The sequence below is a fragment of the Rhyacophila brunnea genome, unplaced genomic scaffold, assembly GCF_057557595.1.
Source record: "Rhyacophila brunnea isolate RB1 unplaced genomic scaffold, BYU_Rbru_1.0 scaffold_7, whole genome shotgun sequence".
Taxonomy (NCBI): Eukaryota; Metazoa; Arthropoda; class Insecta; order Trichoptera; family Rhyacophilidae; genus Rhyacophila; species Rhyacophila brunnea.
In genome coordinates this window covers 32,393,842-33,547,274 of record NW_028233339.1, presented here as the reverse complement: position 1 = coordinate 33,547,274, position 1,153,433 = coordinate 32,393,842, and the positions used below count along the sequence as shown (strand labels likewise).

Below are 1,153,433 nucleotides of genomic sequence, written 5' to 3'. Positions count from 1 at the left end.
ATTTTTTTAAGTTTGGGAAAAGGAAAAAATCACTGGGGGCTAAATCTGGCGAATACGGTGGGTGGTCGACCAATTCGAACTTCAATTCTACAATTTTAGCCATTGATCGTAAACATGTGTGAACACGGGCATTGTCCTGATGAAAGAGGATTTTTTTCCTGTTTAAATGAGGCCGTTTTTCTTCAATTTTGTTTTTTAGCTGGTCCAATAAAGATGCATAATAATCCCCTGTTATTGTTTTTCCTTTTTCCAAATAGTCAACGAAAATAATTCCACGTGCATCCCAAAATACAGTAGCCATAACCTTACCAGCTGATTTTACGGTTTTCGCCTTCTTTGGACATGGTTCGCCTTTCGCAATCCACTGCTTTGACTGTTTTTTCGTCTCGGGAGTATAGTGGTGTATCCATGTTTCATCTACAGTCACAAAGCGACGAAAAAATTCATCCGGATTGCGTTGCATGAGCGACAACAGGGCTTTAGAGGCCACCACCCTATTGCGTTTATTGTCAACTGTGAGCAAACGCGGCACCCATCTTGCAGAAATTTTTTTCATGCCCAATTTGTCATGTAAAATAGAAATGACGCTACCTTTTGAGATCCCTGTAACCTCAATTATCTCACTCAACTTTAATCTTCGGTCACTTAACACCATATCGTGGATTTTATTGATCATTTCTGGTGTAGTCACCTCTACAGGACGTCCTGAGCGTGGTTCATCCTTTGTTGATGTACGACCACGTTTAAATTCATTTAACCAGTTATAAATAGTTGCAAGTGAAGGAGCAGATATGCCGTGAACTAAATCTAACTCATTTTTTATTTCCTTTGCTGTTAACCCTTTTATATTAAAATGTTTAATAACAGCTCTAAACTCAATTTTCTCCATTTTTGTAAACAAGCAAATTTTTTTTTAAATGTACAAGAAACACACAACAACCCGACCAATCTGATTGAAACTTCGCAGCATACTGAATCGGTAGTGCCGCTGCATGAAAACAAACCGCTTACAGTACTAGTCGCGCCACCTGTCGGCTTTTCTAAGGACTTATTGACCCACCTCGTAACATAAATATAAAGAAATTACATAAGAAAATTATATGAGAAAAATGACGAAGAATATATAGAATATAAGAAGAGTCAACAAAACCATTGATAATTATTATAAAGAGAAAATATTGATCAGATATAGAACGTCGACTTTCCATAAAAGTTGCAGTGGTCGAAATAGAATTAGATAAATCATAACAGTAAGCTTTAAAATTGACGTGCTTACAAAATTGGTTTTGTACCGCTTCGAAACGGTTTATGTACGTAAGGTACTCGTACTGTGGATTCCACACGACAGAAGCAAACTCAACTATGGATCGAACATAATATGAGAAATAAAGTACCTTCAGAACATCAGGTGATCTGAAAGAGATCCGAAGAATCAAACCTAAAAACCTAGTAATTTGAATGCTAGGTATATTGATAGTGTCATTGATATGTGCGTTAAAAGTCATCTTATTATCCATTATGACACCCAGGTCACGTATTTTTGAGCTGCATTTCAAAGGTTCGACTCCTAGTTCTTATTCTGTGTTGATGGGATCCATACTTCTCGAGAATGTTATTGACGAGCATTTGTTGACATTTAGAAGAAAGGTGATTCAATTGACAGTATCCATACAGTCTATCTAAGTCAGATTGTAACTCATTACAATCATCGACTTAAGAGATAGTTTTATATATTTTTGTGTCATCTGCATACATGGAAAATTGTGAGTTAATAAAACAGGTGCTCATATAATTAATCTATATGATGAATAATAAGGAACCAAGGTGGGACCCCTGCAGTACTCCAGATGGAATGTGTATAAAACTAGAAACGAATCCTTTAATTGCAACAGCTTGCGACCGATTTCAGATGTATGAAGAAATCCAATATATACAATATACAAAATAGTATGTCTTGTTCCTTCCGAATCACCCGTGAAGTCTGCGGCAGGCGACCACCGACTCTCGGAGCCATTCGTGGTCCCAGTGGAGCAATAGAGTCTGACGCAGAATGCGTCAAGAAGATTTGGAAGAATCATTTCTGCGGAGTGCTGAACCGCCCACCCCCCTTGGATCCCTTTGACATATCTGCGGAAGCTTTACTTTTGGACATTCCCCGAGCGACCGACATTTCCGATTGCCCGCCCACGCACACCGAGATAAAATCGGCTGTGAAAAGGCTCAAGAACGGAAAGGCACCGGGGGGAGACGGGATTCATCCTGAATTCCTCAAGTACAGCTTGAGCGCAATCCTGCACCCTATGTTTCATCTGATGACAAAGGTGTGGGAAGAAGAGCGCTGCCCAAGGGACTGGGTGAACGGTGAAATCATCACACTTCTTAAAAAAGGTGACCCTCTAAGCTGCGACAATTACCGAGGCATTACGCTACTCAGTGTTCCGGGAAAGATTTTGGCAAACATCATTTTGATGAGAATAAGGGACCCAATAATGCACGTCCTCAGGAAAAACCAAGCCGGGTTTCTACCTGGTCGAGCGTGTGCAGACCAAATCCACAACCTTCGATGTCTTCTCCAGCAGAGCCATGAGTTGAACAGTCCGATGGCCTGCTGTTTTGTGGATTATGAGAAGGCTTTCGACAGTCCGCACCGCCCCTCCCTCTGGATGATACTGGGAGCATACGGGATCCCTCCCAAGATCATTGCCATAATCAAAAGCCTGCACGAGAATAGCGAATGCTGTGTCAGAATTGGAGACACTGTCACGGAATGGTTCGGGGTCACGACCGGAGTCAGACAGGGTTGTGTCCTTGCACCGTTTCTCTTTATCATTCTCTTTGACTTCATACTACGGAAGTCAATACCACCCGACCGAGGCATACCTGTTACCCCCACGGTGAAGCTATGCGACCTGGAATACGCCGATGATGCTGTCCTATTCGACAACTCAATCGAGGGCATTCAAGAGACAATCGACAGGTTGCATAACAACTCCTCTCGCGTTGGTTTGAAAATCAACGCGAAGAAAACCAACGTCTTGTGCAATAGCACCTGTCCTGATCCAGATTTCCCTCTGATTAGCGATGGACAGAGCATCGAGAGCGTCGACAGCTTCAAGTACCTGGGGGTACACATCACGGGAGATGGCATTTTGCAGAAAGAGCTCGCTATCCGAATGGGAATGGCTGGAGCAACATTCAACTCGATGCGAAATGTCTGGGACTCACGATTGTACTCGGTCAAAACCAAATGCCGCCTATTCGACGCTTGCATTCTGACGGTGCTGCTTTACGGTAGCGAATCATGGCACCTTACGAAGGCTCAGAGCAACCGTATACTGAGCTTCGAAAACAGATGTTTGCGACGAATACTGGGTGTGCGGTGGTATGACTTTAGGAGCAACGAGGAGATAAGAGAACGTACCAAGCAGCCTCTCATCACGCTGAAAGTGAAGAGGCGACGTTGGACCTGGCTCGGCCACGTGCTGCGGATGCCAGAAGAGAACTTTAACCTGGCTTGCCTGTTCTTCAAGCCGACCGGATTCCGGCGTCCTGGAAGGCCGCTAAATACAATCTACAGAGTGTATACGGCGGAGCTACGGGATGCTGGTTTGACCTGGAACGAAGCAAGAAGACTGGCGAGCGACAGGGATTCTTGGAGGCGCCACGTGGTGTCCATATGCTCCAGTTAAGGGGCGGATATGGGCAAAGAAGAAGAAGTTCCTTATTTAATGTAGCGTAAACATTTTTCCACGAATCTGGCAGGCAGTGAATTTACGAACTACTTTGACATTTTCTATCGGTCAAATGGAATGTCAAGTACCTACATAAAAAGTAGTAAATCACCATCCATAAAATTAAAATAAAGAAATAACAACTAAAATAGTATTACCAAAGTTCGTGTATATCTCTCCGCCCTCCATATCAACTCCGATCCAGACAATGTTATTTTTGGCAATCTTCATGATGTTCGATTTTTCTTCGAGTGTTTCCCAGTATGCCAGACTGGCCTTCTCTTCGACACATATTTGTTCAGCATTGTCATATGTCGTTTCTTCAGTGTGTAATTTATAATACTGCTTCACATCTTCATAAAACGTATAATCTTCACGAAACATCGGTATATATTTGCCTGAAAATTATTTCAATTGCTTTAATAATACGTAGAAGCAGGGCTGTTTGTCCGGTGGTTGTTTGTCCAGTACAAATCTTGCAATCGATTTTTAACTAACTTCACGACTAGCTAAACATTTGACACCGTTAGAATATATCAGAACACGATGCCAATGCATTCTTTTAATACTTTTAGCCATCTTTAAGCAGAGTTGAATTCATTTTCAGTTAATTCTGTTTTGTATGGAAAGTTATTTCAGAAAATCCGTAAAAAGTAAAAGACTATTATTGGTTGCTAAGGGGGTGGTCCTAGCAACTAAATTATTAATATATACGTGCGTTACTATGGAAAACAAAATGAAATGTCAAAAATACATTTCAGTATTCTATATTTGTTTGTTTGTTTTTTATTTACTTCATATCAATTACAAGTTTGAGCATAATGAGCAGAATAATTCAACAGAAAATTTAAAAACGTTGTATATGAAAAGTTATTTTTACCTTGTAATTATTGGTATTCAAATGCTTCTGAAGAACAAGGCGCTCTCAAGGAAAACTAAAAAACCTTATATAAAACCGTCCTGCGCCCAGTATTAACAGATGCATCAAAATTCTCAGCATATAGTGTGAGATAAATATGGATATCTTTGAGAGGAAAGTTTCGAGAAAAATCTTTGGGGCTGTTCAAGAAATCGCAATTTAGAGGTATACCTATAATGATTAGCTTTATACACTCTATTGGGGCAAAGAGATCACGTAGCGTATAAAAATGCAGAGACTGCGCTGGACCAGCCACGTGCATAGAATGTCGGAGGATATACCAGCAAAACAGGCTATGTACGCAACCCCTGAGGGCAAGAGAATACCTGGACGGCCGAAACTGAGATGGCTGGACAGCGCCACACGAGATTTAAGAATACTCAGTCAAACCAACTGGAGAGTGTCGGTGATATATTTTACAGAAAGGAGGAAGTTTTTAAAGGAGGCCAAGACCTGCAAAGGGTTGTAGTGCCATAAATGATGATAATGATATTTTATGTGATCATGAAATGTTAATTCACATGATTCATAAAACAAATCATCTTAAATCATATAAGTATATAATAATAAAATTTCTTTGACGTATACGGCACGCGGGCCCTTAATAATACCCACATGAAACGTGGCACGATAATTTTTTTAGCGCTGACAATATCTTATTTAATTTTAATAAAATACCCTAAAATAATACCTGTGGGTCTATTCTATGCTTATCAACCGCTAAAGTCATAAAGTGATAAATATTATCAAACTTAGGGTAGGTTTGTATCAAAATATTAGCACTTATTGTAACAATTACACGAAGCTGGTTTTTATTGTTGCAATAAGTGCGATATTTTAACAGCAGCAAGATAGGTGCTGTTAAAATATAGCACTTATTGCAACAATAAAAACCAGCTTCGTGTAATTGTTACAATAAGTGCTAATATTTTGATACAAACCTACCCTAAGTTTGATACTATTTATCAATTTAGTGTTCCATAAGTATAGAATAGACCCACTGGTGCCGCATTTGCCGTTAAACTACAATATAAGAAAAATGTTAGAATAAAAATTATCATTTTATCCATCGTTGTTTATGAGGAGCGTTCAAAATAGTTTACGTAACGGCACTTAACTTCAACTAAATGATAGTTTTGCGGATGGGTTATTTATTAACTTTGTACATAACGCACTTCCTTTAAAAACTGGTGAATAATGATTAACTTTATCTATTTTCATGCATGACCATAAAACACTTGATAACATGCTCTGAGATGTGTCAACAGGGTCGTAATAGGAATAGACGGATGACATTTTTTTTATATTTATAAAGATCAACCAACTTGACCATATAGATTATAGACCATAGTACAGAATAGTGATGAATAGAACACACGAATGAATTGATATAAATACAGTTATAGTTATTAAGACACACTTGAATTACAGTAGAGAGAAATGATTTCATATAATGAACCAAAAACAAATTGATGGTCAATATGGGAACGACAAAAAAATATGGAGTACCTGCATCAAAAATGGTAAAAAAACATACGCTTTTTCACATTGTCGCTGCACATGAGCTTATAAACTATAATAACAAGTGTTGTAGAAATTCAGTTGTTAGTTAGTAGTGAAAACATTTTTTTTTAAATATTTATATAAACTTCAAAAACTTTTTTTGAAGTTATACTTCTTTTGGCGCGTTTGGGAAAACAGATCAGAGTGTATTTTTGGCGTGTGACGAAGTTACACATAATTTATTATTATGACTATATTCATTTGTCATTTAGTTAGTCGTTCAATACAACCAAGTAAAGAGCACGTGTTGTAAACATAAGCAATATTGTGTCATAATAAATATATATATATATATATATATATATAACAAATTTCTGGAGACTACCATTCCACACTGTTAATTTATATCCATAAACTTTATTTATATTGGAGTGTATATTTATTTTTCATTGTAAAGATTGTGTATCAAGATTTGAGGCTATATTTATGTAAGTATTATTTATGAGTAAAATTATATATCAATAAATAAATAAATTTAGTGAATGTTGAGTTGGTAAATAATTCAAAAAATATAATGTACTTCTGAATCGATTATAACCGCTGTATGGCAAAGATGAGTTTTGATCAAATACAATAATTAAATTACGATTATCATGTGCTATATGCGACACAGATGAATCGCGTACGTTTTCATCAACCTAATTCACTGTAATATTAATAGACTCAGGTACCTAACGGCTTATTTTGTTGTGGTACGCCAAAGAAGCTCATCGATTTTTTTTAATGAAGGTCAACCAGAAATTTTAAAATATTACAAAAAAAACAAAATAAAATAACAAATAAAAATACAATAATTATAAAAAAAAATATATATATATGAGAGGACAGACAATATGAGAAAAAAGTTAACAATACAGTTATCCAGTTAAAATGAATGGTAACTTTTGGAGTACCTTAATTTTTGAAAGATGCAAGAAAATAAAACAAGCAATGTCAAACCCACCATACCATACCAGATAATAGTACCTGAGATTGACTCTCCGCTCTATGTTTGAATGTCTAGAAGTGAAAATATGTGAGGATGAATATTGAATTTATGTTAAACTTACTTTTGGATAGTAATTGTGGGTTACCTAAGTGATTACTAATGGTTAGATTTCAAAATATTTTATTTGAGAAGAATAATAAGGCAAGTTAATGTGAAGGTTTTGATCAATTAGAGATCAAGAGATGATTTAGAAAACGTTTTTGGAATCATTCCCATCTACTCGTATGTCGTGTACTTTGTACCAGATTTACTAATAATTATTATCACAATTATTGTGAGTATATTGTAAATAGTAAATACCAATATGTATAAAAATTATGAGCCAAGATCACTGTGTAACTTCAAATACTAGTAGGTTTTCTGTGAAATAAAATTTGATTTGCAAATGAACTCATACATAAAAAATTAGTCTACTACCCGATATGAATAGACGATTAAAAAGTCTCAAGCATTGATTTATCATATAGTCTAGACTTATAGCTAAATTCTTTTAAGACAATCAAGGGATTCATTGATCAGCATATTGGTATTAGGCTGTATATAGCCAATCCAGTGTCGTATCATTGGTATGGAACGGCTTACAAGCAATAGGGTTTTATATTAGTAAAGTACAGCCAAATACAGTGTCTCCATTACCCTTTTTAGATCAAGATCACCAATTAAATATAATTATATTTTGTCTTCCACATAATCTTGGCATAATTTTTGACTCTTTATTATTTTTTCCCTCGCACATCACCTGTACAGTTATATGACCAATTAATATTCTATGATTCACCACGCGATAAGCTGAACCATTCAAGAATATCAATATGTGTATTTTTCGTATTATTCTTGAATATGGATCAAATATCTGGACTCCATATGAAGTTTCCCACAAGCTTTTCAATTGCTTCGATATCATTATTTTAACATATTATACTTACTACTCCACTGTCACTTTCCTGAAGCTCGTATGTCATTTCTGTTCTTAAGATATTTTTTTCTGAACTCACGAGGGATGGTTTCCAATCCTGACGTTCTAAAAAAATAATGTATAATATGCGCCCGTCAATTACCTACGTGCTCACAACCATGATCTGAACTGTTTCCTCCTGTAATCAAGATAATCAACCCGCTCCTTGAAGACATACAAATTTTCAGTGATATGTTGTTTATTGTATTGTTTAAATTTAATTTTACTATTTTACATTGTTTATGCTTTTTTTCTCTCTTATCTTTAATTTGCTTTGTATTTTTATTTAACGTATTTGGCTAGAATCAGTTCTTTTTCAATTAAAATCTCATGCTGTCAACATTCTGGATTCTGATTCGTTATTTTCACAATCTTTTGTTTTTAAATAAATAAATATCATAAATCAATGATGTTCATTTTTAATAAAATAAAAATCAATCTGACGAATAATGAGAGTTATAATAAAATTTGATAATGTCACTTAATTTTTTCCTACCGTTTTTTGAATAATCGTTCTAATGCTCAATGTCTTTCTATTTGATTGTATGTAATAGGATTAACGGTGATGATTCGTTTCCTGTTCGTTACAATCTGTCTTGTATATGGTTGTTGATTTTGGTTGCTATGGTTTTCTATTCTTTATATTTTCCGCCTGTCTCTGGTATTGCCATCTCTGCTGCCACACATAACGCATAACACAGAAAAGCACGATGTCTACATTAAATATATAATTGGACACCCTATTTTTTTTATTTTTTCCCTTTAAATCGCAACGTCTCTAGCTCATTTCAGAATCACCCGATTGACCCGATCAATGGTAGAATAATCTCTAGAGCTAAAGTATGCGCTTTTGTCTTCAATCCATTTACTCTCTTCAATATAAATTCTGCAATGAATTCAAAATAACGGAATCAGTGCGTAAATAATACACAACTAATCACCTGCTACGAAGTCCCAATATTGAAGGATTCATAGATATGGTCAAACTCATTTTACAACGTTTTTCTTAGCTCGTATTCTTATTTGTCCGGTGGTTCTTTGTCCGGTAAAAATCTTGCAATCGATTTTTAACTAGCTTCCCGACTAGCTAGATATCTGAAACTTTTAGAATACATCAGAACACGATGCCTATGCATTTTTTTAATACTTTTAGTCATCTTTAAGTAGAATTGAATTCATTTTCAGTTAATTCTGTTTTATATGAAAAGTTATTTCGACACCATTATTGGTTGCAAGGGGTCTGGGGCCCTAGCAACTAAATTATTAATATATACCTACGTGAGTTAATATGGAAATCAATATGACATGTCAAGTTAAAAATTTTTTGGTCATTTAAGCTAGTCAAGTCAAGTTTATAATATGGTTCAACAGTATTTAAAAACGTTGTATAATTATAAAAAGTTGTATAATTATAAAAACAGAATACCGGTTGCTTTTTTCAAATATATATCTTACCCAAGTAAAAAGAGCGTGAAATTCCTATAGATGGCCATTCAAATCGAAAAAAAAAGTTATCGAAAATGTATAATGCAATTAACACCATGTACCTAAGTACAATCTGGTGACGCAAATTTACAGCTGTAAAAATACTCAACATTGTAGTGTTCTTTAAATCATTTTTTTTACTAATTAAACTACAAATTTTCATTAAAATATTTTCATTTTCCGTTCTAAGTAGAGTTTTTAATTCACGGTTTATTAATTTTGTGATTATAATTTCCAGGCTTACCTCTATTTGCTAATCTTATGCATGATTGGACAAACGTCTCGCGGACTAACCTTTTAAGTGTATGCTATGAAACTGACAAGTGCAATGATTTACGAAAGTATTACCAATTAATATGTAAAATGAAAACCGAATTATTACCAACATAAATAGTTTGATATTATTATTAAAAAATACGATAACCACTTTTATTTCTTTAATAATATGTCGACGCAAAGTTTTGATATCTTATTTTTTGGCATGACTTTTAAATTACTTCTGAATATTTGATAACTAAAAAAAACCTTAAAAATAGTGTAATTGTTACATTTTAACTCCTATATTCATATTTTTTAGTAATTCGATACAGACAAACGACCCGCAATTACTTGCGTTTCACTATTATTTCCTTTGAATACGAAACGAGACATCTCTACCTGGTTTCCGGTGATCTAACAATGGGTTTCATAAACGTATATACTTAACTATATTATAATACCATCTACGTAGAAAGTATTTGAGTGTATTGAATACACATCTAACTAAACTCGTACCTAGGTCTCTGTCTAGTAGAAGGTAACCCTGTTTAAATATTTAATTAATTGTTTCAGTTGAAAATAGAAAATATTATATCCTGCATGGTTCCCTTCGTATTTAAAGAGAAATAGGCCATATCTGTTTTTGAAAATGTTGTCATTTGAAATCTTTTTAGGAACAATTAATTAAAACATGAATTAATGATAAATGTATGTAAGTACGTCGTTAAGTTTTTTGCAACTGAAATACTTTGATAGTATAGTAAGTTCAGCATCATTTACTTTCTATGTGAAGGTATACATATTATGAACAAACTATTTTGTATAAAATCACCAATAAAATATTATAAATAAAGGTAGATGTAAGTACAGCTTGACATAATAATAATATGTAGGTACATACATAGACTCTTCGGATGCTAAACTACGCAGGTTGTTAATTATATTAATATATATACATATATATATACTATATAACAACATAAACCTTTCATATATTATATTCTAAATTCAAATTACATCTCGTACTTCAATAATTGTGAAACAATATTTAAATATTTTTGGTCTTGACATTTTATGTTCATAAATAGTTAGGAAGCCAGGCAGATAATGCAGGAAAGGATGATTGTGGTTCATTTTATCGCACTCAGACGTCCGTTAAGCGCCTAGAATATTTGTATAAGAGTATGGGTACAGCAAATCACCATTTGACGGATGCATGGCAGATGAAATAAGACAATGATAATGCAAAACAATGTATCACATTATTATAAATAAAATTGAATGACCTTATAAAAAAAAGATCTAACTCACAATTCATTACAAACGTTTCTAAGTTTACGTATACGTATAATAGAGAATTTATCACAAACAATCTTCGCATATGGAAGACTTCTCAGTGACGTACCTGTCATGGCGGCAACGCGTGGCACTCTTTTTAGATGCGACTCCTTTTCTTATTCGCAATAAACCAAAGGTTTACTAATAATAATTTGAATATCACTCCTTATCGTTTTATATATAGTTTTATTATAAAAAGCACCAAATTACGTAAACTGATAGATCCGTACTCCACGAAAGCGTAAAATGAAAGTGGCGTTCCTTATTTGCAACGAAGTACGATTAAATGCATAGGAGGAACTTGTTAGTCCACAGTTTTAACATGTAGACAAGAAGTTCTTGTTCGATAATTACTTCTACGTAATTTCCATGTGCCTTTCTCTTTTTGGCACTTTGCATTAAAATAAACTCATTAAACTCAGTCAGAGCTCACTTTGAGCGTAGCAACCTAAGTCTTGGGCATCTTCTTCCAGGACACTCCCAGTCCAATTATTTCAGATGCTTCACATCACCAATTGTAGGGCCCCGCGATACTCTCGATTAAGACCGAGTGTGGCTCGAGGCGGGTTTTGATGGAGGCTTAACTTCAATGTTCAATGTTTGACACTGTTCTAATCCAAAAATATTCAAAATCTAAAAAGATTTCTTAAGTTAAAAAAAATCATATTTAAAACAGAACTTTCACTTGCAAGTACCACCAAAATGCTACATAATACCTATATCTTTTTTCAAGTTAACCAAATTCCCACATCCAGCAAGGCTGCTTAATGCCATTTACAAAATATATTACGGGTTACTGGGAAGATGTGAGACACACTACGTGATATCTTTATGCTATGGCTGAAGAGAGGATATGAAAGAAGAAGAAGAATAGTGTCCTATAAATATTGAACCGCGACTTTGGCGAGATGTTTATTGAGTCAAAGATATGTTTCGATTTTTGTATTCGCTCTACAATCTGGTGTCTAGCTGCTTGTGGAAGAGGTTTCGCGATGGATATTTTATGAGAAAAGGTTTTTTTGCCATTTTTTCTGTGCGCTAAATATAAATTATTGGATTAAAAAGAGTAATGTATGGTATAATAGGCATCTACGTATTAGCCTTAATTCCAATACGCATTAATCTTCTACGTTTGCATGTATCATCCTCTGATAACTAATGTGATCGGCTGAACAAATCTCTTAAAGTATAGGTATTTTGGCTAATAATGGTTTGTTGAGGACGGGAATAGGTCGTTCAATCACAAGAACAGCTCAGAGTGTATCGAGAATGGCATGGTTTATTTCATATAGTCGTAGTACAATAAAGCGTTGTTTATTTTATTTTACAACGTTTTTATTAACTCGTATTCTTATCTGTCCGGTGGTTGTTTATCCAGTACAAATCTTGCAATCGATTTTTAACTAACTTCCCGACTAGCTAGACATTTAAAACTTTTAGAATATATCAGAACACGATGCTAATGCATTCTTTTAATACTTTTATCCATCTTTAAATAGAATTGAATTCATTGTCAGTTAATTATATTTTGTATGAAAAGTTATTTCGGAAGAAATCCGTAATCCAATCCACTATTATTGATTGCTAAGTGGGTGGTCCTAGCAACAAAATTATTAATATATACGTGCATTACTATGGAAATCAAAACGACATTTCAGTATTCCATATTTGTTTGTTTGTTTTTTATTTACTTCATATCAAGTACAAGTTTGAGCATATTGAGCATAATAATTGAACAGAAAATTTAAAAACGTTTTATATAAAAAGTTCTTTTTATCTTGTAATTATTTTTGAGACCGACATACCTATAATATTTATTTTATTTTTAATAATTTTGGAGTTACCAATCACGTATATTTTAGAATAGCCCTGGAGGACTCCTTAAGATTCTGAGGTAATTATATCCTTATGGAATAACACTTCTCTGCGGTGCCAAAAAATTGAGAATATCAGTTATTTCTTTTATATATTAAAGTGCACCTAGACGGACCAATAATTTAACATTGTTTTACAAATTATTTACATAATATTAACTTACTCAATATCTATTTTTTATTGTGTAGGTACGTTATATAATATAACAAATTTTCTTAAATTTCTGTCGATATATTTTTGTAAACACTGCCAGCTGATTATAAAGTATCTGCATTAACAATTAATAATATATATATATATATATATATATATATTTATAATATTAGGTATATTGACTTCCACTACCTACCTAGTTATCATGAAATATATTTTCAAATACATTGTCGCATTATCAAGCAATATACATCCGTTTGTCGATTGAAACAAAAAAACATATATAACAGCTAACTTACTGATTATTTAATAAGTCAACGGTGATAGGACATTTAGTATAATATATTTTAGGAATTCACAATCAAATTTTATTTATAGTTCAATAACCAGTCAACACAGCCATTTCAGTATAAAATTGAAATGACGACTAATCTCAGAAAAGGTCATTCTATTTGCATAATTAAGTTTTTTTTTTGCAGAATTAAAAGGAGAAGACCTATCTATCAAGGGCGGATCTTATATTAGAGAAAAGGGTGCACTGATCTCCCAGATTATTATGTAATAATATGTACGTGTTCAAATACCTATATATTGTATTAATTAATTAATTATTGTAAAATATTTTTCATTTGTCGCCCGTCCTCTACGCGCATGGACAGCGTAATTTATGGCGTATTTTTGATCGGCCGCTAAGCCTGTGTGTATACGACCTACACTATACATGTACGTCTTTCATATTATCATCTGAATGTCTTTCAAATCGGTCCTATTTGGAGTGCAATTCTGAAGTTGAGGTGTACAAAAGTAGTAGCAAATTTTTAACAGATAGTAACAAGACGTGATCTCATTGGATGATCCATAGTATTTATCAAAATGATACAGCGCGTATATGAGAAGAATGTGTGATGAAAAGAGCAAAAGGGTAATGTAATGGCCACGACTCGCGTACCTACTACATATCAGGGTTACACAAATGAGGAGTTTGCGGATTGATCAGTTACGATTTATGGAAGTTAGGAGTTACAAACGTGGAAACTATGTCAGCACATAAAATATAATTAGGTACAATAAAAATCGAAAAGAGTGTGGACCTATGCCTTTTGCGTCACATTTATCATACCAGAGGCTTGAACTTTGTAACTTTGGCAAAAAAATAATGCTGTTCGTGAATGTAAGCGTCGTTTTATTTGTCAACCCCCAAGATGTATTATATATTTTATATTTTAAGTTAAAGCCTACCTCCACCATGAAGGCTATTGCCGATTATTTTTCAATACCACGAAAAGAAAAATGCATGTCTTTATTTGCACTTCCTAACTTTTTTATCACCGGCCGCCACTGCTATCTACATTGAATGGCATTTTTAGCTCAAACGCTTGTAATTATTGTGTGTTGTTTTCATATAATAAAATTATACTCGTACAATAAATACAGTCCCTGGCCACTTCATTAGACGCAATGAGCATTTCGATTTAAATTTTAGTTTAAAATTCATGAAATACCTGTTTTGATGTAAAATTTATATTTTAACATGGAACATGTTTTATTCATGATCTCCGACGCAAAAGCGTTACGAAAAATAGACGTAAAATAACTTACTACGCACGCCGATTATTCATTTTACGTTAAGTAGCCTACATTCTGTGCGACGTATTGTTCGTCTGTTATTTTTACTTCTTTATTTTTATTATTATAATTACATAATTTTCAGAAAAGGAAAATTGTTGGAATCTTTTGCATTCTACTACTTTGACAAATAAATTTTCATTCGAATTTGGACAACCAGCATTCAGAGAATCAGTAAGCAAAGCATGCTCCATGTTTAATAATTTTAGCCGTCAGGGTTTTTTATGTTATTATACCTGTTACACATTTACTTTTATAATTGAAATAAATAGGACACCATAAAGTACATGTAGTTTGACATAAATTCATTACTGCGTTTAAATTTATTATTGTGACACTTTGGCTTACGGTACTGTACGGGAATGGCAGGAAACTGGACGTAGTGACGATTTGAGAGGTACCTAAATAATTGGCAACGGACACTTCATTTGCGGTCAGGTTCAACTAAACATGTTTATTTTGATACTAATTTACATAGAAACACATTTATATTAAATTATGATAATTATTCGCCGTTGTGGAATTAATTTTGAATTATTGGATGAGATCGCAATATGATCTATCGGACCGAAAGAAACAACCTCGGCCAATTACATTTTTGAATCGACTACTTGTTAACTAATATTATTTCGGGTACCTATCTGAAATCAAAGCACTTAAGTTACGGTTTTCGCAAAAAGAAAACTCATATTATTAAAAACGCGCCAATTTTAAACGAAATCAAACTGGATCTGCTTTGGCCAATCACTCACAATTGCCAATTACAATATTATATCGATTCACATGTGAGAAATATATTTTGTTACGATAGTAACAATATTATTTAAAAGCTAACTACTCCATTTGAAATATTTTAATTCATGCCTGAAACATGTCAGTATGAGAAGTTTCTACAACATAATAATAATATGTGATTCTCATTATTTTTTTACTTACATTAGATAATATTATCAATAAAAAGTGTTTTATAATTAAACATTATTGCTGAAATAAAGTATTAATGTCGTTTAATAAACACATTACTTATTATATTCAATAAACTATTTTTTTTAATAATTCATAAGATTTAAGAATGTAATATTCTAAGTATTTAACATACATAATTTTGAAAACACTTCGATACACAGTCGATAGCCAATCGTAGCTCAATATTAAAAGCGCTTCAGAGAGTATTATAAGAGCCAATAGTTAATATTTGTCGTTATTAGTATGACAGCTTTAGCATAGTGGTATATGCGCGGCGGGCGCGATACCCGAGAGAGACAGGTTCGATTGCTGCGCGGTGTCTTACTTTTTTCAAAAAGATTTTTTCTATTGGTTATAATACATTTTCTCAGAAGTGTTTTCAAAAATTATGTATGATTCAATAGTTATAATTTGATATTTCTATCTTCTCAATATTGAATAAAGACGTTTTACAGACTCGTGAAGTTGGGCATTCTTCGATCGTAGTATCCTCGATAATTTCTTTTTCGCATATAAATTTTGCAATGGTATCACTGGCCATTGTTTTGAACGTTCCTTTATCATCCATCGCACCACAGTGTTTGTTATCATCGCCCGTCAGGTTTTCGCCACCAAATTTGAGGTTATCATCTGTGAACAGAAAAACTATATATATATAGAAACGTCTAGAAATTACTATTGAGTCAAGTTACATTTTACCCATTCATTTTGTTTACTAAAGATGCGAATTGATTCAACAGTTTTAGAAAATTTAGGAAATTCCAGTTGGTTGGGCCATTTATGTTCCCATTCCACTCCTTATCTCCTCACCCACCTCTTAATCACCAGTGTTATTGTTACCAGACATTCAATAAGTAATTAGGGGTCATGAGAGACGGTGTTACAAAGAACATTCAGTTGGATCTCGACAGCGGACGCGTGCGGGCTTCTAATAGCTTTCCGTCGCTCAAGTGATTGACTCAATAGATACAGACTCATTTATAATCTATCATCATTTATACACCCTCACATATAATCCATAAAAATGTGTCACAAAGTGCGGGAGTGTACGAACCGGGTGGCCCAAAACAACTATACCGCGCGTGCGAAAGTTGAAATCAGACCACGGAGCCATCTTCTTAAAAATAATTACAGTCCACTTAAAAAGCTCAACTACCAATTTATCAGCGAGTCCCAAATATATATTGTTGCTAAATATTAGCAATATTTAATATGTTTAATGCAATCGTGAAGTACAAGTGTATAGATTAGATTTTAAAAACCAAAATGAAATTATTGAATGAAATCACATGGAATATTTTTTTGCGCCCCACAGTGTTGTATTTGTTACATGTTATCATCATAGGAGCAGTCAATGCTCTAATAGGATTTTATATCAATAAAATAAAACAACTTGTGTCAAACATAAATAATAATGAAGTGTGAAGTGAAGATACCTAAAATTTCTTAGTAATGTGTTTTTCAATGTTTTGTTTGACCTTCGTTTAAAGTCGACAAAAACAAGGAATATGGATGCACCAAATCAAGAGTTCCATATGGCTTTTCTACTGATACGGGCTCTGAATGCCGCTGTAATACTATGTCGAGAGGGGTTGAGCCGTGCCGCGAATAACGCTGCAGCCTGATAGGCAAATTATCTAGGTCATAATCCATAACAATAAAAATGATGTTATCAAATAATAGCATGACAGAAGTTAACGTGCGTACTTATATCATAAAATCAAGCACGAACGAGAGTGCGCGCACGCGGTGCCTTTTAGATACCAAGGTAGGTGGGCAAGGAGTGGAATTCACGATCACTTTGGGGCTGGTACCATAACTTTTCGTCCATAATATCGTTTCATTGTGACGAATTACAATATATAATGCGTCTCTCATAATTATAGTCCATTTGAAACCGAGGTGTGCGCACGGTGCCTTTGAAATGCCAAGTTACGGAGGTGAGACCACTTTCGGGGATACCATTATGACTTTTCGTGTACACTTTAGTTGAGGTAAACGAATCATAAAAGAAACTGAGTTTCTTATATTATTTATACTCAAGTCTACTGTCTACCCGGTAGAAAGATCCAGAGTCTAGACAAACGTGTATGCCTTTCGAAAAATCTTATATAAAAAATACATCAATAGTTGAATTTCAAATCATTTTTAATTTAAAAACACTGATACCAACAAAAGAAAGTTTTTTAGACATGTCAATATGCAAAACTGTAGGTTCGTACTAGTCCCTATATTATAATAGTTCAATCCATTTGGTAATTACCTATCACAGTTATGAATTCTCCTTTTGTGAAGTAGTCATGGTATCCAAGCCAAATTGTGTCATTTTGCAAATAAGGCATGAAATTTTCAGGTACGTTGATCAATTTAACCAAGAAATTCAATTCTGCTGCATCATCGATGATTGCCAAGTGAGCGCCTTCAGCCTCGCATATCGTGCGTGCGAGTGGCCAACTTTCACCATTCAAGTGGAGTTTATAAACGCTCGTGATTTTCGGTCTTTTGGAAAAATCTGCATCGAAAGCGAAATAACACTGTTAGAAATATATATTAATACAAATAGGAAAAGTAAACTCCGCATTTGATACGGACATAGAAAAAATTAGAGTGATAAAAAAAATTTCAGCTGAGACTACGGTAAACGTGTCTCATATACGTACATGTTGATTGAACAAACATATATAGTGTATTTCAAAGCAAAACAAAAAATAACGCATTTGAACATGTCTTTAAAATTCATCTCCCAAAAAATTACAGACATGTTTCCCAAATTACCCCCATAATATTATAATTATCTTAATATTTGCAAGTTGGGTATCAAATTATATGTTTTGGGAATGTTGAATTCAAATAAATACCTACTACTAGGTATCTAAGATGGCGGCTAAAAAATCCATCGTGTAAAAATATTACATAAAAATATTAATGTGATGCTGTTTTGTGATTATATTTCTATTTACGTATTTTATAACAATTATTTTATATGTTTTATACATTTTAAGCAAGATATGGATTCTAATGAGAGGGTGCAGTAAATGCGATGGCGACCATTTTAATAGAAAACCACATTTTTTAATAAATGTTTTAAAATAACATTACTATACAGTTAAAATAAGCAATTCAAAAAATAATATATTCTCTCATAATATTATCTATAATCAGTATGATCATATTCTGAGCTTCTTTTTCCGTGAAAGAAAGACAGGCTTGTGCAATGGAAAGAATCTTTGACTTTGGGGTATTTGTAACAAACTCTCACAGTGAACAATCACTTTTACAGGTTGTTCACGCAATTTGATAAACATTTTATGGTCATAATTATATATTATGCCCGTAGTTTTATTGGTAAATCATATTGTCGCGAATCTAGTGGTTACAGGTTCAAGTTCCGTCAAGCGTCGTATTTAAAAAAAATCTAGTAGGTATAAGTGGTATCTGAGGTGTTTTCATATACGTATAAATATACATAAAACAAAATTTTCGTATAGGAGAAAAATAAAATAAATTTTACTATTATGGGAATCCTCTAAACTTGCATAACCCCAATTATGAGGTTGTCCAGTCATCCACTCGAATTTATTTGATCGCACGAAAGGATATCCTGAAAATATAAGAATACAGGTTATTGATTAGACTAGTAGCTTGGATAATCCTTGATCTAGCAGTGGTTTGGTTCAGGCTTATGATGATATAATATAACCAATTTTAGTCGATATAGCAATGCAATGCGTAGGACCGAGAAGAATCAAATCAGCATATCACCAATTATTAAATGGCATCCCTTTAAACGACTGTGATAGATTATGTATTTTGATCGATCATCCAATATTGAACCAATTGTAACGTAAAGCCTTTCGCATAACCTGTCAATTGTTTTAGTTAATATTAAACAATTCTAAGATATGAATTAAATTTTATTTTACAGTTTCCAAAATATTTAGAAGACTTTCAATAACATAAAAAATAAATTGGAGTATTATAATATAGTCAATAGAAATTGGTGGTACTATATATATATATCTATAATATAAAAAACAATATTTTTGTTTGTTTGTTCGTGTTTTATGCGCTGCCATACCGTTCATCCGATTGCGATAAACCTTTGTCAACTTACTGCTTGCACTTGCGCGAAGAGTATAGGCTATATATTATATATAAAAATGAATGTCTGTATGTCTGTTTGTCTCGTATGCGGTTCTATACCATTCATCCGATTGCGATGAAATTTTGGTAAGTGGTTGTATGCATACCACGAAGGTTTCTGAATTAAAAAAATCATCATCTTCTTCTTCTTCATTCTATTTTCTTTTATTCGTATGGTTCCTATACCATTCATCCGATTGCGATGAAACCTTCGTCAGTTGTTGTGGTAACACCCACAAAGGTTTCTGAATTAGTACAACCATCTTCTTCTTCTTCTTCTTCATTATATATTCTTCTATTCGTATACGTTCCTATACCATTCATCCGATTGCAATGAAATTTTGATGAAGTGCTGTGCTCACGCCCGCAAAGGTTTCTGAATTGATACAGCCATTTCTTCTTATTTTTCTTCTATTCTCTCTTCTTCTATTCGTATGCGTTCTTATACCATTCATCCGATTGCGATGAAAAATTGACCAATTGTGCGCACGCCCTTGAAGGTTTCTGAATTAGTACAACCATCTTCTTCTTCTTCTATTCGTGTGCATTCCTATACTATTCATCCGATTGCGATGAAACTTATGTCAGTTGTTGTGCGTACACCTGCGAAGGTTTCTGAATTAGTAAAACCATCTTCTTTTTCATTCTATCTTCTTTTATTCGTATGGTCCCAATACCATTGATCCGATTGCGATGAAACCTTCGTCAGTTGTTGTGGTAACACCCATAAAGTTTTCTGGATTAGTACAACCATCTTCTTCTTCTTCATTATATATTCTTCTTTGTATACGTTCCTATACCATTCATCCGATTGCAATGAAATTTTGATCAAGTGCTGTGTTCACGCCCGCAAAGGTTTCTGAATTGATACAACCATTTCTTCTTATTTTTCTTCTATTCTATCTTCTTCTATTCGTATGCGTTCTTATACTATTCATCCGATTGCGATGAAAAATTGACCAATTGTGCGCACGCCCGTGAAAGTTTCTGAATTAGTACAACCATCTTCTTCTTCTTTTATTCGTGTGCATTCCTACACTATTCATCCGATTGCGATGAAACTTATGTCAGTTGTTGTGCGCACACCTGCGAAGGTTTCTGAATGAGAAAAATCATCTTCTTCTTCTTCTTCATTTTAAATTTTTTTATTCGTATGGTTCCTATACTATTCATCCAATTACGACGAAACTTTCGTTAGTTGTTGTGCGCACACCCGGGAAGGTTTCTGAATTAGATAAATTATCATCATCTTCTTCATTATAACTTCTTTTATTCGTATGGTTCCTAAAACGTTCATCCGATTGCGATAAAACCTTCGTCAGTTGGTGTAGTAACACCCGAAAAGGTTTCTGAATTAGTACAACAATCTTCTTCTTTTTTTTTCATTATATCTTTTTTTATTCGTATGGTTCCTATACCATTTATCCGATTGCGATTAAACTTTCGTCAGTTGTCCTGGTAATACCCGCAGAGGTTTCTGAATTAGTACAACCATCTTCTTCTTTGTCATTCTATCTTCTTATATTCGTATGATTCCTATACCATTCATCCGATTACAATGAAATTTTTGTCAGTGGTTGTGCCAACACATGCAAAGGTTTCTGAATGTATACAACCATCTTCTTTTTCTTCTATTCGTATGCGTCCCTATACCATTCGTCTGATTGCAATGAAATTTTGATCAAGTGTTGTTCTCACGCCCGCAAAGGTTTTTGAATTGATACAACCATTTTCTTCTTCTTTTTCTTCTATTCTATTTTCTTCTATTCGTTTGCGTTCTTATACCATTCATCCAATTGCGATGAAATTTTGACCAGTTGTTGTGCGCATGCCCGTAAAGATTTCTGAATTAGTAAAACCATCTTCTTCTTCTTCTATTCGCATGCATTCCTATACCATTCATCTGATCGCAATGAAACTTTGGTGAGTTGTCGAGCGCATCCCCGCAAAGATTTCTGAATTATAAAATCATCATCGTCTTCTATTCGTATGAGTTCCTATAACAATCATCCGATTGCGATGAACCTTTTGTCAGTTGTTGTGCGCACACCTGCGAAGGTTTCTAAATCAGTATTAAACAAAATACAAAGTTTGTTGTTTGTTTGTTCCATCCAATTTTGAATTTGTTTCTACATATTAAGGGGGGACATGCTCGGCGTAGGTCAAAATGGAGCTTTTATTGCATTTTCAAACCATGATCCTGGACATTCCTTAAACGTTGTAGATAATCTATTTATATAATTTTGAAGCCATATTATCTTTTATATTTATTTTAAACATTTGATGACTGCATAAAGTATTTTTATTACATAAAATAGTATTCTTTTAAACCTCTCGCTCTAATGTTTTAGAATATAGTCATATTTCGGTACATGAATGTGCAGTGGTGTTAAGATTTTTTACATTCATTAATTTTCAAACGCATTTATAAAACCATTAGTATAATTTATGACGAGATAATTTTAGTAAAATATTCACGATAAAAAATATATTGATAATCTCTGTGATCCCAAATTTGATAAGAATTAGGCATTTTATTATTCAAAAAATGGGCAAGATTAACACATTTGGAGATAATTCTAAAGATACTCATTATAAGCTATGTCTTTGACCATTCAAGTGTGATAAACATCCTACGAATAATGATTGCTTTATAATAATTATTGACCTAAGAATAAGGTAGTGTTTTTTTGAAATACGCCATTTCTTTTGGCATTCCCCAGTGGTTAAGCTACAACATATGGCCGTAGCCATAAATTGACAAACTATAATTGAAGTAGGGAGTAAAATTATGTTAACGCGCGTGGGTTAAGACATTTTGAAAATGTTTTTTTTTACCACTGAGTTTGAAGAATTCTGAAAAAAATCTTCTCTGGCACACAAATGTTAGTTCTGATGCGCAAGTTATATCGTTTAAACCCTTTTTGACAGCTCCATACCACATTGAACCACATCTTTCATGCGGATGGTTTGGTTCACCATCACCAAATTTATGAAACACGTGTTGAAGTGGTAACCCTAAAACATAAAAAAGCCCGTTTTACAAAACTTACAAAACAATATTATTATTACTAATACCTACAAAAATTACACACAAATCCCGATGCCCACCAGTCGTCTGTCCCAATCAACAATCACCATGATAAAAATATCAGTTGCGAAATTTATTACATACTTACATAATTATTGTACCCGTATATATATATACCTACCTATATAGATATATATTATATAATATTAAAATATTTTCTATTCTACCGTTATTCAGTCGGTGAATAATAAATTGATTGAGGAATTACCAAAAAATGCCGTGAATATACTGAAATTAGCAAAAAATGGTTATGTCTGCATTTTTCAATGCATTTTAGTTTGTACCAGTATTAATATAATTATTATCCTTTTATGAGCACACACCGTGGTATGAGAGGACATGCTTGGAAGTTTCTAAATGTGATTTCGGAAGGATGCTTATACCTATAGTTATTTAATTTGCAATTAGAAACCTACATAGGTAGGAGTCTTATGTTCGCACAGATAGTTTGTTCATCGATAAAAAAGTATCATAAGTATACAATAATAATTCATAGAATGAGGAATAATATTTAGTTACTAACTGGGAGCATTCATATTTTTAACTGTTATTTATTTTCGAAGTTATACTTTTTTTGGCGCGTTTGGGAAATCAGATCAGAGTGTATTTTTGGCGTGTGACAAAATTGCGTGCTTCGATGTACGAGTAACATATAATTATTTTTTTTCACACGAAAAAAAAACGCACTCGAGTATATTCGAACCACCGATTGTTCGGTTATCAGCCGAACGAACTACCTTTGCGCCACGGTATGGTACTGCAATAGTGACGATTATACAGTATAACATTATAATAACTGCGAATTTCCCAACTGGGAATAAGTTATGAAATTATTAAAGTATTTTCTAACGCAATAATAATTATATTATTTATATTTTATATTAGTATTTATGTGTTTTATTTTATTATTAATATATATTTCAATAAAATAAGCAATAAAATAATTTTAAACCAGTGGCGCTCAAATAATGGCCTATTTCTGACTGTGTAATTTGACAAGATAATTAAAATAGTAATATTAAATAATATTATAATTACGGAATGAAGCAATAAAATAATTTTAAACCAGCGGCACTCTATTTCAACTTCCTACCAATAAGAAAAACAAATAATTTGGATAGTTCGATGGACCAAAAAACACTTTTATTTTTAAGTTAAGAAAGTTTTTTTTTATTGATTCCATTATTTGAGTTTGTAAATAAATGTTAATGCCACAGAAGCTTATGCAACGAAAAAAAGTATCAAGTGACACCTTTTTTCATTTTTCTATATGCCAAGGGGCTCAAACACAATATTTTTGTTTTTTTTTATATTATATTAGATATTTTTCATTAAATATTATTGCAAAGAATACTTTGATTTTATAAAGTTTGCTTTGTTTAGAAAATAAATGTTCATATTTTCAACATTCAAGTTTAAAATTAAAAAAATAAATTAATTGAAAACTTGTCGGACATTTTGTAACACTTTTGTTAAATGGCGCTTGAGCTCCTTTGGCTCTCGGCGCCTCATATAGGAGTGTATAGAAATAAACCAACGGCGCTCCAATAAGCGGCCCCTTTTATTGAGTGTGTAATATAACAAGATACTTAAGATTTCGTTTTTGTTTTGTTACGCCAAGGAAGTCTCCTAACGCGCGTACATAAGTACACACACCGGTTTTTTTGCCTTACGTACTGCACCACGAGAGCCGCCGCCATGGACCACATTACCACCATTAAAAAAAACATATACATATTATGTAGAATTTAAGTGATTGTTTACCTGTTATCGTCACGTACTCTTCCAGTCTAAAGAGATTATGAAAGCCTAAGAGTACAAAAAAAGCTGATACTGGATTTGTTCCGTAATGCTTATTTATAACATTTACTAATGCTTCCATTTCTTCATAGTTTGAAGGCATGGCAAGAGTTGCCATTTCACTTCTGCATGTCTTTGCTGCTTCAGCCCAGGTTTTTCCAGTTTCATAATATTTATAGGACATTTGCGCATGATAATCCACTTCATAGGCTGGAAAAATATTTGTATATAATTAGTTTAATCAAATTCATAGTCTAAAAATAAACAAAAAATATAAAACTGTGATAAGTAAAATATAATTTTTTGAAAAGTATGATGCTCCCGCTCCTGGAGTGTGGTCTACCTAGTGAAAACTGTTAAAAATCTTAAACAAAGTCAGTCTGAATGCTAGATTATTTAAGTACCTATTGAAATATTAATATCGTAAAATATATAAATGATTTGGTTTTATTTAGTTATTATGAATTTAAGATTAATAAGACAAAAAGGGCCCATTGATATTTTGAAAACATTGTTACTTAATAAATTATGGAAACCACAGACGGTTATCGACGTTAGTTTATCATATGTATGTATTGAGGTATTATAATTGTTACAATAAGTTAGCTGTCGAAACTGTCTATCTCGCTCTAAAAGTTAACACATCCAAGGGCCGTATGTATGAGATTCCCAAATTCTTTATAAGCTATTCAACAGATTTGCCATCATAATAATATAGCGTTGAACGACTGTTTGTTACGTATGCAATCTGACGTCACACGTCAATCAAAATGGCTGCTTTATATGTCATTTTAATAAAGCATCCATTACAACAAACGTTTGCTTGAGGCTCTCGTTCATTTTGTAGACTTTGTAAAACATGTGCGAACTTCAAAAACAGTTCCTACTCGTGCTGTTTACAAAATATGCATAATTTTGATCCATTAGTCTATAATCTAGTTAGAAGGCAGATACAATGCTCTCGTATTTCACTTACATCAAAAAACGCAGTATTTTTCATGGAGAGATAAGATGAATTTACGTAAGATTACGATAAAATACTTCCGCTAAACGACCGCAAAGATGCTGTATCTGGCATTAAAATATGCAATTGGAAGAATTGGAAACATTCTGCATTCTGTCAAAATATTATGGTACGGTATAACTGTAATAAATAAGGCAAAAATCTCAAACACACTGGTAACATCAATAGTGTTATACGGTGATTGGTATAAATGACAATATTATACAGACATCATTACATATTATTATGTAAATCCATTTTCATTTCCGTCATTTATTCTTATGTCGTTTTGACATCTCATAATAGAAGTAGTGAAATTAGTCATAATAAAACTGTATTTATTGCCACAAAATGCCATATGGAAATGTTTACTGGGAATACTCTATCCTTTTGTACAGTAGAATTATAAAATAAATGTAATAAAATAACTGATAAATTATTTAAAGTTCATAATAATTATTCATTTATAATTATTAAATTTATATGGTACCGTTCGCACACTTTCAGACACATTTACAATTTCAAAATTTTAAATTAATGATCTGGGGAATTGATTATCTATACATTTAATAATAGTTTCAGTTAGACCCTTTCATTACTAGCCGGTTATGAAGGGAACAGAATCAGTATAAAAAGGGTCACAGAGATAATTAATTAAAAATAATTGGTCTAAATAAGTAAACATTTTTTTTCGGATTCAAAAATGAAAGAATAAATATTCCATTATCTATAATATTATTAATAACATGGCATAAGGTGATGTCTTTACTCAGCTTGTCTACCAGAGGAACCTAGTGGAGAAATATGAAGCTTGCAATTTGAGACATTTTTTTATAATTTACAATTTCAACTGTTTTAATTAATAAATATATATCTGAAAACATTAAAAAGATTAATTGTTAAATATTAATAATATAATATTATTATAATAATATAATTAATAAATATTGAAGATAAGCCTACAATTTAAGAAACATGTTATAAAATGTGAATTTTGTTTACGTCCCCATCTTAATATATATCTTATGGATATATGTATTATTAAAATTTAGTTTATTCAGTTTTTAAACATTTTTAAAAGATTTTTGACTAATTTATTGTTTTAATATTTTTTACATTAATTTTAAAAAACATAGATTTTTATAAAAATATAAATTTGAAATTTGAAGTTATTAATATTCTAATAATGTAGATATCCACAGATTGCAGATAATTTTAAGAGACTCTTACAAGGAATGGTTATCAGAAGTTCTCTGAACTCATTTTGTCCACGATATTGAATATTATGATCCAACAACCGTACTAAATTGTCAACGAAAAAATATTTGTAAAGTATTATGATTTTTTTTAAATAGAGATTATTGTGTCAAAGTATATCTAGTCACACTATACATTATTCAATTCATTCGCATAACATCCACAATCACTCATATAGGTACCTACTACAAATTATAACAGTCTCTATATAGAAATATACCTTAAACACATGTAGTATTTTCAAAGCATGCGTCACCTCTGCTAAACCACATTACACGTCAATAAATGGATGATGCAAATGAAAAATATATTTAAGGTTGATAATTAATTTTAATAGTTTTGATGTTATGGCGAGTGAACCTTTCAACACGTGTAACCTTCATATCACTTTTCACTTACTAAATTTCCTCTATTTTTACTATCCGACTTAACAAAACATCACGCGTTAAAATTTCATTTTTCAACAATGTAATTCATATCGCAATCAATCTTAGGATAATATATAAATTGTTTTATCACATTACCACTCATCGTTTGCCTCGTTTTAAGACTATCAAATAAAAAATGATGTTATTAGAAATAATAGAATGAAAGAATTGTTAGTTATTATTAAATTGCTACCATTTCGATTGGTAAATAATTTAGAATTTTTTGGACCTCAGAGGACTTCAACATATCCTTTGCAAAATTAACAATATTAACATTATTCCATTATTCTTCTATAATCTTTTATGAATTATCATGTTCCTATGACACTGAATTTCAAACAGAGTGGTACGTAAATAACATCAGATAAATTATTAAATAATATCGTTAATTATTTAATAAAAAAAAGCATATCAAATTTTGAAAACAAGTTGAGTAGGTACACAGCAAAAAATATGTATTGCAGTGCTTGAGTGCCTGAACGGTAGTATTAAACATGTCAATGGAAGAACTATTCGAAAGAGAATGAATCCTTAGTATTGTTAAAAGAGTTATATTTTTTTTATCTGCCTAGTATATACATGAATTTGGATCATACTCAACATTTCTTTACATGTTTCATCCACATGTGTAACGCACAGTCAGCGGGCCGAATCATGCTATTTCCAATATTAATCGAATTCGTTTCTTACCACGTCCTGTCTCCAAAGAAGCCGCCAAATCTATGAAGAAGACCACCACAAAGATTCCAATAGGGAACTTCATCTTCGAAAATTAGCAGTACCTACTCAACTCTAACAATCTAATAACAGTTGCTTTTTATACTAAGGTATTCTGGTATGAGACTCTTTATCTCAGGTCTAAGTTCAGTTTTTAATTGATAATAAATTTGTTACGTAATAATGAAAGCAATTGCAAACATTTGGCCATTCGAAACTTAAAAGACAGCATATTATTATTTATACCGCACATCACCTATCCTATACTAGTTTTTAAATTAGATTACCAATATAAGGTATTTTTAACTTTTATCGAACTTGAAATTATAAAAAATAACTTTTTATAATAATTATTTAGGGCGACTTTTTCGAGCACTGCTGGCCGTACATTACAAATAACACGAACAATGTTGAAATATGTTAAATACATCAGGTAATTAACGAGTGTTTTCTTAAAAAATGTAATCTTTTAACAACCGGTGAGGACACACTATATGTATGTGATCTTCTCATAGCCTGGGTGTTTGTGTTTCACTTCTATTACTAAATATATTACTGTTAAATACGACAATACTGTCATCAGGCCTCTAGGCCTGCTGTAGTGTTAAAAAGAATATATGTATAGTGGGTGTATAGGTACCTACCTGTATATAATATTATATTGGATGATCAACCGTTGGCTAGACTACATAGAAAATGCAACCACAATAATATAAGGTAGCTATTGATTATCCATTTCGCACTATCACCATGCTTAAAATAACAAAAATGTTGAAATTTTAAAAAATATAACGAAAATAGTTTATTCCAAAGTAAAGTAGGTTTATTATTATTTTCTTGACAATCCACATTTCTCAATATCTGAGGTAATTTCATCCCATCACGGATAGTTGTGATTATACTGCATGTCAACTTCATATTCATTTGATCGTAAATACGCTTAGAAAAGGTAATTTGAAAACAAGTAGTAATCAAAATTTTAATTGACAATAATTGATGAGGACAGGTTCGAATGTTTCCAAGGGATAGTTATTTTTCAATACAGCGAAGTTCTATGTTGATAAATGTGATAGAAAAATCTTAATTAATGTGATAATCCAAGATAACGTATTATTAAACAATGTAGGACCTACTGAATATGTATATATTTTAGGAATAACACACCAGCTCGATATGATTTCTTATTCAGTATCACATATAAAAATAATCTCACACCAACTAGAGATGGGTTTGTATTCCATGCTATTTATCATATTATCAAATTACAACATTATGTTATATCATTATAACTTATAAATACTAATTAAAAGAAATGGATTTCGGGTATTTTTCGAGAAAAAAACCCGAAAAAAATAAATATCACAATGTTTTGATTTAGTATGTTATTATTCCATTCGGCAGTCGAATTATTACACTCTCTCTTCTTATTATATGCCTGCGATAATCCACCGTACTCGACTATTAGCTCCTCGTTTCAATCCTTGTGACTTAAGTAGGTACCTAATATTTTTTTTCTTTTTAATAAAAGTGTTGACATATTTTCAAATTAAATCATCTAAATATTTCGCGACTCTCTGTATAATCCGTTAATCAATCATTATATAAGTGATAATGATTGTTCACTGCCTACAATATTATGATACCGCTGTGTATTAAAATAATTTAATATATATTATTATTTTAAATAAAAATAATTATTTATTATCTCACGAAGATAATATTATAATATGGTGTGTGAAATTGTATGTTTAACACTAAAATAATTTTGTCTCTTAAAACAGGGTCAGTATAATAATTATAGTAGTATGTATAGTGTACTCACAGATGTACACCAAATTTCAAAAAGTAAGTGATATGTACATCTCAAAACGGTAACTATTTTTGAGTAATAGGTATATTTATGTAATTAATCTTGATTCAATACGGAAATAAGTGACGTTAGATAAACAAATGTAACACTTATTTATAGATAAAGCTAACAAACAAGTCAGTTGCTGAAATCCATATAGATAGTATGTACCTACACACGGAAACAATGTCAGACTTTAAACCAGGCGTGGATAGGCTTCTCGTATGGTAATTTTTCCGACCATGTCCGATCTTAATAGGATCATATGGGCCTCCACAGAGTAGAGGTTTGTATTAACAGATTTTGTTTTTTACGAGAAATGGCTGTCAGCCACTTGCTCAACCTATTAGGTCCATACCCTGACTCACATACAAATTGAAAAACAATATGTGTACTTGCCAGACCCAGGATTCGAACCCGAGACCCACGGCGTGATAGTCCAACGCTTAAGCCGCGCGGCCACAGTGGGTGTCTCGTGTACATAATATGCGGAAATTCTGACAATTTATATAGGTTCTAGGGGTCACAAATATGTATAATATCGATGTTGCCAGGAAATATTAGTCGTCAATTTTTTCGATCTAATAGGTTGATAAGCCGCTAACATTAATTTTTAGCAAAAACAGTCTCTACTCCGTGGGGGATCAAATCGAGAGCATACTGCGAAAAGTGACCAAGTATTTTTTTTGCGATTTTCTTAGTAAGTCATTGTGCTAGATTTCAGCTAGAAAATATCTTTAACTAGAATAAAATATCCATGTCAAATATTCCCAAAATATTTCAAAGTAATTATAATTATAAATTGCAAAGCTAAAAATTTATATCTATCAAAAAATTTCAATTTCAATTTGCCAACAAACCACTATTTTGACTCGATCACTTCTCGCGAAATGCTCACGATATAAATGAAAATTAATTAGATTGTATTGTTTATCTACGGAGCGGAGCGCCCGATGAAGGGCAATCAGATTTTATACAAATACGAGGGTGGGTCAATAAGTCCTTAGAAAAGCCGACAGGTGGCGCGACTAGTACTGTAAGCGGTTTGTTTTCATGCAGCGGCACTACCGATTCAGTATGCTGCGAAATTTCAATCAGATTGGTCGGGTTGTTGTGTGTTTCTCGTACATTTAAAAAAAAAATTTGCTTGTGGAAAATGGAAAAATGGAGAAAATTGAGTTTAGAGCTGTTATTAAACATTTTAATATAAAAGGGTTAACAGCAAACGAAATAAAAGATGAGTTGGATTTAGTTCACGGCATATCTGCTCCTTCACTTGCAACTATTTATAACTGGTTAAATAAATTTAAACGTGGTCGTACATCAACAAAGGATGAACCACGCTCAGGACGTCCTGTAGAGGTGACTACACCAGAAATGATCAATAAAATCCACGATATGGTGTTAAGTGACCGAAGATTAAAGTTGAGTGAGATAATTGAGGTTACAGGGATCTCAAAAGGTAGCGTCATTTCTATTTTACATGACAAATTGGGCATGAAAAATATTTCTGCAAGATGGGTGCCGCGTTTGCTCACAGTCGACAATAAACGCATTAGGGTGGTGGCCTCTAAAGCCCTGTTGTCGCTCATGCAACGCAATCCGGATGAATTTTTTCGTCGCATTGTGACTGTAGATAAAACATGGATACACCACTATACTCCCGAGACAAAAGAACAGTCAAAGCAGTGGATTGCAAAAGGCGAACCATGTCCAAAGAAGGCGAAAACCGTAAAATCAGCTGGTAAGATTATGGCTACTGTATTTTGGGATGCACGTGAAATTATTTTCGTTGACTATTTGGAAAAAGGAAAAACAATAACAGGGGATTATTATGCATCTTTATTGGACCAGCTAAAAAACAAAATTGAAGAAAAACGGCCTCATTTAAACAGGAAAAAAATCCTCTTTCATCAGGACAATGCCCGTGTTCACACATGTTTACGATCAATGGCTAAAATTGAAGAATTGAAGTTCGAATTGGTCGACCACCCACCGTATTCGCCAGATTTAGCCCCCAGTGACTTTTTCCTTTTCCCAAACTTAAAAAAATGGCTAAGTGGACAACGTTTTTTTTCAAATGAAGAAGTCATCGATCGGACAAATGCTTATTTTGAGGACCTTCCGAAAACTTATTTTTCTGACGGTTTAAAAAAAATTGAGAAACGTCTAACCAAGTGTTTTGAGCTCCAAGGAGATTATGTTGAGAAATAAAAAAAAATACAAAAATAAAAACTGTTTTAATCCTTTTTTCTAAGGAATTATTGACCCACCCTCGTACTATGTATATCCGTATTAATTTATTTAAGAATACAAAACATTGCGGACCTAACAAATCTAAGTTCTAGACGTACACAACATGAGATTTACAATATAACAAATATTACCCTCACAAGAGAGAAGAAGGGAATATAGAATATAATAATAATATTAACAGAAAAAAATGAAATCAAAACATACTTATTATAAGTACAAGAATTTAATACAGAAAAATAAAATTTTGGAAACAAAAAACATACAATTTTATACAATTAAATAAAGTTTCAAAAACAAAATCATTACATCATTGTAAATATCTATGTCTTTTGGGAGCGCATTTACTAATCTAGCACCCTTTGCTAATGGTGCCTCATAGGCTTGACACGAGGAAACGGTTCCGATAAAGAATAAATCATGGCTGCGACCACGTAGGTAATTGACAGGCGCATATAAATTCAATTGATCTAAGATCTAAGACAAACATATCTAACGTGTTGTTTGACCGGTCGATCGGATAGTTCTGCACATCTCTCATCATTGATCTAGTTACGCCCAATTACATAGTGAATTCTCTTTAAAACTGCCGTCCTGTGTGATGTGTATGGTGTACCTATAGGTATTTAAAGCTGTCGACACTCTAAGGTAAAAACATGCGACTAATCAGAGGGAAATCTGGATCGGAATATGTTATATTAAACAAAAAAATAGTTTTCTTCCCGTCGATTGTAAAACCAACGCGAGAAGAATTATTATGTAGTCTGTTAATTGATTGTCTACTAATCTTGGCCCCCACAATGGGGGGGAGCTGACAGGGCCCTAGCCTGGGGGCCCGGCTTCGGGAGGGGCCTGGCGAGGCGAGTCAACCAGATAAATGAGATAGACATACATCACAAATTTGCTTCAATAATATTATTATTTAAAATTATGTGGCTGTGCCATAAAATTTTTAATTGTATATCAATACTCGACAACTCCCATAATTTAAATGGATGTATTAAAATATACGAAAAAAACACTGAATATACACATGAAGCGCCTACTTTAAAAAACGGGTAAAACGGTTTTTCGAGTATTTTGAGTTGGATATATACTTTGATAAATATATTTGTCTGGCATAGTATGGTCTGAGTTTTATTTTCAAAACTCGGATACATACGTCAATATTAGATAGTTATTAAAAATCTACCTTAGTTTCAAAATCGGCTTAAACGGTAGTAAAAGATAGATAAATTGAAATAACATATTAAGTTATTTCAATTTATCTCAAAATTGCATAAAACCGTTTTAGCCGCTTTTGAAAGTAGGCGCTTCACATTAATTTTACCGTTTGGAAAACGCTACTGTAGAGCGTCACACTACCTTTATCCTTAGCGATAGGTAAAGGGGCCGCCAAAGATCCTAGCTTGGGGCCCCTGGAGGCATGCTTCAGGATGTGGGGCTTTGCTCCTAATATACCTCAACTGAGTTGTTGAATAGAACAGCGTCATTTGGCGTACTCCAAGTCGTACAGCTTCACCATCGGGATAACAGATATATCTAATAATTGTATAATTTAGCTCACGTCGAAACATCGCGTGCAGGATTGCATTTAGACTATACTTACTCGAGGAATTCGCTGTCTCTCTCCGGTGCCTTCCCATTCTTGAGTCTTTTCTTATCAAATTTGATCTCGACGTGAAGTGTGGATTAAATAATTAGCTTTCCTTAAACCCATGTTAATATTATTCAGATAGGTGAATGAAGATCTTGAATAAAAGATTTAGTTTTAGTAGGTTAACATATTTATTAAATTTTGTTCACATAATATCGAAGGACTGTCTTGAAAACAAATGTAAATTCGATAACAGACAAGTATTATATTATATAATGCAGCAATCTATAAATTCTACATTCAAACTAGCGAAATCTTTTTTATTGTTTTATATTAATGAATTTCGTGTTCGATTACCCAATTTCGGTGAATCTAATACGGGAATATTATTTCATAATTATAGGTGTATAATAGTTAGTACAGTCTAGTTAGTTACTATATGATAGTAATATTTATAATAATATTATATTCGTGTCCTGAAAAGCGACAGATCTAATAAATAATGCAAGCTTATATTTTACAACGGTTTTCTTAGCTCGTATTCTTGTTTGTCCGGTACAAATCTTGCAATCGATTTTAACTAACTTCCTGACTAGCTAGAGATTTGAAACTTTTAGAATATATTAGAACACGATGCTAATGTATTTTATAATACTTTTAGCCATCTTTAAGTGCAATTGAATTCATTTTCACTTAATTCTGTTTTATATGAAAAGTTATTTCGGCACCATTATCGGTTGCTAAAGGGGTCTGGGGTCCAAGCAACTAAATTATTAACAAATACATGCGTTACTATGGAAATCAATATGACATGTCAAGATGACATTTCAGTATTATTTATATCAAGTACAAATTTTTTTGATCGTTGAAGCTAGTCAAGTCAAGTTTACATGATTCAACAGAAAATTTAAAAACGTATATAAAAAGTTATTTTTATATTGTAATTATTTTTATATACATTATAATATTTTTTACATAGCGCAGTGCGTTTTCGATTTCACTGCGCTGCAGTAATAAATGTAGTAATCAATCCTAACTCAAATGAAATTTTTCCAAAAAATAAAATCAGGAATTTTATAATGCATTGAATAATATTTTACACTCAATTTGTGGGAAATGGGCAACTTTGGACAAAAAAATATAATTTAATGACTTGGGACTGGTTTTAACTCTTCGGAGTCCCCCTTTCAAATTTTTTGACTAATCTGTTGCATCATCTGTATCAAAGAAACACGCCGCTGCTTAAAGAAAATGTACTTTTGCAATAGGGTATGGTTAATTTATACTAAATGCACTGTTGATAAATTTATACCAGCAGCTTGGAATAATGTTTAAGAAGAGGAATGCTCTTCAAAATGAGTGGTTCTATTATTATTATTACAATTAGGTAGGTACCTGTTAAAAATATTGATTATTTGAAATTTCTACCTCCACTTACTTACGTATACGAGAATTGTGTAAAAAACAGATATTTTTTTAAAAGCATTTAATACTATATTCTATGTATTATAGAACTAGACATAAGTAACTAAAACTATTTCGCTGTTTTATTAATTTTGTATAAAAGTGAATAAATGATGACCGATTATATTATACTTAATCGTTTAGTAAAATACGGATGAGCACCCATGCATACAGCATCCATGGACTGCATGCCACTGATCTATATAATAATATTATATAACAACGCAAAGTGAAAAAATATTTTACAAATGAATGTTATACAGGGGATCATTCTAATTATCATTTGTGCACATTGCCAATGATTACTTTTTTTTCGCAAATGAATACCGCTGGAGTTGTACAGGGGAAGTCGTTGAGTACTCCACTGCCGTGCATTGATCCACAGTTTTCGTTTCCTCCTGCATTATCTGGTTGACCACCACCCCACTGCGTGAATCCGGTAAGTTGTAATAAATCACCTGCAGAATGAGATTAAATATTTTTTTACAAAAAGTAAAGTGGGAACATAATATTATAAAACGTAGTGCTATCATCACATAAATAGTTACTAGGTATACACTGTCTTGTGAGTTTATATTATGAATGAAATTTATAGATGGTTACTTTTTATATATAATCATCATCATCAGTCCGAATCGATACATTGCTAGATACAAACCTCCCTTAGCTCCTTCTACTTTTCTCGAACTTAATGAGTTTGTCAATGCAGTGGATTTTAAGCCGTCCCTTTGGTCATTTTTTGCTCCTTGGATACCACCGTATGCTGTATGATTGCATACATCCAGCGATTGTCCACTAGCCGACATGCAACTTACCATGCCAGATTGCGCTGCTCGTACTTTTTGGATTTGTCTTACATTAACCCGGTCTTACATACAAAATCGTCTCATCTGCGATATGGCAATAAATCTAAACTGAAAGCAATGTTGCAACTCTTTTCCTCGCACACACACGATTCTATATCATTACGGTCACCTTTAAGATATATTATTATATATATATAAAAAAACACCTAATCATATCAACTAACTTCCAACCACATCCGATCATTGCAATGTATAATATATGTATATTTTATTATTAACTGGGTATTTATTACCTTCTACTGTTACGAATTGTCCTTCCTTAAATAAGTCATGGAATCCCAGCAATACGTAATCTTTATGAATTGCATAAAGGACCCTGTTGTTAGGTTCGTTGAACATTTTCAACAAAAAGTCTTTTTCTGGCACGCTGTTGATGATGGCTAGATTTCCCCCTTCAGATTCGCATATTGTATGTGCGTAGGCCCATGGCTTTATATTCATATGTAGCTTGTATGCCCTCATAAGGTGGGAATCATAAACGTAGCCTGATTAAAAAGAAAAAAAAACAGTTATTACACCAGGCACCACATACATACGTACATAGGTACCCAATAAGTGTGTCAAAAACATTACGTTTATCTGGAATTCCTCAAACACCCACGGTATTCTTCATGGTATCTACTTGGAATTTTGTATTACAGACACAACTTATATGTAAAAACGTAAGTACATGAAATTTACCATAGTATACATTTTTATGTCATGTGACGTATTTGTAAGCTCGAAGTTTAAAATATTTTTTTACAACGTTTTTCTTAGGTCGTGTTCTTATTTGCCCGGTACAAATCTTGCAATCGATGTTTATCTGACTTCCAGACTAGCTACACATTTGAAACTTTTAGAATATAACAGAACTCGATGCCAATGCATTTTTTTAAATACTTTTAGCCATCTTTAAGTCGAATTGAATTAATTTTTAATTAATTCTGTTTTGTATGAAAAGTTATTTCGATACCATTATTGGTTACTAGGGGTTTCTAGCAACTAGATTATTATACATAATAAATACATAAATAATATATACGTGCGTTACTACGAAAATCAATATGAAGTGACATTTCATTATTCAGTATTTCTATCAAGTACAATTTTTTTTGATTGCTTAAGCTAGTCAAGTCAGGTTTATAATATGATTCAACAGAAAATTTAAAAACGTTGTATATAAAAAGTTCTTTTTATCTTGTAATTATTTTTTTTACATGTGTATGCAATCTGCGTAATAATACCTTAAATAATATATTAAAAAATATCTAAAAATACAGATCGACATTATTTAAATCCAGGCGATTCATTATAGAATTTAAAGGTTATATTAAAAGACATCGATCATAACTTTACTCGTTTGTTTGTCAAAGAACTTAGGATTGCAGTACTGAATGAAAAAAATCCATACCGTTTTTCGATATTATGACACATTGGACACATGTATCAACACTACTTGTATGTGTTAAAAACTTATCAACACAATTTATTTTACTATAGGTACATTAATTTGTTTCTCAGTGTCGTTAACTTGTTCTGCACAAAATAAAATAGAATCTGTCATAGAAACGGAAACCGACAGGGTGTTTTTAGGTCTTGTCAAATTCTGTCCAAAACCAAACGCGAGAGCTTTAATTTGTATGCTGAAAAAACAAATATTCTAAAAAAAACCAAAGTCCGCCCAAAATAAATATGTGGTGCATTTTTATTATTATTTCACTTTTATCGGATCATTCAGTCATTTGAGATACTGTAGGTATTATTAAATAAACTCTCTGCTTTCTTAATACTGTTTTAATGATTCTTTTGATTGTTCTTAATGATATTTAATCACATTTGAATGGTCAAAGACATAGCTTATAATTAGTATCTTTAGAATTATCTTCAAATGTGTTAATCGTGCCAATTTTAAAAATAATAAAATGCCTAATTCTTGTCAAATTTTTGATTACAGAGATTATAAATATGCTTAATTTGTTATTGCAAATATTTCACTTTAATGTAATGTTAACATTAATTTTACTAATGATGGTTTTATAAATGCGTTTAAAAATTAATAAATCTAAAAATTTTGCACCACTGCACAATGAAATACATGAGAGGTTTAAAAGAATACTATTTTATGTAATAAAAATACTTTATGCAGTCTTCAAATGTTTAAAATAAATATAAAGGAAAGCGCTCGAAATGAAAAGGTTTACGAACCGGAGCGCTCGACAAATTTTCTGAAGATATTTACATAGTCATCAAATCGTATGTGTATTTTATAAAAATAAGTGTGTCAGATTTTTTATTCTATGGCCTATTATTTAGCTCAGACGGTCAACATATTTTTTCCACGAGACGGAGCGATAATTTTACAAATTTCACGACCCGGAACGGCGCTTCGGTGCGTTCCATTCCATTTCGAGCCCTGATAAAGGATATTAAGGCTTCAAAATTATATAAATAGATTATCTACAACGTTTAAGAATTGTCCAGGCTTATGCTCTGAATATACCATAAAATCTCCATTTTGACCTACGTGGCGCAGGCCGTTAATCTCTAAATCATTGCAAATAATAATAAGTATGTACGGTCCATATTTTGAAAATAGTTGAATAATAAAATTGCCATATCGGTGTTTATTATATAGATTATGCGTTTATTTGTTTATAATAAAATTAGCCCGATCACATTATAAAATAATTAAAAATCGGTGTGTGTATGTACGCGCGTTAGAATTATACTTCTTTGGCGTAATAATACAAAATATAATAAAACAAAATATAATTGCAGAATATACCTACTTTGGAAGAAAAAAATCTCAAAATCTGTGATCTTTGCTTAAACAGATGACTGTACGACTATTTTCGTTAACAATAATAATTTATTACAAATCAAAAGTAAAACATAGCCAATGCCCTATTTAATGGTTTAAATGAAACATGATATTGGTTTTTGTGATGAAACATAATAATTATTATTATTATCTTCAATTATTATAAACCGCTAATAAACAAATTGACATGGGATATACGACAAATATTATCCTAAACTGTAAAAATATGTATTTTTGTGTATGCAGTGTCTAAATATTGTAAATTTACAACATACCATTGTTTGAATAATTTACCAACTCAACATTTACAAAATTTATTTATTTATTGATATATAATTTTACTCATAAATAAAAGTTGCAACATTCAGTCTTTACCCAACCGGCTCAAGCCACAGCCCTCAATATCACAGCTGTAAATTACAAACCTCCAGCATTTAGAACACCTGAACGTCGCCGCGCAAAACAAATTATGTTACTTCCGTTCCACGCCAAATTAATGCGTTACATTTGCACGCGCAACTTCGTCTCACGCCAAAAATACCAAAAATGATCAGTCATTCTTAACATTTTTATAATTATCATATAATGTATGAGTTTGTTCCTTTCTTGACAATATTGACAATACCATGCAATTTATCATAATATTATTATATTATAGTATGAATCTTATCTAATTGCGACGAAATGAACTAGTAGTTTTTACATGAAATGCTTATCAAATTGTTTGGCAATCAGTGTTTGTGTTTCAAATGAAGGTATCACTTAAGTGCCTCAATTACTAACCGAAGCCTCGATCACTTGAAATTTTAGTAATATCTTACTTTCACACGAGCATAATCTTATCTTAATATCTTATTTTCTCTGGAAGGTATTTGGTAGTAGGTAGATATTTTCAAAATTATTTATATTCAATATTAAGAATGTTATATTCTCAAATCTTGTGAATTATTCGGTGAAAAAAATAAAATAGTTTATTATATTGTTAACCTTTGTCATCCGGCATACATCCGTCAGTGTGTGACATGCTGTAACCAGGGTTCACATTTTTTTGGCAAATGAAAGCTCCGGGTGCTGCACATGGAAAGTCATTTAAGAATCCAGTACGATACATGGAACCACAATCTTCATTTCCTAAATTATCTGGTTGGTTGGGTAACCATTTATGGAAATAGTATTGTATTGGGAGACCTAAAACAGTATAACATATCACCATTTTAAAATCACTCACATACATTAGCATACATATTGATAACATTGTTATTAAAATTATTTAAATATTTTCTTAACGTAAAAACAGTTGTTATTCTTTTATTGACGTTTTTGATTTTTTTTAAATTTCACAATTCATGTACTTAATTGATTATCGATTACAAGGAGTGTTCTTGGGTTATGACCATAGCCAAATAGAGTTTTTTTAACTTTAAAACTCACGGTTGAATATCTATCAAAAAAGAGCTGTCGTAAGTTTAAAGTGGAGGAAAGGTATTCTTCCAATTACTTGTGAATACAATAATCAACGAAGACGGTATTACGGACGATCCACGAAGCAGACACGGTCGTTAAAAGCAGCATATTATTATGAATGGATATGTATGAGAAATATTGGACGTGATCCCAGATTATAATTATTTAGCCGACTATAGCTAGATTTTATTTGACAAACATCTCCTGTTGTCATGAAGCCTCAACACCTTTTGTATGATTTTACACTCCAGAGAATTTTATGGAACACAAAATGTAATGGTATGGTTATGTTGCTCAAAGAAATGGTGTTAATTTATTTATTGCGTATTCTAACCTGAAACTAATCGGCTTTGGACAGACATGGATCGAGGAATATTCTGAAGGAGGCCAATACCTACAGTTTATTGTTGTAAATACCGATGTTCAGACGTAATTAAAACCCTTCTAATTAAATATTGCTTATTTTTATTCCTTCAATATGTATTTCTGCAAGAGCATCTATCCTTATCGAGACTTTCCCTTTATTAGCGATGGGAAAAATATCGAGTGTAATTGTCTATTTCGTAACTTTGCTATTAAGACCTCGTAAGTCCGATATTATGGAAAAATGAAGTTAGCTCCACAAAATTAAAACAAAAAAACTTTTTAAATCATATCAAAACCTCGGTTCTCTAGACTAGTATGCTGTCTATCTATCGACAAATTTTAAAAACTCGTAGGTCTTGTGGTTCCGAACATGGAATTAAAACTTTGTATTTCACAACCAGTGTTACCAGATTCATCAAATAGAGAGGTGTTATTATTTATTAGGCTAGAAAATATTGTTTGTATTACGTTTTTTCCTGCCCCTCAACATTCTTCTCAAACAGACTTACAAGGTTTTAATAGTAAGGTAACGATTTGTGACAGCTTCAATACCCGGAGATGCACATTACAGGAGATGGCATTTTGCAAAGAAAGTACATTATCCGAATGGGAATACCTGGAGCAACAATCAACTCGATGTGGAGTGTTTGGGACTCATGACTGTACTCGGTTTAAACCAAATGCCACCTATTCGACGCTTGCATTCAGACGGTGCTGTTTTACGGTAGCAAATCATAGCAAACTACAAAGGTTCAAACCAACCGTGAAGTGAGCTTCTAGAATTGATGTTTTCGACAGACACTATGCATGACCTTTAGAGTATTGCAAACCAAGCAGTCTCTCATCACGCTGATAGTGAAGAGGCAACGTTGGACTTGTATCGGCCACGTGCTGCGGATGCCTGAAAAGAACTTCAACTTGGCTTACCTGTTCTTCAAGCTAACAATATTTGGCGTCCTAGAAGACCACTAAATACTATCTATAGAATGACGCATGAAGATTAGCGAGCAATAAGGATTCTTGGAGGCACCGTGTGGTACCCATATACCTACTTCAGCTAAAAGGCGGATATGGCCGAAGATAAGGGTAGTCATGAACTTTTAAAATACAGCCCGTTGTCGTAAATTATAATATCTAAAAGCGCAATGTCTAAAAACGAATGAATGGATAGCAAACATCGTAATTAATTATGTAACAAAAAATACCAGTATCTACCTGTTTCGGTTATATATTCTCCTTCGATGAAAAAATCATGGAAGCCCAGAAGCAAGTAATCAGGATGAGGAGATCCAGATATCGATGTTGCTGGATTTCGATTAAAAATGCTCACTAGTGCCGCCATTTCCTTTTCATTAGCAGGCATAGCTAATATCGCATTTTCTTCACGACATATTCTTATGGCTTGATTCCATGGCTTCGCTACTGGGAAAAATTTATACAGCATGTCAGCATCATCATGTAATTCGTATCCTGCAAAATATTAATTATACAATAATCAATTTACGCCAAAATAAAATTAATTGACAAATAATGTTTTCATACTTAAATTTGTTCAATGAACCCGAACTACGAATCCATCGAACTTTATGGGTTTGTCTATCCAGTGGGTTTTAGAGCGATCCGTTTATTGCCCATTGGGTACCACTCTATAACGGCATTTGTTCATTTGCCATGCGACATGTCCAGCCCATTCTTATTTCATCTGCTTGGCGACCTCTATCACATCACATACTTTTTTTGCATCTTTTCTCGCTGTGCTCAACATATCGTCGTCCCAAAAGCAAAACGGCACTTGTGCATAAATTGAGTTTTGAGAAAAACGCATTTTAAGTGTTTTTGGAGTGAAAAAAAATCGTGTTGAGGTTATTACTTAATATTTTGAAATGAAATTTGGAACACGTATGACCTAATTACTCAAGATTGAAATGTATTTGTTTTATAATTTGTCAATTTTTAACAGGTCACATGATACCTTTTTCCTATATGCATTTATGAATAACTTTATCTTCATCTTTTGATTTGCGAGCGTCCACTTTCCGCTTATTGTGATCTTCAAAATATTTATTTGGGCCTCTTTGTCCACTGCCAAATTTTTTTTAAATCTTTCACAAATTTCACAAGTGCCCTTTTTCTGCAACGAAATTATTTTTTTTTGTACAAAGGCCCTTACTCACTTTTAAATAATTACACGTGTTACCTTTTTCCTATAGTACTTTTGTAAGCATTACACATAGTTCCTAAAATCGTGTACATGTTACCTTTTTCCTATACATTAAATGAAGATCAGTTTACAAATACACAAGTAACCTTTATTTTCTTTGCTCAATTGTGAATTCATGGGTTTTGCTTCACAAATGCCGTTTTGCCCATAATGTAGAGAAAAAAAATACGAAGAATACTGCATTCATAACTCAAAACCGTCAAAATTGCACATGTGCCCTTTTGCTTTTGGTGCTACGATATTATTGCAGCTTTTAGAATATTGTACTACCCATAATTTTTGGATTTCTTCTACATTAAGGGTCCATGTTTCATGCCCTACTTTTCTTTCTAATTATTATGTGCCAATACTAAACATCTGGGTAATTTGGTAATTTTATGTCTGGGGAAATATTAGTTATCTGTGTGATAAATTCTGTGAGTCTTGACAAAGTCGGTTTGATGACGTCTATTATATCGCGAAATGTTTCTTGTTCACTGGTTTCTTTATGGTCGTTATAAATATTATTATACCTGCCCTTGAACTTAATGAATCATCAAACTACATTCACAGAAAATATGAGACAGCATAATCACTGCTGACCTGTTAATTAATATTTAATTACCACATTTAAATAGTATGTTAATTATATCTAATGGCCAGTCGCGCCAAACGTGCTAAGTTAGTGAAAGCCTTTATAAAAGAGTGAGATGACCTCCGATGTTGATTCGATAAATATTAATATTTTACCATGGACCTACATTTTACCCAATCGTATTATTGATATATACGTAATTAAGACTATTAGTTTCAAATTGGTTTATACACTGATATATATTTTTCTTGATTCTGATTTTGTAAGGACGTTTCCATCGTATGTATACTCATAAAATATCAAATCCAGCTACGTTTGTTCATTAAATAGGTTGATTTCAAAGTCGTTTAATTAAGTTAAGTCGCCACATTTTTTTTTATTTTACGATTATCTCTAAACAAAAAATTTTATTAATTTTAATGACGTTAATGACATTTTATTTTGCTGTTTGCTTTTTTAATTGCTTACTAATAAGTTAGTAAAAAGAAATATTATATTAATTGAAGGTACCTAGTTTTAAATGTGCTTGACAGTTTTTTGCGATTATATCACAATGCTGGGATTGAAATTAATAAGAAGGTCATCCACTTTGAAACTAATAGTCTCAATTTAAATATACACGAGTATATTTTTGTTTTTATCTTTATATATTCTGAAAATAGGTGTAGGTACAGCCCGAAATAGCTAGTAATTTAAATCGATAAGTCACATGAAAGAAAATGTAATGATTACTAATTCACATGCAAACATGAGAATATTTAGTAATTATTCTTAATATCTTTTTCCATTAAGTATATTAACCTTTAGAATGCTACGCAACGATATATCGTTGTTTTTGAAATTGGCCACAACGATCGTCGTTTTGCATTTGATGCCTGAAATGTTAAGTTAATTTTGGAACATACTACTGCTCCAGCGGTATGAAACATTTTTGATATATTTAGTTTTATTGTTGTGTAATATAACTTGATTTATATATGTTTTGTGACTGGGTAGGATTAGAACTTATAACTATTGTATTTTTTTTTCATCGCATCAGCATTTTTATAATAAAAGCATTAATTTCAAATACAAATTTCAGTTTACAATATAAACAAATTTCGGTTTTTATTTGTTTACAGTAAAATTCTGCGTGGAATGACAATTTTTTATTTAATCTTATACATTTGAAACAGTGGGAAAAGTATTTTAGAACAGTGTTTCCCTAAAAATACTAAAGATTATACTAACTTAATTAATACTAACTTACTTATTTCTAATTTACTAAAGTAAAATACACGGATCGTGACTCCCTGAAGGGACCGTAGATTTTCTATTAAATTAAAGTGGATGTATACTATATAAAAACAATTTTATAAAAAAAATAATGAAATAAAAATCATTTGCAATATTTTAAATGCTCCGATAAGCAAACACTATGAAGACCTTTTTCACAACTCAAGCATATTGTACGCGATCTTTTAACGGGGCCACCATTTTTCCTACTGCAAACAATGCAAACTTTTTCTTTTCGGCCGGGTAATTTCCTAATTCCACTATTTTGTATTATCCCTCGTGTGGGATTGTTTCCAATAACTGTTAAAAATAAAAACTCGATAGTTCGTTTCGCTCGCACACGTGGTGGTCAGTATGATAGAGCGAGAAAGAAAATTTCAATTAATTTTAAAGGCAGCCGAAGTGGGGGATATCTAATAGCCTCATTATCTATTCAAAACGATAAACTAATTACAAAACGTGTTTTCATAATATTCCGATTTCGCAGAATCAATTAGAGTAGAAAGGTGTCTAAAAATAATACAATACTTTAATTTATCGACAATTATTGGTAGTAATCTTTGACCGGGTTTTGCACAGCATCGTAGCAGCCAAAGGGTTAAAAATGCATCTATATAGAAACCTATATACAAACGCGCCAAAAGAAGTATAATTTCAAAAATATATAATATCTTATGAAATTGATGTACATTGTGTTTTGCTACCAATTTCTCTGAGTATCTTTGATGAACAGCGTTTTCAAATATCCATAGTTTACTATTTTCAATTGATTCCTCACTTTAGCCAACATACTTGTGAGCATACTAAATTCACGCTAACCGAATAAAATTATGCAAATATAATCAAATAAGATTATTACAGTGGGTATATTAATCCATGATAACCTGTGGGTATCTGCTTTTATAACCAGACTTTTTGTTACTCGTTGTCGTTTTGTTTTTGTTGTTCTCTTGTGACACTTGCTCCCAACGCCAAGTACTGCTACCGAGAACAACACAATGCACCCACTGATGCCTCCATCACCTACCTTCTTAATGAATGAATTTTTTCTGATAATAATGATTATTAATCGAGCTATATTATATTAAAAATGTACCTTCATATCCGCAGGAAACAGTTGCACACAATGTAAAAATAACTGACAGAATTCCAAAATTCATCTCGACCACAACCAAGTGGGTGCTAAGATCAACTATTGAGTTTTTTATTTGAGGATTTATAATTTATAATAATTATATATATATATATATATATGATTAATCAGTAATAAAATACATCTATATATACCAATTGATATTTTATTATCAGTTACTTCTATAGGATTACCAAAATATATCAATAATAATATGATAAATTAAAAATTACTACAAAATTTTATTTCGAAATTAACAAACACAGTAGGTACACACGTTAAATACAAACACATTTTCATCATCGTCATTGGCCTGTTTGAACACACGGCCATATGAAGACTTCTTGTTCTTCCCTGCCATGTACCTTAATAATTTTTAAATCCAGCGTACGAGTACCTTAAGATGGCCTATTAATCGTCTTGAATCCTTTAAATCAGTGATGCACTGCGGCCCAAAATGTAATTAGTTGCGGCCCAAAAGTACTTCATCACCTTATTTTAATTCCCTATTTACAAGGTTCTCTCGTGTAAATACATATTATGCACGTAATGCAGATAATATTGGAGTAGCTGATATTATGTAAATATAAAAATAATGAAATGTATGTCTCATCTAGTATAATATTTCGTTATTTTTCAAAACTTTTACCCACTGCGGCCAGGGAAAAAGTAGAAAATGGATAAATTGGCACTTCTTTCAAATATGGTTACCACTGCTTTAAATGCACACACACGCACTGACACACGTCGGTTAAATACACTACTGACTTTGCTTAAAATATAGTGACGACGACTCCATATTATCCGATTATTTAAAGCTTACCTTCCAATACAAATAAAATTAAATAGGTGACCTAAAAAAATACCAAGAGAGCTATATATCTCAAAGTATTGAATTTTGAATTTACATTCACAAATATAGTATGTCCAACTTTATCAAATCTTGAAAGGCTTGGAATAATCCAAAGTTTTATTTTATTGCATTTGAACGTATTTATCCTTGAAATCTCTGAACTGTCAACTTCATCACATGAAACGACTAATTATACGTTGTGATATCAGTTCACAATTGCATATGGAAAAGAGTGCTGATTTATAAATTCGTAAAACTTTTTAGCGCAAGTTCGATTCCCAGTTGGGCATCACTTTTTTTTAATATAATATCCATTTTAATGCACATTATCTTTTTTAGTGAAATATATTTCAAGGTGAAACAAAATTCAAATCTAAGTCCCATAAACATGGCTGCCCGAGTACTTTTTGACAGTCACATATCACAGCATAATATGCTTCAATAGGCATTCTTCGTGACTGTGAGATATAATAAGGATATTTTAAAGGAATAATAAAATTACGATTCTCAATAATGACGGATACGAAGAATTTATTATGACATACACTGCTTTACAAAATATGTTAAATATAACGATTTTTTTAATTAAAGACACTTTTTAAACACGTTATTTATAAGTGTGTTTGTTGATACTTAAGTAGAAATACAATTTTATATTCCGTTAAGATAGCGTTTTATTCCAAGAACATAATATCTTTCATGCAGCGCGACAATAATTAAACATGTTTATTTTCCGCAATACTCGCTGTGAGGTGATGATAATATTTGCATTAGGTTTTCATTTTTAAATGAAACCATCACGCTATCTATAATCTCCTATATATTATTATCCTAAGAGATTTTGGAAAATTCACTAACGGCTCATTTAAGCGACATTTTATTGTTATTTTTACATCTTCACTTCGAAATGTGCGCTACCGATTCATCTACCGTTTGAATTGACCACATTTCACAAATTTTCAATGATTTCACAGGTACTTGACGTTTATATCCAATATTTTCTTACACACCGTATACGATCGCCATATTTACTGTCCACGCCTGTCAGAATGACGTCTTCGTCGCTTAAGACCTTCTAATCCTTTATTTGACAAACAAATTCGATTATTTTTATTCAAATATCGTAATGTAGGCATTGGCGCACTTTTTTCCGGTGAAAAAACCATAATCTAGCTACAATTCACTGCGTAAATAAATATCTGACAGGTGTGTCCGCCACTGTCCGTCATATCATAGATAACGTGATATTCCAAATTTGATTTTTTTAAATACTTCTTTGTGGCTGTTCACTCACTATTTTTGTTATTGAATAATTACCTAGGCTACTAATTTCCATACTAAAAAAGTTGCCATTGCAAACAATGAAAGAAATTAATACGAATTGTTATAGTTATCAAAATGTGTGATATTGTATAATATCTACCTATTTTTTTCGTCCCTATCATTATCAATCTTGACCTATACACTGCTGGATGAAGGCCTCCTCAGCCTTATTCTACTCCTTACTTACACATGAATTGTTATATTTATCAAAATCAGTGATATAATATTATTATCTACCTATCTATATATAATGCCATTATTATCACGAGCCTCAATAAATCCACTGCTGGATGAAGGCCTCTCTACGTTGATTGTATTCTTGACAGTATTGAATTTCTAATGTTATTTATCTACATATTCATATCGTCATCATAATCATCATCATCATCATCAAATAGGATCAATCCACTACTGGATGAAGGGTTCCGCAACCTGATTCTACTACTATCGGTTTAACGAATTTGTGATATTATACCTATTTCTATCATTCTTATATCATCGACCTGAACCAATCCACTGCTGGATAATGGCCTCCCTAGCCCGGTTCTACTCCTTTCTGTCATATGAATTGCTGTATTTATCAAAATCGGTGATATTATATTTAAAAACATATTCATATCGTCATCATCATCATCAACCAGGATCCATCCACTGCTTAATAAAGACCTCCCTAGCCTGATTCTACTCCTTTTGTCATATGAATGTATGTATTTATCAAAATCTGTGATATTATATTTATCTACATATTCATATGGTCATTATCATTATCATCATCATTGACCTGAACCAATCCACTGCTTAATAAAGACCTCCCTAGCCAGATTCTACTCCTTTCTGTCATATGAATTGATGTATTTATAAAAATCGGTGATATTATATTTATCTACATATTCATATCGTCCTCATCATCATCATCGACCTAAACCAATCCACTGCTTAATAAAGACCTCCCTTGTTTTATTCTACTTCTTTCTGTCATATGAATTGCTGTATTTATCAAAATCGGTGATATTATATTTATTTACATATTTATATCGTCATTATCATCATTATCATCATCATCATCATTGACCTGAAACAATCCACTGCTTAATAAAGACCTCGCTAGCCTGATTCTACTCTTTTCTGTCATATGAATTTCTGTATTTATCAAAATCGGTGATATTATATTTATTTACATTATTCATAACGTCATCATCATCATCATTGACCTAAACCAATCCACTACTTAAAGACCTCCTTAGCCTGATTCTACTCCTTTCTGTGATATGAATTTCTGTATTTATCAAAATCGGTGATATTACATTTATCTACATATTCATATCGTCATCATCATCAACCAGGATCAATTCACTGCTGGATGAAGAGTTCCGCAACCTGATTCTACTGCTATATTATACCTATTTCTATCGTCTTTATCATCATTGACCTGAACCCATCTATTGCTGGATAAAGGCCTCCCATGCCGGATTCTACTCCTTTCTGTCATTTGAATTGCTGTATTTATCAAAATCGGTGATAATATATTATATCTATTTATATTTCCATTATCATTATGAACCTGAATCAATCCACCGGTGGATGAAGGCCTCTCTAAGTTGTTTGAATTTCTGTCGGTCATATGAATTACTATATTTATCAAAATTGCTGATATTATATTTTCCCATTCATAATATCGTCAATATCATCATCAACCAAGATTAATCCACTGCTGGATGAAGGTTATCCCAACCTAATTCTACTCTTCTTGGTCATATAAACTGCAATATTTTTTTAAATTTGCGATTTTATATACCTACCCATTTATATCGTCATTATCGTCATCAACCTGTATCAATCCACTGCTGGATGAAGGCCTTTTTAAGCTGATTCCACATCTTTAGGTCTTATAAATTCCTATTCTTATCAGATATAATATGTATTACTTCATTATTTATCAACATTTGTCTCGATATGAATGTCTCGCACCGGGAAACTATATTGTTTAAGGTTAATTTTTAAAACAAAATATGATTTTTAAAATATTATTCTGTGGCTCCAAGCATTTATTTTTTATAGACAATGAAACAAAATAATGTTAAAATTTATTTCTTATGCTGCTAACCTTTTTCTATTATGTAAATGGGACCCGAAAGAGATTAATATTCGCGTTATATTGGATCGCCATTTATGATAATCACGATTGAGATGTATAACTATTTATCATTTATTTAAATGCACATACCTACACATATATTGTATTAAATTAAAATGACAGTGGTAGCAATCGGCGATTGCCAGCTGTTTTGCTAGGCTTAGCAGCCTGAAATGGTGTCAGATGATATTGAGAAGGCCAGACTCCAGAATAGACTACGCACATGACTCCAAATTTGTATTTGCAGTGACGACATGCATATCGTAAAACTGACAAATCAGTAAAATTTTCAATTGTCTGACGTGAATAAAAATCCATCCCGAAGGGAAAACTATGGCGCCGTCTATACACACTTTACAATTATTATATTAAAATCCAACACCAAGTCACTATGATGAAAAGCTGTCTGCAAGACCTAGCGAGACAGACTGGCGAGAGCCAGCTGGCTCAGCTAGTCTCCTATATATTATTATCCTAAGAGATTTTGGAAAATACACCAACAGCTCATTTAAGCGACATTTTATTGTTATTTTTACATCTTCACTTCGAAATGTGCGCTACCAATTCATCTACCGATTGAATTGAACACATTTCAGAAATTTTCCATGATTTTACATGTACGTGACGTTTATATCCGATATTTTCTTACACATCGTATGCAATCGCCATATTTACTGTTTACGACCCACAGAATGACGTCTTCGTCGCTTAAAACCTTCTAATCCTTTATTTGACAAACGAATTCGATTATTTTTATTCAAATATCGTAATGTAAGCATTGGCGCACTTTTTTCCGGTGAAAAAACCATAATCCTGGTACAATTCTCTACGTATAATATCTTTTGACAGGAGCGTGCCTTACTGTCCGCCATTTCATAGATAACATGATATTCCAAATTTGATTTTTTTAAATACTTCTTTGTGGCTGTTACGCACTTTTTTTTATTGAATAATTACCTAGGCTACTAATTTCCATAGATCACAATATAGTCATATTAAACTAACAAAGTTGCCATTGCAAACAATGAAAGAAATTAATACGAATTGTTATAGTTATCAAAATGAGTCATATTGTATAATATCTACCTATTTTTATCGTCCCTATCATCATCAATCTTGACCTATCCACTGCTGGATGAAGGCATCCTCAGCCTTATTCGACTCCTTACTTACACATGAATTGTTATATTTATCAAAATCAGTGATATTATATTATTATCTACCTATCTATATATAATGCCATTATTATCACGAGCCTCAATAAATCCACTGCTGGATGAAGGCCTCTCTACGTTGATTGTATTATTGACAGTATTGAATTTCTAATGTTATTTATCTACATATTCATATCGTCATCATAATCATCATCATCATCAACCAGGATCAATCCACTGCTGGATGAAGAGTTCCGCAACCTGATTCTACTACTATTGGTTTAACGAATTTGTGATATTATACATATTTCTATCCATCTTATCATCATCGACTTGAACCAATCCACTGCTGGATAATGTCCTCCCTAGCCCGAATCTACTCCTTTCTGTCATATGAATTGCTTTATTTATCAAAATCGGTGATACTATATTTATTTACATATTCATATTGTCATCATCATCATCATCAACCAGGATCAATCATCTGCTTAATAAAGACCTCCATAGACTGATTCTACTCCTTTTTGTCATATGAATTTCTGTATTTATCAAAATCGGTTATATTATATTTATCTACATATTCATATCGTCATCATCATCATCACATTGACCTGAACTAATACACTGCTTAATAAAGACCTCCCATGCCTGATTTTACTCCGTTATGTCATATAAATCCCTGTATTTATAAAAATCGGTGATATTATATATTTTATCTGCATATTCATATCATCATCATCATCATCATCATCATCATCATCATCAACCAAGATTAATCCACTACTTAATAAAGACCTCCCTAGCCTGATTCTACTCCTTTCTGTCATATGAATTTCTGTATTTATCAAAATCGGTGATATTATATTTATCTACATATTCATATCGTCATTATCATCATCATCATCATTGACCTGAACCAATCCACTGCTTATTAAAGACCTCCCTAGCCTGATTCTACTCCTTTCTGTCATATGAATTGCTGTATTTATCAAAATCGGTGATATTATATTTATTTACATATTCATATCGTCATCATTATCATTATCATCATCATCATCATCGACCTGAATCAATCCACTGCTTAATAAAGACCTAGCTAGCCTGATTCTACTCCTTTCTGTCATATGAATTTCTGTATTTATCAAAATCGGTGATATTATATTTATCTACATATTCATATTGTCATTATCATCTTTATCATCATCGACCTGAACCAATCCACTGCTTATTAAAGACCTCCCTAGCCTGATTCTACTCCTTTCTGTCATATGAATTGCTGTATTTATCAAAATCGGTGATATTATATTTATCTACATATTCATATCGTCATCATTATCATTATCATCATTATCATCATCGACCTGAATCAATCCACTGCTTATTAAAGACCTCCCTAGCCTGATTCTACTCCTTTCTGTCATATGAATTGCTGTATTTATCAAAATCGGTGATATTATATTTATCTACATATTCATATCGTCATCATTATCATTATCATCATTATCATCATCGACCTGAACCAATCCACTGCTTAATAAAGACCTCGCTAGCCTGATTCTACTCCTTTCTGTCATATGAATTTCTGTATTTATCAAAATCGGTGATATTATATTTAATTACATATTCATATCGTCATCATCATCATCATTGACCTGAACCAATCCACTGCTTAATAAAGACCTCCTTAACCTGATTCTACTTCTTTCTGTGATATGAATTTCTGTATTTATCAAAATCGGTGATATTACATTTATCTACATATACATATCGTCATCATCATCAACCAGGATCAATCCACTGCTGGATGAAGGGTTCTGCAACCTGATTCTACTACTATATTATACCTATTTCTATTGTCCTTATCATCATTGACCTGAACCCATCTACTGCTGGATAATGGCCTCCTAAGCCTGATTCTACTCCTTTCTGTCATTTGAATTGCTGTATTTATCAAAATCGGTGATATTATATTATATCTATTTATATTTCCATTATCATTATGAACCTGAATCAATCCACCGGTGGATGAAGGCCTCTCTAAGTTGTTTGAATTTCTGTCGGTCATATGAATTGCTATATTTATCAAAATTGCTGATATTATATTTACCCATTCATAATATCGTCATTATCATCATCAACCAAGATTAATCCACTGCTGGATGAAGGTTATCCCAACCTAATTCTACTCTTCTTGGTCATATAAACTGCAATATTTTTTTTAAATTTGTGATTTTATATACCTACCCATTTATATCGTCATTATCGTCATCAACCTGTATCAATCCACTGCTGTATGAAGGCCTCTTTAAGCTGATTCCACATCTTTAGGTCTTATAAATTCCTATTTTTATCAGATATAATACGAGTATGTATTGCTTCATTATTTATCAACATTTGTCTCGATATGAATGTCCCGCACCGGGAAACTATATTGTTTAAGGTTAATTTTTAAATCAAAATATGATTTTTAAAATAATATTCTATGGCTCCGAGCGTTTATTTTTTATAGACAATGAAACAAAATAATGTTTAAATTTATTTCTTATGCTGCTAACCTTTTTCTATTATGTAAATGGGACCCGAAAGAGATTAATATTCGCGTTATATTGGATCGCTATTTATGATAATCACGATTGAGATGTTTAATTATTTATCATATTTAAATGCACATACCTACACATATATTGTATTAAAATTAAAATGACAATGGTAGCAATCAGCAATTGCCAGCTGTTCTGCTAGGCCTAGCAGCCTGAAATGGTGTCAGACGATATTGAGAAGGCCAGACTCCAGAATAGACTACGCACATGACTCCAAATTTGTATTGGCAGTGACGACATGCAGATCGTAAAACTGACAAATCAGCTAAATTTTCAATTGTCTGACGTGAATGAAAATCCATCCCGAAGGAAAAACTATGGCGCCGTCTATACACGCTTTACAATTTTTATATTAGAATCCAACACCAAGTCACTATGACGGAAAGCTGTCTGCAAGACCTAGCGAGACAGACTGGCGAGAGCCAGCTGGCTCAGCTAGTCTAACATAAATACTATATCGCCGACTTTTATTTTCAGATATGATATCGGGTGCAAGATTGCACTCGGACTGTATTGTGAAATTAGGGATGAATGCCAACTTGCCCCTGCGCATTTTCGCTATTGAGTCTTTTCACATCCGATTTCACGATCGACGGACATTTGGAAAATAAATGACAATTGAAAGATATTTTTATCTGAGCAACTTAAAATATTATTCAAGGTCATTTAAAAAAGATTTAGTTTCAATTAACATATATTTTATTGACTTTTTACTTTAGTTTGTGGTTCATAATATTAATCAGGGCGGCTCTACCTTAAGGGTTCGTAGGGACCGTCCCCACGTCGTTATCATGTCTAAAATACACGTCCGATATTTTTAACATTGTCATACTATACCTATCTACTTAATTACATGATTAAATGAATTACGTGTTTAATTTATTTTATCTATCTAAACCCGTCACAATTTTATAAAGATATTTAATAATATTATCCAAATAAATAAAGCAGTGATTGTAAATTATGTAATAACGTAATGAAGATTACGTGGTATTAAAATAATTAATTAAATTAAATACACCATATTTCACGGTGACACCTATGTACAAATTAAGAAAATATGGTGTCTATTTTTCGCTCACTGGGTTCACTCAGTCGCAACCCGTTGCCGCAGTACAAATCCCACAAAGGATGTGAATGCATTAGCGTTAGTACCTATAGGCATACTGGGGAGCGAATCAAATGACCCATAAGTGAGTAAAATGCTCGCTGTATGTCATTGTTCAAAATTGATAATGCTAAGTCTTTAATAATAATTCAAATAATCATATTATTTATTCTGAAAAATTACTTATTTCCTAATTAATAAAATGACATTATTATATGTATAATATGGGAAAGTAGGTAGGTAAACCCCACCACCCAGAAAGTCGTCGAGCCGCCACTGAATTAATGAATATCAAAAGACTATCTCATGAGCACACAACGATTGATTGATAATTGATATTTAATATTGTTTAACGGTGAACATATTAAATAAAGCACGTTACTTGTTGACGGCTTGCAAAATAAGTAAGAAATATAAATTCAATAATAGATAAGTAAAATAATAAATCATTCATGTCTCATAGTCATAATATTTTATCATACAGTGACTTGTTTTGTATTAACGAATTTTATTTTCGATTAATCAACTCCGGTGTGTCCAATAAGTAAAATAAATTTATTATTTTTTAATTGCTATTAGCAAATACTATTCTGAAAAACGACAAGCTGAGGAAAAACAATGAATAACTAAACCAAAGTTTTAATATTTTTTAGTGAGATACATTTTTCTAAGCTTGTAATTATTTAAGTACACTGTTTTTCACATAGCGCAATTCCACTTCGATTTTCCTTACCGGTAGTAGATATTAATTTTAAGTAAAGCATAATTTTGCAAAATGCTACTGTTAATTATTAAACTAAATACACTGATGTTATATATATATATATATATATATATATATAAATAATATATACCTAACTACATTTAAAAAAATAGTTCATATAGGAATTAATTGGGAATCATTCCAATTATATATGTTGCACTGAATTAGATAAGTGTTTTACGACGGAAGTAATAAAAGGATTATCTTTTATTAAGCGTGCACATTGGTGATGGTCACTTTCTTTTCGCAGATGAATACCGCTGGAACAGAGCACGGGAAGTCATTGAGAACTCCGCTCCCATGCATTGATCCACAATTTTCGTTTCCTCCTGCATTATCTGGTTGACCAACACCCCACTGCGTGAATCCCGTTAGTTGTAATAAATCACCTTAAAAATGAGAAAAATAATAAATAAATTGCATATTGTGTGTGACAGACAGTAAATTAAGTTACATGTGTTTTCTGAAAGGCAGCAAAATCATATCCACAAATTCGACACATTGCAATAGAGACGAGTTTGTATGTACAACCCGATAAAGATCCATATTTCACATGCATACGTGAGCACTATTTATATTATTTTGATTTATGTTTTGTAGTCGTAGTATATCTATAAAACAATATATTTTACAAAATCATTGGCATGATGACCATTATATCTTAAAATCATCTAGGGCCTAGGCATTGAATACAATAATTTATAAATAATATGCTTCGACTTCAATTAACATATTATTATATATTAGAAATTCCTCGAAATATAGTAGACCAATGTAGTATATATGTATTTCTGTTCCCTAGGGGTTTGTATACTACCGTAGATAATAGCAATATAATAATGGAGGTAGATTTAAAAAAATGCATCATAGTTATAAAATAATAAATAATAAAACATATGATCTATAAAAATACAAAACTAAGTACTTTTATTGACTTTTCATTTGAGCGTAAGAGTAAGTTGTTTTAGCAAAAACTGCAATTTATTACATTTTTTACCACATTCACCGCTGACGGCACAGCTGTTGTGCCCTCATTCGGAGGCCAGTAGATATAATTATCATGTTATTTAAATATGGTGATTAAATAGTAATTAAATCCTACGTGGCGAAGCGGTAATTAACATTAACTATAAATAGGTAAAAACGCATCTGAGAACATAGAAATATGGTTTTATCTTACATTAAAAAACTTATATATATTCTAATGCGCGTTTTTTGTAAAACTCATTTTTATTAGTTCCTACATGCATCGTATTCTGTGAATATTTTTAATTAAAATATTATGTCAACAAGTACCTACTTTGAAAACAAAAACAATATTTTTGGATTTTTAATGAAACGTGTTTTTTCGATTTTTTATCTACTAATATCGAATCACGCTTTGATGTGGTCATAATAGTAAAACTCCAATTGATATAGGTACCTAACTAAAAATAATTTAATTTATATTTTCTGACAAAAAAAGATTTTTTTGTACACAAAAATCATTAAGACTATAAACTGTTTAGATTGTAATTATGATGACTTTCATAATAATATTATGAAAGTTATTGTTGTATACAATGTGATATTAAAAACCCGTCTGCCAAAATAGACACGAATTCTGTAGTTTTTTTTTCTGAAATTGAAATTGAAATTAAGTAAAAAATAATAAAAAAATAGTGTCGTTAGATACGTTTTGATTATTTTAAAAGACATTTTAACTTAACTCGGAGTTTTCAAATTCTCTTGCATTGGCAGTACGCTCACCCTTAAGATTAAAATATCTATAGGTATAAAATCATACACAATTACATGATTTCCAACCACATCCGACCATTGTAATATATATTATATACTTTATTAAATGGTTATTTTATTACCTTCAACTGTCACAAATTCTCCTTCCTTAAATATGTCATGAAATCCCAGCAATACGTAGTCTGAATGAATTGCTGCAAGGACCTTGTTATCAGGTTCGTTGAACAACTTCACCAAAAAGTCTTTTTCCGCCACGCTGTTGATGATGGCAAGATATCCTCCTTCGGATTCGCATATTGTCCGTGCATCGGCCCATGGCTTTATATTCAAATGAATCTTATATACACTTCCCAACTGAGGAGCATATGTACATCCTGACATCACAAAAAAAACAATTAACAAAATACTAGGAGTTATTAATATTGTTAATGTCGTATTATAGTATTATATATATACTTATAAACAGAAACACTGCCGGTTTTAGTATTTATTCAGGAGTCTCAGAGATTAATCAACAATAACAGAGAATACTTCAAACGGTACATGAAAACAGATTAACAAGATACTAGTAAGAAGACTCACTCGACCAAATAACAGGATAAACTTGCCAAAAGATTAGTTCAGTTCAGGTAGGTATCACATTTGACAACAAGAAACCACACTTATCATTACAAATGAATCTCGATAGTGTATGGTGCCTAGTTTCAAAATAGATGACCTGTATGATTAAAAGGGTCAGAGCTAATTAGACTAAGCTGACTGGCTGTAAGACTGTGAGATATACCAATTACGGAGTACATAGAGTAGAGTAACATAGAGTTAAATCTTAATCCATCTACATGGTGCTTGCGGCGTCCAGGCAATGGGCTGCGCCATCTATGTGTCTCTTTTCAAAGTTACGCCACTACAGTATTCAGTTTATTTAGCGATTTTACACAGTTTTCAAATTTTTGTATGAAAGAAACACCCAATATAAAATTATATAATAGAACAAATTGTATAATAATAATCTTTATAATAAAATCTTTTTGAAATAAAATGAGACTCATTATGCATTAATTTAAAATTAGGAATTTTTTAATAACTTAAATAAATGGATTTATTATGGCTTTGTTTTTTATCAATCAAATTGGTGCTATGAACACTATTTCAAAACGTACATAAATGGATTTATTTCTGACAATGAAAATAACCATATCTACGAGATAGAGCCTGAGTATATTATGTAAGTATAACTGGAAATGAAACTGATACTATTATTGTATTATTACATAGTACAAAAATAAATTAAACTTAGATATTCAATCCTTAGCACTCTACTAAAGAAGAATTTTCATTTTCATTTTCAAATATTAAACCATTCCACTCCCGGGCAGCGCCGGGTGATACTGCTGGTTATGAAATAAAATAAACTCTCTGGCATTCATACATTTTCACATAACGTTTGCGTTTGCTCCTTTCTGAATAATACCATCCAATTTATAATAATATAATATAACAGTATTATAATAAAAAACTATTAACCTTTATCATACGGTATACATCTGTCACTTTCTGATATACTGTAACCAGGGTTCACCTGTTTTTGGCATATGAAAACTCCAGGCGCTGCACACGGAAAATCATTTAAAAATCCAGTGCGATACATAGAGCCACAATCTTCATTTCCTGCATTATCTGGCTGATTGGCTAACCATTTGTGGAAAGAATATTGTATTGGGAGACCTAAAACAATTCAAAAATAATAACTTTTTATAATCACTTAATAGCTTAAACTTACGTGATCAAAACTGTCTAAATAAGTATTTACATTATTTTAATGGAGGCTTTCACGGTTGTTTCACCTTTATTGATATTTCGAATTTTTTACAAAATATATTTTTAAGATTGCATGTTTTTAATTATTGCTTATTCTAAGGTATCTAGCAGAAGTAGGTTTTTGTAAACTTTAAAACTCTCAGTTGCATATCGATCATCAAAGAAGTCAATGTCCATCGGTCATTGGTGTAAAATGGAGGGATCAAAACTTGTGGATCCAAGTATCTGTGAAAAGTAAAGTATTACGAACACAACCATCATAAGCGACTTATTATAAATAGCTCGGACCAAGATTTTTAGATTCCCCTTCCATATAAATTTTATCTTTAATAAAATGTTAAGGTAAGGTAATTGAAAACGATGCATAGAAAAGAAGATGCTAATTTATTGATGTATTATACTTATACGGATTTCGACACCCAATTAGTCGAACCGCACATTAAATATTGGTCACATGTTTTACCCTTTTTAATCTGTCTTCAATGAGTTAAAGCAGTGGTTTTCAAACCTTTTCATCTCGGGATCCCTTTTGCGTCAATATATTTTCTAATGACGCCATAAAAAACACTAATTAGTGCTATGGGTAAGCTTTCTTCTTATTACACTTATACGTAGCTTCTTTAATGTTAGAATCAAACTAGGCACAGCTATCCATGGTCTTTTTACCAAGCCATACAAACAAGGGAGGAACACATTTTTTTACTGATTCTGACTCCTGAAAAAACGTCCTGCCTACAAATGAGACATGCTGGTAAAATGCTGCCCTTAATTACCAAAAATGCCGCGCCATATTATACATATTATATTGCGTCGACTATGTGGAATCTTTTAAATTTGTTTTCGGATCCCTTAATTAATATGCTACTTACAAGCAGCGCATAACCTAAAACTCATTAAACGTTACAGCAACTAACCTCATTTCTCTAAAATCTTATTTCCACAGGAACTTATCTATACCTACATTACCTACTCTCATTCTGAAAGTATTTTTGAAACCAGTTGCTATACGGTGAGAAGATATGTGAATTAAAACAGTTTTACATCATGAGCAGAAGTATTAAAAGTCATAAACTGGTGCAAAAATGGGATATATTATCATCATGTCATGACTACTCACCATACGCGTTATATTAGGATTCTTTGGAATTATATATTTTTTTAAACAACTTGCGCACAATTTGGACACCACTGGGTTTAATTATTGGTAGCTATGAACAAATAACAAATAATAATATTTTCTACAACACCGGTATCTGTGGAAAGGAGTATTCAATGGATAGCAAACATGATTATTGATTATTAATTAGGTAAGAAAAATATCAGTATCTACCTGTCTCGGTTATGTATTCTCCTTCAATGAAAAAATCATGGAAACCCAGAAGCGAGAAATCAGGATGAGGGGATCCAACTATAGATGTTGCAGGATATCGACTGAAAACGCTCACTAGTGCCTCCATTTCCTTTGCATTAGCAGGCATAGCCAATGTAGCATTTTCTTCACGACATATTCTTATCGCCTGACTCCATAGCTTCGGTGTTGGGAAAAATTTGTATAATATGTCAACATTGTCTTGTAATTCGTATCCTGCAAAATATTAGTAATAAAAAAATTAATATAATTCAGTTGGTAATGATAAAACGTACCTATATTTAGTACCTATTTAAAAAAAATACTTCAGATCATTGGAAGTCTAAGTGAATTGATTCCATAACATATTATAAAATATATTTAATACGTCACGTAATTTGTTCAAAAAGTAAATATTATCAAATATTAGTACCAAAATCCAACGTTTGAATCTAACATATGTATTGTCAATGCTCTGTTAGAGAAGGTATTATCTATAGCAGGGGTAGTCAACCTGGTCCATACCGCCCACTAGTGAGCGTTCCAGCTTTAATGGTGGGCGGTAGGATTTTTAAAAACATTTTCATTATGGTTTTATTAAACTCCCCGAGAAAATTTAAATTTCAGAAAACATACTATTTTTATCGCCCTCGCATAAGTTTAGTTCACGTTACGTAAGTGAAATTAAATGGCGCTATAAATAGTGCGACCGCAAACAATAGCAGAAAAGAGCCTCGTCCCAGAATAGCTCGCGCATCTCTCCCTACACCACCCAGCGATAGTGGTGGATATGTAAACATATGCCAAAATATATAAAAAAAATGCCTGTCTTATATCCAAATATCTATGTGGAAAATTATATTCAGTTTATTGATACCTTTCCCTACCTCATATCATGTGGAATCATAAATATGCTTTAACTTGATGTAACTCATAAATTTTATAAAGTAACGTTACTTCCCTACTTTATAAATCACCATTACTGTGGAACCGGTGGGTGGTTAGAAAATTTTACTACTATCAGAGATACAAAAGTAGGCGGTTGATATAAAAAGGTTGACTACCCCTGATCTATAGAATAATATGAGAAAGCGACAACTGTTAAATTATTTTCAAACTACAATATTGAGGTAGATATTTTAAATTGAAAAATCATTAATACAAACGTAGAGTAAAAATTAATCAGAAAATGAATGACATGCACCGTTATTCACATAATATTTACATAAATAGTACTTTTTCATCCCCATTGATATGCACTTATTTTGATGCTCATTTGCGCATGAGTGGTATGTAATGTTTTAAATTAACTTTTATAGTGAAAAATACAGTCCGACATAATTAAAATAAAAATCTCTTCAGAAATCTGTAATAAAGTCGTACGTTGACATCTAATCGTTTTTATGAATTGCCTAATGAAATTTAATTAAAAAAAAACATTCAATACAAAAAATTTAAAGTCACTTCGAATACACGAACAAAAAAATTCTCTCTCGTATTCAGCGAATTATAAAATATAAAAAACTCGTAAACATTTTATCATTCTGTTAATCATTGGCTACATATATTACAACGCTCTGCATATTATTTATATTCAGATGCTTATTGTATTAAAAATTAATGATGCTGTTATATTATTGTGTTTATATATATCTAATTATAAAAAAGGAATGTAAAATCATATAAAATAATATAGAATCTAAAAATTCTTAAATCTTAAATATACTATAAAATTTATTTATCTATGTGTATATACTTTTTGAATTTCAAACATTTAATCGGAAAATTTTAAATTGAAATTGTAAATTAAATGAATAACAAGTAAGAAAATGCAAAAAAACACTATTATTAGTAATCAAATCCGTAAAATAAAAACATTAAATATTAAGACGGCATCAGTGAAACGGCAAATAATTTTCCACTATAGGCGCGACAAAATTTTGGACTCGCTGGCATTCGGAGAGCGAACGTCGAGGTGTCAATATGTCAATTTATTTCATGATGGCGACGGAGGAATTAATTCTTAAATCGTGTAAAGATGACTAAAAACGATACCCATTTACTTGAAAAAGAAAACATGTCAATGAATATATTATTATTGTTACTAATAGAACAATAAACAGAACATTAAACGGACGCATGTCGGATTTATATGACAAATTATATTTCGTTCGGCATGCGTCATTTGCACCCGCGATCCGCGCATCGCCTAGCCACGATCTTTTTAGACCATGCCTCAACTGAGGTATAGCCTTAATGAAAATTTCTATACGTATATGAGACTCTGTAATACTAATGACCAGCATCTTCAATTGTCCACACTCTATAGTAGTACTAGTATCTTTAATCAAAATACTTCAATCTTACTTACTTTACACATTAATCAAATCTACGTCCAACCGAATAGGACGATGAAAATGCAATAAAAAACTATATTACAGAATAATATAGGTTCTGGGACCAGCAATGAACCAACAGATCTCTTCAGCGCCCTCTTTGCGAAACGATGTTCTATTAGAAGATCTAAATTAATGCATTTACCGATATAATTATTAAACTAGCTATTTATTATATTACATTGAAAATATTAAAAAGGCAATATACCTATGTATTAAAAAATTACCTCCATATCCGCAGGAAACTGTTGCACATAATGTAAAACTAACTAAAAGTATAGCGAAATTCATCTTGATGTATCCTTGAACAACAACCAAATACTGATGGTAACTCTTGAGATGCAAATGCTATTTATAAGAATTTAAGATAATGCTACAGGTAATAAATCAGTAATAATATCCATACCCTGACATTTTATTATCGTTTACCTCTACAGGGTGACCGAAACGTATTAATATAAAAAATAAAATAACAATGTCCAAATTTTAATAACAAAATAAGTATCTACTGTTTTAAAAGAAACCATATAAGATTGGCATGTAATTTATAGCACACATAACTAGATAGCCGAGACTTTGTCCTGACAATATAATTATTTGATATTAACATCAAGCTGAAATGCTCAATTAAAAGGTACATGGGGTTATCCGTGTAGTGAACATGATTATTCCATCGTGAAGGGAAAACAATGAAAAGCATGCAGCAGCTCTTAGGCAATTTAGAATTAATCATAATATTTAAATTTGCTAGAAGAAACGTCTTTAATCCAGTGAATATCTACAAAACTAACGTCATTTTGAACACAATGGATGATATAGTGTAAGTCAGCTAGTTTCTGTCAATGAATATTTAAAATCGCATCTGGGTATATATTAAATACAGTGACGTTCAAAGTGTCAATTTTTAGCATATTCAATACGCTGCCACATTATAATCACAAATTCCAATTACCAACTACATTAGATTTTATGGTTTATTCTCCTTTAATTTTACACGACAAATGAAATCTAAATCGTCTAAAACATGGGTCCAAGAAATTCCACAATTTGTTTAAAAACCTTTAAAATTATAATATAGGTACTCGTACTTTCAATTTTAATTACCGTCACTAACCATTGTTAATAAAAACATTAAAATAAATAACTACCTACTTATTAGATTTCCAGAAATCAATAATATTTTAAGAAACCTTATTGATATTATTGAGAATTAAACGATAATAGAAGAAGAAAGATTAGTTTGATGCTTTAATATAAAATGATGAATCAACTCTCTAAAATCGTAACACAAAGACACCAAGGGTCGCCGTGGAAAAGAGAGATCGCCTACCTACAAAAATCACAGTCAGACCAACAGAAGGACGCTACGAGTTATGCAGACGGGATCGCTGAAGATATCTAATAAATATAATATTATAAATACGTTACTCGACAAGGGAGTATACAAGAACGAATAATTAATTATGAGATGTCCAATTAAAAATATGTTGAATATAACTTTACCTACTTTCTGAACACCTTATTTACAAATGTTTGTTAGTACGCATTTTAAGTAGCAATACGTTATTTTGTATTTGGCTAAGATAGATTTTTATTCCGAGAACATTTATTAAGTATTATCTTTCGTATAGCGCGACAATTATCAATGTTTATTTTCCGCAATACCCACTATGCCGTGATGATAATATTTACATAATGTTTTCTTTTTTACATCAATTCAGACGGTAATACCATAATATACCTACTAAATATAATATACAGTCCATTTTATGAATTGTCAATAAAAACTACTTTCCTGTATAATTTTCATATTTGTTTCATCACTAGTTTTTTTTTACATCATCATCATCATCATTTTATCAGAAAAAATGTAGCATTAAATTTGTGTCCATCTTCCCTAAAATAAAACATAGCCTGAAAACACATACAATATAACAGGGATGGCGAACCTTTTTGAGAAGTGGGTCAAATTTAGTTCATTATTTTGTTTAGTACTAGCTTGTGGGTTACTAAGTCACATATTTAAAAATATATCCATAGATTTTTTTTTATTAGAGAAAAAATATTTGTACCCCTCCGAATACTAAAAAACATAAAGAAATAATAATAGCATTTGTTGATATAGGAATAATGAACAATTTAAGTACCATACTTCATTTACCGATTGTTTAAAATAGTTGTGTGGAATAAAATAAATAAACGCAGATTTATCATTAAAGTCGCTTTACTAAACTTTGCCACTATTCACTTGGATACCAATTGATTAATTTAAGAATGTTCATTTAATCTAACGAATCCGGTCCTGAAATTTGATAAAATTGTTTACATGGCAAATTACACACACTGTCGTTTTATTCTTTTCAACCACACCATATTTATCGAACCATTTTGTTTGATATGGTCTGGAACTTGTATCGTTTGTTTTTATTTTTTTAACCGCCGACATAATACAGGGCTACAACTAAAAATATTTTTATTTAGAACACAATAATTTCAGAAGAAATTTCTTATTAACGTACTTGATATACACACATAATATGTAGATGAGAAACTATAATAAAAAAAGATAATAATAATGTTGAATTATTAAACACTTCTAGACGCGTACGACAAGGCTGCCATTTAGTTTAGTACTGGTACATCTCCCCGTTCTATAATGCAACGAATATGTATGCGCGTCAAGTTTATGACTAACTGTTATGAGTCATACACGCTTCGCGACAAAAGGACGAAACACGACGTTCTACGACAATGCACCTCATACATAGGTGCAGTGATACAATAGAAAATTAGCTGGCCAATGTCCACATGGAAATATTTTTTTATAAGTTCGACATCACATATTATATAAGTACTTTATGTTTTTAATATTTTTGATTGTCTGTTCTCTCTTTTATGATATAAAATATAAGTTTATAAAAATTAGCGTGTGGGTCATTTAAAAAGCTTGCGTGGGTCAATTTCTGACCCGCGGGTCATAGGTTCGCCATCCCTGCAATATAATATAACCAATAGAAAAAAAAATACAACACCCAGCAGAATTCGAACTGGCACCCACTGGTATTCGCACTCATGTGCTCTGACAAATAAGCGATGTATATCCTATCTAATTGGGACGAGGTTTACTATTAATTTTTACAATTCTTACTGAAACGCTTTCAAAGTTTTTTAGTTTTTTTGGCTGTCGGTTTTTGTATTTTAAATCAAAGTATCGTACCTACATAACTACTTTAATTATTAACCGGTGTCAGGATCTCTCCAAAATTATGTTATAACGTACTTGCAATTGCTAATAATTAGATAACTATTTTTTAATTTAACGAATAATTCATAAGATTTAAGAATCTAATATTCTTTATTTAACATACACAATCTGAAAATACGTTGGAGAAATTAGATAAGTTTTTATGTAATAATACATCATTAAGCATAAGAATTATATAGAAATGAGTAATAATATGCAATTATAAGATAATGATGCTTTGTATAATATATAATAATAATGGGAATTATTATTATATCCATCATACATATTTTATAAATTTCAAACTATTGACTGAGAGTACGTACTTGTTGTAATTTTAATTTTAATTCGATTCGATGTAAGTTCTATACTATTCCATTTGAGTAATTATTAACTATAATTATAATTTATAAATGGATATATTACATAATATATCAAAGTTATTTTATTGTAGATAACACATAACAGTAATTTAATACAAAATTACAATAATTTCTGTGTTCAATACGCCAATGAAATTTATACAATTTTTCAGAAAACATTAATGCAATCATATTTTGTTATTTCAATTTGCATAATAATGATATATTATACTTCATATTATACCTAAATTAAACTTTCGTATAACGGGAAACCCCTGATTTTGAATAATAAAAATAAATGAAAATTTATTTGGATTAATAGCCACTTACTGTCAATCCAAAGTATTCTCAATGAATTTATCATTATTGAAAATGAAACATTGTCAACTAATAAAAAATATACAATCATACAGATAATGTTTACAAACAAATTTTCAATAGGTAGGTACCAAATAATTTATTGAAGATATTAAGAATAATTAAATACAAAATTCCAAGAACTTCTGTCCTCATCGATTAGTCAATGAAATTTATCTAAAACATTAATGCAATCATGTTTGGCACTTCAATTTGCATAAATTGAATAAATGCCTAACACTTATTTGATATTATAATATAAGTTAGGTATAAGGAATTCAACGAATAACAAGAATACATTTAGGTAATATCGATTATTATCAGCAAGTCAAAACATTTTTTTTGTGAAAAGGGAAACCCCTGATTTTGAATAATAAAAAATAAGTAAAGTCATTAAAATTAATAGCCAATCCAAATTCTCAAGACAGGAGAGATATAAAAAAAAACACTTAGGTACCTACGGAGCCAATTATATTTCTAAATACATTAAATTTAAGAAGACCAATAATCATCAATGTATACATTTACAATAATAATCATATCATTTGTAAGAAACTTAGTGCACACACGAATAATGATAAATGGTAGGTTAATAAATTTATTTATTTTAAAAAGACACGTTGAGTACATAACAAATTATTAATTCAGGACGTTCACAACATGACATTTAGAATAAAAATTACAAGTAATCAGTTAGGAAAATCAGAAAAAACAAAGTGGAGGAAAAAAAGAAAGCAAAAATAGTTTTATACAAAAGAAATAAAATTTAAGAAAACAACAATGATTCAAAAAATACAAATTAAACAATAAAATAGAATTTAAAAAACAGAATATATAATGGATCGCCAAAAATATCTACATCTCTAGGGAGTGCATTGACCAACCGCACAGCCCTCGCTATTGGTGCCTGGTGAGCCTGACATGAGGAAACAGCTTTCACCCAAAATAGGTCATGGCTGCGACCACGCATGTAATTGACGGGTGTATAAAAATTTAAATTTTCTAGAATATCGGGATTGAAAATGATACCACGTGAGAGCAGGGAAAAATGCTTTAAGAGCAGAAGTGACCTACGAGCTTCAAGAGAATAAAAGGCGAGCATGCCTTGAAGAAAGTTAGTCGGAAAATACTCGTTTGAGAAGGTGTCAAAAGGAAAATAATTATAAACTTTAAAATAGAGATGACGAAGAAATTTTTTCTGAACACGCTCTAAAACAAGCTTATAGGAAACTTCATAAGGACTCCAGATGATGGAGCCATACTCAAGAATACTCCGTACTAACGACACATAGAGTGTACGTAAAACAGTTGGATTCTTGAATGACTTGGCTTGTCTCATGACGAATCCTAGAAGCTTGCTCGCACGCAATGCCGTAGAAGTGATGTGCGAGCGAAATGATAAACGTGAGTCAAACAATATGCCAAGGTCTTTAATTTCTGATTGACGGTTCAGTAATCTATTTGACATATTGTAGTTGAAAATAATTGGAGATCTTGATTTCGAAAAGCTAATACACACACATTTATCAGTATTAAATTCGAGTTTATTTTTTTTCGCCCAAATTTCAATTGAGTTGAGATTATTTTGTAATATGTGACAATCTAATTCACTGTGAATTGACGCATATAATTTTAAATCGTCTGCAAAGAGTAAAACCTGGATTCCATTTATAACATTGACAATGTCATTGATGAATATAAGAAACATAATTGGACCAAGATTTGATCCTTGGGGAACACCTGAATAAGTTTGAAAGACGTCGGATCTACACCTTGCATACTCCACATATTGACAGCGATGCGAAAAGTAAGATTTGAAAAAGTTGATAAAATTTATAGATCCACCTACTGCACTTAATTTGTTAATGAGAATATCATGATCTACCCGATCAAAAGCCTTTGACATATCTGTATAAATTGCGTCCACTTGACAATTTACGTTCATCGAATGAGATATGTACTCAGTATACGTCATAAGGTTTGTAACTGTTGACCGAGCTCATCGAAATCCATGCTGAGCGTCAGTCAGTTGACCGTCTACATGTTTATAAATATACCTATGCAAAATAGACTCAAATAACTTAGCTGGTGCAGATAGAACAGCCACCGGGCGAAAATTTATTATTTCAGAGCGCGAGCCTTTTTTGTGCACCGGACGAATACGGGTTAGGCTCCAACAATCTGGGAAGACAGAAGTACTTAGGCTGAGATTAAATAAATATAGTAGGGGGTCAGTTAACAGCTAATGACAGCCCTTTAAAATCCAAGGGGGGATACCATCAGGACCTACTGAGGATTTTGGATATAGTCGAGAGAAAGCATACACCATGTCAGTCTCATCCAGAAGACCAATATCTAGTACCGGCCAGGAAGATGAAATACTATCCGGGTGAGGTGTGGGCAATATCGAAGGAGCTTTAGAATATACAGACATAAAATATTGAGCGAAACCGTTAGCAATGGACTGGGAGCCACTCAAAACATTCCCTTCCAGAGACATAGATGATAATTGAGCAGAAGAGTCGCGCGTACTTCTAACGTAATTCCAAAATGATTTAGGATCTGACGCTAACTTCCCCCCGATACCATCAATGTATGACTTATACGTATTGACGAAAAATATTATGTTAAGAGTTCTTTAAAAGCTACAAGCCGGTGAATTTGCAATCTGCTTGTAAAGTCGCCCAGTGTCATCATCATCATAGCAAACAAGCAGATTGTAAACAATCTAACCGAAAAAAGTTGTAACCCGGGCTACTATACTCGCTACTAGGGATTCCAATCCCGGACTATTTTCGATACCTATGAATCCCGGGATTGGTAAACATAATACCAAAGCTTTCTGGATTGATTTTTTTTATCATTTTTTATGGAAAATAAAATAAAAACGAAGATATAACAGAAAAAAATACTTTTAATAACATATAACTACATTAGAAATAAACTGAGTTTGAATGAAGTTTGATTTATTACCCATGTGTTTTCAATTCATTTTATTTTTTCACATAAATTATTAAAAATGAGATAGATTGGAAAAAACAATGCTTGGCATTTTTAACAAAGTGATTCCACCATAATCTCATACGTTTTACGACAGTTTAATATTTGTCAGACTAATTAGCTTTATGAAGCGGAAAGGCCAGACACCATGATTTACTTTACTATCTTTAATCTCGCTAACCCATTCATTAAGTCTTTACTATCATAAACAGCAATCTCATATAATAAATGTAAACTCCACACACAATATTGATTCTACGAAATTTTATAAATGAAAAAGTTTAGGTTTGTAAATAGTTAAACATAGATTAAAAATTTCACATACCTAATATGTACAATTCTGGTAGCATCCGTGATATGAATTTGAGAAATAGAATAAATAAATCGATAAACATTTAGTTAGACGTTTCTACCAGAAAATGCTATTCTGGAGATCCACTGGTCACAGGGGGAATCACTGGATAATAAATAACTTGGTATTAGGTACTTCGGGCAGATTATTCAGAATAATGTCTTAATTACTTAAATCTTAAATTTTTTTATATTGTATTTATTGTCAATACAATATGTTATTATTTATTTTAATTGAACTTCTATTTGTATTTGTTATCTTTTCATAAATAAATAAAACCGTTATTTATATTACAATATTATTTACTGACCAAGATTGAACGTACACACTATAAATAATAATTATCTTAAATAGTATAAAGTTAATTATACTTACTTAATTTATTTTTGACCGATTTTATTAATTTTTTTTGTATATAGGTATAAAAAAATTATATAAACTATCGAAAAAATGTCAATCCCGGGATCGTCAAATTGTAATTCCGAAATCCCGGGATCAAAAATTTAGCTCGGGATTTGATTCCCTATTCGCTACTCGCTGGAGTGTGGGCGATCTTCGTCTGCGCAGTAGAGCGTTAGTAGCGAATATGCCGGTAAAAAAACGAACTACTCAATACGTCCTGTAAAATAGTACACAAACATAACTGTTTCAACTCGCTAGCTTGTTGGCTTCTGAGCGAGTGGAAAGTTTTGTGTGTCATCATCACAATCGTTCTAACTGACTCGCCCGCTTTTAAACTCGCCGACTAGCAGCTTGTTAAGTAGCTCAATGTCATCGACGCTTTAGTGTAAATTGCTGTAAGATTGTAAAGTTTGTGTCAGTTAATAATGTCCCATTGAAACGAACGAAATCAGTCACAGTATGTCTATTGTAAACATAAGGCGGCTATCGGCGGTAGTTTATCATATTTATGTATTGATAAGGTTAATTTTTACAATAAACTGTCAAAAAGTGCTATGTTTTACCAATCCCTCTCTTGGCTATGTTAACTTTTAGAGCGAGATAGACAGTTTTAACAGTTTAGACGGCTAACTTATTGTATCAATTATAATATGTACATCAATACGTCATAATTATGATAAACTACAGTCGATATCCGCTTTGTGTAAAGAATAGACCCAGTGATGACTATTGAACTATGTGGATACTTACATAATATTGAATTTTATTTTGGTTAATCAATCTTATAACTAACCAGCTGAAGTACCCGGTTTCGCACAGGGTCGCGTCTTCTGGAGTCTTATATTTATCTGAGATATTTAAAAAATAATAAGAGGAAATTATTTTTTTAATATTAAAATATCTGTGTAATACAATAGGTATGGCAATATTAAAATAATTCTAATAGGAGTAAGGTCAAACAAAAGAACACTAAAATAAAATCGAATCCAAAATATGCAAACGATATTAATGTTATTAATATGTAGTAAAAAAAATCAAAATTTAATGAAAAAATTAAACAACAAACTTTGTATTTTATATAATACTTACTTTTTAGAAACCTTTGCGGGCGTGCGCACGACAACTGGTCAAAATTTCATCGCAATCGGATGAATGGTATAAGAACGCATACGAATAGAAGAAGATAAAATAGAAGAAAAAGAATAAGAAGATGGTTGTATTAATTTAGAAACCTTTGGGGGCGTGCGTACAACAACTGGTCAAAATTTCATCGCAATTGGATGAATGGTATAAGAACACATACAAATAGAAGAAGATAGAATAGTAGAAAAAGAAGAAAAAAATGGTTATATCTATTTAGAAACCTTTGCGGGCGTGAGCACAACACTTTTGATCAAAATTTCATTGTAATCGTATGAATTGTATAAGAACGCATACGAATAGAAGAATATATAATATAAGAAGAAGAAGAAGGTGGTTGTACTAATTCAGAAACCTTCGCGGGTGTTGGCACAATTACTGACGAAAGTTCTATTGCAATCGGATGAATGGAATAGGAACGCATAAGAATAAAAGAATATAGAATAGAAGAAGAAGAAGAAGATGGTGGTACTAATTCAGAAACCTTTGCGGGTGTTACCACAACAACTGACGATGGTTTCATTGCAATCGGATGAATGGTATAGGAACCATACGAATAAAAGAAGATACGATGAAGAAGAAGATGGTTTTTCTAATTTAGAAAACTTACTAAAACTAAACTTACTTACTTACTAAGTATTTTATTGTTTGATTTAATTATGCTTTCTGTGGCCGTCTGTTATTGGGACTATAAATAAATTTATAATATAACTAATATTGTATTCATCTATCATTGATCTTGTTGGATGACTTAAATACATAATATATACGTAGACGAAGACGTATCAATGTACCCCACATTGATATGATTTTTTTTCGTACCATCATATTATTATCTCCCTAAATATTAATATGTTTACTAATGTGTTTCAAGTTTCAACCATTTTTTTCTTAAAAGTATTGAGTATGATTGTTCATACGCGATTTTATGAAAAATTAGCATAGTAATTTATAAATCAATTTTAAACAATATTATCCGGTGCCGAGGCACATTGATACAATAATTATAGGGGCAGATTGATACACCTAGTATAATTTGTTTTTACAAGGTTATAATTATGATAATTGTTGGGATCAGTGACTAATGTAAATGAAACAAATATTTTACATAGATGAATAACTAAATAATATATTTTAATACTTTGAAAAATATATTTATTACATTAATACTGCTTGTATTCCGGGTTACAAATTCTTTTCATCAATATTCGTTCTCTCTTTTTTTATGTAAGTTGAACGATCGTCATACAAAAAAAAACAGATATTGGCCACTGACGTTAGTAATATAATATTGTATTAATAAATTATATCTGTGATGTATTATCAATGTACCCCGCTTTTTATTGCATCAGTGTGCCCCGGCATGCCACCTTATTTTAAAAACATATTTATTCACTCTGCAAAAATATAATTTGCTAGCTTGTATCTCAAATATCGGTTACATAAATGTATTAACTTATCAAAAAACTATTAACGTCTTGGTTTTATAAAGATTTCACTGTGGAGAAAAACAAACATTTGCGAGAGAAAATAAAACTTTTAACATCACCAAAGACATATCTATGTTACAATGGCGCTGTTATTTGGTGGCAGTTAGATTTAAAACTTTTATTGTAAACTTAGTACCAGTATTTGCTTATACCTATAGTTAAAAATTTTAACCTGATAGCAAAGCCAAAACTCGATTTATAGCATGTGAATCAATGTACCCCTTCACATCCTACACTATTAATTATTTTGGACAAAACTGTAGTCATAGATAATAATATTATGCATAAAAGAAATGGAAGGTATTGCATATATTATTTTGATAGACGGGGCTGAGGTCATTTGACCGTCACGGCCTATAAAGTCCATACAAAAAATCCTAATTTCTACACAATATTCGTATAAATACAATAGTTGAAGACAGATGCCGCTGTTGCATATTTTTTAAACTTTGATATGAATTCTAAATTCAATACGTGAAGTTATTGACGACAGATGATGCTGTTTATTTTTTTTAACTTTATAATGTCTTTAATCTATTTTTCTTAGAAGGTAGGCGTTAAATAATCGCCTAGTATGGAGCCTTCGCCACTGCTATGGACCATCGAAGTTAATATTATATTGGCCTTCATCACGAAGGTTTCGGTAAAGGCAGACGAGGTGAATTGCTTTGATGTCGAGTCAGCCAACCGCGTAAATTGCTCGAATTTTACAAAAATGTCAACAATAATAAATCGTCATCATCATGCATTCAAAACATCAAAGATAAATTGAACTTCATTTGACTGTTTTGTCTTTTCATACACAAATATGTCACAAAGACTATCGAGAAGTAGGTAACTAACTTTGTGAGAATATGGAGAACTTGAAGACGGGATGATTGACCCCGTTGCCGACTCAAGTAGAAAGCCGACTAGTCTGACTTTGACAGCTGATGAATAATAGGAATGTATATTATTTATAAATAACACTGATAGTTAATATATTTGATCTGAGATTTTTTTTATAATTCAATTTGAAACGAGAAAGGACGAATCAATATTTCAAGCAATCTGAGATCTGATTTTCACTGCTGAACAGTGGACCACTCGTTGCTTGTGCAAATAGATATGCTCAGGCTTTATTAGTACGACGATCGATCACTGGAATCTTGAAGACGATCAACAGTATCATGGAGGGTACCCATCTGACACTCCTGGCGAGATCTGAGGACGTACCTTACAGGTAGACGGTTTGCCTACAAAATAGCACTCAAGACTTAGCAGTCTAGGTTTCCAGCATCCACTATTGGGCAACAACAGATGTTTTTTTATGTGTCCTCAGGGCTCGAAATGGACCGGAACGCACCGGAGCGCCGTTCCGGTTCATAAAATCCACAAAATTATCGCTCCGTCTCGTGGAAATATTAATTTGACCGTCTGAGTTAGATATTTAATATTAATAAAAAATAACACACTTATTTTTATAAATCACATTTACAATAATTAATGTAGTATAGTATGATATAGTTGATATTTTCGTAAAATTATCGAGCGCTCCGGTTCGTAAAATTTTTCATTTCGACCGCTGTGTGTCCTGCATGCTGCATATGAGACAGCTAGGACCAATACCTTGGGTAAGCCACACCGGCTACAGTACCGTCACGGCCAAGCTACGCGGTCATTCGTATTACGCATTAAATATATGATATTATGGGGACATGTGATTTTCAGTGGTAAAAAAACGATGGCATTCGGTACCAACCTGTAGTGAGACTTTTAAGGCGATGTCTTTACTAAACCTTTCTTCCAGAGGCACCTAACGGAAAAATACAATGCTTGCAATTTGAGACATTTTTTGATAATTTACAATGTCACCTATATTGATTAATAAATATGTATCTGAAAACATTAAAAAGAATAATATTTTTTTATTTTAAGTCAAAGATAATGTGAATTTGGTGCAGGATCCCATGTTATTATTACATATTATTTTATAGTCATATTTATTATTAAAATGTAATTTATTAAGTTTTCTATTTTTCAGTGTATAGATTTTTGACCAATTCATAATTTTAATATTTTTTTATATTTATGAACACACCATACATATCCACGTTTAGAGAAGTTACGCGCGACTGTCGCTAGTCGCCTATATGGGAGGTCTTCATATGCAACATCGGTACGACTTTCCTAAGAGGTTTGATTTATGACTGTGCGGCAGACGAGGCGAGCTTAGATGTGCGAGCCAGCTTAAGTAGAAATACAATATTTTCATAGGTATTTGGCTAAAATAGTGTTTTATTCCGAGAACATAATATTATCTTTCGTACTGCGCGACGATCAAAAACATATTTATTTTTCGAAACACTCGCTATGAGATAATGATAATATTTACATTAGGTTTTTATTTTTAAATTAAACCATTACTCTATAATCTAACATAATATTATATAGGAGGCCTTATTGTCAGATAAAATATCGGTTGAAGGATTGCGCTCGGACTGTATTATTTGGAGAATTAGGAATAAAGGCCATCTCCCCCGGTGCCTTTCCGTTCATGAGTCTTTTCATATCCGATTTGATTTCGGCGTGCATCGACGGGCAGTTGGAAAACGTCAATTAAAAGGTTTGTTTTACCTCAGCAACTTAAAGTATTGTTCAATTGTCAGATGTAATGCTGTATTTTGGATAGGTAAATAAATGTCATGAAAAAAGACATAGTTTTACTTAACATTTGACTTTCTATTTTAGTGCATAGTTCATAATATTACTGCATATCGAAATACTGTCTCTTGAATACAAAAGAATTGATTAAAAGTTGAAATTTATTATTGTTTAACGGCAAACTAGCAAAAAAAATCTTGCAAAAGGCGAAACAAATATTAATTCAATATCAAAATAATGCAGCATAAAGTTTCATCCATTATAGTCATACAACGACATTAATAATTATTGTTTTAAATTAACGAATTAATTATACATAATATTAATTCACGTGAATATTAGTTTTTAATTACAGATTAATTAAAAAAAACTACTAAATAATAATATGTAGTTAATTACTACAAGTTACGCACTCCTAAGCTTTTAATTATTAAAGTACATTAAACTATTTTTTATACAGCGCAATCACTCTTTGGTTTTTCCCCTACGATAATAAAAGTAGTGGATATTAATTTATCGTAAAGTTTAATTTTTCAAAAGGGTAGTGTTCATTATTATACTAAATACACTGATGCTATACATGGGATGATTCTAATTTCTAATTATTATCTTTTACGCAGATTGCTGATGATTCCTTTTTTTTCGCAGATGAATACCGCTCGAACAGAACACGGGAAGTCGTGAAGTAATCCAGTAGTGTGCATTGATCCACAATTTTCATTTGCTCCTGAATCTGGTTGACCACCACCCCACTGCGTGAATCCCGTAAGTTCCAATAAATCACCTTCAAATATTAGAATAAAATAAACAATGTATTGCATGGTGCGTTTAACAGTACGTTAAGTAACATATTATTTTGTTAAATAAAATCTGCAAAATCACAGTCGAGACGAGTTTTTCTGTGCGACCCGTCTAAAGATCTATGTTACACACGCGCATATGTTAGCACTGATAGCATACATTGGTTAAACACTATTTTTTATATTAGTTTTAAAAATAAATATCTATAAAATAATTTATATTTTACAAAAATATTGTATTATATAACACAATGACAGGTATGTCTTAAAATCAACAGTTGAATACAATCATTTCTAAGTAAGTAAGTCAAGTATTATTCGACATCAACTAACAAAAATATTTTTAAATATTCGCAATATTTATAGTGAATCGATGATTTCTATAATATACTTATATAATAATACTATGTATTTCTGTTTCCGAGAGTTTTGTTAACGTACGCAGAAAAAAGCAGTAGTATAATAATGGGGGATATATTTTTAAAAATGTATCATAGTACCAATAAAATTACAAAACTGAGTATATTTGTTTAATTAAGAGTAAGAGATGGGTAAGAGTAACATCTTTAGCAAAAATGCAACTGAACAGATTTTATTGAGAACATTAATTATAAAAAGGTAATCAAAACTCCCACAATGGTCGAGCAGCTTACGCGTTGGCTTATAATTTCGTAGGTCCCAGGCTCGAATCCTGGGTCTGGCAAATACACATATTATTTTTCAATTTGTATTTGAGTCAGAGTATACAGGTTTTACCCAACTCTACAACTGCCACGCCATTGTCTATGCTCATGTTTGGGGCATAGACAGTGGCAAAGCGAAAGTAAGAATCTGACAGTAGTCTAGAGACCTCGTTCCTGTGTGGATTCTATAAGGACGCTCCAGTATTCGCTGAATTATCAAGTTAAAAGATTCATGTTAAATCTTAGCGATATAATATAATTTTATTTAACACCATGTTATTTACCGTGTAATAACAAACAAGTTAATGTGCGTCGTAATATAAACGATATAAAATACCATTTCATGTATTATTCAACTCTGCCCAAACACTTGTCACACACACGAGCAACCTATCTGATATCAAACGAATAACGGATGTAGTTGGAACAAAGTAAGTAACGACAACATCCCTTATAAGATTATGGACCGAATAGGTTGAGCAAGTGGCTAACATCGATCACTTTGTAAAGACAAAAATCTGTTAATACAAACCATAATATATAACTATTTTTTAAATCTATATCGAATCAAGCTTTGATGCGGGTAAAATTCTAATTATTGATGTAACTAAAAATTATTTCAATTTAGAAATAAATCTAAATTGAAATCCTTTATATATTTATATTTTCTGAAAAAACGAAAGTTTTAAAATAAGAAAAAAAAGTTTAAACTTTTTAATAAAAAAACTTTCATTGTATACAATGTAGGAATAAAAATCTATCTTCCCAAATATGCAAAAAGTATGTAAGTAGTTTTATTCTGAATTTTAAGTTTTTTTTAAATTTAAAAATAATAATAAAATCTTTTTGTTTTTAGATACGTTTTGATTGTTTTAAAAGAAATTTTAAATAAAATGTATGATTTTTTAACTTTCAAATTCGCTCGCAGTGATAATACTTTTGTAGGAGGTATTGAATCATTGACACTACCTAAAATAATATCAACTGACTGCTAACCACACTCTACCATTGCAATTATTTATAATGTATGTATTTTATTATTAAGTGAGTATGTTATTACCTTCTACTGTTACGAATTGTCCTTCCTTAAACATGTCATGGAAACCTAGCAATACGAAGTCAGTATGAAATGCAAAAAGGACTCTGTTATCAGGTTCGATGAACAACTTCACCAAAAAGTCCTTTTCAGCCACGCTGTTGATGATGGCAAGGTATCCTCCTTCGGATTCGCATATTATCCGTGCCTCTGCCCATGGCTTTATATTCATATGTAGCTTATACACACTTCCCAACTGAGGAGCATATATATATCCTGATCCAAAAAATCATTAAAAACAATTTAAAAAATACCAAAAACCATTCATGTCATTAATGCCGTATATGTCAATTTATTTGGCAATTTTACACAGTCTTCAAACGAATAAATAGGTTGCTAATATAAGATTATTATATAGATCGAAAAATTAAAACTCTTTTGTATAAAATATCTATTTGAAAATAAAATGAGACTCAATAAGCATTAATTATTTAAGATTTTATTTAGATAGATTAGGATTTAGGGGTTTTTTATCAATCAAATCGGTTCAAATTAAATTGATATATTTTTTGACGGTGAAGAGAAACTTATCTACAAGATATATATATATATACATAAAAAATATACTAAATATATGAAAACATAGAAAATGGAACTGATAAAAATAAATTAAACTTGGATGCTGTTATGCAGAAAAATCACTATCAAACAAATATATAAAAAATGTAGAGTTTAATGTAATTATAATTATTATAGTGTTTATAAAAATAAATTCAAAAGCGATTAATAAAAAAATAATGATAACAATCTCCTTTTAGTGAATAACATGTAGGGTTTACAAAAAAAACATTAATCTAAACCTTAACTCACTGGTATGTAGGTACATCGAGAAATAAACTCAAATTTATTGTCTCTCATATTGAAACGGTTTACTGCACTTAAATAATAAATAACATAATATTGTTCTTCAAATATTGAAAATAATCGAATAGTAAAATTGCCATGTTTTTTATTTTATTAACTATGAGAATTTCTTTATAGTCAACTACATTATAATATAAAATAAAATTAACTCTGGTATTCCACACATTTTCACATAATATGTGCGTTTTTTCCTTTTTGAACCAGACCATGCAATCTATAATAATGTATTAAAATATAATTCAATATTACTAACCTTTATCGTCCGGTATACATCCGTCACTTTGTGGTATGCTACAACCAGAGTTCATCTGTTTTTGGCATATGAAAACTCCAGGTACTGCACATGGGTAGTCATTTAAGAATCCAGTACGATGCAAAGAGCCACAATCTTCATTGCCTCCTCCATTATTTGGATCATTGGGTAACCATTTGTGGAAAAAATATTGTATTGGGAGACCTAAAACATTACAAAAATTACAACTTATTATAATCACTTAATAACCCACGGTGGCCGCGCGGCATAAGCGTTGGACTACAAAGCCGTGGGTCCCAGGTTCGAATCCTGGGTCTGGCAAGTACAAAAATTGTTTTTCAATTTGTGTGTGTATGGACCTAATAGGTTGAGCAAGTGGCTGACATCCATTTCTCGTAAAAAACAAAATCTGTCAATACAAACCTCCACTCTGTGGTGGCCCATATGATCCTATCAGGATCGGACATGGTCGGGGAAAAAAAATCACTTAATGGCTTGAACATACGTGATTAAAATGTCTAAATAATTATTTAAATTTGATGGAGTCTTTTATTGACATTTCTATTTTTGCACAAGTTATTTTAATTATTGTCGCTAAATCTCTAAGCCCGCTAAAACACTTTTTTAATATTATGACAAAATCAATAAAAACTTTTTGAACCAAAAAGGTTTTAGAACAGTACTTTAGAACTTGTAACAGTAGTTTATAGCGGGAATTGATAGACGCATTGATTTTGTTTCATAAACGACAGTCAATCGTAGCGGATTTTGAAAGAGGTAATAACATTTTCGTGTAGAGTTTTTAATAACGAATCCATTGATATTTAATATACCTTTATTATCTTAATTATTAAAAAAATATAGCGGATTTTGAAATTTAGCGACACTGTTATGGAGGTATTTGATTATTGGTTATCCTTTGAAGTATCATGGTCCAACTGGCTTTTTTGTAAACTTTAAAACATTCGGTTGCACATCTCATTAACAAAAAACTTGGTCCCTTGGTCGTTGGTGTAAAATGAAGGAAACGGGCTCTTGCAATACTTGTGAATTGAAGTATCTGTAAATAGTAATATAACAAATAATACAACCATCATAACTCATAAGCAACGTAATATAGATAGTCAGCACAAAGATTTAAAAATAATTTCCCTTTCCATATAAATGTCTGTTAAATAATGCATATTATAAAACAAGATGTTAGTTTATTGATGTATTATATATTGATGTTGACACCTGTTTGTATGTGTCTTCAATGGATTAAAGCAAAGGTTTCCAAACGTTATCGTCTCGTGATCCCTTTTTGTGTCTAAATATTTTCTAATGACACCCTAAAAAACTACTAATTAGGGCTATGTTAAAATCAAACTAGGTACAGCTACCCATGGTCTTCTCGCCAAGCCATACAAACAATAGAGATACACATTTTCGACTGATTCTGACTTGAAAAAATCGCCCAGCCTACAAATGACACATCAAGGTAAAGTGCCACCCATAAGTACCAAAAATGCCGCATCATATTAGTTTTAGTCTCTGATATAATAGTCATAATATAGACATACTGCGTCGACTATGGGGGTTTTAAAAAAAATGTATTCATATTCCTTTCATAATTTGCTGCTTACAAGCAACGCATAACCTCTTTGCCATATGGCCTATTACTGTCATCCTGAAACTATTGTTGAAACCAGTTGGTAAAGTGAGATATTTTCTATTCAAAACAATTTAACATCGTGAGTAATAGAAGTCACAAAATAGTGCAAAAATATATCATTATGACCACTCATCATACGCGTTATATAAAGATTGCTTGGAAAAAACAACTTGCGCACAGTTTGGATACCACTGGGCTACAATATGGTAGGCTATGAACTTTTAAAATGTTACTCGTTGTCGCAAATAATAATACAGATATTTAGCTGTAGATAATTTGTAGATATTACCTACAGCAACGAAACATCTAGAAACGAATGTATGGATAGCAATGATGATTATTATTAAGTAAAAAAAATATCAGTGTTACCTGTCTCGGTTATGTATTCTCCTTCGGTGAAAATATCATGGAAACCCAAAAGCAAGAAATCAGGATGAGGGGATCCAACTATTGATGTTGCAGGATATCGATTGAAAATTCTCACTAGTGCCGCCACTTCCTCTGCATTAGCAGGCATAGCTAATGTAGCATTTTCTTCACGACATATTCTTATCGCCTGACTCCATACCTTCGGTGTTGGGAAAAATTTGTATAATATGTCAACATTGTCTTGTGTTTCGTATCCTGCAAAATATTGATAATAAAGAATAAATAGAATTCACTTGATAATGATAAAACGTACCTATATTTGGTATTTAAAAACTTTACTTCAGATCATTGGAAGTCTAAGTGAATTGATTCCATAGCATATCATATAAATTATTTAATACGTCACGTAATAATTTGTTCAAATAGTAACTATTATCAAAAATATAAGTACCAAAAGCCAACGTTTGATTCTAATAAAATTATTGTCAATGATTTGGTAGAGAACGTAAATTATCTATATAGTATAGTGTGAGAAAGCGACACCTGTTAAAATATTTTCAATCTATAATTAATAATTAACTATATATATTACAACACACAAGTCAGATGCTTATGACATTAAAAACTAATGTTTTAAAAAATTTAATATTAGTGTTTATATTTATTTATATTCAATTATAAATAAATTTGAAGACAAAATGTAAAAACAAATATAATATAAGAATCTCAATAATAGTTCCCCGAGCTTACCTGGGAAAGTCTATAATATATCTCATCTCTTAATATAGATTGTAAGTGTTTTTTTTTTATATATTTCATTTCATAAATCTATTTGAAATAGTAGAACTATTATTTTAATACAATGAAATAACCAATACGAAAAGGCACATAAATACACTAGATCATAGTTTCTTAACCGGTGGTCCGCGAAGATTTTTGGGTAGGCCGCAAAAATTGTCTGCAGTTCAAAAATAGTTAGTACCTATCCATTTTTAAAGCTTATATTAAATATCTTTCAGAACTCGTGCACCTATAGGGGTTCAGAATGAATCAACAAGTCATTTCCGGAATGAATGACACTATTGTATACAGTAATAAATCGTTTCATAGAAGGACGGGGGGGGGGTGTTTTACCTATAAACCACACATTTGAAGTGGGGTTGTATTATATTTCGACAACTACTGTTTAAAAAAGAGTGTGAATTTAAATATTTATTAGTTTATTCCAATGTTGATGGTCCGCAAATTTTTTTTTGATTTTTTTTGTAGTCTGCGGATGTAAAAAGGTTAAGAAACATTGCTCTAGATACTGACTATTATAAATTATTTTTGAAGTATAAAATGAAAAGAATTATCATGATGTTTGGCTACCAATTTCTCTATATGGGATTCTCTAACATTAATGATCAGCGTCTGTAATTGTCCACAGTCTACTATTTGTAGTATATTTACGTGTTTTATCATAATACTTGTGAGTATGTAGTGTCCAACGTGTAAGGCCAACGGAATTGGATGACGAAAATATTAAAAAAAAACTACATTACCTACAGTAAAATATAATCCAGACTAATTTGTGTTCTGGGACCAGCAATGTACTCACAGCGCCATCTTTACGAAAGAATAGTCTATATCAAAGAAATTAATACATTGGATACATTATGAAAACCGACATATTATGTATAAAAAATACCTCCGTATCCGCAGGAAACATTTTCACACAATGTAAAAATTATTACTGAAAGTATAGCGAAATTCATCATGATGTATGCTTGAACAAAAACCAAATACCGATGATAACTATTGAGATGCAAATACTATTTATAAGAATTTTAAATAACGATAAAGGTAATAAATCAGTAATAATATCCATACCCTGACATTTTATTATCGTTTACTGTATCTTTTTATAGAATAGGGTGACCGAAATGTATTAAACTAAAAAAAAAATAACTAACTTACCTACATGGACTTATGTACAAATTTTAATTACGAAATTAAGTAGGTAGGTATATACCCACATTAAAAAATTTTAAAAAAATACTACAGATTTACGCTTACTATGTTACACACGTACTATCTAGTATTCAAAACTTTGTTCTGAAAATTATTTATTTATTTAATTAATAATACAAAAAATTGTGGACATAACAAATCTAAATTCAAGACGTACACAACATGATATTTACATTATAACAAATATTACCCTCACAAGAGAGAAGAGAAAATAGCAAATAATAATAAAATAACAATAATAAACACAGAAAAATAAAATTTTGAAAACAAAAAACATACAATTTTATACAGAAAAATAAAGTTTCAAAAACAAATGGCAATGTACATCATTGAAAATGTCTATGCCTATAAGGAGTGCATTTACTGATCCCTCGCTAATGGTGCTTGATATGTTTGACACGAGGAAACAGTTTCGTTCCAAAATAAATCATGGCTGCGACCACGTTAGGTATATTGTTGTACGTAGTTAATTGACAGGCGCATGTTAATTCAAATTCATTGGGACATCAAGATTGGAAACCATCGCTCGCTATAACAGGCAAAAGTGTTTCAAGAGCAGAAGAGACCGACGAGATTCAAGAGATTGAAAAGTAAGCATGCCTTGTATAAAGGCAGTAGGAAAATAATCATATGACGAATTATCGAAAAAGGTTAAATATGAAAGAAATTTTTTCTGGACGCATTCTAAATCAAGCTTATAGGAAACCTTATAAGGATACCAGGTCCAAGATTTGATCCTTGAGGAGCACCTGAAAGAGCTTGAAAGACTTTAGATGAACACCCAGCGTACTCGACATATTAATTGACAACGATGCGAAAAATAAGATTTGAAAAAATTTACAAAATTAATCGTTCCGCCTACTGCACTAAGTTAAATATCATGATCAACTCGATCGAAAGCCTTTGTCATACCCGTATAGATTACATCAACTTTACAACAACGAGATATGTATTCAGTACATTCCATAAGGTTGGTAACTGTTGATCGAGTAGATCGAAAACCATGTTGAGCGTCAGTCAGTTGACCATCCACATGAATATATCTTCTAATATATAAAAATCAATATTTGTTTGTTTGTTCGTATTTTATGCGCTGCCATACCGTTCATCCGATTACGATAAAACTTTGTCAACTTATTGCTCGCGCGAAGAGTATAGGCTATATCTTATATATAAAAATGAATGTCTGTCTGTCTGTTTGTCTGTCTGTCTGTTTGTCTGTCTGTCTTTATGTCTGTCCCGTATGGTTCCTATACCATTCATCCGATTGCGATGAAACCTTCGTCAGTTGTTGTGGTAACACCCACAAAGGTTTCTGCATTAGTACAACCATCTTCTTTTTCTTCATTCTATCTTCTTTTATTCGTATGGTCCCTATACCATTCATCCGATCGCGATGAAATTTTGATCAAGTGTTGTGCTCACGCCCGCAAAGGTTTCTGAATTGATAAAACTTTGTCAACTTATTCCTTACACTTGCGCAAAGAGTATAGGCTATATTTTATATATAAAAATTAATGTCTGTCTATCTGTCTGTCCCGTATGCGTTCCTATACCATTCATCCGATTGCGATGAAATTTTGGTAAGTGGTTGTATGCACACCCATGAAAGTTCCTGAATTAAAAAACCCATCTTCTTCTTCTCATTATATCTACTTTTATTCGTATGGTTCTTATACCATTCATCCGATTGCGATGAAACCTTCGTCAGTTGTTGTGGTAACACCCGCAAAGGTTTCTGAATTAGTACAACCATCTTCTTCTTCTTCTTGTTCTTCCATTCTATATTCTTCTATTCGTATGCTTTTCGATTCCATTCATCCGATTGCAATAAAACTTTCGTCAGTAACATTACAGTAACGGCAGGGTTAAGAGACTGCTGAATTTTTTAGCGCCGTAGGTGAAATAAATTTAAAAAAAAATGTAAGATGTCTTCAATTACCGCCTACCAAGCAGCGTTGATAAAAATATTAAGTAGGTAACTACTTATTATATTTCCAGAAATCAATAATTATTTACGAAGTTTTATTTATATTGAGAATTAAACGTTAAAAAAAGAATAAAGATAATTTTGATGCTTTTTATATGTGGTGGTAGACCATGTCTCTAAAATCATACCATAGAAATATTCATCCTCAACCGACACACCAAGAGTCGCCATGGAAGAAGATGTAATAAGGATAGGTACTTTAAAGCAGTCACTCAACAAGTTGGTACAGGAAAACTAATAAATAATGTATTATGACATTATACAGTCCAATAAAAAATATGTAAAATATAACTAATATAACTTTTTGAGCAACTAAATGACAAGTGTTTCTTCGTACTTTTGTAGCAATATGTTTTTGTGTTTAGCTAAGATTTCGAGAATATAATTATTATTATTATCTTAATACATCGTGTCAAATAAAAAAATATTTAATATTTATAAATATTCACAATGCCGTAATTATAATATTTACACAAATTTTTATTTATAAATAAATCATCACACTTTCAATAACATAATACTAAATATAAATATAATCCATTTTATAAATTGTCTATAGAAACAACTATGCTATTTAATTTTCATATTTGTTTCATTACTAGTGGTTGAGCTTTTTGCAGTGGACTGTAATTTGGAAGGAAGATGAGGAATTCCGGATATAGGGGAAGTGGGTGATGAACCAGAATACGAGGCACTGACCTTAATGATGACTACTGGCACTGCCACGGGTCATACATACACGAACTGGTGGTTTTGGGTCACCCTGTTCGCACACTTGTTTCACAGATGGATGATAATGATATTGACGAATGATAATGATTTTTGTATGTATAATTGAACGAATGTCTATTTGATATATTTTGAGTTACTCCTGAGTTTTCCATTAACTACTACCCACGGTAAGCTGTCCGAGTCGGCTGGTTTGTCGTAACCGCCTGTCTCTTTGTAGTTACGGTAGTTTTTTGCCCGTAATTGCTCCTGTGACAACACTACTGGATTTATGAGGTGGGTGGGGAACTAAGGATGGGAATGGGAATATAAATGGCCCAACCAACTAGTTTTAACCATCTTCCGTAAAATAAAATATTATCTACTACGCAATTAATCTGAAAATACCTCACAGAAATATATCATCATTAATTATAGTGCTACAATCTTTGGCGGGTCTTGGTCAAAACACATATTGAAAAAATAACTTTTGAGTTTTTCAAATCCGGCATTCGAACCCGACATTATATGCCTATTCCTTACCGTTCGACCGTCCCGGTGACATTTCTTATTAGGTGAGTAGCTACCTAATGTTAATAAATTCTCAATACTTTACCTAATTCCATTATTAAGGCCTTAAATCAGTTGAAGCACGGTCTAAAAAGATCGTTGCTAGGCGATGCGCGGATTGCGGGTCGCGGGTGCAAATGACGCCTGTCAAACGAAACATTATTTGTCATATAAATCCACAAACTCTCGAGTAAGCCGTGCATCGTGTAGCTCCCGGGTCTTTTGCGCTTTAAAAATCGAAAAGTCATCCGATTTTGAAAAAAAAGGTTTCTCTGTTTTGGCTCGTGAATGTTAACCCGGTGATAAATTTTTTCGAGAGATTCCTCCGGAAAGCCGTAAAACCGGAAAATCTTTTTGAATGTTAGTTTTTTGATAAAGTGTCGCGAGAAAGTGTTTCAAAAAAGTCGGGTTTTGCTCCCAGGCATCGACGGGAGCCCCCTTGCATTCGAAGTCATCGGAAAATTTTCGGAAAATCTCACGGTTTTTCGTGAATCACTTTGATTTCCACTGGTTCTGCCGAACGCGTCCATCTGGAAGCGCCAGCAATCGACCACCGTCTGATCACGTTCGCCTACAGGACTGAGAGGGACCACGCGTCTCTCGCTGCACTTGTGAGCGAGTCACTGCCGAGGCGTTTCAGGACCAAGGGAACCGACTGGGTACGTTTTGACCGCGAGTTTGCTGAGGGTCTGGACAGGATGGCCTCGCGCTCTCCGCCAAAAGACATGCACGCTGCGGTTGAGGACTTCACGAATCTCATCATTGAAAAAGCGGAGGGCACTATCGGAAGGACGACCCCGAGACCGCCGAACCTCGCACCCTGGTGGAAGCCGAGACTGACAAGACTAAGAGACGCGATGAGGAGGGCCAGAAGGGCCTTACAAGCAGCGCGAAGATTGCTAGAGAGGCCACCGCAGGCGGACCATCCGCTTGCGGTCACCTACAGGACCACTAGACAAGTTCAAAAAGGCAATCAGTAAGGCTAAAAAGGTGCACTGGAGAGAGTTCGTCACTGAAATGGGTGGCAATGATCCGTGGGGCCCCCCTTCCGCGTGATGAAGCTGGGCTCACGGCCCGGAAAAGTCATGTCAGCGGTACGGCGCCTCGACGGATCGTTCACCAGTAGCTCTGAAGAGTCCGCCACAGTCCTGTTGGATGCTCTTATCCCGCAGGACAACGAGTCGCTCGACATTGACAACGACCGATTTCAGCAGCTTCGCGTCTATGCACTGCTCCCCTTAAACACTCCGCGATCCGCAGCCACTACCATGTCCGAACTAGGGATCCTGTTTGCCAGCCTCCCGGTCGGCAAAGCCCCGGGGCTTGACTGCATAGATAACGCGCTAGCGAGAAGGGCGTGGTCTCTTGCCTCACACGAGATCACGCAACTCTACAAAGAATGCATGAGTAGTGGCATATTCCCCGACTGCTGGAAGAAGGGTCACCTCACGGTGATCCCCAAAGCCGGCAGTCGCCCTCCTTGTGACCCGAAAGCATATAGACCGATTACGCTCCTTCCCGTCTTCGGGAAGATATTGAAAAGATTGATAAACAGCAGGATTGAGTATCACCTGTCGAAAAACTGTCCAATCTCGCAAAGACAATTTGGGCTTAGACCCGAAAAGTCCACCGAGGATGCGATTCGCTTTGTGATCAACTCTGTGGAGAGCTCTGGCAAGGACCTCGTTGCTGGGATTTTTCTCGACATCGCGGGCGCGTTTGATACTGCGTGGTGGCCCTTGGTCCCAGGGCTCCGTCCTGGGTCCCCTTTTGTGGAACATACTGTTTGACGATGTTCTGTCCCTGCCACTACCTCCGGGCTGCACGCTCGTTGCGTACGCCGACGACTTGCTCCTGCTTGGGGCGACGAGCCGACCAGCACTTGAGCGTGCAGCCACGGACCCCTTGGGCAGAATCCTTAATTGGGGGTTGCTGAACAAGCTGACCTTTGCCCCGAGCAAGACGGAAGCTGTCCTCCTCAGGGGTAGTTCTCGGGTCAACATAACTCGACGGCCACCCACGTTTCGTTTTGGCCAGACCTCAGTGCGTTTCTCCGAAAGAGTTACGTATCTGGGAGTAATTCTTGATGACAAGCTGTCTTTCGTTCACCATGCCAAGACGGCCGTCTCTAAGGCCAATTCGGCCTATCAGAGAATGGCCCGAATGGCAGGCAGCAATTGGGGACTTAAGCCTAGAGCCCTTAAGGTTGCATACGGCGCAATTTTCATGGGAATTACCGGTTACGCCTCCAGCATTTGGCATTCCCGAGTAAACTCCTTAACTCTCGTGAGACGCGCACTACTAAGCGGGCAGCGACTTGCGCTGATCTCGCTTACCAAAGCCTACCGCACAATTTCTACTGACGCGCTTGCCGTACTCGCGGGGGTGCTACCCATCGATCTGCACGTCCAAGTCAGAGGATCGATCACCCTCCTCTTGAGGGGGATCAGCACAACACTTGCCGGTGTCCATCTGACACCACCGCAGAGATCCGAGGACTTTCCTTACAGGAAGACTGTAAGTGACATTGTGTACAAGACCGCATTTGCGGCATAGCAGGCGAGGTGGACCACCTCCCCCAAGGGGCGGCACACTTACCGTTTAATTCCAGACGTATTCTGCAGGCACCAAACTAGAAGACTCCAACCTTCGCACTGGATTAGCCAGTTCCTCACCGGCCATGGCAAGTTTGCCGCCAGACTCCACGAGTTTGGCTTGATAGTAGATGGGCCGGGTTGTACCTGCGGGCATGACCACCAAGATGTTTAACACATCCTCTGGGATTGCCCGCTTATGGAATTCGAACGAGCGGAGCTGTTTGCCAGGGTCCGTCCTCACACGGGCCCAATTGGTCATGGAGATCTGGTAGCAACCGAGGCCAACTTTGCGGCATTTGAGAAATTTGCAGCGTCGTATGGGGAGCGGGATAGTCCCGACTCTTCTGTAGACTCATCCATTTCAATTCGTGACACTCAGTATGCGGGTACACAAAGCGCTTAACGTCAGCGGACAGCAGAGCCAGTCCAAAAAACAAAAATTTTCTTTCTTAACTTTCTTCTTTAAGCACTACGGTGCATGGTTGCAGCATCAGTCCCGTGCGGCTCCGTCTCGGGACGGAATGAGCACTTAAAATCACTTCTTTCAGACACGTTTAAAGCGTCATAGAAAGCGGCCGTGCATATCCACGGTTGAACATATATGACGGGTGGTGGTGGGCACTTTTGTTCTATTAGTAACAATAATAATATATTCATTGACATGTTTTTTTTTAAAAGTAAATGGGTAACGTTTTTAGTCATCTTTACACGATTTAAGAATTAATTGGCCCGTCGTCATCACGAAGCAAAGTGACGTGTTTCTAGCTCGACGTTCTCTCACTGAATGCGAGCGAGTCCAAAATTTCGTCGCGCCTACAATTGAAAATTATTTGCCGTTTCACTGATGCGTCACCTTAAGGAGTAATATCATCTGCTGAATTTAGGTATACGGAGTAAGTATACGTATACCAAATTTTGAACTTGTTTCGTATTAGGTACTTAATGATGTATATTAATTTGTAATATAACGAGAATGTCATCTAATATGTATAACTGTTTTATGTGTCTGTGTGCACTAGCCATTGGTGACTGACCCATGTGAAAATGAATCGAGTAGAATAGTAAAAAAACTTAAATCAATATTATTAAAATGCAAATGAATTATATTATACTATTATAGCCGTAGAATTTTGTCTCCCATGAGAATTGTTTTGGATTCAATGCAGGCTACTTCTTGGATGAAACTATTTATGTCTTCTCATTCTTAACAAATGAAAGAAGGCGGCAGGAGATAAGATCATCACCCCCCGTCTTTATTAAAAATAGTGACATTTGACCAACCCCTCCACCATACATTTTGGATGCACAGCTATTTTCACAAACAAATTTTAATTACCAAAATATTTATTGAAGATGTAAACTGTAATTAAATAAGTACAAAATTCCAAGAACTTCTGTGTATTTCGATACGCCAATTAATATAATGTAAAACATTAATGCAATCATAAATTGACACTTCAATTTGCATAAATTGATAAGGTACCTAATAATAAGTTAATATCGTAATACCTATAAACAGTTACAAGGAATTAAGCCAATTAACAAAAATGTGGGTAAGTACATTGATTAATTATCACCAAGTCATTAATAAAACATTCGTGGAATCGGAAAACACTGATTATGAATAATAAACATAAATGTAAAATGATTTAAATTAATAGCCAATTACTGTCAATCTAAATTATCAATACAAGAGATATAAAAAATAACACTTGTCTAAACTACTGTCTACAACAAGATCTCGGCGACAACAGAAAGACGCTTTAGTCTTGTGTATAAAAATTTTGTGTTGTCATTTTTTGAGAAAACCAATCTGACAAAATCGGGTTTTTAATTTATAACAATAATTCTATTCTCAGCAATTAACTCAGAAGCCCAATAATAATTTGATAATTAACAATAAAAAAATTAATGAAAATAATTTCAACTCTTATTTATTAGTAGTTAGTATGATAGTGAGGTTAATTAATATTGGGTAATTATTGAGTTTGAAGGAAATTAATCATAAACTCACATTAACTGATTATATTGTTGCAGTTAGTTAAATAATTAGGAGAACACAAATTATGACTTATTAAGTGGAAGTGAACAGTAGGTATACAATATTAAATATGGATAACAAATCACATTTTTTTACAATTTTCAAATAATGTCTTTTAATTGGTATTTTTAGTAAAGTAGTAATAAAACGCACACTGTGAAAATCATTTTTTATAAAAATATATATCTACCTACCATTATAATTGTATGGACTGCTCACATTAAAAACAATAATTTCTCGTACTTGTCTTTGTAAAGGTTTTTTGTAATACTCCGATCGAGATGGGGTATTCATTGTAAACTGTAAAAATATTTACCATTGTATCGTATAAAACAGACTTTTCACACTCGGACGCAGCGTTTACACACTTACTATATGCGCACGAATGTACGTGTGCTTCTGCGCAGGTCCGTTTCTAAGTTGTTTAGCTATAGATAGATAAATAAATGGAAGTATTAACGAAAAGAAATTTATTATAAATTGTTGTAATATTTCAAATTTTGTATTAGTTAATAATGTCCCATTGAAGCGAACGAAACATGTCCTGATGACTATTGAATTATGTGGAATAAATTATTAGCCATCATCATTAATCGGGGTCGATCCACTGCTATATGAAGGCCTCCCTTATAAGTTTTGACGAAAAGAAATTTATTATATATTGCTGTAATATTTCAAATTTTGTATAAGTTAATAATGTCCCATTGAAGCGAACGAAACATGTCCTGATGACTATTGAATTATGTGGAATAAATTATCAATCATCATCATTAATCGGGGTCGATCCACTGCTATATGAAGGCCTCCCTTAGCTCCCACCAATCTTCTCGGTCTCTAGTTCTTTGCTGCTATGTATATCCACCGTACTTTATAAGTTTGTCTATCCAGCGGACTGTAGAGCATCACTATGGGCATTTAGTGCCACTTGGATATCGCTGTATGACGGCATTTTTGTTGAGCCCATTGTTAGTTCATCTGCTTAGCGACCTATATCAAATCGAGTAGGTACTTACTCTTGTCCGCTATCTTGTCCATTTGTTTTATTTGTGATATTTACGCGTTATCCCCAACATGCACCTCCTGGATTTCTCTTACATTCACTATTGTTACATATTATTATACTTACGTTGCACATGCATAAATGAGCGTCGGCAGCACACATTGGATGAACACTTTACGCTTACGAAACAATGGCAGGTCGCTTTTTAAGATACTATTCAGACGCCCAAATGTCTCCGAGAAATCTCGTTATATATACCACTAATACCGTCAATTGGGATCTGTTACCAAGATAGACGTAATTGTTTACCCGCTCGATTTGAGTGCCATCAATTAAAATTGATGCCTTTGGAATAAATACTACATACTATTGTATTTTATTTTGGTATATCAATTGTATTAATATTATATAAGATTCTCTTGCCGCGCACTAGTATTGATATTGTATGTCAACTTATTAATTCTTTTTATATGGTATATTTTATGTTTCATTCTCTTATAAGTACTTCTTATTATGTGTTTTTCTCTTTTAATCATTTTTAATAGTTCTGTCTTATATACTATGGTAAAATATTTTATAACCAATAGAAAAATTCTTTTTTGAAAAAGTAAGACACCCGGCAGGAATCGACCTCTAACCAATGGCTCTCAATACTCTCTAAGCGCTTTCCAAATAGAGCTACTATATTGGCGATCAGCTTTTGTCAACCATGTCAACAATAACAACATATTATAAATCGTCAGTTGATAGTTATATTTAAGATAGCACTTTATAGATAAGCAATAATAAATACTAACCACTTTGATTATTTTGTTTTATAAGTACATATATTTTAACGCATATGTTACAAAGACAATACGAGCAGTAGGATGATTTACCCACGTTTTATACAATGCGAATATTATCGCGCGACCTTTTTTTGCCGACGTGATTCATTTTCCAAAAATGACAATCTGAAATGCGTACAGATCGTGGAGAAGCTAACATCTTATCTAACCATGACGGCCACCTATATGGCTAAGATAGCTTATCAGAAGATATCTTGAATGGCGATAGAAAATTGAGGACTTAGGCATACAGCCCACCAAAAAAACGTTCGGTGCACTCACTACTGAGTAGGCCCCCTCCAACCCGCGCATTACCCTTCACCTATGTAATAAGGGGCTCAAGGAGCACAAAATAATTATTATTATCAGCGTCTCTCATAACAAAGCAATAAAAATATTATTAAATTTCTCGGGGCTTGTAATTAATATCGGACACGCAATAACTAAACAAAGAGTTCACTGTTCTTAAATAATGGCTTCTCGCTCGTCTATCGACGACGCTTCGAGGAGCGTGATTTTGCTTGCCGTCTTCAATGAATGGACTACGTTGTATTTTTGTTAATTCGTATCGCTGAGAAACCAAAAACGGTGACTCATGGGGCGTCGTCAAATCCAGTGTGCGCTGGCGTATTTGATTACGTTGTATTTTCGATGATTCACATAGAAAATGCGCCAGCGCCCCGTAAGCTTGCTTTAGTGGACTTTATACCTTAGTGCTCAGGTCGCATGCGGCGCAATACTTATGGGAATTGCCGATTACTCCCCCAGCGTAAATGGCACTACAGAAAAAAGTCAGTAAATTTTGTAGTTATGAGCTTTTTAATTAGCGGACAACGATTCTTACTGACTCATTGAAAAAAATGTACTGAACGACGTCTGTGAGATAATGCTAATATTTACATTAAGTTTTCATTTTTAAATTAAACCGTTACACTATAATCTATCATAATACTATACAGTCGTCCTTTATTGTCAGATAAAACATCGGGTGCAGGATTGCGCTCAGACTGTATTATTTTTGGGGAATTAGGAATAAAGGCCATCTCCCGCCGGTGAATTTCCGTTCATGAGTCTTTTCACATCCTATATGATTTCGGCGTGCATCAACGGGCAGTTGGAAATGTTAATGGAAAGATTATTTTTACCTCAGCAACTTAAAATATTATTCAATTGTCAGATATAATTATGTAATTTGGATAGGTAAATAAAGGTCATGAAGAACAGATTTAGTTTTACTTTACATTTTAGTACATAGTTCATAATATACTGCATATCGAAAGACTGTCTCTTGAACACAAAAGAATTGATTGATAGATGAAATTTAATATTGTTTAACGGCAAACTAGCAAAAAAAGTTTTGCAAAAGAAGAAATAAATATTAATGCAATATCAAAATAATGCACCATAATGTTTCACAGTGGCGAAGGCTCCATACTAAGCGATTATTTAAAGCCTACGTTTAAGAAAACTATATCTTCAAGTATTTATTACAAATTTAAATACATTAATATAATGTGGAATATTTTAAAATCTTGAGTCATCTATGGTCAGAATTTGAATTTAGCGACTGTTTATTAGTCAAGTTTAGAAGCAACCAAAAAATTACACGCGAGTAGCGACATCTGTTTTTGTTCTTTGAATGACGATTATTGACATCATAATCAAAAATTGTTTTCTATACTTATGATGATTCATCTCTTCAGGCAAGTCAACAAATTTTGTCTCATTTGGTAAGCGGTCGAGACACCTGCCGCTTTAAGCAAATAATAAATAGAAAAGATGATTTAAAAAAAAATGTCTATTGGGTTCAATCAGATATAATTATTAATTGTTTTTAAAAAAACAAATATTTGTATCTCGTGATTATTATTTAGATTAGTTCTATGACTGACATAATTTATATCATTTTAATTCAGTCAGATTGTTGTTCCAAACACGGTGGTAGAGTTTTATTTTGTTAGACAAAATTCAGTGATTTATTGTGTTCTGAATATGAATAGATTATCTTATTTTGTACCCTAAGTCATTTGTCAGTGCTTTAAATATATAAGTATTTATTAAATGTCTAGTTTTCCGATTGATTTTCAAAATTGTTATAAGTACGACAGACCAAATTTTAAGAAGATCATTCTCGAGTTTGACGTTTGTTAAAAAATCATATATTATCAAAGCTGGAAGGTCAAGGGTTTATTTAGATTTGCACACAGCAAAAAAAACTTATATTAGATATTATCACAACAATTTATATGACAAATATTCGTTTTTAACTGGCAGTTGTAAAATGATTCAGTGTGTCGTTGTCATTTTAGTGTGCACCTATTCATCAGTAGTAATATCGTAAGTATTATCTTCTTATCTCCGTAAGTATACCTGACAAGTATGCTCTTTTTCTCTGATCTCCACAGCCTACCTCTTTCCAAAATTCACCCTTAGCTACTGATGTTTCATCCATTAAAGATGATTAAAGTCATACAACGACATCTTTAATTTATGTTTTAACCCTTTGTTGCTTGACATAAGAAATAATGAAAAAAAAAATATTTATTTTTTCGACTGTATTGTGTCAGTATGGCTAACTAGAGCTCCCTAATTTTTTTTATACCACCGTTTATGAATAAAATGGATATGTCTCTAGTAAATCGAACGCTCGCTCATTGGCCTCGGTGCATTTCAAAACTCTGAGCCGTAGACCAGTATTGTTCGGATTCGTGTCTTTTATATTAATTTTTTTGAATATTTGGAGAGAATACTATGATTTTGTCCCAGACTAGACCAAAATAATGTCACATTTATCCAAATAATATCGAACAAATAATAGTATTTGTAAAACTCGATTTGAAAAAAGAATGGTGGCAAATGCTTGACGGTACTTAAAAGTACCATCGATATTTTGGTTTGCCATTTGTATGTCATGCTGAACTTATAAATATTATATAACATACATTCCTTGATATATTTTCAACAATAAAAATCAATAAAAGTACGTTACATAGGATAAAACAAGAAAACAACACAAAATTAGAATGACAATTTCAACAGTCAAACACACCGCCAACTTCCTTTTGACAGATGATTTTTTCGAAATCAATGATACCAACCAATCTACAAAAAAATATTCGTTTATGGCTGATTTTTTTTTTATTATTATAAAGTTGAAAAACACTTTGTTCTGTGACCCAGAAGAATAATAATATATGCTTATTAAGATGCCGGTATTCATAAGTACTGTCAGTCCACAGTGGGTATTAACGAATTTCGTTTTCGATTATTTAATAAACGTGAATATTAGTTTTTAATTACAGATTTTTTTTTAAACTACTAAATAATAATATGTAGTTATTTATAACGTGAAGTAACTTCTAGGCTTAAAATTATTAAAGTACATTTAACTATTTTTTACACAGCGCAATTACTCTTTAATTTTTTCCCTTACGATAATAAAAGTAGTAGATATTAACTTATCGTAAAGTGTAATTTTGCAAAAGGGTAGTGTTAATTATTATACTAAATGGACTGATACTATAAATGGGATGATTCTAATTATCTCTTGTGGACATTGTTAACAATTATTGTTAATAAAAATATTTTTTTTTATGAATATTTCTGATGATTCCTTTTTTTCGCATATGAATACGGCTGAAACAGAACACGGGAAGTCGTGAAGTAATCCACCAGAGTGCATTGATCCACAAATTTCACCTGCTCTTGAATCTGGTTGACCACCAGCCCACTGCGTGAATCCCGTAAGTCCCAATAAATCACCTTAAAAAATAAGAATAAAATAAATAATGTATTGCATAGTGTGTTCGACAGTACATTAAGTTACATCATTGTATTAAATAAAACCAGCAAAATCACAGTCAAGACGAGTTTGTCTTTGCAATCGCCTAAGGATCTTTGGTTTACATGTACACGGTAGCACTGATAGCGCACATTGGTTAAACATTTATATTTTTTGTATTAGTTTGAAATATAAGTAGTAATCTATAAAGATAATTTATATTTTACAAAAATATTATAGTACTTCTATATATATCTATATAACACAATGACAGTTATATCTTAAAATCATCAGTTGTCATTTCTAAAGAGATTCGACTTCAAATAAAAAAAATATTTGCAATATAGTGAATCAATGATATATAATATTATACTTATAATATAATATGTGGGAAAAAAGCAGTAGTACAATATGGGGAACATATATTTTTAAAAATGTATCATAGTAGCATACAATTACAAATCTACGTATATTTGTTTACTTAAGAGTAAAAGAAGAATAAGAGTAACTTATTTGGCAAAAAGTGCAACTCAATAGATTTTATTGATAACATTAATTATTATAAATAGGTAATCAAAACGCTCACGATGGACGAGCAGCTTAAGCGTTGGTTTATAACGTAGTGTGTCCCAGGTTCAAATCCTAGGTCTGGAAAATACACATTTTGTTATTCAATTTATGTTTGAGTCAGAGTATGGACCTAATATGTTGAGCAAGTCCCATTTGTATTAAAGATCTACCATCGTAAGTTGGCAGCCGGTCGAATTTGAAACTAAAATTGTCTATCGAGGATAAATTTGTTACAAATGCCATTTAATTTTACAACATGTTTCTCGAATTATGGATTGCATAATATTTGTACAGAAATCTACTACCAATAAAAAATTATAAATTACCATTTTTTTGTTAGTTATGGTAATATTCTCAATGTCATACTAGCGCCCTCGCTGAAATGCCAATGTATGATGGTAGATCTATAGTAACATCGTATGTCATGAATATTTTGAATGAAAATGTAATTTCCCCAAGTTCTTTGAACTTAAAAAAATGTTTTTTTATCATCCATTTAATTTAAAAAAATATCGATCATTTAAGAGTAAAATGTGTATAGGTACCTATATCGAATCAAGCTTTGATGCAGTCACAATACAAAAATTCTAATTATTGATATAACTTAAAAGGATTTCAATTAAGATTTCTTTATATTTTCTACAAACAATATATTTTTAATTGAGAAAAATTACGTTTCACTTTTAAAAAAAAAGCTTTCATTATATACAAAGTAGTAATAAAAATCGGTTTTCTAAAATACGCTAAAACTATGTAGTTTTTTTGAGAATTTTAGGTTATTTTTTAAATAATAAAAAAACCTTTTGTTTATATACCTATAGGTTGGTGGGTACGTTTTGATAGTTTTGAAACAAATTTTAAATAAAATATATCTTATGTATGTGTCTTGAAATTCGCTCACCTGTGGTAAGTATTACTTTTATAGATATCGTATCATACTATCAAGTGACTATCAACCACGACACTCTACCATTGAAAATTAAAATATATTTATTATTTTATTAAGTGATGTGTTATTACCTTCTACTGTTACGAATTGTCCTTCATGAAATATGTCATGAAATCCCAGCAACACGTAGTCTGGATGAGTTGCAGGAAAGACCTTATTATCATGTTCGTTGAATAATTTCACCAAAAAGTCTTTTTCAGCCACGCTGTTGATGATGGCGAGGTATCCTCCTTCGGATTCGCATATTGTCCGTGCATCAGCCCAATTCTTCATATTCAAATGTATCTTATACAAACTTTCCAAGTGAGGAGCATATTTATATTCTGCAATCACCAAAAAATCATTGAAAACAATTTTTTAAAAATACCAAAAACCATTCATTTTATTAATGCCGTATTTGTTTATTTATTTTGGCAATTTTACACAGTATTTAAACGTTTGTATAAAATTAATTGGTAGCTAATAGGAGATTATTATATAGAGCGCAAAATGAAAACTGTCTCTTATAAAAAAATCAATTTGAAAATAAAATGGGACTCAACATGCCTTAACAAAATCACTGCTGAAATTTTAATTACATTTTGATTACCACATTTAAATAACACATTAATTACATCGAATGGCCAACTGCTCCAAACCACGCCAGTCGCGGTTTTAGCACTAAATGAGTTAATTTAAGATTATGTGTATTTTAAAACTTAAATAAATGGATTGAGGGCTTTGTTTTTTCATCAATCAAATCGGTTCAAATCAAATTTATATGAAGAAAACCTTATCTAAAGGATAAATATATATATATGAAATATATAAAAAATATTAAAATATAGTTTGAATGGAACCGATAATACAACCATACTATTTCATAGTACAAAGATAAATTAAACATGGATGCTGTTATGAAGAAAAGACATCACATGAATATATAAAAATATATAGTTTAAATTAATCATAATTATTATAGTGTTTATAAAAAGAAAATGAATAAATAAATAATTATGAAGAGTTTATTAAGTAATATTAATCTAAACCTCAGCTACTGGTAGGTACAACGAGAAACTAACTCAAAATTTATTGTCTCCGATATTGAATGTTTTCCGCCGAGAATACGATTTACTGCACTTAAATAATACATACCTAACATATTGTTGTTCTTCAAATATTGAAAATAATCGATTAGTAAAATTGCCATAACAGTTTTTATATTAAGTATGAGAATTTTTTTTTGTTCAACTACGGGCGCATTATAATATAAAATAAAATTAGCTCTGGCATTCCACACAAGTTCATTGACGTGTGCGTTTATTCCTTTTTGAATAACACCATCCATTCTATTATAATATATAATAGTATAATACAATACAGTTTTTGATATTCTGTGACAAGGGTTCACCTGTTTTTGGCACATGAAAACTCCAGGTACTCCACACGGATAATCTTTTAAGAATCCACTGCGATGCATAGAGCCACAATTGTCAATTGTTGCAAGTTTTCCATGATTGCCCATCCATTTGTGGAAAAAATATTGTACTGGGAAACCTAAATCATTAAAAAAATTACATTTTGTTCTAATCACTCAATGGCTTGAACACAATTGATTAAAGTGTCATTATAACTATTTACATTTGACGGAGACTTTTATAGTAACTTGTACTCGCTTTATTGATGTATCCATTTTATGTAAAAGCTATTTTAATATGTTATGTATTTGATTGTTGATTATCCTTTGAGGTACCATGGTCAAACTGGCTTTTTTGTAAACTTTAAAACTACATATCAATTGAAAAGGAACTCGTGGCCCTTGGTCGTTGGTGTAAAATGAAGGAAAAGGGCTCTTCCAAAACTTGTGGATCCAAGTATCTGTGAATAGTAGTATTACGAACACAACCATCATATGCGACGTAATATAGATAGTCAGCACAAAGATTTTAAAACAATTTCCCCTTCTATATACCTAATTGTCTGTTAAACACTGTATATAAAAGAAGATGTTTTTTTTCTTTTTTTACCTGTTTTCAATGGATTAAAGCAAAGGTTTACAAATGTTATCATCTCGTGATTCCCTTAGTGTCTAAGTATTTTCTAACGACACCCTAAAAAACCACTAGTTAGTGCTATGGGCGAGCTTGCTTCTTTTTACACTTATAGCTATACTTCACAAAGTTTCAAAGTGTTATAATCAAATTAGACACAGCTGCCGATTGTCGTCATGCCAAGCCATACAAACAAGAGACAACAGCTAAAAAAATCTTCGTCCTTCGACCTTCCCAGCCGCCTCCCTCCGCTGACCAGCCTACAAATGACATAAGTTGGTAAAGTGCCACCCATAAGTTCCAAAGATGTCGTGCCATATCAATTTTAGTCTCTGATATAGTAGTCATATAGACATACTGCGTCGACTATGGGGAATCTCTTAAATTTGTAATCGCATTCCTTTCTTAATTTTCTGCTTACAAGCAACGCATAACCTCTTTGCCATATGACACGTTATAGCAGCTACCCTCGTTTCTCTCAAATCTTAAATCAACATGAACTTCTCTATACTGTCATCCTGAAAGTAGTTTTGTTACCAGTTGCTATAAGGTGAAAAGATAGGTATATATCATGAGCAGAAGTATTAAAAGTCATGAACTGGTACAAAAATGGGATATATAATCATAATGACTACTCATAATACGCGTTATATTAAGATTGCTTGGAATAACTTGCTACTCTTGGATATCACTGGGTTACAATTTTTGACCCTATGAACTTTTAAAATGTTATTCGTTGTCGCAAATAATAATACATAAATATTTAGCAGTAGATAATTTATTTGTAGATATTATTATCTACAGCAACGAAATATCTAGAAACTATTGAATGGATAGCAATGTTGATGATTAATTAAGTAAGAAAAGTATTATTATTACCTGTCTCGGTTATGTATTCTCCGTCGATGAACGAATCATGGAAACCCAGAAGCATGTAATCAGGATAAGTCGCTCCTACTATAGATGTTGCAGGATATCGTTCGAAAATGCTCACTAGTGCCGCCATTTCCTCTGCATTAGCAGGCATAGCCAATGTAGCATTTTCTTCACGACATATTCTTACCGCCTGACTCCATGACTTAGGTGTTGAGAAAAATTTGTATAGCATGTCAACATTGTCTTGTAATTCGTATCCTGCAAAATATGAATAATAAAAAATAAATATAATTCACTTGATGATAAAACGTCTCTATATTTAGTATTTAGAATTTTTACTTCAGATCACTGGAAATTTAAGTGAATTGATTTCATAACATGATATATAAATTATTTAATACGTCACGTAATAGAACCAAACTCGACGTTTGAATCTAATATAATTATTGTCAACGATTTGTTAGAGAGTTTATTATCTATCTATATTATATTATAGTGTGTTTGAGGTAGATATTTTGACTGGAAAAATCAATAATACAAACGTAGAGTAAAAATTAGATTTTAAAAATCAGTGAATGAATGATATTCACCTTTGTTCTCATATTTACATAAATAGTAATTTTTCATTCCCATTGATATGAAGTAACGCATGCTTTTTAATGTTTAAATTTAACTTTTATAGTGACAAACACTTTAAAAATACTCGGCATAATTAAAATAAAAATCTACAAAAATCTCTTCAGAAATTTAAATTTCCAAGTCACTATAGGAAATATATCGTCAAAATGTATTTATCGAATAATCGATCTCTAATAAAATCGTATGTTGTCATCTAATCGTTTTTTCGAATCGCCCAATGAACTGGCATGAAATAAACGTTCAATACAAACAATTGAAAGTCTCTTCAAACACACCAAGAAACAAATTCTCTCAAATTCAAAACATAAAACACATTTATTTACATTCAATTATGAAAAAAATTGAAGATAGAATTTAAAATGACTTAGAATATAAGAATCTGAATAATAATTCCACGAACTTACCTGGGAAATTCTCTAATATATCTTAACTCTTAATATCAAATCAATGTAGATGTGTATGAATAATTTCATAAACCTAATTTACTTAGAATTTGAAATTAAAATCGTTAAACTATATTGTATTTAATACAAAAAGGAACATAAATGAGCTAGATTACTGACTATTATAATATATAATGATTATAATGAAAAGGATTATCATTGGTATTTTGCTACCAATTAATATATAGTTTTGGAATTCTCTAATATTAATGACCAGCGTCTGTAATTGTCCACATACTACTATTTGCAGTATATTCATATATTTCATTTATTTAAAATATATTCCAGACTAATTTGTGTTCTGGGACCAGCAATGTACTCACAGCGTCATCTTTACGAAACAATATTCTAAATCAACGCATTAATATATTTAAAACATTATAAAATCCGATATATTATGTATAAAAATTACCTATATATCCGCAGGAAACAGTTTCACACAATGTAAAAATTATTACTGAAAGTATAGCGAAATTCATCTTGATGTATGCTTGAACAAAAACCAAATACGAATGATAAATATTGAAATGCAAATACTATTAATAAGAATTTTAAATAACGATAAAGGTAATAAATCAGTAATAATATCTAAACCCTGACATTTTATTATCGTTTACCGTATTTTTTATCCTATAGGGTGACCGAAACGTATTAAAATGAAAAAAATTAAAATAACTAAGTACTTATGTACAAATTTTAATTACGAAATTAAGTAGGTATGTACCCACATTTAATTTTTTTTAAATACTACAGGTTTAAGCCACCATAGTATACACGTACTATCTAGTATTCAAAACTTTGTTCTGAAAATTATTTATTTCAGAATACAAAACATTGTGGACATAACAAGTTCATGAGATTTACATTACCCTCACAAGAGAGAAGAAGAGAATATAGAAAATAATAATAATAAAATAACAGAAAAAATATATTCAAAACATACATAAGTATAATTTAACACAAAAAAATAAAGTTTCAAAAACAAATGGCAAAGTATATCATTGAAAATGTATATGCATTTAGGGAGTGCATTTACTTATCCCTCGCTAATGGTGCTTGATATTCTTGACACGAGGAAATGGTTCTGATCCAAAATAAATCATGGTAATTGACAGGTGCATGTAAATTAAAATTCATAAGGACACCAAGATTGGAAACCATCCCTCGCTATAACAGGCAAAAGTATTTCAAGAGCAGAAGAGACCGACGAGATTCAAAGTAAGCATGCCTTGTATAAAGGCAGTCAGAAAATAATCATTTGACAAATTGTAGAAAAGGAAAATAGTTAAATATTGTCTTCGAAATTTCTTCTGGACGCATTCTAAAATAAGCTTATAGGAAATCTCATAAGGATACCAGATAATCGAAACATATTCATGAAAGCTACGTACTAATGAGACGTAGTAAGACATTTGGATTCTTGAATTGTTTGGATTGTCGCATGATGAATCCTAGAAGCTTACTCGCACGTAGAGCCATAGAAGTTATATGCAATTGAAAAGATCATGAAGAATCAAAAATTATCCCAAGATCTTTCGCCTCAGATTGACGCTTTAATGAACTTTTTGACATATTATAATTATATTTAATCGGGTTCTCGACCTAGAAAAAAAATTACAAACACATTTGTCAGTATTAAATCGTAATTTATTCTTTATTGACCAACTTTCAAGTGAACAACGATTTCGCTGTAATATGCAACAGTCCAACGCATTGCAAATTGGTGCATATAATTTCAAATAATCTGTGAAAAGTAAAAATCCTACTCCATCCATGGCTTTCACTATATCATTGATAAATATGAGGAACATAATTGGTCCAAGATTTGATCCTTGGGGAACACCTGAAAGAGTTTGAAATTCTTCAGATGAACACCCAGCAAACTCGACATATTATTGACAATGATGCGAAAAATAAGATTTGAAAAAATTTACAAAATTAATCGATCCGCCTACTGCACTCAGTTTAAATAAAGGAATATAATGATTTACTCGATTGCAACCTTTGTCATATCCGTATAGATTGCATCAACTTTACAACGATTGTCTAGTGAACGAGATATGTATTTAGTGTATTCCATGAGGTTGGTAACTGTTGATCGAGTATATCTAAAACCATGTTAAGCGTCAGTCAGTTGACCATCCACGTGTATATTTTTTTTTGTTTTTTTTTTTGTTTTGTGATTTTACCGAGGCTTTGACTGCGACTCGCTGTCATATCGCCTCTTCTCTTCTTGAAGGGGATCCGTCGATCAGGTTCTCACTTCTATTCTGTTACATAGCTTTATAATTATTTTGCCTAGCTCTTCCGTCTTTCTTTCTTTCTTCTTTAGACGCCAGTGTTTTATGCACCCGAATCGCTACTTCTCCGTATTCATCCCCTCTGTATTATCGATACATCGTGTAATCATTGAATTTCAGATAGTCTAATTCAGACCTCAGCCAAGTCTCTGAGATTAATGCTATTGTTATTTTTTGTCTTATTGAGTAAAACTCCATATCATTCTTTTTTTTGCTTCATACTTCTGGCATTCCATTGTGAAATCCAAATTTGTTTTTTACTATCCATTTTGTTGCAGAGCCTCCCCTAGAATTTCTCCCAAATTTCCTTCTTTGAAGTTTTTGCATACTTAGTCCACTGCTTTTATTATTAGTTGTTTAATGATCTGCTGCCAGTTTCCCCCTTTCAGTAAGACTTTCATAATTTCTCCCATCGCATTAACCTCTGTCTTCCCCTTTGCATTTTTCTTATTTTTTGTAGGCTTTACGCTACTACTTGTAGCTGTTATTGTTGAGCCTGAAGCTTCTACCACCACTTCTTCTTTCTTTTTATTTTCCTCTATTTTTTGAATTATTTTGCTTTCATCTCTTCCCACGGTTTTTTTTGTTTTAATATGTCAGCATATGTTAAGTAACAGCTATTACTTAACATTTTTTTTTGCTTCCTTGAAAGGTATGTTCATTTTTATCATTGCTTCTTTGCAATTCTTTTCTTCTTGCCACTTTGGGTATTTTTGGTTGTTTGCCGCGTGATTACCTTTGCAATTGATGCACGTAACTTCCTCATTTTTTTCGCAAGTTTTGTGGTTTTCACCGCTTTTGGGGCACGTTTCTACGTTACTGCCGCAATTTTTCGCAATCTGCCCATATTGCCAGCATTTGTAGCATTGCATTGCCCTGAATGCATACGGTTCTACAGCAAAAGAGACGCCATATATGTGAATTGTTCTCGGCAATATTTTCTCCCCAAATTTAATATTGACTGACGAGGTCTTCGTAAGCTATCCTGTATCACTTTTTCTTGTTAACCTCTTAAGGTTGGTCACTTTTGCATCACTTTTGATTTCCATCAGTTTTTGGAGGTCCATATCAATGTCGGTTTTTTTATTACTCCATAAGAGCAGGTGTCATTATCTTTAATCACAAAACTGAGATCTCTGAGTTCTCCAGCTTGTTTCACTTTATCTGCTTCTTTTTCGTCTTCTACTTGGATGTACGTCTTTAAATTTTTGTTGTAAATTTTCTGTACTTTAACTCCTGCCTTATGGAGCATCTGCGCTATTTTCAACTTTAATGGTATTTTACTTCCCGTCGCTATCATGACGATGTTTTCGTTTCTCTTTGAAGCGACCCCAGAGTCTTTTCTGGGTTTTTTTCAGAGGTCACAGTCTGCCATTTTTCTTCTTTTTCTCCAATCACTTTCTCTTCATCATCGTTTCTTTTCTCCTTCGTTTTTTTGGTTTATTCACGTCCACAGTTATGTTAACCATTTTAATATTTTTGCCTTTCACGCGGACTTGGAAATCGCGTAACAGTGTGAACAAATAACAGTGTAGACAACCCTTCGCTTCACCGCGTTTGGCGCACTAATTGCTCCCGTGCAACAATAATAATTATTCTCACTCTTAATAATATTAATAATATATTATTTGTGCAATATGTATGCACTTAATAATATATACACTGTAAATCTCGTCTGTCATTTTTCACCTAATAACCTTTCTTTCAGACTTCACTTATTTATATTAAATTCTGGTAACGACAATTTTACTTTCAATTCGACACGGGCGCTCTACTCAAATGTTCAAGTCCAACTGTGATCCACATGTATATATTATATATATATATATATTTATGTAAAATGGAATCGAATAGTTTTACCGGTGCAGATAGAACTGGTTGAAAGTTAGTTATTTCAGATACCGAGCCAATTTTATGCACCGGTCTTATACGATTTAAGCTCCAACAATCAGGGAAAGTAGATTTACTAATACATAGATTAAAAATATACAACAAAGGATCGCTTAAAAGTTTTTAACATCCTTTCAACAGCCATAGAATAATGCCATCTGGACCTACTGAGGATTTCGGATATAGTCTATAGAAAGCATATTTCATATCTGACTCATCCTGAGGACCAATATTTAGTATGGGCCAAGAAGACGAAAAGTAGGTTGAGGTTGAAGTTTTGGTGGAATCGTGGAATAAACTGACCTTAAATATTCAGCAAAACCGTCAGCGATGGATTTATAGCCATTCAATACACTATCCCCAAAAGACATAGACGATAGCTGTGCAGAAAAGTTTTTTGGATCTGAGGCTAAAATTCAAAGAAATTTTCTCAATGTACGCTTTGTGAGCAGCATCAATGGCGCGATGAACACTTCTGCGCATATCGGAGAAAGCACCATAATCATTCGGGCACTTCGAGCGCTTCCATCGTTTATGATAGATGGCTTTCAAGTCAATGGATTTAATAATGCTTTGAGTGAACCATTTAGGGTAGCTGCGCGAAGTACCCGAAGACTTCTTAAGGGGACGCTCTACAGAAATGCCCTTGAGAATTGAAAATATGATATTTTTATATGTGGTCCGAAATAGTTGGTCTACTAGTAATATTAAAAATTCGCCGCCGATGCGTGCTTCAAAAGTAATGGTCACTAAATTAAATTTAAAACAAACAAACTCACTCACAACTAAGCGAGTATGGGGTGACCAAAAAATAGTATCTTCTAATATACAATGTTATTAAATTCAATATGTTAATCAGCTGTTTGGTGGGAAATATTGCAACCAATATGGTATATATTGTGACGTTATAAAACTTAGAGTTTAATTTAGTAGTTTAGAAACTTAGAAATAGATTAATAACTTTTAAACCTGAAATTGTACGAGAACCAAACATACGAAGGATGTTGAAACACATATTATCCACATACATTTTTATTTCATGTGCTATCCAAAAAACATTATTAATGAATAGTATTTATTTTTAATGTGTAAGACCTACAGCATTATTAAAAAAAATAGGTAAGTAATATTTAATTCTAATGCATATTTTTAAAAAACGTAGAATATATCTAGTGATGTACCCGATTAGTTTAAGTTTAGTCTGACACTTTAACAAACTAGTAACGCAACTTTTTTATAATATATGTACTAGTGAAACAATAGATAGGTACCATTATTGTATTGTGTTGGTTGAGTAAAGCCAATCCACGAAATAATTTATAACGCCTAAAAATAAATATTAGGTATCGTGCAGGCACCCTATATACTTTTATTATTTTTCACATTGTTTTACATTTGGCCGGCCGGCGAACAGCACTGACGGAACCTAATAAATCATTGCAATGAATTGCTTTACTGACAATAATTATTATTATGTTTTTAAAATAAAATCTTCGATGACCAAGGATTTTGTTGTAAATTTGATTTAAAATGACGTGGTACTCGCTCTGTGTGACTTAGAAAATACACTATAAATATTTACATAGAAAACGTCCATTGCACTATTAATAGCATCGGTACTATAGAAAGCATTCCAATCAATACTCTGCATTTCATAATACATTTTTAATAGGTCACATTTGAAAAAAAATATAATTATTTGATCCATGTGTCAAGCTGGCGCAACACGCATAAGTTTTATAATGTTATCTGTTTATAGGGAACATGATTATTCTATGAAATTTTTTTTTTTTTTGTAAATTATGCAGCTCTTAAATTGATATAGAATTAATAATTATTAATTCATACTTTTGTTAGAAAAACGTCTTTAGTTCAGTGAGTATCTACGAATCCAGCGTTATTCTGAACATTAAGGATGGAATAGTTTTGTTCTGTCAATGAATTATATTCAATATCGCATTCATTTTTTGTATCAAATCCAGTGACGTCATAATTAAAACGCTTTCCATTATAACCTCAAGCTGCAATTCATTGCCTACTACATTAGTTATGGTTTATTCTCCTTTCATTTAAAACGACAACTAAAATGTTATTCTTCTAAATCATGCATCGAATGATATTAAGAGAATCCACAAATTGTTAAAAAACAAATTAAATTATATTAAACTTGTACTTTCAATTTATTACAGTCACTAAGCATTATAGTAAGAAAATCAATCTGTTTCGGTGACGTCATCTTTGGTAACCGTACGAAATTGACAATATTATTATAGTAGGTAAAAAGGAAACACTAATTCTGGCCATTAATTTTACCTACAAAATTATCAAAAAGGCATCATAACTTAATGATAATCATATGAACATTTCCATATAATCTTGCAGCCAACAAGTAGTCCGTCACAAGTTCAACTTAAATCTGACAGATATCTATCGAATTATATCTATATATTGGATAATGTCATCGACTTTGAAAATAATAACTTTTTTAATTATCATAATAATATGTAGTATAAGAGAATATAGTAAATAGAATAGCTAAGGTATGAAGATGTCATAGTGCATTTTAACTGAAATATTTGCAATCAAAGAAGCTACGTCATCAGTAACATTACAGTAACCTCTTTGTTAGCGCCGTAGGTGAAATAAATTTTAAAAAAAAATGTAATATGTCTTCAATTACCGCCCACCAAGCAGCATTAATTAAAATATTAAGTAACTACTTATTATATTTCCAGAAATCAATAATTATTTACGAATTTTTATTAATATTGGAAATTAAACGATAAAAAAAGAATAAAGATAATTTTGATGCTTTTAATATGTGGTGGTAGACCAGCTCTCTAAAATCATGCCATAGACTCATCCGACATATTATCAAGAGTCACCGTGGAAGAAGGAGGTCGCCAACCTACATGACATTCAGATCAAGAGAAGGACGGTGAAACTCAAGGATCGCCGAAGAGATGTAATAAGGATAGGTACTTTAAAGCAGTCACTCAACAAGTTGCTATACGAAAACTAATAAATAATGTATTATGACATTATACAGTCCAATAGAAACTATGTAAAATATAACGACTTTTTTATTATCATGGATTCTTCTTGAGCATCAAATGACAAGTGTTTGTTCGTACTTTTGTAACAATATATTTTTGTGTTTAGCTAAGACTTCGAGAACATAATTATTATTATTATCTTTAATACATCGTGTCAATTAAAAAAATATTAAATATTTATAAATATTCACAATGCCGTAATTATAATATTTACACAAAATATTCATTTTTAAATAAATTATCACACTTTTAATAACACAATACTAAATATAAATCCATTTTATAAACTGTCAATAGAAACAGCTATCCTATTTAATTTTCATATTTGTTTCATTACTAGTGGTTGAGCTTTTCGCAGTGGACTGTAATTTGGAAAGAAGATGAGGAATTCCGGATATAGGGGAAGGGGGTGATGAACCAGAATACGAGACACCGACAGAGATGAATGGGTGAGAGTGTGAGCTATTTAACAACCCTGTATTCAGCAGTGGATATACTCGACTCGTTAAGGATGAAGGGGTGGTCCTGTTGACCGATTGTACGTGAAATTGAATACTTGGTGATTCGTTTCCACATACCTTCAGGGTTGGGCCTTTAAATGGATTTTAATGCCAGCAGGTACAATGGTTTTCTGACCATCTGCACATGAACTGGGATGAGGTATCTAACAAGCCTGTACTCAGCAGTGGAGACACTCGACTTGTCAGAGATGAAGGGGTGAGAGTGATATGGTTATGGAGAATTTATCCATAGACGGCTGATTCAAATCCGGGTCGCATGGACCCTTTTATGGTTGAGCTTTTCGCAGTGGACTGTAATTTGGAAGGAAGATGAGGAATTCCGGATATAGGTGAAGGGGGTGATGAACCAGAATACGAGGCACTGACCTTTATGATGACTACTGGCACTGCCACGGGTCATACATACACGCACTGGTAATTTTGGGTCACCCTGTTCGCGCACTTATTTCACAGTTGGATGATTATGATTTGTATGTATAATTGAACGAATATTTATTTGATATATTTTGAGTTACTCCTGAGTTTTCAATCAACTACTACCTACGGTAAGCTGTCCGAGTCGGCTGGTTTTTCGTAACTGTCTGTCTCTTTGTAGTTACGGTAGTTTTTTGCCAGTTATTGCTCTTGTTACAACACCACTGGATTTATGAGGTGGGTGGGGAACTAAGGATGAGAATGGGAATATAAATGGCCCAACCAACTAGTTTTAACCATCTTCCGTAAAATAAAATATTATCTACTACGCACTTAATCTGAAAATACCTCACAGAAATATATCATCATTAATTATAGTACTACAATCCTTGGCGGGTGTTGGTCAAAACACATATTGAAAAAATAACTTGTGGTTTTTTCAAATCCGGCATTCGAATCCAACATTATATGCCTATACTTTACCGTTCGACCGTCCCGGTGACATTTCTTATTAGGTGAGTAGCTACCTAATTTTATTAAATTCTCAATACAAGAAATGAAAATATAATTAATATTAAATTCTACAGGTTTTTTAAAAAGGTTTGTCGATAGCTATTTCGGTTGTAACACCATTATCAAGACTATTCAAATAGGCCGTTTGCCTTTGCTTAAATACTATACGTGTATAGGTAGAGACAGAATACATTTTCTTATTCGTTCCAGCAATATTATGAATTTTTACATTATTATTAATTGTAATATTATTAATACTTTGAAAACCCTAAGTGGGTTTTTTAAAAAGGATATCGAAATTTTCAAAATTTATCAAAATTTCAGTGTTCGATGGTTATTTATTGACATTATTAATCAATTAAAATATTATTAGTATAATTATCTTAATCGTGTGTTTAGATTATATTTAATAGTGGCGACGAATACATTACCAAATTTTCATTAATTATGTGATTACTTTTGGATAATTCGCGATTAATTTCCAACTGTTCAAGTAAATTTAATTTTAGACCTTTATTACATACAAGAACTTCTGTGTATTTCGGTAAGCCAATTACTATTATGTAAAACATTAATACAATCATAGATTGACACTTCGATTTACATAAATTATTAAGGCAACTAATAAAAAGTTAATATCGTATTACCTATGATAAGTAACAAGAAATTAAGCCAATTAACAAGAATTTCGGTAGATAAATCGATTAATTATCACCAAGTCATTAATAAAACATTCGTGGAATCGGAAAACACTGATTATGAATAATAAACATAAATGTAAAATGATTTAAATTAATAGCCAATTACTGTCAATCTAAATTATCAATGCAAGAGATATAAAAAATAACACTTAGTTAGGAGCTGATTATATTTCATCGAACATTACAATAATAATATTATATATAGACCAATAGTCAATGTTTAGGTACATTTTCAATATTAATCATATCAATTGTAAGAAACTTAGCACACAAATAATGATAAGAGTTATAGTCCGAAAACATAAAACTGAACCTTTTGATATTTGGTTGTGTTCGGTTATTAATATTCGGCCAGTACACGAGCATCTAATAAGGAAAAAGCCCATATTACACGTAGAAAATCGTCAAAGTTACTTTCAATATGAATAAATTATTAAACAACTGTCTACAACAAGATCTCGGCGACAACAGAAAGTCGCTTTAGTCGTGTGTATAAAAAAATTGTGTGAAAACCAATCTGGCAAAATTAGGTTTTTAATTTATAACAATAATTCTATTCTCAGCAATTACCTCGGAAGCCCAATTATTATTTGATAATTAACAATAAAAAAAAAATTGAATAATTTCACCTCTTAATAATTATTAGTAGCATTTATGGTAGTTAGTTAATATTGGGTAATTATTAAGTTTGGAAGGAAATTTATCATTAAACCCACATTAACTGATTATATTGCTGCAGGTATGTATTAAAATTAACGTGTTAATTTTTATTTGAAATGTAATTAGTAAAAACACAATTTTGTGCGGCCCGTAAGCATTGGGTTAATTAAATAATTAGGAGATCACAAATTATGACTTAATAAGTAGAAGTGAACAGTACACAATATTAAATATATGGATAACAATTCACATTTTTTTACTTTTCAAATAATGTATTTTAATTGGTATTATTAGTAAAGTTGTAATAAAACGCACACTGTGAAAATCATTTTTTATAAAACTATATATCCACCTACCATTATAATTGTATGGACTGCTTTTTCGTCACTTAAATATTCGATCACATTATAAACAATAATTTCTCGTACTAGGTGTTTTGTAATCTCCCGATTGAGATGGGGTATTCATTGTAAACTGTAAAAATATTAACCATTGTATCGTGTAAAACAGACTTTTCACACACGGACGCAGCGTTTACACACTTACTATATGCGCACGAAAGCACGTGTGCTTCTGCGCAGGTCCGTTTCTAATTTGTTTAGCTATAGGTAGATAAATAAATGGAAGTATTAACGAAAAAATATTTATTATAAATTGCTGTAATATTTCAAATTTTGCATTAGTTAATAATGTCCCATTGAAGCAAACGAAACATGTCCTGATGACTATTGAATTATGTGGAATAAATTATCAATCATCATCATTAATCGGTGTCGATCCACTGCTGCATGAAGGCCTCCCTTAGCTCCCACCAATCTTCTCGGTCTCCAGTTCTTTGCTGCCATGTATATCCACCGTACTTTATAAGTTTGTCTATCCAGCGGGCTGTAGAGCAACCCTATGGGCGTTAAGTGCCACTTGGATATCGCTGTATGAGAGCATTTGTCGACCCCATTGCCATTTCATGTGCTTAGCGACCTCTATCAAATTGAGTAGGTACTCTTGTCTGCTACCTTATCCATTGGTTTTATTTTTGATATTTACGCGTTATCCCCAACATGCACCTTCCCATGTCATGTTGCGCTACTCATAACTTTTGGATTTCTCTTACATTAACTATTGTTACATATTATTATACTTACGTTGCACATGCATACATGAGCGTCGGTAGCACACATGGGTTGAACACTTTACGCTTAAGAAAAAATGGCAGGTCGCTTTTGAAGATACTATTCCGACGCCCAAATGTCACCGAGAAATCTCGTCATACATACCACCAATATCGTCATTTAGGATTTGTTACCAAGATAGACGTAGTTGTTGACCCACTCGATTTGAGTGCCATCGATTAAGATTGATGCCTTTGGAATAAATATTACATACTATTGTATAATATTTTGGTATATCAATTGTAATAATATATAAGAGCCTCTTGCCGCGCACAAGTGTTCATATTGTATGTCAACTTATTAATTCTTTTTATATGGTATAGTGTATGTTTCATTCTCCTATAAGTACTTCATATGTGTTTTTCTCTTTTAACCATTTTTAATAGTTCTGTCTAATATACTATTTTTTATAGATCATTTATTATATAATTTTGAAAACACTTATGAGAAAATATATTATAACCAATAGAAAAAAAACTTTTTTGAAAAAGTAAGACACCCGGCAGGAATCGAACTTTAACTAATGGCTCTTAATACTCTCTAAGCGCAAATAGAGCTACTATATTGGCGATCAACTTTTGTCAACCATGTCAACAATAACAAAATATAAATCGTCAGTTGATAGTTATATTTATTACGCAATGCTTTCTAAACATCAAATATAAGCAATAATAAATACTAACAACTTTTTGACTATTTTTTGTTTTATAGGTACATATTACATTTTAACGCATATGTCATAAAGACAATACGAGCAGTAGGATGATTTACCCACGTTTTATACACCGCGAATATTATCGCGCGACCTTTGTTTGCCAACGTGATAGGGCTTCACGTGCAACAAAAATATTATATATATTATATTTCTTTATATAATCACATATATAATTTTCATTTTCCAAAAATGACAATCTAAAATGCGGACAGGTCGTGGAGAAGCAAACACCTAATCTAACCAAGACGGCCACCTATATGGCTAAGATAGCTTATCAGAAGATGTCTTGAATGGCGAGTGAAAAATTGAGGACTAATTAGTGCTCAAGTCGCATGCGGCGCAATATTAATACTTTGGATGCTGAAGACGCACATGCGCGTAATGACCAGGCGGCCGATCGATGTAATTAACGTGCATTTTAAAGGTGCTAATTAAAAAAATCATTATCTACTCAGCAACGAATCCGTTAATGGGAATTGCCGATTACTCCTCCAGCGTAAATGGCACTACAGAACAAAGTCAGTAAATTTAAAGTCTGGAGCTTTTTAATTAGCGGACAACGATTCTTGCTGATTTCATTGAATAAATGTACAGATCGACGTCTGTGAGATAATGATAATATTTACATTAGGTTTTCATTTTTAAATTAAACCGTTACACGATAATCTATCATAATACTATATTGTCGTCCTTTTTTGTCAGATAAAACATCGAGTGCAGGATTGCGCTCAGACTGTATTATTTTTGGGGAATTAGGAATAAAGGCCATCGCACCCTGATGAATTTCCGTTCATGAATCTTTTCACATCCAATTTGATCTCGGCGTGCATCAACGGGCAGTTAATGAAATGTTAATTGAAAGATTATTTTTACCTCAGCAACTTAAAATATTATTCAATTGTCAGATATAATGATGTAATTTGGATAGGTAAATAAAGGTCATGAAGAAAAGAGTTAGTTTAACTTTGAATTTGACTTTCTATTTTAGTACATAGTTCATAATATACTGCATATCGAAAGACTGTCTCTTGAACATAAAAGAATTGATTGATAGTTGAAATTTAATATTGTTCAACGGCAAACTAGCAAAAAAAGTCTTGCAAAAGAAGAAATAAATATCAATACAATATCAAAATAATGCACCATAATGTTTCATCCATTAAATATGATTAAAGTCATACAACATCTTTAATTAATGTTTTAACCTTTTGTTGCTTGATATAAGATACGAGTATAATGAAAAAAAAAATATTTTTTTTTTCGACTGTATTGTGTCAGTATGGCTAACTAGAGCTCCCTAATTTTTTTTTATACAACCGTTTATGAATAAAATGGATGTTACTTTAATTTTAAGTACCGACAAGCAATTTGGACCACTCTTTTTCTGTAAGAATATATATTTATTTATACATATAAATTGTAGGCAAATGTGAGTAATAGATGAATAAAAATGGTACTCTATATTAGTTTATCCGCTCGAACAACTACTGGATAAACGCCTCCCCTAGCTCTCTACACTCTTCTTGGTTTCTTGTTCTTGGTAGATGCACCTGATGGACGTGGTAACAAAAAACTAGGGAACATAGAATGAGTGCATACATATATATTATGGCATCATGTATATATGTAGTATGATTCGTATCGTATGATGTATGTCTCGAGTAAATCGAGCGGTCGCTCATTGGCCTCGGTGCCTTTCAAAGCTCTGAGCCGTAGACCAGTATTGTTCGGATTCGTGTCTTTTATATATTTTTTTTTGAATATTTGGAGAGAATACTATGATTTTGTCCCAGACTAGACCAAAATAATGTCACATTTATCCAAATAATATCGAACAAATAATAGTATTTGTAAAACTCGATTTGAAAAAAGAATGGTGGCAAATGCTTGACGGTACTTAAAAGTACCATCGATATTTTGGTTTGCCATTTGTATGTCATGCTGAATTTATAAATATTATATAACATACATTCCTAGATATATTTTCAACAATAAAAATCAATAAAAGTACGTTACATAGGATAAAACAAGAAAACAACACAAAATTAGAATGACAATTTCAACAGTCAAACACACCGCCAACTTCCTTTTGACAGATGATTTTTTCGAAATCAATGATACCAATCTACAAAAAAATATTCGTTTATGGCTGATTTTTTTTTGTTTATTATAAAGTTGAAAAACACTTTGTTCTGTGACCCAAAAGAATAATATATGCTTATTAAGATGCCGGTATTCATAAGTACCGTCAGTCCACAATGGGTATTAACGAATTTCGTTTTCGATTATTTAATAAACGTGAATATTAGTTTTTAATTACAGATTTTTTTTAAACTACTAGATATTAAAATGTAGTTATTTATTACGAGAAGTAACTTGTAGGCTTTAAATTATTAAAGTACATTTAACTATTTTTTACACAGCGCAATCACTCTTTAATTTTTCCCTTACGATAATAAAAGTAGTAGATATTAATTTATCGTAAAGTATAATTTTGCAAAAGGGTAGTGTTAATTATTATACTAAATGGGCTGATGCTATACATGGGTGATTCTAATTATCTTATGTGGACATTTTTAACAAGTATTGTTAATAAAAATATATTTTTTTTTATAAACATTTCTGATGATTTCTTTTTTCGCAGATGAATACGGCTGGAACAGAACACGGGAAGTCGTGAAGTAATCCATCAACTTTCATTGATCCACAATTTTCATCTGCTGTTGAACCTGGTTGACCACTTTCCCACTGCGTGAATCCCGTAAGTTCCAATAAATCACCTTAAAAAATAATAATAAAACAAATAATATATGTATTGCACAGTGTGTTCGACAGTACATTAAGTGACATCATTGTTTTAAATAAAACCAGCAAAATCACTTTTGCTTTGCGTTGCTTAAACATTTATATTTTTATATTAGTTTTAAATATAAGTACATAGTAATCTATAAAGATAATTTATATTTTACAAAAATATTGTAGTACTTCTATATATATATATATATATATATAACACAATGACAGTTATATCTTACAATCATCAGTTGAATACAATCATTTCTAAAGAGATTCGACTTCTAATAACAAAAATATTTGAAAATGTTTGCAATATAGTGAATCAATGATATTATAATATTATACCTATAATATAATACGTGGAAAAAAGCAGTAGTATAATATGAAGAACATATGTGACGCTAAAAAACAAACGTAGCCATCTCCATCACAAGTGAAACTGAGTAAATCAACTTTTTTGTTTTTGTGGTTAATTTGAACCCGTAAGTTAATAATTTCCTAATTTATGATTATATTTTATTTAAAAGATACGATTTAAACAATGCTCAATAATCGCGAATCTTTAACAAACAAGATATTTACGATTTTATGTTGGAGATGGCTATGTTTGTTTTGTATCATCTGGATTTGACCAGGAGATGGACAGTTTTGTTTTGTATTCGATTGGTTTGTTTTGTATTCTAACCAACAGGGTTGTGTTAAAATGGGTGCCGGACGAAATCCCGAATGCTGAAATCCCGAATGCCGACATCCCGAAAGCCAAAATCCCGAATGGCCGGAATCCCGAAGGCCGAAATCCCGAAAAATAAAAAAATATAAACAGTATTAATTTTCAACCAGCGGTTCCCCAATAGGCGGCGCTTTTTCTTGGGTGTGTAATTTAACAAGATAATTAAAATAGTTATATAAAAACTGTTATTAATTATGGAATGAAGCAACAAAATAATTTTCAACCAGCGGCACCCCAAAAGGCGGCGCTTTTTCTCGATTGTATAATTTATCTAGATAATTAAAATAGTAGTATTAAAACTATTATTAATTATGGAATGAAGCAAAAAAATAATTTTCAACCAGCGGTACCCCAATAGGCGGCGCTTTTTCTTGAATGTGTAATTTAACAAGATAATTAAAATAGTTATATTAAAATCTATTCATAATTATGGAATCAAGCAACAAAATAATTTTCAACCAGCGGCACCCCAAAAGGCGGCGCTTTTTCTCGATTGTATAATTTATCTTGATAATTAAAATAGTAGTATTAAAAACTATTATTAATTATGGAATGAAGCAAAAAAATAATTTTCGGTACCCCAATAGGCGGCGCTTTTTCTTGAATGTGTAATTTAACAAGATAATTAAAATAGTTATAAAAAAACTATTCATGATTATGGAATCAAGCAACAAAATAATTTTCAACCAGCGGCACCCCAAAAGGGGACGCTTTTTCTCGATTGTATAATTTAACAAGATAATCAAAATAGTTATATAAAAACTATTATTAATTATGAAATAATGCAAAAAAATAATTTTCAACCAGCGATACCCCAATAGGCGGTTCTTTTTCTAGAGCGTGTAATTAAACAAGATAATTATTTTCTTACTTCATTCCATAATTAATAATTGTTCTTATATAACTATTTTAATTATCTTGTTTAATTATACAATCGAGGAAAAGCGCCGCCTATTGGGGTGCAGCTGGTTGAAAATTATTTTGTTGCTTCATTTCATAATTAATAACAGTTTTTATATAAGTATTTTAATTATCTTGTTAAATTACTTACTCAAGAAAAAGCGCCGCCTATTGGGGTACCGCTGGTTGAAAATTATTTTCTTGCTTCATTTCATAATTAATAATAGTTTTTAATACTACTATTTTAATTATCTAGTTAAAATATACAATCGAGAAAAAGCGCCGCCTTTTGGGGTGCCGCTGGTTGAAAATTATTTTGTTACTTTATTCCATAATTAATAATAGTTTTAAATACTACTATTTTGATTATCTAGTTAAAATATACAATCGAGAAAAAGCGCCGCCTTTTGGGGTGCCGCTGGTTGAAAATTATTTTGTTGCATCATTCCATAATTAATAATAGTTTTTATATAACTATTCTAATTATCTTGTTAAATTACACACTCTAGAAAACGCGCCGCCTATTGGGGTGCCGCTGGTTGAAAATTATTTTCTTGCTTCATTTTATAATTAATAATAGTTTTTATATAACTATTTTAATTATCTTGTTAAATTATACAATTGAGGAAAAGCGCCGCCTATTGGGGTGCCGCTGGTTGAAAATTATTACTGTTTATATTTTTTTTATTTTTCGGGATTTCGGCCTTCGGGATTTCGTCCGGCACCCGAAAAAAACAACAATATAAATGTATAACTTATTTCATATTTTTTACAACTACCACTTAATAATTTGAAAATTATAATTGGGTTTATGAATTTATTTTGAGTTTTATGATATTAGAATTAAATAGGTAACTAAGCAAACATAACAATATTTTTGAATAAAAATATATAAAAAAATATAGATGACTGAACCAGTTTACACGATATTATGCAGCTTTAAAACTGAACTTAAAATATGAACAGCCAAGGCACAGCCCTGAGGTTCTAAGATGCTAACTGTCGTAAAACGTTTGAAAATCAAAATTTACTTACCGTTTTTCAGTCTTCTTTGAACGTTTAATGGTATAATTTGATCTGGTAAACTTTCGTGCATTCTCTGGAGACACTATTTCAAACTTTATTTGGATTATTTTCCATTCTTTGACAATTATTTCGCTTAAAAACTTGAAGAGCACATCTTAATACAGAGACAACTTTTTGCTGATGGGAACCATATTGATAAAATGCCACGACATGATTGGCCATTCTGAAAAAGTGCTACGTCGTGATTGGCTAAGACGAATGTGACCACGTTTGATATAAAAAGTCAATGGAGATGACTAAGTTTGAAAAAAATCACAACTTTTATTTTGATTTTTTAAGCAGAAAATAAGGAGATAGACATGTCTGAAGTGAATATTATTATATAAAACAACACAAGCAGTCATACCAACCAAAAATCTCAAAAAAGTCAGTGACTGGAGATGGCCACGTTTGTTTTTTAACGTCACATATTATGTTTTTTTTAAATGTATCGTAGTAGCATATAATTACAAAACTAAGTATATTTGTAAAAGAAGAATAAGAGTAACTTATTTGGCAAAAAGTGCAACTCAATAGATTTTATTGATAACATTAATTATTATAAATATGTAATCAAAACGCCCACGATGGACGAGCGGCTTAAGCGTTGGCTTATAACGTAGTGTGTTCAAGGTTCGAATCTTAGGTCTGAAAAATACACATATTGTTATTCAATTTATGTTTGAGTCAGAGTATGGACCTAATATGTTGAGCAAGTCCCATTTTTATTAGTAACATCGTACGTTATGAATATTTTTAATGAAAATGTTATTTTCCCAAGTTCTTTGAACGTAAAAAAATATTTTTTGAATCATCGATAGTTTAAACATACTATTTTTTTATTTAAAAAAATATCGATCATTTAAGAGTAAAATGTGTATAACTTGATTTTTTTATCTATACCGAATCAAGTTTTGATGCAGTCACAATACAAAAATTCTAATTATTGATATAACTAAAAAGGATTTCAATTTAGATTTCTTTATATTTTCTAAAAAAAAAACATATTTTTAATTGATAAAAAATACGTTTCACTTTAAAAAAAGCTTTATAGTTATAAAAACAATATAGTTATAAAATCGGTCTTCTAAAAAGTATTTAGTTTTTTGAGAATTTTAGGTTATTTTTTTTAAAAAAATTGTTTTGTTTATAAATAGGTAGAGATGCTTTGATAGTTTTAAAACAATTTTTAAATACAATGTATGAATTTGGAGTTTTCAAATTCGCTCACAGTGGTAGGAATTACTTTTATAGATATCGTATTATAATATCAAGTGACTATCAACCACGACACTCTACCATTGAAATTTATAATATATGTATTTTTTTTATTAAGTGGATGTGTTATTACCTTCTACTGTTACGAATTGTCCTTCCTTAAATATGTCATGGAATCCCAACAACGCGTAGTTCGGATGAATTGCAGAAAGGACCTTATTATCAGGTTCGTTGAATAATTTCACCAAAAAGTCTTTTTCAGCCACGCTGTTGATGATGGCGAGGTGTCCTCCTTCGGATTCGCATATTGTCCGTGCATCGGCCCATTTCTTTATATTCAAATGTATCTTATACAAACTTCCCAAGTGAGGAGCATATTTATATTCTGCAATCACCAAAAAATCATTGAAAACGATTTAAAAAAAATACCAAGAACCATCTATCATCCTCCTTCGGATTCGCATATTATCCGTGCCTCCGCCCATGGCTTTATATTCATATTATGTAGTTTACACTGTACACTTTCCAACTAAGGAGCATCTATATATATCCTGATCCAAAAAATCATTAAAAATAATTTAAAAAATACCAAAAACCATTCATTTCATGAATGCCGTATTTTTCAATTTATTTGGAAATTTTATACAGTATTCAATCGTTGTATAAAATAAATAGATAGCTAATAAAAGTTTATTATAAACAACGAAAAAATAAAACTTTTTTGTATAAAAAAATCTAAATGAAAATAAAATGGGTCTCAATATGCATTAATTTAAGATTAAGTATATTTTAAAACTTAAATAATGGATTTAAGGCTTTTTGATCAATCAAATCGGTTCAAATCAAATTGATATAATTTTTGATGGTGAAGAAAACCTTATCTACAAGATAAATATATATATGAAATATAGTAAATATATGAAAATATAGAAAATGGAACTGATAAAGATAAATTAAGCTTGGATGCTGTTATGCAGGAAATAACTATCAAACAAATATATAAAAAATGTAGAGTTTAATTTAATCATAACTATTATAGAGTGTTTATAAAAAGAAAACCACGAAAGCAGTAAAATATACTCAAAAGCGATTATAAGCGATCTATAATAATGTATTAAAGTATAATTCAATATTACTAACCTTTATCGTTCGGTATACATTCGTTACTGTCATAAGCAGAGTTCATCTGTTTTTGGCATATGAAAACTGCAGCTACTGCACATGAGTAGTCATTTAACAATCCAGTACGATGCAAAGAGCCACAATCTTCATTGCCTCCTTCACTATTTGGTTCATTGGGTGACCATTTGTGGAAATAATATTGTATTGGGACACCTAAAACATTTGAAAAAAAATACAACTTATTATAATCACTTAATGGCTTGAACACACGTGATTAAAGCTGTCTAAATAACTATTTACATTAATTTATGGAGACTTTTACGGTTTTACTCGCTTTATTGACATTTCTAATTTTTTTTTCAAAAGTTATTTTAATTAATGTCGCTAAATTTCAAAATCCGCTAAAACACGTTTTCATTATTTTGAGAAAATTAATAAAAACTTTTTGAAATAAAAAGTTTTTAGAATGTAACAGTAGTGTTACAGCGGGAATTGATAGACGCATTGATTTTGTTTCATAAATGACAGTCAATTGTAGCGGATTTTGAAATAGGTAATAAATTTTTCGTGTAGAGATTTTAATAACGAATCAATTGATATATTTATATTGATTAAGTGTTATAGCGGGTTTTGAAATTTAGCGACACTGTTATGGAGGTAATTGATTATTGGTTATCCTTTGAGGTACCATGGTCGAACTTGCTTTTTGTAAACTTTAAAACTTTCGGTTAAATATCTATTGAAAAAGAACTCATGGCCCTTGGTCGTTGGTGTAAAATGAAGGAAAAGGGCTCTCCCAGAACTTGTGGATCCAAGTATCTGTGAATAGTAGTATTACGAATATAACCATCATAAGTGAAGTAATATAGATAGTCAGCACAAAGATTTTTAAATAATTTCCCCTTCCATATAAATGTATGTTAAAACATTGCATATAAAAGAGGATGTTAGTTTATTGATGTATTATAATTATATTGATGTTGACACCTGTGTGTACACCCGCCAAGCCATACAAACAAGGGAGAGACACATTTTTGACTGATTCTGACTCCTGAAAAAAATCATCCAGCCTACACAAATGACACATGCTGGTAAAGTGCCACCCATAAGTACAAAAAAGGCCGCACCATATTATTTTTAATCTCTGATATAAAAGGCATATACACATATTCCGTCGACTATGGGGAATATCTTAAATTTGTATTCGGATCTCTTTCTTAATTTGCTACTTACAAGCAACGCATAACCTCTTTGCCACATGGCACATTATAGCAGCTAACCTCGTTTCTCTCAAATCTTAAATCAACATGAACTTCTGTATACTGTCATCCTGAAACTATTTGGATACTGAACTTAACCAATTGGTAAAGTAAGATATTTTCAACTAAAAAACAATTTGATTATCGTGAGCAGATATAAAAGAAGTCACAAAGTGGTGGAAAAATGGGATATATTATCATTATGACCACCCATCATACACGTTATATTAGGGTGCCGGACGAAATCCCGAATGCCGAAATCCCGAATGGCCGGAATCGCGAAGGCCGAAATCCCGAAAAATAAAAAAATATAAACAGTAACAATTTTCAACCAGATTTGATATTTATTTATTTGATAATTATCTTGTTGCTTCATTCCATTATTAATAATAGTTTTTAATATTACTATTTTAATTATCTTGTTAAATTACACACTGAAGAAAAAAGGCCGCCTATTGGGGTGCCACTTAATAAAAAGGACCCCCTATTAGGATGCCGCTAGTGGAAAATTATCTTGTTGCTTCATTCCATCATTAATAATAGTTTTTAATATTACTATTTTAATTATCTTGTTAAATTACACACTCAAGCAAAAGGGCCGCCTATTGGGGTGTCGCTGGTTGAAAATTATTTTGTTGCTTCATTCCATAAATATAAATAGTTTTTATTATTACTATTCTAATTATCTTGTTAAGATATACACCCAAGAAACAAAGGCGCCTAATGGGGTGCCGCTGGTTGAAAAGAATCTTGTTGCTTCATTCCATATTTAATAATAGTTTTTAATATCACTATTTTAATTATCTTGTTAAATTACACACTCAAGAAAAAGGGCCGCCTATTGGGGTGCCGCTGGTTGAAAATTATCTTGTTGGTTCATTCCATAAATAATAATAGTTTTTAATATTATTATTTTAATTATCTTGTTAAATTACACACTAAAGAAAAGGACCGCCTATTGGGCTGCTGCTGGTTGAAAATAATTACCGTTTATATTTTTTCGGCCTTCGGGATTCTGGCTATTCGAGATTTTGGCCATTCGGGATTTCGGCTTTCGGGATTTCGGCATTCGGGATTTCGGCATTCGGGATTTCAGCATTCGTGATTTCGGCCATTCGGGATTTCAGCCATTCGAGATTTCAGCATTCGGGATTTCGGCATTCGGGATTTCGACACAAACCCGTTATATTAACATTGCTTGAGATAAACAACTAGCGCACAGTTTGGATATCACTGGGGTACAATATTAGAGGCTATGAACTTTTAAAATGTTTCTCATTATTGCAAATAGTAATATAGATATTAAGCTGTAGATAATATTATCTACAGCAATGAAATATCTAGAAACGAATGAATGGATAGCAATGATTTTAATTAATTAAGTAATAAAAAATATTATTACCTGTCTCGGTTACGAATTCTCCTTCGGCGAATAAATCATGGAAACCCAGGAGCAATAAACCAGGATTAGTGACTCCAATTATTGATGTTGCAGGATATCGACTGAAAATCCTCACTAGTGCCGCCACTTCCTCTGCATTAGCAGGCATAGCCAATGTAGCATTTTCTTCACGACATACTCTTATCGCCTGACTCCATACCTTCGGTGTTGGGAAAAATTTGTTTAATATGTCAACATTGTCTTGTGTTTCGTATCCTGCAAAATATTAATAATAAAAATAAATACAATTCACTTATATTACATACGATAATGATAAAACGTACATAATTATGCAGTATTTCAAAATTTTACTTTAGATCACTGGAAGTCTAAGTGAATTGATTCCATAACATAATTTATATAAATTGTTTAATACGTCACGTAATTTGTTCACGACAAGGAATATATCATCAAAATGATATTTTTCGAATAATCAATCTCTAGTAAAGATGTATGTTGACATCTAACCGTTTTTTTAGAATCGCCCAATGAAATATAATTTGCATTTAAAAAACCTTTCTAAGTATATAGAACTGGTATAAAATAAACTTTCAATACAAAATATTGAAAGTCACTTCAAACACACCAACAAACAAATAATTGTCTCTCAAATTCAGCAAATATAATATAAATATAAAAAACTCAATTTCCGATTATTCTGTTAATCATTGGCTATATTACAATACTCTGCATGAGTCAGATGATTATGGCATTTAAAACTAATGCCGCTGCTAAATTTAATGTTAGTGTTTATATTTATATTCAACTAGCGAGTACCCGGCATGCGTTGCAATGCCACCCAAAGAAAGAAAGTGTCTGTGTTTTAATTCTGTTTATTGAAGTGCTTATGGATACACAATATTTTATGTTTTTCCATCTGGTGCGTACACGAATAAATCAAACGATTTTCCAACGCGTGAGTATTCCACAAACAGCTGTCCATGTGAGAAGCATGGATTTTCCAAATTCGGTATAGGTACGCATACGAATAGAATAAGAAGGAGAAGATGTTGTACTAATTCAGAAACATTCGCGGGTGTGCGCACAACAACTGACGAAAGTTTCATCGCAATTGGATGAATGGTATAGGAATGCATACGGGACAGACAGACAAACAAATATTAATTTATATATAATACTAGCTGACCCGGCGAACTTCGTACCGCCTCAGAATCAATAATCTTGTGTTAACTTATTAGCTGAATTAAATTCATTTTTTTATTAAGTAAAAATGAATATTCAAAATGAATTAAGTTCAAAAAATGTGCAAAAAGCAAACCAAAATGAAATGGATTACATAGTTTTGGTTGGTTCAGATTTCGAAGCATGATGACTACCGAGCCAACCTTCAGTTGTAAATTGTGCGGTGGCAAGCCAGGAAGATCCAATGAGTTTAAAAATTCAGTTGGCTAGTTGGTTGCTTCGTCTTCGTTTGTTAGTGCAAGAACGTAGTGGTCGCGCGGGGGTGGCGCGCCGGCATCTTGCGAAACTCAAACGTATAACCGTGTGTAAAATGTTCTTAGACAGTGTCTTTTTTCGGGCATAATACACATGGCTATACGTTTGAGTTTCGCAAGACGCCGCCGCACCACGCCCGCCAAATTACTACGGCCGAGCACTTACACAGTCGATAGATTTGAAGGAATGCAGTAGACCAACGATTTGATTTTGAATTGTGAAGTTTAAGATCATAAAAATCGGTCCAGCTGTTCTCGAGTTATAAATGGTGTAACTAACCCGACTTTGTTTTATATATATAGATATAGATCAGGGATGGCCAGTGCGTAGATCGCGATCGATCGCGTTTTATTATATCGATTCTACACACCTTCCCACATTTGAAGGAGAAATATTTCCACTAAAATGCGAAGTGGTCCTGAAAGCCAGATCTTTAAGTCTTGATAATTTTTGGAGCCTAATTTGTGACAACAAAATATCCACATCTTTGGAAAGTTGCAGCATATTTAACTTGCTTTTTTGGTTCTACATAATATTATCTGTGCGAATTGGCTTTCTCTTCAATGAATGCAATCAAAGCAAAACATCGCTCATGATTGACTAATGATAATTTAACAGCGTGCTTATGTCTATCACGTACAAAACGACAAAATTGCTGAAAATATGCAATGAAAAGTTTCGGACGAAAATAAAAAAACAATTTTATGATTTCTAATATTCGATATATAAGTAAACTGTGTAGCTTTGTCGAAATTACAATACATTGTACTTAATTTTTTTTTTAGAAGTGAAATACATATTAATTATAATATTACTGTCGTTAATTCGATTTTTTGTGTCGTTATTTTTTATATGTATAAAATATCTGTTTTCAAAATACATATATTAATTATAAAAATTGGGTTTTTATCGTTCTCGCATGATATAATTATTATCATATCAGTCGATCGCCATAAATAATGTTATTAACTAGTCGATCCTTGAAAAAAAGTGTGGCCACCCCTGATATAGATTATGAAAAAATTTGAAGACAAAATGTAAAATCAAATAGAATGTAAGAATCTCAAGAATAGTTCCCCGAGTTTGCCTGGGAAATTCTATAATATATTTTAACTCCTAATATTAATTGTAAGTTTTTAATTAACTTTTTTTTATTTAACGAATAATTCTCAAGATTTAAGAATGTAGTATTAAACATATACATTATTTTGAAAATACTTCTGAGAAAATGTATTATAACCAATAGAAAAAATCTTTGGAGAAAAGATATATTTAGAATATTACATTCTTAAATCTTGTGAATTATTCTTTGAATAAAAAATAATTAATTAAAAATTATTAGCAAGTTCAAGTAAGTTAAATGTGTATGAATAATTTCATAACCCTAATTTATCTAGAATTTGAAATTGTAAAACTATTACAAATTGTAATACAATAAAATAACAAATACAAAAAGGCACATAAATACACTAGATTAGTGACTATTATAAATTATTTTTGAAATATATACCTAATGAGAAGTATAATCATGGTATTTGGTTACCAATTCCTCTATATGGGATAATATTAACTGCAATTGTCCACAGTCTATTTGTAGAATATTATGCATGTGTTTTATCATAATACTTGTAAGACTTGTCCAACCGAATTGAACGACAAAAATATGATTTAAAAAAAAAACTATATTACAGTAAAATATAATCCAGACTAACATGTGTTCTTGGACCAGCAATGCACTCACAGATCCTTTCAGCGCCATCTTTACGAATCAATATTCTAAATGAATGCATTAATTTATTGAAAACATTATAAAAGGCGATATATTATGTATAAAAAATACCTCCGTATCCGCAGGAAACAGTTTCACACAATGTAAAAATTATTACTGAAATTATAGCGAAATTCATCTTGATGTATGCTTGAACAAAAACCAAATACTGATGATAACTATTGAGATGCAAATACTATTTACAAGAATTTTAAATAACGATAAAGGTAATAAATCAGTAATAATATCCATACCCTGTCATTTTATTATCGTTTACCGTATCTTTTTATAGAATAGGGTGACCGAAATATATTAAAATGAAGAAAAAAAAATAACTAACTTACGTACATGGACTTATGTACAAAATTTAATTACGAAATTAAGTAGGTAGGTATATACCCACATTTAAAAGTTAAAAAAAAAATACTACAGATTTACGCCTAGGTACTATGTTACACGCGTACTATCTAGTATTCAAAACTTTGTTCTGAAAATTATTTATTTATTTAATTAATAATACAAAACATTGTGGACATAACAAATCTAAATTCAAGACGTACACAGCATGATATTTACACTATAACAAATATTACCCTCACAAGAGAGAAAAGAATATAGAAAATAATAATAATAAAATAACAGAATAAATTATAATTTAACACAGAAAAATAAAATAAATAAAAGTATATTTACGTGTTTTATCATAATACTATTGAGTATATAGTGACCAGACTAAATCCACGTCCAACGGAATTGAACGACGAAAATATAATAAAAAAAACTACATTACCTACAGTAAAATATAATCCAGACTAATATGAGTTTTGGGACCAGCAATAAAATCATGGATCCTTTCAGCGCCATCTTTACGAAACAATATTCTATATAAATGCATTAATATATTGAAAACATTATAAAAGGCGATATATTATGTATGAAAAATTACCTCCATTTCCGCAGAATACAGAATACACACAATGTAAAAATAATTACTGAAAGTATGGTGAAATCCATCTTGACGTATGTTTAAACAAAAACCAAATACTTATATGATAACTATTGAGATGCAATAATACTATTTATAAGGTTTTCAAATAATGAAAAGGTAATAAATCAGTAATAATATCCATACCCTGACATTTTATTATCTTTTATTCATTTTATTATTCATTTCATATTATTTTATTATCGTATAGGGTGTAGTAAAATAATAATAAGTAATTATCTTTTTAATATTAAAATATCTGTGTAATACAATATGGCAATATGAAGAGTAAAGGTCAAACAAAAGACCACTAAATTAAAATCGAATCCAAAATATGCAAACGTTATTAATGTTATTAATATATAGTAAAAAAAAAAACAAAATTGGATGGAACAAACAAACAACAAACTTTGTATGATATATAATACTAATTTAGAAACCTTTGCGGGTGTTGGCACTATTACTGACGAAAGTTTCATCGAAATCGGATGAATGGTATGGGAACGCATACTAATAGAAGAAGTAAAAGATGGTTGTACTAATTCAAAAACATTTGCGGGCGTGCACACAACAACTGGTCAAAATTTCATTGCAATCGTGTTGGCACAATTACTGACGAAAGTTTTATTGCAATCGGATGAATGGTATAAGAACGCATGCGAATAGAAGAAGAAGAAGGTGGTTGTATCAATTCAGGAACCTTCGCGGGTGTTGGCACAATTACTTTACTAAAAGTTTTATTGCAATCCGATGAATCAAATAGGAATGCATACAAATAGAAGAATATAGAATAGAAGAATAAGATGGTTGTGATCTGATTCTGATTCAGAAACCTTTGCGGGTGTTACCACAACAACTGACGAAGGTTTCATCGCAATCGGATGAATGGTATAAGAACCATACGAATAAAAGAAGATATAATGAAGAAGAAGAAGAAGATGGTTGTACTAATTCAGAAACTTTCGCGGATGTTGGCAGAACCACTGACGAAAGTTTCATCGCAATCGGATGAATGGTATAGGGACCATACGAATAAAAGAAGATATAACGAAGAAGAAGAAGAAGATAGTTGTATTTATTCAGAAACCTTTGCGGGTGTTACTACAACAACTGACGAAGGTTTCATCGCAATCTGATGAATGGTACAGGAACCATACGAATAAAAGAAGATATAATGAAGAAGAAGTAGAAAAAGTTGGTTTTTCTAATTTAGAAACCTTTGCGGGTGTGCATACAACCACTTACCAAAATTTCATCGCAATCGGATGAATGGTATAGGAACGCATACGGGACAGACAGAAAGACAGACAGACAAACAGGCATACAGACAGACAGATATTCATTTTTATAAATAAGATATAGCCTATACTCTTTCCGGAAGTGCAAGCAATAAGTTAACAAAGTTTTATTGCAATCGGATGAACGGTATGGCAGTGCATTCAATACGAACAAACAAACAAACAAATATTATTTTTTATATATTAAGAAGATATTAAGATTATCCTTTAATTTCACACAACTAAAATGTAACTCTTCTAAATCATACATCCAATGATATTCAGAGATTTCACAATTTGTTAAAAAAAAAAACCTTTAAAATTATAATAAACTTGTACATTCAATTACCGTCACTAAGCAGTACAGTAAAAAAAATCAATCCGTTCCGGTGACGTCACCATCGGTAACCGTACGAAATTGACAATATTATAGTAGGTAAAAGAAAAATACTGATTTTGGCCCTTTTTTACCTATAAAATTATCAAAACGTAATTCTAATCGTATGAATATTTCCAAATAATATTGCAAAGTGTAAGTAGTCCGGTCACAAGTCCAACTTAAATCTGACAGATATCTATCAATTATATCTATCTATATACTGGATAATTCCATCGACTTTTAAAGTAATAACTCTTTTAATTATAGTAATATGTAGTATAAGAGAACGTAGGGAATAGAATAGCTAAGGTATGAAGATGACGTATTGCATTGTAACTGAAATATTTGCAATCAAAGAGGCTACGTATCACTCATCAGTAACTCAATTTCAATTTAATTTCAATTTCAATTTATTTATTTTACATATTGTGGACATTAAAAATTATAAGTTTAAGACGTTCACAACATGACATTTAGAAACAAAGAAATATTATTAAAACAGTTTTATGTACATAACACAATGTGTAAATACAAAAAATATTAAGTATATAGGTACAAGAAAGTACACCGGATGAGTTAAGCAGACCCTATTTTAAGAAATTAAAAAACAACGTCCACCTAAATTCACCCTCACGTAAGTGGAATATACCAATATCCGAAGCGATTTCATTAAACATGGTTATTGCCCTCCCAATTGGCATTACTAATGGCAGGTTAGTTCTGCACCGTGGGAGAACAAACAACGGATGCCCTCGATTCCTAAGGTAATTATCAGAGACACACAAGCCAACACCACCAAGAATGGCAGAGTTCGCATTTACGCCGCGTATAAGTCTGAAAAAATATATAGCTAAATAAAGATCCCTTCTAAATTTTAAGCTACAGTATGTAAGCATCCCTAAGAGAAAATCAGTCGGATAGAGCCACGGATAATATCCATACAGCCGAAAGTAAAGGAGTCTCAAAAATTTCTTTTGGACTCTCTCCACCATAAGGCCGTACTTCAACTGATGCGGGGCCCAAACGACAGACCCACTCTCAAGTCTGCTTCTAACTAAGGAGTTATAGAGAATTTTTAGTACCGGAAAAGACCCGGGAAGTACGCAAGACAAAGCCCAACATCTTTAGTGCCTTTTTACAAATGGTATCTATATGACCAGTAAACGTCAGTTTACCGTCAAACGTAATTCCAAGATCTCTTACAGATGATATTCGTGAAAGAACTCTGCCATGCATCGAGTACTGGAAAAACAATACTCGCGAGGCTTTAGTAAACGATAAAACATTGCATTTATCAATATTGAAGTCCAGTTTGTTACGCCTGCCCCAATCTAATATATTATCTATATCAAGTTGGAGTTGACGACAATCGTCCAAGGTGACAACTTCCATGAAGAGTTTCAAGTCGTCAGCAAACAACAAAAACATAGCATTTTTAATTACCAATGCTATGTCATTTATGAAAATCGTGAACAGCAATGGCCCTAAGTTTGAGCCTTGGGGGACACCAGAAAATGTGTAAAAGGTCTGTGACTGATAAAGGCCGTACGAAACGTATTTTTAACGGTTCCTAAAATAACTCCCGAATAGCTTCAAAAATCGATCCGACAATCCAATAAGTTGGAGCTTTTCCATTAGAATATCGTGATCGACTTTGTCAAATGCCTTCGAGAAATCATTGTTAGAACAGTCAACCTGGCTGCCTTTATCTAGTACTGACGACACATAATCAGTGAATACCATCAGGTTGGTTTCCGTTGATCGGCCTGCTCTAAATCCATGCTGTTCATTCATTATAAATGACTCAATTTTTTGAGAAATCATGCTGTGCATGATCATCTCCAGAACTTTTGCTGGTGCAGAGAGAACAGCTACCGGCCTGTAGTTTTCTACTGACGACTCTGTACCACTCTCATAAATTGGAGTCACCTTCGACAGTAACGGCAGAGTTAAGAGACTGCAGAATTTGTTAGCGCCGTGGGTAAAATAAATTTAAAAAAAAATGTGATATGTCTTCAATTACCGCCCACCAAGCGGCGTTGATAAAAATATTAAGAAACTACTTATTATATTTCCAGAAATCAATAATTATTTACGAAATTTTATTTATATTGAGAATTAAACGATAAAAAAAGACAATTTTGACGATTTTAATATTTGTAGTGGTGGACCAACTCTCTAAAATCATTACATAGAAATACTCATCCTCAACCGACACATCAAGAGTCACCGTGGAAGAAATTATTCAGACCAGAAGGACTGAGAAATTCAAGGATTGCCGAAAGAATTTACTTAACAATTTGTTGTAGGTACGAAAGCGAATAATTTATGTAAATATGTTAAATTTAACGATTTTTTATTGTCATGGATTCTTTTTGACAAGTGTTTGTTCATACTTATCTTGCAATACATTTTTGTATTCAACTAAGATTCCGAGAACATAATTATTATTATTATCTTTAATTCATCGTGTCAATTAAAAATGTTTATTTTCCGCAATACACAACATGATAAACAGGAAATCCTAGAAATTAATAGGTATAAATTTTTGCTCAATTCTAATTTGTTAAATGATCAATTATATTTTGTGTCTTCTCCATTTTTATACCCTAGTTAATATTTGGGATTGTTATAACATATTGTTACCACCTGCAGGTAGGCGGGCGGCTACCCATAGTAAATTAATTAGTCATAAGCCGACATATAAACCTGATCTCTAACTATACGGCTTAGAAAAACACCTAACCGCCTTCCTTGTCTAAACATAATATGTAAATGTTTGTTTGTTCACAGGTTTTACGTTCCCCATTCGGTATGTAAACATATTGGACGGGGCATTAATTGATACGAACAAGGTAATGCAGAATGAAAGAATGATATATGATAAATTGCCTTGTTCTGTATATAAAACCTGTGATAATCTCTATCTCTATATATATAAAAATCTCGTGTCACGATGTTTGTGGTCGAACTCCTCCGAAATGGCTCGACCGATTTTTATGAATTTTTTTATGTATATTTGTTAGGTATGAGAATAGGTCAACAAGTATATTTCATACCGCTAGGTGATTAGGGTATCTCTATCCAGAAAAATTTTCTTTTATTTTTTTGACAATTTTTTTTTTGTATTTTTTTTATTATTTGGCATAAAAATACCTATAACCTCAAATTTTTACTTTCCTACCCCCATCCTCCCATTTTTTAATCGCGATTTTATTATTTGTGTATGAACAAATTTAACCGTCGTTCGTATTTCAAACAGAACGAAATTATTTATGTTGTTGAATGACAGATGGCACTACGTCCGAGAAGAATTCAAGAGAAGCGTCGCGTCATTTTGACATTTCATTCGGCAAATCACAACGCAGTGCGTGCAAAATTTTGTACGATTTATTTTTATTTATCTATTTTTATGTGCGTGTATTACAGTGCACAATGCCAGCAAGACGCAAGGGGGGCCATTTAGGCCGTCGAACGAATAAAGCAACAAACATGCAAAATAGTAGAGTAGAAAGAACAGATGAACAAATCCAACAAGATAACAAAAATGTGCGTGTAAGCATGTCGCAATTGCGTGCATCTCAATCACAAGAGGCACGAGCTGAACGAAATCAACAACGACAATTGGAACTGAGCCAAGCGCGCCGGTTCGTAGTTAACACACGTAGAGCAAATGACCGACAACGCCAACAAGTACATCGAACATTTACATCCGCTTCGTTCCTTCGTCTCGCATTCGAGTACGAGCCAGATATTAAATATTCCGCTCATCCGAAAGTGCTGATTGGTGCTATGGACAAAGAATGTCCCCATTGTCATGCGCTCAAATTCAAACGTGAGTCAGCCGGGATGTGTTGCGCATCAGGAAAAGTGCAACTACCAGAAATTAAGATACCACCACAACCATTGAACAGCTTGCTCATTGGCACGGTTCCAGATTCAAACCTGTTTCTGAAGTCCATTCGCACATTCAATTCATGCTTCCAAATGACTTCGTCCGGAGCAACAGAAATAGTTCACAATACTGCGGCAAATGGTCAAAAATTCCATTCTACGTTCAAAATCAAAGGTCAAGTATACCACAAAGTAGGCTCATTGCTGCTAATGCCAAACGAACCACATACATTTTTACAAATCTACTTCATGGGCGCGGCGGTGAGGACATCAATCATGTGGATGCACGTTGCGGCTACAATAGCCCCAATTCGCCTAATGCCAGGCGCATCGTCGGCGAACTGGACGCCCTCTTGAATGAGCACAATGAATTATTGAAATTCTTCAAAGCACGCATGCACGAATTGCAAAGTGACAATCACGCTATTGTCATCAATCCTGATAAAACACCAGCTGGAGAGCACGTACGTCGATTAAATGCAACAGTTGTTGACGACATTGCTGGAATCATGGTTGGCGACCGCACATCGACGCGAGAAATCGTGATACGAAGAAGAAACAATAATTTGGAGTTCATCGCTGACACACACCGTTCATACGACGCTCTCCAATATCCGCTAATTTTCTGGAAGGGACAAGACGGATATTGCATAAACATTAAACAACGAGATCCTGTCACAGGTAATTCATTCATAATGAACATCATTACTCATTTTGAATTGAGAAAGTGAATGGTTGATGTTTTTTTGTTTTTATCGGCGGTCATCGTCTACAGTGCTCTATTTCTCTTTCTGTCATAGATCCCATCCCCACACACTTACGATACATTCGTTACTTTTTATTTAACAACCAAAATATTCACTAGAAATAATTTATATGGCAGAACAACGTTTGCCTGGTCAGCTAGTTATATATAAAAATCTCCTGTCACGGTGTTTGTGGTCGCACTCCTCCAAAATGGCTCGACCGATTTTTATGAATGTTTCTATGTATGTTTGTTAGGTATGAGAATAGGTCAACAAGTATATTTCATACCGCTAGGTGATTAGGGTATCTCTATCTAGAAAAAAAATTCTTTTATTTTTTTTGCATTTTTCTTATTATTTGGCATCAAAAAATACCTAAAACCCCAAATTTTCATCCTCCTACCCCCACCCTCCCATTTTTTAATCATGATTTTATTATTTTTGTATGAAAAAATTTAACCGTCGTTCGTAATTCAAACAGAACGAAATTATTTATGTTGTTGAATGACAGATGTCACTACATCCAAGAAGAATTCAAAAGAAGCGTCGCGTCGTTTTGACATTTCATTCGGCATATCACAACGCAGTGCGTGCAAAATTTTGTACGATTTCTTTTAATTTATCTATTTTTGTGTGCGTGTATTACAGTTCACAATGACAGTAAGACGCAAGGGGGCCATTTGGGCCGTCGAACGAATAAAGCAACAAACATACAAAATAGTAGAGCAGAAAGAACAGACGAACAAATCCAACAAGATAACAAAAACTTGCGTGTGAGCATGTCGTTATTGCGTGCATCTCAATCACAAGAGGCACGAGCTGAACGAAATCAACAACGACAATTGGAACGGAGCTAAGCGCGCCGGTTCGTAGTTAACACACGCAGAGCAAATGACCAATGACGAGAACAAGTACATCCAGCATTTACATCCGCTTTGTTCCTTCGTCTCGCATTCGAGTACGAGCCAGATATTGAATATTCCGCTCATCCGAAAGTGCTGATTGGGTGCTATGGACAAAGAATGTCCCCATTGTCATGCGCTCAAATTCAAACATGAGTCAGCCGGAATGTGTTGCGCATCAGGAAAAGTGCAACTACCAGAAATTGAGATACCACCAGAACCATTGAACGGCTTGCTCATCGGCACGGTTCCAGATTCAAACCTGTTCCTGAAGTCCATGCGCACATTCAATTCATGCTTCCAAATGACTTCGTTTGGAGCAACAGAAATAGTTTACAATACTGCGTTCCATTCTACGTTCAAAATCAAAGGCCAAGTATACCTCAAAGTAGGCTCAATGCTGCCAATGCCAAACGAATCACATAAATTTTTACAAATCTACTTCATGGGCGGTGAGGACATCAATCGCGTGGATGCACGTTGCGGCTACAATAACCTTAATTCGCCTAATGCCAGGCGAATCGTCGGCGAACTGGACGCCCTATTGAATGAGCACAATAAATTATTGAAATTCTTCAAAGTACACATGCACGAATTGCAAAGTGATAATCACGCTATTGTCATCAATCCTGATAAAACACCAGCTGGAGAGCACGTGCGTCGATTCAGTGCGCCTGTTGTTGACGACATTGCTGGAATCATGGTTGGCGACCACACATTGATGCGAGAAATCGTGATTCGAAGAAGAAACAATAATTTTGAGTTCATCGATGACACACACCATTCATACGACGCTCTCCAATATCAGCTAATTTTTTGGAAGGGACAAGACGGATATTGCATAAACATTAAATAACGAGATCCTGTCACAGGCAATTCGTTCATTATGAACATCATAACTCATTTTGAATTGAGAAAATGAATGGTTGGTGGTTTTTTGTTTTTATTGGCGGTCATCGTCTACAGCGCTCCATTTCTCTTTCTGTCATAGATCCCATCCCCACACACTTACGATACATTCGTTATTTTTTATTTAACAACCAAAATATTCACTAGAAATAATTTATATGGCAGAACAACGTTTTCCGGGTCAGCTAGTATTAATATAAAATGTTAGGTATAAGTTTAAATTAATATCTAAATATGTATCCATGTACCAGTATGAAAGGAGAAGAATGATTGATAATATAAAGAGGATGGATGTAGTAGCGAGAAGATAACTATAAGCTTATAATAATAATAAAGTGTATATAAATAACTAATATGCCATGTGGAACACACTAATCGAATAATATTTCAATTCATAAATTCATTAATAGTAAATGTCAAAATAAGGAATAAATAACCCAGCGCACGGCAACATCCTTTTCTATAGCATAGCAACACCAAACCGTCAGCCAACGCGATAGTATGTGTGCGCGTCTGTATGTGTGCGGAAAATGTTGCCCGCCAAAATGGATCAGGCTCACAGGAAAAATAGATAGAATAACGTCGTAAAGTCTCTAAAATTCAACTTTCCTAAAATATTATTTGATTATTGTGTTCATAGTAATTACACCTCTCGTCTGTAATATAAATCATAAGGAAATTCGCATATTTCATAAAAAATAAAATCTTGAAAAATTCGGCGTAGAGCTCCGCCGATTTCTAACCAAATGAATTAAAATCCTGACTTTTATACAGCTGTACGGTATAGAGACAGCGGTCAAAATCGGGACAATGCGGGGACCATATCGACGATCAATATAGTCTTAGACATTGCATGCGAGACAGACAGCCCCACGCCCACATCACCTCAGCTCTCAATCACCGACGACTCTAACAACAACACAGACGAACCCACGGCCATGCCACCCTCGCCCACTCAACAACACGATGACGACCCTAGCAGTGACGAAGGGGAGGCCCTGTTCACCCCAGCAGGCTACCTTATCACGTCGCCTACCGGAACAACCCAATATCCCGAAGACACAGAAGAAATCGAGGAGTGCTACGACGTCATATTGGAACTAACTAAAAAACACGAACTCGCAATAAAACACGATCCCTCACAAGCAGAAGCCCTCACAAAACAATATCTCCAGGATGCATACGATATCTCGCACAAATGCATAACCGATCACAATCTCCAACACATCTCAACTCAAGTCAACATCTCGACCAACACTGAACCGAGCACTCCAACACGAAAAAGAAAACCAAGAAGAAGCGCAAGGACAAATTGACGATAACCAGATACAACAACAAAGCCCATGATCTCCGCTCATACCATAACTGACCACGGAAACAGACGACACACCAACCAATCCAGATTCGGATCTAGAATCAGACGCTGATCCGAATCTACACTCTGCAACCAGGAAACAAAGAAGAACGAAGAGAAGATGGACGACCGATACAGAAGAGGCCGCGAAGCAAAGAAGAAAGAAGCGAACGCGGTGGCCGAATGGATTGTCGATGTTGAGATCGCAAAAGTCGATTTTTAAACTAACTTCAATTGAAACAACAACAACACTTGACCTTGGAGGCGAGCAGCCTCTGGCCCTCTTCAAGAAGGACCACATAACATCACCACGTAGAAGCAGCCAAAATCAACAACACTTGACCTTGGAGGCGTACAACCTCTCCTGGTCCTCCTCAAGAACCGGGAAAAATTAACATCACCACGTAGAAGCAGCCAAATCCAAATCTTCCAGATATCAATTACAAGATGAAAGGGATGTGGGACTATCTCGGGTGCCCCGAATACATGGACTACCCAAAGCAAAGCAAAAGCAAGACATTCCCATCCCACTTAATTCATGTATAGTAGCACAATACGCCGACGACACTGCAATCCTAGCCAAATCCATCAACAGAAACCAAGCCACAAAAATAGTACAAGAAACAGCAGATAACATCTCACTATGGTGTAATAAATGGTGCATCAAAGTCAACGCTGAAAAAAGTGCGGCAATAGTATTCTCACATCGCACCAATGCACACAGCAGACGAGCCAAACCTCTTCACATGAACAACACTGCCATCCCTTGGACCGACACAGTAAAATATCTAGGCCTCCACTTGGACAAGCATCTTACCTTCTTTAAACACATAAACATCAAAAACAGACAAGCTAGAATAGTCAAGGAAAGGCTCAACCCAATGATAGGCAAACGAAGCAAACTATCCCTCAGAGGAAAACGTCTTTTATACACGGTAATCATAAGACCAATCATGACGTACGCCTGCCTTATCTGGGCACACGGAAGCCCCAACCTAATAAAAAAAAACTCCAGACCCCCCTGTACAAAACATAGCCCTACGCTCGATCACAGGCGCTCCCTATTTTGTCAGAGGAACGACTCTTCACAACGACCTAGAAGTAGAACCCCTAGCAGACCACATACAAAAGTTAGCAATTAAATTCTACGACTCCATAACTAACCACCCCAACCCCACAATCAGGAACCTAAACAACTATGACATTAACGAATCACTGAGTTCAACAGACCAAGAACCATACTAAGACGCAACCCCCCGCAACCACCATAAAAAAATTATAAAAATTACAGATCCTCAGGCCCGAAGCAGAAGCAGCAACAGCAGACGTCTCCATCCAGGACCCCCCAACACTTCTGCTTAATTCTTTCAGATCCCCGGCAGATACTGACGACATATCCAACCAGGAACTACCACAACTAGGACATACCAACACACCACCTCTAATACCAGAGCCAAGCAGCCCATGACGACCAACACAACCAAGGACAACCACTAATACCAATTCTTTTTCAGAAAAAATCACAGCGGTGGGGTTTTTGGCCGAGAGTATTGCACAAACCACTCTCGGAGTTTTTCACCCCATCGCGGTTCACTTTTTGATAAACGAACAGGTTTTAACTGGTTCCCTGATAAAGTATTTTCTTCTCATGGACTTCGCTCGAGCTGGTGACTGGTGCACGCCTTATCCCCGAAACTCGCAACCTTCGCAACCTTCGCAACCTTCTCAACCCGATGTCGAAGCCAATGGACTCAGATGTAACAAAAGGATCCCGGTCGGGCGGCAGGATGGTCGATACGTTGGAAACAAGAGCGGCGACGCGGTGGGTGCGGTGTGGTCCGAGGCGGTAGCTCGAGAACATGAGGATTTAAAAGAAAAAATTAAATAAAATCAATTATTAGCTTCTAAAATCAAAATCTTATAAAACAACACCCTAACATTAAAGGTATAAACCTCTCCCGGTCCTCCTCAAGAACCGGGAAAATGATATTGAAATTAAAAATAAAATCGCACACGTAAAATCATACAATCCTATAATTCAGACAATAATACAGATGAAGGGGATGTGGGAATAGCTCGGGTGCCCCAAAACCGAGGATTATCTCAAGTCAAGTCAAGCAAGTTGCCTCTATGAGGAGGTATTATTTTGCTATTTTGTGAAAATAGTAAACTATTATTTCATATTACTATAAAAGACGTAATTTTAAGTTAAATTAGTTATTACCATTAAGGGGGGACATGCTCGTCGAAGGTCAAAATTGAGTTTTTATTGTATTTTCAAACCATGATCCTGGACACTCCTTAAACGTTGTAGATAATCTATTTATATAATTTTGAAGCCTTATTATTCTTTATAGTTATTTTAAACATTTGATGACTGCATGAAGTATTTTTGTTACATAAAATAGTATTCTTTTAAACCTCTCGCTCTAATGTTTTAGAATATGGTCATATTTCGGTACAGAACTGTGCAGTGGTGTTAAGATTTTTTACATTTATTAATTTTTAAACACATTTATAAAACCATTAGTATAATTTATTACGAGATAATTTTTGTAAAATATTCACGATAAAAAATTATTTTGATAATCTCTGTAATCCCAAATTTGACAAGAATTAGGCATTTTATTATTCAAAAAATCGGCAAGATTAACACATTTGAAGATGATTCTAAAGATACTTATTATAAGCTATGTCTTTGACCATTCAAGTGTGATAAACATCTTATGAATAATGATTGCTTTATAATAATTATTGACCTAAGAATAAGGTAGTGTTTTTTTGAAATACGCCATTTCTTTTGTCATTCCCTAGTGGTTAAGCTACAACATACGGCCGTAGCCATAAAATGACAAACTATAATTAAAGTAGGAAGTAAAATTATGTTAACGCGCGTGTTTGAACATGTACCTAACGGATTTTTTTTTTATTTTTTTTTTAAACGGTACATGTTCAAATACGCGCGTCAATATCATTTTACTCCCTACTTCAATTATAGTTTGTCAATTTATGGCTACGGCCGTATGTTGTAGCTTAACCACTGGGGAATGACAAAAGAAATGGCGTATTTCAAAAAAACACTACCTTATTCTTAGGTCAATAATTATTATAAAGCAATCATTATTCATAAGATGTTTATCACACTTGAATGGTCAAAGACATAGCTTATAATAAATATCTTTAGAATTATCTTGAAATGTGTTAATCTTGCCGATTTTTTGAATAATAAAATGCCTAATTCTTGTCAAATTTGGGATCACAGAGATTATCAATATAATTTTTTATCGTGAATATTTTACAAAAATTATCTCGTAATAAATTATGCTAATGGTTTTATAAATGCGTTTAAAAATTAATAAATGTAAAAAATCTTAACACCACTGCACAGTTATGTACCGAAATATGACTATATTCTAAAACATTAGAGCGAGAGGTTTAAAAGAATACTATTTTATGTAACAAAAATACTTTATGCAGTCATCAAATGTTTAAAATAACTATAAAGGATAATAAGGCTTCAAAATTATATAAATAGATTATCTACAACGTTTAAGGAGTGTCCAGGATCATGGTTTGAATATACAATAAAAACTCAATTTTGACCTTCGACGAGCATGTCCCCCCTTAATATGTATTTGTAAAAGGTAAAGACCACAGACACGTTTACCGTCGTAAAATCACAAATATTTATGTGAAGGTCGGTGGATGTCAATTACAGGGCCTATTATTATGTCAATAGGTACCTAGTAAGTAGTTGTAAATGCATAGACTTCAAACGCTAATCAAGTCGTGTGTTTATTGCAAGAACGTAGTGGTCGCGCGGGGACGGCGCGGCGGCGTCTTGCGAAACTCAAACTTATAACCGTGTGTAAAATGTGCGTAGACAGTGTATTTTTTGAGGCATAATACACACGGTTATACGTTTGAGTTTCGCAAGACGCCACCACGCCGCGCCCGCCAAATGACTACGGCCGAGCACTTACTCTTATAAGACAATAACCGCGAGTCTATGCCGGAGACGGCTATACAAATGCCCTATATAAATTCATTTAAAATCAATCGAATTACATAGACAACATTTTATAACGTCAATACATCCATCCACGTGCACATAACATATTATCTCTTGGCACTTGGTCATTTTGACACCTCAGTAAATTCCAATTAAATAAACAAGAGATATCCCGTAGTACGAATTAACGAATAAATTAAAATCATGGGTCACCCCTTCTTACTATCTCTTTGGACGAATTAGAAACAGGGACGATCCCTTTAAATACCGCTGTATCTGGGCAATAGATCATCAGTCGGAATCAGTCTCTCGCCGACCAGCAGTCTCACTTCAGCCTTGGATCCGTTTCATCTCAGTCTCTCGTCGCTCCAGGAACTTCTCGAACCATCTTGTACCCGGAAGTACTACCCGACGAAATAATCTTATCCTGTTTACTTACGGGTGGGATTAGTTTTCGCGTATTCGTTACAAATCGAACTCGGGTCGCAATATCTACGTGTCTGGCGTCTTCACCTACAACGCTGAATCTTGTAAACTGAACTGTATACCGTATGAAGAAAATATCGAATAAAAAGAGTACGCGTAACCGCATATCGTTGAAGGGGGAGTTGTTAATAACTTTATATATTGTACATTATTTATTATTTTAATTTTTATTTATTCTTGACTCATATTTTGGTTGTGTTTGTTTTTGTATTCGATTTCATTTCAATTGACAATATTGTATATTTTATTAATTTTATAAAAAAATTATTGTAAATTTTGACTAATCATAATTATTTGTTGATATTAATGTTATTGTGAGCGTAGATTGTTTCATATTTTGTGGTTTGTTAATATTTAAAATAATTTGTTTAATGCCCCTGACGTAGTATGAAATATTAATGTCCAACCTCATTAGTTTTAAATTAATCGGCTATTGAGAAGGTATTATTGGACGGATAATTATTTATGTACCTATTGTTATATTATTTCTATCGCTTTGGATTTTGTTTGATAAATATTGTTTAAAAAAAATGTATTCAGTTGAAAATGTCCCTCTGAGGCGGACGAAACCGGTCCTAATCTCTTGATTAAAAGTGGAATAAGTACTACATAAAAATTGCGTCTTATTAAATAAAAACAACAATACACAACATGTGGTTTTTCCAGACCCGGTATTTGAACCCAATGACATTATTAATGGACAACGCACTCAATACAGTAGCTAGCAAGTAAATTCGCCCATAGCGACATTCACACATATTGTATAGGTAGACGTCACGCAATTTACATTATGCGATATCACGCATCGGGAATTTATAGCAATATCACCTTTATTGTAATGGCGTAAGAACAGTGTTTCTCTAGTGTCAATGTTCATTTGAGCGAACACGTTCGAACCGAACCATTCAGCAGACCCAATAAAAAGCTTCGGAAATTTATATCAATATCACCTTTATTGTAATGGCGTTAGAACAGATTATGCCATTCGGCAGACTCGACAAAAAAGTAAGTGTCATTTTTTTTCCAGATGCTTCTTCAAAAGTGAGTAAGTATTTAAGTAAGTACACCCACGGTGGGCGCGCGGCTTAAGCGTTGGACTATCACGCCGTGGGTCCCAGATTCGAATCCTGGATCTGGCAAGTACACATATTGTTTTTCAATTTGTGTGTGAGTCAGCATATGGACCTAATAGGTTGAGCAAGTGGCTGACATCCATTTCTCGTAAAAAACCAAAATCTGTTAATACTAACCTCTACTTTGTGGAGGCCCATATTATCCTATTAAGATCGGACATGGTCGGAAAAAAAAGTATTTAAAGTATATATTGCGGTGTTTCTATACAACTAGTTTTTTTTTTATACTTGCTTCTTTACTTAGTAATAAGGTTTCCTGTTATTTAATTATATTAATTTAATATATAACGAGAATATTAAAAAAAATTAACTGTTTCAGTGTGCATTTGCCATTGGTGAGTGACTCGTGAATTATTAGAATGCAAATGTATTATAATATTATATGAAAATAGCAGCTGTAGAATTTTGTTTTGCGTGAGAATTATCAGCAAGTCATTAAATAAAACTTTTGCAAATTGGAAAAACCTCTGATTTTGAATAATAAACATAAATGTAAAATCATTTACATTAATAGCCACTTACTGTCAATCCAAATTATCAACGCAAGAGATATAAAAAAAAACACTTAGTTACGAAGCCAATTATATTTCTTCAAACATTACAATAATAATATTATGTAGAACAATAATCAATGTATACATTTACAATAATAGCCATAATATCATAAATGGAAGTATTGAAGAAAGAAAATTTATTATAAATTGCTGTAAATAAATTATGTGTCAGTTAATAATGTCCCATTGACGCGAACGAAACCAGTCCTGATGACTATTGAACTATGTGGAATAAATCATCCTCATCAGCCTGGGTCGATCCACTGCTGTATAAAGGTATCCTATAGCTCCCTCCAATATTCTTGCTATTTATTTCTTTGCTGCCATATACATCCACCGAACTTTATAAGTCCATCTATCCAGCGGGGCTTAGTGCGTCCTTATGGGCATTTAGTGCCCTTTAAATACCATTTTATGACGGCATTTGTCCAGCCCATCGCCATTTCACCTGCTTAGCGACGTCTATCTAATTTCATACTCTTGTGTGCTTTCTTATCCATTGGTTTCATTTGTGATATTTACGCGTTATGCCCATCATGCACCTTTCCATGTCACATTGCGCTACTCATGACTTTTGGATTTCTCTTACATTAACTATTGTTACATATTATTATACTTACGTTGCACATGCATACGTGAGCGTCAGTAGCATACATTAGTTGAAGGTCGCTTTTGAAGATACTATTCAGACGCTCAAATGTCTCCACGCAATCTCGTCGCACATACCACCAATACCGTCAATTGAGATTTGTTACCAAGATAGACGTAGTTGTTGACCCGCTTGATTTGAGTACTATCGGTTAAGATTGAGGCCTTTGGAAGAAATACTAAATACTATTGTATTTTATTGTGGTACATCACTTTTATAAATAACTAGCTGAAGTACCCGGCATCGTACAGGGTCGCTTCGTGGTTATATTTATCTTAGATATTTAAAAAATAATAAGAGGTAATTATTTTTTTAATATTAAAATATCTGTGTAATACAATATGGTAATATGAAAATAATTCTAATAGGAGTAAAGGTCAAATAAAAGAACACTAAATTAAAATCAAATACAAAATATGAAAACGTTATTAATGTTATTAATTTGTAGTAAAAATATCAAAATTGGATGGAACAAACAAACAACACACTTTGTATTTTATATAATACTAATTTAAACCTTTATTTACCTTTATCTTAGAAATTTATCTTCGCAGGTGTGCGCACAGTAAAGCTCAAATTACATTGGCAGATTGCGTCTGGCTCGATCGTGTGCCACAACTGTCAAAATCTATTCTCTATGGTTTTCAAGGATCGGGAGCGATCGTGAGTAAAGTAGGATAAATTCTATTTGCCGTTGTCCCGATCGTTTTGACGTAAATTTGCGCGGGAATAATGTTCAGTGTTGCCACTATCTAACAAAGAAATAGTTTTTGGTCAACCTATATTTTTAATAATAGCAACACTATGTTTATTTTAAACCAATCAAAAACAAGGAGCAACGATGTTGAATCGTTGCGTGTAATTGCAAATAGTGTTAAAACGCTGGCCACGACGGTCGGCGTGGATCGTTGAATCGGGTTGGGTCTGCGCGTCTGCTAATGTAATTAAGCCTTGACTGACAAAAGTTTCATAGCAATCGGATGAATGGTATAGGAACGCATACGAATAGAAGAAGAAGATAGTTGTACTAATTCAGAAACCTTTGCGGGCGTGCGCACAACAACTGGTCAAAATTTTATCGCGATCGGATGAATGGTATAAGAACGCATACGAATAGAAGGAGATAGAATAGAAGAAAAAGAAGAAAATGTTGTATCAATTCCGAAACCTTTGCGGGCGTGAGCACAACACTTGATCAAAATTTCATTGCAATCAGATGAATGGTATAGGGACGCATACTAATAGAAGAAGAAGGAATAGAAGAAGAAGATGGTTGTGCTAATTCAGAAACCTTCACGGGTGTTGGCACAATTACTGACGAAAATTTTATTGCAATCAGATGAATGGAATAGGAAAGCATACGAATAGAAGAATATAGAATAAAAGAAGAAGATGGTTGTACTAATTCAGAAACCTTTGCGGGTGTTACCACAAAAACTTTTTTTGTTTGTGATATTCCTCGGATTCAGGGCACCCGAGCTAGTCCCACATCCCCTTCATCTGTACTTTTATCTGAAATATATGTTTGTATGAATTTACGTGTGCGATTTTAGTTTTGTTTTTCCCTGTTCTTGAGGAGGACCGGGAGAGGTTTATACCTCCAAATGCAAGGGTGTTGTTTTATAATAATTGATTTTATAGGTTAATTCATTTCGAATCCTCATGGTCTCGAACCACCCTCTCGGCCCACACCGCACCGACCGCGCTGCCGCTTTTGCTCCCATCGTGACGATCGTTACGCCGCCCGACCGGGCCCTTTTTGATGCATCTGGGTTCTTTTTCTTTGACATGAGGGATGAGAAGGTTGCGAGTTTTGGATTTCAGGCGTGCACCAATCACCAGCTCGAAGTGAAGACCGATGAGAAGAAAAAAAAGAAACACTTTGTCAGGTAACCAGTTAAAACTTGTTCGTTCATCAAAAAGTGAACCGCGGTGGGGTGAAAAACTCCGAGAGTGGGGTGTGCAATACTTTCGGCCAAAAACCCCACCGCTGTGATTTTTTCTGAAAAGGAATTGGTATTAGTGGTCCTTGGTTGTGTTGGTCGTCTTGGGCTGCTTGGCTCTGATAGTAGAGGTAGTGTTGTTGGTAGATCCTGGTTGTAGGTGATCCTTGGTTGGGTATGTCGTCATTGTCTGCTGAGGATCTGAAAGTATAAGAAGTGTTGGAAGGAGCTGGTTATTGGCGTCTGCTGCTACTGCTTTGGGTCTGTAGATCTGTAATTGGACAAGATTTTTAGTGGTTCGTTCTTGATTTTACGGTGGTTGTGAGGGTTGCGTCTCAGTATGGTTCATGGTCTGTTGAATTCAGTGATGCCGTTTATGTCATAGTCGTTTAGGTTCCTGATTGATGGATTGGGGTGGTTTGTCATGGAGGAGTAGAATTTTATTGTTAACTTTTGTATGTGGTCTGCTAAAGGTTCTACTTCTAGATCGTTGTGAAGGGTCGTTACTCTGACGTATCTAGGGGCGCCGGTGATCGAGCGTAAAGATACATTTTGTACTGTCTGTAATTTTTTTATTAGATTTAGGTTTCCGTGAGCCCAGATGGAACAGGCGTAAGTCATGATTGGTCTTATAATTGCCGTGTATAATAGACGTTTTCCTCTGAGGGAGAGCTTGCTGCGTTTACCTATCATTAGGTTGAGTCTTGGTCTGGCTATACTAGCTTGTTTTTCTTTTATATGGATGTGTTTGAAGAATGTAAGATGTTTATCCAAATTGAGGCCTTAGTATTTATCTGTGTCGGTCCAGGGGATGGCCATGTTGTTCATGCGCAGAGATTTGCTTGTCTGCTGTGTAGGTTAGTGCGGTATGATAATACGATTGTCGCACTTTTTTCAGCGTCGACTTTGTTGCGCCATCTCTTGCACCACGTGGAGATGTTATCTGTAGCTTCCTGTACTATTTTTGTGGCGTGGTTTCTGTTAATGGACTTGGCTAGAATTGCGGTATTGTCGGCGTATTGGACTACTATGCAGGATCTTGCTATGGAGTTGTGTGGAATGTGAATATCTCTAGTATATAAATTGTAGAGAGTTGGAGCTAGTACTGAACCTTGGAAAACTCCAGCGGTGGGAGTCCGTGTGGTTGATCTGGTACCGTGGTACTTGACCGAAAATTGTCTGTCTGTGAGGAATGAATTTAGGATTTTAATCATGGGGAGGTCGACCTCTGCTCTGGAAACAACTGACGAAGGTTTCATCGCGATCGGATGAATGGTATAGGGACCATACGAATAAAAGAAAATAGAATGAAGAAAAAGAAGATGGTTGTACTAATTCAGAAACCTTTGCGGGTGTTACCACAACAACTGACGAAGGTTTCATCGCAATCGGATGAATAGTATAAGAACCATACGGAACAGACATAAAGACAGACAAACAGACAGACAGACATTCATTTTTATGTATAAGATATAACCTATACTCTTCGCGCGAGCAATAAGTTGACAAAGTTTTATCGTAATCGGATGAACGGTACAGCAGCGCATAAAATACGAACAAACAAACAAATATTGATTTTTATATATTAGATATAAGATCCTCTTGCCGCGCACTAGTGTTGATATTGTATGTAAATTTATAAATTATTTTAATATGGTATATTTTATGTTTCATTCTCTTATCAGTACCTACTATATATTTATTGTGTTTTCCTCTTATAGTCATTTTTAATAACTTTCTCTAATATATCTGTTATAGCTGTATTTTATTGTTTGATTTAATTATGCTTTATGTGTACGTCTGTTATTGGGACCATCACTTATTCATTATTTAATTTATCTCATATTGTGATTGATTCTGTTGGTTGCACTAAATAAAAATTAAATATATTTTTTGTATATATAATATATAGTAGTCGCGAGGAGTGGAAGTACGCTGTTAATATTTGATATAAAAATAGTGCACACTAAACTTTTTCAGTTATAAACAATTGTTTTCATTGAACTAAGAATACAATTTGCGATCGATGCTGGTTAGTTTTTAAAATTCAATTGAGCCTGTTTAATCCAACTCTTCATCATAAAGGTTTCGACAAAGGCAGTCGACGTTAATTGCTTTGATTTCGAATGCGCCAACCAACCGCGTAAACATTCGACTTTTATAAAAATGTTAACAATAGTAAAATAGAAATCGTCGGTTGATAGTTATATTTAGTACACAGGGTATTAGAATCATCAAATAATATAACCAATAATAAATAATATTAACAACTTTTGACTATTTTCTCTTTTAGGTACATAGACTATACGAGCAGTCGATAACTTACTTTTTTGAGAACTGCATGATAAATCATAACCCCTATAAATCATAACCCGTTTAAAAAAAAGTTTTTTTTTCGGTTAGGTACATGTTCAAACACGCGCATTAATATGATCTTACTCCTTACTTCTGTTTCAGTTTGTCAATTTATGGCTACGGCCGTATGTTGTAGCTTAACTACTAGGGAATGCCAAAAAAAATGGCGTATTTAAAAAAACACTACCTTATTCTTAGGTCAATAATTATTATAAAACAATCATTATTCATAAGATGTTTATCACACTTGAATGGTCAAAGACATAGCTTATAATTAGTATCTTTAGAATTATCTTCAAATGTGTTAATCTTGCTCATTTTTTGAATAATAAAATGCCTAATTCTTGTCAAATTTGGGATCACAGAGATTATCGATATAATTTTTTATCGTAAATATTTCACTATAATAATGTCGACATAAATTATACTGATGGTTTTATAAATGCGGTTAAAAATTAATAAATGTAAAAAATTCTAACACCACTGCACATTTATGTACTGAAATATGACTATATTCTAAAACATTAGAGCGAGAGGTTTAAAAGAATACTATGATATGTAATAAAACTACTTTATGCAGTCATCAAATGTTTAAAATAAAATATAAAGGATAATAAGGCTTCAAAATTATATAAATAGATTATCTACAACGTTTAAGGAATGTCCAGGATCATGCTTTGAAAATAGAACAAAAGCTCCATTTTGACCTACGCTGTGCATGTCACCCCTTACAAAAAAAGTGGTTGGAAAATTTTAACATATGCACAGTGAATAATACACTCTTTTTTTAATGAAATGTGAAAATGAAATATGTCGTTAACGATTTCATTTTTTTCGCTCTAGACAAATTTGCGACACGTTTCATCAGTTTGCACGAATTTATTGTTGAATATTATTATTAGACGAAAAACGATTTCATGTACTTATCAAATATAGATACATTTTTTTATTTATAAATAAGATTTTTATAAATATTTATTCAAAAATATCATCAGTATATTATAGCGATAAGTGATAACTTACTTAAGTATACTGGAGTATTACTTCAGTAAAAACTATGTTCATAGTATTTTGCTAATCTAAAACTGCAATTTAAAAGAGGCAATGCCTACAACTCTGAAGCAGTGTAAGTCTTGTCTGAAGTAGGTCATGGATGTAAAAAAAACATCTGGTACTGGATATACCTCCGGGAGAGACTTGAAAGGAGAAGGTCTTAAACCAAAAAGCCTATAATGACTTCTCGAAAGCATTCAATAGAGTCGACCGTGACATCTTGATGGGAAAACTCTATCGGGTTGTCGGTAGAGTTGGGTATTTCCCGAGAAAATCTCAATCTCGAGATTCGGGATTTCCAAAAAGAATTCTCGAGATATCGGGGAATTTAAAAAAAAACATGTAAAAATCCTGAAATCAGTGTAAAAACAGACAAATTTGAAACAAATATTATCTGTTAGATTAGTAAGAAGGCAAACAAAATAGATGTAGGAAAACAAAAATAATTCAAAACATTACAACACAGACCCAATCGCTGCGTCTGCAATCTCGTATGCTTTTGAGACGCAAAATTCCCTGATTTTGCAAAAATTGCGCTCATTTTGAGTCGACGTTGGCTTAATAATTGTGTTAAATGCCCCGATCAGTCTTTGAACATTTTGAGTTTTCTGTCGACTTTATTGATAATTAATATAACATCGTTTTTTCAATTAATATTTGATAATAGAGAAATCCAGAATCCCGAGGAAAGATTCTCGAGATCCGGGATTTCCCGAAATGTTAAAAATTTCAATTCTTGAGATTCGGGATGAAAAATCTCGAAAATATCTCGAGAATTCCCATCGGGACATTCCCGAAACCCAACCCTAGTTGTCGGGTAGATTCCTCGAATTGTTCGGTAGTTATTTTAGGAATCGTTAGCTATACGTATCGTATGGCCTGTATCAGTCACAGATCTTTTACACATTTTCTGGTGTTCCTTAGGGCTCAAACTTAGGGTCGTTGCTGTTCACGATTTTATAAATGATATAGCATTGGTAATAAAAATGCTATGTTTTTGTTGTTCGCCGATGACTTGAAACTCTTTTTGAAAGTTGTCACCTTGGACGATTGTTGTCAGCTCCAACTTGATATAGATAATATTATATTGGAGTGCGACAGGTGTAACAAACTAGAATTATTCAATATTGATAAATGCAATCTTTTGTCGTTTACGAGACCTTCAAATCTGTTGTTTTACCAATACTCGATGCATGTCAAAGTTCTGTCACAAACATCATCTGTAGTGGACTTTGGCATCACGTTTAAGAGTAAACTAACATTTTATTAGCCATTATAGTAACCGTACCATTTGTAACAAGGCGCTTAAGATGTTGGGCTTCGGCATACGTACTTCCCGGGTATTTTCGGGTGTTACGGTATTAAAACTTTTGTAGTGCTTTTATCAGTACCTATATTATATTAAGTATTAAGTATATTGTAATGATAAAAATATCTGTAAAATAATATTTAATAATAAAACATTAACTTTTCAGTTTTTTAAATACATGTTGATTATTTAAAATAATTTAAAATGTAAATAATCAGAAAACCGTATTCAATTTGAGCTTATTTTCCTTAAGGTCGTTGCGCTCCTCTTAATAAAAATGATTCAAATAGAATAGTTTAAAGATTAAATCAATTTATTATAATTTAATTACATTCTTACCTGAAGACAAATAACTAGAAGCGTCAGTAAAAACTAAATTCATATTTGTATGCATTGTTGCAGACATCCGTACCAATCTACAGCTAATTGATAAACTGCAATTTAAAAAAGATAATGCTGACAACTCTGAAGCAGTTTCAGTCTGATCCTATTGTCCGGAGTAGGAAAATGGATCTTAAAAAACATCTGGAACTGGATATACCCCGGGGAGAGACTTGAAAGGAAAGGCCTTCACATAGTTGCTTCACAAAACCATATAGAAACTGTGTCGTAAAGACAAGGGCCAAAAAAAACAGTATATGCGCAGAAATAGAAGCACACAGAAACTAAGCAATGAACTAATACACTTTTATCATAATGACTCTGCCATCGAAAATCACTCATAAAACGTGGGTTATTGAAGATTAAGATAATGATGGCAAGATCATAACTGGCATTGACTTTATTATGGATAAATAGAAAAGGTACTGTATAAGGAATTTTCAAAATGCATGCAATAAACGTTTAGTCCAGTCAATCTGTACTTTATGGTTGCAAAAGGTCGGGTAGAAGATTTTTTTTTAATTCATATATATGGTAATGAGTGACAAGAAAACGAATTTTGCCAATTCGGATGACTTCGGCACAACTTTTGACGTGCAAAAAACCGCAAAATTTTGGGTGTCTTTTTGGTTTTTCACTTATATCTCAAAAACGGTTGGTCGTAGAAAAATATTGTTTTTCACAGAATTCAAGCTTATTAAATTTTCTAAAAATATCTATGTTACACGTTTTTTTCTATCTTTAACCGTTTATGAGATATTTGTTGTTGAAAACACGCGTTTTAGTAAAAATCAAACTTTAATGAGAAGAAATACTAATCTAAACTTAAGATCTTACAAATAAAGTATATTCATAGTTTTAGTAATGATTGCAAAACAAATGTTAATATGTACAGAATAATAATATTCACCAAACATCTTAATTTTCTAACCGTTTCTGCCGCTTTGGTGAGGTGGAGTAGACAAAGGTTTTACGTCGTCAAAGTCTTGCAATGCAGCTCCCACGTCGGAATCATTATCCTACAAAACTATATATATTCTATTAATTTGAAAAGAATGGAGAGATATTATATATATATATTAATTTCATATCATCCATTACCTGTTCATTACTGAGAAGTTCTGCTTGAGTATAAAAGTCATCTTCTTCAGCGTCCTCTTCCTCCAATCCAGAAAAATATCTGCTACATTTTCACAATTTACACCACTGCAGTTCTTGCAAATTGACGAACAGTTCATCCCTGATTTTCGACAGGTACTACGAATCCATCGCCAAGGACAGGACGACAGACGAGGAGCTCCTCCCGGAACAACCAACCCCCCCCCCCCCCAGCTCCCTGACTCCCAAATTACCATCACCACAGACGACATCCACAGCTCAGACTCCAAAGATGAGGAGGACAGCCGAACTAACTCCTCTAATTCCTCATCATTCACCCTCCAGGAGACGGTCCTCAACGACAATACTCGCCAGACACCCAAAAAACTGGAGACAATCTTGGAGGACGACTCACCCTCCCCGCTCAATCATTCCACCCCAATGTCACTCAGTAAAAAGGATCGCAAAAAAAGAGATCACAACCTGAATAGGAGCAAATCCTTGAGCTCTACAAAAAGCTCGCCTAAGGCCCCCAAAAGCCCAGCCATTGCTTCTCCTCAACTTCCTCAACATCCTCAACTGCAAATCCCCATTCCGGCCTCACCGGCAGGATTCTCTAGCGCCAGTTCCAGCGCCAACTCCAGCGCCAGCTCGCTCCCACCTAACCCCTCCCCGGCAACAGCCAATAAAACGTTAAAGGTCCCCCCCATAATCATTCATGACAAGGCCGCATACCGAAGCTTTCAAACGCACGTATTCCGTGCAGGAAAGCCGATATTGGAAGCAGTCGACACCAATAGGGGTATGAAAGTGACATTTCCGACAATGGATGAATACCGATACGCCCAAAACCACCTCCAATCAAATAAAACATCTTACAACACTTACGAGCTCCAGACGGACAAAACCTATAAAATTGTAATCAGAGGCCTAAGCACGAATTTTTCGGAGGCTGAAATTCTTGAGGAACTCCAAGTCCTCAACTACCCAGTCCTTAAAGTCCAGAGGATGAAAAAGGGCCAGAACAGAACCCCCATGCCCTTTGTGCTCTTGAATGTGGAGAAAATTGACAGAGGAAAGGAGGTATACAACCTTACCTCACTCTTCCAGGTCCGCATTCAGATGGAGCCCATAAAAAGAAAATCCTCCGCCGGGCAGTGCCACCAATGCCAAGGTTTTAACCACTCGGCCATGCACTGCCACGCTCCTCCTAAATGCGTAAAATGCGGAGGAGACCACATCTCTTCATCATGCGCGCACACTCGTGAGATGGAACCAGCGACCTGTGCAAACTGCCAGGGCCCGCATCCCGCTAATTATAAGCTCTGCCAAAGCCGTCCCGGCAGCCAGAACTTCCCCAGACGCCAACCGCCTCAACCTCTAATGAGCCGGCCGGTGCAGCGTCCAAACGCCTGGTCCGCAAGAGCGGCCTCCCAGGCATCCGACGCCACCCGTCCCCAGACCCATCCCACTGCCACAAAGGTCCCCGTGGCACAGCCCTCAACATCCACCTGCAATTTCATCACCCTCCCTCAGGATCATCCGCAGGTACAGCACATATTGATGCTGTCCCAAAGGATGCAGGCCCTGACGGAAGATGTCCATGCCTCGCTTCAGCTAATCTGCCCAACCCTCTATGGCCGGTAAAATAAAACCGACATCACTTCAGACCGCGTTCTGGAATACTCGAGGTTCACTCCTCAACGACAAACATGAAGTCCGAGACACTCTCACGAGACACTCCGTGAGCACGACATTGACATACTTCTTGTCAATGAAACATGGCTCAAACCCTCGCACCGTCTTAACATACCGAACTACACTATCCATAGAACCGACAGACTTACTAAACGTGGCGGAAGAGCCATCATCGTAAAATCACATATCGAGCACTGTTCAACACACTTACAGCCACTCGCGCGCGTCACACGTCCGGCTATAGAATCTACCTCGATATTAGTAACCACTAAGAATTACGGCTTAGTTAAATTTACAGCTATCTACTGTCCACCGCTACAGAAACCCACCAGGTCAGATTTTGATAACCTATTGGACGCAAATAATATTCCCACAGTCATAGCTGGAGACTTCAACGCCAAGCACCCTGCTTGGAACAACCGTAAGTCAACACCTCGTGGAGTATTATTATACAATTTCATTCAATCTAGCCAATCAGTGATAGTCGAACCTCTGTCGCCCACTAACTTCCCAAGCAGAGGCTTGCCTAGTATTCTCGATTTCGCCATCATCCGTAATACCAATTATATTCCCATCATTCGTACGGTAGATGAACTCAACTCAGATCATAAACCGGTCCTAATGTTTCTCGGGGACGCATTGGACCCTCTAGTTACGTCACCAGATTCCCAAAGATATAAAGTATCCTGGGAAGACTTTTTTATTCATCTGGAGGAACACCACACGATTCCATTAGATCTCTCTTCAACACTTAAGATAGATTCCGCAATAAAGGACCTGACAGCCCCTATAAACGAGGCGGTCAAGTCTGCTTCCACTTTGATCAGTCAGACTGATACCCACAGATTGGATATGCCAAAATCCACCAGACTCAAAATCACGGCAAGAAACCGCGCCAGGAAAATCTCCCAAATCCTGGGGGACCAGCCCTCCTTCCTTAAGTTTAAGAAACTAAGGAAGGAGGTTCGTCAACTAAACGCCATACACGCTAGTGAGACCTGGAACTCTAAACTCACAGAGTTACTTAAGGGCAGTGACCCCTTCTGGAAACTCTCTAAAGCCCTGAGGATAAAGAAATGTCCTATCACTCCTCTGAAAGCCTATAATAAAATGGTCTTCACGACCGAGGAGAAACTCGAGGTATTTGCGGACAGCCTCCAAAATCAATTCAGACCCAACGAGATAGACACTTCTAAAAGGTCCACCAGATGACACCTAAAATCAATTGAAGATAGAGCCAGTGCAATAATACATGATAGAATAGTTCCTCCACCATCTCCGATTACACCAACCTCCACTAAGGAAGTTGAATACGTAATCTCACGACTTAAAAATCGTTCAGCGCCAGGCAATGACGGAGTGAGCAACCTCTCCCTCAAGAATTTACCAGAGAAAGGCATCCTTGCCTTAACAGGGATCTTCAATGCCTGTCTAGGGCTGCAATACTTTCCAGATGGCTGGAAACTTGCTGACATCATTCTTCTGCCAAAACCGGGCAAGGATCACACACTCCCTGAGAGTCACCGGCCGATCAGTCTCCTCCCTACGATGAGCAAACTCTTAGAAAGACTTATAAATGCCAGACTTCAAATCATTATCTATGAGAAGAAACTCATACCAGACGTACAGCACGGGTTCAGAGCCGGTCACGCCACAAACCACCAGCTGCTGCGTGTAACAGAATACATAACAGACGGTTTCAATCACCATAAATATACAGTTGGCTTGTTCTTAGACATTGCTAAAGCTTTCGATAAAGTTTAGATCGAAGGACTCATAGTTAAACTCTCTGAGGCCGAAATCGAACAGCCAATAATTAAAATCTTACACTCGTTCATCACCGACAGACACTTCGCAGTCAAACTGTTCGGAGAAAGATCCTCAATCAGACCCGCAAGCGCCGGAGTCCCTCAAGGCTCCGTACTAGCTCCGTCTCTGTATAACCTATATACAAGAGACATTCCAATCCCCTTAGATACCCCTTCAGATTTGTGCATAATAGCACAATATGCAGACGATACAGCGATCCTCTCTCGATCGATGAATTAAGACAGAGCTACAGAATTAGTCCAAAGGTCGGCCGACCAGGTTTCCGCCTGGTGCGACAAATGGCGCAAAAAAATAAACGCAGACAAGAGTAACGCCATTTGCTTCAAGCGCAACTTTAAAAAGCGATCTAGCAAACGAGAGCGCAAATTTCCACACCTGGTAATGCATAAGACTAAAATTCCTTGGACCAATACGGTCAAATATCTTGGTCTAACGTTAGACACCGCACTCACCTTTTCTAAACATATTAGCGATAAGAGACGCCAAGCCGACATAGTCTTAGCCAAGCTCAAACCCATGATAGGACATAGGAGCAAACTTGCTTATCGCAGCAAGCTGCTATTGTACACAGCTATCGTTCGCCCCATTATGACCTACGCGTGCCCCGTCTGGGCATATGCCGGCCTAAAGTATATCAACAGACTACAAATCGCACAGAACAAAACTCTCAGAGCAATCACAAATGCTCCCTGGTTCGTCAGAAACACCACACTCCACAGCGATCTTAACTTGGAAACCCTCCAAACCCACATCCTCAAGCTCACGAAGCAATTCTACAGCTCCATCAACAACCATCCCAACATGTCAATTAAAGACTTACTACAATACGACATACACGCGCACTATCAATTTGACCGGCCAAGGAAGGTACTCCTTCAGATGCCCCCTTCCCCTAACTAACACACTGTTTTACTTTACTTTTCTCTCTTGTATCTTCATTACAGATCATTACAGATCCCTTGCGACCCTCACTACGCTGCCAAGCGATCACCCAAGACGACCAGATGACCATATACGAGTAACTTTCTCTCCCTACAGATTAAAACCACAGTGGGGGGTTTTTGGCCGGAGGTGGGCTTGCTCACCTCCGGAGTTTTTCCCCCCTCTGCGGCTCAAACACACGATAAAGATGCGATTTTGGATGCCGATCTTGCTTCTTTGGCTTTCTATCAGTCTTCCTGGGAGCACTCGACGGGATTGGAAGAAGCTGACCCCAAAGCGGGTTCGGACTGAACCAACACCTGACCCCACGGGCTGAACGCTGGACTCCGCAGAACCGGACTGAAGCGAGATGTGGGGTGGAAAGTCGATGGATGCCTGTGACGGCGGTGGTCCTTGTTGTTATGTTTGTTCACAAGAAACACTTTTTTTATACTTACTAGAGATCCTTTCTCCCAGACCTAAAACCTAGCCTCGGTTGGTCGCGAAACCGCCGAGGCCAGGTCCTTTTCACCCTCAATCATGCTTCACTCCTGATATGCACTTCATATAAAGGGGATAGGCGCTAAAAACCATCTAGGTGGCCCAAATATATAAGCACATACCCTAAGTAAGTAAGTTCGACAGGTACATGCTTTACTGCACCCCTTCTTGCATGCACAAGAAAGTACTTTCAGTATTTTTTCAGGCGCTGGATCTTTAATGATCTCCACGAGTATTAGGCCATTGCTGGTTCGCTGCCACCCCCAATCTTCTGGTTTTTTAACATTGCCAAGCCAAGTTTGTATTTGGTAGTAGGATCTCAGCGAATGGTGTCGCGCTGCGTCTCGAGTTGGTGGTAGTCTTGATAGATTAAATTTAATCTGTTTGGCCGATTTCATGAATAGCCAATAACGCAGTGTCCAGTGTTTCCTCAGGTCTACAGGCATCACTGTACAACCTCATAAGTACCTGTTCTCCTGCTACAACTATTTCATCAGTGCTGGCATCTGGATTGTTGAATACTGTGAGCACTTCCTTCAACTGAATATTCTTCTCCAAAATACCACACAATTTAATCTTTCCATGGCCAAATAGAGTGAGCCATACTGAACGCGTGTGTGAAAAGAATGGTACTTGCGTCATATTTAAACGGTTTTGTCGAGAACAACACATCTGGTTTACTTCCCTTTCCAGGTTTTCGAAAGAATAAGTTGTCCAAGAATTGTCCTCTTGCCGACATCAGTACAAGAAGGTCAATATCTTCACCTATTATTACTACGCTTTTAAATTCATTTGCTTTTGAAATGGCAGTAGTTACAATTATTAAAACATCGGCATCCTCTTCTGCCTGGTTCACTTTTATGCCAACCCGTGAGAAATTTGTTTTAAGTAGTGTTATCAAGCGATTTTTATTACTTCCGTTGCTCAAAAAAAGTTCTTGGTCCACCTGATTGACAGTGTTTCCTTGAAACATAATTTCAGTGCATGGTTTTAAATTTATACGGCGTAATCTTTATTCAAACTTTGTCCCACTGGATGCAGCATTGGATGGATATCCGTCAAATACAACTTCAATTTGTAACTTATAATGTTTTGTCAAATAATCTGAATACATCTTCGCAATGTCATCAAAGCATGAATTTCGGGGCCAAACTACTTTATGTAGGAGATGTCCTCCGTCAACTACAATAAACTGATTGTTAATGTTGGTGCTGTGAGTCTCAATGCTGGTGAAAGTAGAAATTAGAATGTGGCCCTTTCTACCACTCCCACTAATCTTCCCCCCACCCCCACGTACCATCTGGAACATTGCGCCTATTGACAATAAAGACTAGTTTGTAAACCCAAACTAATTAACTAATTAATAAACCCCAAATATTTTTTTTAATAGGTAACTAATCTTTCATTATTATATAAGTAGGTACCCTAATAATTTCAATTCTTAATAATTTTAATATTACTGACCATATTTTGAATCAGAAAGATATTCTTAAACCAATAAAAGGTAATTATAGGATAATTTTAAATAACAATAACAAAATATTTAATATCAATAGCATATTAACTGAAAAAACCCAGCAAAATTAATGGACTTTATCTAACTAGTCACTCCATTACCTGTGGCCCAAATTCCATGAATGTAATAAACCCACCATTACCTACCCAACCTATTTATTAAATGTTAAAATAAAATAATAATATTGAAATATAAGGTAATGAACTTTGTTTTTCGTCTCCAGAACATTTCACATATTGTCGCTTTAGACAATATAATCCTAGAGCGACGATATACTGTTTTCAACAGCAAGTATCTCATAAACGGTTAGAGATAGAAAAAAACGCTTTAATTTAGTATATAACAATATTTTTGCTACGACCAACCGTTTTTGAGATATAACCGAAAAACCAAAAAAACACCCAAAATTTGGCGGTTTTTTGCCCGCCAAAAGTTGTGCCGAAGTCATCCGAATTGGCAAAACTAGTTTTCTTGTCACTCATTACCATATATACAAATTTAAAAAAAAATCTTCTACCCGACCTTTTGCAACCATAACGTATTTTTCGGTCTAATTTGACTGGACTAGTTAGCTGTCTCGCACAATTAAACTCGTCTCGTCTGTAATATGTCGAAAACATCGATATGACATAATCGTTATTCACAAAACACACGTTGCCAAAAAGAGCTCTGCACATTGGTGTAATACGACATTTTAGTTTGAAAACAACATCTAGTGTTTCTAGCAACAAATCGCACGCATCTCGGGCTGCGCCGTATCCCATACATATTCGCGTTTCAAGAGGTTACGCGCAACTGTCGCTGGGCGCTTACGTGCGCGGTATTCATATGCAACACCGGTGCGACGTTCTTAGAAGGCTTGATTTATGGCTGTGCGGAAGACGAGGCTAGTTAAGACGTACGAGCCAGTTTATTCAGATATTCTGAGGAGTTAAGTTAAAAAATAATATGCCGTATTTATTTTAACTAAAAATTTGGAAATCACCAACCAGTGATGGCATACAAACCAAACTCTGTAGGTGCTTGAAGAAAACTACTAAAATAACGGTACTATGGTTTATTAGTCGGTATATTGGCCACACGATTTTACGGAGTCTGAATCCATCGAATTCATCATTACGGAGGCTCTATAAGAAAGTGTGTAAGCTACCGTACAATCTCACCGATCTCTCATGCAATTAAAAAAATATTGTACATATTATTCAACAAACCCATGACGCACTTGAATGGTTAAATTGATAAAATAAGTTTTTATTTATTTTAATAATAATTTTATCTGTGGTGATAATAGCATTTTATGTTATTTTAGATATATATACTAATTGTGTAAATGCTTTGTTTTTTTATAAAATCATCTAAACATGATTGCCAAATGCAGCTTTTGTCAGTAGGAACTTAGTCGCCGTGCTAGCGTTACTAACATCAACATGAATCTTGGAATATTCGGAGTTTTATTTACATTGTGTGCTACGGTTTCTTGTAATGGAGGTAATATTTATTTTAGTACCCCAACGCCAGAGAGCCTTAATTTAAATGTTTCCAAAAATGAGTTTAAAGATTATGTGAACATAAATTATAATATAGTATCCCAATTCACACTTTGAGTCTATTTATTGCAGAAATCCAAAATTCTTAAAACAATAAAGTAGGTAAATAAAATTAAGAGCATGCAAAATGAATTGCGTTTTCCTGAAGGTATTTGGTCTCGAATTATTATAATTATTTACTTACTACTATTACTACGTGGCTCTTAGACATAAATTTTTCCAAGACTTTCATATTAAAGTCTTCTAGAATATTTGGTTATGAAGTTTTTTTTTTACAAAAATACAAATTTTATGTAAGAAACATCATAATATACAATGATATTGGACAGTGACGTATAGATTTAGAGAAACTCATTTATTGATATTATATTGACAAATTGCTTAAATTCACTTTAAACATGTACCCATCTCCATAAATGAGTGATTTTCATTGATTGACATTCATCAAATTATCACCAATACTCTACCACCAATAAAGAATATATCGATGAACTATTATTAACAAAACAATCTATTTTAGAAGAACATTCTATGGGTTCCTGTATAGTTTATAGTGTATGTGATAGTAAATAGCGTTAATATAAATATTATAAGCAACATTGTAGTTTTTACATCGAAATGGAAATAATTGTTTTATTTTTCTATCTGACTGACTTGATAGAGATGGCTCTAGAGTTAAAGTCAATAATTATTATTGATTACCTCCAAACCATTGACTTAAAGACTTGTTTATACATTAATAATTTTATTCAAATAATTATTTTTCACTGATAATTTTTAATAATTATAACGATATGGTATTATGAATAACATCACCACGTATTTATAAAGTATTTATTTGAGTATTTTTTTTAATTTACCATACTTTTCCACAATTATAATTACACTCAACAATTTTTAATTTTTAACTGATATTAGATCCAACGAATCAATTCAAAATATATGTTGCAATGAAACTAGTCTTGAGTGTAATATTATAATGATATTGATATTGGAAAATAGGAATGATAAATTTATTAAACACTTTGAGGTAGGTATTTGTTAACAATACTGTATTATATATTATATTTTTCCATAAATTTTAGGATATGAATTATATGAAAATGTTGGTATGCTGTACAAATTTTACCCGTCGCCAAAGATATGGAATGACGCTAAAAGAATTTGCCGTGAAGAAAATGCGACATTAGCTATGCCTGCAAATGAATTTGAAGCTGAAGTAATAGAGAGAATTTTCAGTCGATATCCTGCAGCAGGTATATCTGGATCCCAGCTTCCTGACTACGTACTTCTGGGCTTCCATGATGTTTTCATTGAAGGCGAATATATCACTGAGACAGGTAGATACTTGTATTATTATTTAATATATCATGTGCGATTATCGAGTCTTAATAACATATATGTGCCAATGCGTTTGCATTCATTTCTATGTTAGATTGTCTTGTACATTTTAAAGTTTCACGACTTTGACTAGCCAACACTTAAAATTTAATATGCGGTTTGATCAACCAGGTCCATACGTTGTGATTGGCTTTTTGCACAAAAATATTTTAACGTGCTACTTACCAATTTTGCATAACAAATGAGCAAAGAACTAACTCATTAATGTAGATTTTTAGTGGTATATTGTACCAACTTTCATCTTATGAGACAATCGAGCGCTTAAATAATTAAATATTGTATTTGTCATTTTATATGTTTTTATAATAGCGATTTACGTGTATTTTAATAATATATGTAGTTTTACCAATACGAAGGTATGTGTTTTGAACTCCACCTTAAAATTTTAAAATAGTTTAAATCAATAATTATTAGAATTTAGTATGTAGCATTGTTAGTTTCGGTATTAAAAATATTAATTTAGTGTTTGATTATTTTATCAAAATTATTATCATTTTGGTTACTCTGTAGGGAAATTATCAAATTAATAATCTTATAAAGTTTGTTGTAGTGTAGATACTCCTTAAATGTGGCTGGTTTATTTCAACAGGTTTTTATAATATTATCTGAATGTTAACATAATTTCAAAATGCAGCTGTTGTCAGTAGAAACCTGGCTGTAATGCTATCGTTCTTCATAAATGACACTCAGATCAATCAGCCAACATACATGTCCATCTCGGACATCAAATGTCAATCGACAGAGTTATAAATGAAAAGATTTCCCGCAGGGTTACATGTAAATTGTACGTAAAACATTTCACCGTGGCACAGTTTGCCGTGAGCTTTCTTGACGGAAAGAGATGACCGTATACTATAAGGTCTCCGATTTTATTAGATGCTATATGAATTATAATAATTTAATTTTCATTGCTGATTTTGGAAAAATTCATGAATTCAAGGGTGAAAACTTTACTTAACCTAACCTAACAAATAATCTATTATCAAAATTTGTTTGCTGCTGGCTTTCTGTAAAGTTTAAGCCGACAAGAACCGTGTTTTATTCAGACATGAATTTTATGTCAGTACTATTCGACCGAAAGAGGTGGTGCGGTCTTTAATATACGGCCATATATTTCCGATACATTATTTCACGGTAAAGAGTGATACGGCAAAGTGCATACGTACAAATTTTCGGACACGTTTCCGCTGAACCAAACTGACATTTTCCACCTTTGGGAGTTTGAATAGTATCATCAAAATTGATCTTCGATCTATGCCTAAAACGTAAAGTACTCACGAAAGATTATGATTGCCAGTAACTAATGGATAAGAAGGCAGACAAGAGTCCGCGATGAGATAGAGGTTGTCAAGTTGATGAAATGGAAATTGGTGAGTGGACAACCACTGGAAAATGCAGTCATACAGTGGTATCTAAGGAGAAGAACACGACTAAAGAGACGTCCTAATGATATATTTCTTATTGTTTCAGGTCTTCCAATACAATACTTTTTCCACAAATGGCTGGCAAATCAACCGGATAATCATCAAAACGAAGATTGTGGGTCTTTGTATCGCACTGGATTCTTAAACGACTTCCCCTGTGGAAGTCCCGGTGTATTCATATGTCAAAAACAATTGAAGACTGACAACAGGAGATCACAATCTGACGGATGTATACCAGATGACAGGGGTTAGTAGTATTGTCCCATATATCTATACCATGGCTCCCATATCCTGTAGCGGGCTCCCGGGCCAGGATCTTTATCGGGCCCCCCTACCTATCGCTAGGGTTAAAAGCAGTGTGACGCTCTACAAAAACTTTTTCCAAATGGTGTTCCAGGTAAAATTAAGGGTACATATTCAATGTATTTTTAGCGATTTTTTATATTTTTTCAATAAATCCACTTCAATTTTCATACAATTTTTTTTACACAAATTTTCGAATATTGACATACAATAATCAAAATTTGCATCACACAATCATATATTTAAAATGTTAATACTCTTAAAGTAAAACAGCTCCGCAGGCAACTTTTTGACCATTAGAGCAAATTTGTGATGTGTGTTTATCTCATTTATATACAGTCGCGCCACGCGGGGCCCCCTCAGAACCCGAGCCCCCAGACTAGAGCCCTGTCAGCCCCCCCCCCCCCCTCCTTGTGGGGGCCATGATCTATAATATAGTTTATAGTATATCTTTTGTGTGGCGTTATTCAGAAAGCACCAACCTACAAGTTCTACGCGTTGAAATTTATAAAGCTTACGTAACATCACCTGGATAATAATTTTATGAAATGACCAGGAGAGCTCTCGTTTCATATAAAATACATCCAAAAATATTCAATTAAAAAAGGATCATTGAGAAACTTTTCAATTATCATCAAAACTAGATCAGTATTTTTACTGCAGATACTACCAAATTAAAGCAAACTTATAATTATCAAAAAAAAATTGTTTTAATAAAAATACTGACATTTTTAAACTTCTAAATTGATATAAATCTATGAATATTAATTGATACCTACTAATGTAGAAATTACTTAATATTATCAAAACATGGATATTAAAAACTGGGCATAATATTTAGGAGTGGTTTTTCTCTCCATTGGGCCATTTAACCCAATGCTTACGGGCCGCACAAAATTGTGTTTTTGCTAATTGCTTTTCAAATGAAAATTAACACGTTAATTAAAAAAATATTTAAAAGGGCCCGTAAGCATTTGGTTTTAATAATAGTATATGAATACTAAAATAAAATTATCGTTGTTTGTTAGATACTAATGAATAGATATTTCTTGTCTGTTCATGACACTCGAGTATTATCAACCACCACACTTCCGTTTAGCGTTTGATATGAATAACGTCATACATAATTAACAGTTATTTTTGCTGATAATTTAAGCCTGTCTACATTAGGAAAAAAATATGCACAACAAAATTGATATGAAACTTTTCGGTACATACTTTTTTTAAATTATTGACACCTCCAAAAGTATCATCATTTAAGGACATCTCTTCCAGAACCCTAAATAGGCCGAAATCATTATCGAGCTGACTCATAGAAATATGAGCATAGTTGACTACGAGATATAGTAATTTTCTAGCACATAAGTACATTTTGGCGTACAAAAGCTAATTAGAATCGTATTCAACCTAAAGCACCTCCCCGGCTCTCGTAAGTGATAATATAATAATATATTCACGTCCATATTTTCACATATATACAATATATCCAATAAGAATAGATCATACATAAAGAGGCTTAAGACGATACTTCAGTGAAACGGCAAATAATTTTCAACTATAGGCGTGACGAAATTTTGGACTCGCTGGCAGTCGGAGAGCGAACGTCGAGGTGTCAATACGTCAATTTGTTTCGTGATGGCGACGGAGGTATTAATTCTTAAATCCTGTAAAGATGACTAACAACGTTACCCTTTTACTTGAAAAAGAAAACATGTCAATGAATATATTATTATTATTGTTACTCATAGAACATACGTTAAAGTGCCCACCACCACCCGTCATATATGCACAACCGTGGATATGCACGGCCGCTTTCTATGACGCTTTAAACGTGTCTGAAAGAAGTGATTTTAAGTGCTCATTCCGTCCCGAGACGGAGCCGCACGAGACTGATGCTGCAACCATGCACCGTAGTGCTTAAAGAAGAAAGTTAAGAAAGAAAATGTTTGTTTTTGACTGGCTCTGCTGTCCGCTGACGTTAAGCGCTTTGTGTACCCGCATACTGAGTGTCACGAATTGAAATGGATGAGTCTACAGAAGAGTCGAGACTATCCCGCTCCCCATACGATGCTGCAAATTTCTCAAATGCCGCAAAGTTGGCCTTGGTTGCTACCAGATCTCCATGACCAATTGGGCCCGTGTGAGGACGGACCCTGGCAAACAGCTCCGCTCGTTCGAATTCCATAAGCGGGCAAGCCCAGAGGATGTGTTCAACATCTTGGTGGTCATGCCCGCAGGTACAACCCGGCCCATCTACTATCAAGCCAAACTCGTGGAGTCTGGCGGCGAAGTTGCCATGGCCGGTGAGGAACTGGCTAATCCAGTGCGAAGGTTGGAGTCTTCTAGTTTGGTGCCTGCAGAATACGTCTGGAAAAAAACGGTAAGTGTGCCGCCCCTTGGGGGAGGCGGTCCACCTCGCCTGCCATGCCGCAAATGCGGTCTTGTACACAATGTCGATTACAGTCTTTCTGTAAGGAACGTCCTCGGATCTCTGCGGTGGTGTCAGATGGACACCGGCGAGTATTGTGCTGATCCCCCTCAAGAGGAGGGTGATCGATCCTCTGACTTGGACGTGCAGATCGAGGGGTAGCACCCCCGCGAGTACAGCAAGCGCGTCAGTAGAAGTTGTGCGGTAGGCTTTGGTAAGCGAGATCAGCGCAAGTCGCTGCCCGCTTAATAGTGCGCGTCTCACGAGAGTTAAGAAGTTTACTCGGGAATGCCAAATGCTGGAGGCGTAACCGGCAATTCCCATGAAAATTGCGCCGTATGCAACCTTAAGGGCTTTAGGCTTAAGTCCCCAATTGCTGCCCGCCATTCGGGCCATTCTCTGATAAGCCGAATTGGCCTTAGAGACGGCCGTCTTGGCGTGGTGAACGAAAGACAGCTTGTCATCAAGAATTACTCCCAGATACGTAACCCTTTCGGAGAAACGCACTGAGGTCTGGCCAAAACGAACCGTGGGCGGCCGTCGAGTTATGTTGACCCGAGAACTACCCCTGAGGAGGACAGCTTCCGTCTTGCTCGGGGCAAAGGTCAGCTTGTTCAGCAACCCCCAATTAAGGATTCTGCCCAAGGCGTCCGTGGCTGCACGCTCAAGTGCCGGTCGGCTCGTCGCCCCAACAAGCAGGAGCAAGTCGACGGCGTACGCAACGAGTGTGCAGCCCGGAGGCAGTGGCAGGGAAAAAACGTCGTCAAACAGAATGTTCCACAGAAGGGGTCCCAGGACGGAGCCCTGGGGTCACCCCATGGTGGTCCTCCTGTGAATCAGGCTGGGGCCGGAGTCGTAGGTTATCTCCCTATTGCTGAAGTAGCTTTGAACTAAGGCAAAGAGGTCCCCGGGGATCTGTTTCAGCCTAAGCTTTGCCAGAACCAAGGGCCACCACGCAGTATCAAACGCGCCCGTGATGTCGATAAAAATCCCGGCAATGAGGTCCTTGCCAGAGCTCTCCACAGAATCGATCACAAAGCGAATCGCATCCTCGGTGGACTTTCCGGGTCTAAACCCAAATTGTCTCTGCGAGATTGGACAGTTTTCCGACAGGTGGGACTCAATCCTGCTGTTTATCAATCTTTCCAATATCTTCCCGAAGACGGGAAGGAGCGTAATCGGTCTATACGCTTTCGGGTCACAAGGAGGGCGACTGCCGGCTTTGGGGATCACCGTGAGATGACCCTTTTTCCAGCAGTCGGGGAATATGCCACTACTCATGCATTCTTTGTAGAGTTGCGTGATCTCGTGTGAGGCAAGAGACCACGCCCTTCTTGCTAGCACGTTATCTATGCAGTCAAGCCCCGGGGCTTTGCCAATCGAGAGGCTGGCAAACAGGATCCCTAGTTCGGACATGGTAGTGGCTGCGGATCGCGGAGTGTTTAAGGGGAGCAGCGCATAGACGCGAAGCTGCTGAAAGCGGTCGTTGTCAATGTCGAGCGACTCGTTGTCCTGCGGGATAAGAGCATCCAACAGGACTGTGGCGGACTCTTCAGAGCTATTGGTGAACGATCCGTCGGGGCGCCGTACCGCCGACATGACTTTTCCGGGCCGTAAGCCCAGCTTCATCACGCGGAAGGGGGGGCCCCACGGATCATTGCCACCCATTTCCGTGACGAACACTCTCCAGTGCACCTTCTTAGCCTTACTGATTGCCTTTTTGAAATTGAGTCTAGTGGTCCTGTAGGTGACCGCAAGCGGATGGTCCGCGTGCAGCGGCCCCTCCAGCGATCTTCGCGCTGCTTGTAAGGCCCTTCTGGCCCTCCTCATCGTGTCTCTCAGTCTTGTCAGTCTCGGCTTCTACCAGGGTGCGAGGTTCGGCGGTCTCGGGGTCGTCCTTCCGATAGTGCCCTCCGCTTTTTCAATCATGAGATTCGTGAAGTCCTCAGCCGCAGCGTGCATGTCCTTTGGCGGAGGGCGCGAGGCCATCCTGTCCAGACCCTCAGCAAACTCGCGGTCAAAACGTACCCAGTCGGTTCCCTTGGTCCTGAAACGCCTCGGCAGTGACTCGCTCACAAGTGGAGCGAGAGACGCGTGGCTCCTCTCGGTCCTGTAGGCGAACGTGATCAGACGGTGGTCGCTTGCTGACGCTTCCAAATGGACATTGAAGTTAAAGTCCCTCCACCAAACCCGCCCCGTACCACCCTCGGTCTTAATCGAGAGTATCACGGGACCCATCAATTGGTGATGTGAAGCATCTAAGAATTGGCCTGGGAGTGTCCTGGGAGAAGATGCCCAAGACTTAGATTGCTACGCTCAAAGTGAGCTCTGACTGAGTTTACTGAGTTTACTCTAATGCAAAGTGCCAGGGAGAGAAAAAGCACATGGAAATTACTAAAAAGAAAATGAACCTACTTGTTTATTAAATTAAAGAACGAAGCTAATCATACAGGCAGCAAAATTTATGTGAAGAGATCTTCACGCCCGTAGTAAGACGCCGCAAATTTTTTGAAAGCAAGATAATTGGCCTTAGTAGCAACCAGGTCGGACGGGCCGATGGGTCCAACAGCTGGTTGGACCGACCTGAGCATTTCCTCCCATTCGGAGCACATACTCAGACACTCCCATAGGATGTGGTTGGCATCCTGTATTTCCCCTCCGCATGGACATGTTGGACGGCTTACAAGTCCAAGCTCGAAGAGCTTGCCAGCGAATCCACCATGACCAGTCACAAATTGACTGGTGTAATGGTCTGGAGTCAGATATTTGGTTATCTCCATTCGCCACTGTATGTTTGGAAAAAACGTATATGTGTGCCGGCCCTTGGTCGATTCGTCCCACTTTCACTGCCAGGTCGTAATGGCCGCGTTAAGCGACATGAGTCTAATTCTGCGCCTCAATAATGCTACTCCTTCGCCAGCTAGCCGAGGGGGAGGGACGAGGTGAAAATCACCAACGTCGGCCTCCTCGCCCTTGAGGAGCAATATTGAAGCGCCGCTGACCTGAATATGCAGGTCAAGTGGGAGAATGCCGGCCAGGACCGGGAGCGCGTCAGTTGAGGTAGTACGGTAGGCCTTGGTAATGGACAGAAGCGCGATGCGCTGTCCTCTTAAAAGAGAGATTCTAAGTTTGACACTTTTGGGAATGCGCGGGCACCAAGCACTGGCGGCATAAGCCGCGATTCCCATAAAAATGGCGCCGTAGGCGATCTTGAGCGCCCTTACTTTTAAGCCCCATCCTTCACCAGCCATGCGGCCGATCCTCTGGAAGGCCACCCCAGCCTTGTGGACTTGGGTTTCGGCATGGTGTAGAAAATTTAACATTGTGTCCATTTTGACGCCTAGATAGGTGACGATCTTCGACACTTTCACTCTCGTGTCACCGAATCGGACTGTGGGTAGTCTCGAACAGCTAAGTCGTCTCGGTCCTTTAAGGACAATGGCTTCTGTCTTGGAAGGTGCGAATGATAGTCTAGTTAATCTACCCCAAGCCTCAATTGATGCTAAAGTCCAAATGGACATTGAAGTTAAAGTCCCTCCACCAAACCCGCCCCGTACCACTCTCGGTCTTAATCGAGAGTATCACGGGACCCATCAATTGGTGATGTGAAGCATCTAAGAATTGGCCTGGGAGTGTCCTGGGAGAAGATGCCCAAGACTTAGATTGCTACGCTCAAAGTGAGCTCTGACTGAGTTTACTGAGTTTACTCTAATGCAAAGTGCCAGGGAGAGAAAAAGCACATGGAAATTACTAAAAAGAAAATGAACCTACTTGTTTATTAAATTAAAGAACGAAGCTAATCATACAGGCAGCAAAATTTATGTGAAGAGATCTTCACGCCCGTAGTAAGACGCCGCAAATTTTTTGAAAGCAAGATAATTGGCCTTAGTAGCAACCAGGTCGGACGGGCCGATCGGTCCAACAGCTGGTTGGACCGACCTGAGCATTTCCTCCCGTTCGGAGCACATACTCAGACACTCCCATAGGATGTGGTTGGCATCCTGTATTTCCCCTCCGCATGGACATGTCGGACGGCTTACAAGTCCAAGCTCGAAGAGCTTGCCAGCGAATCCACCATGACCAGTCACAAATTGACTGGTGTAATGGTCTGGAGTCAGATATTTGGTTATCTCCATTCGCCACTGTATGTTTGGAAAAAACGTATATGTGTGCCGGCCCTTGGTCGATTCGTCCCACTTTCGCTGCCAGGTCGTAATGGCCGCGTTGAGCGACATGAGTCTAATTCTGCGCCTCAATAATGCTACTCCTTCGCCAGCTAGCCGAGGGCCAAATGGACAGTCCAGTTCACGACGCGTCCGGCAGAACCAGTGGATATCAAAGTGACATCAATGTGAGATTCCCCATTGTTGGTAGAGAATGTGGCTGGACTATTAGAGTTATTCAGCACCGTCAGGTCGTGAGTTGCCACGAGTTCCTCGAGGGGCGCCGGATTGTCCCGGCCAGACCGCGGCCTCCGGGGGGCCCATAGCCATGATTAAACGTTGACGTCCGCTCCCACTATAATCTGTTTGCCGCGGCATGCAAACAGAATTTTATCGAGCTGCTCGACGCATTTCAGGATGTTTACGCTGAATTTAAAGTAAAAAGAGACCACCACAATGGAGTTCCCCGATCGGTCGGAGACTTCCGCTACGGCAAAGAGTTCGCTCGACAAGTGGGCAAGGTGTAGCACCACTAGGGTAGGATTCGCAACGAAGATGCAGGCCATGGACCCCAGGCCGTGGTGCATTACCCGACCCCCACTGAAACCCAGGTTGGGGCCGTAGGAGTAAGGCTCCTGCACCAGGACCAAATCGATGTCCATTTCCCGAACCGTCTTGATCAGCTCCGCCATTATAGCCTTTCCTTTGCCCGCATTTAACTGACCGAACCGAATCATTGAATCGAATAATCCGTTCGGTTCCGCTCTTGTGCCATTGCGTACTTGCGCGCTGGGCAATCAGGGTCGATCGCTGCATGTTAGTGCGGCTTCTTGTGCCTGGCGCAAGCCGGGCACTTTCCGGGGGCCTTAATATTAGGGCATTCAGCCCTATCGTGTCCTTCCTCGGTGCAATGGCCGCATATGGCGCTTCTCGCCGAACAATTCTTTGCCATGTGGCCGTATAAGTGACACCTTGTGCACTTGACGACGCCACAAAAGTCTTTGGTTGGGAAGGATTCCCATCCCATATATATGCGCCCGTCATTGATGAGCGCTTCCCTCACCTTTGCCGGGACTGATATCACCATGTGACATTTCCCGATTCTGGGGCCTGCCCTGTGGCTCAGTTTAACATGGCGGTATGCCTCCGAGGGGAGACCCGTGACCTCTTGAGTGTTGGCCTTAATGGCTTCCTTAAGGTCGTCCTTCGTCGTCTTGACCGGCACGTTGAATACAATTATCCGTGAGAGCCTTTTTCCTGCGATTTCAGCCCGGAGACCGGCCTCCTTTAGACCGGGTGCGGCGGCTAGTCGTTTGGCCTCTTCCTCGGTTCTGGGGTGAATGATTACCCCACCTCCACGTACCATTCTCAAGCCCGTTATTTGGACTTTTAGTTCCGCGGGCACGATGGCTTTCTTGACGACTTCTTTAGTGGCCGGAGACTCCATTCCTTCTTGTGTAGGAAAAAAGAACACGCCGGGCCTTGCGGCGGTTGTTGGTGGCACAATTGGCCATTCCGGAGAAGTCTGTCTGACCGGCTTGGCGCCTTTTCGAGTGACGTCGCTCCAAGAATACTTGGTTCCTTCACTGACTGCGTCACCAGTGGCAGCGGCAACCGCGTTTATGTAGGAGGCACGATCTTCCAGTATGGCTTTGCTGGATTCAAGCTTGATTGCGAGAGATCAAGTCTCCGCTACGACTGCCTCCAGTTATATTGTTATCGCCTTAATTGTCGATGCGGGGATATTTCCGTCGCCGGAGAGTAATTCTTTCACTCTTTGGATTGCTTGAGCAACCTTAGTAGCCCCGTTTTGGGAGTCCGTCACATCCAAGTCGGCTATCCTATCCCCGGGGGGGGGGGGCAACGCTCTTTGGAACCTTGGCGTTTGGCCTCGGGATTTCCTCGGAGTCCTGTGGTATTTCCTCAGCCAGGGAACGTCTTTCCTTCCTGACCTTTTTGACCTACTTGTTGGCCTTGGTGGCTGCCGCCTCTTCCCTCTCTTTTCTTTCTGTGGCCGCTTGGCGTTCGGATGCTTTGGCTTTCACGGCAGCTTCCGCTAGAATTTTTCCGCTTTCAGATCCGCAGCCTTTCGAACAAGGATTTTCGCCTTTGTGGCAGCCTCCTCCCTAGTTCTCACCGTTTCCTTTTCGGATTTGGTGGTGTCAAGCACTGCATCTGTGTCAGAGTCCTCGGAGGAGGGGTTGGATTGCGTATTGTACCAGTCCTCGGGAACTATTGGCTTATCCCCTCCCGGGGGCGGATCGACTGCAGGTTTTCCCATGCCGTTGCTTTTCTTGTGGAGCTGCTGTGGAGAAGCTTATTATATAATATATATATATATAAGATTAGTGGCATAAGTAAATGAATAAAGTAAAAGAAAAAGTAAAAAAAAAAATATTTTTTTTTTCAAATTATTGAAAAAAATATTTAAAGAAAAAAAAAATGTTATTTAAAAAAAATATTATTAAAAATATTAAAAAACTATTTAAAAAATCCTTTTTTAGAATTATAAAAAAAAAATAAAAAATATTTCTAAAAAATATATATCAATAAAAATCTCGTGTCACGATGTTTGTGGTCGAACTCCTCCGAAATGGCTCGACCGATTTTTATGATTTTTTTTTATATATATTTGTTAGGTATGAGAATAGGTCAACAAGTATATTTCATACCGCTATGTGATTAGGGTATCTCTATCCAGAAAATTTTTCTTTTATGTTTTTGACAATTTTTTTTTGTATTTTTTTTATTATTTGGCATCAAAAAATACTTATAACCCAAAATTTTTACTGTCCTAACCCCACCCTCCCATTTTTGAATCGCGATTTTATTATTTTTGTATGAACAAATTTAACCGTCGTTCGTATTTCAAACAGAACGAAATTATTTATGTTGTTGAATGACAGAAGGTGCTACGTCCGAGAAGAATTCAAGAGAAGCGTCGCGTCATTTTGACATTTCATTCGGCATATCACAACGCAGTACGTGCAAAATTTTGTACGATTTATTTTAATTTATCTATTTTTATGTGCGTGTATTACAGTGCACAATGCCAGCAAGACGCAAGGGAGGCCAATTGGGCCATCGAATGAATAAAGCAACAAACATGCAAAATAGTAGAGCAGAAAGAACAGACGAACAAATCCAACAAGATAACAAAAACGTGCGTGTAAGCATGTCGCAATTGCGTGCATCTCAATCACAAGAGGCACGAGCTGAACGAAACCAACAACGACAGTTGGAACGGAGCCAAGCGCGCCGGTTCGTAGTTAAGGTGACGCATCAGTGAAACGCCAAATAATTTTCAACTGTACGCGCGACGAAATTTTGGACTCGCTGCCATTCAGTGGGAGAATGTTGACCCGGAAACACGTCACTTTGCTGCGTGATGGCGACGGGTCAATTAATTCTAAAATCGTGTAAAGATGACTAAAAACGTTACCCATTTACTTTAAAAAGAAAACATGTCAATGAATATATTATTATTGTTACTACTAGAACAATAAATAGAACATAAAATGGACGTATGTTGGATTTATATAACAAATAATATTTCGTTTGACAGGCGTCATTTTCACCCGCCACCCGCAATCCGCGCAACGCCTAGCAACGATCTTTTTAGACCGTGCCTCAACTAATGCATGGCCTTAACACACGCAGAGCAAATGACCGACAACGCCAACAAGTACATCGAACATTTACATCTGCTTCGTTCCTTCGTTTCGCATTCGAGTACGAGCCAGATATTGAATATTCCGCTCATCCGAAAGTGCTGACTGGTGCTATGGACAAAGAATGTCCCCATTGTCATGCGCTCAAATTCAAACATGAGTCAGCCGGGATGTGTTGCGCATCAGAAAAGTGCAACTACCAGAAATTGAGATACCACCAGAACCATTGAATGGCTTGCTCATCGGCACGGTTCCAGATTCAAACCTGTTCCTGAAGTCTATTCGCACATTCAATTCATGCTTCCAAATGACTTCGTTCGGAGCAACAGAAATAGTTCACAATACTGCGGCAAATGGTCAACAATTCCATTCTACGTTCAAAATCAAAGGCCAAGTATACAACAAAGTAGGCTCATTGCTGCCAATGCCAAACGAACTACATAAATTTTTACAAATCTACTTCATGGGCGGTGAGGACATCAATCATGTGGATGCACGTTGCGGCTACAATAGCCTCAATTCGCCTAATGCCAGGCGCATCGTCGGTGAACTGGACGCCCTGTTGAATGAGCACAATGAATTATTGAAATTCTTCAAAGCACACATGCACGAATTTCAAAGTGACAATCATGCTCTTATCATCAATCCTGATAAAACACCAGCTGGAGAGCACGTGCGTCGATTCAATGCGCCTGTTGTTGACGACATTGCTGGAATCATGGTTGGCGACCGCACATCGACGCGAGAAATCGTGATTCGAAGAAGAAATAATAATCTGAAGTTTATCGCTGACACACATCGTTCATACGACGCTCTCCAATATCCGCTAATTTTCTGGAAGGGACAAGACGGATATTGCAACAACGAGATCCTGTCACAGGTAATTCATTCATTATGAACATCATTACTCATTTTGAATTGAGAAAATGAATGGTTGATGTTTTTTTGTTTTTATCGGTGGTCATCGTCTACAGCGCTCTATTCCTCATTCTGTCATAGATCCCACCCCACACACTTACGATACATTCGTTATCTTTTATTTAACAACCAAAATATTCACTAAAATAATTTATATGGCAGAACAACGTTTGCCAGGTCAGCTAGTAAAATATATATTCTTTATTAAAGAAAACTATAAATGATAATATTCAATTCAATAAAATAATCTAAATTAAATTTAAACTTAAAATATATATGCAAGTAATATTATTAATAAAAAAGTCCCTCGAAGTTTTCGATTTCCTCCAGTAGTTTCGAGAAACTTCTAGAAGGATTTGCAGTTAAGTGTAATTGCTATGCGGACTTCAAAATTCGATTCTTCAGATCATTCGAGAAAGTTCTGGAAATCGTTCAAATCAAAACATGAATAATTTGCACGTGTTCGGGGAATGGTACAATACAAATTATGGTTTTTTGGAGCTAGAATCGGTTGGTCTGAACCGAATTTCTTCGGACAAACACCAAAACGTTGAGGGCGCATACGCCGGTATCCCACAAACAATTTATCACTATAGCCCAAAGGAGGCCTTCACAATGTCACAAATAGCACAAAAAAAGACAAAAAAAAATGGTTTTCACTCGATTCACGAAGAACCTTGAGATTTTCCGAAAACTTTCCGACGACTTCGAATGCAAGGGGGCTCCCGTCGACGCCTGGGAGCAAAGACCGACTTTTCTGAAACACTTTCTCGCGACACTTTATCAAAAAACTAACATTCAAAAAGATTTTCCGATTTTACGGCTTTCCGAGGGAATATCTCGGAAAAGTTTGGTAACACCAGGTTGACATTCACAATAAACAGAACATTAAATGGACGCATGTTGGATTTATATGAGAAATTATATTTCGTTCGGCATGCGTCATTTGCACCCGCGACCCGCAATCCGCGCATCACCTAGCCACGATCTTTTTAGACCATGCCTCAACTGAGGTATAGCCTTTAACTGATGTAGGTATATGGAATCGCTTCTCATTCCAAATGGTTTAATCTATCAGTAAAAACTTGTCAGTTAGATCGGTAATCGTTATTTATATTACATTGAGAAAACCTTCACAAAAAATTGGTAGTCTCATGAAATTTCTCAGCAGCAGCCTCAAAATGAATCTATGTTCTAGTTGGAAAGAGAGGTGATCTTCCTGCAACTCCTTCGGCGTAGGTTGAGAAAATCGCTTCCTTAACGGGTTCGGCATTACGAATGATAAATCAACACTAATCCGCAGCACCTAAAGCCCATTCCAATAATCTAGATTGACATTTTGCAATTATACATCTACTAGATTTGCCGTATGTTAGCACCATATACTGTAAAATTACTTAAATAATTAAATTTTGGAAAATACAAGATATGCAACGGATTCTAAAATGCATTTATTTAATGGCACTTTGAAAATAATCTGTATCCGCAAGCTATGTATAATGTATACAAGTATCTTTTTTGTCCATATTCAACGGAAAACCTGATAATGATTAAATTATCCATCCTTTTTTATATGGAAACGTTTAATTCAAGCGTGTTCAAGAATGCTGAAAAACGGCTACCATTGGCCAAATAAATAAATATCATTAATACCATGCTAATAGATAGATTACAATACATAATATTCAAATAGCTAAATTTCCGTTTTTTATCTCTACAGAATAATAATTAAACTCATTATTTTATTGTAGGTACTTAGTCACCCAATCATTTTGAAAATAATAAGTTGATTATACCTTAGTTTGCCGGCAACACCGTGTTGAGTCCCGTAATCAAGGCTTTCCAGCGATTAGGAATGCAGAAATTATACAGTTTAATTTTTTTTACTGCGTATTGAAAATCTGTCCTTTTAAAAATTTATCAAAATAATAGAGATACGACCATTTCAATAGTAAAGGTAAGATTTTTCCTGAAAGGCCATAGTTATATTTGAGCGTAGTTATACACAAAGCAGCCAAGCCACAATTTTGAAAAAAAATGAGTTATTGTGATTTCCATAATCTCACACGTTTGTTTTACGTTCTGCACAAATCAGCCAAGCTGCTTTTTTAATTTTAATTTTATATACATGCGTTTTAAAAATATGTCATTTTCGATCTGCATAAAGCAACCATATGATAATATTATGTACCTAATTATTAAAATTCTAATTGTTTAAGGTGTGTTTTTCTACATTCAATTAATAAACAATATTTTCTCAATTACATTATATGTTTTTCATTTTATTATATATAAAATATATAATATAATTTAACATATAGATTTTTCATGTAAAAATTAGTGCCAGGCAGCTAAATATTTATTTATAATTTACAAATTTTACGAATTATTTTCTGAATTTTGAAATTCCCATAATACTTGAGTAACTTAGAATGTTTTTTTAAAGAAAATAGTTGCAAAAATAAAGATTTTTCTTTCTAAAATAAGAGTTGGCTGCATTCCAGAATGAACATTCTAAAAAAACGGTTTTGCACAAAAAAGCCTGGACTGCTAAAACACCATAATTTCATAGATTTTATACTTTTATCTTTTGAAAAGTTACACAAATTACATATATAATATATATATCATTCAAAATATATAATGTAAAATGTAAATATAAAATGTAAAATGTGTAGTGTACACACGCTTTGTGGATTTAAAGAAACACACTTTATATAAAAGTGCTTCTATCTCTGATTGAGGTTGGTGTGGAATGGCTGCTTTGCGTATAACTACGCTCATTTATCGCTCTTCTGTTTTGTCGCTGTTCAGTTTTGCCATGTTCTGTTTTGTCACCGTTCTATTTTGTCATGTTCTGTTTTATCATGTTCTGCTTTGTCATGGAACCGTTTCATATTAAACTATATATAAATTAGGAAAATTGAATTACTTACTTAATAATCCACAAATAGAAATGCGATATTTAATTTTCCACGAAGCGGAGCGATATTCTCAGGGATCTCAAGAACCGAAATTGTGTTTGGGTGCGCTCTGGTTTATTTGGAGCTTTGAAGAAAGTCCATTATAAAACATTACTATGTTCTTGTTGTTTTTATTTAATAAAACGCAATTTTTTTGTAGTACTTATTCCACTTTTAATTAATAGATTAGGACCGGTTTCGTCCGCCTCAGAGAGACATTTTCAACTCAAAATCCCAAACTCCTAATCTATTGATTAAAAGTGGAATAAGTACTACAAAAAAATTGCGTTTGATTAAATAAAAACAACAATACAATGCAGTTCCACAATGAATTGACAGTTAACAAAATAAAAAAAATTACTATGTTCGATCCTGAAGGGATCATATGGGTCTCCGCAGAGTCGAGGTTATCATAGAGAGTTTTATTTTTACGAAAACTACATATTATACATGACCGACACGTTACCTCTCGGCTTCGTGGATATCAGATGATATACCTATCAACGTTGATGAATTCGAATGAATAAATTGGAATTTGTTTACTAAACCCTACAACTGAACACGTCATATGTATATAGATCAATTGACATATCACAAACTTTCAGTGTTTCACTAAGAAGCCGGAAAGTTTATAAACATCGAGATAGGTTGATATCCCACGTAATTATGAACATAAAATGTCCACCAAAACGCAGTTATCAAAACATGTTTTCCCCATTTGAATTGCCAATTTCTGTTCACTAAGTTGTGTCTACACCAGTGGTCTCCAACCTTTATGTTACTACGCCTCCCTTTAAAAAAAATCTAATCTTGGCGCCTCCCCCCCTTTATTTCATTAAATAATACAGACACTTTTTTAACACACAAGTTTTTACTACTTACTTATATCAAATTCATTTTTTAATTAATTTTTTTTTCATGAGACGAATGAGCTTGTTTATTACCACAATCAATTTTAAAAGAAGTCAACCAAATTCATCATCGTTCATTGACAAAAATTAATGGATTCTATCATGAGTTCCACATAGTGAATAGGGCCCACAGGCCAGGATCTTTCACCCATATATTAAAAATATTTAATAGCTTTGAAACAAAGCAGCACTATTAATAAAATTATATGAAAAATGCATTAGCAAACTAACCAAGAGCTCAGGAAATAGATTTTTGTTTGCTTCAATATATCTGGCGTAGAAATCATTTAAAAGTGGAGACATGTATTATTGTTATATTATATTAAAGAAATCACGTTAAAAACAGTTTAAAAAAAATATATCACACCCTGCCTACACGCTTCAGTTGACACTTCAGCTACGAGTGACATTTAAATTTTAGGTTATTGTTTTCATGCAACCAGCGGTCGTTTTGTGCATTACCGAAACAGAGCGTTTGCAAAAGCGCCATTTTTAAATTTCTCCGCTCCAAATATTTTTTTAATAGGATTTAAATATATGTATTATATATTTAAATAAACATTCATGCACTGAATTTTCACTGTTACGTTAAGATATGAACTTTTATTTATTTGTAGATATTATGGTATAAAAAATAATTTATTCAAAAATTTTGGCGCCTCCCAGGTTGGAAACCGCTGGTCTACACAGTAGTATGATTTTTTAAGTATGTACGCTTATTTATTAAAAAGTTATAAGCGATTCTAATATAAAAAGTTCTTTGTGTATCATTACCAAACAGTGAACAACCTATCTATATGACATAGATTGATGCTTTGCCGGTTCTACAGTAACCTGTTATATAACTAGTTCTTTGATTTTGTTTCCTAATGCATTTTTCTTGAATCTACCTCCACACCTATTAATTATTATTAATAGCTTTAACATATCACGCATCAGGTTTATAATGTCGTAGGTCCTGGATTCGAATTCAGGGTCTAGAGAATTCACATGTTGTTTTTCAATTCGTGTTTGGTCCCAGAGTATGGACCTAATAGAATGAACAAGTGGCTAAAATCAATTCCTCATAAAGTCAAAAAAATGTTAATACAACCTCCACTATATAGAGGCCCATATGATCTTGTTAGGGTCGAACATTGTTTAAAAGAACACTGTAGTGCCTGGTATAATAACTGTCCTGTTTTGTCATTTTTATCTAGGTTACATTTATGCTTCGCACTTAAAAAGTGCATACAAGCTACATTTAAATATAAAGAAATGGGCCGATGCACGCACTATATGTGAATCCGAAGGGGGATCCCTTGCTATTGTCAACAGTCAGGCGGAAATGCAGTTTTTGGTGAAGATGTTCAACAAACCTGACAACCTGATTCTCTATGCCGCTTTTAAAAATTACGCATTGCTGGGATTCCATGACTTATTCAAGAAAGGAGAATACGTGACCGTAGAAGGTAAAATTTTACCCACTGAATAACAAAAACGTTGAATGGAAGTAGTTCAATGTGATTAATGTATCTTTATTGTATCTAGTTTTATATAATAATATAATAAATTTAAAAAAAAAAAAAAGATCACAGGCTGGCTCCGGCTTTAACATCTCGCACCCCATTCACACAGTTTCGTATCAGACGACTCGGGCTTTGTCGAAACTAAACAGTTCAAAAAAATACTTAATATTATAAGCTGCTCCGTTTATTTGGCCATCAGATGATGGTTCTGGCTTGTTTTAGAAGTTATCTGAAATCTAGATAAAATCAAATGATTTTAATCAAAAACAATTACACGCCTGCACTCGCAAAAGAATAAAATCATTTATCCGCGATACTTTTAACTGTGACTAAAAAATTGATAACTTGGCTTCATTGATTTAAAAATTGTGTATCACAAATCTAGATGCTCGATAAAAGCTTCCTTTAATTATAAAAAGTTCGAAAAATGTAATATTTTAGTTTACGAAGTGCGAAAATAGCTGAAAGCTGTTCTTTTACTCGTATTTTAAATTACTGGAATTACACAGAAAAATGGTTCAAATAAGACAGTACGAATGAGATTTCTTTGCAAAAGCTGCAAAGTCGTTAGATAAGGAATCTACGTTTTTATAGTTCCGATAATAATAAAATTTAAATTATTATATTAAAACCATAAGTGGTATTTTAAGATGTTTATTTAAATGATGACAGTTTGCACCTTTTTAGATGCGTGCGTGCACTGACCTACTGACACCATACTATCTTCCCGTCAATCTTATAACAAATTAATTGTAGTATCTTCGATCGTTTAAGTATTTTATATACCTACTCGATATTCTACCGCTATATCCCCTTTTTTAATATTCCAATGAGACACTGACGTCCATTAAGTTTTAAACTTAAAAAACGTATTTTTCCGAATAATTACTTCGAAAATATAATTTAATACACTCGTAATATTATCTGTTAGACTAATAATTATGTCAGTTCATCTATTTTCTTTAAATTACATATTATATAATATCACGTAGCTCACTTTGTGTAAATGTTTTTAGGTGATTTATTACAACATACTGGATACACGCAGTGGTCGCAGGGTCAACCAGATAATTATAAAGGAAACGAACGCTGTGGATCAATGTTCATAGCTGGAGGACTCAACGACTTATCATGTGATGTTACATCGGTTTTTTTTTGCGAAAAAAAAATATTCATCAGCGATTTACACGCTGAAAATTAAGAAAAAAAAATCAATACTTTAATTAATTTTGTCATAAAAACCGAAATTTCATGAAGTATTTAATGACCTGCCGAAGCAAGTGCATTTTATGAACTCTTCTAATATCGACATCTATACAATATCAGACCAGTGTAATTAAACAAAAACACAGTAGATATACCGTAAAAAAAGGTTTTTTTTCTTGTTTCAATTTTCCATAAATAGATTTTATGAATTTTTGCAAAATTTTCGATTTAAGGCAAATTTAGAATTAACTGTGTTCATATTAATAGGGTTTTACTGTACTTAATTATTTATTTTTTGCCAATCTATGTATTGTCACGATGTGACAATACACTAAAAGACGCGAATTTAAAGATGGCATCACATAACGTGGAAATACATATTTTATAATAATTTAAGAATATAATATATTCAATTATACTTGCTTTTATTCATCAAAACTGAAGCCGTAGACATGCAGCTCGCAAACCACATTATTTCTGTAGAGAGATATGAAATCTCCTACCTACGTTTTTTCTATACAAAAACTCCACAACAGTTAGCAAACCATAAGATTTGGTCGTACGTCTCTTATCCGTAAAACTATAATATAAAATAATACGCAAACTACATTTAAAATAATTAGACAAGCACAATTTTCCATTATTTTAAATAATAATTATAGCCTAGATTTATGATAATCAAGTTCAAATTGAATTTCATTTTCCCAGCAATGACCAAATCAGAGTTATCTAGTTGTAGTATTGAGGTGATGTAATGATCATCCATAACGATCAGGTGTCTCTGAGTCAGCATGACTAGTCGTGTAATTTTACCACAAGGATGGTGGAATCTAAGTGAGAGAAAATTAAAGTAGGTACAATTTCAGGAGTAAGTTGATAATAGAATTACTATTCTCAAGTTGAGATAATATTTCACTAAATAAACATGCAATAAACCATGGTATTTCAATTGAAAATATATAAATAAATAATAACACATTTTTTTGTATAATATTATCTAAAAAAATTAAACTAAAAATGAAAGTGGGTTTGAATTTTAAACTTTCTGGTGCCAAAATTGATACATGATATAAGATATAAGTATATTCAGGTTTACATCACTGATATTTTTAAAAATATCATCTATTTAAACTTATATAATAATTTAGTACTGTCGACAGTTGAGGAAAAAAATAAGAATGTATTGTGTCACGTAAAAAAGATTTATGTCTGTATATATTTATATGAGTGACTCAGTTATAATTCTTTTCAAAAAATCTGTAAAACTTTGTATATAAGTATTTGAGAATCTTCGTCAAATTACGGCCCCTGAAATCAATGCTTTTTCCATAATCATAATTAAATCGTTATCCTAATGTATATTATAATTTTAATTTTCCTGAAATTATAGGAAAACTAAAACGGGAAAATCTATTGAGTAAAAAATACGTAAATATATAAGGATTTAAATCTGGTTTAAATGTGTGTATTATAACATTTAAATAATATTATACCATTTAGCAAAGTATTATAGCGTTATGTACACTATTTTGGATAATAAAATAGTGATAGTTTATTCATATTATGTAGGAATGTCATACCATTAATTTTTCTTATCCTACTTATAGATTTTAATAAATTTTCTAAGAAATTGATTGATATTTTATTTTACAAAACAATTAATTTGTTTATTTTCTTCTACACTGACATCTTTTGGATTTTCTTCTAATGTTTTTCTATATAACCATTTTATAGCATGATTTTTCAGATATGTATACGTAATAATAATATTATATTATGTGGACTTTATATGATAATGAATGATGAATTAAAATTATAAATAAATTGTATACCTGTGCTTTGTACAATTATTAACCTGGAGAAACTGGGAGTTTTGGGTAGCCTCCAAGGAAAGCAAAGCAGAGGAAAAGCGTCAGCTCGTTGGAGCAACCAATTGAAGCAGTTTACTGTGGACCTTCACTCTGCTGTGAGACAAGTCAAGAATCGGATGGAAAGTTTTGGTTGCACAGAATACGATGGAATCTCAAAATGGTCACGATCCTCAGCCGTGAAGGAACGACCAATAAAAAAGAAGAATATAAATCAGGGGTAGTCAACCTGGTCTATACCGCCCACTAGTAGGCGTTCCAGCTGCCATGGTGACTGGTAGGGGTTTTAAAAACATTTTCATTATGTATACAATTCCCCGTGATATCGTGATAAATATCCAGAATACCTCGCGCATCTCCTCCTGCTTTATAAATTTTATCAATTAAAGTTACTTTATAAATCACCATCGCTGTGGAACCGGTGAGCGGTTAGAAAATTTTACTACTAACAGAGATACAAAAGTGAGCGGTGGGTATAAAAAGGTTGACTACCCCTGGTATAAACAGTTATCTGCAAAAGATAATATTCCCACAAGTAAATAATAATAATAATATGAAGAAATTGACCAATAATGGATTCTATTGAATAGAATTCGACCAAATCGGGCATCGCGCTGGGGGGGGCTCCCGCTTAATGTGACTTTGGGAGACTAAATAAATTAATAAATACCAAAAGAAAAATGAAATGATAGATTAAAGTTTGTTTTTAATTCAAACCAAATATTTGAGTAAGTATAAAACATTTAAAATTCAGGGTCCTTGTGCAATAATCTCTCTCTCTCTCTAGGCTCATGAAAAATCGAAAACGATCATGTTGCCAATAAAATATATTCAAAATTATAATAAAAAAATGCAATAGGACTATTATAATAAAGGATGCCAGTATTTTTTTTTCATTTTGTAAATTTATCTGTTAAATTATTATTGCATATGCTAGTAATTAAAATTATTATGAATGAGAATATTTACCGATAAAAAATCGAGAAAAATATAATTTTCATCACAAATAGCTATGACGTAAGTAGTTTTGTTTTATTATGTAAATCAAATGTCCGGAATTTTTTAACAATATGGGTTTAATGATTTTTTTTAAATAAATAGTTTGATACACTGATAAACAAACCCCCTTTGCCGTTTTCGGATGGGAAAATAATATACCACGAGGCTTTGCGCAAATACTCCAATACATGTTTTAAAACGCTGTAGTCCGAGGTAGATCTCTAATAATTATTGACTCCTAGCCCTAACAAATCTTTTGGACACCACCAAGTCATAGAACACGTTGTCTATATACATTTCGTTTCCTTTTCGGTAGATACACTGACTCAAAATAGACGATGGAATTACTTGCTACAATGCTTTAAATTTTTTTTTTTACAGTACTTGACAATAACGTCTAGGGCCCGGATTTATATGCTAGTGCATGTTTTGTTAGGGTGTATGCACAGCTATGAGAGCTCCACAGAAATCTGTTTTGAAAGACACAGAATCCAAAAATAAATTTTTATTGTGCACATAAATGCATATTTGAGACGTTAGAGCATATTTGAGACATTAATGTATATATCATAAATAAATGCATATTTTAGAGCTTTTGAATTTATAATTTTAGCTTTTTTTAGACAGTTTAGATGCACTTGAATTTTTAATGCAATCTCCGATCTGTGAATTTATCAGACAAAGTGAAGTCAACTCGGGCACTATTGTAAAGTTTGTCCAACCATCTCTGTGGACGAGAGGTCGTTTTCCGAATATTAAAAAAATACTAACCGAAAAACAGAAAACAGTATTTAGGAATAGTTAAGTGTGTCGTTCTTGTTTTTTAAGTTATTTTCCTTTATTTTGTTAACTGTCAATTCATGGTGGAACTGCATTGTATTGTTGTTTTTATTTAATAAAACGCAATTTTTTTTATAGTACTTATTCCACTTTTAATTAATATATTAGGACCGGTTTCGTCCGCTTCAGTGGGACATTTTCGACTGAATACATTTTTTTTTTATAAAACAATATTTATCAAACAAAATTCAAAGCGATAGAAATAATATAACAATAGGTACATAATAATTATCCGTCCAATAATACCTTCCCAATAACAGACTCATTTAAAACTAATGAGGTTGGACATTAATATTTCATACTACGTCAGGGGCATTAAACAAATTATTTAAAATATTAACAAACCACAAAATATAAAACAGTCTACACTTACAATAACATTAATATCAACAAATAATTATAATTAGTCAAAATTAACAATAATTTTTTTTTTTTTTTATAAAAAAATAAAATAAAATTATCAATTGAAGTGAGATGGAATAAAAAACAAATACAACCAAAATATGAGTCAGAATTCAATAAAAATAATAAATAATGTACAATATATAAAGTTATGTTATGACAATCCCAAATATTAAATAGGGTACAATAATGGAGAAGACACAAAATATAATTGATCATTTAACAAATTAGAATTGGGCAAAAATTTATACCTATTAATTTCTAGGATTTCCTGTTTATCCAATTTTATAGATTTCTCATTCAAATGCAGGATTTTAAAATTTTTACTGATATTAAAAGAGTGATTATTTAAACTTAAATGATTTCCAAAAGCTGAAGATTCATTATCATTTTTGGCACAGGCTAAATGTTCTTTGATCCTAGTATTAAAGGATCGTCCCGTTTGTCCAACATATTTGGCATCACAAGAGTCACAACTTAATAGATAAATTCCACTTTGGTTAAGTTTATCTAATCTATCTTTAGTATTCACCAGTATTGAATTCAAATTTTGTGTGTTGTAAAATGTTACATTCAAAAGTTTTTTATCTATTTTTCTTGAAATATTTTCAGACACTCTTCCTAGGAAACATAATTACATTACAATTACATTGCATTTATTATTAAATTATTTGTACTTGTGAAAAAACTATTTTGAAAATTATAATTGATTTACTTTATATTCATTGTTTGTGTTTATTTTGTTCTGATATTGTATTATGTTAAAAAATTATTAGCTAGTTATTCGATTGTTGTCAGTAATATTGAGAAAAGTGGGTATTTACAATTTTTCCCACAAGAAATGTCAATTTTTAACTGCATATTTCTTCGGTTTTAGTGCATATTTTATTGATCTTAAGTGCATACGTCCATGCATATAGTCATGTTTTTTGTTGCATACAAATCCGCTCCCTAAACATCACCTTCATAATTTATGGTGATTAGGTATCGGTGGCGTGCGGTGACTTATGATTATAGGGATTCTGTTAAAAAATGTATGACTGTAGACATACGTATTCACTACATACCATGTCGATACTTTGGGTTTATAACTAATTACATCTTGTCGGAAGGCTAATGAAGCACTATGGTGGTAGTTCTGCAATATTATAAACTTATGTACTTACATAATAATATTTCATTTAACGTAAAAAAGATATTAATATTAAATAATAAAGAACCATTAGAATAATTCTTATTTATAATTTACCACACAATCGCTCAGTAAATACTTATATATATAAATATATTTTTATTATAATATAGTAATTTACTGAATTTGTCTGAGTATCTAATCTATCTATCTTATCTAATCTACAGCATCTATATACCGCACGCCATTATTAGGTATAGTATGTATTGTCAATTTACAATATAAACGATGGCCCCCCACAAGGCGGGGGGATTGACAGGTCTCTAGCCTGTGGGCCCGGGCTTAGGGGGAACCCGGCTCGGTAGGTCGGCCAGCTTAGTGTCATGAACAGAATAGTACAAAAACGACCATATTATAATATATTGATTTTTGTTTTATCTATAGAACTAATATTTTATTTTGTACATTACATTATCCTCTTGAATCATCATTTAAACCAATTAACCTAAGTATTCGAATTAAATTTAGACGCGGAATAAAAAATATTATGTTTTTATTTTAATTAAATAATAATTATGATATATTATATCAGATTCTTTATGAATTATTATCGGTATTCGAAAATTGATTTCCGGACAGAAAACTTTCAAACTCCTCTTTAGATATGCACTACAAAACGAAAAAAATAATATCAGTAGTACGAATAAATTGAAATCATTGATTCCCAACCCATGGGTTGTGTAATTTTTAGCGGGTAACCTACCCTTAAATTATGATTAAAAGTAACATTTTGATATACTATTGCTTAATTATAGCATGAATAGTAAGAAAATCGCAATTTAAATGTACGTATTCTACGATTTTTGATTATACTATTATCCCTAGGGTTCCGTGGAGTACCAGTTAAGAAACGCTGCGATAGAAAGAGCATTGCACTGTCCGTAGAAATTGCTAGGAGGCGCCAAAAATCCTGCCCTGGAGCCCCGTGTCAGGATATGTAGGCCATTATATAAACCCTGTAACTGTTAATCCAAAACATTCATATTTTTATTTTAATGTAGCTGTAACTGTCCGCTACATGTATGACTGATAGCGTTAATTAATTATTCTACATGGCCTAGATAAGCCATACACATCCAGCAGCCGCCATGGCTTCATACTGGTTTTCCGCGACGCAACGAACGTTATTACGTAACGTAAAGCGCGAATCAAATTGAGGTGCATGTCGCCTAGTGTCACGCTGTCACGACGACAAATTTAGTCTATAGTTTCGTCATTTTGCAGAATATTTTAAACGATCACCATCTCTGTAAATTCACTGAATAATGACACTGATGAAGAGTGCCAACTATAATGTATTAGTAATTTGAATCGTCATTAATTATTCATGCTAATTTCAATTAATGTTAACAGTTTCTACGTGTGCGTGCGTTAAAATTACATTTAACATGACATCTCCATGACCAACCCCTAAAAACAAAAAAACCTGATTTTGGCATGACAGTCAAAAAGTGTAGGCATGTAGAAGATGATAAAAACGTTCATTGAGTCATGTACATGTTGATGCAGTGCAGTTCAGCGTGAGGTGACCTCATTGTTGTTCTGGTGATTTTGGCAGATTTTGCTAACTGGCAATGTTCGTTTAAAGGTTCGAAATGTGCTACAGGATGGCAGCATAAGTCCGAGAACATTTTAAAACCAAGAAAAATGACATTACACACTCAGGCAGCTTACTGTGACGTCATGTGATAGTAGGAGACATGCACCTCAATTTTATCAGAACTTAACTGAGTAAACAAACAAAAAAACACCTTCATCTTGTTAATAGTATATACAGATTTCGCACTTTTATTGATGAGTTCATCTAGTATCTACTTAATTGTTATCAAAATCTACTCATTCGATTTTTAAAAAAAAAAAAGGTCATGAATGAATGGCAAACAGCAGAAAATTTTGCATTTTTCCAATCATGGAATGTCAGTCAAGTAACATATTATTAGGGTGGTGATGTAAATAATAAATGTAGTATTACATGGATTTTTGAAAATTTTATAATCCCAGAAAACATTGTAGGTGGCTTTTGATATTTTAGAAGGATATTCTGAAAATGTAAATAATATAAATCAGCATCGAAAGCACGATTTTTGATAATGCTGGTAAAATGTCGTGAAACTTATTGAAAAGTGTAGAAAAGTCTATTAGATATTTCTAAAAGTATATATTTCTAAATATGTTCATCTTAAGCATATTATAATCTCACAGCGCATCTATTCTATACACAAGACTGTTTTCGGCCGCTATCTAGGGTAGGAAAGTATCCAAGTATTAGCACTTATTGTAACAATTACAATAAGGTAGTTGTAATTGTTACAATAAGTGCTATGCTTTAACAGAACTTTTCTTGGCTGTGATAAATTTTAGAGTGAGATAGGTAGTTTTGATAGTTCAGATGGCTAACTTATTGTAATTGTTACAATAAGTAAAATATTTTGATACAAACCTACTCTAGTTAGCTGTCGTAAAGGCCGAAAGCAGTTTTGTGTATGGAATAGATACGCTGAAGTTTATAAATCAAAGTAAGAGTGTCTTTAAAATTATTAAAACCTCGTTTACACTGTCTCTTATCGTAATAATATATAAGATGATGGTCAAGCGTTGACGTGAAGAGACATTTTAGCTCGCTGTAAGACGCCGCAAACTTTTGGAAAGCTAAGAAATTCTCCCTCGAAGATACCGACCCGTCCAACTGATCAAAGTAACTTAAAAAGCTCACTCTTTTCAATATATACATATATATATACATATATATATATTATATGGGGATACTCCCAGAAGATATTATCCGCATCTTGCAATATTTATATTGTTTGAAGTTGCATAACATTGTGCCAAGCTGAAAGAGATTAGCAACAAAACTACCACGGCCGATTAAGTCCAATGGTCTGAATATAGTTTGACTATTAATTTTCGCTAGGTAAAATATTTTTTCTAGTGGTTATATATTTCTCTGAGGTGTTTTTAAATTATGTATATTCAATAAAGAATGTTACAATCTTAATTTTTTTGAATTAGGTATTTTACAACAAACAGTTTATTAAATTATTAACAAGTGAAAGTATATATCACAAAAATGAATGGAGATGCTGACACCGATTAGTAAATAAGGTAATTATTAAAAGTTTCATTAAAAAAAACCGATTGTCAAACAATAACGCAATTTAGAAAGGGCTTCTGTGATATTTGTAAAAACACTAGTTAAATTCGTCGTAATGAGATCGGACACAGATAGCTTAGTTAGTAGCACATGGGCGTGAGTCCCAGAGGTACGAGTTCTAACCCCGCTGGGTGTTGCATTATTTTGAAAAAGTTTTTTTCCCATGGTTAAATTTAATATTTCTTTGATGTTTAATGATGATAAGGAATGTTACATTATTAATTAAATCTTGTGAATTTTCATTGACTAAATAAATAATTAATTAAATAATATGTCAATTAATAAAATTGGTTTAGAAGCTTAGTAAAGAATTTTCCATAGCTGCTTATGAAAATGTGTTGAATCGAAAAAAAATATATTATGAAATGTAATCAAACGTAAAATTTTATTTCGAAAACTTTTAATTATTTGTGCTATTGATACTTTCTAGCTGTATTTTACCATTATACAGTTCAGTGTAAAGAAGTATTCTTTCTAATAAGGGGGAGTGGGGGAGGGGTATATTGGAATTCTGAAAGGGTTGTTTAACAATGGTCAAAAATAACGAGATAGGTACGTTACTTCCCATTAACTCTGTAAAGGGTGGTCCTGTCCTATATAACATTTTCGAGAGATTTTTCATTAAGATATATAGTTATAATACTTGGTTAAACAGAAAATATTACAAATTGCTAGGGTACCTATTGTATTAATTTATCTTACGAGTTGAAGACGGACACTGTAGGGAGTACCGTGTCATTATTACATTCCTCCATTTAATTCTTTATTTTTTTATGGGCAGTGTTAGTTATTTTTTATGTAGTGTTTATGTGCTAATTTATTGTTTAATATTTTGTGAGACTTTTGTGGGCTAATTTTGAAGTTATTTTGTCTGCATAAAGCTGCGAGAGCCCATCCCTTTTTTCTAGTATTAGGCAGTCGTTAGTGACATGTCACACCGTCACATGACTAGCAGTAATCTTCACCGATACATTTAATATAACAATCATTACATTTAATAAAACAATCATTACATTTAATATAACAATCATTACAATATCTTGTTAATATATACCTACATTAAAAGATTATTAAACTCGTTAAAAGTTAAAACTTATTCAGGTGTGAATTTAAAATAATCTTAAGGAAATGAATGACGGAAATGTCATGCCACGATTATTTTTAAAGGTGCCCTTAAAATCCATTTTGTTATCTCTCAAAATATAATAGCGAGCGAAATTTTTATTTGCTTTACATAAACTTAACTTAATATATAAAAATGTCGCCCGTGACGCAATTATGTTCGGTTTTGATTAACAGTATAGGATAAAATGATCACCCACGATGGCCACGCGGCTTAAGCGTCGACCTATAGTGTCGTGGATCCCAGGTTCAAATCATGGGTCTGGCAAGTACACATATTGTTTTTCAATTTATGTATAAAGTATGGATTTAATAGGTCAAGCAAGTGGCCGACATCCGTTTCTCGTAAAAACAAAATCTGTTAATACATACCTTCACCATGTGGAGGCCCATAAGGATCTTATCAGGATCGGACATGGTCGGAAAAAAATTAAATAATCAAAATTTATATTAACTATTTTTATATGTTTAAAATATATATTATATATTATATGTTTATATGTATCGAAGTATCTATAATGCCCAAAATAATTTGACATCACTTCGTTACATTGTTCCATGCAAACACATATTTTGAAATTACCTATTATTATATTAATGAAAATATGACTATTTTATAAATTACATCATGATCAAAAGGACCTGTTTCTGCTAGTAACGTAATATTATAATATTGGTATCTATGCTGTATCTATATAACACGTGTAGGTAGCTACCTGTAGTATGCTTTCGAACACACAGCGACAATGTAGTACTACAGCGGTTGCCATACAAATCAACATACAACGTATTTACAAAATTGACGAGGCATATCCGTTAAGATAAACATTTTCCCGCCTAGAAAATTGAAAATCAAAGTGACGCCTGGCGGCAACCGAATAACAATTTTGTTTGAATTTGGAATGGACATCCCTCAGGCGTCAGGTGCCGTAGGCGCTCTTTCCACAGTATCGCAATAGCCTCGACGGGGTAAGCACGCGCCGTTGCGTTACGCGTCTCTTGTGCCACGAGATTTTCCGAGCCCGCGGAAAACTTTTGCCTATCGAGAACTTATATCTCCCATTTTTTCGTTTATTGCGATTTGTAATACCAGAGTTGTGTATTCATCTGATTATTTACAAAGTTTCTACAGTTTTATTAATATTACATGATTGGGTAAGTCTGATTTACTTTCATCGAGTTTTCTTTTTAAATATAAAATGACAATACTGAGAAAGCCTTACCGTACCATACATAATATTGTAAAAATTTCTTTCATTGGTAGGTACTTACTATTATTTAAGTATTTTTTAATGGAATAGTATACTTGTTTTAATATTATGCGATTCAACCATTCTAATAGTTTTTTTCCGAATATTATTTATTATAAAATATTTTATTTTTATTAATAACATAAATATTAATTCCACATAAATTTAATTAGGTACAATAAGTGCACTATTATGTGAAATTTTACACATGAAAGAAAAATTTTAATATAACTATTACTTCCTACATTACGTTCTAAAGATTTTTATATGACCAAGTAATTTACTTTACTTACGTTGTTACTATTAGTTAATGAGTTATAATAGTTTTGATATTGTGATATTTCTAAATAAATATAATCCCAGTAAAGTTAAATGAAATGTTTAAATAGAATTTTAAATATTTTACATTAATAATGGATTAAATATATTTTTTTATACGCATTACATGAAATAAAATAGAGTAAAGAATTTAATATTTACCTTTATAATACCTGTGCATTATGGCATACATCTGAAGCTATAATGTAATATATAGGTACCCACTATGAATAAAATTATATATTTTCAACGATCTTGAATAAATGGAAAATAACAACAGTAAATAAATTTATAGATGAGTAAATTAATGAAATGAATCTTTATAGCTATGATTAGATATAATAGAAAAAAAAATATATATAATAATCGTAACTTAACTAAAGCTGGTAGTGAAAATTTTTCTTAGGCATATTAGATTTTTCCTAATCGATTATAACTCACGTAGGTATATATTTTTTACCATACTTCGTAAATCATACTAAAATCAGTTTATATGGTAATATTGTTTTAATAACATATTATTATTTATCTATTGTTTATTAAGAATTTATACTAACATTTTCTAATTACTGCGATATTTTGAACTGTCTACATTAATTTAAAGACATCTTATAATAAAATTATATAAATGATTCGATTGTAAACATATTATGTTAATAGATATCATTACGGTTAGTAGAAAATACTCGTAGTTATTAAAAAAAATATTCTACATAAAACATATTTTTCATAATAGTATAATAATATAATATAGCATTTTTAAATCTAACAATAATAATTAATGAGTCATTAGTTCGCAGTTCAAAATAAAGGGAAACTCTTGTTTTGATTTTCAAATATCTCAAAATGTATATAGTTAATACCCTAAATGTAACTTTTGGTATCGTAGAATAATAATTTATGGCCATTTCCACAACATGTATGTCGTTCGAAGTTAAAAGGAAAATAATTACTCTCCATTCTAACTATTTTAGTTAAATGAGTTACGCGAAATGGCTTTACCTACACGTCAGTCGGCTTAATTGCTTTATCCCCTAATAGGAAAGTTTAGATACGTTTAAAAAGGATAATTTAGGCTGACAACATGCTTACAGGTAAATTTTTCATTACGTTTATGGTCAAATGTATTCAACAGGTTGGAATAAAAATAACGCATACAATGAATACAAAAATGGTGCTTTATTTAATTGCATAATTTATTACAATGTCTCAGAGAAAAATATATTTTATGCCTAGTTATAAATAAGGTACATGATGTAAAAATAATTACGACACAATTAAGATATAAGTATTATAGTTTGTGGTTTGTAGCATAGACACATTTTTTAAATTTATTGTAAGCTCTACTGCCCTTTCAATTAATCATGTTACTGAAGACTCGACGTGGTCGATATAGCAAAATAAATAAACTCAATGCCTATTCGCTACGTTCGCTGATATTTGTTATAATAATCATTATCTTATATTGCTGTCACATTATTCCTTTTCTTTTATTCCTCATCGCTTCAGTTTAGTAATAAGTACCATTCTAAATAAGTAATGTAGTAAAGTATACTTTTGAGTATATTAAGATAACAAACGCTGCTCAAAGAAATTTGTGGACATGTTGGAAAAAATATGATTATATATTAATCAGAGTAAAGTGGAGTTAGTTATATAATAGCTAAATTGAGACCAGACGTACCAGATTGGACATTGGGTTTTGTTGAAAGAACCGGAAAGCTATAAAGTTTTGAAATGTAGCCCGTCGTTTCTATTAATAATAGGGACGACGGACTTTATTGTTGGGTTTCCGGTTAATTTCAATGGCTTCCTTTACCAAGCGTGAAAAGTACCCTTTATTCCAGTCCAGTATCCTGTAAATCTTTAGATAGACCTCTGCAACGTGCCCAAAATGTCGAGAAAGGGGAACGAAGAATACATGCCGACATGGGGTAGTTCGTAGCTTCATAAGTATCAATTGAGGTAACTTCTACATAATTTACTACGACGTATGTATTATTATATTTTATGTCGTTAAAAGGTACTATAAATTATAGCCCTCATTTCTGCCTTCATCGTCAAATTCGTTAAAGTTTGTCAGATTCATCTTACTATCGTTATCTAGCATTATCGCTTTAATACTATTTTAGTTCATCTAAGTCGGTTGCACTTTTGACGTGACGTTTTATATCATGCTTACTTTATTCTTGGTGTCAGCCTGATTTTTTTTTGTTAAAACTCTAGTAGTTGACGAGGACCCAAATTACTGTTGGTATTGAAACTATCACATAACCAGACTTAATTTAAATTAAATACTTGTACCTATATTATTTTATTTATTAAGGAAAAGAAACAGTTACATTGATTATAAATATATTATATAAAAATAGATTAGAGAGAGATATTTCAACCAGCAAAGTTTTTATAATATATAAATTTGGGGGTGTATTTTTAAGGTGAACTCTTTCCACTACTTGACGAAAATGAGTTATGAATGCCAGAATTTAAAGGATAACATTTTGAACAAGTATTTTTTATATAGAAGATAATATCATAGAATCCAATCCAGTAGAAAATCGACTTCAAAATCGGTGTTAGTTACAAAAGTAACTTATTCCAATACTAAAAACATATTTAACATCAACACCATAAATAGTTTTTTGGCGTTTGCCATAAATTTGTTGAAGTAGAATAAGTTTACTTTGAAAATACACCCCTCAATAAATTATAACATAGAAAATAACAATATATAAAGTAAGAAAAACATAAAATTGAAATAAATTACATAGGAAAAATAAAAAAAGAATATTCAATAATAAAAATTAATAATAAGATGAAAATGTAACATTTTTATAATATATTATAATATATAATGTATTTTAAGCATTATTCAAATTAATACAGATGTATTATATAAAATAAAACAGAAAAGAGAATAATAAGGAGAGAAAATAGGCATACATTTGAAATTCGATTAGTGTCAATTATACAACATTTTGAAAATAGCGCATTTTATTGAAGCAGATGAATTATTGAACGGACCAACGGTAAAGAAATAAATATCATAATTTAAAAAAGAGCGCCAAAAAAGGAAGTTTCGTGTAAAATTAGAATCAATACGACTGACATGGTAAAAAGTTTGGTTTCGCATAAATCTTGATGGACAATGGAAACTCACCCTACAGAATAGGTTTGGCAAATAAACAAAACCATTGATAATTTTTAAAATAAAATACTGGTCAGATAGAGAACATCGATTTTACAAGGATGGTACCAGAAGAGATGCAGTCTTCGTGTGATTATGATGTACATCAGTGATTATGTATTATGATATCACCGGAAATCAAAACCCGAAACTTCTGGTGTGAGAAGCCAGTAAGTACTTCACACGTTGGGCTACGAGAGCCGTCACATCTCTAATCAAAATATTTATTTAATCTTCGTATTAAATCAATTTAGAATAATGCCAAAAATATATTTTTTGTATTACCTTTTTTCGCCTTTTTTCTATATTAATTAAGTTTAGTTCATTGTTTTTCAATATATACCAATAATACTTATTTGTTACATACGCTATTTGAACCCATGAACCGCTCTCCTATCGCGGACACTATCTATAGTGATTAAAATATTATAAAATTTATAAATACTTAAGTAGTGTCTATCTGGTGAAAAAGCAATCAATATACCATCATTTTCTCATATACCTATATTACAATTTGATTAACAATAATTCTCACAATATTTTTAATGGATAGAGCGAGAAAAAAATACAGGATGTAATAGTTTCTCGCTCTGCTTAATTATGTAGACGGTATGGAAATATCAACAGTTTTTTTTTTGTTTCATGGTTATAAAAAAATCGTCTACGAATTGAAACCTCATTAAAAATGTAAATATTTGAAGCAGGTGCGATGAAAATAGAACCTAAAAACACACATTATGTATTTATCAAGTCTTAGTGCCCTCTATTCAGAGTGAATTTATGCCAGAGGAATATTCATGTTATAAATTAGATCTTTTAATTATTATCAAATGAAAATTAAATTAAAATGTTATTTAAGTCGTATAATAATTATTTGGCTGATCCATGGACAATAAGACAACATATTTATTATTAATAATATATTAATAATTTTGTATTATCTCCGGAATCATGTTATATACTCATAATATCGTTTTTTTTTGTTTTCGTCTCATATCCGTTATCGAACGTTGCTGATGAGTTCGGCCATTATCTTCCTGCCCAGCACTGGACTGATTTAGAGTCTAAATAGGGATGGAGTGTTAAGAGCATACTTCAGTGAAACGGCAAATAATTTTCAACTATAGGCGCGACGACATTTTGGACTCGCTGGCATTCGTAGAGCGAAAGTCGAGTTGTGATCACGTCAATTTGTTTCATGATGGCGACGGGGGTATTAATTCTTAAATCGTGTAAAGATGACTAAAAAACGTTACCCATTTACTTGAAAAAGAAAACATGTTAATGAATATATAATAATTGTTACTAATAGAACAATAAACAGAACATTAAATGGACGCATGTTGAATTTTTATGACAAATTATGTTTTGTTCCGCAGGCGTCGTTTGCACAATCTTCGCGTCGCGTAGTCACGATCGTTTCAGACCGTGCCCCAGCTCTTGAGCCAGTACGTTCGTTTTCTACCAGGGCCTCGCTTACCGGAGACCTTTCTTTTAATGATAAAATTCAGAATCATTACATCAAAAATCTATATAAAATTATTACTAATTCATGAATATTTTAAAAATTTGCAAATTTGACGTTTGTTGCTTGTTACTTGTCGAAATGTAATCTCTGATAGTTTCCATTTGCATTTAAAGCAAGATCATTTATGAAAAAAGACTGTTTAGAACACCAAAATGACCAATATATTATATACATTTGACAGCTGACCATGTTATATTATAAACCAATCAAATCAAGCGTCAACGCGATTGGGTTGGTAGCTAAATCGTTCTATACAATCGCTATTTAAGGGGGGACATGCTCGTCGAAGGTCAAAATTGAGTTTTTATTGTATTTTCAAACCATGATCCTGGACACTCCTTAAACGTTGTAGATAATCTATTTATATAATTTTGAAGCCTTATTATCCTTTATAGTTATTTTAAACATTTGATGACTGCATAAAGTATTTTTGTTGCATAAAATAGTATTCTTTTAAACCTCTCGCTCTAATGTTTTAGAATATAGTCATATTTGGGTACATAACTGTGCAGTGGTGTTAAGATTTTTTACATTTATTAATTTTTAAACGAATTTATAAAACCATTAGTATAATTTATTACGAGATAATTTTTGTAAAATATTCACATAAAAAAAATATATTGATAATCTCTGTGATCCCAAATTTGTCAAGAATTAGGCATTTTATTATTCAAAAAATCGGCAAGATTACCACATTTGAAGATGATTTTAAAGATACTTATTATAAGCTATGTTTTTGACCATTCAAATGTGATAAACATCTTACGAATAATGGTTGCTTTATAATAATTATTGACCTAAGAATAAGGTAGTGTTTTTTTGAAATACGCCATTTCTTTTGTCATTCCCCAGTGGTTGAGCTACAACATACGGCCGTAGCCATAAATTGACAAACTATAATTAAAGTAGGGAGTAAAATGATATTGACGCGCGTGTTTGAACATGTACCGTTTAAAAAAAAATAAAAAAAAATTCGGTTAGGTACATGTTCAAACACGCGCGTTAACATAATTTTACTCCCTATTTTAATTATAGTTTGTCAATTTATGGCTACGGCCGTATGTTGTAACTTAACCACTAGGGAATGACAAAAGAAATGGCGTATTTCAAAAAAACACTACCTTATTCTTAGGTCAATAATTATTATAAAGCAATCATTATTCATAAGATGTTTATCACACTTGAATGGTCAAAAACATAGCTTATAATAAGTATTTTAGAATCATCTTCAAATGTGTTAATCTTGCCGATTTTTTGAATAATAAAATGCCTAATTCTTGTGAAATTTGGGATCACAGAGATTATCAATATAATTTTTAATCGTGAATATTTTACAAAAATTATCTCGTAATAAATTATACAAATGGTTTAATAAATGCGTATAAAAATTAATAAATGTAAAAAATCTTAACACCACTGCACAGTTATGTACCGAAATATGACTATATTCTAAAACATTAGAGCGAGAGGTTTAAAAGAATACTATTTTATGTAATAAAAATACTTTATGCAGTCATCAAATGTTTAAAATAACTATACATGATAATAAGGCTTCAAAATTATATAAATAGATTATCTAGAACGTTTAAGGAGTGTCCAGGATCATGGTTTGAAAATACAATAAAAACTCAATTTTGACCTACGACGAGCACGTGGGCCGTTAAAGTTGAATATTGCTCACGATATTGAAGTTAATAGTCTCACAAACCCATATCCATCTTGCACCATATCCGGTCTTAATCAGGCATATCACGGGACTCTACATATCTCAAGAGCAGTTACCTAATACAGAGGTCACTATATACTCAAGTATCTTTAACTGAATTGAAAGTTAAGACTTATGGGAAAGAGGGGCACAAAAAACCAAAATTAACAATTGTAGTATATAAGAAAATCATATCGGCTTATAGCTTGGGTCGGATGATCTGATGGCCCAATAGCTGGTTGAGCAACTCTTCCTCTTCCGTGCACATTTTAGGACATCCCTAGAAGGTGGGCATGTTGAACGGATAATTGGATGGATAAAGGATTTTCCACGACAGTCGACGTGGATCGTTGGATCTGGTTGGGTCTGTGAGTTTGTTCGTATATTTGGACCTTTATTACGCCTACGTTTACATGCATCCGCGCTAGAAAAAAAACACTATTACTTATTAGGATAACGAATAAAATTTTAAATCATCATAATTTTTTTAATATTATTTTTATCGGTTTATTAAAAATGCCACAGCCTTAAAATAAACACACAGATGGTGAACAATATCTTGGAATAAAAGTATATTATCCGAGGTAAATTTTCATGAACCGATTGAACGTTTCCAGGGGTGAAAGCACATATTCGTCGGTAGGCTGTTGTCATCATCATCATCATCATCGTCATCATCATCAGCCTGAATCCATCTACTGATGGATGAAGGCCTCTTTAAGCTGCTTCCACTTCTCCACTGAATGTCTTCAGAATGCAGGAACTTGCTGAAGTAAGCAACAAAGTAGGTTTGAAAATAAATGTAACAAAGACGAAAGTCATGTTTAACTGCTTTGCGGGCCAAAAAGAGATCCTCATCAATGGCACTCAGCTTGAACTGGTGAAAAACTACATTTATCTGGGACAACAAGTGTCTATAGATGGATGTATATTTGATGAAATTGTTCGCAGAGTAAAACTAGGATGGAGTGCATTTGGCCGCCTGAATAATGTCTTCAAAAGAGACCTTCCACTGTGCCTAAACCACAAAGTGTTCCCGTAATCACATATGCGTGTGAAACATGGACCCTTAGTAAACGAGAGATCCAAAAACTTAGAGTAGCACAACGTGGTATTGAGAGGTGCATGCTGGGCATAACGCGAAAGAACAAAAAGAGGATGAGTGGATAAGGAAGCAGACAAGGGTTTGCTATGTAATAGAGTTCATTAAAACCCTCAAATGGAGATGGGCTGGACTCATAGCTCGAAGAAGAGACAATTGTTGGACAAATTTAGTCAATCAGTGGTATCCAAGAGGTACAAAACGTCCGCAAGGTAGAGTTAGAGGCCGCTGGATCGATGAAATGATACAGTTCTGCGAAAGTACGTGGCAGCGCAACGCACAGGCTGATGTAATTACATTTTTTTATACCGGAACCCCTCCAACACTTAATTTTGTTACGCAACTGCTTTAGAAATACGTCTGCTGTAAAGTATTTTGTAAATAACTTGTGCATATTTGTTTTCGCTAACGTTCCCACTTAACAAAATGGTCGATCGGTTTGCCATGAAAAACAAATAGTGTTTTATATATCGTTAAAATATTCTTAACACGAGCTCTCAGTACTAAATGGTCGTGCATTAAAACAAATAAAAAAATAGAATAGCATTAACGATGCGTTCCGAAAATAAAACTTATTTTTGCAATTTTGTTTTGTATTGACTGATCTATTATAAATACATGATGAATTCCTTTAGAAAGATAAACTCACGATTCGTAAACAAACATTTTATTTATTTTTAAATCGGAGCAATCGGAAGATATGATTTTTAACTGAATTAGCGTATGGTGAATATTTCTTAGGTTGATCACATTACCAATGGGGAGGTCATAAGTTGAACCAACTAGGCCAAGGTAATAATCATAGTATATTACGCGAAGCGCAGAAAGGCTGCATGTTTCGATTATATTATTCTGCGCTATGAGAAATATTATTTACTCCAGCACATACTTCCAAGAAAATGTCGAAGAGAAACGGAAGTATAAAATCTTTTCATTCAGACACATTTATAGCGTCATGGATGACGGCCGTGCACAAATCGCAATTGCATATTATACATGATGGATGGGGATCGGATAACTCAAACTATGTCGACGACAGATCAACAAAGCAAATGAATAAAATGATACTGTCATTCGAATTATACCTATATGAACTAAATAGTGTTACTGTCAACATAATAGTATCATCATCATCATCATTAGCCTCGCCAATTCGATAATTTTCTTCTTGTCTCGTGCATTGCGTTATCTCATACTTCCACAGAACTACACCATTTCATCGATCCAGCTACCGTAGATGACCAGATTTGTCAAGTGACTGTCCTTAATTTGAGCTATAATTTTACTTACAAGTTTCTATATTCCAGTTTTCATATAAGTACTTTTTTTTGTTTCGTTATCTATTTTTCCCGTGTGTTTACCTTGGATGTTATGTTATACCCAGCGTGTAGCTTTTTAATCCACGCTGTAGCCTCTTTTGAATTGGTGGTACATGCTTCACACGCAAATGTGATATAAGAAGCAAACAGGGCCAGGAAGGAACTATAAATATTTTTTTAGCGAGTCCGGGATCATTTTAAGGACCCAAATACTTCATTATAAACGAAACAGTAAGTTAACTAAATTATACAACTGTATTTGTAGATTTCTTCATTAGAATATTGCCAAAAATGAAAACGTTTTAAATAATACAATGTAAATGGTTCGTTTCTTGGATTCAAAATATGTTGATCCTTTAATCTCAGGATTGAATATCTGCTGGGGATTGCAATCATTTCGTAGAGTTGCTTTTTGGGTGAGTGGAAAACAAGAACGCAATATTTCCTAAGCGAATGAGATTCATGACGCAGAAGACTAAATGAAGCTTATCTACAGAAATAAATATTTTAAAGAGGCAATACGGACGCAGCTGTCTCGAGTTGCAATTAATGCCGTACTACTTTACTATTTATAAAAAGTAGATATTAGGTACCAATTGACCTATATTTCAAACGCCCTCTAAAAAATAGTCAAGACCGGTATTTAGCAGGAAAACAAGCGACATTTGCTGCAATATTCTATTTAATGTAATATTTAGTTTTATGTTTATGTTTATAATATATGTAAAAAATAGTTTAAATATTTTTTTAAAACAAACACTAAGGCACGAGCACAAGCATTTCAGCTGAGGCACGGTCTAAAACGATCGTGACTACGCAACGCATGGATTGTGCAAACGACGCTAATTTATCGTAGAAATTCAAAATGCGTGAATTTAATGTTATGTTTATTGTTATTTCATCATCATCATCATCATCAGCCGGGGTCAATCCACTGCTGGATGAAGGCCTCCCCAAGCTTTCTCCAACTCTCTCGGTCCTGTGTCGTTCGCTGCCACGTATTTCCGCCAAACTTTACCAGTTCGTCAATCCAGCGGCTTTTAGGGCGACCCTGTGGCCGTTTCGTACCCCTTGGGTACCATTGGATGACGGCATTTGTCCAGCAGCCGTCTTTTCGGCGAGCAATGTGCCCCGCCCATCTCCATTTCAGCTGTTTGGCAACGTCTATTACATCGCGTACTCTTGTCTGCTTCCTAACCCATTCGTTTCGCTTACGGTCCTTTCGCGTGATGCCCAACATGCATCTCTCCATGCCTCGCTGTGTGACTCTTAGCTTTTGGACATCTCTCGTGTTGAGGGTCCACGTCTCGCAGCCATACGTGAGCACGGGTAGCACACATTGGTTGAACACCCTACGCTTAAGACATAATGGTAGGTCACTCTTGAAGATACTATTCAGACGTCCTAAAGCACTCCATCCCAGCTTTGTTCTTCGAGCAATTTCATCGTGCATGCTTCCGTCTATGGACACCTGCTGTCCGAGATAGATGTAGCTGCTGACTTTCTCGAGTTGGGTGCCAGAAATACAGATAATCGCAGGGTCCGAAAAACAGTTCCTCATCACTTTTGTCTTTGAGACATTTATCTTTAGACCGACCGTTTGACTGACATCCGCGAGTTCTTGCATTCTACCTTGGAGGTCTTTCGGGTCTTGTGAGAGTATAACAATATCATCTGCAAAGCGCAGGTGACTGAGATGCTCTCCGTTAATTGGAACACCTTTTTCCTCCCAATCAAGTTTCCTAAATAAGTCCTCAAGAGTAGCGGTGAATAGTTTAGGTGAAATGGTATCATCTTGCCGGACACCTTTGTTAATGGGGAATTTACACGACCGTTTGTGGAGTTTCACGCATGCTGTGGCATCACTGTATATACTGTTCAATATGTTTATGTAGCGTCTGGAAATTCCTTGGTTGCTAAGGGGGTCTATAATTGAGAATTTGTTGATGGAATCAAACGCCCTTTCATAGTCTATAAAACCAAGATATAATGATTTCCCTGACGACCTGTATATTATGTTATTGTTATTTAAGTAATAATATATTCATAGACATGTTTTGTTCTTCGAGTAAATAGTAATTACGTAACATTTTTTAGTCATCTTTACACGATTTAAGAATTAATTCCTCCGACGCCAACACAAAACAAATTGACGTGCGAACAGGTCGACTATCGCTCTCCGACTGGCAACGCATGCAAAATTACGTCCCATCTATTGCTGAAAAATATTTTCCGTTTCACTGAAGTATGCTCTTAAACTACCTAGAGCGAGGCTCCTCAATTCCGAGAAGACTGCCGTTGTACGCTGGAAGTAGGGATTGCAATACCGAATGAATATATCAATACCGGTATTTCTTATTGAATACCGATATTAATACCGGTAGTTAGTTAGTTACCGGTCAAAACATATTATAGAACCAAAGAAGTACTTATGAATAAAAATATAATTGTTAAAATCTATTAAAAACATTATTGTATGGCAACTTGAAGTACCCACCTACATTTATGTAAATGTCCAAAAAATCATAATTTTTTAGAACTGATATTTTTTTTAAAACTCCGGGTACAGAAAAATCTCTCTAAAATTCAACTTCTGTTGGATGTACTATCAACGTTGGATCAATAATTATAGAATATGTAATTGGAAATATTTGCCATGAATGTTTTCTTTTTTGAAATACGAGTATATTAGGTAATTCATCGCGATAATTCTATACTTAAGTATATTTGAAGGATTTTGTTTTATTTTTATTTAATTTTTATTGGTTTCAGTCAATGAATGTATTTGCGTTTTGGCAGCACAAAACTTATTCAATTTTAATCAATTTTTAAAAAACATATACGTGTATGTTTTCTTAATACTGAAAAAATCAGTATTTTGGATTTTTGAAACCGGTATTTTGGTATCGATTAATAAAAGAATACCGGTATTGCAATCCCTAGCTATCAGCCTAGGAGCAGCTAATGCACTCAAAAAAACATCGTTATTTGAACTCAGATTAGTACCCGAGATCACCAGTACTTGAACTCTCGACCTGTATATTAATACCTGCCCGATTTTATTTCCACTGTACCACGCTGTAATCGTCTGCCCTTTTCAATGAATACCATTTAATTATTGGTACCCGCATTACTCAGCCTCCTGATAAAAATATTCTTTCTGTAATCGAATAATATTGTGTTCAAAACATCGACCCTCAGTAAAATATAGATCCATAATCTCAGTGTAGTATAGTGTGATATGGAATACTGCATGCTCTCGTTGTCCAGCCATAGTTGTTTGTATCATACCGTTTTTACAGATTTGTTTCCCGGTGAAGTCACAATACACGTTTGTAATTTGTAAAAGTCTGGGTGTGTCTGTGATTGTTTCACTGCTACTACCTCAAAGTTCACTACTACTGTAACAATTGGGTCTCCTAACGTATTTATAATGTTGTTATTTTTGTGTTTGTGTTAATTGGTGGGTAGATAAAAAAAAATATCATCGGATAAAAGACTAAACAACGATTTGTGACATAATAGAATTTACTAAATAAAAGGGTGTTTTTGTTGCTTAGATAGAAATTACGAAAGGATTAACTTTCAAACTGAGCTGTGATATTGCGCTCACTTATTGACATTCAATTTATGATCAGTATAGTCTATAATATCATCATGAATAGAGTCTCATTTGAACAATGCTACCAAATTATACAAATATACTCGTACTTTGAAAATCAGTCATCGATTCGCGCAACTTACGTAAAATTATTTTTTATTAATAATTCAGTTATGTATGAGTTAACTCATACAGCGCTGACGACACGGCTGCCGTGTCAGCATTAGATGGCCATTAGATATAATTATCATGTTATTTACATGTGGTAATTAAATATTAAAATTCTAATGGATTTAAGTTTTGTTCTATTCCATTTGAGTCGTTTTTCGCGACACGGGTTTTGCCTTTCGTTGAAAATGCCAAAATCTATTAGAATTCAAATTCAAATTCCATCAAGTACTTTCGTTCTGTAGGATTAATAGAAAATTATATAATTAGATATTCGCGTAGGTTATATACAAATTCGATTTTTTATATTATAAGTAGATAAATGTTACAAGTTAATATACTTATTCAACACTGAATTTTCAATAATATATGTATACTTTGAAATCATTCAAACACATTTAGATTCAGGCATCAAAGTGAATTGAAAAAATATTCGCTTTGTGAAAGAAAACAAGTCTCTCTAAATTAAACACCTGGGTTATATTATAATAGACTGAATAGCTTTGCAAGTACGTGCCAATGCTAAAGCCGAATTATGATCCTTGCTAGAAATTCAATAGATTCCCCTCGCCATATTTAAATATTCAAATAATTTGAATGGGATAATCAATTCAATATAAGACGTAATAATGTATACTTAAGAGCCATGAAATGCGGATTGATCGCTAAGCAACCGATTTCTAAGCCCACCACGTCCCCGTTCAAAAAGGCTGAGATAAATTATTATTTTCTCTTTGTATCAAGTAAGTAATACATAGGTAGATATTTATACGAGCTTAATTTTAATAGTACCCTGCAACTAAAATTCAATAAATAATGCATGCTGGTATATTCCATTTCTTTATTTTATAGTCATAAGTTTGTAAGGAGCAAAGATATTTAATTAAATCTACTGGAGTCTGAAATAAGGCACAAAATAACTTCTGTAGAGCTATACTAATATAATATACCAGGCATGCGGCTCTTCGTTGAGTTAAATGCGGCTCCCAATATCTCTTGATAAAAATGTAGATATCAAAGTATTATCTGAATTATTATCAAACATCCTAATTAAAAGAAAGCTGCTTGCCGATTATTTTCCATTATCAGTACAACATAATATAGTAGTTGTGAATCGTTCTACTCCTCTATGGAATTCGTAAAATCAAAATATCGTTCACAGCTAATAAACAAGCATTTTTTGACAGATTTGCTACGAATGGCTGTAACGAATTTTAGAAATTTAACTAAAAATGATAAATAAACTTTTTATTTTTATTAAATAAATTTTGAACTAATAATTTTGTGTTTTTATTCTCATTTTTTATTTTCTTATATATCTATTTTTATGCGTTATAATATAGCAATCAGTGGCGCACCCAGCATTTAATATTGGGGGGGGGGCAAGGAGGAGAATGTAAATTAGTCCCATAGGCTCTTTTTCTTCTTCACAGCCTAATTTCTTGTTTATCGGTCTTTTGTCTATTGCACTCGGTGTACCTATACCATGGTCCCCACATCCTGAAACGGACCTTCAGGCTAGGATATTTGGCGGGCCCTCTACCTACCGCTAAGATTAAAGGCAGTGTGAAACACTACATTAACGTTTTTCAAATTGTGATAACATTCTGATAATTTTCATGTTTGGGGGGTGCCAGGGCCCCTTGCCACCCCCCTGGGTGCTTCACTGATAGCAATTAATAAGATTTGTGTAGAAATGTAATTAAAATTGAAGTTGTGTATTTAATAATACGTGAGAACGTCACTATTATAGTGTGGATATGAAAATCTAAAATGTGGTTCTCGTTGACCCTTTGTATACCCATCTCTGTAATAACTCCAAAATCGATAAAAAATGATAAATATGATATTATGTCGTATTCCGAAAGTTAATTTTCCCGTGATATGGACGGTCAGGCTACCGCTTCAACTCAACACTCCATTGATACGCTTGCACGAAGGTCCACACGAGTCCGCAAGAGATACGGTTCAGACGATATGCGTATTTATTAATCATTTTTTTCTAAATAATGTACTTACATAAATTTTATATTACATTTAGTTCAAGATTTTTGAATACGACTTTATTAGATTACAGCTAACTTAGTGTGGAATACCAACACGAAAATGATCCACATCTCTTGTGTAATTGTTTCCACACCATAAATACTTGATAGGTCAAGTAAATAACACGTTTTTTTTGATACGCTACATACCATTATTTTGTGTAATCATCCACTTTATACGTTCACCCTCGGAGACGCCTTTGTCATCCACTGAGTTATATTGGAGGTACTTCATATAGTGGCGTCATGATTATGTTAACCATTTTTAATGAATTGATTTTCAAAGCATGTTTACTACGTTTTCTTGCTCTGACCTCATAAGAATAAATGAATAAGTCCGACTTTGATGACAATACACCATGCAAATGGTAAAATTATTCAATGCATTCACTTTAAACACTTTTATGTCTAGACTCTAGACCAAAAGTTATCAAAATGTGAATCGCGGTATTTTTCAATATTTTATTAATCATTTAAGGCTACACTTCAGCTGGGGCACGGTCTAAAACGATCGTGACTACGTGACGCGAAGATTGTGCACATGACGCGTGCAGAACAAAACATAATTTGTCATAAAAAGTCAACATGCGTCCATTTAATGATTATTGTTCTATTACTAATAATAATAATATATTCATTGACATGTTTTTTTTTCAAGTAAATGGGTAACGTTTTTTAAGTCATCTTTACAAGATTTAAAAATTAATTCCCCCGTCGCCATCACAAAACAAATTGTCGTGTTCACAGATCGTCTTTCGCTCTCCGATTGCCAGCCAGTCCGAAATTTCGTCGCACCTATATTTGAAAATTATTTGCCGTCTTTCTGAAGTACCGTCTTAAGCTATTGATTTGCCACAAATTACTCAAGGTACTCAGTAATCAATTGAAACAAAAAAAATATTCATGGAAGAAGGACAAGGAAAAGAATGCTGATACTTAAAATGATCCATGGCTTAGATCAGTGGTCCCTAAAGTAGAGTAAACGTATCTCAGGGGTAGTGTCATATCGAAAATTCATTTTATATTAAGAGGTAAAAATACAAAATTAATTACAAGTAATATATTCTATTATAGACATAATAATATATAACTTAGACGAATAGTTATAAGTAGGTGAAATATATCGGTGTATTGTTTGTCGTTTGACAGTTTTTCAGTGTAATTGGTTGATGGGACTAAAAACCGAGTAGGCACCTATGCTAATTTACTAAGCACAGCAACCGTTGCACTTCTACTGTTTAGATTTACCCATTTCTGTGAGGTAACATTTTCTGCAATGCCGGGTATTATTATTTTTTTAGAATTATTAATAACCACATCCTTGCTTTTTCGTACAAGTTGGTTGTTAGTAATTTTGAACAATCACAAATACCCAGGCTTTGAGAAAAACACATAAATGTTTTTGTCATGACCGGGAATCGAACCCAGAACTCTCGGGTGGAGGAAGGCCAGCGCCTTACCCACTGCACCACGAGAGCCTCCGCAATGCCGGGTATTAAAACCTGGAACTAGATTTTGTTTTACTCTTTTATCATGATTATCGTTTCTCTATATGTTTTTAATTCTCAATGTAATATATATAATCGTTTATTTGCAATAATAAAATAATAGATTTTAACCTTTTTCGAACTTAATAGTCTGTTTTGCACCTATACGTTACAATATTATAAAGTAATTTATTTTTATGTGTTTATTAACTATACTATTAATCAATCAATCATTCAATTTTTTTATTTTACGTATAGTTAACTTTACAAATTATTAAATTAAGGCGTCCACAACATGGCATTTAGAAACGAAATAATAATAGTATTAAGGTAGTAGATAGGATGCGTGTGTTTACGAGAAATACCCAGTTTATTCCCCCATAAATATAAAAAACAGTGACGTCAGATATGCTTCTATAGAAATGCTCAGAAGAGTGTTTTTGAGTGTCTATGAGTGCATTATTAATTATTGACTGAAAATTTGCTGCATGTGTTACTATTTTGCATGTTTGATTATTAGTTGCTAAATCAGGTGGGTTTTTGGTTTTTACATTCTAAATAAATATTATAATTTGCTAGATAATAGCTTTGTTTCACAAGTATTGTTTTCGCGATTTTGAACAATATATTTTATTATAGTTATGAAGTAATGGTTGTATGCCAAGTCATGCTGGATGATAGGGTATCCACTCTACAGACACACACGTAAATATTACCATGAATAGCAGAATTCTAATAAAGACTTTACGAAATCATATATCATCTATTGTTGCGAAAAGGACTTTCAAAACCTGCCAGGAATGGTTCCTACCATATTATTACCTACAAAATGTTACTCACTCTTACTGAATGTCTGGGTAGCGAGGCGAAACCGTCTGTCCGCCGTATAACCCGAGATAGTCAATCTCATAAATGTCAGTTAATTAAATATTAAGTGTATTATGAATATAAAATTAAGTTTAAAGCAGTGTTATCTAGTAGTTATCTTGGTAATTACTATGCAGCGTTACGATTATCTCAACGTAACCATGTTGAGCCTTTGGTTTCCCGACGAAGCCATTTCCAAAAAGTTAGTGGTACGAGTATTAATAGAATTTATTTGTTTCAAAAATTATATTTTAGAGATTGTGTGAGATTATTTTGATAGAGTTTATTCAGACGTTCAAAATGTACTCAATTCCAGCTTTGATCTCCGGACAATTTCTTCAGAAATATCACTTTCAATGATACGTATCAGATTAAATGTAATATAAAATAAAAATAGGAATAGAAAATATCTTACCCTTTGTCTATATCTTTTAGACATCTCTCTAAACCCCATTAACTAAATAATTAATGTATCCAAAAGTGTGACTACCTATTTCGAGAACTGCTATTCAAAAAGTAATTCATACATGAGATAGTAAACATTTGTGTTATTTAAGATTTTTAAGATTTTTAAAGAAATTTTTGCTCCCCTTTCACGGAAAAATGAATATATATATATATAATTGGGGATGCTGAGGTAGAGGAGGATAAAGTTGCTGTTGCTTAAATGTTGTGAAGAGAGAGTTTATTTATCGTTATAAGAATAAATAAATACAATGATAAAGATGACAGAGCGATGTTATGTTGTAAGAGACATTATCAACAATCAAACAAATCTTAATAGACCCTACTGCTCTAGTTATGATTGAGGAAATGAGGAAAATCGCTTCCGCACCATTGTTTTGTTTTGACAACAAAACATACATATTAAACTGTGTCACCCTTGTAATGCTGAATGGTATGATTGCTATATATATCAACTAATAATAAAAAAATATTGTGTAATATTTATGTAACTTTTACTATTTTAAAGGAAAGCAGGGAATTAAAAATATAAGCTTAGTTATTTAAATGAAGAGACAGATATGAAATCATAATAATATATAAACACACAAAATTGTTAACTATTAATAATAATAAAATCTCAGTTGTTTTTGTCCATACCCCGCTCCTCAGTTAGAGCATTTATGGACACCACACAACGCCTCCAAAATTCCTTGTCGCTCGCCAGTCTGCTATGTCATTCCAGATCAATCAGTTATATAAAAAAAATCTAATAACAACAATGAACATGCATAAACAAATTAAAATATGTGTGACCGTACTGAATTCACATTCAAATTCAATTCAATATGCTGAGGTGTGCTGGATAAATGCCTGTTTAAGTATTAACGGCCCACGTGCGCCACGTTGGTAAAGATGGAGCTTTATGGAATATTCAGAGCATAAGCCTCGACATTACTTAAACGTTGTAGATGATCTATTTATATCAATTTGAAGCCTTATTATCCTTTATATTTATTTTAAACATTTGATGACTGCATAAAGTATTTTTGTTACATAAAGTAGTATTTTTTTAAAACTCTCGATCTAATGTTTTAGAATATAGTCATATTTCATTACATACATGTGCAGTGGTGTTAGGATTTTTTAGATTTATTAATTTTTAAACGCATTTATAAAACCATTAGTAAAATTAATGTTAACATTATATAGTGAAATATTTATGACAAAAAATTATATTTACAATATCTCTGATCCTAAATTTGACAAGAATTAAGCATTTTATTAATCAAAAAATGGGCACGAAACTTACATAAATTTACATGTTTTTCGGTTAGGTGCATGTTCAAATACGCGCGTTAAAATGATCTTACTCCCTATTTCAGTTATCGTTTGTCAATTCATGGTTACGGCCATATGTTTTAGCTTAACCACTGGGAAATGCCAATAGAAATGGCGTATTTTTAGGTATTCGTAGGATGTTTTATCACATTTGAATGGTCAAAGATATAGCTTATAATCAGTATTTTTAGCATTTTCTTCAAATCGTGCCCATTTTTGAATAATAAAATGCCCACTTCTTGTCAAATTTGGGATCAAAGAGATTATAAATATAATTTCTATCGTAAATATTTCACTATATAATGTTAACATAAATTTTACTAATGGTTTTATAAATGCGTTTAAAAATTAATAAATCTAAAAAATCTTAACACCACTGCACATGGATGTACTGAAATATGACTATATTCCTAAACATTAGATATAAAGGTTTTAAAGAAGACTGTTTTATGTAATAAAAATACTTTATGCAGTCATCAAATGTTTAAAATAAATAAAAAGGATAATACGACTTCAAAATAATATAAATAGATTATCTACAACGTTTAAGGAATGTCCACTCTTATTCTCTGAAAATACCATATAATTTCCATTTTGACCTACGTGGCGCATGTGGGCCCTTAAGCGATCATTTTTTTACCGTTTCGTTATTGCCATTAATGCCCATTTCAGATCCATTCATAGTAGAAATAATACATCGTTCATGTACGAATATCTTGGTTAAAAACTACATTTCATGAATGAATGATGCTACTTCGTGAACACTCTGAAGACAAACAAGTCAAATCGTTCTCCGTGAATGCGTTCGATGAAAACTATTGTTATTCATTCATGACTATTGACTTAATATTTAATCAGTAAAAACGAGACATAAAATGTCATTGACGCGAAGAATTATGGTAAAATTTAAGTGACTCATTTCTCATGACTACTTTAGAGAACAGAAGGGGGCCAGTATCACCATCTGGGAAGTTATGGTTTAGATGATAGAAACATAGTTTGTCTTATAAGGTTGGTATGACTAATAAATCTTTTATACTTCCATTATATTATTGTTATAAGCAGCTAAATAAAGTAAAATTAATTTAATGGGCATTTAGATAAAATATAGTCTAAACATACTCGAAAAAAATGCGGTGAATTGTTTAAATTAGACTGACCGTAAATTTTACGGTGGCATTAAACCTGGAATAATAGCTTTTTCTGTCACTTTTTTTTCGTTCAATATAAATCTCATTAAATTACATTTTAAAGTAAAATATTTCCTCAGGAATTTTATCCTGATTAAACTTTATCTTCTGCGACGGATTTAAATGTAGCAATAAAGGTTTCATCCTCTTTTTACCCATTATATCGTTTGTTTCCATCTCTGGAAGCAAAATGGTTGTATTAAATACCCACAGTTGTGTGGCTCTTGCAAAATTTTCACCGGTTACAAAGTTCTATTTATGTTAAATTTTCTCACGGATATATTATTTAAATAATTACTTCAGGATGCTCAGTTAAACGATGATTCACATCACGTATTGTATTTTATGTTTTGTATTAAATTTAAACCGTGCTCCCGCTAAAAACAGACCCCGGATCGCCAAAGCAACATAAGCGTTATTGAGGTAGAAAGATGACAAATGAAGCGTACGCAATCATAGCAAAGTAATGAAAATACACATAAGACAAAACGATATGACAAAATAATAATAACTCAAGCGTAATATTACTGACAGCTTGGCGAAAAGAAGAATCTAAACTAGGTACTTAACAAAATTGAACTTGGATCATTATGTTTTATTTCAAAAACGACCACATGAATATTGATGAATGATGACACTTGGCACAGACTTCATTGTTATTACCAATTTAGTATACTTAGTTGCATTTTTTACTGGTGCTTCTCATCGTATACTACCGGTTGTTGTGTTGGACACTTCTACTTCGAATTATTCACATCAGCAAGAGATTCTGATTGATCTTTTAAAATAAATGAGTGAATCTATAGATATAATATATTATCGCACGTTAAAAAATGACTTTTCCTATGTCAAACGTTTTGAGTACGATAAAATATTCGCTGTCAAAAAATCATTTCAATGACACTTACATCTAAGGATTCCTACCCCGGGATCCCGAGCTATTTTCGATACCTATGAATCCCGGGATTGATAAACATAATCCCGAAACTTTCGGGATTGATATTTTTATCAATTTTTATGGAAAATAAAATAAAAATGAAACTGTAACAGAAAAAATACTTTTAATAATAAATAACTATATTAGAAATAAACTCATTTTAAATGAAATTTGATTTATACCCATGTGTAAGTTGCATTTTATTTTTTCACATAAATTAATAAAAATGATAAAGATTGGAAAAAGCAATGCTTCGCACTATTAACAAAGTAATTCCACCACGATCTCATACGTTTTACGGCAGTTTCATATTTGGCTGACTAATTAGATTTATGAAGCGGAAAGGCCATAAATACACCATGATTTTCTTTACTATTTTAAATCTCGCTAACCCATTCATTAAGTCTTTACTATCAGAAACAGCAATCTCATATTATTATTTATATTACAATATTATTTACACCATTAAACTTATGTATTTCCAAGATTGAACGTGTATACAATATTAACAATAAATTTAATGTCTTAAATAGTATAAATTATACTAGATTTATTTTTGACCGATTTTATCAATGTTTTTTGTAAATATATTTTTTTTATATTAACAATGGAAAAAATGTCAACTCGGGACCAATCCTGGGATCCCGGGATTGTCAAATTGTAATCCCGAAATCCCGGGATCAGAATTTTGGCTCGGGATTGGATTCCCTACTTACATCGTATTAATTATTAAAATCACTGAAAATAGTAGTATAAAATTTTATATCAGCTGAATGAAATCTAAGTATCCCTCTACTATTTAATATCACACATATATTCATATTATTATGTAATATATTAGCCCCTGTACCAGTGAATGGATTTACTGCCACCAAAAGCGTACTGGTTAAACTTTCGCGACAATAATTGCTTACACACAAAAATGCTGACTGTCTCGCCAATCTCATTTTTAAAATGTTGAGTGCTGGGTGGTGTATTTCATATATTTTGCCGGATCTATGAATTTAATGGCGCATGCGCATATTTCGCGCGAATTGCAGTTTTTGCGCGACAATTCGGAAACTGCTAAACTTTTTTGATCCATGCATGTAGTGTTGCAACTTGCATGACAATAAGTTTTCACATTTTCTTTTTGAATATTACAATAAACATAACGAATTACAGAATGCAAAGTAAAATACAATGAAAAATAAATGTTAATAATATTTCAATAAAATGTACACAGACACACAGCGAGTGAACTAAGTAGAAGGTAGTTCTGCACCTTGAGAGAACAATCAACGAATATTCCCGATTTCTAACATAGCTATCAGGGACACACAAGTCAATACTATTACGAATGGCAGTTTCCATTTACATCACGTATAAGTCAAAAAATATGTAACTAAATATTTTTTTTCTTCTACTTTTAACTACAGTATGTAAACATGCCTAAGAGAAAATCAGTAATCATAGATCCCCGGATAATATTCATTAAGCCTCAAATAATGGACTCATAAAACACTGAAACCCTCTTCACCATAATGGTCTATACAATCTCTCAAGCTTTCGTCGACTTTGGAATTATAAAAACTTGAATATCGTAACATCCAGAAAGACCCCGAAACTGCGTAAGACAGAGCCCAACATTTGTAGCGCCGCATTACAAAAAGTGGTTACCAAATGTATGGATACTGAACGTTAAACTGTAAAATGTAGTGCCAAGATCCTTATAATAATTATATCATACATCGCACACCTATAGATAGCTCCAAATACTTATTTGTGTTTGCACGCATGCAAATTAATTGATTTGAAACATTTTTTCTAGATTATATTATGTCACTAGAATAAATGACATTTTTTTCATTCGGTTTGGATTTTATTGAGAACTGTCATGTAAACATAGATTTATGAAAGTGACAGTATTTTCAACCCTTTATTTTATTAAATCTTGTATAAAATGAGAGGATATCAGAATAATGGGTTTTAAATTTGGAATGGTTATATAATAAATATTGAAACCTATATCGTAAAACACCTTTTTTACGTTAATCTCTATATATATAAAAATCTCGTGTCACGATGTTTGTGGTCGAACTCCTCCGAAATGGCTCGACCGATTTTTATGATTTTTTTTTACGTATATTTTTTAGGTATGAGAATAGGTCAACAAGTATATTTCATACCGCTAGGTGATTAGGGTATCTCTATCCAGAAAATTTTTCTTTTATTTTTTTGACAATTTTTTTTTTGTATTTTTTTTATTATTTGGCATAAAAAATACCTATAACCCCAAATTTTCACCCTTCTACTCCCACCCTCCCATTTTTTAATCGCGATTTTATTATTTTTGTATGAACAAATTTAACCGTCGTTCGTATTTCAAACAGAACGAAATTATTTATGTTGTTGAATGACAGATGGCGCTGGGTCCGAGAAGAATTCAAGAGAAGCGTCGCGTCATTTTGACATTTCATTCGGCATATCACAACGCAGTGCGTGCAAAATTTTGTACGATTTATTTTAATTTATCTATTTTTATGTGCGTGTATTACAGTGCACAATGCCAGCAAGAAGCAAGGGGGGCCATTTGGGCCGTCGAACGAATAAAGCAACAAACATGCAAAATAGTAGAGCAGAAAGAACAGACGAACAAATCCAACAAGATAACAAAAACGTGCGTGTAAGAATGTCGCAATTGCGTGCATCTCAATCACAAGAGGCACAAGCTGAACGAAATCAACAACGACAATTGGAATGGAGCCAAGCGCGCCGGTTCGTAGTTAACATACGCAGAGCAAATGACCGACAACGCCAACAAGTACATCGAACATTTACATCCGCTTCGTTCCTTCGTCTCGCATTCGAGTACGAGCCAGATATTGAATATTCCGCTCATCCTAAAGTGCTGATTGGTGCTATGGACAAAGAATGTCCCCATTGTCATGCGCTCAAATTCAAACATGAGTCAGCCGGGATGTGTTGCGCATCAGGAAAAGTGCAACTACCAGAAATTGAGATGCCACCAGAACCATTGAACGGCTTGCTCATCGGCACGGTTCCAGATTCAAACCTGTTCCTGAAGTCCATTCGCACATTCAATTCATGCTTCCAAATGACTTCGTCCGGAGCAACAGAAATAGTTCACAATACTGCGGCAAATGGTCAACAATTCCATTCTACGTTCAAAATCAAAGGCCAAGTATACCACAAAGTAGGCTCATTGCTGCCAATGCCAAACGAACCACATACATTTTTACAAATCTACTTTATGGGCGGTGAGGACATCAATCATGTGGATGCATGTTGCGGCTACAATAGCCTCAATTCGCCTAATGCCAGGCGCATCGTCGGCGAACTGGACGCCCTGGTGAATGAGCACAATGAATTATTGAAATTCTTCAAAGCACACATGCACGAATTGCAAAATGACAATCGCGCTATTGTCATCAATCCTGATAAAACACCAGCTGGAGAGCACGTACGTCGATTCAATGCGACTGTTGTTGACGACATTGCTGTAATCATGGTTGGTGACCGCACATCGACGCGAGAAATCGTGATTCGAAGAAGAAACAATAATCTGGAGTTCATCGCTGACACACACCGTTCATACGACGCTCTCCAATATCCGCTAATTTTCTGGAAGGGACAAGACGGATATTGCATAAACAGTAAACAGCGAGATCCTGTCACAGGTAATTCATTCATTATGAACATCATTACTCATTTTGAATTGAGAAAATGAATGGTTGATGTTTTTTTGTTTTTATCGGCGGTCATCGTCTACAGCACTCTATTCCTCTTTCTGTCATAGATCCCATCCCCACACACTTACGATACATTCGTTATTTTTTATTTAACAACCAAAATATTCACTAGAAATAATTTATATGGCAGAACAACGTTTGCCGGGTCAGCTAGTATTATATGTTATTAGGTGTAATAATAATTGAATAAAACATATTATTTAGTAATCTTTATGTTGTTTATTTACAAATATTTTAAGTTTTGAAAACATTTACCTATCATTCAACATACCTCAGTTGTAATTGAAACATTGTAGATCATTATGAAGTATGTAAATGCAGTGTTATATTTACCAAACATCATTTACAATTATATTTTTTCAATCTTCTTATATTTATTTGTTTAGTTACGTTAGATTTCAATTTACTTTATGAATCACATTTATGGGAGTAGGTAGGTATTAATGTAATGTGCCCTATTATTAGGTTATAAAATGGACATAATGATATTTCGGTTAAGTATAATTCTGTAGAAAATGCCACATTACATCTCTTGCTCAATTGCATGTTCCGGTATTTCCATATTAGGAGGCGTCTGTTTCCAATTTCCGCCGTTTTCATATTTCTTCAGTGACGTCCCGTGTGGGTAGGTAGATAGAGCGTCGCTTGGAGGCGGCAGTTACTCGATGGGCGGTAAATCTAGGAGAATCATTTGGTATATATAGAAATAGCTACCTAAACTTAGTAATAACGAAAATATTTTTCCATTACCTAATAAATTCAGCTCACTGGTTTTAAACAAAATGTATTAATTAATGACGTATTTTTTTTGTCACGCTCGCGATGTCTAGTTTACTTCCGTTGCCCTTCGACGTCCATAGTGACAAGAAAGGACACCGTGCACGGATGACACAAAATACTGTATAAAAAAATGGGGAGAGATTTTGGCGCTGCCCAGGGCGGCATTTTGTCTAGGGACGTCACTGTATTTCTTCCCTGATTTTTGCATTATTATTTTGTATTTTTAAGCCCGCAAAATATGGTAATTTTGTTACATTCCAATATACACCAAATCAATGAGAAAAATACTCAACAAGTCGAGGTTCATTTAAAAGTTCTCCCGGTATAAAAAAAGAGTTTGCAAATTTAAAAAGAGTATTTAGATAGGAATAAATTTTATTATCGTATTTTTTTAGCTCATTTTGTATTAAATCGTAATACGTGACTATTTTTTTTTCATAAATAAACTACTGAAGTATCAAAATGTTGAATATGGCCAGAATTATAATTATGTTCTTCTTTGCAAAAAATGATGGTGTAATTACGCAATCGGAGAGAGTCCGCCAAAATGTCTTCTCCGTTCAATAGTTTAGTTAGATTCAATACACGAAAAATGATTATTTTAAACATCGTAACGATTAGTTGAGTTCGTACATTCGTGTGTTTGTATTAGATATATCATTTTGGGACTATCCAACAATATTAACGATTATGCCTTGTTTTATATTAATCTATGCAATCATGAGATTATGGATCTTATCAATGTTTGGAAGATAGATAATTTCAACTTTCTGCCGTTATGTTTATGAAATAAACTCTGCCATATTATCTTACTTAGCTCAATGAAATTTTTCAAATATATCTTTGCAAAACCCAAAGCCCGTATCCGGGGATTTCGCTCGATTTTTTATCCGAAAATACCTGATTGAAAATGTTGGAAATCTGGAATTAGTTTTTCAATAAATTTTGAGACACTCTCTTGTCAAGTAGATACGAAGTGTTATCTAAAGAAATTTAGTACCTATAGAGTGTAAAATAAACAAAACAATCAGTACCTAAGTCATAGAATTTTTCCATTATTTTTATACCTTTTATGGGGTTACGGGATTGAAAAAATATCCATAATTTTATTATAAAATAGCGTACAATATATTATTATATATATATATTATGAACAGTGATCATTTGTCATTTAATTTATCTAGTCTTTAGTTTTTTTTATAAGAGCGAAATTACATTCTTCTCGTTGAACATAACATATTATATAAATACACTGAAAAGGAATAGTTAGATTTGAGTTGAGAACATGTAAACAAACCGAGTTTTCCACCAAATACGTAGCCCAGTAAAAGAGTCATACATGGTTTTATTTGGCGATGCTATCTTAGCATTATTATTATTCTAGATTTTATAGGCTATAAGAATGGTAGAACTTATTCTGTATAATGTTTGTACGTCAAAGTCACAATCGCGTTCCATACAATTTTTCAGAAGATTATTAACAAAATAATACATATGTTATACGGAAATTACAAAAATGTCTTCTTCTTTTTATCTAACTTCCCTTAACCGAGGTTAGCCACCATTAGGGCAATCTTTGCTTTATCATCTGGTACCCGGAACAGTTCGGTTTAACTAGAGATATGGATCAAGAAATCTTGAGAAATAATCATAAAAAGTCAATCTCGGAAATTGAATTCTCCAAAATTTCATGAATTCTCATTTCTCGAGCAATCAATGAGATTCTCGAAATTTCTGTAATTTGTCACTTGGCAAAAATAAAAATCGGAATAGTTTAAATGGACGAAAGAAAGCTGATGTTGGCAATCTGAATTTTATAAAATCGTCCTTATAAAATAGGCGAGGCATAAATCGGATTTGATTGTGAATGGAATATCATAAATTTCACCGTATTTTTTTCGATTTTGAGACACATTTTAAAATTCTCAACTCTTCTTGACATCTGGTTTTACGTCCACAATACCTAGTAAATCTAACGTCTCATTTTAAGACAGGCTCTTCTTGCCATCTCAATTCTAAGTAACAAGCAGTTTAAAACTTGGGTTCTCCTACAACAACTTCACTACAACCAAAAACACTGTCTTTTTACTTAGCAGGGCAGTATAACCGTTACACATTTAATCGGTTCGCTGTTTATAACACACCACAAAAATGACGTTAATTTTATGTGAAAAAATTGAGTTATCGCCACTGGTAAATAATCAATTAGTCGATAGTCTTCTTCACTGGTCTTCACTAGGGTTTGTCTAATCATCGGATTACAAATAATTGCATTCGCGATTGCAATCCCTAAAAGCCACCCTCATTTACAATACTAATATATAACTATAAGTTATTAATATAATATAATATTTTAACTGTAGAATACTTTGAAATTTGTTCAATTTATTGAACAATGGATTATCATAATAGTAAAAACTAATTAATCCCGTAGTATTTATTTGGTTTATATTTGATTATAGTTTTATCTAGAATTAGTACCTACATCTAATAACTTATATATTATATACCACCAAAACAATTTATTAATATAGTCTGCCTACTGAATCAAATTAAAGTATAGTTTTACCCAAACTCTTACTTTATATACATTTGTAGCCGTGAAGTTTGTAAAAGCTCATTAGAACCAAAGTAAATAAAAATAAAATCCTAGCACTCCATCTGTCGAAAGTCTAGACTCTAAACATTTTTTTATAGTATAATATTAACTCACATTAAATTATAAATAATGGTTTTTATTTAACCTTTTTGCAACATTTCAATTAAAAATTAGTTAGTGATAACCTGATAACACTGATAAAGTATTCAAGTTTTTTTATTATGAAAGTCACATTGTGTACTTAGTTTTTTTATTCTTTTAAGGGGTTACGATTTGTAGTTGTTCAAATACTTAGTTTATTTTTTACATATAAGTATAGGTACATAATTGATACATAATTGATTGATAGACATAACTGTTTATAATGGTTATTTATTGTATGCACTCTTACACTGTATTTAATTTTGAGGATGTATATATTTAGCTGACACGTCGATCGATGAATAGACAACCGCTGGACAAATGCCATCATACAGTGGTACCCATAGCCCATGGGGCACTAAATGCCCACAAGGATGCGCTAAAACTCGTTGGATAGACGAACTCATAAAGTTCGGTGGATGTACGTGGCAGTAAAGAACTGGGGCCCTATAATGGTGAAAGGAGCTAGGGGAGGTTCATCCATCAGTGGACCGACCCTAGCTGATGATGATATTTAGATAATACTATTTAGTTATATAATATGTAAATTTAGTATTTAATAGTTTTATGTCATGTTAGGACACTAATTATGCAAGGAACGATTAGTTAATTGAAAGGTAAATTTTGAATTGCTTGATTTAAAGGTTTGATATCGACTGATTAATATGATGTTTCAGTGACAAGTAGTTAATTATCATCTGAGCTTGTTAGTTACACTGAAGATATTATAGATAATACTACATATTAGAGTATATTATATTATATTACTTATAGATATTACTATAATTTATTTTAATACCTACACTATTTTGCACTATTTTTTTGGTCTTTTGTTTTGCTCTTATATTACGTAATATAAGTCACACATTTAAGACTCATTTTACCAATAAGTTTTAGTCACCGAACTATTTTATGTATTTTGTTTGCGCACCACAACCGTTCTTACTCGGGAATATTACGGGACCGTACGATTGATGTGAAGCATCGTTTTTTTATGACTGGAAATTTCTCAAGATTAAGTTCAAAGTGTCCTCAGGTGTGCTTTAATACTTTGGACACGGAAGACGCACACGGTGCGTAATGACCAGGCGGCCGATCGATGTAATTAACGTGCATTTTAAAGGGGGCAATTAAAATCTCATTATCTATTCAGCAGCGAAAGCGTTAACTGAATGTATAAAAGGAGCATGTAGATACCAAATTAAAAATTGATATAAGTATCAAAATTCTATACAAAACTCCCTATAGATCTAAGTGCATAGATCTTCACATTGGTTGTCAAATATAATATAAAACTAACTCTACCAATTATTAATGCTAGTGTTCAGCCAACTCTGATTATATTATTGATATAAAGTAGCCCGATACTAGTTCAGGACTCCTCCTGGTTCTATGGGAATTAGATCCCTAGGGGATGATACCTTTTATTGGTATCAGTACCTACCTATATGTACCTTCTTTTCTTTTACTTCAGGTATATTTTTGATGTGTCACAAATTTTATAGGTCGGTTTATTACTACTATTTTTTTATGTAAAATTCGATCATTATAACAAAAAAAAATCCCTTGATATAAATTACCCACTGCGTCTCAATTAAATGAGGATTTAAAAATATAATTATTTTATATAAAATAGCGAGTCTACGTTTTGAGATGTCAGAACGAGCAACAGAAGGAGCTTAATAAATGTATATGGCTTCAGATATACATATCTACTTTCATCTCATTTCCATTATTAATTCAGTGGACCACAACGAGAGCTACCTCTCAAACATAATCACTTTGCCATTCAAATATTTCACAAACGTAAACAAGTCTAATAATAAACCACTATTTCAGTTTTGCGGATTCCGATAAGCCTACTCTATACAAGTTGTTTCGAAAAAAATAATAATATCTAGTTATACGAGGGCAGTATGATAAGACTGGTAAAAATATTTTTTTCAGAAAAAAAAATCATTTTATTTTTCAACATTGTCCACCTTTAGCTCGATACACTTAGTCCAACGTTTTTCCAATTTTGTAATCTGTTCAAAATAATAAGATTTCTCCAACCCTTCAAAATATCCATTTTTCATTGATGACCTCGTCGTTAGTGACAAATCTTTTTCCACCAAGCCATTTCTTTGAATCTGGAAATACAAAAGAGTCGCAGGGGACTAAATCTGGAGAATAATATGGATGAATAAATAATGCATACTTAAATTCATGCAATTTCCCATAGAAAAGAAACACGTATACATCCGTTCTAGGGAATCCAATCCCGAGCCAAAATTCTGATCCCGGGATTTCGGGATTACAATTTGACAATCCCGGGATCCCGGGACTGGTCCCGGGATTGGGATTTTTTTCCATTGTTAATATAAAATTTTTATATTTACAAATAACATTGATAAAATCGGTCAAAAATAAATCTAGTATAATTTTACTATTTAAGACATTTATTGTTAATATTGTATACGTTAAATCTTGGAAATACACAAGTTTAATGGAGTAAATAATATTGTAATATAAATAATAATGTGAATTTAATATGAGATTGCTATTTCTGATAGTAAAGACATAATGAATAGATCAGCGAGATTTACAATAGTAAAGCAAATAATCATGGCGTACTTATGGCCTTTCCGCTTCATAAATCTAATTAGTCAGCCAAATATGAAACTGCCGTAAAACGTATGATATCATGGTGGAATTACTTTGTTAAAAGTGCGAAGCATTGTTTTTTTACCAATCTTTCTCATTTTTAATAATCTATGTGAAAAAATAAAATGAATCGGCAACCTACACATCAAACTTCATTCAAACTCAGTTTATTTCTAATGTAGTTATTTTGTATTAAAAGTATTTTTTCTGTTATATTTTCCATAAAAATTGATAAAAAAATCAATCCCGAAATCCCGGGATTATGTTTATCAATCCCGGGATTCATAGGTATCGAAAATAGCTCGGGATCCCGGGATCCCGGGATTCGGGATCCCGGGATTGGATTCCCTAATCCGTTCATTGTCTTGGTAGAAGGGAACTGTTTTCTTCGCAAAAAGCGATTATTTTCCCTTCAAAGCATCGTTGAAACGGTTCAATAAATTGCAGTAATATATTCCAGTGACCGTTTTTTTTTTCCTTTTTAACGTAGTTTACGTGGATTATGCCACGCTCACCTTAAAGAAAATTTCGCTATAACCTTTCCAGCCGACTTAACCACATTTGCCTTCTTCGGTGCCAATTCACCAAGAGAAATTCGCTGTTTCCACTATTCATTGATCTTTGGTGTATAGTGATAAATCCATGTTTTGTCCACAGCTATAAATTGTCCCAGAAAATTATTCAGATTACGCTTCTTAATATGCATTTAAATTTGTTAAACGTGCAATTGTTTCAACCATCTTCCGCAGAGCTTTCTCGTACCCAAATGATTATGAAAAATGTTTTGAACACGTTTAATTAGGATGCCTAGTGCCTCACCCATCTCGTGCATTTTCACCATCACAATATCGAGGATTTTCTCAACCATTTATGGTGTCGTGACCTCAATTGGGCGTTCTGAACATTCGATATCACCTGTGCTTGAGTGCTGTTATGTGAGATTTGCGATTGTCACTTAATTTTTTTTATAATTTTACCTGACTTATCATACAGCCTAAGTATTAATATAGTATTTAGGTATTGTAGGCTAACGTAATTTTATAAAATAATATCACATTTTGTATCGAAAAAAATATCATTACTGTATTCGACCAGTATTTCTTCCCAAATATACTGTAACCTCTCTTCTCTTCGGTTATGACAAGAGACCCACCAGGCAAGGATTTCAACTTGGTGCAATAATTGCAAATAATTGAAAATACAAACTTAGAGTATCTTTGTATTGAAAAACATTGTTTGGAACTTGAATCTTAATTAATATTATATTAGTAAACTCTAAATATCAATCTGTGTTATTATATTATTATAATTATTATCGCACGATAATATTCACTGCGTGTCAAACTGGGTTAAGTTCTCGTATAATAAATACTACGTATAAATTTGTTACCCGGAAACAGCATAGTCAAAATACAAGCGTTGACCAGTCGGCAGTTTGAGGAAAAAATATAAAATTGGACCTGGTTTTTTTAACTTAGTACAAATTCCTCACGAGAATGTCAATGTGGATTGTCATTTTTCAAGCTGATCGGAATCCAATAACTTCAAATACCACCTTATCAATACTGTAGCAATACTACGGACAATACAAAATGATCGGTGACAAATAATTGGAGTACCTCCGTGTGGTCACCACACAGAACTGATTAATAAGATAGAAATATGAAAGTCAGTTGCCAGAGACTACGGTTTTGTTGCCGTATTATGTATATTATTTTATGACGTTACGCCATAATACGCAAGAAATATAAGACGTGCTGTGTCCTCAACTATTACCAAAATTGAATACGCGTTTCGTTTACGCGACAAACTTTAATGACATTCCAAATTTAAAACGTGTTACAGTTTCACCCAGCGGCAATCATCTTGCCATTATTTCTGTATTCCCTTGGTATCCATATGATACATATATACACATGCAGATACAAAAATGTGGATAATTTAAAAAAGAATAATACCTACAATATTTTAGACCCCACGTACCATGTCAAATAATTCAGTATTTACATAGTCAGTTTTAAACACCTTTCACTGACGCGTGTTTAAACGGTGTTCTGATTTATTTGTGTTCGTATACATTTAGCTCTTTATTCTAAGATTCGCTAGTATTTATTCTATTTTTAAAAAAAATGTGTATTTACTGTTATAAACATTTCTTCAACTACGTGAAATATCCCAGTAATAATATGTCTCACTTGATATGCGATTGAAAGATCTCCCAATAGTTAACTGTTGCTATTTGTATTTATTTTAATTCGTTTCATCTATCAAATAATCATTAACTCATAGTGATGAGAATAATTTTTAATGTACTTATTCTTTTTATTGGCCAATAATTCATGTGATTTTAAAATCAATTCAAGTATGCTTAAGTCAAGCCATAACATTATAATATTACCTAGGACACTAGTCCGAAAACTTCATAACTCTTTGGAGACATATTATTCCTTCCATTTTGACATCCATGGAATCATTAGCATACACTGCCATGACCATACCTCAAATACATCACTCTTACGTCTTTCTTTCTCATATTTTGTGGTCCATTCTTCTATACCATAAAAAGGTAGAGAATATCAAAATCTTGACTAAATAAACTTTGGTCCATTTTATACGGCAGGGCCCTTCTATATTTTGTTCAAGCCTGTCATTGCTTCATTTGCGATGCCCATTATGCGATTAATGTAAAATTTTTATTAAAATCAACAAAATTCAATCATCTCCAGTTCAACGGACTGATTCGGTCTACCATCGATTCGTTTATCTTAAAACGTAATAGGTACTCTGCCTTCCAAATTCAGATGTTGAAATAAGTGTAGTCTTAGCTGCGTATCTAAATCTGGAGACTGTATGACTACATGTACAGCGGTTGTCCACTCATTGTGAAACGTGTCCAGCTTATTGCCATTTCATCTGCTTAGTGATCTCTATCACATGACGTAATCTTGTCAACGTCCTTATTCATTATTATTTTTGTGGTCAGTCAGCGTTCTGCCCAACATGCATCTTTCCATGCCACGTGGGCTACTTGTAAATTTCGGATTTCTCTTCCGCATTATAATATAATTAGCATAAATATGATGGCCGCGCGGCTTAAGCGTCGGACTTTCGCGTCGTGGGTCCCAGGCTCGAATCCTGGGTCTGGCAAGTATAGGTACATATTTTTTTTAAATTTGTGTATTTGATGTTGAGCAACTGGCTGACATCCATTTCTAGTAAAAACAAAATCTGTTAATACAACCCTCCCCTCTGTGGAGGCCCATATGATTTTATTAGGATCGGATATGGTCTAAAAAATATATATATATTTAAAAACATCCATGACAGTATGCACCCCCAACACCTTTTTGCACTTTGAACACATAATACATCTTCTTCTTATTGTGCCATCCCCTAGCGGAGGTTGGCCACCATCAAGGCGATCTTTTCTTTGTCGTCTGCTACCCGGAACAGTTCAGTGGAGCTACACTCTTACCAATCACGGAGGTTCTAAAGCCTCGAAATGCGGCGCCGTCCTCTGCTACACTTACCATTTATCTTTCCTTGAATGACAAGTTGGGGAATACTATACTTGTGCCCTCTCATAATGCTGCCGAGGTACTGTATTTTCCTGGTTTTGATGGTACGTAGAACTTCTCAGTCCTTACCTATTCGATTGAGAACTTCAACATTTGTTACCCAGTCATTCCAAGGAATTTTGAGGATGCATCTATACAGCCACATCTCGAAAGCTTCAAGTCTCCGTGACATCTCTTGGTTTAGCGTCCATAATTCCATACCATAGAAAAGAATTGAGAGAACATAACAACGTACCATCAATACATAATATCATTTAATTAAACGTAATAATTACAATTTAATTCATTATTTTGTCAAAAACACCAGTGGGTCTATTCTATACGTATCGACCGCTAAAGTGATAAAGTGATAAATATTATGAAACTTTAGGGTAGGTTTGTATCAAAGTATTAGCACTTATTGTAACAATTACAATAACATGTTTGTAATTGTTGCAATAAGTGCTAAATTTTAACACAAGAGAGGTCGATAAGTATAGAATAGACCCACAGGACCTTAAATAATATTTACAAAAATTGTAACAATATATTTTATATATGTAGGTAGCATATTAAAATGGATACTCATTTCACATAGTGTTTTAATAATAACTATATTATTCGTCTCCTTCTTATGCCATCTCTATAGAGGGCTATTGACTATCTTTACTTTGTCGTCTGCTACTGGATTAGTTAGTGGAACTCTACCCCCACCAATCACCAAGGTTACTATGTCAAGAAACACGTCGTATTTCTCTATTAAGAATATTTATATAATGAACTAGGTAATGCTATACTTTTTTCTCTTATAATATTGTGGTTGAAGTAATTTGGTGTTTCGTTTAACATAGTAACCCTGTCAGTCAAAGGAATTTTAAAAATACATATAGGTATAATACAGCCGAGTTTGGTTCGAAATCCCGAATGCTGATATCCCGAATGGTCGAAATCCCGAAAGCCTAAATCCTGAAAGCCGAAATACCGAAGGCACGAAGACGAAGAGACAAAAATCCATTTTTTGTAGAACAAATGGGTTTTTGTCTCTTTCTCAAAATTTTCGCAATTCAAGATAAGTGTTAAGATTGCGCATTTTTTTACAGGAGAGACAAAAACCCATTTGTTCTAAAAAAAAATGTTTTTGTTTCTCTTGTAAAAATTGCGCAATTCAGTATAAGTGATAATATTGCGCAATTATTGCTGTTTGTATTTTTTTTATTTTTCGGGATATCAGCTTTCGTGATTTAGGCTTTCGGGATTTCGGCCATTCGGGATTTCAGCATTCTGGATTTCGGCTTTCGGGATTTCGTCCGGCACCCAATATAGCCACATCTTGAACTATATCGGTAAACTGTAAATTTCGATGGTAGTACTAGTTATTACTCATACGATTGCTATATGGTAAACTGCTTGTAGTCAATTATGCTTATAGCCTATTGAAACAAATGGAAAATTTGAACAAGATATTAAGCAATCGAAAATCTTTATTTATTGCGAACAAATTACCGCATTGCATTCGAAAATAATCAATAACTAGCACTACCATCGTAATTTGCAAATAGTGATACTATCTGAATAAAGTAGGCCCTACTATATATTATGTCAATAAAACATGTCATTTTTAGAAAGGCACTGTTGGATATTCCAATTATTATTGTTTTAATTTCTTAACACTCAATATCCAATGATCATAATTATTATTTATATTGGGTTACATACAAATTCAATTAGTGTTCGTTTGTAACTACGACATCCGTATTTAGAATCGCTATTTTTGACACTGTCAATATAAGACAATATAATTAGTAGGTAAATATGCGATGTACGTCCATTATATGTCGACGATAAGTTTAGTTTGCCAAACACCATTTACGAAACAGAAATTCTGTTTTACGACATTCAATGATAACAGTAGCTATTAAATGGACATACATTAAACTCCATCGAAATGCTTTTAGTTCAAAAACATTATTTTTAAATGAAATTTTCTTTTCATTTGTTTTTAAAATAACAATAATTAATACATTATCTAATTAATTTTCTTCATTCTATATTTTTAGTAGAAGACCATAATAAACAGCAATACCATTTACATACTTAGGTACTGATGATTGAATGAGTACAAGTGCTCCGTTTAGAAGTTAAATAAGCGATTTAAAACTGTTTTCAACATTCTGTAAAAATGAAATATTTATTATCTTCAAATAATCCATCATTACTATTCAAAAAAAAACATTGGAAATTAATTTTATTTTAGTGTTCAAACTACATACGTTACTATACAAATAATAAAAGTATTTTTTTTATACAGCGGTTCATAAAATCTAATTCAATATTACGCCTAAAATTTTCATAACTTTTAAAGCAGGGGGTCCCGACAAAACTGCCCGGACATTACCGCCCAGACATTGCCTCCAAAACAATTTAGAAATGAGACAATTTTTTTTACATAATATTATATTTTAGATACACAAACAAAAAAAACATACGAATAAAGATGTATAAAAATAAAGATATAACAAAACAATAGATATTCTAGGTATTCCATTAAATTTAATTATATTAGTATTTATTATATTATATTACTTAGTATAGTAGTAGTAATTGGATAAATAATGAAAGCGAAAAATAGACGTAATGTGTTTTTCTTTATTTGATTTAGGTATAGGTAATAATAATAATATTTAGTAAGTACCTTGTTATTTAACAGTGGCGCTCATTCCTAATAATTTTCATTAAAAAAATATATATATGGTGTAGGTTGAATATGAAATTAACTCCGTTAAAATTTTCTTAATAATACGGATCATTTTCTGAAGATGTTTGTTTATATTAAATAATTCTTTGTTTTGTTTCACTGCCTACGTCAGATATGAAAAGTCTGTTGTAATCACATCTGATTTCCAAGATTTTAGGCAATAAATAGACACTTCAGTAGCAAGACCCGCTCTGAGACAAAGGGAGCTTTATGTTATACGATAATACTTCATTTCAGAATATTAAATATGATGTTATTACATAATATCATCAGCATCAGACAAAATCAATTAACTGCTAGATGAAAGCCACTTTAAGCTTATTTCATTTCTTTCGGTCTTGTGAATTGCGTTGCCGCGTAGAGGAGAGGGGGGCGCCTTTAGCCACTTTTCACAAGACTATTTTTCACAGCCTGGGAATATAATATTTTGACATAAAAATAAGTTTCTCTAGTAGTTTATACATTTACATAACTAAGAAAAAAGTTTAAATTTTTTAAGTTAAGTTCAACATAAAAATATATGCTCTGGAAAAAAGATAAACTTGCTGAAAGTGCCCCATAGCCGGGGTACTTTCAGCCATTTCATGTTTCAGGGAGGGGTAGATTCAGCCACTGTAAAATTGTAAGGTTAATTGAAAAAATAGATAAAATTAATGTCAATCTTTATTTTAAATGATTTGTGGAATATAGAAAAATATAAAATAGGACATAATATGTATGATATTATTTTATATTAAAATTAGAAAAATCATACATAAATGTGCATGATTGCATTTTTTGTGCTGTTCCATTTGTCTGTACAGGTTGCAGCAATTTCGCGACAACGTCATTGCGATTTGTAGATGCGATATCTTCTATTAATGGATATAAGAATTTGTACGAAGTTGATCCCTTACACTCTTACAGCGTAAAAATTTGATCACATAATCAGGATCCATTTTCTCAATCACTTTTCCCACAAAGTAAACACTCATAGACTTCGTCAAAAATTTGATTATCAAATTATCCTCTTTTTCGATCACTTCATCGTCCAGTATTCCCCTATATCATACAAGAGTATATCGTCCTCTTCAGCACTCGCTAGACATAATGAATCATCTGACTCAAGCATCAAGTCAGATTCAGAATCACTAGAGGAGGATGAATATTTCGGTCTTTTATTCTTTGAAGAAGCATTTGAAAAGATGTTTTTCATTATGTATTTCATTTTCTTCCCATTCTAACCATCTGAAGCAACATTAAAGTAATGTCAACACCTTTTAGGGGTAGATTCACCCATGCTGAATGTACCCCGGGTGTTATGGCTGAATGTGCCCCGCGTACTGTATTTTTTTTTAAAGTTGTCTATATACCAACAGCGAAAGGGTGAAGTTAAATTTATGATATAAAAGTATTCGTTTTTAACACTCTGTTTAATCGAATAAATAAAACAAAATATGAAACTCAAGTACAAAGCATAAATCACAATATTAGCTGCAGTGAAAATCTTACCTTTGAGTATGAAAAACACACTTTATTTTATTATATTTTTTCCAATGAAGAAAAAACTCCAGCGACAACCTCAGATGACAAACGGAAGTATTGTCAGTAATAATATATTTTTTTCCTAATTAATATTTTACAGGGATAGGAAATAACATGCATGGCTGAATGCGAACATATGCTGAAACCGCCTCCTTTCCCCTACATACACATAATTTACTATCTCATCGATTCAACTTAGTTTACCTTTCGGGTGACGTTGTATACCTCTTGGTTACCACTAGATGAATAGATTTATACATAGATTGTCTTTTTTTAATGTGTTTTATCTCTTTTTATCAATTAAAATATTTATCAAACTCTATTACTTTGCATAGGTACCTACCCCTATGATTTATATTACCAAATAATAAACATTTCCGCCTTACCCTCAATATCCACATTTCCATACCACGCTGTACTTCTATGAGTTTCTGGACGTTATGTTAACTATACGTCAATATTTAGATGTGATTACGGGTACACACTGGTTGAACACTGTATTTAAGGCCTAAATATAAGTCATTATTAAATGATTCAGGAGGCCAAGTACTTTATTCTAAAGTAATCTGAAAATATTTTCATCGAATATACAGTATACACACATATATATATATATATATTATAAAGATAATGGTGTATACGTACAGGGGCCTTATGTTGTAACTTGCGAGTTGAATGACGTCATATGACATCATTGTGACCTACTACCGGAGTGATAATAGCATTCTAGAAATTAACGCTACTCAAATTTAATCAGCGTTATTCATTGTTCTCATACACAAATAGGTGTTTCAGCATAATAATATCTATGGTGAGCCGTGTGCTTGGGCGGCTCGCCTCGATGCGTGTTTGATCTTACGTCACAATTACGTCATGTCGTCGGTAACTTCATGTCACAAGTTATAACATAAGGCCCCAGTTCACTGAATCAGAGTAAGTTCACCGCGAGCTGTATTGCATTGATATCAATATCAAAGTCTTGTCTAATTAATAAAACACTTAAAAAAAACTACCGTCATAAAGGAAAAGACAATTATTCAAAAATAGGTTAGTAAATAGGTAGGTACTCTTAAAATTCTCCACTTTATCAAAATCATTAATATAATTTATATGTAACCCCATGGTATATTATATACGAGTACTTTTTTCATCTGAGCTAAGATTATTCAATATGCCGACATCCAGCCAGGAATCAACCAAAGTAATGTCCAAATACGCTAAGGTCACGCTAAGCTGTACATAGTATACTCATTCCTTGAAATCACTTTCTATGAATAAGTCAGGCGTAATGAATGAAACCTAACCAATTTCGTATTTTCTTCAGTCATGAATTTTTCCATAATATGTCAAACTGGCTTTTTATTGATTTCAATTACTTACGTAAAAAACCAGACGAATTTGTAGAACGTCACATAAACAGACTGGGAAAATAGTTGAGAATTTTTGTTCAGTAATTTTATTCGCATTATTGTTATTCTTTGCGTAGTAGGTACAGTGTATACGTATTATTTATTACATCGCTTGTATAATTTTTGTCGCAGGATTTATTTATCCCAGGCTCCAATGGCATTCACAGCTGTGCGCTAAAATATCCCGTAACAGTTCATGACTAATAGACTTTTATGAAAAAGTTTCGCTAAGTAACACTATTACGTAGCACCGAATTTATCAACTGTGACTCCATCTTGAATTTCTTTCGTCGTTTATATTATAAGCAATCGTTCGGCGGCTGGGATAAATCTTATAAAATATACATAAAGTTTTTTTTTTAATTTTGCATAAAATTCGGCGTTGGTGGTAATTTATATAATCAATTTGAACACATTAAATAAAATACCTTGTATTATTTGTCTTGTATTACCTTCCACCTAATGAAATTTGTAGTTTTTCGTTATTTAAAAGTATTACGTCAACTACTAAGCTCGTTTAAATGAATAAGTACATACTTAATTCATTAATAAATACAGACCTGTTTTCATGTTGTTATGGCTTTATTATTTTGGTAGTTTTATGTATATTGCAGACAAACACAACATGCGAAGAACGATTATTTTATTGAGAGATTATTTGTGAACTGCTTGATTGAAAAATTTTATATCGACAGTCATTATAATCTATATACATATACGTTTGTCTAAAGCGCCGGCTAGACAGCAACGACTTGCATGCGTGGTATAGACTTTTACAGCGATTTTCGGTTTGCGCGCACTTCCGTTTTCCCATCCATAAGCACGGGTTTCCCGATACAAATCGGTTTGCGCGGGTAAGCTTATCGTAAAGCATGAGCGTCTAGTAGGCGCTTAACCTCAACTATGTAAACTGTTTCTGGGACGAGTACTTCATTATAGACTGAGATCGTTAGTTCTATTTTATGTCGATAGATGTTACTATAAATCATACTTATTTATACCAATTAACGTAACGTCGTGTCTTAAACGTATACCAGTGCTTACGTATGTGTGTGAAACATGGACTCGTAATGTAAAAGAAATCAAAAAAAATACGAGTTGTGCAACGTGGCACGGAAACGTGCATTTTGGGCATAACGCGAACAGACCACAAAGGAAACCGATGGATAAGGAAGAAGACAGATAAATATGTCGCTAAGCAGATAAAATAGTAATGGGCTGGACAGGTCGCATGGCAAGTGGTGAAGGGTATGGGTTTACGTAGGGTGTTGATTTACACTTTTCCACTTATTAAAAACACTGATTCAGGGATATTAAGTATTTATTACGTCAGTATATTTCGCTTGACAAGTAACTGAAGTAACAATTAATTATTAGCAACATTATTTTGTAAACGCACGCTTTGGCGCGAAAAGGTGGCAAGTTGTATTTTGAGAGGCGAAGTTCGAGGCTTAAGGGTACCGGGTCGAGAGTAGGTACTGACCGTACCTACTCTCGACCCTTCATCCGCCCAGAAACAGATAATGGTAACTTTCTTTTTTTTTGTTTCGCTGTGCATCCTGGTCTAGCCTTGACTCATTTACAATTACAATAATATCATTATATTCCCAACTCTGTCGATTGGAGGATTTTTGATGGGGGATTTAGGCATTATGATATTTGGTATCGGTGGATAACCAATGGACAAATGCCGTCATAGAGTGTGTACCCAAGGGACACTAAACGTACCGCAGGGGCCCTAAAATGCTCTGGATAGACAAACACATCAATTTCGGTGGATGTACATGGCAGCGAAAAATTATAGACCGAGAAGAGTGGGGGAATAAATCGACCCCCAGCTGAAGATGATGATGATGGTCAATTTGATACATTTTTAGAACAAATTTTGCCATCGCTCAGCGCTCGGAATGGAGCAGAACGCCCTGGAGCGCCATTCCGGATCGTGAATTCCTCGAGAATACCGTTCCGTCTCGTGGAATCCTCGAATATACCGTGCCTTCTCGTGGAATCCTAGAAAATAGCAAGATTTCTCGTAAAATTCTCGAGCCTCATCAGAATATTTCATATGGCGTTCCGGTTCAAAATATTTTGAAACATAATAAAATAATTATCTTTCTATTAAACAATGATTTTACTGGTTGAAAATCCCTGATTATTGTTCCTACATAATATGTCCACATATGTATATACAAATGGGTGCCACAATTAGCCAAGTTAAAATTTTGTTTTTAGAAATACATCGAGCTAGGTATATTTTTTCCCAACAATGCATTTCTAGACAACCCATGTGTTTAATAATAAAAATTAAAAAAATTTATTGAAGAAAGCACCTTTAGATGGTCTCTCTTCCGTTTTTTTAATAAGACAATATGATAATATAATCTCCTATATATTATTATCCTAAGAGATTTTGGAAAACGCACTAACAGCTCATTTAAGCGACATTTTATTGTTATTTTTACATCCTCACTTCGAAATGTGTGCTACCGATTCATCTACCGATTGAATTGAACACATTTCAGAAATTTTCCATGATTTTACATGTAAGTGACGTTTATATCCGATACTTTCTTACACACCGTATACAATCGCCATATTTACTGTTTACGCCTCACAGAATGATGTCTTCGTCGCTTACGACCTTCTAATCCTTTATTTGACAAACGAATTCGATGTATTCTTGACAGTATTGAATTTCGAATGTTATTTATCTACATATTCATATCGTCATCATAATCATCATCGTCATCAACCAGGATCAATCCACTGCTGGATGAAGATTCCGCAACCTGATTCTACTACTATTAGTTCAACGAATTTGTGATATTATACATATTTCTATCCATCTTATCATCATCGACTTGAACCAATCCACTGTTGGATAATGGCGTCCCTAGCCCGAATCTACTCCTTTCTGTCATATGAATTGCTGTATTTATCAAAATCGGTGATACTATATGTATCTACATATTCATAATGTCATCATCATCATCATCGACCTAAACCAATCCACTGCTTAATAAAGACCTCCCTAGCCTGATTCTACTCCTTTCTGTCATATGAATCCCTGCATTTATAAAAATCGGTGATATTATATTTATCTGCATATTCATATCATCATCATCATCAACCAGAATTAATCCACTGCTTAATAAAGACCTCCCTAGCCTGATTCTACTCCTTTCTGTCATATGAATTTCTGTATTTATCAAAATCGGTAATATTATATTTATTTACATAATCATATCGTCATCATCATCATCATCATCATCGACCTGAACCAATCCACTACTTAAAGACCTCCTTAGCCTGATTCTACTCCTTTCTGTCATATGAATTGCTGTATTTATCAAAATCGGTGATATTATATTTATCTACATATTCATATCGTCATCATCATCATCATCGACCTGAACCAATCCACTGCTGGATATAGGCCTCCCATAGCCTGATTATACTCCTTTCTGTCATATGAATTGCTGTATTTATCAAAATCGGTGATACTATATGTATCTACATATTCATAATGTCATCATCATCATCATCGACCTAAACCAATCCACTGCTTAATAAAGACCTCCCTAGCCTGATTCTACTCCTTTCTGTCATATGAATCCCTGCATTTATAAAAATCGGTGATATTATATTTATCTGCATATTCATACCATCATCATCATCATCATCATCATCAACCAGAATTAATCCACTGCTTAATAAAGACCTCCCTAGCCTGATTCTACTCCTTTCTGTCATATGAATTTCTGTATTTATCAAAATCGGTAATATTATATTTATTTACATAATCATATCGTCATCATCATCATCATCGACCTGAACCAATCCACTACTTAAAGACCTCCTTAGCCTGATTCTACTCCTTTCTGTCATATGAATTGCTGTATTTATCAAAATCGGTGATATTATATTTATCTACATATTCATATCGTCATCATCATCATCATCGACCTGAACCAATCCACTGCTGGATATAGGCCTCCCATAGCCTGATTATACTCCTTTCTGTCATATGAATTGCTGTATTTATCAAAATCGGTGATATTACATTTATCCACATATTCATATCGTCATCATCATCAACCAGGATCAATCCACTGCTGGATGAAGGGTTCCGCAACCTGATTCTACTACTATATTATACCTATTTCTATCTTCCTTATCATCATTGACCTGAACCCATTCACTGCTGGATAAAGGCCTCCCATGCCTGATTCTACTCTTTTCTGTCATTTGAATTGCTGTATTTATCAAAATCGGTGATATTATATTATATATATATTTATATTTCCATTATCATTATGAGCCTGAATCAATCCACCGGTGGATGAAGGCCCCTCTAAGTTGTTTGAATTTCTGTCGGTCATATGAATTGCTATATGTATCAAAATTGCTGATATTATTAAGGTTATTTTTTAATTCAAATTTTATTATATATTATTTATATATTATTCTAAGGCTGCAAGCATTTATTTTTTATAGACAATGAAAAAAATAATGTTTAAATTCATTTTTTACACTGCTAACCTTCTTCTATTATCTCAATGGGACCCGAAGGAGATTAATATCACGTTATATTGGATCGCTATATATGATAATCACATAATATATTGCTTTATATTCGAAAGATTGAGATGTATAATTATTTATCATATTTAACTGCACATACTTACATATATATTGTATTAAAATTAAAATGTCAGTGGTAGCCCATCCCGAAGGGAAAAATATGGCGCCATCTATGCATACTTCACAATTATATTAAAATCCAACACCGCCAAGCCGTCTGCAAGACCTAGCGAGACAGACTGGCGACCGCCAGCTGGCTCAGCTAGTAGTATATTATTACAACAATGTTTTTTTGCGTGCAGACAAAATCACAAAATACATCATTTATTTAGGGTACCTGGTATTATGGGTATAGATCAGGGGGGGAAAACTTTTTGGATGGAGGGCCGAATTCAAGAATTCAAAATGAGCGGCGGGCCGCAAGTAAAATACCATTTTTAGATATACATTATTTATTATCACGAAAATTAAACATTACAAAAAAATTTATGAGAAGAATGAAACTGTTGTACATTTTTTTTAAATTCAGGTGTTAATTTTGTAGTTGATATTCTCAAAACTGCTTGTAAACGGGCATCGAAGATATTTGATCGTAAAGAATTTTTATTGAGGTTCATGATCGAAAATGTTTGTTCACATATATAGGTTGATCCAAAAATAACGAACATTTTTCTTGCATAATTTTTAAGTTGGTCGAATTTGTCTGAATTAAGGGCATTGTAAAATTTGGAGATTTCTTCACGACGGTGCAATTCTCTTAAATCAGTGTCACACTGCAGATCAATAATCTCAAGTTGTAGCTCTGTCAGTACACTATCAATATCTATTGAAAATAGATCGCGTAGGTACTATTGTTAAACAAATTTTAATCTTTTGTCAATATTTTTTAAAAATTTATAAAAAAGTTATTCGTAATCGTACAATATTAATGATGGTGGGCCGCAAAAAATACCCGGCGGACCGCAGTTTTTCCCCCCTTGAAGATTATAGAAGGACGTAAGGTAGATGGTTTGTGAAATACAAAAGTATCATGATGCAATCAATCCACTTTTCGAATATTCACGTCATTCTTATAATAGTAATATATACAATGGAAAATGTATTTGGCACTCATAAAACCATTGCATGTAGGTGTATATTGGTGTATTATATTATAATCAAATTATTAATGAAAATAGTTTTATTATTATTTAAAAATTATCTTGGTTTTGGCTATGCTAATTTTCACGTTTTTAATACTAAGCTTGAAATATAATGCATACATATTTAAAAATAAAATTTTCACCTATTTATTACTAAGCTGAAAATAATGTCGATATTGCATATTTTGAAAAAAAAATGTATTAGGCTGTCATACAACCCTGCAGGTAGATTGTGTATGAAAAATGACAATGCCGTCTACAATTTTCACCTATTTTTGATTTGCTTATTTTTTTTTAAAAAATGTATTAGGCCCTCATAAACCCCTGCAGGTAGATTGTTTATGAAAAATGGCAATGCCTTCTACAATTTTCACCTATTTATTACTAAGCTTAAAATAATATCGATATTGCAAATTAAAATAAAAATTATTAGGCTCTCATAGAAGCCTGCAGGTAGATTGTTTTTGAAAAAATGTCAATGTCTTCTAGAATTTTCACTTAGCTTAAAATAATATTCATATCGCATATTTTGAAAAAAAATTATTAGGCTGTCATAAGACCCTGCAGATAGATTGTGTATGAAAAATTACAATACCTTCTACAATTTTCACATATTTTTGATTTGCCTATTTTTAAAAAAAAAATTTTAGGCTCTCATAGAACCCTGCAGGTAGATTGTTTTTGAAAAAATGTCATTGTCTTCTAGAATTTTCACCTAGCTTAAAATAATATTCAAATCGCATATTTTGAAAAAAAAATGTATTAAGCTGTCATAAGACCCTGCAGGTAGAGTGTTTATGAAAAAATGACAATGTCTTCTACAATTTTCACCTATTTATTACTACGTTTAAAATAATATTCATATCGCATATTTTGAAAAAAATGTATCAGGCTCGCATAGAACCCTGCAGGTAGATTGTTTTAAAAAAATGGCAATGTCTTCTAGAATTTTCACCTAGCTTAAAATAATATTCATATCGCATATTTAAAAAAAAATGTATTAGGCTCGCATAAGATCCTGCAGGTAGATTGTTTTAAAAAAATGGCAATGTCTTCTAGAATTTTCACCTAGCTTAAAATAATATTCATATCGCATATTTAAAAAAAATGTATTAGGCTCGCATAAGATCCTGCAGGTAGATTGTTTATGAAGAAATGACAATGCCTTCTACAATTTTCACCTATTATTACTACGCTAAAAATAATATTGATATTCCATATTAAAAAAAAATGCATTAGGCTCTCATAATATAAAGCTCATAGATAAGGTAGATTGTTTGTGAAAAAATATAAAATTATCATAATGTTCTATTTTTGAAATATTCACTACATTCTTATCGATGCACTGGAAAAAATGTATTAGGTACTCATAAACTTATGTAGGTATATTGCCTTATAATCGATTAAAGACAATTCGTTTTTGATTATTATTTAATAGTTACCATGGCAATTTCTTTTATGATTTTCGAATTCTTACTAAATTTAAATAATGTATAATGATATTTTCATACTATGCGAATGTATTAGGTTCTTGTAAAATCCCTGTAGAGTGTAGGTAGTAGATGATGGTTTATGAAATACAAAAGTAGGTTTCATGATGCTATTTACTTTAGTCTACATTCTTATAAAAGCACTGGAAAATGTCTAGGCACTCATACAACATATGTAGGTGATTATATTGTTTTTTAAGCTTTTTTTTGAAGTTATACTTCTATTGGCGCGTTTAGGAAAACAGATCAGAGTGTATTTTTTGCGTGTGACCAGCCGCGATGTAACACATAATTTTTATAATTTATATTGCATTCGGGTTGCGTAATACTTTGAAATATTTATCGTTGTGTTAGGCGGAATAAAATAATTTTAAGCCAGCGGCACTCAAATAAGAGGCCTTTTTCTGACTGTGTAATTTAACAAGATAATTAAAATAGTAATAGTAAATAATATTAATAAATACGGAATTAAGCAATAAGATAATTTTAAACCAGCGGCACTCCATTTCAATTTCCTACCAATAAGAAAAACAAATAATTTGGATAGTTCGATGAACCAAAGGAACACTCTTATTTATTTTGTGAACCTGATTCTAAATCACCACACCACAGCTAGTCAAAGAATCTAGGTCTAAGTTTGTTTAAAAGTATGCATATTTAATAAAGAATGCTACATTCGTAAAACTTGTGTATTAATTGAGTACCTAATTTTATTAAATTAATTTATTACGATGTTCATACTGTGTTCTTGATGCTTGATGCTCTTGCTTTTTCGTACATGTTGGATTTTGATTTGATTAAAAAATAGTTTTATCAAAATATTTCCAATTTATTTAAAATCAGAGCTTTGAATTAAGTAGCATGTGTCTTGTCTGTATCTATCTCAAAGACTGTTTGAGACTTTCACGGTTGTTTGTCATCGTAATTGATTTTTGGGTTTTCACCGCATGGACTTTTTCCTTCTTTCCTTGACGTTTCGGGCTAGTTGCAGTGCAGAGGCCATTATCAAGAGATATCATAATATCATAATCAAACATAATAATTATATTATAACATATCGAGGAAAGAAGGAAGAAGTACACTTGGTAAAAACCCAAAAATCAATTACGACAAGGTATCTTTACTCATGTTTCCATCTACACTTAGTTATACATTTATAATTTATTCAAACTAATGACGAAAGCAATGGGAAATTGTATTGGTTTGTCCATTATTTCATGTATTTTTATGTTTCTACTCCAATTAGATTCATATACATTTACATATTTATATTTTGTATATTAATGTTATGATTTTGTAAACGATTTCGTAAACTTACATATTATATTTTGATGTCACAAACAACTGATTCGGGCGAATGTGGTGATGAAAATGTTTTATAAAGTACATTATGTAAAACTGAGATTTTTTTTGTACTACAGTTATTATATCGAATATTGCACATATTTTTTGAAAAAATATTGAGCGTTCCGGTTCGTAAAATTTTCTATTTCAAACACTGCCATCGCTGTGATAGACTGAAATAGTAATTTTGTTCTTCCAGCCAAAGAAACAAACGATAGGTGTGATATTATTATTTTATAGTTTGATAATGTGATTTATTTAGATAGGCCGAACTAATGTTGATGTAGTATATTTCGGCCTTGATATCCATTAGTGAGGCATGCGTTACGCACATCGCATCGTCCGCCTGCTTATATTTAGAACAGCGCATCAATCCGACGTCGAAGTGTAAACACAAGCAATAAAATTTTCATACTATCGACCATTGCCTATGTACACTACGGCCTAAACTAGTTTTATTTGAGCGAGTCATCGACTTACTAATGGACGCAGCACTTGAAAAATAAATATGCATTCGTAAATGACGGAAATGAAATGAAAATGAAAAATATAAATTATAAATCTGGTGGCTTCACTTTGGCAAAGTTTTGGAATACCTACCTCCGATGACGAAGATATTAGATTTTACTCACATAAGTCATAGGTAGCCCGATAGCTCAATTGGAAAGTCGTCACCAGGACAGTAAAAAGATGTGAGATTTGAGTCTCACTTGCGTCTAATATAATATTTGTTTAAAAATGTATTTCTACAAATTTAGTTTTTTGGTCAATAGCTATTTCGGTTGTAAAACCATTATCGATATTATTTTAGTCTTATTAGAAGTCAAAAAGAATGCATGTAAATACTTTCTCAACTAATAAACTCAGCCTAAAATGCAAAAGGTCATTATTACAAATCCACTATCATATTATGTCCACAGTAGTAGGTATTATTCTATTTTTATTAACGCATCTGCATTTTATGGGAAAATACGTATTATTGTATGTATTAAATCAAATAAAAACAAACCAAAAGAATTATCATCATGACTAGTTTCATCCGCTTCAGTGGGATATTTCCGAAACCGGTCCTGATTATTGTAAAACTAGTTATATGGAATAAGTACTATTATAATGCAATATCGTTGTATGCACAATGGTTTTCCACCAAGAATTGACAGTAAAGAATTATTTTATGTAGTTGAAAAAGTAACTTGACCGAATTTATGACATGTAATAATTTTAAACATTAAAAAAATATATCACCACACGTCATGAGGCCCAATGACAGTAGTATAGTAAGTACCTAATATTTAAGTGAAATAATCGCAAACATCCAGGCTTTGAGAAAATTACTTAAATATTGTATCTTCACTGGGTCGAACCAATTTATAAAATATCAATATATAATGTGTCTATACATCACTTTGTGTTTACCACATTTTGGTAAATATCGAGTAATTTTATAAATTATTATGAATTATCAGCTATATTACAATGTTACTGCTTAATCTACAAACCATTTCGGAAAATTGTTCAGGAAATAGAAAAAACTTAATAATTTAATCATCGAGCGGAATTTAACAATACACTTGGTAACTTTTTATTTACAAATAAGCTGCACTATTATTACTTTATTTTAGCTTTCCTTTTATAATATAAAGAAAATTTATACAAAGAGGGAGTTGTTCCATTTACGATATTGGAAATTTGGCACCTGCAGTTGACTATTTTGTATGAAGAACGATAATGCATCTCTATATATATAAAAATCTCGTGTCACGATGTTTGTGGTCACACTCCTCCGAAATGGCTCGACCGATTTTTATGAATTTTTTTATGTATATTTTTTAGGTATGAGAATAGGCCAACGAGTATATTTCATACCGCTAGATAATTAGGGTATTTCTATCCAGAAAAAATTTTCTTTTAGTTTTTTGACAATTTTTTTTTGTATTTTTTTATTATTTCGCATCAAAAAATACATTTAATCCCAAATTTTCACTCTCCTAGCCTTACCCTCCCATTTTTTTATCTCGATTTTATTATTTTTGTATGAACAAATTTAACCGTCGTTCGTATTTCAAACAGAACGAAATTATTTATGTTGTTGAATGACAGATGGCGCTACGTCCGAGAAGAATTGAAGAGAAGCGTCGCGTCATTTTGACATTTCATTCGGCATATCACAACGCAGTGCGTGCAAAATTTTGTACGATTTATTTTAATTTATCTATTTTTGTGTGCGTGTATTACAGTGCACAATGCCACCAAGACGCAAGGGAGGCCATTTGGGCCGTCGAACGAATAAAGCAACAAACATGCAAAATAGTAGAGCAGAAAGAACAGACAAACAAATCCAACAAGATAACAAAAACTTGCGTGTGAGCATGTCGCAATTGCGTGCATTTCAATCACAAGAGGCACGAGCTGAACGAAATCAACAATGACAATTGGAACGGAGCCAAGAGCACCGGTTCGTAGTTAACACACGCAAAGCAAATGACCGACAACGCCAACAAGTACATTGAGCATTTACATCCGCTTCGTTCCTTCGTCTCGTATTCGAGTACGAGCTAGATATTGAATATTCCGCTCATCCGAAAGTGCTGATTGGTGATATGGGCAAAGAATATCCCCATTGTCATACGCTTAAATTCAAACATGAGTCAGCCGGGATGTTTTGCGCATCAGGAAAAGTGCAACTACCAGAAATTGAGATACCACCAGAACCATTGAGATTCAAACCTGTTCCTGAAGTCCATTCGCACATTCAATTCATGCTTCCAAATGACTTCGTTCGGAGCAACAGAAATAGTTCACAATACTGCGGCAAATGGTCAACAATTCCATTCTACGTTCAAAAACAAAGGCTAAGTATAACACAAAGTAGGCTCATTGCTGCCAATGCCAAACGAACCACATACATTTTTACAAATCTACTTCATGGGCGGTGAAGACATCAATCATATGGTGCACGTTGCGGCTACAATAACCTCAATTCGCCTAATGCCAGGCGCATCGTCCGCAAACAGGACGCCCTATTGAATAAGCACAATGAGTTATTGAAATTCTTCAAAGCACACATGCACGAATTTTAAAGTGACAATCACGCTATTGTCATCAATCCTGATAAAACACCAGCTGGAGAGCACGTGCGTCGATTCAATGCGCCTGTTGTTGATGACATTGCTGGAATCATGGTTGGCGACCGCACATCGACGCGAGAAATCGTCATTCGAAGAAGAAACTGGAAGCATCTGGAGCTCATCGCTAACACACACCGTTCATACGACGCTCTCCAATATTCGCTAATTTTCTGGAAAGGACAAGACGGATATTGCATAAACATTAAACAACGAGATCCTGTCACAGGTAATTCATTCATTATGAACATCATTATTTATTTTGAATTGAGAAAATGAATGGTTGGTGTTTTTTTGTTTTTATTGGCGGTCATCGTCTACAGCGCTCCATTCCTCTTTCTGTCATAGATCCCATCCCCACACACTTACGATATATTCGTTATTTTTTATTTAACAACCAAAATATTCACTAGAAATAATTTATATGGCAGAACAACGTTTGCCGGGTCAGCTAGTTTTTATATAGATTTAGGAGTTTGAAATTTTTTGTGAGCATAGAAAACGTCATGCTTTATAACAAAACGCCATTACAATCTCATTTTTGGTAAAAAGTGGAGTTAACTGGTTTGCAGATTAAGCAGTCGTAAGATGATAATTGAAAAATTAGCATACATTTATTTGACTTGTTCTGCTAAAACATTATTTTTTATGTAGGTTCCTACTATTGAGCTTTTGTATATGAGTGGATATTCTGATACAAATCAAAGGCGCCTGTAGATTCGACAAGGTAGGTATATAGTTGACGTCAGAGAGAATTGGCCCGAGTTGAAATATTAGTTTTCCACTATAAAATAGCTTCTAGTCAATGTCTGTAAGCACCTTGAAACTAAAATTGATTGAATAAGCCATAGGGACTAGGTACGTAATAGATTTTATACTATAATCATTAATTTAAACAATGATTTGTCAAGCTAATTTTGAGGCTAAGAACATTACACACAATGGGTAAAAGATTTAATGTCCTCATGGGAAGAAGGGATTTGCAGCTCTGCGATGAATGTGATGTTTTGGAGGACATTGTACATATAGCAGTACAATGTCCTAAATATGAACGACACAGAGTACAGTTGCGAATGCGGATATCTTTGAGAATGTCAACGAATTGAAAGATGCCCTGGCGGTGGGTAAGACGGAAGAGCTTGGCAAAATTTTAAAGTTCTTTAAGAGAATTGGAGTGAGGACCTGATCGGCGGATCCTACTCTAAGTGAGAAAAGCGATATGACAGCAAGTAGCAGTCAAAGCCTCGGTAAAATCATAAAAAAACAATGATTTATTTTAAAACAAGGGAAAAAGACGGTAGTATACCAGTAAGTCAAGAACCAAGACCGACCATATTCAGGTAATTGCGAATTACGATGGTAGTATTATTGATTATCTTCAAATCGGTAACCTGTTAGCAATAAATGAAGATTTTTGATTGCTTGTATGGTTCATAATATTTCCATTTATTACAATATCTAACTATCATTATTACCTACAAACAGTTTACCATATTGTTTTCGAATCATTAACAATAACTATCACTACCATCGGAGCTTACCGTTTCGTGTCACGGCCTAACTATAGGAGGTCTTCCCCATGAAATGGCGATTAATAATATAAAGAACAGATTCCTAACCTGGAGCAAGAACCACCAGAGGGGGTGTTTCACGAGATGTGATAATGAGGAAAGAATTCGTCGGAGAGTCGTAGTTAATTTTGTTGTAACTAGATATGACGAACATAGCATAGTTGGTAGGCACATCGGTGCGAACCCCGGAAGCGCGGGTTTGAACCCGCTAGTTAAATATTTATTTCTGTGAGGTGTTTCCAGATTATGCATGTTCAATAAAGAACGTTACATTCTTAAATCTATACATCTAACAATAAAAATAGTTCATTAAATTAATATAAGTAATATAATAATGTAGCATTCGTTACCTATCGAAGATACATAATTTTGAACACCTCGGAAACATAAATATTTAAACCGAGTGATTCTTGAACCTCAATCCATCGGATTACTAATTAAACATTCGGTATAATACTAATCACGCTGAAATTTTCCAAGATACATGTAAATTTAAATTTTAAATATATTGCCAAGATTACGGCTGTGAAAAATTATTCAAAGAATATTGGACTCAAAAAAACAGTTGTACTCTTCTGTCTTTGTTAATTCTCTTAAAACTCTTTAGTTAATTTTTGTCCCAATCTTCATCATCCTGGTCATTTCGTGTATGCTATTTACTCTTCTATGCATCAACCCATTTGATCACTAATAATTCTCATTGGTGTAGGTTGCATTGATATGGTCGGTTCCAGACATTTTAGGACAAAGTATTTTGCATAGTTCTTACAGTCATAAAATTTAAAAAAATCAAACAAATTTCAAAAATATACTCGTATATACTAATATACTTTATCTCGCTCTGATTGAATACGCTAGCAGCCATAAACGTGCGAAGCGTTGAGCAAAAATTGTATTGTTTTTAATACGAGTATCTTTATATTTTGCTGTCTATTTTGTCGATAATGTTTCATTAATTCGAGTATCTAAATAATTACTCCTTTGGAAATCTGTATTTTATTCTTTAATAATTTTAAATTAATACGTAAAGGAAGGTTTTCAAATTAAATTTAGGAAAACTTCTGTAATGTAGTCTCGCATAAATTAATATATTCTCTCATAAAATTATAAACACATATTAATATAAATTGAAAGGCATTGTGTGAATTCAATAATCAAATAAATGTTCCTAGCTAGAAACAGTACCTACATTGCTACTTCGGTGAATAATACCTCGTGTACACAAGACTATTCCAATCTTATGCTTTAATAGAATAATAAAGTTTTACATCACTGAATAGGAAAAACTAAATATCTCAGGATAATGTTAAGAAATTCAACATTTGTTTACATCTGTGTTTATTCCAACTGCTGATTTTTTCTTCTATAAACATTTATTATGCTTGACATTCCGTTTTCATGAGTTCAACATTTTTTTTTGTTTATCTCTCTGCATGATAGATTCAACCAGACCCGTATATAACATGAAATTTTAACATGAGTATAAATGTCCCAGAAAATGTTTTTGTGACTTTTCATATAACATCGAAAGTTTATCGACAACCCGCATGAATAACTCGAAAATTGTTCTTGATTGAATTTGATTCTAAATACATAGACTTTTATATAGGGATCTATATTGCCTGGGTTTTCATTTTCGTATTTTCATAATTAGATACTGCAACAATTTTCTGGTTATATAATTAATATAACGGGGACTTACGACAAAGTTTTAATTAAACCAAACACACGTGTCGCAATAAATTCAATTAATTAATATAAAACACGTGTTTATTCAATAACCATCACAACATAATATTTCGTCCACTTAAACCAGTGTCAGCCAAACTGTGTGCTGCAAATTTTTTATCAAAAGTGCAGAAGTCAGTACAAAACTTTTCTGCATTTTCCGTCGGTTGATTATCCGATTCGGCCATCAATCTTTTCGCAGGATACAACCATTCACACGTAATATTAATAATGCAAGAAAATTGAATCTACTTGAAAAACGATATTGTGCACAGAGCCAGAACCAGAGTTGTCAGCATTTTTGAGTCGATATCCTCGAGTGGCTACCAACGTTTCCTCTATTTTTTCTATTGTGTGTGCGGATCATCAACGCACCTGAGCAATGGCGTGCGTACCCGGTGCGGTAGATTTACACCCCCCCCCCCCCCATAAACAGACACTTTTTCATTAAAACTTACATTTTTATGTATTTATTAATTTCAGTGATTTTATATAATAATGACACAAATGATTATTTTTGAAGTAAATAAAAAATAGGAAATAACGAAAAAAATCGATAGTATTCGTTGATAAAATATATCAAATACTAAACTTGCAGAATTCAGTAACTCGTCAAAAAAATCTTTTACTGCATTCGACCAATTCGAACGCATAATTTTTACTTCGCCAGCTTTCGGGAATATCTGTGTATTTAGATATAATATGATCAGTGACGTCTCGTGGGGGTAGGCAGATTGAGCGTCGCTTGGGGGCGGCAGTTACTTGAAGGGCGGCAAATCGAGGAGAATCATTTGGAATATATAGAAATACCTACCTAAACTTAGCAATAACGAAAACACCTTTCCATTAAAAAAAATCAGCTCACTGGTTTTGTCGGGTTCGCGATATCTAGTTTACTTCCGTTGCCTTTCGACGCCCATGGTGACTAGAAACGACACATGCAGGTTTGCGAATATTTACAGTCTTATATTTTGTTAGTGATGTATCCATACAACACATTTCTTAGAATCTTAGATATTGGACTCATGAAAGGATGATAAAAATACTATATTAAAAATGGGGCGGCATTTTGGCGCTGCCTAGGGGCGGCATTTTATCTAGGGACGTCCCTGAATATAATTATGAATACCTTGTACAGAAAGTATAGAATCATTTATTTTTATAGCCTATAGTACATTATCAATTAACACTGACTAGATCGCAACCAGAATTTTTGCGCTCAGCGATCTCAATCCTATTCTTTCGTTCTTTGGGTGTTTCCATCATTATTTTCAAAAGTCTACCTCTTTTCAAATTTTTGAATTTCGTAACAGCATCCCGATGTACTTTTTGACTTAAATGCTTTTTTAATAGATACAACCTCCATTCAATCCACTTCTTTCCAGACGTGAATTATTCTTCATGCATAATTGCTGCGAAGCATATGATGCATTTGACAATCATCTGTTTCCGAATAAACAAATATATCACCAATTCTTACTTTTTGCTAATGCATTGAAGATGGCATTTCTGTTTTGACGATTCCAGATAGCCATTCCAATTTAAATTTATCGCAGGATTTCTTCTTAATGATCGCATTTGAAATATCACATCCGCTCCTTTTTGACATTTTTAGGGGATTTTTCTATACCTAATTAATAAGTATAATAATTGTACTATAATATACATAATTATTATGTAACTGTGCAAGCAGTCGTATTTTTCACTTGAATTGTTGCTTTCTTTTACATTATTTTTGTGTGAGGACTGTGCGGGTGATGAAAACATGTGTGCGGACACATTTTGATAGATGTGCGCGCGCACACGCGTACACCTTAGAGGTAACATTGGTGGCTACTGCAGTCAATAAATCTTGGTTGCCGTCTGAATCATCGTTTCATGAATTAGGTTTCTCAGCGTTCGTGGAAATAAAATTTAAAAAAAAACGGTAACGATTACGGAAGAGTGGCGTGTGTATTTATCTAATAATTTAAGGTGTGGATTAGTGTACCGCCAGATAAAAAAGTTTGGCAGACACTGAAACAAACATTGTTTCCATTACAAAATTTACACATTTTGCACTCATTTCTACTACCAATTTATTACTCATTGATATTTCGTGATGGTGATGTTTGTTTAGGATATTATAAACAAAATATAGAACCAGTCGACATTGTATGAACTAAGCATGACTAAACGACTGTATTATTTACGCCTTCACAAACAATGGAATACCTCCACAAAATACAAAGACACGTATTTCGTATGTTCTATTTCAAAATATTAAACTGCGAATTAAAATATCATTAGGTAAGCCACAGCATCTAAAATAAGGCTTGCTGTATACGAAAGATGGAGAAAACTGCTATGGAGTTGTTACAATCCTTAGTCATAAAGGTGATTTCAATGAAGACTCTAATTTTTTCACCGTCAGAAAATGGAGCAAGCATGGGTCACGCCTTTTCTCTCTTAATCCATTGCTATATCACGCGCTATTTCTATGGAAAACCAATAACACGTCAATTTTTCTTGTAGTATAACTATAACATGGGGGAGGGTTGCGCATGACGACGGAACCATTCAATTGTGCTATAAATCAGTGGAGTGTTATAAATACTCACTAACGGTATCTAAAATAGATGTCTTTTCAACATATAGAACCTTTTAATAATCTGATTTACCGCCAAGTACAGACACATCTGCTCTATTATTTGTGATGCGGTAGTACCAGTGTACTTACAGCTAAAATTCGGCGTAGACATTGATTTTCAAAACTCAAAAGCCTTGAGCTTTCGTCAAATGCCACGGCTCAGACTCATTCACAACAATTTATAGATACAATTAATTTATTTATCAAGAGACGAAGACTAATTACATACAACATTCCATGAATATTCTGTATTCAAAAACAATTCCATTTAATTTACCTCACCTAACAGAATTCATTAATACCTTCACGTAAATAGGTAGGTAATTCAAGTTAAACATAAATAGATACCGTTAACTATAAATCTAATTAATCTGACAACTAAATGAATCAATAAATTTGTCAAAAGTAAATAATAAATAATGAAAAAACTATTACAAAGAAAGAGAGAGAGAAGAAGAGTTTTTTATAAGATAAGATAACTACCAAGAATTTACATGTTTGTTTGTTAATCATTGTTTTTTTTTAATTTTCATATTTTTTCTATACGTGGGGGGGGTTTTATTTCGTGATTATTGATGTTAAGTGCTCGATGGAACAACATTCATCAAACGGTCTCGATGCTAATCAAAGTTTACGAAAGCTTCGATGATTTGGTCGCGTGCCAAAACTAAAATTGTTTGTTATTTAATGCCAAAGCATATCGTTTTTTTTAATATACAATGCAGAATAATATCCGCTTTCGACTCGTCGGAGCCATTTATCATAATAATTGTAAATTTTATTCATGTGCAAAAAATTAAGAGCATAGATTAAGACTGGCTTTGATATATTATTATCGTGGAAATAACGAGGAGAAAACTTGAACTTTTAAAAAAATTAATAGCTCTCCGTTTAGTTTCCGTTTTTAAGTGGTGGGAAAAGCACTGATTCATTTAGGCCATTTAGGCTATCCCAGCTAAAACAGCCATTTAAAATCGAAAAAAATAACGGAAATTTACTAAATTTTGAGCTCACATTTTGTTTAATATATATTGTAACCGAATAACTTCATGTCACATTAATTAAAAAAGCGTGATTTCTTAGAGGAATCGTGTATCGGATGGTTTTTATTTATTTATAACTTAGAAAAACTTTGGCTCACGTTGGTCGCCAATTATAATAATATTATGTTTTAGTTATAAAATAGAAACATTTCCGGTTTTAGTATGTATTCCGAGTTCACAGAGATTAATCAACAATAACAGAGAATACTTCAAACGGTACACGAAAATAGATTAACAAGTGTATATGACTCGCTCGACCAAATATCCAGATGAACTTGCCAAAAGATTTGTTCAGGTAGGTATCACATTTGACAACTAGATACTACAGTTATCACTAGAAATGAATATCGATAGTGTAAAGGGTCATTTAGATGAGTCACTGCGGATTGAATGCAGGCGTTCATTTTTTGTTTACAAGTGTCACGGAAAGTGAAATACATAATTCATCCAAAATGGCGTCGAGTGAAATTACGCTGCAGGTTGGAATACAAACAATGTGTGATTGTTTGTTATATGAACGCAGAAAATTCATCTAGAGAAAGACGTATAGGAAAAAAAAGTCGTTGGTTGATAAAACTATAGACATATATAGTAATATACATGGGTAATGCGACGTAATATCATGGGGATATGATTACAGTTCTCATGGGCGCAGTGCGCATGCGAAGGACTTTTGGAATCATCCCCAGTGAACACAAAATGATCGAAAAGTAGAACAAGTTGAACTTCATTAACTTTTGTTTCCGGATAATCACTTTCTATGATTCGTTGATGAATGTGCATTTACACGGGTCACTGGGAATGATTCCTCCGCCATAATCGTCAAAAGTGAACCATGTGAACGGGACTTAATATGCTTAGTCTCAAAATAGAGGACCTGTTTGAGTGTCAGAGCTAATTATACTAAACTGACTGACTGTAATACTGTGAGAGATCTGCGAGAGATATCAATTTCGGAGTCATCATAGAGATTCTAATCCAGAGGGGGGCAAACTGCGGCCCGCGGGCCGCATGTGGCCCGCCGGGTATTTTTTTGCGGCCCACCATCATTAACTGTACTTCTGATTACGAATAACTTTTTTATAATTAAAAAAAAATATATTGACAATAGATTAAAATTTGTTTAGCAATTGTACGCGATCCATTTTCAATAGATATTATTAGTGTCCGACAGAGCTACAGCTTGAGATTATTGATCTGCAGTGTGATACTGATTTAAGAGAATTGCATCGCCGTGAAGAAATCTCCAAATTTTACAATGCCCTTAATTCAGATAAATTCGACCAACTTAAAGATTATGCAAGAAAAATGTTCGTTATTTTTGGATCAACCTATATATAGGAATAAACATTTTCGATCATGAACCTCAATAAAAATTCTTTACGATCAAATATCTCCGATGCCCATTTACAAGCAGTTTTGAGAATATCAACTACAAAATTAACACCTGAATTTAAAAAAAATGTTAAAAAATGTACAACAGTTTCATTCTTCTCATTAATTTTTTTGTAATGTTTATTTTTCATGATAATAAATAGTGTATATCTAAAAATGGTATTTTACTTGCGGCCCGCCGCTCATTTTGAATTCTTGAATTTGGCCCTCCATCCAAAAAGTTTGCCCCCCCCTGTTCTAATCCATCTACATAGTAATTGCGAAGTCCAGTCAATGGCCAGCGCCATATATTTGGTCTCTTTTCGAAGTTACGCCGCTGTATATAGAGTTAAATCCTAATCTGTCTACATAGTGCGTTCTATGTCTAGTCAATGGGCCACGCCATCTATGGGTATCTTTTCGTAGTTATGCCTGTTATAAAACTCAATTTACCACGTGGTCCCATTTTGTCAAATATTTTAAATAATAAGTAATTTATATTTGGTATTAAACAATATAACCCAAGATACAGTTTCATACTACATCACTATAGAATAGGCGGCGGAATTAGGTAAATGTGGCCCCGTCGCCCTGCTGCAAAAAATATTTGATTACATTTTTGTAAAACATGAATTTATTTTATGGGCAGATTAGTTAATAATAATATGGCGTATTCACCCATGCTTCCGTCAAGGCTGTCATAAAAAGGTTCTCTCTCAGGTAAACAGTATCGCAGCCGGTTTCCAGGGCGATTCCGGAAATTTGCACGTATGCAGTTCGCCGTATCACACTTCACCGTGAAATGTTGTATCGGAAATATAAGGCTGTATATGAAAAACCATCCAACCTCTTTGAGTCGTATAGTACTGTCATGAAATCCATGTCTAAATAAAACACGGTCCTTATCGGTTTATACTTTACACACAGCCAGCAGCAAACAAATTTTAAAAATAGCTGACATACTGAATTATTTGTTAGGTTAGGTTTGATTAGGTTTTCATTCTTGAATTCATGAATTTTGCCAAAATCAGCCATAAAAATTGAATTAATGTTCATATTGAATCTAATAAAATCGGAGACCGTATAGTATACGGTCATCTCTTTTCGATAAGAGAGCTCACGGCGTACAATAAAATTTACATGTAACCTTTCACGGGTGACTAATAATATATCTCTTACGAATTTACGATTTTTTAAGTAAATAAATTAATCTTAGTAATTTAAGGTAATATAGAATTATTTTGACAGTAATAATGCAGAGTAATATCATAATTTTACAGTACGCAACAGTATTTATTATGTAGCCATTAAATAAAACTGATAGAAAAATATTTTTAAAACTTTCAGAAATACACGGAATATAAAAATCCTAGAAAACTAAATGAAATGCCATTGAAATCACATCTTCCACTTTCTTGTCTTATCCATTAAGTTACTGATCCAGCTATTCTTTGTTGGATTCTATAACACTAAAATATCAAGAAATATCAGAGTTTTTGTTTACACCTTACATAAGCCGAGAAAAACATTAAACAACCCTTAATTTTTTGGAAAATATAGTATTATGAGTAACAATTCAAAATGCTAAATGAATATTAAGAAATTTAGTTATTATTATATAATTATAGATACTTAATCTAAAACATTGTAATTGCCAGACTTTTTGACAGTTATTAAGTAGGTAGGTACATACCTACATATAATTTAAAAAAAACTTTCGCATTTCTATTTAATTAATCTGTGGTGCAAACGATATCCATCCTCTGGGAATGTCCAATAATGTGCTCCGAATGAAAAGAGATGCTCGAGTCGGTCCAAACAGCTGTTGGACCGATCGGGCCATCCAACTTGGTCGCCACAAAGGCCAACTTTGATGCCTTTATATTTACAGCGACTTTTTGTAGACATGAAGATCTCTTTACTTAGTTTTGAATGTCCGTATTGTTTCAGCGTCGTTTTGAATTTTATATATTGATAATTAGAATCATTAAGTTTTGTTATTTCTCCGTACTCTTCTCCTCCCGTGAGCACTTTTTTGTACTAAATTATGTCACTGTAAACTCACTCAAAGCACACTTGAGTTCGTGGTGACCTCAAAATCCGGTTTCTGCTCCTGAGACATTCACAAGCGTACTGCTGATTCTTCACATACAAACTTAGGGTTTCATGATACGCTTGATTAAGACCGAGTGTAGTGCGGAGTGGTTGGTTTGAAGATCCATGTTTGTATTTTTATGTGGTAGTGAGAATAATCTTATTAATTCTTTTAGAATTCATTAATTTTTAAGTGGGGTGCCAATGAAATTTTATTCTTTATAATAATGATAAGTCAAAGAGTAATAATTTTAAATGAATTTAATCATTTTCAATAAAATTTAATCAACAGGTCGGTTAGTTTTTCACTTCAAACGTTTTTGATAAAGACTTTTGACGTCTGATCTAAATTTACATCAGACAGATAATGGTATTTCTTTGTTTAAGGTAGATAAATATTTCTCTCATTAACGATAATAGTATTATTTATTCCCTTCTTTGGAAAAATTTTCATTGCATATTCCACTGGTATTCTATTTACATAACATTCTTTGTTTTATATGTCTGTATCGCTGCTATATTAATATTTACGTACTTAAAGATAAAATCTTTTAATTATTTTTTTGACCTTTTACATTCACACCATTTGATGTTAGAAATTAAAAATTCCATCAAACATTTATCAGCTTTTTTCATTCGGCTCCATAAACTGGTGATATTTACAAACTATTGTTGATACAATACCAACGACATATCTATTACACTTGACTATATATTTAAAAAAATCAATAATTTAACTATTTTCTTTATATTACAGATAATACTTTTAATTTGTACGTAGGTATAATTTTTTACTGAACATACATAAGTTGGAAAATCTCAAAAATTAATCCGATGCTACCACATTTATTTTCGAAAGACTATATCGTCGTGGTAAATGCAATAGGTCGTATGTCAAAAAAAAATCAATTTTGTTTTATTGCACCATAGTGACCAGCCCAGTCATCTACACCATCTCCAATAGGTCTTATGTCGTTAGACCAATAAGAAGTCGACTATCCCAACACTTGCAAAAAGACGAACCGACACGTCATTGATATTGGTCACGCCAAACAGTCGTATGTCAGAGCTCATCATAATGATAGTCATGTTTTTGTTTATTTTTATTCCTCGTTCTTGACTCTATACTAAAGAATTCGTCAAATAATACGATGTAAGTAATTTACCAATCACTGTTTTTTAAAATCTACTTTATAATTACATTATTGTTGTCAGATTTAGTAAAATTTTCAAGATTCTTTCTACAGATAATCTAACATTACTTTTTGTCTCAAACTAAAGAAAAATTCTCCGACGTATATATGGACCGATCAGGGACGGCACCAATTGGAGAAGAAGATATATTGCTGAGCTCTACGGGCTATACGAAGATTGCAGCGCAGTTCAATCAATTAAGATTGGGGGACTGCGATGGCTAGGTCATGTGCACCGTATGAATGTACGTACGTATGATGTCCGGCAATCCAATCGGGCGTAGAAGAAGAGGCAGGCCAAAGATTCGCTGGTTGGATGGAGCTGCCAATGACTGCCGTGTTCTAGGGGTACCAAATTGGAAAGCGGCCACACTGGATAGGGACAGGTGGAGGGAGCTGTTGGAGGAGGCCAAGACCCACACCGGGTTGTCGTGCCCCTGATGATGATGATGACTTTTTGTCTCATTTATTTATTGCCAAAGTAATTATTTGTTCACCAATCACGATTGACAGTTTTAATAAGACACTGTTTATTTAGTTAAAAATTATTTAGTAAAAGGCTATTAAAATGATTAATGGAAGGTGTGGGCGGTACTTGGTATCTTTAGCAGTCAGCAACATTACTTCACCGGATACTAATGGTAAGAATAAATAAGATTATGTCGCCACAAATGTGGAGTGGAGATGATATTTTGCTGAGATGCATTAACGATTATCAAATTTAAAAATGATTATTTTCTTCAGGACCTCAAATAACCTGTGAAGTCGTAAGAACCACTGACGATATGGCGTTACAAGTTGAACCTGGGAATGCAGCGGAACTCGAAATCTTAGTCTTAGAGCATCCATTTGAAATCACTTTTCAAAATATTGGTTCAGAAATAGAACTCGATTTCGCTGAGGTTAATAATACTTTGACTATCAAAACTCCAATTTTAGAACAAGCAGAATCATTGCTGAGGCAACCTTCGGACATAAAGATAGCAGAGAACATTGTATCAACACAATCATCCCTGAGATAAAATATAGATTGTGATATGACGATGACTGAACATCTAAGTGGCCCTGAACATTTACTATCTGATATCAGTAGTGACTCTGAAGCTCTGTATCAACCTGAATCGAATCAATCAAGCTCATCAGAAGACTTAGAGGAGTTTGCTATGCAGTCTGACACCCATGGTGACGAACCTACTGAGCAAGTCAATCAAAGAAAACGAAAAGGGCAAAGCAATAATTGTAAAGAGTGGAAGAGGCAAAAAAAACTCTCAACTGCTTAGACTATAGATACATCTCAACTGCTCAACTCAACTCAATCAGCTCAACTGCGATTGCTAGGCAAGTCTTATGCGGGTTTTGAGAAGCATGAAGAGTCCGGCAAGGGCGGCAAGTATAGACAGACGTCTAAAAAAGATTCTATGACCATAGGTCCACGTTGTGGTGGGCATAGTGACATGCTCAAAAGGGTGGGCCAAAAATAGCCTTTAAGTGCGATACAATCAGTGATGAACAACGCAGCTTGCTATTCACAAATTTTTGGAAGAAAACAAAATAATACTACCTACCGTTTAAATAAAAAAATTACTTTTCTAAAAAAAAGTATTCTTTTAAAACTGTTCTTTTTTCTTTTAAGTAGGTATTTACCTGCTCTGTTTTATGCAAATACATAATTAAACTATGATATTTTTAAATAAATCTTTTTAAAAATTATTGTGTGTTATTTTGAATATTAACTTTTAATCTTTTCTTTTAAACATTGAAATCGTTTTTATACAAGTGCCTAATTAAACAGAGATTTATAATAAAAAAAAACTTTTTCATTAGTTTAAGCTTACTTTTTAAACGTTTATGTACAAGTGTATAATAATATGTCTATATTAATATAATATTATATTTTGTTTCATTATAAATACCTAATTTTAGTGTTTTCAATTTAGGTATGTTTGCATAAAAATTGGACTTATGTCAACAAAAGTGGCCAACATTGACGATCAAATAGTTGTATGTCAACCTAACTTTCTTATTATTCATCTTACATCAAAATGATGATAACAGTCTTAAAAGGGAACAAATTCTACTAAGTAAATAAATTTGTGAAAAAAAATCGGTGCATTGGGGTTAAGATGGGATAGTTTTTTGTCTCTCCTGAAAAGTTTGGTATCTTTGACATACGACCTATTGCATTTACCACGACGATATATTGCTGAGGAGTATTGAATTAAGTATATTTTATTACAGAATTCTTTAACAAAATTTTTCATCATCAGCCAAGGTATATAATATATCTACTACTTCTGAAGGCTTTCACTAATATATTTAAGAAAATGTCTTGTTTTTAAATCTTCTTCAAATCTTTTTCTTTTTAAGTCAATTTTAATTTCATTCATTTATACATATTTATTTATCCGTGATACAAAATTGCAACCTAATAGCATAACATTCCATAAATCAATTCAACTATTGACATATTCCGACGATATTGGTGTCTTTTTCTAGTCACCAAAAGCCTTCAAACTTGCATTTATTTCCGTAAAGTCAGTTGCTGCGAACATGGGACTCCGGATAATCGAAAGTAAAAGCAAAATAAATATCAGTTTTCCACAATGCAACAGATGACAATAACTTTATCATTGGCGGCGATGCTTTTGAAACTGTGGATTCATTTGTTGATTTAGGGTTCTTTGTATTAATAAACTAATAACACAGGCGATGAAATAAATCGCCTCCAGCTTACTCCAGCAGCTTTTGAAGAACAAGGCACTCTCTAGTAAAACCAAAACAACCCTATATAAAACTATCATGCTCCCAGTATTAACGTATGGATCAGAATACTCATGGGCACCTTAGCAAATAAGATTAGAGAAATATGGATATCATTAAGAGGAGAGTTTTCTGAAAAATCTTTGGGGCTGTTCAAGAAAGTGGGATCTAGAGGTCAATGTATAATGAGGAGCTTTACACACTTCATAGAGGCGAAAACATCACGTGTCATATGAAAATTTAGAAATTGCGCTGGATCGGTCACGTGCATAGAATTCCGGAGAAGATACCAACAAAAATGGTTATGTACGGCACCTTTTAGGGCAGAAGTCGGCAAACTGCGGCTCTTTGGGTATTGGCGTGTGGCTCTTTGCCAAATTCCCAATTCACAATTTTTACAAAAACTTTGCAAAATTCACAATCGTTATTTTTTGTCATTGATTTGTACACTTATTATATTATATAATGACATTATCGCGAGCTTAATCCTTTCTATGCCGCAATGAGTAAATTGAGACGCTCTGGGCACTTAACCGGTTAATTTTTCCTCCGTGATGGTTGATGAAAAAAGGTATGATTATTGTTGTTTTAAATTCGTCCATTGCAAAAGTCGACAATTTTACTCCATTTGATATTGACATGAGCACTTTTGAAATACAATTTTATTGGCGGATTTAACAAGCAAAGAGTTATGGAGCTCCAAATTTGTAGGTCTTGAATAAAATGAAGGAATTGGAGAGCGAAAAATTCAATTTAATTTCACAACACAAGTGGAGCGCACTAAAAGATCTACATAAGGTAGATATTACGATTTTTAATACATGAAATAGCTTTCCGATCTCATATTCGAGTCTACATGATATGTATTTGAACAATCATTTTCAAATATGAACATTATAAATAGCATTTAGAGAAGCCAAATAACCGACGACAATTATTTGGAGTCGCGTCTGAAATTAAAAACTACAAGTTACATACCAAACACACAAAAAACAACTGAAAGGAAGATCATTGTTCACATTAGTTTTAAGGAATGCGCGAAAATTGTATGTACCTAATTCATTTTCTGTATAAAATATATTTATAATTTAAACAATAAAAACATATATTTACGTATGTTTTATTCGGGAAATCTTCTTCAATTCATAAATAAACAATTATAAAAGGTTATTAATTCATTTAAATAAATTATATTTACAAAAATATACGTATGGCTCTCGAATTTTTTTTTAACCGTTGTGCCACTCATATTTGGCTCCTTTGGTCTAAGAGTTTGCCGACTCTTGCTCTAGGGCAAGAGAAAACCTGGACCGCCGAAATTGAAATGGCTGGACTGCGCCACAGGAGATTGAAGAATGCTCGGCCAAAGCAACTGGAGAGTGTCGGCGCTGGATCGTCAAGGATGGAGGAAGTTTTTAAAGAATCAAGAATTAGTAGTGACGTACATAACGTGACATATTTATATTATTCTATAAAAAAAATATTTGCCAACATGTACTTACTTAAACTGAACTGAGAAAAATATGCAAGATTTTTCACATTGTCTTTTTTTACTTAGTGGAGAGAAAAAATACCTACAATGTCCTCCCATTGTTATAAGATTTTTCTTGTTCGGTTAAAAATCACAGGCTTGCCATCACAATTTATTTTGACATAGTAATTATTTTTGCCTGTCGCAAAGACATTTTTCACGTTTTTAATCTTTATTTTAGTTACTCACTTTATCATAATAGACTAAGGCGATCTTTTGAACTTGTACAAAAAGCAGCAAAGGTGGTGTTCCTTTGGCACACATAATACTTTGTATCTCATAAGACAGCCAAGAACCGAATCCTATACTTCTAATTTGATTGAGAGGATACTCTTAACCGAATGCTTCAAATAATCATAGAGATGTAAAAAGTTCTTTAAATAAATTAAATTTGGCTGAATTTTAAAGCATATTCTTAAACACTTGAGCGTCGTATTTCTTTTAAAAGATTTATTATAGTATATTATCTGAGGTGTTTTCAAATTATGTATAAAACCAGAATTATCTTATCTTATTGTGTGATTAATTAGCTTTAAATAAAGCTATAGTTATACACGTTTAAATCCATAAACGTTCAATGTTATGTAACAGTATTTGAAGTAAGTTTCTGGGTAGCAGAGATTTTATACTTAGCAAAGATTTAAGCTCGGTTCCGACACGGTGAATTCCGAGAGGATGAAAACCGTGTGGTCTGATCCATGTGGAGCGAATTTGTACCACACAGCTTCTATCGTTTCCGGAAATTTATATGTATACATTTCGCCGTATCATAATTTCACTGTGAAATGTTGTATAGGAAATATATGGTCGTATATTAAAGATCGTCCAACCTCTTTGTGTCGTAGGTATAATACTGAGATAAAATTCAAGTCTAAATAAAACACGGTTCTTGTCGGTTTCAGTATACCTTCATCGCTTTCCGATAAAGAAGCTTACGGCGAACTGCGCTACGATGAAATGTAATAGTACAATAATTTACATGTAACCAGCTTCTATAGTGTGAACGACTATATTATATTATAATATATTCGTTCACACTTGTCCACGCGGAATAGCACTCTGATGCCAACCGTTAAAAAATGGATCCCACTCGGAATCCTCACGGCTTTGTTTCATTAGACACAGAATTCTTTATTAATGAAATACAATTTGTGATATAAAGAGCTATTCTGTTATATTTATATCAGAAAAACGATATTCTGGTGACTCACTACCCCTTATAAGCATATGTAAGCTTATCTCTTTATATCGGGTACACCTAATACATCCTTACTCTTTATATATTTATTTTTAGTGCACCCAAAAACGTATTGCTTCTTCGACATCCATGTTAATAACACTAAAGCTCCAAGCACCATCATTTCTAAAATTATAAAACCGCACACCCATTATTCGCCGTAAACATTTATTCTCATAGATCTGTATACACTGATGCAGGTTTATTTGAGCCTTCTTAAGTTGGCACGACTCACTACCGTAATCCTCCTTTCACATTATACGGTTTTGGCCGTACGGAAAAAAAAAACGAACGGCGACATCATTTTAGTGGCGCGAAGAGCATGGCCCTTTTCAGATTACATGGCAACGATTAAGTGACCTATTAGGTGACCTAATGCACGCTTTCATAATATTATTAACCGTATAATGTTAAAGAAGCAGTATCGACAGAATGCAAAGGCGGTATTTGGTTTAAATAACAGCTATTACACCTTATTTCAATAATAATTTGTTTATTGATTTTTAATTGTTTTCATTTGTATTTTTTAGTTTATTATAATATTGTGACTGTATCCGCAAGGTAGCAACATTTAATCTCGATTAAGAAACTCAGAAACTCTATAACAGAACATTAGACGTAGATGATTGTTTATTTTCGGGCATAGTACCTAAAGTGAATGCTAGAATGCTTTTATTTTGAAAAATAGGTCGCAGCTTTGAATCTGGCAACTTGATTTAAAATCACATGTTTGTAGTTATTACGTCCATACTAAGAAATGCTATAATATGCTGCATCTAGGAAAGATTTCTTTGATGCAGAAAATCCAATCGATAACTTGCAACTGCTTCCGTAATCTGCGAAGACATCACCCGTCAGGCAGAACTTAATTAAAATCAGTGATTTTCTTCAATAATAAGTTTATGCATATCGTATATTTTCTTGAAATCTCATGCATATTAAAAAAACTACAAAACTTATACGAAGCAATGGATATATTATCCTTTGTTATTCCCAACAACAAAAGAAAGTCGTTAACATCAAACTAACTTAATTCTAATAAACTATTTTGTTTTATTCAACGAATAAGACACAGGATTTGAGAATTTTACGTTCTATATAATATTGAAAATACTTAATTTTAAAATCATTTTGTAGAAAAAAATATGACACCCGACTTGAACCTGTATCTGCTGGATTCGCACCAGTATGCTTTTCCAATAAAGCCACGGGCATCTGAGTTAATTACGACGATTTTAAACTAGTACATGAAATGCTTATCGAATTGCTTTATAATGTTGACTATTGGTTTCTGGATATTAAATTAAGGTAGGTATCAATTAATTCATAAATTACTAACCGACTTCGTGGATTACTCATTTGAAAATGAAACATTATTTATATATTGAATATACATAATTTGAAAACTTCTCATGAAATTATCTAAGATGCCCGTAACTAAATTGAAAAAGGGTACTGGCGCAAATCTAGCAGATACAGGTTCAAGTCCTGTTGGATGTCGTATTTTTTTCTAGTGTGTATATACATGAGATGTTTGCAAATTATGTATATTTAACTTAATTCATTTTAATTTTTGTCCATTTTATACACGGATAGCGCAAGGCGCAATAAAGCCTTTGAGTTAATTATTATAATATTACTAGATGGAAAACCCATGCAATGATTAATGAAAACAAATACAAATTCTTGTTATTTATTAAGAGCTTTATGCTGCGTGAAGCGTGCGCGTGGTGCACTTCGCAGGTGAGATGTGGAAACCACTACCATTTCCGGGGCTGGCATCATGACTTTTCATGCATACTATCGTTTCAGGTAGAGAAATCAGAAAATAAACTGCGTCCTTCATATTATGTAAGTATATTCTAACACACCCTCCACCTGGTCTAAATACATAATAATAATATATGCGTAAAATATTTTTATTACGGTAAAATATAGACGAACCCCGTTCTCATTTATTTTTATTTAAACAGTAGGTACATTCAAATCATGATTTTATTTTTATGAAGTAAGTACCTACATATTATATTAAATAATCTTATATAGATACATATACATTCTATAACTGGTTTTAAATGATTATACGCATGAGATACAATAGAAAAAACATTTTATTTAATCAGAATCTGGCTGTCGAAAATATGTAAAAAAGCGAGCCTTTTTCACATATTTTTTACATTTTTTTCATCTTAAATATGTTTATAAAGATACTTACTTCAATTTTCATAGCGTCACGTATAAAAATCTTCAAATCCTATTTCAAACGTGAATAATATTATATTCTCGTAAATCTATCTTTAACCATTATTACCAATGAGATTGTTTTTAAATAAAATATTGATTTAAAATGTGGGTTGATAATAATATATTATAAACACTTTAAAAGATTTTTTTCTTTGATAAAAGATTTTTATAATAAAAATCAAATCATCACTTCATAAAGGCAAAATTTATGTTTTAATAAATCACTACCTCTTCAAACAGTATTATAAAAACGTATGTACTTTATTTATCATTGGAATGTGTTTTTATTATAATAAAACTGTCATTTTTAAAATATACACATATGTAAAAGTCAACTGTAAATCTTCACTTTATTTTCATTTTCGATTTCAACGTTCTTACTCAACTCGTAAAAATATTGTGTTAAAATCAACGTCAGACCTGTGAAACAGAATTGTTGACTGTATTTTTCCTGTTATATTAAAGCCTGACAACATAAGTGTTTTCTCATATATTTTATTTTTCACCATAAATGTAAATAGCTAGCTGTGCGCTACTAACACGATATACTCATAAATTAATTAAATATCTACCTAAATACAATAAAAAATAGATACTTTACAAGAAATTAACCAATAAATCATATTAAAGCCCGTATACTCTTTTTCAAAGTACCTGTATCAGTAGGTTTTGTCTAAATATTAGGCGGATTGCACATCTAAACCCGACTCGACTGCAGTACGTCGAATGCGTCGATGTAATTTTTTTTCATATTTACAAAACAAATGCAATGTATTGTACCTCCACACACAGCTCGACAGCGACATTTAAGTTAAAATAGAAAAAAGCCTATGTTGCAAGCAATAATTTTTTCCAGAAATGGGGCACAGGTTAAAACCAAAAGGTTGCACCGGCACGTCGTGTGCAGGAGCTGCTTTTTTGTCATTTCGGCTAGACGCGTGATGTCGTGAGGCATGGCCTAGCCTATGTGCACGGAAGGAAGTTGCAACATTATGCCCAGTTTTGATTTAGGTATATCCTAGTCGAGATGATTTTCAATATCTGAGTGGGCTTCATATCAATTAAGCTGCCCGCTGACACAAACTGCCAGATCTTGTGAGTAACACCGCCGCACGCTTTTCGATCCTTCCGCCGTAGTAAAAGTGTAGAGACCAGTCAGTAGGAGGTGCTTGTGCATATAACTGGGCATAAAATAGTATAACCCAACGGCTTGTCGGTCGCTTATTTCGGCCGGCGCGCTTTATCTCCAATTATTATTTAGTGGTTGTTTAAGTGTTTCCTCAATATGTTACTCTTTTAACATTTTATTAACCATATTATTACTAAACATTAATTCGTACACTATAAAAATACAAATATACATCAAAAATAAAAATAGCATAGTTACTTATGTTGAATATAAAACCTTGCAATATATTTTCCTTAAACTGTCTATTTAGTATTTATTATTTTAAATGGTAAGATTGCCATCTTCTCTCCACAACAATTTTTGGCCGGTTGCACATACAAATTCGTCTCGACTGCAACACGTCGTATCTGTCTATGTGATTTTGTTGACATAGCGTGAATGTAACATTTTAAACAGAAATAATAAGATTAATTTAATTTTTTTCAATATCTATAGAAATCAACAAGCATTCTATTCAGATTTAATAGTACATATCGCTACCTCACAGCAACAGATAAAGTGAAAAAGGTTGATTTTGAGGTAAGTGTGCCAATCGATTGCTGAATCACTGACTTTTATTTTTAAAAATTGTAATACCCCATGTAAAACTAAAATGCCGCTGCTGCATTTATTAAAATTGTCTTGTTACTTGAAAGCAACAATGGGATAACTGGGATACTCCACTGTTAATAATGGTAAGAATAGAATAAATCCAACCTTTACAATATATTATAAACCGCAGAAAAAAGAATAATCATATGATTAAATATTTCATTTGTAAGACAAAAACATCAAATTTAAATTAAGTATTGATTGTTTTTTTATTATTATTATTATGACAACGTTTTTCTTAGGTCGTATTCTTATTTGTCCGGTGGTTGTTTATCCGGTACAAATCTTTCAATCGATTTTTAACTAACTTTCCGACTAGCTAGACATTTGAAACTTTTAGAATATATCATACACGATGCCAACACATTTTTTAATACTTTCAGCCATCTTTAAGTAGAATTGAATTCATTTTTAGTTAATTCTGGTTTGTATGAAAAGTTATTTTGATATAATTATTGGTTGCTAGGGGGTCTTAGCAACTAAATTATTAAATAATATATACGTGCATTACTATGGAAATCAATATGAAATGACATTTCATTATTTCTATCAAGTACAAATTTTTTTGATCGTTTAAGCTAGTCAAGTCAAGTTTATACGATTCGACAGAAAATTTAAAAACGTTGTGGGTATATAAAAAGTCCTTTTTATCTTGTAATTATTACTTATTCCACTGTTGGTTTCAGTTACAATATATCAATTGAGAATCTGCTTAATTAATCTGCGATGTGTTTCTGTTTTTCCGTCTGTGGCAATACATTCTTATCCATTACTCTAAACATGGGATCGTGAGGTATCCATGCAACGTCTCTTTCGATTAATTATATTATCGATCTGAACCACTTCTCTTCCGAAACCACACATCAATTTGGAGCTAAAAGAACTATTTCGTAATTGCCATGATTTGTTTCATTTACATCTAAATTATAACAATGCGATGGCATCTCCATTTTCCATCAAAATCCCCAATAGTGATCCGCAATATTTTAAATTACAGGAATAGGTTCATTGACATTATGTGTACAGATTCCACTTGCTATCTGTATGCTCACATATATCTTTGCAATTAAGTGTATTATAAATTCCCATTGGATGGAAACCACTTCATCCTAATCAGCCGATACCACATTGACTCCATACCACCGATCAATAAACGACCTTAATTGCCTTACGAACCACATCACAAACGTTAATCCCTCCAAACCAATCCACCACCTACCACACTCGATTTTAATCGAGCATATTATGACGACGATGATATTTGTGAAGCACCACCAGTTTTGTTACGCCTTAGAATGTCTCAAAAATAGATACCCAAGACTGAGGTCACCATACACTCAATTATGCTTTGACTGAGTTTATAATAAAAAGTTCTCATGGTATTGTGAACTAACAAAAATAAACGATTCTTTCAGAAATTTTGTACATCATATATGGCTACGAACAGGTGAAAAGCTACATCTATCTGGGACAACAAGTATCTATAGATGGATGTATATTTGATGAAATTGTTCGCAGAGTAAAGCTAGGCTGGAGTGCTTTTGGCCGCCTGAATAATGTCTTCAAAAGTGACCTTCCACTGTGCCTAAAGCGCAAAGTGTTCAACCAGTGTGTGCTTCCCGTGATGACATATGCGTGTGAAACATGGACCCTAAGTAAAAGAGAGATCCAGAAACTTATAGTAACACAACGTGGTATGGAGAGGTGCATGCTGGGCATAACGCGAAAGGACAAAAAGAGGAATGAGTGGATAAGGAAGCAGACAAGGGTTTGCGATGTAATAGAGTTTATTAAAAGCTTTAAATGGAGATGGGCTGGACACATAGCTCGAAGAAGAGACAATCGTTGGACAAATCTAGTCATCCAGTGGTATCCAAGAAGTACAAAACGTCCACAAGGTAGACCTAGAGGCCGCTGGATCGATGAAATGATAAAGTTCTGCGGAAGTACGTGGCAACGCAATGCACAGGACCGAGAGAAGTGGAAGCAACTTGAAGAGGCCTTCATCCAGCAGTGGATAGATTCAGGCTGATGATGATGATGATGATGATATGGCTAGGGATTGCAATACCGAATGAAAATGTCAATACCAGTTTTTCGGTATTTCTTATTGAATACCGGTATTTCTTAAACATTATAAAAACAGAAGTAGGTGCTTATCAATAAAAATATAGCTATTGAAATTTTTTTTAAATATTATTTTATAGAAAAAGCAAAAACCTACATACCCACATTTATTATTTTGACATTTAAAATATGTATTGATCATAATTGTAGAGTTAGTGATATTTTACAAATAATTTGAATATAATTATAACAAAAACCCTCAAAAGTTCATCAAGTGCAAATAAGTCCGGCTGCAGGAAAAGCTTCTTAAATTCAACGCTTGTACAGTCATCAATAATTATAGAATAATTTAACATTTTTGTCACGGATGTTTTCTATTTTGAAATAATATTATGATAATTCATCGCGACAATTACTTATTGTATTTGATGAAATTTGTTTTATTATTTTTTCACTCAATATATTTGCATTTTAGCAGCACATAACTAATACTTGAGAGTTAAACGAGTGTGCTTTCTTAATACCAAAAATTCCGGTATTTTGGATTTCTAAAACCGGTATTTCGGTATTGATAAATACTGGAAAACCGGTTTTGAAATACCGGTATTGCAATCCCTATATATGGCAAATCAACGCTTTTCTATATTCAGAGCCGCTATTAAAAGCTTAGGTATATCATATTGATAAGGCTTATCATTCTAACAAGTCTATAGTTATTCATAATTTAATAAGTATTTAATATTATTAAAAAAAGCAATTTTAAACAATCCCATTTTAAATCTATTCTTCAACAGGACCTATATAAAGATTATCTATACATATTTTTCCAATAATTCCAATAGAATGAATATCATGTCAGTGTTGGATATTATTTGAATATATACTTTTTATTAAAAAATAATATGCTTATATTATTTATATTGAAAAAAGCTTTGAAAAGAAATACCGTTTTTCAATAATAACTAGTAGAGTACGCCCCTTCTGTTTATCATTTTGTGAAAGACCGTTTTCAAAAGGATTCTATAAGAAGTCAGTAATAATATCTTTGAAGTATTTTTATATTAAATTGCTATTTATAAAAATATCTACCGATACTATACAAATCTACTGTATGTATTATGTACACTCAGGTAAGTTTCACGTTTTCTGCAACGCCCAAAAAATCTTTTCGTCTATTATTGGTATAATCAGAGACTTTAAATTCGGTACACAGGTGCTTATGTGGCGAAAATATATACTATTAGGATTTGGGGCGGTCCAGGACTCTAAAAATACGAAATCCATACTTTACAAACTGAAACGAAGATCAATCTGAAACCTTCACTAACACTTTTTTCATGGACAGCGTCTAAATTTAAATATTAAAAAAAAACACATGAAAATCGTCGGTCTACTTTTCTAGCATTACATTATTATGATCCATCAAAATAAAAAGTAGCTAATATTTTTGACAATCTAAAACCTTCACTAATAGAATTTCCATAAACGGTAAAAACGGAATGATCAGATAATAATGTAAAACATTAAATAAGTCGACATATTTTCGAGATAATTAAATACATTGCATTAGTGCGTGTGTCTCTTTGCGCGTGTATTGTAAAACGAGCAAGAGCTCTGGTAGGAGGGGTTAGAAGCGAAATTGTACTAGTATAATATAAATACTATTTAAAAACCGATGTGACAATTGATTCCAATTTATCATGTAATTTAATAGGTAATTTTAAAGTACCCAACTATTATTATTTTAAATTTTTAATATTTTTATTAATTGCGATATGTACCCAGTATTTATTTTATAAAATTCCATTTTACAAAAGCATTGTATTAAATTACAGTGTATTTAAGTTGATAGCTATGTCGGTTACACCATTATGAAAATAATAAATAGTAAATGATTTGTTTATAATGTACCTAGCTTACTTTAGGAAGACGAAATCATCCACCCTTTTATTACTACTGATGCTAAACTAAATCGCTGCCAGCATTCACTGCGACATTCCCATTTAGTATCTGGCCATTTATTTGAAACAAAACTTACTATTAAATACTCGTGGTATTACGGTAGTTACCATTCATTCAAAATTCCTTTTATTTGAACATGTATCTAACCGATATTTTTAAACGGTAGGTACATGTTCAAACACGCGCGTTACTATGATCTTACTCCCTACTTCATTTATCGTTTGTCAATTTATGGCTACGGCCGTATGTTGTAGCTTAACCACTGGGAAATGACAATAGAAATGGCGTATTTCAAAAAAATACTCCCTTATTCTTAGGTCAATAATTATTATAAAGCAAACATTATTCGTAGAATGTTTATCACATTTGAATGCTCAAAGACATAGCTTATAATCATTATCTTTAAAATTATCTTTAAATGTGTAAATCTTGCCCATTTTTTGAATAATAAAATGCCGAATTCTTGTCAAATTTGGAATCACAGAGATTATCAATATAATTTTTTTATTCTAAATATTTCACTATAATAATGTCGACATAAATTTTACTAATAGTTTTATAAATGCTTTCAAAAATTAATAAATATAAAAATCTTAACACCACTTCACATTGACGTACTGAAATATGTCTATATTCTAAAACATTAGAGCGAGAGGTTTAAAAGAATACTATTTTATGTAATAAAAATACTTTATGCAGTAATCAAATGTTTAAAATAAATATAAAGGATAATAAGGCTTCAAAATTATATCAATAGATTATCTACAACGTTTAAGGAAGGTCCAGGATCATGCTTTGAAAATAGCATAAAAGCTCCATTTTGACGTACGCTGAGACGTATGTGGGCCGTTAAGGGCCGCAGTGCTGTGTAAATGTCTACAATTAAGAATTTGGGGTATCTCTGACTAGATAATCTCTAAACTTTGTTGTTAAAACTTAATAAATGTTTTATATAATAATTATACATCAAAGTAAATAGGGAATGCAATAAGTTGTAATTCCTCTAAAACGAGTCAATTACAAGCTCTTTTAAATGAGTTGGATAAAATTGTAAGTATATAATCTCTTAATTTTGATGATATAATGCGTATGTTAACAACATAATAATTTGAAAAGGTTCTATAACCACGGATATCCGATGTAGCTACCAAATATGGTATTATTCTCAATTTTAACGACGATGTTTACAAAAATACTCTTTTATTGTATTGACATAATATTGTATGTAGTCATTAAATGTTAATGGGATGAAAAATGAAAAGATAAGGTACATAATACCATAATCATATATCCTTTTTTCCTACAAACTCTATCTAGGCTAGGCTCGTAAATATGCCCTAAATTCTTCATGTCCGACCTTTACAGGCCCTTAAAATACTCTATTGTTACTTTGAGTATACTCAATCGACCTTCGTTTTTATATTTTATTTCGTTTAAGCCGTATTGAGGACTACCAATTGTATCGATTTCCGTATCCATTATAAGATATAGAATTTAATACCGCTATTATGAACACAATAAAACCAGTTGCCTGCAATATTGCCATTGGTTGCAATGCAATTTCACTAGATTGCATCGGCTCCGGTAGATATATTCTAGAAGAGACCTAACTGCTCCCATTAACTGGAACAGTGTTTGTTTATCTCGTTTCATTCAGTGCTCAAGATTGTTCTACTTTGTAATAGATTAGTATTAAATTGAAAATACGTGTTCATAAAAGCTCGCAAGCATTTGCCGTCGAAATATTCATGGAAAACAATAACAAGCCATTTATCATTGTTGTCTTGATAGTGGTGTCAAAACCAAAACAGCTATTAATTTCACTTTAAAAATCTGTAGAGTTTAACAATACTAGCTGGAAATCTCATTCAAGGACGTAAAAAAATATTTATAAATACGTATTTACTATAGTATATTAATAGTTTCTAATGTTTGTTAGATCTAGACTAAATATTTAATCAATTAAGCGAATTGTTAATCACAATTCCTCATAAAAATTCCGTAAATTAATATAACTATATGGATTATACAGGGTTGATGAACCTTTTTACGTGCGTGTGTCAAAATTTTCCAAATATTATTTTTCGACTGTCTGACGTCCCGATCTCTTTTTAATGGGGAAAAATGAAAAAACTGTTTTTTAAGAACTCTATTTAAAACGTTTAAAAATTACAATTGAGTTCTTGAGATTCTATCTTTTACCGTGTTTCCAGCTGAGGGCATATCTTTTAATCTTTGAATACTTTTTCATTGTTTACAATTTTTTAAATATATCGTGGGAGCATTTTCTTAGATCAACGCTTCTTTCATATATGCTTAATTAATGATTGGTTTTCCATTTTTAGCGATGATGTTTGAGGCAAAATAACAAGCTGCTATTATATTTGAAGGACTGCCGATAAATTTCATTACGTTTGTTGATTAAACGTTTTAATTTTTAATTGTCCGATCAATAAATTCCTAAAGCTTAAGGACCTACCTATACAATTTTATTATATATTTACATTAAACGGTATGCTTATTCTTGAAAAGTATTTGTCTGTTATTTTATATACACAATGCGATCTGTGATTTATTCATAAATTTCGTCGTTTCCGTTACCACATCGATTGGTAAAAATAACATTTAAAACCAAAGACAATACGTATGGATATATCGTTATTATTTTGTAATATTATATCTTTATTGGTATGCTTATTTATTTATTTGTAAAAAAATTGTAAAATAAATATTTTTTAAATTATTGTAGGTCATTTTTATTTCTCTTCAAAATAAAACTTTCGCGTGCCAAGCAAAATCATCTCACGTGCCGTATGTTTGCCATCACTGTAACTATAAAATAGCTATGTACATGTTTGAATCCTGGTTCATGTATAAAGAAGTGTGCGGTGATATCAAAACTGTCCTTATTTTTTTTTAATTATACGTCACTAATACTAATTTAATCGTTAACACTTAAATTTCTGAATACATTATGATTTTCTATGTCTAAATAACGAAAAGACACAAAATATTAAGTAGGTACACAAAAACGGTTCCAAAAATTTAATATTATAATTACTTAGTAAGTAATAAATTATATCATGATATTCTTCCAGAATTATATTATGATTTTGAAAAATATGCTTAAATCAATTAAATTAATTTACATTCAACCATCTCCTTTTTCGGAAGAGAATATCTTTCAATAGTGGTGTTAAAACTGCCTACCGTGGTGCACTAACTAAAACACCGCAGAAAAAATAATAATTTCGGACAATCTCAATTTAATGCACAATTATAATTGGACGTATTTCTGCAAACAAGATCCAATCCACACGTGTAACATGTTGAGAAAATTCAATATTTGAGGGATGATTGATTTAAGAAATATGATTTGTGATTATTTAATTTAAGCATCTGATGGGATACTTTAATAAAATCAAATAATCACACATCATTTTAAATCAATCTTAACTGAAATATTGAATTTTCTCAACATATTGCACGCGTGGGTTGGATCTTGTTTGCAGAAATACGTCCAATTTATTATAATAAGCGTAGGTATAAGCAGTGGCAGCTTGTCCATATGCACTACGGAACTACAGCACCCCCAAGCAAATTGAGAAAAATGTAATATTATAATATACCTACCTAAATTTATGTATATTATATGAAAATAACAATATTATTTAAGCGTGAATTAAGCTTGTCCACGCACCGATACATCCAATAATTATCATACACCGCGGTACTGCAGTACCGTTTCCAAATGAATATGCTCAAATAGGCGAAGGAAGGGTGCGGGGAGCGGGACACGCAGCTGAAAGCTTTATCGGTACTGCCGGCCCGACAGTATTACGCGCGCGACAGTAAAGGAAAGAAATAAAGCTTTAATGATTTATTTACATTGTTAAATTTATTTCTGCAAGCAGTTTATGCAAAGTTCTTTATTTTAATTACTTATTAATATAATTAATAATTTATATTTAATTTTGATATAAATAGTAAAATATAATCCAAATAAACATTTTTCTTATTTTGAATTAACCGCAGCACCCCCAGATATCTTATCCACGGGCCGCCACTGGGTATAAGTGTACGATATACGGGAAGCTGTTTTTTTCCGGGTGATATCTGTAAACTGTTCTTCTGTGTTCATTTGTCTTTTAGTGAACAGTCATTTAGTTTTGTATCGTATCCTTCAGATTTATTTTCTTTTGAAAATTTTTCTTTATTCCAAAATCTGTTTTTTATTTTCATTTACTTTCAGGGTACCGCAAAAGAATTTTTGTATACTAAGGGCGCCGTTAAATGAAAAAGTTTGAAAACCACTGTTTAAGTACAAATTTGAAATCGAATGTAAGCTGAAGATTATATCGTAGACTTTCTATTAAATATCTAATCTGTCCAATTAAGAAAAAAATTGGAAAACCGGCATCTGGTTAATAATTTTTTTCGCGTTAAATTAAATTTAACAATTTTATTTGATACCGTTGCAAGCATAATCAGATAGGTACGTGGTGAAAATATTTTTTTCTTCATTTAAATTTCACGCAAAGGTTTCCATAACAACAATGCGAGGCTTTAGAATTTAAACATCAAAGTTTGTTGTATTATTCAATCTCACGTAAACAGGAAAATGTCAAGCCAAACTTTTCGTTTTCGAGGTAAAAATTATTTTATATAAATACGACGCCATTTGCTTCATCTTTGCTTTATATAACGTCGGTATTTGGTTGTTTATGTATCAAAAGAGTAATAATAATATTATTTCTCTTTGAAATACAATCAAAGGTACTGTTCATAGAGACTTATTGAATTTATCAATGATGTCGAAATGCTGTTCCTAATGATAAGTTGTCCCAATCCCGGTTCAGGAATCCCGGAAATCATTATATTTATACAAAAATAGTGATATACTTATATACTTAATAATAAAAAAAACAATAGTATGGAATCATTTTTATATTTTCCGTTTCAACGACTCCATTATCTGATAAACCTTTCAATATTATAACAAAAAATGCCCGTTTAATTAATAGAAAAAATTATAGTCATTATAACAAACATTCTAAAATCGAAAGTCGACATCATTTTGAAATTAGAAAGAGTTAAGTCGTAATTTTCTTAGATTCAATATATTTTTTTAGAAACTTTTACTTTCTTTAAGTCATAATAATAGTTTTTTTTTCACGAAAATAAACCTTTGATTCCGGGATTTCGAAATCAAAAAATCATACAGAATCCCGGGATTTGAAGCCCTAGCACATTACAAACACATTACGATCATGTCACGCAAGCGCACGTGAACTCATGGTAGGCTCGCGCCGTGGGCAAAAGATGTTTTACTTGGTATGTCAAATATTATCAAACTGATGTTCCCATCCCAGAGCACATTTTGAGCCGAAAACAAATAGCGTTAATAAAAAAATCTCACACCACTAACCTCATGCGTAATAGATAGTTTTTTTTTTGTATCTTATGAAATTTTATACATTTTGAGTCACGTGTTCTCACGTAACTTTTGTTTTAGAGGTTTGGGAGGGAGCAACAAATGACAGGTAACTGACAAACTGTTTTTGTAGGTTGACAATTTTTATTATTGATTGTTCTGATGGTAGTATATGACTTCACGTGACGTGATAGTAATCCAGCATTAAGACCCACTTCACTTTACATCTCTAGAATCATACATAAAAATTATCAAGCTGTTGAGGCAATGAATAATATAATTATTTATATTAAGCATATTTTATAAGTCACCTGGAAACGTAATTTTGATATTTTTGGAATTTTACATTACGTCTGCAATTTGTAAAAATAGCGATATATTATATTTCTTTTATATTATTTCCATCAGGAGCTAATCAGCTAATTATCGGGTACAGGTGTCTCATTATTCTGTTGAAATCATTAAGATCTTGAAGATACTTTTTATAAGTATTAAAAAAAATTAAAACAAAATCTTCTTATCAAAAAAACACTTGTTTTTTTTAATTCAGCCGAAAATAGAACCAACAATGTAAAATGTATGAGCTTTATGCTGTTTGCCATCGAGTAAAAGATAAAAACTTACTATATACTTCACGTGGTGGTATCAGTATTTGTACAGTACCTACATTAATTATTGTAGTATGTACAGTTTTGAATGATAGGGCTTTGTACTATTTACTACATACAAATCGTTTTATTTAACTCAAATTCCATCAAGTACCCACCCTTCGTCGATAGTATCATTTTTCACCAAGGCTTTTTAAAAATATTAAATGCTGTGTTTCACTAATAATACAACGTTTTCTCTTGTTTCAGGTACCGCGTGTCAATTATTACTTTTGAGGCGTTAAAGAAGACACAAACTTCATAAACACACAAGTGATATTATAACATAATGTTTTAATCGTTCATAATATAAATATTTATACTAAAATAAAATTATTTGTCTACTAAATTTTATCAACAGAATGATTAAAAATTGAAAAAAAATGTGAAATTTAACCTTCGATGGAAGCGGGTAGATGAAAAAAGTTTTTTTAATATACAACATTTAAAACTCAAAATTTTATTATGACGACCTTTTTATCATAATCATCGCATTCCTGAGTATTTTAAAAACTTATTAGAATGACTAAACTATTTTCAAAAATAGAGTATATAAAAAATAGTTTAATACTTTTCCATTTTTTGTTTTGATAAATTTTAAGCTCATGCAAAAACCAATAATAATAAATTAACGAATACTATTTTTTATATAACAAAAAGTCTTATAAAACTATTAACATCGTGTACAGAAAATCTAATATGAATTGTGAAATGAAATCTAACGGAAGTATATAATTAAAACAAACATGACGTATTACTGTGAAAGTACTTATTTGGTGATATTTTAGGTTTTTTTTAGTTGCAATATGGCGAGAAACTTATTTTTATACAGTGGTGTTTAAAAATATACGCTTTCATATAACTTACACAGTAATTGGTTGAAAAGATAAATAAAACCATTTTTCACGTTACCGATGTCCCTCCGTTTATTAAATACTTTTATATATTATTATAATGTGTACCTAACTAAATAAAGTGATATTTTTTTCTATCATCAGTGATAAAATTCTATCAAAATGAATGACACGGACGATGGTAATGAGACTACGGTCTATTGTGGAGCAGCGACTGATGAATTCTACATGTCATACATTCAAATACATGGATACGTCAGTATTCTCGTTTGCGTATTCGGTTCAGTGGCGAATTCTCTCAACATCGCAGTACTCACACGCCGTGAGATGATGTCACCGACAAACGCAATACTGACAGGCCTGGCGATCGCTGATTTATTCGTGATGTTAGAATACATCCCTTACGCTCTCCACCTATATTGGCCTGTAACTGTGAGATCTCGCCGGGAACAATTCAGCTATCAATGGGCTTGTTTTGTATATTTTCATTCGCTGTTTGCACAAATATGTCACACAATATCTATCTGTCTGACAGTAACATTAGCAGTGTGGCGATATATTGCGATAGCTCATCCCCAAACAAACCGCCGCTGGTGTAATATGCGAGTAACCGGAATAACAATAGCGGGCGCTTATCTGATATGTCCAATCATATGTATTCCCATAACACTGTCTATGTTTATTGGACATCAAGATGAATTACTCACCGCCGAAGGAGAATCTACCAAAGACATAGCAAATATATCGTTACTGGAACCTCCTCCTATGAATACGACTTTGTATTCTGTCCAAATGATAGAGAACGAGACGATGACGGTTGTTATGATCTGGGTGTACAGCGTGGTGATAAAACTTATCCCGTGTATTTTGCTGACTATCTTGAGCTCTCAGTTGATAATGGTGTTATTGGAGACAAAGAAACGGAGGCAGCACTTGATGGCAGCTGGAAGAGAGGGTGTTGTCACTGGAAGTGGAGCTGAAGGCGTTGCTAATAAGATGCGGAGACGTTCTGAAAGGCAGACTGATCGAACAACCAGGATGCTGCTAGCCGTTCTGCTTCTTTTCCTCATAACGGAGTTTCCTCAGGGTATCCTGGGATTGCTGAGTGCCATACTTGGCAAGGAGTTCTATCACCAATGCTACTTCAGACTGGGTAAGTGATCATTAAATATACATACATACTTATCTCAATTAATATAAAGAAATAAAAGTATTCATATCAAAAATCAATTACATAACTGATGATAAATCATCAAACTTCTAATAATAATAAGAATTTTAATAATTTAAATTATAGATACATACTATGACGCACTATAGTCAGGCCATGATGTGAAACTATACATTTCAATTGTAGTGCTAGTTATTGCTCATACCTCAAGTGCAATATGGTACACTGTAATATGATTGAATACGTCAATACAAAACTATTTGAAATGTGAAGAGATCTTTGCATCCGCAATAAGTTGCCGCAAACTTTTTAAACGCAACCAAATTGGGTTTTGTCGCAACCAGGTCGGACGGTCTGATAAACCCAGTAGCCGGTTGGACCAACTTGGGCATCTCTTCCATGACGGAGCATAATGTATGTTTACATTCCCAGAGAATATGATTTGCATCCCCTAGCTCTCCGCTACATGGACATGTAGGTCGGGTGACAAGTCCAAGCTTAAAGATCACAGCAAATCACCGTGGCCGGTCAAAAATCGCATTTACTGCTATTATCTTATTGCATTCTAAAATAATCAATAACTAGCACTAACATCGTTACTCGCTATTCAGTGCCCCGTCCTGTCTATAGTTGACCTTGATACGTACCCATCCGTATTTCATATTTAAATGAATTATTTTCAAAACTATCATTTCCGTACGATTTTTTAAAAGAGTTTTATTTAAAATTACCATTATAAGAATACATTTAATATAAATATTATAATAATATACTACTTTTGTAGTAAGATGACAAAACACGATATTTCCGTTTTTTCTAAATTTTTAGAAGACTAATTTTAATCTTCGAAAGAAGTTCAAACAATCGGCATGATATCACACATTGACACAGCTTATTTATCCCAACCTATAAGACATATCATATTTTGATATCTCGTAGATTTCACTGAGACGAGTCTGAAGTTTACATAACTCAATTTGCCAAAAATATAGAAATATCATGTTTTGCCACCTTACTACAAAATTATATTATTATTATATTATTTACATATCGACTTACCAATTCCAAGAATCATACTTTTTTTCAGGAAGCAAACATTCTTATATCAAAGAGTATGACTATTCATTATATTATTAAGAAAAACTTCCACAGAATCATGAGTTCACATTCTACTTAAGTTTTAATAACATTACTTTGGTATATCTTCGTCGAAACAATTTCAAAAATATTTTTTTTTTATTTCCACCTCAGAAGTTTTTGTAATTTTCTCGTCGATATAAAGATAATATTAACTCCAAAATGCTGACATTCATCACATACAAGTGGATATAAGTATTTGAGAGCGTACCAAACTTATAACTAAACCAATAAATCGAAATAACGAGCAAAAAATCTCATAAGAAGTCATACGAATCCATGTTCGTATATAACAAAAAATAAATGAAGTGTGAAATAACATATAATATTAATTGTTAATTAAAAGACAATTAACTCGATACTAATAATATAATATCAAATTCTTGGTCCTAATAATAAATACCATTATCGTTTACGACTAAAATATCTAATGAAGCAGGTATTCAATCAAAATTATCCAGTCTAGTTTTGACAATATACTATTTGCTTACACACAAGGTCTAAAATTGTAATATACCTACAATATATTAAACTCATTTATAAGCTAGTTTCTGAATGTATAATATAGAAATCAAATAGTAATTGAATATATCTCATAAAAAATCGTAACACAGTGGTGTCACGATTTTGTTAACATATATTTGTCAACATCATGAGCCAGGATTTGGAGGGCGACAAAATATACAGAAAAATAATTTAATAATAACAAATAATTAATATTAAACAATAATATATTCAATTCAATTACGTATGGAAACTGAATTTAATGTTGAAGTAAAAGTACCCACGTGCATTGCATACTACTGAAGAGTGACACTTCACATCACCATCCCAAAGACACACATACTACATTTACGTATACATACATATATGTATATATATTATAGTTTGTGTATTTGGGTGTATGTGTGCTTATTTGTGGATTTTTTATATAAAAAGTAGCGTGTAAATTTGTTTAACTACTATATCATTGTAAAGTCTGATAGGTATTATTGATATACCTCATTAGCTAACTCCATTCAATTTCCAATACGTTGCCACTGTTTCCCAGTATTGACGATTTTACACATCTTGAATGTAGTATTTATTGAATAGTTATTATTTAATGATCTATTATTAGGGTTTGGCGATGTATACGCCTATTGATTGTGTTATTAGTGATAGCGGTTTTATACAAAAACGTCAACTATTCATAATTTGTTTGTTATATTTTAATTGTGATCCTTGACTTAATAGATACTTTGGTGATAAAGTTTTTGCCTATTTTATTGTATTAATCTATTATATAAGTTAAAATTAATTATATTCATTATCATTGTGTATTTACCTGTTGATGAATGCACATAGTACCTGAAGATGCCGAAAGGCGAAACCCGAGTCGCAAACAACGACTCAAATAGAATAGTATAAAACTTAAAATAAATACTTAATATAAAACTTAAATCCATTAGAATTCTAATTTTTGTATTATAGAAAAAGTTAACAAGAATCTTTACATTATGAACGTTTTGTTTTTTGGCGCGATATCGAAACAAACAAACGTAAATAATTAATGTATTTATATATATTATCTCTAAATAAATGATATCCACTAAAACTAGAGCTTCTAAGCTGGGTTAAGCCGAAACCGCCTAACAGGGTAAACGTACGTTTTTTTAAATAACCGAAAACCGGGTAATTGTACTCGGCTAACCAAAGAAAATCTCAGTAGGTATTTTAATGAAAGGGGCAATTAAATAGAATATAATAAATTGATAAGAATTAATATAGTTGATAGCGAAATTACTTGTAAATAATACTTTATCTGTGCTTATTTATTATGCAGACCAATATACTAGGTCAATTAATTGTCTTGTATCTGATCTTTGCAGAGTAGTTAAATTTCTGACAATGTATTAAATAATTTAATGACTGTCCTTTTTGCCGTATACGTATAGATCAGATATATTAATTATAGATTAATTTAATAAAACGCACAAATTTATAGTACTTATTCCACTTTTATTATTTAATAAATCTGGACCTGTTTCGTCTTCCTCAAAGGGACATTTTCAACTGAATAATATTCATAAAACAGGTATTTTCTAAAACAAAATTATAAAGATATATTAACATATTTAAACAAGGCGAATTCTGAAATCGGTCGGTTTAAACGTGTTAACTGAATTCTTATTCCTAAATAAACCGAAAACCGGGTTGTACTTTTACTCAGATATTTGGATGCCCTAATTCATACGTATCATGTATTGATTTGAGTAGATAACGACCACTGTACTTCAGAATATAATCAACATTCTTCGCTTAGATAGAACAATCGTCCCTCTCCGCAATTTGACACATAGGTACCTACTTACAACGAAAACGTTCGGAATCAAATAATATTACGCATTTAATATAAAAAAGGCAATAGGTACGTCGTTTATATTCCACAGATAGAACTCAATCAGTCTCTAATAATAGTATATATTTATTGTTCAACTGCTTCATAAATTTCATTCGGTTGTAATTATTTTAAATGTTATTTGTTACTTAATATGTAATAATATTAGGTTTACTTTGGCATCAATATTTTATTGTTATCCAATTTGCTGTTTGTCAATATTTTTGTCTAAATAAGGATAATAATATCAATACCATTATCCTTATTTGGAATATTTTAATGCTGCTATGCTATATACTATGCATTATTTTAGCCATCATTTCATAGTTTTTTCGTAATTTTTGCTCCAAATTGAGCATAAGTAAATGTATTATTTTGTAATATAACCTGTTCGTTATTCGCCAATATATATTATATATAATAATTATTATGTATATCAATAAATCCACCGTTTTGAAGTTAATAATTTGACAGTTGTTTCGAGTCGATGTGTCCAAAACATGTAACTCTTGCAGTGTCATCAGTAAACACGAAGTATTTTTTTAATGCATAACAAATGAAATTTCTCATCATGAAATGAAGTGATATGAGACCAATGCGATATTTATTTTTACCTTATTAATGTTTCCATTCTAAAATTATGTTAAATATAGCTATAAATCGTTTTAGGAATTTTTTTTAATTAAGATGTATACCTACTCAATGATCGGTGTATTTTCACATGCACGATTTAAAGCTCATTAACTGAAATCAATTAGCAAATATTATAATTTTAGGCCGTTCTTAATTCAGAAAACAGAAAAAATGACTTACTTATAAAATACACGGAGCATCTTAAGAAATGCTAATTTTTTAATGAATCTCTCAGATGTATTAAGCTAATTATCATCATACGAATAACGAGACTCAAAATACATTACGAATTTAAATATTATAAACATTTCACTTAATAATTTATATATTTTATATATTTTATTCAAGTAATCACGATTTTTTAATACCTACCAAAAGAATATTTCTACCGATAGCAAACATCAGTTACTGACAACAACAACAACAAACATCATCACTACTGTTTGTGATGGTCTTACACTGGTATTCTTGAGCATCTCTGTCAAAATCGATTGAAAATTAAAAAATAAACATGACATACCATTTTCACATTTTTGTATTACAATCAATTAAAACTTTGTCTAATAAAAATATTATCCTTGGAAAATGGAACTATCTTCTTTATATATGAAAAATAAATTAATTAGTATCGAATACTTACTAAATAATTCAGCCCACCAACAAAAATATACAGAACTTCCCCTGGCAAATCATAAAATAGTGGCAATTTAAACGACGTCTATTTTTTTTGAGTAAAAATATTTCAGACTCAAATGTTAATAATTAATTAAATATTTTATTTTTGAATAGTTTGCTTTACTATTCTATGTGTAGCAATCATACCATTCAGCATTAAATGAGTGACATACTTAAATATGTATGTTTTCTTGTCGAAACAAAACAATAGAGCGATAATAATTGTCAGCATTTCCTCAATCATAACTAGATCAGTAAGGTCTGTTGTGATTGGTTAATTGCGACAATATCTTTTGAAATATATGTATTTCATTTTTGTATAAATTGGAAGGACAATGCATGAATCCTCACGTAACTCATTGAGTCCATCACTACACGCACTACTATTGTCACGAGTCCTTCACTGAGCATAGTCAACACCATTCCACTCGAATCAAGTTTCTCAGTTCATTAATATAATCATCAATCTCTTGATCCCATTGATCTCACCAGTACATCATTGTCCGCGATTACAATCTCACGTTATCATTCTTATTATTGTATTCATGTATCTATCAATAAACTCTCCTGCAAACATCCACGCAACAATGACCTTCTACCTCCTCCACCTCATCATCGCCAAATATGTTATGGTATTAACTAGTAGCATGTAAACATTATTTAGGTAGTCAGATGCTTATTATCTACAGCAGTGGTCCCCAACCCCCGGTCCGTGGATCAAATTGTACCGGGCCGCCCAAGGAACATTAAATTATTTCCATTTTATTTACTGTGGCGACCCATTTGTCAACAAACCAGGCGCATCTAGCATCTCTGTGCAAAGAGAAGATCAACTGCTGGAGATTGCAAATGACCGCTGCCTTACAACTACGTTCGAGACAACAACTCTGCTGGTGTTCTGGATTAAAGTCATGGCGGAATACCCTGAGATTGCCACCACAGCACTTAAATCCCTATTGCTATTTCTGACATCCTATCTGTGTGAAGCGGGGTTTTCTACAATGACAGCAACCAAAACAAAACAACGGAATAAACTGGACATAAGCAACACACTTCGGGTATCATAGTCTCCTATTACCACCAGATGGAACCGTCTCGTTGCAAAGAAACAAGCTCAGGGTTCTCATTGGTTTAGCGTTCTAATGAGTTAAAATGTTAAATCACTTTATATTCATTTTTGGCGTAACTGTATTAAATCATAATAATTTAAAATATAAACAATCAACGCCCCCCCCCCCCTCAGCGGGCCGCGGTAAAATTATCAAACGTTGACCGGTCCGCGGCGATAAAATAGTTGGGGACCACTGGTCTACATTGTCTCATACTAACGACACCCATAACAAAACAAACAATAATTTCTGCAGTGTATAAAAGTGCACGTACTTCTCCACCCATATTTTAAAGCCATACAATGCAATCTCATACAAAGGCATTTTATATTGGATCTTTATTCAAATTATATCACTTCTAAGTTGTCCTCTTTTCTCCTCGTAAAATACCAGATAACAGTATTTGCTCTAAAATGCATGAATTATTCTATATATGTACACACGTAATACTATTATTCTAATAATGCAATTGAGTAGGTCAAAAGCAAGATGGATTCACATTGAGATATTTGCATAAAAATAATGACATAGTTATGAGAGGTTTTTAGGTAGGTAAGTACATTATAAGGTAAGGACATTGACCTTATTTTAAATGTACCTATTTTTTCCTTTCTTACTATTCTCTTTTTCTGTTATATCTTAGATCACTCACATTATGTATAAATTTCAATAATTCTTAACATATATATTATAAATATGTATATATATTTATGTATATATAGGTATAATTACTTATATATTTTTAGAAAATTATTAAATATTCCTCCTAATTTTTCTTATGTAATTTCTTTATATTTATGTTCTTCTTATTGTTAGGCTTACTTAACTATATTATAATTTATATATAGAAGCTTTGCTGGTTGCAATAACTTTTCACTATTCTATTTTTAAACATATTTTACCACGTTTTTGTTTGTTTGTCCAGTACACATTTTTTCTTGTGTGTCCAGTCTTAGCAACTAAATTATTAATATATACGTGCTTTACTATGGAAATCAATATAAAATGTCAAAATGATATTTCAGTATTCTATATTTATTCAGTATTTCTATCAAGTACAAAAAAAAGTATTTAGTAATACATAGAATTGTCAAGTTTATATGATACAACAGAAAACTTAAAAACGTGCTACATAAAAAGTTATTTTTATCTTGTAATTATTTGTTATCAAAATCTAACTGTTTCCTTAATAAATAAAAATAACAAAAATAAATTTAACAAAATTAAGTATTCCGAATTATGTTATTTAGTCTAATTTTAACAATAATTCAGAGTGTGACTTGTCCATTTAAAAAATGGAAAGAAGCTCTTTTGGTTTAATTTACTAAAATAATAAATTATACGTGTAGTTACTAAAACAATAAGATACTAAATAATTATTGACAAAACTGATTGTTTTTTGGTCACATTTAAAAACTTGAAATATGTAATTAAAAAAGAACGTCACTCGTTTGTTTATGATTTTCTCATAATATTTATGTATGTGTTGGGAGAGAACTAAATACCAACACACAGGTGTGGCGTAAGAGTGGGAAGTAGAATCTGTCTCCCTCTTACAAACAATAGTCGGTATCTAGCAGAGTCGCACAGCGAGCGCTAGATGTCGACACATACTTCTTTATTCTTATATTATTAATTATATTATTTAATTATATCGTTATATTATTCTATTAGACGGCTATACTTCAACAATATGTTTCTGTATTTTTTATTGTTTTGTATTTATTTATAAAAATAAATAAATAGTGTATTAGCTACGTCCACGATGACCGAGCGGCTAACGCGTCGGCTTATAATATCCCAGTTAGAGTCCCAGGTTCAAATCCTAGGTCTGGCAAATACGGATATAATTTTTCATGGACCTAACAGGTTGATCAAGTGGCTAACATCCATTTCTCATAAAAACAAAAATCTGTTAATAAAAATCGCCACTCTGTGGTGGCCCATGTGACCTTCTTAGAATCGGATACAGTAATTATAGTAAAATAAATAAAACTCCCACGATGGCCGCGCGGATTAAGCGTCGGCCTATAGCTTCGTGGGTCCCAGGTTCGAATCCTGGGTCTTAGACCTTAATGTTGAGCAAGTGGCTGACATCCATTTCTCGTAAAAACAAAAATCTGTTAATACAAACCTCCACTCCGTGGAGGCCCATATGATCCTATTAGAATCGGACATGGTCGAAAGAAAAGAAAAAAGAAATAAAATATAATAGAAACAGAATATCTAAAAATAAATCGATGTTACCAATGCAAATTGCTTAGGTATTACTTACTTACTTACTTACTAAAAGCAACAGAAAAATGTGTCAATATAATATGAAGTGTTGTAAAATTGTTAAATTCAACACCTCCACAAAAAATATACTTTCCAAGTTCACCATGTGATACATAGCATCATGAAACAGTAAATCTGTTCTCCAATAGGGTATCTTGAAGTCTCGCTGAATTACGAATTAATCTAATAATTACCCGTGTATATAATATCATAACAATTCAGTTGACGCTTATACATTATCTTACATATTCCAAATTACCTTTAGAGATAGAAATTATAATACTTACGATAATAATATATTAACAAAGATAAACTTCTAAGATGTAACTTAGTGTGTTACATAATATCGTTGAATAATGTATTTATAAAGTAAATTTTGCTACTTACCAATTACTAATTTGATTTTGTTATGTAAGTAAAGTACATAATTCAATTATTATGATGTCGAACTTGTAAGAATACAACTATGTAGTATTACTAATTTGATATATTATGATATATATATTACGAATATATTATTACATACGTATTGTAGAATGTATTTAATTGTTATGGAACGGCGGACTCAACTTCATATAAACATCTTTTATATTTAAACTGGCTTTAATACAAGCTAATATAATATATTATAATATAATAGATTATATTTTAAACAATAACTTGTTAACAGTCTGTTTTGATACAGTGATTGAATGTAGTCGATGAGTCTTTCTTTAAAGTTGAATTAAAACTGAATTGAAAAGCTATTTTGATTCTATACAAAACAAACTTCATTAATATTACATATATGGCATTCTCAGACGTTTTAGTTTGTTAAGAAAAGTGGATACCTATAAAACAATATCCATTAGAGTGAAGTTTGAAATAATAAGCGATAAAGATGCATTGCACTCCAGTCGTTTAGATAGTGCAATAAAGAAAATCTTTATCAAACGCATTACCAGACAATCATTGTGCTGCTTATTAATACTTGATAAAAATACAAAAGTAGGCTCAACATTTTGGGGCTATGACATCATACAATATTATATGATGGATAACACTAAATTTCACGAGCATAATTTTTTTAATTTACAATATATATATAACAAACAATACCTCTAGCAATCGTATAATAATGCTATTTATAGCAAAGGCGAAGTTCCTCTTTCTTCCAAAAAAATATTTCAAATACTCTTCGTTGGTTTGAAATGAGTGAACATGAATCAAAGAAAATGTATGTAGGGTTTAATTGAATTTTAAAACTTACCAACACTATCTGCAATTTGTATTCTTTGTTCAATGAAAACAAATACGTATTGATTGACTGACAAACTTTAGTGCGCACAATTTATATTAGATCTTAACAGTCTACCTTCACCCTTCGCCACTGGTGCGCATAGTGATTGAAGATGCCGAAAGATGAAACGCGGGTCGTAAAAAACGAGTCGAAAGGAATAGTTCAAAACTTAAATCAATTATAATAATTAATGTAGTTGTATAATACTGTCTGATATTTTTTTTATATAAGGATATTTTAATCTGTTTTTATTATTTCTTTTATCACCACGTTGAAAAGGGGTTAATATTTATATTCAAAAGTTTTAGGGTCAACAAGGTCATTAAATAGAACGATACATCACTTTTAAACTATCTTGTCATTCACATTTTTCATATCCTAACATCATCAATCATTTTTGTAATAAAACGGAAGTTTTTATGTTTTTTCGACATTATTTACATTTCCGAACTTAGCTGCTTATACAAAAATGATTCTTATTTATTAACATAAATGTGCCTCAGAGGCAGACGACCACAATTCCATTTTTGGTAAAAATTTTCGCCAGAACTATTATCGTAAAATACTAACTATAACAATAAAAACAATAAACTTAATAATATAAGGGTGTGTAAGCAACATGCTTTTCATCGACTCGGAAATGTGTAAATTAGATTTTAAAATCTAGGCATCCAGAATCTTATTATCCAGCTTGATTCTCGATCTCGAAACACTGGGATTGAAAATACTGAATTGTTTTGTAGAAAAATAGTTATTTTTTTTCATATTATAGATACTTACTTATATAACGTTAAGAAGATGGTAGTTTCTAAATTTTATCAAAATTATAATCTATCGAATGTGCGATTAAAGCTACGTCAATATGGAAATGTGTCAAAATAACGACGACTTTATCACACTCTAATTAAGTACCTATATAAATCAGTCCTAAAGAATATTGTTTATTTTCATTAGCGTAAAAGATAACAAATATTTAATATCGTGGGGTAACTGCCAAAAGTTGGTAAGTCTCTAAATCATGTTATGAAGTAATTGCAATTTGAAAGTTTCACGTGCACTCTAATTTCAGGCATAATGCTAATTTAATTATGCTTTATGTGCATGTTCTACGTATATAAAGGATGACCTTGAATTTTTTTCTAGCATATTTATTTATAAATACAGATACATAATCCGTTATTAACTCTAAATACCTACATTATCGACTTACCATCTTTTGGCAGTAATTATAATAATTATTGTAATGAACTACGTTTTTTATTCAACGAATAATTATTTACATGAATATTATTTGATGAATGAATGAATGATTTAGGAATGTATAGTTTTATTGAACATTTTTTTTTAAATATAGTGCTTTATTAAATTATTACCAAGTGTAAATACCTTTTGACTAAAATATGCAGAGATCCTAATGTCGACTAGGACTAAAGGTACCTAGTATTAGTACCTTGATTCAAGCCACAAAAGTAGGCAATATTTACGAAATTTGAGTCATCAGTTGCATGACTACTAATTTATTCTATCATACTTAATTAGGGTACTGGTGGCCAAATTGGTAAAGTACATTGGCCGAAATGCATCTAAATGCAAGTTCAAGACTTGTCCGGTACCAAGATTTTCTATCTGAAATGTTACAAACTTATGAACTCAATATTATAATATACATATTTAAAACTAATTAGAAAGAAGATTATTTATAAGTAAGTATATCAGCAAATAAATAATGAGATCATTTATGACACGTTTATTATGTATCAATATGCCCCATGTATATCTTAATATCAATGTGACGTAATGTAAATATAATGTGTTAAGCGTATATTGTTCAAGTATGCTACCAGTTCTCACGTATGAATTGAGAACCCTTGAGAATTCCATAAATTGCCAGTAGCGCCACGTGGCATGGATGGGTGTATGTTGGAAACACCAGAAAATAAACCAACATGTAAGGAAGCCAACAAGAGTACGCGATGTCATAGAGGCCCGTGTGAGTGGAATTCCACTCAATAAATGCCGTCATACAATGGTATCCAAGGAGCACTAAAACTCTAGCGAATAGACGAACTCATAAAGTTCTGTACATGGTAGGTAAGAACTAGGGACCGAGTAGAATGGACGAAGCTATGGGATACCTTCTTCCAGCATTGAATTGATCACGGTTGATTATAATAATAATGACAGGTGAGACAAACATTATTGTTGCTCTGTACGATTACGCGCCGTATCGATACCTCTATAGCGCAGGGAAAAAATATAAAGCTCATTAATATAATATATTATATTAATAAAATATATATATAATTATTATTCCCGTTGGGGTCATATTGATGTAGAGCACCCAAGTAGTTAAAATCGCCCTTGCATTGATTAACCCATCACTGTGAAGCATTTTTCTTTACGCCATTCTCAATATCGTTATGGCATAATATGTATTATAAAGTTGGGGATTTTTTTTATTAAATTCTGAATATATAAAAAATATCACACCACGGATTTTTAAAACCTTGCACTTGAAAATTGCATCACTGACACTTTCAGACATTATTAATATTTAAATAAAAATCGTATGTGGTGTAAGTTTAGAGCACCTGACTATCCCCAATTTTTTACAATCCACCACCACATTTTTCATCCACCTGTATACTGAATTTCATCTACATAATATTATGTACACGCGAAGTAAGTGTCAAGTCCTGTAACAGTTGATTGGAAAATATATTATAATGATATTATGTATTCTAACACAGGTTGACCCATAAGTCATGCTCCACTGTCAAACATTCATATTTTTTTTTAATTTTAGAATAATTTAAAATAAATATATTTTATAATAATATTAACAATAAATTATTCAAATAAACAGAAATGGTCGAATTTTAGTTCGTAGTTCAACAGCAATTATTGTAATACAACAATCATTTTAATGTCAGAAATTATCCATCTAATATAATAATATTATTATCATCAGAGTACATAGTGTGAAATATTACAAAATTTCAGACAAAAGTGATGGAAACACTAAAAGAGTATCAAATACCTTAGATATTTCACTGATATGAGAGAAACTGCAAGAAGATGAATGTGAACGATGAATGTGAACAATGCTTACGGGCCCTTTTAATTAATTTTGTAATTACCGTGCTAATTTGCATTTGAAAAGTAATTAGCAAAAACACAACTTTGTGCGGCCCGTAAGCTATGGGTTAAAAAAAGAAGCATAATATTCTACGTTTACATTTTCAGCATACTTGCTTTTATTATGATGCTGCGAAAATGTTACTTATGCTAATTTTATGAAATGAAACGACGAAAAAAAAACTGTGAAAGCTGAAATAACAAAATCTTCAAAATTCATAATTTATATATTTTTAGTTATTACTTATAGTCCGCCGTTCCGAAGATGGCTTTACAGCCAGAAACAATAATTGTGAACGTAAATTACTCAATTAAAGCAGAATTATCAAAAATAACTTTATAATATATTTTTCAACTGAATAGTAAATTTAATAGCATACCATTTTAGTGTTGGCCAATTGTCATTTAAATTATACAGTTGACTAGCTGAAGTACCCAGCTTTGCACGAGATCACTTGTCTTGATAGATACATATTTTTCTTATCTTTTGAACTGATTTTGACATCAATGGAACAACATTAATTAACACAATTTATTATTTATATTTCACTGTTATGAGTCGATTAAAATATATTGTTTCAGAACACACAATTCCATAAATATGTTTAGCATCCACATATTTTTATGTTTCGTAATTATTTCTACAATTATATAAATAATTGATTACGTACTGTCTATATTTTATTATTTTAAACTTTTTTATTCCGACAAATAATGAGAAAACCACAACGCCTGGGTACACTTAACCAAACAAAGAAACAAACAAAAACACTTGAATATATGGATGAAATAAATCAAACAATTACCTATAGTACTATTTCTAAACTAAGAATCATTTAAATTCTGACATAATATAATTTATTCCTCCCACGTTTCTTGCAGATACCTATGCTTTGTAGCGCCGCTGGAGAAAAAATCATGAAAACTACTGTCTATAGTTGTAATTCGTAATAAATAATTGCATTCTTTCTTCATATGTTATGATTTGTCTTATGATATACTATAATTCAACCATTTCTTCACTTACCTTCCCCAACGAGATATCACTGTCGAACACGTATACACCTAGAGCGGAATGCACAATCTAAGATTTCGTTCCTAAGGATAAGTCGCCGAAAAGCATGACTTAACTATAGACAATCCTGAGTATAGAGTTAAGGAATCCTTAACCATAGACTACTTTTGTTATGAACACGCCCCCTTCTGTATTACCATTTACCACTGACAGCTGCTGTCAAAATAAATTCGCATGTCTATAACACAGTCCATACACTCAAATTCATTTAACAATGTATCTCAATATGGATATTGATAGTGTTAATTCGTTTGGCATGTACTTGCAGAGTATTATTTTATTTTTATACGCCAGCCCGCAGAAATACAAAATACCAGATGAAGAATGACACTTGATGCTAGTGTTACCATGTTTAAAAAAAATCTTGTGGTGCCTGTGGAATCACGTATAATGACTTATAACGGAAACATAAGAGTATTATAATTAAATATTATTATGTATTTATAGTTATTGCATTTATTAAATGCAGTTGTCATATTTTTGTCATCGTTTAACAATTATAAAATAATTTACCTAATTTACCTAACGAGAATTTTTAAATATGGTATTATTTTCAATAAAAATGATCTTAACTAAGGACAGTGTTTCTGCATAGTGTTTTCTGCTAAGGAAATTTTAGTTATGACAAATGTTTCTGCATTCCGCTCCTATTTAACATAGTGGCGAAAAGTGGAAGTAGGCTGTTAAGATCCGATACAAATAGTGCACACTGAACTTTATGAGTCATTTTTATTTGTTGTCATTGAAGATCATCATCAAGAGTCATATCTAAGAATACAAATTGCAGATGTTGCTGGTTAGTTTTTAAAATTGAAGTAAACCCTGCCTTCATAGCGGAGATAAGCTATTGAGATCCGACAAAAATAGTGCACACGAAACTTTGTCAGTCAATCCTTATTGTTTTCATTGAATTAAGTGAACAAATTATACATAAAGTTAGTCGTCGATAGCTATCGACAAAACCCCCCCTTTTAAAAAAAACTTGTAGAATTTAATATTATTAAATTTATATTTTCATGTCTTGTAAAATGGAATTCTACCAAGTAAATGCTAACTCAATTAATATTATGGCTTGGTTTATGCATGGTTTAATTGAAGTTTAAAAACTTACCAAAACTATCTGCAATCTGTAGTCTTAGTTCAATGAAAAGTATCCAAAATACATATGACTGACAAAGTTTAGTGTGCACTATAATATTTATTTCGGATCTTAGCAGCCTACCTCCACTTTCGTCAAAATTTTTACTGTATTGGTTAAACTCAAGACTTAAGACTAGTAGATATAATGACACATGTTCCATATAACATAATATGGTCGACTGCGCAACAATTTTCCAAGTATTTTATCCTTCAGTTTTATATCTCCATCATAATAAATTAATCCTGCTGTCCACCCATTGTCCACCACCTCTTTCAAAGATAGCTAAAAGAAGCAAATACGGAAATACTACGTAATAAAAGTTATATTCTAATATCATAGTTGGCATTGATAGATAGAAAAATACTTCAGTGCGCATTATATTATAATATCTTATATCTCAGTTCCTGTACCACTGCGCTAGATAAACGACTTCTAATGGAAATTTCATTGAGATTCTTATATGAAAAAGAAAATGAAATGTGAAAAAATAAAAGCGCTGCATGAAAGACGTCAACATTATATAATAGAATTTATGCAAAAGATTCTGTGCTACTAAAAGGTTTTACAAAATGCCAGATATCGTCTCAACTCGGCTTAGGTATAATACAAGAAGGTTTTGATATAAAGGTTTTAGGGCTTTCGCGGTTCTTATGCGTACTTCGCAAATAATATACTTTAATATAAACTATTGCCTGCGTATACCTTCTATTTTTTACGATTTTCATGCTGTTTTGTCGCTGTTATGCTGTAACATATTTCAGAGAAAAAACAGTATAAAAGTATACTTATTTTCCTGTATAGCTATAAAATGAAAATATAAAGATTTTATTTATTTATTTTATTTTATTCCACGATACCTACTCATTTTTATACGTATAATAATATTATTGTCTAATTCATCATATTACACATTGCGGTACTTTTTACTTCCAGTAAATGTCGTTACACCCCCCTAGCCTGCCACAAACTACCTCTTATATCACTAATAAATTTACCCTCTTCGTAGATTAGAACAAGACTAGTTTCTGATGATTGAAGAGTGTGTTTAACTAAAATGAACACTATTAAGTTTTATTATGAAGTCCAAATTAGCTATATCATTTAAAATATACGTTTATTTAAAACTTTCATGGTCCCAAATTCTGAGAAGTCAGACTCGATTACGAGCCGTACTGCTGATCGGCAGTCGTACCTACATAATATTGTTATTTAGTTATTTTCGGAGTGGGTCTCTTGATTTTAATTCTCAAAAATCTTTAATCATAATTTTATAAAATAATGGTGCAATCGTCATATTGTTTTAAATAAAACCGTTCTCCACCAACCTGTTGTTCATTGGGCTCTTCTCTAACTTTAATACTCCACTATAGTATCTTTACCACATTATTAACTTTCGTTACATGTTTTTTATTTTGTTATGTTGAGGAGGAGCATCTTGGTTAGTCGGGTGTCTTCCAAGCTTTGGAAATGGACTCCACAACAGAACGACAGAGGTGACCAGAGGACAATGTATTTAGTTCAAAGCTATGTCTTTCTCCGACATGTGCAATCCCCGTCGTTTACGGTTCTAAAGACCATATTATTATAGGAATGATGTAAATTGTAGACCTTTATTTTAGTTTTCTTTTAGTGGAATCTTGATAATATACCCCATCTGTAAAATGTATTTGAATTTGTTTTCCAGTGTAACTCTTCTACTAATTTTATCTTTAACAGTTATAAATAAGTAGACCAGTAGAACTTATGATTTCTCGAATTTTTTCATTTCCCGAGATTCGAGAATTCTCGAAATCAAGTCCGTTTTTTTCGTTTTTAGATCAAAGTAAAATAACTTAACTGGGAACAGAGCTTCTGTTCCAAGTCAAGTCTTTTTTTTAACGAAAGATCAAATTTTGTTGAGAAATTCCATTGAGTTATTTTTAAAAAATCCGGTAGTGGTCGACAGCTTATGATAGTGACAATTTCTCGTTTTCTCGAAATTTTAATTGATAATTTCTCGGGAAACGGGAATTCTCGACATTTTGGTCAATTTATTTCTCGAGATTCAAGATTCTAAATATTTTTTGAGAATTCTCAAGACGAGATTTTCTAATCACAACCTATAGTTATTGGTTATTCCATATTGTGAGAATTTGTCAAATTTATTAAATTCGTAGTCATCGATCATGAGCCCCGAAGAAGCCTTGCAGGCTCGATTGATCTGGTGTATGTAACACTGCTTTATTGTATAATAAATATAATATTATCCCAATTGTTTATGGTAAAATAATATTTTCCACACTATATTGAAGACGATAGATTTTTCTTTAAATAATTAATTATCCACCAAATGATTGTGATTTTGAAAAGCATCTCTCATACGTTACGCCACGGTAAACGACCGACAACGTTTGGAGATAAGGGAGTTGTTAAGTAAATAATTACTGAATAAAACAAATTAATCTTCAAACAAAAAACGATAAAAAAATTCAAGTTGGCAACAATTTGCTGATAGAGATAACCTGACATTTGGATAATGCATACTTTAATTATAAGCCCCGATAAAAAAGATTCGTTGCATAATTTAGATAACCTCTCTCTAATTATGGCTGACGTAAGCCTAAATACACAAAGTGTGTACACAATCAATAAAATGCCGCTCGTTGTAATCAAATATTTAGCCTCTAAAGCACGCGGGATAATACAACACTCGAAAAGTTAGCAATTTGTTAGATACCTCATGACATCACTTAAATATACTTTATAATAATATTTTCATTCTCAATATATATAATATAATACTTATCTCGTTCTTTATAGCAATACAGTAGGTATTAAAAATAAACCTGTAGCCTTTGAGCTGAAAATCTGGAAGTCAAATATTCAATATTTTGTAGGATAGCAGTTTTAACACAGTTAATCTAATCTAGTTAAAATACTCACTCGCTTTCGGACTAAAACGCCGTATGTTGCACTTTTGCAATTAATATTTTGCTATAGCTTAAAACAAAAATAATTACAAGATAAAAAGAACTTTTTATTTACAACTTTTTAAATTTTCTGTTGAATCATATAAACTTGACTTGACTAGCTTAAACGATCAAAAAAAATGTACTGATAGAAATAATACTGAAATGTCACTTTGACATTTCATATTGATTTCCATAGTAACGCACGTATATATTAATAATTTAGTTGCTAGGACCCCAGACCCCGAGCAACCAATAATAGTGGATTGGATTTCGGATTTCTTCCGAAATAACTTTTCATACAAAACAGAATTAACTGAAAATGAATTCAATTCTACTTAAAGATGGTTAAAAGTATTAAAAAATGCATTGGCATCGTGTTCTGATATATTCTAAAAGATTCAAATGTCTAGTTAGTCGGGAAGTTAGTTAAAAATCGACTGCAAGATTTGTACTGGATAAATAACCATTGGACAAATAAGAATACGACCTAATACAAATAATAAATAAAAGTAATGACTCAAATTGGACATCCACTCCTTCAGCTCTAAAGTATTATAATAATTGGACTACTGTTGTTTTAGAAGTAAATATTTTGAAAACTATGTGACATTGGACCCCCAAATTTCAGCACTAAGAGAACGTGAATACACATTTAAATATGCATACTTAACTCAAAAATTATATAAATATGACTTCCGCACATCAAGGTACAGAAACATAAACTGAAACACAAACCGTATGCATAAAATCCCGCATGACGATTGTGTCGAATTTGTTTGACTCTAGCGGGAATGGAAATTCTTTCCTTGAATTATCTCGGAAAGTAAATGGATGGAAAATATTATTCACATTTATATGTTGAAACTAAAATGTCAGACCACCGAACCAGAAGCACCAATATTTTTTGTTGCCAAACACAGGAACTTTGAGTGACTACGCTGACAATAACGCCTTCACCTCACCATGCTATGTGGGATTTTCATCTTAAAGCGTAACAATAAAATAAATTGCTTAAGAAAAGCGACTATCAGTATGTTTGTGCGTGTGTGTGTGTGTTATAAAAATTATAAAAAAAACAAAAATGGTTAGTTTGGTATAATGCGCAATAGTATTGAAAAATAACTATATTATTTTAAACCAACCAGCCAGCTACTATTCAAATAAATAATCATCATTTACCAAAAAATACGTTTTGCCCTTATTTTTTAGAAAAAAAATTGAGAAGCACTACACTTAACTAATTGACATTTTAATTAAATAATTACATTATATTATTCTAAGAGTATAATAACTATAATATGTTGCATTTATAAAAAAAGGCTGTTAATGTGCTGAAAGTATTTTTCTAGCTCGTCTTTGTGAAAGTTTTGTAGAATAACGTAATTATGACTTCCATTGAAGGAGATTTAAAAGTACATCATCAAAGTAATTACTACTTCAAAGTCCTGGAAAAATACACATTTATCGTTTTGTGAAATTAAATCTTTTCCTTTTTAATTTGTCTCTTCAGAAAAGTATATAGTTAAATATGCAATTACGCACATATCCGTACTACCTACTCTTTATACGTGTACCTATTACTTTATACAATGATTAAGAAACTCTCAATCCTGTAAGTAAAGATGAAACATACTTTATATTAAACATATAATATAAAAGATTTGCCCATATTAACTTATAGCCCTGAGTATTGAAATCTCACCATAGCCAATAACCGTGCGATTGATTTATTAGATTGTTATCAAATAAGAGATCTTATATATTTTACTGAACTTTTCTTTTAATTCATGTCAGCAAAAAATACTAATCACGTTTCTGTAGCCTTCTTCATTGACAGTAACTGCATTTCCATTTTCATTTTCAAAAAAATACGATCCAATTACACCTCTAGACCATAAACCACGTCAAGCTGTTAGTTTTTGTGGATATAACGGGGTTTCAATAATACCATGTTGCTATAATTGTGTATATTTATGAAGTCATTTAACCAAAAATAAGCTTCATCGCTGAAAATGATTTTTCATGAAATAATGGGTCTGTTTCAAGTTGCACTAAATCCCAATCATCAAAATTTTGACGCACCAAGTGGTCATTCGGTTTAAGTTCTTGTATTAACTGTATTTTATACGCCGTCATATGCAGATCTTTATGAAGAATATTCCATGTACCTAATGCCATAAGAAAGTCCAAATTCTTGATAACGACATGTAATTGGTTGTTCTGGATTTCCATCCACACTTTGATTCACAACATCAATTATTGTTTCAGCAACATTCGTGTACGATCACAAGCATGACCGTCTGACTCAAATTTTCTAATTAAATTACGGATAGTAAGCTCTGTAGGTCGATTATTTTGATTATACATTTCATAAAATGCCCTAAACCAGAGGTCGGCAAACCGCGGCTCGCGAGCCACACGCGGCTATTTGGGTATTGGCATGCGGCTCTTTGCCAAATTCCCAATTCACATTTTTTACAAAAAAAGTTATGATTGTTTATTATGTTTTAAATCCGCCCATTGCAAAAGTCGACAAAAAAAGCAAAGAGTTATGTAGCTCCAAATTTGTAGGTCTTGCCACCAAAATTGAGGATTTGGAGAGAGAAAAATGCAATTTAATTTCACAACACAGCGGAGCGCTCTAAAAGATTTACATAATAAGGTAGAGCCTACGATGAATAATATAAATAGCATTTAGAGAAGCCAAATAACAGATGAAAATTTGGAGTCACGCCTAAAATTGAAAACTACAAGTTACATACCAAACATACAAACACTCTCCAAATAAATGCAAGGAAGGTCATTGTTCACATTAGTTTTAAGGAATGCGTGAAAATTGTATGTTACTCATTTTCTGTAAAAAAATATATTTATAATGTTAACAATAAAAAAACTTATAGTTGCGTTAGTTTTATTCGTAAAATCTTCTTCACTTGAAAAATAAACAATAACATTCACTGAAATAAATCATATTTATAAAAATATATAATGGCTCTCGAATTTTTTTTTAACCGTTGTGATACTCATATTTGGCTCTTTTACTCCAAGAGTTTGCCGACCCCTGCCCTAAACGTAGCTCGAGTAGTTTCATTATTAAGTGTAGTAATCAAATTTATACGCTGTATGACTGTGTATCTTTCCATGATGATTTGCTAAACAATACTGAACACAAATGTCAATTTTGGTAGAAATCAGAAAAAATAGCTGCTATGATATTTTAAAAATCAAAAGTACTAATTTGATAACCCTTTACATAATATTCAAATGAAAGGTGCTTATATTCCCATACTAAAAGGAAGAGAATAGCGTATACGACATAGCCTGGGGTTGTACGACTTCTTCTAAAATGAATGTATCTCCACATTCATTGACCTTAGTAAGACTCCGGTGAGTGGACCATGTAGCAAGAATAGACAGTACTCAACCGCCGGGGACCATACTGGATAGCAGACAAAATGGTCGCAGATCGACTGAGACTCCCAAACTTCGGTAGTTGGACAATATCAACAAGTATGCTATACTACTATGGTGCTATGGTGGCTAGGGCAGATACACTCAAAACACTGATTCATAATGACAGTGATTCAAATTATGCACAAACCTCCTTTATTCGGTGCTCTTCTTTAAATTACAATATGTCTTTCTCCACCGTTGATCCTTTCAATAATACATCTGTTTCGTTTAAACGCGCTATCTCCAAAATTTTGTATAATGGATATTAACCAAATTTAAAATGTGTGTATATATTATATAATATACCTTAGACAAGTTTAGTTTCAATCAACAAGTTTATATATCTATAACATAGATATATTTAGTCTATAATTTATACCTCTTTTTTCATATGTAATTTCGTTATATTTATGCTCTTCTTACTTTCTCACTTTTTATTCTTGTTAGGCTTAACTATATTATAATTTATACATGGAAACTTTGTTGTTTGCAATATAATTTCACTATTCTTTTTTAAACATATTTTTGTATTCAAAATGTAACTGTTTGTTTCCTCAATAAATAAATAAAAAAATAGGGGGTGATGGAAGAAGCGCTTGGAGGATCCAAGGATTCACCCTTGGTTGTTGAGCCACTGGTGACGATGAATACTAACATAGAATATTAATTTTCATATGTGTTAATCATAGATAATAATGTTATCGACTTAAGTTACTTGATGGAAGTTGATTTGAAATTCTAATTGACTTAAGTTTTTACAAAAAATGCAAAAAAGTAATAAATTTTCATATGGAATAGTTGAAGAAACCTTATAATATTAAGTATTATAAGGGTAGGTGTAGGTACTTCCTTAATAAATATTATAAGGGTTCGTTGTATTCTTTGAAAGTATAACTATGGCAAAACCTGAACTCGTACCTACCTCACCACAATAGCTCATTGTACACTGATAGGGTTACGGGAAGCCGCTTATACCATTTTCAGTGTAAACAAGACCATTGCGTTGAGCAGGGTTCAGCAAGTATAGCTCACTGTGGTCTGATAGAGTTTACGGAAAGCCGTGTATATCTTTTTTAGAACCAAGCAAGACTAGTATGCTAAGTCAGGGCCAAGCTGGCCCAAGGTTCACTGATTTGTTCAAGGCCGTGTGGCGCCTTATATTACCAACCGGGCGACCCTCTCCTCGCCGGCCAGCCGAGACGCCGGCGCGCGCAGGTAGGAAACGCCTCCATGGGAAGTGCCCGTGTGGACTGTAAGCGACGGCCGCGGTGCGAGGGAGAAAGTATTCGGGGCAAGCGAGAGGTCCCGCGCTACAATCTCCCCCTCTGGATCTGATAAGCGCCCCGCTGAAGATCCAGAATCTGTCTCTTGATGTTGGTTCTTAGTTGATCTTTTCTTCGGTCTTCCACGTCTGCGTCTAGGGGAAAGCTTGAAATTGAAGCCTTCCGATGCGTTGCTGGGTGCATGTGATGCATTCAGTACGGTGTCTCCCGGGTCTGGGTCAGGGTCTGGCCTACGTTTGTGGTCGGCATATTGCTTCCTGTTATCATGCTTATTGTCATGTACTACCCTAGTGCGTCTGAGACTTCCGGTGAGTTGGAGTAGATTTGGCGTTATCTCGGGTGTAACATTCTCTGACTCCGTTATCGAGTAGTTTCTCTCTGTGTGTGTGAGTGGACAACCAGCATATTCTACCGGTTGCTCTTCCTTACCCTCCCCCTGGAGTGAAACAGCTCCTGATGCATTACTGCTTGCATCAGTTTTGAGCAGATTTGAGGTCGTTGCGTCCACTTGGCGTTGTGAAGTACCGGTTATCGGGCTCAGGAGAATGTCCGGTCCGTATACTCCAAACTCTTCACTCGGTATTGGTTTCTCTGCTGAGAGGTCGGTGAGTTGAAGTAGATTCGACGCTATCTCGGGTATAACATTCTCTGACTCCGTTATCGAGTAGTTTCTCTCTGCGTGTGTGAGACGACTAGCAGGTTCTACTGGATGCTCTTCTTTTCCCTCCCCCTGGAGTGAAACAGCTCCTGATGCATTACTGCTTGCATCAGTTTTGAGCAGATTTGAGGTCGTTGCGTCCACTTGGCGTTGTGGAGTACCGGTTATCGGGCTCAGGAGAATGTCCGGTCCGTATACTCCAAACTCTTCACTCGGTATTGGTTTCTCTGCTGAGAGGTCGGCCATCGCCATCTGAGTGTCTGCGGTTGTTGGTTGGTGACGGGCCTCGGTGTCGCATAGTCCTTGTGCATGAACTGCATAGAAACTTAGCTTTGTCGGTGGTGATGGTTTCTGTTTTTGGCAATTCGGGCAGTTGGATCTCATTACGCCAGGCTTGCCGCATCCGTAACATGCAAACATGTCGGCTATGCGTGTCGCGATGTTCTGTTCGGCTGGGTTACTGTTATGCTGTATCTTTTTCCGGCATGTATCAGCTTGATGTCCCTTCCTGTAGCACAACGAACAGAATGGAGCTGGCGTGTGGGGATTCTCATCCGGTTGCATTTTGTATGATTTTTCTCTCAGCTTGTCCTCGATCTCTCGAGCCCTTTTGATGAGATCGTCGAAACTTTTGATAGTGTTTCGCGGCATTCCATCGCGAATCTTTATGTGCAATTGACCAAATATCATGTCAATCTGCACTGATTCCGCGTGTGCCGGGGCTGGGAGTTCTGCTAACAGAGCTCTTTTCTGGTTGATGAATAGATCAGTCAGTTCGTTTGCTTTCTGACTGATCGTGCATAACTCTGTGTATACCTTGTACGCGTGCCTTTTGGGTGCAAAAGCGTGCCTAATCCCCGCCATTGCATCCTCCCAGGAAGTGATGGTATCTTTCACTCCCATCCACCATGTAGCAGCATGTTTCTCCAATAGAAGCTGTAATCCAATCAGTGAATTATACTCGTCGATGTGTTCGATCGTCCTGAACACAGTCGCAGTTGCGATGAATGCTTCCACTTGGCTGCTATTGTTGGTCCCATCATATCTTGCTGTACACTGCGCAAAACTTCCATGTTTTGCGTCTTTTGTCAGCTCTTTTATCAAATCCTTAAACTGATCGCTTGTCAGATTTACGGACGCCATTTTCATTTTTCAGCCACTAGTTGGGGCGCCAATTTATAAGGGTAGGTGTAGGTACTTCCTTAATAAATATTATAAGGGTTCGTTGTATTCTTTGAAAGTATAACTATGGCAAAACCTGAACTCGTACCTACCTCACCACAATAGCTCATTGTACACTGATAGGGTTACGGGAAGCCGCTTATACCATTTTCAGTGTAAACAAGACCATTGCGTTGAGCAGGGTTCAGCAAGTATAGCTCACTGTGGTCTGATAGAGTTTACGGAAAGCCGTGTATATCTTTTTCAGAACCAAGCAAGACTAGTATGCTAAGTCAGGGCCAAGCTGGCCCAAGGTTCACTGATTTGTTCAAGGCCGTGTGGCGCCTTATATTACCAACCGGGCGACCCTCTCCTCGCCGGCCAGCCGAGACGCCGGCGCGCGCAGGTAGGAAACGCCTCCATGGGAAGTGCCCGTGTGGACTGTAAGCGACGGCCGCGGTGCGAGGGAGAAAGTATTCGGGGCAAGCGAGAGGTCCCGCGCTACAGTATATTATTTTCTCTTCACAGTTTACATAAAAAACTTGTATACCAGGGTTCCTTTTTTGCTTCACGTTTCTCTGTAGCAGAAGGTTAATTTTACTGTAACAAGATGGAATATTATATTATTATTTAGTATTAAAACACTTAATACTATTTGACTATTTACCAACCTTTTACCCAATCATTTCAAGATATCTTGTTTCACTGTAAACCACTCAGATTTGACCACTTCGTGAACTGAACATTGCAACAGGTAATAATAATAATAATAACGGAATTTATACTGTTTCAGTCTAAAAATGTGTTGAAATAATAATAATATATATAGATGCGATTTTTCTTAAATGGGGATGATAACAATGAAGTTTGCATTAAATCTAATCGTAATGCGGAATGATTTAGAGATATTTTAAACAGTAAACTATGACTTCTATTATTTATAGCTTCGCTTTCACATAAAAGGAAATTTCTAACGTCTGTGGACTTACCACTTATATTATACTTATATTACGATATAATCGTAGATAAGTACACAATAGTGTCGTCTGGTTTCACCACCACGCCCAACATTGCTATTTTATTATATTATTATCTTGTCCAGCCATCGACAAATTTGGTATGACGTAATTACTGCAAATATTCAATACTGTGGATTAAATGGCAAACTGCGTCTGTACATGACACATATTATTATCTAATGTATTTTTCTTTTTCTTCGTTTAGTGCAGGATCCCATAGACTTTTCGTATATATAATATGCGGAACGCATTCTGACAATTGGAATAGGTTCTAGGGGTCACAAAGATATATGTTGATGTTGCCAGATGATATTAGTGGTAATTTTTTTTTATTGAGGTTTTAATTTTTTTTCTTGTTACCCACCAAAAATTGTTTTGAGTTCTTCAATAAAAACAAGACCAAATCAGGGATTGATTGAAAATGCAATAATTGTACCATGCCATCGGCATGGTCGTAGAACGGTTCGTCCTATTTGAAAAAATAAAAGTTGCGGGTAGTGCAATGTGTTCAAAATTATCGATTCGTAGGATCCTCGTTGGCTTAAATTATTTTATTTAGTAGCATTTTTTTATATAATCAACCAGATTGGTTTCTTTACTATATCTATGCATATGATATTAGTTTTAGTATTATGGTTAATCCAAAAACAGTGTAGATTGCATAATATATAGGTAGGTGAATAAATTAAATAACGATAACCACTAACCATACTAAGTACACAATTATTAAAAAAAAGAAACAACAAGTCAAGTGTGGTGGGTAACAAGAAAACAAATTAAAACCTCAATAAATAAAAATTGACCACTAATATCGCCTGGCAACATCGACATTATATATCTTTGTGACCCCTAGAACCAATTCCAATTGTCAGAATGCGTTCCGTATATTATGTATACGAAAAGTCTATGGGATCCTGCACTAATTCTAAAATATACAATATATGCCATAGTTTAGGATGAAAGCAGTACAACTCACAATACATAAGTTGTAATTGTTTGGTATTTTAATCTGGAATGATGTCCAATTAATTACAAAGTTTAATTTTATGTGGTTACATATTAATTGATTAATAAACAAAGAACTAATGAACTGTTTTAATGGTTGTTTATTGTTTCATATTATATTTTTTAATATTACATGATAGTACCAATGGTTTTATTAGTTTCCTCGTTTAATTTATATTACGGACAAACGCAGTATGCGAGGAGAGATTAATTTTGAAATGCTTAATTAAAAGATTTGATATCGACTAATCATTATAATATCTAATAAAATGTAATAATATGATAAGCTCGAGTGATGAAAACTTAATTATCGTCTTAGATAATTAGTTCTATTTCATGTTAATAGAATTCTGATGTTGGTATAAATTTAAAAAATAAATAGTTAGAAGCAGTTTGAGCGCGAAAAATAAATTGTTCAGATATGCATTACAAATATGAAAAGTTTCCAAAAACCAATTCCAAAACCTCTTATGTATAAAATATTGTCATTGTTTCCATTGAAACGTGTCTACTTTATTTGAATGATTCTAACTGAAATTTAATTTCAATCAAGTGAATACTCTACCATCCAGAATGACTTAGCAGAAAACCATTAATTTATTACTGCAATGTAACTTGCAACATAATATTGTTAAAATTGCAAAACAAGCGATTTATGTGAGTCATTCAAATTTCAACAGAAAGCCAATTTAGCAAAATAATATAATAATTCAATAATCAATAATATCGCAAATTAAGAAATTAATAATGCTATGTGATATGCACAAAAGTTGTTTGAATGAAAATCAATCTTGCTCAATTATTAAAAACTGCATAATTGTTCAAATTGAAATCAATTGTTTATAATTATTTACGAAACGAATCATGCATTCCACAATAAACCTCATAAGCATGATTATCAAAAATATTCAAGTAGTTGATAGCACCATTTTCTATTGTATCGAATCAGTATAAAATACTCAGTAGAAGAAATCAACATGGTCATTTAGTTATTTAAGATTCAACCGTAAGGTTATCGTTTCGCTTCGCCCGATCAACTCGCAATTCATCAGAACGCATACTCGTGATTTCACACATCTAAATTATAATCTGTAAACTTATCTGTAATAATTAAATTAATATTTATTTGGAAAGAGATATAAAACCAGGGTTCATTTCATTCACGCACCAAATTCTGAGTTATTCATTTGGGAGTCAAACCAACCTACCCTCCGGTTCCCTATTCCTTCTCACTTCTAAAGTACTAATAAATATGAAGATACATCAATATTTTTTGTGGAAGAGTACCTCAGAGCCAGTGTGTCTTATTTCGATTATAATTATTATAGTCCTAGTTTCCCAAAAATTAGTTAGTTAGGTACCGATTTTGTACCTAAATTTTCATATCTTTCAGAATCAGTTTTAAATAGGTATAAATTCAATGCTTACAGCCCTTTAAATTAATTTTGTAATTAACGTGTTATTTGCATTTGAAAATCAATTAGCGAAAACACAATTTTGTGTGCACAACATTGAATTAATAGCAGAAATATTAAATTAAAATCCATGAACAATCATCGCCTGAAAAATCTTGAATTGCACTTTTCCCGAAAATGCCCTTTTAGACTTCTTAAGATTCTCTGGCTATTTTTTATATACAATAAAGGCGCGCGGCTTAAGCGTCGGCCTATAGCGTCGTGGGTCCCAAGTTCAAATCCTGGGTCTGGCAAGTACACATATTGTTTTTCAATTTGTGTATGAGTCAGAGTATGGACCTAATAGGTTGAGCAAGTGGCTGACATCCATTTCTTCTAAAAACAAAAATCTGTTAATACAAACTTCCACTCTGTGGAGGCCCATTATGATCTTATTAGGATTGAACATGGTCGAAAAAAAATATAATAGTGGGTCATTTACGAAAAATATATGATTTACAGAATGTTGAAAACAGTTATGTAGATTTTAAACTCACACAATTAACTGTGAGTACCCGCGATAGCCGAGCGGTAACTTATAAAGTCGTGGATACCGGTTACAAATCACGAGTTTCGAAAATGCACTTAATGTTTTTTAATCTATTTCTCCATCTGTTGCGAAACTTTTTTATGAGGCAGCCAAAATCAATATGATTTTGTAGACAATTTAAAAAATGAAAAATTATAATTATGTAACTTTTAAGTTATTTATTCAACACGGTTACATAATATTCACTTGCATCCTTTTAATCCTGAGCTCCTCAATTATACGTACTGTATATATTTTTTTATTAATAAGCTTTGTCATGTTAACATGAATGTAGGTTTTTTGATTCATCCCATATTGTATGAAATAACGTTGTAATCTTTGCAAAGATTAAGCTGTACAGTGTTTGTATTCCAAACATTTATCCACGTTTTTTATCCAAACTGATTACTTTTAGGTCGAACTTTGCTTGGAAACTAAATAAAACGATCAATCATGGAAAATTTCTGATTTATACTCGGTAAAATAAAAATAATATAGAATGTATCTTACGTATATATATATATGTATTACCTATGTACTCGTTTTCTTGAGTTTACTCGAAAGGCGTGAAATTCAATAAACAACTTCGTATTGCGTCAAATTACATACGCAGTGAAACTATGTTCAACCAATCGTTTTCTTTTCTCAGGGTGACTGATTTTGTCAAGAGGAATTGAAAGGCTGTAGGGTTGTTAGAATATTTATATTTTATATCAGTAAATTTACGAAATTGTTGTTACCATCATTATAATACATCGGTGAGACATATATCGATACTTTATTATGAAGGGGAATAATTTGACCTAAACAATCCCGGTTAATTTTATAATTTTCTGAGTTAAGTTCGAAAAATAACCAGTAGGCTTGTTCCTGAGCGGACAGAGGCGGGTTGATTGGCTATTTGTCTGATTTTTTTAAGCTAGCCACGCGCTTATAAGTAACTTACAAAGCTCCCGCCCAGTGAAGATATATAAAACAGTGTAATCAACGTCAATTTTGTTATTCAGAGGCTATGGTGTATATTCATCCATACTCAATTACGTTTAAATAACACTAATAGCTTGTGTTTTATTTCAATTAGAAAATTAATGCTAGAAAATACATTACCACCACGTCATGCGATGTGCTATAACCATGCCCCCCACATCCTGAAGCGGGCCCCTAGGCTAGGATGTGTGGCGGGCCTCCCTACCTATCACTAAGGGTAAAGGCAGTGTGACGCGCTTAACATTAGCGTTTACTATGGTGTACGCGGTAAAATTAAGGTGAATTTTTAGCAATTTTTTGTATTTTCCCATCCATTTACATCCATTTGAATTATGGAGTTGTCGAGTATCAGCACAATTGCGTCGTAAAATCATATATTTTAATTATTGAAGCAAAATAGCGACTTTTTTACTATATTTGTGGTCTGTGTTTATCTCACTCATCTGGGCGACTCGTCACGCCGGGCTCTTCCTGAGCCCGGGCCCCTAGGCTAGAGCCCTGTCAGCCCCCCCCTCCCTCTTGTGGGGGCCATGGCTACAACCATCCATCAGAACATTCACTAATAAAATCTGACAACCTAAGAAAATGTGTCAATTACGTATTATTTGTAGCTCTCTTTCAAACCACTAAAATAATTTTAAAAAACGTGTGATCGGGTAACTCATAAATGTGTACTCACGGGCTCACCATGAGCTTACGTGCGCTCACGTGACGTAATCGTAATGTGTTTCTAGCATTAAAGTTCTGGTATAAATAAAAGATTGGCGGGATCGCGTGTCTAAAGAGGCGTATTATGATTTATCACTCTCCCTTGCAGTTAGATCCCAACTGCATATTTGTCCATTGAAAATAACCGTTAGTTACAGGGTTATATTTATAATACTACGTAACGGACGATACAGAACCATCTAAATTAACTTAGGAATAAACATCATCCAGAGCTCGACTTTGGCGTATCTTGGGCTACTACCTTTTTCCGTAGATTTACTACCTGTTTTATGACGTATTATTATGTACAGATACTGTAGGCGGTTACATGTAAATTGTAAATATTACATCTTACCGTAGCACAGTTCGCCGTGAGCTTTCTTGTCGGAAAAAGATAACCGTCATACGGTCATATCTATTTTCACAGCCGATTTTGGCAAAATACATGAATATAAGAATGAAAACCTAACCTAACCTCACAATTAATAATCCAGTACATCGGCTATTTTCAAAATTTCTTTGCCGCTGTCTTTCTGTAAACCAACAAGAACCGTGTTGTATTTAGACATGAATTTTATCTCAGTACTATACGACCTAAAGAGGTTGGACGGTCTTTAATATACGACCTTATATTTCCGATACAACATTTTACGATGAAGTGTAATAAGGCGAACTGCATACGTAAAAATTTCCGGACAAGATTGTAGGCGACAGAATCTAAGTTGCCGATATTGGCTTCTTAAAAATAGACGCATATCTTATAGACGTACGCTCCTAAGTATGGTTCTGCTAGAATATATATTGAATAGATATATAATAGAATAGAATATATATTGAATAAATATCCACTACCGTTATCCTACGTTGATTAGTTACGCTGATAGGGATGTAATTAATTTAGTGTAAGTAGATATAATAAACACAAACATGGGGTGGGGGTTATTTTGATTCAACGGCAAGAATATTTTCACAGTAACAGGCAACAGGAAAGCTCAGAATATTTTTTTAACACAAATTTTAATTAAGAACTAACATTATTATTATGAACGGCGTCATTTAAAAATATTTTCGGAAAATCGGATACCAGCTAAGTCAACAGTACTCTCTTCTCTCTGAGGACGAAACTGATATGAGACAGTAGGTAGATATTTACTGCCACAAGAGGGCACAGTAATTAAATACAATGTACCTAATTGGATGTTGATATTAGATACAATAGAAATTACCTGATCATATAGGTATATCATTGTCTGTTACAATACAAAAGTGCAATTTAAACTATCACAATTAAATTAAAATAAAAACACTTTCATAACTGTTTCTAGTAGTAGGTACCTGTTATAAGTTTGAGCTGATCAAGCGAATTCATCATGTCAAAAAATTAATTATTGTTTTGTTTAAAATTTACTTTTGAAATTATTGCAAAAAAGAGGAGTGATTTTGAATAAGAGGTAAATCACAAACGAAAACAATTTCAATTTTCACTAGATAGATAAAATCTTTTGATACAAAAATTCTCATAATAATATAATGAGTTTTTAGTTTTTGTTTTCACATTATGAGGAATATAATATATATGCACTGGTTTTATTTAAATTATAGTTACAACACAATTTTAACTAAAATGTTTCGGATTCTTGTTTTTATGAGAAACGGGTGTTAGCCACTTGCTCTATCTATTAGATCTATATAAAAACCATGAAAACGAAATAAATATAATTCAATAAATTGCCTCTGTCGCATTGTTGCACTTTAGGGCAGCACCTATTGTATCATTTTATAACGTTTTTATTAGGTCGTATTCTTATTTGTCCGGTGGTTGTTTATCCAGTACAAATCTTGCAATTGATTTTTAACTAATTTCCAAACTAGCTAGACATTTGAAACTTTTAGAATATATCAGAACACAATGCCAATGCATTTTTTAAATACCTTTAGCCATCTTTAAGTAGAATTGAATTCATTTTCAGTTAATTCTGTTTTATATGAAAAATTATTTCGGAAGAAATCCGTAATCCAATCCACTAGTATCGGTTGCTTGGGGTGGGGTCTGGAGTCTTAGCAACTAAATTATTAATATATACGTGTGTTATTATGGAAATCAAAATGATATTTCAGTATTATTTCTTTCAAGTACAAATTTTTTTGATCGTTTAAGCTAGCAATTCAAGTTTATATGATTCAACAGAAAATTTAAAGACGTTGTATATAAAAAGTTCTTCTTATCTTGTAATTATTTATGAGCAACAAATAATTCTGAAAAGATATAGACATATTAATAGTATTATGAAATATATATATTAAATAGTTACAGGTAAAAAAAAAACTATAAGAAGTTAGACGTAAACAAAAAAAAAAGATAATTTCTCGATAACTGATGAAATGGCGAGTAAATTTCCACAACCATGAGAGAGGACTGATATATATTTATTTCGTTTCCCGCACCGTATCATGTTGAATTTGGATTTACAGGATTGGGCAATAGTCAGAGTATTCTTCTGCTCTCAAGCGCTCATAACCGTCGTGATTAGATGTGATCTTCTTTCTCACTGACAGAACCAGACATTGAAAAACATGCTAGTTTACACACACACAAACGATTTACGGTCACAAAGATCATACTAAATAAAGAAAATGTAAATTTGTTACAATAAAAAACGAATATATAAATACATATGCAGTTATAATAAATATGTTAAAACTAATGTTAGGTATTAAAAATCAATTTTGTAATTTTAAATAACAGTGAATTTTTACCCCTATCTACTATAATAGGTAGGCTGAGAGCATATAAAAATATTACACTTAAAAGGGGGCACATTCCAAATAAGGTTGAGCACACTGCGTTTGTTTACCTGTTGAATTTGAATTATTTATATATTTTAACCTGTGATTGCTTCTGAATATTGTGTGAAGGTGCCTGAAAATGATTTATAAAATACATGTTTTTGTACTGAACCCACTTTTTATTTATTTAATTAATTATACCGGTTTCATCCACCACAGAGAGGCAGCACAAATGTGTTTTATTAAAATTATTAATACAATGCAATTCCACCATGAATTAGTAGTGACAGAATTCTTCTTCTTTCTTTCGACCATGTCCAATCCTAATAGGATCGTATGGGCCTCCCCATAGTGAAGGTTTCAATTAACAGATTTTATTTTTACGAGAAATGGATGTCAGCCACTTGCTCAACCTATTAGGTCCATACTCTGACTCATACACAAATTGAAAAACAATATGTGTACTTGCCAGACCCAGGATTCGAACCTGGGACCCTCGACACTATAGACCGGCGCCTAAGCCACGCGGTTATCATGTTAATAACTGCTTACCTTTTAAATACCACATTTAAATAACATGTTAATTATATGTAATGACCAATGACTCCAAACGCGCCAGTCGCGGTGTTAACACTAAATGAGTTTTAAAGAAATTAAATAAAAAATAAAACACCTAAATCAATTCGAATTTAAATTCAAATTACATCTAGTATCCTCAGTCGATAGTATAAATTAATGCACTTTAATTTTTGAATGGTATTAAAATTTAGCTGGTCATAATATATGTCGACAACCCTTATTGGTAAATCGGTTATAGATCCATCATTATCGTCACGTCGTCGGGAGATGTTTCGACAACTTTTCCCGGCGGCATAATCTATTTACCGGTAAACGTTCCTGTAAAAGTTTTTTTTTTCTTTTCAGTTATAATATGGTGCGGTGTTTAAGATCTTTCGAGAGCTTTTTACGGGAGCACTTATCCTTGTTGAGAATACTCAACAAAACATTTTTTTTATCGCAAAGCCAGTGTACACTTGACTTTTCAAAAAAGTGCTTTCGCGGTTGGCTGCGTTCACAAATGCCGCGAGTGAGTGGGACATTTGAGAATTAGCACTTACATTTTCTCTTATACGATAAGATAGCACGTTCTGCATTTTAAGCTGAGATTAACACGGGCAGTTAAATATCGTGGTAGTTAAGTATGTGTTTATTGAATTCATTAATTTGATTTATTTATTCATTAAGAAAAAAATAGTACTGTAACCTAACACCGATCGACCAATGTGACATGTAACGTAAAAGTATCTAGAATGCAATTATAATAAAATTAATATCGATTCAGGCGAATACTCAGCCTACTAAAGACACCTAGCGGGAAAATAATATGCTTTGAATTCAAGAAAATGAAGTGTTTCAATCAATCACAATGCATATAAAACATTAAAAGGGTTTTTTTAAAGATTATTGTATTACTATTTTTATCAATAAAAAATAGTTTACTAAGTATTGTTGTATAGGCATAAAAACATTTGTTAATACTAATTTATAGTTTATATACATAATTTGAAAACACTTATGAGAAATATATAATCACAAGAAAAAATCTTTTTGCAAAAAATACGACACCCACCAGGTTCGGACCTGCGCCCCTCGGAATTCGCGCCCATATGCACTAATCACTATGCTGTACGTTTCATATCTAATGGCGACAAATTTAACTTTTGGTTTCTACAATACTCACTATCGACTTTCCTTAATTAACAACCGGTGTCAGATCAATCCAATTTTTTTGTTATAACTTAATAATAATTTAAAAAACTTTTTTTTATTCAACAAATAATTGACATGATTTAAAATAATGTAACATGAGCGCGAATCCCGAGGAACGCAGGTTCTAATCCTGCTGGGTGTCGTATTTTTGCAAAAAGATTTTTTCTAGTGTTTTAAAACTATGTATCGTCACCGTTCAGGCAAAAGTCACCAACCCTGAAAATGGCAGTTTTGAGTTGAGTATGTCACCCGAAGCGTAAAATTATGTTCTTTAAGATGCAAAACTCACCACGGTACATTAGTTAGTAAAATTTTGCTAAAATCCGAATTATTTGTTTTTCACTAAATGACTTTCGAAAAAATCTTAACAAGCAAAAGTCATTTATAGGTGAATAGACATTATTGACCCTATAAAAAAATAAATCCTTCGTTATAAATATACAAGCAAAAGTCACTATACTATGGATGGTGAGTTTTATTGATCCTTCTTTTGGCTAAAATTGTTCAGATTATTAACAAGCAAAAGTCACCAAACCATAATTGAGCTACCTTGCCTCCTTCAAAACCTTCCAGATGTTTTAATTAGCATCAAAAAGTAAAATTACCTTAAAGAAATTATTAAGAAGACATGAGAAAATAATTTAATGTAGATAAAACCTTAAAAACATTAAAATCTGATTTTTCCTGCATTTTCAAACTTTCAAATTGCGATATCTCAAAACTATGTTTTTAGGGTTGGTGACTTTTGCCTGAACGGTGACGGTATATTCAATGAAAGAATGTTACATTTTTAAATCTGGATAATTATTCGTTAAATAAAGAAATTGTTTATTCATAGTTCTATTGTATTTTATAAAGTATTAAAAAAAATATCGCTGTTTCTAAATAAATCATTTTTTTATTTTTATTTACAAAACTGCACTTTATTAAATTCGTTGCTGATGGTAAAATACTACTTTTCTGTAATTATTTATTTTGTAATACATGACAAATCCTCGAAAATTTCTGTAGAGAAAAACGGAAATGTACCCACCTAACTTGTTTTAACATATTTTCATAAAAAATGTATTTTTATATACTATAATATTACTGTTATAATAATTTACTTTAGCTTACAGTTCAATTATTTCGCATATCACAATTAAGGCAATTATAATAAAAATAATAATAATTGAATATGTGAGATTTTATCGGGATTAGAGTTGACGCTGCATTGATTCTGTATACAAACCGCCTAAAGCAGGGTCACGTTAATGAAATAGGATACGGATTAACAGCTTCTTACAACTTCCATTTTCACGAAATGCTAAAAGAAAATGTCGTCACATTATTAGAAGCTTAGTCATCATTTTTTTGTAAGAATAGCTTGATTATTATCGCTACATTTATCTAGATTACAATTATTTGACATTTCGTCGTTATTGTGAAGGAATCGCGTGTTCTACTATCTTTTGCTGGTGTAATAAAGCTTTCACAGGCAGTTAACTTATTACTTAGGTACGTGATGTAAGTAAACTTCCATGTTAACTTTCATGCAGGTGATTATTATTTCATCATTAAATATACTAAAAAGAAAATGAATGTGAGCTTAATTAGTAGTCTCAATAAACATCGCGCGTATAGGTATATATTATGCTTCTCTTCTTATTGTGCCATCCCCTATCGGAGGTTGGCCACCATCAAGGCGATATTATCTTTGTCATCTGCTACCCGGAACAGTTCAGTGGAGCTGCACTCGTACCAATCACGGAGGTTTTTAAGCCACGAAATGCGGCGCCGTCCTCTGCTACGCTTACCGTTGATCTTTTCTTGAATGACAAGTTGGGGTACGCTGTACTTTTGTCCTCTCATAATGTGGCCGAGGTACTGTAGTTTCCTGGTTTTGATAGTACGTAGAACTTTTCGGTCCTTCCCCATTCGATTGAGAGCTTCAACATTTGTCACCCGGTGAGCCCAAGGAATTTTGAGGATGCGTCTATACAGCCACATCTCGAAAGTTTCAAGTCTCCCTGACATCTCTTGGTTTAGCGTCCATACTTCCATACCATAGAAAAGAATTGAGAGAACATAACAATGTACCATACGCAGTCTCAGTCCTAGGTTAAGGTTTCGATTGCTAAAGAGGCGTCTGATTTTGAGAAAGGCGCTACTTGCGATCTCAATTCTAGTTTTTTATTTCCTGAGACTGGTCCCATTTCTCATTGACCCATGTACCAAAATATTCATAATGGGTCACACGTTCGATTGGTTCGCTGTTAATAACAAAATTTGTGTTGGTGTCTGATGTCGCTATTTTTGATTTATATATATATTATGCAAATGTAGGTAATTTCGAAATATTTTAATAGATTTATATTTTGTACTATTCTATTTGAGTCGTTTTCAGGCACTATGTGCAATCACCAAAAGGTAAATAGGTACACACTGACAACAAAATACAATTAATTCTAACTTATATAAGTAATAAATTAATACAATAAAGTAGGTAAAAACTTTATCATATACCTATTGAGTCAAGGATCACAATAAAAATACAATCAAAAAATTTTGAATAGTTGAAGTGTTTATAAAAACCCCCTATCACTAATAATACAATCAATAGGCGTATATATCGTCAAACCTCTAATAATTGATCATTAAATAATAATCAATAAATACTACATTCAAGAGGTGTCAAATAGTCAATACTTACTAGAAATTTAATGGAGTTAACTAATCAAATATAACAATAATACTTATCAGTCTTTAATAATTACAAGATAAAAAGAACTTTTTATATACAACGTTTTTAAATTTTCTGTTGAATCATATAAACTTAACTTGACTAGCTTAAACGATCAAAAAAAATTGTACTTGATAGAAATACTGCATAAATATAGAATACTGAAATGTCATTTTGACATTTCATATTGATTTCTATAGTAACGCACGTATATATTAATAATTTAGTTGCTAGGACCCCAGACCTCAAGCAACCAATAATAGTGTTTTACTTTTAACGGATTTCTTCCGAAATAACTCTTCATACAAAACAGAATTAAATGAAAATGAAAATTTTACTTAAAGATGGCTAAAAGTATTAGAAGAATGCATTGGCATCATGTTCTGATATATTCTAAAAGTTTCAAATGTCTAGCTAGTCGGGAGGTTAGTTAAAAATCGATAACAAGATTTGTATTGGATAAACAACCACCGGACAAATAAGAATACAACTTAATAAAAACGTCTTAAAAAGTTATATTAGTTAAACAAATATTCTTACATGCTCCTTAAAAAAGTATAATATAGCACAACAACGAAGGAAATGTGCAGTTTACCTGTCTAGCAATAGCATGAAAAGATGCTTTTACTCGATAATACGTATTATGTAGGTTATATGGGCTATATTTTCACTGTTTCCGTGCGATCACTTTACGGAGAAATTCATTTAACCACTCATAATAACTATGTTTCAGTTCGGTTTTTTGTGACCTACTTAATCTGAAAATACTATAGGTACTATACTACTAGGTACAATTTTTAACTTACCACAGTAATAAATAAAAATAGAAATTAAGATTAAGATATTATATACAAATATATTATATTATAATCTTGTCCTATCCTAATATTATCATGATATGGACCTCCACAGAGTAGAGATTTGTATTAACACATTTTTGTTTGTACGAGATATGGATATTAGCCACTTGCTCAACCGATTATGTTTATACTTTGACTCCAAACACAAATTGAAAAACAGTGTGTCTTCGACAGACCCAGGATTCGAACCAGGGATCCACAAGATTATAAGCCGACGCGTCAGCCGCTCGGCAATCGTGAGCGTTTAGATATATTTACACTTGAATAACTGTATGATATTCTTCGGGTATTGGCAAACGTTCCCTCTAATTTTTCTATTGTGTGGATCATCAACGCATCTATGCAGGGTTTGTGTTATCCGGTGCGGTAAATGTACACCCCCCCCCCCCCCGCCACAAACACACACATACAATTTATTTCTTAATGACAAAGTTTAAAATTTAAGTCAAAGTTCGACAAACTCGAACGCATAATATTTGGGAATATCTGTGTATTTAGATACATGATTATGAATATCTTGTACAGAAAGCGCAGAAGCTTTTATTTTTATAGCCAATAAATAGTACATTATCAATTAACACTTTGACTAAATCGTAACCAGATTTTTTGCGCTCAGCGATCTCAATCATATTCTTTCATTCTTCGGGTGTTTCCGTCATTATTTTCAAAAGTCCACCTCTTTTAAAAATTTTCAATTTCGTAACAGCATCCCGGTGTACTTTTTGACTTAAATGTCTATAATTTTAATATACAATTTCCATTCAACCCACTTCTTTCAAGACGTGAATTCTCCTTGCATATTTGCTGCGGAGCTTATGATGCGTTTGACATAATCATCTGTTACCGAATAAACAAATATATCACCATTTTTTACTTTTTGCGAATGCATTGAAGATAGCATTTCTGTTTCGACGATTTCAGAGAGCCATTCCAATTTAAATTTATCGCAGGATTTTTTCTTAATGATCGCATTTGAAATCTCACATCCACTGTTTTTTGACATTTTTAGGGGATACGTTTTCTATAATTAATAAGTATAATAATTGTACTATATATTATGTAACTCTGCAAGCAATCGTACTGTTCGCTTGAATTTTTTATTACGTACACTAAACACACATGTAGTTATTTATTGCAAAAATTGATTATTAGTTTTGTATTATAAAAATGTTAAGTAAAAAACACTGCTTTTTGGTACGAACACTTTTACCATTTAAAAAATATTGTAAGAACTGTGATGTTGCGCACACGCGCACACCTTAGATCATAGGTGGCCAACCCGCAGCCCGCGGAGCAGTGAGAAAATAAAAATAATATCAAATGCAGCCGCTAGATGTGCTAATTTCGCAAATTGAGATTCGATATTGGCTCGCTCGAATTTGGATTCGGGCGCGAACATTCACATAATCCCGCCACCCCGCCTCTCCCCTCGATCGGTAGGAAATCTCATTTTTAGAATCTGGCCCGGCTGCTGAAAAGGTTGGCCACCCATGCAATGAACATTGGTCTTGGCACCCCCACGATGAGGTGTTTTAACAGTATTTTTTTTACTTAAAATGAATGTCAGCCATATTATATTCGACCTGTTAAGGATATGCTTTGGGTTCAAAAATACGTTATATGAATTTGCCAGAACCGTGATTTGAACACGATACCCAATTTTTAAGCGGAAATATTACCACTGGTCCATCATGGGATGGGAAATATACACTAACGCTCATCTGTATCACATAGATGAGAATTGTTTATTTGCCAATTATTGTATCACTGTCGACTTTATATTATTATAATAATAAATAAAATTTGAATAATAATTATTAAAGTTATTATACCTAATATGGAACAATAAATGCAACCGACGTGTCTAATATTAACTTCACATGAACTCTCTTTATGCTCAGGGAATTGAAATTCACACGTACTAATCCAATTTCAATGCATTGTATGAAAACTTCTGCATCCAGATGCTCCAAATTCAGTAAACCTTTACGACGTTTTTTTGTTAATGTTAAGGCCATCCATATACTGAAACCGTATGCGGTTTAGAACGAAATATATTTTCACAAAGTATAATATTATAAGCATCTGATCGTATTAATTTATACCACACACTTACACTTACAAACGTAGTGAAAATATATTTTAATGAACAGAAATTATAAGTTTAGTATAGTAAACGGTTGTAAACCGTATATGGTTTCAGTCTATGGATGGCCTCTTAAGTTTGTTACCTACTTATGCAATCGGTCATCATTTGATATAAATACATTTGTGATTTAACGTAATTTCCAAAACCGTATATCACATTAAGTTGACACTGATCCGATGAGATAGGAAAACGTATTTACGCTATGTTTATCGTTGTTTTATATTGAAAATATACCCTAGTCCATGGTTTCCCAAACTATGGGTCGCGACCCACCAGTGGGTCGCGAGCGAATATTGAGTGGGCCCTCGCCACTGTATACATGAATTAAAAAAAATAATTTTGCAGTTCACGATAAAATTCGAGCGTTCATGAAAAATCTTATGTTGTGGAAAAGTTGTATTGAGAATGGCAAGTACCTATAATTGTTTTGAAACACTTGAAACTTTTATTATTGAAAACCAAGTGCAGCCTAAGATGAACGTACTGTCTGAAATTTCCAGTTATCCTTGCCTGTTCGATGAAGCTATGAAAGTCCTCCTCCTCTTTACTACCTCATATATATGTGAGGTCGGATTTTTGGCTATGGTTAACATTAAAACTAAATACCGAAATAAATTGGATATATTATCAAACTCACTGCGATTAAAAGTAACTAAAGTTGAAGTTGATGCTAAAACTGTAATGAAGAAAAATAAGAAACAAATACATCCTTCCCATTGAAATAACTTTGTAAAAAAACCTTGCAGGTGTAGATATTTAAGTAATATATTTTTATTATTTAAGTTGTGTTTCTTATTTCAACAGTCTTTCATTCATATTGTTAACACTTATAAAAAATATTTTTTTTATTTCAATTAGAACAAATAACACAGCATTAAGTAGTTCCACGACTCGCTACTAGGGAATCTGAGCATTGCCAATATTTATGCCCTCTTTTCTCTAAGACAGCTAAGAGGTGGGTCCTAAGATTGGAAATTTTTGTTAGATGGGTCGGAGCCCGGTCAACTTTGGGAACCATTGCCCTAGTCAATATGTATAACTTATTTTTACATTGTGATCCGATAAGTAGAAATTAATGAGTAATGGTTTATCGTGGCTTAGAAACGTTTTTCTTTCTGATGTCTTACTTACTTTGTCCATGGCCGGTCATAACGCATACCAGAATCCTCTAACTCCACCGTATACAGCCTGTGCATAGTAAAAACTGGCAAGTCAGGTTGATAGTACTCTCTTGAAGTATTGTAGAACTTGATCGAGTCAGGTATAATGTACCAATGTAACGAGAGGCTGTATGGTCCGCCATCTTATCTCTCTGAAAACTAATTTTAGTTTTAATAAATTTCTTTTTATTTCAATTAAAAAATATATCAGTTTAATAAAATGGACCTTTACACATTTACAAAATATCGAGGGCTCTAAACTAAAATAAGAGATGTTTGGCAACAGGCGTGAATACAAGAGGGGGGATTTGAATCCGTCGAAATCCTATTCCTATTCAGAATTTTGATATATTTAAGATGTGGAAAAGCTATATTTATTTTATTTCCTAAAAGCAACAAATTAATGTTATATTTATATTATAATAATATTTATTACCAATTGATTATTAATGTCGTAAGATGAATCCGGTCTTCGGAGTTTAATATTATTTTATATTATATAATCTAATGCCGTTATTTCTATGAATCATGGAAATGTATTTTTTTACGATTTTTCCATAAATAATGTACAAAACTGACTAAAAATAACTCACGCTGTTTTTTCTGTTTGAAAATATTTGAAAATACTATTGTTATAATGTAAAAATACTACGTCGTAGTTTGTCAAGCATAGGTTGAGTGACTGCGCGTCGTCGATCTTCCGCAGTGGCCGAGCTGCCGTCCCTCACTCCAAACCCACTCAGATTTAGGCGTATTGATCATTCCAGCAGAAAGATAAAAACATGTATTTTTAGAAATACTTTTTTATCCTAAAAATAATCTTCGTGTAATCCCATCCATCAAGTGGTCATAAATCTGTACGAATAATAATATAATCGGCTATTATAATATAATGATTATATTATGAAGTGTTTGGCTAACAACAATGCCTAATTGCTATCAGGAACGAATCAAGAATAAATAAAGGAACATTGTAAATTAAACATTTCTACGTTTTCTCTTCTCTACGTAAGGGCGTAAGGGGATGTTTCGATCCACAACTTGGTCACCAGAAAATCGTCAAACCTTCTTCCTCTCACCCTCTCTCTAATTTTAGGTAGAGCGAATTTTTAATAAAGAATTCTCTTCAAAAAGTATACTATCATGATAGCTTCACAATATTTACCTATACACGGCCTAGCGTATAAATATCTTTACTATACTGTAAGAACTGAAAAAACTTGGCCAACTGGAAGAGATGCGTTTTCCAATTTTTCAGTCACGTGGTGTGCTGGAGCGACCAAGTGAAGGAGCTGTCTGAAGTGGAGGCAGCCTTTACTCTACCCTTATAGAAGCAGAGAATCGAGAGGGGTGGAAAGTTTTCGTTTCTCAAAAAGGTTACATGTAAATTGTACATAAAACATTTCACCGTGGCACAGTTCGCCGTGAGCTTTCTTATCGGAAAGAGATGACCATTATACTATACGGTCTCCAATTTAATTAGATTCAATATGAACATTAATTCAATTTTCATAGCTGATTTTGGCAAAAAAAAATCATGAATTCATGAATGAAAACCTAACCTAACAAATAATCCAGTATATCGGCTATTTTCAAAATTTGTTTGCTGCTGGCTTCCTGTAAAGTGTTAACCGATAAGAACCGTGTTTTATTTAGATATAAATTTTATGTCAGTACAATACTCTATCTATCAGGACTATCAGGACAGTCTTTAATATAGGTAGGATCATAAATTTCCGAAACAACATTTCACGGTGAAGTGTGATACGGTGAACTGCATACGTACAAGTTTCCGGAGACGCATAGAAACAGAGAATCGAGAGGGGTGGAAAGTCTTGGTAGTTCAAAATATGACATCCCCCCCCCAAATAATTTTAATGGTAACTAATTTTCACCATATTTGTACTTATCATAGATTTCTCGGATACAGATTTTCAAAGATATCAATATTTCGTAAAATGTGCATTATATTTCAGCGTACTTTTGACACAATATGTTGCACGCGCAAACCTATAATATGTATTATTTAAACACCCATCAACATTCAATAGGTCTGCAATATATTTGACAGATCGTTGGAGCGATTTCTGGATGTAGGTACAGCTCTTCCAAGATAAAGAAATGATTCCGTTGTAGCATAAAAGCATTGAATGCGTCTTTTCTTGGTATCTAACAATATATCTATAGCTTTCTCTCTTTTCTTTGTAGTGTCAATATTTATAAATAGCTATATCATATTTATAAATAGAAAATATAACACACAAGTACCGTAGTGGATGACTTTTAGTGTGCTAAATTATGTCTACGCTTGATGTATTATTGTTTGTATGCCAGCGGCGGGAGAACTTTTTTGGGTATTTTTTTTCGACCATGTCCTATCCCAGTGGTCTGCAAACCACGACTCGCGAGCCACACGTGGCTCTTTGGCCCCTTGAGTGTAGCTCTTCCACAAATGACCGCGTACGGACTAAAACAGTGAAAGATAAAACAGTCAAAATGTCTTCGAATATAACCAACCAGCAAATCGAAGATCTTAAATTGGTTTCAGCTTTATTTATAGTATTTGACGAGTTTCGTGACATAAATGATACAGGGTAAATTTGTACAATTTATTTTACCTACAGGTAATAAAGAAGAACTTTTAGGATTATTGCCACTCAAAGGTCAAATACGTAGAGAGGATATCGCAAATGCTGTAATTGAGTGCATGGAAAAACATCATATTCCACTCGATAAAATTGTGCCAATTTCAACAGATAGGGCGAAAAGTATGACCAGTGTAGGAAAAGGGTTTGTTACTATTTTGAAAGAAAAAAATAAGCACATTGCATTATTCGTCAAAAAACGCTTTGTGCGCAGACATTTCCAAAAGAAATTTGCAAAGTTAGCTCTTAATCATCGCCAATTTTTTTTTGTTAGTTTAGTACGCAGATCTTCTGCTGCATAACAGGGTACGTTGGTTATCAAGAGGAAATGTTTAAAAACGTTTCGCTTCCTTATTAACAGAAATTAAAGTATTTTCTACTTGAGAGTGTTGTTCACTATCCAGAAATAGGTAACGGACAATGTTGATCCAAAAATTTTATTTCATGGTAGACGTTACGTCTCATCTAAATCAGCTTAATCGTAAACTGCAGGGGGAAAGAAACACATTTTTTTCGATGTTAGAAGAAGTTATTTCATTCAAAAACAAATTATCCCTTTTTGCTTAAGATTTTGAAAGAGAATCTTTGATACACTTTCAAAGCCTGCTGAAACATCGCTACGAAAATAATTCTGATATTGACATTTGCTATTTTAAAACAACAATTTAAAAAATGAGGAAAGCTCTTCTCAACAGGTTTTAGGAATTCAGAATCAGCAAAGTGACGTTAGTCTTTGTTAAAAAAAACCTCTTAATGCTACGCTAACAGAATTCATTTTTTCTCCCTTTAATCTTGACATTGGCAACTTTGAAATTTTGAAATGCAATTGCTGGATTTAAAAATTAAGAATTATGGAGCTCTAAATTTCAACGTCTATGTGCTGTTATGGACATATTGGAGAAAAACAAACATGAATATGGTTCATAGCACAAGTAGTCTACTTTGAAAGACCTGGAGAAGGAAGACATGATGATCTTTAACACCTGGAATAGTACCTATTCCTGACTCATAATATGATCAATTGAAAAAACTAGCGTTTGCTGTTCTTTCCCTTTCCGGTTCTACATATTCATGCGAACAATCTTTTGCAAGCATGAACCTTATCAAGTAAGAGTAAATTGAGAAGTCATCTTATCGATGAAAACCTGGAATCGTGCCTAAAATTAAAAACAACAACATATAATCCTGACTTACGCAAACTTTTCAAGGATATGGAAGGGAATTGTTAATTTAAAGAGAATAATTGATGTAATTTATATCTCTATAGACTTTTATATACTTTATTGATTTATTTTATGGATACCTTACTTACAATTTAATTTTTATCAATAAATAATATCATTATTAAGTAAGACATCAAGTTTTTTTCAGTGTACCTACCTATAGTTTAATTAAGACTTAAAACTTTTAAAAGTTTCTTAAGTTAATAATCAGTGTACCTACATCTATAGTTTAAGTTTAAGAAATTTGGCTCTTCAAAGAAATCGCAATCGTTGTACTCTTGATATTTGGCTGTCTCGACTTATGAGTTTGCCGATCACTGTCCTATCCTAATAGAATCATATGGGCCTCCACAGAGTAGAGTTTTGTATTAATAGATTTTGTTTTTTACAAAAAATGGATGGTCAGCCACGTGCTCAACCTATTAGGTCCATACTCTGACTACCACAAATTGAAAAACAATATGTGTACTTGCCAGACCCAGGATTCGAACCTAGGACCCATGGCGTGATAGTCCATCGCTTAAGCCGGGCGGCCACCGTGGGTGTTGTTTGTGGGTTTTGATTATTACTGAAAATTTACTTGTTCTTAAGGTCGGTTTGGATCAGTCGAGTAATTAAGTCGGCGGCGAGTAATTTAGTAAAGAAACATGTATGAACAGACAAATTTAGTTTTTCGGTCGAGTAGCACCCCCACCACCACTCACTAAATAAATACTAAACAAGCCACGACACAAGTTTAAACACGTTATCTTTAGTCAATTTCATTAGTTGTCGTAGAATTTCTTCCTCCAATTTTTCTAATATAGCCATTACAAATGAAGTTATTAACTTATTTATTTTTTGAACATAGTTAATTTGAAAACACTTTTCAGAAATTTAATATATTATTATAATTAATGGAAAAAAATATGACAAATAGCAGGATTCGAACCTGCTATGCTATATGAACCTTATACAATTGCAACAAATTTTAACTAACGGTTCTAGAGACGCAGGTTCGAATCCTGCCGGGATTTTTACTATTGGTTATATATTTCTCAGAAGTGTTTTCAAATTATGTATGTTCAATAAAAAGAATGTTACATTCTTAAATCTTGTGAATTATTCATTGAATAAAAAAATAGTTAATTTTTACTTTGTTACATTATGCTCTGTTCATTATTTTAACACGTCCCTCACTAATGTACTATGTGTGAACACTTTTCAGTTACTAAATTATTCACCACTCGACTGAGTTACTCGACTGAGTTACTCGACTAATTTAAACCGGCCATAAACGATATTTCTTCCCTTCCTTCACTGACTTCAACACAATGAAAAATACCTACTGACTTTTAAAATTAACAGTAAAATTTCCAATGCTAAATAATATACTTTGATAAAGAAATAAAAAATAAATAAAGGGTTGAATGAGTAAATCATTTTCTTGAGAAAATGATGTTATTACATTTTCGATAAAAATAATATTGATACAAGAACTTTATGATTTCAGTCAGATACCATATTTAGGGCACGACTTATTTCTGAATTTTGTTTTTAAGTACATAAGAGTTGAAAATCGTTTTTCATAAAAATAAGTTATAGCAAAAGGCATCCTCATTATTTTTTCTAACGTCCACAAAATATACAATTTTAAAAGCTTTTGCAGCTTTTAACATCCAAAAAAATGAGATTTGTTCTCCTGGTTTGTTCTGAAATGGCGTTACCACAATATGACGTGTAGGTTGCTATATTATTACCTCCAAAAATTTCATGTCGACATAATTTGGGGTAATTAACCTCTGTTTTCTGACCCCTAGTCTATTTGCTACTGGCTTAATTATCACAGCTTTCAGTTTCAGTTACATGAGCCAAAATAAACAATCTCGTGAACGATTTCAACACTATTCAGTGTCAAATCTGTATATTCGCTTAATCATATTCGGTTACATTAATTTGTGGAAGTAATATTACATGTTTTACTAAGTTTTTATTTTTTATTTTTCTAATTATGTACGTTGATATATACGTTGGTAAGTGTAAGAATGTAAAAGTAAAATTTTAGAATTGTTAATTAGTATACTTTCACTTTTTTTTTTTTAATTCATTTCTGCCTGTTTTTTGGTCCGTTAACTCATAACTTAGTTAAAAGTTATTGAATTTTTTTTTCAACCATGTCTGAGTCCAACAGTATCATAATATAGGCTCCTCCACAGAATGGAGTTTTGTAATAATAGATTCTTTGTACGATAAATTGATAGCCACTAATTGCCCATTAGGGCCATACTCTGACTCCAAACACAATTTGAAAAACAATATTTGTATTTGCTAGACCCTGGATTCGAACCTAGGACACACGACATTATAATCCGACACGTAAGCCACTCGGTCATCATGGGCGTTAAACTTAATAACTACTTCACCAATACCGATGAAAATTATACAGCTTATAAATTTTATTATATTAAGTATTATTGAAATTAAATTATATAGAGTAGGTATCATTTTGAGGTGCCGAAGTTACAAGATAAATCTTCTCAAAAATAACGCATTTGCAACAATGATTATATAGCAGCGGTTGAGTGGTGAGTTGGAATACGTGCGGATACACCCAACCATTGTCTACATTAGTGAATAAATTACATATGTAGCGGCGTGACTTCGAAAAGAGACCCATAGATGGCGCTGCCCATTGACTGGACACCGCAAGCAGTATGTAGACGGATGAGGATTTAACTCTATGTTATCTCCGTAATTTTGATCTCTCACAATCATACAGCCAGTTAGCTGAGTCTGATAAGCTCTGGCCCTTTTGATCATACAGGTCCTCTATTTTGAAACTAAGCACCTTACCTACCTAAACAGAACTGATCCTTTGGCAAGTTTATCTGGTTATTTGGTCGAGCGAGTCATCTTACCTGATTAATCTATTTTCGTGTACCGTTTGAAGTATTCTCTGTTATTGTTGATTACATCTTTGTGAACTCTGAATAAATAGTAAACCCGAAGTTTTTCTATTTTATAAATAAAACATACTAAGTATACATATCACATTTTGTATATTATAATGTCTCTTTTAATTTCCGTATTTCACACGGATAAATTCGTGGGCGATCACTATTTAATATATAAATTTTTAATAGGTACTCAACATACACATACCAATTTGAAGTAACATAAACATTTGAAAATAATATGATACATATTTAAACACTCCTGTCATCTAGATGTACGCTCGTGTGTCACGTTCAACACACTGTCCATAAATAAGGCACCTGCCTACAACAATGTTTTATATTATGTACTTTCTACGCGGTCATACTCATAATAAATATATAATTTATTGCATAGCCGATCGCTTTATATAAAAGACAAAAAACAATAAGTATATAATTAAATATTAATATATTTGTGGGCAACCCCACGATGGCCTAGCGGTAACTATATGGATAACTAAAAGGCATATATGGAAACTTTGTCATTCTTGGTGATATTGGCTTGTGTGTCTCTAATAATTATCTTTGGAATCGAGGGCATCCATTGTTTGTTCTCGCAAGGTGCAAAACTAACATGCCATTGGTAATACCAATTGGGAGGGCAATAACTCTGTTCAACCAAATCACTTCGGTTATTGACATATTCCACCTGCGTGAGGATAAGTTTAGTATAGGTGGGCATTGTTTGATAAAATCTTAAAATAGTGTTTACTTAGCTCATTTGGTGTAGGTACTTCCTTGTATATAACTTATATTTTTTTGTATTCACACTTTTCTACTGCTTAATGCTGATCTATTTCATTTGTTTTTTTTAAATTTCTTTGCTCCTAAATGTCATGTGAATTTCTTAAGTTAATAAGTTGTAATGTTCACTCTTTGTAAAAAAAAAAAAAAAATTTGAATTTGAAATAAAAATGTCGTTTCAAAATCCAGGTCTGGAAATTCACATTTTGTTTTTCAATGTGTGTTTGAACCACTAGTATGGACTCAATAGGTTGAACAAGCGGCGAACACTCATTATCATAAAACCAAAAATCTGTTGATACATCCTGCATTCTGATCAGTCTGGTGTCTATATTATTATCCTATTATGATCGAATATTTTGGATTAGGATTGTACTAGGATGTAATATAGCCTTCAGACGTTGAACCATCTTCAAATAGACTATAAAGTTATGATTTATGAGTGGAGTGGTAAATAACAACAAATTTATATATATGGTCGAAATCTTCCGGACGTATTTATTTAACTTCGAAGATTTTTAGATTGTACAGAAACTTAATACTTACATCAGGGGCAGGCGTGTGGTTGAACTTTCTCTTACCCTCTAATCAATAATATTTCTGTTGTTTACATTATTCAAAATAAATTTACGTTATAGCTTCTATTGGCGATCGGTAATACTCCGGACGTTGGTCTCCGCTGACTCGCGAAAAAACCGTCTAAGTAGCTGGGCGAGCCGAAACCGATTTATTCGTACTTTCAATATATAAAAGTCAAAATCAGTATATTATACTCCCAAACACAATACTGAATTTCATCACATTCCTTCATGATTTATTAATATATTTGTAACAGTAGAGGTCCTCGGTGGCCAGTGAAAATTTAATGACGCAAACAGGGTTGGGAAGCAATGGCGTAGATAGAAAATATGTAAAATTGCGTAATTCTGATATAAAAATGCAGCTATGTAAAAACTACGGCGAAAACAATTTTGTCGAGGAAACCATGAAAAACCTCAAAATGCGTAAATGGTCAAAATGGAAATAAAAAGCTACGTTAGTTTTCTTTTCTTTGAATGCATAGAGTTCTTTATACTAGGTTTTCCTTTTCCTGGGACAAAAAAATTCAATCTTTTATAAAAACAACAAGTGAGGCCTTACCGTGGTACATTTAAGGTTGTTTCATTTCTAATGGTTTAACATTTTACTTCCTATTGAAGAAACATCGTGTATTATGCGTCTCAAAAATGTATTAAATAAATATATGTAATGTCTCATACTACAGTTTATATCATAATATACTTAAATGTCAAATAGGTACAACATAATAATATTGCGAGTAGTAAAAAGGAGAAGGTACCCCTTATATTGTAGCCGTCGATCACGGGCTTCAATGATGCATCCGGCGAATTCACATATATATTGTTATTTTTTTGTTTTATAATAATATGGTGTTCATTTTTCGTTAAATAAAACGTATTAATAAACCTCTTCGGGAGACGGGCATTATCCACATCGGATTGTAGTGCCATTGAAAAAATATAAGACCTAACTTACATTTTTACTACAACAGTCTTAAGTATATTAAATAATGTTCAATTAAATACTTTACGGCGGTAAAATATTTTTACAATTAATAGAAACCCACCGTCCAACTCATATACCACACCCAATGACATCATAAAAGACCAATACCATAAAAATCCGTGTGTAGTTTCGAAGTTTATTTTACTCTCCATGCTCGGATATGCTGTTTTCCACTTCTAAGAGTTTTCTTATTCATAAGAGAACAATCACTGCTGAAGTTTTAATTACATTTTAATTACCACATTTAAATAACACGTTAATTATAGACATCTTATGGTCAACTGCTCCAAACGCGCCAGTCATGGTATTAGCACATTAATACATTCACTGCTGAGCTATTAATTACACCTTAATTACCCCAATTGGATAACATGCTAATGACCTCTAATAGCATTGGGCCAGGCGCGGTGAGCGCACTGAATAAGTTAAGTCGCATGTTTTCTTTCACGATATTCTTGTGGATCGTTGTGCGGACAATTTTACTATAATTAAGTCGGCGAAACTGAACAGTCAATACAAAATATTGGATTATAGATGTCGCTAATACAGCACACTAATGGAATTGCATTGTGTGTACGTATCTTGTCGAGAATTACCATTACCAAGATAGTCGATGCGGTATGCCTACGCAGGGTATATATGCATTTTCAGTTCAACTTGCTGTGATGTCAGTAAGCCCCAGAATTTTCCAGTGTAATCTTCTAAAGTAAATGAGCAGAGGGCTTCCGCCACCAAATAACCGCAAAAACAAAATTAAAAAATAACCGAATTTTATCGATTTTCCGGTACCTACCACACTTTCAACAATGGGTGCTATAGTTATATATATTTTTTTACGTTACACATAAATTATGAGCATTACAAGCGAAAAAATCATCATCCCTTCCACAGTACCATCAACTTGCTCTAAAAATACCACCCATAAGATAGGGCCTCTTTTAATCAGTATTTGACCTGTCTACTCCCACGAGACGTCACTGATATAAGCTAATGTCTGAAAATGAAGTATCAAAAAACTGCTCCTAAGTCATTTTAATAAATTACTTCTTCAACATATTCGTAGTGAGTGTAAGAAATTAATATTCAAAAGGGATTGCCTAAAGTGAGAACTTCCTAAAACTATGTAATCATTATTACTATAAGTACTACAAAAAAAAAATGCGTTTTATTAAATAAAAACAACAATACAATGCAGTTCCACCATGAATTGACATTTAACAAAAAATAAAAGATATTATTAATTTTATTTATTGTCATGTCTTGGTGAAAAAACTTGAAAACTTTATAACTGAATCCACTTTTTTAATTAAATAATTGTACCGATTTCGTCCGCCTCAGAGGGACATTTTCAACTGATATAAAATAATAAAATAGACATTTAAAATAACCGAATAAAAAAAAAGACAAAAACATTCACAAATACATTACGTAACTATTGTCCGGCAACTTCATCTTGGCTACGTGGCAAATCTGTGAACTACGTACAGCTAATCGAACTTCCGGTTTCAAATTAGGAACGCCCCCAAATTATTCATTGCATTTTTGACACTTCGTATTGGACGCATCTATCAATTTACGTAATTTGAAGCTTTTTATATTCAAAAGATGTCTAAAACAATACGAAATAATGCTCGAATTATTATCAGTAAACTTTTGATTTATTGCGAAGAAGAAAAAGAGTCGTATTTAAAAGGTGAGCCTATACAACACTTTCAACAAGCCCATTTTACGGGTTCCTGTCATGTCAGGTATGTCAAAATTCAGTGTTGTAATACTAGAAATATTTCCCCAAATACTGGAAATTATGTTTGTATATTATAAAGTTATGTGTATCGTAATCTATTTTATTAATATTTTTAGACGTATAATAATTAAGTATAAATGATCATTAGTTAGTTAATGAATTGTCCTTGTATTTTTAAACCGATAAGTATGTAGGTACATATTGTTTTAAAATTTATGTAAGGTGGATATAATTTAATTTATAGAAAATTATTTTCACAGTATGTGTTTCTACAACAATTTTACTAAAAATACGATATAAAGACATTTGTAAATTATAAAACATGTGATTGAGTCATCAATATAATATTGAATATGTTATATCTTTTACTTCTACTTTTTTAGTCTATTTCTGTTTGTGTTCTGGTTATTTAATTAATAAATACCTGCAGCAATATTATCAGTTAATGTGGGTTCAATGATACATTTCCTTCCAAATTCAATAATTACGCTATATTAATTAACCTAATATAATAGTAATAATTAAGAGGTGAAATTATTTGAAAAAAAATTCTATTGATATTTATTGAACAATAATTAGGCTTATAAATTAATGTACTTATAAACTTACTGAGAATAGAATTGATATAAACTTAAAACCTAATTTCGCGGGATATGTTTTCTCAAAAAATGACAACACTGTGAAATATTCTATTCGCGACAAGGGCGACTTCCTGTTTTCGCCTAAATAATGTTGTCGTACAGTAGGTACTCACATTTTGTAATTAAAATTAATAAATTGAATAATATTAATTTTTCATTAGGTATAATTATTAATAGGACAACCAAATTTCTAATTATTACCAAAAATCAAAATTAAAAGAACATAATGAAGCAAATCGCTTACTTACTAACACGCTAGGTATATCACAAGGCAAAAACTTTTAATTACTCAATATTTAATAACATGATACATTTAATCAGCAATTAATTTATAAATTTACAATATAGAATATTAAAACCACTTAGGTACCGAACATTTTGCGCAAACAATTTATTATGTTTAATTAAATATTTTTATTTTTACAGTCATAAAAATATGATACATTGTGTTATTTTTTGTCAACTATGAAACTATCAGTTTTTTTTATTATTTGTACTGATTTTATTACATTTTAAATTTATAAGTTACATTGTAACGCTGTGTGCTTTGTGATTTATGGAATGTTTTTAAACTGAAATAATATGAGTTAAGAAACAGTCCTCGTCTATAAATATTATATAATCTTCATCAATGTTTGTTTCGTCGATGGGTTACATCAACAATCAAAATTTCATCTTGATTAAAAGAGATTCTCTTGATGGTCTTTTTGCTTGAATTCTTTTTAATGAACTAGAACAAAAGCTCTTACTGAAAGTAATCATAATATTAATATTTATATTATATATTTTTATACACGTTGTATAAGATTTATTAAAATATACACGTAAATATGCCTCCAATAATTCATAATAATATGAGTAGGTATAAGTTATGGAAAATCATCCGCACAACGAATTAAAGAATGACGTCGCAGAAAACATGCGAATTGATCACATAATAATAATGAATCTCTTAGAAGTGCATCCATCCACGATGGTCGCGCAGCTTAAGCGTCGGCCTATAAGTAGCGTCGTTGGTCCCAGATTCGAACCCTGAGTCTAGCAAGTACGTACACATACTGTTTTTCAATCTGTTTATGAGTCAGAGTATGGACCTAATAGGTTGAGCAAATTGCTGACATCCATTTATCGTAAAAACAAAATCTGTTAATACAAACATCCACTCCGTGGAAATGATCTTATTACTATTAGGATCGGAAATGGTCGAATAGAAGTGCATAACAGCGTATTCAAGAATTAAATGGGGAGTAAAACAAACTTTACTATAGGTAGCTTCATTTTTACGGTACATAGGTCTTTATTAATGGTCAATACTGCTGTGTGTGGTATGCGGTGAGTTGAATGGTGAATTATATTAGATTATTAAATTTATAATAGCCAATAGTAAATACAGTAGATATTTGCAATTCGTCACCTCAATATTACAACTAGATAACTCTGATTTTGGTCATTGTTGGGAAAATGAAATTTAAACTTTACTTGATTAACATAAATCTTGGCTATAATTATTATTTAAAATAAAAATGGAAAATTGTGCTTGTCTAATCGGTAACAATTAAATAATGTTCAATTGCATGAAAAAATATTGATATCATTTTATTTATTTACTGCATTTATGGTTTTTTAAGTTATCTATTATTTTCAAACACAAAATTAATACAGTTCCCATTAACTTCTGACTTACCTAGTTTTGGCAGTTTAGCATTTTGTAGAGAAGGATATTATGTAGAATCATAGTCAATAGCTGTCTCAAAAAAGAGTTAAAATCAAGTTATTTAGTTGTAGTATTGAGGTAACGAATTTATATATATATTTTTAAACTAAATGAATGGGCGTCATTTTATTTCTAACTTGCCTATATACACAGTGACGTCCATATACAAAATGCCACCCCAGCGCAGGCCCATAATGCCGCCCTATTTTTTATAAAATATTTTTTATCATCCGTGATCGTGTCGTTTCTGACCACCAAGGACACCGAAGGGCAATGGCAGTACACTAGACATCGCGAACCCGACGAAAAAAATACAGTCTTGTTAAACCTTTTATGTTAATTAATAAATTTTGTTTCCAACCAATGAGCTGATTTTTTAAAAGGAAAGATTATCTTCGTTATTAAGTATGTACTCAGCTTACTTAGCTATTTCTATATATACCAAATGATTCTCCTCGATTTGCCACCCTTCGAGTAACTGTCGCCCCCAAGCGACGCTCAATCTGCCTACCCTCACGGGACGTCACTGTATATCCACGTCACTGCCTTATATTGTATAGTATAATATTATCATGTATTATTTACGCACTGTTTCACGTTTTATTAAAGTAAATACCCATAATAAAATATACAAAACATGTAAGTTTTCTTGCTTTTAAACGTAAAACGTTCCTTTGGTAAAAAGTCACGTCGTATGATGTATTAAATTTAGTACACGTTCAACATTATATCGGTTATGAAATAAAACAATAATCATGCGCCAGAGTTTTATTCTCTCATAAACAGAATTCCCATTTCAAAGAAATGATACGATAAAAAACGTAACGTTCATCAATTTTGTTTATATCGTATTATATAATGGAAGGGCATTTGAATAATGTTCTGTATTTAAAATGTTTTTTATCCAATGAATAAGTCTAAATATTTAAGAATATATAGATTACCTTTACCTACATAATTTTGAACCCGCGTTGCAGGCGCACCGTTTCAAATTTTTAAAGGTATATTTCTAGGATCTGGGATATTCAAAATATTATAAATATTGCGTATTATATCGTAATATTGATAATATTTTCCATTTGTGCTTGTATTTGAATTGTAACAATGTGTTTCATTTTTCTTTCGATACAATACTAATATTTTTTCTATCATTACAACGGCACTAACTACTTAGGCATTAGAAAACGCCATCTCTGATTGCGTTGTCTCCTGTTAACCTGATTCGTGCCACGCACGAATTAACTCGCCAAAGCATGTATGTCGCGTCAGGCCACGGACGAATATATTCGCGGGTTCTTGTAAACGTCATAACTTCTGAATAAACATTCTGTGTATATTTTGTAAACAATATTTATCATTTTAGTGTGAAAATATTCACGATAAACTTGATAAACTTGATAAACATGTTGTGTTGCTAAGTTTTCACAAATATTTATCATTCCGTTCCTATTTCATATTTTTTAAAGGATTTATTTTATTCCAAAAATAGCTTACCTACAAGACAAGTGTCCACCTAGTAAAAATTGGCTGGCAGTGATAAGGTTAATATTCGTTCTATAGTAATAAATTTATGGTAAATATAGAAAACAGTGGGTCGCTGAAATGTCAAAATAAAAGCGGTATCTATATAAAAAAATTATCGTACCTACAAATGCGAAATATGGATATGAATAAAGTTTAATGGAACGGAATGTTTTCTATTTTCAACATCGCCGTGTGTCAACACTTGGTACTTATATGAAAATGTATATTTATAATAATTAATGACGTTAATTACGTATTCCAATTTACATATTTTTGGAGAATGGGTGCGTATGTCCAAACGGTAATTACCCCAGTGGCTAAGTCATAAACGTCTCTTGCTGTCCAGAAAGGTTTCCTATGCATAGACCCGGTCAAGATTTCGTTAAGAGCATACTTGTACAGTGAAACGGCAAATAATTTTCAACTATAGGTGCGACGAAATTTCGAACACGCTGGCAATTGGAGAGCGAAAGTCGAGCTGTGAACACGTCAATTTGTTTTGTGATGGCAACGGGGGAATTAATTCTTAAATGGTGTAAAGATGACTTAAAAACGTTACCCATTTACTTGAAAAAGAAAACATGTCAATGAATATATTATTATTATTACTAATAGAATAATAAACATAACATTAAATGGATGCATGTTGAATTTTTATGACAAATTATGTTTTGTTCTGCACGCGTCGTTTGCACAATCTTCGCGTCGCGTAGATCGTATTAGACCGTGCCCCAGCTGAAATATAGCCTTAATCAAATTCCAAAAAGACTAATGCGAGAGTGATTATTGATTTAATATTCTGTCCTAACCGTTTGTATTTCCGTAACTGTTATTTGTATAACAAATGTGGATTTATTTACAAGCACTTTTTTGTCCATTTGTGTTGGACGCAGGTTATTTATTACATTTGTAATTAAAAATACGTTTAGGGTTAATGCAAATATCACGTTATTTAGCTATGAAAACATGTATTTAAATTAAATAATGATTTACGAATAAAGTACTTAATCCAACGCGTTTTATGCTAATGGCTCAAAATTGTATTTAATTAGATGTTTAAAAACCCGAGCTTTATTCTATTCAGCGTCATTGCTTAATAAACATTTTATACAATACTAAACATAATGACAATGTTAATGCTGTAGCAGTTCCGCGAACAATTTGAAATGCAAATGGTTAATAAAAATGTTTAAGGTTGAATTTGATTCTCTTGAAATCATCATTATTTCTCTGTGAGTGATTTCCAGGGAACCGGAAAATGAAAGTATTATAATATTACGTATACGTCTCGCAGTATACAAAATGTAAATGTCGCATCCTTTATTTTTACTGTGGAGATGCTTATCTCGTAATGTAACAAAATAATAGTCGTCATTATTTGAATTCGTATACAGTAAGTGTACCTATCCCAAATTATTTTCTGCTTCATTTATTTATATCGATTTTCAATCATAATCATTTCCTACGATTTCATTTTTTGTCTTCGGAACGGACTCGTTCAGATTTTTTTTACTTTTACGCAACTTTCGCAGTTCGATCCGAACCCGATGTTTTTTTTTCAATGCGTGTCTGATTGAACGAAGGCTCAATTGGTTGTGTAAATGGCTGATAACCATTCTCCATTTTTTTTTTAAATCTTTTCGCCTAATCTCTAATCTGCGGATGTAAATATAATTTACTTCCTATTACTTATATATTATTGGCAGTTTATTTTGAGGTCTATTATTTAGTTTCCACGCAAGTCGTCTAATGTAATTATTCTCAAACTGGGGGGCCCGTTTAGGGATCAACAACAAAAAAGTAGTGTGTGGAAAAATACGAATAACATTTTTAAATTATGGCTGAGGCGTTGTCAGCAAGGCAAACTTGTTGGAAGAATATTTTTCCTAATGCAGCGTGTGTTTTCAAATTTGATAGCGGCACCCAAATAAGTCATCCAGTGAACTCAACATAAATTCTGCTAAAAATGGCACCAAAGATTATTAATGTTTCCCAATTTCGGCAGTGCAAACCTCAAAGTTTCATTTAATTAATACTACAAAATTGTCACACCAGGTTTAGCTGGCGTGATTTTGTGTGTCAGTGTTCTTGTTTCCTATTTAATTTACTAACTGATGTCATAATATAGATATAATATTATGACAAATACCACGTTTTTCTTAGCTCGTATTCTTGTTTGTCCGGTTGTTTATCCATTACAAATCTTGCAATCGATTTTTAACTAACTTCCCGGCTAGCTCGGAAGAAATCAGTAATCCAATCCACTATTATTGGTTTCTAAGGGGGTGGTCCTAGCAACTAAATTATTAATATGTACGTGCGTTACTATGGAAATCAAAATGACATTTCAGTATTCTATATTTGTTTGTTTGTTGCAAAATAGCAAAATAAATGACCATGAAAAAATTGTCCTAAATTATTAATACATAGAATTGTTTATGAGTTTATATGATTCAACAGAAAATTTAAAAACGTGGTATATAAAAAGTTCTTTTTATCTTGTAATTATTTTAAACTACATCATTAAATAACACATTACCTACATGTAATGTTTTTCATATCAATGTATGTGAAATAAAAAATATCAGGTATTTGTGTTAATTTTATTTATTGTCAGTATTCAGTGAAAACAATATTAAGATTAGAGAAGCAATTAATATTTGGTTGGGGCTGATAACGCCATGCCCCCTCTAAATTATGGATCACTTTTATATATTCAAAACGTTTTACCAAACATTAGTATAGTATTCCCAGATTATGGGAAATTTTCTTTTCCGTGGTAAATTTCAGCGCTAGAAAATAGATAAGGAGAAAATTTCATTATTCCACCACTCGAAGATCGATATTAAAATTTTTCTTTTTCGTAGTAAATTTTGGAAAAGTAGAAAATAAATATTAAAGTTCATCTTCACATAACCAATTTTTAATGTCATCCCGTTTCTCTTATACCTAAATCTGTAAATGAATTATTACTAATAGTATTTTCCCATACACTATTTTATAAGTTTGTTCAATCTATAGCGAAAAAAAAAATTATATTTGTTTTGTCACCAGCTACTGTCTTAATATTTTATGTTGAAAACTCATTTTTTTTTCTTTATAAGCAAGTACATAATATCTAGATTAGTTTCCTTTTTTACCAGATTTAGGGGATTCCACTATAAATAAAAATAGACATGTACGTATTCTGATATTTCTGTAATGAGCTTTCCTTACTTTTACTTAAACCAATTAATTCTCTCCAGTATGTTGGAAACTTTTTTATCTGCGAATTCATTCATTGATTTTCTCATCTCTTCCACCCGTAATGTCCATTATTTGATATAAAACATTATCATAATGGATTAATTGAACGACTAACAACCAGTGGCGCACCCAGGATTTAATATTGGGGAGGGCCCAAGGAGGAGAATGTAAATTAGTCCCATAGGCTCTTTTTCTTCTTCACATCCTAATTTCTCGTTTATCGGTATTTTGTATATTGCACTCGGTGTACTTATACCATGGTCCCCACATCCTAAAACGGGCCCTCAGGCTAGGATATTTGGCGGCCCCCTACCTACCGCTAAGATTAAAGGCAGTGTGAAACACTACATTTCCGTTTTTCAAATTGTGTTTTAGTTCAAATTAAGGGTACTTATACAGTGAATTATTGGCGATCAATACATCTACTTTAATAATGGAGCTGTTGAGTATCGACACATAATAATCAAAAAATATATTGCACAATTATATAAGTAATTGAAAATGTTCGCAGGCGACTTTTTTATTATTAAAGCTAATTTATGATGTGTGTTTATCTCATTTATTTGGTCAACCCGACACGCCGAGCCCCCCACAGCCCAGGCCCCCAAGGCTAGATCCCTGTCAGCCCTCCCGAGCCATAACCTACACCACTCCGAAATTCGGGTGGACACTGAGAATTTTTTGACAGTTCCATTAGGGATTGGGTTTCTAAATAAACCTGACGTTAGTATTTCGAAATTGTTGTGTTAGAAATTAACATCTAAGATTTTTTTCTAAAAAGGGTGCTGGAGAATTATTACTAATCATTTTTTATGCCGTGTTTTTATTTGTCTAAGCCGAAAGGTTATAGTTTATTGGCTTTCAATTTCAATGTTTAAAATCATTCTGATAATTTTCATTTTTGGGGGGTGCCAGGGCCCCTTGGCTCCCCCCCTGGGTGCGCCACTGCTAACAACTATACTTTATAAATGGCTATCAAATCACCTTCACATTGGAAAAGTCAATGTGTAAGCTTTTTCTTGGAGAGAGATAATTGATGATTCACATATTCATAGCGGAAATTTAAATATAATATAATATGTGAATATGAACTCTAAACCTCTAGTGAAAGTGATCAATGCTGTTGACAACACGGCGACATAATATTATTCATAATGTCCCCAATGTGAAGATTTTCCGGCATGGCAACTTGCTCAACAAACTAAAACCATTTATCACTCTAGCTAGTTCACTCACCAATCAATTTTGTCTGTCGCCAGCTTTTTTATTGCTGTACTAAATCACGTTATGTCGGTTAATGAATTCTTTACCTCGGCTTCGAGTAAAGCACCTATTAACCTCCAACAGGGAGGGGGCTTTAAGCTCTTTCAATAAATCAGAAACAGTCGAACGAGCAAATTTCAGCTAAAAGGGGTTTATGTAATTTAAATCTACGTCTCCAGTAATAATTTTAATGGATTGGCATACTTTCGCTAAGTGGGGCCTATCACTCATACATTTTCTTTTATAATATCCGACTAATCTGGATTTTTATCACTTTTCTTTCGTCTGAAGTAAATTTGGCTTATTTATAGATTCAATCTTTGGTAGCATCATCAAGACCGAACCGCATGCCAGCCTACAATCATTTTGTAATATAATCACAACGGCTTCTCTCATTTGCTTCCTTCTCCATTGATTTTAAATCTGAGTTTTGTAAATTTATGTTGTGTAGCTTAAGCATCGGTATATAAGAAGAAGAAGAAATTTCTTCGATGTCTTTATTTTAAAACATTTAACTATTTTCCTTTCGATAATTCGTCAGATGATTATTTTCCGACTGCCTTTCTACAAGGCATGCTTACTTTTCACTCTCTTGAATCTCGTTGGTCTCTTCTGCTGTTGAAACACTTTTGCCTGTTATCGCGAGGGATGGTTTCCAATCCTGTGGGTCTATTCTATGCTTATCGACCGCTAAAGTGATAAAGTGAAAAATATTATCAAACTTAGGGTAGGTTTGTATCAAAATATTAGCACTTATTGTAACAATTACACGAAGCCGGTTTTTATTGTTGCAATAAGTGCTATATTTTAACAGCACCTATCTTGCTGCTGTTAAAATATCGCACTTATTGCAACAATAAAAACCGGCTTCGTGTAATTGTTACAATAAGTGCTAATATTTTGATACAAACCTACCCTAAGTTTGATACTATTTATCAATTTAGTGTTCGATAAGTATAGAATAGACCCACTGGTGTCCTAATGAATTTGAATTTCCATGCGCCTGTCAATTACCTACGTGGTCGCAGTCATGATTTATTCTGGATTGGAACCGTTTCCTCGTGTCAAGCCTATCAGGCACCATTAGCGAGGGGTGCAAGACTAGTAAATGCGCTCCCTAAAGACATAGACATTTTCAATGATGTACTTTGCATTTTATTTTTGAAACTGTATTTTTCTGTATAAAATTGTATATTTTTCGTTCTCAAAAATTATATTTTTCTGTATTAAATTGTACTTAAGTACCTATGTTTTGATTATTTTTTTTTTGTTATTATTATTGTTATTATATATATATATATATATATATTTCTTTTTCTATATTCTCTTCTCTCTTGTGAGGGTAATGTTTGACTTATAATGTAAATCTCATGTTGTGTACGTCTTGAATTTAGATTTGTTATGTCCACAATGTTTTGTATTCTTAAATAAATAAATAAATAACGTCCCGGGTCCCAGGTCCCAGGTTTGAATCCTGGGTCTGGCATATTATTTTTCAATCAGTGTATGAGTCAGAGAATAGACCTAATAGGTTGAGCAAGTGGCTAACATCCATTTCTCGTACAAACAAAATCTGTTAATACAAAAACCTCCACTCTGTGGGGACCCATAATATGCATCTTATTAGGTTCGGACATAGCACATAGAGCACGCGCGTATGATAATAATTTGCAGTGTGATAAGTTGCAACAAGTTGTAGTTGACCATCCCACCAGTGTTTATAGCTTCAAGCGAAGTGTTTATCACTACATATAGTGTTTAGGCATGGAGAATGTACCTACCCTTAAAAGTCTGCACATCCGATGTGGAAGCACCGAAGTGCGGTAAGGTAATAAGAGACGAGGTACGATCGATATTTGGTGGCGACAGCTAGTAGTGAACTTTTTAGCTATGCGATACAAGTAGTATGTAGTCCGCAACGTGTGGTTACTAACTGTGGCTGTGGTCAGTGATCGCATCTGCGTGTAGCGTAAATAAAAGTACCTACATTTTTTCCACTGGGACAACTGGACGCCAGGACAAGTGGACGCCGCACTGTCGAATGAAATAACGTTCGTTAATGAAATAAATAGACATTCGCTACGATTGTATACAAAAAGTAGACGAATAAGTATAATAAGTTTCTATCTACTATTTAGTAGTTTTAATTCATTTTGCTCTTAACATAATGTTTTTTTATTGCGGGTTGAGAATTTTATTATTATGCCCGACGCTTCATATAAAAATAAAAGAACTCTCTTGTCGTTGGAACTTAAACATCATTATTTACGTGAGCATATTTAAACTCTCGCAAAGTTTTAAATAATATAATAATATATAAGTATTAAATATTTTAACAAATAAAAATATATATATTTTTAAAGTACCTGTAATTCACAAACATATATTTATTTTCGTTGTCACGGCGCCGAATCGTTCTAGAGTTCTTTACTCACATACTTCGTATCTACAATAATAATATGTGAATATTAGAAGCATACGTCATGTTTTACTTTATGCGCAATATAAGAACAGACAATACTAATCTACATAACCGGTAGCATTTGTTATCCTACAGGCAGCCCCGAGGAAATAAACAATCCCTGTGCGAAATCACAGAAAACCCTCCTCACGTCTCTCACAGTCATAAAAACATTTGCTTTTTAATATAGGTAATGATACAAGATTTTCGATTTTCAACATTTTTATTAATATAAATACTTACATTTCTTTTTAGTCTGTAGATATCAAAGACCCATTTTTTATATAAAAATCCATCCGAACTAAAATTAACTCCAATAAATAAAATTGTATAGCCAAAGTACCAGTGGGTTGATATAGTGGAGAGAGACGCAAAGCAGCTTAGATCATAATTACTCACATGAAATATGTTTGCTTTGAATTTCTTCTTATGACTATATCTTGACCATGTTCGCTCTTTAATTAGAGAATATGGATGCCACACGGCGCCTCCAAAAATACCTGTCACCTACCAGTCTTCCCAGGTGATTTTCTAAGTGTTATTACTATAAATTTGCTATACTAAAACTGATTTTACGTTTAATTTATTCGTTGCAACATAATATGATAATTATATATTTAAGCTTGTACTAATTTTCTATAATTAGTGGTCCGCTAGAAGAAAAACAGTCACCAATCATTTAAAAATGTAATACAATAATTGATATTATGTGTATTCCTGTCTGCTTCCTTACCCATTCGTTTCTCTCACGGTCCTATCGCGTGATGCCCAACATACACCTCTCCATGCCTCGCTGTGCGACTCTTAGCCTTTGGACATCTCTCGTGTTGAGGGTTCACGTCTCGCAGCCATACGTGAGCACGGGCAGCACACATTGGTTGAACACCCTACGCTTAAAGACATAACATGGATCAAATGGATAAGGGAACAAACAAGAGTATTCAATATAATTACTATAAAAAAACTCTTAAATAGAGCCTAAAGGAATGAATGATGATGATGAATGAAATGAATATTTGACAGAATTACGTAACAGCGAACAACAAGAAAGCAAGAAGAGTGGAGAGAGCTTGAGGAAGCCTTCATCTAGTAGTGAATTGAAACAGGCTGATAAAATGATAATGATTAAAAAATAAATTTCAACTAAAACAACTTTCAAAAACGAAAAATAGAATACAAATCTTCAATTACTTCGATATCGTTAATTTGCCACCCTATTCCTTATCATATTGTAAAATAGCTATACAAAACAATATATAAAGAGAAGACAGGCAAGTCGAGTTATCACAAATGGTCAATTTTGGAACAATTCTTTTTAAGATGCAAGATAACACAACAGTTCCAATTTAATGATTAATAGTTGAACAGAATCAAGCCACTTGGCAATAATACCCTAGATTCATTTTATAAGTTTGAATGTGTAGAGACAAACGAATGAATGAAGAGAAGAATGATATACTTACCACTATTTTCTAGTGTAGATATACGCTATAATAATATGTAGGTACTGTAAAATATGTCAAGGCATGATATTATCCTACGAACTATGTATGGGTGTTGTTAAAATATTATTACAATCTTACATAACCATGAAACTGTCATTTTAGCTTCACTCCAAGCTCTTGTCGGTAAATTTACAATTTAATATTATAGTATACGTGATAAAAATTGATACTAGTTTATAGTGTAGTAATATTATTTCACGTCACGCATAATCTTAGCTAACTTCTACTTCTTATACACGGGAAGACCTTCATTTTGTGAAAGATAAATTAAATCACCATTGCCTGGGTTTATCGACATTATGTTATAAAAAGTCTGTATCATTCAACTTGAATCAAACAAACGAAATGGAACCGTTTGGTGAATGTCCACGGAAACGCTTTTCTGATGACTAATTGATGTTGCCAGTACTAAAAATTAATTTATAACATATTAGTCTCTAAAACAGAAACATATTTATTGAAACGTCAACTTGTTATGAAATTCTAACCTCCTATCGTTGTCTACAATAATACAAATTCGTATTCATTCATTTTAAATGTACAAAATATAAAGAATGCTTTGTGAATAGGTAGCCATTTAGTTAATTTATAAGATTTATAGGTATGACAAGTTTTTAAAAATTACTTTTGATAAGAGCTTTTTATAATTGACCACTTGTTCATGTCGACAGTATGATTTTGTGACTTAGACGACAATCAAACATATTACTTAAATTGATAAAATTCGTTAGGTAGGTAATATAAAGATCATTCCGGGTTGATTCAACGCAGTTTGTAGTTTAGAATCTCCGTTACAAAATATAAATAAAATGAAAATAAATTCTTGGTCTCACATAATAATTATAGTAATAATATTAAATCGAACTCTTTGCATAGTAAATATGGTTGGATTTTGAGATAATAAGACCAAAAGCGGCTTCTTGTTCGCGTATGGTTACTTATGAATAATAGGTATTGATTATTAATCTATAATATACATAATTCAAGTAAACTTCTATGGTGTAAATGTCTAACATATTAATATGAACACCTTACGATATATAAATGCCGAATAATGCTTATCAACACTTTGACAGATTGCCATTAGTCTATGGATCGTCCGAATCGGTTTGACGTTTCATGTCAAACCATTTCTGATGGTCCGAGAACGGTTTGATTTTCAATGATACACTGAACCAAACGTCAAATCTCAAACCATTTTCGGTCAACTTTCTACTCATACAATTTGTATGTATATCGTCTATGGTTTAATTTGATTTGTTTCGTTCAGGTTGAAAGAAACGAACCTAATATAATTTCATGTAATACATAACAAATCATTAAATGCTTTTGAAAATCTTATGTTTTAATTTTTATTATCTTTAAAAGTACGGTAATAGTAAAATATCACTAATAAAGAATGTGCAGATACGTGAAAAATTGAACAATCAAGAAACATCTAGTAACTCAATTTGGAAAGCGCTTCAGAGAGTATTAAGCGACATTCGTTAAAATTTGTCGCAATTAAGTATAACGACTATAAATAGCATAGTGGCTATGTGCGTGGGCGCGAAACCCGAGAGATGCAGGCTCTATTCCTGCTCGGTGTCTTATTTTTTTCAAAGAGTTTTTTCGATTGGTTATTTATAATATATTTTCTCAAAAGTGCTTTCAAAATTATGTATGTTCAAGAAACAGGAAGTTTAGCTAGCATTAGGTAGGTACGCTTATTTACGCTTACGTACGCTTTGTAAAATGTTATAGTTACCTAGATTAAAAATAAATATATTTTCCACTAAGCCCCAAATGTATGGAAGATGGCAAAATCTGGAAATGGGAAGACTGGACTCCGGATAATTGGACGCCGCACTGTCGTAGACACGTATACAGAACGTAGACGAGGTATTTTAATCAGTTTTTATCTACTTCTTAGTAGTTTTAATTCATTTTACTAGTACCTAACGTCTATTTATTTTCTAATTCCGTGGCGTCCAGTTGTCCGGTGCCAAATCGTCCTAGACCCCAAAATCTTTATTAACAAGGCAATGTTGGTTTCCGAAATCGAAATTTTTGCCATGTTGAAATTCCATGTCCAGATAAGTATTAATATATATTTTAATTGACATACATAATAGTATGCAAACTGCATCAATAATTACGTAATGTAAACTCTTAATAAGATAATGGTTGCTGTAGCAACAGTTAGAGATGGCAATACGGTATTTCAAAAGCGGTATTTCAGTATTTTTTGACACTGAAATATCGGTTTTAAAAATCAGACAATACCGATATATTCGGTATCGAAAGTGGAAACAAAATGTATATATGAAAAGTTTAAGAGGGCTATATTTTTTTGTCGGGCTACGTCGTTCATTTGTATAATCATTAGTAACTTAGTTGTGACAGCCCTAGTTGTGAATATTTCATGATAGAAAAATAATATTATACACTAGAATAGATTTGCTTACACCTAATTTTTTTTATCTACTAAAGAGTCGCTTATACAATAATGAAGAAATATTTTTTTGTTGAAACAGTGAACATTGTGTTTGGTTTTACTTACGGGACAAAGTAAAGAAATTGTTGTGGAAGTGTAAAAAGTTTGTTCGTGGAAGAAAGTACAAATAGTTCAACTACTAGGTATTTATAAATATCAGTATCTCTGCCGTATTTTACCTTTACATATTTTTAAAGGTTTACATGTAATATGTGCTTATTTAGATATTTTTACTATAAATTATTACTATTTTAAAAAGATTTTTAAATCTATATTTATTGGTTAGCATATATTTCTATTTTTTTTCATATATTTCACAAATACCGTTAGTCAATAGGAAATATCGGTATTGGTATTTTCATTAGGTATTTCAATCCCTATCTGCCAGTAGCGAAGGGTGGAGGTAGGCTGTTAAGATCCGCCATAAATTGTGCACATTAAACTTTTTCAGACATAGATATTTGTTTTCATTGAAATAAGACTACAATTTACAGATAGTGTTGGTTAGTTTTTAAAATTCAATTAAGCCCTGAGAAACCTAGCCATAATAGATAATAGTCAAAAAATACATGTATATCTATAAAATATCTAAAATTATGCAATTAAATCATACATAACTTTGAATATTTTATAAATAGATTAATATTTTTTATTTATTATGGTTTGGTAAGGCAGGGCTTAATGAATTTAAAAAATGAACCAACAATATGTGTAATATGTATTTTTAATCCAACAAAAACAAATAACTATGAATGAAAAAGTGTGTACAATTTTGTCGTATTGCCCAAATTAGACCAAAACTACTCGTATTATGGTTTCGTTTTGGTGGGTTTCATTGAGTTTTAAAAACTAACTAACAGCATCTGTAAATTGTAGTCTTAGTTCAATAAAAACAAATACATATGACTAACAAAGTGTAGTGTGCACTATTTAAAGCGAATCTTAACAGCCTACCTCCACCCTTCGCCACTGCTATCTGCAGTGTATGCATTATTCGTATATTATTTGTATTGACTTGGCTTTATATATTATTAAAATTGCTCAAGTGGACAAAAATAATATATTAATCTAGTATCGATACATATCGATAGTGTGAATAATATAATAAGACATACTGCTAGTCTTTCGCGTTTGTATATATAATCATTACGTAGATTGGTTTATTTTGTCGGAAACATATAAATAACATTAAAAAATAATATTTATATTCTGGTTAAAATACGTAACTATATGAAAGCTGTCAGACTTGTATACTTAATTATTACTATTTACTCAAAGCCTGATTATATTATGCATCAAAGCCTTTTGTATACATTCTAAACCAGGAAGTCTCAAACTGGGTTCTACGAGAATTAGCGCTACCTACATTTTTTAAAGTACCTACAACTTGCCACTCTTTTCAACTGAAAAAATATGTTCTAAAGTTTTACGTGACTGATAAAAAATGATAAATTTTGAAAGCTTTGGCTCTTTTAGATATTTGCGAGTGATAGACTGAACAGATAACTAAAGGATTTTGTAAATAGTTATCTACCCTGTTAGACCTAATCAGTTGACGAATATTTAAAGAATTTATTACTCCTGACTAATTTAATTGTTATCTAACAAAATTAATAATTATTATTTTCCTATAAAATTATGTGTAAATTTTGGCCGCATCTTTAGAAGGTTTCTTAATTTGTTCCATTTTCTTGGTCCATCAATCCAAACATACTTTGAAAACTATGTGTATTTACTTTACTAGATGGATTTACATACATAATATAGGCAGACATTCGCTTTTCATAAATACTCGTTCTTACCTATTAATAGATATTTATTTAAGTGTATTTCAAGCGAAAGAATAACATGAATTGAACCTTGAATTCGGTATTTCAATAAATCTATCGAGGCCCATAATACTTATCCAGACAGATTTACTATACATAATGAAACATCAAATAATAGTACATACTCGTATACACCACTTGGAAAAGAAATACCAGTTTACGTCAACGTTGGACAAGTTACATTAAAATAACAAAAACACACCGTCTGCGTCTAGACAGCATTGTGCATGTACAAAACGTTGTTCCACCCTCCAGTGGCGAAGACTCCTTACTGGGCGATTATTTAAGCATAATTTTATAAAAAAATAATTTGAATATTAAATTACATCAGTAACAAACTATCAGAGGCATCACAGATACGTCGTATACATGGCCCCCACAAGGGGAGATAAGACGCTAGCCTGGTGGCCCAGGCATAGGAGCGGCCCGTGCGCGGCGGATCAACAAGTTAAGTATGATAAACACACACCACAAATTTGCTATGCTAATAGTAAAAGGGCGCTATTTCAAGAGTGATTTTTTTTCCGAGCATGTCAGTTCCTAATAGTATCATATGGGCCTCCACAGAGTAGAGGTTTGTATTAACAGATTTTTGTTTTTTACTAAAAATGGATGTCAGCCACTTGCTCAACCTATTAGGTCCATAAACTCACACACAAATTGAAAAACCATAAGTGTACTTGCCAGACCCAGGATTCGAACCTGGGATCCACTGCATGATAGTCCAACGCTTAAGCCGCGCGGCCACCGTGGGCGTTTAATAATTTAATAAGTTTAATAATTATTTTTATCGTGTTTCCTGAGTAATAAAAATGACTATGTATCCAATAAGGTCGCATATTACATGGTTATCAGAAAGGGGCGTCGTGACCAGTGCTTCGTAATAATATGATACCGAGTGCCGACAATCTTTAAAAATATTAAAAACCGCGAAAAATAAACAGAATACCCTTAATTTTACACGGAACCTAGAGTTCCATAGAATACCATTCGAGGAATACTACTGTAGAACATTACACTGCCCTGAATCTTATTGTTAGGTTGGGGGGCCCGCTTCAGGATGTGGTGGCCATGTTCATATATTCCATTCGCTCAAAAGTAAGCTGTAAAAGGCAAACGTGTTTAAAGGCTATAATAGTCTGTTCATAAATACAGTATAAGAAGTACGTGAACATCGTGACATCTACCGGAAAATTATCGTAACAAATCGGCAAATTGCATTAGAGTTCGATAGCTTTTCATTGTCAGCTTTCAAGGTAGAGTTATTTAATTATTATTTTTTAAACACAATCTATGTCCTTAATTTGATAATATTTATTATTCTTCCTTATAATGTGTACTTACTTATCCATGTTTATTACTATCTTAAGTATTATTATTATCTTCTTAAAACTCGTCAGTTTGACTTACTAGTACGAACTTACCTATACAATTATGACCCCCATAGCCTAATTACGACAAAAAGTTACTTTTCCCCACTGCTATCCTCTCTAGAGAGAAATTTTCAACCAGTTTTGCAAAGTATACCATGAACATGTGCATGGTAATATTACATAGTACATATTATTATGTATGCAAGTGACACAAAAATATCTGTACCTCAGAGGCAGACGGATGCAACTCTATTTTTGGGGAAAATGAGTTTTTTTAAGAATTGTCATGCTAAAGGCTTTATCTATTAGTGGCAGAGAGATGAAAGTCCTAGTCCAAGATATGCATAGCATAAAGATGCAAATGCCATACCTACCTTAGAAGCAGAAGGATGCAAATCCAATAATCCACTAAGATAAAATTCTCTCAAACCGTCTGCAATATGTACTAGACGAGAACCAGCCAGGAGAACGAGCTTTAGAGGAGGATACAGCACTATGGACCATATTATCCAAGTCATCAGAGAAATCAGAGCGGTAACAGGAATACAAGCTGCCGCTATCCATGGGTTTTATAGAATATGAGAAAGCGTTCGATTCCATAAAGAAATTTTCAATACTCGATGCACTCAGAAATCAAGGAATCCCCGGGCGCTATATAAATATTATCAATAATATATAAAGTAGCGCAACAACATCTCCATAAACCATCGCGCATTTCCTATCAGCAAAGGAGTCCGACAAGGTGATACAATCTCACCTAAACTATTTACAGCTACATTTGAAGACTTATTTAGAGAACTTGACTGAAATGACACGGGTCCCCATAAATGGAGAATACGTGAGTCATCTATGCTTTGCCGATAACAATAAATAGTAGTTTGCAAGACTCAGAAGGCCTCCAAAGCAGAATGCAGTAACTCGCTGGAGTAAGCAACAAAGTAGGCTTGAAAATAAATGTATCAAAGAATAAAGTCATGTTCAACTGCTTTGCGGGCCAAAAAGAGATCCTCATCAATGGCATTCAGCTCGAACAGGTGAAAAACTACATCTATCTGGCACAATAAGTGTCTATAGATGGATGTATATTTGATGAAATTGTTCGCAGAGTAAAGCTAGGCTGGAGTGCTTTTGGCCGCCTGAATAATTTCTTCGAAAATGTCTAAAGTGCAAAGTGTTCAACCAGTGTGTACTTCCCATAACCACATGCGTGTGAAACATTGAGCCTAAGTAAAAGAGAGATCCAGAAACTTAGAGTAGCACAACGTGGTATGGAAAGGTGCATGCTGGGCATAACGCAGAAGGCCAAAAAAAGGAATGAGTGGATAAGGGAACAGACAAGGATTAATGACGTGGTAGAGTTTGCTAAAAACCTCAAATGGAAATGGGCTGGAACATGGCTCGAAGAAAGGACAATCGTTGGACAGATTTAGTCATCCAGTGGTATCCAAGAGGTAAAAAACATCCGCAAGGTAGACCTAGAGGCCGCTGGATCGATGAAATGATAAAGTTCTGCGGAAAAACTTGGCAACGCAACGCACAGGAACGAGAGAAGTGTAATCAGCTTGGAGATTAGCGAGGCCTTCATCCAGCAGTGAATAGATTCAGGCTGGTGATGATGATGATGACATAATAAAAATTTAAAAAAAAAAATGTGTTTTGCTTTGTTATATTTATACCTATAAAATTTTTTAACTTATAAATTGTTTTACTTTGGCTAGGTAAATAAGATACAAATCCACATTAACAAAATATCTTTAGAGGCAGAAGGATGCTTCCACACTACGTTTTTTATTTTATTTTTTTTAGATATAAAATTGTATTATATTTATTCCTTTCTTACATATTCTAGAAGTACTTTAATTGAATTAGAATAAAAAAAATAATGATCATTCTATGTATATTTTTTTAGAAGTTATGAGTATTCGTTTAAAATAAAAATTGTTTTTTGGCTCTCCTGAACAATTGGGTATTTGGATTTGCATCCGTCTGAGGTACAGATATTTGAATTGAATCATTGTATACTTGCGCATACGTGCTTACACAGGTAAAATTTAACGTGTGTAGCAAATTTAACAAGTTTGAATCGGTCGAGATTTTCAACCACATAGTTCAAGTGTAGGCTGACACTATTCAAGTATACGAAAAACGCAACAACAAAAATACACGCTAAGTTCAAACTGAAGTAACTCTTTACTAAACACACGTTTAATTATACACGCGCAAGTATACAGTACAGAAATTCAAGGATTTTCATTTCACTTGTACTATCAAAATACTTGCGCAGTATTATCGAAAATACGTGTTCAAAAACTTAGCGGAAGTATACTTCTCAAGTATGCAATTCGTATTTAGTCTAGTTTTACCAAAATATGATGATTAAAAAATACTAACCGTACAATTTATTGTCGAATTACATTTAAAAAAATGGTTAATAATAGGTATTTTAATATTGGAGCGGTATAAAGTACCTAATATATTTGCAAGATTATCATTATTAGCTCTACACTTCAAGGCGGTCCCTGATGATGTGCTGCTTTCCAATTAGTAGGTACTTTGCCAGAGCATACATGAATCCCCATTGGCATAGTCTAGCCATATCTGTTTCGGTCATTTAGACCTTGTCTTAATCTCAGGGGATACGTCCATAACCGCCTCACCGGTAACTACTCCCATATTTGATCATGTACGACATGTACATTCTACGTGGCCAGCCAAAGTTTAATATTGGTCTACAACTAAAATTTTTAAAAATAAGGCACTCTGATAAACACTCGCGTTGTCATCATATGTATGATGAATAATAGTTGAAATATACCAGCGTACCTTAATAATTAAATATTAAAGAAACCTACATTTTAAAACAAATAAATTTCAAAAAATATTGGAAACTGCATCTACTTGATTCTGAGCAATGTGTTTCAGCAATTAAGCTATCTGTATCATACTAAAATCACGACAAAATTAACTATTAATTTTGCATCCAAAGCGTTTATTGACTTTCATTAATATGTTCGAACATTTTTTTATGATTTTGAATCAAGATATTATCAATATTCTAGACGGCGTCAGGATCTTTCCAAATTTTTAACGTTACCGTACTTGCACTTGCTAATATTTTTTACACGATTTAAGTATATAGTATTCGTTATATTATGTATGTTCAACGACGAACCCTACTTTCTTAAAATGTATTGTGGGTATTATATATATAATTTAAAAATGGTTTAATAAAATATTAATTACGGGATTATATTAAACATTTACTGGCAAAAGTATTGCATATTATTTAACAAGCTAAAATAAGCAAAATAATTTTATATGGATAGTTGTTTCAGATACAGAAGGTCAGAAAGATTCTTTTTCTTTTGTTGTTCTGCAACATGACGTAGACATAAAGCTTATTATCAATCTTTTTTTCGATTCTAGAGATTCTAATATGCGATAATCAAAGATTGAAAGATTGTGATTCTCAAAAATTCGATATTGATTCATTGATATTTTTCCTCTCTTTAAAAAAATCCGTCTATAATCGAGAGAAGTAATTTTTATTATTATGTCATATCTAAAAAATACATATTTTGTCAATACGGCAGGTAGGTGGATCGTTTTATTTTCATATTCAATATTTCTAAAGAAATACGTGCTTACACCTTACCGTAAGCTTACCAAAGAGCCAAAGTTCACCGACTACTATTTTAGGTCAATGTCTATTAACAAAATTTATATACTTATTAGTTTTTTTTTTATTTAATCGGCATACGAACCCACAAAAAGCTTATCAGAAGCGCAGCTTTTCATACTTACCGTAGCGTATGTATTATGTTATCACTTCGATACATTTTCTACGATAGTTTTATAAATATATATTTGTCACAAAGAAAAGAATTATCACTTTCAATTATTTCCAAGAATTATAGATAAAAGTGGCATCAGTACCGCGTTTATTTAGGGTTTCTTTGAACATAAGAATTCACTGAAATTCCACTTACAAAAAAAGAAATTCGACAAATTTTTATCTCGAGTCAAGGAAGGAAAGGATAAATTATAATGGGGTTATAGATTGAGATTAAATTTCCCCCAAGCTTTATCGAATTTTCACAAAGTATTATAATAAAATTAATTATAATCATTGTTTAACTCACCGCAAATTTGCGGTCAAACGTTCATTTGAAAATTTGGGACAAGCTAAACATATTAACTTTGTTATACGTAAATTCAATATACATTCATAAAACAACAAGGGTTGTTGAAAGCTTTCAAATTTTCTAAACGAATTATGGAAAGCTGTGTTTTTTTTTTATTTTAAGCTGTTGTTTATCAAAAAAATATAGCTACTTTATCGTTCAGACAATCTTCAGCGCTATTTTTTTTAAATTTTCATTAAAAACTATTTTTCTTGCTCAGTTCACAGTATTTGTACAGCAAAAATTGTTGTGTGGGTAAACCTTACACTACTACGAGAAAGTTTAATATGCTATAAAATATTAAAAACTATTACTTATCCTTTTTAGAGAACGTTTAGTGTTTTAAATTTTAGGAATTCTATACTTTAGAAATTCTATATTTTTATTCTGTTTTCTGTTTCTGTTTTGAAATTTAGTTAGATTATTATCACATTCATTATTATAAAAAATACCCTGAAACTGAACGTAACTCAGACGTAAATTGAGAACGGTATCATTTTTGAGAATAAGAAAAAATCTATTACGTATTCTCAACCAACCTCTTTAAAAAGCCTTGCGTTCGTATAGCGATGAATGGGTATTTCTCCTTTATTAAATCATTATGTCATTCTACTAAAATATATAAAATATTTAACTTGTGAGATTCTGAAAATAAAGATGGTAGGTGTTACTTATTCTCAGCCATCTATCTATACCGACCGGTAAACGGTTTTAAGTGGGTTCTACCGTAGTAAATCAATGGGTACACCGTTGTTAAAATTAAGATAGTTTTCTTCAAATAATAAACAGTACACAAATTGAGTTATGTAAAAATTCGTATCTTTTATACTCACTGTTTTTATAATCATATTATAATCTTTTTCTCAATTGTTATTATATTATATTGTTTTATACCAATAAGCCCGTATTTATATGAATTAATAACTATCCTGAATATGTGTTAATTCATTCAAGGAGTTACTATTTGTAGTTTTTAAACTACTATGCGGATGTATTGATGAACAGAACCGTTTTATGGTTATTTTATTGTATGCATTTTGAAGATTTATATATTTAAACAATATTAATTTAGTTATCTATGTGAATTTAGTATTTAATAGCTGTACGCCATGTTAGGACAAACATAGTATATTTTTAGGAACGATTATTTAATTGTGAGGTTAATTTTGAACTGCTTGATTGAAAGGTTTGATGTATGACTTTTGATGAGTAACGAGTAATTACTCTTCTGCAACATCTCCTTGGATACACTTCTAGGCGCTGTTGTCGATTACTGATGAGTAATTATCATCTGAACTCGTTAGTTATACTTTCTCTTGATAAATATTAATATAATATAAGAGATATCTAATAACTAAGGGTGATGCAATATGATATAAAACATGGATATTAGATATAACGCGAAAAAGTAATGAAATAAAATAAAAATAAAATAAAATAAAGTAATAAAAATTAAAAAAAAAACTATTGATAAGGTTGCAGGTAAGAGTACACGCTATGATTTATGTCGCCAAGCTGGTAACCGGCCCTCGAAGTCTAGTAGGTAAGGCACCGGGCTCTTATTGGGGACTCCGCGTTCCATTTCCGGTGAGGTCACAATAGATTTATGTAGTTTTCTCACAGCCTAAGCCCCATGGCCCGCTGTAGTATGTAATAAAAATAATATATATTATTAATAGCATATCGTTCGGCGACAGTCAAGTTTGATGGACGTACTTAGCAGCAGACAACTAGGAATCAGGGCCAGGAACTAGGGCGTTCTCCCAACAGTAAATTATTTACTTTATAACTCTTAAATATAATATTAAATTTAAACTGATTTAAATTCAGAAAATCTGTTACAACAATTTGAAGCCTATTAATAATAATACGTCATCGTTCATATTTTGATCAAAATTTAATATTCTGTCTATAAAAGCAACGCCGACGGCTTGTAGGTCACGAAAATATCTGGTTATGGAATAATTTCAGAAGCCGTTTACCATTTTATTAAATAAATATCGATTAATCGGATAAAATGGAAGTGTTGCCCTACAAAGTGTTAACAGGAAAGACTATGTAGAAATATTGTATATTAATCAGAATATTTTCTTTAAGCCATACCAGATTCGTGCATTTATTATGTTCAAGTATAAATAATACCCATATGAAGTCTTAGCAGAAATGCAACCACATACATAATACATGCAATTTTCCCAAAATATATAGCAATAATGTTATATCTACAAAATAATTATTATCACGCAAATTAAAAACGTGTTCATATTTTCAATCTATTGTGAAAATACCTAACGAAGATGTATACAAACTATTAAATCAAATCAAATCAAATTTATTTATTTTACATATAATAAACATAACAAATTATAAATTCAAAGCGTTCACAACATGACATAAAATAAGTGTTAATAATTTTTAAAAACAAAAATACAGAGAAGTGTGAGTTAATAATACAATAAGTAATAAATTAATAAATAAAATAGGAAAATCAATAAAATAAATAACAAAATAAAAGTAGATGGAAGCAAACAGAGTGAACTTTGATAGACCCTATCTTAAAAACTTATAATACAACGTCCACCTAAATTCACCCTCACGTAAGTGGAATATATCAATATCCGAAGCGATTTCATTAAACATGATTCCTGCCATCCCAATTGGCATTAGTAATGGCAGGTTAGTTCTCCACCGTGGGAGAACAAACAAAGGATAACCTCGATTCCTAAGGTAATTATCAGAGACACACAAGCCAACACCACCAAGAATGGCAGAGTTCATATTTAAATTTATTTATTTATTTAAGCTGTGTCTACGCTTTTGCAATGATTGCCAAGTCTGTCTATATTCAGGCCATGACGCCGAATTTTGAATTACGACAGTAGTGCTGGTTATTGATTATCTTCATCTGCAATGCAATAAATTAAGACTTTCGAGTGCATATTTCGTTAAAATTATTACCATGTACTTACTTCAATACGCAGCATTCGCCATTTTCTACAAACTGTTTAAAATTAGCACTACCATCAAACTTTATAGTTTCATGTTATAGCCTGACTATAGTGGGCCTTGGGTGATTGCATGGCAGGTAGGTACAATAATTTGTTCAAGGCTTTCAGTCCCATCTGAATAAATTCTGTTGGAATCATCGTAAATACCATCATAAAATAACTACTAATTAAAGCCTAATAATAATTGAAATAAAACAAGTATAAACATATTTATTGTAATATAGTAACTATAATATACTGAGAAAATTCAATAAATAATAAAAATGTAACACAATATACCTGCATAATAACAATTCTTCAACTAATCTTATAGCGATTTAGTGTCATCTTCTTTAGTAAGACATTTTAATTTAGATTTAATTATTTAAACTCATTTCAAATAGGCTGAAGTATCTATCTATTGTTTATATTAATGTAATTCGTATTGCCAGGAAAATTAAATTGAATTTATTATCTAACAGACAATAAAATTCAATTAAAGATTCCATTGAGGAAAACAAACAATTACATTGATGATAAATATGTAATAAATATAGATTAAAGTTACCATATATATATTCCAATATAAATAAAATCTATCAAGATGTCGATTATATGAAATATAACGAAATTAGAAAAGATAAATAAAATGGAATATTGAATAATAACATTATTATAATATATATATTATACAACGGGTGCTTAGATAGAACTTACCAAAAGGTTAACTATCAAATCTAGCTGTGATACTACGCTCACTTTTTGACAAGTATGAACAGTATAGTCTGGAAAATCATCATGAATAGAGTCACGCTTAAACGACGCGATCAAATTATCCAAATTTACTTTGAAAATCAGTCATCGATCGATTCATGAAACTTCGTGATTTTTATGGTGCACATAATCGTCCATCTAAGCAAGCCATCCGTTGAACTGTGGATAGATTTCGTACCACATAGGTACCTACTCTCTAAAAATCTAACACGTCGAAAGAATGTGTGTATGTACTGAAGAAAAGCTCGCCGCTGTAAAAGAAAGTGTGGACGAAGATCCAAATGTATCGATTCGTCGTCGATTGTAGCAATGGACTCTGTTCGTCCACTATGTAAAAAATGTTGCCCAAAGATGTTGACCTACACCCATAGGTCTCGCTGGCGGAGGAGTTAAATCCAAGAGAATGCGTGGTTATTTCGCCGATTGGGCTCTAGAGCAGTTGGAAATTATTGCACCGTTGGTTTATCGCAAAATTGAGTACCAGAGGCATCTAGCGGAAAAATACGAAGCTTTCCAAATTGCGACATTTTTTTGATATATATTAATTAATAATTAAATTTAATGTTTCTGAAAACATTAAAAAGAAAAATATTTTTTATTTTAATTTTCAATGATAAACTTACAATTTAAAAAAAAAATTATAAAATGTGAATTTGTTATCTTATCATTACATATTATTTATTGTATGGTCAAATTTATTATTAAAATTTAAGTTTATTAAGTTTTATATACATTAATGAAGAAATTTATGATCAATTCATAGTTTTAATGTTTTTTATATCTATTTTGAAAAACATCGATTTTTATAAAAATATAAATGTGTATAACTTGAAATTCTTTTTATTTGTATCAAATCGAGCTTCAATATTGGGACCATATATAAATAAGTTTTTCAATCCCCGTAAACAGCTTACAAATTCTCATAATGAAGTAGAATATTATACCAGATTTTAATGAAAAATTATATCTTATAAATTAAATAAATGCTACATACAAACTTTGACTAAGCTTCTTACCTGCATTGATTTTGTTACTTATTTTATTTTAATCAACTATTTCCTTCATTCAACTAATAATTCAGAAGAGAATGTCATAATAATAATAATATTGAACATAGGTACATAATTTGAAAACATCCCATAAACAACTAGAAAAAATCTTTTTATAAAAGAAAAATACGACACCCAACGTGACATGAACCTGTAACGCTGGATTCTCGTCAGTGTGATTGTCTAGGTTGTAATAAAATAAGTCACGAAAATTAATAGTGAAGAAATTCTTCTTTGATCTTGTTAAAACAATGTTAGTAATTTTGACATATTTTTTTATAATGCTGGTTTCTAAACAATTTTTTTAATTGTGAGAAGATTTAGCACTTTTTTCTACCAACTAGTTTATTTTCTTACCCTATCTGGCATATTTTTTCTAAATAACAGTTTTGTCATTAACATCTTGTAGTATACGTACAAATATATTCCACGGTGAAATGTTCAAGAACTCGTCATTTGATTAAATGTTACACGAACTCATGTTTCACGTACTGTGGCGCACGAATAAGTGTCCTGCGGTGAACTGTTTACGTACAAAAATCCGGATACTCGGTCATATGCCCAAAAGCATTCTCAAATGTTAATGCCATGTTTATATTAATGCTCTAAACTTTCAACTATAAAAAATGATTAAAAGATATTATCATTTTGTTATATTTTACAATTTAAAAAACATTTATATTTTATATATCATTATATATAATATAATTATGTGTGTGTGTGATAAGTTTTATTGAAATGTATATAAATAATAAATAAAACAAGGAACGTTAAAAAAGGAGAACAAATAATAAGGAAAGCGAAAAGAGAAACATCTAAATTTCGATTAGTATCGATTATGCAAAATTTTGGAGACGCGCGTTTAAATGAACAGATGAATTATTGAATGGATCAATGGCGGAGAAATAAAATTCGTAAATATTCATGTAATTGTGCATTTTTATATCAGTTTGAAAATGTCTTATTAAAGTGGACGATCGGTCCTCCGCATCTATTCTATACATAAGCCTGCTATAGGCCGCTACCGGCGGCTATCGAGGGTAGTTTATCATATTTATGTGCTAAGGTATTATAATTGTTACAATAAGTTACTCGTCTAAGCTGTCAAAACTGTATATTTCGCTCGAAAAGTTGACACAGCCAAGTGAGGTGCTGTTAAATCGCAGCACTTATTGTAACAATTACAACTAATTTATTCTAATAATTATAATACCTCAATACGTAAATATGATAAACTACCCTCGATAGCCGCCGATAGCGGTCGATAGCAGTCTGGCGTATAGAATAAATACGCTGGTTTTTATTCAATCTAATTACATTGAATAAGTATAAATATTAAATTGTGTTTTATTAAAATTTATATAGCTTTTTTCTACATAAATATGACGGTAATTACAATTATTTTTCCCACAAAAATCCATTTTACTATTTCATATTTCACGTTATTAGTTTTTTTTTAATATATTTCGTCAATACTGAGCGTGCATTAAAAACTTGTATTACGTTAAACGTTAAACGAAACAGCCTTTTGTCTTAATATGAATAAAAATACGAATATTTGTAAAATTTTAAATGATAAAAATACGCATCAGTGCAGAACAGCTGTTTGTTATAATTTATATTTTATTATGCCTTAAAGAATACGCGTCTTTGCCGACACTGATAAAAAGCAGAGCAGGTCCCTTAAACGTCTGGTTTGTTTATTCTATCGTGTGTTTTCTTAAAAAAATATTTTTCTTCTACTACTTACGTAAAATAATTAGAATATTTTTGTAGCATTGCTGATAACTATATTCTTATATGATGTTTGAAAACCGACTTAATTTAAGAATACATAGAGGCAGCTTGTGTTTTTGTTTTTGGCACGCCTTTTGTAACGTTAATGTTTTTTTTTAAATTTCACTAGCTACTTTGATAATGCCGAAATTAGTTTTCTCTTTCACTATAGGTCCGTGAATGTATTCATAAAGGCTCTTAAAGCTAACACTCATCCGTGCAGCATAATTAAATGAGTATTTCGCGGAAATATTGGAAAGGGAAAATAATTTAGTTTGTGCGTGGCTTGCATCCTGTAGCAAGTTTAACATAATAATCGTGATAATCTGATCAAACGCCACTTGCTGTGGGAAAATCGTACATTTTCTACACCAGTGATGTACAACCATGGCAGGGCGAGTACATAATAAAATGGTACTGCGGTAGAAGACGAATTATAAAAATATCCATAATATTTATTATCTGATAAGGAATCTAATTGATTCCATTGACTGGCCGCCGAGACTAACGGAAATGTGTAAAATCATTTATATTTAAATGTTTAACTTTGAAACAATATGGATTCAAATACTTCGGATAGTTCTGGATTTGATTACGACCGTAATAATGCGACGGAATAAGCTCCGCTAAAAATCGGACCAAAATACTGTATACTAATCATGAAACGACCGGACGTTGCAAACGTATGGCTGTGTAAATATACGATCTTATATGATTTGAGCAGGGAACTCATAAATAATGGGAACTGAAATACCTAACGGTAAGGAGAAGCAGGCAACCGATCTCGAGTAAGGAAGAATATGGGATTAATCTAAAAACATGACAAGAATACGTCATACGACGAGTACTGACAACTGCTCACGGTTGATACATTGACGCTCATTTAATATTGGTGTATTACACACACTATTATACGTTTATAATGCGTGATTCATTTTCGTAGGACACTCACACATTCAAAACCCTGCGCCAAAATTATTTACTGTATTGTTATATAGCCTATCGGAATTCTATTTAATATCTGTTTTGTGGATTTGAAGCTATTAGTTTCAATGTGTCATCAACTACCATTTTTACTTTTTTTACATCATATATATTAATAAAATATCAAAGTATGCTCCGTTTTTTAGTTAAATATAAATTAAAGCAGAGGATGATTGCATATATTCATCAGCCACCATTTTTTACATTTACGACTAACATGTTTTTTTATTAATAATTTTTAACGACACTTTAGTTCGGTATTCGCTTTGTATATTTTGTTAGAAATATGTTAACAAAATGACAGTGAAATGAAACTGACAGCTTTGTTTTTCTCAAATCTTGATTACTCGTGAATAGAAATGTCTTGTGGTTTACTATTGCTTATTTCGTATTGGAATAAAATTTATTCACCCGAATGATTTATTTTTCAATGTCAACAATACAGTTATTTAGTCATATTTTAGTAATTTTGTGTTTAAAATATGGCACGTGAAAATTAACATCGGGAAATCAACGTCATGCCACTTTACGCGGTGTCGCATTACCAAAATTGTCCAGACAACGTTTTTAACGATCAAATTTCGAAGTGAATCAGAAAAGATATTAGTAAAATATTATTACAATATAATAACTTTACAAATGTCTACGGTGGCCGAGCAGCTTACGCGTCGGCTATTAATGTTGTGGGTCCAAGTTTCAAATCCTGGGTTTGCCAAATAGAGATATTGTTTTTCAATGTGTGTTTAGAGTTAGAGTATGATGGACCTAATAAGTTGAGCAAGGAACAAAAACAAAAATCTGTTAATACAAACCTCCACACAGTTGACGCCCATTATGATCATAGGATCGGATATGGTAAAATAAATATACAAAACAGATGATTACTGGTTTTATTTATTCGATATTTCGACGTACATTTTTTTATCGTTAATTTATATAATTTAGTAAATAGGCAAAAATATAATATGTTATATTAAAATCTTCCTAAGGAAATTCTGGGTCTGTCAAGGACACATATTGTTTTTCAATTTGTGTGTGAGTCAAGGTATGGACCTAATAGGTTGAGCAAGTGGCTGACATCCATTTCTCGTAAAAAACAAAAATCTGTCAATACAAACCTCTACTCTGTGGAGGCCCATATGATCCTATTAGGATCGGACAGGGTCGGAAAAAAGAAATATGACAAGTGTACAAAATTTTAATTTTCAACTCCCTTACCATCTTAATATTTTCCAGTCGCATCAGGCTAAATAGTAACATTAACTACAATCTAATAATCAAAATAATAATACGAGACTGTCACACCAGATTTGATTGGTATAACAGCGCCTTTTTTCATATGTCTCGCGAAATTTAAATTATGTAAACAAATCGTATTTTGAGTCCAAAACGGTTAAATTTGACCTTATTATTTTAAAATTCTAACTGCACTGTCTGTTAGTTATGCATCGTCAATTCCATAAGTAAATAAATAAAACAGTTTTCTTTATTCTATCCGGGAATCAATTGCACATAAAATGGTACTATATGTTGATAGTAATTATAAGAAGCTAGAACATGCTTTTTGGATTTGAGGCCCGTCGGTTACGCATCACTTCTTACGCCTACATGTTTTTAGTATACAGTAAAATAAAAATCATTTTTATTTACAAGTTTTACTCATAATATAATATAAATAATAATTCTATTTATGAACTTAATTCGCAACCCGTACCCAACTTGTTACTAAAAACATCGTTATGCTTTATTATAAAAGTTTATTGTATTTAAAATATGTATTAAAGTTTTTTTTTTTACTTTTATTATAACAATGAAATTATTTTGGTATACATATTAATATCAACTTTTAATAAATTACATCACCATGTTAGATTCTATATAAAGGGCTCATAATGGTACTATAATTTACATGTAACCCCATTCCTATACCAGAAGGTTTTCTTCAATATCATAGCTATATTTTAATAATATTTATGAGTAAATTCACGAAAGTAAACCACCCTATGTCGGTATTGGCCATGTCAAGCATCCGCCTACATTCATATTATATAATATATAAAATCTATTCTTTCCAGTTGTATATACTCGAGTTCTTTAAACATTACTCTCCACTACCACATCCATCTTGTAAAAAAATGTCTGAGCCTTTACTTTTATTTTAGCTTCTTGAATATTAGTTTTTAGTCATGTGTGACTCTTTCATATTATATATAATATGGCCCAGTCATCTTAACATAGTTACATATTTTATACTCTCCATATAAATATATAAATAATATGCGCATATGATTTAATTAATAATTATTTTTCAGACACAAATGGTATTTTCCTCAGAGTAATGATATATTATAGAGAGCGCATATTTTTCGGCAAAATGAAGCTTTGTTTCTTGCGTATAACGCACAGTAGGACCTCGATTTTATTATTATCAACTTAACTATGAAACTTTATACCACCATGTTGCTTCTCAGTACGGCTACCAAATTTTAACACAACATAGTTAACCATAACATGGTATACTAAAAAAACGAAAAATAATTACCACTAACTTTATATTTAACACAAAAACAATAAATTTCAGCAACACGTGTTCGCAGTTTTTAAACGAATGTAATCAATCAAATCCATATTTACCGGCTAGGTTTACAAAAATCATTTAATTCAGCCGTAGAAATTCTATCTTACTCTAACACATAGATTAGTGATATAACCGTGCCGAATGCTTACTCACTCGCACTTATGATTTGTTTTGATATTTTCATTTCTTTTGTTTATCTGTCGTCAGCTTCATAATAATTTTTAGAAAATTGAAACTGCACAAAAGTGACATGCGTATTTCAGGTTTAATTTTAATTATATACTGTAATACATATTATGTTTCATTTCGTATTTTTACATACACTTTTTTAGAATGAAACAACTATAAAAATACTGCGAGCAGATAATATTACTACATAGTCGTAAACGATATGTACGCTTAAACTGATATAATTCCGTTGTTAAATATTATGTTGCAGGATATTCTACATAAATTGTAGTAGAATATGCCATATTATAAAAGCTTTAGTCTACGTGCTTTTTATCAAACGGTAAAATCTCGTGTGATAAAACTGAACAAAACGTTCATAAAAATTGTTCTTTGTGACCTCGTAATAATATATTGTAACACTCTTCTCGGCACTCCAGTAAATTAAATAAAAGGTTAAGTGTATGAGAATCTCCTTTAAATATAAAAAAACTAGAAACTACATAAATTCAAACACGATGTTGCATACGTGATATTTTTTAATTGTCGCACAACGCAGTGTGAGATTCATTTACTTCGTTAACATTTTTTTTGTTATTGAGGATTGTGACTCCATTCACAATGCGTATCCGGAAATTTGTACGTAAACAGTTCACCGCAGGACACTTATTCGTGCGAAGCAGTACGTGAAACATGAGTTCGTGTAACATTTAATCAAATGACGAGTTCTTCGTTGAACATTTCACCGTGGAGTATATTTGTACGTGTGCTACAACATGTGGCAAATTTTATGAGATGTCTTTACTAGGTTAGGTTAGGGTTAATCTAATTAGAATAGTACTATTTGCAAACTATCGCGGCATTTTGTAAGATACGTACAAATGTATTTCACGGTGAAATTTTCAACGAAGAACTCGTCATTTGATAAAATGTTATATGAACTCATGTTTCACGTACTGCGGCGCACGAATAAGTGTCATGCGGTGAACTGTTTACGTAGAACTTACATGTAAACTTCACAATGCTTTCTTCTATATATTTACATATTATCTTCGTTCACATGACTGAAGATATCTTGAGGTCCGTAACGTCTTTCACTTATTAATGCCATCAAATAGGAGACCTCTCTCTCTCTCTTGTGGCAACTTTTGCGGCAAGTCTAATGAAATGCCAGGACTATTAATTAATGTTACCTATAAAGTTGAGCCGGTTGGTATTAAAAATGTATAGTAACAATTAATAATAATTTGAGTTTCAATTTATCGGCAATCGGTATTTTGAAATAATTATGACAAAACTTCACGTATTCAATTTCTGTGTTCGTCTACTAACTTCGTATTAAAATGAAATTCACGTAATGCTATGGTTAAGACACGGTGAGCATAATAAAACAAAATAGTAATTATACATTATATTATGTAAATATGAAATACTTAAATTAAAAAAGTTAAACCAATCCAAGAAAGTAAATTCTAGAGAAAAATTCGATCAGATCAATGAACATCCGTTCGAAATTTATTAATTAAAATGTTATGCAAAAATATTCCAAGATGAAATTTTGCAGCTGGAATATAAAATGATTTGCTAAAATATGGATAGAGAATATTAGAATATTTTTAACTAAAAGAAAGTGGCTAAGATTTTTATATTATTATCTTTCAAAAAATAATATCTTCTTTTAAAATGTAAATTAAAATCAATTTTAATCAGATATTTTCATCGTCCTACAGAATTAATTTCCGTGACATTCATAAAATTTAGCAAGAAGTATAAAACTGATAAATAAGTCATCGAAATTTTATAAATGTAACACAAAAAATATCTATCGACAGACAATTTTTGCAAGTTTAATGAGACTCTTATAATTATACCGTTATATTTAATACACAATTATAAGTGATATGTGGATAATCACTTGGAGTTTGGGCTGAACACTCGGTGCGATGGCCGCGCGGCTTAAGCGTTGGGTCCCAGGTATTAATCCTGGGTCTGGCAAGTACACATATTTTTTTTTCAATTTATGGATGAGTCAGAGTATGGACCTGACGGATAGATCAATTTGCAGACATCCATTTCTCGTAAAAACAAAATCTGTTAATACAAACCTCCATTGTGTGATGCTTTCTGAAGATATTACTGTAAAAAATTTTAATGAAATGCTTACATATTACATATTAACGGAAACAAATTTGAAAAAAAAAGTCACTAAATTGCGCCTAGTAAGAGAAGACACAGTGGAAATGTGGTGATGGAGACGGATGGAAAATTTTGTGGATCGCCAAATGAATAAACGATTCCATCATCAGTGATCGCGTTCTGTCCATCTAGCTCTAGGTCAAGCAGTAGAATGTGTGGCAAACATCATCAGTCTGAATTCGGCCGGCTAGTTGGGCTAAATTACTCAGACTTTAACTCTCGACCTATACATACCTAATCGATATCGTTTTACCAGTAAACAGTATCAAAATGTAATCATCTTTTGCCAGGCGGCTCTCGTGGTGCAGTGCGTAAGGCGCTTGCCTTCCACCCGAGAGTTCTTGGGTTCGATTCCCGATCAGGACACACAATATTCATGTGTTTGTCTCAAAGCCTGGGTTTTTGTGATTGTTCAAAATTACTAACAAACCACCTTGTACGAAAAAGCAAGGACATGGTTATTAATAATTCTAAAAAAATCATCTTTTGCCAATTACCACAGTTATCCGTGATAAATTCTTGATTATTGGAACCCGCCCTATTTAATTAAACCTTTTGATCAAAGCACGCCAACAACCAAGAACTTATTTCAAGTCTCAATACTTACTGATTGACTCGCATAAATCGCTTGTTTTGCAATTTTAACAATAATATGTTGCAAGATACATTGTAGTTATAAATTAATGGTTTTCTGCCAAGTCATGCGGATGGTAGGGTATTGACCCTACACAAATAATAATATTAAGTATCTAAAATTTTCCTAATACGAATATAATTATAACCTGTTTATAATAAATTCACTTTTTACGCGAATAATAATATTGCCAGTATAAAAAAAATATTCAGAATATCAAAGAGTGGCACAGACAATAAACTAATTGAAATATCCGATATTTCAATTGGAAATAAGTTTACAATTAAATTATTCCATGTATTTTCACTAACTAATTGGACTAACAGAGATAAACTCGGCTTTACACCTTTTAAACGATATATTCTATTATCAGTTCCAATATCAAACGATTTATATTTTCACGTATTGATTGTAAAATAATATTTTCTCTATAAAGAATTTGTGGTGTTTTATTGTTCAACTCTGTGCTTTGTAGTAATAGATTTTTCGGCATGACTTCTCAGCGGCTGATTTGAGAAATGTTTTTCGAGTCAATATTGCGCCGCCCAACAAAATTCATGACTTATTTTTCTTATTATTTTTTTTCAATCGTGCATTACTATGCTCATACCTACCTTTTCTCTTCTCATCACATGGTATAATTATTAAAAACACAAAAAACCATATACGATTTGGTATGTCTACTTACTGATTCGTGTGGTCATATTACACTAGGTAGGTACATATATATATATTATATTTCTTCACGCATTTTATTAATCTGTCGTAAGTGTCACCCATATTTCCGTCGTCCAGTTTCCCGATATTCAATCGATGACGCTGAATCATTTTGTCGATCGCTTCATCTACCTGGAATCCAATATTATACAAGAAAATTAGGAAACTCAAGAAGTAAAACAGCAAATATTTACCATAAACAGATCACACTTCTTGCTATTGTCGATCCTTCAGTCTAAAAATGCCCACAATAAACAAAAACACGTATGGGGCTTGATTGTAGGTGGATTATCAGTGAAACACGTGTGAATTCATTTGACGTGAGGAAATTTTTGCAGTAGATTTACGGACCCGTAAGTGATAGCAGTATATGGGGAATCAACTACAATAATGCACATAATATAGCAAGATTAGAAACTATTCACTAATGATATTATAAGATTAAAGTCAAAATATGTTTGTTTGATTTCATTTTCCTACCTCAACTGACATCTACATGATTATAAAAAAAAACAAATTTTGTCGGTTCAAATTACTTTTCCTGCACATTCCGAATTTGAATTTAAATTTTCGGATTTCATTTGTTTCGCGTTCATATAAATACTCATAATAATTATGTTTTGTCTGGATATTTTATATTACTTTGATTAAAATGTCAATCAACAAAAAAAGTATGTGAATCATCATCTACATACCCGACTTTTTTCACTTAAAAGCGTCAATTACATAGAGCTACTTTACGAGCTGTTTGTTGGCGAATTAAAAAGCGGGCGATTCAGCTACTGCGATTGTGATGATGACACACAAAACTTTCCATTCGCTGAGAAGCCACAAGCCAGCGACTATTTTGACAGAACGTAGTTCGTTTTTTTCCAGGAGGTTGCTACTGCAATCTACTGCGCAGACGCAGTAGGCGAGTAGGCCCACACGCCGGCGTGTAGCGTGTAAAGTTGACCGGCTTTCAACTTTTCTCGGTAGATTGTTTACAATCTGCTTGTTAGCTTGTTCAATGATGACACTGGGTGACTTTACATGCAGATCGTAAATTCGCCAACAAGCAGCTCGTAAAGTAGCTCAATGTAATTGACGCATTAGTAATCGTTTTATTTGATTTTTATACAAGATTACTTTAGTTGTAGCAAATTATATTATAAGACAGCGTACAATTTGACGTCAAATAATATGAACATTTCGAGATGCCGATCACTAGTTAGACAATGGTCTGCATACTGAAGATAATATTTTACTTGGCAGATATCATGGAAGATATAATAGTGAATTTATTCATAACACGACTAGGATTTTAAATAAAATATTGCCGAGTCGTTGCATTTTAGAATCCCAAACAGCAACGGCGTGATTTTCTACATTCACATGATTGATGATGTAGATTATGTACCTAATGAGAAGTGCCGGAGCTCGCACCATCCTGGAAAAGGGCCCGGCGTGCTCCGGCCCGCTTCACCACTTTTACATAATACAAGACCCTTGGGAAGTATGATGTGTATGCAATTCATCCAAATAACGCCTCGTGCTATTAGGTACCTTAGATTATTACATCACGCAGGTCACTTACCAATTCATTTCACAGACCTGAAAACCATTGATGAAGTAGTATGTCAAAAATAGGAACGTGTACCAAAAGTGTGGCTTACTTTAAAATTATCAACAGTGTACCATGACATTGTCGGATGCCTCTGTTATATACATTCTACCTCAACTATGAAGTATTTTTGCCATACTGCGTGCTATAAAATCTACAACATCGACAAATATCAAGGGAGCATTTATTAATTAATTTATTTAAGAAGTCAAAACATTGTGGACATAACAAATCTAAATTCAAGACGTACACAACATGATATATACATTCTAACAAATATTACCCTCACAAGGGAGAAGAAGAGAATATATAAAATAATAATAATAAATAAGAAAAAAACATACATATCTAAGTACAATTTTATTCAGAAAAATAAAAATTTTGAAAACAAAAAAACATACAATTTTATACAGAAAAACAAAATTTCTAATACAAAATTCATAGCACGTCAACGAAAATGTCTACGTCATTGGGGAGCACATTGACTAGTCTTGCACCCGTCACTAATGGTGCCTGATAAGCTTGACACTAGGAAACGATTCCTATCTAGAAGAAATCATGGCTGCGACGACGTAGGTAATTGACAGACGCATGTAAATTCAAATTCATTAGGACACCAGGATTGGAAACCATCCCTCGCGATAACAGGTAAAAGTGTTTCTAGAGCAGAAGATACCTTCGAGATTCAAGAGAGTGAAAAGTAAGCATGCCTTGTAGAAAGGTAGTCGGAAAATATTCATTTGATGAATTATCAAAAGGAAAATAGTTCTATGTCTTAAAATAAAGACTTAAATAACTTTCTTCTGGACGCGTTTTATTCATGAGGACATTCTTACAGACTAGTGCAGAGCCAACTCTTACATTGAAAATCTTTTCCTGACATGTTTAACAAAGTTTTCATGAATACTGAGGATAAGTATTAATCCATCGAAGCGACCTCGAACGAAGCCGGGTTAATTCAGCTAGTTTACTATAAAGCTGATGGTGAAGTAAGCATACAATTCCTATCATATTTAAAGCACAACTGCAGCAGTAATGGACATTATTGGAAACCCAAAAGTGATACAAGAGCCTTTCCAAGCACCCGTAGATGATCTAACAGGCTGAAGAAAAGCAGATCGGAGCCCAATGCTGGAGTTGACGTGTAGCTCTACCATAAGAAAAATAAAAAAATTAAATATTGCTAATTTTAATAAGAGTGCAACATATTATTTTCGTTCGTGTTATATTGACATCATTATTATATCGGATAACTAATTAATCTATTTCATAAAAAACGAATTAGGAAATTATCCCGTGAAAATTTCGACATAGTCATTTATAGCAAACCTCCCACCTCTTTCCGTAATTAAATTTCCGAAAATTATACGTGGTCCACAAATTGTAATTATGTATGGTAATAAATGAATAAACGTTCAGTTATCACGCCATGAGACATTGTTTTGAATAATAAATAACGCATAAGTAGATGTCTGGCTATGATAATTACTATCTCATGTCGGAATTACTACTTAGCGTATAGATTAAAAAATATTTTCCAATGTCCATACTCTTTTAATAAACAATGATACTTACATTCAAAACCAATTTTTAAGATTGAAGTATAATAAACAATAAAATATATGAAATACTTATTCCAGATAATTTAACGACTGGTTTCATTGACATCAGCGCTCGAATTGGGAAATTTTACGAACCGGAACGTTCAATATTTTTTCGGAAATATAATGTATTCAATTTTTTTTCACGTCATGCGTACTTCCCGGGTCTTTTCAGATGTTACGGTATTAAAACTTTTATTTAATTCTTTAGTTCGAAGCAGACTTGAGAGTGGGTCTTTTATTTGGGTACCGCATCAGTTGAAGTATGGCCTTATGGTGGAGAGGGTACAGAAGAAATTCTTGAGACTCCTTTACTTGAGGTTGTATGGATACTATCTGTAGCTTTATCCAACTGACTTTCTCTTAGGCATGCTTACATACTGCAGTCTACAATTTAGAAGAAATCTTTATTTAGCTACGTATTTTTTTCGACTTATACGAGGTATAAATGAGAACTCTACCATTCTGGGCAGTGTTGACCTGTGTGTCCCTGATAACTATCTTAGAAATAGAGACCATCAGTTGTTTTTTCTCCTAAGGTGCAGAACCAACCTGCCACTGGTAATGACAATTGGGAGGGCGATAACTATGTTCAATGAAATTGCTTCGGGTGTTGATATATTCCACCTACGTGAGAATGAGTTTAGGTGAACGTTGTTTTATAAATTCTTAGAATAGGGTCTGCTTAACTCATCCGGTGTACTTCCTTGTACCTCTCTAATTTATCTACTGATCTATTTCTTTTTTATGTAATACTGTTATATTTATATATCTTTGTTTCTAAATGCCATGTTGTGAACGTCTTATTATATTTTTGTAATGTCCACAATATGTTTAAAAAAAAAAATTAATTTAATTTCAGGTACTGTTAATATGACATTCAAAACTGATAGAAAATATACGACACACTTTCATTTTGTGAAACACGTCCTTAATGTTTTATATTATATGGAACACGTATTTTATATCAATATAATTAATACAATGTATTACCTACCACCCACAAAAAATGACAGTTAATACTAAGTAGATGATTAACAGTTTAGAATTTTGTAAACCATTGTGAAGATGTGTGTAGGTATATTATGTACTTATATTTTAACATAAAATTTATTTTTCTAATCCCGGTTCTTATTAGTTATTTATTTTAATTTAGTCTTAAAGCTATGCAAAACTGCGGTAGTTTTTGTTGATACTTTTAATGAGGTTGTACAAAAATAATTAACTAACTGATTTCAAAAATGATAAATGGCCGTGTTCAAAACTTCTGCCATAAACAATCTTTTTTGTATTAAATTTTTTGGAGTTATGTTATGACGGCACTTTCTTATAGAATTTATTAAAATAACCACCCTTTGTAAATTCTTCTTATCTTCATTTTTTCAGTTGTTTTTACTCATAATTTTCCATATTTTTAATAAACTTTTTATATTGATTTTTTACTTTTTTATCAATATTTCTTACATGTTTTATTATTTTTACAGCTACATACCTTATGTAATATTAATTATCAAAACATAATAAATATATTCATGAATCAAAAAAATAATACGTATTAACAATCAATTTAATTATGTATGATAGTAGTCCGTCATTTTGTTTTCTGCAAAGTTTTGTTTTCAAAAATATAATTCTGCGTTTAATTTAATAATAATAGTTAATAAGCGTCTTACATAATATTTTTATAAAACATGTTTAATGAAAACTGAAAAATATATTTTAATCATCACTAAAATTGGATTCAAGAACTATGTATTACCTTCTCAAAATAAAATTCAAATATTCCAGAATGATTTAAAAAAAAAAAAAAAAAAAAACATATTAATTGGAAAATTTAATATTGGTGAAATACAATACTGTTGTGTGAATCTGATGGAGGAAATCCATACATCATTATGCAATGCCATTATAATGTTATAATGATATTTATTTATTTATTTGTTCAAAGAAAAGATTATTTTACAAAGATTAAATAAACCTGATAACAGAATCACGAATCATATTTTCTTGGAAAGAAATATTTGGGCTTTCTATCTATTTTATATTATTATTATTAGATATTTCAAATCGATATTATATTTATATGAAAATATAGTTAGTAACATAATTAATTGTTATGGTGTAGAGAATACAATGAGAGTAATTTTATTACAACCAGAGAAAAAATTAATGAATATAGAGTAATGAATATACCCGTATATCACCTTTATCCAACCAATATCCGACATTTTAGCAGCACAAAGCTACCTTAACTGTCTAGAAACCTTTGATATGTCCCTACAATATGTTCTCTACTCTGACATAGAAAAAAAAGTCACAAAAATGCATGATTAATGCAAATAGTGTTATTTTAATCAATACTGAACCAAACTTCGACACTGGTTTAGTAAGTAAAATAATATAAAAACATTAATTAATATAAAGGGTTATCCAAATTATAGTACGAATTGATTTTTACATGCAATAAAGTCATCTATTGAGCATATTATAGTCTCATCCTGTTGGAATCACATGTTTTTAAAATCGAAATCTTCCAATTCTAGCCACAAAAAGTCAGTTATTATTTACCTGTAGCGGACGCCATTGACAGCAAATGGCTCTTTCATCGTGTTTGAAGAAATACTGCCCGATAATACCTCCAGCTTACAAACCGTACCAAACAGTAACTTTCTTAGCATGTAACGGTCTCTTCCAAATCACTTTTTACTCACCCCAAATCTTTCAGTTTTGCTTATCAACGTACCCATTGAAGTGAACATGCGCCTGATGATGTACCTTTTCCTTGAAAAATCATCATCGGTTGTCTGCTCTTCCGAGTCGCAATCGGCGAATCTGTAAGTATATCTGTTGTCCGCTTTCTTTAGTTATTGTATGGCCTAATCATATTCTCGCTAAAATTTATATTATTTGTTTATTTTTTATTACTTAAAAAAAGTCTAATCTAATAAATAGAAATGTTTGATTCTGATTTTTGTTTTATTTTATTAATATATAATATATATATTTCTTTTTTATTTTGTATTATAAAAAAAATCGGTTTTGCGGCCCGGTAGGAAATCTCATTCTTAGAATCTGGCCCGGCTGCTGAAAAGGTTGGCCACCCATGTCTTAAATGGTAGACTTTCAACTGATAATATGTTACAAAACATGCGCGAATTATTTGACAGATATCAAATGACAAGACTGTGAAATTTGTATCCCAATTTGGATAACCATATACTTCATTATAAATTCATCAATTTTATTCAAAGGGCACCTTCAAATATCTTCTTAGACTAAGTACTAATCCCCCCAACTTATCAGTTGGACATCACTGAAATAGACAATTTGCTGGCATTGATCTTGGTGATAAACTGTTGCTCCGTGGAATGATTTCTATATGTGCAATTAATAGAACTTAAACTATCATATACCACAAGTATGGTGGGGTAATCGGCACTTGTAATTGATATTAGAAATCACGCATGGTTTAAGTTCTGTTTCTTCGTGACCTTTCTGTTTTATACTGATTTTCAATGCTTTATTACTTAGTTAACAAGATTAGATATCATTGCATTGGGACCTAGTTAGGATAGTCTTTTTGACGGAATTGATGTAAGCACTTAGTTTAATTATGTTTTTTAGTACTTACGAGTACCTATCTTTTATTTAAATTGCAAATTTTTTCAAGAAAAATATCCTTATTAAAAACGCAAAAAATACTTAGTGACATTGTTTTCATTTATGGCCATAAAGGCGAAGATTTTTTGTCTTTGTCAGGAAACAAATGTAATAAAGACATCTACATTTTTATCATCACTTGCATTTCGCGCCGTATATTCGTGAACTTTTTAAAATTAAAATTCATAATTTTCGAAAATGAGATTTCTTTTAAAGCTTTTCTTTTTCATACAACTTGTTTATTTGAACAATTTTATGACAATCAACGGAATAAAAAAGCTCTTCCAAATTGTAGAATTTATGAACTTCTTGTTTTTCGAGTTTTGAAATGTTTTAAAAACATTTATCTACATAAATTTGGTTAAACTTTTGAAAAAACACAAGATATTTTAAATTGTGTCACCTTTCCGAAGTTAATTTAAATAATCTATATTGAATATACATAATTTAAAAACGCCTCAAATATATACTACTAGAAAAAATATTTATTTTATTTACACTTTGGTGTATTTATGTGACACATATAATGCAATTAATTTTATTTTCATATATCATAATCGCTGCGCGTTTCCCTGTAATATAGATAAATCTCAGTACAAGATAAGTAAATATCGTTTATTTGTAGTGAACCTAATGCTATTTAAACAGTTTGGTATCGTATTACATGGGAAATTAAAGTAGGTATGCAAATTACGGGAAATTTAATTCACACGTGACAATTTCTTTTTTTTTTATCTTATTAGTCTCAATTGAGTCTTATTTAGCTTTACTTTTTAACATACACTATTAATACAATTACAATAATTACTCATACAGTTATTACAATACCAATTTACAGGAGAGGAAAAAAAAGAGAAAAAGAACAAAAACAGTTTAAACTTGTAGGCCACACTCACTCAGAAACATTTGGACACACTGAAACGCCTTGATATTCGGCCGAGCCAAAAATATCGTGAGATCCATTGGCAATTGGTTGTTTTGTTTACTTAAATCTTTAAAAAGCCGCTGTCTCTGGGTGTCATACAGAGAACATTGCCAAACAACGTGGTTAACATCTTCAGTCTCACTTCCGCACCGGCACCCAGGGTCATTTATTATACCCAAGCGAGCCAGGGATGAGGCAAGATTATAATGGTCCGCTCTGCAGCGATTGATTGTGACGATTGTTTCCCTATTTAGCATTTTATTGGTATACCATGGTTTGGTTTAAGAATTGTAATAACTTTGAAAGTATTTTTTCCCTTTTGGTAGACCTTATTATGTTAGACCACATCTATAGTGGGTAGTATATTTTTTATGTTAATCTTCTGTTAATAGTTTTCATCTGCTATGTTATTATGCTGGTAAAAAATTATGACGTAACTGATAATTTTCAACTTTACTTGAGATAAGTTTGAAACGGAAATTTTATTGGTTTCGTCATAATATATTTTTTGCTGACTATACGTTCAAAAAATATTTATATATTAATCATTTAATAAGTCTTGCTGTCATACTTTTGGGTTGTTAAAAGTGTAATTCTAACTTTTCCATATTCAATCCTAAGAATATCATAATATTATGTACTTTCACCCAGTGAAGGTTGTAATGACAGTTTTTTGTGTTTACGAGAAATGAATGTCGGCCTTTGTTCAATATATTAGGTCCATACTCTGGATCCAACCACACATTGAAAATCTGCATGTGAATTTTCAAGACCCGGGATTTAAATCCGGAAACCACGACTTTATAAGCCTGACGTGTAACCGTTTGGGGGCGACATTTAATATAGGTAACCAGAATAAATACCTCATTTTTGTTAGACCGCCTTTAACTTTGTTATGATTTAACACCTCAATAATATAATAGATATTAAGTAGTCTATTACAATCATGGTATTGAAATATTATGTGAAGACGTTGAAGAAAAAACCGAGTTTATTATCGATACTACTGACAAATCATTTAAAATGCAGTCAATCTGTAATGCTTCTTTCACATTATACAGCTAAAAATCAAACGGTAATATTCTTTTAGTGGCGTGAAGAAGAGCATGGCTCTTTTCACATTACACGGCGATGCTTAAAAACCGAAACGGCGCCGTATGGCAGCCGTCCAAACATGCTGTATTCACGGCGCCCGGACGGCCACAGATGACTCAGTGTACTCAGACGATGTACGTGACCTAATTGCATGCTTTCACATTAGATGGTTTTAAATCGTCAACACTCAATCACAAACTGAGCTTGTGACGGGAAAAAATATACCGTATAGTGTGAAAAAGTGAGTGTAAAAGAGCGTGAACTTGTTTCTGATTATGATTTTTACCGTTAGATTTTGTCCGTACGGTTAAAATCGTATAGTGTAAAGTAAGGCTTAACCTTTGTGAATCCGGTACTAATCATATTTTTATTAATTCACTCAAATTCATACCATACTATTATATTTAGTATTTAGGTTAACACCGGGTATTCTTTCTCTTGCATTTCGATGTTTCGGACTCATTGCAGAGACCTTTTTCAAAAGATTATATAATATTCAAGTGTAGGTACTGTTAAGTAAGTTAAGTATTTATAAAAACGCAAATGAACGCTTTGAATATAGGTATCGAAAATGGTAATATTTTTTAATAGAGAATTCACTGAATATATATATATATATATATTGTCATATTATAAAAATGGAAAGAGTGTAAAATAGTAATAGTATCGTTTGCATAAGAATAGTAAAAGAAGTTTAATAATTGTAATGCACAATTATTAAACATGGAGTGCCAACTAATTCAATCAATAAAACATGAAATATTTAGTACTATTAATCTCACAGCGTATAAGATTCGGCTTTCTGCCAACTTAACCCTGTGTAAAGAATGCTTTATAAATCATTTATCTACCTCAAATAAAATGTCATTTGTAAACTCGTTGAAATATTAAATTATAATTTTTGGGCGCCTTGAAAGATGTGTATTTACAAATTAAATATAACAGTATAAAAATAAGAACACAGCTAATCGTGAAAAGTATTATTTAATTACACACAACCAATTTACATTGAAATTTAAAATGATACGGAAACATATACAAATTCTAATACAAATTTGAGAAGCGTTCACTTGGTACGGTACATTAAAGTATTTCTTGTAAGATGGTAATTATTACTTAGCTTTGTTTAAAGTGTGATGGCTGGAATCTCATCTTGGCTGGAATCTGCCGCCTTGTCTTCTAACTTCCAGTCCGAAAGGAAGTAACTACAAAATGGCGTTGAAACTGTTTCTATTATGTTAACTGAACACGTCCGATCTGTGCTGAATCTAATCTTGGAGTGAAATCTTCTGGGCGGAAATAAGTTATTTGTTGACATGACGCTTTCAAAAAGGCGGGAATAAACCTCATTGGCCTATTTTTAACCGTCATTGTTTTAGAAACAAGGTTGACACATACTTTTAACAAGGTTGTGCCAAATTTATTGTTAATTAAATTAACATTATTTATTTAAGTCTGCGTTTGAAATGTAGACATGTCACGTGAAATGTAACATGACAATATATATATAAGTATACTAGCTGACCCGGCAAACGTTGTTCTGCCATATAAATTATTTCTAGTGAATATTTTGGTTGTTAAATAAAAAATAACGAATGTATCGTAAGTGTGTGGGGATGGGATCTATGACAGAAAGAGAAATAGAGCGCTGTAGACGATGACCGCCGATAAAAACAAAAAAACATCAACCATTCATTTTCTCAATTCAAAAAGACTAATGATGTTCATAATGAATGAATTACCTGTGACAGGATCTCGTTGTTTCATGTTTATGCAATATCCGTCTTGTCCCTTCCAGAAAATTAGCGGATATTGGAGAGCGTCGTATGAACGGTGTGTGTCAGCGATGAACTTTAGATTATTTTTTCTTCTTCGAATCACGATTTCTCGCGTCGATGTGCGATCGCCAACCATGATTCCAGCAATGTCGTCAACAACAGGTGCATTGAATCGACGCACGTGCTCTCCAGCTGGTGTTTTATCAGGATTGATGACAATAGCGTGATTGTCACTTTGCAATTCGTGCATGTGTGCTTTGAAGAATTTCAATAATTCATTGTGCTCATTCAACAGGGCGTCCAGTTCGCCGACGATGCGCCTGGAAATAGGCGAATTGAGGCCATTGTAGCCGCAATGTGCATCCACATGATTGATGTCGTCACTGCCCATGAAGTAGATTTGTATAAAATTATGTGGTTCGTTTGGCATTGGCAGCAATGAGCCTACTTTGTGGTATACTTGGCCTTTGATTTTGAACGTAGAATGGAATTGTTGACCATTTGCCGCAGTATTGTGAACTATTTCTGTTGCTCGGAACGAAGTCATTTGGAAGCATGAATTGAATGTGCGAATGGACTTCAGGAACAGGTTTGAATCTGGAACCGTGCCGATGAGCAAGCCGTTCAATGGTTCTGGTGGTATCTTAATTTCTGGTAGTTGCACTTTTCCTGATGCGCAACATATCCCGGCTGACTCATGTTTGAATTTGAGTGCATGACAATGGGGACATTCTTTGTCCATAGCACCAATCAGCACTTTCGGATGAGCGGAATATTCAATATCTGGCTCGTACTCGAATGAGAGACGAAGGAACGCAGCGGATGTAAATGTTCGATGTACTTGTTGGCGTTGTCGGTCATTTGCTCTGCGTGTGTTAACTACGAACCAGCGCGCTTGGCTCCGTTCCAATTGTCGTTGTTGATTTCGTTCAGCTCGTGCCTCTTATGATTGAGATGCACGCAATTGCGACATGCTTACATGCACGTTTTTGTTCTCTTGTTGGACTGTAATACACGCACATAAAAATAGATAAACTAAAATAAATCGTACAAAATTTTGCACGCACTGCGTTGTGATATGCCGAATGAAATGTCAAAATGACGCGACGCTTCTCTTGAATTCTTCTCGGACGTAGCGCCATCTGTCATTCAACAACATAAATAATTTCGTTCTGTTTGAAATACGAACGACGGTTAAATTTGTTCATACAAAAATAATAAAATCGCGATTAAAAAATGGGAGGGTGGGGGTAGGAGGGTTAAAATTTGGGGTTATAGGTATTTTTTATGCCAAATAATAAAAAATAATACAAAAAAAAAATTGTCAAAAAAATAAAAAATAAATTTTCTGGATAGAGATACCCTAATCACCTAGCGGTATGAAATATACTTGTTGACCTATTCTCATACCTAACAAATATACATTAAAAAATTCATAAAAATCGGTCGAGCCATTTCGGAGGAGTTCGACCACAAACATCGTGACACGAGATTTTTATATATATAGAGATAATAATAATAATAATAATGATATATATTAATAATAATATATATAATTTGAAGGATCACAAATTAAAACGTGCATGCTTATAATTAATCCGTTTTCGGCTAAACAAATTTCAAAATAGGGTTAAGTATCTACTAAAACATGGGGGGGCAAACTTTTTGGATGGAGGGCCAAATTCAAAAATTCAAAATGAGCGGCGGGCCGCAAGTAAAATACAATTTTTAGATGTACCTACACTATTTATTATCACGAAAAATAAACATTTTTTTAAATTCAAGTGTTAATTTTGTAGTTGATATTCTCAAAACTGCTTGTAAATGGGCATCGGAGATATTTGATCGTAAAGAATTTTTATGGAGATTCATGATCAAAAATGTAGGTTGATCCAAAAATAACGAACATTTTTCTTGCATAATCTTTAAGTTGGTCGAATTTGTCTGAATTCAGGGCATTGTAAAGTTTGGATATTTCTTCACGAGGATGCAATTTTCTTAAATCAGTGTCACACAAGTTGTAGCTCTGTCGGTACACTATCAATATCTATTAAAAATGGATCGCGTACTATTGCTGAACTTGTCTCAATTTTTCGGAAGTCACCAAATCTTTGTGAAAAATCATCATTCAGAGCTTCAATAATTTTACCATATTCTTCAAATCTATATTCTGATATATTCAGCAACTTCAAAGTTGGAAAGTGGTCCACGTCGTTATTTGATATTTGTCGAAGGAATAACTTGAGTTTTAATTGAAATCCATTCAAACTTTTTACCATATCATGGGCATATATTTTTTTCCTTAAAACGCGTAAAAGTATTTAAATGTGTCACGATCTTCAACGTAGAAAATAGTTGTTACATAGTGCAAGACGAGGCGCAAGGAAGACGTACTGAGATAATACATTTACGAAACAACAAATTCTTCAAATTTTAATCTATTGTCAATATTTTTTAAAAAATTATAAAAAAGATATTCGTAATCAGAAGTACAATGATGGTGGGCCACATGCGGCCCGTGGGCCGCAGTTTGCCCCCCCTGCACTAAAATCTATTTTTTTATATTAAGAGAGGAGTACTAATTAATTATTAGAGATTCGTGAATAATCGTTTAATATCATCTTGTCTTTGTTAAACTACTAAGTTATTTCAATAATTATCCGATTAGGTTTCTAGTGGACCTCGGTAAAGTTAGAATAGTAGTCGAACTAACTGAACAACTGAACGGTGAACACTTTAATTAGCGTAATTAAATAAATAATTGATACGATCATGCCCACAAAACTTCATAGTAAATTTCCTGTGAGCAATTAATTACTTATATTCTGCCCTACCCTAGCCATCGGGTTCATAATATTATCACACACATTACATAATATTTATAATAATAGCCTAGACGCGATTAATATGCAAACCATATTAATTCAGATGACTGGTATTAATTTTGAGATGAACGATTAAAGCTTAATTTTATAATTGCATTAAATATCTTGATCATTTTTATTTTTTAATTAAAAACGTCGTCACATGTTTTATAGCGTTTTCAATGTCACAAGATATGCCCTGAAACTAATTTAAATAATGGAGGTATTATTTTTATCGTAGGTAATTAAATTATATAAAATATTTTTTTGTAATAATATCCAATATTTCTAAAACGCTTTTTATGCTTTAAATAAAATCTCTGGAACTCTTTAAATAAGTCAGTTGAATTCGTATCCGCAATATAATAAAAGTTAATTTCTTTAAACGAAAGTTTTGTATAGTATCAATCAGGCTTTCGCAGTAGACTTTAAAAAAACTGAAGGACACTCCATAAATCTTCATCTAACTTTTAATTTATATGATTACGTTCTTTTATTGAACGATCTTAAAAAAAATATTATTAAACTAAGTATAATATTTTTTTGTTCATATACCTATTTTGATGGATTAATACGGTTTAAAATATAAAATTGGTGAACAGTTTTAATCACTCTTGAATTTTTCAATGTGTACACAATTTAGCACGTAATATTTTGCTCATACACTTTCAATAAATACAATATTTCTCTTTATCAAACATTGGCTATTACTACCAACAGTGGGTCTATTCTATGCTTATCGACCGCTAAAGTGATAAAGTGAAAAATATTATCAAACTTAGGGTAGGTTTGTATCAAAATATTAGCACTTATTGTAACAATTACACGAAGCCGGTTTTTATTGTTGCAATAAGTGCTATATTTTAACAGCACCTATCTTGCTGCTGTTAAAATATCGCACTTATTGCAACAATAAAAACCGGCTTCGTGTAATTGTTACAATAAGTGCTAATATTTTGATACAAACCTACCCTAAGTTTGATACTATTTATCAATTTAGTGTTCGATAAGTATAGAATAGACCCACAGGAGTGTGAAACTACAATTTAAATAATAAATACTTAACACTGGTTTAATCTTATCTAATATATAAAAATTAATATTTGTGTGTTTGTTTGTTCGTATTTAATGCGCAGCCATACCGTTCATCCGATTGCGATAAAACTTTGTAAACTTATTGCTTGCACTTGCGGGAAGAGTATAGGCTATACTAATATATAAAAATGAATGTCTGTCTGTCTGTATGTCTGTCTGTCTGTGTGTCTGTCCCTTATGCGTTCCTATACCATTCATCCGATTGCAATGAAATTTTTGTTAGTGGTTGTATGCACACCCATGAAGGTTTCTGAATTAGAAAAATCATCATCTTCTTCTTCTTCTTCATTATATTTTCTTTTATTCGTATGGTTCCTATACCATTCATCTGATTGCAATGAAATTTTAGTAAGTGGTTGTATGCACACCCATGAAGGTTTCTGAATTAGAAAAATCATCACCTTCTTCTTATTCTTCATTATATTTTTTTTTATTCGTATGGTTCCTATACCATTCATCCGATTGCAATGAAATTTTGTTAAGTGGTTGTATGCACTCCCATGAAGGTTTCTGAATCAGAAAAATCATCATCTTCTTCTTCTTCTTCATTCTATCTTCTTTTATTCGTATGGTCCCTTTACCATTCATCCGATTGCAATGAAACCTTCGTCAGTTGTTGTGATAACACCCGCAATGGTTTTTGAATTAATACAACCATCTTCTTCTTCTTCTTTTATTCTATATTCTTCTATTCGTATGCGTTCCTGTGACATTCATCCGATTGCAATAAAATTTTCGTCAGTAATTGTGCCAACACCCGCGAAGGTTTCTGAATTAGCACAACTATCTTCTTCTTCTTCTTCTTCTTCTTCTTCTTCATTTTATCTTCTTTTATTCGTATGGTCCCTATACCATTCATCCGATTGCGATGAAACCTTCGTCAGTTGTTGTGGTAACACCCGCAATGGTTTTTGAATTAGTACAACTAACCTCTTCTTCTTCTATTCTACATTCTTCTATTCGTATTCGTTTCTATTCTATTCATCCGATTGCAATAAAATTTTCATCAGTAATTGTGCCAACACCCACGAAGGTTTCTGAATTAGTACAACCATCTTCTTCTTCTATTCTATCTTCTATTCGTATGCGTTCCTATACCATTCATCCGATTGCAATGAAATTTTGATCAAGTGTTGTGCTCACGCCGCAAAGGTTTCTGAATTGTTACAACTATTTTCTTTTTCTTCTATTCTATCTTCTTCTATTTGTATGCGTTCTTATACCATTCATCCGATTGCGATGAAATTTTGACCAGTTGTTGTGAGCACGCCCGCAAAGAGTTCTGAATTAGTACAACCATCTTCTTCTTCTTCTATTCGTATGCGTTCCTATACCATTCATCCGATTGCAATGAAAATATGATTAAGTGTTGTGTTCACGCCCGCAAAGGTTTCTGAATTGATACAACCATTTTCTTCTTCTTTTTCTTCTATTCTATCTTCTTCTATTCGTATGAGTTCTTATACCATTCATCCAATTGCGATGAAATTTTGACCAGTTGTTGTGCGCAAGCCCGCGAAGGTTTCTAAATTAGTACAAACATCTTCTTCTTCTTCTATTCATATGCGTTCCTATACCATTCATCCGATTGCAATGAAACTTTGGTGAGTTGTTGTGCGCACGCCTGCGAAGGTTTCTGAATTAGTACAACCATCATCTTATTCTTCTATTCGAATGCGTTCCTATACCATTCATCCGATTGCGATGAAACTTTTGTCAGTTGTGTGCGCACACCTGCGAAGGTTCCTAAATTATTATTATATAACATACAAAGTTTGTTGTTTGTTTGTTCCATCCAATTTTGATTTTGTTCTTATGCCATTCATCCGATTGCGATGAAATTTTGACCAGTTGTTGTGCGCACGCCCACAAAGGTTTCTGAATTAGTACAACCATCTTTTTCTTCTTCTATTTGTATGCGTTCTTATGCCATTCATCCGATTGTGATGAAATTTTGACCAGTTGTTGTGCGCACGCCCGCAAAGGTTTTTGAATTAGTACAATCATCTTCTTCTTCTTCTATTCGTATGCGCTCCTATACCATTAATCCGATTGCAATGAAACTTTGGTGAGTTGTCATGCGCATGCCCACGAAGATTTCAGAATTAGAAAATCATCTTCTTCTACTATTCGTATGCGTTCCTATACCATTCATCCGATTGCGATGAAACTTTTGTCAGTTGTGTGCGCACACCTGCGAAGGTTCCTAAATTATTATTATATAACATACAAAGTTTGTTGTTTGTTTGTTCCATCCAATTTTGATTTTTTTTTTACTACATATTAATAACATTAATAACGTACTCATATTTTGGATTCGATTTTAATTTAGTGTTCCTATGTTTGACCTTTACTTCATATTGCCATATTGTATTACACAGATATTTTAATATTAAAAAAATAATTTCCTCTTATTATTTTTCAAATATCTAAGATAAATATAACCACGAAGCGACCCTGTGCGAAGCCGGGTATTTCAGCTAGTCTAATATATAAAAATTAATATTTGTGTGTTTGTTTGTTCGTATTTAATGCGCAGCCATACCGTTCATCCGATTGCGATAAAACTTTGTAAACTTATTGCTTGCACTTGCGGGAAGAGTATTGGCTATACTAATATATAAAAATGAATGTCTGTCTGTCTGTATGTCTGTCTGTCTGTGTGTCTGTCCCGTATGCGTTCCTATACCATTCATCCGATTGCAATGAAATTTTGGTAAGTGGTTGTATGCCTACCCATAAAGGTTTCTGAATTAGAAAAATCATCATCTTCTTCTTCTTCTTCATTATATTTTCTTTTATTCGTATGGTTCCTATACCATTCATCCGATTGCAATACAATTTTGGTAAGTGGTTGTATGCACACCCATAAAGGTTTCTGAATTAGAAAAATCATCATCTTCTTCTTCTTCTTCATTCTATCTTCTTTTATTCGTATGGTTCCTATACCATTCATCCGATTGCAATGAAATTTTGGCAAGTGATTGTATGCACACCCATGAAGGTTTCTAAATTAGAAAAATCATCATCTTCTTCTTCTTCTTCATTCTATCTTCTTTTATTCGTATGGTCCCTATACCATTTATCCGATTGCGATGAAACCTTCATCAGTTGTTGTGGTAACACCCGCAATGGTTTTTGAATTAGTACAACCATCTTCTTCTTCTTCTTTTTCTTCTATTCTATATTCTTCTATTCGTATGCGTTCCTATTCCATTCATCCGATTGCAATAAAATTTTCGTCAGTAATTGTGCCAACACCCGCAAAGGTTTCTGAATTAGTACAACTATCTTCTTCTTCTTCTTCTTCTTCTTCTTCTTCTTCTTCATTCTATCTTCTTTTATTCGTATGGTCCCTATACCATTCATCCGATTGCAATGAAACCTTCATCAGTTATTGTGGTAACACCCGCAATGGTTTTTTAATTAGTACAACCATCTTCTTCTTCTTCTTCTTCTATTCTATATTCTTCTATTCGTATGCGTTCCTATTCTATTCATCCGATTGCAATAAAATTTTCGTTAGTAATTGTGCCTACACCCGCGAAGGTTTCTGAATTAGTACAACCATCTTCTTCTTCTTCATTCTATCTTCTTTTATTCGTATGGTCCCTATACCATTTATCCGATTGCGATGAAACCTTCGTCAGTTGTTGTGGTAACACCCGCAATGGTTTTTGAATTAGTACAACTATCTTCTTCTTCTTCTTCTTCTTCTATTCTATATTCTTCTATTCGTATGCGTTTCTATTCCATTCATCCGATTGCATCAAATTTTTCGTCAGTAATTGTGCCAACACCCACGAAGGTTACTGAATTGGTACAACCATCTTCTTCTTCTATTCTATCTTCTATTCGTATGCGTTCCTATACCATTCATCCGATTGCAATGAAATTTTGATCAACTGTTGTGCTCACGCCGCAAAGGTCTCTGAATTGTTACAACTATTTTCTTTTTCTTCTATTCTATCTTCTTCTATTTGTATGCGTTCTTATACCATTCATCCGATTGCGTTTGACCAGTTGTTGTGAGCACGCCCACGAAGAGTTCTGAATTAGTACAACCATCTTCTTCTTCTTCTATTCGTATGCGTTCCTATACCATTCATCCGATTGCAATGAAACTTTGGTGAGTTGTTGTGCCCTTGCCCGCAAAGGTTTCTGAATTACCACAATCATCTTTTTCTTCTTCTATTTGTATGCGTTCTTATGCCATTCATCCGATTGTGATGAAATTTTGACCAGTTGTTGTGCGCAAGCCCGCGAAGGTTTTTGAATTAGTACAACCATCTTCTTCTTCTTCTATTCGTATGCGTTCCTATACCATTCATCCGATTGCGATGAAACTTTTGTCAGTTGTGTGCGGTTTCTAAATTATTATTATATAACATACAAAGTTTGTTGTTTGTTTGTTCCATCCAATTTGGATTTTTTTTACTACATATTTATAACATTAATAACGTTTTCATATTTTGGATTCGATATTAATTTAGTGTTCTTATGTTTGACCTTTACTCCTATTATAATTATTTTCATATTGCCATATTGTATTACACAGATATTTTAATATTAAAGAAATAATTACCTCTTTTTCAAATATCTAAGATAAATATAACCACGAAGCGACCCTGTGCGAAGCCTTGTATTTCAGCTAGTAATATATAAAAATTAATATTTGTGTGTTTGTGTGTTTGTTTGTTCGTATTTAATGCGCAGCCATACCGATCATCCGATTGCGATAAAACTTTGTAAACTTATTGCTTGCACTTGCGGGAAGAGTATAGGCTATACTAATATATAAAAATGAATGTCTGTCAGTCTGTATGTCTGTCTGTCTGTGTGTCTCTCCCGTATGCGTTCCTATACCATTCATCCGATTGCGATGAAATTTTGGTAAGTGGTTGTATGCACACCCATGAAGGTTTCTGAATTAGAAAAATCATCATTTTCTTTTTTTTCTTCATTCTATCTTCTTTTATTCGTATGGTCACTATACCATTCATCCGATTGCAATGAAACCGTCGTCAGTTGTTGTGGTAACACCCGCAATGGTTTTTGAATTAGTATAATCATCTTCTTCTTCTTCTATTCTATATTCTTCTATTCGTATGCGTTTCTATTCCATTCATCCGATTGCAATAAAATTTTCGTCAGTAATTGTGCCAACACCCGCGAAGGTTTCTGAATTAGTACAACCATCTTCTTCTTCTTCTATTCGTATGGGTTTCTATACCATTAATCCGATTGCAATGAAATTTTGATCAAGTGTTGTGCTCACGCCGCAAAGGTTTCTGAATTAGTACAACCATCTTCTTCTTCTTCTATTCGTATGCGATCCTATACCATTCATCCGATTGCAATGAAATTTTGATCAAGTGTTGTGCTCACGCCGCAAAGGTTTCTGAATTGATACAACTATTTTCTTTTTCTTCTATTCTATCTTCTTCTATTTGTATGCGTTCTTATACCATTCATCCGATTGCGATGAAATTTTGACCAGTTGTTGTGAGCACGCCCGCAAAGGGTTCTGAATTAGTACAACCATCTTCTTCTTCTTCTATTCGTATGGGTTTCTATACCATTAATCCGATTGCAATGAAAATTTGATCAAGTGTTGTGTTCACGCCCGCAAAGGTTTCCGAATTGATACAACCATTTTCTTCTTCTTTTTCTTCTATTTTATCTTCTTCTATTCGTGTGTATTACTATTCTTATACAATTCATCCAATTGCGATGAAATTTTGACCAGTTGTTTTGCGCAAGCCCGCGAAGGTTTCTGAATTAGTACAGCAATCTTCTTCTTCTTCTATTCGTATGCGTTCCTATACCATTCATCCGATTGCAATGAAACTTTGGTGAGTTGTCGTGCGCACGCTTGCGAAGGTTTCTGAATTAGTACAACCATCATCTTCTTCTTATATTCGAATGCGTACCTACACCATTCATCCGATTGCAATGAAACTTTGGTGAGTTGACAAAGATTTCTGAATTAGAAAATCATCTTCTACTTCTATTCGTATGCGTTCCTATACCATTCATCCGATTGCAATGACATTTTGATCAAGTGTTGTGCCCTTGCCCGCAAAGGTTTCTGAATTAGTACAATCATCTTTTTCTTCTTCTATTTGTATGCGTTCTTATGCCATTCATCCGATTGTGATGCAATTTTGACCAGTTGTTGTGCGCACGCCCGCAAAGGTTTCTGAATTAGTTAAACCATCTTTTTCTTCTTCTATTTGTATGCGTTCTTATACCATTCATCCGATTGTGATGAAATTTTGACCAGTTGTTGTGCGCACGCCCGCGAAGGTTTTTGAATTAGTAAAACCATCTTCTTCTTCTTCTATTCGTATGCGTTCCTATACCATTAATCCGATTTCAATGAAACTTTGGTGGGTTGTCATGCGCATGTCCACGAAGATTTCTGAATTAGAAAATCATCTTCTTCTACTATTCGTATGCGTTCCTATACCATTCATCCGATTGCGATGAAACTTTTGTCAGCTGTTGTGCGCACACCTGCGAAGGTTTCTAAATTATTATTATATACATTACAAAGTTTGTTGTTTGTTTGTTCCATCCAATTTTGATTTTTTTTTACTACATATTAATAACATTAATAACGTTTTCATATTTTGGATTCGATTTTAATTTAGTGTTCTTATGTTTGACCTTTACTCCTATTAAAATTATCTTCATATTGCCATATTGTATTACACAGATATTTTAATATTAAAAAAATAATTACCTCTTATTATTTTTCAAATATCTAAGATAAATATAACCACGAAGCGACCCTGTGCGAAGCCGGGTACTTCAGCTAGTATAGAATAAATTATTCCTTTTTTAATAATTTTAATATATTTATTTCAAGCAATCAACCCTCATTATTATATGGTTCAATAAACCTGTCTTCCTAATTATATGAACATTATGAAACTTTAATGCAATATCAAAACTCATTTTTATGCCTAATTATCGGGAAAGGGACGACTGGCCTCCGGACAATTGGACGCCGCACTGTCGTAGACACGTGTAGACGAGGTATTTTAATCAGTTTCTATCTACTACTTAGTAGTTTGAATTCATTTTACTCTTAACATAATGTATTCTTTATCACGGATTGAGAATTACCATGCCTAAGGCTTTATATAAAATAAAAAACTCTTTTTTCGTTAGAACTTAAACATATGCACGATTAAATCATTGTTTACATCTGCATATTTACATTCTTACCAACTATTAAATCATAATATAATCATTGAAGTATAAATAATAATATTGAATATTTTTTTAAATTACCTATTAGTACCTAGCGTATATTTATTTTCGAATTCCGTGGCGTCCAGTTGTCCGGTGCCAAATCATCCTAGACCCTAATTATCTGTCAAATATATCCATACCAAATGTATCATAATAATGCCACAATATTCAACCACATTAGAAAAAAAATATTAAAAATTTCATCGTCAAGATCGTCGACATTGTTTCAAGTGTCAAATACTATATTTATTTACAACACTAGTGAATATTAACCAAAATGATTAGAATTAAATATATCAAAACTATGATCTTTTTAAATGGTTCAGGTCCATAATAATAAAAGCATTCTCGCAGTTCCAGGATTTTGTTCTAGTTCTAATTCCGGCTGTATAAATAATCATGTATATTGAATAATTTACCAAAGTAAAGAAATAATATACAGTTTAACGTATCTAAGGTTGTTATCGATAAATAACTAGAAAAATTTATTAATCGATAAAGATAATATATATATATAGGTATATCCAAAAGTAATGAGAAAAATAAAAAAATAATAACACGATAAATAAAAAAAAATACTTAAACCCTGACGGCTAAAATTATTGAACATGCTTTGTCTACTGATTATCTGAATGCTGGTTGTCCAAATTCAAAAGAAAATAAAATAAATTGCAGGGTGCGGGTTTACACGTCATTCCCGAAGCGCCGTTCGCGGCCGACTAGTCTCTCGCGGCCGCGATACTTTTGTGACTTTATTTTTCGTTACGCCTGTGCGATTTTTTTGTAACGAATCCGCCCGGGAGGTCAAGACAAAAACATGTATGTACCCATTCTAAAATAAAAATAATAATTAAGTTCAATATTTTAAAAATAGGTACACATAAATGTTGGTAGCTACATTTAGGTGGGTTGCGAATAATGAATGACGCAAGTTTACAATTACGAAAAAAAGTTTTGTACGTTAATTATTCATTATAATTATATACTTTTAAAAAAAATTTAAAACATCGATTTAGATGTTACATAGCTCGCAATTAAAACCAAAACGCCTCGTTTTGTGTGTAATAACTTAAAAATATACAAACCTGAAATAGTAGCAAACATTTTTTTATTAACTTTTGGGATAGTTATTTAAGGGGGGACATGCTCGTCGAAGGTCAAAATTGGGTTTTTATTGTATTTTCAAACCATTATCCTGGACACTCCTTAAACGTTGTAGATCATCTATTTATATAATTTTGAAGCCGTATTATCCTTTATAGTTATTTTAAACATTTGATGACTGCATAAAGTATTTTTGTTATATAAAATAGTATTCTTTTAAACCTCTCGCTCGCTAAAGAAATGGCGTATTTCAAAAAAACACTACCTTTATTCAGTCAATAATTATTATAAAGCAATCATTATTCATAAGATGTTTATCACACTTGAATGGTCAAAGACATAGCTTATAATAAGTATCTTTAGAATCATCTTCAAATGTGTTAATCTTGCAGATTTTTTTAATAATAAAATGCCTAATTCTTGTCAAATTTGGGATCACAGAGATTATCAATATAATTTTTTATCGTGAATATTTTACAAAAATTATCTCGTAATAAATTATACTAAGGGTTTTATAAATGCGTTTAAAAATTAATAAATGTAAAAAATCTTAACACCACTGCACAGTTATGTACCGAAATATGACTATATTCTAAAAGATTAGAGCGAGAGGTTTAAAAGAATTATGTAACAAAAATACATTATGCAGTCATTAAATGTTTAAAATAACTATAAAGGATAATAAGGCTTCAAAATAATATAAATAGATTATCTACAACGTTTAAGGAATGTCCAGGATCATGGTTTTAAAATACGATAAAAACTCAATTTCGACCTACGACGAGCACGTGGGCCGTTAATTAATATAATTTCCTATTTGTGTTGAATGCGAGCCGATTATAATAAATATATACTTACTTAATCATCAAACTTCTCTGTCAGGTGTTGCCGCCATAAAAGACTGTGGTAAGTATTAAAACCACATTATTACTTCATTGAAGCAGTACCGCATAATTATTTATTATTTATTTTCGATATTCATTATTTTCTTTGTTGGAAAGATATGGTACCAATTCAAAAATAACTGCCAATTATTGAAAATGGGCATTGTGGACGAAAACGATCGTGGACACCGATGGTTAGAGTCCCGTTTTCTAGTACTTATGTATGTTTCTAAGCTATTTTCAAATTATATATATTCAGTAAAAAATGCTATATTTTCAAATCTTGTAAATTATTCATTGAATAAAAAAATCCAGTAAATTATAATTGTTTCAAAATGCAATTTACTGTTTCCTAGTAACAATTATGTCGAAATAAAACAATTTAATTTCGAAAAGTTGATACAGCTATACATATACTTAGAGCAATTATAAGTTCTGAATTCTATAAAATAAACTAATACTCGAGGTCTAGGACAAATTTGTTTCGAATAATTTATGTAACTTTGATTGTACATTCAATTCAAAGGATTAATCAAAATGTCTCAAACAAGCACTTACAAAGTCTTTGTTTTTCAGGCGACTGTAGGTCGTTCACTACGCTTCGAATTGATTATTTGTGTCTCATAAACTTTAATGAAAACAGAAAACTGGCCCCTAAAGTTCAGCAACAGTTGTATACATCGTATTTGATGTTTGACTAGCATAGATGTGTCGTAAATTTTAGTATGTTATTTGATTGTTGATGTGATTAATTGCATTGTCTAATAATATGTATCTTATAAAATAATGTAAATGATATATTAATTTACAAATATATTTATGAAAATATAATAGTTGATACACTTAGTTATCGAAAATTGAAATAGTTATTCTAACATTCAAAAAAAAATCAAGTTAACCAGATTTACTAAATAAATAGAGTTAAGTACTTCTATGGACATTTTAGCGGTATTACAATACATGCAAATAAATATTAATGCAATGTGATACAAATTATTCTTTTAGTTTCTATAGGTCCTGACAATTGTGCAACCTGAGACCCGAGGCGAAAATATTTTCCTTAAAAAAACGAGCTGACTGTTTGGCACGTGTCAGACAGTCGAAAAATATTTTTTGGGAAATATTGGCACGCGTATGTAAAAAGGTTCGCCAATCCTGCTATACGTTATTATGTATCGAAACCTGTAGGAAATTAAATTAATGTAAATGAGTATTATTCTTTAATAGTCCCTGGGTGAGGGAGAGAGATCGCGCCGTCTCATTCTGTGAGGTTTATACATAAGCGTAAACAAGCCGCTGATCTTTGTATGCTTGATAGTGGTGTTACAGCCGAAACAACTATCGAAATAAAAAAATATTCTGATATAATTCATATTAGTATACTATATACTATACTAGTATCGTTTAAGTGAAGTACTATCGGAATATTCATGAAACATTTATTTAATACTAGCTGAAGTACCCGGCTTCGCACAGGGTCGCTTCGTGGTTATATTTATCTTAGATATTTGAAAAATAATAAAAGGTAATTATTTTTTTAAATATGAAAATAATTCTAATAGGAGTAAAGGTCAAACATAAGAACACTAAATTAAAATCGAATCCAAAATATGAAAACGTTATTAATGTTATTAATATGTAGTAAAAAAAAAATCAAAATTGGATGGAACAAACAAACAACAAACTTTGTATGTTATATAATAATAATTTAGAAACCTTCGTAGGTGTGCGCACACAACTGACAAAAGGTTCATCGCAATCGGATGAATGGTATAGGAACGCATACGAATAGTAGAAGAAGATGATTTTCTAATTTAGAAATCTTCGTGGGCATGCGCACGACAACTCACCAAATTGGATGAATGGTATAAGAACGAATACAAATAGAAGAAGATAGAATAGAAGAAAAAGAAGAAGAAAATAGTTGTATCAATTCAGAAACCTTTGCGGGCGTGAACACAACACTTAATCAAATTTTCATTGCAATCGGATGAATGGTATAGGAACGCATACGGATAGAAGAAGAAGAAGATGGTTGTACTAATTCAGAACTCTTTGCGGGCGTGCTCACAACAACTGGTCAAAATTTCATCGCAATCGGATGAATGGTATAAAAACGCATACAAATAGAAGAAGATAGAATAGAAGAAAAAGAAATAGTTGTAACAATTCAGAAACCTTTGCGGCGTGAGCACAACACTTCACAGTGATCAAAATTTCATTGCAATCGGATGAATGGTATAGGAACGCATACGAATAGAAGATAGAATAGAAGAAGAAGATGGTTGTACTAATTCAGAAACCTTCGCGGGTGTTGGCACAATTACTGACGAAAATTTTATTGCAATCGGATGAATGGAATAGAAACGCATACGAATAGAAGAAGAAGAAGATAGTTATACTTATTCAAAAACCATTGCGGCTGTTACCACAACAACTGACGAAGGTTTCATCGCAATCGGATGAATGGTATAGGGACCATACGAATAAAAGAAGATAGAATGAATAAGAAGAAGAAGAAGATGGTTGTACTAATTCAGAAACCTTCGCGGGTGTTGGCACAATTACTGACAAAAATTTTATTGCAATCGGATGAATGGTATAGGAACCATACGAATAAAATAAGATATAATGAAGAAGAAGAAGAAGATGATGATTTTTCTAATTCAGAAACCTTCATGGGTGTGCATGCAACCACTTACCAAAATTTCATTGCAATCGGATGAATGGTATAGAAACGCATACGGGACAGACACACAGACAGACAGACATACAGACAGACAGACATTCATTTTTATATATTAGTATAAATAGCCTATACTCTTCTCGCATACGAATAGAAGAATATAGAATAGAAGAAGAAGAAGAAGAAAAAGAAGATGGTTGTACTAATTCAAAAACCATTGCGGGTGTTACCACAACAACTGACGAAGGTTTCATTGCAATCGGATGAATGGTATAGGAACCATACGAATAAAAGAAAATATAATGAAGAAGAAGAAGAAAATGATGATTTTTCTAATTCAGAAACCTTCATGGGTGTGCATGCAACCACTTACCAAAATTTCATTGCAATCGGATGAATGGTATAGGAACGCATACGGGACAGACACACAGACAGACAGACATACAGACAGACATACATTCATTTTTATATATTAGTATAGCCTATACTCTTCTCGCAAGTGCAAGCAATAAGTTTACAAAGTTTTATCGCAATCGGATGAACGGTATGGCTGCGCATTAAATACGAACAAACAAACACACAAATATTAATTTTTATATATTAGATTTCATGTTTTTAATTTTTTTTGTTTTGTTTTTATACGTTATAGATCAGGGTTGGCGAACCTTTTTCCGTACGCGTGCCAAAATTTCCCAAATATTATTTTTCAACTGTTTGACGTGCCGAGCAGTTTTTCATCGGGAAAAAAATAAAAAAAATGTTTTTAAGAATTCTATTAAAGGTTTAATAATTACAATTGAGTTCAAGATTCTATGTTTCTAGCCGAAGGCATATCTTATATTCTTTGAATATTTCTTTCCTTGTTTTCATTTTAATTTGAATTGATCGTGGGAGCATTTTAACCATGCTTCTTTCATAATATATTTCCCATTTTCATTTTAAGCGATTATGTCTGAGACAAGAAAAACATGCAACTGTTATATTTGAATGACAGTCGATACATTTCATTAGGTTTATTGATTGAATATTTTTAATAATTAAACCGAAAAAAATATGCATTGCTATGTCATCATTATGTTTTAATGTTATATACTTACATAAATTCTTCTATTCGTATTTTTGTGATTTTTGTAAACTATTATTTAATTGATTTAAAGGTTTTTTGTCTTCAAAATAAAACATTCATGTGCCATGCAAAATCATCTTGCGTGCCATAGGTTCATAATCACTGTTATAGATATTATTATTGTTATTATTAACAAAGGTACGAGTATCATTTTTTCTGAATCTTCGTGAATAAGATTAATTTAAATTGAATGATATTCCGTTACTACGTTGGAATAGTAATAAAAAGACAATATGATATTCTATTGAATATAGTGCAACTCTTTGCTGTAAAAAATCAATTTTTAAAGTTATGAAACGCTTTTTTCTTATGCATTATTCGATTTGTCTTACATATTTTTACTGTACGCACATAAACATCTCTAAAGCTCCCCCTGATAAAAGCATCATTCTCTCGAAACGATTCGAATAAAAGTAATCCTACCACCCGTACATTTGTCGACTTAAAAAGAGTTATTGTTCTTTTTGAAAGCTAGAGACGAAAAAAGCGTAATGCTTTCATTTAACTTGGACTTATTTCAGCCGTAACGATAAATTTTAAGGGCGTTTGAGTTTTTTTTGTTTCTGAAAATAATTATTAATTTAATTTAATTCAAATTTATCACGTACCATTGGACGATAATATTTGTTTTCAATTGAATTGATTTCTTATTTGATTTTAAATTAACATCCCATGAAATATCTAAAACAATGTAGATTTCTGCTTTGTTGATAACATCAATGATAGATATCATCACATAATATAATATTACATCACCATGTTCGATCCAAAGAAGATCATACTATAGACCTCACGGGGTGGAGGTTGTATTAAAAGATTTTTATTTTTACGGGTAATGGATGTTAGCCACTTGACGCCATCCTATCGGTTCAACTTAAATCGATACGTGGGAGCATCCTTTTCGATTTTTTTTCAACAATCAACATTCACAGATGAACGAAAAAAATTGCTACGCAAGAATGTGGCATCAGAAACAAGCATCTTGAACTCACATCCGTCGCAATCCGGGCGGTGAGCTGTATCGATGCAACTACTGATCGTGCATAAACGTGCACAATTATGCATTTGATACTATTTTTCACTCGAATGTAGGTATTTCAATTAAAAATAATTTGGTTTTTTCGAAACTGTGTATTATATACTTATAGGTTTATCTTTAAAATGAAATTGTAAACATGCATTTATTTTATGATTGGTTTAGAATTTAGATTAAATACGATTAAAATATTTTAATTTAATTATTCAGTAAATTCTCTTTCTAATGGACTTTAGTTTTGTACTATTCCATTTGAGTCATTTTTTCGACCTGGCTTTCGCCTATCAGCATCTTCAGGCACTATGTGCACTCATCTAAACATAAATATATACTGACAAAGTGTATTGTGGCAGTATGTAAATTCAAAATCCCTTGGTTGATAGTATTAATATTATAAATTCTATTTCATTGTAAGTTTCGTTATTTCATTACTCGATACCTATCCCTAACAGCACCACCATCCCCCTTAAAATAAAAACATTGATACTGAAAAATATCTTCGTTTTTTTTAATGATTGAATCTGGCATCAAAGTCCTTTATAACGTTATTAATTTCTACGGCGTTTTTTTTCAAAGTTAAAATTGAATGTTTTTGTAAATAATCATCCATATAAATTCTCAAAGTTCTTTTGTTGGAGATGTACCCATAGTCTTTTTTCCAATGACACTACAACAAAAATCCACAAGTCTATACATCTAGCCTTACATTAAAATTTGTGAGGTGAGGTGGGTAATCATTGAAGTTAATGGCCACACCAAACCACTCGCCCCGCACCACACCCGTATTGAAAGTCAAAATAAAATAAAACATACTATCATTTTTACGAGAAATAAAAACGATTTTCAATAATATTTGTCAATAACATATCTTTCAAAGAACTATTATTTAATAATAAATCATACTTTGTAACAAATGTTCCAGAAAATGTAATATTGTATATTACTAAAAAAAATATGCAAACAACGATATTATGACATAAAACTTCCAATTTAATAAATTCTTTACTTGCCATAATGTAATATTTTACTTTTTATATTTGGTTTTGTAACCAAAATATAATAAAACATTTTAGAGGGGAACACTAAAAATTGTTTATTCACATTTTTTAACATAATATATTATTTATTATTATGTGAATTCTGAAATATAACCATTGGAAATGACTCTTTTTCCGAAAATCGACCTCTAGAGTCTAGACTAATCTGGGATCTATCCAGTAACGTCTTGTGGGGGTAGGTCATGTGTTTCTTAGGGACGACAAATTATAAAAACTGTATTTTTTTAAGATGATAAAATTATGTGTACCTACCAATTCGCATACTATTTAAAGCAAAATAGAAGAATAAATGGCATTTTGCATTCCGCCTAAGAGCGGCTCTTTGCCTAGAGACGTCATTTGATCCATTGTCCCTTAAAACAGAATTCAGAAGACAAGTAAATATGGCCAATAAGTATTATTTTGGAATCCGTAAACATCTGATATCCAAAATCTATTTCGAAACACGAAAACGCAGGTACACTAAACACTTAACAATACACACAGAGGCCAATCCTCACAATATGGTTCATAAGTATTGGAATAAAAGTTCTGAAGTCTTTTTATAATAAAAAAAAAAATGGTTCTGAGAGCAATATTTTGGACCCAAAAATGAATATGTCGCATAGGACGAAGGAATTTGGAGAATCCAACATAATCCAAAATAACAAAATTTAACTACAAAAATATACTGTTCTTGTTCAATGAATGGATTTTAGCAACTGTGAGATTGTATATTATGTTGTTATGAGGTTCTATTGAAAAGGGAAAAACTGGTCCTAATGGTTATATTGAATAACCTAAAATAAGTACCTCACATTGTCAACATTCTTGTAGATACGCTCAATGCTATCAATGCGCAGCAGACATACTTATAGTGTTTGTGTGTGTGTATGTGAGTGTGAATGTCCATACCAGTCTATGGTCCATACCTTTGGCAGCGTCGTGAGATTGTGTGCATGTATGTATGTATATGCAGCATTACAGATAAATCAAGACATTATAATATAATTATAATTTTACTTTTTTCAACATACGTTGCAGAGAGAATGCTAATAATAGGAAAATAAATGTACTCAACAAATCACTGAAGAACAATTAAGTCATAAATACTAATAAAGTACCGACTATGTAAATTGTGGACAGCAACAGGAAATAAAAAATACACCAAAGCCCACACACATAATTACATATAAATAATACTGTAATATTGGATATTATACAAAGCTTTTCTGTAAAGTCTTATTTTTATTATTCATTGATGGGCAAATACACCGAACGCCTCATTTTTTTATGCGTGTACATTTTTTTGCCTTCAAGGAAAATTCCAATATACCGTTTATAATTCGCTCATCACGTGTATAACCTTTCCTTTATATTAAGTACCCACTGAAAATAGCACGTACTCACATAATTGATTAATATGTCAGGGATTACCTACATATTGTTCGAAGTGTTTCTAAATGTTAAAAGTCATAATGATATCACTTTTATCTTGCAAATTATTAATATCGACGCCTTTTATCACAATATTATAGAGGGCCATCGCGTGGGTATAGCATAGCCACGTGTGTGCAAAAAAAATCTTCTGCCAGAAAAATCGGTCTAATCAGTTCATCATTCGTCATTTTGATTCAATACATACTTAATTAATAATAATTGTTCAATATCAATCATCAGCGGCACGCATTTCAATACTCCCAATATTTCACCGATGTCTTATAATAATTATGTATACGATATCTATCGATATAGTATCGTTTCATAGTATCAGATAGGTGCGGTTAAATACTTATATAATAGATTAAGTAAACACCCACTACAGTGCGACTCTATATCAAGTCTTCTACGTCATCACAGTCGTTTCTGTTGGTCTATTCTATACATACGCTATCGACGGCTAAAGTGATAAATATTATCACTTTCTCATATTGTATTGAGGAGGTTAATTGTTTTTTTTTATTTTTTCCGATCATGCCCGATCGTAATAGGATCATATGGGTCTTTACAGAGTGAAGGTTTGAGCGTTGGCCTTAGGCGCCATGAGTCTCAGGTTCGAATCATAGGTCTGACAAGTACACATATTGTTTTTCAATTTGTGTATGAGCCAGAGTATGTATCTAATAGGTTGAGCAAGTTGCTGACATCTATTTCTCGTAAAAAAAAACAAAATCGGTTAATACAAACATTCTTAATTGTTACAATAAGTTAACCGTCTAAACTGTCAATAATGTCTATCTCGCTCTAAAAGTTAACACAGCCAAGAGAAGAGCACTTTTTGACAGTGTAGAGTCTACACTGTAGACGGTTAACTTAATAAAACAATTAATCCCAATACATAAATATGATAAACTACCGTCGATCGCCGCCTCGTGTATAGAATAGCTTTACTGGAACTGCAAGCCTCCTCCCACATTTACTTTCTCGCTATTACATTCCGCATTCATAATTCAATGCGTATTTGATATTGCATGGTGTTTAATTAACGTTAAAATACCCAAACCTTTGCGAAAACAGACGAATAACAATAATTCCAATGTAGAAGTATTATTGTAAGGAGAAGAAACAGAAAATAAAGCTTTTAATTCATCTCAATAGTGCCAGAGATAGAGTATTTACTATAACACGTCAACACGCAAACACAACGCAACAATAACTACGTTACGTAATAGTATTAGCGAACAAAAATACGTGAAGCAACAGTATCAGCACGTGAAGAGCTTTGACGTAAAAGACTTTATAATTATATAATTTTGTATACAGTTAACGGGTTATTTAAATATGTGTTAAGTATAGTTTTAATTGGAAATAAGTAATATTAACAGGCTTTACAGTCCATTTTGTATACATGCTTGTACATTATTCTTAAAATACTTCGAATGAATCACTCATAAAGACTGAAGCTGAATCAAGAGACATTCAGAACCGAGATAAATTTTATTATCTAGTTACATGCAGATACTTTTCTTTCTGATACCGATGCCAGTATCACAAATTTCTTTCGATACAATGGTCCTTCTTACAACCAATTAATGTGCGGTGTTGACTTTGGGCAGGAAGAGTAAATAAGCCTTATTTTCTTAACATTTTCTTCGAAATACGTTAACTGTGAAATCAAACGGTACCCTGACATAATAAGCAATTTTTCTTTTGGCGTCAATTGGATTATATTAACTTTGAGAATATGTCGTTCCAGCAAGATGATGCTACGTGGAACATAGTACGTGACACAATTACTATATTGCTTTCTAAATATTCTGGCCGTGTTATCTTTGGGTTTAGTGACATTATTCGATCACCTAAATCTTACGCTTCAACAGCGATATACTTTTTCTTTGAGTATACGTGAAACAAAGGATTTATTATCACAATCCACAAACGATTCAATAGCTCAGAGACATTCATTGTTCGATTGGTTATTAGACACAAATAAAATCACAATTCTCTGCTGAAAAAAAATGCAAAAAGAATGTTTGTCAAATGATCCGAGGAGGGATATAACTATTATTCGAGTTAACTATTTGTTTATTCAACTAATAATTCACACGATTTTAGAATGTAACATTCTAATTATTGAACATACATCATTTTGAAAACACTTCTGAGAAAATATATTATAACCAATAAAAAAAATCTTTTTGAAAAAAGTAAAACACCCCGCAGGAATCAAGCCTGCATCTTTCAGGTATCGCGCCCATGCACGTAGTCCACTATGCTGAATGAGTCGTACTTTGGCTTTTAATATTTACTGGAGCGCTTTCCAAATTGAGCTACTATTGGCGATCGGCTTTTATATTTTAAATCAAAGTAGGTATTACTTTAATTACTAACCGCCTCCTTTAGCATAGTGGATTATGTGCGTGGGCGCGATACCCGAGAGATGCAGGTTCAATAATTCCTATCTTACTTTTTTCATAAGATTTTTTCTATTGGTTATAATATATTTTCTCAGAAGTGTTTTCAAAATTATGTATGTTCAATAACTATTTCTGTTTTATCATGCATTGAATAAAATATAATTTAATAAAATAATAATAAAAATAAATACCGAAAACTTTTCAAGTAATATCTATTACTGTTTTATCAAAGTCAACACTTATTATAATTGAATTCACTTGTCAGCATTTCATTGTTTCTCACATAGTAGTATACACATTTTTCTTGCGGAAAGCAACTGAAAATTTTCCTAATTTTGGCTTGCCAAAGTTATTTCGTTATCCTGTTCAGTGACTGGAGTAAGTTAGTTTCACCGGCAAGCGAGTCCCCGACTAAATTACTTCCCCATAACTTTTTTCAACTAACAGTGCGCACTATTTATACTCCATCATTCCCACTAATTAAAAAGAGTATTTGTGTAATTGATAGATAGGTACTTTTCATTCATCTTTAAACAGAGCTTTTTCTATTTAAGTCCAAACTTACAAACATCAAACATTATCACATGATTCATATAATATTTATTAAATAGTTTTATCATAATTCACTCACATAAACCCATTCTGTCACCCAGCGGTGAAGAGTGGAAGTAGGCTGTTAAGATCTGCCATAAATAGTGCACACTAAACTATGTCAGTCATACGTATTTGTTTTCATTGAAATAAGTCTATAATTTACAGATGGTGTTGGTTAGTTTTTAAAATTTAATTACCTTAACCCTGCGAAACCTTTTATTTATATTTTATAATGATTGAATTTTATTTTTCGTTAATTATTATTTTGTGTATGTACTAATAAAGGAAAAAAATAAATATAAGATTTTGATTGTTATTAAAGTATACTTATGCATTTTTTTGGCTAGGGGTACTCTAAATTATAGAAGGGTACACAGATGTCGAAAGTTTGGGAAACAGACTCTAGGGGGGCATTCAGTTTGAAAACATAATTTAAAAAAATATATATAGGTGCATTAATAAAGTTGACAATATCCCTATTCAAGCGTACAATATAAATTATGTGGATTAAGTACTACATAATTTTGTGTTTATTTTAATTAATACTATTTCTTTCCACCAATAATTTATCTCCAATGACGTAGGCGTAGTTCCGCCTTTAGTCAACCTTAGATGCCGTCTTCTTTTGTTTTTAATTTCAGTGTCTGGAAATTATTAGAATACCAACTTACCTATCATATTATTTATTTTTAACTATATTAAACAGACAAATATACAAAAAATCTTTAAATTTACAAACACGCCATTTACTGATAATTAGATTACTAATTTCCACGAAACCAATTCTCAAAAAGCAGTGATTTTAGGTATGTGGAGATTTGTGCCACTGACAAGACGTCTGGAGGCACCCAATTATTGTGCGTGTTCGATAAAGCACTATTACAATATATTATATTACAATGGGTATTACAATAATTGTAGTCAGGATTTTTTTACTAAGATGTCGATACTTTCTAATGAAGCAACTGCCACTGCTCTCCAAAGTTATAATATTCATATTTGCCGCCCTTTATGTTGCCCCTAAGTAACGTATAACGTGCCTACCTAATGCCTTTAGCGCCCTACACTCTGTATCAGCTCAAACACACTAAATGTTTCAGAGCCATATGGGCAGATTCCGCTCTTCGCTGTTAGCTATTTATTTTAGTTCAAGGTACATAGACATAGCCGGGTGACGTCACTGTCACAGAAGAGAGTTGCAACATCGCTGGCAGTTTTGATTTATGGCTGTACTGCATTCGAAACGAATTTGTATGTACGACTGGCCTAAAGCCTAAATAACATAATATATGTGCCTATATCATCGATTTCCAAACTGGGAGGCGCGGAGTGTTGCAAAGGAATATTTTAAATATGTAGTTGTGCATTGCAATTTGATGTGATACCTATATGATAATTGCTTTAGGTACTTAAATGATAACTCCCGTGTATAATTTAGGAACCACTACTTAAGAGCACCACACTGCCCTTAACCTCAGCGATAAGTAGGTGAGCCCGCCAAAGATTTTGGCCTGGGGGCCCGCTTCAGGATGTGGGGCCCATGATAGAATCCATTTGTCAATGAACAATGATGATTTTGGATTGACTACTATTGAAAAGGAAAAAATTGATAGAATTATCATGCGATAATTCATTGAAACAAAAACCCTAGTTCAATTTTGATTGAATCGAAGTGAAGAAATAATATAATACTTTGTCAAGAAAAACAATGCAAGTTGTAAGTAAAGTACGTACTGGTATAAATACCATTCGTAACATCATATTTTTATGCGAAACGGGATTTTCTGCATTAGCTGCAATGAAATCCAAATATATATATAGTAGAAAAAGAGCACGTTGTGTTAGCAGATCTATCGCATGAAAAACAAAATAATTTTAAAATGTATATACTTAATAAAAGTATAGTAAAATCTTGTTTATTTTTATACTTAACTTAAGTTTTTTTCTTTGTTTTATTAAGTAGTACATTTTTGGCTATTTAAAACGGTGTCTGTATTATTTAATGAAATAAAGGGGGAGAGGCGCCAAGATTAGATTTTTTTAAAAGGGAGGCGTAGTAACATAAAGTTTGGAAACCACTGGCCTAGATATTGCTTAATAATTAGTGACACCTCTGTTTTATACAATCAATGCAATATTTTACATATTTCATGGATTTAATTACTTATAGATGGTACATTTAATTATGTAACGGTTCTTACAGCTGTGAAACGAAAATGTTTTTAAAAATAACACTCGACTATCGCAGTAATTAATAACATTCGGTTGGCCACTGTTAACCAACGATGTGTAAGGATTAAGCGAGGTACAAAACAATACAATAATATCATTATAATTTAAAACGTGTTTATTAACAGTCAAAGAAAACCAAGCAAAATACGGGAGGCCAAACAACAATACAAAAAAGTAACCCTCATAAACACAAAAGAACAAAAACAACAAAGATCGGTCAGCACATGTACAACATCCATATTTAAATGACGCCAAACTCCGAGGTATGGAAATGGAAAAGTGGAGAATTATAAATTAATGGAGAAATTAACAAAACGAGTAGGGACAAATAATTAGTAAAGTTTAATAAACATGTGCGGTAGGTAGGCAGAATCTTAAAAGCTTATAAAACAATCTAAAATTGAACTTTAATAATATTCGCACTATATAGAAAAGCTCCGTATGTACACAGATAAAATGTTGACAATTTCATAAAATATTTACTATAAAAATCATCATAATATTTTTTTCAACAGTTAGCTAGAATAGATTAATTAGATAGAAATACGAAATCTCGAAAATACGTCACCGTAGACTAAGGTATTAAATACAGTTTTGCATTATTACTAATTAATGAGTCAATAAAACGAATAAATGAAAACCCCGCAGTTGCATAACCAACACGATTGACAGATACCTAGATAACATTCAGGTTTTATGAGTAAACTCGAAAGCAAATTCTTGATATCAGGTGACTGATAGAGAAATGTAGAGGATTCTATATCCTGCTTCTGGTGTTGTTTATAAGTTATCATATGACATTAAATTTGGCTATTTATGGTGGACCTGTTTACGGAATTCCAGCCCACGTAATCTATTTCACAAAGAACCTGTATAACGATACATAATTAGTGAATAACGTGCTTTACTGAATTTTCCGAAATGAGGAGAGACTCCGCCGAAGATAAGAAAAGCATAAGACTATTGACACGGTGGAATAGGAATTTGGTAACCAGAAAATAATTTATTTCCGATTCACATAACATCAGCGCTCGAAATGGAAAGGAACTCATCGGAACTATTCGGTTCGTGAAATTCTCGAGACATCCGCTCCTTCTCGTGGAAAAGTTAAAAATGGCGCTCGGGTTCGTGAATTATTATGAAAATCACTACCTACATTAATTTACATTTTTTAATAAAGTTTAATAAGAGACTTGACATGTCGTATTTTTACAAACAATAATAAGATTGTGTTGTTTTTTTACAAAGTTTTTAGACGATATTAATATATAACTTAATATAAATTCTGATTAATAAGAGTTTTGTACCATTCCATAAGATTTGGATTTAATATTCCAGGATTTACTTCCCGACATCTACAATGTACATAGATATTTTTTTTAGAATTATTAATAACCATGTCCTTGCTTTTTCGAACAAGGTGGTTGTTTGTAATTTTGAACAATCACAAACACCGAGGCTTTTAGAAGATCATATAAATATTGTATCCTCACCGGGATCGAACCCAGAAATCCCGGGGTGAAGGCCAGTCCCTTACAGACTGCACCACGAGAGCCGCCTGTATATATATATATATATATTATATTGTATAGTATTACTAATTGAATTAGTTAAACGATCGTAAATAATACAATATTTACAATCACAAAACTGTAACGTCCCACGGGGGTAGATAAACTAAGCCCTGTTTATATACATACATGCACTACTATGGCAGATAAAGGAAAGAAAATATTAATACCATTTTTCAAAAAAAAAAAAAGTTGTAATGCATATCAGATGTTTAAAGATTGTTATTTTATTTGTTCGTCGTAGGTAGTAGGTAGGTAGGTAGATATAGGACATTTTAACAAAAAAAAACTCTTTATATAATATTATAAAATATTTTCGGAAAATTATCTAACCCTCCGGTTCATAAACTCTTCTGTTTTGAGCACTGCATAATAATAATATGACTATATTATTGCTGCTGAAAAAAGCGAACTAATATTATTAAAGCGCTTTAAATAATAATTTGATACCCCATAAAAAATAAGGAGGCTGACATGCGCCGGCGTGACATTTAAGACTCTAATATTTAAAATAAAATTATAGCTTTAATTTAAGCGCTAATGGTTTTTAAAAAAGTATGTCCTTCTATAACAGAGAGGTGAAATGGGTCACAAAAGTGAAATAGAAAAAACCTCTTATATGTATGATACAATTAAACATGTGTTACCACAGGGGTTAAAAGGGTTTGTTTTTAATTTATTAAGAGTAGCATTTTGACTCATGTGCTGTTCTAGTCGGGGTTTTTTTTTAATTCTATAATACATTAGTATTAAGTCTCACAGTCAAACTGTATATATTGTAAGCATTCTAATATTTATTTATTATGTGTACTATTATAACAATACATAATATTATATAGGTCCTACAAAACAAAATGTGTGTCAATATGTTTTTGCATGACGCAAAAGTTATGAAAAGGCAGGCACTAGACAACAGAATTTTGCTGAAGCTTCCTGTGCCAATTTATAGATCAACGCGAGTATTTTTATTGTATCGCATGTTCTCCTTCATAAAATATCGACAATTGTAGTTTTCATACATTACAACTAGAGATTACAATCCCGGGATCCCGAGCTATTTTCAATAGCTATGAATCCCAAGATTGATAAACATTTTTTTTATCATTTTTTTATGGAAAATAAAATAAAAACAAAAATATAACAGAAAAAAATACTTTTAATAACAGATAACTACATTAGAAATAAACTGAGTTTGAATGAAGTTTGATTTATACCCATGTGTAAGTTGCCGATTCATTTTATTTTTTCACATAAATTAATAAAAATGAGAAAGATTGAAAAAAAACAATGCTTCACACTATTAACAAAGTAATTTCACCATGATCTCAATTCATATTTCTTTTTCTCTTTCATATTTTGCTGACTAATTAGATTTATGAAGCGCAAAGGACACCATGACTTGCTTTACTATTTTAAATCTCGCTAACCCATTCATTAAGTCTTTACTATCAGAAACAGGAATATCATATTAAATTTACATTATTATTTAAATGACAACATTATTTACTCCCATTAAACTTATGTATTTCAAAGATTGGACGTTTACAGTTTTAACAATAAATGTCTTAAATGATATACATTATACTAGATGTATTTTTGACCGATTTTATCAATGTTATTTGTAAATATAAAATTTTTATATTAACAATTTAAAAAAAAATGCCAATCCCGGGACCAGTCCTGGGATCCCGGGATTGTCAAATTGTAATCCCGAAATCCCGGGTTCAGAATTTTGGCTTGGGATTGGATTCCCTAATTACAACATAATATAAGAGATATCTATGAAATGGAAACAATTAGGACCTATCTAACTTTTAAACTCTTTTATTATTTTGTAATCTTCGTAATAATGTAAGACACTATTCGTCGTCATTTGAAACAAAATTGTCTCAATTTGATTTCTAATTTCACTAACAAGATCTTCAGTCAAGTAATGGTCGAAAACAGCATTAACGATATGACAGGAATCGACCTTATTTTAAGAAGAAAGAATCTGGAAAAGCAAATAAATATTTTAGACGAATGTAACGCGATTCTCCGGAATGAGATCTTAATATTGTATAAACATCGGTGTACGTTTTGAATCGATCACTCCAAGACATTCGAGGCAATGATAATATTATGGGTGGCTTGGTTGTTATCGTTGCTGGCGATTTTAATCACACTTTCCAAGATGTAACATCTTGACGAGATTAAATCATAATTATATCTATCGAGCTATATAATTTTAAGGGATACCTACGTAAAAATTATGAAACTCCAAATCTAGCTATATGTGGTAGTAATTGAAAAGTATCTGATCTTTAGCAACCAATCATTCTGCATAATACGTCGTGTCCGTGCAAGATATACGCCTAGACGCTTTCCAACCACGCCTTGGCCACAGCGACGTTTCTGTTTATTATGAAAGAATAAAAAAAATATTGTCTCTGTTCTGGCAGAACACACTAACTGGAGAATACTAGTTTTGAATAATTTGACTTTGAAGTTGTTAAAATGTTTGAAATAATGGTCTATCATGTGAGTTTATTAAGTAATCGTAAAAAGGATGACTTTAAAATAAAGACTGTTTATTTATTAAGAAGGTTTCCAGACGGTAAACTTTGAAATAAGAAACATTTTGGTACTAACTCAATATGTCATTTTTTTCGAATTAGTGTTTTCTGCCAGAACAGTGACGATATAATATAACTCTGACAGACTAAACTTTAGAGAAGACTAGAATTTCGGTGTAATTTCGTACTTTCACTGCGTCCAACGCAACTGGTGCGTTGCCCATCAGGTGGCCATTATATATAATTAGCATGTTATTTAAATGTGGTAATTAAATATTAATTAAAAGGTCCGCAGTGAATGGGTTTAAATAATACGTCAACATTATGGTATGGGCCCAAATACTCAGAAACTTACGTATAATTCTATTTTTATTTTTTTCTTTATAACTGAAGACAGTACCATTCAAAACCTAATCCTATATTTTACTATGTATATTAAAACTACACCCTTTAAATCAGTGATTCCAAAAATTTTAATCGATAGGACTAAATTTAATATCCATTGATGCTATATTCTCTTGGTCTATCTTCTATCGGATCTTGATCATATTATTATTTTTAATTAAATAAGTACATTCCAAGTACATACTGTTTACTATTATACTCATACATATTAAATTTACAATGTGAAATTCAGTGTCAGTGCAAGTGAGATTTCTGACACTGTATTATAGAAACTTTAAAAGTGAGAAATCAAAACTTGTTCAACCATATTTGCTGGTTTATATATATATATCTATACAGAAGTGTGTTATCGTGGTGAAGTTCATGCATTAATTACGTTTTACGAAAAGTGATGCCACCCGACTGCATGCTCACTGTGCTTCTATCATAGGACGTATCAATGACGGTTCCATGACAAAACAGAACATGACAAAACATATCATATCTTAAAACATATCTTTGATTGCAGCACTATATACTAGAAATGCATACAGGACATGTCGTTCGGTGATTTTGATAACCAATGGACAAATGCCGCCATACAGTAGTACCCCATAGGCAATAAACGTTCACAAGGATGCTGTAAAGCCCGCTACATAGACGAACTCATAAAATTCAGAGGATATATATGGCAGCAAATAAATAGGTATATAAAATAAGAGTGGAACGAGTTAGGGAGGCCTTCATTTAGGAGTGGATCGACTCAATGATGGAACTTTAATTTATATGAACGATATTACCATATTATACTTAAAACTTAATGTAGGTAATTATTAACAAATATTACCGGATGATAATACAACCTGTCAACATTCTCATACGTCTTTTTGCTTTATCCCTCTCTCTCTACGATCTTACTATCATTGCTCTGGTGTTTCAGACTTAATTATTTGTCTATCAGCTGCTGCATCAATATAATGGAGGCTCCTGATTTTTCCAAGCACGCCATTGCTGAAATTGTTCATCTGTCAGGTGGCGACGCTTAGCTGATCGTTTTTCATCATACATAATGTTTCTATTTTGTTATTGCATCATATCCCTATTATAATTACTCTTCAATCTCTTGGATGACGCACTAATATCCACCTGTCAAACTTCTATGAGAGTGTCATTTGTTTTCATTCATGACCCGATTAAAATATACGATTCCTCTCGTTTTTCAAATTAAAAATTTACGTTTATACGTATATGTTTTATACGTCTTCTCCCTGGCTCACTCTTTATTATGTTTTCTCACATGCGTTACAGATAATTCAACACATAATAATAGTGCCATGATTTCATTTTCGTATATTGTATTTAGTCAATGGGCTGCAATGAATGGCATAGACGGCCATACTCTCCAATAACAAGATCTTGGCGATAACAGGAAGTCGCTGTAGTTGCGTTTTGCAACACTGCATTTTGGCGTACCTGTCATGGCAGCAACGCGAGGTAGGGGCTTGTTTAAATATTGTATGGGCTCGCCTTTTAGATGGGACTCTTTTTCTTCTTCGCAATCAACCAAAAGTTTACTAATAATAATTTGAAAATCATTTTTAAATGCTATCGACATATTTTTATTATAAAAAGCTTCAAGTTACATAAATTTATAGAACCGTACACCACGGGAGTGTAAAATAAAATTAATAACTTGGAGACGTTCCTCATTTGAAAACGGAAGTGCAATTAGCTGTACTGGATAGGGATTGTTAGTTCACAGTTTTAACACGTAGACAAGAAGTTCTTGTTCGACAGTAGTTTGTGTACCACTTATTTAAAGTATGATACCCTTCCTTGGATAAAGAATAATTTCTAATTTTCATCAATCACCACATTTTCAAAAATACGAGCCGTCCTTTTCCAGGATTTTGTAGGCGAACATCCGAACGCCTACAAAATAAGCGGTAACTTACTAAGTGATTAATGAAGGATATATGCCAAATATTAACCCGCATTTCTGCTTTCTCGTATATGGATTTAGTTAATGTCTTTCATGTGCTCTGGATAAGACCTAATTATTTAACATTCAGTCGTGTTTAATTAAGTTTTATCTTATTATTACGCTGTTAGTTTGTATACACATAAATTTACGAAATCCCCATTTAGGTTCACACAACTCTTTGATCTCGTCGCATACTTTGTTGGATAAGTTCATAGCGTTTCGGCTTGGCAATATAGTATGCAAAAGGTTTGGACTTTGAACCACAGGATCAGCAATACTTCAACTTTAACAAATGCGATGCTCATAGAGAATATTAATATAAATTAATAATAAATAGAACGCCTGTCTTATATTACCATGATACTTATATACAAAATAATTACAAGATGAAAAGAACTTTTTATATACCACGTTTTTAAATTTTCTGTTGAATCATATAAACTTGAAAATTCTATGTATTAATCATGTAGGAAAAATAAGGCAATATTGTCAACAAATCATTTTTTTGCTATTTTGCAACAAACAAACAAATGATATAGAATACTGAAATGTCATTTTGATTTCCATAGTAACGCACGTATATATCAATAATTTAGTTGCTAGGTCCACCCCTTAGCAACCAATAATAGTGGATTGGATTACGGATTTCTTCCGAAATAACTTTTCATACAAAACAGAATTAACTGAAAATGAATTCAATTCTACTTAAAGATGGCTAAAAGTATTAAAAGAATTCATTGGCATCGTGTTCTGATATATTCTAAAAGTTTCAAATGCCTAGCTAGTCGGGAAGTTAGTTAAAAATCGATTGCAAGATTTGTACTGGATTAACAACCACCGGACATACAAGAATACGAGCTAAGAAAAACGTGGTAATATAGTTTATTATTAGTATTATCTGTCTATTTGTTCCATTATAATTCAAAAACTATTGTACCAATATTGACAATATTTACACGGATTATAAGAAAGACTACATTGGTGGTCATCTTTATACCCCAATTTTTTTAGAAAAAGTCGTACAAAAATAACGCACTTGCAACAGTAATAATTACAAGCAGGTACAATGGTCAGATAACGGCGGTGGAGTGGTGGGGTGCAGCGGGTAGAGAGCTCGCGTTTTCATCCAATCATCGTCTATCTCGAGGCCTTAGTCGGATCTAATAATAAAATGTAATCATTAGAAAAGTGATCAGATACCCACGGTGGTGCGTTGAAGTCAGGTGCGAGCAGAGTTACGAGCGCCCATATCCAACCGTCGTTTATCTCATTATTTTGGAAAAAAATAAATCGAATCACTTTATCTATTGGTCGGAACTAATAATAAAATGTAATCATTGGTAACTTAGGTGGTGCAACCCGCGTGGGTGCAGTGAAGTGATGTGCGAGCAGAGTGATGAGTGCACATATCCAACCGTTGTTTATCTCATTATATTGGGGGAAAATCAAATCGAATCTCTATTACTATTCTAATATGTCTAATTTGTATTGTCATACATCTTCGTCGCGGATTATTACTAGATACCAAGAACTAAATTTGAGAAATCCTGTGATTATAATATATATATATATATCTTAGATTGCATTTGAAAAAACAATACGGGTGATATTGTATTTAAAAATATTGTACAGTTTATTTCCGATTTTAATCGGTGATTTTTAAAAGTTAATATTGAAAATGTTTCAATTTTGTATAATATTTTAATTGGCATCAAATATCAAAAGAAATTTAAGTAATATTTCGAGTAGAAAACAATCAGCTTTCCATTCTGGATTGAATAATAATACGTTATTTGATTATTTTTAAATGCTAATTAGGTATTTTAATAAGATTAACTCAAGCTAATTAAAAGTTATAAGTATCTTGTTATTCGAACGTTATTTATTTTGAAAATAGGGATTTTTCCTGCATTAGAAAAAAAATACGAAACTTTGTTCACCAATCACTTTTATCTGAATTGAATTTAATAGTCGAGAATCACAGGAAGGCGTGGTGGAGATCATAATTTCTCGTAATATGTCATAAGTAAATTAAACGAACGTCCATAATTTTATATTCATCGGTAACTTTTTATTAACTAATTTTTTTCAAATTCAATTACCAGCGCGGTGGATTTTTTCCACCCTAGTTTGTCACAAAAACGGAACCTATTCGTATTTTTCTCATATTTATCTCGTACTTACTTAAACGAAATCAAAGGTAAAATTAGAATATTATGAAAATGAAAAATAAAGATATTATAATATCACAGTCTCAAAAAGTGTACAATTAAGTACACTTTCATTCAAAGCTATTCGTAGCAAAAAAGTTCCATGATAAAAATTTTAATAATTTATAAATATAATGCCCCCCCCTTTGGTAGGGTAAAGTCCAAAATAACAAGGATATCACTCGGAGCAATTCCATAAACAAAGCGGTTATCTAGAGTAATTGTTAACACACTGCACTGCATCTTACTTGTTTCCAAATTCATATCTCCAACTTTCTTATCCAATTATTGGTGATTCTAATCGGATGGATTTAGAATCAAGTGAGACGTGTTAACTGTGTTACTTAACGACATTTGACAGCTCGTGATGACTGCGGTCATGGTCGGCCGTCTTAAAAAATATCACGCCTAAAATTTAACTTCCCGAGATAATTAACTGCCTGAATACGACATATTATTAATTATATTTATCACGTTTTAACTGATATTGGAGTTAAGTGATATATTAGATGTGGATGAAATGCGAATCTCAAACGTCTGGCAAAAATCTCTATTTAAATATATTATTATATAAATATTTTTAGTGTATCCAATAAATGGATCGAATAAGTTGGGTGAATAACTAAGAAACATTCCTCACAAAATAAAAGCTTGGTGTTGTTACAATCATTGTGTGGGGCCATATTCTCCGCTTAGGAGTGAAAATGATAATAATAACGTTATCAGTAGGTATAAAGTGATTGTGCTCAATTTTATTAACCTGCCACTATTATTTAAAGCAAATTCTATAGTTAGTCAAGATCGTCCATAGGCAGGCCGCGGCACTAAATGACGAGTTCTGGTTGTAGTGCTAGTTATTGCTTAACTTCGAATGCAATCAATAACCTGCTCGCAGTACATGAAGATTTTTAGTTGCATATTTCGTTCGTATTGCCAGCAACTTTTTGCCAATGTGAACACCGCTTAACGGAATCCGTAGTATAAATTTAATATTATGTTGAAAGAATAGCTTAGAACAATAATTTGATCTTTCTTTTTTTTAATCGTATAAGAAGCATCTTTACAAAAACCCAAAGATTGGCATCGCATTTTAGAGCCAATTAAAAAAGACAAGTAGGTGGTACCTTGTTCTTTCTCTTTTCAATAATTTTCCTACTGCGGAGCGTCTTAATGTCTGTTCTTTTGTAAATGTAATATGAATTATTTCTTGCTATTTTTAGTTACATGCCATCTTGTAAAGACCAATCGTCTTGTGAATTTAATTTTTGCCTATGGCCAGTATTTCTACATTAACTATAGCAGACTACCGTGTTGGGTCTCTATATTTAATTAACACTTTTTAATTAACACTATTTTAACACCTCAATAAAACGTAATAAAAAGTTAAAGTAATTTATTTCATTTCTATCCACTTTTTAATAACAGCTAGGTAGTTATTATTTTATGAACCCTGTTAAAACCGACTAAGATAATAATTTTCCTCTGCCCATAATTATTATGCAAAAATGAAAATGAATTATAATCAATCATAATATTATAAAATGCTAATGGCGACGTTTAAATTTTTAATTCAAAACCGCTCCAGGATAGTAATTAATTATTCTGTCACCTGAACGTAGTTCGAAAAATATAAGTTCTTATTAAAATATTTTCAACGTAGCTTTCACGGAAACTGCTTTTGAGACTAAGTTTTCCAATTGATATTAAAATATTCTTTGGAAACCCCGTTGCTATTATATTCCCCTAATATACTAGTAAGTACCAATATTTTACTCTATTACTTTTTTATCAAGTACTTAGTACTTGGTTTAGTATTTTATTACTGTCAACATCAGGATTCCTTAACCTTTTTGGGCCCTGCTTCACAATTAGGATACAGTTTTATTATTTCACGGCCACAGTCAGTAATAAAGTAAAAGAAAATTTGGTACAGTTCGGTTATGAAGAATACAGCGGAAAACACATCTTGAAAATACCAGATATACTGGATTATTTGTTAGGTCCTAACCCAACATAACCTGACCTAACCTAACCCAACCTAAACTAACAAATAATCCAGTATATCGGGTATTTTGAAAATGTGTTTTCGGCTGTATTCCTCATAACCGAACTGTACCGAAAATTGATATGTTAATAATATTATAAAATACAGTATTTACCTACTCATGTTTGTAAAATCACATTGGCTCTGAATATTTTTTTAACTGTCATAAAATCATAATGTCATATTATTGATTACACCTTAAGTCATCTCAAGACATCAATCAGTTGGTTTCGATTTGCTTATAACAAGCTCGAGTTGAAACCCCTAATTAGCACTGTTAGTTCTAAATCAACCAAAATGTAAAACTGTTACATAGTGCCTCATTAAAATATATTTTAATAAATTTCTCCTTTATTTTATACTTTTCTTTCGACCATGTCCGATCCTAATATGATCATATGGACCTCCACAAAGTAGAGGTTTGTATTGACAGATTTTTGTTTTACGAGAAATGGATGTCAGCCACTTGCTCAACCTATTAAGTCCATACCCTGACTCACACACTAATTGAAAAACAATATATGTACTTGCCAGACCCAAGATTCGAACCTGAGACCCACGGAGTGATAGTCCAACGCTTAAGCCGCGCGGCCACCGTGGGTGTATTATTTTATTAGTTATTTTATTATTTTTGACAAAATATGTGATAATGTGTGGAGTCATCATAATATTTTTTGGCCAATAGGGTGCATTTTTACGGCCCCGACCGCCGCTAAAATTTTAATAACTTACATAGTATACAGCGCCACAAAATCGTGGCCAAGAATGCCAAGATAATATAATAGTTATACTATAAATGTATTATGATGAAAATATTTCGTAACCCACTCAAGATCCCAAATCGACCTAAATTTTTAACCTCGACCCATAGATTAAGAATCTTTCATCTACTTAATGGATAAATTTAATAATATTATACGTCCTACAGTGACATTTAATATATTTTTACGATGTTTTTCGAAACATTAAATTTATTTCATACTTAAGTATTACCGACCAGACTTTGTATATAATATTATGTCTGCTTAACTTTGTTTTCTATTTGCTTAAAAGTATTATTAAGTTTTTTAATTATAACTTTATAGTATATAATATATCAAGTGGGTATCAGTATTTCAATAATAGAATTTATAGTATGTTACTTTATGTAATTACAGAAATAATGCGTCGATAATATTTTCAAGTGGAAAATAAACTTTTATTGCTTATTTTTAAAACGCTTAACCGTTAAACGAATATTAATTTTTTATAACCCATCATCATCGGTACACCCCAATGTGGGTCAATGCTGTCTTCAGGATACACCTCCACTCTTACATGTCGGCCAAAACTCCATATACTGGTGATGTCGTTTTAATGAGTGATCAGTGATCCCAGATGAATTCGTTGAATTTAATAGCCATTGATCATGAGCGATGAGCCTTTGTTGTATTTTAAAACTAAATAATATTTAATCACAAAAATACAACGCAAAGGCGAATATAATATGCTTGAACAATATATGGAAAAACATAATATTATGTAATGACAAAAGAACATAAAAATAATGGGAAATTCCTAACCTTCCAAGTAGGGATTGCAATACCGAATGAAGATATCAATATCAGTATTTCGGTATTACATATTATTATCTAGGTACCGGTATTCATTAAAAACACCTCACGGCTCCATAATTCATTTTGAAGTTGTACTTCTTTTGGCGCGTTTGTGAAATCAGATCAAAGTGTATTTTTGGCGTGTGACATGTAACACATGACTTATTTTTTCACACGAAAAAAAACGCACTCGATTGGATTCGAACCACCGATTGTTCGGTTTTCATCCGAACGCACTACCTTTACGCCACAGTATGATACTGCAATCGTAACGATTATACAGTATAATATTATAGTTTAGAATTGTTCCGTTGCCTAGGCAGTGAATTTATTATTGTCGGCCATTTGCAATTCCTTACATAAATATATAAATAAACCTACGACGTTCCAATAAGCGGTTCTTTTTCTTGAGTGTGTAATTTAACAAGATAATTAAGAGCTAGTCAAAGAATCTAATTTATCACATTTTTTTTTTGTTTGGTTACGCCAAAGAAGTATAACTTCTAACGCGCGTACATAAGTACACACACCGATTTTTTCTATGAATATTTCACTTTTATCAAATGATTTAGTCATTTTATAATATGTAGTAAAGTTCCTTTCTTAATATCGAAAATACCAATATTTTAAACCAGTATTTCGGAATCGATAAATTCAAGGATCTCAGTTTTCAAAATACCAATATTGCAATCCCTACTTCTAAGTGTGGTGTAACAACATTTAGATCTGGGTGTGATACGCGTCTCATTTAAATAAATATCGGGAATATAATACAACATACTTCATAATTAATTAAAAACTTTGTTCGTTTATCTCAATAATGTGTATAGCCTGAATTAAAAAGTGTGTAAATATCTCGGTGCAATGGCATACATATTTCGGCGACAACTTTAAGTTTGACATAAGTATAATTAGTTTTCTTTAGAACTCCACTAATGATTTTCCCAAGCCTGGAAAACGAATTAAATTTACCTGAAAATAAGAAAAAAAACTGTTTTTCTTTCATATTTTTAGTGTACTTATATATTTTTTTTATTATATTAGGTATCTATCGCCCCTTGTCGAGTGAAATTTATTACATACAAGTAGATTTTTTTCTACAAAAAATGCTACATCGATGCGACATTACATTAAATTACATATATTTTGTGAATGATAACAAAATTAGATCAACAAATTCGACATGTTGCAGTCGAAACGAGTTTATATGTGCGACAGGGCTAATACTGAACGTGTAAGATCAATAAAACATTTATACCATTTTTTATGAATACTGTCAGTATTACTTATAGACTATTAACCGTGAAATGTCTACTATAGAAAAATACAACCACTTTTGCAACCGGCTGGATTGAACCCGCGACTCGTGGCCACTATACTTACTAATTCATCGCGAGCGCAAAACAATGGACACATATTATATTCAAAATAATATCTTTGTAATTGCAGTTTTATACAGTTTTCTAAGCTAGAGAATAATGTTTACTTTCCCCGTTTGGCCGAGAGATAAATTTAATTTCAGCAAAAAGAAAAAAGAAGAAAAAAAACAATCAACTTTAGTGGTCGCCTGAAATTCCACAGCTGTGAATTTTTCCTCTCGGGTTTTATCGGATTAACTTATACACGAGTTTGTATACTTCATCGAGGCTGATTGAGAGTCATTCGCTTCTTTCATTGAGGCTTTAAACGAATTTTGCCTCTTCATTAAAGTGGTCGGTCGCATTTGGAATAATTTCATTCTGCATATTTTATGCCCAATATTATATTTAAGCCGGTTTTTTCAGACTTTACATAATAATAATACGGAATAAGTATATACACCAAGTGAAGAGAGGTAATGAAGAAAAGCATTTATTCCGTCATTTTAAAAAGAAAACCAAGCGACTAAATCCACTTCGCGTATATTATAATTCAACGTTATTAATTTTTCAGGGTGTTACTTACCACAGCAACAAACATATTAATAAATTCAATAACAATGGAATGAAAACATCGTGGTACAAATAAATTCTTAATATTGTAAAAAAAAATCATAAAGTGACATAATTTATAACGCGAGATGTTTTTAATAAATCTTCCCAAATATAAATAGTATTCCATACATATTTTGTAATAAGTATATTCCAAAGAATATATATATTTAATAAAGAATCCCACGTTCTTGGATATTTTGGTCATATATTAATCTATTATTAAAAGCGATTTCATATCTTTTGCTCGCCTTAAAAATACCCAATTAGGATGAATACTTACTCACCTACTAGTGGCGCTTAGTGGGAAAATGCGAAAATTTCAATTTGATACATTTTTTAGTAATTTACATTTTAAATTAATATTATTAATAAATACGTAAGTATCTAAAGACATAAATAAGAAAAATATGTTTTATTAAATTTAAAATCAATGATAAACTTATATTTAATAAAAACTTTACAAAATGTGATTTTGGATTCCATTGTATCATTCCATATTATTTTATGGTCATGTTTCTTATAGAAATTTAGTTTATTAAGATGTTTCATTAATTTATAGTGTTAATATGTTTTTGTATTCATGTATAAAACGTCAATTTATGTTTAAAAAATCGGTGTGTGTACTTATGTACGCGCGTTAGAAGTTATACTTTTTGGCGTAACAAAACAAAACTTGTGATAAACTAGATTCTTTGATTAGCTCTTAATTATCTTGTTAAATTATACACTCAAGAAAAAGGACCGCTTATTGGAACGCCGTTGGTTTATTTGTATACACTTTAACTTATATTACTAAATTATATAATGTTTTCTCGTTGTTTTTATTTTTAAAGTACCAACTGTCTGTTTTAAAGTACCAATAGTTTGTTTACGTAAGGAATTGCAAATGGCCGACAATAATAAATTCGCTGCCTGGGCAACGAAACAATTCTAAACTACAATATTATACTGTATAATCGTCACGATTACAGTATCATACTGCGGCATAAAGGTAGTGCGTTCGGCTGATAACCGAACAATCAGTGGTTCGAATCCAATCGAGTGCGTTTTTTTTCGTGTGAAAAAATAAGTCATGTGTTACATGTCACACGCCAAAAATACACTTTGATCTGATTTCACCAACGCGCCAAAAGAAGTATAACTTCAAAAAGAATTATGGAGCCGTGAGGTGTTTTTAATGAATACCGGTACCTATAAAACGTACATAGTAGAGAAAAAACCTAGACAGTTTTTACTCTACTATGTACGGCTTCAAACTGAATTCAATTAACAATTGTTTGTAAAAATAATAGTTTTCTTTTCAATCAAATCAAATTAAATAAATTTACTCCAAATCTACATTCTCATCAGTTTGTGAGATTGAGACTTATTATATAAATATTGATGTATTTTACCTGACAGGAGTTTTATTTGTAGAACCCACTTCTCTAAAGCCGTGGGTACATAATCGATCCCACGTCCAGTAAAAAACATATTGTGTTTTCAATCTGTGTTTGATTCAAACCATGAATTCATAGTTTCAAATAAAAACTTACATCCATTCCCTGTATCAAAAATCTTTTTAAATAATATATAACCTCCACGCTAGATATACGTCATTCATGTACGATTTGAAGCATGAATCGGAGTCACAGGATGTCCATGAAACAGCCGTATACTAAGTTGTATGCGCATTGACAGCACTAAAAACCTACCATCCCATTGGAACATAATTCTCAATATAACCCAAAGAAGTCCTGAATCAGTATTAAGCTACCTTATAGCAAATAAAATCAAAGTTGGCTGATTTATCAGGCTGGAATTATCACCAAGGAATCACTGAACTAAAAAAAATATTTTTGTTAAGTAACATGTTTATTTTTTTAGATATATAGTGTTATACTGACTACAATACGCAGGTTAATCAATCAATTCAGTGTTTGACTTTTTAAAAACTCTCTAAATACGCTCTTTGTGAAATTCAAAAAGCGTATTTTTCTAAACAGGCAATTATCATTATCTATTGAATGCTGATATTTAACTATCATCATTATTCACTGTAATAATATTTAAGTACCTACATTCTTTTAAAAAATATGATTTATTTCAATATATTTCAAGTTTATAAAGAACCAATTTGAAATATATCGATAGATACCTACTCGGTGACCTCGAGAATATAGCTAGTAGATTTTTTTTCTGAATCGGTGAATCTTTTTAGTATAATCGGTGCAGCCCCGTTTTTACTTGCCCGGAATTCACATTTTTTCGCTATTTGCGTGTACTTTGTGGAGTCTCATTTGATTTTAATATATTACTTAATTCATAATTTAATTAATAAAATCAAAATTTCAATTTATTATAACAACTTCAATTAAATGCATAGCAATAATTGAAATCAATATTAATGCGCAGAGCCACATGTGCGTTTTTATTTATATACATGTTAGACAATTAGGGGTGGTTACACAGTATTGTTTGCCATTATGCGTTCCTACATCGTGATCCTAAAAATCTATTTTACTAGCAATGATAACGCACGAAGACAAAATTTTGAAATCATTCAGTAATAATAAAAGAGTTAGATATATATGAACAGCCCAAAAATATATACCAAAACAATGTGTATAATAAGATTTAATGAAAAATAAATTTGCTTTATTTATTTTTTCAATATACATTTCTTCTTTTCGTTATATCGTGGTTTTACTATTCCTACAAACTAATTTTAAGAGAACGGTTAACTGCCAACTCTCAAGTAAAAACAACTTTTAATAAAACTGTTCAGCAGGTGGCTCGAATCTTTATCGGATTATAGAACCAATGATGATGATTCTTTATACCTTTCAAATGATTATTTTATGGAATACTATAAAACTCTATAAATCGTAAACTACTCTATGGAATTTCATGGTTGGACAGTATGTTATCCGATTTACAGCATATTTTCACTGAAGTACTCATAAAAATATCCGTGAAAGACGAAAAATGACACCAACAGGCGTGTGGTGAGACACAGATGTGCGCAAAAATCCCAAATTGTCCCTAAATTTATTTTTCATACGGCCAATTACTAACTCGTCAGACCACATTTTAACATTATATATTTCACTTTTTAAACATTATTTATTTTTATGATGAAATTTCTTACTGTTGAAATATTTCAACGAATTATTTTATCATCTGTTTGTTAAATGGATAATATAAATCTAAATATACGTGTATACATTTATTTATTTATTTATAGAGATATAATATAATTAATTAACTAACCAAATATACCAAAACAGCATAAAATATAATTTCTTAATATTGTGGAATTTAGAATATTGCTCATTGCAACCATAGATACTATTGTGATTTTCAAATATATATTACATAATAGGGATTAAAATATATTTCAAATTATAAGTCTGGAGGTCTGGTATATAGAAACATATTTTGGGAGACAAAGAATTAGCGCGGAGTGAAAACACGGAAGTTATTATATTTTTAAATTATTACGTAGGTGTTACAAGGTTACAATACTCGTACCTTATCAAGTTAGACAGTTATAGACATTATATGACGACGAAAATATATTCAATTTATCCGAAGGGGTACTTTTAAAGCATTAAAAATAAAATACCAATTTTTACACAATAGCCCTAGAACTTTAAACAGGGACGAGTGTATGTCCTTGCATGTGACGACATGACAGATCAGAAAGATTTTTTATCAAAAACGCAATACAAATGTTAACAGATATATTTTTAATAACTTGACAATAAATAAAAACACAAATCATATAGCAACCTGAGCTTTTCAACTTTTTACAATACATATTATAAACTTTTATTTGCATAATTCTTTAATTTGAAAAAAGATAACAAGTAATTAATTGGCAACATTTAATAGTGTATTTTTTTATGTGAACTTCAAGTTTAAAGTATCCGCCAGTCGCATCATGCATTTCATTGTCATAGCATTGGAAATTTTGTACCAAATTCAAATTCTTCATACAAATACCGTTATATGGTAATATGCTAAAATTTTATTTTTATGCATAACTACTTTTAACTCATTTGTATTAATTTCATATACCCAAGTACAATTATTTGTTGTACAAAGGTTTTTGGGAGTGTACTTTCAGTTTTCTCAGTCGAGTGAATCCTCGGCTCTAGAGGTTTGTCGCAAAGATCTATTTATTTCTTCTATTATTATATCCATATTTGTATATTGCAAATACTGTACGCGCTTAAATCAATATAAGAAAACCTACTAGATATTAATCGGTAAATGTTGATCTTTCATAACCTTTTTTTAAAATAACCCAAAAATATATATATAGCAGGGGTGTCAACTAATTTTTATATAAGATCTACTTTGGAGAAGAAAAATTGTTCGAGATCTAATTTTTGTGAAATTAAGTATGTATATAATATATAGAGGTATATATATATTTAAACAAAAATAGAATCTTACTAAGAAAATTTAATAAAGCATTGTAAATAGAAAATTTTTATTTACATAACTGTAGTTATTTTATTTTGAAAACAAAAATTTTATGTTGAGCTTCTGGATGCTACAGAGCTTTAATTACTTATCCTACAATATAAGGTGTCTACAATTTTTGTATAATTGGGGCTGTAATTACTTACACCATTTTTCAAACATGTTTCCAAATATTCGTCCATTAGTTGTTTTGTACTTCGAGTTTGAGTTTATAATTTTCATTTGCCAAAACGCTGATTTGCACATGTATGTCGAACAACAGGCGTGCAAATTTTCAGCACATTTTTATAGATTTGAATATTTATCTGCTGGTAAATATTTCCAAAATTTATCTTCCGAAGCTCGTGTTTTAATCTAAATATCATTTTGCAGCGTCATTATTTCCTCTTTAATTTTCAACATATCCATATGAAAAAGTGTCGAAAGATTCCTGCAATTATTTCTGCTTTATATTTGGTATCAAATGGAAAACTTATTAATAAAACTATGCCATCTAGTTTTATTAAATTTTGGAAGCGGTACTCAAATTCCGTGGTTAATTTCTTGACTTTTTCGATGTATTTATTATTGTCTTAATTTGTAGAAACCGAACTATTGAGTTGTTGCATCATGTTTAGAAGATATGCTTGGAAACAGGCATATTCAGTTTTTAATTTGATAATTAAAAATTTTAATAATAAATAAAATCCCATTATACTACCAAATAAATTAAATATTTTTGACGATCGACCAAAAATCATTTCGCGATCGACCTTATTGACACCTTCGATATATACATTCCAAGTGGAGGTATTATCAATGACAATGTTTCAATATTAGTGTTTAACTGTGACACTGGCTGATAGAAGAAATGTACAGGGAATATTAAAATAATTGATCATATCACATAAGTATACACAATATAATAAAATAAATACTCAATAAGGATAATAATGATGTTATATTATGTGACACTGAGGAGAAATCAAACCGATAACTGTCAAATAATCAAGTTTTTATATGTGGATATAACGAAAAACGCTATTGTTTCCCTATCGTATTATTTTTTATGAAGGAAAAATACGTGACTGTTAATAATATTGCGGTCTGTTTTCCTATGAAATAATAACATACTTAGATGTTTTCTGTACATTACCTTAGTTAAAGTAGGCCATTTACTCAACCTCAACACATTATATTTTATTTTACTGGGATATCAACATCACAGTAAACCTATGTGCCACGCCTTAATAAATATAATACTATAATATAACAAGTAATTAATTGGCAACATTTAATAGTGTATTTTTTTATGTGAACTTCAAGTTTAAAGTATCCGCCAGTCGCATCATGCATTTCATTGTCATAGCATTGGAAATTTTGTACCAAATTCAAATTCTTCATACAAATACCGTTATATGGTAATATGCTAAAATTTTATTTTTATGCATAACTACTTTTAACTCATTTGTATTAATTTCATATACCCAAGTACAATTATTTGTTGTACAAAGGTTTTTGGGAGTGTACTTTCAGTTTTCTCAGTCGAGTGAATCCTCGGCTCTAGAGGTTTGTCGCAAAGATCTATTTATTTCTTCTATTATTATATCCATATTTGTATATTGCAAATACTGTACGCGCTTAAATCAATATAAGAAAACCTACTAGATATTAATCGGTAAATGTTGATCTTTCATAACCTTTTTTTAAAATAACCCAAAAATATATATATAGCAGGGGTGTCAACTAATTTTTATATAAGATCTACTTTGGAGAAGAAAAATTGTTCGAGATCTAATTTTTGTGAAATTAAGTATGTATATAATATATAGAGGTATATATATATTTAAACAAAAATAGAATCTTACTAAGAAAATTTAATAAAGCATTGTAAATAGAAAATTTTTATTTACATAACTGTAGTTATTTTATTTTGAAAACAAAAATTTTATGTTGAGCTTCTGGATGCTACAGAGCTTTAATTACTTATCCTACAATATAAGGTGTCTACAATTTTTGTATAATTGGGGCTGTAATTACTTACACCATTTTTCAAACATGTTTCCAAATATTCGTCCATTAGTTGTTTTGTACTTCGAGTTTGAGTTTATAATTTTCATTTGCCAAAACGCTGATTTGCACATGTATGTCGAACAACAGGCGTGCAAATTTTCAGCACATTTTTATAGATTTGAATATTTATCTGCTGGTAAATATTTCCAAAATTTATCTTCCGAAGCTCGTGTTTTAATCTAAATATCATTTTGCAGCGTCATTATTTCCTCTTTAATTTTCAACATATCCATATGAAAAAGTGTCGAAAGATTCCTGCAATTATTTCTGCTTTATATTTGGTATCAAATGGAAAACTTATTAATAAAACTATGCCATCTAGTTTTATTAAATTTTGGAAGCGGTACTCAAATTCCGTGGTTAATTTCTTGACTTTTTCGATGTATTTATTATTGTCTTAATTTGTAGAAACCGAACTATTGAGTTGTTGCATCATGTTTAGAAGATATGCTTGGAAACAGGCATATTCAGTTTTTAATTTGATAATTAAAAATTTTAATAATAAATAAAATCCCATTATACTACCAAATAAATTAAATATTTTTGACGATCGACCAAAAATCATTTCGCGATCGACCTTATTGACACCTTCGATATATACATTCCAAGTGGAGGTATTATCAATGACAATGTTTCAATATTAGTGTTTAACTGTGACACTGGCTGATAGAAGAAATGTACAGGGAATATTAAAATAATTGATCATATCACATAAGTATACACAATATAATAAAATAAATACTCAATAAGGATAATAATGATGTTATATTATGTGACACTGAGGAGAAATCAAACCGATAACTGTCAAATAATCAAGTTTTTATATGTGGATATAACGAAAAACGCTATTGTTTCCCTATCGTATTATTTTTTATGAAGGAAAAATACGTGACTGTTAATAATATTGCGGTCTGTTTTCCTATGAAATAATAACATACTTAGATGTTTTCTGTACATTACCTTAGTTAAAGTAGGCCATTTACTCAACCTCAACACATTATATTTTATTTTACTGGGATATCAACATCACAGTAAACCTATGTGCCACGCCTTAATAAATATAATACAGATGTCATGTTTTTATTATTTTATTGGTGTAGCAAAGAAAGTTTGTATTATGAAAAACAAACCATCGTGAATTAGCATAAATGGGTCTTGTCCTCGTACATTATCAGTATAATCATATATCAGAATATTTTGTTTTGTTTGTAAACTCATTTTCACTTCAACTTTGTATAATATATTTCACTGGATATGGTTTTGAATTATAATTATAAATATTTTATTTAAAATAAAAACAACAATAGCGTATCAAAATAAAATCTCTCGCAAGAATAATTCACAATAAAATGTATGAAAATATACAAGAATTGTTAGAATTTTACATATTATATAATATATTCAATTCGATACTTGAATACGTTCATAATAACGATGTGAACATATGCGTGTTGGGCATTGTGCTAAAAGTCAAAAAAAAAATATACATAATAATATATATCATATATATTATTATCCACCCATTGTTAAAGTGAAATATCAGTCAGCTCTACAGCTAGGTATTCCACCTTAAAAACGTTTTTGAAGAATTTTCAAAAAGATGGATATTTTCAAAAACTTGGCCAGGCGTGAAATCCCCCAAACGATATAAATATGAAATTTAACCACAACCTATATTATAGCATCAAGGTTGCTCTAACATTGAATAAAACTAATATCAATATTTTTATCACACAGTTGTGTTTTTTTAGTATTTTAATTATTCTTTATCTTGAGAGTAGTTTTTCTTTATTTTAAAGATCATTAGATTTTTCCTTTGCTTTGAAGTCTTACTACCCCTTCAGTAATATAAATAGATTTTTGGGTAATACCCTAAAACTCTTTAAAGAGTTAGTTGTCAGGTACTTTCGATTAGAATACGATAATGTCCTCAGATAATCGTTTGCTATTAACAAAGTTTCTTGTGACATACCTACCAGAAATAGTGAAAAATTTCAAGTAAAAATATAAAAAAAGTATAGCATCATGAATAAAACTGATCGTTTTATTTGGATGGAAGCTCTTAATTTTTATGGATCAAGAAACTTTTTATGACAGTCATAAAACCGAATCAAAAACAGCTTAACGGAGTGCAAATATTCATTATCGCTTCAGCGTGACGGTTCCAAACATTTTTGAAAACATTTTTAGACCACTTCGACCACAGACATCTCATGAATATTCGTGTACGTGACATATCCCAGCATCGCGCAATTTGTTTGTTTTACTATGTACACGGCACATTACGTACGTGAGAATTTATACATACCTATATTATTATAATATGAGAAAAACTTTTCTGTATAAAAGTCTCACATTAATTATTTAATGATAAAATTAATTATTATAATTAAATTAAAATTTACTCAAAATTTAAAAAAAAATACAAAAGATGGTCGCCAAAATTAAATAAATTTGTAATAACATCTCAAATACATAATTATTAAGAAAATTCAGCGTAATTACAAAGTGTGCCGATAGCATAATCAGCAAGAGTTCGATGCATGTGAGTTCAAGTCCCATTCAGTAATCTATGATTTTTTTCTTTATCAGTTTCTTCATTTATTTTTATTTTTCAGATAAATATTTTTTGTATAATGTAAACCTGATTTATTCCAACCGTCTCAAACTTTTAAGAATATTATGGACAATTTTATCAAGTAATTATATGCAAAATCAATTATGTTACTAAAGTTGGTAATAGTAACAGTTTATTCTAGTTTTAAAATCTTAACTACATTTTTGACGAATTTAAGATATCTTAGGAAGATGAATCTGAGTGAACTGTAAATTTTGTTGCATATATAGATATGCAATAAAAATTCTTATTCTTTTCTTAACGATCTCAAGAAAATTTAATCAACTCATTACAAATATATAATATATTATATCATTGCAAAACACAGAATGTAAACTGTTCCAATTTCTCTAAAATTACTAGTCAATTGCAAACTCCAATTGAAAGTTTACCTAATAATATTATATTCTACCACATTTTGTTGATAAAAGAATATTTTTGATAAAGAGTTGTAACCACGGATATCTATTATAATGTAGTAAATATCCTTCCTTATTCTCAATGTTAGTAGGTACGACGGCAGTTAAACTAATACTAATAATATTATGGTAATAATATATTTTACCTTAATATTTTAAAAGGTTGAGAAAATAATCGTCAACTTATAAATATGTTTTCAAAGTTTACCAATTATTCATTAATAGCTTCTAAAGTTATCCAAAACTCTTCATTTTTAACTTTACTTTGTTCATTTTCTTGGCGATAAAGTGCATATTATTCCAAGCGACCTACATGTTCCAATAAGTAAGTTACTAACTTCTGATACCAGGTATTTCGGGTTCAATCTCGGTCACAACACTCACAATACATTAGTTATATAATATTTCATCAAGCCTTTGTGCTTCTATTGAGACCCATTGTATTACGTTTAAAAATACAGTAGAGTTATACCCACTTTATTTTTATATAATTTATAAATTCCTTACATTCAACTAAACGCTCTTCTTTATACTCCATATATATGAGAGTGAATTTAGGTGGGAATTGTTTTATCATTATTATTAAAATAAGATCTGTCAAACACACTCTGTCGTACTCTCACCGTGTCCACTGTAATAATTGTCAATATTCTTGTTTTATAATTTTATTTTTCATACTCACTGTATTATTTACCTTGTAATATGCATATTTTTGTTTATTTGTTTTAAGAATATTTAAATGTCATATTTTGAATGTATTGATCGTATATTTTCTAACGACGTGAATAATGTGTTAAAATAATTTCAAACTTTTTTTAATAAGAGTTTTCTAATAAACACCTGTTTTTTAATTGTACACAAAAATGTTCCTATACCAATAATATTTAAAAACTGAATAGGTGTTTTCATGGGTAAGTATTATCATTCGTGTTTTATTTTTCTTAACTGGCTTACGTGACGCTTACGTTTTCAAATTAACCATGAGTAAGTCCGCATGGCCTCGTATCACTTGGTCCGTATTGCATCACTCAAAGCTTGCCGCCGGAATGAGAGGAAGAGATGATGTGAATCCGCGCACTTTAAACTGAGGCGTAGTTTTCTTACCGTCAGGCAGTAGACTCTTTTCACAGTGTGGAGAATAGTTTGACAATGAGTGCAGTGGGTGCCCAAAAGAAGATCAGAACCTAATTTTCACGACGAATGAAAAATTGAGTATTTCTTTGTGATGGTCAAAGAACTCATGAAGGTCAATGTCCTAAACCAAATTAATATACTACCTAAATGTTTCAAGTTAATGAATGATTATGGGAGAGTATTATGGATCACTGCCAGTTTTGGAACTGGATAGTCACAGCCTACTTCAAATTGGATATGCCTGGTCTATACTGCATAGTATAATATATTGTACGTTCAGGTCAATAAAATATGTTCATTTATTTATTTACCAGTAGGTATATAGGTAAAATAACTCTGTGAACTTGGCATAAGCAGTAAATACCTACCTAATTCTAATTTTGTAAGTAAACATCATAATATTGTATACGTCTTAACGCCTGGGTAAATGAACATGTGTCTTTATTATATTCCATTAATCAATACTTTTCCGATGTTCCCAACATTAATAATAAATCTCTATGTGGTTTTTAAAGCGTAGTTTTTTGTATGAAAAATCTCGGATATAACGCGTTTTTAACAAGTATTCATAGAAGCTCTTTTTGAGTAGAAAACATTGTTATCGAAGCGCAAAAATTGCTGCGGTGTTATAAGGGTAGTTCGAGAAGAACATATTTTTTTGAATTAAGTAGGTATCTATACTATTTAAAACTTTTTATTTTTTTAATACCAAGTAGTTAAGTGCTTAGAGATACTTTTGAATCAATTTTACTAAGAGGCATATAGCAACTGGGGATTACAATCAGAAATTTTAATCCGTAAACAACGTGATCTGAACTTATCCTTACAAAAAATATATAAAAATTCACATTTAATCGCAATTTCATGATTAATGATTTAGTAAAACGACGTTTTATAATTAATATGAACATATTTTGTCCGATCCCGTAATATCGTAAACGTTTCAGATAAGTGCTAGTTTTGTGATAATTAAATAATTTATGAACTAATCTTTAAAGTTATAAAAAAAATTAAACAATTACGGGATACAGATAACTTCAATCCAAGGATTCAAATACTTTCTATCCCGAGATTTTTAAATGAAGATATCAAACTTTAAACAATCGTTACCCTTTCTATTTATTACAAGCAAAGCTGTTGAAAGTTTTTTACTCTCTCAGCGATCTCAACCCTATTAATTATTACCTATAATAATACTCGACGTAGTGGTTATAGTATATATTTTATTATAATTTATTATTGGCCTATTTTCAAAATTATTCGGTTTATAAACTAAAAAAAATGTTAAAAAAGTTTTAAATAATCAAGAGTTTATTTTGCTTCTTCCAGAGTACTGCGTATACCTACTTATCCTGTTCGGTCCTCACAAAATATATGAAATTAATAAATTGACCAAATTGGCAAAAAAAAGTGATTCATCACTACTCCAGAAAATAAGAAACATTTTTCGAGGGGCGGATTTTTAAATCTCACGTCTAAAGTGACTTAATTTTCCCATCTATCCTTATGACCGTCTTTCAAAGAAAATGCCCTGTCTGACTTTCCTTCACTTTAAACACGCATTATTTCCGTACCATTGAAGTATTATGGAAAATACTAGAGATCGAATACACATATTGTAGAGTTGATAGGTACTTTTATTTAATAAACTTCCCTACTCATACCTAACTAATATCGTCTGAGATATATTCAAAGCTCACTAGTATTCAATATGTATTCGTAGCTTTATTATCGGATAAACATAAAGCTCTAGATGCATAATAGTTGATAGAATACAGTCATAATATGAATCGGAAATTCTGTATTCCATTTTCAAAAATCAAAAGAAGATCATCAGCATGTGGCACGTGTTTTTTTTAACACCAACGAATGTTGAATAGCTTACAAAATTAGCTTAATTGGAAAACCACTTCAGAAATAACGACATAATGACGTTTTATTGTTTTATGTGGCTTTGTGTAACGATGAAACAAAATTAATGGAAGAAGATATAGCAGACTTTCATACAGCACTCAAATCAGTTTATGGTCGTTATAATGATACGGCTTTATGTAAAAAGTAGGGTAGGTACCTACTATAATCTTTTCAGTGTTCGTTAAGTTATAATGATGCAAGTAGGTATTCAAAATGTGAATAAACTTTTTGGAATTTAAATAATGTTCTATTTTCAAACAAATTGTCTGTTTTCGTGTTCATTAGCCATTTTGTGAGCCATCCTATTTACAAAATTATTCTCAGAGATGAAATAAAAAAATGTATTTTCCTTTGTTTAAAAAAAAAATCATAATATTCGAAATTGTTAACATCAATATTTATCTTGTACGTATGTAGGTACATTTGCCAACGTTTATTCAATGAAATTCTCTCCAAAATATGTTTATCGTTTACAAGATTTTACGCATTTTAATTTGGAATAAATCAACGTTTTTCGTTTTACTTTAATTATGTTTACAAAAATATTTTGTAGGTATATTATTAGTATTTAATAATGCCCATTCATCGAATTCAGAGCTTCGCATTACTAATTTATTTGCATAAACGTAAAATAATATTGGTTGAAAATGCCACTTATTTTGGTCAGTTGTGCACAACTTGCAAGCCTCCGTGCATTTTATTGGAGATCATCAACAAAATAAAATATTTAATATGCAATAAATATTCTTAACATATACTAATAATAAAATTACTAGATTTTTTGGGAACCATTGTATTTATAAAGCTTTTATCCATTAAGCATAAACCTTTAATTAATTTAAACATTTACCTGTTTAATGTTTTTGGATAGGTAGGTACATTAAAATATTTTAATATGTAAACTTTCAATAAGTTGTCTCAAGCAAACAAGACACGCAAGGTTTGTATTTTTCCGCTGGGTATATCTGGTAGGAGGAGCATTTACCTTAAAGCAAACAATTACTCACTTTATTACAACGTAATATACTTGTATTGGCTTGGAAACGAAAACATACTTATATCATATCACCGTGTACTATAATACACAAGCAAAATATGTTTGAAAATATCTGAAATCTCACTTTTATGAAAAACCAAATTCTTTCTTATTGAAGAAAACACTGTCGATTCTGACATTAAGCCGGCTCGCGTATCTAACCTCGTCTCGTCTGCAACGTATCGAATACGTCGATATGACGTAATCTTTATTCACAAAACACACCATCTTATGGACCTTCGCACACTGCTGAAATAAAACATTTTAGTTTAAAAAAAAAAAAACATCTGACGTCCCTTGCAATAAATCGCATACGTCTCGGGCTGCGAGTCAAAGCCCCCAGTGTTGCTTTTACTATTATTCTTGTTTAAACGTTGAAGCTCGACGGTCGCCGCATCCCATATACCCATGCCATGTTTCGACATATTACGCGTGACTGTCGCTCGGCGCCTATGTGTGCGGTCTTCATATGCGATATCGGTGCGACGTTTTTGGAAGGCTCGATTTATGGCTACGCAGCAGACGAAGCGAGTTTAGATGTGCGAGCCGGCGCAGTATCAGCGATTTCATTAACATTGGCTCTAAGTTTCCAGATTGGATCGGAGTATATAGTATGATGCGCCAAGGTCTAATATATTCAGGCCACAACACGAAACTGTGAATTTTGATCTTAGTGCAAGTTATTGCCTATTCTTCGAGAGCAATATGACAAAATGTTGGTAGAAAATCTTCATTTACAGTTATCAGGTTACCGCAGTGAATCAATGACGAGCACTACTATCAACACTTACAAAAGTGACGTAACATTGCCTTGGATATACACCGGATCCTCTTTTTTCACGGGGGATATGTTCCAAAGACTACCGTGCAAAATAAAACCGTGTAAAAAAGATAAGGTGCCCATACAAAAATGGTTGATAGGTTCAAATACTTAAAATCTACTCAAAATACGAAATTCTTGAACTCAAAAATAAATCGAATTTATTTATTATTTAGGCATTAAAATATGTATATATAAAAATACATAGTTTTCGATTTAAATTAAATCTAGCATATATAAATATATTCATTCAATCTTTTTACTTGACAAAAAAAGTGCTCGTTTACTGCTGTTTTTCTCTGGCGAAAAATCACTCTCATCGCTGGAAATATTTAATGACGCTAACGCTAAAGCACGTGGCGCGTCTCTCGTATCGAACCCGAAGTGACTGACTAGTGGCGCCATGTATGTTCGTAGTGACAACATATTATGTATGCACCAGTGGTGTGCGGTCCATTGCAAAGCAATCTTTTTGATAAATATGTACATACATACGTATTTTTATTCTTTTTAGTTTTTTTAAACCGTTTTAAAGCAAAAAAATCAGTGTAAATAAAAGATATTAAAAAAAATCGGTCTTTTTATTAAACCGTGTTATTTCGAAACGGTGCAAAAAGATGATCGGGTGTTGTACTCATACTACTAAGAACAACAATTAGAATATTGCTAAATTGACCCTACCGATCAAAAGGTTGTATTTCACTACCTTAAACAAATCATGTTTCATTTTTCTGTTATTAATCATTATATTGATACGAAAATCTGGGATAAAATATTGTTAATTTGAGCATTTTTTTAAATAACACAATAACAGTAAATATTGCTTACAACCTTTATTTTATTTCAGTTCTTAACCAATGTCAATAAAACAATAATCAACTCAATATTATTTGTAACAAGAACATAATAATCTAAATACAAAAAGAAAAATATCCAGTTTAATGAGAACTGCTGATGTTTCATTGATAATTTATTATACCTAACCTACCTAGGGGTCGGCAAACTTTTTACACAGAAGCATTAAATAACAATATAAATTTGCATTTTTTTCGGGTGTCATGAATTTTAGTTCTCCTTCTCAAAAAACTCTCCAGAATAAGTCGAAAGCGTATTTAGCCCTACTTCCAAAAATGATCGCTCCGGTATCTATTGTGATAACTTTCCTTTCCAGTTTTTGCCGTCTGAGGGTTCCTTTGAACTTTATGAGTGAACCGTTCTTAATTAATTCTAGATGTGTGTGAAAAATCTTTTATACCTACTCTGTAATAAAAATACAAATTTTTATTAAGGACGGCGCTCGCGTACCCAAAAGTATGTATTATATGGTAGAGATGAAGAACTTATGATATACGAATCATTTTTGTATGCAAAAAATAAGTGTTATTTTCGTCAATGAATAAATTCTCAATTCTCAAATTCTTGACTGCATTACATTCTCAAATTATAAACTGAGTAAAAAAAAACATTGATATCAGACAAATAAAAATATAATATATAATATATATCTAATCACCTAATTTTTAAAAATGTGTATTTTCAAGATTTACAACTTAAATAATTAATTACAAGATAAAAAGTACTTTTTTTATACAACGTTTTTAAATTTTCTGTTGAATCATATAATCTTGACTTGACTAGCTTAAACAATCAAAAAAAATGTACTTGATAGAAATAATACTGAAATGTCATTTTGACATTTCACGTTGATTTCCATAGTAATGCACGTATACATTAGTAATTTAGTTGCTAGGACCCCAGACCCCTAGCAACCAATATTAGTGGATTGGATTATGGATTTCTTCCGAAATAACTTTTTATACAAAACAGAATTAACTGAAAATGAATTCAATTCTACTTAAATATGGCTAAAAGTATTTTTAAAATGCATTGACATCGTGTTCTGATATATTCTAAAAGTTTCAAATGTCTAGCTAGACAGGAAGTTAGCTAAAAATCGATTGCAAGATTTGTACTGGATAAACAACCACTGGACAAATAAGAATACGACCTAACAAAAACGTTATAAAATAAAGATTTGGTTTCTAATATATAATAAAAGTATATTTATGTTTCGTTTGCAATAAGTTTTTACTCGACTTTTTTAAAGAATTGCAGATATATTTTAGCCCACATAATATAGAAAGGATTTTTCCATTCCCGTTATAGGGTATACATATATAAAACAGTGTGTTTAACATGGGTTAATATACGATTACAGGATTTCGTACTACCAGTTTTAGATGTAAGTTACAACCTGCATAAAACTTGGCATATTCATGTCAAAGGGCCATTGTTCTATGTCTACGTAACTATCATATTTATATGAATTATGCCTACACTCGTGTGGAAACTTCACTATTTTCTGTAGGGACTGATGTGATAACCTGGTTTAGGTATAAGATAAAATTCCAACGGTATATTCTTATCGGCAGACCATATTTATTATTCTCCTTTTCTGATTAAATAGTTCTCTTCAAAACTCCATCTTTTCTTTGAACAGAACAGAACAGAGCGAGTCAAAGTTATTTTGCTACGAAAATTCCATAACTATAATAAACCTACGATCTTTTCAAGCAACTCCTCTACAAAATATTCCCACGCATATCATATAGCAATACCTCCAACGCTGTTAACTATTCAATATTATTAAAAATACATCACATTATTTACTCTCTTCAGGCCTCTCTAAGCTGATTTTACTCTTCTTTTGTGCATAACGTTACGACAGGATGTGTATAAATCTCAGTATTACAATAATTAAAAAAAAAAAAAAATAGTAAAATTTGTGTACGAAAATAATATTTACGTAATCTACATAATTAAAATATCAAGACCAATTTTTAATTTTACTCTTCTAACTAAACGGAAAAAATCGGTAGATACTGATCGTTAACGCTTTGATTAAAAACAATACGTTTTTTTCTGTGGTAATTTTTTTCTATGATTTTTAAACATCATTATCATCAGCGGGGGTCGATTCATTGCTGCATGAAGGTCTCGCCAGCTCCTTCAACTCTTCTCGCTTCCCGATTCTTTGCTGCCACGTACATCCACCGTACTTTATGAGATCGTTTATCCAGCGGGTTTTAGAGTGTCCTGCGGTTGTTTAGTGCCCCTTGGGTGCCACGATAATATAACGGTATTAGTCCAGCCGTTTTCCACTCGACGCGCGACATATACGTCCACGGTGGCCGCGCGGCTTAAGCGTTGAATTATCATGCCGTGGGTCCCAGGTTCGAATCTTGGGTCTGGCAAGTACACATACTGTTTTTCAATTTGTGTGTGAGTCAGGATATGGACCTGGCTGACATCCATTTCTCGTAAAAACCAAATCTGTTAATACAAACCTCTACTCTGTGGAGGCCCAAATGATCATATTAGGATCGGACATGGTCGGAAAAAAATTAGTCCAGCCGTTATCCACTCGACGCGCAATATATTCAGCCCATTTTCATTCCATCTATATAGCGACCTCCATCACATTCCGTACTTTCGTCTGTTTTCTTATCCGTCGATTTATGTTGTGATATTTTTGCGGTATACCCAACATTCAGTAGTGGCATATAGAGGTACATGCCACCACTCGTGAGTTTTTTGAATTTCTCTTCAATTGTCAAATAGGTAATCTATAAATATTATCCAATTTCAATTCTGAGAAATTTAACCATATTATATTAGACAATAACGTTTTCTCCCAGGAAACAACTCAAGAAATTTAGTGTTGATTAATTATATTGTAAATAAAAAAAAATCATTAATGATGTTTACTGTTAAAGATACTAAAATCATAATCAAAATAAACAAAGCATCAGCCTCTAATAAATTCAATTTATAAACATTCTTGATTGTGTATACCTACTACAAAAATAAAACAATTGTTATACATTTTAGATACGATGAAATTGAGCTGGGAGCCGACGAAATACTGCTAAGGCAGTAGGATATGATTTTAAAAAATAAAGCAGAACGTGAAAAATTATGGCTTAATATATTTTTAAATTTTGTAGGCTGATATTACACTAAAAAAATGTCTACGCCTCTTGAAGTGGTTTATAAAAAAGCCTCTTCATGACCATAAGGCGCAAAAATAAATCTTAGAATTTTATTTTATGTAGGTACTTACATAATATAACTCTTTAGATATTATATACTTGTACTATCAAGTCACCTTGACGCGTTGCTGTATTTGCAGAAATACTAATACTGTTAGTAAATCTAACTGAGAATAAAACTCAAAATACTTTTTATACAAATAGAATAGATTAAACATTTTAAATATAAGCATATTTTTGACATCATTCAATGTGATCCGTTAGAATCTAACTGTTAGATCAATCAATTGAGCCAATTCTGTAGCTGTAAATTTACGTAGCGGATTGAATAAAAAATTAATAATCTTTTATAAATAAATAAATTATCTTTTGAATTATTATACTCAATATACTCAAACTTGTACTTGATATGAAGTACATAAAAAACAAATAAACAAACCAATATAGAATACTGAAACTTTGATTTCCATAGTAACGCGCGTATATTATATTAATATTTTAGTTGCTAGGGCCAGCCACTTAGTAACCAATAATATTGGATTGGATTACGGATTTCTTCCGAAATAACTTTTCATACAAAAAAGAATTAACTGAAAATGAATTCAATTCTACTTAAAGATGGCTAAAAATATTAAAAGAATACATTGTCGTCGTGTTCTGATATATTCTAAAAGTTTCAAATATCTAGCTAGTCGGGAAGTTAGTTAAAATTCGATTGCAAGATTTGTACCGGACAAATAAGAATACGATCTAATAAAAACGTTGTAAAGTAATCCAGTATCTACTACAATTTTACCGTGTTCCTGTTGGGATTGGGATTACAATTTGAAAATATTACTAGATTACAGTCTACAACAAATAAAAAAATGCATGTAATCATAAGGAGATGTTTAATTATATTTTTTTTTCACACGTGGTACGAGTATCTAGATATTTACAAAAACATTACGCATTCATTAATTACGATTATTTTCGGTTTCGGAGGTGTTATTTCTTAGAGCAAGAACTGAGGAAATGTGATCACAATTCAATTCTATTATTTTTGTTATACTAACAGAAATATAATAACGAAGATATTTATGTATATTTTACAAAAGTACATCAGTAGGAATAATAATAAATTCTATTTGTATAAAATATTGATAAAAACCCCACATACTACTCGTACATAATGACTATCTGTACTCTATACATAATGATTTATCTGGTTATGATTAGTCGATATTATAAAAGTTTACTTGCTCTATTATCATAGATAATAATATGAATTTCAAAAGTTCTGTACGTCATTATTCTTATGTATATAAATATAAGTACATGCCTATTCATATATTTTTTTTTAATTTTCCAATACTACCTATGGTTCCATCAAGCAATCTTCCACTGTCATATGCATCAGATTCACTATAATATGACGAAGTGTAAAGATATTTTATAATACGGGTGTGGCGAAGCAATGCGACAGGTTTCTAAAAAGATACGACAAGTCGTTATTGTAACAATACTGAAGCTCGATTCGATATAAATGTTAAAATATAAAGTTACATAGGTACATTAAAAAAATATATAAAAACGTAAGTATATAAATGTTTAATTAAATATAATACTAATAATTATTAAAAAATAATCGAAAAAATTATTAAACAAAATTTGAATACAGAAAATATTTATAAAATACAATTTCTTAATATTTATTTTTAGTGTTTTAGATACATATTGCTTACTTAATTAGATTTTTTTAAATTTACATTAATTTATTAAATTGCATGCTTCGTATTATGTTTCTAAATACAGCTAGTGGTATCACGCTACCCTTTAACAACCACTTACTGCAAATTTTATAATTCTACAAGTATTGTGATAAGTTGACATTTTAGGAGTAAAGCAATATTAAAAACGATGGCTCTCACAAAAACATGAATTATCATAATGATCATTGTGCCTGCCATTCTTCGACACCATAATGAGCCTGTCGACTTGATAAAGTTTTCCAGTTCTCGAAATGGAATAATCCCCACGGACCGTCGGATTGCTTTTAGTCTCCTCTCAGACTGTGAAAGACTCCTCCAGAACTCATTAATCTGAATAAAGACATCATCTTGTGGTGACCAATGCTCAAAGGAATGATTAACGAGCGTTCAAGACTTAAATACAAAACCGGGACGATGACGGTTTTTTTGTAAGCACCACCAATCTTTTGTACGAGTTCTGCCAGCTAAAAAGTGTTCCGGTATGGTTTGCTTCCAGCTACCGACTGGCAATAATAACTGAATGTTATTATGCCAAAAGGCACACACCCACATTTTTCTCAAATTAAGAAAAATACAATATACAGAAAAAAATCTACGACTACTTTATCTTTTTAATTTTTCATCAGAGTTGTACAAAAAAACAGAAAATTAATTATTTTTAATTCTAACCATCAATGTGATCTATCGTAAAGACTGATAACCAGTGAAGGGTGCACTTTTTTAGACATTTTAGTTAGATTACATGTGTTTATCTACCAAATATTACTTTCATGTAAATTGTAAAGGTTTGACTCATCAAATGGTACTAAATACAATTATAGCACCAATATATCAATTTAAATGTGTAAAAATATGATGGATCAATGAACACGTCAAGTTTACCGGATGTAGGTACGTGGCAGCAACGAATTAAGAACTGAGAAGAGTGAAAAGAGCTATAGAGATTCATCCAGCGGTGGATTGATTCCGGCTGATAACTATGATGATTGGAATTGGTTGTTTTTTGTAATAATAAATATGTATAAAACATTTCATTTAAATACAATTACAGATATGTGCCTCAGTATCCATGTGAAATATTTCCTCGGGCCCATTATCTTAAGTTCACCAAAAATGCGATATCATTATCTCTTTGCTTTTTAGTACTTATTCACTATTTTGGTTACTTACCTGAGAGATACTCACCTGATCTGTCAGCTAATCAATGACCAAACTCATCAACTGTTGTCAATCAAATATCACGAAAATCAAGGGACAGGATATTGTAGTATGTTATATGCCAGTTATAGTGTACGACAAAAGCATTGATATTTGGTTTCGGATGCCTATGGAAGAAAACATAATATAATGTACTTATTGGTATAATATATTACGTATTGGTAAAAAAACTATGTTTACTTTTTTATATATTTGAATAGTATGGCATATTGATATTTACATAGCAAATATTATAATAAATTGATACCTATTATAATGTAATAAATTATCTCTTCTGAGAAAAAAACTAAATATGACAATATTTTGAGACAATCTCAATTAAAATAGATAATAATATTTTACAATACGTTGAATCATTTGTGTATATATAAATATTTTTATTTCATTTAGAATTCCAGTATTTTTACACTAAATAAATAATATATGAGCGTAATTTTATTATCTACGTCAGTTTTATCAAAACTGAATTTGATCCGTAGGGAAGAAATTGTTATGAATTATGTAAAAACTTTAGAGTCGTTTACATTGGCACATCGTCTGCGTGGGATGATTCCTTTTCGCATAACTCCATCGAAATTCACGTTACCATTTTTTTTAATATGGATAGAATCCGTTTTATTACGCCATTCCGGTGGTAGTTCTAGCAATCTAGCGGGTACTTTTTATAATGTCTATTTGTATATAACATTTTTATCTCATTTCATGCTGTGAACACTTTCAATAAAATTGAATATATAAAATATGTTTGATTTAAAACATCGTCTGTCTGTTTGCTTAAAAAAAACATACTGTTCTAAACGGAAACACACGGAAAATCAGTTTATACCTTATACACGTTCAAAATATGTTAATGTATCAATGAATCAATAAATTGGTATATATTCATTAAAAAAAGAAGTGTTGTTTTTTTCCATAATAACCATAGTTTTCATATCAACTGTAAAGTACCTCTATATAAAAAAAACTTCAATAACTGGAGTTACACCACTATTATTCAAAGTGGTGACACATATAGTATATTATAGAATTTTATCATTATCTACGATATTGGCGCGGTAGCACTTAATTCAAACCTCGTTCAAGATAATATAAGTACATATTAAGGGTTGCAATATCGGGATGCCCATAGATTTTTTATTCAAGAAATACTGGAATTAAAAATACGGGAACCATGCGTTTTTAAGATGATTTGTGTTAATCAACACTACAACTTACTACGAGGGTACCAATAGCAGTGGTGAAACAATCACAGAAATACTCTGATTTACGAAGATCATGCAATCATGCGATGCCAGCGCCTTACGCCTTTAACGACGAAGGATGTCAAAAATAAATAAAAAAAAAAAAAAAAGGAATGGCGTATTTTGAAAACAAAAGATATTAATTATATCATTCAAGAAAGTGACAGTTTCTAAATAATAATACAATATTTATATATACGAATAATGCGATTTATAAAGTGGAAAAACATCAACAAATTAATCATATTTCAAGATTATAATTTAGTTCTATTAATTTTGTTTTTTCCCCTTCATGTAAAATATAAAATACTATGTTACTTGTCATTCTACTAATGGGGATCATATCTATTTTCAAAAGAAAAGTAGCGAATGCTAAGTACCCATTTATTTTCCCAAGATTACGAGATCACATTTTCTTTACATACCTAACGATAAAACGGTTTTCCTGCCTACTCAAGCACGATATAAAAACAAAGAATACTAGGTTGTAATCCACTCAAGGGAATACAAAAACATTAGGTATATAAATAATAAAGTTATCTGTTTGATCGGTTATAACTCAAAAGTTACTTGGCCCATATTGATAAAACTTGCACATCTTTTTAAAAGTCAGCAAATATGCCATGAATTTTTGAAGTGCTTGTGAGCTTTGTTCAGCCATTAATTGTTCAAAGAGGAGATATTTTTGAAAGGGTTCTAATGACAACATTGAGTAAAACTTCCATCTTCGTTTCTCTTTTGCAAAATGTTTTCTCTGACAAAATTGGCTAACTGTCTATATAGTCGACCGTAGTCATGTTGAATTACAACAATTTCATCGTCCACGTTTCATTTCATCCTTCATTATTCTACGACCCCTACGAAAAACCCGGGGCATTTATTCCTGGACTATTCGCTAAAAACACCTTTGAGATTTGTCTACAGCATTAGTAGCTCTCTAGTCATCACTAATTATTGTACCATAGATAATATACGTATACGTATATATTATATGTTGCTATGTTTTGCCTACGAAATTGCTGATGTTCAAATTTTCTTATATTATTAGATATATTTTTAATATAAATATGAGTTTCATTTGTTTTGTTCACATCGAGTTTAATTTAAAAATTATAACGCCAATACAAAACACTATTCTTTTGTCTGATGTAAAACGTATTTTGACAGTTTTATGCGCGGAAGTTAATGTATTTAATTTCAAAATTAGATATGGTTCGAACTTATTTTTTTGAAAAATGTATAGACATTTGAATATTGTTTTTTTTATATTACGTACTTTGATACTAATACCTGACAAAAATGAGGACAAATGTCTTGCTTTTGCTAATCCCGGAATTATGCGCTGCGTTACAATCCCTGGTTCCATTTCTGCTCGTTTAAATTTTTGCCTATTTCATCGAAAATTCTACTGGCATCTATTCAGACGGTGGTCTTATATTCAAATTCAAAGACATTCATCAACTTCACATAATATACGGTATTTGAAACCATGCCACGAGTCTTTGAATATTATTTTCTCCTTCCTCTCCCCATATTTCACGTCCTCACTAGGCGTTAGATGACAATAAATCCTTGTAAATAGTCTACTTAGACATCACATTGTAGAGCTCATATTACGATCTGCCTGTATTTTAGTATAATATAATGATTACATAATATAATAAATGAAAAATATCACTGTCTAGTGTTGTAATCATAAACTAGATAACCTTTATAATATATATAATTCATATATTTTTTTAAGTGAAACTTTTCTGCAGAACACTTACGGTTGGCCTGGAACCACCAACTTGTGTAGCAAATATTTAAAAAAAAAAGTTGCTTACTTTGATTTTGAGTTGGCCAACCAACTGCGTAAATCTCTCAATGTTCATCCGTCTATGGAAATGTCAACAATAACTAAACAGAAATCTCCGGATGATACTAAAATTTAGGACATCATTCAAAGCAGTGGACATGCCATATTATATACTAGAAAAAATGTAAGATGCCACCTGTCAACATTTTTGTCGATGCGTTCAATAATACTATTTTTATATCACAAGCTGACCAATATAGGGGAATAATACGCATAGCTAAAGAACGCGTCGATATGAATACCAATATAGATTGGTAGGTATCTATGGTGGCCCAATATGATTACAACGTGCTGGCCTTCATACAAAACGTAGATACGTAAAGCTAGGTTTCGTAATCCACGTCTCCACCCAATCTGTGCGTCATTGATGAGTCCGAAGATACCACGCAGCACGCTCCGCTCAAATGAGCCAAACAGTCTTCCCATGCTTTTGGTCATGCGCCTGCACCGCGATTTCCTAACTATCGACTCGTGTGTCACCCGACGACATGACGTAATTGTGACGTCAGCCAATACACGCTCGAGGCATGCCGCCCAACACACAGTGCTCACCATAGATATTATTATGATGAAACACCTATTTGTGTATGGTGACAATGAATAACGCCACTATCTGACTAGCGTTATTTTCTCGAATGCTATTATCACTCCGGTAGTACGTCACAATGATGTCATATGACGCCATGTCGACCGGGCGGCTTGGACTCGCAAGTTCTTACATAGGGCCACAGGTCTCCGAGTCATACATGACAACTGGACTTATTAGTGTTTTGTATACTATACATTTCAAATGTTCGTAAAATGCATTGGAACTTAGCACATTCATTAAGCCGAAGCTACATTTTTGTTGCCTGGCACAAATCTTATTTTAATTTCGAATTCTAGGTTACTGTCACTGTTAGTAGTGCCCTGGAAGTATCACAAAATAACGTCAATAATACAATCTTGTGTATTCGTTTTCCCTTGTAGTATCACCACAGTTTCATATAAAATTTTATAGCACAGTATGCTCTCTATATACTACAGAAAATGTGATACTTAAAAATAGATTGAGTAAAGTTGAGTAGCGTAAAGTACAATGTGTTACATACATAGTAATAAAGATTTATAGCTGAGTTCAAAATACAGTACCTATTAGACATTTTATATATTTTAGATCTGCTTAAACGTATTATTTTTCTCGGTATCATGTGAAATGTCCATTTCATTAAAAAACCTAATGATTACAGTATTCAAGTTTATTCGGATCGTATCTTCAAATAAATTAAAATAAGTGGCTGTTGAAACCGTATTTTTTAAATTGAAGAAAGAATTCGTCAATTATATATTTTAGTGGCTTACAAAAAGTCAATTTATTGCTGTAATTAGTGATAATAAATTAGTCTAAATTACGTTCGTATCTACGCTTTTTCTTCAAAAGAAATTACATAATGCCCCATAATTTTTTTTTTTAAATAGCATATTTAATATCTATATTATACCCCATATATCTAAATATTTCATACAAATACGTATTCATTGTAATAATAACAAAATTAATACGTGTAATCGAGATTAATTTTCCCACTGAATTATGTATTACTAAAAATTTGGTAAAAACTTGGTAAGCCAATAATTTAAATATTTAGGTTAACAACGGATTATGTGTCTACATATAAATATGCATGCTAGAAAAAAATCAAGGTCATCCGATTTATAGATAAAACACACAAAGTATAAGGAAATTAGCATTATGCATGATTTTAGAGGGCGTGTCAAGCTTCAAATTCCAATTAATCCATAACATGATTTCTTTTATTTTGTTAACTATCAATTCATGGTTGAACTGCATTGTATTGTTGTTTTTATTTAATAAGACGCAATTTTTTTGTACTACTTATTCCACTTTTAATCAATAGATTAGGACCGGTTTCGTCCGCCTCAGAGGGACATTTTCAACTTTGAATTTGAGTTGAAAATGTCCCTCTGAGGCGGACAAAACCGGTCCTAATCTATTGATTAAAAGTGGAATAAGTACTACAAAAAATTGCGTTTTATCCATAACATGATTTCGAGACTTACCAATTTTTAGCAGAAACCCCACTAAATACACATTCATCAAATATATATATATTATTAACGACCACCCACGGTGGACTAGTGACAGAACGTCTGCTTCTAAAACGGTGGGTCATTAATACGAATCACGCGTCCGGAAACTTCATATTATGTTGTTTGTTCAGTGTATGTTTAGTTTCATAAGTTAACCAAATCGCCAACACCCATTTTTCGTAAGAAAAATTATTCCTCTTACAAGAAACATCTTCATCAGATCAATTTGTCTCAAGGATGACTTATGCTTCATTTAAATTAGAAGTTCATCAAAAATTGAAAGCTATCAATCGTCATATCGAAATTACAGCTATATGGGCCGTCTGCAAGAGACATATCCGTTACCCTCTGTCTCCAGCAAGTTCCTTTCACTACATTACCACCAAGAGTATAATCCATCCATCGCAGCCTACCACTCTGGTTCTATCCCGATATATTTAAGAAAACCCATTTGGTGGATTGGATGTCTTCCATCTTCAAAACATGGTCGATCGAACGAAATTGCCGCACTTTAATGAGTGAGACGAGTGTGCAATAAATTTAATAACTGACAATTTGTACCATCACCAATATGATATCGCATCGGTGGGTCTTTTAAATCAATTCATTACGGTGGTCGAAAGATCTATTTAACAAAAACACGTCGCGTTTGATTCTTATATAGTTCCAATATCTCGCCACTTATACATAGTATATAAAAAAATATTATTAATAGAAACGCCTATTTGGAATCAGTATATGTACCGTACTATAATTATAGTATGTGTACTTGGTGCAAAGTAGGTACTATAATTTTGTAATAGAAAAAAATAGGCGAGCCGAGAAAAAAAGTTGTTCGAAAGAGGTAGGTAAAAAAAGCTCTTGACTTTAATTTTAAATGGAATTTATTGAATTCGCCAGTAAGCATTTTTGGGCGGAAGATATATAAAAAAGGGCCTCGGAATTTCTCAAATTTTTCAATATATGTTTTGTGAGAAGCAAAAAACCTATACATTTTCAACAGATAACACCGCGTAATACAATTTTTGCCGAAATACTATAATTTCTTAGACCGCGTACTATAATTCGGTGACAAAAAGATGGCAACACTGGCACTCTGTCAATAAATACTTGCCCTATGTTGTCTGTGAGAATTTTTAATCTCTGCCCGTTTTGTATAAATATATTATTGTATTTTTATAACTGTTTCAAATTTTAAGCATAGTGTTTAGTATCTAATTTAAATTCTGTGTTTAAATAAAAACATTGACCACGTGGAAACTTCTAAAAAAGAATCTCGCTTGAGATAGAACTATTTTCTCTGAGACGCTTGCTTGGGTGTGCGTGTATACGTAATATTAAATGTATGGTGGTTGCTTTAATCCATACCATATTATGAGCGTACTAATTTTAAATCTCAGCCATCAACACCCTTCTATGAACACATTAAACGTGAAATGTATGCCCACAAATTATCAGCAGAGCTTGAAACTCTCAAAATTATTATGCAAATTATCGCGCCTTAACATAGTAATTTAACATTTCATCACAAATTTACTAGAAACTAGATATCTCTGAATATTTTCATTATATTAAAATTCATGAGAATATAATACCAAAGTACATACGAAAATAATTATTTCGTCAATATTTTTTTTTGTCTATGTCCGATCCTAATAAGAGCAAATGGGCCTCCACAGAGTGGAGTTTTGTAAAAACAGATTTCGTTTTTACGAAAAATATATGTCAGCCACTTACTCAACCTATTAGGTCCATACTTTGACTCATACACAAATTGAAAAACAGTATATATACTTACCAGACGCAGGATTCGAACCTAGGACCCACGACGCTATAGGCCAATGCTTAAGCCGCGCGGACATCGTGGGTGTTAATATAATACGTTGGTTACGTGAAAGTGATATCCCATGGAGGTTATAAGGTCATGTGCCGTTGAGGAACGACACATACTTAAAAGCGCTATATAAAGAACGAAATTCGAATAGTATAAGAGAATATTTTGTGACAATGATATTTTTCTGCCTGCAACGCTGAAAAAATTTGCTTAAGGGCCCACATGCTCAGCGTCGGTCAAAATGGAGCTTTTATGGTATTTTCAGAGCATAACCCTGGATATTCCATAAACGTTGTAGATAATCTATTTTCATATTTTTGAAGCCTTATTATCCTTTATTATTTTATTATTTTAAACATTTGATGACTGCATAAAGTATTTTTAGTACATAAAATAGTGTTCTTTTAAACCTCTCGCTCTTATGTTTTAGAATATAGTCATATTTCAGTACACCCATGTGCAGTGAAGATTTTTTAGATTTATTAATTTTTAAACGCATTTACAAAACCATTAGTAAAATTAATGTAACATTATATATTATAGTGACATATTTACGATAAAAAAATATATTTTATAATCTTTGTGATCCCAAATCTGACAAGAATTAGGCATTTTATTATTCAAAAAATGGGCACGATTAACACATTTGAAAATAATTCTAAAGATAGTGATTATAAGCTATATCTTTGACCATTCAAATGTGATAAACATCTTACGAATAATGATTGTTTTATAATAATTATTGACCTTAGAATAAGGTAGTATTTTTTTTAAATACGCCATTTCTATTGGCATTTCCCAGTGGTTAAGCTACAATATATGGCCGTAGCCATAAATTGACAAACGATAAATGAAATAGGGAGTAAGATCATGTTAACGCGCGTGTTTGAACATGTACCGTTAAAAAAAAAACGGTTAGCTATATGTAAATATAAAGGATAATAAGGCTTCATAATTATATAAATAGATTATCTACAACGTTTAAGGAATGTTTAAGGAAGGGGTATGCTCTGAAAATACAATAAAACTCCATTTTGACCTACGCTGAGCATGTGGGCCCTTGATAGTAGGTATGTATGTAAGAATTTTGAATTTCTTTATACAGCATTTGTTCAAGTTGAATAGTGGAAAAAAATAATAAAATATCGGAAATAATGAATATATAAAAAAGGTTGGTTATTTAAATCTGCTGAAGGGGGACCTAGGGATACCAGTACCATGTGGTTTTAATCGTGACGTAGGTAATGAGTTCTTCGACCGTGTTGTGTCCTGCTCACAAGGTTATTTTTTTATAAAGCTGCTGTAAATTAGATATGGTGTGACCGACATCCAAACCTAACACCTTCAAGTCAACCCGTCACCGTAATCAATAAGTTAGATCGTGTTACAATAATAATTGTAATATTTATATTTTGCTCTTAAGTCGATTAAAAGATTCAAAATAAAATTTCTCGTTTAGGCCAAACGGATAGTAGAAGTCGTCAAGTTGGCGTATCTGCTCGTGTAATTTATATATTATACTAATTATATTTGTTATTTTGTAGTGGGGTAGAAATTATTATGACCGAAAAAGATCTCAATTATTTACCATCCATGTACAAAGTTAATTTAAATTCGGTTAACATTGGAAAATTTTACGAACCGGAGTGCTCGTTGATTTTCTGAAAATATTAACATAGTTATTTTTTTTTTTTTTTTGTGATTTTACCGAGGCTTTGACTGCGACTCAACATAGTTATTTAATTTTATGTGTTTTATAAAAATAAGTGGGTTATATTTTTTGTTATATAGCTATCGGGGGGATGAACGTAGTGTTGTTCTTACCCCCGATGTTATGTGTAATCGGAAAAGGTTTTTTGATGTGAGTGTGTGACATGGTGTCATCGGGCAGTGATGAATAATACACGGAGCTGGTATTTTCGTGGTTTTATATTATAGTTATAAATTTAGTATAAACACGGCACTAAGAAATGACTATTACATTGATTTTACTTTGAGTTGAAAGTTTTAAATTAATTTGGAATTTAGCTACGGTGCGCGACACATGAACAGTGGGGCGTATTGACTACATTGTAGGAAGGACGAAAGACAACTATTTACATTTCCGTTTTGCGTTATTGTCTATGGTCTATCAACAACATGACAGTTATAGAGTTGTATACAAAACCTCTACATAGCAATTCTAGCTCAAACGGTAAAATTATTTTTTTCCACGATACGGAGCGACAATGTTGTCGATTTTACGACCCGAAACGGTGCTCCGGTACGCTTCGATCCATTTTGAGCCCTGTAAAAATTGTTATCTTATATTTATTAGTCTCAATATTAAATAATTTGGCTGAATTTTGATGAATAAGTGTCGAGAATTACTAGCTAAATTATTAATACTACTCATTCTTAGTTGTCAAAAATCTTAAAATTTTTGGCGTCTCAGTTAATATTTAAAGATCTTTACCATATAATATACTGTAAGTTGATGTAAAACCGGCTTAGCTGTCTCGAAATTAATGTAAACAGTTGTGTACACATAATTTGATCTCAGCATTCTTAGTTCAGTGAGGCTACACTTTGTGCGCCCTCCAGTAGTAAAGTCTCTTCACTAGGCGCATATTTAGAGCCTACTTTTGTAAATACACTGACAATATAATTATAAACGTCTAAGTCTCCATAGCAGACGATTATTATTTCACATTTAATGTTTACCTTGACTTGTAAAGAAATCATTTATTTATGAGAACTTTGAACTAAAATGTAATTTACAACAGAAAAATAATATTAACTTGTGTTTATTTAAATTGTAGAGTGAAATCTCACGAAATCGTAGAAATCTAACAATTAATTATTTGCAGCCTTTTCCAAGCATACGAAAAAACACGCACGCCGATGACGTCACAAAATATAATATTTCACATGTATTTATGTGAAGGGGTCCCAACAAAACCACCCCGACATTGCCGCCAAAACAATTTAGAAATGAGTAATTTTTATTTTTACATAATATTATATTTTAGATACACAAATAAAAAAAACATATGAATAAAGATATAAAAATAATAGTAGATATTCCAGGTATTCCTTTTGGGAATTCAGGTATAAGCTATGCAGCTGAATCGGATTAAACACGAACTATCGGCATTTTTTAGTACCTACTAAGTGTTAAAAGCTGATGATTTTAAGAACTTACTCTACTACCAGCTGCAACGGATTAAATCTCAAATTACAATTTCTATCGATGCGCAATTCTAAAAACCAAAAAAGCACTTGTTTTATATATTTTTGCGAGCAATTTTGTCTAGGTGAATTTGTCCGAGGGGTATTAATTGACGAGCACTGGTACGAGCGAATTTGGTTTGGCGGCAATGTCTGGGTGGAAAATATGTCCGGGCGGTTTTGTTGGGGTGCTGTAAGTGAAATAGGTGCCTATGATATATTGTAAAAATGTATGATAAGACAGTTTGATTTTTGGTCTGTCTGTTTCGTTTGAATAAATTAATGTATCTTATACACGTACTACGAACTGTGTTTAGGTGAAGTTGGCAGAGTAGACGCCAGTAGTAGAGGGCTGTAGGTTCATTTCGCGGTTGGATAAATTAAAGTGTATATTATTTATCAAATTGTATCAGTAAAATGCTGAAGATGAAACATGAGTATGACTACCAGTTTTTTAGGTTACTGATAAGTGATAACCTATCCACTCCGATAGATACACTCAATCTAGAAAATATGCATCCTTAGAAATATGTGAATTAAAATATTAAATATAATATGTTACATCGATATCTTCATCTAATGACATAACAAGATTATAACAATTAGCCACTCACCTAAGTTATAAGACAGTGGTGCACAACATAATTGAAAAAGGGCAAATTTATCCATTTTCTAATTTTTCACGGGCCGCAGTGAGTAAAGGTGTTGAAAAATAATGTATATAATTATTATACTAGACGAGACATATATTTTATCTTTCTAAATTAATAGTAGCATATCAACTAATCCAATCATTCTTCACTCTACATTATGTAGTTGCATGATAGAACTTAGTAACTATGTATGAAATTATAATTTTATTGTTTTCAAAAAAAAATTGGTGATAAGATACTTGTTATTTTGTACCGCAATAAATACTCACGGGCCGCAGTTTGTGCATCACTGCTATATTATTTATAATCTGGATCTAACACACAGCATGTGAATTTGAATTCGCGACTCATAGCTTCAGAAACAGACACTCTACCATTCATCCATCGCGGGCTTTACGCATAATATCTAAATTATAAATAAAATTTTCCATATTTAAACTATTGTTAAAACATATTATTAATACCAATCTGCTTTTAACGTTTCCATACAATTATAGGACTCTAATTTAAATCACGATTCAATCAAAACTAATAATCCTAAATACCTTCAGACGGCATAAGATAAGACACTGGGGTAACGATTAATTGTGGTGAAAGGGAGGATTATAATCATATATATACTTCTATCGGGAGTGACTCCGTATGTCGGTTGAAAGAAAAGAACTACACATGATAATCCGACCTTCAGTTGGCCTGATTGGCTATTATTTTGCCTCTTTTGCACGAGGGACCATTACTTAGCGTTTAGTCAATTTACGGCATCATACGGCGAGAGAAAAGGTCAATTCCCAACGAACTGCCAACAAAGTAATAGTAAAACTAGAAATCCTGCACAATACAGTACACGCCATCCTTAACGTAAAATGCATCATGAACTATGAATATAAAATCAATTATTTTATTATGAACGCATCAAGGTAGATAACTGTGCCACATTAAAGTAACAGGGACTTTTTACAGAAAATCGGACATTTTGACGCCGCTGACTAGATGCTAGGACAACTCGAGTGCCTAAAGTCAGACAACGTTATCTACAAAAAAGTGGTTTTTTTTTTTTTTAGATAACGTTATTTTACATTTACGGCCACATAATAGTCAAACAACGTTATGTCAATCTTTTCTAATTTCTTATTAAATTGTCAGTAAAGTTTAACGCTGACTACATAAGTTACCCTTGTTTTCATATTTTCTTTTAAAACTATCCCTATACATTTTAACATCATCATAAGCAAGATAAATGTACAATACACAATAAATTATAAAATATTAACATTAAGTTTTAAATAAACATTTTTCTTGTTGAGTTACAAGAATCTAAAATAACTATTTTTGGCTCTCCTGTAAAGTTGCACTTTTGTAGATAGTGTTGTTTGACACTAAGCCCTCGAACTGCACGACGGATATACGGGCACCACAATATGAATAAAATATGCGAATAAATATTTTTACTCATTTTTACATAATATTGTTGCACTTCAGTGCATAATTGAAATGTAAAAGCACACCATCGACATAAGTCTTTTAAACAACTATGGTTTGTTAAGTATCTTATCTACTTGCTGGTTCAAAACGTAATCTGTATGTTCTTCACGTATTTCATTAATCTATATGGCGGCCAGGTGGCATTGGCGATTCGTATGCATCTTTACACATAATGTATTATTTGGTGTAGTGAACACGTAAACGATATCTTTTTAATTTTATCATTGCATAGATGAAAAATAAAGGTCACTATCACGATTCAATTTATGCATGTGTGGAGGTCATTTAGGCACAATAGTAAGTTTGAGTAGGGAACAAGAGCGAGTTAAAGGTGCACCAAGCAAGACAAAGCAATACGATAAGCGCTATCCAAAGATTATTTTCGATAGTAACTATAAACAATATATACATTATATCATCCAGCTACTTCCTACTGATGATACAAACCTATTGTCTCGAAACTTTATTGTCAAGCAGTATCACCATATTTACGTGAAAAAGGGCTTCTAGTTCAAACGTTTCTTGTATATTTTATGTTACCTTGAGATAATAAAAATCGCTAGAAATTAATAAAATATTACATAACAGAATGTGCACTTACTATATTAATGTTGAATATATACAATATTTAATAATAATACATATTTTGTGTCCAATTAATAGCTTCCACACTATTATTTATGCTTCATAATAATATATAATCTATACTATTTCGTCGTTTGTGTGATTTTAATGCTCATGCACAAACGAAATGAAAATGTCATAATAGTTTCCTGTTTTAGCTAAAATCATTTTTTTTTGAGAATATTTATTATAGTGCTCTCTGCTAGTTTGAAAAATATATTTAAAACCAAACGATTTCCACAAAATAAAATGATCACAAAGAAAAATTGTATATAATATATTTTATGTGACGATCGGATACATAAACACAAATATTTTTCTAGGTGTTTTCTTATATAGCAATTTATTGTTAAATCATAAAAAAGTAATCGTATTCATTCGTATATTATATTTCAATATGAAAAAAAATCATTCAATTGATGGAAAAAGCTGACATTCTCGTAATTATTTTCGTAAAACAATAATAATTAATCATTTACCATACTGATCACTACATTAATTTCGAATGCTTAGAATCAAACAACGTTATCTACAAAAAAGTGATTTTTTTAGATAACGTTATTTTACATTCTCGTCTACATAATAGTCAAACAACGTTATGTCAATCTTTACTAGTTTCTTCTTAAATCATCAGTTGAGTTTACCGTTAACTACATAAAGTTACACTTGTTTTCATATTTTTTTAAATCCATACCTATAAATTTTAACATCACCAATATAAGCAAGATAAAATTATGTACAATACACAATAAATTGTAAAATATGAATATTAGGTTTTAAATAAACATTTCCTTTGTTGAGTTACAAGAAACTAAAAAATCGTTATTTGGCTCTCCTGTAAAGTTGCACTTTTGTAAATAGTGTTATTTGACATTCAACCCTCGATTTACCATAATATAGCCATTGATCGGCATATTTTTATTAGGCAATATGCATTCAATAAAGTGTCATCCTATGGAATAAAGTGGTTTACAACTAATAAGGTTGCCCTACAAAGGATTTGGTAGTGTAGTGTGGTGTAAGAATCTCTTCATTTTTAATAAAGGTATATACATCAGAGTAATAATATTAAAGAGAACGAATATCGTCCGGCCATATGAAACCGTTTTCGTTTAATGTATAACGCACAGTATAAGCTCAACTTTATTATTATTAATATACATATCAAACATTATACTAACGTCTTAATTCTCATTGCGGTCACAATATTTAAATACAACACAGTTAACTATTTTGTCTCCCAATTAATTCCCTAACCGTAACCTAACCGAAAAAAAATCTTATTTTAAAACGGTACATGTTCAAACACGCGCGTAAACATGATCTTACTCCCTACTTCATTTATCGTTTGTCAATTTATGGCTACGGCCGTATGATGTAGCTTAGCCACTGGGAAATGCCAATAGAAATGGCGTATTTCAAAAAAATACTACCTTATTCTTAGGTCAATAATTATTATAAAGCAAACATTATTCATAAAATATTTGTCGCATTTGAATGGTCAAAAACATAGCTTATAATCAATAACTTTAGAATTATCTTCAAATGTGTTAATCGTGCCCATTTTTGAATAATAAAATGCCTAATTCTTGTCAAATTTGGGATCAAAAAGAATATAAAATATAATTTTGTATCGTAAATATGTCACTTTATAATGTTAACATTAATTTTACTAATGGTTTTGTAAATACGTTTAAAAATTAATAAATTTAAAAAATGTTAACACCACTTCACATGGACGTACTGAAATATGACTATATTCTAAATCATTAGAGCGAGAGTTTATGTAGTTTATGTATTTTATGTAATAAAAATACTTTACGCAGTCATCAAATGTTTAAAATAAATATAAATGATAATAAGGCTTCAAAATTATGTAAATACATTATCTACAACGTTTAAGTAATATCCAGGGTTATGCTCTGAAAATACCATAAAAGCTCCATTTTGACCTACGCTGAGCATGTGGGCCGTTAAGCACAACAGTCAAACCAATATTTCATATATTTTCTATCTTACTCTAACATATATTGCAGAGATTATACGCCGAATGCTTTCTTACACACTTTCTTGTACACTTATGGTTAGTTTTTGTTCAGGCTTCCGTATATCCATCAGAAGCATTTATTCTCGAATCTCAGCCTATAATTGCTCTGAATTTTCATATGATAATATTCCACTTTCATACGAGTATTATGACTTGCTAACGTAAAAAAGCAACGTCAAAATCCAAGCGAGGAACATGCAGCATTTACTTTTAACCGAGTTGATACAATACCCAGACGATTCGTTTGATAATTTCTCAAATGGGCCTACATGTATAAATAGGTGCTTGATAACATTACAAAATATATATATACATATTTTTTTTAAATAATGACGTTATAACGATCATTTTGAATTACTCCTTTCGCCTAATATTGGTAACATCATTACCTTGATTTAAACTAAGAAGTTGAATTTCTTGGCGGAATTTGAAACCTTAACGTACTTATCGTAATTATTTGAAATAATATAATATGTGAACACTCACCCGAATAGTGAAAGACATAAGTTCGAATCTCACATGGTTAAAGTTTTTCTACATTTTTTTCTGGTAAGTATGATTCTATTGTATTTGAAAACTATGTATTGTCAACAAAAAAAATAGTTTTGCATTCTTTAATTCATTTAATTGTATGTCTAATTAATTCAGTATTGAATAAAATGTATTTTAATTAATCCGAATAGTCATCTACGTATGTGTACATTTCACTATAGGACCAAAAAGTCGCAAATAGAATTTTACTTGCAGAGTTTTCCCTACCTAATATAAAGGCTATACCTCAGTTGAGGCATGGTCTAAAAAGATCGTGGCTAGGCGATGCGCGGATTGTGTAAATGACGTGTGCCGAACGAAATATAATTTGTCATATAAATCCAACATACGTCCATTTAATGTTATGTTTATTGTTCTATTAGCAACAATAATAATATATTCATTGACATGTTTTCTTTTTCAAGTAAATGGGTAACGTTTTTTAGTCATCTTTACACGATTTAAGAATTAATGCCCCCGTCGCCATCACGAAACAAATTGATGTGTTCACAGCTCGAATTTCGCTCTCTGATTGTCAGCGAGTCCAAAATTTCGTCGCACCTATAGTTGAAAATTATTTGCCGTTTCACTGAAGTATGCTCCTAATATATTTTCTCGTATTTCCGAAGCGGCGAAATAAATTTATCGTAAATAGCAGAGTTTGAATGAGAAACATGATTTTAACGATGCAATTAAGTCATTATAATTTAACTTGCCTATCGAAATTAAGTGGTTTACTTTTTTTTGTTGTGATTTATTTCCTAAAAAAACATTATCTAAATAGGTGATCGCAGTAGTTAACTTTAATACTTGAATTCCACTTACCTACGATTTTTTTAATTGTATTTATTTTCGATTATATGCCCGCATAGTTACACAAAATGTTAATTTTTGTTTCCCAATCACATGACGACTACAATAGGTTACGTTTATTCATTGATTGTATTTTGTCATTATTTTATCTGCGATCAATAAAGCTTGTACCTGCAATTAGAGTGGTTTTCAGACTATTCCTGTGACAAAATCGTTATTCCTACGATAGTTTTATCAAAGTACTAAGTCCATTTTATATATCACCCTAATGAGTGAGAATTTCATACATGATCATTTTTATCCATTGGAATCCTTTTGGTGGATGCTACAAATTATTGTCGATTGATTTCTTACACCATATCCAAAACAATTAATATTTTGAGTCTTTCTGTACCGCACTAACAGTTTAAATACTTGTACATATAATACTACGAAGGCAACACAAACAAAGACTTCTCCAAACCAACCAGCCTCGCACCACACTCGCTCTTAATCGAGCGTATCACAAGGCCCTACGTTTAATTTGAAGCATCAGCAGTTTTTACGCCTGGGAATGCAGTGAACAGTCTCTCACTGATGTTCAGCTCCTGCAGTTTCAAGATATTGACTCTGTGTTCTACACTCACGGTGGCCGCGCAGCTCAAGCGTTGGACTATAACGCCGTCGGTCCCAGGTTCGAATCTTGGGTCTGGCAAGTACACATATTGTTTTTCAATTTGTGTCTGTCAGGGTATGGACCTAATAGGTTGAGCAAGTGGCTGACATCCATTTCTCGTAAAAAACAAAATCTTTTAATACAAACCTCTACTCTGTGGAGGCCCATATGATCCTATTAGGATCGGACATGGTCGAAAGAAAAAAAAGAAGAAGATTCTGTGTTCCGTTTAAGATATCTTCAGCCACCGTCACCAGTACCACATTTCACTTTGCTTTCCCTGGCTTGTAATGACCATGATTCAATACCATAAATTATTATATAAAATACTATGGTCTGTATTAGACGTGTCTTTTCAGTCTTCGAACTATTAACATCTCTCCGTATGATACTGTTTATATATCAGACGGGTGATAAACGATTTGATCATTACCACACTACATTTTTTAAAGTAGTGCATAATAACTATGTATTAATGTTAATAATGTTTTATAGAGACTCCGTATAATAAGTATTATACTACTTCAAAATATTAATACAATGTATTTTCACAACAGTAGCGTCTGTGTAACGAATTTCTCTAGATATAGATAGATAGATAGCGGAAATCGGTGAAAAGGAAAGACGTTGAAAACCTCCTTCTTTAGAGGTCTATGTATAAAATTGAAGCAAAAAAAACTAACACCGGTCTACTGATTAAATTAGCTACAAGTAATAAACAGGTTAATTTGCAGAGAACTTTGCACTATTGCTATGATATTTATTTGCCAATTTGCAGGGCGTATAAAAAGACAATCCATCACGATGATTAGATAAGCAGACAGAAGTACTATAATTCGGCAGTATTATTAATTAGTTATGTTCTCTCAATTCTTTTCTATGGTATGGAAGTATGGACGCTAAACCAAGAGATGCCACGGAGACTTGAAACTTTCGAGATATGGCTGTATAGACGCATCCTCAAAATTCCTTGGACTGACCGGGTGACAAATGTTGAAGTTCTCAATCGAATGGGGAAGGACCGAGAAGTTATACGTAGTATCAAAACCAGGAAACTACAGTACCTCGACCACATTATTAGAGGACAAAAGTACAGCAATCCCCAACTTGTCATTCAAGGAAAGATCAATGGTAAGCGTAGCAGAGGACGGCACCGCATTTCGAGGCTTAAGAACCTCAGTAATTGGTACGAGTGCAGCTCCACTTAACTGTCCCGGGTAGCGGACGACAAAGCTAAGATCGCCTTGATGGTGGCCGACCTCCGCTAGGGGATGGCACAATAAGAAGAAGATTAATTAGTTGAAAAATCACATAAAACGTGTGTGAAACCATTTATAACTACACTCCAATAAGTAATCACAATCAACGTAAAAAAATGGCCGCCACATTTTGTGAATAAAGACAAAAATAAAAAGGGTAACTCAGCGATGTTCATATTTGTGTAGTATACCATCTTAACTATGGCTATAGTCGTGTGCTAAATATTTTCAAATGCCATTACAGAAATAACGTATAAGACTTATTATATTATTTATAGTCCAAATTATTTGGTGAACATGATTTTTGAGCAAGACCAAAAAACTTCATGAAAAATCATAACGTTAAAAGGTTAAAACGTTACAGTTTTAGTTAATATTTATAAAGTAGATATTATGGACAGTGGACACACTACTAAAAGTTTGAGCAGTGCTAATAAAAGTAACGTAGGTACCTATACATATATTATAATACGTAATATCTGACATACGCACAAAATTCTCTGACGTGTTTTATCAAATGTGAACATACGTAATTTTCACGGCTGTCATATTGCGCTCGTGTATAATTAGAGTTTCCGCAGGTCGCCGCCATGTTTGGATAAGCCAGCATACCAGATTTTAGCGCCAAGTATGCTATCAATTGAACACATAGCGATAGTCGCAATCGCGCCATGTCGGGGATAATTAAGTTTGTATTTTGGTTAATCAGTCGATTCGGATTCAGTTTAACTGCCCGAATATTAGCGGAGCCGACCACAGTTCCACCGAAAATATTGACTCGTAAAAACCACATAGCTTTGAGGTATTTAATAATGCGTATTTTGTGGTGGTAAATAGTAGTAATATGAAGGTTACCTAAGGATATGCGCCTTAGATATCATATTTACTCAGACGAATTTAATGATAATGTCTTTGAAAAAAATATAACCACATATTATATTATGGGCTTGGCACAGATTGTCATACAATAATGATATCATCATGAAGATTTTTTATACAAATTAAAAATTAGTATTTTTATTTTATAATATAAGCATAATAATTATATATATATATATATATATATATATAAACAATTTCTTTTATTGAACGAATAAGCCACAAGATTTCAGAATGCAATATTCTATAAACTGAATATACTTCATTTGAAAACATCTCATGCATATACACACTAGAAAAAATCATGTTGTAGAAAATATACGACACCCGACTGGACTTGCATCCAGCAGATACAGGTTCAAGTCCCGTTAAGTGTCGTATTTTTTTCTACAAAATGATTTTTTCTAGTGTGTATATGCATGAGATGTTTTTAAATTATGAATATTCAATTATATAAATACGAGGGTGGGTCAATAAGTCCTTAAAAAAGCCGACAGGTGGCGCGACTAGTACTGTAAGCGGTTTGTTTTCATGCAGCGGCACTACCGATTCAGTATGCTGCGAAGTTTCAATCAGATTGGTCGGGTTGTTGTGTGTTTCTCGTACATTTAAAAAAAAATTTGCTTGTGGAAAATGGAAAAATGGAAAATGGAGAAAATTGAGTTTAGAGTTGTTATTAAACATTTTAATATAAAAGGGTTAACAGCAAAGGAAATAAAAAATGAGTTGGATTTAGTTCACGGCATATCTGCTCCTTCACTTGCAACTATTTATAACTGGTTAAATGAATTTAAACGTGGTCGTACATCAACAAAGGATGAACCACGCTCAGGACGTCCTGTAGAGGTGACTACACCAGAAATGATCAATAAAATCCACGATATGGTGTTAAGTGACCGAAGATTAAAGTTGAGTGAGATAATTGAGGTTACAGTGATCTCAAAAGGTAGCGTCATTTCTATTTTACATGACAAATTGGGCATGAAAAATATTTCTGCAAGATGGGTGCCGCGTTTGCTCACAGTCGACAATAAACGCAATAGGGTGGTGGCCTCTAAAGCCCTGTTGTCGCTCATGCAACGCAATCCGGATGAATTTTTTCGTCGCTTTGTGACTGTAGATGAAACATGGATACACCACTATACTCCCGAGACGAAAGAACAGTCAAAGCAGTGGATTGCGAAGGCAAACCATGTCCAAAGAAGGCGAAAACCGTAAAATCAGCTGGTAAGGTTATGGCTACTGTATTTTGGGATGCACGTGAAATTATTTTCGTTGACTATTTGGAAAAAGGAAAAACAATAACAGGGGATTATTATGCATCTTTATTGGACCAGCTAAAAAACAAAATTGAAGAAAAACGGCCTCATTTAAACAAGAAAAAAATCCTCTTTCATCAGGACAATGCCCGTGTTCACACATGTTTACGATCAATGGCTAAAATTGAAGAATTGAAGTTCGAATTGGTCGACCACCCACCGTATTCGCCAGATTTAGCCCCCAGTGACTTTTTCCTTTTCCCAAAATTAAAAAAATGGCTAAGTGGACAACGTTTTTTTTTCAAATGAAGAAGTCATCGATCGGACAAATGCTTATTTTGAGGACCTTCCGAAAACTTATTTTTCTGACAGTTTAAAAAAAATTGAGAAACGTCTAACCAAGTGTATTGAGCTCCAAGGAAATTATGTTGAGAAATAAAAAAAAAATACAAAAATAAAACCTGTTTTAATGCTTTTTTCTAAGGAATTATTGACCCACCCTCGTATATAATTTGAAAACACCTGTTAGAAGGACACACATAGCTTAGCGGTCAGGGCACATGAGTGCGGGTTCGAATCCCGCTGGGTGCCGTATTTTTTTTAAAGATTTTTTCCAGTAAGTAGTAAAAAAAATTCTCACATGTGTTTTAAAATGATGTATGTTCAATAAAGAATGTTACATTCTTAAATCTTTTGAATTATTCGTTGAATAATAAAATTAGTTGAATTTATAATATTGAATTATTAGAAAGTGCAAGTACATGTCATTTAGAAAGCGCTTCAGTGAAAATTGTAGGAGTCACTATTCATCACAATTAGATAGGACACACATAGTATAATGGTCAGGCACGTGTGAGCGTATCGCGCTGGGTGTCAAATTAAAAAAAAATGTTCGTAGCTTTCTAGTACATAGTAAATTTCTCTGGAGTGTGTTCAATTACTATAACTTTTCACACACACTTTTCTTATTGTTTTATTTTTAAAACATGAAACCAAATGTGTAATAAAACAGTAGTTTAATTGGTGATTTATTTACATAAGAAAATCAAACATTTTGGGCATAACAAATCAAAATTCAGGACGTTCTTAGCATGAGATTTACATTATAACAAATATTACCCTTACAAGAGAGAAGACGAAAAAACAACATAAACAATTTTATACAGTAAAATAAATTTTCAAAAACAAAATACACAAGCATGACTGAAAACTTCTGTCTTTGGGGAGCGCATCTAATTTTGCACCCCTCGCTAATGGTGCCTAATAGGCTTGACTCGAGGAAACAGTTCTGACCTAGAATAGGTCATGGCTACGACCACATAGGTAATTGGCAGGCGCATATAAATTTGAATTCTTTAAGATGCCAACGTTGGTAAACATCCCTCGTGATATCAGGCAAAAATGTGTCTGCGCATGACGCTTGAGGACAAAAACCGGAATAATTGAACAAGAAAAAAAACAAAAGAATATGATGTAATTGAGTTCACACCTGTACATCAAAAATAGACAGAAGACATAGTTCAAAAAAGGAAATATCGTTGTACTCTTCTAGTCATCCGTTGGTACCCAAAAAGTATAAATCATCCAAAAGCTAGACCTAGAGACCGATGAGTAAGTTCTACGGTATTACGTTCCACCGTAACTCACAGGATCGAGAAGAATGAATTTAGTTTGGAAAGACCTCCGTGCACGTCGATTGGTCTGATTATCGCTTATTAAAATGAGAACTTAACATAATACATTATTATATTTGGTATCATACACCCGTATAAAGGGTGCTGAGACAACTTTATAATAAGTTGACAATAAGATACAGCCCCTATATCATTAGATATTTACCAACATTGTTTTACATTTGAAATATCTTAATTTTTATTTAATTTATATATTTTTTGAGATCATCATCATACTAATTCAGTACCTAAGCAAAAACTTTTTAACTAACATCCAGTTTTACTTTCAGATCGATGTTTTTTTAATTAAAAAATTGTATTACCCTTGTCAAATCTATTTATTTATTGGTAGTTATTCTAGTTTATTATGAAATGAATAAAATATTATATTGGTGTTCTTAAAATTTATTACATCGTAAATGAACCAATATTGCATTTCATTTCATTACTAGTTATTCAAACATCGATAATATTCATATCATATCATAATACTTGCGTAATCAATTTAATATGCAATAAAAAGACTTTTTTAATAAATTACAAATTGTCTAATACAATCAAAGAAATAAAGAAGGAAGAATTTGCCATATTTTGGCTACATCAATCGGTATCTCAAGATAATATAAACTTCTGTATTTAATCATTCAAGGGAATAATTCCTGTTAGTAATGCCACGCCCAGTGACTGCCAAACTTTTTTATGTAACGGCATACTAGAAAAGAGTTTTGTGGTACACCAAATAAAAATCTAAAATGAAAATAGGTATACTACCATATTATATTAATAACATATTATAATATATCCTATTCAGTGAAATGTAAGTTATATAGATAGTAATAAATGTTATTTGAGAAGGATGCAATTGTTTTTGAAAAAGAATAATGACGTAAAAACACTGTTCTAAATTAGATAAACAAATATATTATAACACCTCGTCTACTATCTATGATCATTCCCGTTGTATTTATTTTGTTCCATGAGTGCTAACAAACCTAATTTTTAAAGGTTACGATGGTCCAAATGTAATGGCAGTGGTGACAAATTGAGGATATTATCTCTAACCGTAATCCATTATGCTGACAACTCTAGCTCAAAAAATCCTTTGTGCATAAGATTGTATATCAAGTCGATTATATTTGCATTTCATAGACAAAGTCGATTATATTTTCTTCCATTGTTAATGTCACGTATGTACTAATATATAGCAAAAGGATTGATGCATGGAGATTTTTACTGTATACTATACTTTTGTTTGATAAAATGTCTACGCTTGGCAGTCGATCAAGCTAGTCTTTCCTGGTCCACAGTTCTAACTTGTCAGCGAAAGATTTCAATTTGTATGTAATTATAATGATTTTTTTTCTTTTTACGCGGCACACCTACGGAAACACTAGTGTACCGCGACACACAGTTTGGTAGATACTGCCCTAGTAAAATACAAATGTTTTCGCTCAAGAATTAGCGGCTGGCTTGAACTTGGCACACACCATCAGCTATGGCAGAGAAAGTAAAGTAATATTACAAACCTAATACGATACTGCTACTACATCTTGACACAAGCGTTTGTTCTACTTCTTCTTCCACTATAATACTACCTTTGGGTGTAGGCAAGATTGGTTTATAGTAAGGCTAGTCCACTGACTGAACATAAACACTGGGAATCTTTTAATAGAAAATACGTAAAATTAAAAGTCCTCTGAAACATACCTATTAGGTTTTTTTAATGGGCTGAATAAGATTCAAACTCACATCTTTCACTAGTTTTTATCCGTTAGTTTAAACCAGGTGTTCACAAAGTATGTCGCGCTTCACTTTTTTATGTTTCCCACGAAATTTGTGTTAAATCTGTATTATTTTTTATTCTTCATATCGAATATTAAAAATTACGTTAAAAATTAAATGTCCTCCGGCAAGAATTAGGACTTTCAGTTTAGGTATATCCAAATATAGTAAAACATGCTCATCAAATGGCGTCTTTATTTGGAAGTACTTATAATTGTGAAAATACATGTTCTACAATGAGCATTAAATAAATCAAACTTTAGATCAAAATTAACAGACAACCACATCGCATCTGTTTTGCGTATTCACACCACAAAATTTGAGCCTAGATTATAGGTAATATAATAAGAGTAATATTAATGTATATTTAGTAAAAAAATATAAGTTTACACAATGAAATATTTTTTTATTTTTTCGCCCTATGTTTTTTAAAAAAAGAAAATATTTACAAAAGAAAGGCATGAGAAATATTTTTGATTTCGAAATTGTCCTTTTGACGTAAAAGTTTGTGAACCCCTGGTTTAAACTGTCGACCTGTTTCTAATTTATGATACCATTTTCCATATTCTTACTTTTATGTTGCCTAGATGGCTAAACTTAAGTAAAATTGCAAATAGTACAAATTTTAGTGATTAAAATTACTAGAAATATTTTGTTTGTAAGTTAACAAATATCTATACATAGACTACTTCCAAAGTCAACCAATATATACTTATGGAAATGTCTCTGGAAAGCTCTCAGAGATTTTCAAGAACTCATTAAGTTCACTTTCTATTAGTGAAGTAGGAATCCAATGCCATATTATTAACTTTGAACCGAAGATTTTCTAGTTGTGACTTTTCAGTCGTGTCTCCGATTTTCATTCCGTCTAATGAAAATGTATCCGCTAAAGTAAATAGTCAATTTCTAGTGTCGCGCTTTCATTAAATGTGCTTTTCAACTGACAGCTCGAATATTAAGGCTACACATCAGCTGAGGCATGGTCTAAAAAGATCGTGACTCGGTGATGCGCGAATTGCGGGTCGCGGGTGCAAATCACGAAAGCCGAACGAAATATAATTCGTCATAAAAGTTCAACATGCGTCCTTTTTATGTTATGTTTATTATTATATTCGTAATAATAATAGTGTATTCATTGACATGTTTTCTTTTTCAAGTACCTACATGCGGAACGTTTTTTAGTCATCTTTACACGATTGAAAAATATTTTCATCCGACTCCGTTAGAAAAGAAATTGACGTACTGTTATGTCCTAGTGATGAGTACCTTGAGGAAGCAGGTGATCTGGCTGGCAGGTAACCTATATGGTTTGATGGTATTAACCTTCCTTAAGTTCTTACCAGAATTGGGACACTCTGTGAAACTCCTTGATGTAATTCTTCACAGTTTTCTTGTACATTTATAGACTGTACGTCTTGAAGGTAATTTGTCAGGAGATTTACCTTCTAGGATGCTTGAGCGGTGGACGTTTATAATTGATTGTGAACACGGGGAAATAATAGGGTTTTACGTAAAGTAAAACATTACTATTTATTTCAGTAATAGTTTTAGTACAAAGTGTTTGACAGACAGAGGTTACGTACTGTACAATGGTTGGAAACAAAAGACAAACAGGGATGGATTTCCTGGGGCTATATACGATTCACTTTAATGGCTTTTTTTACTTGAACAAACTCCATTTTGCATGTGTTCCACATGGTGACTGTTTACAGCAACGAAAAATAACATTAATAACGTTTAACGAGTTTTCTAGCTCGGGTCGAGGGTTAAAAGAGGGTGCGAATGCAGGTGTCTACCCCAAAAAGGTAGATAACAGATTGCATGAGCTCGTAAATAATATTAATAATTACCATTTAAGTGCATTTTCTGGCTCATTTCAATGTTAACAAGAGGGTGGAAGCAATATAATAATGATGCACGTGTTTAAATCAACATAGTTAAAATATTACTTTGGTTGAGGTCAAAGTTTAAAAGAGGGTGCGGATGATGCATATGTCAAGTTAATATAGATAAGAGATAGTCTTACTTTGACTTTAAAATGCTACTTGTATAAAAATACATTTATCATCTTATTTATTACTGCAGGTGTGCATTTGGTTCAAGACGTTATCTTAGTTAATTTACTGCTTTTAGATGAAGAACTGAATGTTGTGAGACCTTTTGAACATTTCTTAGTTTGACACAGTCAAGTAGGTACATAAATATTTATATTATATTATATTGTTTATTTTAAAAACTTTAAGTTTGTATGATGCTATAATCAAATAGTATTGTAAATTAAATAGGTGTGATGCCTTATTAGTGTACACAACAGTACGAACAGGTCGACTATCCCTCTCCGAATGGCAACGCGCCGCAAAATTTCGTTCCACATAGTGTTGAAAATTATTTGCCGTTTCACTTATGTACGCTCTTAAATACTGAGCCATTCCATTTGTCTGCAACGTTTTCTTTTATAATTTCAAATAGCATGGTAGAATACAATTTTAAGAAAAGACGATGTTTGATAAATTTGTAATTTTAAAAAAATACCCGCAATCATACGCGCTGTTATTTATTTATTTTACGCGCAATTATTTCTGCCAGCAAATGAACTTATAAAATTTTGCTAAAAATAAGCCGATGACTAATTTTTATGAGTAATTTATAGCTGAACGTATATATGAATATTTATATGCATTGATTGATGATGTTTTTTAGTAAAACTAGATGAGGTGAACAAATGATTTGTAAATAGTTTCCGACCGCATATAAATTGCAAATTATTCATTTAAATGTCAAAAAACTCTAACAAAAAAATATACATGAAATTATATAAATTTGATTTTGATATTTTCAATGTTTTTCTGATAACAAAAAAAAATCGTCGGTAGTCAGGCAAGTTTTAAATTTCTTAACTTAATTTCACCTTTTTGAGTAATAATTGAGTTACTTCTGCGTAGCTATTTGTTTTGACTGCCAAAGCATCAAGGCAAAAACAAAATCAAAAACTTGAGCGAATTATGTTTAATTTCTATTTGTTGGACTTACTCATATAAATTTATTATATCGCGATTTTCTCTCAGATTTCATTTCAAATCAGCGTTTTTAATTATAAATTTAAGCAACAATATTTTGACAATTTAAAATTATATTAGTACCTGGTGTTGGAAATAATAAGATTCCGGAAATTAGAAGCGGAACATTTGACTTCAGTCGATATCATTATAATAAACATTATATTTTTAAGTGATTTTTTTACAGGGTATCCATCGAAATAAGCCAAACCGAATCGTTTATTACCCTTCAAACTTACGCTGTTTCCGTTTACAACTATTTACTAACTAGTCGAGCATTCATGGAGCTGCGTGCGAAACTGTATACAGAAATCGCTTCGTGTTCCATAATGCTCCATTCAAATAACGGTGTTTGTACATGCACGTCTATTTGAAACAAGTATTCCTTATATATAAACAGAAAAATATTTTTCTCTATGATCACTTTTTGATGTCTATGGGCGCTTAACTGTCAAATAAACGATAAATTTTCGCATTTTGCCGCTAGATATCTCTATTATTCTCTATATGTTGAACTCGTTATTACATACTTTCATATTTCTTTTATTTTTCGATGTAATACTACATTATGGCCGGATAATCTGAATGCCGAATAAACATTATTGAATAAATATATAATCATTACAATATTTATTTATAGGAAATCTCTTAACGTGGAGGGTAAACCAATAAAATTAAATGGTTATCGTGATAGTATAGCGTCGGTCCCTATTAAAAAAGTCGGATCCAAAATTTTGTCATTTTCGGATTATTACGTAAAAGTTATTTAAACACTTTAAACATTTATACCACAATCACAGTTTTTTTTTTTGTTTGTTTGAAAAATACCATATAACCAACCATATAATTATTATGCATAAATCGATTCCAGCACAATCATATGAATTGAGTTGTTAAAAATATATTATTATATTTATTAGATTTTCATGAATCTGCGTCTGATGTGTATTTACTAACGAAACTCTTGAATTCAAAAGCGTCGCCGCTTTTACGAAATTTGCGGCATTGTAGATTAGCTTCATCTACGAAAACAAAGTTAAGTATAAATAAAGCAGTCATGATTGAATAAAATGAAGCACCAATTATAGGATCAATTGTAAAATAGATAATACCATTAGACAATAATCAAAATATTTCACTGAATCATAATAAAATACGGAAGAAAACAAGTACATATGACAATTATCAACAAACGCGGGCTGTCAGTTGGAATCTGTTAAACATCGACTCTGGCATTTAATTTTGCAATTTTGCAATCGGTTCGCTAAACTTATGGTAGAGGTGGATTCTGTGCTCGGATTCGGCGAGATGCTTATATACAAAATCTTCATGAACGCAGTTATACGTTTCGCACGCCATCTGGCATAAAATCGCATTCGAAAATTTTGGGTGGACAGGGTATTATGCTCTGTACTCGAAAATTTAGAAACAGTGGACGAGTTTGTATATCTGGAATCGACCATTAGTGGCAAATACGGATGTAAAGCAGAAATAAAAAGGCGCACATAGATTGCGAAAAATATGATGACACGTCTTGTGACTATAATATAGAAGAATTGGAGAATTTTAATTGCCACGGTGGTTGTGTAAACATTAGTGTTTTTCATATTTATATACAGTGTCATGGGGCGAGAGAGCGGAAGGCAATTTATACCTTCAAAATATGCGCCGAATGCTTCAAAAATTTTGTAAATCGTCTCGAGTTCTAATCCCGAGTCTGAAAAAATCACATGGAGTTTTTCAATGTATGTTTGAACCGAGACCATGGTCCTATTAGGTTAAGCAAGATGCTAACACCCATTTCTCCTAAAAAAAAGGTTACGAATCCTCTTCGTGAGTTTACTAAGATCTACATCGGAGTGTAAAGCCCAATGGAAGAAAAATCGTTTGTACCGGCGATTTAACGTTATTTTTGGATTTTTGAATCCAAAACCATAATATATTTAAAATCTTACACATTGTTCTTACTTTAGGTGCGTGTGATGCATTATGATAAGAAGAATAAATGACAGTTAATAATTATTATTTCCGTAATATGGGTATACTTTCCATCAATTTTTTATTTGATTTTATATTGAATTTTAAAACATCAATTAATAAAATTATAATAAATAAATTGATAAATAGTACACTTAAAATCTAATTTTATTAATCCCCGTCTCACGTGTGGCGCAAACAAGCCCCGCTTCAATGTGATGTGAAAGCTACTTTACATTTCTGTGATCCACTGCCTAGCGGGAAAATAATCACACGGATTTTAATCGCAGCGATGAAAATCGCTGCATTTAAACGGGGTGACATCGAAGGCACCATTTTAAAATGGTTACTTATATTATATTATGTAACAGATAAATTTATGTAATAAATTCAAATCAATTAACATTATTAAATTGAATAAAATAGTATAATTTATTATAAGTATTTATATTTTCAGCCAGGATTTATCCTTTGAATACCTAATCTTGGATAACTACTTTGTTATATAAAAATTGTAGGTACTATAAGTAGTGATGGTTCATTTAAATTAATTTATAATATTTAATATGCTTAACTATTTGATTGGAAATAATGAAATTAATTAATTCGAAAATTAGATTTATTGTTTTTAAATATTATTTTCAATATACCTACTCATTTTAATTGAGATTATATTTGTTTATGACAGTAAAGATATTATGTACTCAAATATTTTTTTATCAAAATCAATAAAACTATTTATTGATAACAACATTAATGATGTTTGACTGATATCATGCATTTCCTGTACACCACACTGATTTTATCTGTGCATATTGTTGCCTATGTTTTAATGTGGAAACCACGAAACCATATCACTTGTCAATCTTCTCTCATCTTGTCACTCTTGTTACCATTTGTCTTCACCACTTGTCCAATAAATCAGTGACGTCCCAAGACAAGATGCCGCCCCTGAGCATCGCCATAATGCAGCCCCATTTTTTATACAATATTTTTAAAGGAAAGATATTTTCATTATCAAGTACTCATTTTAGGTAGCGGTTTCTATATATACCAAAGGATTCTCCTCGATTTGCCGCCCTTCGAGTAACTGCCGCCCCTAAGCGATGCTCAATCTGCCTACCCCCACGGGACATCACTGCACTAAATACTTCCTGTAAAAATTACAGACTTGAATAAGAACTATTGTGAGGAAACCATTGCACATGACTGATCCATGCTCAATATTTTCATATGTTTGGATTTTTAGTTCAAGAATGCCTCCTGCTGGGGTCACCATCCCTAGACAGAATTCCGGAATAAGTATCTTTTCAATCCCATAATTTTTAAACAGTATTATTAAATATCTCTTAGAGATATTTTTTATTATTATTTGTATTGTATAAAACTTTGTTTGTTTCAAATCATTTTTCGAAAATTCTCAAGCTACAATCTACAAGTATTTAAATGAAAATTATTTAAGTAAGTAAACTAAGTTTATACAAACAGACAAAAAAAATATTCACTAGAAAAAACAGCTTTTTGAATTATAAGGAGTTCAATCGCAATTGCCGTAAATTTTAATATACTTTTTAGTTAAGAACTCTGTTTTTTTGCTATATTTCTTTAGTTTATCAAAGAAGAACGAATCCCAAAGTTTCGGAATTCGAGAATTTTTGATCCTGTGATTTCGGTAACAAAAATCAAATGGAATCCTGGGATTGAAAAAGCTAATACGTACCTACATTAGGTTTATTTAGTAGTAATCAATAGATTGTCAAACAATAAGTAGATAGAACACACCACACAGCTGATTACAGTAGTACGACAGTATTCCGTGTATCTATGTTTATTCAGAGCGTTCAATTTTTTATTTCTCTCTCGATTCCCATCCGTCAAAATATAAATTAAATAGATAAGTGATTGGTTTACGTCAAACTTCCCTTAAAAAATATATTTGAAAATCTTTATCAACATGCCATATTAGCACTTATTGTAACAATTACAATAAGTGCTAATACTTCGATACAAAAAATGAAAAACTACCTTCGATAGCTGCCTATAGCAGTATTGTGTATAGAAAAGATGCTCAAATTCAAGAGATTCAAATTTAAAATGTATTTATTTACGTATAATGATCTGTACAAATTACAAATTCGAGACGTTTACAACATGACATGCAAAATCAAATAAATAGAAGCAGTATTAGAAAAACAGTATAAAGTGTAAATAATACAAAAATTATAAATAGGTACATGAAAATGCGCTAAGTAGATCTTATTTTAAGAAAAATTCATGAATTAACGTCCACTTATACTCATTCTCACGTAGGTGGAATATACCAAAATTCGAAACGATTTGGTCGAATTTGATTGTTTTTGCCCTCAAAATTGGCATCACCAATGGCAAATTAGTTCTGGCATCTTAGGAGAACATACAACTTTTGCTTCCGATTTCTAACATAGTTATCACGGTGGAGCAGTTCAATGCTACCAATAATGTCAAATGTGTCATATAAATCGGAAAAAATCCGGGGTCAAATATTTATATCTTCTAGAGTTTTGACTACACTAAAATATGTAAGCATACACACCTATGAGATACCATTCGGGACCTGACTTTCGCTTCAATAATAATTATTCCACCTTTTCTATGTTAAGCTACTAAATATATTTTAATCGTATGTATTCAAAGGTCAATCAATATGAAACTACGTTGAAATGGCCTTCTTAGTTTATGGTTTCGACATTATAAAAGCATCTATTAAATGAAGTTTACGACGTTTAAGACTTTAGTACCTACAAGTAATTATGCACACAGGTGGTAGTGAACCTCAAAATACGTAAACAGGTGTTTTCACTTCCGATGTATTATTTATTGATCGTATGGTATATTTAATCACCCTTATCAAACGAGCTTTCCATGATGAAGAGCGGCTTTAAAATTTACTAAAGTTTCGAGGAAGTTTTGTAAGTGCTTCGATGCAATCAAACATAGTGAAGACTTGTTATTCAATGGGTAAGTGTTTACTATTAGAATATGGAATAAAGTTTATAATATTTCGGCAATATTATAAATTCAAAACCACTCATATTTTTTTGTACTCTAACCAATTTTGAAGAACGAATGCATTCAAGTGTGCACACAAGAAAGATTCCAGGTCCCTCTCCCTTTCCAGAAACGGAAGAAATACAAAATATTTAGATAAATGCAGTCATGAGCAAGATTATTTAGCTATCTATAACCTATGAACGGATTGGTCCTACCCGAAGACCCGAGGCACTCATAAATTGGTCAAACTATTTGGGGCACCATAAATATTCGGCATGTCTAAAGACAAAGCAGTGCGGACGATACAAACGGACACTAACGATCCTAATAATGTAACACGATAACCACTTGTGGTCCCGATAGGTCGTAATAACTCGTAGGTGACCACCCGTATTATAGCTGGTAATCATAGGTCAGGTATTCATAGCGACATTTAAAGTGTATGGGTATCAGAACATACCCGTAAATATGCGGAGGTCCGCGGTTGAAGCGGCCAAAAGCTACAAGTTGTGGGTGCCATAGCCGGAGTAAATGTGATAGTCCAGTGGCACCTAGATTTCCATAATCCCGCCCGTCTTACCGCCTTAAAAATCAATAAAAAAATTATGACTATTTTTTTTTAAATTAAAAGAACGTTACATTTTCCATTATTGACTGCCAAACAATACCGTTATTTGTGAAGCGTTTCAAAAATGTTAATTAGTAAACTACTAGTTATTTTCGTAATAATTAGATAAGATATACATGGCTCAATTGGTAAAGCACATTGACGCGAGATTCAAGTTCCGCTGGGTGTCGTATTTTTTTCTAATAATATATATAATTTTTTGCGGTGTTTTCAAAGTACCTATGTATAGGTGTAAATGTTTATAAAACACACAACAGCCTAACATTAATAGCTTTTTGACAAAGAAAAGAGTTATGATTCAGTTTTTGAGGGCATTATTGTTTAGACTTGTATTATTATGGCTTCCGATTTTAGAATTCATAAATTATATTCATTGCAATATATATTTAGTGCCTACTTAAATAACAGATACTTAGTATACAAATTAATTACTTACAAATAATGATACTCGTTTTTTTATAATTAATATATTCAAATTAATTTATATGTATCTCTAACGATAATATTCTTTTATATTATACTTAATAAGAAGAATTCTAAAAAAATGTTTACACACAATTAAAACGCAATTATTTTTTACCGAGAAGTGGAACAGAATCATAATGTTTTTTTATAAACTTTTATAACTTTTTGTAGGAAAGTTTTTAGAAATAATGGGCGACATCTTGTTATTATTTTCATGTTTCATATTTTTTTTTATTTATAATATGGAATTGAAATGCTTTTATTGACGTAAGTGTGAATAATACTTTGTATACCCTCATTCCCTAGCGAGGTCCAATAAACACAATTATTTTAACTTCATGTGCTTATTTTTCTTTATATTACAGTGTGTACAAAAACATCATGTACAAATTCAGTATCTAGAAAAATTAGTAAATCAACTCAACGACTATAAATATGATGCATTTTGATGATTATACTCTAAGGAAAATGCATTTTAATATTTATGGATCTAGGACGATTTGGCGCCGGGACAACCGAGCGCCACGCAATCGAATGAAATTCTAAAATAAATAGACGTTCGTGAATACTTTTAAAATATATATTTAATATTTAAATTATTATATTATTATTACTACTTGGTGAGCATTTAAATATGCATACGTCAATAATGATTTAATTGTGCATATGTTTAAATTCCAATGAGAAGAGCTTAAGTACTAGATAGAAACTGACTAAATTCCTCGTCTACTTTCTCTATAAAATCGTAATGAAAGTCTATTTATGTCATTCGACATTGCGGCATCCAATTGTCCTGGCGCCCAGTTGTCCCATTCCCATATTTATCTAGTGGGGATACTTTCTCTGCCTTTGCTCCCCCTCACCCCCACAACTTCCCGACAAATACAATACTCGCACTTGGCTACACGCTTAAAATTTAATATAATGTTTAACTTGAATCATCTTAATAGGTAGATCGACAACACCCATACAATGAAAGTTTCATGTCGGTAGAATAATTAACATATAGGTTAGTTTTTTTAAAACGTTGTTATGGAATAATAAATATACGGAAAAGCTTTTTAAGCTAAAAAGATATACGTAACCCAAACCTGACTGAGAAACGTGGCGCAAAAACATAGAAGATTTTAACTTATCTTTTTAATTGTATTATAGGTACGTTCCTATTTGCGGCATTTTTCTTATTGTTTTATTCTTGCAAAATCTGGATCCAAACCGAAATACAAATTCCAATTCGATAACAAATTGTATGAGGGTGCAGACCATAGGTAGAGTTTTAATATTTTCTCCCTCTCTCTTAACCCACACGTTTTCTTTTTTGTATTCCGATTTCCACCCAGTTCCATAATTGAAGGGTGTTGGCTAATTTATTCCTTTTCTTGGTTATTCAAAGCAAAGTTTTCCCTACCTCCACTCTCATTCATCACTTATCTTCTATATTTATAAATGACCGCAATAACCTTATTCTTTCAAATAAGTTTTACAATCGAAATTTTACGTAGTGTTTGGTAATTTTTGCGCATGACATACCCAAATACTCTACATTCTCATAATATTATAAACGTCTTAATAAATCCCATTCACTGCGTCCATCGCAACTGGTGCGTTGCCCATCAGGTGGCCATTAGATATAATTAGCATGTTATTTAAATATGGTAATTAAATATTAATTAAAAGGTCCGCAGCGAATGGGTATAATTAAACAATCGTAAAATAAGGAAAAGTGTGATATTTACTGAAAACACAATCCAAAACAAGTGTAAGTGTACCTACCAATATCTTTCAGCTGGTGTTCCCCAAGTTTCTTTTTAGTGTGACGTTATTTTACCTAAGTTATACATATAACAACCATAATAACATTATCTAAGGGTCATAATCTAAATATAATCATAAATCTAAAATCATAATCTGAGCTATGTTTGTTACTAGTACATTGATTTATGTGTTTTCGTTATAGGTATATTTTTTCAAATTTCACATTCAGCACAAAACTTACTTCTACGAAAAGTGAATATTTAATTAAAGACCTCATATCAGTTTACTTTTTATTAGGTCAACATGAAACCTGCTGTCAAATTAACATGAATTGCGAGTCATATTTTTGATATGGAGCATCAAGTCTAATTATGTCAATACCTTGTGTGCCATTTGGCAGAAAAAGAAGTTTCTCCTTTAAGTAAAAGGATTTAGAAACACAGGTGTAAACTATCTCATGATTTAAATCTAAAGTATTTCTTCAATATGTATACAATATATGAATATCTTAAACACCTCTTCCGGTCGCTTTTATACATCAAGTATACCTGAAATGGCGTACGTAATGTTTCTAATTATTTAATACTCATTCGTTATCTGAATAGAACTCGCCTGTTCTTTTCTCAACACGATCTTGAAGCCCAGTGACAGTATTGTAGAGGTAGTGAAATATGAGTGGCGTTTTTATTTTTGTGATTTGACATTCCGCTTGATTTTTATCATAACTGCAAACACAAAAAACAAATGGCCGTTTCCTTTTAACTGAGAGGGTGTTATTCTCTCCCTAGTAGGGTGAGACATCAATATCCAACCGATCAGTGTCCGCTCTATAACGTACTGCGTCGAGTGCTATCATTCTTAATGTGAGACTCACCTGTCTACTTCGATCTGTTTTTACATTAATTTTAATGTCCGGTGTATTTTTATGGACGTTGTTATAAAGTGGCCCGCCGACCACGTGTGGCCCAAGTTAGTGAGTGGCTTAGAAACAAAAACGGCATTACCATTATGTAAAATGTTGACAAGTCATAACTTTCTTATAACTATATTTTTAAAAAATATTTTCTAAATTTTTGTATAATCTATAAACATACCATATAAGCGTGAAGTTCGATAGTTTTTATAGAGATAACACGATGCAATAGTCTTAATATAAGAAAAGCCGGAAATAATAACGGTACCAATAATATAATTTACCCTATGTAATTCGTCAGCAGTAGAAGAAACCGCAATCTGGGCAATTTTAATGATAAGATATCCCATTTTAATTTATTTATTTAGAAAATAGTCTTATGGCATTACAGCGATTGCCCGATGCCCCATAATACATATTATAAAAATGACTTAATTACAAATAACAACCAATATAACAATAAAGTAGAAAAGGAAGTACTTATGTGTAGAGTTGGGTATTTCCCGAGAAAATCGCAATCTCGAGATTCAGGATTTCCCGAAATGATGAAATTTTGAATTCTCGAGATATCGGTAAATTTAAAAAAAACGTTTAAAAATCCTAAAATCAGTGTAAAAACAGACAAATTCCAAAAAAAATATGATTTTCTTATTTATATAAGAAGACAAACGAAATAGAAGTAGGAAAACAGAAATAATTAAAAACATTACTTATTAAAATGGAATTTCAAAAAACTGTCAATCGCTGCGTTTGACAATCGCGTACGCTTTTGAGAAACAAAATTCCCTGATGTTTCAAAAATTGCGCTCATTTTGAATCGACGTTGGCTTAATTGTGTTAAATATCAGTCTTTTAACGTTTTTTGTTTTCTGTCCACTTTTTTCATATAGAAAATCGTTAATAAATCCCGAAATGTTAAAAATTTCTATTTGAGATTCGGGATGGAAAATTTAGAAAATTTCCCGAGAATTCCCGTCGGAAAATTCCCGAAAACCAACTCTACCTATGTGCTTATGTAGATATTAAAGTAAAATGATAAATACAATTATAAATTTAACCTATTTAACACGTCCACAAACATGATATAGTTAATGTAAAATAAATCAACCTGTATGGTGCCATCAAATAAGTTACGATACACAGCATCATGAAACATCACATCCGTCCTGCGACATGGTATCATGAAGACCAGAGTTACGAGCGATATTGGTGGGGACATAAAAAATAATATTTGCCAGTATATACGGATTGTAAATGAACCCATGAACAAGTAAAAAGAAATGCTTTAAAAGAGCAATCACTCTTCGGGTGGACAAGGATTGCATTGATAGCATACCGAGAAGAAAACTAGTTGGAAATAATTAATATAATAAGAACGTTTATAATACAATATTAATTAATCCTTATGCAAAAAAGCTGATAAAATGACTAAAAGCTGACCTAAAAATATGAGGTAGAACTTAGAAATCCTCTCGATTGTGTATTGTGTAATAAAATGCACACTGGATAAAGCTTTTTTTTAAAGTTCTCTGCTTTTTTAGTGTTCTATGGCCCGCCCCAAGATAAGTTCAAAATGTTGTACACACATGGTAAAAATAGTGATAGTCGATTGTGATCATGCTGTATAATATTGGATGACGTATAGGTACATAGTATTCGCACATACGAATGTGACGTGAGGTCAGCTCTATTATTGAACAAACAAAATTCACCCTGTGCAAAGAAAAAATGACAACAGAAATACCAAGGGACATCGATGGCTGAAACGATAAAATAATCATGGTGGCAAAACTGAACAGGTGTCCTATAATACATGACAATATTATGATTGCAACGAAAATAAACAGTTATAATATTATACTCTAGCACTATTCAAAATTTCTCGTCGGGCGCACTGATATATTGTATTTTAAATTGAATCTTTCAGTAAAAGGAGCTGATTATTTTTTTTGGCATTATTTTTTTTAATATAAATAATGTTTTTTTAATTCAAACAAATAGCTACCTACTAAGTATATGTATATGAAATACGTACCTATATTTAGATGTAAATTAAAGGGTATTTTATTCATGAATGACGTAAAAAATACAACAGTTAATCAGACGACACAGAATAATAATTATAAAATATTACAGTCAGGTTCAATTTATACAAAAACAACAATAACAACATCAAGAACAACGAAATACAATTTATTTATGGTTAAATTTAAAATAAACAAAAAATTTACAATAATATGAAATCAACATATCAAATTATGAAAACAAATTGAGTATTGGTATTGAATAATAAATAAAGAAGTTGACTTTTAAAAAATCAACGTGAAAATGATCGCAATTATTGTCAGTTTGGTAAGGACACGTGGATGATACCCAACAGTTCGGGACATTCAAAAATTGAATTTACGTCAAATATAACATAAATTTCAGCTATTTATAAACAATAGATTTAGCTAGAATACTTAAGTTTGGAGTTAATAAAGCGTAAAAAATATACTTTATAATAGGGGGATCATATTTTAGAAATGTATTCAAGAAGTGGACGTACAAAAGAATTATATTAGAGATTATAAAAATGACGTCACATTATTTTCGCTATTTTTAGCTTCACCTCTCTTTTCCTACGCAGTCATATTTTGTCACATTTTTTACGCCTTTTTGAACCCCATTCCAAATTTTATAAAACAAAAATCATTTATAATTTGTCGAATTTGTGACGCTACATTTTCTAAAACCCTTCATCACAAATGATATCAAACCCCTTTCCCACATAAGGGCGTGACGTCGTACATGAATAACTTCATGTGACTCGTTATATAACTGTGGCATCATTATAACTTAGCAAACCGACATTCTATTGATGACAATGCTTCACAGATACATTGTGAATATCTACACTTTTACGATTTGACTTATTGATACTCATGATTGAGAAACTAGTCTTGCATAACTAATTCGAGATAAATGGTAAAATATTGTATTGTCTATTCCACGAAGACCTTGGATATTCAATTTGATTAAAAAAAAAATTAAGTGAAGTTACACTAACTTCGATACACTTTTTAATTGGTGATTAGCAGCCAAGTCGGTTAATCATACGAGTTAACTAATATCCTATCATTCCATAATATAAGCCGATTTTAGATTCGTCCACCCGCCATTCATGAAAACTCATCAACTCTAAATTTTAAATCAAAACGCTGTGCTAATTTAGTCAAAATATGATAACCTACTTTCTGCTCCGTCGTGAATAGTATCAGATAACTAGTGAGAAATTTCATAAAAATTCCTTGTTACGGTATTCAACGTTTTTAGCTTTCATTTTACCCCATATAATTTCTCTTCTTCCACGGCTCTACATCCCGGGGTGGGATTTGGCCCCCGCTACAACTGCTCTCCACTCACTCCGGTCTCTCGCCACACATCTCCAGTTACCGGGTCTTCCTATATGAAGCCAGTCCACTTCTACGGCGTCAGCCCATCTCGTATAATATACCCCATATAATTTATACTATTAATATTGTCTACTATTGTAAGTTAAGAAGGTACTTATTCCTCCTTGTAAAATATTATCCATGGTAACAGGCGCGCGCACAAGGAAAGGTTTCGGATCCAGACCCGCCACAGAAAGGGAAAAAATACAAAATAATTATGAAAATGAAACCCCGTGACAGAATCGTGACTCGAGTGTTTTGACGATCAAACAGCCTTTTCAACGGGTTAGCTTTACTCCTTTCGGCATTCTACGACACGCGGCAACTGGAAAATCTGCGGCCTCTAATTCAATCTTTGGCAATCTGGGCATCCAATGTTTGCTTTAATATTCGGATGCGTCATGTCTAAAAGCAAACAAAACAGCGTGGATGATAAAATGGACACTAACGATCCTAAGAATTATTACTGTTAAGCCAGGCGCATTCAATAGCCACTTGTGGAAGCGATAACCCATGGAGTGGAATGTCTGTGTATAAAGAATGTACCTGTAATTTAATGTAAAAAGTCAGTAGCACCCATAATATTTTTAACTCCGCCACTTCCCGCCGTATTACATACAAAATGGAGCCCCCAAGCTATTTTTCTCTGTGCGCACCTGCATATTGTTAAGCTCATTCAAAATGAATTTCCATTTTTCACTACGTCGTTAGACATGGAGCAACGTTTGAGTAGCGATGAGTCTAATTTATTCTATTAACAGATTTACGAAACACACAATTAAAAATACAATTTGTTGTGAATAAAATTTATTACTACATAATGTGTCATTATGATGAGCATTGTTTTGCTTACCAATTGGCGGATCATTGGTCAAAGATATTTGATAATAATAATATTATATATGCACTAATGCTTTGAACGAATTTAAGTTATTCCTTCATATATTGCTAATGATACACTTAGTAGTCATATATTACTAATATACATATAGTCTTGTAATCAAACCCATCTGTTTAATCCGGGCAAAATTTGCATTGCGCGACAGCGCCTGGTTTTTGAGGTCGGCCGAAAAAATTCTAATACAGTGTGTTAATTTTGAGCATAGCTATATTAATGTTTGCATGCTAGGCAAGTGAAGGTGTAAATACATTTTATACACTGCAATCTCTTGTAATGATAAAATAGTAACTGAATCATATCACTGAACGACATCTTACTTTAAAAATATTTTACCAACTACATAATATACCTATCCTTATTTAAATATAATTTAATTTACAAACAACAGAAATTATGAAAAAACGCGTTTGTTATGTATAATATATATGTAATATATGTATAATATTAATTACTTTTTTATTCAACGAGTAATTCACAAGATTTAAGAATGTAACATCCTAATTATTGAACATACATAATTTTGAAAACACGTCTGAGAAAATATATTATAACATAACCAATAGAAAAAATCTTTTTGTAAAAAGTAACCTTAAGTAAAAAGAACCTGCATCTCTCGGGTTTCGCGCCAACGCACATATACCACTATGCTAAAGATACTTAAGCACTTACTAAAACGCTTCAGAGTGTATTATAAAATCCATTAGTTAAAAATTGTTGTAATTATGGGGTGTCTTACTTTTTTCAAAAAGATTTCTTCTATTGGTTATAATATATTTTCTCAGAAGTGTTTTCAAAATTATAATATATTATTTTACTCAATTTGAATATTTTTTATCTTTATATTATAAAAAGATCTCTTATATCACTTCCTTTACCATGTTATACTGATTAAACACCTACCTATTGAAATGAAAACTTTTTTTTTTAATTTGTGATAATATGAAACGCTTAGTAGGTACACCTACGAGTTTTCATCTTAATCAAAATTATTTTATCACGTCAACAAAATATGACATTATTATTCACAAAGTCGAGTGTTGCACACAATGATGTTCTACAGTCACTCACAATATAAATAATTTTCTACATAATAAATTATGTATTCCATATAATTACACACTAAATTTTGTAGAACTAAAAAAATGGCAGGTGGCAGTGTAACATGTCAACATTCTTGTATATGGCTTAGTTCTTCAAAAGAAATTATTACTGAGAAATCCGATTTATCCACTCCCGAAATCTCGTCAATTTGAAACGAACATATTTATTCTTATATTAATTTACATTTTCAGGGATGTATCAAGTTACCTATCCGATATCATACTTCTTCATATTTTTTCGTCAATCTGTCTCAGATTAATTGTAATTATTTCGTTTATTACTTTTCTTATACCCAATATGCCAGTAGCTACCTACTGCACTGTAAGCATCTGTCAAACTATTATGAAAGTATTCTATCATTAGTTTTCTTTAATGACACTCTTAAAGTAAACGATTCCTTTATTATCATGTAAGCTCATTTTTCAGAATTACAATTTTCGTTTACGTGTATGTTTTCTCTCACCTTACCCATTTTAATACGTCTTTTCCCTGCCTCGCTCTCTCCTACATAGTAAACAAACCATATTTTCTCGCATGCGTTACTTACAGATAGATATAAAAATCAAGATAAATATAAGAAAAATACATTGTGTTTTTAATTAACTATTTTTTTTATTCAATGAATAATTCACAAGACTTAAGAATGTAACATTCTTATTATTGAACATACATGATTTGAAAATACTTCTGAGAAAATATATTATAACCAATAGAAAAAAACTTTTTTTGAAAAAAGTATGACACCCAGCAGAAATCAAACCTGCATTTCTTTTTTTTTTAAAAAAAAAACCTTTTTTCTATTGGTTATAATATATTTTCTCAGCATTGTTTTCAAAATTGTGTACGTACTTTGTATTTTGTTTTAATATAATCAACTAAATGGAAATACCATCAATCGATATATGCAAAAACATCGAAATGCTTGCTTATTAGTTAGTAACTTTATGGAGGAATTTATAATTTAGGAACGTGTCTCAAATTAAATAATAAAAAAAAAAGATTTCCTAAAGTCCTCCCATAAAATTGATAATTACTTACATAATTCATGTTGTAGCACTGCCAATGAAAATGTTTTGTATATTAGGCGAAATTATTATTTCTACAAATAATAATTACAAGATAAAAAGAACTTTTTATATACGTTTTTTAATTTTCTGTTGAATTATTCTGCTCAATATGCTCAAACTTGTACATGATATGGGAAAAAAATAAACAAATATAGAATACTGAAATGTCAATTTGACATTTCATTTTGAATTCTATAGTAACGCACGTATATATTAATAATTTAGTTGCTATGACCATCTAGGATCTAAGATCAGCGAGTGAAACTCAAACGTATAACCGTGTGTGAAATGTCTAAAAAAGACACTGTTTACGAACATTTCACATACGGTTCACATACTTACCACTGTGTTCTAGCACTATAGGTATCAATATAGAACTCCTGACATTTTTTAGGATCTGTCTTCTGCTAAACAATTGGTCAGTTCTCGATCGTAAGTTTAGGAAACCGCATTGCTTTCAAAAAGTTTACTAAGTTGTAAAATTACGTGAGCTGTTAATTTGTTAATTATAACCGAACAAACACAAACATTTGTATGGATACATGCGAGTAAGGCAACTGAAAATGATAATAATTAATCATTATGCACATATGACGTGTGGCGAGAATCACTACATAGCCATAAATGATGTCAAATAATGTGACATCATGTCTAAATGACAGGTCACTAACGAGCGACGAGCTAAAACACGGATGTCCAACTTTTTGGACATAAATTGAAACAATTTCGATTTTGATTTTTACCATGTTTCACCAATACAGTATTTTAGAGAAATCGATTTTTTTTTAATTACAAAAAATACATTAAAATTACGAATTATTCAAAAATCTTTATGGTAAGGGTTATCTAACTACTTTTTTAGATAAAACACACATGTCTTTAACTTTTGGCAAATTTATTTCAATCGATAATTTGATCTTTGCAATTATATGGTACACAATATCATTAAAATTACCATTTCGGGCCATCTTGCATCTCACGGTACGCTTACGCCAATTTTCGATGACTTTTAAAACATTTCAGGCTCTATCTCATAACTAGGGATTCCAATCCCGGGATCCCGAACTATTTTCGATGCCTATGAATCCCGGGATTGGTAAACATAATCCCGAAACTTTCGGGATTGAGTTTTTTTTATCAATTTTTATGGAAAATAAAATAAAACGAAAATATATCAGAAAAAATACTTTTAATAACATACAAGATTGATTTATTACCCATGTGTTGCCAATTCATTTTATTTTTTCACATACATTAATAAAAATTAGAAAGACTGGAAAAAACAATGCTTCGCACTTGTAACAAAGTGATTCCACCATGTTTTTTAATGCATTTGTCATTTTTTTTATTTTAATTGATTGTATTTGTCTTTTCATAATAAATAAAACTGTTTTACTTTCACATTATTATTTATATTACAATATTATTTACTCAATTAAACCTATGTATTTCCAAGATAGAACGTACAGAATATTAACAATGTCTTAAATAGTATAAATTATACTAGATTTATTTTTTGACAGATTTTATCAATGTTATTTATATTTAAAAAAAAATTATATTAACTATTAAAAAAAATTCTAATCCCGGGATCGTCAAATCGTAATCCCGAAATCCGGGGATCAAGATTTTGGCTCGGGATTAGATTCCCTACTCGTAGTTTGAGAATTGTTGGCATAGACGCTTCCTTAGGTATTAAAATTGACCAATAGTTAAAATTTGACGCAATTAGTATGTCACCTCGTAGCATAGTGGTAATGCACGGATCAGGGCGTAAACCTGGGAGATACGGAGTTCGATTCCCCGTCGGGTTGGCTTACTTTTTTTCAAAAAAGATTTTTTCTATTGGTTTTAATATATTCTCTCACAAAGTGTTTTTCTAAAGTATATATGTTTAATGCTTATTATGAGACAGATGAGACATGTTTAAGTACACCATATATTTATCCATGCTGGAGAATTAAATCTTGTTACAGCTTCACCGGGAAGGCAATCCGCTTCTCATTATTTTATGTTCCCTGAGTGATACTTCAATAATAAAAATCCAAACATACTTTAAATTTTATGTTTACTCCGTGTTTATTAATTACTTGTGCCGCAATGGCCAATGTGTATAGTGCCGGGATATTTTGCGGAATAGTGAATAAATAATTATCGATTAAACTTTTTGTGAAGTTGGTTCAGGGTCGACTGACAATGAGGCCGCGATAGACAAGTTGGCCACCCGTTAGTGAAATACATATATATACGATAGTTTGTTTGCGAAAGCGTCAATGGTGATTGCATTCTGAATAATTATTGACGCATGCAGCAAATAGTTTCCATCATTCTGCAATATACTGTCATGAATATTTAGATTGTTATTTATATAGCAATCTATGAATAAATTGTGTTGTTTGTTCAAAAAAACCGGTCCACAGTACATTTGCATATCATCGTTCAAAAAAAATTGACGTTTTCGTAATAACTATGTAAACCGATTTACATTTCAGACTCACCCGGGCGATATAAATACATTTTACCAAGCGATTTCTGCCTATTCAAATTTGCCTTCCTGAAAATGTTTGCTCTAGATTTTTACCCCTCACTAAGGGTTGTTGAGTTCTCAATCCTAATACTAACCACTCAAGACACTATCTTCAAAATTTTATTTCATGCTTTTTTTGGGTTTATATATTTACTAAAGAAGTTCCTCCCCCCAGAGTTTCTACCTTTCCTTCACTACTACACGTGTACAAGGAAAGCGTTTATTCTCCATTATCATAAATGAACGACAGCTATGTTTTTTTTAGATTTCTATAACTATCCACGGGAAAACAGATTTCAACAAGTTTTTTGAAGAAAATTGAAGTGAATTCCAGTATTTGCTATACTAGAATATCACCAAAGTCTTCTGGCCGCCACGAATATTTGTGTATGCTTACGGGAAGTATACCAAAAGCATGTGCGACAAACGAACTAACAAAAACAAAAATGTTTAGCTTGTTTTTATATTATTGGTTAGACTGAATACAAAGAAAGAAAAACATATATACAGCATACACTATATATCTGGGTATCTACAATAAAATAAAAACATTAAGTGTAATTTCTCAATGCTTAATTATTATTAACACGTAGGTATCTCATGTGAATAGACTCATGGGCAATGGCTAACACATGAATATAATTTCACATCGTTTGCGAGATTTTAATGATTCAAAAGTTACACCAATTATTTACAGATTGGGAATCACTTACCATAGATATAATTTAATATTCATGTAACAACTACATGTGCTTTCACGATGGGAAAATAGGTTATTTAATGTAATTCAGTTGGCATACCACTTGAATACCTTTTTCTACTCATTCGTTAAAAAAAATATATTTAGTTACCGACTTAAGAATTCAAATTTACAATATACAGGAAGTATTTATGTAAAATTTTCGTATTGACGTAGGTATATAATATATTCTGTACTACGTTAAAGTGCCCACCACCACCCGTCATATATGCACAACCGTGGATATGCACGGCCGATTTATATGACGCTTTATCGAATATTAAATAAATCGTTTTCTGAACACACGCAATTTTGAAAACACTTAATATTTTAAAAAAATATATTAAATCAAAGTAGGCATTACTTTAATTACTAACCGACGTTGATTTAAAATACAAAAGCCGATCGCCAATAATAACTCAATTTGGAAAGCGCTTCAGAGAGTATTAACAGCCATTAGTTAAAATTTGTCGCAATTAAGTATGACGCCTATAGCATAGTTGTATATGTGCATGGGCGCGATACCCGAGAGATGCAGGTTCGATCCTGCTGGGTGTCTTACTTTTTTGAAAAAAAAATTTCTATTGGTAATAATATATTTTCTCAGAAGTGTTTTCAAAATTATGTACTCGTATATATAAATATATATATATATTCGGTACTATCGAATATTAAATATATTTTTTTCTGGTTATCAACTACGTAAAAGAAAATGCAATTGTGTTTTATTATATCTCTCCTTAGTCGATCCTTCATGAATGTAGATCGTGGCCACCCTGAAATGCAGTCTGTGCATCCTATTCACCTCCCACGCTTTTCTGCTTCTCTCAGAGCAGAATGAAGGCTGTATCCAGTAGCTGCTATTCCACTGATTCATTTTCTCAAGTCTCCAGTTCGCGACAAACAATATACCGAAAAAAATGCAGAATGCATCTCAGACATATCATCATCATCAGCCGGGATCAATCCACTGCTGGATGAAGGCCTCTCCAAGCTTCTTCCAACTCTCTCGGTCCTGTGTCTTTCGCTACAACGTATTTCCGTCGAACTTTACCAGTTCGTCAATCCAGCGGCTTTTAAGGCGACCCTGTGGCCGTTTCGTGCCCCTTGGATACCACTGGATGACGGCATTTGTCCAGCGGCGGTCCTTTCGTCGGGTAATGTGCCCCGCCCATCTCCATTTCAACTGTTTGGCAACGTCTATTATATCGCGTACTCTTGTCTGCTTCCTAACCCATTCGTTTCTCTTACGGTCCTTTCGCGTGATGCCCAACATACACCTCTCCATGCCTCACTGTGCGACTCTTAGCTTTTGGACATCTCTCGTGTTGAGGGTCCACGTCTCGCAGCCATACGTGAGATAGGGTAGCACACATTGGTTGAACATCTTACGCTTAAGACATAATGGTAGGTCACTCTTGAAGATACTATTCAAACGTCCGAAAGCACTCCATCCCAGCTTTGTCTTCGAAAAATTTCATCGTGCCTGCTTCCGTCTATGGGTACCTGCTGTCCGAGATAGACGTAGCTGCTGACTTGCTCAAGTTAGGTGCCATTAATACAGATAATCGCAGGGCCCGAAAAACAGTTCCTCATCACTTTTGTCTTTGAGACATTTATCTTTAGGCCGACCGTTTGACTGACATCCTAGAGTTCTTGCATTCTGCAGACATATAATATATATAATAAAACCTATATTCTAATGTTATCGACAGTCTTTTCTTTATCCCAAGTTTTTGCAACTTTGGTCAAATTAAAGATGGGTTTATACCGTTTATATTTTCCATACATTAACGACGACGACATTGAGGATTGTGAAAATGGAAGTCAAAACGAAAAGTTTCATTTCTGTCGCGTGAACTTTCCACATCTACTTAATTTGATTTATTAAAGTACCTAGATATTTTTAGATAATAATCTTTATGCACTGTGTAAATGTTAAGCATAAGACCATATATGAAACTAATGGATGAGGAAGCAGACAAAGGTACGCGATGTTATAGAAGTCGCAAAGCAGATGAAATGGCAATGGGCTTGAATGTCGCTATGTCATACAGTGATGTCCAAGAGCACTATACGACCACAGGGATGGCCTAAAACCATCTGGATAGACAAATTGATAATGATGAATCTTTTTATACTAACCGATCGTTCAGCAACGTTGATTATTTGATTAAAATTCATAAAATCCAAACATCTACGTATACAATATTATTATGTAAAGTTTTGTACGATTTTTCAACCGAATTGTAGCTAATAAGAAAATTATATTTAAATCAATATATTTTTTAGCAACGGCTTCTAAAATCAATCATTATATTTGGTAAATTAGACTTCGAAACTTTTAATTAAGTTCTCGTAACTATGACAAATTATTAATTAATAATTTTATAATAGTAGATAGATACATTTCCTTTGTTATGGTTCAATTATAATTATGTCTTCTAGAGTTAAAGTAACTTATTTTACTTACATACTTTCTTTGTTCGTTTTCTTGGATAATAAGTTGACTCTAAAATACACGCAGTCCCTCAGGGATCTTATTCGATTATAATTACTAACATAGGGTACGTAGTACGCATTATAATCATACACGAGTACAAAAACATCAAATGAAAATATTATTTATTTTTAATCGTGGATGTAAACAGAATCTTCGTTATTATGAGTATAAAACTGTGTACCGCAAAAGGTAATATTTAAATAATAATTCCTTTGAAAATAAGAAGAAAAGGAACCAATATGATAAGGAAATGATTTTGTATATTATTATCTACAGATATTAAATAATATGTTATGTTTTGAATTCATGCGGTGATAACATTTTCCGTTTTAATATACTTGGGTCGGTAATCATCAGGTTAACTCATATTTATGAGGAGATTTGAACAGTAAAATTATCATTTTACTTAACTATTTTTTTATTCAACAAATAATTCAAAAGATTCAAAAATAAAACATTCTTTATTGAACATACATAATTTCAAAACAATCTATATAATATATTAAGGAGTTTTTTAATCATGATTTTTCTAAAATTTAATTCTGTAAATAAATACAAACGTATTTAGATATTTCTGGCTCTATCATTTTGTTTGTATAATAAATATTATACTATATATTTTTTTTAACACTGTAATGTGCCATAATATCTAATGACAGTAGTGTAGTGAATTAGTGGTATAGTTAGTAATATAAGTGAAATAATCACAAACACCGAGAAAATCACATAAATATATTGTGCTCTCGCCGGGAGCCCTCAAGTGAATGGCCTACGCCTTACGCACTGGACTACGGGGCCACCCTTTCTTTTAGTCTTTTTCAGTTATAATACATCATACGGTGGACATCAAAGGACTGGATTGGCAATCCTTTTTCTATAAGTGTATCAAATTGTATTCAAGAATCTTGAAAAAAATAGTCGCGTTGCATATAAATAAAATATCTTTTTTTACACATTACCAACAAAAATTACATATGTAGTAGATTTTTGGGTTTCCACCGTGTGTCCTTCTTCTTTCTTTCCTCGACGTTTCGGGATCGTTGCAGAGGCATTATCAAGAGTTATATGTTGTATGATGAAATGCAGTGTACGTATATGAATTTAAACGTTGCTCTAAGAGCCCGAAACGTCGAGGAAAGAAGCAAAAAGAGCACACGGTAGATACCCAAAAATCTGCTACGATTAAAAACAGCCGTGAGCCTCAAACATTATATAAAGATTATATACCATTTACTTTCTGAATTTACTCTCAAAATAAAATTTGTTTGATGTATCCATTTTAGATTAACAAAATTTTTCAAAGATACTTAAAGCCACAGTTTATAAGAAAATCCTACACGTGATTCAGTCAATCCATTAGGAAGGCGATGTTCTACTTTCGAATTCAAAACAATTTCTCAACGTCATAGTATTATTATATTGGTCAAAATTGATCAAATTATAGCATTGCCATGTTTATTTTCAATGAATTAATTGTATCGGGTAATGCATTCCATTCACGTTCTACAATAGTATTAAAATACAATTAAAATACAATATTATTAATCATTTATTAATGTCATTCCACGTACAACATAATAATATGTTTATTATTATTATGTATTTTGTATTGATATAAATATATATTAACATTTCGTTATTGTGCTTTTAACATATTCGATATGACGCAATTGAAATTGTACAGTTGACTCAAAAAATATTGCCGCGGAAAAATTAAAATAGGCTTTATTCTTTTTTCGAACTACTTTATTCATCTAAATAACAAGTAGTGTGTGCTCACTGTGATCGGGTATGAATTATAATAGGTTGTACTGATATGATTACTATATTTTTTGGATATATTACGATCTAATCAATATATTCAGAGATTTATATAATTTAATAAACTAATTCTTTTATTAAACAAATAATTCACAAGATTTGAGAATGTAATAATACTTCTTCTATATATTGAACATACATAATTTGAAAACATCTCATGCATATAACTACTAGAAAAAATCTATTTAAGAAAAAAAACTCGTGGTTGTATGCATGAGATGTTTTCAAATTAAGTATGTGTGACTGTCATCGGATTCCTGTAACCCAAATCTCGATTACAATAGTATTTATTAAATATTCATTTTTCACGTACAATCAGTCAGTAGCTATAATAATATAATATGATTTCATAATGTGACATAGCGGATCTGCAATTTCATAACATTACGTATTAATATTATTTCATAATAATTTCAACATATTCTTTCAAAGTGCGCCGGTCAATAAATAGCGGGTCAGAATCGATTGGACATCTGACTCGATTACAACTTTCCGTTAAAGATACATCGCACCGAATTACCGATATATTTGTTACAATGCCTCGATTGTACCTTAGAAGTTATTTGAAACAGAAAATTAATTCTCGCCTCCTCCATCATCATAAACAACTACTACTGTCTTTCATTTGCAATACCTATCCTCCGCCGAACCAGAATAATCCATAATATTATGTTCAATTTAAACTATCTACTCAATTTCATATCATAAATTTTGAAGGTATATAGATATACAATAAATACAACCTTGATAGTGTAACTTAACTATGTTTTCTAATATATGTGTTCCACTCATTCAAATAATTGGGCCGTATAGCCTGTAAAAAATAATGATAAAAGTTTTAAAAAAATATATGTACATTTTCCATAACAGTTTCATTTGCCTTGAAAAATATTCGATAAATTTTACGCTGTGTTTTAACGTTATTCTCTCTCTATAATACTTCACAAACTTGTTAACTACAACTTTTCTTGAACGTGTCAGTGACATAGTCGGAAAAGTTTACTATTTAATGATTATAATTTTCATATTATCAAAAGTTAAGGCAATATTAAATCCCAAAACATACCTACTAAGAGTAATAATTTGTAGACACTTATCCTTAGGGTAACTTTGGTTATTCTGATGCTTGCAAAGAACCCATACAAACTTACACAGCATACATTGAAGAAGTAGGTACATTGTTTTCGTAAAGTTTTCACGCATGTACTGACAAAAATACATTAAGAGGCCATCCATGGACTGAAACCGTATGCAGTTTAGATCCGTGTGCCATACTAAGCTTATTTTTTCTGTTCATGGAAATATTTTTACTTTTTGAAAAACTAAAAACATTTCAAAGATTTAAAAAAAAAAAACCAACAGAGCCATCTGTCCCTAAGTAGCATAGCTTAAAATTAAGACTAACTTACACATAGAAGCACTATATCGGAGTCTATAAAATCGTCTACTAACACATGCAAAACAAAGGCTTCTGGTAATCCAACATTTTTTTGTATGTAGTTTGACACGATCTGTCCTTGAGATTTTTGTTGTGTCTTGTTTACTATATGAAACGAGTCATGATTCATGTTTATATTATAATAAATATTGATTGTTATCTTACGTACAGACTCTGTTCTAGCGGCAATTGGATAATAAACCCAACTACCGACGTCGTAGATTTTTTTTCGCACAAGTTCGATTCGCGGTTGGGCATCACTTTTTCCATGTCCTTTTTAGTGAAATATTTATTAAATAATTATTTATAAAAGTAATATATTATAATATTTTATGGTCGATAAATTGTATCAGTAAAATAAAGAAAAATATCGTGTCCGGAAACTGCAGTTCACCGTACCACACTTCACAGTGAAATATCGGAAATATATATATATGGCCGTATATTAAAGACCGTCCAACGTATAGTTCTGACATAAAATTTATGTCTAAATAAAACACGGTTCTTCTCGGTTTACACTTTACAGGAAGCCAGCAGCAAACAAATTTTGAAAATAGCTGATATACTGGATTATTTTTTAGGTTAGGTTAGATAGGTTAGGTTTTCATTCTTGAATTCATGAATTTTACCAAAATCAGCTTTGAAAATTGAATTAATGTTCATATTGAATCTAATAAAATTGGAGACTGTATAGTATCGACGTATAGACGGCCATCTCTTTCCGATAGAAAGCCCACGGCAAACTATGCCACGGTGAATTTTTTTACGTAAAATTTACATTTAACCGAAGCATATACAACTTTCGAATTTAGGTCTAGTAAATATGGCTGTCCTAGGACTTTTTTCAATTACCTACCACGGCCTACCTTCTTTCAACAGGCACCTTTCACCATTGCGTGACAAAGAATGTTTGACAGGTTTTTCCCTAGTGGTTTCGATTTACTGTATAAAGCTTTAATTTACTTTTTTTCATTTTTTCAGGCGAACTGATGGATGCGCTAGCTCTGGTCAATTCCGCGATCAACTTCATCCTTTACTGCGCGATGAGCCGCCAGTTCCGGACGACGTTTGCCCAGCTATTCCGGCCGACGGCCCTCGCTCGCTGGCTGCCCATCCCCATGCGGGAGGGCGCCGCGGAGAACACCGACGCCAACGGCTTCAATGGCGACAAGACGCAAATGACGCAGGTGTAGCGCCGGAAGTCGGTCGGACGTCGCGACGCTAAAACTCACAACGTCTGAACCGCTCAAGTGATATGATTATAAATGTGAACTGGTGCATTTCTATATTATTGACTTCTAATCCAAGTTCTAAACTTTGTGATTTATTTATAAAAAGTTGCTCGATAACCATGTTAAATAATCAATTAAATAAATATAAATAATATCGATCGGTTTGTTGATTAACATAACATTTGTCAAGTCAACTTAAGTAAAATTAAATCACCCTAATCTGCCAGATCTTCACTCAAACTGTTACATTTCTATAATTAATACTTTGTAAACTTATTTTTGTTACCAATGTAAAAACAATTACCAAATCTATTAATCCTATCTCAATATGTGAGTATAATCATTTTTACTAATTATGGACATTTTATTTTCAATTATTTTAAAGGGAAGTCTTATATTTGGTAAATTTAATCAATATTTTTATTCTGTTGTATTCGTTCAATCCTCCATCTTTATGTATTTGTGAATGGCAAATATATAAATGCGGGAAAATAATACCAATTGTCCAGTGTATTAAAAATGAAATTCATTGTCTTTTTCTGAAGTTTTTACTGATGAATCAAGCAGATGATTTTTATAGTCTTTCTCATACAATATCAGGCCACTTTTATGCTTCTTAAATATATATTTAAATTATTCCGAATTAATTAAAATATATATTTTTTAAATTCAGTCAAAAAATTGATAAAATACGTTTGGTTTATTTATTAAGAATTTTCATATACATATTATAATATCTTACTCGAAATTGTTAACTTATTTTTTTTCTTAAAATAACCGTTATTTGTTATACATATCTTCATTATTAGTATGTATAACTTATCTAAATGTGCGTAATAATTTAATTAAAAACAATTCTTCTATTTAAAACATGTATTCATGCGTCACACTTTTTATAACTATTAAACAAAATACGGACAGGTTGGCAGTTTCTTCTTTATTTCGGTCGAAGCTATTATTTAAATTGTCAGTTATTAAAAGTAATAATCACTTTCCTATAGGTATTATAATATATATGGTTAAGTCCTGCTTTTTATAACAGATGACTCATTCATTTATTTAAAATATTTCAAAACAAGCTAAAATCGCTACTTTATATTAGCAAATTACATCCTTACGAACCATAAGTGGCAATATATAAATATATTATTTTACCAAATACAGTAAATCGCAACCGCTATTTTAGTCATTTATTTTAATAAAATACATATTATATTTTTAAATTGGAGCTTTTTTCCATGCTCTTAAAGCGACAATTTTCATACATAATGAAACTTTTGAAAACGTGTTTATTTTTACGGCTTTTGGAATTTTTGCCGTTTTTACAACTCCTTTGAGACAAATTAGATAATTCCATTTTTTTCATTATTTTTAAACTGTTTTTAAATAGCGCTCATCCTCATTTTGTAAATTCTCTTTAAAAATTCTCCATACAGTGATATTTTACAAAATATGATCTTTTAGTATCATAGTTTCTTGTAACGGTTGACTAATATAATATTTTCTTTAATTTATTTAATTTTGTTTTAAATGATTTGTTTACAATGTTGGTATCTAGAATATCATTCTATATTATGTTCTTCATTCTTTCTTTATGTTTTGACAATAATATGGACGCCATTTTCAAGAAAAGAGAAGTCTGTTAAGAATTTACTACATAAAGCAAAACCTTCTTTTTATCGGAGGTCGACTGCCATCAGAGTGATCTTAGCCTTATCATCTGCAACCTGGAAGAGTTCAGTGGAGCTACGTGTTGATCTTTCTTTAGATGACAAGTTGTGGAATGCTGTACTTTTTTCCTCTCATAATGCAGTCAAGGTAATTTCTGGTTTTGATGCTAAGTATAACTTCTCAGTCCTTTCTCATTCGATTGGGAATTTTAAGATTTGTCACTCGGTCAGTCCAAGAAATTTTGAGGATGCGTCTATACAGCCACATCCATACTTCCATGCCATAAAAAAGCACGGCCAGGAATTTTAATAATTGATAATTATAAGACAATCTGAAACAAAATATTTTTAACGTAATTTCAAGTCAAAGAATAAAGAATTTTATTATTGTTTACATATAAAAAAAAATCACTACAATATTAACATTGTTTACATTGATTTGCGCAGTTTTTTTTTTGTATCTATTATATCTGTACTAAATGCTTGATGAAAATGAGGTTTAATAGTTTTATTTTATTACATTCGACTAACTTCAAGCAAAATTGGTTTACTAGAAGGTGATTAATATTTGCGTACAAACTATAGTTCGAAGTGGGATTACGATGTAATCGCTCGTTACCCAATTATGTTGCAATTTTAGAACAACACGCAGTTATAACAGATCGAATAGCTGAATTTTTAACATTATTATCTATATATCGAATATAACCAACCAAATATCCATCTTTGAAATTTTAGATCGTGACAGTGGTATCCCACTACTAATTTTACACAAAACACCAACCTGCATTTACTTTGGATTTTCATTTAACTATTACTGTAATACAATATACCTTCTTACTGTCTTAGTCTTCCTTGACATTGTAGTTATTTTTGAATCCTACTACCACAAAGTAAACGTACATTGTAGTAAGGTGGTCTGCACCCTCTAGCACTCTTCGTTCCCCCCCCCCTAACCCCTAACCAGCCGCTAGACCTATACCTTCCCTTCGCTATACGTGCATAACGTAATGCAATATTTAACATCCATTATCTTCAAAATTACATCAACGACACCCATGCTTCTTTTACATTTCTATCTAAAACTATCCACGACGCATTATTTATTAGATAGTGTAAGTTTCGGTTCGATAGTATTATGAACGAAAAAAGTTTTAATAACTTTATATAAATACCACAGGTTTGGTGAATGCCCCTCTTTTAATCGAATACTTATCATATTATTATCACCACATTAGCACCAGTATTTCGAATTCTCTAACTATATTATAATAGTCTTAACCATAAATTTTGATCCAGACAAAAAACGTAACGCAAAAAAGTTACAGATTTTAGGTTATCTTTTTATATTAAAGGGTAGATTTAAAAAAAACACATCGTTCTTGCTCCCTTATATTTCCAACACCTTGGAATATTAATATACCTTTATGCTATGTTCAAACTAAACACAGCCATTGTGGTAACCACATGCTGGACCATGGTGTGTAAAACTCCCCCCCTCCCCTCACTCACATGCTGAGCCGTATTCGGAAACTTGTACGTATGCAGTTCGCCGTATCACACTTCACCGTGAAATTTTGTATCGGAAGGGAATGGGACAACTGGACGCCAGGACAATTGGACACCGCACTGTCGAATGAAATAAATAGACGTTGGTTAAGATTTTATATATAACGTAGACGAGGAATTTTAATCAGTTTCCATCTACTACATAGTAGTTTTAATTCATTTTGGTCTTAACATAATGTTTTTTATTGCGGGTTGAGAATTATCATGCCTGAGGCTTTACATAAAAATAAAAAATAAACTCTTTTTTCGTTGTAACTTAAGCAAATGCACGGTTAAATCATGATTTACATGTGCATATTTAAATTCTCTAGTAATTAAATCATAATATAATAATTTAAATATTAATATTAAATATATATTTTAAAAGTACCTATAAGTAGATACCTACCGTCTATTTATTTTTGAATTGCGTAGCGCCCAGTTGCCCTGACGTCAAATCGTCCTAGATATATCGGAAATATTGGCCGCATATTAAAGACCGTCCAACCTCTTTGGGTCGGATGGTACTGACATAAAATTCATGTACATATAAAACACGGTTCTTGTCGGTTTACACTTTACAGGAAACCAGAAGCAAACAAATTTTGAAAATAGCTGATATACTGGATTATTTGTTAGCTTAGGTTACGTTTTCATTCTTGAATTCATGAATTTTGACAAAATCAGCTATGAAAATTGAAGTAATGTTCATATTGAATCTAATAAAGTTGGAGACCGTATAGTATACGGTCATCTCTTTCCGATAAGAAAGCTCACGGCGAACTGTGCTACGGTGAAATGTTTTACGTACAATTTACATGTAACCGTGCTAGACATCATTTTCTATTCCGTTTATCTGAGACATCTATCTACACACACCGTGTCACCTTGTCACTTCCACTGCATTGCCTGTACTTTCCCACGTAGTTTCCCTATGCCCAGTTATTTCACGCTTTTATTTTATTACTCATTCGTGGCAATCGACCAGCTTCGAATCCTCGACATGTTCATTAAAGAACGTTTACAAAGTTTTCAGTATCTATACCAAATAATACCTATATCCTATAAATGGTGCCAAATATTTCTCGCAGCATAGTAATATCACAAATAAATATTTAAATACATACGCACAAATTATCATTATTTTTACTGGAAAAAACTTGGTACATAATATAAAACAACACATTGCTCATCAAGATATGTCAGTTTTGTACTTACTTATGTTAAAAATGATGGTTATGTTTATATTACAATAGTGTACCAGTCTCTTCCATTATTTTAATATGAAACATCAATTTTAATGATTGAATTTTTACATACTGTAAATAATTATGAAACATTAAACGAAAAGTGATTTTGTAAATAATAATATAACATTGTTTACGTGCCTTTTCAATTACTAAGAACGGCTTTGGAGAGGTTAAGGGTTTACGTATTTATTTCGGAACAAGAATATAATGAGCTTAATAATTTTATTAATAATATTTAGGGAATAGTCGTGTATCGATGTTATTATTATCAATATATCATAATAATATACATTACTCAGAAACATATTAATAATACGTTTAATATATTATATGAATAGTTTTATTATTATAACAAGTATGTATGTGATGTAAAAATAATTTTTCTTTTTAATTGTATTCATATTTTTATTATTATTTGTGGTAGTGATTATATTATCTAGTCTAAAAGGAAAATATTAAAAATTATTTTCACAGCTTAAAATAAGAGTTTTTAAGTTAATGTAAGAATTTATATTTAGCAAACGTTTCCAAGTAAATGTGTGTAATTACTAACGAATTAAAGTGTATAAAATAAATCAGGTAATAAAAAATATTTTTTTTCTGAAAATCGACAGAAATATTAATCATAAAATTCGTTGTTAAATAAGTGTATATTTTATTACGTTTTACTATAAAATTGATGTTACGTAATATTGTTCTATTGTAATTGTCGTTATGATTAATTTGAACACTTATTCATTATATTTTGGTAGTGTGTTAATTCAATGATATTTATCTTATGAGCCCAAAGATGAAATATGCATTAAAATTTCATACTTAAATGTATTTAATTAGTTTCATGCTTTTAGTTTATCTTATAAGAATTAGCTATAAATTTTTTAGTTTTAGCTTTACATCTGTGTGATAAGTATATTGTATATAATTTAACTAAATAAAACTTTGATTTATTTCTTTAATATTATGTAAGTATACCTATATAACAAAAAATATTTATTAATTTTTTTCTGTCTTCGAATACTATATTTTTATATTATATTATTTTAATGTATTGTTTGGATAAGAATCTATTTCAAAATTAAATTATACTTTCGCGTCATCATTGTATAAATATCACATATTGATTCAAATACAATAAATGTCATTTTTTAACACTTCGGTGGTTTTATTTCATTTAAAATACTATAATACACAGTGACGTCCCTAGCCAAATCGCCGCCCCTAGGCAGCGCCAAAATGCCACCCAATTTTTTATACAGTATTTTTTATCATACTTCCATGACTCCAATATCTAAGAAAAGTGTTGTATGGATACATTACTAACAAAATATATACCACTAAATCTAATTTAAATGCCATCTCGACTACAATAGACAATATTGTGAGTCCACGGTTTTCAGATACATTTAAATATACACCTGATTACTTTCAAAACTCGCGAGTGGCTGGCAAAAATATTTGGATAAATTAATTAGGTAAGTATGTACCTACCTACCGATAATTCAAATATAATTCTCAAATCTGCACGTGTCATTGCTGGTCATCAAGGATGTGACGTCCAAGAACAGCGGAAGTAAACTAGACATCGCAAACCCGACAAAGAAACACTCCGGTTAAACATTTAATGTTAATTAATACATTTTGTTTCCAACCAGTGAGCTGATTTTTTATTGGAGAGATATTTCCGCGATTACTAAGTTTAGGTACCTATGTCTATATATACCTAATGATTCTTCTCGATTTGCCACCCTTCGAGTAACTGCCGCCACCAAGCGACGCTCAATCTGCCTACCCCCACGGGACATCACTGATAATATAATACTATATTCGATTAATAATCCCTTTTATTATTAATAAAGTAAAGTGAAAGATTTCGGATAAATACTCTTTTGATATCTAAACGTCACTTGATTAGTATTTTAATACTTTCATTTCGATGTATTCACTCTCGAAAAATCTTACAATTGAGTTGAATATATTTTTTTCAATTGTCGCTTTCAGGGGATTAATTAAATTTTAATAAACGTTTTGTCATATTAATATCGATGTGTTAATATAATGAAATATGGTTTTGTCGGTAACGGCTTTCTTGTCCTGTATTATTCATATTATGAATTCCACGATAATCTTCAAATTCCGTAAGAAGAGATAGGCACAAAATAATATTTTGTTGCCTTTGCGAAAACTTTAAATATTTCACTAGTAATAGATTATTACCCAATATGTCGTAAATGTCCTGGAGGCCACTGGATGGTCTAAATAATTAAGCTCTGTAGAAGTACGTAGAAATAAACACACAGGAATGGAATCAACTTGGATAGATCTTCATCCAGCAGTGGATTGATCTAAACTGTTTGTAGAATTTGACTAAATGATCTAAATAAATCTCTAGAATCTGGTTCTGGACGGAAAATCTCCAATCGGCATATCAAAAGATCTTATGAATTGCTTTGAACAGAAAAAAATCATTTGGCAACACATATATTTTTTAATTCTCGAATATAGTGTTAGAGGAAAATTTTTCAATTTAATACTCATAGCATTAAAAGCTCGCAGAGGAATTCTTCCAAAGTTATAGTGGTTAAAGAAACGTCAAAAATGTGCATACGACTAGTTTAGTCGTTTTTCATTTGCCATTTTGACATTTTCTCTTGATAGAAAGGAAAATTGGTTTGCAATAGATCGGTAATAATTTATGATTATTATTAATACTCCATTCAATATTTCCTTCAGCTCTAGGCATTTGCAATTCTATCAGCGATCACAAACATGATTACTATCATAAATCATTTCCACAAACTTCTAAACTCGACCATATTTTTATGTCAAATTCAATCGTCGCTACTAAACTGCAAGCAACGTATTTTTTTTATTTAACGAAGCATTGTGCTTTATTACAAATCTGTGGCACAAATGTTTTGCGATTTTTATAAAACAAATCTAATATATTTCAATATAAAATAAATATCATCGATGGAATTCCAAATATGGATACTTACAAAAAAAAATCTCATAAAGAAAGTTGGGTGGGCCTAATGGGACTCTAACTTACAACTTTTCTCTCCGAGTGATTTTTCTTTTCCTTTAAGTTATCGATGGGCGTATAATTTATGTAAATTATCAGTAATAACTACGCTCTCAAAAATAAGTAATTCGGATTCCGCTAAGGATCAGAAGGTAAATAATATTATAAACTTAACACAATGCTTACGGGCCCTTTTAATTAATTTTGTAATTAACGTGTTAATTTGCATTTGAAAAGTAATTAGCAAAAACACAATTTTGTGCGGCCCGTAAGCATTGGGTTAATTATAGCTGATTTCAAGTGTCAACAAAACTTTATTATCGACGTTTTGCTTTTTCGACTATGTATTGTTTATTCAATACTGAATATACACTAAATAATAAAACAATTACAAATCTATTACACCGAAATTAATATATATAAAAAACATTTACGTATATAATAATACGAATAATGAAAGGCAATGGGAATTTTGATGGAATTAAATTGGTCAAACTTTCCACAATTTACCTTCGCTGCGTTGCACTGCACTTTCCGGTTTTTTACCACAAAGCTCGCAGAGAGGGTGTCAAACCGGAAAAATACCAGGTCAAAGACGACACGACACAAGGCTTTATATTGCGTCTCTAATCGCATTGTAAAGCTTTGTTGCGTTCAAGCTCGTACGCAGGGAGAAAGCCGCGCGGGAATGCCGTATCCATATTAAATACTCTCATAATTCCACATTAAATTATTTCAATACTTTACGTACGCTTTGAAAATCATGTGAGGCACAGGTTTTTATTGAAATTGATCCCAAAACATCGCGGTCATGATTCTCAGTCATGACGCCTAGACAAAGAATAAGATGATATAAATGCCACTTTTGTTGATTTCTGAAATTTTTTGCAATTCGATTTATTTTCAAACCCACGAAATTTAACGTATTTTTTAAGATATCGAAAGTTAAAAATCTACATTTCTATGCAAATCGCTATATTGTTATCGATGTGTCAAAAATGGTGTGATTAAAATCTTCGAACAAAAGTTTCATACCTGCAAACCCACAAAAGAAAAAAATAAAATCCCATACTTGGATTAATAATAATTGTGCCACGATGAAAACACACAGTCAAATTTTATAAGCATGAAAAATGATTAATACCTACAATAAATTGTAAATCTACTATTAGTATTTTTTTTAATGTCCACATAAAAATCTTTAGTTTTTTATTTAATATTATTAATTATTATAATTTATTTGTATGTCGCGTCAGTCCATAGACGAGTTAACTCGTGCGTTCTTGTAAACGCCATAAGGCTATACTTCAGCTGGGGCACGGTCTAAAACATGGGTGGCCAACCTTTTCAGCAGCCGGGCCAGATTCTAAAAATGAGATTTCCTCCCGGGCCGCACAACCAATTTTTTTATTATACAAAATAAAAACGAAATATATGTTATATATATTAATAAAATAAAACAAAAATGAAAATCAAATATATTTATTAGATTAGACTTGTTTTAAATCTAAGTACAGTTTAACTAAGTACATCAATATCGATATCGAATGAGATTGTTCCTACACGCAAACAGTTTTCCAAATGCACATCAGTGATTCGTGTTCTCACTCGGGATTTGATAACATGCTTCATCCGACTAAAAAGCTGTTCACATGTATAAGTGTTTCTAAATAGCGAAGTCATCATTAGAGCATGTTTGTAAAATGCAGGATATTTCTCCTTGTCTAAATATGTTTTGTAAAACTCTTCCAAACCAACCTGATGGAGCTTCTCCTTTAACTGTTCATCGCAACACATTTCACTATGTTCCATTTGCAAATTTCCCGGTAATAAATTCACGTCTACGGAGAATAGCGTTACAAATGCAGCAAAAAGCACACAGTGCTTTTTAAAATCTTGAGCCAATATCGAATCTCAATTTGTGAAATTACCACATCTAGCGGCAGCATTATTTGATATTATTTTTATTTTCTCACTGCTCCACGGGCCACAAGTTGACACCCAGTGGGCCGCATGCGGGTTGGCCACCCATGGTCTAAAACGATCGTGACGACGCCACGCGAAGATTGTGCAAACGACGCGTGCAGAACAAAACATAATTTAACATGCGTCCATTTAATGTTATGTCTATTGTTCTATTAGTAATAATAATAATAATATATCCATTGACATGTTTTCTTTTTCAAGTAAATGGGTAACGTTTTTTAGTCATCTTTAGACGATTTAAAAGTTAATTCCTCCGACACCATCACAAAACAAATTGACGTGTTTACAGCTCTACTATCGCTCTCCGATTGGCAGCCAGTCTGAAATTTCGTCGCACGTATAGTTGAAAAATATTTGACGTTTCACTGAAGTATGCTCATAACTTATGAATAAACTGTTTGTGTATGTTTTCTAAATAATATGTATCATTTTAGAGTAACAATATTCACGATAAGCTCGAGAAACGTGTTGAATTGGTAAGCTTTTACAAATATTTATCATTCTGTTCCTATTTCATATGTTTAAGGAATTTATTTTATTCCAAAAATACCTGGCCTATAAGTGTCCACCCAGTAAAAATTAGCTGGCAGTAATAAGGTTAATCAAGAATTATAATATGTGTTTTTTTCCCATAATGCATTGAAATTGTAAGTTCTCATAAACTCACATATTGGATATTCAATGCAAATTAAATCTTTTATCGGATTTTCTTATCTCTCAGTCAAAACTTGTTTTGTATTCTGATAATCAGTACCATCTCCTTCATATCAATAAATGGCAGTATCACTGGCTACCACTATAAATACATACATACATAGTAGTTGATGCTCAAAACATACCTATATGATATTTTGATTTGCTTTTTCCGCAAAATACCCACAACTCTTACGTTAGCGTCGTGAGTATACGTAAGGCGAACCAGAAAACCCGTCTTCGACCAGCAATTTTGCTAGTAAAATTGAATCGCTGTATTTTTATTTACTTACCGTAATAATATGTACATAATCTTCCCTTCCAAAATTCTTTTTTAAATAACAGGCACATTCCTTTAAAAATAAAAATATGTACATACGTAGTTTTAATTGAACATAAATACGTAATGGTTTTTTTCTATAGTGGGAGTGGTATATTTTAGAAATATATATCAAAAATATTATACTAACATAATATTATGGATATCTATGTACATACCTCTGATAAATTGCATAAATTTTCAATTGTAAACATTGGAACATGGAATAACATAATAGTATTTTAAGGGGATTTAGCGTTTATTTAATGGTAATGCATGATATTGTTTTTTAAGTAGGTTTATCACTCATGTCGTATTAATTATTAAAAATTAACTTATTTAATTATAGTTAATATTAATTAATTAAAGTGATAAATCAACTCGCATAAGAGGGTGGGGTGGTATGGCTTTCCACAGAGTGGAAGTTGTGTTAATAGATTTTCTTTTTACGATAAATGGATATTAGCCACTTGCTCGACGTATTAGGTCCACACTCTGGGTCCAAACCACATTGAAAAATAACATGTGAATTTTCCGACACGTTACCACTCAGCAAATATAGTCGAACAATACAATTTAGGGGTACAATTGATATAATAATAATATAAGAAAGAGTTCGGAGTAATTATACATCAAGTTAACACATTTGTGTTACTTGTATGATAAAGAATCGAACCGTGTACCTGTTTTATGTAAATATATATACTGACACCTCCAAAAGTCTTATCACTTGGGTAAATTTAATCTACTCTAGTACCCTAAAAATCCTGAATCATTAGCGATCTGACTCATATAAATATGAACAGGGTTGACTACAAAATATAGTAATGTTAGCCAATTTAAAGCCAGGAAAAATTTATATTTACCCTTTGATAACTTTTGACAACAAAGATGAGTAGAATCTTATTCAGACCCTAATGTATGTAAATCCCTTATCTCGTATGTATCTCCAATATATTACTGTTTGCATCTCTTATATTTAAGATCTCATTTATGTTATATATTATCAATCAATCTTAAAGAAATCATCACCATAACGCAGGGGTGGCGAACCTATGGCACGCGAGATGAATTTGCACGGCACACGAACGATAACCAATAAAAAAATTTAAAAAAGGTATACAAATGAATATTATACCTTTGAGAAAATTGTTTTATCTGCGGCCGGTGGCGAAAATATATACCTAAAAAAACCGAGCCGACTGCGAAAAATTGACCAACCTGCGGCCCGCGGCGAAAATATTTTCCCAAAAAAATGAGCCGACTCTTCGCAAGTCAGATAGTCGAAAAATATTTTTTATTCGCACGCTTAAGCAAAAAGGTTCGATAACCCTGCCATAACGCATCACTTAAATAAAATAATTAATACATTTTTTAATTACCTGCCTTTAGTAATTCGTATTCCCTTCGGAGGTGATAATACTCATTTTTTTTATCATTGGATGACATTTCATAAACATAAATGTATACAAAGTATATTATTTTTTTTTCATTTATAAAGACTAACACAGTTTTCCTATACGACCATGCAACAGATTTTATTATGTTCGCCTACCGAAAATCTTTTTAAAGTTTTTTTTTGTTGTGTTAAAATCTTGTTATACGAATGGTAAATGTACATATATAAATGTTTAAGCCTCAGAAATAACAACAGCATATAAGCTGGCAAGCTGCTATCCAAATCCACTGCGATTTACCGTACTTATTTTATCTGAATATTTTCGCATACATAGGTGTTAGTAATATCGTATTTTAGATGTAAACACGGAATACGCGTAATTTTCATAATGAAAATATTATTGTTATCAGACACCTCGTTTAATACTTGAAGCATACGCTTTCAAACTGTGCACCACAGCATTTTTGAAAATTGTAAATATGAAAGATTTTATATATTTTATCTTTCACAGTGTTATAATCGCTTTCGATTTTGTTATTTTTTTTAAATGTTAATCACATCATACATATATGTTAGCTTATATGTTCGCTTGAGGGTGGCAGTTACTCGAAGGGCGGCAAATCGAGGAGAATCATTTCGTATATATAGAAATAGCTACCTAAACTTAGTAATAATGAAAATATCTTTCCATCAATAAATTCAGCTCACTGGTTTGAAACAAAATGTATTAATTAATGACTGTATTTTTTTGTCGAGTTCACGATGTCTAGTTTACTTCCGTTGCCCTTCGACATCCATGGTGACAAGAAATGACACCGTGCACGGATGACACAAAATACTGTAGAAAAAAAATAGGGCGAGATTTTGGCGCTGCCCAGTGGCGGCATTTTGTCTAGGGACGTCACTGGGCAAGCATATGTATGCGTCTTTGTAAAGTCAATGGGCCACGCAATTTGGGTTTACAATGACGCCCAGATGCACAAAGTTTACTCCCCTGACGAACAAAAAGTTTTTTTTCAGTACCCACCTTTCAGTCACGAGATCAATATGCATTTTTGATCCATACTCTTCTTCTTAGACGCGCGTTGTACAAGGAGAAAAATAATATTTAGACGCGTTGTGAATATTCCAAATCTACGCGCAAGCATTGTGCAACATATTATCTACTGTCTATGTAATTTCTACTGCATCATAACATCACTTTATCATAATCAATGTTTATTCTGAATTAACCTCCCTCAACAAAAACGTTTCACCCCTCAATCCCGTGATTCCACTCCGTATTCGTCCCGTTCCACGAGGGCGGTTTATTAGTTCCCAAATGCGCTCCATACCCAAGTAGTTTTGCGTTATACATGCCTATGTCTAAGACATGTTGACAAAGATACGTGATTTTTGACCCACCTGATTTCAGTGGCACTGATGAGAATCGCTTGTCTCAGCCAATTATCATTTCTTTTATCTTGGAAATATTCACCTTTATACCTACTTTATGGCTTCCATTTGCAAGCTTCGTCATATCCTGGATGAAGTTTAAGTATTTTTCAAATACAACAATACCGTTTGCAAAGCCCATTTGACAGAAATATTATAATAAATAAACTCATAGTGAGCCTAGGAAAATTTTTCGTCTACAATGTCATACTTCAACCACAATAATAATGATGGTAATAATTATTAATTGTCAACCAATGACATTAATATGGACGAATCATCTGGGAATAAAAATGACACTCACTGTTTTGGTGTGGTGGTTTTTCGGGTCTGCCGAATGGCATAATCTGTTCTAACGCCATTACAATAAAGGTGATATTGCTATAAATTCCCGATGCTTTTAGTCGGGTCTGCCGAACGGTTCGGTTCGAACGGGTTCGCTCAAATGAACATTGACACTAGAAACACTGTTCTAACTCCATTATAATAAAGGTGATATTGCTATAAATATCCGATGCGTGATATCGCATAATGGAAATTGCGTGACGTCTACCTATACATGTGCGAATGTCGCTGTGCGTGAATTTAATTGCTAGCTACTGTATTGAGTGCGTTGTCCATTAATAATGTCATTGTTGTCAACACACAATTTTTCGACAAGAAAAAATATAAAAAATGTGACGGTTTTCATTAATTGTAATGATATTTAAACAGATTATTTTATTTTTTGCCAAAGCTATTCGTGTACACTACTACTACTACCCCTACTTCTTTTTAAATGATGTTTAAAATTCTTTGCATGTGTATATACATGAATCGTATATTTTTAGTGCTTTTAATCTTGTTTCACTGTATATCTATGTATAATAATGTTAAAAATGTGGACGAAGAATGTTATATAATTATCATTATTCTAACCACACTTTTTTTTTAAATATTGTAGATAAGATTTCCTATATATATATATATATATCAATAATAAAACTTCATCCCATCTTTTGGTTATTTTTATTATTTTTTCCAAGATAAAAATACAGAACAATGATGAAACTTAAATCCATTCGTATTAAATTCTTCTTACAATAATTTTCATACTAAATAATTACAAGATAAAAGAACTTTTTATATACCACGTTTTTAAATTTTCTGTTGAATCATATAAACTTGACAATTCTATGTATTATTAAAAACTTTTTATTATACTTGATAGAAATACTGAATAAATATTATAGAATACAGAAATGTCATTTTGACATTTCATATTGATTTCCATAGTAACTCACGTGTATATTAATAATTTAGTTGCTAGGACCCACTTAAGCGTCAATTACATTGAGCTTCTTTACGAGCTGTTTGTTGACGAATTTATAATCTGCCTGTAAAGTCATCCAGTGTAATCATCGAACAAGCTAACAAGCAGGTTGTAAACACTCTACCGAGAAAAGTTGAAAGCCGGTCACCTTTACACGCTACACGCCGGTGTGTGGGCCTACTGCGTCTGCGCAGTAGAGTGCAGCAGCAACATCCCAGTAAAAAAACAAACTACGCTCTGTCAAAATAGTCGCTGGCTTGTGGCTTCTCAGCGAATGGAAAGTTTTCTGTGTAATCATCAAATCGCAGTAGCTGAATCGCCCGCTTTTAAATTCGCCAACTAACAGCTCGTAAAAAAGCTCAATGTAATTGACGCTTTAGCAACCAATAATAGTGAGTAGTAAAATATATTACTTTTAACGAATTTTTTCCGAAACATACAAAACATAATTAACTGAAAATGAATTCAATTTTACTTAAAGATGGCCAAAAGTATTAAAAGAATGCATTGTCGTCGTGTTCTGATATATTCTAAAAGTTTCAAATGTCTAGCTAGTCGGGAAGTTAGTTAAAAATCTTGGACAAACAAGAAAAAATGTGTACTTCTCAAGAAAAAATCTGTACCGGACAAATAAGAATACGAGCTAATAAAAACGTTGTAAAATAGTTTCAATTTTCATAATTGATATTTTACTTTACAGCATTTTTGTATTGATTTCATCGTATTTAGGTGTATATAAAGCGGCCGGATATGGTCGGATAACACCATCTTTCTAGTTTTATTTATTACTCTATAGGTTACACTGTATCACGTGTGGACTATACGAATAATTTAACCAACAATTATTAACCTCATTCCTTAAAAAAATTAATTACATTTAAGTTGTAAGATTATCCGATATACTAGCAGCATTTTTGTCTTCAAGTGTTCTGTTTTTTGGACCAATTAACTCATTATTCATTATCAAAGTTCTATATTTATCCCCTATATAAATATACCAAATATTTTTAATTTTCTTATTAACAATTAAGAAAAATACGAAAAATATTAATCCTTGTGACGTAACTATAGAGCAGAATATGTAAGCTATGAAAATGTTATTAAAGAAAAGACCAAACAACCAAGTTAACCCGTAAAGAAAAAATATTACAAAGCCGATGGAAACTTTTATGAATATTTGTTTATTATCCCCGTGGCTTGTATTATCGGATTGTTTTAAAATGTTATACATTACCAAACTATATAGAATTGTGTTTGCTAAGACAACTGATGCCACGGGAAGAAAAACTGCCCACCAATATCCTATCCCAATCGGATAACAAAATTCAATGTGTGTGCTCCCCTGTTTAAAATGTAAGAAATACGTATCCGAATCGAAGATTAATAAAATGACAACAGGTAAAGCAGGTACAATCCATCCAATTACACAATTCTTCAAAAGCATGTATGGGGTATTACTTGCAGAAACTCTTTTAATCTTTTTGTAAGACATGAACGCCGATAAAAACATCCACGAGAATGATGATAATAATGCATAATGAAAAATAACGCCGGTGCTAATGCAAACGAATGGATTAAATTTAGAAAAATTTGTTATTGATATAATTAAAAACATTATAATAAGCAATGATATAGATATTGATAAATTTAGCCATACTTTATTAGAAAATTCTGCTCTCCATGTATGTGAAATCACTCCTGTGAGGCAGATTATAATGAGGCCAATTAATGAAAGAGTACAGGTAACATTTATTATAACGAACAAAGTTATTTTATGAGTTTTTTCAATTTCTGTCTCATAAATAATAATTTGAGAAAAGTGAGTTAAATGATAGCATCTGCAAACATCTGTGGGTTTTGTTTCTACCGGTGGCAACAAAATGCACATAGTCGTTGACCAATTACCTTGGTCAAAATCCCAATAAGCACAAGCTTTCTTCCTATTCGATTGTCTACTGTCGTGAGGCTGGAAGTGGATGTCAACGTAACTCATATGCTTAAAACAATCTTTCTTCCCCAGTGATATGCTGAGCACTTTACTATTCAGCCGCGAATTCCTGTTATTTTCTTTTGGGAATGCTGCATCGTCTTTGTAGACTCCAAAAGATAACTTATTACTAGCACCAACGCAATTAGATGAAGGTACCTTCCTCACGATGGCATCACTAGAATCATATGAATCTTCGTCGAACTCGTCATCTGAAAATTGTTTGTTATATTGTAAAATTTCTAAATATTTTTCTTATTCCAACTTCTTATTCTATCATCAAAACTAATTTAAGAAATAATTGAAATGTTCTGCATGTTACTGTAGACATAATATGGAGAAATATTATGTTCATAAGTGAAACGGCAAATAATTTTCAACAGTATGTGGAACGAAATTTCGCAGTCGTCGCCAATCGGAGACTGACAGTCAATGTGTGAGCACGTCAATTTGTTTTGTGATGGTGTCGGAGGAATATATTCTTAAATCGTGTGAAGGTGACCAAAAAGCGTTCCGCATGTACTTGAAAAAGAAAACATGTCAATGAATACACTATTATTATTACGATTAAAAGGACGCATATTGAATTTTTATGAAAAATTATATTTCGTTCGGCTCGCGCCATTTGCACAATCCGCGCATCGCCTAGATATAAAAGAAAAAAAACTTCCAGGATTTTGGATTAACATTAGAACAGAATATTCTTCATTATATACCTATCGATTTTTTTCTAATTCCGATACAGGTATCAATAGTTTTTCTTTCGACATCAGATCTCTACAGGATTGTTGCCTACTATCCACCGATCCTTGATGATCAAACAATATTATTATAAATAATTACAAGATAAAAATAACTTTTTATATACAACGTTTTTAAATTTTCTGTTGAGTCATATAAACTTGACTTGACTAGCTTAAACGATCAAAAAAAATTGTACTTGATAGAAATACTAAATAATGAAATGTCATTTCATATTGATTTCCATGGGAACGCACGTATATATTATTTAATAATTTAGTTGCTTGGACCACCTAGCAACCAATAATGGTATCGAAATAACTTTTCATACAAAACAGAGTTAACTAAAAATGAATTCAATTCTACTTAAAGATGGCTAAAAGTATTTTAAAAAAATGCATTGGCATCGTGTTCTGTATATTCTAAAAGTTTCAAATGTCTAGCTAGTCGGGAAGTTAGTTAAAAATCGTTTGCAAGATTTGTACTGGACAAACAACCACCGGAAAAATAAGAATACGACATAAGTATGCGTCTTTGTAAAGTCAATGGGCCACGCAATTTGGGTTTACAATGACGCCCAGATGCACAAAGTTTACTCCCCTGACGAACAAAAAGTTTTTTTTCAGTACCCACCTTTCAGTCACGAGATCAATATGCATTTTTGATCCATACTCTTCTTCTTAGACGCGCGTTGTACAAGGAGAAAAATAATATTTAGACGCGTTGTGAATATTCCAAATCTACGCGCAAGCATTGTGCAACATATTATCTACTGTCTATGTAATTTCTACTGCATCATAACATCACTTTATCATAATCAATGTTTATTCTGAATTAACCTCCCTCAACAAAAACGTTTCACCCCTCAATCCCGTGATTCCACTCCGTATTCGTCCCGTTCCACGAGGGCGGTTTATTAGTTCCCAAATGCGCTCCATACCCAAGTAGTTTTGCGTTATACATGCCTATGTCTAAGACATGTTGACAAAGATACGTGATTTTTGACCCACCTGATTTCAGTGGCACTGATGAGAATCGCTTGTCTCAGCCAATTATCATTTCTTTTATCTTGGAAATATTCACCTTTATACCTACTTTATGGCTTCCATTTGCAAGCTTCGTCATATCCTGGATGAAGTTTAAGTATTTTTCAAATACAACAATACCGTTTGCAAAGCCCATTTGACAGAAATATTATAATAAATAAACTCATAGTGAGCCTAGGAAAATTTTTCGTCTACAATGTCATACTTCAACCACAATAATAATGATGGTAATAATTATTAATTGTCAACCAATGACATTAATATGGACGAATCATCTGGGAATAAAAATGACACTCACTGTTTTGGTGTGGTGGTTTTTCGGGTCTGCCGAATGGCATAATCTGTTCTAACGCCATTACAATAAAGGTGATATTGCTATAAATTCCCGATGCTTTTAGTCGGGTCTGCCGAACGGTTCGGTTCGAACGGGTTCGCTCAAATGAACATTGACACTAGAAACACTGTTCTAACTCCATTATAATAAAGGTGATATTGCTATAAATATCCGATGCGTGATATCGCATAATGGAAATTGCGTGACGTCTACCTATACATGTGCGAATGTCGCTGTGCGTGAATTTAATTGCTAGCTACTGTATTGAGTGCGTTGTCCATTAATAATGTCATTGTTGTCAACACACAATTTTTCGACAAGAAAAAATATAAAAAATGTGACGGTTTTCATTAATTGTAATGATATTTAAACAGATTATTTTATTTTTTGCCAAAGCTATTCGTGTACACTACTACTACTACCCCTACTTCTTTTTAAATGATGTTTAAAATTCTTTGCATGTGTATATACATGAATCGTATATTTTTAGTGCTTTTAATCTTGTTTCACTGTATATCTATGTATAATAATGTTAAAAATGTGGACGAAGAATGTTATATAATTATCATTATTCTAACCACACTTTTTTTTTAAATATTGTAGATAAGATTTCCTATATATATATATATATATCAATAATAAAACTTCATCCCATCTTTTGGTTATTTTTATTATTTTTTCCAAGATAAAAATACAGAACAATGATGAAACTTAAATCCATTCGTATTAAATTCTTCTTACAATAATTTTCATACTAAATAATTACAAGATAAAAGAACTTTTTATATACCACGTTTTTAAATTTTCTGTTGAATCATATAAACTTGACAATTCTATGTATTATTAAAAACTTTTTATTATACTTGATAGAAATACTGAATAAATATTATAGAATACAGAAATGTCATTTTGACATTTCATATTGATTTCCATAGTAACTCACGTGTATATTAATAATTTAGTTGCTAGGACCCACTTAAGCGTCAATTACATTGAGCTTCTTTACGAGCTGTTTGTTGACGAATTTATAATCTGCCTGTAAAGTCATCCAGTGTAATCATCGAACAAGCTAACAAGCAGGTTGTAAACACTCTACCGAGAAAAGTTGAAAGCCGGTCACCTTTACACGCTACACGCCGGTGTGTGGGCCTACTGCGTCTGCGCAGTAGAGTGCAGCAGCAACATCCCAGTAAAAAAACAAACTACGCTCTGTCAAAATAGTCGCTGGCTTGTGGCTTCTCAGCGAATGGAAAGTTTTCTGTGTAATCATCAAATCGCAGTAGCTGAATCGCCCGCTTTTAAATTCGCCAACTAACAGCTCGTAAAAAAGCTCAATGTAATTGACGCTTTAGCAACCAATAATAGTGAGTAGTAAAATATATTACTTTTAACGAATTTTTTCCGAAACATACAAAACATAATTAACTGAAAATGAATTCAATTTTACTTAAAGATGGCCAAAAGTATTAAAAGAATGCATTGTCGTCGTGTTCTGATATATTCTAAAAGTTTCAAATGTCTAGCTAGTCGGGAAGTTAGTTAAAAATCTTGGACAAACAAGAAAAAATGTGTACTTCTCAAGAAAAAATCTGTACCGGACAAATAAGAATACGAGCTAATAAAAACGTTGTAAAATAGTTTCAATTTTCATAATTGATATTTTACTTTACAGCATTTTTGTATTGATTTCATCGTATTTAGGTGTATATAAAGCGGCCGGATATGGTCGGATAACACCATCTTTCTAGTTTTATTTATTACTCTATAGGTTACACTGTATCACGTGTGGACTATACGAATAATTTAACCAACAATTATTAACCTCATTCCTTAAAAAAATTAATTACATTTAAGTTGTAAGATTATCCGATATACTAGCAGCATTTTTGTCTTCAAGTGTTCTGTTTTTTGGACCAATTAACTCATTATTCATTATCAAAGTTCTATATTTATCCCCTATATAAATATACCAAATATTTTTAATTTTCTTATTAACAATTAAGAAAAATACGAAAAATATTAATCCTTGTGACGTAACTATAGAGCAGAATATGTAAGCTATGAAAATGTTATTAAAGAAAAGACCAAACAACCAAGTTAACCCGTAAAGAAAAAATATTACAAAGCCGATGGAAACTTTTATGAATATTTGTTTATTATCCCCGTGGCTTGTATTATCGGATTGTTTTAAAATGTTATACATTACCAAACTATATAGAATTGTGTTTGCTAAGACAACTGATGCCACGGGAAGAAAAACTGCCCACCAATATCCTATCCCAATCGGATAACAAAATTCAATGTGTGTGCTCCCCTGTTTAAAATGTAAGAAATACGTATCCGAATCGAAGATTAATAAAATGACAACAGGTAAAGCAGGTACAATCCATCCAATTACACAATTCTTCAAAAGCATGTATGGGGCATTACTTGCAGAAACTCTTTTAATCTTTTTGTAAGACATGAACGCCGATAAAAACATCCACGAGAATGATGATAATAATGCATAATGAAAAATAACGCCGGTGCTAATGCAAACGAATGGATTAAATTTAGAAAAATTTGTTATTGATATAATTAAAAACATTATAATAAGCAATGATATAGATATTGATAAATTTAGCCATACTTTATTAGAAAATTCTGCTCTCCATGTATGTGAAATCACTCCTGTGAGGCAGATTATAATGAGGCCAATTAATGAAAGAGTACAGGTAACATTTATTATAACGAACAAAGTTATTTTATGAGTTTTTTCAATTTCTGTCTCATAAATAATAATTTGAGAAAAGTGAGTTAAATGATAGCATCTGCAAACATCTGTGGGTTTTGTTTCTACCGGTGGCAACAAAATGCACATAGTCGTTGACCAATTACCTTGGTCAAAATCCCAATAAGCACAAGCTTTCTTCCTATTCGATTGTCTACTGTCGTGAGGCTGGAAGTGGATGTCAACGTAACTCATATGCTTAAAACAATCTTTCTTCCCCAGTGATATGCTGAGCACTTTACTGTTCAGCCGCGAATTCCTGTTATTTTCTTTTGGGAATGCTGCATCGTCTTTGTAGACTCCAAAAGATAACTTATTACTAGCACCAACGCAATTAGATGAAGGTACCTTCCTCACGATGGCATCACTAGAATCATATGAATCTTCGTCGAACTCGTCATCTGAAAATTGTTTGTTATATTGTAAAATTTCTAAATATTTTTCTTATTCCAACTTCTTATTCTATCATCAAAACTAATTTAAGAAATAATTGAAATGTTCTGCATGTTACTGTAGACATAATATGGAGAAATATTATGTTCATAAGTGAAACGGCAAATAATTTTCAACAGTATGTGGAACGAAATTTCGCAGTCGTCGCCAATCGGAGACTGACAGTCAATGTGTGAGCACGTCAATTTGTTTTGTGATGGTGTCGGAGGAATATATTCTTAAATCGTGTGAAGGTGACCAAAAAGCGTTCCGCATGTACTTGAAAAAGAAAACATGTCAATGAATACACTATTATTATTACGATTAAAAGGACGCATATTGAATTTTTATGAAAAATTATATTTCGTTCGGCTCGCGCCATTTGCACAATCCGCGCATCGCCTAGTCACGATCTTTTTAGGTCATGCCTCAGCTGAAGTATAGCCTTAACAAAATCATTATTTTATTATTTAGTAATATTTATACAAATTTATATTCATGATTCATCTATTTTTTTTAGATTTAACTAAGAAAACATAATATATAAAAGATAACGACATACTGAATTTAAGATACGAGGGTGGGTCAATAATTCCTTAGAAAAAAGCATTAAAACAGTTTTTATTTTTGTATTTTTTTTTTATTTCTCAACATAATCTCCTTGGAGCTCAATACACTTGGTTAGACGTTTCTCAATTTTTTTTAAACCGTCAGAAAAATAAGTTTTCGGAAGGTCCTCAAAATAAGCATTTGTCCGATCGATGACTTCTTCATTTGAAAAAAAAACGTTGTCCACTTAGCCATTTTTTTAAGTTTGGGAAAAGGAAAAAGTCACTGGGGGCTAAATCTGGCGAATACAGTGGGTGGTCGACCAATTCGAACTTCAATTCTTCAATTTTAGCCATTGATCGTAAACATGTGTGAACACGGGCATTGTCCTGATGAAAGAGGATTTTTTTCCTGTTTAAATGAGGCCGTTTTTCTTCAATTTTGTTTTTTAGCTGGTCCAATAAAGATGCACAATAATCCCCTGTTATTGTTTTTCCATTTTCCAAATAGTCAACGAAAATAATTTCACGTGCATCCCAAAATACAGTAGCCATAACCTTACCAGCTGATTTTACGGTTTTCACCTTCTTTGGACATGGTTTGCCTTCGCAATCCACTGCTTTGACTGTTCTTTCGTCGCGGGAGTATAGTGGTGTATCCATGTTTCATCTACAGTCACAAAGCGACGAAAAAATTCATCCGGATTGCGTTGCATGAGCGACAACAGGGCTTTAGAGGCCACCACCTTATTGCGTTTATTGTCGACTGTGAGCAAACGCGGCACCCATCTTGTAGAAATATTTTTCATGCCCAATTTGTCATGTAAAATAGAAATGACGCTACCTTTTGAGATCCCTGTAACCTCAATTATCTCACTCAACTTTAATCTTTGGTCACTTAACACCATGTCGTGGATTTTATTGATCATTTCTGGTGTAGTCACCTCTACAAGACGTCCTGAGCGTGGTTCATCCTTTGTTGATGTACGACCACGTTTAAATTCATTTAACCAGTTATAAATAGTTGCAAGTCGCGACCCGAGAACTACAGGGTTCTAAGTGGACAACTGCAGCAAAAAAGTTATGGGCTGTTGAAGTTTTGAACGCTTGTATTTTGTAAATTGTGAATGTTTTCAATTATTTTTTTGATTGAATATATCAATGATGGTACTGCTATGGTGTACCTGTCAAAAAAACTACGTTAAAACTAGTTTTTAATAGCTAATTTTACATGTCATAAATTCAGTTAGAACCATGTCCACCTGAAACTCAAACAAATCGCCTTTACTACAAGGTTCTAACTGAAATTTGTATGGAAATCCTAGTGATTCAGGATACATAGTTTCACTATTCATCTAAAAATAAATAAAATTCTTGAAAGTTATCGAATATAATATTTTTTTCCGGAGAAAATGTATGGAAATTGTTGGGAAAATGGGAAATTCGGAAAAACTTAAATATTTTTTTCTATTTTGTGTTTATTACCATTTTAAAATGAAAAATATGTTGAAAATATAATATAAAATACAAAACTATTGTTGATGCAACAAGCCCAATGTTGATGGTTCAATTTCAACTTTTTCAATTCAATTTCAATCTCAATTTTTTATACACGATTGTTGTTACTAATGGCTGAGGGAATGTTGTGTAAAAATCTTCTATTAAATAATTATTCGCCTCAGTTTTAGAATAAACTTCAAGCCAAGAAGAGGCATATCTTTCAGATCCATCATTACATCATAATACGAGTATCATAATGATATTGTATAATTAATATACTCAATCTCTAGGAAATTCTCAGGAATATGGATTGTATAATACATATCCATTTCTTCACCTCATCTACTGAGATTTGAGACATCTCAAACATTTATATCACTGTAAGTGGGTCTATTCTATACTAATCGACCGATAAAGTGATAAAGTGATAAATATTACAAAACTTAGGATAGGTTTATATCAAAGTATGTATAAAGTGTAACAATTGCAATATGTTGGTTATAATTGTTGCAATAAGCAAGAGAGGTGCTGTTAAACCTACCCTAAGTTTGATAATATTTATCACTTTATCACTTTAGCGGTCGATAAGTATAGAATAGATCCACAGATTAAACCTGAAACATAAAGTCAATGAATGCAATACTATTAATATTTAGACATTATTATTAACAAAAGGTCGAAGAATAAAATGTACAATGTTCGTTCGACATTCAAATTATGAAAACAATTAATTATGTAAATTATAATTAACGGTTTGTGAATATGTAACTGTAACGGCGTTTGTAACAAAATTTAAAAAAATTAAGATAATATAATTGAAGCTTACTTACGTTTCATAATATTATAATTCATCTAGAAGTAAGTTCAAAATTTACTGTTGATATCAAATATCACGAAACATTTTTTTGAGGTTATGTATCTCGAAGCTATAGTAGTTTATGTAAATTTTTTTTTTTTTTTTTTGACCATGTCCGATCCTGATAGGATCATATGGGCCTCCACAGAGTGGAGGTTTGTATTGACAGATTTTGTTTTTTACGAGAAATGGATGTCAGCCACTTGCTCAACCTATTAGGTCCATACCCTGACACACAAATTGAAAAACAATATGTGTACTTGCCAGACCCAGGATTCGAACCTGGGACCCACGGCTTTATAGTCCAACGCTTATGCCGCGTGGTTTATATAGTTAAAGACACTGCATGAAGTCGTAATAATAAATTGAAAATACAAAACAACAATATTTTACTCTTCATATTGAAATTAAAACCATTTTAACAGCTTTAAATGTTTCCACAACCGCGAAATGTCAAATCACATAGAACTTTGTAGAACGACGGATCTTTTTAGATTATGATAGAACTCTGTAGTATCCCAGATATTGTGTAAAGTGCACATAGAACTCGGTAGTATTGGGGTTTAATGAAAAAATATAAGAAATATCGACTTCATATTAATATATTATGTAGATAATGTGACTTGGAAGACTTCCTCATCATTACTTTAGTTTGGCCAAAAATCGACACTTAGAACCTTGTAGTTCTCGGGTCGCGAAGTGAAGGAGCAGATATGCCGTGAACTAAATCCAACTCATTTTTTATTTCCTTTGCTGTTAACCCTTTTATATTAAAATGTTTAATAACAGCTCTAAACTCAATTTTCTCCATTTTCCATTTTTCCATTTTCCACAAGCAAATTTTTTTTTTAAATGTACGAGAAACACACAACAACCCGACCAATCTGATTGAAACTTCGCAGCATACTAAATCGGTAGTGCCGCTGCATGAAAACAAACCGCTTACAGTACTAGTCGCGCCACCTGTCGGCTTTTCTAAGGACTTATTGACCCACCCTCGTATCTCGGCTACTACAAAAACATTTTTAATTTTATATGATATTACTTGTCTGTATTATTTTTTACAAAATCGTAAGCGGACACAGCAGCCATCGGTAATTGAATTAATTACGAGGAGACGCTTCACGTGGCTGGGGCGTGTTTTCCGGATACCGACAGAGAGTACGACACCCCGTACCCTTGTGTCACAACCTCAATGGTTCCGTAGCTTTGGCCGACCTTCCCTCACCTTGCAACAATGTTATACAAGTGATCTAGACCAGTATTCCGCAACCGGTGGTCCGCGGGTCACCTAGTCAAATTATACAAATATAGAAAATATATTCTTAATAATCTCAATCTTTCTCTGCAAGATCCACGAAGTAAGGTATTAGTAATGAATGACAAAATTACTGCTTAAAAAAAATATTGACTTGGTTAGAGAGGCTTAATAAAGGCATTTGCGATATTTTCTCAAAATACAATTAAGCGCTAGATGATAAAATAAGACGGATTATATTAATTTGGAAATACTCCAAAAAATCTCAAGACTATTTTTCTGTAACAAATGATATTTAAGAAAATATCTGAAGAAAGAGGATTTGAATTCCTTCGTGAATCAATCTGACAATAAGTTTTCACCTATGGAAGAAGATAAGCTTATTTCCTTATCCAGTGGCAACAATTTAAAGAAAATTTTAAAAGAAAAAAAACTTCCAGGATTTTGGATTAACATTAGAACAGAATATTCTTCATTAGATACCTATCGATTTTTTTCTAATTCCGATACAGGTATCAATAGTTTTTCTTTCGACATCAGATCTCTACAGGATTGTTGCCTACTATCCACCGATCCTTGATGATCAAACAATATTATTATAAATAATTACAAGATAAAAATAACTTTTTATATACAACGTTTTTAAATTTTCTGTTGAGTCATATAAACTTGACTTGACTAGCTTAAACGATCAAAAAAAATTGTACTTGATAGAAATACTAAATAATGAAATGTCATTTCATATTGATTTCTATGGGAACGCACGTATATATTATTTAATAATTTAGTTGCTTGGACCACCTAGCAACCAATAATGGTATCGAAATAACTTTTCATACAAAACAGAGTTAACTAAAAATGAATTCAATTCTACTTAAAGATGGCTAAAAGTATTTTAAAAAAATGCATTGGCATCGTGTTCTGTATATTCTAAAAGTTTCAAATGTCTAGCTAGTCGGGAAGTTAGTTAAAAATCGTTTGCAAGATTTGTACTGGACAAACAACCACCGGACAAATAAGAATACGACATAAGAAAAACTTTGTAAAAATGTAGGCTGCGGTGTCGCTTTATCATTAAACAGTACTGGGTTGAACTTGGATGCTCGATAGATTTGATCATAATTAAATAATTGTGTAATACAATAAAATCTGTCTGTTTTAGAAAGAACATTACCAGCAAGTCACCAATATGATTTACTCGTATCACTCAATTCTCTAGTTGGTAATGAAGTAAAAAAAATATTCAATGCATGCTAAAGTTTGAGCAGCAATGGTATATTACATCAGTGACCGAGACAAAATAAAATAAAGTAGCTTATAATAGAAATCACAATTTGCTTATACAACCTTCATTTATTGGTTGGACAGTATCATCATCGAAGCCATCTTCTCCGGTAGCTTTAACCCTTATCCCAACTATGGGATTAGGCACACTCCTGTTCGCAACCAAAATAACTATGTTCGAATGTACTATTTTGATGAATGTCTTTTCTTGAGGTATCTCAACCGCATCCAGTATATGATCAAAAGTTTTGGCCACAGTCTGTGGAATGTATGTGTCTCTAAGTATCAGTATACTATTTAAGTCTTTGGCAGCCGATTCTAAAGCATCTGGCACTACGGGTGATTTCAAAATAGTATTCAGATTATCCATAACATCCTGTACCTGGGAAGATATCTGAAATAAAAGGATTTTTTATAAATCTTATCAAGCCGCGTATTGCTGCTGCAGTGTTGTACTGTGAATGCATTAGTTCTAGTACAAGATGGGACACCCCAAGTGTGACTGCCGCTTGGGTGCTAACTCAACCCCCCTCACAAATAAAAACCTATTTTTAAGTGGAAAATTTGAAACAATTATTTAATTCATCAAATTTATATTTATATTCATTATATTATTGTTATCAAAATATATAACAAAAATATTACATGTTTTACATATTACTAAATTATAACAAAAATCTGATCTGAGCGTTGTAAATCCATAATATGTATCAAATAAACTATAAAGCATGAAAGCATAATAAATAAAAGAACATTTAATGACATGAAAACAAGATTTCCCGCAGTCGACATTTTTTTAATCATGAAGTTCATTTTATACAATAAATTGAATAACTTATATTTTTTATTAAAAATATAATGAGAACGTTTTTTCGGACTTTCGCCGCCCTCTGAATCCTATCGCCTGGGCGTTTCGCACCCCCTAACAACTCCGGTTGGCACGCCCCTGAATACAAGTCGGCCATGTTCTGTGTTAAAAATTCTCGGTGTATGTAGTATTTAATTAAGCAACAGGTACATCAATAATCTAACAAATTAAGTCTCATTTAATAATATCTGTATCTCAAAGCCAGAGTACCTTAAGTCAAATTTTGCCAAAAATCAATAACTATATATATAAATATAGATTGTGGGTATCTGAAAAGCGATTCACAATTGTATCGGTCATGATCGCTTAGCATTGAAAAAAACATTATAAAATAGATTGCGTAAAGTTAACCCTGCTAATAGTGCGGCAGCTTGGTGTATTAAAATCCCCTCTCGCGCTCCCCTATTCCTTCGTGTAGTGAAACAGTAGTGTATTTAGAAATAGAAGCAAAACAACAAATACGGAGACTTTAGAAAATCACGATTAAATATATTGTGACCTCACCGGGAATCGAACCCGTACGTCTTACGCACTGAACTACGAAAGCCGTATGTGTGCTGTAAGTCGATTAATTGCGTTAATAATGCAAATAGTTTTGAAAATTGATGGTAGGAAAACGACAAAAAGAACTCATTCGACTCATAAATAATATTGACGAAATAATCGAAGCGATGACACGAGAAATTTGACTTTTCAAAATTTCTACCAATAAAGAAAAATGTCGTATATCAAAGTATTTTATACAATATCTGTTTTTATCAAGGAAGTGGGAATAATATCATCCAATCCTGGCAATACTCTCACAATACTTCAAACAACACGAGCGTTGCCTCTCAACTTCCTTTGTTAAATACGAGGGTGGGTCAATAATTCCTTAGAAAAAAGCATTAAAGCAGTTTTTATTTTTGTATTTTTTTTTATTTCTCAACATAATCTCCTTGGAGCTCAATACACTTGGTAAGACGTTTCTCAATTTTTTTTAAACCGTCAGAAAAATAAGTTTTCGAAAGGTCCTCAAAATAAGCATTTGTCCGATCGATGACTTCTTCATTTGAAAAAAAACGTTGTCCACTTAGCCATTTTTTTAAGTTTGGGAAAAGGAAAAAGTCACTGGGGGCTAAATCTGGCGAATACGGTGGGTGGTCGACCAATTCAAACTTAAATTCTTCAATTTTAGCCATTGATCGTAAACATGTGTGAACACGGGCATTGTACTGATGAAAGAGGATTTTTTTCCTGCTTAAATGAGGCCGTTTTTCTTCAATTTTGTTTTTTAGCTGGTCCAATAAAGATGCATAATAATCCCCTGTTATTGTTTTTCCTTTTTCCAAATAGTCAACAAAAATAATTTCACGTGCATCCCAAAATACAGTAGCCATAACCTTACCAGCTGATTTTACGGTTTTCGCCTGCTTTGGACATGGTTTGCCTTCGCAATCCACTGCTTTGACTGTTCTTTCGTCTCGGGAGTATAGTGGTGTATCCATGTTTCATCCACAGTCACAAAGCGACGAAAAAATTCATCCGGATTGCGTTGCATGAGCGACAACAGGGCTTTAGAGGCCACCACCCTATTGCGTTTATTGTCGACTGTGAGCAAACGCGGCACCCATCTTGCAGAAATATTTTTCATGCCCAATTTGTCATGTAAAATAGAAATGACGCTACCTTTTGAGATCCCTGTAACCTCAATTATCTCACTCAACTTTAATCTTCGGTCACTTAACACCATATCGTGGATTTTATTGATCATTTCTGGTGTAGTCACCTCTACAGGACGTCCTGAGCGTGGTTCATCCTTTGTTGATGTACGACCACGTTTAAATTCATTTAACCAGTTATAAATAGTTGCAAGTGAAGGAGCAGATATGCCGTGAACTAAATCCAACTCATTTTTTATTTCCTTTGCTGTTAACCCTTTTATATTAAAATGTTTAATAACAGATCTAAACTCAATTTTCTCCATTTTCCATTTTTCCATTTTCCACAAGCAAATTTTTTTTTTAAATGTACGAGAAACACACTACAACCCGACCAATCTGATTGAAACTTCGCAGCATACTGAATCGGTAGTGCCGCTGCATGAAAACAAACCGCTTACAGTACTAGTCACGCCACCTGTCGGCTTTTCTAAGGACTTATTGACCCACCCTCGTACGTCACCGGCGTAAATGGGAAAGCTTTCCTCGCTGGTAGTATCAGTGTCGACTCTGTATGATAGAATCGGTTACATGTAATTTGTACGTATGCAGTTCTTCGTGGGACACTTATTCGTGCACCGCAGTACGTGAAACATGAGTTCGTATAAAATTTTATCAAATGACGAGTTCTTCGTTGAACATTTCACCGTGGAATACATTTCACCGTGGAATACGTATTCTACAACATGTGGCGCTAGTTTACTGTTCCAATTAGATTCAATACGAATTTCATGAGATGTCTTTATTGGTTTTAAATAATTTAATGTTGAAACTACATAAATAATATACCTATACGATGTGATTGTATTCATAATCTACTTACCTACCTATTTTCTAATCTGTGTTCCTTGTATTACGATGGTTTTGTTTTAAGTGTTTTATTTAGACATTAGTATTGTCAGTTACCGAAATAGATATATTTTTTAAATATGATTAATAAATATTATTATATTTATAATTCCCTGTGTAATATATTAGTATTAGCTAGTATTAATATATTAGTAAGTAATATTGCACTTTAATGGTATAAATTATCAACAGCTATTTATTGGTGGTAATTGGTAAAATATTATATTAGGAGATTATCTTTATTATTAGAATATTATGGTTTCTAATGTTTTATTCAGAATTCTATAATCTTACCAAAACATTTGAATAAAAAAATTACGTGAAAAATGTTCTCTTATTGTATTAATATGTATATTTATATTTGTATATAAAAACAGATCAGAAGTTTCTTGTACACATGAATTTTGCGTGTGCACAATGTCGATTTGAAACCTTTTTTAAGTAGGCATTATTGCAAATACAAAGATGGCAATACCTACTTACTTTAATTAAAAAAAAAAATAGGTATGTAGATAAATGCTGTTGTTTGATTCATTTAGGATATTATTGATTTTTATAGATAAGTACGTACCTACTTTAATTTTAAATATTTGTGCCCGAGTTGGGGGAGCGGTCGTTTATGAAGAGTGGATTCGATCCCTTGGATGTACCAAAATACACGTTGTTTTTTAAAATGTGTCGAATGTGGCTTATTGCGTTTTATTTTAATTAACTACCAAATATATTGAAATTTTATTATAGTATTATAAAAAAATGTGTGTTCTTATTATTTTTCTTGATTATTATTTAAAATAATATTATGGACAATGTTGGTTTGAAACTTTTTGTAAATGGATATTATTGAAAATACGAACTTAAAAATAAATATACATACTTATATAGATGACTGCATTTATTGAATTCATTTTGGATATGATTGATCTTTGCAACTTTATAGATAGGTACTACTACATAGGTACTTTAACTTTAGCATATCCTGATAATACAGGTATGGTATCCGACTTGGCAGAGCGGTTCCATATAAAAAGTGGGTTCAATCCCGTGACTGGATAAAAAATATTGTTTTTTTAATATGTGTTAATCCAACGTGAGACCAACACTTATTGTAACAATTATTACAATAAGATGTTTGTAATTGTTGCAATAAATGCTATATTTTAACAGCAGCAAGATAGGTGCTGTTAAAATATAGCATACAAACCTACCCTAAGTTTGATAATCATCATCATCAGCCTGAATCTATCCAATGCTGGATGAAAGCCTCTTCAAGCTGCTTCCACTTCTCTCGGTCCTGTGCGTTGCTTTGCCACGTACTTCCGCAGAACTTGATCATTTCATCGATCCAGCGGCATCTAGGTCTACCTGGCGGACGTTTTGTACTTCTTGGATATCACTGGACATGGCTCCCACAAAGGGAGGGCTGATAGGGCTCTAGTCTGGGGGCCCGAGCTCAGGAAGGGCCCGGCGTGGCGAATCGACCAGATAAGTGATTTAAACACATCACAAATTCTCTCGAATAGTAAAAAAAGACAAATAGATGAATTCAATTATACAAAAAACACTAAATATACACATTAATTTCACCGCGTACACCATTTGGAAAAGAGCATCACACTGTCTTTATCTTTAGCGATAGGTAGGGGGCCCGTGAAATATCTGTAGGTACATTTATTTATAAACCCTAACTCCGGATATTAGGTATGTTACAGTGGCCAAATATTTTTTGTGCACACAATAATAGAAGCACGTGAAAGTTAAAGGACATACCTACACAAGAAACTGACCCTAATTTCTATACAAAATCATTACCATCTGGATACGTCTTTTGTCATTTTTATGAAATGCAGTCTCGGAAGATTCCACCAAAATACAACGGATTTGTAATTGATTTATTTCAAAACACTACATGAGTTATTGATTTTTTAATTATATTTAGGACATGTTGGTAGGCACTGCATACTTTACATATAAAAATAAAGATCGATATTATCCTAAATGAATTAAATAACAGCATGTATCTATATACCTAGGTAAAAACATTTACTTTTTTAAATTAAAGTAGGCATTGTATTTTCAATAATACCTACTTACAATAAGTTTTATTTCAATTAGTCCACTGTCCGCACGCAAAATTATGTGTAGGAGAAACATTTGATTTGTTTTATTTATATTTATAAGTACCTAAGAGAATATTTTTCATATACTTACTTAATATATTTTTTTGGTACTGTTCGGTTATACGAAATACAGCGGAAAACAGATTTTGAAAATACCTGATATACTGGATTATTTGTTAATTTGGGTTAGTTTAGGTTAGGTTCGGTTAGGTTAGGTTTGGTCAGGTTAGGTTAGGTTAGGTTAACCTAACAAATAATCCAGTTTATCGGCTATTTTCAAATGTGTTTCCCTCTGTATTCCGTATAACCGAACAGTACCCATTTTAAATATCTATAGGTCATACCACAGAACTGATTAATAAGATAGAAATGCGAAAGCCAGTCACCATCGATCAAGAATTTGAAGCCAGCATTGCAAGAAATACTAAGCCCGTTTAGTGTCTTCAAATATTGCCAATATTGAATGCGCGTTTCGTTTATGTTAGAAACTTTAATGCATATTATGATATTGGTGTTTTAATTTAATAAAACGCATTTTTTGAGGTACTTATTCCACTTTTAATTAGGACCGGTTTCGTCCGCCTCAGAGGGACATTTTCAACTGAATAATTTTTTTTAAAACAATATTTATCAAACAAATTCCAAAGCGACAAAAATAATAAAACAACAACAATGCAGTTCCACCATGAATTGACAGTAAAGTTAACAAAATAAAACATATCATGATACTTACATAATGTAAATAACATATTCTTTATCACGTGGTTATTGACTATACTACTACTACTGTACTTGTATTAAAAACAACATAAAAAAACTTTAGTGCATATTATTATTTAAATTATCAATTAATGACTTTGAAAGGCATTAAAGAAAATCGTTTTTACTGGAAAAAATGACATATCGACATAACCACTTCTTTTACGGATGTAAAGAAATATAAAATTTTTATTTACAATTTTGAAGTAAATAAAGCTATTTCGGTAACATATAATATTCATGTAAAATTATAACACTTAAACCATCGGAGTATATGGGAAAGACGGAAGAAAATAAGTAGGTAACTAAATTAGAAATACTTTCATATTGTAATTATATTTATGTAGTTTCAACATTAAATTATTTAAAACCAATAAAGACATGACATAAAATTCGTATTGAATCTAATTGGAACAGAAAACCAGCGCCACATGTTGTAGAATACGTATTCTACGGTGAAATGTATTCAACGGTGAAATGTTCAACGAAGAACTCGTCATTTGATTAAATGTTGCACGAACTCATGTTTCACGTACTGCGGCACACGAATAAGTGTTCTACGTTGAACTGTTTACGTACAAATTTCCGGATACGGATAGAATCATGGTTTCTATGGTAAATTTGGAATTTAATGAGAAACATAATATTATTACCTACGTCAGAGATGGCGAACATATGGCACGCATGCCACTAGTGGCAAGCGAGATGATTTTGCATGGCACGCCAATGTTTTATTTAAAAAAAAAAATACAAAATTTCAAATAAATTTAAAAATAATGACGACATAGCCATGCGTATTTTCATCGGTTTTTAATATTATTTTTACGGATAATATTTACCTATCGATGCACAAACGGAAGCAACGTAATGTGTGAATGACAGATCGCATTGTATAAAAATAGCATGCAAATACTACAAATTTCAAGAATAATCATTACGTTTATAAAATTAATGTACATATACAATTTAATAGGTCGATCCTTAGGCTTTATGCGTCATAAATAATATTATAGTACTGACCTCATCAGGCGGCGGGAGGAGCCGTCTCGTGAACCTCTGATTTTGATCGATTTACAATGCTTGAGACCAATCAGGCAATTAAAAATGAAAATATTCAAACAAAACACCTGATGAAATTTGTTGACAGTCTTTCAAATACAAACAGCTGATTTTGCCTCAACCATTATCGCTAAAAATGAAAGAGTGTAATATGAAGGAAGCGTGGTTTAAATGCATCCACGATCTCTTTGAACATGGAAGAAATTATTCAATGAATAAAAGATATAAAAGGGCTAGAAACACGGCGAAAGTGTCAAAAATCTCAAGAACTCAGTGGTAATTATCCAACTTTCCTAACAGAATTCTTAAAAATATTTTTTTCATTTTTTTCCCTATGAAAAACTGCTCGGCACGCCAGACAGTCGAAAAATAATATTTGGGAATTTTTGGCATGCGTACGTAAAAAGGTTCGCCATCCCTGACCTACATGTTCAAATCGTAATAGTTAAGTCACCACTCACTACACGTGTTTTATGAAATAGTTTACCTTGTCGGTGGTAATGTAGTGTTCTGTAATATCACCATCAATGTGTTTCCAAAACGCTCCAACATTATAATCTCCGTCACATGTGTAGGATGGCGAAACGGATTTTCCTGCATAACACAAACAATTTTATATCTGAAATATTTTAATTAGGTTATTTTTGGTATCTACTTCGTATTCTAGATAATTAAGTTGATTCACGTCCAGCTGTACAAAAAGATAATAATGAAATTAGTTGTTATTAATATTTTTTTTAAATAGCAATGGAACTATTTGTAATATTAATATTTAATACTGTCGAATATAGCAGTACATTGAACTGTTTGTCTACCAAAATGACTGACGGTCGGTGTTAAATGGCCATCATTTTATCGGTATGGTATTTTAGGAGATTTCATAGTATCTGGTTGTCCATATACCAACAGTAATAATTGACATCAAATACAAGCTGAATTTGTCTAAAATAATATATATTATTAATAACGAAAAATCATATTAATACAGCACATAGCGCACTATGCTGAGTAACTAAATACATCAATATATCAATAATAATTATATTGTAATAAATCGGCGGTAGATCATGTCAGGATATAACCGCAAGTTATAATACGTCTATAATGGGTTTCTTAAGTCATTATATTATAATTTTAATTATAAAACAACGTTTTCTAGAATTTTTGGCATATTTCACTGCGTTAAGTGACACCTTTTTGGATTCTATAGACCAGTGGTCCCCAACCTTTTTATCACCGCGGACCGGTCAACGTTTGATAATTTTACCGCGCCCCGCTGAGGGGGGGGGGCGTTGGTTTATATTTTAGATTATTTTGATTTAATTGTATTTAAACATGCCTTCACAATAAAATACAGTTACACAAAAAATTAATATAAAGTGATTTAACATTTTAACTCAATATAACGCTAAATCAATGAGAACCCTGAGCTTGTTTCTTTGCATTGAGACGGTTCCATCTGAGGGTAACAGGAGACAATGACACCCGAAATGTGTTGCTTATGTCCAGTTTATTCCGTTGTTTTGTTTTGGTTGCTGTCATTGTAGAAAATCCCGCTTCACACAGATAGGATGTCGGAAATAGCAATAGGGATTTAAGTGGTGTGGTGGCAATCTCAGGGTATTCCGCCATGACTTTAATCCAGAACACCGACAGAGTTGTTGTCTCGAACGTAGTTTTAAGGCCGCCGTCATTTGCAATCTCCAGCAGTTGATCTTCTTCTTGCAAAGACATGCTAGATGCGCCCAGTTTGTTGACAAATGGGTCGCCACAGTAAATAAAATGGAAATAATTTAATGTTTCTTGGGCGGCCCGGTACCATTTGATTCACGGACCGGGGTTTGGGGACCACTGTTATAGACCGTGCGAATAATAATTCATAAAATATCGTGAGATCAAAAATTGTTTTAGATAGAACTCATTGATACAAAATCGATTGACACTGCAATCGTAGTTATCAGTTGCGTACAACGTACGTCGGAATATATTTTGTTAATATTTATCTTAATCAGTCACTACTTGAATAATTTTATAGTGCTTGTATAACCCCCCGTATGAAACCGATTTTAATACACCGAGTGTGTAATATCTTCTTTTTGAATGAAATAAAACTGAAGGAGTTGATTTTATAAATATTTAATAAAGGTATTTTAAATAACTACTCAAATCCAAAAAAGGTTACATTATTTAGACTGGTATGGTATTGTAAAGAGGCACAGTATCACTGAAGCCAATTAAGTGCATGAAGCTCGTAGTATACAAAAAAGAGTGAAAATCTTTTCCTGGGATAACCAACGCTCAGAGAGGCTTTATTGCGGATGTATAATAAACGTTTCAAATGATTTTTGAAAGTTCTCGAGTTGTAAGAAATACATTGTGATTGTAAAATCATTTCTTGTTTTTTTTCTGTTAGTGAAAATTTAAATTTAACGTAATTATAATATAAAACACTTACCTATATCTGTTTGGGAAATACCGCCCAATGCTTTACAGTATTGAAGATCTCGTTTGTACACGATGGAGTACTCATTGTGAATAATTTCAGTTGAGGGACGTGAATGTATCAGGACTGAATTATTCTGATACATTCTCTTATACTTTGCTGACGGAAAATGTTTTTCTATAATTTGACGAATGTTTTCTTTCCCCGCGTCTGTAGAAAATTGCAGTAAATATGCTTTAACATCGTCCGTCTGTTTTGGTAAAAATAACATTTTGTTTGACTCGGGAGGTTTGCGCCAAATACCGTTGATTCTCAAACACCAATAATATCCATTTTCCACCCCCTCCACAACAAATTTTGTTGGTCCACCTGGAGTATATTTCACCATTTTCGTACCAACAGCCGTTGGGTAATATGCTTGTGAATCTGTAAAGCACATTATTTCGGATTCCATTGACCTATATATCTCTTCTACTTCTAACACCAGCTCTGTATGATAGTCGACTAAAAAAAATATTCATATATAAGAATGTATTTAAAGCATAAATCGATTTTTTTATGGATCTAAATTTTGCCTCATACTAGGGCTAGCACAACATAACTATTACTCAGTCACAAAAAAACATGGTACCAAAATAAGTGTCGATTTTTTTAAATAGCATAATTCATAACATGGACACACGTGACCTAATTGATAAAATACCGGTGTCTGAAGCCGTGGATAGATACATTTTTTAACTGTGTTTGATTCAGTATAAATACTCAATGAGTTGGAGGAATGGCTGAATCATTCCTCATAACAAAAAAACTATTAACATAAAATCCACCCTATGTGGAGTCCCATATGCTCCACTTAGGAAAAATAATAGTAATTAATGTTGTTTGTGTTCACATTACGTCCGTAGGCACAAACATTTAAAAATTTATGAATAACTATTTTGTAATTCATTTAGGCTAGCCAATACATTTAGGCTCCATCTATATATAAGCCCACGATGGCCGCGCGGCTTAAGCGTCGGACTATGGCGTCGTGGGTCCCAGGTTAGAATCTTGGATCCGGTAAGTACACATATTGTTTTTCAATTTGTGTATGAATCAGAGTATGGACCTAATAGATTGAGCAAGTGCTGACATCCATTTCTCGTAAAAACAAAATCTGTTCATACAAACCTCCACTCCATGGATGCCCTGCCCTTATGATCTTATTGGGATTGGACATGGTCGGAAAAAAATATATACATATAAGAAGATTTTATTCGACAAGAATTCAATTTTATGTTGGAAGAACTTCCCATTTTTTTAAATAGTTGGCAACAATAATCGTTACACACATGATTTACTTGTGGTTCTACGCAATGTGAAACCTAAATTTGGCTCTACCAAATGTTTACATTATTTATCTAATTATTTAGAAAAAATAATTCATTTCAACTACCTTTGTCTCTGTAGCCAACTGAGCTCTCCACAGAAAGATGCATTCTTATATCTGGCAAATCCGGAGAATATTCACATAGGAAATCTTTGTACTTATAATATTGATCACCCACTAACAATAAATTGTTTCGGACGTACACGCTGGAAAATTCATTGACCGTTTGGCAGCTACCGTTTGGAATCTAAAAATAAATACATATATTAATGATTAAACAATATTATTCTACACATAAAGTAACCAATACACTATTTTGAAAATTGTATGTACTCGTAGACACCTACACTTGAAAATAAAATCATTCATATTAGTTTATCTGTGCAATACTTTATTGTAAATTATTTAATGGGTTTGATACAATTTTTAACGATTCTACTTCTTGTTCGGTGTTATATTATGTTGGTTCTATAAACAAAATTTCCATTAATCGAAACGACTAATCTTATACTTATAATAGGTATTAGTTTGTACTCTCGCCTGTAGCTTCGCTTGGAGGTGTGTGTATTTTTACTGTTCCATATTATTACTTTACAAAAATTAAAATAATGAATTGAACATACATAATTCTGAAAACACTCATGAGAAAATATAGCCAATAGAAAAAATCTTTTTCGAAAAAGGTAAGACACCCGACAGGAATCGAACCTGCGTCTCTTGGACATTGAGCCCTGTGCAATATCACTATGCTACGACTGCCATGCTTAATTGCGACAAACTTCAACTATTGGTTTTTATATAAAATTTAAAGTCTGACACCAATCTTTATGGAAGTGTATAATATATTATAAGAAAAATGTTATAAACAGAACCATTAGGTTACGTAGGTATCTAGTTTTTATATTTCAGTAAATAGGTAGGTAGATAAACCTTATATTAGTGCAAATATGTCGGCAAATATTTAAAAAACCTTACCTTGCATTCATATTTTGTAAACTTACTTACATTTCATCTTCATCTAAAATGAAACACTACAAATTGAACGCTAAACTTTATATTATGTGATATTTTATATAATGGTTTATAACCAGTATTAATTAATAAATTGGCATTTGAAGTTTGGGTCTGCCACTAATTTTCATAGATAAATAATTGAAATGTGATTTTGGAATTTCATATTGATTTCCATAGCAACGCGCGTGTATAATTATCACTTTAGTTGTTAGGGCTCCCTTAGCAACCAATAATAGTATCTTGCTTCTTTTTTTTTGTTATAGAAAATCAGAAAAGCTTTATCTTTCTTTCATTCAAAAATGTTGGTGTCTATATTCATATTGTTTGAATATATATAGTAAATTTATAATTATGTTCAACAAAATGCCATACTTGCTTCTCAAAGTATACTGCTTGATTTCATCGTAAATCGGAGACGATCAATAAAATTGTCAATGTCAATAAATTGTGCATGATGCTCATTGATGCAACTAATTTATCGTTTACAGATGCAATCGACGCGATTGTCGTAAGCGCCTACGAAACGATTTTAAAATACATTTTATTGCCACAAAGTAGGGATTGCAAACCGAATGAAAATATCAATACCGGTGTTTTGGTATTTCTTATTGAATACTGGTAGGTACATATTCGTTAAAACATGTAGAAACAAACATAAATATCTATCAATAAATAGAACTTTACAAATTTCTTTAAAATATTGGTATTAGATATATATGAAAAGTATCTAAGCCCCTACATAATATTCTGTTGATTGTTGAAAATATATATTATAGATGATAAATTATAGACTATATGATTTTTACAAATGCATTACATAATATTAAATTCGTTTTGAAAAAGTAAATGCGTGTGCTTTCTTAGCAAAGAAAATATTGGTATTTTATATATTATTTATAACCGGTATTTCGATATCGATAAATACTGGAATACCGGTTTTGAGATTCCGGTATTGCAGTCCCTACTAAAAAGGTTCTTAAAACTATGGAGTTCCATAGAAAGTATTTTTTTATGTGATATCTCAGGAAATGTTATTTTTTTTCAAATTATATACTAATCAAGTGAATAATCTCGTGGGTATTATTAAATCGAACTAAGAATGAATACCAATCAACAAAAGTTTCACTTACGCAAGATATTCATTGTTGAAAATCTTTAAGCGTTAATCTTTTGAAATGTATTATTAAACTTAATACAATGCTTATAACAGGATTGAATCGTAAATTTTCCTTAAATAAATATTACTTACACACTTACACACTTCTCGTAACTTCATATTAGTAATTTCAATGTCTCGTCAATGTCAAAAAGTTAGTATCCACTAGGCAACTACCAAAATTAGTAAGTAATTTATTTACCTTAGGATAATTGTCATAGGGAATTAACTGCCAGCGGGGTCCATTATTTTCGCCTTTGATGCCAATCGGATATACAGGAATGCTCATTCGTCTACTTGCAAAAACAGGATACTGCGAATAAATGTATCCATGTTGTAGAAGATATCCCGAATCTTTACTGCATAAAGAGCTAACTTCCAGTAAACTCTTCAATCCGCTAACTTTATTATTTTTTGATATATCTTTTAAGCAGGTTACAATCGGTGATTCAAATAGCAAAGATGCAGAAGGGCATATGTAAGACGGTTCACTTTTAACGATTGATCCTAAAGTAATACATATGCTCTTATATTTTTCTGTACATCCTACAGCATGGAGGCGGCCTGATGATATATCGATTACAGCACACATTTCAGACCCATTTATAGGATCTCTCTCCCAAACATCCACCGGTTGTCCAATATTTTCGTCTCCAATATACCAGTTGATAAATGGACCATTTTCATAAAATCTTATGTAGTCAGTCCAATATAATAAATTATTTTCAAAATAACCTTTCTGTGGTCTCCAAAGATTTTTAGCGCATTCATTGTTTTTATCATAAAACGTCGAATGACCTTTTATATCTATACAAGAAGATCCGTGCAGATCGTATTTTGTAAAATTTATAGGGCACTTATAAAATTTAACATAGTTTTGGCTTTTACTTGTATGAATTAAATTATACAGAATTGTCAAGAGTAAAATGTTATGCAATTTTATTGGAAAATTCATCATATATATATATAGATATATATATTTAAATGACATGAAAAATATGACTAGGTGTTTTAAATTAAATTTTATAGTTCACCTGGAATAAAAAAAATATATATGTAACATTTCAAAAATTTGACCATTTGCAAACAAAATGCTCATCAGAAATGATTGGTTTCACGGTATGCACAACATTTTTTTTTTAATCAGTGTACCTATGTGTGTGTATGTGTATATTGTATATCATATAGCGAAGTTCCGAGTTAGTAAGAAACAACTACACGTAAAGTACCAGCGAGTGCCATTGCTAGGCTATTTATCATAGCAAAATAAAGTAAGTATTGATATATTACCGGAGGTAAACGGAAGATACTGGAAATTCCGGAGACAATAAATTCCGGACATAGAAAATTCCATAGACAAAAATTGCGGGCACAAACATAAATTATATTTGAATATTGGACTTGCCAAAGAACATCATTATAAATTCTTACCTTGCTTATTATAATATTTTATTGTTATCTATTTCAATCATAAACAAAATTTAAAAAAACATCGAGTATTATTAAAGTGTTTTTGAAAATAACCTACTTACACAGTATATTTTAAACGATGAAACTAAATATATTTCATGTAAATTGAGATTGCAATATACTCAAAATAAAAGACGTACTGATGAGATAATGTAGGTGCAACAATTTTAAAATATTTACACTTAATTATAAAACTGAACAAAAAAACTATTATATATAATATAGAAGAATCAAATTCACATAAAAGTCAATTAAGAAAGTATTTATAAGTAAATATATAAAATTTACACATAACAGGAATAAATCATTGTACTCGTACTATTTCAAGTTGGCTAACTTCAACAAGTGGTATCCTATTTGATATTCTGTTTCATTTTATGTCCATAGAGCAGTGAAAACCGCGTTCTACAGTATTTTATATTTGTAAGTGTCAATCTCTGACAAACTCTATAAGTACTTGTACAAAATATCGCCGCAACCTATTATAATAGAAACCACATACTGAAATGACTAGACTGGAATAGAAAACTCAACGTATATCAGATTATGTACGTATTTTTTATTAGATTTTGACTATGTGACGTCGATATCGACGTGCGAATTATCGGTTTTTTTTAAATATACGCCTCATTTCTTTTTTAATTTAATTCTTTATTGAATGATAGCTAATCGATGCTTAGAAGAGATGAAATAATTTCGGGGTCATATTATACATTTCGTTCATTTGTCCAATCAAAACTATTAAAATAATGATAGTAGGTTTTTAGTTGTAAGATTGTTTACTGTTGCAGTTTCATTTTTCGGTTTACAGAAATAAAATAATGTTTATTCAAAATTTTACTTGATGATATATCATGCGTAAATGAAGTAATTTTTATAATAATATTTTTGAAATATTTTTTTTAATAATATGAATATAGTGTTTGTGTCCGGAATTTTCTATATCCGAAATTTTATGTGTCAAAAATTTTCGTGTGCGGAATAATCACTGAACTCTAACGGAATGTCATCGGAAAAAAAATGATTACAATAATTACAAGTATCGTTTTTTGTTAAAAATATCATATAAGTTAATATTGACATACTACAAGATAAAAAGAACTTTTTATAATCCATGTTTTTAAATTTTCTGTTGAATCATATAAACTTGACAATTCTACGCACGTATATATTAATAATTTAGTTGCTAGGACCACCGCCTTAGCAACCAATAAAAGTGGATTGGATTACGGATTTCTTCCGAAATAACTTTTCATACAAAACAGAATTAACTGAAAATGAATTCAATTCTACTTAAAGATAGCTAAAAGTATTAAAAGAATGCATTGGCATCGTGTTCTGATATATTCTAAAGTTCAAATGTCTAGCTAGTCGGGAAGTTAGTTAAAAATCGATTGCAAGATTTGTACTGGATAAACAACCACCGGACAAATAAAAATACGAGCTAAGAAAAACGTGGTAAAAAAGTAGCGATTCTTGTCTTTTTTCGAAAGCCAATAATAAAATTTATCAATGTATATATCAGGTAAAAACCAAAAAAATATAAATTGTTTTCATATTCTCAGTCATAACATAGGTTAGATACAATTGTACGAAAACATTAGCGTTCTTCTTGTGTGTGTGTGTTTTTTTTTTGTTAAATGAAATAATTTTGGTGACAATCGTGATGAAATTAATTAGATATATTATGTATATTATTATTATTATTAAACTGGCGCTAGGGGCCGTTCAGGTCCATGGCCGACTGCACAACGTTTCTCCAGGCATCTCTGTCCAGCGCTCTCTCTTCCCAGTTGACTATCCCCAGCCTTTCCGCATCCCTTTGAATGTTGTCCGCCCATCTCCGTCGAGGGCGGCCAAGAGGTCGAGTGCCAGCTGGTGTGCCTTTGTAAATCCTATAGAGAGTTCTAGATCTTTCAGATCGTACAACGTGGCCCGCCCATCTGAGCCTTCTTGACCTCAGAATATTAGTGATTCTAGGTTGGTATCGGTCGAAGAGCTCAGCGTTTGTGCGGATGCGCCACCGGTGGTTCTCATTGACGGGTCCAAGTATTCTCCGGAGGATTCTGTTTTCAAACACTTGGAGCGCCTTTTCTTGTTTTTCTGTTAAACCCCACGTTTCACATCCATACATGACGATTGGCTTGATGACCACGTTATACACCCGAAATTTCGTTTTGATGGACAGCATTTTGGACCTGAACAGACGACTCAGCGCGAAGTACGCTGTATTTCCACTTCTCAGTCGGTCAGAGAGCTCTAAGGACATTTCATTTTTAGAGGTAATGTTGGAGCCCAAGTACTTGAAGAGAGAGGTTCTCTCGAACGAGGAGTTTCTTATTCCAATGTTTCCAGAGGGTTCAATGCCTCTTGTCATTTTCAAATACTTGGTCTTTCCCACATTTACTCGTAGGTTCAACCTTTTCGCTGTGTCCTCCAGAGGAGTGAAAATATCTCTGACTTCTTCTTCAGATTCTCCGAGCACCACCAAATCATCTGCGTAGCCCAATATTATAATTAATAATGCAAAATGTATTTCTATGTATATATTTTTTTGTAAAATATGATTCGAAATACAAAATAATTTTGAATTTGGCACACAAAATTATCTGTATGCAGCATATTATTTTTAATTTTTATTTAATGTCATATACAAATAAAAACACACATAGGTACAATTTCCATAAAACATCTGTAAAAAATGGTATAATAACTGTCTTTTAGGTTATTCAAATAACTGTGTTAACTTCTAGACAGAATGAACAGTAAAAAATATTCCATTATTATAATCAATTATTATTGTAAAATTTTAATGTGCTGATATAAATCGGAATTGTTTTATGAATAATGTAAGCAATATCTCGCTTAGATAAAAAAAAACGCTATCTAAGAATGTGGTAAATTTACAAAAAATAAAACAATATAAAATATTACATATTATTATTATTACCAACACTTACACTATTAATTGAAGGTATTGACGCGTACCTACACAATGAATTTAATGTTGAATGATACATACAATATACACTACACGTTTTCACTAAAACCAATCTTTACTAACATATTATTTTTTTAGTATGTAAATTCCACTCACCGCAATTATGACTAACTAACTGTATCGTATTATTTCTGTTTATTTGTATATATTTTAATCTAATTAAATACAATGTCAATTTACAAAAGTGATTCTCAACCGGTTTCCGCGAGAGTTTGAAATATCTTTGTTATGTAAGTAAAAAGTGGATAGACACGAAAATTGCGAACAGAAAATTTGTCCCACAAAAATTCCGGACATAAAAAATTGCAGACACAAAAATTACCAACTAAACATAATAATATTATTCAGATTTGAAAAAATATGTGACGTTAGATTTTTGAATATTGAACTTGTCAAAGATCATAATATGTCACCATCTTCAGCCGGGGTTGATCCACTACCGGATGAAGACATCCCTTATTCAGTATTCTCGATTCCTAGGCCTTTGCTGCCACGTACATAAACCGTACATTATGAGTTTCTCTATCCAGCGGGCTTTAGGGCGTCCCTGTGATCGTTTAGTGACTCATAGGTTCCATGCGGTTATCTAATCGTCGAGCACCATATCCAGCCCATTGCCTTTTAATCTGCTTAGCGACCTCTATTACATCGCGTCTCCTTTATTACCTATTGGTTTTTTGTTGTCTTTACGTGTTTGCTCAACATGCACTTTTTCATGCCATGTTGCGGTATTTATGTTTGTTGGATTTCTCTTACATTAAGCCTCGGTTCAGACACGGTGGATTCCGCGCGGTTTCAACTAGCTCCGCCGCGGACAAGTGTGAACGAATATATATATAAGCTAGTACAAATTGACACCACGCGGCTTGATCCGTGCGGAATCCGCCCTATCTGAACCGAGGCTTAGAGTCCATGTTTCACACACAGACGTGAATATTAGTAGCAGATATCAGTCGAACACTTTACACTTAAGACATAATCAGAGGTCTATCACGAAAACACTATTACATATTTTTGACCAAAATTTACATGTTCGGAGTAATCACCAAACCCAAAAATATCACCTCTAAATGCATATTGTATGTAAAAACTTTTTGCTTTACACTTATTTGTGATTACTTAACCCCGTTGAACGTAAAACGTATCGCCAGAGAAGGGATCCCCTAATTTTTCATAAAATATTTCAAAGATTCCTTTTAAAAAAAGTTGGGAATCGCTGATCTATAAATTAGTGAATCATTGTTTTACATTTTTTCTCGTGGACTTTTAAAAACAGCGTTGAAGAGTTCACTGTTCCGTTTGATATCATGTTATAAAGTACCAATTATTCATAGTGAACAAATATTGCGTTGATATCGACATAATTCATATGACTGTAGGCTTTTTTTTATTTTGGCTCATATTTGGAGAAATCATATGTACGATTCTTAACAGATCTTTTTTACATGCAATAGTTTTTAGCACCTCTTCATATCATGGTCCAATCAGTATCGAAAACTCGGTACACACTATTATTTAACGTTTTCCTTGACTTTAAAAAAATATTTTATCTGCGAGACTTTATTAAAATAATTTCATGTAGGTAAGGTAACTTGGACAAATTGTGCAAATTAGTTTAATTTATTATTTCGTATTTAAGAGAATCAGCACAAGAAAATTATAAGTGTAAATAATAAATGAAATTATACGCCCAATAATAGGCTAGCTTTAGATTATATTATGAATGATTCAAATGATTCAAAATTAATTAAAAATATAAAAAAATTAACAGTTTATACAGAATGGCCACATAAAGACTGCTGGGTTTGAAAAACTCATAACTTTTTAATTCTCAATATTTTTTATTTTCTTGTTTTTTAGGTTATAGAGCATACCTTGGAGATTAACATGGTTATGTATGATGTCCAGCAACGAGTAAAACTCATTGAGTTTTTCTATTCCAGTGAAAGATCAATTATTCAAACTTAGAGAAAATACCGGCAACATTTTAATGTCAGAGACTATCTCCTAGCGACAACATGATTCAGAACCTAATCGCCCGGTTTGAAAGAAGTGGATCAGTCGGCGATCTTCCAGGAAGATATCCTAAGTGCATTGTGCGCAGTAACACAGCGGTGAAAGCTGTACGGCAGAGTGTTCTTGAGGATCCATCTGCCTCTACCCGTCGTCGCTCTGCTCAATTACGCATAGCCAGAACATCGCTTCAGAAGATTCTGAAACTGGATTTTAAAATGTTTCTATACAAGATCCAAATGGTCCAATCTATACTACCCCAAGATACTCAGCAGCACCTGCAGTATGCCATTCGATTTCAACACCTAGCCAGAGATAATTACATTTTTAACAACTTGATAATAAGTGATGAGGCCCATTAGGGTACATCAATAAACAAACCTGCAAATTTTGGGGTACTGAGAATCCCAGGAAATTACACTAACATCAATTGCATCCCCCAAAACGTTACACCCAGCGGTCAAAGATAATCAGGAGGTATGGTTCCAACATGCCAGGGCTATGATGAACCTCCTGCGATAAATTTTCGGTGAACGGATAATTTAAAAAAAAAATGATGAATTTGTTCACCTTCCGCGTCCATATTTAATATTTATACATAAAAAAACATAGTTTTCGATTAAAATTCAATATAGCATAGAGAAATATATTCACTCAGTCTCGTTACTTGACAATAAACGTGCCCATTTACTGCTGTTTTTCTCTGGCGAAAAATCACTCTCATCGCTGGAAATCGGTGCCTATTCGAGGCTTGTATTATGATGGTATTGTTTTCTGATGGCGAGTCATGGCACCTTACGAAAGCTCAGAGCAACCGTATACTGAGCTTCAGACACTTGGTGTGCGGTTATAACTTTATGAGTAACAAGGAGATAAAAGAGTGGATCAAGCACTCTCTTATCACACTGAGATTGGAAGAGGTGACGTTGGACGTTACAAGAGAATTTCAACCTGGATTACCTGTTCTTCAAGCCAACTGGATTTCGGCGTCCTGGAAGGCCACTAAATACTATCTACGACACAATATAGTGTACGCGATGGAACTACGGGATGTTCCGACTGCGTATTTCTGCCATTTTTTACAACAATTAATTAATGATGTCTAAGCGATTTAATTTCTTACAGAATCAAAAAACCAAATTATTGTATAAATAGTACAATATCATTACGATTAGGTAAGTATAAAGATTACGATAACTACTTTTATTTTTTCAATATTTCGATGCAAACTTTCGTTTCATATGGCTTTTGAAATTTTAAGCGATGGTTAAATAGTCTTATATTCACATAAATATAATATTATATAAAAAAAAATATAAGGATTTGTAGCGCGGGACCTCCGAATACTTTCTCACTCGCACAGCGGCCGTCGCCTACAGTCAACGCGGGCGCCCCCACCACAGCGCGTTCCCACTATCGAGGCGTTCCCCACCGAAGCACACTGGTCTTATCAGCTGGACGGTGAGGAAGGGGTCGCCTGGTTGGGAATATAAGGCGACACGCGGCCTCAAACAAAAGTCTTTTCAACAGGACTATTTCTAGACATAGCAAAAGCCTTTGATAAGGTCTGGATCAAAGGTCTTATAGTCAAGCTTTCAGAATCAGGACTCGACATAGCCATGATCAACATGATAAGCTCCTTTCTCCGGAATAGGAGCTTCAATGTTAAACTTAATGGAATTAGATCCACAACAAAAATACCCACAGCCGGAGTCCCGCAAGGATCCGTGTTAGGTCCCACCTTGTACAACTTGTACACAAAAGACATACCGATTCCCACCGACAGTTACGGTAGCTCGACCATCGTTGCCCAATACGCAGATGACACAGCTATCCTTAGCAAATCGCTCAATCTCAACAAAGCAATTACGCAAATCCAGACAGCGGCAAACCAAATATCCAATTGGTGCGATAAATGGCGTATACAGATTAATCCAGCTAAGAGCGCTGCCATTCACTTAGCCATGCATACGAATCGGCACCGCCTTAAAATGATAAATCTCAAAATGCACAACCACGTAATCCCTTGGGATATGTCGGTTAAATACCTAGGTCTTACGATAGACAGCAAACTCACATTCAAGAGAAAAAACGCCAAGCCGTAATAGTAAATTCAAGACTTCTACCCATGATGGGTCCCAAGAGTAAACTGTCTACTCGAGCAAAACTTTTGCTCTATACAGCAATCACCAGACCAACAATCACCTACGCAAGCCCCATATGGGCTTACTCAAACCCTAAACACATTAAACTCTTTCAGACCATTCAAAACAAGACATTGCGATGAATCACGGGCAAACCGTGGTATGTACGTAATACTACACTTCACAGAGACCTTAAAATTGAAACCATCCACGAACATATCATGAAATTGTCGAAGAAATTCTACAAAGACATGATAAACCATCCCAACACGACTATTAAAAATTTACTGATCGAAAATGGAAGCGACACAGACTACGCCTATAGGAAGCCGAAGGCAATCCTGCTGGACAAGCATCCACCATAGTTCCTTCACATCCTCACCACAGACTCCCTTTTACCCAAGCGACTAATCTGTTTTTTTCAGCGCAACAAGAATATACATTGATACCCGACCTCCCCCCGAGGATAATAAAAGATGAAGGGCACTCCGCTGCCTGACATAAGTGCAGGCGGAGGGAACCTTCCTCCCAAGTATTAAAAAAAATTTTAATAAATACCACACATTTCTCACGACACTGGGATTCAAGTATAAAAGATTAAATACTGCTCGGCGGGGTTGGACCATCGGACTATCAATGTCACTGCAGAGATCATCACCGGAATCCACCTGACCAGAGATACGACCTGAAGCTGGGTCATATCACTGTTAATTGTCATAATAATAAAAGAATGTTTCTTTGTATTTATTGTTATTAATACTTTGGACGCGGAAGACGCACACGGTGCGTAATGACCAGGCGGCCGATCGATGTAATTAACGTGCATTTTAAAGGGGGCAATTAAAATATCATTATCTATTCAGCAGCGAAAGCGTTAACTGTCATAATAAAATGTTTGTATGTGAGTATGTAAACCTGTGCGTGCCCCTGTATGTAATTACAAGGACACGCACAATGCCAAAGCCTATCAAAAGCCATCAACCACAGATGAAGGAGATAGGGGGCCTAGCCCCGGGACTCCATCTAAAAGTAAAAGGCAATATACTAATCAAAATCAAACAAATCAGTTAACCTTGAGCCAGCTTGGCCCTGACTCAGCATGGTAGTCTTGCTTGCTCTGACAACGGTATACACGGCTTTCCGTAACTCTATCAGACGCAGACCACAGTGAGCTACTCTTGCAAACCCATCTCAACACAGTAGTCTTGCTTACACTGACAACGGTACACACGGCTTTCCGTGACTCTATCAGTGTACAGTGAGCTATTATGGTGAGCCAGGTACGAGCTCAGGTTTCGCCATAGTTACACCTTCAACAACCCTTACGAATTTATTTATTAAGGAAGTACCTACATTTACCCTTATAGATTCATATTTTATTTTATTTATTAGGTATATCACACTACACAAAGAATGTCTTGAAACCTCGCCTTAAATAAAAAAAAAAAAAACATTCTAATTTGTAATCACAAATAACTGTATCAATCAAATGCAGGATAGTCTGCTACTAAAAATGTCAAAATACATAATAACAATACATATTGGAATAACACACTCCATTATTCAGAAGGTAAATTTGAGGAATTTATATTTTACTGTTTGATGTTCTCCTTTGATATTGAACAAAAAACCCTCATATATTATAATTTTGTCTACATGCCTTTGCCTCCATAAAGCTATACATTCTGTATTTTATTATAAGTCCTCACTCTTAAAAAGATATGAAAATATTTCTTATTATAACCGTATCTAATGATTTTAAAATTTATTTGGAATTAGCAGGAAAGTTATAATTTCATGCCTAGGAAAATAATATTGTCCATTATGGTAGGTAATTAAATATTGGAATCCATCGCTTTATGAATGTTATTTGGATATATCTTCAATCGGTACTGAAAGAATGCCTTTTATATAATAAATACACTGTTTTTAAAATAATAATGATATATTAACACTTCGCTATGCTGTAAGATAGTGGTGGTGAACGTATGGGAAGCGAAAGATTATAGACTTCTTTTCTTATATTGGCTGTCTTCTCTAGTTATAATATATACTTTTTTTATGTTTTCTGTATATTTCTATTTTTCTTATGATTTCTACGTATGTGTTTTTCTTTTTTAACCATTTCCAGTAACTCTCCAATATTGTTATTTATAACTGTACTGAGTATTTGATTTACTATGCTTTTTGTGTCCGCCTGATATGGACCCACATCTTGAAGCGTTCCCCCAGGCTAGAATCTTCGCCCCCCCCCCTACCTATCTCTAAGGTTAAAGTCAGTGTATCGTTCTACAGTAGTGTAATACGAATAGTGTTCAAGGTAAAATATAGGGTATTTTATAGAGATTTTTTGTATTTTTAATAGACCCACTCGAATTGTGGAGTTGTCGAATATCGACAAACAATAATCAAAATCGCATTGCACAAGTACACATTGAGATTGAAATAGCGCCGCAGGCGAGAGTTTTTTTACTATTAGTGCAATTTTGTGACGTGTGTTTATGACACTTGGCTGGTTGATTCGCCACGCTGGGCCCCCAGGCTAGAGCCCTGTCCAGCCCCCCCCCCTTGTGGGGGCCATGCCGCCTGATATTGGGACCATCATATTCTTCTATTCTATATTCTCAATATACTCATTCTTTGTGATTGATCCTGTTGGTTGACCTATATAAATAATATATATATATTATTTTACGAACTAATTATCTAACAACAATTATTCAAATATTCCTGCGAAGCTATTCTATTTACAAGGCGGCTATCGACGACTAAAGTGATAAATATTATCACTATATCATAACCATCTATCTCGCTCTAAAAGTTAACACAGCCAAGAGAGGGGCTGTTAAAACATAGCACCTTTTGACAGTTTCGGAACGGTTAACTTATTATAACAATTAATTATCCTCCTCAATACATAAATATGATAAACTACCGTCGATATCCACCTTGTGTATGTACTGACTTTGCTGGGGCCAGTTAAGTTGGCTCCAATGTTATTACCAAGACGGGAAACCTTTTAGTGGTGCTGAATTATAAAACATTTATTTCAAGATTTGGAAAACGGAAAAATATTATTGAAAGAATAAAAGATTTTCCTATTACTATAAATAGGTAGGTACTCTAAGATGAGAGCGAGGATTCTCAAAAACTCTTTTTATGGTTTTTCATCATTTCCAATGTATTTTAAAGTATTTTTCTCGTATAATAAACATCTTTTTTATACATTTTAATGTTGTTAAACCTTATGTTTACAATATATGATCAAAAATTGATTCCTTCGAGTTGTTTCCATGAGATTTTTCAATTTAGGTAGTTTGGTGATTTTGGTGAGTTTGGTATTTGATTGTATATGAATGAACATAGCATCTAAATGATTTTCCGCTATTGTCTATGTTTCTTGTTATGTCTTCAAAATTTATCAAATCTTCTTCTTGTATATAAAAATAATAGTATTTAAATATTTTTTCCCCGATACTTCGCACCCCTAGTTTTAAACTATTACAAGTCAAAAAAATGACATTTTGAGTTAATAATGCAGAAAGGTTGAAAATATCATTATCTATCTGGTCAAAGACTATCACAAGTCTAAATAAATTCCACGGAAATACAAGACAGAAAGAATAGTCTATAATTTTTATAAATAGTATCATGTGATATTTAAAGACTATGCTATTTTGAGTTGTTATGGTCTTAAATTAGGATTCAAAAATTCAGCGAGCTTAAGACTATGACATCTTTAATTATCATAGGTCAGGAATGAACAAAGTAAATAAAACTTGTGTTGTGGTCACACTGGTGACTGGTCATTCAGAAAACATTGACAATTTGACAGTAGTTTGTTGATAAATATAGTAATAAATAAAACAAACAGTGATGGAATCATAGAAAAGGATCTCAGAGGAACACATGAAAATCATAAGAAAATTGATACCGAATTAAAACAATATGTTAGAGATCACATCAATTGCATTCTTAGTGTAGAATCCCACTTCCTGAGAGCTCAAATTTTCAACCATGTCCGATCTAATAAGATCATATGGGCCTCCACGGTGTGGAGGTTTGTATTAACAGATTTTTGTTTTTTATGAGATATGGATGTCAGCCACTTGCTCAACCTATTAGGTCCATACTCTGACTCATACACAAATTGAAAAACAATATGTGTGCTTGCCAGACCCAGGATTTGAACATATGACCCACGACGCTATAGTCCGATGCTTACACCAGACTAACTACCAGACAATTTATTGATGGCTTTTTAAATTTAGCAACACTATAGCCTATACAAAGGAAAGTGCCAACAAAATGATCGACCTTTCGTGAAGTTATCTCAGTATTCTACGATATTTAACACATAATTTAATATTGGGCGATTTCAGTCAAAAAAAGATCAATGGTCAGCACAGCATATACAAATTTAAATAATACACAAAAACAAAACAATTAACTTCGTTCAATAATCATAACCCAAATAAAGAAAAAGCACGAGAGGAGAAAAAATTACATAAAAAATGGAGCTATCCCTGATCCAGATATGATAGTTTCATGCTTCGATTTGCAAGCAGTTCTTTCATAACCCTGTGGTGAAGTCTCAAACTTCTATTACACCAAAAAACTTGCAACATATTTCACTATATTTGATATTGCTGCGAAAAAGGGTTTTGTTGTATCTGGAACGAAGTGACTGCTAAAAGAGGTTCTAATGAAATTGGTAGTTGTATTTATAAACCATTACTTGAAAAGGGAATTCTAAATTAGAATGTGCATTTTTGGTCCGATAACTGTGCTGGACAAAATAAGAATAAATATTTAGTTGCGTTGTATTTATTATTGGAAACAGAAAATATAAAGTCTGTAACGCAAAAATATTTGATCACGGGGATAGCGATGCACTCAAAAAAAAAAAAGAAAAAAAAAAGAAAACTGAAAGTGCTCCAGTCTTCATACCAGCTCAATGGATACCCATTATAACCATGGATGAAAAGAATGGTGAACCTTATAGAGTTAATGCAATGGCAACTGATGATATATTTGACTTGAAATTGCTGTCCAATGAGCTGGGACAAAATTAAGTTATAACTACCGTAGGTACGAAGGTAACATGGCAAGCAATCAAAGTCATGCATTTGAAAAAAGAATCACCGTATAGTTTTTTCATTAAAACCAATTTTAATGATTCTTCCTATAAGGAAATTAATATAATGCATCGCATGACGGGTCATCCGGTTCCTATGAATATGATAATTATACTGAAAACTTATAATGAGCCACCAGGAATAACCATGCAGAAAAAGCAAGATCTTTTAACCCTATGCAAAAAAAAATGATACCGATGACGTACCACGTTTTTTACAATAATTTGAAAGTCGCTAATAGTACTCAAGTGGCAAGAAATGACTTGGTTCACGAAGAGAGTGATGGAAATTACTCTGATTAATTCTAAATTATATAATAATTTTCATTACATAATGTCAAGAATCTTGAATAGGTAATCATAATCATATACAATTATATATTTAAAAAAATCGGTAGGTATGTGATGATTTATCTATCCCAGTTATTTTATTATGAAATAAAAATTTCAAATAATCATTTTGTTTATTATTTTACTTGATATGTATAATATATTGAAGAGATTTTATGTTGTTTCATATTAGTTTGTATTGTGTGCATGATGGGTTATTTCAAAATTTATCAAAATAGTCCAATTTTAGACTATGACATTTCAAAAATACTACTAAAAATATGTTTTCTGTATGATTTTTCAATATAATAATTATTTCATACAAAAATACAAGCCCTGATACACATTGAGCAAGAAAATCGGTGTGGTACACACATTTTTAGATTTAGTTGAGAGGGTTTGAATCTTTGAATCCAATTATCTCAGAATGCTGTTTTTTGACTTGTCATACTTTAAAACTAGGGGTGCGACTTGTATTCCGTGTATTTTAAAATCACCAAGGTGCGTATTTGTATAGTAATGAATTACGTTATATTACACTGCCATGTTTAAGAGGATCATAATAATATGGGCATCCGAAGAGTTGAGATTGAATTGGGAAATTTTTGTTTTATGAGAAATCTATGTTAGCCACTTGTTCAACCTATTAAGTCCATACTCAGACTCCAAATACACATTGTAAAATAGGGTATAAATTTGTTAGATCTGGAATTCGTACTCGAGATCCATGACATTATAAGCCGACACATTACTGCTTTGCCATCATGAGCGCATGAATGATCATTTCATGTGTGTTGAAGTGACCATACATACTGCTTGTATATTAACAAACATTACATTTTAATAGGTTTTCACAATTTTGGTGTCATATTATGTGTTTTTAAGTGGTGATGCGTAAATTATAATTTCCTAACTGTGTGGAGAAATATACAATAATTATAAGTCAATATTACTCATTAAATACATAACTCCGCTTATTGATTTTTCACAATAAGAGCTACTAATTATTACTAAGATCTGTTTATATTTTTGGCACTTGATTATGAAAACGTTCGGCATACGTAATGTGGAGTATACACAATAGTTATAGGAAACACATTATTTAAATTTTAACATAATTTTTTTCACCAATTTTATTTCATGTTTCGTTCTTACTGATTAGATCATTCGAATCACGAATAATAAAAATGCTCATTGAACGCATTCACGGAGAACCTCCGGACATGCTTCTGTCGTGGCATTCAATGTGTATCTTCAGAGCGTTCACAAATGGCGTCAGCTGGATGGAAATAATTACAAGATAAAAATAACTTTTTATATACCACGTTTTTAAATTTTCTGTTGAATCATATAAACTTGACAATTCTATGTATTAATAAATACTTTTTTTGTACTTGATAGAAATACTGAATAAATATAGAATACCGAAATGTCATTTTGACATTTCATATTGATTTCCATAGTAACGCACGCATATATTAATAATTTAGTTGCTGGGACCCCCTTAGCAACCAATGATAGTGTTTTATTTTTTACGATTTTTTTCCGAAATAACTTTCCATATAAAACAGAATTAACTGAAAATGAATTCAATTATGATTAAAGATGGCTAAAAGTGTTAAAAGAATGGATTGTAATCGTGCTCTGATATATTTTAAAAGTTTCAAATGTCTAGTTAGTCGGGAAGTTAGTTAAAAATCGATTGCAAGATTTGTATTGGACAAACAAGAAAAAAATTGTACTGGACAAGCAAGAATACGAGCTTATAAAAACGTGGTAAAATAGTTTCTACCCATGACATTTGAATCACTCATGGCGTATAAAAACCTAGTGTACGACTGTTTCACGGGAAACCTAACCCACGCGTTTCAAGTCAGTCGTACATGAACGATCATGTATAATATACTAAGTCTGTTCATATTATAGTTATATTACTTGAAAGATAATAAAGTATGAAATAAATTATTTATTAATACATTCAAAGGCACGGTCGATCCATTTGCCATTCCATTCCATTGGAAGAAGTTTGATTACTAATTGAGTGGAGACTTAGATTCTACAGTAAAGTTATACCATAAGGTAGATAATTCATTAGAGTTGATAAAAAGCATAGATATATAATAACACAATAAACTGAAGACAAGTTTTAAAGCTAGGCGGATTTTGTGAACAGCTCGTTTATTAACTTGTTGAAACACCTTTTCACTTCTCATTGCTCATCCGAATAGTAATAATCTATTAAAACTTAAACTTCAAATAATAATATAATAACACCAATATAAACGTATACTTGTCTTATTTAAAAATCATTTGATTTATATTATCTTTATTTTTTTCTAAAATATTAAAATGCAGTTTTATTGATTCAACGAACTATTACGTTAAAGATAATGTTGTTTTCACTAAAACGTGTGTAATATAAAATGCATTTAGTTTTTTATTGTTTGAAAAAATGTGTTTCTGGTAGGATAGCTTTCGGTGAACTGCATTCGTACAATTTACGTGTAACCAATTTTGAGACGTAGACGGAGCGCGCATTCAATATTGATAATATTCGAGAGTGTTTAGTATTTCTTGCGTTTATTAGTTTACCGTTCATTAAGTCATAAATCAAAACTGCCTTGGTATATATTATATGGCAACTGACGTTTGCACTTATACCGTATTAGTCTTTTCTGTGATTGGCCGCCTATTAGAAAATGTTACATGAGGTATATAATATACTTATTTTATTTATGTCACTAATCGGTAATACTTTGTTATGATTACATCTGAAAGACGCACGTTGTCGCCAATATGGTGAATAAACAAGATCAAAACTCTTAAATAAATATTCATCATCATTAATGGTACTACAACCCTTGGTGGATCTTGGTCTCCTTCAAAAACTTCCTTCATCCTGGACGATCCAGCGTCGACACACTCCAGTTGCTTTGAATGAGCATTCTTAAATCTCCTATGGTGCTGTCCAGCTATTTCAATTTCGACTGTGCAGGTATTCCATCGCTCTTGGGAGTTGCGTACATACCCTGCCTTGCTGGTTAAGTAAAGATTATTTTTCATAATTGAATACCGACTGTTGGCAGTTTAAGAAAGTTACGCGATTTCACCTAGACAGTGAACAAACAATAACAATCCTATATTATATTATGAAGACGCCTCAGAAACATACATGTTTAAAAAATCTTGACAAAATAGAGTGCCGGGCGGGATAGCAAATCTCTGTATAATCCTATTGATTTTATTATAACATATTTGCCAGTGTTTATTTTAAAATTATACATGCCATACATACTTTGACACTTGTGATTAAATTCGTTGCATAAAAAATAGTTTATTAAAATAATACTTGCGAATTAGTCGTGTATGTGTACTTACTGAGTAGGTGCTCAACTATAATCCTTTCATATTATCCAATTTGCATGGGTACTGTATACATACATGTTTTGATACAATCTTCTGTGCAGAACAATGTAAATAGGTGATATTCAACAGTATAATCTAGATAATCTTAGCTTATATTAATGGCATAAAGTGTATAAGCCTATAAGTTAAGACATACATTCACAAGCTATAAATATGTACCTAACAAATTGGGTAACGTAAACCAGGGCAGAAAACAATCCTAAGCCCAATGTAATTAAGTTAACCGTAACTTACAGTTTGTTAGATTTACAGAATGAATATATTATATTATCTAAATATAGAAGCGTTAACTGCTTCTTAATTTACATTTTTTTGTAAAGTTTAATATTATTTTTCTTTCTGTTACTACGTTTTTCCAAAATACGCAATAATACCTAGAACTGAATAATAATTTCTATTCTGAAAATATACAATTCAAAATTCGTCATAAATTTATCCATTTGATATAATCAGGATATTTTAAAGAAAACTTATTACCCAGGGCACATATAGAAATTGAATTTTGAAGATATAAAAGTATGTACATTCAGTTGCAATATACTTTCATCAATATTTAAAAACTGAACCATTAACCATTCCTATGTTTAATGAGGAAGCCCGGCTCGTCGTATCACTTGATTTGTATTGCTTCGCTCGCAGCCTGTCGCAGGAGTAAGAGAAAGAGAATATGTACTTACGTGATTATGTGAATCTCTCCTCTTGGCATAGTTTCTCCTTACCTCTTTGCTCAGCATGATAATAGTTTGACGACGCGTGCTATGAGTCCCCAACAGAAGACGAATGGCAGATTGAGTATTTTCATAAGATAGAAGATTATCCTTTTTCTACTAAATGCTTTTATAGTGTGTATAATATAATTAATAATAACATTTTAATGACAAAATATAAATGTATTTTTTAATCATAATCTACAAAATAATGGTTTCATACCATGAAATAGATAACATAGTAAAAATACAATCGTTTCTATTCACCGTTGTCACTATGCGGGGTAGGTCACTAGGATAGGTACTTAAGAATTTTGTCATAAAATATTTTGTACTCTTTAGGTATGTATTGGATGATTTTTGAGAGTCTTGTACTTTTAAAGTTGATTGTAACCTACTATTATACAATATGTGTGTGTATACTACTATTATAGTGTATACTACTACTAGTAACACTACTATTATACAATATGTGTGTGAGTCAGGGTATGGACCTAATAGGTTGAGCAAGTGGCTGACATCCATTTCTCGTAAAAAAAAATCTGTTAATACAAACCTCTACTCTGTGGAGGCCCATATGATCCTATCAGGATCGGACATGGTCGGGGAAAAAAAAAATGTACTTTAACAATGATGAGATACATATTTTTATTTTATCAATATGAATGTTTTATCAAACAGAAATGTAATCCTTCGTCCCAGTGGCGCACCCAGGATTTAATATTGGGGGGGGCCCAAGGAGGAGAATGTAAATTAGTCCCATAGGATCTTTTTCTTCTTCACAGCCTAATTTCTCGTTTATCGGCCTTTTGTTTATTGCACTTGTCTATTATCAGTGTACCAACACCATGGTCTCCACATCCTGAAATGGGCCTTCAGACTAGGATATTTGGCGGGCCCCCTACCTACTGCTAAGATTAAAGGCAGTGTGAAACACTACATTAACGTTTTTCAAATTGTGTTTTAGTTCAAATTAAGGGTACTCATACAATGAATTATTGACGATTTTTAATACATCTACTTTAATGATGGAGCTGTCGAGTATCGACACATAATAATCAAAAAATATATTGCACAATTATATAATTGAAAATGTTCACGGGCATGAACACTTTTTTTACTATTAAAGCTATTTTATGAGGTGTGTTTATCTCACTTATCTGGTCAATCCGACGCGCCGGGCCCCCCCAGCCCGGGCTCTCAGGCTAGAACCCTGTCAGCCCTCCACAGCCATGACCTACACTACTCCAGAATTCGGGTGGACACCGAGAATTGGGATTGGGTTTCTAAAAAAACCTGACATTAGTGTTTCGAAATTTTTGTGTTGGAAATTAAAATCTAAGAAATTTTTCTAAAAAGGGTGCTGGAGAATTACAAATCATTTTTTTGCCGTGTTTTTATTTGTCTAAGCCCAAAGGTATAGTTTATCGGCTTTCAATTGCAATGTTTAAAATCATTCTGATAATTTTGGGGAGTGCCAGGGCCCCTTGCCCCCCCCCCCCCTGGGTGCGCCACTGCTTCTTCCACTCATACAAAATTGAATGCTCGATTTTTACAATAAAGTGAGACTGGAATATTTCCCATCCTACATTCTGTAGATAGGTAGTGTAAACCTACACTGCCTATAAAAAAAACTTTCTCAATTTTATAATATTGATATATTAACCTTTTTCCAACGACCCGTTCAAGTTTTTTTTAAATCGTAATTCTTCAGTGTCCTCAGTCAAATATAAAATGTTTTTTCAAGTTGAATGATGACAATGGCTGAGTGTGATAGTTTTGATACTGGATCACAGTGTACTTCAATTTGGACATGCTTGTCTTAATATACCAAACTAGGATAACCTAACATGATACTGTTGTTGATTTCTTCTATGATATCAATATGTTACTTTACGAGAGACTTGCGGTAGATGAATCTGTCGGCTATATCAAACTTTGGACACTGATACGTTACCTATTTACAGCGCTCGAAATAGAAGATTGTACGAACCGGAGCGCTCGATAATTTTCCTGGAATATGACATATTTACTTATATCAATTTTATGAATAGGTATTATATAAAAATTTATGTGATATGTATTTATTAATTACCTTCCTACCTAGCGCAGATGGTCAAGTAGAATAATAGTCTTAAAACTTATAGCATGCAAGATTGCGGCATGTATATGCTGTCAGCGCCGTAGGTGAAGCATGTGATTTACGACGTGACATAAATATTATTTTTTACGATATATCCGACAATTTTTGTATTAAACACATTGACTGCTGACTAGATAATTACTTTTTAATTACCAAATTCAAATAGCATGCTAATTATATCGAATGGCTACCTAATCGTTAAACGCAGGGCGCGTCTTTAGTGTCCATTCACAAACTGGAAGGCGATATTTATTTTTCGATAAGACAAATAATCTAGACTAACTAGAGGATTTCATGAGCCGGAGCTCCATTCCGGTGAGATACGGTTCATTTCTCGCCCTGGATTTGTACAATATGAATATTATGTGAAACATAAATGTAGGTCAATTTTATTGACAGTTGTTTTGAGCTATAACTCTAAGTTGAAATTCCCTCTGCTCTTAAATCTATGATCTCCATTATTTGTTATATTATTCTGTCATTCTTAAATATATTTACATTATCTTACTAACTTGTTTGACAGATTAATAAACATAGCTATTACGTTGCTTATTTTATTTTTTACTTAAAAGAATATCCAATGCCTAAATATATATTCCCACTGAAGAGTTGTGAAAGATTACCAGTTTCTGAATCGCTGGTTTGAACCTCATGTTTGGCAAAAATCACACGTTTATCATTGTTTATTTGGGCACTAACTATTTCTCTCTTGTATAAATAGTTCTGCCGAATTGAAATACAATAGCTTCATAAAAACATGGGTGGAGATTTTAGAAGTATATAATTTTAAAATGAAATAAAACACATAAAAATCGTGGTAATGCCCATCGTATTGACTTTATTGGAAAGATAAGTGTATGCCATTAGTGTTTAAATATGGTTTCGAGCATATGGACGCCGAGGCTGGCTCGAAGAGAGCGCAATCTGTAACTCCAATTGTTCACCACTTTTTGGAGCAGCTGGGGCCGTATATCGGCAACAACGCGGCGAATGTTGGCTTCCAAATCGTCTATCGTCTCTGATTTATCAGCGTAGACTAGCGACTCTATATACCCCTACAGAAAATAATCACACGATCCTGGAGGCCAATTCACAGGTCAGCGCTAGTCGAATGTTTCCTTCAATAAATTGATTATGCCATGCGCTCTGTGGCATGTTGCGCCGTCTTGTTGAAATCACAGCTCTTCCACATCAATTCAAGAACGAAAAAATCAGTAATCGTGGATCTATAGCGCTCTTCATTGACTGAAGCATTCTGGCCGGCATCATTTTTGAAAAAAAATTGGACCAATGATTCCACCAGCCCATAAAACACACCAAACAGTACTTTTTTTATGTAACAGCGTCTCAATAATGACTTGTAGAATTTCTTCACTCCAAATGTGGCAATTTTACTTATTGATGTAGCCATTAAACAAAAAATGAGCCTCATCACTGAACAAAATTGTGTGGACGTAAGTAAGTTTCGCGAACTGAACCACGATATTCGAAATAAATTTGGACAATTAGGAAGCGTTGTTCTGGCGTTAGTCTATTCTTGGTGAAATGACAAACCAAACTGAGCACAAATCAGCTGTTGCTGGAAAAAGATTTGCCAATTCGAAAAATAAACTTTAAAAAAACACCCTTTATTAATAAAAAGAGTCTTATAATGTTGCCCAATAAACAATAACGCGCTAACTCTATTATTCATTGAAAATGTTGTCGACTACATCGTTATATTAGCATAGAATACGTTTATTGACATGCCCTACCCACTCTGACATTGACGTGTCTAACGAAATTGTTACTTTTTTATCAATAGATATCTTTTTTTACAAACGATATAATTTCTTTTTGTGTTATCACAGCCCACATGGTTTCGTAACCGTACTTTGCAGAAAACTTGCCGCTGTACTACGAAAAAATAAGTATTTCCAATAGCGCGAACGCAATCCAAAATATTATTTTCACATCACGTTTTTACGTATAAAAAAATATGTATACGATTGTTAAAAACATTAAAGCATGAGAAGAATCTTTATAAAAAGCCAGCCTTAATCTAAAACGAAAAACTATGACGATAGAAAAGGACAGCATTCGAGTTCATCGGACACCTCTTTCATATTATCATCTGGAGAAATGCTTGCGATGGCATTCACTCGATCACTCTACCTTTGATCGCACACGTTTTGGGATCTCTTATTTCAAAGGATGCCTTCATGCTTGTTTATCATGTATCTTGTCTTGAAAACTTCGATAGACTCAGTTTTAAATTGTATGACGATGGATAGCTATGGCGAGATATTTGTATAAATTTACTGCCTCCGCGGACAAAAGATTGCTAAGTCCAAATTGTTAGAAACTATTTATTTTTATTTTTTGGTAATTATAATTTTATTCACTAATGTAAATTACTTGCAATAAATATTTATTATCACAAAAATAATGGCAGTCTTTTCTTTAACAACTGCATTATTGCATTCTGTAAATAAAACATTTGGCGCCCACATTATTAATACACTCCACATCAGTAGCGAAGGGTGGAAGTAGGTCGTCAATATCCACTATAAATAGTGCACATTTAACTTTGTTAATCAAACGTATTTGTTTTTATTGAACTGACTACAATTTACAGATGGTGTTGGTTAATTTTTTAAAAATCAATTAAACCCTGCCCAAAACAAACCATAATATTTTGGTATATTTTGGGCAATATGACAAAATTGTGCATACTTTTTCATTCATACTTATTTGTTTTCGTTGGATTAAGAATATTTTTAGAAGGACGAGTATTTTTTACTATTATCGCTTGGTTTCGCAGGGTTTAATTGAATTTTAAAAGCTATCCAACACCATCAGTAAATTGTAGTCGTATTTCAATGAAAACAAATGCGTATGACTGACAAAGTTTAATGTGCACTATTTATGGCGGATCTTAATAGCCTACCTCCACTCTTCGCCACTGCGTCACATTCAATAACATTTAATAACTTTTTTTGTCAACTGATATCCATTCATACTACTGTTAGTCAAATATACGTGATACTAAGGGTGGACGTGCTCAGCGTGGGTCAAAATTAAGCTTTTTTCTATTTTCAAAGCATGATCCTGGACATTCCTTAAACGTTGTAGATAATCTATTTATATAATTTTGAAGCATTATTATCCTTTATATTTATTTTAAACATTTGATGACTGCATAAAGTATTTTTATTACCTAACCGATTTTTTTTTTAAACGGTACATTTTCAAACACGCGCGTTAACATCATTTCACTCCCTAATTCAATTATAGTTTGTCAATTTATGGCTACGGCCGTGTGTTGTAGCTTAACCACTGGGGAATGCCAAAGGAAATGGCGTATTTTAAAAAAAACACTACCTTATTCTTAGGTCAACAATAATTATAAAGCAATCATTATTCGTAGGATGTTTATCACACTTGAATGGTCAAAGACATAGCCTGTAATCAGTATCTTTATAATTATCTTCAAATGTGTTAATCTTGCCCATTTTTTGAATAATAAAATGCCTAATTCTTGTCAAATTTGGGATCACAGATATTATCAATATAATTTTTTATCGTAAATATTTCACCATAGTAATGTCAATATAAATTATACTGAAGTTTTTATAAATGCGTTTGAAAATTAATAAATGTAAAAAATCTTAACACCACTGCACATTTATGTACTGAAATATCACTATATTCTAAAACATTAGAGCGAGAGGTTTAAAAGAATACTATTTTATGTAATAAAAATACTTTATGCAGTCATCAAATGTTTAAAATAAATATAAATGATAATAACGCTTCAAAATTATATAAATAGATTATCTACAACATTTAAGGTATGTCTAGGATCATGCTTTGAAAATAGATCAAAAGCTCTATTTTAACCTACGCTGAGCATGTCCCCCCTTAAAGTCAATATAATCTTTGTTTTACTACTGAACACTAATTAATACCAATTTTTCTACTTTCTGTTTTTAAATTTCTATAGTTTACTTTTTCGTGCTGCTACTCTCTCTCGATACTTTAAATAAATCTATTTCTATACTCTACTTTTTTATGTTCTATACCTCCACTTATTTTACCACGTTTTTATTAGCTCGTATTCTTGTTTGTCCGGTAGAGATTTTTTCTTGTGCTGTACAATTTTTTTGTCGTTTGTCCAAGATTTTTAACTAACTTCCCGACTAGCTAGACATTTGAAACTTTTAAAATATATCAGAACACGACGACAATGCATTCTTTTAATACTTTTGGCCATCTTTAAGCAGAATTTAATTCATTTTCAGTTAATTCTGTTTTGTATGTTTCGGAAAAAAATCGTTAAAAGTAATATTTACTACTCACTATTATTGGTTGCTAAGTGGGTCCTAGCAACTAAATTATTAATATATATGTGCGTTACTATAGAAATCAATATGAAATGTCAAAATGACATTTCTGTATTCTATAATATTTATTCAGTATTTCTATCAAGTACAATAAAAAGTTTTTATTATAATTGTCAAGTTTATATGATTCGACAGAAAATTTAAAAACGTGATATATAAAAAGTTCTTTTTATCTTTTAATTATTTCTTTACGCAAGATTTTTTTCATTAAACTCTATAATTTATTTTTAACAATGTTATTAAGATTTATTAATAAAACTTTAGTATAAATAATTATTATCTAGTCAAGTTTAATGATTTTTTTTCTAATAAATACTTCTGCGTGATATAAATGATAATAATTAATCTTCATTATGAACAAAATATGATTTCAACTATATTGTGTAACTATAATCAAATCTATTACAATTTCATTTTATGTATCTACTTTCTACTTATAGAACAATAATAATATCAAAGTAATTAATTAGTTTATAGTCAATAGTACCATCTCATAAAATATTAATTATTATCAAAGATTTATAATATCACTGCAAAACAATCATCACATAAAATACGTGATTTCAGTATTGTCTATAAAATACTTATTATTTTATAGACAGTTATGTTGTCTGATTAATCTCGAATTTTATTGTTTTTCTCCAAATTTAGTCTACCATAATAAGTATTAATTATAATCAACGTATCTTGATATTTAATATATTTTTCAATATATAGTATAATATATTATATTATTATGATTTTTTGTCGTATAAAATATTGTGATTTCGAAATAAATTATTTCTACTGAATACTCTATGACAGTTTTTTAAAACAAACGATTGTAGTACATATTGCTGTCATTCGTATTACGTACTGAAACGATAGTTTTAATACAAATTATATACGCATATTAGTTGACCATGCATCATTACAGTAATAGATAACGGTGCAAAGCGTAGTGAACACTATTTGTGATATAATTTTAGTAGCCATTCTACCGTGAAATAATACTTCCTTCTACTTAAAATTATGTTGGATTACTATCTATTTAAAACTTTTAAAAATTAAATCATTAATGCAAATAAAACGTAGTAGGTAATTATTAAATTAGTGTTAAAAATTTTCTACAGCGCATTTATTTCCATAGGGAGCTGTACCGGGCAGCTAGTATTGTTATAACCAGGCACCAAAAACAGTATAAATCTTAATTTTATTTTCAAAATAGATTGATATTCTTGGCTGACCAGGCAGACCACGTTGAAAATTCTTGAAACTTTAGGCATGTTTTTATTTATTACTTTCTCGAGTAGCAGTCTATTATTCCGAAAATTAACAAAAGCTCCGTTTCCAATTTTCAAGGAAAACATATCAGATAGCTTTATTAATAAATTTCAAGTTTTCACAAAAACTTCTTCCATCAATCTCCCGCTGGCAGCTTATCTCATTGAATAATGAAAACAGCATGCATTATTATCGTAGATTTACTGAGTTATTTGTTTATTGTTTTTAATCGACTAAAGATTTGTTTAAAAATTGAAATTCACAAAAGCGATTAAAAGCATAAGTGATTTTTGAACCATCATCGAACTTTTCATAAGTAAAATATCGTCGTTAAAACCTCTGTATACACTAAATCGATATTATATTCTCCACCAAAATTACATCATGATTAAATATAGATACTTGTAAAGTATTAGTAAAATGTATTACATAATATTATTATTCATCACATCGGAGATATTATATAAATTATTATATATTCATTTTTATAGTTTTTGTCTTCCTTCTAAATGTTATTTTTGTCACATCATAGATTTTGTCAGCTCAACGGTGAAATACCCACTGTAAAAATTCAACGCCCAGCATGACTCGAGCCCGCGTCCACTAGATTTGCGCCAATCTACTCTACCAACTAAGCCATGTTTATCCTATCTAATGAGTAATGACGACGAAATTAACTAGTAGTTTTTAGATTTTTAAGTACTTCACGAATTGTGTTAAGCTTGGCAGTCGGCTTTTGTATGTTAAATCAAAGTATCACAAGGTAGAGTATTGAATAAAAAAATAGTGTATTAACTCATGATAATATAGGTATCTACTTTGGCGGTGGATAGGTGATCCAGATGAAAGACGGTCGTGGTTGTTCGTGGTGATGGAGAAGCAAGAGTTTATTTACTGTTACCTAAGTACAGGGGTACAATCGGTACAATATAATAAATACAATGACAATACGGTGCGATGTGTTTCTACCGGAAACTTATAATCAAATTACCTTTCAATCAATTTTGATGCGCTATTTATCGACGTACCTACTCACAATCAAAATATGAAAATTATATTTAGGAAATAACTATTATAATTGAATCAGCTATTTTATATGGAGTTAACGTCATCGGATATAGCTGACTATGTGGAAAAACGAATATGCGGAAATTATAATTGCAGTAAGCTATTTACTAAGTTTTCCATAATTGGACACTACGGGAAATAGATATTAAAGAATTTGTAATTGAGGAAATGTATTTATTATCGCCGATCAATATGCTGACACGGATTGAGTAGTTTATCCCCATATAAATTTACCATGAGTACATGTTAATGTAGGTACATAACGCCTGAAGATACAAAAACCCGAATCCAATGTAACTAAGAATTATTTTAATGGAATGGTGCAAAACTGACACGAATTTGAATTTAAATTCAATTCAAACTAAATTATTTATAACCATTCAATAGTATTAAGTGAACCATACTCGGTATTCCAATATTTTTAGTCTTCGATTTTTTTTTGATAAGAAATCAAACAAAATCACGGTATCCCAAACCCTAATCAAAACGCTTTCTGAACTCAATTCGCGTTAAGGGTGCCTATATCAAAAAACAACAACTAAGCTCTCCCTTCTCGACCACAAAACCTGATCCCCTCATAAAGCTAAAATCTTCGAATTCATCTTGTAAAGGCAACCCATAAAAGTTTTGCAAGAACCTCGCGTAAAACTACAATATATAAAATCCACTTTTCTCTTAGACTAATAAAAGTACATCGCAAAAGACTTTGATGTTAGAAATAAAATCAACTTGCTTTAATGTTAGCTGATTTTGTATAAAATTATCAAAAGAAATTGTATGCACAGCTAGCTATATTTTTTGGAAATAAATCAATATAAAATATGTCAAACAACTAAAGAATTTAACTAGAATACGAGGGAGCTTTATGAAAGATTAATTTATCATTTGATAGCTTCTAAAACATTTATGTGGTATTAAATTTGATGGCCAGAGCAAAATATTACAATAATTTGTTATTAATTTTTAGCATTACAATAGGCCATGAGACCAAGTCGAAAGGTCCGATGTACCAACTTGAGCATCTCTTCACTATCGGTATACATTATCTGATATTCACACAGGATGTGATTTGCATCTTGTAGTTCCCCGCTACATGGGCATGTTGGTCGGGTGATAAGTCAAAGCTCATAGAGCTTAGCAGCGAATCCACTCAATAATTAACTGGTAGGTGTAGTGGTCAGTAGTTAAAGCAGTTATTCCAATCGCCATTGCATATTAGGAAATAACAGATGTTGTGTGCCTGAACTTGGTTGAGACATCCCACTCTTAACAGTCTTAACATATTGTCCGCTTCCTCAGTGATACTTTTTCAGCATCAAGGTTTGGAGACGGAGCATGGTGAAAGTCAGCCTTCTCATCTTTGAAGATCATGGTAAGATACACCGCGTGCCTATATGTGCAGGTCAAGAAAGAGGACCACATCCAGGACAGAGAAATTGGCTGATGACGATGATGATATGGCTATATTGTATTTTGTATTGCTGTGATAATTTCTCAGTTTTAGAATTATATTATTACATCATCATAACATTCCTCAACTTCAAAACTTTGTCTTGGCCTTTTCAAGTAGCAGACTTCAGGTTCAATGGCCGTCCGCTACCAACCATCACTCGCAGATACTGATATCGAAGCTTTGGACGTTCAACCCCTCAGACCTTAAGGGCGGACGTGCTCAGCGTGGGTCAAAATGACCTAACCGATTTTTTTTTTAAACTGTACATGTTCAAACACGCGCGTTAACATAATTTTACTCCCGACTTCAATTTTAGTTTGTCAATTTATGGCTACGGCCGTATGTTGTAGCTTAACCACTAGGGAATGCCAAAAGAAATGGCGTATTTCAAAAAAACACTACCTTATTCTTAGGTCAATAATTATTATAAAGCAATCATTATTCGTAGGATGTTTATCACACTTGAATGGTCAAAGACATAGCTTATAATGAGTATCTTTCGAATTCTCTTCAAATGTGTTGATCTTGCCCATTTTTTGAATAATAAAATGCCTAATTCTAGTTAAATTTGGAATCACAGAGATTATCAATATAATTTTTTATCGTAAATATTTCACTATAATAATGTCGATATAAATTATACTGGTAGTTTTATAAATGCGTTTGAAAATTAATAAATGTAAAAAATCTTAACACCACTGCACATTTATGTACTGAAATATGAATATATTCTAAATTTTAGAATATAGTTTTAGAATCTAAAACATTAGGTTTAAAAGAATACTATTTTATGTAATAAAAATACTTCATGCAGTCATTAAATGTTTAAAATAAATATAAAGGATAATAAGGCTTCAAAATTATATTAATAGATTATCTACAACGTTTAAGAAATGTCCAGGATCATGCTTTGAAAATATAACAAAAGCTGCATTTTGACCTACGCTGAGCATGTCCCCCCTTAAGTGATAATCCAATTAAACGGCTATCAATCGTCCATGGGTACGTGGTATTTTTTTCTATATCTACTGAAATTTCAGTCAATCTAAATATTGACATTTAATATTGGATTAAAGGAGATAATTGCGTGATTTTTTAGAAGATGCTTTTGCAATAATTTTGCAATGTCGTGCAATTAGCTTTTATAAAACATCGACTATTTAACTGTAAAAGATTTTATAAAATATTCATCATTAAAAATATTTATCAAAGATCGTTGATAGTCTAATAATGGCTATATATGAATGTCAAAATAGTATCAATGCTTTTCCCCCAATAGTCCAATACATTTTCAATGCATTACTTGTGACACAAAACTGTATTAACGAAATATTAAAATTGCAATGAAAAAAAACCTGCCATATCAGCTTTTGGTATTTACTGCGTACTTTATCTTTGCAAAAAAGTATTAATATACCATATATCAACGAATTATTTTCTATATTTTTTCAACCGAGATAACATAGTGTCTAAAAGAGTTATGCAGAATCATACTTAAAAGCGTAGGTAAAAAAGATAATAATATATAATTTGTAATAACACGCTTTAGGCGGCTCTCGTGGTGCAGTGGGTAAGGCGCTGGCCTTCCACCCGAGAGTTCTGGGCTCGATTCCCGGTCATGACAAAAACGTTTATGTGTTTTTCTCAAAGCCTGGGTGTTTTGTGATTGTTCAAAATTACTAACAACCACCTTGTACGAAAAAGCAAGGACATGGTTATTAATAATTCTAAAAAAAAAAATAACACGCTTTAAGTTTTTTCTCGTTTTCACTAAGGTGTTCTGATAATAATACAATATGTTTTTCTCACTTCCACTGGGTCGCTGATTTAGGCACCATAAGTTAGACGTACTTATATCTTTTTACTCTGAATTAGGGTCGACCCGTAACTCGTTGGCACCCTGAGCAGACGATATGTCGGCGCCCCCTGCGTCTTACTGGATACTGTGTATACTTGAGCGTGAAAAAAGAGGGGCGGCTGCAGTTTTTTCTGTCTTAGAATTATTATTTTTTAACAATGCAAAAAATAAGATTTTTTAATTTCAAATTTTATACGTATTGCTATATTTAGCACTAAGTTTTTGATAGATTTATATTATGTGTCAGTGAAAACTAGTATGAGTTACGCCGTTTAGTCTTTAAACTATTTGATTTTAAAACAACAATATAGCTGAGCAATCTTTCTTATTATCAATAGATAACTATAAATTCGATCATTATATCTGTACCTCAGAGGCAGACGGATGCAACTCCGTTTTTGGGGAAAATGAGTTTTTTTAAGAATCGTTATGCTAAAGACTTTATCTATTGGTGGCAGAGAGATGAAAGTCCTAGTCCAAGATATACTTAGCATACAGATGCAAATGCCATACCTACCTTAGAAGCAGAAGGATGCAAATCCAATAATCCACTAAGATAAAATTCTCTCAAACCGTCTGCAATATGTACTAGACGAGAACCAGCCAGGAGAACGAGCTTTAGAGGAGGATACAGCACTATGGACCATATTATCCAAGTCATCAGAGAAATCATAGCGGTAACAGGAATACAAGCTGCCGCTATCCATGGGTTTTATAGACTATGAGAAAGCGTTCGATTCCATAAAGAAATTTTCAATACTCGATGCACTCAGAAATCAAGGAATCTCCGGGCGCTATATAAATATTTTCAATAATATATACAGTAGCGCAACAACATCTCCATAAACCATCGCGCATTTCCTATCAGCAAAGGAGTCCGACAAGGTGATACAATCTCACCTAAACTATTTACAGCTACATTTGAAGACGGAGAAATGGAGAATACGTGAGTCATCTACGCTTTGCCGATAACAATAAATAGTAGTTTGCAAGACTCAGAAGGCCTCCAAAGCAGAATGCAGTAACTCGCTGGAGTAAGCAACAAAGTAGGCTTGAAAATAAATGTATCAAAAAAATAAAGTCATGTTCAACTGCTTTGCGGGCCAAAAAGAGATCCTCATCAGTGGCATTCAGCTCGAACAGGTGAAAAACTACATCTATCTGGCACAATAAGTGTCTATAGATGGATGTATATTTGATGAAATTGTTCGCAGAGTAAAGCTAGGCTGGAGTGCTTTTGGCCGCCTTAATAATTTCTTCGAAAATGCCTAAAGTGCAAAGTGTTCAACCAGTGTGTACTTCTCGTAACCACATGCGTGTGAAACATTGAGCCTAAGTAAAATAGAGATCCAGAAACTTAGAGTAGTACAACGTGGTATGGAAAGGTGCATGCTGGGCATAACGCAAAAGGACAAAAAAAGGAATGAGTGGATAAGGGAACAGACAAGTATTAATGATGTGATAGAGTTTGCTAAAAACCTCAAATGGAAATGGGCTGGAACATGGCTCGAAAAAAGGACAATCGTTGGGAAAATTTAGTCATCCAGTGGTATCCAAGAGGTAAAAACCATCCGCAAGGTAGACCTAGAGGCCGCTGGATCGATGAAATGATAAAGTTCTGCGAAAAAACTTGGCAACGCAACGCACAGGAACGAGAGAAGTGGAATCAGCTTGGAGATTAGCGAGGCCTTCATCCAGCAGTGAATAGATTCAGGCTGGTGATGATGATGATGACATAATATATATTTTTTTTAAAAAATCTGTTTTGCTTTGTTATATTTATACCTATAAATTTTTTTGACTTATAAATTGTTTTATTTTGGCTAGGTAAATAAGATACAAATCCACATTAACAAAATATCTTTAGAGGCAGAAGGATGCAAATCCACACTAAGTTTTTTATTTTAAGATATAAAATTGTATTATATTTATTCCTTTCTTACATATTCCAGAAGTACTTTAATTGAATTAGAATAAAAAAAATAATGATCATTCTATGTATATTTTCTTAGAAGTTATGAGTATTCGTTTAAAATAAAAATTGTTTTTTGGCTCTCCTGAACAATTGGGTATTTGGATTTGCATCCGTCTGCTTCTGAGGTACAGATATTATCATACTAATCGTTAGAAATAGCAAACGTCCATTCTTTTCCATTCCGACCATGTCCGATCCTAATAGGGATCATATGGGTCTCCAAAGAGTCTCCACAGAGTCTCCACTAGCAAACTAATACCATAATAAGTAAAAACTCAAGCATGTCAGAAATTAATCTTTACCTCTTGCGTCCATTTTTTTATTACAAAGTTTTTGATCGGTAATTGATCTACTCATTTAGTGCTGACAACGCGACTGGCACGTTTGCATTATTACCTGGCCATTAGATATAATTAACATGATATTTAAATGTGGTAATTAAGTATTAATTAGATTTGATTTGATTCGCAAAATGTGTTTATGTTGTTCCGTTTTGCTCAGATCTGATGAAATATTTATATATTTTTTTTAATTCTAAAAATATATTCCAAATTTTCGACCTCTAAATGTCAGCGATCCAGGCAGTCAGCCTGGCCGGACGGAAATGCCGGCCCTGTGTACAATAAATTCATGATTGTACCACCCACACTCCATCGACGTGCGGTTAGCGATAGATTCTCGGCAATATCTTTCTCAAGAGTCCACGAGACAACCAGCGCATTTTCACTCTCCTCCATAACTCTTTGACAATTCCATGTTTACTAGGTATCTAGCATCTCAACTGTATAATGTAATAACTTATCGAATACGTTTCTTGTATTTTATTGTATTGTATGTATTGTTGTATTGTATGTATTACGTGTATTATATCTTGTATGTTTATTGTATTCCTGATTACCTACACATCCCAAGGAGACGTATTGCAATTTGGTACTGAATAATAATAAAAATATATGGAATTTGTATTACGACAGAAAGTAATTCAAAACAACGAGATCTGTAAATTATGTAGTATCGGTGAAGCTTTTCAGACATCGGAAGTTACTTTGAATCCGTCAGCATTCATGCGGGAAATATTTCAAAAAAACAATGGTCATAAATTCTTGGTTTAAATAAAGACATTAAAAACCTTTTACATTTGGTTCCATATTATTATTTCCACCTTTATACGAGCATTTTTACATTTACGATTGTGAAAAAGCGCTACTTTATTATGCCCTAAAAAGAGATTTTCATATTTGGTTGACTTCTTTAAAAAGAAATAATGATTAATAAAATAATGCTAAAAGCTATCGTAAAACTTTCCGCGACAGTTTATTTCAACAATGATTTCCAAAGTTAAATATTAATCCATTGACAAGTTGTTTCGTTTCAGTAGCTACAGTAAAAGGAATAGTATTTGCATTTTTAAACAGACTACCTCTATAGAAAAGAGGTCAATGCCTAAACAAAACTGACTTGTGAATGCGACTGTGAAAGTTTTCGGAGGCATTTAAAGCGAATATAATATGAGTTAGTATGAGGTGGAATAAACAGGAATATAACCATAAGATTTAACAGTATTTGGCTTATGGGTGATCAGCCAGACAGTGCAGTGTGGTTTGTTTTTCCCTGAAGTATAAACATGATTGCATCGAAGTTTAGTAACCAAACTGAGATAAACAAAAACCGTATGTATATGTATATCCTCGAGTAATAAGACCTAAATAAAAATTATTCAGAGTATCAGGGAAGCGCCAACCGTGGCTACCGCCCGAGTGCCAGCCCAAAATTGCAAATAAAAAAATGTATTTGAAATATTTGTGAAAAGAAGTCAAAGAAACGTTGTAAAAAATATATTTTTATCAAAAATATAACAACAATTATGGCTTATTTTACCTTTTTAATCTTAAATCGATAGATATAATATTATATCGATGAAGCTCGGAAGCATAATTCATAAAAGAATATCTAATAACATATAATGCGCTGGGGACAATTTTTTTGTCACCATAATATTCATTAAGTATATATTATGTAATTGAATAACATATTTTTAATAATATCTTTCAAAATGTTTTTTCAGACTTTTGTCGCGCCTAAATTCTGCCGCCCTGGTGTTTCGCACATCTAACACCCTCGCTTGGCGCGCCCCAGCAGAGTATATATTATTATTATCTGGTTCGCACTATAATCATCAGTTTCATATGATTACACGAACAATACATGAATTATGCTTATTTTTATTTGTTTTTATGGTTTTCTGAACCCTTTTGAACTTACGGTTTTGGAAATTTGCTCAGCCTCCTTTTGTAATGCAATAAATTGTAAAAACATTTAAACTTATCAGACACAGGATTCAAACCCACAACCTTCGCATTAACATTTTCCGTTTTGCAATGTTAAGTCACGTTACACATGTTTCTAAGTGGGTACTTTATATTTCAGTTTATATTATGTTCTACAGTCACCATATATTAGCTATTTTCAGAATCGTTGGCAAAACAAATAGCAAATAATGGTGATGACATCTATTCATGATATGAATATTCTATAATACATCTTTTCTCTGCCTCAAACATTATAATAAGAATACATCATCAGATCAAATATATATATATATATATCTAGCTATATATTTAAATATTATCTTATCGTAAAACTATGGTAACATAATGTAACACCACAAGACAGAATGGATTTTATTATCACAGTAAGAGAAAGGTTAACATATCTGAGAAGAATTCAATCATGTTATGAAGACGATATTGTACAAATGAAAAGTTGTGTATCAAACGAAAGAGTTAAAGCCTAACTAAGCCACCAATCTTACGTTGTGTATCTTCTGATAAATACAGCCTCAAAAAGTTAGTGTGGATAAAGCGCTTCGTGTTCAAACATTTGCCTTCGTTCCTGTAAACCAATTGAACTTAGTTGTTTTGGCGACGGGATATAAAACTTTATATCACAGCTTTCTGTAACGAAACTAACGCAAAAAAAAACTTTTATATCGCAGTAAGAAAGACTAATAAATTCGAAGCACTTATGTCCTATGTAATCTAAAAGACATTATTCTATATTACCTGCGAAAGTAAATTGAATAATACACACCTATTTATCTGAAATAACACTTTATCAACATTCTATGTTTATTGTTGTTTGATTTAATAAAACGCAATTTTTTTTTGTAGTACCTACTTATTCCACTTTAATAAATAAATTTCGACCGATTTCGTCCGCCTCAGAGGGACATTTTTAACTGAATATATTTTTAAAACAGTATTTATAAAACAAAATCAGAAGCGACATAAATAATCTAACAATAGGTACATTGAATTATCCGTCCAATAATACTTTCACAATAACAAATTAATTTAAAATTAACGAGGTTGGATATTAATATCTCATAGGGCACTAAAAAATTATTCTAAAATATTAACATATCACAAAATGAGAAACTATCAGCACTTACAATAACATTAATATCAACAAATATTTATGATTAGTCAAAATTTACAATAAAAAATATAAAATAAAATAAACAATATTATCACTTGAAGTACGATCGAATACAAATACAAATTATACCGAAATATGAGTGAAAATTAAATAACAATTAAAATAATGAATAATGTTCAATATATAAAGTTATGTTACAACAATATAACAATCCTTAACATTAAATAGGATATAATAACGGAGAAGACACAAAATATAATTATTGATCATTTAACAAATTAGAATTGGGCAAAAATTTATACCTATCAATCTCTAAGATTTCCTGTTTATTAAATTTTATAGATTTCTCATTCAAATGCAGGATTTTAAATTTTTTAATGATATTAAATCAGTGATTATTTAAACATAATGATTTCCAAAAGATGAAGACTCATTACCATTTTTGGCAAAACCAATTATATGTTTATAATGCAAAAGCTCATTCCAGAGGCATTCACTCGGAAGTTCTGGGTTCGATTCCCGATGAAGTCATAATAATATATTTATGTAATTTTCTCAAAGTCTGTGTTAGTATATTACTTACATTACTATCTACCCTACTGTTTCACTACACTACTGTCATTAGGCCGCATGGTCTGTTGTAGTGTAAAAAAAACAATATGCTTTCACCTCCACTTAACGTCCGCAATTTTTATACGTGCATGTACATGTACTGTGGCGAAACGAATGGTCAGCCCCCTTCAAAGCTGTTCTGAACGTGTCCCATTAACTTGGTTGGCGTGCACTAGAGTGTGCATGGTTCATTTTCTGATATAATTAATATTACAGTCAATTCTTGACGAAAAAAGACCTTCTTGCTCACCGTCACAGAACATTGTAGTTAATGTCTCCACCAAACTAGACCCAATCTTAATCGGGCGATCACGGGAACTCTACCATGGGACGAGAAGCATATTTTTTTTATAATTTTTTATTTGATGTTGTTTATTTGATTGTTAATTTCCTTGTGCCTTTTCACTCCCCGGAACTTTGCATTAGAGTAAGATCAGTAAACTCAGTCAAAGCTCACTTGAGAGTGTGGCGACCTCAGTCTCAGGTAACTGCTCCTGGGACATGATGAACAGATGCTTCACATCAAACGTAGTGCCTCGTGATACGCTCGATTAAGACCGAGTATGGTGCGGGGCGGGTTTGGTTTGGAGGGTGTGTTTGTGTTGTTTAAAAAATCATTTATTTTGATCGCCTTGATAGGTTATAAAATTCTTTATCTCAGAAATATTTGAACTTCAAACTTGTAAGCCTCAATTATTGTAGAATCGAATTTTCAGATATACCTACGACTTTATGAATGGGAGATATCGTTTTGTATTCATTGCCACTTTTGATCAGATTGGCGCCCCCTGCCTACCCCTTACTTTTCACTCCCTCTTGAGTATACTAACGCCCCCAGGGGTTCAATTATCTCCGCTTTAGGAATCACTGGTATAAAGAATCGATGATCCGACTGAATAAAATACGCTACGGATCCCTCAACACTTTCAGCTATGCGAACGACGGAATGCAGAATCGCTAAAAATGTATAACGTGGAGAGAACCACGATCCGTATGTAAACATGAGAAATACGAAGAAAGGTTAAATCTACAATATAATCGACTTTCTACCTTAGTGTAATAGTATGGCCAACTGCGTGCGCAGGATTTCCGGCCAGCAGGTTAAAAAAAGAATAAATACTTACCAAAACGCTTTTGAGGTAGAAAAAAATCGTCTGCACATTAAATTCTTCTCTTTACCAAGATATACATTTGTAAACCATATAACCATGGCCTCCACAAAGGGAGGGGTGACAGGCCTGTGGGGCCGGGCTCAGGGGGACCCGGCGTGGTGAGTTGGCCAGATAAGTGAGCTAAGTACACATCACAATTTACTCTATCAGTAGCGAAAAGTCGCCTGCGGCGCTATTTTTCTCCAAGAATATTCATATTTTTAAATATTATGTGATTTTGTCATGAAATTTTTGATTACTGTGACTTGACAACTCCACGATTGAAGTGGATGTATTAAATACATAATAAAAAAAATTTACTGAAACTGATTACCTTACCCTCAATTTTACCTGGAACATCATTTGGAAAACGATACTTAAGCGTCATACTTCATTTAAAATTAGAAACAGGTAGGGGGGCCGCCAAAGATTCTGGCCTTGGGGCCCGCTTCAGGATGTGGGGCTACGCATATAACTATTCAGGTACGCATTCAACTAAACACAAAGTAAATGAATCTAAATTCTAACATTTTTTTAATTTTGTATATGTTTAATTGTTGATATTTATATGTATTTCTAGTCTACCATGTATTTATGTAATTTAACATGTACAGTCCAACTTAGTTATTACGATCGCGGAAATGGCGAGATCTCGGATGCAATGAGGAAACATTCGCTGACATTTTAGTTTATGATTTTCTCCATACATTTATTCACTTTTATAATGAGCTACTTCTCGGGTATACCGACCAAAACTGTTAATGTGTCGATCGTTTAAAAACATCATTTTCGACCTTAAGCAATAAAATCCGACTGGGCAGTTAACTAGACCGATGCCGCCGGGATCGGATTACGTTTATGACACTAGTTAAGTGCCTAATTAGTGTTTTCGCCGACAACATTGAAAAAGTATCCACACATATGGTTGAAATTGCATGTAAAAAATCCAAGCTTTGTGAAGTCAGTAGGTATCGACCAGCGCCGTGGGCTCAGCACTTCATTACAATAAACAACTTCTTTTGTAGTTTATGAATGCCATGCTTGTTTCCGGGATTTTACGATAGTTTTCAGATTTTTTTATGTTCTATGCTTAAATAGAACGTGGCGTGAAAAATGTTATATAACGAGTAATGCTGATAACGAGAAAATTCAGTTGGTCCCATTTTCCTCGTAATAACCAAGTTCGACTGTTTTTGTAAAAGCGAGCGGTAAACGGTCCATTTTTCATAGTTTATTATTGAATATTAGGTCTAGATTTTGTAAAATTGGGACAAGTTGGTGATGTATCTGTAAATTGAGATATTTTTTTTTAACTTTATCGAAGACGGCGAACCGCTGTCATATCGTATCTAAGTGAAATTTTAGGTCTGGGTATTTTTACTCTACCGCTTTCACGGATTCCCAAACATTGAAAATATGAAATTTAAATATTATTTACAGTTTCGCCTAAACGGACGCCTAAAAATACGGCAAGGGGCAATTTTCACCCTAGACCTCCGCCACTGTACACGCCACTGGGTATGGCAGACCTACGCTATTTGACAAATACATTAAAAATGTTGGTACTGTTCGGTTATACCGGAGGCAGCGGAAAACGCATTTTGAAAATAGCCGATAAACTGGATTATTTGTTAGTTTGGGTTAGTTTAGGTTCGGTTAGGTTGGGTTAGGTTAGGTTAGGTTAGGTTAGGTTAGGTTAGGTTTGGTTAGGTTAACCTAACAAATAATCCAGTTTATCGGCTATTTTCAAAATGCGTTTTCCGCTGCCTCCGGTATAACCGAACAGTACCAAAATGTTAAATGTAAATGTTATCTAATAACATTTATACGAGGTGCGTACTTACCAAGTAGCAACTTTTGCAATTTGGTGCACATAGTGTGCTTCGCTAACGGAGCGAGCGTTCGTATCGCCAATGCGCAACTATACCAACTATCCTCGTGAGCCCGATAAGACTTTCCACACGTTCCTGATTGCCCGAAGTTAGCAATCCTACCCAGACTTTGGCTGAACATGATGGCTTCGCTGGCAAGCTGCATGAGTTTGAACTTATTACAAACTTCAAAACCTCATCTCCTTTGGGTGCCCTGAAATGTATAGGTACCGAAAGGAAAGAGCTGCTCAAGTGGATTGGGCCCTCCAACCAGGAATTTTTTTTAAATCATACTGCAAACGCGAATATCTATTCACTTAGATTGATTAGCAGTTTTATATTAACGTTTGATTTATATTTTATTATTCACGTTTGTCTTTTATCCGTGCTTTTTTCTCCCACGAATATTCTTAACTTAAAATCATGTAAACTCAGTCAAAGCACACTTTAGTAACAGCTCCTTAAACATTGCCAAGCATAAACAACTAGTGATGCTTCCCATCCAAATATACTTCCTCGTGATACGCCTGATTAAAATCAGGTGTAGTGTGGGACAAGTTAGTTTGAGGGGTCTATTTTTATGTGATCGGTGGACTTTTGAAAATTATTTATCACATTTCGTATCGATTATTATTTATCACATGCTCCAACTTTGGTTCATCTCGAAATTAATATAAACCTGTTTTTAACGAGAATATATCAAACTTTTATGATCATTACAGTTTCTAGCAACGTGGCAAAATAATTTTAAATCATTGTAACAATTTAATCGCGAATAAAATTACATTTTGAGACGCATAGAATATAATTTTAAAAAACTTAGAATACGAAACCGTACATGGCTTATTTAGACAAAGATGGGATTTTCATTTCCAATTCTAATAAACACCTGTCAAATCGATAAAATGTCCGGACCTAACTGAAAAATTTTAATAACCTTACCGATGTGGTAAGTACAGTCATATCATATTAATACTTAATCGACCGAGGGAGGGTACTTGATGGTATTTGAATTTAAATTCTATTGGATTTAAGTTTTATACTATTCCAATTGAGTAATTTTTTGCGACCCGACTCAAATGAATAGTAGACAACTTAAATCCATTATTAGGTAATAATATATCAGTCAGTTAGGGATTGCAATACCGAACGAATATTTTAATACCGGTATTTCTTATTGAATACCGGTATTCGTCAAAAAATATAGAAAAAAACTATCAATAAATATAGCTATAAAAATCTATTTAAAACACCACTTTATAGCAACCTGTACCTACCCACCTACATTTATTATATTGGGCTTTATAAATATTTATAGATCATAATATTTTAGAACTGCTAGAATTTTTACAAATAATGTAAGTCCAGGTCCAGGAAAATCTCTCTCAAAGTTTTGCTTGAGTTTTATCAACGTTGAATCAATTAATGATAGTTATAGAATAATTAGAAATATTTTCCACGACTGTTTTCTTTTTCGAAATGATATGTTAATTCATCGCGACTATTCTATATTAAATATATATTTGAGGGATTTTGTTTTATTATTATTTAACTTTTGTTGGTTCCAGTCATTATATTTTTGTTTAGGGATTAATCTTATACACTAAATTTAATATTATACAATATAGTACTAAGTAATGAAAAAATAACATTAAATTCATTTTCGATATTCGAACTCGGATGCTTTCTTAATACCGAAAATACAGGTATTTTTTATTTTTGAAACCGGTATTGCGGTATTGATAAATAATTGAATACCGGTATTGCAATCCCTACAGTCAGTATATAAACAAAATTGGCAACGGAAACGTCCTAAAACGTCCGCGTATCCGGTGATTTTGTACTCCTCGATATAAAATGATTGAGTACCCCTAACCTATGTAGTATATTATTATAATATGCATTGTTAGTTACATTATGGCAGAGAAAAAATAATATAAATGGGACTTCCTACAAGAACAAACTATAGATTTAATACTGTAACCTTGATTCACTTCGCCTTTAGGAAACAATACCTACCTACTCCTTTTCATTTCCCAACGCTACAAATGCGTACGTACATAAACAATTTGTAAATCATAATAGTCCAAACGTAAAAGCTGTTTGATATTTCAAAGGATTCAGCCATATTATGTATTATGAATGTATGTACAGTAATGTCAATCGATTTACGTAAACAAAAAATGTTGTTGTGAAATACTACGTAGTTTATGAAAAGTTAATAATATCATGTAGGTACAAGGGATCGTAATCTAGGAGTGAATTTTCAATCTCGGAATTAGCGAAAACATAACACAATATTTTATACTATTATTGATTACTCCATAAAGAAGTAAAAGAAATGCTGATCCCACATTTCCGAGAATATTAATATAACAATATTCCCTCATAAAATGCTTGATACAATCATTATTATAATGACAAGTAATAATGTATATTCAATTTTACATAAAGAAAAAACCATGTTAATTGAACTGTCTCGTGTAGTGTTAATATAAATCCAACATTTATATGTAATATAATATATATATTATATACATACAATAACCATTAATCTATAATTGATGATGTCGTTCAGTACTATTATGTATTTATGGGACAATTGTATTGTAAATTTTACTGAACTGTACTGTTTCGAATAGTTCTATAATAATATATACATAGACTGTGATTTTTATTTTCTAACTGACTATTGTTATTGATATTCTATGTTATGTAAATGTGTACACCCACGGTGGCCGCGCGGCTTAAGCGTTGGACTATAACGCCGTGGGTCCCAGGTTCGAATCCTGGGTATGGCAAGTACACATATTGTTTTCCAATTTGTGTGTGTCAGGGTATGGACCTAATAGGTTAAGCAAGTGGCTGACATCCATTTCGCGTAAAAAACAAAATCTGTTAATACAAACCTCTACTCTGTGGAGGCCCATATGATCATATTAGGATCGGACATGGTCGAATGAAAAAGAAGAAAGAAATGTTTTTATAATAACGCAAATCTGCTCATCATAACTTACATATTAAATTGTAGGTAAATAAATACTTATGTTTTTTTGCAAATAGCATCCATACAAGCAAAAGTAATAGTATGCTACTTTTACAATTTTTATGTCCAACAGTTTTGCTTGTTGCCTTATCATTTATTTGTTTTTAAATCTCTGTACGTTATGTCCAACTTACATCTCTCCTTATCGCGTTGTTACTCATAGTTTTTAACCTCTTTGAATTTTAGGACCATATTTCGTAACAATTACATTGTTACTGGAAGTTATATTGGTTAGTGGGTGGGAAATCAAGAATATTTTATTCAGACGCTCATATGCACTCCAGCGTTGAGAAAAATTCTTTGCAAATGTCGAAAGATAAATAAATATAGGTACCTAACTATATGACTAATTCAAAAAAGCAAAATTTAATTGAAGCAATTCCAAGTAAAGCAGAATAAAATTGTTATTTTAATAATATAAATGGCATATTAAACACAAAGTTGAAAGACTCATCTGCTTTATGAAAAGTCGGAAAATTTCACGATAAATTTTCCGCTTGTCACTCATTTTGCGGGTTGGTACATAAAGTTTATTTTTGAAAAGATAATAGAGTATATTTTATCCGTAGTAAGAAAGAATATTAAAAGTATTATAATTATTTCGATGAATACAGTAAAAGATAGGTATTTATGGAAAAACTCCAAGAACTAAATTTCATACAAACTGTATTAAAGTTTCTGCCATACATTAAATTTATATAAATAATAAAAATGGTTCGTCACAAAGATAATAATCGCTACTTCCGCATCAGATAAAGCATAAGACATGCAGCATCAATCATGAGCGTCTTAATGCTTAATCATACGTATGTAAATGTATATTACTGTATTATGTAGCAGATTTTTGGGAACATAATACAACGCATAACCATTGACAAGAGTCAATTGAATACGTATTGTATACATAAATCAAGTACTTATGTATGGTATTTAGTGCTGTTTACTCGTTTCCAACAAAATAAAATTGTATTGAGTACATCTCCACAAACATGAAAGACTATGTGGAATTAAAATGTCTTATTAAGAATCCACTTTGTCATTTTAACTGACGTAGTATTGCAATAATTGCAATTATTCGAGTAGCATTGTCTAACTAGGTAAACACAAGCATTAAATTATTTAATATATTTATTTTAAGTATAAATGTACAACAATTCAATTAACATTGTACAGTTGTTTTATAGTTATTGACAATTTTAAAAAATATTCCTCAGAGCCAAAAATAGTTAAGTAGAGATTTTGTACCTAAATTATTATAGCTATCAGGCCTAATTCACACTTTTGAGTCTATTCATAACACAAACCCGATGTCACTGATTTTAACATTGTTAAATAATTTGTTGAGCATTTCTTTTGTGAAATCTAAATCATTATTATTAAAAAAATAAAATCATCTATATGTGATAAATACGCATATTACTGATCAATATTTTTAAATAATTAAAAATAATAATTTCTAACTGATTTAAATATTTTAAGTAAATGGTTTAATTTTTCTTTTTGTTTCCTTAAACGTGCTTATTAGGTTAGGTTAGGTTAGGTATTTTGAAGTACACAATTGATTGTTTTCCCTCTCTCTATCTCTAAAATGTAAATGGATAATATTTCAATAACTTATTATTCTTGCATAAAAAATAATTTTGGGTAGAAAGGCTTCATAGTTTATGTAAATAATTGTCTCCGTCAACGAGAAATAACCCATTCTGTTTGACTGTTTTCCTTTTTCTCGTATTCATCGTAGGTCAATCCCAATTCACTAATTTATTAATCATGTGCTAGTCATAAAAGGGATACACAAAATAATAAATAATAACTTACATATTCGAAAGTTGTTGTAAAGGTTTATCTTACCTTATAAGTAGTTGTAATAGGTATAATAATACTGTAAATGAAACGCGTGCAACATAATATTAATATTCAGGCTAAATAATAGGTAAATTTAGCTGGCGCTACTATTGGGGGTGTTTGGAGTTGTCATCGTACTCATGTTAATATATTATATTCAGCGCTCGGAATGGAGCAGAACGCACTGGCGCGCCGTTCCGGTTCGTGGATTCCTCGACAATTCCGTTCCGTCTCGTGAAATCCTCGAATCTACCGTTCCTTCTCGTGGATTCCTGATAGCGAGATGTCTCGTAAAATTCTGGATCCTCATCAGAATATTTAATATGGCTTTCAGAATGTATTGGAAGTGAGGAATATGAATTGGTAAGTATATAAATATATTTTAAAAAATCTTTCTATTAAACAATAATATTACTTGTTGACTACCCCTGTTAATAGTTCGTACATGTTGATACAAATGGGTGCCACAGTAAGCCAAATTTATTCTTAGAAATGCACCTAGGTATATTTTTCCTAACAATGCATTTCTAGAAAATTCATGTATCTGATAATAAAAAATACAGTTTTTATTGAAGAAATCACCTTTACATTTATTGCTCTCTTCCGTTTTGTTTAAGACAATGTGAAATAATAGTATACTATTCTATTCTTTAGTGGTATTCAACAAGTTTTTTTTTGCTTGCAGACAAAATCACAAAATACATTATTTATTTAGGGTGGTGTTACACTTCCCAAATGGTCTCCATTTGGGGATGTCTCTGTGAATCTGGAGAAGCCCAAATCGGTATCAAGCCTACAAATAGTAAGGGTTGATTACGAAAATAAATAATAATAAACCGGCAACGATGGTTGCCGGCAAAATTTCATATTGGCAACGCCGCATGGCATCGCTTCGTAAGCGGCCGTTTTTTTTTGGCGCGACAGAACGCTGCAAACAGCCAAATCGTAAATATATACATTTCGTCCTCCGTAAAAAAAAAATATAAAATGTAGTAACCTAGTAGATATTAACGCAAATAAAACTCGTCGTTTCTGACCACAATTCTGGTGTTATTTGTCCACCTCCAAGTCCCAAACCCAGACGAAAAAGCCATAAAAGAATAAAAGTGACAGCACCTTTTCACTTTCAAAAATGGAGGGAGATGACAGTAGGTACCTACTACTAATAACGATAATAACGAAAAATTATTACATACCTAATAATTGTAATACAAACTGGTAGGTACTATTTGATGTTCAATTAAAACATATGAAATATCTACATATTGTGAAAAATAATTCATTTGTTAATTAATGTTTTATTAATAATTAAATTACCCCAGTGTAGGTATCTACCAAGGCTTGGATTTTCGACCCTTTGGTATCAACCACAGAGTTCAGCTGATTTCGATAAGACTGGTAAGAGTGTAAATCTCGGGTTCCCAAGCAGTTTTGATTTTGAGTACATTTGTAATCAATACGGGAGTGGAAGTCACAATATTTTATGGAATGAAACGGGAGAGAAATGAATGGGAGAAACAAAACCATAACCGACGATTGTGTAAAATATTGGATATAGGATAGCTAACTTTACATAGGTAGGCTTGACGGATTCATAGTTTTGACAATACATCACAAGACAATCGAGGCCGTTCATTAGTCGACCTGTAGACCATATTAGATGGTATGCAACCAACGAGGTGTCTTCTCATCGGTATGGAGCGATATATCTACATCCGAGGAGGTGTTATATCGCTATTGTGCAAGTAAATTAATATATCAGTGGTCTCTACAATTTTTGCGTCTATGGGCATCTTCATCAGAGATAACGAACAAATTTAAACGTTCATAGACCCACGTCATGTTGAGCTACTTTTATTTTTTATTTCGGTTTTAGTTCAGCAGAACTACTTCGCAGTGAAAAAATACTCGTAGGTACGTACCTTCCTAAACTCTATATCTATCCATTCATGTTATACAGAAAATAAAACTAATGGAAAAAATATATTGTTGAGGATATTAAAATAATCATAGTAATACGGTCCTTTGAAACAAGTCAATATAGGTTGGTACCTACTTAGTTCATATTTTTTGTTTCACAAAACTTCTGCGTAGCAAAGCTGTTTACTATTTAATAATAATACAATGAATCCTATATATTGTGGATTGAAAAAAAATATTGTCGGTGAAGATTTATTGCTCTCAAATTCATAAAAATGTTACTTAAGGAAGAGATTTTGTGTCTCAAAAAAATGTTTTTATAAACAATAGCTAATAGCACATGTAATTTTTGATGTGAGGGCTTTGAAAAAATAAATTTACTTACAAAATATTAGTTTAAACAGCAATCCTGGACTATCGAGAGGTCGATTACATCGTTGTAGTATTTATTTATAAAACCATAGTAATTATAAAAAAAATACATAGCCATCTAAATCAAGTAGGTACCATAATAATTATTGTGTCTTGATTGTGAGTTTTTGTTGGTTTTGTGAATTGTTTGTCTTGTTGTGATTGGGGAAACGTGTCGCATACTATGCAAACCACGAACATACTGAGGATTTTTATATAGGTACCTACTGTACAATAATATCAGAGTACAAATGAGGCAAAATAACTAAACCGTGTAGGTATTGCCAAATGGTAACGACAAAATCTTAGAACAAGCTATTTTGAGTTGTTTCCCTATAGAAGCTGGGTATCGAATATGACCTTACACTCTGGTGACTTGGGTAAGTGTCTAAACTCTATCTTATAATAACATAAAAAGCGAATAAATAATTTATTATGTATTAGTTTTTTTTAATTTAATTTCATATGCCTATTATCGCAAAGGTCTTCTGGGTGTTTTGCTACCATCTCCTCGTGTTCCATGACTGAGAGTATTGCAGGTATATTTTTCTAATTTCAATGCATATAATCTCAGAAAATATGTACCCATATAATTTATATAATATAATATAACATATAGATTGCATTGAGCAAATAATAGGTACATTGCGAAAACTCATGCGATAGATGTTGATGAAACAAAATAGGTAAAACACATTTAAATAAAATCATTGGACAAAAATCAGTATCAGGACAGTAATCAAAATATTTCCAATTTAGGTACTAAAAATCAGAGCTTTAAGTGAAGTAGCATGTATCTTGGTTTAACCAATGTACCTATCTTCTGTTTGAGACTTTCACGGTCGTTTGACATAGTAATTGATTTTTGAAAGGGAAGAAGAAAGAAGTACACGTGGTGAAAACCCAAAAATCAATACCGATAAGGTATCTTCACTCACGTTTCCATCTACACTTAGTTACATGTTTTTATTCAAACTACTGACGAAACAAGTGGAAAATTGTATTGGTGTGTCCATTATTTCGTGTATTTTTATGTTTCCTACTCCAATTAGATTCATATACTTGCATTTAGGTATTTATATTTGTATAATTATTATTATTATTATAAATTATGTATTTTTTAGTAAACGATTTCGTAAACTTATATTATTATATATTTTTTGTGTTATAAACAACTGATTCGGGCGAAGGTGATAATGAAAATGTTTTATAAAGTACATTATGTAAAACTAAGATATTTTTTATATTACAGATATAATATCTAATATTGCACATTTTTGAAAAATTATTGAGCGTCCCTGTTCGTAAAATTTTCCATTTCGAGCACTGCTTATATTATTCAGACGGTTGCGTTTGGATGTGTGATGTGATACTATACGGGTCTCTATTAAGGAAACAGGCGTGTGTATTGATATCATTATGTATTTATTTTGAAGCACGATTATTACACTGGTGATATTACACAGCAGAATTGCACGAAAGTATATTAATCTATGAATTTACACATACCGGTTTGTATTTGATAATTTTATATTTGATATTTTAATGTAAGGCCGAACGTCTCGTAACGTTTGTATGAAGCTCTCTTTGACAACTGTGTCGTTTCTGTCTCGTTATTGTCTATGCTCTAAACATGAGCATAATATTATATAATAATATTTCAGTTGTAGAGTTGGGTGACACCTCTACACTACATACTATTCAGATCCATGGCCGACTATACAACCGTCCTCCAGATATCTCTACCCCGAGCTCTCTATCTCCAATCGGTAACTCTCGGTCTCTCTACGTTCCTCTTGACGTTATCGACCCATCTCCTCCAGGGTCCGAGTGCCACCAGCATTTCCTTCATAAACTTCATGGAGAGCATCCATCGCATCTAACAACACGACCAGCTCATCTGAATCTTCACGTCCTCAAGACATTGACTATGTTGTTCGCACTCACATTCATACGGATACGCCACCTTTGATTGGTCTTTAACCGGTACAAGTATTATTTGGAGAATTCGGTTTTCGAATAGGTAGTTACTTGGAATGCCTGATCATATTTCTCCGATAGGCTTAAGTCTTCAGCCTGAAGAGCACTGCATTTCTACTCTTCAGTCTGCTGTCATCATCTCATTCTTTTGGCCGATGCTCGTTACCAAGTACCTACATACTTAAACACAGAGCTAAATAATAATAAAAATAAATGAAGTTGTCCCGGTGCCGAATCGTCCTAGACCCATTCAGAACGTGTAATTCGCAAATTATTCATCTTCGAAATGTTTTTAACCAGCGGTAGGAGGTTGTTGTGCTGTTAGTGGGTGAAGGATGTGGGTGGACCCGATATTTCTTTTTTTCTTGTTTTACCTCTTATGGACAGCGCTCGAAATGGAGCAGAACGCACAGGAGCGCGGTTTCGGTTCGTAAAATACTCGAGAATACCGTTCCTGTTCGTAAAAACCCCGAAGAGTGCGTACTGGTTCGTAAAATATCCGACGGACAGCAAGCCGTCTCGTAAAATCCTCAAGCGTCATACTTAATAGTATTACGTTCCGTTTAAGATTTATTTAAAATAAAAGAAAATGAATTGATAGGTAAATAAAAAACATAAATATTTTTTTTGTTAAAAAATATTTTACTGATTTAGAACCCCTGGATTTTCTGGATGACCCACATACATGTACTTCAGAATGTGCGGTTTAAACGGTCAAGACAATAAATACTCTATGCAGTCTATTCAATAAAATAGGTCTTTGAAAAAGACTTTTTTTTAAACACGACCATACGTCGTACTTGAGAGTATTGTATACCTAATATTTCTCTCAATTGTTTTCATTTATAGTCACAGAAAAAATATTGCATTTTAAAAAGAATTACGCACCAAAATATTAGGGACGGACGTACGTGTTAAAAAACAAAATTTATAAGTACGCATGTCATAAATTTTGTGTTCACCAATATTCTACGTACAATATTCTTTCGTTCGAAATGCATTGTCTAAGTGTAAACTAAATAAATATTGCATACATGAAAAAACCTATTTAGATCTTCGCAGATGTGAGCTAAATTTTATTGTTTTATTACACACAAAATTTGTGCGCTAACAAAACATTTTATTTAAAAGCTTAAATTCCTTAAATAATAACCTACTTACTTTCTAAGGGGTTAAAATATTTCAAATTAAATAGTTAATACAGTATTGTTTTTCTCTTTGACCAGTGCATATGTATTTGCTATTTTCCCAATTTCTGGGAATTGTGAGATATAAATTATTATTTATTTATACTGAGTGACAAAAAAAAAACACTACATACTTATATTTTTATTGTTTTAATTGTATTGTATGAATTTTATTTTAGTGGTTAAATTAGTATAATAATACATTTATAATTTAATTCAAATAATTCCAGTATTAATATAACTATTCGTGATTATCACATATGTCTTTTAAAACTTGTTTTATTATTTAAGATACAAATAATAAATTTCTAAACGGAAACATTAAATTTATTTATAATTTAAATTATTCATTGCGGTTATAATATATTCAAATGTTGTGTCGTGTGATTATTTATTAATTTATGTACCATAGGTCATATTGTGTATACTTTTTTTGTAAATGTTTTGTAAATATTTTAACTAAAAGTGATTTTATGTGATTGTTTATAATAATTAGTTTTGTGCTGACGGCGCGACATTCTGGTAAGTTTTGTGTATCAATTAAAAAAACTGTGTTTTAAGTTACATTTTAATGAAAATGGGTTTTCTTAAAAGTTGGTTAAAAATCTCAGCAGGCACATTACACAGAAAAATAATATCTCTGCACATAAAAAAATTAAATTAGACGATCGAAAAGTTTCAACCGAAACTATTGAAAAATATTCTATAGATTTATCATGCTGATCACAAGCACAATTTGATCGTTTTAAAAGTGATTATGACTGGTTATATATAAATAAGGGAGGTTTAGGTTGTATTTTATGTAAATCTGTTAAATCCTTAGGAATCCACTCCGATAAAAATATAAGGTTGACAATACAGTGGCAACAATGTTCTGTGTCTCATAACGGTGATTCAACATCATCTCAAAAAAATATATGAACATAAAATTTCAGCAGTGCATAACACTGCATCGGAAATAATCCAAACCTCTAATAATAACGGCAATAACGCTATTATTACTTGTGTACAAAATGCAAAACAAGCATCTTTTTATTTACGATATTTACGATAAAACGCGTGCAGAAATTGCTATTCACATTTTATCATAAATGAAAAAAATCAATATGTAACGAAATTGTCTTATCGAAACAAAAATTAGCGATTTTAATCGATGAGTCAACAACGTTAACTCATAACATAATATTTATTTCATTTTTTGTTAATGGTTAGGTAAGGATCTTAAGGAATGAAAATCTGAATAGAAAAGGTCGCGTTGCCCAAGGCAAAATCCTATCTCGCCTACGTGTAAATCTACGACTCACCGCATTGAATATTAATATTACATATCTCATAAAATGTAAGAACCCCTCAATAATGTTATATTTAGTTTTGCTATACTTATTATAGATGTTACTTCGTTCGGCTAGACCAGGGATCTGCAAACTCTTAGACCAAAGGAGCCATATGAGTGGCACAACGTTTAAAAAAAATTCGAGAGCCACACGTAGGTATATTTTTATAAATATGATTTATTTAAATGAATTAATTACATTTTATAATAATTGTTTATTTATGAAGTGAAGAGTTTTCCCGAATAAAACTAATGTTAATATTTGTTTTTATTGTTTAAATTATAAATATAATTTGTACAGAATATGAATTACAATTTTCACGCATTTCTTAAAACTAATGTGAGCAATGAATGACCTTCCTTGCATTTCTTTGGAGAGTTTCTGTATGTTTGGTATCTAACTTGTAGTTTTTAATTTCAGGTGCGACTCCAAATTTTCATCGGTTATTTAGCTTCTCTAAATGTTATTTATATTGTTCATGTGTTGAAAATTATTGTTCACATAATTATTATATAGACTCGAATATGAGTACGGAAAGCTATTCCATGTATTAAAATCGTAGTATCTACCTTATGTAGATCTTTTAGAGCGCTCCACTAACTTGTGTTGTGAAATTCAATTGCATTTTTCTCTCTCCATTAACCCTCAATTTTGGTGACAAGACCTACAAATTTGGAGCTCCATTACTCTTTGCTTGTCCACCAATCCACCAATAAAATTGTATTTCAAAAGTGCTCGTGTCAATATCAAATGGAGAAAAATTTTATTTGTCGACTTTTGCAATGGGCGGATTTAAAACAACAACAATCATTTTTGCATCAACTATCACGTAGGAAAAATTAGGCTCGCGATAATGTCATTATATAATATAAGTGTACAAACAATGACAAAAAATAAAAATTGTAAATTTTGCAATAGCTTTTGTAAAAATTGGGAATTGGGAAGAGCCGCACGCCAATACCCAAAGAGCCGCATGCAGGTCGCGAGCCCGGTTTGCCGACCCCTGGGCTAGACTGAACGACGATAATGTGTTACAAAATAAAACTTAAATCGCCATTGTTCTGTCGTAGACCGGGGTGGAGTGATCGTGTTGATTATTTTGAACAGTTTCAACAGATATTAATAATTTTAATTTACTTACAATCCATAAATTTAATATGTGACGTGACATATAGTTATTTTGGTTTATAAACGAAAAGATAATGGTTTTGAACTGTTTTTCAAGTATCTTTTGACAAAACAGAGTAGTTACCCACTAGGTACTTATATATATTATTTAACCGCGTTTTTTTTATATTTTTTGCATGTGATACTAATAAAAGTGGTAACGGTTTAGCTATTATATCGTTTATTTTGATACACACATATAACAAAAAATGGTTTTGTAGTTAAAAAACCAATATTTTCATCCTGTTCCTTTCTCCTAATGTTACGAATTCGGATCCCGGGTCTGCCAAATTCACATATTCTTTGGAATCAGAATATGGACCTAATAGGTTGGGCAAGTGCGGCCAGAAGCTCGAAATGAAAAAGTTCACGAACCGGAGCGTTCGACAATTTTCTGAAGGTATTACATAGGTATTAAATTGTACGTGTATTTTATAAAAATAAGTGTGTTAGATATTTTGTTATATGGCATATCTAGCTCAGACGGTAAAATTATTTTTTCCACGAGATGGAGCGATAATATTATCGATTTCACGAACTGGAACGGCGCTCCGGTGCGCTCCGGTGCATTTCGAGCCCTGAAAGTGCCTTATATCCATTTCTCATAAAAACGAAAATCTGTTAATACAACGTCCACTCTGTGGAGTGATCGATTTTCGATTTTCGAATTTCTTAGGATCAAATATGTAAAAAAATGTGCTTGGCAGTTTTTTGTGATTATCTCGAAATAAATTTTCATTGAGGCAACCGACTTTGAAACCGGTAACCTCATTAAATGTGACGTAACATTTTTTTAAACATTTGAAAACCGTTTTCAATTAAAACCTTCCCGTTAAATAAACATATATATATGACGAGATGTATGTACTCGTCCTAAGTAAATTCTCATTGTACATTTTCGTACTGAAAATTGATGTAGGTACCAACCTAATACAACAGAAATCTAATCAACCGCTATGTAACTATAAAACCTTTATCCTTCATATTTTAACATTAGTACAAGACCCAAATGTTTGAATAAGAAAATAATTTCCCGAGCACCGACAATACGTACCTACCTGCCCGATCCTTTATTCGCAAAGTAAGTAATTAAACAGTAAAGTTATTATAGAAATCCGTGGATACCCCGCTTTGTAATTCCGTTTTAATAAGTTTTTTTAAGTTTCTATTAACCTCCGACTATCAGACATTTAAAATAAATTGATGTAAATTTTCCACAACCGGCTGGAATTTCAATAATTTGAAGTGACAACGATAAAAGCAATTCAACTCAAAGTTGCTTATTTGACCTACAGCAAAGAGTTTTCATTTCAATTGAATGTTATCAATTATACATTATTTTGATGTGGAAGTAAAAGATTTTTAATTGAATTCGATATAGCCTGTCAATCGTTCGATTTCAATGAATATAAAATCTGTATTTCGCATCATCGTCAAATGAATGAACATCCGATTATCAGACTATTTTTCCGTGGTAACTTGTCAATTAATTATACGGTACCTATCTAATTAAAAAAACATCCAAACACATTATAAAAACATTTTTTCAAACGAATTTTGACCAAAAGAACGTTATTAGAAGTAACAAAATATTTACTTGGTTATAAACAAAGCTGAAAATGAAACCGAAACCGACACACGGAACTATGGGAAGCCCTTACTTACTTTGGAACCGTAATCGGGACAGGATAATTCTGTCTGCATCTGTTATACCCAGAACCAGAATTAGAACTCTTTATAAATGTCATGGTTCTGGAGGTCCATTATATCATAATTTTTATTTTTGCTATATTAATATTTTATTATTTTTGGACATCACTCATCCTGGAACCAGTAATCCCCGAATAGTATTAATTAATATGTACTAATCGATATGTACTAACTTATACATTACGACATAAAATTTAACGTTTTTTTACCAATGTAGTTCAATCCGTACAAATTGTATCTTGAGATATCTCGAGAAAATACTATGGATACCTACTTTTTCACTTTTCAAATTAAAATTAAATATCCAAAATATATGTACCTATTACAAAGTGGGTACGTAGCTATAAGTACCTATGTCCATTGATTTGTTTAAAGAACCGGAGCCGGGATTTGATGAAACTTGCCCCCGTAACCGAACGTAACGGAATCAAACCTTAGAAAAATTGTAAGTTCTGGTTGCAAATCAAGACAGTCGATTTGAATATTGGATGTAAAACACGGTTGTCTAATTGTGATATTCTATGTATGTCTATATGTACATAATATAATAGGATTTCTTCTGCTTCGCAATTTCCACGTTTTCAGGCGGACGGAATGAACTTGGACGTGCCAACATATTTTTTATGAGGATTGATTATAAATGCATTTATGCTTAATTTAAACACCCTCAGAAACATATAATATTCTGTTAATATTGGCGTACATCCAGTGACGTCCCGTGGGAGTAGGCAGATTGAGCGTCGCTTGGGGGCGGCAGTTCTCGAAGGGTGGCAAATCGAGGAGAATCATTAGATACATCGTCTCTGTTCTGACAGAACACACTAACTGGAAAATACTAGTTTTGAGTAATTTGACTTTGAAGTTGTTAAAATGTTTGAAATAGTCTATCATGTGAGTTTATTAAGTAATCGTAAAAAGGATGACTTTAAAATAAAGACTGTTTATTTATTAAGAAGGTTTCCAGACGGAAAAGTTTGAAATAAGGAACATTTTGGTATAACTAACTCAATGTCATTTTTTCGAATTAGTGTCTTCTGCCAGAACAGTGACGACATATTATAGGAGAAGATACCTAAACTTAGTAATAACGGAAATATCTTTCCATTTAAAAAAATCAGCTCACTTGTTGAAAACAAAATGTTTTAATTCACATAAAAGGTTTAACAGGACTGTAATTTTTTGTCAGGTTCGCGATGTCTAGTTTACTTCCGTTGTCCTTGGACGTCATGTCCTTGATGACCAGCAATGACACGTGCAGATTTGCGAATTATATTATAGATAGGTACATACTTACCTAATTAATTTATCCAAATATTTTTGCCAGTGATTCGCGAGTTTTAAAAGTTGTCAGGTATGTTTTTAAATGTATCTGAAACTGTGGACTCGCAATATTGTCTATTGAAGTAGAGATGGCATTTAAATTATTTTTTTTTGTATATATTTTGTCAGTAATTTATCCATAAAACACATTTCCTAGATATTGGAGTCATGAAAGGATGATAAAAAAATACTGTTCAAAAATTGAGTGGCATTTTGGCGCTGCGTAGGGGCGGCATTTTGTCTAGGGACGTTGCTGCGTACATCGTAATTATTTCGATCACGATTTGATGACACTTCAGACACACATTGTTAGGAAATTTCAGGTTGATTAATGATTCCTTCTATACCTTAAAAATTTCATATAAATCACAGCGCGCAGAATGCGATGGTTGCGGGTTTTAAATCACACTGCAAATATTTTTTTCAAAAAAAATCTAATACGTAATTTTAAATAAACGGAAGCACCTAGCAGAAATATATTATGAAGCTTTCAATTGAGACATTTTTAGATAATTTACATTTAAGTGTATTAATTAATAAATACGTACCTATATATAACAATTAAAAAGAAAAATAATTTTTATTTAAAGTCAAACTTATAAAATAAAATATAATGTTATTAAATACATATTATTTTATGGTCATGTTTGTTATTAAAATTTAGTATAATAAATTCTCTCTCTCTCTTAGATTGAAAAAAACAAAGTTGATCATTTTTTTCATCATTTTTATTTCAAGACTAGGGCAGGAGTCGGCAAGCTCTTGGAACAAAGGAGTCAAATATGAGTAGCACAACGGTTAAAAAAAATTTCGAGAGCCATACATATATTTTTATAAATATGATTTATTTAAGTGAATTAATTACATGTTATAATTGTTTATTTAGTTAGTGAAGAAGTTTTCCCTAATAAAACTAACGTAAATATATGTTTTTATTGTTGAAATTATAAATATAATTTTTACAGAAATATGAATTACACACAATAATTTTCACGCATTCCTTAAAACTAATGTTCCTTGAATTTTTTTGGACAGTCTATGTTTGTTATGTTACTTGTAGTTTTTAATTTCAGGCACGACTCCAAATTTTCATCGGTTATTTGGCTTCTATAAATGCTCTTTATATTGTTCATGCTTCAAAATGATTGTTCATAATACATATTATGTAGAATCAAATATTGTAAAAATTGCAAATGCAATTTGTTTCAACTGGTTATATGAATTCGGAAGGCTACTCCATGTATTAAAAATCATAGTATCTACCTTATGCAGATCTTTTAGAGCACTCCACGTATTGTGAAATTGTATTGCATTTTTCTCTCTCAAAATCTTCAATTTTTATGGCAAAACCTACAAATTTGGAGCTCCATAACTCTTTGCTCGTTAAATCCAGCAATTGTATTTCAAAAGTGCTCGTGTCAATGTCCAATGGAGTAAAATTTTATTTGATGACTTTTGCGATGGGCGAATTTCAAACAAATACTAAGGTTTGTTTACTATTTTAAAATTCTTGGTATCTCTGCATATCGTCGCTTAAGAAACAACACCGCGGAAGTCAATTAATTAAAATTTTCAGGGGAAACAAAAAACGTCTCAAAAAATTGAAAATTGATACCTTTTAACTTATTTTTTTTGTGTTTAGTTAAAAAAATGTTTTTGAAAATTTTAATTACGAGGGTGGGTCAATAATTCCTTAGAAAAAAGCATTAAAACAGTTTTTATTTTTGTATTTTTTTTTATTTCTCAACATAATCTCCTTGGAGCTCAATACACTTGGTTAGACGTTTCTCAATTTTTTTTAAACCGTCAGAAAAATAAGTTTTCGGAAGGTCCTCAAAATAAGCATTTGTCCGATCGATGACTTCTTCATTTGAAAAAAAACGTTGTCCACTTAGCCATTTTTTTAAGTTTGGGAAAAGGAAAAAGTCACTGGGGGCTAAATCTGGCGAATACGGTGGGTGGTCGACCAATTCGAACTTCAATTCTTCAATTTTAGCCATTGATCGTAAACATGTGTGAACACGGGCATTGTCCTGATGAAAGAGGATTTTTTTCCTGTTTAAATGAGGCCGTTTTTCTTCAATTTCGTTTTTTAGCTGGTCCAATAAAAATGCATAATAATCCCCTGTTATTGTTTTTCCTTTTTCCAAATAGTCAACGAAAATAATTTCACGTGCATCCCAAAATACAGTAGCCATAACCTTACCAGCTGATTTTACGGTTTTCGCCTTCTTTGGACATGGTTCGCCTTTCGCAATCCACTGCTTTGACTGTTCTTTCGTCTCGGGAGTATAGTGGTGTATCCATGTTTCATCTACAGTCACAAAGCGACGAAAAAATTCATCCGGATTGCGTTGCATGAGCGACAACAGGGCTTTAGAGGCCACCACCCTATTGCGTTTATTGTCGACTGTGAGCAAACGCGGCACCCATCTTGCAGAAACTTTTTTCATGCCCAATTTGTCATGTAAAATAGAAATGACGCTACCTTTTGAGATCCCTGTAACCTCAATTATCTCACTCAACTTTAATCTTCGGTCACTTAACACCATATCGTGGATTTTATTGATCATTTCTGGTGTAGTCACCTCTACAGGACGTCCTGAGCGTGGTTCATCCTTTGTTGATGTACGACCACGTTTAAATTCATTTAACCAGTTATAAATAGTTGCAAGTGAAGGAGCAGATATGCCGTGAACTAAATCCAACTCATTTTTTATTTCCTTTGCTGTTAACCCTTTTATATTAAAATGTTAAATAACAGCTCTAAACTCAATTTTCTCCATTTTTGTAAACAAGCAAATTTTAATGTACGAGAAACACACAACAACCCGACCAATCTGATTGAAACTTCGCAGCATACTGAATCGGTAGTGCCGCTGCATGAAAACAAACCGCTTACAGTACTAGTCGCGCCACCTGTCGGCTTTTCTAAGGACTTATTGACCCACCCTCGTAATTGACTTCCGCGGTGTTGTTTCTTAAACGACGATATATTCCCTCATATTTAATATTGCTGTCCTAAAATAATCAGTGCTAATGAGGGCATTATTATTATCAGAGTTATTTAGGGTATTTTCAAACTCTATTTATATTTTTCCGTTTTATTTGTTTATAAAAATGTTATATTTAGGAATACTGTCCACTGTATGTGTTGTAAAGTGACCTTTTTGCATTCCAAAAAATGAGACATAAAGTAAACAATCATACCTTTTTGCATCCAGCATCACGGAGGAATAATTAGGCTAGTGATAATGTCATTATTATAATATAATAAGACAAGTGTACATATCAATGACAAAAAATTGAATTGTGAATTTTGCAAAAGTTTTTGTAAAAATTTTGAATTGGGAATTTCGCAAAAAGGCGCCACCTGCCAATACCCCAATTGCCGCTTGCGACTCGCGAGCTGCGGTTTGCCGACCTCTGCCCTAGGGCCATCAAAAATGTATTGTTACTTAGAAGTGCTGATGTTTCAATACTTTCTTTTGATACGATACTGATACCAAGTAGGTATTGATACTTTTTCTTTCAGTGATGACCTTACCTTTTGGTATTTTTCCTGCTGTCCCAAATCCTACGCAAACCACTGTTAAATGCCTAAAAGGTTCATAAGCCCCAGGCACTGCGCCCGCTCAGTCTATCTAATAAAGCGACCCTCTACGAGTGTAGAATGGTAAAAGAAAACAGTTTTAATTGAATTATAAAAATAATTGATGGTTTATTTACAAATATTTCATATTTTACAATTATTTTAACCAATATACAATAATATTCTTAATAAAACTTCTCAAAACAGTATATAAATAAGATTATATGGATCAGATAAGAAAGAATATTTTCACCTCAAGTGAGAACAATGAACGCTTTTTAGATATAGAACAATGACAGAATTTAAATCAAATTAATCAAGTTGCAAATACTGTAATACAAAAGGAGTCAACTTATAAATGCACACATGTAGTAAATATACATTCAGAAAAAAAATACATTAAATTCAGTAGAAATTTCATTAATATAGTTGTTTTAAAAAAGGAAAAAATTATATTTAATAATAAATAAGTTTTAACAAAAATAATAAAACGGTGTACTTAAAAAATATATATATATTTCTACTTAATGTTATTCAAACCACAACCGAATGGTTATAATTTCATTAAACCTTTCAAAGAATACCTTGCAGAAGAACCAAACGTTACTGACATTAAGTTTAACGTATGTACAACATTTACAAAGTTTTTGGTTTTGTATGCATTGTACATTTTCAATCAGGTTTTCATAAATTGTCATAAAAAATATCTCAAATGAACGCGTAAGCCTTATGGCACAACCGTATATGAATATAATATTTTATAAAATACATATATTTCACAATATTTCTTGTTTGAATATCAGCTTTTATGGATTTGTTATGCTTTCATCAATTTTTATATCATTTAATAATATCATGATAAATATAATTTTTCTCATCCATTTTAATAACTATGGAAGTATTAAGAAATATTTTTGTGACCTAAATTCGTAGAAAAACAATGTTCAAATAAACACGTCTTGCCTGGCAACAAAATTGCAGTAATTATATTGTTGAAGAGATGCTCAATTTTGAAGATAATAACTGTTACATACATGCGTTAGTGTACTATAAGATACACAAGTGTATATCCAAGAAATTCAGATAGCTCAAAATAAATGAATACCTAATTATTATAATTAAATTAGACACTACTTACCATTAACATAATAATATGCCAATTGTAAAATGTAATTCATTTATTGAATTTGTGAATTCCAAGTATAAATAATACCAATTTTTTGACATAAATACTTACGTATATTTTAATAGTGTATTACAATTTTATCTCCAACGTTGTGAAAACTGCATGCTTTTAAAGGCAATTGTATGGAGAAATAAGTTTCATTTTTTATATACCTAACAGACTAACATTATTTTGATGCAGTATTAAATGTTTTTCTTTGGTTTAGGCTTAAACGAAATACATACTTCAGCGTGTACCACAAAATGCACACATCATTGAATAATGCAAAGCGACCTGCAAACCACTAATCGTTAATATGAAGAGAGAAAATAACAGTTTGACAAAGGGCAGAAGACTACATTGTTAAAAAAACTTAAATAAACACTAAAAAATGTATAACTACAAATGTTTTTTTATGCATGACTGCAATTTTGAAACATCTAGGTAATGAATAAATATGGAATGAAAGATCTTAAATCATACTCTTAAATAAAAATGACACGTGTAAGATAATTTTATAATATGATGTACATTTAAATACTCATCTATGTACACAGAGATTAATTAAATTATGACATTAAATTAAATAACTTAAGATTACAAAGAACATTTATTAATATTTTCATATATATAAACAATAAATTTTATTTTTATACAAACTATTCGAAACTGGTGTGGGAACAAAATATATATGAATATAAGTTTAAATATATAACACAATAGCAGTGAGATAACTTTTATTGACTTCAATATGCAATCAATATCAAATTTAAAGACACTTTAGATTCAAAATCAAGTCAGTGACAGAATTAAGATGTAATGGGAAAACGATATCCATAGCGATAGATAGAATAGAAGTAAATGTACATTTTCTACTACGGTGTTTCATTTCTTCAAAGATATTCGAAATTCAATCTACAAATAAAAATCTACATCATTAGCCTCTTATATTATGTACTAAATATCATGTGTACTGTACTGTACAATATGCTGAACATTCAAAATGCATCCAAATCTAATTAGGTATACAAATTCACCCGAGTCAAACTAAAATCGAAAAAATTGTTAAAATCTCATGTCAATTGTGTAACACGAATCTAATCATAGTAAATATATGTCACCGATTGTTATGTCCATCTGAACAGATCACTTCCAGATGGATGCACTGTAAATTCCCAACATAGAGAAATTTGTAAATATAAGTATAGGCAAATACTGTCTTTGCATTCTCTCCAAATCGTCATTGATCTGTTAAAACTTCCGATGTGACAAAATTTAAACTAATTTTAAGAAACAAAAAACTGCTAAGTAAGCACAAACACGAAGGTCCATTTTATTCATTTGATTTATCCGAGTAACAAGTAACAAAGGACTCGTCATCATCGAGTGTTTGAAATACTTCTATAATATTAAGGTGTCTATAATTAATTATATTTTAATTTTGGTGGTGTACATTGAAGGTATTACTAAACTATGCGGCATAATATAAATGAAAAGCATAAAAAACCGTTTCAACAAATTTTTTTCATTGGAGGTTTCAACAGATGGACAACGAAAAGATATAATATATATTTATATATATATTTCACAGGCACATATGAATTTATTAAAAGTAGTCAATATTGTTTGTATAAAATATTATTATATATTTAAAGATTAATACAAATAGGCATAAGTGTATATTTGAAGATCACATTTCATAGAGGCATGATCCATTTATGCAAATTATGAAAGCGTTTTTGCTTGCAATACTTCAAAGTTGTTCCTCAAATTTTATCATAAAAATATCAACATCATCAATGTGGCAGTATCTCAATTTTCAAGACGCAAAATCCTAATACATACCACATATTAGATTTAAACAATCAATATATCATTTTCAACAGAAACTGTACTACAATAATCATTTTGACTTAAGGTGTACATATCCAATTCACACATTATGTACAATGAAATACAGAATATTAAATTACAGTAATAAATAAATGAAACGGGCATGTTGAAAGCAAATGTCTTTGTATAAACCAAATATAGATCTTAATACATATGTACATAGTATTAGTAAGAGCCATAGATTCCAAACATTTGTGCATCTTCAATATTTTTTATCCTACAATACTTAGGTATGTATGCTTCCAAAGTAAGAGATATATCAACTGTATTTTATTATTTATTTTTTGGAAAATTATTAAAATCCCTATTTTCAAAAATTGGTGCATTTTTTGTGCTGACATTTCTTTGTGCTTATATTATCATAATTATAAAAAAGTGTATAGGTTCTTATCACTTACAGTGTGTGTATATATATATATATAAATCAGTAGAATATAATTTCATATCAAACATTAAAATTAAACAATAATTATAGATTTGAGCAATAAATTCAAATATCAAGGCACTGAAAGCTGTTCATCTAATAAATTGATTCATTTCTCAACTTTCTTTAGAGTGCAATTCTTCAATTTATTGATGTCTTTACTTAAGATTGAGTGTAATAGTTACTAGTGACCTCTAATGAGAGAATTACGAGACATTCAGTTAAATATAATTAATCGATTTGCTTTTGTCACAACCAAATCTAAGGAAATAATATAAATCAAAGATAATAATAATTCACATCTTTTCAGAATGTAACTATTTCAAATATTTTTTTATTTGAAACCCAATTAAAACAACATTATTTACAAAACTATCCCAAAGAATATTGTCTTCACAATAGTGAAGATCGATTAGATATCCTACATAATAAAAATGATTTTGATTTCAAAATTTCACATTTTACATAAAATGTTCCATTTTTTTGTTAATCTTCAGAATGATAGAAAAATTAATCCAAATAAAAATAATCATACAAAATAATTAATAATATTAAAATTTCAACTCAATGAATGCTCATTTCAGAACAGTTTTTTTAATTCCAAGTTCATCTTTGAATTTTAAAAATATTTACTTTTGTTTTGTGTATGTGTTCAGATAGATTAATTAATTAATACACTGAAAGGTAAAATTTCAATAAATTGTATTTAATTGCAAGTCTTCTAGTTCTGACACTATTAACTATATATTACACTCCACCTTAACTATTCATTATCAAGCGAAATATAAAAATTCGAGTCTTCACAAAGCACTGCCCATTTCAAAAGATATGCATTTAGTAATAACAAAAATAATGACTAACTTACTGGCAGTTTCAAAAGAAAACAAAATAATTAATGTCTTCAATCTCCGTAACGAATCCAAAAATATGTTAATACAAGGCTTGTCGTAAATTCTCTAGATCTTATCCAGGACAATTGACGGCAAGGAGAGATTACCCCTTTTCAATTTATATGGAGAGTTAGTATAATTTAGTAGGTAATAATTTGTCTATGTTTTATAAGACAGTTGGCGCATTTGGACTGACGATTCACTCAATCGGCGTTCGCCAAACTTATTGCGCAGTCATAACACGACACTACTTGAATTCTACGTCTAAAGAACAGTGTTGCTTCCTACTGCGAAAACCATACATTTAAATTAACCGGTTGGCCCATTAACCCAAATCTGAATTCAAAACAAATGTTTGAAATAACTACATGTATGTCCATTTTATATATCGAAAAACAAAAGTAATGTTGTCACATTATTAGTCATCAAAACTGTTCCATTTATGAGACCAGCCCTGCATAGATATGAAGGCACTTTTAAATCTTTTACTGTAAAAAAAAATGCTGAATTACAGCATCTCTCAATTAATTTATATGTAGATACATAGTACACAATAAATTTATCAAGTCATCAAATGTCAATAATATTTATAATAAATTATTATTAGTAACTTTTAAGAGATTTAAGTATTAATAATTATTTTAGATATAGGTACATACAATAAATTTTAACTGATTAATTACTGAACAATGAATATATTATTTTTATTCTATTAAAGGATTATTATTTCACATTGTACTTAACATCTTTGTTATCTGGAGCCACAGTCATATTATGATCATTCGTGAACATTTTTATATTATGGTTGTTTCATATTAAAAAAAAAACATGATTACATACTGTCAGTTATATACCCTCTATTATACTTTCCACTTATGTAAAACATATTATGAAAATGTACATGAGTCAGTTACCTCAAAAAATATGCAGATGTATTTATAAAATGTGTTCCATTCCATGTTAATTTGATTTCCAATAATTTTAATATCATGTTGATTAACAATAATAAGTTAATCTTTACAAACAAATGGCAGTAGTCATTATAAAAAACTTATTATAGTATTGTCTTCTTTATGATACATTACAAAATGCAAACATAGAAAAGTTACTAGATTAACAATTATTACAAAATTATTCGGGAAAAAATAATATACATAAAAATAAAATAATTCAACTTACAGTACATACGAAAGATGTTAAATCTTCTTCACTGGAGCAAATTCCAGTTTGACATAAATGTCATTTTTGTATGCAAAAATATATTCGAGTACTTCATTTGAGAGAATGTATGAAGCCTAAAAACAATATTTTTTGACTCCATCTCTATAAAGAAGACTTTCTTCAATATATTTGGTAGATAAAACATTTACTTGATTTTACGCAAAATTATGATTTATAATAAAGAAATGTTTAAATAAATATATTTATTAACTCGTATCAGTAATGGATAATATCCAAATAATATACTACGATTTTATCACGTTCAAAAAATAAATTATAGAGAACCTAAACAGGTTATTAGTAGGGCAGATTACGTCAAATAATGATCACCTAATTCTGGTATACAAATATTTTCCAATTACACTTTCTCATCAAATAATGGAGTCAGATTTTTATACTGCTTTCAAGATCGCTCCCTTAAAAAATGAAGTTCAAACATGAGCCTGATGAGGGACAAGATAAGAATCATTGTCAAAATATACTCAGGCATCTTCATAAACACAAATTGGCTGTGAATCAAAGTATACACCTACATATAGATTTATATATACTTAGTATGGTACCTTAATTCAAATCTCAAAAACCGATTGCCATAAATTATTGCAATTTTTAAGACATTTTAGAGATATGAATATTAGCTAATTTCATCATAAGTAAGTAGGAGGCAGCTGGTTCAATGGTAAAGGACATTGGCACGAATCCGATTTCCACCCGGTCGTATTTTTTTCAAAAAAAAATCTAATGGGTACAGGCGGTCCTCGACTTACGTACATAATTACTTCTTGAAAATGTGTACGAATTTTGAATGTACAAAAGTAGAGCACTGTAAAAAAAAAACTCAAAAAGTGTATTTTAAAATATTATGGACAATGAGAAAATAAATTCATTTACTTTATCTACACCGGCAACTTCTCCTGTGAATTTAATATTATGTAAAAAATACGTCAATTTAAATTTGTTGAGCCGACCTCTACTTGCTAGAAATTCCATGTTAGAATCTTCATTTAACATATTCTTCCAATCTCCAGGCAAACTAAGAGCCTTACCTTGAATTATTGAAAAACTCAGAGGGGCATATTTTTGATGTTGGTAATCAATGCATGATTGCAAAGATCTATCCATTTAATCCATCACTATGTTGTGTCTTTTGGAAACAAGCTTTTAAGTTATATTTCCACAATTTTGAACATATTCTTTAATTATACATAATCTTGTTTTTCAAAATTTAATATATTGTAGACCGGCTAAAGTCATACGAACGGCCGATAGAAGCAAAAAATGTGCGGCTTTCAGAACGCCTAATTATTTCCACCTTTGTCTTGATCATATGAAGCTTTTGATGAGTCTCTAATTTCTTTTTGTCCAAATCAACACTGCAGTTTCTCTGTTTCTCGCTCACGTGTATTACATATACATAAACAAATACAACTGATATAACGCAAAACTGGCAAAGAATCGACAAAAATCTAAATTTTAAGAAAAGTATAAAGTACGAAAGTCGAGGACTGCCTCTATATATCTCAAGTGTTTTCAAATTATGTATGTTACATTCTCAAATCTTGTAAATGATTCGTTGAATAACAAAAAATATATATATTTAATTAATTAATACCAATTTTATTTGTCGCCACACATCGAGTGAAGTTTTAGTCCAACAAGATATTAGCATCAGTATAATATGATTTTTTTCTTTTCTTAAACATGTACACATTTCGCATAGAGGTGCTTATTTTTAAAAGTTCTTAAAAGTATTATGGATCAACCTTGTTGTGTGTTTGATTTTGTTATTTGGTATATAAGTTGAAGGTTTTACTAACTCCTGCATAATTCAGCAGATGGCAAATCGTTTAGTCTCTAAATACATAACAGTGTCAAATTAATTTGAGCAAATAAGAAACCGTTCTTGAAAATAAATTCTACCATTCGAGATTGAGAGTATAATTTTAAATGTGAGTGTCGAAAATTTCTCTAAAAATGCAAAATTTACTTTGAAATTAACATATCGATTGAATGTAAAAATTAAGTTTATCATATTTGCCATTGTCAAAGAATTATTTTAAAACGAAAAAACTGGATGATGTTTTCTAAATCACAATATCCACAAAAATGCAATACAGAAGACTGGCAAACCGTAAGACAATATTTGTTTGTCTCGACAACTACAAAATTGTATCATATCAAAGATTATTCATTACACCTCAATGATCCTGTTCATTCAGAATAATATGCAAGATATATTCTTGTCATTAAATTACTTATTGCTCTAGTTTGCCAGCATTTCCATTAAATTAAGAAACTTCACTAAAACTCTGGATTAATAAATAATATATCATGTTCTTCTATTGCAGCATGAGAGATTCCAAGTTTCTATTGAGAATAGTGTCTTTAACGGAATTAAACACAACTTCAATATTGTGAGTGTCGATTGCGGTGGTGAAGTGATGATACAAGGTGGTCTTGGGTTCGCGCCTCACGTTGGCGAACATCTCCAGCAGGAAGCTCTGCACGTGCTGCAGGGAGTGGGGGTCGCCTTTGTACTGGGGATAGTACCAGCGGATATCAGTCTCAGGGTTGGCTACCTTCTTCTCCAGAAGGTCTGACTTATTCAAGAACAGTATTATAGAGATTCCTCTGAAGCTTATATTATTAACTATAGTGTCAAATATGTTTTTGGCCTCTTCCAATCTATTCGTAACCCTAAAAAACAAAAACAAAAAATATATATTTCACTATTTTCACACTATCCACTGGTAAGAATTCATGTAGGTATGTTAATCGAAAAAAAACCACACACAATTCTGTATGTGAAAGGATAAACGTGCTGAAAATGAATTGAATACAATAAGCAAAATTAACCATAACGCATAATAATTATAAGCATAAATAAAGAAAAACATCAAATCAACGCCCCTGAGTAAATTTCACACAGAAACATAGAAGTTCACATACAAAGTGTAGTGATTCAAGACAATTTATCCAGCCATGATTTGAACCCTGGACCTTCCACGTGTCAGATGACCATGATACAAAAATACTGCCTGTCTACAGTGAAGATTAATACATTTATTATGGCCATCTTATTACATAAAATTAAATCTTAACTAAAATTAATTTAATCTTAACAAAACACTAAACATCAATGTGATAATACTCCTGTGCCCTGAACACACGTAAGTATAGATTATTTTATCCCACGAAAGCGGCGAAATAATTTATAGTTGGTCTGTAGTTCGCCGATCAAGGGTGCATTCGTGACAAAAAACACATTTAAGTAAAATGAATTAATTTAATGTAATTCTTTGATACAACATGCAATAATAATTGAATGCATAAACCTCTGCAGCCAATTTACCAAACTGATCTCAGTCTCAGAGCATGTCCTCAAAAGGAAAACATGCTTCAAATCTTAGTATTATAGTGCGGCAAAAAGTATCCTAACATTTGAAAGCAATAATATTATCATTACTAAACTGTGTCCACATAAGATACAAAAGATAACCATAAACACTACATACAATGAGTCATATTGTTACATTGAATAATGGTATGTCTCATTTGCAAGATAACACGACTATAAAACACATTACACAATTATTTTGAGTCATGGCCTGGATTCTGATGGAGATGTTTTGAGCAAACTACATTCAAAGACTATTCATAAACTGAAAAACAAATTTTTTTTGCTGCAGTAGTATCCTCTATAACAGTAATCAGCATTAAAAATAACATTAGAGGACGATAACATTAAAAAAAAAATATAGGTAGAAGGACAGATTCCTCTGGCATTACAGCTGCGATGAAATCACTTTGGAACGGTGTATGTGTCATTTGAAAGTAACAATATCAACACCTAAATGAATCGCCTGCACTGCCAGGAGAATCCAACGCCATTCTACTGGGCCTAGTTACCGTATAAAGGTTGAAAAAGCTTGATAATAATTATAATAGGTAAACTTTGTAGGAAAGATATTGCGTCATTATGATGACTTATCTTTTGTCATCATGCGAATAATGATAGTGTAAGTATACAATGAATATATATTATTTTAAAATTGAGAACAAATTTTAATTTCATAAGATATCCATGGTTATTACAGAAAAACCTCGTTAATACGAATTCCACGGGAATGAAAATCGAAAAAAAATTGGAATTACGAAATGTAAGGGGAAAAAATATAAAAATTTTGATTTTCGTTAATTTCGTTTACGATCATAGATGTGCCTACGAAATTTCCGATTCCGTGTGTGTTAATGGGTCATAAAATGTCAGGATTATTTATATTACCTTCTTAAAATGTTACAATTTTCAATGAGTGGCTCATGAAATAGTGTACTATATTACGATTTATTGAATATTTTTGTATACCAGGGACTCTGAAATCATTTCGAATTACGAAATAGAATTAAAGATATGGTTTTATATGAAAATAATGTTCAAGGGACTTTTTTTTCGCGAAAATTTTGAATTCTGGCGAATTTTGAATTATCCGTGTTCTTACTAACGAGGTTTTACTGGACTTATTAAAAATATTCTTTTGTCAACAAGCATATTACCAATGACATTAATATGGACGAATCATCTGGAAAAGAAAATGACACTCACTTTATTGTTGGGTCTGCCGAATGGCATAATCTGTTCTAACGCCATTACAATAAAGGTGATATTGCTATAAATTCCTGATGCTTTTTGTTAGGTCTGCCGAATGGTTCGGTTCGAACGGGTTCGCTCAAATGAACATTGACATTAGAAACACTGTTCTAACGCCATTACAATAAAGGTCATATTTCTATAAATTCCCGATGCGTGATATTGCATAATGAAATTGCGTGACGTCTACCTATACATGCGAGTGCGCGAATTTACTTGCTAGCTACTGTATTGAGTGAGTCGTCCATTAATAATGTCATTGCATATTACACATTAATTAATTTATTGTTCACTTAAAATAATATCATAAAATATATTCGGTATAACTAAATATTGTAGTTTTCAATCGACTTATTGATATATCAAGTATTTATGATGGTTTAATATATTGCCATCACATGAACCTTAACCATAACACACCTACCCCATCCCATATTCTCTATTCTGACTTATTGGGAGTACTCGGACCCTTAAGTCTAAATGCGACTATGCTACAATGTCAGTGTCATCAAAGCTAATTAACTGGCGTAAATCAGACTGACTATCTTTTGATTCCTGTATAATAATAACTATTGATAATACCAGGGAATAGAAAGTGAATGGAAACTGGCATACACTACTGGGTGTGGTTTAACAGGCTATGGATCTGTGTGTAATAATATATAAGTGTGGAAAAATATAGGATAAACCTAAACCTCAATTAAACCCCGCTTAGACCAAACAATAATAAAAAATATTATTCTATCTACAAAATATCTAAAATTATGTATGATTTAATGGAATTATACATATTACCTAATTATTTTAAATATAACTATATGAACAATAAAATCACTTTCTCAAATTGCTATGAAGTTGCATATTGTCACTGATGCCTTTATAGCTTAGCAAAGTCGATATGTAAATCAGTAGTTTTCTTACCTATCTTCAGACAAAACTTGGTCAAACTCTGATGAAGATACAAGAAATAGAATGGACGTGACAGAATCAAAGCACTGCGTCCATTTCTGCCTCTGAGTCCTCTGTCCCCCGACATCGACAAACACAAACGGGACGTTGTTGATGTGTATTGTGAATTCGGAAATTCCTTTTGTGGCTTTGCGGCAATGCAGAATATCCTGATGAGTGGGAATGTAGTCGGGCCGGACGATTCTCTCAATTTCATCAAAAAAGTAGCTGACTGAATCACTCTGGAAATAAACATACATGCAATCAATATACCTACTAAAATTAATCTTGTATGAGTACTGTTGGCTCGCTCGCACATAGAAAATCATCTTGACTGGGATATATAGTCATAAATCAAAACCGCGTGCAATATTACAACTCTCTTCCGCGCGCACAGGTGAAGCCATGCCGGAACAGTGACGTTACACAGTTAACCGAAACGAATAATAAAGCAGCTTCTGTACAGGAGCTGATGCGACATTTTGCTATTCTACCTGCGTCCCATGTAGAGTGAAATCTGATACTGCGATAAGCAAATGTTTTTTTCTACCAAGAATGTCACACCGACGCTATGTGCGGCAGTACATTAAGTTACACGTGTTTTGTGAATGACAACAAAATCACATTGACAAAATTTAACGCATTGCTGCCGAGATGAGTTTGTATGTGCGAACAGGCTTAATCTTTAACGGAAGGCCATTATAATAAGTGGAAGTAAGACTAAATCTAATTATTTTTATTATCTATTAATTATTTTTATTTCTTGACCCACTTTGATAACATTAAATACAATTGTTTTTAGATAATATCTTCTTCCAAGTGATGCATATGGGGAACACAGTCCGGAGGAAATGATAGATGATTTTCATGTTAGTTAAGTGTCTGTTATAATATGCTGTAATAGGAGGTTGGGATAACCATCACTAAGTACACATATCAGGTTTTGCCATCTGACCACTGTGTTAAGTCTAGATGAGAAGCAACGACGTCTACACTCTAGAGTCAGGTAGTTGAAAATTTTAATTTACTTCTAAGGTTATGTACTTCGATCTAAATTTACATTTTTGTGCCGCGGCCTGACTATATTATAAGCCTTGGATGAAAAAAGATCTTTTCTCTAAATGAATGACACAGTAAATGTACTAATTGCTAAATAATTGTCTCTTGTGGAGCCAGGTCGCATTAGCCGATCAACACAACTTAAAATCAAACTGATCTTGATAGCTTTCAACCAACATAAGGGGACACTCCAAGAGTATGTGAGATTGGCATTCTGCGATTAGCCACATTAACGTATGAGGGATTTATTAGGTCAACATGAACTCTACAGTGAAACTACTGTGACCGCTTAAAAATTGGAAAGTACGATCATCTGGAGTCATCTGGTTACCTACATACTATGGCTACATATTTGGAAAGAACAAAAATTTTGTCAGCCCCTGGTGAATACATTCTACTGTTACAGCGTGGTGACATGCTTAATCACTCATCGCTCTGACAATGAGATGCAACCTATGGGACATTCTACTTCTCAACCAGTACAGTTGCAGTATCATGGACAGTATCCGACAACATATGGCAAGAGACATATGTCTATGGTGGTATTCCTTCAGCAGTGGATCAACAAAGCCTACTGATTGTTTAAAAATACTTATCTTTATAGCGCTTGTACACGTGCATGGATTTACCACCAACTATAGCATGTAAATTAAACTATCACGATAAGAACTGTTTACATACTGACGTTGTCGGTTGTCGTGTCAATCTCATTTTTCTAGTGTCAACGAGATACGTTGATTATTGTTGTGTAAAGGTTTTCTGTGCTGCGCTATCTGTCTACTGCGCATGCGCAAATATCGCATAAATTGCAACTATCGCGTGAAAATTCAGAAACTGCTGAACTTTTTTGATCCATCTATGCAGTCTTGCAACTTGAACGATAATACATGTTTATAGCACTTTACACATGCATGAATTTACTGACGGCAGTATGTATTTTCGCAACCATAATAATAAAATGCAAATGTAAACACATATTATCGTGCAAGTTGCAAGACTGCATGCATGGATCAAAAAAGTTTAAAGGCTTCTGAATTTTCACGTGATAGTTGTAACTAGCATGACATGCGCATGCGCAGTAGAACGATAGTGGCAAACGTGATGGAAAAATTACGAACATACGTGCAGAGCATTTTGACAACCTCCTACATAGCACCACACAATGACGTGACTCGCTTAAGCTTGAAGAATGAGATTGGCGAGTCGCACCTTTGCATGTAAGCTGTTATTGTCAGGATAGTTTAATTTTTACACTATCGTTGCCAACAAATCCATACACGTGTAAACGGGCTATTACTCTACTAGTATTTACCACACATGACATTAAAATAAATTCTAAAAATGTCATATCTTGGGCACATAGTATTGCATCCAAACTACTATAACTATCATTATGTAAAATAATAGTGTGAAATAAATCCTTACTAGTTGAAACTCGCGCCTTCGTTCATAAGCTCGTTTAATGGCTCGATCTTGCCATAAGGATTGGATGTGAGGCGCGTAATGCATGAACAGCCTTCCATCCAGAGTAGCAGTGCTATTGAAATGTACTGCTTGTTGGCCTATATCTAAATTACGAGGATTCTCCCACGGTATGACCAGCTTGTCACGGGCATCCACAAGCACTTGTATCCCTTTTACGATATTCTGATAGATAATATGTTGGTACTCCTTCATCAATTCCGGCTCAAACTTAACCCTGTGAATGATTCTCATCTGTTTCAAGAATGTTGACTTTCCACTTTCGCCAGCTCCGAGAAGCAATAGTTTTACTTGCCGGCGAAAAACTTGCTTGTCCTTTTCTAAGATCCGATCGATCTCTTTACTCCTATATCTCTGTTCTATCTCCTCCGGTGTCAACTTAAGCCTCAGCCAACATCCTACTGCATCAGAGCAACAGGCACATGACCATAAATCACTGGCCATTTTGAGTGACATACAGTGCGGTTAATGAATATGCAATGTTATCGAAGGCACTGGTTGACAATGTATAATGCACTTTGTTACGAAATAAAGGCTGTAAACAGACTAAACATCCTTAGTGACACAAGCATCTTGAAAAAAGTAGAAACAACAACAGAAAGGTAACACCCACTCCATTCCAAAACAAAATTACTTGTCAACCATAGATGTAGGCCTTTTTTAATTAATAAAAAATACTGCCAGCATCAAAAATACATTATTTTTTGCCAACCTCACTACGATAAATTCTGAAAATACCCTCAATTAGAACGTTTCAATTTAGCCAATCGAAGAGCGCCTTGAAACTTATTTAAATAATATTTTCTTATATTAATAATTTTAATAAGCCACAGTTTTTGTACTGATTTTTTTTGTACTTTTTTTATTGAGAGAGAGAGAACAAAAATTCCTCGGCTTTGATTTGACACCTTATTTCCCAAGATTGAAGGAGTCCAATCTCTTTGTTATTTCCCATTTTCGCCGGTATTTTTTTTTTGCCGGAACAGTTAATGAAAAGCGCCTGAGTATTTTTCAAATTTCCCGTTATTTTTTGTGAGAAGCAAAAAAATATACCTAAGTAATAATATTATATTCAACCGAAAACAACGCGTACTATAATTTTTGCCGAAATACTATAATTCAATTTATTCGAGCGCGTATAATTTGGTGACAAAAATATGGCAGCACTGAAGCTTTCACCTGTCAAAAACCTGACTACGGATTTAGGTATATTATCTATGGTACGATCTACGAGTCAGTGATGCCAACCGTACTATAATTATAGGACAATACTATAATTTTAATTCTGCGAAAAATGTAAAATACTATAATTTTAGCCCAAATATACCAAAATACTATAATTTTAAAGGATTCAAGACGAAAAATGTTCCTGTACTATATATTTTTTAGAAATACTATAATTTTTACGCCTTTGTACTATAATCAGCATAGAAAAAGATGGCAGCACTGCTACGAGTAGTGTACGAAGTACCAACACTACCAACGTTATTGTACGTCATTTCGTAAATCCTTCAAAAGTTCGAAACCACGTTGTTTGTGTGAGCATATTTCAAGCGCCGCCACTCTTTTATTAAATTTCATAAAGAACCAAGTAGTTTCGATTTTAGAAATATACTATTTCATTAGAGTAATTACTTATTCTGACTAAGCTCTTAAGAATTGATTATATACTTATTTATAAAAACTGTGAAGTCCTTCAGTTTCGTCTCTTTCACAATCATATGAAATATTGATAATGATAATGTGATATCAGTAGAAAATGTCATTACAAGAAAGTTATAAGGGTGTCGCCAAAGAACCGCCACAAAATAAAATCGTCGTAGAGAAAATTCAACAATTCCTGAAAGATAAGAATTCGAGTGACTTCTCAGAGTCTACCAGATTAGAATCTTTTCACGTGGATCAAAACCAAAACACAATAGTAAACGAAGAAGAAGAAAGTGCTTCAAATATATTAAATCAAATTCTTAACTACAAAAAACTTCTCATTCTCAGACACCCCAGTGTCGCGAGCTTGGTGAAATCTGTTTCGGAAGCCCACGATCTAACTATTTAAAATGTCTGTAGTTTCTGGAAGGAGTTCTCTAGTTTCCATGGTGCGTAGCTCGTTATGTCACCGGAATTCTTTGGCCAAGACCAAGTTTCAAATTGTCCCCCATCAAATAGAATCAGTGCTACATTCCCTTTTACAAAAGAATAACTCAAAGCCTTATGAGGAGTTGGTGTGTACTTTGCGAGACGGTGATCTGTCAGATGATGACTTGACGCTTGTTTTGAGTGAGTGCTCTATATGTGTAGGAATCCTGGATAGAGAAACCAGACTCTTGGTGGAAGTACTGTGCTCCATAAACTGGCCTACGAGGCCATCGAGAATTATCGATTTATTTAGCAGATGGCTTCTGGATTTGCTCACAGCACAAATATATCATGCGCCGATGGCAATTGGATCATTAGTAAAAACATTAGGCAAAAGTAAGTACTATTGTTTTCCAATCGTATTATTAAATTTCATCCTATAGGCACGGTACATTTTGGTATATGTTCTGCCATGTCCGATCCTGATAGGATCATATGGGCCTCCACAAGGTGGAGGTTTGTATTGACAGATTTTGTTTTTTACGAGAAATGGATGTCAGCCACTTGCTCAACCTATTAGGTCCATACCCTGACACAGACAAATTGAAAAACAATATTTGTAATTGCCAGACCTGGTACCCACGCCTTTATAGTCCAACGCTTAAGCCGTGCGGCCACCGTGGGTGTATATTATAAGTATAGTATTGTAGGATACCGCAAGGTTCCTTATCATGGTTTTTCAAAAAGTGCACACTAAACATTGTCAGTCACACTTATTTGTTTTCATTGAATTAAGAATACAAATTGCAGATGGTGTTGTAGCAGAAAAGCAGTCTAAACTTTTCCCTAGCGACTATACAAAATGAAAGAGTTGTCAAATGTCAGCTTAGACCACAGCTGTACATACATAAATACCGTATTTCCTCGATTTTAAGACACCATCGATTATAAGAGGCACCCTTATTTTTATATACTTAAGTACTTACCAATAATAAAAAAAAAAAAAAAAAACTTCGGTAATTATGCCGCAGATGCCGTCATGAGCTTTGATCATTTTTTTTACGAAAACAGTTTATTTCATGTAGACAATTATATTAAATACCATTTTCTGTCGGCGCATAGGCTTTTCGATCCAACAATTGTTAATTTGAAATTTTCATACATTTTGATGCATCATTATCACAAACTAAGATATTAGGTTGGGGTAGGTTAAGTTAGGTTAGGTTTGGTTTGGTCTAAATAGAAGGTTATAAAATCTCATGACGATATCTGCAGCACATTTACCAAAACTTCATGTACCAGATTGACTGGTTTGTCCTGTGCTCTGTCCAAGAAATATGGCATTCGGCGCCAGCACCACATCTCGAAGTCATCAATTGCCTTCCGCTCCTTTGCCTTCAGGGTCCATGAGTCGACAAATATGGAGAACACTAATGTTTGCACAAGCATAATTTTTGTGGCAATTGAAATTCCCCGATCCTTCCATATAGTGGTAAGACTTGTCATCGCATTTTTCGCAATCTGTAGGCACCTTCTTATTTCTGCTTGACACCTGCCTTTTCCACTAATGGTCGATTCCAGATATACAAACTCAACCACTGTTTCTAAGTTTTGGAGTATACTTGCTGTTGGTAGAAGGTTAGCCCGATCGACAATCCATTAACTTGGTCTTATTTGCAACTCTCTTCCTCTACATGGTGTAGCAGCTCAGTGAGTTTTTTTTCATCAGCTGCAATTAGTGTGGTATCATCTGCGAATCTTGAGTTGTTTATTTTCTGGCCACCAATTATTGTTATTCCGCCTTACCAATGATCTAGGGGTCTCCGCATTATATGCTCTCCATATTATATTGAATTACTGGGGAGATACAAACACGTCCCTGACGGACTCCCTTCTCGGTTCGGAAGTGAGGCTATTGGTTTCAAAGTCAGTTCCCCCATATTTCGTCATTTTGTGATAATCGCTAAACTTCATAAGTAAATAAATATTTATAAATATGTAGTGAAATAAAATTATGTAAAATATTGGGACCAACTATTGTTAAACTTTAATTGGGCTTAGTTTACATTGTAAAATTGAGGTACAGATTTAACAAAAAACTTTCATTTTACTTTCTGTTTTGATTTTTGAATCATACTTTTATAGTAGATCAGGAGAAACCAGGCTCTCACTTCAATATTTGTTCTATTTGATGTCTCCTTATGGTGATGTATGGGTCCACATGGTTTAAAGCCTAAGTCCTAGATTATTCATCAGGTTGTCATCTCTTTGACTGATAAGAACTGTTATCTAAGTATAATCTTAGTATAATAATTTTAAACATTGCTTTTCTTTATTTCCTTAGGCGATTCTATTTGGCATGAGATACCCAGTCCAGAACAAACTAGAATATTTTCAAACGTCCACAATTTGATAGCAAAAGTGGTGGCTGTAATTCCAATGTAAGTTAATTAGAAAACTTTTTTATGATAATAATAATTTGGAGGCATTCATTGAATCAGTTTCATACATGACATATTATGACTGCCTCAAAAAGTATCTTCCTGCGGTTGGCCAGCTGAATACACATAATTGATCATTAACTTAAAATACTTAAAATGTTGACTTACAACTTTTGGCACCAATCCCACGACATGATAAACCACATAATGTGATCAATGAAAATGAGGAATGATACAATTTTTTGTTTATATATTAGTGGGTGCCTAATCTGCACCAGCGTTGGTAAACCCCTTTGGGTGAAACTGGGTGGGCTAAAATTTAATTTGAAATTGTGAAATTCCGAATAGTGAATCGAATATTTATTTTTTTGGAAATGCTAATTTTTCTTTATAATAATGAACTCTGTAGAATATGGAAAGAAATTCATTAATTTAACTAACATTTACTTACTTACATGGTAGAACTTTGTACTTGGAGATTTTAAAAAATCAATGATAATATTTGAGTTATTTATGTTTAGGGCATAATAACTGAAATATCATAGTTTACACCATACAAAACAATTTTTACATGAATAAATATTTTTTCAGGAGCAGTGAAGTGCTGCTAAGATGTGCCGTTGATCATTTCCCTTATTATAAAAATGGCAACGCAAAAAATCAAGCATACATTCATAATCTGCTATGGGTATCTCGCTATGTGCCAGCTCTAACAGACCATCTTCTCACATTAATTTTAAACAGGTTAGTGAGATAATAATATGTAGGTACATGCGATTAGTTCCAACTGATTTCAATTAATGGTTACATACTAGTTACAATCCTGTACTTCTCATTTATTGGTTTTTAACTGACCACCATTGTGACAATTGCATTCATATTTAGGATCAGACAAAAATTGCAGCTTGATGATCTGTTTCACAAAAATTTTGCTTGTTCAATTACATAACGTGATACATATTATTATTTGAATGGTTTATGAGTGTCTGTCTAATCATTTTGTGTATTTTTCATAACAAACATCTTATGAATAAAACAAAATGTGATTCTTTGGAAAGATTATTTATATTTTATTTATCCAATCTTTACAGTTTTTTTATAAGCCGAAATATCAAGGAAATGAAAGCGAGAATCATCTGTTTTTTATACCTAATATCATTATGATATACTTGGAGCTTTTCCAGATGACGCGTGTCTGGCCGCGATACGTTACGAGTGCATGTGAACGGCTCAATGAAGTCCCCTGTACCTCGACCGTGCGCGAGGGGTGACTCATCGCTATTGCGTGGGGACGGCTCAATGAGGTCACATGTACCTGGAAAGCGCGCGACTCAAATCCCGCCATCTGGACAAGGCCTTGGCTATTTCATTTTTTGTTTCACTTCGAAATTAGATCGTATTATTTGAATATTCTGGGACTACATACTCTTGCAGTTGCAAAGCAATTAGCAAAAATTCTCTCGTTTTCGAAGCATATAAGTCAAATAATAATCTTCATTCATTTTTTTCACGCATCGCAGTTGTAATACTAACCAGACAAAAATATGACTTTAAAACTCTGCACTTGCACTAAAAAAAAAAGCATGTCAATCATCCCAGCATGAAAATAATGAGAAAAAAACAGTGTTAGCTTTAAATTGAATACACAAAAAATTAAGATTTAAGAAACCATTTATCGTGCATCTAGCGGCTATACTGTTTAGTTGTCAGTGTATTAAGGATAATTTCACGACTGGCGTGTAGTTATCAAGTGTGTGATACTACATAAAGAAATCTGATTTAAGAAATATTCTTATACCTACCTAATTTATTTCTATTCTATTTTTTATTTCTTCACAGATTAATTATAATGGATGTGAATATAAGAAGTTCATATGAGTCTGGAGACGATGAAGAAGGAATATTTACTATGGAAGCAAGCGAAAATGCTGCAGAGGCAGAACAATTAGTTAATTGTCTCGACTTGTGTATGCTTGAAATTTTCCAATGGCTTCATCAGGAGGGATCAAAAGTTTTGGACACTTTATTTACTGTTTTTGAAAGAACCATCTTACCAACACATGGAACTAGGTGACTATTACAATTTTTCCTTACTTATCCATAATATTTTCAAACATCTTAACGGTCTCACGCACAGACCTTGTTTATTCCATACGGTCAGAACAAAATGTCATTGCATGATAAAGCAATGATTTTGATTTAACAGTGCACAATGAATGCATCTAGGTTATTTCCGAAAATGATGTAACATTACTCACCAGCTATTATTATCGTGTCATGCATTTGATAGACATAAATGGTGACAGCTAGCTCTACTGAAAGCGACAAGCATACCGCTTCGCTACCGATTGCCAGCACAATCATATATTTTTCAATTAACAATGTCGCTTCAACGCATGTCAGTGCATAAGTTACCATACATTTTTGAATATCAAGTGAATTAGATAGATAGAGTTTACGAGTTGTCATTGATTTGATATGTGAAACTGTTTAGTAACATCCTATACGGTTAACGACTACATGATCTTTCTAAGCGTAGTATTAAGCCACCTTCCAAAATTTGGAATATAGCCGGTTAGAAAAAGAAACAGATTAGACTTATGCTTTCCTGGATATCCTTAACATAGTATGTCTATGCACATATTCTTCAACCTTTTCCATTACAAGAGTTGACTCATTAATCAATAAAATTAAACCCAAAATATATATAATATGTAGGTAATTTTGCGCTATGTTCTGTAAAAAATGTTATTTTCATACTACATCGCAGGCTTCTTCAGATTACTGTGTCATGTGGTATTTGTTTTATTTCTTGTGGTTTTTAATAACTTGTATTCTGTTTATTTCTTTTCAGATTTGTACAATTTGTTCTATTGTACGGATTATCCATGGATATTACGAGAACAAAGAACTTACTGGAAAGTCTCTGGCAATTGGTGGCAAGCGCAAGAGTCGGCCCTGGACTCCGGCAAGCCAGCATAGTGTACTTGGTGGGGTTGACAGCCAGGGCGAATTTCATACCGTCCACCTATGTCCACTACTACGTTAAGAAAATATCAGATTGGTGTCACGCATACATCAATGCACAAGATGTTCCACACTCTCAGAGTGTTAATAATCCACATAGTGTATTTTACACAGTTTGCCAATCTCTCTTCTATTTGGTTGCATTTAAGCATACTTGCTTGTTTTCAGACAAAAAAGGTAAATTAATTGATTTTCACTCCATAATTTCATTGTATCATAGAAAGATGTAAAATAGATCCTATTCACGATACCCAGATCACTTAACCAATAATATGCATAGAATGCATTAATGGAAAAATAATCCAAATGACATGCATAGACCAAAATAGAATGACAGCTACGAAACTCTTAATTTATGACGTAACACCGTTTTCCGCCATTATCATATTTGCAATTTTTTTTAAATATTGATTCCCCAATAGATTTAGCACACCCACGGTGGCCGCGCGGCATAAGCGTTGGACTACAAAGCCGTGGGTCCCAGGTTCGAATCCTGGGTCTGGCAAGTACACATATTGTTTTTTAATTTGTGTGTGTCAGGGTATGGACCTAATAGGTTGAGCAAGTGGCTGACATCCATTTCTTGTAAAAAACAAAATCTGTCAATACAAACCTCCACTTTGTGGAGGCCCATATGATCCTATCAGGATCGGACATGGTCGAAGAAGAATAGATTTTAATAATATATATTTTTAACTGACATTCAATAATAAAAGTATGAAAACTACACAATATAAATTGAAGAATTATAAATTATAATCAATATTTTTTACTATGTCTGATCCTAAGGTCATAACGGCCTGTCCACACAGTGGATTTTTGTTTCTACGAGAAATGGATGTTGGCAACTTATTCAACTTATTAGGTCCAAACCATTTAAAATCAATATGTGTATTTGCCAGACCCAGGATTCGAACATGGGACTCACGACATTATAAGCCAACATGTTAGTCACTCGGCCATCGTAAATTATAATAGTTAATATAAACTTTAAATAGAGTAGTCATTGCTTTGTCAGTGGTTAAATGAATAAATTAACATATTATTGTGGCCACAGTGTGTATACCTGGTAAAGTATACTGGCATGGCAAAAAATTCATGTATCACGCTGAGATATTGTGTATTTACAAAAGTACATGTCAAAGCTGCTAATAATATGAGACTTATCTAATACTGCTAGTCTTTTATATTTGCATATTTAATTGATGTCAAATGCTTGCAAGATAATATGTGTCGCTCAGTTTCAAAACCCGCTATAAAACTTTCATTATGTTGAGAAAATCAATAAAAACTTTTTGAACTAAAAAGGTTTTTGAATATTTCAGTAGTGTTATAAATGACAGTTAATCGTAGCGGATTTTGAAAGAGGCAATAAAATTTTCATGATTCAAGCTCTGTACTATTCCATTTAAGTCGTTTTTTGCGACCTGGGTTTCGCCTTTCGGCATCTCAGGCTCACCAAAGGTAAACACACACTGACAACGAACTCTCTTTACTCCAGCTTATATAATAAATCAATACAATAAAGTAGGTAAAAACTCATTACCTATCTATCAAGTCAAAGGTTACAAAAAATAAAATAAACAAATTATGAATAGTTGAAGTGTCAGTAAAAATCCTAAACAATACACTAGATAGCATATTATAATAAATCATCAAAACATAATAATAGATCATTATTCTTTATGAACAATAAGAATACTACATTCAAGAAGTGTAAATCGTCAATTCTAAGAAAAATAATTAACGGGGTTAACTAATAACTTTAATAATACTCTTACATGGTACCTACTTTTTTATAACATTATTTTTTAAAAAATACATATAAACTCGCCTAATATAATATATATAAACTCACTTATATACACTTATACATACCTAAATCATCATCCATAAAATCTCATACATACATATATAATTTGTATTTCTTGTAACCTTTGACGTGATAGGTAGGTAATAAGTTTTTACCTACTTTACTGTAATGATTTATTATATAAGCTAGAGTAAAGAGAGTTCGTTGTCAGTGTGTGTTTACCTTTGGTGAGTGTACACGGCGCCTGAAGATGCCGAAAGGCGAAACCCGGGTCGCAAAAAATAAATGGAATAGTACAGAGCTTGAATCCATTAGAATCCTAACTTTACTTACTACGCCTCCCTTTTAAAAAAAATCTAATCTTGGCGCCTCCCCCCCTTTATTTCATTAAATAATACAGACAACTTTTTAAATAGTCAACGATGTACTAATACAAAAATGAAAAAAAAATATATATAAATAAACAAGGTTTTACTACTTATTTTTAAATTAATTTGTTTTTCATGCGATGAATGTGCTTGTTTATTAGCACAATCAATTATTTCAATAGTAGGTAGTCAATCCAAATTTATCATCGTTCATTGACAAATGGATTCTATCATGGGCCCCACATCCTGAAGCGGGCCCCCAGGCCAGGATCTTTGCTAATATGTAGATACTACCAGCAACTTATTACTTGTCGAAATGCAATCTCCGATAGTTCATAGAGACATTTGGAGTAAGAAAATGTTTAGTGTGACCATTGGGTACACCGATATTTTTTGGTTCACTTGTGTTTTATACTAGAAACACAATGTATATCATTGACCAATCAAACATAGCATCGACGCGATTGAATTGTTAGCTAAAATGTTACATGTAATTGCTATTTAAAGTGGACGATTGTTTAAAACAATCGGCGTAGTCATCCAATCCAATCTGAGAGTCTGCTCGCGTAATTAGAACATAATATAAAATGTATTTCAAATTTTAGTTCATTACCTACACGTCTTTTGATTTGATTTTTGGAATTATTTTACATTTTGTAAACCTGATTGCATTTTTTGTTCCAGGATTGGCTTTTGTCGAGTCTTTAAATTTACCGAGAATAGTAATGTGTTCGTTGAACCCATTACGAATGTGCCAATCGGCTGTCGCAGAAGCATTTGCATCAATAACAAGAATGCACCAATTGGTATATTGCCACACTATAATGGAGCATAATTCAAGACATTTTCTTAGAATAGATGATACCCTGATTGAACAAGAGTGGTTCCCTTACGACCCCTACATTTTGCCTAGGTAAATATTTTTATGCTTATTCATTTACTCCAGGATGGTCCATATTATCACTACATTGCGATAGTATATACATTATGTGGATAAGTAGTTAATCTTCCTCAAATATTATATTTAATGTTTGTACTGCTATAGCTATAAAACCAATTTTTATGTTTTACAATATACAGTACTCTCTCAGTAATCCGCCACTCCAAAAATCAGACAAGTGTCCAATTAGTGAAAGCGGCTGATTGTAGTGCATAAACACAAAATATAGTAATAATTTTAACCGGTATTTCATAAAAAGAGTTTTTATTAAGGCGAAGTCTTCACTGAGCCTTTTTTAAAGAGGTCTAGCGGAAAAATACGAAGCTTGCAATTTGAGACATTTTTTTGATAATTTACAATTTCAACTGTATTAATGAATAAATATGTATCTAAAAACATTAAAAAGAAAAATAATTTTTATTTTAAGTCAAAGATAAACTTACAATTATTGTAAAAAATTTAATAAAATGTGAATTTGTTGAATCGGACCGCACCCTATTATTACATATATTTTATTGTCATATTTATTGTTAAAATTTAGTTTTTTAAGTTTTCTAAGCATCACCTAAGAGATTTTTGACTAATTCATAGTTTTAATATTTTTTATATCTATTTTAAAAAACATCGATTTTTATAAAAAATATAAATGTGTATAACTTGAAATCCTTTTTATTTATATCAAATTTTATTTATGTATGGTCCTAATATTGAAGCTTGATACAGTTGAAATTGTAAATTATCAAAAAAATGTCTCAAATTGCAAGTTTCGTATTTTTCCGCTAGGTGCCTCTTTAAAAAATGCTCAGTGAAGACTTCGCCTCAAGAAATTTGTACTAGCATCTTACGGTTTTATTTATAATCAAAATCAAGTATGTATTTAATTATACATATTTTTATTAACCAAGTTTTTAACTACATACATATTAAACAGTAAATCACCTAATACAACCAGTTGTTCAGTGTTTGTTTTTACCTGAATATTCTTGGAAGATTATGTCATCTCGTAATTTATGCAATATGCGTGTGTTGACAGTTGCATTATTTTCCTCTGCCCATTTAATGGTAACGTCAATCCCAGCTAGTGCATCTTCTGATTTGACTGTATGAGCTGCAGTCGGTTGACAACTATTGTCTTCATCCTCAGAATCCAAGCCTCTTTATATATTTATGAGCTCGTCTTCAGTTAGAAGTGGCGCATACTCCTTAGAACTTTCTGCTGTCCATTCTTCTAAAACATTTTGCGTTAGCTCTGAGTTTTCAGTCGCCCTCTGAACCAATTCTTCTAATGGAACTAAGTTTTCCGGTTCCCAATTTTCATCATCTTGGTTTATGAAGAGTCAATACTTTTTCCATGATAAAATTATTGCTCGTCCCGGTAGGTTGATTCACGCCTCAGCTATGTTAAATACGACGGCGGACAGCTGACATAGGCACACGGTGGACTACTGAATTTGACATACGAATACCAGCGAATTATAGAGCTTGATTTTGTGCTATCAACTAGTAAAAATAATGGCGGACTATAGTAAATAGTTGTCAGATAATCAAGCGGCGGATTACTGTACTGTACATACATACTGTAATGACAAATGAATTGTGGTTTTCAGTGATCCACATTGTTTTTTCAATTTTTTTAAAATTTGATTTTTTGTTAAACACCACAACACGCTGTGAAGCCCAATTACAGTGGCAAAACTCCCAGACTTGAGGAATTTACATATTAGATTATGTAAATATATTTTGACCTCACCGGGATCGAACCCGGATGGAAGGCCAGTGCCTTACGAACTCGCAAGTCGAAATGGCGATTTACTGTTACCACAATAAAATACCATGGTCATATATTTAAATTATGTAATAATTTATTTTCCAGATCGTACAAATGGATAAAGCCTGTGTACGGTGAATATGAAGACACGTTGATGGATAAAGAAATAACACGTATATCCATCTCGGAAGGAGGATGTGACGAAGATGACTTTTTAGCAACTAGCCCTACTACAGATCAAATGAGTTTGACAAAATGTTCTTTTCCTAATTTTAGAATTCTTTAAATACCATGAGACATATAGAATAAATAAACCTATTTATCAGAAAGATTTGTTTTTCATTTCCATCATTATTTAGTAGTTCTGACTTAGCAACATCAAAATGATAACTTATTTTTAACCCTATACATACACCAGTGGCGAAAGGTGGAGGTAAGCTGTTAATATCCGCCATAAATATTGCACACGAAAATTTGTCGGTCATACGTATTTGTTTTCATTAAAATAATACAACAATTCACAGATGGTGTAGGTTAGTTTTTAAAATTCAATTAAACCTTGTGAAAACCAAGCCATAATAAACAATGGTCAAAAAATCCTCGTCTATCTATAAAATATCTAAAATTATACAATTAAATGATAAGTAACTTTGGATATTTTATAGACAGAATAATATTTTTTATCTATTATAGTTTGGTTTAGACAGGGCTTAATGAATTTAAAAAATGAACCAACAATGTGTGTAATATGTATTCTTAATTCAACGAAAACGAATAGGTATGAATGAAAAAGTGTGCACAATTTTGTCTTATCACCCAAAATATACTAATACTATTATGGTTTGGTTAAGCAGGGCTTAATTGATTTTTAAAAACTTACCTACACCATCTGTAAATTGTAGTCTTAGTAAAATAAATATAAATATATATGACTAAGAAAGTTTAATGTGCACTATTTTTGTGCAGATCTTAACAGCCTACCTCCACCCTTCGCCACTGACATACACAGTTTAAGCAATAACCTAGTCACGGCTGCATCCAATAATAAAACAGATACAGAATTCATATTTTATAAGGAGGTGAAAAGTGTAAAAAAAATTGACAAATAAGTTTTTATTGTTTCAATCAAATACAGAGATATTCAAAGTATGAGATAAGTGATACAAACACGATTTATATCAAGGGAATTAAAGACATACACAAAACGAAGACTAAAATACGTTGATTGCCTAAAGCATTCTTAAATTAACACATGTTTTGATTTAGCAATGTTAAAGCAAAACTAAAATTGCCTGAGAACCAAATCAAATAATTCAATGAAAAAAAAGGATCACTTTGACCATAAACATTGAAAGATATTCACAAATGAGCTTACAAAACCAAATTTTTCGGATTTGTAAATTTAAACTGGAAAATCAATATTAATTTAAAAATTCACATGTAGTATCCACCCATTGGGCACCATTGATTTACAGTAAAACCTCGTTAATACAAATTCCATGGGACCGAAAATCGAAAAAAAATTCGAATTATGAATTGTATGGGGGAAAATATTAAAATTTACAAAAAAAAAAATTGATTTTCAATAATTTCGTTTACAATCATAGATGTGCCTACGAAATTTCCGATTGCGTGTGTGTTAATGGGTCATAAAATGTCAGGATTATTTATATTACCTTTTTAAAATAAGTATTTATGATGTTTTAAGAAAAATCTGTCATAATTTCAATGACTGGCTCATGAAATAGTGTACTTTATTACGATTTTTGGAAATACGTGGCAGCGAACGACACAGGACCGAGAGAGTTGGAGAAAGCTTGGGGAGGCCTTCATCCAGCAGTGGATTGACCCCGGCTGATGATGATTACGATTTTTGTATGCCAGGACTCTGAAATTATTTCGAATTACGAAATTCGAATTAAAGGTATGGTTTTATATGAAAATAATGTTCAAGGGTCTTTTTTCTTGCGAAAATTTGAGAATTATCTGTGTTCTTATTAATGAGGTTTTACTGTATTTATATTGAAACAAATGTAAAAATATTGAGGAAAATCAAAATTCAGTTTATGCTTCACTACCTGCCTCCCTGCTTAATGTGACTTTTGATTCACATTATGTACATCAGTAAAGAAGTACTTACTGATCCACTTTTATTAAAAATTCTTCAATTTTAGGTTTTCCTGATCCTGTTTTTGGAATTATATTCAATAACGTTAATTATTATGGTCAGGAGTAATTATTACTCCTGACCATAATAATTAACGTTAGTGAATATCACTATTATTGAAATTATTTAACATATGGGATGCATGTTATGTTGGTATGGTCGACAATAATTTATGGGCCAAGCCGTTGTCATCTCTGGTTTAAAGACAAAAACAGAAATATATGCCAATCACTTAGAAGTAGACGGTGGTTAACACTTAAAACACTTACAAAAACACAGAATTTAACTATACATTACAAGAGACACTCACAGAATTTTTGTATTGTAACATTCAAAGTCATTTCTGGATGTTTTTAATATGGTTGAATTGGCAGCCAGAGCTAAATTAATATTTTGTATATTGGCAGATTAAAATACATATTATCCCAATCCAAGATCACCTTTGTCAAGTTTTTCAATTTTAAATAGAGCTGACATACTTGTATGGCATATTTATAAATAAATATTCTAATGGTAAACTGTTCCAATTCAATTTCAAATTTACATATTATAGTGAACTTTACAAAATCAAAACATAACATGAAAAAACAAATAAACAGAAGCAGTATATAATAAATGTGTAAATACAAGAATTATGAAGTACACCGAATGAGGTAAGTAGACCCTACTTTAAGAATTTATAAAACAACGTCCACCTAAACTCATTCTCACGCAGGTGGAATATCAATATCCAAAGCGATTTAGTTGAACACAATTATTGGCTGCCCAATCGGCATTACCAATGACAGGCTAGTTAGTCCTGCATCTTGGTAGAACAAACAATCGATGTTCCCAAGATGATAAAGTTCTTATTTACAAACAAATAAGTCGAAAAAAATATGTAGGCAAATATAGATCTCTTCTAACTTTTAGACTAGTATATAAGCATTCCTAAGCGAAAGTCGGTTGGATAAAACCACGGAGAGTATCCAGACAGCTCACTCTTCGCCATACGGCCGTTCTTAACCTGTTGTAAAGGCCCAAACAATAGACCCACTCTCAAACCTGTTTTGGACTAAAGAATTATATGGAACTTGGTAATAGCGTGACATCTGAAAAGTCCCAGGAAGTATGCAAGACAAAGACCAACATTTTTAGCATCATTTTACAAGTAACCATATGGCCACAAAATGTCAGTTCACTATCAAACATACAAGATCCTGGACAGGTAATATTCGCGAGAACTCTGACATGCATCGAATATTAGAAAATGCCCTTGAAGCACTAGACTGAGAAATCTTTAATGTGAGACCTGGCGGCGGCGCTCGTGTTGTATCTTGTCTATGGTTATCGATTTCGAAGTATTGAAAGCACTGAAACGCGAGAGGAGAGGATGTAGTTCTCCAAGCTGCCGCCTATGACCGTAAAGATTTCGCACTGTAATAAACGACTAAAGATTACATTTATCAATATTGGAAGTTCAATTTGTTGTCTGCCACAAACTAATATAATATTATCTGTATCAAGTTCGAGCTGACAACAATCGTCCATTTTTAATTACATACCAATACTGTCATTTATAAAAACCGTGAACAGTAATGGCCCTATGCTTGAACCTTGAATGACGCCAGAAAATGTATGTGATTGATGGAAGGGCTGTACAATACGTTGACAATTCTTAAAATAACTGTCAAATAATGTTTTCGAGAAGTCAGTGTAGGAACAGTCTATCCGACAACTTCTATCTAGTGCTGACGACACAATGGGTTAACCATCTGATTAGTTTATGTTAATAGGCCTGCCCAAAATCTATGCTGTTCATTCAGTATAAATAACTCCATTTTTGGAGAAATCATGTGCACGATCATCTTAAGAACCGTAGCTGTAATTCTTCACTGATAACTGTTTACCACTCTTGTGAATTGGAGTAACCTGCAATATCTTCCACTTTCTGGAAAGATGCCTATCTCCACTATAAGATTAAATATATGAAAGTGGGCCTTTGACAGTCAATACACCCCTTTATGTTAAGTCTCGACATCGATTTTATTCCCATCTAGGTTGAGTTACATTCGACAATGCAAAAAAAAAAAACGATGATATGATTCATCTAAGCAGTGAGTCAGAACATGTTAAATTACAGTGGAAACACTTCTGTCAGAGAAAATCACAAATGATTTAAAGAATCTTTCAGAGACAAAGCTCTAGTGATTAAAACATTATTAGAATTGAAAATGAAGTACCATAAAATAACCTGCTTTTGAACAAATAAAGGTACAGTCCTACAAACTTATCTAAAGAACGGTCAAAAATGGAACTACGAACCACCATATGGACGCCATTTTGAAAACATCATTCGAATGTCAGATTCTGTCCATTTGCGAGTCTTGATTGGGTAGTTTTCGACAGTGGCTACCCCATCCATTCTTTAGATAAGTTTGTAGGTCTGTACCTATATTTGCTTGAGATTTAAATATGAAGAGAGAAGCACTGTACATATTAGTTTGTATTCATCAACATTTAATATTTTATTCATACTTTAGGAAACATTGTAAAAGTATAATATAATACATTATCATTAATTAATTAAATAGTGTATTCACATGTTCATTGGTATTTTGTTTGATTACATTTTGAAACGTAACTTATCAATGCATGAATTATTTCTAATTAATCAAGATTTCATTATTTTAGAAGATTTTGAAAATAAGTACTACCAGAATCACTAGAAATTCAGCCATACTGCACTGCTACATATTTGGATTATTAATATCTAAGAGATTATGATTGAGAAGTATGTAATATCATAAATTTCATAATAAAATACTTAAAAGAGAAAAAATTGTTAATCAAAAATAACTTAATATTAATTAGGTACGTATTGACAACATGAAATTACATTTAAAGGACTTCTTATAATATTTATATAATAATGAGATCAATCACGCCAACAGTTTGGTGTTATCTTTTCTTATGGTACGGATGCCGTTTTCTCCATGAATGATTGTCTTTCTTGAGGGGTTGGTATTGTTTCGTTTGATACTGGGCCAGAACGGGAGTTTCTTTTGCAGCCAGTTTATTTATAACAAAGTCATCGCCGGCCTCTTTGCTCTCCATCATTTTCAATTTTGCTTCTATTGATTGGATTGCCGATCTTTTGCTAAGTTTTGCATCCGATTTTGACGTAGTTCCCGCTAGTACGGCAATACCGAGTTCAGGTTTTGGTCGTTCAATCTCATCCTACAAATTAAAAAAAATAGTTAGAAGATCATAATGACTTAAGTACATTTAGTTTTAGAATTGATACATTTAAATTTATTTTTATGAATCATAAACACCTTGACAATCACTGATTTAACTTTTTCGCATCTAATGCAGAAGTAAAAAAATATGAATTTTTTGAAAAATAGATAATATTATAATTTCATGAAAAGTACCTAACTGAATATTTTTTTGAATTGTCGTTATCATAATATATCCAAAGTTTTTTAAAGGCCGTATCAAGCGTAACAGGTACCTAAAGGTTATAATAAGTTCAATTCTCTGCTATAAAAACAGTTTTTCTATTCAATTTTCATAAACAAATGATGAGTGAGTCAACGACAATTAAATTTCAGTTTGAGATTTTCTTATTAAAAACAAGGTAATTGTGCCGCAGAGGTAGCCATGAACTTTTATATTTTTGTTTTTACGAAAACAGCTTATTCCATGTAGACAATTATAATAAATACCTTTTTCTGTCGTAAATAAATCGTTAATTGAAAATTTGAAATTTTCTTACATTTTGATGCACCATTATCACAAATTAAGATTATATGAGGTAATATTAGGTTGGGGTAGGTGAGATTAGGTTAGGTTTGGTCTAAAAAGAAAGTTGTAAAATCTCATGGCCACTTCTGTGGCACATTTACCAAAAACAGATTTTGTTAATTGAGCATTCAAGGTTCAGCTTACTCGTAAAAAAATCTTAAAGCTAAAATGAAATTATTTTAAATCCTAAAATTGATTAAGCAAAATGTTCACATACGTTTGATGTATTCCGAGCCCATTTCACTGATAGGTTCCTACACCCTACAAGTCTTCCATGCATTGAATCTTGGGCTTTGAGAGCGTCTAGTCGTTTTTTGAATGTGACAAAAGCGAAGCCTCTCGGTTGTCCAGCCAAAGGTCCGGTTCGATGGAACATCAGGTCAAACTTGTCGATTTCACCAAAAGACCGCACCAATTTCAGGAGTTGATACCAGTAAACAGAACAAAAAACATGAAATTACCATTCTCTTCTAATTAACAATCGTTTTCAAACAAATAAATAATGAAAAACTTGAGATTCACAACTTTTAAAATTTCTGGTAAGTATATCTTAGACATACTCATTAATCCGGGGATCCAAGTTTCCAATCCACAGTCTCCTATCATCTGGTTGATTGTGCTTTAAAGGATCTAAGCTCAATGGAATCTAGAAAAAAATATTTTACATAATATAATTTCAATCGAATTACATATTAAATAGATGTGGAAATATTATACTCACTGTCACATCCATCACAAATTTATAATCTATATTAAAACAAAGTTACTCTTTGATGCTCATTAATAGAGCAAGACTGCAGATTTTTAGGGAAATTTCACTGTAATATTGTTATTAGGATATACATTTTCTTTTCAACACGACTAAATTGAAATCTGTCAAATTACAATACATTGTTGGTTGAAATTCAGTGCCAGTGCTGCCATCTTTTCAAAGTGGAATTATAGTACAGAGCCTCCAAAATTATACTATTTGGGGTAAAATATAGTAGGTACGCGTTGTCATCTGTTGAAAATGTATAGGTTTTTTGTTTCTCAGAAAAAAAATAAAGGATAATTTGAGAAACTCAGAAATCCCTTTTTACATAGGTACCTCTTCTGACCATAAATTCTTACTGACGAATTCAAAAAATTTCATTTTATACCAAAGGAAAGGGATTTTTTACGTTTTTCGATCAATTTTTGTTCCAAGTTATCCAAATCTTCTTATATTGCAAAATTATAGTACTTTGCACCAATTTCTTCTTCTTCTTCCACGGCGCTACATCCCGGGGTGGAATTTGGCCTCCTCCACAACCGCTCTCCACTCACTCCGGTCTCTCGCCACACTTCTCCAGTTACCGGGTCTTCCTATATGAAGCCAGTCCACTTCTACGGCGTCAGCCCATCTCCTTCTTGGACGGCCTCTGGGTCTCTTCCGTTGGGGTAGCCACTTCGTCATGATGCTTGGTGCTCTAACTTCAGGCGTTCTCTCCACATGTCCCGCCCATCGTAGTCTTTGGGACTTACAGTATCTTATGATTGTTTGCTGTTCAATCGGCTCTTCCAGCCCGTGGTTCATTTTTATTCTGTAGTTCCCATTTTCCAACGTGGGTCCAAAGATTTTGCGGAGTATTTTGCGCTCGAAGACTGCTAATTTGTTTTCCTCGTTTTGAGTTAAGCACCAAGTCTCACAGCCATAAGTGACCACTGGCCTTATAATTGTTTTATAAATTAGAAGTTTACTTCTTCGGCCTAGAATTTTCGACCCCACCAGTCGCTTGCAGGCATGCCAGCATTTATTCCCGGAGATAAGGCGGATTTTTATCTCCTCTGCTGTCTTATTTTGAGCTGCTTAAAAGCATAGACGTTCACCATTATCGCTTGTTGTTTCATGCCAACTGTGCTGCCCAGCTACTTCTTTAAATGCTTCCTCTTTTCCAATTATTGCATTAAAGTCTCCCAAGATAATTAGAGCATCGTGTGGGGAGACTTTGTCACAGGCTCTCTGCAGATCTTCATAGAATCTATCCTTAATTTCCTCGGTCGCATCGTCAGTTGGGGCATAAACGTTGATGAACGTAATATTGTAAATGTAAAGTGTACCTTTCAGTTTAAGTTTACATAATCTGTCACTAATTGGCTCAAATCCTAGTACTGCCCTGCGGATATCAGAGCTGATTAAGAACCCAGTTCCATAGCGACCCTGCGTACCCGCAGATCCACTGTAATACAAAGTGTAGTTTCGCTTGTTTATGAAACCTGCGCCCTTCCATCTTATTTCCTGCAATGCAGTCACGCTTATTTCCGTTCGTTCCATGTGCCACATTGTATATTTATAATCGTTTGTCCTTAATTCTTTGCTTGGGTCGTAGGTTTATGGGGAGTCCGGGGTCCAAGGCAGTTGTTTTGGTGTTCGTAATCAGGGTTTTTTTTACCATGTTGGGTGATTAGCCCTACGACGAACCCTCCTCCTTTATCCAGGCTTGGGACCGGCCATAGCGTAGGTAGAGACGTTCCCTATTACTATAGGCGGAGTTCTTTGCACCAATTTATCGAACGGAAATATCGAATTTTTAGTACTTTTTATATATTTTTTCCGATATTAAAAATTATAGTATGTTAGGCGTACTATAGGTACCTGTTTTATATCGTACAAAGTACGCGGACCACAATAACTACGATGTCCCACACGAGTCGTTAGTTACGGAATCGAGCTGCTGTGACGTGATAATATAGGTAAGCAGGGCTTTTTTTAAAAAAAAAAAAGGTGCCGGAACTCACTTCATGTCAAGCTTTTTACTAAATAAAATTATATTCAAATGTCACTTAAATGAAATTTAAAGGAGCTATGCCACGAAGCGAACAAAAAAATGTTGATTTTTACGATAATTTTTTATTTTAGTCAAAACAAAGCTACAGAAACAATAAAATACATACATTATATTTGAAATATATTGTACAAATAAGACTAAATAAGACTAACTTTAAAATATAATTGTAAATACATATGTAATGTATTTATTTATGAACTTGAATAAAAGTTTAGAGTGATTTCCAAAGTTTTTTCCAATTCTCGTCTGATACATCATCTCGATTCCTTTTCTTAGTGTTAGAGTCTAAGGCCGAATGTCTTCCTTTAAGTAACCACCTATCAACATATTTTGAAGGATCGAAAAGTGTCAAGGGTGGTCCCACGAGTTTGATGAACAAGAGTGCCGAAACTGTTTTAGTGTTTAACGAAGCTCTTGTTGGGGTAATAATAAGATTCATTTGCGAAAACCCCCGTTCACATTCACTTGAAGAAATGGGAATAGAATTCAGAGCATATACCAAACGCAAGAGTTTTTCAGAATATGTCTTTTCGAGAATGTATTCGCGAAATCCACGAATCATTTCTCGTTCATCTAGTTGTAGCCTGATCGAAATGTTTCTAATTTCCATCTCTCCAAATGTCAAACGATTATCAATGTCTTCAGGCCAATATTTTTGGTCAAGTACGCGAGCCCAAAGTGCAAACTCAACATCTTTATTATCTAGCAGCCTTTTTTCAATTGACGTTTTCAACGTGGAATAAAATATTTTCGGATCAATAGGAGGATCATTTTTAGAAACTTTTTCGTGAAGTAAAACTCCACGAAAATGCAGATTGCTTATAGCAGCTGCAGCACATTTATAATAGGGTCCAAAATTCTGTTTTCTTTCTTCAAAAACTTGAACGAGTTCATTTATTTTTCGATTTGCAATGTAAAGGTTCACATTGCGATTTTGTAGGTCCAAACTAAGTTCCGACAATTCTTGGAGAGCGTCGCACATCAATGCTAGATCCAATAAAAATGCTGTTGATGTTATTTTGTTCTTTAAGCCACTGTAAGTACACTTGTCATTTTTATCTCTTGTAGGGTCATTCATCGCTTCTTTAAAATGACGCACAAGGGATTCATAATTATTCCACACAGCCGAAACTGAACGAAAACTAGATGCCACCCATCGGGTACTTAAAACTCTTCCGATTTTCAGTACCTCAACGCCTAGTGATTCTGCACATAAATGCAACTCTCTATTATTTTTCGGCGACGCGTGGTATAAAACATAAAGTTTATCAATAAATGATTTGAATCTATTGATCCCTGAAATTTTTTTTACAACATCACTTACTGATAATTCTAATCTGTGATTAGTACAATGCCAAACTATAATTGAAGGAAATTTTTCTGTCAGCAATTTTTTCACTCCATTTTTAGAACCTAACATCACAGCAGCGCCGTCGCATGCAACCGAAACTAAATATTTTTTTAAATATTCTTCTGTCATCCCATATAAATCAAGAGATTGGAGTAATGATTCAAATATTCCTTTTGCCGTTACGTCTTTAAGTTCAATCAAATCCAAAAACAAATTAATTGGTGAATTCATTCCAACACTTTCGACACAGCATCGAACATACACAATGAGGGTGGTTTTTTGGCTTATGGTGGTAGACTCATCAATTATCAAAGAAATTATATTTTTCGATTGAACAATTTCTTTGAAAACATTTTTTCTCATTTCATCACATATATGATTTACAATGTTAACACATGCGTTAGTGGAATGGAGAATATGACCCATTTCGATCCCATTTAGTTCTTGGAGATTAATTTCACTTTCAAACATATTGAATGATTGATTTTCCTTAGCTACTTTATATGCAGTTCGAAAAATGTTTGCTGTTATTACTTTTTCGCGAGATAACGATTTTAAAAAAGTATTTTCAATCTGCTTTTTTTTGGCTTCAGAAATGATTTTTAACGCTGCTTTGTGTGCAATAGATCCTCTGTGATCGAAAAATTTTTTTCGAAGTGACCCCAATTGTAGCTTCCTCTCTTTCCCAGAATACGTGATTTCATTATTGGCCCATTCTTTGGATATTTTCATTCCCATTGTCGTTTCAGTTCCAAGAGTTCCAACGTTTCTGCAAATTGTGCAGCCAAGTTTCATTTTGTGTACGTTCAACCATTCGTTTTTTGAGCAAAAATCGTTTTTTTGATCTAATGACCAGCAGTCTGGCCAATCGTTTTGAGTTCGACCTTGATCCCCGAGATCAGCTAGAGATGATTCAGGAACATCTACATGTACCGATATTTCCATATCTTCTGTCATCGTTTCTGTTTTGAGCTTTTTATTTGCGGAATCGGCGCCGCTGCCGGTGGTTGAGAAGTAACAGGAAATTTTTTTCATATTTAAACTTGGGGTTGCACTAAATAATATATAAAATAGTTGCACAACACGTAATCGTAACACAAACTGACTAAACAAACGTAAATAACAATATACGCAGATGCTGCCATGCGATAAACGTCAAACTGTCAAAATCATAATACGCAGCATACGTATGAAGCTAGTTACATACGCATGTTTGCTATTTAAACTATACGGTTACTTCACTAACACTAACACGCCAACATTCAAAATGGCTTCCACCTGTACCTTATTTTATCATTTTAACGAATTATTATTGTAATTACGTAAGCGCAAATATTTTTTCGTTTAATTGATTTTGAAATAAAACCGTGAAAAAAGGTGCCGGAACGCCGTTCCACCGCGTTAAATGGAAAAATAGCCCTGTAGGTAAGTAATGATATTAAATCGAAGACAAATATGGCTGGAATTTTGTGATATTAATACCAAAAGCAGTTTCTTGTTCGCGTATGGTTACTTATGAATAATATGTATTGATTATTTAGCAATAATATACATATTATTCGCTATTGACTCTGAAGTCCCTTGAGATGTTGATCGTATTTTTTGCCTTGTGTTCTTCTGTGCTGGCCTCTTTTTACCCCCTTTTCTTCTCGATTATTTATCTCTCTGGTTGCTTATCTTGTTTATCAGGCTGGCAGGACTGACGCTTCTATCGTAGCGTCCTTTGTCTTTGGTTATTCAATAGTTGATTATTTTTTTCCTTTGTCAGAAGCGAAAAAAAATTGTCAAACGAAAGTTCAGTTAAATTGTGAAATTTGTGCATTAATGAAGCCAGCAACGTCACGGAGGGACTAGCGATGGAGACCGACTCGAATGAGTCGGAATTACTGTTGGACGATCCAGTAGGTGAACTGAGGGCATCAGTAATGCCACTGGATGACAAGGTATCTCAGATTTTTTCAATCTTGACCCAACAGGGTCTGCCTGCAGTGGTGCCTACTCCGCAAAGGCCGACGGTAAAGACCGAAACTCCGGTAAGTTTTTTACGGCCGCCCGCAAGGCCTGAAACAGCGGAAAAACCCAACAGGAATCCGTTGCCTGTATTTAGTGTCGTAGTACAGGAGCCTGCTTTTCCGACGCCAGACAAAGCTCGGGTAGCGGAGCTTACCAGACTCCAACTTTTCGACAAAGATAATTGGGCGGGAGCTCGCTACGCTGAAACCCAAAAACAATATTTGGCGGCCCCATCTTTTGTTGAGTTGGGACTCAACGATGAGTTACGCTCCTACGATCGTTCATCGCAAACGATACAGCTAATGGAGTGTACGATCGCCGGCCTCCAAAATGCGATGCTCGATCAAAAGGAGTGTATTCGAGACGCGTTACAGCGAGTGGTCGACTCTGTCAGCGACCACACCATCGGTACGGCTCTTTTTGAGACGGTCGTAAAGGAGTTCGGCTCCTCTTCAGCACTCAACAAAGTGTCTGAGGATGTCACCCGAATCCTTTGTGGAAAACTGGCAGAGTTGGTTCAGACGAGGCGGAAGAAAATCCTTTCCGGTATAAAAGACACCTTCACCCGAGAGGCTCTTAACAAGATCCCACCTAGTACCGAACATATCTCCAATAAAGATAAACTGGCGGTGTTCCTAGAAAGAGGTGGGGTTCGGGAGAAGGTCTTCGATCAGACCACCAAAGTGGTTGACCAGGACAGGGAGAGTCAACCTAGCACTTCGTCAGGTGGACACAAGGACACCTTTCGGAGGCAGGGATACACGAGGAGGATACCAGACCAGGTTAGGGGTGGCTTGCCGAGAGGCCCATGCCTATCCAACCGAGGTTTTCCCAGAAATAACTGAGGTGGTGCGAGGGGTACTTACCCTAGACGCAGGTGACCGGGTCTCCCTCACCACGTTCAAAGGGGTACGCCTCCAGCATTCCCAGGAAATCTGGCAGGCCGAGGGTGCACCACCACCATTATTAAAAATAATAACGGGAACCCGTATTCCGTTTATAAAGAAACCCCCTCTAATAATGTTTTCCGTACAATTCCAGAAGGATTTCCAAATGCGACAATCGCCGGAGATCACTTCACAAATCGCGGAACTGAAGAAATCGGGAGTATTGGAATCGGCAGAACCATCTCCGAGCTTCCTCTCAACCCTGTTCCTAGTAAGGAAGCAAGACGGCAGTCAACGACCCGTCTTCAACCTAAAACGCCTAAACGGTTTCCTACAACCAAGGCCGTTAAAACTGTTCCACCATTTCAAGGTCCCAACATTCCTGCAAAGGGAAGACTGGTTAGTAAAAATAGACCTAAGCCAAGCGTACCTACATGTACTTATAGCTTTACAACATCGCCGATTTCTTTGGCTAGTTTACCAAGGAGAACTCTTTCAATTCACGTGCCTTCCGTTCGGACTGTCGACAGCACCTAGACTGTTTGCCTCATTAACAAACTGGGTGGCCGAACACCTCCGGGGAAAGGGTATGAGAATCGTCACTTAGACGACTTCCTGATGGCAAATCAGTCCAGAGAGATTCTTCTGTCGCAACTGACTTATATGATAGATTTCATGCAGGCACTAGGCTGGATAATCAACAAGAAAAAATCTTGTCTGATTCCAAGCCAACAGCGGGAGTTCTTGGGTATCACGTGGGATACTCACAACAATCGGAAATATCTATCAACAGAGAAGTGCACATCACTTCGTCACCACCTGCAATTGCAGATCCAAAAAGGCAGTTGGTCGCTCAGGCATGCCCAACGCCTCCTCGGGCGACTCAACTTTGCAACCTTCGTCACTCCACAGGGGAGGTTGCATTGCCGACGTCTATAATGTACGAGCACTCAATTATCAAGTAGCCACCCTCACAAAACAACATCGATTCCACCACAAGCTCGAGAGGACATCATGTGGTGGATTCGAGCGGTGGGCTCCTCAGGAAAGATTCACAGGGCAACCTACAATCACTTCCTCACCACAAACGCAGCCGATTCAGGCTGGTGAGCGCAGTTAGACGAGTACCACCTATCAGGTAGTTACATGGACAAAATTCCAATCCACGTGGCACTCCAACCAAAAAGAGCTGTATGCAGTACTCTCAGCCATACAACTCTAGGAGCAAACGCTCAGGGGATCAGAATTACTCCTATAAACCAACAAAAAAACAGTGGTGGCCTACATCAACAACGAAGGGGGCACAAAGTCCGCAACCCTACTAAGTCTTTGCCGACAGATCCTGGAAATCACCAACCAGGCCAGTATATCATTGACTGCACAATACCTTCCAGGAAAATACAACTGCGTGGCAGACCATCTCTCACGCAACAAAATTATCCCAGAATGGCACCTAGTTATGGCGGCTACAGCTCCCCTATTTCAAAGATGGGGACACCCAGACGTAGACCTGTTCGCGTCCAACACAGCCCATGTTGTCGCAACGTATGTCTCACGAAATCCGAACGATGCCCTTGCACTGTTCCACGATGCCTTCAGTCGTCAGTGGGACTTCAAACTAGCCTGGATATTCCCGCCACCGAATCTAATTCCACAAGTATTTTTTTTTTCTATATGCCTTCATGGATACCTCGCATTTACTATCGAGGTTTCTTAAGGACTTTGGCACGCAAACTACTCTACTTGATGCTAGTCAAATGAAAATTGTGCCGGCTGAGAGAATATGCCTTATTGAAAACTGTTCTTCTACCCGCATCGGGTATTGCTAATTTAAATTCGGCCAGGGCCTATGAAATTGGAAAATTCTTAGTAGCGCAAGGCGATAAAAAGTTCAGGTTGTGCCGCTCCTTGCTAAAGATTTGACAATCTAGGAGTAAATGTAGGACGTCCTGGTCGCTTCCGTCGTCGCATGGACACTTTCCATCAGATGTTATTTTAAACCGGTGCAGGTATGCTCGCATGACTATGTCACCTGTAAGAATCTGAGTCATCTCAAAACACAGCCCCTTATGCACCCTGACGTCTCGTGCTGCTAAAATTGAAGGTAAAAACTTTCGGGTCAACTCCCTTGTCGATGAGTTTATGTATCGTGAGTTCCATTCGTTTTTCACCATATCTGAAATTGTAATTTTCGCGTAGCTCAGAGGAAATTTGTCATAAGCTATCGCGGTCTTGGGTTCAGAGGCACCATGCCGAGCCAATTTGTCAGCTCTTTCATTTCCTTCTATCCCGGTGTGTCCTCTTATCCACTTGAAGTGCACCTCGGGGTGGCGCCGTCTCAGTATTGCGGACTCGCTGTGAATAGAAAAGACAATCGGATTAGTAGACAAGGGATCTCCAATTGCTTGGATTGAGCTTTTGGAGTCTGAATAAATACAAATACTATGGTTTTCGGTGATCTTACGTTGGATTGGATCTGAGCCTGCCCACTCCAGAGCGCAATGGATGGCATAGAGTTCGGCCTGCATTACCGTACAATAGCTGGCAAGGCGGTACTTACGAGCCGCTATCTCACCGCCATTAATGTATGCCACAAACCCTGCACCAGTACCGCCATCAATTTTGCTCCCATCCGTAAAAATCGGCATGTTATTGCATTCGTTGCTTTCCAACGTTGCAGGATAAGAAACCACTTCAGAAAATAGTCTAGCCGGGTGTGGCAGCCTTCTATAGTCCACCGGTTTTTCGTAAAGCCTGTCATCAGGCAGAAAACCTGGGAGGCCCTCCTCGCCCTTTTTAGCTCTGTAAATGAGAGCGATTTGTTTTAAACGTAAATCTAGAGGCATAAGTCCTGCTAGAGCTTGCGTTGAACTGAGCGAAGCCGTTCGGTAAGCTCTGCATATTCGTATCGCTAGTGCCACAAGTATTGGCACACCTGAAGATGGCAAGGGGAAAATATTTACAAGTGGCCCCATGGTGGAAGAAGTGTTTTTGGAGCGCAGACCTACAGCAGAGATCACTGGAACCCCCCTACCCGATCCTGCACTTGGAATCATTTCTAGTGGATACGGTGGGTGACAAACCATCCACCTCCACAAGTCCGGGACCTATCACTCCAGTTATGGATAATTTTGGGTGGGCAGAGTTAGTTTCTAGTTGGTCGGTAGAGGACAGATCACTTCTCACTTCCGGCTGGCGACCATCCACTTTGAAGACTTATAGACCTGCATGGGACAAATGGAAGACATGGTGCATGGCCAACACGATAAGCTATAATACCCCCGAGCCGATTGAAGTGGCTAGATACCTGGGTCACTTATACAATAAGGAAGGTCTTTCATATAACACTATTCTTGTACATAAGTCGGCCATAGCTACCTTTTGCAAACCTATGATCAGTAAAGACATCAGCAGTAACATAGTAGTGCGTCATATGTTAAAAGCCATATCCACCCGCAAGACTAGACCTACAAAACCCTGATTACGAACACCAAAACAACTGCCTTGGACCCCGGACTCCCCATAAACCAACGACCCAAGCAAAGAATTAAGGACAAACGATTATATATACAATGTGGCACATGGAACGTACGCACTATGTTGCAGCCGGGCAAGATGGAGAAGGTTGCAATTGAATTGTATAAGTATAAAATGAGCGTGACTGCATTGCAGGAAATAAGATGGGAGGGCGCAGGTTTCATAAACAAGCGAAACTACACTTTGTATTACAGTGGATCTGCAGGTACGCAGGGTCGCTATGGAACTGGGTTCTTAATCAGCTCTGATATCCGCAGGGCAGTACTAGGATTTGAGCCAATTAGTGACAGATTATGACACTTAAACTGAAAGGTACACTTAACAATATTACGTTCATCAACGTTTATGCCCCAACTGACGATGCGACCGAGGAAATTAAGGATATATTCTATGAAGATCTGCAGAGAGCCTGCGAAAAAGTCTCCCCACACGATGCTCTAATTATCTTGGGAGACTTCAATGCAAAAATTGGAAAAGAGGAAGCATTTAAAGAAGTAGCTGGGCAGAACAGTTTGCATGAAACGACAAGCGATAATGGTGTACGTCTATGTTTTTTAGCGGCTGCAAATAATTTATTAATTAGTAGTACATGGTTTAAACATAAAAATATCCACAAAGAAACCTGGAAAATACCTGGAAGTAATACATGCAACCAAATAGATCACATTCTTATATCGAAAATAAGAGCGACAACAGTGGAGGATGTGCGCATCTGCAGAGGAGCCAAGTGCGATTCTGATCACTTCCTGGTGAGAGCAAAATTAAAACAAAAAATCTCCTTAATACTGAAAAAAGAAGGCCAGCGAAGAACTAAATGGAAAGCTGAAAAATTGAGGGATGAAGAAATTTTGGATAAATACCAGGAATCTATAGAAACAAACTTAAAAATGACGTTAATAACCGATGATGTGAATGTGGACTGGGAAAATAAAAAAACTGTATTATCACGAGTGCCACAGAAATTCTGGGGGAAAACAAAGCAAAAATAGATGCAGGATGGTTTGATGATGATTGCAGGCAAGCATTGTTTGAAAAAAATGAAGCAAGGAAGAAATGCCTACAAAGGGAAACGCGCCAAAATTACGAAACTTATGAAGAAAAGATAAAAACTGCAATAAAGCTCTGTCGAGAGTGAAAGCGAATGATGCTCAAGAGAATACTCCAAGACATGGAATGTCAAAGAAGAAACAATGATCCCAGAAAATTTTACAAGACTCTTCGGAATATAATGAAATCCTATCAACCCAGATTAAACTCCTGTAAGGATAGTGAAGGACAAATGCTGATCGAAAAGAAGGACATTATGGAAAGATGGAAAGGCTATTTCACAACACTTTTAAATCGGGCTTATAGTAATGGTCATAAGGAAACAGAAGAAGTATATTGTACCACACTGCTGAGTAATTTATTGATGAGCCTACTCTGCCTGAAGCAAGAAGAGCATTAAGAACGCTGAAAAACAATAAAGCACCTGGAACCGACAGGATAACAGCCGAGCTGATAAAGAGTGGTGGCCCAACACTGGAAGCAAATAACCACAGGATAATTCTCAATATTTGGGGAAAAGAAATTCTACCTGAGGAATGGAAGATGGGTATAATCGTGCCTAGATACCATAGATCACATCCATCTCATGAGACAAACTATGGAGAAAACGCACGAATACAACCTTACACTCTACCACCTGTTTATTGATTTGAAACAAGCTTTCGACAGCGTGAATAGGGATAAGATGCTGCAAAGCCTAAAAGTACTGGGAATTCCCTTAAAACTAGTAAGGCTAATAAAGACCACACTGATGGATACTCAAGCAGTTGTCACTGTGCAAAATGAGCAAACTGAAAGCTTCAAAATCGAATCAGGTGTGAGACAAGGGGATGTGCTATCCACTATGGTATTTAACCTTGTGGTGGAATCCATAGCTCGTGAAACCAACATAAGAGGGTGGGTAGATAACAGTACAACGCAGATGTGCGCTTATGCTGACGACATAGTAATTACAAGCAGATCCAAACAGAGGATGATCGACCATGGTGGCACTATGAAAATAAAAGCAGAAAACGCTGGGCTGCAAATAAACCAGTCAAAAACTAAATATATGGTCAGCACACGCGATCAGGTACCGCTGCAGAATATAGACATAGGACAGCATGCATATGAAGGGGCGGAAAAGTTCACGTATCTCGGATCCAGCCTAAATACCCAAAATAAGACAGCAGAGGAGATAAAAATCCGTCTTATCTCCGGGAATAAATGCTGGCATGCCTGCAAGAAACTGGTGGGGTCGAAAATTCTAGGCCGAAGAAGTAAACTTCTAATTTATAAAACAATTATAATGCCAGTGGTCACTTATGGCTGTGAGACTTGGTGCTTAACTCAAAACGAGGAAAACAAATTAGCTGTCTTCGAGCGCAAAATACTCCGCAAAATCTTTGGACCCACGTTGGAAAATGGGAACTACAGAATAAAAATTAACAACGAGTTGTAAGAGCTGATTGAACAGCAAACAATCATAAGATACTGTAAGTCCCAAAGACTACGATGGGCGGGACATTTGGAGAGTATGCCTGAAGTTAGAGCGACAAGGATCATGACGAAGTGGCTACCCCAACGGAAGAGACCCAGAGGCCGTCCAAGAAGGAGTTGGGCTGACGCCGTAGAAGTGGACTGGCTTCATATAGGAAGACCCGGTAACTGGAGAAGTGTGGCGAGAGACCGGAGTGAGTGGAGAGCGGTTGTGGAGGAGGCCAAATCCCACCCCGGGATGTAGCTCCGTGGAAGAACCTCAAGAAAACAACACCACTAGTATACAACCTACATGAAGTTTCACGCAGAACAGCTATATTATTATTACTCGCATCGGGACGACGGGTTCATGACCTTACCCTACTCAGTGTAGCAGATAATGGCCTAGTCGATAATGGCGACCATATAATTCTATGGCCAGTGTTTGGTTCCAATACAGACACATCAAGGCACCACCAATCTGGGTGGAAATTAAGCGCTTCCAGTTGCCAAAACATCGATCCAGTATTTTGGCTACGAAAACTTATCTGCGTTTCCAATGAGAGAAGAGAAGAGGGTAGTAATATTCCGGCATTATTTATCTCGTCAAGAGGCCCCCCAAAACCTGCTACTCGAGCAGTCATCGGAAATTGGGTGAAGTCAGTACTCGCTGATGCAGGGGTACAGGAATCACCAGGAAGTACTCGATCAGCAGTCGCCTCTCTAAATTGGTTAGAGAATTACCCCATAGATGACATCCTTCAGAGAGGTAATTGGCGCCAAGAAGCTACTTTTAAAACATTTTACCAGATACCGATAGACACACAGACTTCTACAGCGGGGGAACAAAATATGTTGACCTCTCTGTTCAGCCCGGTGCACAGAGCCTAAAAGCAAGGAGATGTTATACCTAATTCTCATGTTAGGTTCATCCACCCTATCTTGCAGGATCCATCTTGCTTTACCAGGTGATAACAAACAGATATCTCAAGGGACTTCAGAGTCAATAGCGAATAATGAAAGAAGTTTTACCTACCATTAAAACTCTTATTATTCTTGTTGACTCTGAAGTCCAGAGAACACCTACCTGGTTTCCTTGAGACATATGAAATTGAATAACCAAAGACAAAGGACGCTACGATAGAAGCGTCAGTCCTGCCAGCCTGCTAAGCACGATAAGAAACCAGAGAGATAAATAATCGAGAAGAAAAGGGGGTAAAAAGGGGCCAGCACAGAAGAACACAAGGCAAAAAATACGATCAACATCTCAAGGGACTTCAGAGTCAATAGCGAATAATATGTATATTATTGCTAAATAATCAATACATATTATTCATAAGTAACCATACGCGAACAAGAAACTGCTTTTGGTATTAATATCACAAAATTCCAGCCATATTTGTCTTCGATTTAATATCATTACCTACCTATATTATCACGTCACAGCAGCTCGATTCCGTAACTAACGACTCGTGTGGGACATCGTAGTTATTGTGGTCCGCGTACTTTGTACGATATTAACAGGTACCTATAGTACGCTATAGTAGTTTTCGACAGTGGCTCCTCGCCTCATTCTCCAGATAAGTTTGTGGGTCTGTAGGTACCTACATTATTTGGCTCGGCAACTTTGGATAGATTTTTTATTTTACGAACTTAATTTGTAATCCCTATGAAACAATACTACTATGACATCTTCTTGGCTACATGTTAAAACTGTGAACTAAGATGCTCCTCGCATTTTTAACCGCACTTCCATTATAAACTAACAAGCTCCTCCCATTTAGTCGTCGACAGCGCCTTCCTTCACGTAGATTTAAAAAAAAAAAAGCAAAGCATTTTTTTTGCAGTTTTGAAAAAATATTTTGATTAACTAATTTTCATGTCTGACATCCCAGGTCAAATTTATCGTTGTTTTGACATATACGGAATAACCTCAAAGTTGTCGTTAGATATTTAATTTTTAATAAAAATGCAAGCTTTGCGGACGATATATTGTCAATATAGTTGTTTTTCGCAAAACTTAGTGAACAATAAATTACTGGGGACTGTACATATGCTGAAGAAATATAAATACCATGGACAAGAACAACAAAGAACCCACAAAAATTTTGGTCACCAGAAAATAGATGATCCAAGATTCACGATTGTATGGCGGTGTTTCTTAATATTTGGATTCATGTTATGTTTTGTTGACTATGAGAAGTAAGTATCACCTACATCAATGTATCTAAACTCTTAACCTTAATTTTCAGTATTTTCACATTTCACTGATTTTTACGGAAAAAACTGAGGTAAAGATACTGTAGTCCATACTAGGTACATTATATTACAACTTGTTTTAGTGCAGGAACATTTTTCAGCTTCACTTTCTTCTTACTTACTCACTTATAGCATTTTTCGCGGAATCAAAATTATAGTAGGTATTTTACTATTTACTCATTTATTTAAAAAAAAAAAATGGTACAAGTCGGTTATGGGGAAACCAAGCGGGAACCGAGCTAATTATCATAGCCGATTTTGGCATAATTCATGAATTTCAAGAATAAAAACCTAACCTAACCTAACAAATAATCCAGTATATCGGCTATTTTCAAAATGTGTTTGCCGCTGGCTTCCCCATAACAGACTTGTACCAAAAAAACATATTAGTACATAATAAATTATTAATTCAAGACGTTCACAACATGATATTTAATATGAAAATAGCAAGTAAATCAAGTGAGTAGAAAAACAAGCAAAAAGCAGAAAAAAAATATAAGAAGAATTTAAAAAAATAAAATACATAGCGCATCACTAAAAAGGTCTACGTCTCTAGGGAGTGCATTGACCAGACGTACAGCCCTCGCTATTGGTGCCTGATGAGCCTGACATTAGGAAACAGTTTTCATCCAAAAAAAGTCATGTAATTGACGGGTATATAAATTAAAATTTTGCAGAATATCCGGAGCTGAAGTGATTTACGAGCTTCAAGTGAATGAAAGGCGAGCATGCCTTGAAGAAAGCCAGTTGGAAATACTCATTTGAGAAATTATCAAAAGGAAAATAATTACTTATTTATATACATTGAAATAAAGATGTTGAAGAAATTTCCCAGATAATGGACTCATATTTAAGAATACTCTGTACTAACGACACAGGGTATACGTAAAAAAATTGGATTCTTGAATGACTCGCTTGTCTCATGATGAATCTTAGAAGCTTGCTTGCATGCAGAAATGTAGATGTGATGTGCGATGTGATGTGCTATAATTATAGTAGAGTTGGCAACATTGGCAATTTCCATATCATTTTTGTGGTTAAGGTGTTTTGAGACCAAAATCCAAATCAAAACCTGATAACCTATGAAAAATTCAGTTTCCGAACTGAACAGACAATAACTGAAACTGTGATTGAACGGACAACTGAGCTAATATCTAAAAGAACATATAAATGCCTTGCTTGGTGTAATATCTTTGAGGATAGCCATTTTCACATTTTATTTTTTTTCCAGATATTTTTTCAAAAACAAGACCCCAAAATATGAAGGCATTACTGAAACTACAAAGTAGCAGTCAAGAGAGAAAAGCAATTAATATTAAATAGTAATTCTTTAATATCATTGATCTTATTTATAATTTCATCTTGCCCTAAACATTTAGTCTACCTACTATTAAAATCGTAGGGGTATACTACCAAATTCATCAGAGTGAGAGCGCCAACCTAGATGGGTACTAAGTGCTAGCTTACACCACAACTTTTTCCACCTGGCACTATTGATACTTCCACTTCCACATATTTTTATTTCAGGTGACATGAATTTGTGCCATTAATAAAGCAAATAAATATTAGTAATAATTTGGAAGTAGGAAGTTTTTTTATGTTACTGAAAGTTGGACAGCCTTGTGGTTATAAGTCTCTTCATTATAAATCTAGATACTCAATACAGCAGCGATTCTCCACAAACTCATGTATGGGATTCCATGAGAATACACTAAATATTACATAAAAGGTACAACAAGCCACTTTTTTCGTAATTGAATAAAAAATTGTCATCTGTCTTACTAATTGGATCATTTGAAATTGTGTCTCAGTTAGAGATTTGCGCATTTTTAAATGTGATGGATCGAAGTATTAATTGGACATTATACATAATCATAAGAATAGTTGGGTAGAGTGACAAAAACATTTTTTAATTTAATACTTTGACCTGGCAGTATGCTCTCCGAGCAATGTATTTTATCAATTGTTGAAAAATGTTTTTAAAATTAATATAATACTACTTACCTTCTTTACTTAATACGTCCAGTGCTCAACACGTCTGGCGTGTGGCCATTAGATACATATACATTCACTGCTGACCAGTTAATTACATTTAATTATCATGCTAATTGCTACACGCCAGGCGTGTCTTGAGCGCTGACCGAGTTGTGGTAATTAACTGATCAGCAGAGATCCCATTCACTGCTGATGCCTGTATTGATGGTTATTGTCTACATATGACTGTCAAAAAAATATTTTCTTAAATAATGATTTTAAAAAAATAATGAAAATTCTTCTTATCAATCAGTAAGCATCATCTCCCTTATCTTTAATTTCTTTATTGATATTGGAAATATCCTTATTTTTTTCTTTTCGACATTTGCATCTATACTAACAAGCATGCACGTTTTTAATGACTGGCATTGTTGCCGATTGGTGCTCGAGTATTAACCCTCTGCTCCCATTTCCGATGCCGTCATTTAAACGTGTCATTCTGGTATAGGACTCTGAGATCCCCGGGGTTCCAGCGGCTAGCTCAGGCATCCATCGAACCCCGGATTCACAAAAAAAGAGTATATAAACGGTTGGAGTATAAATAAAACACGGTCTTTCGTGCTCGTAACGTGGTCTTCTTATATTTTACATTTTCTTTAAACGTTTACATATTTTGTTTTAACAATAAGTTTCGCAGGTCCTATCCTATCGGAAAGGGGACGCTTACTAATTACTTTTTTTCTTTTTCAAACTTCGCGTACCCACGCCATTCCAGCAAAAAGGACTCTCGTGATTGGCCAAATTTTATCGCGTGATCTTTGATTCGGCGAATCACGAGCCTGACCCTGGCGCAGGCGCGTCGAAATTTGGACGTTGCCGACAAGCGCGGCAAAATTTATTATATTTAAATACTTATATTTAGTCTTAAAATTATCGCTTTCATCCATCATCATTTATACTTTTTAAATTAAATTAAATTTATCTTAATTACACCTCCGCCCAATATGTCATTTTCACACACCGGACGAAGGCCCTTACTTATAAATAAAAAATACTTACGTGGTTGAGCAAGGAATCAGATTAGATGTTTTATGAAGCCGTTTCTAGAGGTCAGGGTTACGTTTCGACTTGAGCTACTAAATGATTATTTTACACCGGGAGAAGCCCGCCTGTAACAGGGGTGTATCAACTCCTTATCTTATTGCCTGGAGAGTAAGAAACATGTTTGCTTTGCTGCCTGGTCAAAATAATAAATTAAAAAATAATTATCACTTTGTCCGACTGTTCTGTTACTTGATTATAAAAAGTACACGGTCTAAATTCTAAAGCATATACACAAGTGAAACCAGACATAAAGTTAAATGTTTGCAATATTTTTCAAACATTCATAGGTATACAGTTGACTCGGTTTACTGAGCTACACAGGAAAATCTATTTCCGGATAAATGATTTCCTGATTAATCCAAAATATCAACAAAAATATTCCAAAGTACACAATTTTACTCAGTTTCATTGCATGTGTTGATCATCCGTAAAAAAAAAATACTAGTGGATCACTTACTATTTCTCAATTACCACAAATTCAAAATTGAACTCAAATGTAAAATTAATATTTTTCTCTCTATGTACTCCAAATGTTATCAATCGAAGTATGAAAATGGTTATTGCTTAATGTTCTCCTTTTATTTCATGGTTACCACCCAGTTAATTGAAAGTCAGCTTACCTAAAGATATTGAATTTATAGTCATCAAAAACATACATTGACCTGTGATCATAGTTAGCTAGTACAATATACGGTGTTGATTAAAATTACCTACTGCTTATTTTTTTCATCTCACGGATGACATAGACTATAGTCTGCTAAACTATTAAGCTGCGGGGATGTGATTTTTTCCCATGCTCAGGAAATAGGCAGGGTTAATGAGATTCTTGTATATGGTTGCTATCATTGACATTGTTTTCAGTGACCTGTTGTATCCCTTTATCTCAATGGGTGCCCCTCCAAAGTTATCTAGTTTCCTTATAATTGATAATTGGGCATTATAAAACTACATACTGTAAATAAAATTAAATATATTTATCAATTTATCATAAATGATTTTATTTCTCCTGTACTGTACGGTTTTATCCGTCTCCAAAAGCACTCAAAACCTAGTTGCATTAAAATTGTATATTGTTATAGAAATACATTATACTGATGAATCAGTGAAGCCATAGGTATAATAACCGGAATAAACCATGTGAGATATAAAAGGTCCCTCATTGACTTGCTGTTTTCCACATTTTAATAAGAGTCAATTTTCAAAACTGCATTAATTACTTGAACGGTATACTTAAACTTTTTTTTGGACAAGTATACATGATAGCTATATACCTCCGACATGGCACAGAACTGTGTCAGCTTACGCTTGAATTATGTCATTGAAAAACGTGATGATAAATATATGACTGGTTCGGACTTGTATAAGACTTTGCAAAACTTTCATGTTGACTTACTCACAAAAAAATGCGCAATATTATTACACTATTCATACACGCACAATCATGGCCCCCACAAAGGGGGGCTGACAGGGCTCTAGCCTGGGGGCCCGGGCTCAGGAAGGACCCGGCGTGGCGAGTCGACCAGATAAGTGATATAAATTTTCTCTAATAGTAAAAAAGTCACCTGCGGCGCTATTTTCCTTCAATAATGTTATTATTTAAAACTATGTGTTTGTACGATACAATTTTTATTTGTCTATATTATATTTTTGTATATATATTTTTCATATTTCAAATGGATGTGTGTATTAAAATAAAAACACTAAAAATATACACACTAATTTTACCGCGTACACCATTTGGAAAATGCTACTGTGGAGCATCACACTGCCTTTATCCTTAGCGATAGTTAGGGGGGCCTGCTAAAGATCCTAGCCTGAGGGTCTGCTTCAGGATGTGGGGGCCATGCACACAATATATACTTGTGCAAAGAAAAATTCGTAAATCTAAATAGGTACCTACTGCCCAATAAAGTGGATAGTTAAATAATTTATTGTGATTATAATATAGAAATTCATTTTAAGAATTAGATTTAAGTAAACAGAATGACACACAGTAGCGAAGGCAGAAGCGAATCTATAATCATAAATTGGCTGGAAGTTAATAATAGACCGCCAAAATGTTCTTGGTTCAGGGCATCAAGACGCAATAGCCGGTCTTCACTACAATAATATATCATACTACATAATTTGTAATTTGGAACAACCTCAGAAACACACGAATAAAAAAACAAATTTATATACCTAGTCGTAGTAACGATTTTTGTGTTTTTTTGTTATTTAGTTCTTATATCGTCACTGTTCTGGCAGAAGACACTAATTCGAAAAAATTACATATTGAGTTAGTTATACCAAAATGTTCCTTATTTCAAACTTTACCGTCTGGAAAAACACACTAATTTTTATAAAATATACATTTACTTAAAAACAGTTTTCTGCAAACGCACTAAATGAAAAATTACGAAATGTTGCCTGGAAATAACAACTAATTGAGTTAGTGTTTTCTGCCAGAACCATTTTTGCTTTTCACCTTATACTGGCAAGCGACTTAGTGTCTATATTCTCTACATTCTACAACAATATGATCTGAGAGATTGACAGAGCCTGATTAGCAATTAAAAATATTGCTTTTAATCATCATAGTCCTTTTATTTATTATTTTATAATCACAATCGACAACAAGCCACTGATGTATAAAATACATTAAAAAGATTATTTACATGTAGTCCAGGTGCGTTACCTAACAAGCCGTATACATAATCAGAGAGACATACTTTCTTCTGTGATTTGTCTACTTGAAATGATAGTATACACGAAAGGTTATGGTACCAGGTCGGGAAGTGGTCGTGACTCCCAATCTTCACCTCCGTAACTTGGTACTTGATGAGAATCCCGCGCGTACATCGGATTCGTCGGAATCATATAAAGTTTGTTTTGCAATTTGTCTACCTGAGATGATAGTATACATGAAAAGATATAGCACCATGCCAAGGAGTCGACGTGGCTCTCACTCCTCACATCCTCGATGGGTACCGCGAGCGCACCTCTGATTCACCTGCACAATATGATATACCTACACAGTCTATTTTGTAATTCGTCTACCTAAGACGATAGCAAGTAATACACGAAAAGTCACAGTAGCAGCATCGGAAGTAGTCGTGAATCCAACTCCTCACTACTTAACTTGGAACTACAATTACACTGTGTGAGCATCCTAGTTTCGTATGTATATGAGAGACGCAGTATGACTTTGTATATTATTTAACGCTGGCCATTGTCAAGAATATAGGCATGGTGCCATTGTATCCAGCCAGTGTATTGGTTACTTTGGTGTTAGCATCATTCTTCTTCTTCATAGTAGGAACCTCATGGCTGAAGGTCGTGACTCGTATGGGCTCCACCCCTCTGTACACCCAACTTCGTGTTCGAATTAACTACGAATTCAATATGTGCTTCTAATAACAAAGCTCACGTGACTCTTCTAACATGAAAGACGCAATTGTTTCATTTGTGATATATCTAACCGAGTCAATAGGAAACCAGGAAAGTCATGTTTCCAGTTGTAAAAGCGGTCATGCCTTTCACGAATCACCACGTAACTTGACTACATGCACATGGTTAATTTTCTATTAAGCCACTGCTGAAACACTTTTTCGTAATAATTATGAGAGATGCAATTTATTTTATGATTCTTCTGCAAGAGCCATATGCAGTAACTCAATTGATATTTTCTGGGACAACAAGGTGTCTGTAGGTGGATGTATTTTCGATGAAATTGTTCGCCAAGTGAAGCTGGGCTGAAAAACTTTTGACCGTCTGAATAATGTCTTCAAAAATGACCCTTGCCTTAAGCGCAAAATGTTAAACCAGTGTGTGCTTCCCGTAATCACAAGTGCGCGTGAAACATGGACCCTAAGTAAAGGAGAGACCCAGAAATGTATAGTAGCACAGCGTGGTATAGAGAGGTGCATGCTGGGCATAACGCGAAATGACAAAAAGCGGAATGATTGTATAAAAAAACAGACAAGGTTTTGCGATGTAATAGTGGTCTCTAAAAACCACAAATGGAAATGGGCTGGATACATAGCTCGAAAAAGGGACAACTGATGGACAAATGTAGTCATCCAGTGGATCCGCAAAATAGACCTAGAGGCCGCTGGATCGATGAAATGGTTAAGTACTGCGGAAGTATGTGGCAACGCAACGCACAGGACAGAGAGAAGTGGAATCAGCTTGGAGAGGGCTTCATCCAGCAGTGTATTGATTCAGACTGATGATGATGACTCTAACGATGCTACTTTTCCACCAATGATAGTTACTCTGAAATTCCCTTAATTAATATGTCTTCTACTTGTCATTATTTACACATGTACCTACTTATAATCTCTACGCTCTATAAGAATATACTATTGCAGTATGTATCTATCTCATTTTTTTTTATAAAAATACCTAGATAATTTTACGTACTTAAAATTTTTCCCTAAAACTATGACAATGGCTTGAGAATATTCTGCATTTTTCTCCTGGCAGAAAACACTAAATTACACTTACCGCTGAAAAAGACAAAATGTGTTCTGGCAAAAAACACTAATTCGTTTTTTTCTAAACAAATAAGAAAATAAACATAAAAAAAGAAAATTTTACTTTTTTTTTACTTTAACCTTCTTTTACGATTACTTAATAAACTCACATGATAGACCATTTCAAACATTTTAAAAACTTCAAAGTCAAATTACTCGAAACTAGTATTCTCCAATTAGTGTGTTCTGCCAGAACAGAGACGATATATTGGGGCTTTATTTATACATTTTATGATGAAGTTAATTCTACACCAAATGATAGACATTTTTTAATTTCTTGAATTAGTAATTCTAGAACAAGTTAGTGTTCAAAGTTATATTCTTACGAAATTTAATATTTTTAATTATAATTCATAACAATACAGTCGAACTTGGTTATTTACGAGGAAGATGGAACTGACTGAATTTGCTCGTTATATCAGAGAATAGGTATTTTTAAATGAGCAGTCACATAACACAAAAAGTCGCAATTCAAACAGAATTACACAATTAGAATTTTTCCCCGAAACAAGCTTGGCATTCATAAACTACAAAAGAAGTTGTTTATTGTAATGAACGCTGGTAGGTACCTACTGACTTCAGCTTGGACTTTTTACATGAAATTTCAACTATGTGTCTGGATACTTTTTCAATGTTGTTGGCGGAAACACCCACTTAATTAGTGTCATAAACATAATCCGATCCCGGCAGCATCGGTCGACGTTCGGATTTTAACAGATTTAAGAAAATTTTTAAGGATATTTTTGCTCGGTAGGTATATCCGATAAGTAGCTCGTTATAAGAGTGAATAAATATGTATGGAGAAAATCATAAACTAAAATGTCAACAAATGTTTCCTCATTACATCCGAGATCTCGCTATGTCCGTGATCTTAATAACCGAGTTCGACTGTATGTTGAAATTAAGAAAACTTGTCCGGGGTAACATTGAATGTTCAATTCACCTCTGATTCGTGGTCATTTTGAGGATAAGGTAGTTTTCCAAAGAATTTCAATAGTTAAACATATAATATTACATATCGTCACTGTTCTGGCAGAAGACACTAATTCGAAAAAATTACATATTGAGTTAGTTATACCAAAATGTTCCTTATTTCAAACTTTACCGTCTGGAAAAACACACTAATTTTTATAAAATATACATTTACTTAAAATCAGTTTTGTGTAAATGAATAATTACAAAATGTTGCCTGGAAATAACAACTAATTGAGTTAGTGTTTTCTGCCAGAACCATTTTTGCTTTTCACCTTATACTGGCAAGCGACTTAGTGTCTATATTCTCTACAACAATATGATCTGAGAGATTGACAGAGCCTGATTAGCAATTATAAATATTGCTTTTAATCATCATAGTCCTTTTATTTATTATTTTATAATCAAAATCGACAACAAGCCACTGATGTATAAAATACATTAAAAAGATTATTTACATGTAGTCCAGGTGCGTTACCTAACAACCCGTATACATAATCAGAGAGACATACTTTCTTCTGTGATTTGTCTAGTTGAGACAATAGTATACACGAAAGGTTATGTTACTAGGTCGGGAAGTGGTCGTGACTCCCAATTTCACCTCCGTAACTTGGTACTTGATGAGAATCCCGCGCGTACATCGGATTCGTCGGAATCATATAAAGTTTGTTTTGCAATTTGTCTACCTGAGACGATAGTATACACGAAAAGATATAGCACCATGCCAATGAGTCGACGTGGCTCTCACTCCTCACATCCTCGATGGGCACCGCGAGCGCACCTCTGATTCACCTGCACAATATGATATACCTACACGGTCTATTTTGTAATTCGTCTATCTACGACGTTAGCAAGTAATACACGAAAAGTCACGGTAGCAGCATCGGAAGTAGTTGTGAATCCAACTCCTCACTACTTAACTTGGAACTACAATTACACTGTGTGAGCAACTTAGTTTCGTATGTATATGAGAGACGCAGTATGACTTTGTATAGTATTTAACGCTGGCCATTGTCAAGAATATAGGCATGGTGCCATTGTATCCAGCCAGTATATTGGTTACTTTGGTGTTGGCATCATTCTTCTTCATAGTAGGAACCCCATGGCCGAAGGTCGTGACTCGTATGGGCTCAACCCCTCTGTATACCCAACTTCGTGTTCGAATTAACTACGAATTCAATATCTGCTTCTACTAACAAAGCTCACGTGACTCTTCTAACATGAAAGACACAGTTGTTTCATTTGTGATATATCTACCCGAGGCAATAGGAAACCAAGAAAGCCATGTTTCCAGTCATAGAAGTGGTCATGCCTTTCACGAATCACCACCTAACTTCACTACATGCACATGGCTAATTTTCTATTAAGCCACTGCTAAAACACTTTTTCTTAATAATTATGAGAGATGCAATTTATTTTTAGCCATATGCAGTAACTCAATTAATATTTTCTGGGACAACAAGGTGTCTGTAGGTGGATGTATATTTGATGATATTGAATGAAACTGGCAAAAAACACTAATTCGTTTTTTTTTATAAACAAATTACATAAAAAAAGAAAATTTTACTTTATTTTTTACTTTAACCTTCTTAATAAATAAACAGTCTTTATTTTAAAGTCATCATTTTATCACGTCACGATTACTTAATAAACTCACATGATAGACCATTTCAAACATTTTAAAAACTTCAAAGTCAAATTACTCGAAACTAATAATATTCTTCAGTTAGTGTGTTCTGCCAGAACAGAGACGATATTACTCTTCAACTACCTACCATAGTTAAACGAAGAGAAAGCAATAAAAGTAACAGCAGGTAGGTACCATAAACATGAGTTCAGCAACTAACTGAAAATACATTAACTCAGGACCAAGAGCGCGATGCAGAACCAAAAGTCAGAAGGCAGAAGTCGTTATGCCAGCGCTCCATTGGCGAGCCAAAAGTCCGACGACAATAAGTCTTCAGATTTTTCTACGTTCTGCTACTGGCCAACAGACGTTCAACGAAACGAGTATATAATTAATTTGACGAGTAAAACAGTCGACTTTGACAGCATAGATAATATACGTATATCTGACAGTTAAATCGTGATGGCGTTAAATGATACCGACGTTTTATGTTTTTTGGGTTATTGGGTGGCAGATAATGTAATAACGAAGCAAAGGGTACACAAATACTGGGTGAAACATTGGATAAGGAAACGAACGACATTATCCCACACAAATTTAATACGAGAATTGCGTTTGCAACCGAGCGATTTCCGCAATTATTTGCGAATGTCGGAGGATGTATACACAGAACTGTATAATTTGGTCTCCCCATTTATTAAAAAAAAAAATACTATGATGAGGGAAGCTGTTTCTCCTCATGATAGATTATGTGCAACCCTGCGATTTTTGGCTGCCGGCGGAACATTCACTGACTTGCATTATAGAACTGCGATTGGAAGACAAACTCTGGGCAAGATAATTCCCGAAACTTGCCAAGTCATCATTGACGTTTTGAAAGGAGAATATTTCAAGGTGTGTATTATATTATACGTCATCTAATAAAGTTGGGCAAATTTACAAATATATCATTAACAAGTAGACATTGGTTGGTCTTATAAAGTGAACGTTTAGTGGATTGTTTTACCTATATAAATCATAGACGGCAACATCATAAGAATGGCAGACAAGATGCATTTGAGATAGGTATATATATAGTCACAAATAAGGCCATCGTTGACATGCTAAATATTCAATAGACCATTAGAATGCTGTACCTAGCCAGGACTCTCCATATAGGCTGTAAGCAAGCTGCTTAATTATTCCTGTTGAATGTATTGTAATACTAGTCATATTCTTCGAAAAGCAAGCATGGAATTTGATTTCTAAATGAGGCCACATAATAATATAGGTTTGCTAACATAGCTCAAATACTTACCATTTGTTGTATCGCTTAAGCTAAGGTTTATAGGCATAAAAACAAACAAAAAAACAAATATTTTTACAAGATATTTATTCATACAAAAAACATTAATTTATTATACCGGCTTTTGTACATTTTTGCTTAATATACGATAAACTGGTTGAGTATGAACAGTAGTTGCTGGCATTATTTTGTCACTTTGTCCCATAAAGGCAACTTCATGCATCAGCTTCTCGGCCAGCAATCTTTGTCCCTGTGACATCGATCGTAGTTTCATGGCCATCATTTTGCCAAAAACATCAAATTCATCTTCAGTCTTGCTTAGTTTGTCGGTGATTAATTCTAACACTTTGTTGGCGCTATCATTCGATTTTTTTCGTTTGAACGATGGGGGTTCTGGTGCTCTATTGAGATTCGACCTTGGAGTAGTCGACAACGTGGATGTTGAAGGCGAATATTCTATCTGTAAATAAAATGTTGATTATTTTTTGTTGCAGTTCCCTGATACGCACGAAGAAATGGAGACGATTGCAGAAGAATTTAATAGTAAATGGCAATTTCCAAATTGCCTGGGCGCAGTTGATGGGAAACACATTGCAATCGTGCCACCTGCAGGCGCCGGCTCCCACTTTTATAATTACAAACATTTCCACAGCATTGTTTTGATGGCGATTGCAAATGCTAATTATGAATTTATTTATGTTGATGTTGGAACAAATGGACGTATTTCTGATGGAGGCGTACTGAGAAAATCTGATTTTTTCAAACGTTTAGACGAAGGCAGATTAAAAATACCTGCACCAAAAAAACCTACTGCTAATTCTGATGCACTGCCATTTGTTTATATTGGCGATGAAGCCTTTGCATTACGTAACGATTTCATAAAGCCGTATTCACAAAGGCAATTAAATCACAGTAAAAGAATATATAATTATCGGACATGCAGAGCCAGGCGAATTATAGAAAATGTTTTTGGCATTTTAGCTGCTAGATTCCGCATTTTTCAAGCTCCAATAAACATGAAAATTGAAAATATCAATACAGTTGTATTAGCTTGCTGTGTGCTGCACAACTTTCTTCGTCGCAAATCAACACATACTTATACTCCTTCTCATGACCTTGATAGGGAAAATCCTGAGACAGGTTTAATAGAGCTCGGACTGAGGTCACAGGACACCTTAGCGCCTTTGGAAGCAACGACTAATCGGAACTCGACTGCCAATGCTAAGAAAGCGCGAGGAGATTTCGAAAAATATTTTAATACTACCGGGGCTGTCACATGGCAAGAAAGTATGATAAGCAATAGATAAATTAAACCAATGTAACAATTTAGTTAAAATGTTTTACCTCAATACAATCTTCGTTGTTTAACGAGTTGGAGTAACTCTCATCAGGAGACATGTTTTCCAAATCGTCCACCATGCTGGATATTGAGCTCGATTCTGTAAAACAAAATGTAAATTGTTAAAATACAACATAATACTCAAACTTGTTTTTTATTATCTCTCCCCTAAGTACCCATTCCTTCATACGGTTAATATTGATATTGGTATAATTGGTGTAATCCAGTTTATCGGGTATTTTCAAAATGTGTTTTCCGCTGTATTCCTCATAACCAAACTGTACCATTAATTTTGATTGATGATTGACGATTTATTGATTGTCTCTGAAGGAACCTAACTCGAGCGATTTTTGATTTTATGATCATTTCTTTTCTTCTTCTTTCGACCATGTCCGATCATAATATGGACCTCCACGGAGTGGAGGTTTGTATTGACAGATTTTGTTTTTACGAGAAATGGATGTCAGCCACTTGCTCAACATATTAGGTCCATACTCTGACTCATACACAAATTGAAATTCAATGTGTACTTGTCAGACCCAGGATTTGAACCTGGGACCCGACCACGACTCAATAAGCCGCGCTTCCACCGCCATGATCGTACCTATATATTATTATTTCTTACCTACCTCAGCAAAGAATAAATAATTTTATTGTGACTAGAAATGATTCATAGCTGTATGTTTTAATTGCTTAATAGTAGCTAATCTAATGCGATGTCACTTTCAGAGATACGACAATGTCATAGTCTGCACGTGTATAATAAATAGCTTTAAAGCATTCCCTCGTACCTATATATTATTATTATTTATTACCTACCTCGGCAAAGAATAAGAAATTTTATTGTGACTAGAAATGATTCATAGCTGTATGTTTTAATTGCTTAATAGTAGCTAATCTAATGCGATGTCACTTTCAGAGATACGACAATGTCATAGTCTGCACGTGTATAATAAAAAGCTTTAAAGCATTCCCTCGTACCTATATATTATTATTATTTATTACCTACCTCGGCAAAGAATAAGAAATTTTATTGTGACTAGAAATGATTCATAGCTGTATGTTTTAATTGCTTAATAGTAGCTAATCTAATGCGATGTCACTTTCAGAGCTAGGTACGACAATTTCATAATCTGCACGTGTATAATAAATAGCTTTAAAGCATTCCTACGTACCTTCCATTTGGTCGTTCAAGAACTCCAAATTTTTATAGTACCACAGTTTGGGTAGATAAACTGCGTCTGTGCCGGCTCCGCTTCGATATGATGTCCTTACTTTATTTCTCTCCTTTCTGTAACCCGACCTCAATGTCTGTATTTTCTTTTTAACACCGTCGACCCTTGCCTGCGGCTCCACCTTGATTAAAATCTCCAAAAGTTCCGCATACGCCAAGGACTTGGCATCACGATTCTTGTATAGTGGGCTGGTCGTCTTCCACAACGATGGGTTGTCTTTAAAACAACTAATAAAATCTTCCAAGAAACTTTTCGAATGCACTCGTAGATCTACCATTGTTGTTATCGATGTGAGATGTCCGAACACTTTGAATGACAGTAAAATAATGATGGCGCTGTCGTCCGTCGGCATAGATATAAATAATGTGACGGTAAAGCGTGGTGAACGTACGAATTTCAGCGGCTCGGCGAGTAAAATATCAAACATGTTTGAAATCCAACGAGCCTGGTCTGCGGATTAAAAAGTCCGCAGGGGGTGCTCCACGCGAAAAAAAAGTTCGAAGACTGTAAATCGTCTGACTTGCGTGCCAATGGAGCGCCGGCATTACAGACCTACAAAAGTACAAACTTTTCTGTAGAATTGCCAAAAATGGAACTACCATAGGACGCAATTTTGAAAATTTCATTCGAATGTCAGATTTTGTCCAGTTACGAGTCTTGATTGGGTAGTTTTCGACAGTGGCTCCCCATCTCATTCTTCAAGGTCTGTACACCCTTTTCGGCCTTATCACACTTAATTACTTATTTCAATATTACCGGGAAATCTGTTCTTTTGACAGCTGTTATGTTACTAAAAATATTTGGATCAAGTATACCGTGTCAATTAAAGTAATTCGGGACGTAAAAATGGTTGAACAAAATATTTCGCTGTTCAATATTACCAAAGAATTCATAATTACTTAAAGTAACTGTACCATGCTGATATTTTTATAGAGTAGGTAATATTATAATGCTGGCGATATTTATATTGTCTGACAACATTGAAAGGCCTGTCATGATCTATCTATGGTCAAAATCATTGATTTTGATGTATTGTAATCCATACCTACATGAAAATTCTAAAATGATAACATCATTTTAATATCATTGGATTTCCAGATAAACCACATTTAGGTTCCATATATGAATTATTAATGTGTTTCTCAGCGTCTTTAGTTATAATAATATTTTGATGTTTAATTTTTAGCCTCCCCAAACCAAAGCGAATATTCGCGGCGAATATTCGCAGCGAATTATTCGCCAATCAAGCTCGTATTGGCTTACGGGACAGAGCACGCTTGCGCGACCGCCTTGCGTCTTGAGTGCGAATTTGCAGCGAATATTCGCTGCGATTTTCGGGAACTCTGTCGACAGCGAATTTATTCGCGGCGGACAATTTCGCCAAGGGAATTAGTAAAATCAAAATGGCGAAGACATTGAGCAGCTGATCGAGTTGGTCCGGAAATATCCAATCCTTTATGATTTCTCTGACAGTGACTACAAAACATAAGAAAGAAAGATAAGATATGGGATGAAATTGTCAGGGAAATTGTTGAAAATGGTATGAAGGTCGTCATAATAATATTATGTAGGTATCTTTGTCTAACCAAAGTATGTAAAGTTTTTTGACAGGATGAATACGCTATTATAAATAAATAACTTTAATCTAAGGTCCCGATATTTAAAAAATACATATTATTAATTTGCGTCATGCACAGCCTTCAATAACAGAAACTTTATAACTTTGATTGTTAGTGCACTGACAGTTCTAACTTATTGCGATCGTTTGACGTTTTGGTTTCGACTTTCGAGCAGTCATATCAATAATGTTATAATTAGGTATCATTTACAATACCTACTTCAATCATATTCGGTATCGGTCACGTAAATACCCATTTTATATTCGTTGATAATATTTTTTTAGGTTAGATAGGTAGTCTTTAAGATTATTTTTTTGCATCTAACATTATGCAGCATAGCATTTCTATTGTAGCTAAAGATATAATATACATATAGGTAGATAAGTAGGTACTCCATGTCGTCATTGTGGTATTTTGTAAGGTTTTAGACCAAAAACCTTACATACTACTTACTATCGGGTTATTTACAGTAGGACATACCTAGGTTGTGTTTGTTTTTTGATCTCAAGAGACCTCAATCACAAAAACGATATTATGTACCTATATACCTACTAGGTATATATTTCCTTCATTATGTATAGGTATATTGAGCTAATAAACTGGTTTTGCCCAGTGCCGACCGCGAACCAAGATAATATCTACATGTTCCATGTACCTACCTAACATAACCAATGTTTTCTGTTTCACATTAATTTGTATACCTACAAACATTTTAAACTTGATTGAGATGTTCTTAAACTTCTGTTCATGTAATATTATGTAGGTAGGTATATCTTGGTCTGCATTAGGCAATAAGATTAATTATTTTATGTGCATGTAAATATAAAGGTCAGGTACCTCCTCTAAGTACATAATATTATATTATCATCATGGATACCTACCTGAATGATGTTGGAGATATACTAATGCTTTGTGATGAATTTAATTTTAGCAAAGATCTTCAACCTTTCAACGTAGGTACAAAGCACCAGAAGAAATTAAAAATGAAACCCCCGGCATTAACAGGAATAAAATAATATTTCATCATAAACATCAGTCGGGGTCATTCCACTGCTAGATGAAAGCCTCTTCTAGCTCCTTCTACTATTTTCGGTCTCTAGTTCTTCGCTGCTACATACTTTTATTGTACTTCACGTGAACAAAGAGATCAACTAAGTGAAGTGTCAATCAACAAAAGTGGCATTTGTGCACAATGTTAATGAATTTTCCAAAACATTAAGTGTGATAATATAATATACAAGGATGAATAAGGCGTGGGCGAGGGCCAAGGTCCATTTTATGATTCCTCTATTGATGTACCTATTTTTATTAAGAAAAATGTTTGCCGTAGAATGGGGTGAATACTGAATAGACCCTTTTTAAAATTTCTATTTTTCTGCTACACATTATTCGGACAAATATGAATGACTTAAAACCTGTTTCTATGGACATAATCATACTCTAAAATATTTTTCAACTACCATTTATTATCAAACAGCCAATTTTGTGTGATGTCTCTTTCTATCCAGCGTTGGGGTGATTATAGACATGGCGGGTGGATAGAATCGAATAATGGTAATTTCCTAATGTTAAAAATGTAATTAAGTACCTACTGTACATTACAAATTTATATAGGTACATTTAGGTATGTAAATCAAAATCAAAAATATAAATTTAAATGTTATACAACACAGTATCATGTAAGTATTTAAAAAAACATATACTTACATAAACATCTATTTATCCAAGAATTATTTGATACTTGAATCTGTATTTTATATACCATATTCGATGGATGTATGTGGTGTATTTTGTAAAATATTTGGTACGTATTTATTATTTAACTAAGCGTATTTAATTTGCTACGTGACCTGTAGCTCTTTTATATTTCACAAATTATCACAAATTTCCGAAAATGAGTTTATGTGCCGAAACAGCTGTCAACGTAAATGACTCAGTTAAAGTAAAATTAACAAAAATAACTATATTTCAAAACCATTATAATCCATCTACCATATAAACACCATTTCAAGTAATAAAGAAATAAAAAGTCACCTAATTAAATAATATTATACTAGAAAAAATATACTATCTATATACCCACTTAATTTTCATTTAAAGTTGTAAAACGCCCGGTTACTAAATAGAGGAAGGACAGAGTCTTCTGGCACGACCGAATCACATTGGAACGGTGTTATTGTCATTTGAAAGTAACAATACTGACACCTAAATGAGTCGCCTGCACTGCCAGAATCATCTGAACCCTGTCTACCTATCTATATACAATTTATTGTTATTTTTTTTCATATTTGTCCATTTTATTACAATATCGTGTTACTTTTAAAGCTCATTGTAATTCTAATAATTATATAAATATTTTTCTTGTATTCTGTGCAAAAATGATTATTAAAACTTTCTTAACCTAAACCAAGTATTTTTTATTGAATGATCCTGCAAAAATATTCAAGTACAGTTAAGTGACATATTTTGTTTCGGTGTATAAGCCATAAATAAATATACATAAATTATATTTAATATATACATGTATACTGTATGTATAGCCACGGTTGGTCTTGCACTTGTTGCTGTAGCTATGCGATCTGGTGTGGTCCATTATCCAAAAACACTCAATCACATCCCTGGTCAAACAGCGGGCAGCCGTGTAGTGAGTCTGGCTGGCCTATGGTGGCACTAGAATGATTTCAATATACACAGTCTGTTAATTTGAATATGTTTTCGACTGAAAGTTGTAAAAATATTAGAAATCAGGATTTAAATAATTAAAAAACTGTTTCATTAAATATCATATTCATACCTATGCAAAATTTTGATTCCTTTGAAGTACCTGTACAAAATACGGATGAATATAAACCAAACAAAAATATTTGTTACTGGTACTGCCATAGTAAAGTAAAGTTTAACATACTTCCCTAATAAAACAAAATTCCCAATTCTTGTCGTTCTGTAGATGTTTCATTTCAGTTTTTACCAACGATCCACTAAATATGAATTGGTCATAAACACTCAAAGGAAATCTGGCACTCACTGCCAGAATGTCCATGTCAGATACCTGCATAAAAATAAATGTCATGTTATGATATTATACGTAATGAATATGAATGTATCAGAAACAACATAGATTTTATTACGAATTTCACATTTACAGAAAATTTTCTGCGCTCATTTTTGAAAGTCTCCAAGTATGACGGGTATATTCGCACATGGGTGCAGTTAATGCACCCAATGATTTTCGGGAAACCTGCCCTTTCTTGAAGTCTGAAATTAAAAAATATTTTTACCGACACAAAATAATATTCCCGTTAAATTCTTATTGAGTAGGTAATTTACTTGTTGTGTCTATGCGCAGTTACTCTAGTTACATGACATGTACATTGTAATATTGTATAAATTGATCAGAGGGTATCAACACAACACTAAAGACTGTCAGCGCTGTATGGCGACTGTATGTAAGTATTACTAAGCACTGCTATTATAGCATCGGACACGTTTCCTATGCATCTGCTTACTGATGCCTGGCTCATTGCGCAGAAGACTTGGCCTACCCGTTTTTGGTACGCTCCCTCTGCGTAGAAACGCAAAATAGTCAAAACCTACAATTCAAATAACGGAGACATGTTATTTCAATAGCATATTACCTTCAAATCCTGTTAACCCTTCATGGTAAATGCTTATTTATAATATGTGCAGTTATGAAACTGAGTAAATCTATCTTACCTATGAGCCATGGCAATCTTGCCCTGTCATAAAGTAAGGTTATATTAAATGTCGATGTAATTTGTCGCACGCCATCTCATTATATCTTCAGCGTGTAATAAGCATTCAGAAGACGTGTACATTTTGTCAACACACAACTGTCACTTTGACATTCGTATATGTATTTAGTCTATGGCTGCATCCAATGCTGCCACCTTGTTTCAGTTAAAATACACTTTACGCAAAGTGGGTAAAAGTTGTAGCAATTCTGAAAGCGCTATAGTGTACGTGTATTTTTTATATTTAATTCATAAAAATTATAGAATAATTGGCATAACATATTAATAATATTTACAATTTTAAATCTGGCGCGTAAATAAAATTATTTAGTCTATGGCTGCGTCGCTGACGCTTTGGTGTGGGGCCAAACGCGAAATTCGCATCAAATCCAAGCGGTAGCGACAGCGATAGCGAGGGCGTTGCGAATTCGCTGCGAATATTCGCTTTGGTTTGGGGGAGGCTTAATAGTAAATATCCATAGTCTATTATGACTCTGAATCGTATTGCAGTGATGTCAGTGTTTTGAAGTGATCATTGTGTACCAGTGCTGCCAACCTTACTATAATTATAGTATGTGTACTATAATTTTCGGCTGCGTACTATGTACGATATAAAATAGGTATAGTACGCCCAAAATACTATAATTTTGAATATCAGAAAAATATGTAAAAAGTAATATTTTTTTTTTTACGCGAACCAAAATGTACTAAGTATAATTATAGTTCGGTTGGCAACACTGCGTTCACTGACAGATGACAGCGAGCGGTGGCGGAGAACCAGTAAAAAGACCCAAAAGGGGTCTTGGAGTTTCTCAAATTCTCCGTTATTTTTTTCTGAGAAACAAAAAACCATACATTTTCAACAGATGACAACGCGTACTATATTTTTCCCCCAAATGCTATAATTTTGGAGGCTCTGTACTATCATTCCACTTTGAAAAGATGACAACACTGTTGTACACGATTATGTCAGATAAGACGTCATCAGTGTTGCCAACCGTACTATAATTATAGTATTTGTACTATAATTATAGTATTTGTACTATAATTTTGGTCCGCGTACTATGTACGATATAAAATAGGTATAGTACGCCCAAAATACTATAATTTTGAATATCGTACTATATTTAATATAAAAGTACTATAATTTCGCAATCGACTGGTCTTCAAAAATTTGGAAATCTGCGGCCCGCGGCGAAATTTTCTTCTAAAAAAAATGAGCTGAACATGAAAAATAGGGAACCTTGCGGCCTGCGGCGAAATATTTTTCCTAAAAAAACGAGCCAACGAGCCGACTATGAAAAATTGGGAACCTGCGGCCCGCGGCGAAATATATCTCCTAAAAAAAACAAGCCGACTATGAAAAATTGGGAAATTTTTCATTTTCAACAGATGACAACGCGTACTATATTTTATCCCCAAATACTATAATTTTGGAGGCTCTGTACTATAATTCCACTTTCAAAATATGGCAACACTGGACGTCATAGACTTAGTCTATGTCATAGACTATGTGCTAGTACGGCTAGTGTCAAAATAAATAGATTTGAATTCGATGTTTAATTTTATTAGTACTCAAGTATTTTCGTTAATTATTCAATGTATCCAGTACCGAAATGAATAAAAACACAACATATTATCAAATAACTTATTTATACATCATTTCTGAACCACAAATTTCGAACATTAATAATATCTAACCTATATTCAAAACTACATTTACCTATTTTAAAACAGTAGTAGGGTGTTTTACAAATAGTTTAGATATTTTATACGTAACAAAATGAGTTATGAAGGATCAAATGATCCACCACGCAAGAAATATCGCAAAGAAGAGAAATCCTCAGACTCTGAAAACAATGACTACGTTCCATACATTCCAGTCAAAGAGAGAAAAAAACAGCAGCTGATGAAACTTGGAAGAATTGCTCAACTAACTGCAGAGGCTGCTGCAGAAACCAAGAGTTCCAGTGAAAATGATCCAGAGGATGACGGTATGTTATAAATAAACTTGATTGCATTATAGTTGTGGGGTTACCATAAATCCCCCCGGATAATATTATGTCCTCTTCTTGAAGCCTTAAATTTATGGCCAGCCGAGTTTATGAAGTAGGTATTGTCTGACTTTAAATTGCGGCCAAGGTGAATTCACTGAAAAATACTTTAATGATAAATAATTCAAAAAATATGTACATTGAAAGTGGGTAAAATCAGTTCTTTTAAAAGCTTTATTATTGTGGTGGGGGCCATGGTTCAATGTACTACAGTTTTCACATTGATCAGTTAATGAGTAAAGTAAAATTTCAATAAAATGCTGGAGTTAAAGCAATGCCGTGGCACTAAATTACGAGTTCCGATGGTAGTGCTAGTTACTGCTTGTCCAAATTGTGTCGACTGTAAAACAAATTTGCGCCATAATTTACAAAATGCCGTTATTGCAGAAAGCAGTACGAGTGGTTGTATAATGAAGTATAATTAATATAAAGTGTTTAGTAGTTCACTCATTTTTTTGATTTCTCATTTGTCCTCTAATTACATAATTACACATGCCACACATTAGCAGTGTGTTATAATTGTTTTTTTTAAGGCGCAAGTATATTAAATCGGTAAATATTAATGATATCGAAAATTGTTTATATCCATTAGCGTCACAAGAAGATTGGGGCCGTCGGTTTAACGTCAGTCTTCTGGACCAGCACACGGAATTGAAAAGATTAGCCGAAGCCAAGAAAGTGAGTGCAGCTGAAAAGCAACGGAGAGAAGAGCAGAAGATCCTCGAAAGTGTTGCTGAAAGAACTGCACTTATGGGTGTTGCAGAATTGGCCAAAGGTATTTTTTATTCTGATATGTTAATATCATTGATGCCTATCATGTATTCCGCTGGTGGGTCCGGGTTATTATTTTTCAAATTAATATTTACTTTTAATTCCAGAATTTTTTGAATTTGTTTATTACTTTCTCTGACTCTTCCGAAATCAAGTAATGATTGCGCAAACGGGTAAAAAACAACTTTTGTGAGATAATTCAGTGAACATTGTTTACATTGCCCACAATGTAAACAATGCTAATTGTGTTTGGAAGTAGTTACTAAACAAAATACACAACATTAGGTTATTTACATATTGTTCAGTATTGTTTGCGCCAAATACCTATTTCTGACTTCCTTGTCACCTTCACGGCGGTACAACAATAACATTAACACTTGACGCCGAACCAAATGAGTGCAATGTAGAAGTTCAGTGTTCTACCCGCAGCTAATGCGATAGGTACTACTGCCTTACAAGCAGTTAACGTGATAATTATAAATATCAAGGTTAGGACTCATATTCATAACCAAGTATTATGATTTTAAATAAAACTCACACTTACATCACTAAATTTATTTAGTTTCATAAAAGTGTGACATTAGTAAGCAAATAAGTATGTCATATTAATCACATTCTTTAAAATTGCTTTAAATTGATTAACCCTTAAAGTTTAAAATCTGGATTCTATATAAATATGTTTTATATTTAGAATCCATGAGTATATAAACAAGTGTGAATAAATGCTAATAATATACATTAATAGCATGTGAAACTGCAGACTGTGCTAGATCAGCAACGTGCATAGAATGCCAGAGGAGTAACTAGCAACTGTGTACGCATCCCCTGAGGCAATAGAATATCTGGACGGCCGAAACTGTGATGGCCGGTCTATGTCACAGGAGATTTAAGAATACTCGGTCAGAGCAACTGGAAAGCGTCGGTGCTGGATGGAAAAAGCCTTTAGAGGAGGCCAAAACCCACCAAAGGTTGTAGTGCCATAAATGATGGATGATGCTGATACATTAATGGTTCCCTACAACCTAGATGTTAATCGTCCACCAGTGGAAGTGCGGTCTACTTAGCAGCATGAATTTGAATTGACGTCCGTAGCACAGCGTTGACAAGTTTTCGAGGGTTGGCAGCAATATATGAAGTCAATTTTTTAAAATAATTATTAAAGTTCTCTCTAAAGAAAGAAATATCTGTAATGTATTTGATATTTTCTTAAGGCATACAGTATGAAGATCCCATTAAAACATCGTGGACACCTCCCAGATGTGTACTAGCTCAACCTGAGTCCCGGCATGATAGGATTCGAAACGATCTTAGAATATTAGTGGAAGGTGAATCTGTACCCCCGCCTCTGAAAACCTTCATACACATGAAGTTTCCTAAAGGTAATTTATTATTATAATTATCAAGTTACGCTTTTTACATAATATGTACTGGTGTTTAAACAATCATTATATTAAATTAATTTTAAAATGATAAAAAACCAATATAACTATTTATTATCCTGAAGATCAAGAGTAAACGAATACTGTTTGTAATGCTGACTAATTTAACCATATAATTTTAGCAATCATGAATGGTTTAGAAGAAAAAGGAATCCGTAATCCAACACCTATACAAGTTCAAGGTATTCCAACTGTTCTTTCCGGTAGAGATATGATTGGGATTGCGTTCACAGGCTCCGGTAAGACTCTTGTGTTTGTTCTGCCACTTGTGATGTTTTGCCTTGAACAAGAAACAATTCTTCCTTTCATAAAGTAAGTTGCTTTTGTACGTTTTCATTTAATTGAATATTAATATCGAACTGTACACAACACGACTTGTATTTTCGTCATTTTTGTAGGAATGAAGGACCATATGGACTCATTATTTGCCCGTCCCGTGAATTGGCAAAACAGACTTTTGATATAATTCAGCATTATGCAAAACACCTAAAAACTTGTGGCCATGCAGATATTAGTAGCTGTTTAGCTATTGGCGGTACGTATACTTTTTTAATAGAAAAATGTATTAAGGCCATTGGACCCGTTTTTTCCTGTCTTCTCGGAATCGCGGAAATGATAAGCATGTTTAAAACGAATTGATACACAATAAACTCTTTATTTATTTAAAATCTAATAAATAGTATTCAACTAAAACGTTCTGTGTCATTAAAATTTTTCGAATCGCTTTACTTTTTAAAATAAATGACAAATAGTCAGTCCTGTTTTCGAAATTGGTCAAAACGACTGTCACGCCACAATGAATATTGAACTTAATAATAGTTTTGCAGGCATATATTGTATGAAAGAAATGGGTAAAACAATACATTTCATTGATTAACCCACGTACTTTTTTTAATTTCAGAAAAATAAAGATTTTAAAGCCATTTTAGTTTGAGTAGACATCAGCCAATTTTGAATGATTTTTTCTCACAAAATAATATATACCTTGTGGCTCCCCGGGGTTCCAGCGGCTAGCTCAGGAGTCCATCGAACCCCGGATTCACAAAAAAAAGAAATTCAAACGGTTGGAGTATAAATAAAACACGGTCTTTCGTGCTCGTAACGTGGTCTTCTTATATTTTACATTTTCTTTAAACGTTTACATATTTTGTTTTAACAATAAGTTTCGCAGGTCCTATCCTATCGGAAAGGGGACGCTTACTAAATTTTTTTTTCTTTTTCAAACTTCGCGTACCCACGCCATTCCAGCAAAAAGGACTCTCGTGATTGGCCAAATTTTATTGCGTGATCTTTGATTCGGCGAATTACGAGCCTGACCCTGGCGCAGGCGCGTCGAAATTTGGACGTTGCCGACAAGCGCGGCAAAATTTATTATATTTAAATACTTATATTTAGTCTTAAAATTATCGCTTTCATCCATCATCATTTATACTTTTTAAATTAAATTAAATTTATCTTAATTACACCTCCGCCCAATATGTGATTTTCACACACCGGACGAAGGCCCTTACTTATAAATAAAAAAATACTTACGTGGTTGAGCAAGGAATCAGATTAGATGTTTTATGAAGCCGTTTCTAGAGGTCAGGGTTACGTTTCGACTTGAGCTACTAAATGATTATTTTACACCGGGAGAAGCCCGCCTGTAACAGGGGTGTATCAACCTACTGCACAATAAAAATATTTTTTATTATAATATAACATTTCTGTAATACTATAAATAATAATTTACAATAAAAAAATAAATAAAACACCATAAATTCGGTACAATTAGTGACGCTATATTACCAAAACACGTTGTACATTTTCATGTATTTATCCTGTTTTCAGACAATTTAGAAATATAATTATTTTGCAAAATTAACAAAAATAGACCATTTGATCGATTAATCCATACAGTTTTTCTAATTTCTTATTTCTAACGTTAGTACGATCTGGAATTTCAACGGGTAACGACGTCTTTTTTTTTCCCAAAATTTAGTCCGTCGCAACATTATTTTGACTTACGAAACTCATGGAAAAATGACCTCTACTCTCATTGCAGTAACAATCAAATTGGCAAGTCGCAATTATTTGCATATATACCATTATCGTTCTATTCGGACCACAGGACGCATGCCAGGTGTTATAATTTGTGTTGACTAAAATATCAAACATCATAAAGTACCACTGAATGTCAAACTGAGAAAAATGTCGTTTTATTATATTATTTATTATCTTGTAATTGAAATGGTTGCAGCATGTGAGATATTGTAAGATAATTGAATCTAATAACCACGATGGCTACAAGGAAGTACTGAAGGTATTCGTTCGGTGACCCATTTATAAAAAAAAAATATTTTGGTCTTGAGCAGTTTAGATAAAATATAGGTGGACTTTAATTGTTTTGATAAATATGTACCTACTTGGTTAGGCTTTAAGCGATTTGAAAAACTCTGCATGTACTTAATACAGTTTTTATGTACCTGGGTGGCCAAGTTTTGTTATTTTCAAAGGGACGTACGTATCCAGGAGTATGTTTATTGGCATTATCAATAGAAACAAAATAATATTATTTTTCAAGGTCTATTTATTATCGATCTTAAGTGGTTTATGTCACAAATAGTAAATTGGTAGAAAATTTGGTACTGTTCGGTTAAAGCGGAAAACGCATTTTGAAAATAGCCGATAAACTGGATTATTTGTTAGTTTGGGTTAGTTTAGGTTAGGTTAGGTTAGGTTAGGTTTGGTTAGGTTAACCTAACAAATAATCTTATCGGCTATTTTCAAAATGCGTTTTCCGCTGTATCCGCTTTAACCGAACAGTACCGAAAATTTAAAGTAAAATACATTTTCGAATGCTGTCATCGTAATGGCCACTGAAACATGTGTCATAATTTTCCTAATGGTCAAAATAATAATAATAAAAGTCTTTTGAGGCACAAAATCATGTATATGTTTTATAATATATGTATTTTTCAGATGGTTTGTGGTAAAATCTTTTTTTTCATACTGCCACAATTCAACTATTCATAATTAATTGTCTGTTATATTTTTCATTGTGATCTTTGACTTAATAGGTAGGTGATAAAGTTTTTACCTTACTTTATTGTATTAATTTATTGTTAAGTGAGAATTAGCTGCTTTCGTTGTCAGTGTGTATTTGATGAGTGCGCATAGTGCCTGACGATGCCGAAAGGCGAAACCAAGATCGCATAAAACGACTCAAATGAAATAGTACAAAACTTAAATCCATTAGAATTTAATATATTTAATGCCGAGTTGAATTGAATGGAATCACCAGGCATTTGAGTCGCTTAGAATCATAACTCACATATTGCAATTTTGTCGCTTTTTAGTTAAATATGCCAAGTGATTCTAAATGAATTAATCTATATACCGAAAAATAGTTGAGTATTAAAAGTCAATTTAAACCATGTGAAAATCGTTGACAAAGTTCATTGTTGGTGTAATATGTCGTATATTTCAAAGAATAGAGTTTTGTCACCAACGCCTTCCTAACCAATCGGGGAGCTCTATTTCTCATAGTATGCTGTATGTCTGCAACGTTAGGAGTATTAGGTATATATATTTAAAAAAAAAAAGTTATTCGACTCTCTCACTCATTAATATTCTAGGGAGTTCAATACTGTTCTTCTAATTACAAAAAATAGTGCTCTGTTGGTTTTTAGCGATTATCTCAAAACTTGATTTTTGGAATATGTGAGTTATGATTCTAAGCGACTCATTTATTAGTAATAATTAAACTTAAGTAAAAAATACATTGAGGTAAGAACCTAGTTCATTGAATACTAAAAACAATATTACTCATCACATTACAAGTGACAAGATTTATATGAATTGTGTATTGCCTGAACTCGTTGATCCTAGACTAACACGGTCGATGGATATAAGAAACCCTCAATATAATATATTAGATGCTATCAATAGAAAAGAAAATAAAATTATAAAAAAAAACAATTTATAATAGTTATTCTAATACATTACATACCGTCAAGCCTATACACTAATTATTTAGGAACAAATTATTAATTTTCTATATACTAATGTTCCGAAATCCTCCGCGGCGACCAAAATGTACTGCCGTCAAATGCACGTTATTATAAGAATGGTTTCTTAAATCTTAATTGTTGTGTACTAAATTTAAAAAAAAATTGTGCCTCGACAAATATTCATTGAATTGCTTTCTTTTTTGAGTCATGTTTTTATAACTTAATAAAAACGCAATAAATAACAGAAATCTTTCATGCCATCTTGTGAATTTTTTTATATTTGTTTACACTTTCGTATTTTTTGTATTCATACACATCGATATATAATATACAAATTTGGAACACCTCAGAAACATACATAAGTATTGGATTTTTTTTGAAAAATATTTGCACTGAATTTGAACCTGAGGTTCAAGAAAAGGTGTCTTATTTGAGGTTCTTATTTGGAGGTCTACTATTTTTATTCGTATAATTTATTCTACCTACTACAAAAATGTTTATAAAATTTGTTAGGAAAAAAATATTATTAGTCAAATTAGATTCTTGCAAATGAATCCATACGCCTTAAAGCTATGTTCATTGAATTTGATGTCTTTATTATGTATTATTTTGCACAATAATTTCAATGTATACATATGTATTGATACCCTCGAGAAAAATCAGTTTATTGTCATTGTGATAATGATTTGGCTTGATGAAAGAATGGTATCTGCGTTTATTGATGAAATTGAGACTACAAGTAAATAGTATGTATAAGGGAAGTGGCCAAAATGTGGAAACTCCCCACTAAAATTATGCCATACATGCCTGCAATTTTTATGGTATATTGTTTCATTTGGATGAACACTTTAATAGCAAAAATAATATGTCTTACGACTCCCAACATGCTCCTTTCTATACCCATATATAGTATATGCATTAATAATAATTAATTTTGGGTATACCAATTTTAGGTGTTCCAGTATCTGAATGTATGGATATTGTACAAAAGGGTGTACATATAATGGTCGCTACGCCTGGACGGTTAATGGACATGCTAGACAAAAAAATGGTTAGTAAATCTCTAGCTGTTATCTGATAAATTCAATTTACATACTTAAATTAATTTCTCTACACAATTTATATTATGACATATGTCTGTAAAGTTGATTTTACAATAAATTGAAGTAGGTACAAATATTGTCTGTTGGAGTCTGGAGACGTTATGCATGTAAAAGAACAAACATTATATTTAAATGGTATTTAATCACTACTTGTATCATTCTTTAAGCTTTAAATGGTAATACGTTTGGCCTGTATATTGTATGTACGATTTTTAACTGATATTATGGGAGCAGTGCAAAGACCGGTAGACTAAAAAAACTTATGAAACTCTGGTCTATTTAAATAAAATCCGTAAAATAAAACCTGTTAAGATACCTACACAATATTATTATGTGTTGGAGCGAAAATGGCGCTATATCTTTTTTATATTCAATATTATTTAGCTTGACATTTTCTGTTCCAGGTGAGACTGGATGTGTGCAGATATTTATGCATGGACGAGGCGGACAGAATGATAGACATGGGTTTCGAAGAAGATGTCCGAACAATATTTTCATATTTCAGAGGGCAGCGACAGACACTACTCTTCAGTGCGACAATGCCAAAGAAAATTCAAAATTTTGCAAGGTACTCTTCTAGCAAGTATCACAAACAATATTTTGACATCCGGTTACAGATAGTATTAGTACGTGCATGGCCCCCACAAGGGGGGGCTGACAGGGCTCTAGCCTGGGGGCCCGGGCTCAGTAGGAGCCCGACGAGATGAGTCGACCATATTATTGAGATAAACAAACATCACAAATTTATTTTAATAGTAAAAAAAGTCGCCTTCAATAATGTTATTATTATATTATTATTGAAAATTATGTGGTTGTGCGATAAAAATTTTAATTGTGTATCGATACTCAACAACTCAATAATTCAAATGGATGTATTAAAATATACAAAAAGACACTAAATATCAGTGGCGAAGGCTGGAGGTAGGCTATTAAGATCCGCCATAAATAATGCACACTAAACTTTGTCAGTCATACGTATTCGTTTTCATTGAAATAAGACTACAATTTAGAGACGGTGTTAATTAAGTTAATTTTTAAAATTAAATAAAACCCTGCGAAAACCAGGCCATATTAGATAATAGTCAAAAAATACTAGTCTATCTATAAAATATCTTAAATTATGCAATTATATCATACATAACTTTGAATGTTTTATAGATAGAATAATATTTTGTATCTATTATAGTTTGGTTAGGCAGGGCTTAATGAATTAAAAAAAAATGAACCAAAAATATGTGTAATATGTATTCTTAATTCAATGAAAACAAATAAGTACGAATGAAAAAGTGTGCACAATTTTGTCGTATCGCCCAAAATATACCAAAACTATTATGGGTTGGTTTAGGAAGAGCTTAATTGATTTTTAAAAACTAACCAGTACCATCTGTAAATTGTAGTCCTAGTTCAATAAAAACAAATACGTATGACTAACAAAGTTCAATGTACACTATTTATAGCGGATCTTAACAGCCTACCTACACCCTTCGCTACACATTCATACTACCACGTACATCATTTGGAAAATGCTACTGTAGAGCGTCGCACTGCCTTTGTCATTAGCGATAGGTAGGGGGCCCCACCAAAGACCCTAGCTTGGGAGCCCGCATCAGGATGTGGGAGCCTTGAGTACGTGAATCATTGTTCTGATAGGTCTTTTCACACTGATATCTCAAATCCGTATTTTTACTCAACCCATAACTTAATATTACCATAAGACCTCACATTGAAGATGGCTTTAATGTTTTTAGTAAATAATAAAAGGTGTAACATGATGTGTCCTTAAACAATTTAATGCTAGCCTTTTAATTAGGACATTTACATAACACGTTGATTATGTCTAATGGCCAACGACTCCAAACGCGCCAGTCGTGGTGTTAGGACTAAATGAGTTAATATTGGTATGATATCTGAAACATCAACAAAATAAATTTGTGACATTTAGTCAAAGCCGCGCGGCTTAAACGTCTGCCTATCGCGTCGTGGGTCCCAGGTTCGAATCCTGGGTCTGGCAAGTACACATATTGTTTTTCAATTTATGTATGGGTCAGAGTATGGACCTAATAGGTTGAGCAAGTGGCTGACATCAATTTCTTGTAAAAACAAAATTTGTTAATACAAACCTCCACTCTGTGGAGGTCCATATTATGATCTTATTAGGATCGGACATGGTCAGATTGAGTCAAAGATATTGAAAAAAACTTTCTTTTATAGAGGTGAAGCTCAAATCTAATTGAAACAAAAAAGGGACCTCTGGTCTACTGATTAAGTTAGCTACAAGTGACTTTGCATTGCAGATACATTTGAAAAGAACTTTACACTTCTACTACACACACAGCTATAATTTCAGATTCACCCATTTACTCAATTACATACATAGATGATTCTATGCGCAGATATTATCAAAATAACCTTTGAAATAAAGATTGGATGGTGTATAATATTATGTAATTAAATTTGACTTTAATTTGACATGTTACGCATCTCACATATTGTCATAACAAAGCAGACATCTGAACATAAAATTTAGCTACAAATATACTCTTGCATCAATTTAATGTAGGCAGCCAAAAGCAATACATTGACCATTATTTTTATAATGAATAACCACTGAAAAATACTGAGAAATGCGCACAAAGGTTATTTAATCAAAGAAATAGACTTCAAACCAGAATGGTACCCGCCATTTCGGATCTGAAAATAGATAGGAAGATATCAACGGATATTGTAAGTGCAGTTGTATCAAAATTTGGTTATTATACACCAAATGCTGCTCTGCATCATACCATTATGCTGTAAATATATTGTACGTCTAACTAAGAAGATGTTAGCCCATTCAAATACTTAATGTCCATTTTACCTTTGATATTCAATTATTATAAATCATCCAATTTAGATCTTCACATCCAGTTTTGTATGATAGAACATTTGTGCATAACATCAATAGATTGTATAGTGTTGTATCAGAGAAATATAATGAAAATCAAATTATTTCCAGATCTGCGCTTGTCAAACCTGTCACTATAAACGTGGGACGAGCAGGTGCCGCCTCTCTGAATGTTCGCCAGGAAGTTGAAGCGGTCCGTGCTGAGGCTCGAACTGTCCATCTTTTGAGGTGTCTACAAAAAACTCCACCCCCTGTTCTCATATTCGCAGAAAGGAAACAAGATGTCGACGCTATTCATGAATATCTTCTCTTAAAAGGTTGGTAAAACCTCCTGGATAGTGTGATGTAATTTCGATGCACTATAAGAATGAAGTGATGAAAGTTTATACTGGCATTAATAATAATGTGTACACAGAGATGAACTATGATGTATATTATATTGATTATGTGTAATTCTAGGTGTAGAGGCTGTAGCAATTCATGGAGGGAAAGACCAAGAAGAGAGAAGTAGATCGGTGGAAGCATTTAGAAATGGTCAGAAAGATGTCCTCGTTGCCACAGATGTTGCATCTAAAGGTAAATGATCTTTTTTGTGACGAATGAATCGATTATTATTACTTGTAATGTAATATTTAAATTTATATACATGTATTAAGCAAGTAAATTTAGACTCAATTATTATCCTTTATCTGTTGGTTTTAAATGTTTGGTATATATGAAAAATTTAAGCACTGATTTCAGGCTGTTCCACTTACATACTTGTATTGAATTCAATGTGTATAATTAAAAGCACTCAAAATTCTGCTTGGCCTAAGCTGCTGGAAAACCGTTTGTGCATTAGGGAAGTTGGAGTTTTTATTATATTTAAAGAGTTCTGTATGACTGACCTGTCTGAGTCTATGGCAGTGTATTTTGCAGATTTGATAATAGCTATCAAATTGGTCATCCAGAGAACTTTAAATATATGTTTCTAAATAATGGAACCAAAGATTATTAAATCTATTTCACTAGTGTTAAGGGGACGTTCTACAGAATTGGCCTTGAGAATTGAAAATATGATTTTTTTACATGTGGTCCATAATATCTGGTCTACTAGTTAATATAAAAAGTCGCGTCAAAGTTGTTTGTGTCAATAAACTTGCTCGACGACTCGATCGACTCATATTTCATATTAATTTCATCAGGGCTGTCGAAGACATAAATCATAAATATTTATAATTTTAAATTTTTATTTATAATATATATTATTTAAGTTTTGTGCATCTAATGCCGGGTCCACACTGGCAACAAGTTGCTGGCAACCTCGTTAGATTTTACGATAATTATCGTAAAATTTCTTAAGCAATTATGGTAAGTATCGTACAATTTAATGAGGTTGCCAGCAACTTGTTGCCAGTGTGGAAATGGCTTAATATCCACTGTGGTTCACGTAGTGGCATGGACCTGGGGTTAACTAATTCAGGAAGTCAACACCCATGATAGAATTTTTTCCAGTTTTGGTTGCATTATATTCCAATCGTTTCCGATTTTATAAATGGAAATTTCTCGGTGTACATAGTACACAAACCTACTAATAAAAAAAGACAAGAAGGAACATACTGATTCATCGCAGTAAAATCTGGCAATCAAATTCGCCATTTTGAAAAGCGACGATTATGCGTAAACAAATATCACGTGGTCTGTACGTGTGCGGCAAACTTCGAATGTGTTTGTAATTTTGTGTATTTTATGTTTGTGTATCACGCATTGTCGGCCATATTTGCCGGCCTTTCTGATTGCCGTGATTTGTACACATCTTCCTTCCTGTCTTTTTTTATTCGTAGAAACAAACAGTATTTTTTATTAGTTATATGAAGTTGGCCTTGAATCTGTAATAAAATAATACACAATTAAAAGATTTTGAAATAGAAAAAAACACATTTCCATGCTTTCAGCCGTGCTCACTCATGAATGTCATTCGTCATTTAGATAAGTATATACACATTTTGATGTTATCTTGCAAAGTAAACAATTATTCTGATCTTTACACTATATATTATGTACTTACATGCGAATGTAATGTTTTCAAATAATTGATATGGATTATATACCATCGTATTATTTTCTCGAAATCATAAACATACTATAATAGTATTTGAGTATCACCCTATGTTCAATTTGAATTTGGTTATAATAATAATATACCCGTATTATTATTATAACCAATCAATAGTATGTTTGCTACGAAATCCACCCAAGTCATCAGTATGTACCTGCACAGGTTTGATTAAAAACTATGATGAAATTAACATTTTAAAAATATTAATTCTTATGACAGCCCTGTTTTCTGATCGGCGTATATCTTGCAGGTGTTTATGAAATAATAATGATCAGCGGCCGACAATATCAAAAATAATAATAATGTTTCTTGAAATAAAATCTCCGATGATTAGTGATTTTTGCGAAAAGATCGATTGAAATGAACGTGCTAACGACGCCGAGATCCTTCTTATACTAAATTATATTTGAATGTCGAGCTCTTCAGCCCCCCCTTAACAGAAATTCACTGCAATCAACAAAGTGCATAATCAGTTTCATATAACTGATGTTATTTGTGTCATGTTAAAAAGCAATGTATAATGAGTATCTAGTAATAAATAAATACATCACATGAGATAAGGTTTGAAAACTTTTACTTTTAACTGACTCAATTATTAGAATGGCCATCTCATGTGTTGTTTTAATGATCTCTAATGTTGAATTTAATGATCTTTTGTTTTGCAGGTCTCGACTTTGCAGATGTCCAGCACGTAATAAACTATGACATGCCCGGAGACGTGGAGAACTATGTTCATCGCATTGGGCGTACCGGTCGTTCGGCAGGCCAGCGCGGAACTGCCACCACTTTAGTCAGCCGGGCCACTGAGGAAAGTGTGCTGAGAGATTTGGCACATTTACTCCGAGAAGCCAAACAGAAGGTAAAAATAACGGACATTTATAATAAAATACTACAGTAAAATAATACAACACAGCATGCTTTTCATGAAGTGTGCTTTACAAATTAACTCAACAATGCAATCACTAATCAGGCTGAAATTTCCTCTTAACAATATGAATCTAAGGTGTTATTTCAAATTCTGTTTATATTGGTGACCATCTTTTGCAATTTTAAAGTACTTACATCATGTATTAATACATAATGCCTAGAAATAATATTTAGTGATTATTGTTATGTCATGGTACATATTATTATTTGGTGTAATTAAAATATACTTATAAATTACGAGGGTGGGTCAATAAGTCCTTAGAAAAGCCGACAGGTGGCGCGACTAGTACTGTAAGCGGTTTGTTTTCATGCAGCGGCACTACCGATTCAGTATGCTGCGAAGTTTCAATCAGATTGGTCGGGTTGTTGTGTGTTTCTCGTACATTTAAAAAAAAAATTTGCTTGTTTACAAAAATGGAGAAAATTGAGTTTAGAGCTGTTATTAAACATTTTAATATAAAAGGGTTAACGGCAAAGGAAATAAAAAATGAGTTGGATTTAGTTCACGGCACATCTGTTCCTTCACTTGCAACTATTTATAACTGGTTAAATGAATTTAAACGTGGTCGTACATCAACAAAGGATGAACCACGCTCAGGACGTCCTGTAGAGGTGACTACACCAGAAATGATCAATAAAATCCACGATATGGTGTTAAGTGACCGAAGATTAAAGTTGAGTGAGATAATTGAGGTTACAGGGATCTCAAAAGGTAGCGTCATTTCTATTTTACATGACAAATTGGGCATGAAAAAAATTTCTGCAAGATGGGTGCCGCGTTTGCTCACAGTCGACAATAAACGCAATAGGGTGGTGGCCTCTAAAGCCCTGTTGTCGCTCATGCAACGCAATCCGGATGAATTTTTTCGTCGCTTTGTGACTGTGATGAAACATGGATACACCACTATACTCCCGAGACAAAAGAACAGTCAAAGCAGTGGATTGCGAAAGGCGAACCATGTCCAAAGAAGGCGAAAACCGTAAAATCAGCTGGTAAGGTTATGGCTACTGTATTTTGGGATGCACGTGGAATTATTTTCGTTGACTATTTGGAAAAAGGAAAAACAATAACAGGGGATTATTATGCATCTTTATTGGACCAGCTAAAAAACAAAATTGAAGAAAAACGGCCTCATTTAAACAGGAAAAAAATCCTCTTTCATCAGGACAATGCCTGTGTTCACACATGTTTACGATCAATGGCTAAAATTGAAGAATTGAAGTTCAAATTGGTCGACCACCCACCGTATTCGCCAGATTTAGCCCCAGTGACTTTTTCCTTTTCCCAAACTTAAAAAAATGGCTAAGTGGACAACGTTTTTTTTCAAATGAAGAAGTCATCGATCGGACAAATGCTTATTTTGAGGACCTTCCGAAAACTTATTTTTCTGACGGTTTAAAAAAAATTGAGAAACGTCTAACCAAGTGTATTGAGCTCCAAGGAGATTATGTTGAGAAATAAAAAAAAAATACAAAAATAAAAACTGTTTTAATGCTTTTTTCTAAGGAATTATTGACCCACCCTCGTACTATCAACTCTATTAAATTTATTATCACAATAGTTCAGTAATGAAATCTGCATTTTTTGTGTTGTCTCTGATTATTAATTGGGTTGTCTCTAGGTATATAAAAATCAAAGATGTTGAAGAAAATCTTTTTCTCTATAGGTGGAGCTTAAATGTGAACTTATGAAAGTGAAGCAAACAATGGAATGCTGGTCTACTAATTTTTATACAAACCGAAGAAGCAGATTGTTGGGCTTGCATATAATTGATTCAAACTGGAACTGGTTTCAGTGATTTAGATAGGGAAACCAGGATCTTAGATTCCAACTGGCAGAAGAAGGGTTTCTTCGTCATCTTTGATAAAAATTCTATTACATTTTAATGTAAATATTTTTTTTCTCTACAGGTACCAGATTTTCTGTTAGAACTTATCAACGAAACAGACGTTTACACAGAGCCTGTGGAGGATACCGACTCACAGGGATGTTCATACTGCGGCGGTTTGGGTCATAGAATAACAGGTATTTTATTGAAATTGCCATTGTTCACCCCAACCCGCTCTGAAAATTCAATCATCGTATTCATAGTCTTCCATGAAAAAGCTGAAAATTTAGTTATGATTTCCATTTACAATATGGAATTTTGTTTCAACCGACTCTAATATTGTTTTATGTCTATTCCAATCATTATATTACGTATATTTTATCATGGATAGAATAACATATTGTTTTAAAATAAATTGTTACTTGCTTATACATGTCTTATTTTCAGATTGTCCGAAACTGGAGGCTGTCCAAAGTAAACAAGCTTCCAATATTGGTAGAAGAGATTATCTTTCCAATACTGCTGCTGATTATTGAACAATCTCTGTCTACAGTTCAATGTTTAATTCAACCATCAACGTCGAAGAGTTGAATATCTTGAAACTATTGGATAGGCCTTTATCCCAACATATATTACACTCCACTGTAACTTCCTGTCTTAGCTGCGTATTCAGTCTACTTGCTGTACATTTGGAGATGAGTTTTCCGATGTTTAACAGTTAATCATCACAGAGAAGTAGTAGAAGTGTCAATTTTTACTTATATACCATACCATTGACACTTTTTACTTTTACAAGAGTTGTTGAAGTTGATGGGGAAATAGTTGTAGGTATAGCTCAACTCTTGATTACAGAGATCACAGCTTATTTGAATTTACGCTCTTACCTACTCGCAACGAAATCAGACACCTTCAACAGTGAGCGCAGACTCTACAATTTATATTCAAAAACCGATTCGATTTCTAAAGGAGCAATGGATATAAATCAAACAAATATTATGTAAATACGTTTATTAAATAAATTTATTGCAATCATGTTTGTATCTTTATTTCAATAAACACAGCCTTTTATGAAAAAGTCTCTATATGTATTTAATTAGTATACCCCTTTCAATAATTTAATTTCTATTTCTAATAAATACTTACCATGTATATACACAATCTGTGGACATTAAAATTTGTGATCATAGGAACAACACATTTACACCAGAGCTGGGAATGTAACCAAATCCTGAGAGCCTCGAAATATATTTTGAACTGATGATTCTGAATCATGAGAACCCTGAACTGAATGTCAGGGTTCCAGAGGTTCCATTGTTTTAATGTCTTTATTCCATTATTCATCTTTCAATCATACCGGAGCCAATTATTCTAAATCAAGAATTAATTAATATATTATACATTCTGATGTAATGTTTTACAATTTTTTGTTTTACAAATATGCTTGGAATACCAATAAATTGTGGTGTTCATATGCTACACGTGGTAAGGATATCTTGAAAATAGTATAGACTTTGAGTTTTGAAATGACAATAATATACTTTTTATTTAAACAACCATTCCTTTAAAAAAAGATTTTTGAGTTGATGCAAACCGAACCCCATGTAATTTTACTACTGAACCTTTCGAAAAATTGGGAGTTCTAATAGCTCTGATTTACACGGGGGGAACACATACTTAATTAGGAGTCAATATAGTATCAAAATTAAATAACATGAAATTTGTTTTGACCAGGGGCAGATTTACCAGTACCTACTCCCAAGTGCATGCAGTTAACTGCAGCACTGTAGTTTGACAAAAAGAAACAATCAATTGCTACCTTGAATACGCATCCATTGGATTCTGGCCGGTGTGCTTTACAAATTTAGCCACCTGTATTACCTTGTGTTTCTGAATTGTGGATGTTCAACAAGGAATGTTATATTCTAAAATCTTGCGAATTATTCATTGAAAAAAAAATTGTAAAAAATATATTTTCGAATATTGAGAAAAATGTAGTCTAACAGATTTTATAGATAATTTTATTAGAACCCAAAGGCCAAACGTAAAAAAAATATTCAATGATACCGAAGACAAGAGAAAGGGAAAACAGCAATGTATTTTGTAAACAATAAATAAAGTAAATTATTGTAATACATCATTATATGGATAATATTAGATATATCCTCATTTAATAGTCATGAAATGAAATGCAGTTTTTTGTGATCCCCTATTTTACGTAAATACAGTTCAATTTACAAATATATTTTTGTATGCGGGAGCCCAATGAGTGTTGCGAGTAGGGCCCCGGACTTGTTAAATCCACCCTCGGTTTTCACTCTAGATAGGTTTTATTAATCAGATTCATTTTGAGATTTAGTAATTATCAGATCAGTATTTATAAAACATGCGTAAAAATATGCTTTTTCTGTATATTCTTGTTATAAAATATTTAATACATTCTTTGAAAGACAAACAACATAAGATTATTATCTAAATATTTATATTATGTATTATGCGGTAAGGTAAATGTACCAGTAGTTGACCTTTTTTCAATAAAATGCCCAAAATAAGAAACGTAGACACGGGATTGCTCTAAATTGTAAAGTTGAGACAAGTGAAGCCATCTGTGGTCGGATTGAGGAACTAACACATCACCATATGTCATAGGAGCGTCATAGCAGCTATTTGAAAACAACACATCACGCCGTAAGCATTTTATTTTTAATTTCTTAAGTAAATTGTTAAGGATATCAGTGGATATAAGCATATGGCAATTTAATGTTTTTGACTTTATAATATCAAGTTAATGCATTACGGGCATTCATAATATTGAAGTATCAATATCATTTGTCATTTTTAAGTTATATTTACAAGGAAGCAAGTTTGTGGGGGGGTCAACTACTCAAACTTTTTTTAATACTTTTTCAGTAGTTGACCAGGGTGGTCAACTACTAGATAAATTAAATAAAATTATTTCACTTAGTTTTGAACAATTTTTACATTCATAAGTATGGAACAATGATTATTTATTAATTAGAAGTGTCTAGGGTGGTTCTGTCCAGTAGATGACCTAGGCGTCAACTTTTTTTTTTTGGTTTTTTTGGTTTGTGTATTTTTTCTTCGGAAAACAAAAATTTCTTGAATTATAGCCCTGAATATATAGCAACTGAATGAAGCAGGCCAACAATAGCCGACAACTTACGAGAAATAGCGACGCGATAAAAAAAATGCAGGGCATCACGGAGGATTTACTTTGGTCATTATAACGTACCCATATAATTAATAATGTTAACGTTAGTTTTGCCGCAAATTGTTTATCAGCCTACCTCACCATACTTTTTTATATAACCTGCCTGCTTCACCATACTTTCATATAACCTGCCGCCCCTAGGGGAGCAGGGTCTTAGCCAAAAAAGGAATCGAGACAGTGTACCAGCAGGTAAATGCCGACGATAAAGAATGCATAACCGTCATAGTAACAGGGAGTGTCGGTGGGGCTGTCACACCAACGACAGTCCTCTACAAGTACAAAAGAATTCCTCAAGACATTTCCGAAAATGTGGACTTTGTCCATGGAGCCCTTAAGCTGAAACAGTACCAGGAGAATCGTAAAGTGTGCCTTCAATGGTTACATCAGAGGAACCCAAGCGGTATTTAGAGAGAGTTCCTGAGTAAAAACATTGATGAGGAAAATCTTGAATCATTCCGCAAAAACAACGAACCGTGATAAAGATGATAAGTCACTGTTCGCACTGTGACGAAAAGTAAAAAATGAGTTGGAAAATATCACTCCACCTGACCCGGTCAGACTCATCGATGAGGCATTGCAAGAAGAGGAATCTGATGATATGATGTCTTTGGCCGCCTGGAATACTATGAATTATTATGATGTTTCATCTCCAATGGCTAGGGCACCTGTGGCTGGTCTAACGACTTGTGATGGTGATTCGTCTCCAATCGCCAGTGCACCTAAGGCTGGTATAAGGATTTGTAATGATACTTCGTCTCCAATCGCCAGTGAACCCGTGGCTGGTCCATCAAATATTCGTAGTCCATTCAAGAGACATTTTGTCTTCCCCGTTGAAGGTGAAGAAAAATTCAAGAAGAAAGCAAAAAAGGGAAAAAACCCCCACCCCACTTGCCAGGAGTATTTCCTAAACAAAAAGAGGAAGAAAAAAGAAATGGAACGGTTGAAAAAAGAACGAGCTGCAGAGAGGCAAAGAAAGAAAGAACTAAATGTGCAAGCAAAGGAAGAAAAAAAATGGGGGAATTGAAAGCAGTCAAGAAGAAAATGCGTTTTTTTTCTGAGTCTTATAACCCAAATGTTGACATTTCAGACTCAGCGGAGAGTGAATGGCATAAGTCTAGTGATGAAAGCTTTAAGCCTAAAACTCGTTGGCTGCCCGCTATGAAAGTCATTAATGAACATTATATTATAATACTTCCCGGGGAAAACCGTCCATATTTCTAAAGTAAAAGCTACTATTTCATCGATGCAAAAGTGCGGGAGATTATGGAAATGGCCAGAGCGACCCGATGTACTTAGCCATGAATGGAAGGCGGTAGTATCCCACATAAATGACCCGACACAAGTAAGCAAAACTAGTAATGTTTATTTAGTTCCGGAATTGGACTTTATTTGGAATATCTAAGGATTTTTATGTTAAGTTTTATTTTGGTAAGTACTGAGCCTATGCGTTACTATATAGTATGTATGTACTTAGTTGCTAAAATAAATATATTTTTGGATTTTTAGTTTGAAGTAACTAATTTTGCACCTTTTGTTACCCGAACAAAGCTGATGATTTGCTGTTAAACAAAATCCTCTCCTAGGTAACTTGTTACTGAACCGCCCATTGCTACCAAGTTGATTCAAGTAACTATGGGCTAGAGTGGTCTGACAGGAAGCCCTGAGGCAACTCTGATGACTGATTTGCCATAAAGCCTTCTGATTAGACATGGTCAACTACTGAAAAATATAGTGGTCAACTACTGGAACCCCTGATTAGACATGGTCAACTACTGAAACATATAGTGGTCAACTATTGGAACTTTCAATTTTTTGGATGGTCAACTACTGGAACAAAAACATGGTCTTGAAAAATTGAACACAATTTTTTTGTAACAGACCCTTTCTTAATTTTTGTCTTGTCATATTAATTAAGACATTTGATCCATTATGAGTAGACTTGCTTTGCCAACATTCGGTGTAATGCTAAACGTTAATCGTTATTTTTGTTGAATTTTTTTCTTAAATGGTCAACTACTGGTACGTTTACCTTATGTAACAAATATTATATATTGTAATAAGTAACACAAAATATATGATTATGCAATATAAAGCCACAAAATAAATATGACTTAAATTAACGATATAAAAGATAATTTGCGATAAGTATCTATTTAATATTAGGAATGTTAATATTACATATATATTTTACATAACAGTGGATATTTTGACTACTTCATTACACATTGAAATTATTAAGGAGGCAGTAGCCATTCGTTCAATTAGTAGATCATTGAATCACAGTAAATAGTTGTATAATTTTTGTTTTACAAAAATAAAAGCCTATCTATGTCATTTAAAAAAATATAATTTGTTTATAATTTTATTCGCTATGCACGGAACAGATCATTTGTATTCAAGTTTTTTATTAAAAAATATTGTAGGCGGTTCATTTATTTTACTATTTTATGTACTCACATGATTATGAAGTTGTTTCAACAGTTAGTAGGTAAATATTGTTATCAGCCAAATGACAATAGTTAAATAAAAGTGAAGTTCGCATAATTTTATAAAATAATAAATTGTCATTACTACCTTTTGTAAATGGTGGCTCTAATAATTACAATATAAATTTTTTTACATTACGAAAATTGCCCATAATGGTTGAGAGGTAAATGTATCAGAATTATAATGTCGTGGGTGCCTGATCCGAATCCTGGGTCTGGCAATTTCACATGTTATGTATTAATGTAATTAATGCAAGCGGCTTACATCAGAGTAATTTTAGCCAAGGGATGGAGTAGGTATATAAGCTACATTATGCAAGAAAGAGACAATGTGGTAAATTTCCAAATTGGAATTTATAACGGAAAAATCATGAGCAATTAAGATTGAATATGTACAATTTGATACAGTTTACAGTGTTAACGAAACATGTGAACTATAAAAACAAATTTATATCAATTATATGGTATTTGCAAAGTGATAATACAACATTATTCTTTATATAAATACGGAGCTGTAACTCATGAATTCAAACTAGTGGCTAATTAAAAAATTCATGTTGTTTTTTTCAATTTGATCGAAGGGTTCGGGCGAATAGTTAACAACTATTCATCATAAAAAAAGTTTGTTAATATAACTTAAGTGGAAGCCCATATTGCAACATTGAAAAGGTTATCTGTTATCTTTAACTCTATTAAAATCAATAAAAAGAACAGTACCGATGAACACAAGAATTGTACCGGCCCAATGATAGAGAGTGAAATTATTATTAAAAAATGCAACTGATAAAATTAAGGAAAGGAACTTTCGCAGAGTCAATATAAGCGTTACGGTAAGGGAGGTGCACTCAGATGTTAAAACATAGACAGAGCGTATGCAAATATATTGAGTGATGGCATTAGCTGCTAGCAAAACCCATGCATACGATATAAACCCAAGTAATGGGATAGCCAACGAACCACTGGCTGAAGTCAATTTGGCAGCAACCAGCAAATCGCTAGACAAAAACACAAAAAAAGGCAAAGGTAACAAATGAGAATAATATAACATATCGTTGGAATGTTTACCGTATTTAATATAAAGAGATTCTTGTAACAAGCCCATAATAGCACTCAAAAAAAGAGCAAAAAGTAGTAAAACGACACCAAAGCACCACTGCATTATATATCTCGAAGACTCGATTGATTTTGTAACAGTATTAGCAGAATATAATGTGCAAATAATTATTCCTAAAGTAATTAAACCTACAGAAATAAATTTTTTGGGCGTGTAATTCCTTCGGCGAATTAATATGCCCAATATCATATTGGCACCCAGAGATCCAGATTTGATGATAATGTGTAAAGGCGTAGGAATGTTAAAGTTGTATGCATAGTTGTTACAGACACTCGTTATGAAAAATAAACCAACCAGATAGGCACAGTCGCGGACGGGAATGATCGGGTTCTTTGTACCGAATTTGCTTGTGAAAATAAATCCCTCGATAGCGATCAGAAGAAACTGTAAAAACGTTGCGAGATTCGCGACTCCTGGAACGGTTACAAGTAACTCTTCCAAAATGAGAACGTTGAGGCAGCACCCACAAAACACTGAGAGTACTAGAGCATATATCTTTAGCACCATTTTACATTCTTGAAGGTATTGTAGCTCTCTAGAAGTATTAAACCTTAACACAAAATAAAATTTTACATTGGAATGTATTAATCGTAGCACAATAAGTTAAATCATAATGAGATTCGGTGTTAATTTTCGGTTACATTATAGAAAATTGTTAATGTTGACGTTGACCCTAGTTACATTTTGACACCTGTCAACTAAAGTCAAAATAAATTGTGCCGTTAGGTGTTGCCAGCCTGGCCGTATAATAATATTATTATTTATGTCTTCCGTGACTACCAAACAAAATGAAACACAACATAATACGAGTTGAAAACATATGAAATCATACATGTTGAGATATTTTTTTAGATTTGTTTGAAAACGGTATGTCACTCAGTTTTGCGAGTTGTGGCTAAAAGACTATATTTTTTATCATGTATGGCAACATATTTGTAATTTTTCAAATGACAGTTCGATCGCTGTATGCATGTAATTTCAATATTTTAATAAATAAAAATCTTTAATCTTTCATACTATTTGAGATAAATGGATATTCGCATTCTTTAGTACATTAGATGTTTTCGATTAAAATGTGAAATATAGTTACGTTCATAAGTGCTTTGATATGCGAAGTTCGTCTTGTAAAATATGTCAACAATGAATAATGCTATCAATCCCAAGCATGAAAACGCTTCAAAGCTGAATTCTAATCAAAGCACTAAAAAAACTAAATTACGAAAACCAGAGATGTGGAAAAAACAACGATTAAAAATGGAACGGTAGGTTTAGTTCAATTTAAAAATCCATCCACAACATTAAATTTATACAATACAACAAAGGAGCTGAAGACTGATGATATTTTTATAGTGAAATCACCTCCATGTCGACATCACCTTAAATCAGGAATGTTGCCATTAGTATTTCCCATACATTATCCTAATCCGTGGTGATATACCATCACTGATATGAAAATATTATTAGGATAAATGAAAGAATTTCACTTGCAGTAGTATTTTATTTTTTGGTTGGTGGCTGGTTTGTTCATAATAAAATAATATTATATTTAACGAAAATCATCCGTTCAAAAATGCCAACTCAAAATATAGTTTTTCCATGTTGAATTGCAATTCTTTGTTAGCGAGGTAATAAACTGAGCCAAAATAATCTATAGTGATCATCATCATCGGGACTTGACAACCTGGGTGTTGTGTTCCTCTAACAACTCTTTCCACCTATTCTTATCCAAAGTGGTTGTTTTCCTATTCGGTACTAACAAACAACCTTCTGGCTACGTACAATTATGCGGGAAGAGGAATCACGAAAGTGAACTGGTGGAAAGTTTTTGTGAATGAGGAATGAACACTGATGTTTTGGAAAATTGTTCTAACAAATAATCAGTTTCAGCACCCAAAGCAATCACCTTTTTTATTTCTCAATTTTCTTGAATCTTTTCAATTGACTGGAACCACACCACAACCTACCACTACTACGGTATAAGTTGGTTGATACCAGGCTTAAAAGTTACTATTTTTTCAGTCATTCAGCCAAAGAGCTTCCGTCATTACCAGATTGTGGACACTGCGAAAAGAGTATGTATTGCAGCAGACTTACACATGAAGATGTCAGTCATTTTCAGGGTGGATTTTACAAAAATGCCAACAAAGTCAAACAGGACATTTTTATTCTTAGACATTGTGCTGTATCAGCACCTAAGAGGTACGCAATCCAAATTAATAAAATAAATCACTTATTCACATTGTATATAATTATGTTCTTCATATTTTTGTACAGTGTCGAGTCATGAAACCTGAGGGTAAGGGAGCGGAAGGCAATTAATACTTTGAAATGTCGTGTTGGCGCCGAATGCTTTGTATTTCTTGGACAGTGCACAGGATGAACCAGTCAATCATCCAGAGACTACATATAAAGGAACGCCTTCGACAATATGTTTGAGACGCATTCTGAAGTTTTTTGGACATGCTGTTATTGCAAGCAGTGTAATTGTTATTCAATAAAAGTTATGATCCTATTATCAGTTATAAAATTATATTTGAATCATATTTCTATTAAGCAGCTATCTATATATTTCACAGAAATATAATACACTTAAAAACTTAATTTGTATGTTTTAGATATATTGAACATAATCTTCCACAGAACAATTTCGTTTTTTCATAATCTTATTAAATTATGTCCTTAGATGTAGAGCTAAAAATGGAATACAAAGAAAGTCTATGGTCGTCCATTACAATGCCACAACTGTTGATAAGTCATTAGTGCCAGTTTGTCGAAAAACATTTACTCGACTTCTTGGTATTAAATATGGCAGAGTACAAGGAGTATTAAATAGGTAAGTAAGACTTCTAGATATTTAATAAATATTTATCACTTGACGTTGGCTTTTTTTTTTTATTACATGTAGGTACCATAAATAGAGGATTTTGTAAACCTTATCATAATATTATAAAGGTCTCTTAAGAGACTTTGTTTATAACCAGCATTCGACACTTAGATAATAAAAAATATATATGTACTTAGGTACATAATGGTAGCCAAGTATGTAGTCCATCTATAGTAAATTTTATTAAATAGAATAACACATTTAATGCGGTGAGATAAAATACTGTATTTGTTCTGCGGAATCAACAACGAAGTTTCTTTATTTTGTTTTAAGTAGTATTGAATTTTGAAGACAATGAATTTTGTTAAGATTCACGAATATCGTAAGAAACATCGTAACTCAAAACATTTTTTGATTTCTGTGGTTATATATTTCATGTATGCTTCCAGATATATACAGTCAAAACAAGTGCCAACTGAGAATAGAGGTGGGGACAGAAATTCCAAAAAATTCCAGCGCAAGTTGCAATCCATTTGCGAGTTCTTAGAGAGTCTGCAAGGAACGGCATCTAATTGCGCCAGATGTGAAGCCAAACGATTGATCCTTTCACCTGAATACGACATGCGGAAGCTGTGGCATTACTACAATGTTAATGCTCCACACGATTTAAGGTATCCGTATACAATAATGTCTAATGGTCGAAATGAAAAGAGGTTGTCATTATGTTAAGGCGTTGAGGCGTCTAATTCCAAAAACCGATAAGTCCACATATGGTTAAAATCGAGAAAAAAATACGTACGTGTAATTTTACACAATATGTGATGATCTATAAATTTAAAAACCCGTCAAAAGCCTACGAAAAAAAATATTTAAAATCTTGATTTAGTACAAAAGGCGACACATCCATACATCATAAAGCTTGATTGATTTCGCGCATATTTGAGTCAACCAATAAGGGAGCACTAAATATTACAAATGGCGTCTCCTGTCAATTGATAACATTGCCCTCAAAGTGACAATTAATCATCTTATTCACTGTGCTATATTTTTATTCATAATGAGTGGTTTAGTCCAAAATATAACAGCATCTATCAATGGAGTGTCCAGAAAGCGAAAACAAAACAAAAATATGTGGAAAATAGAACAGGAGCGGCATATGAGATAATTACATTTTGTACTGCATGCCATATACATATGCCAGAATTATCTTTTTGTCCAATATTGACTAGACAATGTTATGACGGTAAATGTTTGCGCCTATGGATTTTTTTAAAATTTTAATTAAATTTGATTAATTAAAAAATAATCAATATTGTCATATTTTATCAAATGGATTTAACTGTCAATTCTTGGTAGAAACACATTGTATTAACTCAATAAAACAATGTTTAGTACTTATTCCATACAATTAATAATTATAAGGACCGGTTTCGTCCGCTTCAATCAATCGCTTAGGAGTTGAGAATCTCTCTTTGCCTCGTTCTTCTCACGAGGCAGTGGTTTAAGATTTGTTTTATAAGTCAGAAAATAGTAAAACCATAACCTGAAATATATTCATTTTAAAATACATTATTTTCTAATTTAGGGGGGTACAGGTTAAGGGGTACACCCCACCATTTTTTCCGGTCTCCCACCGTGCCACCACAATACCAGGGCCCTTAAATATGGCACCTTAACCATGGACCACTTGTTGGCATTTCAATCTACAGCTTATTCATGAGTAAATGTATGCAGAAGACGTCGCCCTAGAAATTCTGATAGTAATGTCACAAGAAACATAATTATCATGTAATTATTTTATACCCAAGATTCATTCACATTTTGAAGTGAAGGTTTGAGAAGCGACTTTCATGTATATATTTGGGATTAAAAAAGACCGAATTTCAAGGGTGATAAAGAAGTCGACACCTGGATCTTTGGTGACTGAAAGACGTGGAGGAGACCATCGCTCATTTTATTTAGACTGAAAATGAGCCAGTATCATTTAAAGTTAAAGCTTCCAAGCCACATTATTGCTGCTCAAAAAGTAGTCAAAGGGTCTTTTTAAGTCATCTATATCATTCGGCTGGAGGCTAATAGCAAAATGAAGGAATATTTTTTCCACGGTGAGATTAACTCACTTCATAATATTGGATATGGCAGCCCAAGGATGGATATATGCTCTCGGTGTACTGAATTAACGGAAAAAATAATAACTGCCACTAATTCAGAATGTCAGAATAATTTGATGGCCGAGCATCGTACTCATACATTAAAATCTAAGACATTTTATAATATGCTGAAAGAAAGCGACGATGACCTCTTGATGATCTTGATCTTGATTGACCTGTCATTTGATCACCAATTCCATAATAAGATAATCTGCTCGCAAATAAGTTATATAATTGTTTGTTAACTTATATCACTTAACAAATGCACGTTACAAACATTTGAAAATCTACACACGTCCTGAACTGCAAACAGTGACATCAATTTAAATGTAGTCTGGGCAGTCCATATCATACAAATTTGCAAGATTTAATCAATACAACATTCGCCGAGACCACACGGCGTTACTTTTAGTGAAACAAAATATTTGTAAACACGTCCACACGTGCGTTTTCATACGTTTTCCATCCGTCATAAATACAAAAACCGTGCACATTTGTTTAAAATACTTAGTATGATTTTTTTTATACAAATATTTGCAAACAATTGATATGCAACTTTAAAACGGTGTTTAAAATGTTTATTTATTTACGAGGAGACTTATCTTGATTTGGGACTTGGAATAACACTTGATGGCGATTCCACAACCTTTTTAGTGAAAATGAATTGACATGATGTATGCATGTTGAAAGATCTTGACTATACACGCCTACATAAACGAGTGTGAATTTATAAACTTCATTTTATTATAGGTACAGGCGAAGTTAAATATCAAAAATATTATGCAATTGAATATAAATAAGACATAGCTCGACAAATAAGATCTATATAATTTCCTACCCAGACGCCGGATTTTTTTTTTCATTTTACAATATGTAAAAATCCCATATTTCACAAAAACAGTGAATTTTCAACATAAAAAATTAACCTTTAAAAAATGCTGAACTACTAAAAAAACAATAATCGAAAACTTTTAAATGTTTAGTAACGCACAACCGCATTTTTTTTGAAATGTTTATTATAATATTATATAGATCCACGTATTAAAAATTATGATAAAAGTTTATTATATATAATTTTTTTCAGAATTTTTATGATATTAAAAATATTAAAAGGTTTCAAAGCACTGATCGCGTATGTCATTTTAGGTAGGCGCCATAATAACATATATGACGTAAGCTATTGTCTTGCCGAGCCGCTAAGTTCAAATTATTATTTATTGGCGACAAAATAATTTTGTCAAAAATATAATAATATTTAATTACGATATTCAAATTTTAGTATTTTGGATGTGCTATGTTACCAATATACATTTTTTATATCGTACATAGTACGCGGACCACATATTGCCACATATTATATAGATTATATTAAGAAACTCGGTTATCTACGAGGAATGGTTATCAGCCATTCGCCGAATTCATTGAAACCTTACTGTGTTACATGTTTTACCTTGTTCATAAATATTTAAGTTATTAGCAGTCAATTATTTTTCGATCTATTTATCTCGGAATAAGTAATGTTTTCGGAGATGTGAACGAACGACATCTATTTTAAATTTACCACCAATTTCACCTGATATTTGAAAACGGGTCTCAAAATAACATTTTCTTTTGTTGTTTTTCAAGAAAATATTAAAAAAATATTAAAGACTATTGCAAGTATCGATATAGATACCAAGCAATAAGCATCTATATTCTATACCTGATGATATGTTTTCTTTCTTATGTTAGATGACGTCCCTATTATGTATGTATGTATGTATGTACTTATTTAAAAAAGTGAGGTAGTATTTAACAGACACTACAAAATATTGAAGTTAATATTACGAGAAATGGTTTTGAGCCATTCGCCTAATCCATTAGATCCTTGCACTAGATCAAACATTGAAAAAACACAATGCTATGCCAGCCGCGGGATCGAACCCGTGTCTTACCAGAGACAGGTGCTGTACTAACTAGGCCATGGTAGGTGCCATATATAAATATATGGGCAGGTATCTATATACGAATGGACTAATTATAGGTACCTACCTAAAGATGGTGTTATCACTCTAAAATGAATAAAGAAGTTAGACTTGCACTAGAGTATCACGGAGTTATGTTGATCACTATATTTTTTTTGAATAATATTATCTATCAAGTAAATATTTTTATGTTCTAAAATTAAAAATGGTAAATTTTATTTATTTTTCTGTAATGGATAGAACAAAAAATATCAAATTAAATAATGGATATATTAATTTTCGAATACACAGTGGTCGATAATATTTTCTTTATTAACAAATATGAATCAAAATAATTCATAAAAAATCCAAATAAAAATAAACGTTTTTTGCATTGATTTTTTTTCACGGCAACAAAAATAATATAATTAACATAATTATTTTTCATCATCAGAGTTTCGATATATTTTAATATTGTTAATTATTATTATTAATTTTATTATTTCACTTGTGTGAAAATTCATACAAATTCACAGAGCGCAACGTTGCGCCGGCACGTAGACTCAATGTTGGGCGTCATGTTGCGATACATTTTGTTCCCTAGTGAATCCAAGCCTTTATGTTTATTGTTATTTAAGTTATAATAATAATACAGTATAACCCCTATTTTACGTTTTTTAAGGGACTGAAAAAAAAAACCTAATTGAAGGGAAAATGTAAAAGGGGGGTATTGAAAAAAAGAAAATTTAAATTTTATGTTTCTAAAAAAAATACGTTTTATTAAAAAACAACATTCAATTTAAATTTATATTGAAATATTTTTTTTTTTTATTAAAAAAATCATGTTTGTTGCATTTTTGTTTTTTTGTTATGTAATTCGCTTTCAATACTAATATAAACATTTAAAAGTGTCATCTTGAAAATCAGAACCGAAAGCAATATGAAATAAATAAACCGCGAACTTGTAACTTGTAAGACTGATGACAGAATAATGACAGACGGAGTGTATACAAAACACAAACACGATGCCAAAAGAAAAGATGGCGACCAATAGACCAATCACCTTGTTATGCGCCGAACTCGGGCCAATCACAGCGTCGCTCGCCGACCAATCACCATGCGCCGTTCGAATGTCACGACCCAATCATTGTCAAGCGCGTAACTCGCATATTTTGAATATTTCCGACGTAAATCGCGGGAAAGAAAAAAGTAAATGCGGGTATTAAATGTACTGAAATACATCGGGACTGAAAAAATTACACGCAATTGCCGGGAAAACGTGAATTCCAGGCACGTAAAAACGAGGTTATACTGTATATTCATTGACATGTTTTGTTTTTCGAGTAAATACGTAACATTTTTTAGTCATCTTTACACGATTTAAGAATTAATTCATCCGACGCCATCACAAAACAAATTGACGTGCGAACAGGTTGACTATCGCTCTCCGACTGGTAACGTATGCCAAATTATGTCCCACCTATTGCTGAAAATTATTTGCTGTTTCACTGAAATATGCTCTTAATTGATTCTACTAATCATATAATATACATAATATATATTATTAAATACAATCCTTTTCACAATAAAGACATTACTATTACATAAAAAGACAAAATAATATTATTAAAGTTGTACAGATTGTTTCCTAGCCATGCTTTAGTGTCCCGTAAACGCATGACGCAAGCCATGGAAATATGTACCTTATATGAAAAAATTTTGGTAAAGAGTAGCGATATATTCATTTTTATTTTGCTTATTTTTATTATATTTAAGAGTTTATCGGCTTATGCCTTATATTAATTATCGTTTGGTTCCAATTTGAACATAGAATACGACGGAAAAAAGAATCTCATGTTAAAACCAATAATTATTGAAGTTTGTAACGTAAAAACATCGTTTCCCGCAAATATTGATTTGTGGACCTATCGCTTTTTGGAATCAGACGCCTCATATCGTCACTGTTCTGGCAGAAAACACTAATTCGAAAAATGACGTATTGAGTTAGTACCAAAATGTTCCTTATTTCAAACTTTACCGTCTGGAATAAGCATCTGCAATCTGAAATAAGCAGTCTTCATTTTAAAGTCATCCCTTTTCCGATTACTTAATAAACTCACATGATAGACCATTATTTCAAACATTTTAACAACTTCAAAGTCAAATTACTCAAAACTAGTATTCTCCAGTTAGTGTGTTCTGCCAGAACAGAGACGATATAATATGCATAGTCGACAGTTTATCAAAACAATAAATTATGTCTTTTAGACGAAACCAGTCAAATTTATTTATTAAATTGGAATGAGTACTTACTATAAAAAAAAAATTGCGTTTTATTAAATCAAACAATAAATTCGTGGGTCGGGATGTGTAGTCAGGTAAGTCACAAAACAGCAAAAATGAGATATGAATGCCACTATACTAAAAAAAAATAATCTTTCGTTCTGTGTAGTCAGATAAGTCGTACGTCTCACCATTATCGAGATGCATTTTCAGTCTAAACATATTTTTTATTTTACGGTGTGTGTACACAGTTAAGTCACATGAGTAGTCAGATAAGTCAACGTTTTGTGTGACTTACCTTACTACTCATGGTTGGCTTATCTTCAAACGTCATACCTACTCAATGTTGATCTTGGTGAATCTAACGAATTTTTTAAGATATTTTGAAAAAAAAATAACAACAGAACGTTAGTAAAATAGTCATATTTTAATAAATTATGACTTATATAAATAAGTATGTGTATTATTAGTAAATTATAAAAAATATACCAAATTTATCGAATTTGATTTATTTAAATCTAAAAACACGTAAAAAATATCCAAATAAATAATCTTGCTTCTATGTTCAACCACATACTCCAATAACTTGTATGTTGACGATTCATATAGTAGCATAAAAGATCCTGATTTTAATATTCAAGAATTATTAGTCTAATTTACCGACATTGAAGAACCACACCCTTCATGCTTAAATAATGCTTCCACGATTACACATCACAACGTTGTTTTAAGCTATGACCCTCGTTCTCGATTCAGAAGAAATAATCACCAAAAACGTAACTTAAAGGATGATACAAAAGCCTCCAGAAATGATAAAGAAGTTGCACGAATTACTGGTGAAAGTTACAATGTACCTATAATGAAAGTTATGAATATGGAAAAAAGTCGTATCAGACAAAGCGAACCAGGAAAACAACATTTTCGCCAAGTAACAGTTCAATATTACTTGACTGTTGTACTGTTACGGAAACCAATCTGTAAAGGTTGTACATTAAAAACATTAAGTGAAAGTCACAATTTTTTTGAACATGTTTTGAAAAAAAAAGTGCAACTGCTTCTGGTATACTCATTCAAGAAGATGCAAGAGGAAAAATATCCCTAAAAACAAAGATAGCGAACAAGATAGGCAAATAGCAAAGACACATATGTGACTGTCAGAAAATACTTACTGCCACATTTGACAATAACTGTGATGTATTCTCAATATTTGAAGAGTATTAGCTGTAATCCCATCAATATTCGTTTATACGCAGAAATATTCCATGGCATGAACTTAACATTCAAACGGCCAAATGAGGATACTTGCCAAAAATGCGATAAACTTATATACATATATACAAATTAAGAATTCCCCGGATGATGAAGAAAGAAATAAAAATCGTGAGGAATTGAAAGATCATCATATCATGACGAAGCTGACTTTGCATATTCAGCTAAGAGTTGTAATAAAGAGTACTTGCAAGATTCCTCTTGCCAAATTGTAACATTTGACATGCAGCAATGTATGCCCACACCAGTTGTTGAAAGTTCCCTGGCTTTTCACAAACGACATTTTGACAGTGCATGATTGTGATAATAACCAGTGATATTGCTTTGTATGCCATGAGGCTCTTGCTAATAGAGAAGCTAACGATATCGCTGCATGTCTGTTCAAATACTTAACCAAGGGGATACATGATAATATTAAGCATGTGATCATGTATTCTGATAGATGTGCAGGTCAAAAGAAAAATAGCCACGTAGCTGTAATGTGCATGATAGCAGTGAAACATTCTGAGACTTGAAACAAAATTGATTAAAAAATTTTAGTCCCTGGCTACACACATATGGAGTGCGATAGTGACCATCGCATAATTGAGAAGAAAAAAAAAGACATTTGGTGGACCGATCGAACATCCTCATGATTGGGCCAAATCAATATGCGAGACTGCAAAGAAAAATCCTTTTCAAGTCACTGAAATAACTCGTGCAGATTGTTTTAACTACTCGTATCGTATAGACACATATGGGAATAAGTTTGTTTGGAGAGATGTTAAGTGGCTTTAATTCAACAAACACGAACCGGGAATAGTGAAATTTAAAAGAACTCTCGACGAGACGACTGCATTTTAACAAATTTCATATATAAGACGAGACAAGACGAAAGATTTGATAGACTTACTTCCATACATTTCACCTTATTATAGAGAATTTTATGAGTCACTTGAGACATCTGAGACAGTCAGGGATATTTAACCTGATACAATTGAAGAAATCCGTACTGAAGTTTAATGATAACGATGAACCTTTATAATATTCAGGTTTGTGTGCCTTTTCACTACTTAAATAACATTAAAGTAAAAATAAGTTATAAAAATTCTAATTTTAAATTTATATAATATTTTGTTCAATAAACGAATAAGATTTATGTATAAAATGTGTTTTATTGCTAATATTAGTCGGATTTACATGAAAAAATAATAATAATACTTTGTGCGTAGTAAGGTAAGTCAATCATTTTTTGTGCAAATCCAGATAAGTGAATTCCCTTTTTTCTAAACCAATTAAATTTTAATGAAACAAAATAGTTAGAATACTTCTAGGACATATAATTGAAGGCCAATTACATGTACTTTGATTTGTTACTCATAAAAAAACATAACTATAATTAGGGGAATGTGGGGAATTTTTTGAACTTTGTTTTTGCTATATCTCAAAATGACAATTTGTGACTTATCTGACTCCACATCCCGACCCACGAATTATGTTCATGGTACATGGCTTTTGATAATTGAAAGATCTGCTATTTTATTAATTCTAATTTCCTGAAATTGGTTCATACCCATCAAATAAAATGTTTGAAATTACACAATATATTATGTAAATTTAATAATTACAAATTATTAGTAACATCAAATTTAAATATTCTACGATTGCTTTATCATTTGTTTATTTGAACAAATACACACATTGCGGATACAGTATCTTTAGCATTTGGACAATATCACTTGAATTGTTAGTGTCAGCTTGTGTCGTTCACCCTGTCTTGTCTTTTAGACATGCCGCTATGGAATATTAAAGCAAATCATCCGGGTTATGATCCTCAGTCATGAGGTCCTGACGAAGAAAACGATAAAGCTATAATCTATTTAACTACTTAAATAATTTGTATTTTTTTCATTTCTGGTGTGGTCTGGACCCGAAAACTCCCTCCCTTGTGTGCCTTGTATGCGTGCCTGCGTGATTTTTTTTTTCTGTGAAGTATATTTGCATCCACAGGGTTAACAAAAACTCTCGTGTCATCCGCCTTTTTGACAGATGCATGGCAAGTATAAATCCACTTATTTACATCATCATCATCATTATCAGCCTGAATCTATCCACTGCTGGATGAAGGCCTCTTCAAGCTGCTTCCACTTCTCTCGGTCCTGTGCGTTGCGTTGCCATGTACTTCCACAGAACTTTATCATTTCATCGATCCAGCGGCCTCTAGGTCTTATTATTTATAGGTATGTCTAATCATAGGGTGTCAAAAGTTTATATGTATTTTTTTTATAATTAGTAATAACTTTTAGGGTTGTGGAGTCATACTTTCGAAACGTGTTCACCAGAAGGTTTAACATTTCATTCGTAATGCCAAAAGAAAAAGACAGTGAGAAAGATCATTGTTACAGGTAAATAAACACGGAATATATTTATATATAAGTAATACATTTTCAACTGACACGAAAAATATTATTTCCATCTGTTTATACTAAAAATTTAATGACAATAATTATTTATTGAAGACATAAACTAATTAAGACTTCTAAGAAAATTCTCTAATCAAAAATGCCTTTCCGCCAGGAATTGGCAACTGTTGAATTGATTTTTTTAAACTTTTATATATTTTTATGTAATAAAGTGTCTTCTTTTTCAGGTGTGCCAACCCAAAGAAATCATCGACTCTTTCAATAAAACGAGAGACAGAAAATAGTAATAGTGATGATCTGGATTTGAAGGTAAATATATTACAAATATAAGAAATAAAAGATCTATAATTGTGTATTTTTTGATAAGAAATTTATTGATATTGTTTGTAGATATTGGAAATGTCATATCCTCCCGGAGAGCATTTTCTGTTTGCACCGATCCCCTCGTGGAGAGAACCAATCGGAGTTCAGAAAGAATGGCAGTCTGGTGATGATCTCGAATACATAAGCAATGACGATGTGCAATTTGAAAATAATTCTAATCACTCCAAAAAACACCAAGATGATAAACCTACTTCGATTAGTAATAATCAACACCAACAGAGAGAGAATGTGTACGAGGTAATTCAATTTAAACATTCACCATTCGGCTATGACATCAATGATGGGAAAAAATTGTTTATTTAATTTATTGTTCTTGGCTATTTATTGTACGTATATTAATTGAGATAGATTTTAGACCATTTGATAACCAATATATATGAAGTATTTCTGATATCTTATAATTTAACAGTTTTTGCAAAAGTTTTAAAACGTTAAACATTTACGGAATGGTTTGGGTCACGACCGGAGTCAGACAGGGTTGCAGCCTTGCTTAGTTTCTCTTCATCATCCTCTTCGACTTCGACTAAGGAAGTCAATACCACCTGACTGAGGCATATCTGAACGGTGAAGCTATGTGACCTGGAATACACCGATGACGCTGTCCTATTCGAGAACTCAATCGAGGGCATTCAAGAGAAAATCAACAGGTTGCATGATAACTCGACTCACATTGGTTTGAAAATCAACAGGAAGAAAACCAACATTTTGTGCAATAGCACCTGTCCTGATCCAGATTTCCCTCTGATTAGCGACGGAAAAAACATTGAGAGCAACGACAGCTTCAACCCCATCACAGGATATACCATTTTGCAGAGAGCGCTCGCTATCCGAATGGGAATGGCTGGAGCAACATGCAACTCGATGCGGAGTATCTGGGATTGTACTCTGTCAAAACCAAATGCCGCCTATTCGATACTTGCATTCTGATGGTGCAGCTTTATGGTAGCGAATCATGGCATCTTACGAAGGCTGAGAGCAACTGTATACTGAGCTTCGAGAACAGATATTTGCAACGGATACTGGGTGTGCGATGGAATGATTTTAGAAGTAACGAGGAGAAAAGTGAATGCACCAAGCAGCCTCTCATCATGCTGAGAGTGAAGAGGCGACGTTGGATCTGGCTCGGCCACGCGCTGCGGATGCCAGAGGAGAACCTCAACTTGACTTGCCTGTTCTTCAAGCCAACCGGATTCCGGCGTCCTGGAAGGCCGCTAAATACTATCTATATCAAGTGTATACGGCGGAGCTACAGGATGCTGGTATGATCTGGAACGATGTAAGAAGACTGGCTAGCGACAGGGATTCATGGTGGCGCCACATGGTGTCCATATGCTCCAACTAAGGGACGGATATGGCCGAAGAAGATGAAGAAACGTTTTTGTGTTTAGTATCTACAGCAAAGGTTTAATTAATTCTTTCCGCTGACCTATATATTATTTTTTAGGAGTTACAGCATCCAGAATTGCAAACTACGGAATCGTCAAATATATTACAAGGCGCAGAATATCAATCGATGCAGTCGCAGCACCCCCATTTGCACCATCTTCTCTCTCTGAATAACTCACACGTTCAAGTACCGTCCACTCAACACAGCCAACATATGAATCTACTGAATCCAAACCAGAATATGAACATGCACTCGACTAACAACTATATCATACATTCCCAACAACACATTCAGCTAAATCAAAATGGTAATATAAATGAAAGCAATGGTCTCAATTCTTATGCTAGTATTCTAAACACTGACGGCAATTCCCTGCATATTTCAAATGGCGGCAACAGTGTCCATGGTCATTTAAATGGAAATGGTATTTTAAACAACACTAGTATGGCGTTAAATAGTATTTGCAACGACGCACAGTGTAATGTTATTCATTTAGAAAACCATTATGGAAGTCTTCACGATGCAGAAGATATTGACCACCAACAGAACGGAAATCAAAGTAATATGACGGATAATTCTAATAACGATGCAATTCAACGGGATTATCAAATAATAAGGTGTGTATACAACCATTTGAAGGCCCTATGCATAGTTATATTAATGGAAATATGCTTATAAATTATGTAGACAATTTTTGCGTGCATAACGAATCAAACGAGCGGCTACCCTAGTGGCAAAATTGAAATAGAATTGATAGCTATCAAATAAATACACTTTAGTAAAATGAAATCATGTAAATATATTATTGCATGTCATTTAATAATTTCAGACACATTTCAATTGTATTTTGAGTGTCAATTATCTACATAAATAATCAAAAACGACCATTGGAATGAATAATTTGAATGCATTTAGTCCGTATGTATAATATATGAATTAAGAACACAAAAAGCATGTTGTCATTTCAATAATGAATAAAAATAATGATATGTACACACTATCTGCAGTGTGCATTTATACAAATAAACCACTGATAAAGCAACCATTGAATTATTTAAATTTTATTCAATTTATTTTGTAAAAATTTTATACTATATACATACTACTTACTATTGTATGTATGTGTATATCAAAATATTTTTAAAACATTGAAATTTTTGCATTTGGCCCTAAGATTAGAATATGTCGTAATTGAAATTTGTAATTAGGCGTTTATTTAATTTTATTTCAGCTTATCTAGTCATCATTCGAGTAATCCAAAAACTTCTAGTAAAGCGTCACAACAGAAAGGATTATACAAATGTATGGCGTGCCGATTAACATTTAGTGCCAGAAGTACATATTACATTCACAAAAAGCGCCATACAGATAGCAAGTAAGTTTCTTTTTTATTTTATTGACTAATTTCCTTATGAAAATTGACTTGAATTGAATTTATTATTAGGTTTCAAATTAATTTGCCACTGTCATCTATCTAGTTTTGACAATTTTAAAACAAAGTACAGTAGAATCTCACTAATTTGACATGAAAAACCTGAAAACTTCTACATATTATGTACATTTATGCTTTTATGCTTACATATTATGAATTTTTCTTTCTTTCTATTATTTACCAAAATTATTTTTTCTCATACTCAAACCGTGCTTAAAAACTCTCTTCCTCCACCTTGCCATGTCTCAGATAATACCGGATTAGTGAAACTAAGAAAAATGGCAAGAGTAATGTCTTTCTCTGAAATCGTGAGGGTACAGGTTTGAATCCCGCGTCTTGTTAAAAAATTTTGTGTCCTTGATCCAAAGCAAAAACCCAATGGGTTGCAAGAATGCCTAATGATCACTCCTTGTATAAAAGACAGTTAATGACATAATATCCATTCTGTGGAGGTCATTAATATAGGTACCTACATGATACCATTTCATATTATGTCGAAGACATCTGGTATAAATTTGTGATCATTTTGCAGTTTTATCATTATTGAGTTAATGATTCCAAGTGATTCTAGATGCATCAACATAAAGAAAAATAATACCTCAATCATGAATCAATTAAATCACTTCAAACAATATAAAAATCACTATAGGGTGAATTCTGTTCTGGCACCAAGGCTAACTAACCAATCGGGAATCCGTATTTCTCACTATCAAGGCGAATTTCGCATTTCGGGAAGTCATAATGAGTTTTAAAAATATTGTAAATCGACATTGTCAGTCATTCATAGAAATTCATAATTGTTTTGTTATTACGAAAAATAGTGCTCTAGTGGTTTTTTACATTTTTTTTTCAAAAAATGTGAAAGAAAAAATTCTTGAATGTGAGTTATAACTCCAGGCAACACAAATCTATTTTTACGATAAACATCTACCTATATTATAGCTGTAGACGTGTTGGCAGAATATAACTATAATGATGTATGTATACAAATTAACACAGTTTACAAAATGACCTATATTACAATGCTGGAAAAGAATGAAATTTGTTTGAGCGGTCTGGGGCAGGCTAAACAAATGTTGGGGCATGGTGGCCCTTTATTAAACACACTTTATTTTTTACATTGTAATGTCATTTTATTAAGAATTTGTTGAATTGTTTTGTTATCAGGATGTTGGAGTGCGAACATTGTGAGAGGAAATTTAGACGGCAGGATGCGTTTAAGCAACATCTGCGCACGCACACTAATGCAAAACCTCACCAATGTCCTGAATGTGATCAATCCTTTGGTCATAGAATAAACCTTGATATACATATGGCCAGACACAAACAGATTCAGGAAAGTCAGGATTATAAAAACAAGTGTCAGCTTTGCTTGAAGTTTTTTTCATCCAAAGAGGAGCTTGATAAACACACAGGTCGGTTGACATTCTATGATCTTTAAGAGTACAAGTAAAATTTTGGTCAAAGCAGGTTACGAATGTGCATATTAGATTACATGACTTTTTTATGACGATCTAATCTTTTTAGTAAAATTATCTATTCAGCCAAATTTGAATGCCTAATTACATGGACAGCAATTTGTGGCATTATGTACATATAACTACATTTGTCAGCTACGAAATATAAATTTGTTTATCATGTTTACAGAGTGGCATAAGATACCGGTGATCCAATCCATCGATGGGAAAAAAACAAACGAATGTGACATATGCCGTAAAACATTTGCATCGGGCCAATCGCTCAATGTGCACAAGAAATTACATTCTGACAGCAAGAGTTTTATTTGTGAGGTGAACTGATTATTATTAAAGTGTGTAACACAGTACAACTAACCATTAAAATTAAGTTGGAATGTCTTTATACCTCGTTTACACGTGCATGGATTTACTGTTCACAGTAAGAAAATGTATGGGTAAACATGTATTATCCTGCAGTTGGCAAGATTGCGTGCATGAATCAAACAAGTTTGGAAGCTTCTGAATTTTAATGCGCAAGTAAGATGTGTGCCTGTGCAGTAGAACGATAATGGCGAACCTGCCGGTAAAAAAACCAACTACTCATTTTGAGGTTAACCGATTTTCAATACGTCCTGTCAAATAGTGCTATAAAATGACAACATCGCGCATCGCTTACTCTTGAAGAATGAGATTGGAGAGACAGTCAGTACTTTTACATGTAAACAGTTATTGTCACGATAGTTTAAAATAAGCAGTTTTGCTGACAGTAAATCCATGCACGTGTACAGGGGCTTTTAGGACAAGTGAAGATAGCTATCTTCAGCATTCAAATAACTTTTGTCACCGCTTCCATTACAGTGGACACATTTTGAGGCATACGATTAAAATATAAACTAAATTTTTGTTTTTAAAAGTAAATAGAAAACTAGAAAAATACATGAAAACCATGAATAATTACTTTAAAATTTCTGATACATTCGTTAGGATTTATTAAACTATTTTTCAATAGTAAACAACCATAAAATATTATTTGTATTAATACAATGATAACCTTCAAACAACACACATTTTACAATAGTTTTTTTTTTAAATTATAGATGTGTTTTTGAATAATAATTAAAACACTGTAAAATGTAAATTACATATCAGTTAACCATATTAAATTGTACACTTCATATTGTTGCACGATGTCCTTAGTAGCACTTGACTGCACTTCACGTTAAAAGATCGTATTATTTATATTAATTTAAGGTATGCAATATTGATGCTGTCTCTTTGGCGGAATTGACACAGCACATGCGAACACATGCTGAGGAGAAGCCTCATAAATGTGATATATGTGGCTTGGGCCATGTAACTGTGGAGGAGAAAGATGCTCACCTACGCACTCACGAGAAAGATGGACCTAACCAATATGAATGCAAAATATGTGGTTTGTGAATCAATATTTCTTACACATTATTTTATATTTTAAACTATGCATTCATTATACATATTGATATGATTCAGTGGTGTATGAAAGAGGTGAGAAAACTGGTTGATTTTTAAGACTAAGTATACTTACTACCAGTATAAAAAAATACTTAGTATCGAAACTTGTTCCAAAATACTTACTAGTATTTGAAATATCGGCTTTAATAGAATACATCGGCTTTTCGAAAAGTCCTATTTTCGAGACAGGTACAGCTGGAACTGTGGCGCTAGTCACTTCTGTTTCAGTAGAAAATACTGAAGCATTAAAAGCACTGGTTTCGTTTATTTGTAAAATATTATATTTTGCCTGGCAAATTCAATATGAATAGTTGGGTGCTTGCGCTGTAAATGTTTCTTCATATTTGACATTGACTTATATGAAATTTTTATTTTACAAATATTACAGATGGCGTAATTTGTATCCATTTCTTTGAAACGATTCCACACGAAACTTAACCTTTTAGTAGCCATTTTTACACAAATTGTTTATTAAGTATAATATAATTATTATCCATTTATACAATCACGCATACAATTTGAATTCAGTTTATGTTTATAAGTTCCAATTATAACACTACAAAATCGAGAAACCCGACGCGACGAAACCAGATAAACGCGTAGTCAGTTAGCATTATCAGAACTCGAATACTAGTACCTATTCCGGGACTTGCGACTGACGTCAACTCGATATAATTGTCATACTCAACTGAAACTAAAACTAACTCCGTAGTATTACTATAAAACGAACATGTTACCATTTCTGTCCTTCACTATACCAACTTTACAACTGAGGAGAAAGGGAGAGCAATGACGAATATATCACGGCTAGACATACATGTATTATGCTATCTCGCTCGCGCACATTCAATGTCAATAGCATTGAAAGTCTACCAATAGTACCAGCTGGCGAGTCGCGGCGATAATATCATCAAATGCGTTCGAACTCGAACTTCTAATATGTTTCAAGTTTCTTGGAACAAGTTTATTGGGCCACATGTACTGAGTATGGGTAGTACATGCTGAGACTTGAGTACGCAAACTGGTGACAGTATTTCTAACTCACCTCTAGTGTATGACCATAAGTCTGAAAAGAGTATACCATCTATATTCTATGGGAACCTACAACTGTCATCAGACAAAAGTACTTGCGTACCAACCAAACACTGAACTAAAATCACTATCTAAAAACTACAGTAGAAGCTGCCAAATATTTGCATAATACAACTACAAAAATTGTGATTTGGAATACCGCTATAATTTTATACTAGTTGGCTGGTACTACACCTCATGGGAGCAAGTGTGGCATGGTGTTAAGATTTGCTAATATATAATTAATATAATGAAAATTTTTAATTTAAAAGAGTAATATTATTATTATATATCACTATTAATAACTGATTTGTAAGTATGTTACTACTATTTAGCTTGTCCTCTCCAAACGCAAGCATGTTAAAAGCGCAATTCATTCTCAGCTTTGAATGCGTTTACGTGACAAACTTTAATACATACCTATTATGATACAGATGTAAATATTGAAAACAACATATTCTCTTACACGTGTTTGAGTTTATTCAATGCTTCCCTGCACCCGATAATCGTACTTTCTGACAACCACTATCAGAAGAAAATGTATGTATTGACACCTCCAACGTAAAAGGTCGGAACCGCGTTTTTGGCTATTTTGACGTAATTGGCTTTTATTAAATAATTTTAAAATATGTATACACGTTTTCATAAAACCAAAAATAATTTTATTTAGAAGATATCAACGGTCGTAATCAGCAATCAGCATAATATAACGTTGGGGTAATTGCAATATTAAAATGGCTGTACTGAAAAGTTACCATTTTGCAGTTCCGACCTTATACGTAGGAGGTGTCAGTATGTTCCATTATTTTTATTCCCTAAAAACAGTTTTTTTTTATCATTGGTGACTAAAATACAAAGGTCGTAGTTATCATAAATTGTCAGAAAAAATACATTTTATAAATATCGCTAAATGCATTTATTTTATAATTATATCATTCTGTCACTGAGCACTGTCAAAGATACATAATTAGTATCAAATAACATTAGATAGGTACCATTCTTTTGTTTTTTTTTTTTCAAATCAGAATAAAATGATTTTCCGAATAATGAATTTTAAAATTGGAATAATGGACACATAAGTTTAAATATATATTAGAAAATACCCTTTAGGCGGCTCTCATATCAAAACTCGCCTCGTTCAACGCGACGTAGTTCCGAGCCGCGCTAAAGATTGTTGCACGTGACGAACGCGCACATCTACTAGCGTCACTATCATCACTCACATCAAGCACCCAGTGACCGGCGTGCGCGCATTGTCGTCTAGATTTAAAAATGTCTGCATCGAGCACTTTGCGCAGGTGCGGTCTGGCATGTTTTCGGCACTCGGGACATCCAACATGTTGGAAGAGTCGATAGTGGACCTGTCGCATTTGTTATTCAGTTTCATTCGACCAATCTGCGAAGCTCCATTTGACAGCATGTGTTATGACGATAACGATGATGTCACATCATCGATTTTGACATTCGGCGCGCATGAGGCATATTATGATGTGCGAACTGACTTTTATATAATTATGATTGCTTGATACTTTCACAGTAATCTGTTGTTTGTTGTATTCTTTGGAGATATATTGATTAAGTGTATAATCCTCCTCCCTTTCTTCACCTCTCGAGCCCAGTACAGAGGACCATTTAAAGAGAATCTTATCATAATTTCTTGAAAATGCCTGTTGTATTGAAATTAGCCCGAATCATCGAGAAAGGTAGGTTAGGATGGAACACACGGTGATAACTGAAATACCACCAAGTCATACGTCATATTCCTTTTAAGCATTATAAGGAAAGTGAAAAAATATTCGTAAAGAAATAAATAGGTATATCTCAATTAGAAAGAATTTTTACCCATTCAAGTTTCTGCCATCTATGATATAAAAAAATTAATACCTTTGTAGATCTTTATCTCCACATCAGCTGAAATATTCTATGACTGCATTGATTGTAATGTTTGTACTGTGTTATTATTTTTAATTCTTTTATTTAAGGGAAAACATATCGGTCCCCCGTCTACCTGAGACGTCACACTTTAAGCCATTCCGGAGAACGACCGTACGAATGCACAGTTTGTTCGAGAGGATTCACGAGACAGTATTGTCTCAACAGACATCTTCTTCATCATGCCGGTACAAAGCCCCATGAGTGTGCGGTGTGTGGAAAGCGCCTGGCTGATTTGCGCACGCTTAACAACCATATGAGTGTCCACGTTGAGAAAAAAACATTCCACTGTAGTATGTGCTCTGCAAAGTTTTCCTTCAGCTCCAATCTGAAGGAACATATCAAAAAACTGCACAAATTAAATGACCAAGAAAAAGACCAGTGAACAACCAATAATTGCGAAAAATAATGTTTTAGAAATCACTCCGTACATGTAAAACAGTCTGTATGACCAAACAGTCAATAAAATCAACATTCAACCAATTGCAAAGGTCAAATTGTATTATTATAACATTTTAATATTTTTTTATAAAAGTGTACGTCTTACTATTTATAATATAAAATAATGACTAATTAACTTAGATGTTTCTGTGATGATAATGATTAAATCAAATATTTTTTATTATTATTGTACATTTACAGAAATATATGTGTCATAAAGCTAGTCAGAAATCGATCTTGTGAATTCTCGATTATCTCGAGATTCGAGAATGCTTAAATTCATGAAGGTTTTCTTCGCGAGCATTCCAGAGTGCTTTTGTAATTTCTCGAGATATCAAGAATTCTTGGAAAATTATTTCAGTTTATCATTCGGCCCAAATTTTCTACCACAGGATCCTTTCAAGATTAAAATTTATAGCATTTTTTGCCAAAAATTTTTAGGACAAAATTAACTTTAGCACAAAATATTTTTACTGCAAATTTTAAAGATTATTTATACATTTTCTATCTTTAATTAAATACATATGAATTGGCACCTACTTAATTTTTTTAAAAGCGATGCCTACTCTTATACAATTATCAGTTACACCCTATAGAAACTAATAAAATGACAATCTGATAAAACCTTGAAATACATTGTTTTTCTTTGTATAAATGTATAAAAATAAGGCTTATCAAAATACATAAAATTTAATGATATATTCTGTTAAAAAACTATATTAATGTGATCTATGCTAATTTAAACGCACACTATCAGGATATCTCAAATAACACTTGGTGATTTTAAACGCCACAAAATAACACATACTGGTAGAAAAACCATATCAATACATTTTTTGCTCGTTCAGTGAATTTAAGCAAAAAGTCTAATCACAATAATCAACAGGCTGGCCACCACTAAGTATACAAGCAAATGGTTTGATGACTTTAAAATGCATAAAAAGATACAATATCCAATAACGATTCATGATCAGCTGAGAGAATTTATACAATTAAATATTATGGGATACATTTACTGTAGGCAAATTGAAACAGAAGGAAAGCAAAGCAAGTAATATCATGACTATAAGTAGAATAATGATGAAAGACCGTGCAACTGAAGTTTAGGGGAATATGTGATCAAAGCACATTTCGAAGGAAATTGGATTATAGCAGAAGCAAAATGCAATACCAGCCAAGTGTTAAATAAAACAAGTACTTTATCCACATTTTGTTTCAATGAAAAAAGATCTACCTATTAAAATTAGAACATTTTCAACTTAAAAATAAAGTTTTGATGTAGGTAGGTACATTAATTTTAATACCTAGTATATTTGAATGAAATCATTGAAATTTTACTTGGAAACTATGTTTTCTGTACGATAACCGTGAGATTTTTTTAAAATTAAAATACATTTTCTCAACCAAACTTCTTTATCTGAACGAAACAATAAATTTTTAGAAAACATTTTTCTATAAATCTGACCATAGGCCGTCTGACTTTTGATTTTGAGTCTATGGTCTTACAATCTGACATACATATAACCTTAAAATTTACGTATTTACTTTTCGTTTGAAATATTGGTACACAATTACAATAATATGACGGACGCAAATAATGAACCATTACAGAATAGTCAGAATCTAATGGAAGATGAGTGGAAAGTAAGAATATTTATATATAATCGATTTGAAATTTGTAATTCTAACCTTCAAAAATTTGTATTTTACCTGGAATATTATATTTTTCTCCAAGATTAGGCCTTGCATACTGTATAAAGAAGAATACGACGATTGTACCAGTATGAAAGCGAGATTTCACCAGTACTTTATTTTTGGAGAACAGCTGGATTGCTCAAAATGGAAACAAGATTGTGATAATTGCCATCTATGGACCAGAAAAAAGGATCTAAAAGCTAGGGTAAATTTGTATTATGATAAATAGATATGGAAATTAAAATATTGCAAATAATAAACACACGAAAACACTTTAAAGACAATGTTTTTGGTTTTAGTGAAATGAGAACCCAAGTTTTAAACTACCCTATCTCTTATATTATGTATACATACACTGTCTATATACGTAGCAGGGCAGAATAGATGATATAACTAACTGATTTGTGCTTATCAGATTATTTTTAAAATTTCTTAAAAAAGGTCTTTTAGGTCAACAATATTGTTCTACTTACAGTTTAAAGATGCCATAACAGGGTTGGCTAACCTATGGCACGCGTGCCAGATGTGGCAGGTACGAAAGAGACCTGAACGATTCATGCATAGGATTTCCGGACTCAGTCATTAACATTTGTTATCATCAGTGGTTATGTTTGTTTTACAATTAGACCCAACTGGTGTTCGCCGTAGCAAAACAAGTTCATGGATTTTATTTTATGCAATAAATTTTATTTAACATCGCTAGTGGATATAAAAAACCAAATTGACTAGAATTAAGCAGCAGAGACTTTCAAAGTCGGTGGATTGAACTGTAGGTATGGCATGATTAACAAAGGCAATATAGCAGTTATTGATAAATAACTAATAGGTATGGATTTTTATTGGTTATGAGTTTATTTTTATGAAATTCATTTGTAATTTTCTTTTTTAATAAAATTCTGAAATTCTTTTTTTTTTAAATTTTTTCCCCCATTATAAATTGCTCAGCACTTCAGACTCCATAAATAATATTTGGGAATATTTGGCACGACGCAGACATAAAAAGATTCGCCATCACTGTGCTATAAGGTAGTTATTCCCAATTCCCAGCCGTTGCTTGTAGTAAAGTGTATTGTTAGGTGTATGAATTCAAATACTGCTCAAAGTGTGTCGAAAAGCGTTCATTTTGATGGTGATAGTTTACTGGGTTAATTTCGATTCCGGATAAAATTTTGGATTTAACCGAAAAAACCGGAATCCATACTGTTTTTATACATATCGTTGTCCTTTACTAATTCTGAAAAGTATTGGCTTAGTATCTATGTCGAAGTCAAATTTCCTGTTGACAAAAATGGTCTGTTTCTCATAACTACGATTAAAGAAGGAGGAAGTGCATAAGGTGACAGCCGAAAAACCATAAATATGAAGCAATATACTAAAATATTTATTTCATTTTGAAATGTTATTTTAAGATAATGACTGTCAATGGATTTGAAATTATTGTTTGTCACTGTTTTTGTTTCGAATTAGATTAGATTAGATGACAAATTTATGTATTTTTCCCTACGGGTATGAACTTTACTGTTCCTGAGTTCCAATTATTTTTCAATTGAGCTTTAATTTTTTCAGGCTGAACTTCTTAATAATGAAAATGAAAGAAGAAAAGCTAGACTCGACGCCCACTATGCAAATAGAGTATGGCAAAAACGTGAAGAACCTCCAAGCGATTGGAACAAACCTCTTCCTGAGTGGATGGCTAAACGAGATGAATACAGCTACCTAGCCATCAAAGCCAAACAATTAAATGGCGAGGATGTTATTTTTGAAGAAGCCAAGAGTTTTTGTTCAATTATGTAAAATTTCTAACCACCAAAATATGCGTGCTAAACAATGATAGTGTACTTAGTGCAATAAAATGACTTACAATTGATTTATGTACGGGGGACAAAATTGATATTGTTGTTGTATAGTGTAGACCAATTTGTATGTCCGAATCATTACGATACTATGTGGCTGACATTGTTTATTAAAAGTGATGCGAAAGTCAGCAGTGCAACTAAAAAAAATAGTTGAAAACTATATTTATGATGATGAGATAGATAGACAAACAATAAAATTAAAAATGTTTTAATGTAAACAATTTCTTATCTTGTTTCTCATAATGTCTATTTTTCAAAGAGATTGAAGCCAGTGCCCATTGGCACCGTCCAATCTTTTTGGTATATTTAGTACCTAGCCCTACTATTTCCATTAGGTCGTTTGTCCAGTCTAATCTGAACGTCCAAATCTGTGATCCGAGACGTCTGATGTAGCAGTTTTCATATCTATATACGGCACTTGTCCACAACGATCTCGGATGACATATAATATGTGGACAAGCCGGATATATAAATGTGAAGGCTATCATATACGACTGTCATCTTGGACCAATAAACTTTGGACGTTTTGATCAGATCATGGACAAACGGTCTTACTTCCTTCTCAAAATCATATCTTACTTCGGAATAATTTATAATACTCAATAATGGGTACCTAATTTTATTGTCTTCGTTTTGGGCTTTTAGGATTTTGAAATATACATTATTTTTTCTATAACAGCAGCTATCTTTATTATCGATAATTCCTTTCCTCGATAACAATTATACATGTACAGTAGGTATATCCATTTAGAAGACCTACGGTACTGCTTGAAATAATTAGTATTGGATATACAGTACTCTCTCAGTAATCTGCCAACCCAAAACTCAGACAAGTGTCCAATTAGTGAAAGTAGCAGATTATAGTGCATACATACAAAATATGGTAAAAATTAAAACAGGTATTTAGTAAAAATATTTTTTTTTGAGAAATTTGTATTGGCAAATTACGGTTTTATTTATAATCAAAATTAAGTATTTACGAAATTATACATGTTTATAAACTAAATATTAACCCGTAAATCACTTGACACAACCAGTCGTTCAGTGAGGCAGATATTGGATGGCAAAAAAATGATTTGTAATTCTCCAGCACCCTTTTTAGAACAATTTCTTAGATTTTAATTTCTGACACAAAAATTTCAAAACACTAATGTCAGGTTTTTTTAGAAACCCAATCCCTAATGGAACTGTCAAAAAATTCTCGGTGTCCACCCGAATTCCGGAGAGGTGTAGGTCATGGCTGGGGAGGGCTGACAGGGCTCTAGTCTGGGGGCCCGGCGTGTCGGGTTGACCAGATAAGTGAGATAAACACACATCATAAATTAACTTTAATAGTAAAAAAAGTCGCCTGCGGCGCTATTATACTTCATGGCCATGAACATTTTCAATTACTTATATAATTGTGCAATATATTTTTTGATTATTATGTGTCGATACTCGACAGCTCCACTATTAAAGTGGATGTATTGAAAATCTCCAATAATTCACTAAGGTGAGTTAGGGTAAGTGCGTCTACGGGGTAAGAGCGTCTATAGTCAATAACTTTTTAGTGTTTTAAATATAAGTTGTGACATCTGTGGGTATCTATTACACATGTAAATACACACACACCATCCAAAGATGGCAGTATAATAGCATTGTTTAAGGTCAGTATGACATTTCAAATATTGTCAGTTATTTGAAGTCAACGACCGAGATCGACACGTTTTTTTAATCGATCTGTATCTCGACAATCTTTCGTCCAAAACAAGTGATTTTCGGTAAGTACCTTTATCTTAAATGATATTTTGTTGTCTAAATTTAATATTTGCGATTATTGCCAATGATTATGTTTTATTAGACTAGACACACTTCCCCCGCCAAAAAATATCATTGGGGTAAGAGCGTCCGACGCTCTTCCCCCATGCACTGTTATATTTTTGTATGGATAAGTTTTAGCTAGTGATGTGCCATGCAATCATAAAATACTATTTTTTGTAACTAATGTGTAGCATTTTTTCACAACTTCTAATTTGAGGCGTAGAGTTACTAAACCCGCTCCAGAGACTTTTTTGAGTTTTGAGTAAATCACGAAAAACTGTTTTGGGGATATTATGATGATTTAAGTGTAATTTTAGATGTTATATTTCTTCCGTTACATACGGAAAAGTATAATAAAATGTCAAATCCAATGTGTAAGCCGTATTTATTTAAATAAATGCATTTTAATTATCCCAAAAGCGATCTTTGTCAGTCGCTACCTGACAGAGCGGCGTTCGACGCGGAATTTTTAAAAAAGAGCGTTGTTTAGTGCACAGTGGTACATTGTCGACAGGAGATGATAGTTCAGTAGAGGTCCGTATTTATTTTAATTAAGTATGTAATATATTTTAGAATTTACTTTATCTAGAAAATATTTTGTAGCCATTCTTACCTACTGGCAGCTGTATAATTTTCGCATTGCACCTACATATTTAGCTGTTATATTGGTATGTAATATTTTTTTTTAAATAGTGGTAGGTATGTACTTGTCTTGGAAATAAAATGCTTTGTGTTGATACAAAGCATTATTATTTATTTAGAATAACAATAACACATTTAATAATATCAATAGCATAAATGAAAAACCCAGCGCAATTAAGCACCTGCCTTTAAATAACTAATCACCCCATTACATGTCACTCAAATTCCATGAATGTGGGAAACCTACCTTACCTACCAACCTATTTATTAAATGTAAAAATAAAATGATAATATTTTAAGCAATATTATTTATAATCTACTTAGGTATATTAGTTATTTTATAGTATTAAATTCAGAAAACAAAATCCGACAAATAAAAGTCTACTTTTTATATATAAATAGGTAATAGTGGGATTTTTTAAATTTATTGTAAAAACGTATTATAAAAATAACGGATTTTTTTCAAGATAGCACAGCATTGTTAACTATGTATCGTTATTACAACTAAGCTAATCTACAAGTACGATATATTAATAAACATAGGTAATTGAATTAAAATTCATTATCATTCATATTAACGAATGATACAATTTCAAAACTATTTTTTTTTAAATGGCCCAGAGCGGCTTTTGTAACTCTACGCCTCATTTTATTTAGTACTTATTATTTATTTCAAATTCTAGCCTATACCTACGTAAAATACTATAAGTAATAATGTACATAACCGATTTCAGTAGGTATATACAATTTTTTTATTTATTTATTTTGTGGGACGGAGATATTTTTTATCACATTGATTTCCTCGACATGTAATAAATGAATTTAATTTCGCATATAGTCACTATATTTTATATTGACAAATTCACTTTTATCAATATTTTAGTTAAATTGGAGAATAATTTGTTTCTGATTCCAAAATGCCAAGAAATTATGTTCGGAAGACAAACAGGGCTGCTTCTTATACAAAGGACGAACTCTTTGAAGCAGTTGAAGAAGGAAAAAGTGGTCGTCTAAGTGGTTACCAAGCTTCCAAACAATATAAAATACCGAGGATGACCATTATGTCTCACGTAATTGGAAGGCGAGGTGAAAAGTCAAAAACTATGGGACGAACATCAGCTCTATCACATGAAATTGAAGGAAAAATTGCAGAGAATTTACACGTTATGGAGAAATATGGATTTGCTTTAACGAAAAAATAAGTTATTGAACTAGTTTCGCAATATGTTGTAAAAAATAATTTGAAAACACCATTCAAAAATGGAATTCCCGGCCAAGATTGGTACAGAGCGTTTTGTAAAAGATACAAATTTTCCATAAAAAAAACCTCAAGCCGTCGAATATGCAAGGAAAAAAATTTGTGATCCCTTTATTATCAACGAATACTATGATCTACTTGAAGGCATACTTACAAACCTGTGCCTTCAAAATAGACCAGAAAATATATATAATATTGATGAAACTAGTTTTTCAAAAGACCCAAGTAGAACCAAAATTCTGGGTGAAATCGGATTTCCTTCCACAAGGACGATCAGTTCTGGAGGAAAAGAGAATACGACAGTATTATTAGGATGCAATGCGAAAGGGGATAAAATTTCACCCCTGATCGTATTTAAGGGGAAGTATGTATGACATGAATGGACTGATAAAACCCAAAATTCTGGCAGAAGATATGCTGCAACCAAAAATGGATGGACGGAGTCTGTAGTTTTTGAAAATTATTTCAAAAATCATTTTGTGAAAGAAATAGAAACATCTGGGCCTACGTTGTTGATTTTTGATGGTCACAAATCTCATGTGACCATCAACGTAATAGAAGAGGCAAAAAAAAATAATGTAACCATTTTGAAATTGCCTCCTCCAGTAACTGTTAACGATTTTACGTTGTAAGTAACTTATTCAAATCTTTGACATGCGATTTTTCCAAACTATTTTTATCGATTTTGGGAAATTTTATACGAAATGTTTTCGTATTAAAATTAAGGAATAATCAACTTATAAGGATTTTATGTTGTAAGTACACATAAAACGTTCCGGCAATAAAATATCAAAAAAAAATATTTGTTCTTTTTATTTTACCACAGTCACATCCCTAGTACTAAGTATGCCGCACTTACCCAACTTTTTTGATTTCATTAAATATATTCTATTTCTTAATGTAATTCACATGCACGAACTATCCAAAGGTTGTACTTCAAACATTCGATAATACTTATGTTGTCATATTTCGTTTATTGATAATATTTTGAGAGATAATGCAACTAGACGCTCTTACCCCAACTGGGGGGGGGTAAGAGCGTCTATTCGCCTTGTTACATTAAAACGTTTGAATTATGATTAACCATTAAATATTTTAATGTAATGATTACAGTGATTAAAAAAGGGATAAATTGTTTAGAAGTCAACAAAAATTTCAAAGAGATATTACAATCCGTTAAGAATCACCATCCACTTAAAGTTCATCTAATCGATTTCTATGCCGCACTTACCCTAACTCACCTTATATAAGTACCCTTAATTTGAACTAAAACACAATTTGAAAAACGTTAATGTAGTGTTTGACACTGCCTTTAATCTTAGCGGTAGGTAGGTGGACCGCCAAATATCCTAGCCTGAGGGCCCGTTACAGGATGTGGGGTCATGGTGTAGGTACACCGAGTGCAATAGACAACGAGAAATTAGGCTGTGAAGAAGAAAAAGAGCCTATGGGACTAATTTACATTATCCTCCTTGCCCCCCCCCCCAATATTAAATCCTGGGTGCGCCACTGGTGTCAGTATAGACTAACATACTAGGTATGTGTCAGCTTATAATGTCCTGGGTTCGAATCCCAGGTCTGGCAAATTCACATGTTATTTTTTAATATGTGTTTGGATCTCTAAGGTTGTTCAATTTGGTACTAACATACAATATTTCTTATAAAAACGAACTCCACTTTGTCGATACTCATATTATTATGATCTTCTAATATGTAATAATAATGGTGATGTAAATACCTATAAGTCTTGTCTATGAAAAAGTGCAGCAAATTTATTACGTCAAGTACTATAATTAATACTAAAGCTGCGTTGGTTTTGATTTATAAAAAAATGTAGAATACCTATAAAATAATTATACTAGGGTGACTGCTATAGTAATGGGACAGGTTTAGCTATGGGACACCTCAAATTTAAACTCCCAAAATAAGATTAGCTAAGCATTTCTGTAAGTGTGAAGGAGACAGATCTATTCCGTCATTTCCTCTTTATATGACTGCATTTGTATTTTTCCGTTGCTAGTTGGCTCTACTTATAAAATATAATTCTTAGTTGAAGTCACCTCAAAATCGCAAAAGCACGTGTTTGTACTATCACTTCCTTTAAGGAACAGTGATCTTTCGGTGGCATTTTTTTAACACAAGTTTTGTGAATTTCGGCAAGAAACTTATCAGGGAAGTGCGAGGGACTACGAAATATCTATGTACATTGAGATTTTCTTATCAGCTCGAAAAATAACCCTAAATGTAAGTGTGTCCAATTACTAGAACAGATTTTAATATTTTTTAGTAATTGGACAGCCTGTCCAATTAGTGTGTTTGCTTAAATTTATTTAATATTAATGAATTTTTGTAGACTTTAATGGTTCGTGCTTATTTATTTTTAGCTTATTTACAAAATTTCAGTTGATTAGCTCTTTGCGTTCAGTTATTGACTGGGTGTCCAATTACTATAACACTGTACTGTCCCATTACTAAAACAATTTTTTTTGTGTTTCAGATTCTACAACATGGGTTATTTATAATTTTTGTCATTTGAAAAAATTAATTATGCATTAAGGTATAGCCTTCATTTAGGCTAAGACTTTAGGTATCTAAACTAATCTGTTGTTTGATTTAAATGCTGTGTCCCATAACTGTACCACCGGCGTCCCATTCTATGTCAAAGGTGTCCCATTACTATGTTTTCTCATTTTTTTCCGAAGAATATAAATTTTTAATAAATGCTTTTGGTTATATTATTTTAACATGCATTTTCTTAAAATTCATTCAATTCCGCATCTTTACATATCAGATATGTTCCCTAGAGGCTAATATTCTTTGACTTATACACTTTTTAAAAAAGTCCTTTCCTTAAATGTCCCATTACTATAGCATTCACCCTAATTAAAAATTGTTCTTGTCTATAGGTATCAGGGAAAAATATTTTTATGACCTTATACACACGAAATTGTACTGGCAACAATTTTATGAATTCGTATTTTAATGTCGGCATGTTGTCTACACTCTACATGTGTCGTAAACGTCAATTTTAACGTCAAACCAACTTCATTGTGATCATTAGGAGTGGTTTTGATAGTGGATGTGTTTGTTGACAAGCAGGACGATATATCTGTAGAATAACCTTTATGGATCGGAATGTTTGTTTTTGTGTCAAGTTAAATAAATAGGAAGTTTTTATCAATTACAACGGTGAAGAGATATCGTGTCTCATATAGAGAACTAGTGTTTTTGACTTTATGAAGGGAATCAACAGAAATATTTTTGATTATGTCTGAGTGAAGTACAATGTTTTCCCTCTCAATAATTTAATTTTATCGTATATTACATATACGCAGTACTTGAATTGCAACGAATATACAGAATAATAAATTATATTTTAATATACCTACCAACGGCCAATAATAAATGTTTGTAACCTATAAAACTACCATTGAAATAAAGGCACAACAGAGAAAAGACGCCTGCTTAATAATTGTACATAAATGGTTAATACAAATATAGAGACTTATTAATATACGAAAGAGAATTTAGTCCTAATATTTTCGCTAAAAGTTTTATCCCCCAAACTTCAACACAAATAATTTTAATAATTAAATGCATATTTTTGTAACACTAAATATACCTATCTAGGAAGATACTACAACATAGTGAATAAAAATATAGTATATGTGTAATTTGTAATTATTTTTAAGTTATAAGATACAAGTGTTCATGTGAAAATAACAGTGATACATTGATGTTTACAAGCCATTGGCTGTGTTTATTGTTTTTGTGAATATTTGCCCAATTTGTCCGACATGGCTGAGAAAATTGACTCCAATGAGAAATTAAACAGTGAGGCAGAAAATTTCAGTGAAACTGCGCCTGAGAAAGATGATTATCTGGCCGATTACAGGGCGTTCTTTGAAAAGTTTGCCAATGTCATCGACAACGATGAACTCCCTGTTAAACTGAATGGTAGAATTTCCATAACCGAAGACGAGCTTCCCGGAGAGATCCTCAGTTATGCCCTGCAGTATCTTGACTTAAAGTAAGTATCTTAATCAACGATATTCTTATCCTATTTTGTCACGCTCTGGATATTCCAATTTTAATAGATTAAGTATGTCTACTACGTTAGAATTAAAGTGTATGGCGTAGTACGTACAAAGCATGGAACATATACTACCAAATAACAGGTCCCATACCACAACACATGTTCTCTCATAGGGAGCAATAATATACAGCTAATATTTAAAAAACAAAACAGAATGAATTTTATTACTTATTTAAAAATAAGTATCTGCTCTAAGTAAGTTGGTATCTTAAATGTATAAAATATAGGCTCCATTCAAAATCTAGCAGTTACCAATTTCACACTACACAATAACATGTAAAAGATATTATCATATTCCATGGGATATATGAACATATAAAAAATCTATTTTGTAAGTAGGTACATAATTTACTATTAAAAATTGTTTTAATGGCAATATTGGTATTTCAGTAGGTAACAAAGCTAGATACTAGCTATGGTAATGGTGTAAATGAGTGCATATCTACTTCATAAATAAAAAACAAAAAAAAACTGTAGAATGTAATATTGTGTCATTATTAAACTATCTATAGTTATTATATTGTATTACGAGTTGGGGCTTGAAGTAAGAAAATTGAGGAAGTCAGTGTCAAACGAGGGAAATTCAATTTCTTGGATGCGACCACAGAACTGATTTATGCGACTATGACTTACACCCACCACTTACAGTAATAGTTAGCTGTAGTATTAATTCAAGTAAAACACATTATGTAGTACTAATTTTACTTATATTTATGTACAATCATAAATCGTTCGGTGTTCGAATTTAAAACTAAGCTCATCGCAGTATAAGGACTATTAAAATAATGATTTGTCAAATGTTAGCATGTGGCGCCCTTACTCAGCGGACAACTTATACTGGTGGATTTATAGTAAATTAATAAACAGGGCCGTGGAATTAGTACTACATAATATGTATTATTATTGTGTCACACAATATTATTGTGTTTTATTTTAATTAAGTAGTACAATGTATTTCCATCCAAGAATTAGTGTCGTCCTGTGGGAGTAGGCAGGCCATTCGTTGATTAGGGACGGCAAATTAAGGAATGAATACGCTTATTACAAGTTTTGAAAGCGGTGGCCCTTTTTCATGCAGATGCTTACCATAGAAAATACTGAAATCTTAGTAGGTATATCACAAGGGTACCCGCAAACCTGTCAGCACCTGATACTTTCACGTACCTAAACCACCGCTGTGTTGTGATGTGCCTAGGCAAAGTGCCGGCTTGGGCAGACTTAGAATGCCATCCCCTTTCACTTTTAGTACCAAATTGTATGCAAATTTGTTGGGGACCGACCAACCTATTCTATTAGTCATCATCTACTGAGGATTAGAGCATTTCAACGAAACATATTCTCAAACAGTGGTGTTTTTAGGAATGTGGAGGTCTGCGGCACCAACAGGTTATTTTGATTACTACACATTTGGTTCTATGCAAACCGCCATTGGGTATTACAATACAAAATAGGAATAGGTATTAGGATAGGTTTTTTACTTATTTACCATTATTTTTAAACTATGATGTCGGCACTTTCTAACGAATCGACCGTATCTTATGCTTCATAGAAAACTGCCATTGCTCTCAAAAGTTGTAATATTCGTGTTCGTTCGTGCCGACCCTAAACAACGTATGACTTGCCCACCCTCACCGGACGTCACAGATGGGACGAATGGTATGCAATTATTTTTCTAATTTTCTTTCAATTTTTAATTAAGTAGACTGTTGGTCAATGGGCGAAGAAAGATAAGAGAATGATATTTAATTTGAGGCAATTAATTTAGCATTAGACTCTAATAAATTAGACTAATTAGACTAAATTAGAGAATGCCCCATTCTCAACCCAAGACAAGAAACTTGCAAATTTTATTACAATAAGGACAGTATACCACATTTATTATAGTTAATATAACTATAATAATAATTATTAAAGCTAGCACTTCAGTATTTAGTAAATTAATTTTACAGCATTAACTTAATCCAAACCAAGTAAGTATAAACAATTCGCACCTTGAGTGTAAAACCAAGGCATCTGCAATTTTTTTCAATTTCGAGTTTAAATGCAAAACAACTGCAAAAGTCATGAACTTGATAATGTAAAAGTGAAGTAACTGAAAGAACAATAAATAAACAAAGAATAATATAGATATAAACCAAATATTATGTTTTTTTTTAGAAACTCTATTTCTCCTAACAAAACGAAGACTTCAAACCCTAATATATCCAAAATATGTCTTTTGCAGATACCTTGGTTTTACACTCACGGTGCGAATTATTGACAACTTAATGCAGTAGGTACTTAAATACATATTAAAAATATTTTTCTGTCAATTAGTTTGGAGTGTAACTCAAGGGATTCATAATTTGAACATTTTGTAATAATATTTATCTTGATGTAATAAATAATATTGTTATACCGTTGTGGTATTAGCGTGGTGTTACAAATACATACGCTTACTATTTACTTACAACATGTAAATTGTAAATTGTACGTAAAACATTTCACCACGGCACAGTTCGCCGTGAGCTTTATATCGAAAAGAGATGACCGTATACTATACGGTCTTCAATTTTATTAGATTCAATATAATTCAATTTTCAAGGCTGATTTTGGCAAAATTCATGACTTCAAGAATGAAAACCTAACCTAACCTAACAAATAATCCAGTATATCGGCTATTTTTAAAAATTGTTTGCTGCTTTCCTGTAAAGTGTAAGAACCGTGTTTTATTTAGACATGAATTTTACTATACGACCGAAAGAGGTTGGACGGTTTTTAATATACGGCCATATATTTCCGATACAACTTTTAACCGTGACGTGTGATACGGCGAACTGCATACGTACAAGTTTCTGGACACGATTATCTTGATAGGGTTTTGAAATTACCAATTGAGTCGTTACAGGTATCCGATAGAGTAAAATGCTCTGCGATACCGGAAAACTGTCACTGATTGACAGACAAAATATGTATATAAAATTATAAAAGTTACAACCAATCAATCATATTGGCAAAATGAATATGTCAGGCAATAAATAAATTAAAACATCATTATTTATATTTATTTATACGAAGCTCGGGGTCGTGGATTCGAACTTACTGCCGATCAAAATATAGATGCGGTTTTTTCAATGTGTATTTGATCCAGTGCAAGGACCCAATGGGATGAGGAAAATGGCTCGATTAATTCCTCGTATAAAAGTCTGTTGATGTAGTTAACCTAACCCCCACTCTCTGCAGGCCTTTATTATGCTTTGATTAGGAACGAATATGGTAATTTTCTTTTTTTAACACTTTTTGCGGTCTGTGTCCAAAGATATGTGTGGTAATTACGTACCTAACCAACTGGTAAATCCAATATAAGTACATATTATTAGTATGACCGGATTATTTCATTCAAATGACGCGTAATCCAAAATATATGTTTACGAATCAAATAATGTTGCGTGTGATTACGATGAAATCATTTTCTAATACTGACAGCTGATCTCCTAAGCAGCCAAATATTGTGCCAAGATTTTAGTACGCAAGTGGTTAGCTATTTCGGTTTTATAATAATAAGTGTACCACTGATTTTCTTCTATTTTCTTTACATTATTCTGGTTAGTAGAGTCAATTTCATATAAGGAACCTCTCACGTCATTCATGCATCCGCCCGTATCTGATTTACACGTGAAAATATAATAATGGGCTGTAAAATTAATCATATTTATTATTTGAACAATAAGTAGTATGTAGTTAATCTTATTTTTGTGTTAATAAATGCATAATAATCATATTAGTACATATTTGAAGCCGCAGAGGAATCACTATTTGGAGTGAACTCAACGGATTACGCATTTTTATTCTGAATTGCCTCTCGGAGAGGGGGAGGGTAGCTGAAAGATAAGTTTACGTCACGTTTGTATGACGTCACAGGGATTTACGTTAGGGGGCGCGGTCGACAGTACCGTGAAATAAAATCGCGTCCATTCACAATGGAAAATATTAAACTCTACGATGTTTCGCTAATCAACTATAAAGACTAATACATACATACGTTGACTACTACACTTAAAATTATATTAAGACGATATTATCATGATAGTGGGTCGCAGTCAAAACTTCGGTACAATTATAAAAATAAAAATACCTTATAATAAATACCTAATAGTAGTTAGGTATACTACCCTCCACGTAATTTGGAAATTTGGAATAGATTTTTTGAATTATTTTGAATTATTTGATGAAATCAGCGAATCAGGCACCTGACATTTACTAATACGCAGTGCGTATTACACACAAATCTTATCACTGTGTACAATTGTAAAGTTACGTGGAGGATACTCTACGGATCTCGTAGCTTTGAAACACACTGTGTCCCCTTAATTTACATAACAAATAATAACAATAAATCAGCAAATCTTCTTTTGTTATTATTATTATGATAGTGATACACTTTTAAAATCAAATAATATCCCACGCAATAATTACAATAAGAGAAAACAGTGTGGGCCAAAGTTCCCGAGATTATTGTAGTGACAACTTTATTGTTATAACCTATAAAACATTTTGGGAATATCTTATTTAAAGTACACGTACTTTGTAGAAATACTTTTAACATATTGACATATTATTATTATCATTATTACATACGCATCATTCTAACTTTCGAATATCTTTAAAAATTATTGAATTTTCTAACTAAAACGTATATCGGCTCGTCGCACACTACACAGCCAAATTTGTATAGCATGCCACTATGTATACCGAAACGGATCTTCTTCGGATCTATCGTTTACATGATACACATGATACAATACGGTGTTTTTAAATAATGTACCCAATGTCTTATTTTTTACGTCCATAAAATGTTATGTCAAACAATCCGTGGAGGGAAAGCGACAATGATGTTTGTGTTCGCGAAGTGATAGCTATTTTGTGGGTATTTAAGAAGTTACCACAAATCACAGGATACATGTACGGACATGGAGGTAATATATGCGTAACATACCAATGTCCGAACCGTCTTCAAAATGCACATATAGACTGCGTCTAGCCGTCGTAATTTGTGACATATCTAACGTCAAAACAAACATTATTGTAGGTTTGGAGTTTTATTAGTAATCGTTTACTCACGTGTACGATATCCTCATATTATTTAAAAAAAAAACAGCATCAATTTTTTTATTTACTTACATGGAAATCATTTCACGGTGACGATTGGATAAAAGGAAAATCCGAACGGTGAATGGTGGTGTTTTTACTATCGCGTCATGCTTAATGTACATAGGTAGACGATGCAGCTTTTTTTCACTCTATAGGTGCAGATTGAGTTAACAGGCCTGTATATTTTATTTTGTCATAACTAATTAGTAGGGAGCGGATTTATATGCAACAAAAAACATGATTATATGCATGCACGTATGCACTTAAAATCAATAAAATATGCACTAAAACCGAAGAAATATGTAATTAAAAATTGATATTTTTTGTGGGAAAAAATTGTAAATACCCACTTTACCCAATATTACTGACAAAAAATCGAATAACTAGTTAATAATTTTTCAACATAATACGACAGTAGAACAAAAAACACAAACAATGAATATAAAGTTAATCAATTACAATTTTCAAAATAGTTTTTCACAAGTACAAATAATTGAATAGGTAATAAATGCAATGTAAAACCAAACATAACTTAAAAAACAAAAACGACACACTTAACTATTAATAAATACTATTTTCTGTTTTATGTCCGAAAAAAAATACAATTTTTTTCAATATTATGCTCTGACATTAAATTTTTCTGCATATGTATCTGTCAGCATTTTGTTTATATGCGGAAAACGACCTCTCAACGTCCACAGAGGTGATTGGGAAAACTTTAAATAAAAGTTCCCGAGTTGACTTCACTTTTTCTGATAAATCCACAGCTCGGAGATGGCATTAAAATGCAAGTGCATCGAAACTATCTACCTTCCTAACTTAACTTATAAAATAATTTAAAAAAAAAACAAAAAATATAAATTCAAAAGCTCTAAAATATGCATTTATTTATGAAATATGCATTAATGTCTCAAATATGCTCTAACGTCTCAAATATGCATTTATAATGCACAATAAAATTTTATTTTTGGATTCTGTGTCTTTCAAAACAGATTTCTATGCAACTCTCATAGCTGTGCATACACCCTAACGAAACATGCACTAGCATATAAATCCGGGCCCTACTAATTAGTATCATTCTGACTTATCTCGAAATCTAATAAATGTATACGTATATATACCATTGGCGTGCGGTGCATAGATGCTGAAGATGCGGCGCATGCCTTATTTATTCTATAGTTGAAGTATCCTCAAAAACAATAAATAAATTCAATGACATATTAACTGAATGGTACTGCTCACTATGCGAGCAAATATACTTTCTATTTGTTAGCACATTTTTCATGGTTTGCAAACAGTTCCTCATTATTTTAGTATAGCGTTGTCAACTTGTAATTTTATTATAATAAATAACAGCACCACTACATTAATTTTTTCGATAATATTTCATCGACAATTCAGTAGTGTATTTCAACATTGGAATATAGACATGTTTTTGTCATGTCTGATGTCAAAAAAGACACCGCACGCCATTGACATGTTACTATGTTCAAAAAATTCTACTTATTGAAGAATTTATTTAAGTGCTTGGCAGTTAAGGTATTTTAGAAATTAAGTGATTAGTCCATTTTCCACAAGTCACGAGATCGTTTTTTATTCAGCATCACTTGTTCGCCATATTACGTCATTCATTTTCCGATTGGTATGTTTTCAATAGCAATTAGTATGATCTCTGTGACTTCTTTTGATTATTTTGATCACGTCTACTAAACAATTTTCCTAGACGACCTTGTGCTGTTAGTATTCATAAATCATTAGAATAATTTTAATTGTTAATAATTATTATTTATTGTAATCGTATTCAGCTACTGAATGTCTACAAATATTATGTATTTTGTGAATAAATTACGTCCTAAGTACATTCATTTTATTTCATAAATTTTAATTATTTAACGAGTAGGTAACGGAATAATAGCGTCTGTACACGTGTACGGATTTACTTACAGCAATAGTGTGTATTTTAAATTATCGCGATAATACTAATTAACTGTTAACATGTAAATGTGCTGACTGTCCCGCCGATCTCACTCTTCAAGAGTAAGCGAGACGCGATGTTGTCATTTTATAGTACTATTTGGCAGGTCGTGAAAATTGATTAACCTCAAAATGAGTCGTTGTAGTTTATTTTTTTACCGGCAGGTCCGCCACTATCGTTCTGCTGCGCAGGCGCAGATATCGGACTGTCGCGTGAAAATTTAGAAGCTTCCGAACTTTTTTGTTTCATGCTTGCAATATTGCATCTCGTATGATAATACATGTTTACATGTGCATTTTCTTGTTATGGCCGTGATAATACGTACTGTCAGCAGTAAATAAATGCACGTGTAAACGGGGTACATATATAATGATCTATTGTTTTACATTTTACTGTTAATGTCGAATTAATATAATTAATGATTGTCTTTGAATCAGACGACACCTACTTAATCACTAGGTATTTTTATACGAAAGTTATTTCACGGCCAAATAAGTGAAAATAAACTTCCTGTTGATGTTTGATTGTAATATATAGATATTTTGTTGGGCACTGTGACCAACATAATACACCAAGTAAAGGATGTGAATTGATGTAATATTGTGAATGGGAATTAAGTTGATAACATATGACCGTTGAATTTTCATAATTCATATCTCACGCGATTTTGTATTCGATAAAAGTTTCATAAAATCAATATAAATGTACTTGTATCTTGATGTCCATAAATACAGTCGAAAGTGTAAAATAACGAACGACCCCGGCCATTTCTCAGGTAGACTTCCACCAGACCATCACATAAATATAATCTTCTAGTCTAGTATGTAAAATTATCCCGGCATTGTTTTCGGGGCGAGGACAAACGTATCTTATTTATTAGTTCCTTTATGTATTGTAAATAAATAAATTGACGGGTTGCCAACCATATGGAGTTTGTTTGTTGTTCTTAAATATTACACCAACCCCTCAAATTGAAATCTCGTCTAATAGTAGAGGTTATAGTGGATTACAGTACCAAATACGAGCTAATCAATGTAGGTATCCAGTTGGGGTTATACACAGCGCTCTGTCAGCGAATGGGAACATTACTAATATTGATCTAGGTATCCCTAATCATTTTTGGAATTGATTGAAACCAATAATATATTTTGAAATTAAAATATATTTAAGTAATCACCGCAGAACATGAATAAATAACATGTCAAAATACTACAACTAGTATATATGTACTTCCAATTTACGAGTCAATTGTAAATTCCAATACAAGGTTTAACATATAAACAATGAGAACCGCTCGTCGTAGTTGTGCTGGTTTGACTTCTAATGTTACTTCGGGGGCCTATCCGAAAAGAGATGCCATCTCTAACCTTATGATTTCTTAAATTTTCTAAACGTTAAATAATTTCCCCTCGTGTACACCGATACGCAATAGCCAGTACATACTTATCGAGTGTATTGTAAAAAGTTGGTCTCGTTTACCAAACCATTGAAATTATTGGAAGAATGTATGAAATAAAGTACTGTCGGGAATTACTGTGGTAGTAGTTGTTTGTTTGGTACGTAATGACTAGGCAGAGCGGAAATGAACTTAGGCGTTTGATATCAGCATCAGCGGACGCATTGTAAACACATCTAACTCATTGGACCCCTCATAATATTATCATTTAATTAATTATTTAAATAAAAAAATATGTAAAACATAATCATTTACATATTTAAGATAGTTTATCTATCAAATAATAATAAATTATTTAATAATCTTAGTAAGTAAGATCATTAGATTAAATTTAAATACATAGTTTTACTTGGACCGGGCTGTGAGTTAACGGATCACATAATCGTTGAGTTCTCAAAACTTCCTATGTGACAATTTTGTGAAAATGTTTTTTTTAACATATTTTCTATTCGTTCATAGTAGTCCGCATACTTTAGTAAACCCTCGATGTTCTATATACATATCACCAAAATTAAAAAGAATACACATATATATAAACCTCTGATTGTTTCATTTTACTTACTTACCGTAATTCCTCAAATGTTCGTAGCTATCATAACGGAGTTATTATAAACACTCGATAATAGGCGGCTCTCGTGGTGCAGTGGGTAAGGCGCTGGCCTACCGCCCGAGAGTCCTGGGTTCGATTCCCGGTGAGAACGCAATATTTATGTGTTTTTCTCAAAGCCTGGGTGTTTGTGATTGTCAAAAATTACTAAGAACCACCTTGTACGAAAAAGCAAGGACATGGTTATTAATAATACTTAAAAAAAAAAAACACTCGATAATGATGAGTCCCTCAATACTTGTTTTAAATATAGATGAATCGAGTTATCAACCTGCATACGTGGATTCGCTCTAGTTTTATCCCTTTGCTCTAGATTCAAACAAATATTGATTGAACAAATAGAGCCAGTATTCTACCCATAACGGTATAATTATATAATAATAAATACTTATGCACTCGAATTTCGTGATTCAAAGTGTTAAAACTACTGGAGTAATAATTATAACCCGCTCTATGGAATAGCGGCTGTGAATTGTTTTTGTTGAGTATTCTTTTTTATTTGTACAATCAAACCATGCCGCAGCTACTGTTCTACACCGGTGGTACAAATACTTTCTGATCATGATTTAAATTCTTAATAAACGAATCATTTTTGTACCACTTGAGGCACCGCTGGTTTTGGAAAAAAATATTAATTATTTCATTGTATTGGACTGTTTCAACAACTATGTATTGATTACGAACTAACGATCCACTGAAAGGTTTTTTTATTCATGTGACATTGCATATTATTATCGCATATTATATTATTATTGCATATTATGTCATCTTCGGATTGCATTTGCGTAGGTATTCCTTATGTGCGAAAAACTCATAATTTTCATTAGAATAGTTTTAAACTATGAACTAACTAAAGAAACTTTAATTATAGATTATGTACTAACCACTGAGTAGTTACATTAAATTAATTATAAAGTAGTTATAATTGGACAAATATATGAGTTTAGAAAACTCAGAAAAACTGTATATCTGACACAAAATTATCAACTTTGAACTTAGCAATATCTGACCAAATATTAGCAAGAAAGAAAACATAATTTTATTCTTAGTCTCATTAATTGATCCACAAATACACAACTGAAATTACACACTGTTTATCATTAAATTTGTTCAGTGTGTAAATTTGTTCAGGTTTTTTTCTGATACTTTCCAGTTACTGTGTTCATATATCATTTATTATAGAGGACAGTTTCCTTTCAGATTTTTTGATACCCTGATTTTCTCCATTTTTTTGTTTGTATATTTTTTAACCTTTTTAAAGCAGTAAATCTCAAACTGACCACTTAGAAAGGGACAAAAGAAATCGATATGAACCGAATTGGGTTTACATTTACATAATATTATGCATTAAAATGTTTTTTTTAAAACAAATAAGTACATCACTTTTAAATATATTTCCCTCAGTATGTGTTTCTAGAAAGTGATACTATATGATTGTATATAATATGCCAGCATTATACATTCCATTTCAATGAGTTTTTACCGGTAGTTGTTTCTTGTGGTCAAAACTTTAACTTGTATATTACGCACAAACATAGCATATACCTAGTCATATTTTATCGTCGTACATCAGTATAAATCGAATTCAAACATTTCTTTACCAGTGGACGCCATTAAGTATAGCTTGTAGATATATACTATGCACAATCATCGCATTTAAAGTGATTTTTAAAGTAGGTACATAAGTACGTAATATAACATTCATAATTGAGTAGGTTAAAAGCAAAAGGGCTACTCTCCATTACCAAGAGATTGCAATATGCGGATGAGAATAATTAAACAACTTTGCTGGGGGTATAGCTATATCAATTATATCATATTACTAGAATATACTGATATACTTCAATCATTGTTTACATTAAAAATACCAACGTGGTTTTCTTTAACCTGAATATTGCATTTGAAAAATGGTGATAAGCCCTTGTGCTTTTAAGCTACCTACTCTATTTAAAGTCGTGAAACCTTCTGCTTGTATATGAACATACAATACATTTAAATGTCTTAAAAAATAATATGTACCTACAATCTATTTTTGTCCTATATTTTTTTCAAAATATGGTTACCGCAAGTATCCTGCACGAAGGCGCCAGGCCCATATGTTTTCTTCTTTAACCTTTCTCTTCCCTACGAAAATTGTCAAATTACCAAATCAGCCTAATGGTATTAGATCGGTGATTCTCAACATTTTTTGGCATAATCCTTCAAACATTTTTTTAAATCTCGAACTCCAAACGGTTTCAAATAGTGCGTTTAGTAAACTTTTGCGAAATCTCGCGGACCCCTGATTGGAGATGCTTAGATACTTCAGTCATGATAATCACCTTCTGTTCGGACCTGGTTTTCCTGGAGTTTCCCCCCGTATGATGTTCACAATATATTTATATAATTTAATTAATGGAAATAATTATATTTTGTTATTAAAGTCAAATAGTATCGAAATGTTTTCTTAATCCATACTGCAATTATTCAAGTAAGGTGTATGTGCCATGTGGTATAGGTATATCTTTGATATATATGTTACGCCGAATGTGCGAAATTGACTATTACATGAAATGGGCAAAATTTTGCCTAAATCATGAAAAATGCAAGCCCGTTGCCTTATTCATGAATTATGCAAAATATCTGCCGAGTGTGTGAATTCGGCAGTAATTTTTCTGCCTAGTTCATGCATTGGGCAAATTAGATAGCAGCGTTACGGTGGTGTTTTTTGCAACTAAACCAAGTGTGTGAAATGCTCATGCATTGGTCAAAATAGATGGTCGCGCTCCGGTGGTGTCTTTTGCAACTAATCAAACTAATCAAATGTGTCAAATGTCATTGATTATGATTATATAAAAATATACCAATCAATAACTACAATGACGTTCATATCCATTTACTATGCCCAAAAAAAAACTAGAACTATAATATGACAAGGGAAGAATTTTATTAAAAGGTATTTTCGTGCTTGGGTATCAATCGTGCAATGGTCGATTGTTTGTTTGTTATAGTATGATTTGATAGTTTGTTGACACTTGTTAGCTAACCTCAAAATGGACATTCAGTTGAATTCAGAATTACAAAACCTTACCTAACCTAACGTAATAATAATAATGTTATATTATGTCCAATTATAACTAATAAAACCATCCGTATTAAATTTACTTTTTCTACTGTCAAGTTGACAGTTTAAGAATTCCATACCCTGGCGAATTCACGCACTCGGCAGATAATTTACCTAATTCATGAATAAGGCAACGGGCTTGACTATTACATGAATTAGCCAAAATTTTGCCCATTTCATGTAATAGTCAATTTCGCACATTCGGCGTAACATATGTATACAATATTGTATTTATAAACACCAACCTGTTGCAACGCTTTCTTCTTAGCAACGAAGAGTGCCATTCTAGATTAAATTACTTATTCGATTCGCTTTGATTTTTGACTCAAATGTAATTTTCTTTCATTCGCGTTTTATTTTCGTACCTACGTAGATACCGACTTATAAATATTTTTTGTGCATTTTTACTCGCTGGCTCATCCACCGAATTTGATTAAACGAACATTTCTGTTTGCATCAAGCTCTTACATAATATTATGTAATATGTTTAATTACGTGATTTAATTAGTAAGCCACGCTGTTAAAGATTAATATGAATATTAAAAATACAGTTAATCCTTGTCGAATACGCGGATCGTTACTGGGGTAACATTGGAACATTGTTTAACTAAAATGTGTTTGAAACTGCAATGAGAAAATCTAGTCTACAAAAATATATAATTTGCATTCTCAAATTAACTATTTAGGTAGGTACTTACTTAAATATTTTGTTTTCTCAAATTCCGTTAAGGCTATACCTCAGATGAGGCATGATCTAAAAAGATCGTGACTAGGGGATGCGCGGATTGTGCAAATGACGCGAGCCGAACGAAATATTATTTGTCATAAAAATTCAACATGCGTCCATTTAATGTTACTTATGTTTATTGCTATATTACTAATAATAATAGTATATTCATTGACATGTTTTCTTTTTCAAGTACATGCGGAACGTTTTTTAGTCATCTTTACACTATTTAAGAATATATTCCTCCGACGCCATCACAAAACAAATTGACGTGCTCACAAGTCGACTATCGCTCTCCGAATGGCAACGCGGCTGAAATTACGTCCCACATAGTGTTGAAAATTATTTGCCGTTTCACTTATGTACGCTCTTAATATTGGCGATGATATTTTGTTATATTTTTGTATCAAAGTGTTCACGCTAATTTTTAGATTGTATCAGGATCACTCTAATTAATTAGATAAAGACTTAACAAATATAATCGAAATATGTATCTATAAAACCTTCATCATACAAATTTTGATCGGCCTTATTAACAAGAATAAGAACACACTGGAAATCTTTGAAGCAAAGACAACGAGAAGGGTTTTCGTAGGTGTATGGGAAGATAGCAGGTGGCGAAAAAGGCTTAGTAATGTACTGTTAGAATTTTATTATTCATACCTGTGATGCGTATATCATCTCGCACGTGAAAGTAGGATGACTCCGTTGGTCAGACCATGTCCCATGGATGTAGGATATCGTGGATGGAGGTAGGCTGTTATGATCCGCCATAAATAGTGCACACTAAACTTTGTTAGTCATAAGTATTTTTTTCATTGAACTTAGGCTACAATTGACAGACGGTGTTGGTTAGCTTTTAAAATTCAATTAAACCCTGCGAAAACCAAGCCATAATGGATAATAGTCAAAAAATACTGGTCTATCTGTAAAATATCTAAAATTATGCCATTAAATCATATATTATTGTGGATATTTTATAGATAGAATAATATTTTTTTCTGTTATTGTTTCGTTTAGGCTGGGGTTAGTGAATTCAAACAAATTAACCAAAAACGTGTATAATATGTATTCCAAACTCAACTAAAACCAATAAGTATGAATGAAAAAGTGTGGATAATGTTGTCGAATCGCCAGTAGTATACCAAAACTATTATGACTTGGTTTAGACAGGGTTTACTTGATTTTTAAAACTAACCAGCACCATCAGTAAATATTGTAATCTTAGTTCAATGAAAAAAAATACGTATGACTAACAAAGTTTAATGTGCACTATTTATGTCAGATCTTAACAGCCTACCTCCACCCTTCGCCACTGGAGGATATACATCCACGCATGAGGCTGCTCTTTGCGAGACCAAATAAGAAATGGATGTGCGGGAGTCAAGTAGTTGGACTGTGAAGAAACATACATTGCAACCATAGGGTTAAGTAAGTAGTCAGAGGTTTTACTCTAAACCCCTGGAAATCCATTGTAAAAAGCTTTTACGAATTTATCAATCAGATATTAAAAATGTCAGAATTGAAATGACATAGGTAGGGTTATTTGATACGAAAACTATTTATAGTCAATCGGTCATTCATAGGTACTTACTTACCTATAATTTTAAAAATACGGATTTATACTGACAAAATAATGTTTTTTCGTAATGTATTTTAACTCACAGATTTTATTTGGGTTTCTAACTCGATTAAGCTATGTTTATAGTAGACATTAATATTTAATGTATAATATCATTAAGTAGTTATAATTGGACAAATATAATAATTAATCAAGAATAACTTAACTTTATATTATCACATTTATTGACCCTGTTGCAATGGGAAATAAAATGCTCTAATCGATGACGATTAGTATTTTATTTACGATGTTTTTATCATTATTTTAGATCTAAAGTGCCATGTTAGATTTAATTATAGTATGCATATATGGACGCTCATTTCTTAAATCTTACTCTTTCTATACTGTTTCCTACTAAACATCTAAATTTTACTTTATTTTTGTATTATTGTCACGCAAATACAACCCATTGCCCAGGGTTAGAGTGAAACTTTGTATCATGTACTTACTGGAAATACAAAAAATAGCGGTGGTGTCAATTTGTAAATAAATAAATAAGTAAATTAGCTAATATATTAGTATGTTACTGCTTACTTTTATCTGAAGCATAAGAATAGTTGATAGCTCATAGCGGTGATAAAATGTTTTTTTTCTTTCGGAAAGGGAAATTCCGAACGAAAGTAATCCGTTGATAAATCTTAAGGATTACCAAATAGTAGAAAGCTAGCTGGTAAATGGTATGACATTAATAATATCCTTACATGTTTCATATGTAGCAGTAAGTTGAATTAATAGTAATCTGAGATAATATATTATATTAATATTACTCTTATCACTATGTAAAGAAAACACACTGTATAATTACGCCATATTTTTAAACATACATAATTTTGAAAACACTTCTGAGAGATTCTTAGGTATTTAAATATTTTTTTGAGTGAAAATATTAAAAATATCTATCTGTTTCAGACAATTTTGAAACATTTAAGCCCTATTTGTTAGCGCATATTTTTAACTCTTCTTCTTGGTCGTGCACTCATGGCTGAGGATCGTGACCACATTTAAATTTCGCCATCCTTTGAGCGACCAAGACTTTCCATCCTTCTCGATCTTCAGCTTCTCTCAGGGCAGAATGGATGGTGCCCCCAGTCAGCTCTTTCACTTGGTCGCTCCATCGCGCAGACGCTCTTCCTCTGCTTCGCCTTCCCTGAAGGCTACCCAAAACTACCAGTCTCTCCAGGTTGTCCGGTCCGCGCCTGACAATATGTCCAGAATTCTTCTCAGACATATCGTCGAGAGCCGTTCCTTTATCTTCAGTCTCTGGATGATTGACTGGTTCGTCCTGTGCTCCGTCCAAGATATGCGAAGCATTCGGCGCCAACACCACATCTCAAAGACATTTTTTTGGATAATTACATATTTTAGGTTTCAGCACATATTTTTACATAAACACAAAATTAATTAACACAATAACACTAGTAAACACAATTGGAATGTAAGAATCACCTACAAAGTCATTAGTGGAGCAAATTAATATTGTAAACAATACTGCTGCTAAAATAAGAAAATGTTCGTGGACCAATTGGAATAAAATAAGTACAAAATTAAATAGTGTTTTAAATAAAAATAATGGACTTCAAACGCTGCAGAATATTAAAGCTGTTTTGGAAAATCCATCAGATGTTTCAATATTTTCTACTTCAGAAATAGTTTCATTTACATACGTAGAAGTGTAAAGAAATTTTTCTATGTAAGTATAAAAATTTGCTAGGATCAAATTGTCAAAGATTCACTTTCGAAAATTTGAAGCCTTATTTTATTATTTATTGTAATAAAGCGTTTTCTGTTGGTGAATAAATAAAAAAATAAACTGTTGAAATATATATATGATTTATTGTAATACTTTAATAATTTTTAGCACCTATTTTTGTTTTTTAGCACATAATTATGAAATTTTAATAACATATTTTCCAACTATATCTACATATTTTAGGGGTACCTATTATTCATTTTTTAGCACCTAAAAATCCTAAGCCTAATTATAACTAATAGAAAAAATCTTTTTGAAAAATGTAAGACACCCCGCAGGAATCGAACCTGCATCTCTCGGGTATCGCGTCCATGCACATAGACCACTATGCTAAAGGCGTCATACTTAATTGTGACAAATTTTAACTAATGGCTTTTAATGCCTTCTGAAGCGCTTTTGAAATTGAGCTACTATTGACGATCGGCTTTTGTATTTTAAATAGTAGGTATTACTTTAATTACTAACCGACGTCACTTTTATATTAACCATATTTTTAGTATTCCGTATTTTGAACTTCTTCCATCGTTATGGGTTGGGCTGTAAAGAGCCATATAATCCGTTTATGAATGAATATGGTAGGTATTTATAATTTGCTACACATTTTAAAACTGCTGTTGAATACCTACAGTTTTCTTATTTCTTCGAAAACGTATTTCATTAATTTAAAGATCAGTTCTGTAATTCCGATGTGCCGGAGTCATAATATTATTTAGCGATTACAGTCGAAACATGATTTCGTTTCAATAAACAATTATGGCTCGAAGATCGTATTTCCCATTCTTAGATTTCTGTGTTAAGTAAGACAGTGGTCATCAACCACAGCCAATTTTATTGTTTTAATAATTCATATTTATTTACGTTTGCTAATAATCGTTGTGATTGTTAATGAAAACCTCTAGGTTGTCCTGAAACTGTTCTAATCAGGGAACACAAAATTAATCTTCCCTGGTTCTAATCATTGACTTGTGGTCTATATAAACAAAACATTTGAAAAATAAAAGCATTTTTGGTATTCCAACGACCATAATCCGCTGGCAACATAGTTTTCACTAATCCCCTTGATGCCGAAAATCGTCATAATTTAGTACATAAACGGAATAAAAAGTAAAGTTGACGGGCGGGAACGATCCATATATCTTTCGATTAGTGAGCACGCACGCTGCCAATTGTGCTATTCCGACTATTGAACGAGCGATAATTATTATCCATATTATTTTCATTAATCGATATAAAAGAAAACTATTATTGTAGACGCAAACCAATAAATTATCGATTATTTTTCAGTAGTATTCCAATAGCAATATAACAATACTTCAACCATGAATTATACTAATAATCTACGTGTCTGAGAATGAAAAGCGAAATAAAGAGTAGATTTTTGGGTTTCCACCGTGTGTTCTTCTTCCTTCTTTCCTCGACGTTTCGTGTTCGTTGCAGAGGCCATTATGAAGAGATGATACTGATTGACGTCGAGGAAAGAAGGAAGAAGGACACACGGTGGAAACCCAAAAATCTACTACGATAAAAAACAACCGTGAAAGCCTCAAACATTATACAAAATAAAGAGTTTCGCGTATGTCGCGTGTGTTCGCCAGATACTAATTTAAAAAAATATGCATGTGTTTGAAGTGATTTGCAGACATTTACACGGGTTTCATGGTTCCACAACACTAGATTATTTTACCTCATAAGTAGTGCTTGCAAATAGATGAAAAATGTCCGTAAAAAAAGATATACCCCGTCGATAGAACACACTATGCGAATAATGAAAATATGAAATTGTATAAAATTCTATATTTTAGTTTTATTATTTCTTATTTTAATTGAATTATTTTGTTACAGCGATTGCCCCCCTGGACTGATAGCACCACTATGCCGAGAAGTTCTGGAAGACGTCAGAAAGGCTTGCATGGCAAACCCCCACGATTTCGGCTACACCCCCCATAATACACACCCTAACAATACGATAGGTAAGATTTGCCCTATGCTTTAAATATCCAGATTAATTATTAACTGTCACAGTTTGATGCACACGTTGTCACTGGTTGAAACGTCGCTGTCGAGATTAGGTTTTGACATTTGTGGAGTTATCTTAATTTTATAGCAGCATGACTTTCAAAAATTTAATGCTGTCTATTGTTAATTCTACATAATTAATATGCTCACAGAATATAATATGAATTTATTAAAGCGTGCGTAATAAACTGATTCGTGCAAATTATATTACGCCCCCTACCCTAAATTGCTGCTACACATTTATTTATACAATAGGCTTTTGCAGTTTTTGTCCAATGCGCCATCGTATTGTACTGTAAGTAAAAAATAATTATTATTCCTACATACTTAGTTAAAAAAAAACACGAGTAAGGGACCCATAAGAAAAACGTTAAATATTGTTGTCATCATTAAATTTGAATTTCGAACACATTATGATTGTATTACCTACATACATACAAACTTATTTGCACGTGTTTGAATATGTACCGTTAAAAAAACGGTTAGGTACATGTTCAAACACGCGCGTTAATATGATCTTACTCCCTACTTCATTTATCGTTTGTCAATTTATGGCTACCGCCGTATGTTGTAGCTTAGCCACTGGGAAATTCCAATAGAAATGGCGTATTTCAAAAAAACACTACCTTATTCTTAGGTCAATAATTATTATAAAGCAATCATTATTCATAGGATGTTTATCACATTTGAATGGTCAAAGACATAGCTTATAATCAGTATCTTTAAAATTATCTTCAAATGTGTTAATCGTGCCCATTTTTGAATAATAAAATGCCTAATTCTTGTCAAATTTGGGATCACAAAGATTATAAAATATAATCTCCTGTCGTAAATATGTCACTATATAATGTTAACATTAATTTTACTAATGGTTTTCTAAATGCATTTAAAAATTAATAAATCTAAAAAATCTTAACACTACTGCACATGGACATACTGAAATATGACTATATTCTAAAACATTAGATCGAGAGGTTTAAAAGAATACTATTTTATGTAACAAACATACTTTATATAGTCATCAAATGTTTAAAATAAACATTAATGATAATAAGGCTTCAAAATTATATAAATAGATTATCTACAACGTTTAAGGAATGTCCAGGGTTATGCTCTGAAAATACCATAAAAGCTCCATTTTGACCTACGCTGAGCATGTGGGCCCTTAAGTATTAAAAATATTTTATACATACGTATAGATAGGTAGTGATTACGCAAAAAGATATCAAACCAATCATCAGAAAGTAGGAGTGTCATATTGATTATTAGTTTATCAAAATAAATATTAAAATTTAGTCACTTTAAATTAAACGATGGTTGCGTAAATGGTTTGTTTGATTTTGGATTTCCATGTACCTATATAATAAATGTATTTTTGTAACCTAGTTACAAATAGATTACCCGTCAAAATACTTGTGAAGGTAGGCTAATTAACATACCCATCAAGTCGCTGTGTAACACGGACGACTATTCGAAAAATTGATTAGTCGGTGGATTCTAAGTGTGTGGAAAGAATTGTCGAAAACCATCTCTGGTCATGGTCTTGTGCTCGTTTCAAGAAAGCCATAATAATTACCTGGCCCGATGATTTTGCATTAAAGAAATCAACACGTCTTGTTGTATGAACTGCGTAACTACCAGAGTTCTGCGCTTGCTTCGGTGTTTCTACTTTTTGCTTATATGAATTCGACGGAGCGTACTGCTATTAATTTAGTTTACCATTATTCATAATATTATAAATAATGTAAATATATCATGCTGGCATATTGTTATTATGCAATTCAAGTTGATATATTCTGCAATATTAATATTACACCCGCGAGATACCGTCACTAACTACCGACAATAACTTAAATAGGCATATAACTGTTAGTTGTAACTATATTATCTCCAATTCACGCCCAACATGTGCTATGCTATAACAATCTACTTACACGTCAATACCAGAGATGTTAATATAATAATATGCTCAGGTGTTTAATTCCAGAAAAAATAGTGCACATTCACATAATAGTTTTTAACTATGTCTGGATTGTCTGGAAAGACGTACAACATTGATTATATTATAGAGTTTTTCAGTAATATACATATTAATTTCATATACCTCAGCGACCCATATCCAACGCGTAAAACGCAGATCCACATTCAGTTGTAATTTAATATGATTTCATTAAGATTTTTAATGGAAACCATTAACCTTTCATAATTTTATTTCCTTAACCAGCTTACGTTAAAGTCGTTTTCAAATTAACCATAGGGCCGCCCGCGTGACCACGCCATATCACTGATTTGTATTGCATCACTCACGGCCTGCTACAGGAGCGAAAGAAAGAGACAATTTGAATTCCTCTCGCTTTAAATTGCGAGTAGTTTTCTCTTACCGCCATGTAGTAGGCTATTTGCGCAGTATGATAACAGTTTAACGATGAATGTAGTGAGTGCCCGAAAGAAAACCAAAACTTATCATTTCCACGGTGAATGGAAAATTGTGCATTTCATTGTGGTGGTGAAAGACAAGCGCTGTTGTTTAATTTGTAATGGCTCAGTGTTGTCAGCCAAATATAATACATTTGTTCAAGTTGGAGAATCACAATGGGAGAGTCTGATAGATCACTGCCAGTTTTGATATTGGATAGTAGATCACAGTCTACTATTGAAGTTGGTCATGCCTGAAATAAACAATATCGTTGTAGATATTTTAGTAGGCCGACCTGCCGTGTAAAAGTTGAAAATGAAGAATCTAGGAGTATCTCTGAGAGCTAATCCTGACCAATTTTCCGAATTTGTAGGAATTTATTATTTTGTCCTATCTTCACTGATCGTAGATATCAACGTTAATTCATGGTCATGTAAAATATATGATACCTGGAAGTATTATTGTCAACATTGTTGTTTGAAATTGAAAGTAAAGCCATATTTTTGTACATCAGATTATCCGTGGTTATAGCACGTTTAAAAATTCTGTGGTTCTGTAGGTCAGTTTGGTTGCAGCTGAAATAATCGGTTTTGAAATAAATCACAGTTAATTGGTGTACCTATCTTTTCTTAAATTTATTTTACTTTATTTAAGTATACATAATTAAGTTTTTGTTATTGTGTTATATTTAAGGGGGAACATGCTCAGCGTAGGTCAAAATGCAGCTTTTGTTATATTTTCAAAGCATGATCCTGGACATTCCTTAAACGTTGTAGATAATCTATTTATATAATATTGAAGCCTTATTATCCTTTATATTTATTTTAAACATTTGATGACTGTATTTTTATTACATAAAATAGTATTCTTTTAAACCTCTCGCTCTAATGTTTTAGAATATAGTCATATTTCAGTACGTCCATGTGAAGTGGTGTTAGATTCTTTAGATTTATTATTTTTTAAACGCATTTATAAAACCATCAGTATAATTTATGTCGACATTATTATTGTGAAATATTTACGATAAAAAATTATATTGATAATCTCTGTGATCCCAAATTTGACAAGAATTAGGCATTTTATTACTTATTCAAAAAATGGGCAAGATTTGAAGATAATTCTAAAGATACTAATTATAAGCTATGTCTTTGACCATTCAAGTGTGATAAACATCCTACGAATAATGATTGCTTTATAATAATTATTGACCTAAGAATAAAGAAGTGTTTTTTTGAAATACGCATTTTTTTTTGGCATTCCCCAGTGGTTAAGCTACAACATACGACCGTAGCCATAAATTGACAAACTATAATTGAAGTAGGTAGTAAAATGATGTTAACGCGCGTAACATCATTTTACTCCCTACTTAGAGTAGTAAGTAATTTTGCTTAGAGTTAAAAATGATTTTCTCTACTTAAGCTATTTCTACAATTTAAAATATCTATGTATTTTGCTTACATGTGACAAAATCTATGATACACAAAAAAGAGCACAATTACACACATTGGCAGTAAAATCTTAATTTCGTGAAAACGCGACTTAAGCACTTTTACAAACACACAAACACAGAATTAATCTAATTGGCAATACGTGCATTATACCTACCTTTATTTGTATTAATTAATAACATTAGATGGTGAGATATATTACCAAGCCTTCGAATTACTTGATTGCTATGATTACATCAGTCCTACAAAATCAACGATGAAACTCACATGACATGACAATAGGTCGGTCGTACACAATATCGGAAATATATTCGAAAATTTGTTTTTGATTACATTTTACTGCTGTGCTGTCAACTTCATTGTATGTTTTCTCTGTATTTTAACTTTGACGATGTACTGCAAAACCGACTTGGTAATTAATGTGTGCTTTGTGATTAGCTGATTAAGTGATTAGTGTTTTAACAATAATAATGACTAAATAATTACAACTATTGTTTTTTCTCTCTCACTTTTGTACATTTTTTGCACAGCACATTTTCTAATGTCACAAAAGATGCATCAGATCTTCCCACATTACATTACCCCACGTGAAATATGACTCCTCACAAGAGGTGAGCAGTGATGCATCATTAATTTATTTCTTACTCACTCTTAAACTTTATTCATTTTAATAACAAGAATTCATTTAATTCTTTCTATAGTATGTCCAATTTAGGTGATATCCTCCAATCATCTCTAGAATTTAATAATTCGTCGAATATGCGTTGGTACCTATCTATTATTTTTAAAAGATTAAAATTATTGTAATATAGATTCGAACTCAAGTTTCAGACATTCCTTATTGTTACCATAACTAATAATAATAATACTTATCCGTGGTGTTAATGTCATAGTCGTTTCTCGCTTCCAACTGTTTGGCAGTAACCAGAAACGCTTTACGAGTCATCAGTGCACTTCTTCGAGAATTAAATTTAATTTGATACGACATAACAGTTGTATATAGGTACCTTAATGTGAAAATAAAACATATTAATAATTTATTGTATGGCACGTTTGTATTACTTACTCTATAAACCAATATAATTGTACATTATATTATTTAGAAGAACACTAACTGAGAGAGTATATCACAACCAATAGAAAAAACTTTTTTTTTTGAAAAAAGTAAGCCAACCGGTCGGGAATCGAACCCGGCATCTCCAACGGGTAAACGCCCCAAACTAGTCGCATTCAGCCATTATGCTACGGAAGACATACTAATGATGACAAATATTTAAGCTATTGGCTACCACTCAGCGCTCTTCGAAATCATGTTACTTCGGCAATCGATTTTTGTTTATTAAATCAAAGTAGGTAGTTATTTTACTATTACAACGATTACTAACCGACGTCTAGGAATTTCTCCAATATTTTTTAAGCAACTTCTTGTACTTGCTAATAATTTTTAATTAACTATTTCTTTTATTCAAACGAATAATTCACAAGATTTAAGAATATATCATTCTGATTATTGAACATTATATTATTTAGAAGAACACTAACTGAGAGAGTATATCACAACCAATAGAAAAAACTTTTTTTTTTTGAAATATATTGCAATATAATTGTTGTTTGTTTGTTCGCTCGCCCCTTATGCAAGGAGTTAAGAAGAGGAATAAAAGAGAAAACCGCCACAAGCTTGAATTACGACACACATAAACTAGCGATCGCCCTCGACTTCGTCCGCGTGAAGTGCGAAAGAAAATGTAGACAGTTATATACAATTAAGAAACATAATGATTCGTATTATTAATTGACCAATTTCTAGGTGCGTGATTTTTAACCCGCGTCTCGGCGGTACGTCGGTGTATTCGTATTGTTCGCTACAGTGCCTGTTTGAATGCTAGCAAAACCAAAACCAATACAACTGAGAATCAACTTTTCCGCACCCGTACCTAGTGGTTTTGTAGAATGATTCCCACAATGTACTAAAATGTAGTAAATAAGGTCTGTAAGTTTCATCAACATTGGGCATGTAGTTATTTTTAAGTTATAACCGAACAAACGGCACAGGAATTTAATTTTATTATTGAAAAATCAACACGGCGTATCCGGCTATTTCAAAAAAATCAAAATGTAGCCATATTTCAAATATGCGTATTTGAGAAGTTGTCATTTATAATGCGGACATGTCGTCAATAAAATAATAGTGCTTTTTGTATGTTCTGACGTTTTCCCAATGATCTGGGGAAGACTAATAAACTATATTAATAATAATTAAATTTTATAAAAATTTGCATTTTATGTTGAAAATCTCCAAGGCGGACGACACCGGTCCAGATTTAATTAATAAAAGTGGAAATTATAAAAAAAATGTTTTTTATTAAATTAAATTAATAATACAAGGCGTTCCCACCATGAATTATTGACAGTTAACACATTAAAATAAACTATATTATTCACATTCTCTGAGGTGGTATTATGTAAAGTTAAACTGTTTATTAATTATTGTTTATTAATATATCGAGTCTACTTATTATATAATATATTCATTTATATTATTGAGAATCGTGCGATAACTGATAACTGACACAGCTATCGATTTAAAAAAAATCTAGGATCAACTATTGGTTTTGTAGATATTTGGACTCTCGTGTTCTTAGTTTAAAATTCGGTCAACTTTTAATATTAGTCCAAGAATAATAAGTATTTTTTGACGATGAATGCGACCACGCCTTTCTTAGAAATAATATGAATCATTAACGGTTTAAATCGTAAAAAATAGTATTTGTCACTAGTATTTCGTTACACCTGGAAATGTGGGTAGTTCACAATACATCAAGTAGGCACACATTTTAAATCATCTCATCGTTTTATAAAGGTTGACAATGATTTATTTAATCGCCCATATTTTACGACTACAGATGACAATGAAAATATTGTTTAAGTTCAGTATTGATATTAATTTGTCGTTTTGTAAAATTGTCTATTATTGTTTATAGGTCACCTAAGATGGCGTCAACCTCTGCGATCAACCGCGGAATTAATCACGATTTGTGTGCCAATGTGCATGCAAACTAATATTATAATATTTTATTTATTCGACCTTTTTGAAGTAACACAAGAAAAAGTTTTAAAAATATCACAATACGACATTGATCGCATAAAATTTTCTGATCCAATTTTCATTTATTGTGTGCGTGACAGGAAGTTATTTTATTTTCCTCAATAAATGATACCTTTTTATGGTAATTTGATATTAATTTAACCAACCACTCGTTTTATATACCTACTCAACATTTTTTATTTTACGTAATCCATGGAACTTTAAGATTGTACTAGTTTGCGGATAGAGACTCTGGAGAAGTATCGGGAAGGAAGGCGGCCAGGGGGGGGGGAAGCCACTTCACGGAGGGCCCCATTAGGAACCTTCGTGTGATACATGAAAACAACTCAACAAACTTTCAAAATTCATCCGATGCATTCAAATGATATGTGTTTCGATTTTTTATATATCCATTTAAGTCCACGACCACAGTAAATCGAACTTGCGCTAAAAAAATCTACGGCCTCATTAGCTGGTCTTCTTATCTAATAGGCCACCCAGACTTGCGTCCACTGTGCGTAACATAACACTGCCATACACAATATGAGCAAAGGTAGGCGCAGTCTTTGGAAGCATTCGTCGTCTCATATAATGAAGCAGACAGTGCTAAGATCTCAAGGACAAATCGTATCAAAATATATACAAAAAAAACTTATATTATCCCACACCTTTGTTTGCATGTGTTAGTAGAAGATTCTATAGATTTTGATGCAGTATGTCTGTATCAATCATAAATTCAATACTTAGGGATAGATGGCTCTGTTGGTATTTCGATACCATTGAAATGTTATTTTTTTCTTTTCTTCGGGAGTTAGGTTTAAGCATTTAAGGAATCGCCTAGTATGGAGTCACTGGTTAGTGTGCATTATCAAGATAATTAATTATGTATGACATTGAACATACGTAATTTGAAAACATGTCATGCATATACACATACGAAAAGAAGTTTTTTAGAAAACACCCGACGGGGCTTGAATGTAATTAAACCACTCGTTTAAAAAACAGGCAGTTAATAAAAAATAAATTGGTTAACTGGTTGGCAAACACTGATCTATATACTTTTGTATACGGTTATGCGTGTTCTTAGTTAGATGGAAATGACAATGACGATTAACTTAGTTATTAAATTAATAATAAATAAAAATATTTAAACACGTAAAAGTAAAATAAGTAAAAGAGGACTCTCTTTTTACTGAAAATATTACATAACGACCTTCTCCTTCAAGCTTTCTTGTCTAAAAGTAGATCAAGAGATTTCCTCCTGCTAACCCTTACAATCCCTCATACTATTCGTACATAGCAAGCTTTTATGTGAGGATTTGAGGGTTAGTATCTTTTTAGAGAATATATTTCACTCACTAATAATCTCACGCCTATTATTATGGTACTTTTTATACGTATAATCAAAGACATTGATCCCAGTGACGTCCCGCGTAGGGGATAAGGAGATCAGAAGGTATTACAATGAGCGTCAAATTAAGTATAGCGTTGATAATGTCCCCTTGAAGAGGACGAAACCGGTACAAAATTAATTAAAAAGTGGAATACGTACTGTAAATTGTGTTTTATTTAATTACAAATAATTAATCAAATAATAAATTAAGTATACACCAATATTGTCATTTTGTTTACCAGAAAAAAATATTTAAAAAAAAAAACTGTAGTAAGTACGGGGTTATTAATATTTTTAGTATATTTGGCGCAAAATTAATGGATTGGACACTACATTTTCCTGCTGAATCGAAGTTATTATTTAATAGCACTACTATATAATAATGAAGGATACATTTGCACCGAGATGGAAAAATTACGCGTTGTTCGTGGAGCATTGCAGACAATAATGTTCCATTTTTACCTAATCTTACCTAACCTAACAAATAATCCAATATATCGGTTATTTTCAAAATTAGTTTGCCGCTGGCGTCGTGTAAACCGTCAAGAACCGTGTTTTATTTAGACATGAATTTTATCTCAGTACCTATACTCAGTATGGGCCGTATAACCGTATAAGAGGTTGGACGGTATTTAATGTACGACCATTTATATTACCGATACAACATTTCACGGTGAAGTGTGAAACGGCAATTTGCATATGAACAAATTTACGGGCACGAAAATGTTCAAGATAAATCTTGATAATTGAGTAGGTAAGAAGCAAAAGAGCTCCTCTCCATTTTTGAAAAAAGTCACTTTTTGAAATGTTCAAATTCAATTTAAACAATAGTCAAAGTAGTTCGTATACTTTATTAATATACTGTAATAAATCGTATAGTGTACCTGTCCTAAAGCCTCCATAAAACTGTGTCATTATATTTTTTTATACGAACAGCTTAATGTTTCCACTGTATGTGATTGAGAGAAGCCATTTTGCTTTCGACCTACTCATTTATTATTTCATGTTTTGAGTGTTTGAATGATGATAATTCAGACAAAATCATTTAAATTATGTACGTTGCTGAAACTAATATTTTATACAAGTGTCACTCGGGATATAATACTATAGTTTTCACACGGTTTTTAGATTTAATACTATAATCAACATAACAATAGATGACAATAAGTAAATAATTAAAATTTGGAAATATGTATCATGGTACGAGGGTGGGTCAATAAGTCCTTAGAAAAGCCGACAGATGGCGCGACTAGTACTGCAAGCGGTTTGTTTTCATGCAGCGGCACTACCGATTCAGTATGCTGCGAAGTTTCAATCAGATTGGTCGGGTTGTTGTGTGTTTCTCGTACATTTAAAAAAAAAAATTGCTTGTGGAAAATGGAAAAATGGAAAATGGAGAAAATTGAGTTTAGAGTTGTTAATAAACATTTTAATATAAAAGGGTTAACATCAAAGGAAATAAAAAATGAGTTGGATTTAGTTCACGGCATATCTGCTCCTTCACTTGCAACTATTTATAACCGGTTAAATGAATTTAAACGTGGTCGTACATCAACAAAGGATGAACCACGCTCAGAACGTCCTGTAGAGGTGACTACACCAGAAATGATCAATAAAATCCACGATATGGTGTTAAGTGACCGAAGATTAAAGTTGAGTGAGATAATTGAGGTTACAGGGATCTCAAAAGGTAGCGTCATTTCTATTTTACATGACAAATTGGGCATGAAAAATATTTCTGCAAGATGGGTGCCGCGTTTGCTCACAGTCGACAATAAACGCAATAGGGTGGTGGCCTCTAAAGCCCTGTTGTCGCTCATGCAACGCAATCCGGATGAATTTTTTCGTCGCTTTGTGACTGTAGATGAAACATGGATACACCACTATACTCCCGAGACGAAAGAACAGTCAAAGCAGTGGATTGCGAAGGCAAACCATGTCCAAAAAAGGCGAAAACCGTAAAATCAGCTGGTAAGGTTATGGCTACTGTATTTTGGAATGCACGTGAAATTATTTTCGTTGACTATTTGGAAAAAGGAAAAACAATAACAGGGGATTATTATGCATCTTTATTGGACCAGCTAAAAAACAAAATTGAAGAAAAACGGCCTCATTTAAACAGGAAAAAAATCCTCTTTCATCAGGACAATGCCCGTGTTCACACATGTTTACGATCAATGGCTAAAATTGATGAATTAAAGTTCGAATTGGTCGACCACCCACCGTATTCGCCAGATTTAGCCCCCAGTGACTTTTTCCTTTTCCCAAACTTAAAAAAATGGCTAAGTGGACAACGTTTTTTTTCAAATGAAGAAGTCATCGATCGGACAAATGCTTATTTTGAGGACCTTCCGAAAACTTATTTTTCTGACGGTTTAAAAAAAATTGAGAAACGTCTAACCAAGTGTATTGAGCTCCAAGGAAATTATGTTGAGAAATAAAAAAAAAATACAAAAATAAAACCTGTTTTAATGCTTTTTTCTAAGGAATTATTGACCCACCCTCGTATGTACATGTTCCTAAATATTTTGTTCATTGCATTTTCTCGAGAAAGTACGCTAAAATGACTATATATGAATAAGAAATATCGTAAAGTTAAAGATAAAATGAACAAGGGTGGTTCTTTGGGTAGGGACGTCACTGATTGAGTTAGTCGAAACCATCCAAACTTTGTTTGGCCGGTTTGGCGACCCTCTGTGATAAAAAGAAAAATCTTGTATCTCAGCAGCTCATGCCATGTTCTGCTTTTGACCTTTTGTAGTTTATGACAAATTACGTGGATATGTTTCGGATAGAAATGAAAAGCGAATATGAAGGATTGTCGTTGTAAGTCATAAAAATACATATAAATGATTTACTATTAAGTGTATCGTATATCGAACCTAGTTTTAACCAACGATATTGAAAAACTTTCTTCTGTGAAGATGGAGCTGAAATGTATGAACCTTTGGTATACTGATTAATTTAGCTACAAGTGAATACGCATTTCAAGTTCATTTGAAGAGAATTTCACATATCTGATTGTGATTCTATGTGCAAATGTTGCCAAAATAAGCTTTGGAGAATATGTACCTAACTACTTAAAATCATAGGATTGCATATTGTATAATTAATGTCAACTTCAATTTCCCATTAAATTTTGCATAAGTATCACATGTAGACGTTTGAATATGGAATTTATCTATACATACTAATTTTTTGTAGGCAGCCAAAACCAAAGACTTTTAATTATAAATTAATATAAGGAGTCTTATAGGTACATTGTTGTTTCTGTTATAACATTGGAAATTTTATTTTAAGAGCGCTTGAAGCATAGCTGAGTTGGGAAACTCCACAAATATTAAGATCACTCAGTTGCCATTCTGATTTTCTTACATACGCAATGGCGGCCATTTTTTATGTTCATTGTGATTACTTACTCGAGTAAGTTATAGATGGTTTACCTACACAAATTGTATATGAGTGCTTATTATTGGTTGCTAAGTTCTCTGCAAATGAACCTGCAATGCGAAGTCTTTGTAGCTAACTTAATCAGTGGACCAGTGGTCGTTTTTTGTTTAAATTTCATACATTTAGGTAGAAGACGATATTTTAAACATCTTTGGACAAAACCAATATATTTACCACTATGTTTAAGACGAATAATCACCTAAAACACCGAGAAATGCGTACATAATATGTACATAGGTTATGTAATCAAAGCAACATACTTAAAAAAACTGAACACGTGTCGCCATTTTGTTTTTGGGGTGCCAATGTATGAAGAAAATAAGGAACTAAATACCAATGCAACCACTCGTACGATCGTTCGATTCAAAAATCGAACTGGCTTTAAAATTCCGTATATGGAATGCCTATCCTTCTATAATATAGAGTTCAAATTCTTTCGTTGTAACTTATGTGACCAGAAACAAACCATCTTAATTATTTGATAAAACTTTAATGAGCCTAGTTCAGACAAAGAACATCTGCATATGACATGGTATGTATGTATATAATTCGTTTTCAAAAAGTCGTTAATAAAAAATCCTAAAAACATCGAATCAGACAGTATTATAGGTAGGTCTGACATTTTTGCCCAGAATTATAAAATAATGATTGCTGTTATACAACATTCAAACATTGTATGCACGCCTGCCTATTGTTTTGTGGAAAAGTTTTAATACCTATCCGTATAATAACAATTGACGTGTTATTATCGTATTATTACTCTATCGTACGACTAAAGTATTTTTGTAGAAAATAATGACATTTTCCAGGTATGTCACAAATTAGTCGGCGTAATCCACTCCAACAAAAATGCGTAAAAAATATTTACGGTCACTTCCTGTTCGGAATTAAAATGGGCGGGTGACTGTTTTCCACAGTGGCGTGCTGTGAATCAAAATAAAACTCAATTATTTTTTGGATCATTTAATTCCATTATTTTATTAGTTACATTTTTTTTACTGTATGTCGCCAAGTGTAGGACAATCCCCGTTCTTATGGTTTATCCCTCGGCACGGTAAGCGGGGTAGTTCGTGAAGTCTAAGACGTGAAACACACGGCGCTATAAATTGCCACGTTGACGCGAATACTGTCGGTTTGGTTTTGCCAGATGTGTATTGTATTGTCTATGCCAAGACCGACAGACAAAACGCCACAACTTGCAGCGCTGTGAGTCGTAGTCCTACGATATGGCAAATTTGAATCCTTCAGTATGCTTTTCCTAAAATGACTATGATTGCGCATAAACAACTGAACAAATATTACTGTTCAACTTAACTATAGCTGTGCAAAGAACAAAATGTTCCATTTAATTATTCGGTTAAAACCCTGTATATCCACTCTATTATTTTATCTTTCTCTACGGTTTAAGTCGTTGTAGTGTAGCCAACCCTACGCCACCTCTACGCGCTGCAGTGTTGACAGGGTCAGATATTATCCCTTGGATATTATATATAACACGGCGAAGGAACTGGTGTGACACTGTGAAATCAGATCCAACTTTTGACGACATTATATTAGCTGACGTTATAATATATTTTGTTTTTTTATCGTTTTTAGACGCCAGTAGGTGTGTTTTTAGTTTTGAATCGGTGTATGTTTGTAGATGAGTGGCTTTGATGATGAAGAGTATTTTTGAAGCACATTGTTTTTGTGAATTGAGAATAAAATTGAATAAATATAAATAAAAAAACCTTTTGTGTGAATTAAGAAATCGGTTAAGTTAATATGCAGCAGTTGCATAAGCAGCAGTCTCATACAGCAACAATTGCCATGACGTGCACCGTATGCTGAGTTGGGTCGACCACATTTTACGGATGCCTCGAGAGATTGTCAACCTGATTTGTTTTCAAGTCAACCGGATTCCGGTGACATGGAAAGTAGCTAAATACAATTCACAGGGTGGAAGCGGTATGACCCGAGTAAAAAAAAATGGCGAGTTATTCTTGGAGGCGCCGCGTAATATATGTAATAATATATTATGGCATTGGCGAAGGGTAGGGGTAGGCTGTTAAGATCCGACATAAATAGTGCATACTAAACTTTGTCAGTCAAACGTATTTTTTTCATTGAACTAGGACTACAATGTTTAGACTGTGTTTGATGGTTTTTCAGGTCTGCCTGATCCAAACCATAGTAGATAATAGTAAAAAATATTCGTTTGTCTATAAAATATCTAAAATTATATCATGAAACCATACATAATTTTAGATATTTTTTATCGATTATGGTTTAGTTTAGGTAGGGCTAAATGAATTTTAAAAAACTAATCAACACCATCGGTAATATGTATTATTAATTCAACGAAAACTAATAAGTATCACTGAAAAATTGTGCACTATTTTGTTGGATATACCATATTATCATACCTAAACTATTATGGTGTGGATTAGCCAGGGCTTACTTTAATTTAAAAAAAACTAACCAGCACCATCTGCAAATTGTATTCTTAGTTCAATGACAACAAATAAGGATGACTGAAAAAGCTTAGTATGCAATATTGATGTAAAATCTTAACAACCTACCTCCACCCATCGCCACTGATATATATGGTCCTTCTAAGGTGCTGATATTTACTATGAAAGAAGAAGACTTAAGTGAGGCACATGTTTTCTCATTAAATCAAAAGTACCGTTTCGATCTCGTAATTAGTTATAACAATATAAAGGTTAATTTTGAATATAGAACAATGATAAACGCATCGTAGATACATTAGTAGATAGGCAATGATTGCATTTCCCTGTCACATCTTATTCTTTGTGATTATATTCAATTCAGAACTCATTTCACACAACGTAAGCACTATCATATTAGTAAGATGACAGTGTTGGTGAATAAAGTTATTTATATTTGGGACGCCTTTGGATTTAGTTTTCAGACGCTGCGTATTCATTTCAGGCGGGCGCATAATCATACTGCAACGTTTCCGTTTCTGTTCCACGCACGACCTCCGAATTGCCACTCTCCTCACAAATAAAATACCCTACTTATTTAATATTGGGATGTCATATCGAAAAAAATACCGAAATAGTGTAATATTTTTTAATAAATATATTACACTATTTATTACAGATAGACAAACATACAAATATTGGTACAATAACGAAGTGAGTATTTTATGAAAAATCAAATATTCTTCTAAATTTTCAAAAAAAAAATGCAAATATTGTCGTAGTTGTGAACTAATCGATGGAAGCGTTAACATAAATAGATTTTTTTTCTATTTCTAGATTATTTATTAATTAATTAACAAATAATACATTATATTACCTACGGAAGTAATTACTTAAATAATTAAATTTATTATGATCAGTGCTAGTTTTGTTTTCTTAGGAAGACATTGCTGATTAATTCAAATTAATTCAATTATCATAATACTGTAAAATATTATTGTCCTTCCTGATCCTGCAACCTAATGTATATCTCCTCTTTCATCTAGTTATATCCAAAGTCGTTTCCCCCATTTTGAAATCTAACTCGACACTATCTTCCACGACTTTGGTCCACGGTTTGGTTTTCTTTCCGATTTCGTGTCTAGGTGGAAACGAAGATACAAATGTACGTTTTGTACAACATACCACATATTATTGTACTGTCCGGCAAATTGAGCCTTGCAAGTGGCTGGGCCATGCACATAGATGGACGAGTCACCCATGATAAAAAACGTGACTTTTAACACATGAACACCTATAAAACACTGTTAAGATAATAGAGTTTGGACTATAGAAAGACAGATTTATACTATTTTGTAATACAACATAATATCAGCAATTCCAGTTAATTATCTACTCGGTATTGTGTAGAAATAGAGTACTAATACTATCAAATCGAAAGAAAGGTATCAATACTTCCATGTATCATATCGATAGGTAAGTATCAATGGGTTAGTGTTTCTTTTGAGATCAGACACGCTCTTCCAAAGTATATTATGTCTATAACATTTTCTGATATGCCGGATATATTTCAATTTTGAAATACATTACATAGTTCTTCATTACATTTTAGATATTTAAAAATGAAGTGGTGCTGTCATTAGTTCTTAACGAAATTATACGTTATTAACGAAAATAAAACAATGGGAAACTGTTTGAAAAGCACGACAAATATACAACCAATCAATAGTAAATCCCACACCACAGCACATTTACTCTCATAGGGAGCAGTATCGGGCAGCAAGTATGTCATTCAATTTATTAATTGGTTTTGTGGATACATATACCAACATAATATGCATATCCTGGAATAATTAAGGCATGCGCCGCATCCACAGCAACTATGGACCACGCGCCATTGTTAAGTATATTGAAATACATCAGTAGTTAGTTATCCACGAGATTTTTCCAGACCCTCCTAGACAACAATGTTGATATTTGGTATCGATACCGATACGTAAAGGTATCAATACTTTTTCACATCCCTACTTATACACCAGTCGGCGGTGGTACTGAGAAAGGACGTAGATACGATCGATAAGAAAAGCTTCGCTCGGATTTTCACTAGCAGACGGACGTTTCCACGCTGTCAGACTATTTTCACGGGAAAGTCCCGGCAATATAAAATTTGATGGCTTCTTCAATGTTCGTTCATTTCTCTTGACAAACAATGGATTTTTATGAGGGTGTATTTTTTATTATGCTTATATTTTGGCTGAGGTCCATTGTTCAACTTGCTACGTCTCCACACCCGTTAAGGCGGTGTTTACTATGGCGTAAATAACGATATATTGTCCTTGTTGCGACGGAACTGTCTCGGAAGCAACCTCCCGAAACTTTTGTTGACTTGCAATTGAGTATGCATTTTAAATTACCATTGCCGACATATATCATGACTGCGGACGTCTTAAACTGCTATCATCATTGCTAAATATAAAAAAACATTAAAAAAGTGAATAAGAAATAAAAAATAGCAGTTGATACCAACCTGCATTAATTTATGATCTCACAATCGTGAGCTGCCTATATTAGACCGGGTGCTCAGACCTTTTTAGTATACATAATATGAGAGACGCAGTTTATTTTGTGATTCGTCTACACGAGACAATTAATAGTATACACGAAAAGTTATGGCGCCATGGCACACGAATGTTTTAGGTAAAAAATAGATATACACAATTTTAAAAAAATATGTTTTTTTACAAAAAAGTTTTACAAATACGTAAATATGTATTATACAATAATATAAAAAATGCGTATTTTCTTTGATTTTGAATAATATTTTTACCAATAATATTTATCAATCGATGCGCAAACGGAAACGACGAAATTCATGTAGATATAAATGACATCTTATTGTATAAAAAATAACAGGCAAATAGATACTCTTCAAGAATAACCATTATCATTGCATAGGTCGGTCCTTAGGTTTTATGCGTCACACATAATAATATTATAGCACTGACCTTATCAGGCGGCGGGGGAAGTCGCGTCGCAGAGAGGATGCCTCATCTGATCCGAGCAATTTTGTCGTCAATTTGTGGGTAAAGAACCAAAGTAAGTAGGTATGCATTACAGTAATACTCAAGAACTTATAACCTTTTTAATAGAATTCTTATAACTATTTTTTCATTTTTTTCCTGCTCAAACTACTTGAAAAACTGATCGGCACGTCAGACAGTCAAAAAATAATATTTAGAAAATTTTGGCACGCGTACGTAAAAAGGTTCGCAAACCCTGCTCAAGTAAATTGCATAGAGCAGAGATGAGCATACATGAGGTCAACGAGAGCCACATTTTGGATTTTCATATTATATATAAAGAGCCACACCATAGTCACGTTCTCACGTAGTATTAAATACACAAATTCAAATTTAATGACATTTCTACACAAATATTAATTGCTATATAAAGTATAAAAAATACATATATACCTACACCAATACGTGCGTATTTGACAGTTGCATTCATATTATACGCGCATCTTGTCTCTTACAACATTTAGAAAGGAAAACTCGCGAAAATACAAGCATAATGGGTAAAGAAAATACCTATATTTTTATCAAGAGATATTGATGGCCGCATTTGCCCACGTCTGGCATAGAGTAACCAAGGTATTTACAACTCAATAATCCCAGTGCGACACATTCCACTCGCAATGGATGCAATGCAATAAAGGCGCTAATATCTGTTAAGTATGCACTTATCTGTTATCATTATTCTTCGTCGGTACCTCATGTCTTGGGATAGTGACCCGAATGATTTAGCCGTCGAGGAGAAATTTTCTCCACGAATCTACACCACCCCTCGTACTCACAGCCTGTTTTACTGTCTAACATTGACAAAAAATGTTACTGCAATAAATTAGTAGAAAAAAATGTTAATCTTTCTCAAATTCTTTAAAATCTCTGCAAACTAGCATTTCACAAAAATATGTCATAATAATTTATAATTGGCATTGCTTTCACGAGAATAACAATTTAAGGAGGAGTTATTAAATCACCCACGGCCAATATTGGTCATCGGTGAATGCTTATTGAATTAATTTTATTTGTTCATTTTGTTTTTTTATTAATCATTAATAAAATTCTTGGAAGATAGGGCGTATACACGATGCTGATGGCTGTATGTATCGTCATTTGCCACAGCATTCAAGAAGTTCCCGGAATTCTGTTACAAATTATTGTATTAATGAACAGCTGTTGACCTAACAAACCTAGTCATCTTCAAACTACATTCCAGATTCACACGCGCTATGCTATAGGAATTCTGGGATTAATATTTTTTTTATCGGCTTTTTATTAGATATTTTTTATTGATGTAAGAGAACATCTTTTTAGATGCTTCAATTTCGCGGTAGGGAAGTTATCTGCGAAAAATAATTTCATTTTTAGGTAGACCGTCGCCTATTCTGAACGTGAATTAATAGTTTAATCAGAGGAAAATTTAGGTACCTAGTACGGACACTGACAGTGGTGCTTTGTTATTTCGCAACTCGCTGTGATCGAGTAGTCTCGTCTTGAGAATTCTCACGAAATAATCAGAAAAGGTCAGTTTCGAATCTCGAGAATTTAATTTTCCGAAATTTTTCGAAAAATCATCAATGTGGTTATCAGAAATTCTAGAAATTGTTACCTACTAGGCATAAAGGGAAAAGCAACCTGCTGACCGCAAACGGAATTTGAAATAATTACAAGATAAAAAGAACTTTTTATATACAACGTTTTTAAATTGTCTGTTGAACCATATAAACTTAACTTGACTAGCTTAAACGATCAAAAAAATTGTACTTGACATGTCATATTGATTTCCATAGTAACGCACGTATATATTAATAATTTAGTTGCTAGGACCCCAGATCCCTGCAACCAATAATGGTGTCGAAATAATTTTTCATACAAAACAGAATTAACTGAAAATGAATTCAATTTTACTTAAAGATATAAAAAATACTAAAATTAAATATTAAAAACATGCATTGGCATCGTGTTCTGATATATTCTAAAAGTTTCAAATGTCTAGCTAGTCGGGAAGTTAGTTAAACATCGATTGCAAGAATGTACATTCTCCTCCTTGCCCCCCCAATATTAAATCCTGGGTGCGCCACTGACATAGTCAGTGCTCAAAACACGCCTAGCGTGTGGCCATTAGATACATATACATTGACTGCTGACCAGTTAATTACCACATTTAATTATCATGCTAATTGCTACACGCCAGGCGTGTCTTGAGCACTGACCGAGTTGCGGTAATTAACTGGTCAGCACTGAATGGGACATCCAATTATTATACCGAACGGGTATTTTCTGAAATGAATCTAAAATTGTCGATGCAAGAAACAAATATTCTATCGAGTTGATAAAATCGAAATTACTTGTTCAATTCAACATGATATACTCATGAGCTGAATTTAACCAATACATTAAGCAGCAGAAAGAAGCTCTTCATGATCTCTTTAAAATCTTCAGCCAAGTATAAATAGACGAGTGTCCGGAAAAAATGTTTAATATTATTTTGATAGTTAAAAAGTTTTGTAGTTTGTGTTGTGTCATTTATGATTGATATTATAGAAATAAACATTAGAAATATTGAACTATGCGTTTTGTTCAGTTGTCCCGCTTTTTGCTCCTAAATCCCGATTTTTTTATTTCACATGGTAATGCCAACGCTCCATTGGCGAGCCAAAAGTCCGAAGACAATAAATCGTCCGATTTGTCTATGCTCTGCTACTGATCAACGAACGAATAAAAAAGTCGAGCTGTCAGAAGTGAAAAGTTACGATTCTCGTAATGTCTTCCGATAATCCTATAATTTTGTGTTATTTATATGTAAAATATAAATATAAAATAATATAGCAGTGAAAACAACACAAGTTTTACGATTTCTTTTATGAATTTCATAAATACAAATAAAAAAATAATTGGTAAATCTCTCATTTTCTAATGTGTAAATTAACAAATTAATCAATGAAAATGTTTAAAACACTTACAGATTTTTTTTCGGTCCGAATGATTGCGTATTAATGTCAAATCGAATTTGCATAGTGATCGACTGACGAAGTCTGGCAAAAATATCGAGCATATTTGAAATCCAACGAGCCTGGTCTGCGGATTAAAAAGTCCGCAGGTCTGGGTCTGACTTGCGTGCCAATGGAGCGCCGGCTTAAAAATTTCGATTTGGTAAAATAATTATCTGGCAATGCTGGTAGGTAGGTATAGATTTATTTTAGTACATAGTTCAATTTAAAATAAAATCGTTATTCATAAAAGTATCTAAGGTTAGCTGCTAGTTACTAAGTATTAAAATATCAATACGATTGCAATACGTAATAAAGTATTTCTATTGCATCCACGGTAGTAAAAGTACTTTCCCCGATTGAATGGATTTGTCATAAATAAAAATAACCACAACATCCAATGACGTTCATGACTATAGTAATATAATAAGCAGACTTTATATTGAATACATAATTATGACTTTGTAACTTCTTATTTTCGTGTGGATTTTCCGTGTTCCCAACTACTGATTATTGATAACTATTGTAGTATGATACAATTTAAATCTATGCTTACCTCTCGCTTACTATAACTACTTGTGGTACACGACTGGCAGGTGAGACACCGGTTACAGCTGCAGGCCTGCTATTCATCTCTGGGATCGAAGCGCGGGGTGTCTGGGTATGAGGTTGTAGATGGGCTACAAGTAGTGCTCATTCGCGCTGCATAACTGTGGACTTTTCGAACTACCCAGCGAGTCGTATCTGCCCGACGTACGCTACGGGGCACGTGTTAACGGCACATATCTACAAACAGTATGAGAAATGCAGTTCCCTACGAGTGGTCAGTAGCGATATTTGCGCGGTACTTAAGTATAATATATACTTACTAAAATTCTATTAATTAAATTACTAAAAAATTCAGTCAAAAACTCAAGTTTTTGAATAAGATTTCATTCTCACAAAAAATTAGAGAATAATACAAGTTGTTGCTGAAAGGCAACACCATACAATTAAGGGTTAATTATTGTAATAGCAACAATGATTTTGATTAGGGTTGGATTACCATTTCGTGTTGAAGGCCACATTAAGTCACCTGTAATATAATAAAGCCGCATTCCGTAAACCGTAATACCCACGAACTTATATTATTTATAATATATTATTTTGTAAAATTATAACTACTATGTGTGTACCAATTAATTTAATGAAATGGCCCTATAGCCCTGGTTTAGCAATTTCAAATGTAAAATTAGATTAGAATTTTATTGTATTTGTACTGCGACCGTTTTATTCTTTTAGAAATAAAGCAAAATTTATATCGCGTAGGCATTATATTAATAACTTTAACATGTAGCGTTCGTTGATGGACTATTATTATCAGTAAAACTTTTTTTTATACATTATTCCTCAACTATAGTTTCTGCCAGAAATACAATAAAAAACAATAGGTAATAAAGATAGTATTATTCAAATTAAGCACCACACCTACACGAGTAAAAAAATCTTCGATAATTTCATAATATTATCAAATACGATTCATTCTTCTCTCTAATATGTCAAAATCTCTCTTATTTTCGTTTTTAATATTTTTTAAATATTGCATTACATATTAACTTAGTATAAGGAATATAAATTATTGTGCCATTTTATAAAACAACAAAATGAATCATTAAATATAATATATTTATTTTACACAATATTATATTTTAATCTTTGTTCTTTTTCATTAAATATTTTTCCAGTAAAATAAAAATGTAATGTTCCGTTACGTTTTCATATTTCGTTAAAATAAGAAAAGGGCGAAAGGTAAAAAAAGGTTGGAAAATGAGATTGCTTTCTGATTCAAACTTATTGTGCCATTTCGTGGAATTCTATTCAATTTCGAATTACGCAGGTGTTTCCTGTGGCACATAAAATGTCCTAAGTTATTTTACAACAAAACCCTATATCCGCATATAAAATAAAATATATTCACATGTTCTCATTCTAATATGTTTCGTCGTAATACTTGTAATGTCCATAATTATCCATCTATTTATGTTTCAATACACAATAAAATATCTACCTGTCTTCTTTTTGTGGCACTCCCTATCAGAATGTGATATTCTCTTTTCGCCTGCTACATGGAACAACTTGGTGTAACTGCACGAAATGCGGCGTATTTCTCAACTACGCATACCAGCCATGTCCAACTTCAAGTAGGTAGGCTGTGAACTACTGTCCACTATTCAGTACCTATCAAAAATCGTCTACCATACTTTTTCAATGGCATTCTTCAATTTGGACGAACATGAGGAAACTGTGTTAAAAATAAAACAATACTAATCGTGAAAATATTTGATCTTTTTTAGGTTCTCATTGCAATTATCGTTAAACTAGTCTCCTACTATATAAAGAGCCTACTGCGTGACGATAAGGGAAGCTTAAAGCTCACGTATTCACATATGTACGGATACGAATCAAATGATACGAGGAAGTCATACGGGCTTTCTCGTGGTTAATTTGAAAACAACTTTCTAAGTTGGTTAGAGAAAAGGAATGGATAATGCTTCCCTTTCAAACTTCGATGAAATTATATTACAACTTAATGTTCCCGCCTTTTTCTTGTTCAATTTTCACAATTTAATTCTTACGGGGGGGTCTATGGCGCAATCTACCAAAATTCATCCCTCGATCGACGTGTTAGACAGTATTGCGACAACTCTGGAAGACTGCATGACTGTGAATCAGCTGTCTCAATTTTCTCTCTTTTGCCAGTCTTGAGACTGATAATTCCTTTCAGTCCGATCATTATATCCTATTAGCTAAGGTCTCATACTTTTACTTAACCACTGTCCATAATCGTACGTCTTTCATACCCGGTTTTCGACGATCAGTACATCGAAATAGATTGTTCAGGTTGTCACAGGCAAACAAAAGACTGTCTTCCTACGTATTCAGCATGATTTACGTAGTAATACATTTGGCTAATTAGAGTAAAATCTGTTTTTGATACAAATAACCAATGATTTAATTAAATAACCACCAATTTAAGCAGAAGGCATGGCACATGACTCATGATAGAATCAACAATCATCAATGGTAAACCCAAAATAGTACACTGAGCAGGCCAGAAAATAAATCAATAAATAGAAATTCTTCGAATATTAATTATTTATTATCATGGTTTGGTTTGAATGAACACAGTGCTTGTGCTATGTTTACATTGTCGTGCTGCGTTTTGCTCTTTATCTTATCATATAGCCGATAATTATCAATGTAATTGCTATCAGTGAGTTGTTATCAGTATCATCTATACTGGCTTTGCTAGCCGTGAACATATTTTAATTTCCAATATTAATGAATTGATTCTTGCAATTCTTGAAATTGAAATTGATTCTATATACATAATATTTTCATTTTTTTTATTTGAAACTCTTTACAATGCGGTGTGGATCTTTGCCGCCCCACAAAGATGCTTTTTAATAGATTTTTACAAGAAATTGATGTTAACCAAATACTCATCGCATTGGCTCCATGGGTACACACCATGGGTCTGGGATTCGAGACCCACGACTTCATAAGTGAACACGTTACCACTAGTCAGTCCTTCGAGGGCGCAGTCGAATCCTTAATGTGACTTATAAACAACTGCTTATTTTTAACAAACAAGATAATGTCCATTTAATCCAATGACACCGGTCCTGATTGTTATTTAATGATGTGTATGAAATACAGAATAATGTAGGTTTTTGAGATGTGTCTATTCCTTAGACGAGTAGGTTTTAAGACGTGCCAAGTCATAGATAATATCAAGCACATTTCTTAGTACTTATTCCACAATTATTATAAAATTACTAGCTGACCAGGCAAACGTTGTTCTGCCATATAAATTATTTCTAGTGAATGTTTTGGTTGTTAAATAAAAAGTAACGAATGTATCGTAAGTGTGTGGGGATGGGATCTATGACAGAAAAAAGAATAGAGCACTGTAGACGATGACCGCCGATAAAAACAAAAAAACATCAACCATTCATTTTCTCAATTCAAAATGAGTAATGATGTTCATAATGAATGAATTACCTGTGACAGGATCTCGTTGTTTAATGTTTATGCAATATCCGTCTTGTCCCTTCCAGAAAATTAGCGGATATTGGAGAGCGTCGTATGAACGGTGTGTGTCAGCGATGAACTCCAGATTATTGTTTCTTCTTCGAATCACGATTTCTCGCGTCGATGTGCGGTCGCCAACCATGATTCCAGCAATGTCGTCAACAACAGTCGCATTGAATCGACGTACGTGCTCTCCAGCTAGTGTTTTATCAGGATTGATGACGATAGCGTGATTGTCACTTTGCGATTCGTGCATGTGTGCTTTGAAGAATTTCAATAATTCATTGTGCTCATTCAACAGGGCGTCCAGTTCGCCGACGATGCGCCTGGCATTAGGCGAATTGAGGCTATTGTAGCCGCAACGTGCATCCACATGATTGATGTCCTCACCGCCGCGCCCATGAAGTAGATTTGTAAAAATGTATGTGGTTCGTTTGGCATTAGCAGCAATGAGCCTACTTTGTGGTATAGTTGACCTTTGTTTTTGAACGTAGAATGGAATTGTTGACCATTTGCCGCAGTATTGTGAACTATTTCTGTTGCTCCGGACGAAGTCATTTGGAAGCATGAATTGAATGTGCGAATGGACTTCAGGAACAGGTTTGAATCTGGAACCGTGCCAATGAGCAAGCTGTTCAATGGTTCTGGTGGTATCTCAATTTCTGATAGTTGCACTTTTCCTGATGCGCAACACATCCCGGCTGACTCATGTTTGAATTTGAGCGCATGACAATGGGGACATTCTTTGTCCATAGCACCAATCAGCACTTTCGGATGAGCGGAATATTCAATATCTGGCTCGTACTCGAATGCGAGACGAAGGAACGAAGCGGATGTAAATGTTCGATGTACTTGTTTGGGTTGTCGGTCATTTGCTCTTCGTGTGTTAACTACGAACCGGCGCGCTTGGCTCCGTTCCAATTGTCGTTGTTGATTTCGTTCAGCTCGTGCCTCTTGTGATTGAAATGCACGCAATTGCACGGTTTTTTTTATCTTGTTGGATTTGTTCGTCTGTTCTTTCTACTCTACTATTTCGCATGTTTGTTGCTTTATTCGTTCGACGGCCCAAATGGCCCCCTTTGCGTCTTGCTGGCATTGTGCACTGTAATACACGCACATAAAAATAGATAAATTAAAATAAATCGTACAAAATTTTGCACGCACTGCGTTGTGATTTGCCGAATGAAATGTCAAAATGACGCGACGTTTCTCTTGAATTCTTCTCGGACGTAGTGCCATCTGTCATTCAACAACATAAATAATTTCGTTCTGTTTGAAATACGAACGACGGTTAAATTTGTTCATACAAAAATAATATAATCGCGATTAAAAAATGGTAGGAAAGTAAAAATTTGAGGTTATAGGTATTTTTTTATGCCAAATAATAAAAAAAATACAAAAAAAAAATTGTCAAAAAAATAAAAGAAAATTTTTCTGGATAGAGATACCCTAATCACCTAGCGGTATGAAATATACTTGTTGACTTATTCTCATACCTAACAAATATACATAAAAAAAAATCATAAAAATCGGTCGAGCCATTTCGGAGGAGTTCGACCACAAACATCGTGACACGAGATTTTTATATATATAGAGATAACTAAGCATTTTGTAGTGTTTGTTTTTATTGTTAATATCACTACCTACTTAATTGTTTAACATGACGATCTGAGCGTTTATTTTAAAATTAAATCAATAAATTAACTATAGTCTCAGTCTGATTGAGTATTATTATCACAGATCCATTTGTTATATTATTATTATATAATATTATAAAGGCTCTGGTGATCTTTATTGTGTATGATAAATAATTGGCCTCATTGCACGAAGATATTGTAATAAGTAATAAGCATACAGACTATGCTCTGAATAATTTTCTATTCCGGCTTTCATGAATTCATTCGGTAAAAAAAATGTACAAAAGACATAACTTTTAGCCATTATCTCCTGGAAATGTTTTCCATGGAAGTGAAATATGCTAGTCAGTGGTCGGTGTTACCAGTTTGCATCCCGTCTCTGACGCATTAATGTCAGCGTAGGGTTGTTACGGAATAAACCCAAAATATGGAGTTTTCCGTAATTTATTAGTTGAAATTAATTAAAAAATAGTGTTATTATTAATACTGTCGGTGGAGGGTACTTGTTGGAATTTGAATTTAAATTTTAATGGATTTAATTCGTTTCTTTGCGACCCGGGTTTCACCTTTCGGTCACAAAGAAAGACTCAAATGGATAGTACAAAACTGAAATCCATTAAAATTTCAAGGGAAAATAGAATTAAGTATTAACTTTAATGTTGTTCTTAATTCTGTCTGTCATGCATTAGGGGTAGATCTTTGTACTACTGATAGTTGGACTACGGGATCGAATACCGCAGGTGCGGTAAATTCACGTCTTTTATATTCAATTACTTTGTGTTTGTGAAGCAAGAGGGGCTTGAGCAAATAACACATAAACTATATTGTGTTCAAGATACTGTCTTACCATACGGGTCCCCATGATCATTCTTTACGTTACACTATTTAGGAATAAAAAGGAAAGAAAATATTTTACGCTGGTATTCGAAATGCGGTATTGACAAGGGCTGCTGAGGATATCGTGAACGGAATACAGAACCTTGTCTCGATACTGCAGGAACAGGACGTCGGTGAGAGATAGTCCTCGGTGTGCATGCCACCTATTAAGTATGCGCACACATTTTTTGTTAGGTATTTTTTGGGCAGTATGATCAGACATGATCGAATGACCAAATGAATGAGTTCACCGGAACCCCCTAATATCTGTCATAATGATATGATCACGTTCCTCAGTTATGAGGATGGCGACGAGGAAGACCTAGGAAGAAAAAATGTCAGATTTAATAATATTAGTTAAATTCTTTTGGATTTAAGGCAATATAGGTAGGTACATGTTATTTTGAACGCCACAACAGGCCACGAGGCCCAATGATGGTAGTGTAGTTAAACAGTAGTGTATTTAGTAATATAACTGAAACAATTACAAACACCTGGGCTTTGAGAAAATCACATAAATATATTGTGACTTCACCGGATCGAACCCGGAGCCCCCGGATGAAAGGCAAACGTATTAAGCACTGGACTACGAAGTTCTATTAACTAAAAAAGTTATTCTACTTCATGGAAAACGAATTTATAAATGGCTATTCAAAATTATTTGAATTTTGTGAACTTTTGTATTATTCGTTTTTCGAGACTCGAGACTTCGAGAGTTTATTTTATAATATAAAAACCCCAAATTTACCGAAAGGAGAAATTTAATTTTTCATTTATTTTATTGTGTCATACTGTCATGGTGTAAATGCATTGTAATATTAATTTAATTGAATAAAACGCAAATTTTTATCGTACTTATTCCACTTTTATTAATTAATATCTGGATGGGTATCGTCCGCCTCAGAAGGACAGGGAAACTGGAATAAGTACCATAAAAATTCGCGTTTTATTAAATTAAATTAATAATCTAAGTATTATTTAAAAATTATTAAGATATGATTGTATTCGTCTTGATTTTATTTGGTGATCACTGATTACGTCAATAACAATTTTCTGACGTTAGACACTGATTAGGGACAATCCCGTGTATACGGGACATCAGATAACAGTGACAGCCCTATCGCAGGGTGAAATCCCCTTTCACTTTTCGGTAGCGGGGAGTCATTTGCGCAAGTCACAGTGCTTCCATTCAAGTCCCTGTGGGGTCGTAAACCTGTCCAATTAACCTGAACTTTCTCGGTTTGCTCTCTCCCACGTGCATCAGCCGCATCGCAACATGGCAGGACGCTCTCTGCGATACGCCCCCCTTCCTTGCGCCATGGCAGTGGTATCTAACATTTATTAGACAATTGTTTCGAATTGTTTTTGACAATAAAGGACGCTATCAACGATGATTGATAACAAGGTTTGCCATGCATCTGAAGTCAGACCAAATCATCGGAACATGGTAACAATCCCATTTTCTACATAAGAACTTTGTTGAGATTCAATACGTGTACCCCCAAATTCCAATGCACTAGTTTTTAAAGAAAACAATATATTATCGAGCTTTTACGATGACCGTGCCACAATTTCAGTGGGTGCCACTAATTGTGAATATCATGAAATGGACAGATGCAGATTATAATATATAGTATTTTCAGTATAATAAACACACCCGTGAGTTAATGGGTTAGAATTAGACGATATTATTTTATAATATATTTTAGTAGGTATAATATATATAATTAGACACGTCGTTTCAAGCCGACCCAGTGTCAGATCTTGTTTTAAAAATATCGATAACTTACTGATATATTTAAAGTATCTTGTATCTACTATCTAGTTTTGGATAAGTCTAAGGCCTTCCGCTCACGAGAATACTCAAAAAAGACGAGACTGAAACTAAAATTCCAGCCAGTATCTAGCGGCTAGCCAATATATTTCAATGGCGTCTCGCTCACGGCAAGACCGGAATCTCTCAGTTTCAAAACGTTCGCTACTAAAACTGAAGAGATGCGACATGCTAGTCTTCCAGTTTCCAGTCCACCATAAAACAGTGGTGTCAATATCAGTAGATTCGATGAAAAATCATATTTTCTTACCATATTGGTAGCACTGAACAAGCAATAACAAGTCAATAGGTACCTACGTCAAAAGTTAAAGATGGGCGAACCGATTTTTAATTTCAAATTTGTGGAAGAGGTGGTATAATAACCTGCATGTATAATTACAGGCTGCCAGAGTAATCCCGTTTATAATGTATTATAATATTTTACATACATATATAATATTATAATATTTTACATAAATATATTATAATATTTTATTTATACTTTCACAGTTTGGGATTGTGAGATTATTATTTAAAGTGGGTTTCAGTAGCGCCGCGTGCGAAGTATCAGTCATTGGCCAGTTTATGAGTTCCATCAGCGACCAGTTCGTCGGATTTTAGTTTCTCCATGAGCGAAAAGCTTAAAGCTTCATCGGTCATTTTTGTGGAAATTATGATGCTTCTTCACAGGTATCATACGACTTTATAACTGAGGAGATGAATAAAAAACCGATACCTACTTTGTACATATAGTGGAACAGCGCCAAAATTTAAAAACTCTTTAACAACATTGGGGGAGGACCTGAACAACGGATCCTCAATAAGAGGAAAAGACGTAATGTGACAACAGGTCGCAGTCAAAGCTTCCGCAAAATTTATAAAAATCCTTACTACGTCTATTACACAATGAAGTTAACTGTATAATAGATTTACAGAGAAAAGATTAAAAAAACATATCTACTGTTGAAATAAAAAAGTGATATAGGTACCTATAGAATAAGTGATTTTTTTTTGATTTTTAGTTTTCTGTCCCACATTATCACATTATTTATTATTTATTATATATTATTTAAAACATTATTATATATTATTTAAAAAAAAATCACTGTGAATTCATTATTTCACCTCAACTGAAAAGATAGTAATGGTCACTTGTATGGTTTATACCTCTCAACAGACGATTTTACATAGTTTGGTTTAGTCAGGTGGTATTTTGACCATTACTACCGATCTCCAAAAAAACATTTTTTTCATGATTATCTATTTGTTTAATAGAATGTAAGTATTTAATTAAGAATTAGCCTCTGTTTCAATGTCGTTGGTAGGTACATATTGTATGTAAACTAACGAGGTCGGCACATACCTAGTTGCCCTATTGATCCAACGGTGCATTGAATCTTCGAATTTTTTCTTTGCGAAAACATTGAATCCATATTTTACAATATTAAAAAATGTTTTCATGTTAATATTCTGCATTGCAATTAATATGTTTTCGCCGATTCTTATTTAGCCCGCCGGCCGGAGATTGAGCGTTGCATAATATAAATAACAAAATTAAATTTGATGTGGAGATCGCGTGATTCATTCTCGTAACTTCCAAAACAGAATATATGGATTTGTATTACGTTATGATGAGTTTCCTTAATGATCACTAATCGGTTTCATCTCTAAAATGTGTTTAAGGCGAAGCCAGCGCTGCGAGTTAACCTTAATACAGACAGACCTACATAAATACATTATCTCGTGACCAAACTATACAATCGTTTTTAAACTTTGCCAAAACATTAATGATCGTGCACAAGCATATGGTTGAAACTTGAATCTCAACTCAACTGCAAATGAAATATAGTTTGGAAAGCCCACATTATACAAATCTGTGCACTTTAATCAAAATACCACGCGTCGCTACTTCCGATAAAACAGTATTATTTTCTCCTCAAATATGGCCACACTTGTATGTTGATCAATGCTTCCACGTCGGAATACAAGAAAAACATGGTCATTTGCATAAAAAAATACATTTCTAATGTTTTATGCAATGTTCATTTGTTTATCGACGGATGTGTGATGGACTAGGCTTAATGGCGTCGTGAAGCGAAAAAATGTTGTGGGTATTTGGATATTTTAAATATTTTTTATACAAATGTTGGCGGACAGATCTGATGTACAAGTAGGTGTGTATTAGGGTTTTACATAATATATACAACTATCACGTGGCGATAGTCCGGATTTCGGGGAATATTCTATGACATGCGTACAGTATAAATTATATTACACCACATTTTATATAGTATCAATTTCAATCAACATAATTTCGTAAGTATGTAAATTTTCTCGCCGTTCGACGTTTATACAACGCCATTATAAAATTTTCCGTGTAATATTTTATCCGACAATGTCAATTTTATTTTAGCATCATGTTGTCGATTAATGTCTCTGAAATAATTTGCACCAAGTAATTGTGTTTGAATGTTAGCTGCATTATGTGTAAATTAATGTGGATGCAACGATCACGTCATCTTTGTTTGGTTTTAAAATGGACTGCATGAGTCAGATAATCTTGTCTAGTTATGGTCCGTTATTTCATTATTATGAAGAAAAAAACTCGACTTTGTTTCGCTAACCATTTAGAAATATTGTAAATGTCAAAATTTCATGCGCTTTTTTCTTAGGTACGTCGGTGTTAATTCAATTCACTGCCGTTTGATTGTTTAACATAAATTAAAATAATTTACCGCTATTTATAAATTTATATCACCTTGAAAATTTAAATTATTTTATCGGTTATCTTACATTCGTATGTTATGTTATAAGTTATAATATAACCCAATCACTATTGTTGGATTCGTCTACCTGCTAAATATAACAATACCTACATATTATATTTCACTAAAACGACATATTTTCAATTACTTATGCTTGATTCTCAAATAATAATGAAACACATTCTTATAAGTATCTAATTATTTACTTATTTAATAAACTGTTTTTATTGGACGAACAATTCATAAATCATAATATTTGAGAATGCTAGAGAACTATTATTAGTAGAATACCTTGATTAAAACCACAAGAGCAGTATTAATTATAGCTAATTTCGTCGTAAAGTTTTATAAGGTTTTAAAGGTTTATAATTATTCGGTCAAATTTGTTTGTAAAATTATCTACAGTAATATTCTGTAGGTATACAGGTTGGTCCAACTGAGTGAAAATTTCGTAACCTTTTTGTTTTTAAATATTTAAATTTTTTGCAAGCTTTAAAATATATATATTTTTTAAATTTAGATGGCTGCGTTCTATTCATCTGAACGGTCTATTTTTATTACCTCAACGAAAACACCATCATCCATAGTCCGGATTATAGATCGATTGAAAACGCGATAAATTTGAGGTGTTATAATTATATATGATTACTGATTTGATATTCTTCTAAAAGAAAAAGCAACACAACAATTTGTTTTGTGAAAATCACACAGGCCATTATATCAAAGGATATGCGTTTGATAAAAAATGCGGTTTTACAAGAATTATAGACAAACAATGAAATACCGCATGTCCGCACACATCAGTCACCATTCATACAATTTGACATATTTACATTGTCACTTCACTTACAACGTTTTCCTGTGATGTCGATAATTTCGAAATCTTCATTATTACAATCGTTAATGTATATTTTATAACGTTTTTCTTAGCTCGTATTCTTATTTATCCTTTGGTTCTTTGTCCGGTACAAATCAAATCTTGATTTGGACTTGTATGATTGACAAGCAATTGATTTTTAACTAACTTCCCGACTAGCTAGACATTTGACACTTTTAGAATATATCAGAACACGATGCCAATGCATTTTTTTAATACTTTTAGCCATCTTTAAGTAGAATTGAATTCATTTTCTGTTAATTCTGTTTTGTATGAAAAGTTATTTCGACCCCATTATTGGTTGTTAGGGGTCTAAGGTCCTAGCAACAAAATTATCAACTATAACGTGCGTTAGTTACTATGGAAATCAATACGACATGTCAAGTACAAATTTTTTGATCGTTTAAGCTAGTCAAGTCAAGTTTATATGGTTAAACAGAATTTTAAAACGTTGTATATAAAAAGTTCTTTTTATCTTGTAATTATTTAATTATTAATTTTATAATTTACTTTCTTTCTGAGGGTTTCTAGACACTTTTTGAATTATGAGAAAATTTTGACCTTTTTTCTGTCATCTAATCTAGCTTATAATATTTTCTTATCTTATTTGGCATATTTTTAGTTGGCAATACTGCTTGACCTACATAATGTAATTTTATCCTTACTCAAAATAAAATTAATTGATGATTCACATGTTGGTTAATTCGACTAATTTAGTATAATATCCCCAATTAGCGGCTCTCGTGGTGCAGTGGGTAAGGCGCTGGCCTTCCACCCGAGAGTTCTGGGTTCGATTCCCGGTCATGACAAAAACATTTATGTGTTTTTCTCAAAGCCTGGGTGTTTGTGATTGTTCAAAATTACTAACAACCACCTTGTACGAAAAAGCAAGGACATGGTTATTAATAATTCAATATCCCCAATTAGTCAACTTATAGTTAGGTATTAATTATTAAACGGATTTTCAGAGAATGACCGCGTTGTACCTATGTGGAAAAATTTAGTCTAATTTTTATTAATAATATTTTTTTTTACAAAATTGGTGTTACTTTCAATAATATTATCATAATATAAAAACAAATGTTTCATGATTATTTTTTTTTTGCATAAAACGAAACTGACTACAATGTTCTGCTTTTATACTTTTCCCTAGGAATTGATTGCCAGCATTATCTGAATTCTGTATCCAGATGATAAGAAATACCCATTAATGATTTCAAAAACAAAATATTAGTTCCACCCAGAAGTCAAATCAAAACGAATATGTACCTACCTATTGCATGATACCACTCTCTTAGGAAGATTATGATATTTATTGTGACTAACTTTCCGTACAAATTACTTTTAAAATCAATGTGTTTTCCAAATGTGGTACGTTTACTTCCTGAGTTATGCGAAAGATTTCGAAAAAAATCGATAGGAAATTCAGAATGAGATAAAAAAAAGACATCGAATCTGTTTATGAAGAGACATTTTTATTTTTAATTGGAAAAGTAGAGTAGGTGCGACAGTAAATCTTATCTCCCTAAAGGGGTACTAGCATATTGCAGGTTTAGAAACACTGCTTTATACTATTGTAGCTTCATTTATGTATCGGTATCATTGTTTTAAATAGTTCAATTAACGTATGATATACAATATAATATTATAGATGACGTGGTTTTTCCAATAATGCAGATCGAAGTTTATGACAATCAGGCAATCTTAATTTAATGCAACAGATGTACGGTCACAATGGCGATTTACATATTTCGATTACTGTTTTCATGAGATGATAATTAAATTCTTAACTTAATAAATTCATAGGAAAATGCAGTTGAATCAAAGTGTCAAGCCCTCCACTGAGTGTTTGAGTGAAAGTCATAAATTTTATAAAGTCAGTAATAGTGTAAGTTTATATTAAAAAAAAACCTCTCGATCCTTGTGACTACAAATGAAGGGCTACATGTGATAGATCGGTGATGGTGAACCTATGGCACGCGAGATGATTTTGCTTGGCAGGCAGATTTTATATTGAAGAGAGAGAAAAAATATAATTTATATAAAAATATTATTTTTTACAAAAGAGTTTTATAAATAAATACAAATAACCTAATATTAAAAAATAATGACGATATAGTCATGCTTATTTTCTTCGGTTTTAAATAATATTTTTACCAATAATATATACCAATCGATGCGCCAATGGAAACGACGAAATTCGTGCATAGATGACAGATCGCATTATATAAAAAAAGCAGGCAGATACTGTTCAAGCATAAGCCATACATTTAATTTAAATCGCATGGGTCGGTACCTAGGTTTTATGCAACACAGATAATTTTATAACACAGACCTTATCAGGCGGCGGGGGCAGCCGCATCGCTAACCTCTGATTTTAATCGATTTACAATCATTTTACAATGCTTGAGACCACTGCAGTGAGAGAATGCCTCAACTGATTATATCAATTCTGGCGTAAATTTGTGTCTAAAGAACCAAACTAAGTATTACAGTTATACTCAAGAACTCAATTATAGTTTTTGAGCTTTTTTAATAGAATTCTTATAACTATTTTTTCCCTATGAAAAACTGTTTGGCACGTCAAACAGTCAAAAAATAATATTTAGGAAATTTTGGCACGGCATATCTACGTTAAAAGGTTCGCCAACCCTGTAATAGATTGTACATATTATTACAGTCATATTATGTGCAAATTTTCAGACTCGCAAATGAAGTTGTTTTTTCCCATGATATTAACATTGTTTTTGAAAAGCTCCTATCTCAGCGTTTCAAAACTACTTCGAAGAAGATATACAAGTTCACATGAATTCAAGAGCCAATCAGACCCCAATCTATAGCTAACATTACGTTGGCAGAGGAAAATAGTCTAATTGAGCTCTCTTCCTGACGATACAAAGGAAAACATGTCGATTTCGATTTTCAATGGTAACTGTAATAAATATCGCTTAAAACTCAATGCCGAACGAGAACTAACGAGAGTAACTTGTGTCTGGATGGTTTTCACGAATTCAGAAATTGTATGGTGCACTGCGGACCCACCCATCTCAATAATTCTCATTTTTTAGAGTGCTATGAAAAATCTTTATTTATCAAGGGAGCTGTGAAACGAAAAAGCTTGAAAACGACTGCTGTATAATGGCACACTAATATAATGGATTTTCTTCCGTTTTCAGCATCGGGGCAGTCTGCTACCTTCCAGTCTCTCCACTTTATGCGAGGAGTAGTGTCCAGGGTTTTGGCTGTACTCCGTACCAAGCAGGACAACTCCCTCCTGGCAATGATGCCGGCACCGCAGATGTATCCACGATCTGCCATCGCTACCAGTCGGAATGGCCGCCGAACCATGGAGGACCGACATGTCGTTATCGATGACTTCTCTAGACTCTTCGATATACCGGTGCGTAGGATTTGTTGTAACTACTTGTTACCACTCTTAAAAACTGCTCGACATATAATTATCGACAACCTTGTTTTTATTTTAGTATGGTGTCAATATAATTATAATTTTACAGAAAAGGTCAATTAACAAGTCAACTCAACAGGTATCTGTCAAAATAATGTTATCTCCTTCTGAGAATTCCTATGGTGAAATTATATCATCATAGTGGATATTAGTGTTTTAATTTTGTCCATTTAGTCTTTCAGTGAAATTTTGTTTATGAAAAGAACAAATATCATTTTTGAATAGTTTTTTTTACCTGTATGGTCATTTTATTCATTTTCGAGTCATCATGAATCATGCAATGAAAAGGACATACGTGATGTTTAAAAGATTTTTATCCAGTATCCATCATTTTATGTGTTTTTAAGTGGTTAAACCGTTTGCATGTTTATAAACAAACATCATATTTTAAATAGGTTTTTTTCACAAGCGCTGAGGAAATATATGCTTTCAAAGTGGGCCATAATCCATCCTAAAAGTTTGGGAAACTCTAGATAACATGTTCATGATGAAGTTTTGGCACTATTCTGACACAAATGTATTAACTCGTTAACTGCTGACCACTTAATGACCACATTTAATTATAATGTTAATTGCTACGCGCTAGGGTGCGGTTTGCGCATTGAACGACTTAATAGAGTAATATCAGATGACATTTCATAGGGTGATGATATTCACACCCTGGGATACATTATCAAAAAAAAATCCACTTCTTGAAGTATGTTCGTGAAGCATCTAATAATCAAATGAATCACAGATACAGTAGATTCCTGATTATCCGGGCTAATGGTGGGGAGAGGCGGCACGGATAAATGAAAAACACGGATAACCTGAACTACAGTTTTTTCTTTTTAAAATACTAGGTACATAATATCATGTATACATTTCTGAAACAGACAATTATTTTAACATATTGTTTAATAATCATTATTTATATAGAAAATCTGTGATTTTGGTTTTTTTGCAGGAATCTCACATATTATTTATTAGCTTTGACTTTATTTACCCGCTATAACACTTTTTCATTATGTTGAGAAAATCAACAAAAACTTTTTGAACTAAAAAGGTTTTTGAATGTTACAGTAGTGTTATAGCGGGATTTGATAGACACATTGATTTTGTTTCATAAATGACAGTTAATCGTTGCAGCTTTTGAAAGAGTCGATAAAATTTTCATACAGAGATTTTAATAATGAATCCAACGATATATATATCTTAATTATTTCAAAAAAGTGTTATAGCGGGTTTTGAAACTCAGCGACACATATAGAGTTTAAATTGTAAAGTATCAAAAAAAATGTCTCAAATTGCAAGCTTCGTATTTTTCCGCTAGGTGCCTCTGGGAAGTAGAGGATTTGCCTTAAAGGTGTAACATTAGGTGTTAAAAATTTTGCAACCGTTACGGCGTTGTCCGTTTTCAATATGCTTTCATTTGGATGAGAAGAAGCATTATCTAATAAGTGCACTGCTTTCTGTGGCAACCCCTTAATTTTCAACTCACAAAAAACCAACTTCATGTTTACAAAAGCGAGCGATTTAAAAAAAAAATTAAATTCATGCTCGGATAATCGGGAGTTTACTGTAAATAGTTGTTATTCCATTTAAATAAGTGATGACATTTTTCTTATTGTGATTTCAGGGTTCTGAACCAAGCAGTTTTTATGCCATCTATGATGGACATTGTGGGTCGTTAGCGGCTTCATTTGCAGCTGTCCACCTTCACTTCCACTTCGTCAACAGTCCTCACTTCCTAACAAACCCAAAAGCAGCCCTACGGGAGGCATTCATACAAACTGATAAAGAATTCGGTGATAAAAAGTCTGCTGGTGTAAGTTTCTATAATTATATAAAACATTAATTTGTAGTTTCGTCAAAAAAAAAAAAAAAATTAGTACTGGTATGTATATTAGAATGATAGTTTAGTGCCAGAAGCTGATTATGTCAATCTTTTGATGTCAGTCAACTGCTGGCTGTAGGCGTCATTGTTCCTTTTATCTCAATTGGTTTCTGTCCCATGCTATAGTTATTACTGCCTAGTAAACTGTATTCACCATTCTATGAGTCAATTTAATCTATAATCTTAATTTTATATTGAAGCTCACTTAGGTATATCTATTTATAATGACATTAACATTGTTCTGAATTTATATCAAGTGATAATTGGAATTAGTAGAATTTATAATAAGTGATATAGTATATAAGTCCAGGATTTTAATTAGTCAGTTCCTGTTTATAATATATCTATAGACAATAAATATAAATGTTTATCACTGAATATAAATAATTTTGTTTATTTTTCAGGGAACTACAGCAGCAGTTTGTTATTTGAAAGGAAATAACTTATTGGTTGGCTGGGTAGGTGACACACAGGCACTTCTCGTCGGAGATGGCTCATTAATTCAACTTGTTAACCCTCATAGACCTTCCAGACAGGTTAATTAACATGCCATTACTATATTATTTCGATAGTCCATCTATCATTCCCATACTAATAATATTACAGGGCTCTGCTATTTGAAATTCAAAACCGCTCCCACAAACAAAAATATATTTTTAGCCCAGTTTCAGACCATTTTAAAAACGATCTTGTAACTGTTTCCAACAGATGGCACTGCATTCCTAGAAACTTGATTATACTATAAACAACAATCTAAGCTAAGAATATAAATTTGTTTGAATCACAATAATTATGATGAATAGGAAATCTATCCCTAGACCAGCGATGGTGAACCTTTTTATGCTTACCTGCCAAAAACTTGACAAACATTTTTGTTTAGTATAGGTAAACTACCATAAGTCCAAACAGCAGTATTAATTGAGAACATCAGGTGTATTAATATTCTTTTTATTAATTTTCAATCCAATATGCATATTAACCGCCTTACAAACTGCTTACTTAACGAATTCTTTACGAGGAATAGATATCAGCTACTTGCTCCACCTATTAGGTCTATGCTATGAGAATTTTCAAACATATTATTGTCAATTTACGGAAATGTTTATTTTATCGATTTAATTAATATACTTACCGTCGAAAATTCATTTTAATACGATGTATGTACATTTACAAGTAGATGGCATAACTACTTGAAAACATTTACAAGTAGATGGCATAACTACTTGAAAACATTAACTGATGGAAGACCATTTAAATAAAGATGTTTGTTGATAACAATAAAATTATAATGACAGCCATCGGGACAACTCTGTCAACAAAGCAGAATTGCGAATGTGATGACTAAAGGCCGGATCTTTCAAGTTTTTAACCGTCAACCCATTAAAAAACACATTAAAATGGTGGACGAATCCAATATCCTAAGGAGACTTTTGCCCAAATGATTCTTAGTATGGATTTCTACAATTTGTCAGTTGTTTTTTCTGGCAGCTCAGGTGCGATGGTAATTATTGTAATTAAGATAATCGTCTTGCCAATATTATAACGCGACTTGCGGCTACGACAAACGAATTCAAATTCGCAAAATGCAATTAAAAAGATCGCATTACAAAATTGATGGTTTGTTTTATTGCAGGCAGTAATGGTAAACCATTTTTATAAAATGCGTGTAGAATATGTTTTTTCATAATTAAATATCGAATAGCTTTTGCGTACCTACCACTAATATAAATACAAATATTGGAAGATTTTGTCCGCTGACCCGTTTTATGTTCTAAATGTATCATATTGATACCTATTAGTATTACAAGCAACAATACCGTACCTACATATCGATAAAAAAGTCACATACCTACTTGTTTATTTCTTTAGATATTTAAGTATTTTGAGGATGCTCTGCCCAAACTGGTCTATTTGATTATAAACTATTGACATTGAAGAATTTCATCAAATCGATCGTAAGAAATTTCATCTTCAAAATACCAGTGGCGTACATCTGAAGATGCGAGACATCCCTGAAAATATTCGTTTGAACCTACTATTATAATATTATGTATTGCGTAAGCCGTAATTGCATTCTTCTAAAGGTTTTGCAATATAATATTGCTTCAGATTTTCACTTAGTCATTGTATTACGTTAATATTTATTGTTGTTTAATTTAATAAAACGCATTTTTTTGTAGTACTTATTCCACTTTTAATCAATAAATTAGGACCAGTTTCGTTCGCATCAGAGGGACATTTTCAACTGAACAAGGGAAGATTCAGTTGAAAATGTCCCTCTGAGGCGGACGAAACCGGTCCTAATTTATAGATTAAAAGTGGAATAAGTACTACAAAAAAAATGGAGCCATTGTCGAAAACTGCCCAATCAAGACTCGTAACTGGACAAAATCTGACATTCGAATGAAATTTTCAAAATGGCGTCCTATGGTAGTTCGTAGTTCCATTTTTGGCCATTCTACAGGTAAGTTTGTAGGTGTGTAACGTTAAAAAAAAGTCCCGCCGTCCCATGTAATACTTCAGATTTTCACTTAGTGATTGTATTACGTTAATATTTATTGTTGTTTAATTAAAAAAACGCATTTTTTTGTAGTACTTATTCCACTTTTAATCAATAAATTAGGACCGGTTTCGTTCGCATCAGAGGGACATTTTCAACCGAACAAGGGAAGATTCAGTTGAAAATGTCCCTCTGAGGCGGATGAAACCGGTCCTAATTTATTGATTAAAAGTGGAATAAGTACTACAAAAAAAATGGAGCCATTGTCGAAAACTACCCAATCAAGACTAGTAACTGGACAAAATCTGACATTCGAATGAAATTTTCAAAATGGCGTCCTATGGTAATTCGTAGTTCCATTTTTGGCCATTCTACAGGTAAGTTTGTAGGTGTGTAACATTAAAAAAAGTCCCGCCGTCCCATTTAATACATTGTACGCTAAAGGCGCGCCGATTAGGTGGCCATTCGACATAATTAGCATTATATTTAAATGTTGTTATTAAAAAGAAATTATCTGATATATGATTATATTATGTATTTGATTTAAATACTTACATATTATAAAGTGTAAAGAACTATTCATCACATAAAACGACTGGTACCTAGATACATATTTCATTAAAACACTTTATAATATGTACTTTCGTACTTTTTCCACATTTATTCCATAATGTTGATATTCAACCGATTTTATCCTAATGGACATTTTCAATTGAATAACAGTACAAAATATAGGTAGGTGCATATTATTGCATAAAAAGTCAATTAAGTATAGAGGACGTGGGAGTCGATTGTTTACTTGAACTAACTTGTTGGTGATATTTGTCCTTATTTATTAAATGACTGGTTTATATACATTAAGAAATAGCGTAACTTCAAAACTGTGAAAAATTTGCTGTGTTTAAAATTCACCTGCCGTAGGTGTATGTATCAAAAAAGGTTCCCGACCAATGACAAAAACTTGAAGACGATTTTATTGCTTTTGTCGCATGATACGTACAAGAAACCCACAACTTAAAAATGAATTATTTTCCATACGATAGTATGTATCATCATCAGCTGTAGTATATACCAATATTGCATATAAATTTATGTTTACATTTTAGATATAATAGTGCAACCATCTATAATACCGTGGATTTACAAGAATAAAATTACAAAGCGGCAGGTTTACATAGGTCGTAAGTGCATTTGCTAGTCACGCAGCCTTCGCTATCGAGGCTTGATAATTATATATTATATACTTACACAATATTATATATGTGACATATTATAATATTTAGGAATATTATATTTCATCCATTGTTGTTATTTTTAAGTTAATAAGTCAAAAGAATAATATCAACTAAGATTTAGTAACAATAAACAAAAATGCAAAATGTACAAAGTGTTTAAAAGTACCTTATACACCTTCTAGAGGAAAGTGGTATAATGGTCCCTATATCTAACGGGTACGAGAAGCAAAAATATTAATCAATAAATTCTAATTGATTTATGTTTTGTACTAGGTATTCTATTAGTCATTATTTACGACCCGGCTTATGCCTTCTGGCTTATGGCCTTCTGGCTTCTTCGTGCACTATGCGCACTCACCGATCGTAAATGCACATTGACATAATAAAAGATTGTTAAAACCTTCTTACCTATTAGTAAAGGATCAAGTAAAAAACAAATTTTGATTATCTGAAGTGTTTGTGAAAAACCCGTAATGAATATATTACATACTATTAATACATTCAATAGGTAAGCCCGTTAAATCGTCATTTCCCGTAAACAATGGAACCAGCTAATGTGAAATATCACAAAATATACCTACTCACTAAATAAAAACAAAGAAACAATTTTAAGCTATAATCCATAATCGTTAAAACTGAAGTGATCTCGGATTTTAAGAAAATACGTAGATCAGTTAACAAACGCGCAGGTTAAGTTTTTTTTGTTTTTTCTACCATATTACTATAACATCAAATTATAGTTTCATGTGTGAACTCCCAGATTGGATAAATCAATGAACTATTAGAACCAAGGTCAACTTGTTAAGGCAAATGGTAGGCACTGCAACTGTGTTATACCTATTTATATCTAATATTTTCTTGATAAAATAATTTATTATCAATGGTATTAGGTACTATAATATATACACAATGTATCAATGTCGACTAATTATGATTGTATCATTTTGATAACTTCCGAAATAAATAATTATATCGGGTTTATATATTTCATTGAAATAATACTATGATATATAATTTATAGTATTAGGGAGTAGCAATTAACAGAAAACGCATGTACTCACATATTTTGCATGATGAATATAAAGTTTTTGAAAATGGCCTATAAAATGTCAAAAAAAACATTACAACATCAGTACCTATATATTAAAATTGAATATCTCAATATGTCCAACCACTTGCTTGAAACACAAAAGTACGATTTGAAGTATCTTTCGTACGAAACTTTTTCTAAAGGGTTTCATTAACCACATAGGTCCGATATTCCCCATTTTACCCATCCATAAATCCATATAATATAATAATATGTTTTCATATTATATATTTTCGTAGTATCAACATAATATACGAAATCATTCAGATTTGGTACGATTTTAATAATACACTAGCTGTCAGGTCCTTCTTATTATGGGAGCAAGTGTGATTTGTTATTTGATAGTGAAAATAAAAGTAGTTTAGTAGAAATTTTAAACTTTGATTACAATAATAGGTATGTATATAAAAAGTGGAATATTATTAAATATTATAGATATTACTATTAACAACTAATTTTTCCACTCTATACGTAAGCGCTTCATTAATTTCTCTAAATAGTATAGTATATCTACCTACTAATAGCAGCGTTTCTATATAATTAAGTATCGATAAAGTCTCTTGCACATATTATCAATATCATTTATTTCATATTTCATTGTACCTACTACATCGTACAACTTATTTTTCTGAAAAACATAGGTTCCATAAATTATTAACGCATTTTTTAATTAAAAAATGTTGTAATATTCGAGTCCGTCCCAAAAAAAAAAGGACTCCAGATATCCGGTGTCTAGTGATGACAAATATCTGCATTGGCATTCTACAATTTTTCGTTGATTGTTTTATTATTTTAAGAATTAAAAAAGTGGTGAACTACAAATTTTCTTGCACTGAAAGTGGCAATAAATTGCTGCAAATCGATATTATTGTTTTATTAACTACTACATACAAATGCCCATTTCTATATGACTTGTATGACCAAAATATTAATTATTACCCATACATTAACTATTATAACGAATATAGCGTACCACACCTATGGCGAACCTTTTTATGCTTATGCGCCATAATATTCATAAAAATGAGTGGTGTGGCGTGTCAATGGCTAATATTGGGGGTAAATGATAAATCAAGAACTGCATTATCTGCCTATTACTAGTATTAATTCATTGTTATAAATTTACGGATATATACATTTTATATACATTTTTTATTTCAGCCCTACCGTCTCCATAAAGTGAAAATAAAATTATTAAAACAATTTTAAATTCATTTGTTCTTATGCAATAATTTGACACATATTGGTGAAATCTCAATTAAATGCGATGTTTGTTCTTATACAAGCAGAAGATTTGACGAGATAAACACACATATTTATTAGAAAAACCACAACAAATACGATATTGCTGATATTTCTTTTATTAGAAACTTAACAACTTAAAAATGCTTCAGTGAAAATCTATTTAAATGTGAATGTCATACATTTACAATTAGAACCTATGACCACCCAAAAACATTTACTGGTGATAAACCATTTAAACCAAATGCTTTTTCATATTATTACAATGACGACCACCCGGCCGACTTAAGCGAAATATTGGAAGTGTGATGAAGAATAGTCAATATTTTCTTTTATAAAATGCAAATTTATTTTATAAAATTGATTTCATCTAAGATTCTTTTGCGTACCAGTAAAATTACCGCGTGTACCATAGGTTCGCCACCTCCTATCAAATAAATGGCAGACCGCTTCAATTATTGTATAGCCAAATACACCGAACTGTAATTTTTTCAAATATTTACATTAACAAACACCAACAATACATAAATATGTCATACGTGTATTACCAAACATCAATAATCAAAAATAAAGATTGCGGCTATAAGGCTATAAACGATGTGACCATATTTCAGTATGCCAACTTACAAAATTTTAATTTCCTTGACCAGTTCACACTAAAAACGTTCTATATATCGAAGCTGTAGTCGAAGCTCTATGACTATGCCATAACATAATTAAGTGGTGAATTATAATACTGATGAAATTAATTCTTTTTCTATTTTAGGATGAAAATGATCGCATAACTTCATTAGGCGGATGCTGTATGAAATACAAAGGATTGTGGAGAGTGAGCGGGGTGCTTGCTGTGTCTCGTGCCATTGGTGAGTAGTTATGAACTAATATTTCACAACATTGTGACTTCTAGATGTAGCTGGGTGTCACATTGGTTAGATGATAATATGCCATTTTCGATTTGCTGAAAATAGCCACAATACTTTAATCTTTTTTGTTTTGTCTTAGATTTTAGATAATAGCAATATTGCATTCTGCAGAAAACTTTTACGCCACTTGAGTCGTTTTTTGCAACCCGGGTTTCGCCTTTCGGCATCTTCTGGCGCTGTGTACACTCACCAAAGGCAAACACTCACTGAGAAAGAACACTGTTAACTCTAACTTATATAATAAAGTAGGTAAAAACTTATCACCTACCTATTAAGTCAAGGATCCAATAAAAAATTATATAACCAACAAATTATGAATAGTTGAAGTGTTTGTAAAAAACCCCATACCTTATCAATAATCAAACCTGATAGATCATTAGTACTTATAAACAATAAAAATACTACACTCAAGAGGTGTAAAATCGTCCAAGCGCTACTGTCATTTCTTGCAAAATATAATTAACACAATATACAGGCGGACCTCGACTTACGAACGTTCGACTTTCGCACAATTCGCTATTTCGCTCATTTAAAAAAAAAAAGGTTTTTTGAAAACGTCGCGCTGTGGGCCGTTGGGTTAAGATATCCCCTTCTCGCTCGCTCACAAGCAAGTGCATTTCTTGCGTCACTTGCATCCTGCTCGCACCCGTCACTTTGCTTGTGAGCTAGCTAGGATAGGTTTAGTCTTGCGCAGGAGCGCGTGCGGGCGTGTCATGTTGTGCGTTTTGCTAATTTTATTCATTTGAAATATTTCACCCTAAAAATTTATAAACATGAGTGAGAAACGGAAAAACTGCAGTGTTGATACGAACCAAAAGAAATCAAGGACTCATAAACTTCTCACGATCGAGGCAAAGATGGAAATTATTAGACGTTCTGATAGCGGCGAATCTTTTGCTTTAATCGGACGTTCGTATGATACTAACAGGTCTATGATATGTTAAATTTTGAAAAATAAAAATAAAATTAAGGAATACGTTCAAAACTGTGGAAATATATCTTTAAAGATTGATTCCAAAAGACACGGCATAGTTATGGATGAAATGGAAAAATCTTTGTCATCATGGATCGATGACCAACATCAAAAAGATGTCCCTCTGAGTATTTCAATTATTCAAGCGAAGGCTCTTAGTTTGCACAAAGATTGGAAGGCTAGATTAAAAGAAGATTCTAACACGATTTTTCAAGCAAGTAACGGTTGGTTTAACAAGTTTAAAATGAGGTATTCTTTTCATAATAATAAATTCACTGGAAAATCGGCTGACGAAAATGAAATATATAATGAAAGTGAGGAAGAAGAAGCTGATAAAATCATCAAGACTTTAACAATGAAAAATATGAATGAAGCCTTCATGCATCTTGACAAATTTTTAAATATTATGGAAGATTGTGATCCCAATGGAGAATGCATATCTCAAGTGCGTAGGGCGATCAATAAAGACATAGCATGTTATAAAATACTATACGAAGAAAAGAAAAAGAAGAGTGGCAAACAGTTAACTCTTGATAACTTTTTAAGGGAAACACCCGCAAACCCCACTTAAACATGTCTCTTAAACGCCTTTTAAACATGTTACTTGATAAATATATATTTAAAATACACACAATTTAAAAAAAAAAATTTCTTCCCTCTACTTTCGAACATTCAACATTCGCACACATTTTCAGGAACCAATTATGTGCGAAAGTCGAGGTCCTCCTGTAGTAAAAAGCTATAATCTGTTTGTATTTTGATAGATATATAACAGTTAGATACAGTAGATACGGTAGACAGTAGACATGCGTCATTTATGTAGGACTGACTTGAAACTTGTGAGTCAGAAGCTGCCTGTGAAACAGTCATACACCAAGTTTTATGCACATGCGTCATGACTAACGTGACCATTTATTTTTTTCCTCCAAACGGGACATCTACTAGTTTTTAGGTACCTAATAGTATGTGAAGACCACAAGCAAATATCATTCTAAGTCCATTTTTTTGTATAAAATGAACTGTTAATGCCCATCTTGTGGAAAATTTCTTAACGTATTTTTCTGTGTAAAAACATTTTCGGAAAAATAAATCTGTGTCCTACAAAAACGTGTTTCTAAAAAAGGTGGTCAGGGAAAGATCATTCCATGTGCATGAATACTGGGAAATATGTATTGTATTTTTGTCAATTGAGTACATTTTCAAATAAATGGTAGTGTTTATTAATCATATTTTTATGATAATTATAAAAATCGTTTAAAAATTATAGTGAAAGATTAATAATTGTAACAACTATTCAGAGTTTGAAATTTAAAAATCGATTTACTCAAAATGATACAGGTGTGACATAGAATGATATTTGCTTGTGGTCTTCATGTGTATTCAAGAAAACGCATATTTATTCATAGTTTTTATTTATTAATGAAAAGAACAGGAATGAAAACGTGAAAGTAAATAATTTACGTGGTCTTATTTATTTTTCTGAAGAACAAAGTATATTTGGTTTTGATTAGAAATAAAAATGAAATTCTTGGCAGGACTTCTTAAAATTTACTTTGGTAATTAACATTGCTTTAAGAACTGCGACTTGCAACTGTGTTTTTTCATAAATAAGAGAAAACACCACAAAAAGACCATACCATTTCTACCGGTGCTTTTCTATCGATTTTTTTATTTTTCGCGCCTTTTTATTTAATTGTTAACGTGGGTTGCGCTCTTTCTGAAAACGGGACATTTCGGCATCCCAAAGCTGAGCTCGAGGACAACAGGATAGGCTAACTAAAAACGGGACTGTCCCGTTTAAAATGGGATGTATGGTCACGTTAGTCATGACTGATTTGGATGTCATAGCGTTTCATTTGGTACATTTCAATTCAGTCAACGTCTTTTGTGAACATTTTGAAGGTAGGAAAATACTTGGTGAATGCTCTGAAGATAAACAAGTTCGAGCGTTCTCTGTGAATGCGTTGGATGAGAATTGTTGTTATTCGTTTGACTTAATAAGTAAGAACGAGACATGAAATGTAATTGACGCAAAGGCTTCTTCTTCAAATTCAAGTGACTCGTCTCCCGTTAATATTAGATAGAAGCTCGATTAATCATACAAAACTGTATTCAGAGAAAAGGGCACAAAACATTTTAATAGCTAAAAACAACTTTATAGATAATGTGATTACCTATTCTATCTTGTCATGATGATTAGTTATGTAAGGCTATGATGATGATGACAATATCATGAGCATGAACGTACCTTTCACTATCCCATAAGGGAGACTTCCCGTGCTTCATGCATTTCCGTGCGGAAAACGTTTTTAACAGCCTTCATAATATGTAATTAACAATAATAATATTGTCATTAATTTTACAAAAAAATAATTGTATGTAGAATTGGGTTGGTAAACAAATATTCAGAGCAGCTGTTATTGTGCATCTTTACTATATGAAGATCTGTAACACAAAACACATGTTAAAAGTAAGTTATTATTCATTTACCAGGCACAATATGTTTACTGCTGATTCTCAGAAGCTAAATTATAATATCATTAATAATTATTACTTTTGGTAATCTTGCTAATAAATTCATATAGGTTCATACTTTATTATTAATTTAGTATTTTTAAGTTTATCTCAACTTTTTAAAGTGGCAATTAATAACAATAATCTTTAGTATTAGACTCCATGTCCATTGCAATCTCATGTGCCTCTGTGTTCAATCACTGTCAATCAATACGTAGGACTTAGATTGATAGTGGTTTTTGTGTTGAACAGTGATGTTCACTTTTTTGTAGTAGAGGGTTACTTTGAACGTCTCGAACATTCCAATTCTCCCCTCTTATTCCAAGAAAGTAAAAATATTTATTATTAGGTAAGTACCTAGAGTTACCTTGGTTAACAAAGTAGACATGTCTCATAAAATAAGTTAAAATTGTTATCAACAGTTTGAATACGTAATGGCCCAAACACATTACTATCTCTATCTCAGCGTGACAGCATGTGACATGATGATAATGGGTTCGTTACACAATATGAGGAGGTTTATATTCTGCGCTTTGCAAAGAAAATGTTAATTTACCTTAATTTATTTAATTATGTTTTTATTGGCTATTGCAATAATAGTATGTTAAGTTTAACTGATAATCTCCATTGGAGAATTCAAAGTAACATGTTTAGCACATTAAATTCATAAATACATAATACATAATTTGGAACACTCAAAAATATACTTATTAGAAATAATTACAAGAAAAGAACTTTTTATATACAACGTTTTTAAATTTTCTGTTGAATTATTATGCTCAATATGCTCAAACTTGTACTTGATATGAAGTAAATAAAAAACAAACAAACAAATATAGAATACTGAAATGTCATTTTGACATTTCATTTTGATTTCCATAGTAACGCTCCTATATATTAATAATTTAGTTGCTAGAACCCCTTTGCAACCAACATCTTTTACTTTCTTGTCTTTTACTTTTTACGGATTTTTCTGAAATAACTTTCCATACAAAACAGAATTAACTGAAAATGAATTCAATTCTACTTAAAGATGGCTAAAAGTATTAAAAGAATGCATTGGCATCGTGTTCTGATATATATATTCTAAAAGTTTCAAATGTCTAGCTAGTCGGGAAGTTAGTTAAAAATCGATTGCAAGATTTGTACTGGACAAACAACCACCGGACAAACAAGAATACGAGCTAATGAAAACGTTGTAAAATATAGGTATCTACTGAGCAAGATTTAAGATTTAAACCTTAACCGGCATCCATCGGACTCAGGCCAATGTTCTTTATAGATAAAGCAACCGAGCAAGCGATTAGTATTGCACTGAAATGTCTTAGCAACCATGCGTATATAAAAAAAATATAAATTGGGCTCCTATGTAAAAATTCCATTCAGTGTTTCTAAAAAAATCTACCCTGAATCAAAGTCTGGAGATTTTTTAAATTTTCCTACCATATTAATCCCCCTGATCTCGATTCATGTCATCATACATTTATGTGATTTTCTCAAAGCCTGTATATTTGTTTCGCTGGTGTAGTAATAGAAGGTACCTAATATGTTACTGTCATAATAATAATATAGATAACATCTTGGACCATAATAATTATTATTATGGTCCAAAGTATTATCTCGAATTCTGTCTATATAGCTGACCATCATTTGTAATTTTTGAATCAAGTTAACAATAATAAGTACTTACCCCTGAATATATCCAAATTTTAGTAAGTACTTACACACTACTCGCACTTGCTAATAATTTGTAATTACACTGTTTTTTATTCATTAAATAATATACCTACAAAATTTCAGAATGTAGCATACGTTATCGAACATACCGAAACCATTTGCTCTTCAGAAACATACCTCAAGTTTAAAAAAAAAATATATTTATGTTTTTGGGGTGTTTCAAATTATGTATTTTCAATAATAAATGCTACATTCTTTAATCTTTTGTATTATTTATTATTCATTTCTTCATTCTTAAACAATAGTTTAAAAATATAATTATTGTAATACTCAGAATTACTTCTAAAATTCACCTAGTACTATTTTAGAAGACTAATAATTATTATCTGCCGAGATTAATTACTCATTCAGAATCATTAAATACTTTCAATGAACCAAGTCTATTAAACTCCGATATTGATTGATGAATCATTACTCCTTTTTATGCTGTCAGAATACAATTTTATTTACAATGGTTCGATTCACTGGAAGAATTATTGTTTTTGCAATCTATACAAAGCTGTAGATGAATAAATAATTATTTATGGAGTATGATCTTGATCAGATTATAGTATTTTTTAGTACATTCCTTTTGTTTATCTCTATTATATCTTGTAATATGTGCTAATAAAGTATTGGTTGTTAAATAAAAATCTTTATAAAGAAATATTAATGAATTCTGCAAACGTTGACCTCTGCTTAATTAGTTGAAGGTTTGTGGGTAATGAATAAAATTAATAATATTGTCTTAGGGTAATTGATATAATTTGATTTAAGTTTTGTACTTGGATCGTTTAATTTGTGTTGAATTTAATATATTGTTACCAAATCCATGTCTTGTAACTGAATGTTATAAAAAATTCCAACTCTTCATGTTTCTACTTGTACTAGTACAATGTTGTTTTATTACATTGTGATGTTTTTAAACAGTAAGTCTTTGTTTGCTTTTCATTTGGCGGAAATTGAAATACCTTGGGTAATATAATTAGAATTAATTCGCATGAGTCATAGATGGGTGAGTGAATAAAAGGATAAGAGCACTCACCCGGACAGTGAAAGATGTGAGTTCGAATCTAATCGGTCCAACTTTTTCTAATATGTATCTTTCTTACATCAGTGTAGCCGTACTATGATTTTGCTCTCATTTATATTTATTAATTGTCTAATAGTAAGTAATATTAAGTTTAGTATTATAATTTTACAGTAAATAAACCAAACACTAATTTTGATGTAGCTATAATGAAAACTAGCCCATTATACTTAAAGTTGGGTATTTCCCGAGAAAATCCCAATCTCGAGATTCGGGATTTCCCGAAATGATGTAATTTTGAATTCTCGAGATTCGGAATTTCCAGAAAAGAATTATCGAGAATTCTCGAGATATCGGGAAATTAAAAAAAACCTGTAAAATCCTAAAATCAGTGTAAAAACAGACGAATTCCAAAAAAATATGATTTTTTTTAAAATTTATGTAAGAAGACAAACAAAATAGAAGTAGGAAAACAAAAATAAGTCAAAACATTACTTATTAAAATAGGATTTAAAAAAACACAGACTGTCAATCGCTGCGTCGGCGTACGCTTTTGAGACAGAAAATTCCCTGATGTTACAAAAGTTGCGCCCATTTTGTGTCGACATTGGCTTAATTGTGAAATGCCCCGATCAGTCTTTGAACGTTTTGTGTCTTCTGTCCACTTTTTACATATAGAAAATCATTTTTTCAATTAATATTTCATAATAAAGAAATCCCGAATCCCGAGAAAAGATTCTCGAGATCCGGGAATGGAAAATCTCGAAAATTTCTCGAGAATTCCCGAAACCCAATTCTAATTATACCTGTGTTTTCAGAAAAAAGGTATAGGTAATTTATTAATTGAGTTAGCATTTACTTGGTAGAATTCCATTTTACAAGAAATGAAAATATAATTAATATTAAATTCTACAGGTTTTTTTAAAAAAGGTTTGTCGATAGCTATTTCGGTTGTAACACCATTATCAAGACTATTCAGATAGGCCGTTTGCCTTTGCTTAAATACTATACGTGTATAGATAGAGACAGAATACATTTTCTTATTCGTTCCAGCAATATTATGAATTTTTACATTATTATTAATTGTAATATTATTAATACTTTGAAAACCCTAAGTGGGTTTTTTAAAAAGGATATCGAAATTTTCAAAATTACAGTGTTCGATGGTTATTTATTGACATTATTGATCAATTAAAATATTATTAGTATAATTGTCTTAATCGTGTGTTTAGATTATATTTAATAGTGGCGACGAATACATTACCAAATTTTCATTAATTATATCATTACTTTTGGATAATTCGCGATTAATTTCCAACTGTTCAAGTAAATTTAATTTTAAACCTTTATTACATATATGCAAACATTGTGGCGTTTCATTGTTACTGATGCTATGCGAGTTTGATATCAAATGTTTAGCAAACTGAGAATCTGTTTTACCATTCCTAAAAGACCGGAGGTGCTCTTCAAAACGAGTTTTTATTGACCTGCCAGATTGACCAATGTTATTTTATAAACTCCGCTTTTCTCCAGTTTGTTGATTTTATCTTTACTATTTTTTAAGTTTAATCCTAGATTATTATTAGCTTTGAATGCTTCGTTAACGCTATGTTTAATTTCTTGATAAATTTTGTCTGAAATAATGCCGTGATAACCAATGGACTTGTAATAACGATTTGAATCTTTGCTAAACATTTGATATCAAACTCGCATAGCATCAGTAACAATGAAACGCCACAATGTTTGCATATATGTAATAAAGGTTTAAAATTAAATTTACTTGAACAGTTGGAAATTAATCGCGAATTATCCAAAAGTAATGACATAATTAATGAAAATTTGGTAATGTATTCGTCGCCACTATTAAATATAATCTAAACACACGATTAAGACAATTATACTAATAATATTTTAATTGATCAATAATGTCAATAAATAACCATCGAACACTGTAATTTTGAAAATTTCGATATCCTTTTTTAAAAAACCCACTTAGGGTTTTCAAAGTATTAATAATATTACAATTAATAATAATGTAAAAATTCATAATATTGCTGGAACGAATAAGAAAATGTATTCTGTCTCTATCTATACACGTATAGTATTTAAGCAAAGGCAAACGGCCTATCTGAATAGTCTTGATAATGGTGTTACAACCGAAATAGCTATCGACAAACCTTTTTAAAAAAAAAACCTGTAGAATTTAATATTAATTATATTTTCATTTCTTGTATAGGTAATTGTTAAATCGTGTGTGATTTACTGCTACAATTAACGTGAACAAATTTTAATGGCAAAATTGATACACACTTCACATACCAACATAATAAATGTTACATGGAATGATGAATTGCTAATGCGTATTTCGGTTGACAAAGCTTTCCAATTTCCCTATGCAAGGATATTTAGTGCCATCTGCATTTCGCAATATGTCACGATTGCAGGGTTGATAAAATTTATTGCAATCCCAACATTTACCGTCGTAAGGATTCGTCAGCGAGTCGCCGCGTCGCCGGTGCACTATGGTGGGAAATTTAGCAATCACGTGGCATTGTTTGAATAAACAATGGGCAATTTGCTGCCTACGTTCGGCACTGTACCGCATGACTGTTTTGCCACCCACCGAAATCGTCCTACCCTGCATTTTACTATTGCAAAGCGTGTCTCATAAAACGCCATCAAGTTATTCTCGTACACATGTAACATCTTCCTCTCTTCTCCTCTCCTCACTCCACAATGAAGTAGTGTCCTTTTCTGTTGTTACTGTAGGTAGGCACTTACATTTATTAGAAGCTATCCAGTCAGGAAGATATTTAACCGGGACTTCGATTCTCATCAATGACAATTTCATAGTTCCATAATAATAATATGTTCAAGAAGTAAAGAGATAGATAGACAACAAATATCCTGAAAACCTCTTCTTATATATAAATGGAGCCTGAATGTATGGAATTTTAGCAAAAAGAAGGACCTCTGTTTCACCGATTAAGTAAAGTTAACCACAAGTGACTTCGAATTACATATTCATTGGCAGAGAACTTCATACCACTGCAATGACATTTGGGTGGGGTGGGGTGGGTTCATGTCAATTCATTTAAATTCATTTATCTTGAAATAAAAAAAAAATCGCAGATCCCCGAGTTAGAACGTGTCCGGAAACTTGTACCTATGCAGTTAGCCGTGAAATGTTGTATCGGAAATATATGGCCGGAAATATATTAACGACCGTCCAACCTCTTTGGGTCGTATAGTACTGACATAAAATTCATGTCTACATAGAACACGGCTCTTGTCGGTTTACACTTTACAGGAAGCCAGCAGCAAACAAATTTTGAAAATAGCCTATATACTGGATTATTTGTTAGGTTAGGTTAGGTTTTCATTCTTGAATTCATGAATTTTGCGAAAATCAGCTATGAAAATTGAATTATTGTTCATATTCGATCTAATAAAATTGGAGACCGTATAGTATACAGTCATGTCTTTCCGATAGAAAACTCACGGCAAACTGTGCCACGGTGAAATGTTTTACCTACAATTTACATGTAACCGAGTTAGATAACTATATTATGTAGAAGTGTTATGTGATTTTGTTAAACCTGTGTATTATTATTATAACCAATATCATTAATATCGACTGAAATCTACATCGAAGGGCTAAAAAATTGTCAATGTAACGATTTTTTTTTATTTGTTGTATTTTCAATAATCCATTGCTTTCGTAAGATATCACAATTATTTCTGATGTGAAATTTATGCGAATTTCCACCCGAGAATATGCGTACAGAAAGTGGGCCAAGTTCCACCCGAGTTTTAGCGTCATAGAAGAAGAATAATGAGTTTACGAGACACAATTTGAAAGATTTCATAGGCCAGCACTATCAGAATAGACTTATTAGATTGTATCGTGGCAAGGGAAATAAATCACTTTGCGGGGAACAAAAAATAAAAACATTGTATCAGTCAAGTTTAGTATCCGGCTGCGTCGTGGGAATCTCAGTAATCCCAGATGTACGTACTGCAGTAAATATTATGGGAAAAAAAATATTATGAGGCGTCTTTATTGAGTACGTATAATCTATAGAGTGAGTTATTAAAATGCCCGACGTCTTGGTTCAGTAGTGTGTTAATTCATTGTATTTTCATTATTGAAAAGTTACTTATTTAACAACTCAGGAGCGTTAGAATTAATTATAGTATTATCAGGTAAAGTTTATAGTCGTTTGTTCTCTCGGTTGAATGTCGCAATCTCCAATAAGTAGGAACTGGAACTACAAACGTTTTGTTACTCTCAATGATTCTGTGCTGCACTGAGGACCGCATTGGTAGGCAGAAGCTCGTGGCGTCCTTCACCTAGTGTGACTCCAGCGAGTCACTAGCTGTCCACGTCCTCGTGGTCCTTCAAATTTTGCCGGTGACTTCCACCAATTTCAAAGTGTTGGCATTCTTGCTGGCAATATCCAAGTAGGTATGTTTCACGCACACCACTGATACCAGGCATGTCCAACTTCAACTGGGCTGTGATCTACTACCCTAGCGATACTGGTAGCGATATACCACAGTCGCCCATTGTCATTTTTCAACTTAAACAAACATTATTATTCTAGTTTAGTAAGTTTTGTACTATTCCATTTGAGTCGTTTTTTGCGACCCCGGTTTAAACATTATTATATTTAGTCGAGGATAATAAGGCTTTTTAAATGAAACAACAACACTAGACTAATAATTGTCTTTCACCATTACAAAGAAATGCTCAATTTCCCATTCGTCGTGAAAATGAAATTGGTCTTCTTTTGGGCACTCATAGCATTTATTGTCTAACTATTATCCTAATACGCAAAGAGCCTACTGCGTGACTGTAAGGACACTATTGTGTCAGGCCATGAGTGATGCAATGCGAATCAAGTGATACGGCGAAGTCACGCGGGTTTCCTCATGGTTAATTTACATTTTCACTATTCAATTCCTATGGACTTATGGTGTGATTGCGTGTTGGATATATCCGACCTATACAGTATACTAGCTATGCGACTCCTATAATATAACGATGCATCAGTCCGCTAGGCTATCCGTGGAATTCGTATTATCTTGACCAAGCGGCCAGCATCATATCTCAAAAGCGTCCAGACGTTCTCTGTCTCCTGCTTTCAGTGTCCATATTATTTCTGCATCATGATGGCGTATGGAAATGACAAGCGATATTGTTTGACTAGATACGTGTAAGAAGTCTTGGGGTGATAACCCAGCATGGCGGTTATTATGATTTAACCTATGGAAATTTTAGGTTAACAATGAATACTGTGAACTGTGAAGTAATGTGTACGTCCAATAAAGAGTTTTGACCATAATTAGAGGACTTAATGACGTGATTACAGCATATATTAGAAAATATAGTACTCTGTACATTGGCGGGTTTAATGATGGCAGCTGTTTTGACATCTCGTAATAATACGTATGTATGGCTTAATGTTGTTTAAATTTTTGTGTGATTGTCTAATTATTCTCAATAGTGGTGGTATATTGTATATAAACAATAGCCGGCTCTCACGTCTAAACTCACCTCGTCTGCCGCACAGCCATAAATCAAACCTTCCAAGAACAGCGATCCAGTGTTGAATATGAAGATCTACCATGCAGATCTACCTAGCTACAGTCGCACGTAACCTTCGAAACACATAGATATTTAGATGCGGCGATCGGGGAGCCGGTATAGGAATGACAAATTAATTCATACGTGTTTGTATGCATTGACGTCTTCGACTCGGAGCCCGAGAAGCATACAACTTAACGATTGTAACAGCAGATGTTTTTTTCTAACTCATGCGACCAAACTGTAGAGCTCCATTTGGCAAGTGTGTTTTGTGAATAACGATGACATCACATCGATGTATTCGACACGCAACATGCGAGTTTTGATGTGAGAGCCGGCTTATGATTGTAACACACATGCGAAACGTTTTTTTATCTCGATAATGCAGTCTAAAAGTGAAATTCACCAAAAATTAATCTGCAATACGAAATGACTGGCAACTTACTGAATCAGTAAGTATCCTTTTTTATACATATTTTGGCGCAGTCTTAATAAAATAATATATTCTTTGTCGTTTTTTATTATCCACCTATATAAAATCTAAAATAATGCCTCCATAGTGTTGCCACGTTTTTTTTTTTATTATTACGTTGTTATTTTTGTAAAATAAACCAATATCGTTAGATCTTACGCCATTACTCACACACGCCCCATCAGTTTTATTAGCTATAATGGGGGCTCGGTGGCTGAAAAGAGGGTTCAACTATTTCTACTTGAATTAACAGTGGCGTGACAAATTTAATACTCGTAATCCCCACTGCACATAAAACAAATTTCTATACAAATATATTATTATATGTATGTTTTATTTAATATATCTATATATTATTATATACATTTCGAAATTCTATATCTGAAGCCGAGAGGTAAAGTGGGTTAATCGAATAAAGCATTTTTTCAGTCGAGTGAAAAAAATATTATATCATTGTTTTCGTTCACCATTCGTTGATTTAGCGATGAATTTGTACGTAGGTAAATTGTTACAGTATAATAATATGCAATGCATTTTAAATAAGATTATTTTCTTTTGATACTTTATATTGAACACTCATATATGTTCTTTCTAGTTAAGTTATAATAAACTCATCTTATCTACTTGCTGTTTAAAACGTTTCTTTACGCACTTAACTCATCTGTACCAGCGCCAAGATGGCAATCGTCCAGTCTCCAGTCGTCCAGGTGTCGCAGCCAAATCGTCACAGTATTGTCGTGTTTACCTAATATGATTAAGTTTTCATAGTTTTTGTTGATAAATCAATGATAATTTATTGAATTATTTTTTTCTATCGAATTTATGAAATGAAAAGAGACATTTTATCATGTTATTAAAGCAATAAATTATTGTATAATAATTTATGTAAACAACCTCATTATTCTACAAACCGCATTGGCCCTGGCTTCCTTTACAAACTGCACTCTACTTTGCACCTTGTTGTGATAATTTCTGACTCCGAGAAATTGAAGATATTTTTCCATTTTCCCCGGCCATATAAATAACAATATATGTACGATACTATTGATTCATATTATTTATATGACAATACAAATACTACTTTTCTATAAAACCTATACGTATTCTACAATTTACAGGAAAAAAATAAATGATGAAAACATTCTTGATTGACATTGATTCAAATATCCTCGGAATACCGCATCACGTTCGTTCCGGATCTCGTGGAAAATTTCATTTTATACACCGGAAACGGTGGATATATTCGTGGTGCAACACGGAGTAAAATAGTTAAATATGACAATTTTGTTTTTAATCAAGGGATATTAGAGATTACCGGGGGTGGGACCTGGCCTTTTCTTACAGCTCTCTCCATATGTCCTTAACCATTTCAGCACCCCAAGTATACAGTACATACCACCATTTAGTTGTTCAATCTTTGACCTGTTTCTTCTGTGCACTAACGATTGCTCTGTAATCTCTTTTGCTCCATTGTCATTCGCATGACTGAACTGTGCTGCAATCTTTGTGTGGGCTGTAAAGATCACCTTCTTCTTACACCATATCCGCTCCTCATTTAGAGCATACTATAGATTAGACAACACACGGCGTCTCTCCATATATTCGTTTCCAACTGTTGTCCTAAATTATATACTGAACTCTCATTGGTATAAGTATACTGGCATGTTTAAAATAATAATTATACCAACACAATGAATTGCAAAGTACGAAGAATTAACGCTCATGTACCTCAAGGGAAACCGCACCCTGTCACCCCGGGCGGAACATACGCGTAAGTTAGTCACCCGACATAATCTATTACTGTGGTCCGGATGAACTCGAATATTACTTACGAGTCTTTAGAGAATGTATTGTTACCCGGCTAATAGGGTGACGGGAAAATTATTGTTTTATTAAGTATATTTTGTAGGAAGACTTTTCGAATGTTGAATGAACTTGAAAATCTCATACTATTATATGCAAGAACAGAAAACGTATCTAAAATTTGCAAACGTCGATATTGATATTTCGACAATATTATTACGGTTTTTTTCCATTCGGTATGTTTAGGTTGACTGATTCAAAAATCCATAAAAAGATTGTATTTTTGAAGTTATACTTCTTTTAGGGTGTTTGGTAGAGATTGAAATTGAGAGCTGCGCGCGCACACCATTACGAAAGTGCGCGACAGTATGAAGTTAGCTGCGAACCAGTCAACTGTATACAAACGCAAGTTTGATAGTAGAATTGTTCCGTTGCCTAGGCAACGAATTTATTATTGTCGGCCATTTGAAATTCCTTACGTAATCAAACGATTAAACGTCAGAGTCAAAAATAAAAACAATGAGAAATAATTATAAAACTTAGTAATACATATAAGTTAAAGTTTATAGAAATAAACCAACTTCGGTCCAATATGCGGCCCTTTTTCTTGAGTGTGTAATTTAACAAGATAATTAAGAGCTAGTCGAAGAATCTAGGTTATCACAAGTTTTGTTTTTGTTTTGTTACGCCAAAAAAGTATAACTTCTAACGCACGTGCATAAGTACACGCATCGATTTTTTGTTTTATTTGCATGTGCAAAAGACAACATGCAGTCAATAAATTGTTTAACGGAATAAACACTAGACATACGAGCCCGACCAAATAGGTAGCTACCTAAAAGCTAACTCAATTAATAACGTAACAGGCGTTCGTTTAATACTTATAATTTTAATACAAATACAGTTTAATACAATCATAATTTTGTATTGCTTGTCTCTAACATTTATAGTCTCTGCCCGTTACGACGGCCAGCCGCTGCAACTCGGCGCAACGGCTAGTGGGCTGAGTGTCGAAAACGTTTGGTGGTTAGCCCAACTACCAGTCGTTGCGCCGAGTTGCAGCGGCTGGATTACCGTTTTATGATGTCAACTTGTGTGTGTGTGCATAGTCTCTTGAGAATTGCATTCATGTACAGAACATTGTGCGCTGTATCCCGGGATTGGGAAACAATTTAAATTATTTTTTTCGGAGTTTATACCAAATCAATATGAGTAGAGGAGTAGACGATAATAAACGAAATAAAGGTTTAGTACAATCTCAAATTTATTAATTTTGTTATGATTGGTCAGGGAGGAAGCTTTATAGTATATAAAGAGTTCGTTATTACCACGTTTTTCTTAGCTCGTATTCTTGTTTGTCCGGTGGTTGTTTATCCAGTACAAATCGTGCAATCGATTTTTAACTAAATTCCCGAATAGCTAGACATTTAAAACTTTTAGAATATATCAGAACACGATGCCAATGCATTCTTTTAATACGTTTAGCCATCTTTGAGTAGAATTGAATTCATTTTCAGTTAATTCTGTTTTGTATGAAAAGTTATTTCGGGAGAAAATCCGTTATCCAATCCACTATTATTGGTTGCTAAGGGCAAAGTAGCAACTAAATTATTAATATACCTATACGTGCGTTACTATGGAAATCAAAATGACATTTCAGTATTCTATATTTGTTTGTTTGTTGCAAAATAGCAAAAAAATGATTTGTTGACAATTGTCTTATTTGTCCTAAATTATTAATACATAGAATTGTCAAGTTTATATAATTCAACAGAAAATTTAATAACGTGGTATATAAAAAGTTCTTTTTATCTTGTAATTATTTTACAGTAAATCTTAAAGGAGTCTTCGAGCTGAATTCATAATTATTGTGATGTAAATTAATAACGTCCTTACACAATTAATATCTTGAAATATTATTATTTAATCGTTATTTTTCAATAATTATGAGAATATTAGTCAGTTATAATTGATTGCCACAATGTTTTGTTTAGAAACTTACCATTTTCTTGTAATATTTTTTTTCTATTTGACGAAACTACGCTATTTTTGACAAATATAATTATAACAAATCCCAGGTTTCTAATACATTTTCAATCCCTGGTTTGAAAAGCCTATTAGGTATAATAATTTAATTTTCAGTGAAAATAATATATTATATTTTAAGTTGTTTTACAAATTTACAACGTGCATTTTGCAGTTAACATCCCAGTCACACCTTAAATAAGACCATTGCACGAATATATAATAATATATATTATTTTGTGATGATGTGTGTGTAAACTATGTATTATATTTGTGTATTACAAATAGCACTGTGTCCGTAAAGTCACCCTCTTCGTAATATATTCTCAATTCAAGTTTTCACCTTGTGATCTATCATATTAGAAACTTGAGCATTTTCTTCCTCAAGTCTTCAATATATCTAGGTAATATTACAAATTACAACTTCACTATTGAATAGGTACTTTCGCGACAATAAACAATTCACACATTGAGGGTAATCCAAATACAACAATTCAATACAACGTTTTCCAAAAACCTTTTCCTTAACTATGTTATCAAGCTGATAAATTCTGAATTTGATAAAAAGGTGACACCCTCACATTATTATGTTATAGAGACAATGGTGCAATGTGCAAAAAACGACGCTAATGTCTAGAATCTAGATTGTATAGAATGTGTTGAAATGTAGGTACCTATCTCAATTTGTATGAAATATAATATTATTCTCTATTGATTCAGTGATAAATTGTTAAGTAGGTACCTATTTTTAGCCGAGTGTCACATCTAAACTCAACTGCAACACGCCGAATATTTTTTTGGCTCGAATGTGAGATTTTATTAAAAAAAAAAAAAAAACAGCTGTTGGCACAAGTAACAAATTCCACTCGTCGGGGGGTAAATTCAGCACAATTGTAGAAGCTGATTTTTCATTCGTTTCGGCTAGCCGCATGACGTCACTGTCCTGGTATAATATATTTGCTTGTGCGCACGGAAGACAGTTGTAACATTGCGCCCGATTTTGATTTATGGACATATTTTCTATGGAGTATGGAGACTATTTTCAACGTGGCGTTTCAACAATTTTTCTATTTTCTAACGGTTTGTGCCCTTATTTATACAGTTAGTGTATAGTGGGTTTGTTTTTATTTATTATTTTACTGTACTGTGAACTAATTCTATCCTCATCCAGTTAATATATTGGTTGAATAAAATCGAATAAATAATATCAATACTGATTGTAAAAAGTTTGAATATGCAAGAAATTTATTGTTAACTTTTTTAAAACACTGTGTGCTACAGGTATGACGATACCTTTAGAACTGGCGAATGTTTATGATATCTTTTATATCGGACAATGCTCTCTTGTAAACCACAGGCGTGGATAATAATTTCGCTTTGCGAATATTGAAATGGAGATCCCACTAAAGAAGTCAGTTTCATACAGCAAGTCAAATCATATTCAGTAGACCAAAGAGTAATTTTGCAGTGAGTGTAGGCGTATATTATTTTATGAGAATTGAGAGATTTCGAAAGCCTTTGACCAAAAGCGTAAAAATAGATTGTCAGCGGGTAAATATGATGAAAGTATAAATTCATACTTACCACCAGTACCTGAAATTTCATGTTTGCAACTTTGTTTACTATTTAGATATCACTTTATTAAAACGTCATTAAGCAAAATATTCCATAAGGCATAAAGTCCACTAAAGCACGCTTGCGGGGGCGCTCGCGCATTTTCTATGTAAATCATCGAAAATACAACGTAATCAAATACGCCAGCGCACACTGGACTTGACGACGCATTGTGCCCGCCTGCCCCATGAGTCATCGTTTTTTGGCTTCTCGGCGATACGAATTAACGAAAATACAACGTAGTCCATTCATTGAACACGGCAAGCAAAATCACGCTCCTCGAAGCGTCGTCGATAAGACGGGCGAGAAGCCATTATTTAAGAACAGTGAAGTCTTTGTTTTGTTATTGCGTGTCCGATATTAATTACAAGCCCCGAGAAATTTAATAATATTTTTATTGCTTTGTTATGAGAGACGCTGATAAAAATAGTTATTTTGTGCTCCTTGAGTGAAGGGTAATGCGCGGGTGGGAGGGGGCCTACTCAGTAGTGAGCGCACCGAACGCTTTTTTGGTGGGCTATGCCTATGATTTTATAGTTAGGGGGGGGGGGGGGGTAATTCAACTCCGCGTTCTGAAAAAAAATCAGGTGACTAAGTAGGTATAGTTACATGATAGATTTATACTTTACTTACAACACATGATGATACAGAGCGGTCGGCGAAGCGACTTGCTCGGGCGGAGACTGAAACTGATTAGGGAAGAATGACACCGGATATGCCCTAAGAAAACCATTGAGGCAAACAACGGCCATTTCGAATTTTATAAGATAGATGGAAATTAAACGGAATGCTGTGTAAAAAAGTAACTAAATTCGTCACCAAAACAATGCATTAGTTTTCATTCTTGACATGCATTATTTTGTAGGTAACAGTGCCTATCAATATTTCTGTAATCTACGAATATTATATAGGTACCTACCTAACGATTTTTACAGAATTCAGAAAAGTTTCATTACCACACGACCAGTGGGTCTATTCTATGCTTATCGACCGCTAAAGTGATAAAGTGAAAAATATTATCAAACTTAGGGTAGGTTTGTATCAAAATATTAGCACTTATTGTAGCAATTACACGAAGCCGGTTTTTATTGTTGCAATAAGTGCTATATTTTAACAGCACCTATCTTGCTGCTGTTAAAATATCGCACTTATTGCAACAATAAAAACCGGCTTCCTGTAATTGTTACAATAAGTGCTAATATTTTGATACAAACCTACCCTAAGTTTGATACTATTTATCAATTTAGTGTTCGATAAGTATAGAATAGACCCACTGATCACCACTCGGGGTTGACTCAGAAACGAAATATTATGTACAATTTATACAATAGGTTGGTACATATCAAATTTGTATAGTTTCTTAATAATATTTTTTTCACTATGCTACGTATTCGAAATTGTTTTGCGAATTATTGCAGTGCCATTTTCTTGTATCAGATTACAATCAAAATGAATAATGTGTTGTCGCGAAGGAAAGGTATCATTGTAGGTAACTTACCTGTACTAAAAGTGAGTCATGCTCGTAACATTGCAATTAAAATAGATACCTACATATTGATGCACTGACTGTAGCTATGGCCCAGTGTTGCCATGTCTACTGAAATTTCAGTAGATCTACTGATTTTTATGCCAATATAGGTACTGAATTTTTTGTTCGATATTCAAGAAATCTACTGATATTTGGGTTTTTCTATATGTATAAGTTAACTGATGATTATTTTAATATTTAACAAATTTGAAATGATAACGCTATAGAGGAAGACCCCATGCGAGATGGCAAGACGACATCATAAAAACAGCGGGCCCAAAGTCCAGTCCAGTGGGACTCTTTGGAGGAGGCCTTCACCCGAAGAGGGGTTCTTACAAACCAAACAAACTAATTACATACCTCTGTCTAATTTATAAACATTATCTAATAGTATTATATACAAAATAAAAAATCTTAATATAGGTATATATGTATTATACAAAAATAATAATAATTAATTTTATATAAACTAGAAAATAAGTAGATAATACAATCATAGATAGATATATATATACATACTGTATATATTCATAGGTTATATATTATATATTCATTAGATATAGTCAATTAACTGTCATTTACTTTTGTTTGTAAGAAATACACAAAGAAAACACTGTATCCCTACTTAAGAGTGCCATTTTACCCACTGTCATCATCATTTTTATAATAAATTATATTTTTTTAAGTATTATACGACCATATTCTGAAGTGCATGAAAGTCGTTATCTGCACGATGTGAGTTCTCTCCATATTTTTAAATCAAATCTACTGATTTTTTTGTCAAAATCTACTGAAATTTTTAATTTTGATTTGGCAACACTGCTGCCATTGACCATTTTCATAAAATGAATTTTTACGTCATAGAAAACCATGCCATATCAAAATTAAAGTTTTTTTATAATATACTTTCTGAATGAAGTAATAATTTATAATTTTTAATGAAAATGTTTTTTTGGTTCTATTTAAAAACATGCAAAGTAAATTAATATGTAGGTGCTTACTTATTTAGCAAGTAACCCACCCTATGTGACTTGTTCTAATTAGAAAATTTTACGTAAATAAATATTATACAGCTACGTGACACGGTTTACTGAAATATTCAGTTTCAAAGTTGCCTGTTTGAAAAAATATAATATATACAACCTTTGTGATAGCGTTTGATAAGGTTAACATTTTGAAGATTACGCCAACCGTTTTGATAACATAATACTCGCTTTGAGGTAAAAACATTATTATTTATATATAAGCTATTATTTACTTCAAAATTTGCAGACATTTTGTACATCAACATATTCCTGTAGACCTCGTTTCACTTCAGGACTATGGTCATTCACTCATTCGTCTTCATATGTTACCAAGTTACATTAATAAATTATTGGGTAAATACTAAATAAACATCTTTGATATTATCGGAAGCAACTGAGTTAGTGTTCTTTATGGTTGCCAAGTAACTGTTCATTTGTCTAGAATCCCGAATCTAGTGTTTTTAATTTGTATTGTTTAGGTGCGTTAATCAGATGTAATTCGCTACGGAATACAGAAAGCTCACAGTTAGCTATTGCCACTGAGATCCACGTAGGAAGTACATACTTCACCCTGCGGAATGATTTCCACATTTCCCTTGCAGAAATTTGCGGCTATACCCACTGATGGACAAGTCCAACTGCGAGTCGTTACGACCTGTCGCACACCAAGTCGTTATCGTGTGCGCGTGGCCTTACCCACTCTGTAAAATTAAGTATATGTATGAATTTATGAATAAATTAGAATGACCACGTACTTTCAAAAATAGTTAAAACTACAACTGAAAACAATCGATTCGAAGTTATTATTACTTTCACTCTATTAAGCGGCAAACAATAAGCATATGTATTTGTGCCTATCGAAGAAAGTAATAATTCGTCTACACTCTACAGTTATTTTGTATTACATTATTACACTGTGGAAGTGATATCTTATTCTCGCATCTCATTTTCCTCCACGACTCGAGTTTCTCGCAGTGTTAATGGCGCAAATGGTTTAATATGGGCAATATGGCTTTTGGTTATGTCGTGATATGCCACTTTTATATTACAATATTATTATGTATCTTGTACGACTATAAAATATGAAGTTATTTATATATTACATTACTATTCTTACATAAAATATAAACCACAATAAATCACATTTCATTTAAAAACGATTTTATTTGTGTATCTAATACACATTGATAATGCAAGATGTTTAGATTTAATAAAAGAGTTATAATAAATATACCTACACAAATATTAGTTATAGAAGAAAAAATAAACAATGAAATATTTTTAAAACAGGATACATAAGTACACAATATCATGACACAATGTAGGGAGTGCATTTTTAGTCTCGTTACTATTCGCTATTGGTGCTTGATAATAAAAAAATGTCATATTCTTATATTGTGTCCCGTACACACCTGCGAGTAAAGGGCGAGTCGAGTTCCTACGCGCTAGAATTCGCCACGTGTCCGTATGTGAACGGTCCCTCGAACACGCGCGTGTCAACCTCAAACTGGTTCTTGGCGATCCATTCACTTGTCGGTATTTCGACGAACACAAAGAGATTTCAGCTGAAAATAGGGTGTATTCGTACACCCTCGGTTAGCCTGATACTCATACATTAAATTAATCAAAATTTATGTCGGTAATTCTTTATTTAGCGATTCTGACATCGTAGTTGACGATTAGTACAGTGGAAACAGTGTTACTACTAAAGATTTACCATCGTAAGTTGGCAGCCGGTCGAATTTGAAACTAAAATTGTTTATCGAGGATAAATTTGTTATAAATGCCATTTAATTTTACAACATGTTTCTCGAATTATGGATTGCATAATATTTGTACAGAAATCTACTACCAATAATAAATTATAAATTACTATTTTTTTGTTAGTTATGGTAAAATTCTCAATGTCATACTAGCGCCCTCGCTGAAACGCCAATTTATGATGGTAGATCTATAGTACTTATAATTATACAAAATTCACCTCTGTTCGAAGCTAGACTGGAAAATCAATAAACATTCTACTAGAACTAGACCGTACAGGGTATATGCTGAAGTATTCTCCCCAGCACAATGACGAGGGTTGGAAAATTTCATTGCTGATATCCGGTAAAAAATAATGCACCCAAAGAAGATGATTGGTTAGACTGATTTTATAGTTACAAATCCGTATATCCGCCTACTTAAAGTTTGGCGGCGTCTTGACTTGTTGATTGTAATGCTTACTTATTGTTTGAAGGGAGCATAGGTATAGATGGGGGCGGGCCTGTTTGTACGAACTGCACCCCGCGATTCTGAACCGTAAATTACCCTTTCCAATACAGACGTTTCCGCATAAATGCAACCTGCCTAGCCTACAACCTGCGCACATCGATGCCTACTGGACAGGGACTTTCAAATACAAAATAATATAATATAGTCACTGCAATACTTTAATGGTAATTGTAATTACTAATTACACTCAATGGATAAGTATTATGGTAAGTCTACTACTAATAAATTGCTAGTTTTTACGTGCGAGAACTTTTACACTACATGTAGCTGTAGCACTAAATAAATTCATGTAGTTGATTCAATATTAACATTTTAACTAAACATGAATTTTCCTTATTGAATCGAATTTTCGCCTGCGACATAATTTTAGTTTCTATAACTGTGGTAATTTTATTCTCATACGATGGGACTTGTGGGTGAGATTAACATTACTTTCTTCAGAATATCATTGAAACTATCTCTTAAAAACTGTTATTCTATTAAGCTTGATGTGTTTTTAGTATTTACCCTTTTTTCTTAGACAGGCTAGTGTTTTATATTACGTATACAAATATTATTTTTATATAGCCGAAAATTGCCACCGAAGCCAAAATTAAAATGTATTTATCGGTTGTCAGGTCGTGTTGATGAGTTTGTAGTGTATCTACAGGGAATCAATAGATACATTTGAATTTTAACAACGATTTCAAATAATTATTGGATTGTCCTGTTGCCTTGTGTTACGTACTTATTAGTGTTATTTGCGATTTTGGGTGATTGATTATCGACGTACGAGGCATTTTTTTATATCTCAGCGAGGTACCGTAGATTGGCGTTGTAATAAATTCTTAAAATAGGGGCTTCTTAGCTCACTTGGTTTACTAAGTGTATGTAACCTATATAACCTTTTTATATACCTACTTAGCAGACAATAAATAAAAATGTGTGTTTTTTGCCGTTATATTTTAAGGTTTTACAATAATTACAAAATATCAAAGTTTACTTCGAAGCACCACAAAATGCATATCTAAACTAAAAATCAATCAAAACAGAGGGAAATAATTATGAAAAATTGTTTTTTTACCCACCATTCTGAAGTTTAGGGGCGCTCCTGGGAAAATTTTGAATCTGCTTTGTATTTAAAAAAAATACTTTTGAAATATTCCTATTCAACATGCCAAATTTTATAACGAAACAGTATCGAGAGAGTTAGAGGAAACTTGGGGAGGCCTTCATCCAGCAGTGGATTGACCCCGGCTGATGATGATGATGTTATTATTTTTATATTATATTTACCTTTTATTTATCTATGCCGCAGGACTAGTGGTCAATAAGGTCGTCATAGTGTAGTATTCAATATATCGCACACTGAGATCTATAGGGTCATAACTGCAAATTACATGATCTTGAGTAATTTGAGTTTGAATGTTAAATAATTAACTACAATTTAATTAATTGCAGTAGACTGCCGCAAAATACGTCGGACTAGAACAATAAATATTGTACCAAAGATGAAATATTTTTTAGGCAAAAGGGCCTCATGTAAGATAATGCCTCAATATAGGTCTAAATTAAAATTTTAAAGATAAATAACCATGGACACAATTGTGTAGGAGGCCACTGCTTCGAAGTAGTATTTAATGCCATATAGCATTAAAAATAGATTTTTCTTCTATCGAACTGCATTCATAAGTCATTTTTGGGTTTTTTGTAGTTATGACCCTATAGATCTCAGTGTGCGATATATAAATTTGAATGAATGTCGTTTAAATTTGATAGACTAATTCCAAATCCCTGTAATGGTTGGTACCGCACAGCGGTAATATCATGCAGATTGTAATGCACGCGCCGCGCCGCCTTGCACTTCATGCGGTATCATTTCCAATCTCAGATGAATTATTGCATCGCTCCTAATGGAAAAAGCAACGTCTCTTCCAATAAATAATGGATATTTGCTAATAGAGTTAAATCGCAGTGTGAATTATTCAACGTTGCTCTGTGTCTTCTATGAGAACCACAGACACTTTATCACGGTTTCATTTTGTATAAATCAGATTCGACTTTCTTCTGACTCACCATTGTTACATGGATTTGAATAGCAGTACACTTTAATAGTTATATCGAATTGTTCGTATGACAGGTTAAATTTGCACTCTTGGCTATTTGGATTATTATTCTTTAATGTTTCAATTTAACAAATTTATTATTATCAGGTCACAGTGTAGTCACACAACTCACAAAAACTCGATGAATTGAATAATAATATGCTCTCAATCTTACACAGTATGTATGTGTATAATTTATATTATCAGGGAATTAAAATAAAAATGTAAATAAAATACGTTTATATACATACAAATACTAGTGTTAGCTATTTATTAATCAGGCAGATTGAGAAGGTCTTCCGTAACTTACCTGTCCCGGAAAACATGCAACATTTCATCTACAAGTGTGCCAAATTTTATCATTCTACTTTATAATGGAATTTTGTTAAATTTTGGACCCTACTACAGTTATTGCTGTGTATGAGTATTATAGTACTAAGTGCGGTCCTCGTAGTCCACTGCGTAAAGCGTTGGCCTTTCACCCCGGGCTATGGATTCGATCCCGGTGATGTCACTATATATATTGATTTTTTCAAAACCTGGGCGTTTTGATTGTTTCACTTATATTACTAAGTACATTACCGTTTCACTACTGTGCTGGTACTGTAATTACAGTTACGTACAGTTACGTAAGGTTAAAGTTACGTAACAGGTACTGTGCATTGTTATTGGGCCTCATGACCTGTTGTAGTGCTAAAAAGAATATATTATTATATGATTGTGAAAATCTATTTTTTTAAATCAATTCTACCTTTTTATGTCAACATTTAATTTATATTACCTTTCATTGTGGCGGAAGTGCATAATATACCCATTCGATATTTATTTTTAAACATTTTTTTGAAACTTGGATATCATACATTGTACCCAATGTTGGTTCCACAGTACCGAGATTCGGAATCAATGCTTATAACTACTAAGTACTTAAGTACCTATATTATGTATTTATAAATAAATATTCTCTCAAAACTTCACACACGATCGACTGAATTTTAATTTGATAAAAATGGTTCATATTACAATTTTATTGAAATGAGGCTTTCTTTCAAATGTCAAAACTAAAAGTGACGATAAAAATAATATATCAAATATTTTGTATTTAACAGTCAATTCAAACTAAGTAATAAATACAAAATATATCAATTTGTTATACCTACATCATATTATATTATGTTTTTTTTTCAAGTTGTATGGATTTTGGAAATTCATAACCCACAACAAAAGCTTGAGGTCTCATGATTCTAGCTATATTTTCTGACGATTGAAGTATCCTATATTGTGTTGTGTTGTATTTCCAACTTGACGTTTCGAATTTATCTCGAGGGAGAAATTCTGAGGCGGATTCGAAACGTAAAAATAAGAATACGAAATAACTCACTCGATAATATAATATATTAATAATTGTTTCCAGATATTCCTGGTTCTTTGCAATTATAAAAAAAGATACAGCTTCTTTCTTGTGCTAATTGATTAATTAATAATCAGACACTCTGCGAGATCGTTGAACTGCCAGGTATTCGTTTCTAATCGTGCCGCCTGTCAGATTTTACGGTAGACATTTCATTTGTCCATTATTACGCTAATTAATAATTATGAATAAATAATGATATTATTTCGAATGGGATTGTTGTCAAACTGAATAATATGCTAGCTGCATGATGGTCTTAAGAAAGTAAATTTTTACGTTCATTATTTTGCCTTTATTTGCATTATCTGTGCGCTACTTGGTACGGTTATCTGTGTTATGGCCACATTACAACAATATACACAACTCAATTAAACTCAACCCAACGACCGGCGACGTCAGTTTAGTTGAACCGTATCAAAGGCGTTTAAAATCAGATCACACGTACTAAATTTTCAAGGCAAATTCAAACAAATTATAAATGCAGACATAACTTATAACTCAAAAACAAATACCAGTTCCTTCATTTAGTGTTTTTTACATTACTTATGTGTAAAGCTGCATTTTATAATATAATGTCTTATTGTAATACTGAGACGAATCAACGATATTTGTGATATAACTTACATAAATCTATCCATATAGGGATAGGGAGTCGTATATAAGATTTTTGTATTACACTTGATTGTGATTAATCAACGTTTGTAATTTTTGGTGAGGATGCCATTTGGTGAGGTCACCGTATGGTAGCCATAAAAAATAATTATTGATTAATTTAATAAAACGCAATTTTTTTTCAGTAGTTATTCCACTTTTAATAAATAAATCTGTACCGGTTTGGTCCGCCTCAGAGGGACATTTTCAACTACTACTACTAAACAAATTTTGCGTTTTATTAAACTAATCAATAATACAATGCATTTCCACCATATATTGACAGTTAACACAATAAAAGAAAATAAAAAATAATAGTCTATACTCCACCACGTAAACTCTTGCTAATATCTGCATATTTAATAATTTAAGGATATTATCGAATTGAGTGAATCTAATATTGTTTTTGTGGTTTTTGAGAGATGCGAGCTATTCGTCTTCTTTTTCCAAAAAACCTATATTTAAGCCTAGTCCATATAGGATTTTTTCAACATATTTGTTGGCAGTCACAGATTACGTGAAATAACGGTGTAATATTACAAAATAGAGAGAAAACCTCACTTATGTATAAATTCGAAAGACAGCCGACTAAAACTTTAAAGCTAGTTTTGGTTTATGGCTTAATGACGCTCAGACTATAAAACGCAAGACATACAAAGCCCGATGAGTGTCCTCAAATATTACAAATGCGCGTCTGTGACGAACTTCGCATATTATGTTGGAATGATACATGTTGAAAATAACATATTCTTTAACACGTGTTTAACTTAATCCCATATTTCTCCACACCCGAGAATTCTAACTTCTTACAGCCATACCCAGAATATGGCCCACTATAGTCAAACCGTGACACGAAACTGTAAACTTTGATTGTATTGCTGGCTGTTATTGCTCATAGTTCGAATGCAATATTATGGTAAACTGTTGAAAATAATAATTGTTGCATATTGAAAAAAATAGTGTTTATTTGAACGAAATATGTATGTAATCTTAAATCCTCATTTATTGCGAAGAGGTTACCGCATTACATTCGAAGATAATCAATATCTAGCATTATCCTCGTAAGTCGCAATTCAGTGCGACGGCCTGAATGTATTCGGCTTTGACCGAAAATGTAACCCATTTCCAGTATTTTTGTGTTTCCTAATTGTTGTGATTGGCTTAGTCTTTGTCTTTGATAATCCCAATGTTCGGAATCGGGTCTTTCAGTGTAATACGACATTAACTTGGCCTCGAAATTCGGCCACAGCCACCGTGCTTAAAATTTTCTTGTGAGCGAAAAAAGTAAGTGCAGAGAAATTCATATCTCACTATCGAGAGTGTTGCTGATTCTTTGTGGCATTCTAATATTCAAAAATAGAATGTTTTTCAGATCAATGCATCTTTTTGTAGACATTATCCGGCGTTGCAATTTTTAATAATCGTCGGCTTATAATAGAGGGCATCACTAGAAATAAAAATAAATACTAATCTCTCTTATTGTTTGTGTGTAGGTATATATTATAATTTATAATACACACATAAAGTGACTAGGTCAGCGTTGGTGAACATATGGCACGTGATCAAATTGCACAACCATGTAAAATCTCAGCAGCTATTGGAACGCAGAATATCCCGCCCGGCGCAGCACCCAGCGTTATAAACTTTGCCAAAAAATAAGTTCTCGACGAATTAGATCGTGCAGTGAATTTTCTTAAAAACAACAAAATAAAATGTAAACTCGAATTAAGTAAGTATATAAATTCATGGGTAAAACATCTCGACTTGTTTTAAAATTTAAAAATGGTGTTCTTTATCGCAAAGATTTTTTTAGTTTTTGTGGTACACAAGCATACAAAGGTTCGTCACCCCTGACCTATATATTCCCTTAGTATTAGGTACGGTGTGTTCTATGTCACTGATAGTGGTTGTTGGAAAACCAATATATTTGATAAACTGAAGCAATGTGTGTGACATAATATAATACAGTATATACATATAGTACATATAATACAGTAAAAAATAATTAATCCAATTGATTTCGTATGGAACGGGACCGGTTTCTTTCACTTACAGAGACATTGTCAATTATTAATGAAAGTTTCCCTCGAAGCACACGATACCGGTCCCGGTCATTATTAAATTATACAGATTAAAAGCCTAATGCACAATCTAATTTTTCGATCTTAAGGACAAGTTGCCGAAAAGAATGACTTAACTATAGACACTGACTATAGAGTTAAGGAATCCTTAACCATAGACTACTTTTGTTATGAACACGCCCCCTTCTGTATTACCATTTACCACTGACAGCTGCTGTCAAAATAAATTCGCGTGTCTATAAAACAGTCCATACACTTAAATTTATTTAACAATTTATCTCAATATGGATATTGATAGTGTTAATTCGTTTGGCATGTACATGCAGAATATTATTTTACTTTGTATACGCCAGTCCGCAGAAATACAAGATGCCAGACAGAATGACACTTGACGCTAGTGTTACCATGTTAAAAAATATATCTTGCGGTGCCTGTGAAATCATGTATAATGACCGATAACGGAAACATAAGAGTATTATAATTAAATATTAATTATCTATTTATAGTTATAGCATTTATAAAGTGCAGTTGTCATATTTTTGTCATCGTTTAACAATTACAAAATATTTTACCTAAAATATAGGAAAGAGAAATTTTAAATATGGTATTATTTTCAATAGAATAAACGAACGAAACTTTTAAGACGAGGTGAAAAAACGAACGATGATTTTAAGACGAGATTAACCATAGACAACATGATCTTAACTAAGGACGATGTTTCTGCATAGTGTTTTGTACTAAGGTAATTTTAGTTATGACAAATGTTTCTGCATTCCGCTCGATTTAGATATTATATATTTGGTTTTACATGTGTATTTAATTCAACGTAATGATTCCAAATTATGAAGATAAACTATTTTATTTACTGTAATTCATGGGTTCCCAAACTGCTGCCGGTATAAACATAAATAAATAAAATAAAGAATGTAAAAATGTTTCTGGATTCAGAAAAAATGTGAAAGTTTAATATGCTTCAATATTGTTTTTATAGATTTATTTGTGATTTTTAAAATATATTTCCTTATAACAATGTATTGTAGAATAATAAATCTCTTTTTCCCTCCGGCTCATGTAGTAGCACTTATCCTAATAGCTCTAGCTCAAAAAGTTTGGCGACTCCAGCTCTAATCTAGGAAGTTAGGTCGTGTACATTGTACGAATGACACGTAATGGGGTATTGTTCGACAATTATGAAGGCCGTAGGGCGTAGCAGATGAGACATGCCAAAAAACTGACTAGACGGAGCCATGGAACTATCGATGGTTACTATGTGCTGGGGTTGAAGAAAGCAGCCAAGATCCACCGCGAGTTGTCGCGGTCATGTCGGGAAAAGATTTAAACTATTTTTTACACCAACGAATAATTCACAAGATTTAAGGATGTTCCTTTATTAAAATACGCAGGAACTTTGAAAACACTTATCGTATTTTTTTTAATATGGTGCTGGAGGCCGGAACCTCCCCGCATTCATCGGATTTTCAGTTTATTGTGACGAAATTAACGAAACTCTTCTCGAATTTCGTTAATATTGGTGACTGGGTTTTATGGTTTAAATCAAGGTACCAATAATATATATTAGGTACTTACTGAGACTTCTAGCTGGCGTCTCCGGATCACTCCAAATTTTACTCTAGCTAATAACTTAATGTACCGATTTTCTATTCATAGAATAACTCACAAGATTTAATACTATTTTTCTTGTAACCATGTGCGATTCGAATAGCTGGAGGTTTGATGTAACGTTTTTTTTTTTACGGGAAATGGATGTTAGCCACTTGCTCAACCTATTGGGTGCATAGAATATTTGCAATTATTTATTGATCATACATTTTTTCAAAATTCTTTCTAAAATGTATGTACTTAGCTATGTTTCTGATGTGTTTCCAAAAAATATATGTTTTAAAAATGATAATGCAGAAACGGGTCTAGGACGATTTGGCGCCAGGACAACTGGACGCCACGCAATTCGAAAATAAATAGGCGTTAGGTACTTATAGGTCCTTATTTCATATTATTATTTATATTTAAATTATTATAAATATTATGATTTAATAGTTGGTAAGAACTTAAATATGCACACGTAAATAATGATTTAATCGTGAATATGTTTAAGTTTCAACGAAAAAAGAGTTTTTTATTTTTATATAAAGCCTTAGGCATGGTTATTCTCAATCCGCAATAAAATAAACATGTTAAGAGTAACATGAATTAAAACTACTAAGTGGTAGATAGAAACTGATTAAAATTCCTCGTCTACGTTCTGTATACGTGTCTACAGTGCGCCGTTCAATTGTCCTGGCGTCCAGTTGTCCCATTCCCGTGGAAACCATGGAAAAAACCGGTACCAATTAAAAAATGTTTTCATTTTTCGTGAGTTATATCTTTAAAAAACAATTCCTCTCGTTCTAAATTACTTGCATGCCAAAATGGTAATTGTGTTATCATTGATAAGCGCAGAAACTGTGTATTTTACACAGCATATATATATATATATATATATATATATATATATATATATATATATATATATATAATATTTATTATATAAAAGCACAATATAGGAAAGGCAACGGCAACATGGGCGTGGGAAGTTAAGGGTTAGGCACTGCTAGCCCATACAAGCTCCGCACACGCGATACTTCATCGCGACATGAAAGTATAGTCTGAATCACCAACGTTAATCATTTCATTATAATATAAAAAAGATTAACTTTTTAACGATTAACGATTAACGATTTAACCAAAATTATATTTGGTAGATACTATAATGAATCATTTACCTGTCATAACTTGACAGTATAATTGAACTCGACCCGAGCTCGCTATACGAAGAATATGGAGAGATTACAAAAAAATATAAATTGCAATCCCTCATATATCTTACTTGTCTTCTTCTCATTCTTTGGCAATACCCGTCCCTTAGCAGGACAGTAGCATATGGACACCGTGCGGCGCTTCCAAGAATCCCTGTCGCTCGCCAGTCTTCTTGCATCATTCCAGGTCATACCAGCATCCCGTAGCTCCGCCGTATACATCTTATAGATAGTATTTACCGGCATTCCAGGTCGCCGGAATCCAGTTGGGTTGGAAGCTCAGATTGTGCAGTGCGTAAAACACTGGCACCCGAGAGCTCCGGGCTCGACCGGTGAGGTCACAATATTTTTATGTGATTTTTCTCAAATCCTGGATGTTTGTGATTGTTTCACTTATATTACTAAATACACTACTGTTTCACTACACTACTGTCATTGGACATCCTGGCCTGTTGTAGTGTTAAGTATAAAAAAGTACAGCAAGCCAGGTTGAAGTTCTATATATTACTATTTATGTAATTGCCCTTTCACGTTACTCACAAGTAAAATTTCCTTCAGTGAGATCAACTGCCTCGTCAAACTTTTCAGTATTTTCTAAAATACCATACTTGAAAAAAATCTTTTGGATTTCATTTGGACCCTTTTTTATTTTATTGCAGTATCTTGAATTTCTCTTATTTTTGATCGTGTTTTATTTGATATGAGAGATGCATATTTTCAGAAATTTAATAATTGGGAAACAATTTTGTATCTAATATAATATGCATTTGAGAACTTCGATATATTATTATCATGTTTCGATAAGTCGCGAAAGAAATGATTAAGTACGTATATGTACCTATTTTGAATTTTCTTTTTTTAGTGTGGATTTATATTGGCATTTTAAAATATGCCCCTCTTCTCATTTAGATCCGTCACTGCCACTGATCTTCCTGAAATTACATTTTTTTGCAGTGCCTACTTATCTTTGTCTGACTTAATAATGTATCTCACTTCTCATGGATTAAACCATTAATAAGCTCGCAAAAGCTTATGTTTTATGAAGGATTTATGTTTGCAAATGCGACACGTTTGTTTTGGCCAAAACTCTCCTACGCGATAGTGCTTTCCACTCGAAACATTATTCTCTTGACCTTTCCGTATTTCGCTTTTGTTTTTTGTTTTTTATTTTACTAATTGCATGTCAACACATGCGGAAAGTGTTGCCAACATAAATCAATTAAAAAATTAACCCGAATCTTAGCATAACGGACACGTCAGCGTAAAACATGAGAGACATGCCGTGCCGTTTTTTGTATAAAAAAACAATAGGATTAAATATATGGCCGAGTTTAAAGCGTTTAGTCTAAATCCCATCCCAAAAAAAATGTGACTGACAATCATTTTTCGTGATAATTGAACGTTGTTTTTTTGTACCTATATAAAGTGTGTACCCCACCTTCATACATCGGTACTATGAAAGACTAATTTTTATATTTGACTGGAAGACTATTTTACAGTAAAGAAAACGAAATAAGTGTGGAATAAAATTTTAACACCATACTAAGTTTGCAATAATTGAACTCCACACGTTTTAGGTGGAATTGATTTTTTTGTAGTCTAAATAAAAATATCAGACCAGCACATCGTAAGCATAGCATAATAATATGCTCGTTTTGTAGTAGTGGCAGAGCGTCTGCTTCGAAAGCCGTTGGCCGCGGATTCTTATTCTAATTCTAATAAAACAACTTAAGTTGTGTATTCAGTGTCAGTCAGTCTGTTGAGATGATCTCCAATCTGTGGAAGCCCGCCCATGTGTTACCTAATTTACCATAACTTCAGTAAAGAATACGATTAATTTAATGGACATTTGTTCTGATAAACGCTTGCTTATTCGTGCCTAGTCATTTTATTAATATTAAGATGTAGAGTATAACATCGAGTTAATGATAATATAAGTAATATATTGTGTACTATGGCATTACATAGCTATTAGCTAGAGTTTAATAGCAGCGTGAACCCAGCTAAAATAAAATCATGACTATAATATACACAATGCATCATTCTTCATTGAAAATGCAATCCCAATCTGTCCAAAAAAAATTAATACAATATACTTACACATAATCTGTAAAATTCAAATAGTAGATATAGGTGAGCTGAAAAAATCATTGTACCTACCTATTTTATTTTTAACACTTGATTATTTATATAATATTTTATCATTCGTTATTCATCATGAGTACAGAAATTTACGTCTTAGTTTATGTAATGTGAGAAATGGATAGTCTGAAAAAATACGAATTTACAGTAATTGAGTAGGTATAGGCGTATGGGAAAACGGAGAATATTGTAAAAAATGGGCTTTTAGGGTTGAAAATGTTGATCATGTATGAAAAAAGTCGATAGACTATAATATTACTATTATACTCACTGTCGTGTTTGTTAATTTGTATTTGCTGTTATTAAACTTTAGGCCCGTACTGCTTTACTTATACTAATATTGTTAATTAATTGTCCACAACTAGATTATCACTTACCTTTTTTTCTCACTTTCAATCTTCCCCGATAATATGGCCTGATTAATGACTTGGAAGGTAAACCCATGTCATGTATCGATGTATGATCTACCAACCGCTGTTCTGTTAGATGGTGGGCTCCCTGTCATCCGCCCTGTCTCTTTAGCAGGCTGTTCGTATCTCGTTACTTGGCATTACACATGCGAGGCAAGCCCCGTGATTCATTCATCTGGGCTGCGCCCTCCGTCCGCCGCCTCAGCTTTTCCGCCCACGATGTTTCATGATGATATTGCCCTACCTGCCAAATCAGTCGACTATTAGGGAGTTTGTTATACCGGGTTTCTGCATGGTCGGTATTTCTAGTATCGTTATTTTACAAAATCACAATAGTGGTTTTTACAAATAAAATATGTTTTATAATAGATAGAGTAAAACAGTAATAGGTAGAAGTCTTTTTTTATATAAGCAAGTGATATCAGTATTTTACAAATCTTAAGTATTGCTTTGGGTGGCCATCATCATTATCTGGAACCGCTCCTCTGGCTTAAATGATTTTTCATTTCTGCTCTGCACTCCGCGATAGAACTGTTATGTCCCAGTGATGAGTAGCTTAATGGACTAGGAGATCTGGGTTGGCAGGTCCTGTATGGTTTGATGATATTAACCTTCCTTAAGTTTCTTACCAGAATTGGGACACTCTGTGAATCTCCTTGATGTAATTCTTCACAGTTTTCTTGTACGGTTATAGACTGTACGTCTTGAAGGTAGTTTTGTCAGGGGATTTACCTTCTTAGGATTGCTTGAGCGGTGGGCGTTTGTAATTGATTGTGAACACAGCGGAGAAAATAGTGTTTTACGCGAAGTAAAACATTACTATTTATTTCAGTAATAATTTTAGTACAAAGTGTTTGACAGACATAAGTTACGTACAGTACTATGGTTGGAGACTAAAGACAAACAGGGGTAACATTTCCTGAGGCTTTATACTATTCTCTTTAATGGGTTTTTGACTTGAACAGACTGCACGTGTCCGTTATGATATATGCTTTTACATTAACAAGAAATAACATTTATGACATTATTCGACTGTGCAGGTGTTTATTATCACATCTGCTTACATCAACAATAAATAACACTAATAATGTTTAGTGAGTTTTCTAGTTCGGGTCAAAAAGGTTAAAGAGTGTGTAAGATCTGAATATATAACCCAAAAAGGTGCACATTTGCGCAATTAATGTAGATAACAAATTGCTTTACTTCAAGTATTGGACAGAGGCTCGTAAGTAATATTTGATGTCATCTGTTTAAATCAACATAGTTACGTGCAGGTGTTTACCCCAAATAGGTGGGAACAGATTGCATGAACTCGTAAATAATAACAGTTAAGTGAATTTCTTAACTCGTGTCAGTATTTTAAAAGAAGGTGAGAAAGGTGTATCTATCAAGAGATTTCCTTAATAGCACTTTGAAGTGTTATTTGTATAAAAGGATACATATATTACTCTATTTATTACTGCAGGTGCGCTTTTGGTTCAATGCGTTATTTTAGTTAATTTACTGCTTTTAGATGTTGAACTGAATACTGTGAGATCTTTTTGAACATTTCTTAAGTTGACAAAGTCAAGTGGGTGCATAAATGTTTATATTATATTATATTGTTTACTTTAAAAGCTTTAAGTTTATATGATGCTATAATCAAATAGCATTGTAAATTAAATAGGTGTGATGTATTATGAGTGTATATAACAGAACCATATTCTTTGTCCTTCTTTTCCGATAGGTAACTTATCACGAGTCTTCAAAATTTCAACATACAGTGCAATCCTTGTATTCTTTTTTATTATTATTACTTGGTCAACTAGGGAATTAAATACCTTCCTGATTTTTTACGTAAATTTCTAAAACCCGCTCCAGCTACAAAAACCTCAAACCCATGCTAAAATTTCACGTATGTCCTCAACACTTGAAGTCGCACCTGTATCTGGCGATATTGTTTTCCATTTAGCTTACGTTTGAATATTTATGTATTCTCTTGGCTGGGTCATCTATCATTATCATCATCATCCTGAATCTATCCACTGCTGGAAGAAATCCCACTCCTATTCGCTATATAATATGTTTTTCTCCAAAACTAAACTATTGGAATCTTAAATGGAGATTTATGTATTTATTTAAAACAAAACATTGTGTAAATAAAAAAATCAAGACGTTCAATGACATCTAAATTAAAAATAACTGGTTATAATCAAGCAACTTAAATACAAATTTAAACCAATCATTACTCTTAGTTGAGATAAGAAAAAAAATATAAATAACAATAAAATAAAATTGTATAAATAAAATTCACAACGCATTGTTTAAAAAATGTATGTTCTGTTGTCTCGCAGCCCTTGCTAATGGTGCCTGATAAACCTGGCACGAGAAAACAGTTATGATTCAGAAGAGATCATGGCTGTGACCACGTAATTAATTGAGTAATGCATATAAATTAAAATTCTATAGAACGTCAGGATTGGAAATCACACATCGTGAGAGTAGGCAAAAATGTGCAGGCAGAAAAGTGACCTACGTACGAGCTTCAGATCGTATAGCTAACATGCCATGAAGAAAGGCTTACGGAAAATAATCGTTTGACGAATAACGAAAAATAGACATGTGTTAAAATGGACTGGAGTCAAAAACGGTTATTTATAGGATACAGTGATTATCTATGTATCTTACGTAATTCAGTTTTCTTCTTTGCACATAGTTCTACATTATTACTTTCCTGGAAGAGGTCGAGGCACACCATATGATGTAGGGACGATATAAATTATTAATTATCTAGTTATTAGGGTGATAAATAGTAATTCTATGTTTGTTGATGTTAAGATTTATGATGTGTTTAGTTATAATATATTTTTTTCTATTTAGTTAAATATACTGTTGAGTACCGATTTCAATGCCGGTTTTCCGGTATCAAGATACCAAAAATACCGGTTTATTCAATTTAATCCATAGGAACTGTAGCCCTTCCCACTAGCAAAGTCAACTGAGCACAATATGTTCAGCCTGTTCCCGCCTTATAAGGAAAAGCTTTCTTTATTTTCGGGCTTATTGTTGTGAATCACTCAGCGAGTTTCAAAAAGTGATAAGTCTTCTTTCGCTTCGTGTTTGCAAATACATCAGTTAAATTAAATATATATAACTATAATACATTGTCCAGTCACGCACATAAATATCTGTACTGTGTCACGGCTTATTTCTGTTGAATCAGTTTGAACTTATTCATACAAGTGATTGCACTTTGACCTTAGTCTTGAAAAGTTTCGTGGTATTTTATTTAATATACAAATAACAGAACCATCTGTTTTTGACGGTAAAATTTACAGATGTTTGCATTTTTCCCAAAATGGCTGCATTGTTATACTTATTACGTTTTTTTATTATTAAAACTTCTATATTTCAGAATAAAAATAGGAATCATGAGGATATAGGCGCTAGCAGCAGAGCACATAGAGTTAAAAAAACAATAGCAGTTATAGACGAAAGTCTGTGTTCACAATAAATATGAAAATTAAACAAAATAAGTCTTTGGTTAATTAATTTGTAGAAAAACTCTGAAATGGGAAGAAAAATCCATTGCTTGTTCCACGAAAAATGGTACATATGACAGACAGGAACTTGTTTCAGCGATATCGGTAAAGAAACCTCAGAAGCCTACATCTTCTATATAATATAATAATACGCTCATTCTGCATCCATCTCTATTCCATGATTTGATTAGGTAGTATTATTTCGTTTCGTCAGTTAGTTGCATTTCTATTGTCCAATCTTTAATCAGACAGGTTATTATGATGAAACCAATTTGTCTATCTGTTTATTTAATTTAATAATAATTGCAAATTAACATAATATTTAAATAATGTCTTGTCATTCGTATATTATTAATACAATATACTAACAGTTTCAGTAATATAATAATACGTATTTAATTGTGCTAGTCTTTCGTGTTTGTGCAGATAATCGGTAGGTCATTATTTTTCTTTGTAGGAAACTAATGAACAACAAAAACTGTATTTATTCGATTTATGGTTAAAATACGCATACATAAGTATTATGACTATTATGACAGCCATCGGATTTGTTTCACACGGCAGTTAGTGGCGTTACCGGTGCCGCTGTACGCAACCTGCGCGCGCACACTTATTGTCCACTAAACACTATTTACCTGGTTAACGGTTGGGTTTGGTTGGATATTTCCAGTAGTAAGATTAAAAATAATTCCCTGGTATATTTGTTTATTCTTTAAAACGCCCGACTGCGGTGAAGTGATAGATCTCGAATTCCAGATTATCCAATGCAATGTTGCTTTCATTGCTTCGGCACATAACCATGAATTTGTTTCCTCTGGCGTTCCGAATGTTTGTTTAATGCAACGTATAATTAGCCACTAAATGTGTACTCGCTTTTATCCATACAGCATCTTCAATCGCGCTATTTGTTTTGCAATGCTTGTAATGGCACGCGCTTTGCCTTAGGAATATATATTATTTATATATTTTATTTATTATATGTATAAACAGTGCCCTACGGGTATCCAACAGTGCTGATAGCTGCCTGTTGTACGGAAACGAAACAGTGTCCAGTTCAGCAGTCATGCGAGATTAATTAAGATGGTAGATAATAAGACAAGAATAGTCTAATGATATTTAGAATACTCGTAAAAATTCAATAATTCATATATTTACTATCGGCGATAGAATTAAATAAAAATAAAAAAGCCTATTTAAATAGCCAAATATTAATACAATGTAGTATATTGTATAAAAGTATGCGATTAGCGATTTTATTTCTTCAATATTTCGACGTAAACTTTTGACATTTCTGATTGAATACTTTATGTACCTACATAATTTGGAACAAATTAAAATTTAAGTTCACATTAGAAGAGTTACCCAACCCTCGGGCTCCGCGAGAATTCAGAAAAGCTCGCCGAAAACGTAAGTACTTACATCTTGAAACCTTTTTTTCTAATAGGCTAACAGTAAGCACGTGACCTGCATTTAAGCAATTTGCTTTTCGAAAGTTGAGCTTGTTTAGATACCGCATCACAGTATTGAATTAGAGCGACTTCTACTTGGGAAGAGAATTTTCCTAACAGCTATATAAAGGAACTGTTATAAATATATTTTTGAATGCACAGGTAGTAAATATAGTTTATTAAATCTACTGGCGGTGATATATCGTGCCGGTAGGCAGGTCGTGCGTTGCTTAAAGCAAAACATTATTTATAAGTGTGGAAGATTAAGCAAAGATTACAAATCATACGACCTATTTTTGGTAAATTACGCAAAGATTACAAAATTTTCGCTTACAGCGTTAATATCCTGTGACTATTTATAGAGATGTTAATCAGAGTTTTAAAGATTTTCTATGTAATAATTGTTTTTTTGAGTTTGCAATGTTTGCAATGGCCATTTTATAATTTATCACCCTGGATCTTAATGTGTGTCAGCCAACTAGGGGTTCCGTGAGATTTAAAATAATATCTCAAAGGTTCCGCCAAACATGAAAAAATGGAAATCACTGCATTTGAAGAAGATTTATCTTTTGAAAAAAAATATGATGCCGACCAGAACTAGAATCTGCATCCATCGGATTCTAATAATTTCGTCTGACTCATGCTTTTTTAAATAACTTACAAAATAATTGAAAGATTTGTATTTTTTAATCACTGTGTTTTTATACATAGTATACAGTATACTACTAATAATATACTGTGTTTATATTTATGCGGAAAATTTAATCAAAACTTGACAGTTTTTTGGCATTTTAATTTATTGTAGTTTTATAGTATACGCATGAATTTGAATGTTATTTATTAAGTTGAATTGAAAGTTACCCATCTTTTTAGTTCTCAACATTCAAAAGAGATCAATATGCAATTCTAATGAATGACGTCACCGCACTACATAATTTATTGGTACACACACAGCCTGTCGTGTGATTGAACCGTAAAATATAATGAAAAGACAGAAGTTTCTATTCCCGGTTGAGTTAGAAGCGAAGTTTATTGAACGCAGTGACTATTTATAACCCCTGTGGGATGGACCGGTCTTGTTAACACGTCGCTGGGCACATAGTTTCCTTAATCTGCAGAATACAATTTCGCTGTTTTTGTACACTAATCCATTAGATTATTTCACACCCGCGTTGCTCGTGAAATTTATCAGAAAATCCAGCCAATAAATTTGTTATCAACACTATAAAGATAATAACTAAATATGTACCTATATATTTCAATCTGTATTGCGATTCTTGTATGCAGAAAGTAGCTACCCCACAAGTGACTTTCAATTCTGATAGTCTTTTGTGACTCGGATTTTGTCCTTCGACGTCAACTGGAGAACATTGAAATTAATGGGTCCACCAAACCACACCAGGTCTTAATGGGGCGTATCACGGGACCATACGTATGGTGTGAAGCATCATTTTTTTATGACTGGGAATGTCTCGGGAGCAGATTATCCAAGACTGAAATCGCCTTACACTCAAATGTAATTTGACTACATTTACATGACTTTTAGTTAGAGTACCCATAGAAGAGGTGAGCACGTAGAGCAAGTAACAACAGCTGCTACAAAACTGCCAAACATTCCAAGCGAAAGGATCTTCACCTTGGCAGTATGAACCGCAAATTTTCTAAATGCAACACAATTGGTCTTTGTGGCGACTAGGTCGGACGGCCCGATGGGCCCATCAGATGGTTGAACCGACATGAGCAGCTCTTCCCTTTCCGTACACATTAACTTTAGGACACTCCCAGATGTTGTGGTTTGTGTCCTGTATTTCTCCGCCACATGGACATGTTGAACGGGTAACAAGACCATGCTCAAAGAGCCTCTGACTCCAGGTCATCAATTGGGGAACAGATATCTACATTTATTTTTTGTGTTCTGTAATTTGATAAGAAAGTTCTAGACGTACCAATTCATAATGTGGCGCTGAATATTATATCCTGGGCGGAGCACCTAATGCCTCGATACTAGAAGACTGAGAATCACTGAGAGACTGTCCTATGTATGCCTGGGATCCCATATTTGGGAATAATATCCGCCGAGGTTAATTGTTTTTAGCCATTGTGCCAAGTGAGGGAATTCACTGGAAACCCATTGTATCCCCTGCCACAAAGCATCCAGACGATTGGGAAATATGGTGAAAGCTAATCCAGAATTCGACAGTGTTCCAGAGTGATAACTATCGACGAAAAAGGGGAATGATTTGGATGTTTTTGAAAATTTTCTATTGGTTAAATATGTACCTACTTATGTATTAATACTGGTTTCGATCTGTTGGACTACTATACTGACAGATTGACTAATTGAATTTAATACAATATTACGCGTAGTGTTATTATGACTTAATGTTATTTTAGATTTATTTAGATTTTTTTAAATATTGTATAATATTGTAATCATTATTATTTATTAGCTTTCGTAACTTAGTATGCAAATGATTCAATGCAATTCGCCATGACGTCAGTTTCAATTTTCTACATCCATTGGTGTGCAACCAGTCGGTCGCTAACCAACTACAATAAATTAATTAAAACATATTTATTCATGACCAGTGTTGCCAACTTTCACAAAAATATGCAAGATAGGGTATGCACATAATCTAGATGGCAGACAAAATACTTATTTCAAAATTAATAAAAGTGTTTACAGTGATAATTATTGTCAATACAGTTTTCACTAGAATAAAGATTAAAGAATAATTTATTATGTCATAAATTATAACTGAGTAATTAATAAATCATAGGTGTAACTAAAAATTAACGAATCTACCAAATTTGGTTTTCACAATACGGTAGCGTGTTGATTTTTAACTAAATCTGGTGTAATATTCTTGCCTTTTTATGAGAAGTTTTTAACTGTTTGCTGTGTTAGAATACGCAAGATTTAACGCCATACGTCAATTGCGACGTGTCACGTACATGTCATCGCGTGACTAGCGTCGCATTGACGATGGATTTGGCGGGGGGCGGACGTAATGCAGTGTTAAGATGCTGAAGCGGGGGAAATTTAGGAATTTAGTTCCACTTGTTCATAAAATAACTGTGATTTCGTGTACGCCAGCTTATAGAAATCGGTCTCTACCTATTCAATAACGCTAAATATTACGAAAAAACAACTCTGTTTAAGACTATACGCAAAATTAGTTTTAGCCTAGTAACATCTATTAAAGAAATCTTGGACCTTATGGGGTTCGAACCCACATCTTTTAAGGCTTCTTTTAATTAGTACTTATGTATCTTAGGCTATCTTAAACTATGCACCTGAATTTATTGTAAGTATTTCTTATAAATCTTTTTTCATTTCATTCACAAATTTCATTTCATTCACAAATAGGTAGGCACAGTTTTTTTTTATAATTCGACTATGTTGAATACGAATATATATGAATACATATAATAAAATGTAATCATTTCAGTTTTCTGGCATAATCAACGCTAGTTTATTGACGTTATAATTATTGGAAATAGGTTTTCAGATGTTGTGTTACTTATGTACTTTGCCTTATCACCCTCCACCATAGGGTCATGTGACAAGTACGCGATCACGCCATTTCCCATGGTCAATCGCCACGTCCCGCTTCTAATACCATGTGTGATTTATAGAATGTAGATTTTCGTATTAACTTGAGTAAATAATTCGACTGCGGCACATTCAGAGACAAACTGATAATATGCAAAAAGGTTGGAAACCCACGTGATACACTATCGTGAAACTAAATTAAATGCACCGTCTTAACTTCTTCTAACATATTGAAAATTATATGTTATTATGTAAGCAAGGATTTTAAATAATGTGCATCCTCGAGTCACTGCAAATGAATTTCCGATGCGCCATTATCTCTGTCCTATCGGCATTGTATTATTGTAAAGCTGGAAACTTGCGAACATAAACACTTACGAGAATTGTGGATACAAAATTGAGATAAGTACGCGAATCTCAGATTGCTGATAACCACTTCTCGAGTATTTTGTTCTCGGCAAAATACGCCGCAACAAATAGATACGTATTCATAATGTTAGCAATGCTGTTTTTAAATTGTTGCTTTTGCTAAAAGAAGACAGGCGGCTAAATAAATTAAAATGTGTATACGATTTATTATTAAGACATTTAACTACATATCTAAAATCAAAATCTGTGGTTAGTCTTTTTTAACTCAGAGTTTTTGAGTTTTGAATGATTCTCAAATTTGTTACGATCACTCTGAATGCCAGTGGCGACGAGTGCCTGTTGAAGGAAGGTATGCTGTGTAGGTAACTGAAAATAATCACAGTATTAACCATATGTTCAGTATTTTATTGATAAAATGTACTGAACATAAAAATATTTCACTATAAAATAGCATGCACTAAAAGAGATATTTTACAAAAAAGTTGATGCCCAACCTGGATCGAACTTGCGCTATAAATACGACTGTATTAGTCGGCCGTCTTCTCCAGTATATTGCTGGCTACAGGCATTACATAATATGCAAAAATGTACGTAGGCTTTGTCCCTTTCATAATGTAATGTTGTAGACAGTTTTGAGAAATCGATTTAAATGCATGTGTTAATAGAAGATTCGATAGACTTAAATGCAGTGTATCTGTGGGTGTAAATTCTAAATGCAAATGTCTCCACTCTTCTCTCTCCGCCGACATGGAGCACATTTTGGACGTCTGAATAATATCTTCAGTTCATTTATAATGGCCTCCCATTGTGTCTTGAGCGCAAAGTCTCCAATAAATGTGTGCTACCAGTGCTCACGTATGCATGTGAAACATGGACTCTTATTAATGTAACATAAATCCAAAAATTACGCAGCGTGGCACGGAAAGGTGCATGTTGGGCGTACTGCGAAATGACTACAAAAGGAACCAATGAATAAGGAAGCAGTACGCGATGTAATAGAGGTTGCTAGAGGTAGTTCGGTGTACTTATATAATATACATACCTATATTATTCTACATTTTTCATTTTATTACTTATATTATGTTTTACGTCACGTAGTGATCGTATGGAATTTTACTTTATAGTATTTGTTCACTCATTCAATTGAAATCTCAGAGAAATCAATTTCTATTGTATTTATATAATACTTACAGATAGTAATGGCTTTCCATCAAAAAATATTGACAGTTACATACTTACTTGAATATTGTTTATTACACATTGGCAATAAAATGCTCATTGTTATAATATATTATTATTATTTTCATCTTATATGTCGATGGAACGACATTGTATACGAAACAGTTTTGTTAGTTATTACTATTTATTATGCCATAATATGTTTCCCTTGTCTAACATAATATAGTATCAGCGAACATGTTGTCTAGTGGCTGGGCGAAAAGTGTCAGCGAGAGGGTAGCCAGCATTATATTATATTTATTTATGTATTGATAAACGGCGCATGCACCTATGAAGCCTTGTAGAATTGTAGATAGTGATTGATTATGGCTTATGAGGATGATGTTAAAAATAAAAATATAAATACTACTTAACCTAATTTTTGTTACATATTAATTCCGTACTGCTTTAGGATTTTGAAACTAATTGAATCTTTGCGGGTAACCTATCACGTAATATAGTGTGTGGTTACATCACCTGGTGGCTTCAATATATTTAAAAATAACAACCTTATATTAATAATATAGATTATAGAATGACCCTTCAAAGTAAAGTGAAGTCAAATTTACCATATCATTTCACAATAAATACCTATATAATATTATTACAAAATACTATATCGATTATTTCTGGGGATGCAGAGCATCTACATCATTCATGGACCGCACGCCACTGATACATACTAAAATAAAATAATTATTTGTTATAATTAAGTGTTATAATTAAATTAAGTGTTTGTTATATAATTATTTAATAGCTCTATACCTAGTGACAATTCATTAACACTGTAATTTTTTGTATTATTATTTTTATTATGATTAGTATTTTACAGTTGGAAATTTGTGCATGTACTCGTCTGTGCTTGAAATTACTATTTTGACCTAAAATGAATAATGAATTATATTTTTTATCAAAACTACCAACTATTTAATTACACACGCTATAATAATATATCCCTTGTGTAATATTCCATAACTGTTTATTATATAAATGGGAACATAGCGAGAATGCAGCATACGTTTAACTTAACAAGTAAATTTATGCTGGGGTAACAGCACCTATCCACACAGATTAAAAGCGACGTTACAATTAATGAATATTCATCCGAGCTTATTTTGCAGTCGGCGCCCAAATTTGATAATCCTGATTATTTTTTAATTCATTCATTCGTTTATTTCGCAGCCAACAGTCACGATTTATAGCAAGTAGTTTTAATTGGCTTGTAGTTACGGCCAACGGATCGCTAACTCGACAGAATATTATCTAAATATATAGGAATTCGCTACTGAAACAATTATTTATTTATGCAAGATGTTATACATTTTTATATGATCCAGGCTTCGCTAGAAATCTGACAATGTTGGTGTCGTGTATCCATTGCCACAGAATAAAACGTACGTAGGAACTACCAATAGTAAATTGGAAATATGCGCTATAAATTAAGTTTGATAGTTTTTACTAGAATCAAAAAAGAGTCGTAGGACGCCGAACGACGCAAGGCGATGCAGCATGTGCGATATTACCTAACACTGACGACGATAGCGACCGTAGGCAATATACTGCCGCCTTACTGCGTAAACAACGAATTTGCGCACCTTAATTTGATGTTAAGCGATATAAACCTCTATAGTCTATCTATAGGACCACATAATATATGTTATAATACAATGTTAATTAATTATATGTGACATTATAAGTGGACGCAGAATAATATGATAATGGTGTAATGTAAAGAAAGGCAAAATCCGAATTTGTAATATTTATCCTTATTGCAATATAGGTAGATTTGGCCGCATCTCGCCATGTTCTTACGGATAAATACGAAACACCAGAATTAAAATACTTTAGGAATTGATTGGTATAGTTATTATTACTTGCATGTTTCTTCGATTATTTTATTATTGTGTTAAATGGGAAACTGTCAATTCTTGGTTGAAAGACATTGTATTACTTAATTAAAATAACACGTAATATTGCGTAATACTCATTTCACTTAGCTTAACAACAATCATGTTCCATTAAAACGGCCAAACCGATTAATCATTAAACTATTTGAAATATATATATTTTCTTTTAACCATGTCCGATCGATCCTAATAGGATCATATGGGCCTCCACAGGGTGGAGGTTTGTATTAACAGATTTTTGTTTTTACGAGAAATGGATGTCAGCCACTTGCTCAACCTATTAGGTTCATTTGAAATAATTAGGTGGCACAATATATTGTATTTTATTTTTATCAATACTATGGCCGATGGAGATTTAATTCCCAAGAATTGAAACAGACGATGATGACAGTGTTCAATTAAAAACTGTGTAAATTGCCTTTAGTCAGTGCTGTACCTAAATTTGTCCCAACTGTTGCGTTGCATTGGTGCTAAATGAGAATTTATTGCAGCCATTTAGTGGATTTGGCGGATATTAACATCTGCCTTACAAGGACGGATTTATATTCGTGCGGTATTTTGCAAGGTTTTTAATTATTTTCTGTGTTCTAAGTGTTTTATTTTCATATTCATATTTAGGCAGGATGAGATTAAAAAAAACTAATCTCGAATTCGAGAATGCTCGATCTCGAGAGAAGAAAAAGTCGAGAAATCACAAGCGATTTCTGAAAGGCAGAGAAATGGAGATTAGATTTATACTTTTACGTAAATATAATATTTTCCTTGAAATATCTCACCATTTATTGGAATATTGCATTGAACACCGATAGACAAAGCTGTGTGGTGGTGAACGATGATGTAGTGACATCTCGATTTCCTGGCGTGATTTTTAAGTCACCCAAGCTATTATCATAGTTATGAATTGTTTTAATAAATTGGTAATAATTTATAGCCTGATATGATAAACTATGTACATACTAATATTATGCATCATATTGCGTAGATGGTTATTCCGGGCCAATTGAAGATTTGATTGTGTGTGAACATTGTTCTAATGAAGAACGAAGGGTGAACATTACTTTTCTGGGGGAGTCGAACCCAACATTTCGAGTAAGCTAAATGCCAATTATTCCTCACTTCGAAAGTGTTTTTGCAAGGCATAATTTTTCATTTCCGACGACGCTTAAATTTTTCGCTAATTACTCCTTCATATTCATAAAATTTGAATTAAATTTAGAATTTTCATGTTAAGTTGGTATATACTTAAATTGGATGTAATTTTCCTTGTGATGTCACAAAGTATCGACACTTTTTCGCCAATATCGGTATATTTTGTTTTAGTCCATATTGTAATGTTTTAGTATCTACCTAGAGTATCTAAAAAATTGTCACTCGAATAAATTCTTTTGGTACCTATATAACCTTCTTTCGACATAGCATAATTTGTTAGATACAATATGTATTTATAATATCTGATATTGTATTGTATGTATATTGGGTTCTTCTTATTTTCCATCGGCACCTGCCTTAGAATCGTGACCCGGATAATTTGGCTGTCGGGCAATCTTCGCCACCATTTGACTTCCCCTCTTGGCATATAGGCCCACTTGGCACTCTTGATTCAGTCCGTCTATCTGGAGGGATATCTTTCTGACATTCAACCTGACCACAAACCACGATGTTTCCTGGTTGTCATTCTCCCTGTGGGACTATGGCATATACCGTTTGGCCGTCCACAAGACTCCACATTTCAAATGCGTATATTTCCTATTTTTCTCTTACCTCTGTCGCCAAGGGTTTGGATGCATTTCTATAAATTAGCAACGAGCTGGATATTATATCGTTTGATACATGCATGCACATAAAATGGTATGGGGAGTTCATTTAGATAAATTATCCATAATAATTTATTATTGATTTTTAAGGCGACGGGGTTCACAAAATTTAACAGGTTCCAGGTGATTTCTGTATTTACCCCGGATACATACGCCATACCCAGACACTTCTCATTTTGGGTTTAGCTATGAACACCTTGTCTGCAGCTAATGCTACTGGTTCTCACCTACCTGTTATTGAGACCTATCGCATCGACAAGTGCTATTCGAATGTTCGTGGCCGAACAGTTATAATTATTAGGACAGTTAGTGTCCGCGTGTGTCGTCCGCAATGACTTGCCTTTTAGACAGAATATTAAAGGAAATATTTGATGCCCCAGATTATTGCTCCAATTCATGAGTGCCGCGGGTCTTCCATTAACAACGGCCTTGCGTAGGAGTAGGGCCAACCCTTTGAGAAGGCTAATCGACAACCAAATCATCCCGGCCACGATCCTCAGTCACTAGACTTCATCATGATGAAGAAGACGAAATAACATTCCATTCACGTAAATTAAATTACAGTATAACCCCTATTTTACGTTTTTTAAGGGACTGAAGAAAATAAAACCTAATTGGAGGGAAAATGTAAAAGAGGGGTATTGAAAAAAAGAACATTTAAATTTTATGTTTCTAAAAAAATAACGTTTTATTAAAAAACAACATTCAATTAAAATTTTTATTGAAAAATCGTTAGAATGTCACGACCCAATCATTGTCAAGTGCGCGTAACTCGCATATTTTGAATATTTCCGACGTAAATCGCGGGAAAGAAAACCGTAAATGCGGGTATTAAATGTACTGAAATACATCGGGACTGAAAAAAATACACGCAATTGCCGGGAAAACGTGAATTCCGGGCACGTAAAAACGAGGTTATACTGTATTTGATTTTTTTTCGTTTCTGAGGGGGGGGGGTTCGAACTCGAATCCTCCCTTTTGAGTGCTTGTTTGGCTCAATGAGTGAATACAAAATATCGGATATAGGATATTATATATAACGTTTTAACTAATACAAAAATAGGAATGGAGCTATTGCACTCCGACTCTCCCGACTTATTATTCAAGTCCAAATTTAGCAATCAAAATGTAGTCCAAATTTTTACGGATGGAAGCAAAATTCCCGATTCACCTTCAGTAGGTGTAGCAGTGTTCTTCCCCCAATCCAACACGTCGGTTGCCAAAAGTGTCCACAGATTCACTTCCATCTATACAGCAGAGTGCTTAGCCTTATACGAAGCCACTAAAATTGCACTTAATTACAAAAATAAAAATATCAACATTTTCACTGACTCCTTAAGTCTGATTCACTCGCTCGAAAATCCAAATTTCAGCATCAAAACTAATGACTACATTCTTAATATTAGAACCAACATTTCCAAATTTAGCAATAGTAACGAACACGGTACAAATATACAGATATACTGGATTCCAGCACATAAAGGAATTAATGGCAATGAAATTGCGGATCAATTGGCAAAAAAATCTGTAAAATACCCATCAGAAAATATAAGAATTCCATACACAGATTTTAAAGCCCAGTTTAAACAAACAATGAGCGAAAATAACGGTAAATATTTAGAAAATCTTGGGAAAGAAAAGGGAACACACTACTATCAAAACTTTTATAGTAGATCTCCTAAAACTTGGTTTAGTAAACATTGTAAAATAAAGCGAGATGTAATAGTGACAATAGCTAGAAGCAGGTCAGGGCATTACAGTCTCAACGAATCATTGTACAAAATTAAAGTGGTAGATAGCCCTCAGTGTCAGTGTGGACATCCCACTCAAGATCTTAACCACATTGTCTGGCAATGTGATGCCTATGACCAGGAGAGAGAAGTGTTATTGAATAAGTTGGGGAAATGCAGGTTATACCCTCCTTTTACGATTAATTCGTTCCTGGCAAAACCAAATATTTCAGTTATGAAAATTGTACATGAATTTCTCCAAAAATGTAACGTAAATGTCTAGTGTATAGTGTAACAAAAATGTAATTCTGTATCATTAACAATGTAACTATTTATGCCTGTCGTTAAAAAAAAAAATGTATGTATACTTTTGTAAACCATTGTAAAGCAGAATAGCCTTCCATTCAGAAAAGAGCTCAATTGCTTCCAGATAAAGAAAAAAAAAAAAAAAACAATGGTATCATAGAGGATAACTGAGCGTAGTTATGCACAAAGCAGCCGAGCCACACAAACTTCAAACAGAGATAGAAGCACTTTTATGTAAATTGTGTTTTTTTAAATCAGCAAAGCCTCTGTATACTGTTTATACTTTTTGAATCATAGATATTATATAAATAATTGATTTTGTATAACTTTTGAAGAGATAAAAGCATATAATCTATGAAATTTTGGTGTTTTAACAGTCCAGGGTGTTTTGTGTTTTTTTTAGAATTTTCATTCTGCAGAATGCAGCCATCTCTTATTTTTGTAAGAAAAGTCTTTATTTTTAATTATTTTCTTTAAAAATAGCCTTCTAAGTTACTAAATTATTATGGGAATTGCAAAATTCTGAAAATAATTCGAAAAACTTGTAAATTATACATCAATATTTAGCTTCCTGACACTATTTTTTATATTATGAAAAATCTGTATATTATATTATATAAATTAAAATGAAAAACATATATTGTAATTGAAAAAATAATGTTTATTAATTGAATGTAGAAAAACACACCTTACAGTCACGATTTTAAAAATTAGGTAAGTACATAATGTTATCATTTGGCTGCTTTTTGCAGAACGAATATGGCATATTTTTAGAACGAATTTATATGACATTTTTGTATGACAGCAGCTTGGTTGCTTTATGCAAATCTAAAATGTCATATTCTGCGATTTGCAAAATCTTTAAAAGGCATTTATATGAGATTTTTGTATGACAGCAGCTTGGCTGATTTGTGCAGAACGTAAAACAAACGTGTGAGATTATGGAAAACACAATAACTCATTTTTTAAAATTGTGGCTTGGCTGCTTTGTGCATAACTACGCTCAACTGTTATACCTATATGTACATACACAGTTACTTATAAGTCAATTTTAATAAGATTACTGTGAATGTGCACTTTCTTTTTTAATATATAACAGTAAAATGTATTGTAATTGCCAAATTATATCTGGTAATAATACACACATACATACACACTTACCATTTATGTTTTAATTAACACTCCCATACAAACAACTACATCTGCGCATACCTACCTGTTCGTGAGGGCACTTGGTGTTGCCCACTTACTCCGTATTTGGTTATGCTACAATAGTCAACATAATTGGTTTAATTAGTAGTTAGTGCTTACTGGCAACACGGCTGCATTTCACGTATTATAGTGCAATATAATAATATGTACATGCATCAAACACAGCCTCTATCCATTTATTATTTGAGATCCATTTATCGAACTATAGAAACATATTTATTTTATACACAGCTTAGCATTGTTTTAACCTTATCGCTAATATTAATATAGTATACATAGGTAATAAAATAACAATAAATTATAACTTGAAAACACCTCAGATTAATTATACCTACTAGAAAAAATCATATTTGAAAAAAAATACGATGCTCGACGGGATTTGATAAGCATTTCATGTATGACCTACTAGTTTAAATTGTGGTAATTAAATAGGAGGCTCATTGCATAATTAGTTAACACACAGTTGGCGCGATACCAGTGGTTATACGGGTTCAAATCCCGTCGAGCATCGTATTTTTTTTTCAAATATGATTTTTCTAGTGGTTATAGGTATTATGTCAGAGGTGTTTTCGAGTTATGTATGTTCAATATAATATGGAATGTTACATTCTCAAAATCTTGTGAATTATCCGTTGAATAAAAGAAATGGTTTATTAAAAATACATTATAAAATAAATACACAACAATTTTTATAAATTAATACCATTGTGGGGACGTTAGAAAAAAAAGACAAATGCCTTTAATGAGTACGTAAAAATATATTATGTAGGTATATAATTATACGAGGAGAATAAGTTAAAAAAAACAGCAAACATATCGCTTCTCTGAATATATCAACAGTAGTGCATCGATGAGTCGTACAGTCTTCCCAATTGGCGTATCACAAGCCTGACTAGTCTATGAGGACGTTCTACAGAATTGGCCTTGAGAATTGAAAATATGATTTTTTAACATGTGGTCCATAATATCTGGTCTACTAGTTAATATAAAAAGGTCGTGTCAAAGTTGTTTGTGTTAATAAATTTGCTCTGTGACTGATCCGACTCATATTTCACATTTATTTCATCAGGGCTGTCGAAGACATAAATCATAATATATATTTATAATTTTAAATTTTTATTTATAATATATATTATTTAAGTTTTGTGCATCTAATGCCGGGTCCACACTGGCAACAAGTTAATTTGCTGGCAACCTCGTTAGATTTTACGATAATTATTGTAAAATTTCTTAAGCAATTATGGTAAGTATCGTAAAATTTAATGAGGTTGCCAGCAACTTGTTGCCAGTGTGGAAATGGCTCAATATCCACTGTGGTTCACGTAGTGGCATGGATCTGGGGTTAGCTAATTCAGGAAGTCAACACCCATGATAGAATTTTTTCCAGTTTTGGTTGCATTATATTCCAAAACTCTTCTGTAAAAATCGTTTCCGAGTTTATAAATGGAAATTTCTCGGTGTACATAGTAAACAAACCTACGAATAAAAAAAGACAAAAAGGAACATACTGATTCATCACAGTAAAATCTGGTAATCAAATTCGCCATTTTGAAAAGCGACGATTTTGCGTGAACAAATATCACGTGGTCTGTACGTGTGCGGCAAACTTCGAATGTGTTTGTAATTTTGTGCAAAGTGCGAATGTAATGTTTTCAAATAATTGATATGGATTAATTATACCATCGTATTATTTTCTCGAAATCATAAACATACTATAATAGTATTTGAGTATCAACCTATGTTCAATTTGAATTGGTTTATAATAATAATATACCCGTATATATATCAATAGTATGTTTGCTACAAAATCCACCCAAGTTATCAGTACGTACTTGCACAGGTTTGATTAAAAACCATGATGAAATTAACATTTAAAAAATATGAATGCTTAATATTATTTTGACAGCCCTGTTTTCTGATCGGCTTCATCTCGCAGGTGTTCATAAAATAATAATAATTCTCCGCGCGGCAGAAATTATCAGTAATAATAATAATATTTCTTGAAATAAAATCTCCGATGATTAGTGATTTTTGCGAAAAGATCGATTTAAATTGACGTAGTTACGACGCCGAGGTCCTTTTTATACTGAATTATATTTGAACGGCGGGCTCTTCAGCGGGCCCTTAAAAGATGGCAGTGATTAATGATGACATCAATAATATTAGTGTGTCTATTTGAGTGGGTTATATTAATAGACCCCCTTTGGTGTGTTAATTGCAAGGATTTTGCTATGGTTTCGGTAATATTTTATACTCATTCTGTGAAAAATACGAATCTTTTTAATATCTTAATTTAATGATTTTATGACCGGTTTGCACTGTTTCGAGATCCCTATTAATTCTTCTATCGAATCGACCTGTGTCAAAGAAAATCGCCGATATTAACGTTTCGATGTAGGTATATCCGGATTACAGAAATTACAAACAATTTAAACTTGCGAGATGAGATATATATTGGCTTTATTAAATCAAAATTATTTATATACTTAGGTCATCATCAGTCGGAGTCGATCCACTGCTGGGTGAAGGCCTCCCCATAGCTCCATCCACTCTTCCGGTCCTTAGTCCTTTTCTGCCACGTACGTATCCATTGTGCTTTAGGGCGTTTCGTGCCCTTTGGGTACTACTGTATGACGCCATTTATCCACTCGCCGAGCGACACGTCCAGTCCATTGCCATTTCATCTGCTTAGTGACCTCTATCATATCGCGTACTCTCGTCTGATTCCTTATCCATTGATTTATTTTGCCCAACATGGACTTTTCCATGCCACGTTGATACAGGTATTATTACTGAGCTACCGAATAGAAATTTTAACAGCCAAAAATATATAACTTTTTATAGGAGAAAATGGATAAAATTATAATGGCAATTATTTAAATGGTTTTGAAACGTTCGACTCCATCTTCGAAACGGTCGACCATGACGTTATAGTAAATAACTCAAAAATAGAATTAACAAAAAATACTTTGTTTCGAAACAATTATAGTGGAATTACGCCACTTCAATTAATAATACTGTAATTATTTCAGTTTTGAAAATAGTCGTCGATCAGTGAAATGGAATAATTTGATTAAAATAATATAAAACGTGCAGTTTATGTGTAGAAAAAAATGTCTGTCTCGTGCGCAGACTCACGGCCACCATGATATCGATTCATTTGTAATTACGTTCATTGTTCTTAATTGGATAATCCTAATCATTCCCCGCTTGCTCTAATCTAATTCTCTTCGCTTTATTTGATCGGACAATTAAATTCATTATTTTAAATTATAACGGCGATAGTACACTTATAGGTATACCTACTTGTCTACATACGAACCACCCAAATACAGACAATGCACTTTGGAACCGGCTACAAAATTTATTGGACTTCAGAGAAGATACTTAATGTGTAATAATTGGTTTTTATTGATTTAATTGTTCCTTGGTGAGAAATAATCTTAGTTAACTTTATTGAAGAATTAACAAAAATAACTAATTTTCTGATGCATTTTCGTACATTATTAAATGCATTTAGTGGGTCCAGTGAATTTATGTAGACACACAGACTTGAGATCGGAATCGTGATTTACCTATAGAATTTTTGAGTGTGTCCGGAAATTTGAACGTAGGTATATACTTGGTCGTATTACAGTTTAACGTGATATGTTGTATCAGAAATATATGGCCGTATAGCATTGAGATCAAAATCATGTCTAAATAAAACTTAACAATACGTAAATATACCATCGGAATTTATATAAAATTATGGTCGGTAGTCGTAAGTCGTATCTGTCAAGTATCTGATAATAGTGACAGCGTCATTTCTCTCAAATATTTGATAACAATAAAATGAAATTAATGTTCGTATTGAATGTAATAAAATTGGAGCATTATTTTCTGCAATACTTCACAAACAAAGTACCATTTGTATTATCGCAATGCTATACCGCCATCTCTTTCCGGTAATACAGCTCACTGTGAACTGTGATACACTAATTAGCACTGCGGGCCTTGTTGATCTTATCCAGGAAACATCTGCACTCCCCTCTGTCTTCCTTCACTGCTTTAGCGTCATGGATGGTGTCTCTTTTTACACAGTCCAACCAATGTGTGGTCTGGTTCTGCCGATTTTCCTTTTTCGTCAGGGCTACTGAAGAAAAGCCTCTCGGATCGTGGCATATCTTCCATTCTTGAGACTTAGCATTTGGTTTTGTTTACTGGAATTGTCAACTTTGCTGTCAAATAAATCAACTTAAAGCATTCGCTTACCATAGTTGCCCCACTTTCGCGTGTGAACTTCTCAGTATCCTTCTTTCAAAGACATTTGGTTTTCTGATCTTTTTTGTGGACGCATTTTATTAAACATGTTTCATAATTAATTAATTGGTAATGTATGTGTACCCCGTAAGCATTACTTCCAATCGATACCGGTTTAAAGTCGCTGTCGAATTTTAATTCGATGACTATTTTTTTTGCAGTCCTGTTTAAAATATACATTAAAAGGTTTGCCTGTTATCATTTAAATTTCCCTCTTTTCCCTGCTTTTAAACGACATTACATTACGTTAAGAAGTTACATGCCATGCATTTATTACGTTTTTGTATCATAAAATGTAGGTACCTATATAATATTGTTATTTCTAATATGGTGAACATATTACTTCCGTAAATAATATTATTGGTCTAAGTATGTTTTATTTTATTACCTATCGTATTAAATATAATAAGTACGTATTACGGTAGATTTCTCCTGTGATATGCAACTAACTACCTACTATCAATACTTTGGGTATTAAATATGTAAAAGTAATATAAATTATTGCTATGACAAGTAAGGATTTTCATTACATTCCACACTATATTATATTTTGAATATATCTATGGGTAGTCAGTTATATTTTGTTTCCTGGCTACTCTTTCAAAAAGCTTTCTTTACTATAGTTACGATAGGACTTAAACAAATAACGCTTCGTTCAGCATAATCTATCTATATATACATACCTCATACTATATCTAGTCAGCTGAAAGGGTGAATCAAGAAATACAGGGTTAAATTGTATTATTTAGCAGATGTAGTCTTTGCAAGGAAGATATTATATCAGCAATATTTTATAATATCCTAATTGTAAAGTTTATTATATATGTAAATAAGTAGGTATTCATCTTCATTACAATTTCTTTATACCTAAAAACTGGTATGTCAGAAATGACACTATTGTATCAAATATTTCAAATTATTATCCCTACTCCAAGACGTAGCATTTAAAATATGAACGTATCAACATTCACAAAAGAACATAAATAATTTTGAAAAAAAGAAGAAAGGAAATATAGCCAATAGAAAAATCGGTACTGTTCGGTTATACCGGAGGCAGCGGAAAACGCATTTTGAAAATAGTCGATAAACTGGATTATTTGTTAGTTTGGGTTAGTTTAGGTTCGGTTAGGTTGGGTTAGGTTAGGTTAGGTTAGGTTAGGTTAGGTTTGGTTAGGTTAACCTAACAAATAATCCAGTTTATCGGCTATTTTCAAAATGCGTTTTCCGCTGCCTCCGGTATAACCGAACAGTACCGAAAAATCTTTTTTGAAAAAAGTAAGATACCCGGCAGGAATCGAACCTGCGTCTCTTGGGTATCGCGCCCAGTGCATTACCACTATGCTACGACTGCCATGCTTAATTACGACAAACTTTAACTATTGGCCTTTTTAATACCAGCACAGCTAAATTAAAGTATTTATTACTTTAATTACTAACCGACGTCACGAATCACTCCAATATCTTCTGTTGTAACTTACCTTAACTTGCTATGTAATAATTTTAATCAACTATTTCTTTTATTCAACGAATAATTCACAAGATTTTAATAATGTATCTACCATTCTAATTATTGAACATACATAATTTTGAAAACACTCATGAGAAAATATAGCCAGTAGAAAAAAATCTTTTTTGAAAAAAGTAAGAAACCCGGCAGGAATCGAACCTGCGTCTCTTGGGTATCGCGCCCTGTGAATTACCACTATGCTACGACTGCCATTAGCGCTATTTTCCTTTTATTAACATTTTAAAATATGTGGCATGCGTTGCCATTTGATGATTGATATAATTAAATGATAATTAACGTGTAGAATTTTATTTTATAATTGTTCTAAGTGTGTTTCCTGACTTACAAAATGGCTATTTGCCCAATATGGCGAAGAGTAGTAGGTATGTTACTTGGCTACCACAAAAGGAGATCGCGACCAGTGCTTCATAATAATAAGATGAGTGCCAACAACTCAATAAATCAATTATTGTAATTATTTAAATATCGCTAAACATACACGGAATCACTTTAACTCTGGGGTTCCGCGGAAACCATTTGAGGAACACTACTTAACTGTCGATAATCACATTGCCCTTTACGTTAGCGATAAGTAGGGGGGCCCGCCATATATCCTGGCCTAGGGGCTTGCTTCAAGATGTGGGGGCCATGGTGTAAATGCTTTCGTTCTGGTACAAGTTAGACATGTGTCTTGCTCTAAATCGTCTATGCATGTAGTGGATAACGTATAAAACTATAGCATCCATTCATTACAAATTCAAGTTGTAATTTATGGAGTCGACTAATCTAAAATTGTGTTGAAATGCTTACGGTTTTTGATAGATGCGAGCATTAACAGTTTGTGAAATAAATATACAATGTAAAATTACGTACAGTTGAGTTAATCAATTTATTTACTATTAAGGGTCCGTTTATATAATATATAAATAAGGTTTTTTTCGCCGTCGTTGATTTACTGATTATTTTCAACGTTTCATTTTGAAACCCTTCGGCATAGTCTGATGGCCAATGTTGACAATAGGCCGTGTTGACACAGCACTCGGGCGAGCCTGCTAACATTTGGTTTTGGTATGCTGGGCACCAGGACTACCAACACAACGACCGTATTGAGCATAGCAACGTCACGTACTATTTTCTATTAAGCTTACATAGTTATAATATTACCATGCCGCTTCTACGACATATATTTTCATATATATATATATTGCGAATTCAATGAAAATATATAGGAAATTTGGTTGTTTCGTATTTAGTGCCTGCCAGCACTTTTCCAAAGTAAAATTTTTTTGAAAAAAATCTAATATTTTACGAACATTAATTAATATCATGTATGGACGCTGTGAAACGAAATATATTTGAATATCACTAGGTACCTTGGTATATGTTTGTGTTGAGCAGAGAACTCTGTGAACTGTAGAAATAATGGGAACTGAAATACCTAACGCGTAAGGAGTAGCAGGTAACCGATCTCGAGTAAGGAAGAATCTGGAATAAACTTAAACACGTGTCAATAATACGTCATACGTTGAATACTGACAACTGCTCTCAGTTTATGCATTGACGCTCATGTAATATCGGTGTATTACACACACTATTGCACGTGTATAATGCGTGTTTCATTTTCGTAGGACACTCACATTCAAAACCCTGCATCAAAGTGTAGAGTATTGAATATAGCCTATCGGAATTTTATATATTATCTGTTCTGTGGTGTTGAGATTCGACAGGCGTCAGTGCGTTGTACTATCCGTTGAGCGTCGAAACATGCGACAATTATTGCAGTCTATTCCTAGCTAGAGGATCTCACTGTGTTGTCTTTATTTTCAAGCCTAATATATTTGTGGGTCTCTACATGATATGCAGTTTGCATATATACATAAATATAACATGGTTTTACAGCCATTGCTTCTCTTATATACATTCAATGTAGAAGTAAAAGCACTCAAGCTTAGATCATGTCAACCGTAAACCGCGCAAAATGTTTGAAGTCATGTTTCAAAAGCTGTACCACTTTGGTTAACTTTATACATTTTATGCAAGTCGTAAGTGGGTATGTAATATATAGTCGGAAAACGTATGCAAAAGTACTCAGTATTTTACATAATATGTAGGAGTATCTTGAATCGTAAATTGCAATATGAATAAACTCGTCCAAATAAATTGTGATTAAATTTACCCACTGACATATTCGATCGCAGAAACAGATGTTATTGAATGAAAGTATACTCTCTCAGATATGCAATTAGTAACTTAAAATATTGTGATTCCATAATATTATCATATCATTATTTACTGTGAGGTTTAATATGAACATATTTATGTAGAAAATAAACAACCCACAATATGATTAGAAAACTTGAGATGGATTCATTAAATCGACTCCTAAATCTCGATTTTATGACAACTCAACGTATGGTATTTATTGGATATAAAATAACACTTTAAATACGTAAGTGATAAAGAGAACTATCAAAAAATTAAAAATCAAAGATGTTTCAATACGTACCTATGTGCTGAATTTTAATGGATTTTAGTTTTGTATTATTCCATTTGAGTCAACACAAACAAAGTTTACTCAGATGGGTACAAAACTTAAATCCATTAGAATTTAAATTTAGTTCGTTCGATAGTATTAATGGTATCAGCTGAAATTGTTAATGTCAGTGAAATGAATAATACTTACATATGTTTGGAGTATCCTATAAAGTAGAGAAAGATGAGATATGTTTATTTTGTAGTAAGGGGCCGAAATATCGGTAATAAATAGGTACTATCTAAAGAGTTTAAACTATACCCAGATGAAAGTATTTTTTTTTTGTATTACTTAGGTAATTTAGAAATAATTTGAGTAAAGTTGAAAGGGTGACTATAGAATGATACTTGCGTCGACTGCTTTATATATGTAAATAAAACTGGAAATGGCGACCTAATGCTATATTATAAGCATTTATTTTTTAGTCTTAATTTATCAGCTTTATTCATTTATTATACTAATAAAGAAAAAGAATCCTTAGATTTCCCGCATGTAACGTGTTTCCCCTTTGGTGAGTTTTTTTTCTTAAAGCCCGCATCATACATGCATTTATTTACCCCATCGCAATTTAAAAGACTCTTCCCAGTTTGCCCACTAGGGTGGAAAATCATTAATTCGCGAGCAACACTGACACTTTTCACCCCCTATCGTACATTTTTTTTCTATTTAAGTATTTATTTATCTTCCGTTATTTCGATGGTAACATTACTACATACATTTAAAATATATATAAGCAGGATTAGTATAATATACGAATTATACTAAAGTGCCACGTTGTTATGTGCATTTTGCTGATATTATTGCCATATTAGAAATGCATTTAAGTATGTATATCACAATGTCATCTAAAGAATTGTGAAAATTAATAAATCCCCTAGTATGCGATTAATACATTAAATACACAGTTGAAAAATTACTGCTTAGGTTTTGTTGCATTTTTAACGTAAAAAAATATCTTTTTGACTTTTGGCAGAATTCAATTTGTAATTTTGTATTGCATTAAATCTATATGTATGTTGGTTATTAAGAGATAAATGGTTTTATGTATAAAAAATACCTTATAATATTATATTTGTCTTGATTTATCTGTAACGCATGAGAGAAAACACTATATAAATGTGTAGGAGAGAGCGAGACACGGAGAAGACTTATAATGAGGGTGAGGCGATAGAAAAGATACACGTTAACCCAAATCATAAATTTGAAAAATAAACTGACAGGAAAATTAAGAAATCTTTTATTATAATCGAAAGAAAACAAATGATCGAATACTCTCGTAATAGTTTAACAGATACTTCAGCTAGCTTATCGAGTATTTAGAGTACACTACGATTATTTTGTGATAGAGTAACGGAGAGGTAACACAGTGTCTAAATGGCATTTTAACCAAAATCATTTCTGTTGCAGAACAAAGCGACATTAAATAATATTGACAGGTGGCACTGCCACATGGTAAATTTCCCGGTATGTACTCAATTAGAAATATTTATTGTCCGGAAATAAATTAATACTAAAATAATAATAGTAAAACAAAACAATACGTAACATATTGGTACGTGGTACTTAACACATATAATTTCATAACGATCATGACCGGTTTCGTCCGCCTAGAAGGACATTGCCAACTGTTCAGTCAACTTTCGAACGTTTAAGTCAATTTTGAGAAGTCTATTAATTTTATGAGAGTAGAATATACTTAGGTGAAATCACATTTTAATCGAGCCTTCTACATAATAATTTTAAATTCTAATGGTTTTAAGTTTTGTACTACCTATTCCATTTGATTCCATTGTTCCAACTCAAATGGAATATTACAAAATCCATTAGAATTTAAATTCAAATTCCATCAAGTAGGTACGTTCGGTCGATAGTATTACTAATATTATAATAATTTTATCTTGGACGTTTATAATTATTATAATAATATTTTCTTTTATTTCAGGCAATATACGCTTCAAGCCGTATATATCGAGTGAGCCGGACTTCGCTACAGTGAAGCTGAACGGATTCGAAGAGTTTGTGGTGCTGGCCTGCGATGGCCTTTGGGATTTCGTCACCGAAGATGAAGTTGCTCTCGAGGTTTACAAAAGTATCCAGGAACATGCAGGTTAGTCTTAATTATTGGCATTGTCATGTTACATCTTGTATAATTAATTACACACAGTGTCCCCTCTCTTTTAAGCAGTTTTCTACAACAAGATAATTATATATTATTCTGGGTTGTAAAATGTAAAAGCACGAGGAAAGCTTTTCCCATTTAATTTTTAATGCTACGATTATTTTACCATACTTATTGTAGGTAGACATAAATAAATTGATATAAATCAAATAATGACCTCTTCCCTAATAAAGTCATATTTAAATACTTGATGATTTGTGCCCGCAGTGGAATAGTGACGTAATCCAGTCACAAAAGGCGTGTTTTGCGGACTAGACTACGGCCACTAGAAAATTCAAATATTGTTTTTTTTTATATTTTTTTGGTTCCAGAATATAATATGTTGAATATGTATATTGAGCGAATGTCTTACCTAATCTCTCTTCTTTTTTGAAAACTATTAAGAAAATAAAAATAACTTATTTTTTAGGGATTGGTTTTAGCGACTCGGTAGACGATCGGTGACAGTTCGGTCGACGATTACTGAACGTCGAAAATAAGAATTATTCTATTTTGGCCACGATTTCAGAGAACGATCCAAAATGTCTTTAATTTCCCGATTGGCGTGACCTTAGGATTTCTCAATGTAATTTGAGTTGAAAAGCTATTCCTATGCAATTATACACACATCAATTTGAATTTAAATTACATTAGGTATCTTGTAAATAAAATAAATCGTTGTTTTTATCTATTTCTTATGTACTTGTTTTTTAACAAATGTACTCACGTACATAAGTACCTCAGCTATTTTTCAAAATCATATTAATTTAGATGCCTACTATAAATGTGATGTTAATATGATATTCATAATTTTATACTTTCCATTTAATGCTTTCGCAACAACACACATCAAACGAATGAAAATAATCTTAAAAGCGATATGAAGAAAACAATATTCCGTTACGAAAACCTTCCACCCCTACTCACATCAAGACATTCGTGTCACCGTTATTGGGTTCGTCTCCCATCTGCGGCTGTTATTTATTCTGAACACGTCTTCCACAGCATCCAAGAAGAAGAGGCGTCCTCTCCCTCACTTACCCTCTTGACAAACAGTTTGTACTTTACCTGAGAGAAGCTGAGTATGAATTTTATGCTTATGTATATCTGCGAATTGAAAATCCGCGGAAATAATATTTAATCTATATACGATAAAACACAAAGGTTGTCCGGGATTCAAAGGCTAGAAACAACAGAGTCTAGAGCAGTGGTTCTCATGTGCGGCCACCAGAAGATTTTGCTGCGGCCAACATCATTTTCAGTATTTACTTAACGTTAAATATGCGTTATTAGAAATGAGTCATGTACTTTTGGTCGAAGTTATACGTTGACCAAGAATCAAGTCAATTCAAAGAATTGGCAAAAATTGCTTTATTAATATTGTCGATTTTTTCTACTACTATATACTTATACTGTGAACTGTGAAAGATCATTCAGTGTAATGCACTTCATAAAAAAACAAATATCGAAGCCAGTTGGTAAACTTAGAAGCAGCCATGCTGCTCGCAATGGAAAAGAGGAGTAGGTATTGAGACATTTCCGTTTGCATTATTTTTTAATAAATAGATATTAATTAATAGATAATCGGTATGTACTAAAATGTTCAAATGTCTTTTATTAAATGGACTTGTCTATAAATAAATGGATCCATTCTTTTAGTAAATAAAACTTAGCGTTAATATTTTCAATCATTACAAAAGTTAAATTTGGTACGGCCACCAGACGTTTCAATAGAACTGTCAATGTCAATTGTGCGGCCACAGCTACATTTCACGTGAGAACCACTGGTCTAGAGCGCTGAAAATTTTACTGAAGATCTCTTGGGCATAATTACTACCTACCAATGCAATAAACACTACACGTAGGTATTTGTGGTTTGATTCACAAGATATAAATTTTTGAAGTTTCTCGTTTACAGAAGAATAAATAATGCAATTGGATTAAATATTACGTTTAATTTTTTCAGGCACTTACTTCATTTTATATTCTTCTAATAATCGATAGTCTTGGTAACAGATCAACAAAATTATCCGAAGGCATTAATTAGACGTCACAAATATTATCTCCAATTGAATTCAGAATTCGCCGATAATATCTACAATTTTACAATGATTACACAGAGTAATGATGTATACTTATTGATAGTATGTATCGAAATTGCAGGAATCGACTTTTCTAAGGAAAAAGTGAATTAATTATTTATTTTCGTAATTCGTTTAGTACCTTACGGCCTACGTCAACAACACAAAATATGTATTATTTAATAAAGGTTACGACATAGAACAGTAAAAATACAAAACCGCCAAGGAAAACCCCAAGCGAAACTTGGTATAAGCGCTAGTTGTATGTAGGTACATACATATATAAAATATAGATATATCTAGCTTATCTGTTGAAAACATACTTAATATTACTAAAAATAATAATTAATAATTCCGGATCTACATCAATTCCAGTTCAACCGACCAATATGCAGTATAATTTTGACTAGAACTTGAAACAGAGTGCTGTATACAAATTTAAAGTACGTAAGGTATACATATAACAGGTTAAATTATTATTATTATAATACATATTTATTTAATTGAACTATGAAATTCTAATATCTGTTGATTTTACATGGAAACTCTCTCGGCATCATAATATCTACCTTGTCTGCTTCACCACATAGCGTAGAATGCAGACGTTTCCCTTACTACTCACCTGTGCGTTCTTCGTACAAACTACCCCCGCACCCCTTTGCTAGTATGTTGTGTAATTTAACTGCGATGCAACAAAGCTTTGAAGGTCTTTATCCTCGTTTTCTCTTACGTGCAACTTTTCATTTTGAGGGGATTTGTTCAACACATTAACACACGCCAAACAAAATTCAACACCTATTATTGTATCTATATTAATAGGAAGTAGAATATAAAGTTAGAGTAAACTTATATAAGGGAAATTTGTTAAAATTTCCGACAAACTATTTAACCATCCCACCAGTAAGTAGTAGTAATCCAAACAATGCCATTTTGCAGGAGAACCATTTTAAGTTACTTCAAATATCATTTGTACATACAGGAAATGTTTGAATGTATATTATATAAAATAGTCGATACATTTATTAATGGAAAAACATGATCTCTTTTCAACTACATTTTTTAGTTACGACAGTATTTATTATGACAATTGACATTAAATAAAAAAATATTTTGTTGTTTAGATAGTTTATCGTAAAATACTGTCGTTTAATAGTTACTTTATAGTGCTTTTTCACTGACATTGAATTCGAAATATGAATGTATTTTTTCCAATACTGTCGTGATAATTTTGAGTTTGATATTAAAATCCCGTTAATTGAAATATCGCAAGATTGCGTAATTATATCGTTAATGGAATTAATTTCATTTATAGTTGGGTCAGTAACAGACATGATTGTTATTTCGACTAACGAGACAAGTGATTATATTTTCAATAAGTTCTTCTGTTTCGTTGAGACCTCTTGCCTGAGGATCGTGACAAAAATGATTTGGCCGTCTGACAGCTTTCTCCATGGCAATGCGCCATCCCGCACGCAGGGCCTTCGTCAATGTGAAACCTGTAGAACTCTTGATTTGGTCTGTCCATCTGGGGAAGACTATACTTCACCCCTCCAAACTTCGACCCACTTTATCGGAGTTGTTGGTACTTTTGATCATCCATACCACATCTCAAAACCATATAACCTCTTTTCATCCAAGTCATGTATATACAAATAATTTCACAGCCATTATTTGCCATTTTTTGAAAACATTAACCGGATTATTTTAACATATTATTGAACTCAAGTAAACCACATACTTACCTACTAATTTTTCATACAAACGTTTGTGTATTATATGTTATTATGTAAGATGTAAGTAGTATAAAAAGATTTACGGATGTATTTCAATATAATATCTATTACATTTTACAGTAATGTCTGTCGTTGTCGTATCCGGCGTTCAAATTCAGTGGCAAAGTAATTTCCCCCTCGCATTTTTGCCAAGTCATCTGCGAACTCCCGTCTCTATTCCTGTGGTAATATTTTCATATTTATACCGTAGGACGTATTTATTTCTCTTTCGTACAATTATTATTATGTTGAACGTGAAATATGCCTTTGTGAAAACTAAAAAGATGTATTTATAGTGTGAGTATGTTCATATAATTCAGAAAGAATTCAAATACAGAAATTATGTAAAGAAAAACCGTTTATAGATTACCTACAAGATATTTTTTTCATGAGGTAGGTATCTAGTAATAGTCTCTGGAAAGTTTGTCCATTGATATTAAATTATCAATATTTATGGACAAACTTTCGAAATTTTGGAAATGATTTCATTTACTTTGAGTTTCTGGTCCGCTCGTTTATTGGATGAAATATATTAATAGTAATAGAAGTGTTTTTTAATTGATTGTCTGATGACATAAAGCTTATAGTCTATTTCAGGGATGGCGAACCTATGGCACGCGTGTTCATAGTGGCACGCGAGATGGTTTTGCATGGCACGCGAATGTAAGAAGGGATAATAAATTATGAAATATAAATAAGTTTTACAAATAAATATATAGGCACTTGAGGTAATTCTATAAGTATATTTATTTGTAAAACTTTATATGCTAAAACTATATAATATTAAAAAATAATGACGCCATGCGTATTTTCTCCGGTTTTTCATATTATGTTTACTAATCGATGGGCAAACGGAAACGACGAAATTCATCCATAAATGACAAATCGCATTGTATAAAAAATAGCAGGCAAATCCTTTTCAAGAATAATCATTACGTTTAATGTAAATATACAATTGCATAGTTCGGTCCATAGGATCGGGCAATTAAAAATAAAAATACTCAATATACAAACCTTATGAAATTAATTATCGGTAGACATTCAATTATAATAACTGCTTGTTATTTTGCCTCAACATAATCTCTTAAAATGGTAAACCGTTTATTGATGGAGAATATAATATGAAAGAAGCGTGGTTTAAATGCTTCCACGATCTCTTTGATAATTTTAAATAGGTACATAGAAAAAAATATTCAAAGAATAAAAGACATGCATTCGGCTAGAAATACTATGAAAGATGGAATTCTTAGAAACTATTTTTTGAGAAAACATTAAGAAACTTTTTTTTCCCGTCATGATAAACTCCTTTGCACGTCAGACAATCGAAAAATGTTATTTGGGAAATTTTGGCACGCGTACGTAAAAAGGTTCGCCATCCCTGATCTATTTAATAAACTAATTGTAATTATATTATTGGTAATTGTATTGATATATTTGTTTTACTAAAAATATTATGAAGTATGACATTGAACGTTAATTATCAGTTTCGCTCATGAACGTTTTACAAGTAATGATATGCCTAACCCATTAGATTAGATCAAATACAGTTTAAAAAATCAACATGTTTTTGTCAGCCACGGGATCGAACCCACAACGTATGGTTCAGAGATGGGCTCTATACCATAATATATAACATACTTATACATTTATAAAAAAATATATTTTTATCTCTTTATCTTCAACTTGAAATATATCAGTCTCTCTACTGTGAGTGCGGAGAAATATAAAACACTGAGTAAATCGTTAGACCTTTAACTTTGATGTCTTTTTTGATGGTTTTGGGTTTCTGTTGCCATTGTCACACAAACCTCACATAAACCTAGCGGGCATATTATGTTTGAATTAATAATATATGGATTCGTCGAAATTGCTCTTTAGAAACAACACATTTTTTTTTACATTCAGTTTTGCTCACAAGTTTGTATGTAGCCTTTTTATTGAACATGCATGTTCTTTTTTCATAAGTTTTTATCGCATAAGAAGCAATAATTGTTACTTTCACTATGTATTGATAAGCTATGTGAGATATTTATAATACGTAATCAATAACGTCTTCAAAATCATTTTATAATATTATGATGTCCGAATATAATTAGGCGTATATTGGTTTCATTAATATAAAAACATGGCCTTTCTTGTATTCCCAATCTAATTGAGTTGAGCGGTACAAGACATTCCCTTGCCTTAGCGATAAAAGGTTCCCCTCCCTCTGAGCCAAATGAAGATGTATGTAAAACTGTTTTCGTTAAGGGGGGACATGCTCGTCGAAGGTCAAAATTGAGTTTTTATTGTATTTTCAAACCATGATCCTGGACACTCCTTAAACGTTGTAGATAATCTATTTATATAATTTTGAAGCCTTATTATCCTTTATAGTTATTTTAAACATTTGATGACTGCATAAAGTATTTTTGTTACATAAAAAAGTATTCTTTTAAACCTCTCGCTCTAATGTTTTAGAATATAGTCATATTTCGGTACATAACTGTGCAGTGGTGTTAAGATTTTTTACATTTATTAATTTTTAAACGTATTTATAAAACCATTAGCATAATTTATTACGAGATAATTTTTGTAAAATATTCACGATAAAAAATTATATTGATAATCTCTGTGATCCCAAATTTGACAAGAATTAGGCATTTTATTAATCAAAAAATCGGCAAGATTAAAACATTTGAAGATGATTCTAAAGATATTTATTATAAGCTATGTCCTTGACCATTCAAGTGTAATAAAAATCTTATAAATAATGATTGCTTTATAATAATTATTGACCTAAGAATAAGGTAGTGTTTTTTTGAAATATGCCATTTCTTTTGTCATTCCCCAGTGGTTAAGCTACAACATACGGCCGTAGCCATAAATTGACAAACTATAATTGAAGTAGGGAGTAAAATGATATTGACGCGCGTGTTTGAACATGTACCGTTTAAAAAAAAAATAAAAAAAAATTCGGTTAGGTACATGTTCAAACACGCGCGTTAACATAATTTTACTCCCTACTTTAATTATAGTTTGTCAATCTATGGCTACGGCCGTATGTTGTAGCTTAACCACGAGGGAATGACAAAAGAAATGGCGTATTTTAAAAAAACACTACCTTATTCTTAGGTCAATAATTATTATAAAGCAATCATTATTCATAAGATGTTTATCACACTTGAATGGTTAAAGACATAGCTTATAATGAATATCTTTAGAATCATCTTCAAATGTGTTAATCTTGCCGATTTTTTGAATAATAAAATGCCTAATTCTTGTCAAATTTGGGATCACAGAGATTATCAATATAATTTTTTATCGTGAATATTTTACAAAAATTATCTCGTAATAAATTATGCTAATGGTTTTATAAATGCGTTTAAAAATTAATAAATGTAAAAAATCTTAACACCACTGCACAGTTATGTACCGAAATATGACTATATTCTAAAACATTAGAGCGAGAGGTTTAAAAGAATACTTTTTTATGTAACAAAAATACTTTATGCAGTCATCAAATGTTTAAAATAACTATAAAGGATAATAAGGCTTCAAAATTATATAAATAGATTATCTACAACGTTTAAGGAGTGTCCAGTATCATGGTTTGAAAATACAATAAAAACTCAATTTTGACCTTCGACGAGCATGTCCCCCCTTAAATATTTATAGGCGAAATGGCAAGGCATTTTATTTCCCTCAAGAGATGCAATTGATGCCCACTGTGTTCTTCTAAAATCGTATTTTTTTCCATTTCTTGCTGTTCCATGTTTTCTTTCATTTTTTTAAATGTAAAGAATCTTGAAAGACAGTAGGTACCGGGTTTATTCACCTACTTGTCGTAACTTACTGTTAATGCACCACGTACCTGCCTTTGTATCTATCGTTGTTTCCATAGATTTTTCCTGAATGCATGTGTTGGTATATTCAAAGTATATTGATTTTTTTATTCTAGACTGAACATATTTAAGTATAAAAAATTTAAGAATTTAGCGTTTTTTTATTGGAAATACTTACACAATTATAAAAAAAGCTCAGCAAAATATAGACATATCCCGTCCCACAATTAACCTTGAAATTAGTGGGATTTCATTACACATCATTCAGTTTCCGTATGAGAGCTCTTTATCAATTAAGTTACCGAACAAATTGTCCTTATTGTGAAAGAATCGTAATTACTATGCTATCTGATGTGTTTTAGTCTGTCATTAAATTTTATTATAATTTGAAAAAATGATGGGTAGCTAGCAAATCAAGTAGTTTAAATGAATGAATGTTTATAGATAGGTACGTACTGTCTCGAATTCTATCTGGCCAATGTGCTTTGCCAATTAAGCAACCTGTACCATACTTAACCACGTTATAATTAACTAACAACTATGCTTCTGAGGTTATCTCAAATTTCATTAACTAGTTAGATCATCTTTTGTGATTTTGAATTTTTCTATAATATATCGTATTAACTTTCTATGGTATCTACAATATTTTTTCTAGTATGTATGTTTCTAACGCTCTTGAAATTTCTTTTATCCCGTGTATAATTCATTCAATAAAAATGTTATTAAGGTTTAATGTTATATTTTGTAGTGTTTTTAGGTTCTTAACGTACAAAATAGGTCCAAATATAAACAACATAATGTGGAAGTAATACCTACATAAAACTGTCTATCATATTTTATTGTCTTATTTTATTCCCTGCATTTTTTTACTTTCCTAGTTGTTGGGTATATTCAACCTGTCCCTTCGTTTTTATGTGTTTTGTTGTTTCACTGAATTCCGGCGTCCGGTGGCTGTAACGAAACACCCAGCGCCCGGCTAATTTCTGCTTTGCACTCCGACTCGTTTCCGGCAAACGAACGTCCCAATTTATTTCCGATTGGCCTGGCCGTCGCGACGTCGACGCCGTAACGTCCATCCCCATATTTGATTCCCCGCGGCGCCGGAAGTTCCGACCCTCGTCCGAGGCATATGAATTCCACGTTAGGACGTCATAAGAAGGAGGGATTTTCTTGAGATCTGACCCTTATTAAGTCGAAATAAAGAATTTTTTCATACTTGAATATTTTTTTTACTGGTGACGGTCACCTCTAACTAACCACACTTTGCTGGTAAGTGCACAATTCGATACGTGAGAATGTTTTATATCAATAGTTAAACAAGGTATGTAAGCGCTCTCTATGAAATTTAATAGTAAATAAAATAATTCCAACTAGTATAATTTTGAATTACCACCAAGGGAAGGCATTTCGGGGTTTATTCTTCTGTTCGATTTCTTAATCCTAAATTCCAGAATTCAAAATTTTCTAGTTGTGGCTTTTCGGATTAGTTTTTTTTAATAGTTAATTTAAAGAAAACAGATAGTTTATCGTTTCGTTTTTCTGTCATATTTTGTTGGACCTCGGAAATGGTTATGGCTATCTTTTCCCCGTCTGGCGCTGATTCAAACAGAAGGAGTGGTGAGCTCAAACCAGCTTCTGTGATTCTTAATCCAGGACGTTCTCCTTCTGCCAAGGCGTCTCTTACCATAAATCTTCTCTCGAATGTCAAATTTATACTTATTAAAAAAATATTATCCTTGTTTATTTTTCACTTATATTTTAAGGTTAGGTTAGGTTAATTTTGATTATGGGTTTTGCATATAGGACATAGATACACATTTGTTGACGTACGAGTAGTAATCAATCGTATCATAAAATGATAGTACTTATAACTTATATTAAATCATATAGCCATCGTGGTGGCTGTATTGTATTTATTCTGCATCTTCAAAATGAGTATGAACTTTTTTCAAATCGCACTGATCCCTTACTTGTATGTTTAATATTTACCTCACAAACGATTGGTATTTTTCTCGTATGTGATTGTAAATGACCATTACCGTCAAACGGAAAGTTATTTAGGCAAGCCAATTTGTTTAAATGTGCTTCTATTGATTTATTCCATAGAGCATATTTAATAAAAAAAAAAAAATTGTGATTATAATAATATCTACTTTTTTTTTGTATTAAAGTAATAACGACGTAGTAAAGTTGTCAATAATGAAGAACGAATTTACAAACTAACACCTGTTATGATAGCTTATAATGTAGTGCGCAGTCGATATTGTGGCACAAAAACAAGGTAAATATACCGTATACGTATATATTATTTAGTGATGGACGACATCGTCAAAAAGCGCATTTACTCGAGCGTACGCAAGACATACGCCATCACTCCACGAATAAATTCTCTTATACGCGCGCCTGCTGTGGTTTCGTCACATTTATCTGAGATCGCTATGAATCGCAGTATGAATCTTTTTAGAGCTAAGACGTTGTCATGACATTATATAATATTTTAAATTTTCTATCAGCCTGCGTGAAAATTAACACCAATGAAAAACACAACCTACCTTTCGCATGTCGTAAATTTAGGGTGCAATATGATCGCGCCGAGTTTATGTAGGACAACCTTGTCATTAGTAAAATGATATTTCTATTTTTTCGTGTCAGTTGTTTTATCGCCAGCCGGGTGATATAATTTCTCGAGCAATTAATTTCAACCCCTCATCCAATCGACAGAGATTTAATCGTAGCGGCAGCTCGTTAAAATGGCGATGGTCTCCTTTGAACAAACATGAAAGGCTGGAGAGGGTGGAAAATAATTATAACGTCTTTACGTTTTAAGTTTGAAGGGGTTTCAAAAGGGCTCTCGTAAAAAAGTGACGGTCCTTTTTCGTTGACCTTTTTAAGGGGAATACTACAATATATCAATATTGGATATTTCAAATGCCGTAGACTTCTTTTTTATGAGATAGGTATACCAAAATAAGAACTACGTTTGATGTAAAAAAAAAAACATAGTATACCTACAATATTTTTTTATTAATTGAACACATGATGCTGGAACAGAAATCAACACAAAACAACATAAGCATAAGTTTATACTTAAACGTCGTTTAATGAGTGGCGACACCACTAAATTGTGGCGACATTGAGAAACGCAACTGACAGCTGTCATAGTAATTAGGTGTATTCTGCATGAATTTTGGGTTTATAATAGTTGGGATTATTAAGTTTATATTGAAATTCCAGTTCATTTTGTTTTTGCGTACGAATAAACGAAATACAATAATATATTTGCTTGAATTCTGTGTGCGACGTTTGACTTTTTGGCAGATACCATGCCATAATATGCGTTTCTTAAATTTGTCACTAATATTAGTTAGGATTATTATTGTTATAGTATTATTGATATTATTGATAATATGCATATTGCAGTAAGATACCGCCAACCCCTGCTAACGGCTGAAAGATTTAAAATACAGGCGTGCCAACCTGTTGACGGAGAAATGAGAGATAAGTATTAATAATTTCATTTATTAACTAGCGGTTATTTTTCATGTGCTAACCTATAATTAGATACTTAATTATTACTACAGATATTGTATCCGTAAAATTTAGTTTTATAAAAATATTAATTCAATATTAATTATAACCTAATTTACTAATAATTACAAGATAAAAAGAACTTTTTATATAAGTACAACGTTTTTAAATTTTCTGTTGAACTATTTATTATGCTCAATATGCTCAAACTTGTACTTGATATGAAGTAAATAAAAAACAAACAAACAAACAAATATTGAATACTGAAATGTCATTTTGACATTTCATTTTGATTTCCATAGTAACGCACGTATACATATATTAATAATTTTAGTAAGACCACCGCCTTAGCAACCAATAATAGTCTTTTGCTTTTTACGGATTTTTTTGAAATAACTTTCCATACAAAACAGAATTAACTGGAAATGAATTCAATTCTGTTTAAAGATGGCTAAAAGTATTAAAAGAATGCATTGGCATCGTGTTCTGATATATTCTAAAAGTTTCAAATGTCTAGCTAGTCGGGAAGTTAGTTAAAAATCGATTGCAAGATTTGTACTGAACAAACAACCACCGGACAAACAAGAATACGAGCTAATAAAAACGTTGTAATAATAATAAGATAGGTATTTAACATAAAAAATAGTTTTGACCGCTTTCCGAAGGTTATTCCTCTTCTCGTGTTATCCTCTATCTGAGGTCCGCTACCTTCTTTGGCCATATCCGCCCCTTAACTGGAGCATATGGACACCACGCGGCGTCTCCAAGAATCCCTGTCGCTCGCCAGTCTTCTTGCTTCGTTCCAGGTCAAACCAGCATCCCGTAGCTCCGCCGTATACCCTCTGTAGATTGTATTTAGCGGCCTTCCAGGTCGCCGAAATCCCGTCGGCTTGAAGAACAGGCAATCCAGGTTAAAGTTCTCTTCTGGCATCCGCAGCACGTGGCCGAGTCAGGTCCAACGTCGCCTCTTCACTTTCAGCGTGATGAGAGGCTGCTTGGTGCGTTCTCTTATCTCCTCGTTGCTCATAAAGTCATACCACTGCACACCCAGTATTCGTCGCAAACATCTGTTTTCGAAGCTCAGTATACGGTTGCTCTGAGCCTTCGTAAGGTGCCATGATTCACTACCGTAAAGCAGCACCATCAGAATGCAAGCGTCGAATACGCGGCATTTGGTTTTGACCGCGTACAAGCGTGAGTCCCAGACATTTCGCATCGAGTTGAATGTTGCTCCAGCCATTCCCATTCGGATAGCGAGCTCTTTCTGCAAAATGCCATCTCCCCCCGTGATGTGTACCCCCAGGTACTTGAAGCTGTCGACGCTCTCGATGTTTTGTCCATCGCTAATCAGGGAAATCTGCATCAGGACAGGTGCTATTGCACAAGACGTTGGTTTTCTTCGCGTTGATTTTCAAACCAACGCGAGAGGAGTTGTTATGCAACCTTTCGATTGTCTCTTGAATGCCCTCGATTGAGTTGTCGAATAGGACAGCATCATCGGCGTATTCCAGGTCGCATAGCTTCACCGTGGGGGTAACAGGTATGCCTCGGTCGGGTGGTATTGACTTCCGTAGTATGAAGTCAAAGAGAATGATAAAGAGAAACGGTGCAAGGACACACCCCTGTCTGACTCCGGTCGTGACAGTGTCTCCAATTCTGACACAGCATTCGCTATTCTCGTGCAGGCTTCTGATTATGGCAATGATCTTGGGAGGGATCCCGTATGCTCCCAGTATCATCCAGAGGGGGGGCGGTGCGGACTGTCGAAAGCCTTCTCATAATCCACAAAGCAGCAAGCCATCGGACTGTTCAGCTCATGGCTCTGCTGGAGAAGACATCGAAGGTTGTGGATTTGGTCTGCACACGCTCAACCAGGTAGAAACCCGGCTTGGTTTTTCCTGAGGACGTGCCTTATTGGGTCCCTTATTCTCATCAAAATGATGTTTGCCAAAATCTTTCCCGGATCACTGAGTAGCGTAATGCCTCGGTAATTGTCGCAGCTTAGAGGGTCACCTTTTTTAAGAAGTGTGATGATTTCACCGTTCACCCAGTCCCTTGGGCATCGCTCTTCTTCCCACACCTTTATCATCAGATGAAACATAGGGTGCAGGATTGCGCTCAAGCTGTACTTGAGGAACTCAGGATGAATCCCATCTCGCCCCGGTGCCTTTCCGTTCTTGAGCCTTTTCACAGCCGATTTTATCTCGGTGTGCGTGGGCGGGCAATCGGAAATGTCGGTCGCTTGGGGAATGTCCGAAAGTAAAGCTTCCGCAGATATGTCAAAGGGATCCAAAGGGGGTGGGCGGTTCAACACTCCGCAGAAATGATTCTTCCAAATCTTCTTGACGCATTCTGCGTCAGACTCTATTGCTCCACTGGGACCACGAATGGCTCCGGGAGTCGGTGTTCGCCTGCCGCAGACTTCACGGGTGATTCGGAAGTGTTTCCTGGTGTCATTTCTGTTTGCTGCCTCCTCTGCCGCTTCAATTTGCCGGTTCATAAAATTGCGCGTGTCCAACCGCACGGATCGTTTGACTACCCTGTCTTGGGTCTGGTAGTTAGTCCGGCGGTCCTCGGTTCGGTCGGGGTCTGTCTCTATAATCCCCCATTACAATCACGCGGTCTCTTCGGGGGATGGCGGAGACTGCCGCGTGGAGAGAATCGTAAAAAGCATCCTTTATCTGCGCGTCGGCATCCTCAGTGGGGGCGTAGCACTGAAAGACGGTCAAGGAGCTACCAGGCGTCTTGAAGGATGCACGTATCAGTCTCTCCGAGATTGGTTCCCATTTCACGAGGCAACGGGCCGTTCTCTTTGACATCAATACTGCCACTCCCTGGCGATGGTATTCCTCCTGACCTGAGTAGACAATAGAGTAACCCTCAATCAACTTTCTCCCGGCTCCTTTCCAGCGCACTTCGCTCAGCCCTAGGATGTCCACACCATAGGTGTGCATGATGCGTGTGGCGTGCAGGTCCTTTCCGGGGGTACGCAGGGTGCGAACATTATATGTCCCAATGCGCATACTAGAGTTGTTAGAGCGGATTACTCGCTTCCGCTACCACCAAGGTGATATTTACTCTATTGTCTGCTATACGGAACAATACAGTAGAGCCGCACTTAATCCAATCACGGAAGTCCTTATGCCACGAAATGTTGCGTTTTCCTCTTTTACGTTTACCGCCGATCTTTCTTTGGATCGCCCACGATGATCGAGTGGTAACGTGTCAACTAATGATGTCGTGGGTCTCGGGTTTGAATCCCGGGTGGTATGGCTAATTCTCGTGTGATTTTTCAATCTGTGTTTGGATCCAGAGTGTGGACCTAATCAGCCGAGGAAGTGGCAAATATCCATTTTTCGTACCTAATAAAAAAAAATATAAGGTATTCGCGGAAGATTTCACCGAAATATTGAAAAGTGTGCATTAGGAAAAGTATTGTGTTTGAATTGGATTTAAAAAGAAACAGCGATCCGGGACTATTTTATTTAGCACTCACTACACCATTGTTTCATTAGTTAGTTGATCATTTATTAAACTATGTAGTGGGTACCATAAACATACAGAGGAATCAAAACCATGGCCCCCATAAGGGGGTGACAGGGCTCTAGCCTGGAGGCCCGGCGAGGCGAGTCGACCAGATAAGTGAGATAAACACACATAACAAATTTGATTTAATAGTAAAAAAATCGCCTATAAAAAGGCGTTATTTTCCTTCAATAATATTATTATTTAAAATTATGTGGTTTTACGATAAAATTTTTAATTGCGTATCAATACTCGACATTTCCATAATTCAAATGGATGTATTAAAATATACAATAAAACACTAAATATACACATTATTTTTTCCGTGTACATCATTTGGAAAACGCTACTGTAGAGCGTCACACTGCCTTTATCCTTAGCGATAGGTAGGGGAGCCCGCCAAAGCTCCTAGCCTGGGGGGCCGCTTCACGATGTGGGGCCCATGATCAAAACACTTCAATACAGAATTTTGTTTCGTGCTTCGACATAATTTTGTGAAAACTAAAAAATGTTGAAAATTTCAGAAATCAATATTTTTATTCTTTAATCTTATTATATTTTGCGTCATTTTTATATATAGCACCAGACGTCAGACGATACACGCCCTGTGACCTTTACTACACTATTATAAATGTTTTTTCAACCTATTCCGCTGGAGGTACGCCTAGTTTCAGCTCGTTCATTTTTTTTATAAAAACTATTACCTATTTCAACATATAAATTTCTAACCACTTCTAGTCACAATATACGCGTAGTATTTAGTCATAAACGATTCTTCGGCGTGCCTTAGAATAAATTAATAAAAATGCTAATCGATTTTTGGCGGCCTGAAAATTCTTCTAACTTTGTCGTAGTTTGTAATTAATTATATGAAAAATGGTTGTTATGTAAGTACCTAGTTACTTTTTTGCTTGAATTTCATATGTTTAGGTTCCATCTCTATAAAAATAAAAGAAGGTTATTTTGTGTGTTAACCTTCCTCTCCCTTATGCCAATGGATGCCAATCTGCATTATTCTTCCACGACCAATCACTGCCTATGATTAATATAAGGGTGTAATTAGTTATCCATAATGATAAATATAGTCTGTAACAGAGTTAGGAAACATTATTGTCTCCAAGGGCGCAAAATAGCACTTGGAAGTCTCTCAGGGCTCATGTATATTTGTAGTAGCATACTGTATGGTATTTTGTTATTTTTACAGACTTTCATTGTGAACAATGTATTTATGGTATTAATTATATTTTTAACATGACAATGGCTACTATCGTAACACGTAAATTTATTAGTGACACAGTTGAATTGAAATATTTAAAACATGCTTGGTAACTAGGACTTACAGTTCTCAATTTTAATTTTAATACACCCATCGAATCTATTCTATACACAAGAATGCTATCGGCCGCTATCTCCAGTTATCGAGGGTAGATTATCATATGTTGGTATTGAGGTGTTATAATTGTTACAATATGTTAGCCGTCTAAACAGTCAAAACTGCTCGCTACTCTAAAATTTAGCACAGCCAAGAGAGGTGCTGTTAAAACATAGCACTTGTTGTAACATGTAGGTACAACTAACTTATTGTAAAAATTATAATACTTCGATACAAAATATGAAAAACTACCCTCGATAGCGGCCGATAGCAGTCTTGTGTATAGAATAGTTGCGCAGTGGCTAGTAGCGACGATTCTATAGTCCATGTTTATACAAAACGTTTACTAGTAAACATCATTTAAATGCGATAATTTTCTAAACATATTTTTAATGCCATACTTAAATCTTCTTCTTAGTCGTACACTCATGGCTGAGGATCGTGACCACTTTTTAATTTTGGCATTCTTTGAGCGACCAAGACTTTCCATCCTTCTCGATCTTCCGGTTCTCTCAGGGCAGAATGGATGGTGCCTCCAGTCAGCTCTTTTACTTGGTCGCTCCAGCGCGCAGGCGCTCTTCCTCTGCTTCGCCATCTCTGGAGGCCACCCAAAACCACCAGTCTCTCCAGGTTGTCTGGTCCGTGCCGGACAATATGTCCAAAAAACTGCAGAATTCGTCTTAGACATACTGTCTGGGAAACCACCACATTAAAATCCCACGAAAACCACATGAAATCCAACATCAATACTTAAATACTATTATATTAATTCATTAACTTCGTAATTTATATTTTTATGAAACATCGCACTTGGTGAAATATCAAAAATTACTTTCTTTACAAAAAATATATTTAAAATTGTATATTAAATCGTCGCAATTGTAACACTTTTCTCACTGTAAGTGTATAATTTGTTACCTCACTCGAACAGGTAGTCTTCACCACTGGTGTCCATCGCGTTTTCGATATGAAAATGTTAACACACGTGTTTTTAAATATTAAAAAAACTCTTGTATTGATACATATTATAAATATTTGTATTCCCCTTCTTATTGGATTGTTTTAATACTGAAATCAACGTCATAATAAAAACGTACTACACTCAGTGTCATGTTATTAACCCCCCGAAGGTTTGAATGAGCTATAAAATCAACCCTACTAATTGTCAGATGAATCATGTTTTATGAAGACAAATATCATAATCTCCTCGCATCTTTAGGGTTGGCTCAAGTGGGATAACCACGGGGGTCCGATGTCTGCCAATGACTTTCATTGCGAATTTTATTAATTGATTTTGATCGCCCCAAACTTATCTTCGTACAGATTTTTGGTTGGAATGCATATAAATTACCCTTGTGCTGTGCTTGTAAAGCGTTTTGAAATATAAAGTATACTTCCTGAAACAAACATTAATCTTAAAAATTACAGTTTAGGGTAAAAGTACATATACGTACCTACTATTATTGATATTGATTTATAAGAGGAATATTTATTAGAATATAAATTATTAAAATAAAAATAATAATATCTCTTACAATTTCCAATACGAAGGAAAATGGAAATATATGAAAATATATATATATTAGTATACAAAAACGTCGAAGAAATCTTTTTATATAATCCATATAGATTATAGACGGAGCCGAAATACATTGAAGTGAAGCTGAGAATGTTACAAATACTAATAATGATTTAAGTGCGTCAAAAACATTTCCAATTGCAGATTGATTTGTAGAAAGTTGCACATTTTTGTCGCCCGCATCTGTAAAAACGGTAAGGAACACAATTTTAGATTGACTCAATCGGCTAATTCCATAAATTAATAAAAATATGTCATGATGAATGCTGAAACTTGAGTTTGAGAATAAATATTTTAGAATATTTAGTTGAACAATAATAAAAAATGCGAAAGATAATACCATTAAAGTGACAACAAATTTCATAAGGTTCCGACTAGTTATAATAGTACTTACCCCTTTGATAATGGTAACCTGGGCTATGTAAATATAGTTTTTTTTAATATTTATTTATTAATACAGCTAATCAAACATAAAGATATAATATCTTTCTAAGTGGATGAATGCGGTTGAAAATGGCATTTAAAATAATGCATTCTGTATATAATGTACTATCTATCTAAAGCTTAAAGTTGCTGTTGTTACCTTACCACAAAGTTGCACCTTTCATTTCTAAATCAAATAATCAACCCTCCACACAAAACCCACCATTTGCGGTAATCACGTTGCCAGTATAGGTACCCTTAACCTCGCTTGCAGTGTACAATAAGTGCAGGTTCGCTAGGTCATTCACTGCGGCCCGTCATACGGAAGAGCCGACCCTCTTTCCCTTTCGATTTGTACGCCGGAATGCCTTCGCCCCTCCTCTGGGGCTCGCATCTCCCCCAATCTGTTTACTGATGTTTCTCAGCTCCGCTATCTCGCCTGCAAATCGATACAAAATATTTTCTTTTTTCCTCCCCTTGCGAATCTTACGATACGCATAGCTGGGGCGCGATTTTTGAACCTTGCATCTAAATGTGAGATGTTTTCCAGTTACTTGGGTTGTACCGCGTGAATCACTAAACATAAACCGATATTTTTTTAATATAGGACGAATCCAGCGAAAACTTACAGCGGAGAGGTATTTTTTTTAATTTGAGGATTAAAATAGCGCCGCCTATCCGACAAACGCCGCGTTTTCCGATTGCCAGGTATTGATTGAACCTGCATCAGGCGTTGGCGACGAACGAATGTAGACATAAGGTTGACTTGTCGAAATTTGGTTGTGATAGGTATGTAAAATGTTTGTTACAACAATATTATTCTTAAATTTACATTTAAATGAAACATCAATTTTAATATTATTAAGCCAAGTCTTAGTTATAAAATCACCTGAAGTCGGTCTCTGCCTAATCTCTTAAGGTGATTCATCAGTGAAACGGCAAATAATTTTCAACCATAGGCGCGACGAAACTTTGCACTCACTCCCATTCGGAGAGAGAATGTAGAGCTGGAAACACGTCATTTTGCTTCGTGATGGCGACGGCCGTAATAATTCTTAAATCGTGTAAAGATGACTTAAAACGTTACCCATTTACTTTAAAAATAAAACATGTCAATGAATATATTATTATTGTTACTGATAAAATAATAAACAGAACATTAAATGGACACATGTTGGATTTATAAGACAAATTATAATTGGTTTGACATACCTCATTTGCACCCGCGACCCGCAATCCGCGCATCGCCTAGCGACGATCTTTTTAGACCGTGTCTCAACTAAGGTATGGCCTTAATCAATGTATTGAATAATAGCGGCTCTCGTGGTGCAGTGCGTAATGCGCTGGCCTTCCAACCGAGAGTTCTGGCTTCGATTCTCGGTGAGGACACAATATTTATGTGATTTTCTCAAAGCCTAGGTGTTTGTGATTGTTTAAAATTTCTAACAACCACCTTGTACGAAAAAGCAAGAACATGGTTATTAATGATTCTAAAAAAATGTATAGTGAATATCAGTAGGTACTTCAAGAAAATTTCAACTGCGCGTCACACTATTTACATCACCCGTAGAATTGATGCATGAATATCATTATCGAAGCCATTCTCAATCCACTGTTGATTGAAAACCACTCCTTACAGTTTCCACTTTTCTCCGTCTGTAGTATTTCATTGAAATATAATAAACTGGAGATCTCATCGATTCTTAGCCCACGTTTGCCCTTTAGAACGTTTAACATCTTTTGATTGATGACATTCATTTCGTCCAGCATTATTTTGTGGACGTGATTAAGCGACGTGGTTTGACCATCCCCACCTCAAGATCTCTCCATACCGCGTCGTGCCACTTGTTTCGCACCCCGTGCATATACGAAATATGTACAATTTGTACATGCATATAAGATGACAAAAATTGTATTTTTTTTTTAATTGATTATTTTAAATATGATATTTATAATAGTGCTCTATTCATATAGGTAGGTACTTTAGATAGGTAATATGATAGTTTTACACATTAGTGTCGACTGTATGACATGGAAATGGAATATATTAAGCCTCATATATGTGGGGTTGAGGTAAAATTATCGAAAATTAGTTTTACAAACTGGTTAATAAATAATATTTTCATCATTAAATTTTAGGCAATTAAAAAGTGATTTGAACTTCATAAATAAATTAGAACTAGTTTGATGTTGTGTATAAATTAATTTATGTTGTTTTACTCTTTACAGTTTATTAAATTTAAAAAAATGGTATAACGTAACTATAAAACGTTAATCCAAGCCCAATGTACGCTGTATTTATTTATCTCTCTTCTTGGTCGTGCACTCATGGCTGAGGATCGTGACCACATTTAAATTTCGCCATCCTTTATTTATACTAATTACTATAGATCTACCATCATAAATTGGCATTTCAGCGAGGGCGCTAATATGACATTGAGAATATTACCATAACTAACAAAAAAATGGTAATTTATAATTTTTTATTGGTAGTAGATTTCTGTACAAATATTATGCAATCCATAATTCGAGTAACATTTTGTAAAATTAAATGGCATCTGTAACAAATTTATCCTCGATAGACAATTTTAGTTTCAAATTCGACCGGCTGCCAACTTACGATGGTAGATCTTTAATAGGTAGTTTGTGTTTACTTGACAGTAATACCGCATGGTATAACCGTATTTTGCAACTGCTGATTGCAGCTATCTTTAAAAATACGCCCCCTGGCTTTTCTTGCCTACCTCCGCTGGGGTTGCGACTTGCAACTCAATGGGAATAATGCAGCTTGTACCCCACGCATAATGAAACCATACTTACCTTTTAAATTGTGAAAAAGTTTTTTAAGGCTGTTTTATTAAAAATTGTGGATAATGTTAAATTATGAGTTAAGTTTTAAACGAAACTCGACCGCAGAATAATAGTATATAATATATTTTCGCTTTATATTAGAGCTTATACGATTATATTAATTTATTATTAATGTAATTAATATTATTATTCTAATTCCATCAAGTACCTTCGGTCGAAAGTATTAATAATATTATTATTATAATGGTAGGCGTAATATCGTATAATTTGTCATACTATAGATACTTAAGTAACCAATGTATCATCATCAGCCATAATCTATCCACTGCTGGATGAAGGCCTCTTCAAGCTGCTTCCACTTCTCTCGGTCCTGTGCGATGCGTTGCCACGTACTTCCGCAGAACTTTATCATTTCATCGATCCAGCGGCCTCTAGGTGTACCTTGCGGTCGTTCTGTACCTCTTGGATACCACTGGATGACTAAATTCATCCAACGATTGTCTCTTCTTCTAGCAATGTGTCCAGCCCATCTCCATTTGAGGCTTTTAATGAAATTTATCACATCGCAAACCCTTATCAGCTTCCTTATCCACTCATTCCTCTTTTTGTCCTTAAGCATGCAGCTCTCCATACCGCGTTGTGCTACTCTAAGTTTCTGGATCTCTCTTTTACTTAGGGCCCATGTTTCACACGCATATGTGATTACGTTATTTTAACACTTTGCGCAATGTATTAGTATCAGAAAGCGTTCATTTATCGTAAAAACAAAAACCTGTTAATACAAACCTCCACACTGTGAAGGCCATAATATGATCCTATCAGGATTGGACATGGTCAAAAGAAAGAAATTTTTATGTTATGGTAATAATTTATACTAGGTAATTAAATTGATGAAAATATTCGTAATGCATAATATAATAATTTTCCAGTTATTATTATAAGGCTAATGTTTATTGGCCATAACTTTCTCGAATAACCACATAAGATAGACATACAGATTGGTCAGCAAGCATGGTATTAGGTATATGAGTTTCCATTTACCTTCGTTGATTTACTACATACTTTAACAATGAGTCAGTAAATCAATTGAATACATTACATAGTGAAATTAAGTTTAATTACATATTTTTTGCTTTTAGTTTTCTTATTTTGACGTGAATTAATTTTTATGGTTTTATAGACAAATATATGTGCAAGCTGTTTTTTATGGTACAATAAGAAAATTAACTGACGAAAAATATCTTATTTCAGCAAAATAATATGTGTTTGTCGATATTATTTTTTATTTTTCGTTTATAAATTAATTGTCATTAAATATACCTACACTATAATCAATTGCACGTTTAATGGGTTACATGTAAATTGTACGTATTACATTTCACCGTAGCACAGTTCGCCGTGAGTTTTCTTATCGGAAAGAAATGACTGTATACTATAATCGGTCATCTCTATTTTCATAGCCGATTTTGGCAAAATTCATGTATTCAAGAATGAAAACCTAACCTAACAAATAATCCAGTGTATCGGCTATTTTTTAAATTTGTTTGCCGCTGGCTTCCTGTAAACTGACAAGAACCGTGTTTTATTTAGACATGAATTTTATCTCAGTACCTACTATACGACCCAAAAAGATTGGACGGTCTTTAATATACGACCATATATTTCCAATACAACACTTCACGGTGAAGTGTGAAGTATGAACTGCATAGGTACTTACAAATTTCCGGACACGCGTTTAGTGACGTAGAGGCTCTCCCTACTATAAAAAATCAATGATGTTGGTATATATATAGTATATGCAATTTATTATCTATTAGCAACGCATGGTCTGCTACTCTCACGGGACGTCACTGATTTTAATATTGTCGAATGATAGTTGAGCGCTGTTCTGTGAAGTGTAAAACGGTATTATTAATAGAAGAATACACCAATATATTATGATAAATACGCATCTTCTATAGATTTCGGTATGATTTTTAATGGTAATTTTACTTGTTTGAACTGCTCGGAGGCCCCTTTTTAAATTTTCTTTCGAATCGGTTGTGTCATTTGCATAAAACAAAATCGCCGCTGACTATAATAGAATTTAATATTATTAATATAATGCCGAAATGCGGTCACGTGTTTAAATTTGTTACTGGATTCGCCTGTCTTTCGATGTGTCCAACTGTAGGTTTAATTTCATTATTTTGTATTTTTATGTTTGGTGCCGTTAAGTAAAAACTTACCGTTGGATACTAATAAAAATAACACGATAGGTATACTAAAATAATTTATCCTCTTTTGTAAACACATGTATAACATGAAATAATTTATTACACTCATGATTTTTGTACATATTAATTAGAATTGTTTATAGACAACATTATGTGCATGCATTTCTTTTTTATGGTATAATAGAAAAACTAACTGACGAAAGATATCTTATTCGAGCAAATTAATATTTTTTAGCGTTGGGCATATTCATTTTAATTTTTCGTATATAAATTAGATGTCATCAAAATATAAACCATAATAGAATGTAATATTATTTATAATGGTTGCTACAGTGGAAATTGTTTCCGCGCTAGTTATTTTAGGAGACGTTGTTATTTTAATAATTGCAGTATCTATGCCGAGAACTTTCTTATTATTCTGGTATTAAAAATTTAAAGAAATAAACATAAACCATTGTCATCATTCTTCAATAAAATAAATTTAATAAAAATTTGCTGAATTAATACTTATTTTACTATTTATCAAAAAATCGGATAATTATTCATAATAAGACCATAGTAGGTATAAATACATACAGTTAAGTAATAATATCATTATATTATAACAGGTAACTGTGGTAACGGAGACCTACAACAAATACGACCTAAACCTAAATACTAAAATGACAAAATATACGAGTTACTTGGAAAATATACCGGCATTCCGTATAATGATAACTTAGGAAATAAACATACCAACCTACTCATATAGTATTATATAATTTTTATGCATTAAATATGTTACATGTTAAATTCGTCGCAATTAGATAAGACACGCATATATTACTGGCTAGATCACATGGACGCGAACCCCAAGGAGCGCGGGTTCAAATCCAGCCAGGCGTTTTTTCCCTTATTGTCTAGTGGTTATATATTTCTCACATGTGTTTTCAAATTATGTATGTTTGATAAAGCTTTGATTAAGTATATATATATCACTGTTCCATATACTAAATTTATTAACTAAATGAATAGTTATATTGAAAGATTTTAATACAAACTAACTGTGTAAAAAGGTAGTTAAATAGTAGATTTTATATTTGAGGAAAGAATCCCTCGCTCGTTAGAACCGTGGCAATATTTCTTCGGTCAGAATGATGAGTCTAGGTTTGCCCACCTCACTCTTTCCAGTCTCTTGACCCTCAGGTGGCAATTGGCGCCAATTTAGATGCGGCTTAATTCGAATTCCTGCACCCCTGTTGAGATGCACTGACTTGCCCCACCATTTGCTTCTACCATCAGAATAACTTTTCCAAAGCCCCTAATATCTACTAGTATAAAAATAGTGGTATACAAGGCTATGTAATTATTAGATCAATGCTTCCCATGTTAACTGTCACCTAGTTTTGTCTATTTTGTATAATCAAAATTTTTTGCCTACCTGCTTCTTTCGAATTTTGAAATTCGAAATTCGAAATCGGGTTATGCTTAGTGAATCCACTATCGTCTGCAGGATGAATGGAACATTATCTTTATCATTTATGAGAGTTTTGTAATTTTTAAGTAAAATTTCTTTCGAAGGGACGAAATGTAAGACGAAAAATTGCCTGGATCGATGAATTGGGTAAGTTCTGCGAAATAACGTAGCAACGCAATACACAGGTCCGAGAGAATGGGAATCAGCTTGGAGAGGCCCTCATCCAGCAGTGAATAGATTCAGGCTGATGATGATGAAATAAAGTATTGTATGTGTGGTGTTCTATTGTGAGGCAAATGAACCTGTAAAAATAAAAATGGATTTTAATAATATAAATCGATCGAAACAAGTCTTTTTATTTATTATTTAAATCTTTATTCGGTAAACTAAGGCGATTTCGTATTTTTAAATAAACAATTGTTCCATAGTTTTAATTAAATGAACAGGTCGTATTGGTAACTTTGAATAATTATTCATTTTAAATGTATTTAAAAAAATCTGTTTGACATTCAGCTAACGCCAAGATTATATACCTACATAATCATACATACCACCGACGGTGGGCGTCGGCTTATAATTTCGTTGTTCCCGGGTTCGAATCCCGAGTCTGGCAAATCCGGGTCCGGGTTTTTCAATGTAGGTTGAGCAAGTAGCTAACATTCATTTATCGTAAAAGCTACCTCCCTCTATGGATGCCCATATTATGAGTTTCGTAGGATCGGACAAGGTAAAAAAATCACACATAAACGTTTAAAAGGTGTAAGTACTTAATAATTCATGTATATTGTGGTGTAACATCCACATACGGGATATAGTGGCAAATTTTGTTTATGTTATAATATATACTAAAAGTCTATATGATTGGAGCAATAATTTCAAAAAATGAAGAGAAGAAAATTAACAATTATAATTAAAGTGAATTAAAAACAAAACCAAAATACATAACACATTGCTGAAAGTGTCTACGTCTAGGGGGATGCATTAAATCGTCTTGTATCGATTTAATTCGTCTAATATATAATGCGCCGGCTACACGGCAGCGACTTGCCTGCGCGGTTTTGCCTGTGTAAAAAAACGAAACACTCTCGCATGGCCACATGGCACAAGTAAAACTGCGCAAACCTCATTACGTTACGACAGAAGTCGTCGTCGTGAAAACACTGTTTTTCGGAATCGCAGCAATGTCGTCAAGTGACGATTTGTTTTTGTCACAAGCTTTTTTCTATTGTTTATTGATTGGTTAATAAAAGAGAAATAAATCCTCCAGATCCAAGTGGACCAAACAATGGCTATTGAGAAAAAACATACACTCGCATATAAATCAGCATTTTTTGCTTAAATATAATATATACTAGTGGCGAAGGGTGGAGGTACGCTGTTAAGATCCGCCATAAATGGTGCACACTTAACTTTGTCAGTCATACGTATTTGTTTTCACTTAAATAAAACTACAATTTACAGATGGTGTTGGTTAGTTTTTAAAATTCAATTAAACCCTGCGAAAACCAAGCCAAAATAGTCAAAAAATACTAGTCTATCTATAAAATATCTAAAATTATGTAATTAAATCATACATAAATATGAATATTTTATAGATAAGAATAATATTTTTTTTTATCTATTGTGATTTTGTTTAGGCAGAGCTTAATGAATTTATAAAACGTACCAACAATAATATGTGTAATATTTATTTATTTATTTTATTTATTAAGGAAAACAAACAGTTACATATTGATTACAGAAATTTATAATATAATAATAAAAAGTTAATGCAACCAGCAAAGTTTCCATATATACATTATAATATAGTTAAGCCTAACAAGATAGAGAGTAAAATAACATAAATATAAAGAAATTACATAAGAAGATTACATGAGAAAAAATGAGAAAAATGAGGAAGAATAATGAATAATTAAATAATATACAAAAGATAAAAAATAAAAAGAAAAAAGTAACATAAAAAATAAAGGAATTAATATATATGTATAAGTAAATACATTATATATCTATTTATACAAAATTTTTGAGATAGCATGTTTAAATGAAACAGGTGAATTATTAAAAGGGTCAACGGTGGAGAAATACATATTATAATTTAAACAAGAGCGCCGAATAAAGGAATTTTGTGCATAATTAGAACCGCTACGACTGATATGGTACAAAGTTTGGTTTCGTGTAAATCTTGATGGACAATGGAAACCCACCCTTTCGAGTAGGTTTGGCGAGTCAACAAAACCATTGATAATTTTAAAAAGAAAATATTGATCAGATATAGAACGTCGACTTTCCAAAGATGGTACCATAAAAGTTGCAGCGGTCGAAGTAGAATTAGATAAATCATAACAGTAGGCTTTAAAATTAACGTGCTTGCGAAATCGCTTTTGCACCGCTTCGAGCCGATTTATATAAGTAACTTACTGTGGATTCCACACGACAGAGGCATACTCAACTAAGGATCTAACATAAGAGAAGTAAAGAACCTTCAGAACATCAGGTGATCTGAATGGTTTAGAGATCCGAAGGATAAAACCTAGTAATTTTAATGCTTTATTGATGGTTTCATTGATATGAGCGTTAAAATTCATTTTATTATCCATTATAACACCCAGGTCACGTATTTTTGAGCTGCGTTTCAAGGGTTCGACTCCTAGTTTGTATGGTGTGATGACGGGGTTCATACTTCTGGAGAATGTTATTGACGAGCATTTGTTGACGTTTAGATAAAGGTGATTCAGTTGACAGTATCTATACAGTCTATCTAAGTCAGATTGTAACTCAATACAATCATCGACTAAAGAGATATTTTTATATATTTTTGTGTCATCTGCATAGATGGAAAATTGTGAGTTAAGAAAACAGGTGCTCATATCATTAATATATAAGATGAATAATAAGGGACCAAGGTGGGACCCCTGCGGTACTCCAGATGGAATGTGTATAAAACTGGAGACGAATCCTTTAATTGCAACAACTTGCGACCGATTTGAGATGTATGAAGAAATCCAACGGAATAAATCCCCGTGAATCCCCAGGGCCCAGAGTTTTTTTAAGTAAGATGCAGTGATTGATTTTGTCGAAAGCTTTAGAAAATATTATTATGTATTCTTAATCCAACGAAAACAAATAAGTATTAATGAAAAAAGACCGTGACTTTCGACGAACTGAGCGCGGCGTGTAAAACTCGGTTTGCGCAGTTAAAATTTCAAGCTAGTTGAATTTTACGCAGGCCACACTTTTTGGTTTGCGCGGTGTACAGTTTTGCCGTCCACACGCACGGGTTTGCCTGCGCAAACCGGTTTGCGCAGGCAACACTGTAGTGAAGAATGAGCGTGTGGCCGGCCTTTTATATATTAATCGATCATCAATATGATGTCTGCGCATCTATTCTATACACAAGGCTGCTATCGGCGACTATTTAAGGTAGTTCATCATATTTATGTATTGAAACGTCTGAACTGTCAAAAAGAGCTATGTTTTAACAGCACTTTTCTTGACTGTGTTAATTTTTAGAGCGATATAGACAGTTTATACGGCTAACTTATTGGAACAATTAGGTATAATACCTCAATACATAAATATGTTATAAAACTACCTTCGATAGCTGCCGATAGCAACCTGGTGTATAGAATAGATGCGCTGGTATTGAGTCGTGATACTTTCTGTTATTAACATTCCTCGGACTACGGTCAGTCCATCGGACATAGCTAAAAAATAGCGCTGAGAAATACGGTAAAACTTCGATGTTTTAGCGATATTTACACATTGCAATGGAAATATTAAATCGAAGATTTATTGAACTGCACGAACTAAACGTGGGATGATTCTCACTCGGACACTGACTTCTACTTCCGTGAAACCTGTAATTTCCAATCTAAAGGAATTGCCAACTTTAAAGATTTGATTGTTTATTTTCACGCTTTAGTAAATTGTTAAAGATCACTTTATGGTCATTATCCGTAAAGCTTATATGGATATTATAATAAATATTTTTTTTGTCATACTCTTATTCCAAAAAGACGTAAATATCTATACCTACTGTTCGAACTCTCGATTATTATTTAAAATTATTAAGGTTTAACCATGTCTATAAAACGAAAACACAAAAACTTATAGGTTTGGCCTTTTGAAGGTTCATTTATAAAATATGGTAACCTTATAAGTGAAAGATGTTGAGGGTGGAAGATAAAATCTAAACGTATGAAAGTGGTGTCAAAAAATTGACAACTAGGATAACTAATTTTCTTACAAAGTGTACAAAAAGAGTTTCTCCTTAAATAGCGTTACATACAAAAGTGGCACTTACGTCAAACTGTAAGAGAATAATAAAATTACAGAATGCTCCATAATAAAATCGAAGAAATTTCAACATTTTTAGTATAAGTAGGTACTTGTATTTAGTATAAGTATACGACTTCAACATATTATACATGCCCGACCATTGTTAATAATATATATTTGATATCTATATATATATACATAAACAAACAAAATGTCTATTGGTATAGGTACACACAACAGTGACAAAGTATTAATTCAGCTTAATCGATAATTTGCCAAAAAGGTCGATATTTAGCGCATGTAGGCATTTTCATTCATATTTAAACTACAAAGGATGGACTATTATATATTTTCGGCTATGTACTATGTGTGACTATTACATTATAATATATTTGCAATCAATGCAATCGTTAGATAATCGATAAATATCGAGTTTTTCCCACTGGTAAACATAGTCAATGACAAATTCATTTATTATGAGTACCTAATACTGTGCATAATATGTATACAGTTAAACGTTTACTTAATAAAATACTGGCGAAAGTGCAGTTGCACATTTCCGAAATCGCCATTTCCTGGGCGGCACGATTCTCTCGTGACCGCAGAATTATGCCCCGTGTTTTGGTTTTCTAACTGCTACATAATTCTTGGCGCAAAGAAAGGTAGAAGGCGTCTCTTCGGACGGCCAGTCGCGAATCTCACGCTAGACAGCCCCTCCCTGTCTTCCCAATCGATTTCCTCTTCGAAAAATTATAAACATCGCGTGCAAAAATTACACGTAGACCATTCCTCACACTTGTAAATAGCCGATGTATGTGAATTATTGACTTAATTATTATAATAATCATTTTAGGGTCATTTCATTGGCGTATATATTCTAATACTTATATCAACCAATAATTCATTCATTAACTCATTAAGTAGTAGGTACAGGAAAACCTTATTAGTATAACACCTGATTAGTGACATTACTGGAATAATCGTCGATAAAGTTTTCGCGTGTCAGTTGAAGCATATATTGCAATGCTTTCTTAATCGTAATATGTTTTCAATGAATACAGGGTATGGCTCCAGAAGTCCAGAAGTTAGCAAAGGCACACCACCATGTAAAGAACTTCCACGCTGGTGCCCGCTAGAGAACAAGCGTTAATATGTACATGACGGTATTTTAAAAAACATTACAATGTTACATAGTTAATACCTAAGTAATAATATTATAGTATTATTCAGTACACGAGGTGGATAGCCTACTCAGAAATAATAAGAGCGTATAATAGGTAATATAATTTTAACGGATCATTCTCTGTTCATAAATTGCTCCCATATTTATTGCGTTGATGGGTTAGTTTGCTAAAATCGCTTGTTCATCCGGATGTTTTTAATAATCTCCATTTAACCGTCAGTCATAAAATATTAAAAGTATGCTCTCGGTACATAATTAAAAAATAAATAAAAGTCTTTCAGTAGTAAAAACGCTTATTTTAAACGGTGTTTAGCTCTTGAGAGTTCATTTAACATCTGGATTTATCGATTCCTCTTATAAATCTGATATTGACTACTAGCGAAAAGCCAGCCTTTGGCAACCGTTATTACGTCTTATATTTTCTTAGTTTCTATTTTTTAATATACCTACATAATGGGTCAATTTTCCTCTAAGCATTTACCAAGATCTTTATAAATCCATCTTGCAACCAATCTTAGCCTATTTAAATAACGCTTTTGCGTGATGTTTGTATTTCCAGTTTGTCGTAGAGTCGTAGACCCAACCTTGTGGCACCCCGACAAAATCACCGGGACATTGCCGCCCAGACATTACCGCCCAACCAAATGCGCTTGTACCAGTGCTCGTCAATACTGCCCGGACAAATCCGCCTAGATAAAACCGCCCGCAAAAAATAAAAAAAATGTATAAAACAAGTGCTTTTTTGGTTTTGCGAATTGCTTATCGATAAAAATTTACATACTTACGATAATCAGTGTAATTTGAGATTTAATCCGTTGGAACTGTTGGTAGAGTAATAACTTAAAATCATCAGCTTTTAACATTTAGTATCTACCTATTAAATCCAATTAAACAAAAGACTGCAAGAGTTAATGCTTTTGTATGGTAGTATTTCTAATTGAGAATATTTAAGAAGGTTAGGACCATGCCCCCCACATCCTGAACCGGGCCCTCAGGCTAGATCTTTGGCGAGGCCCCCTACCTATCGCTAAAAATATAGGCAGTGTGACGCTCTACAGATATTTTAATACATCCATTTGAATCATGGAGTTGTCGAGTATCAATACACAATTGAAAATTATATCGTACAACCACATAATTTTAAATAATAATACCATTGAAGAAAAATAGCTCCGCAGGCGACTTTTTTACTATTATAAAGACTTTGTGATAAGTGTTTATCTCACTTATCTGGTCGACTCGCCACGCCGGGCCGTTCCTGAGCCCGGGCCCCAGGCTAGAGCTCTGTCAGCCCCCCCTTTGTGGGGGCCATGGTTAGCACACAATATTGAAATTTAATTTTAAATAATTAATATTTTTTTATATTTTTATTCGTCTGTTTTTTTTTTAAATTTGTGTATCTAAATATTATGTAAAAATAAAATAGTCTCATTTCTAATTTTTTTTGGCGACAATGTCTGCGCGCTTTTGGTTCGGGCGGTTTTGTCGGGAACCCATCTAAAGATACCGGTTTTGATAATTACTAAATTATGTGTAATAAGTAGGTACTACATATTATTATTGTATCATATATTAATTAATAATAGGTTAACACCATTAAAACGGTATATTAAATATGTGAAAGGCAGGGAATCGATTGACTTTTATATTTGATAATTAACGTAGCATCCAGGCTCGAAGACAAACGGTTTCGACTCTACCAACCAGCCACCGTCCACTCGACTCGCGAATACAATGTCCACGTTCTGCAACAGTTGATTTCTTATTTCACGCTTATTTTTTGCCCCAACAGCAGCAGGTAAGGCACAATAATTTGCATACAAATGGCATGAAACGGTGTGTGGCCCATATATTGTGTCTCGTCTTACTGCACGGTGTTATCGTATCGAGTACACACACATTGGCGACATACGGATTTAAAATAATCTTTTTTTATTCGGGACTTTGACAAGGTGATGCGCTTGCATGCGTATTATTCAATATATGTACAACTCCTGGGATGACATTGATCTCATAGCTCGCTCAGATGGTATTGAGGCTTCCGTTGCTCTGTAGCAAGTTGTAGGTGAAGTGGATAAAATGAATATACAAAAAACCAAATGTATGCCATTCGCCAAATAAATGCCGTTATAAGTCAGCAGCACACTAAGCGAATGCATCGTGATAGTTGATGAGTTTTTTTTACCTCGGATCACATGTCCATATCAGTGACAATATGAGATAGTTTACGTTAAACCCTACATGCAATGAAAAACAACATCGTTTGTCTATATAAATCATCGTTGTGACCAGTATTGTGCTACGGTTCAGATGCGTGGACATTAAATCATTCACAGAAAGTAGATGTGTTGGAGCTGTGAGGATGGGATCTGGCGACTGGCGAGGCCAACGTCGTCAGATTTATTAACACTCAATGTACGCAGTGAGTCGGTCACGCGATACTTATGGGTGAATAATCGCCTCACGTTTGATGGTCCAGAAGAAAATCGGAGTGTGGGTAGATCACGCATTCAAAGAGACTTGCGCGCGCTAGAATGATGTACCCAGTCTAGTGAAGGCGAGTGAAGAAATCTACTTCAGGCGGCAAAGGTCCGCCCTGGGCTGTAATCAGGGACGGCTCTAGTAAAGGAGCAAAGTGTGCACTGCACTCCCATCATCGATTAAATAAAAATATATAATATACAACCCCCATGTATTCCGAAAAATGCGATATCGAAAACTTATACGAAATCAATCATTTTGAATTCCGCGCGCATTCGAGCAATAGTGATTTCGACGCGCAACGCCACCGTCTACCAATACACACGTTACTACACCAATGAGACGCGACTAATACACACATACCTCCATCGGTGAGACATGGCAAGGAGCAAAATTCAAAGTGTACCTTGAGTTTACACTATTTTTCACGCATACATTTAAAAAATCACAACAGCAAATGAGGCTAGTAGAATCAAAACCAACAAAGTTCTATAAGACTACATGAATCTTCGTTGGAAATGATGTTTTCCAAGTTAATTCTTCAGGAGGTTGCCTGTACCTAATGCCATAGCACACAAAGCTTAACTCGGCGTTCGGACAATAAAACCATACACTGGCCGATATAAATATTCCAACACAAGCGCTTAGGCCACGCGTCGAGATATAGTTGGAAGCCTAATTATTGATGACTAATGTCATGTCGATGCATGCCGTGCAAAAATAAAAACATATTCCCGACTTATTTATCAAACGGTTAGTTTAGTAAGTTTAGTTCAACGTAAGCCGCTCCCGGTTTCACCGATTTCGCCGATATTATTATGCTAACGTTGGTGGATTAATTTTTTTATTTTCATTTTGAGATTACCCTATTACTATTAGTGTTTCAATAGGTAGGTATCTTAAATTTGATGTACACACAGTTCAGTTCAGCTTGTTGATTTTTTTAATCAGGTGGGTATTTCACAGAAACGCTGTTATTGAGAATAAATAGGTACTTAGGTGTAGAATTGTAAACGTAGGTGGGTGGGTAGCTTTTAACAATTAATTATCCTAGTGTTTGTCGTATTGAAGTAGGTACCTAGTTACATAGGACTTATAATATTTATTATTACGTTTATTTTGTACAGATAGGTAGGTAGGTATCTATTCAATAAGAAGGAAATGGAGCATAGGTACTGTCGTTGAATGAGAATTTTACAAGTGGAATTATTATTGTTCATCGTTATTTTAATGAGCGATTCACATCGAGACGGATGACAGTTTACATTGGCCGACATTATTAGCTCAGCCAGGTATTCATTCATTGAACGGTACCTATCTACCTATTTATATTTTTATCTTATTTGAAACGATAATGGGGCCCTATTTCGTGGTCGATTTGAGATTAGGTGGTACCTATTTTGATAGGTAAGTAAGTACGATAAAAAGGCCCCATTTCTTTCGTGGTCATTTTGAGATTAGGTAGGTATCATTAACCTTATCATTAGGTAGGTAACTGTGTCGGTAGTATGTCGATAACTACCCACTGTCCTATAGTTTAATGGGAATTAATTTTCCGAGTCGAATTCATGAAGCAATTGAAGAGTGACATTCCAAACCGGCCTTAGTCCAAAATTACAAATTTTCATGTTTTGATGGAATCCGATAGAGTGTGCTGAGATCTATATTCTCACTAAAACTTATATTTTACAAAAAATCCTAAGTCTCTTAAATTTGATGTCGAAATGTGCCTTTTTTCTCAAAACAGCACTAAGGTAACGGTTGATTCTTTCCAAACTGGCCTAAGGTTATATGCGCATGCGCAGTTAAACTTTTTTGCAACATTTACGCTCCAAGCGGCCATAATATAATATTGTAACCCGTCAGATTGGAAATGTCAGACGAAATATTAGAGAATTTGTGTTTTATAAGTTCATGTGCACATCAGTAAACTATTTTTTTTATTGAAAATGATCCTACATTGTAGTATTATTATATAATATATTATTTTGCTGTAAAAGTTACAATGTTTACATTTTATCAAAAAATGCAATAAAGTGAAAGAAATTTTATATTATTTTTATTCACTAATCATCCCAACAGACCTGTCCATGACCACATTCTATTACACAATCATAATTGTATTCACAAAAGACACTCAACTTTACTTTATTGTGTCCCAAACTGTACCTAGTACAGACTTAGGGCCATTTTGAAAAAAAAGTCAGTTTTTGAATGAATTTTTTTGAAGTTTTACTATACTTTTTAATGTTATTTATATATTATGTTTTCGAGTCTTTGAATTTTCTATGAAATTGCCAAACATTATAGTACCGAAAAATTAAGAGGTAAATTGCAAATCACAAAAATATGATTATCTCAAAATCAGATTTTTAGACTTAGGCCGGTTTGGAATGTCACTCTTCAATTATTATTCACATCGGCGCATCATCTATTCTATAGGTGGGTAAGTATAAATACTGCTTTCGGATCACAATACGTGCTAATACTTTGATACAACCCTACCTTGGATAGCTGCCGTAGCGGCAGAATGTCATCAATGGGAATTTAGAGCATAAATCGACGATTCAATGCAATAACGTCATCGTAGGTATCGTGACAATGCATTCATTAAACGAAGTTGCGATTTTATATGACAGATCACAGCACTGTCGTGTCGCGGGAACGTTCTGCGATTTGAATCTGACATGGGCTGATTTTAAAGAAAATACCGAAGATATTGATTTTTCCCACTCAATATCGACGTTTCGGCTTAAATATGTTCAATAAGCATGTCACTCATCATGTTAAATGTGCCGAAATTCCTTCGTTGCAAAGTTTATATAATTTTTTGCAGTTCGACGTTTAACATAGGGGCAGATTGGCAATGCGCGGAGGTGACATTTATTTTTTATAACTTTTATTATAACTATCTTATTACTCGATAGACAACGTTAAAACTTTGGGGAATATGTAAATATGCATTGTCTGAAACATATCTACAATGCGGCTGCACGCAATGAATTTTTAAAAATCGGCGGTCACAGTTAGAGTTCCGTAAACAACGCGACCGAATTATGCCAAATTATCAGCTATGTTTCGCATTAATCATTTCAAAATCATACGTATATTTAAAATGTGTACTGAAGAGAGCTAGCCGCCTACCTAGCCGGCTGGCTTTATATTTTAGTAAATGAATTTTTTTAAATCGGGTAATTTAATACTTAATTATAAATAATGAATAATTATTATTAACGTGACAAATTTTAACTTAAAAATGAACTAATAATCTTATACAGTAGAGAAGATTTCTACGTTACTGTTGGAGCATTATTGCTACTTCAACTTTTCACTAATAATAATTTACTGGAAGTATTTGGCAAAAGTGTTACCCTATTAAAAATAATTTGTACAATCCCGATGATTTCAGTAGGAAGTGAGCGTTGTTTCTCAACTTTAGAAAAGGTTAAGTAATTTTTGAGAAATACAATGACTCAAGACAGGCTAAATGCTCTTGCGATGTTAAGTATAGAAAAACAATTGATATCGTCAACACCAGACTTTAATGTTCGTGTTATCGACGTGTTTTCAAAATCGATGGAAGATGGGGACTTCTTGCATAAATAGGTGAGTTTTTTTTGCACTCCCTCATATTCTTGTCACCGGCCGCCACTGGCTGTAATGCCGGAGAAAAATTCCGTTAGTTGCAATCCTCACTTTAACAGTCTAACAGAATGGGAGATATTTTCTACTATGATGTTTTTCCAACCGTTCAAATCCTATTTTGAAGGTGAATAATTACAAGATAAAAAGAACTTTTTATTATACCTACTTACAACATTTTTATATTTTCTGTTGAATCATATAAACTTGACTTGACTAGCTTAAACGATCAAAAAAAAATTGTACTTGATGGAAATAATACTGAAATGTCACTTTGACATGTCATATTGATTTCCATAGTAACGCACGTATATATTAATAATTTAGTTGCTAGGACCCCAGACCCCTAGCAACTAATAACGGTGTCGAAATAACTTTTCATTCAAAAAAGAATTAACTGAAAATGAATTCAATTCTACTTAAAGATTAAAAGTATTAAAAAAATGCATTGACATCGTGTTCTGATATATTCTAAAAGTTTCAAATGTCTAGCTAGTCGGGAAGTTAGTTAAAAATCGATTGCAAGATTTGCACCGGACAAAGAACCATCGGACAAATAAGAATACGAGCTAAGAAAAACGTTGTAATAAAATAGAGAAAACGAGATATTTCTGTATTTCACAAATTTTCTATTCTTAAATACCTCTCTCTTATCTTATCCTATCTCTTATCTCTCTATAAATCAGCTGTACAACCGTTCTAACTTTGACGGATCGAAAATCCGACATTTAATCAAAATTAGTATATTATGGAAACCACACATATTCATTTAATAATTCATTTGGGTGGAATATGTCGTTTTTTTATAACAATGGTGATGAATGGTTTCAAAGAATGTGAGTCTCGTTATGTGACAATCATATTCCTAGGGCTCTATGTTAGAACTTGCGAGTGCAAGCTTCCCGGTCGAGATGACGTCATATGACATCATTATGACGTACTACCGGAGTGATAATAGCATTCGAGAAAATAGCGAGTGGTCAGACAGCGGCGCTATTCATTGTCACCATACACATATAGGTGTATCATAATAAAATTTTCTATGGTTATTCTGTGCGCGGTCGGCATGCCTCGAGCGTGACGTCACAATTACGTCATCTCGTCTGGTGCCACACGAGACGAGAGTTAGGAAATCGCGGTGCTAGACTAATGTCAATCTTTGGCCCTTCTGATGAGCTTATCCCACAGAGGAAAAATATTTAACCTTTACACATCTTCGTATTTACGTGTTACAGAGTTTTTTATAAATATATTATTCTATAATATTTAATATGTGTACATTTATACGAAGCACTAAGCATGGTTGGTGGTAAATGGACATGTAATATTTTCATTGTTTTCTTTTTAAGGGATAGCTTGCCACGTTTCATTGTCTCTTACGGTGCTGTATACAATATTTTCTTTGAATCCGTGTTCATAAATGTATGTGTTTGCATAGTATACCTATTAGCTGCTGGGATTTCCAGTGATACTTTTAAGTCTTCAATTTATGACGTATCTTTCTGATTCATAATTATAATATACAGCGAGATACATGTCTAATTTAACATTATAGGTATCCTTCTTAAGTTATAAAATATTTTATTTATTTATTAAAATGTACCCATCTTCCACCAAGTATGAAGTCGAAGATCACGACTGTAATGAAATTACATATCTGTAGTCAAATCGCCTGTATTACCTACTTGGATTCGATCTCTCCCGTAATATAGGTAGGTACTCATACTTCTTCTTTCGACCATGTCCGATCCTAATAGGATCATATGGGCCTCCACAGAGTAGAGGTTTGTATTGACAGATACATACAACGTGTTGATATTCTTATTAACTGTAGTACATTCAATGACTGTGACACCTTCATTACCTTCGTCAATCCTCTGCCATTCCCTTTTACACTTCGTAATTTTGAAGGCAACTAATTGAGAGATACTCGCGGTCACTCTAGCGAGTCGGGATGCTTCCACATCCTCCTCCGATGTCGATTTTTTTCCAGTCTCTAAATTGTCGGCGGTCATACGGGAAATACGATCTTAGCAGTGCTGCGAACTGTACTACAATAAATTACAAATTAAAAACTATTTTGAAGAAATCAAGACGAATAATGTTACTGTACTGTAGTTTTTTTTTCAGAAATACTATTTTTTTTTTTTACATATTTATACTATAGTCAATTTTAGACAGAGTGGTCTTGCGTATAACATAAGCTACTTCAGGATAGAGTCGTTCATGCTCTCGGTAGTCGAAAAACTTCGAAGCATCTTCTTTCATCACCACGTCATCTCAAAAGGGGACAGTCGTTAACTCTTTCTTGCTTTCAGTTCCACAGAAGACCATCAATGAAACTAGACGTCATTTGGTTTGTCCAGCTTCGATAGTGCGATAATAGGCTTTAAAATTTGTTTTTTTTTTTTATTCAATGGTATATAATTTTTCATTCTTTTTAATAATAACACATAACAAGCACTGGTATGTACACAAATAAGTACCTACCTATGATTTCAACAAACAAAAGAGGCTATTTTTTAATTAACTAAATTTGTGAACACGGATCATATTATTATGTTTTCAGAAAAAATCTTCCGCATGGAATTTAAAAAAAAAAAAACACCTTATGAATATTAATATAAAATGAAGAGTTCTCTTTGTTAATATTAATTACTTCCCGATTCAATTGTAATACTTTTGGTTCCGTTAGTTTGCTATCTGTGTATGTATCCTCTAGCATTGATAAATAGTGCATTCGTACTTTTCCCTCAGGGCTCATCTGTTTTTTGTAAATTCCCATTAGGAGTAACTTTTAAACATCACGGCAGGTCCGGCATAATTACTATAATGCCCACGGCCAATTCGTTTCCGATACCAAAACTATGGGAAACAAACTTAAGATGTGATGTAATAATACTAGGTGTTCATAAACCAGAGTAATCGTAATCAATATAAAAACAATATATTTAGATATGTAGACATAATATTTGTAATATATTTTGGATACGAAAAGTAGCCATCATTAGTTTTTTTTTTTATTTATTATATAATTTGAAAAATCACTATTTCATTATCACATTAAGTTGGTAGAACCATATGATTGTATTTCTACAGCTATATAATGTTTTAGTCAATATTATATTCTAATACATAGTATTCGAGTAGTGCGAATACGTACATTTTTTTTTCAAATTCAAATTTTAATTCAACTGTAGGTATATTATAAATTCAAAAAGTTTACTATACGACATGAAAAAATAATGAAAACAGATAACAGCATTAAAAAGTATAGGTACACGGAAGAACACCGATTGAGTAAAGTAGACAATATTTTAAACATTTATTTATATAAACGTCTTCCTAAGTTACCTCACGAAAGTGAAATATATAAATATCCGAAGCGATTTGGTTGATTATAGTTATTGCCATCCCAATTGGCATTACCAATGGCAAGTAATATCTGCATTTTGGGGATCAAACAAATCGGCGATACACAGATCAACATACCTAACCATAAATGGCTTTATTCTCATTTAACACCACGTACCTACAAGTAAAAGATTTAGAAAATAATTTTAATGACATAGCCTACGTAGTCTCTAGGTGGGACATTCGATAACTTAAAGAGCTCTCTGGCGTATACGCACAATACAATGTATGTGCAAAAAGAAGGGATAGAATGTATAAACAATAAAAAATGCTTTGAATATATAAATTTAACCATAATGCATAATGGAGAAAAGAGACGAATCGAATTAACGCCATTGAATTAATAAATTTCACACAGAAATATAGACATAACTCTATTCTCAGATGAATAGTAAGCGCGTATATCTTACACAGAATAATTGTTTACGGTCGCTACCAATTAATTATACGGCTTCACTTACGTAACCCAGCCCGTTGGTTGCATTAGACTTCCTCATCCAATGACAAATTAAAAGATCGAGAATGAACACCCTCAGTAATTCAATTCTGGAACATTATTGATTTTGTATTATCCATCTAGAAACGGGGCGGACTTTTAAGCTAATTAAAATAATTATTTATAGTGCTGAAAAATAATACTCGTGTGCAGACTTTACCACGAACCACCTGTAGGCGGTCTAGTATAGTCTTGAAATAGGTCTCATTCAAGTAATACAATGGAATCATTCATCTCAGCCAGTGACATTCGGTCCTAAGACGCCTCTCATGTAATTTGAGGCCGGCTGAGACCCGATTACAGACCACGAAAGGGTTGTGTTGATATTATGCATGATGAACGTGCATGCAGGCCCGCAATAGAGCTATATATTGAAGGGCACACGTTTAAATTATTTTTATATTCAAATCAAATAATTTACACGCACGGTCGCGCAGTGGTCACAGCCATAATGAAGATGTCGTAGCTAGCAATTAAAAAAAAGAAGAAATTGGCGTGGAAAAAATGACTTAACTATCATTTCTGTTGTTTTTTTTTTTAATTAACTGAATAATTAATATCACGTTAAGGATATAAAAACCAAATTATTAATTATCATACACTTCAAGGTTAAGTATGTCTATTTTGTATTTTAACTTTGACCTAAAACCACAACAAAAACGTTTTTGTGACTCCTGTAAACTTTGATTTGTGTGGATTACGCCCTTTTTCCATCCACGGCCGATATAATAATTATCATCGGCACTTGACCTTTCCTTTTACTTTTCGGTTTATTGTTGAGCCTTTTGGGTGTCTACTTCTTCTTCTTCTTCTTCCACCTTGTCACGTCCCACCATTGGGGCATAGGGCAAGCACAAGTTGGCGCCACTTCCCTCGGTCCATCGCCAACTCCTGCGCCTCCCGCCATGTCAGACCTGCAGCACGTAGGTCGCTTTTGTAGCACCGCTGCAGGGTGAGGGAGGGCCGGCCACGGCGACGTAAGTATAGATTACGCAGTGCTTGATAAATAAGTTTCTGATTTTTTCTTGCAGCACATTCAGAAAATGTATTGTATAAAGTGGGCCAGATATGTCCTAAATGTGTGGCTGGTAACACGACTAGCACGTGCCGTGGGATGTGAATAGCGCCGTCAGTTGATGTTTTAAATTAATAACACCTTCCAATTTATTTCCAAAGGGTTTACCGAGTCAGAGCTCTGGATGCCTGATACATTCTGTACCACGTGAGCTACACAGATAATTATTAATAATTATAAAATATCGAAAAAATGTTGACATTATTTTAATATAAGTTATACTGTAGTTTCTTGTAAAATAATTATTATATTTCATAAAATACGTATCATTTCTCATGAAACTCTGTCCGATATATCTGTTCAGTGTTCACTACAGCAACATAATGTGTGACGTTTTAAATATATGTGTTGTAAAGAGATACATTGCTGGTAGCTACCTCAGCCAATATATTGATGAAGGAAATGAACAATGATTGTGACGCTGAGGATTAAAGACAAGTGGCATCTTAGGAGCAATTTTCATATCGCTACACAAAAATTTGTGCGTGAAAAAAATCAAAATTAAACTTTAGGTAGGTACATAAAAAATTGAAAAAAAGCGTTCAATTCTGAACACTGGATTACGTTACATGAAATCCTGTGTATAAAATTTTAATATATTTACCACAACAATGTATATATTTATTTTAGTCTAGCTTGTAGCAAACACTAATACACAACGTAATATCAATACGTTTTTCTTTACAGAAGAATAATTCATTATTTATTTTGTGAAACGGACTTCATCTGCAGAATGTTTAAAACAGTTATGCAGCATTTACATGTCCGTATTATTTAACTTTTGAAGTCGGTTTATTCAACTTGTTTACAATACTCAATTGTTTCTAAAATGACTGGACTTGACTAGATAGTTCGAAGCTATACGGATCTCTCTAGCAAATTTTAATAAAAATCTTGTAGTTTGATCGAACAAAACTGTTTTTTAAATATGTTTGGAGTAGGTCTGTTTACCGCCAAGGCGAGGATTTATAATTTAAATAACATATTTCCAGCATTATAATGTGTATCATGATTATTATAACCCTAAAATGCACCATTGAAAACTTTCAATCTGTATTTTAAACGATTTACGTTAAACATACAATTTGCATATTATTACAAAAATATATATTCATAAGTCTGTTTAAACCTGGCATGCAAATTTTTGCAATTAATGTATGTACGCTATGATTCTGAAAGTGTAATATTACTCAACTAATTACTTCAACATACCAACGGTATAGTTAACGGTCATTTCTAATGAAAAAATCTGTAGAAAAATCAATATTCTGTCACAGTGTATAAACGCGACGAAATATGAAAGTTAACGTTGTAATTGTTGCTTTTATGCCTCGTTATCATGTAGAACAAACTCTGAAAATGATTATCAAAATTGTTTGCAGTCGATTTAATAACATTTAATTATTTAAAATATAGAAACTTAGATAGTACCTACCCAATAGAGTAGAGATAGGTACATTTCGAATAGAAAGACAATTCGAATAGATAGATATTTCGACATTTCCTGCTGGAGGAGGCTTTTACGGAGACGGAAATGCCAATCTCTCAACGAATTGCACCGTATCAGCCGCTTATATAGAGATTCTTTCAGTTTTTTACTGACTAAGCCACTCATTTTTAACCGTCAAATATGAGATTATTTTAAGTATTTCCTGATTCTGTGTTGATTGTTGATTCGTATACTTAATCCAAGAGTTAGATATTGTAATACGTTGTCATTATAGTACCATTCCTATATATTTCTATATTGTTAATTTTGAATTTCGTTTCGAATAATTGCGAATTTCGTTGAAAAGTTTATCTATCTATCAATGGACCTCAAATAGCTATTATAAATGGTGTAGGTGTATTGTATGCTAAATGAATCCAACTATTTAGATTGCTTTTTTATATGTAAAAAATATCTTAGAAGTAAAAGCATCGTATGAGTTTGTTTATCTCGGTTTACAGGTCAATCAATACTAATAGTAATAATATTTGAAACGAAAATAAAAGACATATGCGCCAGCAGGTGCTAAAATGGTCTCGATAATGCACTTTCAATCCTCCAAACTACCAAGAAACACAAATGTCTCCCTATATTATAAAACAATAGTGAGACAGGTATTATGCTACGGTTTAGAGACGTAAACATTGTAAACATCGTAAAACTGTCAGTGATTTATGTAAAAATCAGTTTATGTTATTGAATAACATGTTTTTTTTTTTAAAATAAAATCATTAAAAATATTGGTATATATATTTACACTTTTGGCGCCTGGGAGTTTCGCACCTCTAAACCCTCGTTTGGCGCGTCCCTGTTCTCGCCTCACATTTAGACATTAGAGATTAGAGAATTCAACTCAATATAATTATTGAACTATTCTTTTATATTATGATAAATGAATATTGACCATAATGTATATGAAAACAATCCAATTGTTCGTGATTTAAACAGATACTTGTCTATTAACACTAACGGTTACATAACTTGGTGTTCTACCTTTTGATATGAATCTTTTGTATTGTTGTTTTAGTTAGTGTACATCCATTGGACTCGCTTATTGCATTATATTACCTACATCATTTTAGTTTCTTTTTTTCTATTGTGCATATTATGCTGTGGATGCAATGAATCCATCATTCATCATCTGCATAAGATACAGTATTCAGTATTTCTTCCACTATTTCATCCATATTCCCTCTCTAATAAAACATCTAGCCACCATGCAGCTCCTTGGAAAATTTTATATTTTCCATCCGAATATAATTATGTACATATTATAATTCCAAAGCTTCAATGTCTTGTAGATAATATTATGTAAAGTTACGTTCGACGTACCCCCATAAAGAAGCAGGTGGATACCTTCTTTTGAAATGTTTTTTTTTTGTTGTTTTCAGTACTTTCAAATTTTCTCATGAATAAATTTATTTAATAGCAGAATATATCTTCTAGAAGCCATTGCATTTATATAATTACATTTTTGCTATTAAATATAATACGATGTTGACTACCTACTATTTTTTTTCAGTGTTATTGTGATTGGATCTTGGATCGTTAAAAGTTGTCCATATGTAGCAGTGGCGAAGGGTGGAGGTAGGCTGTTAAGATCGGACATAAATAGTCCACACTAAACTTTGTCTGTCAAACGTATTTGTTTTCATTGAGCTAAGACGACAATGTGTAGATAATGTTTGTTAGTTTTGAAAATTCATTTAAACCCTGCCTAATCCAATCAATAATATATAAAAGCAAAAATATTCGTTTATCTATATAGAAGAATATTTTTTATTGGTAGTGGTTTGGTCAAGGCAGGGTTTAATGATTTAAAAAAACCAACTAACTCCAGCTGTAATACGTATTCTAAAACAAATGAATAATACTGACAAAGTATGCTCTAGTTTTGTCGAATCGCTCATTGCATACCTAAAGTATTATCGTTTGGTTTAGGCAGGGTTCAATTTTTAGATTTAGTGGTCACTATTTATGTCAAATCTAACAGCCTACCTTCACCACTCGCTACTGATATGTAGGTATACAAAAATATTATATTATTGCAGGTGAATAGGTGATAGAGGGAAATGAAAAAATAAATATTTTGTTATAAGTACGAAGTGTTACGATAGGCGATCGACTTTTGGATTCTAAATTAAAGTATTTATTACTTTAATTACTAACCGATGTCACGGAACGAACTTGAACTTGCTAATATTTTTTAAAAATAAGTATTTCTTTTATTCGCAACTAAACGTAACTAAATTTGGAGAGCGCTTATGAGCAGGTATTAAATATTAAATACGAAAGGAGACGCCGGTTCGATTCCTGCCAAGTGTCTTTACTTTTTTTTGAAAAAGATTTTTTCTTTTGACTATATTTTCTCATGAGTGTTTTTAGAATTATGTATGTTCAATAGTTCAATCTATTACATGATTTAAAAATAGTTGCATAGTGAAAAAAGTATATCAAAATTTTGATCCTATTTTTAAATTTTAGATTAGTTTTATTGTATTCCTACAATGTCATCTGACCACTGTAATATTACGTAATCTTCGTGTGGTGGTTTTTATTATAGTTGATTTTTATAAAAAAAAAACTACAAGGTATTCAGTCAATTCTCGGCGAGAAGTCGTACAAAAGACAGCCAAATCGTATTCCAAATTATACGTAGCCTGCTCAATTATTGAGGTTGTGACCAAAATTTAATCATACACATCCTACTTGACCAAGCGAGCGAGACGGTCCGCCGGATTTTTAATTAATTGTGGCCACCGTGCAATTACTTATGCGATGAAAAAAAAATCACACAAAAAATATAATTAAAAACTAAAGCAGTGTATTATAATCTACCCATTATTAGCGAGAGACATAGACTCGGTTGTTAATGTATGAAAGTGCATCTTTGGGAGATTTTATTGCTTGCCATTTATTTAATAATAATTCTGTATATCAAACGGTCAGTGTTGCCATGGTGAAAGAGGAATGGCATTCTATTTTGCTCATGTAATTGGCTGTCAAAAGTAAGCTTTGTATCTTACGAGAGCGAACGGGCACTTGTACGGAATTGTAACTACAGTTATTATTTATCATGATGATATTTTCTGCCAGTCGTTAGCGGCTATCCTAGGGTCGCGCTTCGGACTGCATTTCCCGTAATTTCCAAAAGACTATTATCGAAATATATGTAGATATACATTGAAATTAATGGCCCCATAAACCATACTCGCCACTCACTTATTTTTTTATGACTGGGAATATTACAGGAGCAGTTACCCAAAACTTAGATCGCCATACACTGTGATACAAGTGTGCTTTGACGAATTTACATGATTTTACGTTAAAAGTGCCAATGGAAGAGGAGCATGCACAGGCAAAATAAAAATAAAAACGTGTTAAATAACTCTAAAGATACACAGCTTGGAAACACCTCAAATATTTATACATAGGTTGAGTTGCTGTTTCATATCTTTGCACTCCGGCTCTAAGATGAAAATGATGTTATAGCTTCTAAAAATATTTTTTTACATATATTATCTATTTATTTTCTTATTACTACACATATGAATACAAGACGTGAATATCATTTAATCTAATTTTATGCGAGGTAATCATGCAAAGAGGCGTAACAGTGTAGTAAAAAGTGCAAAAATATAAAACGTATACTCTACCTACCTATTAGAAAAAAATCTTTGAAAATTTCACAGCGCTAGGCAGGAGACGAGCACGCGTCTATCGGATTAGCTAATTTCGTCGTAATTAGGTAGGACACCCACCTATTATAAAACATATTTGAAAACATCACGACGTCGGGCAGAAATTTAAATATAAATAGAGATTTAATATTTTTTTCATAAAAAAATTTAAAGAGCATTTTAAGCGAAATGGATGAATACCATCTGTATGCATTGGCAGTGGCATGGTATAAATATTTACATACAAAAAAACATCGTCACTAGGCTGCAATATATCTATTTTCAGATAATATATTCTAAAGTGCGAATTCAGAGTTATAAATTCATTTCGAGTTATCATTCACGCTGAGCTTTTGTGAGTATGCACGTAAGCTTTGTACATTGAACGAAGTTGTGTGAATTTGTAAAAGCTTTCGGTTTTGGAATTTATTATTTCGTCTACTCAGGTCGTCGTGTCTGTCGGCTGAGTGCGATAAAATTTTCAGGCGGCCGCTACTAGGCTGTTGCCACCCGGTATGGGGCGGGGCGTTCATTTCGCGATATGCACATATTATATTTTATTACTAAACATCTTCAATGTATTACCAGGGAACACAGCAATAATGGAAAGTGGTTACCTTCTGAGTTCTGGGTATGGTTGTAAGAAGGTACGATTCTCGAATGTGGCGAAATATGGGATAAACTTAGACACGTGTTAAAGAATATGTTTCTTTCAATGTCAATGTAAGTAAAAGTATATTGACTAAACGTAACGCGCATACAATATTTATAATTATTCTATGGGATTTGTATGTATGTATTTCGCTTAATGGCTTCATTAAGTCATAAACTAAAATTGCCGTCATAGTCTTAGTCTTTTTTTCGTTTTTCAACGTATATGTACAACGTACACGTACCTATTTTGTAATACTGAAACAAAATGCACTTTAAAAAAAATTAAAAATGAATCAGGTACCTACCGATTGTATAGCTGTGATCCCACACCTGGGAACTCAGAAATAATGAAAACTGAAATACCTAACGGGTAAGGAATAGCAGGTAACCGATGTCGAGTAAGTAATAACCCGGGATAAACTTAAACACGTGTCAAGAATACGTCATACGTCGAATACTGACAACTTAATATTGGTGTATTACACACATTATTGCACGTGCATAATGCGTGTTTCATTTTCGTAGGATACTCACACATTCAAAACCCTGCATCAAAATGTAGTGTGTCTATTGAATATTGCCTATCGGAATTCTATTTATTATCTGTTCTGTGACCCACACTGTATAAGTAAATCATTCTACAGTGGCAACATCTGTACGGCAAAAGCGATTCTCAGTTGTATTGGTGGTAAATGACACCGATACACCTTCGCCAATGGTGCCACTGTAGAATGATTTCCATATTCGTCTTACTGTCTTTATTCATGTGATTCTTTCCATGCTGATTATTAGTGGCATTTTCTAGTTTCACTTATATTAGGATGACGCTATTAAAGTCAACTCTTTTTTCATGTGTCGTGAATTTAGTAACAAACGACTGGGTTAAATTCACATATCAATTTGTATTTGTGAGCGCATGGACCGAATATAGTGTTATTAATTGTATTAATAGATTTTAATTATGATATAAAGGATTGGGCAAGTTGTGTATTCGTCCTTGGAAGTATTCAATACCTAAGTAGGTACGACACCATTTCTATCGAATATACTATAATATTTTATCCGCGACAGCCCATCCCGTTAGCGCCATGCCGCGATGTTTATAAATCCGCCATTATGGTTGCATGTTCATAATATATTTTATTATTATTTTAAAAGTAAAATAAAATTGTTGAGCCGTCAGCACCGCCTTTCATTCGCTGTCTGAATACATAGTATCGTGATTCGAGCATAGTCGCACCACAACTCTCCTAAAAAGTACTAATCACCTACTCTTTTATACTATTTTGAATTTCTACACTATCTTTTATAATTCAACCCTAGGTGCACTTATAACAGTTATGGTAACTGCCATACATAAAGCGAGCTTTTTATCAAGTTTAATGTAATAATAGTATAGAAGGTATCTTAATATAAAGGAAGCTCACTTATTATTTTTTATTGAACGCAACTACTAAATTATATCCAATCCGAGTAGTGATAGTTACTGTTTAATACGTTAATTAATATGAATGAAATATGCACTGATAATCTTCATTAACACTGAACCGCATTGCATTCTAAAATAAACAATAACTACCACTACCGTCGGAAATCGCAATTTATTATTGCGGTTTGACCATAAATAAAAGTCTTGCCATGATTGTGGTATTATAAATTAATTTGGTTAAATATAACTATCAGTGAAATTGTGTTATTATTGAATGAACCCAACTTCTAAATAAATTGGAATTTCGCCTCCTGCAGCCCTATGTTCTAACTGGTGATATGAAGTCACCCGACGACATGACGTAATTGTGACGTAAGCCAATACACGCTCGAGGCAAGCCGCCCAACACACACTGCTCACCATAGATATTATTATGCTGAAACACCTATTTGTGTATGGAAACAATGGATAACGCCACTATTTTAGTAGCGTTATTTTCTCGAATGCTATTATCACTCGGTAGTACGTCACAATGATGTCATATGACGTCATGTCGACCGGGCGACTACAACTCGCAAGTTCTAACATAAGGCCCCTGGGTCTCTGCCGATTGGAAGTTAACCGTGCATTCATAGTCATACTCATTAGCTTACAATAGGTACCGCAGGATGTGTACTTTCTTCGTCTTTTATTTTATTCTTCTAGTGGAAGTATGCGATATTCAGACAGTTCATTCCGGTGTTTCGCCGATACCATTCTTCCAACTTAGCCTGTGAATATGCCCTGCGAAATCATGTCATAATATATAATAGTTAAAAAATACTCATCTATCTATAAAATATCTATATGCAATTAAATCATACATAATTTTTGATATTTTATATAGAATCGTATTTTTTTATCTATTATATTTTGGTTCAGGCAGCGCTTGCAGTTACCGGTAATATATAACTGTAAGATTAAATTATGTGAAATGATATTGCATATTATTGCATATAAATGCATATTGTTTTATTTTAATTAATACAATGTTTTTACACCGAGAATTGACAGTTAATACAGTTAAAGAGAGAAAAGTTACAACACCAATCCGATATATTATTGCGTCGCTGATGCCTTCCCCCAGAATTATCGTCACGCGGTATAGCACAAGTGTTCACATTTCGATTGTGCTACTTAACTTCGGTCTTTGAACAGGAACCTTCGTAGTCAACATTTTTTGCCTGGTTCAGTGTGAGTACTAGAAGTCATGTTGCTATGATATTAATTTATTAAATATTAAACGAAGCACATTAATACAAACAAATATTTTTTTCTCAGAATATTGACGATATATGGATTGTGAACATGGCCTAATTTACAGAATGTTGAATAATACTAAGTGTAGAATATTTACAATCGCATTATAAGTCAAATTGATCAACTTGGTCATCGATGTACTTGGTGTTCATTCAATCGTCAACATCTAATCGTAACTATTCACCATTGATTGAGTCAGAAAGTGTTAGAGATACTTTTCTAATAATTGTATATCGTGACTCAATTATAATTATTGTGTACACTGACTGTACAGGTAGGTACACCGTTACGCTTAGAAATAACAGTTAATGCATTATTTACCCATTGATGTATAATAAATATTCCATACTATTATTTTATTACATATTCGCTATTTAAAATAATATGTAATTATTTCAGTTGTTCAATTGCAAATAAATTACAAAGCCGATCAAATATAGAAGAGAAAAAAAGTGTACCGATTACTAGTACCTATTCATTGAATGTTATGTTGCTTCTGTTATATTATTTATTTATCTAGACTAGATTATTCTTCTTCTTATCGTGCCAACCCAAGGCTCACTATTTTTAGTCAGGTCTATAGTAACATCTATCGGTCAATAATAAAAACACACGTCACCGAACAGTTAGTGCAACTAGACGTAGTCCATCCGCAAGTTATGTAAAACTAATTAAGATTATTTCGTTATACATATTATAAGATTTCAGTATATGCATCGTGATGGAGTCCGAAATCAATAGTGAAACAGTAGTCTTGATAAAAGATAAGTTTCGTGTTTTAATATAGTGCGTGCTTATCCAAAATCAAAAATAACACAATCACTGCTGACCTGTTAATTAATATTTAATTACCACATTTGAATATCATGATAATTATATCTAATGGCCAACTAATGCAAACGCGCCAGTCGCGGTGTCAGCACTAAATGAGTAGATACATACTCACCTAAAAAAGAGATTTTATTATAAATCAAATGCAAATTGTAACCTGTAAACTTCGAGTGTAGTGCTAGTTATTGGTCATATACTTCGAATACAATATGGTAAACTCTGTTTGTAGAAAATTATGATTTTTCCATTTTGAAATAGATAATCTTAACGAAATATGCAAATGAAAATCTTTATTTATTGCAGACATAATATTATAATACATTAATAACTGGCTTTAATATCGTAATTCGAAAATCATAATTATTCCCTACCGAAGGTCGGCCACCATCATCAAGTTGAATTTGGTTTTATCATCTGCTACCCAGAGCAGTTTGGTGAAGCTGCACTCGTACCAATCACGGAGGTTCTTAAGCCACGAAATGCGGTGTCCTCATCTGCTACATTTACCATCGATCTTTCCTTGGATGACACGTTGGGAAATGCTATACGTTGTCCTATCATAACGTGGCCAAGGTACTGAAGTTTTCGGGTTTTGATACCATGCAGAACTTCTATGTCCTTTCCTATTCCATTCGTCAACGTTTGTCATATGGGCAGGTCAAGGAATTTTGAGGATGCCTCTACACAGCCACATCTCTAAAGCCTCAACTCTCCGTGACATCTCGTTTAACGTCCGTATAAAAGGATTGAGAGAACTCAATTGCGAAGCATACGCAGTCTCAAAAAGACTAGATGAAGAGGTAGGTACGTTTTAGTATTTTGTATGTCACTTTAAGTTGGTATTTATCAGATTTGTGATGATAAAGTTGACTGCTATTTTGCATGAAAGCAATGTTGGTAAGTAGTTTCAAAAAGAAAAACAATCAGTGAATATTTACGTCCATGATATCGAAAAATATCGTAGGTGTGCAAGTTCTATCGAGCAAAACAAACCTCACAAAATACTAAATACAAAACCGTGTGGTGTCGTTCATAGAATGATGTTTGGATCGGAGGATTGGAGGGTAGAGCGGACCAGCGGACCCTTTTTTGAGTTGCTCCGTTCCGGGACCTAAAACTTGCTCCAGCTCCGCTCCGGGCAGTGATGCCAACCGTACTATAATTATAGCACAATTCTATAATTTTAATTCCGCGAAAAATGTAAAATACTATAATTTTACGCCAAATATACCAAAATACTATAATTTTAAAGGATTCAACACGAAAAATGTTCCTGTACTATATATTTTTTAGAAATACTATAATATTTACGCCTTTGTACTATAATCAGCATAGAAAAAGATGGCAACACTGGCTCCGGGTAATATATATACTTAATAGGTAGTATATGTGTACAAATACATAATACATTATATGTAGGTAGGTATACAAAAAAAAAAATAGTTTTGAAATAAGGTTTATTATTCGTTTAATAATTATTAACCGACAGCAAATCGTCATTCATTATCTGCGTGAGGTTATGTATTACTCAGCATTGTTGCCGTATTTAAAATAATTACAATGTTGCAAAGTGTCAATTATAATATTTTCATCGGATTTTAAGACGAAAATTTATTTAATAATAAAAAAAATATCCGGAGCAGTGGAGCACTACAAATTTTCGGTGCTTCAGCTCCGCTCCTGCTCCGAGCTCTGCTCCAACACTCTTGTTTGGATGACAGGTATGTCTGATGGTGATAATACCTATAGTGTGATAGTTTTGGCCCGATGGGATTATAAAATGAGACGCAGCAAATTATTTGAAAATAATATAATAAAAAATAAAATATTTAATATGCTCATGAATAAGTCAATAACTGCATACCTAGTATGTTTATAAGTAAGTTCGTTTAGTTTACAGCGGTTATTTACCAACACGCCATTGCAAGCGTGTAGGTGATATTTTTGTAATCACGCTGACAATAATAACACAATAGGTACCGTTTGGCCGCAAAAAGAGAATTCCGAATACTTTTCACGCCCTCGAAACCTGTCACGTAATATTAGACAATGGACAGGTGTGTCTTCTAGCGGGCGAACAGGAATCAACCATCGAGCATTCTTCTACTAGTCTACCAACTCAGTGACGTGCCTTCCAATAAAATTACTTTCACACTGAACAGTGTGCATGTCAAGACACTTTTAATCATGCAAAGGTTAATGTGCTAACTAGGGTTTGCTACCCGGACGGAATTTTTAATCGCGGGATTCTGGGATTCGAAGAACCAAATGAAATTTTGCTTCCCAAAAAATTACATATACTTATATCAAAAACGTTGCAAATGTCGTGATCATGAGAAAATATATCATCTTATTTCGCAGCCCTCTTCTGTCGGACGTTGGTAACGTAACCGAATTATAGTATATTTTCGTATCATGAGCCAGATCACCAACGCCTTGAACATTCAGCCACTTGCGAATGTTTCATAGTTTCATAGTTTCTTCTGCATCGAAAAAGTTTGTTTTCCGGAAACTTAAAAACAATATCCATGCTGCAATCCTAGTGGCGTATATTAAAATTCATGAAAAGAAAAGAAAACAACACGTTGAACAACTGACAGTGATTAGGTGATATTTAGAAAAATTGACCGTTCGATTACATAATGATAATGGAAAGTTGGTAATTTAAAAAAGTTTTTCGAGCTTTCCCGTTTCGTAAGTCCAAACGATTAGTTGTTTTTAATAATTTACCATTGCAGCTTACTTTTTCGATTCACAGTAAAAAAATATTTAGGTACTTATATAATATATAGATACCTAGGTAGGTAGGTAGGTAAGTCGGAACATATTTTGTTAATTTTTTTATTTTTGCCTTCTGTGCCGTGTGCATACATACGTGTCTTACAATAATTCCATAAATGTTAGTGTAGGTTTAAATGATAGGTCTCAAAGCAAAAATGGTATTGTTTTATCTATTGAGTGCTTATTGAATACTAAGTAGTTTACTCGAGTGTGCTCGGTTGAAAGTCTCTTAACTGATGATACCCGGGATTGATTTATAATGAATTCTGTTATAGTGACAAAAAAGTTTGATTGTATTACTGAATGTTTCTGCATTATAATTTTCGCATCATAATCGCATTTTCCTTCCAACCGAGTTCTTTCACGACGTCTGGTTGAGGTCTCCAGACTCCCCTCCAGGACCTGTCTCTTACCGGTGGTCTCGTTTATTGAAGTGACCAGCCATCTGTACTTTGCAGGGGGGGCAAAAACGTCTGGAATATTATTTTTATTAAACAAATAAAATAATATTTTCAAGTACATAACGGGCGGTTAATGATTCGTTAAACTTGTATTCTATTCTTCTATATAAAACGTTTAAAAAAAACTAAGTCGTACGTAAACTGTAGTTTCACTTAGGTTGTTTTTATTTTAATAATCTCCAAAATAATAATGTTATTTGCCATGTCATGAATTGAATTTTATTATTATAAAGGACTAGTAAACACTTGATAATATGTTCTAAATAATTTATTGTGACTTGAAATTGTGGTGAATACTCCACCCACCAGAGAGAGGCACATACGATGTTCCAAATTTGAGACATTTTTTTATAATTTATATTTTAACGTACATATCTAAAATCATGAAAACGAAAAATATAGCTGGTAGGTGAAGTATTCACCTTAAGGTACACACTAAGGGTACCTGTTGACATTTATGGTTATTTCACGCTATAAAGTCGTCTTCAGAACGATAATAAAATTCGAAACTGTCGAGTGTAGACAAATATGTAGGGTATATTTTCAAACACTATTATTGTATTATGTAGTTCAACCATGCAAACGCACGTTAGGTATTTGTTTGTGTGAAATATTAATTATAATAAATTGAGAAGATGGTAACTCGTAACTCTAGGGATTCAAATAGCTTTTTCAAAATAGTTTAAAAAATATCAAAATGCGTGGCGATTTTTGCTGTTCAATATACGATGTGTCGTAATCAATATGGCGTCATTTCAAACAAATAAACTTTCACGTGCCGATGCGAGTTATTATCACTGTGTTAACTCACCTGACAACCAGTCGACTCGAATGTTGAACAACTAAAAGTAGAAAGGTCCTCAACTTCGTTCAATTCAGCTTACAAGTTGATGAACTTTGTTGCAATATTGTTATCACTTATAAATTGACTTTCAACATACAGTTGAACGACAAAAATCGCCACATGAGAACACGGCATAAATGAGGAAATGGGCGACTCAAATTAATACCGATGAATTAGCAATACATTTTGCAAAAGTTGTGTAAAGCTCAAACTTCTATGGGCTCTCATGAAAAGTGGTGACTTTTAGACTTGTCGCCCTTTTACTTTTGCACACGGTATTGATGTGTGAATATTTTATTGTACACACTAATAGTCTCTTGTAAGAATAACACTTTATTCATTCAGTCAAAATATTAGCTACCTACCTAATATTATATAACTTTAAAGTCATTGTACATATGTACCTAATTTGCTTCCGTGGCCCTCATACGTCGTCAATTTAATGTGTTAATCTTATCGAATAAGAATATATTATTTAGTTAGACATTATAAACTGTGTGGGTGAACGCCCTTTTCTCGAAAGTGGTTGAATGTAATCCATGTTTTAATGCAATCTTTTGAAGAACGACGGCACGCCACTTCGTCATGTCTAGCCCCCCGAGAAGCTCTTATTTAATCAACTCCATCCATTATATCGGAGCTTTCACGGAAATCCTTTTTCTTTTATTGCTTATGGGTTTTGTTTGATGCGGGAGTGTGTACCGAAGGAATTCGGATATCTGTCAACAGGGTGCCAAATGGGAAACCGCTGTTCGCCTCGAGGTTTATTGCCGGATGATCCAGCATCCACCCCGCTCGTATTTTATGTTACCCTTAATATCGCCGAATTATAAGATTGCGAAGTCCGTGTGCTGCTAATCGAAGCGAAACTCCCGAAGACATCATAAATTTCAGCCGTGAAAATCGGAGCTGTATTTTTCCATATTTAGTTATTTTATTAGTTTTCAGAACGAATTGCGTATTAACTGTGTTGTATTAACAAGTAACGATACAAGGCTTTGTGTCATTGAAAAATATTAAGTACGTAGCGAATATTGTCACGTATAAGGTATACCTTTAATTAAAATCTTCGACAAAATGTACTTGTGTGTAATTAACTGTAAAATTTAGCACTAAACGGTTACGCAGACCTGATATCAACCGGGTCCCACTTTGAGGCATTTGAGAAATTTGCAGCGTCGTATGGAGAGCAGGTTAATCGGGTCGATCCCGATTCCTCCGTATAATTATCATCGCATTCAAATCACACTTCTCTCAACTCCTTGTTATATGATCGTCAGAAGCTGGATTTGGGCCTAATGTTTGAAGCTGGGTCAATTCAGTGGATTTTATACTTTTGTACCCATGCTAAAAAACCGCATTTTCGTATGTTTTCCCAATCGATATAACATAATGATGGGTATGAAAGAAAAAATATTTTGTTTCCGCATTGGCCGGAAGCTGATAGGTGATATTCGATACCCGTTGGGTGGTGTTTCAGCAAATGATACCTGCATATTATGAAAATATGAGTGTATTAATATTTTAAATATCAATATTCAGTTCAGTACGAATGATAGCGTGTGCTTTTACAAAGATATTCACAATGAAAAAGACATTTTTTTTTTGAAATTCTCGTCCGGCGCAGAACTACTATATCTATACAATCACGAGACGATAGCGAATAGTTAATTCAATTAAAAATAATTACAAGATAAAAAGAACTTTTTATATACCACGTTTTTAAATTTTCTGTTGAATCATATAAACTTGACAATTCTATGTATTAATAAATATAGAATACTGAAATGTCATTTGACATTTCATATTGATTTCCATAGTAACACACATATATATTAATAATGTAGTTGCTAGGACCCCGTTCCGTTAGCAACGATTTTTTTCCCGATGAGTGTGGTTTTTTAATATTATTCACTCGAATTCTACTGTTTTTGAAAATTTTACTATGTACCTACTGGTACACCCAGCTATACGAATAAAATACTGATATTCTGTTTCCTACATTTTAATCACTCTGGGTGACACGAGTCATTATTTTGATACCATTTTTGCAATCTTTTTGCGCATTGTGTATTTTAATGTAAGATTTAATGACTTCATATGCGTGTTATATTAGCATATTTTTTGCGAACCATATGGTTTTGTACTCTTGTAATGGCTCTTTCTCTGGCGATGCAGTCATTAAAATTAGTGGTATATAATTAAACATTTACCATCCTCTTGTGCTATTTCTGTCGATGAGTCACATTCACAATGTTGCACAGGAAGACACCTATAATTAATATCTATTCTTCGGCGCGCCAATAAAGTATATGTTATTATTAAATCCGTCCATCATTGACCATTCATTGGTGTCCACGTCACGGTTGTATTATGGATCCATTTATTGTTAGAGTAGCTACTGAAGATGGGAAAACTGGTCAATTTTGAAGACTAAGTATACTTACTACCAGTATAAAAAATACTTAGCATGAAAACTTGTTCCAAAATACTTACCAGTATTTGGAATACTATATATAGAGCGTTTGGCGTGCGTATATGACATAAGTTTCATACTCAACTGGAACTAAAACTAGCTCCATATTAGTAATTGAAATATTATCGGCTTCAATAGAATCGCTAAAAATATACTGAGCTGGGTTTTTTGAAATGTCCCATTTATTATAAAATTTTAAACACATTTTAAATTTATTTGTTGTTTTTATGTTAGGTTATAAAATATAATATTCTTGAATGAATATATAGTGCAGGATCACATAGACTTTTCGTATACATAATATGCGGAATGCATTCTGACAATTGGAATAGGTTCTAGGGGTCACAAAGATATATAATGTCGATGTTGCCAGGCGATATTATTGGTCAATTTTTTTTTTATTGAGGTTTGATTTTTTTTCTTATAACCCACTAAAAATTGTTCTGAGTTCTTCAATAAAACCAAGACCAAATCAGGGATTGATTGAAAATGCAATAATTGTACCATATTCCCGAGGGAATATTTGGTCCAATAATTACACAAAATCTAACACCTATTGTTTAAACATAAGCGAGTCGCGGCGATGATGTCATACGTACCAACAGTACCAACTAGCTAGCGGACGGCGAGATCTCATAGCATGCGTCGAACTTCTAAGTATTTTGTAACAAGTATATTGGGCCACACGTACTGAGTATGGGTATTACCTATATGCCGAAACTTGAGTACGCAAACTGGTGACAGTATTTCTAACTCACCTCTAGTAGCTACTTTTAGTCCTGGCGTTTGCTAGGCTTTTCAGCGGATAAGTGGGGTGTGGGGAAATTAATTAAAATATTTTTACTCACTTCTTTTTAGCTGTCTGTCACATTTGTGGGTCTATTCTATGCTTATCGACCGCTAAAGTGATAAAGTGATAAATATTATCAAACTTAGGGTAGGTTTGTATCAAAATATTAGCACTTATTGTAACAATTACACGAAGTTGGTTTTTATTGTTGCAATAAGTGCTATATTTTAACAGCACCTATCTTGCTGCTGTTAAAATATCGCACTTATTGCAACAATAAAAACCAGCTTCGTGTAATTGTTACAATAAGTGCTAATATTTTGATACAAACCTACCCTAAGTTTGATACTATTTATCAATTTAGTATTCGATAAGTATAGAATAGACCCATTGGTCGCTACACTACACTCACAATATATCTTAACACTTAAATAAATAATGAATGCGATACATAATCGATTTGTCGGTGATTTTATCATTAACGTGAACTCTTCATGACGTACCTAGTACCTAAGCTCTTCTAACGGCATAACGTCGGTACAACTTTTTGATACAGGGAAGAAGGGATTTCTTTAAAGTTACCTAGTTTCGAAATTCATCTAACATAATGATAATTAATACATACTTACTATATTATATTCATTAAAATGTGATAATGGACAATTAAATTTAGTTAAGTATTTGATATGGTTTTATTGAAAATCAATTATGTGGTTAACATTAAGAAATATTACACTTGATGAATGAATCCTTACATCGAATGCAGTTTTATGGATAGGCTCACAAATCTATTGTTAGGCACAATTCAGTTGGTGCAATCATTTTATACGGTATAATATCTAGTTTGCCAATATTTCAATAATTGTATTATTGTTATACGGTCATTTCTGTAACTAGAGTAAAACGGTACCTACCATGCAACATAATATTAATTATTATGTATTAAGTACCTATACCTACATAAACTGTATTCTCCCGCAACAGATGTCCTAAATTCGCAACCCGAAATTATTTGAGTTTAAAACTATATTTGAATGTGATAATGTTTATTATTCTTGGGACGTTTAAATAATAATTTTCTGCGTACAAAAAAATACCAAAACCCAAAAGGGTGGACAGGCATCATCGGGAGCTTATAACTATAACGAAATGATATTAGGATTATAGGATGATAGGAAAATACAAAACTAATGCGAAGAAAATATTGTTTTTCATTAACAAACTTACTTCACTTCCACGTCAATCGAACAAAATGGAGCAACGAAATACCAGGGGCACATGTTTTCCAGTCGGTCTCGGTGGAAAAAGTTGTGAACAACACAGACGAATGTTGAGGGCAAGGTATGTTGAATCATTCCTTCACGTAATGATTCTCATTATTCGTACAATCGTCAGGTTACCTGCCGTTTATTATGTCATATTCTTAATATATAAAATTGATGATTCATTTCTGTGCCATAATATGCCTTCTAATTTGTTTATGTTGTAATAATAACATTAAAATCGACGTTAACTTATACCTAGTATTAGACATAACCTGTTTTACTGTGTGAATTGGTGTCCCCCAAACAAACAGTAGACGGGTCGCAAGACGCAGACAGGCGGTCACGGGCTCGCCCATCGCAGACGGCGGGCCGCCCCTCCCTCATGAGGGACAGGCCTGCGCCAGGCGATCAGCCGTCGCGAGGAGGTATGCGCCGACCGCCGCGTCGGCACTCTACGAGCCCTCCGAGACAGGGGTGTCAAGGACAAATTACTCTACACAGCTGATTTATTCACATATTGATTTTGCTTAGTTATGTTTTTTATTCATCCTCACATAATCAACGATTCGGAATAAATTCATGAAAATAATATATACGTGATACTGAACACAACGTTATGTATTTATTTAGTTTATATATTTTTTCTATCACTACATTATCATTATTCGTGACCTGCTTTAGCCGTTTGATGTTTTCATGGTTATGAATTATACATACTAATATTAAAAGTACGTTATTGTAATCGAATAGTTGTCTTATAAGCATTGTTGTTAAAACACCTTATTTTGTATGTTTTCTTTATACTTTATGTTTCGCATTGTTTTTACTAAACGTACTTCTAATAAAAATGTGACGTTCGACTGATACGTATGAATTTTTATAATCACAAATTTTGGCTGAAATCCATGGCGCAGTAGTGGTAGTGCTTCCGCCGAGTTGCGTCACTCGTTCGAATCTCGTTTGTTGTTTTTTCTCAATTTTTGTTTTAACTTAATTTTTGTTTTAACTTAACCTAACAGTTTTAAGACAGACTTAACGATCATTTGTCGTAAACAATTAATAATACGATCAGAGCCATCTTCAGGAGCCGGCCAAGTGAAGATCCACATTGTAGATCCAGTAACAATAAACAACTAACAATTTTAGCATTTGGCTACGTTCACATGCTTTTTTCAGTGTGTGTTTGATCCATAGTAAGGACCTGAGTAAGATTAGACGTGTGTGTAACAAACATTTCTCGTATTCCAGCTTATATTAATCCACACTACACTACAAATTATGTTTTTTTAGTAATATTTTTGGCAAACATACGCGAAAGCGAAAAAACAGAGAACGAGATGTGTCCAATTAGCTGTTGAGAAGCCTTTATCCGACAGTAGATGACCTCGGTTGTAGTTATCTAAAATAATAAGTTTTTCAGCGTGACATACATTTGCCGTCCCTGCACTCGGAGTGCTCGGGCATTCACATTGCATCGCGCTCCTCATGCCTCTGTGCGCCTGATACTCGGGTGAGGATCGGCGGCGACCGACTTGCCGCTGGTTTCGATCGTTCGGCTCTCGGCTGCAGTACGAAAACAAAATTATACCGTCGTTGTTTTATGTGCGCCTGGTATCTCGGCTCACACGCGGCGGGTGGCCGCCTCCGCAACGACAAACAACAATAACAATAATATCATCGGTATTGAATTTTATTAAAATCTCGAGTAGGTACACGGATGAGGGATGTGTGATTTCAATTGGGGATAGTTGGATTACGTAAAGCACATTTTTTTTAAATCTTTAAATCGTGAAGTATTTTTTAATTATTCATGACTTAAAAATATAATTCTTCTTATTTGATGTAGGTATTAGGATTAAAAAGATAGTTAGCATTAAAAATCTTCATAATTTATTTGTCTTTGGGCCTAGGTATTTGTCCAATGTCAGTGTGATTCAATTATTAATTTACAATTTTCTTATGATTTGCTTGCCGCCTAGTCCTTTGTCAAATAACAATGATTGATGTTCGACATCGAAAAAATACATATTACCTATATAATATTATGTAGCCTTTTATTTTGCTTAATTTTATGCTACTTTCCCTTTATAAAATTCAATAGAATTTGTTGACCTTCGTAAACGTATGTCCTTCGATATTATCTAATCTAAAGCATTTGATTTGTTAGTAGGTAGGTACCTACTATCTTTTTCTTTAAAAAAAAAATACTGAAAAATATATTTATGATATTATGATACACATATTGTGTATAGTATAATATGACACTTGCCGTAAATTTATTACCAATTTATTCCAATTGCAATAGATAATTTAATTTTCTAATCAGGTACTTTGGTAATGACGAACGATTTTATTAAAAAATTGATGGAAGTTTTATGAAAAAAAAGAAAGAAAGCAAGTCAATAGCTATTTCAGTTTTAAGAATATTATCAAGACTATGTATATACTTACATATATATGTGAAGATGGGGTTAGTTGCAAAAGAGATAAGTCGCAATTACCCCACCTGAATTAAAAATTACCGCCAATCGCTATTTCAACGAATATGTTCCTTAAATATTATTAATTATTATTTCTTCTTTGAAATATTGAGCATATATAATACTGTTGTTTTTATTTAATAAAACGCAATTTTTTTCCCCTAATATATTAATTTTGGTCCTAATTTATATTAATTAAAATGGAATAAGTACTATAAAAAAAATGCGTTTTATTAAATAAAAACAACAATACAATGCAGTTCCACCATGAATTGACAGTTAACAAAATAAAAGAAACGTTTGATTTAAAGTGTTGCATTTTGCAACTGACCCTATCTTCCCCTAGTTTTGAAGTAAATTATTGGAATCCTGTGCTACTGACTCAACCAAAAATATTCCATGTCGATTGTTTTTCTTGGTACAAATTTCGTCTTTTAGTGTCTGACTAGATGTAGAGACACATTGTGTAAGTACAATGCACATACCTAATCATGGCCCCCACATCCTGAAGCGGGGATGGTATTCCGCGGAACCCTATGGTTATGCGAGGTACAATTAAGGGTGTTCCGTATACTTTTAGCGATTTTTTCTATTTTACAATAAATCCACTTGAATTATCGAGTTGTCGGCATTCGACATCAAATTATAAAGCACTGATCGCGACTCCAAGCCAGTATCTAATAAGTAGTAAAATAGTGTCGCAGGCGACTTTTTTTTTTACTATTAGAGCGAATTTTTGGTGTCAGTTTATCTCACGTAACTGGTCGACCTCTCACGCCGCCCCCCCCTAAGCCCGGGCCCCAGGCTAGAACCCTGCCAGCCCCCCCCTTTGTGGGGGCCATTTTATTATCGCATTATAAATAATAAATTTTAAAGTTTTTTGCACGAAGATGTTTAATTATATTTTTATATTACAACATTATACAATTTGGATTTTAAATACTTGCCTAGTTTATCTAATTTCCAATGTGACTGTAATAAGTGAGCTTACATCTAATAATAAAATAAATACACTATAACAGGGGTGGCGAATCTATGGCACGCGTGCAACTGGCAAAAAATACCTATAAGTAATAATAATAAATGACAGATCGCATTGTATAAAAAATAGCAGGCAATTACTCTTCAAGAATAAGCATTACATTTAATGTAAATATATAACTGCATAGGTCGGCCCTTAAACTTTATGTGTCACATATAATATTATCACACTAACCTCATCAGGCGGCGGGGGATGCCGCGCCACGAACCTCAAATTTTGATCGATTTACAATGCTTTAGACCACTGTAGCGAGAGAATGCCTCATCTGATCGAAGCAATTCTCGTGTCAATTTGTGTTAAGAACCTAACTAATTAATACTTACATTAACAAATAATTTCATTTCTACCCACAAAAAATGGCTGCACTAAATAAGAAATAAAAACTTGGTGAAGCTAGTCGTAGTAATTCTGGCAGACAGTTTCAAAATTGGTGGACCGAAATGTATGGCGTAATTGAAAAAAAGTGATAAATCTGTGTGTTATTTTCTGTGAATGGTATCTAGAACATCATTATTTTTGATTTTTAAAAACTATTTTTTCTTCATGAAAAACTGCTCGTCATGTCAGACAGCTAAAAAATAATATTTGGGAAAATTTGGCACGCGTACATAAAAACGTTCGCCAACCCTGCACTATAAAATAGATTTTTAACAGTTTCCAAGTACCAACTTACATAGGCAAGCCACGTCTCTCTAATCATGAACGTCCGGTTGTAATCGCATCCATGTGATGCGGCTGTTTTTGCCTCAATTTTAAGTGTTTCCTTCATTTTAGTTTGCGGTTACTGACATTCATGTATGGACTGGTAATGTGACGTTGCGTAAGTTGAACCCGTGTAATGTAATTACATGTTCATTGTTCATAGTTTTTCCTACATGTCTATGCTGAAATACAACGATTTTTCTATCATAATACATATTCTATTTTATGCCATTTGTATACACACATTATTTTGGGAAAATTGTATTCAAGGTGAAATGCTTAAATCGTTCACAAGTAACTATCATACTTGATTTAATCATTACAATATAATAACACCCTCAATAATAGGGGTGTTCCATTGTTGGAAACGAATCGATAAGACAAGTGATCAAAATCTATTGTACAAAAAATCTTGAGAATATTCAATTTTCGTTAAAAATCATTGTTTATAGGTATAAAATCAGCTTATATAAATTCATCACAAATTGTTCGGAATACTCTATTCTAATTTCGATTTTTTCAGATACCATCCTGTCTTAACAATACTGAAATAGGAGCGAATTAGTATTTCGCTTTTTCTACTTTTCAAAGAAAATTGATTAAATATTTATATTATATAAAAACCGATTATATCGAAAGGACAAAAGATTCTCCCAGAGAATCGATTTTAATCGCAGTGAGAGTGGTTCTATTGTCCGGGACTCGCGTCAGTTGAAGTACAGCCCTACGGTGGAGAGGGTTCTGAAGATTTTTTTAAGTCTCATTTACTTTAGGGCTATGCTAAATGGATATTATCCGTTGCTTACATCCACTGACTTTCTCTTATGTATGCTTACATGAAACTGTAGTTTAAAGTTTAGAAGAAATCTATCTAGTGACATAGTCATTTAGCGACTTATACGCGGTGTAAATGGAAACTGCCATTTTTAGTATTGACTTGTGTGTCAAATGATAATAATTATCAATTATCTTAGAGATCGGGAGCATTCGTTATTTGTTGTGCCAAGGTGCAGAACACAATTTAACCCCTATGCTGGATGACTGAAAACCTAATTTTACTTGCCAAAAGTTGTGATTGCAATTCAGTATGGTTTGGTGAATGGGAATGCTCATTATTCACTCACCATTAATATTTTTCCAAAATAATGATCCGTTCCTATTTGCCAGTGAAACAAGGTTTTTCGATTTTCCGAACGGGAAAGAAAAACTGCAAATTTTAATAAAAAAAAAAATATTAACACTATCGAGTATCAACCGAACGTACCCTACTTGATGGAATTTTGAATTTAAACTCTAATGGATTTAAGTTTATGTTAGGATTCAAATGGAATAGTACAAAATATTTATTTAGATAATAGAAACTGTACGGTGGATTGGCTGAAACAAAAGTAGGTACATATTTAATTGCGTTGAGTTCATTCATGGACATGGACACGTTCGACAAAGTTTTATCAGACATGCAAAACATGCGAATCGCAACAAACTTTTTCACGTCTGATGAATAACAAACGGTCAAGTTTCCTGTGCTATCGGAGTTTCCATAAGGCAGAAAAATAAAGTATCTGTCAAATAACATACATATTGGAATGCAAACAGTAGCATTTTGGCAATGAATCTTTTCCCCGGGAACTGTTCCTATTCACCCCGTTTTACGGTATGTATAAGTATCTAATAAATAAATTTGAATTTGAAAAAAGATTCTGTCTATACTTAATATTCAAACAAAAAAATCAGCCAATGATTAATAAGGTGATAATTACTCTTGTACGCTAACACAGAAAATGCATCGGTTGCAATAAATCTTCAACTGCAATGAACGATCGCAATTCACACGAACGTACATAATATTTATTATTAATAACATGTATATCGAACCCACATCAGCTGAGTGGGCGCATCGTCTGTAGACAATCGCTCGTCTAGATCTCGTGGATGGCGGTCGTAGCTTTTTCACTTGCACCCGTAGAATGTGGGGCGGCGAATAGAAAAGTCGCCGAGTGCTGTCTCTGTTACCTCTTGCGGAGAGACTCGATAACATCTTCCGCGTGCGCCATTTTTTCCCTCCTCGTCTTCTTCTTTATTTCCCGATAACAATGCGGTGCAGATTCTGAGGCGCGAGCGGTGAAACCGTTTCACCATTGTCTGGCCGCAGGCTTTACAAAACGTGTGGCAGGAGTACAATACCGACTTATTTAAATTTATTAATGCCCTTCTTCTTACCTGTAGTTGTAGCCTACACGTATTTTGTAAATTACATAATTTTTGTTCCTAAATGCAGGTACTATCTAAAATTATTTAAACGATTGACATATTGTTATTCTCTTTAGCGACTTAACCCACTTCCTAGACCTTGTGTGTCATCTGTTTTCGTTAAAAATATTAATTGTAAAAGGGTGGGAGTTAATCGAACATTCCGTTAGTTAAGATTCACCAACAAAAAATATACAAACAATAATTTTCATTTAAATTAAATATATAAGTAAACATAGTTTTGACAACTAGTCACGCAGAAAAAGGAGGAAATTCACAAACCGAAACAGTGTTTCACCAAACAAAATAATCCTTCCTGGTCATTATGATCGGCTATGGTCGACATCATGTTTCATCCGTTAAACAAACTATGATATAACCGTATAATTTATCGTTTTAATACCCCATATCCATAAAATATAATATAAGATAATATGGATAGATATATTTTTGAATACATACAAAATACCATTTATTATGCTATATATATATAATAATTATAACATTTAATCAACCTATTAACTATTTTCATGTTAAAATATTCTTTTAATTAATTTAACCGCAAAGATGAGCAAAATATATTTTCCGTCCATACACCTGTTTATTTTTGAGTATTACAATAATCTTTTGACTAGTGAGAACTGTTTCTTTCCATAGTTAAAATCTACCGTTGTCGATCATTTGTGGAACCTTCCATTTCCGTTGTGAATTTCATCTTTACAAATGTTATCAGCGCTTTGTGAAAACTGTCTTTAATGAACGTATGTATCCTGTTAAAATAATGCTCTACCTACATAATATATGGATCAAATCGGTGTAGTATGATATAAGCAGAAGCCTATATTTTCATTAGAGGCATAAAAAAACATAATAATATCGTTGTTTTCTTCCGGCATTAGCATTATTATAAATAATTAATAAGTCTGATTTCTTTCAGTTATTAGAACATTCACACGTCTAATATTGGCATTTGTATTTTTAAGATTCTGTATAATATTGATGGTAAAATATTTATTGTTTCAATTTAACTCCAAACGGTATTTAAAAATAATGTGGGTTAATCTCGGAGAACTACTGCTATTATGTAGCAAAAATCTTACGCTGTTTTTTCGTTTTGATAGAAAATTTTAAGTATATAAAATATTAGTTATATTCTTTATATATTATTATCTATACAACGATTTAATGGACATATTTGAAAAATATTTTTTATGTAAAAATATCGATTTGATACATTGGCAATAATTTCAATGGGATGTGCGCATTAAACTGACGACCAGAAAATAATTTAAACATATAATATTTATATGTACCTAATTAATAAAGTCAATAACTGTTATAGTTATTATCAATCTAAAGCGCATTTTAGTTTCCAAAACCACAATTTAACTGAACTATGTTTCTTATTATTAATAAATTTCTGTCTCCTATTGTATCATTCGATAGAAATAAAAACTATAATGAATTTAAATTCAAATTCATCAAGTACTCTCGGTAGATAGTATTAATATTAGAACTAAAAACTTTTATGTCAACATACTATTTATATTTTATAAGAACTCAAAAACCCAAATCTGTTAAAAGTGTCTACCTACCGCGATTTGATATATTGGAAAAGCGTAATTTGATTGTCGTTATTAATAAAAATATATTTCGATATTAAATAATATAAAGTAAATTATAACAATACTTAGTTTATGTATTTTACTATAGTACTTGACGTACTATAGTCCTGACCAAAAATAACAATGCCAGTAATAGTTTATAATGAACAATTAATTGTAATTATGATTGATTTTTATTTAGTAAATTGTCGACAAGTATTGTTAATAAATAATAAGGGATGCGTGATGATTACTTGAGATAAAGTTTAGTATTTATCTATTATTATGACATGACTCATCGGTAAATATACTGAATCCATCAATTTTTATTATCGACCAGGGGCCTTATGTTAGAACTTGCGAGTTGAAGTTGCCCGGTCGACATGACGTCATATGACATCATTGTGACGTACTACCGGATTGATAATAGCATTCGAGAAATTAACGCTACTAAAATACTGGCGTTATCCATTGTCCCCATACACAAATAGGTGTTTCAGCATAATAATATCTATGGTGAGCAGTGTGCGTTGGGCGGCTTGCCTCGAGCGTGTATTGCCATATGTCACAATTACGTCATGTCGTCGGGTGACTTCATATCACCAGTCATAACATAGGCCTGCAGGACCGACTCATCCGTTTAGTAATTTTAGTTATAGAGATTTCAGCTATACTGATGTATTACAAAATATTATATTTATTATAAAAGTTATAGTTAGTTATCAGTATCACAGATCAGAAATAAATGAAGGTACCTACATACCAGTGGCGTACGGTCCATACACGCTGTGGATGCGGAGCATGCTCGCAAATACTCGATAACACAGTAAGTATATAATAAACATTGTGTATTTACTGCGTAATTGGATAGTAAATATATTTTTAACTACCTAAGTATACTTGTCTAGTGGGTTTCTATGCGCAAGTTATGTATTATAAATTTTAATTGTGTTACGTTGAATACTGTGTCAAACGTTTATTTTCGTAGTTTGTTTACAATTACATCTCCCAAATGATGTCCCTAACTGAATATAGTTTTATTAAACAAACGGGACCCACAAAGTTCAGAGTGCTGATAATATATTGGGTTTATATGGAACTTTCCAATAGCCACTACTACTTACGTATTACGGATGGTAAGATACTTACTTTATAATTGTAGGCATATTTTTCATATCGTCGATGTACCTACCTTGAAATTGCGATAAGTTCATGCATTATTTAAAATATTGCCAACATATATTTTGGAATAGTAAAAATAAGTAGGTTTTCCATGAATTAAGGATACACTCGCAAAATTCGCAATGTTTTTTGCATAGAGGTGTTAAATAAAAAGAGGGGCAAGCAATCGGCTTTCTCATACAACTGAATAAAGCAGGCCAACAATATAGCTGACAATTTACGAGAAATAGCGACGCGATAAAAAAAAATGCAGGGCATCACGGAGGATTTACTTTCGTCATTATAACGTACCCATATAATATAATGTTAACGGGGAAATTTTGCCGCAAATTGATTACCAGCCTGCCTCACCATACTTTTTCATCATCTTGCCTGCTTCACCATACTTTCATAATATAACCTGCCGCCCCTAGGTTTTTTGCATATCTGTATAGTTTTTCAAGTCTCTGAAGTCTCAATGGCATTATGTTAATTTATATATTATTCTTATTTCACCCCACCACGCCCCAGAATTGGGACTTATGGCAAGCACAAGTAAATAACCGGTATACAATGGAATAAAACGTAATCCTTAATTATTTTGTAGCGATATCCTATATATTTCACGATCTTATTCAATATCTCTCTAGATACCATCTATCTAATTAGCAAGTGGAAACTTCAGCAATTTGATAAAACACTCGACAAAATCCCCTTTTATCCGGCTGTCAAAAACACATTTTGTTGTAATTAATTTTAAGTGAAAGGGTTTAGTGAAGTTTTCACCACCATTGACTGACTCATCGAGACGCGAAATGGAGCGGCGAATCTTTTGTGTGGTGCAGTTTGCACTCGCGATCTCGACCCAAGACTCCATGGAACAGTGGCGTGCCCATACACAATTTTAAGACGAGGACATTACAGCTACTATTTACCAAACAAAATAATTTGAACGTTTTTTAACAGTAGAGTTTTAATTAAGATTACCACTTCAGTTATCAATAATTACAGATTTAATCATACATTATCACATTCGTTTATTTCCATATTTAATTTTCAGATTAAGTTAAACAAACATAATACGTACTATTTCTATACAACAATATTACGAAATAGTATACCATATTATTTAGCCAATTCCAAGAATTCTCACATAGGTACTACTGTATTTTTTTCATAACTGATAATAGTGTCCCACGACTCTGCTAGTCAGTGCAACTAGCATACTAAAAATTGACTCATTTCATTACCTATTAGGTAACAATTAAAAAAATCGAAAAAATGGACACGATTAGGCAAAAATTTGTCCGTTCTTCCATTGTTTGCGCCTATAGTTTGGCAATAATTATGCCGTTATCATGCGGCAAGTTAGCCCGTCCGCACATACAAAATGCGACTTTGATGCGAAATCTTGACTGCGATATTGTTATACATCAAGCCAGAAGTTCTCTTCAGCATATCGATGGTGCAGATCACAAACCTTCTTAGTCAAAAAATGGGATTTTACAGGGGAAGGTTTAAACTGATTTATTTGATAATGTAAGACTTTTATTAAAAAAAAAATACCCAAAGTCTAATGTTTTTGTGTTTTCTAATGATTGTATAATTTTATTTATAACTAATATAAACCGTATTACATTTATCATGACATAGAAGTATTGTGCACTCAGATTTGTTGAAATATTTGACAAAGGAGGTTTTCCTTTACATTACGTTTTATGAGAAAAGTAAATTAGTTTTATTTAAAAAATAATGAAACAGTTTGCGTGACATAGGAGTTAAATATTGAATGGCTGCATAATTAATTAATAAACAAAAAATAATGTATATTTAACTAATGTACTTGTTTTTAAATGACCAAACATAAACAAAACAGAATCAAACCCAACTATGTTAAGTATGAAGCTTTTTTTTTAAATTCTAATATATTATTTAAATTATAAATGTGGTAAAGAGTCATAAAAATGGTGACAGTCCTTTGGATTTGGACATTTTAGTTCCTGAAGGTGCTTGAACTTGTTGCTGATATTTTTACTTGAACCGTGCAATCTTGGATAAACAATTGGAACTGTTATAACTTCGGTCGTCTCGGTAGCTCTTTAAGATCATGACTAAAATTAATTGTGTACTGGATTTTCCCATTTGGAAGGTAAGCCAAGTGACACACAACGTTAACAATTGGATCCCTTTTTTTGTTTCTAGTCTTACCAACGTGTATCGAAGTCACTAGTCCATTATAGTTACTTTTTTTATTATTAACTATCAATAATTCATGGTGGAACTGCATTGTATTGAATTTATTATAATGGTTGTATTGAATCAATGCAACATTATAGTTAAGTAAAACATCATGAGTTACATAGTGCGCTCTATAAGGAAATGACATATTTATGGCTTTTCATGTAGCCACTGCATACTTAGATGGCAGATAAATTTCCCTGTTCTTCAATTTTCTTTCGATTGCAGCATGTAAAGAATCTCCTTCCATTTACGTGTGTCCAACTTCCAAGTATTTTTGAGTAGGTAATCTCGAATTGATATTTTACTGCCAATTCGAGGAGTGCATTAACTTTGCATGAATATTGTTCTTATTTCGATACACGCACCCATCGCTCAATATTTAAATGGACTGGTTTCTAATTTAATATGAGATTCGTTAGGTGATTAATCAAGAGATGAAAATGTCGGAGCTTCTAAGTCTTCTTATGAGTGAACTTCATCAAATGTACACTGTGACAATGCCTTATGTATTTGATGTTTCATTACATCTATCTTTGTAAACTCGATAAAGACCCATTTTCTAACGAAACATTGGTTCAAGAAAGAGTCTTAATTGATCCCTACGGCAGTAATGTGACTTCATTCTTGGTAGTGAATCGAAAAAATTTTGCAGCATATCTTTTCTTAGTATCAACATTTCGCTCATTGTCCTTGCACTGCTGGTTTTGGTATCCCGTGAATGGCATTCTTAGCCCAATTTCTAGCACTCTAAACTCGTATGGTGAAAGTGTTACAGAACATTTATCGGCAAACTTCTTTTCTTTCCTCTTTTATCTTTAAGTGGTAGTAATAGATATACTCCCTTCTACATACATCCAGAGTTCTTACATAGCTTCTGATTGGGGTCTATACAATCTATTAGTAAAGAAACGTATGATTTTCTCTGTGGCCATGACATATCCAACCAAAAGTGGTCGAAATTCCCGAGTTTCTTGAAACACATGCTTGTGAGATGCAACGTGGACCAAGCTTTCGTTTGTTTTTATTTTTACAGTATGTTTTTTTTACTAATATTGTCTCTTACTCGGTCCGAATATTCCTGTTCTTTCACTCTATTATTTGCAGATATATTTCGTTTCCATGCACTTTGCTTTTGTTTCTCTTTACATCATTGATAATATATGCCTTCCTATTATCTCAATCGATAGAATATTTTCATTATCTTGAACAGAATCTGAAAGTATAGGTTTGTACATACCGAAAATTCTTGATTTTTATTTGCTTACAATGCTAATCGCATGATCTTTCTACTTCAGGAACTCATTATTTGGGTTTATATTATAAAAAACGTAGACCTAAAACCCATTCATCTCTAATAAATCTTTTTGTATATAGTTTTGTTTGTAAAACTTCATTGATAGCTTCATACAATGGACTGATATAGAAGCAATGTGCAGCAACTTCACATCATGTAGGAGGTTTGTGCAGCATAATACGATGAACATGACATAGGAGTTTTAATTAAAAGATCAATAAACTGGGCTATATTTCTCTTTGACATATGAGGTAAAGTTCAACAGATCCGTAAAATTTTTGTTGATTTTTTGATACCATAAAGTCAAAATCGAAAAATTTGACATAGAAGGTTTGTGATCTGCACCATCGATATACCGGTTACCGCTAACCTTAACGAATGACTGGCCGCGATAGCAGCACGTGCGCATGCGCCGATGCAACATATTGCTATTCTACCTGCTGGCCATGTCGAATGAAATTTGTTACATGCGACAAACAGATATTTTTTCAACGAAACATGTCGCGCACACTCTATGTGCGGCAGTAGATTAAGTGACATGTGTTTTGTGAATGGCATCACATCGATAAATTCAACGTGCTGCATTCGTGATGTGTTTATAATATGTGCGACCAGATTTAACTGAGAAAAAATAAAATGATTCTCAAAGAATGTTTTTTTGGTTGATGGACAAATTCGTATTTGATGCAATTTCAAAAATGAATATCCTAAAATGTACATATATTTTTTTCTCGTGTGATTATATTCCCTAAACATTTTATTTTTTAGAATTCTATTTGTTTTCTTTTCCGAAGAGTTTATATAAGTACCTTATATTTTCTTTTCCCGTATGGTATATATTCGGCAATGAGAGTTGGCAACACTGTACGTCACTGCCAGAGTCAGTCATTCATGACGGAAGAGACAATGACCGTTTTGTAAGAAGGAACGTACAGATAAAATTTACTCACTGCCGCCGATTTCATCTCCTCTTATTTATCACTTCGTTTGTCTATTATTATTCGCATTATTCTTTACTCCGTCCGTTCTAGGAAAACGTTTGTTTATTATGTTGCATTACTCATTACTTCAGTCTACTTCAGAAAGTACAAAATACCTATTGATTCATTAATTTATCTCGCGATTAACGAACGTCATTCTATGTTGATTTTATCGATGTCTTGAACTATACTTTCAATCTAGATAATTTATTAGCACAGGTATTAATAATTGTCCAAATATGTTGAAGAACATTTCTTCTACAAGCTATTCTTCAATTGTCTCCCCAACAAAATACATATAGTTTCAGGCAAAATATAGATACACATAAGTAACACAAAACAATAATGATTCAAAAGTATGAGAAATCTTCGAATGTGAATATTTTAATTGAAGCCTTTTCAATAATGAGTACAAAAATTTACGTTTGACTATTTAATATTATAATTGTATTGTTAATACTATGTAATGAACTGTGTAGCAGTGGCGAAGGGTGACTTTTGGAAAGAGGTATGCTATGGAGATCAGAGAAAAAGAGCACACTTGTCAGGTAACTTACGGGAAATAAGAAGATAATACTTACGATATTACTACTGATGAATAGGTGCACACTAATGACAACGACACACTGGTCATAGGTTTCACCGCTGAATTTGTCAAATTATTTAAATCACTTACGGCAGTAGTATTCCACGCAGACTTTTCTTTAGCAAACAATACGCATGGACAACAAAAAAGTTTATTTAATGTACCTATTAATGTATTAACGGCCAGTTAAAAACAAATATTTCGGTACAATATGAGATAATTTGTCCACATTCAAAACACAGTAATACACTGAATTTTGTATTATAACATAAAACTTTATCACCGTATTTGAAATGTCAATATGACATGAACTGTGAATAGCATGTTATGTTTGTCTATGACTGAAGTAACCTAAATAATAATCGCGAAATACAATATTTATTTTTAATAATAATTTATATAATATTATATGTGATCGAACACAATAGTTTTTTTTTTTTTGAATCATCCTTATTGTTTATTATTTGCTTAAAAAGATAGTCATCGACGATAAACAAATCAACATAGAGCGTAAGCTTGTCCTGTAACGCTTACAAGTCTGGAACAAATATGCAGACATGTATGAAGTTGGCAACGGAATTGCCTTAGAAAATTCGGCGTGGATTACGTTCAACATAATTCTAAAAATAGCACCACGTCTGTGACCTTCCGACATTTATTTTTGATTCGAAACTTGACTAAATTAAACGCTCTACTTCTAAATACCGACGATAGATGACAATCAATATTTTTATTATATTACCTAGTCCTAGACAATATAGATATTTATTTATTTAAATTAAATACTTGAAAATATAAGGTAAGCTTTAAATAATCGCTTAGTATGGACCCTTCGCCACTGCGGTGTAGTGAAGGTAGAAAAAGGGCTAAAAGGTGGAGGCACTCATAAAGCTAATTATTTTAGTGAAACACGTATAATGGGTTATCAAAATAGTACCTGTATAGATTTTGAAAACGTCATTTTTTTCAGATTCCCACCAAAATTGACATTTGTGTTCAGTAATGTTTGGCAAATCATCATGGAAAGAGACACAATTGTACAGCGTATATAAATTTATTACAATAATGAATCTATTCGAGTTACGTTTCGGGCATTACGTGAAATTTATGGTTAAAATAATCGACCTACATTGCTAACTATTCGTAATTTAGAAAATTCGGGTTAAATGGTAATGTTTGTGATGTTAAGAATCCAACTCGTCAAAAATGTTAACGTGCTGCTGAAAATATCGATGTTGTGAATCCAAGTATGTAAGAAAATGAAGAATAACCAATTACACGTCGTTCTAAATAATTTGGACTTTCTTATGGCATTACATGTAACATTCTTTATAAAGAGTTGCATTTGAAGGCGTTCAAACTACATTTGAAACAAGAATTTAAACTGAATGGACATTTCGTGCGTCGAAATTTTGCTGATTGGACTTTGGAGCAACTTGAAACAGGCCCATCATTTCATGAAAAAATCATTTTCAGCGATGAAGCTCATTTTTGGTTAAATGGCTTCGTAAATAACCACAATAAAATTGTCGTATTTGTATTAATGAAAACCCACATGCCACTCTTGAAATATCTTTACATCCACAAAAATTAATAGTTTGGTGTGGCTTATGGTCTGGAGGTTTAATTGGACCATATTTTTTTTAAATGAATATTGCAATTAAGTTACTGTCAATGAAGAACGCTACAGAAACATGATTACTGATTTTTTCTAGCATGTATTAAAATGATTTAGGTATTCGATGGTTTTGCTATGGACAATATATGGTTCGAACAATCAACTTATTGAGATAAAAGTTCGATAACCTTTTATAATAACACATTTTATAAATTTTATTGTCATTTGACTTTATGTTGTAATGAAAAAACAAACTGAAATTAATAAATTTTATTGTAGTTGCAAACGTCACTATTTGATTTTATGTGTGTTTTTCATTTGTTAAGGTATCACACTGTAAAACATATTAAATACTATTATGGTGGTACAAAGGAAAGTAACGATATGTATCTACCGAAACTTCAAATTATCCAGACAAAATTATGTTTTTGTTTCTGTGGATATTTCTATGATGACGTGAGTCGACGTCTACACCCTTCTATCTTAAAAGTGTATTTGAATGAATTGAGACAATTATGCAATCATAATAACTCTCTTAATTCACTGCGTCACTATACTAAAGTTATCATTGCACTGCTAAAATTAGTTTTTTTTCTAATTTGACAATATTATTCAAATTGTGTTTTTTCTTATCGTGTGAAGATAACTTTTATTTAAATTGCAATAATTTTAAATATGTAATTGCAAATTCAATGTAAAGTACCTAATTATATGGAATTCATTATACTTAATATATTGAATTTTTACAATTGATTCATTAAATTTTATAGTATTTTCTGGTTGTTTTTTTATACACTGCCCTGCTGTAATCTTGCCTCGTCAACGTCGAGCGTATCTTCTTGGTCCCTCACCGTTATTTACCACGTACTTGCGCCTAATCTGAGCACCATCCAACAAAATTCTTCGGAATGCCTTTTGAATCGTCTATGGATGGTCTAATCTTCTAACAATTGATGTCTGCTAACACAAAAACCAACAATAGTAAATGGAATCGTGTATGTATTCTAATTGTTTTAAATTGATATCGGAATATGAATATAAATTACATCAATAATACTCTCAGTTGATAGCATGGTAGTAGATATTAATTAGGCATCCTATTTTACACCTCATCCATATCGAAAAATAACGTTTTCAAAAAAAAAATTCAATTGGAATTTTTTACTGAAAATTTTGTGCTGTTCTGTACTAGAAAAACCTTAATTGGGGGTGCCAAATGATGCTGAAAATCGCCAACTTTTCAGGCTTGCCTGATTAGACCCTTCTTGCGTTTCTGCAAAGGACACAGAAAAGTAGAAATCTAGTGCACTGTGTAATTATTTTTATTGGTCGGTCGGCGGAGTGTGGCGGGCGCCCCTCGCCCCTCAAGCCGAGGCCCCCAGCGGTTCCCCACCCCCCGCCTCCGCTTCAGCCCCCGCCATAGAAAACTCCCTGGCGAGAAAAACAATTCGACGCGATATCGAAGCCAGTGTCTGTCGTGTCTCGCGCCAGCCAAGTCGCCGCATCGCTCTACTCAGTTAAACCCGAATTAAATTCGTGTTAAACCCGGCTTTATAAACTGTGCTAAGTTTTCAAAATTCGTGTTTTTCACTGTGCTGTTTTTTTGATTCGTTGATGATAATTCCCGGCGAAGGATCCGTACTGTGGTTGTAACATTCGCTACTCTTTTCGGCTTTGCGAGGTTTTTGTGATTTAAACTTCGACCAAGCTGGGGAAGGCCTTCACCGCTAGCCGGCGTTAATAGGTGAGTCATTAACGTTGCCCATAGTCTCATAGACTTTTCGGCTGCTTCGCGTATTTTCCGTTCTCATTGGACAGTCAGAGATTTATTATACGCTAACGCAAAAAAGTTGGGACAACATCGCGAGCGAACCGTGAAAATCTGGTTTCATTATTTTTTTTATTGTGCAGTGAAATATTTTATGGTGGGTAATTACTTTGTTATCTGCCAGGTAACTATATAGTTTTTGGTGGATGTTTTATAAACGAATAACGAGGGGCCAAAAAACTCTGAAAGGATAAAAAACGAACCGAAACTTTCTGGTGAGAATCTTTTGACGTTTGAAATATTCCGGTGCTAGAAAACAAATTATTCCTAATAAAAATACAATTACCCTTTTAAAATAGTGCTGTTACAAAATTAAAATAAAAACAGTTTATAAAAGTGTAAATTTTATAATAAGTAACAATTACTTACTGAAGCTTTGTTAATTAGGTTCGTCATAACTCATAATTATGTGGATAGTATTCATTCCTATGATATAGTATAATATTTATGAAAGGTAATAAATGGTCAACTATTTATATCTACATTTTCTATACCTTTTTGTCTTATTTATAGTAAATAAGACGTCTATGAAAAGATTATAGTCTTAACGACTAAGTACATCTGCGCACAAAAAAAGAAATAATGAGTCACAATTATTATTTACGTCGTGTGTCAGAAAATCGGAAACTACTGTGTGCTTATATCTCATTAAAGTCATTTTCAAATGAGTGATTTTTATTACCTTCATAAATTATTGAAATAAATTACCTACATTCGGAAAAATCGCAGTAATGAATAACATAAACAAGTCGTACTTATAAAGTTTTTAACGTAAACGGTGAAATCAATAATAGGTAGTACCTACCTACTTATAATAATAATTTATGTATAAAAAAATGTATAGTTAAATGACTTTTGAATATGTGTGTAGTTTTGATCTCACATCAGTAGATATAGCCATATATTTTATTAATCGGGTTTTATTACCCAGAATTCAACTCTGTCTTATACCTACCTATCTCCCAGCATCGCGTATAGTATTTCGATTCGATTCCCAAACTCGATCGACTCAAAAATAACAAGCCTCAGGTACCATACAACAGGTTAGAACTGAGATGAATATATGAACTTTTACGAAAATAATCCGTGTTTTTTTACTAAAAATTTCCATTAAAAATTCGATCATTTGAATTATTTTTAAACTCTCGAAGAAAATGGGTGGAGGCTATTTTAACCCGGAGATTTATTTACTTTAACTTCATTACCAAGATACATTATAAATTTTGGAATCACTGTGTCACAGGGTGTGGACCTAATTGATGAGAATTAGGTTCACATCACGCATAGGAATCGATTTTAAAGACCAGCGATTCGCCATTCGGCTTCTTCGTGCTCTGTGTATGCAGCTGACTAAATATGATAACTGTGAACAATGAGTGTTTGATTATAAATTCATTATGGTTATAACGTAATATGGGTGTCATATAAAAATATTTTACATTACCTATTCCCTAATATTCTGTACCGACAAATTTTTGAGCACGCTGCCTGTACTACATAATATATATATTTGCAAGTTTTTTCTTGCGTGGTATCAAATCTAAAACCTTATTGATTTCGTATAGTTTTTTAATCGTCCTAGTTCCATCTCTATTACAAATAGCGCACTGTATACGTCGTCAAGTCGGGGTGGTTTTTTTTTTTGATAATAGGATTGGATTATATTTGATGTATTTTTTTAATAATAACAATATATTATAATATAATATATATACATAACACAACAACAGGCCAAGGGGCCCAATGACAGTAGTGTAACAGAAGTGAAACAATCACAAATATCCAGGATTTGAGAAAAATCACATAAATATATTGTGACCTCATCCTGGTTTCATCCAACAACTCTCTGTATGGGTCGCTCTCCAGTTTGGTAACGGCAGTATTTGATTACCCCCCCCCCATATATATATAGCGAATGTTTGGGCTGTTTCTTCCAGTAGAACGACGGATTTTGAGGTTAACCTGTTTTTACGACCTGTCAAATAGTACCTACCATAAAATCATCTACCACAAACATCGCGTCTCGCTTTCTCTTGAAGAATGAGATTGGAGAGACAGTCAGCACTTTTACGTGTAAACAGGTATTGTCACGATCATGGCCCCCACATCCTGAGCCGGTTCACGGGCTAGGATCTTTGGCGGACCCCCTACCTATCTTTAAGGTTAAAGGTAGTATGACGCACTACATTAACGTTTTTCAAATTGTGTTTCAGGCCAAATTAAGGGTAGTACTCGTACCTATTTAGTGTATTTCATAGAGTTGTCGAGTATCGACACAAAATAATCAGCGAAATTTTTTTACTAACGAAAGTTTGTGACATATGTTTATCTCACTTATCTGGTCAACCCGCCACGCCGGGCCCCCAGGCTAGGGCCCTGTCACCCCCCCTCTGTGGGGGCCATGGTCACGATAGTTTAAAATACACACTATTGCTGCCAGTAAATCCATGCACGTCTACAGGCGCTATTATTTTATGTAGACATATTATATTTATGTATCTTTTTTTATTGGGATCGTAGACTTGTAGTATAAAAGAGGCGGCTGAATAAAATATGTGCAAATAATTATTATTATTATTATTGTATAGTGTACTTAGCAATCGGCAGTCGGCTGTCGCGGGTGCGATGAACCTCCCGCGGCTTCCCCTCCCCCCCGCCACAACGCCCTCTCCCCGCGCAGGACCGCCGGCATCTTTTATTTTTCAGTCACGTAAACTGTCTTGGTTGGATATATTTATATCTACGAACAATACTGTTTTTTTTATCGATGTCCATAACGAATAAAATATGATGTGAGATTTGCAACTTTAATGTGAATAAAAACGGACTAAATAAAGTATAAGACATTAAAAACTAGCAAACATTACTTACCGATACAACTTCTAATTGATTTAAGTTTTGTAGTAGGTACTATTCCATTCGAGTCATTTTTTGTAACCCGGGTTTCTTGTCTTGTCTCTTCGGTTTTTAACTGTATTCGTTGTCATTGGTGAGTGCGCATAGTGCCTGAAGATGCCGAAGGCGAAACCAGGGTCGCAAAAATGGTTCAAATGGAATTAGTACACAATTTGATTGAATTTAAATTCAAATTCCATCAAGTACCCACAATCGGTAGTATTAATACTAATAATATTTTGAAACTCTCTTACCGTACTACTCATACTTCATAGTACCCGCTGTAGAATGATTTACCCATATCAAAACTATAATATTATAATATGCTATTTGCCGAAAATCTTGGTCTTACAAGTTGGTGAATAGAGATATGTTTATATGTATGAATTTCAAATAAGTATTCATTTATATCCTCATGACAAATATTATTTGGATATACAATTTTATTGGTGGTAAAATAAAATATTTTTCAGTAAATAGTTAGGTAGTAGTAGTGCAAACATTCATTATTATTTATGTTGCTATGGAGAAGTATTACAACAAAAATCATAAACCTACCTAAAACGAGATTAACGAGTTCCAACAGTCGCAATCAAATAAAATGAATGATAAATCATAAGGGAAGATTATTTATTGATAGTAATGTAGTAGTCACAAACGTGTAGTTAATATTGGTTCCAGAATCTATAGATATCTACCTACTAGAGCAGTCAAGTGGTCAGCAAAAATTGTGGATAGGTTACAAAATAATGTCTCTGAATTTATGCTGGGGAAAATGATTTAATTTGTGTGTAAGTCTCCTTCTGACAATCTTCTCATGGTTGCTTCACATGTAAAAAATATATCAGTCAGCAGAAGATTTTTTGTCTGTCGCTTTAGCTGGCGCATTCACTATCATTATTGACAAGTACTTACATATTTTTCATCTGCTATTTCTGTCTGGTATGAAAGAGGAGAAAAAATAAATGACATTTTATTACCAAACATGAAAATATACCTTCTAAATTTAACTTATTATATTCTCTATTATTATATATTATATTTTCTTCAAAAAAATATCACATGTCTTAAAAGTTTTCCGACCACTGCTATATAATACATAATTATTATAATATGGCTAATGGCTGAACATAAATAAAATTATAATTATTACAGTTTTAGTTTGTCATGCATATTTATATATTCTATATGTACTTAGGTATATTAGAAATCGTATACGTTTCAACTTAATATGTAAATATATATTTTTGTTATTCAGTATTATATTTTATTAATGCATAAGGGGGTGTGTAATGTAAGCAAAAATTCTGCTTAAAACCAAAAATGCGCAGAGCAAATTGACGTCGTCGATAAATACAGGCCAGCTGGCCCCGACACGTAGCTTGCCAGACCGACCAAAATTTGGTTTTTATTTATAATCGTGGAAATAAGCAAAAAATGGGCATTTTAATGATAGCGTGGATAATTTGAAACGTGCTAACTTTACTTACTCATCTCGCTGTTTAAAACGGAAATTAAAACATTCTATATCAAGAAAATACCTTTAAACATCGTTTTATAATATCGGAGTAGCATCAAGATTTTAGGTATATTGTTAGAATGTTTAATTTATCTCAGCGTTGATACATATTATTATTTTTTTTATAGCGTTAACTGTCAATTCATGGTGGAACTGCGTTATATTATTTGATTAATTATTTGTTTAATTAAATACAACACAATTTTATAGTACTTATTCCACTTTTTTAATTAAATATACACAAATTTTATACAATACATACTAAATAATAATACATATTATTGTCTCAGATTGTAGAGTAGACTAGAATCTCATCGTTTTAAATATAGGTGAAGTATTTGTAAATGGAAACCAGTTACTTTATTCGACCTGTGTTTAAACAACTGTAGTACGCATAACTACCCTTGGCGCTACGCGAAAGATTTGAATTGGTAGGTACACGGTTTTCGTAATAATGTTTTATCTATCAGTGATTTGCGCAGTTTATGCTATATTTTTTTTGCATGTGTATTACGTATTATGATATTGTGTCATAGTGCTATAACATCTACGCCAAAAGTACTGTATTTTTTCTAAAAATTATACCTTTAAAAATAGGAAAAGTAATAATATTTGCACCTCAGACATAACAGCCCAGGGGTCTCGAATCCGACTCTGAATCTAAAATGTTTCAATTAGATACTCAGGACATTTAAAGGGACTCATTGTCAAAAGTGGAGTAGTTATTAACTATATGTATAATGTGGTACTAACGTACTGTGTATCATCTTGTATGTTTTAATCTAACATTTAATCAAACTTATCATAATTTAATCAAACAGACAATGCAGTAATAAACATTTAATGATTAAATGAAAAGCCGCGTAGTATGTTAACGTTGTGGTATTATATTGTTAACGTTTCTGAGATATTGGCATGAAATACGTCATAATACCTATATAAATATATATTATGTTTGAACGAAGTACTTAGTCAACGCTATTTTGAAAAAAAATGCATTGTTGAATCGTTTTAAACTCAAATTTTAAAAGCTTGATGTTTTTACACATAATATGATCAACTAACTACTTTACGTAAGTTTCGTAAAACTAATATGCAATTAAGTAGATGAATTATTTGATCATTCAACAATTGAAATCATCGTAAGAATAGGTAGGTACATTATGTTTTTATTTAAACTAAATAAATATTATGGATCAGCACTGTAATCATCAATTTATTTCATTCACAGTTTATGACGGTTTTTAAATAAATTTCATAGGAAAATACGAGTGTAATGTAAGTGATTCCACTTATAATCCAAATTAAATCTGACAAATCAAAGAATTTTTCCGATTACTCACGTTCGCATTGAATGAAAACTGCTGTTTACCTGCACCAAAAATAATTTGATTTCCGTACAAAAATAAGTTTTATGATACACAATGTTTCTGTGGCTCCGTTCTCGTGCTCTCCATATTCAAGCCGCGCTATATTTTTACCACAAGAATGTTCGGTTTATTGCTTTCACGTACTGAATGTATAAACACGATCGGGGAGATCGCGTCGGAGCCGTCCGCGGACCATATGTTTTCCATCTCATTGTCTCTCGCTGGTCTAATTTCTGACGCTCTACGTTGGTATGGTATGACGCTGTCATGCCATCTTCCGGTGTGGCGCCACTACATGCATACCATTGTTTGTTTTTCTTGTATTACAAACATGTATTAAGATTCTTTTTTAAAAAATCATGCTTAGTCGATTTTAGCGTATCCTTGTTCTACGCCGTGAGAATTGCTTGATCGTTTGAATCTCATAATTATTATTAGAGTAGGTAGGTACATTTGCAGTGAGTTTTGTAAAACAGTTATCTAGTATGTATTCTAATTATGCTGCATGTAAATTTCACGTTTGAATAATTTACCTATGGCGTTAAAATTCATTTCATAATATCTACTGTACAGAAACAAACCGGATGACTATAAAAAGTTTGTTATGAATAATTAATATCCTGACGTGAATTGCTAAAAAAATGTGAAAATCGCACTATTTTAAAACCAATTTTCGCAAAGCACATAGGTATTACATTTTTCAAGAAGTTCATAATAATTTAGGTATAAAATGATACACAAAAATTCTTTATGACACATGTTTTGCTCGCATGGTTGAGCTTTTATCAAGCATGAGTACCTACCTACCTACCGAAATTTATGACGTAATATTGTAATAATTATCAATATTTTATTGTGAGGGTAGAAAAAGGGTAATATAGAAACACGAATTATAAAGCATTTCTTATTCAAATTACATTCTGACTATTAAGACGTAAGATTTTTTCTAGCTTTCAATAATTCTTTCAAAGTTTCTTTTCCTAGTTTGATCACATGTCGTTTGAATGACATGACAAGACAATGGTGTAGGCTTGGGGCTGTAGAAGTAATTAAAGCGGTAATCATATTAAATTTTAACATCTACGATAATCTCTAATGTTGTATAAAACGATTACATATAGATTTTTCCATCATAATTTATATTATAAGTAAATATGTGTATATTTTATGTTCCCAATCCATGTCATATTTATTTTGTACGTTTGCTGCTAGAAGAAGTAAAATAGGTATAATTTTTACAACGTTTTTCTTAGCTCGTATTCTTATACGTCCGGTAGTTCTTTGTCCGGTACAAATCTTGCAATCGATTTATAACTAACTTCCCGACTAGCTAGACATTTGAAACTTTTAGAATATTTATCAGAACATGATGCTAATGCATTTTTTAATACTTTTAGCCGTTAAGTAGAATTGAATTCATTTTCAGTTAATTCTATTTTGTATGAAAAGTTATTTCGACACCATTATTGGTTGCTAAGCGGATGGTCCTAGCAACTAAATTATTAATATTAATATATACGTGCGTTACTATGGAAATCATTATGAAGTGTCAAAATGACATTTCAGTATATTTATTCAGTATTTCTATTAAGTAAATTTTTTTAATCGTTTAAGCTAGTCAAGTCTAGTTTATATGATTCAACAGAAAATTAAAAAAACGTTGTATATAAAAAGTTCTTTTTATGTAGTTATTTATAATTATTGCATATTTTTGATCACAGATAATACTTTCTTTAATATCGTCAGAATTTTCGAATTAATTGCCGATTTATTGGTACGAATAATTAAGCATATTTTTAATGTGTTTCAAAATACAATGCTGTTATTTAAAATGCCTACAGCAGAAAAGATGGAAATCTTACCATACAAATTGTATTTGCGGGATATACCTATTCAGCGGTCCGTGTTCGATTCATACACGATTTTTCTTAGTCTCGTTCAAATTGTTTCCGCTATTGATCTTCATGTTGTAATACTCTTATAACGGCATCTGATGTCGGAATGTTCTTGCATTTTAATTTTGATGAAATATTTTCGATACGCCTCGTTCTCGGTATTTCTTTATTGATTGGACGTACCCATTCTTAGTAGTACTTTGTTATATCTACCTACCAGTGGCGTGCGGTGCATAGATACTGTGGATGCATGCGGTGCACGCCTTAATTATTCCAAAATATTAATATGATAGTGTAAGTATCCATACAACCAATAAATACATTTAAAGACACAATGTGACACATATTTCTTATGGAAGAAATGTGGCATGGTGTATAACGTTGCTATTGGGTAGTATCTTTTCCATTATTCATCATTATTTCAAGACAGCATCATCAACACTCAAATATTTTAATTAGGAACTAATGACAGTAACACTTCATTTCTTTGTTTGAAATTCTATCTTGGTGTATTTAGTAGAAATAATATATTTTAAAATCGTAATACCCAGTTTGATGTTTTTTTTTAAAGTAAGTACATATTTAAATATATCTTTTTATAGGAATATGCTTTTGATGAGCATACCCGATCTCAAAAGACACCGCACGCCATTGCTACCTACATATATTTTCACATTGTCTGTTCAATAAATGATTTTTTGCAGATTTTATATTGACAGTAGTGTAAGGTAATATTTGCCATCTTTTATCAAGAAGACATCCTGGTTTTAATTCAAAATGTCGATAAATAAATTATGATAGTGATTTCTCAGTGAATACGTCTAGGCTGCCGTTCCCCGTTAAACGGCCATTAGATGCAATTAGTATGTTATTTAAATGTGGTGATTAGAAATTAAGTACACAGTGATTGTGCACTACAACCGTTGATTACATATTATTATAGTAGGTATTGATACCAACTGAAATAGCTATCCAGTCTGTAGAGTTTAATATGGGTAGGCTATTGGACTGACAAATCGGTTGTTGAAATTTTAATCTATCGAAAAATTCATACTTCAAATAATTGTAACTATGTATGATTCTAGATCAAGTTGTGGAAAAATACAACCAAATTTATAAGTACTTTTGATCCAGAGCAAGGCTCCGATGGGTTGAGCGAATGCTATATTATTCATTGTGAAGCAAGTATGTTAATATAACCTCCACACTAGAAGCCCATGGTACTAATAATTTAGGTATGTATGTATTATTATATTATCTTATTCATAAAGTTTGTAAGAATAGTGAATTTCAATTTTCCTATAATAACTATCTAATTAGCAACAAAACCATGCTCATTGACTTGTCAATAATAATAACAATAATCCATTCTTTATATTCTTCGTATAATGATAAAATTACCGCCTCAAGGGATTTAAGATTTTATATTTAAAAAAAAAACAGTTTACATTTTATAATGTAATATTACGGTGAATTTATTTTCCTCTATCTGATTTTACGTTCAATGAAAACGTGTGACGTGCATCCATACATCACGTTTTCTAGAGTCCAGACACGTACGCAGCATACGCCTGCGCTTTCGAAGACCGTGCACTTATCGTAACGTCATAATAAATGAATGCAGCATCAATCAATAATAATTCTTCTCTCGAGTCAATCGGGATTATCCCACAATATGTTCGATGCGGTATTTGATACAACGGTCTTCCGAAATCTTTGACGTCTTGATTATATTGTATTATAAAGAATACCAGTTGTATGATATAGGTAAGTAGACATTTTCTTTATAATCAAAGTGTATGCAGTTTCATAAGATAAACGCGTTAGTGAGCAAATGCAATAAATAATGTGATACATACAGCAATAATTTATAAGAAATATTACTTTTACATTTACTTATGTAAAATTTAATATTTAAATTTAGAATGCATGACAAAATTTTTGTGTTTATATTATTAACTTACTAATCGCTTCGCAGATGATATCTTTAAATATACCACCAAATTGTAAACATTCAATTGAAAAATAACTCTTTCTGATTTTGTATGAACGATTTATATGACACAAGTATTTTGACACAACCTAATTTTTCAGACTGGTACTTACGTTCTAGTTCTAATTGATCCAAGTTTTGTTCTATTAGTTTTTTCTTTTTCCTATTGGAGGTATGCCATCAAGGTGATCTATGCTTTACCTTCTGCTACCCGGAATAACTCGGTAGAGCTGCACCCATACCGGTCACGGAGGTTTTTAAATCACGAAATGCGGTGTCATCTTCTGCTACATTATATCAATATCAAATATTATACAGTAGATTTTACGTACATACATAATATACTTATGTAGTCCATATAATGCTGAAAGGCAATACGCCGATCGCAAAAACCAATTACAATGATTCAGTCGAATGTATTTTTAGTGATATTCGTAGAAAAGTGGTGTACCTACAACCTATTTGAAATAAGGGCCAATTTATCCATTTTCTAATTTGTCACGAGCCGCAGTAGGTAAAAGTTTAACAAAATAATGATATGTATATTATACTAGACAAGACATACATTTTATTATTTTTAATTTAATAGTTACATATTGGTGATGAACTACTTGTTATTTTGGGCCGCGGTTTGTGCATCACTATCGTAGATTGTGATGTTTGATACATGGTTAGAGGAATTCGGAAAATCATGATAATATTTTCAATCCCTGGATCATGGGATTAATTTTTATTCAATATCGGTTGTAATAATCAGGATAACATTTTCTTCATGGGTAGGGTCGTGCCTATATTTTATTTAATAATTTCTTACGTTTATATGTTTTTACAATTTTGAGTATAGCTTTTCGCGATATGTAAAAACAAAAAAAATATGTTTTCAGTTTATATTTTCATCATTTGGTTGAACGAACGCAGTGTTTATATGTTGTTTATTTCTCTGTTTATCTGTTGATGAAAGAATAATTATTTAATAAACAATATAATATCCTATTACACATATATTATTTCGTAGAACCAGTTCAGCTTAACATAGTAAAATCATTATGGACCAATACAATTACAATGTACGATTAATCATTTTTTAATTTTAAATAAATTACAAGCATAATAATAATTACACTTCTGAATATTGAATATTGATCGTCATTATTGTAACCCGGTGCTTGTAAGCAAGTCTAATCTAATTCTATCTGTAGCTTTTTGTCAGATCAGGTCAGATCAGGATGGTAATACCTATCGCTAATAACGTTTTCATAAAAAAATGTTCTTTCATCGTCTTCCATACAAATCGGCGTATCCACAGACCACTTCTCGTTGCTGTAATTGCTACATTTTTTCCACGGAATCTTCGAACACGACAGTGTTGCATGGTCATTATACTATATCAGGAAAATTCAGTAGGTATATTTATTTAAAAAACTAAACCAACATTGACTCAGTAACATAATATTATTATGACTATTATGGTATAATGATTGTATGTTATAATGGGCAAGTATCTAAAATGTGAACAAAATATAGTTGGGCGTAGCACCTAGTCGGGTACAGTATTATTATTTAGTTAGTTAATAAAATTTTTACGTATAAATAAAAAACTGTTCCCGGCAAAAAATCGTAGTTGGATTATTGAACAACGGAGACAAACGAACACGTTATGGAAATCTATTTTGGGACTATTTTTATTGTTCGACTTTGGTCTATATCGGTAAGAATCTCAGAGTAATAATATAGTAAGAATGCATCTTGCGGAGTAATGGACTGTATAAGTTTCGTGTATATAATATAACAGTAGCGACGGGTGGAGGTAGGCTGTTAAGATCCACCATAAATAGTGCACATTAAACCTTGTTAGTCATGCGTATTTGTTTTTATTAAAATAAGACTACAATTTACAGATGGTGTTGGTTAGTTTTTAAAAACCAATTAATTAAACCCTGCCTAAATAGTTTGGTATATTTTGGGCGATGCGAAACAATTGTGCACACTTTATCATTCACACTATTTTTTTTCGTTGGATTAAGAATACATAATACCTATTACACATAATATTGGTTCATTTTTTTAAATTTACTAACCCCTGCCTAAACCAAACTATAGTAGATAAAAAATATTATTCTATCTATAAAATATAAGCATAATTTTAGATATGTTATAGATTAAGGAGTATTTTTGACTAATATATATTATGGCTTGGTGTCGCAGGGTTTAATTGATTTTTAAAAACTAACCAACATCATCTGTAAATTTTAGTCTTATTTCAATGAAAACAAATACGTATGACTGTCAAAGTTTGATGTGCACTATTTATGGCGGATCTTAACAGCCTACCTCCACCCTTCGCAACTGATATATAATATGTACTAAAATTTACAGTTGGAACAGATAATATTATCAGAACAATATAATATTCAATTTGTTGGTACTGATTATTTCGAAGACACGGCAACACTAGGGCTCGACTAGCCAGTCAGCAGCCGGCCATTGTCTTGATCCATCTTCTTTCCTCGCCCTACTCCTCATCAACTGCCCTTCACCTAGTACAATCGAGGTTATGATAATTTATCCAGTTATTATTACGAATATATTCAGACGGTGTTTCCTGCTCGTTAATGTATTTTCCATGATGCACTGGTTCAAGTTGTTTATTAACTACGCAGTGTTACGGACGAGTGGCACATATTGCGGAAAAAACATTATCTTGGATAGAATATATTTTAGCTCTTAACGACTGACACGATCATTTGGATCCGTTGCCACAAATGATGAACAGGATTTCCAAGAAATTGTATAGTTTCATCAATCATGGTACGCTTCATAAATGGTAGGAAACAATGCGATTTATGTTACATCCATGTGTTGGGCATACTGCATACGTAGGCATATTATTATTACTTACGATGTTAACAGAGCAGTACCAAGGAAATATATCAATATATTTATGTAGTTAGTCCGTGGAAATATGGATATAGATCGGTTTACATTACAGTATAAACACTTATACTTGAGTTTTTTAACATTTTCTAACATTGATACCTCGTATCTGACATTTAATATTTTCGATAGGGGAATTAAAATATTATAAAAAATAGGTAAGTAATCAAATTAAATAAAAACAAAAATATCAACGTAACATAAAGTTACCTAACTTAAAAAATAAACTATTTTTGCAGTACTTAAGCGTATTTTTGTTTTTATTTAATTTCATCTAATAGTTTTTGTATAGGTACCTACCATTTTAACTCCTCTCTGACAAAAAATATTGAATATCAGATACGTGGTGTCAATGTTAGAATATCGATAAGTAATGTAGATTTTCAGTATTGTGAATAAAATGGTTTTATGTAAGTATTTTGAAAATTTAAAAAAATTAATAATGAACGGAAATCTTGGTCGATTGGAAACTAGGCAGGTATATTTTAGTATTCAATTTCCATTGAGTGAACTCGTAACGTTTAGATCAAATTAATTGTATTTACTTGTGGCAAACTTGAATCCATTTTGAATCTTAATTCAACCAATACATTGTAATTGTGATACTATGGATTAACCCCGCCATATATCTCAGTTAAAATGAATTATTATAGACATAGATTTTTTTTTATTCGAGTATTTATTAGACAATAGTGTGCACTAATAGATTACAAAAAGATGCATCACCATACCATCATCATCATCATTAATACGTGGTCGGTCCATTGTTTGTACTTTTGTTGAGTTTACTTCGATTGGGATCTAGAAAGGCGAACGCGACGTCGGACGTTCGCCGTTCCACTTTTCATTTCTCTCTCTCATTGTTATTTCAACGACTGGGTACCTACCATTCTGTTACACTTTCAAATAATCATAAAAAACTGACTTTTTCATTTCGACTCATTCATAGATTTTTTTAAACATTTTTATGATAAGAAAAAATAAGAGATTGTACCTTTTATATGTGGTGAAAGATTGTTTACTGCCGCTGCGCTCGAAGATTTGATATGGGTAGAGTAAGTACGTATTTACCTCGTAATTTAAAAATAAGATTTATGATTGAAATCGGATGAAACATGTTTTTTTATTTTTAATATTTTTATATACCTAACTATTTACTTATCTTGAGAAAATACTGCACATTTTAATCTGATTGAAGTGTCGACAGAACGAACGAAATGAATTTTCTTGTTTTTTCGTGTAGTAAGTAACCTACAAAAAAAATCATCTGCCTATAATGAAATTATTATTTGTTTACACATTCTTTTTTTTATATATTTTCTGATGTTGGTTCTTATAACGTAAGTGTTTTGAAATCCTGTTAATTTATTGATTGATTGTCCACGTTGAATCGATTGGCGATGGTTTTATATCGATAAAATTAATACAAAATAATTTGTTTGAAATATCGTAGGTAGTATAAGGAACCCACGATTCAAATTATTGTCATTGTGTAATTTTTGCCAGACTCCTAGTCTCTGAAAACACTCCGGCGTGTATCTTGCCCGCCTCCCGAGCAGGTTTCTTGATTATTTTTTTTAACAAAAATTTAGTAATTTTATCTATCTATTACGTAACTACATGAAAAATATGTAAATTTGCCAGACACGGGGTATCAAACTCGCGACTCCTTCAGGAGCAGACATTTTACCATTTGACTACGGCGGACCCAAAACAACACAACCACAATAATTTATTATTGTTTATATAATTTTACCGAATATCACAGATAATAATATTATTATATAGTTCATTTTAAGGAGTTAATCATTAGTACTTACATATTTTCAGTATTTAAAAGAAATTGTAAAATCTAGGTGCTTTCCTGGTTCATCTTACTTTAATTAAATTACAATAAGTTTTCACAGTTCATTTTTAATCTCTAGTCTCTAATTCCCGGAAATGTCAATAGAAAATGGTCTCCCTGAATTGCACCGATCCAGGTAATCCAAACCGTGTTTGCGTGGCGGCTACACCCAAATGTCATTTCAGTTTGATATTGATCAAATAGAGCCGGGAACAATGTCGAGTATAATTATCGCTGTGGGGCGGTGTGGCCATACAGGGACAATAATTGTTATGGCCCTTAAACAATGGGACCATTAACAGTATTAAATTGAGGCATTATGGGATGGAATGTTGTATATTTTCGATTCTATAAACTCCGTAGGGCGTACTTAATCAGTAGGTTTTAATGAGATTTATAATATAATAAGGACTACAAAGAGACAGGGGCTTTATGGGTGTATTACGATATGACATGCACATGACATTTATAGCCATAAATGTGTAATTATTTCGGAGTTAAATTAGGTATATTATTGATTTATATAAATTTGTATTTAAATAGGTAGTCAACTAGAAGCAGTAATCGGTGTTGACAAAACAGTCCTTTGTTTTCTGGAGGCGATTATATTAAATAAATTATAACATTGTAATCAATTACTTATATTATAATATAGGGCCTAATCGGCCAAATTAAAAACTCAATAAGTACCAGATTGTTTCGATTAAAGCAGTGATTCTCGACATTTTTTGTTTGGGTGGGCTTTTCAAGTATGTATTTTGTAAAATTTTATGGAACCCTACGTGGTTGACACATAGTGCGACAGGGGTAAAACATGACAGATCATTTACATTTTTCGTCTGGCTTATTGGTTGCAAAACGAACAGTATGCATATATTTTTTAATGAGTTTTATTAATATAAGTACCTAACTGTTTTTTTTATAATGTTCAAAAATCATCAATACCCAAGCTAAATTAATGCGAAACCCTCGATTGTGTATTTATTTTTTTCATTCAATCATACAATAAGGTAGCAAGTCAAGTTATACCTTTATTACACATTTTGCAAAACTCTGTTTACTGATTTAGAGGGAGATTAACATATTGTGATAAAACCAGTTATTCATATAAAAGAATGACAGTTCTGTTTGTCGAATTTTTTGGTTTAAGTAAGTATTATATTATGTTACCTATGTATTTGATATGATATAATATAATATAGGTAATGCATAACACCAGGCACGACATACGAGTATACCTATCAGGGAACTCAGAAATAATAGGAACTGAAATACCTAACGGGTGTGGAGAAGCAGGCAACCGATCTCGACTGTGGAAGAATATGGGATAAACTTAAACACGTGTAAAGAATTCGCTTGTCTTTAGTTCTGACAACTGCTTTCGTTTTACGCACTGACGCTCATTCAATATTAGTGTATTGGATGGTTGCAACACACACTATTGCACGTCTATAATGTGTGGTTTATTTTCGTAGGACACTCGACATTCAAAACTTTGCGTCAAAATGTAGTGTATTGGGGAGTAGCCTATCGGAATTATATTTATTAATCTGTTCTGTGGTTGCATCCCTTGTATCGTTATCATAATGTGTACGATTTACGCGAAGCGTTTATCGTGATGATATTATGGTAATGGTATCGAGATTCTAGCTAGAATGTGGCCCGTTTCAGACGGGACACCGGTGTCGCATCGTATATAATAAGGAGGCCTTTGTATTCGAATAAATGGGCCTTTGTATTATGTTTATGAACGCCCCAGAGCTAATGAGTCAACGCGTGTCCGGTACACTTTTCCGTCGGCCGCTACATTCTCAAGCCGCCGATACACTTGTTTTTATTACCGCAGCCAGTTTTTTGTTCTAATTTATAACGCGAAATTATACATTGACTCATAAATTAGCTCTGGGGCGTTCATAAACATAATACAAAGGCCCCTTTATTCGAATACAAAGGCTTCCTATATTATATACGAGCGCGACACCGGTGTCCCGTCTGAAACGGGCCTATGTTTAATATTTCAGTAGCTTAGTTACATTAGGTATCTGAATCGACCATGTTGTTCTTATTTCCAGATCGATATATTTTTCATTTCTCGATGACGTGACACACCAAACAATCGATCGCCTACAATAATTACTGTGATTTGTTTTGATCAGGCAATTTGAATTGGAAAAACATCTGGAGCAAGTCGACTGGAAACGCTTCTTTTAAACAATCATTAATTACTTAATTCTTTTGGGTTGGCTGTTACGATGATTGGATTGTTTAAATTTTTCTTTCTACGCATTTGTCTGTGTGGTATTTACGCGCTTGTTAATAAATACAGCTATTTATGAATAAATTACTTTTAAATTTCTGATACATCGTTACATTTATATAGTACCTACAGTCACTGAGTATGTAATCAATGTTTACAAGATATTATAATTCGATAAATAAGACAAATAATTGGTAAACATACATTGTACTTATGTGTTTCCATTGTATAAAAGAAAGAAAAAAAAGCTTTATTTATTTAATTTTATTGAATGGTTATTACCAAACTTTTCCTGGTAGCCTATATTCATAATCAATTTCTGTGAGGCTAATTTGAAAGCTAATTATCTGATTAAATGAGTACCTACAGTTAATGATACAATATAAAAATCAGTTATGAACAGTTTTCACTTGGTCACATCCCTGTTAATGCTTCGGTAGGTACTTAATTATCTAAATCTGTCCGGATTTAAGTCACTTTTCTCCATAAAAATTGCAACGGAGATTGCCTTAAACGGGTCCTATTCATTGCATATTATAACCACGATTCAAACCGACATAATGACTGGAGTCCTGCTGCACCCAACCACACTCAGGTAAGACGTCTTCCCCTACCTCTTCAGATTTGTCGTGCACATTAGGACGCCAACCCTTATTCTATTCAAGTTTCATTTAAATGGTATGGTGTAAACACCCGTATTAGTGTGTATCTACCCCTACAAATTAGAAATTTGTTTATGGCGTTACCATTGCGTTTTAATTATGTAGATTTTAGCTCGGTCGCAATGTTGCAAGTCTCTTCCGAGCAGACAGGTGGAACTTCTTCTTCTTCGATGGCGCTACAGCTCAAGTCGAGCCCCGGCCTCCTCCAGCCGGAACGGTCCTCCGCACTTCTTTTCCAGTTCATGATTTTTAGCAGCTGGTTGGCATCTTTTGTAATGTTGTCACCCCATCGTGTGCGTTGGTTTCCCACTGGCCTTTTCACCCCTGGGTTTCCTTCGAGGATCTTCTTCGGTATCCGTGACTCAGGCATGCGCTGGACATGGCCTGCCCAGTTTAGCCTCTGGAGTTTTATGAAGGTGGAGAGTTCTGAATCTTGGTATAAGTGGTATAGGTGGAACAGTCGAGTTAAATTTGTTACATTCGACAAGCTGGTGTTTTTTTCTACCAAAAATATCGCACTGATTATATGTGCGGCGGTACATTAACTTACATGTGTTTTGTGAACGACAACAAAACCACATCAACAAATTCAACATTCTGTTACAATTGAGATGAGTAAATGTGCGACTGAGCTTAAATGCATCGAGTTGGCTTGAATAATCGAGAGATTTCATTGCAATTAGACATAATAATATGTCACTGCCTACTTTAGGAAGGCACTCATGAAGGTAACTTATTTTCACCACTCTTGATGGTTACTAAACTCAGGGTATACGACTTCGTTAATGTTCACCACTGACACAATAGTTCTCTACCAACAAAATTGTACTGATGCTTTTTCAAAGAATACAGTAATTTTAGAAGCATGCATATTCGTGTAGGTATTAACATTGTTTTTAATGTTTGTGGTTGGAAACGAAACTATGTGGTCAATGTGGCTACACGATAAGATAAGATTCAGAATAAGCTTAATACCAAATTTATGACATACATCCTATTTATATATATTATGCTGAAAATGTAATCATTACCGTCAATATGAAAGTAATTTTGATTTAAAAATATGACCTACAGAAGTAAATCATTAAAGTTTCTTCTTGAAATTAATAAAGGTATTACACATTTTATTGAACTAATTACTAATTATTTAATTTTTCATTCAATCTAATTAATATACACCAGAATTTTTATATTTATGAAATAATAGCCATTTTTAGGGGAAATAGTTGTAACAGCCCAACCTAACAGATCCACGATTGACAGAGCGGATATTCTGCCAGTGGTCCATCACTAATTCGTACCAATGTATTATTCAGTTATAATTGATTTATTAAAAATCTATACTTGCACCAAAGATTTTATACATGATTTACATTACAAATTAAGTTAAAGTAAAAAAATGTATCAAATACTCGATATAATTAAATGACGCGGAATTCTGGATCAGCTTTCTCCATCTTTTTGATATAATGCTATATTATGTTTTCGAGTGAATTCCTTCACCTGATAACTAGGTACATCGGTGTAAGCCCTGTATCTCATTATTTATGTGGCACACTACCCAAAACAATTATTAGCCGTTGGAGAGGTATCAGAAAAGTAGCTACGACAATAATTAATAGTAAGAAAACTAAAACTGATATAGTTGACGAACTGTATACTGTATCCAATCTATATTTTTGTCGAATTTAGAATATCCGAGATATGCTTCAATTTCGGTAGGTATGCAAATCATTTCAATAAACTCTACGCTAGCCTATTTTAGTTCTCAACATCCAATTCGGCGCCGACAGCCTAATTCCAGAGTTTTATTTGCTCAATCGAATTAGCCTAACGACTCACTATTAAAGTACACACTTAGTAGTATGCTGACTCTAGTGAGGCCATTCTAGTTATTTTCACACTGGTAAATTTCATCGTTAGCGATTCATTTAAATCACCAACGTGGGAGTCATCGGGCCAGACAATGAGTCATTGACACCGTGACGTAGACTCGTAGAGCCCTGCCCAACTTTCCGAACGCGCCCCTATATACAAAACGCAGCCATTTCAACCCCCCTTATTTTACAATACAGTTTATATTTCGAATAAATGTCATGACGTTTAAAAGGAAAACGCCCCACATTTTTACAAAGATTTACGGGGTATTTTGGCTTATACGTTTTATTTAGTGTGTTTCATAGCGACGTCTGTGTTTAGCAAAAACATTTTGAATTACATTTTCCCCCAAGCCCGTTTTTTGAAGATACGATTAGATTATCGCTAGAATAATAAATTGATATTTGAATTTGGTAATTTCTAAATTATAACAGTATGGCATCAGCATGACATTAAGTATAAGTTTTTCCCCCAGTTAATATAATTATAGCATACTGTAATCTATACCAATTTTTGTATGTATATATACCACGGGTGCTGAAAACAAATCTCGGGTCACGGAAACAGATTCCTGTAGAATAGTATAAAACTTTCATCAATTGGAACATTTTATTTAATATTCTTGATTAATGTACATGGCGTCCAAATCGTCATATACCTAATAACAATTTAAATAGTTTTATAGCGACCTGGTCAATACTCTATGTGCACCTTACTTACATTTGATTTATTGACGTATACCTATCTGGTTAAAGCTTAATTATGTTTTTAATCGGTTTTGTAAATATTAAATAAAATATATAATTTATTATACTAACCGTCACATTTCCCCCGTAAATTAAGGAAAACGTAAAAGCTGCACTATGTTACTATTATGAATGATTACCACATTTTAAAGGAAAATACAAAAATATTGAAAATTAGCTACAGTTCTCCTTTTATAAATACATCTTAGAACTACAAACCATAATTCATAAAAATGTATTTCCATAAATTGTAATAATAAATGTTCTAAATAATTGTAATTGTTGTCATGTGTAGTTTTTACCATAATTTAATTGTTTTTAAGCTGCCTGTCACATTTGCCCCAGATAACTACTGCACTACGGCTTGTTTGACTCATATAATTATTTAAATTATACCTACCAACTTACTACAGTGACAGCAGAAGTGACCATGATCATGGTACATACAATACTATTGTTATGAATTTATTATTTCGATGATTTTGTTACTAATGTTCTCCCACATACCTATGTGTAGACTGCTTATCTAAAAATGAATAATTTATTTATTGGTAATTTACCCATTTAACGGGGAAAAAACAAATCGTAACGTGCACATCTTTTCCATGCGAATGAATCTCTAACTGCATTATGCATATGGTATAATACAATCCCTGAGAGATTAATAGTCAACCCTACCTATGTACTTACCACCCGCCATATTATTCTGTACACCAGATAAAAAGTCCGTCGATGTCCGGTCGTACTTCGGGCACGTATTTCCTTTCCTAACACGGTTCCACTTGACCGGAAATAATTTATCAAGCTGACCATGCAGCGTTACCTCGCGAAAATTAAAAAATTCAGCTTTGAATGTATTTACCGCAGCCTGCCCTTGTATGAATATTAAATTTGTGACATTTTTTGGCAATATACCTACCACCTGAGTGTTGTATTTGTCTACATTCGATTGCGTCTACGTATTTTTTTACGTTTTTCAAAAATTATTAGGGTGGAACGGCTGATAGTAAAAATACTATATTAAATATATTTCCTTAATTAAATGTTTAATTACTATTGTTTCCGCCCGAATTAGGAGTATTGTAGTGGGTAAATGACCAGCAACCATTCCCCGCAGCAAAAACTGCGTTAAACAGTGCAAGCCCATATGCTTCACCTTGCGGGGAAGTCAAATTAAATCTTCTTGGAATCATTTACGTTGTGAAAAAAATATATATTTTTTTTATAATTTTCATGGAATATTGAAAACACAATTTTCTCAATGCAAACACATGTCTATCAGATATTGAGAAATGCCATACAACATTGGACCGAGAGGATTCAAATATACCTACCTACATTTTCTCTCTCTCTCTGTGAGTGTTCTGAACCAATTAAATTACTCATAGGATATACGTCTTGTTTTTCTTGCAGATAATTCATAATTACTGCGTCGTCTCGGGTTCTTTAATTTTACTTCAATAATTGAACTACCTACTCAATAAACTCATAACATATATTTTGTAGCACTCATTACTACGGTATATAGGTATATACTTATTATAATACATGTTGTTTGTTTTCAATTCTTCATAATTATTGCGCTTCCATCATAGATATACTAAATAAACAGATGGAGTGTATATATACTTACAAAATAGTCAAATGGCCATAAAATGTAAGCTAATTTGAAAGACACAATCGCTGAGAACGGTGGAACGCGTGATCGTGACATTTTTTTTCATAACGATCGATTCGTCTCACTACTATCAATGCCTTTTAATGCGATCGCCATACTAAAACTTACCTCATGTAATTAAATGTATGCATGCCCTGTGCTTGGGTTTAAAAAAAAGTCGCTTGCGGCGCGTATACCACACAGATGATTCTGTTGATATTGGATAGCTAGTGGCATACATAGTTGAGTCAACTGGTATTCATAACATTATGTTTAGTGGTTTTTAGCAATAATCGCTTATATTCGTAGTATATCTACAATTAAAACTAATATCGGGGTAAAGTATGCAGTCGGTACGACGCCGGGTTATTAATATTTCCTTCAGTGGAGAGGCGCGACGAGCCATGTCGTAATTAAATTTGAATGCACTGAAATTATAATCATTAACGGAGCATTCGCAGGCGTTTTATAATATAACTCGCCATTTTGCATTCGTTTCCATACACCATGTAATATTGCTTTATTATGTACGCGTATACGTGTATACTCGACAAGGCACGGGCTGAAAGGGATAGCAAAAGGACGCTGTTGTCAAGCGCATGTAACACGTTAAATCCGTAATGTTTTCATTATTTCAGATTAAATTAAATTCAAACATGTTGAAGGTTGTATATAGGTATAGATGACACCTAAGCTGCCTATCCAGATAAAAATGAAGTAAAAAAGAACCAAACTGAGCGTGGACTTTCAGGAGTTTGGAAAGTTGTTGTATAAAAAAAATTACATTCACGTCAAACTGTTTTAGCGACTTCAATGAGAAAATCGCTCAAAGCTCCACATATTATAATATGCATCATCTTTACTAATACAAATGATCACATTTTGGGACAGAACTTAAACCAGCAAGTCGTATATCATCATCCAAGCATTTGGTTAAGATTGTCTGGAATTGAATGCAGCAGAATTATAGCCGGACATTTTTTCGTTCGCTGGATGAACGCATCGCAGTGCATGCGTAGCCTGCGCATTGTCTGCCTCAAACCGGTTTCAAAATGGCCGTTTTTCGCGATGAAAGTGCTAGTACACGTAGATCTATCACCAATAGACACCTTTTCAAACCACGTCAACTGAATGATTTTGCGAATTTGAAAGGATTCAACATAAAAAATGCTCTTGAACATACCTAACTTGAAAACAATTCGTATATATACTTACCCACTAGAAGAAAATCACATTTGAAAAAAATACTATGCTCGACGGGATTTGAACCCGTATATCCACTGGTATCGCGCCAATATGCTTTAACGAATTAAACTACGAGCCTCTTACTTAATTGCGATAATTTAAACTAGTAGGTTGTTTTTTCAATGTTTCGATATAGAGCGTCGACTTAATTAGTTTGGCATTTAACAATTTAAATACTACTCTCTGTGGTATTTATCAAAACCATTTCAAATACCTACAGTTAAAATAAATTGATACAAACAAAAAATAAATAAAATATTTAATAGTGTTGTGGCGGTGAATGTGTTAAAGATTGAGCGAGTAGCAGACGCTCTTATTTTTTTGGCCTCTTGAGAGTCGAATGTTTCCTTAACCCTCCCGTTGCCAGCTGAATATTCAATTACAATTAGACAATGACGCCAGGGTGACGTCTTTTTTCTTTGTTGACTCGCAATTAAAACTTTTTCGGCACTAATGACTATTTCTCGATTGGGTATTGTTCTGTGATCTCGACGTGTTTTACTCAAATAACAGTAAGATTACGGCTATATTACACTTCTTTTCTAATTTATTCAGTTTTATTGTATTCAGTAAAATTGGTGAAAAATATTAGAAAATTGTACTTATGTATATTCTTGGTATATTTATACAATGTAATGAATGAACCATGGGAAACGAAAATTCTTTGGATATTTAATACTATTCCAAATTTGTGGAAAAATCCATTTTTAATATTGTTTTCATGTGTAGATTTTGGAATCGCCACCTAAAATAACTACGTAGGTATCTATTTTAGTTTGTAAAATGTAACTTATTAGGGTGGGCCACATGGCACTAATTCTATATTCTATAATAAATATTATTGAATCACTGTAATAGTGGTAGGTACATAATTCGATGCTTATTTGAGTTTGGGACACTATCAATAAATTGTCACAGAAATGTTGTATAAATTTAGTTGTGCCCATGTTTGTGTCGGTTGAAAATGTCCCACAAAATGGACGAAACTTAATTAATATGTGTGTGCCGATGTGAGAGAAGTCTAAAATAAAAATGAATATTACAAATTAACCATAATCTACTACGTATATGCGTAAAAGAGAAAAGGGACAAGTCGTCGTTCATGAAATTATATAAGTCCAAATTTAACCTTCTTTTGTATTTCTTAAAAAGTAGTGATTTTCTTTTTCCTTTCTGACATAGATTTTTTTAAACTTGTGTAAATATAACAATTTTTTTAAAATTGTAATAAACTATAACATAATATATTATATGGAGTAATCATTCATCTCTCGTGTATTTACATATTTGCAACATACGATGATTAGGCACGTTCGTAAAGTCGGTAATAATAATTACAACTACATAATTGTTTATAATTATACTTATTACTGTTGTGGGCATTTTCGAACATGTCACACAATTCTCTTGTTTAATTTTTTTGACTTTTGAAAAAGGTCACTAAACTATGATAATTTGAATACTTTGTTATTTAATTAACTGGTGTCCTCGACAGCATGTATTTAAAAACTGGAGCTTCCCAACCCATATTATAACTCTCAAGGCAAGATAATAATGGAATTACGTGTTTGTTTAAATATAGTAATTTATTCTTGTATTTAATATTTTTTTAACAATGTCTTTTCTTTTATTTACAGGTAAGGAAATTATAAAGAACTCATAATTTTCAAATATGGAGCAAGAATAACATCAAAATGTGTATGTATTAATTACTATATATTTATTATGAATATAAAAAATATTAATGCTAAACCGTAAAGACGTAAAAGGGTCGTTTTGGCGAAAATATGTTACAACTATTTATTAAGTGAGTACTTATTACATATTGTTCACACTTTACGATACGATTTTCAGTATTCCAAAAATGCATCAGCAAGAGGTACCTATTACTTTCATGCAAAGTTGTAAATTATTATACTTAAATATTTTGGAAAATTACCACTTTCTCGGAATGTGGATACCTATTAGCAAATAAACAAAATCTTATTTAGTTTTTCTTTATATTGATTCAGTTTGGTTTCGGGATCTACATGAAAGATCTAAAATCTAAAGGTTACCAACCTTTGTCTCTTCTTTACGTGTGTTTATCGTTAAAGCGAACTCAGTGCAGGTAAAAAAATATGCCTAATAAAAACCTTTCGCAAGGCAATAAACCTGGATAAAATAAACTTTTTTTTGTTGCATGGCGTGACTGAATGATAAATATTTGATAATACTGCCCTTGACCGGTTTGGCTCTTTTTTTTTTTGCTTTATTCAGGACGTGACATTGTTATGGCTATTTTACACCGAACGATCCAATTTTCCAGATATTCATTTTGAATCGTGTAGACAGGTTCTTGACTTTTATAAATAATCCAAATTCAATATTATGTACATAAAAAAATTAATTGAAAATTAAAACTTGGTGTCGTAGTAGAAGAGAAGAACATGTATTTTCGATTTCCATGATCTGTGTATTGTAAAATTTACACATGACAACTTCGACGAACAAAACAAAAAGACATTTCACTAAAAGAAGAATGAAACTGTTTGCTCCGATTGAAATCGGTACTGCTAAAATAAATAATACAACGTAGACACGGAGTTTATAGTTAGCGTGATAATCATATCGAGGTTACTTTTGGCGAATAGGTATTACTTACGAGGGTGGGTCAATAATTCCTTAGAAAAAAGCATTAAAACAGTTTTTATTTTTGTATTTTTTTTTTATTTCTCAACATAATCTCCTTGGAGCTCAATACACTTGGTTAGACGTTTCTCATTTTTTTTTAAACCGCCAGAAAAATAAGTTTTCGGAAGGTCCTCAAAATAAGCATTTGTCCGATCGATGACTTCTTCATTTGAAAAAAAACGTTGTCCACTTAGCCATTTTTTTAAGTTTGGGAAAAGGAAAAAGTCACTGGGGGCTAAATCTGGCGAATACGGTGGGTGGTCGACCAATTCGAACTTCAATTCTTCAATTTTAGCCATTGATCGTAAACATGTGTGAACACGGGCATTGTCCTGATGAAAGAGGATTTTTTTCCTGTTTAAATGAGGCCGTTTTTCTTCAATTTCGTTTTTTAGCTGGTCCAATAAAAATGCATAATAATCCCCTGTTATTGTTTTTCCTTTTTCCAAATAGTCAACGAAAATAATTTCACGTGCATCCCAAAATATAGTAGCCATAACCTTACCAGCTGATTTTACGGTTTTCGCCTTCTTTGGACATGGTTCGCCTTTCGCAATCCACTGCTTTGACTGTTCTTTCGTCTCGGGAGTATAGTGGTGTATCCATGTTTCATCTACAGTCACAAAGCGACGAAAAAATTCATCCGGATTGCGTTGCATGAGCGACAACAGGGCTTTAGAGGCCACCACCCTATTGCGTTTATTGTTGACTGTGAGCAAACGCGGCACCCATCTTGCAGAAACTTTTTTCATGCCCAATTTGTCATGTAAAATAAAAATGACGCTACCTTTTGAGATCCCTGTAACCTCAATTATCTCACTCAACTTTAATCTTCGGTCACTTAACACCATATCGTGGATTTTATTGATCATTTCTGGTGTAGTCACCTCTACAGGACGTCCTGAGCGTGGTTCATCCTTTGTTGATGTACGACCACGTTTAAATTCATTTAACCAGTTATAAATAGTTGCAAGTGAAGGAGCAGATATGCCGTGAACTAAATCCAACTCATTTTTTATTTCCTTTGCTGTTAACCCTTTTATATTAAAATGTTTAATAACAGCTCTAAACTCAATTTTCTCCATTTTTGTAAACAAGCAATTTTTTTTTTTAAATGTATGAAAATAAAAAACAACAACCCGACCAATCTGATTGAAACTTCGCAGCATACTGAATCGGTAGTGACGCTGCATGAAAACAAACCGCTTATAGTACTAGTCGCGCCACCTGTCGGCTTTTCTAAGGACTTATTGACCCACCCTCGTATTATTTACGTAGTTAAATTATTTTGAAATACTTCTTAAGTCTGTCAATAGTACCTATGTCGACAATGGTTTTTCTGCGATGTTTTCTTTAGTAGGTAGTCACTAGTCAGTGAACACCCACGACGGCCGAGCGGTAACGTGTCGGTTTATAGTGTGGTGTGCCCCAGATCTGTAGAATTTATATGTTTTTTTTTAATGTGTAAGTATTTGGAACTAGAGTATAGACTTAATATTTTATACAAGTGACTAAATATCAATTTATCGTAAAAACTAAAAATCTGTTAATACAGCCTCCACTCTGAAAATATATGAAGAATTCAATACAATTATTATTTCCTTTTGCTCTCTTGTACAGTTGCAAATCGTCACTTAAGTCCTTTTGGTATATATTATATATAAGTATATTCATATGTTGTGTTTTGTTTTCTGAACGTTGTGATTCTCAAAGAAGTATTCATGATTCATATTTACCATCGTCCATAAACTCACAACATTCGCGTCTTTCGTTGTAATATGGCCGTTAGTAAACAACCGCGAGCCTGTGTGATCGCACGAAATTTGTAAAGCCCATATTCCATTGGCAGATTGCGTCTGGCCCGATCGTCTGCCACGACTGTCAAACTCTTTTCTCTATGGTTTTCAAGGATCGTGAGCGATCGGGTCGAAAGTGGAAAATTTTCTATTATCCGTCGTGCGATCCTTTCATTATCAAGCGAAGATTGCCGAAAGCGTACGAAAATAGCCGAATATGCGCCTGAGTCATGCAAACGGTCTTTCATTTCATTCTACTGGATTTCAACTGAACAACTACAAGATTGCGAAAACTTAAAAAATATATATGGAGTATCACCGAGGACACAGTCCTCGTCGAATAAATACACGCCAAAGATATAGTGTGGAACGTAAAAAAATCCGCCATATTCAATGGCGATCACGCTGTTCTTCAGTTAGCCAACTTTTGACCCAGTGTTTTCGTTTACGGCGAGTCCTGACCGCCTGAGCCAGTTGAAATATAGCCATACTTGCTACAATAAATTAGTCTTTGGATTATTCGATTTCGATATTCGAATTACTCAATTGGTTTGGAGATTCAAGCTCGCCCAGTTATGCATGATGTAAATTAACAATAAGTATACAAACTTTCTATAAATGTCAAACGGCCGCATAAATTTTAACAGATCTGATGCTCGCTAGGTTTGACAGCTGACAGCTCAGTTTTGTTGACGTAATATTGCGCGGGAATGCGTTCAGTGTAGCCACCAATCTAAGAAATATCTAGTTTTCACTCAACCTATATTTTTAATAATAGCAACACTAGTATTATTTTAACCAATCAAATCAAGGACCAACGAGATTGAATCGTTGCGTGTAATTGCAAATAGCTAGCGACAACGGTTGGCGTCGATCGTTGGATCGGGTTGGGTCTGTGCGTCTGCCAATGGAATATGGCCTTAAAAGTCGCTGTAAAAGCTCTTCGCAAACTTTTAAGGGTTTTTGTTGAAAGTCTGCGCTGTGTGAGGAATAAAGCTGTGGGATGGAGGACTGCCAGTGGGCGTCGACTAATGTAATAATTTTCTCCGCTGTAAACACAGTGTTTAAAGATGACTATTAAATGAGTTAAACACTTTACGACGATTGTTACTATCGTGAGTCATGTTAGTAATATCTAGTTGTAGATGGTTACTGGCTCTTTACGGACTGGTTTATCTTATTTGCTTGTTTAGATATAATTATAATATTGATATATGCAATCGTAATGCGCTAAGGACTGTATGCATAGTCATAACAAGTATGTACATATGTAGACTTGGGCGGTATGTAGCCGATTTTCGCATAAACATCGCGCTAAACTAGTTGAATGAGTGGCTCCTCTAGTGGCGAAATTTAAACAAAAGTGATTGCTGTGGAATAACTACCATTTGTAAACAGAAATCAACTTAATACTGTGTTAATGTCGTTTACTACTTTCGGTTATATTAACATTGTATCGAATGCCGATTATCTACGAAAACTTCAAGCATACATTACCACTGGAACAGTGATGCCAACCGTACTATAATTACTACAAGTACTACAATACTATAATTTTAATTTTTCGAAAAATGTAAAATACTATAATTTTACGCCAAATATACCAAAATACTATAATTTTAAAGGATTCAAGACAAAAAATGTTCCTGTTCTATATATTTTTTAGAAATACTATAATTTTTACGCCTTTGTACTATAACCAGCATAGAAAAAGATGGCAACACTGCACTGGAATGTCTTAATTCATCAATTATTTAGTATGTCCATATGCGGAATTTGGTTGGCGTAATATTTACTTAGTTACATATAAGCACTCTAAGTTTGGTGATTGGTGTTTATATACGTACCCTATGTATGTGGTGTACATATGTAGGTACTTAGTCGATACCGAAATATATATTTTTTATTGTATACCTAATTCAATGACATTTTTCTTAAAAAAGAAAAATGGCGATTATTCTAAAATCACTAATTTTCAGGAGAGATAGAAGAAGATTGAGTTTTCGTAAATTTACAAAATTAATTTACTAATTCATCGCCATCGTTTGGACTCTGTTCTCCCTTTTGCAGTTATTCAATATGATTAAGATTAATGATTAATGAATTAGTTAATTTGACATATTTAGTTTTTTTTTTTCAATATTTTGAGCTTGCCACTCATTTCTTTTCGCGCACAAGAATATGAACGGATTTAATTCAAATATGCCATTTATAGTGGTGTTCTATTCAAAAACAATTTAAATTTTTTTTGTTACTCTTTATAACTTTACCACCTACTATAATACCGTCATAACACGTATAACACTCATAACAACACTCATAGTACTCAACATAACAATCATAACTCATAGTAAGTACGTAGGTAGGACCTATATTAAATAGCAGTAAAATTTATGAATAATATTCGCATCATATTCTACTATCATTGTAATTATTGTAAAGCAGTTACTCACTTCAACAAGCCTTAAATTACATCAGGTATTTTGAAACAGCTGTTGTCTAGTAACTGCCAGTCAAGAAAGTTTATAATAATCTCTGTAAAGTGTTTTCTGCACGAACACGTAACACTACACAGGCATGCGATATAATAAATTGTTATTATAACTGAAGATGCTCACATATTTGTTTTGTATAAGAAAATGGAAAATGCAAACACCGACATAATAGTAACTTTTAAATATTATTAACGTAGCTAAAATTGTCGTTTATCGCTACCTGGTTAGCAAGTTATGCCTCATATAGTTGTCAACATTAATCAATTACTATTGCAGATTTTAGGTAATCTGATAGTCTTGGAGACATTAAATATTATATATTTCATTTAGATCAATTAGGATTTATATAAGATATGATTAAGTAGGTACAATACTCATAGAATCTTGAATATCGTTAATTTGGTCAGGTCTAGAAAAATGTTCACATAAAATTATCAAAAAATATCGCATTAATCTTCCATCGCGTATCCATCGATTGATATTTTATTTAATTTATCATGAGAATTCCAGGCAGGATTGATCGTTTTTGTAAGGAGTACATATGTTAACGCTTTTGTTTGTCTTATATAAACCGGTTAACCACCTTCCGAAAATTTGGCTGTCGCTGTTACTATGATTTCAGTCCGCATACTAAATACGATATACAAAGGTATAGTACACCAAAAGTACTATATTTTCAGCTTTTCCGTACATGAACATTTAAGCGTGCTTTATTGCTTCATTAAGTTGTAAACCGAACGTGGTTTCAAAGTCATGGTCTGTAAGGACTAGTTTTAACATTTATATCTTATTAATCTATTATGTGTATGCGATATATTTATTGGGTACTTCGCGAAGGCTCTTTTCTAGGCAGGATAGAATAATTTTTAAACGTTATTATTGTACTAAAACAATAAGGACCGAATACTCCTAATATTATAAGTTCTCTGAAATTTATTTCCAATGACAAAAAAAAATATTTTGTCTGTCTGGTATTTATATAAAATACACAGTTTATTAGTTCCTTTGAGCAGAGTAAACTGTCTAGGAAATTGAAGTTAGATTATTTTATAATGTAATTTTTAGTAGGTAAGCATATTTTCGTTTACTTACTTGTAGCAAATAATCATTGCTATATAAAATAATTATATAAAAAAATATTCTTGTTACTTTATTTTTGGTGATTTTACCACAAATTATATCGTATTTCTTGTACCTACATAATAATATTTACTTATAATATTAGATAATTTTATTTATTTGAATGTTAGGGCTAACCTAACCTGACATCATATATTAGTATATTACATAAATAATTGTAAACACGTTATACATATTTAATTGCACAATATATTTGTTTATCGTTCGATGGCTTGCGGTGTCTTTTGAGATCGGCCATGCTCTTCAGAATCATATTCCTATAAAAGAGCATTTTGAGATACTCACTTATAAATTCATTGACTAGCTGGTATTACGATTTAAAAAAAAATTGCTTCTATTGAATACGTCATGATAGAATTAAAAACAAATTAATGTATCGTTATACCTTGTTATTAGTTTCTAATTAAATTATACGTTAAGTGCTGACGATCTGTCTTAAAATAATGCTGAACAATGGAAAAAAAATAGTACCCAATAGCAAAGTTTCACACCACACACGAAACATTATCGGACACCTCGAGTGTCATTAAATTTATTTATTAGTATGATTGATGCTTATAGGTACTATCATATTTTAATATCTAAAAAATTAAGACATGCGCCGCATCCACAGCATCTATGCACCCCACGCCACTGCTATGTATTTACGTTACGATGACTTTTTTTAAATCCTCAATTTTATATTGTAGGTATGAGATTTATGGTATTTTGTACCTATCTATATATTACGCACATCCATACCAATTTCGTAATGTATCTATTATTTTTATCAGATAGGTACTAAATTTTGTATAAATACAACTTTATTGTCAAAGTGTGACTTTATTTTCGATTACGAATCGCTTACTTCACTCACATTATCAGTCTTAGTTGTTATTCATAATATAGGTACTCGTATAATAATTATAGTAGGTATATTACTATAAAGATATTATCTGCTAAGTATTTTATGATATCTGTCTGGTTGTACCTACACAGGGACGTAATATCAAAAGACTAGTATCGATACCAAAGTATCGAAGTATCGGTCAAAAACTATTGATATTTTTTTGACGTCCCTATCTATAATTATACCACTCTTATTAATTTAATAACAACCTACTTACGATAGTTTGGAATTTGACCCAGCATACGGTAATATTTTTTTTTTTTTTTTTTTCGACCATGTCCGATCCTGATAGGATCATATGGGCCTCCACAGAGTGGAGGTTTGTATTGACAGATTTTGTTTTTTACGAGAAATGGATGTCAGCCACTTGCTCAACCTATTAGGTCCATACCCTGACACACACAAATTGAAAAACAATTTTTGTACTTGCCAGACCCAGGATTCGAACCTGGGACCCACGGCTTTGTAGTCCAACGCTTATGCCGCGCGGCCACCGTACAATATTATCTATTTGGAATGTTCTGTCCTGGATGTTATCAGTACCTACGTATTTTAGTAACGAGGGGTTTCGTTTGTGTTGGCACGCGAAGAGGAAAGTTAATCCCATCAAATATGTCCGGCTCGAAGAAGAAGAAGAGTTAACGAACCAAGCGAGAGGTTGCTCCCCCGTCTACCCCGCTTTCCTCCACCTCGAATAAAATGCGCCTGACAACTTCTGTAATAGGTACTCCTGCTAGTAGTCCACACGATACGATGAAAGCGTAAAATTTCGGCAATGTTATATAAATTAATTCAAATCCTTTTCATTCATAAAATTAAAAATAAATTTCAAGGCCTTTTACATATTATATATTATTTTGTATGCTCATTTTTTTCTGCCGACTACAAAATTCCAGTTCGGTTAATTATATTCATATGGCGATAGTTTCTCAACTACAAGAGATACAAATTTAATATACCGTGGTGAAAACATTGTGAGTTATGAGGCGACACAACAACATTCCAAGTCAAATGCGATGTGACTGTATATTATCTATTGTCGTGTTAATTTGTTTATTATTTACAATTTACATTGACAAACTGAGAGATTTAATAATCCTCCGCCTCATTATTTTGCATAAATACATTCAATATTTGTTCATTTTCAGCTTTCTATTCCAAATAAGGATTATTCCTCGTATTTCTGAGGGAGGAATTTATAATACGAGTACTTTCGTGTTAACGAAAGATATTGATGAAACCCTCGTTGCTAAGCCGGGCCAGTGATGCCAACCGTACTATAATTATAGTACAATACTATAATTTTGATTTCGCGAAAAATGTAAAATACTGTAATTTTACGCCAAATATACCAAAATACTATAATTTTAAAGGATTCAAGACGAAAAATGTCTCTGTACTATATATTTTTTAAAAATACTATAATTTTTACGCCTTGTACTATAATCTGCATAGAAAAATATGGCAACACTGAGCCGGGCCAAAATTTGTGAAAGTGTCGCTAAAAAATTACCCTCGCTCTACTGTTTAATGTACTTATGTGTTATTTATTTTGCATTGTGTATTCATTTGCAGCAACCTTCACTATTTTCAGTATTATTTTACTAGTATATTATTTCACTAAACTTTAGATATATTATGATGTTTCAGTGAATATAATCGTGAGTCAAACAATATACCAAGATCTTTGATCTCAGTTTAACGCTTCAGTAAGCCATCATTTATAGTTTTATATAATTGGATATGTTGACTTAGAAATAAAGGTGATATTTTTCATAGTAAGTATGTTTTTTTATGTAAGTGTCGACTTTTAATTTTGTGCGCAGAGGTTTGTCCCGTTGATTGAATTACAATAAACTGTATGACATCTTCCACCGCGAATATGTTTGATTGCTCGGCGATATAATTATTAATTATTATATATTATATTAGTATTGTGTACCGTTGGACTGCGCACAATGTTAAAATGTCGCGCATACCTCGGTGCATTAATGTCGCTACTTATTCAAAACGCGACCAAACGAGTAGCAAGTTGGATTTAGTACAGCGACGATGACTTCTTGGAATGGTTATTCCAGGAGTCTGATATTTCTAGCGTGTTGACTGTTGATTCTATCGCATGGCTAATATCCACCTCAAACATGGCCAGACTGTCCCACAGTAATGACAAAATTATTAATTTGATTTATGGCAAACGAAACCTATTGATATATGTATTTTATATAAATTATGTCTACTCTATAATATAAAAAGACAAGCTAAACTCTGCAATGTTTTGTATAGGTAAGTTTTTTTAACATGTTTCTACGCTCAATTTTCCCGAACACCCAGGACTTGAAATTCCATTTTATACATATGGCCATGCGGTTCCAATACATTATAATTAATATTATTAGGAGCGGTCCGGTACTCCATACACTGCTAAAAAATCATAAGCTTTTTTGTTAATCGTCCTATTAGCGATGGACATGGGTATCATCGATATACTTCGATATATTGGAACATAAAGATGGTACCTACCTATTTACTTTTTTTAAACACGTCTCGCAATTGGTCGCCATTGATAATAATATGTTTATTAAGAAGTTGTATACATAATAATAATACAAAATTGGCCCTGTACGCTATTTTTACCTCTGTTATTTTTTTTAGTATTGATGAAAAACGGAAAGTAACATAATTTTATGGTTTCCCTTGTGTCTTTTCCGAAGTCAATCCACTGCTAGATGAAGGCCTCTTTCCACTTTTATCGATCCCTTATTCTTTACGGCCACGTACATCCTCGTAACTTTATGAGTTCGTCTATCCAGCGGGTTTTAAGGCGTCGCTGTGATAGTATGTGTTCCTTGAGCACGATTGTCCACTCGCCGAGCGACATGTCTAGCTCATTGCCATTTAATTCGCTTAGCGACCGCTATCACATCGCGTACTCTTGTCTGCTTCCTTATCCATTGGTTTATTTTGTGGTCTTTCCGCGTTATGTCCAACATACACATCTCCATGCCACGTTGCTCTATTCGTATTTTTTTGATTTCTCTTAAATTAAAAGTCGATGTTTCACACGCATACGTGAATACTGGTGGCACACCTTGATTGAACACTTGCATGATGCAAAATGCATTCATTACATGGCAGCTTAGTTTTGCGAGAAATCTTGTAGTACCTAATACGTACCACCGGTAGATGCCAAGGTAGGTGCAGTTGTTGATTTACTATTTGAGTGCAATTGATGAGATCGCTTTTGGTTCAGCAAAGCAATGTACCTACCTATCAGTATTTTGTCTTCGAGGCATTTATTTTTAAATCTAGTTATCTACTTTGCGGCTTTTTATATCGATGTTATCCCCTCTATTTAATTCAATGCAAATGAACAATTATTTCATCTTAAGCTATTGACCACAAAAAGTTTCGTGATCAATAATTTGTATATCCAGTATGTCCACATTTTGTCATCCGACTGAATCCACTGTTATGTTTTTCACCACATGCATAACGCTTTTAGATTGGTATAAAACGATCTATCTATAGTCTAAGTATAAAACATATTTTTCTGTAACCTGTTGTAGAAAGGTTTTATATTATTTTTAAGGCCTCATATTATTATAGTTTTGCATAATTTTCTACGTTGCGGAAATCGCGTATTTTTTAATTGTTGCATCTTTTTTTTTATAACCATTGTCTATTATTTTTGTGCACGATGCAGTTGGATGAAATTCTTTTTTTTTTGCAGATTATATTATTATTTTAGACACCGCAGCACTTTGAATGCAAGCGCCTGACCGGAACGCGCAGTTATTTTCAGTTTTTTTTTGTGTGAATATTCAGTGACGCCATTCATGAAATGAGTCAGATATCGCGACGAGGCCACTGAAAAAAAACATGCTTATATCTCTCGCCAAATATTTTTATTTTTTTTATTCCCTATGCTCATCGTCTTTGCGTCAGTCCTGTCTCTATCCAAAAATTATTCACGAGTGACAAAGATCTGGCTTACCTGGCTTACTCATTTTAATTTCAGAAATTTTCATATTACTCGGTTTGAAAACAAATTTTCTTAGCGTACGTACGGATTTCCAACTTCCAAATACACGTGAAATATGATTTCTTTCCTCTCTTCCGAAATCTTGTTTTTGTAACGGTATGTTTTTTGAATTGCTTCATTGCTTCACATAAATTATAAAAAAGCAATTCATTTGCACTCATCCAATTATTCGCAAGTCTTATTCACTTCAGCTCATCAATGGTTGTTTTATGTAATGAATGTTTTACGCGTTCATAGTTTTCGACATTTATATAATCCCTATTATTTTAATGTTTCGCGTAAGGTATGTAGTTGGGCCCGTCCATTGATTGGGCCATTATAATGATGAGTTGTGCAGTTAATAATATTACTGTAATGTCAGTTTAAATCTTTTTACTCCAGCAACTAGCTATTGAAACAATCTTTATTTTTCGACTAACACCTATGTACTTTACTTCTATCCCTTTTCGGCTCTACTTGTTATGTGTAGGTATATAAAAAATAAGGTTGTTTCGGTAAAAATTCTTCGTATAATAATTATGGTCTATATTTTTATTTCGATTCCGAACATTCGCAAGTGGTATCGAATTTGGCTTTCGTATTATTATTTATTTTTATCTCCCAAAATAATTTTCGTTATCTTAAACGACATTAATTGAAATAGGATTGTCGGTTTTCTAGATTTATCCCGGATGTTCCGAAACCATTTCGCGGGGTAACCCTATGTTCCGTTCTCAGATAACGCTATTTACTGTTTTCTCTTGATAACACTCATCCTGCATTAATAATTGTACATACAATCTAAATAAGGAACTTAATATATGTAAATGTAAATAAATCCAGATGTTATCTCTGTCATCATAAATAGTAGTGTACGGCGAATTTCAGAATTTTCTATAAATTCATTTTTTCTTTGAAATTGACATGACAATTTTATTATCAGAATTAACACATTTTTTAATATGATATTAATATGATATCATTGTGAATAATGTTAAAGATATAATATCGTCACCGTTTTAGCAAAACCATCTATGTGTCACTTTTATCAAAAATGACTTTTAAATACCAAGTCATTCCTTATTTTTTTCTCTATAGGCCAGTAAAATGATCTATGTGTTGGGTAAACTCGCTCCGAAGTTATTTAAAAAAATAAAAAACAGCTATGTGTAAGGTTCAAAAACCACGGTTCACAAAAACAACTATGTGTATATTATAGTAACATAAATAAGTAAGATGGTATTTTGATATCGAGAGTGTAATGTTTTTTTACAGTTTGGCTACACATTGTTTGTTTCTATGTTATATGCTATGCATTATGGTCTTGCACGACGGTTTGAAAGATGCTTTCTCAAAAAGAGAGACAGGAAATATTTAATAATTTCTGGAAGATGCCTACATGGTCAATAGGGTATAGGCGAGAATTAATTTAAAAGTTGGATAAACAACTACAAACGTCTCGATGACAGTGGCCAATTGAAAGCAACAATGACAGGTTATAAGAATCTGACTGAAGATAAATAATTGGTAGTGCAACCAAAAATCAAAACGGAGAGATTTGTGGAAAAATGTTACATTATGGTTGGATCTAATTCCAAAGTTCCCAGCCATTATTGCAGAGAAAATACCTCCAGGGTGTATGTGGAATCGTGTTTCCGATCCAAAATACAAATGAATGATGAATATAAAAAATGGTCTCTGGAAAATGGTCATAAAGCAGCAGAATATACTTCAGTATATTTACCACCTAAAAATCAGTATCCACCAACCACGTAAAGATCAGTGAGCCATCACTGCCATCTGCTGTAGTTATAAAATTAAGAATGTTTCAGAAATGGAATACAATAGCCACATTATTAAAAAAAAAAAGATGGTAGAAGACCAAAAATGAAATGAAGAGAGTACCAGAAGTATTACTGGATGGTTAGTAATCACAATGAATCTCCAAAGTGTGCTGCTATGTCCAAAACACAGGCACAAATGTATTATAAACAAAAGCTGCAACTACACAATTTCACCATATACATTCTTCATAATGTATCTTCTAATGAATTTGTCTCATCTCATCGAAAGCAGGACAATACAATGAAATAATTCTAATATCGGATGGGTGTGGATATTAAAACCGAAATAAATTATTCGCTACTGCTCTAAGTTATATCTTTAGAGAGAAAAAACATCGAGATTCAACAGCTTTTTCTGGAAAATGGCCACACCATGATAGAGGCCGATAGTGCACATGCCACCTAAGAAAAGTATTTTAAGCCTCCAATATATTCACCATCTGATTATATAGCACGTATGCGGCTAGCAAGACCAAAACAACCTTATAAAATTAATGTCATTGATTTTTAATTTTTAAGAATTATGGATAAGATTAAATCTGGATTAAGTTCAATCAGACCAGGAAAACGAATCGGAGATCCTGTTGTATATGATATTAAAATGTTACAGTATCTACCAGATGGAACAATCTTTTACAAACTCAACTTTATCAGTGCAACCGTTTGACCGCCTTTATAATATATATAATGAATCATTGCCAATATCGCAGTCGAAATACATACATCTTCAGGAATTAAAAAGTGTAATAGAGAAAGATCACCACTATTTCTACGATAACCTAACATTTAAACCTGCTAATAGAAAGTAAACGAACTTATAAATATAATATCATCTCACTATTGCATAAATAATTATTAATAAAATGATATTGCAATTTATCACTAACGCACTATGTATATTTCAACTATTATTTATGTAACAGTTTTTCATGAATTTATTATTATTCACATTTTGATGAATAAATTAAACTATGTGTATTTACAAAACGGTCAAAACAACTTATGTGACATCACAAACTGTATTTTTATTATTTTTGTATTAAAAATAAAAGATTTTTGTAAACAAAATAATAATCTAAGACCATTTTCTGATTATAATAAAGCATTCTTCATAATTTTAATGTTTAAATGTAACATTATTTTTTTATTCAGTTTTATCCTTCTCCTGCACAATTTGAGAAAGTGCACATAGATGGTTTTGCTAAAACGGTGACGAATGTAGGAATGCTCTCTCTGCGTGAGGAATAATTTCAATTAATTATATGGCAAAATTGTATTGGAGTCATTATGCATTGTCTTTTGTAATTAATGATTGATCAGTCATTTGTTTCTTTCTGTTTTGACTTGGCAGTCTTTTAAGTTTTCAATATAATACTAGCCAGTTGTCAACAACAGTGGATTTAATTATTTAATTATTATGTGTATAAAGAAAAAAATACGCGCCGTATAAGAAGAATGTGCTATCGACTTCATTAGTATGGCGAAATTTAACAATGTCTGAAGTACAAGGCAATACTTATATATTTTTTATTGCAATAACCTACTTGTAAAACATACAATTTGTGATGTAATTTAAAAATAAATATTGGGTGTATAAGGAATAGGTATACTCATAAATTTGTGATATCAGGGAGGTTGAAGCATTTTTATTCCCGGTATTTCCAAATCAACGAACCTAGTGCTGACTTCCGGTATTGTAATCCCTAGTGTTTACAAATATTCGCGTTTTTCGAATATTGCTATAATATTTTTATAAAATGTACATTTTAATTATTTCTTGAATTATGTCCATTCGTCACGCTGGATGAGCTACTGCCATCCATTATTAAAATAACGACTGTATTCTATCTTGTGGACGGGACGGGCGAAATCCATTTTGCCGTAACGGTGATTAATACGACCATCTTAAAATACAAATGACGCGCGTCCCCAGAATTTTGCACTAGCTGCTTGCTAACACACCCATCATAGCAATTTAAATAATTTACGTCATAAACGAGGGACCATCCTCTCTGTCCCTTGTCTTGCTCAAGCTGCTATTAAATTTGCTCTTTTCCATAACTTATTATTTTTAATGAGCATTAATTTATAATGAGGACAAGTCACAAATTGTAAATTTGAAAATTTATACTTACATCTAGCTATAACCCGCGACTTCGTCCACGTGAAATTCAGAAATAAGGCAGATATACAGAATGAAGAAATAAAAAAATATATTATGTGTATATTATAGACAGCGATTGGATTGGGCCAATTCTGCGCGATCGTAGTTGTAGACACACGTCCATGTAACTCCACCTCACCACACCACTCTACCGCTGCTATCTGACTATTTACCTAATAATGCCACATTGTCGCAGTTGTGTTATTTTTGAGACGCTAAAAGTTATGCAAATTTCAATTGGTCTAGTTATAACGGAGGAAAACAGGGGTATTTTAAAAACTATTGGGTATCATGAAAATTGTGAAAACGCTGATGAAAATGACACTTTTATTATTAATATAATGTTTTCTTTGTTGCCACGTAAATACTTATTCATATAAGCATTCCGATGTATCACATGTCCCACTGTTTTTTTGTGTTTGTGATTTTTTTTTATCGATTATCGACATTATCGTATTTCAGTATATCAGTATAAAGCCTTATTAGTTTCATGACCGGATAATCGAATGTATACAATTTTGCCTGCAGCGCGTAGTGTAGGATGAATAACTTAATACGGAATGCTAACGAACGCTTTACCATTCCATAAAAAGTGTCATTATAATTAATTCTGGGTTCATATCGTCAGTTAATTTCTGTAGCCACTGCATCCTTTAGTATTTTGTTGTGTTCAAGTTTAGTGTAGGTACTTATTAAAAAAAAAAAAAAACATTTGGAAGACACATGGCAGAATCCAAAGTAAGCCGGATTAAAATCCTGATGTTAATTTTGTATTCATATTTTATCTACACTGAGCTTCTAAGTATGTTCGTTCATTGTTTTGATAGATGTTATTTATCGTATAAGCTTATTACGATCACACACGAGGTTTTAAAATAATGCAATCCGTTCGAACATACGTTCCCTGGACGAAAGAATATGATCTTCAATGTAATAATAATTAAATCCACTGTGTCTTCGGACAGGTTGATTTATGAACATCTCAGTTTGAGTTGTGTAAGAATAAAACCATGACTTTTGATATTTTGCTATAGTGGGATATTTTATTTTAACAATGGGTGTCGCCTATTACTAACTGCCATTTCTTGGAAACAAACAGTTTTATATTTTACTGAGTGATACTCAAATAATATTATTGCACTATTCTCAGAAAGCCACCACAATAATATTCAAATATCAGTTGGTATATGTATTATAATAGGCTTATTTTTATAATCATTTTCTTGAAATATAACAGTGTCATCCGTAGATTAAGGACATTTTTTTGAATTGTTCTTTTAATTTTATACCTACATGCACTGAATAATACTTATACCTATACTGATGTCATCCAAAGCAGTGTAGTTGCCAAGTTAACATGTTTCTTGCTAGATCTAACATTTTGAATAGGTAGCTATTGTTATCTGGTTTAAAAATACGCATCTTGCATAATAATATTATTATAGCGTAAGTAAAATCAAGTATTTTTCGACAACGCAAAGAGCTTTTATTTAAATTTCTCATAAAAATGCTACCTAGTAGGTAAGTACCTACATTTTACAGTAGATTTGCTTGAAAATGAAAACTCCGCCGATTCACACCTTATAGATTGTTAGCTGTTATGACATATTTGGGTGTTTCAAAATAATTATGGATCAAGTTCATCAAAATGGATCCTGAGATATTTGGACCTAAAGTGAAAACTCCTTTTGTTAAATTCAGGAATGTTTTCACTGTATAGTACTTACCATATTTTGATAGTACCTACATGGATCAATTAAAATAAATAGTCGAAACATAAAGTATATTCAGGCTTTATTAATATTAGCAAATACCTCTTTAGACTGCTGAAGAAACTGTCAAAATGGACATGATTCACATTCAATTCGATTTCTTATCAATACTAGTACCTATTGCTATTTATGCGAAAAATTGTAGAGCTACGATTGTGATATTAACACACAATATAGACATCTGTTTTATCTAGCTACTGAAACAAAAAAATCGAATTGTATGAAAATTGAACTTGATCCATAATTATTGTTAACCACCCATTTTTATCAGTCGTGGATCAATAAATTCTCCTTTTTTCGCGAATATAACATTAAAAATATGCTAGTTTCTAGACACCTTTGTTTGATGGAATCTAGCATTTTTTCTGCCAATCAGTTTATTTTCTTATCATGTGTATAGCATAAAATATTTTTGTACATGAAATTCTAGTAGGAATGTAGTCATCAATTGCTGGATAAATAAATACCTCCCCATTTACATACATTGCATCCGGTCATGTGCTTTACACATCCAGCTCGGTCAGACGGTTCTTCTACCACCAATCCACCGCAGGGCCTTCCAACTTCAACGAATTCATTAATAACTAATTTTGTTACAAGTATGTATATTATTAAGTAAATATCTGTGTTAACGATATAATAATATGTAATAAAATGTCTGCTTGGCTACGTACATGTGCCCCATTAATTAGTTTTCTTTTTATTTTACAGGTAAGGCCACACTGAACTAGCTTCCACCATTGTTTCTTCATTATTCAATATTGAATGGCAGGTAAGTGAAGTAGGTTTATGTCGAGGTTTCGTTACTTAGCACTCGCTAGAATAATGTGTCCACGCTTGTGGATATCCGGTTCAGTCACGGATATACACGGCCAGGAGGTTTACCTTCTTGCCAGATTCTCTACGGCCTTAAATGTTTTTTCCATGATAATACTGACCAGGAATATCCCACCTTTCAACACATAGGAATTTATCTGTAAATGCTAAATTACATCTGTGTCATTCCCCATTTCGAATATACCGATCAGTTTAATAAGTTTCGGACGCCAACAAGAATATTTTTTGCTCATGCGGTTCTACGTCCACTGAAATATGAAATTCCTGACTTATTATTAATACGAAACTCCGTCAATTAGTGACAGTCCGCTCAATTGCTTACTTAACAGGCATTTTATCGTTGACGTATTTAACTAATTATTTATTCAAAATAATCTGAATTTTGTAAAGACCCATATTGGTTTCACAATTTGGATCTCGCCTTTAGGCACCTTCAGGGTTCTCCTCTTCTTTTGATAATGTAGTGACCAGGGAACTCAGAAATAATTAATAATCATAAATAATTTTTCTTTTCTGTGGTCGTGACCCTTATCCGGAAATTTGTACGTATGCAGTTGACCGTATCATAAGCGTATCGGAAATATGGAGATTAAATTAATGTGTTAATAATACACTTAATACGGAGTAAAAACCACCAGAATACAAATGAAAGATCGGTAGGTACTTAAATAAATTGGAAATATAATCATAGCTTATTAATTAATTATGTTTACATCAAATTCTTGCAGCATTATTATTAAATCATTGATACCATTCGACACCAAATTAATTGGAACTTGACTGTCTGCAATGCTCCACGAACAATGCGTTATTTTGTTATCTCCGTGCTATACGGTCATCTCTTTTTCGGTAAGACAACTCGCGGTGAACTGTAGTACGGCGAAATGTAATACGTATAGAATACAAGGAAAATATAAAAGAAAACAGTTAGGTAAGTAGAATATTGTAATACTTACCTACAATTTATGCATGTAATCGTTTTATTTTATCTGACGAAAACGGTCTTCATTTAAATTTAAAAGAAACCTGCTGAAAGTGTTCTTTAAAAAATATTTTGAGCTCTCATCGAGTCACTTTACAAAACACCAATTTATAATGAGAATTTTATTGGTTTCGTCAATGTTTCATTAGCCAGCTACCTACCATATAAATTATTATTATATGTAATGTAAAATTTAATTTGCGTCAGTTACAAAACTGTCTCTCTATCTGACGAACTCTTCCGGCAAAGAAGAGACTTCATACATCATCGGCCTATCTTCTTTATCGTTGAGAGAGGAGTAGGTCATTTATCACATTAAATTTGCAAATAGATATTCGAAAAAGTAGCAAATTTTGAGTTTCCACCCGCTTCGAAAAATATTTCCCAAGGTTGCTAAGCCATAAGGGACGTTTGGCGAAAATAAGTTATTGATCTAACCATATCAGTTGGGGCCAATTTACACAATCTTGTAAAACGCCGTGGTTTACCGGTACCCATCGCCTCTAAATTCTGCAAACTACATGTCTCCGTCAAACAGTGTCTAATCTGAGCGCAGAATACAAACACTGACTGATTCACTCGTGATACAATGACATGACGCAACCGCTCGCTATCGCCTCCCGGGGCGTTCCGACCGCCCCCCACTTTTCGAATGCCCCTGCTTCCCACGAGAGACAAAATATTCTTGTATACAGGCTAATTATTATAAACTAATAATTGTTCTGTTTTATGGCGGGGTCGGTAGTGGGTTGTTTAGAATCTAATTTTCAGGTTCAGGAAGGGTTATTTCGTGACGAATTTACAGCTATTTTAGTAGGTATAGTATCTACTTACCTAATTAGTTACAAATATGACAAAATAAAATTCTTATATAAAATTGACGTCATGTAAACTTTTAAATTATTATTTGCGCCCTTAAGGTTAGTAGTGTCTTGATTATTATTATATTGATACGCGTTCACGACTCGCGAGTGTCACACGGAGGGATTTGTCCCGTGCCGACGAGTTCGCAATTAGCATGTGCGTCATGCGCCATGCGTGAATGCACCTCCCCCCACGACTTCAATTATAAGCCTTATGAAGTCATTGAACATGATTGTTTTTGGCGTGCTGTTGACTCTTCAAATTGCTCTATCGTGCCAGTCCTCTCACCCATGTCAATTGCAATACATATTAACATATATACAGTATACAGTCATTAAAATAATAATACACGAAGAGATCGTCTCCCTAAACCTTGCGGCTTTGGCAATAATTACTTAACTATTTCTATCAAAAAAAAATTAGACACGGTAACGTAAAATCGCCCAAGCCATAAAATAATATGAGACCAAAATTTGTCATACAGAATCAGTAAGCATGTAGAAGGTGTTCGATTCGATGAGACAAACGCACAAAATATAGACAATTTTTAAATACAGATCAAACGTTCAAAACAAGTTACGGAAATAAATTTTTGACTCAGTGAATTGCTTATGGGTATCACAAACATTTATTGCGTAAAATTTTCCTCGTTAGAAGAAACCGAAGTCCTGATCGTAAAAAAACGAAAATTAATTTTAATGAATGACTGACAACCAACAAAAATTCAATTGCATTTTTTTGTTTTTGCAAAATATTAAACTAACCTTTTTTTAAGTAGGTACATCATATATAAAATGAGCCAATGGGCGCAATCGCGTACAATGTAATGTCACCAACACTCACCAACAATAACATTCTTAAAAAGCCACAACACACAATCTTCATTAATTTTTATTAACACTTCGTCTCCCAGTTTCTACTACATTGAAGAGAAATGTTTTTTTTTAATTATCATGTGTTATACCAGTGTGTGTAGTTTATGTCATTCTGCCGTATATCAGCCATATATTTGTACTTTATTCAATTTCGAATAACCCTAAACTTCGTCAAAAAATTGCACTCAGAAATTTGAACCGGGTGACAATATATATTATTTTTTTGCATAACCAGGAAATGAAAATAACTGCATTTTCATCACATGTATGCAAAATTATTACGATTTTAAAAATAATAATTAAGAACTTGCAATTATTAACCTTGGTTTTTACACTGGCCGTGAATTTTCTCTTACTATAATTATTGTTTGTTAATAATGTTTAGCAATCTAAATATTATATCTACGCAATAAGAGAATAACAACACCCCCTCAACGATACGCCACTGCGCACTTCGTTGATGTATTTTCCTAGCTCAGTCGGTGGAGGGGTTATTAATAATAACGATGTTTCCTTTTGAAAAAGTCGGTAATGACTTGGTTTTATTTCCTTGTATGTAGCGTCTAGTAAATAATTTTACAGGCCAAATGTAGGTGAAGGCGGCAGACAGGAATACGTGACGACCGATGACTGCGAACGCGAGAGATGTTTCCCACCCGTAGGTAAACGGGATGTGAAACTCTCCCCGGGGAGTACTTCGGCGTTCAAGAAGCGAAGAGATGCGCGGCGAAAACTGGTGAAACTGGTCCAGAGTGTTTGAAGAGAGGCTGCTAGTAGAGATGAGACTTGTTCCCGAGGGAGGATCCGGTAGACTGATAAAAATCTCTCGGATGCGCCCTCTTTTATAGCAGCCTCCCTTATTCTAATTGGTCCAAAGAGTTTGAGAAGGGGTGACCAAAGATTCTACTATGTCCGTTAATTTCGTACTGCGTAATATCTCTTGTTTATTTAATAAGAATTTACTGGATTGTCAGAAGGACCAAGTATCAAGAGATAATATATTCTGTGCACGTGGATGGATATATTGACGTTATAAAATATCGTCTATCTAATTCTATGGATTTTATATGAATTTATTTAGAGCATTTAAATAGCTATCTCCGGCATAAACTCGCGGTTTTAGTCTTATGCCAGGAGTAAACGCACGATTTGATTAGCGTTTAAATTACATGCATTTACAACTACTTACTAGGTACCTATTGACATAATAATAGGCCCTGTAATCATTATCCATCGACCTTCACATAAACATTTGTGATTTTACGACGTAAAACCTGTCTGTTGCCTTTACCTTTTACAATATTACATTTATAATAATAACAGTTTAATCTTAAAACTACGTCTTATATAGTAATACGAAATAATATTTTACTATTTCCGAAAAATAGCAAAATACTACTTCTTCATAGAGGTAATTCGCAATTCAATGTCGAAGAGTATATCGATCGGCGATATTTCCCCCGCATTGCCTTATTTTTAGCCGCTGTCTTTACACCGCACAGCTGCATAAAGGTCGTGATTTTAATTTATTTTATTAGAAATCGGCGAAGCTCCCATCTGTTGCTATCAAGAATTTACTCTTTCTTAAATATGTGAATTTCCTCATGCTTTATATTACAGACGATAAATACCCTAATTAGGAACACAATAATGAAATAATATTTCCGAAAAGTTGAATTCTAGAGACTTTAAGGCGTTATTTTCTGAGTTAATCTGTGCGCCGGATACTTTTTAGCCGGTAACATTTTCGTATACACGCACAGAGGCACACCCATACCAACGCGTTGGTAGGTGTTGCTGCGTTATAATTTTAAGTGTTGCCACTCGCGGATAATTGATTCTATAATTATTAGTTTGCTATTAATGAGTTTACGGATCGAAATACTATTCGATTAGTGTGTTCCACATGACATATTAATTAATTATATACACTTTTAATACTAATCACTCGCTACCGCGTTCTTCTTCTTTATGTTAACAGTTATTCTTCTTCTTTCATACTATTACAAAATATATTAAATATGTTACACTCTTATAATAATCTCTCGCTACTGCATTCGTCTCTTTATATTTAACAATCATTCTTCCCCTTTTATACTAATATACAGTTACATAATACATTTATATCTAACATTTTATAATAACATCGTCACAGGTTTTTTTATTGTACAGAACAAGGCAATTTTACATCCATCATTCTTTCACACTGCATTACCCTGCTCGTAGCAATCGATGCCCCGTTCGATACGTTTACATACCGAACGGGTAGCGTAAAAACCTGTGAACAGATAAACAATTTATATGTGATTCGACAAGGAAGCGTTTTTAGGCGTTTTACTAAGCCGTATAGTTAGAGATCAGGTTTACATGTCGGCTTATTACTAATCAATTTATTGTGCGAAGGCACCTACCTACAGGTAGGTGGTGACAATTCGCCCCCTCCGATGAAAGCTGACATGTACAGCCTGACCTCATCGGCCGCCTATACCTTCCTTGTTTAACCATCATACACATATAATATTTGTTTTTTTTTTATCTGGGTCCATATACATTTTCGTTTTCGTTTATAGTTTACAGTTACAATTGACAATTTATAATTCACTGGTCTGACTGCAGCTCGGTAGAGAGTTTTATTAATTGCAATCGTCGACTCCTCCGAGTGCCAGCCTTACGGGGTTGTGTGCCCTCCGCTAACCGTTTGTTATTTATTCTTTCGTTAACTTTCTTTCGGTTATTATACACGTTCATAGGAATAGGTGTGGCCACATCTACTCCTATGGTGATAATTGTTTCGGGTATCGATACTTGTGTCGAACTAGTTGAGGGCATAGTCTCCTCGCAGATACAGGGAAGTATTTTGAGAGGGCGCATCTTTTTCCATATCCTTTCCTTAACTTGTGCTAAGGGCAACTCGTCTTCAGATTCCTCACGTCGCGGTGACGGGGTTTGGGGTCGTATACTACCCCGCTCCACCTCCTCCGGTATCGCAAGTTGTGCGGGGTCGCCGTCTAAAGCACTGGGTTCTGCGAGTATGGCTTCCATCCGTCCTGCATCATTATTGTCATCCTCGTCATCCCTGTCTTCGGTAACTTCCTCTTCCATTGGAGGGTAATACTTTCTGATATGATCGATGTGGAATTTGTACGGTCGTCCACGGCGATCTACGTAGAACATTACGTCGCTGACCTTCCAAATGATCCGATGCGGGCCGCTCCATTTAGGATCAAAGCCGGCACACGCACCAGGTCGTTTCTTCGGGAATTCCCTTGTAAAAACGGAGTCCCCAACCCCGTATGTGGGTGGTTCGGGTCCACGTTCTTGCCGACGCTGTTCCACGTACCTTGCTTGGTTGGCCAACACTGCCGTATTCATCTCGGTTCTATCTCGCGCTACCTCATAACTGTCGATATCCCGCAGAGGGTTCGACCAGTAGCCCGGCGTACTTACTTTCTGCCCCCATAATACTTCAGCTGGGGAAAAACCCGTAGCTGCGTTTTTTCGGCGTCTAAGATCGCCTAAAATTTCGGTGACATGTTCATCCCATGTATTTTGTTCCAAACCGGCCAACCTAATACGTAACCCTTTCTTAATTTCTTGATTTCTTCTTTCCGTGGGGTTTTCTCGAGGCATCCATATGGACGTATTCCATTGCAAGGAATCCCAGCGTTCAAGTGCCGCAATCCAGGCCGGGTGATTGAACTGGGTTCCATTATCTGATAAGATTGCCCTTGGGCTACCGTAGCGTAGGATAATATTATCATGGATCAAGGGTATAATATTACCCACTACAGCTGATCTCATCGGAAAAGCTTCCGTCCATCTTGAAAATAGGTCTATTACAACTAGTAGGAAGCGATTCTTTTTTCTCGACGTAGGGTAAGGTCCCATAATATCGAGAGCGAGAATTTCCCATGGCCTTTTGGCCTCTACGTGAGTCGTTTGGGCGGCTTTGGGCTGTAGGGCGCCTCGTTTTCGAGTGGCGCAAATGCTACAGGCCCGGACATAAGTTTCTACCTCACTTCGTCTCTTATGCCAGGCGAATCCCTCACGAATCGCGTAGTCGGTTTCTGAAGCACCTGGGTGCCCATTTTCGTCATGAAAAGTTTTTAGTACCTCTTTAGTTAACGAGGCGGGTACTACGAGTTGTAAGTTCTGCCCGCTGCCTATTCGTACCAACGACCCGTTTCTAATAGCTAATCCTGTAAGTCCTCTATTCGAACCGTCGTTGGAGCGAATTTGTTGCATTAGTCCTCTGGTTATCGGGTCAGTTCGCTGACGTTCGATAACCCTTTGCCTTAGTGCTACGGTAGTTAGCAACATGGCCGTTACTGGTTTTGGTCTGCGTATAGGAGCGGCCATTCGTTCGTGTTCCTCATCAGGATTTTTATTATCACCGGCGGGTTCTTGGGGAAACCGCGAAAGATGATCGGCTAGGTGATTTTCTGATCCGGGGCAATGCTCTGTGTCAAAGTTGAACTCACTCAAGAGCATTCCCCACCTAGCAAGTTTGCCTTTTTGATGCTTCGCTGTATTAAGCCAAGTTAACGCTTGGTTGTCGGTAATAAGGGTGAACCTTCTATCTTCGAGGTACCCCCGGTATTTAGTGATTCCCCATACTGCGGCCAAGGTTTCCAGCTCATTGCTGTGATACCGGCTTTCGGCGTCGTTAACTCGTCTGCTCGCATATGCTATAACATCTCGGCCTCCGCTATCTTTCTTTTGAAAGAGCACCGCCGCAATTCCATGGCCCGAAGCGTCGGTTTGCAGGCAGAAAGGTCGTTCGAAATCCGGTCGTGCAAGTCGCAGAGGTTGTTTCAGTGCCTTTTTTATTAGTTCAAAGGCTTCTGTGGCCTCATCTGTCCATCGAAACCGAACTGTGGTACGCAGTAAGCGTGTTAATGGAACGGCCATTTCTGCAAAACGATGAATGTATTCGCGAAGCCAATTACATAACCCAAGGAAACTACGCACCTCCTTTCGGGTTGTTGGTTGAGCAGCTGCTTCTACCTCTTGAAGGTGATGTAGCTGGGGTTCGTTGCCGGTGGCAGTAATACGGTGGCCCAAATAGTCCACCTCGCGACATCCAATTCGACATTTCGCCGGCGCAACTCGTAGGCCGTGGTATTGTAACCTCTCGAACACTAATCTCAAGTGATTTGCATGGTCCTCCCACGTTTTACTATAGATGATGATGTCATCTAAGTACACCATGCAAAATTTATTGATCAAACCCACAAGAACCTCTTGGGACATCAGTTTTTTGAAAATGCGTCACTCCGTTTTTCAAGCCAAATGGAAGAACACGAAACTGGTAACTGCTGCCATCAGCGGTGGCAAAGGCAGTCAGCGGCTTCGTGTCCTTATGCAGCAAGACCTGCCAGTACCCAGAAACCAAATCCAGGCTGGAGAAGATGGTCGCCGTGCCGAGGTCCTTCAAGGTGTCTAGTATCAGTGGGAGAGTCGCTGCTTCCTCTATGGTTTTGCTGTTAAGTTTTCTAAAATCGATACAAAATCGAGATGATCCGTCCTTCTTGGCCACTAAGACTACAGGAGAACTATAGCTGGAGGTGCTCGGCTCGATCACACCATCAGCGAGCATTTGCTCGACGTCTTCCTGTATTTGTTTTCTTTTGGCTTCCGAGTGTTTATACGGCATCAATCGAAAAGGTACTTTATCTTTTAAAAAGATTTTAAGTTCGCTGGTTCTACTTGGAGGGCCTGAATCAGCGAATCTGTCTTCGAAGTCCTTCATGACCTTGGTCAGAGAGATGCGTGCTGCTTCAGGGATCCCCGGATTTAATTCTGCCAACGTTATGGGTCCGCATGATCGATGCGGTTTAGTGGTTTGACAATGAATGGTTTGCCTCTTCTTGTCACCGAAGTGCATGCAGCGCCTTTTCAGATCAATGACCGCTTCTTGTTGACTCAAGAAGTCCAAGCCCAGTAGCAAGTCCACGCTTAAACCGTCAAACGCGAGAGCGTTCAGTTCCACCGGACTATCGCGCAAATATCCGCGAATAAATACTTCGCCCCCGGTGCGTAAAGTTTCTCCATTGGCAGTGACCAGGTCTTGAGACATTCCCTTAACTTTATATGGTGGACACACTAAGTCTCTTCGGACTAGGGTCCGTGTAGCTCCGGTGTCGATAACAGCTTCGTAACTCCCGGTTACTCCATCAATGCGCAGGGGTAATCTAAGGAGAGGTTTCACATTTACCTGTGAGTTTACTCCCCCCCCAGATAAGTATGCTCCTGCAGAAGTCACGTTATCCGACACTACATACTTCAAATCACCATTAAGTTCCACACTATTCACTTTATCTATAATATTTTTATATTTAACACTATTATTATACCTATTTTTATTTAATATCAAACTTTCACAATTATTTTTCACACTTTTACTGGGTAGATATATTTTATCACTATCATTGTTGTAATCCTTTTTAAAATCAACCCCATCTTGTGCGGGCAACAATTTAGTTTTATTTTTACATGGTAATTTCGGTTTTATATTTTTCTTTCTTCTTAAGTTATTATCATTCGCGTTATCGTTGGTGATAATTAATTTATTTATCACGCTTGGTTGATTATTTCTAGTTAAATCGGATGAATAAACGTTAGTTTCTTTTTGTTTATACGGTTGGATATTATTTGTACGGCTGGCCGGTTGGGTCGTGTTAGCACGTGTTTTTGTCGAGCTATTTTTAGAAACTCGCGCGGCGTTTGCCGGTATTCCACTGTTTCTCAATATTTCTAACCGAGTTTTCGCACTTGCCGTATTATTTATATCAGCTTCGATATACATGTTATTATTTAATTCAGATACCCTATTTACTTTGTTCTTTAACATAATAGAGTCTTGATTAATGTTATATTGATATAGTACGTTAATATTTTTAAAAAAAGGTTGGTTTTTATTATTAATAGGATCGATGCCTTTATAACAAGAATTTAAACAACAAAATTTTGCGTCTGGCCTGACGTTAATATTTGACGTTAATTTATTACTTTGGCCTTTGAGATAATTGACGGGTGCTTTAAGAGCCGGGTAATTAATAATTTTGCCAGAGTCAGCTAAATATTTACTTACGGTTTGGTTTTGTGAGATCTCTGGATGAGCTGCGCCGTAGAGATGTTCTCTGTTTGTAGATAAAACTTGTTTCCAATCATTCTTCACCTTTCTTTCCTCGGATTTTACCATAGTTTTACGTCTTCCACGTTCGTTACTAATTATTTCACCTAACAACGCCGAGCCAAATACTTTTCGTCGTTTTGACGTAATACCCGTAGTAGGTATTTTTATCTGGGTAGCACCATTTGTTTCGGCGTCGTTAGGCGAAGTTATACATTTATATGGAACGTAAAACTGTTTACTAACATAATCTTTCTTATTACCTTGAGGAGGTTTCACATATTCACTGTTGTCAGCCGTTAGAAGAACGTCCTGCCTTCCGCACTTAACACTAGTATTCAAGGACATTGGAAGAATGTTCCCACTTTTAGCACCATGATGTCTGGCACTTGCAGATCCCCAGTCATCACCGTCGAGCCGTGGGTGACGTCTAGCTCCTGCAAGTCCTCTTCATTGCTCCCTCTGGACGTTCTCAGCCGTTGTCGTCCTTTCTTGATATTCCGGTCGGTTGTAATCCCCGCGCCAGTTCCCTCGGTAGTCGCCACGGCCTCTACCACGGAAGTTACCTCGATTTACGAAATATCCACCTCGGCCAACATAGGCTCCGGCCGGTGTTCTATCTGTGAGGTTTTCTTCCATCTGCGGTCTATGCCGGTCTACGTTTTCTGGGCGCGTTTCCCTCGTGGAATAGTTTATTTCGCGTGGTGGCGGCTGGCACGTACAGTGGCACGCGCAGTCTCTTTTAGTTGCTGGCCTCTGAATATGTGACAGCGGTACTGGAGGCAGGTAGTCTGGTGCCATCGGTCGAACGCGTTTGGCCACCTCCAGCAGTCCGTCTAGTGATTTCCAGCCACTCTGGCCCACTCGAAGCTGGTCGTGAGGGTTAAGAAGGTCGAAGAAAATCTCCGCCAATTCTTCTCCACCCGTAGTCGGCATCAAAACTTTGGCGAGCGCTTTCTTGTTCAGCAAGAACGGAAATACGTCCTCGTCAGGTTTCTGTCGGCGAGTTTTAAGCTCGCTTTCCTGTACTCGTCGTCTTGTGGAAGATTCAAAGAACCGGGTCATCCGGCTTTTGAAGGACTCCCAGTCGTCTTCGGGATCTACTTTCATGCTCCAGGTCTTGGCTTCACCTCGGAGCTGGCGTATAGCGAGTCGCGTCCAGTTTAGTGACGGGCTCCTGGCGGCTGCGTAATATTTCTCGCACTCCTCAAGAAATTCGGCTACTCTGTGCTGAGGTGCTCCGCTGAATGTCACCTCTAGTTCAGGTTTATGCATCCATTCCTTGTATTTTGGAAATTCCCCGGTCCTAGTCTCCTGAGTAATGCTTGGTAAAGATGACTCCGTGCCCGGGCTCCTCACGAACGCTGGTATACTGCGCTCAGGTATTTGTATACCTTCTTCCATCTCCTCATTCCTCTGGATCGGCTCCATCAGTGGAGGGTCCGCCATCTCTTCGCTAGATGTGTGTGGGTCCTTTGTCTGCGATCTAGTTCTCATATATATAATATATATATGAAATATATATATATATATTCCTCGTGTCTGTCGTCCGGTCGTGGATTCGAGAAAAAGAAGCTTTTTCTGAGCCCCACGTTGGGCGCCAAATTAACAACACCCCCTCAACGATACGCCACTGCGCACTTCGTTGATGTATTTTCCTAGCTCAGTCGGTGGAGGGGTTATTAATAATAACGATGTTTCCTTTTGAAAAAGTCGGTAATGACTTGGTTTTATTTCCTTGTATGTAGCGTCTAGTAAATAATTTTACAGGCCAAATGTAGGTGAAGGCGGCAGACAGGAATACGTGACGACCGATGACTGCGAACGCGAGAGATGTTTCCCACCCGTAGGTAAACGGGATGTGAAACTCTCCCCGGGGAGTACTTCGGCGTTCAAGAAGCGAAGAGATGCGCGGCGAAAACTGGTGAAACTGGTCCAGAGTGTTTGAAGAGAGGCTGCTAGTAGAGATGAGACTTGTTCCCGAGGGAGGATCCGGTAGACTGATAAAAATCTCTCGGATGCGCCCTCTTTTATAGCAGCCTCCCTTATTCTAATTGGTCCAAAGAGTTTGAGAAGGGGTGACCAAAGATTCTACTATGTCCGTTAATTTCGTACTGCGTAATATCTCTTGTTTATTTAATAAGAATTTACTGGATTGTCAGAAGGACCAAGTATCAAGAGATAATATATTCTGTGCACGTGGATGGATATATTGACGTTATAAAATATCGTCTATCTAATTCTATGGATTTTATATGAATTTATTTAGAGCATTTAAATAGCTATCTCCGGCATAAACTCGCGGTTTTAGTCTTATGCCAGGAGTAAACGCACGATTTGATTAGCGTTTAAATTACATGCATTTACAACTACTTACTAGGTACCTATTGACATAATAATAGGCCCTGTAATCATTATCCATCGACCTTCACATAAACATTTGTGATTTTACGACGTAAAACCTGTCTGTTGCCTTTACCTTTTACAATATTACATTTATAATAATAACAGTTTAATCTTAAAACTACGTCTTATATAGTAATACGAAATAATATTTTACTATTTCCGAAAAATAGCAAAATACTACTTCTTCATAGAGGTAATTCGCAATTCAATGTCGAAGAGTATATCGATCGGCGATATTTCCCCCGCATTGCCTTATTTTTAGCCGCTGTCTTTACACCGCACAGCTGCATAAAGGTCGTGATTTTAATTTATTTTATTAGACCCCTCCCCGAGGATAAAAAAAAGATGAAGGGCAACCTGCCGCCCGTCGCTATTGCGCGGACGGAAGGAACTTTCCTCCCCTGACTTTTTAGGGGGATATAATGTATAAAAGATAAAATACTGCTCGGGTGATACAATCGGACATCGGAGGAAGATAATATTTTTGTTATCATCATGTACATCTGTTCTTCCACTTGTTAATTAATACTACTAACAGCCAAAGCTTTCATATCAACGACCAAGAGATGAAGGAGATAGGGGGCCCAGCCCCGGAGCTCCATCCAAATGTATAAAGCTATACACCAATAATAATAATATTTTATTAGAAATCGGCGAAGCTCCCGTCTGTTGCTATCAAGAATTTACTCTTTCTTAAATATGTGAATTTCCTCATGCTTTATATTACAGACGATAAATACCCTAATTAGGAACACAATAATGAAATAATATTTCCGAAAAGTTGAATTCTAGAGACTTTAAGGCGTTATTTTCTGAGTTAATCTGTGCGCCGGATACTTTTTAGCCGGTAACATTTTCGTATACACGCACAGAGGCACACCCATACCAACGCGTTGGTAGGTGTTGCTGCGTTATAATTTTAAGTGTTGCCACTCGCGGATAATTGATTCTATAATTATTAGTTTGCTATTAATGAGTTTACGGATCGAAATACTATTCGATTAGTGTGTTCCACATGACATATTAATTAATTATATACACTTTTAATACTAATCACTCGCTACCGCGTTCTTCTTCTTTATGTTAACAGTTATTCTTCTTCTTTCATACTATTACAAAATATATTAAATATGTTACACTCTTATAATAATCTCTCGCTACTGCATTCGTCTCTTTATATTTAACAATCATTCTTCCCCTTTTATACTAATATACAGTTACATAATACATTTATATCTAACATTTTATAATAACATCGTCACAGGTTTTTTTATTGTACAGAACAAGGCAATTTTACATCCATCATTCTTTCACACTGCATTACCCTGCTCGTAGCAATCGATGCCCCGTTCGATACGTTTACATACCGAACGGGTAGCGTAAAAACCTGTGAACAGATAAACAATTTATATGTGATTCGACAAGGAAGCGTTTTTAGGCGTTTTACTAAGCCGTATAGTTAGAGATCAGGTTTACATGTCGGCTTATTACTAATCAATTTATTGTGCGAAGGCACCTACCTACAGGTAGGTGGTGACAAGAAGCATGTTTAGTATTCATTCACTCTGAATTCATTCATTAATTTTGAATAAATGCAAAATTGTTTTTTTTTAGTAAAATTTTCTTTCTACCCAGCAATTATTTTTGCGTTGATTTTGACAGTGGCCGCGAATTTGTTTCTTCTCGATTCTGCAACGCGGAATTCTTTACTTTTATATTTCATGTCATAATTGTTTTATTGTATTGTATTATAATTTGGTATGCTGCCGGATGTAATTATTTTCGGTCCGCAATAAAATAGTAATAAACTTTTCAGTCTACTCAATTTGCGATTCCCAAAACGCAGAAGATACGAAAATTCGCACAACCTGTGCGAATTTTATTCTAAAATGTAAATGGTTTCCATATAAATTAATGAAAACTACGTGCCATTTTTCAAAATAATGATAAGAGAAGTACATTATAATATAAGCGTGATCAATCGATAAAATTGTCTACAAATCACCTCGATATGTACATATTAACTGCAACTTACCTACTAAATTAATAAATTGTTATAGATAATGGTAAGTATATGTTTCATTCTGTGAATAATGCATAGAATAAGGATCGTTTTGATTCGTCTGCAAAATTAGACCACTGAGTTTTTGCGCCAATCTTTGTATTCGGCTTGTACGCTGTAGACAGCATTGGTAACGTTCTAAAAGTGGGGCCACACCGAAAACAAGTCGCGCGACAACTCGTTAAATTTTACGATAAGCATGATAATTATCGTAAAATTTCTTAAGCAATTATGATAATTATCGTTAAATTTAACGAGTTGTCGCGCGACTTGTTGCCGGTGTGGCCCCACTTTAACGTTCATGAAAGGCTTTGAAAGTACTAGATAGGATGGATACCTATTAGTATTTTCATACCATTCGGTCCCTAAATTCTATATCTACGACGACCTATAACGACACTACCATTTTGAGATAGGTACCTATCTAGTTGATGCTAGCTTTTTGATATTTTTTTCATATTTTATGTAAGTACTTATAGTGCTCTATTTCAACGATATTTTTTTCAAGTTGAGTAGGTATTCAAAAATGTTTCTCGTAAAATATTACACTATTTTCCCTCAAAGAATTATCAATTTCCAAACTATTTTGCATAGAAAAAGATTATAATATTATCAAAAATAATCTACCAATAACAATTACATTTATAAAAATAACGGCAACGAAATTCTGTAGAATTAAATTGAACCTTTTCATAAAATCTTCGATAAAAAAAAATTGGAACGTAAAATTGCCATTTTAGAATTGGTTTGACCCCTAAATAAATATTTAATATAGAACGATTGTATAATTTACGCAAAGTACACTATATCTTCAACAGAATTTTTATAAGCGGACGGAAACCGGTGCTGATCGATGATGAGTTATGTTAAATTATATTTTATTTTGATAAATGCAATGTATTTGTATTGTGAATAAATTGACAGGAGCCAACGCCATTAGAAGTAATTGTTATGAAAATGTTTTTATGTAGTGTCAGCTAAGACTATGTATCTAGCGTAGAATGCAGATTATAATTTCATGAAAATTGTGAAAATCTTATCGTATATACCTGCATTTAAAAAAAGTTTAAATCCGAAATTCATACTATATTCATACTATACTGGCATTCAAATTCGTTCTATTTGGAGGACATGAAATAAACATTTCTGGATGGATCTTACGAGAATGTTTTCTCGTAAACGTATTCATTTTTTCTACGAAAACACACTTTTAATTCACTTCTGGATTTCGGTATGTTGCGTTTTCACGATGCTTTGACTCCATTCTATAAACATCCTCAAATTATGATTATTTTCAAAAGATGAACGATAACGCATAGGTACTTTATAACAAATCTTTCTTTTAATACGATGTCAACATTTACTAATTTTAATTATTGTCATAGTAAAACGATACATTACTTACCTACCGTAATATTTTGATAGACGATTTGTACCCAATTGATGTCAATTAAATACGTTTAAAATCACTGTTTTTTATTTATTTTGTTGGCTTATGGTTTATTTTTGGTGACTAGTTTTATTCAATTAAAAATGTTTATAAATGCATGCTTAATTTATTCTGATGTAGGGTATGCGTCAAGTCGTGTGATTCAGTCTATATCAGACATCACATTGTTTATATCTATGCCACTATGTATTTATAGGAGGATCAAACAGTTATTCATCTTTCAAAAAAAATCTTACTCGAAGAAATAAATAGTCGTAGCTTTCTATTTTTACTATTATATCTCATGAGATGATTATTTTGGAAAGTCATTTAAAAAATTAAATAAAAACGTTTTTCTTCGGGGCATGGTGTATTTTTCGTTTTATAAATCTGTTGTAAATCGACAATATTTTTTAATTATATCTTAGCGATGATGCCCACAGAACGCGTCGGGCGCGCGAAGTCCGCGTATGCAGTGTTTATTCATAACCATAATCACACGTCTCTTCCCGCGCATTACCCTTCACCTATGTTATAAGCGGCCCAAGCAGCACAAAATAAATATTATTACAGCGCCTCTCATAACAAAGCAATAAAAATATTATATTATTTCGGGCTTGTAATTAAAATTTACGATGACATTATTCAACCAGCGATAAACTGAACACGCAATAAAATAAAACAACGACTTCTCTGTAATTAAATAATTGCTTTCCGCCCGTCGATCGACAATGCCTCGCGCAGCGTGTTTTTACTCGCTGTGTTCAATGAATGGACTCCATTGTATTTTCTTTCATTCGTATCGCCGAGAAGCGGTGATTCGCGAAAAAACGATGATTCATGCGGCGCGCGCGTTAAATGCGTCGTCAAATCCAGTGGGCGCTGGCGTATTTGATTACGTTGTATTTTCGTTGATTTACGCGCCACTTGTAGAAATTTTGCGCGAGCGCCGCACTCGCTGCGTCAATGGGCTTTATGCCTTAAATGTTCGTATAACACTTACGCATGTGTAATGATAACATTAATTATTTTTGTTATTTTATTATTAATTTATGTTAAATCGAACATATTTATTTTCAGTGGATAAATAAACATGTTGTTGTATAATATGGGGCCCAAATTCAGATATTTTCGCAGATTGTTAGCGATTTACTAATGAATGACCATTTTCTAATAAATTTTAATAATGGACACAAATTTGTACCGAAGTAACAGAAGAATGAGTAGATAGGTACCCATTTAACCTTTTTTTTATTTTTGTAGACAGTCATGAATGTGTTATAATATACATCCAAGCAGTGGCGAAGGGTGGAGGTAGGCTGTTAAGATCCGCCATAAATAGTGCACACTAAACTTTGTCAGTACTACGTTACAGTTCGCGTTATTCATAGCAATTGTTTTTTAGGTACGAGTATGTAGGTATTATTTTTAGAAAATTTTCGAATTAAAATTAGATTTCCTAGCCAATAAACAGGCGTTATTACAAAATAATCACTTAGAATGCCTTCGTACATGTTTTTCACTTACAGCATAGTTACCTTTGAGATACAAAATATGTTTATAAAAGACGTAAGTTCATATGCGTGGCTGACTTATAAACCATGAATCTACGTCCATCAGTGAATATTTTTATCCGCACGTCAGTGTTTATATAATATAATATATACGTACGCTACATTAGGTGTAATTCTTTAGTGGATATTTGCTGGTATCTCTGAGAATTTCCCACAAGAAATATGTGGATGGATACATAGTTACCTACCAAAATATTTACGATTACGCTTTTATTTTTTTATAATATAACCATAAATTATATCGTGGATGTTTATAACCTAATCTAGCGTTTCTGAAGTAAGTACATGAACTGTTTCATGATGTATTGGAAGTATGTACAACGCTATGTGATCTTTATAAATATGGTGTAAATCTCGCATAGTTAGATTGAAAACAAGGTAACCTTTGAATTCGCAGAGTAGTTTGACGAATTGTCCGTTGTGAATAAATATCATCACGACCACTGTCAGAATTAACTTAATTTTTCGTGAATTTTCCAGGTGCATGTGACCTCTTTGAGCCCCGTTCACATGCACTCACGGCGTAACATCTGCCGAGACAAGCGCAAGCGAACGCGAGACCCTCGAAAACGCGACGTTAATGGCAATTTCTAGCTTGTAAACTGCCGATAATACATATTGCAAGTTATCGCGAAATACAAAATCTCATTGAGACTGAGCACCACAATTGAGTTGTCGGGCTTTCTTCTTGTTTTGTATGCCGATTCAAAAATTAATTACGTCACCTAGCTTGTTCACTGCAAAATTAAACGCGCTATCTGGGCGGAGCACATTTTTGGTACTCGAGCGTAAAGCGCGGTGGGACACGCGCCATCTGGACAAGATGTAACTATTTCTTAGCAATTTTGTATACAAACACTACATCTGTTTATTTAACTTAATCTGAACTTGAAGTAGCACATCGACAACAGTATTATAACATTAGGTACTTAAACTCAATCATATATTTTGATATTCATATATTACCATAATACAACGTGATGAATGAATGAAGGTGAATTCGCCACCATACTCAATATTTTTTTGATTTGATTTGTAGATATATTATACTTCATTCAGTTAATTAATATTATTTCTAGGGTATAGGCATAGATTAAATAAAAAGTATTGGTACAGGTATATTGTATGGCTTTTTCATGTTTATTTTGTATGATTATTATTGTATGGCATAGTCATGTTTTTTAGTCACTCATCCCACAAGTCATTTTGTATGTGTAAATATATTTTTAGTCCACAATTTCATCGGAGCATGCATATTTTGTATTATTGCTCAGTGCATCAGGAATTTGATGACGCCGGTTCACGTGACTGGCTTCTTATTTTTGGTCCAGATGTAATCTCGGAATGTATTTCACACTAGATTTACTTTTACGAGATTTCGCCTACCTACCCGTATAAATTTTCTCGAGCAGCTAGCTTGCCGGTGCGGCAGGAAGACATTTTCAATTGGCACATATAACATTTCGGTAAATTTTATTCCACTTTCCACAAAACCCGTTTCTCTAAAGTTCGATAAATGTTAATTATCTCATAAATTGGTACTTACATCTTAATGTACCGGTTTAAAAATCTGCATAAGTACAGTCTTATATTATGTTTGCTGAAAAGGTAACGGTAATACTCACAGTAACATTTAATTAAAAGACATTATAAATATAAATGTACCTTCTAAATGTCTGCAGGTGCCTCTTTAGTAAAACTTTGAACTAATTATATTGATTATAATATTATACAATCGACAGAGGGTACTTCATGGAATTCGAATTTAAATTCTAATATAGGTATTTAAGTTTCGTACTATTCCATTTGAGTCGTTTTTGCGATCCGGGTTTTGCGTTTCGGCATCTTCCGGCACTAATTGTGCACTCACCAAAAGGTAAATACACACTGACAACGAATATAGTTAATTCTAATTTATATAAGTAATAAATTAATACAATAACCGTACTATAATTATAGTACAATACTATAATTTTAAATCCATGGAAAATGTAAAATACTATAATTTTAAAGACGAGATTTTAAGACGAAAAATGTTCCTGTACTATATATTTTTCAGAAATACTATAATTTTTACGCCTTTGTACTATAATCAGCATATGAAAATATGGCAACACTGCACCTACCTATGAAATCAAAGATCACAGTAAAAAATATAATAAAGAAAATTGAATAGTTGAAGTGTTTATAAAAAAACCTCTATCACTAATAATGCAATCAATAGGTGTATACACTGTCAGAACCCTAATAATAGACCATTAGATAATAAGCAATTACACTACATTAATTATTACTACATTCAAGAGGTGTAAAATCTTCAATACTGGGAAAACAATGGGATTAGGTATTTAATGGATTAAATAACTAATGAAATATGTCAATAATATCAGTCTTTAAAAAAATTGGCAATCGACTTTTGTATTCTAAATCAATGTAGGTATTATAATTACCTTAACTACCTACTAACCGGTACCAGGGTCACTCCTAAGTTTTTATTATAACATTTATAACGTACTTACGCTTAAATCTTGTGAATTAGTGTTGAATAAAAAAAATGGTTTAATAATATATTAGGTATTATGCATTGTATTTAGAATGTAGACGTTTGGTTTTTCTTTTAGATAAATAAAATTATATATACCTCTAAGTAAATTAATAACTGTCTCGTCTTCGTAGTTTTAATAAAAATACATTTAATGAGGCGGATAACTGGATTAGTGAGTGGTAGGACAAGTCTTTAGTAGCCGCCTACATTATTTGACTACTACCCTTACTTAATACTACTACTAGTGATAATAGTGATACATTGTTACTATAAATAATATGTACTGTCAAATACTTATATAAAGATATTGCAGTAGGTACATATCGTATTGTGTTTTCATTAATAATACAATGTGTAAATAATTGTGGTATTTATTGTATTCCCATTTAAATAAGTACCTACGTAAATTTTGCCGGAAATAGCGAACGAGAAAATTATTATAAATGACAGGATGTTTCGGTTTTCGGCCTTTTCTATGTTTGGGGCAAAGAAATCCACGTCCATTTTGAGGTTTGCATTGTTAATCAGACCCTGTGCAAACAAATAAATTTTCTTAGGTGGCAGAAAAGACAGAAACTTGAAAAGGATAAAATTTATAGGTAGTTACTTCATTATATTGTTTAGTTAGGAAACATACATTGGGTTTGTACGCTAAATCCTTATTAATTGTATAAATGCGTATGGAAATCGGTGCAAATTAATGAATTTATTGTAGACACTATATTAGATTATATTGAAAACATTTTCTCCCAAATTATCATCCCCTCTTTACTGGGCGAAGACTTAATCTAGAACCTTCCACTCGACTCAGTTGCCATTTTTGATTATTCGCTTAATCAATTCTCTGAAAAAATATTTTTTTTCTTCGCATTAACTTCCCATTCTAATAACACCTTTTTAATATAAGTGCATACTTACTTACATGTAAATTACTTGAAATACTAGTTTTTCTTAACTCATAATATTCTTAGATCGATGGATATTTAGAACCACAGAACAGATTAATAACATAGAACGCGAAAGCTAGTGACGGTGTCATAAAACGCAATAAATCAACAAGAAAAAAATCTGCTTAGTGTCGTCAAATATTATGATACAGACGTAGGTACCTATCAAAATATTGAAAATGACATATTCTTTAACACGTGTTTAAGTTTATCCTATATTTCTCCACTCACGAGAATTATACCTTCTCACAGCCTCGACCAAAAAGTAACCCTCTTATTTTTTGTATTCCCTCGCGCAAGAATAAATTTGACCATCTGGGCTAGCCTAGGTATAACAAAACACACGTCTTTTATAAAATAATATAGATAAAATTAGGCAAATGTGTAATATAATAGCCTATAATAGGTATATATATTATAATAGTATAGGTATCATGCATAATATAATGTATATAATATATAGTATAGGTAACATAAGTAATATGGGCGATTTCGCCCATTATCAAATCTACAAAAATAAACTACTTGTCTACGCTTAAGTATAAAAGTTTTATATTGAGATTGGATGATCTCCCTCTCTCACCCTGGGACTATTCAAGAATATTTTTTGAACTGTTGATAATGGTATTATGGCTATCGACTGTCAATGTGTAGAATTTAATATAATAATATGTATTATCATTTATATATATCAGTACCTAAATGTTGACTCAACTATATGGGCTATTATTTATTATATCTGGGTTATTCCCGTTTCCCTGAAGATAGTTTCAAGCCTCGGCATTGCGCCAACTATCACAATATAATTCTTCGGAGAAATTTCCATGTCGTTCTCCAGTAAGTATTATATTAGCCATTTCTCGATCTGCAACTTCAGCGTGCACCTACTTCTTTACAACTTGTGCAGGATTTTTTAATATCCTCGCCTTATCTCTTCTGTATGGCAGGGTTGGCTCGCGACTGCATTCCGCGACGCCGTCAATGTCTCACTTATAATCGCTGCATATTCTTTTCGGTAGTTTATTGGGCGCCATTTTTATTTCACGGACGGCCATGGAATTCAGCCTGGGAGGTTATGTCAGGGGCGGAACGAATATGTGGGCATCCGCACAAGTCCAGTCCAGCAGGCTCCGCTTTTCAAAAAAGGGCCGTGAATCTGAATTCAAGCCTTAATAGTTGTGTGATACTTAATATCAATTGAGAGGCTGAAGACATAGGGAAACCAAGCTCCGTGGATGACCAAGTAAATTGACTTAACAGTACGTTCTCCATAAGATTCTGTAAACAACGCATACCTAAATCGTTTTTTACGCATTAATAGATAACTTATTTTTTGGCTGTGTGTCACTTGATCTCTTCATTATTCATCAGGTCTTCATACTTTAGCTGCCTACATTCAGTTGGATCGATAATAATTATTCGCTTTCGTCTTTGAACCTGAAAATACGATAATTTTAACCTTTAATCTGTATTCATGCTAGTTTTGAGCGTATTCCTGTTAATTTATATATTATTGATAGCACTGGTATAAAGTAAACAAAAGACATTTCCCTCCCACCTGCAGTACTATTCTAACGTATCACTAAAATCAATAAAAAGATGATACATATTATGCTATGTCATATTATCTCTGAATATGAACGGGGGTGACATTTTTTAACGCGAACCGGGTGGCCGCTCTGTCTTTTTAGGAGACGACAATTACATGTTGAGATGAGGCGATTTTGAAAATGCATACCAACATTGCGACACCGCGTCACGGCGCAGCGCGCCTAGTCAAAATTGGCGTATTGCACACCCGTTAGCTGTGAAATGTCATTGATTACGTGAAATATTTTCAACACATTGAAAACATAACAAGACAACAATAAAACTAACTGAAATAATGTATTATGTCATACATAATTCCAGTTCTTTTTATAGTGGCATAATCTAAAAAAATAAATCAATGGCACGGCGTATGTGCAGCGGGGTGTTAAGTGTTAACTTGAAATTTTGATTACCGTTTTGTATATAGAATTGACCCGAGCGATATCCGTGTTATTTCAGCAAGAAAAATAACGAAAACATGTTATCGTGATAACTAGTCTGAATAGCCCTGTTGATATTAAGGTGTTACGACTGGTGCGATCTATAAGAACTACGCGATCTACGTAAACGTGACAACAGTTAATATTTAGTTTGTGTCCACTATTAATAATTGCCTGTTGATTCCTAGGTACCTACTTCTTAACGTATCCCAATATTTATGTTATGCCTGCAATGATGGCAATTCACGACAAACGGAAAATAACAGTGATCGGGAATCCTAGCAGACTACGTTCAACATTAAATTTGTTCGCATATAAAATTATCATCACGTAAACCTAGATCACAGGAAGGAGGAAATCTAGTTGTGGATATACCTGTATGATGAGGTTAATAGTATCGATTTCCTGTTTAAAACAAACGATATGATCTCACCTGTGCCTGCACGAATAAAATTGATGTTTGTTAATATTCAAAACCTGTAGTGACTATTGACTCACGTCGTGTGGCTCCCGTTTGCGGTCATTCATTTTGATACTTCATCAGCACATCCTTATGAGGAACTTTATTACCCGATCGGTTAAGTTCTACGCTTCATGCTGTTTAATATGTAGAATGCTGAAGGACGGCACATTTCGGCAATTTATATTTATTTCATGGTATTTTGTGTTAGCAGTCAGTATTAATATTTAGATGTTTTTCCAATCGTGATCACGTGATCACGCGGGCTTATTCGAAGTTTATTTAAAAACGATTTTCACGTAATTTGATTAAGGAAATACCTATACGAATGGTTAATACTTCCTTTTTGCCTGTATTATACTATACTGTATGAATCATCAGTCTTACCAGTTAATATTGAGTAACTATAAGTCTACACTCGACATGTAAGCCACATTTCTAAACACCACGAATAGTGAATCAAAAGTGATAAACCGTATAAGAAACTATCTCTATCACTTGTTGTTTTTGCTGGCTTCTTCTGACGCTGTTTTACTTTTGCAGTGTTGTTTGCTTCTTGTAATGTAATATATTATGTTGGTGTGCTCTACGTAATCCTGTCTACTAACAAAAAGCGTATCATGATGAAGAATGGAGAATGCCAGGCATTATCATCAGCTAAATTGCCTGGGGATGTTATCAATCAATCTCTTCGCGCTCACTAACAACTGGGTACATACTTACCTACTTAGCTTCTCTTCATTGTATCTATGGCCATTGTGATTCATTATAGTAGATAGGACGGTACTTATATTTTAATGATGTTTTGGTTATTTCTTGTTGCGATTTTTTATGTCTATTAATTTTATTTTCATTAAAGCATCTTTCGCTTTTAACAACCGGTTCTACGAATAATTGAGTCGATTTAGTAATTGTGTAAATATTGGTATCCCAAGCCTGAAGCGTAGTTGTAACACTACAACAGACCATTAGGCCTAATGGCAGTACTGTAGAGAAACAGTTATAATAGTAGGTAATAGAAGTGAAACAATCAAACACCCAAGCTTTGAGAACATCACATATTATGTAAATATATTGTGAGCTCACCGGGAATCAAACACGGACCCCCTGGATGATAGGCCAGCGCATTGCGCACTGGACTACTAGGGTCTTACTTATCTACACGTGGCACTCAATCTTATCAATTGGAAAAGATAGAGAGAACGACTGTGTGTGAAATTCGATGGTAGTGCTAATCTTTTATTCTGCTATTCTTGTGAACTGTTTGTAGAAAACGATGAATGTTCTAAAATTACAATACAACAAATCTCACACTACATTTGCTCACAATATTATAGAGTAAGCGTTTCCGGGTAGCTAGTAGTAATGTTAATAATATTAACAATTTGGTTGAAATCCGTACGGCATCTATGGAACATTCGCGCCCCACTTGCATCGTGTCGAGTTCCATTGTTTTATCGATGCCGATGTCTCGGCGACCGGAAAAACAAAATGCACTTTTAAATTTCGAAATTGGAACGGCGCTCGAGAGCAGGTTGCGCGCGCAGGTCGCGTGATCCCGCTCTCCCCCTCTTTCCTCGCCCCCGGCCAACGTGCATGGCATGACTCACCGCAAGTACCTACCTACTACTGCCTTTCGAATATTGGTCAGGGTTTATGAAACTCTCTTGCGTATTTACTGTAAAGTTTAAATTATTTTATTGTTGATTTATTCGTCGTTTTATTCTTTTATTACCATGCGCAAACATAATATTAAGATAAATATTTTCTGTGAGACCTTCTATTTCTGAAAATTAAACGGTTGCAAATATTTGAAATGACTAGATATTACTCATTCATCGTGACTCATGATCGTTTACATACTGTACAGATTTTTCTTCCTTACACAGTCACAACATAACTGTACTAATAAAACATGGCAGCTCTTTTATAACATTAGTTCGTTTTAAGGCTGTCTGTCACTTTTACATTGATTCATTTTGTAAATTCTAATTTATTTATTGTACATAGATGTATACTTACCTAGTGTATACCTTACAAATTAAATTAATATAAATTACAGACGGAAATGGATGGAAATATGTATAGTATACTTAAGTACCTACTTAAACAAAACACTAAAAAAAACCGTTGATACGCAGGAAAATAATAAAAAATCCGCAAAGGCTTTTAGCAATTTTCACACCTTTTCTACCGCATCTGTTATGAAAACCCGTTGGAAAATCAACACAGCTTCAGATTCAGCAAATTTCACTATTTAACAATTTATGTGAATCTTATTTTTTATGTATTTATGTTACATATTGTTTTATTACGTCGTGCCTACATACGTTGCGGAATTGAAATGGAACCAAAGCATTCATATTAATTATGTACTATAAAAATATCAGTTATAACTGCCTAAGTAATGATAGATTTTCGTCAATTATTGTACATTAAATAGCCAAGTACGCCGAACCAACATTAGTTAAAATATTTGGATGAACAATCGATGTCATAATATTATTATGTACCTAGTACAAATAAAGAAACATAAAAACAGGCCGCTATTGAAGCCGGCTATACAAATTCTAATGGAGTTAAGTTTTGACACTAAAATTGTGTTTCCGCTAGTCAAAATAAATTTTACTTATGTTTTTACTTTATAGTTGGGTATTCTATTGTTGATTCAATCTTTATATTATATATTATGTTTAATGATTAAATACCAAAGGATATTGTAATTGTACTTAGCAAGGCTCAGGTAATTAATTACATACCGTTTTCACAGCGAATATGCAATACTAAGAATCGCAGATACCTGTCGCAATTTAGTGTGCAAGCAAAGGGATGTACAGTAAGTAACCATGCGTCTTTTCACGTTCAAGACGTTTGTGCGTAATGAATCAGTAATAACTTCTTGTAGTGTGTGAATATTTATCTTATTTTCTATTATTATGTAAGATAAAGGACTATTATTTGTTATCAAGTGTTTAGATAGGAAGTATTAGATATTTAAAATTGACTGGGGAGATTAAAATAAATACATATTCTGTGGGTAGCTACGATCTAATAATTTTGATGTCTTCCGAATTAAAAAAAAAATATTGTTCGTTATTTAAAAAAAGGGTTCCTAATTTATGTACTTACACGCTAACCGAATATAACACCAACCCTTCCTTCCTATATAATAATAATATGTTAATATTATGTTATATCGATAACATCAATTTCATATTAATTATATTAATATTGTATGCTGTACATTAGTCATACCATACCTGTTCGTAGACACGTATGTAAGCAAAGGCACGTTCCTTGCCTGCATAGGTATACTATTGTATAAGTAACTATAGAATATAAGTTAGTAATATAACAATACGCATAACTGTTTCGAGTTCCCCGGACAGATATGGTCAACTTCCATACATTATTCATACTTGGAGTTCTATATTATTATTATTCCTTTTATTTCTTTTCGATTAAGGCTGCATTTTACTGGCATCTACCAACTCAGATGCGTTCGTTTTAACCGCAGACGTCTTTTCGATTTATATAGGGTTTTGATATATATAGTAAACAATTCGAGAAAGTACAGTTCGTAAATGAGTGAGTACCCAAAAATTTCCTACCTGTATGATTATTTATTTCGTTATTCACTCATGGTCACAAATCTGTGATTGAATTTTGATGTGTAAACAACTTAGCTCGCCCTACGTCCAATTTAGTAATGTCATACAATGCGACAAAAACCCGAACGGCCTACGTGATTCGTATGCTCGAGTAAAGGCGCATTTTCACGCTGTCGCCTGTCGCCACGCATGTATGCGCCATCTTTCCTTAGTTGTGCTATGCTATTGAGCTCATTCGAGATTATGTTCTATCGGCTATCCTAACAAGCGTTGTGAATAATTAATTATTCTTCATTATTGATAATATTTGAATATTACTCGAGCCGATAAATGAAGTATTTCTACATTACATAAAACACTTGTGGTGTTTACACGTATTCATTGGAGTACTTATTGAACTCACCATTTCTTTTAAATTAGTAAAATGAGTCAATATAAATAAATCGTACTTACCTAATAAGTACTTAGGTACTTTAAATATAATTGACAAGTGATTTGAAATACAATAAAAACACAAATATAAATCTACTTATGGATGTATTTTTTTTTGGCGACATATTCGTTATCAGTTCGGGTATTGGCTTTGGTTGGAAGAACACTTTGGTGAAGGTCTCCTAACACGTAAATTCTCTAGCCTCCATATTGTCCAAACAAATGTTTTGAGCTATCTGCTTACCAAGTGTTGTATCACAACGAATTCAAGATAAAAAAAAATTCCAACCATTATATAAGATAAAAAAAACTCTTACCAAAATTTTCGAACATTGAAACTAGGTATTTGCATTATTTTTGACATGCATATATTGGGTATCTACAGAATGATCCAAACGTCCTTTTGTGTGTTTAAATCGAAAGTTTACAATAATTCGCAATACTGAAAACTGACTGACTGCTCCATTGAATATTAGTCAGTACCTACCTACGTTCCCATTGTCAATGGTTAGGAATTTTAATCGTTTATCCAAGAACAATAATAAAGGCGTATTCTTTTGTTTCTAATAATTAATAATTAATGAGTTTGTAGGCAAACAATACATTTTGCAAATTGACGAATCGCTTTGTCGATCTCGCTAACGTTTTACTCTATAATATCATCGTATACATAGTCGTATCGGCTAAACATGCCTAGAGGCTAAGCTAAACGGATCATTTTCATCTATCTTATGTTTACTTTACCACTAGAGTTTCAAACATTCTTCTTGTAAGTATCTATTTTTGTGATAGACAGCAGGAGTTCATAATGTAAACATTTGCTCTAAAATATCGTTCGGGTTTTAGTAAAAATATTATATTGATACCCCGATACTAGCTGATATATAAATTTGTTAGGATTTAACTTGTGTGATAAAGTGTATGCAATGTAATTTATATTATAAGTACCATTGATATACTACTGGATGAATCATATGCTTCTTAAAATGACGCCCGATTTTCAGCGACTCGGCCAATGTTAAAACTTACTGAGTAAGCCCGATCTTGCTTGCATCTTACTCTAACTAATAGTCAGCGCATGACGACTTGCTCTGTCTGCTTTGGGTTGCAGCACCCTTGGGTTCACTATTCCAAGAACGCAAATTTAGTTTTACAGCCAGGGCAATACGGGTGAAATTCGGGAATCCATGTTAACGGTCTTAACGCATTATACCTACAAGGAAATATTATAAGACGATATTCGTAATATCTTTTTTGTGGTACATTTTTAAAATGACACTTGTATGGGAACTCCTCATCTAGATATCAATGATAAGTACATTCTTTTCATAACTTTTTTTGTAAGATTAAATTAGAGTGACCTGGACGTTTTAAAAATCGGTGATTAAAATCACTCAATAGGTTTGTATGATTCTATTTGGCACTACGCGTGGTCTTGGTAGTTCGGTAAGTTAGGACTAGGGATTCCAATCCCGGGATCCCGGGATGCCGAGCTATTTTCGATACCTATGAATCCCGGGATTGATAAACATAATCCCGGGATTTCGGGATAGACTTTTTTATCAATTTTTATAGAAAATAAAATAAAAGCGAAAATATAACAGAAAAAATACTTTTAATAAAATTAATAATAATATTTTTTATAATAACTACATTAGAAATAAACTGAGTTTGAATGAAGATTGATTTATACCCATGTGTAAGTTGCCGATTCATTTTATTTTTTCACATAAATTATTAAAAATAGAAAGATTGGAAAAAACAATGCTTCGCACTTTTAACAAAGTAATAATTCCATCATGATATCATACGTTTTACGGCAGTTTCATATTTGGCTGACTAATTAGATTTATGAAGCGGAAAGGCCATAAGTACGCCATGATTATTTACTTTACTATATTATATGTTGCTAATCCATTCATTATGTCTTTACTATCAGAAACAGCAATCTCCTATTAAATTCACATTATTATTTATATTACAATATTATTTACTCCGTTAAACTTGTGTATTTCCAAGATTGAACGTATACAATATTAACAATAAATGTCTTAAATAGTATAAATTATACTAGATTTATTTTTGACCGATTTTATCAATGTTATTTTTTTGTAAATATGAAAATTTTGTATTAACAATGGAAAAAATGCCAATCCCGGGACCAGTCCCGGGATCCCGGGATTGTCAAATTGTAATCCCGAAATCCCGGGATCAGAATTTTGGCTCGGGATTGGATTCCCTAGTTAGGACACGGACGACTCGTCACAGTGGTAATGAAACCTAGTTTCCAGACTAAATTACCACGTCTAGCTTTTTGGAATACAAACATGTCATGTACTTATGTACATTTACACTACGTACTTGTGTAAATGCAATACATATTATCGTTTTTGTTAATCATAATAGTTTATGAACGGTCGCATCTCACCTATAGTTAATTTTTAATAGTCTTGAAAAGCTTAAAAGTACCACTAGATTGACGCCCCCCCCCTCCCACCACGCATTACTGCTGTTAGACTATTGAGATCTGCCAAAAAACAATTCTTCTCCTTCAATGACGCTACAGAACAGTGCCTTGCACTCCCTCAACACTCAGTCGTCCTTTTTTGTTCACTGGCAGAAGCTCCTTGACATCCTTCTCCCTTCACATTATCCTTACATTGAAGTTTCGGTCTTCCAACGTTTTGCTCTCTGGGTATCGTTTGGCGGTGGAATTTGTTGTTAGAAGGTTTTTATACGTATGGAGACTCGAGAATCCTTGCAGGTATTAATTAATTATAATATCTACAGTTCGTCATTGTACAATCATTATTTGACATTAATAATCATGTTTGCTTCAAATTTAAATAGGTAGTTTATTATGAATTTTTATACAAAGGTTTCCCGTTACTGAACCCCTGCCTCATTACGTGCGTGCACTGCGAGCGTAAACTAATCATCAGTAGTGGTGGGGAAGGGTGACTATCGAATCGATATTCGTCATTAGGGAGTTCGCTGTCCATCTGAAGCATGCAGTATAGATTAAATTTAATACTGTGTCATTGCGAACCCGATAAATTAGTTTTAGATACAAGACAAGTGCATCTTATAAACTAAACCGTGTTCTTTATATAAGGCAGCAAGAATGCTCATAATACCTTTGTATACACAAATGTGGACATACACATACTTAATGTGCTAATTTTGTTTTTGAGTGTGGGTCAGAGCCCATTCGTTAATTAATTCTGAGTGTGGTATTTTGATTATCTTATAGTTATCAGCTACTTTAAACCGTGGGGTGGTTATGCATATTATCATTTTCGCATCTGGTAGTTTAATACCACAATATTATTGAATAGGTACCTACCTCTGAGTAATTTAAAACAAGATGTTAGATGTTTTTCAGATCCAGAATGTACTTACTACAGAATCAGTATGAGTGTTGCCAACCGTAGGTACAATAGTTTTGAAGCATTTAAGACGAAAAATGTTCGTATACTATAGTTTTTTTTTTTTTTAGAAATTCAATTTTGACGCATTATCAGCATATAAAAAATGGCAACACTGATTCATTGTACTATACATATTTCTCACGATTATACAATATAAAAATCACTGGAACGTTTTTATTGAAATTCATCACAAAATCTTGCATTCAATGCATATAATAGGTATAACGTCGATACAGAAAGATAAACGTTAAATGTGTTGTGTATAGTATATAATAGGTACGCCGTAAGAATTCCAGATGGTTACATCGGAAATGCTGTTCCTGTCTTTTTACGTATCATTATCTACCTCAAAATTTTTATCGCATGTAACATATATAAGTAAATCAGTTAATAACGTAGTTTAACTATGAATTCACGACACTCTTTTAATAACATGTTATTTTATTAATATATATAATACATAGGTATTGGCAAATGTTGACATTAGATATCACGTGGTACTGCACTCAATACTATTGACTACTGCGCGATAGACATGTCAAAGCGAAATAGCATGTATATCTCAGCTATATGCCACCCTATTTCGAATCGAGTACCTACCTATAGCTAGAAAAGATGTATTTACTTATTTATGATGTCTAGTGAACAAAAATAGCAAATTAAAATGCATTTCACGGGACCCTGCTTTTGGATGTGAAGCTTCATTTTTTTATTAGTGGAAATGTGTCAGGACCAATTACCCAAAACTGAGGTCGCCATGCACTCAAATGTGCGTATACTGAATTTACATGACTTTAATTACCCACCAATGGGAGAGGAGCATGTAGTAGCAAAATTAAAATTGTAGTAAGTTACAAAAGCTAATACAAAACTGCCGAACAATCTAAGTGAAGAGATCTTCACGTTAGCTGTATGACGCCGCAAATTTTCTAAATGCATCAAAATTGTCATTTGTGGCGACCAGCTCGAACGGTACGATGGGTTGTTGGTTCAGGTTGGGCACAGCTGGTTCACAGATCTCATAGAGCCTGCCAGCGTAGCCGCCATGTCTAGTTAAGAATTGACTGGTGTAATGATCCGGAGTCAAAGCGGTTATCAGTTATCTCCATTTGCCATTAGATGACGTCAATAGATAGAAATATTGCTAGTTTGGCAAAAAATCTACAATGTTTTGGATCTCTCTTCAGAGCGAGTGGGTGGTTAGTGGTCCGAGCCGACCGCGTTTTCTTCGGAAGCAGGCGTCTGCAGCAGGCATGCCCTCCGTCATGCTCCGCATCCCAACTGGCTCGACACAAGAGAGCTGCTCACCCAGCTCAATCACCCCACCTCCCTCCAGCAACAGCTCAAACTCATTTTCATTTACGACCCATAATTGATATCTCCATAATAAAATAATAACAACTTGTGACGGACCGATGTTGTGTTTGTTTAGGTTCGATTTTTGAAAGAGCGAGCGTACCGATAGAAAATGTCTACTTGTTCGAATTTCGAATGCTTCAATAAACTTTTTTCCTATATACATTGCCAGAGGCTGACCACAACGTTAGTGTTCATTTACATTTACATATTATCCAAGTGCTACCTATTTGTTGATCAATAATAGCCCAAATAACAAATAACTGACATTAAAGTAAAACATCTCTGATATATTATTAGCTAACCATCTACGAATCATATTATGTTATGAAGTATACCGTTAAAACTACGAGTACAGAAAGCATTAAATCTTATAAATTGCATGTACCTACCGATACACCTATATTTAAAAAAAATACCACGGCCGTTTAATGCAGGTATACATTTATCAGATGTCACAACTCACAATTTTTATAAGTAAATAAAAATATTCTTCTCTGCATTTCGAAACTATGTAGACGATGCCCCGACAATATTCTAATGTCACAACGCGATCTTAGTTTTATTATCGTTTCTGTTGAATTACATTAAACATTAGGTACAATTTAAATACCTTACTACTTTAAGTAGTCGTGATGGATTGTTGCAAGTAACTTCGCAATTTTTGAAAATATCCAGATGAAAATCTACTGAATTTTTACCATTATTATAATCGATAAGCTGCTAAAGTTTCATTAATATTGGTGCAGTAGTTCTTTAGTTATAGCGGAACAAACGAGACAGACGATAATGAAAACAATGAAAACATCAGGCACTTAAATTTTATTATCAGTACTTATCTAGGTACATAAGTATATAGTTATAGAAACTCTTTCCTTTGCGAGTCAGAAGTTATAATATGAACAAAATTTATCAATGTTGATAAAAGTATCTGTAAACCGAATTCAGAATTTAAAAAAAACTGTGCAGGGAGTTTAGATCTAGTTACTAGTAAGAGTAGATGATTGATAGACATTTCCGTTCCATCGTCTGACTAGTTCTCCGACAAAACTGTACTAAACATTTAAAAATATATTAAGATTACTAAAATATAAACCTAAACGAAAACCAAACTGTCATTATTTTTGAACGGTATTATCTGCGATCAAAATAATTTAATGGAATTATTTATGTTGTTCACGATGGGCATCCGATATTTGAAAATCTTGCAGTGCCGCCCCCCCCCCCCCTGCCATATCAGGAGGTCGTGTGACCGAGTCCGTCACAGTCCGCTGGTGCCGGCCTTCTCGAATGTTTTTTGGCACTTTTTGCCTCATTTTCTTGCCGTATGCACTTTTTTCCCACCTGTAAATTTTTCAAACGCCGCCGCGTCATCTTTTTGCAACGTTTGTCGAATTTGGGAAACTTCGCTGGATTGCTAATGGACGTCATTGATATACCATATCCACGGCGTAGGAAAATCTTCTGTTTTGTGACTATACCCAAAGATGTTGAATAATCCCATTCTTCTATGGCTATGCGAATGGAGGTTTTCTAATAAATGCTATAAAAGTCTTTTCCAAAGCTTACCTTCTGATATATTTTGTAACTGAACTCGAATAATAAATGAATTTTAATCCGTTAATACCTACATTCAATTGAAAATAATTCTGTTACATTTCTGGTGTATTTCATGAATTTCTTTATTACATCGTATCCGTTGTAAGAAACTATATAACTACATCGGAAATGCTGTTACCATCTTTTGATGTTAACACACATAAATTCAGTGATAATTTCCATCAATTAATTCTTATTCTTATTGATGACGTTATCAGAACATAGTACCTACCTACTACAAATAAAAAAATAATATCGTTAAAATTAAAATACAACCGACGCTTGTAAAATGTTACATTATACCATTGACATATCTACACCATTCCGTACAATATATTCTGAACAGACAAGTGGGTACTTTTTCCAGAATAGGTTATAAAAATTTAACAAAAATCTGTAAGAATCACTCTAATTGAAATGTAGGTTTTAATTAACTACGTAGGTACACTATATACTATAACGACTCTATTTTTTTTTAATATACACTAGATTTTGATTATTTTAATTAAAATTACAATTCACCTTAATAAATCAACGCATTTTGGAAATTGACCCTTATTACAATGTCGGTAAAGCTCATTTTTTCATTAAGTACTTTCATCATTACGAAAGCATACAATTTTATAGACTTATTAAAAAATTCAAGGAAGACAAAAATGTTGTTATATTATTTTTCACACACTTATCCATATAATAAATAGGTACGCCAATGCATTGCACTGACTAACGTTGACATTAGGTACCTGCCTACCACGTGTTAATGTATTTAATTCGCATTTGCCCAGTGCTCGAAATGGAAAAATTTACGAACCGGAGCGCTCGACAGTTTTCTGAAGATTTTTACATAGTAAAGCTATCAAAGTGTTTTTTTTTATAAAAATAAGTGCGTTAGATTTTCTATTATATGGCCTATCCAGCTCAGTCGGTCAAATTATTTATTCTACTTATGCGATAATTTTACCGATTTCACGAACAGGAACGGCGCTCCGGTACGTTCCGGTCCATTTCGAGCACTGCATTTGCCATTGCGCAAGGGAAATGTCAAAGCAGGGCAGCATGTTTATTCCAACTAGTGTGTTGTTTAACTACGATAAATAAATAAAAAAAATTTAAGCTGAAATCCGTGTGGCACGTTAAAATACAATTAGGTTGTTTGTATATTGTTCGAATATCGTTTCAACTACACACACATTTTTTTTATTTAGTGATCACAAACATAATATTCAGACCGGTGATTATAGATCATAATATAAAGATAAATTCCATCCTTGAGAAATTATTATATACCTATCTAACCAAGACAAAAAAACTAGATTATTTATAGTGTTTTCTTATCCCAAATGCGACGTTTATCTTTATCTTGTTTACTTTAACTGCATGATTCTACCATTTCAGATCTAACCCTTTTTCGCGCCCCGCTAACATTGTTTTCCCTACAATATATTTCATGTCTACATATTACATAGTAGGTACTTGTACCTTACAACACCGCACGTGGATTTGTAAAATGTATAGGTAGCGTGAAACGCAATACTGTGAAATCGTGTGTTGGGAATTAATCGAGATCTGAGGCACGGGAACAATAATTATTCTCGATTCGATGTCCTTAATTGCAATCGACAATACTGCGGTTGTTACCAAACACGATCTACGTAAACCTGGCTTTTAAGCCCATTGACGTATAAGCCTAATTTACAATCATTATATGCCGTGTGCTGCATATTTAATTACTGTGGGTAAACATTTTTTTTTATAAATTTAATATTTATATTTTCCCAGGCGTTTCTAATATTATAGTATGTTTTCTCTAATACTACTGCTAAATTTATTCACTATTTATCTATAATTTCATTATCAGTGTACAATTTCACATAATATAGCCTCGACTACGATGATGGGTCCTTTTATCGTCAAGGGTGAGTTATTAAAAAATAAAAAAACTTATGTAGAAGTAGTAATTCAGTTATTTTTTCCGTAAATAATATATGCATGACATTATAATAGGTAAACTATCGCATTAATGTTTTTATTGAATCTGATAAAATTTGAACATTAGGTATGTCTGCAATGCTTCAGGAACATCGCGTCATTTTTTGATATCAATACTTTACGGCCATCTCCTTACGGTAGGACAGCTCATGGTTAACTGTGGTAAGACGAAGTATAATACGTACAATATTTACTTGTAACTAATCATCGCACACCGGAGAGTGCTGTGCTATGAGACAGGTTCTCTCAAATTTATTAATGTATGTATTATCTTTTCAACCGATAACTGACTGCTTTTATGGTTTGGAAACCCGTGATCTTGTCTCTAAAATGTTCCTAACGCACTTTTGTTCCAGCATCCTCTCCAGTATTACCTACCCGTAGGCTACTAATTTAAAAATACATTAATTTTAACTTCGTCCAAATCGACCAACTTTCAAAGACTTCTTTTACTACCCAATTTGTCTCATAATATCTATTGTTGTTATTGGATTTAGTAATCATACACCTAGAACACTAATAATCGATACACTGCTCAAACATTGCAACTTGTTCTAAATTGGCTTTCAGAAAACTTATACGGAACGCCAATATAATTTCGTGCCAAAAATCCACGATCATTCACCGCTCGCTGTTTTCTCGCATCGACTTTCATGAACACGCTCCACTTTTTCGTTTGTTCATTAATTAGCTGCGCATAAATATTGTGTTCATATATTTTATGTATTATTTAAATTTTTCTCAACAAAAAGCACACCTATTCGAGTAACGGCATCTACATTTTAATTGATATCTCGCATAATGAAAAATAACAATAATAATTTTATTGCGAATCAAGCCACAGCGCCATTTAATCGATCTATTATTCACTATGTAGGTGCATACGTTATATCAATATTTTCATAAGTTTATAATATTAAAATAGATTGCATTAATGATGTTAACTGTCATTGATTGTTAATTTAAATGCATATTACTTAATTAAAATAAAACAAAATATATAGGTACACATACTAGTTGACAGTGCCTGCACGTACAACATCATCATCACCTCAGCTACTCTCAATGCATTGCTAGATGACGGCCTCTTTGTTTTCTTGATCAGTCTTTCGTTGTTGAGTAGTTACCACTAAACTTGATTATCCCATCGACCCAGTAGTTTTTAATATCTCCGGGTGGCGAGACTTGTCCAGCGATTTCCTATTATTCGGGTGATATCCTGCTTATCTCCGTTTCGAGGTCTTTTATACCCAATTCGTTTAATACTAAGAATATATTTTAATTAGTTTTCATACTAATTATATCAATACCCACCGACATATCCTTCAATAATCTCTCTCTTTAATATTGTAAAAAATAAAAATAATCAAATCAACAAAATTTCACTACACCACTGTGCAATGGAAGAAATGATTCCCATCCCCACTCTAAAATTTAGAGTTAGATGGTGATTTAATCACCATAATATTGTGTATGTATTCTGATAGTTATAGTATTCTTTCACACCTATAACAATTTATATTTATATGTGTTTAGTTAGGTTACAAGTAGGATTTCTACGATACGTAAATGTGACTCGTTATTTTATTATTTTTGTTATCTAGTAATAAAATATGTCATTATTGTGTATTAAATTGTTTTGATTGTACTTTGATACTATGCGATATTAATTCAATATCTTCGAGGCTTAGTCGTGTAAGGCTCGATTTCACTGGAACGTGAAATTGCTTGGCATTTTTTCTTGGTCTCTAATGATCCTTGCTTTTGTGGTATTTTTTCGAGTTTTTCATATAACTGGATCGTTGGTCGCGTCTACCCAAGAATAGGGCATACGAGTCACGTCTTGTGGTTGTTGATCACCTTGAAATATCACTGCAATGTTGTATTCCTGTCCTGTTTACCATTTATATATTTTGTATTGTGTATTGTGATATTCAATTTAATCGGAGGTTGTTTCTGAATTTATATTTAAAATATTTTACAATTATTTTCCGGACGCATAATACTGATTGCATTTTTCATGAGCAAGAAGTACTCACTTTTCTAAAAACGTTAGAAATCATCAATGGTAGGCATTTACATTCCTGACATAACGACTGTAAACAGTCAATGGAATGAGATTTCCAACCAGAAAATGTTTTGTTTTCCATCACTATGATTCGCTTGAACATTCAATTCGTTATTATAATTGATTTAAGTTTTATATTTTTTCATTCGTTTTTTGCGATCCGGCTTTCATTTTTTGGCATATTCAGGCATTATGCACACTTACCATTGGAAAGGGTACATCTGACACATAGTATGGTTGGGTAGGTACTTAACATGTTAGGATCACAAAAAAACATTTTACAGTTTATTGCTACCGGAATGGTATATTACGTTTATCCGGAACCCAGGAGAAGAGAACCATTGACATGTTTCGCTCAACTTTGCTAAATCGTTTATCTATGCGATATGGGCTGGTATTGCAATGGGCGTGGCAGTGTCCAAAGAGGCGTAGATTTTTGCCAAAGTGACCTCATGTCTGAGGAATGTGTAATAATTGTAGGATGTTAAAAAGTATCAATATTTTTCTCGTAATAGATTTTTGGGTTTCCATCGCGTGTTTTTCCTCCATCTTTCCTCGACGTTTCGGGTTCATTCAGATGCAATTCTCAAGAGATTTGTGTTGTATGTATAAAATTCTGCTGGCATCGGTGCTTTCTCTCGATACGGCATCGATAGGTACATTTTCTTTGGATATGCCATTACCTAATAGTGAGGTTACTTTTGCAAAACTCCACCTCTCTGGCTGCCGCCATGCCCGTTGCAGCAGAACTGCAGAAGCCCATACCACTTGAATGATTTAGCAAAGTTTAACTAAACATGTCAACGATTCTCTCCTGGTTTCCGTATAAATGTAATATACAAAAAAAACATATAATATGACAATATGCTGATATTTGTATGTATTATACTGTTTCAATTGAGTACCTATGCATTTTGTGGAATATGGCCCAATGTACCACTGCAATTTTAGAGAATTTCGGTAGTGTCTCGTAGTGTCTCACTTCAAACTAGTTTTATTACAGATAATAATTATGTGTCGCGCTTTGCAATATAAAAACTTTCAAATGCCAAGGAAACACCAGTACCTATCAGTAATGGCAATTACCGCGATTTTTGAACCGTCATAGAAGTAATAATATTTAATCGCTATTCCAAAGAGAGAAATGCTTGCTTAGAGCAGTGGTCCCCAAAATACTAGTCCGCGGACTGTGAGTGTGAGCTAACGATTGCTGACAAACTGCAAGATATACACCATTCCTCAGCCGAAATATACAAATAATTAACCATACATACTTCTGTACCACATTTCTCTAATATTAATATAATTTAACTGAACTCTAATCTATTTAACTGTAAATTGTGTTTGTCGTAATTTGAATCAATTGTATATTCATGGAATTGCGAATATCCTTATACGAGTAGATTGGCATTTAGGTAAGTTGATTTCAAAACAAGTTCACTTAAAGATCTCAAAACCGATTATGACATTTAAAAGTCATGTGAGTTGAAACAACGCTTTGATTATCGCATTATAATTTTGTTCAATATGAATTATTTGCTATAACTGTGAAGGACACTTTTCAATGTCAAAATTTAGCATTTGTTAAAAATCAACCTTTTCCACAACTTGAATAATATACAAAATTCATTTTCGAAATTTTCATATAGGTATCTACTTAAATGTGTAATATATTTTATATATCATTGCTGTTGGATGAATTGACATTACTTATAGTTTTAGTAGTCACGTCCTATTGGGTATTCAATGAATATAATATTATGTGTTAAATATATATACGAATATACAAATTAGTATCAGTGAAAGAGTATTAACATCTATTTTGTTGTGTCGGGTCGCATTGGCAAAGATAATACAATTTTTTTAATAATCAGCTAAGGCACAATATATTAATTTTTATAATGTACCTACATAGGCAATAAAATGAATTTACGTCAGTCAAAAATATAAATTTCACAGAAAAGAACTTTTTAAAAATAACCTGCTTTGTAATGTTCTACTATTATATGCAATTCTACATAAAATGCATCGGTAACTGCATTCTATATGTTTTTATTCAGTCAATTGGAATAACTAAAACAACGTCAACTATTAAATTCCCACGTGAATATTAAAATACATGGATAGTTATATTTTACTAATCCAGTATTTTATATCGAAATCTAACAGTTTAAAATTGATCGAAGACTTGCGTACTTTCAACAAAATAGTGTCAAATGACTTTTAAATATTTTTTGCGACAAAATTCGACTTATTTAGTCTTACCCGAACCCAAAGAATGTTGCCAGAATGTCGTAAGCAGGGAACACAAAATTAGTAGGTAATCTGTTATGTGGTCTTAAGTATACTGTAGAGTGTAGGTACTTTGCTAGAAATGATAATTGTGGTGATGACTACTATTTATCTTAATCCGATTTTCAATATTAAATTAAAACTCTATGAGTTGCGTTATTTATTTAGAAAGTTTTCAAAGATAATTTTCGTAATTTAACGAAGTTGATAATTATTGCTCGTCATATAGAAAGGCGAAGGTCATTCAACCATTTATGAATATTAATTTTTTCTAATTATAATAATTCTCCTCGGTTCTCCAGCGTCCAATTATCATATTGCTCTGCCAATCTAAACCCGCAGAGAAGACAGTACCTAGATTTAAAAAAAAATGAAATTTTCCGTCAGTTCGAAGGTTTTTATAGTACGAAGAAGAAAACTATCTCCAATTAGGTGAAGCGAGTTAAGAATCCTACTGGTTTTTACTATCATGGCAATGAGTGTCATTTGATGCCGAGTGTGTTATTTTGGTTTGTGTCCGATTATGAAAATATCCGGTCCACATCGGATGGTTTGGGAAGCACTGATTGAGAGAAGATTACCCGAGACTCACGCTTAGTTAGCAACGAAAATTATTGTTCAAAAGTGAGAACAACGCGGAATATTTTAAGTCGAGGCACAGCAGAAGTTTCAAAATCATCCAACGGAAAATTGCCTTGGCGGCACAAAATTTTGCTTTTACGGCGTGCCTAAATCTTGAGGAAAGTCGGCGAATCATTTTTCTGCGTCTATTTTTAGCCATAAAATACAAATTTTCTAAAGAAATCATCCCGTAGATGCGGTTTTATTGTGCTATTATTACAATCTGTGCTATTTATTTTTGTAAACGGTGCATGCGCATTAGAATAAAATTATTGGTATAATAAACACTGAGGATACTTGAATTTAAATTCTAATTGATTTAAGTTTTGTACCTACTATGCCATCGGAGTATTTTTTTGTGACTCTTTCAGGATCTTCAGGCAATATGCGTATTCTGTACTGCACATTATTAATTTGTTATATAAACGAGAATTAACTATATTTTACGTCAGTAGGTATGCATTTTTTATTGGCGAGTGTTCCCATTATAAGCAGTAAAATATATTTCATTAATTGAGCTCAATCGGTCCATAAAGATTATGCTAATATTCTAGTAACTAAACGTATATGATTATGAACAGACAAATTTACTCGATTAATTTAGTAAAATCAAATCAATTCATTGTGTTCTAATTTTTCGGTCGAGTAGCGGCTAGAAAATTTATTCTAAATACATTAGTATCTTTAATAAAGTTCATTATTGTTTCCAAGATTTTGTTTTTTCAAGAATTGCACTTCTTAAAAAGGTATCAGTACGTTGAATTTGTGTCTGCATTTTTGTTACCAGAAAATTAACTCTCTGTTAACGTTGAAAAGTATTCTTTGGGATCTTCTGATTCTAATTTCTTTTCTTCTGCAATCCTCTCTCAGATCCAAGTAGATTTGTAGCTCTTAGTGCATATCTCTTATTGATCCATTTTATAGTCAACATTATTTTTTCTTTTGTCTCGCATTCCTCCACTTCTGATAAAGCTATTGCAAATAATTTTATTAATGAATTTATTTTTACTTCACGTTGTACTCTGTTCATCTTGACATGCTACTCACTAACGTACTGTGTTCAGATAGGTACGTTTCAGTTACTAACATTTAGAGGTAAATTACTCGCTACTCGACGAAATACTAGCATTGTCTGAACTGGACCTAAGACCGGGCCTGAGGTGTAGGATTAGGCTGAGAAATTTGCGCTGTGATTTAAACGTTGTTGCATTATTCTTTAATATATGGTTTTATTTTTTAATTAATGGTTGTTGCACAGTCTATGCATTCTAGGCGAATTTCAATACTGATACAAACTGTTCCAAGAGTCAGCTATCCTGGGTTATAGATGAAATATTTTTCATTGTGAATTGTGTGCTTAAGAATATGTATTTTAACTTAAATGAACTTGTGAATAAGTTTATCCTCCTGATAGATATTATCGCTGACCGTTAAGTTGACTTTACGATCTCAACAATCGATTGTGACTTTTAAAAGTTATGCAGTTGGGTCGACGCGTTGACTTATCTCATTATTATTTTGTTCAATATGAAATCTTTGCTGCCACAGTGAAGATAACTATTCAATGTTGCCAAGCTTGTTATTAATTATCGGTTTCGTTGAATGTAGATTTTAGCTTGAAATTTCTAAATGTGCATGTGCAGTCTTGGTTCATTGCCAGCAGTTTTTTTAAAATATATAAATCACTATATTATATGTATTTACTAACGAATGTAAACCTTATTCGGTAATCCATTACTTACACGTACATTGCCGTTATGCCATGTCACCCATGTAAAACTAGCCAAAGTCGTGGCTCGTATTTAAAATTCATCAAATATATCAGACTTTCTCGGTTTTTTAGTCTATGTCTGCTCCTTAGTTGGAGCATTATTACCAGAGAGAGTGTCCGAAAGAGTGAGAGTGTGAGTGAAGAGATGTCCGTATATCATTGAGATAAAAAAAATACGCGTTCGTAGAGCATTGCAAATAGTAATACATATTACTACTTAATACTTACGACTTACGAGCACCTACCAGAATTTTATATAAATTATACGTTATGATTGTATGTATTTCTAATTTAATTACCTACCCATTTTCTTATGTCTTTTCCTTGTATTCCAGTGTTTTTTGTGTATACACGAATTTGATCTCGATACTATAGGTACGGCCATACATTTCCGATACAATATGTCACGGTGATCTGTGGTAGGTACGGCAAGCTGCACACCATTTGAATGGTACTTGGTATCTACTACTTGGCGACCAGGGAACTCATGTGTTCTGTGTTGGCGACCTTCTGGAACGCCGGAATTCGGTCGGCTTGAAGGACAGGCGTGACAACGTATTTGTTTCCATGCATTATAAGATTGTTAAGTTCTGTCACAACATTATTGTGAGATAAAATAAGATATAATATACATTAGACATGCTTTATTTAGTAAAGTATAGTGATTTAAGTTGATGGTATGTAGGAGGTACATACTTGAAGTACATAATGTAATAAGTAAAAATATTGTAATTTTTTCACCCTACCACCAAAATTCGTTCTCGTACACCCACACCATTTAGCCACCACCAGCCGCGTCTCATCTTCACATCTTTTTGGGCATGAAAAGCTTCCCAATTCCCTGGTTATGAAGACGTGCACATCATCCTGAGTGTGAAACTGAAAAGGATTTCTATTTTGGTTTATATCGTTACTTCCGGTCCCTACATGAGATGCCGCTGATTCACTAAAAGTTAAGTAATTACCGTACATCGAATAGTGGTAAAAAATACACAACCGGTAAGATAATAATTTCTTTTTGATGCCCGTAAAGTTGGCAACATTGTTCGTGTCGAGTTGCAGACAGCAATACGTACAAGACGAGTCCGAGATGCGAACGTGGAATTTCTCACTTTAATTGATTCCATATAAAGGGAATCGGCCTGTGTCCAAAGTCAAGATTCGATTCGAGTCCGTTTTCGGTCGAGTCGAAGGAAGTAATAAAAATTTCGAAGTTCAATCACCATTCCTGGCTTAGGAATAAGGTGAATAATAATTCAAATTTTAAGCAAGATTACAACTTGTTTACATTGTCATAATAGTTAACACGCAATTGTTAACAGTCGGGACGTTTCAAATCCCAAGCATAATAATTTTGTAAGTATATTGCTTAAATTAGTCCACTAAACACAGAGTGTGTAAGGTACACAAGGTTTCTTTGTAGATATTACCTATACTTACAATGATATTAATTGATGTCTATTTTTTTATTATATTGAAGCTGTAGGTATTTATTTAATGTCTAATGAATTTAAATGAATTCCATCAAGTACCTTCGGTCGATAGTATTAATATTTATTTAATTTGTAAAAATATCCATATTATTTCAATAAGTAGTAGAGGTATAGGGCAAAATGTAGTAGAACCAGCGGCAGGTTTAGGCACTGACTTATTTTTAGGCCCCTCAAGATAAAAAATAAAATAACAACCTTAAATTCTAACCACCACTGTAGGTACACAGTAAAAAGAAAAATGTATCTATTCCATACCTATTCGATTATTATTGAAGATTAAAGTAATGCAACAAATAATTTTAGTGGTTTATTTGTGTACATGTAGGTACATAATATGTATCAGTTTATTATGAGTATTTTTTTTAGTTAGCTGGAAGGATTTTGTTATGCTTCCAGTAATATTAAATTTAATACCTAGGTACTCATTTTGTGATTTAATAATAATTGTATGACTGGTTCGATCCGTTTAGAGGCCCCCTTTAAATCTTCTGATACATCGATTGCGTCATCTGCGTCAAAGAAAACCGCCGCTGAGTAGAATAATAAACACTTCATTCTTATCGTAACTATACTTACATTATATTTCCTCCATGTTGATGGAATATAATATTTTATTTCCAGTATGACTAAGTTAGATAGTAGAGAGATTTAAAAAATATTGCAAAAGAAGGAAGTCCACTGTAGTCATATAAATCGTGTTTTTGATTTCAATTGCAGATTAAAATTGATCGTGAAACACTTCAGTGATAGATGACCATGTCTGGTTTTTTGGCTTTCACGACTCGTTGTTTGCTTTGTCATCTATTTGTCTCTACCCAATGTCATGTTGTCTGCTGACATTTTGACATATGACGCCATTTCGAATCTGTCGTGAATCTCTCTCATTGTCTAATGGTTTCTTTGCTAAATACATTAACGAAAAGGAAGATTAAGTAACGAGAGAGTTGAGAAATTATTGTTATGGCTTCTTCTTTTATTATGATTTTATGCTTCTAGATTCTCGTACTTATACCTACGTAGATACTATTGAAATTTATATTAGAGAGTCAAATAATAATGTACTATCTAAATTTTATTCATAGTTCTAAATTAGTACCTATTCAAATTATTCATTTTATAATGTCATTTTTATAGATAATACTTAATATAAAATTATGTTATGTATCACAGCACGAAAATGACAGATATACAACAAAAACTATTTTTAATGCTACTGGTTGGGGGGGGGAGGGCTAATTTATGAGTTGGCACAGTTTTGTAGAATTTGTGACCGCATATTCAACTTTGATGTCGACTTCTCAATTCGGTTACAAATGCAGATTAATCACTGCTTCAATCCTCTTCTTCTTTGACCATATCCTCTTCGTATAGTATGTACATAACCCGGTGCCTCCAAGAATCCCTGCCGCTTGCCAGTCTTCTTACATCTCCTCAGCACTTTAATTATTTATAATTCATTCCTTTTAATTAAAGGCAGTTAATTAAATCTTACCTACCGTGTTAGATATTAAGGTGGTATAGTATAAGTAATAGTAATTATCCAAATTACTGTAATGTCAACTTGTTGAATCATGTTCGCCAGATGTGATTATTTTAAATATAAAAACTAAACTACGTCTCAGGCGGATTTTCCATGTTTTTTTCTCTCTTTAATACCATGTCAACATTTTGCCACAAATCATCCAAAATAATTACCGTATACTTATTATGGTATTATCTACTTAATTGTTGTCGTTTTATTTCATTTCATACGCCCTCTACTGCCATACTATTTGACGTTTGGTGTTATTGGTAAAGTTGTACAAAGGACAGGTTACTATTACAAAATACGACATTGGTCCATACTCCATATTGTATATCAATGCATGTAATCATTCATGTACCTACAACGACGACGCATGAAAATCAATGTGCATAGTCAAAGCTAATAAAGTTGTTTACCAGAAAAAGTAAAGTAAAGTAAGGTTTAGATTTATATAGTGTGTAATAATAATAAAATACACTGAAAAGGTTGTTGTCAATGTATCATTATAAAGATCTAAATAATATGTTTCCAGCTCTATAGATTATTCATTCAAATTATGTTTTTCAACAAATAAAAATTGATATAAAATTGGGAGCTTTTGGTTCTAAAACAGTAAATCTACAATGTCCTCATTCATATTCTTAATGCAATACCTATAGGTATTATGAAAGCGTTTTTATTTCGATTTGAGTGAAACCGATTGAAAGTTGTACAGTAATACATTATATTATTTAGACTGTAGAGGTGAAAACCGCTTTAATGCGTTTTTATTCATTAATGATTTTTATAGTACCTACGTATTAATTTTTATATTTAACAGGTTAATAACCTTTGAATACTTATATATATTTTTTTAAATATGATAATATGAATGAATTATGTAGAAAACACAATAATGTATAAATCATTTTTCATCAATAACTCAAAAATAATATTTATTGATATTAAATATCTATTTTTGATTGGCCATTTTCTATGGATAAATACGAACTCTTCGGTTGACGTTGACTTTGGATATTCCTGGCAAAGCATGGTCTTTATAAATATAATCTTGCAAAAGTATTCTAGTTATTATAGTCTAAGTACAATAATATTACTTTTTTTTACAGTGAGTAATAATATAACGATACATACTCGGTCTTTTTGGAAGTACCTGGTTACTGCTATTTAGACCCAGTTTGTCTACCGAAACGAGCGCTGACGGTACACTACTGCCATTTCCACTTTTTGCTTTAATTAAACAGTGAGTCATACAATACGTAATCACGTGACGATCAATCACTCCATACAAAACAGTTAAAATACGTGACTGATTTACGAGAGGTGAGAGTCTAGTCACTGTACCTACTTAAATTTATTTAATCGAATATTACTTGGAATTAATGGATCTTCTTGTATAATTTTTAGTAGTTTTTGCAATCCCCTACACAAATAATTAAAGCGAATTCGACAGTATAAGTAGATTTCGATAACAATCTCAAATACCAGATACACTGTCTTTGTTTGTTTTTCATTGCTTTTCTTGTATGAGAATTAATATGTCGATTCTGGTATAATTCGTAACTATCTTTTATATTTTTCAATTTTCTGCTATATTTCTACACTTGAAGCGAATATCAGGCTTTCTCTATTATGTTTCGTTTCTTCTATATTCATAATATTTATAACCACTGTTTCCCTATCCATACTATCGACCGATGGTACTTGATGGAATTTGAATTTAAATTCTAATGAATTTAAGTTTTGTACTTACGTACTAGCGAAAAACGACTCAAATGGAATAGTACAAAACTAAATCCATTATAATTTAGTTTTCCTATTCATTGTTATATGAAAACCTTCTTTTACAACGTAAGCTATAAATATTATTATGTATTAGGTATATTAAGAAAACTGCGCCGCAGGTAACTTTTTTTTCCAACATGCAAATGTATTATTATCGGTTTGGAAAATATGTAGTCTTATTTGCATACAGTATTTCTAATTGACAATAACTAATATTAAAATAAGTGAAACACCAAGATATTGACAGATAACACCATAAAAGAATAAAAATCAGTATATCCCCTTCCTAACTATAAAAATTGAATTAGTCTCGAAACATTCAGATTGAAAGGAAACAACATGTTAGGTCTCCACCCGAGTTGTGTTAGTAGTCGTGATTAAATTGTGAGTTATGCAACACATAATCAATGATATCAGAAATGGAAATTTACTGAACATTTTCTCGTGACCAGAGTACTAGAACTAGACGAATACAATGTTGCAAAGACGTAACACAACGGCCAAAGGATATAAGCATTTAAAATTTCGTGCCCCGCGTTTTGAGCAAACACCTGAGAGTAGCGGTAGGAGTTAGGCAAGGTGCTCATCCAGTACCCAGTAAGTCGAAGAAGATTAAAATAAATTGCACCAGCATTCATCTCATGTCAAGTGTGCCACATGCTGTGTTATATATTGTACAACATGGGATATTGGAGTGTTAATTACACACTGCCACACAGAGTCGAGGAGGATTGTGATCTTCAACACAAAATAATTACGCAGCAGCGTAATAATTACACTCTTGCTCAATACAATAATGATGTAAATTTCTAAAACTATTTTGTTTTGTCGCTATTCTGTATTGCGTACTTTTACGTCTACCACACAACGGATATCCATTTTGTATTCGTGTTGAGTTACTATTTTCTCATAAATAATGAATGAATTATAAAATCAGTAGAGTAATATTGAAATACAATTACCATTTACTATTCATTGTAATTTGTATTAGGTATTTAAATTACATATTACGTACCTAGTTAATAACGCAATTCTGTTAAGAAAAAAATGTACGCCGATACGATAATAGCCTACCATCCATCAATCATTTACTAAAGATAAAATATATGTATTTTTTATTAATTGTGACATGATATGAGTACCTAGTTATAATAATACTTATTTTATCTTATTGTACATAAGGCGATTCCTCCACCTACTATAGGCACCTAGCGGAAAAATACGAAGCATGCAGTTTAAGCCATTTTTTGATAATTTTATATTATAAACTGTATTAATTAACAAATATGTATTTGAAAACATTAAAAAGAAAAATATTTTTTAAGTCAAAGATAAACATTTATAATTTAAAAAGATGTTATAAAATGTAATAAAACTCATTTAGTACTAACACCGCGACTGGCGCGTTTTTAAATAATCCCATCAAAATTGAATTTACCAAGTTTTATATTTTACTATTATATTAATATACTTAATTAATAGTACATGGGTGTAGAAATTACCTATAGTATTTCTGAAAAAAAAATATAGTACCTAACATTTTTTTTAATGAATTCTTGAAAATTATTATCGTATTTTTGCATATTTGGCGTAAATTATACATAACAAAAATTATTACTTATATTATTTTTTATCGAATTAAAATTATACTATTGTACTATAATAATTATAGTACTTACGCTTTGCAACGCTGCTGCAATAATTATGAATAATAATAAAATTACAAGTTCAATTTTGTTTATGTTTACGTAATTTACCATCAAATTTTGTATTTCAATACGAAATCACTTTGTAACGGTGTTAGTATCTATCATTCGAAAGCAACGATACCAAGTCATAAATTAGTCACCTACACTGACAACAAATTCTAACACTATTCTACCTGCGTATTAAAAATTATATTATAATAGATTTGAAGGCAATTGAATTCCTCAATTTTTGTTCCCTAACTAAGTAAGTATTATAATTTATTGTAATTCACTCTAGTTCAATAATACCTAATATCGGTAGCTCAACTTTCACAACACTTAACTAAATAAGTCGCGTTCATACTTATAGCCTATTCGAAAAAAAGGTTTCAAGGGACATATACTTAACTTTTAGGTGTGCTTTTCCGAATTCTCACGCAACCCCTGACTAATCTCGCGATTCCTCAGGGTTCCGCGGACCCGGATGGGAATCACTGTTTTAAGACGTGAGAACAATGCCCAGTTTTCCTTTCCTTTGACTGAGATGATACACAATCTTAATTTTAACTTTATGTCATGATAATATCAGCGTGGTATTGCTATGAAAATGTCGATGCCACGGTCGAGCAGTAGCCTAGTATGTATGCAATATGTAAAGTAAAGACGAACCATTTTCACCGGCAGAACATCATGGCAGCAGATGTGTAATAAATCTAATGATAACCAGCTACCGTTATGGCTGGTGCTGGCCGACCGCTGCGTTTAGGATAACAAAGCAATTTTCATACATTCCAAGCATCGTTTATTACAGGAATCCGCAACTATGGTAATATTGTGCCAGCTATGTGAACGATCGCCATGGAAAATTGCCGTACATACTTACTATTTATCGGATAACCTTAAATTGTAGCTAAACTATTTTCGAACGTAGATCGAAGATAACCACGGGGAACTGCTACCGGCCAATTCGTGTGTCGGTATATTCTTTACTTAGGACGTGAATAAACTATTAACAAAAATAAAATATAATATTATTATGTAAGTAGGTATTACCTATTTTTACTTTTTAATTCCGATGAAACACAAAAACGTTCCCTCCAAACAAGACCACAGTTTGCTTGGTTGTCAAGAACAGATTAATAAATAGAATTCTGATAGGATATAATATTATTGTTATCTTAATACAGTACTTATCTACATTTTGAAGCAGGGTTTTGAATGTATGAGTGTCCTACGAAAATGAACCACGCCATTATAGACGTTCAATATTGTGTGTGTTGCAACCTTCAATACACCAATATTAAATGAGCGTCCGTGCATAAACCCCGAGAGCAGTTGTCAGAATTCGACGTATAATTGACACGTGTTTAAGTTTATCGCACCTGTTGGGTTCAGGGTTCAGTTGCCATTATTTCCACTTGTTCCCTGGTTTGCATATATTTTCCGTCTGTGGCTGAATACAAAATAATATATTTGAAAACAGTAGATATTTATATAGTGTTTAATTTATTGTTCACATACCTACATAATAATATGTGAATACCTTGGTCTGAGCTAGTCAAACATAATACTCGTACATCAATCTACGATTTTGGTTAGAAAGAGTCACATTATTTTCTTTACAAAACAATATATTATTATAACTGAAGGAACCTTCAAAGCGCTTGTACAATTTAATTTTTGCGGTCTGGTACCAGCGGTTGTTTGATACTGAATGATAACATTCCGCGACATGAACGTCCGTTTCTATGAAGGTGTTTTTTTGTATCCCGACAGGCAATTAACTGCACGAAGTATCTTTCGCCGGACTGTCAGATTTTACTCTACTTAATTTTTTGTTCAATTTTATTGCCACTATTGTGTTTAGCACTCATTGGGGCATTTGTGGGAAAACTGTAATAAAAGTAAATCATATTTTAATAATGCAACACCATTCGCTATTCTTCGTACTATAATTTGTATGACTTTACGGATTTTTTCTCACGTATACCAATCGGAGAGGTTTTCACATTGTCCACGAGATAACTCCGACAGGCACTCGAACCCTAGGCCGCCCACGGAAGACATTAATTGACAGTGTCTATGTAGGTATATATACTCTAACTAGGAATATAGAAGGGTCAATGTTTCCTGCCGGAGAGAGGCGGCTCAATATCGAGACGTCTGGAGGACGATTGTACAATTTGCCATTCTGGATGGTGCTTATAATCTGCTCGTACACGACAACCACTTGTGGATTAATGGACTGGAGGAGAGGAAACGCGGAGGCACGGTGCAGAAGTCACTCGCGTATACTATAATATTATAAACCCATATAATTTACGCGCTATAAAAACCATTTGATATATTTTTTTTCACTCTTATCATTCCGCAAAAGTGTCTTTGTAAATAATCAGTACATTTATTTAAGTTGTTAAATGTCTAATTATGAACTACTGTGTATGATTATAGGTAAATATTAATTTCACATACCTAATTTGAAAAAAAATCTGATAAAAACTTAGGTAAGTACCTACTACCAACTATGAAAAATCTCCGAAAAACAATTCGATGCTCGGCGGGAATCAAACCCGCATATGCTGGATTCGTGCCAGTTCAAATACAAAATTTATTTTTATTTTATATTTATTTATTTTACATAATGTACTTAGCGAACTTTACAAAATCTAAATTTCAGACGTCTACAACATGACATTTAAAAACAAAGAAATTGTGTTACAACAGTATAAAAACAACAAACAATTGTAATATATAGTATTAGAAGAACAGTTTAAAGAGTAAATACAAAAATTATAGAATGTGGTTTTCCAATTGACTCACATTGCGTAATATCTAATTACGACGAAATTAGCTCGTATTCATACACATTTGAGACATTGAACTAATTGCATTCAATTTTATATACCTAAGTAGATATAGAAACATTTAATACCTATTTCATGTATAAATTTACCTACACCAAATTTTCCAATCCCTGGGTAAATTATTTACATTAATATAATATAAAGTATAAATATTAAGTAATTATATAATGTGTCAATAATTGTACGTTTGTAATTAGTGAGTGTGCATATTATTATAGTGTCGGAAAATGCCGAAACGCTAAACCCGGTCACAAAAAACGATTAAATTCAAAGCTAAATTTCACTAAGTATGTAGGTACCTACTCTGGGTCGATGGTATTATGTAATTTAGTTTTCTTCATGTAAAATACATAATTGCATTTCGCATATAACAAAAACATTAGAAGTTCTTTTTATAAATTTGGCCTGTGACCCCGTGTAATCAAGCTAATGTTTTACACAATTCCAAATTTAAAAAATAATAATTTAAAGGAACTTACCCAAAACTTCTTGATAAAAATAGTTGTTTTTCCCCACAGAGCATAATCTAGTGAGTAGGTATCATAATATGTTTAAAAATCTTACGTGCATTCTATTATAATAGCTACCTTTCGAAATGGTTTCATTATCTGTCACGTACTTGTACGTGTATGCAGTTGCAACCACTGCTACATTACACATTAGTAAACGATCTCTTTTTGCGTCATTCTCTGTTAAGTATTTTTTTTATAACACCTGTTGACATGACAATACTATCCACGTATCTACAACAAAATTACTCCGGATGTTAAAGCATTCTTGCCTGGCTGAGGAATCCATTATTTTGAGGTATTTACCCAATAATAATAATAATAATAGGGAAAGGTTTCATCGTGATATATTAATATCAGAACAAGAATTATAAACACTGGTGCATGTCAAACAATGTCGTGGCAGGTTGCTTCTGTGATGCATCCTGCACACATTTTTTAAAAGTCGCTAAACTTAGTTACGCCTGCGGGTGGTGGAAAAAAAGTTAATCGTCATGTTATAAATATCGTCACTGTTCTGGCAGAAGACACTAATTCGAAAAAATGACATATTGAGTTAGTTATACCAAAATGTTCCTTATTTCAAACTGTACCGTCTGGAAACCTTCTTAATAAATAAACAGTCTTTATTTTAAAGTCATCCTTTTTACGATTACTTAATAAACTCACATGATAGACCATTTCAAACAGTTTAACAACTTCAAAGTCAAATTATTCAAATCCAGTTAGTGTGTTCTGCCAGAAAAGAGACGATATGTATCTTCCTAAGATATTAAAGAAAACCTGTTAAAACTAGAAACGAAGCGTTAACTTGATATTATAAAAGTGACGCAAAAAGAGAATCCGTAAAATCAATACCCACTAATATTTTGTATATCTTCTTCTTGGTCGTACACTCATGGCTGAGGATCGTGACCACATTTAAATTTCGCCATCCTTTGAGCGACCAAGACTTTCCATCCTTCTCGATCTTCCGCTTCTCTCAGGGCAGAATGGATGGTGCCCCCAGTCAGCTCTTTCACTTGGTCGCTCCATCGCACAGACGCTCTTCCTCTGCTTCGCCTTCCCTGGAGGCTACCCAAAACTACCAGTCTCTCCAGGTTGTCCGGTCCGCGCCCGACAATATGTCCAAAAAACTGCAGAATTCTTCTCAGAATTTTGTATATACATAGTTAGAAGGGACTGTGGCCAATTTTGTATAGAAAAATGGCGCTTATGTTAAACTGGAACTTGTTTCAGCAACTTTGATAGTGAAACCGTAGAAGGCTCCAACTGATAGAATAAGTGTTAAGTACTTCAAAATTTTTGGTATCTACCTTATATCGTTATAGTCTCATTATTTTGATTTATTGTATTTATGTATGTATTGATAAAGTCCTCCGAGGATCCTGAGACCAATAATTTCTATACAGACGTATCGTCGGCTAAGGTTGGGTACAAATGTGACTTTTACTTGAATTACGTGACATGAGAAGTAATTTAGGCGTAACTGTGGCCATAGATTACGTTAAATTACCCATTATGCTACGTTAGGTTATGTTAGAATGCGACCCTAAATACATAGGTTAAAATTAGAGCATGTGCACGAAACTTTAATTTACTATGCGTTTTATAACAGTATAACAAAACTTCCTAGCCTAAAAAAAAGTATAATTTTATTCAGAAAAATGTATTGATATGTACCGCCAACTAGTCAACACAATCGCTTCAAAAAGTTAGATGCATTTCAAAATTTGCAAAAAATTAGCAGTGCGTAGTAGGCGATAAAGTTTTTTTTAATTCTTCAACTCCTTGTCGCTACAAAAATTAAATCAATTATAACTACGGCGTACCTAATATCTAACCTAAATTTTATATAAGTAATAGAATCGGCCACGTTAACCATGTATTACAAAAAAAAAAGATTTCAAGTTGAACTTTATTCCTCAAGATTTTGCGAATTCTCGAGAAGCCCCTGGTACAGCTTTCTGAACCCGCATGAGAATCACTGGTAATCACACTAGCTAGATCAACCTATCTATTATTATATTACACGCATGTAAAATTCGTTGCTCAAACAGAAAATAAGGTTTTTTTCCGTATTAATAATATAATCAATGTTTTTTTTACATTATATTATAGTTCAAATTATACATTTTTTGTAGATATTATGAGGTAATAACTGTATTTATTTACATATTATCAACTTGGCGAGATTACGCAATTCGTCGGAAGTGGTTGGTACATAACATGACTCAGAGTTAGAACAGTATTGCACAGCCAGTCGGCTCACTTGACTGGCCAGTGACGGATACGGCTACAGTGGCTACTCACTACTATCGCCATCATGCCCCGTTGATTTCGACCTCTCATTTCTCATGTGCCAATAAATTATTACACCGACTCAGTGAGGGTAAACTCATTTAATCCATTACAGTTACTGAAATATTTATCACAATTTCTAACTTGGATTAAAAAGTTTTTTATCATTTGTCATCTGCGCTACGACCCAACGTACGTCTTAGCCACATAAAAACAACGTATCCACTCCATTATATCTACTGTAAGCTTTGTTTTGTGTATTCAATATCCAATTATCTCTGTCGAAATCTCCCAACCTTCCTTTTCCCCATCATTGGTTGTGGAGTATCCATCCTTGAGACATGGCCTCGCCAACAGAGTCACCCACTATTAGGTTTAAGGCCATAGATAGATCAATCTTTGTATACTGCGTATGGTTTGCGGTTGTAATTTCCACCACACGCGCCATCTTTGTAGCATACAAGTTCGAAGATCCTTATCAATATCTTCCTATTGAATAATATAATATCTAGCTTCCATTGAGATACATGCCTGGTGAGGTTTATGTATGTAGCTTTATAGTTTTGAATAATTGTCATCAATGACTATAAAATGTGTGTGGTTTTTGAATGTCTTCAGTAGGAATGTGCATCGCGTCAATCGTGGGATGTATTTTAGTCCATTGCAACAAGCTCCATGTGAATTTTGTCGTGAAAATATAAAAAAGCGTATACTTACATTCAGTTGTAATATAATATCATTGGGATTTTGAAGGGGAAGCATTAATAATTACTATATTAATTTCCTTAACCAGCTTAAATGAAAGTATTTTTCAAATTAACCAAGTGGAAGCCCGCGTGTTCTCGTCCAATCATTTGTTTCATTGTTTCGTATTGTATCACCCACGGCCTGCTGAAAGGATGAAAGAAAGAGAAGGTGTGAATCCCTATGCTTTAAACTGAGACGTAGTTCCTCTTACTCTCGCGTAATATGCGTGCGTAATAAAATAAGGGATGTTATAAAATTCTGAATATATAGGTTATAACAAATCTCCCTTTGAGTCACGGAAGAGATGGGGTGGAATCTTTTCGTGAAGAGGGGGGGTGTGGGGATGATCACTGATTTTGAAAACATGGTTAAGTAGTATAATAATCTTTTACTTTACACAACGCGTGTGTGGGGGACCAGTATCAAGTTAATGAACGCATCTTATTGTTTCGCCAGGGAGGTCGGTACTGAATCCGATAACAATTTCTTCATTTGGGAGTAATGAACTATGTCGAGTTTTATGATCGAATGTGGGGACATTTTGTTAAGGCTTATGCCGGGTCCACACTGGCAACATGTCGCGCGATAACCTCGTTAAATTTTACGATAATTATCATACTTATCGTAAAATTTAACGAGGTTGTCGCGCGGCATGTTGCCAGTGTGGACCCGGCATTATGCCGTCTGCTCAACAGCATAAGTATTTAGGTAGTTGGTGTAAGTTGGTTATGTCATAATTATTGTTTTAATGACAGTTGTCTATCACTGGGTTTAATGATCTGCCGTTATTTTTGCATCATTACTAGCCAATATTAATAGGTTACTTTACCACTTTACATGTCTGCTAGTCTTTCGATAACCTTCTCAGGTTAAAAACATTTTAAATGAGCTCATTTTTTACTAATCAATTAACAAGCTCGGTAACTAATAAATGTTGTTTGCATTAAAAACTATTTTTGTTATGATTTACGATTAAATGTCGCTGTGGAGAAATTATATATATTTTTTTATTTACAGCTCCCTCGTTGTTTTGTTACAGAGGATTACAGGATGCTAGACTAACTTTGTTAATAAATTAGTATTGACCGTTTTGCCTGCCTACTCGAGATTCGGATATTCATTATGCATGTACCTACACCCCTTTGATATAGCCAGGTAAAACTTTCCAGATGTACCAACCATGTCTTTGGCGGGTAGTTCAAACTTGGTCTGCCAATACGAAATACTATCTTACTTAGGTTATTAGTTTTTAATTTTCAATACTAACAATGATGGCACGGGGAATATTATAGTGGTCTAACTCTTGAAAAGGTAACGTTAGACTTATTTCCATTTTCATTTCACACGCCGAATTATATGTCTCACCAAAACTGATGGTGTATTCAAGTTGTATAATACAATAAAAAAAACTCAACATTAGGTAGGTACTTTACAAGTTATTAATTTTTTTGATGTTTACTAATTTTTGGTGGAAGACAATAGCTATTTAATTATTAATTATTATGTCCATCATTTATTTTTATGACGAAACCGGTCATAGTTTATTATAAATGTGGAAAACTAGGTACCTACCATAAATATAAATTATAACAAAAAATGATAAGAATTGTGTTGTTATTTTACTATAAATTTTCTATGAAAAATAAGTTGAACATAAACACAAAACAATACTTCACCTAAAACTTTTAACTGTATTTTACCTCTGTATGACAAAACAACGGATTTTTTTTTGTTAAAATAGTCTTCTCGTTGTAAGTTATGCTTATCTTTAGTTTTTACGACATGCCTAACGACAATTAAAATAAAACATGCTGATAGGAGAGCATCTATGTTTTTGTTTTTAAATTTAATGAATCGACCTCGCTGCATCAGCTTATGCAGTGTCAATAAATATTATTAAGTTAAAATAAATATGAAAAAAATGCACGTTGCTGTGGAAATCGAATTGAACAAATTCTACTTATTCCAATAACGGAACCGGAAGTGCATTAACCCGGCACTCCTTATCTGGCGTCTGAGATAAACGGCGTGATCGGTGACCTGTCTCCACTCTTCGCGAACCGCTTATCATCATCACGACATTTCTTTCTTATCTCGGTTCCATTCGCGAGCCGAGATTATCTCGATCTCCTTTCCCACCATTTGCTTATTCACAATGGCAAAGTATTCTGTATTGTTGCGAATCTTTTGCGAATTTGTATTCATGGGAATGTGAAAAAATCCGCGACTAATGCGTTTGAACTAAATTGTTCGCGTAAATGTGCAGTAACTCGAAGGTCAGACGTTTTGCATATTATTCAATTTGTAACCAGTGAAAAAATAATTATTTTTTCAAAAATGCTGATAATTACATCGTTATACGCCCACTTAATATAAACGTGAACCCATCAAATAAATTAAAAACCGTACTAGACAATTTCAAGATCGTATTCGGTCAATAGTTTCTTCAATTATATCAATTTATTTATGGAAACGCTTATTATCAATTCTCAATAAACCATTTCTTGTACCCCGTCGAGCATCGTATTTTTTTCAAATGTGATTTTTTCTAGTCGGTAATATTATATCTGAGGTGATTTCAAGTTATGAATGTTTATTATCAATTGAATTGGATTGAAAACAGATGTTATAATAAAAATACATCGAAAGAAAAATGTTTAATGACATTTTAAACATTTTTACCTGTTTTGTCTACTTGTTATAAAATAAAATTTCAAAACTAATTCACGAAATACTTCATGTTTATTTCTAAGTTAACGTTCCACGAAATATTTCTTCTAGTTTTACCGGTCCGCAGGTGTAAATAGGTCTGGAAACACTGCTGAGTGTACATCATGCAGATATAATTGACAATAATTATGCCACTGAGAGTAGAAGCACAATCCTGAAGATGGTGAAGAGCAAGCATTCCCTAAAGAAAAAATGGTATTAAAGTGTTAAAGTGTAGGTATAATAATATTAATATAAAGACTTTAGCGAGTGATTACAGTTGGCATTCTTAAAAATCATTATCTATTAGTCTGAATCTCCTAGCGATGATCAACTGCATTATCGGTTGTTAATGCCCCAAATAAAGTGCTGTAAATAGTCGAATCAATATATTATTATCAGAATCATTACCAGAATTTGAGTCTATAGTTTCATTACTTCACCGTGTGGTGTCTTATTATATTATCAATCCCATATGGATACCTGTTCTTCAGTGGGTTTCCCCGTGTCTCATCCCTTCTGATATAATACTCGGTCATTCTATTCGCCTTTATATAATATATATACGCAAACATCGCCACATTGTAAAGAATGTGGTATTTGTGTCACACATGGCTTGAAAACGGAGATCAAAGTCAAAGGTTTTCTTACATACCTAGTAGCTGCCCGCTTTTAGATCACATTTTCTTTTGGCTAATCGTGATGCTTCTACCACCCCTATTCCTTTTGATCTCTAGATCTCCATGACCCTCTATCAATCTTATGAATTGGTTACATGTAAATTTTATTGTCCGTATGACATTTCGCCGTAGAACTATTCACCATAAGCTCTCTTACCGGAAAGAGGTGGCCGTAAAGAGATTAAAAAATACGCGTTTTTCGTGGAGGAGCATTGGAGACGGTAATATTCATTTTTTTTTAGATTCAATAAGAATATTAATTTGATACTGATTGATATCTAATATCTGGTAGTAACTCTGCCATTATTATCAGATATTTGATAGGTATGACTTTGATACTTATGAGCATCTACCAGAATTTTATATAAATTACCATACAATATGATTGTATTTTTAATTTACTTAACTACGTATTTTCTTCTGTCTTATATTCCATGTGTTTTTTATTACATATTGTGTTTTTATTTTGACTCAATATTATTTCCGATACAACATCTCACGGTGAACTTTAATACGGCCAGCCACACACGTGCATATTTCCGGACACAATCTCCACTCCCTTCAGTCTGCAGTAAGATTCCCATGAGTGCGGCATCTATTTTACTTACTTAGGGTATTCATCTTTTCATGAGGCATCTAGGCGCTGGGCCTTTATCCTCTTCATATCAAGCGTTTGTCTCTAGGATGAGTGGTAAACTATTTTACTTAGGGTATTCATCTTTTCGTGAGGCACCTAGGCGCTGGGCCTTTATCCTCTTCATATCAAGCGTTTGTCTCTAGGATGAGTGGTGAATTTAATCCAACCCCTGGGTGGTTCGCGACCATCAGGATGGTGTGATTGTGTATGTTTTTGTGATTTGTCGACTGGGACCGTCGTATCTATTTCTGTACTGTACAGGCTAACAACAGTAACAACCGCAGTCTAGGTCACCCGACCTTCCTTTTCTGTTGTGGTGTATTGGAGAGGAACGTCTTCGGCGGTTGCTTATTCTATCCAGGAGGCTTGTGCTGTCAAATGGAGTCGCCGCACTTTTACGTGTGAGACAACAGAAGGATCACTAAATCGCGTATGTTTTGTAGTTGTACCTACTTCACCACGTGCCATCTACTCCATAGACCCCTCTCAATACCCTCGTTTAAAAGTTACACAGCTACTTTGTTGATAATGCTATGACGTTTACCATTATAATTAATACTAATTCTACTAACCTCTTGTGTCATTTTATACACCTTCATTACATTATTTATTACATATTATTATGTTTTATAAAAAAACATACAGCGAAAACAATAGTTATCTTGTTCCCGATTCGATGCTAATTTCAATTATGCAACCAGTCCAATCGTGTTTTGGAACATGTTGCATAGTAATTAATTGAGCAGGAAATGCAAATGTTTTCCGTCCATTGTGTCCTACACAATATTCCGTTCGTGAATCTGTTTTTTACATTCCCCAACACTTTTGCTGTCCGTTAAAACACTTTAATTAAAGCCGGAAATAATTGCCGTTTTTTTTTTTGCAAATGCATTCTTGGTTCCATTTTTGCAAATGGTTTTATTGTCCCCTTCTTAGGATCAGGTGTGTTTAATGTACGTGATTACCACTATTCATTAACTCAGCATTGCATATTTGTATTACATTGCATATAGACAGAAAATGGAATCGATAGAATACCTATACGACTATCACATCAATCGCTATAAGTCGTTCAAACAATAAATACAGCTTTCACTCCATAATAGAACAAATCAATGCAATAAATTAGGTTCCTAAATCAAAGAGTAGGTAAGTCAATATCTCCCACAATTATTGACAGTAATATCAGCTCTTCCTCATACTCTCTTACTTTCTCGATATCCTTCTCGTTTAATTAATATGTTATTAAATCAGAAAGAGTTAATATGTCAACTTGTACAGAGCATTATTAACAGACGATGAATATAAGAGATAATAAATAAAAATACCACACTATAATTTAAACACATTTATTTAAAGTTTTAAAATTAGTTACAAATAAATATTATATTACTTCATTTAATAATATTATAGTAATTCGTTAGGGACGTAGGTACATTATTTAATTGTTATATTGGATATAATAATATGAAAGTCAGGTAAGTAATTAATTATACAGCTTCGTATTACGAATGGCAGGTGCTTGTTTCATTCATTTCTGTTTGATGTCAAACATATTTGTCACATTACTAATACGACATTGTAAAATCAACATATATTTTTGTATAAATTATATTGGAGGTGTAACAATTTGTTCATGTCAGTTCATTCATAATCTGAGACAGATAATTCTAAAAATCTCAGTAAATTCTTCATAGATGTCGCGCGCATGCAATTTTGTGTTGGATAACAAAATATAATAACTGAAAAGAAAATATGTTATTATTTCTATGGTGAAAGATCAAAAAAGAATATGTACTATGCAACGTACCCCTTTTCTTGTGTGTTCATAGATAAGCTCAATAAAAATATACACTAACATTTATGATCATAAATTATCTTTATAATGCGTTTCAATCTCTATGGCAATATTATTGCATCAACAAGACATTCCCCGTTATTATTTCGTCTGGTGTACCCCATCTGGCATTGGACTTCCGGCTTTGTGGCACGCGGCCAAGGGCGCCGCCCTTCGTCTGGGGGGTGGCGAGTTGGTCACCCCTACACATTATAGGGCGTTCAGATCCAATTCACCGATTTTCTCCCAGTTCCGGACTTATTTAAATTGCATTCATGATGTTTCTTGCGATCCGGGGTTTCAGCGTAACGTATTATTAGGTATCCGGATATCCATCCTTAAACGTATATTATATCACGTTGTACATATTATACAGTCAGAAATGATCATAATATATATCTACGTCAAGTCTTTCTGAATACCATCAAGCTACTGAAGTACTTACCTTGATCATTTACTAATAATAATCAAAGGTGATATATGGAAAATACATTATACATACATATTTTTGAAAACACTTTTGAGAAAATATACTTATTATAACCAATAGAAAAAAGAATGTTACATTCTTAAATCTTGTCAATTATTCGTTGAATAAAAAAATAGTTTATTAAACATTATTTATATATATCTTTAAACATTTAGCATATTGTGGTGTAAAAAATTAGAGTAGCAAGCGATTTTTTTTCCAGAATAATCTACGAAATACTTTATACCTACTAAAACAACTGTATTAATATTGCTTTATAATATACGTAATCGGTTGGTTTGTAGGTGCTTACTTTGGCACCTACTTATAAATCGTATCAAGCAACATTGATACATTTCTCTGAAAGGAAAATACATTTTCCGATCTTCATCGTAAAAACATTCAAATTACGGGAGTGTGAAGTAATATAACTATGTGTTAACTCGAACAAAGTAATCCTGGTTTAATCGAAACGTCAACCATTGCCGGAAATCCCGGTATGAAATAGAGCGTCCGGGATTAGGTACACCTTGCCATACCATCCCCCCTTTCGCCGGTACTCACCCCCGAAACTCTATTATAAACCCATTTGAGAGGGAGACCCTCGGGAGGGTTATTGTCCGCTCTCGTCGAGGATACACTATCCAATGCATACGGCTGTATACAAATACAATACACCGGCTATGAATATAATATGTATTTTTAATGAATTGCGTTTTGTATGCGTTAGTGTTATTGTTTTGTGTTTGTATCGAAGTCATAATAAGGGTTGCAGGCTTTAGTGATAGCTTAATAATTATTATTGTTATTGTTTGGGGAACAAAATCTTGTGCAAATAACATAATATAAAGCCAAAGCCTGCGAACATTTTAATCTTAGGTCGGTAAATATTTTTAACAGTAACAATATTTTTGAGATGATAATATATTATACGTTACTTACTGATATATTTATATATCATTTCGGAAAGAAACAAACTGTTGGTACCTATTCAAAATTCATTAAAATTAATTGTCAGCTCCCCACATACTATGTTTATATTAGATATTATTATCCAGCATTACTGTCGGATAGCGCTGCTGTTATAGTTTTGTCAGTATTAATAATCTATTATAATAATGAATTGGCTACAAGCATAGCAATACTCAGTATCTCAGTGTGCATTTGTGTTAAAGTTATTACTAAGGGTTTCAACTCGAACTGTAACTAAACCAAAAATCAAATTGCTAAGGCCTTATACATATGACCCATTGAGCCGTCCATATTTAATCGCCGCGTGTAACTTCTCGCGCGCGGTCGAGGTACAAGTGACCTCATTGAGCCATCCACATGAATTCGCTACGTATCGCGGCGAGACACGCGTCATTTGGACAAGCTCTAGGAGTCTAAGGTGTCCAAAGATGCAGCCTGTCTAATATCAGGTATAACAAATATATTTTGATGAACTTTTAAAAACTTATTAAAAGTCTAACTTTATTATAATAATATTGTTACCACTATAAATATTGTTTTTTTATTATTATTACAATGTACATTTTTATTTCTTGATCGTAAAACCGAAACTATTTCCCTAATCTGAGTTACGGCTCAAAAAAGTTAAGAAACTCTGTCTTACAGACATAGTTTGTAGCCACACATAGATTATGTTACATTTTATAGATAAACATAATGAGACACTTTTAAAATAATGCTTTTTTGTATTAATCTTGAAAATAAATAATTAGTATTTTAACATATTTGTTTTCTTTCTTTTACAGGTAAGCGGATCGCATTTGCTCAATCTTCATACAGATAATAAGGAGTTATTGGTAAGATAATGTTTTGTTGCTATCATATATTTTTATTAATCCAAATTTAGCAAATGTTATGATGGAATACAATAATTGTTGTAGTTTAAAGATTGGTTTGACTATGGTCACATTTTCCATTATTACCAAATATTATGTCGATTGAGAGAGAATATAGGACAAAGTATTCTTCAATACCTACTTACGTTGTTAGGTGCTAAGCTTAGAAATAATATTGATATTATATTATTGTTTTCATTAATATATTATTGTTACTTACTCTTCATTATTTTCCAATAAAAAATGGAATTTTGCTTAGATAAATTACCCTCTTCATTAATTGAATAGGTAGTCAAATCATTTTACATACCTACCTACCTCGCGCCATTATAAATTCTATTTTACTATATATACATTACATATAGAGAAATTTTAAAGTATTTATTATTTCAAATTAATAATTAATGAATAATAATATATACTTGTAGGTATTTGGTATTGTGAAAATTCCAGAGATCCATCTATCAATGGTTCATGTTTCAAATCAAACTGATTTCACTCAAACGGTGATAAAACACTGACAATGGTAGGTTTCAAATATTAACGTTTTAATTAGTGACACTTTTTGTAGATAAAAACAAATCCGAAACGTCACGTGCAAGCAATAGGAATTTTAATCCTGGCCATATTTTTCAATACCGTGATTTCGAGATTTGTATTCAAGATCTCGGAATTGGCGAAAATATCACAGTTAACCCATTTTTATCCATGTATTCTTTCCATTCTTTGCGCCCACGGTGGCCGCGCGGCATAAGCGTTGGACTATCACGCCGTGGGTCCCAGGTTCGAATCCTGGGTCTGGCAAGTACACATATTGTTTTTTAATTTGTGTGTGAGTCATGGTATGGACCTAATAGGTTGAGCAAGTGGCTGACATCCATTTCTCGTAAAAAACAAAATCTGTTAATACAAACCTCTACTCTGTGGAGGCCCATATGATCCTATTAGGATCGGACATGGTCGAAAAAAAAAATTCTTTCCATAGTAAATAATTATCCATACAGAAATGGGCCATTTCTTTCATTTTTATTGATTATGAAAGACATTTTATAGTTATTTAAAAAATGCCAACTTCGTAATCCCGACAAAATAACAAAAACTGCGAAACAATTCTATTGTTTACGTACAGCGTAGTTAGTGTACACTACAATCCCCACAGTTATTATGATAAGCAATAATGCCTGTTCAAATTTACAATTTGTGAACAAAAAACAGTACCTACTTATGACCATTCGAAATTGGGTGGATTGATGTCATAAATGAGTTACGAACATTTTTAACAATTACAAAAAAAGATAATAAATATCGTACTTGCGGTAAGCACGAGTGCCTATAGCAAATGAGCACGATTTACACAGAAGATTTTTAGGAGAAATAGTTAAAAAAGCTCGACCTGCATTTTGGACAGGCTTTTTAATAAGGGCGAAAACTTCATCGTAATAGATTCTATTCGACGATAGGTCGACGGTATTTTCTCATGCGTCCTAATTATTAAATAGATTGTAATGTTTTTTTTTTATTTTTATTTACTAACTGTTATACTTTAATACGATAAGTTCGATGACAATATGGGTTTCCTGAATTTTCGGTCCTGTGATTTCGAGCGGGATCCCGGGATTACAAACCCTAGTAGGTATTATGTCGTAGTATTGGGTGTCGGGGCAGAATAAGTAATGAGTGTCTACACTCTACAGTACACGCTACATGTATTATTCTACGTAAAACCGCAGAGTAACTCAAGCTCTAAAATTAACCGCAGGCAAAAGATATCATTTCTTGGTTGGTGACGACAGCTTACGAGACATGCACTCAACGAGTCTCGGATTAATTAGTTACTATTTTTAAATAATTTTATTGAAAATTCAATTCGGTTATAGATCTACCATCATAAATTGGCATTTCAGCGAGGGCGCTAGTATGACATTGAGAATATTACCATAACTAACAAAAAAATGGTAATTTATAATTTTTTATTGGTAGTAGATTTCTGTACAATTATTATGCAATCCATAATTCGAGAAACATGTTGTAAAAATAAATGGCATTTGTAACAAATTTATCCTCGATAGACAATTTTAGTTTCAAATTCGACCGGCTGCCAACTTACGATGGTAGATCTTTAGTAGAAGCGAAACGGTTTTGTTTGTAATTATTCTACTTCTTCGTGGTTCTTCTACCGGAAACCATTTAGTCCACTGGCTGCGTCGTGTAAATTGTACGTAGTATTACATTTCACCGTATCACTGTATACCGTGAGTTGTCGTGTCTGAAAGAGATGGCCGTATAACATATAGATCAAAAATGACACGTTAAGAGATATTGTATTTCTCATTTAATTACCTGCATATTTTCTTTCGTCTCTACCTTTTATTTATTTCGTATTTTAAAAATATTGTATTTGGACATGAATTCGATTTCAATGCTATATACAGCCATCGGTTAACTGTGATACGGCCAATTGCATTGCATACGGACCAGCACTCGAAATGGAAAATTTTACGAACCGGAGCTATAAGACTTTTTTGTTATAAATATGGCCTTTACGATCAAAAATTTTCCCATGAGGCGGAGCAAAAATTTTAGGGTTTTTATGAACCGGAACGGCGCTCCGGTCCATTTCAAGCCCTGATACGTACAATTATCCGGACACGTCTTCCACTGCCTTAACATTAGGGATGGTCAGTACATTTCTACACAGTTCAACCACCGCTCTTTAAGGGGCGGCTGAAGAGCTCCGTATTCAAATATAATTTAGTATGAAATCGACCTCGGCGTCGTACGCACGTTAATTTAAATCGATCTTTTGGCAAAAATCACTAATCATCGGAGATTTTATTTAAAAAAAAAACATTATTATTAGTATTATTACTATTGTCGACCTTCTACATTATTATTATTGTGGACAATCTTACATTATTATTTGATAAACACCACCTGCACGTGTCCGCTGATCAGAAAACAGGGCTGTCAAAATAATATAATATTTGTAAAATGTTAATTTCATCATAGTTTTTAATCAAACCTGTGCAAGTACATACTGATAACTTGGGTGGATATCGTGGCAAACATACTATTGATATATCTACGGGTATATTATTATTATAACCCAATTCAAATTGAACATAGGTTGATACTCAAATACAATTATAGTATCTTTATGATTTAGAGAAAATAATACGATGGAATATATTATATAATCCATTTTGGTTGCCAGTTTTTACTGCGATGAATCACTGTGTTCCTTACTGTCTTTTTTTATTCGTAGGTTTGTTTACTATGTACACCGAGAAATTTCCATTAATAATATCGGAAATGAGTTGGAATATAATGCAACCAAAACTGGAAAAATTCTATTATGGGTGTTTACTTTTTGAATTAGTTGACCCCAGAAAAACAGGTACATGCCACTACGTGAACCACAGTGGATATTATGCCGGGTCCAAATTGGCAACATGTTGCCGGCAACCTCGTTAAATTTTACGATAAGTATGATAATTATCGTAAAATTTTTTAAGCCATTATGATAATTATCGTAAAATTTATCGAGGTTGTCGCGCGACATTGTTTTGCGCCAGTGTGGACCCGGCATTAGATGCACAAAACTTAAATAAAATATATTATAAATTAAATTTAAAAAGTACAATATAATTAATTGCGTCGGCAGCCCTGTCAGACACTTTTTCTAGCGACAGTCATTTTTTATATGCCCGCCAGTCCGATGGATTAATAAAAAAATAATGTGTCTAGTGACTGTATGTTAATAATTATTTTTAGGCACTCTCAATATAATATATAATTTCGCCCATTGGCTTTACCTACCACTTGTTTCACTAGTATAAAAGTGAAGTTGCGCAGGCAATAAAAAGTCACTTTCTTTTTATAGGCAGACAGTAAATTCTACGTTTTAAAAAATATGCATTAGAATTAAACAATACCTATTATTTTTAATATGTAGGTCCTAAACATTACAAATAAGCACTATTCATTAGTAATGTTTTTTGGATAGCACATGAAATAAAAATGTAGGTTGATATGTATGTCAACATCCTTCGTATGTTTAGTTGTCGGACAATTTCAGGTTAAAAAGTTATTAATATATTATTAAGTTTATATCGTGGCCAACACATAATCAAAAAAGTTATCATATCCATCATATCAGTTGCAATACTTCCCACCAAAGAACTGATAAACATATTGAATTTAGTAACATTAAATGTTATTAGTAAATTTATTAGAAAATAAATTTTATTAGAAAGTACTATTTTTTGGTCACCCCATAGCTTCACTTCACAAGCTTCACTTGTAGGGAGTTTATTGAGACAAACATTAGCGGCAACCTTTTTATATTAACTAGTAGACCAGTTATTATGGACCACATGTAAAAAAATCATATTTTCAATTCTCAAGGCCGATTCTGTAGAGCGTCCTCTTAAGTATCATGACCTTTTAGTATATTGAAGAGAAGTCCTTTTGGGTGGGTGACTTCCACCCTTGAGACAGTACCAAACGGAGTTGGCAATGGAGCTTTTACGCGTGAGACGAGAAGGTGATCTGTGTGATCACTGTACAACGCGTACACTTCATGGTTATACCTTCTTCGCTACATACCATCGTCGTTATATCAGTAGGGGTACTGTTCACGATGACTCGTCTAAATAATATCTTCCTTTCAAAGATATCCAGCAACTCTTAATTTTTTTATTAAATCCAGCGCCAATCCGGGTAAATAAATGTATTGAACTTTATTTTAGTTTTCTATGAGAGTAAGTTGATTGATTATCCAGTGCTGGTTTAATTTTAACACTGTTTGTAGACAGCCCAAATTCTTCGTTATCTGATCCTTACAATTTAAAATTTAAATTAATGTTTTAATTTATTAATTGGCAACATTATTATAGTAATATAACCGTGCAAATGCTATAATTGAACAAAATTAAACTATCGATTACAGATCATATCTAAAACGGTTTTTAGAATTTATCTAATTGAGATAGATTACCCATAAAATTTTATTAGTCACTCTTAAAATATAAAATAGGTACGTGTGCTGCATTGGCGTGCGGTTCATAGATGCTGTAGATGCAGGGCACCCCCAGAAATATTCGAGAACGTACCTACTATGTGATAATGAATTTTTTCAATATTTATTTTGCAATTACGTAGGTATATCATGAATTTTAGTTCTATTATTAAAATTTCTTATATAATTTCAAAATATTGTAGATCCACTACTCGGTTATACCACACAGACCATATTAGTTTATTATCCGTCCGCCAAGATTCGGTTTGTTACAAAATCCTAGGATAATAAGTAGGTACGTAACAAATGGAATTTATTGTACAATTTTTTTTTATCACCATGTTTAGTCAAAATCGAGTGCACATTTTAATTATTTTTTTTGTCAATATTTTTATTGTTTTAACATCAAATATGACACTGTTTGGTCTGGAAATCATGACAGTGTTTGTCTCAAGCGTTACCGAAAATGGGAGATGTGAACCAAAAGTCATTAGGTGCATAAGGGGCAAAAGCCACCATGTGTAGACTACATGATTCGGAAGAACTGGACACGCTAAAGAACATGTTGCATGTTCGATCGCTCGTTTTCTTCGTGTATTTATATATGAATGCTGAGGGCAATACACAGAAAACGATTGGAATCATGTGGTGGTGGAGAAAGGTGCTTCGAATGTCATGGACGGTCAAGCGCACGAACATCACCCTGCATGTTCAGGTTGGGCTCTCCACATTATGCGTAAGTCGCATAGTCTGTTTCTTTGAACATATTAAGTCGCAGGAACACCGACAATTTGAAGAGGTTGGTAATCACTGAAAAGTTGACAGATAAACGTGGAACAATCTTGACACAGATTAGGTGAAAGATGCCACGGGCTTCTATGTACCAATAACCCTCAGACCTGCGGAGTGCAGATTGAGACCAATAGTGAAGATAATGACTACTACGAAAATGATATTATTAATTCAGTGAATTCACAATGGGCGCGCGGCTTAAGCGTCGGCCTATAACGTCGTGGGTCCCAGGTTCGAACCGTGCGTCTGGCAAGGACACATTCTTTTTTAATATGTGTATGAGTCAGAGTATGGACCTAGTAGGTAGAGCAAGGTGGCCGACGTCCGTTTCTCGTAAAAACAAAATCTATCAATAATATATACCTCCACTATGTTGAGGCCCATATGATCTTATTAGGATCGGACATGGTCAAAAGAAAAAAAATAAAGAATTTAAGGACTAAATATATTTGATTCTGTATGCAGAATAATATAGATACGCTATTGGCAATGCATAAAACCCCCACGCCGTCTGGAGTGGAGTTGCGTGGGCCAATTATAGCATAGCAGCGCGTTCTATCGATGAATAGACGAACGAAAGGTTGTAGTGATTCAGATTGACATTGTGAATTTTATTATTATAGGGGGCATAATAATATATTATGCATACAAACTGTACTCAGATACGTTGAAATCTTGCGTTTTGAAAAGTCGTTACGAATCAATATGTTATAAAAGAACACAAGTCTGTACAAGAAAATTTACTATATCGACTTTAAACCTATTATCATATTTTTGTTATTTTAATGTTGTAGGTACTTACTGAATTCTCTAAAAGTCTAAAATATCCTAAATTCTGCAAATGCACTATGCGGTGACCTTGAGTCAGCAAGCTTCTCTTCAAATGGTGTGACAAACAAAGATTTTTCACATAGGTACTCAAACTAATCGTAGTTTCTTATCATTATTTTATAACATAACAATAGTATAATATAGATACCTTCCTTTTCGGCTGCGAGCGTAGAGATTTAGTCTCAATGCAATGGTTGCAGGTTATTTTTCTAACGTATATATTTCTGAGGTCTCTCTTTACATCCTTTGCCTTATTTATTATGCTGGCTTTCACAATGGCCACGTGGTGCTCACCATTGTGAAGAGGGCTACATACACGTTGACTGGCAAATGTTTGTCGTGTATCGACACAGTGTCAGTGTTTCGACACGCATTAAATGGCGCCAAACATTCGCCTATATTGGGCCATTGTAAAGGGGGATTAGATTTAGGGTTTAATTATGTTTGCATGTAATTTTAATTGAAATTTAATTGCGAGGGAGAAAACTGCAGGCACTGGAAATATTTCATATCCACCGTTTTTGCTTTAGAAATAGTGTAAATAATATTTTTGAAATGTTCTATTTATAGTAGATAATACTATTCTAATAAAATTAGTTTCAAATAATGTAAACGACAGTTTTTTCCAATTTAATCATGACGCAAAATAATAAAACAATTAAAATACATTTCTGTCAATCTCCGTGTAATTAATTAAGTATTTATCCATTGTTTGTTTAAATTTGTCTAGTGTTGCACTTCGTTGTAGTTTTTAGTATTTCTTCTTCGTCATATTATTAATTTTGGCAATTTTCCACTGTCATTGATTGACCAATAGCCGGTCATTGACTACTGCTGTTGCATCGCTCCGTCACTAAAATGAGAAAGCAAGAAAGCAAGGGGAATTTTTAGGAGTTAATCTATCACCACATTTGAAAAAGCACTCCCTCTCATTTAGTGTTTAATAGCATAATAAATTATCGAATCATAATATTTGGATCGACAAAATTATCGAATACGGGCAAGACGAATTGGTGATTCAGAATACTCGTGTGCATGAATATACCTATACATATATATTAGATACATTTAAATTTTAAATGATTGGCGTTGATTGATTTTCAATTACCTACAGACTTACAAATAGGTTCAATATTTCGTTAGTCGACCGGGGGCAGTAAGTAGATTATCATTACTTTTGTTCTCATTCTTAGTCCACGGCATTACAGAAATCGCCTCCAAGAATCCCCATCGCTTGCTAGTCTTCTTGCATGTTCCCAGGCCATGCCATCATTCCGTAGCTCCACCGTATACATACAGCCTGTGGATGGTATGTAGCGGGCCTTTAGGTCGCTTGAAGGGTTTGAAAAAACGACTCGCCAGAATGACACTCTCTTGAGTCATTCATAACAAGCGGACGAGTCAGGTCCAACGAAGTTTCTTTACACCCAATGTGACGAGAACTCTATTATCGCCTAATTACAGTATACACAGTATTCGCCGCAAACATTTGTTTTCGAACCTCAGTATAAGGTTGCGATAACAAACCGTAAAGCAGCACCGTCAGTATAGATGCGTCAAACAAGCGGATTTTGGTTTTAACCGAGTTCAGTTGTAGCAATCGTAGCTATAATTATCTTAGACATTCTGCATCGAATTAAATGTTACTTCAACCACCCTTGTTTCGATAGCGAGATCTCTTGGCATTTAATCCTGTCAATATACACGATGTTAACATTAGTTTTACTTCCTACTTCCGTGCCTCATTCAAAGGGAAGAACATAAACTGGCCATATTCGAAAGAAAGATCGTCAGGAGAATTTTCGGGCCCACATTGGAAAATGGAAGTTACAGGATAAAAATGAACCACGAGTTAGAAGAGTTAATACAGCATGAAACGGTGGTGAAATTCTGTCGATCCCAAAGACTAAGGTGGGCTGGATACGTTGAGAGAATGCATGAGCACAGGACGCCAAAAATCATGACCAAGTGGATCCCACAGTGGAAACGGTCTAGGGGCAGACCAAAGAAGAGGTGGGCTGATTGTATCGAAGAGGACTGGAGAAAGATGGGGAGGGCTGGAGACTGGAGAGGAGCAGCCAGGGAAAGGAGCGTGTGGAGGACAATTGTAGAGGAGGCCAAATCCCGCCCCGGGATGTAGTGCCGAGAAAGAAGAAGAAGAAGAACATTAGTTTTAAATAGTAAACTTAATGAACCACCAAATTCTATATGTACATTTTTGTTATTACAATTAAAGATTTATGATAAAATTTAAATCATTTCCCAAACAATTGGTATAGGTACTTACTTAGTTTATATATTATATTTTTTCATTGGTCCAATAAACTCAGATGAATCATCCTTGTCTATAAATTTTCTAGATCTGTGAAAACGTTGCATACTGATTAACACCTTATTATATATAGTAAGAAAAAAAAACGTGTGGGACTTTGCGAAAGCGGTCGATGGTTACTAACTAGAAATGGAATGCATAACAAAATTGTTAGTGTAGGAAGGAGTTGATTTTATGTTGTTTCATGTAGGAGTTAAAGGTAAATTACCTGGTTGCAATGCAGACTTTGATTAACAGGTTGCCGTATAAAAATATCTATGTCTACAGATCGAGTGAATATATAATATATTTGATAGAGATAAACTCGTGATATTATAAGATAAATTAATGTCCGTGTAAGTAATCAACAATAAAATTTCGACACATTATAGCGTGCTTGCTTGCTGACAATACAATATAAATCATTCCTGTTATATCTCCAATCACCACGTTGGAAAACGGAAACACGTGTCAAGAATAAGTCATACGTCTAATACTAACAACTGCTCTCTGCTGGTTTATGCATTGACGCTCATTTAATATTGGTGTATTGAAGGTTGCAACCTACACTATTGTACCTACGTCTATAATACGTGGTTCGTTTTCGTAGGACACTCACACATTCAAAACCCTGCATCAAAATTTTGTGTATTGGAATATAGCCTATCGGAATTATATTTATTAATCTGTCCTGTGCCTAACTACTTCAGTCGAGCAAAAGTTCTGATTTTATTCCTAACTATTTAACCTTTTAAAATCTACCCAACTGCCACATAAGTTACACTTTATAGTATGTGCAGAAGGATTGGTGTTTTATTTAAACATTATGATCAGGTCAATATAAACATTAGTTTGTTAGGTTAATTAGGTTAGGTTATTATAAACATTAATGCATGTTTAAATTAGCCACCGTTTTTTAATATGTCATTAAATCAACATTATATTTATTATACAAATAATGAATATTTTAGTCTTTTATTACATATAGCTTTATAATGGTATGGCTGCGGATATCTTAGGGGGCGATTGATGGAACTACAATTAATTCTTCCACTCTTTCAGGTACATATCAACCCCGTTGCACTACATACAAAATGAATTAATATTATTATGTAGTCGCAGCCAACACATATTGGTTGTATAAATACGTACGATTTGACGTGCTTGCTTCCATGATTCATATTGTGTCAGACGTGACACTAAAATGTTGTCATCTTCATAGAAATAATATGATTAAAAGGTTTGCGAGAGTTAATATTACGTCCATTAAAAATATGCAATAATGTGCAATATATTTCGGCACAGTAACAGGCTACCTGTAATGAAGCATAGCACTCCGAAGGTTTTCAAAATTTTTCACCCTGGCACACCTCGATTAACTCGATTTTTTTTAACATTTCCAAGCAGTCTTAATATATTCAGTGTGTTGATGCACGATCACAATGTTTCGTATGTTTTGACGACTATATTCATTAGATTATAAACTCACCCATCCTACTTATTCGTATTCTTGAGGTCGCCGAAACAAAAATGTTTTAAAATCACTGCCATAGACAATGCAATCGAGTGAGTCATTCCATCATTCAATGCTGTATGTATATAAAAAAAAGCTTTCACTTTAATATTATACAGTAAGTGTAGATACTTAGTAATGCATAAGTACCTACTTATGTTTGGCACAAAGTAACAATTGCCACAGTCTGACTTATTAAAATGTGCAATTTCAATTGTAAAAAAATAGATGATAGGTAAAGCGCAGATTCTTAGTTGAGTTGTAGCTGAGACCCTTTTCGACGTATGAATTTTGTGCCTAACAATTATGTGAAATTGTCTTCGATATTTCTACTGTCGTACCAGAGATTTGATTTGTACCAATCTCCAATTCATATTATTTCGTTTTTTACAACAAGGTTTACTACGTAAATGTGAATAAATATTATTTAAATTAATCATTGTTAAACAAATGAAAATTATCAAACGACTGCATTTAAAAAAAACGCTTTAGCTGCGTTCTACCCACTTCAGAGAAAAACTACAAAATATATCAATTTTTACAGATGTCGAAGGTGAAAATAGCCTACCGTCATAGAGGTATAAAGAGTATGACAATCCTTGATTACGTGCGTGGATCTGGGGCACGAGTTTGGAATATGTGATATCGATAGGAGATAGGTATGTGTACAATATGACATCGGGAATAGGTACATAATTTTGAAAACACCTATCAGAAAAAATCTAAATTCGTGTTCGAACTGACGCCTTTCTCTTATCCTCCATGCTAAATTATCCGAGGTGTTTTAAATTTTTGGTTGCCTTACAATGGTGTTCATGAGGAGTTTTTTTTTTTTTTAAATTATGCATTTTCAATAATTAATAATAATCTAAAATTCGTAATAGTTTGAGGATGTGGTGGCTAACATCCGTTCTCATAAGAACAAAAATTTGTAAATACAACCTACACTGTCAACGCTCATATTATGATCATATTAGGATCAAACATGATGATTAAAACTAACTTAACTGTGTTTATTCGATATTGAATTAAATTAGGTAATAACAATGTATCAGGTGGATATTGGGTATTCATTTTGTTAAACAATATCAGTTACTTAACTGGGATGGGTACAAAATACGTCGTTGAAAATTTTTCCCAGCCGAACTATTTAGTCATTACATTTTCTTATACTTGTAATTGTACTGGACTCAATAGTAATTATAGTATTATTTACCTCTAAGTGTGTAAAGCAATTTCATATGACTGATCTGCCGAGTTAAAACAGCCCGTAGCTTCGATTATCTATAATAATCGATTGATGTTACAAGTCCAGGGCAATTACGTGCATCTCTACATGCTGCCTTATTACGACTACTCCCTTTAAATAATAGCGCATAGTTACCTGTCCATCAGCTGTTTTTTTTGGAGTCAGGTATTCGGTTGCTGTGTGACTAAGCATATGGTAATTATTGCAATTATTTGTTCGTATGTAGATAGTATATAATTATCATTAATCACGCGTGCGTTGAGTATTCGACTCGTCGAAGATGAAACTTTACAAAATAGATGAAAAAATATTTAAAATATATATAAATATACACATCACGACTTAAAATGATTTTACTATACATACTACAGGGACTACTACGACATTTATGATATCAGGAAGATGTGATATCAGAAATCATATGACAGCATGCATATAATATTAAATGTACAGAAAAGTATAATAAGCTGCTTAGAAGAAAAGAGAAACATATTTTTTTTATAGTATGATGAGTTACACAAAAGTTACAGGATTACATAATTTTGAAAAACCTCAGAAATATGTAAATATATTTAAAAAAAAAAAAAAAAAAAAACCTTAGGCCGATGATATGGCTTTTCTAATATATTTATTTCTGGAATTTATCTGGAGTTTAGAGTGTACTCTATAAAATAATAATAATAATAAAAAGTTAATAAACTAAGTAAGAATGATTTTTGGTAATTCGCCATAATTAATTTATTACAAAATATTTTATTTTTATTATAATGTATTGTATATATTTAATGACTTTTCATCAAGAATTGACTGAAAATTGTGAACAACATTAGATAATTTTAATAATATAGTTTGATGAGATGGCGTTTGGGTAACGAACTTTTTTAAAATGAAGCAAGAGAACGAAATAGTCCCTAAAATTTAGGTTTAGGTTGTACCGTGTGGGTGAGAAAAGGTTGCGGAGCACTGCCCTAAATCACTGCAAATATTATTGGATCGTGATCTGTTCTAGAGATAATCTCTGAAACAATTCCCTTGTGTTATAGCTATGGCTTAGAGTCATAAAACGATTTTCTAGCAATAAAAATGATTTTTAATGCATTGAGCATGCGGTCGTTAGGCGATTAAAATCAGTCATTTTAAATGTTTTAACATCTCATAAAATAAAGTGCAACGTTGCTTTGTAATTGTCGTATTTGTGCCTTCTTCGAGAATTAGAAGATTTAAATGACAGCGTCATTAAAATGATTATGTTTATATAATTTAATACTCCTGTAGACATATACTGCCCTGCTAAGAAAAAAGACAGTGTTTTTGGTTTTAGTGAAATTGTTCTCGGATAACCCAAGTTTTAAACTAGGTACCTTTTCTCTAATATTAGGTATGTAAATTAAATTTATTGGACTGTTTTGACATGATCTCTATATAGACCAAGTCTAACTAAAATTTGAAGTCATCCTAAAGTACTTAAGGGGGGACATGCTCGTCGAAGGTCAAAATTGAGTTTTTATTGTATTTTCAAACCATGATACTGGACACTCCTTAAACGTTGTAGATAATCTATTTATATAATTTTGAAGCCTTATTATCCTTTATAGTTATTTTAAACATTTGATAACTGCATAAAGTATTTTTGTTACATTAAATAGTATTCTTTTAAACCTCTCGCTCTAATGTTTTAGAATATAGTCATATTTCGGTACATAACTGTGCAGTGGTGCTAAGATTTTTTACATTTATTAATTTTTAAACGCATTTATAAAACCATTAGTATAATTTATTACGAGATAATTTTTGTAAAATATTCACGATAAAAAATTATATTGATAATCTCTGTGATCCCAAATTTGACAAGAATTAGGCATTTTATTATTCAAAAATTTGGCAAGATTAACATATTCGAAGATGATTCTAAAGATATTTATTATAAGCTATGTCTTTGGCCATTCAAGTGTGATAAACATCTCATGAATAATGATTGCTTTATAATAATTACTGACCTAAGAATAAGGTAGTGTTTTTTTGAAATACGCCATTTCTTTTGTCATTCCCCAGTGGTTAAGCTACAATATACGGCCGTAGCCATAAATTGACAAACTATAATTAAAGAAGGGAGTAAAATGATATTGACGCGCGTGTTTGAACATGTACCGTTTAAAAAAAAATAAAAAAAAAATCGGTTAGGTACATGTTCAAACACGCGCGTTAACATAATTTTACTCCCTACTTAAATTATAGTTTGTCAATTTATGGCTACGGCCGTATGTTGTAGCTTAACCACTAGGGAATGACAAAAGAAATGTCGTATTTCAAAAAAACACTACCTTATTCTTAGGTCAATAATTATTATAAAGCAATCATTATTCATAAAATGTTTATCACACTTGAATGGTCAAAGACATAGCTTATAATAAATATCTTTAGAATCATCTTCAAATGTGTTAATCTTGCCGATTTTTTGAATAATAAAATGCCTAATTCTTGTCAAATTTGGGATCACAGAGATTATCAATATAATTTTTTATCGTGAATATTATACAAAAATTATCTCGTAATAAATTATACTAATGGTTTCATAAATGCGTTTAAAAATTAATAAACGTAAAAAATTTTAACACCACTGCACGGTTATGTACCAAAATATGACTATATTCTAAAACATTAGAGCGAGAGGTTTAAAAGAATACTATTTTATGTAACAAAAATACTTTATGCAGTCATCAAATGTTTAAAATAACTATAAAGGATATTAAGGCTTCAAAATTATATAAATAGATTATCTACAACGTTTAAGGAGTGTCTAGTATCATGGTTTGAAAATACAATAAAAACCCAATTTTGACCTTCGACGAGCATGTCCCCCCTTAATTGATACCTTGATTTAAAATACGCGCTCTAAGATATTAAAAACACTACTAGTTAATTATCGTAAATACAACGTCAAAGCATTTTGACGCGAATCCAGTTGATGCGGGTTCGAGTCCCGGTGGGAGTCGTATTTTTTTCAAAATACATTTTCTAATAGGTAGGTATATAATCTGCGGAGTTTCCAATTTATGTATGTACCTGTATAATTGTTTTGTCTTATCTCGTTCAGTGTTACAATCGTCTCTTTAAAAAAAAAACATCTTAAATAATATTTAGGCAAAATCAGTCGAGTGGGCAACTGACTTCCTGTAATTTAATGTAATTTAAATAAATGGACCATGTAATTTTAATTAGGTTGTTTGCTTCGATTACAATAGTTTAATTAGTATTGTGTATTAATTACAAGCTTTTAATGTTTAACGAGCATTGGTTGCGCAAATAAAAATGGAATGAACAGAAACTCCAGAAAAAGTTCTTTCTATAATAACTATGTAGGATTTTATTTTATTACGTTGGTACTCTTTTGCCCAGATTATATTCAAAATTTTGAACTTCTTGCAAGTACCTATATAATAATAATATGTAGGTAATATGTTATAACAACAAACTTTATAACAGTTATAGCAGGAGATCGTTTCAAGGTTTCCGAGTCATTCACACTGTTCCGAGTTAAAGAGTATCACGGAATACATTTTTGCTTGCCCGCGACGTGTCGAGTACATTGTTGCCAATGATGGCCATCTTGCAAGGTAAGAAATCTTTAGAAAATAATGCCATTTCAACGGCATATTATCGGACACCATCAAACGTTACCATTTATCAATATAAATACATATTACTTACCTTTTGGTAGAAATAATAATGGTATATATAGGTATAAGTTTATTCCATTCATTCGATTAATTTTATTCGATTTTCAGTAAATTCGAATCATTCAAATTCGATTTCCTTATATCATAAAAATCTAGACGTCATAGAACTAATTCGCACTAACCTTTCAGTAGAAAAAATCATAGCCAATTAAAAGTTTGCCAAAAATTAATTAAAAAAATCAAAACCACTAGGTATAAGTATACCAGTGGCGAAGGGTGGAGGTAGGCTGTTAATAACAGACATAAATAATGTCAATGTCAGTCAAACGTATTTGTTTTCATTGAACTAGGAATACAATGTGTAGTGTTTGATGGTTTTCAATTAAACCTTGCCTAATCCAAGCAATAGCAGATAATAGTAAAAAAAAATATAAGTACGATATGAGGATATTTTTATCAATTATGGTTTGATTTTGGCAGAGCTTAATGTATTTAAAAAACCTAATCAACACCATTGTAATATGTACCTATTCTTAATTCAACTAAAACAAATAAATATGACCGTAAAGGTGTGCACTATTTTTGTCGGATCGCCCATAGCATACTTAAACTATTATGGTTTGGTCTAGGCAAGGTTTAATTGAATTTTATAAACTAACCAGCACCATCTGCAAATTGTATTCTTAGTTCAATAAAAACAAACAAGTATGACTGACAAAGTTTAGTGTGCACTATTTATGTCGAATCTTAACAGCCTACCTCCGCACCTCGCCACTGAGGTATACTAACATTTTTCACAGATGTGTTGGATTTCCATATTCCCGTATTAAACATGGCACTCGCTAATTTGATTTTTTATGATATATTTGTATGTGTACACTAATGAAAAAAAAAAATACCTATATATATTTCATAAATAAAGGATTTTACTTTTTTCAGTACCTAGCAGTATTTTACAATTAATGATGTCATCTTATAATATGCCAAATTTTGAATTTGGAAGGATTTCAATCCGTAATTTTCTTCTCTTCAAGGTGGCATTATGGATAGTGTAATATGATATGACTGTATGGGCGGTTACCTGTTGGCTCTACGATAAATAGTAATTATCGCATGTCATACGTTGTAGAATGTAGATTGTAGTACAGTGGTACTGCTTTTAGTTATGTTGCAAGTCCACGTGGCGTTCGCTAACTACCCGTGTCAGAAAGCGTCTATTGCAATCAGTGCACTCGAAATGGGCACTTGGCATGCCGGCATATACTTAGTTGGCTCACGCTGATCACTTTAAATCTACACTCTCGTCGTCATAGCGCATCTCATCTCTTCACTCGTCTGTCGTTCACTTTGTGTGACGGTGGTTTTATCACCTCTTAGCACCGAAATAGATTCATATAGTGAACAAGGGTACGAAGAAATTGTCAAAATATTTGATTGATTTGATTTTGTAAAGTCTTGTGATCGGTAAAATATTATAGGCGTGCGTTTCCATCAGCAGTCAGAAGCAGCATTCTTTGCAATGCTTATAATCTTGACAGAAATTTGAAGACTAACAAACAATTGGAAAATTTATTTTATAATAATTTATTTTTCTTAGTGCCTCACGAGTGTAGGCAATAAATATCATAATATCTACCGGCAGTATTTTCGAATTGCATCCTTCGTGATCAGGCTTTATTCAAAATCCATTTTTTATTTGTCCGCTATACGTGAGGCATTTCATCTTTGCGTGATTATCGATACGTGTCACGTGACCGGCTCACTACAGAAATTGGGTTGTGATCACAGAACAGATTAATAAGATAGAAATGCGAAAGTCAGTGCCGAATCCCGATAGACCGAGATTTTCAAATCGTTTTCGTTTTATAATTTAATGACGTTTTATGCTATAAAACGCAAGGAATACAAAGTGACCTAAAATATTACCAACCTTTAATGCGCGTTTCGTTAACGTGACAAACGTTAATGCATAGTATGATGCATACGTAACTATTCAAAATGTTGTCCCATATTTCTCCACTCTTGAGAATTGTGTCTCTTACAGCAACATCAGAAGGTAACGCACTTCCCTTATTTTTGTGCTCTCGAGTTGTGGACATCACTAGACACCATCCTCGCAAATGGGTCTAAATACCGGTAGCTTGCGACTCTTGCGAGAATCACTGACAAATTATTGTCCATGTTCTGCGTCTGCGTAACTGACCAGAATTATTCAAGATCTTACTATACACCGACTCTAATACTTGTTTCTATGTTTCTAGTACCCAACTATCTTTCTGAATATTGACAAATATCAAGGGAAAATACTGGTATTATCTATCGCAGTGGCGAAGACTCCATACTAGGCGATTATTTGAAGCCTACCTTCTTAAGAAAAATATTTTTTAATTGCATATTGACTTATTTATATAATCATTTGATTATATATTCTATAAAATAATTTATGTTGCCAACGAGAGATGCCGTATGTGTAGGAATGTATTACACAGATAATTACAAAACAATCTGCAAAGGTTTTAATAAATATACCACAGTGAGCCATCTGTCTTGACGTAAATAGAGGTCGGATTATGTTTCAAATAATTCTCAATTTTTTCATATGGACTTTACTTCACGTAGCCCCGCCCAGTCTATCGAATTGTATGAATTAAGGTAAGCTCCTATCGCATAGCCTAAAACAGAAAAAAAATTCTATGGTGTTTAATCGAATATTAATAAATATAGACTGTTTTTTAAAATAAAAAGAACTTTTATCTAGTGATTTTTGATGTGTATAAATGTTTTGAAAAATACGTAATTTAAACTGATCGCTTAATTTTATGTCGTCAATGAGCTTTTGAAGTTTCAGTGTGTCGTTGTCATTAGTGTGTACCTATTCATTAGTAGCAATATCGTATTATCTTCTGATTTCTCGTAAGTATACCTCAGGGCTCGAAATGGACCGGAGCGCCGTTCCGGTTCATGACATCGATAAAATTATCGCTCCGTCTCGTGAAAAAAATATTTGACCGTCTGAGCTAGATAGGCTATATAATAGAAAATGTAACACATTTATTTTTATGACGTACACATAAAATTTGATAACTATGTAAATATCTTCAGAAAATTGTCGAGCGCTTCGGTTCGTAAACTTTTCTATTTCGACCGTTGGTATACCTGACAAGTGTGTTCTTTTTATCTGATCTCCACAGCCTCCCTCTTTCCAAAACTCACCCTTCGCCACTGATCTATCGATACAGATTGGCTAGATCAGCTGTTTTTAGCAATACCAAAACATTCTACCGGGTAGGTGATTTCACAGTAATTATTCGTTGTATATTAACGGACTACGATTATTCTTATCGAATCCTTTTTTTATCATTTTTTTCGTCTACTATGGGACATGAAAGAATTGTATGAGGAAAGCAGAACTTACACTTATCTATCTCTCATTTTCTTTGTATACCTACTTATATAAAAATTACTATGTGAAACACATGTAAAATATTTATTTGTGGTAATTTTATAATTTATAAATCACCCCCTAAGTTATTTGAAACGATGGTAGTGTGATTTATTTTATTAAGAAAATTTATATTTTGTTTCCCAAAAATTTTCAGCTTAGCTTTATGTATAATTCGATCCTATCAGATAGAAGTATTATATTTCTATCTTTAACAACAATTAATTTTAGATATATTTGAATACTCACTTCTAGTATAAATCATTTTGTCACACAGGTATAATGAGTACACATAATATGTTGATTTCCATCTGGTGTTTTTAAAAATATATACTATGGCCTCTAAAATCAGTCTATTTGTTGATATAATGTGCATATATTAGTAGTCATGTGACGAAAATTATTTTATACCGGTTTTAGATCTCTGACATTATAATATGTAAGGCATACAAATTTTTATGAATACCTGGAAAAAATATTTTTTATTATCATGTAATTTTAAATTTTATGTTCGAGGCTTAGCGCTACCAGAATACAGCACATGTATAGTTATACTATATTGCCAGTTAATCACATATATTATACTAATATGTGAGCAGTGTCTGGGTATCTTCGATCGTCAACATCACTACTTACTGTCAATTACTCTCTACACAGGGCATAAAAGACTGACATTTTACAGCAATAAAAGCAGTCTCATTCCACGTTACCATTCGTTTCGGGAACCGAAATTATTACAACCATTTCGAAAACAACAAAACGGTCAAAAAGATGAAAACTATTCAGTTTAAATAAATTTTTACTTTCTTTTATTTGTGATAAAATAATCGCCGGCTGTGCACGTTTCATCTCCACAGTTTTTGCTCGACAAAACGATTTACGAGATTAGTAAACGTCAATTTAATCAATTTGCTACAATTGGACACACGTATTTTTGCAAACATTCTTCACTACCATTTTTTGGCATTATCATTGGCTGTGTGTCTGCCATAACGGGAAATGATTCTAAAAATATTTCATTAAACGTAGCCATTTAATATATTATTCGTTATTTACTATTTTGCGCGATTATTACGTAATACGTACGTTGTTCGCTTAAATGAGATCTACCACACTACAATTCCATTGTGATTCTTCAATTTTATCAAACGTATTATAATATGTACGATCACAAAGTATTGGTTTGAACATTGTTAAACTATTTTCCTACTGTGCAGAGAGCCTACTGCGTGACGGTAAGGGATAATTACGCCTCCATTTAAAGTGCTGGGATTCACATATTCTCCTTTTCACTCCTGCGGCATACCATGAGTCTACGAAGACTAATCAAGTAATACGACGACGTCACACGGGGGCTTCCTCGTGGCTAATTTGAAAATGACTTTCACGTAAGTTGGCTAAAGACATCAAAAGAAATGGTCAATACTTCTCTTTCAAAATCAAATGAAATCGCATAGTATTACAACTGAATGCACACGCCTTTTACATTTTCACTACCCAATTTATATGGGTTTATGGTGCAATCGACCAACATCCACCCCGCGATCGCAACATAATTCGACACGCCTGGTGCCTACTCCTAACCGTATTCGGTCAGCAGTACATGCCACATATTGATTGTATTCCAACACTGCTGCAGTTATAGCATTTTACAAAGACTCGGAGCAACTGTATCCTGAACCTCGATAGTAGATCCTTACTGAGGATAGTGGGTGTACCTATACTGTATAATATGACATTGCATATTAAGTGAATATACGACGTTGGATCATGTGCTATGGATGTGTCGAAATAGTGTCAACCTGGTTTAGTTTTTTTTATTCCAGCGGAAATTTGGCGTTTGGAAAACCGGTAAATAACATCATCAGGGTGTATTTAGCTGAGCTACGAGACATTGCCAAAATATGGATGCAAATAGACAGACTAAAGGGTGATAGTGATGGTTAGAGGCGACGCTTAAGGGACGAAAGAAAATGTCCAACACTGTAGTAAATTCTGTTTTCTTCAGTTGAATAAATTCATTAATATACAAAATATTGTCAGGTTCACAAAAAATGTATGTTTTTTTACTGACCGTAGATATTCCTCGTAATGCACACATAAAACATGTTGAATTAAGGGATTACGTGTTGTTTTTATACAACTTCACGTATTTGCATTCAATCGCAAAATAAAATATGACTGTCACGAATCTCTGTGTTAACTTTCCTAAAAATACGTCTAATATTAATTGAAAAATGTCAATAAAACTATAACTAGCATGCTATAGAGCAGACTGCTTGTCTACGGAGGGTAGAATGATTGATGGTCGTTTGCATGCCAGAGATGACAGTAACACTATTTATAAATGTTATTTTAACTATGGTTCAACGACTTATTGCGTTCTTGTTTATGCAGTATTCAAATTAAACAATGGAGAGTTATTAGAGATTTTTTCTGCCATACGTACTCCAAAGTTATCCATATTAATAAGGTAATGAAAAAAATTAAACAAAATTTATTATGGTGATTAATCTCCAGAATATAATAATTATCAGGGGCGCTTTGGAGGGCATAACATATTATATTTAATTATTATTAATGTAGGTCTATGAATCAAAAATATTTTAAATTGCTGTGAGAATATATTTTTTTTATTAAATCATTTTCCACGATGGGTAACATTACACAGACTGACAGATCAACATTAAAATGGCATATAAATCAGAAACGAGGAAACATTTTTTCCACAACAAAGACCTCAGGCAAAAGCATGTAATAAGTAATTTTTTTTTAATGAGATGTAAAATTAACTAAATCAATCGATATGGTTTACCGTTAACCTGCACATTGTAACTAAATTAGTATGTACCATTTAACTATACCTACCTAACAAGATATTAAAATTCGCCAAGTAGATACTTCTTTCAGGCGCTTTCGGTTATATTTCAGGAAACGCGTGTAATTGTTTTTCATTGTAAGTAATACCTATCTCAACATTTTTCTTTATCTATACCTGTCAACAGAATTGAATAGGTTTGACGACGGTGAATATAAAATATTCACATTTATTTTGCTGACAGTATCAATTTTACCATCCACCCTATTTCTCGTAGAAGTAAAAAGTTTGCTGTATCCACAGATAGAAATTGTCAGTATCTCAGAATAAGATCGTAATAGAATCTATCTAGCTTAGACTTTCGCCAGAGACATGCGATGCCATTTTTTTTATAACGTTGTTTGGCATATATTTTTATTTCCATTTAGGATATATTATTGGAAGTAAGTCATTAATTTCAATCTATTTTATGTAGGCACAGCTTATAAATTTTTCAATATAATATGGTATCAAACTCACCTCGTGTTACACCCGGTCTTAGTCGCGTTTGTATTACGCTGCCACGCACTCGAGTGTGGTTTTACTGAGTTAATCTTTAAAAAAGGCTCATGGGATAAGGTCACAACAAATTTATAATGAATGATTGACTAGTGATCTAGATCAGTTTTTCTCAGCCGTTTTACACCTGCGGATCACTGAAAATAGAAACTTTTACGGACCACTAACACAGTAATAAAAAAATATTATTTAAGTATACGGGAACAGGTAACGTATACCTAATAAACGTGTGATCGCGGTTGATTTCGTCACGTAAAATATTAATCTATTTTAAGAAAATGCACAACAGGTGCACGGGTTTTAAAGATTTTATTCGAATTTTTAGCATTTATGCATCAGCTGTACGCCAAAAATTCGCGGACTACTAAAAAATATCTGCGGACCCGTTAAGAAACACTGGTTTACACCATCGCCATGATAGATAGTTCTAGATAATTAGGTGAACATCTTTACGGTGCTTAAGTTGACCCATGTGCCAACCAGTTCAGATGGCTCATTTTCCAATTCGGTATAAGTATATTTCAGGATATTTTACCACGTTTTTCTTAGCTCGTATTCTTGTTTGTCCGGTGGTTGTTTATTCAGTACAAATCTTGCAATTGATTTTTAACTAACTTCCCGACTAGCTAGACATTTGAAACTTTTAGAATATATCAGAACACGATGCCAATGCATTCTTTTAATACTTTTAGCCATCTTTGTAGAATTGAATTCATTTTCAGTTAATTCTGTTTTGTATGAAAAGTTATTTCGGAAGAAATCCGTAATCCAATCCACTATTATTGGTTGCTAAGGGGGTGGTCCTAGCAACTAAATTATTAATATATACGTGCGTTACTATGGAAATCAAAATGACTTTTCAGTATTCTATATTCGTTTGTTAGTTGCAAAACAGCAAAAAAATGATTTGTTGACAATTGCCTTATTTGTCCTAAATTATTAATACCTACATAGAACTGTCAAGTTTATATGATTCAACAGAAAATTTAAAAACATGGTTTATAAAAAGTTCTTTTTATCTTGTAGTTATTTATTATTATCTATCGATGCTAATCAAATACCATTAATAATATGTTTTTAAGAAATTCAGCATTTACTTGGTGGTGATTATTTGTTAAACGTACCTATTACTAGAATTGGTATTCATTGCATATACAAAATATTTAAAGCCTATGAGAACAAAACAACGCATGTAGTAAAATAATTTGTATATCATGTCAACATCAAATGATGAGTACACTTTTATTATTATTATATACCTGCTTAATCAATAAAATGATTCGTCTCTTTTCGATGATCGTAAATATGGGTTTGAAATCTGTTTTTTGGCACTGTCTATTTCATTGACTTTTAGACTTCACTTACAAATTACTTTTATATTAAATTAGCGACTGCTTCTCATCACTAAAATCGCTATAAACGTTTTATTTTTCTTCAAGTACGCACACAAACATAATCATCTATTACACATCACCTATACTAAAGACAGCACCTAGTCAGCTGCTTTTAACTGCTTTGGAAACTCAAGGACGGCGTAAAAATGTCGCATTTCACGCCGAAACACACCAGACTTAGTAGTTCTGGTATTCATACGATATATTTATTTTATTCGCTTCTTTTATTTATCTAACTATACAGAATACCGGCAGTTCTATGATATCACATCTATTTTTCGCATTTCATTGAAGTTTATCAGGTTTGCTGATTCAAATATCTTTTGAACGTAACCTTGGGCATAATAAGTAATCTACACTTTTATTTTGTCGTATTGTAATTTCCTATTCTTTACAAGTCTTAATAGAAGCGAATATTCGTAAATATCCGGTCTACTCCATAGCATAGACTGGTGTTTTATTTTACTTTTCGAACAATTGGATTGCTAATGAAAAGATATAGAAACATTGGTTTTGTACCGTACTCTTTCGTATATGATGCAAATATTTAACACTACCTACCATTCTTTTAAAATTTGATTATTTATTCAATTTATGATTTTTTTTAATAGGTGGCAGCTATGTACGTCTGTAATATTTAATTATCATTTGTTTTAATTTCCTGCAGAAGTATCAAACATAATAGGTATGCATAACATTATCCATTTTTAAATCAAACGACATACCTATCAACAAAAAAAATATAATTATGAATGACCTCTACGGGTAAATTTTTAAAATTAAATAACCCAAATTTAAATAACCAAACATGTGGATTTGTGTTCATTTGAGAGATTTTTATTAAAACGGCATAGCCTCGATTGCGAATGTACATTAAAAAAAAACATATTTGGGTAAGGCTAATTATTTTTTAGTCTATGACCTATTTCGGTTATAGATTCAGCTGTTATAAATTTCCTTTGACTTGGCATCAAGTAGAAGCATCCCACCAGTGGTTATTATAGGTGTGCATAGCAGAACAAAGCGCGGAGTTTCTGGGAATGAGGAATGTATCTGGAATGTTTCTTGGAATTGTTTCTTTTTTCAAAATGGAGACCCTTCCCACTCATATCGTGTTTTTGATATATACGAATATTATACCCATTATAATATTATAATATTGGTACAAGATTAATGGTGTATCGTATGTGCTTTCAAGGCAGACTGAAAAATAGCGACACGCAAAACGCAAAGGCATAAAAATGTTAAAAAATGTTATGCGTACAAAAGATATAAAACACGTGTCAGTTTTCTCGGAAGACGTCTCTGGCAGTTGCTTACTTATTTACGCAATATCCTGGAAGCCTCTTTACCTTTGCGCAGTACGTAGGTATTATACCTTATGAAAAATTACATACTCTTAGGTTAACGGTACTACTAAATCAAGATTTTCAAATTGAAGACTATTATTGACATAGCTTTGTCTCTTCATACATAATATAACATTATGTCAACTGTTTAGCATGCAGATACCTACTGTATGCTGAGTTTTTACCGAAAGTTATTTATTATACATCAAACGCCCGTCCCCATAATATATTAATATTGTAAAAATTTCTACATCCAAATGGGATATTTTTGACAGATTTTAAACGCTTGATATAAGGAGTCATTCTTATACGTATTCGATAGTAGGAATTTTGATAGTAGGCACATAGTTCGATTTTCAAATCAATCGATTTAAGTACGACATTTACGTGCTCGTCGTATTGACAACAAGTTTTTATTTCTATTGGCAGCACTAAAAATAAAACGGCAGCTCTCGTTCTAGTGTGACGTCTGTTGCTTTCGTAACACAATCACGTCCCTAATCACTACAAAATTAACCAAAAATGTTATAATACATAATATATTATAAATATATACATATCACATATTCTTTTTTAACACTAGAATAGGCCTAGATTTAGATTAACAGTGGTGTATTTAATAATAGAAGTGAAACAATCACAAACACTCTGAACATATGCATCCGCGGTGTTTTCAAAAATCGTTAATATCGGCAACCATTTTTTGTGATTTTAAATCAATGTATTTCCGTATCAAGTTAGCAATATGTGCCTATTTAGGTATCTCAATTCATTCATCTCTCAAAATTTTAGTTTAACATACGTGGTTACATTTCCTAATATTTTTTAATTAAACTATATTTTAATCAATGAATCATAGTTTAACTATATATATAAAGTTACTGTACTTATGTATCTATAATAAGTAATCAACAAATTTTGCGTTCAATTTTCGTGATTTTAAGGATATAAATACTTATAATAATAAAATATTTATTTTATCGCTACATGTGTTGTTACATACACGGGGGATTTTAAATGGCTATGTGACATCCGCACTGCTTGCAATTTTCTTTATCTGCCGTTTTACGACATTTTTAAAGAGCCCATATGAAAATTTTACGCGCCAGAGTGCGTTTGTGTGCATCTGTGCCAACCGGCAAAACAGTTTACCCTCTCAAATTCTGCTCAATAAAAAATGTGCCTAATTTTTATGGTAATGGTTATTCGGTAGAAAAGCCGACTAAAAATTAAAATGCAGCTAAATCTGGTAATTTAACACATATTTTGCGAAAGATCTTTGGCCCAATCTGCGAGGATGCGATCCGGAGACGCCAAGTCGCTGTGCTAAAAAAAAAAAAATTACAATTATTGAGTTTTTGAGGTTCTCTCTTTCATCGTGTTTTTAGCGGAAGGCATATCTTTTATTCTTTTGTTTTCAAAATTTTCAAAGAGATTGTGCTACGATTTTATTAATCATGCTTCTTTATATTCTCCATCAGCGAACGGTTTTGCATTTTTAGCGATTATGTTTGAGACAAGGTAACAAGTAGCTATTAAATTTTGTTAGGTTTGTTGATTGAATATTTTTATATTTTAATCGTTCGATCAATAAATTATTCAAACCTAAGGACCGAGCTTGCAATTATACGAGGGTGGGTCAATAAGTCCTTAGAAAAGCCGACAGGTGGCGCGACTAGTACTGTAAGCGGTTTGTTTTCATGCAGCGGCACTACCGATTCAGTATGCTGCGAAGTTTCAATCAGATTGGTCGGGTTGTTGTGTGTTTCTCGTACATTCTCGTACAAAGGAAAATGGAAAAATGGAAAATGGAGAAAATTGAGTTTAGAGCTGTTATTAAACATTTTAATATAAAAGGGTTAACAGCAAAGGAAATAAAAAATGAGTTGGATTTAGTTCACGGCACATCTGCTCCTTCACTTGCAACTATTTATAACTGGTTAAATGAATTTATTTATTTATTTATTTGAAAAAGACACGTTGAGTACATAACAAATTATTAATTCAGGACGTTCACAACATGACATTTAGAATAAAAATTACAAGTAATCAGTTAGGAAAATCAGAAAAAACAAAGTGGAGGAAAAAAAGAAAGCAAAAATAGTTTTATACAAAAGAAATAAAATTTAAGAAAACAACAATGATTCAAAAAATACAAATTAAACAATAAAATAGAATTTAAAAAACAGAATATATAATGGATCGCCAAAAATATCTAGTGGTCGTACATCAACAAAGGATGAACCACGCTCAGAACGTCCTGTAGAGGTGACTACACCAGAAATGATCAATAAAATCCACGATATGGTGTTAAGTGACCGAAGATTAAAGTTGAGTGAGATAATTGAGGTTACAGGGATCTCAAAAGGTAGCGTCATTTCTATTTTACATGACAAATTGGGCATGAAAAAAATTTCTGCAAGATGGGTGCCGCGTTTGCTCACAGTCGACAATAAACGCAATAGGGTGGTGGCCTCTAAAGCCCTGTTGTCGCTCATGCAACGCAATCCGGATGAATTTTTTCGTCGCTTTGTGACTGTAGATGAAACATGGATACACCACTATACTCCCGAGACGAAAGAACAGTCAAAGCAGTGGATTGCGAAAGGCGAACCATGTCCAAAGAAGGCGAAAACCGTAAAATCAGCTGGTAAGGTTATGGCTACTGTATTTTGGGATGCACGTGGAATTATTTTCGTTGACTATTTGGAAAAAGGAAAAACAATAACAGGGGATTATTATGCATCTTTATTGGACCAGCTAAAAAACAAAATTGAAGAAAAACGGCCTCATTTAAACAGGAAAAAAATCCTCTTTCATCAGGACAATGCCCGTGTTCACACATGTTTACGATCAATGGCCATAATTGAAGAATTAAAGTTCGAATTGGTCGACCACCCACCGTATTCGCCAGATTTAGCCCCCAGTGACTTTTTCCTTTTCCCAAACTTAAAAAAATGGCTAAGTGGACAACGTTTTTTTTCAAATGAAGAAGTCATCGATCGGACAAATGCTTATTTTGAGGACCTTCCGAAAACTTATTTTTCTGACGGTTTAAAAAAAAATGAGAAACGTCTAACCAAGTGTATTGAGCTCCAAGGAGATTATGTTGAGAAATAAAAAAAAAATACAAAAATAAAAACTGTTTTAATGCTTTTTTCTAAGGAATTATTGACCCACCCTCGTATCTTAACATCAACGTAATGCTTATTCTTGAAGAGTATTTGCCTCCTATTTTTTATACAATACGATTTGTCATTTATGCATGCGTTTCGTCGTTCATGCATCGATTGGTAAATATTATGGGTAAAAATAATATTAAAAACCGAAGAAATTCCGTATGGCCATAACGTCATTATTTTTTTAAATATTATATAAGTACCTACTTATACATTTATTTTTAAAACTTTTTTGTAAAAAAAACCATTTTTTAAATTATTATAGGCAGCTCTTTCTCTTTATAAAACATTCGCGTGCCATGCAAAATCTTCTCGCGTGCCATAGGTTCGCCATCCCTGGTCTATAGGGAAAGCGGAAAGACAACTATTTCGGTGGTTTGATGGTTTGATAGCCTACAAACGGACTTGCAAGCGTTGCGTATGATAGACTTGAGACTGGAGAACGAGAGCAGCCATCGGATCGGGCAGAGTGGTTGAATCAGTTTGAGGCTGCCAAGTCTACCTTTGGCTGTAGTGCCAGAAAAAGGCGGAAAAAACCTAAACATTCATTCATTGGAATGATTTGAATTTGACTTTCAGTACATATACCTACGGGTATATTAACGTTTATTATGCTCCAATATCATATTGTCAAATTATTTCGTTGTCATTGATGTATTTATAAAATTTAAACAAAATAAGCATTGTAATAGCACAAGGTCATGACATTACCTCCCTGTTCAATGTCACGTACCTGTGGTTCTCAACACATTAACCCCTGGTTCTTGTAGCAACGCAATGGAGGATCGACCACGTTGAAAGGTATCGTGAAGTTGAGTGACATCCAAAGACATGCCCAAACCACGAGTTGCTCCTAGTAAATAAATCTATAATTATCATTAATTAATTCGTCTGCGGATCATACTGTCATTAGACATTATTTTTCAGCAATTTATTTTCTACTAAACATATTATTAACTACTAACACAATATAACAGTAGATAGTATTTGATGTGTATCGAATAACGCACAGTGTCTGTCGATCAGCTGTTGGCTTCACATTCGCCCGATGTTTGCCTGTCAGAAATTGACATGTTGGTAAACATGGCACATCCAATCATGTATCAAGTTAGCGAGGCAGTCGCCAGCTGTCAGATTTGATATTGTTCACTTCACTGCATTCGATTGCAATTCATACATTGACAGGGACCGTTTTAATCCACGTCCATCATACCTGCATTATTGTAATATATAAGTTATCTTTGTTGTGATGAGTTGAGGTTGCTTTTCAATCATAAGGCAACCCGATAATAAATAATGGTCATTCATCATCATAAAGAATCCATGGACTGCTTGCTAGTTTAGTTTCAACCACCGAACAAATGCGAAAGCCAATCGCCATAGACCAAGCCGTTGAAGTCAGTTTTAGTTGATATTTAGGATGTTTTAATTACGGTCGGGTCATAAAATGCAAGAAATGCGAAGCGCGCCGAATGTCCTAAAATATTACCAATATTGAATGCGCGTTTCGTTTACGTTACAAACTTGAATGCATACTTATTATAATTTACATAAATATCGATTAGTTTAACACGAGTTAAGTGTAGGTATCTCATAGCATACCTATATTATACACTCGAGAATTGTAGGTACCTTCTTACAGGAAGAAACCCAATAACCTTATTTTTGTGTTACCTGGTTTCAACGTTTCCTCTAATTTTCATATGAGCAGTAAATTTTGTACAATAAAATTTGCGCAAATATTTACATTTTTGCATAGATAGATGAATTCATCAAATTATTCTACCACGAATAAAACTACCTAGCAAGGTCGAGACGACATTCGTACTACTAGCAATGTGTCTGTAAAGAATGTGCGAAATCTAGTTGGTGTAATAAAAATGTTGATCATTGTTTTGACTATTTGGCAAGTAACGCATATCGTCTTAATTTGTACAAATTTTCTTAGAAACATGTGTGCCGACACATTTTTGCATATGTTCGCACGCACACTCCAACACATCGCTTTGATCTCAACCCTTCTTACTAACCGCTTGAGAGAAAATTGAGACCCCCACTAGCCCGTGTCCCTTGCAAATCTTCTCCAGTTTCTCGGTTTTTCCATCCTGCTCCAATCCTCATTCACACAATCACTCCATCTATTTGACGCTCTGCCTCTAGATTGCTTACATTACAGTAAAAATCATCAGGATCTCTTGTGTCTCATATATGTAATAAAGTATTTATAAAATATTTCATTATATAAAGTATACCAGTGGATTTAAAATACCAGTTGAGTGAGATGAGACAACATAAATTATTGTTTACTTCGTAGTTTCTCAAATCTTAGTATCAAACCGTTATTTCTCTTAGATTTCAGGATTCACATTGTAAACTTTTCCATAGCATCTTCTTTAACGTATTTTTGACACACGTAGCTAAGCTGAGATAGGCGATGCTCAAAAACAGCTTTCATATCTTGAGCAGACAAATCGAATGGCGAAAACTGGTGTCACTTAGGGATCTACAATAATCATAGATTTTTTCACACTTCTAAGTATCTATACTCCATAGTATGCCCCCCAGGCTAGGATCGTTATCCAAATGGTGTATGCGGTAAAATGAATGCGTATTTTTTAGCGATTTTTTAGCGATTTTTTATATTTTTAATGCATCCATATTATGCACCCATTAGAATTCTAAAATATTACACAATCGCATAATTTAAAATATTAACATTTTTATAGTAATATAGCTCTGCAGGCGACTTTTTTTATTATAAGAGCAAATTTGTGATGTGTGTTTATCTCACTTATCTAGTCGACTCGCCACGCCGGACCCCCAGACTAGAGCCCTGTCAGCCCCCCCCCCCCCTTTGTGGGGGCCATGATCTTCACTACACTATACACTCTATAGTCTACACCACTTGTACCACTCTGACTGATTATTTATATAAATTCACGTTATGTTTTATATTTCATGCTATTTCAGTGCGAATCTTTAAGTTACTCCAACACTGCCGTCGGTCTGCTCTGAATAAAATAATATAATATTATGTAGATGTATTCATTTTTGGCGTCGCCCGTAAACAGCATACGCCCAATTAGTACATCATTCGCCGTGAGTCATATTTCTAGCACAATATTTGCATCAAATTCAAATGTGCATTACTCCCCGTCTGGATTTGCATGTTAGCACACATAGGCAATTCGTGCTGAGTCGCTAATTGAGTTTACATATGGCGGTCGTGCCATTATCGCCCCACTGTGTCAACACCAAAGAGGCGACACTCATGTGATTTTTATTCAGCACATAATACCATACGTTACCATTTTCTCGGAACACTACTGATACATCCCATAAGTGGATATTTTAATTAAAGTTACTCCAAAAATTACCCGACAGAAGATTTAAAGTTACTTTATTAAGTATTGTATGATACTATTCTTATTTGCTATGATTAACTGGTACCCCTCCATGGAATTTATTGCGGCCCATCCACTAAATTAAGTATGGGAAAAGTCAAAATTATTTTCTAATTAAAAAATCTACTGTTTGTTATTGTGCAAGTATAACGTATCGCCACTAAAAACATATTCTAAAATGGCACCTACTACACGGCAGAAACCCGTTTAAATGTTCTGTTTATTTAAATATAAGCACAAGGCCACTAAAATACATACAATGACACATGGACAATAACTAAAATGCGATGTTTGTTCTTTTACGTGTACCTATAAACCTAATTGAGTTTTTTTAGTTTAATTGATTAAAAATGGGTGAAAATTCTGATATTGTTCTGTACTGTAAGCCTCTTTTGAGAAACCTATCACCTTTCATGGTCACTTTGGGCATCGTAGATGTAATAGAAATTACGATAGGGGAAATGTGTGTGAAAAGAAATAAATTGATTGTTTTGTTAGTCTGTATTTTTTTAATAATGGAAGTATCGGTCCCAATTGCATACTGTGGCATCCCTACACTCATATCGTGACCGTCTGCAACAACAACGTTTAAACAACAGACGATGTCATCGGATCATCATTCTTTATAAATCCGCCCCCATCCGTTTCGACGTAAAAATACGAACCATGTTTTACTGAACAAACAATCTCAGTTTGGCCCAGCCTGCTTCTGTATAGTTTTGAGAAAATATCACCACAGCAATTCACACGTCGTTATGTTGTGCCTTTAAAAGGGCGCTAACTGTCACACTGCTATTCTTATTTCGTTCGAACAGATGGAATATTGCTTACGTTTTAATGAACAAATCTTAACTTGTGTCATTACGTGTAGAGTTAGGTTTCGGGAATTTCCCGACGGAAATTCTCGAGAAATTTTTAAGATTATCCATCCCGAATCTCGAGAATTGAAATTTTTAACATTTCGAGAAATCCCGGATTCCGAGAATCTTTTGTCGAGATTCAGGATTTCTTTATTATCAAATATTAATTTAAAAAAAAAAAACAAAATTTTATATGAAAAAAGTGGACAGGAAACACAAAACGTTCAAAGACTGATCGGTGCATTTATCACAGTTAAGCCAGCGTCGTCGACTCAAAATGAGCACAATTTTTCATCAGGGAATTTTGTGTCTCAAAAGCGTACGCGATTGTCAGACGCAGCGATTGACAGTGTGTTTTTGAAATTCTCTGATATCTCGAGAATTGTGTTCTGGAAATCCCGAATCTCGAGATTGAGATTTTCTCGGGAAATACCCAACTCTAATTACGTGTCATATTCCTTTTCGGCACGTGGATCTCGGTTGGAGTTATTCGCATCGTTTGGCACTATCGTTATCTGCTCGTGGTTGACCCATTGCTGGCCGTAGGACTACCTCAATCCGTTCCAAGCTCAACGATGTGACATGCTTTGAGCCGAACTCAATTATTTGTCGATCCCAGGAGTTTTGAGAGTCTTTTCCTAAATCTCGATTTACGCTGAACATCAGTATTTATCTAGTAATTTCCCAATTCCTCCTTATCCAGATCATTTAATTACAAACCTTACTGTTTTAATATTTTTTTCTATAAATTTTTTTTATATTAAAATTAAAAAAGTATCAATCGTGTACACTCAATCTAAGATTGACCATTTATGTCATTGGTACTAAGGTACCTCGCCCTACGTTTGGTATGATATAGCAGTGGCTCCCACCTTTTTTTGGTTTGGCGGAACCATTGAAACATTTTTAATCTCGCGGAACCTTTGCCTGGCAAAAACACGTTATATTAATACAAGATTGTCGCGTAAGGCTGTTGGTAGCGACAAAGCTAGGCAACGATATAAAATGTCGCCCCATACTATTTTAATCTCCAAGGTATTTAAATTTATTACCTACTAACATTGTATTATTTTTGTATGGCAATATTAGACTGATATATTATGCTAAGAAAATTTATAGTTAGTACTCTGGCATACTCATTAATAACTACTATAATTTGTTAGCTCCGCCCAGGGTTCTTCGGACCAGTTGGGAATCGCTAAGCATAGCAATGATATTTTTTTGGATTTCAACGCAAGTTTTAATATTTCCTCAGATCAAAGCAGCCGTTTGAATTTCTAATATAAAACTGTTTCATTAATACGAAAATGTCTCTTGCATCAATAGAATTCGTTTATTACTTCCGAGAGCATTTTTCGGAGGAAGTTATGTATAATTTAATATATTATTTTAATGTATTTTAATGCACTTCCATATAATATATTTTAAAAAAAATAAAAAGAAATAGTTACCAAATGCACGGAGAAATTATATCTGAGACATACACTATAATATTACATCCATGTGAAGGCACCTCTACGTTCTTGAATAAATTTGTCAGTGCTCCGATTGACGCGAGTGAAGCGTGAAATTGAGACCACTTTTTAGTATTTTTCTACTCGAATAAACAACATAAACATGCCCACAAAACGTTTATCCCTACATTGTCGCCATTGCTGCCTCAAATATGCATTTATATTCTGTCAGCTCATCAGATTGTCGTCGAATAATGACTCCATTGTGATACTTTAGTTTTAATGTTCACCATCTTTGTACGTTCCAATTATTATGACTAGCAACACTGTTTGCTAATTGTGTTTCGAATCGAATCGTTTATATTTCATACCGATTATTAGTTCCACATATTATGTCTTACGATATCACTGATCAGTGATCATGATTACTCACCTGAATAAAAATGCAATTGAATTAATATCACCGATTAATCTTAACATTAATTGAAGAAAAATATTCTCAATATTACCTAAAAGTACCTTTTACAAATTAGCATAAATACAACACAAAATTTATGGGAACAGGTTTACCCTACTTGCCCATTGGGTGTGGTTATAGCACCCAACGGATGTCGAATATTGCTAAATATAGGATAAATTGTTAACGTTATGTAAACATGTGTTATTTAAATAGTTCTGTATAATATTAATTATATACATTAAAGTGTGTCACGTAAATTTAACGTGGTAGATGTGTGTCATATCGTTGTTTACGAATTTTTGTGATTGTTTATCTTAATATTCTTAATCATAATTTCCTAAAGTGTCTTTCGTTTTTTTTCTGAACACGTAAAATAGGGTCTATCAATAGTTCACTCTGTGTGCTCCCATCTATTTTGATTTATGTTATTTTATTTATGTGCATATTTTATTTCTTATTTTATTACTTATTGTATTATTAACTCACATTGCTCTGGTTTTATATTTCAAAAATTGTTAAAACTTATTTTATGTCATGTCGTGAACGCTTTAAATTTATAATTTGTTATGTTCATTATATGTAAAATAAATTAATTTTATTTGAAATTCTTAATAAGTTGCACCTACCTAAGTATATTCATTTCAAATCAAGTGAAATACGATACATAATAGATGTCAATACGAAAATTGACTGTCACTTATTTTATTATTATAGGGATTATGCCGTAGACGTGTATGCCTATAGGTAATATTAACTATATAGGTTTGTATTTCTATCGGGCGCCGTTTTCGTCTAAATCTTAATACGTAGGTATAGGGTGAGAAAAGCTGAAATAAATGCGTCGCGACGTCTAGACATGGTTAAAATTCTGATGCGTATGTACCTACTACGTCAAACCCACACCACCTTCTTTCTACTCACTCTATTGATATTTTTTTTGTGGAAAATCGTATTTTCAAGAATAAGATATAGTAAAATATATCATAGATATGTATACAAATGAAAATAGTCGTGTTATCACAATCATTATTCTTACAAATAGGTACCAGAATTAGGAATCCAGAATTTAAAATCCTTCAGAATTTAAAATTCTTCCCTGAATAACTACCGCAATCGAGAACGTCTTCTATTGGTAATTAAATTTATAATGTTCACTATGTTCAAAATAAATAAATTTGAATTTTAAGAGAAATTAAGAGACCAGCGCATTATTCTATACACAAGACTGCTATCCGCAGCTATCGAGGGTAGTTTTTCATGTTTGTATCGAAGTATAATAATAATTGTAATAATAAGTTAAATCGCTCGCTCTAAAATTTAGCACACCCAAGAAAGGTGCTGTTAAAACATAGCACTTACAACAATGTAACAATTACAACTTACTTATTGTAATTATTACAATAAGTGCTAATACTTCCATACAAACTACCCTCGATTGCTGCTTATGTATAGAATAGATGCGCAGGTACCGTCTAACTTAACTGTTGAAAATTAAAACTGAGGTATTTTTAGAAGCTAAGTCTGAAAAATCTGTAGAGCTTTTTGGAAACGTGTGTGTATACTTACGTCATTATAATAGTTTTTTTAAAAACCTATAAATAATCATATAAAATATGTTAATACCATAAAAGGGTATTGTTTTTATCGTCGTCCATCATTGATATTGAAAATAAAGGCATATTTCAGTAGGTACCTACATCAGATGTCCGTGGTTATATAGCACATGTTGAGAGGCCATTCATGGACTGAAACCGTATGCGGTTTAGACTCGTGTGCCATACTAAACTTATGATTTTTGTTCATGAAAATATATTTTCACTAAATTTGTAAGTGTAACAGTATGGTATAAACGGATACGATCGGATATTTATAATATACTTTGCGAAAATATATTTCTTTTATAGAAACGATAAGATTAGTATGGTAGACGGTTCAAAACCGCATTCGGTTTCAGTCCATGGATGGCCTATAAGTAAGCAGTTATACCTTTAATTTTATTAATGAATAATATTATGTAGTAGGTAAAATGTATTTAATAATATTTCTATTGGAGTTTGCAATTGACTCATAATTTTGGTGAAAACATCGGGGTGTTAAAATGGCTTATTAACAGCAAATCTTGACGAAGGTACCTAATCGTGATTTTTTGGGTTTGTGCGTTTAAAAAAATATGCATATTATGTAATTAACATGGCGTACTAAATCGTGGTAAAAAAGTATACTTAAACGGGAAAATTAATTTGAAATATAGAATAAGAAAATATAGAAATTCCGGGATTAAATTTTTTCCGGGATTACTATCCCTAATAGGTGGATTAATAAAAGCAATTTTATTTCATATGTTAAGTTATGTAGCTGATTGGGATCATATGGTTTAGGTTGTCGTTCGAGTGAGGGCGCAAAAGTGACATATTATGTTTTAATATTATTTTCAGATAAAATGATACAATTACACAAAAAATCTCTGAAATCGGTGAACAAATATTTTGCATCGCATACGTTTATAGTGGTTTTAGCTACTGTGAAGCGCGCATAACAGTAGGTACTAAAGTTTATATTAATATGTTCTGTATTCAACATTTAAAATCCCTAATAAAGGATAACATTAGGTTGGTTATAATTGTGGTAAAATATCCAAAGGACGTGGCCTTAAAATAAAATACCGCCCTCTTAACAAAGTATGAATGGTCACCGTATTTATTGTCAAACTCTTGATTTAGTACGACCTGTTAATATTAAAGCCTAATTTAAACTACTACAGTTTGTAAACTTTTACTGGTATACAGACGCACGTGCACAATCATTTATTTGAAACTTAACGCATGCAAAAATTGGTACTTATCGAATTAAATGTAGTTTGGACAGTCCGCTTCTTACAAATCTGCACGAATAGATCGCGAGTCGCTACTTCCAAACACTGCAAAATTTTCTCCAAATACATATGTCTACACTTGCTTCTTTGGCAAAGTGTTGGCAAATTATACAAACATCTAAAATGTTTTTTAAAAACAAATAATTGTAAACATTTCTGTATGCATGTTGGTCCGGAGTCGGGACCAAGCTTGATGAATTTATTGTAGTAAATACATCATAATATTATGACCGCATGGTGATGTTTTAAAGAAACCGTCCAACTGTCTTGTCTCTGGCGCAAGTCAGCCGGTAGTGTAATAGCTTGGCGAACTATAAAAAAACGCTTCCGGCGGATGTGAGCGAGGAAGCCAGCGAAACCATTTCCTCGCAGCATGCTGTTGTCATCGTCGTTTTGTTCATTCTTCGACTCTTCGGATCGAGTTACCAATACGACGATACGGTGGTCTGAACCGATGGTGTTGCTTATAATAGTCATAATAAATCGTGCAATTCATTCTATAATAATTGAGTTATCTTCAATTTTCTCAGTTTAAATATGAATATTATAATATTACTTCATCGGTGTTTTTGAAAAACGTATTAATTAAAATGAAACAACATTTTATTTTAATTATTCCACATAATTTAACAATGATCCGGACCAGTCGTCGGTGTCATTTGCGTCAACAGCTGATACAGGAGAATATATTTTTATAGCTGTTTAGGTTTATTTACAAATTATTGAACAGTAATTAAATACATTATTCTATCGACGATTGAATTTACAGCCACACCGCATTGCTGCCTTATTGTTAGTTTTTATTGTTTATACATGAACACTAATTAAATACAATAGGCATGCAAAAAAAATCTTTGTTAAAAAATAATTCAATTAAATTGACAGAATACATTAATTTATAATAGTTGGCTATATGGAATCAGTTAGCAGAGGGTTGGAGCGGACCCTTTTTTGACTTTCTCCGCTCCTGGACCTAATACTTATATATATATGTGTATACCTACCTACTTATATATACTTATGTGTATATCCTCTGGCATTCTATGCATGTAGCGGATCCAGCGCAGTTTCTGCATTTTCATATGCCTCCTGATCTTTTCGCGATTATAATAATATAGGTAGGTACCACCCATTGGTATGTGTTTTTTTTTTAAATTTATTAAGCAAATTTACCAGCGTTTCGGGCTTCGACATGCCTAAAACCGCCACTGCAATCGACATGTCGATGATTAAACCATTAAATTGATTAAATCTAGAGATCGTTAAAAAAAAAAATCTCGTGATATAGGCTTATCATAATAATATATCTCTATTTTAAACATGTTTAAGTAACTACCTACCTATATTTATTAATTAAGAAAATCCTAGATTATTTATAAATTATTAGGTACATACCTAATCTCTTATATTTTACCTTTCCGTCTACCTACATCACCATTGCAATCTCATGACCAATGCATGCGCAACAATAAAAAAATCGCCGTGTGGTTTATCTAGATTGCCGTAACAAACAATGAAGATAATAGGATTAATAAAATGCCATGAGTAACTGATAGTGGCTCTCATTATTAACTTTTCCTCGAATTTTTCCTGCGTTATCAAAGTTTGTTCGAGATATCTCTGTTTCCTCGGCGATACTATATTGCACTGTGCATATAATGACATGTTACAGTGTTGCATTTCCATGCAATGGACGCAGTGTTTGAAAACTAAAGGTGCCCTCATAAACTTCTACGCCCATACAAACTTACTTTATCGGAGTGCGTAAACAGATAAATACAGTAAAAAAACTCTACGTGCATAGTAATGCAAATCATGCATTATTTTATTTCTATAGTTACATTATTGTCTCAATTATGCTAACGCATATTATACGGTTGTACTGCCAGATGTTCTGCAGGATTTGTAAGCCGACGCATTGTTGTGATTGAAATTATTAATCCAAACAAGGTCATGATTATTTTATATGAATTTTCCTACCATTCTCACAAGGCCCACCTAAAGTCAGTCTACTTGGAAATCTGTCCGCTGCGCGCCGTCACTAGTAACTTATCTCATCAGAAAATATTATTTAAAACTGTATTAATAAGGTATCAGTAAGTAAACACAAACTCTACCTATATTGCAATAATGTTGATTCTGCAAATCTTGTCCACTTTTACGTTGAGATTTTGTATGGTAGGATACGGGTAGGACATATCTAAAGAACGGTCGAGAGAGTGTTACATACATATTATAAATGCGAATGATATACTGTATGTTTATTGACTCAAGGATTGGTAGTTTGATTTTGGTAGTGGGTTGAGTTTTAATTTATCATTGTGCATTAAATATTTAAGCTCATAATTTTAATATATGTTTTTGTTTATTTTCAGGTATGTCAACAGATCTTAAAACAGTCGGAATAATTGAACACTTTTGGTAAGTCACAAATGACCAAACATCGTATTGAAGATTTCTTTCTCAAAGTGACATTCCTTCGCGTGTAAATTATTAATATTTTTTTTCCAAAAAGCCACTGAATAAAATTGTCTAAAAATATTAATTTAGTCCCTCCGAAAAAGTAGTGTTATCTACTACAAACGTCTGAGTTTTTCAAATTTCTATAATACAAACATTTCTTTATTTAATCTATGGCTTCCATAATATTATAATAATGTGTACACATATGGGCATTTTCGCCAAAGTTTGTACATTGCATTTTTGGCATGTCCCATGACTTTGATTGATTTTTTCATAGTTATTATATTATAGAATATTGGAAAGTTATGTATTTTTAACATGCAAATTTATTAATTTACTTTATTCGATCAGTTTAATACAACTGTCTGACCTGTATATATTTTAATTGATTATTTAGATTGAAAGGTAGTGTGTTTTTACCATGTCCCACTCCTAAATTCAAATAAACAAAGTCTGATTTCGTCATTAATTCTGAGTGTGTAAAATTAAATTCGTAGTGTCTTCAACAGCTTACATTATATATTTTTGGAAAATATACAGTTTTTCCGTAAATTTTGAGAAATATTGAAAAAAATCACGTTTAAAGTGTGTCCCAGGATATTTGAAAAAGTGGAATTCCACATTCCGTTACCATGATTTTAACATGAAGGCGAAAAATTTCCACTATAAATATGTATTTTTTTAATGTAGCAACATTTTTGTATAACACTGATAGCCATTTACAATTTAAATTGTTGGTGTGTGTCGGTATCGCTATCGGAACAGGTTGCTTTTTGGGTTGGTTATTTAAGAAGTTCCACTACTGTTACCACGATTTGTAAGGTAAGAAATCACATATTTCTATTTCACATACTATACATATGGAGATTATCTTTTATACTACAGATATAATAAAACATATCGCAGGTTTAACAATAAAACTAAGCTTAATTGAGGCTTCAACCACTTCTAAAATAGAATCCGTTACTTCCACTCCGAAACTATATTGGTGGTAACGTATATGTGGAATGTAAAAGTAACGAAATGGAATGCATAAAGTTGGGTTTACATTGTGTGTTTAGTTCTTCATAGATTTTAAAAGTTTTATTTTGTCTGTTCGTATGAAAAACAAAAATATTTTCATTAAAAAATATAGAAAATAACCTGACTATATAATAAAGATTAAAAAAGATTAAAAAAGTATGTGATATGTCTGAATACGCAAAACTAGCGCAGATAAAAGTATGGAGAGATAAAAAAACAACACAAGGAAAAGAAAAAACACCAGACTGAAATAATTGCGAGACAAGCACTGGCTCTGTTATACGCCACCAAAATTTTAAAACTTCTCCATACATTTTAGGCATAGAAATTTATAAAATTGTATGAAAAAGTATTTTTTTTGTCACGTTTAACAGAAATGTGCACCCTATTAGATTTAATACCTGGAACTGTAGGTATTCGCGAAATGTCAGAAAAGTACGTCTTGATTACAATCAACCTGTATAGCTACATTTTATGTTGATGAATACAAGTAAATTTCAAGACAACATACAGTCGAACTTGGTTATTACGAGTAAGATGGGACCGACTGAATTTGCTTTTTAGAAGCGTTACTCGTTATATCAGAGAATATGTATATTTAAATGAGCATGTCACATTACACAAAAAGTCGAAAATAAAAAATTTGGAAACCATCGTAAAAATCCCCGAAACGAGCATGGCAAAAAAGAAGTTGTTTATTGTAATGAACTCTGGTAGGTACCTACGAAATTCACAAACCTTGGATTTTTCAACCATATGCGTGGATACTTTTTTATTATTGTCGGCGAAACACCAATAAGGTAGGTACTTAGACACTTTACTAGTGTCATAAACGTAATCCGACCCCGGCGGCATCCTGTCCAATCGGATTTTATTGCTTAGGGTCGAAATGTTTTAAAACGATCGACACATTAACAGTATTTTAGCTCAGTATATCCGATAAGTTGCTCGTTATAACAGTGAATAAATTAAATGTATAGCGAAAATCATAAACCAAATGTCAACAAATTAATGTTTCCTTATTACATCCGAGATCTCGCTATGTCCAAGATCGTAATAACCGGGTTCGACTGTAATTATTTTCGTAAAAGTTATATACTCCGTGCCGCGCTAGAAACTCGCGTCCGAATCCCTTGCTGATTTAATTTTTTTCATATATTGTTAATTTGCTTTAAAATATTTTTTATCTGAGTTACAAATAATATAAATGCCAAATAAAAGTTATGGTAATGTATAGTGTGTCAAAATTATTACCTACCTTATTTTACTAGTATTGTGAAATTTATTGTAAAATATGTATATTTTAGTGATTAAGTTTGATTTGTTCTGTTATTGTATATTTATATGACTATCAAAAAATTCAAATAAATTTCATAAAACAAAAATTTGTTTTTATGGTAACATGTAACTTTAGCTTTACAAATTACACTCCGTTACCATTTCGTTCCATTCCGAAAATGTCCCCAAAAAAGTTGAACGTTAACTATTTTTCATTTGATTATTAAATAACGAAACATATATATTTTTCCAATAAAATTTAGTAAAAGTGATTACTGTCTTTAAAAAAATAGCAGAACAAATATTGATTGGTTTTTTCAAATACTAAAGGAAAAATGCTCTGCCATTATAGACATAGGGTAACGGAGTGGAACAAAATGTGCCCATGAATTAAAATTCAATAATATTTTTTGACTATTTGTACTTTTATTTTTAAGTGTATGGTTTTTTTAATCTAATAGAGCTCTTTTAATTGATAAAAAGTGTCTCATTCATGTTTTATAAGCTTAGTTTCGTAGTCACGGAACGGAAACTTATTATGCCCAATGTCATAAAAAAATGATATAAATATTGTATTAATCAATATTTTGCTGAAAAATTGCTATCACCAATTCAGCAATAGAACAAGAGATCTGCTAGCTATATAAAAATGGTTAATTTGAGTGAAAAAATAATATTACCCAAATTTCAAACATGTACAAACTTTGGCGAAAATGCCCATATATTAAGTTAATGTAAGCCGTGTAAGCCAAGATGAACAATGCCAACATATTTCGCATTGTTTTTAAGTATCTTTTTCTAGTGTCTAGACTGCGAACTTTTGATTACAAATTGTAACCCTTAAACATATTTTAGTATACCAAATTTGGCTTATGAAAGTTGGCTTCGAAATATTTTCAGTTATTTATTTTCTAAAGTTTCTTTACATTAGTTGTACGAATTATTATTAAATTGGGTACCTAAAACTGCCATAGTATATTTTAAAAATGTTTTATATCTCACGGGCCCAAATTTAAACAGAAGACGAGGCAAGTGAGATTTAAACTTATTAATTGTGATACCTACATCTCATTCGTAGAATCCCATTTTACAATAGGTACTTATGTAGTAGATATAATATAAATTCTCTTCACTTCCACAAATTATCTTGTTTAAGTCGATAGCTATTTCGGTTGTAATAACTTCATAAAGAGTATTAGTATTATATGACTTAAGTTGTCTTATATCGACTTAAAAATGTAGTCTTGTATTATTAATATTATTCTATTGTGATTTGAAACTTGTTTAATCTGTGTTATTGTTTTATTGTGCTGAAATTTATAGTGATTTCAATGATCTATGTATTTATTTGCACTTATATGTATTGATATATTATATTGAGTTGAGTGAGAATTTTATAATGAAATAAACCATTTATTTTATTCAATGAATATTTAATACCTACATTATAACTAAAATTTGGAGTGAACCGGTCGTCGTTTAGTAATTAGGGGATTTGATTGATACCTTGATTTAAAACACAAAAACTGATAGCCAAAAATTAAATTAAAATTTAATAAGCATTTCCTGGAAAAAAAAACTACTAGTTGATTTCGTCGTAATTAGTTAGGATGCTTGGTAAAGCATATTGACGCAAATCCAGTTAATACAGGTCCAACTCCAGTTGGGCGTCGAATTGAAAAAAACCAAAGCGAAGTTTTTAATGATATATTCTGGAAATGGTAGTAGCCAAACATCTATTACTACATGTATTCAGAACAGAAGAACGCTATATTATATAAGACCCTGTTGGTATGTCTCATTTTTATGGGATTTAATTGCGGGTGGAGAGCCACGCCACGACTATAGAGTATTGGTAGAGTAGAGTACCTGCCTTTGAAACCATGGATACAAGTTCGAATCTTGCATCACATTACAATGTGTGACGTGGTGTTATGTGTGTGATACAGGACAAGAACATATTATGAATTCTGTAACTAACTACTAACCAGGGCTTCGAACCGCTATTTTTTTTGATTCAGTTTTCGTTCCGGTTCAAGTAAAAAAAAAAATAATATGTCGGTTCGGTCCCGGTTTTCGATTTCGGTTCAGCTCCGAATGATTAATTTTTAAATGTTTCCAAGACCGAAGACGTAAGACGTGTTGCACCTACGACAAGTGAACGACAAGCGTTGAGTAAGATCACATTGTTAACGCACGTGTTTGAACATGTAATACAAGATAACACAAAAATAATAGTTTTTTCCGGTTTTAGGATCAGTTCTGGTTAGAAGCCCTGCTACTAACCATTGTAAATTCAACGCGATGCTGACCCATACTTAGATGTAAGTCGCTAAGATAAAATGTAAGTATATATCTTTAGGAGCCCAAAAACGACATATACGTCGCCTACAACCTATCCACACATAATGTACGTCCTATAATAGCAGGTATTTATCCACCAGTATAAGTCCGCTGAGTGAGGGCGCCATATTCCAACATTTGACATCATTTAACACTTTTTATACTGAGATGAGCATAGTTCTAAATTCGAACACCTGACGATTTATGATAGTATATCTATAGTAAATCAACGGAAAAAAGGCAGTGGCCCAGAACGAAACTATTTAAAATGCGGTCAAGGCGTAAGTCGAGATAAATTAGCAACTCTGGATGGTGTTTATTGTCAAATGCGACTTAGTTAATGAAGATGGCTCTGCATCGCGATATAGCCTCACTCTATGGAAGCCTTAACTTTTATAATTATTATTTTACTTTGACTAATAAGTGGTAAACGTTACATTCAATACATAATCCATATTATATCTGAAATGATTTTCATAGAACTTAGATATATATTTATTTTAGTAAGTATGTAAGTTATAAATTATTAATGATTGTCTGAATCATTTCTAAAAATACACTGAACTTTTCAGACGGTAAATATTAAAAAAATTATAATTCTGGACACGGCTTGCAAATTTTTTATTCATGCTAACGCAGCGGCCCTGTCTCACAAAAAACACAATAGTCGATCGTCAGCACTCTTGTCTCGTTTACCTTTCTTTTGTGCCTAGTATGGTCACCACAATACTAAATTTAAATTGTCCATCTAAATGCGCTGGCTGTTGCAAAATTTTAGACTCCTTATAATATAACTACCATTGGCAAATACTGCCTGTTCGATGGACATAAAGTCATAAACGATGCGCAAACCTAATGAATAAAAATGAATCAGTGTTATAATATTATTAATATTATTATAGACAGAAACACCAAATAGCCCGCGGAAATGCGTTTGAGTTTATTCTGCTTCGGAAACTAGAAAATATCAGGACAAACAATCGTTTCGTTCAGTTTATTTTTCATATTATATACTTATATTAATCCTTCCCATTATTTGATCGCAACCCTAGTGGTTTTCATACATTTTTATTACGGGTTATTGAAAGAAAATTTTTAATTGACATGTAATACAAAGAATATAATCATTGTAATACTACGTAATAGACATCGCTAGAGTATCTCGCCCTGTAATTTCAATTCAAGAATAAATAATCATTCACTACTTGTAGCAATTATTACATTATATTTTTTAACAAATTAAAAAAGGTTTTACAAGTCGTAGCAGTGTCACGTAGTAGCGGCCAGTCACCATCATAATAAATTACGTGGTGTTTGGGAATGTCTTTATCCGGTTACGAATGCTCATTGGAAACAAAATATTATGACAATTGTGTAATTGTATACTCGGGTTAGCGATACCAGCGCATCTATTCTATGCACAAGACTGCTATCGAGGGTAGTTTATCATATTTATGTATCGAGGTATTATAATTGTTACAATAAGTTAGCCGTATAAACTGTCAAACCTGTCTATCTCAATCAAGAGAGGTGCTGTTAAAACATTGCACTTTTTGACAGTTCCGACGGTTAATTTATTGTATCAATTAACTGCCTTAATACATAAATATGATAAAATACCCTCGATAGCCGCCCATAGCAGCCTTGTGTATAGAATAGATGCGTAAGTGTAGACACGTATCTCAGATACGTCTCTAAAAGGGTCTCGGTATGATTTTGGTGAGGATTATTTTGGGCGAACCTGACAAGGTTTCACGGACAAATTCTATCAACACAATATTTTCTAGTGTCGTATCTTTATCTCCAATACAGTGTCAGTATCCGTTATTTATAGTTCTTTCGATACGAGATTCCTGGTGACACAATATTTTTACATTTGATATTGAATATTGATTCATGCCAGCCGATATGGTCGTTAAAGGATTAATAATAAAAAAAACTTATCAAACTGATATATCAGATTTGGCGGTGTCTTTTGAATGTAGAGGTACCTACATGTGTCCTTTTATAGATTATCTGGCCTAGAAAAATAAATTGACGGCATGTCTACACCCAACGAACTCCAACGCAAAGATAATCAAATTATGGTAGAATTGTTCTGTCATTGATTTCCGTAAACATTCCACTCGTGAATTTTTGAATCAATCTACTCCAGTGACTACACAATCATCAGCCCACAAAATAGAGCTTCTCAAGCTGTATGCTGCGGCATACTGGTGTGGTGAGCGATTGTGTAGTGTGCCACAAGACATTGTTGTGTAGAATCACCGTCGTGCGATAACAAAATATACATTTTTTTCGACCATGTCCGATCCTAATAGGATCATATGGGCATCCACAGAGTAGAGGAGAGATAGTCCAACGCTTAAACCGCGCGGCCACCGTGGCTGCTTACAGCAACCTTATAGCTATTAAATTCCTCATACGATATAATATTATAAAAGTATCTATCCACAATAGTGACATCACTGTTTCTGAAAAACTAGGTAAATTTATTATAATATGTAGTTATCTTTGAACCGTGAAGATCTTTTGTATTTTGTTTATTGTTCACACCTTTAATTAAGTACATTTTAAATGCTGTCCAAAAATTTTTGGAAAACACTGCTCTGTAACACCTCTCGTATAAAATTAATATAGTTAAGGTAATTTAATGAAATGTACGGTACGGTGATTTGCACCATACTGCATGAGTAAGCCTATATGAGTTATTCTGGTTATGCATAATATTAACTTGACATTTTGTATCGTTCTGATTTCAACAGGCTACGTGTGGGATTTTATTTGGGTGTGTTTTGCATTCAGAACGTTGATAAATGAAGGCCTTTTCTTTTTAAATATCAAGGATTTTTTTGAAACAACTTCGTCAACGTACCTCTCGTTTTAAATATCTCTTCATTATTATTAAGTTCAATTATTTCTCGTATATACATATTATTATATATTGGCATCAGTATTATACAAACTACCTACATCTAGCTTCCAAATGTAATTGTTATAATTTTATGTTATTTTTTATGATTAGGATTTTCAATCTCGTTCGATTTCTTAATCCTGGAATTGAAGCTAATGTTTTAGGCCTTTTTAGTATTGGTTCTTATGTGTGCGTATTATGTAAAAAATGACGTATTTTTAAGGACAAGTCGCACCGTGAGTGTAAAACCAAGGCATCTGCAAATTTTTCAATTTCGAGATTAGATGCAAAACAACTGCAAAAGTCGTAAACTTGATAATGTAAAAGTGAAGTAACTGAAAGAACATGCAATATAATGTAGATATAAAACAAATATTATGGTTTTTTTTAGAAACTCTATTTGTCCTAAAAAACGATAATAAGATATTATAATAGTTTAACCTAAGATCCACCTAAAACAAAGGGCGCAGACTTCCTTCAAATATTGAAAATAACTGTTTTTACGTGTTTAAGTTTATCCCATATTTTTCCACACTCGACATTTGTAGGCTGTGATACCACACCCAGTTGTATAAGCCAGTTTCCATTAATTTCTTGTTCCCTGGGCAAGTGATCTCATGATAATACTCAAGTATATACAATTAAAAATTTTAGCTCTCTTACACATATATTATGCAGGAATAAACTCTCAAGTACAATTATATATACCAAAGCTCCTAATAAGCCCTGCGTATTTCATTTAAGGTATGTTTACAAAAATAAATCATGCTGTCAAAGGATTCCACAAGGATGCTCGCGTAACTAACGAAATATTATAACCTTTGTATTATTTTTCTGCATTAGCTAACGAGTGCATGATAAATAGAATTCTTTCTGTGCCATGCTACATCATTTGGCTGCAGTTTTGTCCCACTTGGCTTTGAAAGTAATATTTTTTTACGCTTTGGGCAGAGATTTAAAAAAAAACAAGTATCTTTGCCCACTCATTTTCCTCTGCATTCAGTCAGTTTTTTCCCTTTCTTTTATGCTCAAAACCTTACCGGCCATATGGGTGTACGAAAATAATTTATTATACGTTAAAATAACAGCGAAATTTAATATACCTAATGATCAATTAACTAATACCTACTATATGTATGGAAGACTCGTCTTTTAAACTTAAATATACCTAGTTAATGTCGTTTTTGTAAAATAATTTTCTAAATAAATCCTCCTTCTTTGTCTTCATCTTCAAATTCTGACAAGAAGTAACCTTGCGAGTTCGTTAATAATTTAATGAAATACCCGCGGTGGATTTAAAGAAATGTCTCGACTTCCATCTAAGATAGATAAATTATAATCTTGTGGAACCAAAGGAAAAATGTCTCATATTCCATCATTTTTCCTGACGACTAAGCATTTTTCTCTACCAGTTTTCTAAATACGTTCTCTTTCCCAACTCATTTGTACGTTGTAGTTTCTTTATATCTGGTATCCATATTCCTGGGAGACATCCTGCCGTCTAGCAAGCTTTGTGAATTGCCTTGGTATTTTTCTACAATCAATGAAATTGTAGGCTATTTTGACTACGTGATTTTATGTGGGTGTTTTCACTTAAGTATAGTATAATATGTCAATTGTCAATTAATGTTACCATGTAGGTATGTATGTCCTGCCGCCATACAAACAAGACGTACCTATACGAATGAATGAATTGATATTTAGAATATATTATAATTAATAATATTTCTTTTAGTTAACACGTGCAGTGTTTTTAAATGCTTATTTTACTATTCAATTCGCTTGTATATCATTTATGTTTATGATCGGTGCTTCAGTTAGAGTCCTATCTGCTACCGTCTTTCTTTTATATATGGATGTAGGGATTTACTTGTTTGGATCTGGTGCCTGCGCAGAGTAAAAGTCTTTTCCGATACTTCCATACCAAATTAGAGGTCGATTTGTTTTACCTTGGAACAAAAATGGTAATTTTACCTCAATTTAAATATTGTTATTTATCCATTACATACCGCGTACACCATGGGGAGGAGAATGCCGGCGCCTTCTGGCTTCATTATTTTTGTTTCAACAAGAAATTTCATGAGGGATGAAGTTAATGATTCATAAAATTAAACAGCAGTTCGCTAATACGTTTTTCACTAAACACACCTACAAGCTTAAATGAATAATTTGATGAAACATAATATTATTATCGTTTAATCTAATATTACTTCATTGATTCCATGTTATTTTATCTATCGATTTTTCACACTTTTTCCAAATGTTATCTGATGAGCCTATATTTTTATTGTCTTTTTTTCATTATTAGCCACAATAATTCCCTTTCAAGTACATCCATAGAAAGGAATCTGGGACTGCTAAATCAGCTGTTCTTAGTGACCAGTGCATGTCACCAAAACATGAAATCAAATGACCAGAGAACAACTTTGTCAAAACTTCAATTATTTGCCTCATAGTATGTGATATGTTGAAACCGGATAATACTTTCCATTTTAAGTTCTTCCATTTAATACGAAAAACAATTTTCAATCATTTGTCTTACTATGACATCGTAACGCCATTTTGATTCTCAAACACATAATATGGACGAATGACCGTTTTTCCGCAATAATACTGTACTAGACTTTGTGCGGACGTAAATAAATTCTTATTGAATTTTTAGTCCCTCAATATCGGCTGTTTTACCTGAAGATATAAGTGGGCTTCGTTACTTTTGTTGATTTTTACCATCTCCATCTTTAGTAGGTAATTTTAGTTATAATGTGCAGTTTTTATATACTTATATGAACTATTTTACCAAAAATTAGAAGCTCTATTGTACATTCATAATATAATCATCATTTATGGCACTACAACCCTTGGTGGGTCTTGGCCTCTTTCAAAAACTTCCTTCATCCTGGACGATTCAGCGCCGACACTATCCAATTGTTTTCCGAACATTTTTAAATCTCCCGTGGCACAGTACATAATATAATATAGGTACATAATTTTGAATAGTATCACAAACATAGATAATATTAGAAAAATATTCTAGAATTTTGGTTTTTTATCTGAGGTAGGTAGGTACTTCAAATTCCGCCAATTTACATGCGATCGGTTTTATAATCAATTGAGATTAATGACTAGACACCGGACATCTGGAGTCCTTTTTTTTTTGGGACGGACTCGAATATTACAACATTTTTTAATTAAAAAATGCGTTAATAATTTATGGAACCTATGTTTTTCAGAAAATTAAGTTGTACGATGTAGTAGGTACAATGAAATATGAAATAAATGATATTGATAATATGTGCAAGAGACTTTATCGATACTTAATTATATAGAAACGCTGCTATTAGTAGGTAGATATACTATACTATTTGGAGAAATTAATGAAGCGCTTACGTATAGAGTGGAAAAATTAGTTGTTAATAGTAATATCTATAATATTTAATAATATTCCACTTTTTATATACATACCTATTATTGTAATCAAAGTTTAAAATTTCTACTAAACTACTTTTATTTTCACTATCAAATAACAAATCACACTTGCTCCCATAATGAGAAGGACCTGACAGCTAGTGTATTATTAAAATCGTACCAAATCTGAATGATTTCGTATATTATGTTGATACTACGAAAATATATAATATGAAAACATATTATTATATTATATGGATTTATGGATGGGTAAAATGGGGAATATCGGACCTATGTGATTAATGAAACCCTTTAGAAAAAGTTTCGTACGAAAGATACTTCAAATCGTACTTTTGTGTTTCAAGCAAGTGGTTGGACATATTGAGATATTCAATTTTAATATATAGGTACTGATGTTGTAATGTTTTTTTTGACATTTTATAGGCCATTTTCAAAAACTTTATATTCATCATGCAAAATATGTAAGTACATGCGTTTTCTGTTAATTGCTACTCCCTAATACTATAAATTATATATCATAGTATTATTTCAATGAAATATATAAACCCGATATAATTATTTATTTCGGAAGTTATCAAAATGATACAATCATAATTAGTCGACATTGATACATTGTGTATATATAGTACCTAATACCATTGATAATAATTTATTTTATCAAGAAAATATTAGATATAAATAGGTATAACACAGTTGCAGTGCCTACCATTTGCCTTAACAAGTTGACCTTGGTTCTAATAGTTCATTGATTTATCCAATCTGGGAGTTCACACATGAAACTATAATTTGATGTTATAGTAATATGGTAGAAAAAACAAAAAAAACTTAACCTGCGCGTTTGTTAACTGATCTACGTATTTTCTTAAAATCCGAGATCACTTCAGTTTTGACGATTATGGATTATAGCTTAAAATTGTTTATTTGTTTTTATTTAGTGAGTAGGTATATTTCGTGATATTTCACATTAGCTGGTTCCATTGTTTACGGGAAATGACGATTTAACGGGCTTACCTATTGAATGTATTAATAGTATGTAATATATTCATTACGGGTTTTTCACAAACACTTCAGATAATCAAAATTTGTTTTTTACTTGATCCTTTACTAATAGGTAAGAAGGTTTTAACAATCTTTTATTATGTCAATGTGCATTTACGATCGGTGAGTGCGCATAGTGCACGAAGAAGCCAGAAGGCCATAAGCCAGAAGGCATAAGCCGGGTCGTAAATAATGACTAATAGAATACCTAGTACAAAACATAAATCAATTAGAATTTATTGATTAATATTTTTGCCACTCGTACCCGTTAGATATAGGGACCATTATACCACTTTCCTCTAGAAGGTGTATAAGGTACTTTTAAACACTTTGTACATTTTGCATTTTTGTTTATTGTTATTAAATCTTAGTTGATATTATTCTTTTGACTTATTAACTTAAAAATAACAACAATGGATGAAATATAATATTCCTAATATTATAATATGTCACATATATAATATTGTGTAAGTATATAATATATAATTATCAAGCCTCGATAGCGAAGGCTGCGTGACTAGCAAATGCACTTACGACCTATGTAAACCTGCCGCTTTGTAATTTTATTCTTGTAAATCCACGGTATTATAGATGGTTGCACTATTATATCTAAAATGTAAACATAAATTTATATGCAATATTGGTATATACTACAGCTGATGATGATACATACTATCGTATGGAAAATAATTCATTTTTAAGTTGTGGGTTTCTTGTACGTATCATGCGACAAAAGCAATAAAATCGTCTTCAAGTTTTTGTCATTGGTCGGGAACCTTTTTTGATACATACACCTACGGCAGGTGAATTTTAAACACAGCAAATTTTTCACAGTTTTGAAGTTACGCTATTTCTTAATGTATATAAACCAGTCATTTAATAAATAAGGACAAATATCACCAACAAGTTAGTTCAAGTAAACAATCGACTCCCACGTCCTCTATACTTAATTGACTTTTTATGCAATAATATGTACCTACCTATATTTTGTACTGTTATTCAATTGTAAATGTCCATTAGGATAAAATCGTTTGAATATCAACATTATGGAATAAATGTGGAAAAAGTACGAAAGTACATATTATTGAAATATGTATCTAGGTACCAGTCGTTTTATGTGATGAATAGTTCTTTACACTTTATAATATGTAAGTATTTAAATCAAATACATAATATAATCATATATCAGATAATTTCTTTTTAATAACAACATTTAAATATAATGCTAATTATGTCGAATGGCCACCTAATCGGCGCGCCTTTAGCGTACAATGTATTAAATGGGACGGCGGGACTTTTTTTAATGTTACACACCTACAAACTTACCTGTAGAATGGCCAAAAATGGAACTACGAATTACCATAGGACGCCATTTTGAAAATTTCATTCGAATGTCAGATTTTGTCCAGTTACTAGTCTTGATTGGGTAGTTTTCGACAATGGCTCCATTTTTTTTGTAGTATTTATTCCACTTTTAATCAATAAATTAGGACCGGTTTCATCCGCCTCAGAGGGACATTTTCAACTGAATCTTCCCTTGTTCGGTTGAAAATGTCCCTCTGATGCGAACGAAACCGGTCCTAATTTATTGATTAAAAGTGGAATAAGTACTACAAAAAAATGCGTTTTTTTAATTAAACAACAATAAATATTAACGCAATACAATCACTAAGTGAAAATCTGAAGTATTATATGGGACGGCGGGACTTTTTTTTAACGTTACACACCTACAAACTTACCTGTAGAATGGCCAAAAATGGAACTACGAACTACCATAGGACGCCATTTTGAAAATTTCATTCGAATGTCAGATTTTGTCCAGTTACGAGTCTTGATTGGGTAGTTTTCGACAATGGCTCCATTTTTTTGTAGTACTTATTCCACTTTTAATCTATAAATTAGGACCGGTTTCGTCCGCCTCAGAGGGACATTTTCAACTGAATCTTCCCTTGTTCAGTTGAAAATGTCCCTCTGATGCGAACGAAACCGGTCCTAATTTATTGATTAAAAGTGGAATAAGTACTACAAAAAAAGCGTTTTATTAAATTAAACAACAATAAATATTAACGTAATACAATGACTAAGTGAAAATCTGAAGCAATATTATATTGCAAAACCTTTAGAAGAATGCAATTACGGCTTACGCAATACATAATATTATAATAGTAGGTTCAAACGAATATTTTCAGGGATGTCTCGCATCTTCAGATGTACGCCACTGGTATTTTGAAGATGAAATTTCTTACGATCGATTTGATGAAATTCTTCAATGTCAATAGTTTATAATCAAATAGACCAGTTTGGGCAGAGCATCCTCAAAATACTTAAATATCTAAAGAAATAAACAAGTAGGTATGTGACTTTTTTATCGATATGTAGGTACGGTATTGTTGCTTGGTAATACTAATAGGTATCAATATGATACATTTAGAACATAAAACGGGTCAGCGGACAAAATCTTCCAATATTTGTATTTATATTAGTGGTAGGTACGCAAAAGCTATTCGATATTTAATTATAAAAAAACATATTCTACACGCATTTTATAAAAATGGTTTACCATTACTTACCTGCAATAAAACAAACCATCAATTTTGTAATGCGATCTTTTTAATTGCATTTTGCGAATTTGAATTCGTTTGTCGTAGCCGCAAGTCGCGTTATAATATTGGCAAGACGATTATCTTAATTACAATAATTACCATCGCACCTGAGCTGCCAGAAAAAAACAACTGACAAATTGTAGAAATCCATACTAAGAATCATTTGGGCAAAAGTCTCCTTAGGATATTGGATTCGTCCACCATTTTAATGTGTTTTTTTATGGGTTGACGGTTAAAAACTTGAAAGATCCGGCCTTTATTAATGACATTACTAGATTAATTATAACCGATGTCCGGCGCTAGCCAAGTTTATTGAGTTATAAAGAAGAAGAAAAATATATAGTGCAGGGTCCCATAGACTTTTCGTATACATAATATGCGGAACGAATTCTAACAATTGGAATAGGTTCTAGGGGTCACCAAGATATATAATGTCGATGTTGCCAGGCGATATTAGTGGTCAATTTTTTTTTATTGAGGTTTTAATTTTTTTTCTTATAACCCACCAAAAATTGTTCTGAATTCTTCAATAAAACCATGACCGAATCAGTAATTGATTGAAAATGCAATAATTGTACCATGCCATCGGCATGGTCGTAGAACGGTTCGTCCCATTTGAAAAAATAAAAATAGCGGGTACTGCAATGTGTTCAAAATTATCGATTCTTAGGATCCTCCTTGGCTTAAATTATTTTATTTAGTAGTATTTTTGTATAGAATCACCCATATTGCTTTTTTACCATATTATATGTATATGACATTAGTTTTAGTATTATGGTTAATACAGAAACTCTGTAGGTTGCACACATAGGTAGGTGAATAAATGAAATAACGATAACCACTTACCACACTACGTATACATTTATTTTTAAAAAAAGATACAAGTCAAGTGTTCAAACTGCTTTAAGTATCATGATCACAGTTTTTACAAACACTACTTACACATTTGCACAATGATATACATGTCAAAGCCGATTTCTTATAACTACATGATAATGTAGGGGAGAGTGGGTCACAGTGGATCACTTTTTTTCTCAAGTCATGCAATTCCAAATTTTATGGCCAAATAAATAATCTCTGAAATTAAATCATAGTATGAGTATCTAATCTTCAAAGAAAAGGGCTTTTATTGGCGAGTATTACCTAAACTTACAAGTTATAACCACTTTAAAAAAAAATTGGGAATGATCCACTGTGACCCGGGAATGGGTCACTTTGGATCAATACATGGGTGACAGTGAATCGACTGGGATACACTGGATCTATAAAAAAAATACAGTAAAAGACAACAATTTCCATATCATTACTCATTTATTTGTACTCTTAGATAAATAGTCTTTTATCACATATTCAAAACAGTTTTATAATTTAAAAAAATAATGTTAAGGTTTAATATGCGATCAAAAATGAAATTAACGTATATTTGTGCTGGAAAAATTAATGTCAAATTGATAGTTTGATACATAGATTGTTTTCTCTTTGTGTTGCCAGAAAACTTAGGTTTTGGTAAAATCATCGTAATGTCGTGCAGTGCAACCGTGGCAATATCGGGCACATTTGGCTTGGCTTCTCATCTGTTCTTCAGTGTGAAGTCCGATACTACTGTCGAACAGGATCTTCTTGGCTACGTGTTAAAACTGTGAACTAACAAGCTCCTCCCATTTTTAACCGCACTCCGATTGAAGCGCCTTCGAGTTAGCCACGAGTTGTCCACGTGTTAAAACTGTGAACTAACAATCTCCTCCCACTTTTAAACGCACTAGCGACTTCCGGTTATTGCCTAGATCTTCTTGTCGGACAGTAGTTTTCCTTACTCGATTGCGAGACATTTTTACCTACGAAAAAAGAACAGATTAGCTTCATGGGTTACACTGGATCAGCAATCCACTGTGACCCAAAACGAAATGATTCACTGTGACCCATTGGCCGTTATGGTAAAAAAAATATAACAGAAAAAAACTATTTAACTCAAAGACAAAACAACATAGTTTACAAAGGATTAAAGAAATAACAATCGTAAAACAAAATATAAACATTTACATTTCTTATTCACTTAGAGACGAAACAAATTTTAAAACCACGTGAAAAAATAGTTTCGTTACTTACCTACTGACCGGAGTGTGACAGCACATCTTCCCGCTTTGATACCGCGTCAGCGACTAGTGCGATGGAGAGGGGTATGGGCGAGCGGCAACCACTCGTTCGTTTGTTTGCGTAAGCGTTATACAAATTGAGTTATAGTGAATAATCCACTGTACTCCGTGATTCACTGTGACCCACTCTCCCCTACGGCAGTTAGAATTACATTTGCATGGCCTAACTAAATAATTTGGTAGAGGTTCATTCGTCATTTTTCTTGGATACGAATTATTTTCTCGTAACTCAAAGCCAAGTTGTAGGAAATCAGTAGGCTCAATAGTGTATCAGATGAGCTTTTCCATTAATAAACTTGTGTTGAAGCCCTTAAACAGCGTTAAAGATAAAGAAAGATCCTTGAAGATTTTCCCTTAGATGTTGTGGATTAATTGCAAGGATTATTTTGTGAGCCCTCAAAATAAATTACAGCTTGTTAAATTTATTTGCGAAAATGCTCCCACATTTGCAAAAATCAACGAAGAAAGTGAACTGTAGATTTGTGGTGGATTTGACGACCCCACACAATGGTTTAAATTGTAGTGATCAATTTTTAATGACGCCATTGATTTAAAATCAAAATCATTAGATTCTAGAATGAACTCTAGATTCTAGAATGTTCTGTTATATATTTCATGCTGTAAAAAATGCAAAATTTGGAGATTAACACACTCCCGATACAGATGTTTTAATCTTAGGCATTTATTTCTGGAATAAACTTGCAACGATTGGTTGCCATGGATTATGGTTTGAGGGATCTCAAAAGAAATCCCGTGTTTTAGGATGCCATTTGGCAGCTGAATCTCTTGGTGAAAATATTTGTAATGTTTTGCCAGTATTACATTCTTTAACCGGCTACTACACCACTAGTTGCATAGGTACAAAAAAACAAGCTTTAACCATCTCGTCAAAGAGTTTTGTTCAGGATGCACTTTCAGCTTTAGGAAATGGTTTGTTGGAGACCACAGCAGTTTCAAGACCTGGAAAAAGTTTGCACTTACTTATTATGTAAACAAAAAACAACAGCGGATGAACTTCGATATAAATTTATTTCCCATAATATTGGATTTAGTTTAAATTTGTCAAGAGTGATATGCACATATGATTCATTGTATTTACACTGTTGGGCTTCAGCACAAGTTAATTTATGGAAAAGCTCATCTGATCCACTATTTGTAATTCTAACTGCCGTACACTATCATGTAGCTATAAGAAATCGGCTTTGACATGCATATCATTGTGCAAATGTGTAAGTAGTGTTGGAAAAACTGTGATCATGATACTTAAAGCAGTTTGAACACTTGACTTGTTTCTTTTTTTTATTAAGTGTCTACTTAGTGTGGTTAGTCGTTATCGTTATTTCATTTATTCACCAACCTATATGTGCAACCTACACTATTTCTGTATTAACCATAATACTAAAACAATGTCATATGCATATAACATGGTAAAGAAAGCAATCTGGGTGATTCTATACACAAATGCTACTAAAAAATATAATTTAAGCCAAGGAGGATCCTAAGAATCGATAATTTTGAACACATTGCAGTACCCGCTATTTTTATTTTTTCAAATGGGACGTACCGTTCTACGACCATGCCGATGGCATGGTACAATTATTGCATTTTCAATCAATTACTGATTCGGTCATGGTTTTATTGAAGAACTCAGAACAATTTTTGGTGGGTTATAAGAAAAAAAATTAAAACCTCAATAAAAAAAAATTGACCACTAATATCGCCTGGCAACATCGACATTATATATCTTGGTGACCCCTAGAACCTATTCCAATTGTCAGAATGCGTTCCGCATATTATGTATACGACAAGTCTATGGGATCCTGCACTAATATGGATAGGCAGGAAACTTATTAAATTATGTACATATAACCTACCAAGCCCTAATAGGAAAATTTACACCTGAAATATCATAAGCATTTTGTAGTCGTGTAATTCAATTTGCAATCGATTCACGAGTCGTCGTCGTGTCGAATCGCAAACGAAACTGTTGGATAGATCTCTTTTTACCCAAGTGTTGTAATTCTGTTGAGCACGCGAAGTCAGAGGTTACCGTCTCGTCTCGCATTCCCAACAGATTAGAAAAGCCATTTTAATTACGTTTATTGGTGTGAACTCACCCCTCCAGTCTAAAAGCGTTCACGACTTCGCCGGCCGACATTTTGAAATTATGTTTTACGAGCTTTCGTGTAATGTCAGTGGCGTTACACTGTTACACCACCTACTGAAGTGCACATTTTGATATTGCGCTTAAGGCCATGCATTAGTTGAGGCACGGTCTAAAAAGATCGTAGCTAGGCGATGCGAGGATTGCGGGTCGCGGGTGCAAATGACGCCTGTCAAACGAAATACCTCTTTGCCTTAGTTCAAAGCTACTTCAGCAATAGGGAGATAACCTACGACTCCGGCCCCAGCCTGATTCACAGGAGGACCACCATGGGGTGTCCTCAGGGCTCCGTCCTGGGACCCCTTCTGTGGAACATTCTGTTTGACGACGTTCTGTCCCTGCCACTGCCTCCGGGCTGCACGCTCGTTGCGTACGCCGACGACTTGCTCCTGCTTGTTGGGGCGACCAGCCGACCGGCACTTGAGCGTGCAGCCACGGACGCCTTGGGCAGAATCCTTAATTGGGGGTTGCTGAACAAGCTGACCTTTGCCCCGAGCAAAACGGAAGCTGTCCTCCTCAGGGGTAGTTCTCGGGTCAACATAACTCGACGGCCGCCCACGGTTCGTTTTGGCCAGACCTCAGTGCGTTTCTCCGAAAGGGTTACGTATCTGGGAGTAATTCTTGATGACAAGCTGTCTTTCGTTCACCACGCCAAGACGGCCGTCTCTAAGGCCAATTCGGCCTATCAGAGAATGGCCCGAATGGCGGGCAGCAATTGGGGACTTAAGCCTAGAGCCCTTAAGGTTGCATACGGCGCAATTTTCATGGGAATTGCCGGTTACGCCTCCAGCATTTGGCATTCTCGAGTAAACTCCTTAACTCTCGTGAGACGCGCACTATTAAGCGGGCAGCGACTTGCGCTGATCTCGCTTACCAAAGCCTACCGCACAACTTCTACTGACGCGCTTGCCGTACTCGCGGGGGTGCTACCCCTCGATCTGCACGTCCAAGTCAGAGGATCGATCACCCTCCTCTTGAGGGGGATCAGCACAATACTCGCCGGTGTCCATCTGACACCACCGCAGAGATCCGAGGACGTTCCTTACAGGAAGACTGTAAGTGACATTGTGTACAAGACCGCATTTGCGGCATGGCAGGCGAGGTGGACCGCCTCCCCCAAGGGGCGGCACACTTACCGTTTTTTTCCAGACGTATTCTGCAGGCACCAAACTAGAAGACTCCAACCTTCGCACTGGATTAGCCAGTTCCTCACCGGCCATGGCAACTTCGCCGCCAGACTCCACGAGTTTGGCTTGATAGTAGATGGGCCGGGTTGTACCTGCGGGCATGACCACCAAGATGTTGAACACATCCTCTGGGATTGCCCGCTTATGGAATTCGAACGAGCGGAGCTGTTTGCCAGGGTCCGTCCTCACACGGGCCCAATTGGTCATGGAGATCTGGTAGCAACCGAGGCCAACTTTGCGGCATTTGAGAAATTTGCAGCGTCGTATGGGGAGCGGGATAGTCCCGACTCTTCTGTAGACTCATCCATTTCAATTCGTGACACTCAGTATGCGGGTACACAAAGCGCTTAACGTCAGCGGACAGTAGAGCCAGTCCAAAAACAAACATTTTCTTTCTTAACTTTCTTCTTTCAGCACTACGGTGCATGGTTGCAGCATCAGTCCCGTGCGGCTCCGTCTCGGGACGGAATGAGCACTTAAAATCACTTCTTTCAGACACGTTTAAAGCGTCATAGAAAGCGGCCGTGCATATCCACGGTTGTGCATATATGACGGGTGGTGGTGGGCACTTTAACGTAGTGCAGCTACGGGATGTGCTTATAATAATGTTCTATTAGTAACAATAATACTATATTCATTGACATGTTTTCTTTTTAAGTAAATGGGTAACGTTTTTAGTCATCTTTACACGATTTTAGAATTAATTGGCCCGTCGCCATCACGCAGCAAAGTGACGTGTTTCTGGCTCGACGTTCTCTCACTGAATGCGAGCGAGTCCAAAATTTCGTCGCGCCTACAGTTGAAAATTATTTGGCGTTTCACTGATGCCTCACCTTAACACTTCATACTCTGGTCATGTATAGTCACAGTACAGAAGCTGCTTCCGATAGAAATAATAAGGATGTCAAAATAGACTTAATTTTTTTTCTAAAAAAAACCGGCGATTGCGATAGAATTTCTTTTTAAATATTTAAATAATTAAAATCATTCTTCAAATGAAAATGTTAGAATTAGATTAAAACCTTCAGCGAACGCCCAGCAGGCTGATTTTCTTGTTTGAATATTATATACATAATCTTACAGTTTTTTTCGAATTCAAATTTGTTTATTACTTAGATATGCATACCTCATGAAAAATGTGTATCATTCTGACACGTCATAATTTTTATCAACAGCACTCCCTCTTTACTAGTTTAGATAAAAGTTTATAACATGAGTTTATCTGTTATCACTTGGTATTTAGTATTTACCATATGTATATAGTGGCGTATGTAGGAACCACTGTGTATTTACTACGCCTATATACCACAATTGATATACTTATTTCAATCACCAAGTAAACGGTGATTCTCTTGAATAGTTGTTTAAGACGCTTTAAGAGATTGGCGTATCCCCAAACTTTTTGATTAATTATTTTATGTCTCGCATATTGTGTATTGTAGAACCTTTTAACCATGAATACGCGCAGATACGATTTCTTCTCATGCGCAGGAGTTAGGCAAGGCTAATTCGACTATTTTTAGATCAATCCTATTGCATAGATTTCTCTCTATCTCTAGTAATGTAGTGTAGTTATAGGCAGTGACACGAAACTGTAAACTTCGATAGTAAGTCTAGTTATTGCTCATACTTTGAAGTCAATATGGTATCTAAACTGTTTGTTGAAAATAATAATACTTGGTCCATAATATTGAAATAATTTGAACGAAATATACGATCGAAAATCTTCATTTTTTTTCGAAGAGGTTACCGCATTGCATTCGAAGATAATCAATAACTAACATTACCATCGTAATACGCAATTCAGTGCCACGTCCTGAATATATTCGACCTTGGGTACAAACATCTGATTAAACTTTATGTTATATTATAATATGCATATCTATATTAGTTATATTCATTCGCATTTTTAAACGTTATCATTTACCTACCTATTGTTGAGAAAACCTAAGCACCCCGCAGTCGATTTAATAATTATGTCTATTTTCATACAACCTTCCGAGGAAATTAATTAGGTACGTGTTTGTAAACTTTCCCATACATCGCCATCCTTGAATCAAAAACTTTCGTTATTAATGTTTTTCAACTGTAGATTAGTAGCACTATTACGTTTATTTTTGGCATTTTCCACCATAGTTTTCCAATCCCTATTTCACATTATAATAATTGCTTTGTTTTGTTTTATATAAACAGATGTAGATATAATATCAAGAAACTTATTGTTTACCTACAACATTCATCATACCCACCATACCCAGATCGGTGTACCTACGTCTTAATCACGTGTTGAAAAATTGTTGCATACCATTGACTTAATATATCAATGTTGCATACATACTATTACGACTAGGGGAATCCAATAAACTAATATTGGTGGGGAGAGGTACATAGTTATATTATTTATAAAATAATAATAAATATAAGTTTTGACTAAAGTGACTTCTTACCTGCGCAACCTCAGGTAATCGGCAAATCAAAAAGTGATGACAAATGTAATCACCACTCTCGTTCATCAATGGCTTTCCATTTACCTAAATGCCGTCGCTTCGCTGGATTGCCTTGTACCCTTCTTAGAATTTTGGGTATGCTAACATTCGATTGAGCTGACATTTGGTAATAATGTACAATAATTCTTAAAGGTAGTTTTACACATAGGTAACCTTAGGTAAAACTCCCTGTTATAAGTTCACCCGAAGTCGATTCCGGCCTATCTATATAGTCAATGTCAATTTTTATAAACGTATATTTTATCAGTGCGAGATTGATTGATATGTGGGTATTCGTATTAAGCCTAGTCCAAATCAAAATACATCTGTTCGTAAAAAAATAGCATTCTACAGAAACTATTTACAAACATTTCGAATGATTTTATACAAATATCTATGCTTTGCACTGTTGAATCGAAAGTAGCGACGTGTGGTCTTATGAATTAAAGCGTGTGATTATAGAAAGCAAACAAATTTGTTTGCGTGCATATGTATATTTTTATTAATAGTATCGACCGGATATGATGTTTGAACTTTAATTATAATTAAAGTTTTTTACTATTGCTAAAAAAAATATTGAAATGGAATAGTACATAACTCAAATCAATTATAATATTAGATGTACTTATGTATTTTTGTCTGGACTAGGTTGCAAATTCATGAAAATAGTGTTGTCTGTTTCACTGTTTGCATAGGTACCATACCGCGCAAAGAAACCATGCGATACGATACAAAGACCAATGACGGCTATTCAAGTCGTTCTGCGACTAATATAAAAGAAGACAAATAAAACCTAAAAAGTAATAGGGTATAAAAAAAACTTTCAGGGCAATAAGAAAGGAAAGGAAGAAGGAGGGCTCTGAGAAAGGACGACGTAGAAAAGTGGGCGAAATCCTTTCAGGAACATGAAATACATCAGTATCATTAATTATTCACTATTGGTCCGGGGTGTAGTTTTTTTTTTTTAGGATTAGGATTGTTTTAGGGATCGAATTGGGTGATTTGGACTTCGTCTGTGATTTTATGGTCGAAATTCATCGAAGTAGCTAATGAATGTTTCTACCTATTTTAGATTAATGTGTACATAAAACTTAATATTATACTGTCGACATATTATAAAAAAACTGTCTGTTCTTTGTCAAAATGTGTAAACTGAATATTTAACTGTTCATGTAATTGTAACAGTTTTTCAATACTTTAAATGAGTCAATATCTTAATTTGTTTCACTATTCAATGGAAGTGAAATGTAACTAATTCCTGTAGTTTTAACAGTTTTGCGAGTGTGTATCTACGATATTTTCATATACACAATAAATCAATGGTTTAGTGTGAAATATAATAGTGCGCTAGTTTGTTTTTAAATATCAGACTTTTCCGAAAGCATATTCTTATATAGGTACATGGTGCTTTGAGTGTTTATTTGAGTGTTACTGGAAATTTGTAATTATAACGGTCTAAGCAAAAAGGGCAATAGTCACTTCGGAATTGAATTGACTAATCGCCTCTCTCACACTTTTGACTCTGGCCTATTTAAGTTCTCGATATACCTACCTATTTTTTAATTAATATTTTATGTTGAGTATTTTTTCTATATTATCTTTTTAAATAAATATTATTTGAAGTATTAATTGAAGATGTGCAGGGACGCGGTCTTGTACCACTACTACATCACTGACAATAATTTTTAATAATATATATATAATAAATAATAAATAAAATAAGTAATATAAAATAATATATAAATAATAAAATAAGTACCCAACATGAATATAATATTAATACCTATATTACAGAGTTCTTAAAATCGATTCTTATGGAGTAGTATAATAAAACTCATGAATTAAATTGTACTGTGGTTATTATATTATGATTTTATAACATTAAAATACTATGCACTGAGTTTATTCACTTTTTTCGTGAGAGACTTGAATGTACTTACACATATTGATTGATAAAATATTATTAATGAAGTGGACGAGGAAATCAAAAATGTATACACGCGATGTACATTCATACATAGGTACTTACTTGATTGTATAATAAATATCTAGTACCAATCTTTATTCTACTTCATTCATTTACACTGCGATAAATTCAATCTCTTTAACCTTGACGCCTTAATCGTATACATAATATATAAATTTATTAGTTATTATTTCATGTTTCTGGTCGACCTTACAAAATAAATCTACAAAAAAATGTCACGATAATTGTTTACATACAATACATACATACATCCTACAGATGGCATTTCACATCTTGCTTCCCACACAATTGTATTATTAATAATTATTAGTAATTAATCATTAATAATAATTATTGTGTATTTACAATGAAATGGCGATTTCTATCATTTCTACCGCATACCCATCTAAGTATGTACAGTGACGCGTTTAGTGACGTAGACTGATTTTGAGTCCCCATACATCAAACAATTTTTAATTTTTACTAACTCTGTTAATTGCTTAATATTTATAAGTGCATTCGTGTATAATTACCTAAATACCTACAAGTTAATTGAAAATAAATCGATATCAAAGATACAAATTAACATAGGGGGCGCATTTTTTGTTTTATTGAGCTTTTTTGATTGATATTTGAGCTGTATTATAAAAATATAATCGAAGCATAAAAATCCTAGCAAAATAACTGATGTATTGTAATACCCATTGTAATACATATTGGTTATAATGGCGGTTTATCGCACAAGTAAAACTTTTACAAGGGTGCCTCCAAATCTGTCAGCGCCACAGACCTCCACGAACGTAAAACCACCACTTGAGAGAAGCTTTTGTGGAAATGCTCTCAATAGATGGTGTTATACGTCGTTTAATGATTTTTGTTATTTGTCTGTTTAAAATAGGCAATTAATTGTAAGTAAAAATAAAAGTGGGCGGCATTCTAAGTTTGCATAAGGAAGGCACTTTGTATAGGGACGTCATTGGGTTTTATAGTTAAATAAATGGCATTATTCCCCTCCCATTTTATTATATTGTCTTGATGATTGTCCAAAAGACAATCTTCTCGAAAATCAGTTCAGAATTCTCCATATTGTGAGGACCGACTTCATATTAATTATTGCGTTCTTAAAAAGTCACCATTTTACATGGTTATTCTTTTCCACATTCCATTTTGACAAGATTTTTAAGCGATCTTGTCACCGGCAAGTCTATTCTGGTGTTGCCGCGTGTCGGGATTTACGAGTGTGCCTCCTCGCAACTGCAATGGATGCATTAGTTTACGCTATTTTGGGAACATCTTTCACAGATCTCCGACGACGTTACCTTGTCTTGTTTTATTTATAAGCGTCTTTAACACAAAAATGGCGTCTTCCCAGACCCGCATTGAATTATACATGTAATCTATTAATTTATTATTCTAATACATACCCTCTATTTTCAAATTATCGTAATGGAATTTTCGATCGGAAATAACGAGATCTCGGATGTAATGAGGAAACATTCGTTGACATTTTAGTTTATGATTTTCTCCATATAGATATTCACTTTTATAACGAGCTACTTATCGGGTATACCGAGCAAAAATATCGTCAAAATTTTTCTTAAAACTTACTTAATTTGTCGATCGTTTAAAAAAATTTTCGACCCTAAGCAATAAAATCCGACCGGACAGGATGCCGCCGGGATCGGATTACGTTTATTACACTAGTTAAGTGTCTAAGTACACGATTGGTGTTTTCGCCGACAACATTGAAAAAGTACCTACGCATATGGTTGAAATTTCATGTAAAAAAAATGTGAAGTCAGTAGGTACCTACACGCGCCGGCGGCTCATACAATAAACAACTTCTTTTGTAATTTATGAATGCCATGCTCGTTTCGGGGATTTTTACGATGGTTTTCAGATTTTTTATGTTCTATGCTTAAATAGAACGTGGCGCGAAAAATGTTATATACCTAACGATATAACGAGTAATGCTTATAACGAGCAAATTCAGTCGGACCCATCTTCCTCGTAATAACCAAGTTCGACTATATTGTTTGTCAATTTCTACAAGTATTTCCCGTAGTATTTTAATAAAATCTACACGACCGAAATTAAATTTATTACGGATCCTATTCGTTTACTTTGCCCATACACCTTTTCCGCTTCGCTACGATTTCCTAAATAATTCATCAATAAGTAATTTCATCCAAGAATTATGTTTGGAGGATGAAACATTAGGTATGATGAAACCGCTCTTCGCCAAGTAATTATCTTCCAGTCAGTTGAGCCAGTTTTCCTGGATCTACCTTTTAACACCTTTTTATGGTGCCCACTTGGTCATTACATTTTCAGACTTGTTCCTCGGTACCCTTTTAACATGGTTCATGGAAACCGTTAAGATTTGCCGAACCTCTCGATCTTCCACTTAATTCAATTTTATAATGTGTGACCCATTTAAGGGGACGCTCTACAGAATTGCCCTTGAGAATTGAAAATATGATTTTTTTACATGTGGTCCGGAATAGTTGCTCTACTGTAATATTCAAAGGTCGCCGACAATGCTTTGGTCTAAAGTAAATAATGATCTCTTATTTAATTTAAATCATAACACTGTCAAAGTGTATAAAATATGGGGTGACCAAAAAAATATATCTTCTAATATACGTAAATGTTACTAAATTCAATTTGTTAATCAGCTGTTTGGTGGAAAATATTGCAACCAATATGATGGATAGCCACGATATAAACTTAATAATATATTAATAACGTTTTAACCTGAAATTGTCCGAGAGCTAAACATACGAAGGATGTTGAAATACATATCTACCTACATTTTTATTTCATGTGCTATCCAAAAAACATTATTAATGAATAGTATTTATTTTGAATGTGTAAGACCTATTACATAATTATTTAAAATAAAATAGGTACATATTGTGTAATTCTAATGCATATTTAAAAAAATAAATTAATATAGTGATGTCTGTTTATTATAAAAAGAAAGTGACTTTTTATTAAAAGAAATGACAATATAATTAATTATATTTTCATTTCTTTTAAAATGGAATTCTACCAAGTAAATGCTAACTCAATTAATGACTTTTTATTACTTACCCGATTAGTTTAATTAATTTAGTCTGACACTTTTACAAACAAGTAGCGAAACTTTACTTTTAGTTGGTAGGTACAATAATTATTGTATTTTGTTGGTAAGTAAAGCCAATGCAAGAAATAATTTTACACTTATAAAAAAAATATTATTAACGTGGTCACCCATAGATTATTTTTTATTCAAAGCTAGAGAATCGCAGAGAACAAGACAAAAAAAACTGCCGACTTTATCGAATCACCCAGGGCTGTCGAAGACGTCTTACTTGTTTTTATGATAAATTGTTTTTAATTGTGTGCAATTTGGCGGAAAAATATAATATATACAGTTTCTTACCATTCGGTTATCCAATGAGCTGGGTTTTGTTTACTCTTCTGCCGACATCCTACAGTTTTATTTTTTATCTTGCCCATCTCGCGTAAGGCTATCTGATATTATAAAAGTCACAACAGTGTTTAAATCTAATATGTAATTGCACCGGTTTAATTAAAAACTATAACGAAATTAGCATTTTAATGATTTACAGATTTTCCTATGTTATATCAACTTAATAGCAATTTTAATGAGACAAGATACATATTACGATATATCCAAAATACACATCATCAGATAATATGTGAAATATTTTGATAAGCAAAAAAATAAGAACAATACAAAAATAACATAACATAATCAGCTAGTCTTTTCATAATTATTTTAGATGAATGTTGTATGCCGTTTGACGCTTGGAAGTATGTAATTATTCCATCTGTACAGTAAGCTATTTTTAACTTTAAATTTGTAACTCTTTAAAACTACCATTTATTAGATTGATATTATTTTGACAGCCCTGTATTCCGTCGGCCGGCATCAGGTGTTATGTCGCATACATGTTATGTTTGAAGGTAATAATAATAATAATGATTATTCATTCGACCGAGAATTGTAATTAATAATTATTGCGTTTCTTAAAATAAATCCCCGATGGTTAGAGGTTTTTGAGGTTAGACTGAATTAAAATGACGTCCTCTCAACGCTGAGATTACTCTCTGAATGAACTATGAATGACCCTGTTGCATTCCGGCCCACTCTTAACGTTCCATCTTAAGTGACGAAGATATATTATAAAGGAACAAATTAAAAGTTAGTTTAAACAAAACATTATTAGAATCACTTGTAGGTAGTACATATGTGGTATTTCGATTTATTTATTGGCAATAATGTGACCGTACGTATTCTTCATTATACGATATAGAATATAGATAATCCATTGCTTATAATTATAAAATCATTGTTCCCACACCCTGAAGCGGACCCCGTGCCAGAATCTTGGCGTGCCTCCCACCCATCACCAATGTTAAGGACAGTGTGACGTTCTACACTCTACAGGAGCGTTTCCCAAATGGGTTCCGCGATGTAAAATTATTGGTATTCCGTGTATTTTTAGCGACTTTTGTACTTACTTTAAAATACAATAACACACAATAATCGCATCGCAGAGCAAGTTTGTAATGTGTAAATCTCACTTAGCTGGTCGACCCACCACACCGACCTCCCCTAAGCCCAGGCTCTCAGGCTAGATCTACAGCCTTCTCAAGATTAAAACGGTCACAGTAGAAAAAATCTCTCGTTCGTCTGGTATCGAGATAAGTGAAGATTGCAGTAAAAGATTTTACTTAAATATGTGCAAGGCCATAAAATGCCTTATGACATGCAATAACTGATCGAAAATAAGTATGGCCTAAATAATTAATTCAAATCTGGCACTGCAATTAGGGTTGCCAATCATTTTTCTGACAATATCGAGACACGTGGCCCGAAACAGAAATTAAAATATTATAAAGCCATAATTTCACGATATCCTTAATTTAGATTATTTAGAATCATTTTCTATGAATGTGAGACTTAAAAAACAGTTTTTCTATAAAATATATTGTAGGTAGGTACTTATACTAAAAACTCTCTTTGTGTGTTTGAAGAAAATAATTTTGAAAGATTCGTAATTTTTTTATCGGGAGGGTTTTCTCTTATTTCTTCTTGCTATTTGCTATTTTCATAAATTCCTTTCCATATTTAAAATATTCGCAAATTCTTCAGATGGTTCAGTAATATGTAACTTCTTAATACGTATTTACCATTATAGAACATCTCTTTAAAAAGAGATAGGTAGCTTTAATTCCGGTGTGTTTTGCGTCCTCGATATGATTACAGATTTCGAATCTGGGACGGTTAGCAACCCTAACTGCATTGCGTTATTTTCTCTGACATTGTCTGTTTTCTGTTTTTTCGAGTAGGGGGCTTCCTCACTTACGCAAATGAGTGTCAAGAAAGTTATTTGCGATTTGCGTCGCCGACGACTTCTTGCGAAGCGAAGCAGGGTTTTATGTTCACGTTTAATTTGCTTGGACAACTTCGATGAATCACCATTCACATTGAGGACATGATAGCTTTAAGTACCTATATACTAGATTTATTTGAGGCCACATTAGTATCGGCATATGAACGGCAGAGTACCCAACAGTACAAAGAACCGATCAATTCTCCCAAACATAGTAGTAAACTATACCTACATACGTTAAATATTTTTGGTTACTTCCTATGCCTGTAATTTTGGCTACCTATTACTTCATATCAAAATAATGGGGTCACATGAGTCAGCTCAAATTATCTCCGTCGCTCTGTGCCATTGAGACTGTTTGTCCTTGGCCTTATTTCTTATCCTTCATAAAAATGTCTAACATGATAAGATAGATAACTCTGGCGCTTCTAGTATTCTTTTTTTTTAAAGAAATAATTACTTATATGATTCTCTCTTCTTTCTGTAAACACTTGTTATTATTGATTATCTCTATAATAATAAAATTGTAGTGAACCCTAATTAGTCAAAAACGAATTAAATTAAATGAGTAGTGTTAGGTGCTAACTTGTATCTCTATCTACATAAGGTAGATGCTATTATTTTTAATACATGGAATAGCCTTCCGAACTTATATTATTATGACCAGTTGAAACAAAGAAATTGCATTTGCTATTTTTACTATAATCGAGTCTACATAATATGTATGTGAACAATCATTTTCAAACAGTGAACAATCATTTTCAAACATGAACAATATAAAGAGCATTTAGACCAGCCAAATAACCGATGAGAATTTGGAGTCGTGTCTGAAATTAAAAACATATACAAAAACAGTTACATACCAAACATACAGAAACTGTTAAAAGAAATGCAAGGGAGGTCATTGTTCACATTAGTTTTAAGGAATGCGTGAAAATTGTGTGTAATTCATATTCTGTAAAAATTATATTTATAATTTCAATAATACAAAACATATAGGTATTTACGTTAGTTTTATTCGGGAAATCTTCTTCACTTAAGGGGGGACATGCTCGTCGAAGGTCAAAATTGAGTTTTTATTGTATTTTCAAACCATGACTCTGGACACTCCTTAAACGTTGGAGATAATCTATTTATATAATTTTGAAGCCTTATTATCCTTTATAGTTATTTTGAACATTTGATGACTGCATACAGTATTTTTGTTACATAAAATAGTATTCTTTTAAACCTCTCGCTCTAATGTTTTAGAATATAGTCATATTTCGGTACATAACTGTGCAGCGGTGTTGAAATTTTTTAAATTTATTAATTTTTAAACGCATTTATAAAACCATTAGTATAATTTATTACGAGATAATTTTTGTAAAATATTCACGATAAAAAATTATATTGATAATCTCTGTGATCCCAAATTTGACAAGAATTAGGCATTTTATTATTCAAAAAATCGGCAAGATTAACACATTTGAAGATAATTTTAAAGATACTTATTATAAGCTATGTCTTTGACCATTCAAGTGTGATAAACATCTTATGTTACATACAACACGCGCGTTAACATAATTTTACTCCCTACTTTAATTATAGTTTGTCAATTTATGGCTACGGCCGTATGTTGTAGCTTAACCACTGGGGAATGACAAAAGAAATGGCGTATTTCAAAAAAACACTACCTTATTCTTAGGTCAATAATTATTATAAAGCAATCATTATTCATAAGATGTTTATCACACTTGAATGGTCAAAGACATAGCTTATAATAAATATCTTTAAAACTATCTTCAAATGTGTTAATCTTGCCGATTTTTTGAATAATAAAATGCCTAATTCTTGTCAAATTTGGGATCACAGAGATTATCAATATAATTTTTTATCGTGAAGATTTTACAAAAATTATCTCGTAATAAATTATACTAATGGTTTCATAAATGCGTTGAAAAATTAATAAATGTAAAAAATCTTAACACCGCTGCACAGTTATATACCGAAATATGACTATATTCTAAAACATTAGAGCGAGAGATTTAAAAAAATACTATTTTATGTAACAAAAATGCTTTATGCAGTCATCAAATGTTCAAAATAACTATAAAGGATAATAAGGCTTCAAAATTATATAAATAGATTATCTACAACGTTTAAGGAGTGTCCAGATTCATGGTTTGAAAATACAATAAAAACTCAATTTTGACCTTCGACGAGCATGTCCCCCCTTAATAAATAAACAATTTTAACATGTAATTAATTCACTTAAATAATATAAAATGTATGTCTCTCAATTTTTTTAAACCGTTGTGCTACTCATATTTGGCTCCATTGGGCCAAGAGTTTGCCGACCCTAGCCCTAGTCACAGTGACGTCCCGTGGGGGTAGGCAGATTGAGCGTCGCTTGGGGGCGGCAGTTATTCGAAGGGCGGCAAATCGAGGAGAATCGTTAGGTATATGTAGAAATAGCTACCTAAACTTAGTAATAACGGAAATTACAATGACAAAAATCAGCTCACTGGTTGGAAACAAAATGTATTAATTAACATAAAAGGTTTAACAAGACTGTAACTTTTTGTCGGATTCGCGATGTCTAGTTTACTTCCGATGTCCTTGGACGTCGTGTCCTTGATGACAAGTAGTGACACGTGCAGATTTGCGAATTATATTTGAATTATATTGGTTACTTTTATTGTTGAATTAATATTGTATGGCTGTGTAGTCTTAGGCAATATTATTTCCTTAGTAATTAATTATTTTTGTAACGCGTTATTATTTATAATAAATCATTGTATTCATTACATTCTCACATCATCAGATTTATTTTAATATTAATAATGTTATTATATAACAATATGGAAATTTACCTTCTTTTTTTAAATATAATTTGCAAGGTGTTTATTTTTTCCAATACAACTTCACGTATATTGTTGTCTACTGCTACAAGTTCATGATATTATATTAAAATTTCATAATTACTATTTATCCATAAATTAAACTCGTTATCGCACTATATGCATGCATAGATTCTTATCTAATTAATGTTTCCTTTGTTTGGAAAAAAAACATTTTTTACATGATTTAGCGAATTTCTTTATATTAGCTTTAATTGAACTTGCAACGCTACGCGACTAGGAGCCTTCATTGTAATAATTTATCATTTTCATTCACTGGCTCGTGTCAATGACTTCCGCTTTTTGGCACCTAAAAAACTCGCCCAACAACTTAAAAACGCGACTTGGAATAATTCCAATTAATACAATTTAATAATAATATTATATAGCTTGTATCAGTTTTCGTTGCACTGTAATTTATATGCGATTTTCAGTCACGAATTAATTCATTGCATTGGGTGAATTGAATAAAAATCTTCAAACTCATTTTTGCTTTGTATTTTAACCATTTAACGTTTCTGTGATATGTACTGTAATTAATATATATATATATATATAATAGACCTACGTCCGACCCGCCTTCAGCATTTGGTGACGAAAATAAATTAGGGTTAAAACTCTACCCAGCTCAAATATCATTCATAGTATCTATTTATTGATTTTCCAGGAATCGTGAGCAATTTCGGAAGCCCTCTAAATCCGGCGATTGAAAATGTCTGAATCCTTTTATTAGTTTTTATGTAATTTTTTTATTAAATCAATACATTTTTTGTCATCGAAAAAGTGTATTTTAAAGAAAACGACGAAGTTTATAATACGTCATAATATTTATCCCAATCGCATAAAAATATTTTATTTATTTATTTTAAAAAAATACACGTTGAGCACATAACAAATTATTTCAGGACACGACATTTAGAATAAAAAGTAAGTACAAGTAAATCAATTAGAGAAAAAAAAACATTTTTTTTATAGAAATGAAAAAAAAAAAAATTAAGAAAAAATACAAATTAAACAATAAATTAGAATTTAAAAGACATAATACATAATGCATCGCTAAAAATGTCTACATCTCTAATGTAATAATAATGTTCACTGGATTAGGGGGATTGGAAAAATGTGCATAGTTATAATCTTATAATAATACTCCGTATAAATTAAATTATCATCAAATAAAATAAATGTCTTAAGTTTTTTTTGTTAATGTAACGTTGCATTTTGTCGGTAACTTATTTCTGTCTAATTCTGGGATTAAAACGATTCTTATTCTGGGATTCGGAATTCTGTCGGGGATTGCGACCCCTTCGGTATATATACGGTATATATGTAGGTACCTACATTATAAGTATTCATTAAATAGATGTCATTATTTTTAAATTGTTAAAAAAACTAAATTTATGACAATGTTCACAAAGGTGACGCTATCCGTTTTTAAAATCTTTATTACCAATTCAAATAATGTTTTCGTGACTTTTCTCATATTAAATACATTTCACACAATTATGGTTTATGGCGATTTCCCGTTACATAACCCAGACAATAAAAATATTGCCTTTTAATGAGTTACGATTCAATGCTCCGTTCTTATAACGGATTTTTCATGAAATTTTCTAACGCAACACCTACCTGCCTATTTATTTCAAATAAGGAAATTTTACTTTATTATAAAAATTACAACAACGGAGAGAATCCTATCATTATTTTCTCTGTTTGTATTACTTGTATAGTAGGAGATATTTGTGGATATGAGGTTTAGTTAAATTAATCTAAGTGCATACGTCATAAGTAACGAAAATATTATTGAAATCGACTTGAATATTTAATTAATACACCACTATAATGTCTACATGAACTGTCATGAGTAGGGATTCCAATCCCGGGATCCCGAACTATTTTCGATACCTATGAATCCCGGGATTGATAAACATAATCCCGAAACTTTCGGGTTTGAGTTTTTTATCAATTTTTATGGAAAATAAAATAAAAACGAAAATAAACTGAGTTTGAATGAAGCTTGATTTATTACCCATGTGTTGCCAATAAATTTTATTTACACATAAATTAATAAAAATGAGAAAGATTGGAAAAAACAGTGCTTCGCACTTCTAACAAAGTGATTCCACCATTTTTTAACCACCAGGTTTTTTTAATGCATTTGCCATTTATTTTAATTTTAATTGAACTTGTATTTGTTATCTTTTCATAAATAAATAAAACTGTTTTACTTTCACATTATTATTTATACATACTACAATATTATTTACTCCATTAAACCTATGTATTTCCAAGATTGAACGTATACATTAACAAAAAATGTCTTCAAATAGTATAAGTTATACTAAATTTATTTTTGAATTTTGACCGATTTTATCAACGTTATTTGTATATATAGAAATTTTATATTAATTATTCCAATCCCGGGATCGTCCAATCGTAATCACGAAATCCCGGGATCAAGATTTTGGCTCGGGATTGGTGTATAAAGTACTCCTTACTAATTTTTTACTTACAATATGGTAATTAATTATACTTGTAGGATTAATCCTTAGCCCCTAGTAAATTGGCCCCAAAATTAAATTAAGTAGGTATATAATAAATATATCTATAAGTATATAATAATATACCTATTGTTGATATAAAACAAATAAATCTGAATTGTCAATCATTGAACAACTCTGAGGACAATAAAAGTGTACCTATTAAATACAGCACGACGAGACATCGGGAATTATTGTACTATGTGATTAGGGATTCCAATCCCGGGATCCCGAATCCCAGGATCCCGGGATCCCGAGCTATTTTCTATACCTATGAATCCCGGGATTGATAAACATAATCCCGGGATTTCGGGATTGATTTTTTTTATCAATTTTTATGGAAAATAAAATAAAAGCGAAAATATAACAGAAAAAATACTTGTAATAAAAAATAACTACATTATAAATAAACTGAGTTTGAATGAAGTTTGATTTATACCCATGTGTAGTTTGCCGATTCATTTTATTTTTTCACATAAATTATTAAAAATGGAAAGATTGGAAAAAACAATGCTTTGCACTTTTAACAAAGTAATTCCACCATGATATCATACGTTTTACGGCAGTTTCATATTTGTCTGACTAATTATATTTATGAAGCGGAAAGGCCATAAGTAAGCCATGATTATTTGCTTTAATATTTTAAGTCTCGCTAATCCATTCATTAAGTCTTTACTATCAGAAACAGCAATCTCCTATTAAATTCACATTATTATTTAAATTACAATATTATTTACTCCGTTAAACTTGTGTATTTCCAAGATTGAACGTATGCAATATTCACAATAAATGTCTTAAATAGTATAAATTATACTAGATTTATTTTTGACCGATTTTATCAATGTTATTTGTTAATATAAAAATTTTATATTAACAATGGGAAAAAATGCTAATCCCGGGACCAGTTCCGGGATCCCGGGATTGTCAAATTGTAATCCCGAAATCCCGGGATCAGAATTTTGGCTCGGGATTGGATTCCCTATATGTGATCTCAGAGGACAGTTTGAATTTTTTGTAATAAATATAGTATTATTTGGAATCTAAATATTGATTCACCAAAGATTTGTATTTTAAGACTCGTCGGTCTCCATTCGAGATTTATCCAGTTATCCCGACGGGCCAATCTACGCCTGTATACTATTACTTTCATATTTAATTATTATAGTAACGCATCTGATTCACAATTTAAATATACCACGCAACAAGGTATTAGCCGTAGATGAGGTATTCTAATTGTCTACTTCCTCTCAGTTTCCGCAGGCAAAATTGTTAAATTTTACCAGTCTAATGGGTAAATTATTGAGCTCCGTATTATAACGCTGCACCTGTGTGGGTGTCTGGAGCTTTTGTATGATAATTAATTGCAAATGAGTGCACCCAGCACTTGCGACAGAACAGGTAAGTGCGACATAATCATTAGGAAGGAACCTGGGGCGTTAACCGTTGAAACTAATAACATGATTATTAAATTGAGATTAAACTAGAGGTGGATGGAAATTAAATATATTATTACTTTTATTGTTATTTTCCCTTTAAATATGTAGGTAGATAAAAAAGAAAATGGCGGCACATTGTGACGTTTTGCTTTGGTTATTTAAAAACATGCTGTCATAAGCGAAAGTACTGTTGGTTGATTGCATAATATACCTAATGATAACTAGGTTTTAAATATTATAATGGAACCATTACACCATGAGTAGGTATGCGCATTTTAGTGCGCAGTAATTATGCTGGATTAATATAACGTTGATTGGGCCACGTTGGCCTAGTGCGTATAGCGGCGACGCTCTTTTTATAAATATTAAGCGTGTTCATGTTGATTTTCATTGAGTGTTTGATCCAGTGAAAGAACCCAATGGATTGAACGAAAGGTTAACCACCATTCAATACAACGTCCACTCTGTGGTGAGTGGAGACCCATATTATGCTCCGCTTAGGATCGAGCATGGTAATTTAGATTTTTAATGTGGACCTAATAGGTTGAGCAAGTGGCTAACATCCATTTCTCGCAAAAACAAAAATCTGTTAAATTCAAATTCCATCAAGCACCTTCGTCGATAGTATTAATATTAAAAATCTGTTGATACAAACCTCTACTTTGTGTAGGCCCATATTATATTTTTGGGATCAGACATGGTCAAAAGAAAATATTATGACTGCTATTAATTGTCGACATTACTTACATCATGCATATTGCATCGCTTTCTCTCGTTTTCGAGCTCTCCCACTATCATGTTCCATGCCAAAACTATCGAACCTCCAGCATGATGTTTATAATGTAAGGCTTTTTTTAATCGCAGTGTGGCCATGACAGATAAATAATTGACAAAACATGCAGATTATGTTAATTTTTCTACAAATGAATTTTCACTGCGAAATCTAATGTCATCTCCAGATTCCATTCATAGAAATAGGATAATAGGTAAAGAAATAGGAAAATATTTCTTTAATACATTTGAAACAAACCTATTTTTTAACAGTATATGTTATTTTTAATTCGCATGGATATCTGTAGAAACCATTAACTATGATGGACATTGTACTTTAAAGTGGCTGAATTTGGTAACTCTTTGGAATTAACCAATTTTGAAGTTAAGACACGCAAAAAAATCTGAGTTAGTATGCCAGTATGTATTGTATTGGGCACACATGATTCGTTAGTTCGTTCGTTCATTCATTCGACATTTGCCGTGCCGTGTTGATGACCCGTGATTATGTATTAAAATAGAAACATAGGAACCCATTCTACATCGCCACTACAACCCAATGTGGGTTCCCAACACTTTCCTTCTCCTCAGGAATGATATGTATTTCTATACAACCTTCCATCCTTGAGGCATGGCGTGGCCTATCATATCACAGACTCGTAGACACTACAACAATATAATTATGAATGAATGATTCACATCATACCAAAACATCATTTAGCGTTCGTAGTTCGTAATTTACCTTTATAGCCATTGTCCAAGTTGTTTACAAGTTTGACTATCACAACAATAAGCAGATTTTATCAAATGATGACGTCATTTAAACTTGTTACCTAAATTTAAATTATACTATCTGATTCGCTATCTAATTCTGGAATGATTGATTCAATCGCCAGGCCTTTGTGATTCAGTGGTCCGACCCACATGACTGACAGGTCATTAACGAACACCTCTTGGGACCATTTCAATATGGATCACTATCTTACTATACAATTAATTAATAATATACTTAATGTAATATCAATTTTATTTTTATTTAGTATTTTTTTTGTTATGTTCAGCCCTGTGATCTTCTGCATTATTTTATAAATACATACCTACTTAATTCAGTAGCGTACCTACTTCGTCGCACGAGTATGCAAAGTAATGGGGTTAAGCTAGACAGGGCAATGAATCAGATAATTATTTTTAATGAATGCAAATCCCATTAATTAATAAAATAATAAATTATCATTTTAATTCATTAGTGGAGAATATTGACTAAATATTTTTTAAGAAGAATGGATGTTAGCCACTCGTCCAATCCACCGAGTATTTGCACTAATTCAAACACGCATTGAAAAAGCAACATATTTTGTTGGCAATAATGTCGTATTCCCAATCCACGGCTTCATGACAGCCGCTCTATAATATATTCTAGAAAAAATACCAGGTGGCAGTCAACATTTTTGGCTTAGTTCTGCAACATAAATTAATTTGATTATGATCACACATCGGCATTATTGCGCTTTATCTTATCCGTCAATCTGTCACAAATCAATTTTATTGTAATGTTGTTTATACTTTCTATAATATTATATTCGATATGCTGGTAGATACTGCACTGTAGGTATATGTATCATATCATTTGTTTTGTTTCACGACCCGTTAAAATAAACGATTCCTTTATTTTCGTGTCAGTTTATTTTTTCAAATTTAGAACTTGCTTTCACCTTTTAGTCCATTTATTGCGTCTTCTCCTTGTCTCGTTCTCTCCTACACATTTACATAATTGTTTTCTCTCGTGTTTACAGATAAATCAAGACAAATATAATTTATACATATTAAGTATAACGTAATGAAATAAAATGCACCACGAGATTAAACGTCCAAAAATTCGTTGTCAAATTTTCATGATGTCTATGATATTTATTTAGAAACGCGTGGTGGATGATGGACCATTGCGTGAATTTCGCATGGGGGTCCAATATTTTCCGTCACTGCACTGAGTTAATCTGACATTTAGTCACTACCATCTATTTATTTATGTGTTTACAGTAATTCACTCGGGTGTACCGAGTCCGTCGCGGCCGACATTCCATAACTTTGGCATTCCTACGCGTAAATAATGAAAAATACAATTATTTTCTATATAAAAACAGTTATTAACTTTCGAATAACTCTCGTACTTATTGGAATTTTCTTTTGTTAAGATTTATACGGTTTAGTACTTTGTTGATCAAATTTATGACGGCAATGATTATTTTTTTTGACGTGTCGATTGTCTTTTTATTCGCTGTAAATGTTGCCATGTACTGATATTTACATTCCAATAACTAATTCTACCTAATTATCGGTATTACTATTAATTTGACATAAATACCCGTCGAAAAAAACGTCGAGGATGGAAAGAGAAAGAATATACTGTTACAGCCCAAAACTCAATATTACAATGCAGTAGGTACTCTACTTCATAGCTGTGACATTTGCCATTTTGTTGTTACGAACGATCTTTTAATATTGGTAATTTTGTTACTATTCTTTTTATATAATTTTGAAAATATTGCAATCGGTGTCTGTAGTAATAAAAGTCATTCGTACTGTTTACTCACATTTGCTATGAGATTGTGCTCCATATCGAAACATCAATTTTATTATTGAACATACATAAATTTGAAAAACACTTCTGAGAAAATATATTGTAACCAATAGAAAAAATCTTTTTGAAAATAGTAAGACCCGGCAGGAATCAAACCTGCATTTCTTAGGCATAAAGTCCACTAAAGCAGGCTTGCGGGGCGCTCGCGCATTTTCTATGTGAATCATTGAAAATACAACGTAATCAAATACTCCAGCGCACACTGGATTTGACGACGCTTTGTGCCCGCCTGCCCCATGAGTCACCGTTGTGTGGCTTTTCAGCCGGACGAATTAACGAAAATACAACGTAGTCCATTCATTGAACACGGCGAGCAAAATCACGCTTTGGAAGCGTCGTCGATAGACGGGCGAGAATTCATTATTTAATAACAGAGAACTCATTGTTTAGTTATTGCGTAATTACAAGCCCCGAGAAATAATATAATATTTTTATTGCTTTGTTATGAGGACGCTGATAATAATAATTATTTTGTGCTTCTTGGGCCCCTTATTACATAGGTGAAGGGTAATGCGCGGGTGGGAGGGGGCCTACTCAGTAGTGAGCGCACCGAACGCTTTTTTGGTGGGCTTTATGCTTTAGGCTTACGCCCCGTGCGCATTGTCCACTATGCTACTAGGTGACATACTAATTATGTAAAACGTAATTACATAAAGAATGTCAGTATCATCTCTTGTACATTTCTAAATTGTCATTTATGCATTTTTGACTTATCACTCTTGATATGATATTATTACCTATCATTGCCTCTACAATTCAATGTGGGTCTTGACCGTTTCGCGTTGTCATTTTTTAAAATGAAATGGATGTTAGCCATTCGCTCAATCTATTAGGTCAATGCTCTACATCCATGCACGCAATGAAAAAACAACATGTGGATTTGGCAGAGGCGTACTTTGAATCCGCTACCCACGGCGTCAGAAGCGGACCCTCTACGACTTATCCAACGCGAGCGGTCCAGTTATCCCGATTAACAAATTGAATTCCAAGTCAATCAATAATTATTAACATATTATTAATAGGTAGCTGAATTATTCGTGTAATCCAAAGTTTCAAGTGTCATTTTATTCTTTACTTATACAGAAAATTAGAAATTCTTGCTCTTGCTAATAAATACTGAAAGCACTGACTACCCAATGAAAAGTATTAATACGTATGAAAACATAAGTTTTACAGAGACGTGATATGTATGAGTATACAATAATATAACCTGCTTGGTACTTTTGCCGCCCTCGTCTGGTTTTTAATACAATCAGGGGCGATCGATGAATGCGCCCCTCCAGTCTGCGACCTGCGGGCTGCCGTCCCTTCCACATGGATTATCAAAGCTTAGGTACGTCTTGCTAAACTTAAACCAGTCTCCTTGACATGATTATAATTATGTCCTTCAATAATTTTGAACAAGCAATTTAATAAATAGGTTACTTGATTCCCACAAACGAAATTTATATTGAGTAGATATCGATTATATACGCAAAGACGCAGGATTACCCGTATATTATTATAATATTATCATTGTCTGATATGTGCTCTCGTAAACAGAAGCCATCTTGGAACGATATACGAATTTCTTGCCACTTCAAAAAAAAATACACAATACTATGTAACACAGTTGGTATACTTATACTTTATCACTTTTATGTATTTACAATTAACACACTGATAAAGTGACCGCTAAATTATTTAAAGTTTATAATATTAACTAGGCATTGATTTATGATTCATATTCAATTTATATTTTCCCCTTGCAATTCGTCTACCCTTGTATGACAATTAGAAAATATTTTATTAACTATCGGAAATTCGAAATTTAAAAAAAAAAAGACAATAATTATTGTGACTGCGGATGCGAGATTGCCCTACTATCTCACCATTTTCGCAGCTGTCATTGTATTTTGGTGTTGGCATATAATTCTGTTATTTCGATTTAACGTAACTCGATATTCTATGCATCTCAGACTTAAAGTACCTACACAAAGTGTTTTATTATTTATTCATAAATTGACCATATAAATATGCATTGGTTTATATTTTGTTCATACATATTCGACGTTCGCGTTTATCGAGCTGCAAGTAGGCAGTCGTACCAATTGCAAGTTTCTGTAACTGAGACCACGTCGTAAAACGAAGAACCAGCCAAGCGGATAATCTTCGACCCTGACTAAGGTTCTTGGCCTTCAACATTGATACTAACAAAACGAGCAATTCACTCAAACTCTACAAATCAGTCGCTTTTTAACAGCTGTCAATCCAAGCTTTCGGATATAAATATTTGGCGGTAGTCATTTTATTTTTAGAGTATAAGAAAGGTAATGGATGGCAATTTTCTATCTCTCGCTCATTGAGGACGTTGACTTGTAGACTACTTTGCCCTTTTTATTGTCAATAAGGGTCATAGAGCGATGGTGCTAATTGCGTGTTATAATATAGTTAATGTTTGGCTATTGCTTTCTTTTGTGTAATATCGTATAAAATAAAATATTATGTACCTAGTACTTTTTTCGCATAATGTAATAAACAACTGGGCCGATTTCGTCCGCTTCAATGGGATATTGTCATGTGAATCAATGGAAATTTATATTGAATATATTCTACTACACCAGTAGTGGCGAACCTATGGCACGCGTGTCACTAGTGGCACGCGAGATGATTTTGCATGGCACGCGTGTTTTATTTTAAAGCGAAAAAAACCTATAACAATAATAAATGACAGATCGCATTATATAAAAATTAGCAGGCAGATGCTCTTTAAGAATAAGCATTACGTTTAATGTAAATATATAATTGCATAGGTTGGTCTTAAGGCTTTATACGTCCGATATAATATTATTATCGCACTAACCTTACCAGGCGGCGGGGGAAGCCGTGCCGCAAACCTCTGATTTTGATCGATTTACAATTCTTGAGACTACTACAGCGAGAGAATGCCTCATCTGATCGAAGCAATTCTGGTGTCAATGAACCAAACTAAGTAATAAACTAACAAACAATTTCCATTTATATCCACAAAAATCTCTGTACCAAATAAAAAACAAAAAGTGGGGGGAGACGTGGCTTAATTATTGATAAAGCACATGGCCGCGAATCCAGCGGATGTAGGTTCGAGTCTCGCCAGATGTCGTATTTTCATTTTAAAGATTTTTCTAAGATGTACCCTACTTAGGTATAGGTATATCTGAGGTGTTTTCAAATTATGCATATTATAAAAGCTTATCCTTGTATTCTATAAAGGATTCCATTAACTTCATCTCTGTTGTTAATTTAAGATCAACAAATCAAGCAGAATCCCTGGACTGTAAACCCCACTGATCCAACTGCTGTTTCAGATTATATTTATTTTAATTATGTCCCGGGTCTATTCTTTCTTATTTCTATCATTAGAATTGCAATTCGGCGTCGAATTAAATCATTAATCCGACACGATTTTACTTCTTAAATTTCTTTCAACAAGTATTTTCTGATTGTTTCCTTTTAAGCGGAACCAGTTTATCATTCTTTCCATTAATTTATTTGGGATATCATTCGTTTGAGATTAACCCACACTTTCGCCTTCTGCTCCCCTTTTAAATAAGCCGAAGGCTAGCGTTTCAATTGTACGTCGTCGCCTATACACTATTTTAACAGGATACTACAAACGCATTCAAAGTCCATTGTAGTCATAGTATTTGACTATATATTATTATAATAACTAAATTGCCAACGCAATACTTGTATACACCGCAAAAATGACTAGATAATAAATTATTATAAATTGCAGTTTGGCCGACCTCGTTTTTTTTAGTGTAAAAATACACTGTATTTGCAATTAAAACGGCTCGTTTACTTACCTACAATTTCATGGTTTATATTCGTTTTATGATTCATAGAATTTTTAATGGACAGTGGAGTCTAGCCACAATATAACGCTAATAATTAATTCTTCAGTTCCAGTTGTTTTGTATCAAAATTTCACAGAAAGTAATTGATTTGTTATTATTATGCAATATGTACGTATCTGTCGGTTATGAACTATAATAAATTGATTCAAATCTCCAATATTCTGGATATTAGACATAAATTATATGTTTTCACATCCAAATACATATTATATTATTATAGTATAGGATGTTGTCTTTCGCCTTTATTATGAGTACGTTCTATACATAATAATAATATAAGTAGATATATACAAGTTTTCCTGCATTAATTGTCATTGGACTGACTTGTATCGTGTCCTTCTAATTTATTAATTAAAAAGTTTTAAACATATACAATCTACACAATATTTTCCATTAATTCTGCTTCTAAATCTAAACCAACTACCAAGTCAATGATCGATGGACGTATTTAGAAGTCTATAGTTTAACATTCATCTTTGTCGAAGTCTATTTGAATGACTAATAAGATAATTGGATGCACCCAATATGCTCAATTTACAACTGACTTAAACAATGGATTGGATAATTTAAAATGTAAATTTATTCGACAATCATAATGACCAATTCAATCAATACAGGTCAAATTAAACAATTTTATTACCCGTGTCCTTCACCTTTTTATGTATATATTAGATTAGATGCTAAGAATAATCTTCTAATCAGGGTAATTGGTGGACTGAAAAAATTAACGATCCGTGTCGAATCAATTTATTGCCCTGTAACCATAAACAACATTAATCAATCGTGTATCGAGTGATTTACTCTTTTCAATCTAATATTGTTTGTTATATTGAATAAAATGGTATCCATCAATGAGTGCAATAGTCCTGCCATGTTTATTGATAGAATTGGACAGTCAAGTCAACGATTTTTTCCGCCACCTTCCTCGATGCGCCAATATTCTGATTCCCGAGAGTGAAAATTGTCAACACCGAAAGTATCTCATTTTGATTACCTTCGTCATTATCTGATATTCTTACCTTCTTATGCCTACAATCTACATTAACAACTCGTCTAAGAATATCCACCACCAATGCCAAACGAAAACATCGAAGTCATGGTACAAGTCTCGTCCTAACAACACAGGCCACGGTTGCTAATGTAAAACCTCAAAAATTACAAAAAGGAAAAAAAAGATAAATGCAATTGGAGATTATTAAGGTCTTGTTGGAAGAAGGAGACTGGTAGATAATTAATGAAGCAATAAACCTAGATATACCAATATTTTGAAGTACGCCATTTTTACTCTTAACGACAAAAATGATAATAAGAAAGAATTAAGTACGGATATTACAATGAATGCTAAAAGTTTGAGGTAAGCAAGCAGATATAAAAGTCCAAAAATGCAATCTCAAAGACATGGTCAATGGTAGGGGCATGAACGGATCCTCTTTCTTAGTTGAAAAGAGGAGATATGACAGCAAGCCGCAGTCAAAACCTCGATAAGGTCTTGTAAGAATATCTTGTGGTAGAGCGGGGTTCATTGTTCGATCATCTGACAAAGTGAAGAATGCTCCAGACTACCAGATTGCAGAGATCGCTGGATAAGTATAACGGAGGGAGCCGTTTGAATGTAGTCTAGATTCTGATCAATAAAGAAAACATTAAACCCAATATTCAAATAGGATTTTCCAAGTTAATCAACAACTGAAGGAGAATCAAAGAATTGTGTTCTTAATCTTAAAGGTCTTGTTTCGAACCCAGTGGTTTTTATGACTGGGAACGTGATGAGATGATTCTGTCCTACATCTTATTTCAAATCATATCGAATGTGGAAAGGCAAAAGGATTTAACCCTCACTTTTTGCAAAATAGGTCTTATTGAATAATAGCATTGCACACAACTAAATACACGTTCTGCCTAAAGGATGTAAGCTGCAAAATGTCAAATTCTTATCAAATTTTAGCTTTTAATTTTTAAAAAAGAAGGGCGTTTGAAATTTGCGTCCAGGTAAAAGGATTTATTCCACATCAATGACATTATTAGTCGTTCAAGTAATCTTTTACGGAAAGGGAAAAGGCGTTATGCATCTTACGTTGCAAATGTATGAAAATAATGGTAGTTTTACTAAGCTCTGCTGGCCGACCGGGTAAGTTATGAACCAGAAGGAAGACTTAAGCCACGTACATTTCTCGGTCGGTCGTTTGACAGTTAACACGGATTTCGAGTCTTCATAAAAAATCATTTAAAGTTTAAACATTGAGCTAAAATGGCAACAGAACGAAGGAAAATGATTCTTGAAAAGTATGGTGTTAATATGGACGCAACAAATAATCCCGACAAGAACTGTTAGTGTTTAAAATTACATCTTGAAGATTTTATATCACGCACGAGAAGAGCTATTGTAAATTCTATCTATATCGGTATGAAACGGCCTGTTACAACTTATATTGTGTTTTATTTGTTGATTATCGATTAATTGATTTGATGATTTCATAATATCTGAGAAAAGTAATACAATATTTGCTAATTCACTTAAAACATTGCCATGCGATTTATAGGTTATGTGATGTGTCAAAAATACTTATCAATTGAAATTGTTTTCAATTCCCTTTAATTTACGATTAATATAATTGTAATAGACTAATATCATTATTATGCACTGTTTTATGTTAATATATTATAGTAATAACATAAATCGCAAGTGAAATGTACGTGTCTAACTCCAAATATGTTAATACCTACCTAATTTTTTGTCAGGTAAAATGACTTAACCCTCATTTTTATTAGTTTTTCTTCAATAACTTCATTATTTAATTATAGATTGGGAAAAAAAACACCAAATTATTAATCATCATGCACTTCAAGTTTGTGTCTATTTTATATTTAGACTTTGGCCCAAAATCATTATCAAAACGTTTTTTGTGCATCCTGTAAAATTTGATTAGTGTGGATTAACTCCTTTTGCCTTTCCACAGTCGATATTATTATGTATACCACCAAACATAATATTTGTAGATCCCAATGTGGCATTGCATTTTTCTCTAGATTGGAAAAGTATCAGTGAAGTTGATAACATACTTTTCCAGGGCTGGAGTTCTTGACACGTATATTAGGTTCATCAGTTCAAATCATGTGAGCGACATGTCATATTATTATTGTAACTATGAATTTTGATTTGTTTCGATATTCTTTGTGTATAGTATGTAATATGCTAATTTGTCGTATACACCGTAAAGATGTATTTTGCTATTTAATTAAATACATCTTCAGCAATTTTAAATATGTCAAACAAGAAGACGAAACCCAAAATGTTTTAAACCTCTAGCTCTCGTTCACACGTAGACTTATTGGATGTCCACTTTTGCATGTCCACGTAAAATAAGTTTGACTTGTTAATGGTTTTTAGACTACCTATCGTCTTCGACGGCGTCGGAAATGAACCCAGATCATTGTCAACTTCCTGTCATTAGAGTTACGAATCGTATGATACCTGTCAATTTACTTGTATCATTTAATGTTCTTGTTGTGCCGTAGGACATTATCGTCTCAATTTTACACGTCGCATTATATCTATACATACCACATAAAACGCTCCGACGTAGTAGAAATTAAAAAAAATGTATCTACCAGGTATGTATGTTGCACAAATGAATTAAAATTTGTCTTCCTCGCATAGTCACATTTGAATGCGTTTTTTATGTATGCACTAGCAGACATGACTAGCGATTCAATCTTTAAAGTAGTAGTACCTACCTACATTATGTTTGAAAAATAATTCATTGTAATAAGCAGGGCCCAATTTAGGTACACTTGACAACTTTTAAAGTAATTTTTGAAAGATGTTCATTAAAAAAAATATTATTATTTTGTTTCCTTTTTTGTCAAAGGTAAATCTATTGTGGTAAGTGGTAATTTAATTTGTGATCATATGGAAACTGAATATTCGCAAATTAGAGCTCATTAAGTTGTTTTGCTAACACCTATTTGTCCACTTATCCTATGTTGACATTAAGTACCTCTAAAAATCAAGTTAGTCAGTCACTGCAATCACTGCGTACCTTTAAATTAATTTTTAATTACCACATTTAAATAACATGCTAATTGGCCGTTTAACGGGGACACGGCAGCCGTGTCGTCCGCGTCGAACGAGTTGATGATGTCTCTGATATCTCCGTTTCAGTCTCAGTCGAACTCTTCAGTTTTTGCGTTTACATACCAGTTAAACTGAAACTGAACGGAAATTTCAACTAATCGTTTGAAAGAAATTTTAAAGTTTAAACAGTGGTCATTGGAAGTTAACTGTAGGAACAGAAATAAAACCGACGTGAACGTAGCCACTGTCAGAAAATTGCACAATATACGTGTGCCAAACGTTAGTAAAGGTAGTACATTGTACAACGGTAGCTGGAAGACAGGCAATTATATCTGCGTAGCTTGACCAACATGGCGTGCTGTGGATCACCACCATTACTTTGATTGTAGGAAAAAATAGATAACCATTATCAATGTGTATCATTTTGAATCCTCTGTCGAATAAAAACTAGTGAGTTAAATGCGTTATCCATTCAGAGAAGTATTCTTCTGGCTAGACTAGATCAATTATTATTCCCCACTGAAAGTCTGCGCACTCGTGCCCATAACAAAACCGGTTTATTCTACTTTCAGAGGTGCCATGTCAGTAGTGAGTCACGTTTTTTCGGACAGGATGAAGGAGCCGGTCCACGGCAGTTGATGAAAAACGGCCACATTTTTGTCTAAAATAATGTATTCATAATAATATGTAAACACGGTCTTGATCTTTGAGTTCCGCAAATTCGCCAATGACCTTCACATACGGTCAGTGTTGCCAAGTCGGTCTCCAGCCACATAACGTAAATATAAATACGCACTGCTTACAACACCGCCGTAAAATAATATGTTAACGTAGGTATTTTTACTCATTCATTATTGCAATGAAAACATTTTTTTAGACGACGGCAAAACAATCAAATCTATATTAGTCTTTGAAAAAATATTTCTGTGTGAAATTTCACAGAGCGGTTTGCCAAAAGTCTTGACAATAATTATTGATGGAGCTTTTACCTGGTGGAACTTCATTATAAATCTTAAGATTGGTGACCAAAAAAGAACGAATACTTACTTAGGTAGTATTAAGATTTTCAAAGCCGGAATCCTGCTCCATTTATCCGGTTTTTTCGGATTGGATTTCATATTATCTATATGAATTTAATTTGTGAACTAAACACGTACAACTAAATAGACAATCGTTATTTGTCTTAAATAAGTTTCTATACAAATAAAAACATACGAAAATTGTGATTTAACTGATTAAACTCTTCTCCGTGTTAGGTATATTCTTTTGCTTGCGTCATTATAATGGGGAAGACAGATAAAAGATTTTCTTTAAAAAAAATGCCAATTAGTACATATAGGTATATTGACATATATAATTTTAGTATTTGCTGTTTTCAAAAAAATACATACCTATACAATTACGTGATATCTGCCAGATGATAAGAGCATCTGCCAAAGTTTTTCATTTCACCTACATACATACCTACCCTTAATAATTATTCAAACCTATCTGTATTTTAAACACCGAAATATCAGCAAATTATCTAATTCACATTCAGATACTATTTCGCCCTGTTGCCCCTGTTCACTGAATGTGTTTTCATGGGATCAAGAATACTAATCCCAAAATCCTGGTTGACAATTTTGTCTAGAAAAGTCGTAGTATCATGTAGTTATTGTAGTAGTTGCAATATTTAGACCATTTTGGGGCAATACTTACTTAACTCCTGTAATTAGGTAGGTACTTATTGGTTTTTGCATTGATAGAAGTTTAAACATATGTTTCATTTTGTCTTCGAATAATATGAATAATTAATATATAACATTCAAATTGGACAAAAAACATTTTAAATGAAAAAAATATGTGGGTAGGTATTGACATCTTGAAAATCTGACTCACGAGCGATTGATTCGACACGTATCTTTCCATTTATGTTTAAGGCGTGTAATCCAAAAGATGTTCCATTTTCCAATACATTTGCATATTATGAAGCACCCATTTATTTCCCCGTGTTCATCTTAGCGTGCAAGCATATTATTATATTATAATTGGATATTCCTAAATCCATACAGGCATAATAATTGACATTGCTCAGTATGTATATTTTCGATTGTAGTCTGGTGACCCGAAATAGAGTGTTTGTTTCAACATACATCACTCTTGATTCTTATCATTATCATTTAGATTGTTTATCGATTACATTTTAGTTTTGGGATGTTTCTTATTTTATTTTCCAGGTAGTTATCTACTTACCTACACAATGTGTCACATTGTGCATGACCGTAATAATTCACTAACAGTATTAATAACGCAGGCCTTTCCCAGAATACCTCGTTTGCCTCGTCTCATAGGTATTAACAAGACAAGTGACAGAAATATAGCATTAATAATTTAGAGGGCTTATTCTATCAGGCTTATCTTTAAAGCTTTCAGTACCACATGCACACGCACAACATTGTCATGATAATAAAACAGCTACCTACTTATAGATTTACCATCCCAACATTATCAACTTCACCATAGCTCAAGCGGGTACTAAAATCCGTTTCAACGGTAAACACGATTGTTTAAATTAAAATTAAGTGCAATAATTTAAAAAAATCTTTTTATCTCTGAAAATAATTATCTCGGTACCGATATCTAAATATGCACATAATAAAAAATAAGTAAGTAGGTACCTACATACTTGCAGTTTCTTACCGGCAATTCGATGTTTTATCATCTGAGTATTAAAAGTATTAAAACACTCAGATCGAACGATCATATTTTTCTTGTAACACATTTTAGTTTCCCAAATTAATTCTTATGATAAATAGGACGCAAGTCCAAAATTGGTACTAGTACAAAAATGGTCGTTCAATTTGGAGATGTATCAAGAATGGTCAATATTAAGTACCTGTATAGTTAATGCATTATTGTCGTATTTGTTTCAGATGACCTAAAGAAGATAGCAGCGTGGCTGGTGCAGTTAGCGAAAAACAGGAGTTCGGTCGACAATATATCGGTGATCGTCATCTTCCTTCAAGATCCACAAAAACTCGCAGATAAGGCAGCGTGGCTGCTGAAGAAATTCGCTAAGATGGACGCCAGGTAATTTAGTTTCTTCTCATTTTCTCTGTCCATCGCTCGCGACACCCCAGCGATCTTCCTGAAGGTCTCGGAATTCTGTCCTTCCGAGACACTTTAAATCAGTGGTGGCCAAACCGTGGCGCATTGGATGATTACAAGTGGCGCATTGCATCTTTTGCGCATCTTAGTTGATATTACTAGCCATCTCAATGATCTAAATTTAAAACTACAAGGCAAGAATAAATTATTTCCTAGCTTAGTAAATAGCATCAGTTCATTTAAAATGAAATTAAAACTGTTCTTCTCTCAGTTGGAAAATGAGGATTTGAGTCAATTTCCACACTTGAAAGAGCAGAATGGATGTGCTGCGGATAATAGCAATTTGACCAAATATATTGAAAAAATCAAGATATTGCAAGGGTCATTTGAAAGTCGTTTTCATGATTTTCCTAAAGAAGAAAACTGCATGCTCGCTTTTATAAACCTATTTTCACTTAGTGAACAAAATGTAATGCAGATGCCTAGTAACATACAAATAGAACTGATTGATTTAAAAACAAATTCATTATTGAAAATGAAATTTGATAAGCTTTTTCCAGATCAAAATGCTTCTGACATTACTAATTAACCTAAGTAACATTAACCTTACTAAGTAACATTAACCTGTGAACATTTCCCAGAGCTAAGAAAATTTGCAAAAAGTTATGTCGCTTTGGATCGACATACAGATGTGAACAAGCATTTTCATCCGTGAAATTGATTAATTGCGAATAACTGATTCAAATGTATTATATGGCGCATCTGAACTCGTCTGTGAAAAAATTGGCGCATGGTATGCAAAAGGTTGGTCACCCCTGCTTTAAATGGAGATACAAAAATGAGCTATGTTATACCCCCTACAAATTCCTATGAGCAAAATCGCATTTCTTGTTAGTAGGTACATATATTTAATAAAATTAATTTGGCGTATTTTTTTTTACGTCGAAGAAAATAATAAAATGTAGTCGCGTTGGATTGTCCACCATTTTAGTATTCTACAAGCAAGGCAATCACGACCATTTGATTGTAATCCACGTGTGAATGAATGAGGTTCCGTTATAAATCGTCTGAATGTAAACCATAGCGCAATAACCCGACCGCTGCTCGAATAATATTTCAATAAAATATGCAATTTCTCTTCCATCAGAAAAGAAAATGTATGGCACAATATGCAAAATATACCGCTTCGTTTTATTTCATTTGCAGCATCTTGGTGCATCGGCATTGTCCTCTTTCCAGAGCGATATTCCGCAATGCAACGTTGCATAATAATATTATGATAATAAGATATTAAAACATGGACTTGGTAAATAATAGAATCATTGTAATTTTTGCATGAGATGTTCATAATCCCTTTGTCAAAATTATCAATTACGTGGGATTCTTCCCTACTTGGTTTTCTCAAACTTATATTACTGTAGATATCTACAGGGACGCGCTAAGCGGAGGTGTTGGAGCGCGTAATAGATTGAGCACTGGCTAACATCCATTTCTTGTAAAAAAAAATATACATACAAAAAAATACAACCTCCACTCTGTGGATTCCCATATGGTTGATCTTTTTGGGATCGGACATGGTAAAAAAATGAATTTTAAACACTTTGAGTTTAAGATGTAAAGTTATCAGTAAAATTTATTATATTGCATCTTTCGTGTTCTGTTGCTAGGTGCCCCTAGTAGCATTATACCCCCCCCTTAACAAAAATATCCTACACCTACCTGCCACGTATTAATTATTATTGTAACCCACCAAACTGTTTTAGCATCGGCCATTTGCTATTATTTAGTCAGAATTTTTCCGGCTAGTGAACTTATCAATGCATCTCGCGTCTAAAGGGAATTATGAAAGTCTAATGATTAATTGAAAATAACCAAATAAAATATACGAAGGAGATAAAAATAATCTTCTACGCCTCGCCAAATGAGTGCCCTCTCCCACTTTGATAATACCAGAGTTTACTTTATTTTTTTTAAATATTCAATTGCAGTTTCGAGAAAACGAGCGGCGCCCAAACGAATCGTTTCCTGGTGAACGAAGACCAGGATCCATCGTTCTCCCCAAAGGACTGTGGCCTTCTCTTCGACCTCGCCGAAGGATACAAGCAGCAGAACGGAGGAGGACCGGCGCCACCTGACTCTCACCACACAACCGACCCATTCTTCGACGAGCGACCCACAAACGGCAAGAGAACCTCTGACCACTTCGACGATGAGACACATGACGATGATGATGACGACGATTTTGGACCTGAAACTGATGTAGATGCAGTGGACGATGTACTGCTTTCGCCCAGTATCGCCGCTGCAAGACTCCTCGTCGAAGGAGTTGCAGGAAAGGAACCAGAAATAGTCGCCGAAGACACATTCGACGTTTGCATGAAGGAAACGAGTACACTGCCAATCGAAGCAGGTATGTCAGACGATTAATATACAATTAACATTCCTACTAATAATACACTCTCATTAGGTAATAAACAATAATTTTCAAAAAATACTGATATATTGTCTACACTATACATACATATTGTCATGGAGTTTCGCGCTTATACGAAGGTAACTTAATTCAAATTATGATATACCTATAGGTACTAGCGGTAGTCCGCGACTTCGTCCGTTTGAAATACTGTAATACAAAGTAAACATATTATATAATTGAACAATATAGACGGATTTGATTTTTTCTAAATAAATAAGATAGACGACGGTTGGATCTGTGCGTGCACCTCTCTGCCCGTATCTCAAGATCGTCCATAGACTTGTGTGCCGTTCTAAACTTGTGATTTATGTTGTATGTACCTATACAGTATGTATATAAACGGATACGGTCAGATGCTTATATAGGTACCAAATTAGTGAAAATATATTTCTATGAACAGACATCATATTTAAGTTAAGTATGGCAGACGGTACAAAGCCACATACGGTTTGAGTTTGGATGGCTTCCTCACCTCACCGCTCCACCGCTGCTATTGGAACACTTACAAATTCTTCCGTGTGATGAAGAATTGTTGCAAGTGCGTTATTTTCGAGAAGTTGTATCTCAACTTCGGTACCTTTTTTACTATATGATATTAGTATAAGTAGATTATTGTGCTTATATTGTCCATCAAATTTAAATAGTACCTTTCTTCTGTGAAGTATTTCGATTATTCAGATAAGAATTACTTACCCACGATGGCCGCGCGGCAAGCGTTGGCCTATTACATCGTGGGTCCCAGGTTCGAATCCTGGGTCTGGCAAGTACACATATTGTTTTTCAATTTGTGTATGAGTCAGAGTATGGACCTAATAGGTTGAGCAAGTGGCTGACATCCATTTCTCGTAAAAACAAAATCTGTCAATACAAACTTCCACTCTGTGGAGGCCCATATGATCCTAATAGGATTGGACATGGTCGATGAAGAAGAAGTTATCTACCCAATTGAATGTTTTATGACATGTTACAATGCTTTTATTTTCTTAAAGCATAGTAAATGTTTTGGTTATAGGTAGTATTCACAACAATTTGCACACATTTTTTTATAATTTATTGTGTTCAATTTTTTTTTTCTCACCCACCTACCTAATCGTCCGTTTCTAATTATAAATTGAAATATTACCTACGGAAGTTATTATTATAATTTATCTTATTCGTGTTATATTTATATAGGTAACTATTTATATGTAAATTATTATTTTATTAAAATAATCGACAGCGCCGAAATAACGCCGGCAGCGTTTGGGGAGGGCTGGGGGGGGCACCGCGGTGGGCCGGCGGCTGAGGTTGCCGCGCCCGACACCCGACAGCTGCCGAGCCGCGCTGCGTTCGGCGATCAGTCGTTCAAAAGGAACACGCCGTGATACGTTCTCTGTATTTTTTAGTTTTTATTACATTTTTCTCCCGGCGAGTTTGTACCACTACGTGCTTGCCGGCTTTTATCGGATATTACAACAAAAATATATATTATTTTGAACTGTGTTTATTTTCTAAGTATAAAAACCCATTACATCGGCAGCTATCACTGTGACTTATTGTATACTTGCTAAGATGGTACGTCCGTTGTTCTTTTAATTCAAATATGAGTCTCAGATGTTCTCGGTGTTGTGTGAAGTTATTTTAAGGTCTATAATGCAGTGTTCCCAAATTAGTTCGGTGTGTACTTACGTATTGTGGAATTCATTTGTTTGTAGCCGCGCAAGGATTCGTTTTCCGAGTTTATATGCATCTCTAATCGTTTATTTATCAATCTCTCTTCGCCATTTTCGCTCTCGAGGCACGATATTGCGAAGATTCTACTCGCTAAAATGTGCAACACGTCCAGACCGGCGTCGTTCAGTATGGCGGTGTTCTGTCTCGCCTCCTTTGGATGTCTATCGATTTTGTCCGTGACCGACACCGTTGGATAAGAGTCTCGAAGTTTACATTGATATAATAATAAATTCTCGTCGCTTTTAAATACTTTAACTTTAGAAATTCCGGAAGTTATTCTTATTCTTACGTGGTTGAACTTTTTCTTTCAGCTGTCAGTTTGAATGACACTCGCCGGATTTGCTTCAAAATCAAAGTCGACTTTTTATATCTCTTTTATTGCTATGCATATTATTAACTAATGTGCATACTTTAAGCTTAGACCTAGTGCAAATATTATACCTATATAAAATTTAAACTACTTACCAAAAAGTTTATCTATGAATTTATGCTTGAGCTTGATTAACGGACATTACTTACTTCCTTGACATACCTATTAATGAATAAAATAACTTGTGGATCAAAGATTAAGTTGTGTGAATAATATTATATAGTACCTCGAAGTCGTGTATTTATACAAATGCAGGTATATTCTCTATGGAATGTAATGACGTTTACTTATGATTTTATTGCTTATTCTTCGAAAGCTAATCTAATCAATCCCAGGCAAAATATTATAGGCACCTCTTTTAATCTATGGTACCTCTACATAAATGTCAAAAATACTCCCAAATATGGTAATTTTAATAGTAATCAGTAACATTTTTAAAATATTTAAGTAATATTATACTTTTTTAAAATACGTTTATTTTGTCAGGTATGATCGAAGAAAGCTTGTCAGATTTACTCTAAGGTGAGTTATGGATAATTTTCATACCACCTATCGAAAAATCTTTTTCTAAATCCTATCATTTATTCAAACTAAGTACCTACCTACTTATTTATTTACTTACGTAATTATGATTTTCTGAATCAATGACAGCTCTAAGATTTTTCAGTAGAACTATCTATAAAAATGTACTATAGACGTAGGTAATGTTTTTTTTTTTTTTTTTTAATTCTTTTGCTATAAATAAGGAAGTTTCAAGAATAACGTGATACCTACTTAGTCCTCTTTAGTCATGTCATGTTGAATGAATTATTTTTATTAGTTCTAACGCTACTTTATGATTTTTATCTTCTTGACGGTGATACCTGACTTCTGCTACCTTCTAAAAATATCCATGTGTTATTATATCTTTATATTAATTGTAAAATGAGTAATAATTATCTCTGCCTGAAAATAGAATGGATCTCCACAGTATAAGAGAAGGGACAGACTTATAATCCTAACCCTTAAAAATATATATTACAGCCATACCTTTATACCTACCTAGCTTACCAGTGATCTGCAGAACTATGAATCCCCCGCACTTTCAGAAACATTTATCTTTATGATAGGAAACAATATTCTTGAAGATGAATGCACTTTCTTATTGATACTTTAAAACCGATATCCCAGTTTTATGAAAGGATTCGTCATGGTCTTCAAAGTACTGCTCCACGTCCGCTATAACAGTATCGCTCTAGTGTCAGTCCAATAAAAAATAAAAGTTGTACCATTACAGATGAATAAGGTCAAGTTTAGCCAGACACTCCCATGAAGTTTGCGCAAGAACACATTTCTGTGCATAACAGGCCTTCGTGCCCACTGAGCATTAATCTCCGACAACTGCAATTATAATGTTATGAAGATTTCCACTCTTTCACATGAGATCTTTAATAGGTACTTCTTCAATCTCCCTAACAGTAATTAAGCGATCTTGCAAGACGCAAGTCCGTGCTCTTGTTGATATTTTCCCTAATTACTGTGGTCGGTGGCCTTCCATTGCAGGGCGTTCAATCTCAACTGGCTACTGTCAATTGATTGTTAGCTGTTCGCTGTACTTCTGGCCCCACGACCCCCAGATCCAAATTTTCATTTTAAATAATACTAATAGGGATTTCACCCTCAGCCAGTTCAATTCGGATCTGTCACTTAATGATCTTGCAAGTGCAGCAGGCTGCACTACTGTGTGTAAGTGTAAGCCAATAATTACTACTACTTGAATTAAATAGACAATCTAAGATTGACAATTAGCAATATTGTATTAGCAAGTTTATTGTTTATATTTGGTTTTTGAACAGTTGGGTGTTTTGTTTCTTTTCTAAACAGATGCATTACATGACATACCTAAATTCGTTCATAGTTAATCCATTATTATCTCATTTACCACAGCCGAGTGTTCTTCCAATTGATGAAGTAATGTTAAAACTTAAACCTATAATTACTTGTAATATTTATGTAGAGAGATATACTTTGTCGCGAAAGCGGCATATCCTCGTTGATTTACCCTCAAATGTCTGTCTTAGAATTAGATTTCCATTTCACTATGACTATGTATTCAGCATGTCATCAATAATTAATTAAGTACTCCTGAGGTTATCACCAAGTCTCAAGTTCTCTCCACTTTATTCCAGTTGACGGGCGTGTCCTGCCCAGTTTTATCAACACATTTTAATGAAGGCTTCTAAAATGAGAATTATATAATATTACTTATATACTACTATTATAGATATTCTATTACAATTTATCTGGTGTTCGAATATGAAACTAAGATCATTTCCTTTTACAATTAAAAATGTGCCAAATGTTAGTATGCAGCGCCATCACTCAGTGGACAACTTCTGCCGGTAAATCTATAGAAAACGGTATTATTCTCTTGTATAGGTAACAGTATAACTGGTAGCGGAATAACAACTGCTTAAATATATTGGTGTCAGGAAACAAAAAAAAATTAGGAATCTAATGTTCTTGTCAGTGTTATCAGAGTCTTTAGGAATAAATTATTTTTCTAGTCTAAACAATTTGACTTAATTGATCAGCATGTTCTCCAAGATAGGTGAACAGTGTTTAATGGTAATTAATGCCTGCAGTTTTTAAAAACATCATTGATAGCATAGGATATCCAGGAAACTAACAATTTCGATGGTAGCCCTTCCTTAATGCAATGAAAAAAAACTGCTTGACCTCCTCTCCGATTGCTTGACCTAAGACTGACTGATGGAATGATATTCATGTGTGGAATTAGGTACCTACTGTCCTATATTTATATATTATTTTTGTACAATCGCAATATTTTGCATGATGGAATCTATATTACATTTACTCATACTTTTTAGGTTTCAATATCATCATCACTTATCTCTAAGCCTGTTATATCAGTTGTACATACAAATTAATCCTGAGATTTAGGTACATATATTTAAAGGAATATTATTATCTGTCTTCTAATATAATTCAGCAATAATTGTTGCCTTATGGTTTCTTCTGATTATATTAACTGCTCAATGAAACTGGTTTATACAGACATCTGTGATAATATTCTGTTTAAGTATATTAAGTAACTGATTAATTAAATATACAAAACAATATTGCTGAACTTATTTGGCATGCCATCACATCATAAGATATTCAAAATAGTTAATTTGTATTTTGTAGTCTTTAGTAAATTACAGAAACCATTTCTTCAGCCTCACTTATTTCGATTTGAACAACAATTGTGTTTCTGAATATTTTGTAATTGTAATATGAATTTGCACTCATGATAACGAGCGGTAAAGTGTCTGTTTATGATGTGGTGGTCGAGAGTTTGATTCCCGCATCAACACAAAATTCATACATTTTTTTCCAATGTGTGTTTGGATGACAGAGTATGGACCTAATGGGTTGAACAAATGGCTAACATCCATTTCTAGTAAAATCTGATAAGGCAGCCCAGATCCAGATTGGATTGTAGAGTTAATTAATGACAAAAAAATATTACGTACTGAGGGTACTTGATGGAATTTGAATTTAAATCGAGTAGAAAATACATATAATACGAAATTTATAGTGACTTGAGGACAAAAACAGAGCATCGACGTACAAATGAAAGTATGATGGACTAGTCACACTAGAATTCGCACTGTCCTAAAATCTCCAATTAGATTTCTGGTGAATACAGACATTGTGGTTGGTTTATATAGGCTGTTGGAATGGTGTGTTTAAATTCACCAGAAGCTTGCCTACCTGACATAGGTGCAAGTTATTTTTTTTGACCATGTACGATCCTAAGAAAATCATATGGGCCGGGCCTCTTCAACGCCCACGATGGCTGAGCGTCTAATGCCTTGGCTTATAATGTCATAGATCCCTGGCTCGAATCCTGGGTCTGCCAAATACACATATTGTTTTTCAATCTGTGTTTGGAGTTAATAGTATGGACCTAGTAGGTTGAGCTAGTGGCTAATATTCATTTCTCATAAAGGCAAAAATCTGTTAATTAATACAAATCTCCATTTTTTAAACATTGAGTGCTGATTATTACAGTAGTTTCCAAGGCTGTAATTAGAGTTACCCATTCAACATTTTTATGAAATATGAAATTAAATCTGTAATAACTCTGGATCAAACAGTATCCACCCACATATTATTTAATAGTTTAGAGAAAAATCAACTTAAAAGTTGTTTGTTCATAATAAAACAAAACATCTCAGATTTGATCAATTTAAAAACACAAATAGGTAAGTATAAACATACCACATGAGCGTGTAGCGCACTTGGAGTGACAGAAGACGATGCCATAGGCTTCGTGTAAGACAGTCTGAAATTGTATCGGTGACTATAATTAAATTTGCCCTGTATAAATTGTTAAAATGGTTAAATTGTTCTACTATTGTAGGAATCCTGCTTAAATTATTTATCATAAATCCTTTTTTGACACACTTAGAGAGATGTTCGTATTCATATACCTACCAGTACACTCCAATACAATAACTCTTGGCCTCTTCAACAAGTCTAAAATGTCAAGAAAGAAAGAGTAAGAACGCAAGGTGACAATGCAGGAATCTATTACGAAAACAAACAGCCGTAAAAGTCTCTATTAAATATTATAAATCATTTATTTATAATAATATATATACAATATCACTGTATTGACTGTTTTGGTCTGAGTCGTCTAATGAAAAATCATTTAATTTGTGCATTCTGTTTCTTTTCAGTGTTGGAAATTAGCGGCGGTCTGGTAGACAATGTAGGCGAGAGTGGAGGCGAGGAGTCAGAAGACGAATGGAACTATTTTAAAGGAGAAAACAAATCTGATCCAAACGACGCCGCGCGGCCTGACTCGCAGACTCTTCACACAACACAGGTATGAATGTTTACCGGTGACTGCCCAATAAATTCCTCATGAGGTCTAGAAGCCTACGGCGGTCAGTTTATGGATGGCCTCCTAAACGTATGTAAAAAGTGTATCTGGGTCTCAGAAGTACTTCCACTCAAGGCGGATTTAACTAGTCGGGTGCCCCACTTTCAGCACCGACCGGGGTCCTAGTATAAAAAAGTAATATCCTTAAAATTTGCGAATGACATGAAACAAGCCATGGCATTTCATAAATTATTAATTTCTTAACTGTAGGTACTTACTTCAAATATTATACTTATCGATTGCTTTCTTTTCTCCAATAATTATACAAGTAATAATTGGTTCCAAAATGCATCGTTGTTGCTTTAAATTGTTCAGTATTATTAAATATGTTTTTAATTTTATTGGACATTTATCTTTTGAATTGTATTCGAACTTATTTATCTATAAGCTCTGTTGAAAACAGTGCATCATATTCACTTCTCTCATTTCTTATTTCAACAATAAATGCTCTTAAAAGAGATGATAAATATATAGCCAGACTTCATTCTTCCAGAACATCATTTTTATAGTTTTCAAACTTTTTTGCCAAGGATTTCACTATTTTTTAAAAACTTCAATATGGGGTGGGGCCCATGTGTATCACCTCTGGGACCCTACTCCTGTGAGCACTCAGATTACTGATAAATTCACCCCTACCTACCCTCGCAAGTCACGTTTCATCCCTTTCATGCCTTCAGATTTGAAAAAACCTTCTATGAAGATATGGAGCCTTGATAATATGTAAAAGTTGATCTGATAAATGGGTTACTATGGCAAATTATTATTTGAACTGTCAGTCATTTCGCATTGCATGTTTCTTCATAGCGAATTCATGCAATTGAGTAAAGTGTTTTATTAATTATTTCGAAAGGTTGATTGGATAGTTTTCACGATATTGAACAAGTTTATAAAAAACTGAATTAGGTACCCACAGCACATAATTTATACACAATGTTTGTTTGTAACCAGTACCTTACGTGTAAAGTGAAAACATTTTTCGTATTTTTGCATCTGGTGAAGTTAATTTATCGGTTAGGTAGGGGTTTTTTAAAATTTTATAAAATATTTTAAGCTCAGATAAAATCTTTGATACCACCACTGATTTAAAAAAACAATCAAGTAAGATCGCAAATAACAGGCATATGTATATGAGAGTAAGTAGTCAGCGGGCCGTCATTTTCATTTTGTTTACAGTGTATCCAGTGCTGCAAACAAAGAATACAGTTTCTAATTATCTCATTGCTGCTCCAGAATAGAAAGTTCAATAGACTCCCTCCCTCATTATAATTCCAAATTCTTTGGTCTGTTGTCAGAATTGTCAGAGAATGGATGCGCCATGGAAATGTTTTTCTACCATTAGAGCATTTAGGATTTAAAACGTTCCAAAAATATCAATGCAACATTAATTTTCTTTGTTTCTTTAGGAAATTGAGTCAAAGTTGGACGCTGAAATAGAGGACGCGATGAGCTCCCCGCTGAATCCCGAGGCGGCGCCGTTCGTCCCCGTCTCCCCCACCCCAGGATCAGGACCGGAAGGCTCCGCTCTACCGGCCAGACTCCTGGACCAGGTGGTGTCGCAATCGCCCCAGAAGCCCCAGCCTATGGATGACATCAACATTCCCGAAGCCAGTGAATTCGAGAGCGAAGTCTGCACTAGACTCGCTGATTTAGGTGGACATGGAGAATACCTCAATGGACATTCCGACAATAGTGTATGACGATTTGCTTTATGTTTTTCGGTTATATATATATACCTACTCGTTCAGCACAAATAGATGAAAAACTTTAATATTTTGTGTGCGAGAGGAAAAGGGAGACAAGTCACTTTTTTTTTTAAAATGATTTAAACATGTGTCAAAAAACTAAAATGCATATACAATGTGTCTTATACTGTTGTAATTTTTGAAGGAGTTTTTGTTTCATTTGCTTTTTTAAAATGAAACTTTATGTGCGGTAGCAAAATCGCTGGTAGGGTGAAATCAGGTGATGTCTTCTCAAGAAAAAGAACACCTCCGAGTGGGCTCAAACCCCCTCCCCTAATCAAGGTCAATAAATGTTTTGACATTGAGCCAGATATCCCCAAGCTCAGATTGGCTAATATATGTACTTTCTTGTATATTTTTTTTAATAACCAAACCAAACTGGTTTGAGTGACAATTATAAGGAACAGACTACTTAACAAATTGGGTGCCTTCAATTACTTACCTTATTTAAATGATTTGAGTCAATTCAAATTAGTAAATCAAATGAAATGTCATGTGTTACTATTTTTCCAGTACATACATTAACTAGGCAGCATAAAACTTTCAACTAACCACCAGAATTTTCTATACTTGGTTAGGTTAGGTTAGGTTATGTACCTACATAAATGATGATTGGTATTGTAATCTTACAATTTTGTAAATTGTGGTTTATCAAAATATGATGCTCGGTTTTTCTTTTAATCAAAATCAAGATAATTGATGGTTCAATTCACCACCTACTTTATATAAGTTCATAATATCAGCAAATGCAATCATTTTTGTTTTCAATTTATTGTAATTAACTGTTTCAGGCGCTGTCCTCCCAAGAAAATTTGAAAGAGACCCTTCATGGAAATGAGAAGCATCTGGCTGGATTCGGTTTCGGGGACGACGAACCCGCGGACGGGGGACCCCTAGCAGCGGGCGATGTTGACGAGGCTGAATTTGACCGTGTCCAGAAGGACACCACGGACTTCTGCGACATCCGAGTGGCCCACGCCACTCACAGCGAGCGGGGTTTCGAAGATGAGGGCATCGATGAAGAGCTGTACGAGCGGTTGAAAAATAAGGAACGTGATCCGATGAGCATGTCTTTCTATCAGGAGAAAGATGAAGACACGTGCGAGACGCGGCTTAATCCGTTCGACCTCAACGCCGTGCAAACGCTTCCCGACAGCGATGAAGATTTTTGCAGTGATCAGCCGCAGCCTGACAATTCAGTGAATGCCTTCGGCATGCAACCCTCCGCACCTGAGACCGACTCGGAAGTGACCGCCGTCCAGATTGACGCTGCTATATCGGACCTCGACGATGCCGTGACAAATGAAATTGAATCTTTCGACGCGAGCGAATCAAATCCAATGACAGGGTTTGGCGAGGCAGACACCTGCATTTTCGGGGGGCCCGGAGACTCCCAGAACCCCTTTGGGGCAAATATCAACCTGCAAGCCGAGTGCATTGAGGTGGACTTCGTTCCACAAGTTTTATCTCCTGTATTTTCCCCTATGGAAGCCGAAGAAGCTCTAGTTCGGGCGTCACCGTCCCCCATTCCAGCCACTTTGTCACCGGTTCCGAACGTGCATGATGAATTCTTCAATCAATCACCGAAATCTCCTGGATTGGCCGCTCTTTCCCCTGAACCGACCGCCCTTTCCCCTGAACCGACTGCCCTTTCCCCTGAACCGACCGCCCTTTCCCCTGAACCGACTGCCCTTTCCCCTGAACCAAGTGCCCTTTCCCCTGAACCGGCCATTCTTTCCCCTGAACTGGCTGCCTTTTCTCCTGAACCCGCAGCACTGACCCCTGAACCAGCGGCTCTGTCCCCAGTGCCGATCGCAATGTCTCCGGAACCGATAGCAATCGTGGAGTCGGTGGAAGTCATTCCCGAACCTATCGATCATTCTAATGATTTCGCTGCTCACAGTCCGGCCATGTCCCCCGAACCTTTCCGAACGCTGTCTCCCGCTCCGCTCTCCCCAGCTCCATTCGGACGGTCATCACCATTCTCTGCACCCTCCCCACTTCCTGCTTCCCCCTCACCCGCACCTTTAGCTGAATCCTCCGGTCTCCCGGTGCATTCTCCGGCCGCGTCTCCGGCTCCCGTTCTCGAGGAACGGGATGATTGCGGATTCTTTGAGGGAAAAATGGAAGAGTCTGACCTCTGCCAATTCTCTGAGGCGCCCATCGCCGATTTGCAGTCCGGGGAAATTTCATCATCTGCCGCCTATGACGAGAAGCGGGACTCAGTAGATGTAGATTTCCTTGCTGACTCTCAACAGCAGGTCAGCGAATTTATCGAAGCAAGATCCACGGAAATCGTGAACAGCGTCAGCAGTGAATTTTCTCCAGAAGAAATCTGCAGAACCGTTGAGGATGAAGTGAAAATGACCGTAGACCCGATTGCGAATTCTTTCGGAGATAATTTTTACTCCTCCACCATGTCAGCAGTAGACACCGCTCCAACGGAGAGTGTACCTTTTGATTTCAACAATCCTATGATGGATAACTTTGTCAACGAAGTCGGTTCGAGGGTGGACGCCACCTTTGAAGTTCCGGAACTCAGTGAGAGGATTTCATCTCCAGTCGTTGAAGCCTTCCAGCCTGTGTCATCCACATCTCCCGATCTTGTGGATAAAATTGAAAGATTCTCAGATGAAATTTCAACTTTGAAGGACAATATTGTTGATGCAGAGCCGACGCCCTTCGTCGAAAGTATTCAAGAAGAGAGTGTCACGGAAAATATCATCGGAATAGGGTCTGTGGCCGTTGCCGCTGCGGCCGGAGCGGCAGTCATTGCTGCCGTCGCCACTGACAAGAAGACTCCAGCCAAGACCAAAGCCACTCCTCCTGCCCTCAAAAAGACAGCACCTGCCAAAACAGCCCTCTCCCCTACCAAACCCACTGCTCCCAAGACCGCTCCGGCTGTCAAAAAGACTGCTGCTGCCCCGCTCAAATCCACCACTGCTACCCCTCCCAAGGCTGCGGCTGCACCCCGCCCTAGACCCACTGCACTCACTTCCCCTTCGGCCAGACCCGCCACCAAAACTACAACCGCGGCACCGGCCAAACCCAGAGTCCCGGCTGCCCCAAAGACAGCCCTCGCCGACAAGAAACCGCTGACAAACGGAACAGAAGTAAAGCGAGAGCCCATCAAGCGACCCGTTCCCGGCAGCGTTCCTGCCAAAACCGCTGTCGCCCCCAAGCCTGCGACTGCTCCCGCCAAGGCTGCGTCTGCCCCCGCTCGGACTGCTCCCCGTCCCGCCACCGCCACCGCTCGTCCTGCTGCTGCTGTCGCCCCAAAACCTGCAGCAGCACGACCCGCCACCACTACTGCCGCCGCCAAACCCCGACCGCTTCCGACCCCCGCGACCAGGTATTTCTTCTAATTAATTACTCATTTTTTGTGGATGCTGTCAGTTAGGACTACCCAGGCTTATGTTTATAATTAAAAATCCAAAAGAATAACTTTTAATTGTTTATTTCTGTCTGTGTCGCTCTTCATGACGGTATGCCTGCTCTGAACATAGTTTAAACTCCAAGCATTCTTTGTAATATTTTCACTATAATTTTTTAATTCATTATAAATCGTAATACAGTACTCTCTCAGTAATCCGCCACCCCAAAAATCAGACAAGTGTCCAATTAGTGAAAACGGCGGATTATAGTGCATACATACAAAATATGGTAAATAGTTTTTTTTGAGAAATTCGATCATTGAATTTATGATGATTATTGAATTTATACTTGATCAGTAGGTACATGTTGGCATCCTTTTGTCACTCAACTATACATTTTATTACTTTACATTTATAATAAAGTTATATGTAGTATCTCCGCAAAAATTATAGTAGGCATTGTTCATAAAATTCCCAGTGGAATTTAAAAACCAGTACCATAATACAGTGGAACCCCGATCTACCGTTCTCGCATAAATCATTTTCCCGCACGGATCATTCATTTTTGAAAGTCCCGCCAAACACCCATAAGAACGATGTTAAATAATCCCGCATTAACCGTTCCCCGATTTATAGTTTTCCTCGATCTATCGTCTAAATATTAAGGTCCTGTCACAAATATTATCCCGATTGACCGTTCTTGTTGAATATTTTTCATTTCGCTTTCGTAGAATTGTTTATGATACGAGGGTGGGTCAATAAGTCCTTAGAAAAGCCGACAGGTGGCGCGACTAGTACTGTAAGCGGTTTGTTTTCATGCAGCGGCACTACCGATTCAGTATGCTGCGAAGTTTCAATCAGATTGGTCGGGTTGTTGTGTGTTTCTCGTACATTTAAAAAAAAAATTTGCTTGTGGAAAATGGAAAAATGAAAAATGGAGAAAATTGAGTTTAGAGCTGTTATTAAACATTTTAATATAAAAGGGTTAACAGCAAAGGAAATAAAAAATGAGTTGGATTTAGTTCACGGCATATCTGCTCCTTCACTTGCAACTATTTATAACTGGTTAAATGAATTTAAACGTGGTCGTACATCAACAAAGGATGAACCACGCTCAGGACGTCCTGTAGAGGTGACTACACCAGAAATGATCAATAAAATCCACGATATGGTGTTAAGTGACCGAAGATTAAAGTTGAGTGAGATAATTGAGGTTACAGGGATCTCAAAAGGTAGCGTCATTTCTATTTTACATGACAAATTGGGCATGAAAAAAGTTTCTGCAAGATGGGTGCCGCGTTTGCTCACAGTCGACAATAAACGCAATAGGGTGGTGGCCTCTAAAGCCCTGTTGTCGCTCATGCAACGCAATCCGGATGAATTTTTTCGTCGCTTTGTGACTGTAGATGAAACATGGATACACCACTATACTCCCGAGACGAAAGAACAGTCAAAGCAGTGGATTGCGAAAGGCGAACCATGTCCAAAGAAGGCGAAAACCGTAAAATCAGCTGGTAAGGTTATGGCTACTGTATTTTGGGATGCACGTGGAATTATTTTCGTTGACTATTTGAAAAAAGGAAAAACAATAACAGGGGATTATTATGCATCTTTATTGGACCAGCTAAAAAACGAAATTGAAGAAAAACGGCCTCATTTAAACAGGAAAAAAATCCTCTTTCATCAGGACAATGCCCGTGTTAACACATGTTTACGATCAATGGCTAAAATTGAAGAATTGAAGTTCGAATTGGTCGACCACCCACCGTATTCGCCAGATTTAGCCCCCAGTGACTTTTTCCTTTTCCCAAACTTAAAAAAATGGCTAAGTGGACAACGTTTTTTTTCAAATGAACAAGTCATCGATCGGACAAATGCTTATTTTGAGGACCTTCCGAAAACTTATTTTTCTGATGGTTTAAAAAAAATTGAGAAACGTCTAACCAAGTGTATTGAGCTCCAAGGAGATTATGTTGAGAAATAAAAAAAAAATACAAAAATAAAAACTGTTTTAATGCTTTTTTCTAAGGAATTATTGACCCACCCTCGTACATGCATACAGACCTTTCAGTCGCGTCGCTTTGTTTGCACAGGTCGATCGGCGCTCAGGCTTGCCTCGCATCTCGTATCATGAATTTTTATAATTCGCAACTAAAATACCCCCATGAAAAAAACCACAACTCCAGCTGAGAAACTGAAAATAATTCAAGACGTCAAAAAAATCCAGGAGGAAAACGAGTTTTTCTTTAAAAAAATATAAATATATATATATCCCGCATTTATCGTTTTCCGCTTTTATGGTTATTTTTTCAGGGTCCCTTGAAAACCATAGAATCGGGGTTTCACTGTATATTGATTTATAATTATTATAATATTTCCTTCTAAATTATAGTATTTTTGCTGTACCGTACCTACTATATAAATTTAATGTATATACGTTTTTTTTATCATATTAAATAGTATGCGGACCAAAATTTTGGTAAAAATACTCTTATTGTTGGCGCAATTGCATATAATAAATGTTTTTATGGTGTCTTCTTGAATGTGTTATTTATTGAACAGGGCACCGATCAGCAAAACTACTACCACAACGAGAGCTCCGGCAGCCGATAAACTTACCAAGGACACGACAAATAAACAGATCTCTGCATCACGACCCACTCCGGCACCTCGTGCCGGGCTTGCTCCTAAATCCACAGATTTAAAGGTAACCAATGCTCAATTTTTCCTACTCTTGCCCGCCAGGTTATTAAATTTAAGTTAAGAAGATGTTAGTTTGTTGTACGACGACACCAAAGATGTGATTATATTATGATGCACGTCATGCTGTCACGGGGACAAATTTAGTCTCTGGTTTCGTCATTTTGCGGAATATTTTAAACGATCACCATCTCTGTAAGCTCAATAACGGAGAGTGCCAACTCTAATGTATTAGTATTTAAAATTATTATTCATGATTCATGCTAATTTCAATTAATTTTAACACTTTCTACATGTGCGTACATTAAAATTACTAACGATAGTACATCCATAGATTATAATTTGAACAGAACCCAACCTGCAGACCATAGATAATAGACAACATTCTTATAGAAAATACATAGTGCCCATACCTAAAAACAAAAAACACGCAATTTTGACATGAGTCGAAAATGTGTAGGCATGTAGAAAATGATTAAAAACGTTCATTGAGTAAAGCGGGTGTCGTTGCAGTGAAGTACGCGTGAGGTGACCTCATTGTTGTTCTGGTGATATCGAGAGATTTTGATTGACAGAACTGACAATGTTTGCTTAAATGTTCAAAATTAGGTTTTTGAGAACAGATGCCTCATACGTTCAAACGTCCTAATTGAACATTAATTTGAAGTCGGTTATATTTATGTGATTTTCTCAAAAGCCGTGAGTGTTGTGAGATTCTTTCTAACTCTACTGTCATTGTTCCTCATGGTCTGTAGTAGAGTTAAAAAGAAATTATATCTGTATATAGATATATTCCACCAGACCAATCAAAGGGACCGCCGATGCCATTGTAATTAATCATCTTCGAGCTGCTTTATTATATTATTCTGTATTCATTTCAGACGACTTCTAAAACGACAACGAAGACATCGACAACCACAGTAGCAGCGAAATCGACCAATCCCCCTCCCATTCGGAGGCCCACTAGCGCTACAACCAAAACAACCACCACCAAAACCACATCAAAGACCACGACTACCACCAAACTCGTGGGAGGCAAAACTGTGGTCACGGAGAAACTGAACGGATCCTTGAAGGAAGAGGAGATGTGCATGAACGGCTCGCCCCTCATCACAGACATCACAGACATCCCCCTTAAAGATAGTTCTCCTCAGCATGTGGACAACTCTTTGCTTCCAATTATCGATGCGGCTGCTGACTGAATCCGCCTTTTCTAATTTAGCAATTACCCCTCGATACGAAAAGCGTGAGGTTCACTATTTTTGAATTCTCTACTTTAATATTATTATTATCATTTTAAAAAAGTATTCTGTTATAATTTTAAGGATGTTATGTCATGTATTTTTGGTGTAATTCTCGTGTGAAAGTTTTATTTGTGGCACTCTTGAAGCACTCGACAGTTTTATTCGATAAGTGAAATATTCAAAAATGAAAAAAAAATGTATGGCGCAGCCATGTTGCGCAATTTTATTCTTATGAGATAATATTTAACGTCCGGATGTTCTGATTTCTCCGGACGATATTGAAAGTCTGAACCGCATCGCCCGTTAGAGTTGTGATTTTAATGAACTTTTATTTGACTATGGCTGTTGGTTTTGATTTTTTCCACATACGGATGAAAGGGGTGGCCGTGGAAGGCATGTTATCGAGATGTAATAGATTATAACTATGGTAAACATTGAAATGAATGTGAGCTGAAGTGTGTTGGGTTGTGCGATGAGGGGAGCGGCCGTCGGGGCCGAGGGTGTGAAAGGGCACCTGAGAGAGCGGAGCCTTTGTTTAGTTTCTTGTATCTTTGGCGAGACGCAGTCGTACTGAATTGTAATATTGTTAAATTCCTGGCTTTATAGCTTATTAAATATAAAAATATTTTTATCGGTATATCTAATACTCGCGTAGGGATATATTATGCGCCTTAATGATTGTTTTCTAAGTTGCAGTTGTTTTGTTTAGAAATAAATACCTTAATTGGAAAATATTTTATCCTAATAGTTTTTAATACGTTTTTATAATGGTTCGTCGACCGTAGATGTGTTTAGGAGAGTCGAAGAGGGAAGACTCCATTTGTAATGTAACAAGTTGAGATAATTTAAATATTTTATTATAAGCAATGGCTAAGATTCATACGCTGCCTCTAAAGTACATTTAAAACTTAATATAAAGGGGTTATGGAAATTTTTTAAGTATTTGCAGATACTTCCCCATTTTTTAATATAATGTTAATTTAATTTACACTGTAAATTGGTTATGTGTACATAAATTAATTAGTTAACCATTTAACTGTTTTTATTCAGCCTAAAGTTATAACTTTATAAGGTGCTATCGTGCAATGCTATTTTAATTGCTCCAGATCCAGATCTTTGCATCTTTTGGAAAATATAATGTAACAATAGCTAAATAGCTCCACGTTGGAAATTTAGTAAGCGCGAAATTCATCACTACTCTAGTTATTCGGATCGCTGATAATGAAAAAGTATCTCGGTGCAGTGGCAGTGTTGCTATTAATTACATATTGGAAATATTTAATCAATCTATGAATTTTCATTATTATAATATTAATATTATTGATTGCATCAAATAAATGTTTTTATAAAGTGTCTAATTATTGCTAGCAATGATTTTCATGAATCCTAATTTATTACTTTTTGTATTATTATTATTTAATAAAAAAAACTGAAAACATATCCATAATAGTTTTTATTTTACACATATATTTATTTTATCACCTTACATAATATTATTCTAGGAATATAATACGAAAGATGCCATTCAATATATTTTACTGATGAAAGCAGAAACAACATTTTTGTGATTACGTCACATGTGTTTGGTAAGTTCGCAGCTATGGGCAAAAGATGTGCATACACATATTAAAACCACGCTGAACTCGCCTCACTCAAACCACAGACCTCGTGTGATGTAACATTTTTTATTTTCTGTAAATTTACTCATTTTCGAGTCACATGTGTCTTATTTTCTAGTGGTTTGAAAGGGATTTACAAATGATTGGGTAATTGACACGATGTCTTTGTAAGTTGTCAGTATTTATTATTGAATGTTGCGTTTCTAGCACATGAGTTAAAATGACATGATTACAATGTGTCTCTGCCTTAATTTACATTTTTAAATTATTCAATAAGTACACTTAATTCAAATATATATTTGCTTGCTTAAAAAATCTCTCTATCTAAAATATCATCGCTAGATGTTCGCCGGTGGCAATACAGTCTCGCCCTTGCCTTTACTTTTTCAGATAAGTACTTCAAATTGAAATATAACGCAAGAGTAAAAATACATTGTTGAGAATAAGTAGATACATGATTGTACATATTATAAAATATTTATGTAGCCTCAGTGCTTTTGTTAAATTTATACATAATATACAATATAAATCTGACACTTGTATCATGTCCTATAATAGAGGATAACCAGATTATCTTAAGCACCAATTTCCTGTCTCAAAAATTGCAATAAGTGGATAAAATGCTAAATTTAAGCTAAAAAATGGAAATATATTATTAAATTCATTGAAATAACAGTACCTATAATCAACTCATAAACTGTGAAAGAAAACTGCCATCTTACAATTTTTTTTTTTATTAATTCTTAATATATACCTACATGACACTTTCTTTCAGTTTGTGGAAGGCTGAATCTATTTCTATAGACATACCACATAAGCGTGAAGATTGATGGCTTTTACAGGAAATATGAGGTAGCGACGCCAAATGAGATAAAACGATGCAATAAACTTCATGTAAGAACAGTCAGAAATAATAACGTAACAATAATTAAATTCACCCTACGTAAATTCGTGTGCAGTAGAAGAAATCGCAATTTATAGGTTAAGTTCCACTATAATTATTAATACTGGGCGAATCGGTTGAGCCTAACATGTGCAATTTGCAATTTTACAAGGGAGCAATTATTTGGTTTTCACTGACTACCTCACCAAAAAAATTTCAAAAACAAGTTGATAAGATGCTAAAGAAGATATTCTAATCAAAGGAACGCTTATCCTATAAATAACTAATTTTCGCCAAAATGTGGCTTGGCATGACACCCTTGAAATGTAATTTATGATTATTTTCTTATAGCTAGTGCCAGCTACCACGTCACAAATATTGTTATCAGTTTTTGCTAGCTGCTAGTTGAAGTCCTATATCCTTCTTATTGAAATTTAAATTGCTGCTGTATAAAAATATAAAATACATGCTAATAATGTGGCCACATTTGGTGATGTTCATTTTATAGAGTAGGAAATCTGAAGTCCGTATTTTTGAGGTTCTCCGCTATCCATTGGTCTGCTTGTTTATTCAATTCTGGTGTAAATTTGTCTGACCATCCTCCGCTCTTCCCTGTTGAAAGAATTGAAATTTATTATCTATTCTTCAATACACAAGATTTAAAAATATAGCACCTTTATTGAACATACATAATTTAAAACAATCTCAGAAATATACCTTTTGAATTAATTTATAAAATGTTTGTACCATACACTTTATTGATTAGGCTTTGTATGTAATATTTCTTTGATTAAATGTTTTTTTATTCAACGAATAATACACAAGATTTATAAAAATATCATCCCTTATTGAAAAATACATGACTTGAAGTGCAAGTACCACAGAACAGATTAATAAGATAGAAATGTGAAAGCAGGTCGCCATGGACCAAAGTTTTGATGCAGGGTTTGCTTTATTATTTTCGGCCAAAAAACCAGGGGACATAAAGCGTCATCAGATATTGAATGCGCGTTTCGTTTATGTGACAAAGTATAATGCTATGTAGTTAACCCATATTTTTCCACATTCAAGATCTGTACCCAATTATATCACACTAGTATAGTAAACCGGTTCCCATTAATTTTGTTGTTACTGGCAAATCCGTTAAAACTAAAATATGTAGAGATCTTGACACTGTCTAGGAACCAGAGTTAGTAAGGTAAGTACATAATGTTTATACATTGATTTAAAATTAGAAAACAGATAACAGCCAATAAGGGCAATGGATTACCTTTTGGATGTGGCTGTAAGAAGTTACAATTCTCGTGAATTGAGAAAATGGGATAAACTTACACATGTGTTCTAGAATATGTTATTTATAATATGCATTAAATTGAGTCTCGTAAAAAAACGCACGAGTCAATTTTGGAAATATTGGAGGACATTCAGCAGGTTTTGTATTTCTTGTCATAAAGTCATAAACTAAAACTAGCTTCAAAAACTATGGCGACTGGCTTTCGAATTTCTATCTTATTAATAATATTGTGTTCTGTGTTGCCAATATAAACGTAATTTGATATAGATAATACCTCAAATGCACAGTTAGGAAATTTATGCATGAATGGCAATTGAATTGATAATGCTCACCTCACCGATTTAGTACACATTTTTTTCTAAATATAGTACAGTCGAATTCTCTTATTACGATCACGGAAATAGCGAGATCTCAGTTGTAATGAGGAAACATTCATTGACATTTTAGTTTATGATTTTCTCCATACATTTATTCACTTTAATAATGAGCTACTTATGAGGTATACCGAGCAAAAATTTTATCAAATTTTTTTTCTTAAAACTTGTGTCGATCATTTAAAAACATTTTCGACCCTAAGCAATAAAATCGGACCGGGCAGGATGCCGCTGGGATCAGATTACGTTTATGACACTAGTTAAGTGACTAATTGTCTAAGTACCTAATTGGTGTTTTCGCCGACAACATCGAAAAAGTATGCACGCTTATGGTTGAAATTGCATGTAAAAAATCCAATATGATATTTATTAAGTACCAACATTAGATTTAGAACAGAATTAATATTAAATTTGAAGTTTACCTACCCAATGAACTCGTACTTTTGATGAGTGAGTCTATTAAACTAATGTAATCTGCTCACCTTTTCTAATGAATGCTTCTTCACCAGTCTTAAGAATGCCAAGATCTTTGAGCGCATCGTAATTGACCGAGGGGTTTTTCCTAAAATTGTCAATTCTGAGATGCTCCGTTAATTTTGTTATTTGTTCATCGTTATAAGATTTCTTCAAAAACTGTGCAAGACTCTTAATAGTAGCAGGTAAGTTCTGGAAATTTAAAAAAAATATCTTTATAATATGCCATTCCTTCACCGATCCTGTGGAGTAACAGTCATGTTGGAGCAAAACAAAAACACCTGCATGAAGTGTAAGCCAAATCTACTTTGGCCTTTGACATGACTGCTAGAATAGTCCAATATAATTAGGCATACCATATTCTTTTTTCCAAACCGCGACAAAATAAAATAAAAACACTAAACAATATCTACGAATTATCTATTGAATAAAATCCCCTTTCAGATACTGAATACTCAGAAGAGCATTCACATTTTACGCGATTCCACACCATTTTCAAAAAGGTAAAGTATACTTTTTTTGGCATAATGGGATCTAATTATTGAAAACTCGATTTATCTCATAATAAATTATAAGTCAAATGGCAAAACATAATTTTCCGACAACCTCATTTTTGAACTGACAATAATTACCAGGGCTTTTTTTGTCATGTAACGCGGTGGAACGGCATTCCGGCATCTTTTTTCACGGTATTTTTAAAGTTTCAAAAGCAATAATTAGATGAACCAATGTTCGCGCTTACATAGTACAAGTTAATTTTCCTGAATCATCTCATGTGAAAAGACATATCCTGAAAAACTATCGTGTTTGATATATGTATTGATTTTTATTACCATTTTTTCAAGTGAATGTGAACGGGAATTTTTGCAATTCACCCCAATAAGAGCTTCGTTGAAGACCAACACAGTTTCGGCACTTTTGTTCATCTAACTCGTCGGACCACCTTTGACACTTTTTGATCCTTCAAAATACATTGATCGGTGGTTACTCAGTGGAAAACATTCGGCCATAGTCTCTAACATTAAGAAAAGGAATCGAGACGATTTGCCAGAGAGACTGTACTTTGGAAATCACCTTGGCCCCCACAAAGGGAGAGCTGACAGGGCTCTATAACCTGGGGGATCGACCAGATAAGTGAGATAAACGCATATCACAAATTTGCTCTAATCGTAAAAAAATCACCTGCGGCGTTAATTTCCTTCAGGCGTATTAACATTTTAAAATATGTGATTGTGTATTGCATTTTTCGGTTAATGTTTGTTGATACACTGAATACCCTTAATTTTACCTCGAACACCATTAAATGGTGTTTAAAAAACGCTACTATAGAGCGACACACTGTCTTTAAAGTGATAGGTAGGGGGTCCGCCAAAGATCCTGGATTGGGGGCCCGCTTCAGGATGTGGGGGCCATGGAATCACTATATAGCTACTTTTATTCAATCATATGCTGTTTTTACAACTTTAGTTGTTTATTTGTATTATTTGTTTGTTTGTTTAATTTGTATGCGCTTCGTGGCATAGGAAAAGTTGCTTTAAATGATATTTGAATAATATAGTTTTCTTTAGTAGGTAAGAAGTTTGGCAAGAAGTGAGTTCCGGCACCTTTGTTTTTTAAAAAAAACCCCTGATAATTACCAAGAAGCATACAATTTTGTCTGCTAAATCATTTATTATTTCACCTAAATCTATTACTTTAACATTTCAGATTTTATTGACATAGAAGTGAACTTAATTGATTTTCGCCAATGGAATAATATAGATTTTAGCCCATGGATAAATATTTTTTTATTTGTGATAACGTTGACGATGATCTATTGCCTCGCCAATTAGTGGTCCTGGGGCCCCTACCAATGTGGAGACCCTTATGCCTTTACTGCTGTTGTCTCTTTAGCCCTGTAGTGAATAATTCAGCCCTAATTCTCCATGACAATACAATCTGATCTTTTTAAAATATAAACAAACAGTAGTTACCTTATTCATTTCTTCGTAGAAAAGAAATTTCACATTAGGGTGATCCTTATGTTTCCATCCTTCTTTAATATGAGACCAATAAGGCGTCCAAGATTCTTTAAAAAAGCATTATATTATATTACCATCAATCATAGTTATAATTCTTATACTTAAAGATTTTGGATATTATTTGGAAAACACCACTTTGTTGATTTTTTAATACTTTCACTTCGATATATACATTCCGAAAATGTCGTCAGATTTATAAACAAGTTGAAACTTCCAGAAATATGTTAAAAGTGTTTCCTACTTAGAGATAATTTTTCGATGTGGCAAAAAATGTCTTTATTGCAACCTTCTAATATACCTAGTATAGAATTCTATCAAAATTCAAACCATGAGCACATAATATAACTGTGACCATTAGGTCATTAGGTAATTTAAATTAATTTCGGACATGTTTAATTAATTGTCTATCGTAATATAGACTCGATTCGTTTGGGAATATTTACATGCAGTGTGTGGGTTAATAAATATAAAGATTAATATCTGAGAAAGATTTCATTACGTAATTAAATCAGCTGTCCTTCAGTGACTGCAGATAAATTCAAGCTAGGAGCTATTTATTATGAATTTTAATTTGGCTTTTGATTTTTTTTTGTATTCCTCGAAGTTGTGTCCTATTACTGTGAAACTCAGCTATTGATTACAGCATGACTTTATTCCTATCTATTTAGCCAAGGTTAAATCCTTGTTTCACGCAAAGTAATAATTATATAGTGTGTATGATTATTATAAAAATTAGTGTTAAAGCATACTTACGAAGATTGTTTTGGAAATAGTTCCAGTATTTTGGAAAATCCCCCGAATACCCTTGAGTTCTAATAAGTCGACTTAGATGATAAAATGAAACAGCGACATCTTTTGGATTTCGTGCAACGTAGATTACCTTAAAACATTTAAAATTTTTGTAAGTGTATCAAAAATAATATCTTTCAATAATTCTACAGCAGAGGGAGTGCTAACTTGTATTATTCATCTAATAATAAATACACTAACGATCAATTCATTTGGTTTTTACTAATAGCAGTTCATTAGAAAGTAGTACAATGAAACATGCATATTTTTCTCAATTGTTCATTGGCATCATCATGGAGGTGGGATGGTGTCGGTATGCATCAACTTATTAAAAATGTTACCTTGCATCCAGATGTGAGTAAAGTTGGAGGTAAAAGGCTGAACGGTAAATGTGTCTTGATAAACCTTGGTGGTTTTGTTTCATCCAACAACTAGAATAATAAAAATAACATTTAAGGTAAGCACCCTTCCATGTAATATCTTTCTTTATTAACCCAATGTTTACAGGCTCTTTTAATTAATTTTTTAATTAACGTGTTAATTTGCATTTGAAAAGCAATTAGCAAAAACACAATTTTGTGCGGCCCGTAAGCATTGGGTTAAGTAAAATTCCATGCACGTTTTCAAGTACAATGATTTGGTTTTTTTATTAGAGGTTGACTTTTTATTAGGAATTAAGTATCAATTGGTTGGTAAAAGTGGGGTATGAACATACCAGTGGCGAAGCGTGGAGGTAGGCTGTTAAGATCCGCTATACATAGTGCACACCAAACTTTGTCAGTGATAAGTATTTGTTTTCATTGAAATAAGACTACAATAATTTACAGATGGTGTTGGCTGCGAAAACTAAGCCATAATAGATAATAGTTAAAAAATACCCGTCTATCTATCTATCTAAAATTATGCAATTAAATAATACATAACTTTAGATATTTTATAGATTGAATAATATTTTTTATATAATATAGTTTGGCTTAGGCAGGGCTTAATGAATTTAAAAAAATGAACCAACAATATGTGTAATACATATTCTTAATCCAACGAAAACATGTAAGTATGAATGAAAAAGTGTGCACAATTTATTCGTATTACCCAAAATATAGCAAAACTAATATGGTTTGGTTTAGGCAGGGTTAAATTGATTTTTAAAAACTAACCAACTCCGTCTGTAAATTGTAGTCTTAGTTCAATAAAAACAAACACGTATGACTAACAAAGTTTAATGTGCACTATTTATTGTGGATTACAGCCTACCTCCACCCTTCGCTACTAGAAAATACCACATTACCGTGAAGTTTGATATTTTTGACAAAAAATAAGTGAGTGAGAGAAAGCGATGTCAGTGAAGTAGGAAATAGAAATCGTAACAATAATCAAATTCATACTGTGCAATTATGTGCACTAGAAATAATCGTGTCTGTGCATGTTTGAGATTAAATTGTTCCACTTAAGAGATTTTGTTTTTCATAAATCATTATTTTTCCAATATTTTTTGTTTCATTTGTGTTCAGATTTATTAGCATCATTGACAAGATATTTAAAAGAAGCCGTTATTTGCATGTTTAGTGAAATATCTCATGCAACATATTCTTACCCTGAGAGTAGCTGATCAGAGATGTGTACGTATTACATATAATATATTTAACGTCTAAATAACTATTTTGGTAGTTTAGGAAAGCATATTACTTAGTCTTTGTGATATTTTTTCTATAGCTAAACAACTTAAACACAGACCTGCGCAGAAGCACACTTACTTTCGTGCGCATATAGTAGGTTTGTAAACGTTGCGTCTGTAGTGTAAACGCTATGTCTGTGTGTGAAAAGTCTGTTTTACACGATACAATAGTATATTTTTTATAGTTTTACAACGAATATTACGATCGGGCATTACAAAAAAACATTTAAAATTTTTGATCAGTTCTTCCTCAATAATTATACTCCGAAGAAATGGAAAAAAAATGCTGTGAGCACGATATTATAAAAATCGAAGATTCTTATAGGGCAAGTGATTTAGAAATATAGACACACATTAGGAAAACTTGATAATAAACATTGATGCGGAGTCGGAAGACAGCGATGATTATTATTTTCAGAACAGAACAGAGATTCAGATGTGATGTCATAGTAATGCGAGATTTACTATTTTTAACTATGTTGTCTAATTATAGGTACCAATTTTTTTTTTAACAAAGAAAATCCTTGTAATTTGTTGAGTGAGGTACCTGGGGCCCGATTTCCTAACTATCGTCTCGTGTGGCACCAGACGATAGTTAGGAAATCGGGCTGCTGCTTATTATTCAGCTTACAATAACTTACCTCCCAACAAGGTCTAGTAATTTCTTCAAGGGAGAATAACTTCTCTGCATCATCAGCATTCTCATCGACAAACTCTTTCTTCAACTCTTCATGGACAAATGCACTGAATCTAAACAAAGAAATTATCATAGCATCATCTTGTCCAATTAATATTTTTATATACTTAGTTGATTCGTCACTTCATAGGCAGAGGAAAATTGTAGCTCTCCATCATTGGTAGAGTTTGACTTGAGCATTCTCGACTTTTTTCATTTCTCGAGATTCGAGAATTCTTGAAATCAAAAATATTTGTTTTGCCGAGAATTCGAGATTGGTTTTCGATCACGACCTCTAATTATTAGGTATTATAACAATCAAAATATTTAACAATGCCCTCATTATCCATCGATAATATGTTTCGTAGTCATTGCTCTATGCACTTAATCTTTGGAGTTGTTTTTAAAGATTCTAGACATCTTCTATGCATCTCTGCACTTCTTAACCACCAGTTGTGAGTTGTCACGAATAATATGTGAATTTTACCAAGCCATGGGATTTTAGTTTTGTCCATCCACCTAAGCATCCTTGCTACACCACATAATCGTATCATACATGCGCAGTTGTGTGCACAAGAGCTTTTTATGTTGGTTGTTCACCACATACCATCATGTTTTGAATATAATTATTCTTCTGTATTTATTCTATGAGTGAAATGTTTATTTATTTAAGTATTTATATTTCTATCCAAATGGAGCGATTATCAGATCTTTCATATCAATAACAGCAATTGGACTTACTCAAAGAATGGGAATCGAATCGGCAAGGGTGTTTTGGCTGCTCCATCATAATCTAAATCATTCGCCACCAACCACAGAAGTTCTTGGGTCCAAGTTGTTCCTGATGAAAAATATTAATTATTATTCACGGTTGTTTAATTATTCTTAACGTAATGTAGAGAAGTAAGTATACGAAGGTTTATTCTAAGATTTCCATATTGTATAGCTAATTACAAAAAAGTTTGAAGTACTGTACCCAATTATTACCTTTCATATGAACATTATTACTATTCAACTCAATGTTTAACGGACAAAATAATATGATACCTATACTGCCTTCCTAAATATACTATACTGCCTTTGAGTGTTAGGTGACTTTTTGGGATTGCACATCGGGGTCACTAAGTCTCTTGGGATGAACCTTCGCCATATTAGGTGATTAGGATGCCCATATATATATATATATTGGGAAAATTGTATTTCTTTTTTATATCATTTATTGTAGTAAAGTAAGTTAAATACAATCAAATTTAATAAACCGTCATTTTTCTCAGATTATATACAAATATATTATATATAAATAAACAAATAGGTATATCCTTGTAAAATAGTTACTTGCCTGATCGCGGAAACGTTACAATCCAGGTGTCATCGGGTCGAACAGAAAAGTTATAAAGATATGTTGAGCTCTCTTTGAATTTATTTGGAAAGAACCATTTTTCTTCACCAACCTGGATGAATCCTGTGCGCTCACCTGAAAAAATAAATAAACACACGTTAGTTTCAATTTAGCCTGCACACCCATTGACACTGGATGCTACTTAAAAACTATTTTATATCATGCAGAAGCATTGGAGGTCACAAACTGCTACAGCAATTGGGATTCCTCATCGTATTATGGTTGTTTGGAAATATGATTATTATGAAACAGCTTGTGGCACCCCTAGGTATTGGTCGCGGCGCACGGTTTGAATACAACTGACTGACGAGTAGGGAATCCAATCGCGAGCCAAAATTTTGATCCCGGGATTTCGGGATTACAATTTGACGATCCCGGGATCGGCATTTTTTTCAATAGTTAATATTAATTTTTTATATATACAAATAACATTGATAAAATTGGTCAAAAATAAATATAGTATAATTTATAATATTTAAAACATTTTATTGTTAATATTTTGTACGTTCAATCTTGGAACTACATAGGTTTAATGGAGTAAATAATATTGTAATATAAATAATAATGTCGAAGTAAAACATAACAAATACAGTTTCAATAAAAATTAAAGATTTAAGTAATTAAAACATTATTCTGAATAATATGCCTGAAGTACTCCAGAATAATATTTTCTGGTAGTGCGCAATGGTTTACCAGTTTTCTTTTTATAAAAAGAAGACAGCTTAGGTGTAAATGGCTGAAAAGTCTAACATTACTAAATGTTTCTTGATTTATTTATTCTATTTCTCAAATTCACTTCACGGATGTTACCTGCATCGTACATAATATGTGAAATTTTTAATGTATGTTTAAACTATTTACAAATCTAAACGATTTTCATTTATAAAATGTCATAGAATCAATATTGTGTTTAGTGTTTACATATAGGTATTATATGAGATTGCTGATTCTGATAATAAAGACTTAATGAATGGGTTAGCGAGATTTAAAATAGTAAAGTAAATAATCATGGTGTATGGCCTTTCCGCTTCATAAATCTAATTAGTCAGCCAAATATGAAACTGCCGTAAAACGTATGAGATCATGATGGAATACTGTTAAAAGTGCGTAGCACTGTTTTTTCCAAGCTTTCTCATTTTTATTAATTTATTTAAAAAAATAAAATGAATTAGCAACACATGGGTAATAAATCAAACTTCATTCAAACTCAGTTTATTTAATCTAATGTACATAGTTATTTGTTATTAAAAGTATTTTTTCTGTTATATTTTCGTTTTTATTTTATTTTCCATAAAAATTGATAAAAAAATCAATCCCGAAAGTTTCGTGATTATATTTAACAAATTCCGAGATTCATATGTATCGAAAATAGTTCGGGATCCCGGGATTGGAATCCCTACTTACGAGTAACGTAATAAATTACTACACAAGTATTACTATTGAATTACTAATAAAATACACAAATACAACTTTATCACTTGGAGTGTCAGTTGTCTTTCCGTTTGTTCGGTTAAAACCAGGGCTTGAAAAGGACCGGAATTTTTGATATCTCAAAAGACTTTTCTACATAAATAACGCACTTGGAACAGCATACTCCTCCATTTATATGCAACAAAAAACATGATTATATGCATGCACATATGCACTTTAAATCATTGAAATATGCACTAAAACCAAAGAAATATGCAGTTAAAAATGGACATTTTTATGGAAAAATATTGTAAATACCCACTTCACCCAATATTATCGATAAAAAATCGAATTAATAATCTTAAGCGATATAATACAATAACAAAAAGACACAAATAATCAATATAAAGTTAATCAATTACAATTTTCAAAATAGTTTGTTTACAAGTAGGTACAAATAATTGAACAAGAAATACTGTAAATGTAAACTATGGAAACTAAACACAACTTTACTTTAAAAAACAAAAACGACACATTTAACTATTCCTAAGTACTATTTGCTGTTTTTCTGTCAATATTCTCCGGCATTAAATTTTCCGCATATCTGTCAGTATTTTGTTTGTATGTGGAAAATGATCTCTCAACGTCCACAGAGGTGATAACGCAAAATTTAAATAAAGGTGCCCGAGATGACTTCACTTTTTCTGATAAATTAATGAAATGCTCGGGGATGCTATTAAAAATGCAAGTACATCTACCCGATTTAGCTATGTTTCGATAAAATTATAAATGCAAACGCCCTAAAATATGCATTTATTAATGAAATATGCACCAATGTCTCAAATATGCATTTATATGCACAATAAAATTTTATTTTTGGATTCTGCGTCTTTCGAAACAGATTTCTGTGCAACTCCCATAGCTGTGCATACAGTCATACACCGTAACAAAACATGCACTAGCATATAAATCCGGGCCCTACTCATAACACTCATAAGGTGCAGCGCCAATTTAGAAGCGCACGCCTAGAAATCGAACAGTTTACCAATACGAATCAGTCTATTTCTTCATTGTGTATATTTGTTTATTTTTCTTTTCGTATTTCACTCGGACGAAGTCATGGGCGATTGCTAGTATGCAATAAAATAGGTAGGTACATACGCATAGGATGAATGCCAAAGAAAATATTAACAGTTATAATCAATTGGGTATGCATTATTCTGTATACTGGTATAAGGATGTAGGCATATCGCAAAAAATGCGAATGGTATTACTTGTGCGGTAAGCCGAATAAAAAAGATTAGGCAACAAAACGTCACATAATAAACGTCATGCATGCAAACTTCCACTTTCGTTTTTTGCGATTTCCGGTTTCAAAAGTAGGTAAGTGTTACCTGTTGTCATAAGTTATTATCTATCACCATCGCGAGAATTATCGCCGTTTTTTTGCAAGTCCAATCGCACACTGGAAATCTAAAACCGCCTCGACTGGGATATAAATCAAAATCGGGAACAATGATGCGACTGTTTTCCGTGCGTACAAGCGAGGACATGCCGGGACAGTGATATCACGCGGTTAGCCGAAACGAATGAAAAGTAGCATCTGCACATGTGCCGCTGCGACATTTTGGTATTATACTGCAGCCCGTGTCGAGTGAAATTCGACACCAGCTGTTTTGTTGTTCCAAATAAAATGTTGCATTCGAGCTGTGTGCGGCAGTACATCAAGTTACATATGTCTAGTAAATACCTTCAAAATCACATCGATATATTCTACGTGTTGCAGTCGAGACGAGTTTAGATGTGCGACCCGGCTAGGTTTGAAATTCCTGTATCCCACTAGATTAATTAATTCCGAGATCTCAACTTAATAATAACAGTAGTAGCTTGAAAGATTGTATCATACTTCAAAGATGTTAAATTTCCTGGAGGATTTGGAGACATCCGTGATTCCTCTCTAAAAAGTCGCTGAAGGCAATGTCAGTTTGATGAGTCAGTTTTGTTTGGAAAATAAGTACATAAGTGAGATTTAGTTGTCCTAATGGTACATTTTTTTGCCACCATCTTTCATAATTTCTTTTTCTGAAGGTTTTCTCCAACATATATATATTCAAAATATATGTGTACCTACATTTAGGCATAATATTTATATTTCGATGGCTTAGAGTTAAAATATTGTATCTCCATAAATCATAATATTGAGAAAACTGCAATTGAAAGTTTGCAAACCTTGGAAAATTAGATATAATAGCTATATATCTTTGAAATGGTAGGTTTAGAAGATGCAATATTTTAACAGATAAAAATATAGGCTATATTTGGTACATTTCAGTACATAACTCATTTTCGACCAAAACTGGAGATACAATATTTTAGCTCTAAGTCATCGATTTATTTTCCGATGATTTTCCCGGGTCTGGCAAGTTTTTTGTACATAACTATAAAACGTTTTCAATTACTGAATAATAAATACGTTTTGTGTGCATTTTTTCAATAGTGATCCATGTTATAATAAATTGTGGTATATATACTGAAAAGGGGGTAAAAATCCTTTTTTTCAATCCTAGTATTGAAAATTATATTCGGATTGGAATCCCACATAGAATAGATTATTATTTCTGAGTTCCCGGAATCCCATCTCTCTACGCCCCACGGGCTGAGCGAATGCGTGGCACATACAAAAAAAATATTTTACTATCGGCTTGCGACAGTGCATTGCCGACTCAAGTGGAAAGCCGATACATTCACAACAACTGGTCCTACCGTTATTGTCTATGGATGACCTGTCATTGCCTGCCATTGTTCTATAGTGCTCTTACTGACGCGTCTGTCGTGTTCACACAGGGAATGTTTTGATTAGGATAGATTAGTTACATTATTTAATAATACACTAGCATTAACACACCGTCTACAAATGTAATGCATAAATCAATGCTACATATTTTTTGTAAATCGATATTACGACTGGTTTTTGTGTGAAGGACTAGTCTGACTTTGACAGATGATGAATAACAGGAATGCATATTATTTATAAATAACACTGATAGTTAATATATTTGATTTGAGAATTTTTTATAATTCAATTTGAAACGAGAAAGGGTGAATCAATATGTCAAGCAATCTGGGATCTGATTTTGACAGTTGAACAGTGAAAAGATATGCTCAGGCTTTATTAATCTAAAGATGGCGGTGCACAGTGACATAAAAAGAAGATACCTAGATGATTTGATATTTTTACTTAATCCAAATAAGCCATCGATTAATAAACTGCTTTTCAAATGTACTACCTACTGAGGAAGGAATTGAAATTGTCTTCATTACAGCCACCGTAGAAGGTAAAAGTCTTTCACCGTGTGGTCGTCGTTATTTCATGAATTTATGTAAGTTTTTATTTATTTATGAAATGGCGAATATTCTAAAATGAGGCACAAATAGTTTCTGATGTTTTGCAGGGCTCGAAATGGACCAGAACGCACCGGAGCGCCGTTCCGGGTCGTAAAATCGGCAACATTCTCGTTCTGTCTCATGGAAAAAATAATTTTACCATTTGAGCTAAAATGGTCATAATATAACAAAAAATCATACACTTATTTTTTATAAAACACAAAATTAGATAACCATGTTAATATTTTCATAAAATTACCGAGCGCTCCGGTTCGTAAAATTCTCCATTTCGAGTGCTGATTTTTGGGTTTATTATTATGAATACAGTGTAATGGAAATAACGCTATAATATGACTACATATTTTTTGCCTGCGGTACTATTACACAGTTATCTTATAATTCAATTTAGTTAACATGATGACAATAAATTATCATATTAATACTATCGACTGAAGGTACTTGATGGAATTTGAATTTAAATTTTAATGGATTAAAGCTCTGTACTATTCCATTTAAGTCAGTTATTTAATCAGTGTGCGTTTACCTTTACTTGGTCAGTGTGTGTTTACCTTTGGTGAGTGTACACGACGCCTGAAGATGCCGAAAGGCGAAGCCCGGGTCGCAAAAAACCACTTAAATAGTACAGAACTTGAATCCATTAGAATAAATTATCAATTGGATGCGTGACTGAATTCACCAAACAAAATAATCGTTTTTGTGTAATAGACATTATGAATATAATTTTTTCACACATATCATTTTCCTTTCTTGTTTATTACGTATGTATGATGCAGGCTGTTTGAAAATAAAACAAATTATGAACCACAAAACAGATACATTAGGTAACATTGTGTTCCCAGTTCTAGACAATAATAGTAATTTAATGCACCGATGCGAGATTAAAATGATATACCTATTATTTATATACTTCGGTGGCTATTGCGGGCTTCAGATGATAGCAACAATTACTACTTACTCTGGCTACTATAGGTTAAATTCTTAAAACATAAGTACCAACCTACCTAGGTATCGTCTTAGAATTTTGACGGATAATAAATATTCTTCAGTGAAAAACCGTTTGTACGGAAAAAAATGGAAAGGAAAGTTAAATACAAAAAGGTGTCTACATTTTAATTTTGGATGGAAAATATATGTATGGGATAAGCCGAAAATAATATGTAACAAATTGGAACGTAAACAATTAAAAAAAAATGTAATGAAGTGTAAGAGTTAAAACACATTAATAATCGTTAAAAGTATTTCACCCACAAGTAGTGGTACAGATACCTAGATATTATATCCTAGTTAAGTATGTTGGTAGGTACCTAATATATTTTTGATATTCTATATTCTTTTTTTTTGGGTTAAATATAATATATAAATATAATTTTACAAGATACTTTACATTTAATGTGCTATTTACATTGTTTTGTTTGTCATTTTCATATGAGCATAATATGACACACACGCACAAAGAAATATGAAAATTATGACATTTAGATAATTAATAAAATTAACATCAATACAGTTTTGTTTTTAAAATAAAAACATTTTTCGCTAAACTAAAACTAAATTAAAAATGTTGAAGAAAAATCCAGTATCTTCGATATTACAATATAACTTTTTATTTATTTTATTTGGCTCGTATTAATAAAACTGGCACTATATAGAAAGTAATATAGCATGTTAAAATAATTATTCGACAACTTTTATATAAGTACATTACGTAAGTATGTAAAAAAATCCAAAGTAACAAGTTAAACAAGGAAATAATTATAAGTATAATTAGAGATAAAACACAATTAGGTATAATCATTTGAAACAATGAAAGTACAAACTTTACCTATCAAATATATAAATAAAAACAATATATTATATTAATTTGTTAAATTAAAATCGAACGAAATAAATAATAATAATTGGCAATTTTAAAAGACACTATGGGGATTCTATATTTATCGACCGCTAAAGTGATAAAAGTGCAAATACTTTGATACAAACCTATCCTAAGTTTGATAATATTTATCACTTTAGCGGTCGATAAGTATAGAATAGACCCAGATAAGTAGAGAATAGACCCGCATGTAGGTATTAAGAGTATATTAAAATTTATTAACGTACCATCAAAATCTTTCAGTAAAAGTTCGTTGATTTTTTTATCTACAGGTTTCACTTCGTACGGAAATTCATTATTATTACAGATCATCTGACTGTCTTTATTGGCCATTTTCGCGGCGAATTAAATAATAATTAAACAATAGGAAACAACAGAAAAAGATGAAAAACTTCGTAGGTATTGTTGACGATGCTCACGAAACGTCGTCTATCGATGAACTGGAGACGGAAAGAAATTACAGAGTGCACCGGCGACAATATAACAAGAGAAAGTGGAAAAGGAATTTGGAAATTATTTGAGATTCGTTGGAGGTGGCAGTGATATAAAAACACGCGCAAGGTTGACAGCAATCAAGGGCGTTCGTATACCTATGGAAGGAATTTTATAATATTACTAAGTCAATCGTCACCGCCAGGTAATACAATTAAGAAGACACTCGTAGGTAGGTAAGTACAACTAATTAAAGGCCAAAGACCGGGCGTCACCGTAATGCAACGAAAGTTAGTCCCGTTAGTGATATGTTTTATCTATAGGTTGATAAAACATAGTACCTAAGTACGTAGATATCGGAGATGTTGAAGAAAACCTGTGAAAATGAATCAACTAAAACCGCAGAAGGCTTCATATTCTGGAAGCAGCGGCGATTTTCTTTTACGCAGATGAACATTCGATTCGTCAGAAGTTTTGAAAGGGGACGTCAAAACAATTCAAACCGATTATACATAAATTGTTCCAAAATATAAAAAAAAAATGGATATTTTACTCAAATTGGGTATAAAATATTACCGAACAAAGCACAACGAAATCTCTACAACTTACTTAAAAGCAGCACATGATAATATAACCAATCAAACAGATATGGTTTTTTACAGAAAAAATAATCCACCTCACCTCAATAATAATCATTTTTAGTCAATATGTAGGCGGCCTCAAAGTCGGTAAGTATGTCGGGCCGCCACGTCCCTAAGCCAGCCACTGCCTGGAACAAGATTTAACATCTATGCTAGGTATGGTATTTTATATATATATTTTTTAGTGGTATGTACCTATGTTTACTGGTCGTTAATTTAGTCTGGTTATACATAAAGCAGCCAGTCCAT

The 1,153,433-nt window shown here is 33.0% G+C and overlaps 17 protein-coding genes and 1 long non-coding RNA gene across 29 annotated transcripts; 8 read left to right on the top strand and 10 right to left on the bottom strand.

Annotated features, from left to right (window-relative positions):
- Positions 1-15,227: 15,227 nt before the first annotated feature.
- LOC147064746 (uncharacterized) lies at positions 15,228-28,418 on the bottom strand. Of its 2 annotated transcripts, none has more exons than XM_085957756.1 (6): positions 28,270-28,418; positions 24,856-25,101; positions 22,839-23,018; positions 19,369-19,458; positions 18,121-18,369; positions 15,228-16,487 (listed from the first exon to the last, which is right to left on the bottom strand). In XM_085957756.1, exons 1-6 carry the CDS (start codon positions 28,340-28,342, stop codon positions 16,255-16,257), a joined length of 1,071 nt encoding a protein of 356 aa, XP_085813882.1. In that variant the 5' UTR covers positions 28,343-28,418; the 3' UTR covers positions 15,228-16,254. The 2 variants fall into 2 exon arrangements, with proteins under 2 accessions (XP_085813882.1, XP_085813883.1); XM_085957757.1 differs by having other exon boundaries at positions 28,273-28,407.
- Positions 28,419-35,593: 7,175 nt separating this feature from the next.
- Positions 35,594-63,782, bottom strand: LOC147064745 (macrophage mannose receptor 1-like). Its single transcript, XM_085957700.1, has 10 exons — positions 63,625-63,782; positions 60,984-61,238; positions 59,360-59,560; positions 57,958-58,209; positions 56,318-56,484; positions 46,125-46,233; positions 42,174-42,428; positions 40,116-40,316; positions 36,559-36,810; positions 35,594-35,917 (listed from the first exon to the last, which is right to left on the bottom strand). The coding sequence occupies exons 1-10, from the start codon at positions 63,686-63,688 to the stop codon at positions 35,739-35,741; spliced, it is 1,935 nt and encodes a 644-aa protein (XP_085813826.1). The 5' UTR covers positions 63,689-63,782; the 3' UTR covers positions 35,594-35,738.
- Positions 63,783-76,895: 13,113 nt separating this feature from the next.
- Positions 76,896-92,447, bottom strand: LOC147064744 (hemolymph lipopolysaccharide-binding protein-like). Of its 3 annotated transcripts, none has more exons than XM_085958026.1 (5): positions 92,220-92,447; positions 82,107-82,361; positions 80,084-80,287; positions 78,931-79,182; positions 76,896-77,171 (listed from the first exon to the last, which is right to left on the bottom strand). In XM_085958026.1, exons 1-5 carry the CDS (start codon positions 92,317-92,319, stop codon positions 76,993-76,995), a joined length of 990 nt encoding a protein of 329 aa, XP_085814152.1. In that variant the 5' UTR covers positions 92,320-92,447; the 3' UTR covers positions 76,896-76,992. The 3 variants fall into 3 exon arrangements, with proteins under 3 accessions (XP_085814152.1, XP_085814153.1, XP_085814151.1); XM_085958027.1 differs by lacking the exon at positions 92,220-92,447 and adding an exon at positions 83,651-83,898; XM_085958025.1 differs by lacking the exon at positions 92,220-92,447 and adding an exon at positions 83,797-83,898.
- A 4,524-nt stretch (positions 92,448-96,971) lies between these two features.
- On the bottom strand, positions 96,972-103,654 carry LOC147064743 (hemolymph lipopolysaccharide-binding protein-like). Of its 3 annotated transcripts, XM_085958031.1 has the most exons (6): positions 103,553-103,654; positions 102,062-102,316; positions 100,543-100,688; positions 99,224-99,475; positions 98,220-98,281; positions 96,972-97,614 (listed from the first exon to the last, which is right to left on the bottom strand). In XM_085958031.1, the coding sequence occupies exons 4-6, from the start codon at positions 99,423-99,425 to the stop codon at positions 97,444-97,446; spliced, it is 435 nt and encodes a 144-aa protein (XP_085814157.1). In that variant the 5' UTR covers positions 99,426-99,475; positions 100,543-100,688; positions 102,062-102,316; positions 103,553-103,654; the 3' UTR covers positions 96,972-97,443. The 3 variants fall into 3 exon arrangements, 2 of the variants coding, with proteins under 2 accessions (XP_085814157.1, XP_085814156.1); XR_015071925.1 differs by lacking the exon at positions 98,220-98,281; XM_085958030.1 differs by lacking the exons at positions 96,972-97,614; positions 98,220-98,281 and having other exon boundaries at positions 98,542-99,475.
- Positions 103,655-117,221: 13,567 nt separating this feature from the next.
- Positions 117,222-129,010, bottom strand: LOC147064742 (macrophage mannose receptor 1-like). The gene is made up of 5 exons (XM_085958029.1): positions 128,909-129,010; positions 125,572-125,826; positions 122,929-123,123; positions 121,922-122,173; positions 117,222-117,859 (listed from the first exon to the last, which is right to left on the bottom strand). The coding sequence occupies exons 1-5, from the start codon at positions 128,973-128,975 to the stop codon at positions 117,690-117,692; spliced, it is 939 nt and encodes a 312-aa protein (XP_085814155.1). The 5' UTR covers positions 128,976-129,010; the 3' UTR covers positions 117,222-117,689.
- Positions 129,011-145,521: 16,511 nt separating this feature from the next.
- LOC147064741 (C-type mannose receptor 2-like) lies at positions 145,522-183,335 on the top strand. 2 transcript variants are annotated; one of them, XM_085958024.1, is made up of 5 exons: positions 145,522-145,743; positions 163,354-163,608; positions 165,140-165,340; positions 181,650-181,901; positions 182,975-183,322. In XM_085958024.1, the coding sequence occupies exons 1-5, from the start codon at positions 145,692-145,694 to the stop codon at positions 183,157-183,159; spliced, it is 945 nt and encodes a 314-aa protein (XP_085814150.1). In that variant the 5' UTR covers positions 145,522-145,691; the 3' UTR covers positions 183,160-183,322. The 2 variants fall into 2 exon arrangements, with proteins under 2 accessions (XP_085814150.1, XP_085814149.1); XM_085958023.1 differs by lacking the exon at positions 145,522-145,743 and adding an exon at positions 162,108-162,209 and having other exon boundaries at positions 182,975-183,335.
- Positions 183,336-278,298: 94,963 nt separating this feature from the next.
- LOC147064740 (G protein-coupled receptor dmsr-1-like) lies at positions 278,299-492,554 on the top strand. Its single transcript, XM_085958022.1, has 2 exons — positions 278,299-279,379; positions 492,343-492,554. The coding sequence occupies exons 1-2, from the start codon at positions 278,389-278,391 to the stop codon at positions 492,552-492,554; spliced, it is 1,203 nt and encodes a 400-aa protein (XP_085814148.1). The 5' UTR covers positions 278,299-278,388.
- An 8,558-nt stretch (positions 492,555-501,112) lies between these two features.
- LOC147064739 (uncharacterized) lies at positions 501,113-520,352 on the bottom strand. The gene is made up of 5 exons (XM_085957699.1): positions 520,046-520,352; positions 514,453-514,505; positions 513,911-514,041; positions 513,346-513,502; positions 501,113-501,118 (listed from the first exon to the last, which is right to left on the bottom strand). The coding sequence occupies exons 1-5, from the start codon at positions 520,350-520,352 to the stop codon at positions 501,113-501,115; spliced, it is 654 nt and encodes a 217-aa protein (XP_085813825.1).
- Positions 520,353-599,563: 79,211 nt separating this feature from the next.
- cta (Guanine nucleotide-binding protein subunit alpha cta) lies at positions 599,564-606,669 on the bottom strand. Its single transcript, XM_085957565.1, has 3 exons — positions 605,947-606,669; positions 603,436-603,704; positions 599,564-600,563 (listed from the first exon to the last, which is right to left on the bottom strand). Exons 1-3 carry the CDS (start codon positions 606,457-606,459, stop codon positions 600,206-600,208), a joined length of 1,140 nt encoding a protein of 379 aa, XP_085813691.1. The 5' UTR covers positions 606,460-606,669; the 3' UTR covers positions 599,564-600,205.
- An 821-nt stretch (positions 606,670-607,490) lies between these two features.
- On the top strand, positions 607,491-618,765 carry Tif-IA (RNA polymerase I-specific transcription initiation factor RRN3 homolog Tif-IA). Its single transcript, XM_085958332.1, has 7 exons — positions 607,491-608,475; positions 610,424-610,520; positions 611,112-611,264; positions 612,360-612,590; positions 613,375-613,724; positions 616,413-616,641; positions 618,542-618,765. The coding sequence occupies exons 1-7, from the start codon at positions 608,061-608,063 to the stop codon at positions 618,720-618,722; spliced, it is 1,656 nt and encodes a 551-aa protein (XP_085814458.1). The 5' UTR covers positions 607,491-608,060; the 3' UTR covers positions 618,723-618,765.
- Positions 618,766-623,071: 4,306 nt separating this feature from the next.
- LOC147064736 (putative RNA-binding protein 18) lies at positions 623,072-625,262 on the bottom strand. Its single transcript, XM_085958333.1, has 4 exons — positions 625,114-625,262; positions 624,953-625,038; positions 624,610-624,823; positions 623,072-623,822 (listed from the first exon to the last, which is right to left on the bottom strand). The coding sequence occupies exons 1-4, from the start codon at positions 625,123-625,125 to the stop codon at positions 623,544-623,546; spliced, it is 591 nt and encodes a 196-aa protein (XP_085814459.1). The 5' UTR covers positions 625,126-625,262; the 3' UTR covers positions 623,072-623,543.
- A 14,125-nt stretch (positions 625,263-639,387) lies between these two features.
- On the top strand, positions 639,388-643,260 carry LOC147064735 (uncharacterized). The gene is made up of 3 exons (XR_015071924.1): positions 639,388-639,697; positions 640,986-641,779; positions 641,877-643,260. It is a non-coding gene; the product is annotated as an uncharacterized LOC147064735 (long non-coding RNA).
- A 14,564-nt stretch (positions 643,261-657,824) lies between these two features.
- LOC147064734 (uncharacterized) lies at positions 657,825-659,287 on the bottom strand. 2 transcript variants are annotated; one of them, XM_085958021.1, is made up of 4 exons: positions 659,141-659,282; positions 658,570-658,681; positions 658,332-658,475; positions 657,825-658,096 (listed from the first exon to the last, which is right to left on the bottom strand). In XM_085958021.1, the coding sequence occupies exons 1-4, from the start codon at positions 659,149-659,151 to the stop codon at positions 658,049-658,051; spliced, it is 315 nt and encodes a 104-aa protein (XP_085814147.1). In that variant the 5' UTR covers positions 659,152-659,282; the 3' UTR covers positions 657,825-658,048. The 2 variants fall into 2 exon arrangements, 1 of the variants encoding a protein (XP_085814147.1); XR_015071923.1 differs by lacking the exon at positions 658,570-658,681 and having other exon boundaries at positions 659,141-659,287.
- A 220-nt stretch (positions 659,288-659,507) lies between these two features.
- abs (ATP-dependent RNA helicase abstrakt) lies at positions 659,508-677,355 on the top strand. 2 transcript variants are annotated; one of them, XM_085958019.1, is made up of 13 exons: positions 659,508-659,798; positions 661,062-661,172; positions 661,825-662,007; positions 663,215-663,382; positions 663,565-663,754; positions 663,841-663,977; positions 668,388-668,485; positions 668,942-669,105; positions 671,533-671,738; positions 671,881-671,997; positions 674,185-674,378; positions 676,358-676,472; positions 676,723-677,355. In XM_085958019.1, exons 2-13 carry the CDS (start codon positions 661,088-661,090, stop codon positions 676,809-676,811), a joined length of 1,746 nt encoding a protein of 581 aa, XP_085814145.1. In that variant the 5' UTR covers positions 659,508-659,798; positions 661,062-661,087; the 3' UTR covers positions 676,812-677,355. The 2 variants fall into 2 exon arrangements, with proteins under 2 accessions (XP_085814145.1, XP_085814144.1); XM_085958018.1 differs by lacking the exon at positions 659,508-659,798 and having other exon boundaries at positions 660,697-661,172.
- Positions 677,356-684,033: 6,678 nt separating this feature from the next.
- LOC147064732 (uncharacterized) lies at positions 684,034-706,199 on the top strand. Of its 3 annotated transcripts, XM_085958017.1 has the most exons (14): positions 684,042-684,366; positions 685,124-685,303; positions 685,379-685,584; positions 685,788-685,937; positions 686,378-686,599; positions 695,859-695,957; positions 696,203-696,284; positions 696,366-696,596; positions 697,804-698,363; positions 698,978-699,121; positions 700,346-700,593; positions 700,826-700,968; positions 701,887-702,067; positions 705,180-706,199. In XM_085958017.1, exons 3-14 carry the CDS (start codon positions 685,565-685,567, stop codon positions 705,512-705,514), a joined length of 2,415 nt encoding a protein of 804 aa, XP_085814143.1. In that variant the 5' UTR covers positions 684,042-684,366; positions 685,124-685,303; positions 685,379-685,564; the 3' UTR covers positions 705,515-706,199. The 3 variants fall into 3 exon arrangements, 2 of the variants coding, with proteins under 2 accessions (XP_085814142.1, XP_085814143.1); XR_015071921.1 differs by lacking the exon at positions 685,379-685,584 and having other exon boundaries at positions 684,034-684,366; positions 700,826-700,963; positions 705,180-705,622; XM_085958016.1 differs by lacking the exon at positions 685,379-685,584 and having other exon boundaries at positions 684,034-684,366.
- An 861-nt stretch (positions 706,200-707,060) lies between these two features.
- LOC147064731 (synaptic plasticity regulator PANTS) lies at positions 707,061-709,795 on the top strand. Of its 2 annotated transcripts, none has more exons than XM_085958015.1 (3): positions 707,061-707,214; positions 707,311-707,470; positions 708,832-709,795. In XM_085958015.1, the coding sequence occupies exons 1-3, from the start codon at positions 707,204-707,206 to the stop codon at positions 709,057-709,059; spliced, it is 399 nt and encodes a 132-aa protein (XP_085814141.1). In that variant the 5' UTR covers positions 707,061-707,203; the 3' UTR covers positions 709,060-709,795. The 2 variants fall into 2 exon arrangements, with proteins under 2 accessions (XP_085814141.1, XP_085814140.1); XM_085958014.1 differs by having other exon boundaries at positions 707,306-707,470.
- A 6,073-nt stretch (positions 709,796-715,868) lies between these two features.
- Positions 715,869-1,134,399, top strand: LOC147064730 (uncharacterized). Its single transcript, XM_085958013.1, has 14 exons — positions 715,869-716,851; positions 735,129-735,256; positions 770,797-771,020; positions 772,705-772,893; positions 773,367-773,498; positions 779,796-779,892; positions 841,468-841,632; positions 1,115,490-1,115,646; positions 1,117,653-1,118,074; positions 1,124,954-1,125,102; positions 1,126,563-1,126,850; positions 1,127,693-1,130,253; positions 1,132,838-1,132,982; positions 1,133,857-1,134,399. Exons 1-14 carry the CDS (start codon positions 716,619-716,621, stop codon positions 1,134,175-1,134,177), a joined length of 5,211 nt encoding a protein of 1,736 aa, XP_085814139.1. The 5' UTR covers positions 715,869-716,618; the 3' UTR covers positions 1,134,178-1,134,399.
- A 2,824-nt stretch (positions 1,134,400-1,137,223) lies between these two features.
- On the bottom strand, positions 1,137,224-1,152,444 carry LOC147064729 (sulfotransferase 1C4-like). The gene is made up of 9 exons (XM_085957698.1): positions 1,152,339-1,152,444; positions 1,145,364-1,145,498; positions 1,144,766-1,144,865; positions 1,143,990-1,144,098; positions 1,142,015-1,142,104; positions 1,141,638-1,141,764; positions 1,140,837-1,140,931; positions 1,138,872-1,139,055; positions 1,137,224-1,137,333 (listed from the first exon to the last, which is right to left on the bottom strand). The coding sequence occupies exons 1-9, from the start codon at positions 1,152,442-1,152,444 to the stop codon at positions 1,137,224-1,137,226; spliced, it is 1,056 nt and encodes a 351-aa protein (XP_085813824.1).
- Positions 1,152,445-1,153,433: the final 989 nt, after the last annotated feature.

Coding starts and splice junctions, on each gene's coding strand:
- LOC147064731 (XM_085958014.1), top strand. CDS start 707,152: ATGACGGACGCAAATAATGAACCATTACAGAATAGTCAGAATCTAATG. Junction 707,215..707,305: donor TAATGGAAGATGAGTGGAAA/GTAAGAATATTT, acceptor TTTTTCTCCAAG/ATTAGGCCTTGCATACTGTA. Junction 707,471..708,831: donor AAAAGGATCTAAAAGCTAGG/GTAAATTTGTAT, acceptor TAATTTTTTCAG/GCTGAACTTCTTAATAATGA.
- LOC147064744 (XM_085958026.1), bottom strand. CDS start 92,319: ATGAATACCCCATCTCGATCGGAGTATTACAAAAAACCTTTACAAAGA. Junction 80,288..82,106: donor AGAATACATAACCGAGACAG/GTAACACTGATA, acceptor GTAATGTTTTAG/GTCTCCCAATACAATATTTT. Junction 79,183..80,083: donor ATGTATACCGGACGATAAAG/GTTAGTAATATT, acceptor TTTTTGGATCAG/GATATATATATGCTCCTCAG.
- abs (XM_085958018.1), top strand. CDS start 660,962: ATGAGTTATGAAGGATCAAATGATCCACCACGCAAGAAATATCGCAAA. Junction 662,008..663,214: donor TGTTGCAGAATTGGCCAAAG/GTATTTTTTATT, acceptor TATTTTCTTAAG/GCATACAGTATGAAGATCCC. Junction 674,379..676,357: donor TCCGAGAAGCCAAACAGAAG/GTAAAAATAACG, acceptor TTTTCTCTACAG/GTACCAGATTTTCTGTTAGA.
- LOC147064736 (XM_085958333.1), bottom strand. Junction 624,824..624,952: donor TTGGATCCCCGGATTAATGA/GTATGTCTAAGA, acceptor TTCTGTTTACTG/GTATCAACTCCTGAAATTGG. Junction 623,823..624,609: donor GGGCTCGGAATACATCAAAC/GTATGTGAACAT, acceptor TTTAATTTGTAG/GATGAGATTGAACGACCAAA.
- Tif-IA (XM_085958332.1), top strand. CDS start 608,061: ATGTCTGTAGTTTCTGGAAGGAGTTCTCTAGTTTCCATGGTGCGTAGC. Junction 612,591..613,374: donor TTACCAACACATGGAACTAG/GTGACTATTACA, acceptor ATTTCTTTTCAG/ATTTGTACAATTTGTTCTAT. Junction 616,642..618,541: donor GACCCCTACATTTTGCCTAG/GTAAATATTTTT, acceptor TTTATTTTCCAG/ATCGTACAAATGGATAAAGC.
- LOC147064739 (XM_085957699.1), bottom strand. CDS start 520,352: ATGGATAATCTGAATACTATTTTGAAATCACCCGTAGTGCCAGATGCT. Junction 514,506..520,045: donor TGTCCAACCAATAAATGAAG/GTTGTATAAGCA, acceptor AACAATTTTCAG/ATGACGAGTTCGACGAAGAT. Junction 514,042..514,452: donor GTGATGCCATCGTGAGGAAG/GTACCTTCATCT, acceptor GTTACCTGTACT/CTTTCATTAATTGGCCTCAT.
- LOC147064729 (XM_085957698.1), bottom strand. CDS start 1,152,444: ATGGCCAATAAAGACAGTCAGATGATCTGTAATAATAATGAATTTCCG. Junction 1,142,105..1,143,989: donor TTACTAGACCTTGTTGGGAG/GTAAGTTATTGT, acceptor TTATTATTCTAG/TTGTTGGATGAAACAAAACC. Junction 1,140,932..1,141,637: donor CTATTTCCAAAACAATCTTC/GTAAGTATGCTT, acceptor GCTTTTTTAAAG/AATCTTGGACGCCTTATTGG.
- LOC147064730 (XM_085958013.1), top strand. CDS start 716,619: ATGGCTGAGAAAATTGACTCCAATGAGAAATTAAACAGTGAGGCAGAA. Junction 779,893..841,467: donor TGCTGTGTCTCGTGCCATTG/GTGAGTAGTTAT, acceptor CTTTTATTTCAG/GCAATATACGCTTCAAGCCG. Junction 1,132,983..1,133,856: donor CTAAATCCACAGATTTAAAG/GTAACCAATGCT, acceptor TATTCATTTCAG/ACGACTTCTAAAACGACAAC.
- LOC147064746 (XM_085957756.1), bottom strand. CDS start 28,342: ATGAAGTTCCCTATTGGAATCTTTGTGGTGGTCTTCTTCATAGATTTG. Junction 18,370..19,368: donor TTTAGAGGATTCCCATAATA/GTAAAATTTATT, acceptor CTTTCGATGCAG/ATTTTTCCAAAAGACCGAAA. Junction 16,488..18,120: donor AGAATTCATAACTGTGATAG/GTAATTACCAAA, acceptor TTCTGTTCACAG/ATGATAACCTCAAATTTGGT.
- LOC147064745 (XM_085957700.1), bottom strand. CDS start 63,688: ATGAATTTCGCTATACTTTTAGTTAGTTTTACATTATGTGCAACAGTT. Junction 40,317..42,173: donor AGAATATATAACCGAAACAG/GTAGATACTGGT, acceptor ATACTGTTTTAG/GTCTCCCAATACAATACTAT. Junction 35,918..36,558: donor ACAATTCGTAACAGTAGAAG/GTAATAAATACC, acceptor CTCATTCTGCAG/GTGATTTATTACAACTTACC.
- LOC147064742 (XM_085958029.1), bottom strand. CDS start 128,975: ATGAATTTCGCTATAATTTCAGTAATAATTTTTACATTGTGTGAAACT. Junction 122,174..122,928: donor ATGTATACCGAACGATAAAG/GTTAGTAATATT, acceptor TGGTGATTGCAG/AATATAAATATGCTCCTCAC. Junction 117,860..121,921: donor ACAATTCGTAACAGTAGAAG/GTAATAACACAT, acceptor TTATTTTTTAAG/GTGATTTATTGGAACTTACG.
- LOC147064743 (XM_085958030.1), bottom strand. CDS start 103,619: ATGAATTTCGCTATACTTTCAGTAATAATTTTTACATTGTGTGAAACT. Junction 102,317..103,552: donor TGTTTCCTGCGGATATATAG/GTAATTTTTATA, acceptor CATATTTTGCAG/GATACGAATTACAAGACAAT. Junction 100,689..102,061: donor AGAATACATAACCGAGACAG/GTAATAATAATA, acceptor TTAATGATTTAG/GTTTCCCAGTACAATATTTT.
- LOC147064740 (XM_085958022.1), top strand. CDS start 278,389: ATGAATGACACGGACGATGGTAATGAGACTACGGTCTATTGTGGAGCA. Junction 279,380..492,342: donor CCAATGCTACTTCAGACTGG/GTAAGTGATCAT, acceptor TCATTTTTTCAG/GCGAACTGATGGATGCGCTA.
- LOC147064741 (XM_085958023.1), top strand. CDS start 162,149: ATGAATCTTGGAATATTCGGAGTTTTATTTACATTGTGTGCTACGGTT. Junction 162,210..163,353: donor TACGGTTTCTTGTAATGGAG/GTAATATTTATT, acceptor CATAAATTTTAG/GATATGAATTATATGAAAAT. Junction 163,609..165,139: donor CGAATATATCACTGAGACAG/GTAGATACTTGT, acceptor TTATTGTTTCAG/GTCTTCCAATACAATACTTT.
- LOC147064734 (XM_085958021.1), bottom strand. Junction 658,476..658,569: donor ATGAGCGCAGAAAATTTTCT/GTAAATGTGAAA, acceptor ATTTTTATGCAG/GTATCTGACATGGACATTCT. Junction 658,097..658,331: donor AATTTTGTTTTATTAGGGAA/GTATGTTAAACT, acceptor AAATCATTCTAG/TGCCACCATAGGCCAGCCAG.
- cta (XM_085957565.1), bottom strand. CDS start 606,459: ATGTCACTCAAAATGGCCAGTGATTTATGGTCATGTGCCTGTTGCTCT. Junction 603,705..605,946: donor GAAGGCGCGAGTTTCAACTA/GTAAGGATTTAT, acceptor GTTTATTTCCAG/AGTGATTCAGTCAGCTACTT. Junction 600,564..603,435: donor CAAGTTTTGTCTGAAGATAG/GTAAGAAAACTA, acceptor TTTGTTTTTTAG/GGTTACGAATAGATTGGAAG.
- LOC147064732 (XM_085958016.1), top strand. CDS start 684,236: ATGTCAACAATGAATAATGCTATCAATCCCAAGCATGAAAACGCTTCA. Junction 685,304..685,787: donor GCTGTATCAGCACCTAAGAG/GTACGCAATCCA, acceptor TTATGTCCTTAG/ATGTAGAGCTAAAAATGGAA. Junction 696,597..697,803: donor AGAGAGAGAATGTGTACGAG/GTAATTCAATTT, acceptor ATTATTTTTTAG/GAGTTACAGCATCCAGAATT.